General features: G+C 44.1%; 2 protein-coding genes, 3 long non-coding RNA genes and 1 pseudogene across 11 annotated transcripts; 4 read left to right on the plus strand and 2 right to left on the minus strand.

Moving 5' to 3' along the window:
* LOC106509830 lies at positions 15,744–60,534 on the minus strand. Its single transcript, XR_002342734.1, has 2 exons — positions 59,711–60,534; positions 15,744–19,331 (listed from the first exon to the last, which is right to left on the minus strand). It is a non-coding gene; the product is annotated as an uncharacterized LOC106509830 (long non-coding RNA).
* PRKCE (protein kinase C epsilon) lies at positions 96,806–610,078 on the minus strand. Of its 4 annotated transcripts, none has more exons than XM_021088295.1 (16): positions 609,947–610,078; positions 608,338–608,882; positions 414,180–414,243; positions 287,575–287,734; positions 285,249–285,283; positions 283,859–283,944; positions 279,797–279,926; positions 265,194–265,336; positions 262,402–262,498; positions 259,094–259,293; positions 256,168–256,341; positions 185,948–186,102; positions 133,190–133,328; positions 127,079–127,267; positions 123,355–123,501; positions 96,806–100,107 (listed from the first exon to the last, which is right to left on the minus strand). In XM_021088295.1, exons 2-16 carry the CDS (start codon positions 608,683–608,685, stop codon positions 99,961–99,963), a joined length of 2,214 nt encoding a protein of 737 aa, XP_020943954.1. In that variant the 5' UTR covers positions 608,686–608,882; positions 609,947–610,078; the 3' UTR covers positions 96,806–99,960. The 4 variants fall into 4 exon arrangements, with proteins under 4 accessions (XP_020943954.1, XP_020943953.1, XP_020943955.1 ...); XM_021088294.1 differs by lacking the exon at positions 609,947–610,078 and adding an exon at positions 609,084–609,501; XM_021088296.1 differs by lacking the exons at positions 608,338–608,882; positions 609,947–610,078 and adding an exon at positions 422,207–423,177 and having other exon boundaries at positions 97,184–100,107.
* LOC110260103 lies at positions 186,097–187,642 on the plus strand. Its single transcript, XR_002342960.1, has 2 exons — positions 186,097–186,188; positions 186,326–187,642. It is a non-coding gene; the product is annotated as an uncharacterized LOC110260103 (long non-coding RNA).
* LOC100737273 lies at positions 575,312–575,694 on the plus strand (annotated as a pseudogene).
* On the plus strand, positions 654,582–879,468 carry SRBD1 (S1 RNA binding domain 1). 4 transcript variants are annotated; one of them, XR_002342735.1, is made up of 21 exons: positions 654,582–654,718; positions 661,019–661,098; positions 661,884–662,061; positions 668,042–668,428; positions 680,313–680,479; positions 683,663–683,780; positions 685,214–685,352; positions 690,232–690,328; positions 691,893–692,028; positions 704,359–704,462; positions 714,980–715,087; positions 719,472–719,629; positions 724,942–725,032; positions 725,722–725,829; positions 782,402–782,493; positions 791,815–791,897; positions 849,543–849,649; positions 851,217–851,393; positions 854,671–854,853; positions 874,797–874,925; positions 878,574–878,708. XR_002342735.1 is itself a non-coding variant. In XM_021087562.1 (21 exons), exons 1-21 carry the CDS (start codon positions 654,668–654,670, stop codon positions 878,861–878,863), a joined length of 3,039 nt encoding a protein of 1,012 aa, XP_020943221.1. In that variant the 5' UTR covers positions 654,582–654,667; the 3' UTR covers positions 878,864–879,468. The 4 variants fall into 4 exon arrangements, 3 of the variants coding, with proteins under 3 accessions (XP_020943221.1, XP_020943222.1, XP_020943223.1); XM_021087562.1 differs by lacking the exon at positions 874,797–874,925 and adding an exon at positions 874,954–875,138 and having other exon boundaries at positions 878,574–879,468; XM_021087563.1 differs by lacking the exon at positions 874,797–874,925 and adding an exon at positions 874,954–875,138 and having other exon boundaries at positions 854,674–854,853; positions 878,574–879,468.
* LOC106509837 lies at positions 901,934–914,113 on the plus strand. The gene is made up of 3 exons (XR_001307757.2): positions 901,934–907,817; positions 908,466–908,582; positions 908,733–914,113. It is a non-coding gene; the product is annotated as an uncharacterized LOC106509837 (long non-coding RNA).

Genomic DNA, 1,153,433 nt, shown 5'->3' on the forward strand with positions numbered 1-1,153,433 from the left:
AGTGCTGCGGGGAGCGGGAGTACTCCTGTGCGCGGATGTCCTTCCACCTCTGCCCTGCCCTTGGGACGGGGGCACGATCGCGAGCTCGGAATGTCCCGCGCTTCGCAGAACCGCTCTGCGGTGCTGCGCTTCAGCGTCCCTTGCCCCACTGCGTACCCACCTTGGGCAGCGTGAGGGTAATTCCGAGGGCCCCAGCGGCTGCGCTTCCGGCCTGGGCGATGCGCTCTTTTTTTCGGTAGAGCGCAGCTGGCTCTGCCTTCGGGAAGGAGAGGCAGGGAGACGGATCACCTGTGCCTATTGGGTTCCCTGAGAAACTGCAGTGAAACTGAGCTGGGGCTGCCCCTGCTCTTCTCTTCCTTCAACGGGCACGTCCGTTGCTTGCGGGGCTGTACGGCTTTTGACTGGAATTGGAGAGAGGAGGTCCTTCGAGAGGTCTGGCTTGCCACACTCTGCTCCCAACACCTGGCCACAACCGCGCGGGTCTGGGCCAGTTCAGAATTGGAGAAGTCAGTCTGGCTTTCTAATGTGATCTGGGGATAAGAGTTGACAGCGTGTCCTCAAGTCGTAGGATCTCAGGGCTGCCCTATGTGTCCCCATGGTCCGACTGAAGCTCTAGCTAAAAGATTACAAGTGTTGGGTGTGGCGAGATCTGAGATCCAGGGGCAGGCCATTAGAGCTCAGGGATTTTTCCACCTGTTCATTAAACGCTGCCCTGTATCCACACCCGCTGGGGAGCCTCTGCTCTGTCTGTCGTTGAGCTACCCTCTCAAAAATCCCACCCTATTCCCTACCTACTAGGCAGCGATCCAGCAGGGATATTTCTGAAAGGGACCTGGGAGGCTCTTAATCCTTTGAAGCTTTGGGAAAGGCCCCGGTCTTCACAGGTGTGAGTTGAAGGGAAGAGAAAGCAAGGGCCACGGAACTCGTCCACCCTGGGACCCTAAGAAGCCGTTCTGTACATTTTTGCCCCTTAACAACCCCATACTGTACATTTTAAAAATATGTATAATGAACACTCAGGACTTATGCTAAGTGAAATAGGCCAATCACAAAAAGGCAAACACCATGATTCCACTCTTTAAAAAGTTTCTAAATTAAAAAAAATAAAACCCTAAGAAATTTAAACAAAAATACTAGAAAGGGGTGAGGGTGGGATGGAGAATTTGTGTTTAATGGGTATAAAGTCTTGAGTTTGGCACAATGAAAAAAGTCCAGACAATGAACAATGTGAACACTTTTTTTTTTTTTTTTTTGGTCTTGTGTCTTTTTAGGGCCGCACCTGTGGGATATGGAGGTTCCCAGGCTAGGGGTTGAATCAGAGCTCTAGCTGCCGGCCTACACCACAGCCATAGCAATGCTGGATCCTTAACCCACTGAGTAGGGCCAGGGATCAAACCCATATCCTCATGGATACTAAGGTTCGTTAGCCACTGAGCCACAACAGGAACTCCGAACAATGGGAAACATTTTAACAATACTGAACTGTATTGTGAAAAAATTGTCGACGTCAGTCAGGCTTTCCGAGGAGATCTGGGGATAAGAGCTGACAGCGTGCCTGCAAGTCGTAGCATCTCAGGACTGGCCGGTGTGTCACCATGGTCCGTCTGAAGCTCTAGCTAAAGGATTCCAAGTGTTGGGTGTGGCGAGATCTGAGATCCAGGGGCAGCCATTAGAGCTCAGGGATTTTTCCACCTGTTCATTAAACGCTGCCCTGTATCCACACCGCTGGGGGAGCCTCTGCTCTGTCTGGCGTTGAGCTACCCTCTCAAAAATCCCACCCTATTCCCTACCTACTAGGCAGCGATCCAGCAGGGATATTTCTGAAAGGGACCTGGGAGGCTCTTAATCCTTTGAAGCTTTGGGAAAGGCCCCGGTCTTCACAGGTGTGAGTTGAAGGGAAGAGAAAGCAAGGGCCACGGAACTCGTCCACCCTGGGACCCTAAGAAGCCGTTCTGTACATTTTTGCCCCTTAACAACCCCATACTGTACATTTTAAAAATATGTATAATGAACACTCAGGACTTATGCTAAGTGAAATAGGCCAATCACAAAAAGGCAAACACCATGATTCCACTCTTTAAAAAGTTTCTAAATTAAAAAAAATAAAACCCTAAGAAATTTAAACAAAAATACTAGAAAGGGGTGAGGGTGGGATGGAGAATTTGTGTTTAATGGGTATAAAGTCTTGAGTTTGGCACAATGAAAAAAGTCCAGACAATGAACAATGTGAACACTTTTTTTTTTTTTTTTTTGGTCTTGTGTCTTTTTAGGGCCGCACCTGTGGGATATGGAGGTTCCCAGGCTAGGGGTTGAATCAGAGCTCTAGCTGCCGGCCTACACCACAGCCATAGCAATGCTGGATCCTTAACCCACTGAGTAGGGCCAGGGATCAAACCCATATCCTCATGGATACTAAGGTTCGTTAGCCACTGAGCCACAACAGGAACTCCGAACAATGGGAAACATTTTAACAATACTGAACTGTATTGTGAAAAATGGTCAAGGTGGTAAATTTAATTGATGCATTTTTTACCATAATACAAAAATAAATATCAAGAAAAAATAAAACAATTTACATAAAAAGACTATTTTGGTATAAGTTTGTGTCACCACCAAAATACAAAATAAACGTGTTTTTCCCTTGCATCCTGTAAGAGAATGGAGATACTTTCCAGGAGCCTTTGGAAGGTGCTGGAAAGCAGAATAGGGGTGGGAAAGAAAAACAAACAACAGCAGAGAACTGGGGAACCAGGCACATTTTCTCATTTTCCTAGAGTTGCTGAGCCCTGTGCCCACAAACTTTGAAATCACATATTAGGCCTGACCGTCAAGGGATTAAAACAAAACTTATAGATCCTCTAGGGAGCTTTTTTTTTGGGGGGGTGATGGTAGGTTTCAGGAAAGAGTTGATTTTGTACTGGAATTCTCCAGCCAGCCAATCCTAATGGACACATTGACTTGTCTTAATGCAGAATTCAAATTGTTGAGACACAGTTCGCCATTGATGAGCAATAAGCTTACTCACCTCTCTTGGGACTGCAGGGGGAGAAGAAATAGGTGCTTTGGCAGCTTGCAGGTGCTCATGAGCTGCTAGAGCAAGAAAAATACCTCTGAGTTCTTGACTGTGCTTGCAGGTCACAAAGCAACACCTCCAACTCAAAGAGAATGTTTCAGCAGGGTTGAGCTTATGAAATTAGCTTCTTAAATGTTAAAAGAAAAAAAAAAAGAAAAGGAAAGAAAGAGGAAAGCTAAAGTATCAGTCAAGAACACATGAACCATATTAACCTAGCTTCTTTTCATGGCCAGCCTGCTCATCTTTCTAATAGGAATTTTTGCCCTCTAAGTGAAAGGTCCCAGGCTAAGATAAACAACTACACAGATTTTGTGGAAATCCCAGTGAGTAACTTTGAAGAATCTGGGATTTTGGCAGGCAGAGAGATTCACCAAAAGCCTATATAATTCCCAGAAGGATTGGATCCAGCCTTGCTTTGAGCAGAGCTGAGGGGCCCCATGATTTCCTAAGAGTTCTTCCAGGATTCAGTTGAACAACATTTGTAGGAAGGAGCTGAGTGTATAAACGAGATGCAGGCGTGTGGCTACAGTGTCCCACTTTCCTTTTTAAAGCCCACAGAGCACTAAAGGAGAAAAGCTTTAAAAGAAGATGGCAGGGAGAGATGGACCCCAGGATTTAGGAATGTCTCTAGAGACCTTGATGTTTTGGCCACAGAGGGCAGCAGAGGGCACTGCTAAGCGGAGCTCCCAAACACTTAAAATGGGAGCAAACTTCCCACCTCTCCCAGCAAATCTCCCCACCTGTCTCCTGACTGACTCCAGACTGGATGGCTTGGTGACAAAGGCTGTGGCAGCAGGGAAACATCCATCTTGGTTGTTTTTTGTTTTTCTTTTAACTTTTATTTTTTTTCCTACTGTACAGCATGGTGACCCAGTTACACATACATGTGTACATTCTTTTTTCTCCCATTATCATGCTCCATCATAAGTGACTAGACATAGTTCCCAGTGCAATGCAGCAGGATCTCATTGCTAATCCATTCCAAAGGCAATACTCTGCATCTATTAACCCCAAGCTCCAAATCCATCCCACTTGCTCCCCTTCCCCTTTGGCAACCACAAGTCTGTTCTCCAAGTCCATGATTTTCTTTTCTGTGGAAAGATTCATTTGTGCCATATATTAGATTCCAGATATAAGTGATATCATATGGTATTTGTCTTTCTCTTTCTGACTTACTTCACTCAGTACGGGAGTCTCTAGTTCCATCCATGTTGCTGTAAATGGCATTATTTTGTTCTTTTTATGGCTGAGTAGTACTCCATTGTGTATATATAGACCACATCTGCCTAATCCATTCATCTGTCGATGGACATAAAAAAGGCATCCTGTTTTAAAAATGGACAAGACTGGGTCTCCAGCTTCCTCTCCTCTATAGAGATGAGAAATTATAAACTTGGTAGAAAGCAGGTACCAAGCAGGTATTGGGATGCAGTGGGCAGATGGAAGAAAGAAGTCCTCAGCAATCCACTCAAGTAACAGTATAGTCCAGGAGGTGGGTGGAAATTATGTCGGAAGTGTGGGCTCTACCAGGAGGAGAGATATTAGAAGGTTGGGCTATTCGTTAAATATTTTCCAACTTTCAGTGCATTATCTCATATCAGGGCTGAGACTCTGGGGAGGCAGAAGAGGCTCCCAGGGTATAGAATTTAAGGAGGCGATCCTTCTCAGGCTCTACCAGGTAGGTTATCTCAGGATTACCCATCTGGCCCTTGTTTGGCCATTCAGTTGGTTTGGGGGTGAGAAAGCCTGCAGGCTTGGGAGCAGAGCTAGGAGGAAGGACAATCGCAGAAGCCATGGCTACTTGTCTATTGAAATAACACTTGAAATAACACTGCATATTACTCCCACCACACAAAACCAGCTCTTAAAGTGTTACAAAAATCTATCCTCACACTCCCCAGCACTGAACTCCAGAAAACCATACCCCCACGTCTGGCTTCAGGCCAAAGCTGTGGGATTTCACATAGACATATGCTGTATCTACCCGTAAATGTTGTGATGTTTGATGCCACAAATCCAGAATTTCTTATCTTTCTAAAAGAGTTCTGTGATTTTTATTGAGGAAAAGGGTCAAGCTTTTTTTTTTTTCTGCTTGAATTCTTAAATGCTTATGGATAAGAAGGATCCAGTTTTAAAGAACCACAGCCTCCCTCGACTCTCAAGTCTGCATAATCAATGACGTAGAGATTAATGGCTTCTGTTTCTAGGTCTAGGGATGAGGTTTTTGCCCCCGAAAGTTCTTGTCTATTTATCATGCTGTCCCTCAACCCATAGCTAAGGAGTCGTTGGTCCATAGCTACCATGTATCCTGCTGCAGGACATCCATCCGGTGGAAAAGAAAGAGCGAGTGGTTCCCATCTCTCCAGGAAGACAGTCGCTTTGTGCACACCTGGCATTTCCCAGAGGATGCGACACAAATTTACTCACTTTTTAAAAAAACCTTCCAAAATCAATAAGCATCTTTTAATGTTGTAACAAGTCTTGTTTTCTCCCCAAGCTATTTTCACATTGATATATACCACCTATATGTTCTTAAAAATTTTTAGATATGAGAACTGAGAGAAAAATCATCAAGCCTAAACAATGTGTTGTAAGAATTTTGTGATGGAGGGTGGGGGAGTGGAGGGAGGGAGTGAAAGAGTAGAAAAAAACAGAAAAAGCTAGAGTCCCAGCCATGGAAGCTGCTAGGGCCCAGAGAAGCCTCACCTAGACTGGCCCATCTGCCAGGCTGGTAGATGTGATCGCCAGAGTGGTAAAAAGCACACACCTGGGGGAAGAGTGGCCCATAGGAAAGGCATGTCAGCGCCACCTGAGACAGAGAAAGGCACAAGCAGAAATGAAGGTGCTGCTGTCACTAAAAATGATGATATTGGCAGCACTACCCAGAGTGGGGTTCGGAGACCCGCTCCCCCCTCCTGCAGTGTGGCTTTGACCTGGAACAGGGTGCTAAAACGGCACCTAGTTTCAACTCAGGTCCCAAGACAATAAGAGCCAATTACCCTTCCTTCCAAAATACAGAACTGGAGAAAGAGCTTTTAAAGAGGGTTTTGCATGCCCTGGCCCATGCCCCTCTCAGGGGAGTGTATGGACTGATGCAGACAAGGACTAGAAGTTGGACGGCAAGCGTAGAGCTGTCAATGTCAGGGAATTTCCCCTTTTTGCACCATGGAGGGAAAGGGGACACTCCTTGCCACTGTCTCCAGGTCTAGTGACTGGGGCTTACTGGAGACCAGGTACTGCGGTTGATACCTGTCCCATGGAGCCTGGGGGACACAGGAGACTGCCTGTGGGCGTGAGGCTGGCCAAGGTGACCTGTGGCAGCAAGGGGAGGGCTGGGTTCCAAAGCTACTCCCTCTCACCTATGTCATGGCGGTGGTACAGAGTGTAGGTCTGGATTCACTAGATGCCAAATCAAGGGGGAGATGACATTGCAGGAGGTTTATTATGAGTGTTCTCGGATCAGCACCTGTGGGAGGAATGGGAGGAAGCAGGATCGGGCAGAGGGAGAAGTGGAACCTCCACAAAGGCCTTGCCCCATCCCTCCACCCCCTCCCCCAGAAGCTCCAAAGCTAGAATGGCCTTTTGGAGCTGCCCCAAGGTGAGGTAGAGGGGCCAGACCATTATACCTCTGCATTGATCAGGCACTGGTGCTGGCTGCCCTCGGGAAGGGGTATGACCTTGGGCAACAGCACCTGGAGGAGCATGTCCTTCATTCCAGAAGGGGGTCTGGGCAGTGATCACAAGGTCTAATACCTTGCAGGGTGTTTACAGATCAGATAAGGGATCTGATTACCCCTCTAGGATTTTTAAGAGGATCCTGTCCAAATGTACTTCTTCAAGGAGATCTCAGTAGAAAAAAAGTGGAGGAGCCACTGGAGAAAGAAACTGTAAGAGGCTCACAAGTGGCCTGAGGAAGGAGCCATTAAAGGCTGCAACTAGAGGAGAGCGTCGGGGGGGATGGCCAGCAAACACACAATGACACCAAAGAGGGAAACAGTTGCCATGACCAGAGAAAACCAAAGAAATTACACCTGTGCTAGTTAAAAAGCAAACAAACAAACATAGACTTGTGGTTGCCGAGGGGGAGGGGGAGGGAGTGGAGTGAGTGGGGTGGTTGGGGAGCTTGGGGCTAATAGATACAAACCATTGCCACTGGAATGGATTAGCAATGAGATCCTGCTGTGTAGCACTGGGAACTATGTCTAGCCACTCATGATGGAGCATGATAATGTGTGAAAATAGAATGTGTGCATGTGTGTGTAACTGGGTCACCATGCTATAGAGCAGAAAAAAAACTGTATGGGGGAAATTACTATAAAAAATAATAATAAAAACAAAACACCCCCAAACTTTCTTACTCCTCTTTTCCTCTCTCCTATCCTAGAGAGGCCAAGGTAGGCTAGTTAGGGGAATGGGAGTAAAGATGCCAGATGAGGAAATAACTTAGCATCCTCAGTGCCTAGCAGGGCACCTGGCATAAAATGGGCACTCAGTAAATGCTGATTATATGGATATATAAATGGATGAATGGATAACCAAAGGAATATATCATTCAAGCTTCTATGTTGCAAGCATCAGACATCATCTCTCCTCCAGTCCACATGGGCTTCCAGGCTGAAAGACATCTGAGTTGGGGAGGACAGAGCTTGACCTTAGGAGGAAGTGTGGAGTTTTCATTACCACGCTGGACGCAGACTATTATTTAGTGTGAGCAAAGGAATTTCCATTTTTACTGCTTAAGAGGGACTGGAAAAGTCCTGGGAACTAAATAAGGTTTTACTCCAGTTGGGAACTACCTAATCCATCAAAGGAATGGCTCAAAAGTTCAATGGAAAACAATAATAATGTTGCCTTCTAATTGTACTGTACAAATCCCACTGGTTCAACATAACTATTTTAGGGGTCTTTGGGCCTCTTCAAGGCTGTGCTTATGGATGATGATGTCAAAACCACAGTAATGTTGGTGACTCATTGGCAGGGACGCAAGAGGTGGCCCAGAAAAAATGAGTGGGCACCAGGAGGCAGTGGCAAAGGAACTGACCCAGTTTGAAGGGGGCCTTAACTATGGAAATCACAGGAAGTTCTATGAAAGGTTAGGAAGAAAATGGCAGTGACAGAAAGAACTTGTGAAAAATGTGCCAGGGACCCCCAGACACAAGTGATGGGGAGGGTATCCCTCCCTCTTGCAGCAAGAGTCAGCCAAAGGCACATGTACGACACGTTCTTCATTCATTCATGGTCGTGAACATTTTTCTTTCTTCTTAGTGCCTTAGCACATAAACCTCAGCATCTCTCTATCTTTGGGGAGTTCCTCACTCACCCTGTGAAGCAAGGTCTGCCTTTTACCATAGAAATTGAAAACGCCAGATGCCCCCAGCCTCCCTGGATTCTAGATATGGACACAAGACTCACAGACACCTCCGCCCAGACTTTGAATCTAGTGACTGGGAGAAGCAGGCATCTTGCAAAGTGGGTGCCACCTTCACGACAGCTTTTTGATGCCTGCAGTTCTGTCCTCAGCATCCAGAGTTGGTGCAAACTACAGTCATCTGCTGTGGCAGCTATGGTTCCCGTTTGAGGTTTTATTCCTGGTTGTTGAATCTCTGAGCCTGCCTCTCCAACCCTTCCAGAGATTCTGCGAGGTACCCAGAACGTTTTTAACTTTTTTTTTTTTTTGCCTCTTAGGGCCACACTCACAGCATATGGACATTCCCAGGCTAGGGGTTGAATTGGTACTGCAGCTGCTGGCCTATGCCACAGCCACAGCCATGCCAGATCCTTAACCCACTGAGTGAGGCCAGGGATGGAACCTGCGTCCTCATAGATGCTAGTCAGAATCATTTCCACTGAGCCACGATGGGAACTCCCCCAGAATGTTTTTTTTTTTTTTGTCTTTGCTATTTCTTTGGGCCGCTCCCACGGCATATGGAAGTTCCCAGGTTAGGGGTCGAATCGGAGCTGGAGCCACCGGCCTACGCCAGAGCCACAGCAACACGGGATCCGAGCCGCGTCTGCAACCCACACCACAGCTCACAGCAACGCCGGATCATCAACCCACCAAGCAAGGCCAGGGACAGAACCCGCAACCCCATGGTTCCCAGTCGGATTCGTTAACCACTGCGCCATGACGGGAACTCCTCCAGAATGTTTTTTAAGAATCATTTCTTTTCAAATTAGCTAGAGATCATTTCTGCTACTTGTAGCAGAAAACGTGGTGAATATATTCATTCATTCTTGACTTATCTGCTTGCAGTGTTTACTCGATCAGCATCTCTCGAATGGTCACTCCATGCCAGGCACCCTGCTAGGCACTGGCGATACCAAGACCAAAGAGACATATTCAATTCCTCAAGGAACTGACAGTCTGGTATGAGTTCCTCAAATGACTGATTTTCTATCTCTGGGCCTTAGTTTCCTTTACTTTAGGTGAGAGGCCTGGGTCGTTAGTGTTCCTATGAGCTCTAACGTAATTACGTGGTGGTCTCTGTGCCATCAGCCTAGGCTGGCAGAGGTGTGAGGCCTCCTCTGGGCTGCTTAGGGTCAGCCATAGACTCTGTCTTCAGGGCTTCCATTTCCCACACAACAGCTAACCACTCTGGGCATCTTGGCGAGGCAGATGCTCTGATAAAGTTTGACCTGGCAGGAGCTGGTCTCTAGCATCTTCTTGCCTCACCTTCTCTTGATCTCCTTGTTCTCCTGCCATCCTCAGACCACTCCTGTGGCAGACGGCAGAGCACCCGGCACTGCTCAACAGGGAGCTTAGACAAGGAGTGAAGCTCACAGACATGGAGTGAAGGTCATGTCTGACTCTGACTTTCACTCCATGTCTAAGATCCCCGTTGAGCAGTGCCAGGTGCTCTGCTGTCTGCCACAGGAGTTTGAAGATGGCAGGAAAACAAGGAGATCAAGAGAAGGTGAGGCAAGAAGATGCCTTCCTTCCAAGTCATCATCATGTGTCCCCAGCAGCTCCTGCACAGATTCAAGAGGTGATCAGAGAGAGCAAGAAGTAACTGAGGCTTCAGACCTAAGCTCTGTGAGAAGGATAGTTGCACGGCATTTAAGGGAGCAGGATACTGCAGGAGTGTGATTTTGAAACATATATGAAAAATGAGGGAAATGTTCTCGCCTTTGTGATTTCCAGTGGCCATGCAAAGTCCTTTTCTATCTGCATTATTCTAGGGTCTGGATTTGGGTCCTTCTGTCATGTTGGTGTTAGAGAGGAGAGCTTCAGAAACACTTTTTTTTTTTTTTTTTAAATAGCCATACCCACAGCATATGGAAGTTTTCAGGATAGGGATAGAATCGGAGCTGCAGCTGTGACCTACACTGCAGCTGCAGCAGTGCTGAATTCTTTAACCCACTGTGCCAGCCAGGGGATGGAACTTGCGCTTCTGCAGCTACCTGGGCCTTTGCATTCAGATCCTTAACCCACCATGCCACAGTCAGAACTCCCAGGAGCACTTTCTAAAGCAACCATTAACATACCCCCCAAATGCACTTGCACTTAGACATATAAACACCTGTACCTCCCCATGTGCCAAACCAAGAAATACATGCCCACACAAACCTTATTTTAAGGGTTTCTCTCTAGTGCATACCTCTGTCTTTACTCTTTGAAGAAAACCAGGGATGCAATGCTGAGAATGTGCCCGTAAATATTTAAAATTTTAAACTCTGAGGATTTTTCTCTTGGTCTCGCTCAGAGGGTTGTAGTCTCTGGTGCACAAATGCTGGGGTCACAAGCCCAGCTGTGACCCATGTGCTACCCCAGTGGAAGGAAGGAGGCACAGATGTTTCAAAGGCTTTAGACAATGGGGCTGGGCGTGCCTATCTTAATTGTTAATTTTATATCACGGCAGATTAGCCTCTCTAATTATTCTATCTTTGGCTAAATTAAAGAGGCTCTTGATCAGATAGTAACTTATGGTAGAGAGATGCCTTCTGACCTAGAAATATGTCAGTGGTAAAGCTCTACATAAATGACTTCAAGGCAGAGAGCTCAGAGTTCATTGGGTACAAGAGCATTACAAAGAGGAGCTCATCTGCCCAAGGTTTAATAATTAAGGCCATTCTAAATGTAATAGTTTGCATCTACCAACCCCAAACTCCCTGGCCGTTGCACTTTCTCCCCCTCCCCCTTGGCAACCACGAATCTGTGCTCTATATCTGTGAGTCTGTTTCTGTTTCATAGATAGGTTCGTTTGTACCAGACTTTAGATTCCACGTATAAGTAATATCATATGGTATTTGTCTTTCTCTTTTTAACTTAGTATGCTAATCTCTAGTTGCATCCATGTCGCTGCAAATGGCATTATTTTGTTCTTTTTTATGGCTAAGTAGTAATGAGCACTAAGGTCCTACTGTACAGCACAGGGAACTATATCCAACTTCTTGGGACAGAACATGATGGAAGATAGTATGAGAAAAAGAATGTGTACATATGTATGACTGGGTCACTATGCTGTACAGCAGAAATTGACACAACACTATAAATCAACTCTACTTTCATAAAAATAAAATAAAATACAATTAAAAAAATAATTGCTGTGAGCTGGGGTGTAGGTCACAGATATAGCTCGGATCCTGCATTGCTGTGGCTGTGGATGTGGCTGGGGCTGTGGCTGGCAGCTGTTGCTCTGATTCGACTGACCCCTAGCCTGGGAACTTCCATATGCCACGAGTATGGCTCTAAAGAGAAAAAAAAAAAATTTGAAGGCCAAAATCAGAAGAGTCCTGGGAAGACTCACAGACAATCCCACACTAACTTTACCTGTTAGGAATAGTAAACAGTTTAAAAGTTTTAAAATGTAATAATATGATAGTGATCACTAAATACAACTTTCCAAATTCCTTCCTGAAATTCCACTGCACTTAGGGTGTCCTCCCCTTTGGCTGCATGTATTCTCCTCTTTAAGTCATTAATTTCACTCCTTCATTCTTCCATTCTTCGGCATTAATTGAGCGTCCAGCTCTTCTGTGGTTGAAATTCAGCTTAGAAAGATGAATAATAATACACAACCCTTCCCTCTAAAGCTCACAGCCTCCTGCTGGAAATGAACTTGTAAACAAATAAAATACCACACCTAAGAAGTTAAAACCCTGTTTTTCTGGGTGTTCAGAATGGAGAATGACAATGTCTGCCTGGTTGCGGATGGGGGCAAGTTAGGGAAACTTGAAGGGTGACCAGGATTTTGCTAGAAAGAGAAGTGGCAGAAGAGCATTCTGGGCCAAGGGTAGGGACTGCGTCCTCTCCTAAATAAAGGGCAGGGTGAACAGAAGCAATGCATTCTGTTTTTTTGTTTTTGTTTTTGTTTTCTTTTTAGGGCAGCACTCTCATCATATGGAGGTTCCCAGGCTAGGGGTCGAATTGGAGCTCTACACCAATTGTGGCCTACACCACAGCCACAGCAATGCCAGATCCGAGCTTCGTCTGTGACCTACACCTCAGCTCACGGCAACACCAGATCCTTAATCCACTGAGGCCAGGGATCAAAACTTCATCCTCAGGGATACTAGCTGGATTCTTAATCTGCTGAGCCACAGTGGGAACTCCCAGCCCAATTTTTACAAAACCTTCCTGCTCTCTTTATACTGAAATTTTGCACAATAGGCATTAGCATCAGAGCAAAATACCCGTGGATTCCAGAATCCCCTGAGAACACCCGTTCTGCGCAAGGAGCCAATTATTATAACATTGATGTCAGTGGGGACCCTGGTCTGTATGTGTGTCCTTGGAAGTACGGATGGGTGGCTGTGGAGGCTGTAGAATCTTGGGGATGTTAAATAGGGTCAAAGGCAAATCAAACTCTTCCCCATAGTCCAACTCGAATTATTTAGGTGTAAGCAGCATGAGGTGATCCCTGGAGCTGGGGAGAGTGGACCTATGGGGATTCTTGCAAGTAGTCACTAAATTTCTTTCTTTCTTTTTTTTTTTGGTTTTTTGTCTTTTCCATGGCTGCACCCACAGCATATGGAGTTTCCCAGGCTAGGGGTCGAATCCGAGCTGTAGCTGCTGGCCTACACCACAGCAACGCCAGATCCAAGCAGCATCTGCAACCTACACTACAGCTCACAGCAATGCCAGATCCTTAACCCACTGAGCAAGGCCAGGGACCGAACCTGCAACCTCATGGTTCCTAGTCACATTCGTTAACCACTGAGCCACGATGGGAACTCCCCACTAAATTTCTTGTCCTGGGCAGTCCCACCCCCATTTGTCCTCTGTCCCTGCTCCTTTTCTTCTCTTTTCCATACCTTCTTCTTTCCCCATTTCTTTTTCCCAAGGAGGATGTCTTCTTTTTCTCCAGAAGTTTCTACTATGTTTAAGAGGTGTCAGGATGAATGGATCCCATTCCTCATTTGTTCCTACATCTCTCTTGCTTCCAGATGAAAGCTACTTTCTTCCAAGGTGAAGAAGTAAGTGAGACAAGGGATGGGAAGAGTCTGAAGGGCTAACACGAAGGGCTTGATTCCCCTGAACCAGACCCCTGTGTGCTAAGTTCTCTGAGCTGGGGTGGAGCTGGAAGAGAGGACAGTCAAAATGTTGCCCTTCTCACCTTTGGGCCCAGAAGTGTGTAGGAAACTGGATTCTTCAGAGCCCACTGGATGAGTCTTGTGGTTCGAAGCCTAGAGCCCACCAGTCCCTACTTCTCAGGTGACCACTGACCCATTCTCCATCTCTGAGTCCTGGCATCTCCAAGATGGGACTACTGCTAATTCCTACCTTGCAGACCTAGGGACAGGATCAGGTGCAATATTGTGCCCAGAAACCCCCCCATAAACTATAATAAAAGGTGGTTATTAATATCCTATCAATAGCATAGTTACTTAGACCATGATGGTTTCCAAAGGGAGAGCATGAGCAAGGTAGAATAGACTCGGAATGGATTAAAAAAATCCTAAATCTTGCACACTAAGATCATATCAATGCCATACATTAAAAAACTTAGGGTTTTGTTTTTTGTGGGTTTTTTTTGGTTTGTTTTTGGGGTTTTTTTTGGGTTTTTTTTGGGTTGCATCTGTGGCATATGGAGGTTCTCAGCCTAAGGGTTGAATCGGAGCTGTAGTTGCTGGCCTACACCACAGCCACAGCAATGCCAGATCTGAGCTGAGTCTGCGACCACCACAAGCTCATGGCAACGCCGGATCCTTAACCCACTGAGTGAGGCCAGGGATCAAACCCTTATCCTCATGTATACTACTCAGATTCGTTTCCCTCTGAACCACAATGGGAACTCCAAAAAAAACACTTAGTTTTTATTGGAGATCATTTTAAATCCATTTCTACTAAAATGAGGTGACATTAAGAGTCAGGGAAGATGCATCTCCCCTCCTCTTTGCCTACTTCGAGAGGGGAGGGCTCCCTCCTCCCTGCCATCCCCACCTAGGCCAGGGCTGTTTAGGTAAAGTCCCTCCCCCACCTCCAGAACAGATGCTAAGTGAGGACAAGGCAAGCCTCTGGTTACATTTTTAAAATAGTGTTGAGAGAGGGAGAGAAGCAGCCCCACCTGGCAGGAAGGGCAGGTTTTTCTGCCTCCCTCTCTGCCTGAGGTCTCAGCTGAGCCACACCCTGTCACCTTGTCACTCCAGAGGAGCTATGGGCCCAGCTGCGCATATTAGAGGGCACTACACTGGCCCCGCATGGCTTTTCCATGAGAATCTGTCCTTCCCACAGACTTTCCCTTTTCCTCAGGGACTTCTCCCCACATAGAAAGAAACCCCTTCTCCTAGTTCAGTTCCTGTACCCAGGCCCTGGGTGGCCACAGTCACTTAGCCAGTTATCAGCCAGAGGCAGGCAGTGCTGAGAGGATGGCTCCGGAGGGACAATGGACAGTGGATCCAGGTTCTGGGCCTGGGTCACTTGAACAAGGCTGAGATGTGGGGGCTTGGCACTCCCAGTGGGACGGCTTAGCTGTGCCGGCATGCCCAAAGTCCCTTTCCTGATCTTCTGTGCCCTAGAGGGAGTCCCAGGCCCTGGTAGGGAAAGCGGTCAGGGCCTTGGGTTTCCTCACAGTGGCAGCTGAATCCATGGTACCACCTTCTTCCACCCCCGCCCCCGACCCTGCCTCACCGTCAGCCCTGGTCAGCCGCTTCCTGGGGGCCAGCATTGCCCCTCCACTGGGCAGTGGCTATGTCTTGCTCTTGAATTATTCTCAGGTTTGCACATCTTCAGCCTCCCTTGCTGGACCTCTCAGCCAGGCCCTTCCTAATTAATCTTTGCTGTCTCATTGATTATTTGTCTTTTGATGGATTGAATGACCAACCAGTCCCAAGAGATCTGAGCTTATCCTCAACCATCTCTGGCCCAAGGGGCTCCCAGGATATCTGGAGTCCCAGCCTTCATGAAAAGAATGATGGAGACATACATCAAATGCTTCAGGGCCATAAGTCTGAGCACTGGGGTACACGAGACCTTGGAAGCATGCCTACCTGGGCAGACTCCCAGCTTCTCGACTCACCTGATGGCCTTGGACAAATCCATTACCTTCTCTGAATATCAGCTTCCTCATCTGTGAAATGGGGATGACAATACCCACTTGGAGGGATGCTTGAGAGTTAAGTGAACTTGAAGGCACATACAGTGCACAGAAACCACCTAAATATCACCCAAAGTGTATGTGCAGATGGAGTCTGGCTTCTTGCATGTGTTTTGGTTTTGACTTTGGGCACCTTTTTTTTTTTTTTTTTCAATGCCCTTCCGTTGGGATTGGGCCTGCAGGGCTAGGGCTGGAGGAGCACAAAGACCTTTCTCCTGTGTCACAGGCTCTTTCCCAACCCACCGACAACAGGAGTAGTGCCCTCAGCTGCAGTGGCAACAACACAGCTCACACTCTGACATTTCCCCAGGGGTTTCTGTTGATCCTCTTTCCCCCTGTGAGGAAGCCAGGACCAGATTCTTATCCCTCTCCTCCTTAAGGGGAGATGGCCTTGGAGGAGAAATGAAGCAACTCAGCAGTGGGGCAGCTGGAAGCTGGCCTTCAGTCCTAGCGGTTGTTTTTGCTCCCCAGCGGGGAGGGTCACTCATGCAGAGGGGCCCCCACGCTGACGGGTGACTCCCCATTAAAAGCTGTCTGATCAGGTCATGGGCTGGGAAGGGAGGGAACGGATCTGGCTGGCACAAGGGGCTACTCAGTTGAGTCTGGCCTCTTGAACCAAAGTAACCGACCAGCTCTTGTGCCAGTGACGTCTCAGAAGCCACAGTGTTCATGGAGGAAACGAACTCAAGTTATTATTACACCCATTCCACCTAATTGACTGAATGTACTGAGTGTCTCAAATACCGAGGGGACAAGAAGATACCGGAGCCTTTGCTTTCATAGAGCCCTTGTTCTCTAAGGGCAGCTTTTCAAAATGATCTAGCACTGACTCTATGTCTCTATAACTAAAGTGGCATAGAGCCCACTCTTGGCATTTTACAGACAGCCAGCCAGAAGAGAGCCTAAGCGAAGAAGTAGCTGAGATCTCACACAGCACCCTGAGGAATCCAGGGCTCCTATCTCATAGCCCTTTGTTTCATTTTGTTTGTTTGTTTTCTTGTCACTGCTCCAGGCTATTCTCCACACAGCAGCCAGAGTTGTCTTTTAGATCTCAAGGGAGACTCTGCCACGCCCTTGTTTCTACCTTCCCCCGGAATCCAGCCCAGGAGACTTACCTGGCACAGCTGTGCTTCTTCGCCTTTCCTGCCCACTTCTGGTGCCACACTGCCTTCATTCTGCCCACCTCCAGGCCTCTGCTCCTGCTGTCCCTTCTCATCAATCACAAGATCTTCCCAGACTTCCAGATCACTCTGACCTGCTGGCCTGGTTCTCTTCTCTGGATTCATGTTTGTTTATCACCCTCAGCACATCCGCTCGGTAGGGTCAGGGATTTTGTCTTGTTCACACTGCATCCCCAGCACTTAGAATGGTGCCTGATACATAGCAGGTGATCAAAGGCTTTTTAAATCAATGGATGTTGCATTGCATTGATAAAAGAGAAAAAGCTTATTAACTATGGGAAAGAATAGACCTAGTGGATGTGAATAACTGCCCTGAGAGATTGCAGGGGCCCTGCTGGATCAGCCCATCCCACCCAATCTAATATTCCTGAAGCCCAGTCCTCTCCCACACTACAGATGGGACCAATAAACCAAATCCAGCACGAACTCCAAGCAGTTGCCAACTCTAAGTTGGCCTTAACCCCAGGCCTAACTAATAGAAATAATATCTTTGACTCCAAACCTAATCATTACCTGAACTTGCTACTCTAATTACAAACCCATAACCATGGTCTCCTCTACCTGACGGGCCCATGATTAGACCCAGGAACCAGCTGACCCCACTCTCATCCCAGCTCTGATGTTAAGAAAACTTGATGATGCCTCAGTTCCACTAGTAGATGCAGACAGGGGAGTGTGGACTAAAACCAGTGGTGTGGACACCAAAAGCTGGGAAAGACCTTAGAGAGATCTACTTTCTTCCCTTCCCTTCCTCCCCTTTGTGGATAATATTACAATTAATAAGTACTGTCATTTATTTTCTATTTGTCCCCTTGGTTCCTTGTTCCTTTTTTTGGCCCTCTTTTGGATTAATCACTTACATCTTAATATTCCATTTTACTGACTTTTGGGACTTTTTAGCTAAATCTATTTTATTCTTGAATTATTTGTACTAGGGATTACAATTTGCATCCTTAGCACATAGAAGAACTTAAACCAGTATGATTCCCTTTTACCATCCCCCATCCTTTGTTCTACTGTGTTCATATATTTTATACCCTGAGATGTTAGAAGCCCTATATTACTGCTGTTGTTGCTTTAGATAATGGTCTTTTAAAGAAATTAAAAACTGAAAGATTGTTCTCTTAAGGTTACCTGTAAAATTACAATTTCCAGGGCTTTTCACCCTTTTCTGTCGATCCTGAAGAACTTCATCTCCCCACCTCCATGGATATGGTGGCTTCTCTACCCTTCCATCCTTGCTTTTACAAAGGCTTCACAACCTTCAAGTTTCCATCCATTTTCTACAGTGAAGTTGACTGCCAAGATGAAATTATAAGCATTTCCACGCTCCCTAAGGATGGGTCCAGATGGAGCCATGAGAAAGGAGAGGGCAAGGAGCAAGGGGCCTCTCCTCTTCCTCCTTCCTAAACCACCTCCCCCTTCCCTGCTCCTAGCCTCGCTCCAAGGGCATCCATCTGATCATAGAATGCAAGATGCAACTACTACATTTATCTATCGTTTTTACCTCTCTTCCCTCCTAGGGAGGAGAGCAGACACCTTTTGGACAGAGTATGAATCCCCTTAAGTCACCCACAAGCTCTTATTGAGCTCTGTCTCCATGAGGGCCCTGTACCTGGTAAAGAGAAAGGCAGAGATAGAGAGGCTGCATAGAAGTTAAGGAGCTTATACACTAATTAGACGACCATGTGTACCCATCCTAAGGAGATCAACAATCCAGTCTTCTTTCTTTTTCCTTCTTCTCCTTCCTCTTCCCCTTTCTTTCCCAGCCAATCAGCAAGGATCAGTAGAAATGTGGATTGGAACAAATGTAACTGGGTAAGAAAAGAGAATCAAAGAAGTCCTCAGATCCTGAACTCTGCTGAGGATGTTGCCACCAAGGCATCTCCCATCTCTAAATAGATGTAATCAGTGCAAGAGATCACAAGGGGCCCCTCAAAGCCCTGGGAACATAGAGGTGAGGACATAGCACAGGTTGTGTGGATGCACATGGGTTTGGAGAGGAAATGGGTAAATTCTGGAGGGAGTCTTCTGAAGGGTCATGAAGAGAAAACAGATGCTGGAGCATGTCCCTAAACTTGAAGTCAGCGAATGGAAAGGTGCACAGCTGGCACCAGGCCAGGACCCTTCCTGGCTTCCATGACTCCAGCAAGGTGTTCCTCCTCCTCCGAATGTGTCCCCAACCCCACCAACAGCTGACTTCTACTCATCCCACAGAACATAGTCAAGTTCCACACCTAAGGCTTCCAAAGTTACTGTTACCATCTCCACTCCTTTTCTTCCTCTTCCTCTTCTTTCTTCTTCTTCTTCTTCTTTTTTTTTTTTCTTCTGATTGAGACTTCTGGAGCCAGTATGACTTGTGTTCAAATCCCAACTAGATCACCTGCCAGTTGGGTGACCTTGGATAATCCACCTTTCTCACTGAGTTTTTGGTTTATTCATCTATAAAAATGGACGTGTTTTCTTCTTTATTTGAAAAAATTCTTTCTGAATGACTGTGATAGGCAAACAGTTAATGTCCTTAAAATATAAAGAGTTCATCTAAAACAACAAGAAATATGCAAAGACAGAAACATAAGTGGATGGGGTCATGAACAGATAATTCAAAAAAATGAAATACAAGCAGCTAATAGACATTTCAAAACGTGTTCGATATCATTAATTATAAAAATGAAAATTAAATAAGTAAAGCACATTTTGATTATAAAAAGCCACTGCAGTTTTAATCTATAATAATTAGTATTACAAGGACATGGGGAGATAGACAATCCCAGCTTGATTGTTAGGAATGCTTTTTGGAACACAATTTGGCAACAGCTTGTACCAACAGCTTTGACAAGGCTGGTACACTTTGACCTAGTAATTTCACTTCTAGGAATCTGTTTGAAGGATATAATCAAAGATGAGGTCAAAGATTAGTATTCACAGATCTTCAGAACACTCATAAAAGAGTTCTTAATAGGAAGTTTTCAGAAACAGAAATCTAAATGACCATGAGTAAAAGACTACTTCAATTTGTATGATGCATCCTTAAAGTGGAATTGTGTGGCTGATAAAAATAATATTTTCAAAGATAATTAATAATATAATGATTATAACGCGATGCTTGTTGATAAGTAAGCATTGTATAAACTGGAACACCAACTTTAGGCATCTCTGTTTCTTTACATTTATATATATCATTGGAAAAAAGACTGAGAAATAATCATATCAAAATGTTATAGTAGTAATTTGAAAGGTTATTTTATTTTATTTTATTTTTTTAATGTGTTCTATATTTTTCACAATAAACAACCGTTACTTTTAAAATCATAAAATAGGGAGTTCCAGTCGTGGCGCAGTGGAAACAAATCTTACTAGGAACCATGAGGTTGTGGGTTTGATCCCTGGCATCGCTCAGTGGGTTAAGGATCTGGCATTGCCATGAGCTGTGGTGTAGGTCACAGATGCGGCTTGGACCTGGTGTTGCTGCGGCTGTGGCGTAGGCCAGTGGCTACAGCTCCGATTAGATCCCTAGCCTGGGAACCTCCATATGCCATGGGTGCAGCCCTAAAAAGACAAAAGTAAAAAAATAAAAAAATTAAAATAAATAAAATCGTAAAATAAAACTATTTAAAAGTCACAATTATGCTGTTTGAGCCAGTAACTTTTTTCTCCAATCTATCCTAAAAAATTTAGAGAAAGATGTTGGTACAAATATATTATTGAGTCATTATTTATAATTTCAAGATATAAAACAGATGTCCAGCCATTGGGGAAAAGTTAAAAAAGTCGTTGTATATCCATATAACGGGGCATTGTGAAGGCACTACAGATGCTTTTCCAGAATTTTAATGTCTCAAAATATTTTTGTTATATAGGTCATCAAGAATGGGAAATTGTATATACAATGTGGTATCACATAGATTTAAAATGATTATAAAAACTGAAATGTATACACGTAGTGCTAATGGTTATATTTTTGTCATTAGATAATAGACGATTTTTTACCTCCCTGTACTTTTTTTTGCTTTTTAGGGCTGCAACCATGGCATATGAAAGTTCCCAGGATAGTAGTCGAATCGGAGCAGCAGCTGCTGGCCTACACCACAGCAATGTGGGATCTGAGCTGCATCCGTGACCTACACCACAGCTCATGGCCACACAGGTTCCTTAACCCACTGAGCAAGGCCAGGGATTGAACCCACATCCTCATGGATACTAGTCAGATTCGTTACTGCTGAGCTATAATGGGAACTCCTCCTCTTGTACTTTTCTTATTATTTTCATATACCATGTCTACAATGAACACTAATTACATTATAACCAGAAAAGAAAAAAAAAAAAAACAGGAAAAAAGAACAATGGAGAAAGGGTGTGAGAGGAAATAAAACTCCTATGTTGGGGAATGCAGCTAATGATAATTATCTCACAAGATTGTTGGGAAGATTAGATGAGGAAGCAGATGTGAATGTGACTAGCACAGTGCCTGGCACACAATAGGTGCTTAATTGACGAACATTCATCCCTCCCTCTCCCTTTATCCCACACCCATTTTCCCCATGCTGCACCCTGTGTGCCATTGGCAGTCTGTCCCACTCTGCTTCGCTCAAGTAGCATTTGTCTCCCCAGTGGTTCTGTTGGCCCAAGAGGACTGAATAGATTTCTTCTCACAGCTCTACCTTCTGGGCAAGGAGCTCCAGGCAACCTTGATGGCCAGGGACAGAGGAATAGGGATGACACCTGCTTCCCTCCATCCACATAACCATGCATGAAGTCTCCTCTCAGGGGTGACATCTAGGGAAATCAGCTTTGCATGGACTAAAGGAGTGAGAAGTGAGTTTCCTTGTAAATGGAGAGCTCACGTCTCCTCTTTCTACACCCCAGTCTAGAAGAACACCCAGGCATAGAAGGTTGGGGAAAAAAGGGTATGGTTGAATGGCCCCAGAAAAGGTTCCATGCCAACCATTCCTCCCTCACTGATAAAGTGTTCCTCCATTAGAGCTAAATGATGGTTCAGAAATGTTCTTTCTAGGTAGATTCCTTTTGAGGGACGAATGTATTAAGTCTCTGGTCCCTCAATATGCACATGTTTATCAGTTCCCCTACAGAAGGCATGTGTGTGACACTCCCAGCATATGACAGCTGTGCGGGGAACCACTGAGGACAGGCATATCTGGGGATACGGGTCCGGGAACTTTCCATCAGTAAACATGTAATGAGTCTCCTACTGTGTGCCATGCACTATTGGATCATAGAAGCTATAGACCGACAAAGGCAAGGTCTGGTCTTCAAGTCTCCTACTCTAAAAATGGAGAAATAAGACAAACTTGTGGAAAAGGTGGCAAGAATATAAAGCGGGAAAGTCTCTTCAGCAAGCGGTGCTGGGAAAACTGGACAGCTGCATGGAAAGCAATGAAATTAGAACACACTCTCACACCACGCATAAAAATAAAATGACTCAAGGATGTAAATATAAGACATAATACAATAAAACTCCTAAAAGGGAACTTAGGCAAAACATTCTCTGACATAAACCACACAAATGTCATATTAGGTCAGTCTCCCAAGGCAAGAGCAATAAAAACAGAAATAAACAAATGAGACCTACTCAAACTTACAAGATTTTGCACAGCAAAGGAAACTATAAAAAGAAAAATGAAAAGGCAACCTATGGAATGGGAGAAAATAGCTGCAAATGATGCAGTCGACAAGGCTTAATTCCCAAAATATACAAACAACTCATACAACTCAACAACAAAAAACCAAACAACCAAAATGACAAAATGAGCAGAAGACCTAAATAGACATTTCCCCAAAGAAGACATACAGATGTGCCAAAAGGCCCATGAAAAGATGCTCAACATCACTAATTATTAGAAAAATGAAAATCGAAACTACAATGAGGTACCACTTTACAACAGCCAGAATGGCCATCATTAATAAGTCTACAAAGAACAAATGCTGGAGAGGGTGTGGATAAAAGGGAACCCTCCTATACTGTTGGTGAGAATGTAAATTGGTACAACCACTATAGAAAACAGTATGGAGGTACCTCAGAAAACTAAATATAGAACTGCCATATGACCCAGCCATTCCACTCTTGGGTATATATCTGGACAAAACTTTCCTTGAAAAAAAGACACATGCACCCGTATATTCATTGCAGCACTGTTAGCAATAGCAAAGACCTGGAAACCACCTAAATGTCCATCGACAGATGAATGGATTAAGAAGATGTGGTACAGGAGTTCCCGTTGTGGCTCAGTGGTTAACGAATCTGACTAGGAACCATGAGATTGCTGGTTCGATCCCTGGCCTTGCTCAGTGGGTTAAGGATCTGACGTTGCCATAAACTGTGGTGTAGGTTGCAGACGTGGCTTGGATCCTGCGTTGCTGTGGCTCTGGTGTAGACCAGTGGCTACAGCTCCAATTGGACCCCTAGCCTGGTAACCTCCATATGCCGTGGGAAGCTGCCCTAGCAAAGGCAAAAAGACAAAAAAAAAAAAAAAAAAAAAGAAGAAGAAGAAGAAGATGTGGTACATATATACAATATAATACTACTCAGCCATAAAAAGGGATGAAATAATGCATTTGCAGCAACATGGATGCAACTAGAGATTATCATACTAAGGGAAGTCGGAAAGATAAATACCATTTAACATAATGTATATGTGGAATCTAAAATATGGCATAAATGAACCTATCTACAAACCAGAAACAGACTTACAGACATAGAGAACAGACCTGTGATTGCCAGGGGCGGGGACAGGGAGGGACTGGGAGTTTGGGATTAGTAGATGCAAACTATCACATTTAGAGTGGATCAACAATGAGGTCCTATTGTATAGCACAGGGAATTATAATCAATCCCCTGGGGTAGATCATGATGGGAAATAATATAAAATAAGAATGTATATATATGTGTGGGTGTGTGTATGACTCAGTCACTTTGCTGTACAGCAGAAATTGGCACAACATTGTAATCGACTATATTTTAATTAAAAAAAAAAAGACAAATCTGACAGCAAAACCCATGGTCAGAATAGAACTGCAAGAAAAAGGGACCTTCAAAGCTCTCAAGACTGACTATCTAACTGGTTACCGAACGACTGTTACAGTAGCAAGCATAGTGATCCAGGGCTGAGAGATGGGTTGAGCCAGGATTGCCTAGCAGGCTTCGTATGAGGAAGTATTTGTTAGCACTGGCTATGTGGAGAGGCTGGGTCTTCCAGAAAGGCGAGGCCCAGCGCTGGGACAGTTCCCGAGGGGAAAGGCAGTGAGCAGACCGTTGGAAGGAGGTCCGTGAAGGGGAAGAGGTAGAAAAAGTACCTCAAGGGAGTCGGGGTCTATTTTCAAAGGACCCAGGACACCAGGTTTGGGTGTCCAGACTTTGTCTTTGGACAATGAGAAGTGAGCTGGAAAAGAGAGTTTTCTGAAGATGATTCTAACACCAGGGAGAGGGTAGGAACGGATAGGGGGTGGTGACAAGGCCATGAGGCACAAGACATCCCAGGCCACAGCATGAAGAAGGGGGGCCCACACTAAGACTGCATGTGGGAGTGGAAGAAAAGGACAGGGACTTTCAAGGGAAGACTGGCAGGACTTGGGGGCAGAGGGGTGGCCGGCCAGCCAACCCACTGCACTCTTTTTTTTAGGGCTGAATCTGAGGCATTGGGAGGTTCCCAGGATAGGGGTCAAATGGGAGCCCAGGCAGCTGCTGGCCTACACCACAGCCACAGCAACGTGGGATCTGAACTGCATTGGTGAACTTCGCCACAGCTCACAGCAACACCAGATCCTTAACCCACTGAGCAAGGGCAGGGCTTGAACCTTATGGATACTAGTCGGGTGTTACCGCTGAGCCACTGAACTCCCCCACTGCACTCTTTTTAAGTGCCACTGTGCCTAGGGGAGGGAGAGGAAGTGCATTTCTGACCAGGGTTTTCAGGAGTTATGTGGGAGCCTCAGCCTGGCACCCAGGGCAGGGGTGGAGTCAGGGAGAGGGGTGGCCTCTCCTATTCTCTTTGACAACAATGCCCCTCAGCCAGCCATTTTCTGTGGTTGAAATGAGGGGCCTTTCTCCCGGAAGTCCCTCACCCACAGGAAATCCGTGTCCCAGGAGTCCAGCTGTGAATAGAGTCTGCTTAATATCCAAGGGCAGGCAAGGGGCTGTCTGTCTCAGGCCCCTGGGGACCCTCTCAGAGGACCAAGGCAGCAACACCACTCACTCAGTCGGTCAATGTGGCTTCAGGAGCATCTATTCCGTGCCAGGCAGATGCTGAATGCTGATGACACAGAGGTGAGGAAGACAGGGCTATAACTGTAATTCAGCTAGACACCTGACAGTCAGGGTCTGTGCCAGCTGTCACATAAGCAGAGCCTGGAACTTTCGGGGGTAGAGGGCAAGTGAAAAAAGCCTCCATGGAGGCGGTGATGTTGAATAGAATCTTGAAGGAAGAGTAAAGGCTTGTCAGGTGGACACAGGTAGGAAGAAAGTGGATCACATTCCAGGAGATGCCACATCCCCTGCTGGAAGCAGCGAAGTGTGCCTGGGGAACCACCAGTCCCGGGTCAAGCTGCAGGGGACGATGCCCATAGAAAGGGGCAGAAATGGGACTGCAAAGTGGACTAAGGTCCAGATACAGAGGATGCGTGTGGGCATCCCAAGTTATTAGTTATTAGTGTTATTCTGCAGATCACTCGGAGCCACTGGAGCATAGACATGGCCACTCTTGAACCTGCCTCTGGGAGACGGTTTTTCCTCCAGCTGAGCTCTGGGAGCCCAGGTGAGACAGGCGGTTGAGGGAGAAAACCATCTCTATATAACTCCCCTTCCAGCAGGCAGGCTCCCACTTCAGGGCTTTGCCCTGCGTGTTTGCTCCACCTAGAATGCTCTTCCTTCGGACAGCTCCCCTGCTCCCTGGGCCCCCATTATTGATTTCCCCACCCTCTTTACTCTGTCTTTCCACAGTACTTACCACTTGCTGTATAATATGCTTATCACATCTATTATTAGCTGCTTGCTAGAAAGTAAGCTTCGAGGGGGCAAAGATTTTTTTTTTTCCTTTTAGAGCCACACATATGGAAGTTCCCTGGCTAGGGGGTCAAATTGGAGCTAAAGCTTCTGGCCTACACCATAGACATAGCAATGCAAAGCCAGATTCAAGCCACATCTGCAACCTATACCACAGCTTGGGAGCTTGGGACAACGCTGTATCCTTAACTCACTTGGGACAACACTGTATCCTTAACTCATCCTGTTCAAGCCAGGGATTGAAACTGAATCTTCCTGAATACTAGTCCGGTTCTTCACCTGCTGAGCCACAAAGGGAACTCCACAAAGATCTTCACTTATTTTGTTCTCAGGCTGTATCACAGCTCCCCCCCACCCCACCCCCGCCCCGCACCTATACCTAGAACAGTGCCCGGTACACAGAGCCACTCAGTAGCTATTTGTGGAACCAGTGAGCCAATGAATGAATGAAAGCAGAAACTGTCTTTGCAAGCCCAACGCCCAACACAGAGTTTGGGAGTAAGAAAAACTCCGATGACCAGGAAAAAGACGTAAGGAAAGAAGAGGCCAGGGAGTGCACCCCGGTTTCCTCTGCAAACCCCAAGGCCTGGTTTGCCCCCGGTGTGGCGCCGCCCCCCACCTCCGCCCAGCGGGGCACTTGGCAGAGCCCGCGGAGAACGTGCCACTCGGAGAATCAAGGCTTCCTCCGCGGGGCAGCTGCTCAGTCTTGCGTCCTGGAAAAGCTCCCCCCACCTCCTAAACGCTGGCCGAATGCGGGTCCCCGCGCGGGCACAATGGCTCACAGGAAGGCCCAGCGGCTGCGGAAGCCTGGGCGGGTTTGGGAGGAAGAGGCCCTGCCTCGGGGCCTCCTCCAGATCCCGCCCAGAGAAGGAGAACGAACGTGGGGTCGAGGCCCTACCCTCTGCTGGGCGCGGGGACCATCCCTCCGCTGCGCGACCGCCCTCTTCCGGACCCCAGCGACCCCCTAAACGAGGCCCTAAGCACTGGAAATACCGGAGGGCCCCAGTCCCCTTTTATAATTTTGAGAATTACGTTATTTTTATTTAGACAAACAGAAAGCTACATAAACCAAACAGAAATGTAAGAATAGGCTCGAGGAGTGACTAGACGGGCACTCCGCTCTATCTGAAATGTTTATTCCTTACAAGATAAAATGATTGGAAAATAAAACCTTAGCTAATTTTCGGCGGTGAAAAATATGGGCGCTGGTTATATTATTCTTTTCACTTTTCTGTAACTTCAAAATATCTCAAGATTAAAAATAAAATAAAGAGGAGCCTCAAGAGTCTTATTATCTTTCCCATGATGACAACTTGGAGGTTTGCTGAAGTAATGAATGTCCTGAGTTCCCGCCCTGGCACGGCTGTTTAACCAGTTGGGAGATCAAGGCACCTGACAGTTTTGTGGGCAGAAGAGATTTTTTTGGGGGGAGGGGGTTCAAGGCGATGGAAGGGTAGGGGGTGGGAGTCCAAGGCCCTCTCTTAGGATTTGTTACATCCACTCACCAAGCAGGGAACCACCTGCTCCTTCCACAGAAAGGGCAGGCCGACTTCCTTGGCTTCCTGCCTGTTTTGTTTTCCGCCTCTGAGCTAGAGGTCGGTTGTTGCCACATTAATAAGAGGGTGAGGCGTTGGCTGAACAGAAAATGACACCTCAGAGGTGGACTCTTGCAGAAGGGGTCCAGCCAATGTCTTCTGGTAAGTCAGGTCTATTTCTATCACTGCAATCTCCCAGTGAGCAGGGGATTTACTATGATGCTAGTGGATTCATAGGATGGATGCAGTGAAACCCAGCACTCCTAAAGAGCATCCTCCAGATCCCAGGAAAACACATGAAAGACTGCAGATTCCTGTTCATCCACAATCCAATGGAAGTACAAACCTTAGAAGGTTTATTTGCTCCTGCTTTGGGGAGGAGATAAGGGAGAAATCTGTTCTTTCCTTTTTTAAATAATGTTCTGGGCATCTCATAGGGTCTCATAGGTTGGTGTAGCCTCAATCCCATCTCTTGAACCTCCATGAAATCAGTGGCTCTGGTGGTATCTTAGTTTGGGCTACTGTGAAAAGATACCATAGAGTGGGTGGCTTAAACCAAAGAAATTTCTCTCTCACTGTTCTGGAGGCTGGGCAGTCCAAGGTCAAGGCTGGCTGATTCAGTTCCTGGTGAGGGCCCATGTTGTGGCTTGTAAATGGTCACCTTCTCGATTCATGGCAGAAAGAGGAAGCTCTGGTGCCTCCTCTTCTTATAAGGACGGTAATTCTATGATGGGGGCAATACCTTCATGACCTTTCTAAACCTAATTACCTCCTAAAGGCCCCACCTTCGAATATTATCACACTGAAGTTAGGACGTCAACATGTGAATTTGGGGGAACATAAACACTCAGTCCATAACAGGTGGGAAGTGATTTGTTAGCCAACCATCATGGGCACATAAACAAATGCAGCCTCTCTTTGAAATTCTCCATTGGCTGGAGCTCACTACCTCCATCCACCTGACATCATTCTCCTCTCTGGGGTGTACTGAATTTGGCCTTGATCCATAAGGCATCCCTTCTATTTAGAGACTGACTCTTACTTTCTCTAGGCTCAATGCTCCTCCTGTAGGGTCTCTAACTCTCTGACAGAACAGGTCTGAGCAATGTGAATGACGCTCCCAGAGTGAAATTCCAAAAGCTTGTTAAGTGATCAATCCACCAGCCATGAACATGATGGCTTGAGGTTAACTGAGCTATAAAATCATTTGGCTGTTTACTTCTTGGTCTTACTCTGCTTACTCTACTCTTGGGTTATAGAGTTGGTTGAAGAGGGAGGGACCTCCTAGAATGATCTAACGTGGGACCCACTCTGGGCTCAGGAATCAGGACTCCTTTACAGGAATCTTCATCCAAGACTGCTCCATGAAAGATGTCAAGTGTCAGCTTCTCAGGGCAAGAGAAGGCTAAGGCATCCTCAGACAAGGTAGTCTGACCTCAGACCTTGAAATTCATGTTTGATTTAGGTTCAGAGGGCCCTCCGTATGCCCCCGTTTGAGGGGTTGGGCACAGAATTCAGGGAAAGTGAAAGTTTGCTGTGAACTGGAGGTGCTGGCCTGTACTCCTGATCTCTGGGGAATCGAGCCAGAGTGGAGAGCTGTATGGGGGATGGTGGGGGAGAGGGAGACTCCAATTGCAAAGGAAGGATGGGTGCTGGGGGGGTCCTGACTTTCTTCCTGAGCCATCTCATCATCCTTCCTGCCTCACCTAGAATCCCATCCAGCTCCTTGCTGGCTCCTCGCTGTTCCCCTTGCTCCCCGCCCTTAGAGATTTCCTTCATAAGACTGTGGGCACAATGAGTGAGGGCCTGAGTCAGGAGCCATAGCTTTTAATCTGGGGTGTCTGCTGACTCAGTGTGAAGCTGGATGATTACACTAGGCTGGGCAGTGTCTAATTCAAAACATCGAAGCTCCTGAGACCCAGCCAGGCAACCATACATGTCAGGAAGCCCTCAGGACATAGAACAACAGGGAAGGGATTTAAAGATCCAAACAGCTACTTATTAAAGTGGGGTGCCAGGCCCTGGGCACCCAGTTTACTATATGCCTATGGGGCACAAGATCATTCTTTTTTTAATCTTTTGGCCTACTTAAAAAAATTTTTTTAAATTATGTTCTGTCAATTTCTGCTGTACAGCAAAGTGACCCAGTCATACATATATATACATTCTTTTTCTCATATTATCTTCTATCATGTTCTATCATTTCCTGTGCTATACAGCAGGGCCTCATTGTTTATCCATTCTAAATGTCATAGTTTGCACCCACTAACCCCAAACTCCCAGTCCATCCCACTTCCCTCCCTCCCCCTTGGCAACCACAGGTCTGTTCTCTGTGTCTGTGAGTCTGTTTCTGGTTTGTAAATAGGCTCATCTGTACCATCATTTCCACATATAAGTGATTTCGTATGGTATGTGTCTTTCTCCACAAGAAAGTTATTGAAAAGACCTCAGTTTCTTTCTGGACCTGATGGAGCTTGAGGGCATCCACATATAACACCCATGTTTTCCCAATCCAAGTTCTGGGGTACAGACTCGGCAGCTGGGGGACAGACAGCCCTCTGACCTGCTTCCCTCCCAAACTCTTTTCTCAATTCACACTGTTGCCCTCTGTAGGGACGGGTGACGGGTGGCGAGCAAGCAGCCAGGAGGGTACAGAGACTGCCTCCTCATGGAAAGAAGCTTCCTCCAACCTACTAATTTTTTTTTTTTTTTTTTTTCGTTCCCAGGGGAATGCAGAAGTTCCCAGGCTGGCAGTGACAACATGGAATCCTTCACCGCTGGGCCCCTAGGGAATCCTCCATCCAGTAATTTCTTTCTAAGGAAAGAAGGTTGAGATGTGGAGTAAAGCATTTGGGTTAGGAATTAGCTGGGGAAGTTGCAAAGGAGTTGAGGGAGGCCATTAAGTCACCCGGGTGGGGCAGGGACAAAGCACTGGACTTAATTCCACCACATTTTGTGAAATCCAGTTATAATGGGCACCATGCATGGTTCTGGGATAGATGAGAAGTGTAAGGTCCTGCTTTCTTTCTTTCTTTCTTCTTCTTCTTGTTTTTTTTTTTTTTTTTTTTTTTTTTTTGGGCTTTTTGCCTTTTCTAGAGCCGCTCCCGTGGCATATGGAGTTTCCCAGGCTAAGGGTCGAATTGGAGCTGTAGCCGCCGGCCTACGCCAGAGCCACAGCAACTCGGGATCCGAGCCATGTCCGTGGCCTACCCCACACGTCATGGCAACGCCAGATCCTCAACCCACTGAGCAAGGCCAGGGATCGAACCCTCAACCTCATGGTTCCTAGTCGGATTCGTTAACCACTGCGCCACGATGGGAACTCCAAGGGCCTGCTTTCTATGTTCCTCACTGCCACGTTGTGCTGGCTGGAGGGAGGCGTGAACAAAGTGCAGAAACAGAGGAGGGACCAACATTTCCACAGCAGGATGTTCTAAACAAGGTGAGCAGATAAAGGGTGGCCCTGATCAGAGGAAAAGTGTGGAAGCCTAAAACAGACAACAAAAAGAACATATGACCCCCCCCACCACCACATTGTGTAAACAACCTCTTATCCAGAGGCAGGGAACTGTGCTGCTTAGTGCACCCCTTAAAATTCCAAATGAGCCACAGGGTGTTTATGTTGAGAAAAATAATCCCCCAGGGAGAGACAAAACAATCCCACAGAAGTTCCAAGTCAGCTAGTTCATCTGACCTGCTCCTTTGCACCTGCCACAGCTGCTTTCTGCAGGGCTACACCTCACTCGTGTGCACACTGTCACTGGCATTCTAAGATGATCTTCTCCCCCAGTGTCCTTGCAGGAGCTTTGGGAGCCTTCGATCAGCTTCCAAGGAGCCAAGGTTGTCTTCCTAACCCTTTTGTAGAACTGTTCCACATAGGAGGTCTTGAAACCAAACAGCAGGTCGGGTTTAGAGAAATTTCTCCATATATGAGTTTTCCTCCTGTGAGTATTAGAATTGCCTGCCCTTTCGGGACAAGTGCTTTCACTCTTGAGAAGGAATTGGGCTTTGCCAGCAAACAGTCCCACCTGCCTGGCAGCCCGAATAACCAGATCTCCCAGGTCCTGACAGCTGCTCTGGGCTACTGTCACTGCCACCATGCCCAAGCAGACCAAGGTGCTAGCTTTTGTCCCCAGGACACGATTCTTCCTGGTTCTCCAAAGGCATTACCTTACCAGGCCAACCTCGGTCCATCCTGATTTAATAAGACATTAATGGCAAACAGTAACAAAGAATTAACTTAAGCAAACAGAGAAGCTCCTGAGCTTGGATGCTCCTTGTGCCGGACGGACTTGCCTCCTTTGGGGTCAGGGCTGCCTCCCCCAACCCCAGGAGGCCACAGGGTTGGTGGAGGGAGTTGTGTTTATTCAGGAGGACTTCTGAGGGGAGGTGCTCCAGGGAGAGAAGAGTAGAGATTGTTTACAGGGCCAGGGTGGCATCTGCAGCTTTTACCTGCCCGGGGGACTGTCTGGTAGAATAAGTCTAAAGCTGGACATGAGGTGGCTTCAGCCAGGGGACTTTGGGACAGAGCCAGAGGCCCGACCTCCCTGGATCTGGATCTCAGTTTTCCCTTCTGGTCTTTGGGCATGAAGCTACCTCTGAAGAATGTCATGCAAATGAACATGATCTTACAGCCACACTGTGAGCTCTTAGCAGGCAGTAATAGACGCTAATCTTTTCTTGCATCCTCTGCACTACCTATCAGGGTATACAGCTCTTAGAAGCCACTCAGCTCAACAAATATTTGTTAAACAAATGAATGAATCTGTTTCCTCCCAGCCAGAAATTCCCCATCCCCAAAGGGAAGCAAGTTTGGGGTGAGTCACAAAGATTCCAATTGTTTTATCCAAGACCCTCCATTTCCATATTGTCTCTAGTTCTAGGAATTTGCTGAGAAACATCAGCACAGCAAGGCTGTGCTTTACAACGGAACAATGCTCCCTGAAAAGTTGGGTGTAAATCAGATTTTGGGAAAACAATTAGTATTTTAAATGCACAATGGGAATTGGCTATTTTATGAATGCAGTGAACTTGTATAGAAAAAGTGAGTACTTGGGAGTTCCCGTTGTGGCTCAGTGATAACAAACCTGAGTAATATCCATGGGGACTCAGGTTTGATCCCTGGCCTTGCTCAGGGGGTTAAGGGTGCGGCATTGCTGCCAGCTGAGGTATAGATTGCAGACACGGCTTGGGGCTTGAATCTGGCACTGCCGTGGCTGAGACATAGGCCAGCAGCTGTAGCTCCAATTGGACCCCCAGCCTGGGAACCTCCATATGCCACGGGTGTCTAAAAAGACAAAAAAAAAAAAAAAGAGTACTTTATAAAATTTGTGTAAAGTGAAATCCAGCTAGGTCACAGAAATTAGGTACATGCACGGATATGCCCCCACTGCATCCTCCCACATCTTTCTTTATCAGTTGCTAAAGGACTGATCGTAAATAAAGATTAAATTACATTACTCAAAAAGGAAAAAAAGAAAAGAAAACTCAGTGGTCCTGTTGCTCTTAAACATATAAACAAGTGATAGGGATTCTCCTAATCTTCCAGGATTACAGCCACTGATTCCCAGTAGGGGAAGAGGGGGAAATAGGTTGGTGCATCACCAGTTGGCTGATTAGCTTCTGGGAAGCCAATGAGTCATACAATGGCCCCTGTGAGCTGCCCATGTGTGCTCCTCATCAATGGCATGGAGCTGCTCTCGGAAGGAACAGGGTGGGACTCTCACAGCCCTCTAGGCAGACCCTAGCCTGGAGTGTGGGAACAGAATAGGAAATGAACAGACATGGAGGGAACCAACTCCAGACCAGCTCCCCTAATTGGGCTTTGTGGCCTCGACCACAGGAGGTAGAGGCATTGAGGGTTCTTTCAAGTGGGGCAGTGTGTAGGGTGTGGATGGAGGTGGGGATGGAGTTCTCTCTAGCCCTCAAATGTCTTTCTCTAGGAGGGAGGGAAGCTTTGAGGGCTGGGTGAGTGTGGTGGACTTAGTTACTCTTCTCCAGTAGTCAGTGTTCTCCCTGCAGGAGGATTTTAAGTCACGCTGGGCCATCCCACATGCTTTAGATAATGAAACGAGAGCAGAAGTCACCTGGGTCATTTTCAGGCAAAGCACCCACCATCACTGCAGTGTTCCCAATGGTGGCTGTGACATCCTGGATCCCAGAGGGACCAGAGGGACTGTGACACAGAGAAGAGCTGCAGCCAACCTGGGCTAGATGTGTAGAATGAACTCAAAATAAACATCCGACATCTAATGTCTCTGAGATCTGGGGACTGTTCATTATCCCAGCAGAACCTTGCCTATACAGGTGGACGCATTGCCTAGATACAGACGGGGTAAGTAAGCCTGAAACCTAAAGGAAGATACCATAGAACTAAGGAATGTTCGTAACTGGGCTGACCCCTCAGGGAGGTGGAGAAGGAAGAGTGAGGGGGAGGATGTGCCTCCCAGTTCGCCCTGAGCCCCTAGGAACCAGGCCTCAGAGATCCAAGGGCAGGAGGCTTGTCTTGTCTCTGGGAGATTAAGATAACCTTCAATGAAACCTTGTTAATAGTTCTCCCCAAGTGAACAGAATCTTCCTTTCTGCACTCTGACCTTTCCCATCTGTCCACCCCTATCTGTGGATTAAGCATGAGCTAATACCGGGTCCCGTGGTTCTGCCTCTCAAAACAAGCTGTACTCCAGAGGCAGATCACATGAAGCCTTGTCGGGAAGTAAAGCCTAACTTGCAAGAATTATGGAGAAGCAAGAGCATGTAGAACCGAATGATAAACCCCACAGTCCTTGTTTTGTTTTGGTTTTCGTTGTGCTAAAATACACATTACATGAAATGACCATTCTCAGCCATTTTNAAGTGTACAGTTCAGTGGTATTAAGTACATTCTGGTTTTTGTGCAACCATCACCATCATCTCCAGAACTCTTCTCATCTTGCATAATTAACTCTGTACCCATTAAATACTAGCTCCTCATCACCCCTCCTTCTAGCCCCTGGCAACCACCATTTTACCTGTCTCTCTGAGTTTAACCATTCTAGGTATTTGCCATCTTTTTTTTTTTTTTTTTAAATCTTTTTAGGGCCACAGCCATGGCACATGGAAGTTCCCAGGCGAGGGGTCGAATCAGAGCTGCAGCTGCCAGCCTACACCACCGCCACAGCAATGAAGGATCCAGACAGAGTCTTCGACCTACAACACAGCTCACAGCAACGCCAGATCCTTAACTCATTGAGCCAGGCAAAGGATTGAACCTGCGTCCTCATGGATACTAGTTGGGTTCATTACCACTGAGCCACAAGGGGAATCCTATGCCATCTTTTTTTGCTCAGGTTGAAGGACAGTGGTCTCCAAATCTTCCTAACCAGAAACTCCCATCAATTATGTTTGTGCACATACCACCAAAGTTTTCTATGATGAAGTAATTTATAAATTATTACATCTATTTCACTAGACTAATGCATTAGGTCTATTTTTCAACATGGAACAGCAAAGCTTTTATTCCTTCTTTTTTAAAAAACATTTTATTCTGAAAAAAAATTCAGATTTACAGAAAAGGTACAGAAATAGTATGGAGCATTCCCACAATCCCCCTGTCTCAGTTTCTTCTAATGTTACGGTCGTACATAATCGCAGGATCACTATCAGAACTAAGATGGCAACATGGGTATAATACCGTTAGCCAATCTACAGACTTCATTGGGATTTGCACTAGTTTTTCAACTAATATGCTTTTCCTGTTCTGGGATCTAACCCAGGGCCTCACACTACATTTAGTCATCCTAGTCCAATCTGTGACAGTTTCTATCTTTCCTTTTCTTCCATGATTGGTGACATTTTGTAGAAGTTCCCTCAATTTGGGTTTGTATGAGGTCTTTTATTTTTGGCCACACCCACAGCATGTGGAAGTTCCTGGGCCAGGGATTGAACCTCCACCATAGTTGTGACCTATACCACAGCACTGGGTTTTTTTTTTTTTCTTTCAAGATTTATTGAAGCACAGTTGCTTTGCAATATTGTGATAATTTCTGCTGTACAACAAAGTGATTCAGTTACACATGTGCACACATCCATTCTTCTTTAGATTCTTAACCTGCTGTGCCACAAGATAACTTCCTGTATGTTCCCTTTTGATGTTTAGATTGGGTTAGATGTTTGGGGCAGGAATAGCAATATGTTCTTCTCCCCGTGTCCTATCAGAGGCTCTGTGATGTCCATGTCTTCCTACTGGGAATGTTCACTTTGACCAGTTAGTTGAGGAGGTGTCTGCTGGGCTGTTCCACTGTCAAGCTATGATTTGTGGGTGATAAATATCTAGGGTATGACGTTTGGGGATTATGCAAATTTTCATTTTCTCCTCAAAATTTGCCCATTAATTTTAGCATCTGTGTAGATCCTGCCTGCAGCAATTATTACAGTGATATTCTAATGGTGACTTTTCTGTTTCCTCCATTCTTTCTACATTAGTTGGAATTCTTCTGAAAAGAGGGTTTATGTTTTCACTTCCATTTATCTATTTATTCAATTATTTATCTCTATCAGAGTGAATTCATGCATAGTTTTGTGATTATAACTTAGGATTCATATTATTACTATTTTTATTAGCTTTATTTCACAAATTGTTCAGCTTTGGATTTTGGGAGCTCCTTCAGGCTGGCTCTTGTGCCTTTTTAACATGCTCTCAACCTTTTAAAAGCATTTCCTAGAGTTTCCATTGTGGCTCAGTGGGTTAAGAACCTAACATAGTGTCACAAGGATGCAGGTTTGATCCCTGGCCTCACTCAGTGGGTTAAGGATTAGGCATTTCTGTGAACTGTGGTGTAGGTCAAAGATTCTGCTCAGATCTGGTGTTTCTGTGGCTGTGGTGTGGGCTGGCTGCTGCAGCTCCAGTTTGACCCCTAGCCTAGGAACTTCCCTATGCAACAGGTGTGGTCATAAAAAGAAAATATAACATAAAATAAAATAAAATAAAATAAAATAAAACAAAACAAAAGCATTTCCTTAATCTCTGGCTCCACAAGATGCTTCAGGCTCATCTTGCGTCTCCCCTGCTCCCGGCCTGGAATCAGCCACTCCTCCCAAAAGCCCTGGCTCCTTTTGTTGGAGAATGGTATTTCTAAACCACAATCTGGGTGCCAGGTGTGCTTATGAGTGCCACCGTGCCCTTGCTTCCAGGCCGTCTCAGCAGGTAGAGACAGGATATCCATGAGTGCCTACTAACATAGAATACACATGTTTCTCCATTTCTGTAGCTATTAATTTGTACATGTACTAAAAAACCACAAGTGCCCATCAACAAATGAATGTATCAAAAAAGTGTGATACATAGATACAATGGAACATGAATCAGCCTTGAGGAGGAATGAAATTCTGATAAATGTTACACCACGGATGAACCTAGAAAGCATTAAGTTACATGAAATAAGCAAGACCTGGAAGGACAAATACTGTATGACTGCACTTACCTGAGGTATGGAGAACAGCCATACCCACGGATGCAGCAAGTACAATGGAGGCTAACAGGGACTGGAAGGAGCAGGGGGATGGAGAATTATCATTTCATGCTTACAGCATTTGATTGGGATGAAGAAAAAGGTCTAGAAATGGATAGTGGGTATAGCTGCACAACATAAGAATGTAGTTAGTGCCACTGCCTTTTACACTGCCAATGTTAAATGCTAGGTATATTATATCACAAAAACAAACAAACAAACACAGAATTCATGCTGATGCCTCTGAACCCACTGCAACATCGTAGAGTTCATACAGGGCCTTCCTCCTCTCTTGTTTGTAATTTCTTTTTTTCTGACAGTGAGAACACAGGCTTTCCTTATTTATAATGTATTTATTTATTTGTTCAACCCAAGCACATCCATTTTCAGAATTGCTAATGTATACTCCTATGAGAAACAGATTTACTAACCACATTATTTGTGTACTTTTTCTTTAGTGTCAAGATATCCAGTCAATGTATTGTTTTCTAAATTTATGTGGGTTATTTTCTTCTTCCACCCCCTCCAGTGGAGGGATGTTATTCATTTTTTTAATCCATTTGTAGTACAGTTAAGTTCATTTGTTACAGTTTGTATTTCATTTTGAGTTCACCCCACATTTTGGTTTTTTGCTTAATTTACATACTGTAAAATTCATTTTTTATATTCACTGCTAAGGGTTTTGGAAAATGTAAAGAGTAGCACATCCACCACCACAAGTACCTGATACGGAACAGTCTCATCACCTCCCATTCCCTCATCAACTCCTGTCATCCATCCCTCCCAGTCTCTAGCAACCACCGATCTGTTCCCTGACCCTACTGTTTTGTCTCTTCTGCAGTGTCAGATAAACAGAATCATACAGTAAGGAGCCTCTTGGCTCTGGCTTTTTCACTTATAAAATACATGTAAGGCTCATCTATGTTGCTCTTTGAATCAATACTTTGTTCCTTTTTGTTGCTGAGTAGTAGTCCATCCATATTATGGATGTACCATAGTTTGTTCATTCACCAGAATATCTGGGTTGGTTCCAATTTGCGGCAATTATGATGAAAGCTGCTATAAGCATCCACACGTGGCTTTCTATGTAAACATAAAATTTTGTTTCTCTGGAGTAAATACTTAGGAGAAGGACTGCTGGATCATCTAAGTGTATGTTTCACTTTATACAAGATGGCCAAACAGTTTTCAAAGGTGGTTGTGCCATTGACATTCTTACCGGAAATATCTGAGAGTTCCAATTGTTCTAAACTCTCATTAGCACTTAGTGTTATCAGGGTTATGAGTATTCACCTACTTTGATTTTTATCTTGTTTTTATTCTAGTGTGTGGTAGTACCTCATAATGGTTTTATTTTTGTTTGCTTGTTTATTTGTTTGTTTTTTAGGGCCTCATAAAAAGCCCTATGGAAGTTTCCAGGCTAGGAGGTGAATCAGAGCTGCAGCTGCCAGCCTAAACCACAGCCACAGCAACTCAGGATCCAAGCCACGTCTGCAGCCTACACTGCAGCACACAGCAATGCTGCATCCTTAACCCACTGAGTGGGGCCAGGTATTATACCTGTTTCCTCATGGGCACTAGTTGGGTTTGTTACAACTGAGCCACAACAGGAACTCCTCAAAATGATGTTAGCAGTGTTGAACTGAACTTGAACAGTGAGGCATATGGGGCCAGGCAGAGATCAGCCCACTGCTGGTCTGAATTCTCAATCCCAGCTTCTGGGGTCCCTACTCAAAGTCTTTCAGGGAAACAAGACAGCAACAAACCTAGGAAGCAGTATTGTGTCTTTACTAATCCTTGCCTGCTTCTCACAACTAACTTCCACCTCTAAGGTGCCTGTACATTTCACACTTATGATCTGACCCTTATAACCACCCTTTGAGGTTACTAACCTTTAGGATCGCTCCCACTTGACAAATGAGGAGCCCTGGCTTGGGGAGGTTAAGTAACTTGGCCAAGATGACCCAGTTATAAGCAGCAGAACCAGGACTCATGTATGGATCAGCTCATTCTGGATCTTGGGCTTTCACCATTATCTGTGCAGGATGGAAGGGGAGTGCCACTGTTTTCACAACTTAATTAATCCTGACTTTATTTTCACAGAAAAACATATTCACACAGTCTATAAATATTTACTGGGTCTCTCCTATGAGTAAGCAAGAGTTTAAACATGAAAAAGATGTCATTTTTGCCATGATGGACCTACCCAAACACATATAAAATAAATTGGGTGATTCTCAAATTTAAGTCTTTGGCCTGGAGCACTTCCCATAACTGCACTCACATATCCAACTGCCTACCTGACATCCCCACCTGGATGTCTGATAGAAATCTCAAACTCAAAATGTCAACAGTCAAGTTCCTCCTCTTTCCCAACTCTCAGCAGCCCTTCTTGTCTTCCCCTTTACTTCTTGGTGAACCCACCCCTCCAGTGGCCCAGTCCTAAAGGCTCAGAGTCAACCTCAACTTCATTCTCTCTTTTCTTTTTTTTTTCTTTACATACCCAAGTTCAGTTCATCAGCAAGACTCGTGGGCTTTGCTTTGGAACGTATCCAAAAGCTGACCTTGTCTTGTCCCACCAGCTACAACACAGCTACTTCTGGTCCAAACTGCAGTCATCTCTCTCCCTCCCCTTATAGTCTCTTCTAAACACAAGGGATCCTGTTAAAATGGAGTCAGATCAAGCCAAGCCCTGTCCCCCACTAAAAAATAAAAGCCAGTGTTCCCAGGATGTTCTCTGAAGTCCTGCAGGATGTGGTTCCCTGGGCCCCTCTGACCTCACCTCCCACTAACCCACCCCACTCCACTCCACCCCACTCCACTCCACTCCAGACACCCTGGCCCCCACTGCTCCTGCTGGCCTTTCTTGCTTTGTGCGCTTTGCACTTACTGTTGCCTTGCCTGGAGCACTCTTTCTCCAGATAGCTGTGTGGCTCACTCTGCAACCTTCTCAGGGCTTTCTCAAATGCATCCTCAGTGAGGGCCCCCCTGACCCATCCTACACACACACACACACACACATTCCTTACTCCCCTTTTTGTTTTCCCACATTACCTGTCAATATCCAACATATTTTGTAAATATAGGATATTCTCTTGATTTTGGTGCCTGTCTCTTCCCACTTGAATATAAGCCCTATGGGGGCTTAGAATATAGCCTCATAGGGCTTATATTCTCTATCTGTTCCCCTAACTCCCAAAATAGTGCCTGGTACACGGTGGTCCCTCAGCATACAAATACTTGCTGAACAAAGGAAAGAACTAATGCAAGAAGAATGGCATTCATGTCACACGTGAGAGCAGAATACATTCTACAGGATTGCCTAAGAAAAGTGATTACATCAGAGGGGTCAGGTGGAAAAGGGGGGACGGTAATTATTTGAGAAGAAAAGGACTTATTTCGTAATCCTGCATACACACTGACACAGACTGCGTTTTTCTACTATGTCTTCCCAATTATTTGATTTTTTTTTAAATTAAATTTATTTTTTTTAGGGTACAGTTGATTTACAGTGTTGAGTCACTTGCTGCTGTACAGTATAGTGACCCTCTCTTGGCTTGTTTTGAAGCATCTCAGATTAGGATTTAGAAATAATAGCTTAAAAGTAAAGTCACTCTTGTCATGAGTGTGTGCTTACATACATGCCAAAAAGTGGCTCTTAAAAAAGCTGACTTCAAAGAATCTCCATCAAATGCTCTATCCCCCTTCTCCACTGCTGCGGGATGCCCCCACATGCCCCGGGGGAGGGGGGCTAGGTGAGGAGAGCTTCTTTCAGCACCTTCAGTGCCTGGTGCTGCCCTCAGCCCCACGCCCAGTGACCCCTCCTTTTCTCATGCATTTCTTACCTCTTTTTCTGGTCACCCCAGTGCTTTGAGGGTTTGGGAGTCTTTTTTCCTGCCCATGTCTTTCCCACACCAAAGAAATTTCAAACAAACCCAAAGAGTGAAACTGAGTGACTTTAAGGTGTGGCTTTTTTTTCATTCCACCCAGTGAATCCCAGAGCGATGGCTGCAGAGGCTCCTCCTATCAGGCCTCAGGTCAGGTGCAGAGCTTCTTAACAGTCTGATCACAGACCATAATGAGGCCCCTTCGCTCTGCCCAGCTGGCACCCAGGTCAGTAGGTGTGAGAGAGGGAAGCTGCCCAAACCAGAGGCTTCTCCATACAGCAGAGTGGAAGGCCTTTCTGTCCTTCATCCCCCATCCAGACGTTTCCTCTTTACCTTCTGTGCCATCCTGCTGTGCAGAGCATGGCTGCCGGTTCCAGTCCTGCCTCCTTCCTTCCCTAACTCAGGCAGGGCCCACCTACATCCCTGAGTTGCTCACTCATTCAGTCAACAAACATGGAATATGCTCTTACTTGGTGCCTGGTCCATGGTAGAGTCATAGGCTGGAGAGAGAGAGGCAGGCCCATTCCTGCTCCTGTGGAAGGCCTGAGGCTCAAGCATCCTTGCCTCATCCATACACATTTTGGGAATAAAGTCTTCAAAGAAAGCCCTTCTGGAAAGTTTTAGGAGCTCCAGCATGGGGTGAAGGAAAGTTTGGAGTAAGGAGAGATAATGGCAAAAAAAGGAAGGAAGGAAGGAAGGAAGGAAGAGAAAGAAAGAAAGAAAGAAAGAAAGAAAGAAAGAAAGAAAGAAAGAAAGAAAGAAAGAAAGAAAAAGAAAAGAAAAGAGAAAAGAAAAAAAAGAAAAGAAAAGAAAGAAAGAAAGAAAGAAAGAAAGAAAGAAAGAAAGAAAGAAAGAAAGAAAGAAAGAAAAGAAAAGAAAGAAAAAAGACTAGATGATCTTGGAGTGGGGACATTGTCTCTAGAGGAAAAAAAATTATAATATATTCCCCCAATATTAAAGCAATACATTTCAGTACTCCTCAGTATTTCCCCAAACCTGCCTACCTATTATCCTGTTCCCTCATCACAACATCCCTGTGAAGTAGGACAATTGTCTCCAACTGATTGATGAGGCATCTGAGGATGGGTTAAGCGCCTCACCCTACCTTGCAGAGTGAGTTAGTGGTGAAGCTGAGAACAGCACTGGGTTTTTCTCTTCCACCAGTGTCAAGGGCATTATCCTATTACGATGATGTCATATGAGGCATGTGTATGTGTCTCCTAATTAGAGTCATCTTAGCCAATTAAGTGTCATAATCTTCTGTGAGGACATGAGGTGTTGCCCTTGCCCCAGCCTGCTTTGATCTGTGATTGGTTGGCCAAGACGATGGGTACCATGGTGATGGCTTGGCTACCAATAGCCCACAGCTTCTGAGCAAAATATTTCGCTAGGAGTAGTCATTATGGCCGTTGGTGTGGTTGAAATTCCTAAAATGTTAGTTGGGTGCTTGCTGTCATTTTACGTGCCCTTTTTTCTCTGGAAATAACACAAAGGCAGAAGCCTACAGTCCCTGCTCTCGTGAAAGCCCCTCACTTAATAAGGACAGGGCCCTCAGAGGGCTTCCAGTCTGAAGAAGGAGGCTCAGCCCCCATCTCCACGAGCCATCTGTCTAGGAGGAGGTCCACAATCCTGCTGTTTGGGGCCTTCTTTGGTTGCGTTGGCAACCCAAACTTCTCTGTAGCTTTCTGAGGGCTTCTGGTCCAGAACCCTCTTTTCCTCCATAGACAGCCTAGTGTGCAAATTCTCCATCATCAAGGCTTTTCCTTGTCAATGCCAGTGTGTATAAGGGCCTAGGCATGCCTCCTTGGAGTGGGGAGACCCTTTAAAGCAGGAGGAAATCACTTAGCAGCACCAACCATTGTCCTCTCAAAAAGATGGGCTTAGTGTGACCAAACGTGCTAGTTTTCTAAAAGAAACTCCAACTAAAATTTTTAAGTGAAATCCCTCAATGTTTAAGTACTGGCTCAAAAAAAATTTTTATGCACTATAAAATTCACATGGTACATGTCTATGGGCTAGATTAAATTATTTGTCTCCAACTTTATTATGCTGAAAAATTTAGATCCAGGAAAATTGAAAGAAGAGTTAAGATGAATACCCATATTCCAGCTTCACCTAAAGCCACCTATTATTAGCATTTTACCACATTTCCTTTATTTCTCTCTTTCTCCACATACACACTTTCTTTCTTGCTATATGTTTGAGAGTAAGTTGCAAACACACGAACCTACATCCCTAAATACTTTAGTTTATAGCTCATAAGAACAGGATATATTCCTACATAACTATCATACAATCATCACAGTCAAGAAATTACACATGAAATGATGTTATCTAACATATGGTCCATATGCAAACTTCCTCAGTTGTTGTACTGATTTCCTTTATTACTTATTCTTTTTTAAATACGCGATCTAATATAGACACACACATTTAGTGTCCTTTAATCCTCAACGGGTCCCCTGCCTTCTTTGTCCATGACAGTGTAGAAGGGTCCCAGGCAAGCTGTTTGGAGACCACCTCTGAGTTTGTCTCATCATGTCCTCATGAGTAGAGAGTCAGACACTTTGTGTGGGAATACCCGTGGTGAATGGTGATGCCATGTGGCTTCTCAGTATATCACATCAGGAGGCACGAGATGTCAATTTGGCACATTCTTGGTGATACCAAGCTTGACCAGGTAGTCAAGGTGGTTTCAACCAGGTTTCTCCATTGTAAAGTTATGCTCTTCCCCTTGTAATTAATAAGTAATCTGTGGAGTGATATTTTGAGACTGCCATCTTCACTTAAGCAACTTTTTGGGTATTTGGAGAACACAAATTGAGACACTGGTACAGGGGTAACCAGATGCCTGGGTTCTCAAGCACTAATCTGAGGCCAGCTGCTTTGGAACCCCTGGGGGCCTCAGCAAGCTGCTGGCCTCTGGGCCTGAGGACTCTCTGTAAATACTGGAACTGGGGACTGTGCTCTTCACAAAAAGCAGAGCACTGGCAGTCTACAACACGCATGCAAACCAGCACAGACCTAAGCTCTCTGATGCAGCTCCATGGGGAAGAGCCCGGCCACTTTCTTCCACATGGCCTCAGTTTCCTTCTCTGTACAGAAGGTTGTATTACATTATTTCCCAAAGTCCATTTCAGCTGTGATTTTTTAAAAAATGATTGAGCATCTACTGTGTGCCATGAGTTTTCCCATACTGTATCTCATTTAAGTTGTCAAGAGCTCAGGTTTTACACATGAGGATTTGGAGGCTGAAGAAGGCTGAGTCACAAGCCTAGGCAACAGGTGAATCAAGGTTTGGGGGTATTCCTGAGTACAAGGATAGTGGGCTTTAATCCATACAGGCAGAAAGCAGATTCGTGCTTTTAGGGTTTGGGAGGAGTGCAGGATAGAAAGGGACTGTGTGACGGGTACAAGGTGATGAGAATATTCTGGAAGTAGACACTGGTGATGGCTGTACAACATTGTGCATGTACCAAAAGCCACTGAATTCCACACTTGAAAATGGTTTAAATGGTGACTGTGATGTTTTGTGAATTTTTCTTCAATAGTTTATGAAAAAAAAGAGAGAAAAGTATGCTTTTCTTTAAATTATGTTGACTTTCTGGTCAAAGATAAAACTAAAATTCAATCAGAAATGTGAGCAGATTGTGGACAGATTTTTCTCATTATTCTTCACTAAAGTGAAAACTTGGAAATAACCTAAATATCCAACAATAGGAAATTAGTTAAATAACTTGTGAGATAGCCAATGAGGGAATGTTATGGAGCTATTCCAAATTATGTCTTAAAAGAATTTTTGATGACACAGAAATGTGCTCATGATATAATGTTAAAGGAAAGAGAACAGGATGCAGCATCATACATAATTACATACAGTGCACGTGTGTGTGCTTAAAAAAGAGCTTTGTATGGAAATATGCCAAACTCTTAACATTGGAGAGCTCTGGGTTCGGGGATTATGGGTTATTTGTTTTCTTCTCTGTACTTTAGTGCATATTCCAAGTTTTCTCTAGTAAGCATTTGTTACTTTTATAATTAAAAAAAGTACAGTAAAAGTTATTAAAACAAATTTAGCGAAATTTTCCCTGTACTCTCTCTGGCTCTGGGCATAGTTCCCAGGACCTCTCCTCTCCCCCGCACCCTGCCCAGATAAATAACAAGCAGATAAATATTTCCAAAGGTCCCGATCTCAGATGCTGCCCAGTTCCAGCAGCAAATTAAAGGGACACTGCCCCGCTCCCAGGCCCAGAACTAGTTACAGCCCTGGAATGCCCTATTTTTCCGGTTGGAAGGCCTAGAGCTCCCCTCAGGGATCCAGATGGGCCCTAGGGGAGGCAGCTAGTATCCAGAGCATAGAAAGGGGCGTGGGTGCAGAAGCCTCCCCCCCCCTACCCGTCACCTCATGTTCAAGGCAAGGAATGTCCTGTCAAAAGGCTAACACAAGACTGATCTCAGTCATTGACACCTCAGTGTGACTAAGCTTGCCAGTTTCCTGAGAATGGGTGGATAAGAAGAGACGGAAGACATATCCCCAAGAAAAATGACAAAATCCAAGTTAAATTTCTTTAGCTCCTTGGGCACTGACTCTGAGCAGTGACTTTTATAAACAGGCAAAATTAGCAAGGATTGAGGTCATTTCAGAGGCAGAGATACTCAGCCCTAACTGCGCACAGAAAAAGCTGGGAAGCTTTTTAAAAAGACTGATGCCCAGCACCACCCCCAGAGAGTCTGATATGATTGATCTCAGGTGGGGCCAGATGTTCAGGACTTTTTAAAATGCACCTGAGACTCCAGCCAGGCTTGAGAAGCACTGGATTTTTCTTCTTCTAACCGCTCTTTATCGTTAAGAATAATTTAAAGAGTGCTGCTAATAAGAGCATTTATAGCACCTGACAATAATTGACTCCTTTTCTGAGAAATAATTCAAGATGGGGAAAAAAAAAAAAAGAAAATCTATGTTGCACTTGGGCATAATCAGGATTCATAGCCTTAGACCCAATCACCCTGCTGTTACGAAGAAAGCCAAAGACAACATCAGAGATGCAAAGAAAGACTTATTTGAAAATACGTTATCTGTAACATAAGCATTTTGAAACAGCATTATCTGTTGTTTTTGATTCCTTGAAACATCGTTATGTGATGTGAATTTTAGTTTTATCTTTGACCAGAAAGTCAACATGATTTAGAGAAAACATACTTTTTTTTGTAAATTATTGAAGAAAAATTCATATAACATCAACCTGTATCAAAAACAACATTATCTTCTGTTGTTTTTGATTCTTTGAAACCTGGTACAAGTTGAGGTTGGTCAAGAAACCAGGGAGACAAATAACCTTAAACTTAATACTGAATTTTTAGACTTGGCATGGAGGGTAGGTTTATACCTCTCTTTAGGTTAGGTCCTTCTATTTGCAAATAGAGGAGACATATTTAGGCTTTTCAAAAACCTAACAGGAAAAAACCTCAAATGAACTAAAAAGCTAAGTCTCAGGGAGCCTGAACCATCCAATGGAAAATATTTCACTGTTTAGGATACCACATAGCTACAGTGACATGGTCATGTAGCCATCTCCCTGGCAAGGCTGCTGAAGCTCCTCAGTCAAATGCCATTATTATGATGACTGGGCCACTCTCTGTCCTCTGGCCATATTGACTTTCTGAGGCTTTCCAGGGTAGAATCCAAGGAAGGACTCTAGCAGGTTCTAATCCTTTTCTAACTCATTCATTCAGTAAACACTTCTTAAATACCTATTTTGTACCAGGCTCTTTCTAAGCACCAGAGATATAGCAGTAAGCAAAATACACAAAGTCTCTGTGTTCAGCTGCTAACATTTAGGAGAGGAAGACCAAAAAAAAAAAAAAAATTACACCCTCACATACATCCCCTCCCACACACAGGTATGTATGTATGTATCAGATATCATATGGTGCTACATGCAGAGAGGAATGAAGCACCATAAAGGGAGAGAAAATGAGAGGAGGTACCATGTTCCATAGAGCAGTAGGGAAGACTTCTCTGACAAGGTGAACTTCAAGGTGAGATCTGCAGACATTAAGGGAGGGAAGCAAGATGACAGCTGGGGAAGAGCTTTCCAAACAATGAGAAGAGTAGTATAATACCAGGTTCCTTGGCTGGGGAGGCAGGGAAGTGTGTTTGCTGATTGGAGGAAAAGCAAAGAGGCCACTATGGCTGGAGCATGGCCATGAAGTGAAGGAGAGGCTGAGGATGAGGCTGGAGACCCCATCTCAGGGGGTCTTGTGGGCCATGGCAGGGGCTTTGCCTACCCACTTCCCCTGCTGTGAGGTGGAAGTTCCTGGATGATATAGAGCACAGACGTGATTTACTTTTCTCCCTAAATAAATAGACCATTTTTTAGAGTGGTGTGAGGTTTATGGGAAAATTGATTGCCAATTACAGAGTTCCTACATACCCCTTCCCCAAATTTTCTCTACTGTTTACTGCTCATATTAGTGTGACATATTTGTGACAATTGGTGACCAAAATTGATACATTATTATTAGCTAAAGTCCAAAGATTTCAGTAGGGTTCACTCTTCCCATTTTGACAAATGTATATCATGATCTACTTGTATGTTTTAAAAGGGTCTGGCTGCTGGGAGTGAAGCATGGGGACAGGGACGGGGATGGAGCAAGTAGAGCAGTGGTGGGGGCAGGGGGCTGTTGCAGGTCTTTGAGTGACTTGGGCAAGCTGATGGCTGTGAGAATGGTACAAAGTGGTTAGGTAGAGCTGACAAGTGTTGCTGATAGATTACAGGTACAGAATGGGGGGGGGGGGGAAGAATCAAGTCTTTAGCTTGAGTAATTGGAAGAATAATGTTGCTAAGGTAGAGGTAGAGAGATATTCAAGAGAGGGGACAGGGGATGTCAGGAGTTTGGTTTTGAACATTTTTAGTTTGAGATGCCATCCAAATGGACATTTTGGATGGGTATTGAATAAATGAATGGTATTTAGGGTAAAAGTCTGGACTGAAGCATACATTTGGGATTATCGGCATATCCGTGGTTGAATGTGGGGCTGGATGAGCTCAGCTAGAAGGCAAGTATGGATGGTGAAGAGAAAGTCCTGAGGGTAAACCCGGGATCTTCAACATTCAAAGATCAAGAAAATGAAGTGAATCCTGCAAAAGAGATGGAGAAGGAGCAGCCAGTGAGATTGGATGAGAACCAAGAGAGAGTGGTTTTGGACATCAAAAGCCAAAATATGTCCAGGAGGAACAACCAACTGTGTCACCTACTGTTGAGAAGTAAAGGAAGATAAGGCTGAGAACTGACCATCAATTTTGCAACATAGTGGACAGGGGTGGCTCTTTCAAGAGGGGAAGGATAGGGGCATAAGTTGAACTGGAATGAGTTTGAGAAACTGGCATGAGTTTAAGAGAAGTTTATTTCTATGTATTTTATTCTTTTTGACACAACTTTAAACAGGATTGTTTTCTGCTTTCCCTTTCTGGTAGTTCATTATTAGAGTATGGAAAAGCGAAGATGTCTGTGCATTAATTATGTTTTTGCAACTTTACTGAATTCATTTATTGGTCCTAATAGTTTTTTGATGGAGACTTTAGGGGTTTCTATATATGGTATTATATCATCTGCAAATAGTAACAGTTTTACTTCTTCCTTTCCAATCTGGATAAATTCTTTTTCTTGTCTAATTGCTGTGGCTATGACTTCCAATATTATTTTAAATAGAAGTGGCAAGACTGGTTACCTTTGTCTTGTTCCTCATTTTGAAAGAAAGGTTTTTCACCATTGAATATGGTGTGTTAAGCATGAATTTGTCATAAATGGCCCTTATAATGTTAAGATATGCACCTTCTATATTCACTTTAATAAGAGAAGATTTCCTCCTCACAGGGGACAGTGAGTTTAGTCAACTCTTTGAAGGAGTTCTGAAATAAAGTGGGGCAGAATAATGAGGCCATGGCAATGCAGGGTTGTGGGGTGGAGAGAAGAGTTTAGAGACGGGGGTAGACCTACATGTGTTGTGGATCATTTGGTCAGCATGCACCAGTGCACGGCCCTGGGGGGGGCAGTGATTTCATACTTTCTACTTTGCCAGCCTAGGGTTGCTGACACTTACTCCTTGTACTTTCAGCTGTCACCAAAAGGAATATCACATGGTAACAACCTGATGACCCCCTAGATGGGAATCTCTCAGGGCAGAGCATGGCAGAACCAGCACCTTGTGTACCCAGTCTGGAATAATCTCTTTCTTAAGGAAATGATATGCTTTNAAATGAATACAAAGAAAACACCTCTTCATTCACAAAATTGGATGTCTGGAGGGATTAGAGCCCCCCCTTCACAGCTATATAGTAATATCAATATTGGTCATAACATCTTGCTCTTTATATTCTTCCAAGTCCCTTCACCATCATGTGCCATTAAAATCTCTCAACCTACATAGGGTTGTAAGGGAAAATATTACTTTCTTCATTTTATAATTGAAGCCTAGAAATGTCAGAGACTTGGCCAAGGTCACACAGGAAGCTGGTCTTAGGACCTAGGTGTGCTGATTCAAGGTCAGTGATCTTGATCTTATCAGGTTGCCTGGGTGGCTAGCCTGCTCCAAACTCTGAGGTGCATCAGAAACTGTTTTGTCTACACTTGGATTCCTGGCAGAGTCTGGGCCTCAAGAACCCCGTATATGGTCCATACACGGTGGTGGGATTAATGTCACTGGGGGTCAAGTCAGTCATCATCAGGAAGCTTCAACCCAGGCAGAAGATCCTACCCAGGGCTTGAAGAGCCTGAGAGAATAATCAGATCAACACCTATGTGACACATGGGAACTCTGAGGCCAGGGAGTAGAGTGACCAGACTAGTGTCTCTGTTCCAAACCACCTGCCTCTCTTCACAAATTCTCCCCAGTCTTACTGTGGAGTTTCTCAAAATTTTGAGAGCAGAAGTGGTAAGACCTTGGTTATTTATTTATTTACTTATTTATTGGTTCTTTGGGCCCTGTCACTATCTCAGGCCTCAAATCTCACTCTAGGGAGTTTTCCTCCCTCACAGGGGCCCAGCCACCTTCACACTCCACCCTGGATGACTTCTAGCCTCTGGTGTTACCTCCTTCCTTCTTCTCTTTTCCAGGCCTTTCCAGCTTGCTTCCCAGGACTCTGGGAACTCAGGACCTTCCTTGTGCCCTGAGGTCCTCCTGCCCCAGCTAAGAGCAGCTGCTTTTTCTCTTGGAGGAAATCAGTGCTCCAAAGGGAATAGCAGCTCGGCAAGAGCATACTTTCTGAGGAGGGCACTTTGGCTGGCTCCCAGGGCTCCTTGGGGGCAGAGGGCCTGCGCTGTAGGCTTGGCTACACTCTCCACCCTCATACTTCCTGGACCGAGTTCTCCTCCTGCTACCCACCCATCATTTCTGAGCTCTCTGTCTCTCTTTCCTCTCCTCTCTCTCAAGCTTTCCCTGGCACACCACCCCATCAAACTAGCTGAGTCACTAGGAAAATGTGAGAAATCACTTCATAAAGAACTGCCCTGGGGAAATGGACAGGTAAAGGCTTTAAATAAATGATTTCATCTTACGCTTAATTTAATAAGAACTATGCCTACAGTATCTCCACTAGTAAGGAAGATAGATGGCAGATAAGTGGACAGGCTGAGCAAGCTGTCAGCGCCGGGGCGTGTAATCTCCATGAGCCCAAGTTTCCCTCTCGGGATGCAAATGGGGCTGTGCCAGGGAAGGCGGCTCTCTGCCCTGCCCTGTGGAGAGGAGGAGGGCCTGGGAATCAGGCCAACCTGATGTCATCCGAGATCTGTGTGACTTTGGGAAAATTGCTTAACTTAGCTGAGTTACATTCAGGAAGTGGGGCTGAAAATACATGTTTAATTTTATCTATTTCACACATATCTCTATCTGTATATCTATCTAGATATCTATACAGGTAGACATATAGATACAGATAAATACATGCCAAGTGCCAGGCCCGCTAAATTTGCAGATAGGGTTACTCAGTAGGACCAGCATGTCCAGGACTGCCACAGGCAGAGGTGGAATGGCAAGCAGACTGCCATGGTAATGCAGGAGCCAGCTCACAGAGGGGCTGGTCAACCTTCACCGTCAAGAGCAAAGAGGTGCTGTTGGCAATTGATGACACTGTGGTTAGGAATCCTGGAAAGTCAGAATCCTCCTCTATCATTTCTTTTTCTCTCTTCCTCACAGCCCCAGAAAGTTCCCATTGGAAGGAACAGGAGCCAAACAGGTATCAAAATGACAATTATTAGCTGTACCAGTGCAGATCTTGAACAAAAGCTGTGTTGAAGAATGACGCTTAGACTCTAAGCTGAAAAAGACTTTTTTGCTCCTCCCCTAGGCCCAGATTCAAAGTTTGTAACCTCACCAACTTCTGTATTCTTCTGGGGTTGTACAGAAGAAGTCAAGGACAGAGAGGAAAAAATTGTCCCGGTTTGTAAAACAAGATATGGCCTAATCTACTAAGTCAATGCACCTACCCAGCTGTATAGAGAAATACAAGCCGTGCACGTGACCCATTAATACTCAGCACCTCTGCCCTCTTCTCCGTGCAGCCAAGTCAGCAGTTCTCCACTTTAAGCACTCAGGATTGTAACTCTTCTCAGCAGAGAGTTAGGAGGAGGGTAGACATGGAGGTTATAATTAATTCTTCCTTTTCTTGAGTCGAGTTAGGAATCCAGAAGCCCAATGGAAAACCACTAAATGCTCTTCTGCCAGATGAGGGACAGAGTAAGATTTGCATCTCCAAGGAGCACCACTGCTGACTCTTTTCCTACAAGATCAACCCAGAAGGAACTGTGAGATAGAAATCAGTGAGAACCCCCTGGGACAATAGGAGCTATTTTTATTTGTTGTGTCTGGTGGTGACTTTGGCCTGAGGCTTATAGCACACCATGGAAGGATCAAAAAAACAGGAACTGTTGGCAGCCTGCTCTTGCTTCTCCATCACAGTTCCCTTGAGTCAGACAGTGCCTGTCCCTATCCCGGTGACACCAAGGTCAAATCAGGGCTTTGCAGGAGCTGTGGGCTTGAGAGGGGCTGACAAAACCAGGTGGGGACCAGCTGGCTTCCTTTCTTATCCCATCTCCTTCCAACCCCCAGGACTGGTAAACGACTTTCTAAGGAGTGTCTTCTAATGCACTTCTGTCTCTGGGGCTGGAGGGGAGCATGAGGAGTGATTGACTGTGTTTTATGGGATGGAGATGGAGCTGCACAAAAACTTTGGTGGGCCCTGGTCACCTCTCTTCATAAAATACAGTAAAAATTATATTTGGTGACCACATTAATATAAAGATGAACATAATTCAAGTTAGACTCATTATTATTAGTCATTATTATTATATTCATTTTTTTCTATTAAGATAAATTAGAAGTAATATATTTTCATGGGCCCTTTAAATATCATGGACCTTAGGCACCAGGCCTGCTGTAGCTAATGCATAGGGAACTGTGGTTTTCTGGTATGTGAGGCTCTTTCCACTGTAAGGTTTACTCATTGGCCATCCCTTGAACCTTTGGAATCTTCCTGGACTATCCAATACCCCTAGGAAAATATGAACCCCAGCCAAAACAGCTGGCCATTTGAATATCTCATAAAAAAAGAACTAAGTAGGAATATTAGTCATGAACAGAAAATGTTTAAATTAAAGAACACAACAGATGGATAAACAGCAGGATGGTTACAACTGGGAAATGAATTCACAAACCAGAAAATGAAATGGAAAAAATAAAGAAAATGCCCAAACAGAAAAAGCAAATAAATAGAAAATATGTAAAGAAGGTTAGGAGATACAGAGTCAAAAAGATACATGCATCCCTATATTCATTGCAGTACTATTCACAGTAGCCAAGACATGGAAACAACCTAAATGTCCACTGACAGATGAATGGATTAAGAAGATGTGATATGTACATACAATGGAATAGCACTAAGCCATGAAAAAGAATAAAATCAGGCCATTTGCAACAATATGGATGCACCTGGGGATTATCATACTAAGAGAAGTAAGTCAGAAAGAGAAAGACAAATACCATATGATATCACTTATATTTGGAATCTACAATATGGCATAAGTGAACCTATCTACACAATAGAAACAGACTCACTGACATAGAGAATACACTTATGGTTGCCAAAGGAGAAAAGGGAGGGAGTGGGATGGATCGGGAGTTTGGGATTAGCAGATGCAAACTCTTACATTTAGAATGGATAAGCAATGAGGTCCTACTTCATAGAATAGGGAACTATATCCAATCTTCTGAGGTAAACCATGATGAAAGATAATAAAAGGAATGTATATATGGCTGGGTCACTTTGCTGTACAGCAGAAACTGGCACAACATTGCAAAACATCTATAATTAAAAAGTAAAAAAAAAAGATTTAAGATTATTAAAGACAAAAATTGTAAAAGCCTAGAAAGTTGATAAAGGTACCTGGATATACTCAAAAGTCAAATACTCAAAATCAGCTGCATTTCTATATACTAACAGTAACTGACTAGCAAATGCAATTAAAGGGAACCTATCATTTACGATAGCATTAAAGAACATCACATTCTTAGGAATAAATCTAACAAAAGATATTGTGCACTTATTTGCCAAAAAAAAAAAAAAAGATTCTCACATAATGGTGGTTACAAAAAAAGATATTGAAGACTAGGACAATATCATTGAGAGATATTTAAAGAGCATAAATAAATGGAAAAAATACTATATTTATTGACAGGAAAGATGATTATCAAAAAGACCTCAATTTTCCCCAATTTGATCTGTAGATTAAATATGATTTCATTGAAAATCCATTAGGAGATTTTTAGGGAACTTGAGAAAATAATTCTATTTGGAAAACTATATGGCCAAGAATAGCCGGAGCAATTTTAAAGATAATCAGGGAGGGATTTACCTTACTGGATATCGGGACTTATTTTAGAGCTCTCGTGGCTGACAGTGCAGTTTACCTGTGGGTCAGTGTTGGAGAGATTGATTAATGTGATAGAACCGAGAGCTCAGAAACAGATCCATGCAGCATGGGACTCTGGTATGTATGTGGTGGATGTCAACTAGTAGGGAAAGAGGGCTCCTCAATAAAAGAAACTAGACAAAAATCTATTCTAATCAGAACAGATCAAATCAGATCCCTTCTTTATAACTACATGAGAATTAAGGACTTCAGTGTCAAAAACAAAACTTTAATATGCTTAGCAGAAAATATGCGTGAGTGTTTTTCAATACCTTGGGGTAGGGAAGGATTCTTAAAACAAAAAACATTGGCTAAAATATGAAATATTTCAATATAATATATATTAAAATTAAGAATTTTTTGTTTTTCAATATTAAAGAGGGTATGGAAAAAAGGGAACACCCCCCCCACACACACACACACTGTTGGTGGGAGTGTAAATCCTGCAGCCAATATAGAAACAGTATGGAGCTTCCTCAAAAACCTAAAAATAGAAGTTCCCCTTGTGACTCAGTGGTAACGAACCCAACGAGTATCCATGAAGATGTGGGTTCAATCCCTAGCCTTGCTCAGTGAGTTAAACATCTGACATTACTATGACTGCAGTGTAGACCAGAGGCTACAGCTCTGATTTGACCCCTAGCCTGGGAACCTCCATATGCCACGGGAGTGGCTCAAGAAATGGCAAAAAAAAGACAAAAAAAAAAAAAAAAGCTAAAAATAGGCTTGCCACATGATCCATCAATCCCACTCCTGGCATATATCCAGAAAAAAATTATAATTTGAAAAGATACATGCACCCCTATGTTCATCCCACTATTCACAATAGCCAAGATATGGAAACAATCTAAATGTCTACTGACAGATGCATGAAGATGTGGTATATGTATACATACAATGGGATATTACTCCTCCATGAGAAATAATGAATTAATGCCATTTTCAGCAATGGGGATGGACCTAGAGATTCTCATACTAAGCCAAGGAAATCAGAAAAGAGGAAGATAAATACCCTATGATGTCACTTATGTGTGGAACCTAAAATACAACACAAATGAACTTATCTATGAAACAGAAACAGACTCACAGATAGAGAGAACAGACTTATGGTTGCCAAGGGGAAATGGGGTGGAGGAGGGTTGGAGGGAGTTTGGGACTAGCAGAGGCCAACTATTATATATAGAATGGATGAACAACAAAAGTCCTGCTATATAGCACAGGAAATATATTCAATATCCTGTGATTAAACCCTAATGAAAAAATATGAAAAAGAATATATCTATGTATAACGGAATCCCTTTCTATACAGCAGAAACTAACACAACATTGAACATCAACTACAGGTCGAGAAAAAAATTTTTAAAAAGAATTTTGGTTTTTCAAGAGACGATCTAAAGAGAGTGAAAAGATTTTACACTGGGAGAAGACACTTGCCGTATCACAACGGACAAGGGTTAGTATTGAGAATATATTCATGTATAATACGAAATCATGATAAACCCAGTCAACCCAACAGAAAGATGGACAAGAGACATGAACAGGGATTTCACAGAAAGGAAGCACCAATGGCCGATAAAGCCAGGAAGAGATGTTCGGCATCACTGGGGGTGGGGAAACACAAATCAAGACCGTAATGAAACACCATTTTGCACCTATTGGACTATTTTTTAAAAGTCTGGCGATACACTTTTTGGAGTATGTGCATCCACAGCCCCATGGTCGCTTGTACCCTGCTGGTGGGTGTGGTGACAACATTCTGAAAAAAACAGCCTTGCATTATTTCCTCAAGTTGAAAATTAACGTAACCTATGCCCTAGATTTTCACTCACACACATGTACTCAGGAAACACGTGCAAGAGTATTCATAGCAGCCCTATTCACAATAGTAAAAACTTGGAAACAAACCAAACATCCATCCACAGAGAGCTGAAGATTATATATTGTCTCCCTATGGGAGATGATACTGCAGTCTAAATAAATAAACTGCAGTGACAACGGTATGAAGAAAAATCAGCAAAATGACATCAAGCGAAAGAAATATGTCCCCCAAATCACATGCAGCATGACTTTTTACAAAGTTACAATTTTTTAAAACAGCATTTTAGGAATTATAAGGCACAGTTAAGACTCTTATAAAGGAGTGCAAAGAAATGAAGAAGGTGGGATTCAAGATTATCACCGAAAGGGGGAGGGAAGAAAGAAAGGTTATTTTTTGAAAGGAACCATATCATTAGATGTAAATTCATAGAGACAGAAGTAGATCAGTGCTCACCAGGGACCTGGGCGGGGGGGACGGAGCAGGGGTGACTGCTAATGCATACAGGATTTCTATTTTTGGTGATGAAATGTTCTGGAATTAGACAGAAGTAGTACTTATGCAACTCTGTGAGTACATAAAATCCACAGAAATGACTACTTTAAAAGTGAGTTTTATAATGAGTGAATTATATCTCAATTAAAAAATAGGAAAAATCTTATAAAACTACAGTAATATAATGTGTATTGGTTTAAAGATTGACAAATAAATCAATGAACAATGTAGAGTCCAGAAATAAAAGTAAATCCACAGAGAGGAGGCCAATTGATTTTTGACAAAGGTGGAGAGAGAAGAGTGTTTTCCACAAATGGTGCTGGGAAAACTGAATGTATGTATACAAAACAAAACTTTGAACCTTATCTTGAACCAAATATAAAAGTTAACTCAAAATGGATCATAGGCTTCAATGTAAAATCTGAAATTATTACGAAAGTTCTAGGAGAAAACATAGGAGAAAGTCTTTATGATCTTTAGGCATAGATTAGGCAAAGATTTTTTAGTTACGACACTGAAATTGGCAAAGATTTTTTAGTTACAACACCAAAATCATGATCGCTTTTATTTAAAAAAAAAAAAAACTATTTTAAAGGGAGAAGAAGAAAAATTGGACTTCATTAAAATTAAGAACTCCCTTGAAAAAAACATTTAAAAGTATGAAAAGATAAGCCACAGTCTAGGAGAAGCTATTTGCAACATTTCCTAGGTGAAACTTTTATGCAGCATATATGCAGGACTCTCAACACTCTAAAGAAGTAAACAACCCAATTAAAAAAAAAGGCAAAAAATTTCAACAGACATCCTACCAAAGACAACATATGGATGGCAAATAAGCATATGAAAAGATTTATACTTCATTAGTCATTAGTGAAATGCAAATTAAAACACAATGAAATGCCACTACTAACTTCAGTGTGCCTAAAATTAAAAAGTCTGATCATATCAAGTGCTGGTGATAATGTGGAATGAATAACTCTCCTATGTTGCTGGTAGGAATGTAAATTAGTACAACCACTTTGCCAAAGAGTTTGGCTAGTTTCTAAAATATTAAATACAGCCTATCCTATGACTCAGTCATTCCACTACTAGATATTTGCTTAAGAGAAATGAAATCATATGTATACACAAACGCTGTACGTGAATATACATACCAGCCTCATTTGTAGTTGCCCTAAACTGGAAACTGTAAATGTCCATCAACAGGTGAATGAATAAACAAACTATAATATATATATCTCCCTACAATGGACTACTACTCAGTGATAAAAAGTAATGAACTGGGATTTCCCATCATTGCTCAGCGGGTTAAGAACCCTATACAGTGCCCGTGAGGATGCGGGTTCGATCCCCGGCCTCACTCAGTGGGTTAAGGATCTGACATTGCTGCGAGGTGCAGCTTAGGTTGCAGATGCAGCTCAGATCTGGTGTTGCTGTGGCTGTGGCATAGGCCAGCAGCTGTAGCTCTGATTTGACTCCGAGCCTGGGAACTTCCATATGCCGTGAGTGTGGCCCTAATAAGGAGGGAAAAAAAAAAGAATGAACTATTGATACACACAACAGAGACAGATTTCAAAATAATGAGGTTGAGTGAAAGAATCCAAAAATAGGAATGCATACTTTATAGTTTCATTTACGTAATAGTCTAAGAAATGTAAACAATTTTATAATGACAGGAAGCAGATCAGTGGTTGCCTGGGAATGGGCTGAGGTGGGTGAGAGGTAAGGAATAGACTTTAAAGGAGCACAAGGAGACTTTTGGTCATGATAGATGTGTTTGTTAGCTCGATGATCCTATGGGCACCAGCATAGGTCAAAATTTATTGCATTGGGGACTTGGAATATGTGCAGTTCATTGTATGTCATTTATGCCTCAATAAACCTGATACAAGATATTGGCCTAGTTTATAATTATTCACAATTAGTTGTTGGATGGTGGGTCTATGAGGGTTCATTATACATTCTCTTTGCTTTTGCAAATGTTGTATATATTTCTTGTTAAAAAGAAAAACTGCAATGGCTTTAAAATATTTTCACAAATTTTTCGATACTCTTTCCTTCCACAGGTGAAGTTTTCCATCGGTGAAATTTCCCTCCCCTTTAAGTGTGGGCTGTGCCGAAGAGTGGCTTCTAATGAATAGGAAAAGCAGAAGTGATAGTGTGACTCATCAGAGACTAGATCATCAATGGCAGTGCAGCTTCCTCCTTCCATTTGGGGGAAACCAACCACCACATTGGGAGGATGCTGAGAGGTACACATGGTAAGAGACTGAAGCCTCAGGCTGACAGCTAGTGCAGAGCGGAATCCTCCTGCCAATAGTCATGGCAGAACTTAGAAGTGAACCCTCCAGCCCAATCAAGCCTTCAGATGACAGTGTAGCCCTTGACAACTTCATGAGATCAAAGCCAGAACCAGCCAAATAAGCCCCTCCAGACTTCTTGACCCATAGTTTCTGTTAGATAACAAATGCCTTTTTTTTTTTTTTAATGGCCACACCTCTGGCACATGGTAGTTTCCAGGCTAGGGGTTGAATCGGAGCTGCAGCTGTTGGCCTACGTCACAGCCACAACAACGCAGGATCCAAGTTGCATCTGTGACCTACACCACAGCTTGTGGCAACACTGGATCCTTAACCCACTGAGGGAGGCCAGGGATCGAACCCACATCTTCATGGGTACTCGTTGGATTCATAACCCACTGAGCCACAATGGGAACTCCCAAAATATCTCTTGTTTTAAACCATTAGATTTTGGCATCATGTGTTAGGTGGCAATAGATAATTAATATACTAACATCAAAAAATCAAAAGACAAGCAGAAAAATCACTCATATGAAACATGGCTGGACATCTTAACCACTCAAAGCTTCGTTCAAGTGTCAGCTTCTACGGCAAGTGTCTCGTGGCTCCTCCAGGCCTCCTTGGTGCTCCCCTTTGATGAGCTGGTGCAGCCCCTGCCCTCTGGCCCATGCAGTTAGTCCACATTGCCCTGGCCCATGCTAAGGCACAATCCTGTCTCTATAGAGCCAACCTTTGTGTTTCCAGGGAGGCCTAACCATGCCAAAGGCCCTGCTTCCCTCATGACACACAACACTGGGCGGAGCTCATAGAAATCAATATTGTTTGAGAGATAGAAATCAGGGAACCCACCTCATTCAAATTAGAGGAAGAATAGACATTCCCCTTGAGAAGACTATCTTAGCCCGAAGAATGATGAAACAGAAAGTAAACGGTCTTCAGAGATAAGACTTTTCATCACTGTTTTACAAATGAGGAAACGGAGCCTCAGAGAAGAGAAGTAACCACCCCGAGTTTGCACATCTAGAAAATGGCCATATCAATCCCGGAGGTCAAGTGAGGCTACGGTGCGCTTCTCTGCACTGGAGGGGGAAGTGAAACCCACCAGTTAGGGACCGGTGTCTGCAGTGTCATCACCCTGACCGTGTCGCTCCGCCCTGCCAAGGGTAACCTACCTGACCCCCTGAGCCTCGCCCTGTGGAACTGCCACCGCCACTTCCTCTCCCTGCATGGCCTTCCCAGAGCCCTCTGACCCTCCACGCTCTTCCCTCTGAACATAATGTGGCGCCGCTGGTATCCAAGGACCGCTTTCAGAATTCATTACCCCTCCCCTTGTGTGAGCGCACTGGGTGCACTAGCCCCTCTATCCACCGGGCAGGAAAGGCCTTGCAGAGATCTCGCCCACCTCGTGTCAAGTGCTTACCGTGTCCTTGGTTATTTGAGGAAGCTGCAGAGAGCACGGCCCACAGCCCCCACCTCTGGCCCTCTCAGATGGTAGGACTCTGATTTCAGGTCAACTGAGACGTCACAGTCCAGGCCCTGTGGCTGCAGGCACCTCCAAGGCGGCTCCCAGGTCCAGACCATCCCGCTAGGCTGCCCTCGGGGTGGTCAGCTCCACCTGGTCCCTGCCTCTGTGGGGATGGGATTTCTGAACTTATAGGAAGGACCACATCGTTTTTCACCAGAGCTGCAGAGGCTGGGTGGGAAGCCCTCCTCCTTCCCACTTCCTCCCCACCCAGACCCGCAGAGCCCAGGGCCCCAGCTGGGGAGGAGTGTGTCGATGGGCGGGGGCCTCGCCAGAATGCAGGCCCCAGGAGGAGGGGCAGGGAGCTGCTGCCTCTGCATCCTCAGGGCTGGAGAAGCCCTTTGGGATACCTAGGCCAGAGGCACAGGCTCCCCTGAGCGTCTCCCAAATCAAGAAGCTCTTCTACAAGGAGGAAAGCTCCTCCAGGTCACACTGGGCCATCACCATGACCTTGTTTTCCAGGAGGCAGGCTGGGAGCAGCTGTAGGCAGGGGGCTCACTCACTACCAGCCCCATTTCCATCCACCATCATCGCTGCCACCATCAGCATCATCCTCGACAGTAACATCTTGTTACTGAGCCATGAGGAACCAGAGAAACAAAGGGGTGAAAGGACAGTCCCTACCCTCAGAAACACACAATCTAGCTGGGGAGGTAGTTATAATTTTTTTAAGGTTTTTTTTAGGGTTTTTGTTTTTGCTTTTTAGGGCCGCATCCGCGGCATATGGAGATGCCCAGGCTAGGGGTTGAATCAGAGCTCCAGCTGCCGGCCTACATCACAGCCACAGCAGCACCAGATCCTTAACCCATGGAGCAAGGCCAGGGATCGAACCTGCGTCCTCATGGGTGCTAGTCAGATTTGTTCACGGCTGAGCCATGGCAGGAACTCCAGAAAGTATTTTTAAAGTATTTTTTAAAGTAGTTATATTTTTAAGACAACAGTTAGGGGTATAAGTTTAGATGGCCAGGATACCCACTAGGAACTCAGAGCAGGGGGAGTAACTGAGCTGCAGAGGTCAGAGGCTGACCTGAGGTTGTGAGCACGGGAGCCCAAGGGGCAGGCAGATCCGAGGCCAGTCCTGATGGGTTCGGTCAGCTAGCGGGGCATCGTGACCTTGGGCAAGGTCTCAGACATTTCTGGCCCTTGGTTTCCTTGTCTCAAAACCTGGGATGTCACTACTGCCTACTTCGTGACACTGTTGTGAGATTTCCATGAGATGGTGTGTATGATTAGTGTCTAAACACCAGAGTCCACCACGTGAGCAATCCATGCTTCTACCACGCTGGTGCCCAGGGAGCACGCAGTAGTAGTGGGTCGCTGTCACTACTGTTCATAGCAAAGGTGGCCCTCGGTTTTGAAGGGTGGGAGGGCAGCCCACAAGAGTGGCCTGAGCAAAGGGGTGGAGACAGGACCGGACAGAACTTGTCTAGCAAAGAATGAACAAGCCTGTCACATTCCACGTGGGGCAGTCTTTAGAAGGGTTAGGGATCTGGCTGGGGGCTCCCAGGGATTCCCAGGCAGAGGGAGCCTCAGCCCTCAGGTAAGAGCTATGCCCTTTTCCCAGGGCCTTGCTGGTGCCAGAGGGGCCCAGTCTGTCCTTCCAGAGAAGGGAACGGCAGAAGCAGAAGGTTAGGAGGAGGGCTGGGCCCAGCACTGATCTCCTCGCTCCTGAGAAGTAGTTCTGCGCTGCTCTGCTAAGGAAAGACTTCACAGAGCGTGGGGTCCGCTGGGAAAGGAGAACAATTAGGGAAGTGGAGAAAGTCACTCTGGAGAGACGAGCAGGATGGCGAGGAAATAGCCTTCAGTGCTGTGGGTGCTACGGGTGTGCACACATACAGGCTGACACCCACACAGAGGTTCCCCGCCTCCCAGAAACGGGTACATAGGGCCACTGCAGCAGGGGCAAATACACAGAGGGGCACGAGGACATTGCATGCGCATGCAGGCCACAGAGATGCACAGACACACACAGAGCTCCTGTGTTACCTCACGGGTAGGGGGGAGTTTTCCCGGGCTGCTATCTTGGGAGGTGTGTTTTATTCAGTGCCCAAGGGTGCCTGGCTTAGCCAAGGGAGGTGAGTGGGGTTGAAGTCCAGGCCCTACCTCCACCTCCCGAGCTGTGGACCTCAATTTGGGGCTGTGCCTGCCAGGAACAAAAGGCTCTTTTGCTTTGTGTAAAAGCATCATTTATGCATCAAGCCAGGCACCCACGGGACTGCATCTTCTAATAGGGGTAGCTTTTTCTTATTCACACAGATGCCCAATGGGCTAGTGATGGCCCTGCATCTGCCTTGTTCATGGCTGAATCCCCAGCACCCAGTGTGATGCCTGGCAGGTAATAGGCATTTGATAGATACTTACTGAATGAATGACAGGTGCATTAGGAGGGCAGGCTCAGGTGCACACCAGGGGCGTACATAGCACATACACAGACTTACAAACGGGCACCTTCATAGAAGTAGGAACAGAGAAGGAGAGTTGCAGGCACAGTGGACAATTGTGCCAGAAAGGCATGTGTGCGCCAGGCATGGAGGCCCTCGGACATGCTGAGGAATAGGGAGCCATGGGTGGCTTTGGAGCCCCGTGAACCCCACACCGACACTTTATAACGCAATCCCCATGCCACCAGATGCCTGGAGACCAAGGTACCCCATTTCCACGTAACAGATACAATAAATCTTAGATGACTATTTTACAAAACAGATGCTCTGTGACAGGAACATATCCGCAGACACAGACCCACAGGAGCCCACAGGGGGTCACATTTACAGAGACTCCCAGAAAACTGTGCTGTCCCACAGAACCTTCTTTGCCATCACAGAGAGGCCTGACAGATGCTCACGGGTGAACAGAGAAGCCCCCTGGCAGACTGCAGACAGCAGAGCTGGGGGCCCTTTGGTTTGAGTGACAGTCCTTCTGTCCCAGAGGGGTCCATGGGGAGGCTTACAAGGGGGTCAGCAAGCCAGGCCCTTGGCCCTGGGCTCCCTTGGGTGGGGCCGGGCCCTTCCCTGCATCACTGTGTGCCTTGTCACAGTCCCTCGGGCTGAACGTCAGCTTCTGCTTTGCCAAGTCCTTTCCCCGTCTTGGTATCATCTGAGCCTCGGAACAGCCCTGGGAGGCCGTAATATTATCCCCCTGGCAGGAGAGAAGACAGGCCTCGGCCCAGCCAAGGTCAAGGGGTGAACTAGCAGGCCTGTATCCCTGAGCTAAACTCCCAAGCACCAGGCCTTTCTCCTGAAGGACTTGCCCAGACCCTTTGCTATCTTTTCTCCCAAACCCCTCCCTTGACAAGCTTTGCAGAAATGCCACAAGGACATGGGGCGAAGTCTGGGGCGGGTGGAGGATTCCCAGGAAAAGGAGCCAGACACAGGGCCTCTGAAGGAGCCGAGGAAAGCCAGCTCAGGTACCCTCTCTAGATCCCTTTCATCCTTCCTTTCTACGCCCCCATCCCCAGAGAAGCCCTGCAACTCACATGCTTAGGACAGGGAGGGGACTGGGGTGACCAGCCAGCCCCCTCAGGCCTCAGCACATTGGGGTGCCCTGCAGGGCAGAAGCTGATGAGCCCTTTCTTGTACACATCATGGTTTGTAATAAGACCAGTGATGAACTTGATGTTGGCTCCACAGCAAGCGAGACTGAAGTTAGACAGGAAGAAGGACTGTCTCTAAAGTGGAAAGGCAATAGTCTGTGGGTCCAGGGAGAAGAGGCTAGAGTCATGTTCTGAAATTTATTAGGACAGACCAACGAGACCAACCACCAACCTGTGGACTGTCATCTAATTCTCTGGCTCTTAAAATGTGTTGATAGGAATGATAACAAAGAGCATTTGCATTGCATGTCTTTGTTGACAAACGGCTGTCTGGCGGCTATAGCTCTTTTTTAGCAATTACGGGATTGTTTGGGAGGAAGAATGGTAGAGCCACCTGTGAGTCGGGAGTGGCTGCCTACGCCAATGCTAAAACCATCGCGTTCTTCCTCTTTGGCTTGGGGCCTGTCTCTGAGGCGCAGTTTTCCCATGTGTAGAATGGGGGATAAATTATAGTAACACCGCGGACTTGAAGGTTAAAGGAAGTTGTTAGCATGATGTCTGGCCCCCCAGAGATCATGTTAGCTACTGAGTCAATTAATTGTTTGATCGATGCCTGGTTGCCACCTACAAAGTTGGCTGCAAAATTGGCTTCAATTCTCCCAGAGGTCCTGGGGATGTCAGGGTGGGGGGGTGACTCCAGCATATAGCCAAAGAACCCCAAACTCCAAAAGAGCGAGTGCCTTGTCCCAATCACATCGCACAAACCCAGGGCTCTCACTTAGATCCTCTGGCGCCAAGTTCCGTTTTTCCCTGCACCGTTTGTGGATCCTGCTGCCCTGTTATGTAGCACCTGGGCAGGTGTGGGGTGCGGATGCCCAGGAGGAGGGTTGGGGAAGGACAGGGCCCTTAACTTCAGAACTGGATGCTGCTTGGCAGTTTCTCTTTTCACACAACGGGGGGCTGGTGATGTCTCCTCTGATGCAGATTTAAAAGGTAGTCAACCTCCAAGCTGATCTATGGTGATATAAATCAGAACGTGGTTGAAAGGGGTATGAGGAACTTTCTGAGGATGTGGGAATATTGTAAAATTGGGGTGACAGTTGCACCCAAGTTGTCAAAAATGGTGAAACCATATGTGCGGGTTTTTTTGTTTTGTTTTGTTTCCATCTTTTCTAGAGCTGCACCCGCAGCATATGGAGGTTCCCAGGCTAGGGGTTGAATCCGAGCTGTAGCCGCTGGCCTACATCAGAGCCACAGCAACGCGGATTCTGAACCGCATCTGCAACCTACACCACAGCTCATGGCAACGCCAGATCCTTAACCCACTGAGTGAGGCCAGGGATGGAACCTGCAACCTCATGGTTCCTAGTCGGATTCGTTAACCACTGAGCCACAACAGAAACTCTGATGTGTGCGTTTTATTGCATGTTAACTTATCACATGATATCAAGTTTTGATATGGGGGCTCTTTGAGCTCAATAGGGGTTCAACTCCCTCTGCAGCTCTGGGGCAGGGGGTGTAGGGACCCCCACGGGGTAGAGACGTCATGCCCATCTGCTGGTAGAAGTCAGGCACTTCTGTACCCACACAGGGGAGTGAGAGGAACAGGCCAGGGGAGGGTAGGACACTAGAAGCTGGGCTCCCAAGGTCTGCTCCAGGCTCCTTTTTGCCCTGTAAAGCTGGGCACTGTTGAGGGCACCAGAAGAATGCGTGGGGTGGGGAGTGGGGGGCAGAGGAGAACGTGCCCTGAGCTGCAGCTGGAGCGAACTGGCCAGCACTCCAGCTTCACTGCCCCCCAGCCATTTTCCGGGCTTCCCCCTCCTGGGAGCCCTCCAGAAACCCTGCTGGGCTGAATCGGCTCTCTGTCTAGGACCAGGGCATTCATCCACAAATTGAGATGCTGGAGCTGAGTCAGAGGACAGGGGAAGCTTCAAGGACGTGAGGGAGAGCACGCTGGGGCTGCCCACGCCTCCCATCTCTCCTGGGCCCCCAGCAGCAGGCCAGCCCCATCCTGGGCTGCCCTGGCAGGCTCTCCACGCAGAGCCCATGACCGCTCAGGCTCCTAGGTGGCCCACGCTGCCCTCACCACAGCCTGCCGGCTGGGACAGAGGGAAGGACCCTGGGTCTGGCTGAGGAGAAGCTGGTGCAGGGTGAGATGCAGCCAGTGGGGTGGGGTGGAGGTTAAGCTCCCAGGGCTTTAAAGTCTGTTCTTGGTGTTCAGAAGATGCAGCATGGAGGGAAAAAAATTAAAAAATGGGGGCTCCTCTGCCACGCCGGTTTATCCAGACCACTTATTCATTTTTATCTTTTTTTAAATCCATCGCAGTATGTAACTGGAAGCTTATCCTAGGTGGTATTCTGTGCTGAGCACTTGGACTATGTACAAAGGTGGATAATGGAATCTTCATTTTCCATAGTGTTTACAACCCAATTAGGGAGATATGTGACAACTCACAGAAATAAAAGCAAGAGGGAAATTAGCGCTATAAGATATTATAAGCAGCTAGCAACAGGGGCCCAGAATGAGGTGTTCCTTTGAGTGGGAGGGGTTTAAAGAAGGCTGGAGGGGAAGCGGGGAGGGGCAGCATGATGGGGGCCAGGAAATCTGAATGTACCTGGTGATGGGACCAGCATAAGTTGGCAAAGCAAAGATGAGGAAGCTTTGGAAGGACACCGTGGGATCTCAAGGAGGGAAACCTCTGGAGATGGTGGGTTGGGGTCCCACTGATGCGCAGGCCAGGCCAGGCCAGGAAGCCAGCCAGTTCACCCCAGGATGGGGAGAGACCAACTCACCTTGGGAGCCCCATCTCCCTGCTCTCACCTTGATTGGATCGGGCCAAACATCTGCTCCAAATCCTGTCCATGAGGTGGTCTGGCAAGAACTCTGCCCAAGGAATACTGGGACTGGTTGGGTCAATAAATTGTTTCCCTGGACAGTCAGGGGTGGGGGTGAGCGGGGCTGGTAGAGTAGAGATAAAAAAAAGAAAGGTTCCTGTTGTGGCTCAGTGGTAATGAACCTGACCAGCATCCATGAGAAGGCTGGTTTGATCCCTAGCCTCCCTCGGTGGGTTAAGGACTTGGCGTTTCTGTGAGCTGTGCTGTAGGTCACAAATGTGGCTCAGATCTGGTGTTGCTGTGGCTGTGGCTGTGGCTGTGGCTGTGGCTGTGGCTGTGGCTGTGGCTGGCAACTACAGCTCTGATTAGACCCCCAGCCTGGGAACTTCTATATGCTGCAGATGTGACCCAAAAAAGACAAAAAAAAAAAAAAAAAAAAAAAAAGAAAAAAAGAAAAAAGAAAGGTATTGGTTTGTGGGGTAAGAGTAAAAGTTAAAAAAAGGCAGAGGGGAAATTCCCATCATGGCACAGCGGAAACAAATCTGACTAGGAACCATGAGGTTGCGGGTTTGATCCCTGGCCTCGCTCAGTGGGTTAAGGATCCGGCATTGCCATGAGCTGTGGTGTAGGTTGCAGACATGGCTCAGATGTGGCCTTGCTGTCGCTGTGGCATAGGTTGGCAGCTGTAGCTCCGATTTGACCCCTAGTCTAGGGACCTCTATGTGCCGCGGGTGCAGCCCTAAAAAGACAAAAGACCGAAAAAAAAAAAAAAAAAAAAGGCAGAGGGGATGAGAAAGAGAGTCTGGCCTTCCATGGCAAACCCAGCTGCAGAGGCAATGAGGTGGCCTGGGTGCTGAGCCCCTAAACCATACTCCTGCCCTCAGGAGCTCTGACTCCGCTGTCCACTTTGGTCTTTCTGAGTGGCTCTTCCTGGCTCCTGCCAACCGGATGGTTGAGGTTTACATGGTTGGATTTCCCCCTAGCCCTCACCTGGCCTCCCCACCCCTGCTGCTCGAGGAGGCCAGGTGATCTTTCCAACCAACACCATGATGAACTAAGCACTTTGAAGGGCAGGCTGAGAAGCTGGAGTTCTAGTTTGCAGGCAGTGGGGCACTTGGACTTGATTTTGAGCTGTTTAGGAAGCAGTGTGGAGAGCAGGACAGAGCAGAGCAAGGCTGGAGGCAGGGAGAGCGGTCAGGAGGACCAGAAGGGCACTTGGGGGTGGCTCTGGGGTAGAGTGCCATGGTTGGGGGTGAAAAAGATGGGATTTGGTGGTAGGCATATGGTGTTTGGGGGAGAGAGGAAACAGAACAGACTCCTGGGTATGGAACCATGAGGAGGAACAGGTTGGGGAGAGAGCCTGGCTCGCGTCGGAGGACCTTATAAGATATTCTGGGGGAGCTCAGGAGCTCACCAGGCCCACCTAACATTTATGGGGCCCAGAGCTCATTTGCCTAGTGACAGCCCAGTTGACATAAATTTCAATATTTCAGTTAAAATTGAATCAATAAACACTTAAGTAAAATATATTTTGTCCTCCTAATTCCACCAATGCCCACGCTCAGGTGACCTAGAAGGCCCGGTTCACATCGAGAATTTTCAGATTCCTGGGAGTGCACATGCCTGAAGGTGGGGGTTCTGGCAGCTGGGGCCCCAGTTCCACGCCCCCCCTCTGCTGGTCCACTCTTCTCTTCTTCAAACTCCCAGCAATGCCCTGCATTACAGATGACCTCACACTCATGTGGGGACACTCCAGCCTACATGTCCAAGGTCCACCCACAACTAGCGAACTTCTGCCCCGTGTCCACCCTTGTGACCAGAGATTGCGTACATGCGTGGTGTGGTCCACTCTAAGAAATCAGGCCTGGGGAGGTGGTCCATGCTGGCACTGGAACCTGGTCTGGGGACATTATGGCAAGAAATTCCAGAATCCTAAGTAGCAGCTTCATTCCTGACTGGATGAACTTAACCTCTACGAGCCTCGGTCTGGTCATTATAAAGACTCAATAAAACCTCTTCTACTAGACTGTTATGAGGTAATAACATTATGTAATGCTAAATCCTCATTCAAATGTTAGTCCAATAAATTTAATGGTGCTAGGCTGGGCACTAACCTGACAGCTTGCCTGGGGCTTTGAGGTGTCACCCAGCATAATGACAAGCTGACAGGGGGCTGGGCTCCAGCTGAACCCTTCCTGCAGCCCCACTGGGGAAGAGGAAGCAGCAGCTGACCAGTACCAGCCATAGCCCAAGGGTCATATGGGTGGGAAGCTCAGCGCCCCAGGCCCCCTCAGGCCCATACGTGGCCTTGGCTAGGAGGCCTGACCGGGCTTGGAGCTCTGGCACCGGCCCTGAGTTGGGTAACAGGATTCTGGCCCCCGCAGTGTATCTGCCAACTGGGCTGGCTTACAGCTTGGTGTGTGTGCCAGAAGTGGGGAGACCTATTTTTGCTCCAGCCACAGGCCAGTGGGCCGAGAAAAAGGTTAAATTAAGATGACTGGGTTTTTTTTTTTTTTTTTCCCTTGGCGTCTGAAGAGTGCAACTTGCCTACTTTTTAACAGATGTGATTAAAGAATCTCTCCAGGAAGAACAAGGAATCCTGAACGTGGGTAGGTCTGCATGAGGCAGGCAAGGTGGGAGACACAGTGAGTGCTGAGAGAAGAGGCCAGGGAAAGGGGAGGGCGAAGGAAAGGAGGAAAGAGAGACAGTGTGTCAGAGATGCTGGGCGCTGGGGGTGACCGGGGGCGAGAAAGCCATGATGGACACACAGCAGAGATGGAGGGACAGAGGCAGACCAGGAGAGGCAGCAGGACAGAGAAAGGAAATCCTCAGTGGGTCCGAGAAGCACATCGCAGGAGGTCTTGAGGTGATGTGTATTTGGACTTCATCCCAGCTGACCACTCTTCAAGCCCTGAAGTCACCACTCTGCTCTGTGGTCCCACAGAAGGACCATTTTCACTGGACAAGCCCAAGCAGTCCATCAAAGAAGAAGCTTTTCTTTATCACCCCAAATACTGCCTCAAGCCAAGGGGCACCTTCTCCTCTGGTGTCCCTGTCCCTTCCTTGAATAAGAACAAGAAGAATGCTAACGTGGAGAAGACCCTGGTAGACAGTGCCCAGCCGACCTCGTGGTGAAGACACTGAGACAAGGAGGGGCATCTCCTTCCAGAGATTTCCAGAACAGCAGGGCCCCAGGCCTAGCCAGGACAGGTCTGACACCCAGGCCCAGTGGGCAGCTGCTTCCCGAGATGAGATTTGAGAGGTGCCAGGGAGACAGCTCTACCCCAAAATATCTCCCCCACTGCCTATGAGGGCTTTGACCTTGACCTCAAGGTAACAGCCCCCAATGGAGCTGGAGACAGGAAGCCCAGCTGTGGAGTCTAGCCTGGCAAAGCTTTGCACATCCTGATTTCCCATCCTAAATTGGGGTAATGTTCATTTATTGCCCATTTCCCAGCGTTGCTGTGAGACCCAAGCTGTCAATGAATGTGCAAGATCATAGCTGGAAGTCTGAATGTGACTCTGCCACTAGCTAGCCAGGTGATTCTATTCCCTCACCTATAACAAGAGAGGAAACAAGGTCATTGTGACAATAGAGAAAAGGAACATTAGTAACGATCTAGCACCAATTGTAGTACTTCCCCTAGTGTAAGCTATAAATCTGAAACCTTACTGAAAAAGAGACATACACCCTTATGTTCACTGAAGCACTATTTATAATAGCCAAGACATGGAAACAACCTAAATGTCCATCAGCCGAGAAATGAATAAAGAAGTTGTGGTACATATATACAATGGAACACTACTTAGCCATAAAAAAGAATAAAATAATGCCATTTGCAGTGACATGGATGGACCTAGAGATTATCATGCTAAGTGATGTCAGACAGGGAAAGACAAAGGTAATATGAGATCACTAATATGTGGAGTCTGAAAAAAATGATACAAATGGACTTATTTACAAAATAGAAACAGACTCCCAGACTTCAAAGACAAACTTATGGTTACCAAAAGGGAAGGGTGAGGGGAAGGATGGATTGGGGGTTTGGGACTGGCATATGCACACGATTATAAATGGAAGTGTTGGTCAACGGGGACCTGCCGTATAGTACAGGGAAGTCTATGCAATATTTTGTGATAACTTATATGGGAATGGATATGTGCATATGTGTTAATTGAATCACTTTGCCATGCAAAAGAAATTAACACATTGTAAATCAGCTATACTTCAAAATAATTTTTCTTAATGTGCATTACCAAAGCTACGGTGTTAGCAATTTTAATACTAGAGGAAGTAATGTTAAAACTCAAACATCAAAACTAACATTAACAATACTTTCCAATCGGAGTTAGTTGTCCACCACTTTTTGTCCATAACCATTCTACTGCATTTCTCACATTTTATTGCAATTATTAGTTGCATCCTCTACCAAACTGTGGATTCTTTGAGAGCAAGAACTGCATCACATGCAACTCTGTATCACCAGCCTCTGGCATGGTGGCCAGTTCAGAAAGGCACTCAAGATTTATTGGGTAATCCAGGCTTGCCTCCCTTCTAGCGAAACTAGAGAACAGAAATAATTAACCTCAGAGAGGATTCTCTTCATTATCAAAATAAAAGCATTTCACTTTCATAGCCTTTATAGAGTACAAATTTATATGCCTGTTACTTCATTTACTCCTGAAAATAATCCCATGGGGTAGATAGGAAAGGTACTAGGTTCTATGTGACAGCTGACAAAAAGCACTAAGAAAGGCTAAAGGATTTACTCAAGGTCATCCAGCTAGGGAATAGCTGAGCCAGGACTGGCACCCAGGCCTCCTGAATTCTAGTCCAGCATAAATCTGCTGAGGTCTTACTGGGTCAAGGGAATCCAGGCCAGCTCAGGGAAGAAGTGGGGGATATTATTTTCTAGGGTCTTTTTTTAGCTAAAGAATTATATAATTTTTAAAGAAAGTTTGTTAAAAAAAAAAATAAAGCCCAATAGGTAAAACACACAAAACATCTAAAAGCACATGAAAATGTTATAGGAATTTATTTTTCAAGTTCAAACATATTCTACGTAGTCATGATTAAGTCAATGAATGAGAACAACACAAAATCATTGTAAATCACACAAAAATGTGAGGTCAAGATTAGACATGACCTCGGCAGCCCAGTGAACCTCATTCATACAAATGAATTTTGTGTTTTGTTTTGAATTGCAATCATTGTTCAGTATGACAGCTTACATTAGAGAAAGTAGCTAAGGGCTTTCTAATGACCACTGGTTTATTGGACAGGCCCTGCATGCTGAGCTGACTTCCAGGAGTTATGCTGTCAGCACTGTGCAATGGGGAATGAATCTATGGTGGTGTTTGCAACTCCATGCACCACAACCAATTCCTGTAACTTCTAGCAGGAGATCCCAGGTTGGGGGACCAGACACAGGTGTCTCAGGACCAGCTTTCCAAGATTTATCTTAGCTTAATGCCCTAATACCTAGAGATGAACCTAACCTCATACCCCCAAAACAATGTATCTCAAGCCTTTTGAATCCTAAGACTAGCCCTGAACTTCATTCCCAAACCAGCATCTAAGTCAAAAGAAACAAAAAAACCTTTTTAGGTTTTTATCTCTTTATTGATATTTCCATACAATAATTTCATGCATTGTGTTCTTGGCCTTCTTCAAATGTTTTTGTTCTTTAAATATCTTTAAGTTGGTTGTTTTAAAGTCTTTGTCTAGTAGGTCTGCCTTCAGGTCTTTTTCAGGGATGGTTTCTGATGATTTAACTTTTTCCCTTTGATTAAGTCATACATTTCTGTTTCTCTGCATGCCTTGTGATTTTTTTTGTTTGAAAATCAGATATTTGAATCTAATAATCTGATAACTCTGGAAATCAGACTCTCGCCCTTCCCCAGAGTTTGCTATTTTTTAATATTATTTTTGTTTATTTAAACAAAGATTGCAGACTGTCTCTGTGCCATAGATATGCCTGAGGTATAAACTTAAGGTCCTTTCAGGTCTTTTCTGAGCTTTCACCTTTCCCTTGGCATGTGCAGTCACCTTTTAAATTTCCCTGTTTACAAAGTTGCTTTTTAATATCATGTTCTTCCATGTTTCTGGCTCCCAAAAGGGGGAAAAGAAAAAAAATGCAAGGGAGGAAAGAGAGAATGTTAGTCCTTTAAATCCCCTGGAAGTCACTTAAGTTGAAAGGATAGGAGCTTGCAAAAATGGGTAGAGATGCAACAATGGTTGTCAACTTTTTGTCTGCACCTTTGTGATCTGAAGCACCAATCAACTATGGGGCACAGAACCCTGATATTTGGAAGATGGTCTTTGTTTTTGTTTTTTAGTTCCACCCTTGTTCCCACAAGCTATACAAGGGCTTCTCCTGAAACATGTGCTCTGCTGCTAGCCATGGGTCTGGGGTAGGGGATGGGTCACTGCAACAATCCTAAGAGTTGAACTTGACTGAAATTAACAGCAATTTACTGGTGAAATTTTTCCTGGAAGTTGCAAGCCTTCAATAGACCCAGAGTTCCAAAATAGTTACATTAGACAGATTCTACCCATGCAGGTGGGGAGACATATTCCTTGTGCTTCCTACTCTGCCATCTTCTCCAAATCCTTTCTATTTAGTTTTATTTTGATTAAAGTCACACGAACATAGTTGGAAGATTACACTTGTTATTCAGAACTTATTATGAAAATTAGCACCTCTAGCTCCACATCCTCCATGAAAAACTATTCCCCAGAGGCAACTAATTTCAACAACTTTAGTTGATTCGTTTGGTATTTACTTCCACATCTCTAAGTAACATTCTTATACTGCTGTTTATTGACTTTTCAGTTCTAGATATTATCTATTGATTTCCCACTATGGAAAATGAGGATTTAGCTCTTTTTTTAATCCCTGGCCTGTCCCATCATGTAAATGAATGCTTTTCATTCTTCTGTACTCCCAATGTAGTTATATCAAAATTTAGTTAGATCATGATTCTGTATTTACATTTTTTGTGACTTTGTAAATGCCAGTTCCAGCTGAGACATAAGGTAAATTTTTATTACTTTACCTTTTCCTACACTGTGTTTTGTTTTCTCTGGAGTTAACACTTGTTTTATTTTCTCATTATATTACCTTTTGTCAAACTCAAGTTCAAACTCTCTCAGTTGTGTAAATCTCTTATTGTGTTCTAACATATTTTGTGTTCTATAGATTTAATATTCACATGGAACAATATTCCGAGTTTTCTAATCTGTTCAAGTCAGTTCTCTTTGCCCTCTGCACTTGGCACATAGCTGTTGTTCTTGGAATTCCTTTCTCCATCATTTTGGGGATTTCCTTCTCCTCTTCCTTGTATTGAATCCCTTGTTTCCTGGATCTTCTGTTTTCCCAAAGTTTCTGAGAAAGGGTGTGTGGGAGATGATTTTTAAAACTCAAATATCCAAAAATGTCTCTATTCCACACTAAAGTTTGATTGATGGTTTGTCTTAAGTATAAATTTCTACATTTAAAATATTTTAACAGAAGTTTTACACCACTTCACTATATTGTCTTATAAACTTGACTTTGAGGATTATGATGTCATTCTGATTCTAAATGTTTATATGTGACATATTACTTCTTTCTTTTCAGAATCTTGTGAGATTTGTCTTTGATGTTTGGTGTTCTGAACTTGGATGATATGCACTGAAGAGGGTCTATTTTAATCTATTGTGCACCAAACTTGAAAAGCTCTTTAATCTAGCATCTCATGAGCTTCACATCTAGGGAATTTTTTTTTTATTATTTATTTGATTATTCTTGCCCCTTCTCATTGGCCATCATCTCCTAGTAGTTATGCTGTTGGGCAGTTCCTACAAAAGAAAGAGATGCCAGGTGTGACCTGCTGGATATTGTAGAAATGATATGGATGATATCCAAAGCCATTCATAAAAGACATTTCAGCATTTTCCTTGGGCTCTTGTATCACTTGCTTAGTGAAAGCCAGATGTCATCTCAAGAAGACACTCAAACTATCTTATGAGGAGGCTCACATGGTGAGGAACTGAAATCTTATACCAACAAAGACCACAGACTTGCTTATCCTATCAGTGACCCACCTTAGAAGCAGATTCTTCAGTTACATTCTTCTTAAGTCAGACCTTAAGAAAACTAAAGCCCTGGCCAATTATCCTGCTGAACCTCACAAGAAATCCAGAGTCAGAACCATTCAGCTCCTGAACTCATGGCCACATGAACTAGGCAGTCCTCTTTCATGGGACAGCATTTGAAAAATCGCAGTATAAGACACCTATTGTTTTGCTTGTTCAGCATTTCTTCTTCTGTTGAAAGAATATCTCTTCTTCTCTGGGGGATCATCCGTGCAGGTTGGAGGGCTCTCCCTCTTCCCTGAGCCCAGCTTAAAAGAGGAGTCAGACCTCATCAATGAGACGCATACCAGGACTTTGCTAGAGTTATTGCACAGTGTGTGATTACTCAACCCACAGAAGGTGAAAGCTTGGAGCTGCTGGTATCCATGCCAAACTGTGTGGAGAGAGCTTGCTTGAAAATGAAGTCAGCAGAACAAAACAGACCCAGCAGAAAGGCTGTGTCCTGCTGAGTGGCTAGAGGTGTGGAATCTAGCCATTGCTAATGTTATACTACCCTGAGAACCTTCCAGTTACCTGAACCAATAGATTTCTTTTTGTTTAAAAACAAAAATAGAGGAGTTCCTGCTGTGGCACAGTGGGTTAAGAATCTGATTGCAGCAGCTCAGGTTTCACTGGAGGTGCAGGTTTAACCTCAGGCCTGGGGCAGTGGGTTAAAGGATCCTCCTGACCTGGGAACTTCCTTATGTCATGGGGGTGGCCATAAAGAAAAAAAAAAAAATCTCTGCATTTGCACTGCTGTATATGATTCTTTCCTGCCTCATTTTTAAACTGTTTTTTTTTTATCATAAGTGAATATTTATTTTTAAGAAACATTTTTCTGCATCTATTGAAATTATTATATGAGTTTGGCTTGTAATTATTAATATGATGAATTATATTGATTGATTTTTGGGTTAGTTTTCAACCATGGGGAATTTTACAGGGGACATTTAGCAATGTCTGGAGATATTTTTGCTTATCAGAAATAAGGGTGATGTTGCTGCTAGTATTTAGTGACTACAGGCCAATGATGCTGCTAAACATTCTGCAATGAACAGGTTAGTTCCCCAGAGCAAAAAATTAACCAGCCCCAAATGGAAATATTGTACAGGTTGAGAAACTCTTTATTAAATCAATCTCATATTACTGGTATAACCCAAATTGTTTATATATATTTATTTAACATTATATATATATATATATGTTTGTGTATGTGTGTATGTATATGTATGTATATAGCTAGATCCAGTTGGCTTTTATTTCGGGCAGGACTTTTGCATCTGTATTTCTTGAGTGAGGTGGGCCTGTAATTTTCTCTTTCCAACTACGTTTATTTTATTTTGATATCAAGATTTTGTTAGTCTCACAAAATAAGATGGGGAGTATACATTCTTCTTGTTTTTTGGAAGTCTGTATTTAAGATTGCAATTATTTATTCTTTAGATGTTAGGTAGGATTCATAAGAGACATCCATAGTTTGGAGTCTCCTCTGTGAAAAAATTTTAATCTGCTGATTCAATGTATTTTATAGTTATACGATTGTTCAGAATTTCTATTAACATTTCTTGTAACATTTAAGTAAGCTATATTTTTTCAAGAATTTATTTCATATAATTTTCAAATGTAAAAAAATTTTCGCCATATCACTTTATATCTTTATAGTATCTACATAATATGTAATGATGTACCCTTTTTAATTTATAACATTTGTTATGTATGATTTTTTCTTTTATTCTTTATTAACCTTTCTAAAGAACTTCTTTTAAGTTTTTAATTCTTTGCGTTAGCATGTTTGTTTTCTATTTCATTAATTCATGCTCTGATTCTTATTCTTTTTCCCTTCTATTTTTATTCTGTTATTTTTGCTATTTTTTTCTAACTTCTTGAGATGGGTGGCCTATTTCCGTTGTATGTTGTTTCTGTTAAATTTTCACTCTTTTGTTTCTTGTACACCCTGGTTATTTTTTTATTAAAGAATGGTAGATTGTATGTAATAACTATTTTTAGGAATAGTTTTGTACCTATAATGGTGCTATCTTCCTCTACAAAAGAGCTTTGCTTGTTCCTCTTGTCAAGGACTACCTTAATCCAAGTTAAAGGCTTTAGATACCTTAACCTCCAGATGATGGGAAGTTGATGCCAGAGCTGATTTATTTCTGGTTTATTCCACCCTGAAGATCTAGTGAGGAGTGCTTTAACCAGAGTTCCTGATAAGTTATGATAAGCTCTTGGCTCTGACTTTTGTCCCCTTCTCCTGACTCCACGAGGCAACTAGTTCAGGTTGTCTTTATAACTGTTTATCCAGGTATATTATCTCAAGGCAAACATGGCTTAGAGTGATTTGTCTTAACTCTCTGGGTTGTCTTTGTCTCCCAACAATTCTTCAGTATTTTTCAAGTTCTTTGATGTTTCTAAGATATTATTTTTTAAAAATTATGTTTCAGGGAAAGAAGGAAAGAAGAAAAAGAAAAAAAAAAGGAAAAAGATGTATACATGTAAGTGTAACTTGGCCCCCATGGTGTACAGTGGAAAAAATAAATAAATAAATAAATGTTATGTAAAGAAAGCGAGAAATAAAAAAAAATTATGTTTCTTCTTCAGTTATTCTCAGCAAGAGGATTAGTTGGAGATACCTACTCCACCATTATCAGAAGGGAACTCCTATTCTGTAATTCTTAGACCTCTTGATGTGTAAGCCTTATGAATGCCTCATCTATATTAAAAAAAAAATTGCCATGTCTAGTTTCCCATTCTGCATATATGGAGCTTGGAAATTGCCACTTAATTCTAACAAGTAAAGAGCTGACCATATTGAAAAATCAGTTCTTCTTGGATCTATAAGAGTGCTGAGGACACAGGGCAAACCACTGCTCACAGATTAGAGAGACCGACAGGTGAAAACTGGGAGTCTCTGCTCGCCGGAGTAGAGACTCATGAATGGAGACCATAATGAGAACAAGTGCTGGGGTAGGAAAACCTGAATTGTAATTGACAAATTGCCTGGGACTCAGTGCAGACAAGTTTGAGGGTTAAAAAATCCAGGGGGACTCATTCATGGGGTGATCCTATACTTTTGTGAATTTTACCTCTAGGACCTAAACTGGGTTTTCATAGTAAATGTCAGAGAAAAATAATATGGATCAGAAATATGATCTACATAAAGAAAGGATAAGCATTTAAAAAGAAATAAGTGAGAAGTAAAATAAAAAATGGATATTTTTCTTATTCTTAATTGAACTAACAGATAGTACTTTGTTCAAAATAAAAGTTATATATGTGTGTATATAGATGTAAAATATATTCATTCATGTGTTTATATAAGTGAACTGAATAACAGCAATGATACAAGGGATGGAAAGGAGAAAATAGGACTATTCTGTTATAATATGGTTCTCATACCACCTGTGAAGCAGCTAGTGTTATTTAAAAGTAGGCTAGGATTAGTCGTAAATACGTATTGCAAACTCTAGGGCAAACACTAAACACACACACAGGGTATGCTAAAAAAAGTGGGGAAAATAAAATAATATAAAATTCTCAATTAAACCAACAAAAGGAAGAAAACAAATAGAAGGCAAACATAGGAACAGGGAACAAAGGCCGCAAATAGAAAACAGTCCCCCTATGGTAGTTATTAATCCAACTATATCAATAATCCCTTTGAACATTAATGATCAAAATGCATCAACTGAAAGACAGATTGTCAGAGTAGAGAAAAAAAACAAGACTGAACTATATGTTGTCCAAAAGAAACCTATTTAAAATACAAAGACAGCCATGAGCTGCGGTGTAGTTCACAGATGCAGCTTGGATTTGACATTGCTGTGGCTGTGGTGTAGGCCAGCAGATACAGCTTTGATTAGACCCCTAGCCTTGAAACCTCCATATGCTGCAGGTGTGGCCCTAAAAAAAAAAAAAAAAAAAAAAAAAAAAAAAAATAATAATAATAATAATAAAATAAAATAAAATAAAATACAAAGACACATATAGATTAATAATAAATGAATGGAGAAAAAGATACCATGCTAACACTAATCAAAAGACAGAAGAAGTCACTATATTAAGTTCAGTCAGAGGGCACTTCAAAGTAAGAAAGTTATCAGGGATTAAAGAAGTACAAAACATGACAAAAAAGGGATCATCCCTCCAGGAAAACATAACAATCCTTAATGTGCATGTACCTAATAACAGAGCAATAAATCATATAAGGCCAAAATTAATAGAACTGCAAAGAGAAATGGGAGAATCCACTATCATAGTTGAAGATTTTGGTACCCCTCTACCAGAAATGGAGAGAACAGCAGGCAGGAAATCAATAAGAATGCAGTTGAACTCAACAACAGCATTAATCAACTGGATTTAATATGCAACTATAGACTGTTTTATTTAACAACAGAATAATCGTTCTTCTCAAGCTCACATGGAACATTCCCCAAGATAGATAGACCATGTTCTGCACCATAAAGTATAACTTAATACATTTTAAAGAATAGAAATCAATGTCTGCTCTCAAACCGAAGTGGAATTAAATTGGAAATCAGTAAGAGAAAGATAACTGGAAAATCCCCAAATATGTAGAGGTTAAACAACACATTTTTCTTTCCTTTCATTCTTTCTTTCTTTTTTTTTTTTTTTTAATGGCTGCATCTGCAGCATATGGAAGTTCCAGGGTTAGGGGTCAGCTGCAGCCTATGCCACAGCCTGGGCAACAGATCCAAGCTGCATCTGCGACCTATGACACAGCTTGCAGCAATGCCAGATCCTTGACCACTAAGCCAGGCCAGGGATTGAACCCACATCCTCATGGAGACTAGGTCAGGTCCTTTGTGGTATATGGATATCTTGTCTTATTTTTTTGTACTTTTCTGTACTTTAAATTCTTCTCAAAATTAATAAGAATGGGGGTGAGGATGGAAACGCTGTACCTAATAGAAATGTTCTAATGGATTCACTTCCAATCAACTACTAAACTTTTTATAGAAAATATTTCTAAAATTTTATCTGAGTGAATGCACTTGCTCTCTATGTAGTATGAATTTATCTATTTTATTAAAATTTAAAATGACAGCATTTCCATGTCATGGCTATTGCAAATAGTGCTGCAATGAACATTGGAGTACATGTGTCTTTTTGAGTTATGGTTTTCTCTGGATAGATGCCCCGGAGTGGGATTGCTAGATCAAATGGTAGTTCTATTTTGTGTTTTCTGAGGAATCTCCATACTGTTTTCCACAGTGGTTGCACCAATTACATTCCCACCAATAGTGTCATGGGGTTCCTTTTTCTCCATACCCTCTCCAGCACTTATTGTTTGTAGACTTTTTGATGATGGCCATTCTGGCTGGTGTAAGGTGGTACCTTATAGTGGTTTTAATTTGCATTTCTCTAATAATGAGTGACATTGAACATGTGTTCATGTGTTTTTTTGGCCATCTGTATGTCTTCTTTGGAGAATTGTCTGTTTAGATCTTCTGCCCATTTTTTGATGGGGTTGTTTGTTTTTTTTTGGTATTGAGCTGCAGAAGATGTTTATAAATTTTGGAGATTAATCCCTTGTCAGTTGATTCATTTGCAAAGGTTTTCTCCCATTCATGGAAACAACCTAAATGTCCATTGACAAAGGAGTGGATAAAGAAGATGTGGTACACATACACAATGGAATATTACTCAGCCGCTAAAAGTGACGAAATAACAGCATTTTTAGCAACATGGATGGACATAGAAATTATCATGCTAAGTGAGGTCAGTCACACAATGAGATGCCAACATCAAATGCTACACTTACATGCGGAATTTGGAAAAAGGACACAATGAACTTCTTTGCAGAATAGATACTGACTCACAGACTTTGAAAAACATGGTTTACAAAGGAGAGAGGTTGGGGCATGGGGGGATGCTGGGGGTTTGTAATGGAAATGTTATAAAATTGGGTTGTGATAATCATTATACAACTATAAATATAATAAATTCATTGAGTAATATAAAAAATAATATAAAATGACAGCATTAAAAAAATAAATAACTAAACTAATGAGACTAAAATAAGATGAATCAGTAACCAAAGCTGCCTTCTCTTAAAAGCCACCAGGTCCGGATGGCTTTATAATTAAGCTTTGTTTCAAAGAATAGAAAAAATATACAATCGTTTCAGAAAATAGAAAGAGAAGAAAAACTATCCAACTTATTTTATCAAGTATATTAGTCAGATTTTGCTATGATTGTGTCAAGCAACATATAAAACATCAAATCTCAGTGACTTATAGTTATTTCTTACTTATCTGTCTATGGTCACTATACACCATATAGTTCTATTAGTCAATACAGAAGCATATTTAATGAAATTCAACACTCACTCCTGATAAAACAAACCAGACTCATAGCAAACTGATATTAGAAAGTAACATGAGGAGTTCCCATCGTGGCGCAGTGGAAATGAATCTGACTAGTATCCGTGAGGGATGCGGGTTTGATCCCTGGCCTTGCTCAGTGGGTTAAGGATCCAGTGTTGCTGTGAGCTATGGTGTAGGTTGCAGACACAACTTGGATTCTGCATTGCTGTGGCTGTGGCATAGGCTGGCAGCTGTAGCTCCGATTAGACCCCTAGCCTGGGAACTTCCTTATGCCACGAGTGTAACCCTAAAAAGCAAAAACAAAATGAAACAAAACCAAACCAAAAAAAAAAAAAAAAGGTAGCAATCATACTTAATGTAGAAGATATAAATTTGCCATTAAACCAGCAGCAAATCAGGAGTGTCCACTATAGTGAATTCTGTGCAAATTGTCCTAGTTGTCCCTACCACAATAAGTCTGAAGGTGGAAAGATAAGGAATTCTTTGACTGATGCCTTTTATTTTCTCCATGAAGCATAAGGCAAAATTATCAGCTAAAGGTGGTGGGATGGGAAGAGTTGTCAGAGTTTTGGTGAGAGAGGGAGGGTATTAGTCATTTTCTAGAGTGGGAGAACAAACTTATTTGGGACCCATCCAAGGATGACCAGGAAGAGTTAAACATCTACTGTGTTTGTCATTATGAACATAAAGAGAAACCTATGAGTTAGTGTTTGTGATTTTTTTTTTTTTTTTTTTTTTGGTCTTTTTAGTGTCATACCTGCAGCATACGGAAGTTCCCAGGCCAGGGATTGAATCAGAGCTGTAGCCACCAGCCTACAACACATCCACAGCAATGCGGGATCTGAAAGTGTCTACAACCTACACCACAGCTCACGGCAACACTGGATCCTTAACCCACTGAGCGAGGCCAGGGATTGAACCCGAGTCCTCATGGATGCTAGTCAGATTCATTTCCACTAAGCCACGATGGGAACTCCCGAGTTTGTGATTGTTCTTAGCCAATATTTATCTGCTCAGAGTAGGCTCTGTGAAATTGTTGGATTTAACCAAGTTTGGGATTTTGGTAGACAAGTAACACTAAGTCTTAAGTAAGCTGAGGGAGTTTGAAAAGTACGCTAGTGATGGAATCTAAGCCAGGTAGAGAGGAATGTGAAGAGCAAAGACAAATGATGGGGGAAAACTGATGGGCTCAGGGTTTGGAAGTTTCAAGGAAGTTGAAGACGCCTCGAGGGGATATAAAAAGTAGGTGCACTTTTGGCCAGAAGGCTAGAAGGGGGTGGTGAGAGGGCACAAGGCTCGTAGTTGAGTTTCGGAAGTGCTGTAGTTGCTGGTGTTGAATAGAAACGGGGTGACCATAAGGGTGGTGGTGGCTGAGCTGGAGCAGAAGGAGGTTGGAGCTGGGGGCAGGAGGGTCTGGGAACAGGGAGATTAGAGTGTTAGAGGCAGTGGCCACATGGATGTTAGAGTCTCTTAGAGTGAGGGCAAGGATGAAACAAAGAGTCTGCAATGGGAGAGGGGAAGAGCTGGGAGGTACAAGGGAGAGGGACAGAGGGACAATGGAGGCAGAAAATATGGTGACATGGATTCAGTGTCATAGGAGCTGGGATTTTGAAGGAAGGAATAAAAAGGCTTGGGAATGTCAATGGAGGGCAAGGAAAACCCCTACCCCAGTTCCAGACCAGGGAAACTGCCTCCACTGAGAGGGCTATAGGGACCAGGCAGAGGTCTGGGAGGACCTGAAGGTACAAAGAGGTTGAAAGCATAGTAGAAGTTGCCAAAGGTGGGGTTGAGGTGATGGAAGTCCAATGGGAGGGTTTGGGAAGGAGGGAATAAAGGAGGATTGGATAAAACTCGGTTCAGGAATGATTGGGCAGGAAGCCCCTTGAGAACTCTGGCGATGGCTGAAGCAAGCAGGGATAAGTTAGTGTCTTTGGAGGACTGGGAGATGAGAAAACATTTTAAATCACCATCTTGACTCTGTGGCTTGAGTGTTTGGAGGCCTGAGGTGGTGAGGCCTTTATCAATACAAATCAAGGTAGATGAATTTTTGCACAGCAAAGGAAACCACAAATAAAACAAAAAGACAACCTGCAGAAGGGGAGAAAACATTCTCAAGTGATGTGAGCAACAAGAGATTAATCTCCAAAATATACAGACAGCTCATACAGTCCAATATCAAAAAAGCAAAGAACCCAATCAAAAAGTGGGCAGAAGATCTAAATAGACATTTCTCCAAAGAAGACATACAGATGGCCAAAAGGCACATGAAAAGATACTCAACATTGCCAATTATTAGAGAAATGCAAATTAACACTACAACAAAGTATCACCACACACTGATAAGAATAGCCATCATGAAAAAGTCTACAAATAATAAATGCTGGAGAGGGTATGGAGAAAAACACTCCTAGAGTGTTGGCGGAAATGCAAATTAGTACTATGGAGAGCAGTGTGGTGGTTCCTTAAAAAACTGAAAATAGAGTTACCGTATAATCCTGCAATCCCATTCCTGGGCATATATCCAGAGAAAACCATAATTTGAAAAGATACATGCACCTCAGTGTTCACTGCAGCACTATCTACAATACCCAAGACATAGAAAGCCACCTAAATGTCCACCGATAGAGGAATGAATAAAGAAGTCGTGATATAAATATACAATGGAATGTTAGCTCAGCCATAAAAAAGAATGAAAGAATGACATTTGCAGCAACACGGATGGACGCAGAAATGATCACACTCAGTGAAGTAAGCTGGACAAAGACAAATATTGTATGATGTAGCTTATATATGGAATCTAAATAAAAAATGAACCTATGTACAAAACAGAAATAAGACCTTAGACATAGAAACCAAATTTATGATTACCAAAGGGGAAAGGGGGGGGTGGAGGGAGAGATAATTATAAGGTGAGAATGAACATATATACACTATTATGTATAAAACAGATAAGCAACAAGGACCTACTGTATAGCACAGGGAACTATACTCAATATTTTATAATAATCTGTAAGGGAAAAGAACTGAAAAAGGATGACTATATATACTGAATCACTTTGCTGTACACCTAAAAGTAACACAACATTGTAAATGAACCATACTTCAATTTAAAAATTAAATAAATTAAATTTTTAAAAAATGAAGGTAGATGGTGGAAGTTGAACGGGTTTTGGGGGAGGTTCCCTCAGTGGGTCCAGAGGGGGACAGCACAGAGGAAGGAGAACTTCCTGGGGGTGAGTTGGGTCACAGGCTCACAGCCCAAACCATCACTTCAGGCTGCGGTGGCTTCAGAGGGCAGCAGCCTCAGGGCCAAAAGTGTCTGGGCCGGCTGTTTTTGAACATCCTGGGCAGAGATAAGCTCTAGAGGAGATGGTTAACCAGCAAGTGATGTCCTGTCCTCTTATCCATGGTCATAAACAATAGATTACAGGAATGCTGCTTGCTTGGGCTGGGCCCAGAGGAGCAATCTTGGTGAGTCAAATAAATAATAGTTTCAAGGAGCCCCCTTAGGCCAAGGCTGGGGAGGGCAGGCACTAGGTCCTGAACACAGGCTGAGAGGTTTCTCTTTGCATCCTGTTCTTGGGTACTCCCCTGTGTCCTGTGAGGGACCATCCTAGGGACGTCAGGCATCTCTGCCTTCCCAGCAGCCCTGCGAGGCAGGGGTGAGTGTCTACTTGGCCACTGCAAGAAACTGGCCCAGTCTCCCAAAGAAAGTGGCAGATGCCCCAGGCCTCAAACCCATGCTCCTTGCATGGTCCCCCCTTCTCTGTCATTCAATTCTCTGAGCATCTAAGGGCACCTACCAAGGAGTCACTCAGCTAGAAATCGGGACACCCTTTCATAGGAAGAAGGTCTCGCAGCCCTGACTGCACACCAGATTACTTTAAAAACCTCCCCTGCTCAAATCCCACTTTGCAAGTTGAGGGGTGGAGCCCAAGAATCCACATTTTCATTTGAATGATGCTTGGAGATGGTTCCCATTTGTGTGGAGGCCTCCTGAGTTACTGGCAGGTGGAGGAGACTGCTTTCCCTTTCTAGGCAGGCAAGAAAAGTGGGGTGGTCTAGCTTTGGTGTCTTGCAGCTGGCCTCAGCCACTGGCAGGGGCGAAAGAGGCAGCCAGCCTGCATCTCCTCCAAGGGGCCTGAGATTCCACAGTCATTTGGGTTAAGTTTCCAGCCTATATGGTCATCTCTTGGTTGGGGGCAGGGAGCACATCAGCTATTACTAGTTGCATATGGGTGAGTCATATCAAGGCACTGGGAGAGTAAACAGTAAGAAAAACAAATCCTATTCAGGACCTGCTGTGCCAGCTCACAGCCCAGGCAAGGGACTCGGACTGGGACTTGCCCCTGAGAGCATTTAGAGGAAAAGTGGGGAGAAAAAAGGATTAGGCTCAGAACCCAGGGCCTGGAGGAGCAGGCTGGGGGAGGGCCTGCAGGCACCTGGGGACCCACTGGAGCACACAGGAAATCCAGAGGGTCAGACAAGGATGGCTCAACCCCTGGACCGGCCATGAGGGCAGGTGATGGGAGTCCTGAGGAGGGGGTCCCTGGGGAGGGCGTCATAGACCAAGCTCTCCCCTGGCCTGTGAGTGCCAGGAAGGCTTCCTAGAGGCTTTTGAAGGCACCTTGAAAGAAGACTCTGATGCCGTGGAGGGTGGCTGGGAAGGGCATGAACGGAGGGCTGGCGAGAGCAACAGGCACCAGTTTCTGGGAGGCAGCTGCCCAGGGGTGAGGCTGGGGCCTTGCTGGGCCAAGCCGAGGCTGGGCTCTGGCTGCTGAGTTCCTTGCTAGCTTCATTCCCTTCTGCAGCTTCAGAGGTGGTGGGAAAGACAGACAAGGAGCAGAACTGCTGAGTCACTGTGCCCTGCAATCCTGGGACACTGCCCTGGCCAGAACCTCCCTGACCCCTAGAGAAGTCTGCCCTGAGGCTGCAGGGGAGGAAACATTCTTCCTTTTACCTGTCCAGGTTCTGTGACTCGCCTAAGAACTACATTGACGTAAGACAGATGAACAGGAGAGAGAAACCACCACTTTAATTATGCAGGTACCTGCACACGGGAGCCCCACGAAAACATGAGACTCAAAAGGCACAGAGGATCGAGGCTTATGTACATCGCCCTGGACAAAGGAAAGGGACAGGGGCCTGGGGCTTCTGGGGGGAGCAGACAACCCAGAAGGTGACAGGGGGAAAGGCAAGGAAGTTGCCCTGCTCTTCAGTCTCAGGCAGAAAACGTTATCTCTGGTAGGGGCTTTCTTCAGAGGACTGAGAGGAGACACCCTTACAGAGAAAGGTGATTTCCTTTGCAAAAGTAAATTTCCCTACAGAGACTAACTTCAACTCTCTTTTAGGAGCTTCTCAAAATCATCAGCTCAAAATGATCCTTGTGCCCATGAGACAAATTGCAGGGAGGCCCATTGCCCACCCCCTACCCAGGCTTCTTTCCCTCCCACTGCCCCTGCTCGGAACAGCTTCTACAAAATCACCTGGGGTTTGGAAGGGTGGGTTTATCTTGATGGAAAGAGGTGCTGATGCCCCAGCCCAACTCCTGGGCACCTTTACCTCCAGCTAAGTACCTGGGCTGCCCTGACAGAATATGTTCTCCCTCTCTCAGAGGGGGCCGGGGACCACAGTGCCTCTCCGGGCAAAATAAAAAAGCCGATTAAAGAATTATGACATTTAAAAAAAAAAAAAAAAACCTAACTAAAAAAGTCCAAGAACAACAGGAAGCTAATCAGGAAGTTCCCATAGAAGATGAAAATATGTGAGAGTCATGCTGAGAGCAGAGGCCAAGGGCATTTCAGGGGTCCACAGCCGTGGCGGTGGTGGGCATGCCACCCAACCCCCTACCCCCCTCCTCCTTCTGCAGGGTGCCTCGGGGGCCTGCTGGCCAGGCCCTGCCCAGTCCCAGGGGCCCCAGGCACACCTGCGCTTAAACAGGCACACAGACACTGGTGTACATGCACACATGATAATGTTACACATGCTCGCCCGCATCAGCCCGCACACGCACACGCACATGCACACACGCACATGGGCTCAGGCCAGCTGATTCTTGTGTGGGGGACCTATTTATGCACACCGAGGCAGAAAAGGGCAAACACTCAGAGACGCCCTGTGTGCAGAACTGGGAAGAAAGTGAAAGTTAGACTCAGGCCCTTCCTCTCAGGGACTCGCTGGATTTAACCACCCCTTTCCCAAGCGTCCAGGCCTCCGATGGTGTTTGGCAGAGAGACCTCTCCCAGCGTGTCCTCCACCCCCACCCTCCCACCAAGCGACCGTCCTCAGGCTGTATCCTAGCTCTGCCTTTCCAGACCTGTAGTTCTCAAACTTGCTGGTCTCAAGTCTTTTGTTACACTCAAAAATTATGAAGACCTCCGAGAACTCTTATTCTTACTTTAATATTTTTTGGAATTAAAAAAATTATAGTTGATTTACGAGGTGGAGCCAACAAGAGGTTTTTCTGTTTGTTTGCTTTAATGTTGGTTATATCTATCCCCAGAGTGGCATTGTTTTCTCTTTCTACAAATCTATTTATTTAGCTGATGGCCGCACTCATGGCATATGGAAGTTCCTGGGCCAGGGACTGGATCCAAACCTCAGTTGTGACCTCTGCCTCAGCTGTGGTAATGCCGGATCCTTTAACCCACTTTACTGGGCCGGAAATGGAACCACTGCCTCTGCAATCTGAGCTGCTGTGGTCAGACTCTTAACACACTGTGCCACAGTGGGAACTCCTATTTCTACAAATCTCTTTACTGTGAGCTTAATACAGGGCAACTGGGTCTTAAATATACTTCTTATGAAAGCTCTTATATTGTGTTTGGTTGAAGCATAGAAAGAAATCAAGTGTCCCAGAGATGTACAGTTGGAAAAGAGAGACCCTTGTGTATAGAGCAGCCTCTAGAGTGTCTCCAGGGATCTTCACCTCCTGATCCTCATGTCCTGTGTAATCCCCTGGGGTGTGGGCTGGACCTGGTGATTCACTTCCAAGGAAGTGAGTGGTGAAGTGGCATGGCTGTAGTGATGGGAAGTCACCCTGAAGATGACGTAAGAGAAAGACTGTGGCTTTGATCTCGAGGGTGCCCTCTCGCTCCCTTGCTCTGAGGGAAGTCAGTGCCATGTTCTGAGCTTCACAAGGGAAAGACCCACCTGGTGAAGGACAGAGGGAGGCCTTTGGCCAAAATCCAGTAAGGAACCGAGGCCCTGAGAGAGGAACTGAATCCTGTCAGCAACCACGGCCCTGAGTTTAGAAGTGGATCCTTCCCTAGGTGAGTCATCGGATGAGACTGCAGCCCAGCCGACACCTTGGCCATAGCCGGTGAGAGACCCTGAGAAGAGGCATCCAGCTAAGTCATGCCCAGATTCCTGACTTACTGTGAGATCCTAAGAAGTGATAAATATTTGGGGTTTTTTTGGTTTTTCTTGTTTTTTTTTTGTTTTTGTTTAAGGGCCGCACCTTTGGCACATGGAAGTTCCCAGGCTAGGGGTCGAATTGGAGCTGCAGCTGCCGGCCTACACCACATCCACAGCAACGCCAGATCTGAACCATGTCTGCAAACTACACTGCAGCTTATGGCAATGCCGGATCCTTAACCCACTGGGTGGGGCCAGAGATCAAACCCACATCCCATATACTCATGTAACCTAGTTGGGTTTGTTACCACTGAGCCACAATGGGAACTCCTGTTTGTTGTTTTAAGCAGCTGAGTTTTGGGGTAATTTATGACACAAGAAATAATTAATGCATTCCATGAAAAAATCTTAGAGATCCCCAGGAGTCTTCAGACCTCATTCTGGGAACTGCTACTCTAGACCTATCATCTATCTTCAGCTGCTCTGGTGGATTTTCCCCATCAGTGTCTGCTCCTTTTTCAGAGTCCTGCTCTCCCTCAGCTGATGCAAGGAAGAGGGCTGGTAAAGGAAGCAGGCTCTACACAGGTAGCCAGTGACAGGTGATATGCAGGTAGTGCCTGTGCTTGATGCTGCTACTTCCCAACAGTAGACTTTCTAGCAGTGGGCGATGCATGAAGATTATGATAGCAGGTAGGGATAAGTTCCTAGGTAACAGTCTGTTCCCTCCATAGCCACCCACAATCTACCCACTCTCATCTCAGTCCCCTTTGGAGAATTCAAACTGTAACCTGGCCATTCCTGTGCCAGGCCTTGGATAATCTTAATCACACATCATCCTCTTTCCCCTACCATTTAGGTGAACACAATGACAGCCTGAATCTTTGTTTTCCAGTTAGTTATAAGTCATTTATCTGAATTACCACATGTTCAGACAGGTCCATCTGTCTGCCTCCAAAGTTCCTGAACTGCTAGTGTCATAGATCGATTTACAGATAGAAAAGCTGAGACAGGAAGAAGAATCAATTGTGTCCAATCAGGGCCCCCCAGTCTGTAGTGGGACCAATAAACCAATGTTCAAATGGAGGAGGGTTTCCTTGAACCCTTATCTCCATGCGGGAGTGAAAGTGTCTGATCTCCGTATCAGCTCCTGAGTCTGGCTTTCTTCTCATGAGAATAACACCAACCAACCCTGTAATGATGCCTCATATCCTAGATGCTTATCATGGACTAGGCTTCCATCACTGGCATGTGCCCTTGAAGATTGGAATCTTGGACACCATCTAAGCCCATCAGCCCACTACAGATGAATGCAGAAGACCCAGGCCCAGGAGGTGATGTGACCAACCCAAGGTCACCCAGCAAGTCGGAGAGAGTGCCAAGCTTTCAGACAAGGATTCCTCTTTCCCTTTCTCCAGCTCCCAATCTGATTAGAGCTGCATGCTAACCACCTCCCCCGCCCTGAGCTGCAGGGTCCGTGAGGACTGTGCTGAGCTCATGTGGCAGCATGTGGCACCCCATAGAAGCTCAGCGATGATTACGAATGGATGAGAAGGTTGGGAAGCAGGTGAGTTTGATTAGGAAGCTTGGCTGTGGTTGGTTTCTTATAAGGTCAAGGTTAGAGGGTCAGTCTGGAGTCAGCATGGGGAAATCAACCACAGGAAGGGTCTAGCAAGTCAGGCTTTGTTGGGGGTCAGCTAATTTCTGACAAGGTTTAGAGGTCAGTCTGGCAGGGATGAGAGGTCAGTCTTTGGCTGGGGTGAGGTCTTCATCTATGGTCAGTATTTGCTCCTTGCAAAGCCACGGAGCCTCCATCATGCTTCACACAGCATCCCTGGAAGTCTGGGCCCTCCTGCCTGGTCCAGAATGTACAGTGTCCTGAGTAGGGGCTGAAGTCAGCTCTGGCTCCTGTGGTCAAGAGGGCTTTTGAGTGGTGCCAAGGAACACACTCTTGGGGCTGGGGGCTGAGGCGACCTTGCTTTTAGGGCGTCGTCCTCAGCAGCTGGCCTGGGACGCAGACCCTGTGTGAAGGCGCAGGGACTAAAAAGACTTCAGACTCTTGGAGGCATTTCCTGTTTTCCAGTGAACTGAAAACTCGGCTTCCTGCTTAGAACAGTCCATAGGGAAGGTTTCTTTTTTTGGTGATGGGAGGGGTGTCTGAGGGTGGAGCACGCAGGCTTTGCATGGCTTGTGGACCAGCTCTCAAGGGCCCTGCTAGGAGGTGGCATAGGGAGAAGGGTGGGGAAGAGAGTCCCCAGAGGCCTCTGCCCCATGTCCTGGCCACGTTTTCCTTAGCGCTCTTGTTTGAAGTCTTTAGAGAAAGAAACACAGTCTGATTCCATCAAACAACTTTGTCATTTTACATGGAGGTGAACTTTCTCTGGCAAGAGGAAGCAAAAAGTGAGCAGGACCTGTGTTGGAACAATGACCAGGAGCTCGGTAGGAAGAGCTGGGTCTTTGGCCACTACTGGATGCAGATAAAAGCCACAGGCATGCGTGCAGCATCTGCCAGGGGCTGCCTGGTGGCTTGGACAATTGCCTGACCTCACTGTGCCTCAGAGCCTGCATTTCTCAAATGGGGACCTAATGACCATCTCCCCATGGAATGGTGCCCGGCTGGGCCAAGGCAGGCACATCAGAGGCCAGTCTCCTTCCCTCTGATGGAGCACAGAGGGCAGAGGGGTACCTGGGGCAGAGAGGCAAGAGAAGAGAGGCACATCTGTTCCCATACCAATCACATCAGCTCCACTTCCGCCAAAATAGTGCCCATAGCAGCTGCTGCTGATGCCTCCCCACGGGGGTCTCCTGTCCCTGCCTCCCCAGGCAGGCGCATCCTCTCTCCAGCAACCCACCCCACTCAGGGTCCTTCCATGGCCTCGCTGGGTAATGATTTGCTTGATCTGGTGATTTGTGGGAACAGACGTGCCTGCTTGACCCCTCCCACCTTGCTCGTGTCCACATGTCCCCTCACCAAGCTTGACTCTATCTGTTCTTCCTCGCCTGCCACAGAGTCCCCCAGGAGAACCCCCACCACCCCAACATACACACGAGAGACAGATTCAACACCCCCAAGCACAGCAAGCAGGGCCATTTCAGGAAGCATGGATCGTGACTTTGAAGGTGGTATTGACCAGGACAAGGCCCTCCGAGCCTACTCCCACGAAGGGGCTCAGCTCTCCAGGAGGATCTGGCCTTGGCTAAGAGGGAGGGCTGCGGAGGTGGGTACCACCCATCCCGCCCTTGCTCTGAGTTCATCTACTGCGTCTCGAGTCACCACTCCCACTTCTTAGCGGACAGTGCCCACCAGGATGGGCCCTTGGCTCCTTGGAGCAGCTGACATGGCTGGAGGCACAGAGTCACTGATGCACGTCACCAGGGCTGGGACTGTGCTGCCCTGGGACAGGGACAAGCCCACAGCTCACCTGAGCAGGGAGCAACCCTCCCTCCTGGTCTTTCTCCTTGTTTCAGAGTCTCTTTCTCCCCGCTCATCTTTTCCTCCCCCTTCCTTCCCACTGTCTAAATACAAACTTGGCCTTCCATGTTACGATGGCGTCTTGGTCAGGAGACCAGGTTAGACCATATTCTATTTAACGACTGCTTGATTCATAACAAAGAATATTGAGCCCTCCGGTCTGCGCCTCCATTGTACCTTTGCTTCGAATGCGAGGGGTGGCCTGGATCTTCTAACACATTATAGAATTCACTTAATAGTCATGTTGATGGCTTATGGTCGGTCAATGCCCCACCCCCACATAAGCTCTAAAAGGGAGCACATTTTTGCCTGTTTTGTTTACTGATGTCTAGATGAATGGCTGGCATGTAACAGGAGCCCTGTGAACACCTGTGGAATAAATGAGTGGGTGACTAGTGCTGTCATCTGCCCTGCCTGTAAATACTCTCTGTCCTGTTCAAACAGCTTCTACTGGGACTGAGGATCTGGGCAATTGATTGGGTAGAAAAGGCAGAAGACGATAACGGTTTTGTGACATTGTAAGAAGTAAATCAGTTATATAATCTCTGAGCCCCAGCTTCCTCAGCTATAAAATGGGAATAACTGGTGTATCTATTCCAGGCGATTGCTGCGAGGTTTAAATAGGCAACTTACAGAGTTCCTGTGGTGGTGCAGCAGAAACAAATCCGACTAGGAACCAGGAGGTTGCGGGTTTGATCCCTGGCCTCGCTCAGTGGGTTAAGGATCTGGTGTTGCTGTGGCTGTGGTGTAGGCCGGCAGCCGCAGCTCTGATTAGACCCCTAGCCTGGGAACCTCCATATGCTGCGGGTGTGGCCCTAAAAAGACAAAAGACAAAGAAAAAAAAAAGATGGCTTACATGAAGTACGTCGCACAGTGTCTAGAACAAAGATTATACATGTTAAACATTTAATAAAGAAGGAAGCATGAAGGATGAGATTCCACAATTGGTGCCCAGCAAGGGCCACGTTGGAGTCTCTCACAACAGCCAATGGTGCAATGGTGGCTGCCTGCTCCGAAGCACAGAAGGCCTGAGAAGCAGTGAGGTTTGCAATTGTTTACTCAACATCTGGAACCTAGGACTGAGGCTCACTTGATCTCAGGCAGCATCTACACAACCCCGAGAGAGAGCAGGCAGTGGAAGCTGAGCCTGCCCATCCTACACAAAGACAAGGGTGTCTTTACTGAAGGGGAGGGCTAGGCCCTCTCAGACTGTACCACCTGCAGACCCCATCGCACTACTTTAGAGGATTCCCTGTCCTTGACAATTTTTTGCTGAGAGATGACACGAGGTCTACTGCTGCCCTGTGCTGGAACTCAGGGCCCCACCTCCAGCCCTCTTGCCACCCGCAGCTGAGTGGCCACCCAGAGGGTCCTTCTTGGCCCTCTGCCTACCCACATCCTCCTCAGCCTTCAGGGCCCTCTCACTACTGCCTCCTCTGGGCAGCCCACCTGGCTCTGCAACCCCAACCCCTTTCCCTAGACTCCCTTGGCTTGTCTGCAGGGCTTTGTCCCTCTTTGCCCTTTGCTGCTCTTCTGCATCAGGCCTGGTCTCCTCTCCTGCTATAAGTTCGAGGGTCAGGACCTCAACTTTGCATCTGGTGTTTCCTTCCTGCCCCAGAGAGGGTCCTTCACAGCGGCATGGGGTGTGTCAAGTGCCCTAGGAATGCTGAGGGGCAGGACGTCAGAGGACTAGGGAAAACAAATCAGGGCAAAGAAAGGTGGCCCTTGCTTATACCAAGACACCCTTCCCCAGGGTGCAGGCTGCGCTCAGAACAAGAACGAGGCACCTTAGGGAGGAGGAAGAGTAGCAGCAGTACCAGATACCACGCTTTGGAAACTTTTATCTGACTGGCATTTTAAAACAGGTTTTTGAAAGGTTAGTCTTATTATCATCATTTTATAAACGTGGAAACAGGCTTAGGAAGACACAATTACCTGCCCACGGTGAAAATGCTGAAATCAAACTTTGCTTGTAAACTCCCTAAGCCAGGTGTGTGATGCACACTCTGGGGTCTTTGGGGGTAAATCTCAGTTGCTGCCACAGGGGGATGTTTTGCTGCACCCTAATGATATCGCAGACCACACTCAGAGACCTGTTCAGACATCATATTATGCAAGGAGGCACGGAAGAATCTTGTGGCCCTTCTGGACGCTCCAAGAAGTTCTAGCTCCCTATCTGGATGTCTCTGCTAATGTTTCACAAGAAAGGTCCAGACAAAGTAAATGCCACGCTATTCTGGCCATAGGCTGAGGATGTCTACGGGCCTAAGACAACCAGGATGGCTCCCAGACAGTCAGGGAGATGCAGGTGGTTTACAGAGCCAGCCTGGGTGCCACCCCTAAGGGTGACAGCCAAAAGTCACCCTAGAGTTGGAGGGATGATTTTTAATTGGTGTGTAATACATATAGAGAGAAATGCATAGATCATAAGGGGATGGCTCAATAATTCATCACCAAGTGAACGTATCTGTTTGCCAGTTCAGGAGACGAAACTAAACCAGCTCCCCAGAAGCCCTTTCATGCCCCCTCCTAGTCATTGCCTCTTCTCCCCACAAGGGCAACCACTAGCCAGACTTCTGGCAGCACAGATTGGCTCTTTTGTACTTTCTGTGAATGGAATCCCACAATCCGTACTCCTTTGGGTTTGGCTTCTTAATTATGTTGTGAGATCCATCTACGTTGCTAGGTTCATCTATGTTGTTGTGTGTGGTTCCAAATCGTTCTCTTGTCTCCCTAGTGTTCTGTGGTGTAAATATCCTGCAATTCATTTACCCAGCTGATAAATTTTCTGTGAAGTCAAGGGTAGGTAGAACTGGCGTTAGTAGATACTGCCAAAGGATTTCAAAGTTGTTGTACCACTTTATACTCAAACTCAAGACACTGAAAGTTCCAATTGTTCCACATCCTTAGGAGAACTTGATAAGCCTGCCTTTTTGACAGTCATTCTGGTGGGCATGACGTGGTATTGCAGTTTTATTTAAATTAGCATTTCCCTGATGAGTAGGAAAATTGAAGTCTCTCTAGTTTATTATATCCTATTTTTTTATGGAGATTTGTCTTAAAATATCTTTGCCAATCTACTTATCCTCAAACACCACTAATATCACCTTCTGACCTCCTTTATGCTAATTAACAAGCTGCCAGTTTCCCTGAGTCCTTTGCTAGCATTCTTTATTCTAATAACAAAACTTCCAGGAGTTGATGGGAGATAAGAGAGAGCTAAAGTACCTGTTAGTACCTTCTGAATAAACTCTATTTATCCAGTCAGCTGTTCATCCCTGGAGGGTGTATTCCTGATTAGGACAGCTGATCATCCTTCGGATCTAACTTGAAACATACCGCACAAGTTGAGTTGTTGTCTAGGCTAAAGAATGTTAAAGTGAAAAACAGACTTCACGAGGTGGCCTCTACACTCTTTCCATCTCTCTTCCACTGTAAGCACTATGACAACACACACGCTCTGTGGTTCAGTATTTTTACTGCATGGAAATCTTCAGGCTGCTGGTAACCCAAATACTGGACTGTCCTCAGGTACAAGGAAATAAAGAAGGACCCATTTTCCCATAGGTTCCCTCTGCAAGAAGTCTGCTGGACCTGTTGTTTCCCAGTTCAGGGGCACAGCCTCACAGACAGGCCTTCCTGAAGCAGGTCTGGAGCCATCTAACCCTTGCCAGGGACCAGTGGCCGTGGATTTCCTAGAATAGGCCTGGCAGTACCTGGCTTTCCCTCCTGGAACGTGGTTGGGGGAGGAAGATCCAAATCAGGGAAACTGATTAGCAATTGATTTCTCTTGTAGCTTCACAGTGATTTGTGGAGCATATAGATTTTAGAGGATGGGTTTCCTCATCTCCAGGACATGGGAGTTATCTCCTCTGGACCACTAGGCAAGGAAGGTGTGGACTGATTTTTTTTTTTTCGCTTTTTTAGGGCTGCACCTGCAGCGTATGAAGTTCCCAGGCTAGGAGTCCAGTTGGAGCTACAGCTGCTGGCCTATGCCACAGCTACAGGCAACGGGGGATCCAAGCCACGTCTGTGATCTATACCATAGCTCATGGCAACACTGGATCCTTAAGTCACTGAGCGAAGCCAGGGATCGAACACGCATCTTCATAGGTCCTAACTGAATTTGTTAACTGCTGAGCCACCAGGGGAGCTCCCTGGACCGGTCATATTTTATCCAGCAAAATGCTTGGAGATGTCTTCTGACCTTTCAAGAACGGCATCTTTTAATTTGGTTCTCTTAATTTTTACTTAAACTCATGCTCACACAGGCATGCCGGTGGGAAGCTTGTTTCTCCTGGTGTGGTCACTTACCTAGAAACAGCTGCCGGAATCAGGAAAATACAGGATAAACGCAACCTTCTTCTTGGAGTGGGTCAGGAGGTCCATGCTCACACATCAAGGTACGTAGACAATGTTGCTGGCGGGGTGGAGGGAGGGCACTGAGAGGCAACTATCTTCAGGATAACATACCAAAATCATCAGAGGGCTTATAAAGTGATTTTGACGGATGAAAGGGTGACAACTTAGGTCACTCCCTCACCTTAGGATGACAAATAGTAAAAGTTCAATCGTGTCCATACTCTTAAGGCACAGGGAGTTCTGGTTACATGGAATTTCTGGTGTACTGAAGAGCATACCTCAGAGTTTCAAGTGTTCTTGAAAATTCCATGTTGGAGAAAGCAGAGGAGGAGCCTGGTAGGACTGGCACGACATGAATGGAGAGGCAGGAAGGAGCCACACAATGAAGGATGAAGCTGGAGAGCCCTTGAGTCACCGTGATGGCCAGGGACACTGGCTGGGCCCTGGGGGAGGATGAGAGCTGAGCATGGAGCCCCACTGGCCTCTCAGCTCCAGGTGCAGCCTGCAGGGGCGCTCCCAGCCTTGCAGGAGTTTCTTGGACTCCTCGGGCCTGAAGTTCTGTGTAGCTGGTCAGAAACAATCCTGAAGAGGCTTGAATGGGTGGCAGGGAAGATTCAGCATTTGTTTCTCGAGAAAGATGAAAACGAAGTGCTCCCGGTGAGGCTTGCTCATCTTCTAGCACGCCAAGGCAGCTCCCGCTGAGACAGCTGAGAGCCACATCCAGTCCGCGCAGGCCCCCTTTACCCCTCTGGTTGGCAGTCCCAGTGCACAGCGCCCAGTCAGGGATGAGCAAGGGAAGTAGGCAAATACGGTCATTTGTATCCTTTGTGCATCTTCAAAGGATCAGAAGAAAGCTGAAACCGTGTTTAGGTTTTGAAATTTGGAATCATTAAGGTACAAAAGGCAAAAAGCTTCATTAGTGTCCCCTTTGCACCTCGCCAAGGAGATAAAAATGCTCACTGGGACTGAGAAATAAGATTTAACATCATTGTATTTATTAAGTTCTGAAACAATACACATTCACATCCTTTTGAATACAGTACATTTGGCACAATAATGTTTACAATGAAATAACACTAATGAATGGCAAGAGATTAAAATTACATCCAGAAAGGAAAAAAAAATGTACAAATAAAGCATCACAATACAAAAAAAAAAAATCCCTAAAATTGAATACATTTCATATTTAGCCAGAATTATTTTGCACATAATTTAAAAAGAGGTAATTTTTTTTAGCCTTCTTTTTTTTTTAAAGCAAGAATGCATTTTTACCTTTGGAGGAAAAAAGTATGTTTCCACTTCACAAAGTCCATAATGAGAGAACACAGGAGAATAGCTATCCTTCATATAGTTTTTGGCATTTTTTTTTTTTTTTGCACCTCCCATCTTTTTTTTTTTTTCCTTAAAAAGAGAGCGAGAAAGAGAGCTGGAAAGATTAGAAAGAGCTGGCAGAAATGCAATAGTGTGTCTGCTTCCAAACTCTTGTGAAAACTAAAATGAAACAATGAATAATCAAGAAACACACGTTTTCTTCTATAGACTACATGGGATTGGAATCTGCCTGTGTGAACTTGATGAGCTCCAGCCCCAAGCAGGATGCATCCCAGCCAGCCCAGCTCTGGGTGCTGAAAGGGGGCTGCTCTGGGTGCTGAAAGGGGGCATTTCTGGGCCAGGCAACCCGCTGACTGCCTGGAGCTGCCAGGTGGAATGTAGTATTTGACTTCCCAACGAAACTGCCAGTTGTCCTGTAGGAAGGGCCCAACCCTTGCTGATATGGGAATGCCACCAAAGCCTTGGACGAGGCCATATGGCATTGAAGTTAGAGCTTGGTTGGGTGTTCAGAGTTCATCATGGTGAAGGAAGCAAAGGAGAAAACAGCAGTAGTGACGCATGAGTCAGATGGGCAGTATTGTCACGTCTTCCTAAAAAATGAGATGATGCCACCATAAAGATGTTTCTGTGCTTGTACTCAACTCCAGAGATAGTCTCTCCCCAGTAAGTCAAGTTACCGAAGATAAATTAAATTAATCTACTGTTCTTCATCTCTTCACTGGTATGCCAGACACACAAATTGATATCACAAAATATTTGCAATTATTATAAGAACAGATAATAATTACACCTGAGTTTAAAAAAAAAAAAAAGAGAGAGAGAGAACTGAATGTCATCATTAGTAACCAAGGCTATTGACCAGCAAATACGGGCAACTATGGACACCAACTCTCTATGGGCTTGAGCTAGTCACTGTTCAAACTTTGAAACCACCATCAGAAACATCCCTTTCTCTTCTCCATCTCTATCAGGGCACAATAGAGCACGGAGAACTATATGTGAGATTTAATATAGCTTAATATATGTTTACATCTTTTAAAATCACCCAAAATGAAATAAACAATACAAAGAACATCCCCTGCCCGCCCCCCAAAAAAAAGAAAGAAGGAAACACAGTCTATCTCTCGGTAACTTGAACCAATACGCTTACAGAGTATTGCACCTGGACATTATTATAATTATTCTTTCATAGACTAAAGTTTTATAATATGCCTGAACATGCAGCAGTTGATACCTCTAAATTCAATGAATTAATTCCACAGGCCTTGCAGCAAACACTATATACAAAAATCTCAAATGTACAAAAGGCAAAAAGCTTCATTAGTGCCACTTTGCCACTCACAAGAATATATATTTAGGGGCAGCTGGGAAATCCACGTGCAACAGGTGGAATGGATTCCATTCCCTGCTAAATCAATTCAGTAAAATAGGTAATCAAATGACCTCTGGGAAACATATACACAAAGCCACAGAGAACCCTTGGAAATCAAAGAATGTAACACTGTTAGCGTATCTACAGGAGGTAACATCACATCCATTAAATAGTGTCCACATGAGTTGCCATTGCATGTCACACAGAAACAAAACTCTGAGCGCATTTTGCCACACTGTCAGTTTTCAACTTAGTTGCTCTTCAGTCTCTTGATCCCCTCTGCATAACCCATGTTTAGCCTCATTCTGCTCATTCCAAAAGCAGATAGTTCATATTGAACTTTACATGTTTAATGTTTAAAAACCACAACACAGTAGTACTACCATTTGGTAGAAGTGCGCAAAAATCACATACTGCCGCAGAAAATAAATAGAGTTTATGCTGGGAACTGAGGACGAAACCGGAAAGAGAATTTGGGAGCTGAGTTCTGCTGGAACCCCAGGGTCGTGCCCACCGCTTGGCCTTGGAGTTCAGGCAGAACTTGAGTAACGAAGACGAGCACTACTCCGTTCCTTTTCTCTCCATTCACACAGCCCCCACGTGCCAGTGTGGCATTAAGAGCATAAACCTTGGATGACTGGTTTCTCACTGTGTGTTAGCCCTTTAATGTCTACCTGTATTAACACTGGGAATTACGTCTTTTGGCCAATGAGAAAAGCAAATTTGATAATCTATTTTTCAAATATTAATAGAGTTCAAAATCAAATTTCTTTTCCTACAGAGAGCGACGTCTTCCACGAGATACATGCTTACAGAACATTGGCATGCCCCCGAGCTGAAACCAAAGCAAGCACGAATCAGCCATTCCGGAGCAAACCGACACAGGTAGCCAACCCATGCATCTTCCGGCCTCTCTCCCTCCTGAGCACGCCTTGAGGGTGCCCACCCTTGCACTAAAGAAGCACCAGTCTCTTCTCCTGGACAGAAGGGCAGAGAGGAGCACTGGAGGGATGGGAAGCAAAAGTTGTCAGGACTCTATGTCCAAGAACAGAGCCAGAGTCTCACTTGCTTTTTTCTTCTTTTTCTTCTTTCCTTTGCAATAAAAGAACTGAAGTTGCTTCGCTGCCAGAAGCGCCCGGGGAGTGAAGCCAGGTTTGCCCACAGATCAGACATGGCAGTGGGTCCAAACTGCCCACCCTGTGCCACTCTGCGTTACTGGTGAGACGAGAATGAAGAGTGCCTTTCTGGTCGCCAGGTGGGAGGAGGGAGGAGCTGGGGCGAGAGAATGCAATAAATAGAGGGTGGACAAGGGACCGGGGCTCCAGGGAGGAGAAGTGGTTCAAGGGCTTCCGAGCCTTGGGAAAATTGGAATCTTCCCAGCACCCCTGCTTGCAGCATCACCAAACTCCGCCTGGAGCAGCTTCTCAGGGCATCAGGTCTTCACCAAAGTAGGAGAAGCCTTTGAATTCCTCCTGGTTGATCTGCTTCACAATTGCTTCATCCACAAGCGTGAGTACCGGCTCTTCCCGGGTAAAGTCTTGGTCAAAATTATTGACATCTCTTTTGGTTTTCTGTAGGAAGACAAGAAAAAGCACTGACTCCAGGCTGACCTTCCTCCCCAGGGCCCCCCACAGGAAGTGGGCATCGTGCCGACCAGCCTCTCGCCAAAGCAGACCTCTAGCTACTGAGAGCAGACATAGAGCTGTTCCAATGAGGTAACGACGAATGGCCCCAGGACCGGGAGGTGATGGAGGACTTGGAGAGGAAGAATGAGTCCAGGTGAAAAGGAAGAAGGGGTGAGAGGTATGATGGAAAAGCAGGGAAGTGGGATTCCCATAGACTGTGTGCATGGGAGGAGTGTGAGTGTGAGAGTGTGTGTGTGGGTTTGGGACAGTGGGATGCCAAGCTCCCATCTCAAACTTTCCACTTCAGCATCTGCTCTAACCCTCTGGCTCCAGTGAGATCTTCCTCCCCGTGATCTAAGGAATCATCCCCTTCCCACAAAGTCTCCAGTGGTCTTTCTTCCACACAGGGAGACCCCCATAACCTTGCCATGTCTTGCTCCGGATGACATCTTCTCTATAAACAGGAGGATGTTGAGGGGGCTGGCCATCTTCTGGGAAGCCTGCCTTGATCCCCACTTGCTATCTCCCGGGACCCTCTTCTGTGTTTCCACATCATTTCTATCTTACGCTTGACACGCTGACTTGCAGTGAATTGTTAATGCTTTTGTCTTGACCATGAGCTCCTTAAAGGCAGAAGCCTTGTCCGACTCAGCCTTGGGTTCCTAGCAATAAGTATCTGCTGAATGAATGAATACATCAGCAAGCCTGCTACCGACTTTCCAGCTCAGAGGGACCGATACCCTGTTGGAGGTTCAAGTTGCCGGAACTGAACTTATGATTTGTAGGGGGTAGAAGGGAGCAGTCAAACAAACCTGAGTTTTGGAGAAAATCAGGAAGTGTGAATGACAACTCCCTGCCTTTAGGAGCGCACTGCTGACTGGGAGCCAGTATTCATGTCTAGACCCCACTGCAATGGTTAGAAAAACTTTCCTGGAGAAGTCAGGGCCTGGCTGAGATTGAAGAAGGAGTTACAATCATGTTGGCAGAGACGGGAGAAAGGTACCTGGGCAGAGGGTGGGGTGGGGCAGGAACACGAAAGACGTATACACGGGACAATGGGGGTTGGCCAAGGCTGCTGGGGCAAAGTCCAGTGTGGGGATGGAGAGGCTTTCAGTACCAGGTCCCCTGGCCCCCACCGTCATTGGCACAATGCTGGGGAGACTGAAGGAGGTCTGGAAATACTGTTTCAGACACTGATTAATTGGCGTGATCCAGGATTAGTGATCGGGACGATGCAATCCCTCTTGTGGAAAGATCGCCATTACCATTTAGAGGAGAGATATTATTAATCTATGCTACGGTCTATGGAGATCAGTAACCCAAAAGATGTCAACAGGGAGTCTATGCCAAAAGTGGTTGTGAAACAAAGCTCTGTTTTGGACCCTGCTCTGCTCTTGGAGATCTGTCGTGCATGTTGGCAAATTGAAGGCTCGCAGAAGCCTTAGTGTCAAGACACCGGGTTCATGTTGTGGAAGGCCAGCCCTCCTCGAATGGGACATAAAATGCTTTTTTTCCTGAATAGCTTCGTAATACTCCTTAATATCCCTCCTGGGAGCAAAATTCTGCAGAAGATAGTTTGGGAAGCGCTACTTTACAGTTTACAGAGCATCTTCATGTCCCTCTGCTTATAGATCCTGGGAACAAGCAGGTGTTATTATCCTGATCTTGCAGATGTGGAAACTATGGCTCAAAGAGGTTTTGTTTGTCACCCAGAGTCACCCAATGAGTTCAGAGCGGAGCCAGACTCAAATCCAGCTGTCAGCACGATGCCTCCCGTGGTGCAGAACGTCTGGAACGCCGGACACTGGAGAAGTGGGAAGACATGGCAAGGGTCAAATTCAGCCAGGAGACAGAGGTCAAGCCACTGGGCCAAAGCAAAGCCAGAAAGGCTGGCCAGGGGGCCAGCACACTGGGTGAAGGCTATGGATCGGGGAGAGAGTGGGAATGTGGATGGCTGAGCTTGGCAAGGGAGTCTGTTTTTAAATTGCCCCAGATGGAGATCTGAACTGGCAGACAGCAGGAGTGGAGCTGAGCTAGTCTTTCCTTTCTCTCAGCACCCATCAGTCCTGCTTGGTGTCTTCTCTCTGGTCTCACCCGCATGCCTCAGGGGGTTTCAGAGACCTTGGAGGGGAGACAGAAGGGGGACACAGAAAACCTCGAGGGATGGAAACAGGCCCTGCAGCAGATGGACGTGTGTGTTGCCCCTTGAGATGGTGAAGCTGAGGAGCAGCTCGGTCATTTCTACGGGAGGGCAGGCCTCAGGCAAGAGGCTGACACGGTCTCCATCTCCGGTGTGTACAGAGCAAGAGGAAAAGGGTGGCGCTGCCCGGAGAGGGACTTCAGAGAGGAACCACAAAGCCCGCCCCCCCCAGTGACGCGAGCGGGACTCGGGAAGCGGGGCTGGGGAAGGGGTGTGGTGACACCGCCTCTGAAGATATCTAAGATATCTACCAGGAGGGGTTCATGTTGATGGAGGAGGGGTCATAAGGGCCAGCGGTGCTGGCGGAGGAGTAGGATGAGGAGAAGCCAGCAGCGCCTTGGCAAAAGCACTGTGGACCATCGCAGAAGGCGACCAAGGCACATCCTCGGGGGAAGGAGGAAGAGGGAACGGGGCAGGAGGGGGCGTTGGTGAAGATCAGCAAGGGACAGGGCACTTGGTCTGTAACTCTGCCATTGGTGGGCCGTGCCTGGTACCTTCAGGGGCAAGACCACCTCCCTCCAGCTCCCTCTCTCGGATCACTAATGAGGGGGCAGGGGCTGTGTGTAGAGAACCTGGGAAAACCTGCAAACGCTCTGGCCTTGGCTCCCCTGTTTACCTACTGGTGCTTCACCTTCAATCATTCGTGTCCATTAGTCATGGAAACTGGTTTCATTTCCTGAGGTCAACTGGGCATAGTGACGAAGCGAGATTCCACAGGATGTCTGAATGTCATAATGTGCTGAGTGTGTACCAGGGAACCAGGCTCGGTTGACACAGCTAAGGACGTCATTCCCAGAGGGCCTCTAGCTCCATGGTGGGCTGGCTTGGGGAGCAATCGAGCTCAACTCTGGGCTTTCCAGGGGGTTCCAGAAACATCTGTGGTCTTGGAGCAAGTGTGCCAATCTTCAAGAGCTCGATGGAAGAATGGGCTTGGCTCACGCGCCTCTTATGCAATCTGACCCAGGCCCTATTTTGCTTGGAGACATCTTAAGTGCATGTCACTCACTTCCAATTCAAATAACTAACATCCCCACTATGTGCAATTCCTATTAACCTTAAAAGCTTGTGAAGTTTTCCAAATACCATCCTCTATTTGTAGCATGTAGGCAGCATGGCATCCTCAGACTTGGATACAACGGGGGATGATATCCTTTAATTACTGATTTCATTGGTTAGAAGGCTGCTGTCTGCCTTACAGAGCAGCCACAAGACTCGACTCCAAGGTTTGGACAGGCAAATTCCTAGAGACACTCCTTGTTTACCTGGGTCTTTAATCACCCATGCACCTCCACTCAAGTCTAAATGCCCGACACTTGGCCCATACTGCACAGCCTGAGGGGTGACAGTGAGGCAGGAGAAAGAGCCTCCTAACCACCATGCAGGAGCTGAGGTAGGTACCACATGGCAAGGGCTCCAAAAACAGCTGAGGAAAAAAATAACCGAAGGCACCTCTCTTGCTGCTGCGTTATCTAGAGCCAGTCAGGCCATCTGGGTTCAGGACTTGGGGCGCTCTTGTGCCAGAGGGTGTTTTTGTTTTTGTTTGGAGAAGGCTGAGGCCTGACCACGAAAGGCCTGGAGCGGGGCAACTCAGGCCACCGCAGCCCCACGGGGCCCTGAGAAACAGGCGGGCTCAGGCCTGGGGGGTGGGGTTTCCTCTCCCAGCAGCGGTTGGCCTGAGGCGCTAGGGTTCTCGGATGGCTGGTATGAGACAGAAACAGGATGGACCAGGGTTTGGGAAATTTTCATCAAGATAGATGGGCTAAGAGAAGTTTAGGGACTTGGTGCGTATGTCCCTAACCCCTGTGGTGGAGGAAACAACTCTTCTGTTCCCCTGGGCGTTCCTCCCTCTGGAAGGCAGGTCTTGGATCTGACAGGTCGGGGGCTGAGCCTGTGGGAAGGGCACACTTCCGGTGCCTGCAGTGGGGCAGGAGGGAGAACTTAGGAAACCGAGTTACAGGTCATTCCAGATCCTTCTGAGATCTTGCATCTGAGAAGCAAAGCTGGTGGAGCTGCCTTCTAAATCACCCCGAGGCCACTGAGGGCTGGACGCTCAGCCAGCTGTGGCAGGGCTGGGACCCCAGTGCGGCCCTGGGCAGGCTGCCTGAATGCTTGCTTCCTGACTGTCTGGCACAGTTCTTTCATGGCCCTCGGTGAACTGAAGTCATAAACACAAGTATTCAGAGGAGCCAGCGATTTCTGCTGCTGTCTTCATCTGATTACTAGGAGATCAGCACATGACTTTGTTCTAAGGCGCTGAGAAAAACCCCTGATCTTACGGGCCGGGGCATGGGGTCCCAGACCCACCTCTTTACCTCTTCATCTCAGCCTGGAGTGACCAGGTAGCAGAATGATCGCAAGCCAGGATTCCTGTCCCACATGTGTGACCAGAAATGGGGAGACATGCTGTCTCCACATGGTCTCCGCAAGGCCAGCTTTCAGGTTCCAACCCCGTCCGGAGTCTTCCTGACACCAGCCTCCCCCATCTCATCCTCCCTGACCGGTCCCCATGGCTCTTCCTGGAACACACGTTTGCTCCCTCCTTCTCATATTTTTATGTGTCATGGTTTCCCCTCATATCCCGCAAGGTACCTACGGCAAAGCAGGACATGTAGCAGCCCCTTAATATTCATTTGCTCAAAGTCCTTTTAGTCACTGCAACAGCCAAACTCAAAAGTCCTCCTAGCTTGGAAATGTTATTATTCTTATCTAAGCTCCATTTTCTTCCTTTAAATAGCCTCAGAGGAAAAGGGAGAACTCATTTATTTATTTTTTTTGCTTTTTAGGGCCGCGCCCGTGCCATACGGAGGTTCCCAGGCTAGGGGTGGACTTGGAGCTGCCGCTGCCAGCCTATACCACAGCCACAGCAATGCAGGATCTGAGCTGTGTCTGCGACCTACACCACAGCTCTTGGCAACGCTAGACCCTTAACTCACTGAGCAAAGCCAGGGATCGAACCCACATCCTCACAGACACTAGTCGGGCTGGTTACTGCTGAGCCACAAGGGGAACTTCTGAAGAGGGAGAAGTTGAATAACTAGAATGCGTGCTCAGCATCAATTAACTGGATCTTTACACATAGATGTATATTCATTGTACCCAAGTCCTGACAGAGTACATGTGTATCTGTTTGTATGTTTATACACATGTGCTCACCTATGAAGTTAAATAAAATAAGCAATGTATAACTGAAGAGTGTCTTGCCTAACAAAAATGAAGACTGCAACAGAAATTCAGGTTAAGTATCCCCTGCCTAGAAATTTCTCTCAACATATTCTTCTATCCCTTCCATCCCCTGCCTCCCCCGCTTTGATTATGTGAACCAAGAACTGATCATAATTTTGGATTCTCTTTATAGAAAACAAAGGAAGACACATAGAGGGTTGATCTGGGCTTCGTGGAGCCCTGTACAGCACCTGTCTGGCCTTGGTGGTGCCCTACCAGTTTCTAATCCACTTCCTTCTTAGAATGTGGCAGCCAGAACTGATGGCTGACTTCTGACTCTGTGGTCTTGTGGCCTCAGCAATGCCAAGGGCAGTCAGTACATGACCCCTCTCTCTAGTTGGTGGAAATTCTCAAATTAAACCAATATCCGAGACAGTTTCAATGCTGTATCACATCTTTTTTTTTTTTTTTTTGGCTTTTTAGGGCTGCACCTGCAGCACATGGAAGTTCCCAGGCTAAGGGTCGAATTGGAGCTACAGCTGCCAGCCTACACTACAGCCACAGCACTGCAGTATCCGAGCTGCGTCTGTGACCTACACCACAGCTCATGGCAATGCCAGATCCTCAACCCACTGAGCAAAGCCGGGGATTGAACCCACAACCTCATGGTTACTGGTCAGATTCATTTCTGCTGTGCCATGACACGACGGGAACTCCATGTATCAAATCTTAAGTGCCTGTGATCAAAGGCTGACGCTCTGAGTTTTCTCCAACTTAAGCTTGTTGTGTGATGATTGTTGTACACCTACAAATGTAATAAAATTCATTAATAAAAAAAAAAAGCTTGTTGTGTGTTGAACCATGTCTCTTCAAAAGCTGTGTTGAAAGCCTAACCACCAGAAACTCAGCACGCCACCTTATTTGGAAGGAAGGTCTTTGCAGATGTAATCAAATTAAAAAAAAAATTAAGTTGAGCTCCTCGGGTGGGGTCTGATGTACAACAGTGTCCTTATAAAAAGGGGAAATTTGGACACAGAGACGGACAGGCACAGAGGGAGCATCGGAGGAGGAGATGTGGGGAGAGAACCATGTGAAGAGTGGAGCAATGCTGCCACAAGCCAAGGAACAACAGGTGCCATGAAGAGCTGAAGGAGCTGAGGACGGATCCTTTCCCCGCAGGCTGCAGAGGAAGCATGGCTCCAAAGATGCCCTGACCAGACTTCTAGCCCCCAGAACTGTGACACAAGGCATTTCTGTGGCTGTGTGCCACCTGCTGTGTGGTACTTTCCTCTCGTCACCCTAGGAAATGAACACAAACCCCAATCTTCTGAAATGGATTTTTCGCATCCAAACGTAACCCTTGGCATTTAAACTTTATTTCTTCCTCTTGGGGGTCCTTATTTCTCGGCTGTCAAAATTACCATAAATAATGATTCTGTAATTTACCTCTCCGCATCTCAGTGTAGCTACTAAGCAAGTGGGGAATAATAAATATGCTTAGCTTGCTGAGGATGATATGAGAGCATATAATTAAACTTCACGTAAACTCTAAAGCACTGTGTGAATGTCATTTTTCTTCCGTCATCCATCTTATCTGCCATATCCTTCAGCCTCTTGTCATCCTAAAATTTGATTGGCATATCTTCCATCTGTCTGTCAAGATGCATATCAAGATGCTAGAGAAATACTATATCAGGCAAGTTCAGGCTCAGAGCCCTCTGATCTGCCCTCCACCCACAGCCCTCTGGCAAAGCTGACACGTGGCCCCACCAGCACACTGTGGGGGTGTGGCTGTTAAATCCAATGAGAACCAACCAGCCACGGTCACTTTTTCTATCTTGTTCAGGAGAATGGTGTCAGCGACTCTGGATGGTTTCGCTGGAATAAAGATGCACAATGCCGGCACCATTTCTCTGATTTATTAGTCTAGAAATGAAGTTAATTGGCTCCAAGAGATGACTGTTTTTCCCTAAGTGTCTGCCAATAATCTTTCCATAGCCCCACCCCCACCCCCCAGCCCCTCGCTTTCATCAAATCCATCTCAGAGTATCCCAGACTTCATTTTCCCTATTTTTGAATCCTGGGAGACCGTGTGCCCATCTCCCATCATTTGGTACCACTTTTCTTTTCTGTCCAATCCAAATAACCCAACAGTGGGCCTGGAAGAGTCTTCATGAATCTGAGCAGCCACTCTCCTGGGCCTAGAGTGGCGGCTTCAACCTCAGCGGCACAGAGGTTGAACTTTACACGACAGTGCTGCTACCCCTACTCCAGGGGTTCAGGGGAACTTCCCCAGGATCTGACCCTGGCAGGCCATAGCTCCCAGGTGACTTCATTAAATACAATTCATTAACTCCCCCTTCTTGGGTTTTGATTCACCTAAGAGTCGTTTTTGTCCTAATCTCTGTATTTTGAAGATATTTCTCTTTGGAAAAAAAGTTAGAGGCAGTATAACAGTCTTGCATTTTGTGATGCCTTTTTTTTTTTGCTTTTTAGGGCTGCACCTGCAGCATATAGAAGTTCCAAGGCTAGGGGTCGAATCAGACCTGCAGGTGCCAGCCTGCCCCACAGCCACAGCAACACCAAATCCGAGTCTCATCTGCAACCCATATCAAGGTCATGGCAACACCAGACCCTTAACCCACTAAGCAAGGCCAGAAATCGAACCCACGTCCTCATGGATACTAGTCAGGTTCGTTACCGCTGAGCCATGATGGGAACTCCTGTCACTGTTTTAAGACAGTGGTTCTCCACCCTGCTTGTGCATCATAAACAAACATGCATCTATGTGGGCACCTGGGCTTCAACCCACACCTTGTGAATCAGAATCTCCCAGGCGAAGCCCACACCTCTGAATGTTTTTTAAGCTCCGTGACTGACTCCGATCTGCAGTCTGGTCAAGTGCCTCTGTGTCAAGCAGCAATGGATCTCTTTCTTCCCTCTTTTTCTTAGCAGTTTCAAAGGGTTTGATGTTGCCTGAAAGCCTATTTAGGGGCCTAAGGTTGTTCTAGATTCAGTTTCCTCTCAGGTTCATGCCACACACTGGCATGTCTTGTCGATTCCATGTCCTGCCTTCCTTATTTTATATTAGACTTCATAACATCGAGGCACCCAAGACCTTTCTGGCAAACCACACTGCTTCCTTCAGATGCCGCTCCCTGAGAGGCAGCCTGGTGGTGTAGCACGTGTGCTAAGCTTTGTGGCTTTGGGCAAATCATGTAGTCTCTCTTGGGCCTCAGTTTCCTCATCCATAAAATGGGGATCGTATTGGTTCTCCCCATATAAGATTACTAGGGTTAAATAATATATTTAAGAAGTGAGAACAGTACATAGCAGAGAGAAAAATGTAAATTATTAGCAGGGCTTCTTTGTCCATATTTATGTCAACAATATGGTGAGAACAAATAGCACTACCTTTGGGAGGATCCTTGGGGGAGGTTTCTACTTGCTCTCCGTTCACAGAATAATCATTGTTTCACGGGGGCAACCTGTGTCCTTTCACGTCCCATAGACCCCAAACCCTGGAACTAACCAGTCTTCTCTCAAAAGTGAAGAGCCAGAAATGGGACCCACCCAAAAGGACTTTCCTGGCTCTTTTATTGCCTTCCTACCCTTGTTTGTCTTTACTCATTTTCACTACCATTACATTTACAGTCTGTGCTTTATATATCCTGGTGGGTTATCGTCAACCTTTCTGGAATAAAGGGAGATAAGAAAAACAAGAAAGAGGTGAATTTTCCTGTGAGCGCTGCTGGCTGTGACATCATGTCTCCTTTTTCTCTGTAATGAGCAGGTGTGTGTGTGTGTTTCCCCACAGAGGGGGCTGTGGAGATGGGGGGCACAGTGGCAGTGGGGGCCTCACCCGCGAGTGCCACCTTCAGGGACACAGACCCAAGGCTCCCAGGTCTTCTGAACTCCCGAGAAATGCCCCAGATACATTTTCATGGTAGAGCTCCTCGTGTTGGAGCAGCCAAGTCAATGAAAAACCCATTCAATTAAAAAGTATGGCTCTTTGAGACCTCAGTTTGTGGCCGCTGCTCTACTTAGTAAGTCACCTCTACTCTGTCCACAAAGGCTGGTTCCACCTTTTAGGAGAGAAGAAAATCAAGACCCATGTGCTCTCTAGGCACGGATGTTAAGCGTCAGGGCATTTGAAAATGGGAAGCCCCTTGGTTCCCGACCATTCCCTGGTCCACGGGTGAGGGGCATGACAGCATGGTGGCCTCCGCGTTAGCACAGAGCCACCCAAGCCTCGGGGGAACGCCCTGCCCCCATCCCCGGGTCCCCATCTGAGGAGGAGCTGCCCTCCTTCTCCTCGGGCAGCCTGCACATGCAGATGCGTTTTTTAAATGGACTGAGTCCTTCAGACCAACAGACATCCTGAACCAACCAACTACAGCCACAGCTGCATTCTGTCAAATCAGCTGATGATGGAATTCAGCTCTTTCCCTTCTCTCCCTGCCCCCACAGTATCGTTCGCCAGACCATGAAAATATCCACATTTTTACAAATTTTATTTGAAGAGTTGCTTTGGAAACTCTTATAAGTTATCACTGACCTCTTCCCTCACACCCAGCAAATACTTCAGTGTTCGAATGAGTTCAGCCAACTACAATGTGTCTATAAATGAGTGGTCTATAGATCCAGTTCTCAGGATCTCTGTTACAGGGGAGGGTGGGTATCCCTGTTATAAAGAAGTTGTTACCAAACTTGGGACACTTGGTATGGTACTTTTTTTTTTTTTCTTTTTATGGGCCACATCTGCAGCATATGGACGTTTCCAGAACAGGGTTCAATTCAGAGCCACGGCTGCCGGCCTACACCACGCTGCAGCTCACAGCAATGCCAGATCCTTAACCCTCTAAGCAAGGCCAGAGATTGAACTTGCATACTATGTTGGGTCCTTAACCCACTGGGCCACAATTAGAACTCCTTGTTACGGTCCTTTTTATTTTTTATTTTATATTTTTTTGTCTTTCTGCCATTTCCTGGGCCGCTCCTGGGACATATGGAGGTTCCCAGGCTAAGGGTGTACACCAGAGCCACAGCAACACCAGATCCGAGCCGCGTCTGTGGCCCACACCACAGCTCACAGCAATGCCGGATCCTTAACCCACTGAGCAAGGCCAGGGATCGAACCCGCAACCTCATGATTCCTAGTTGGATTCATTAACCACTGAGCCATGATGGGAACTCCTACAGTTCTTTTTAAGCCATATTTGGGGGCAATTACCTGAAGGCTCATTTGGAGGGCAGGGCCAGTTTGAAAACCTACAGAAGCATGAAAGGGGAACTCAAGACAACTTTCCTGGTATCCCCTGCTCCCACAGAAACAGGGAACATGGTCCCCAGGTGCCCTCGGTAAAGTAGGGAATCTTATTGAGGTGATTTTATTTTTCTTTATATGGCCGCACCTGTGGCATATGGACGTACCCAGGCTAAGGGTCAAATCTGAGCTGCAGCTGGAGCCTATGCCACAGCCACAGTCAGAGCCACAGGGAATCCGAGCCATGTCTGCAACCTACACCATAGCTCATGGCAATGCCAGATCCTTAACCTACTGAGCGAGGCCAGGGATTGAACCCACATCCTCATGGACACATCTTTAACCTGCTGAGCCACAACAGGAACTCCAGATTTTCAAAGCTGCTTCTATATGGCTCAATCGTTTTGAGTAAATTATTTCAAGCAAGACCTCTTGACCTGGGTTCCCACTCCTAGAGCAAGCGTGGTGCATTTTCTGTGATGGGCCAGTCAGTAAATATTTTAGGCTTTGTGGGCCACAGGGTCTCTGTCATGACATGTCTACTTTGCCACATGCTCAAAAGCAGCCCCAGACAAGACGCAAGCGACTGGGCCCAGCTGTGTCCTGGTTATACTTGATTCATGGACATGGACATTCACGCTTTGTATAATGGCCACATGTCACCAAATACTCTTCTTCAACCATTTAAGAAAAGCCTAAAACGCATTCCCAGTCTGAAGGCTGCACAAAAAGCGGCGGAGGATTGGCTTTGGCCAGGGGTACAGTAAGTCACTCTCTGAGGAATCCGCAGAGAAGAGGGTGCTGAGGAGCCATCTCAGGACCAGCGATGTCCCCTTTTGCTCAAGTCCCTCGCACCAGGGGGGTCCCACCACAGCGCGGTGCCTGCGGCCTCTGTAATGCTCCGTGGAAGGCCCAAATGTCCCCATGAAAATGGTGGGCAAAAGCCCCCAGGATGCAGGCTGTGTATCTCGGCTCCTTCCAGGCCAGGGGGAGCCCCTTGCCTTTCGGCTTTAGCTCCACAGACACAGCGTGTCCTCTCTCCTTTGTGGCAAAGAGACATTTCCGGGCAATAGGGAAGGGTGGGGCTGATATCTGCCTCTTCAAACCCCCCAGGCCCACCCAGGTTCCCGCATGGACACAGCTTCAGCTTAAAAACTTGGTAACAAAAGCATAAAGCATACATTCCGAGCAAGATTCATTTGGGGCTGGATGGTTATGGATACCTCCTTGGGATACGTACAGCGCTCACTGGCCCTGATGACACGTAGTTCAGCGTTTACCCATGACCTTGAGGCATCCCCGAGTGCCCTAAGAATCCTGGCTCCCCTGGGGGTGGGGGTGGGGGAGGCACATCTTGGGGTGAGTAAAGCCCCTGCAGTTTCTGTCACTAGTGGTGCCCAGCTCACAGCCGGGCCTTAGATACGTGGGCCCTGCTGGGAGCAAAAGCTCTTCTCACACAGGGGAGGTGCCCCCTCCAAGACCAGCTACCAGAGGAGGGAGTGTCTGTTTCCAGCTCGAATTCCACAAAGGAGCTCGGAAGCCCTTCCTGAGGCCACAAGGCCTCTGTTCTGCTGCTAACGAGAAGGGTCTGGAGCAGCTGTGTGGGAAAGATATGCCCCTTCTTGGGGAACCATCCTCAACCCAGGCTGGTCCCCCTCACACCTCAACCACCCCGTGCCTCTCTTTCCTGGCCTTCCTTGTAGCTGGGGCTAAAATGTGACTTATTTGGTAACTGCTTCCTCCACAGGCCGGAGGCTTCACTTGGGTGTCTGTCGCATCTTTCCAGCACCTGCACAGAGCTTGGCACAGCTCAGTCCCTCCATGTGGATGACATAATATAGCACACGGAGGGTGACTTTTCCAGGCTGCATCATAAAGCTCCCCCGCCTGGTTCAGTTAACCTCATGTCCACCCTACAGGGAGGCAGCGCTGCCACAACCCCCACTGTGAAGACCAGCAAACAGCTTGCCCAAACCTGTGCCAGCCCGTGGTGGAGCCAGCATTGAATTCAGCCTGTTCTGACTCCAGGCTGTGTCGCCGCGTGTGCCATCTTGCCTCCTGCTGAGAGGCGCCAATGTGGTCACCTGTGCAAAGGGCTGAGCCCTGCACAGGTGGACAGGCACAGCTTCCACCAATACTGCTGTTGCTGCGATAAAAACAAACAAACACACAAGCCAACAGCTGCCTCCTGCCCTGTATCCCTCACAGTGCATGAGGTTGCCATCCCCACTGGAGCCTTTAGGGTCACTTCTCAGGCATGAGGGGTGAAGGGGGACGGCCCTTCGAAATTCTTCACTATGACCAAGAGTAAGACAAATGTGTTCTATGGGACCCAGGGTACATCGCCTCGTGCCACCACCCCAGGAAACGATGCAGCTTAGCTCCGTGATGCAATCACCACGTGACGCAGTCCGCATTTTTGTCTAATATTCTACTTCGTTCTATTCTATGCTACTCTATTCCACTCCATCCTGTTCTACCCCAGCCTAGTCTCTGTGAAAGATACTTTCTGCACCTGACCCAGTGAATTGATCTTACAACCTTCTGATGGGTAGACCCGGAAGTAGGGTACAGGGACACCCAGCAGGGGTGTGGGGCTGAAAATGTGCAGAAAACCCAGTGCCGATACCCAGGAATAAAAAGCCTTAGGAGGAGCCAGTACCCTGCCTGCCGCGGCCTGCCTGAGGCCTGAGCTCTGGTGCCAGGCTCCTCAGCGAGCTGGCCCCACGCAGTGGGACGTGCAGCGGCAGGACCTGCGCCTGCTCTCGCTGCAAGTGGGCAGACACATGGGGGCGAAGTCGGTCCCGCTCGGTCTCTAACCATGCGGCTCTTTTTTCATTTATCGTGGACTCTTCAAAGCAGCGTCAATGTTGACAGCTGTTGAGTTTAGCTACTCTAGGGAGATGTCTGGCGTACTCAAAGCAGAAACTTTGCAATTGGGTCCTGGCAAAAATCTCTGGTCCTCAACTCATCCACCCCCCTCCCCCCCATATTTATGAAAATGTCCTGGATGGAGATCAGGCTCTCTTGGCCTGGCCTTTTTATTATTGCTTTGCCTTCTGGCTTTGAAATGAGAATCGTAAACACTCTAATAGATGCCTCTCAAGTCAAGATGAGGTCACCCACCTTCTCTTACCATTCAACAATCTTGGGTTTCCTAATGCAGGATCTTATCACCCCCAATTCCCAGGCACATGCTGGAATACATCTTCGGCCATAAAAGGTGAGAAAAGAATTTAGAGATGGCACTAAGGGAGAAACATGTTCTGGAAAATGCAGATCTGCAGAATTCACTCATTCATTCCACGCAGGTATACTGAATCCCTACTATGCGCCAGGCAGGAATTGTTGCTCAGGATGTAGCTCTCAACAAAGCAGCTACCCTTCCCCTAACACATGGACCAGAGCTTCCTAATCATTGCTACTGGGTGATGGGCACATGGGGATTCTCCTTTTCTCGCTACTTGTGTGCGTGCTGGAAGTTTTCCATGCTAAAAAGTTAAAAAAGCCAATCTCAAATCTGGCACGCACCATACTGAATGAAAGAAGCCAGACACAAAACAGTACATACAACATGACTCCATATCCATGAAACTCTTAGGAAAGAGAAATCTGTCCAGTGACAGAAAGCCGATCAGGGACTGGGGCATAGGCACCTGGCAATGGCCAGGGGACAGAGATGTTTTATAGATTCAAGAGCTGGTGGTTTCATGGGTGAGGCCATTTGTTAAAATGCTTCAAAATGTATACATTAAGCAGGTAAATTTTAGGGATGGAACCTGCAACCTCATGGTTCCTAGTTGGATTTGTTAACCACTGAGCACGACGGGAACTCCGAGACAAAATTTTTTTTTTAAATAAATAAATAAAAATAAAACTGCACATAGCAGGTTGACATGGAGTGGCTGGGGCTGGGAGGAATCTTAGGTACTGTGTAAGTCCCTCACTTTACAGGAAGGGAGCAGAGAGATTCAGTGCCTTGCTCAGCGTTTCACAGATTCTAACAGCAGGGACTTGGACCCAGCTTATGTTCAGCGTTTTCCTCTTAGCTCACTGCCTGCAATACAGGGTGGGGGCTAAGTTCTGGAATCCCATGTTTTGGGGTGACAGCATTCTGAATCATTCAGTGAAACACCCACATCCCAGGTACCTGGGTACCTTAGCCTGAATCTGGAGGTACCAGCTGGTGGTAGGCAGGAGGAAGGAGTGGCTGAAGCTCCTAGCCGAGGTCTGGTTTATTTCCTAAGTCAGCTCAGCTGACAATCTCCACTCTAGGCTTATCTTCCCATCTCCCTACTTAAGGCAATGATCATATTTCAGTGTCCCCGTCACTCTGGACACCTCCTCACCTAGCTGGGCTCACACACCTGAAATACTCCATTGACATCCAAGCTCTGTGTTCCAAGGAAACCCCTCTAGGAGTGGAACAGGTCTCAGAAAGAAGCCCTAATAACATGGAGGCTCAGAGGGGTTTGGGCCCGTGAGCCAAGCCTTTTCACTTTGAAGGGGCTGATGCTGATGTGGAAACGTAATGAACCTTCACAAACCCACTGTTTATGGGACCCCAGAATTCCAGAATAATGTTTGAGCAGCAAGCTGAGACTGAATCCAATTCTGATACCACCCTGGACCCTAGCACACACACGGAGGAGTAAACAGGACACCAAAGCCCCGAGATGCAAAACTGGGTTTCCAAGAGCTTCTCTCCTCCACGACAGATGTGCCCCTGGAGATTCAAGATCCTGGACTTGGTGGCTGGTGTGGGCGGAGGCGCCCTGTCAGCTTGCCAAGTGTCCCTTGGTGCCTGCACCCTTCAAAGAGCAAAAGCTGGCTTGAGAGCTGGAGGACCGAGCCCCTCAAGGGTTCTTTTGGCTTTCACTTCGATGCACTTTACCCAGCCTCAGACCACTGCACCTCCGCTCCTGGCTGCAGGACCAGCCGGTAGCCTTCTCTGCAGAGATGAGCAGGAGGGCGCTGCTCAGCCTGCAGTGTAGCCCCCTCCCCCACAGGACCTTCTACAAGACTGGGGGTGGTGGAAAGTGGCTCCCCTGACCCACAGGGGCCTGACTGGGGCGGGGAGGGGGGGAACGTGTCTTCTTCATGCCATTTCTCCCACTCTGGCCTCTAATGTTAGTCACTATGCCAACCTCAAGGTTCCCTCCCCAAGTGGAATCCTGGATTCTAGCCCATTGTCTGGTATTCCTCAAATATTTCATGTGCTGTATCTCCTCCTGCCATCTAAACGCCTCATGTCACATGGTGACGTGAACGTGTTCGGGGCTGTGGGGATTCCTTTCTACTACGTCAACTGTCAATGTCAACTTCCCCCTCCAGGGCTTCCTGGGGGCACAAAACACAAGGCATGTACTCAATAAAGACCTATTAAAAAGAGCTGATGTGGATCCTGCCTTTCCCTTTCCCTTCTGTGCCTTTTCTCCTACAGCTCCCTCTTCCTAACCATGCCTGATTTTCTCTGCCAAGTTCCAACAACCCTCGAGAACCTTCCCTGAGGGCTCCTGCTACTCCCCCCAGCCCCGACCCCCACCACATCAGGCATAGCCTGGTTGGTGCCAAGCTCCCAGGTAGGATCTTATATGCTAGTTTGGTGAATCCATGAAGGGGAATCCCAACCTCACAGCTATCCAGTCATAACTAAAAAAACCTTTGGCGCGTAAAAAAATGCCCAGCCCAGGGCTCCAATTCCTCCCCTGGGGTGGGGGAGCCAGGGGCCCAAAGTGAGGCACAGGTGCGCCTTTTAGTCCCAGGCCACGGGGAATCTCCTGCAGTCAGAATTCTCCGATGGAGAACTCTCTCCCGCAGAGACAAAGATGCCCCACGAGGCTGTTTAGCTCAGAAATACTCGGGAAGCTGTCACTGCTACCATTTCAGGGCTGGGGGACTGACAGCCGTCTAGCGGGCGCAGCGAAAACACTTCTGAGATTGGAGGCAGGCACAGCAAAGGTGGCGAGCAAGTTCGCAGAATAAAAGGGGGATGGACCACATGGGGAAGCCTGGGGCAGGCGTTCCAAGGGGCAAAGTGCTGGCAGGGCCTTCTTGCTAGTCCTCCATTGGCACAGACCACTGGCTGTGCCGGACTTCAGCAGCGGGAGGCTCGCTGGCAGAGTCTGAATCGTGCTTTCCGCCAGTCTTCAGACACCTTTCTGCCCTGGAGTGGATGGGGGCTCCCCTGACTGCAAGGCGTCATCCGTCTTCTGAACACCTAGCCCCCCCTCATCCCTGTGGAACAGGAACACTGTCCAGTCCAACCACCCTCAGCTTAGACGCCAGCATTCCCAGCGTTCTGTGTATCAAGGACTGTCCGAGTCGTTTCACATCTCTCGTTGTTTCCCTCCTCACGGCAATCCTCACAGTATCTATTATTCCCCCCATTCTAGGGATCAGCGAACTGAGGCTCAGAGAGATGAGATGACTTTCCCGAGACCCAGCAGCCCCGGGGGGAACCTGGTGGCCTCTGACTCCACATCCCAGCCTCCCAACTTCGCCCCGCCTCCTGTAGTCCTTAACTCTTGATGCTTGGAGTCTTGGGATAAGCGGAAGAAAGGCTTTCACAGGCTGGGTTGGGGTGGTGAATGGAGAGAGAGGAGCTAAAATCTGCTGAGGCTCTCTAGCGCACCAAACATCTTGTTTGTAATCTAGTTCTGCGGTCATTCTGTGAGCAGGCATTCGCAGCCCCATTTTACAGATAAGCAGGTCGGGGCTCAAGGAGGCCAGAAGTGAATTCCCAGGTTGACATGGCTAAGAGAGCAATTTTATTCCCACCCAAGTCTCCCTGGGGAGAAGGCAGTGCCCTGTCCTCTGTACCATGCCACCACCCGGGGCCAAAGACCAAGATCAGGATCCTGGACCTCCAGTTCCAGGCCGTCCAGCCTGAGGCCAGCATCCTGGCACTGGGAGGGGCCTGCCGCCTCTCGGAAGCTAAGGGCTCTCGCTCTGACTTGGAGGCAGGCCAGTGGGATGTCCTCCCACGTCTGTGGGGACTGCCTGGGCCCCATTCCTGCTCTGCCAGGTAGAAGACAAGGACAGCTGCTCATGGTCACTGGGACTCTGGCTTCATGGTCTGCGCTGTCAGGTGGTCCCTGGGCTGGTGGGCTGGCTCTAGGGGAGGGGGCTGCCTGCTCAGCAGGGCTCCTCCGCCGGCCGCTGAGTTGGTGAGGGTGTGAGGGGCTCAGGCCCACTTCCCAGTTTTCTCTCAGCACAGCCCAGTCATGCAGGAGCATGCAGGAAAGGCCTCCCTTGGGAGTCCCGCCATGCAGTGTGGACGGCTGGATGGAACAGATCATGAGGTTGAAAGGGGCCTCCGTGTCGCCGGGCCTGCGGGCTCACCTACCTGGAGAGACTCCCCACTCTGGAGGCCTTACCTTAAAGAGGGGCATTCACACTGACGCAAACTTGAAAAGAGAGAACACGTACACAAAGACAAGTTTACTTGGCCGGCATTTCCCTCCTGGTGTTTGGCTTTCACTGAGGGCGGCTAGGCTGCTGGGAGGCAGACCTCCGCCTCCGCCGCTGGCATCCCCCCGCCTCTTCCAGCACTAAAGCCCCAGGAGCCATAACCTCAGAGCCTCATGCTTTTTGAGGGGAGAGGGAGGAGTGCGCAGGAGAGAAGCAGGAGTGAGCAAAATCCCCACGATCTACAGGGTCAAACGACACCCTTCAACCATGCCAAACGCGTCGCTTCTGCCCCCTACGGTCCCCAAGGAAGACAAGCCTACCAGGAACACAGAAGCTACACGGGCGCCTTCTATGGGCAGCACATGATGCTGCCATCTTGGAGCCCAATCCCCAGTGGGATAGACCCGTGAATTCCAAGCGTGAAGACGTTGGCCAGGATCAGAGGCCAGCTGGCTTTTCCACTCCCCCACCCGCCCACTGCCGTACACCCTCGCTCTGAGGCCAGCCACCCCCAGAAAACTGACTGGAGGGCGTGCTGGCACCAAGTCTCTGGTTCGGTGTTGATGGCACATCGCCTGTGCAAAATCAGTTGAGCATGTGGGTGGATAAAAGGTGGGCGGCAGGAACATAAAAGGGAGAGCGGAGGAGGGAGGACATAGGAGATAAGATAGCTGGGAGGGAAGATGAGAGGGAAATCTCCCCGCAGAAGCAGAGGCCCCTGAAAAATGTCCTGGGGTGGGGTCAGTGCGATGCGGCGAAAACCTGAAGGCAGGAGACCCAGTGGACTCCTGACAGCTGGTGAGTCAGGGCAGGGGTTAGCCAGGGAGGCTCAGGCGCCAGGGAGCAGGAATCTCAGCCTAGCAAACATCTCAGGAAGGCAAAGGCCCGGAGGGGACAGCAGTCAATCCAAGGGCTGGATGGAACCTGACCAGAGGCCAAATTCCAGCTTCGGATCTGGAAAATCTCCTCGGTGCTGTCTTTAGAGGGCTGAGGCTTCCTGCAGGGGGAATGGAAACCAGGCCTGGGAGCTGTGCTCCTGCCGTCTCCTCAGCCCCCCGTGGGGGTGATCCAGGGACCCCAGCCTCCAGCGGAGCCAGCCTGGGCAGAGCACAGGCGCACTGTGTCCTCCAGCCATGGACGGGCTCTGTCTGGATCGGGAGCTCTGGACACTGGCCACTGTGTCCCGGTTCTTCTCCATTCCTAGACTGGATGACATGGACCTGAATCCGCCTCGCGACCAGAGCCCACCACCAGACAAGACCGATTCCTTCCCAAATCAGGCAGGATGCCTCCTGGGATGCTCAGATTTGGTATGGCCCACCGAGGAGTGGAGGGCAGCTGGGGGAAGGTGGCATTCTAGGGTGAGTCAATGGAGCAAGTGAAGCTAGCCTCCGACAGAGGAGACCTGGATTTCCCTGGTGGCCCCAGGTCCTCAAACAAATGCCCTGGGGACTGCCAGCCTGACGAGATCAGGGAGTCTGTGCTCCCCTTTCCCCCCAGAACACATGTCCAGGGTCTTCTTCTGGCCACCACTAAGGTGTGTGGCTCATAGACCTGTCCCCTTCCTCCCGTTATCTTGATGTGATGTCTGTCCCTAAGATCTAAGATGCTCACGCTGTCCCTGGCTGCTTGTGACCCACCATCTTAGCCACTTGTTCCCAAGTCAGGCTCCAAAGCAGTTGTCCTCCCTCTTTCCATCAAAATCTTTCTTTCCCTGCTCTCCTGGGAGGCCATCGAAGGTGTCCTCAAGTTACGTGACACCTCAGGCCCAAGGAGAGCCTGTCCTGTGTTGGAACTCCCTGCCCCGTGAATAGAAGGTGACTTCTGTGGGGACATCCCTCAGCTTCCTAGAGTCTCACCAGTGGCTGCTTGTGTGTGGCTGTCTGTTTTGTCTGTGGATGAGGCTGACCCTGCTTTTTGGAGTTCATCTGTGGCTCATGGCTGGCATCTTAGCCAGGCAGGCCCCACACCTCCGGGGTGAATCCTGAGCTGGTTAGAGGGCATGGTAGCTTATGAACACCCACGGGAGCTTTCACACTGGTCCTGCAGGGCTTTCAGAGATGGGGAATACAGTACGTCCATCACTGCAGGGGGCTTCATGTGTTATACACAAGCCCGCAGGTGCCTGGTGCCACGAACATTTTCTCAGCAAAGTGTTTTCGGTTAAGGGAAAGATTTGGGACATCTTTCCAACTTGCTAGCTAGATGAAGACTATTCCTTTCTTTTCTAATTTTACCATTTCTCCAATGTGGAATCTCTAGTCCCAAGAATATAAATGTGGCCAGAGATGTAATAACTTGAATAGTGACAAGTTATTAGAACAGTCTGATAACTAAGAACTCAGTAAGGATCGACATTACAGTGCAGCTCCAAGTGTGACCAGAAGCATGTCTTGTACAATGCAAGCTTCCCTTTTTCCTCTCCTTTGGATATAGTCTCATTCTCTCCTCCAAACTGAATTCAAGCCAGCCAAATCGAAATCCTCTCTCCTGACCCCCCAAATTGTGCCGGCTGCCTCTGGAGGTCTGCGGGGGGGTGGAGGCGAGTGGGAACATGCACAGAAGATGCTTTCCAAGGCAATGATGAGCTCAGTCTTTAGGAGCGCTGACTAAGACAGTTTTGAGCTTGGTGGGCACTCCTGGACGGCCCCTGGACGCCTACTTGAGCCCTTCAGCAAAAGAGGCAAGAAGAGTCCTGCCCTCTGGTCCCAGGTTGGGGCCCCTTGAGAGGCCTGGGAAAGGGGAGCTACAGGGCCCTTGTGCTCCAGGGGGAGAGGGAGTCCTGCCTGACCTCCTGACCCAGGATGGGGCCCCCCTGCCCACAGGCAAACCTGTACTTCTGGCCAGGGACAGCCCTATAGCCGGTGGGCTGGGTCACTGCTGAGTCACGCTTCACTCTCCCCCTTTGCTCTGTATCTGGCTCCTTGTCCATCCCACAGGCCACCAGAACCCTCGCACTCATCCTTCCTGCCCACCGCCTCGCTGCGCCCCGCCCCCCAAAGCTGGGGAAGCCAGGGACTGCTCAACGGGGCTGCACTTGCCCTGGACTCAGGGCGGAAGCTCCAGTGAGGTGCCTTTGGTGTTGCCAGGGCTTTGGGAAGAGCTCTTGGAGAGCAGAGCCGTTCCGGGCTCCCGCTTTCTCTGAACAATCACCTCCACTGCATCTGAGCCATGTTCTTCCACCGTTGTACCCACTGGGAGACTCTTCTCCACGACTCCATCCTTGAAAACCTCCTTGTGCCTTTTATCCTAAAGAGCTTCCAGAAAGCCTTGCTTCCATGTGGGCTCTCAACAAAGACGCCGCGCCTGCCTCTGCCCCTCCCAGGCCCCCTTCCCGCTTCCCACCCCTTGCTGATGGTCCCCTGGGGCTTGTCCTCTCCAGCCTGCACACCCAGGAGGGGGCTGCTCCTCCTGCCCTGCCCCGAACCTCTGCAAGCCTAGTGTGGAGTCCTTCTGTTGACCTGGAGTCTAGAGTGTAAGTCATTTGGGAGACTTGCGCTAGTCCGCTGCTCCCTCCTCTCCTCCTGGGTTCCCGTTTGCTGGGCCTGGATTCCTTGCTCAGCTCTACCTCCCAGTTTTCTTGGGGTTGGTCAACTGAGATCAAACCTAAAAATACCACTTCACCCTCGGATGGGAGTCTTTGGTTTCTCCTCCGCTGCTTGGCCTCTGGTCTCCTGCTTCCCCTCGCTTTGACTCGGGCAACTTGTTAGTTCATCTTGTCCTTAAAGACCGCCTGCAAGGACCCTAGGGGCCTTCCAGCAGGCAGGCGCTGCGGCGAGCCCTGTCCCAAACCCACAGCACGGGCTAGATGCGGCTGGCCCCAGAGTGGCGGGGGGGGTGTGACATTACCAAAGAAAGAAGGTCATCCTGAATCTAGCCTGTTCCACGCTGTGTGCCAGGCAGAGAAAATCATCAAAACCAAGGAGGAAGAAAACGAGGACTGGTGACAGCACGGAGTGTCCAGGGACCGGCCCCCTGCCCTGCTCTCGGCTGGCCAAGGCCTGGACCACACCCTTCGGCTGAGAGTTACCCCCCGACATGAAAGATTTCTGAGAATCACAGCACTCCCTGGCACCCCTCCCTAGAAAACTGGACTATAACGGATTTCCTCTCTGATGATGCCCAAAGCACAAGAGGGTCTTTTCTGTACTTGGAAGTGAGGGAGGAGGGGTCCTCTGGCCAACATGTGGGTGACTAAGGATGGACTGGATGATCTCGGGTCCTCCCTGCCCGAGCCCCGAGCCCCACCACTCCGGGGCTCTGCCCAGCAACTTCCTATGTTACACAGCCCTCGTCACTCCCAGGACACTAGCCAGCGGGTTACCCAAATTTTCAGTCCGAATGATTGCCTCCCTGGGCTAGAAGCCAACGGGATTAAGAATGTCCCGCTTCAAATGCGCGCACACACACACACACACACACACACACACACACACACGCTCACACTCTCTAAGGAAAGCACCTTCCGGCAGAGGGTCACTGCCATGACCCTGTCTTTGCTCTCTGAGTCCAGCCCGGACTCCACAGGCCCGTCCCTCTTTGCAGCCTCTGAGCTTCAAACCCCCTTTTGCACAGCAGCCTCCGACAGGCGTCATTACAACAGGCCCGGAACCTGTGCTGAGGCTGGAAAGAGGTCAGAAGGGAGAGCCGGCCAGGGAAGGCAGAGGCGCGGCCTAAACACATGGCCTCTGAACACGGTCAGGCCCCAGGCGCTGCCACGCGGACAGACCTCCTCAACTGCCCGCCTCCGAGGCCCTGCTGTCCGCTCTGGGACAGCTCCACAGGATGACTGCGACTATTATTCAGGTAATGTTTTCCTCTCACTTGACTCAATAAAAAAAAAAAAAAAAAAAGTTTCTCTATCCAGAAACCTTCTATCTCTACCACACGTGGAAGACTAGTATCCCCTAGAATTTTGGATCAAAATAAATCTGCATTCAAATCCGAAGGGTTCCTCTGTGTCCCACATCAAATCGCCACCTTGGTTCCAGCTTTGGGTTATGTATTTGCCATAGGAAATTCCCAGGGCCAATGAGACTGTCTCTTACGGGGCCTCTTGGCCACCTCCTGCCCTCATCATCTTGGTATTAAAATGTGCCCAGACCCCTCCCTCTGCGCACGGGAACCAGCCTGCCCCTCGGGGCCTACTTACAATTCGAGGTTTGAAGGGCGGCTTGATCTTCTTCTGCTCCAGGAGCACCCAGTCGATCTCCTTGAAGAACGGGTGCTGATTGATGGCATCCTCACCGTTCTGCGCCGCCACACAGCCCAGGCGCTTGTGGGGGTTCTTGGTCATGAACTGTGGGGACGAGGACAGAGACAGAGTCAGTGACAAAGGCCGGGCTGGCATGGGCGGTCTGGCAAGATGGAGGGCGGCCAAGGCCACATCTTCAGCATCAAACTCCCGAACCTGGTTTCTGGACTTTCGGGGGCTCTGTGCCTCAGGCCTCTCTGGGGGACTCACTCCACACCAGCCATCAGTCTACGCCCAGCATATACACGCGTGGACTCATTTCATCCAAACACAAGCCTCTCAGTTGCTCTTATTAGCCCTAATTTCTAGGTGAGGTACTTGAGGCACAGCGAAGCTAATTAATTTGGTCAAGGTCAAACAGCCAGCAAGGTATCAAGTCAGGATTAGGAACTCAGACTCTTTCTAACCCCCTGATTCACCCCAGGCTCTTGAGTCATCTCACTGGGGAGACTGAGGTCTGATAAACTCACATCATGCGGCCCCTGGTCCTTTATGGGATAAGGAAAGGAGATCAGATAGTCATGTTAAGGTCAGTTATCAAAGCAACCTTCTCATCTTTCCTTTTCCTGGACCTCGGCCCTCCTACTTAAAAAAAAAAAAAAAAATTGATTTTTTTTAATCTCTAGCACAAAGTCCCGCATAGATCAGCAGATAAATAAAAACAGGAAAAAGAAAGACTGATTGCTTCTCAATGCTTGTTCGTAAAAATCACACTGATGTGTTTTATACTTTTTGGCTGGTGTCTTACCTCACACGCCCAGGTACAATTATTATTCCTATTCAATGAATCAGTCCTGGTGGCAAATATTAGTTTAACTGAGCAGATGCGATCAGTGCCGCTAGATGGAAATGTGCATGCATGTGTGTCAGGGACCGAGTGTTACATTTCATGGGGTGAAGGCTGAGTCTGGATTTAAACAAAGGAACTTAAGAGGACAAATTATAACCCAAAGAGATAAATGACAGCATTTCGGGCTGCAGGAGCAAGGGCGAGTCTCCTAGGCAGGGAGAGCCTCCTACTGACTCCTGCCTGGTATCTCGGAAAGCAAAGCACCTGGGCCCCCACTAAATGGTACTGAGGCAGGAGAGCCACAGATAAGAGAGTGAAGGGGTGCTGGGTACCTGGGGATCAGGAATGGTGCCGACTCACTTCATCCTTCTAATCTAACAGTTGGTAGGGGTCACCCCTGATTCCTGTAGCCCACAGGATAAAGTCCATATCCCTTTCATGTGGCACACAGAAACTACTCAGTCTACTAGCCAGTCGCTCTTGCTGGCCTTCTGCATCCTTTACTCCCCTGGTCGAAGGCCCCTCTCCAGTCCCTAAGCATCCTCCAAGACCAGTCAAGAGGCTGCCTCCTCTGGGAAGCCTCCCCAGATTCATCCCTCTGTGGGAATCTGAGACTCCATGCTTCTCGCTTATGTAAATTATAACTTGTCTAAACATCTCTTCCCTCTGGTGAGCTCTACAGCATACGAATCTTCCCAGCACCTGGCTCAGTGCCTGGCTCCCATTGTGGACTCAGTACATTGAGACAAGTGAATGGGGGCTTGAAAGGCTGGGCCTCAGGGCCCAATGCTGAGGAAGGGAGCAGCACCGCTATATACTGTTGCACAGGTTGTGCACTGTATAACTCTATGACGCAAAGGGCTTTCTCTACAGTTCTAAACGTAGGCAGTAGCCCTCAGAGACATAATTCAGTGGCCAAAGTCATGGAAAACCCGGCCTGGTCCTAGAATCGAGTGACAATGTGAGGAAGTGAAGTGTTCCAAGGCCAAGGGAGCAGAAGACTTCTCCTCGCTTCCCCAGCTCTTCCTGTCCCCCCACTTCTGGGAGGGGAAGCAGCAGGGCTGTGGATAAACACACAGGTTTTAACGTCTCAGGAAGCTGACCCTGAGCCAGAGGCTCTGCTCTTTTCCCAGAGACTTCATCCTCCCCAGCCAGCTGACACAGGCACAACCTCTTTCTTCTGAATCTCTATGGGTCACAGTTTTCAACCTCTGTGCTAGTGACCTTTGGGTCTGGATACTTTGTGGTTGGGGCTTGTCCTGTGTGGCGCAGGATGTTGAGCAGTGTCCCTGGGATGTACCCACGAGATAACAGTAGCACCCCCTCCAAGTTGTGACAACTAAAAACATCTCCAGACAATGCCAAAGGTCTCTGGGGGATGCGAGGGGGGCAAAATCACCCCTAGTTGAAAACTGCCACTCTCAGTCATCCATAAGGCGAGGGCCCACCTGGGGGGCCAGCAAGGGAATCACAGGAAGCTGTGTCAGGCTGATGTTTGGGGCCTGGGGTGAGGGACTGGCTCTACTGGGCATGTTCTGCTGCCTCCAGTGCTCAAGAGAAGCCAGCATGTGGCGTAGTGTCGGGCACACACTGGATGCCCAACAAATACGTGTTGAATAAATGAAAGAGTGAATGAACCTACTACGTTCACTTCCTTCACTGCTCTTATCCCAGTAGCGACCGCATACGGATGGGTCTTCTCTATACTGCCCACCTTCTCCTGCTGGATTGCAAGCTCCACATGGCAGGGAGGAGGCTGTTACATTCGCTAATGTTACTTAGAATCCAGCACAATGCCTGGCACACTGGAAACACTCCACACGTAGTCATTCATCGAATCAATGAACGGGAGGGAAGGAAAGAGGAATAGAGGAGGAAGGGAGGGAAGGAATGAGGAGAGGGAGAGGAGGGAAGAGGAAAGGAAAAATGAAGTGCAGAAAGAAGCAACGTCTTCTGATGCGGCATTTTCTGAAATAGGGCACATGTCCCTGACAGACTCTAGGTCTTTCTTTTTACCAATTGCATGTGATAATTTCTGTCATTCAATGTCAGCTAGTGGTACTGATTTTCCATATATGAGAGTGATATGACATTTCTTTGTAAAACTCATATAATTGGGTAGATGTTGGGACACTATTGAAAAAACAAAACAGGAGAAATAAATCACCGTGGCAGGTGGCAGGCGATGGCAAATGTGAGTGTGGCATGCCGTCTCTGACCTTTGGGGCATTCTGATGGGCAAAAGGAGTCAGGACTATAAGCCGAGGGTTAGCAGGCACTACGAATTTTCAGCTGTGAGGGACTCTCTGTAGGGGCGGGGACAGTCTCTCTGTCACATGTGTGAATTCAGTGTGGCCACGGGGGTCTTGAGTGGATACTTCTTTTCCGACCAGTGATGCTGTCGCGGACAGGGAGGCACAGTACCCTCCCCCGCTCCTCTGCTGTTTCTTCCGCATCACAGGCCCGGAGGAAGACAGGTGGCCAGGGTGGTGGCAGGTCAGGGAGGAGGGTCCAGTCCCCAGAGTGAGCCCAGCGTGGCGGGGGGTTGGCCCTGGCCCCTCTGGAGCACTTGGAGGACACACGTGTGTTCAGAGTTTCCTCAGGAAACACAGACATCGTGTCCCTTTCCCACAAGAAGAGCAATCTATCCCCACCCCCCACTTCTCAGCAGCAGCCCCTTGCAATGGGCCTGAACCCGCTCCCCCCACAGTGACCACCCTCCACTTATCCATTCAGCAGCAGAGGTGGGACAGAGAGGGAAAGGAAGAGGGGGTGTGGGGTGGGGGGAGGTGAGGCAAGGGGAGCAGAAGGCCGTGAGGGTCAGTGACTCACAGCCTTTAGGATGCTGACAGCCTCCTTGCTGAGCCAGACCGGGTAGAGTACGTCGTCGTGGAGGATGGACTCGAACAGATCGTCCTCGTTGTCGGCCTCAAAGGGGGGCTGCCCAGCCATCATCTCATACATCAGCACCCCCAGGGCCCACCAGTCCACTGATGGGCCGTACTCCAACTCCTGCAGGATCTGTTCGGGAAACGGGAAAGGTCAGGGATGGAAGGCTGCCCCCTGCTGCCACACCTGTGCCATGCACACCCGTGGGGAGGCGCACATCGTTATGTCCAGCTTGCTCCTCCGTAGAGCGGAGCCCACGGACGCAGAACCGGGCTCTACGTCAGCCAGCTGAGTGAAAACTGAGTTTGGGAGGCTATGTTGGGGGCCAGCATTCCAAAGTCAGCACCCACAGTCTGTCTTCCGGGGGAACAAATTGCTGCTTCTTGGCTTGAGCACCAAGTGACGTTCCTGACTTGGACCAAGGGCCACGTACAAAATTGTGCATATTTTGGACACTAAAATTGGAGTGAGGGCAGCAAATTCGGGTCTCCCATGGCACACTCAGCCCAGCGCTTGGATCACTGAGTGGAAAGATGAGGAGGATCTCTTTAAATGGTGACAATGCTGAATTTACCGAACCCTGTGCTCTTAGATAAGAAGCTAGAATTAGTTAATTTCCCCGCCCATTTGTGTTCTAATCATACAGAACCACTACGCTCTTTTCTGCATTTTCTGAGAAAAGACCCATCTCCATGGTTCCTCATGACTTGTCTAAGGATTCACTGATGAATCCTCATTTGCTTGCCTCTAGGAAGCCCCAGAGACCCCTTCTTTTCAGTTGAGGCATTTCAGTAACACTGTCGCTTGCAAGCGACCAGTCAAATCTTCTCCTTGGTTGCCTGCTACATCTTGTCTTAGACATGGGTGGCTTCTCTTCTCTATGCTCTCTTTGCCCCTTTCCCTTTTCACCCTCTGACCAAGTATGTGGCATCATTGTCACTTAGGTTAAATGTATGACATTAGGCCGAATACTCCACGCCATCAGCTTGGTGCAGAATGACATGTGAGGACTGTCATTTTACGAACGGAACCAGAATTGCAATGCACGAGAGGAATTCTACCCTGAGTCAAGAAGCCGCAGAACTTTTTGAAAAGCCAGTAACTGCCCCATCATTTTTTTTTTTTTTCTGCAGCACTGGCCATGGGCTATAAGGAGATGCAAGACCAACCAGGATGCATCCAGTTTCACCCCAAGTTTGGCATTACATTTTCTGGGTGATCTTAAGCCAGTCACTTGACTTCCCCATTTATCAGAAGAGGCTCAGGTTCTCAGGGTAACCTCACAAAACTAATTAAGGTGGAAGATCCTGAAAGCCCTTCGCAAAATACAAAGCTCTATATAACAGGAAGGTGGTACTGAGTCCAATTTTTCTTCTGCAAGGTCTCCATGTATATAATATCACATGTAGCAGGTCGATGATGTGTGCTCAGTTCAGAGTTGAAATAATGTGGAGCTAAGCAAGGGCTCATGAGGTTTCCATCCCACAATGATGTTTTCCTCTTATCGGTCAGAGCAGGACTAGGCATGGTGCTGCCCACCAACAGGAGGGTGGGTGAGAGGACATTTCTGGTTGCCCTCAGTGCTATAATTCCATGAAGAATTCCAAAAAGTGAAGTGGGAGGGGGAGGAAAAGCATGGCTGGAGCATGGGTCCTCAAAGGAGGTGTATTTCAAGGACTGCCCCTAAAATGGCAAAGGCCACTCCTCCTTGTAGGACACTTCAGGCAGGTAACTTCTCAGGTAACTTGTTCTAGAACAAAGTTCAAGCTCAGTTCTCAGACTCCAAGATGGAAGAGGAGTCTGAGCCTGAGTATGTGGGCTATCCAGGGCTCCACTCAAAACATCCTTCTAGGAGTTCCCATCATAGCTCAGCGGAAATGAATCAGGCTAGCAGCATCCGTGAGGACACACTCTACGGCCCTGCTCAGTTGGTTAAAAGATCCAGCATTGCTGTGAGCTGTGGTGTTGCTGTGAGCTGTGGTATAGGTTGCAGATGAGGCTCGGATCTGGCTTTGCTGTGCTGTGGCGTAGGCATGCGACTAAAGGTCCTTATTCAACCCCTAGCCTGGGAAGCTCCATATGTCGCAGGTACAGTCCTAAAAAGACAAAAACAAAACAAAACAAACAAAAAAACACCCTTCTAGAGGTTGTCGTTTGCTTGGGATTAAACAAAAAGATGGGCAGAAGCATTTTGAAAAAGCAGCAAAAATGTGCATATTTTGGGACTCTTTTGAATTTAAAAAAAAAAAAGGAATGTGAACCAATGTACCAACTTTAGTTTATTTGGGGCTGGTAACCTGCTTGGTCTGGACCTTTTAGTCTTCTGGCCCTGTGGTCAGCTCATGGCAGCTGTAAGGTCAGAGCTATAGGCCCCACTGAGGAGCCAGTCATGCTGCTCTGTCGCAAAGCCACAGCCCCTGCCTCCCTCCACCTTGAAAGACCCAGCGCCCTAGCCTGGCTCACCATGATACCACCTTCAAGGTCATGGCTATCACTCATCTCCTCCAGAAAGCTTTCCTAGATTTATCCGACCTTTCTCTTATCCTCTGACATCCTTAGAGCCTTGCCTGCTCTGAAGATTTGAGAGGCACTTTCCACTATTACTGTGATTTTAGTTACTTTTTTCATGGTCAACCGTCCCCCCGGGGCATCTGTAAGCCAGCAGAGGGTAAGGACTCTAGCCTTTTTCCAAATCTACCCCTGTGACCACCCAGTTCCAACATTCAGGGTTCTGGCTGCCATGCATGCCCTCTGCGTGTGTCTTCCTGGGTGTGCTCCCTTCCCTCCTGGGCTCTGGGGGTCCTGGTACTAGGGTAGCCTCCCCCCCCGCCCGCCGCCTTGGGGAGGTGACACAGCTGGGTCTGTGCCTCCTCGGTGTGGGGTAGGGTAGAGGGCCTCCAGGTGGCCCTGTGGGTGCTCAGACAGGATGGTGCTGGAAGAACCATAGGGCAGCCCTGCCCACCCTTCCCCAGGCCCCCCAGAGCCTTCCTGTTTGGGGTGGCATCTTTCATAAAATTCCTTTTAGGCTTGGCCCTCATTATCTACTCCCTAATTGCCTTGTCATGGATGGAGCTGGTGAGAAGGGCAAGGCTTCACACGCTATGGGAGGGCACCTGGGGCAGCAGCCAACCCCTTGATGGGTCGGGGCTGGGGTAGAAGAGCACCAGGCACCACCCAGGGCTGGTCACCATGTGCTGGGGAGTGGGGGCTGGGTATGGCAAAAGGAGAGGGGGTGCCAGGGGGGTCAACAAAGGGCATGTGGTGGGAAGAGAAGCCCAGGGCAGAGCTCAAGCCTCAGAAGGTGTCTCTGGTTTCAGGCTTAGCTGGGCGCTTCACAGCCCCTCCTATCTGAAGATAGGCTTATGCTTTCTGAAGCATTTCCATGCCCTAATCTCATTAGATTCTCCAAACAGCTTGATGAGGTGGGTAGGGCAGGAACTGATTGTTAGTCCCATTTGAAAGATGAGGTACTTGAGGGTCAAAAAACATTTTGTGCCTTGATCAAAGTCACACGGGGGGGGGGGGGCATGAGTGGCTAAATCTAACCTGGAATCTCAAATCTCAGGACTGTGTCCCCCCCACCCCACCCCACCCCTCACCGTGTGACCTGACAACGACAGTGGCAATGATGGAGCCACCGCTGACCCAGCACTTGCTGTGGGCTGGGCACGGCCCTGAATACTTCTGAGGTATAGTTCCATTCAATCTTCCCAAGGGCCCTGGATAAAGGCAGCAATACCCTTACCAGCTGTAAAGTGCCTGCAGTAAGACCACTGGCTGTTTGATGTTTCACATGGAGCGGCAATGCCTCATAGCTGGCGCTTGTGTAGAAGGGGAGGGAAGGGTGTGTGGGCCCCACTATAGACAGAGACCAGAGCTGCCCATTGGGAGTGTCGCCAATGGATTGCCTTTCATGAACGTTGCATCGGTGTTTCATTCATGATAAAGTGAATATTGCCTTGGGCTGGGTCCTTGACTAGGACACTGGGCTGTCAACCCTTGGACTCTGGCATCGATTTCAGGGGGCCTGGAACCAAGCATTCTGATGATAGAGAGTGAATAAGGAGGTAGTGAAAAAGCAGGTCCCAGTGGAGAGCTCTTGCTTTCAACGAGTTCTCCATTTCTTGAGTCTTCTTGCTAAGGAAATATACTAGTAGAGGCAGACTGAATTCTCTGCCCTTCAGATGTTTTAGAAGATGAATGTTCCCATGAGAATTTACCTATTGCCATCCTCGCCCTTCAACTGGCCCTGCAGGTTTCCCCGCATCTCGTCTGGGCTGTGAAAAGCTTCGACCGTCCTTCCCTCACTCTCTGCCGTCTGATCGACCCTGCTGCTGCCTGTCTTCTTCCTGGGACGGGTCTGATGATGGCCCTCCCTCCACTGGGAAACCCTCAGTGAGCCCACAGATCCTACAGCATAAAGGCCAATTTCCTTGGCCCCTTTTCTTCATCTTATTCATTCCTACGAGCACCAGCAAATCCTCTGCTCTAGCCACACTATCTTCCTTTCTAAAAAAGGCCAAGCCCGTTCTCATCCCCTGCTCTCCGCTGATGTTGAAGCGTCATGAGGTCTCATTCCTTTATTCATTCAACAAACCATTACCAAGAGCCTGACATGTGTTCCGGAGCCTGGGGTACCCAGATTAGAAACATAGCCCCTGCCTTAAAGGATTCAGATTCCAGGGATGCTGAACCTCCTCCTCTGCCCCACCCCGACTCTGGAGCCTTCCTGTTGTTTTCAGGAATGCTCCCCACCCCATCCCACCAAAGGAAATCCTGCTGATTCTTTACAACCCAATTCATCCACCAGGTGCTCCAAGAAACCTTCCCTGATCCCTGAGGTTACCATTGATGGTGTGTACCTATTGATTTTTCTTAATTAATTATTTACTTATCTGTCGCTCTCTCTAGACAAAAAGTCGTTTTAGGAGAACCACAAGGGTCTTAGTCAATTCTTCAGCCCCACATTGCTTTGTGTCTGGCAGGTGCTCAAACAATGCCCGCTGGAAGGAAATGAAAGCTGACTGTGCTAAGCTCTACCCAGCACAGACAATGCTTAAAGGGGACTGGTACTTCCTTCTCATCTCACATGTGTCATAACCCTCAAGAGCATTTTTCATCTTTTTTTTTTTTTTCCTTTATTTTTAGGGCTGCATCTATGGTATATGGAAGTTCCCAGGCCAGGGAGACACAGCCATAGCCACACCAGATCAGAGCCGTGTCCACAACCTACACCACAGCTCACGGCAATGCTGGATCCTTAACCCACTGAGCAAGGCCAGGGATCGAACACGCATCCTCATGGATACTAGCTGGGTTCATTACCATGGAGCCATGACGGGAACTCCAAGATTATTTTGATTAAGTAACTATGACAGACTCTGTCTTAAATCTGAATCATATCACACTAGGTATCTCTCAGTCTAGGCAAGATCGACCTGGAGAAACTCAAGGCAAACCAATATTTTATGATGAATGAAACACCTAAGCAATTCCATGAAAGGAAACCCATTGGCGAGGCTCACTAAGAACATCTCCGATCTCCATGAAAATAGGCCTGGGCACTTTCCTCTTCTTGCTCAATCCTGTGGACCCACTCTACAGAATCACTGCTACCTAGAAATGGCAACTAATTCTTGGTTTTCCTATAGGCAAGTTAGAACCGATAAAGCTAATTGCTGCCTTCATCAATGGTGCCCTTTTATTCTGGTTCAAAAGAAGTGCAAACGATGATGCAAGTGAACAAACAGCTCTCGGTCCCAGTGTCCTTGGTAGTTCTGGATTGGTACTAGAGAGGATGCTCAGGGAGGGAGGGCCTGGTTGGGTTGGGGGAGTGGCTTGTCACTCTCAGTTCCCCATTATCTCCCCATCACCCCCACTTCCTTACGGAGAAATCGGCAAGCCTCTGACATTTCCTTTTCTTTCTGTTCCCTGGAATCCACCCTAGTTTTTCAGAGCCTTCCCCCAGTACCATTAGATGACCTGGCGCAGGGGGATGGAGTCAGGCCTCTGCCCTGGCAGCAGGAGGAGGCAGCCCTTTGCCCACAGTCGTACCTCGGGAGCGATGTAGTCAGGAGTCCCGCAGAACGTGGTGGTGGTCACGCCATTCAGAATCCCTTCCTTGCACATGCCAAAGTCGGCCAGCTTGCAATGACCTTCTGCATCCAGAAGGATGTTGTCCAGTTTCAAATCCCTAGGAGGCAGGCCAGAAGCACATGGTTAATGCTTCACCCAACCCAATGTGGCCTTTCTGCGGTGGAGAGATGGGCAGATCTCAGGGAAATCTGCCAGAGAAAGGAGAGCCTTCAAGGAGACTTGACCTGACACCAATCGACCTCAGTCCAGGGCTCTCGCCCACAATGGCCAACCGCCAAAGGTGCCCCCTATTCAGCTCAACATCAGGGAGGCGCTTCTGTAACCTCAGGACTATCTCAACACTGCTTTGGTTTAAAAGAGTTGGTAACTATTTATCGAAGCCCACCCATATGCTGAAATTCATATTATTTGGATTTTCTTTTTTTTTTTTTTTTTTTTTTTGGTCCTTTTAGCACCACATCTGTGGCACATGGAGGGTCCCAGGCTATGGGTTGAATGGGAGCTGTAACTGCCAGCCTACGCCACAGAAACGCGGGACCCGAGCCACGTCTGTGACCTACACCACGGCTCACGGCAACCCACTGAGCGAGGCCAGGGATCGAACCCGCAACCTCATGGTTCCTATCGGATTCATTTTCACTGCGCCATGTCAGGAACTCCTGGATCTTGATATGAGAGAAAAAAAAAGCAACTAATGATCCTCCCTTTATGAGCTAACCATGGGGATCACGGAGGGAGGCGACTGACAGATTCTGGCATCAATGAATTGGATAAAACCACATAAGAATCAGGTGCTAGTTATAGAGTACCAGCTCTTGTGAGCTGTTGCATTTCAGTGGGGGCCACCCCTGCTGGCTGGGGCAGGCAGGGAGGGCTTCCAGGAAACAGTGACTCTCAAGAAAGGCTTGACTAGGTGCCAAGGTCTGGATAGAACATGAAGAGAAGGCGTTCCCCTCGTGGTGCAGTGGTTAACGAATCTGACTAGGAACCATTAGGTTGTGGGTTCGATCCCTGCCTTTGCTCAGTGGGTTAAGGATCTGGCATTGCCGTGAGCTGTGGTGTAGGTCACAGACACGGCTCGGATCCCGCATTGCTGTGGCTCTGGTGTAGGCCGGCAGCTACAGCTCCGATTAGACCCCTAGCCTGAGAACCTCCATATGCCACGGGAGCGGCCCAAGAAATGGCAAAAAGGCAAAAAAAAAAAAAAAAAAAAAAGAACATGAAGAGTAAAGGTGGGAGGGAGAGAAAGGAGAACACAGTAGATGCAAAAGGCAGTGACGAGACCAGAGAATTGGGCCCCAGTAAATGGTGAGGCCAGGCAGGTGTGCTGAGACCAACCATAAAGACCATAGAACACCAGGAAATTGATGCTGAGGACCCGAGGGCAGTTGGAGCCCAGACTGCCTGAGCACAACGTCTTTCTAAAATCGGTCTCCAGGGGTCCAACAGGCCGATTCGGGAGAAGGGTCTGGTGCAGGAAGGGAGACACACTCATTGTGTCTCCAGGCTTTACAGAGCCCGGTGGTTCTACACAGCGAGGCCACGGGGCGTGCCAGCCTCAGCCATTGCAGTTCCCAAGTGGCCTGTTTCACAGTTTGGGGTTCCATGTAAGATCTTGTATAAAATCTAGGGTTCTGGGTAAGAATTCCCCAAACAGCCAAGTCTGCACATTCCAGACATGTCCCCCAGAAAGACCCAGACTGTTGGATGGAGGTCCTACCCCCTGGGTCTCTCTCAGCAGCCACTCTGGGGTGGGAGGTCTGGTGAAGAAGGCTGATTCCCCAGCACACAGAGCAAGAGGGGCCTTTCTCACAAGCCTGCTGGCGTCAGGACGTGAACTCCAGCCACCATCAGGAATCCAGGCCTGAGCGCAGAGGTGGGGCAGGAAGTGCTCTGGGGCTGGCCTGTCTTGCACCCGAGGCCCCATTTCCGTGTCCAGCTGGGACTTCTTGAGAGAAAGGAAAGCATATGAAATGTGCCTCTCTCAGCAAACGCTTGGGAACTACAGAAAGAGGAGGGCGCCCAACCTGCTGAGCCCCTGCGACCCGGGCTCCCCAGTCCCCACCCTGGTCACTGCATGTGGCTAAGGCTTGGCTCTGGCTGGGGTAGGGGACCAGCAAGGTGAACACGACTTGGGCACAGGCAGCCTGGGGTATAATCACGATTGGGCTGTGGTCCTGGTGCTGGCACCTAGCTGGTCTGGAACCTCATCTGTCAGGTTAGTACCTGCTGGTGTGAAGGGTTAGTGTGATGAGGTATGTGAAGGTAGCCAGTCTTTCACGCCCTTACACCCCCTTCCTTCATGAGGACACTGAGAGGGAGCTGGATGCCCCACCAATGTTTGCATGGTTGAGAAGCTGCCCCATGACCTTGCTGAGTTAGGTCCCTCGCACTTGGCCACAGCTGCCTTTCGACCCACACCTATACACCATGACTGTCATGGCAACACTCATGCTAATAGTGAGGACAACATGTGGAAAGCCTGTTCTGAATAGGCCTGAGAGTTGGGAAGGACACTGCAGAAACAAGCACAGGGAGCTGGAAGACGGTAAGGGATTTCTGTAAGGTGACAGGGTGTTGGGGGACAGAGACCTGAACTCAGGTCCTCTGCTCCGAGAGCAGGCATCCTGCCTCTGTGTATTACACTCCTCGCCTCTTGCCTCCTTGGTGGGGGACGACTTTCAGGGCCAGCCACCAAGCCCAGCTTTATCAAGGACCCCATGTGCCATTATTCAAAGCACTCTCTTGTAAAGCCCTCGTTATGTCATAGGAAGGACTCCTTCTCACTGGTATGAATGGAATAGATTGGGAGATCCAGAAGATTCTGAGCCAGCCTGAACCTTGTCCTCGTCCTAAAACTTGCAGCGCAGTGTGTCCTGCTCACCAGACCCAGCCTTTCCTTCTGCTTGAGGCTCCTGCTCAGGGCAAGAGAAGGGGGCATGGAGTTCCTGTGGTGGCTCAGTGGTTAATGAATCCAACTAGGAACCATGAGGTTTCGGGTTCGATCCCTGGCCTCGTTCAGTGGGTTAAGGATCATGTGTTGCCGTGAGCTGTGGTGTAGGTTGCAGCGCGGCTTGGATCATGCATGGCTGTGGCTGTGGTGTAGGTCAGCAGCTGTAGCTCTGATTTGACCCCTAACCCAAGAACCTCCATATGCTGCAGGTGCGGCCCTAAAAAGACCAAAAAAAAAAAAAAAAAAAAAAAAAAAAAAAAAAAAAAAGAGAGAGAGAGAGAGAGAAGGGGGAATGTCTGATTTCTCCTCACCTCTCGATCTTCTCCACTGCACCTGCCCTGCTCCCTGGGGAGAGAGGCCGCTCCTGCTGAGGGCCCAGGGTGGCCATCAGCTACCCCTCTGCTGTGGGGAAAGAGGCCCCAGACCAAAGCATCTCAGTCCCCTGTCCTGTCGCTGATGCATGAAATCTCCCTCAGACTCTCTGAACTCCAACTCCGCATGGAAACCAAGTCCCAAGGAGGAGTTAACGACACATTCCTTTCCTTTGTAACGGGAAAGATAAGGGCAGCTGGAAAGATGCATGTGCAGAAAGGCCATTACTGAGACTTTATTTCTCAGCAGGGTGTGTGTGTTGTGTGTGGGGGGGGGCCTTCAGTCTCATTGAGAAGAAAAACACTAATATCTTTGGAACCAAACGCATCCTGTCCCCGGTGCTCAGTGACTTGCTAACGGGGTTTTGGTGGACGGAACGCTCAGGGAAGCCCGGAGCCAGGCTTGCCCGGGTCGAGAGAGAAAGGGTGAGAGAACAGCCTTCCCTGGGGTGGGGAGGGGGTGAGGCGGCGGAAAGAAGGTGGTCTCCCTGAAAGGCTGCTCCCGTGCAGCAGCGGCTGAGGGCTGTGCTCTGCTTGCAGGTTCCCTCCCTTCTCTTCCCCGCCTTTCTTCTTCCTATTCCTGTCCCAGGATACCTCCACCTGTTGGCTTTGAGTTCTGCCTCCTCCCCAGGGGTCCCCAAGCCTCCCTGGGAAGAGGGGTCTGGGACAGTCCACTCCCAGCCTTGCCTGCTCTGAGGCCTCGCTTGCAGGGCGGGACGACTGGGCTTTTCTTTTTGAAAGTTCCCCTGACAGACAGGTCATGGCCCCGCACGTGGGGCATGTGGCTGCTACTCCCTAAGCTTGTATTCTGACACCCTTGCAAAGAGGGGCTCTTGCCTAGACATTAATCCCTCGCGTCTCAGTCCCCAAATACAAGGCCAGGGCACCTGTGAGGACTGGGACCTTCTTTAAGGAGTTGGGTTATTTCTTAAATAATAGGGAAAAAATACAGCAACAATCCTTTCTCTCAATATGAGTCAACTTATTTGTAATTTCATTCAACATTTTTCAATAGGTAACATATTCATGTTTCAGCTCATAAAACTGAAAGTGTAAAAGGGTACGTCATACACATTCTCCTTCCTGCAGCTCTTCTCCAGACACAACTGCTTTTTATTCATTCCTTGTGTATCCTCCTGGCCATACTTCATACATAAGATAATGTGAATATAAATTCATTTCTCCGCTTTTAACTGAATGGGAGATTATTACATGCACTCATTCATGCCTTATCTTTTCTATCTATATATTGGGTATACTGGAGATCTTTCTGTCTTGGCACATAAAGAGTCTCCCAATTCTTTTTTATGGTTGCATAGTACTCTACCATACTGGGGGGGCGGTCATTTAAGATGCTTCCAATATTGTGCTATTATAAATATTACTGCTATATATGCTTGTACATAAGACACCTTGTATGCATCTCCTAAAACTTTCTAAATCAGAACAAAAAATGTGGATTTTTGATAAATGTTATCAAACTGCCCTCTTGAGAGGTTGCACAATTTTTACCTCTGTAAGTAGCATATGACAGCTCCTACTTGTCACCATGGTATGTTCTCAAGTTTCTAGTAGTTTGATAGGCAAATACAGTCTCTCAGTATATGCCTAAGTTTCAGCATTTTTCATACACTTAAAAGTGTTCTATATTTTTTCTGCAAATTGTCTTCTGCCCATTTTCCTCTTGTGGGTGTTTGTGTTTTATTGATTTTTACGAGTTCTTTCTGTGTTAGGAAACAATCTTTGCGTGGGCTAAGAATTACAAATACTTGTTCGAGTTTACTCTTTGACTTTTGACATTGCTTACGTTGGTTTTTGCCAGGCCAATATTATTTTTTAATGTAACTGAATTGATTTTTAGCTTTATGGTGTTTGGACATGGTGTTTTAATTTGAAAGGCTTTATTTTACCCATTCCAAAGTTATAATTCTCCCAAAGTTTCTCCCTAATACATTTATGCTTTTATAATCATAAGTCTCTGATGTAATTGGAATTCATCCTGATAAAAGGTGTGAATTATACAGACCCAACTTTGTTTCCAGACATCTAGTAAATTGCCCCAATCTCATATGTCGAATAGTTTATCTTTTCCTCTTTAGTTGAAATTCCACCTTTATCAAATATTGGCCTTAAATATCCATATATATTTAGATTTATTTCTGTACTCTTCATTCTGTAACACACATATCTACCATACTTATAAAATTATTGTAGGTTTATAACATGTTTTAATAGCTGGAAGGCTGGTCTCCTTCTTTTTTTCCCCTTTTCTTTTTATGGCCACACCTGCTACATATGGAAGTTCCCAGGCCAGGGGTTGAATCAGAGTTGTAGCTGCCAGCCTAAGCCACAGCCATGACAACACTGGATCCAATGTTGCTGTGGCAATGCCGTATCCTTAATCCACTGAACCAGGCCAGGATCGAACCTGCGTCCTCACAGGGACAACGTCAGGTCCTTAACTCCCTGAGCCACAATGGGAACTCCCCCTTTTTCTTCTTTTTCAAAATTTATTGGCTACACTTGTTTATTTTTCCATATGAACTTTAGAATTATCTGTCTAGTTTTTTTTTTTAAATGCTTAGTGATGTTTTTTCTTGAGAAAATGTTTAAAGTTATAAATTAACTCAGGGAGAATTGATCTTTCTAGGATGTTGAGTCTTCCTATTCAATAATATTGTTTGTCTTTCCATTTGTTCAAGTCTTGTCTGTGTCCTCTAGAAGCATTTTAAAATTCTCTCTGAGAGATCTTGTATAATTTCCGTTATATTTCATGGCAGCCTGATGGTTTTCCCAGTACTCATTCTCACTTTCTTCCTTAGTGAGAGAATGCTGATTTTTGTTTAAGCCACGCGCATAGTGATGCTGCTCTAAACTAGAGTTCAAAGGCTTCTTTAGAGCTGGATGTGGTTAATGTAGAAATTTCTAGCCAATTAGATGAGTAGAAATCTCCTTAAAAAGAGCCTTACTCTTCTTTTTCCTTCCTTCTTCCATCCTATTGCTGGAATGAAGATGTGATGCCTGGAGCCATGGCAGCCATCTTGACCATAAAGACAAGGACCAAGATCCAGGTGAGTTATCTACCCACCTCCAGATAACAGTTATATGAAAAAGAACGAAACCTGTATTTTATCTGAAGCACTGTTGTATTGGGTTTGTATATCCATTGCAACTGAATCCACGTTTAAATATTCCAAGTTATATCTCAAATTCCTACTGTAAATAGGGTCTTTTCTTCCATTTTTATCTATCAGGTTGCATATACACCTAGTAGCTATTGATTTCTGCTAACTATTATGTGCCCTGCCACTATACTTAATGACTTTTATTTTTGTTAAGGAATTTTCCAGTTGATTCTCCTGGCTTTTCCAAATCATCTGTAATTAGTGATCATTTTTGCCTCCTCCTTTTCAGTGATTATATTTCTATCTAACTTATTGCTTCTCATTGTGTTGATGAGAGAGCATTAAGAACAATGCTACAGAATACTGGTGATAGTTCCTTTGGTAGTCCCTGATTTTAGGGGGTCCCCTCTCCTAGCATTTCTTCCTCAGGCAGAATACTTTTACTGTAGCCCTTGTGGCTGGGCACCTGGATCAAAGGCTGCCATACTGTATTTCTCCACTAGACTGAGGACTGGTGAGAACTTCCATGGAAGTCCCTTTCCTCCTCCAGCTGCCAGAGGTCCAAAAGGGCTCTGTGCAGGCTGGAGGGAAGAGGGTTAAGAAGCAGGTCATGCACCGTTTCTCCGGTCCAGGGTTTTGTGCCCCTGGCACATAGGAGCTTAACTGGCATTTGGAGCTGGATAGTTCTTTGTTGAGGGGGGCTGTCCTGTGCACTGCAGGATGTTTAGTGTCCACACATCAGATGCTATTATCATCCCCCCCCCAACAAGTTTTGACAACCCAAAATGGCTCTAGACATTGCCAAACATCTCCATGCACGGCCTCTGGTGGACAACTACTTCTCTAATCTAAGTCTTAAACCGTGATCAAAGCGCCAGATGGTCTGACCCAGATTGCTAAGCCCAACAGGGATTTGGGAGCCAGGCTCTGGCTATCAGGAAAGGGTGCATCTGCCTGGGGCGTCCTCTGCCATTTCATCCTGAGAGACAAGAACCCTGACCGCACCTACCCTGCTGACTTCTGGGATCATCAACCACCCTTTGAAATGTATGAAGAAGTGGAGGCTCAGAAAAGGCAAGTCACTTGCCCAAGGTCTCAGGGCTGGTAGGAAGCAGCAATGAGCTGACCTCACATGCCTGCCTGTGACCGCCTTATGGCAGATGTAAGACCCATGAGCTGGAAATCTCCATCTGGTGATAGGACCCAAATTCCTCCGGGCTGAGAAAGGAAGGCTTCGTGGTGAGAAGGGGAATACGGAGGCCGAGAGGGCACAGGGGATGACAGGGAAGGACGGACTTAGAGGCAGGAAGGTTTGACCAAGGATCCCTTAGGAAAGAAGCACAGATTTCCTCCAGAAACTCAAAAGCTGCCAAGAAAGGAAATTCCTTAAACATCCCTTTTTTTTTTTTTTTAAATTCTATAAAACCTAGAATTAGGGGACAGGGGAAAGACCCAGCGGTTAGTCTTAGAAAGGAAAAAAAAAAAAAAAAGGTTTCCTGCTATATGACCAACTGTACTACTTTACTGGGGTGGGAAAGGCAGAAGGAATCTGGGGGTAAAAGCAAAGATCCCCTGAGCTGGAGAAGAAATGGTCTCATGCGGAGAGAGAAGTGAGGTGTAAAGAAGGTCTCAGGAGCAGAGGCGTCTGTGGGAGATGGGGTGAGATCAGTGTTAGTTCAAGTTTATATGTTTACTTTTAACAAAAGTGTACTTTTAACATGACAAGGAATCAGCTGTTGATAACTCTAGAAATATGTTCCCAACAATTTGAAACACATATTTTGGCTTCTAAGAATTGTACACCCTGGCCCCCCAAAGCTGTCTATGCATCTAAAGGCTTCTAAGAAGCTGTAGGCACCTCTGTTGTGATCTGAGATGCTGGATGGGTTTCCCAACTTGCCTCTTCCTGGTAGGCAATGAGGCAGTAGTGAACACAAACTCTGCTACTTCTTTCTAGCTGGATGATGTTGGTTTGGGCTGGTCCCAAATATATTCAGGACTCAGTTTTCTTATCTCTAAAATGGGGATAAACTGCCATGATTAAATGATGTCCCTGATGTGAAAGCTCTAGCATAGAGTCTGATCCATGGGAACGATAAAAATTCTGTCCTCTGCAGGGAGCTCTGTCATTTCTGAAAATACACATGCCCTATGAAGGCAAGCCACTAGATCCCTAAAAACTAATTTTGTGTTTGTTTTTTAGGACCATACCCATGGCATACAGAAGTTCCCAGGCTAGGGGTCAAATCAGAGCTGTAGCCACGCTGGATCCGAGCCATCTCTGTGACAGACACCACAGCTCACGGCAATGCTGGATCCTTAACCCACTGAGAGAGGCCAGGGATCAAACCTGCATCCTCAGGGATACTAGTCGGGTTCATTACTGCTGAGCCACAACAGGCACTTTTTAAGTTCTGAAGAACATTTATTACCTCCTCTTGTGTATAAGCGGCTGAGAGAGACCCTGTGGGATAAAAAAATGGAAGCACGCAGCCACTGTGACATGTGAGAGAAAGGGATGGCTGATACTTACATGAAAGAGACAGAGTCGGAGGCTGAAACTTTCTGTTTAGCCCGGTGAGAAAAATCACAGCGCTTTTCCCCTGGGCCTGGGGAATGATGCCTGATGGGAACACCAGGAGCCCCAGGGGAGAAAACAAAGGGCGGGAGGCAGGGAGCAGGCGGTGGGGCTGCATAGGTATCTCTAATCAGGACAGACAGGACTGCTTCCAGATCCTCGGCAGACTGCACAGGACCTGGGCTCACCACGCTGGGCTTGGGGCCCGAGGGAGTGCTGTGGATGGTGGCTCTAACCTGTCCTACGCTCCTCGGCTTACACACCTCATGGCCATATCACACACCTCATCTCTCTTACTCACCACAACAGCCCTGGGTGGCGGAGGGGAGTAGCACCATCCCCAGTTTCTAGACAAACAACTCTGGGGACAGCAACGCCTATCGTTAGTGAGGGGAGCTGGCACCCACACTTCAACGTCTGGTAGAGTCCTGTTTCCCCCACAGAGCACCTCAGCCCTCAGCCCTAAATTCACCCTCTTCCACTTGTAAGATTATGGTTTCCCAATTTGACGGGAGATGCCCCAGAAATAGGGGATGGAAAACTCTTTCTTCTGTAAACCATGGAGGACTTGGCAAAGCGCTGGTACCCATGAAACCCTTTGCACACAAGAAAAGATGGAAATATTTTTCTTTTTCTTTTTTGCTTGACGTGAAAACTCACCCTAAAGGAAGGGACCCATATGCACCCTAAAGGAAGGGACCCATATGCTTCTTCCTCTTCATGCTGGCTCCATTTTTTTTTTTTTTTCCAAATGCCCTCACTTCCTGGTATGTTCACCCCACCCCACCGCAACACTAATTGCACACAGCTCAGGCCTGAGTGCCACAGAAATGACAGCAGATTCTTCCACTTACTTGAAGATAAGAGGTTAGAGAGAGATTACTTCTCAGGATGCCAACTATTTGGATCAGCAGAGAGCAGGCCCGCAGGGGGAGCTTATGAAGAAACTCGGCTTGTTTTTGGACGGAGAGAGGAGACTCGACAATGACTGTGGTTAATCAAGATGGGAACCCAGGCTCCTCTGGCAGATGTGGCCAAACGCCTTCATCCATTTAACCATGCGTTCAAGAGCAAGACCCTCTGCCCCCTCAAGATTTCGGCAAAAGCTGGTGATTTGCTGTTATCCTTCATCCCAGCTTTCTCTGCGGCAGCACCTCCTGTTACTCCCAGGAGGGCCATGTCGCTCAAACATGACCCTACGCCAGATAGGACGGCAAGCAAGAAGCCTAGGAGACTGCACCTCCTGCCTCTCCAGCAAAGAGAAAAGCACACTCTGCTTTCAGAGCCAAGACAATGCTCCAATGCAGTGTCGATACCTGACCATCCATGAGAATATTTCACTCTGGGCTGGTGTGCAGAGAAAGACTTCTCCAAGTCTTTTCATAGGAAACGTCTAATCATTTAGGAACAAACTCATAACGACCATTTTTTTTTTTTCCAAATGCCTTTTTTTTTTTTTTTTTTTTTGTATACCAGGCTTAGGGTTAAATCTTTTATATGCCATATCTCATCTAATCTCACAAAGAGCCTAGGATCTGGTAAGACAATTATTCTCCCCATTTTAAAGTGGAAGAAGAGGGTTCCCAGGGGTGACTGACCTGGCCCAGAACACATTGGTGGTGAGTGACAAAGTGGGTGCTACCTGACATCAACTCCCATGTTTGTAATCACTTTGCTATGTTGCTTGGGGAAGGAAAAAAAAAGCACTGTATCCACACGCTTGTCCTTTGGTAGGATCGCAAACATAGTTGTTGCTCTTGGAGTGGTAGTTGCTTTTCCACTGATAGCAACATAGTTATAAGATGTAACTGATAAGCTAGACACTACTGTTTTGACCAAAGAGATGACCCCTTGTCTGAAGAGAGCAGGCTCCCAGCTACTACCCCAGACAGCTGGAAACCTGAGGTGTAAAACAGCATGCCTGTTCACAGCCAAAATAAATAGCCTGGGGCTGTACCTGGCTCTTGGACTTGGAATCACTGCAGAATAATGTATCTGAGGGCATGATTCTCCAATTACTTTTTTTTTTTTAATCCGAGGTAATGAAAGCAAATTCTTATTCTGAATACTCATGGAGAATACCCTGACCTCCACTGATGGGAAACAGGTCTTGACCTGTGTCCCCAGGAAGTGGGATGAGCTGCCCTGACCATCATGACACTTACACCCAGTCCCCCTATTCCTCTCCAGTCCATCAGTCAACTGGCTCTCTGAAATGGCTCTGTGGGGTTCACTGCACAGCCCAGAACCAAGGACAATGGTGACCTCAAGACAACTGTGTCTCTCATCTTTACTTGTCCTCAAATACGAGATACTGTGGCTGGAGGAATTAATCCCCAAGGACCCTTCTCATCTCAGATCCTGGGAGGCCAAGGCAGCTGAAGCCCATGAAGCTTGAACTTGCAATCATGGCTGTTGCACACCAAATGCTTCCCTTTTACATGCTGGGGCAAACTTCTGCCAGGAGATGTGTTACACAATATATAAATCAGATGATGTTCTCCTCCTCCTTGCGTTTTTCAGTGGCGCCCCATGAACTTGCTTCCTTCCATGGCACAAGAGACCCTTTGTGGACTCTCTCATCACCAGCCTCGCCTTGTCATCTCCTCCCTTATCACATCCCCTCAAAATCCAGACCTGGGGTGGGTGGGTGGTTCCCAGATGTGTGGGACTGTCTCCTGCCTCGATGTCTCACACAGGCCCCCTGGGGTATGTGTCTTTCATACTGGCCCACTCCCCCAGCACCTGATGCAGCCTAGCTTTGCAATACCTGTTGGTCAAATGGATGAAAGAGTATAGAAGTGAATCTGTGGGTCATGGCCCTTGGCAGCCAAATGACCTTATTCTCAGATAACATAAGAACTACTAAAACATGTTATTATTAAGGACCCTGAGGGCCAGAACCATCAGAGGCAGCGGCAATCTAATGTTCTCTTGCATCTCCTAATCCCTTCTCTGGTTATACTCAGGAAGAACCCTCTGCCAACCAGCAACCCCCAAGGCAGTCAGAACAGCATCCAAGCACCTTACTCTGGCCCCAGGCTGACCCTCCACCCTCTCAGTTAGTGCCACCTTCCCCTCTGTCCAGCCGCAGGGGTGTCTGACGGTTCCTCAAGATCCCTGGGCACGTTCCTGCCTTGAGACCTTTGCCACATTGCTGTTCCCTCTCTCCGGAGAACAGACTCCTTGTCCCATTCCAATCCACTGCCTCCATCCCCTTTCCTCAAAGATGTCTCTTTCTCGGCCACCCTGTCTAAAGCACCCCACCATCCCACGGTAAAGGAAGGAGCAACACCTCCAACCCCTCCTTTAATCCCAGTCTCGTCAGTTATTTCCTTCGCAGCAATGATCACGATTTGCAATTATTGGCTTGTATATGTCCTTGAGTTTACAGTTTCCCTACCACGAACTCCATGAGAACTAACCTCTTTGTGTTCACACACAAGCCTGGTCCCCAGAGCTCTGCAAAGTGCCTGGCACCCAAGGTCTGCTCAGGGTCTGGATGGGAAAATAGGCAGCACCTGTATTAAGCCCCTTCTAATGACAGTCTAATTAATGGCATCATTGCAACTCCTAATACATCCTACTTGGCCCTGCGGCATAATGTTCCATGATATTTACTGACTTGCCACTTGGGGTCTGCCTTCGTGCTTGGCCTTGAGGATGCAAGAGAGGACACAGTCCCTGTCCTCAAGGATGGGTCTGGAGAGAGAGGTGGACCCATGTCCAGACTACGTGGGATGGTAAGTGTAAGTTCTATACCGGAGGGACAAACAGGACACTGCGACTGTCCTTAGAAGGCAAGGGCGGCTGATCTTGCCTTTTTTGGGCCCAGCGACTTGCAGTTCAAATCCAGCCAGCATTCTGTCAGCATAGAAGGGCCACTCCAGCTAAAGGACCAAGAGTAACCTTTCCGTGGGGTGGGCCTGGAGCCTGGCGTAAGTGGACCACGGAACCTTACGCAGGGCCCAGCATTCCTGGACCCCGCAGGCCAGAAAAACCGCTCCTCAAGCTCCTTTGTCAGCGTGAGCAGCTGCCAGAACTAGTAAGCGCAGGGCTTCCGTGTCCGGCCATACAAGGAGCCACGTGCTAGGAGAGTGGTCGGCGTCTTGAAGGTCACCCCGGCCCAGATAAAGGGCAGATGAAACACAAATATAACTCCTACGAGTTGAGGGGGATGTAGAGAAAGCACGTCTTCCTGCAAAGTGGGGGGTCACCCAAGTTATTCAGAAGATATCAGAGGCTTCAGGCAAGGCCAGGGAGCTGAAAACGGACTGACCTCTGAAGGGACGGAAAACAGATTTTATTTTTCTTAAGAAAAGAAGCCTTCTATGTGTATTTGTTTAATTTGGCCACGGAAGGTATTTGCTTGGAGACCAAGCGGCGCTTTTCAGCTGATCAGTGATGCGAGGGTGCGTGCATGCCGCTGGGGAAGCGCAGAGGGTGTGTTCACACCACATGTTGTTCGTTCAGGGGTGCGGGTTGAGGGGAATGCACAGGTCCACGAGATGAGGCAGGTCCAGAGAGATTCCTTTCTTTCCTCAGGGAGGACACACTCCAGTGGAGTTCATGAAACAAAGATCATTAGCACTAAAGACAACCTTCAATGCTGCACCTGACGTGCATTTACAACGTGGCCAAGGGTATGGAGGTGGGGGCAGGGGCCGGCCAGTCGTTCAACTTGCACAGGCTGAGTCTGAGGTGCCGTGGATACAGCTAACTGGACACGCTGACCAGGGGGTGATATAGGAAGGTTTGGGCCAGATGGATAATGGGTATGGGTGGGATGTCCCAAGAAGATGGTATGATATGAGGACAGAAGAAGGCTACCATGGGTCTGTGAGCAGGCCCACATTTTAATGGGCAAGACGTGCAATGGAACAACCAGAGAAGAAATGCAAGAGCCTGGGTGTGCAGGAAGCCCCAGGAGGAGAGAGTATCGCAACCTTTAAATGGTCCGGCCAGTCGCTGCCATGCTGCCGATGGGACTCAAGTTCGCGACATAGCAGCTCAGAGATCTTTTTATCCACCTGAGGCCCAGGGAGATAGAATCATTTGCCTTTATGTTTACTGCTATCTTCCTCTTTATGCTTCGTGATTCTGATTATAAAATTGTCTATTTCAAAAGACAGTCTTTTCAGCAAGCATTGCTGGGAAACCTGGACAGCTGCATGCAAATCGATGAAACCAGAACACACCCTCACATCATGCACATAAATAAACTCAAAATGGCTTTAAGACTTGAATATAAGACAAGACACCATCAAATTCCTGGAAGAGAACATAGGCCAAACATTCTCTGACATCAACCTTATGAATATTTTCTCAGGTCAGTCTCCTAAAGCAACAGAAATAAACCAATGGGACCTAATCAAACTGACAAGCTTTTGCACAGCAAAGGAAACCAAAAAGAAAACAAAAAGACACCTTACAGAATGGGAGAAAATAGTTTAAATGATGCAGCGGACAAGGGCTTAATCTCTAGAATATACAAGCAACTTATACAACTCAACAGCAAAAAAGCCAACAAGCCAATTGAAAAATGGGCCAAAGACCTGAACAGACATTTCTCCAAGGAAGATATACAGGTAGCCAACAAGCACATGAAAAAACACTCAACATCACTGATTATTAGAGAAATGCAGATCAAAACTACCATGAGATACCACCTCATACCAGTCAGAATGGCCATCATTAATAAATCCACAAATAACAAATGCTGGAGGGGTGTGGAGAAAAGGGAACCCTCCTGCACTGTTGCTGGGAATGTAAGCTGGTACAGCCACTTTGGAGAACAGTTTGGAGATACCTTAGAAATCTATACATAAACTACCATATGACCCAGCAATCCCACTTTTGGGCATATATCCAGGCAAAACTTGCCTTGAAAAAGACCCATGCACCCGCATGTTCACTGCAGCTCTATTCACAATAGCCAAGACATGGAGTCAACCCAAATGTCCATTGACAGATGACTGGATTAGGAAGATGTGGTATATGTACACAATGGAATACTACTCAGCCATACAAAGAACAAAATAATGCCATTTACAGCAACGTGGATGGAACTAGAGGCTCTCATCCTGAGCGAAGTAGGTCAGAAAGAGAAAGACAAATACTATATGATATCACTTATATCTGGAATCTAATATAGGGCACAAATGAACCTTCACAGAAAAGGAAATCATGGACTTGCAGAATAGACTTGTGGTTGCCAACAGGGATGGGGAGGGAGTGGGGTGGATTGGGAGCTTGGGGTTAATAGATACAAACTATTGCCTTTGGAATGGATTAGCAATGAGATCCTGCTGTGTAGCACTGGGAACTATGTCTAGTCACTTTTGATGGAGCATGATAATGTGCAAACATAGAATGTGTACATGTATGTGCAACTGGGTCACCATGCTGTATAGTAGAAAAAAAATTGTATTGGGGAAATAACTATTTAAAAAAATAACAATAAATAAATAAAATAAAATCGTCTATTTCAAAAAACAGCTTTCCAGATCAACAGAGGTATCATGTGCCAGGGTTGGCCCAGGGAACAGCTTTAGTAACGAAAACATCAAACCTAGCAATGGGAAGAAGAGAAGGGACTTCCAGAATTCCACTCTGAGGGAAAAACAAAGCAATGACTCTGCGAGTGACAACGGGAGACACATCTCTGCACAAGGCAGCCTAGGCTCCATGTAGGAAGAGCCCCGATTCAGAGAAAACCCACTGGAACTCTGTGCTCTCCAGGAGGCTTCCGATCTCCATCAAGAAGGATCAAGCAGCTTTCCTTCTTGCTCTGGGTGAGTGAGTGCACTGGAGGCCCGGCCCAGCAACAGTCCAGCTTCCCAGGCCCCCTGTCTCCTGGCTGCCCTCTCTGGCACACCTACTTCTGCCCCATCTGTGGGGCAACTGTCTTCTGGAGATTTCTTCACTTCCCATTAAAAATCACTCTTCCCCAAACTATAAGCCCTTCTGAATGACATGAAAATCTGTTCAATGTCATTAAGCTAAGGCGGGCACTTACCTTACTACAAAATATTGGGCAATTAGTGGCTAAAATAGGACTTGATGCATCAGTTCCCTGGGGAACCTGCACAGACTGATCAGAAGATTCTGGACAGTTAGTGAGGAGGTGGGGCCAGGGGCACAGCTGCAATCCCACTATTCACATGCCGCCTGGAGGGGGCCTAGATCCCTCCAGGGCCCTCCTAGTGGCCGCTGCCTCAACCCAGCCTTGCAGCAAGTCTGAGTCAGTCACTCTTTGTTTTTTTTTTTTAAACCTTAGGACCATTCTTGGAGCAGGATTTGGATTTTCTTCATGTCGTTCAGCTAAAATTCAGAGTACTGCTCATTCCCTGACTTTTCTGGCAATCACCAGCTGAAGGTATCTTCACAGTAGGGCAGGATGTTGGGCCACAGATGAAAAGCAATAGGTTACATTCAATGGAGGGAGGTACATATAAAATGTTGGCCTAACTCTGCCTCTGGAAAAAGTGATACCTGGCTTTCTAGCAAAGCTTTTTTCAATTACAGTCAAGGTCAGGGAGTGTACTGAGGGCACAGGGGTGTACTCACAGAGCAGCACGGACCCTCAGATTTAGCATTTATAGCTGTCGTTCTCGAGCTAACCTGAGGGGCCAGGACAAGTGGCAATTTCCACCTGTAGACATTCAAATCTCTAAAGGTATATATTTTAATTTTTTTTTTTTAAATGAAGTCAGTGTGTGGGGTAACCCAGCTGGCCAATGAATGAGCCTGCCGAGGGGAGACAGTGACAAGGTCTGGGAGAGGGATAGTTTCTCAGCCAGAAAGCAAGTGGTCTGATCAAATTAAACATAGGAACGTACAGTTTGCTGGAGGTTCAGATCAATGGCAAATTAAGTCCTCCAAATATTCTATTCTGATATAAAGAAATGATTTGTGATTTTTTTTTTCAAGTGCTGCAGCAAAACAGAAACTTAAATGAAAAAAAGGTGGTTAACACAAGCTATAGGATGTGCCCAGGCATGTCATATGAATTATGCTATATACTTTATTACATGTATGCATATAATAAAGTATATAGCATGATTAATACAATTTTATTATTCATAATAAAACATACCTCTATACTAATCATACTCCACACTGTATTACATATATAAGATACATGTATAGAATTATATATTACTTTATTATAGATGTAATAAAGTATAGAGTATGATTTGTGTAGAGATATTTTAAATATATAGATATAAATATATAGATATTGGGGATTATGTGTTACCTGAATATACACAATGCAGTACACATGAAATAAAGTAGGTACATGCAATGTAAGAATGGACCCAGGCAATGTATAACCCTCAGTCTCTTCTCTTCTCTCTCTCCCATATATTAATCATACTCAGTACTTTATGGTGGGGAGTTCCCGATGTGACTCAGTGGGTTACAAACCGACCAGCATCCATGAGGATGCAGGTTCGATCCCTGGACTTTCTCAGTGGGTTAAGGATCCCGCATTGCAGTAAGCTGTGGTGTAGGTCATAGATGCAGCTCAGGTCTGGCATTGCTGGCAGATACAGCTTCAATTTGACCCCTAGCCTGGGAACTTCCATATGCCACAGGTGTAGCTATAAAAAAAGCAAAAATAAAATAAAATACTTTATGGCATGTATAATATGGCATAGGTAACAAAAAAATATACATACATAAGAAAGTATAGCTGACCCTTGAACAACACAGGTTTGAAGCGTCCAAGTCCTCTTATACACGGATTTTTTTCAATAATTATGTACTACATAATGCTCCACGGCTGGCTGAATCGTAGATGCAGAATTATAAATACAGGGGACTTAGTGTAAGCTGTACACAGATTTTCCACTGCATGGCGGGTCAGTGTCCCTAACCACTGCCTTGCTCAAGGGCCAACTGTACATACATGTAATACATACACAATATAATTAATACATATCATATATATAGAGAGATGGGAGTTATGTATGATTATATATGCGTACAATAAAGTGTATATGTAACAAGGTATCTAGTATGATTAATATATGTAACAAATATTTTAGTATAATTTGTACATGTATATTCATATTTTATATATTAGCGTGTCTATCTGTAGTATAATACATATATATAAGCATATGTTTTACATAAAATCAATAGAAGTGTAAGTAACTTAGACAATATTGGTGTTATTGGTTTCTTCTCAATTTTGCAATTTATTTTTACCTACTGGTATGCTAATAGAAATGCAAACAACGACTTTTGAAGTCTTCAGAATATACAAATGCTAAATCTGTCATCTTATTAGACTAAAAAAAAAAAATCACTATTTTCATGCACTAGTGGCTTCAAATAGAAGTTAAACAAATGCTAATTTCCTAATCTGTGGATAACATTTCCAGAGATGAGTTGTTAAGATATACATATAGATAGATAGATAGATAGATAGATAGATAGATAGATAGATAGATAGACAGACAGACATACCCACAATCATACCTGCTCTTTTTTGAAACATAAATGTTCTGACATAATGGAAAATCACTGCAGGGCACAAGTATAAACTATAAAACAATTAAAATCATAAATCCAAATGGCAGCAATTCTGAGTCTTACAACATCCAGCTAAGCAGTTGCCAATCTGAAAAGCTCTGCCCTGGGCCCCATGGGTGAGGCGGCTGGAGCTGGGGTGAGAGACGGGCCCAGCCAGCTTCCCATAGGTGGCCTCCAGCAGGAAGCCAAGGCTAGCTGGTGTCCCCTTGGGACAGTGGGATGGTCAGCCCAGGGCTCAAGAGCTTCCAGGGAAGAGGCTGCCCAAGGGTATCTAGTCAGCGTGTGTCCCTTTCATAGAAAAGACCATGTATTCATGCATTCAGATATTTACTGAACAACTACTGTGTGACATGCACTGTTCTTGGCATGGAGGAAGCAAGTTCCCTGCCCTCATGGAACTTACACTCTTAAGTGGAAAGAGACAAGCAATTAACATAACAATAAATAGTACGTTTAGAATTGAAAGGAACATTTAGGCTGGGATGAACTCTGGTCTATGTCCTTGTTTCCTGTCCATTACGGGGCAAGCATTTACTGAGCACCTTCTAACTGCTCTGGCTTCTGTGAGACAGAATTCTAAGACTTGGCTTCTGCCATCTGATGGAACCAGGAGAAAATCCTAAAGCCATCGTGCTCAGTGGTAGTGTGTGGTGAGTTCTTACTCGTGCACATCATGTGTCGTCATTCAGCCTTCACTTCTCAATAACATGTCATTGCCTTGTCAATCTTATTTTTAATGATCTACCAGAGACCTAGGGGCCTTTGAAAAACTGGTTAAAGATCAAGGACTTAAAGATTAGGGGACATGCACCAAAACAGGGACTCTCCATGATGCCGCATAAGGATTAGAAAGGTAGAGCATGTGAGACCGAGCTGGAGATTGTGCCATCTCCAGATGTGAGACTGAAGTCTGACACGAATCTGAAGATGACTCTGGTTCTGACTGGTGACTAATGATAATTAGATTTTATCTTTATTTCCCACCGGAGCTGACTTTGTTATGGGTGGATGAGGAAGGTACCTCAGTTATGAGTTGTGGAAGGACATGGGACATCCAGGCAGGGCCATATTGATACCCCTGTGACTTCTGAGGCAAGGGCACCCAGGTGAAGAGGCTGTGAGCTGCCCAGGCTGTGGTGGGCCATGGTCATGTCTAAGAGCCTTGGCTGTGTCCAGCCTTCTTGGTCTCCACCCATTTCCCCCTTGATTTTTCAGCTTGCCTGTTGTATCTGTGATCCACCCCATCTCTGTCCAGCAAATTCCTTCTCTGTGCAGGTCAGCCAGAGCTATGCCCACCATTAAGACCCCTAAGCCCCCTGCCCCGCAGCCCTAGGCCAGTCAAAAAACCCCTCACTTATGCAGACTGCCTGTGATGACAGCTACTCATGGTCAAAGGCTTACAAACCTGGAACTATTGCAGGAGACAGGTATTTTGAGAGTGGAAAGACCCTGCTGGCCATCATACATTCCTAAGTGCCTGTGGATGACCTACTATGTGCACAGCACAGGTTGGGAGCAGACACCAATAGGGAGAAGAGCAGTGAGGAACAGGCAATACCAAATGCATTTGTCTCCGTGCTCTAAGCGAAGGCTGGGACAAATAATAGCTACTCGGTGCATGTTGACATGACCCAGAAGCTGAGAGGTTAGGATCAGATGCTGGTTTAGGGCTCTCTCCCCTTCTCTTAAAAAAAAAAAAAAAAAAAAAAGTCTATACAGCTGTTTCTACTCCAACTACAGAATAAGAGAAAACATTAAGTATCTTATCCGAGCCTGAAGGAATCATTGCACAGGACGCTGTAGGAAAAGGAGATGAAGAATCCAGGGTTTTTGCAGTATGGGAAGAAAATATCAATGATGAATTGTCAAAGGGCAAGGATCAACGAGTTTGAACTGAACAAACCTGAAAGCTAAATAAAGAATCGAAACTGCAGCAGCAGCAGCAGAGCTACTGGGAAGCCCCAACTCTGCAGGCTCTCTGGCCCTGAAGCCTCTCTTTTTCCATCCTTTGCCCTTCAACTCCTAGGCTAAGGGTCTGGAGGCTTAAAATAGCACACAGAGACGCCAGTTTTTAAAGCTCAACACCACCACCCATGTTTCAAAGGTGCTCATCTAGGGTAAGTCTATCAATGCTGAGCCTAAGACAACTGTAGATGAGTGAGGTGTGTCTTCACCATCCAGAGCTTTCCTCACCTCGCCCCTGCCCCTGTCCTCAGGGGTGGCCTCCTTCTGGTTCAGGGCCTGCTGGCAATGGCATTCATCTTCCAGTGAGAACGAACCCAGTGGGGAGAGGGGCGGGACCTCACATCTGTCAAACTCTGATCGATGCTAGCTAGCTTCCGTGGGGGTACCCAAGGACACTACAGAAAGAGTTTCCACAGGGAAAAATGCTTTTGATCTGATGCTAAAGTGGAAAATATAGACTGAAGTCTCAATAAACATCAAATAAAAGATATAAATAGTAAGTGTTCACTTTCAGGCTTCTGCAGAGACTGTTCCCTCTGCCTGTAACACTCTTCCCCTCCCAGCACTTCCTGCAAACAGCATTCATGGGCTCAATCTATTAGGTCCAGTGCCCCTGCTAAGAGGTGCAAGGTGTCTGCCATAGTGTTGGTGAAGAGGAGATGTGAATGCCTGTTTGCTTGTCTGTCTCCCCCACTAGGCACAAGGAGGGGACAAAGGGACAAAGTTCACCACTTCATCCCCATGGGACCCCACACGGGGCTAGGATGTAGTGGGCGCTGAATGAACATCTGCTGGCTGCTTTCCTGAGGATGGAGAGAGGCACTGAGAGGAGATGCAGAGAGATCTCTGTGGCTGAAGGGGGTCAGCTACCAAGACAGCCTGCACTTGGACATACTTACTAAAGACAGACCCATTAAGGAAATCTCTTCGGGAAACTTAGTGTAGCCTGTGCCACAGCCTGGATGCCAAGCAGATAAAATAACACTGTCTGAACCCACTCGACAAGAACCAACCTGCTGGGCTATTAGTACCCTGGCTTGGCAGCCCCAATCCTGCTGCTGACGTCTGCCCCGCTGTTTGCACAGATTAACTTGCCTCAAATAATTTTTAATCATTTTAAACAGGTACTTTACTGAGATACAATGGAGACACGTACAGCATGATTTTGATTCACACTCCATTTTGTTAGGCAATGATCAGGTATGGAATGGACTTTGATTTTCATGCTTATTCAATTCTCATGTGAATTAGGAATGACTCACTGTCATAGGCTGAGACATTTGTTTTTCTCAGAGGGTCCTTACTTATGGACCTAATAAGTATCTTGGCACTTAATTTTTTTTTTATGTACATATGTATTAGTGTGTGTATGAACTTAGAATTATTCAAAGACACTAAAAAGTGGGAAAATTCCATCAGCCAGTTGTATTTGGCTAGATGAAGTCAATGACAAATTTATTTCCCTCCTGACGATACAGTTAACCCTATCCGGGAAACTGACACTCCTTCCCCACTACTTTAAGCCCCGCAGGGTAAATAAATGTCCAATAGACCAACTTCACAAGAGTCCTCTGTTCCAGACAAACCAACCTCCACAAACTCCAATTTTTATTTTAAACCCATCGTTACCTAAAATGCCTCCCAAGTCATTATTGTGTTCACTTACTGGCTGGTTCAAAGAACTTTCTATAGGAGCACCGTCTATCAGAAATGGAACAGGCCTCCTTGTCAATCTCATAATGGGGACCGTGCCTGTTTTTCCTTCCTATCAGAATTTGGATCACCGAGTTCTACAGAATGTATGGTCCGTGGTACGGACCATCAGTTCATTCCCCCACATACTCTTTCCAAAGCCAGTTTTACTAATATTTAGATCGATAGAAATGCAAGCCAACTAAATTCACATTTTCTAAAGTTTATGTACATATATTTGACAAAAGCATGGCAGTGAAGAATTTGAGAAATTACCACAAAATACTGGGCAATTAGTGGCTAAAATAGGCGAGACACTATTGTGAATGATTACCAAAGTGTCTCATTGGTGCCCCAGTGAGAGAGCCCAAGTGAGATACCCTTTGTCCAGAACAGATTTAACTGTATATAAAAAGTTCCTCTCAAAATCACACATTTACCAAATGAGCAGAGGTTACTCGTGGAGAAATGTTTTAATTGTTCGGGACCATCTGATACTATATAAACATGCGACACAGCCATCTTTGCCATTACATGGACTGTATGAAGGTCTCTGCTAGACACAGCTGAAGATCAGAGAGCTCTTAAAGGGTTTGTAGTATGTCAACATTAGATCAACGAGCGAGGGGTACAAAGAATATGATGTTTTTCTTCCACCCAGAAGACCTAACATAAATGTAGAGCCACAGATTTGCAGTCATTTTTGAACACAAGTAGGGATTTCCAGTTGGGGAATGAACATAGAACCATGTCAAGGGTACTGATCAAATAAGGTTTCACAGAAGAAGAAGAGGGACTCAATTTTATTAATATCAGCTGATTAGACTGAACTGTTCTTTAAAAGGAGAGTCTTTCTGGATGTTGTCTATTCATACTCTTTGTGACAGCTCAGGAGGCAGGATGCCATTTTTTTGTTTTGTTTTTTTAGGGTAGTACCCACGGCACATGGAAATTCCCAAGCTAGGAGTCCAATTGGAGCTGCAGCTGCCAGCCCCTGGCCACAGCCACGTAGGATCCTTAACCTACTGAGTGAGGCCAGGGGATTCAAATGCACATCCTCAAGGACACTAGTCAGGTTTGTTACCACTGCGCCACGACGGGAACTCCAGCCATGTCATTTTAAGTGGAAATAAGAAGAGTATCCAGAGCTTGACACTAACATTTCCTCGTTTGTTTATTTATTTTTTTGTCTTTTTGCCTTTTTTAGGGCCACTTCCCATGGTATATGGAGGTTCCCAGGCCAGGGGTCCAATCGGAGCCTACGCCAGAGCCACAGCAACTAGGGATTCGAGCCGTGTCTGCAACCTACACCACAGCTCACAGCAACGCCAGATCCTCAACCCACTGAGCAAGGCCAGGGATCGAACCCGCAACCTCATGGTTCCTAGTCGGATTCATTAACCACTGCACCACGACAGGAACTCCACATTTCCTCATTTATAAGCGAACATTTAAACATCACTTTTCTAAACAGGAAGGCTTAGTGAAATGGCCTGACTGCTTCAGTCGCTTGAACTCTGCCATGTCTTCAGTTTGCCTCTCTTTCAATCCATTTGTGACTCATAAACACTGGTTTATTTATTGTTAGCAACTTGATTACTCAGTGCTTGGAAAGGCCCTAATCCTTGCCACCAAACACCTAAGAGGGTCAAAGAAGGATGAAAATATAAAAACCATTGCATTTGCTTTAGAGCTCTGTGATAAAGAATGGAACTCTTTAGGATTCTACACAGCAAACAGGAGAGAAATTGTTCATTCCTCCAAGAGAAATAATTCCTTGCTTTGGAGTCGTGCTTTTGACTTACCCACAATTCTTCTAGCCCCATTATCTCATTGCACCTTGTTCTAGTCTCCCTACTTCCCAGTAACTGTTCCACAATTGGAGGCAATAGCTGAAAACATTAAAGTGTGTGATTTGCGAAGTTTCCGTCGTGGCACGGCGGAAAAGAATCCAACTAGGAACCATGATGTTGCGGGTTCAATCCCTGGCCTCGCTCAGTGAGTTAAGGATCTGATGTTGCCATGAGCTGTGGTGTAGGTGGCAGACGTGGCTTGGATCCCACGTTGCTGTGGCTGTGGTGTCGGCCGGCAGCTGTAGCTCAGATTCGACCCCTAGCCTGGGAACCTCCATATGCTACAGGTGCAGCTCTAAAAAAGATAAAAAGACAAAAAAAAAAAAAGTGTGTGATTTGCTTATCTTTTTACGCTGAGTTTCCCTTGAGCAGTGTGTAGACAAAAAAAGGTGGGGAGGCTGAAGTGTTTTCCTTTGTAAAGTTTTTCCTTTCCTTTGTATTTGCACATTTTTGTTACTGAACTTGAGTAAACCTATTTCTTAAATTTGAAATATACATTCCAAGGGTCCCAGGCGACTCAGTGGATTAAGGATCCAGTGCTGTCACTGCCGTGGCTTGGATTGCTGCTGAGCTGCAGGTTCAATACCTGGCCAGGAAGCTCCACATGCCACCAGCATGGCCTATATAAATATAGGACTAAATATACAATAAAACATATTGTACATGCATGGCCTATATAAATAAATAAATACACATACACACACACACACTCCAGAGGGAGGTTTCAGACTCTGACCATCGAGCAGTAAATGTTGCCCCAATGACTGATGGCTAGGTAGTCTGGCAAAGTTTTCTAGAAACTCTTCTCAAGTTTTACTGAGGGGTACTAAGCTCAGTTTTATAGGAGAAATAACTTGGCTTTGCTAGCTTTCCTAAGTATAACAGAGGCAAACACTTGTTGACACAGGGCTAAAGAACACAGACTATGGTGCAGGTGGAGCCAGGTGCCAATGCTGCTCCCCTACTTCCTGGCTCTGGAAGCTTCTTGCTTCCTGCTACAACTTGAAATCTCAGTTTTTCTTTTTTTTTTTTTTTTTTTTTGACTTCTTAGGGCCTCGCCCTCAGCATTTGGAGGTTCCCAGGCTAGGGGTCAAATTGGAGCTACAGCTGCTGGCCTATGCCACAGCCACAGCCACACCAGATCTGAGCCGTGTCTGTGAACTACACCATAGCTCATGGCAACGCTGGATCCTTAACCCACTGAGCGAGGCCAGGGATGGAACCTGCGTCCTCATGGATACTAGTCAGATTGGTTTCTGCTGGGCCAATATGGGAACTCCTGAAGTCTTAGTTTCTTCATCTGTATTATGTGGACAATGCTATCTGCCTCAAAGGTGGTGTTCCCAGGGAGTTCGTGAAGGAATAGATGGGAAACACTTACCTCGGTAATGATTATTCATAACTTTCAAAGTGAGGAGCTTCTCGTATCAACCCAGACTTAGGCAAGATCAGAGGGATACAGTGAGGGCTATTTAGCATCTTTCACCACTGGGAGACCTAAATGTAAAACTCTTCTACGGGCAGAACGGTGGTTACCCCGGGGGTGAAGGGTGCTACTAACTGAAGGGACATTAGGCTGCTGGGCTGCTAGAAATACTCTTTATCTCGATCTGGGTCACACAGGTGCATATTCATGCAAAAATCTGCTAACATCTAAAACAGTATACTTTGCTGTAGGCCTATTATAAGGCCTGAACAAGAAGAAAGAAATCTCGGAGTTCCCGACATGGCACAGTGGTTAATGAATCCGACTAGGAACCATGAGGTTGCGGGTTCGATCCCTGGCCTTGCTCAGTGGGTTAAGGATCCGGCATCGCCGTGAGCTGTGATGCAGGTTGCAGACGTGGCTCGGATCCCGCGTTGCTGTGGCTCTGGCACAGGCCGGCAGCTACCGCTCCAATTAGACCCCTAGCCTGGAACCTCCACATGATGCAGGAAGCAGCCCTAGAAAAGACAAAAAAAAAAAAAAAAAAAGAATAAATCTAAACGAAGGCAGGGAGGGAGAAAGGGAGGAAGGGAAGGAAAAAATGGCGGAAAAAGAAAAAAGGGGGGCAGGCATAAATATTGTTTTTTTGGCTGTGCTTGTGGCATGAAGATGCCTGAGCCAAGGATCGAACCTATGCCACAGCAGTGACAATGCCAGATCCTTAACCCGCTGAACCATGAGGGAACTTCTACTTTGTTCTTTTTAAGTTACCCACAAACCCAGTTCAGGAAAGCCCTGTTCGATGAGTGAGGTGACTGGTCAAAAGAATACTGCTCTTTCCTCCATGATCAGATCAGATCCTAACTCCCATTCCGAGGCATTCACGAATACCATTTTTGGTACATATTAAGTACATGAAACCATGGGGGTATGTGCTCAGGGACTGCCTGCCAGTCTGTGTTTAGTCCAAACGTGCCTACTGACATGTGCTGGGCCCTAGCACTCTATGATCCTTGTACTGAAGCTGATGAGCCTACCTTCCCCCCCAGTTTCCCATCGACAAATTGGCCAACACTTTCTAGCCATCCCCTTCAAGCCCAGCACCCTTCCAGGCCCTGTACATTCCCCACCGGAACCCATACCACCTCAGAGGCCACTGTGCTTCTTGCAGGCACCTCCCCAAGGGTGTCAAAGACAGGGAGTGTGTGCTCCCTGGCATCAGACGGAACAGACTCGGGAGACTTCTCTCAGTGAGCAGGGTGGGGCTCTCGTCTCAGGGCTCCAGGAGGGTGCCTCCTCAGTCAGATCTCAGGCCATAAAATGTTCAAGACAGTCTGGTTCCAAGAGGCCATAAACAAATGCAATGTCTACTTTATGATGGGTGCACCGAGGTGGAAATGAAAATTGTCTGCCTGTGTATTCTTAATCCTTTTAATCCCAAGAACACCAAACCATTATTGGTACAAATTCCCTACAAAAAGCACGGAAAGGGTGGGGTAACAGTGAAGGTGCTCTGGGGAGATCGAGTTGCGATGGTAAAACGACTTTCCAAAAAATTTGTTTTGTTTGAAATAAAATGTATCTGGACAGGAGTGGTTTTAGCTTGGACATGGATCCAGGCAGTTCAAAAGGATGCTGTCCCACGTTCACGCGGCACGTGTAGAAGGATCACAGAAGTGGGAAACATCTTAAGAAGAAGAAAGGATCACACTTAGATGATTCTAGTTTTTCTAACATGGAGAGAGTCAAAATCTTTGCCGACTTAATACTTACCAAAAAAGAAAAAAAAAAACCCAACAACCTTTGGTTCTTCAAATATGGGTGGTAACTTTTGAAAGAAAATGCTACACAGTCTAAGAAGCTAAATTGTAGGATCTTGTTGAGTGGAGAAGAGGAAAGGAAATGCCTTCCTGTATCTTAAAAGGGGTTCATAAAGCCTGATCTGATTTCTCCAGGGTCTGAAAAGCCAGAAGTCCTGTCTATACTCCACCTAAGCTGCATAAACCTTAGCAGCCAAAACAAGGGTCCTAATAACTAATGACCTTTCCAAGCGTTTAGAGTTGCATAATCATAGAATTCTGGAGCTGGGCAGGCAGGGTTTTTCTTTTTCTTTTTTCTTTTTTTTTTCCTTTTTAGGGTTACACCCGCAGCATATGGAGGTTCCCAGGCTAAAGGCTGAATCTGAGCTAAGCTGCCAGCCACAGCCACAGCAACTCAGGAGCTGAGCTGCATCTGCGACCTACACCACAGCTCACTGAAATGCTGGATCCTTAACCCCACTGAGCGAGGCCAGGGATGGAACCCGCCACCTCATGGTTACTGGTCGGATTCGTTTCTGCTGCACCATGACGGGAACTCCCAGGCAGGGTTTTTCATCCTTGATGCTCCTGACATCTCGGGCTGGACAATTTGTTGTGGGGGCAGCCCTGTGCGTGGCTGGATATTTAGCAGCACCCCTGTTCTCCAGCCACTAGATGCCCGCAGCAGTGCCCCCTCCCCAGATGCAACAACCAAAAGTGAGTCCAGACATTGTCAAATGTCCCCTGCAGACAGAAACACCAGTTGGGAACCACTGTGCCGGAGAGCATCTGGGATCACTTGCTCTAATCGCATCAGAGGTGAGGAAACTAAGGCCAGTGACAGCGCCTGAACCTGAGATCAGGGGTTTTCCCCCTTAACAGGGCTGCTGAGTAAGAGCGGGATTTTCTCTTTTGCCAGAACACCATGCTAAGGAACTGAGTTTCTTAAGTCTATTGTCTAGAATGGCAGGAACAAAGGAGCCTCAGGAACAAAGGAGCCTTCTGGTTCCACCCAAGCATCACAGCACTAAGCAGTGCCCCAGTCTTCTCCCACCTGCAAACTCCCAGGGTACCCCCAACTGAAAGCCAGGGAAATCCGCAAATTCCCTGGAGGTATTTTATTTGCTTTTTAGGGCAGCACCTCTAGCATTATGGAGGTTCCCAGGCTAGGGGTAGGATCGGAGCTACAGCTGCCAGCCTACACCACAGCCACAGCCATGTCAGATCCGAGCCACGTCTAGGACCTACACCAGAGCTTTCGGCAATGCAGGATCCTTAACCCCCAAACCTGCATCCTCATGGATGCTAGTCGGGTTCCTTACCGCTGAGACACAACAGGAACTCCCCCTGGAGGCATTTTAAAACACACTGTAACTATGGACTTTTGCTTGTTTGATCCAAACTCCAGCAACAGAAATTGAGAATCCTAAAGCCAAAATTAAGATATGCTGAGTTCCACTAAGAGACTGGGTGGGGTGCTCCCTGGTCTGTGTTGGCAAGAATCTAGCGCTCTCTCTGCTACTGGAACACTGCGTGTCTCTTAGTCCATTGGTTTAGAAGGTCTCATTGCAGGCGTCTTTAATGTGCTAAAAGTGATGGTTTCTGGGAAAAGAAATTGCTGGAAAGAGTATTACCTCTCCTAGCACTAATGTAAACCATACTGCAAAACCAGCCACTACCCTAAAACTAAATCCATCCTGTTCAGCCTAGAGAGATTAGAAGTTGGAGGAAATTCAGAAAACATGAGCCCCACAGGGCCAATAAACCATATTTAGAACCATCCAAATGTATTTTATACTTATAGGAATTTTATTTATAATAATTTGAATGTCTTCTTTGTGCCCCACTCATTGTTTGTAAAGATTAAATGACATCATTTAGCAAGAGTCAAGAATGCCCTTAAAAGAACTAATAGACCAAGTTGTTTCTACCATTTAAGAAAGGGGGAAAAAAAGGCAAAACAAAACCAAATTAACAAACCCTGGTTGGTTTTTTTTTTTTCCTCCTTCACAAAAATAACAGAAGGAAAGCTGCTACTGTAATCAGCAGTGATTGCAGGCATTTCCTGTATTTTTATATCAAGCTGGTTGTTTTTTTTCCATTACATACCCAGTGAACTCCAGTTAGGTCAAGACTAGGGAAAAACAGGACCAATTATGCCTCCAAACCCACAAATCTGCCTACTAATTTTATTGTGTTGACTCCATGGGTCCAGGGAGCCAGTGAAGGGAAAAGCTCCATTCACATCCCTCTCCAGCCCTATCCCAGCTAGTTTCCAGCAGCCCGAGAAAGAAGTCTTGCTCCATCTATCCCAGGCTGAGATTCAATCAGGTTGCTGAAATGAGAGGGTCCTGGGCCAAAAATCTGCTTTCTCAGAAGTTCCCAGGCTCCCTGCGGTCAAGACTACAAGCCTACCTTTGGACAGGTCCATGCCTGAACCTCCAGGTCCCATAGTTATTCTTATCCATCACTAGGTTCTTCATTGTCATGTTTTAGCCCAAAGAAGGGCAAGATGGTCTTCCTCCATATGCCTCACCATCTATCTCTTTAAGTCAGTTTCTTCCTGCTTTGTCTTCAGTGGCTATAAGATTGCACTAAAAGCTTCCTTAGTGAAGTCCATAAGCGCAGTATCATCAAACAGTCTCATCGCCATTTTTCTATTAAGGCTCACCACAAATGGTGTATCCTACTGTGTCCCTGCCCTTCTTTCCCTAGTTTTTATTTTCTTTTTAAAAATAATTTTTTTTTTTTCTTTTTAGGCTATACCTATGGCATATGGAAGTTCCAGGCTAGGGGTCGAACTGGAGCTGCAGCTGCTGGCCTATGCCACAGTCACAGCCATGCCAAATCTGAACCATGTCTGAGACCTGCACCACAGCTTGCGGCAACACTGGATCCTTAATCCACTGAACAAAGCCAGGGATTGAACCCGCATCCTCATGAATACTACTCAGGTTCTTAACCCACTGAGCCACAACGGGAACTCTGTTTTTCCCTAATTTTTAATATCCTGCTTATGCTACAATATCACACTGTGGTCAACACAGTGTTTTCACAGCTGCCAGTAGCTACTCTCTCTTTTAAACCTTCTGAAAGGCTGTGAAGACCTTCTTTACCAACTGGAGATCATTACAAAACGATGAGAAGCTCTCTGGCCAACCTCGGGCACTCTCTTTCTCCACCCTGTCCCTCAGCTCCCCAAGTGCCCACTCTCCTTTGTTTGTGGAATTTCAGGTAGGTTTTCTTCTTGGCAATACCTCTCATGCCCAAGTTAAACAAATTACTTAATCGTCTTAAGTGACAAGGTCACAGAGAAGTCTTTCCCAGTGACAATTCCACAAAAGTGTCCTAAAGTGATTATTCAGGATATTTCCCTCTGAGCTGAACCTATAAAGTTACTTGACTCTCTGACAGTTTATTCTTCAATTATCCACGCTACTTAACACTTTGTCTTAGTGTTCATATTAATTCTATTACCTGATGTAATAGTCAGTTTTACAGAATATTAGAGCTAGGGTGGACCTTTGAGGTAAACAAATGCCATTCCGGAATAGTTTTACAGGATTAAGGATTACAAATATTTTCCTAGCCCTTCTGCGGTTACCTCAGATGACCCCACACTTCAAGGCCAGGTGTACTTTCAAGTCAAAACCTGACATATTTAGAACCGACCTTGCAACCAATCGACTAATATTTAGAGATTACCTACCACATACCTGGCTCCACATTAAGGTAATACAAGGGAATAAACACAACACCAAACAATTACTAAGTCCTTTCTCCTTTAAGCCCTACAACCGTTACCTAATTTATGCTATCCCGGGATTTAAATGAGGCCATGGAAGGTCAGAAGGGAACAAGAACTGGCCAGCGTGCAGAGCCAGGATCCCATCATTCCAGATGTGTCTGGCTCACAGGTGTGTGATCACCCAGCGTGGCTGCTGCAGGTCGGGTTCCTCAGAGGTTACCCGCGGAAAGTACTGAGGCTGCTGTGTCTGTCCACCTGTCTCTTGGACCTTACGTAGGAGGTCTTTCAGAATCCATCTTTCCCAGCCACTCAGAAAAACCTGGGTTTTTCCTTTATAGGCACACATGTTTGCTACCAAATGATGTTCAGAAAGCAGACTTACCTCCAAAGGAGGACTGTTAGGCACATTAGAGACTATTCAGTGTAAAGCCTAGACAGGGGGATAAACACAGTCACCGTAAAAGCAGTATTTTTGCCCTGAGAATAACATCTCCCCGGAGGACTCCTTTAAGAGAGACAATAACATTCATTTGGATGTGTAAACTCTGCTATGTTTGCTGGACAAAAAATAAAATAAAATAAAATCAGTCTGTTTCCTTATTGCAGCATTGAGAAACTCCTAGCCCTTGAGGCCCTCACATGCTTTCTGGAAGAGCTAATTTGATAGGATCCTCTAGCCGTTTTGACAGTCCTTTCCCCCTGCCTCCCACTTTCCTTCAAACATTAAATTGGGTTCTTAGCTTAATAAAGATAAAGTCCTTTGTTTCATGTTCCTTCTTCTATGAAATTTGACTGATCATTTTCTTTACTGCTGGCTTCCTTTTAAGCAACAGCAAGAAAAGCCACCACAGAATTCTTTAGATTCTCCAAATGAAAGGTCTTTTTGCTGGCCACGGCTTTGCCTTCCTCTCTCCAAAGAGAACTACCAACATACATCCTCATGCGCTTCTCCTTCTCCTTCCGCTAATTTCAGTATAGGATATTTGTGTTTATCACACATTATTTGTGATGGTTAAATTACTGTTGCCGGTCAAGCAGAGGGCAGAGTGGGGACAAATGTGGGGACCATACACTTGGCTAGCAGGCATGTGAGGGCTGTGGGGGGTGTGAGCATTGTTATCAGTGCAGACCAAATCCCATCAATTAAACGGCTCACTTGGGGTTTCTATTTGTTTGTTTTACTTTTCAGATTCCACATATAAAAGGTAACATATAGTATTTATCTTTCTCTGTCTGACTTATTTCACTGAGGATCATACCCTCCAGGTCCATCCATGTTGTTGCCAATGGCAAATTTTTATTCTTTTTTAGGGTCAAGTAATATTCCTGTGTGTGTGTGTGTGTGTGTGTGTGTGTGTGTGTGTGTCTGTGTGTGCGCGCGCGCATGTGCACACGCATGCTCCACACCTTCATTTTTATTAAGCTGTTGATGGACCCTTAGATCACTTCCATATCTTGACTACTGTAAGTAACGCTGCTGTGAACACTGAGGTCAATGTATCTCTTCGAATTACTCTTTTCATTTTCTTCCACCTGGTTTCCGCTAAGGACAGATGCGGGTAGGAGGTGGGGAGAACACCAGCAGAATCTTCCAGCCTTCTTATTTCATAAATGTTCTAAGGGGTCAACAGCACTGGGTCACTAGATGCTCACTCATCTCCTTTCACCTTATCTTATTTTTATCATCATCTTCTTTTCTTTGAAACTAGGATGAAGGCATCTGGGACACCGTTACCAAACTGCTTATCACCTTGGACATTTTAGATTAGAATCCGACTGTGGGTTGTAGTTGCCGAGCAGTTCACTGCCACGAGAGCACACTGCTCTCTGAGAAGTCCTAAAAGGCAGCTCTCATTGGACATTCTCCATCTGCAGAAACGTGCCCACCTGCCAAACAGGGATATCCTCCCTGAAGCAGGCTTACCTCCTACATAGCCCTGCGCTAGGCACCTTGGAGGATCCGAGGGGAGGACAGATCATGTTCCTGGACCTCCAAGGCTAATGATTTAATTGGGGAGACAAAACTAACAGGCGTGAACCATTTCGGGACCAAGCAAGGAGTACACCCTACTCACATTCTGAAATCCCATAAGCCGCCAGGTGGATGAAGGCTCACTCATTCACCTTTTGGGGAAAATCTCACCCTGATTCTCCTGCCCCTGTTACTATTATACAGCAAGTTCTCTCTCTGTGTAACTTTAGGCCTTTGGTTCCTAATAGTAAGGAATTTTATTTGCCTTATGTTGAAAAGACAAACAAAGATGAAGACTTACATACAAAGATAAAAGAAAAGAAGGCAAACAATGGGAAAACGCTCTCTGAGATGGACTCCCCAGGGTACCCTCTATGATGGGGTGCTAATTACAGAGGGGCAAAGGAGCCTGTGTCTGATTCCAAGTTGGCTCTAAATATAGTTCTGTATCTTGCTTCCATCGAAAACACTGATTTATAATTCAGACAAACACATGAACAGATCTTGGGAGCTTTGAAGTCAGTGCTAAAGCACATATAGATAGCTCCCAAATCTGGCCTCATGCATGCAAGGCTATACCTCCCATTGATGGTCAAATGTAGGTAAACAAAGGCGCCTTCGCTAATAAAGGATGCCCACTGGGGAATTCCATGGCATCTGCAGAAAGGTGGCATTTCTGGATTCCTTACACCCCTCAGCTTCTTCTTCCAGCCATGTGCTCAGGGCCTCAGGTCTCTAAACAAGACACACTGGTGGCCATTTCTCACCAGGAGTTGGGATCTAATGAGGTGTGCATTTCTTATGTGACAACTAAGTTAGGTGTTCAGACTCTCATCAACAGCACACACCTCCACTACACCTCATAGGAACCTGGCAAGGATGGGAAGCAGAGGCTGGGAACAGGATTGTTTGAGAAAGTGTACAAGGTTGGGGGTGAAAGTCCAAGGTAACTAGCTGAGCTTGAAAACTTTATTCTGCTTTGGGCAGTTGACAACTTGTGAAATAATACTGCTCTGATCCTTAAGGCAGACACAGAAATTTCCTTTAGACAGAACTAGCTTTTCCCATATTTAGTTTGATGCTGTCCAACATACCCACCACCACTGTAAAACAGAGCCAAGCACTATGGGATTCTTCTGTGCAGGCACTTCTCCTGCCCATCTGGGTCCAAAGGCCCAGCTTGGTATTGTTCAGATATTACAAATATGTCTGGGGAGTGAAGACAGAGGCAGTGATTCATTCTCATTAAATAAGAACTGCAAATTCAGGAAACAAAAATACAAGAGAAAAATAAGGAAGTAAAGGAAAATGAATAACTAGCATTACCTAGAATATTGCTGAGGAGAAAACTGCAGAGATGAAGCACAATCACCTGCCTGGGATCCCCACTACAGCAGGACCAAAGAATATGCAGCTGGTGTTCCATCAGGATCTATTGTTTTATGATGGATGTGAGAAGGGTGGCTACCATCACGTTGTCCCTGATGCCTGCACCAGTCAGGAATCCCTTTTTGCCCTAGAGATGACCTTCCCCAGGGCTGAGAGGGAACTCCCTATGTGAAGCATGCTAGGAAGTAGCCCTGCCTCCTTTCCCCACTGCCAAATCTACCTGAAGAGATTTGTTCTTATGATTCAAGACATCTCCTCTGCTAATGTTTAAATCCTTCTACACACCCATTAAGTCTTGCCTAGAGTTTCCAGCTCAAAAAGGTATACTGAGGCACAGTAAGCATCTTATTTAGAAAGAGAGATGCGATGACAATTGATAATAATAATAGTCATGATGTGGGCACCTGCTGGGTCCTTACCATCTTCTTCAAGGAAGGTAGTAATATAAACATTTTGTAGGTAAGGACACTGGGACTTAGAGAGGTTAAGAAATTTCTCATCTCTAAGTGTGTCATTGGTAATGAGGTTAAGAAATTCCTTGTCTGTAATCCCAGATGAGTCTGGGATTCAAGTATGGGGCTGTCTGACTTCAGAGTTCTATGATTAACTGTGGACTGCAGATCAAACAGGCCAAGTGAGCCTATTTGCATAAGTGACCACATATACAAAAAAAAAAAAAAAAAAAAACCTCAGCCCATAACCATATGTCTGTCTATTTAGGGCAATTATTCTCAGCTGAGATGCAGTGATGGAAGTGGGGTGTCCAGGTCAGCTGTGAGGTCTATGAAGTAATTCAGTAGGACCAATACAGTAATTATGGAAATGGTTAATATCTAGTGCTCACCACCACACCAAATACCTTGTGAAGTGCTTTGATGCATGGCCCTAGGTAAGCCCAACAAACTCCTTATGAAGGGGGTATTATGACCATGGTTCATAAGTCCTAGAACATCTTTCCTTTTCTTTATGTTAACAATTTTGAAGTTAAGATGCACCTTACAATTGGCAATTTTTCTTTTTAGTAAAAAAGCAACAAAAAGGGTGGGGGAGGAAAAGAGAACAAATGTAACAAACAAAAAAATGGTTACAAAATGGTAGCTATTATGCCACTGATCCTGATAATCATTTCACACATAATGCACTATATACACCAAATAAAAGACAGAAACTGTCAGAGTGGATTAAGAAACAACAAATAAGACCCATCCCATGTATATGTTATCTACAAGAAAAATACATTAAATAATAAAGATTCAGATAGATTCAAAGCAAAAGGATGTAGAAGGAAATGCCATTTTTTACATTAATCAAAAGAAAGCTGATGTCCAAAAATAAACTCAAAATGGCTTAAAGACTTAAACATAAGACATGACACCATAAAACTCTTAGAAGAGAAGAAAGGCAAAACATTCTTTGACATAAACTGCATAAAATTTTCTTAGGTCAGTCTCCCAAGGCAGCAGAAATAAAAAACAAAAGCAAACCAATGAGACCTAATCAAACTTACAAGCTTTTGCACAGCGAAGGAAACCATAAGAAAAATGAAAAGACAACCCACAGAATGGGAGAAAATAGTTACGAATGATGCAAGTAGCAAAGGCTTAGTCCCCAAAATATACAAACAATGGATTAATTCGACAACCAAAAAAACAAACAACCCAGTCAAAAAATGGGCAGAAGAACTAAATATAAATTTCTCCAAAGACAGACAGATGGCCAGTAGGCACATGAAAAAATGCTCAACATCACTAATTATTAGAGAAATGAAAATCAAAACTACAGTGAGGTATCACCTCACATCAGCCAGAATGGCCATCATGAATAAGTCTACAAATAACAAATGCTGGGGAGGTTGTGGAGAAAGGGAACCCTCCTACACTATTGGTGGGAATGTAAACTGGTGCAACCACTATGGAAAACAGTATTTCCTCAGAAAAATAGAGAACTACCACATGATCCTGCAATCCCTCACCTGGGCATTCATCTGGACAAAACTACAATTCATAAAGATACATGCCTGGTCTTTATGTATGTTCACAGCAGAGCACAATTCACAATAGCCAAGACATGGAAATAACCTAAATGTCCATCAACAGATGAATGGATTAGGAAGATGTAGTACATATACACGGTGGAACACTACTCAGTCATAAAAAAGAATGAATCAATGCCATTTGCAGCAACATGGATGCAACTAGAGATTCTCATACTAAATGAAGTTAGTCAGAAATAGAAAGGCAAATACCATACAATCTCACTTAAATGTGGAATCTAAAATATGGCACACATGAACCTATCTACAAAATAGAAACAGACTCACACACATAGAGAACACAGTTGTGGTTGCCAAGGGGGAAGGAGGAGGGAGTGGGATAGACAGCAGTTTGCGTTAGTAGATGCAAATTATTACAATTAGAATGGATAAGCACTGAGGTTCTACTATATAACACAGGGAACTATATCCAATCTCTTTGGATAGAACACGATGGAAGATAACATAAGAAAAAGAATTTCTCTACAGCAGAAATTGGTACATTTTAAACCAACTGTACTTTAATAAAAAAATAAAGCTAGACTACCTGTATTAATTTCAGAAAAAGAAGACTTCACAGTAAGGAAAATTATTGGGAATAAAAAGGTACATTACATAATGATAAAGATGACCTAAAAAGGACCTAAAAGCCTAAACAGGTATGAACCTAACAACAGAGTAGCTAAATAGATAGAAGGAAAAACTGATAGAACTCAAAACTACAGTTGGATATACATCACATCCACTTAGATACCTAATCAAAAGAGACAGGCAGTGACAAGTGTTGGTGAGGATGTGGAGAAACTGGAACCTTCGTATGTCACTGGTGGGAATGTAAAATGGTGCAGTCACTTTGCAAAACAGCTTGACATTCTTCAGAAAATTAAACCATTTGATCCAGCAACTCTACTCCTAGGTAGATAAATGAAAATACATGTCCACTCAAGGACTTGTGCAGTAATTTTAATAGTAGTGGAGTTCCCTTCGTGGCTCAGTGGTTAAAGCACCTGACTAGGATCCATAAGGATGCAGGTTCGATCCCTGGCCTCACTCAGTGGGTTAAGGAGCCAGCGTTGCCATGAGCTGTGCTGTAGGTCCCAGATGAGGTTTGGATCCCGTGTTGCTGTGGCTGTGGTGTAGGCTGGCAGCTAGAGTTCTGATTTGACCCATAGCCTGAGAACTTCCATATGCCACCAGTGCAGCCATCAAAAGCAAAAAAAAAAAAAAAAAAAGAAAGAAAAAAAGAAGAAAGAAAAAGAAAATAACCACCCCCCAATAGTAGTAGGTGGCCAGTCCTATCAAATGAGGAATGAATAAACACAATGTGGTATACCCATACAACAAAACATCATTCATCCACAAAAAGGACTGAAGGAAGCACTGATACAGGCTACAATACGGGTGAATCTTGAAAACACACCAAGAAGCTAGTCACAAAAGATCACGTGTTGTATGGCTCCATTTATAGGAAATGTCCAGAACAGGTTAAATATTTAGAGAAAGACAATAGATGAGTGGTTGCTTCGGGCTGGAGGTGAGGGTGAAGGAGGACTGGAGGAAGAGAGTTCAAAGAACTGGAGCTTTTTTGGAAGGATGAGAAAACTCTCAAGTGGACCATGGGGACAGTTGTACAATTGGGTGAATATACGAGAAACCACTGACTTGTACACTTTCCGTGGGTGAATGGTATGGTATGTGAATTAAATTACAAGAAAGCTGTGAGGGAAAAAAAAGGAGTATTGAACTGAAAGGAGAAATGCACAAATGCCGTCTTTCTGTGATAGGTCAGGCAGGCAGAAAATCTATAAGGATACAGTTGACCTGCACAGCACTGCCCTACTGAATCTACAGATTTCATTTTACTGTGGTGTCCTGGTAAATATTTAACAGCAGTTCTTCAGAAGAAGCAAACTTGGAACTGTGTCGTCTTGATTTCCACGGTACAAATACTCCCAGCACAGCAGATATCAAACTACCAACAAAATGTCACTGATCATGGAGGTGGGAAGAGATGGCACAGTTTGGCCCTTGGTACCAGCTCACAGATCTGATTGCTCGAGTTTCAGGATCTTTGGGAGCTCACTGTTAAATACGGGTGGCTTGTAGTTTCCCCTGGAAGGAATGTCTACACCATGGAAGTAAGCTACCAACCAAGGGTTTCTGTCAGTTTATTTGGAGTCAGTTTATCAGCCTACACCGTCAAAAAACACCAGAGTCTCCACTCATGGTTCTGCCTGTGTCACCAGGAGACTGCATGACCTTGAACAAGTCCCATCACCTCCCCGACTTGCAGTTTATTCATCTATAAATGATGGAATTGGAGTAGCAGACACCCAAGTGTTCTCCCAGCCCCGAAATTCTGCTAAATGGTCAGCCCCCCTTGCACAGCTCCCACCCACAATACTGTCCAAGAGCACATCAGTGTGTACTCACACGACTTCTGACAGTCATTCCGTGCCCCTCTGGGTGGGTCTGTGGCCTCCCATCAAGCCTCGTGGTTCACCAGGCCTCCCTCCGTGCTTTGAGGTCCAGGCACATAGAAATTCTTTAGACCCACAAGCCCCTTTGGCGCCCTGCTCTGCCCAAGCCTTAGCATATTCTGTTCCCACTCCCTGGTACACTCTCCCCTGACCTCCCTCTCTGGCCAACTCCTACCTACCCCACTGGGCCTCTCTGGGAGAGCTCAAGTCCCCAGAAAGCCTTCCTTGACTTTAATCCAACTAGCTGCGGTCTTTCTGCAAGGTAGTTCCCTGGCACCCTATCTTTCCCTATCACCATCCTTATCAGTTTTTACTGTTATTGCTCATTTTATTGCCTGGCATCCCCACCCAAATGTAAGAGCCAAGAGGACAGAGAATGGGTGTCTCTTCTTCTTCATAGCATCTCCAAGGCCTACACCAAGACACCAAGGAGGCTTAACAATCACTGCTGACGGAATAAATGAGCTTCTGCTTAAATGCATAGCTCTCTGAACAGCAGAGCAGTGCTCTCTTCAAGAAAAGGTACAAACCCAAACAGAAGTCCTTTTTGGATGAATGCTTTTGAATTAGCAGATTTCCAACAACAGAGGGAATTTCATCTGAGAGATGCCCCACTTTGGAGGCGGTTTTGAACCATGGGGGTACGATTGTCAATATCGACAAAAGCATGACTTTCCAAGCAAACAGTCCTGCTCCTCCGACAGGAACACTTGCCTGGGAGGAAGTTCTGCTCACCACAGGAATAAACACTTAATGTGGCAAGATCAGAGCCTTGAGAAACTATTCATTTGGATTGGGGGTGTGCTGTGGATACACTAGAGGCAGGGAATCTGCAGACAGTTATCTGACACTGGGGGCAGGGCATGGGACCACATGCCGATGAAGTCCCTTGTTCCAGGACCTCTAAACTTTCCAGCAGGCACCAGGCACTCTTGCTGCTTAAATCCAGTTGCCTCTGGAGCGTCACTGAGGTCAGTTGTAGATGCCATTTTTAGAGATTCGTTTTCAGAATCATTCATTTTCAGAGTCTCTTCAAGGCATTCCCAGGCCAGCAACCTTGGGCTCACAGAGCAAGATCCTCCAATGCAGCCGTCGTGTAAGGAGCTGAGGTCCCGAGAGGAGAAGTAATTTGCCTGAGGTCACCCAACTGAGGCAAAGCTTGATTAGAGTTCTGGCTCGATTCCTGGCCCCACGTCCTTTCTTCCGCAGCATTTCATCAGGGAGACATTGTGAAGAATACAAAGAGCCATGGAATGGGGCAGTGCACACAGAAAGGAAGCCCAGGCAAACGTGCGTCCAGCAAGAAATCCATTAGAAAGCGCATCGCTGTGGCCAAATACATTTAGAAAGTGCCCCTACCTCCCTGGAGGTATTTTCTTGATACATTTGAATAGGTTGGCCATGAACCTATTGGATTAAACCATAAATTCAACCCGCAGAAGCTCTGCAAGACCATTCAACCAAGAAATAGTCACAGTACAATGTGAGAAATGCTAGAATACCATGGAGCAGATGCAGTGTTAACAGGAGGAAAAAAGGACGAACTTTGCTTGAAAAGGGCAGGGGAAAATGAAGTGATGCTGAATCTTCCAGGATGGGAAAGAGTTTGAAAAACGAAAAAATGCAAAAGAAGATCTGGTGTTCCAAGAGAAGAAAGGTTTGGTATCATTCCCAGGCAAAGAGAGGAGTTGGGAAGTGCCTGTTGGTGTGCGGGATCTGGGTAACAAAGGCACAGCATGTGTGGCTGTGACCATGAGGACACCTGCTCGGTTCAAGTGGAGCTTCGAGGAGGAGCCCAGAGAGAGATGCACTTGGGAAGACAGGTGGGTAAGGAAGAGATCACGTGCAAATCCCAGAGAAGAAGCCAGTGAGAGCATCAGCTTAGAGGTGGCTTCAGGTAGGAGGCAGAAGAGTCTGGACAACATCCTGAGGTGACACGGAGTCATCACAAACTTTTGAGCAAAAAAGTGTCCCAAATCCTTGTCTTATGACAAGTAATCTGCAGGAAAGGTGGGAAAAAAGAGCAGAAGCAAGGACAGAGAAGCTGGCAACCACCATACAGACTGATCTTTCGGCCTGTTACCACGTGGCCAGAGGGAGAAGCGAAGCTAATTAAGTGTAGCCCTGACTGCTTCCATGGCTGAGGTACCCCTGCCACCCCCAGCCCCCTCACAGGCCTGCATCATCTTGGTCTCAGCCACGGCCCACTGAGACCTCGGGACCTGCTCAGACGTTCACACAGACTCTGCTTACCACGTGGCAAAGCCATCCATTGTTTGCTAAAACAATTCCCATTTTTAGCCATTCAATCATTAACCAAAGGCATTGAAGAAACAAAATCATATGACTAAACCTAAGAGAATGCAGCCTCTCCTGTTGAATGCATCATAGTCAGGCATGTTCCAAGAGTCCTACTTTATCTAGAACATGGCATGGTCACAAAATAAAAGCTACAGATACTGACTTCCCCTTCAGCAGATGGGTCCCAACTCCTCACACTAGACTTTGTTTGGAAGCGTCTGTCCTGACAAGGTGTTTTCATCTATTTGCCAACCGACAAGATGTACTTACGGTGAACTTTTCGAGATGAACAAATCTCATCAACTGCCACTCAGCCACTTGTGAAACAGAATAATTTTGACAATAACAGCAGCTAGCATTCAGTGAGTACTTGCCCTGGACTTGTATTAACATGTGTTTGAGGAATTCCTGTCACGGCTGGGTGGAAATGAATCCAACTAGCATCCATGAGGACACAGGTTCCATCCCTGGCCTTGCTCAGTGGGTTAAGGATCAGGCGTTGCCCTGAGCTGTGGTGTAGGTTGCAGAAGCGGCTCAGATCCTGCATTGCTGTGGCTGTGATGTAGGCCAGTGGCTACAGCTCCAATTGGACCCCTAGCCTGGGAACCTCCATATGCCGTAGGTGTGGCCCTACAAAGACAACAAACAAACAAACAAACAAACAAAACCATGTGTTCAATTCTCACAATACCTTTTTGAGGGAGGCACTGTCTCCATTTTGCAGATGAGGAAACTGAGGGTTGGAGAAGTAAGTTTCCTGCCTAAGATCATGTAGCTAATAAAGCAGCAGAGACAGAGTTTGAGCTAGGCATCCTTAACCACTACCCTGGGTTCTCAGGTCTGTAGAACCTATCATGAGAGAAACAAAAGTAGATGACAGGGTCCCTAATCACTTTCTCTCTGAAGGCACACCACTTGCTGAAACACTCAGACAAATTTCATCAGGAATTTCCCTCTGGTTCCAAACTTCCTGTTTGCACTGAATCTCCAATGTCAGAATTCTCCTTCTGATCTGGTCAGCAATAACGTGGCTTCCTCAGAAGAATGTAAACTTGGCTTTCATCCCACCAGCTCGGTCTCCACGCTCTCTTCCCCTCCCTTTTATCATGTCCCAACAACTTCACCCCATACTGTTACAGGCAGGTAACACCACGCAAAAGCAGTTGGGGGTAAAGGTGGTCTCACCTCTAAGTACACCTAGACCTGCAAAAAAGTGACTACTCCTGAAAAGCCCGGGATGAATATTTAGCATTCCTTTATCAAGAGGACAAGCCCTTCAATTGCACATCGTGGTGCAAAGACCAAATGCCTCTCATCACCAAAATGCGAATTTTCAAAGTCAGCTTGTTTTGCTGAAGCAGGTCATGGAGGGACGGGAAGCTGGGGTTGGTGGAGGGGGTGGTAGGGGCTCATGAAGATAGGAGATACCAAAGCAGCCCATCAAGGAGGCCGAGGCATGGAAGTCAGCCTCTGCAGCCTTTCAGTGTAAGCACACCTGTTGACTGTTCCAGCCCACTGGTCACTGTCAGGTGCATTTCTCAGTACTCACTTATCCTGCCCTCGGTCCCCGAGTGCTCACAATGCCAGGGAGCAGCTCCCTTCTCTGGAATACTGCCTGGCCCTGAGATCTAGGACCTGCCTGAATGAGCCCTTAACATGTCTGGGGGACAGAGCCCCACATATCCACCACCTTGCTCCCTACAAACAGGGTGTCATCACTGCTGGGGTGTCTGCACCTCCTCATACTTTGCTGAGTCCCAAATAACTTATAGAGTCCTTTCTATGTCCCATTAACTTACATAAAGCCAAGACTGCAGAGCTGGCCATCTTATTTTACTATTTATTATCAGCTCCATTTTATAGATGAGGAAACTGTGGCTCAGAGAGATGAGGTCCTTTGCTCAGAGCTACACAGTTAGTAAGTGGCAATGCTGGGGCTGCACCAGGGATCTCTGTATTAGTTTGCTAGAGCTGCCATAGCCAAGAACCACACACGGGGTTACTTAAACACCAGAAATGTATTTCTCACGGCTCTGGAGGCTGGAAGTCCCAGAGCCAGGATTGTTGTCTTCTGAGATCTCTCTCTTTGGTTTGTAAATAGGTTTTCTTCTGGCATCATCATGGTCTTGCTTCTGTGCACTTCTGTGTCCTAATCATCTCATCTGATAAGGACACTGGTCAAACTGGATTAGGGACTACCCATATGGCCTTATTTTACCTTTTGCCTCTTGAAAGTCCCTGTCTCCAAATACAACCATATTCTGATGTACTAGGAATTAGGACTTCAACACACAAACTTGGAGGGGACAAGTCCACCCATAACCCTCCACTCCTCATTCATCCAACCAATAGTTATGGAGCCAACTAGGTACCAAGGGTTATACTCGCCACTTCTGCAAATACTTTCTCATGTGATTCTCAAAACAGTCCAGGGAGGTTTGCATTCTAATTTCCACGGTACAGTGAGGAAACTACATTTCCTAACAGTTTAAGTATTCTGCCCAGGAAGACACAACAAAGATGAGGTGGGCAAGGGATTCAGTCCCAGTTCTCCAACTCCAACTCAGCACTGGTCTCCAACCTACAGCTCTGCTTCCCACACAAGACTGCAGGTGTCAGCAATGGGACAGGGTGACCTGACAGTAGCGGTAGCAGGGTGGGATCTGGCAGGATCTCGTTCTTTGGAAATATCATACATCCCATGGATAATAGCTATGTTTACTGCATAGGGCTGCTGTAGGATGATTAAATGGGTTAATGGGTGCAAGGTGCTCAGGATAGTGTCTGGCTGGTAACAAAGGCTAAGTGAGTGTCTTGCTATCATTGTTATGTTGTTGCTGCTGCTAATGTCATGGTTGTTATTTTTTGTGTGGTTATTACTGATTTCTAGATAAAAATGGTAGCTTGAATATCCACAATTATGTTCATTTCCTTCTAAAAACTGCACACAAAGTTCTAAACATGTGAAGAGGGAGGTGAACAGGAGAAGAAAGAACAGCAACACAACTTTGGAAGCTGGAAAACAAAGGGGTGAGCAGTATATGACTTAGTCAAGCCTAGAAAGAGCTGAATCCTGAACCAGCAATGGAGAACATCAAGAACAATCAAATTCATGCTGGAGCATCTCCTACTTCCTGCTCTAGCAAAGCTCAGGAATTTGCAGTAACTGTTCCCTCTGGAGATGAGGGTGATGTAGAAAGCGATAAAAGGAAGCTATCTGGTTGAAACACAATTAGAAACCCAGATTCTCTCATTCTGCACAGGCCCTTCCCTACCTCAGAGACTTATTCTCTGAGAAAAGAAACAGTGTGTCTCCAGACCCAGGGTGGGATGGGGGAAGAGGGTGGGCACCAGGCTAAAGAACTGAAAACAGAGGAGCCAGGCCTCCAACCCTCTTCTCTCATTCGGCCCATCTGGCTGCCAAGCCCTTACTCCTCAGGCAGGACTCTGGAGGAGTCCACCCAGGCTAATCTGAGGACTCCAAGAAGAAAACTCGAAAAATGTTGACAGGTTCCCCAGATAAGTGGCCAGATTACTCACTGTGATGAACCCCATGTTGACTAATCCAATATCCAAATTATAACTCCAGAAAGAGAAAACAGAAGAGTGGAAACCAGGACTTCCCACTGTGGCTCAGCAGTAAGGAACCTGACTGGTATCTGTGAGGGTGCAGGTGCTATCCCCAGCTTTGCTCAGTGGGTTAAGGATCCAGCATTGCCATGAGCTGTGGTATATGTTGCAGACATGGCTCAGATCTCATGTTGCTATCAGCAGCTGTAGCTCCTATTCGACCCCTAGCCTGGCAACTTCCATACATGCAGGCATGGCCCTAAAAAGCAAAAAAGAGAAGAAATCATTAAAGAAGAAATATATTTTCCAAAATTAAAAAGGTCTCTCCAGGGCCAAGCGCAAGTGGATGAAAATGCGGCTACACCACAGCATTAAGTAATTAACAAGTGTCCAGAAAAAAAGAAATAGGTCCATACAAAGGATCAAAGGCAAAATTGTTTGAGACTTCTTAGCAGCAACACTGGGAGTTAGAAGGCAATGGAATGCTACCTTCGAATTTTGAATGAAAAGTGATTTCCAATCTAGAATTCTATATCCAGCCAAACCCTTCATCAAGTTTGAGAGTATGATAAGGATGATTTTAGATACAAAAGGATGGTTTCGAAAATTTACTTCCCATACTCCTTCTCAGAAAACTGCTGGAGGTATGTCAGCATATCAACAAAGTATTTCAAGGAAGGAACATGAAACATGAGAGACAGAGCTGTCACGCAGGAGAGGCAAAGAGGCCTGGACCACAGTGACGGGAGGGGGCGGCTCTGCAGCAGGCACTAGGGGTAGCCACACAGGCTGCAGCAGTTTAGAAGACACGGGGAGAGATTTATCCAGGCATATCAATAGAACGCTGATTGCACCAAGCCACTCCAAAGGGAGATGTGAATGATCTGCAGAGCATGTGTGTTATCTCCAGGAAAAACAAACAAAGATGATGTATAGGAAAGGAAAAGTAATTACAGCTTATCATGTGGCTTAGCTCCAAATAGTATTTCACAGCCACAATAATGTATGCACTGTACATTCATTTAACCAAAATTACAGCAAACTCCATTGAGAGGGTAGGAGGGTTGGAAGGGGATGTGGATGTAGTGGGGTGGTGAGGAAGCTGTAGGTAGGACAGAGAACTAAATTCTCACTTCCATAGTGGAAAGCCACTAGATAGTTCCTAAAACACAAATGTGAAAAATAACATTAAAACATGTTATTTAGAAATATGGGGGTCCATACCAGAAGTGTCAGCTGAAAGAATTGCAAGTGATTGTCTCTGTGGAAGGGGAGATTGAGGAAGGGCGGAAAACAGCTTTTCATTTCTTTAAGCACCTTGTAGAGCTCTCTGAATTCTTATCTCCATGCATATCTTTGATTAAAATAACATCAAAGCTTTATAACACCTCACTGTGTAAACTTGAGTGAGTTACTGCCCGGTTTTGGTTTCCAAGTTCTGCATCTATAAAACAGAGTTGGATTAGACAGCCTCTGAGGCCCTCCTTGATCTAACATTCACAACGGGATTCCTGCCATGGAGCTGATATCATGTCCTGACACACTCTGCTTTTGGATCCTTAGGAGTTTCACTTTAAAGTATCATTTTCCACACTGGGTGGGGGGACTGCTGACAGCTGAGAACAGTGCTCTGTGGGGACAACGATGCCCATGTGATTTTCTAAGGGCCAGCTCCTAGAAGGCTGAGAAGAGGAAGGGATCCCCCCTGATTCCTCCTCCTCCCAACTTCGTAAGAGCATCAGCTATATTGCAAAGGCACTCAAAGTATATGAGACTGTAAACATTAGATCTTCCAGTTTTAACCCAGCCTTTAGCCAGAGACCTTCAGCAAGTAGGGAAATGCCTAACTGTGCCTGTGGCAGGAAGGGTTTTCAGGGACCAAGGCAGGCTCTCCTTCCCCAAATGAGGCACACGGTCTCCCCTTGAACCACCAGGAAGACAAGGATAGAGCGTACATCACTGCTCTGCGTGCATTTTCCAGGGAGGCCCGGCTTGGAGAGCATGGCTAGACAGAGACTTCTGTATATATGTCTCCAGTGTTTTCTAGGGAAATCCTTCCCAAATCCCTCCTTGTGGACTTTTTCCCCAAACCCTGGAAAGGGCCAGATATTTCAGACTCAGGTTTATCTGAGTCTAAACTACATCGGAATTAAATCTTTGTTCCCAGCTCTTAGGTCTTAGTTGACTTTTTATAAACATCATCGTCAACAAGGAAAGCCTTTCCTAAGCACCTCTTGAGTACAGAGTGATCTCAATGGGACCAAAGCAGAAACATCCTTCTCTCCCACCTTGTCCCCTTGTTGCCCCTAGATTCTGGCACCAGGCACGCAACAGGCACCGGGGCAGATGGACTCTTGGGGAGTGTTGACAATGGCTCATTAAAGACTGAAAGTTGTGGAGAATTAAAGGATCAGAAGAGCTTTATGACTTACAACTTCCTCTCCTGCTGGATAAAGACCAAATTTTAGCACTCAAAGTGACAAATGTGAATCACCAATGACAGGTGACATAAATAAACCAGTTGGTCATTTTCCACTTGTTTTCCATCCCTCCACCTCTACCTGTATGTCTGCCTTGCCGCGATGGCTCTCTCCCTCAGGGAGGAGACTAAGCAGGTGTCATCCAACCTCACACGGAAGCCAGTCATAAAGAGGTGCGGTCACCTGCTCAAGAAGATGTCTTCAAGGATTCTTGAGCAGCTGTTCAACCATTTTATCCTGGGGAGCCACGAGGTCGGTGAAGGAAAAACTGACTTTATACCTTTCTTTGCTGTTTAAATTTTGCTTTTTCCTACGACAAAAATTTTAAATTTACAATTTCCAATGACTGTAACTTTAAAAAAATTGAATTCAATTTCATAAAAAGGAAGGAAAGAATCCATTCTTCTAATGGGATTCTAGGAAGCCCTTTCGGAACCTGGGCTGGAGAAAAGATCTCCAATGTTCTTTCAATATATCTTGATAAAAATCATTTCAAGATATAATATGATTAAGCTCTACTGAGGACTCACTGTGGAGCAGGCACGATTCACAATTATCTATGCCTTTTAAATCATGAAATCCCTACCACATCATGAGATGGGCACAACCGCGATTCCTACTTTATAGATCAGGACACTGAGGCATTAGGTGTTGAGATGCTTGGCCAGAGCAGCAGAAGCTGTGTTCTTTACTACTCTCTGCGCAGGGCTCATGATTGTGAAAGAAGATGCATCTTGTTGGCCAAACCTCTGATACTCCTCCCAGGGTCCCCCCGCCACTGCCCTGTGTGTCTGAGATGGATCTCACAGTCTCTCCTCCAGGTCCTGTGGACAGAGAAGCATCCTGAGACTCAGCTGCTGTACTGAGCAGCCAAGTGTGATGCAGAGGAGGAGGAAGTCCCTTGACTCAACTTTCCGAAGAAAGACCACTCCTCAAACACCCCCTACCCCCCATCACAGTATGTGCAAGTGCACAGAGAGGGGAAGAGATTTTTACAAGCCATAGTTAGGAAGTGAGGCCGCACAGTGTCCTAACGCCTGCTCCCACCACAGCACACACAGGATTGCCAGGAATGCCAGGCAGGGGACCCAGAGATAGTGCTCTGTGCCCCCCAGTGCGGGAACCTGACTAGAGAGGACCCAGAGGACAAGGGGCTTGCCTGACAGCCTGGACTCTCCTTCAAGTGTGAGCCCCCAACCAGAGAAATGACCTCTTCCCATAGTTCTTGAATCCTGGCCAATTAGCTGCTAATTAGTTTGTGTATAAATTCCAGCAGGAAGGCTGGAAAATTCTATCTCAACTTCAGAAATGTGGTTCCTCCTGCAAAATCTGGTCTTGCCAATCTCCCAGATAAACCCCTGTACCACCCAAAATACAGTCTCCACCTGGGCTTCCAAACAGCCACAGGCAAACAGGCAGAAACAACCATACGGCCCAAGCGCTGGCAGCGTCCAACAAGGCGAGGGGAAAAGAGGGATCGTGCAGGCCTCATTCATCCATGAAATGAAGACAGATGAAGAAATGGGGGCCTTTCAGGGTCAAGGAAGAAAAACTGCATGTTGTGTATTACTGATGCTTCCAACACAGACTTTCCAAAGGACACATGTATGAGATAGCAACCCACTGGACTGGAAGGCTCTGGAACATTTGAGACTAGAACAAATAGTAGCAAGCACAGCGCCATTCCAGGCCAGTCAGGTAAGCACGCTCACATGGAGTTCTCAATCACAGAACAGGTATCTTGAGGGAAAAAACAAGGCTGGCAAAGGAAACCAGCCTGACACAAGGATGCTCATTGCTCAGGGAAAGTATGACCCTCACAACAGGCTGGGTGGTCAGAGGAGCCCACAGAGCAGGGGCATCCTGAAGGCAGGATGGGATTTTTCTAGACCCACGGTCCCCAAATCCTCCCAGGAACGCTTTAAAAAAGTACAGCTTCTTGAACCCCATACCAGACTTACTGAATCAAAAGCTCTAGGAATGTTACCATGGAATTGCTATTTTTTTTTTTTTTAGATTATGATTATTATGGCAAATTTAAAACATACACAAAAGCAGACAGGATACTGAACCTCCCATGTAGCCATCACCCAGCTTCAGGAATCATCTGCTCGTGGCCACTCTTTCCTCACCTATATCTGTATCTATTCCCCTCAACCCCCAGTATTCTGGAATCTACCTGTTTTTAAAACCAGGAACTTTGAGGCAGACAGACCATATGACCTGGGACCTGCTCACTGATCAAGACACAGATTAGTACCACAAGAATTCCAGAGATGGTGGAGAGACAAAGGCTTGGAGAAATGGAAGAGAATGGTATTTGAGGGAGAATGGCCTGATGTCGGGGGTCCAGAGAGTGGGGTACACGGTTGGGAGAATGGTGATAAAGATCAAAAGGTTGCTGGGGGGCCACCAGGGCCCTGTTGGCACGCATGGTGTCTCTGTGAGAAAGACATCTCCTCTGGGTAGAAAAAGCACCCCTCTCTGTGCTTTATAAGGGTTGGAGGATGCTAAGGGGACCATGTGATAATCAGCCTGTGCTGTGAAAGAACACAGGGCAGCAGTGGAGAGGGAGGTGGCTAGACAGGAGGGCAGGAAACTGAAGGACAGTGAGTAAGTCACGTCAGTAAGCTCTTGTGAACTAGCGGGAGAAGAAGGAAGATGGCCTTGGAGGTGGTCTTGAGAGAGAGGCCTTGTGTGGGGTTCTGGAGACAGTGGTACGGGAACCACATAGGGGTCAGCTGGAGGCCTGCAAACACTGAACTTGCTCATGGAGAGCGTTTGGGGATGAAGGCCCTGGGAAGACCAGTATTTAGAGGATGGAGGTTGGAGAGGAGAAGGAGCAGGCCAGGTGACTCAGAGATGGAGAAATGTTAGGGAGGTGAAAAGAGAGGAAGAGAGGAGCCGAGTGTGGCTCACGGAAGCCAGAGAACCAAAGGGTTCACAAGTGTGGCGAGAGGGAAGGAGAAAGGGGAAAAGTCAAGCTTTGGAGTGCCTGGAGTGACAAGCTAAACAATGTGGACTTGGACTTGAAAAGGCCTGTGACATATGCACGATGTACAGCACAAGCTTGCTGACGGGTCACTAAGGCGTCCTAAGTCTGTCACTCACCGAGGACAGCCTTGGGCAAATTAGTTATCTCTGAATCCCTAAATCCCTGCTGGTCAACTGTGGGTGATGATAGCCATTCTAATAGGAAGAGGACAGGAGATGATATCGTAAAGAAGGACAATTGCCCTTGTCACGGGCACCTACCAACACGTGGCCTTGCAGCATGGGTGATCTTTTCACATATCTACCCCAGTATCTCTCACTAACCTATAAGCTGCTTTGGGGACAGAGATTAGGGTTTTAAACCAATTGAAGCCGATGGTCATTTGTGGACAATTTACTATGTGCAAGATAAGAAGAGGATGTGAAGTTGGACGATCGAACTGCTAAAAAGGAAGAGCCATGGCCCTTAAGGAGAGGGTGTGACTTAGTGGAGGAGCCAGGCCATGGTTACCCGAGCCTAACACAGGGTGAAAAGTGGCAGGCGCAGCAGATGAGTCTCGACGTGCAATTCATTTCCAAATCGCGAGGGAAGCGTGGTGGATGGAGAGACCTGCTCTGGCTTGTGGGACCAGGCTTTGAGCAGGCAGGAGTGCTGCACAAGGCTTCTGGGCTGGATGGAGGAGGTGGAGACGAGGGCAGAAGCCCAGGAAAGCAGGGCCCTGGCAGGTGAATCTGAGGAAAGCTAAGAACCTTGGCAGGTTCAGAACAAGATGTCATGGGAAGTGAGGGGACAAAAGTTTACTGGGCTGTCATCAACACAACCTAAGGTGGCCCCCAGGGAGTCACACTCTGATGGAATCCCACAGCTGCCTCTCCTTGCATACGGCGGAGAAACTGTGACCCATCCCCCACCAAAACAATGTGAAAGAGGCGATGTGATACCACTATTGTGATTATGTGACATTATAGGACAAGGGCCAAGGTATTTTGCAGAGATAATTAAGGCCCCTAAATGACCTGACTTTGAGTTAAACAAAAGGCAGGTTATCCCGGGTAGGCCTGATCTAATCAAATGATCCCTTTCAAAGAGGGTCCAGTCCTCCCTGAAGTTAGTGATTCAAAGCCAGAAAGACTTTCTTTCCTGCTGGCTTTGGAGAAGCCACGTGAATTCTACAGCTGCAAGGAAATGAATTCTGCCCACAACCATGTCGGCCTGGAAGAGGACCCCAAACTTCAGATCAGGATGCAGCCTGGCTGACACCTTGATCACAGCAGAGACCCAGGTGCACTGTGCCTGGACTCCTGCCCCATAGAAACTGTGAGAGAATAAACGGGGGTTGTTTTAAGCCGTGGAGTTTGTGGGGATTTGTTACGTAGTAGCAGGAAACGCAATGTGGAGGGCCATGAAGGTGCCCTGAAAAGTATAAGCTTTATTGTGTAGGCCACAGGGAGCCACAGACTATTCTTAAGCAGGGGGACTTCAGGAAGCTAAGAGAGGTCAAGTGGAAAGGAAGCCTGGCGGCGGGGGGATTGGTCAGAACCCCTCGAGGAACACTGAGTCAGGCCCCTGCTCCCACAAATGGGTTGGTGAGTGATTAGCTCTGGGTTATCCAAGCCAGCTATTCTTCTACCCAATTTTAACAAAAAGAAGGAAAAAAAAGGAAGGAGGAAGCAAAACCCAAGGAAAGAAATTGACAGTCATTGAAAAAAACCTTAAGGAACTTTAGTGTCCTTGTTGCTAATTATAAATATTTACTCCTCCCAGAATTCCTGACCTCACAGAAGAGCCTGCGTAAATAGTCCCGCTGTCTTACTGGAAAATTTGTGTGTGTGTGTGTGTGTGTGTGTGTGTGTGTGTGTGTTCTATGTTTTCTTGGAAGGGGGACAAGGCAGTACTAAGGGACTCGATGATCTGCAGAGAGTCACTTCCTGTTGGATATTGTCTAGTTCCCCTCCCCTTCTCCCCCCCAGATCATAAACCCTGAGACCCTCAAGGAACTCCTCCTTCTCTGATTCTATCTGCTGGAGACGACTAAGCCAAACAAACTCAGGAAGTGGCAAGAGGTTGGGAAGGGGAGGAAGTTCATGGCACAGAAGGAAAAAGTCAAGAGAATGCCCCAATGTGCGAGGAAGAGGGTGGGGGAGAGAGAGAAACAAAGGTCACCCCAAGGTTGCTCGGCGCCGGGCTCTTACATTGTCGTGCTTAAGCTTTCCATCAAAACTGGCACAAACAGTGGGTCAGATCTCCTGGGGCTACTCAAATATTAACATTCACAGTGATAAACAGCCCCCAGAAAAGCCCTCTGTAAGCAAATTGGAACAAACAACGAATCTAAAGCGGGTTGCTAGGAGACCCGTTGGGCTGGGGGCCAAAGGCAGTTCAAGTGTCCGGTGAACTCCTTATTTTTGTCACTTCTGGGGAGGAGAGGGGGAGAAGAGAGCTACCTGTAGATGACTCCATGCTGGTGGAGGAACATGAGGGCTGATGTCACTTCTGCTGCATAGAACCGGGAACGAGGTTCGTCGAATTTTCGGGAGCGCTGAATCTGGAACATGAGGTCTCCACCATTTACATACTCCATGACGAAAAAGAGGCGGTCCTGAAGGGAAAGGAGAAAAGGCTGTTTACTGAAGAATTCCACTGCAGGAACCCACACAGGCCAGCGCACATAACATGAGCCCAAAGGTACCGAGCTTGGGCTCAAGGAGGGGCAGGTGCACGGGTGGGGGAATCCCGGTAGCATGCACGAGCTCCAGAGAGAAGATGAAGGAATTACGGTGTGAAGTGCTGTGCTAACATCTTTCTCTGTCTTACTTTTATAGGCATCAGCTTGGTCTAGTGAGAGAAGCTCCAAATTGACAGAAAGGAGACCTGGGTCTTGTCTAATTTCTGTTATGACCTCGAAGGGTGACCTTGGACAAGTGTCTGTCCCTTTGGAGGCTTCCGTCCCCTTTATGTGTGTGGTGGGTTATGTCCTGACTTCCCCAAAGATGTGCATACCCTAATCCCTTAACGTGGGTGGATGTCACCTTAGAGGGCCAAAAGGACTTTGCAGATGGGATTAAGTTAAGAATCTCAAGATGGGGAGATGACTTTGGATCAGCAGGTGGGCCTTAAATGCAGTCGCCAATGTCCTGGTAAGAGGAGCTCTGAGAAGGGAGAAGCACTGTGACCACAAAACTGGAGATTAGTGATGCGGCCATAAGCCAGGGAAGGCGACGCCACCAGAAGCTGCAAGAGGCAGAGAAGGATCGCACTTAGAGCCTGGGAGGGAGCATGGCCTGGCCAACAGTTTGACATTGGCTCAGTGACACTGGCCTCAGACTTCTGGCCTCCAAAAACTGTAACTGTAAGCCACCAAGTTTGTGGCAGTTTGCTGAGGCAGTCCTAGGAAACTGATACGAAGCAACATGGACGAATGGGACAGAGGGCCCCTCCTGTGGGGGTGACATCTCCCTCTGGAGGATGCTTCCTCTGGGATCGCCACCCTGGCCTGCTTCCCATGGATTCTGCCTTCAAGAATGGCCAAACCACAGTCACACCTCATTGGGGGTGGTGCCTTCTTATCCGCATACCATGATAATGTGAGAACAAGACGGACCGAAACTCACTTTCGAACAGTTTCTTGACTACTACTTTCTGAGCCCGTAGAGTGTGGGGTGCTGTGCTAGGCAGGAGGCAAAGGGTTATAAGCCATCACTGTCCTGGAGGGGCTTATGATCCAGGGGCAGAGATGGAAAACGGATAGAATGATGAAAAAACAGGAGCGGAGTGCCTTAAAGACACGGGGTGCTGAAAGGATTAGGAGAAAGGGGGAGCTCTCTGAACTGGGGGTAGGGGGGTATGGAGAATTCTAGAAGGAGCTAGGCCCTGAGAGGAGGAGGAGGTAGGGGGAGGAGCGAACATGAAGACAGAGTGAGAGTGTTTGGGGACTGGTGAACCACCCAGGTCAGCTAGGGTGGGAGGTTCGTGGAGCGAAGGGGCAGCAGCAAGGTTTGAGAGGCCAGAAGATCACAGTACATTCTTAACCCCTAGAAACAATCTCAGTGAAGCTCCCCAGAGGGTGTCGGCATACTGTTTTCAATCAAAATGAGTAGGATCATTTCCATTACGACTCAATAAAAAACCACAATGATACTTTATTTTTGAAGCAGCCTTGATAGCACTGTCTACTTTATAATTGGCATCTCTTTGAAAATAAGTCCATCCTTAAGAATTGTTAAGCAGTCAGACCATCGGCGCCCCCAATCGTCAAAACCTCGAGAATTAGCCAAGCTTTACTGGTATTCATTCACCAAGCACCTAAGGTCTGGCCTTTCTTCCATTTGTCTTGCCTTTCCCCTTCAAAGCCTGCCCTGTTTTCTCCCCCAACCACAATTTTGTACTCAGAAGGATTCAGAAGCCAACCAATTCATTCAATCCTCTCTTCCCCATTCAAATCCTTATTTCAAAAATTGAAAAATCAGGCCAACCCCAACCCAATGAAACTAGAATTTCTGAGGGCAGGACTCAGGCATCAGTAGTTTTCAAAGCTCCCCACATGATGCCAGTGGATAGACAGGGTTGAGAACCACTCTTCTGTCTGGTTTCTGCCAAGGTGTTTCGCATCTGTGAGATATATGGATTCTAAGGTCCTGGAGCTTTTCCTGCTCCTTTTTAAGGATTCCCCCCAAAGCACAGGTCCTCAAACATGGGCATCCGAAGGTCACAGAGGCTCATTAGAACATGGACCCCTCCCCGCCTTCTCCTACCCATGGAGTTTCTGAATCAGGAGATCTGGGTTGGAGCCTGAGCACTTGTATCTCCTAGTTCCCCAGTGATGTTATGCTGCTGGCCAAGGGCCCCCACTTTGAGAACCAATGCCCTAGGGCATTTGGGGCAAGGCTTTCTGACACAAGTATAGCTGTGTCACACATTTGACAGTATCCTAATCTTGCTGAACCACACGGTCAGAAGCAGCTGCTGCCGTGCCAGTCCATGGTCACCCACTTGGACTTGGGCTTTAGAAACAATGGAGTGTTTCCTTGCCTGTGCCTGAAAGAATCCAAATCTCTAAAGAGGAAACATCTCCCCTCCCCACCCCGCCTCCCTGGGCATCTTTTTATTCTTCAACTCTGAACACACAGCATTTAAGGATGGGGGAGGTGGGGTGGAGTGAGAAAGAAGAACTCCCCTCTGATTTCATCAGTAGTGGCCATGTGATCTCAGGCAAATGACTTCATCTCTCTGTGCTCAGTTTTCTCATCTGTAAAAATGAGCATGACAATAGGATCTGCCTTACAAAATTCTTCTGAGGAGTAAATTATATGTTAAAGTCCCTGGATAATTGGTGCTCCATAAAGATTGTCTATTGCTATTGTTACTTTAGTATTTTAACTAGAGCTATGCTAGTTATTATTGTCATTATCGAGTCTTCGTTTTTCCTGTACTTTCAGCAGTGTTTTTCCCTGATCACCTCCTCTCCCAACAAATGCTCACTTCCCCTGGCTTCCTGCTGGCTTTCTCCCTGTGTTTCTGGCAGGTTTCGTTCTGCCTCCTCTTGCACACGTCTCCTCTGTGCAGCCATTGGGTGCTGGGATCCCACAAGGCGGGGTTCTAGGCCCTCCCCTCTCCTCCCCCTCTGTCCTCCCTGCGTGATCTCACCCCCACCCACGGTGTCTAATGCACCTTGACACAGGTGACTCCCAAACGTCTCCCTCCGTTCCAGGCCTCACCTCCGAGCTGCGACCCATTTACCCAACCACCTTTCTGACATCTCCCTCGATGCCTCAAGGGCACTCAAACCCAACGTGTTGGAAACTGCTTCGTAATCTTCCCCCAGCAAATTGGTCCTCGTCCAGGGTGCCTGTCTCAGGGCAGGGCTTCACCATCCAGCCAAGTGTACGAGTCAGACACCGAGAGTCATTCTTAACACCTCCCTCTCGCCCATCCCTCAAAATCCATCACCGAGCCCTGCTGCTTTTACCTTTTGTACCTTTGTACTCGTTACATTTGCCAACTTCCTTCTGCTGCTACCAGCATCACGGCCATCATGCTGGCCAAAGCAGTTATCATCGCTTGCTGAGATTTTGCAAGTACGTTCTTGTCAATGCTCCCTACCTAGACTCCAGCCCCCCACCAAACACTGATCATGCTGCTGAAAGGAGTATCTGATTGTAACTCATCCCCCTCCCTTCCCTCAGTCTACTGATTCCTACAAAGGTTTCCTCTTAGTCTTGGAATAAGTAGAAAACTCCTTATATGCCTCGTGGCCTATATGATCCGGCCCCATCTACTTCTGAGTCATCTCGCTTCTCCCCATCCCCTGGTCCCTCCGCCCCAACAGCAAACCCCCTCCTGCCACAAGGCCCTTGCTCATGCTCCTCCCTCCGCTCAGGAGTGCTTTCCCCTCTCCTTGCACCTAATTCGTTCCTCATCCTTCGGGTTTCAGGGTGGCCATCTTTTCTTCTTGGAAGCTGTCCCTGACTTTTCTGATGCAGACAAAACCCCCTGGAATGTACCTGCTACCCTCTCCGGTGGGAGCTGGAGTTGTGTCACTGATTTATGTCCACCACCCACAGCCAATGATCTCTATACTTCATAAGGGTGGGAACTCTTGGTAACTCTGCCCTGTTGGTTTTTAAGGGAATTAGCCTAACCCCAAAGAGAAGTGGCTATAATTCCTTAAAAAAAAAAAAAAAAAAACAAGCATCATGTGGGTAGAAGAACTAAAAAAGTTTAGGAGGCTAAAGAGAGAAACGAAACCAAAGGTGCTCGGGTATTTGTATCTGCAGATTTTACTGCTTAGGGAATTGAAGCCTTCAAGACGAGTCAGCCTGCTGCAGTGAGCCTCCTGCCTGCAGAATCTGCCCATAAGGGCTCACTCTGACCATTTCCCCTCAGGGGCTCTGTCTGCATCAGCCCCCAACACTTGGTTACAGCTTCGAATAGTTCTTTGGTTCCGTGGACAGATGTCTTCACCTCCCAGGGAGACAGTCAGTTCCTTGAGGAACATACCTCATTCTTCCTCGCAATCCCGTCCCCACTATCGGCTCAGACCTCCCTACCGAAGAAGGCACTCAGTAAAAAGCTGTGCATCCAACATTCATGCCACGTGGGCATCTAAAGAAGGGATTCTCATTGGTTTAGCTCCTCACAGTATCCCCAGCAGCTAGAACAGAGCCTGGCACAGAGTGGGTTCCTAGCATGTCTTTGTTGAATGCATGAGGTCTTAAATATCCACTTTGGATGAGGCTCTGGTTGCTAGAAATTCAACAGTAAACCAGAGTTGGTTTCTCCGTGTTATTTCTATTGTCCATCTCATCTCAAGTTATTCTAACTTTAGTCCATGTGAACTTCAGTTTTAACTTGCTTTTCTACTCAATACAGCTCCCTGTGCAGGGCCCCAAAGCACAGTCAACCCTTTTGACATAGGAGGGACTGCTTTTAAAGCAAGATAAGTTTTTCACTTCCCCTCCCTCCATTCAGTGAGTATGGATTTTTTTCTGACCTCCACACCTAACACATTTGAGAAGCATGTTTTGATGCAGAGTGAGAACTTCAAGTCATTCTGGGAACTGCTTAATTACATAAACTGAAATCAAAAGAAAGCTGGCAAAGCCAGCGGCTACTCATTAATCCCCTCTTGGCATCGGTGGAAAACAAAACAAAAGCCCAACTTCCTGGTAAAGTAAGCAAATATGTTTTCTGAGGTAATCAAAGATTTTAAAAGCCTTATTCTACGTCCTCCTCCCTTAATCTCACCTGAATGTCTAAAAAGTTACGGTCTTGTGATAGCAAGTGGAATGAAAAAAAAATTAGGAAAGAGATTATATGTCATGGCCATTTAGGCTAAGAATAGTTAATAATGACCTACAAGCCGGAAGGGCCACACCATGTGTTTGAAATTCCCATTGGGCTCCATTTTCCCAGAGCACTAACCTTTCCTGACTTTGAAGGGAAAACTAGGCCCACCCTGTTCATCTTTCAAGGTGTGATGGATAGCCAGAGGCTTCCTCCCAGCAGCACTGCATGTCCTGCCAATTGGGTTTGTTTGGACACACATTCTCCACTGTTTGTGAACTGTTTATATGTGCAAAGATTCTATCACTTCTGAACCCATTTCACATGCGTGTCCAACAAAAGACTGGACTTGGGACAGTCTGCCTTTGATGTGCTAGTGACAGGATGAATGATTTCTCTCATGTGCCCTCTAAGGGAGTCCTGGGTCCTCAGCTCACACTCTGCAGCATCTCCTTTTCTTCGCCGTCATTTCAACTGTCAACTCAACAGGTCTTTCCTGGGTGCCCAGGCCTGGAGAAAAGTGACTGGGGATATGGAAGATGATATAAGGTGTGGCTTTGGTTTCTGGGAGCTAGGAATTGAACACGGGAAACCACAGAAAGCAACACAAAACGCTCTATCATTGCTAATCCCCTGCCACCCAACCCCGTATCAAATCGGATTGTGAAACCTGGGTACCTAGGCCATTATCTTCTTAGGCCCCTAGAGAAAAATCTGTCATCCAGGCCTTTGCATTCACAGAGAATTATAAGAAATGGTCATAAGAAAATCCTTTATGTATTTTACTTTTTGTAATACCACTGGTATTGATGGAACTGGCCCCTGCTAGAGGAATCTGGTTCAAGACCACAATCAGGGCCTTGAACAACAGAAGGTGGGAGGAGTAGAGGGCCTGGCAAGTAGGACCCAGCCCTGAAGGGCAGAGGTAAGCAAAAACAGCCACTGCACATAGGAAAGAGGAGGCTGGGAGTGAGCCAGTGAAAAACCTTAGACATAAGATGAGAGGAGACAGACTGGGTGGCAGTGAGGCAGTGGGGCAGATGGTTCTGAAAACACAGGTAGGCAATAAAGAACCCTAGAAATCTCCTGAGTTGTAAAATGGCATAATTAAAGCTGACTTTAAGGAAAACCATTCTTAAAGCAGAGTGCAAGACGGACCGAAAGAAGGCAGCCTGAAGTTCTTCCATCTCTTGCCTATTTCCACCCAGTTAAATAGTTTATGGTCTTTAAAAAGGACCAATAAGCCCTCCCCCCTATGCTATTATACTTCCTTGGTCAAACAAAAGGAAAGATCCAACCACTTTGGGAAACGTAATCAAATCGATTTTATTTCCCCACCAAGAAAGCACAGCCATTCTCACAATAAACTAAAACCAGTCAATGATGAGTGGGACTTTCCATCTCTTAACCAGACACGGTGTGGACCAGAGGCACAGCCGTGTTCCACTGGGGTCACAGACCTTTCACTGCTTATTGCTGAAAGGGAAGTATAGAGAGTAAAAAGGATCCTTCTTTTGACTGAAGACTTACCTGTCGATTAACAGAGAATCATAGTCTCAGCTGAATGAGAATTATGATCAGGGATGTAAATTTTCCTATGTAATAAGAATAATAATTATCCCCTGAAAAACGCTGTTTAAAAATATTCACTTTCACCCATCCTCAGACCTTCTAATAGGCTTTCTCCCTCTTTCACCACCCATTGTGCAAGTCTTCGTCAAGCGTAATGACCTTGTTGTCGTGGTCTTTCCCGAAATTCAGATCATCTCAACTAAACTCCACGGCATAGCCATTAATACCAAGGTGGTACGGAAAATACAGACTGGGTTTTCAAGTCGTTGTTTCTTAGAATGATCTTAGATAAGCCACAAAGGGTAGAGTCCACCCTACTTTGGGTGAAGGGGAGACAAGTAATCTTTTGGAGGAAAGTATAAACCTGATCAGACCTGGCTAATTAATAAAGATTCAGAGTTTCCGTGGTGGTGCAGCAGAAATGAATCTGACTAATAACCATGAGGTTGCGGGTTCAATCCCGGGGCTCACTCAGTGGGTTAAGGATCTGGCATTGCCGTGAGTTGTGGCATAGGCCAGAGACAGTAGCTCTGATTGGACCCCTAGCCTGGGAACCTCCATATGCTGGGGGTGCAGCCCTAAAAAGCAAATAATAATAATTCTACACAATGGTCTGGTGGTTAAGAAGGTATAAACTTCATTCATGTCCCTTCGACTTTCCAATTGTTTAAAGCTCTGCTTATCTGAAGTACACAGGACACCCAAGTTTAAAGTGACCTAAAGCTATACCAAACTGACTCGCTCAATCAAGCTCAAATAAATGCTTCCTGCCTCTGTTCAGAGCTGCCCTTAGCCCAGGGAACAACTTCGAGTTACTGCCAACCTGTTCCCACCACTGTCACCTGTGTGTGACAGCCAGGGAAAGGGGGAAGGGCTCTGGTTCAGTACATCAGAGAATACCCTCCTTTCACAGGGTCATCAACATCATTGGAAAAATAAGTTTCTATCACATGATGTGACAGTACAATGGCCCAGCCCCCACAGAGGCTACCTCGCAACAACGCCGACCCCAGAGGGACCCTGGGCTGTGAAGAAGAACAACGCCTAAGGTGAGTAGGAATAAAGGCTAGTGGTTAGCTTCCTCTTTGAAAACGACAGAATCAAGAGGGCTTAGATGGGGAACATGGCGACGAAACATATAAAGGCGTGGTTGGCACAGGCTCTCTCTCTTATTCCATCACATCCCCTGAGCGTCAACATCACCCGCTAGTACCTGGCTTCCTCCTGGTTTTTTCACCCATTGGCTGCTTTCTCCCTCAAGTGCCACTCCCGGGTGTGGCATCCGGCTACCGTCCTCTGTCCCCGCCTAATGACCCGGCCTCTGAGAAAGAAGCAAAGCACCAAAAACCTTGCTTCTCTCTCACCTGCCCACCTTGGCAGCCCGGTCATCTCACAGAGGTTTTGTGCTCTGTGGTGTGCCTGTTGTCCCCTGGAATCTGGTCTCTGTTCTGGGCAAGACGGTGATGTAGGCCAAATCTGTCTTTGATGATACGAAGAATGAATTTAAACACAAATAAAACATTGGTTGCTCATTGGCGCCCACTGTCACCAGCAGCCAGCTGTCTGAAGCCAAAGTTAAGGACTGATGGGATGTCCCTCATGTTTCTAAGAACAGGAATTGAGGCGTGGTTCATCTAGTCCCATCTCCCCACCCAGCAAAGGCCCACACATGAGAGTCTGACCCTTTACCAACGCTGTCCCTGAGCTCAGGCTTGTCCTCCCAATCCCCGGTGTGATGGTATCAAACTCTGATTGGGCCACCAGGACACCTTCCTATGTCTCTAGCAGATGTAAAGCCCAGTTGCTGGGGCTCAGGACACCCCGTTCTTGTGAACCCCCATCTTATCTAGGCTCAGTGCATGTCTAGCCTTGCAAAGAAGAACGAAATGTGTGTCCCTGGTCGCCAGCTCAGATGCTAGAAATGAAGCGGCTCATGTAGCTGCTACTCTGATTCCAGAAACTTCCGAGGTCACCTGATTCGTTCCTGTGCCCAACACAAAAAGAAGCACCCCAGAGGTCACACGTGTGCTTTGATTTCCAGGAGGCTCAGGCATCCACGATGGTTGCAAATCAAGCCCACAGTCCTGGGTCAGACTGAGCTTTGAACCGTGTTGTTTCTGCTTTCTCCCTTACTGCTTTTTGTTTCTTTGCTTACTTGCTTAATTCTATTTAGAATGAAATCCTGCCAACCAATCAGGGCATTAGAATGTACCCACAAGGATGTTAAAATGACTAGTCTATTCAGGGAAAGGTCCCCCACCCCCCTCCAATTTTGTACATATGAAACAACTGACTGGTTAACTTTACAACCAGCTGTCAGTGTCACAATAGTTTCTCTTGTCTCACCTTTGCATATCCCAAAGGATATGCAAAGTTCTCATGCCAGTTTTAAACATAAGCAAATACCGGATAGCGGACCCTAAAAAGAGATGGTTCATCCATATTTTTCTTCAGTTGTGGGAAGGAAACCTAACCTGCTTGGATGAGAATATTTAGGTTGGGCCACTGTACAGGGAAGAAAGGAAAGCTGTCCCCTCACTGCCCCGGCTGGGTGTAGCAGTCAGAGCTCGATTCGACACAGCAGGCAATGCTGTGGCGAGAGCCTCTGTTTCCCCTGCAGACCAGAGAGCACAGGCACACAGGGGTCTATGCAGCAAATATCCAGGTTTCCAATAAAACATTATTTCTCCACTTGGAATGCTGGGATGATGGCACTCTTGTGCATTCCAGAGCTTAGCCATTCACTATGACCTGGCTCAGTCTGACGAGTTCAGCCAACACTGACCTTTTCTCTTTCAAATCTGCTCTGGAGTTTCTGTCTGCACCACTTCTGAGCTCTTGGTTATTCTTACAACATTCCTTAGTAGAAGCAGGACACAGGTAGCAACTGTTTCTATAGCTCCTGTTGGACTCTGCTGGTCAGACCACATGGTCAGTGTGGTGTCCGATTCTGGGCACCCTATTTGACAAATCAGAGTTTGTCCAGGGGAGGGCAAATAGGAGGGTGCAGAGAAGCTGAGACCTAGAAGAAGTGGCTGAGGGAGTGGCAATGGTCAGCCTCCAGAAATCCACTCTGAGCGGGTACTGACACTCCGAACTGAATGAATGAATGAGTGAGTGGCCAAATGAATTAGCTATCGAACAAAGGAACAAACTGAAGAGGAACTCTCTTCAAACATGTGTAGGATTGCCATGCTGGTAAAGTCAATCTGTGTTACTCCATGTTAACTAAGGCCAAAGAATACAAGATAAAATGACGTGCCTTTTATTACTGTCTGGGAAAGACTCTTAAGAACTCCAACCTTCTGTCTGGATCCTGCTGCCTTGTTCTGCAGTGAGTTCCTTCCAACCCAAGGATGCCAGCCCTAGACGGATCATCACTCTGCAGGGTTGTTAAGGGAAACCCTCTTTGTTCATTGAGAGGATGGACAGGATGAACTGGCTGAGCCACAGAATCCCTTGGGAGCATTTCAAAGCATACAGATTTCCAGGCCCTTCTATCAGAGCTTCAAATTCTGGACAAGCCCTTCAAACATTCATTTTTTTAAAAAAAAATTCCCCCGGTCACTCCTAATGCTCAATGAGGACTGAGAACCACTCGACTGGACAACTGCTGAGGTTCCTTCTAACATCAAGATTTGTGGATGCCACTGCATTTGGTTCTGCATCTTTCTCTGAGAATTTCGTGTGTTGGTACATCCAACCAGAGTGTAAATTCTTGAACCAGTGGTTTCTAGCCATCCTCCAGCCCGGCACACTGATGGACAAGGTGCCCTCTCAGGAGAACCATGGTTTTCCATAACAGGAGGTTATGGAACCATATCTCCTGGAGTGACCGGAACCATATCTCCTGGAGTGACCGGGGCCATGTCTCCTGCTTCTGGCTGTGTCCCTACAATGCCTCATATCATGCTGGGCTCATCCAAGCCATTCCGCTAAGGCTGAAACAAAGCACTTACTGCGGAGCTGATACCATGCAGTATCGTGTTTTGCAACTGGCAGGCCATATTCAAGGGCCTGAAATTCCCACCCGTGGCTAGGGAGCTGTGGTTGCACCACATGATTGTATTTCTTGTCCTTTCCTTTTCAGCAATCCCACTTGGCTTGACTTTCAGCTCTATGGGCACGTTGTTAGATTCATATGCATGGCTGCCCCGAACCAAACAGACCACGCCGTGATGGCAAGAAAGCTCGGCTGCCATCTCCACTGTGCTAAATCCCCTTTCATGTTCTGACTCCTTTCATAAAGCCAAAATGAAAATGTGCTAATCTGGGGGAAATTGGCAACTTGGAAATAATACACTAACGTATGCATACAACTCAATCCTGTGGATTCTGAACACTTGGTTGCATTGTTTTAAATCTTAAGTGGCATGGCTGGTGGCTGCAGGCAGGCTGAAGAGGATTTCCATACCACTTCACTAAAACTTTCATTTGATGACAGATAGAGTGTGAACGGAGGATTTTGATTATTAAATTCTTTGATCTCCGTACTTCCACCCTCGTTTACTCTGAACCCCGGGCAGTGCGGTGAGATAAACTTATAAGTATTTGGTGTAATAGCCCAGGGCCCTCTCCAAGGAACTGTTTGACCTCGGTTGCGCTATTGTAAGAAGGTGCTGGGTTCTGGCATGTGTTATTTTTTAAAAATCTATGAGCACAGACTCCAATCAACACCATGCAGCCTGCGTGTAGTAGGCATAGATACTTGTAGAAGCAGAACAAAAACAGCCTGTGTTTAATCTGTTCACAAACTTTTTGTTCCTAACAACCTGAAAAGGTGTGAAAGAGACAGAGCCAGTGAGAGTTTTGGACTGAGTCGTGGCTCTGATATGAACCCAGAGCAGGCAATTCGGAGAGGGGGCTGCTTCCTCTAAAGGCAGATCCAGGATCTACATGGATTTGCAAATGCCAAGAATGAGAAAAAAGACCTGGAGAACTTCAGCTGAAATATTCATGACTTGACTGTAGTCACTCCCTGTTTGGGGAACTCATTCAGTGGGTGTTTTTGAATTTTTTTTTTTTTTTTTTTTTTTTGTCGTTTTAGGACTGCACTTGCAGCATATGGAGGTTCCCAGGCTAGGGGTCGAATTGGAGCTACAGCTGCCGGCCTACACCACAGCCACAGCAACAGGGAATCTGAGCTACATCTGTGACCTATACCACAGTTCACGGCAAAGCTGGATCCTTAACCCACTGAACGAGGCCAGGGATCCAACCTGCATCCTCACGGATGCTAGTCAGATTCGTTTCCCCTGAGCCACGACGGGAACTCCTTGAATGTTTTGATAGCCTTCTCCACCCACATCCTCAACCTGAACTGTGCAGTGGTCCAAACTCAGCCTCTGGACCCAGACTGCCTGCATTCACATCCTAGCTCAGCTGTGGGAACTTGGACAATCAGGGGTGTTGGTTTCCCCATCTGTAAAATCAAGATTCGACAGTAGCTACTCGGAAAAAAGAATAGATTATCTTACGGTAGGTGCCTGGCCCCTCAAAACTGCTCAGGAAACTATTAGCTTCAATTTTTCATTCTACAAGCCTCCATCCAGTGGCTATATATGGCGTGGTAATGAACACATTTCAAGTTCAGTCCATTGGTTTGTATTTAGAGAAGGCTTTCTTTTTTTTTTTTTTTTTTTATTTTCCCACTGTACAGCAAGGGGGTCAGGTTTTCAAAGAGGCTACAGTCCAGTTGCAGGAATGAGAACTCCAAGGAAATGGGAGTTAACACTACAGGAGGGTATTTTATTCTTTGTGGATTTATGAGGAAGAAATAATGAAGGGAGGCGCTATGGCAGAGCTGGGAGTTAAAGGCAGAAGAGAATCAAAAGGAGCAGAGCTTGGGTTTTCCAGGTGCAGGAAAACCATAAAGGCACAGAGATGGGATGCATTCAGTAGACTTAAGGAACGGCGAGGAAGTCTAGCTGCTTGAAGCAAACTATCTTCATCTTGGCCTTTTTGTTTTCTTAGAAAATTAAACTCTAAGGTTAATGTGAGGACACAGTTAACAAGTGGAAACTGACAATGGTTATAATTTAGTGAGGATCTACTGCATGTGAAGTATGAGCTACTTTTCCACTGATGCAAGAATCTTGAAAGCAGATGTGGATATCTGCATTTTCCATGAAGAGACAGAGGCCCAGAGGAGTTAGCTGACTTTTCCAAGGCCACAGAGCTGGTAAGCAGTACAGCTAAAATCTGAACCCAGGTCTGTCTGTCCCAGAGCCAGGGCTCTTTCCATTACGTCAGGAATCACCCTCAGCATCATTCAATTAAGCTGACAATGGAGCTTGCTTTTTAATACATCAGAAATAACGGTGCTGGAGTTCCCATTGTGGCTCAGTGGTCACAAACCTGACTAGTGTCCATGAGGACGTGGGTTCGATCCCTGGCCTCACTCAGTGGGTTAAGGATCTGGCATTGCCACGAGCTACAGTATAGGTCACAGACGAGGCTCAGATCCTTCGTTGCTATGGCTGTGGTGTAGGCCAGCAGCTGTAGCTCTGATTCTGCTCCTAGCCTGGGAACTTCCATATGCCGTATGGTGGCCCTAAAAAAGCAAAAAGCAAGCAAACAAACAAACAAAAACAAAAAACCTCTCCAAAGAAGAGTTACACGACTTTAACTTCACCAGCTTTGTGACTGGCAATTTGGAGAGATTTCATCTCACAGGTGTTAAGTGGCAGGTAAGTGAAGACTGCAAGTGAGGGCACTAAAGAGGCTTCCATGCAAAAGACAGGGTCCGAAATGCCCCGGTTTGTCACCACGCTGAAGAACATACTACTCCCTGACTCAAAAGCCTGACTCAGTCATTTGGAATGGAACCCAAATTATCAGTAGTCATGCTTTCCAAATTTTAGCACACATAAAAATCAAGTGGACATGTAAAACACCCACACGGATTCCTGGACCCCAGGCCCCCCAAATCCTGAGTCTGTAGGTCTAGCCTGAGACCTGAGGTTCTGCATATCTAACAAGCTCCCAGGTGGTCCAGTGCTGCTAGTCTAGGGATTCCACTTCGAGCAGCTCAGGCTGGTAGTCTAAACTTGACCCGCTCTCACTATTTTCTACTTGAGCTGATTTCTTTTCACATGGCAACCCCTCCTTGCCCTTGGTCACTCCTAAAACGTCTTGGCGACTCTTCCCCAAGGCCCTCCTCTGCATGCATCAGACACTTCCTGTTCTCTTCCTCCTTGGTGATGCCTTTTCTAAGGAAGAGGGTATTTAGAAAACTCCCTCCTATGAATTCATGGCAGTAACTGAAGCACCCATGTGACGATTAATCATATCCTGTACATTATATCTTTATGCCATTGGCTTACACTGTGAAGGCAGAGAGGGTTATTTAACCCAGTGTTATTCTTCTACCCTACTTCTTCAATTGGACTGTCTCAGTCCTTAAGAGAATATCTTATTGATTGCATATAACAGTCAGTCAGTTAACAATGACTGAATAATTAGACTTATCGATAGATATAGATAATATGATCTTGGTTCTGCTTAGCTAATAACATTGTCTGATTTACCAAGATGGGTGAGTGCCATTACCACAGACAAGCTGATTCAACACTGTTTTATGTGCTTGGTTCTCTGAGCGGCCTGAGGTCTGCTTCTGAATCCCTTCCTGGACCTAACAGAGCCCGGGTGCTTAGCGATTAGATGGCTAATTACATGAATGGCTCACCCTAACCAACTACCTTCTCCTCATCCTAGATAGAAATCAGCTAAGGTTTATACACATTCATGACCCTATTTTTAAGAATTCCACAGGGGGAATCTAGCCATCAATGATATCGAGCACAGGCAAACCACCACAGTCTCACATGAATAAGAAAAATAAAAGATTTTTCAATGGCCTTCTGACTAATTCCTTACTTAGTGAAATAATCAGGGAGTTGGTAGGAAACCCTGCTCTCAACCACAGTATTATGTAAAAAATGTGCATTCTCTTGCAATACTGCCTTCTAAACAATCCAATGCCAGGAAACTCTAAACAAATGCCTGGAAAGGGGGCATATTTCCAGATTCACATGACTTTTACTGTTCCTCTGTGTTGCGTCAGATTCTCGGTTTGCCAAGTAGGAGGAGAGCTAAGAAACTATTAAGAAGTGAACTTGCTCCCTGAGGCTGGGCAATCCAGGGACTCTGGGCTCCCAGGCTCTGCTCAACTAACTGGAAGTTTGGTGCACTCACTTTATGAAAGCCAGTCAGTCTCTGGCGGGTACTTTTTTTTAGCATCTCCTAGATGTGTGCCTCCACCACGTAAGCTGCTCATTCTCCATCCTTCTCCCGGAACTCCGAGACGTGTCTACCTTGGCAATTCTATGTGAGGCTGCATTTGGAACCGTGTGGGCTGAGCCTAAATCTGAGTATCTGAACATGTGGAAGTGCAGGGCTTGAAGAGAGCACACAGCTCGCTGCCTTGGGCTGAGAGATACCCTCTCACCTCTGCCTCCTAGGCATGGCTGAAACTGCTTCTCAGGGCTCTAAGCCACAGCTTTAGTACCATTATTTTCTCATGAAACCACTGCTGGAGCCAAATAGTGGGATGGACAAGGGCTCACTATCTAGGACACTCATCCGTCTGGCATTTGTTCAAATATGAGATTGTGATACCTTCAATAGGAGCAAACCGGAAATGGATCTTCATAAAGAAGCACATTGCTTAGCCAATTAAAAGTCAAACACACAGACATTTGTAATTGAAAACACACATCTTTAAGCACATCGACAGCACCCATCTATGTGGCAAATGTGCTAATCGAAATTACCCTTATCTTTTTTTTTTCCATCACAGAAGGTCCTGCGGAAACTCTACCTGGCAGGGATCTGTGAGCAGTTCTAACTCCTGTCATCCCTTTGAACACATTCCATAAAATTCAGATTTACCACCAATTCTACTTGCCCAAATTAGTTCTCCTTTGCTGTGTATCTGTCTGGATAAGATGAAACTCTGGCAAAGTCGTTAAAACAGAAGCACTTACAAAGAGCTCCCCACCAACCCAAAGGCAGACTTCACAGAGCTAACTCCTTCCTTTCCCTCTGTGAAGCCCTCCACCAAGTTCCCACGTACTTACAACCCAGGGTCAGCCAGTGACAACAGTTGCCTGTAGCTTAATAGCACAGCGAGAAACTTCTGCCCTGCTCTGATCATCCAAATGGAAAATTTATGAGATACAGACAGATCAGTTCACAGACTATGCCCTGAGCACTAGAAATAACTTATTTGCACAATTCATTTGAACAAAATGTACTGAGTAACATAAAGTGGTACAATGAATAGAAGCCTAAGATTTCCAGTTGGAGATGGTTCCCTGCCTCTTTCCCAGAGACCAGAAAATCAAGATGCAACCTATGGCCTTGGCCAATTCAACCTCTCCTTATCTATTTCCATTCATAAATTTGGGGGGAAAGAAAGGAAGGGCAGGAAAGCCAGATCTAAATAAAGGCAGGTGACTCTTATTACTGCAACGTTTCCTTTGGGGTGACTTCAGCCTGGCCGGCTCTCAGATGGGTGTGCTGGCGCGACAGAGGGGAAACAACGAAACACGGGAAAGGAAGTTCAGCAGTGCCTCCCCTTCGCCCAATCTTGTACTGGGCTATATCTTCTCCCCGCAGACCCCTGAAGCCCCTTACCACCTCCATGTGCTTCCTCTAGGTCACAGCCTGCTCCTCCTACATTCATTCTCTCGAGGGAAACCCCAAAATTTAAATGGTTGAGCTCACCTCATCCATCCCTTTGGAATGTCTGTGAAATGGGAATCTCTGGAGGGCTGCTGCTGCATCTTTGCAAATGGATGGGGGTGGTGAGGAGCGGAGGGAGGAATACAGTCTCAGAAGAGAGAGTTAAGAGAAATGAAACAGCAGCGTTCCACCAGCCCCATATGCATAGGGGAAGGGTGCCTTAGCTTCCCAGGAGACAATGCCATCAGCTAAAGCATGAATCAACTGGTCTATTCTATTTTTTCGACTTGCTCAAACACTTTCCTGGAATCAGCCCCATGACTCAAGGCACCTGTGATCATTTATGGCTTGGGACTATAAGACAAATATTTCAGGATGACTTTCCGATTGGAAAATATGTAAATGCTCTCTTCTGCATATGTTTCTGACCCCCAGTGACACCAGCTCCTGATCATTAAGACAAAGCCAAGGCCTGTCAGAAGTATCTAACTCTGGAATAAGAAAGTAAAGGGGATACTGCTAAAGGCTGAAAAGCGATTTCTCCAGATTACAACAATTACAGCAGCCCTTATCTGACCGGGGGTTCTCACACGCAAATAAGGGGTGACGACTCAGATGGGAAGGGTAACAAATCATTCCCCGAAATGGCTGCGTTCTTTCTTCTGATCGTGAAGCTGAACTGGACGAGACGGTAAGGTTGGTTGGTGGAATCAGAGAAAGGTCTGGGCATGAAATGATGTCTGCCTTCACTTGTGGGGAAAGAGATTATTTCAAGAGCATGTGAGAAACTGTGACAGACTCAAAACACTGTTTCTCATGAAGATTCTTGGAGGAGTTGTTTAGTTCGCCCATGGACACACTCCCTGCTCCGTGGATACTGGATAAACAGCATTCTTTCAAGGTGCAGGCTGCTTTAAAGGTTGCCCCCCCCCTTCCCTTCCCCTCTTAAGGGCAGGCTTTTAGGTTTAAGTAAACCAGGACTTACATCAACCTTTACCTGTCTGAATAAAAGAAGCTTGGAGAATTATTATTAGACACTTGATACTAACTCTCAAGTGTGGAAGAATTTAAATATTTTGAAGGGTCAAGACCATGCTTCGGTAAAATAAAGAGCTTGGTCTCGAGGTTGGAAAGTCAACATTTTCTCCTCCATACTCTGCTTTAAAAAAAAGAGTGACATCTGTCCACAACCACGGCCCACAATGTCTATAACACAAAGGAACCCAAAGAGAGAACCCAAGAGAATTAAAAAAAAAAAAAGTTCTGCCCCCATAGTAGTTTATCTGCCGCCAGCGCGTTTGACCAATAAGGCACTCTCCAACTCCCACAGCAAGCTGTCACCCAAAGCAGCATATAACCAGCCTTAGAAAATGCCTCCTTGTATCTCCCTAATTCTTCTTTCTATCTAATCTAGAAAAGAGATAGCATTCTGTAAGACGCTGCTTCTGCTGCAGGCTGCTGATGATAATCTAAATCCCCTGGGCTACAGTTTCAGCATTTGTTGCTAAGCCTGCCCTTTCCATTATCATCTAATACTATGTTTTAAAGAAACCTTCAGTGCAAGGAGATCTAATTAACTTGGGGTTACCTACCAGGCAGTATTAAAAAAACACATCAATGGCATTCATGTGAACTTCATTTTATATATCTGTTTAGACGGTTTGGGGGTATCTATCTTAAAGGCAGTTAACCATTCTTATACCCATCAAAATTTAGCAAATGTGAGGACTAAAACCTCATTACAGTCAATCACGCTTGGGGCTCAGAGAGGAACGGGGATGCCTACAAAGGCATCGGAAATGAAGCCACTACCCTCTTCCCAGGTTATCGAATAATTTGCCTCTTAAATGAATTGGGTAGGAAAATGCCACTCCAATTCCGAAGTCACTAGCAAGGACAAAGAATGGAGATTGTTACTGTTTTGTCTGGCACAACTGGGCAGATCCTTTCCTGCCCCTTTCAAGATGGTCACAGTTGCAGAATCCTCTGTCCCCAGAGCATGCTTGACTTCCGTTTTCCAGTGCAGGGGGAAAACAAACAAGGCTGGCCTGCTTTGCAGTGTCTCAAATAGCTTTTTCCAAAGATGGGCTTCATGGCGCATCAGGTGGGTTTTTGAGGGCCCAGACCACAGAGACCGTCTGGGAGTCTGTGCTCCAAAGCCCAGAACAATTCAGAAATTATTTCAGCTGTTCTCAATTTAGAAGTAAAACAAAAACACCAAGTAGGGACAAACAAACACATGCTTCTGTGTATCTATTTTTAAAAGAAAAGCACAGCTCTGCCCCTGACTTTTTGTTCTTTTTTTTTTGGATCTTCCTCATTAAAAAAAAAAAAAGGATATGGCCATTCTAAAATTCCTTCCCCTCAAATATCACACATTTGCTCACCTACATAAGTCTAAAGCATTTGAGTGAGGTCTTCACTCTGCTCTTTCTGACCCTGGATCAATCTAACATAAGAACCAGTTGCTATTTCATCAATATCCCCTTTCAACATTGACTGTCTGGGCTCTACTTTTCCAACCATGACCACCCTCTAGTGGCAAAAGCCGTTAACTTCAAGCTACCCTGCAACTGGATTGAAGAGGGGAAAAAATGATTGGCTTTTGATGTGACTTCCAAGAATAGACTTAGTAAAATGAGACCCAGGTTTGAAGGTGTGTGTGCTGTTGTTTCACATGTAGGAAACCCTACATTAATACACTGACTTTTTATCCTTCAACTCCTAGTTTAAAGAATATGGGTGGTGGGGGATGGTCAATCCAAAATGAAGAAAACTGTCATGTTATTACCGCAGAGAACCTAGCCCTCATTCCATCCAACTTTCCTATTTACCTCTTGGTCCCCATAGTTTGTATCCAGGCCCTGCTTCCCTGGGATAGTTTTAGAATCACAGCAGGACTTTCAGGACATGCTGGGTTTCTCATGGCTTCCTAAGGGGAAACTTTGCATGAGGAGTCTGACCAGATGGGGCAGGACACACCTGCCCAGGGAGCACCCACAGGGATGACCTGCTGCCAGAACATACCAACTAGCCTGTGTACTGGGACCAATTTTGCTCAGAGAAGTCTAAAACCCTGCCCTCAGCAAGAGGGTAGGGGCCATGTCTATCTCACTCATTCCCATGTCCCTAGGATCTGACACAGTGCTTTACAGAGGAGTGAGAAATATTTCCTTTATGCATGAATGAGAAGAAGTCAAAAGGTACTTGAGAAAGCCAGTGTGGTGCTACGTAATCTCCAGGGAATTCGGATTGCCAGTCCCGACCCCCCCCCGCAAACGACCAAAAGAGGGGATTTAAAAAACTCTGCTCCAAATTGACAGAACGCTATAAACCAACTATAATGGAAAAAAGAAAAATCATTTAAAAAAAACACAAAAAAATAAAACTCTGCTCCAGGAATCATAGATGCCTAGGAGGTGCCCTGGGGGCTAGCCACCAGGCAGCCAAGTCCCCCGGCTGCCTTGAACCAGAGGGGCTTCCCCTTTTGTAATTTTACAGCATGAACTGCCCTGCAGGTTTCATTCCCTTACTATACACAGCCCGAAACCAAAACTCCAGGACACTGGCCTCAGCAGACCAACAAACCAGAGAGAACTGGTTTCCGAACCAAAGAATAATGTCAAAAAAAAAAAAATCATAGAAAAAAATGAGAATAGGATCCACTTCAAGAAAAAATAAAATCTGATCATAAGATTGACAGGACTAGACAGAGAATTCTTTTGGTCACTGAGATGGACACACAGATGCAGATACCGCCTATGTGAGCAGGGTTGAACATCTTATAAGCATATAGAACTTTTTAGAAACCCTATGCCACTGATCCAGCAACACTGGAAGGAACCACTGCTTTGTGCAGCTAAGGCTGGGCTGTCTGCCTGCCCTCTCTGGTCCTACCCATTTCCCCCTGGATGCTGGCTGCCGCGCGCGGGTGGGCTGCCTGGGGCAAGAGACCTCTGAGACTTTCCCCTCTGCTGCTTCGCTCACCCAAAGTCTCATTCTCAGTGGGCATCATGCAGCCTCGGACAGTCCAGGCAGTGCACATGGAAGGGAAGGGCTGTCTGACCTTATGCGTGGTGATTATATGTGAACTGGCTTCCTCAACCATTCATTTTGTTAACTTCAGTTGGGGTGGGGGTGAAAATGCACTCCTAAACTGACATAGGTAGTGTGTTCTTTAGAGGAATGATGCACAGCAAAACCACTCCTTTCCCAACATTTAACAGCACACAATTCGAAGCCAAAACGATGCTCTCATGTTAATAAAACATAGAATAGTTTGCATTCAGTGACTCCAGTGCCTATTTGGTTCCTCAGTCCTTTCAACCTTTTAATTTTGTTTGCTTTTCATTTTTACCATATATGTGGTAATAGTGCAAACACATGACCTTAGCTTAAAGCAATAAGGAAAAGTCAAGCTAGCAATAGGAAACACTCTTGCTGGCTAATCTCTAAAATGTCCAGCATCCCTTGAGTTTAAGTTTATTTTAAAAATAATTTCGATACTGTCCTAAAGGATCATATTTCAAGTGGTGAGCAGATGGCCCAAACCAGACACTGGGTTTAGAGAGTGATAAGATGTACAGGCAGAGTGGGGAACAACCAAAATGATGAAATGGCCCTCACATCGGCTTGGAAACATCAGCAAAACCACTAATGCCCACACAGAGGAGATGAATCCCAGTGGTCCTGAAGATGGCTGTTTTCTGAATCAGATTCTGGGTCAGCTGCTCCGGAAGGACTAGCCAATCACGTACAGCCATGCTTCCTTGAAGAAGCTGAGTGACAAGGAGCACCCTGGCTGATGGAATCATCTATGGATGGAGGCCACTACACCCAACAAGTTGCAGAGGACAATTTAGTGCCCAAAGGAAAATAAAGCACAGGAAAGCAAGCATCAATGCTATTTTATTTCATGTAAAAGTATCATTTTTAAAGTCATGGAATCAGGGATCATTCCATGTGACGGAACCACGGCAGGCAGTGAAGCTTCTGCAACATCTGGAAACTGGAAGCAGCTTGGTCTGTCCTGCTTTGCCAGGAGCCCTAGTCCCCTCCTACCAGGTGACACACCGACATGTCATGACACACAGACATGACAGGCAGTGACCTGCATGAACATCTTTCCCACAATTTCCTGACTGGAAACGACTTCCACCTTCTTTTCTCTCTGGCCTGTTCCCGCCAAGCCAGGTTTGTGGGACTTACACATTCAAACCTTTTGGCTTCTTTAGTTAAAGTTTGATCAAATAAATATTTAGCATCCTAAACAATGAGCCAGTTCCTTTGGAAACATTTCATTTCAGCCCCACACAATGAGCTCCTGGAACCCAGCCAGTCCTGGTTCGGTTTTCCAGAGGGTGGATGGATGGCCTTCTCTTGTCCTGACCTGCTGCAGACAACTCAGCCCAGGACATTTGTGTCCCGTCGGAAGAGAAAGCTATAAAGTCACTGCTCCCTGCAGAAGCTGCAAGCCCTGGTCCTCCCCCAGCTGGGGCCCCCATCGTGCGAGCTGCAGAAGGCCACGGAACCAGGGGCATGGAACTGCATGGACTCTGAGGTTCCTTCCAGCTGGAACTGCAAAGCACTGCGAAAGGCATGAATTCACCCATTATCTGCTGCTGCAAGCTGGAAAGTGAGGGCAAAGAGGGAGCAGAGGAGAGGCAACTGCATTAGGAGAAAGCTCTTGAGACCTGAATCTAACTGCGGCATTCCACCCCTCCGCTGGCTGGTGAGTGGCCGTTTGCCACTCCTGCGTTTCAGCCAGCATGGGAAGAGCACTGTGGCTCTTCCTGACGCAGGTTTCTTTCTACTCAGATCTTTTCACAAGCTGTTGCTCTTCTGATCTTCACAGCGGCTTCCCAGGGAGACCCGGGAGCTGTGACGAAATCCCCATTTTTGTGGAGGAACGAACTGAACTCGTGGATGCTCGAGTTTGAAAAAAAAAAAAAAAAAAAAAAAAAAAACCTAAAAACATGAGTTGGGAGGGTTGAGTCACTGGGCAAATTCAGAATTTGAAACGATTTTCTTTGCTCATCCAAAGTCTTACTCTCCTTCCAGTACTTTATATCCGTCACTTTATCAACTATGTCAGAAGTGGTGAGAAGAAGAGCGTGTTTTCCAGGCAGCTGCAACAGGATTTCTCATCCCACAGGCCCCTGGGAATGGGAGGAGGTGGGCTTTTAGCAGAAGTGATCCAATGTAACTCTCAAGGTTAAGCTAGAGAAAGCCATGCAGCTTCCACACTGCCCACTGGAATATTCTCTCTTGAAACCTTCAGCCCCTCCATGAACCACCAGAAGCTGCCATGCTGTGAGGAAGCCCCAGTCAGCCTGTGCCAAGGACCACATGGAAAGACTCTGAGACCCCAGGAAGAGAGAGGCCCAGGCAGCACCTAGGCACTTCAGCCCACACTGTTCCAACCACCAGCCAGCTGCCCTGAGCCAGAACCAACCAGCCCAGCTGCCACGTGTCCAGGCGATCCCTTTTGTAGCAATAGTAATCAAAATAGCTCCAAGTCCCAACTTTCAGGCAGAGGAAAAGTGCTTTCCTGTGTCTTACACACTTGGGCTTTCACATTATTATTAGAACTACGTCTCATTATGATTAGAACCATGGATTCCACCCCTAAAAATGAAAAGCTTGAACGCTATCTGTAAGAATAGGAGAAGGGGATTTCAGTCTTGCCACTAACCCACTGGAAAGAGGGTATAATGAGGACAAAAATCTAACTCCAGGCTTTACTAATATCCAATATTTATTTTTAGATAAAGAGAGAATTACACACAATGCATCATAAAGTTCCTGATGAATAGTGAGAGATTGCAAAGGAAAAGATCTAAAATCTGGAAACACCTCAATTCATTAATTACTGCCGATTTCTATCTTAACACACCACCTCTTGAGAAAGGGAAAGAAGAGTGGGTTTGGGGAAGGTAGGAAGGTTGCACATGATCCCTCCAGTAACACACGTGGAACAAATTGCTTTATCAGAAGGCTTCATTAGGATGATTTAACCCAATCTAAAAGTTACTGCGGGCGCTATTCCGAGTGGGCACGGTCAGGTGGGTCAGGGGTTACTGAGCTGGGTTCTGGCTTCTGTCCTCTGGGACAGATATTTGCAGATGAAGCATACCCAGAAAAGCAAGATCTAAAAGTCATGAGAATGGAAGTTGAGAGGTAAAGGGAAAGAAATGGTTAAAGAACCAGCGATGCTTCTAGCGAAGAAGTAAGATTAACACAGACAGTAATTATTGTTCTCAAACCTGGTGAGAGTACACAGCTACCAAGCTCCTTCTAATGTGGCTTATCTGATGCCTCCTCGACACAGCTTGTTTCCTTTTGACAGATGAGGAAACTAAGGCCTAAGGTTACAAAGCATGTTAGTGGCATAGCCAGGATTCAAACTCAGGAAAATAGACCCCTGAGTCCTGCTTTTAAATACAAAGGGCTGGCATGTAAAATTAGACATACTGAGTATTGTCCCAGAAGGTGGAACCAAGATTGTGGATGCAAGTAGATGTGGACTGTGGATGCATTGGCCACAGGCCAATACCGACCAGGGCTCAAAAAGAGGAGACTTTTCAGCTAGAAGGTACATTGAATAACTGACACTTAGGTACAAGGTGGTGAGCTTCCTATCACAGAAAATGCACCAGCAGAAGCTGCAAAAGAGCTTTTGATGCATTTTTAGCTCCAATGGAAAGACCCGAGCTAGAAGATTTTGAAGGGGAGTCTTTGAACCCCAGGATTCTGGGCATGGGTGAAGTGGCAGGGATTCTAAATTAGGACAGAAGTTGCCCTAAGGGCTGAAGATTTTCCATTTTCCCGTGAGTCTTCGCTACCTAACACCTTACCTACGTGGGCTGTGCGTTCTTAGGGGGGAGCTGGGTGAGCACAGGGCACAGCATAAAAACACTAGACAAAGTGACACAGAATTTGCTGTTCAACCTTGACCAATCATTTTACATCCCTGCATGACAGTTTCCTCAATTATCAAATGCAAGCGATAAAAGGCAGTACGGGGCATGGAAGATTCAGTCCTGGAATCACACTGCCAGGATCTGCATCCCGGCTGGGCATCTTACTACCTGCAAGCCACCAAACCACTCTGGCCTCAATTTCCTCATCTGTAACACAGGACTGATAACAGTATCCATTTCCAAGGGCTGTCCTAAGAATCCAGCGTCATTTTGTAAAGTGCTGAGAGCAGAGCTTGGCACTTGGCAAGCATGGAAGAAACGTTAGCTCACACAAAGATGATGGTAACTCTTTTCCTACCTCACCAGGAGCTTGGGGAAGGGGGAAGGGGGGAGCTACACATAGGAAATAAGAATTTGAGATAAAAAATAGCTACGTTATACTAAAGAGTAAGCTCCTTATACCATAGCAAGGTCCCTTATTGAATCCAAATTTCTTAGGCTGGAAGTAACTAGTAGAGTCCAAATGGTGACAGAAGGATACCTCCTCCTCAGAGCAGGGCTTCCCACCATATATTTTACTTTTTTTCTTTTTTTTTTTTCTCTCTCTCTCATGCAGTTATTTCTTTGGAATCCCTCAAGTTCTTGAGAAAAAAATAATCTTCCATTCCTCCCCGATACCCGCTTCTGCTGGTGCTCCCAGCCTTCGACATTCTCATCCTTGCAACTTCACAGGAAATGCTATGACAGGCTCCTGCTCTTAGATTCATACTCCACTCTGAGTTAATTTTAGTGTACAGTGTGGGAAAAGAATCTACATGTCCATAATTTATTGAAAAAAAATCCTGATCCTCTCCCCATTCAATGGTTTTGTCACTACTGCCAAAAATCAATTGGCCATAAATGGAAAGGTTTATTTCTGGGCTCTCAAATCTGTTCCCCTGAAATGTCCACCCTGACGCTAGGGGCACAGTGTTTTGATGACTATAGCTTTGGAGGAAGTTTTGAAATCAGGCAGTGTACAAGCTCCAACTTTGTTCTTTTTTAAGCCTCCTCTGGCTATTCTGAGTCCATTTCCATATGGATTTTGAAATCAGTCTGCCAATGTCTGCAAAGAAGCCTGCTGAGATTTTGGTTGGAATTGCACTGCATATGTACACCAGTTTGGAGAGAAATACCATTTTAATAATGCTGAGTCTTTTAATCCATAAACGTGGCCTATTTCTCCATTTATTTAGATCTTTCTTCATTTCTCTTAATAATGTTTTGTGTTTTTTCAGTATATTAGTATCCAGCTCTTTTGGTTAAGTTTATTCCTGAGCATTTAATTCTTCCTGATGCCACTGTGAATGGAGCGCTTTTCTTAATTTCATTTTTGGATTGCTCGGTGCTAGTGTAGAGAATGCAACTGATTTTCGTATATTGCTCTTAATCCAGTGGCCTCCCTCTACTCTCTTATTAGTTCTAATAGGTTTTCTGTCTGTGTGTGTTCATTAATAGTTTTTAGATTACAGGGTCATGTTGTTTGCACACACTCCTTTTTAAAAGAGGCTCAAATGACCACATACTCAATGATCAGAGGGAAGACGGGCTCGTGTTGACAGTGATATTTTCTCCTCTCTCTGCATGCACTGGAAATCATCCCTGAGTACTTGTGTCTCACTACTTCGGTGAAGCCTTAAAGAAAAAAAAAAAATAGAAAAAAACAATGCCTGCAAATGGTAAAGCATCAGAGAGATAAAACAGCGCCTAAGAAACTGATTGGTAGCTTGACATTAAAGCAGATGCTAGACTCAGGAAATAGCTTCCAAGTTCCCCCAAAGAGATCAGGGCCACCTTAGAATCCACGGCTGGTGAGAATGGCAAAGACACTGCCTTACACTCAGGGGACTGGCTGTGACACAGGCTACATAACTTCTCTGAACCTCAGTTTCCTCATCTGTGAAAGCAAGGTAAAGACTCCTTGGCTCCCCAACCTTTACAGCCATGGCTCCAGAGAAAGTGATGGCACGTGTGACAGCCCCCTGCCACCAGGAAACATCACTCAGGGTCCCACCACCCCAGGCTGCCTCAGAGCTGTCCCTAGACAGGAGTCACGTCATAGCCTACCTGTAGCCCACTCCTGGAACCTGCTTGGGAAGGTCAAAGCTAAGCTTTAAAGGACAGGAACGGAAAGTGTTTTGAGAGTTTGGTAGCAAAGAGAACTTGTCACCAGCGTAGTTCTTGTGGGGGACCTGACATGAGTTCAGCACTTATTCCTGTGCTTGCCTCCTAGAGCAGCATCCAACCCAACATGGCTCACATGCTCTTCCCCACCTTCCTCTCCTCGTGGGCATGGGACAACCTGAAGTTCAGGCAGGTGAAAAGAGGCTTTCAAGGAACTTCTTGGATAAGTGTATGGGAGATGCTTCTGCCCACGATGGGCATCAAGAAAAATCATTTTTATTGTTGTTGTTTCTGGAAAAGAGTGAGGCTTTGACCAAAAAAAAAAAAAAAAAAAAAAAAAGAAAGAAAAAAGAAATAAAGAAAGAAAAAGGAATGGGAGAAGACACATCCAAAGGGTGCCAGTGTGCCCAAAAATTACTCCTAGGACATGGCATTAAAAAAAAAAAAAAAAAAAAAAACAAAGGTCTACCAAGTCGTGTTCTTTCCAGGCCCTGGTGGCAGTGTCCTGAAATTGCCCAGCTACCTTTGGAACTCATTAAGGGGCCTTGCTGGGAGAAAGGGAAGGAGGGGGCAATGGAAGCCTTTGTTCCTGCCCAGTCCCAAGATCGAACCTGAGATTTTATAATCTGTTCAGTTCAAGGGAGGGGCAAGGACGAGAGAGGAGGTGGGGAAGGCAGGGAAGGAAACCAAATGACTAAAATGATGTTTTCTTTCGGCTGCAACCCACGTGGTTGAAAGCCACCGCACTCGCAATGATTACCGAAATCAGACCCTCTGACGGGGCGGATCGCTGGAGCCTAGGTGTGCCCGGGACAGGCATGCAGGGACGGCTCGGCAAATAAACGCTCAGACAGCTTCTCACGGCTCGGAGATTACAAGGAAGACTGTTGACTTAAATTTCATAAACTCCACAATCACAAAGGGCTCATAAAAAATTACCAGCGGCGGCGTCTTGGTGTCAGTGCTGCTGTTAATCTTTCCTGTTTGGGCTCTTTGCTTGTAACAGGTAAACATAATCCAAGGGAGGTGACTTCGGAGATTTGGGGCTGTGCATCCCAGGCCATGAGCTCACCTGAGCCACCCCAGGAACAGGGTGGTGGTGGGAGCACTGGGAGGCCAATGGAGGAAACGCTGAGCCTCCACCAAGAGCTCCCGGAAGGGCTCGGGTCTCCCTGTCACTCAGAGGCTCAGTACCTCATCTCCAGCCTCCAGCCCTGGCTGTGATGACTACGGCTTCAGGCCCCCCTCGCAGCCCTCACCGGAGCCAGCACCATGCTGGATTCAGACAGAAGGCCTTAGTCTTTGTCTGAGGGTCTTCTAGGCTTGGTGGGGAAATTGATGGCACAACATAAAGCGGTGTGTCCTTAAGAGCTAAAGTACCACAAGGCGTGAGGAACTGGGTGGAGGGAAATCAATGAGGGAAGATCAAGACAGACCTCCTAGAGCAGGTGGGACTTGCAAGAGTTCACAGCAGAAGAGCGTAGGCGAGGCCCCTCCACCCTCGGTGCCCTACGTGGAACCAAGTGAGAGTACCTTCCCTCGGCTACATGGAAACCAGAAGGTATTTCCCGCAGCAGGTATAAAACTCAGGGACGCTGTTCCCTGACCAGAGGGCTTCTCAGGAAACCATTCAGGCTTCAACCAGCCTGGCTCCTCAAGGCCTGGACTCTGCTCTGGGCTCACAATCATTGCAAAACTCTGCCCCGATCTGGCGCATGCTCTCCCATCTCACCCTATCTCAGGCCACTCTAAGTCAACAGAAGCTTAAAGGCTCTATGGGCCTGAGAGAGGGCGGGGCTGTGCGCATCCTCAGGGCTGGAAAGAAACCAGGGCAGCACGATCCAGGGGTGGGGGCTGCCATCCCCTCCAAGCCTGCTTGGAAAGCCTCTAAGCAGGAACCCCGAGGTTCCTGGAGACCACAAAATAGGGCAAGGGATGGGATAAGTAAAACTCCAGGAAGGATGGGCTGGGACAGACAACCCTGCCCCAAGCTCAGTCCAGGAGGAGAAAGAAGGGCCTTGTTTCATTCTCCTGTCCTGTTGATCCTCTCCATCCAACAAAATCAAGTCATCTCCTCCAGGGGACTCCACGGCAGGCCTTAGGACAATAAGCTGCAGTGATGAGCCAACTAAATTGGTTTCTTTTTTTTCTTTTTTCTTTTGAGGACCACACCTTTGGCATATGGAGTTCCCAGGGGTCAAATCAGAGCTGCAGTTGCCAGCATACGCCACAGCCACAGCCACTCAGAATCCAAGCTGCAACCTACACTACCGCTCACAGCAACACTGGATCCTTAACCCACTGAGCGAGGCCAGGGATTGAACCCATATCCTTAAGCATACTAGTTGGGTTAACTTGCTGAGCCACAACAGGAGCTCCCAAATTGCCTTTTGAACCTCTGTTGAGCTCCTCCTACCAAGGTCAGACATCAGGCATCCCTGGAGAGATATATGACCCACGACCAAGTGCTACTCTCTTGTCTTTGGCACGTGGAGGTGTGCGAAAGGAGAGTGCGTTCACTCCAGCGGGAGGAAGCAGAGGGCAAGAATCACCCCAAGCTGGGTCGTGCAAGGTGGGCAGAATTTGCCCAGGTGGAGAAGGCTCCCGGTTCACTGGCCCAGCCCTTTGGTATTCAGAAAGAAGTGCATTTCCTACCAGAAAGAAAAGCTCACCTGTCAGACACTGGTTTCCTTCACCACCACCAAAAGCCCCACACGGAGCCCAGCCACTGCCCCTCCCCGTAGAAAGGCCAAGCGTTAGGGAAGAAAGGGATCAAGGAAGACCGGGCAGAGGTCTGCTCTGAGCAGCCATGCCCCCCTCCTTGCTCAGAAAACCAGACGTTTGGTGGGAGGTGAGGGCGGAGGGGTGCATGGGGACACTCGGGGCAGTGAGTACCATGAGGGTCCCTGTTGGAGGTGAGGAACCCCTAGAGGAGGGAGAGGGATAGGAGAATACAAAATACACAAACAACATAGGTGGGGCTTTTCCATTTCACTAAGACCCTTGGGACCTTTCCAAATGCTGAAGTTAAAGCATCAGGAGAGGCCTATGTGTGGAGTAGGCAGCGTGTGCTGTCCCCATTTCACAGAGGAGCGAACTGAGGCCCAAAAGGATCATTGGGTAGCTGCCCTACAGCTAATCCGACAAAGAGAGCCTAGAACTCACTCTTCCTGTCTTCCCCATGGACCCTTAAGCAAGTCAGTTTACACTGCTGTAGTGGGCAGGTACGCTTATCTGCATGATTCTTGCCCACTGTACAGAAATATGAGTTAAATGAAAAGACATGGATTTCACAACTGTTGATAATGGTTAACACACAGTATATTGGCCCTCTGATTGTCAAAGCACTTTTTGTATTTAATGAGCTACCCACTTGGTCTCGGTGACACCAAGAGAGAGAACTGCATCATTTTAAAAACTAAGTTCAATTTTCCAGGATTTGCTTGGTACTTGACAGAAAACATCTTGTATACAGATCAAAGGGCAGCAATTAAAATGGAGATGCTTTGATGGTTTTTTTTGTTTGTTTTTTGTTTTTGGCCAAGATAGCCTCTCTCAAAAGAACTTCCCCTGTGTTTCTGCTTCTGACTCATCCAGCATTCTCACTCAAAAATAAGTGAGTTAATTGAATAAGAGGAGAAAAGGGAACTGCTTTCATCTGAAGCTTTAAATAAGTGAAGCAACAGACATGGCAGAGTTCCCGCCATGGTGCGGTGGGTTAAGAATCTGACTGCAGTGGCCTGGGTCGGTGTAGACGTACAGGTTCAATCCCCTGTCTGGTGCAGTAGGTTAAAGGATCCACTGTTGCCGAAGCTGTTTTGTAGGTCACAGCTGCAGCTTGGATTCAACCCCGGGCCTGGGCACTTCCATTTGCTGTGGCCATTTAAAAAAAAAAAAAAGACATTGTTGAGCCACTTCAGTGTTTTGAAATGCACAGTTTCTCCAGCATTTAAGATTTCAGGAGTTCCCATCGTGGCTCAGTGGTTAACCAACTTGACTAGTATCCATGAGGACGCAGGTTCGCTCCCTGGCCTTGCTCAGTGGGTTAAAGTATCCGATGTTGCTGTGAGCTGTGGTGTAGGTCACAGACGCAGCTTGGATCCCATGTTGCTGTGGCTGTGGTGTAGGTCGGTGGCTATAGCTCCGATTCAACCCCTAGCCTGTGAACCTCCAAATGCCATGGGTGTGGCCCTAAAATGACTAAAATAAAAGTTTTAAAAAAGATTTCAAATGTTCAAATGTGATGCATGGCCTGAGCTCTTCGGTGATCTCTAACTCAGCAGTTACCTGGGGTGCAGCCAACAACCACCCCCCTCCACCATGTTGGCCACACAGCACTGTGAGTGGGGCCTGCAGGTCTGGAGGTGACCTCCCAGGCCCAGGACCATGTCTTCTGAGACATGTGTTCTCGTTCCAGGCAGGAGTCTTCATCATGATATAAAAGAGCACCTTCCCTGCCAGCTCTCACTTGTATCTAGCAGCCCTGACGAGATCTCATCAAGTTCAAATGCCTGGGGTTCCCTTGGTCAACTGGAGATGAGATTTCTGTACTCCTTCTCCAATGAGTTTTTAGAAAGCAGCTCAGCATAGAAATATCCAAGGTGGCCTAGCTCCGGGAGAGCCCTTGGCTTGCCTGGCCCAGCCTTGTCTTAATCCTGTGCCTTTAAACTTCTCTAACAACAGATAAATATGGCCAGGCAGGCTGGGTCTCTAGGCAAAAAAAAAAAAAAAAAAGAAGCCACGGGATCTCTCCCTCAAATAGACCCTGGATATCAGATACAGCTCTCCTGACCTAAGAAGAATTTACTGCAGAAGAAGGGACAGAGAACAAGGCTGAGAATGGGCCTTCTGCACCGAGTTAAGGAAAGCGGTGGAAAACTCAGTGTCAGACCCAAGACAAAAGAGCTGCTTTGTTAATTGACTGAGCCGCTTGTTAACTGAAAATGCAAATAGGACTTTTCCAACAACGTTCACTCATTATAGAAATAAACAAAGAATGTGGAATACCTTTTTTTAAAAAGTATGTATATATATTCTCTTTAGGATTTTTTGTCTTGTTTTATTTGTTTTGGCCATGCCCAAGGTATGCAGAAGTTCCTGGGCCAGGGATTGAACCTATGCCACAGCAGTGAACATGCCACAGCAGTGACAATGCCAGGTCCTTAACCCACTGAGCCACCAGGAACCTCAAATACCTCTTGAGTCCCATCCAAGTCCTTATTTATCAGAGGGTATTTTCAAGAAGCTTCCTGAAGGGGTCATGCCCAAGATGCCAGCCATTAGGGCAGTGCTATCCTGCAGCAGCTGTAGATCACAGCTGACACCCCCATACACTCTTCTAAGATTTCAACCAGCTATGTAAAAACCCTGACCAAGAAGAACAATCCCAAATTAAGCCATCTTAAAAACGGCTTAGTTATAAAATAACACACCCTCTATTTAAGGTGTGTTAAGCTTAAGCTTTTCCATCTTTCTTTTTCTTTTTTTTTTTTTTTTTTTTTTTTGTCTTTTTAGGGCCACACCCGAAGCATATGGAGGTTCCCAGGGTAGGGGCCAATCGGAGCTACAGCCGCCAGCCTACACCACAGCCACAGCAATGCGGGATCCAAGCCGCATCTGCAACCTATACCACAGCTCACGGCAATGCCAGATCCTTAGTCCACTGAGGGAGGCCAGGGATCAAACCCACGTCCTCATGGATACTAGTCGGGTTCGTTAACCACTGAGTCATGATGGGAACTCCAAGTTTTTCTATCTTTCAATGTGGTGTGCATATCCAAAGAACCTTAAAGCTGAGATTCTCAAACTTTCATGTGCAGAAGAATCCCTTGGAAAGCTTAAGATTACCTGGGACACAGCCCAGAAATTCTGCTTCAGCAGGTAACACAGATGCGAAGCTAAAGTTCTGTGGGCTCTTCTTTGAGATACACTGCCCTGTGGAGCTTAGTGTCACCACATATAGCTGGGAACAATCACATTTAGCCCCAGAGGCCAGACCAGGCCGGGAGCCCACACAGGAGTGCTGGAGAATGCCATGCCAGGCTGGACACGGGGTCTGGCTGGTTGGCCAAGCTTCGAGCAGCTGGTATGCTTAGGACAAAGGATGGCAGTTGACCCTCTAGGAACAGCGTCTGCCCTTTGGCCATCAGCACAGGACCTCCACCAGGAAGGATTCCCAGCCATCGCTTGCTAGGGAGTGGGGTGGCAGTGGAGACACTGATCTCTCTGGAAGGAGAGGCATTTCACTGACCAACAGATACCACCTTCCCATGACAGTGGGGGATGTCCTCTGTGATTCACCTCCTTCCGGTAGTTGTCTATACCCTCCAGGGATGCTATTTTGGTCTCTCACATGCTGACTCAGTTCCCCTTGCCAGGGCCCCACACTGCAGGTCAAAACCCACATACACATACAAACACATCCCTCAATTAAGTCTCCCAATGTAAGTGCTATCTTTACTACATGTAGAAAATACAGATGCATTCTCAGATTTTCTATACTCTCCTATTTCATTAAAGAAAAAAAGCTCATGGAGAAACACTAAATGAATTTCATGACCCACTAGTCAAACATGATCTGGAATTTGAAAAATGCTGCTTTAACTTGCCTGTGGAGTATACAGGGTCTTGTGTATTATGCTCTGTAAACTACAACGGGAGTACAAATACACAACATACACAAAAAAGCACACTATGGAATAATAAGAGACAAGCACAGGATTTAACACGCACTAGAATCACTTCATGTAGAGTGAAGCCTTCCTCCTGAGTCTCTCTACTTCAGAGGCCAGGAGGAGGCCCTGAGGGCACACAGGTCCACAGAGCGCTCAGCCTAATGCATTTATTTGCCAACCACCTATAATTAAATCAGCATAAATAAAAGCTTTGTGGAGTTCCCATTGTGGCTCAGCGGTAATGAACCCAACTAGTATTCACGAGGACTCGGATCCATCCCTGGCCTCACTCAGTGGGTTAAGGATCCGACGTTTCCGTGAGCTATGGTGTAAGTCGCAGATGTGGCTCAGCTCTGGCTTTGCTGTGGCTGTGGTGTAGGTGGCAGCTGAAGCTCTGATTCAATTTCCTAGCCTGGGAAATTCCATATGCCATGGGAGTGGCCCTAAAAAAGCAAAATAAATAAATAAAAGCTTTGTGTGTGATGATCCCATGGCATTCCTATTGCTGTCAGGAGCGGTTGGGCATTCCAGGTCTCTACAGGACTTTGCATTGAAAACACTGATTAAAATGATATAATCTCTAAATTAAATAACCACGTGCTAAATAAGCAACCCCCTCAGCTGCAGAGGAAGAACATGAAGAGGAAAATTCTAAGTCCTGGCACCGCAAAAGGGACCACATTGCAGCTAAATACAATAGGATTTATTACATGGAATGGCTCCAGTCAAAAATTAAGCTGTCACACCAGAACCAAAGCCCCCAAAACACCACGTGAGATCAACTAAGGCCATTGCTGGCCTTGTCTGAGATGTAACAGTTTATGGAATACCAGATGCCACGTGGAAGAACTGGTAGAGCCATCGGCCTGAGTATTCTGTAAGGAAAGATGCTGACACCACAACACACGTATGATGAAACCATTACATGTTGCCATAGACTCAGGAAGATACACAGCTGCGGGGCGACCACCCAGTCAAGGATGGAGTTCTGGACCTGCAGACAGATTTGCACTTGCTCTTCCAGCTGTGGGAAGTCAGTGGGCCAAAAAGATTCCTGCTTTGCCCCATGTCATCCAATGAGGCAGCCTCTTCTCACGGTGGGATCTATGGCCCCTCCATTGTCTGGTCCCAACCTATCTACCCAAACTCTTCTTCCTTCTCCCCACCCCCTCCCCGGTCCAGACACATGAGTCTCCTTCATGGCCCTTTCTAACGCCAAACTCACCATCTGCCTCTCTCTCTGCTGACACGTGCCTTGAAGACTTCATCTATGTTGTTCCTGGTCTGTTTTGTGCCCCCCACCCTGCCCTGCCCCCTTCTGAGAAGACAAATGTCGTCGTTCTGTCTCCTCAACCAACACCTTCCCTGACTAGCCTAGACTAGATTCCATCAATATCTCCTTTTTCTAACAAATTGTGTTATATAATTAAGACCGAAGCTCTCTGCCTATTTTACGTAGCTAAATAAGAATATAAATGCCTTAAGGACCAAACCTAGACGTTCTCATTCCTTCAATCATTCACTCACCAAATATATACAAATATTTGTACCATCAAGCCCCAAGTCGCCCTTATCTTATATTTTTAGTCCCAAGACCAAGATTTTGAGAATCTCCAGTCTATACTCACTGTTCAAAATCGAACTGAGTATACATAGTTGGTGACCAGGATCAGCGAGAGCCCATGACGCCCCTCATCACCGCTATGTCTGGACACTCAAGCCAACAGGCCCAGACCCTCATGATCCTACCTACACAGGCAGGTCTTGCTTCTGTGGAATTCTGCATCTGCTTGGAGATAGTTGCCACAAGGATACATGAGAGAGTCCTACCTAAAAAACCACTGCTTCACTCACAAAAGGCAAATTGCTAAGAGCAATCATGACTTAGGGGTATAGAAACAGAAATTCCTTTCTGGTCCTTTCCATCTGGAGGTTCCATGCTAGAGATTCAGGGCAATAATCAGAAGGAAGAGAAGCCCTCTCTCACCTTGTAATCTCTGAGAAACCATCTCAGCTGCCTAAAACCCTGCTCCACACCTGCCACCCTCCCCCACATCCCAACCAAGGACTCTTGGTGTTTGGTGGATTATTTAAAATAATATTTTAGAGGCAACAGTTGCTTTCAGACCCACAGATCTCTAGGAGTGTACTACGTAACTTCCCGTTTGGTTATTTATTTTGTTTTTAACAGCCATACCCCTGGTATATGGAAGTTCCCAGGCCAGGGATTGGATCAGAGCCAGAGCTGTGACCTATGCCACAGCTGCAGCAACGTTTGATCCTTTAACCCACTGTGTCAGGCTGGGGATCAAACCCATGCTTCCGCAGCAACCTGAGCCACTGGAGTCAGATTCTTAACCTACTGCACCACAGCAGGAACTCCCAGGTTAAATATTTTTTAATGTGCTAAAAGATATCAACCAGGCATTTCTAATATTACTTTACAAACTGGAATAATTACCACATGGATGACTCTTACTCTCCACTGTTGGACCGAAAGTTGTTTTCCTTACCATCTAAGCATGTCTATAAGAAGTCCAAACAAGCTCTGAGTTATATAACATATTTCACATTTTTGGGGGCTATAATTAGAGTGATAAGATTATGGCAGTGATCCTAGAACAGATTAAGGACATAATTGTGATGACAGAGGGCTTTGGGTCAGTAAAAGTACAGATCTGAAACTGTTTTATTTAACATGATTTTGGCACAAGGAGAAGTAATAATCCCCTATTTACAGAACACCTTTCAAAAACTGTTTTTCCGAAGGCCTCGCAAAGTTTTCCCACTTAAGATGTTGAACTTGGATGGGAAGCTGTCTTGGGAGTTTAGAATGAAATTATCAAACAAAGAGAGTCTCTCAGGAAACCACCACAATTGAAAAAGGCTTGAGAAGGCAGGAGCTACAGCGAAGGCAATGTTTCGGAAACCTTACTGTGTTTGCCTTCTATTAAAAATCCTAGGTGCAACATGACAGCTTCGATAAAGTGATGTCTGAAAATCAAAACCCTGACCAGGACAGTGCCTTTGAGCAAGAATATGCACGAAGAGGCCCAGAGCCAGGCTGGAGAAACCAGGCTGGTTAAGCTGGGAGAACTGGAGAGGGTCGCTACAGCTGGGCTTTGGGGAGTGAGCCCCTGCCCGGTGCCCCTGGATTTTATAAGATGGATAGAAGACTCCCATGGGGGTCATAAGTAGAGTGATAAGATTATGGCAGTGATAGAACAGATGAAGGACATAATCTCCTGGAGGAGATTTCTTCTGCCATTGGTCACTGAACAGTCTACTGCTCAGGGCTCATGCTGCTGGGTGAAATGAAACAGAGGGACCAAGAGGGGGATGTGCCATGGGCTTTAAAGGGCAGGGAGGGCTTTGGCCCTAGTTCTCCAGAAGCAAGAAGAGAAGAAGTGCAGGCTGGCACATGCGCTTCTTGTGCCAGGCTGGCCATTCTCCTCCATGGCTAGACCTTATTTAAATTTGGGACAGACTCTTGGACTCTAACCTCTCCTGTTTGCTTTTGTTTGTTTTCACCTCTTACTGGGGTTCCTTCTGAACGACTCCAAGTCATCTAGGTCATCATCAAATGGGAAAACCTTTTTTTTCCCCACCTCAAAAAGAATAAAAAGGGGGGAACATTATGTTTTAGGGACCAGGTCGTTGGAGGAAAAAAGTGAACAGGAAGAGGAACTCACAGAGCAGAATGTGAGTCAGCCGTAGAAGCTGCCTCCTCAGCTGGGGGAGTCGGCGAGATCCACACGCTGTAAATACCAGCAGGTAGAGACCCTTTAATACAGCAACTTTACCAATTTCAACTTCTCCTTTTCATATTAACCTACTGTGTTCAATAATGTTAATATTAACCAGCGGGTATTTCTAGACATCAGTTTTTGGAGTTTAGCTATAATTCTCATGGTAAAAAAAAATACAACAACTAAAAATGGGACCCCTGGAAAGGGGACGGCCACAACAAATTATATTACACCTATGATACACAAGTCATACTTTTTTTTTTTTCTTTTTAGGGCCACACCTGCAGCATATGGAAGTTCCCAGGCGAGGGGTCAAATCGGAGCTGCAGCTGTCGGCCTGCACCACAGCCATGCCGGATCCAAGCCACATCGGCAACCTATGCCACAGCTCATGGCAACGCTGGATCCTTATCCCACTGAGTGGAGGCCAGGGATTGAACTGAACCTGCTCCTCATGGATACTAGTCAGATTCTTAACCTGATGAGCTACAGTGGGAGCTCCCAGAAGTCATACATTTTGATACCTAAAAATCAACTACAGAAAAGCTCAACATCCTACGAAGTCTTTAGTACAGAAAATAAGAGTATTCAAGCTAAAATGTTAAAAAGGGAGGCTGGCTTTTCCAACATCAAATCATTGGCAGTGCAGGGCAGCTTTAGGGGAAATTCCTCCAGCTCAAAGAATTCTGAATTTAACTACACAATGTAATATAAACCGATCTCTATGTTGCTATGATGCACATGAGAAGGAATTCACAAGGAAACATTTCAGTAATATGCTGTTCCTTCTTCATTAAGCAAAAAAGCTCTTATTTATGACTTGGCAGGTAGGTTGGTAAACAAACCCAAAGTCACTGCTTTCCTGGTTACTCAAGCTAATATTTGCTTGTCCAGGACTATGTGCTGAGATTCCCATAATTCGCACAAATGCTGCAACTTTCTACACTGTGAAGATTTCTGCCTTTCTTCCAGAAGCCCAGTATAAATGTGACCTGAGTCCAGACAGGCGCAGGGAGATATAGGCATATGTGATTTTCTCCTTTTAGAGCCCAATGTGGTCTCAAAGGGGTATGTGTTCTGTATTAAGTGTATGTGATTTCACAAAAGCCCAAGCATTGGTGATGACTTACAGCAGGAAAGACTGACAGACATCCCTTCATGAGAAGCATTTTGTTTTGTTTCAGGACGTGGGCATACCCAGCGCTCTACGATCAAGGGTAATTATTTGTTTAAGTCCTATGGCTCAGTGACTGGTACCTTGAGACCGTGTCCTTGCTATGAACTTGAAGACCTGCAGAATCTAAACCTGCTTACGAAATGAATGCCTTGTGTCACCCACTCATGGAACAGAAATGATCTGCAAAAAGTCAGGATATGACAGTTAAACGGAATGATTTATTCAGAATGCTGGAAATATAAACAGTACCCAAATTAACTTGCAAACTTCTCATTCCTGGTACGTAGGGCGACTTTTGCTGAGACCTAGATATTGGGTGAAATCTGAACTACATTTAAAATTGAGATTTGGCAGTTTGCAAGTGTTCGGGAAATCAGCAATTCTCAGGGTGCAAGGGTTACAAATAAGGGAAAGAAGAGGTGGTGAAGTCTTCAAAAGTCTGTAGCACTGCCTGCCCTGATTTTTACTAGTCCCTATTGTTAATTCTGCTGTGTCATCCACAGATCTCTTTCACAATTTTTTTTTTTTTTTTTTTTTTTTTTTACCCAATTCTTTCTAGGTTCACTCTAGAATTCTCAACCACAGCTTGGAAAACATAGAGGCAGATTCTGCCATTTCTCCAATCGTTAGTGATTTATAGTAAGCGGGGCCTCTCAGTGTGGGATTCTCACCACAGTCTGTGATTGTCCCTAGAAGCCCTAAATCAGTGCTTCTCAACCTGCCAGGGCCCCACCCACACGGATTTGGTTATAACCGAATAGGGAGTGAGGCCACTAGGGGGTATGTTTGTAAAGTAGCCCCTGTGATTCTAACCTGAAGCCAGAAGAGACAACACTGTTCAAAGGTATTCGAAGCGCACAGCCACCTGTCTGCCCTGCGATTACTCTCGTATGTAACTAAATTGCAGTCGAATTAAAGTTCACGCCTGGTATTTCCTGCTTCCCACCTGCCTTCTTTCCCATGGAAACCTCTCCCTGAAATGCCTGTAACTCCCTAGTCCTTCCAGATAAATCCTCATTCAGCTCAGTTCGTATTCCCTGGGCCACCACTGAAAGCCAGACTCTGTGTGAGGCTCAGATGCCCGAGACACAGGACCTGCCCTCAGGGAGCTTCCAGATGTGGTGAAGAAGTCAGACTTTCCTGAAATATCAGCCCAGATCAGATGTCCTAGCCTCAAGAGGTTAAAAAAATGGCCATCTTAGAAATGACACCAGCTTGTAAGCCTAAAAGCCCAGAAGCACAACCAATTCAAGTGGAAGATGAAGCAAGCTAGGCTCTGCCGTGGAGACCCATCAAGAACCCTAATGATAGGAGATGGTGGTTGGGACCCCAAACCTCTTCCTCTGATGTCAGCAGTGAACAGGAGCCACAGAGGGAACTATCAAGCAGAGACATAGGGTCTAATCAAGGCAGTCAGGACTGCCATCCTTAACTATTTCTTGAATCAATAATAAATAAGGAAAGAGATACTTTAAAGAGGAAAGCTGAACTAATCCAGAGATGCAACTTAGACCCTGGGAGCGAAGCTGGTATTATTTATCTATTGTTTAAAAAAAAATTTAACATGAACGAACCCATCGTACAGCCAAAGAAACATGATCAGTAGAGACAAAAGGGACAGCCTGGGTGGAGGTTTATTTGAGGAGGTCTTTCTTCCTACAGCCAGGTAAGCAGTCTGAGGAGGGCACGGGCATCATTTCCATGTCTGTGGGGATACGACTGGGACTCAGGGAAGAGTCCCTTGGGACGTCCTTCACATTACGCTTGGCTTCTATGTCGTGTCGCAAGCCCAGTGGCAGAATTTGGAGATGTCAGGCCTTCTGTTCATTTTTTTTTTTTTTAAATTCACTGTGACTCATAAGACTGTTGTTTATTTAGCAACAGTCTCTTGGAACATCAGCATGGGGACCTGAGGCTCTGCGGAGGCGAGGGCGAGGATGAAAAGGAAGCAGTGGCAGAGCTGAAAACTGGTTTCCAAGCTCCCTGGAACTGCTGCTCTCCAGAAGGGAAGGTGTAAGAGGCACGGAGAAACTGGTAGAAGGTGGGAGAGCAAGAAATGGCAAACTTGAAGAGAACAGTAATAAATATCCTAGCCTGGTATAAGACTTCACATTATTCATTCACTGAATCCTCAAAAGTAGCCTTATCAACTATTGTCATCTTCAACGTGAAGTTAGGCCGCTTAACCAAAATCACACAGCCAGCTAAAATGGAGATGGGATTGAAACCAAGGCGGTGACCTTACTACCACACTAAAATGCCTGTGAACAGCAGATAGGATGCCTGAGGAACTGGAAGAAAAAAATGGCACTTGAAAGACACTTTCTGAATCTGACCTAAAAGCCAGGAGCCATGCTGGCCTTGCAAATGTTGATGAGTAAGATCGAGGTCCCCAGACTTGAAGACATTGGCAGTTCCTGCAATGAAGAGGAGGAAAATTCAAAAAGGAAATCAGCATTTCAAAAGCAAATCAAAACAAACTGTCTATTTTTGTCAATCCAATGTTTGGAGTCGGTAGAGCTTTGTTTATCATTATAAAGCATGGCTAAGCCTGGAAGTTTGATGTAACAGAACAAGAATGTTACAGGGAATGATCTGGACAGAGCGTTGAGGGTGAGGGTATATGTTTGGAAGGGGGGAATGTTATCACTATGCCTTCATTTCATCTTTCCAGACATTTAACACCCTATCACCCAGGACCGAGACGAGTACTGGGGAACACTTGAGAGGCATCAGTATTTGTGAGCCGAAGCAGTTTTCCAGCCATTTCCAAAGCCGGTTCCCTTTAAGTTCCCACAAGGCTTGGGAGCTAACAGTAGTTTGAACTGTTGGCCTGCAAGGTATCCTGCCCATTGGTAAGTAAACATGCGGTGAGGACAAATGGTTTTTATACAGCTCTTCATTGTACAGTGATCCGATCAGGGGCAGCTTTTCTTTCCCCTAGTTTAGATTTCCTTTATTCAAATATCACACTAAAAATTCCCCATCCCACTTTGCCAAGACACAACATTCGCTCCCTCGTCTGGGAACTTCAGTAATTTGGCAATTGCTGCCAGTGTGTTTTTTCAAAAAGAATGTTAAATGCTATGTAGCCTCTTCCATTTTCTTTTCTCAAAACTGTACCAAGAGTATAATTGGCTTATAAAGAAGATAAATATAGAGGAAGGGCCCCCATCCAGCCAGTACCACACCCAACCGCCCTCCTTAACTTCCCAGCTGACACTAAACAGGAAAGAAAGAAGCTGGTGTGACTTAGTCACCGCGCCAGGCCCTTTCACATATATCATCCAAACCTTGAAATGGCTTTAGGAGATGGTCATTATCACCCAGTCCCTATTTTTCCCCAGTGTTATTGAGATATAACTGACACAAAACATTGCAGGACCACCTGTTGATTTGATCGACCAGGATACCACAAACTGACTACCGCCCATAGCGTTAGCTAACACATGCCCACTTATTTCTTTCTTTCTTCTTTTTTTTTTTTTTTTAAGATGAGAACACTAACACTAAGGTTCAAAGAGTTTCAAAAATTTGCTCAGAGTCAAGCAGCACCAAAAACAGAGGTCAGGCACATCTGGCTTTGAAGTCAGTGATGGTTTCCTCTTTGCTAGCGCCAGGCTGCCATCTTGAAGACGTTCTCTCCAACTCCCCAAGGCCTCCTAGTGCTCCCTGTAATCTGACCGTGACCCAGACCAGTCTCTGTAGGTTGAAAGGTGGCCAATGAAGGAACAAGAGGCCCACAACATCCTGCCCACCGAAGTAAGGTTTGGGAGTTGTGGTCGTTTCTTTCAAAAGTGTTATTACTAGGCTGAATAATGGCTTGGGTATTTTTTTTCCCGCTTTTGAAAAATGGCAAGGAAAACAATACTCAGCGATAGGGTTACCAACCTGGGGATGTTAGCATTAGCCTGAGGGACATTTGAACTCCTCCAGGGTATTTTATGTAACAATGCCTCTCTAAACCAAATGGCATTAGTGGGTAATCCCTTTTTGCCATGTCACATGGCAATAACACCTCCCTGCTTTTTTCTCACAGGGGTCATGACTGATGCAAGGAAAGAGGCGGTTAAGTCTCAGGGTTTGCTTGCGGCTAAGCCTGACTTGGCATCGAGGATCCTTATCTTCAGCTTTCACATGCTTTTTAGTCCAGAGACTGAGCACTAATTTTGTAAGAACAGCTTGCCCACCCCAGGCCTGCGGGATTCCAACGGTTCCAGAAGATGGAGAGAGAATTCCTGCAGACCTCAGAGATTTATGTCTGGGGAGGGTGTCTGTGGCTGGGAGGGGACCTCGTCTGTGCCCCTGGCAGAACCATAGTCATCACTGGAAGGGATACAGGAAAGTCTGAGTCAGCACGGAAGGGACGAACCCGGGGCAGGGTAATGGGACTGGGCCTGAGCAGGGTTTGGGAAGCTTGCTTTCTTTTCTTTTTTAGGCTGCACTCGTGGCCTGTGGAAGTTCCCAGGCTAGGGGTTGAATCAGAGCTTCAGCTGCCGGCCTACACCACAGCCACAGCCACGGGGGATCCGAGCTACGCCTGTGATGCACACGGAAGCTCAAAGCAACACAGGATCTTAACTCACTGAGCGGGGCCAGGGTTCGAACCTGAAGCTTCATGGATACTAGTCAGATTCGTTACTGCTGAGCCACAACAGGAACTCCAGGTTTCTTAAGCCGGCATCTCCACCAGCCTGGGCCAAGCTGCCTACCTGGGGAGATGGACTGTGGGACAGGCAAGCTCCTGTTGATTTTTCAGTGTACACATCTGCCGTCCAAAGCCCGCTAAACACAGCCTCCATCCCTGTACTCAGTTTTGTCTTCATGAGGACCCTATGCAAACTCCCCCCTGGGGCATCCATCACTCATCCTCAGCCACTGTCCTTCCTCTTGTCAGTTAAAGTCCTAGCTCCTGTAGGGAGCCTTCCTTGCCCATCCCCAGACCAGAGAGGATGCTCTCCCCTCTGCAGGAAAATCCACTAGGCCCCTTAGTATGTGCTTACCACATCCTGCCTTGGGTCATTAAGTTCTTATGAGCCTATGGTCTTTCTTCCCTAGGATGGTCAGGTGAGTGCCTGCCTTCCCTCCGACCCATCTCCTTCCATCCTATCCTTAGCTCATGCTCCAGCCATGCTGGCCTTCTCAGTATTCTTCAGAAATGCCAGACACACTTCTGCCCCAGGGCCTTTGCATTGGCTATTCCCTCTGTTTGGAACACTCCTCCCCTAGGTAAATGGCTCACACTTTAATGGCCCTGCTCAAATGTTACTGTAATTTATTAGAAAGGCTTTTGCAGATACCCTAGATTATAACCAATGAACAAATACCCTTTCTGAGAACTCCACTTCCACCTTCCTTTGTTGGTCTTTTTTTTTTTTTTGGAAATTGAAATGTAGTTGATGTGCAATGTTGTATTAGTTTCTGGTGTACAGCAAAGCGATTCAATTACATATGTGTGTGGGTGTATATGGTTTATTTAAGATCTTTCTTCCATGATGGTTTATTATAGGATATAGGTGCTATAGAGTAGAACCTTGCTGTTTATTTTAAGTACAGTAGTTTATATCTGCTAATCCCAAACTCCTAATTTATCCCTTCCTGATGCCTTTCCCCTTTGGTAGCCATAAGTTTGTTTTCTGAGTCTGTTCCTGTTTCCTAAATCAGTTCATTTGAACCATATTTTAGATTCCACATGTGATATCACACAATATTTGTCTTTCTCTGATTTACTTTACTTTGTATGATAATCTCTAAGTCCACCCATATTGCTGTAAATGGCATTATTTCATTCTCTTTTATGGCTCTATGAAGGCCTGAATTTCCAGATTTTTTTCCACTGCTGAATTCCCCACACTTAGAACAGTACCTTGTATGTACTAGACACACAAGGAACAAGTGCTGAATGAATGAATCTCTCTATACTATTATAGTCCTTTTCCTTAGGCCGAATGTTCTCTGTATTTATCACGTACATATGGTATATACTATATATGGACTTATCATATAAATGTAATTTAAATTTACCATTTTACATATATATATATGGCCATATATGCTCCAGAGATACTTGTTATAAGTGATAATATTACTCTGTCCTCAGGCTCAGACACCCTAGTGGTGCTCATCCCCATGGCTGAGAGGGTGCCCCTTGGTCCGAGGAAGGGAGGTGTTGGGGGAGGGGAGTGAAGCAGGCAGGGACTAGGAAGGATTGAGTGTCCTTCTGTCACACTATTTCCAGCATTACAATCTTGCAGCCAGGGTTGGGCTTGTGCTCACAAGAGAACTGCAGAGTCACCCATTCAATACCTGGTTCACGGATGAATTCCTGGCTGGTGGCCCTGAGAAGTCAAGGGGGACTTTTTCAAGTCAGTCTGCATCTCTCTGAAGAGAGCCTCAATGAGAAGCGTGGACCACTACACTGAGCCCTAGCCCCCAGGAGACCTGGGCTTGTTTACTCTACATGAGAAAGGAGCCTGGGTCCTTCGGGCCACAGGGGGATCCCCAGGCCTTCAGCTCAACTTCAATTCTGATGTTTCTAAAGCAATACCAAATAAGCCCTCCGTGTGGTCCTGCGAGCTGAGACGTGGGCGGGGACTGCTGGTGGGCGGGGACCTGGAATGGCTAGCTGATGGAAGCCATGAGCATTCTCTGCTCCTGAGTCCTGAGGTCAGGGGTCATCCTAATTTTGTTGAGTCAGAGTAAAGGAAATTCTGCCTGAGGCAAGAGGATAGGAGAACTTCTGCTCTAGAAGGAAAACTCAGGTGATCATAGTCTGCTTCTGAGAATGACACTCTGGATAATGGTCCCCCTCCCAGAACCAAGACCTGCAGAGACCATAGGTAGAGGTGCCACGGTGTGGCCACTCCAATGTCCAGGCGGCGTAAGTGCCCATGAGTGAGCCATCCCTAAAACAGCAAATCTTAGAATGTTTCATCAGGAATGAATCAAGTGGCTGTTTATTAGTCCGTGATATGTGCCAGGCCCTACACTAGAACAATCTCTCTAATCCTGCTGACACTCCTCCATGGTAGCTCAGGGCAGTTAACGTGCCAAGGTCATGGTCATGCAGCTGAGCCTGGCCGGGAATCCTGGCCTGGGTTCCATCTGGGCTGCAGGGTTGTGGCTCCCAAGGTGCTCCAAGTGGCTGAGCTCCTGTGGGCCCGTGTGTTCCCAGTGCTAGATCAAGTGACCACAGCTAATCCTCACAACACCTCACAGGGTAGGAATTAACATCTCCACTTTTCCAGTGAAGAAACTGCAGCCTGGAGAAAGAAACTTGCCCAAGGTTACTGAGCTTATAACGAACAGAGCAGTGTGACTCCAGAGTCCAAACTCTTGAACTTCCTTCCATCTACGCTGCCGAACACCCCAGAATTCAGAGCCCTGATGTCGTGGTCTGGGCTCCACCACAAGGGGGAAAGCACTTGGTCTCTGGGCCTGGCTTTCCCCATTGCAGAAAGTGGAAGTTAGATTGATGACTTCTGAAGTCACTTGGTCACTCTTTTTTTGGGGGGGGGGGTCTTTTTAGAGCTTCAGGTGTGGCATACGGAAATTCCCAGGCTAGGAGGTGAATTGAAGCTGCAGCTGCAGGACCACACCACAGCCTCAGCCTCATCTGCAACCCACAGCACAGCTCATGGCAACAACAGATTCTTAACCCACTGAACAAGGCCTGGGGTCAAACCCGTGTCCTCACGGATGCAAGTCGGGTTCGTTACTGCTGAGTTACAATGGGGACTCCTGAGGCCACTCTTTTTAGGTACCTGACCTGACTGCCATTCTTTGCCTGTACTGGGCTCCTCTGGGGTAAAATGGACAGGTCGCAGTTCAGGCTGTGAAGAAACACACAGCTGCTTGGAGGGATCCTTTCCAGCCATAAACTCTGAGCATCCATCCCAGGAGGACCCCTCTGGGCTTCCTCTGTAAGGCTGACCTCCTCCGCTGACTCTCTCTGCTCTGCGGAGTCAGGATCCAGCCTGTTCCCCACTTGCAGGATTTGTCTGTGCGCACCAGCCTCTTCCAGCCTCCCTTCTGGGACTCATGCTGTTTCCTAGACCCACCTAACATTTCTAAGGACCAGCAGCTCATCCAAAGGACCAAGCTCCCTACCTCCTCCAAGACATCTGCACTTCTTCTTTTTCAAAACTCCGCCATCATTTACTGCCCGGCTCATGCCACTTAACACGGTAGTGCTTATTGGCATATGTATCTCTACTTATCTCGTATGTTTCAGCCTTAATTCCCAGATCTGGCTTTACTTTTTGATTCCTCACAGCAAGTAGCACAAAGTTATGTGCATCAAGGAATTCCAAGCTTGTCCAGAAGGGGTTCTAAGTTAGACTTCCATGGAGTTCCCATCATGGCTCAGCGGTTAACAAATCCGACTAGGAGCCATGAGGTTGCGGGTTCCATCCCAGGCCTCGCTCAGTGGGTCAAGGATCTGGTGTTGGCATGAGCTGTGGTATAGATCGCAGACACAGCTCGGATCTGGTGTTGCCACAGCTGTGGCGTAAGCTGGTGGCTACAGCTCTGATTAGACCCCTAGCCTGGGAACCTCCATATGCCACAGGTGCAGCCCTAGAAAAAGACACACACACACAAAACATATGACTAAGTTAGACTGCCATGTCACAAGTCCACTCCTCAAAGGAGAGCTGTGTAACTTTGGGAAAGTTACTTAATTTTCGCAAGCCTCAGCATCTTCATATATAAAATGGAAACGGTAATGGCCACCTTCCTATAGAACCTGCGTGAGGATTAAATAATACAATGCAACAAAAGAAAACACTAGCGAAGTACCTGACAATAGTAAAAGCTCAGTATTAGACTATGGTGGAAGGTCTCCAAAGGTGGCCCCAGGAATCCCTGCCTTCCCTGATGGGCATGCTCCTCCCATCAAAAGGTAGAGCCTATGTACCCACCTTGAACCTGGGCCGGCCTTGTGGCTTGCTTTGGACAACACAGAAGTGATACGAACTATGCCCGTTCTGGGCCTAACTTTTAAGAAGTCTGGCAGCCAGCTACTGTGCTGGAAAGAAGCATGGGCTAGCCGTGGAAGGATAAGTCCCCACAGAGAACACCAATGAAGGTCCCTGGCACCTTCCAGTGAAGCCCAGACACCAGCTGAATACAGCCAAGAGAGGGTTACCAGCTGAGGCCACGTGGAGGAGCAGAAAAGCCACCTAGCTCAGTTTCTTGAGGTCCTGGCCCACAGAATAAGGAGACATAATTTATTGTTGTTTTAAGCCACCAAGTTTTGAGGTGGTTTGTTGCATGGCCATAGATCACCGAAGCAATCAACGTAGCTACTGTGATTCTTATGATTCTTATGAAATCGGTATGTTCACACTGAGGGGCTATTAAATGCAACAGGTATTTTTAACCACTATGATGCTAAGAGCCAAAGCAGATGCAAAAGAAAAAAAGAGTGAATAGTAATGCCCCATCTCAAGATCTTTATAGTCTAGAGTGAGGAAAGATGCTGGCATGGACATAATTACTGTATAAAGCAGCAGAGGGGGCAGAGTATCACAGAGTAAGGGTCATATGGAGATAAAAGGAAGAAGAAATTAGACTCTAAGGACAAGGGAGGTGCACAGATTACGCAGATATTTGCAAAGAAAGAGATTTTAGATGGATCTTGAAGGCCAATGAGAGGGGAGATAATATTTTTTAAAGAGACAGAGCCTTAAAAATGACTCCAAGAGCCCTGGTTCTCTCCTGCAACTTTTCTCAGTGCTGAGCAGCCAGGAGAATCTCAGCTGGTGTTGAGGGGCCTGTACAAGAGATTTCACTCCTCCCCACAGCTCTGTGAGAATTTCAAGAATACCACCTGTTTTCTTATCTATTAAAGGGGATGACAGTCCCCCAAGCCCCACCTCAGGATCACGTCAGGGTATAAAAACGGAGGTTCTGACTGCTCATAGACCCCGGTCTGCAGGGCCTCAAGATACTCTCTATTTCTGAGCAAAATCTCTAAAAACCTAGAGTGCTATCATTTCCAGCCTGGTGTGGGCTAAGTCTCATCTCCCCTGTGCCTGGGGCCCTGACTCTCCAGCCCTCTCAGAACTCCAACAGCGGTCCAGCATCTGATCCTGGCAAACCCAGCACTGCTCACTCCACTCCTAATATACTCTTCTTAAGGATAAGGCTCAGGGCGTATGCATCTTTGGCAAAGCCCAGTGGGCCTAGGACAGTGCCTCGGGCAGTTACTTGGCAATGGATCTTAAAGCCAGCTCTCTCCAAAAGTAGATGGTGATGCCACTATCGGGCAGTGTTTCCCAAAGCGCTATCAGTGACCACCTTGCGTTCAAAGAATGCAAATCCGAGTCCCACAAAATCTGACTCTCCAGGGGTGGGATCTATCATCTGCCATTTAATCATCTCCCTGGGAGATGCAATGCACACTAGGGGTGAGAGCCCCGCCATTAGGGATGGTGTACAAATCCACTTAGACAGCAAGACCCACGTCTGATGGCCATCAAAACATAGGGTGTGGGGTTCAGATGTGGGGACTGAGGACACCTTCCCATTTGGGGGGACTTCCTGGTATCGTGCCCAGTGAAAGAGACGAGGGGCACAGGCTCCCTGACCTCCCTCTATCCCCCAAATGCTGATGTGGTGATGTGCTGTCGTTGCTGTTGCTGAAAATGATATTCCTAAGTCCATAACTAATGGTTGGTTCACCTTTGCTCCTCTCTAATCCTCCCAGAAATGACTGATCTTTGTAAATACGACATGTTGATTTCCTGCCATTGCATCATGAGTGCAGGCCATCCGATCCGCACTTCTACGCCTTTCATGCTGCCTGCGGATGAGAATGGGCCTTTCTCTTCCAGCTGGATGGCTCCAGTTCTATAAATGAAACCGTGACCTTTAGCAGTGGCGCTGATGATAACGGCCTCATTTTCCATACCTTCCTGTTTCCAGTACATGAGGTATTCCTGGCAAAGGGCTCCTTTCTTGCCGCCGAAAACACAGTCAGACTGCAGATGTGGCATTCTCAGCTGGAAAACCTGAAATTTCATTAATAGCCCCAAAAGCACAGGCTTGGGGAGAAACCCTTGACCCATGACTAATGAGAGTCACTTAATGAGGAGACTATGGAGAGGATTAAAATGCGTCACCCCTTTCTCTCAGCCTCCTGATTAGGAGCTTCTAGGGTTGCAGGGCTTTTCATCCATCACCCCCTTGCTTAGCTAAGCTGCCTGCAAGCATCCACATGGCACCGCTGCCTGGGTATTTTTTGGCCTGGCCCATAACCACCCCCGAGTCATCCTGGAACCTTCTGGGAGAACCGGGATGCAAGAGAATACATGGCATTTTGACCTTTCCCAAATCCTCCTACTGGCCACAAGCAGAGGGGCAGGTTGCGAAAAGCTGGGGGGTGAGGAGGTGGCCTGACTGTGAGGGCAAGTCCTGCTGACACACTCATGGCTATTTTAAGAGAGGGATGGTAGCTTCCTCGGCAGAAGCCAGGGGCTGGGGTTCATTCCAGAGGCAAAGGCCGTCTTCTCTCCCGCCACCCCCAAAATGAGCAGCAGGGACAGCCACCAGACTCAGCCCCAGCTCCTCATGAGCCACAGGTCCCCAAGCAAGTCCTCGCACCGATCTGTGCCTTTTGCTCATCTGTCAAGGAAAATAGATGACTGCCCTGCCTATCTCATAGGTTCGGTGACACTAAAGAGGGGCGACGATGTACAAAGGACTCTGAAAGGCAGTCTGAGAGGTGCATGCGTGCCACCTGCCAGGCACTGTGCTAAAAGGCCCCATCACTGGATTCCCATGGCAGCCCTTTGAGGGGAGCGCTACTGATAGGGATGGAGTAGGCACAGGTAGCTGTACAAAGTCCCAATAAAGGACCACAGATAGAGAGGGAAACCTAGTGGACATTGGGAGATCACTGAAGGTAACTGCTCAAGAAAGCCATCAGAACAAGGCAGGCCTGTGTGACTAGTGGAGGGGCGAGAATTGCCTCAAGTCATTGGCTTGGTGACAGGATGAGACCTGGATTCAGATTCAGACTAAGCACAGGAGTTTGAGGACCACCCTTCTGCTGATGTGAATACACACCTTACTGGATCCTAGAGAGGAGCTACTACTCAAAGAAAGAGGAAGAGGTGATCTTTTCTGACCCCCACTCCCCCTGGATAATAAAACTCCAGCCCACCGGATCCTGGGGGCAGAGCCTCCTTGGCTTGCTGCCCGCTTGCATCTCTCACAAGCGTCCTACCTTAATAAATCTATTTCTCGACTATCACTTTGTCTCTCGCTGAATTTCTTCTGCACGGAGGCCTGAAGAATCTGAACCTCAGTGAATCCAGACGCCGGGTGGGTGACTCTAGTTTAAAACTGTGGGTTCAGGTCCCAGTCTGGGTTCTGGCTAGGTTCAGGCCATCAGTGCTGTCAGTTTCACGACTACAGATGGTTCCTCCCCCCCCATATCAAAGGTAGTTGGTTCAGGACCCCGTGGATACCCAAATCTGGGGATGCTCAAATCCCTTATTTAAAATGGCGAAGTATTTGCATGTAAACCATGCACATCCTGCGTCCTTTAAACCATCTCTGGATTACTTACAATACCTAACGCGGACCAAATGCTGTGTGCATAGTTGCTGGAGTAGCAAACTCTCATTTTGCTTTTTGGAACTCTTTTCCCGAATATTTTCTATCCTTGGTGGGCTGAATCCATGGGTGTGGAACCCGAGGATGCAAAGGACCAAACTGTTCTTCTACTTTGTGGAGGAAGAAACCCAGATTTGTGAGCACTCTTAATATCGACTCTTTACGTTTTTTAAAAGCCAGAGAAAATAACAGGTCTCTGACACCTACGTGCCTGTTCAAAAGGAGATGCCCTGTCTCGAAGCGGCTGAGAGCTGAGTGTGTCTAAGGTGCGAAGAGGTTAAAATAAGAAAAAAAGTTTGGATTCTCTCCCACCCTAATTGTGAGCAATTAGTAGGAGCTGTGAGGAGCAGTGTGACCAGCATCGGACAGATTTCTATTCAGGATTCCACAGCCATATGCTGAAAGGGGGAGAAGGATGGATTAGCCTTAAGACAGCCACTGTGAAATCAGCTGATTTTAATTCCCCAAACGACTCCTGCTGGGTGTAACGGCCCAGCTCTCAGTGCCATCACCGCGGAGGCATTTACTGAGCACTTACTCTCCAAAAGGAAGCGGGCTTCACCTACCCGTACATACACACAGGTGCTCGTGCACACGCGCACACTCTCTTGAAGGGCACAGACAGGTAGGAGAGTCTGTGCTGGCCTTTGGATGTTGATAGTTGCTTTGGGGAGATAGGTCGTTTGTGCCTACAAATCTAACAGCGAGTCATGCTGTGCATTCTGGGGGCCAAGTGAGAAGAGTCATTCATCGACACTAAAGGGGTTCCAAGGAACTGAAGGGTTCACAGAAGAGGTGAGATGGGAGAACAGCAGTGGGTGGGCTGGGTCATCAGAGAAGGGATGGCAGGGATTTGCCTGGTGGTGTCCAGAAAGCCGGCATGAAATCAAAGAGGAGAGGTTGAGATCCTACAAAGACCATTTTATAAACAAAATAGGAGGTGCCCAAAGACTCGGAAGAGGGGGGCCAAAGTGGGCAAGCTCTTTTGGTGCATGTGTCAAGCTCCTTCCAGGAGTGATTCGTTCCAAATCAAAATCAGAATCTATTGCTCCTGTCACTACCCATATAGTATTTAAGAAAAGTCCACTTAAATATTCATCCCTGTTCACACAGAGCTTGCTACATCCCTCAGAAGGCGGCTGAATAAAAACAGGATGCCCCACAGGTAATGAACACTGGGGCCAAGTGCAAAATACACACCCCAGAGAAGCTCCCGCCTGCTGTAAAAGGAAACACAAGATGAAAACCGCTACTTGCAGGGATCAGAAACTTACTTATTCTATGGATGACAAAGACAGCAAGGATCCTAGAGGTTGGGAGGAAGAGAGGGACTAGCCCACATCGTGCGGGACCAGGAGGGACAAGTGGTGGGCTGGGAGGGGGAAGGGCAAAGCCATTTAAGTGGGCAATTCCTTCTTGCTGGGACACCGTTACAGTTGGCTTCGGGAAACTGTTATTACAGGAGCAAACCTAGGAGACGTTCATGCCAGCAACCCTAAAGGCGGCAGCTGTACGTCTTCTACACCTCCAGTCACCTCTGAAAGATGCAATGGCTTTTCAGAAGTAAGCCTGATGGAAGAGAAGGCAGAGCACCTCAGAACCTTCACGGTGGACGCGAGGCTGGAAAGCCCACAGGTGATTCTGATAACTGCATCTTCTGCCCTTCTAAGTCACCCCTACTGCCAAATGCCACTGCCCTAAAGGGTTATGGGATGACGCAAAAAGCTGAAGTCAGACAGGCAACTGGGGAGGCTCTCCAGAGTCCTAATGTGGGTTTAAAGGATGGGGACATACTTTATGGCTGAGGAAGGGTGTTTGCTCAGCCAGTCTGCTGTATTTCTGAGTACAGCCTTATCTAGAAGGTTCTCCAGTGCTGAATTCTCAGTGCAAGGGGGATGCCTAGATAGAGTACTGTCTGTCAGAGACAGAGGTAAACATATGCGCTCCACCCCCAAGATTCAAGGACCCCAAAGAGCTGTCAGCATTGTCACTCCATGCAGCCACCCAGCAGTTTTGCAAGTGAGGACTTTTCACCTCTCCCTAACGGGGGCGCTGCTTAGCTAATGAGTTTATAAAGTCTCTTAGCCGTGCTTTCTGGGTGGACCTTCCTCCTGACATAGAGTGAGGGCGCTGAGATCTAGAAAGCATGGTATGGAACCGCTTACTCAAAGGTGCAGCTTGGGAAGGGGTCCATTACTTACGAAGCCTCTGTTACAAGGACCCCAGCAAATCCCCTCAAACATCATTTCCGCCACATATTTTTTAAAAAGAGAACGAGCTGGAGGAGTTTGGTGTTTTCTTACAGTTTCCTTTTTCCTGACTCTCTCTCTCTCTCTCTACAGGATGATGTAGTTGTTTACTTTAAGGCTCAGGAGTCGGCCAGCATTGTATGAAAAGCTTTCCCACCAAAAAACCCGAAAGAGGACAAACGCCTTCCCATGATGTTTAAGCAATTAGAAACACATGAATAGGCTTGCTCATGCTCTCACTCCGGGATCGGCTCCTGCCCCCGCTGTAGGGACCACTCACCCTGGGACTGCAGGGAAGACTTTCCATTTCACGGGCTGACGGGTGGGGTGGAGTAGGGGGGCAGCGAGCAAAGAAGAGCTTCATTGGTTCCATCTCCAGACCTTCGTGAAGTGAAACTCCAAACCTCGGTATGCTCATCCATAGGATGGGGGGATGATAAAGCTGCACACGATGTGTAACAGTCAATCACACTCACCACGTGGTCTGCATGTTATCTGGGTGGACGCTGCCTGGGTTCCGATCCCAGTTCTACTTCCTGTTAGCTGGGTGACCCTGGAAAAGGCCTCCTACCTCTGTGTCTTAAGAAACGCCCACCTCATAAGGCCCCTGGAAGGATTAATCAATTTATGTCAAGAGTGTTAAAAATGGTCCATACTAAGTGCTGAAAAATGTCAGCTGCTATTATTTTAGGCTTGTAGAATACATATAAATGTTCACGGCTGGTGATAGCAGCAAGAATAGCTATTGTCACCTGGTGGCGGGTACAGGGGAGGGAGGCACAGGAAGGGGCATGTCCCCCACAGAGGATGCGTCAGAATCGGGAGGGAACAGGTATGCATATAAGTTACAAGCAGTTATCTCATAATTTTGTAGATGAAAAGTGAAACGATGTCTATGGTTTTCATAATATAAGTTGCCAAATGAAATGCCGGACTGCATATTCTTGGCTAAAAAACAGGATTGTTAAATGTAGAGAAACACCAAAGTGATGGAAACTAGAAAAGATCTGTCCTCCAATCCGAGCTGCAGGCTGAAAGAGTGAGCCTGAACTGGGTTAGTCCTTAAGAATGATTAACCTGTGGATTTCCCATCATGGTGCAGCAGAAATGAATCCGACTATGAACCATGAGTTGGAGGGTTCGATTCCTGGCCTCGCTCTGTGGGTTAAGGATCCGGCGTTCTTGTGAGCTACGGTGTAGGTCCAGACATGGCTTGGATCCTGCATTGCTGTGACTATGGTGTAGGCCGGCAGCTGCAGCTCCAATTCGACCCCTAGCCTGGGAACCTCGATATGCTGTGGGTGTGGCCCTAAAAAGATAAAAAAAAAAGGCAAAGACTTCTCAACCTGTGAAGGGGAGGCCCCAGGCTGGCCCGACAGTGAGCCAGGGATTCTGTGGATAATCCCTGGACTGCAGCCCACTCTTGGCCCTGGTCTTGGGAAGGAGATGGAGCCTATGCTTTATCCTTGCAGCTAAACAGACCACGTGAGCAGTGGTCACACTTCCTGTCCTTGAGACAGACCTCAGTGCCAAAGACAACAGGAAAATCAAGACTTTAGTGTCAAAATAATGACGTGCAGACATTGTCCTCCAGCTCAGCTTTTACTAGAGCGAGAGCTTTCTTTTGAGGGGATACCATCATTTAAAGTGTTAACATCCATGGTAGTTTGGATGCTTTCATGATCCTGTTCTCCTCTCCCCACTTTTATCCTATATGTACAGAAGAATGCATAAAATACATATTCTAAAGAATAATCAAAACAAATTTCCTTTTAGGCACGACACATCTTGACAGACAGGAGATGGCTGCTGGTCCTCAGAAGCTCCTTTAACCTTCTCTGATTGCATCCCGTCCCCCACTGCCCTCCCAGGAGTGACAGCAATCACCGAGGGAATCACTACCTTGGTTTCCTTTATAGCTTCATCACCTACGTGTTTATCTCTAAAACAGTACCTCGCTTACTTTTTCCTGTTTGAGGGCTTTGCATAAATGGAGTTATGCTGCATAGATCTTTCTCGCACTGACTTGCATCTTCTGTCTGTGTTTCCTCCTTTTTAGTCAGCAGCTCTTATGGCTGAGGTCTCAGTTTGGTTTTTGTTTGTTTGATTGTTTTGTCTTTTTGCCTTTTCTAGGGCCACAGCCATAGCAGATGGAAGTTCCCAGGCTAGGGGTCTAATTGGAGCTGTAGCCGCTGGCCGTTGCCAGAGCCACAGCAACGGGGGATCTGAGCCTCGTCTGCAACCTACACCACAGCTCACGGCAACGCCGGATCCTTAACCCACGGAGCGAGGCCAGGGATCGAACCTGCAACCTCCACAGTTCCTAGTCAGATTCGTTAACCACTGAGCCACGACGGGAACTCCGGTCTCAGTTTTTAAGGGCCTCGCTCTTTCTCACTTAAAAAATGCCCTTAAAAACATCCCTGAAACATTCTCCCGAAAATAGCACAACACAGCAATCAAACCGACGCACTCTTCCCTTGGTTGTGCACTGTCTGCCACATTTTGGTAAGCTGTGGTCTGTTCCTCACTTTTTGAATTCAAGTATTATTTCCTTACATCCAAGGGCCATTTTTGGTAGATTGCAAAATCAAAGAAATGTTTTCAAACCTTCCAAAGGGTAACTGTCTTCCAGAAGGAAACTTTCTCCTAAGCGCCACATTCTGGATATTTTTTCCATGGTCTTCTGTGTTTCTTCCCACTTTTATCCAATTGCTCACACTCCTCCCTATTCTCATCCTCCGTTGCCTGTGAAGTCTAAATGTCCCTTTGCAAGGAGCTGGGATTTTTAAGTTTCACGTCATTACCTTAACCTTTGAATGATTTGCACAGATCTTCACAAAGCCCCCTAACTTTGAATTCTTCCCTCCCACAAAAATGCCTATTCAGATCAAATGGGACTTTTCCTCCCTCTCATGATCCTGCAAACCAGTCGCACCATTTCCCACGGAGGAAGAAAGAGCATCTGAATGTCTGCACTTCGTGATGAACTTAAGTGTTTTCGAGATCCAGGAATGAACCAATAGCTTCACGAGCTAAAGAGAATGTACCCTTCAGGGGGCGTAGATGCACGGGAATTACATGGGTTTTGGGCTGGAAGCATCCATCTATGATTTTCAGTTTTTGCAAGGACCCCGTTTGTTCCTGCCTGTGGCATCTGCAAGATACTGACGTCCTATATTTACCCAGTGCCTAGGACACCAGGCTCTCTTCACTTCCCACAGTGATGGGCTGGTCCCCCCGACCGCCCTGACCCCGGGGTAGGGGCAACAGTGTTCTAAAGCTGCACAGATCAGCCCTGGGCCAGGCAGCTGCATGGGAGGATCTGAACTACATGCAGATCTGTCGCAGACAGGGTTCGTTCCTTGTCACACGATGACCGCACAGAGCCAATCCCTGTGATTATAATGGGTTCTCACCACTGTGTCTCTGAAGGAGAGGGGGGACCCGGGGCCTCACTCCTGTGACAGAGTCCTTTACACATGAGAGGAGATGTCTGTCCCACTCGTAGGAATATGCCTGCTGCTCCAGCCCATGCACGGCGCTTCTTCCTTTGACTTTCTAAGCAAATTTCCACACAGTTCATTTTGAAATAGGGTCATATTTCATTTTCTGGCTCACCTGTGCTAGTCTTACCTCCCTAGATTGACTAGAAGTGTCTGGGATCAGGGATGGGTCTTTTTCTATCTCCAGCATACCTGGCACTAAGCTGACAGTAGGTACCGGGAAAGCACTGGTGGTCGACTGTTTACTGAGGCAGACCTCGTCCTCCCTGATGGATGGTGTGTGTTCCCTGTGTCCTCCCTTCCCTCCGCTGCTCCTCCTGCTGCTGCTGTTGATGCTTCATGTCTGTCTCGCTGCCTTACACTGCTACCCCTCGGCCACTCCAATAGCAATCCAATCGGGTCTTGCGAACCCAAGGTGCTTTTTAAGGAGCTCTTTTATAGACATTTTATAAAAGGACCTGGCTTTTGTGAGGTGAACCAGCGTATTTTATTGTTATTGTTATTTTAAAGTCAGGTGTTGGAATTCCCATCATAGCTCAGCGGTAAGGAATCCGACTAAGATTCATGAGGATGCAGGTTCGATCCCTGGCATTGCTCAGTGGGATAGGGATCTGGCATTGTTGTGAGCTATGGTGTAGGCCACAGACATGGCTTGGATCCTATGTTGCTGTGAGTGTGGCGTAGGCTGGCAGCTGTAGCTCTGATTCAGCCCCTAGCCTGGGAACTTCCATATGCTGCGGGTGTGACCCTAAAAAGTAAAAATAATAAAAAACAAAGTCAGATGTTATTTTCCAGTTTTCGTCTAATGGAGCTACTTGAACTTTGCTAAATTCCCCTTCAACGTCTATACATCAGGAACTACTTCCCAATGTCTAATCAACTCCCCCCAAAGAACAAATTCTGGGTGAACTAGGCTACAGGAGTATTGCAACACGGGCTTCATCTGGTTGCATTTGGGAGGTTTTAGTATTAACATGGTGAATCTAGAAAGCCTTCATAAATTAGAGCTTGATAAAGGAGACTAAATTTATTATTTGAAAAACAAAACTGGCAGGAGCTGGATAAATGGTGGAAGAAACACTGAGAATAAAGACACTGGTCTCCCCAGTCACTCCCGCCCTCAGATTCCTTCTGGCACAGCCTCCATGCAGCTTTTGGAGGCAGAGGGAAGGCCACAAGCCCCATCACCACTCATGTCACTATCCGCCGGTCAGAACCAAACCAAGCTGTAGAGCCAGCAGGATTCAGCTCTAACAGCCAGGCCAGTAATGAGCTTAGTTCCCTAGCAACCCGCACACAAGTGTTCCAGATAAAATGGATTACATACTGCTGATGAATTCCAAGTGAATATCCTATTGACCCAACAAAGGAGTTAATTTGTACCTCTTGCCACACTACTGGGATCAACTCAGAGAATTCTTTTTGTCTGTGAGCCCTCCTGGCATTCTCCTTGGAATGTCATGGTGAAATAAAATGCTCTGATGAGGTCAAAAGTGGATGTTTCAACTTCCTATTGCCTTTGAAAAAAAAAAATCCTCATAATAGGAAGAAGGTGGTCTGTTTTTTCCTTCTATTGCTTTCCCAAAACAATTCAGAGTGCCTAAACTACTAGCCCTCCAAGAGTTATTCCGTGGTACCCTTGGGTAACAGGCATAAGTAGGCTGGTCACCCTGCTCTAAATTAACCACTTGCTGTTTTATTTATACCTTGATCTCTTGAGATTTTGGTTTGTGTTCACTAATCCTCAGGAGCCTAATCGACCCCTGGGCATACAGACAACATGAAGGGTCTGGAAGCCAACTACCTGGGTTTGAGTCCAGGATCTGCCACTTCCAGCTTGTGACCTCTCTTTGGGATAACAGTCCTACCTAGAAGATTGACGTGGTGAATAAATGAGTTAATACCTGTAAAATTCTTGACATTAAACCTGGCAGTTAACAAATTTTTGTTCTTATTATTACTATTAGACCAAGGATGACCCTACAATGGAAGGTGATGACTAGCCCACCTGGGTGACCCATCTCTCTCTCTCTGCTTTCCTGGATTAGGACAGCAGCTTCCAAAGACAAACCACCGGGGGTGGGGGGGCAGTTCTAAGACATCCTATACTGGAACAAGGAACCTTTTCTTCTCATACGGGAAAGTTAGCCCTAATGTGTGACCCCCTTCCCTCAGGGACAAGAAGGAGACAAAGGGTCCAGTAAGGATTCACTGGAATCTTGTGGATGGAAAAAAAGCATTCAGAGGAGTCATGCAGAAGCCAACATCATGGCAACTCACTTGTATGGTCCCCAGTTCAAGCTGTGGGTCAGGCCATCAGGAGGACAAGCTACCTGACTCTTGGGACACATGATAAAAAATGTGTTCTTCCCATTAACCAGTCACACTTCTACATTTGCTAGATTTTGTCATTAAGATTTAAGAATAGATTTTATAATTCAGATTTAAGGATAAGGATAGATTTTTGTAATTAAGAAACAACGACGACATTACAAAGCATTCATCCTCCAGTTGGGCACAGACTACTTTTGGGAGGAGGGGTGGCTCTTGGTAATCTTTTGCTTAATGCCCTCCTGACACACTTGTGGGATGACTCAACAGGTTAAGAGGTTGGGCCATAGCTATAGTTAAGGACATCTGGGCTCAGGTTAGGGCATAGGTAAGACATATTTTCTCTTTGTGAAGCTGGTGTGCCTGAGGGGAATCTAATCTATTAGCAATGGTTTCTCAATTCTGTTTCATGAACATTTGGCCAGCTTGTCAGGAAAGGTCATCCTTATAGACCAAGAGAGTCATGGCAGAGCTCTCAGTTCAGCTGGCAGTGGGGCGGGGGAGGAGTCTATCTATATAAAGCATACCGAAACTATTAACGAGACAAGTTGAAATTGATTGTGCCTGCTGTTCAGTAGAAACTGTGCTATGATTTAATAAAAGAACTACAGTACCTCTTGGTAGACCTCCTGATGTAGGACCATTAGTCCTTGAAAGTGTGTTTGAATTTGGAACCATGATGTAGAATGACAACCTTGTGAACACAAAGGCATTGATCAAGGTAGAAGCATCTACTGAACTGAGCTCTGAAAAATGAATGCTATACAGAAGCACTTTTCCTTTGATTTGTATCACTGTTTTTTTCTCACTCATGCATCAGCAACCGGTCAGTCTGTAACGAGCCCACGTATGGTTCCTGATGAGTTGTGTTTCATAGATCTTTAGAATCAGATTTAGGGATCTTACAGACGATGTCATCCAACTCCCTTCTCTGCGTCCTCTCCCATTGTTCATTATAAGTGAGGAAATCAAAGCCCAGCCAAGCATCAGTGGCAGAAGCAGGAGTAGAACCTGGGTGACACACGGTGCCCCCTCCTGGATCCTGTTTTCCTTACCAATGAAGAGGGCACACATGAACACAAACAGTCACGTGGGACATACCTACAACCTGGCAAAATCTTCAAAGTCAAAGAATCAGAGCCAACAGAGTAATGTGAAGCATCTGAGACCATTGGAAGAAAAAGGTCAGGTTATAGGAGGAAAGCCTATTGCTTAAGCTGATTAATCTCAATAGACTGGGTAAAAGCTTCTCTAGAAGAGGCTCCACGCAGAAAACATCAGTCCATGATCAAAATTCAACATGGATCTAAAAACAGACACACTAAAGAAAGGTAACTCTCTAAATCCGACAGGTGGCACTGAAGGAAGATGGGAGGTCTGACGTCAACCAACGAGGAACCTGGCTTGGTTTGGCGAATGGTTGGGTAACCGGACCTTTGGTTTTAGATTTCGAGATGAAACTTTTAACTTCTACTTGATCATTATATACTCATGGAACTGTGGGCAAATGACACCTTAGAAATTTGTAGGTTACTTAACCCCACTAGTGGCGATCTAAGTTCTTGTTTCTAAACGGTCTGGGGTTCTGCAACTGATATTCTCCAGAGCATTAAACGTGTGCTCTGCTTCCTTCCCAGATGCAGAGGGGGACTGCATAGCCTACAACAATGCTTCCTTCAGAAGTTCTTTCCCGCCAACCACCTCTGGACCTCGGCTCTTTCTTTTCCCTTTTAATCCATACTACACGGAGCTGCCTCGCTGTGCTTCCTAAGTCGCCACTTTCTCTAACACCTTCAAGGAATCCTTTACTTCCAGAATAAGGCCGGACGCCTTGTCTGGCATTGTAAGAACCCCAAGCTCAGCCAGAATCTCCTTACCAAGTGGTCTTTCCACCTCTTCCCCATGGGAGCCTGCTTTCCAACACAATGCATCATCACTCTCCCTAAATTTGGGGTCAAACACTTCCCTCCCTCCAACTGGCTATGCCTGCTCCCCCCCGCCCACCCAGGGTACCAGCCCCTCCCCCTCAACACACAGAGCATATTCATCATCTAAGACGGTCCTCTTCTCCCACAGGAGGTGAGGTGGGGATCATTGGTCCGAATCCCTGCTTCATCCCAAAACTATATGTGTGATCCTGGCCAGGTTGCTAAGCTTCCATGAATCTCAGCTTCTTCCCCTCTATCAAGAAAGGGCAACACCTATAACCCCGAAGCACTTCCATAAAACCTAATTTGGACTCTACAGCTTAGAAGAATGAGCACATTGTTAGGAGGATGGGTAAACATAATCCAACCACATTTGGTGAATAAAATATCTGTTAAATGCACACACACATATACATGTATGATGTCAAAGGAATTTAAATCTTGTTCTACCAGATGCCAATGTCAGACTATTTATAAGTGATACTCAAGTTTATGTTATAAAAAGAGAGAAATATAAACAGAAGGAAGCGGTTCTGTGCACAGAGGCGAATGCTATCTCTGGGCAACACTGGGCAGTGCCTTCTGGTTCACTTACTGCTAACATAACATGAGCTTCATGGGAAGCGAAGCACTCATGGCTGACCTGCAACCCCAACTCAGGATTTCTCTACCAGAGGCCCTTGGATACTGAGAACCTTAAAAATCATTTGGTTAAAGAATATTTAGTGACAGCAGAAATAGTTACATCATTTAGAAACAGTTTAAGTATGATGCCAAAAGTATATACGTATAGATAGATAGGTTTGTTTTTTGCTTTTTAAGCCTGCACCTGTGGCATATGGAAGTTCCCAGGCTACAGGTCGAATCAGAGTTGCAGCTGCCAGCTTACACCATAGCTCACGGCAACACTGGATCCCCGTCCAGGGATTGAACCCGCATCCTCATGGATACTAGTCGGATTCATTTCTGCTGCACCACACAGTGGGACACCTGGATAGGTATTTTTAAACTGGAAATATACACATCAAATTGTTAGTAGTATTCATTAGAATAATTCTTTTTGTCCTTTTCTGAATATTTCAAGTTTTCTACAATTAACATTCTTTGCGATAAAAATTAATTGATACTACATTTTTTTTTTTTTTATGGCTGCACCCATGGCATATGGAAGTTTCCAGGCCAGGGACTGAATCTGAGCAAGAGCTGCGACCTACACTGCAACTGTGGCAATGCTGGATCCTTTAACCTACTGCGCCGGGCTGAGGATGGAACCCATGCCTCTGCAGTGACCTGAACCACAGCAGTCAGGTTATTAACCCATTGTGCCATGGCAGGAACTCCTATTTACACTATTTTTTAAAAGCCAAGGCCAACAGTTTCTGAAGGAGAACACAGCAATGAGTTCAGCGGTAGCACAGTGCCCATGATGCCCAGGGCATGGTACACAGTAGATGCTCAATAAACAATGGCTGAATGGACAGGTGTTAGGGCCTCGTCCCATCCCAGCCCACTGTGGACACAATCCCTCTCTCCTCTCTTGCATTTTCAAAAAACAGAAACATTTCCAGAAACAGGCTGAAAGGTCCTGCTACTCTCACCGGCTTGACAGGCATTAACTTTTTTTGCTTTTGTTTTTGTTTTTGTTTTGTCTTTTTGCCTTTTCTAGGGCCCCTTCCCTCAGCATATGGAGGTTCCCAGGCTAGGGGTCTAATCAGAGCTATAGCCGCCGGCCTGCGCCAAAGCCACAGCAACGGGGGATCCAAGCCAAATCTGTAACCTACACCACAGCTCATGGCAACGCCGGATCCTTAACCCCCTGAGCAAGGCCAGGGATCGAACCCCAAACCTCAAAGTTCCTAGTCAGATTCGTTAACCACTGCGCCACGTTGGGAACTCTGGCATTAACTTTTTTTGAATTCCAACCTCACTGAGTCCAAGGAAAACAGAGCTGCCACCCTCAGACCCTTTCTCATGTGTGTCACAGCAAATGGGGACTGGGGAGAGGGGGTGTGGAGGTGAGAATATTAGAGAAATTGGACAGAAGGGAGGAGTTGGAAACAGAGCACAGGAACAATAAGGGGCATTAGGACACCTCGATTCTAAGCCAGGTTCTATGACAGACAAGGTGTAAGACCTTTCTGGACCTCACTTCCCTAATCCGTAAAAGGCAGTGACCTTACCTGTCTCACAGAAACATCATTAGGATGGGTGGGGCGGGATGGCTGATGTCCATGAAGGCATCTGTAAATGTAACTGTCCTGTTCAAATGCAAAGTTTTCTTGGAGGCAAAAATTACCCGAGGCAGCTTCTCAGATTAAGAGCCAACACACACACACACGCATCCCTTATGTCTATAAAAACAGGATGGTTGTCCAAAGAATATGACAACACTAATTTGAAAAGCTGTATGCACCCCATATTCATTACAGCATTTTTTACAATAGCCAAGATATGCAAACGACCTAAATGTCCATCCATGGATAAAGAAGATGTGACACACATATACAGCTCTGCTGCCCTGGGCAGGCGGCTGGGAGCGGTAATTAACTCTGCACCCTCTTCTTTCATTATGCGGAGTGCATCCTGTTAAGCCTCTAGACCTGATTTCTCCTCCTCCAGGAAGCCTGCTTGATTATGAAAACTGTGATCTCCTTTGATTGGATTGGGCACCCCGGTCTGTCTGCACAGAGGCACACCCCACCCCACCCCCCACACACACTCATTTGCTCTCCCTCCCTCTGTCTCAATCTACATCATCCCTCTTCAAGTGAAGAGTGATTTTAACCCCACTACTTTGACAGAGGCCCTATAATAATCATCTTGGAATGCCTGGGGGTGATTTGCACACTGCAGGCCCTCACGGAAGACAAGATGCCTTCGTTGGCAGATGAAAAGAAATGGCACTGTAGGAGTTCCCATCGTGGCGCAGCAGAAACGGATCGACTAGGAACTATGAGGTTGCAGGTTTGATCCCTGGCCTCGCTCAGTGGGTTAAGCATCTCAGCATTGCTGTGAACTGTGGTGGAGATCGCAGATGCGGCTCAGATCTAATGTTGCTATAGCTCTGGCACAGGCCAGCAGCTGTAGGTCCGATTGGACCCCTAGCCTGGGAATCTCCATATGCCGAGGGTGCGGCCCTAAAAAGCCAAAAAAAAAAAAAAAAAAAAAAAAAGACACTGTTGACCAGCCTGCTCTAGGGCAGGACAGGCTTCAGAAGCCAGCAGGTGGAGTTTGCTGGAGTCTGATCACTTGGCCAATTGATCCTGCCAAAGCTAAGCCTGCACCTTCTACCACAGGCCTCACTGCACTGAAATCTCTTAAAAATTACGTTGGGGAGTTCCCATTGTGGTTCATCAGAAACAAATCTGACTAGCATCCATGAAGTCACAGGTTCAATCCCTGGCCCCGCTCAGTGAGTTAAGGATCCAGCAATTGCCGTGAGCTGTGGTGTAGGTCACAGATGCAGCTCAGATCCTGAGTTACTGTGGCTGAGGTGCAGGCCAGTGGCTGCGGCTCCAGTTCAACCTCTAGCCTGGGAATCTCCATGGGCCATGAGTGCGGCCTTAAAAAGACCAAAAAAAAAAAAAAACAAACAAACAAAAAAAAAATTGTTATGTTGGCTTTCTGGCTTTGAAATGTTTTGTTGGCCAGCATGTTTACTCCCAGGTGCTGCCTGACCCACAAACCACCACCGGGTGTTGGACGCCTCAATCTATTCTCATGAGACACTCACCAAATCCAGTCCAAGCCCCTCCAAGCCCCCGACACCACGCTGCCTCAGATGGTGCATTCTAGTAGGAGACACATCTTTCCTTCTCAAGCTCTTTTAGATTTAATTTGATATAGTCATCTCTTTAAAAAAAAAATACACCAATGGACTAATTTTTGCTCTGTTTTTGCTTGTGCATGTGCTATTCCTCAGAATTGATGGTCAGAAAAACTATCCGAGTTCCTTGAGCCTACCATCCACCCCCTTGCATTGTCAACACTCCTTCCCAGCTGTTCTCACCCCCTGCTCACTCGGCTTAGTAAAACTCATTTGAAAAACGTCTCCAGTTGCTTTTTAAGGATTTTCCCATCCTGCATTTCCCCCAGGGCAGCAAGGGAGGTTGGCTGAGGCAGATTCTCTAGTTCACCCTCTGTTTCCCTCCAGGCAACTTGCACAGGCCAAGCCCTCCAGGAGCTGGCTTCCCAGGCCTGGCAGGAAATGCCAAAGGCTGGGGGATGGGGACAATTAGGTAGAGACATTTTTAAAGAGGAAAAATCATGGGTGAAATTATTCCAGTCCGGTTTTGCGGGATCCGGCTGGAAGGGATGATTTCACAATGGGGTCATGCGCAGCAGCCCCAGATGTCTGAGAGCTTTATTTGCTCTAACTACAAAAACAAGGGTGAAAACCAACCTACCACTCAGTGGCTCTCCCATCCCCAGCCGTCCCGGGCTGAGTGGGAGGCCAGAAGAGGCAATTCTTGAAGTCACTCTTCCTCCCAAGCCCTGCCATGGAGCAGCCATCACTTTGAGAGCCCAGCTGAGGGCCTCACCCAAAGAAGCCAGGGCTGGTATTACCTTCCCTTTTCTACCAGTCAACACTTGATCTTGCCGATGCAGGGGTTTCCTTCTAGTTTTCCAAATAGCCTCCCTTTCTGCCTCTACTTCCCTGATGGGGGTTAGCCATTGACCTTTCCCTGAAAGAAGCAGGACACGGACTGAAGTGGGAGTTCTGGTATTGGAAAAATAATACTGAAAATGAGATCTGGGGGTAAGTTCTTGGCTTCATCGGCATCTCTTTGTCTTTCTCTTCTTCCAAACGCTATCCATGCTTCAAGGTCCAAGTTAGGTGTCACCTCTTCCAGGAAGCCTTCCCAAACTGCCTTCTGCAGAGCTTAAAATGAATCACTTAAAGGGCTCCCTTAGAAGAGTTACCATGCTATAGAATATCACTCTTTGCATGCCTGTCTCCCCACTAAATAGCAATTTCCATGCCTTCAGAGTTAGTATGTTTTGAACGTTGTAGCCCCAGAATCTAGCAGTGTCTAGCATATTACAGATGTCCAACACATTGTGCCTTCATTGAACTAATCACAGGCCCTTTCTCTCTCTCCTCCACTCCCTCCCTCCTTTTTTTTTTTTTTTTTTCTTTTTTTTCTTTTTATGGCTACAACTGCAGCATATGGAAGTTCCTGGGCTAGGGGTGAAATCAGAGTTGCAGCTGCCATCCTACACACAGCAACACAGAATCCAAGCCGCAGCTGTGACCTATGCCATGGCTTGCAGCAACGCTGGATCCTTAACCCACTGAGCAAGGCCAGGGATCAAACCTGTATCCTCATGGAGACTAGTCATGTTCTTAACCCACTGAGCCATACCAGGAACCCCCTATTGGGTTCTTAACCTGCTGAGCCACAGTGAGAACTCACTTCTTCATTTTTCTTTTTAACATTTAACATCATCCATTTCAAAGTCCTCTGGTAGTTTAAAACACGAAAAGTGCAGTTTCTCATCCATCTTAACAGATACCCATCTCTAATTCTTTATGGCTCTGTCCGTCTTGATGGGCATAATACCTTTATAAAATAAGAATCATGCCAAAGGTATGTTAGTTGTGAGGAGGAGGACGTGAGAGAAATAAGCCTACTCCATCTCAGCTCGTCTTGGAAGTCCCTGCTCCCCTTTTCACACCATATGTTTGCTATTTAGTTAAATACAGCTTTGTAGCTTTCTCTGGTTGTTTCAGGCAATTCTAGCACCCCAAAGAGCACGCACGCAGCATAGTGGGGACTCAAGTCAAATACACTGGTGTGAATTGGATTAAAACTGAAGTTACTGGCTTAATGGGCGGGGGGGGGGGCTTTCTGCCTTTTCTCATGGGCACTGGAAAGCTGTTTCATCTGTTTTTTACCCCCCCTTCTAGATCCCAGGACAAAGGAGCCGAGTGCAAGAACCAAGGGCAGGTGGGCTTGGCAGAGGAAAGGCCACATCATTCTTTAACGATAACTTGGTCGTTCAGTGGGCTGTGGTGACCAGACCTAACTCATGACCTGACGTCACGACTGGCGCCAGCGGACTTACACAATCCTTGCCGTTGGTCACCATACCAGACCCGGGGCCTCACACGCTCCTAGGTCCCATCAAGCAATCTGTGTAGTGCATGGCCTGAAGCCATGGGCAATCGCTCAGAACTTCTAAAGGAATGCTTCCACAGGGGCTGTTTCTTCCTTCATTCTGAACAATAAAGGATCACCTACAAACAATTACACCTGATTTAACATTATTGCTGCCCTCTGTGTCATAATTAAATGAGAATGAAAGAAACCTTCATAGGATTGCGGGGGGGGGTGGGGGGGTCGTCTTGTGTTCCTTAATCACGTAGGAGAGTCTTAGTCGAAACCAGGTTTACGGTGGCTCAGGAAACCTGTCCTTTCGTTTCAGGAAAAGGGACACTAAAGCAGGCCTGAACAATGGCCACTGACCTCGGCTCCCATTCCCGCTCAAATCCTGCCCCGGTTCTCCTCACTCTGCACAGCCTGGATGGAGCTCTTTCCCCACTTCCGGTGTCGAAAGAGCACCCCCCCTCTGGGTCCTCCTGGTTTGAACACCTCCGCCTGCCGGGGCAGTGAAACCACTCAAGGCTGTTTGCTGTGGAAGTCAGTCTAGCCCCTGCCCACCCCCTTTAACAAGTCAACTCCACACACTTGAGAACCACCTTCCCTGTGGCTGCTGACTCCACACCCAGCACCGACCTCAGAGTCAGGCACACAGCAGCTCGTCTGCAAAACCATGATGGTCGGCTGTCACAAGAACAGTCACATTTTCTGACAGTGAATCTGGGGGTTTGTGATGACTCCTTTCGCTCGTAAGCTAAGGTCCTTCAGTGAAGTTAAAGTACGAGTTGCTTTCGAGACACCAGATGCCCACACGGTGTCATGTAAAGGGAAGTGTGCCATGAGCTACTGGGTAATGGCAGTGCCTGAGTCGCTCCTGCCACTGTGCTACCTGACCCCGGGCTAGCAAAACGTTAGTAAATCTCTGAAAGTCCCTTCTCTCCCCAAGCTCACCCTCTGGCCACCCAGATGCCCATCTCCATGTTAGTATGGTCACCATTCTCCCCAGGTGTCCTTCGATGTCCTTTGGGGCCCCAGGAGCAGCCACACAGGGAGGACCCTTGGCCTTGACATTCTGGACTCTCAGAAGGGAACACCCTGACACTTTAGACATCACCCCTGCCCCCTCACTCATTCACCAGGACCACGGGACACTGACCCACCACTGTGGCTCCTGGGCCCACCATGTACAGGGGGTCACCAGGTCCCTACAACTAGACGGGACCTCTCCTGGGACATCGGACCTCTTGGCAATGCGTCCAAAGAAAGGAAGCTAGTGTGGTCCATGCCTAGGAAACCAGCTCAGGTGGTGAACGAGATGGCTCACCTGCCCCAGGCAGGGGACGCGGTGCTGGGGCAGGCGTGAGGAGCAAGGTGCTAGCCGAGCGAGACCCCACTGCTCGGGGAGTCCCAGAGAGGAGACAGTAAGTTTACCTTGGCCACTATGCACTCACTGTCTGTGGGCACAAGCCGTTTACTTCTCTGAAATCTGATTTTCTCACTGGTGCCAAAAGAAGGATAGAAGAGAGAATTTCTTTAAAAAATTGTCTAACCCTCCGGCTCTGACAGTGACCACCTACCAGGTGGGACGTCCTCTTACAGGCACCATGGAAGATGGAGAGATTTGGATACGTTTCTAATTAAGTGAGAATTATGCTCAAGTGGAAAAAAGTGGAAAGCTGACCTCATGATTGATCCTCTATTATCACATTGCGCTCTGCACGTGTACACACACACACACGTGTGCTCGCTCGCACACACACAGAGACCCACAAATATCAGGCATGACTTAACACACATCCAAAATAAGGATAGCTAACATGTCCTATACTGGTCCAGAAAAGGGGTTTTCAGGTTTGCAGGCGATATTTCTTATCCTCCTGAGAGATCAAAGAGGAAAAATTCCAATACCTCAGTGTTTCTCAGTGTGGAACAGGCAGTGATGGTGAAATGAAGCTTGGGATGAAATCATTGGGAAGCGGTAGATTAAACAAAGGTAATATACATATTTTTTCTATTGCAGTTCTCCGAAGGGAATTTGATAAACCAATGCATGTTGGGACATTCCAAGATCGGCCAAGATGGCAGTGTCCCAAACTCAGGGCCACAGTCTTTTATTCTTCAGAGTCTCTCGAGTGAAGAAAGTTCTGAGGAATACCCTTTAGAAACAGTGTCCTAAAGAGACTGTTCTTCCCTTAGGTAGGCCTTGCTCACCGCTGTATCTCTAGCACCTGGCACCACACTGGGCACATGGAAAGGATTCAGTAAAATAAATTACAAGTTGCCAAATGTCCAAATGAGTGACTGTGGAATTCTAAGTGGAAAGACTGGTATTCGCAATGACATGGTGGGATGAGCACATGTCAAAGAGCAAAGCAGCAGCTGCCCAAGATGGCCCCCTTCATGGCCTGGGCTCCAGGTGCAGTTGGTTGCCTTTGCTTTCTCAAGAAGCCAAGGGCTACAAGTCTGTAAGGCTCCCTCAAAGACTTTCACTTATTTTTTTTTTCCCCAAAAAGGGGTCATAAAAGAAGAGTTTCATGGAGAATGCTAGCATTTCTCTTCTTCACTAAGAGCAAGTAACAAATTAATGATACTCTTCGGTCAGACTCCATAATGTACTTACAGATTATTTTCGTCTCTTTACTGCCACCTTCTGGGCCCCAGGCACCTACACAGTATTTAAAATGATAACTTAAACTTGTGTTTCCCAATGGCATTTTCAGCACCTATGTCCTTTACCTCATATGACATTATACCAGTTAGATGTGGTTTGAGTGGCCTTTGCTCTTTTCTCGTTTGATCTGAAGGCAACAAAGAACTTAAGTGATTTGCCTAGTGGCAGAAAGTTAGGAGCAGAGCAAGGACTAACCACGCCTGTTGTTTTCTCCAAGGAGCAAACACCGGGGTTAAGTCAGTCATTTAGCTTTGTCCAGCTACGATTGCAAAGACTCCTATCACCCTCTCATCCCTTCACAAGCACAACCTTGAAGGGAAAATCCCTTGCCCTTAAAAGAGAGAATGCTGTTCAAATACACCCTGATCTTTTCAAGGGTAGGCAAACTGCATTCCACTTTGCACAGTCTTGGAGAAAAGAATGGAGGGGATCTATGATTGATTTTTTTATCTGACAGTCAAAATACCCCAGCATCCGAGAGCACCACCACAAGATGGCGGCCCACAAGCTTCTTCCGAAACATACCTTGGTCTGGAAGCAGCAATAAAGTTGGGTTAGGTACGGATGTTTCCGTGCCAGAGCCAAAATCCTCTTCTCTGTCATCGTGCAGTCCACGTCATCATCCTGAAGGATGACGTCCTTCTTCAGGACCTTCACAGCATACACTTCATCTTTGCCTTTGAGCTCTGCCAACATGACCTGTAATCAACCAAAACCAGCCCCGTAAGTCTCCACATACAGGGAATCAAAAAAAGGGTCAATAACAAAGGCTTTAAAAACGCCCTTTTTTCATTTTAAACAGTAAAATAGAATTTTAAAATGTTAAGAAAGACTACCCACCCTAATACAGCTATCTTTTTAATCTCTAACACAGTGTCCAGGCCAAAAAAAAAAGTCCAGTGCGCATCTGTTAAAAAATTATTCATATGTTTAATTTGTCCTACTTGCAATTAGAGGGCAGCAAATATAGATTTTTTTTAACTGAACATTACTTCATAAGTATTTTTCTATATGGTCTCCATCATTAGATGGTTGCCAATACTCAATTCAAGTAAATTGATAACAATTTAACCATTTTACCTCATATTAGAAACTTGAGTTACATCTGATTATTAAGTGTTATATAAATTGGATCAAGTGTTTCTCTGTATAATTTTTTCTGTTCAATCATATCCTTAAAATGAAAAGTCTTAGAAGTAGATTTTAGAGTTAAGTATTTTGCACATTTCCTGACTTTCAAGGAGGAGGCATGCTATAATCTACCCCTAGCAATACAGAAGTGCTTTCGTTTCATGGCAATTTACCAGCACTGGGGGCTTTCACTCAAAAAGCTTTTTTGCTCGTGTCTTGGGTATGAAATGTTACCTCGATGCTGATTTCATCTGTAATGAAAGTAAAAATCTTTGTTTTCTAATTATACTTTTTTTTGTGCACACAGATTCCTCTGTCAGTTATCTGTTTTATAGGAGTGTTTTCCTTATGTACGTGTATGCGATTGGTATATAAAGACTACAACTTTACTTTCTGGAAATGTTTTTCTAAGCCGTTTTATGATTTTCCGTTATTTTTTCCTATGGAACAAGAGCTTCATCTGTATGTAGCTGAATCCATCTTTGTTGACCTGCATTGTTTCTTCTACAGCTTTAAAGCTGGGAATGTGATTCTGTCCCTAGAGCGCAGGTTAACACTCAGTTCTCTTAAAGTTTTCCTATCATTTGACATTCTTGCACTCATTTCCCTACAAATGTGACACGACTTTCTCCCATTAAATAGCTCCTAAGTACAGTGTTCCAGGCGTCAGAGCTCAAGAGCAGTCACTCAAGAGGCTTAATGACGGTGCTCAGGATGTTAACCTGAAAAGCTTTTGTCGCCCACGTATAATATAAACTCTTTAAAACTGGCTCAAACTTTGACTCTGATGTTTCCAAAGAAACATTCGAAACGCTCCAGAGTCATCCAAGCTCCCATCCTGCTTACACCCTATGGAAACCTGGAAACTCTGAGCCTGCTTCCTTCCCCTTGAATCTTACTCACAATTAAACCAGGTCCTGCTCACGTGCCAGAGTCATGCCTTGTCAGACCACTGGGGTCTGCTTCTTATTTAACCAGTCCCCAAAGAATGTGATTGCTTCAGCTTTTGCCAACCCCAGATCCTTTCCTGCCACGGCTATCTTAGGATCAGATGGGGCAGGGGAGATGGGCTGGAAACCAGGTCTGGTACCCTGGGGGCTTCACAGAGCCTCTCCCTTCAGAGAGAAGCAGAGCAGGTCTGAAGCTCAGCCAGAAAAAGCCCAGGGTGCATGAGGGGTGAGAGCACGTGAGCCCAGGGAGCTCTCAGAGCCAGGCACCTGGGGCCCAGAGCACTGCTGCTCTGCTCTTGGAGGTCCTAGAAAGACGACTCCCACTGACCCTCAGGCATGGCTTTGTGAAAGCAGGGAATCATCAGGGATCAGAGCTAAAACTTTTTTTGGGGGGGGGGTCTTTTTCAGGGCTGCACCCACGGCATATGTAGGTTCCCAGGCTAGGGTCGAACCAGAGCTGTAGCCTCTGGCCTACACCACAGAAACGCAGGATCTGAGCCGCATCTGCGACCTATACCACAGCTCATGGCAACGCTGGATCCTTAACCCACTGAGTGAGGCCAGGGATCGACCCTGCATCCTCATGGATGCTGGTCAGATGCGTTTCTGCTGAGCCATGATGGGAACTCCCAGAGCTAAAATGTGCATCAGTTTCCTAGGCTCTCTGCCCTTCCATCTTCTTCCTAAAGTGAACTGGGATTATTTTCCAATCTCACCCCCACCTTCAGAATGCTGGCTGACCAGCAGGGATGCTTTGTGAGCACCCTCTGCACCCACTCCACCCCACTGTGCTGGTCTTGGGGGAGTCAAGTAGGGAGAATGGTACCAAGGGCAGCAGCCCTGGTCCAAGACAGGAGACGCTCGTTCTCCTTCTCTTGCCACATGACAGAGGAGAAACAAGACACTTAGTGCCAGAAACTTCAGTCAAATGATGTTTAATTTCCCAAGTAATACATGCAAAGATTCCCTCAGAGCCCCGAGTTCACTGAGGGCAGAGATCCCAGAGTTCATTTCCCAAGAATTAAAACCAGAATTGTAGCTGGATCTTGAAAGGGAATAAAGACATGACTATTACTGACAGCAGGATGCCAAGCACATGTAAAGCAACTTAAATGGTTCAAGTGCTTTCTCACCTGCTCTCTGCCCTGATGCCTATCCCCACTTGACCAATGAGAAGACCGGAGTCCCAGAGAGGTGGATGGACTACACTACTGCCCCACAGCTCATCCGCAGCAGGACCCTGGCTCCCATCCGCTTGGCCTCAGGCCATTTCCGCTCATCAAGGAAGGCAAACAGAACCAGACCAGGCTGAAATGGGCATCATCTCATCTCGGATCAAACCCGCAGTTCCAGCCCCGTGCGCCACAGACCTTGCCGAAGCTGCCTTTGCCCAGCACCTTGATGAAGTTGAACTCGTCCAGGCCCAGGCGCTTGGCCTGACCTTGCCGCACGTCCCCGTTCTCGCCTGGGCTCGCCAGCTGGCCGTCAGCGGACGATGCCGCCCGGTGCTCCTCCCCTCGGTTGTCGAACGACAAGGCCTTCCGGATGTTGTTCTCAAGTTCTTTTATTTCTAGGGCCAAGGGTGACGAGACATCGTATGAGCACACACCTCACGGGCCCTTCCCGTGTCTGAGGAGTCAAGAATCAGAAGGTTTCCCCCACCACCCCCGTGAGCTCTCAAACCCTCTTTCTGGTCCTTCAGAGCTCAAGACCCAGCGTGGCCTCCCTTTACGTTCCTTCATCTGCTCTGCACACTTTCATGGGCACCTAACAGAGAGCAGGGTCTCCGTGTGCCAAGGGGAGAAGGACACGTGCCCGCCAACCACCCTCTTCAGTTCCTCCTCTCACACTGGGACCAGGCCCCCTTTCCGAAAGCTCCCTTTGGCTAGGAGCCTGTTCCATCCTTCCAGGTGTAGTGCCGGGATCCCGGCCTTCTCTGGAATCAGGCGGAGTCCCAAAGGCCACAGGCACCCTTCAAGTTGCCTTTGACAATTAGATCAACGCCTCATGGAGGACCACCGTCATGGTAATTATTGGTGAGGGCCTGACTTCAATAGCCGGGACCAAGAAGCCTTCGCCTTCTGAAGGACTTTCCTTGGCCTTGTGGCTGGGTTTACTCTCAATACCCATCTTACACAAGGTTATTTAACAAAATGAGCAATGGGCTTATCATTAACCAAGGAACTACTTCCCAAGACCGGCATGCTGCAAATTTATCTCGGATGGGGCAGGACTCCTCAGGACAATTTCACAACTATGACACAGCCTTGTGCCCCTCCAGAGTGTGGGACCCGAATTACCTGGGGATGAAAGCACGGGAGGACCCTTTGACCTTTTCTATTTGAGGACGCTTTATCGTTAGTTATACGTTCACCAAGGCATGCGCTCCTCTATGGGGAAACGGGGCATCTCAAGCATAACCCAACTTTATTTACTTATTGTTTGCATACTCCAATTTTAAAAGATGCTCGTGAATGACTGGGATCACAGGAGGGGAACACAGACTATTAACCCTTGGGAATCATCAGGTGTGAGTGACCAGGTGCTGCTCGGCATAAAGACAACTTCAGCCTCTTTACTGAAGGACTGGGGCCCATGTGAGCTCCCACCAGGAATCTGGAGATCTTCCTTAGATGTGGAGTTTGGCTCCTCTGAGGTGTGTCGGAGGTTGGGGGGAGAGGGGAGGACAGCTTCTGAGCCTACAGATATGCCCATGCCATTTCTGTCATTTCCCATCACTTACTCTTTTTTTTTTCTTTTCTAGGGCCACACCCATGGCACATGGAGGTTCCCAGGCTAGGGGTCCAATCGGAGCCGTAGCTACCGGCCTAAGCCAGAGCCACAGCAACCTGGATCCGAGCCGCGTCTGCAACCTACACCACATCTCATGGCAACGCTGTGGATCCTTAACCCACTGAGCAAGGCCAGGGATCAAACCCGCTACCTCATGGTTCCTAGTCGGGTTCGTTAATCACTGAGACACGACGGGAACTCCTCCATCACTTACTCTTAACTAAGGATAACTTTAGCCTCCGTGTAGCACCTCTCAGCTAACTTCCCAGGTAGGTTAGTGAACGGATTTGGAAGACAGAATTCGAATACTTGGGGATGTTAAAACCTGGAGAAAATGTTTCTGTGTGTTCTTACAACAGAGAGAAGAGCTGTGCCTTCTTTCTGTCCTGCAATCACACCATGTCTTGCTAAGAGGGCTTTTGCATCCATTTGTGCTCACGACCTCTGGAGAGAATGGGCGCCTGCGTTGACTGTAGACAAAGAGAGGCCCTGAGGCACAGTGTCCTGCCAGGGCTGGACAGCATGACAGGCAGAAGCCAAGCCTAGGAAGCTGGTCACCTCGCTCTTACCTGGGATCTCTTCCCCCTATGTCCCTGTCTTTTTGAAGCTCTCAAAGGACGTGTCAGCCTCAGAAAGGGAAACACAAAAACACCCAAGCTGATCTGATACTCTGGGACCTCCGAGGAGCACCTACTTGCTTGGAGGCCCCAGAGTCCCCTCAGATTGCTCAGGGATGGGCCGACTCTCTTTTGAAATGAAACCAATTATAGAGATGCAGAAAGGTCATCAGAGCAGCATGAAGAGGGACCCAGACCAATTATTTTGTGACCTCAGGACGGGCACCCCTCCTCCCCCTACTGCAGCTGTCTTTTGACCCCTGGCTAAGAAGGGCTGGGTTACGGTGACAACCTCCAAGGGAGGCTCCGTGTGGGTTCCCAGGGCCGGGGTGGGGGTAGACACGGTCTCACCCTTACCACCGACTTAGTTCCCAACCTTTGGACAGCCCTTTTCAACTCTCTGCCTTCCACTTCCCACCCCGTGACTTGGGGACAGGAGGGGAAACAGACCGAGAGGTGGTGTGAGCCTAAAGCCAGGGTAATAAAGACAAAGTGGCTACAGGACATCCAGCGCTCTACTGTCCCGAGTCACTGATGATTATTCCTGCTCTGCAGATGCCAACGTCTCTCCCAGCGAGATCTGGTTCTGGTCACCAGCGGGGAAGGTCCTAAGAGCACAAGTCCCTCCTCCGCGGATGCCTGCAGGAGTCAGAAACCTCCGATGGCTTTGCACATTCTGACGGGGAAGCTGAGCTTTAAAGGGAGTCAGGCCTAGAGCCGGCTTCCCCCCCGCACCTCTTCGCCAGCCAGCTTCACCTTCCTACCCACCCACTCCCACTGGGGCCTGGGATGGGACACGTCCTCCCTCCCCTCCCCCGACTCCGGACTCCCCAGGTTTAGGGTGTGATGATTAGTGTCCGGAAGGACAGATGTTCGACTCAACAGAGAGATGCTCCCAGGCCTGGGAGCAGACACTGGGCAGGGAGGGAAGAGCAGGGCTGCACCCCTCGCCCCCTCCTACGAGTGGAACCAACCGGGGAAAGAGACGAGAGAAAAGAGAGAACCGCAGCCTCTCACGCTCCCTGTCTTACCCTGCCTGGGAGGGGTTTGGGGCCAGCACAGCCACAGAGGGCCTCCCCCTTGACAAAGTCTGGTGGGGTGAAAGCTTGGCTAATGAGTCAGCAGGGCAAGGGCATCTGAAGACCTCACAAGGCTGCTCTGCACATTGCTTCTGCTCACAAGGACGTTCTTGGGTGAAGAGGCCTCAGGCTCCTGGGTCCCTCCAAGGACAGAGCTCAGGGGTAAAGAAGCAAATCTGAGGGTCTCACCCTGGTCGCAAGGGGAGGTGGGTGCGGACTTGGATCGATCTTCCTCTGACGGTGAGCTTCCGGAAGCAGGCTGCGGGGACTCGGCACCAGCAAGGAGCTAGAGAGAGGGAGGGAACAACGAGGGAGAGAGGCATCAGAAGGGAGCACAGGGCACCTCCCTGAGGTCAAAAGCATCAAGAGAGATGCCAGGGGCCGCAGCAGTCCCCTGCACACGGTTGCACTTGCTGAACTGATATTTTGACACCAGAGACCCAGGGCTTCAGTTGCCAGCTAAAGGGAAGAAAACAAGAGACGCCAGCTTGATTTTTATTTAATCCCAGTACAACTGCCTTTTCTAAGCAAAGCTCAACCTTTCCCCTTCCATGAAAGCTCCCTTGCCTACCGACCCGGGCAACGCAAGTTACCATGTCCACGGCAACTTGACACCTGTTGTGTCTAACAGCTGCTTGGCATTTATTCATTATCTTGTTCGGCCTGATTTAGTTTGGGGCCCTCGGGTAGACTGCAGGTTCCTGGAAGGTAAGCCCCCCATCTGGGATTTGTATTGCCCTGGTGACCTGCACAGAGTGACACACATAATAGAATCTCAATAAACATTTTCAGATGTCGGAGTTCCCGTCGTGGCTCAGTGGTTAATGAATCAGACCAGAAACTATGAGGTTGTGGGTTCGATCCCTGGCCTTGCTCAGTGGTTAAACATCCAGTGTTGCTGTGAGCTGTGGTATAGGTCGCAGATGCTGCTCGGATCTGGCGTTGCTGTGGCTCTGGCGTAGGCCGGCAGCTACAAGCTCCGATTAGACCCCTAGCCTGGGACCCTCCATATGCCTTGGGTGTGGCCCTAAAAAGACAATAAAAAAAAACAAACATTTTTAGATGTATTGATATGTGCTGGCCATCGGCAAACTTCTGTAGGACACTCCCAGTAATGTCTATTTCCTGGCACAGATGCTGGTGTATCCATTTTATGTTTCCATTAAAGTCAGGGGTCTGGACTCAGACCACAATAACTTCTGCTCCCTTTAACTTCTGATCCACCAGCTGTCCTCACTCGATGATGGGCTCCTTGCAAGGGCCAACGTGAAGGGACCCAAACCACCAGCAAGCCTGGCGCTCCTGCAAAGCAGCCTCCTTAGCTTCTGGCCAAGGACACTTGTCTCCTATCCTGTTGTATGAACTTGAGCTACTACTTGGTTCACTTGACTTTTTCCAGCTTTTGCCTCAGCAGCATCACAGCAATTAAAAGTATCAGAACGGGAGTCCTTTAGTCTTTTACTCTGCTCCTTCTTGAGTTTTTCTTCCATGTTTGCTTCTATGACCAGGTTCTCCTGGATCCCAGAAAGACCACTGGTGGCTGGCCACTGCCAACCTAGCCCAGGGAAACACAGGGGAGCAGGTAGGCACTGAGTTTTCTTTGAAATGTTTCATAACAATTACTACAGAGTCTGTCTTAGTTTACTTCCAGCAAGGACCAAGGAACACGTCTCCTGATCAGGGCTCTCTGCCGAGCCCGTAAATGTCTGTGTTCACCCTCGTCATCAAGGGGTGTCTGACCCGCCTCCTGGGGGGCGGAGGGCGCCAGCATCCTGGGTGCTGACCTCCTGCTTGCGATTCCAGGGCCTCGGGTCAATGACTGAAGCCCTATTTCCACCAGTGGGACTGACAGGGCAGAGAGGAGCCACCCGAAGCACAAAATCTGAGTTAACCAGGAGAAGAGAATCCCCCCCGCCCCACAACCTTGAAAGAACAACTTTGTTGATTGGCAAGGTAAAGAAGAAGAAGTTTAAAGAGATGGAAACCCAGACTTTCCTGTTCCAGGGGAAAGGCTCTTCTGCGAGGCAGCAGGGGAAAGATGTAGGCAGCTTCTAAAATGAGGAGGGAAAACACAGAGCCCTTCCTTCAGAAGGTACCTCAGGGCAAATTTTAAGGAGGACATTTCGGAATCCAGATTGTAGAAGCGCCCAGAGTCAGACTCGCTTTTCCAGTAACGAGCGCCTGATCCCGGGCATCGAGGGCCACACGGCCTCCCCGCCCCCACCAGGATTTCTTGCCCAGTTAACATGGTTCCAATTTTCTCATAACTTGCTCCTTCAGAGACTCTTACATTTTCTAGGCTGGGAGCCAAGGCTAAGAAGGGCCTTCAAACAAAATGCTACGGATGCCTTGAGCTCTGTTTACATCTGTGGGCCCTGACTTACCAAAATAACATTTTAGCAAATGGATGTCTTCCTACTGACATGCAGAATGTCACACGGACAGCGACAGGGCTTTGGTCTCCAAAGAAAGGCCCAGATGTTTCACGTCGCCAGGCATTAACAATAGTCCTGGGGCAGCTGAGTGCCGGCACTATCGCAAATCTTCTTGGCTTGCTCCTTAGCAAAGAATGTGCTTCCAGCTCTTCATCCATTTATCCTCGTTACAGGAATACCAGAGGCAAAGTTCAAACCCTGACATTGCTTTCATGCCAATCCCGGAGGCAGATAAGTCCATTTCCCTGCCTAAGGTTGAGCTCTTTCTGGAGGGCATTCCAGAGTTCTCATCTCAAAGCTGCTGCTGCCCTAAGAAACACACACTCGAGAGCTGCTTAGCTTTTCCTCACTTCTGAAACTGAAGGAGACATTTGTGTTACCTGCCTGGCTTTTTCTTTTTCTTTCTTTTTCCTTCAAGCACATTCTGTTTTGAGTCCAGTGTCTCACCCCCGGGAGTCTTAGCACTTCACTCCAAGGGCCTCTCAGGAAGCCAACACAGAGGTGCCAGCGCACAAAGAGCCCCAGAAACACCAAAGAGCCAGTTACCTTTTTCCTCCTCTGGCCACTGTTGGTGATTTTGTCTGGAGTGACGCCCAGGTCAGCCAGCACTTTGGCGATGCCCCTGGCGTCCACGCCACAGTTGGGAGCCACGTTGGTCTCGCAGCGCCGGTGGACGTTCATCTTGCAGACTGTAAGGAGACACGGAGAAGAAGCTTCCAAAAGGTCATGGCCTAAAACGTTACCTTATTTTGTTCTGATGATATTCGTTTGTTAGAGTTTGGAATAGGCGGAAAGACCAGAAAACCATCCATCATCCCATCACACGGAACTAAAACTATCCACCATGGTACCACCGTCCAGAGATCACCACTGTGGATGGATAAAAATCCCACTGAAAGTCCCCTTGAGGGAGCAGAACACTGAGTGTAGGATGTAATCGACTCATCTGAAGAAAGTGCATTTGGATGGTGAACCCAAATGGGTCCCCTGTAAACAGGGCACTCCAGGACTCTGCCAACATGCGGGACTATCATCCGGAGAGGAACGCCCCCAGTGCAGCCTGCCGAGATGCTCATCTGAAAATCAGGAGGCTGAATGGAGAGACCTCCAAGGCTCCTTTCAAATCCTAACTCAAGTGTCAAAGGAACAAAGGTCTTTGTTTTGTCCACAGCACTGAGCTCTCCCTGGTACAGGACATCAGAGGTGAGGATATAAACTGTTTTGGTTTCCAGTCCAGCACGTAAGGAGCTTGGAAGTTGTTGCTCTGCCCTGATGAGTAAAAAGCTGAACAAAATGGAAAATCAACAACTCTTCTTAAGACTCACTGGAGAAGTAAGGTCACAGGGCAAAGCCCTAGCCCCTAAAGGGGAGAGACAGACAGGCCTCCACATGAGTCACAACTCAGCAGAGCAGCAACTCCTGAGCAGCAACCTTTGTGGAAACCAGTGCCGGGTAGGGAAGGGTGCCCTCAAAGTGGTAGACTGCTGGGGTCCCAGAGTGGACGAGTCTGAGAGCCAGAGACTCGGGCTGACCCCTCATAGAACCCCCCCCCCCCGCCATTTCTGTGAGATTTACCTCTACCTGTTCGAACAGATTCTCACAGATTCTCGCAGTGAATATTGGAGAAAAGTCCCCTTTCGCTTCTGACAGGGGGAGAAGTATTTTGAAATACACCAGAGCCCTAAGTTCTCAACAAGGCCTGCTCTCAGGAGAAATTATTTCACTGGAGAGACTAAACTACTGTGGTTTTATCAGATCCTAACCAAGCTAACTCCAGCCTGCCCTAGTTATCCTGTCCCGCTAAAGGGGTGGTGAGACTCTGAGAAACACATGTAAAGCTCGTAGTTCAGAGGCACAGGCTCACAGAAAGCCTGAGACCAAATCATAGGATAAGAGAATGCTTCCCCTCCCCCTACACGTTAGCATCATGTTACTAACGGCCTATTTACTGCAGCTTTTTTTATTCAATGCATCATGTCCAATTATTAAAAAAAAAAAAAATATATATATATATATATATGGCCTATTAAAAGGCAAAAAACAGTTTGGAGAGATAGGGCAAACAACAGAACCAGACCCAGACATGGCAGGGATGTTGGAATAATCAGACCAGGAATTTAAAACAACTATGATTAATATGCTAAGGGCTCTAATCAATAAAGAAGATAGGATGTGAGGAGAGATGGACAAGGATAAAGACGGAAATTCTAAGAATGAATCAAAAGGACATCCTAGAGATCAAAAGCCCTGCAACAGAAACGAAGGAGGCCTTTCGTGGGCCCACTGGTGGAATGGGTATAAATGAGCAAAGAATCTCTAAGCTTGAGGATATGTCAATAGAAACGTCCAAAACAGAAAAGCAAAGGGGAAAAAAGACTAAAAAAAAAAAAAAGGACCAGGATATCTAAAACTGTAGGACAATTACAAAAGGTATAATATATGTATTATGGGAGTACCAGAAAGGGAAGAACTTTTTAAAATGAATGAAAGAAATATCTGAAGCAAAAATGACTGAGAATGCCTTTAAACTAAAGTCAGACACCACACCACAGACCCAGGAAGCTCAGAGAACACGTGACATACATGACAAAAAAACCAAAATATTCGAAGCAAAAATGACTGAGAATGCCTTTAAACTAAAGTCAGACACCATACCACAGACCCAGGAAGCTCAGAGAACACCACATGACATACATGACAAAAAAACCAAAATATTCGAAGCAAAAATGACTGAGAATGCCTTTAAACTAAAGTCAGACACCACACCACAGACCCAGGAAGCTCAGAGAACACCACGTGACATACATGACCAAAAAACCAAAAACAACAACAAACTACACCTAGGCCTATCTACCATATACAAGTTTCAGAAAATCAAAGAAAAATAGTCTGAAAAGAAGCCAGAAGGAAATAACACCTTACCCACAGATGAGCAAAGATAAGGACTGCATTTGACTTCTCATGCAAGCAGGAAAAGAGTAGAGTGAAATATTTAACGCACTGAGAGGGAAAAAAATGTAGAATTCTGAACCCTATGAAATAATTCCTCCAAAAAGTGAAAGAGAAATAAAAACTTTTGCAGACAGACCAAAACTGAAGTAATTTGGTGCCAGCAGACCTGTCTTGCAAGAAATGTTAAAAGCTCTTCAGAGAGAAGGAAAATGATATAGGACAGAAACTCAGATCTACATAAAGAAACAAAGGACATCCCAGAAGGAATGAGTGATGGTAAAACAGACACTTTTATTTTTTAAATTCTTTTTTTTTATTATTTTTATTTTTTAAATTCTTAATTGATCTAACCGATAACAATTTTTCTAAATAATAAGAGCAACAATGTTTTGATTATTATGCTTATAGATCCTGTGAATAAAATAGATGCTAATGTATAAATGTAATAAATGCCAACAGTGATACAGGGAGTGGGATGGAAGAAGTAGGATTATTTTGTTATTATAAGGTATTTACTACACATGACGTATTAGAGTATTATTTAAAAGTGAACTTGGATTAGCTCTAAATGTATACTGCAAACTCTAGAGCAAACACTAAAATAAAAAGAACAAACATTCTAAGAAAGAAAATAGAATCATATAAAATGTTCAATTAAAACCATAAAAGGTAGGGAGTTCCCACTGCACCTCAGCAGTAACAAACCTGACTAGTTTCCATCAGGATGTGGGTTCAATCCCTACCTAGGTTAAGGAGGTTCCCAGGCGAGGGGTCAAATCGGAGCTACAGTTGCTGGCCTATACCACAGCTCACAGCAACACCAGATCCTTAACCTACTGAGCGAGGCCAGGGATTGAACCTACAACTTCGTGGTTCCTCGTCAGATTCGTTTCTACCATGCCATGATGGGAACTCCTTGACAATCACTTTAAATGCCAACTAGAAGACAGACTGTCACAGTGGATCAAAAAAACAAAACCTGACTATATATACCATCTACAATAAACACACTTTAAATGTAAGACACCTACAGATTAAAATTATAAGTATGGAAAAAGATGTAACATGTTAACACTAATCAAAAGAAAGAAGGAGTAGCTATAGCAATTTCTGACAGAGCCGACTTCACAGCAAGGAGAGTTCTCAGGGATAGCAAAGGGCATCATAAAAGAGCCAATTCTCCAAGAAGACATTAAAATCCTTAATGGATATGCACCTAACAGAGCATCAAAATACACAAGGCAAAAGCATTGAACAGCAAGGAGAAATAGATAATTCCATTATTATAGTTGGAAACTTTAACACCCCTCTATCAAAAATGAACAGATTCAGAAGGCAGAAAATTAGGAGGGACATAGCTGAAGTCAACAGCTCCATCAATGACTAGATATAACTGAATATAGTTATCTATTGAATCCATCATCAGGCAATAACAGAACACACACTCTTCTCAAGATTGCATGGGCCATTTGCCAAGATAGATCACATTCTGAGCCATAAAACACACCACAACAATTTTAAAAGAATAGAAATCATACACTATCTGCTCTCAGACCACAGTGGGAGTAAATTAGAAATCAATAATAGACAGTTGAAAAAAATCCCCAATACCTGTAAATTAAATAACACACTGCTAAATAACACATAGATCAAAGAAGATACCTCAAGAGAAAATTTAAAATATTTTAAACTAATGGAAGATGAAAATAGAGCTGATCATAATCAGCAAAATGCAGCAACAGCATCCTTCAAAGACACAATCTGCTAAAACTCACACATGAAACAGACAAATAGTAAATAGGTCCATATCTATTAAAGAAATTAAAACAATAATTAAAAATCTTCAAAAACAGTTAGTACCAGGCTCAGACGGGTTCACTAGTGAATTCCACCGCACATTTTTGAAGAAATTTTCCAATCCTCTACAATGTCTTATAGAAGATGGAAGCAAAAGAAATACTTCCTAACTCATTTTATGAGGCCAGCATCACCCTGACACCAAAACCAACAAAGACATTACAAGAAAAGACAACTTCAGACCAATATCCTTCACAAATACAGATATAAAAGTCCTCAACAAAATACTAGCAAGTTGAATCTAACAATGTAAGAAAAACACATATACCCCATGACAAAAAGGGATTTATCTCAGCTATGCAAGGCTAGTTCAACTTTTGAAAATCAATTAATATAATCCATCACATCAACAGGCTAAAGAAGAGTTCCTGCTGTGGCACACTGGTTTAAGAATCCAACTGCAATGGCTCGGGTTGCTGCGGAAGTGCAGGTATGATCCGTAGCCCAGTGCGTTAAAGGATCTGGCATTGCCACAGCTGCAGGGTAGGTTGCAGCTGCAGCTCAGATTCGATCTCTGGCCCAGGAACTTCCATGTGCTTTGGGTACAGCCATAAAAAGAAGGAAAAACAAAAAACAGGCTAAAGAAGAAAAAACCCACATCCTATCACCAATGCAGAAAAAACATTTAACAAAATCCAACACCTATTCATAATAAAATCTCTCAACAACCAAAATATAGAAGGGAACTTTCTCAACTTGATAAAGAACATCTACAAAGACCCACAACCAATATCATACTTAATGGTGAGAAACTAGAAGCCTTTTAATTTCAGGAACAGGGCAAGGATGTCCCCTCTCACCACTTCTTTTCAATACTGTGCTAACACAATGAGTGAGATAAAAGGTGCAGTGAAAAGGAAGAAATAAAACTGTCTTCGTTTGCAGATGACATGATTATCTATGTGGAAAAATCTTAAAGAATTGGCAAAAAGACTCTTGGAACTAATAAGTGATTATAGCAAAGTTGCATATTACTCAGTGAAAGAAGCCAATCTGAAAAGACTATATATTGTATGTTTCCAACTATGCCATGCTCTGGAAAAGCCAAACTATGGAGAGAGTAACAGGATCAGTGGTTGCCAGGGGTGGGAGGAGGCAGGGATGAAGAGCCAATGTGCGGAGGATTTTGACGGCAGTAAAACTAATCCGTATGACGCTAAAAGGGGGGATACGGCACATTGTACATTTGTCCAAACCCATAGAAGGTCCAGCACCAAGAGTGAACCCTAATGTAAACTGCGGGATAATGATGTGTCAGTGTAAGCTCGCTGGTGGAAACAAATGTATCACTCTGGTGAGGATGTTGATAGTGAGACAGGCTGCCCCTGCCCCAGCAGGAAGGTAGATTGGTACTCTCTGTACCCGCCCCTCAATTTTGCTAGGAACTTAAAACAGCTCTAAAGTTAAAGGCTATTGAAACACACATGGTTTCCAGAATGAAACAGGCAGGATGGCCAGATCTGCTACTGGCTCCCCACACTGACCTAAAGGGAGAAAGAACACAGACCCCACTCCCCTTCCCCCGAAACCCAGGCTTGAAGAGCTTTGTGGAGCTGACAATGCCCACAGAACCAAGGAAGGGGTGGGAGGAGGGCTTTCTCGACAATGCAACAAATGAGAACACTCCACCACAGCCAGGCTATTAATTATTACTAACAGCACCTGACAATCCTCAGCTCCATCCCAGACTCCAGGCAATGGCACTTGCTCTGGATTCTCTGTCCTGCTCACCTTTCCTGCACCTGCCCACCAACCCCATGAAAGTCCTCTTCCATCTCTTTCTTAGGTGACAGAAAGGACAAGAGTGGAGCAATCAAATGAAGAGCAAATTTCTTAGCAAAAGGCGGTTTATCTATGTGCTTTAGCCACTGGCGCCCTCTGCTGTTGTAATGCCGGACTTGTCCATCCTAATGAAACACTTAGCTCAGGGTGGCTGGGGAGCAACATAGGACCCATCTTTGGGGACTTTTTCCATTTAAAAAAAAATCCTGTTATTTCCCTGGGGAAGCTGTGTCGTTGTCTCAATGTGTTCATTTCTTTTAAATCCCAATGACATGTCAGTTAAAATGGACCACGTGCAAAAGTGACTTGGAAAGTGCTTTGAAAATCTGGAAACCTGAGGGCAAAGCTGGCTGAAGGAAGGGAACTTCACATTGTTTAGGCAGCCAGAGTGGGGCTCCTGGAAGCTGGGAGGTGACACACCGAGGCTGCAGATCAGTAAAAGTGGACGTGCCAGTTGGAGCCAAAAGAAACGTGACATTCATTTGCAGGAACATGGGCCAGACAAACCAGCCAAATTGCCCCCTTCCCCCACTTGTCTGCCCCATCTGGATTGGTGAGCACCCTGGCCAAGTGCCAGGGGCTGCCAGCCCCCTCGGAAGCTCTAAGCTGCCCCTAAGGCTTCCCTTCGCAGGCTGCCTCCTATTGCTCATTTTCAGCTGTTTCAGCCGGATGAGCTGCGCTAGGGAGAAACAGAGCAGCCTTGCTAGGGCTCTTCTAAAAGGAGAATCATTACTGGGCTCCTACCCAGTTTTTTCCTCACATGTTGTTGAGCTTCTACTCTGTGCTGGATGGTGCCGCGGCAGCAGTATCGTCCTCAGGACAGATGGGACTCGGACACACTAACCTTCATTTTGGTTTCCATGTTTCCACCCTTTTCATAGCTGAGATTAAAGCTAAGCTTGCAGTGAGGAGGGTCAGGCTGTTAAGAATTCTTCCAAAGCAGGTGGATGACCTTGTGAGAATAATGACCAAGCCAGCCCTGGGGGACCAGCAGGTCTCTGGGTTCTGCAGAAATCTCTTTATAAGAGGGCAATTTGGCCCTTGAGGGTGAGCTGGGGCAGTGGTTTGATTTCATAACAGGTTACAGTCAGCCATGCCCGGCTCAGAGGCAGAACACACACAATTGTGAATAGGAAGCTGTGTGCTTGTGCCATGGAGGCTGGCAAGGATGGGAGAGTGACCGGTGCAGAGTTCCGGGCAGAAGAAGGGGACGGGAGGCTAGAGGGGAGGGAGCTCCTTGGAGAGGGCGGTCACACAAGGCACCAAGTGTCACCGAGAGAGAGTGGGGAGTCTTGATCACACTGGAACCATCATTTAAAGCTTTCCAGAAGCAATGACTGGCCAGCGGTCTGCTACCCAGCACCCCTCAGACAAAAACTCTGAGTCCTCTGCTGTCCTTCCCAGCATGACAGGGAGCCCTCGTCACAATCCCCAAGCACAGCCGGCCGCTACTGCAAAGGATTCAGAATCAACTAAGACAACCTCGTGGCACTTCAGCGCAGAGCAGGGAACAGCTTCTTCCTTCCCTGCCCTCTGGTGTTAACTGGCTACTACCCAGAACATCTTCCCTGGTCCTCCTTTCCAGGTCCTTCTCCTCCCTTGAGCAGCAGGCTCAAGCCCATCTCCCCCAGAAAGCCTGTCCTGACCACCAAGTCCTGCCAGCCTTGCTTGCGCTTCAATTGCTCAAAATTATGTCTGACTCACTGCTTGCGTTACTGTCTATGATTAAACTTGTTATGTTTTAATGCCCAAGTAGAGGGAAAGTTTCTAGAAAACCATTGCTTTATCTTCAAGTTCTCCTCAATGTCTTGCACACATCAGGATACCATGCTTTTCAGGGTATTCCAACTCCGTGGAAATTAGTAATACGTGGGCAGCATCAATGACTGGACCCAGCAGACAATAGCTAACTGAAATCCTGAAGTCACTACACAGGCATTTTCTGATCATGCAAAATTCAATGTCAAGGCAAAAGAAGGGAAAGCAGTTAATGAACATAACTTATTTTAAAACAAAGAAAAATGCTCTTGTGTAATTCTCTCCTTATGAGGTTTGACCATAAAAGATAAGGGCCTGAAGTTACTGCAAGACTTCTAGGAGCCTTTCTTCTGTAACTATTCATACAAATGCAGGAAAACGCATGTATGAGGATGCTTGCAGCAGCACAAAATAGTGAGGACACAGAAAAAGAATGTCCACCAAGAAGGTAATGTTTAAATAAGGTATAGAATGGCCATGATGTGGAATATTAAGCAGAAACTTATATACATTGACTTGGAAATATTCCAAGCCACATTGCAGGAAAAGCAAATTACAAAACAATGCATATAGGACTTAATGAACACATATTTGTTGAATGCTAAGGTATCAGCTGCTGTTCCAGATGCTGGAGAAACAGCAGAGAACAAATACGACCCCCTCCCCCAAATCTCTACCCTCATGCACCTTATATTTTGATGAGGTTAGAGAAAATAAACATAAAATATAGGCAATTTAGGATATTAGGTTGAAAAATGTTTCAGAGAAGAAAAAAAAAAGCAGAGGAAGGTAAAGGAAGTTAAGGGATGGGAGCTTCAATTTTTAAAAGGGTGATCAGGATAGACCTTGCAGAAAAGGATCACATTTGTGTGTGTGTATATGTGTTGGGGTGTGAGTGGTGGGGGACGGGGAGGGGGGGGAATAGCTTCTAAGTTGGCTTGTAATAATCTCCACCCCTAGTCTGAGCCTTTACATCAATCCCTCCCATTAAATGGGGGTTGGACATCACACTCAGTTTGGGGCACCACCTCTCACTTTTGTGTTTGCTGCTCTGAAGGAAACCAGCTTCCCTACAGTGAGCTGCCCTATATGTCTAGGCCATGGAGCAAAGAACCGAGGACACCAGCCAACAGCCCCTCGCTTGAGTCTGGAGGGGACGCTCTTCGAGCCTTCGGCCCCAGCTGTCAGCTTGACTGCAAACTCATGAGACACCCCAAGTCAGAAGCACTCAACTCAACTGCATCTAGATTTACAACCCAGAGAAACTCTGAGGTAATGAATACTGGTTATTTTAAGCTAGTCAGTTTGGAGATGATTTGTTACACAGCAATAGCTACCTCATACAGTGTGTGTTAAGTATTCATACAGCAAATGTACACAAAAAGGCCTGAAAGGACCCACAGCAAATGATTAGCAGGAGTTAAGTCTGGGGATGGATATGGAAAGAGAATATAAAGAACTTTAATATTTTTATACACGTACTCAAGTCTTGCTTGACTTTTTTACAGTGAGAACTCTTTATGTATTACCTGTGTTTTTAAATTCTAAAAATACAAACAAAAGTTGAAAATATGACAAGGAACCTCTTTGTTAAAGAAATAATAGTAAAGGACTGACATTTTCAGAAGTGATGAGAATAAAAATCCTTTTTTAATATTTTTTAACTATCAACTTTTTTTTTTTACTGGAAGGAAAGGGGTGGGAAGGAAGGAAGGGGAGGGGAGAGAAGGGGAGGAAAAGGAAACCTTTTCTTCCTTTATTTGCATGGCTCCCACAGCCACTCCATGAGGTGTGCAGCTAAGACCACTCTTTTCATGGCTTTCACTATAATTCTCAGAAAGCAGGAGGGCAGGTAGGATTAAAAGGAAGCCCAGGGTCACCTGGCCAGGGGGCCCTGCCTGTCTAGGCAATAAGAAACCAGGACAGACCGGTTCCCCGAACTCCTAATCAGGGATTTTTGCTGGCCACAACCCTCTGCCTAAGGGGTCTACCCCCAAACAAGACAGCCTGTTTTTCATTAGCTCCTGGAAAGTAAGTGACCCTCTGCCCCTTAGCACACAAAAGCAGCCTTGGTTCACAGCTGTTATTAGGACTGGCTCTCAGACAGGAGCAGGGAGCCAGGAAGAAGATTTTTCAGGAGTCTCCAGGCCAGTCCTTTCCCAGGACCCACCTTGGCACGGAGCTACAGTCAGAGCAGACAAGGGGGCAGGAAAACCAGGGCTGCTGCAGGCCCTGCAGGACAGATGGTGAACTGTATATAGAGGTCTGGCTTTCTGAGAAATTGCCTCTTGGTGCCTGGTGACTTTAGGGCAGCTGTGCTGGAAACCTAAGCGTGAGTTTACAGGCAGAAAAGTGGGGGTGGCCCACATGGCAGGTGAGTACCCCACATCTTTAGAGAAGGAAATAAAAACTATAAGGTATTGAGAGTCTATCTCCAAGGGAGACTGAGTCCTTGGGTCAATGGCAAAATGAAATAGGTGCAAAAGGACCCTAGAGGAGTGCAGGTGAAAGTGAAGGTCAGGTTGGGAGAAGCAGTACAGTTAAAAAAAAAAAAAAAAAAAAAAAAAGGAATAGAAAGGGTTCAACTGTCTCAGTGATATAGTGATGCTAACAGCTGAAGGTCTGGAGCTAATTTCTGCGCTAACAGTGGCTAAGCTGATCAGACAGACCCTCAATGAGTCTGGAGAAACTCAAAAACTATGCAGACACTAAAATCATAAGAGACAAGAATGAAATATTTTGACTTCTCACTTCGTGCTGGTGTTTTTCTGCCCTTGATGAAGGAGCTCAGTTATCTAACAACAGCCCGTGAGCATCCTTGTAGCACCTGGCTCCTCTGGGCCGTGGGCAAGGAGGTGGCAGCCCACAGGACACAGGCAGATCCTCACAGGCCCCTGGTTGTACCTCCTTGTGCACACTGTCCTTCATTCCAGGTAATCATGTTCCCTCTACCTGGTGGATAGAGGGACGGTCCCTGGAAGAGCACATACACAACACTTGAACCTATGTGGCTCTGGCAGTTTCAGGCTGATCAGGACAATCTCATGGATCCTTCTCTCTAGATCCAAGCCCTTGCCAAACTGGTTTCACTGAAAACACCTAAACCTATTATCTCCAGGAGTGGGACAGGCAACAAATTGGAAGCCACAGAGCAGCAGGCCAAATGGCCGGGGTCTTATATGACCTGGGGACAGGGGCTCCAAGCCCAGGAGGCCAAGCCAGCCTGATCCAGCAAAGGGGAAGACCTGATGGAGTTCTTCCGAGCAGGAGAGGGCCCAGAGCACGGATCAGGGCTAAGTGTCGGAGCCAGCGGCCTGGGTCTAACTCCAGCTCCATGGGGACTTGCTCTGGGAGCCCAGGCAAGTCACTAAGTCTTGATTTCTTTTTCTTAGCATAGGAGCAGAACCAGATTTAGACCCAGACAAGAGAGGCACCTGCCCTGGCTCATCCTGGCCATCACCCTCTCCATGGGGTAAGGAGCCTGCAGGGGCAAAAAGACTTGAGGTTGAGAAAGGATCAAAAGAGAGAAGGAAACACAGGAGGTTGGAAGGGGGAGGGGACAGTGGAACCATTCTGGATGACACCGATCATACGCAAGGTGGATACATGTCACTACACCTTTGTCAAAACCCACAGAATGTCCAAGACCAAGAGTGAAGTTAAGGTAAATTATGGACCTTGGGAGATTATGATGTATCAGTGTAAGTTCAGAGACTGTGACAAAGGGACCACTCTAGTGGGAGATGCTGATGGTGAGGGAGGCTCGGTGTGTGGGAGGAAGGCTATATGGGAAATCTCTGTACCATTTGCTCAGTTTTGCTACAAATCCAAAACTGCTCTAAAAATAATTGAGAGACACAGAGAGAAAGGAGTAGCAGGTATAAAAGAGAAGCAAGGGGAAAATGGCCATGTCATGGTCACAGAGGAGCAGGACAGAGAAGATCTGTGAGCTTCTGTTGGGAGGTCTGTATTCTGAGCAGCGTTTACTTTCCTGTCTCTGTGTGGCCTGACTCCCTCGTGTTCCCTGGACTCCGGTGAGCAAGGATCCTTGCTCTAGGCAGCCTCATTCTCCCCATGCTGTACTTGTGCAGGCTTGAGAGTGCTTCCTGCCAAAACAGAGCTCAATACGTGGTCCCTGGGCCCTGCCTTCTTCCAGGGTCATCCAGGGACCCACAGCCCTAGCAGCCACATCTGGGTGACTGGGCTGCCTTCTTAACACATCAATATTTATGAAGTGACGGTATCTCCATTTGGAGTCCCTAGACAGATCAATAATTAATATAGTTACAAAAAACCAGACATGGCCTCATCAGAGTTCCATCCAAAGCAGGCGCTACGCTTCTCGGCAACCCCGCTCCACTTTCCAAAAACGCGTCACTCCTCTGCTCAACACACTCGAGATTCTCACTGTGCTTTTTTTGTTTTGTTTTTCTTTCTCTTCCTTTGCTTTAATGTCACTTAACAGCAACAAGGATTTCAGCAGGCCCTGCCTCTTGCAGGTCACGTGCTAAAATTCTAGAAAGGGAAATGTGATGTCTGGGAAGCCCACACGGGACGCAGGGTGTGTCAGCCGTCAGCACTTCCTCCCGTCCTGGGGCAGGTCATCCCCATATCCCACAACAGCTACTTCCAACCCTTCTCACACCTTCCGCACCACCCCTCTGCGCACTTCAACTCTGCGGAGGATCTCCTCGCTCAGAAATGAGAGAACTCGTTGCAAGGCTCTCCACAGACTCAGACCCTGAACCTAAGTGATCGTTTTGCCCAGTCACCTCCCCCTCCTTCCTTCCGCAACACAGGAGGCGCATCTGCAGACGGGCCTGCCTAGAAGGAGGGGGACCATCTCCCCACTCGCCTAATCTCTTGGTGTCCATGTTGCCATTCTTTGCTGCTTTTCCTCCTACCTCGGAGGTCCTTCCCTTCCAGTCCCTTTTTTTTTTTTTTTTTTTTTTTTTTTTTGGTCTTTTTAGGGACACACCAGAGGCATATGGAGGTTCCAGGCTAGGGACTGAATCAGAGCAGCAGCTCAGGCCACAGCCACAGCCACGCCAGATCTGAGCTGCACCGACGACCTGCCCTGCAGATCACTGTGACGCCAGATCCTTAAGCCACGGAGCAAAGCCAGGAGTCGAACCTGCGTTCTCATGGATACTAATCGGATTCGTTACCCCTGAGCCACAATGAGAACTGCCCTCCCAGTACCTCTGCGCGCTAATGGTTCCCAGGTTCCCACGGTGTTCTCTTCTCTCTTCACACCCAAGGTACTTCTCCCGGGGATGACATCTACTTTACAGCTTTAACTCCACTTAGGCATTGACAAATCCCACATCTAAGTGCCCAGCCTAGACCTCTCCCCGGAATTCCAGGGGGAAGGTGCCACAGTTGGACAGGTGCATGTAGATTTCCCATGGGTGCCTCAAAACTAGCATGTCCCCGGAGGTCCCACTGAATCCAATGGCAGTGTCTGGGGTGCTACAGAGGTGCGGGTTCAATCCCTGACCCTGCGTGGTGGGTTAAAGAATCCAGGGTGGCTGCAGCTGCGGTTGTGGGTCGAAGCTAAGGCTTGGATGCAACCCCTGGCCTGGGAACGTCCATGTGCAGCCATAACAACAACAACAAAATGAGCATGTCCCTAACTCAACTCCACCATCACTGCCTCCAGCCCAGCCATCCCTCCCGTGTTCCCTATCTCAGCAAATGGTGTCACTACCCTCCCAGTCACTATAGCCCATGAATTACTCCTCAGTACCTCCTCATTTGTCTCCCCCTCCTTATTCCTCTACAGCCAATACCTTATTTCCAAGCCTCATACTTTCTCATTCGGATCCCTCCAATGACCAGCTGGTTCATGGCCTCAGAGTCCCTTCTCATACTTCATCTCTTTTTCTAATTTTTCCACAAAGGGACTTTATGAATAATACATTCAATAATAATAACACTGTTTTTTAACATAATTTAATAAGAGTTGTCGCATTTTTCATTTTTAAATTTAAATAATAAAATTTAAATTTGTATTATTTAATAAAGTAATAAAACGCTTTTAAAATAATGTCCATGCCACATTCCTGCCCAATAGTTCATGGTTGTCCAGCTCTCTGAGCAGGTTGGACCAGCTTATGACAACTGGATGCGCTATTCGGGCTTCCCAGAGTATGATCCCACCTCCTCATGTTATGTGCCATTACCTGTGTTGCTTAGCACACTCATTTGAGCAGAAGAGAATTCATGGGCAGGACAGCAGGAAACAGAAACTCAAGACTCGGAAGTCAAGGTTCAAACCCTACGTCTGCTCACAAGCTCGGTGACGTGATCAAATTACTTAGTCCTGGAGCCTCAGTTTCCTCCCAGGGGACACGGGACTACCACCACATCCGTCACAGGCCTACAAAGGCGCAACACGATGTCTGCGTGACAGGGCTTCTCTTAGAGGATGCTCTGAACCACAAGTGGTGACAGAAAAATACCTATGACTCACTTCGGGCCCTAACTCCAAAAGCATTTCTTCCCTTCTACCCAATGTATCTTCTCCTTCAATGATTTCTGCACTTCTGTTGTCTCATCTTGTCTCCCCGGCCTGTCGACTATCTTAAAAGGGAGAGGCATCTCCCTTCTTCAGGCTCCCTCTGCCGAGTGCCCTGGACGGTGTGCACAGAGACCTCTTAGCAAATGCCTGGCCTGTGTTCAGTCTCCGGCCAAACCCCGAAGGCACGCAGAGGCTACAAGAAGGAAGATTCTTTAAGGGATGGGGACATCAGGGGCACAGGTGGAGGAGGGGAGGCGGGCAGGACCCAGCGCCTTACCTTTGCACTGCAGCCCCTGCCGCAAGAGGCCCCAGAGCAAGGAGCCACAGTGGTCGCAGAAGGTGGGGACCTTGTAGTTGTGGATCCCGAACTTGTGGGGCATGTTGACGCTGAACCGCTGGGAGCCCACCTGCAGGGACAACAAAACACAGGATCACTGCCAAGCTCCATGCTGTGAGAGCTGCTCCGGGAAATGAGGTGACCAGAGGCTCCTTCTCGGGGCCTCACCCCACTCTCTCTGCCACTCTGCTGGGATGCTGTTCCCCATCCATCCCTGGGGACTCCAGGCCTCCAACTCCCACGGCACCCAGCGCTCAATCCGTACCATGCGCTTGGCCTTAGAGAGAGCTGACACTGTGTGCTTTTGAGGCTGCTAGAGCACGGAGGCACAGCTAAGCAGTCTTTTGTCAGCTCCATGGGGGATGTGGGATTCTATGAATCCAGCACAGCCAGCTGTGGGCACTGTGGGTCACAGTTATGCTAATAGAGAAGGTGCTGAGGCATCAGCTCTGGGACCACAGGTCAGGCACCACCGTACGGGTAGGCATGAACTCACAGAGGAGGGAATTAAGGTGCAGTGAGATTAAGAACAGAGTCAGAATTTGATGGCACAGGTCTAGAGTCCGAGCCCTGGCTTTTCAACGGCTGTTTTGCCACTTACTACTTGAAAGGAGTAAAGGGCAGGCCAGGCGGCAAGAGGGGAAGGGGAGGGGTGAGGGGGAGGAGCCCAGGCATCTGAACTGTGTGGGCCTGGGTCTGCCACCAGCCCCCTATGAGGTCTCAGCCAAGTTTCCTGACTTCTTAGAGTTTTGGATTCCTTACGTGGCAAATAAGGACCGCACCCCCATCCCACCCAATGTCACAGGATTACAGGGTCAGTGAGATGCCGCCAGTGGAAGGGCAAGGGTTTCACAGAAGCAAGGGGTTGTCTGGGGTCTCCCGGCCCCGCGTGGAGAGGCTCTCCACCTCTACCTCAAGCAGAGCACGAACAAACCGCCCCTCTCCGAACACCAGGGGGCCACCACCTGAGACCCCCTGGGCTGCACAGAGTGTCCTTCTTGCTACTCTGGGCATGAGGGAGTGGACAGCAGGTAGCGAAAAAGCTGTCCTTGGCTCTCTGCTGCCTGGGGAGGGAAAAGCCCTCGTGGGGGGTTAAGGAGGAGGAGGGAGCTGGGCCCCGTCACGGATGTGACATGGATGGAACCCAAATGCCGGAGCCTGGCTGTGCGCACACACGCCCTCAGGGCCACTCCACTTCCTAACAAGCTCCTTATCAGCCAGCAACAAGGACTGGCCCGTCCCTGCGCTGGACCAGAGTTTTACGGAGCCCTGCCTTAGAGGCACCGGCTGCCTGCTCTTGCCCCCGTACGAGTTCCAGACATCATGCCCAGCCCCTCTCGGATGTGTGGCACAAGGGTGTCTATTTGTGAATACAGTCACGTCAACCTTACTTGGCCAGGGGACATGGGAAGTCACCGTGTCTACTCTGCTCCTGCAGATGCTATAGACATGCTGGACTGAGGCTCGTGGCCTCTCAGGATGAGCTCCCCAGGGACGTGGCAATGGCCACGGTGAAGAGGCGGGGAAGCATCCCAGGTGACTAGGAGGGTCAGACGGGGCTGGAGAGCATGTGACTCTCAGCCGCAACCACTAAGGACACTAAGGTAGCAGAGAGCCGTGAGGATGACGGCGTGAACACAAGACCAGCCCGTAGAATCAGAGTGACCGCGGGCACCTGGGAAGGCTGCCCCCGTGCAGGCAGTGGCACGGGTGTGCACAGCAGAGGGGTGGGTGAGACCAACAGAAAGAACATGGGGAGGGAAGGTAGGGGAAGAAAATAGAATTGGCAGGTTAAAAGTGAAAAGAGGGAGAGAAGGAAGGAAGGCGATGCAAAGAGAGCACATTTCTTGGTTAGTGTGGACAGGGGTGTGCGTCCTAAGTGTGACCCCACAGACACAAGACAGGGCCGGGCACCGGCTAAGGGCTCATGGTGCCAAGTTCCAGGAGCCCGTTGGCAGAGCACCTAGTCATGGGACATTAGACGCTTGGTGTTCAGAGCCAGGTGGGTTTGGGGGTGTGTGTATATATATGTGTGTGTGATGAGTGTGTATGTGCCTCACACTGCGGGGGTGAGACAAAAAAGTGAACTTAAAGATGGTCCCCTCAATGCTGCACCCGGCAGAGAGCAGGTCTGTCTCCGTGATGCGCAGGGAGATGGCAACTCAGAGACTGGCCCCAGAGAGCATCCAGACAGGCAAGCCATCCCACCCGCTAGGAAACCCAACATGCCCTTCGTCAGTCCAAGGTGGTTTCTTTCCTGTGGGCCATATACCAAGTTTGAGAAGAAATCTCATTGGTGACTTCTTTTCACTGCTCAAGAGGCCAGGAAATGCAGTCAGAAAAACCAGGTCACAGATTAAGCTGGGTTCAGTGCATTTCAAATCTCAACCCTCCAGCCTGCATGGCATGAAGTCACAGGGACTCCCTTTAAGGAGGTGTGAAAGAGCTTAAGAGGGCTGTAGAGGTTCATGGTTGATTTAAAAAGGAAAAAAAAAAAAAAAAAAAGAAGAAGAAGGATCTCTGAGAGCAGGAGTCACATATTCCTTTGTTTCTGTGGGACATGGAACACTATCTGGCATACAGGAAGTGCTCAACACCTGCTCAATAAAATGTCCATAGGAAGAAAGGCAGACAGACAGCAGGCAAACCATCTCTTTCTCTCATTTACTTGAAAAAGTCACAAGGGTTACAACAGACTTTGGACTGTGATCCTGGACCAGGAGTCAGGGGGCCCAGGAGACAGTGACTTGCAATTTCAGCTCTGACGGCAGAACCCCTGCAAATAACTTGGGTGTTTGGGGCTGTCTGCCCTACGGGGACATGGGATGTTCAATCCAAGCCTCATCCCCTTCCGCTTTCCAGAGACGGTGTGAAATCAAAAGGAGATAAAAGATGAAAAATGCTTTGGATGCCAGGATGTCCTTTGGTTGAATTATTTTTAAGAAGCAGGTAAATGCGCTCTGTAAGTCACTTATTTTGGAAGCCAAATTACAAACCCATCGGATTATTAAACCCACCCAGGGCCTCTCTCTCTGACATCCAATTCTAATGGCCTATGATTACGTAGTATTTATTTCACCGAGAATTGAAAGCACGTCAAGAAATCACCTCTTGTGAACACAGCTTCTTCCTCTAACTTAAAAGTCCCACCTGTCATCTTCCCCAAAAGGTTTTTACATCTCTTAGCAGAACCACGCTTCTCTCTGTCACTTAGGAGAAACCTCGCTTCGAGCTGAATGTTCCTGCTGCCTTGCCCCCGACCAGGTACCCTAACAGGCAATCCAACACTCGCTTCTAAGATTAAGATGGCACAGCACAGCAGTCAAGGGCTCAGACTCTGGCGCAGACTAGCTGGGTCTGAGCATGGCTTTGTTAAGGACTCACTGGGAAGTCTGGGGCATGTTAATTTGACCTTTATCTGCCTCTCTTCTCTCTGTTGGAAAGTGAAGGTAATATCAACATGGATCTCACTGAGGTTGTTATGACATTAAATAATATATGATAAAGGGCCTAGATCAGGGCACGGTAAGTACCCAGTGAATGTCAGCTATTGTTGTTGTTGTAAGTGTTTCTCGGATTTGCTAATCCTGCTCCACTCCCCCGTCACTTCATAAAGATAAGGTTCCTGCTCGTGTGTTGTGTCTCGTACTGATTTTGAGCTGTGTGGAGCCCTTGACGTGTCAGTGAGCCCTTCACTGTTCTGATGAGACAATGACATAAAACAACTCACTTTTTCCTTGTGGGTTTTTTCGAGTGGGCATCATGCAGCCCTTGGCCTCACGTCCACACACATAAACCCAAGGCTTTAGAGCAGCACTCATTCCGTAGACTGTGCCTCACGCCGGAAGGCAGAGGACAACTCCCTTCATTTTTGATCAACACAATGAAGAAAGCAACGGGACCTCTGTGAGATAAGGTTTTTCTTGGGGACCACAGAGGAGGCAGTGGAGGGCGGGGATGGCTGTAAAGAAAGCCCAGAATGTCAATGTTATAAATATTTACCTCGTCGGGAGTTTCCTGTTTCTTTAATCCGGCGCACTTCGTAATTATGAGCTCATGGCATCGCTTGTGGACCACGCAAGTGCAAACTGCGAAGAGCAAAACACAGAGGCCTGAGCGACGAGGAGGGGCAGAAAGCTTCCATGGGTCTCAGGGGAGGGAAGAGGGGAGCCGTGCCCCTTCCGTCGCCCAGGCTTAATGGAATGCCCTACCTCCGTGCAGTCATTTCGAAGCACTCTGCCATCAGAGCCATTAGGGCTTCCTCAATGCTCTGGAGAAGAATGGACCATTTATATTCAAAGGGCATCAGCAGTTCTCTAGTTCCAGGAGTACCGATCAATGTTCTTGCTTCTAAGTGCCAAGGTCAGGGAACAATCGCCCAGCCCAGGAGCACTGTGTACCCAGGGCACTGCCACTACCTAGGCTCCACTCAGGGTCCTATCAGGGTCAGCTGGGGTGATAGGGGTGCTGGCTGCAGGCAGATGGCTGTTTGGTGGCAGAGAAGTTCCTAAGCTTTTTCATCTGGTGGTGCCCCTTCCATGCTGCCCTTTAACATTTTCCATTTAATTTAATACTTCCCCCACAAGTAGCCTATGGCTCCGGCTTTAGGTGTCCCAGGTCAGCATGGGCAGTAGGTGTCTGAAAGTAACCCAAGAACCATTCCATGTGTGCACGCTACCCCCGGAACACAGCTGTGCCCAACAGAAGCTATGCCAGTGCCTTGGGGTCAGACTCCCGTCAACCAGAGGCTGGCCAAGGAGATGGGAGGGTCTCCTGGCTCTAATCAGAGAAGCCTCAACGTGACCTGGTCACATACCCACCCTCCAATTCTGGACAACATAACCTTGCATTTGCAGTCAGTTAACTTGGCGGGGTGGGTGGGGTGAGGGGGTGAGTGCATGACGTCAAGTGACTGTTAAATGTTTAGGAGCTAATGATGGTACAGACGAGACAAAAAAAGTACGAGCAAGGACTGTTAGTGACACAGAATGAAACAAGCTGGTGAGAGAGCTTCTTCAGGGAGTAAGAGAGTGAAGGAGCTGATGGGACAAACAGAACCTGGCTCAGGACACGGGGCAGGCGGGGGAAGGGGGGTTCAAAGAGCCTCTGACTCAAGTCTTATGTTCACAGGGAAGAAAGAATTGCTCCCCGTTCCAGCTGTACAAAAAGACTGAAACTCCTGGGACACCTGCAGACAGTGGTCCCACAGGTAGAGATGGCCAGGCAGGGACAGAGGAAAGCAGGGCCTTGCTCGGTGGAGAGGGGGCATGAGTGTGCCAAGCATGCAGGGCCTCTGAGTGTCATGCAAGCCAGCACCCACTTCCTGTGGGCGGGGGTGATCTGGATCAACCCACGGGGCCCCATGGGCTGACTTCATACAACACCCTCTTACCTTGACACTGGTATCCCTGCTTCCCTATGACACCCCTGAAAAGAAGAGCACAACCCCTTAAGAAAATGAACTTCAGCAGGTCAAAAGCCACCCAAAGCCACCCCATTCTGACCATTCCGCCACTGCCCGCGGTATACCAATGCTGCTGGGGTCCACCCAGCAGCACACTGGTCTCACTCCCACTTGTGGGATCCTTAAGATGACACCTTCTGAAGGCCCACAGAGGGCAGCCCTACCACTTGGAATGGGCACAAAGTTTGGCCAGTGTCAGGACTTGGTTTCCTATACAAACAGCCATTCTGGGGAGCCAGCCATGTTCTGGAAAGTCAGGGGGCCTCTGCTTGCTCTCTGCAGGTTTCCAGTCACCAAGCGGGCCCTCCTCTGGGGATAATCATGGAGGAGGGCTGCTGCTGGCAGGCATGTTCCCGGGCCTTCCAGAAGCAGCCAAAGATTATAGGGGGGGCCAGGGAGTCAGTCTGCCACGTACGTGAAGGCTGACACAAGTGACTCCATGGCCAGAGTAGGGTCCCCTAGGGCAGGTTTAGCCCCATCCTGGACACAGAGCAACCTAACCAATGTGGCCTAAGCCCTGTCCTCAGGATACTATTACCAACCGGTCAGCTCCTACAGTGTCCAGCCCACAGCAGAGCCAGAAGTCAGCGGGCTATGGCTAAGGAAACCTGGAGTCCAGAGGCGCTGGCCACGGGCTGAGAGGAGAGCTGAGGCTCTAAGACGCAGCTTTCAAAACCTAGTCCTCCAGTTCATGACCCAAATACAGGAGGGGAGGTCAGAGGGTTGCCAGCCCCAGGAATAAGAGGTGTCTATGGGTGGAATGGGATGTTACTTCCTTTTTTTGTTGTTCTTTTTGTCTTTTTAGGGCCACACTCGCAGCATATGGAGGTTCCCAGGCTAGGGCTCTAATCAGAGCCCACCAGCCTACACCACAGCCACAGCAACACAGGGTCCAAGCGCGTATGTGACCTACACCACAGCTCACGGCAATGCCGGATCCTGGACCCACTGAGGAAGGCCAGGGATTGAACCCACAACCTCATGGTTCCTAGTCGGATTCGTTAACCACTGAGCCACGACGGGAACGCCCAGGGGAGTTACTTCTGATTCAGTCGGCTTGAGTTGGCTCTGAGCTGCGTCACCTCAGATATCTGTGTTGACCTCTGTGACTAGTTTTTCGAAAACTACCCACATGAGAGGAGGCATTTCTGGACACGGTGGCCCGGAGAGTGCCATCTGATCGTCCCCCATCTGGGCTGATGCTGCCGTCTGGCCTCGCTCACTCTCCCCTGTGAGATCCCAGTATGTTAGCAAACTTCACAAAGCGCTAGAGAGGCTGCCAGGAGGGCTGAGCAGGAGCCATTAGTCGTACTCAGCAGGGGTGGAATCAGGCCTCTGACACTTCCGAGCTGAAGGCCTGCAGGCTAGTCTCATTGCCGAGCCTCGGTACTGTCGTTAGTGGCATGAGGTTCATAATACATAGCTCATAGGATGCTGGAAAGAGTTAGAGATTTCCAGTGCCAAAGAGAGATGCTGGCATGTGGTAGGTAGTCATTAAAAGTTCTCCTCTAATTCCCAAGGCCAGGGCTCCTTTATCCTTCTCTACCTCCCACATCTCTGCCTATTAAAATCGTAGTCATCATGAAAGGAGAAGGGCCACCTCCTCCAGGAAGCCTTCCCTGAGCAATCCAGCCAACGCTCCCTCTGAAATCTCAGCATCCTGGCAGCATCAGCTCTCACAGTTACTAAGAACTGCTCTGGGTTATAAATATTGGCAATCTGATGGTTTTAAAACTTATTATAAGGGAGTTCCTGTCGTGGCTCAGTGGGTTACGAAACCAACTAGTATCTGTAAGGATGCGGGTTCAATCCTTGGCCTCACTCAGTGGGTTAAAGATCCGGCATTGCTGTGAGCTGTGGTGTAGGTCACAGATGAGGCTCGGATCTGGTGTTGCTGTGGCTCTGGCGTAGGCTGGCAGCAACAGCTCCGATTAGACCCCTAGCCTGCGAACCTCCATATGCCGCAGGTACCGCCCTAGAAAGACAAAAAAACAAAATAAAAGAAAAATAAAAGAAACACACTACCATTATAAAAATCTTAAATACAGTCATCAGGAACCACAGTTCCTTCTTTCCTTTTATCCCCCCAGGCACCAAACACTTAACCTTTTAGAAAAGTCTTCTATAGTCAAATAAAGAAATAAAGCGCATCAGCATTTTGCACATAGCTTCTCATCTCTCAACCCGTTCCCATGCTTCTTGCTGCTGAGAAGGCATAACTAACTAGAGGTTGCTGAGAGAGAGGGGGCCTTACCAGATGAAATCTCTGCAGTGGGAGCAGTAGGTGGGCTGCCGAAGGTAGGTGGCCATGAACTTGTGGCCGTTGACCTGGTGGACTCTGCGCCTGACTGCCCCCTGCCGCTTCCTGGGCCGCATGCGCTCCCGGAACACGCGTTCTTCATTGTCTTTAGGGGCTGGAGGAGGATAAGAGCAGAGAAGAAAGCATGGGCAGGGTTAGTGCACCTTGAAAATAACTTCCTGCGGGGTGGGCTTCTCCAGCCAAGGGGACCTGGTGGGAGGCAGCCTCCGTCGGCGGAGGGATTCAGGGGTGCGAGGAGCCTCACTGTTCAGCTCCAGCAGCGAGCATCGCATGTTGGGAAGGCCCAGTCTGTGCACTCGCCCTGGGCAGCTGCACTGAGCATCCATCCCAGCCCCGTTCCAGCTCCAGGTGAGGCCGCTCCGCTCCGCCCCACTCCAGCTACATGTTGCAAGGGTGTGGGGTGGAAAGGCTCAAGGTTCAAAGCTTGCTAAAACTTGTGAGCTGTGTGACCTTGGACGGCTGGTGTTCCTCACCCCGGGCCTCTCCGGGCACTGTCCTCTGTCAATGGGGTGATGCTTGTGGGCCCCAAGGGCCACTGCCCAGAGGAGGCAAAGGTGTGACTCTGCTCTGCACCCAGCTGCCCGGCTCAGAGAAGCAGCTGTCTCATAAACCTGGCTTTTCTACATCATCCTTCTTACCTCGGCAGGACAAGGAAGAAGCCTTTCCCCAAAGGCTAAAAGGAGAGGGAAACAGGACACTGAAAGCAGTTTCCAGAAGGCTCAAGACCCACCCCCGTGGGTTTTGAGACCCTACTGGAGACCGAAAGAGCTTCCTCACGTCTTCCTTCCCTGCCCCTCAAAGACTGTCCCAGACCTAAGAATGCCCTGCAAAGGGACAACAAAAAACGATGACGGTAATTGTTAGGGACTGAACATCAGCCACCACCACCCCGGCCCCGCCCCACCAAATTCATACGACGAAACTCTAAACCCCAGTGCAATAGTGTGGAGGGGGGAGCCTTTGGGAGGTTAATTAGGTTTAGATGCAGGCACGAGGGTGGGGCCCCCACGATGGGATTATACCCTTACATGAAAAGACCTGAGCTGGCTCACTCTCTGCCACATGAGGACACAATGAGAGGGCGGCTGTCGACAAGCCCGGAAGAGCATCCTCACCAGAACCCCACCATGCTGGCCTCTTTATCTTGGGCTTCCAGCCTCCGGAACGGTGAGACATACATTTCTGTCCCAGCCTGTGGTATTTTGTCACGGCCGCCTGAGCAGACTAACACAGTGAGGCTGAGAGCTAACTTTCATTGAGGGCTTACACTGTGGCAGGTGCTATGCTCAATGCATTACATGCAGTACCTCGCTGATTCTTGACAACCACCCTACCTGAAGGCAGCTGCTTTTACCCTCGTTTTGCAGGTTCAAGCAACCTGTTTCCTTTAACACAGCTCTCTGGTGGTGGAGCCCAGAATCTAAACCAAAGAGGTCAGGGTTCCACTGGCCACACGCTGCCCTGAGGGACAGCCCACTCTCCCTACCGCAAGTCCCTAAAGCTCTCACCCGGAAGAGCTGAACTGCCTGTGGCTCCCCCAAGGGCAGAGGACACAGGTTATGGGTCTCCTGCCAGGCTCCTGGCACTCTCAGGCAGGCCCTGGCAGGTCCCCAGCATGGCACAACTGAACATGCATGCACTGGGAAAGCTCCATGCCTTCCCCCATTCCTTCTGCACCAGCCAGTGTCTGACTCCCCAGCATAACAGTGTCAACAGTCCTTGGGGGGAAGAATCTTTGCTTCCTCTTGGAATATAAGGTTCCCTGCCGCTGAGGTCACATGTAAGAGCCAAACGTCTGCTTAATCCAAGGGCATCTTGTCCATCTAGAGAAGGGAGGGGTGGAGAGAAAGTCACACTGAAGGAGAAAAAGGGCGAGAACAACAGGGAGCAAATGCCCAGCGTGTGCTTTTAGAGGGAGGCCGCCCCCAAGAAATAGGCAGAGCTCCCGATTGGCTGGGAGGCGGCCCTCAGTGCTCCCAGGCTGCATCCTCAGCATGGCCCGGTGACCCAGATAGGGGTCTGTTCCTGGGCCCCCTGCTTCCTGGCCCCCAGCCTGCCTGGTTTTCCTTTTTACACGGGGCTTATTGTTTCAAAAAGGTCTCTGACATTGTCCACCTTCTGGGTATAGAAAGCCCACCGCCTCCTACTTGGCCACAACCTAAGGGTGAGACTCAGCCGAGCAAATTCTCATGGGAAGATCCCAAATCTAACACAACGTCTACACGCATGACTAACAAGTATACACATGACAATCATCATGTAATTGCACAATTAGAGGTGATTTTCACTTCTGCTTCATATTTTCAGTATATTTCAAATATTCTATTTTTATAATCTGGGGGAAAAAAAACAGTATCAAAAAACCCCCAAATCTTTTCAATAGTCCTTACTTGCCACAAACCTGATCTACAAAAATCCAAACCCCCCAGTTCGACCCTGGGCAGCTCAGGCCAGGGGTTGGGAGTTCTCTTTGTACGAGGCATCCTTCCAATCCCTTCACAGAAGTCACCATGGAATGTATGTCAACAGTAAGCCTTAATGCATCTTAAGATGAAATTTGATTTACAAATCCCTCGGACTGACTGGTTATTTTGATCCTGGAAAACTGTGTTTTAATTTAAAATGGTGAGGAGTCCAATCTAGTTTTCTCAAGGGAATGCTGCCATAATGGGGGTGATAGGGGTCCCTGAGGGCCTTATTTCTCAACTTTTTACAGCAACCAAACTGAAAGCTCTAAACGGTTTGCACTGATTTAATAGCAGAGTGCAGCAACCAATTAATTTAACTCCATTTACTTTCAAAGCCTCTAGTGGGGTGCACTCACACCTGGAGAGAAGCTTCTTAAAGTCTATAGGGGGTGGGGGTGGGAGGATGGGAAGGTCTTGGGCAAAGGTTCGACAGAGGGCCAAGGATAACTCTTGCTTATCCAGATGGTGGGGTCTGTCTGGTCAAACTTCCCCAGAGCGTTCTGCTACTCCCACCCACAGCCCGTGTGCACTGCTGTCTAACACGTGGGAAATGAGAGGCTACAGGAGAGGCAGAACACAGGTAAACTTCGTGCTCCAAGGAGGCCTGCAGATGAGGCTGCAGGAGAAAGGGGGTGGGGCCCTGGCTGATGAAAACACCCCCATTCCACATACTTCTGGACAGGGAAGCCTCAAGATTCCACTACCCTGGAGAACCTCCCTGTTGAGCCTGGAGTCACTGCTAGAAATGGATCCTTCAGCAGTTCCTCCTTTGGTGAGGGATCTCTATTCAAATGCAGCTTCCAAGGGGCAGGGGTTAGGCATTGTGTGTGTGTATATATGTAAGAGAAAGTGCATGGTGTGCATGTAAAAGTATAGATTTATAGGAGTCCCTGTCACGGCTCAGTGGAAACGAATCTGACTAGCATCCAAGAGGACACAGGTTCAATCCCCGGCCTTGCTCAGTGGGTTAAGGATCTGGCGTTGCTGTGAGCTATAGTGTAGGTGGCAGGTGCCGCTCAGATCCCGAGTTACTGTGGCTGTGGCATAGGCTGGCAGCTACAGCTCCAACTGGACCCTTAGCCTAGGAACCTCCATATGCTGAGGGGCGGCCCTAAAAAAGCCAAAAAAAAAAAAAGATTTATAAATGTATAGACATATTTTTGTGTATAATATCAATATACTATATATCCAATATATCATGTATAATTTATATATTACATAATTACATATAATATAGCATGATATATTAATATCATTAGCATAATATGATTAACTACAACATACATGATTATATTTATAATAATATATTGTTATATAATATGCAACATATGATATATATATATATATAGGTTGGCTGAACCATAGTTTGAACTTCACACCTGAAAACTTCAGCTTTATCTCCTAAGAACAAAGACAGTCTCTTTAACATAACCACAGTATCAAAATCAAGAAATTTAACATTGATTTTACATTATCCAACATACAGTTCATATCCAAATCTCCCTGATTGTCCCCAAAATGTCCTTTATTGTTGCTGCTGTTTTTAGAAATCTAAGCTAGGAGCTAATTAGAGCTCATACATAGGATCTGGTTGCCATGTCTCTTTAGTGTCCTAACAGAGAACAATTTTTTGACACTTTTCCTTTTTATGATACTTTTATGAAAATATACAAACTGTCTTACTATGTGAATTTGTCTGTTCCCTTTTGCTTAGTTTCCAATTCAAGGGCAAATGTACAACAGAGGTCTACATATCAGCAAATCCAAATACATTCATCAAGATCATTATAGATAAATGTGTAAATGACATGAACATAAAATTCATAGGAGGACAAATAAAATATTCACTCTTACTAGGAATTCTTAAAATGTAAACTAAAGCAGTCTCGACATACCACTGACATACCATTTAATGCCTAATAAAGAAACACATTTGTTTTAAAATGGTATTATCAGCTCCCGGGAAGGCAGCTATGAAGCTGATTTATTTATTCACTGCTAGAGGCGATGTCACATAATATTTTCAGAAGCAATATTACCATACATAGCAAACATCACAAAGAGATTCATATCCTTTGATTAGGTGATTCCTTAGGCATTAACTCCTAAGTCAATAACTAACAGAAACTAAAAGCTGTACCCTTATAACATAGATGTTCCCCACCACATGCCTCATCAGCCATCAAACAGAAATAACTTGATCGTCTCACATTAGGAGAATGGCCCAGTGAATTATGTTACAGCCATAGAAATTTTTCAATGGTGAGGAAAGACTGCATAGGAACATGGGGAGACATGGTACAATATTGCGAAAACACAAGGCACAGTATACAACCCTATGTAAGACATATGCGCAGGCTGAAGGTCACATAAAAGAATTATGATGACATACTAGGATGATGGGGATCGTACATTTTTAATTTGAAAAAATCTTTTCTAATGCTCTTTAATGACTTTCTGCCTAAAGCATTAGGTACTGAAAGGGCCCCTCCTGCTGTGGGAGTGGGGAGCTACATGGCATGGATGAGGAAGAAAGGGCACCAGATGTTAGCATGGAGAGCAGGAGAGAAATGATACATTTCATCAGCTTCCCAATTGCCTGTGGTTCTGAGCTGAGGGAAGAGTTACCCAGCCTGCTCCTATGCCTGTGACTTGCTCTGAAGGATGCTCTGCGCTCTCATTGGATGCACTCAGCCACGCCCACCTGGGTGATGTATCATTTACTGCAGCTCATGAGGCAAAACCAACACTGGCCTTCCTTCCAGAGGGCCCTTCCAGCCCTGCACAGACTGTCTCATGGCTGCATCTGCCACACAGTAGAAGGAGTGACCCAAGTCAGGAGGAGCCAGCACAAAGTTGGATAACTCCTGTGATACTTTCCGTGGAAATGAAGACCGGTCAGATATCCAGCAAGAGTTCACCAAGGCATAAAGCTAAGGAGACACCCTATGAAGAAGCTACGAGATCCTCAGTAACCCCAACCTCCAACAACACTCCAGGAATGTTTTTTTCCTTGGTTTGGTTTGCCTGTAAGCTCAAACTCCTCGGGGCTTCTACATCAATGAGTATCTTACAACCCCAACACTCAGAAGACTCTATGACAGGTTGCAGGCAGGTGGCGGGAGAAGCAAAAAGATCCCATACCTCAACAATTATTCTGTTCATCAATCTCACCCGGCCCCTCTTCCTTGGCTGAGACTTCTCAGTCTAGACCAGAAGGACACGCACAGACATAGGGAGAGGCAGCCCCTGGCACCAAGCTCTCTGCCGTCTCTCCTGGCCAGTCTGATTATTGAAGGCATCACTGCTTCATCACCACCTCCCTCATTCCATCTCACCTTCTCCTGCACAAAAAGGGGGCTGAGCTGACAGGACTGAACACTGTTCCCAACCCAAAGTCGTAAATACCCTTAGTCTCAGTGCTCTTGGAATGTTTTTCATTTAGAGAACAGCTTGAAATGCTGTTAGGGAATTTCTAACAGGTTCAAACTTATGACCTCCCAGATGGCAGCTCTTCCTCCCAGGTTATGTGTATCAAGGACACATGCCCAATAATCAACAGTGCCCACTCTTGACCTGGGAGCCTGGACCTAGAAAGACCAACATGCATGACCAGCCACCTCTGGGCACCACTGTCATAACTCACTGCAGGATGGTCACCTACTCTTGATGTTCGGGGCATGCAGGAGTCTTTCCCACAAGCTGGGATGCCATGGGGGGGTCTTCTTTATTTTTCCTGAATTCTCTCTTATGACCTTCTCTTTCTACCAGTATGGTTGAATGAAGAACTAGGAGACAAATTTTGCTTTTGCCTCCAATTTGCTTTATGACCTAGACCAAGTCATTTACTCTCTTTGGGGCTCCGTTTTCTCATTCATCAAGCAAAGGTGGTGCAATGGCTCTGCCTAAACACTAAGATGACACATTCTCTCGCCCAGGTGCCAACATAACATCTCTTTACTACAGGAGAATAAAACGGCCTCACCCCCAACCCGGCCCCTGCTGGGGTCTGCAGCTGCCACTGTGAGTAAAAGAGGGGTCATGGGCATTGCCTTCCCCACCCCATCCATCAGGGGCTCTGAAGAAGCTGACTCCATCCTCAGACTTGGTGAACTCTTGGGAAGACCAGGCTGGGCAAGGAGGGCTGACTCAGCTCCAGCACAAAGCAGTAAGAAATATGACTCATTTGAGAAAAGGCTAGGAAACTCCTCAGAAGGATTTTCTTGGATCCCAAGCAAAGAATGAATCCAGTCCTTAAGGCAGGTTATTTCACAACACAAAGTAAATGATTCAACCATCCTGGCATTTTTGTCTAAATAGCTGTCAAATTTTAGATAATTCAGAAGCTGGAAAATAACAGCTACCATGTATGGGGCCCCCCCGCCAAGTGCCATTCTAAGCATCTTACATCAGAGGTACTATTCTATGTGCAAGGCACTCTTATGTTATATACCCATGAGGTTCTGTTACACAGACACCAGGTATCATTACATATGCACGAGACATTATTACATACATATCTGTAAGCAACTTAACACCCTCTAATATCAAGAGGTGGTACTATTCTTGACTTACGGATAAAGAAATCCAGGCCCCAAGAGGTTGGGTATCTCATTTGTTCAAGGGCACACAGCTAACAGTGAGTGTCAGTTCAAGAATTCCCACCCTGACCCATCCATCCATCCACACCTCCCAAGGATGCGGAATAGCCTGGGACCTCTGCCAGGGGGAATGGAAGCCTCTTCCTGGCTGCGGTGCACGACTCTCCACACATTCCCCCAGCTCTCCTCCAGAGACTTAGAAACGACAGCTAAACACAACTTTGTAAGTCAACTATACCCCCAAAAAATTTGTTAAAAAGAGAAAAGACAGCTAAAGGGGATTAATGAATTCATAATGTACCCACAGAATAGAATTCAACACAATGGTTTTGAAAAGTCCACATGCTAAGTCCCCCGAGAAACACTAAGTAGAAAAAGAACTAAGAGACGTGTGTATAGTGTGTATGTGTACACAATGAGAAAGAGAAAAGGATAAATGCACTCAAATGACATGGGCAGAAATACACACTGAAGCTTTCTGAAGGGTAAAAAAATAACCGTACATCCTAAAAGATGGGTATTACGTGGATGCTGGATGCCAGGCCCTGTTCTGGGCACAGACTCTTGGCCACCATGGATGGACTATAGCCGCTCTCTAAATTGTTGTACTTGGATATTTTGGATTTGGTCCTTAATAGATAGGTCCCCACTAACAAAGCTGGGAATGACCGTGATAGCCCCGACAGTGGTGGTTATGATGGGGAAGGGGTGCTCCTGACAGAGGCGAGATGGAACCTTCCCCACTCGGTCTCTGAGGACTTTTACTTCAGTCTCCCCCTCAGTCAATCTCCAGGTTGACTTTTTGGACTTACTGTAAAAAAACACAAGATCAACAGCAACAGAGCGACAACAAAAAAACCAATGAGGTACTGAGACTCGAAGAAGCGGCACATTTGCCCTTTATTTTCCATGAGGAAAATGGATGATGATAGTTTCAAGTAAAATAAATGCCACATGACAGTGAGTTTTTAACGATTAAGTAAATATTTATGTGATACCAAAGACTGTGTCCTACATGTTGTCCTCACACAATACATTGCAGAAAATTTCTGTTCAAAACAGGAAAGAGGAAACAGCAATGAATTGCTTGAGAGAGATCAGACTTAGGCTATCTAAATCTTCCCAGAGAGCCACACGACATGAATCAAAAATAAAAATCCTTAAAAAACACACACACACACACACACAAAAAAAAAAAACAAAAAGCAGAAATGTCCAGGAGGAGAGGCTTGGCATGGTCCTCGTGCGTTATTCCGTGTGTAATCTAAACAGGAGAGCACGGTGGCATTTCAAGATTAGCATCTCACATTTAAAGTAAGCCATCTCCTTCTCTCTCGTCTTTTCTCTCTGAATGATCTGGTCTGTGTTCATGGCAGGATGTATGCTCTGTCCGCTGATGAAAACAAAAAACTTTTAGCTAGTGTGCACTTTGTAGCGGGAAAGAATGTGAAAAATGTGGATGCTTGACAGAGTAGGGAGCATAGTGTAAACTGAGGTCCAACACGGTGGCAGGACAATGGGATGGTCGCTGAGGAAGAGAGCCTCAGGGAGAAGGGGAGGGCAGCCCCCAGTCCCACGACCCAGGCTCTGCTGCGACATACGTGGGAACACAGAGAAGCCCTGAACAAGGTGGGTCATGCCGAAGCAGGCAGTGCCCAGGCTCCGTGCCTCCTGCCTGTCCACATTCATTCATCCCCCCCACCCCAAACCCCATTCACAGTTACATGCGGGAGTCGCCTGGGAGCTGCTGCGCACACTTCTGGTACCCAGGAAAAGTCACTGCTTGCCAGGAGAAAAACCACACAGCAAAACCCCTCCAGGCAGGCCTGCTAAATGCTCAAAGAGCCTTCTCATCCCGGGAAATTAGCCAAGTAGGGCACCAGCCAAGGGTGAGGCCAGAGTCCTCGCTGGGGCCAGCGATGGGTCCTGTGATTCACATCCCAGGAAACCTAGCTGTTGCTGAACTCCTGATTACCTGAGCCCCGTGGAGCTCGTGGCCATGAGCTCATGTTTCTAAAATGCTCTATTAGAAAATGCCTGTGGGGGAGCAGTCACAGAAGTCTTAGCCAGGACTCTGACCTCTGTCAAGTCCCAGGGGCTACTTAGCAATCATAGGGAGGGGGGTGTCATTTGCCAAGTGAAAGGTGACGACCCCTCCTCTTTTCAAATATGTAATAAGGCTTTTAATGCCACAGGCACCCCAGACAAAAAGGCTATGGGATTATTGACTGAAAACCCCCCAGCCAGCCAGTGCTGTTGATACCAGCTGTTCCACATCTTCCAGTCGGCGGCAGGCAGGATTCAGGAAGGTTCAAGCAGAATGCACTGAAAATCACACCCTCTCATGCCAAGTGGCCCCTTCCCGCCTCATCCCAGGCTCCCCAGAGCTTCTCAAAAGTAAGTACCTGCACCATTTCCCAAAATACCAAACACTGAACTCACTTTGTTTTCTTCAAACTCCTTTGTGGGCTAAGGCAGTTGTGTACCGCTGCTAGTATTTTAAAGCTGAAATTCCAAAGAAAAACCATAGCCCTTCCCAGAGGGATCTAGGAGTCCTGAGCACAGTTCCCAGGAAGTTGGCCAGGTCGTTATTTCTTACCAGACTACCTGGGAAGGAAGAATACTTTCAGGAGAGTCAAGGTAAAAACAAGAAAACAACAAGGTCAATGAAAGACCCATAAGACAAAGGAGATGGAGAAAGAAGTTACAAGAAGTAAAGATGACAATTATCAAAGCACCAAGTCCAGGCCGGTCATTGGCCAAAAGAGCCCTACAAGCTTCCCAGAGAGCAGGTGGTTCCCTGTCTTACTCTCCCCATCCTGTGGTCCTTACTGACCAGGAGGTGAGCCCCCCTTCCTCCCAGTAACCCAGGCCCCAGGGCAGGGTGTTAGGGGAATGGACCTTCCTTAGGAGGCTTAACATAGGTGAACAAGCCCCAGATCCTTGTACAGAAACAGCCACCATCATCTGGTGCCTGCAGAACTTATATCTTTCCCCTGGCTTCAAAAGATTGCTTCAATTTTTCCTGATGGGTCTTATGGTCCACTGAGACTGTGACCAGAACTCTACATGTGGAGAGAGGGATGAAGAGGTCAAAAACAATAATGTTTTTAATAACAGAAAGCAAATCATCCCTTAATCCAACTCTATGCTGCTTCAAGGCTCACAGGCTCTGACCACACACACACACACACACACACTCTCACACACTCACACAGTTTCCCGCCTCCCTGCAGCTAACACCTCAGTGTTGCCAGCCAGGGAACACTGCAGTCCAGAAAAACTAATGAATTCCCAGAATTGCCTCTTAGAGCCTCAGAAACACCTCTCTCTCCATGAGCTGTCTTCTATAGCGATGTGAGAATGTTGGGGAAAGAACAGCCACTGCGCAAGGAGAAAAATGGGTTTCTCATAGCTTTACCAGACAATAAAGACATCTGCTAAATTTTCAGTCTCGTATCTAGAAACCCCCATACACAGAAAATGAAAACCATCAAGAACAAAAGATGGGGGTGAGGAAGGGGAAACCCTTGTTTTTTTTCCAGTTTTGGGTTTTTTTTTTTTTTGTCTTTTTGTCTTTTTAGGGCCACACCAGCGGCACATAGAGGTTCCCAGGCTAGGGGTCTAATTGGAGCTGTAGCCGCCAGCCTACACCACAGCCACAGCAACACCAGATCCAAGCGGCATCTGCAACCTACACCATAGCTTATGACAATGCCGGATCCTTAACCCGTTGAGCGAAGCCAGGGATCAAACCCCTTGTCCTCGTGGGTGCTAGTCAGGTTCATTAACCACTGAGCCATGATAGGAACTCCTCTTTCCAGTTTAATGAACCTGAGAAAATATTCTGAGGGCACAGATGCTTAAGGGAGATTCAGTTAGTTAGCTTAGGTTTTTGTGCTAATGAAGAGCAAGTGGAAACCAAATTCCCCAAATACGTATGTTATCTCTGTCTAGAAGGACAATATGACTGGCTACAGGCCCTGCCTTGAGTCTCAGCAAACTTCCTGCAGATACACCTTCTTGGTCACCAGGGCCCTGGAAAAGAAGCGGTTATGGCTAAACGTTACCCACCTTCCCTCCCCAAACCCAATTCCCATGCTAGACCTCACTACCTCAGGGCAGCCCAAGAGTCGTGTCTTTATTTATGGAAGATGGCACTTGCCTAACCTGGAAGGGTGGGCCCTGAATACTGTGTAGTCACCTGCTCGCTCTTTCAGTAGGTCTTGGCTTAAGCATTAACTGGGACTAGACAACAAAAGTTAAGCTGAGGTTAAGGTCTATCGGACAGTCTTAAGAGTCTCAAGAATCCCTAGTGATAGATTAGCACTGCCCCCCACCCCACCCGAGCATATCTCTGCCACATCTCTGCAGTGCTTGTGAGTCTGGCTGTCCCTAAGGGATTGTGAGACGCCTGAGAGGAAAGAACTGAAATCCCCCTAGAGGTAAGACTTGGAAAGAAACTTCACTTTCTGGGAGAGAAAAAGAAAGGGTTGAGTGAGCCAGTCTCCAAAATGACCCTGTCCCCACCATGGATCCCTGCCTCCTGGAATTCACTCTTCCTACAATGACTAGAGATGCCCTGCTGTCTTCTGTAACCAAAAAGATTTTGCAGAAATGACAGAGCAGTGTGACATTGCAGGTTCCACCTTGCTCTCTCTTGGAAAGTCAGCTGCCATGTCCTGAGGACACTCAAGCAGCCCGACAGAGAGGTCCATCCTACGGGAAGCTAAGACCTGCTGTCAGTCACCACTGACTGATGAGTCATGTGTGTCAGCCATCCTGGAACCAGATCCTCCAGCCCCAGCTGAGCCTTCTGCCGACCACAGCCCTGGCTAATGTCCTGTCTGCAATCTCATCAGGCGCCATAGGCCGGAACCATCCAGCTAGCCCTGCTCCTGAATTCCTGAGCCACAGAAAGTGCATGAGAAAATACATATGTCTTATTGTCTTAAGCTGCTAAATTTGGAATAATCTGCTACTCAGCAATAGACACCTAATTCAGGGAGAACAGATAAACCAAGCAGAAGAGATGCAGGGTAAATACTGGAAGGAAAATGTTTTAACTGGGAGAATTGTTCATTCACTTGACTAGTATTTACTGAGTGCCTCCGGGGTGCTAGGTACCAGGCCTTTGTGCTACACATGTATCTGCCTATGGAGACAGACAAAGGAAAATAAGAGAGACTATATTAGAATCACTATCACAGGGATCCCAGAGCCCAAGTAAAAGTGAGTTAGGCCGACCTGGCTCCAGATAGCTGGGAATTCAGAGATACTGATGTCCTAAAAACCAAATGATCCCTGTTGCTTTCAGCACCGCTGTATCAGCTTTATCCTTTAAGCTTGAGGCTTTAAGCCCTATTAAAACACGGATCCTCTGGGAGGGCTGTTATGAGGTTAGTAGGATGAACTTCGGATCCTTCTTGGAGAGGTTGTACTGGGAAGGTAGAAAAATCTCGTGGAACTCACAGGGAGAGCGGTGTTAGGAGATAAATTGAGGAAATGCTACAGTCCTAAGCAAAAGACAAAAATCCATTTCTTAAACACATCCAACAACAGAAATAAGTTGTTAATCATTTACCAGATAGAGTGATTCAAATATGTTTTCTTGACTTCTCAAAGGGTCCTACGAGATTGTATTATTATCTCCACTAGACAAACTGGGGCTCGGAGGGATCTAGGTGACTCACCCAAGGCGCATCGTTATTAAGCGGTAGAGCCAGATTCTGTACCAAGGACTGTCTAACGCCCAGCTTCACGGTCTCCCCACCAAGCTACACATGTTAAAGAATATAAAACTGACATTTTACCCCCTTTTCTTCCCATATAGAAACTGGGAAAAATACTCAAGAAAATTCAAGCATAATAAGAATTTATTATTCTAACAGGTGGTTTACTTTTTTTTTTTTTTTTTTTTAATGAACTTTCCTTCTCCAATGCTATCAATGAAAAAGCTGTGTAAAAACCTCTCGGCAGATTGGAAGGGGTGCGAGAGGCCCACTTCTCTTCAGTGAATATAGGGTTTGATGAGAAGGGCGGAAAGTTGTTTTGGAAACCAGACTCCCTGCAGAGTAATGGAAAATCAAAACTCCCAGAGACGGCACTCTCGCCCGACACAGCACACACGTCAGGGAGCACAGGGGAGCGACAGGCACAGGACCAGAGCCCCTCCTTGCAGCCCATTTGTACTGCTTCTGGATGTTTCCTACAGGACCATGAGAGGCAGGCAGAGACAGGAGATGTGTGAGGTGCGATGCACAAGTGAAGATACTCATTACAAGGCAACAACTTCCCAGAACAGAAAGTGTATACCTGCTGGAGCCAAGCCAGGAAGAAAGTTTTCCATCAAGGTGTTCCCTAAACCTGCCCCGAGCCATCTCACGGTCAGCAGGAATATGGAGCCACGAGGGAAAAGTCTATTTTCCTGTCTATATGGGTCCCTTCTTCACTCCTGAGGCTACAAAGATGAAAGTTAATGCTTTTTTTTTTTTTTGTAATTAACATTACCCTCTTTCTCCAGAGAGAGCAGTAAGCAAAGTCCGGATCAAATCCATTACTAGAAAATTAGAAGTGAGAGGTTAAAATACCGTGTGTGTGTGCGTGTGTGTGTGTGTAAGGCAGAGGGACTAAAATGACAATGTGACATATTTTTTGTTCTTTCAAACCATCTTCCTGAGGGGGAAAAAAAAAGACTTCAGTGTTGAAAGGGCAAGGCGTCCTTCTTTTATTCGGGAACTGCTCGGGCCTCTCTGGTGAGCAGCCTAGTGTAAACGATCCATTGGAGAGGAGAGCTCTTAATGCATCTACTGCCCAATGAGTGGAACGAGGTAATGATTTGGTTCTTGCACTGGGACGTTTGGGGCCTTTGAAAGCTCATGTAATATTCCTCCCCTTTATCTGCTGCTCAGGAGAACGCCAGTGGATTTCTGGGTGAAGGTGACCTGAAACTTGACAAACCATTAACCAGAAGCACTTCTGGTTGATTCTCAATCTATCAGCCTGAAATGTACACCCAGCAGACCCTGACTTGGCTCTCTCTTATGTTGATGCTCCACTGCTCGAAAACCTCCCTGGGCATCAGAAGTGGCTTCTCGCTCCTTTAGTGGAGATCTCATTTTTTGTTGGCAGGTGCTGGCAAGGGAGTTCAAGAAAAGCTTTTGAAGGCCAGAAAGAATGCAAAAAAGGTTCTTCTCTCTTTCAGATAATGGCCACAGGTTTTTGTGGAATCCAAGTTAGAAAACTGAAGCACCCAGAAGAAGTCTATTAACATCGTTCTATCACCGTTTCCTTCTCAACAACCTAAATTCTGAAGTCTTCCTCTCAAAGTCTCAAACTCTGGCGTGCACCAGCAGTGCTTGGAGGGCTTGCTCCACACGCACTGCCGGACCCATCCTCAGAGTTTCTCATTCAGCAAGTCTGCAGAGGGGCTGAGAGTTCTGTTTCTAACAAGTTCACAAGTGATCTTCATGCTGACGGTCTGGGTCCAGACTCCGAGAACAGTCTAGACCACGTTATTCCTTACCTGGATCACCTAAAAGCGGTACACTTATTTATTCGCAAGAAAGTAGGGCCTTGCTTAGGACGTAGAAAAACCGGGAAGACCATCACGTCTACCATGATAACAAAAACACAGACAAAGAGATCACTGGACCAGAATAAAGCCCAGAGTCCACACATATATATGTTCAACTGATTCTCAACAAAGGTGGAAAGGCGATTCGATGCAGAAATTATAGTTTTTTCAACAAATGATGCTGGAAGAATATCCATGTGCAAAAAAATAAGCATAGTTTCATACCCTGCATCTTGTACAAGAACTAACTCAAAGGACAGACAAAAATGTGAAACCTAAAACTATAAAACATCTGGAGGAACATGTAGGGGAAACATCCTTGTGACCTTGGGGTTAGGTAAAGCTTTATTAGCTCTGACACTAAAAGCGCAGTTCATAAAAGATAAATTGAACATCAAATTAATAACTGCTATTCAAAAGACTTTGTTAAAAGAAAAGTCACCAAATGGGAAAAAAATTTGCAAAATACATAGCTAGTAATATATAAATATTATATATAATATATAAATATATAATATAAAAATATATAGTATATATAAATTATATATTATATATATATAGAATACATAAAGATCTCTCAAAACTCAATAAGAAAATAACCCAATTAAAAACAAGCTAAAGATCTGAAAGCTACCTCATCAAAAAATCTATGAACGGCGATTAAGCATGAAAAGATGAACATTAGTTTTAGCAAAATGAAAATTATAACCACAGTGACACCACTACATTCATATTAGAACGACCAGTGTTAAAATAGCAGCAGCAGCACAGCATCGACAATATTAAAATAGAACTTGAAAATAATCAGGTTCTGATGAGGGATGCAAAGTAACTAGAACTTTCACTGCTGGTAGAAAAACAAAATAGTTTCTCCACTTTGGGAAACACTCTTCAGTTTCTTACAAAATCAAATGCACGCTTACCATGCATGATCCCACAATCCCATTCCTAGGTATTTACTCAACTGAAATGAAAACTTAGATTCTCATAGAAACCTACAGGAAAAAGTCTACAGCAATTTTATTTGTAATTGTCAAAAACTGGAAATGATCCAAACCCATTACTGATGCAATCAACAACATGGCCTGATCTCAAACACACCATGCTAAATGAAAAGCAGCCAAGCTCAAAGGGCTACACAGTGTACGACTCCATCTGAGTGACATACTAGAAAATGCAATGCTAGAGGCCCTGAAAAGGGATCAGTGGTTGCCAGGGGCTAGGGGTGAGCAAGGGGTTTGACTAGGAAAGGGAAAGTTAATGGGAGCATTTTGGAAGGTGGTGAAACTCTTCTACATTCTGATCACAAGGAGGGAGTGTAGTTACATGACTGTATGTATTTGTCAAAAAACTCACAAAACTGCTAAAACAAGTGAATTTCATGGCATGTAAACGATACCTTAAAATTTCTTTTTTTTTTTTTTTTCTTTTTAGGGCCACACCTATGGCATATGGAAACTTTCAGGCTAGGGGTTAAATCGGAGCTGTAGCTGCTGGCCTAGGCCACAGCCACAACAGTGCAGGATCCAAGCCACATCTGCCACCCACACCGCAGCTCACGGCAATGCTGGATCCTTAACCCACTCAGAGAGGCCAGGGATTGAACCCTCATCCTCATGGATCTTAGTTGGGATCAGTACCGCTGAGCCACAATGGGAACTCCTGATGATACCTTCAATTTTTTAAAAAATGGGAAAAAAGTAATGAGGGTGGACCTACCAGAACCTCAGCCCTGTGTCAAGAGCTACTAAAGATACAAAGAACCATGCTGAGGACTGTTTAAAATGAACATCTGACTCAAGCTTTTAAACAGCCTTGACAACTGAGAACTCAAATGAGCAGAAAAGGCTGTAAACACAGATCCAAGGAAACCCAGGGTATCTGGCATAAACCTGGGCCCTCTGCTGTGTACTTCTGCCTTTGATCTATGGGCATTTCATGCTGCCTCCCCCTGCTCTCAGCACCCTAACCAGGTGATCCTGACTGCCACCCCCCACCCCCAGAAGTCGCATTTACTCCTCCCTCCATGCTTCTGATTACACCTGCCCTCCTGTCTAGGACAGAGCCTTCTCCCCTCTCCTCATCTCAATCTTTCCCATCCTTCAAGATCCAAATCTTCATGAAACTTTCCCAACCAGAGCCGTCCACAGGGATCTCCTCTTCTCAAACCACCTTAGTAAACCATCTTTACCATTCTATTTGATGTTCCTCCATTAACCATTTAATTACACACTTTGAGTGCTTAATGTAGTAGTGTTCCTATTGTTTCTTCAACCAGGCTGCTAGTTACTTTAGAAGAAACCTGTAAGATTTCTCTTGTATCCATCTCCCCAACCTCACCCACAATACATCCATTGCTTAGTTCAGTCACTAAATTGAAGTATCCAAGTACCAACCACAGTAGGTAAAAGAAGCAACGTGGTATTAAACACATGGCAATTCATTGGCTCATAGCTCAAAATCTTTGTACATGTTTTCCCTTGCACACAAGGTGATTAAAATGTCATTTCACAGAATAAAACCATCCTTGGTTCTAAACAATTGAACAACCCCTAAAGGACCCACCGTGGCACAGTAAGTACATGTATTTCTTGATGTGTAATTGCTTCCCCTGGATGAGATTCTTTTCATGAGGGCACATTAAAATGAGGGTTGGCTTATTTTCTTTCCTGGCTTTAAAATGATAAACAAATTCTATACATTAATTGTTTTGTCTTCTAGAAGCCTTTGGCCAAGCATCTGGAGCTAATAGATACCCTCTACAGATATTTCCAATTTTCACGCATGCTTATGTTTAAATCAGATTGGCCGATTTAATTCGTCTTTTAATCCTGCAGAACAGTGATGCAAGAAGAACATCATGCTGGGTTATTGCCAGCATATTCCAAGTCTCACGTTACGTTTCATTATTTGTCCTTTGCTTAGTTTATGGTAAAGTGTAAACGGAAAGTGCCATATTTGAATTATTTGAGCGTGAGGAAATTGGTTTTTTTCTTCAGACAATTTGCAACTGGCATTTAAACTCTTTTGACTCTGGACTGAACTTTTAGCGATAAGGAAACCATCAACCTTCAATTAGTCTGGATATATAGACTCCCTTCAATAACATCAGAGAATCATGTGGGTGGATGAGTTGGAGAATTGTTTTCTTCCCTGCCCAGAATCACTGGAGCTGCAGAAAGACCCTGGGCTTCTCCTAAGCCCCCCTTCAAAGTGGAAGGGAGCATCGAAAGGCTCAGAAAGTTGAAGAGATCATTGTCCAAGCTGACAATTATGCCAAAGGCCAGCCCCTTCTAGTTTTAGCCTGAAGGCATTCGTCTAGGTATTAGCCCAGGCAGACAAAATAAAATAGACATGCAAGGACTACTATACTAGTCAACAGAAAACAAAACCACTAGGCCAGTGGTTCTCAGTGGTCCTGCAGCAGAATCCCCCGAGGTTTAAAGCACAGCTTGCTGGGCCCCTCCCGGCTTTCTAGTCAGGAGCTCTGGGTTGGGACCCAAGAATATACATTTCTAACAAGCTCCCACATGATGCTGATCCTGCGGGGCCATCCAGAGAGTGCACTTCGAGAACCACTGACTGCCCGAGACTGACTATGGGCCTGTGGACCACCAGAATTATTAGAGAATTCTGGACTGCGAGACAGGAAATAGCCCCAGAGAAAAGAGGAACAACGAAGATTTCTTTAATCCATCAGTGCTCTGAACCAACCCTCTGTCAAGGCAGCCCCAGGGAGGGAGACGCCTGAGGGTTTTTTTGTTGTTAAAATTGTAGTTGATTTACAATATTGTGTTACTTTCAAGTGTACAGCATAGTGACCTTTTTTTGCAGATTATATTCCATTAGAGGTAATTATAAAATGTTGGGTATAATCCCAGCCCAGCTCTTCCAGGGGCTAAAGGAGGGGCTGTGCGGAATGCACTTCACCCCCCCACCCCAGGAGGGGGCGTGCAAGGCTGCACACCCCATCTCTCCACTCCTGTGCTCAGGTGGGGTGTTCACCACCTTGGAGAAGCCCTCCTTTACGATGACCTTCTTCCTAGGTCCTCCCAGTGTGAGACCCTGAGGCCTCTAAGCTTTAAAACACACGGAGGCCTCGGCCCCACCCTCAGGGACTCCCATTTAAATGGTGGGGGGACCCACCAGTTGAGGGTGAAACTTCCCAGATGAGCTTAACCTGGAGTCAAAATTGGGACCCACTGGCGAACCAGATCTGGGCTCCCTGGCCCCAAAGTAGCCTATTCTTCCTTTCCCTGCCCTCCATCTGGTGATGAGAAGAGTTTCACAGCCAGGAGGTTTGTTTTATTCCTTAAACCAAAACAGAACAAACGGCGTTTTCATATGTCCCTTTTATTTTTCTGACGCGGCAAAGGTAAGCCCCTCGGGAGGAGCGGTACAGCATCAGTCCTTATTAGGAAAATAGGCAGCTGTGGTGAATCCATTCACTTCCCTAAATGTGCTGCACCCCCATCAACTGGCAAATGAGGGTCAGCAGGTGCGCAAATAACCACACCTAACACTGCATGACACGCACCCTCAGACTCACCTGGGGAGTCCCAATCCACGCCAGTGCCCACAGCACCCCTGGATGGCTGACTCACAGTCTCTGCAGGTGGAGCCCAGGCACCGTCACTTTCTTTAAAGCCCAGCAGGGGCTTCTAATGTGCAGCCGGTGTGGAGAAGCACCAACAGCATGGGTGGGTGGTGCTGCCATGCAGATCGGGAGAGGCACAGAGGGACCTTGCATCGATCCAGCCAGTGGCTTCTGTCTGACTCAGCAGCTGCCAGTGACACTAAACATGGGTTTGGGTTCAGTGTTTTGGGGGCATGACTCAGAAATGGGTATTACAGGGGAGGTGGTCCAAGGGGGGTTGGGGGAGAGAGAGAGAGAAGAAAAAGGAAGGGAAGAGGGAAAGGGGAACTGCAAAGAGCCCTGGACTGAGAGCCTGGTTGCAGAGGATAAAGTCTTGGTTCGGACACTCATCGTGTGTGTGTGTGTGTGTGTGTGTGTTCATGCGTGTGTGTGTTCATGTGTGTGTGTGTGTGTTCCCTAGGTGAGCCACTTCTCATTGTCTCAGCTTCCCCATGTGACATGGATGGCTTTGTGTTTCAAGACCCTTCTGGTTCTGAGACTCCGCACGTGGGTTCCACCAACATCAGCTTAGTGTTCAATTGACATTAACCTAGCAAAGCCTGAGGAAGAGGAGGCCTCAGAGCTGAGTGCCTTACAGGTAACTGAATTGGATGCAAATTGAATGCAAATGCTAACATTTGAGCACATGCACACCGAAGGTGATTTCTGAGCTCTTAATGATTTCAGAATTTCATTATCTCAAATATCACTCAGCAGTGTCAAAAAAAAAAAAAAAAAAAAAAGGCAGCGCTCTTGACCTTCCTGTCCAGGAAGTTAGCTTCCAGGGTGAACTCAGCTTACTAAGTGAAACTACTTCTCATACTGCTGTCTAGAGTTTTATTTGGCTACTGTGTGTGTCCTGTTAGTTCACAAGCGCCTAGAAATCGGGAACAGGTTGTCTAAAAGAACCTTTGCGTTCGGGGGCAGAGCTTCAACAAAGCACTTTCCATGTTCTTCCTTCTTCTACAAAAGTTGTGTCCCTGGGAAACTGCACATCAATGGAATTTCCATCAATCAAACCCAATTTTAAATGTACATTAAGTGCTATATCAGGGAGCCCTGTGGTGAGTGCTTTTGAAGAGTGACTTAATTTTTTAGGTAATGCTAATAATTGCACCTTAATTCAACTATTTGGTAAAGCTAAATTTTAACATAGCAATTTCGATGTAAAGTAGAGGCTGTTTTATGTTCTCTTAATTTGAACCCTTCAGGGGTTTGAGGTATGTTATAATAAATTCTGCTGTCGTTCATGCTCCTTCATAATATTTGCAGCAAAAGGAGGGGTGTTTATTGGCTTAACTTTCACTGTGCTTCTATGTGGAGAGCCACTAACACGGAACAGAGCACCAACAGCGAGCTCGTGTTAACCAAGGCCCAGGAGACATGGGGTGCAATGAAATGAGCAGAATCATCAGAGTTAGTTGGGGCTTAGGTCCTTCTGCTCACACTGTCCCCCTACCCCACTAGTCGTATGCCCGCGAGTGAGTCCCTTTCTTTTTCTGGGCTTCAGTATTTCCGTGTGACAGAAATACTGGACCAGGAGCTTTCTAAAGTCCTTTTCTACTGTGGCATTTTAGGATTTTAGGCTTCTTTAAAGAGTCTGCATCACTTGACCTTGTCAAATTTTACAGTCCTAAAACCACTCTACTAGCTCTGATCCAGCTCGGCACAAACTCACAGGATGAGGTGTGGTCCGAGAACCAAGCTCACCATGCATGGCTGTGCAGGTTGTGCACTGCACAAAAGTACTCAGCCTTTGCTACTTCTGCTCCCAGCACAGGGCTGTATTAGCTCAGTTGCAGCCCCGCCCCTGCTTGCGTTCATTCTTGCATGGTCCAGCCTGGCCCTAGTGAGAGTAGAACCTTGAAACCTAAGGGCAGCAAAGCATAAACTGTGTGGTTAACATCAAAGTAGGGTCCCATGACAAATGACTATCCTGCTGGGCCCTGGGGAGGCTTGGACCAAGTGTGGAGATCATGTACACATAAATATAACCGCGTTTCAGTGAGAAAGTCAGGATTGAGGGGGATTTACGGAAACGCAAAGACGTGACAGGCACAGGGATATATCTAAAGAAACGGCTGTGACTGGCACTTTAGCTACTGAAGAGTCTTTATGAAGCTGTTTCCTAGATGAGCTGGTTCCGTCCTAGCATTCTAGGTTAAAGTTGTATAGAGAGGGTTCCCAAGACCCGGATACCTATCAGAGTGACTGGGGAGCTGATGCAGTCACAGGCTCTTGAACCCCAATCCCACTGAGTGAGGCTTAAAAATCTGTTATTTCAAGCAGCTCCCCAGGTAACCTGGGGCAGCCAACACAGCGCAGACAAGCCAGCAGTGTTTGAAGAACGTGGGTCAGAGCGATCATCTGGGCCCTGGATTTTAAGTTGGGGGGAAGGGCTGGAGAATAGTTCACAATCGTGACCAAGGATAGACCGATACCAGGAGAAAGGCAAGGACACCATTTGGGGCTTTCCGTCATGGTGGCCAAGTGAACATGGGCCCAGGCAATCTGGGGCCACCCAGTGGGCAAAGATAGGCCAAAGAAATGAGCCTGGTTGTCTGAGGACATTTAATTAGGGGGGGCCAAGTTCTCAGAGGTACTCAAGGAATGCCAGTCCCCCTAACTTGTCCTCCAGCTGCTACTCAGCCCTGAACACTGGTCACCTGGAGTCCAGTGGGAATGTGAACCACAGCGATGGGGCGGACACTGTGCTGATCTGCATCTCACCCCTCAGCATCCTTCTCTCTTGTGCTTTATGGTCACTGATTTTACTCCACTGCTTCTCAGACACTTGGCCTGGGCATCCTCAAACTAGGCAACTGGCAGTCCCTGGGGAAACCTGGGCAGAGGCAGGAAGAAAGCCTGAGGGTGACCTTGAGAGCTACTTTCCCCTCACCCAGCCAGTTCCCCATGCCAATGCGCTGTGACATCTTTATCAGCTACCCTCAAAATTAGAAAGTGAGAAGCAGAAATAAATTAACTCTCAGTGAGTGTGACTGAAATTCTGCCAGCCAATTTCAAGATAAAGCTTTTCATAAGAAAACATGAGAATCAAATGCACTCATCTAAAGACCAGAGGTTGGCTGATGTCCATTACAAGGTAATAAATTATCTGATCTATAAAAGCAGTGATCTGTGTGCACGACGAGCATTAAAACTAAGTGCTCAGTTTTGGTAAGTCTACTGATTTTACTAAAGGCAAAACCCAACATAGCTGAATACAGCTTCAGTCTTTGATCAAAACTGCATTCACAGAAAACCATCTTTGTTATGCTCCCCAGGATGCTAATTAGGGAAATATTTTCTAAGAATTTATTTTAAGGAAGTGTGTTGCTCCATACATTCAACACAGGAAGAAATTTAAAAACCTGAATCCTTCTATAACCACGTTCTCAATCAATAACGCAAAAAAAAAAAATGCATTTCTAATTTAAATCCCAATAGGTTTCTCAAGGAATTTGAGAAGCTGAGCCTAAAATTCACAGAAGAAAAATGGCCCAAAATTGCAGAAAAAAAAAAAAATGCTGACAAAGAGTAGAGAATGGGAACATGCTCTACAGATATGAAGAGGGGTTTCACAGCTGAAGCAATGACAACAATGTGTGTCGACTCGGGGAGGGATAGACAGACCAAAGGAACGGAACAGAAGTCTGAGGAGGAGGATCAATGGGGAAAACAGAGAGTGATCATGACCTGAACCTAGGTCCCCAGGTTGCCAAAATGAGAAAGAAAAAAAAAGGAAAAAAGAAAAAAAGAACTAGACCCAAGTGTAAAAGCAAAACCCTAAAGTTTTTATTTAAAGCATAGGAAAATATTTCTGTCATTTAGATAGCAAAGGATTTGTTCCTCATAACGCAAAAAGAACAAGCTAAATGTAATCATGTTAAAATGTAAGACTACACAGCAGAAGACACCAGAAATCAATTATAATGACACGTCAGAGACATTGTGAGAAGATATTTGCAACACATGCTAGACTCAGATTTGATAGCTCAGTATATGTATGTATGTATGTGTGTGTGTGTGTGTGTATATATATATATGTGTATATATATAAAACCTCCTACCATCAATGAAAAGATGGCCAACAATCAAAAAGAAAAATGAGCCAAAGATATAGTTTCTTCTCAAGGGACATACAGCAGGCCAATAATCCTAACAGGATCATCAACCTTACAGCTTGAGGGAAATGCAGATTAAAACAATAATGAGGTACCATGCTAATGTTTACTGGTTGGCAAAAACTAAACATCTAAAACATTCCAAAGTATTGGTGAGAATGTGAGGAGACAAACTCTTACATAGTGCCCTGTGGGGGTGCAAACTAATCGAACCAGGCTGAAGTACAATCTGGCCATGATGAGTTAATAAGTTAATAGTACACATATTCTAAAACCCAGCAGTTCCTTCCTAAGTACATGCTGTAGGGAAATTTGCACACATATAACCAAAGAGATTCACACAAAGATGTTCACTGGAACACCGTTTGCAGTAGTACAAAAACTGAAAACAACTTAAATGTCCTCCAACAAGTGAATGGATAAAGAATGTGATATTGTCATACAAGGAGTATCATTTCCTAGTTAAAATGAATACACAAAATGTAACATGTCAACAAAGACAAATCTTCAAAACATGTTTCCTTAAAGCAAGTTAAGAAAGAAAATGTACAGAACACCACTTACATAAAATCAAATCCACAAAGCAAACATTTATAGACACACATACACATATGAATGGGCTAAACACCAGCTTCAGCCCAGTGGGTACCGTGGTTACCTCTGGGGGAAGAGGAGGAGCAGAAACCCTTCTCAAGGGATTTCCAACTATATATCATGTCTTACTTCTTTAACAAAGACAGTGAAAAAAGATCTGAAGCAATGATTACATGTTTATATTTGCTAGCTACGGGAAGTGAGATTGCCACTAAATTATTCCTGCTTTTTTCATCTATGTTTTAAATATTCCCAACATTTTTTTTAAAGCTTCTGTGTGCCTGTATGCCAGTGGGCATTTGTTTTGAATGTGCCATATTACCGTATAGCAAGAACTCAACCTCAGTCCATTGAACTTGGAGATGTGACGTGGGAACACTTGTGAATGTTTTACACAGCGCAACTTTAAAACAGATGCATTTTATAGATTAGCTGTTCCCTACAGCTATAATTACTCACCAGTGCCTAACACGTATACGACAGACATTTGTATGTGAGCAATGCCTGAATACAGTCTGGGGGTGGGGGGGGTGGGGATTACTACTGTTCAAAGAGAACACTGCTGACCTCACATGTCCACTGTGCTTCTGGCTTCCTCCTGCTTCTTGGCCACTTTTACATTCCAAGCTCTATTGGGTAAAAAGCACTAGAAATGGAATATAAATTTCATCACAAGGAATACTGACTGCATACTCTCTGCAAAGAAGTAATCCCAAAGACGCTTCTCCGTTCTATGGAAACACCAACTCTCGTAATCACACTACCACAGCCAATCTGCACTCCAAATGCCTACTGATTGGAAAATAATTGAGCGAGAGAGTAAACCGAGAGAATACAAATGATAGACTGTGTAACAAAATGGACAAATGTCTGCAAAAAAGAATAGTGAAAAGAGTACACTGAGAATGTAACCACATAAAAAGATGTTTTTAAGTAGTTGAAGATCAGAAGATAGGTAAAAATTTAAATAGCTGTGTCGGCATTGTATCATTATAAACATTAATTTTTTTTGTGTGTCTTTTTGCTATTTCTTTGGGCCGCTCCTGAGGCATATGGAGGTTCCCATGAAAAGAGTACACTGAGAATGTAACCACATAAAAAGATGTTTTTAAGTAGTTGAAGATCAGAAGATAGGTAAAAATTTAAATAGCTGTGTCGGCATTGTATCATTATAAACATTAATTTTTTGTGTGTGTCTTTTTGCTATTTCTTTGGGCCGCTCCTGAGGCATAAGGAGGTTCCCAGGCTAGGGGTCGAATCAGAGCTGTAGCCGCCAGCCTACACCACAGCTCATGGCAACGCCGGATCGTTAACCCACTGAGCGAGGGCAGGGACCGAACCCGCAACCTCATGGTTCCTAGTCGGATTCGTTAACCACTGCACCACGACAGGAACTCCTACTTTAATATTTTGACACATTTATCCCTTAGGTATCCTTTTTTGGTAACAGCTTTATTGGGATGTAATGTCCCAATCTAATGAGTCACTGTATCATTGACCCATTTAGAGCATATCATCAATGCTTGTAAGTATATTCACAGGTGTGCAACCATCTCCACAATCTTGGGAACATCTGCATCACGCCGAAAAGAAACCCCCATACCTTTTAGCAGGCGTCCTCCCATCCCCCTCCCTCTGCCCCAGCCACCACTAATGTACTTTCTGTCCCTATGGATTTGCCTATGCTGGATATGTCATATAAATGGAATCATACATTGTGTCTGGCTTCCCTCACTTAGCTTCACATTTTCAAGGTTCATCCACATTGTCACATGTATCAGTGCTTCTTTTTATTGCCAAATAATATTCTGTTGAATGGATACACCACACTTTATATGGTACTATTTTTACAATACCAATAAAGATGGAAAGAGGTTCACAGAGTTTCCCACCTACCCTATTCTAACATGAATTACTTTTGGTGGCTCTTTGGTGATCTCTGGGGAGTGACTGTCTCACGAAGTCTACGTCTACTAGGTCACAATTGGGACATGGCTGTTGGGTAGAACAGGCCAGAATGGAGGGGCTGGGATCCAGGGACCAGAAGTCTCTAGTGGGCAGAATTACAAGTGGCGAGTTCTGATAGAAAAGGAAGCAACGGAGGATTTTAGCACCAGCAGGAGGTGGATAGACAGGTGTCAGCTGGGAAGAAGAGAGGCAGAGGTGCCAACATATGACCAGCTGCCCAGGGAGATCCAGCCACAGGAGGAGGGGCCCAGAAACAGCACTGGGCTCAAGGGCAAGCCTGGATGCATGGAATGCTCTGGGACACTGAGCAGGAGGTATCGCGTGGACCTGGGTGTGCAGTTTCTGGGTGTGAGTTTCAGAGCAACTCACCTTCAGAAAGCCTGGTCAAGGCAAAGGCGGGGCTACTTGACCAGGGGCTTGAGGCCAAAGAAGGCCAAGAGGAAGAAGAGCTAGGAGGGAGCTGTTCCCTGGGTCCTTGGGACTGAACTTGACTTAAGGACAACTGTAGCCATACACCTCAAAGGGCTAGGAGGGAGGAAGCAATTCAATCATCTTCATAACAGCAGGCAGCACTGATGATGATGTGCTATGCACCAAGCACGGTGAGAGTTGGTTTAATGTGTATTACCAATATCCCCACTACCCCTTACAAGGAAGGTACCATTACGACCCTAATTTTACAGATGAGAAGACTAAGACTTACAGAAGTACAGCAATGATACAATAGAAAGTAACAAAGCAGGCTTTGAACCTGACTCCAAAGCCTACAATCCTGAGAGTGGTGGTGATGGTTTGCTCAATCCACATCAGACAGAAGTTCCTGGAGCATCTGGCCACTGCGAGCCAAGACAAGGCCACTTGACACTCCAAGGTGTGTAGGAGTTTACCGTTAGAGGGCAGTGAGGGCCAAGATTTGCCCTGGGGCAGCTTTCTGAACTGCTCAAGAGCATGGTCCCACTCACCCTCGGCCTGACTTTCCCTCCTCAGAAACTCCGAGAGGCAGGCAGGCTGAGGAGGATGAACCTTGCAAATCGTGTTGGTACCTTTATCACAATTTTTGGTGCTGCTGACCTTTCCTTCATCTCCTCCTCCACGGCATTCCAACAAGAACCTCTTACAACTGCAACTGGCTGTTTCCCTGGGCACTGGCACGGATCGCAAAAACTCTGAGGGATGGGAGCTGGCAGGGGGACTCCCCCATCGCACCGCTGTTGACCTCCTTCTTTGAACAAGAGGTGGAGACTGATGCCTTGGGGATCAGACAGCTCTGTTCTCCAGGCCCTTGCCTTCCCTCCCAAGTGGACAGGTGGTTCAGCCACACCTGCAAACCCTGGGGAGGGCTGAGCCAGCATGTCCCAAGGTTCTGACTTGAGTCACTTATAATCCATTCCATTTCCATCAAATGGAAATGAAAAATAGATTCAAGGGAAGTGAGCCAGCAAACAAATGGGAAGACACATAGGCCAAGCGGCCTTCCTACAGGGTCAGTCACAGAGGGCCCAGCAGGACTCAGCCATGGAGGTTCTGGTCAAGGATCTGGACAGCCTGGAGCCTGGTGGTGGCAGGGGTTTGAGAGACACGGGTTTCTTGGAGCTCCTTTGCAGAAAGGTTCTATCACCTCCGGTCACCCTGGCTGACACTCAGCTGACGTCCTACACTCCGGGAGGGCCTCTGTCAAGTTCACGTCAGTCCTGGCCTTACAGATGGGGGGTTAATGGCAGCTCTCGTTGTTCTGTGTTTATTAATGACTCGTGCATGCAGAGCACTGAATTCAGGGCATGTGGGGGTTTATCGGCACTGTCACCCAGTGTCGGGCACACACATACAGGTAAGAGGCCATGCATGTGTTCTCACCGAGGAGGTGGCATCTCCCCACCAGTGCCCAGCGTTCTACTGTGAGCAAGTCACTCTTTTCCTTCATTTTATCTCCATGTAAAAGAGAGATCAGGAGCCTGGCTTCGGAGCTACATGCCAGGATTCTCATTCTGGAAAGTACTAGCAGAGCACAGTTACATAGCCTCTCCTTAAGAGAACGGTAAGGATAAAAGGATAAAAATAGTTATTTACCTCAAGGAAAGCACATAGCACAGGGCCTGGTACACAGTATGTGCTCAGCCAGTGGCAGCTGTGTAGTGTGGCCACCCAAGGTCTTCCTCTGAGACTCAAGTCCTCCTAGAACATGCCCTCCTAGTGCTCTGGTGTGGCAGTCATTTCCCTGCCTGGAGGGACCCCCCCCCCACGGCAATCGGAGGCCGATGGGAGGAGGTGGGGGCCAGGAACAGGAGACAAGGGTTCCCACTTAGCTGAGTGCCACCTCTGTATCCAAGCCAAGCCAACCCCCTCAATGTCCAAGGATTCATAAGTGAAGACACTCGAGTGTTTTAAGTCCTCATTTACAAAGTCAAATGAGTTCCAATGAACATATACGCCAGTGCAGCCCCCATCCCAAGCTGAGCTGTCTTTTCTGTACTGGCTCCAAGGCACTCCACACACAGCTCACACTGCAGGAACACCCACAGGGAGACACAGATCTTCCCCCATGCCGCTGCCCGTGGCGATCCGTAAGGTGCAGCACAAAAGTGGCACCGAGGAGCCTTAATGGAGTAAATGGAACTGGAGCCGGGAAGCAGGATGGAAGGCAGAACTGAGTCACCAACGAGGTGACTCAATCTGAAAGGCTGTGGTGTCAATGAACCCGGGCAGGAATCTACAGGCAGTGGCCTTGTGGAGCGGCCCCAGAGGCTGAGCACTGGGACTGACTCATGCAAGACACCTAGATTCTTCCCACACCTGACTCAGCCATCTCCCCACCATCTAACTGTCTTGGAGCCAGTCGCATCCCAGCTCTGTGCCTCTGTCTCCAAACCCATAGAACAATGCGCCTATGGACTGAACGCTCTTCTGTGCCTTTTCTGGCTCTAGCAAGGTGAACAATTCTGTGCTGATGATTGAGACAAGGCAATTTCACTGCCCAGGAACTCCAAATTCTCCCTGGCTTACCTAACGCAGACCCGGCCTCCCCTGCAGCTGGTGTGGTCTGCAAACGGGGCCTTCATCATAAAAGGGGACCCAAGAAAGCAGGAGCAGAGGCTGGGTTTCTGCCAAGACAGCGTAACTCAGCTGACATCTTTTTATATCCTGGTGTCTTCTGGTGACAACTTTAGATTCCCGTGTCATCCTCAGAGGCATTTGGGACAGTGGAACTCAAAAGCATTTAAGAAAAAAAAAAAGAATCTGGAAAAAAGCAATTCTGGTCTATGTCATCTCTAAGATTTCAAGTTTTTTATGGGAAAACTAGTTCTCATCTTGGATGTCTCAAGTCTAAGTCATCTGCAAGACCCAGGTCGAATGAGACTTCCTCCTGGGAAGCCTCTCACTCGAGGGTCCATGGAGAGGACTCCTGGGACCCTCTGCCCACACCCCTCTTGCACACGCATACACTGTGCCTGTGTGCGGCTCCCATCTCCCAGATGGGATGGTTATGGCCCTTTTAACCTTTCATCTCATGTGCAAAGCACTTGACCAGCCTAAGTACAACAAAAATCCCTTTTTTCAGTGGAAGAATAAATGAGTGTCAGGTTTCAGGGAAACTGAATCATGTCTTTAAACAAAGGACTTGACCTCCTATCATAAAAGTAGAAAATGACCTAAAATGAGCTCTTAAATCCTCCTGACTCTTTATTGCCTTGTCCTAGCCCACAAACGTAATCATTCCCTCCGGCTCAAATGATTTCTCAATTTACAAAATACTATAAAAGTTGAAAGAGTTATCTGAAATAAATCATAATTAACATAGCGTATTTACATAGCACCACGACACATATAAAAGAACAGAACAGCAGCTAACTTCCGGGGAGGGGAAGTGAGAGGTCAGGCAACTTTTATGTTACTCCTTGCAGCTCTGTTCTGTATTAGTCATTGTCTTTCTGTAAGCATATATGGTGTTTATATTACTTAAACAGTGTTTCATTAAGACTAAAGGCTAAAGAGTTTGACACAGATACACCCATTTAATTATACACGAGTGTTATCTTACATCCAATGCATTTTATTGTCAAAAAACTGAATCTCTTCTATTAAAGAATTAGAATGTGCAGATCAAAAAAAAAAAAAACTGTATCTCAAGAAGATTAAACGACTTGCCCAAGAGTGAACTGCAAAATCAGCAAGCAGTGTGCTCATGGAGCAAAGCATAGGGAAGAAGGGAATTTGTAGTCCATTGACCTTAAACCTTCCTGGGAAACCTCATCCTCAGGCCAACACAGTTTACAAAGTGCACAGCCTGTGCTGGTCCCTTCAGGTCCCCTCTCAAGAGCTAGAGGGGGACCTTCCACATCACAGGGACGCCTGTTCCTCCACGTGTGACATACACGAAATGTACACCAGAGGTGTTCATTTACATCAGCTAAATGGATTCCAAGAAGGAAATGCTGCCTCTATCGTTATTGTTATTTTTAGTCTCAAGTGTACAGTTTGCAAGTCATCAACCACATGATGTCGTCATGGTTATTATCCGGCCCAACAGGTAAATCTTTTCCAGGCATCCCAGGGTACACCCAGGTAGCACTGTCTCTGGCCGAAATGTTTCATTGGTGTTTTTGGAACTTAATTAGCACAGGGATTCATTGTCTCTACTCAACAGGTAGAAATAAGAACTGTTGCTGGATCTGCCTCAGACGAATGCAAGAAGTAAAAAATATTGGTTTTTAATGCCTGATTCCTACATGTCTCCAAGCCAGAGGGCCCACACTCCATGGACCATGCTGGGGGTGTTATGCCCCCAAGAAGAAGCAACACATTCAGAAAAGCAATTAGGCCTGGTTTCTAAGAGTCTGCTTTAACTACTTGGAAAGATGGACCCCCCTCAGAACTACCAGCCAACAGCAGCAGCTTCGTGCCTGGACCGCCTGTTTCCATCAGTGTAGAAGAAGCAACCTCTCTAGCAACAGGAGTCTTTCATCCCAAAGAATTACCTCCTTATAATCGGTGACCGTTATCACCTTCTTGGCCAGAGCCAGCCAGGAAAGGCTGTCATGTCATCATAAAACCCCAGGGCTCAAGTAAACCTGAAAGGTTGTCAGGTCCATAACATCCATCATTTGGAGGAGTTCTCTGAGCTCCTCCAGTGCTTGTTTCAACTGCCCAATGACCAGGGGGTTACTCACTTCTGAGTAAGTGACTTTAGCTCCCCTGGTCCTTGGCCCCTCACTAGGCAAAACTGTGCCGGCTGACTCTGCCCTTCCCCTTCCCTTTTAAAACTCAATCATCCTTCCTTCCAGGCCCAGCAGAAGTCCTGCTTAGTCCTTCTATGACACCCTTTGATCCCTGCCACGGACCACCTTCCCTCCTTCCTCTTAACTGCGGCTCCGTCTAAACACCTGGCAGTGCCTCGTGTGACACAGTCCACACTATCTCCCAATCCAGGGACCAATTGCCCTAAGGCTGGAGACTATGTCTTTGCCTCACGAGTGCCCTCTTGTCACCTAATCTGTCAAAGACCACTCGGATGGTGCTGAGTGCGCAGAAGTTGCCTCAGCCACTAAGCTTCCGCTAAGCATGCAAGATGCCGACTTCCTGAGGCTCGGGTCTGATGCCAGCCCTCGGAGTGGGTTAAGTCGGACAGCAAGTGGACACTAGTGCTTCTCCAAGGGATTAACTGTGCTACGGCTTTCCCAGGGGAACAGGTGTTTGTTAAATTTTTACTTGCTGTAGGCTATTAAGCAAAAGGCACATTGTGTCCGAGATCACGTGGTGTGTATTTGGGTGTGAGAGTTGGGGGGAGCGTGGGAGTGTTCGTGTTTGTGAATGAATAAAAGTGGGAGTGAGGGTGTGAGTGAAGGGAGGGGCGATGCGCAAGTGATGTGTGTGTTAATATAAGCATGTGAGTGTGAGCATCAGCATGAGTGTGCACATGCTGCTGTGTGTGCAGCCTGTGTGTGCATAGCCCTGAACACACGTAATCACCTTCACTCTGGCTCTGATTAACAAGCTCTCTGCAGGAGTTCCTGTTATGGCTCAGTGGTAACAAACCTGACTAGTATCCATAAGGACACAGGTTTGACCCCTGGCCTCGTCCAGTGGGTTAAGGATCTGGTGTTGCTGTGAGCTGTGGTGTAGGTCCCAGACATGGCTTGGATCCCGCGTTGCTGTGGCTGTGGTATAGGTCGGCAGCCGTAGCTCCGATTCAACCCCTAGCCTGGGAATTTCCATACGCTGCAGGTGCAGCCCTAAAAAAAAAACCAAAAAACAAAAAAAGGCACTCTGCTTCTTCCATTCCTTGGACCTGGTTGGACTAAGCCAAAGGTCTTCAAATATTTTGGGCTGCAAATATCAGTAAAAACTTTTTGATAGATGGGTTTACTTTCTTATAAACATAGAGAATTGGCAATTCATATAACGAATATTAAAATGGCATGATGGAAGATACTGTGAGAAAAAGAATGTATATATATTCTGGGTCACTTCGCTGCACAGTAGAAATTGACAGAACACTGTAAACCAAATATAATGGAAAAAATAAATATTCAAAAGTTAAAAGTTGAAATTATTTTCTTGTCCTTAGGTAAGAGAGTAGATACGAATGGAAAGCCTATTGTTTGTTTCCCATTTCTCGGTGGCTCACCCAGCCTGGCCCAAGCGGTAGGCAAACACGACTTTGGAGGCCACGCCTCTCAACCCTAATGGCCCTTGATCCAGCTTCTCACCCCTTTCACAGACATGCAGGCTCAAGTGGCAGGGGTTGGGCTGGAAATGGGGTCTGTGCTTGTCTTCAAATGAGGACGGCCTCCAATCTGCAGTGCAGATGGCAGTTTCTAGGAGCCACTAAGTGAGGGATAGAAGGCAGCGGCCAGAGATGAGTTCTAAACATGAGTTCAGCTAAGCCAGGAGACTCTGGGGTTACACGGGGGCGAGGGGGGGTGTGTGCACGTGTTCCCTGAATGTACTTGCCAGCCGTTCACTGGCAGCCCAGCCTGGTGAGGGGATGGGTTACACCCACATCTCGGCAACAACAGCAGGTCCCCGCAATGATCTACGGCAAGCAGGACTCAAAAGTACACTAACTAACAGCCACTGGAGTCACTTAAGTAAAACACTTTTGTTTTTTGTCCTTGCATTTTCTCTTAATGACACAGGGTTGGAAATGTCTCCTTGAAAGCCTTTTGTAATCTACTGAAAGAGAGCGCTCTGATTCTACTCTCCAGGATTGTGGGCTATAAAATGATGACAGAGCTGTGGAAAGGTCAACTCCCAGGCATGACCACCTGACAGTAAGGCTGCTTATCGGGGAGTGTAAATAGTGACCCCGAGGAAGGCGACGCTGCTGGCTTTACACAAGCCTGTCTCCTGTCTGTCACTACTGGACCACTACCAAGATAAACTCGTCAGAGGTTTAATAATATTTTACATTTCTATCCAATTTCTCTTTCTCTAGATGCACCAACCTCCACTATGCCACTAAGGACTCACAGTGACCACAGGGAGCAGGTGCAGGGGAGTATGGTGCCGAGTGGTCTGTTTTTGTTTTTTACATATTTTCCAGGAGAAAAAATAACTTGGAAAGTGGCAGTCCTGCACCTCCTCCACCCTGGCGGGGTGCTCTGGGTTGGATCTCACTGGGGTTGGACGGGGTTGGAGCCAGTGGGGAATTAGCCTACTGCGCTGGATTCCTGAGTGCTGACTCGGCCACAGGACTCCGTGCGGGCAGAGAGCTCCAAGCCGCCTCTCCTGACTGGGAAGGAGCACCAGCCTCTGCCCTGGCTGTTCACAGTGTCGTCTATCGTGAAGGGGGCCAAGGTCCTTGAGATTGTACATGAGCGAGCAAGAAAACTGGTACTGTGTATATCTGCAAATACACACTTAGTTTAAGCAGATTTGTGCCTTTTTGCCTTTGTTCTGAAAGTTGCTGAGTAAGGCATGATACAGTGAATTCATGGTCAAATAATCAGGAAAAGGCAAAGTTTAGGCCAAAGAGAAGAGGTCCACAGAAAAGAATGAAGACGAGAGGCCAGAAAAGGTTTGCTCACTGAACAAAGAGTTTCTGGAAGGGCTGATGGGGCTGAGAAGGGTGGGATGTTAAAAGGGACCCAGAGGTCAAGTATAAAAACAATGCAGGAAATTCAGGACAGGGATAGGGTAGGAGGGAGAACGTGGGTTCACCCAACAGGGTCCTGAATTTTGCCTGTTTTCTCAGCGTCATCATGAATAGCATCACCTCTTACTCTCGGTTGTGTCCTTTCTTGGAAAATAAAATACTCATCCTGGTTCTCAAAAACCCACAAGATGCACTGAGTTGCCAGCCAACACCCCCTTCATCCAAGACATCCACACTGGCTTCTACAAATGTACAACCTCCACGTGGCTGAAAACTGGCAGCTACCATCAGAATAATGATGGACAACTAAGAGGAATTTTCCTAAAATCAAACCACCTAAAGGGGGAGGCCATCAGATTTTTAGCCCCTACCCCATAACGCCGTGGCTTAGGTCACCCCCAGGCAGAGAGAGATAGGAGGTCACAGGGTATTCTGCAGATGACCTTGGGGGTAGGTCAAGGAATACACCTGTGATAGGCCACCACCACCATCTATTAACCACCCCCCAAGGTGTATTTTTATTGAAGTACCATTACAAAGCTACACACAATGGCATTTTTTTTGCTTTTTAGGGCCACATCCACAACATATGGAAGTTCCCAGGCAAGGGGTCGAATTGGAGCTACAGCAGCCAGCCTACACCACAGCTGCAGCAACATGGGGTCCAAGCTGCATCTGCGTTCTACACCACAGCTCAGGACAATGTCAGATGGTTAACCCACTGAGCAAGGCCAGGGATCAAACTGGCAACCTCATGGTCACTAGTCGGATTTGCTTCCGCTGCACCACAAAAGGAACGCCCAACAATGGGAAAATTTTTAAAGAAGCAGGTTTTTAAAAATTGACAGAATTTGAATCTCTTCTTCCCAAAAGGGATTACGCTCTTCATCCCTCAGGGAGCACATCTCCTTTCTCAAGATCACTACCTAAAGGATCCATACGGGAAGGTCTAAGCATCTGCAGAATTCAAAATACAAGTGGTAGATGCCTTATATCCACACCAGGCCCTGGTCTCCATGCTGAAGATTTAACAACTCAGCCCCAGCAGGTGTTCAGCAAACACCTGCTGATGGAGCGTAGCCTGAGAGTGTAAAAGGGACAGGCAGAGCTATAGCTTTTGTCCCTGTCCCTTTCAATAAAAACATCCACAGTAAGAGGCTGTGGGTTGGCAGAAGTCTCCCAGAACTGGGAGGGGCCGTTCCTGACACCTACAGAAAACCTATGGACTCCAAAAATCATACCTTGAAATTCGGGTTGAACAAGACCTTATTAGAAGGTTTAACTGGTAATAGCAATACAAATGAAATTTAAAAGTCATAGCAATAGTACACCCGAAACTAACACAACACTGTTAATCAACTGTGCTTCAATTTTTATTTTTTATACTTCAATTTTTAAAATCTTTTAAAAGCTCACCTTAATACTCTAACAGTTGTGATTATAATAAACGCATATAATTTTCCATAAGCATCAACATATTCATTAAATTAACGATTCCAATTTAAATGGAGAACAGGAGGCGTTCCTGTCGTGGCTCAGTGGTTAACGAATCTGACTAGGAACCATGAGGTTGCGGGTTTGATCCCTGGCCTTGCTCAGTGGGTTAAGGATCCGGCGTTGCCATGGGCTATGGTGTAGGTCATAGATGCGGCTCGGATCCCGAGTTGCTGTGGCTGTGGTGTAGGCCGCAGCTACAGCTCCGATTCGACCCCTAGCCTGAAACCTCCACATGCTGCCGGTGATGCCCTAGAAAAAGGCAAAAAGACCAAAAGAATAAATAAACAAACATAAAAATAAATGGAGGAACAAATTTTGAAAAATAGCAATAAACAATCAAAGATTGTGCAAAATGTCTGCTTTTAACGTGGTACAGGGGCTTCAGGCTGCCGGCTGCAATCTCTGTCCATGGGGTAAGGAAAACCTGGTCGCATTTTCCAAGCCCGCCCACCATGGCCACATGGGGGCGCGCGAGTCAACACCTTGGTCTGGGCTTCCCGCGGGCTTCCTCTCGGTAAAGTAAGAAACCACTTTGGAGCAGGAGGAGGACGTCGGTGAGCAGGGAAGCGCTACAGCATGATTTTTGCTTGGCCCGCTGCCGCGGAGGCAGTGACTCAGGCCGACTGCCCCGGGTGTTTCAGAACTGTGTGGGTGCCAGCCCAAAAGGCTTCCCCTCACTTCCTAAGCACTTTCCCAGCACCGTGGCCTGGGGCACTGGTTACTGTTATTACACCCAGGGAGGGGGGCGGGATGGGGTGGAGGAGAATTAATAAAATTTAAGGGAAAATAATCACCTAACCTGCCAAGGGGTGAGAGGGGAAACAAATGAATACACGCCTCCCTCTCTCCCTCCCCCACCCCAAAGGCGAGCCCTAGAGGGCGGGGGCTGGGAGTGGGGGTGTGGAACAACACAGACTGTTCTCCAGTATGTCACATGGTGTCCTTGGCGTGACAGGCATGCGCGCCCTAGGTGCCTGCCAGCTCTGCTCAGAGGAGAGAATCCAGCCTGAGATGCAGGACAGCAGACTGGCTCCCAAACAGTGCAGTGCCAAGCTTCTGGAACGGAAGGTCCCCCACACCCACAGGCGGCAGCATCTTCACCACGCATACCACCTAGGTCCACATCGCCAGGATAGGCCAGTGGCCCCAACACCCAGCATCACCAGACACAGAAAGGCGTGGGCAAGCCTGCACCCCAGGGCTCCCGGGCACAGGCATGGTGATGTTACAGATCACTATGGAGTCCAATGGCACTGATCCAGCAGCTACATTAGGAGAAGTGATTTAAATCCCCAAACTCCTACCACAGAAAATTCAGTGGAGCTGTGGTTTTATTTGAAGATTTTGAAAAAGAGAAACATTTTTATTTTGTTTAAACATGGAGTAATATGCACATTTTAAAGCATTAATACTGTTCTTATTTTTAAGACCAAACAATATTTCATAAGAGTTCCTAGCTTAAGGGAAGCTGCGGGAGGGGAGGTATTTGTTCCCCTGAACTCGCTTATCTATAATGAATGCAACAGTTCTGAGTTAATAGTCAAAAAGCAGAGACTCATGCAAAAATAAAATACATATACTCTTAACAATTTTAACTGACAGCATCCATCCACACTTTAAACACTTATCTGAAAATACAAACCCCTACTGGCCAGTACCAAGGCTGAGGACTTTTCTCAAAAGGATGCTCCCTGTTTTGTGTTCTGCACCGTCTCTCCCAGATGATGGATTACCTACCATTTCTAATCTTGATTTCTTTATAGAGGAGCAAGAACTTAAAAGATATTTATGAGCAAATATGAGTCGAGAATCTTTGCAGAGCTTTATTATCTGCCCCCCCCCCTTTCAGGATTCTATTGTTTTCCCCTCATGCATAATTCAAAAGCAATTTTATTAGCAATTTACCTTCCATGACTCTTTCCAAGACATTCAACTTAGTTTTCATAGAAACATTTTCTTTTTGTGCTCCTATTTCAGTAGGTTAAATGAGATTGAATCCAAATTATATAATTACAAGAAGAACAACAAACCTAAGTGACTTACTAAATACACGACTAAAATGATAGAGACAGGAGTTCCCGTAGTGGCTCAGTGGTTAACGAATCCGACTAGGAATCATGAGGTTGCAGGTTCGATCCCTGGCCTCCCTCAGTGGGTTAAGGATCTGGCGTTGCCGTGAGCTGTGGTATAGGTCACAGAAGTGGCTCAGATCCCGTGCTGCTGTGGCTCTGGTGTAGGCCAGCGACTACAGCTCCGATTAGACCCCTAGCCTGGGAACCTCCATCTGTCGCGGGTACGGCCCTAAAAAAGGCAAAAAAGACCAAAAAAAAAAAAAAAATGACAGAGACAGAAGTATAGGGAGTTCTAAAGAGCAGGTTGCTATGCTATAAGTGAGTTTTCAAGTGTGCTCTTTGGTGTCAGAAGGAATGGGAGACAGCAAATTTAGCATGTCTATAAAGCAGAAGTGGGTTAAAAGAATACCTCCTAAACTAGGATGGAAATGTCTGAAAAGTTGCAAACTCGGCATTTATTATATGGCCAAATTTGCTAGATAGAATTTACATGCAACTCTTCAGAAAAACAAATCTGATGCCCAAGCAAGAAACACCTGTACCTATCTAGGCTTCTACCAATCACCTGAGTCAGTTACAACTTGCCCAAGTTAGCATGGTTTGATCACATGCAGCCCACATCCTAGGTTTGCACTGCAAACCCCAGTTTCCCTAGGATTGAAAATACTCCTAATTGAAAAGGCAGACCCATTAAGTGAGAGGTAAAAAAATAAAAGTTTTTGGAAAAAAACAAAGGTGGATATACCATGACCTTTAGTAGGCAGCACTTTCTTAAGCAGAATACACAAAAAAGCACTAGCCATAAAGAGAAAAAAAAATGGATAAGCTGGACTAATTGAGAACTTCTATTCAGCAAAATATATTCTTAAGGAGTGAAAAGGCAAGCCACAAATTAAAAGGGACTTGTGATTTGTATATTCAACAAAGACTCAGACCTAGAATATGTAAAGATCTCCTACAAATCAATAAGAAAAAGGCAGGCAATCCAGTAAAAAATGGGCACAAGACTTCAAAAGCCACTTCCAAAGTAGGGTATCTAAGTAGCTACTGATTATATCAAAGGGACTCAAGAGAAATGCATCGTTAGCAGACAAATGCAAATTAAAATCAGAATGAATAGAAAGATGCATGGATCAACAGAATATGGTGCATACACACAAAGGATTACCATTCGGCCTTGAAAAGAAAGGACTGGAGTTCCCGTCCTGGCGCAGTGGTTGACGAATCCAACTAGGAACCATGAGGTTGTGGGTTTGGTCCCTGCCCTGGCTCAGTGGGTTAAGGATCCGGCGTTGCCGTGAGCTGTGGTGTAGGTTGCAGACGTGGCTCGGGTCCCGCGTAGCTGTGGCTCTGGCATGGGCCAGTGGCTACAGCTCCGATTCGACCCCTAGCTTGGGAACCTCCATATGCCGCAGGAGCAGCCCAAGAAATAGCTAAAAAGACCAAAAAAAAGAAAAAAAGAAAAAAAAAAGGACTTTCTGACACATGCAATAACATGGATGAGCCTTGAATACATTAGGCAAGTGAAATAAATCAGTCACAAAAGGATAAATACTGCATGATTCTACTTATATGAAGTACTTCAAGTGGTCAAATTCATAGAGACAGCAGAATGGTGGTTGACAATGGTGAAGAAGGGGAAATGGAGAGTTCGTGTTTTACAGGTACAAAGTACCAACCTGGAAAAACCAAAAAAAAATTCTGGAGATGGGTGGTCATGATGGTTGCACAAAAAATGTGACTGTACTTAATGCCACTTAACTGTATACTTAAAAATGGTCAATTTTAATGGTTCAAATTTTTGGTAAATTTGAATGTTACCCATATTTTACCACAATAAAAAAGGGGAAATTACACTGAAACACACCCACCAGAACAACTGAAAGTGGATTAGAGCTGAATACCAAGTTTTGGCAGAGTTGTAGAGCACCTGGAATTTTCTATATACTGCCAGTAAGAGAGTACATCAGTACAGCCATTTAGGGACACTGACAATATTTACTGAAGCGGCCACATTTCAACTCAGCATTCCTATTCCTAGGTATGCATACAACCCCAGCGTGTATATTTGTTCACCAAAAGATGCGAACTAGAATGTTCATAGTGACATTATTTGTACTACCTCCAAACTGGGAACCACCACGTGTCCATCAGTGGTAGAACAGATAGCTCTTCCCACAATTATACAGCAAAGAAAATGAACAAACTACACACAACAGCATGGATGGATCTCAAACAGAACACTGAATGAAAGAAACCCGATACAGAAGAGAATAGGAGAAAACGAATGTGTGTGTGTTGTGTGTGTATACATAAAGAGAATATGAGAAAATGAATGTGTATATATATATGTATGACTGAGTCACTTTACTATACAGCAGAAATTGGGAAAACATTGTAAATCAACTATACTCTAAAAAAAAAATAAAATCCCTCAGCACTAAAAAGAAAAAAAAAAGAAAAAATACAGTCATCCCTCAGTATCTTCAGGGATAAGTGGTACCAAGAGCCTAAGCAGATACCCAAATCTGAGGATGTTCGAGACTCAGAGCTGGCCCGTATCCGTGGTTCCACATCCATGAATTTAACCAACCACAGATTGTGTAGTACTGTGGTATTTTTTGGGGCGGGGGGAAGGCCACATTTAAGCCCAAAGCCATGTTGTTCAAGGGTCAACTGTATATCACATGAATACATCTACTTGAAGTTCAAAACCAAGAAAGACACTTCTATGCTCCTGGAAGTCAAGATGGCAGAAGGGGGCAGCAACAGGAAGGGGGCAGAGAGGGGCTGGGCATATTCTGTTTCTTCCTCTGGACACTGATCATACCATGTATTCATTTTGTGAAAATCCAGTGAGCTGGACACTTCTGAGTTAGGCATTTTTTCCTGCGGGTATATGTCACTTTAATAAAAAGTTGACATGAAGTCAGTCGTGTAGCACACTGCATACAATAAAGCATTCAATTACGGAATATTTAGGACACAAGAGTGTGGGGAAGTCAAGCCATAATGGAATACTGGTGGAGCGAAATAATGCACCTGGCTTCAACAAGAAGGTAATTCACCGTCAGGGAGTCATTTAGGAGTGGGAAAAATTTAGGTCAAGGAGCTGGAGGCACCAGAAGGTGCTGTTAAGGCATTTACCACCTATTGTCATTCATCTTGGCCTCTAATCGCATGGTGCCCTGTATTATTAGTTAAAGGCCCGATGAGTGGCTGTCTTATCTTAACTACAAGGTCCCTGAAAGTAGGGACTCTGGTGACCCTTCTCCGGTATGAACCAGAACCGAGCACAGGGCCAGGCATGTCATAAACACCAAAACCACTTGTTCAGTAATAACATACCATGACACTAGAATTACATGACAGTGATATAATCACTGAGTTGTCAGCTAATGCAGAGACCTAGAAATATTAGACTCTCTATCCAGGGGCAACTATATAATAAACAAAGAGCTTTGGCTTCAAAGCGTGACAGATCTTGGGCAGGTTATACAAATATCCTTGGCCTCTGCTCAGCAACCTCCAAGTGAGGATAGCAGTGACCTCATAAGGTTGGCGTAAGGACAAAATCAATTATATGAGATAAAGCTGAGCAAGTGGGGGATCAGGGACACAACTACATGTCCAGCAGCACAGAGGCAAGTAGGGTAGTTGTCTTCTCCTAAAGCCTGCGTGGACTTCTGATCCTGAGCCCAAAATGTGGGAAGAGGAATCTTCATACTTCTCCATGCTTCAGTTTGGTTTTTTTTTTTTTTTTTTCCAATTTTCCGGAAGCCTGGGGGAGCAGGAGGGCATCTGCACATCACACCTTTCTGACCTGTCACCAGGAACCCCTTCTGCAGCCACACATTTTTTTGCATGAACCAGATGCCTCTTCTTTATGAACTTCCCAGTTCTGGTCTTAGTCCCATGACTGATGAATAATTTGAGACCCTAGCTGGGCAGGGGTTGGTTATAAAAAGCCTTACATAGTCCTCAATACAAATATGTACTCAGTGCCACACTGCAGTGTTACCATCTGCTCCCAGGTCTCCCTACATCAAGGCCCTTTCCTCTCCCTGACCCGGCACCTGCTGAGAGCCTCCTACCGTGGGAGGCTGCAGGTGCTGGGGTCCTACAGCCCAGCTGTGATGCACAGAGGGGACACTGTGGACATTGGCTGGGGAGTCCTGGGATGGAAATCCTATCCCATCTCCACCATCCTCTGCCTGTGAGACGCTGGGCCAGTGAGCTCCGCTCTTTGGACCGTGGTTCTCCTACCTGAAAAGTGAGGAACTGGACCCTCTGCTTCCTTCCTACCACTGCCATGTTAGGTCAGTTCTGATTCTTTCCTGTGCAAATAACAGACTTTAAAAAGCTGCTTCAGCACAAAAGGGAATTTCTCAGGAAGACCTTGGACCTTCTCATGGACTCCAAGGAGGACCTGAAACCCAATCAATAGGAAGAACAAAGCAGGGTTGCCCAGGGACGAGAGGCTGGGGAGTTGCCCTCTCATCAATGTGACCCAGCTCCAGGCAGCCACAAATTTTTGAGTCAGCCACAGATGCTTAAAGTAGATTCCAGGTAGAATACGTCAGATGAGTGATGGAGATGGGCTCCCACCCACAAGGCAGCAGATTCATTACCGAGTAACTGCTATGTCCTCCACAGAAAAGACAGGCCATCCGCGTTGGAAAGTGGGTAGTGATAGACTCCCCCTGGAGCTACACAGGAGGGGGGGGTGCCCAGCATCATGGACTAATGGATGCTCCTCTTCTCCCTAGTTATGGGGCACAGTGGTGTCCAGGAAAGGCCCTGAACTTGGGTGCTGAAGACTTACCCTATGATTGTTGATAAGATTTATGAGCATCCAACCTGAGCTGCTCACTAACCATATCATTTTGGCCAAGTTTTCTGAACTCCCCAGGCCTCCATTTCCTCATTTTAAAACTGATCCATAGTACCGGGTTGCCTCCAATTCTTTTATCAACGCATGTGCTCTTCCAACACTACCTCTTGTTCTGCTGTCTTTAGCGTCCTCGTGTCCTCATTCTGGGCTGTCATACAGAACAGTCATCAGGTAACTGATGAGCTGGATGGAGGTGTCATCTGACTGCCTAAAAGACCAGTATCAGACCTGAAGAAGAACAGGGTCCCCCTCTTTCACACTTTATTTTTCAGAAACTATAACATGTCCCCTTCGGTTTGCCCATTCATCGATCCACTGAATGGTTGATTTGTTCAACAAGCACGTATTTGGGGCTCACTGTGGACCAGGCATTGTGCTAGGCACTGAGTGAGACCAAGGCCCTGGCCTCAGGGTGCTCGTGCCCTCTAGGAAATGCAGAGCCTGTTCATCCACGACGCACAGCATGAGAGGATGGGACTTGCAGGCAAAAGGGAAGAAACCAGGAGAAAAGGCAATGAAAGTACAAGAGGAGAGAATTGACAGAGAGGACCTGGGGGACAGAGGGGGCGGGTGGGGATGGAGCTGGAAGAAAACAGTGTTCTCTTCAGTTTTAGGAAAAGCCCTAATGTTCAACAGTTTCCAGGGCAGGAGGAAGCCTACGCTAACTGGAGTCTTCTCAGAGTTGGGTTTTGGGAACAGTCCGAAGTGGCAGCTCAATTTACCACCTTAACATCTGGCCACACCCCTCGACGCAGCCTCCTTCTGCTCTAAGGGGCAGCAGCTGCCTGCATCTTCACATCTTGTCTTTGATGCTCCCTCAGTCTTGCTTTCTGCAGCCCGAATTCAGTCCCGTGCGGGGGTGAGTGGGAATTGAACAGGGTGAAAAAGAATATGCAAGAGTAAAAAATGATTTCTATATGGGCATCTTCCGCTGGGAGAGACTGCTTCCCCGTCACGCTTTGGTGTCTCAGACTCAGGCTTAAGCACAACGCGTTTCTCGCTTTTCCATTCCAATTAGTTGTGTATTTTTAGCACGTGTTATATAAGGCTCATCTGCCCAAATTCGTTGGCTCCGGGCCTCTTCTTCCTTTCATTTCACTGGTGGATTGACCCGCGTGGTAGGATGACAGGTCTGTAAATAGCCTGCCCGAGGAGGGCTGGATGGGAAGAGCTCTCGAGATGAAGTGAGGGTTTGTATTTGGCATGCCAGGGCTAAATCCAGCCCTTCTAAAAGGGGAAAGCAGAAAGAACGCACAATTCCAAGCGGAACACCACACAGTTAGAAAGGGCTGCTGCGCCTACAACAAGCAGGGAGAGGCCGGGCTCAGACAGGTAGGGCCCCCACTGTCCCGGGCCAGCCTGGAAGAGGCCACCGTGGGTCCCAGGGTGCCAGGCTCTGTCAGCTGCAGAATAACTGTCTAACACAGGTTGTGTATGTGTAGCTCTATGCACAAGTTGCAGGCCTTTCTAGGAAAAATAAAAGCCCATCAGCATTGTCGGTGGGAGGCAGGAAAAAAAGCATGAAGCGGGACTGAGAAAGCCCTGCCCTGGCCCCATCTCTGCCCTCAACTCTGGTGGTTTTAGGGAAGACACTTTGCCTCTCTCCGGATCAGCATCCTTGCATTAAAATAAAATAGCCCCATCACTTCGACACACAAGGTTGCGGAAGGACTAAAATGGAACAATGCGTGTGTCGATGAATGTAAAACCTTACATTCAAATAGAAAGCATTACCCATGAGTCTGGCCTGGAATCTATGACTACACATCCCGGCTAAAATGTGTGGAGAGCGCAGGAGCTAAGGCACCTCCTCCCAGAGGGCACAGCATCGGACAGGTTCCTCTAGAAACCAGGGCTTAAAGAGGCTCAGAGGGAAGAGAGAGAGAGAGAACCCTAGAAGTCAAGGGATGTAGTGCTGGGGTGCAACCTTAGTGTCCCCCAAAGAACACACAAAAGCTACACACACAGCCTTTCCCAGGTCCTGGGCTCATCAAAACTAGGTCCCCACACACGGGATCCCTCCTCCACCCTCTTGCTCCTCCCAGGACATTTTAACAGGCACCGGTCACCACAGAAATCACCACCAGAACAAAGCCTTGGATATGGCAAAACCTATCCAAAGGCTTTTTTTTTTTTTTTTTTTTTTTCTTTCTAGGCCCACATGGAAGGATATGGAGGCTCCCAGGCTAGAGATACAATCAGAACTGTAGCCACCGGCCTACACCGTAGCCACTCGGGATCCAAGCCGCGTCTGCAACCTACACCACAGCTCACGGCAACGCCAGGTCCTTAACCCACTGAGCAAGGCCAGGGCTCGAACCTGCATCCTCATGGATCCTAGCTGGGTTCGTTAACCACTGACCCACAACGGGAACTCCAAAACCTAACCAAAGTCACTATGGCAAAGTCTTTTCGGAGCTAAAGACAAAGCTGTATTCTTCCTTAGCCCACACCAGCAGTTAGCAGTTAAATGTTGATCTAGTTAATGGGAAGACAAATACTCAAATCCCCTGCAGGAAAGAGTACCAGCCTCTCTGAGACACAGGGGACCTTCTGCTGGTTTGCAGTTCTGGAGCGGGGGGCCCTCTCCCCCTCGCCCCGCAGCCTGAGCTGCAGCAGCAACATTTTAATCCAGGCTGCGGCTCTTTGCACGGCAGTTACACAGCGGCGCTGGATCAGCAAGCCTGGTAGCAAGCCACGGCCTTGGGGTCAGATAGGCCTGGACTCATGTAGCTTTTTTCTAGGTGACTTTGAGGGAGGTATTTATTTTGTTCACGTGTCAGTTTTCACCTGTGTAAAATGGAGGCAACAGTATCTGCTTCACAGAGAGGTTGTAAGGATTCAGTTCAATAACCCATATAAAAGGACACTTTTTTTTTAACCTTTTTGTCTTTTTAGGGCCACACCCACGGCATATGGAGGGTCCCAGGCTAGGAGTCTAACTGGAGCTGTTGCCACCGACCTGGCCAGAGCCACAGCAATGCAGAATCCGAGCAGAGTCTGCAACCTACACCGCAGCTCACGGCAATGCCAGATCCTTAACCCACTGAGAGAGGCCAGGGATCAAACCGGCAACCTCATGCTTCCTAGTCGGATTCGTTTCCACTGCGTCACGATGGAAGTCCAAAGTGAGCAGTGGTCAGTGAATATTAATCTCCTTCTCTAAGTTCCAAGCCCAGGGAAATCCAACCAGATTTGCTAGCTCACGAATTCTAGCATTACTTTCTAATCTCCCCTTTCCTCCCAACACACACACTCACACTAGTACACAGACACATCCTGATCCTCCTGTGTCCTACTTTTAAGCCTCAACATCTCAGCTCAAATTCTATTTCTAGAAGCCCTTCCTTTCTGGTGGTTCTGGCCCACAGGCGCCCTTCTCTGTCTGAACACTTCTATCTCTGACTATCAGTGCTACTCATCTGACACTCTGGAGAGACACAGTGATGTCAAACAAACAAACAAAACCCAAAACCCTGCCTTACGAATTCTTTGAATCCCAGCCTACGTCTTTCAACGGGTGATAATACCTGCTCTGCCCACCTCATGGTTTTTGCTTGAGGCTCAAGAAAGATCACCTGTGTCAAAGAGCTACCTCGTCCGCCAGAACTATACAAGGTCAAGGCCTCCACCTCTTCATCCCTATCACTATCACCACCGTGACCACCACTTCCCACAGTCATCACCATTATCACCACCTCTAGCTCTACCGCCATAACCGCCACCATCACCACCACCAGCCCCCTGATTATACTGCCACCACCGACATAATCACGGCTGCCATGACCACCACCACGATTGCTACTGCCCCAAGCAACAGAATTGCAACCACCACCACTACCACTGTAAAACCCAAAAGGATCCAGGAGTTCCCGTTGTGGCGCAGTGGTGAACGAATCCGACTAGGAACCATGAGGTTGCGGGTTCAATCCCTGGCCTTGCTCAGTGGGTTAAAGATCCGGTGCTGCTGTGGTGTAGCTTGCAGACGCGGCTTGGATCCTGCGTTGCCGTGGCTCTGGCGTAGGCCAGTGGCTGCAGCTCCGATTCGACCCCTAGCCTGGAAACCTCCATATGCTATGGGAGCAGCCCAAGAAATGGCAAAAAGACAAAAAAACAAAACCCACAAAAGGACCCTTAGGATGTTGGTACTTATTAACCCAATGAATTCACTAGCTCCTTCCCGATGCGCTGTGTAATGGAAATTTAATTGTGTCAGGCTTTCCTTTGCAGAAAGTGGTCATGTATGGCCATTGCCCTGAAACAAGGAGGAGAACCCCTCTGCCTCACACCCCCCTGGCCAGGGCTCTGGAGAAAGGAGAATTCAAAATTAGCCAACCAAGTTCCCATGCATATCATGGCAAGCCGTAGCAGACTGAAAATTCATGCCTGCCAATCGTGTCATTTCTCAAAATCTGAGTTATTTATACTGCACCCGTCTGTGAGATTCAAGTCCCCAGTTTCCTGGGATGTAGGAGAAGCTGGCCAAATGCTCTTCTGGAGACTCCCAACCCCAAGTGGATGGCACTGAGGTTTCCAGTATCCTGCCTCCTGAACTCTTGGAATCTGATTCTACCCATTGAAGTTTGCCTGGACCACCCACCCCTCTCAGGGTACCCTGGCATGGGGACCCAAAACGTCTACCCCATCTTCTGTTTATGGAAAACCCTGACGCCCAAGCCCAAGTTCCACCTTTGCTGGAGGTGGCCCAGGCTTTCCCAACACTTGATGGTTGACAGCAGCTTTCTCTCATCAACACCACAGACCGTAGCTCTTGAGAAAAGCAACCTCAGTCTAAGTGATGCTTCACCAGCCTGTGGGCTCCCTGAGCTTGTGCCCCCGAAGTCTTTCTTGGGTTCAGTGCTGGGCTGATATATCTTAGGTGCACAGTAAATACCTGCTGATACTAATTGATGGTAGAAAGGCAGGATGCTTAGTGAGATCAGGTGACGTTATCAGCACAATTTGCCTTTAAGAAAGGAAAACTGAAAAACAGGACATCTTAAAAGAGTCCCGGCTCAGGTCCCGGCTGCCTGACATCAGGCTCCATATATTCCTCTCTCCTTGAAGACTTTAGCAAGCTTGCTCTGAGGCAGAATTGGATACCTTTAAATACCCTGCCCGCCCTGCCCGTCTGCTCTGACCCTCTTCAGTGTTGCTCAGTTTCCATCACTGAGCAACCCAAGAACTCCGGCTTCTCAGCCCTGGATGCCACAGGCCCTCAGGCTGGTCCCTTGTCCACATCCCAGCTTGCTGAGGCATCCTGGCTCTGCTGGTTTCTGCACAGCCCGGGCCTGGCCTTGGTCCCTGGCCTATGCCCTCCATCCTGCTGCCCTCAATTCATGTTCTACATCCAGCCTCGCTTCTCCCACCAGGCAATTTCCGTGGAACTCCTCGCTGCCACCAACAGTGAACGAAATGCCCATTTTTTTTTTCTCAGTGCTGTGTTTGAGGCCCGTAATAAAATGGCACTTCTAACATTTACTTGAGCACATACTATTTGCTGAGCACTCTTCCAAACACTTTATGTGTCTCCAATCCTGTAAGTATTATAGCTCCAGGAAGCGGGCAGGGGTCGGGGTGGGGAGTATGAGTATTTTCCCAGGTGAGTTAACTAACCAGCCCAAGGTCCCCCGCTGCTGGGAGGAGGCAGAGCCCGGACCCAGTCCAAGTGGGAGCCTGCACTGCCAGCCTTCCTGCCATCCAGTCTCTGCAGAACACCTGCTACAGCGAAGCACGCTTCCTTCCAACTGACCCTAGCGCTCCCCGTGTTCTTAGCATCTCCTGTGCCTCAGTCCTTCACCTTACTATTCAAAAACAACTGGTCTGGCAAAGAACGCCTTCAATTTGGCATGAGGCTTGCTTTCTTCTGGCAGTGGATGTATTTGTTTTACCTCTCCCCCAACAAAAGTCTACTTGTTCCCTTTTGTTACAATGATCAAGAAACCAATTAATTAGCGACTAGATGGCCAGGCCTGTAGAGTCCATTCCACTGTCTGCTCCCCACCCACAAGGAGAGGTTCTGGAGGAAGGCTCTGCAGAATGAAGTCACAGGAGAGAAGGCAGAATGTCCCCAGTGGGTTGGGGGTCCATTTGTTTCTCGGGAATCAGGGCCCGCGGACGGAGGGCTCACACCCCTCTCAACATCTCCAAGGAGCCAGGACACAGCAAACTCACATTTAAATGTTGACTTATTCCAGTCACCCTTCACAAAGCTTCCAATAACCCCCTTTCCCCATGTCGCCTGCTGCCACCAAGAACACTTGGCTCTGGTAATATGGGTCCCACACATTCCTGCCACATTCCAAGCTCATGCCAACCCCTGCGCCTCTGCTTACCAGGCTCCTCCTGCCTGGCATTTCCTCCCTCCCTCCCCTCTGCTCAGAGGCATCCATCCTCCTCCGAGGCCAGCTCCAGTCCCACCTCCCACAGAGCCTTCTGGACCCCTCGGATCCTGAGGGCGAGATCGCTGCTTTGTGTTCCTGCCTCGCAAAGTCTGTGCTGCAAAAGTCAGCGCTTAATTATACACCATCAGACGCCGTTTCACGGGTGTCTTCTCAACTAGTCTGGGGGCAGAAATCACGTGTCTTGTGCTCCTGTATCTGCCACAGCCTCTGAAACGGGGCTGGGAACACGAAGAGGTGACAAAAACACACTTGGCTGGCTGGCGGAAACTGGAGGAGTCCCCGAGCTTCGTCTGCTCCACTGCCAAGGCCAGTGTCAAAATGACAAGTGGCAGGCCAGAGTGGCAGAGCCTACCAACCCCACATGGCATTTCCTCCCCAGACCTCAGAACCCTGTTCTGTGGACCTGGGGGTGGGGGGGTTCTCAGCAGCTCCTCCTGGGCACTGTTAGGGGCACACACATGCACTTCTAGCCAAATGGTGGGTTAAATCCTCCCAAATCAACCAGTACTGCTATCTCTGGATATATAAGTTGTCACAATGTCAAAAAAAAAAAAAAAATCAATGTGTCACAGCATCAGCCCAAGAGGTCCAGGGACCTATGGTGTCTGCATTTTTTTTTCCTTCCTTTCCTTCTTCCTTTCTTTCTCTTTTCAGGACTGCACCCATAGCATACGGAAGTTCCCAGATTCAAGCCCCATCTGTGACCTACGCTGCAGCTTGAAGCAACGCCAGATCCTTAACCCACTGAACGAGGCTGGGGATCAAACCTGCATCCTCACAGAGACAATGTCGGGTCCTTAACCTGTTGAGCTACAAGGGGAACTCCACCATCTCTGCATTTTCTAGAAGACTTTTAGTGCCCGAGTCGCTCCCACGGGAACTTGCTGAAATGCTCCCTGTGCAGCAAGGCCTATTCCTCTCGTGATTTCTCCCCATACACATCAACAGTCCGTCTGAAGAAAATACAAAAGTGCACCATTTCCCTTCCCTCCATTATAAGCACAAAGGCTCAATTCCTGTTGCTTCCCTTTATCCTGCTTTATGAAGGGTGTGTGGTATTTTTTCCCCTCTTACATCCTGAAGAACTGCAGATCCCTATAAAGCCAAGGATATCAGAGCACGATCTTTTGTGCAATTATTTCCAAGGACTAATATGTGAAGGATGGATCCTCAGGTTACAGGGATTTAACATAAAATCAGAGCCACAAGAGAAAGGTTTGGTGGTTCTCAGGCGTTCAAGCACACACCAGTGCAAGATGAGATGCACGTTACCACCGCGTGGTCTCAACTCCATGATAATCTCCAGGCAACCGAAAGCCAGCTGCTTAGCAACACACGCTGGAGGATCAGCCCGCGCGACTCTATTAAAGAGTGGCTCTGGCCTGGTGGGAAGTGCAGGTCTGAGCTGGAGGCACCCTGGGTAGCCAGCTGCCCAGAAGAGGGCAGCCACATGGCCTTGGGGTGAGGGTGGCCCAGGAGGAAGGGTTTAATGAAGACAGTGGGAAGGGAGTGGGTGGCAGGTTGTCCAGAAGTTCAAGCAGGAATGTGAACTGAGGCACAGGTGACAATTCCAGGCAGGAACTGAATTTGGGGACATCTAGTCCAGTTCTTTCCCACTCCATCACACTCATAGGAAATGAAATGCTAACAGGGATTCTTGAAGTCATGCCTTCACAGATTTTTATGGGGTTCCAGCTTTCCCAGATGCTGTGAGTGACAGAAACAAGGATCTAGGATCAGAAAGCAGCTGGGGATTTTGGCCCTAGGATACATGGGATGGAGAGCGACTCCGGGGAAAAAAGTACTTGCCAAGCCTCATTCATAAAAGAGGGATAAGGGTACTTGCCCTGCTCGCCCCCAGGTGGTTGTGAAGATCAGATGAGAAAACTGTGTGTCTAGAAGAACTTCTGCCTTCCTGTGGGGCTGGTGTACTAATACTGTGATTAATCAAGATAGCTGCCCTAGGAAGGGGCTAAACTGGGTGGAGAGAGAGGCCAATGCATCCAACAGTGCAAGATAGTAAACAGGTACAGGGCAGGGCTGCAGGACCAGGGGACCAAGAGATGGGACTTTTTCTTATTGCCCAGTTTACTCACCCCTGGTCTGAAAGCTGGGCAATGCAAAACTTAGGAAATGCAACTTCCATTCATCTGAAGGGTTCCCCAGGGACAGTGCCTTTGGGGTGGGTCTTAACTGGTCTGTCCTGAACCAGTTCCATGGATTTCAATTATCCAGGCCACAGCAATCCCCAGGGATCAGAGACAAGTTCAAATTGATGCAAACAGAGAGGCACTCATGGTCTCTCCACCCCAGATCTTTTCTACTTTACTCTTTATAGAGATGCACCTGCAGCATATGGAAGTTCCCAGGCTGATGGTCACACACAGCTACACCAGATCCTTCACTCACTAAGCGAGGCCAGGGATAGAACCTGCATCTTCATGGTGACTACGTCAGGTTCTTAACTGGCTGAGCCACCATGGGAACTCCCTTCACCCCAGATCTTCAAATTGACTTCCCAGGGTGACATCAGCTCACCAGCACCCATTCGCACCATGGGGTGCCCTTAAGAAAATCAAATCCCAAAGAGGAGGAAGTCCCTGGTGTAGAAAGGGTTTGTTTAGCGATCTCAGAGCACCTGCCCATTTGTAATCCCATTTGAACCTTAGACGTTTTCTTTCTATAAGGGCACATATGGATAAATATTTTCACTAATTCTATGTCTACTACTAAACCAAATATCAAAAAAAAAAAATTGCAGAAGTCAGTTAATGGCCTCCACTTCTTATACATTCTAAGTAACGCAGTCCAAGGCAATAAATATGTATTGAGCCCTTTCAAAAAGCCAGCGGGCATCACCCGAGGAGGAGAGAGCAAAACAAAGACAACTCCCCATCTCCCCTGAGAAGTCTCACAGAAGGCTATCTGGTGGCGTTCTAGAACGCCACCTTCATTACAGAACGGGGTGTGTGCCAAGTGATAACGTTTGGTCAGCACAGAGATAGCTGAGGGAAGCTGCTCTCGGCCAGAGACAATGGACCAGAGGCACAGGCCAGACGACCACCCTGTCAATCTCCTCTGGCTCTGTCACTTACCAGCTATATGACCTTGACCAAGTGACCCAATGACTTGCACCCGAGTTTCCTAACCTAGAAAAGGGGGAGAGTGATAGCAAGTAACTCACTGGCTTGTTGTGAGAAACAAATACACTAAGACATCCATAAAACTTAGGAAACAGTGCCCAGAATGGACAAGAGCTCAATTAATGTCAAGCCATCACACTTTCCTCTCCTTTTAAGAGGTCCCTGTTAACCCTTTTTATGACCATACCTTATGTTTATTTTCTATAATCCCTTGGCCACAGTCTCTCTCAGAAGCTGCAAGAATTTCAGCAGCTCCAACCCTGCATACATTTCCCCCTGGGCACCAACTATCCACAAGAACTTTAGGAATTTTGACTCCGGGCTTTGCTGTGCAAAATACCACCTCCCAACACCTTTCTTAGCCCATATTCTTCAGTCTCCGTTGGTTCACTGAAGACCTCTGTCTGATCCCTCAATTGTGTGACAACCTTTTTTGGTAAAAATTTTTGGGTAAAATATTCAGGGCAGTGCCATTTGTAGACTTCCTTGCATCACACTTATATCTTACAGTGTGTGAGCCTCTCAGCTCAGCTAGAAGAGCAGAGAGCAGGGCTGGCAGTTGGGAAAGCCCAACTATAGCCAAGTGCCTGGCCTGGGGTGGGCTGGGGGAGTGGGGACAAGACAGAAGGAGGGGGAAGGAGGCAGGGACAGTGGGTTGATTTAAAAAAAAAAAAAAAAAAAAAAACACTTGATACACATTTGTCCCCTGGAATTTGCAGGGGAATGGAACCAGGACCTGCACAGCTACCAAAATTCACGGATGCCTAAGTCCCTAAAGCAAACTAGCATAGTAGTGTTGGCCCTCTGTTTCCAGAGAGTTCCTGCATCCTATATCCATGGATTCAGCCAGCTGCGGGTGGAATTTCCAATCGCTTGGCGGAATTCAAGGATATAGAACCACCCCACCCCCCAAAACGAAGGGCCAACTTTAATTCACATGCCAGGAATTCTCCGCTCATTTTAACTTTACAATTCAATGTTTTTTTTTTTTTTTAAAGTTTCTGAACAAATATGTGCAAGCAGAGCCAGAGTCCATTTTAGAACACTTTCCTCACCTCAAAAAATCCTAATTATCACCCCCTAAACCCTCCAATTCCCCACCTCCAGCCCAGGCAACCACTAATCTGCTTCCTGTCTCTACGGACCTCCCCATTCAGGAGGTTTCCTATGCGCAACACCATACAACACACAGTCTTTGGTGTCTGGTTTTAATCACACACCTTTTTTTTTTTTTTTCCCTTCTCTTTAGGGCCGCACTCACGGCATATGGAGGTTCCCAGGCTGGGGGTCAAGTCAGAGCTGTAGCCACCATCCTACACCACAGCCACACGAAATCCAAGCCACGTCTGCGACCTACACCGCAGCTCATGGCAACGCCAGATTCTTAACCCACTGAGGGAGGCCAGGGATCGAATCTGAGTCCTCATGGATGCTAGTCGTGTTTGTTAACTGCTGAGCCATGATGGGAACTCCCACACACATTATTTTCAAGGTTCATCCATGGTGTTATAGGCATCGGGACTTTATTCTTTTTTACAGCTCCATGATAATCCCTTGCATGAATATGTCACCTTTTATTGAGCCACCTCACAGCTGGTGGACATTTGGGTGGTCTCTGCTTTTTGCCTACTACAAGAATGCTGTTGTGAATATTACAGGTTTTTGTGTGAACACATGTTCTCATTTCTCTCGGGAACACACCTAGGAGTGGAACTACTGGGTTACGTGCTTACCGCATATGATCATGTGAAGGACTGCCAGACTGTTTTCCAAAACAGCAGCCCCATTACAGCCCTCTATTTGGTTAACTACTGGGCAGTTAGTAGCTGAGGCCATAGTGTACATTCATCTTCTAAAGGTTTAAGCTTCAAGCCGATGTCACTTGACTCTCCTCCGTGAGACCTTTGGGACGAAGCTTCTCTCTTGGTGAAGACAAAGTTGATCAGGTGATTGCTCAGCCCCTGCTTAAATGTCCCAGAGTAAAGCTGTGTCCTTCCCTTTGATGGGGGGGGAGCTGGGCGGGGGTGGAGTGGGGGGGTTGCACATTTTGTCCCACCAGCCCTGGGGCTGCAGGAGATGGATCTGCACTGGCCGGGCCCACATGCCTGCACGTGGAAACAAAGCCAGAGGAGATGGGCTGGCCCAGCCCCGCGTCACCAGCAACTGGCAGTGTCTGGATGCGCGAAGCCCGTTCCTGAGCCCAGTCCTCCCCTTCCACCGCCCTCGCCGCCCTCTTTCCACTCCTGACGGACCCACTGGCACCTGCCTGCACAGTGAGGACTGCACACACATGTGTGTTTGCCTCTTTTGGAGAGGTTCTTTCATTTATTTCCTCTGCTTTATTTCCACGCATGCTGTGACCAATGTCCTCTGGCGGTTTCCTCTGCACTTTGTCTGGCCCCCACCCTACATCCACAGAAGGCCTGGATTTAGAAAATGCACGGCAGCTCCTGACAACCATCTGTGTTCTCTTGGGCCACCTCCTTACTTTCCGAGGCTCTTGTCTCCTGGCGGCCTTGCCCACCCCCGGTTTCCTCAGCGTTCTCCAACGGGTGAGCCCAACAGCACTGAGACCCCGGAGGGATGGCTCATCCTCCCCCCAAGAAGACAGACGGGAGGAGAGGCATGGGCTCGTCTGGAACCTGGGTCCCCCAGTTCAAGCCAAAAACAGGGCATAGACACGCACTTCAGTGGAAAGGCAGCAACTCACGCAAGTTGGGGGTGGGGAGAAGGCCAACCTTCACATACGCTGGCTTTCCCATCACCTCCATCGCCAAGTAATTTGGCGATCACGTGCCTTGGAAAGGAAGGGATCTCTGAGGCCAAGCCAGGGCCACCAGTGCACCTGGCCTTCTCAGCTAACTGATGCTGACACGGTCGGCTGTTCTCACTCCCCGGACAGGTGGTCTGCGCTGCCACATCCCAGGAGCCCCGGGCTGCCTCCCTTTTCCCCTCTGTCCACCCTCCTCCTCTCCTCTCCCCATCCCAATGTTCTCTTGTTTTCAATTAAACTAAAGTGAAACCAGTTGTTTTCCTTCTAACACTGCTGATTCACATATAACCGCCTTATCAAGGCAAAATGGGCTGGCTGCAAGCCAAACTGTTCGGACATGCTCTCTGGAGGGCTGTCCAGCCCAGCTGTAATGCTCTGGCCACTGCCACATCCTGCTGGCTGCCTCTGGGTGAGGGCTCCTAGGCCCTGGAGTTGCTAAGGCTCTCCGCGAACCTCCAACACCTCTGAGTCCAGCCCTCCCACTCCAGCCCAGCCCACGTTTCTCATCCAAGGCCACCTCCCTGTGGCTTTGGCCCACAGTGACCCCACCCCACACACTGTCCTACCATCTCCTCTGGCATTCGTTTTCATCAGCCCGTGACATCTCTCAGATAGTTACCTTTTAATATTCTTTTCATCATAAACACTACCAAGATTATTACAGAAAATGTGGCCAATTGACTAGGTATAGAGGAAAAATCATTCAAAAGTCCACTGTCCAAACACAACATTATCCATCCTAGAACTTCCTTCAGGAGTGTGTGTGTGTGTTGGGGGGTGTGCTTTCACATCATAGATCTTGCCTTCTTGTTTAACTTTTCAGTTCTGCACCCCCCCCATATATTCCCCTTTAGAAAGGGGGCTCCTTGAAGACAAGAACTATTTGACAAGAAAGGGAAACATGACTCAGGCCCTGAAAGCAGCTGTGAAAACCCCCAACCTCTGAGATCTTCTGTACAACAGTCTGTCCTCTTGGCTTCTGTGAAATGCAGACTCATGGGCCAGGCTCTGAGGACTTGGCTTCCCCCTTCCCCCTCCTGCTCCCTCGCCAGCCTTGGCCCCTAGCAGGCTCCTATGTGCCTCCCCTCTGCCCCCGCCTTTGCCTGCCCACCACAGAGGACGCATGCCTGCACTAAACCTGGCCCATGGAAAATAATTCCTACAAGTGCCTTGACTTTCCAGCTGGTGGACAGATTGGTTTACTCTACACAACCATGAAAGCTTCAGGGATTTGAGCTGAATTTGAATCATCTGGTTTTAAAGGAACTATAGAAACTTAAACATGATTTATATGGCGATTTTTTTTCTTCCTCCAAATGCATCTATTGTCTGAACCCTTTTCTGGTCTTTAATCCTACGTGGTCTTTTACGGTCATCGTCAAAGTCTGTGTGTTTGCATGCAAGGGCCTTAATAATAGCCAAATAACAGCTACGTTTACCTTGACCCTTTAACAAGATCGGGTCCTTCTTGACTCTGGTCCCGTTATCCTTCACTACCCTTGCAAAATGTTATTTGAATAGTAGAGACTCCATCTCAAAGGTGTGTGGCCGTTCAAGACTGTCAGGACAATGATCAGAGCTTAACTAAAAATAAATGAGGTACAGTTTTGAAAATGAGTTAAAGTCAAGTCCTATTAGAGGCTATACATCAAGAGAGAAAGTTACAGCCATCCTTATAAAATTCCCACTGATGACGGGGGAAGGAAACACACTTACCTACCCCTTCTGTGGCTAGCATGTGGAGTTCTAGCTGCAATATTAAGGAAATTTATGAACAACAGACACCCTGTAATGGGGTTTTACTGTGTCTGGATATCATGCTCTTTTAAAAGACTAGAGCATCTAAGACTCTATTTGGCTAAAGAATTACTCAAATGTGAGAGGATGTGAAAGCTGCCCAAATAAAACATTCCTGCAGACTTACCTTTCTCAAGAAATCTCCTCAGTACAGACAGAGGAAAACGACTGCTCTCTCCTGTTCTAATAACCCCACATCCCAGATGACTTTAAGGAACAGAGTGAGTAGCCAAAGAAATGACCAGGACAAAATCCACCAGGTACCAGTCGGTCCTTCTGTGCCTACAGAGCTCTTTCTCTACATAAGCAGCTCTTCTCACCTGAGCCCCAGAACCATCCCAAGCCCTCTAGTTTCTGCCCTCTTTCCACCATCAGCGGTAAGCTCCCTCAGACAAATTAGGAAAAGTGTCCCCACTTTTCCTGGCCAGTGACAGTTCTAAGAGGGGACAGATGCTGCAGAAGCCACCATGGGGGTAGGGGGTGGGCAGACCCTTCCGAGTGCTCACAGATTTCTGCAGTCCACCCACGTCTCTTGCCATTTCCCTCTGAGATCACGGTCACACGTGACCAAGTCACACCAAAACAAGGCCGAGACTTGGCCCCACCAGCACCACCCTGTGCTGAGCTAATCGGCAAATGTGGAAGAGATTAGGTGGGTTTGGTAAAACTTGTGTGTATTCCAGGGGAGGCTGCAAAGTCTACATCCACCCCAGGAGGCTCAAACACCTTTCATGTATCCTTTGTTCCCTCCGCAGGTGGAAGGCACTTGCTCCTAGAAAGGCCCCCAGGGAGCCTCACTCTCTGACGAGGCGGAGCTGAGCTCTTCAGGGTTCACTGGAGCTTTAGTGGATTCTAAAATGCGCATACGAAAGAGCCAATTCCCAATCTTATTAATATTTAAAACCTTCCTTCTTGCAAATTCATGCCATGGATCTTAAAGATCTGCATAGAGGCCAACAACAGATGTGCTGGCTGGACATTTTTTTAAAAAATCCAATTACTGCTAAAACAAACGAAAACAAAACAAAGCAAATGAAGACTCTCATTGGGCTCAAAGGACGGCATGCCCTGCTCCTCCATTACGTTAAACTATTTTGCACAGAACTTCAGAGGTAAGGGAAAAACAACAATCTCTTCTATCTAGAAGACACTACAGTCAATTCTAGCAAAAGGCTACTTTTTCCGGGGCGGACAATAACAGAAAGGAGAAATTGGAGGAGAGCAGCCCAAGAAAGGGTCCTCTATTGCTTGTGCACGTGTAATCCCTGAGAGCTGGTGCTTCTGGGGAGCTATGCATAGTATTCATTCCTTCCTCTGCTTGCCAGGCCAATAAAAGCAACACATGATTAATTTGCCATCAATGAAAAGCCCTGCGGACTCTCAAAAAATTCCTAATCTGATTACGGCTCATTGGCCCTAACATGAAATGAGAATAGTATGTGCTGTTGAGAACCGGACACCCTCCTCTCGGTTAAGGCTAAAACCAGGACTTTGTGAAGGGGGTCGCTCAGCCAGGCAGCCTCACTTTACAAACAAGGAAACCCAGGACCAGGGCGAGAGGGGGTTTGCCCAGGGCCACTCTTGGGTTCTAACAGAAGCGGAACTCCTTGCTCACGGTGCTGTTTACACTGTATTCAGTGAACTGTGTTCTCCTTTCGACAAAAGAGGAGTTCAGAGACGCTAAAGTGGGGTGAGGAAGCACGCTGCTACCATAAGCGGCAAAGGATGGTTTAAGACCCCAGAATTGCTTCGCTGGAGAAAAGGAAGCCTTGGGAGAAAACAAGAGCTGCTCTTTAGCCTCTGAAGAGGTGTCAGGGTGGAGGATGCGACAGATGAGCTCTGGAGAGCACCAGGGGATCGACCAAAGCCCGCAAGGTTGAGAGCTGCCGGCAAGCGGGGAGTCTGCATCAGCCCCCAAGACAAGTTTCTAAGGAGAAGGCACATCCCACAGGGCCTGGGCTGCGCCTGCCATTCCGCAGGGAAGCGAGCTCACGGATGAGGCTCCTCAACATCGGCCTCGTGTGAACAGGGAGAAAATGCCGGCACCCAGAGGCTCGACTGTCACCTGCCAGAAGTCATACAGAAAGGGCATCCTCTCTGGGCTGGAAGTTTGAACGAGTCCAGCAGATCCTAAATATGCATGATGGTCAGGACCCCTGGGAATGCTTTCAAATACAGATTACTGAAACCAGGGGGTAGCAACTGGCCTGGAAATAGGCAATTGTAAACCATTCTCTATGATCTCAATGACTCTATAACTAGGGAACCGCTGAAATGGATCAGCGGCTCTCCTTTTCAACCACGACCCCCTCGTATGGAAACCGTCTCTGCCTAGAAACTCAGGATTGTGCATTTACATAACGGACCCAGAAGTCTCACAGAACACGGGTTCGTAGCCCTGCAGCATGTATGTAGATGCAAAGAGTATCTAGAAATATACTCGATTTCATTTTGTATATAGTTTTAAAAACATCAGCTGAGACTCACTAACTTCATTTCACCACCAAACCGCATGAAAACACTGAACTACATAACCTCCGAGAAGCAGAAAGCAATGGTGAGGAAAAAAAAGTATGCCCACAGGAAGAAGGAACCATGGGTTTAGATTCTCTTGGTGTTTGGCATGTGGTTTAGGTGTCTTAGGTTCAGATGAGAAGAGACCAAACAGAACTTTGAAGGGGCCACTCACTCAAAAAAAACAAGCATTCAAAGAGGTGGCTGTTGTAATTTAAAAACATCCCAGGTAGGCAGTTATTGAATCCTTTAGAAGCAAACGTCTGAGCCCATCTCCAGGCGCATGAGTTATTTCCCCTTGGAGAGCTTTGGAGGGGCTGCAAAGATCAGACTAATCCATGTAGCTTAATTATGCTAGTGATTGAAAGGGTGTTTTCTTCCTTCTCATCTGCCTTATTATTTGGAGAAAATGGCCATTAATTAAGAACAGAGCAAAGCTTGCGCGGGGCCCAGCGTGCTCCACCACCCTCTGGCGAAAGAGGCCGTGGTGGCCCAGGCCCAGTGGAAGGGCTTGGGGGCCAGTGGATGCCCTTCACGGTGAAGGGGAGCGCTTTAAGGTCAGCTGAGGACATGCAGATGTCTCAAGTCAGCGTCACTCAGGGAATGGAGGACATCGGACACCTTCCCCACCCATTTCTCTGCTTTTATGTCAACCTGGTAATTCAGATTCTCCTGACCTGGGGCCAGGATTACTAAATGAGCTATGGACAAAGCCCAGAACAGTGCTTCTCGCATTCGATGTGCAAGTGTGTCGCCTGGATCTTGGCAAGATGCAGAGTCTGAGTGCATCTGGGTGGGATCTGAGAATCTGCATTTCTAACCAGGGCCCAGGTGATGCCCATGTTACTGGCCCCCAGATCACACTTTGCATATCAAGACCTAGACTTTGGAGCCTGGTATATTAGGATTCACATCCCCACTGGGTCACTGTTTTTTTTTTTTTTTTTTTGCAATACCTTTGGAAAAAATTTTTTTTTTTGGGGGGGTGTCTTTTTGCCATTTCTTAGGCTGCGCCCACAGCATATGAGGTTCCCAGGCTAGGAGTCTAATCAGAGCTGTAGCCACCGGCCTACGCCAGAGCCACAGCAATGCGGGATCCAAGCCAAGTCTGTGACCTACACCACAGCTCAAGGCAACACCGGATCCTTAACCCACTGAGCAAGGCCAGGGATTGAACCCGAAACCTCATGGTTGCTAGTCGGATTCGTTTCCACTGCGCCACAACGGGAACTCCCTGGAAATATTTTTTAATGATAACCTTTGTTGGGGGGGGGGGGTTCTGTTGATAACAGTAAGGCAGAAAAGGGCAAATTCATCTCTCTGAACTCAATCTCCACTGTAAACAGAAAATAACAAACCCCACCTTTGGGGTGCAAGGATACTGTAAGCTCTCACCTCTGCTCTCTCCTCCACTTATGGCTGTAAAAGGGGAGGGGTCTCCCTGCACCTGCCACACTTTCAAAGCCCCTCTTTTCTAGTGCTCTCTGGCTCTGCTCTTGACCCTCCCTTGAGACCACTCTCCCCAATCACACCAGGATCCGACTCCTGCTACTGCTCCATTCTCCTTTCACTCACCCTTGAGTACAAGACACTGCTAATGATCCCCCTTTGTTCTCAAACTGCCCTTGGGTTTGGGGACCAGCTCCCCACTCTACCGCCTCACATCTGCTCCTCTGGTCAACACCCTTCTGTCCTTTCCATGCACCTAGGGCTTCCTCGGGCTCTGTCCTTGGCTCAGCTTTTTGTTTGACTCTTTCTACAGACCACCATGGCATCGGATTCTCCAAATGTTAATCCCCAAGCAGAGATCTACAGCATGGGGCACTCTTCCCAGCTCTGGACCCAGAGAGCCACCAGCCCCCCTGGTTACAAAGTCCCCAAGACATATCCAACTCCATACAGCCAAACCGAACCTGTCACTTCTGTCTTCACAGAGGCAGCCCCAGGATCTACCATCTACCTGTCTCATTAGCTATTCTAGGCGCTCTGGCATTTACCCTCCACCTAGCTTGCACCCTTGTTTTTTGAATTCACACATGGATTTATTATCTCTAATAATTACGTAGTAATGCCTTAGTGCCCTCACAGCACAGAGCATGACACCATACGCCTATTTGTAATTGAAGTCACCAAGAAGTTATTTCAGGAACCAAATGTGAATTACACTTTGCTACACATGCAGAGAAAACTATATCCGCTAACAGCTCCTGGCATTGTTAATGCTTTCTACCCAGGAAGAAAAGTACTCGGCTCCATTAAGTTTGTAGGCCACAAATTAAATCTCCATAAATTCTGCATCCAAAAAAAAGGAATGAGGAGAAACTCTTGTTTTTCTAGACACTCAAATTTTGCCTGGCTGGCATGATCAGGAAAGTCTTGGAATCACCATGGGAGAGGCACGCTGTATTACACTATGATGGATACACATCTGGGGCCCCTCCCTGACTATACACGAAACACCTGGACGGCAGGGGGCAAGGTCTGTTTGATGCGAACGTAGGTCTTTCAGCCACATGTCCTGAAAACTGGAGCTGGTGAGATCAGGCAGGGCCTCCAAGACTTTAGGCAGCTCTCCAATGAATCTGAGGTAGGCCAGAGCTCCAGGGTTCCACGAGCAGAGTCTAGACCAGGAGCCAAGACCTCTCGCTTCACTGAATAAAAGGAACTACTTCTCAGCAGCACCTTCTTGGTGACTGATTGTCCCTTCTCTTGACACAAAGTGTTCACAGGCTCTGTCTTACTTCTTCTCCATGAACCCAGGGGTCACAGAAGACACATATGATAAGGGTGCTTGCCTAGCTGCCTCGTTAAGGTGAGTGGCTCCTGGGCACGACCCCCATACCCATGACACAGTCACCATGTCACTGCAATGTCTTCAGAATGGCTGCTGAGGTGTGGGGTTGAACTTCATCAGGACACTCATTCTAGGCTCTGGCATGGACCAGTTGGTGGCCTCCAGGAGGCTTCCAGAAAGCAGCCTGCAAACATCCATGTGGGCCCTTAGCAGATTCCTGAACTAAGACTATTGCGTCATTTCCAAACCCTTCATCTCAGACTCTCTTCAGAGCTTTTTCTTTGAAATCTACTCTGTGTTAGAAGCCTTTGAGTTCCATCTGGCTGAAGCCAGGGGCCATGTAGGGGTCCTGGCTGCCTCAGTGGTGGTTTCTGGCAAGAGATGCTTTTGAGGTGTGTTTCTGAGGCCCCTCTGTGCCGCTTGCAAAGCCTATCTTTCACTGTCCCTAGAATTTTCCCTGCTGCAGGAGCTGTCCCATGCCTTCTCCTTGACCAAAGGCTTAGGCTCACCCTCCACAAACAGGCTCCTACGCATATGGCCCTCACCTTCCAGACAGGAGGCTACACTGAGAGCCCCTCCTCCACACAACCGGAGCAGAGCAGGCCCCGGGGGGGTGCAGCCCCTGAGGTTCTTCCTCCTCCTTCCCTTTTTCTGCGGCACCTGAAGTGCCCCGAGAGCTCAGTGTCACTGCTCTGCAGCTGTGGGGGAACAGACGAGGTGCCTCCATCTGTGACTGACTAGCCTCGTGGCTCCAGGCAGGTGGTCTGTCTACCTCTCATCCTCGACCTCGGATAACACACCCCCCACCGCCGACTATCTTTCCAAGTAAAGATCCCCTGGGATTATGAAGATACTTTGGAAAAGGCTTGCTTTTATTATCTGTTATTATTCTTCACACTATAACCCATGAGCTCCCCTGGGGAGAAACCACTCTCACTCCCTCAAACTCAGTTACCAGAAGGTTTGGGCATGATTCTCCTGGCTCCCCAGCAAACTAAAACTTCTCCACTTTTCTCGAGTTTCTCTGTCAACCCCTTGTCTACAACCACGGCACCACACTGTCTCCAGCCTGGGACGCTGGATGACACGAGCATTCCAGTTATCCTTTGGCCTGGAGAATTCCTCAAGCCTCAGGAAATGGACCGACAGAGACTCTGAATGGTCATTCAGTCAATCCACCCACTTCCACCAGGCAGAGCTGGCAAAGGACACTCTTACCAAGCAACTTCTCATCTGGTCTCCAGGGTTTAGGGGGAATGGGACCACGTGCAGCCCCAGGGCATGGCGTCCTGGAAACGACAGTCACAGCCGTTCAGGCCACATGTGGGATGCGCTGACCTGTTATCCCGTGAGAGCGCCACAGGCCATGTGCTTAACGCAGCGCCTCTGACCAGGCAGAGCCCTGTCATCCACACCACAACCCGTGCCCACAGTGACTGGTGTTTTCAGAAGGGTTGGGGAGGGTTGCACAGTGGTGAGACTGGGAAAGACGTTTATAGGAAGAGACAGCTTTTTCTTGTTTGTTGGTTTTAAGTGGCCCGTCTCTTCCTCTTGTTGATTGAGACGCATTTTCCCTGGATCCCAGGCCAAGGAAATTTGTAAAGAAAATTCCTTTAGGCTGAAAAAGGCCCAAGGTCAGCTTCTCTTGGAATACTGAGGCAGAAGACCCAAGCCTTCCCTTAGGTCTGAACCACAGCACACAGACAGCAGCTGGCCCAGCAATCGGCCCAGTTCTCCAGCCCTGAACACATCCCCCAGAAAGAGCCGCCCCAGCTGCTCATTTTGTGATTGGCATCACCCCTCTCGCCCCAGTGCCCTGTCTCCCACTCCTCTTCGACAGCCGTGACCCTCAACAACCAGCCTCGGCACACACTCCTCCCAGGTCCCCAGGTCACGTGGTCTGCACAGGGCCAGGGATGCGGCGTGAGTCTCTGTGCAGCAACCCCCTGGGAACTGCCCTCTGCCCCGGGGCACACCCACAGCACCAACCAAACCCTGGCTGGGGGTCTCACCCAGCCTCTCCCACCCCCCGACCTGCCCCAAACCCCCGACCCTCCTCTAACAGGTGGGAAGGAGGAGAGGGCTGAGCTAGCATCCACTGAGCACCTGCTCTGCACTGGGCTCTTCACCACACACCGTTTCACATGATGCTCGTAACCGCCTTCCTGAGGAAGGAGAAGTTGAGGCTCAGAGATATTCAGGAACTCACCCAAGGACCCTGAGCTGGAAAATGGAAGAGTTAGGATCTGACCCGCAGCCTGCCTTTATGCCTGGCACCCCTGGTGTGGTTTGAGCCCCACAGCAGTGATAGACTCCAGAAGGCGCATTCAGGCCCGGTTTCAGGGCTCCCCGGATTCCTCACCACCTCCTCCTCCCACTTCCCAGTTGCTCCTAGACTGAGACTATGCACACAGCCTGTCTTGACTCCAGAACAACTGGTCCTCGGTGACACAGTAGCCTTCGGAGACCATTTTCTGGGGAGGTGCATTATGCATGGTGACATTTTTTTTTCAAACAGCAAATTAGCAGTGGCATTCCTAGAATCATTAACTACAAATGGAACTTGGAAGTGATTATTCTTAGGTGTTTTGTTTAAGTACCATGCAGCGTAAGTTTGGGTGCTTTGCTCACATATTCCTGGGCACTTGGCTGGCGGGGAGGGGAGAGTTCACTGAAAAGGGCCATTTTTACAGAAACACTGCTCTGTCACTTCTACCTTGCACAGAAGCAGAAGTGAGATTCCGGCTCTATTTGAGGGAGGAGGCAGCAGACTGTCTCCATGGCAACCCCAAGCAGCCTGTGGAATAAGGACCTGAAGAAGGTTGGGGGGAAATTAAATTGTGGTTGTCCACATGTTTGTCCTACCTTGTTACAGGCAGCGGCTTGGAATGGCTGCCTGAAGGAAGGTCACAGGTATGGAGACCCGGAGGGGACGTTCCAGGAACGATTCCAACAAGCAATGCACGACTGACCCTCCACCTGGATGGCTTTTCTAAATGCTTCACTGTGGAAGGTTAACCCTGCCAGGAAAACTAACACTGAGCACAGTGTGTGCGCGCACGTATGCGAGAGGAGAGGCTGAATAATTTAAAACACATTTTCCAGTCTATTTCCCTTTGGTTTTGTTTGTGTTTGCTGATTTTTAGTTGCTATATTAACACATTTTAAAACTTCAGAGCATTCTCGACTGTGCACTTTAGGAATAACACGGCCGGTGCTATTTTGGGACAGTCCTAACACCCAGCCACAGGCTGGCCACACCTTAACGGTCTTCCTCGGTATGGAGTCACGATGTCTGCAACTGGACAAATGACGGCCCGTAGCATCAGCACAGCTATGGAACGGTCGTTATCCCTCTAAGAGATGTATACATCCCAGTTCCATGCCCTCTGACCTTCGGTAAGGTCCTAAGCCAATCTGAGCCTCAGTTTCCTGGGAACGCTCATCTTTTCATCTCATGATGGCAATCTGACTATCAAATAAGATAGTGACTGTGAAAGTGCTTTGTAGAATGGAATCGAATCCACAAATGGAAGGGGGTGGTATTACCAGATTCTTAACTACAGGACTGAATGCAAAGAGGCTGCGTTACTAATGACAACATTATTTTGGCCAAAGAGTATGCTGTTTTTCTTCCCTCACCTTTTTCTAAGTTCAAAGAGACAGTGAAAGACAGAAGCCTGCATGGCCGGCTGGCTTCAAGGTCAAAACTCAGTCATGCATTTTTACGTGGCACAAAGAGTGGCCAATCGATTGGACACAGAAATCAGAGTGCTAAGTAGAAAGCGGCCTGAACAGATGACTGCAGAGCTGGGTCGCGGGAGGGAGACACGAGCTTGCCGGCTGCACAGCCTGCCTGCTCCCCTCGCTCTGGGGCTTTGCCCACCCTGGAGGATAATCCTTTCCTCACAGGGAAAGCGGAGCAAAGCTCGCTCCAAGAGGGCCTCCACTTGCCCCAGTGGGACCTCATTAGCCTCATCAGGCTTGTTCCCATCTGGCTGGTGCCGAGAAACCTGGGAGTGTGAGAAGGGAAATAGAACCAGTGCAGGGAGCAGAGGCGGGGGTGGGAGGATCTCGATGGGAAAGACATCTAGGCCAGGCCATGTGCTCATCTAGACCCTCGTTTCTCTGATGAGGTCCGTGAAGTGCAGCCTCCACAAGCCTGGGACCTGCAGAGACACACGGCATCCTAATTGGCGGCCGTACCCCGACCCACTGAGTCCAAATCTACATCATAACTCAATGCCCAGGTCGGTCCTGAGCAATGACCATTTGAGAAAATGCAGCTCCGATACCCAAGGGCTAAGGAGTGGCGGGGGCGGGGGGGGGGGGTTGGCAGGGGTGAGACTCCTCGGTGGGGTAGTTGGTGAGCTTCCACCTGCCTTAATCCTGATGCATCACTGCAGCTCCCGCATTCCGATCACCCATTAAGGAGAAGGACCTCCACGCAGCCCAGGCCAGTTTTCAGCAAGAAGCCCATAGACTAGATCAGCCCATTCAGATGACAGCCTCCTCCTCTCCACCCAGGGCAACCTGTGGGGTAGCCCCTTTGGCACTGTGGGCGATGTGCATTTCCAACTGCTAGGCCTTTGTCCAAAGGGCATGAGGGGCTGGAGTTGTCACGTTCTCGTCACACTTCCTTGGCATATGGGAGCAAGGCTGTGCTCGGCACCTTCGGGGTGAGACTCTGAGCTCTCCCGCCCCACCCCTACCCAGGCTGTGCAGCACCCGGTCAGCCCTGCCAGCTTCCTCCCATGGCCAAGGCCCTAGCTGCCTCCCCAGCGCTTGTTTCTTCCCAATGCCAAGGACTGGCTTTCTCATCTTCGTCCTGAGCCTGGGGCGTGGGCCCTTACAACAGACAACAAGCCCGGAAATGGAGAAGAATGGGGAGAAATGGAGAGAGAGAGACAGTTGGGGCCACTGGACTCAAACCCGATTCCTTTCCCTCCTGAAGGTGCGACAGTCGAGCGCACCAGTTTTCCACACACTAACCAGCCACCTACGGCCGGAAAACATACATCCAAAATACGGCCATGATCACCCTCCCCACCTTGGAGGCTTGAGAAGATGGAGAAGAATTCCAGGAAGTAAAAATGGGAAGGGGAGTTCCCGTCGTGGCTCAGTGGTTAACGAATCTGACTAGGAACCACGAGGTTGCGGGTTCGATCCCTGATCTTGCTCAATGGGTTAAGGATCCAGCGTTGCCATGAGCTGTGGTGTAGGTCACAGACGCGGCTCAGATACCGCATTGCTGCGGCTGTGGCGTAGGCTGGCAGCTGCAGCTCCAATTAGACCCCTAGCCTGGGAACCTCTATATGCCACGGGAGCAGCCCCAGAAAAAGGCAAAAAAAAAAAAAAAAAAAAGACGAAACGGCAAGGGACCTAAGAGATCATTTTGGACAAGGTTTTATTTATTAATATAGATGCCAGGCACTGTTCTCAGGACTTTATAAATACTAACCCATCCAATTGGCACAAGGCTAGAAGCAGATCCTATTGGCATTGCCCAGTTAAAGATGAGGCTCAGGAACCCAGACAGGCAAGGAATTTGCTTACAGTTACCCAGATGGAGAAGTTGTAGAGGGACACGGGGACAACGTGAGGCAGGCTCCCAATCTGCTCTGCTGGGCCTTGGAGAAGCAGCCCCAGGCAGATCTGGGTCTGGGCTCCAGGCCTCCTGCTTGCTGCAGCCTGCTGCTCCTGCTCCCCCAATAGAACCATCAAGGCTGTGCAGACTGGCTGGGGGAAAAACCCTGACCAGAGTTGGCCACACCCTTGCCACCTGCACCCCAGGGCATGTCTAGCAAGATGAGCGACAAAGCCCTCAGGGAAGTGTGTTCCACCACGGTTACCTGCCTGCATGGGACAAATTCAGTCTTGCCTGACTTTTTATCCTAATTCTACAGGAGAGAAACCCCAGAAGCACTTCAGAAAACACGAAGGGCCTCAAAGACATTCTTAGCCTCTGAACCCAAACATAACCCAGCACATTCAAGTGTCCCCCAGAGATTGGGACAAGAGGGCCGAGGAGCAGGACGTGAGCGCACTTTCACAGAAACACCGAAATCACAACTAACTGCTGCACAACCATCAACAACTGTTTCCTCAAAACCCAATTGGCCTGCCCTGCGTTCCTGAAAGCCACTCATACGGGGCTGATTTATTTCTCCCTTTGCCAACTGCCAGGCCACTTAAAACCCTTTCACTCCCAGTCAGAAGCTCCACGTTACTTCAGACTCAATTTTCTCCTCTCTGTCCAGCTTCCCCCTCCACTGCGGATCCAATCACGTCATGGATTTTCACCTTAGCTCGTCAGCAATTTAATGCATTCAGACCCCCTTCTTTCCCTTTTCACCAGCACCAACCCCCAGCTTTGCTCTGGAGTGGACCAGGGGCACAGCCCAGCACCGTGCCCTCAGGGGACAGTGGGAGGGATGCCACCTGTGCACCCCACCCCTCCCAGTTACCCGGGGGCCCCACCAGGTACTCTGGGCTGGGCTGATGAGCGGAAGCCCTGTGCAGCCCTCCAGCAGACACCCTGCCAAATACCAGCCCAGCCAAGCAGGGGGCAAGACCAACTTCCAACAGCACAGCCTGGGCCTCTATAGGCCTTGCATTCCCAGCCAAGCATCTCAGAAGCTGCGGACACCCAGAGCCCCTGCCTCACAGCAGGTGGTGGGCCAGCAGCAACCGATCATAGCTCCTGCTAGCCCTGCCCCTTAACCTGGGGACACGTGGAGGAACAGCACGCTGTTGAGGCAGAGGCAGCTGCCTCCCGCTTAGCCCAGCAGAGGCTAAGCCCAAGGAATGACCTGGATGACACCCGCCAGGCCTGTGTGCTCAGAATCAGATGAAAGAGATTCAGAGAGAACACAGGAAACCCTAACCCTCCCTAGACGGGAATTAAACCCAGCCGAGCTGCGCACAGCACCACAGGGAGAAGGGGCTCACCTTGGTTTACCTGTGGGCGTTCGGCCTTGGTTTTAGTAAATGCAGAATTTTAAACCTCCAGGGTACATCTCAGCGCAGTTCTCCAGCTGGAGAGCTGTGAGGGCTTAATTAACCTAATTGCCTGCAGCTTCCTGCCTCCAGAAACCTGTTCTCTGAAACTTGGCAGAGTCCTGGCCCAGGCAGAGCTGCGGATGCCCCCAGGACACTATGCTCAGCAACTGCCCAAACGAGGAGAAGATGCCCCATGGGCCACGAGCTCAAGACTCCTCAATTTGGCCTCACTGACCCGTCTGACCAGCTCTGGCCAGCTAATTAGGAGGAGAACTTAGATGAGATTCCAGTGTGTTCTGGGAAACCTTAGACCATGTCATGCTCCATACCTGGGACATGCGGGTGGGGGAGGAAGGCTGAAGTGCCTCATTGAAAGCAGCCCTCTCCCACCTCCCCCACACACACATGTGAACACACACTCCATCATGGACACACACGGCCTTCCTCCCCTGAGCCTCGTGGACAAAAAGACCTTCAAGGAAACTCTCACTGTGGGCACCACATCTCACTCGGTTTGTGACTTTCCGTGTCCTGAGAACAGGGTGGGGTCAGCAGGTGGGGTCAGGATGCGTGCGTAGGGACCGAGAGGGCCCAGAGCCGGGCCTCGCATGTGTTCAGCCACCACCTCATGTCTTCCCATCACAGCCAAGAGGTCTGCCGCCTTGCTGCCACCCTCCCTGCCTGCCTCCCTCTGCTCAGCCCAGCGCCAGCCCTGCCAGCCCATTGGTTCCTCACGAGGAACCCACAGGGACACGGTGTGGGCCCCCTGAGAGCCCTGGGCTGCCTGCTCTCGGGCAAGCACACCAGGGCCCCAACATACTGGAGCTGGATTTTACCGGACGGCAGGATGTTTTTAGCTGATTATTGGAGTCGCGGTCTACTGGAGCCCATCAACAACCAATTTGGCCCCAGTAAAATGGATTCCAATTCCCTCAGCGCTAGTCTCCTAGCAATCAGCTCATCAATATACATAATGTTTAGAAGCTGGCTATCGATTGTGGACTCTAATGGACTCATTATTCAGGGTTCTGCTCGACCTCTGGAATAGCATTTTATCGGCACTTCCCTCTCCTGCCACCACCAAATTCCAAAACTGGGTTGGGGGGATGCTGGAGAGGAAGCAGAGAGGTTCCTGGGGCCTGGCCATACATCAAGGGTTCTCGTGACCGGAGGTGTTCCCTGGCCAGTGGGAGGCAGCCTGCAACACCGCCTGCCCCCTGCATCACTGCGTTAACAAGGAGCTATGGTTGCCATAGGCCCCAGCAAGCACCCGTGGTGTGATGAACACTGGTGGCAGCCAGTGATCCCTGTGTCACAATGCCCTCAGAGGCACCTTGGCATCCCTCCAGTGTCTGTACAGCAGTCAGCAGAAGCGCCATGCCCTGGCCCTCAGAGCCCAGCTCCTCAGCATCCCCGACTCCTTGTCCAGGGCCCGTTGACACACATTCACAGCACGGGGCTGCCCCCTCCCCCCCAGGATCCCTCCAAGTCCTGGTCTCAGGAGCATGTCCCAGGCAGGGCTGGGGGAAAGGTGAGCTTCTGGGGCACAAGAGAGGGGTGAGCCACTGAGGAGTCCAAGGGACATGCGCGGTCTAGCCACAGAGATTAGGTCCTTTTTCCTCCTGATGAGGTCCCTGAGCGGAGCCCACTGCAAGCCCTGGCCGTTTATTAATCAGCAGTGGGCGTAGAGCTAAGATACTTCACTTCTTGGCAGGGGAAGCAATACCCAGGGCCTCCGTACCCCCAACCAAGCCCATCTCTTCCCCACAGAATGCTCATCTCACCTCCAGTCAATACGAAGACACGTTTTTTAAACCACTGCTTTCTCATCACACGTGAGGACTCCATGACCTCGTTACATTTTAAATGCCCAAACTGCAAGGTGGGGCAGTTTGGAGTGGAGAAGCAATGAGAGCCTGCTGTGTAGCACAGGGAACTATATCTCATCGCTTGTGATGGAACATGATGGAGGATAATGTGAGAAAAAGAATGTGTATGTATAACTGGGTCACTTTGCTGTACAGCAGAAATTGACAGAGCATTGTAAATCAACTATAATAAAAAATTAAAAAAAAAAAAAACCCTTATTTTCTTATCTTCTCCAGCTCCCCCTAAGGTTTGCCCTGAACTACTACACTGGGCCCACCACCACTGCAGGCAGGGAATTTGTGGTCCTTCTGGTTTCAAGATTTCTAGGTTCAGACACGACTGGCTTCTTTCCATGAAACCATACTCTTTTCACAATCTCCCAAGCTGAATACCTTTGCATAAAAAAGCACAGATTAAGGTTTAGACCTTACCCGTGTTTGTTTTTAAAAAGTGTGTGAGCCAAATAAAATAGCTTCCGGGCTGCAACTTCTCATATACAAACTCTTCCAGACTGAGGCTCTGCGACAAAAGGGAGCCTGCTGTGGGGAAGGAGCATGAAGATGTAGTAACCTGTCTCCAGGGAGGAGAGCCCAGGTCCTCCAGGACTCAGAATAGATCCACGCTACCCAGCCTCTACACTCTAAGTCTTTTCCCAGTCCATGTGTCTCAAGCATCCTGTGCAAGGGTGCTCGATTTAGAGAAGAAACACCCAGCACGTCTAGTTAAATTTCAGTTTTAAGATAAACCAAGAAGACTTGTGTTTTTAGTCTTAGTATGTCAAGTGCAATATTTGGGACACAGTTTTATTGCAGGTTATGCAGCATTGATGTCAAGTTCAATGTGACCAGGCAGCCTGTGTTTCATCTGCTACCCCAATTCCTGCCGCTCTCTGAGGTTCACCTTTAACTCAAAGCCCCCCGCCCCACCTGCTGCAAACCAGGCTTTTGTCCCCAAGGTGGAGGGGGACTGTTGGTGCAAAATCCTTTCCTATATTTGAAGAGAAGAAAATGAATGACATTAACCAAGACAGTAATTTTTAAAGCTTATGTTAAATGTCTCAATATACTGAGGAATAATTTCTGTGAATTAAGTTGGCCCAAGGTATTTGACCCCCAGCTGGGCTCTCTTGAAGGACCACTTCTCTACTGGCTTCTTTAAATGAAGTCCCTCCAAGTTCCTTCCAATCAATCCCCTTGGGCTTTCAGACCACTGAAAAAACATGACTGTTGCTGGTGTCTAGTACTAAAAAACACACTGAAATAAAATCATTTGAGCTAGCATTTCCCCAACTCAATTATACTCTTTGGAACTCTATTCCCGCAGGATCCTCCTGGAAGAAAACCATGGTTCTGTGGTTGAATAAGCAGGAAACTGCACGCTGTCTGTGCCCATCTGGGAAAGTCTCTGTAACAGTGTACAGAAGGCCTGAGGAGTCTTTCAGAGGAAACCTTCAGCTGCTTATTCCAGCACTACCCAAACCTATTTGACCGCCGAGCTCATTGTCTACCCCTTCCTCATCGATACCCCCTACCCTACAGATAAAACTTGGGATATTATAAACAGATGAATGTTTCTCAAACAATGAACCCTTTGGATAGTCTTTTGCCATGCCCTGGTTTACGTCCGGAGCTCTGAATTCTTCCAATGGGTTCCTAGTTCTGCTCCCAGACTTTCTCAAACAACGAACCCTTTGGAGAGTCTTTTTGCCATGCCCTGGTTTAGGTCCAGAGCTCTGAATTCTGATGGGTTCCTAGCTCTGCTCCCAGACCCGGTCAGTTGTCTTCTTTCAGGGCCCACCCAAGCTCCACCTGCTCCATGAAGCCTCCCTGGCCTCCTGGCCTCTCTAGCCACATTGACCGCTTCCTTCTTTGCTTCTCCCTTTCATTTAGCAACGACTCCCAGCACACCGCTTCACACACCCCGTGCCCTTGGGACATGAATCCCAATATCCTGAATTGATTCTTTTGCTCTTGTTTTCTGATTCGTTTACTGCTCTATATTCCTCAACCAGACTTGAGGCTACGTGGGGGTGAAACACTTTTCTTGCTTAACCGTAACTCAATGGGCCGGGCATCCTACTGGATGCCTTTGGTAAATGCTTTTTGACAGAAGTATGTCTATTCATGCACCCGTATTCTAATTGTTGCAGATTTTAGAATGAGGGCTGGTTTTGCTAAGAGTCATGAGCTAGCTTCTCTCATACATCATGAAAGGTGAAAACTTAATCCCTGAGCTGCCTTCTGAGCCATGTGCTGTGTGCCGCCTGCGTCAGTCACCCACCCCCTGGCAGACACCCCAAATCCAACCCAAACCTGTGCAGGAGAGAAGGACTGGAAAAGGCCAGAGATTTCCATGAGGCTGAAATAATTTCCCAGTTAGTTTATCAGTCAAAATTCCCAAGGATGATGGGATCTACAACCCTGAAATTCAAGTGATTTTAATTCTTCTGTCCTGGGAAATACCATTTCATTATCCTAAGGCAAAGATGGCCATGTCCTCTGATAAAAAAGAACAGATTGCAAAATGACCTCCTCTCCAACTCTGAAGTCACAGGGCTCATATTTAATGTGCCTGGCGGGGCTTCAGGGTTTTACAGACATGGCTCTGTGAGCTACATCACGAACCAAGGCCCGTGTAATGCAGACTTCTAAGGATTCCACTGCCTTTCCATAGCCTTCAGGGAGCTCTCATCTTCTACCCCGAGACTCTGATTTAAAAAGAAAAGTCTGGGCAACAAGAGGGGAGCTTCTACAATATATGATGGGAAATCTAAACACATCGTACAAATCATCTGTGCACACACTTCACTGTCCCAGAAGCATACTTCTTTCCATCTCAAGTCAATTAAAAAAAAAAAAATCTTCAACTCCACACTCAAAGCTTTAAATAAATAGCCCTGGTTTCCAAGGTGAAATAGACCAGTCTCCTTTTGAACAGGAACAAGTGATAAAAATATCAGTAATTAACTGATTTTTGTAAATCAATTATTTTCCAAAACACAGAAAAGTCTTTCCAAGAAGGCCCATGGAAAACTTCATCCAATTCAGCTCCTCAAAAAAAAAAAAAAAAAAAATCAAATGAAGATCACATGAGCTGGCTAAGACAATTCCTAAGTGAAAACACTGCCAGGTCTGAGCATTTGGTATTCGGTAAGAATCATTTTAACTTTCTAATGGCTTGCTTGAACCCATCTCAAGCCTCATTCAATCAATTAGGAATACGCAACACAGACACCCATATTTGGCAAGTACAATTCATACTAAGTTTTGGGTTTTGTTGCAGTTTATCTCGGTAATGTCAATGAGATTTCAGGTAAAGTGGGGTTCGAATGTACTCAGTCATTTTGATGGATTGAATCATTTCTCACTGCTTAGGATTCAGCCCCAAAGTCAAGTCTTCAGAGTCCTTCCCGGGCCCCTTCAGCTAAAGCACACCCCCACCCCATGCTCACATACGACACGGTTCTCTACCACAATAATTCCCAGTTTTATTTTTCTCCAAGTCCTTACAGTACCTGTATTACCTTCCTCAGGTGTTCAGTGTTTACTGTTCATTCCCCATCTTCTAAAAATCAGCTAAAATCATCTAAAAGATCTTGCTGTCAGGTCCTCTGTCTGGCTCCATGTTGTGTGTCCCCAGTGTCTGGTTTGTGGCTGGTGATGGCTGTGAACTGTCGCCACCATCTATTTCCAGGACTTCCCTACTCCCAAACTGAAATTCTGTATCCACAAAACACTAACCCCCTCCAACCCTCTTTCCCCCATCCCCTGACAACTGCTATCCTACTTTCTGCCTCTCCAAATGTGACTTGTCTAGGACCTGTATTAGTGAAATGGTAACAAGATTTGACCACATTGTAGCATGTGTTAGAACTTCATTGTATATTTACATCACTTTTGGTTAAACCAGGCCTCTCTCAATGGGCATTTGAGTTATTTCCACTTTTTGGCTCTCATGACTACTATTGCACTGACCATTGATAAACAAATAAGTATTCAAGTCCCTGTTTTCAGCTTCTTGGGGTATATATCCAATAGTAGAATTTCTGAATCATATGATAATTCTGTGTTTAATTTTTTAAGGACGCGCCATACTGTTTTCCATAACGGCTGCACCATTTTACACTCCCACTAACGGTGCATAAGGATTCCAATTTCTCGACATTCTCATCAACATTTGTTATTTTCTGAGTTTTTTGTTTTGTTTTTTGCTAATTGCATTTATCTGAAGCAACAGTTCCCACTTAGGTCTGTTGCAAATTAATTTACTGAGAAAAAGCTTTGACTCGGTTCACTGCCTAAGGCATAGTCATAGGTGATGAACAGCTAGCTAAAAATAATTTACCTTTACAAGGCAGCCTGGGCTAATAGCACAAGTATTACTTCTAAATATTTAGAGACACCTCCCACTAGACATACAAGTAAAAGCAAAGAGAACCAAGTGCTGGGTAGCTTTCTCCCCACACTGGTGTCAACCTTTTCTGCCAAGAGCCCCAGCCGACAGCAAGTGGAATCTCAGGCAGGAGCTGCTCAGTGCGGCACTAAATACAGGCCCTGCCACTTCTGGAAGCACATGAAAGGTCCTTTGGAAACTGTGCGGTGTTGGCCATTAAGACTTGGAAGAAAGGAGGAGTGGAAATTACAGCCATCTGAATGCAATTGCCTGGTTTTATCTTTGCCCAACACTCCAAGAGCCTATAAACATCAGTGGAGGGAAAAGGGTTTAATCTCCCCAGACATAAAATTTTCAGAGCTATGTGACCTCTGAAAGAATAAGGCCATCTGAGAAAACTATTTCCTGAAACTCAAATCCAGGCTTGGAGAGTAAGGCCACCAGCCAAGGCTCAGCCTTCTACTTTTCAAAATGTTTGCTCAGCCTTTCCCACTGGATTTGGATGCTGGGGAGGAAAGGCTGTAACCTATTTAACTGCATCTCCCTAGCCCTTAGCACAGGGCTTGGCACCCAGCTGGAAATGAATATATAGTTCCTGAAGCAGTAAATGAATGGACGACACCCATCTAAGAAGAGTGAGGGCTTTCTGATCCCAGAGGTGGGAGAAAGTTGCCAAATTGCCTTTCTCATGGGCTAGGTCTTGGTGTTCTGTCAAGCAGTCCTTCACAGAAATCCCTGTCATGTTGAGTTCATGGCTGTGACCAGCCTTCTCCACCCCTGCCCTGGAGCCAGCCCTAGGAGCAGAACAATTTTCAACTCCCTCTCTCTACTCTCCAACCCATGTCTATGTCCCACTCCTCTCCGACTCCCATATAGGTACCCCTTTCCAACAACAACAGTGGGGGTAATAGTGACAGTAAGAGCCCGCTTCCTTTATTGCTTTACACTTTCCACAGGGCTCTTAACTGCATTCGTTTGTTTGAGCCCCAGCATAACCTAATAGGAAAACCAGGGAGACACCTGAGTTACTGACGGTCCATGAGCAATATACGGGAGAATGAAGTCTTCAGACTCTAAAAACCCAGGCCTCTTTCTGTTAGTGGCTTTCTGTTCCTTAAACATTACCAAGCACATATTAATCCCCAAACCAAAACTCTCACCCCTTTAGGACTGTTCTCAATTACCCACTGAGAGGAAAGACAGCTCCCAGTGGATAGATCCTAATCATGCTGATGTGTTAATGACTGCAAATGATTTCATATGGATGCAGTTGTATTAAAAAAAAAACATGTCCAAATTCTTTCATACTCTGCAAGAGGTAGAGCTTAATTCCCCTCCCTTTAAGCATGGACTGGACTTAGTAACTTGCCCTCTAAGGAATAAAAATGTTGAAGAGATAATGCACGATTTCAGTGGCTAGGTCTTAAGAGCCACGATGGCTGCATCCTTGCTCTCTTGGACCACTCTCTGTGGAGGAAGCTAGCCGCCACGTTGTGAGGACACTCAAGTAGCTCTACGGACCGACTCACATGGCAAGACTGAGACTCCTTGCCAACAGCCCTGTGAGAGAATCATTTTGGAAGTGGATCCTCCAGCACCAGTGAAGCCTCTGGCTGACATAGTACTGGCCAGAGGATGGACAGCAGCCTCAGGAGAGCCCTTGAGCCAAAACCACAAAGTTATGCTTCTCCAGAATTCCTGACCCACAGAAACTTTAAGCTAATAAATGTTTATTGTATAAAGCTAAATTTGAGGAGGGAATTTGTTATGCATCAACAGGCATCTAATGCAGTTTTCTGTTACTTAGGAAATATATATACTTTAAGAAAGGTTATCTTTAAAACAACTTTTATTTATATACCATTAATCTACGATTTTTACAAATTTCAATACAGATAAAAAGACAAATTTTTTAAATTACTCATATTCTCCTCCAGACAACCTATTCTATCATTCTGATGTAGAACTTTTCATGTTTTCTGCTTGTGTGTGTATATCTGTGTGCTTCTCTTATAAAAACGAACTCACATGACTTAGAATCTGCTTTTCGTCATTCAAGCAAATACCATATCACAACATCCCCTCCAAGTTACCACTGAACTGACCTTGCCTCCTCTGTCTTCAGCCAGACACACCAGGAGAGACGACAGACCAGCTTTGCCATGAAAGGCACCAGATGCAGTTGAAGAAAATGGGGCACCCTCTCCTGGTTCACCTCTCAACCAGTTATCTTGGGCAAAAATGTCTTTTATCTTCTAACAGTCCTCAACTGCATTATGTTCTACCCAAGAGCTACAAGCAAGTACGTATTCATTCATCCCTTCGCCCTATATATACTTTTTTCCATTTGATTTTTAGAATAAAAATGTAAAAAACCATCAGAGGACTTATTTCTGTTAGCGTGGATGGAGATGCACAGCCTGGCTAAAAGGAAAAGAATGCTGACGCACTGCCTTGAACTGCACTTTCCAAGCTGCATCCTGAGGAAAAACCAATGTCCTACAAGTGCTCTGAAGGTATCACCTTCCATGAGATATTCCATGACAGACAGCCTAGGGGATGCTGGCCAAGGTTTCATGGATGGGTGAATACACATGGATGGATAGAGGGATAAACCAGATATTAATGTCTATACTTACTTGTCTTTTTAGGGCTGCATCCATGGCATATGGAGGTTCCCAAGCTAGGGGTCTAATCAGAGCCATAGCTGCTGGCCTACAACACAGCAACGCCAGATGCGAGCCGCGTCTGCAACCTACACCATGGCTCATGGCAACGCCGGATCCTTAAGCCACTGAGTGAGGCCAGGGATCGAACCTGCAACCTCATGGTTCCTAGTCAGATTCATTTCCGCTGCACCACAAAGGGAACTCCTAATGTCTATACTTATTGAACCAAAGAGTGGACCCTTCTCTAAATTATTTGAGTGTACCTTTAATACAATGTTAGCTGTTTCAAAGGACATATTACATTTAATGCTCCCACCAATCCAGTTACTAATGGTTATTATTTTTTTAAGATTTCCTTGCTTTTAAAGGCTGTACCTCAGGTTATTTAGGAACAAGTATACATTTCATCTCAGGATTATTTACCAACTGCACGTATTTTCTCTATAACCCACTCAAGTAAAAGTATTTGTGTACTTCTGTGATAGGGGTATACCGACTCAAAATTGTCTCTTGTCTTACAAGGAAAATATTTGCATTATGCTATTTGCCAAAAAGTTAATTACTTGGTATAAATTCAATATATAAAAAGCCAGGGAGGGGAAATACAGAAAAAAGGCTGAAGGGGAAAGCCAGGCATTTAGGTGGTCTTATCATCCTCGTGGGAGGACTGGGGCTTCCAGGAGATAGGATGGAGCAAGACGCATTTTCTCAGCCATGGCCACTTAAAGTCCAGGACTTCAAATTTCTTCCCCTGGAGCCTGCTGAGACCAACTCTAGGCAGGGTGGGGATGATCAGGACCATTTAACCAAACTACATAGAGCTATGTGCACCTGAAAGAGGTGAAGTGACTTGGATGAGGTAACTGAGCTCGGTTGACGGGAGAACCAGACCGAAGCTCCTCCCGTATCCGCTCTGTGGGGCAACAAAGAGGTATCACACGCTCCTTCATGGATGACCACCTTGGCACAGGCACGTCCAGGACCAGAATCGTAAAGCACTGGGACTCTACCTGAAGTGCCCTCTGCCACCTCCCTTGGTGAGCTTCAGCCCAGAGGGGCTTCTCTGGGATCCCGAGCCCATGTCCCCCACCCTTCTGCAGCCCCCGCAGCACTCCCTCTGCACCTGAGCAGATCTCACCTTGCTGAGGCGACTCTTGTTCTAATGCACTGGAATGGGCGCCATGCCTTCTTCCACTTGGTTCCTGGGCCCCTAACCGAGCATACATAAGGGTTCAAATCTGACTCCAACGAGATGGAAAAGCTGACATCATCTACCCTGCATGCCTTAAGAGCGACTTCCACCAAAAGATGAATAAAACATGATCACTTTGCATTGACTCAAAAGCATTTTCCCCCCAGCCAAATTTGAGAAGAATGAATTGGGCTTTTTCCTGGTGTCCTGTTAGTCCTTTTAAAATCATCACGTGGCTGTCTCGCCTTAGTTGGCTGTACCATTGTCCTCATGGTCCAGGGTCCAGCCAGATGACATCAGGGTGCGAAGAGACAGCCAGCCAGATCTTCTACCCTCCCTACATGGCAAGGCTTTTTTTTTTTTTTAAAGTCCCTCTTCTATTCATTGAAATTTCCCAAAGTTACTATTACTGGCATCATAGTGTTACTGCAGATGTGTTCGGGGCGTGGGGTGGGGCAGCGGTGCGTGAACACACACTTACAGAAACCAATTTGTGAAAAATGTACCTAATCCATACCAATTCTCCAGGAAAAAAAAAAATTTCTCAGCAGAGATTCTCCTCAGGATGTAGCCAAACCCTTACAACCATCGTCCACAACACGCACCTCTGTCTGCTGAAATTCCTGGTTTAGCCAGGTAGAGACAGAAGCATGGGTGACCCGGATGAACTCAACTTTAAAAGGAACTTTTTTTTTTCTACTTTAGGAGGAAATGGAAGGGAACGACTGTGTGCCAGGCAACACAGAGTGTTTCACACACACTATCAAATCCCACCTTCATCAAATGGAGAAGACCACGTGCAACAGGAATGATGCTTAAAAGAATTCATGGAGTTCTCATCACGGCTCAGCGGTTACCAAACCCGACTAGGATCCATGAGGATGTGGGTTTAATCCCTGGCCTCGCTCAGTGGGTTAAGGATCCAGCGTTGCCATGAGCTGTGGTGTAGGTCACAGACGCAGGTCAGATCCTGAGTTGCTGTGCCTGTGGTATAGGTCAGCAGCTGTAGCTCCAATGCCTGGGAACCTCCACATGCCATGTGTGAGGCCTTAAACTCATAAGTAAAGGAAACCAGCCCCAAGAGAATACATGCTCCAGATACTATTTTCATGAAATCCTAGAAAAGGTAAAGCTTTAGATTTATAAAGGAGATAAGTGATTGACAGTGGCCAGAGGTGAAATGACGGTACGGACCAAGGGAAATAGGGAAATTTGGGGATGATGGCAATGGTCATATCATGATTGGATATACCATTCAACATTCAAATTCTACCCTTAAAAAGTGGTACATTTTACTTATGTTATACTTCAACAATGCGGATTTAAAGAAAGTCTAAAAAAAAAAAAAATTCCATCTCCACATCAGCTCTGTGAAATCGCATTACCCTCTGTCCACCCACCCACCCCCTACACATCGAGAGTTAAGGAAACTTCAACTCAGACACTCTGAGAAATTCAGCAGAAGTCTTCCCTCCCTGACACACTGCCAGGCTGCCCTTTAGGAGATCCCTTGGTGTTCCTACAACATAAGCCTAACTCCCAGGCATTCATCTTCGTCTCCCAGCCCCTTATCTAGGTTTTCCCTAGTCATTTTTACAGTTCCCTCTATTGGATGCGTCACTTCCTCTCTCTCTAGATGTCTCTACCTGGCATTAGGCAGATATTCATTACTCGGCAAAGTAATTAGTTGCCTGAATCTTCCTTTATCAAAAGGAACGGTTTCCTTAATCACTCTCAATAAGACAAGTTCCAGGCTTCCTCCAACGTTTCTAGCTCTGAAGCATGCAAAAGTGAAAATCAGGAGTTTCCGTGGTGACTCAGTGGTTAACGAATCCAACTAGGAACCATGAGGTTGCAGGTTCGACCCCTGGTCTTGCTCAGTGGGTTGGGGATCCAGCGTTGCCGTGAGCTGTGGTGTAGGTTGCAGACACAACTCGGATCCCGCGTTGCTGTGGCTGTGGCATAGGCCGGCTGCTACAGCTCCAACTGGATCCCTAGCCTGGGAACTTCCATATGCCGAGGGAGTGGCCCAAGAAATAGCAAAAAGACCAAAAAAAAAAAAAAAAAAAAAAAAAAGTGAAAATCAAAGCTCTAAAAGAGACTTTCACGACTGGTATCATGACAAGTCTCACCACCTTTAACCAACAGACATGACCTGCTGGAACAATTATCTTGTACTGATCCCATGTGGTGGCAGGCTCGGGCTGCAGGGCATGGGAGGGTGGTCGTCTGGACAGTGCTCATGGATGCCCGCTACCTTACCTCTTGAACATGAGATGCTGCCTCTTTAATCTCAGGTACATTTGTATCCATTTTACAAACTTTAGAGAGATTGGTAGTGTTTCACCCAGAAGCAAGGAGGCAGGGTTCTTTATGGCGCTAAGGTCCAATCCCTCCAGCAGTCTCTAAGCACGGCTGGGGGCACTGCTAAGGACCTACAGCACACACACAACCAACCAGCCCCGGCTTGAGCTCCCGCCGAGCTGGGAAGCCTGGCTGTTCAACAGAACCACCACCTACAATTCAATCAGTCAAGTGTTGACAGCAAGACACATGAGTGCCTGCACAAGAGTGACCCCTGCAGTGGGATAAGGTGGCCTTTGGGGAGGCCCTGAGAAGGACAGGATCCAGGCTGTGAGGAGGGAGAGAGAGGCCGGTCCTAACACAGCCTGGCCCACTGACCCTGCCAGGCAGCGGTCATTTTCATGGGGTATTCCCTTCTATCGCCAGCTCTCCACCAGTCTCTCAGGACATAGGTTGCTTCTGTGGTTTCCACCAAAGTGCCCAGCTGCACACTTTTTCTAGCTTCCCTGACGCGTCCCAAACCTCCCTTATTCTTCTGTACTTGAACTTTGCTGTGGACGTGGCCTTCAGGGTTCCATGCACCCTGTGAAGGCAAACAATCGACCCAAATCGGGGCTCCTTTCAACATCTCCCTGAACTGCAGAACAGGGCTGATGGGATGATGGGCAGGAGGCCCGGGCTGGCTTTCACAGGGACCCCCTGAGCTGCCTTGAGAAGCTTCCCGGGGGAAGTCATCAGCCAAGAGCCACCCCAGGGGGCGCATCACTGACTGTTTCTGCTCCCTCTTTCTACAAGGAGCACAAAGATACATATCAAAGCACCATGTGGGGGCAAGCTGTGAGGACACTCCATCTGCCAGCCGCGTGTGCCGGGAAATCCATATCCCATCAGTGGCAAGGCTGCTCCAGCACCTACCACTCTTACCTCTATTTATACAGACACATGCTTGAGTTGCAAGAAAACCTTGCTGTTTTCAGCCACCTCCAGAGCATCCTTTTAGACAGGGTGGGCACTCAAACGCCCAGAAGCAAAAGTGTCTCTATCTGGCTCAAACCACAAACAGGGCAAACACCTAACCGACCTCTCCACCTTCCCTAACTCGCCTCCCACACCAGTTTCCTCCGTCCTCAAGACCTCAGCCTGACGACTTTAACTTAAGCATTTCTACCTCTATACTTTGCATTTCACCATTTCTAAATTTTCCCCGTTCTCTCCTATGAAAAAAGGAAACATCAAATATCTAGTGGGTTCCCACATGTCCAGCCCTGCACTGGTATGGGAGAGACACACAGCCCTGCAGAGTGCTGCACAGCGTGCTCACGGGTCTATGCAGACAAGATGGGAGAGCTGAAAGGGTCTTGGAGCAAGACACACATGTGCCAAGGAGTGAAAGAAAGCAGTCACCTCTCTCTGGAGCGGCAAACAGGGACCCTGTGAGCAGAGGGGAAGGCCTCTGACAGCAGGACTGTACATGAGCAATGCACGGAACTGGCGAGGCTCAGGGTGTGTTTAGGAACCAGCTTAGCCAGAGAGGAGGGTTGCTGGAATGACAGATAAGGCTGCAAATGGAGACCAGATGTCGACTTGTGGAAGGCAGGGCCAATGCAGAAAGTTAGTCTTTATCTTCCAGGCAACAGGAGGATATCGAAGATTTTTTTGAGCCGCCGTGCTGTTTTGGTGGCGATGAAAGCAGCGGCGGCAGCACTGTGTAGGAAGGACTGGAGGTGGGCAGGACAAGAAGCAGGAAACCTGTACAGGAGATGCTCTGGGGCACCTGGGCGCTCGCAGTTGCCATGGGGATGGGAAAATGAGAGCAACAGATGCAAACGGCTTCTTAAAGGAAAATGAAGATCTTGTCTGTGCTGAAAACAGAGATGAAATAGTCCAAGACGACAGGAATGTTCAGGGTGGACCCTTATCTTTTGGGATGCTTAGCATCTAAAACCCCTTTCCACCTGTGGAGAACCCTCACGGCATGCTTCTTGCTGGAAGGCAGAGCTCCACATCTTCTAGAGAGGCTAAAGAAGCCAGATTCTCCTTTCTGCCCACCCTGGCAGCCACCATTCTGGTGTGTGACCTACTCCCCCATTCAGTGCCACCCGGGACTTTGAAACTTGAGGGGGACAAGAACCTAAGGGCAAATGAGGATGCAACCCCAGAGGAGGCACCCAGCAGGGATGGCCAGCCTCGGGGTGGTGGTGGAGCTGGAACACTTTGGCAGTACAGCTTGGGCTGAGCTCCCTGTGGTCTGGCAGCCATGCTCCAGCCCACCTGGTGATTCCTTGAATCACCCCTCAATGAGCTCTCAACAAATTCCTTTAGTCAGAATCATGCTAATAACAATATCACATCCAATCTGCGCTCTGTTCCCCTCCTCAAAGCTTTCATCCTCAAAGCTCCAGGCCACACAGCCCCTTGCCCCCCTGAACCACGCTGGCAGGTCTGAATGGAGATGCTCATTGGCACCTAACTTGCGCTTACTCCATCAGCCGGCACCCCGAGGGCCAGGTGGACCCCAAGTTATATCAGAACAGAGCCCACAGCTTCTCCTGAGTGTGGGCACATCTGCTGCCTCCCTACCCATCCAACAAAACCTGACCATTCCCACACATAGCACAGCACCTTGGGCAGAAGAGCCACCCTGTTTATGCCTGCAGATCCATTCAAATTGAATTTACATGTTCCAGGCAAGATCTGAAAAACCCCTCACTTGAGTTACAAGTCCTTATTGATGCTGTTTAGAAAATTGGAGAAAAATATTGAGAAACAGAGTAGACATAATAGCGTAGGATAACATAAAAATATTATGATTTTTTGTTTCAAAATAATGAAGAAGAGGAAACAAGGCTGGCCAGGCATGAGCACATAAACTCAAACTGGCAAGAGGCACATGGGGATTTATTATCCTGTTTTCTCTACTTTCGACATTGAAGTGTTCCTAAGAACTTTAAAAGATTAAATAATAACTTATCAAAAATTTTATTTTTGTCATCACTGAAGACAATCCTTGAGAGCCTGAGAACAAACAGAGAAGGGATTAAAATCTCAGGTGATTGCATGATAACTGCTTAGGACAGAGAGTAGACGCTGAGCTCCAGGTTTTCAGGAAAAGCTGGGATTTAGTAATAACATGAAACCTGTATTTATTAAAAATCCTTACAGAGAAAAACAAAGGTACTTCAATAAGAGAATTGGCACAGAGGGATTTAACCCCAAAGAGCACAGAGGGGGGATGTCGATACCCTTCCAGGCATAGCTCAGCCCCATCCCATTCTGGATGGGAACGGAAGGAGAAGTGGCCCACGCCAAGCAATGCCTCTGTATACACAGGACACTGGTATCCGGCCCATAACTTCGGGCTCAGTCAGAACACAGAAAAACTCGGAGTCAGAAATGTGCTCTTGACTCTGTATGGACATAGATGAGTTTGCTGATTGGTGGAAGTTAACTGTCTAACTCCCATTTCCTGGGAAGGCTGCATATAAATCCACTTGAGGCATGTCTGACTGGCTTCCTCATGCAAAGATGCAGAGGTGCAACGAGTGCTTTTTCAAACAGCCAATCCCCTGTGTTTTCATGCTTAAACTTCTAAAGGATTTGCTTGAGAATGAAGCATACATGCCACCAACTCTATGTTAGATGGTTAAGGTAGAACATTAAAAGCACTGAAGGATGCGCTAGAAGATCTAAGTTCGGTTCTAAAGATGTCTTCTCTTGCCTTCTGCATCATCTGATTTTTGGAAGGTGTTTATGGACTTCAGGTCCAGGTCTCACCACTAGCTCTGGGGCTTTGCCATCATTGCTGCAAATCCTTCTAAGCAGGGATCTGCCTTCTCCTGTCTACTTTTCATGAACAGCTCTGCCTCGGCTGTCAGTCACAGAGGTCTCCTGCTCTCCTCACTGTCCCCTCCTCCACCGGGGACGCACGCAGAGACTGAGTTCTCTATCCTTCTGCCCTTAGTGTCCTTGAGCTAAATGCAGTTCCTTTTCTGTAAAGCCATCCGCTTCTACAACGGATCAACACACATGAGATGTGCTCTACAGCTGATTAACACTTGGTTATTGTAACTTCTCCTAGTGATTACAAGGCTACCTCCTTAGAGGTCCCCAGAGAGTGACTCTCAGGCCATCTAGATTCCTAAAAGAATTAATTCTGTCCACAGAATTAGTTATGGGCTGGATACCAGTGTCTGTGTTTCACTAGACAGGGTCTCCTCTTTTGGGGACCTCTTTGAAAGGCACATCCTCACTCCAGAAAATTCTATCATTTCAATGGTAAATGTTCCTGGTGAAGGTCATTGGAAGGGTCAATTCCTTGGAAATGTTTTCTCCAAGGTACTCCTTGCCTCTCTCCTTAAAATAGCATTTCTCGCTTGTAGCGGGAAACAGTACTTCTGCATCTTTTAAAAGTGGGGCTTTCCTGTGGCCAAGTAAGTTTGGGGAACTCTTGCATGCTGTATCCCCCATCTGGACATTTGCACACTCATTAGCATAGTAAAGACTCTGCAATTAAGACAACTTTTTAAATGTTATTTCCCCTAATAACATCCAATGAGAGTTGAGTTCTCCAGAACTCCCCCTTGGGAGGTTGCAACTATAGCTTGACAGTCCCAAAAAAGTTAAGCAGAAGCCAGAGGGCAAACCCATGGCCTTCTGCTGCTCTTAACTCTTTGCTGCCTGTCATATATGGTCATCAATACACAACCCCAAAAAGATTCATGACCATCCCATGCTCTAGCTGTAACCTCAGTTCGGTACTCTCCAGCCAACTTGGAATCAAGGTCCATTTCTACTAACCATTGGGCATAGGGGGTAGGATGGATCAGTTTTCAAGAATTTGTAATGTGCCCACCTGCTCTGCAGGGGGTAGAGAGCTACAACCACATCCCCCAGGTTACTTACAGCTAAGGTTCCAGGAGTGAGTTTAGGTTTGGACAATCAGATGTATTTTGGGGAAATCTGTAAAGCCAACGTGAGGCAAAGATCACACTTGTGTGGTTGCTGCTCTCTCCTCACCAAGCAAAATCTCAGAAGCACCCAGTTCTTCAGTGACAGTTTCAGCTGAGGTTCCAGCATCCTGGTGCCAGCTCCACAGGTGTCAGGAGGCAAGACCAGGACACCTGTGTGCAGGTCTGGATCAGAGCAGTGCACCATGGTTTGATCATGGGAGCCTCCCAATCACGGCCATCCCAAAGTGGCTGTGGAGAAGCCACTTGGTTATTGTGGAAGAGGAAGCAGCCTCCTGGGTGCTCCGGTTCCTCAATGTGGCTGTTAGACACTCATTCCTAAAACCTCCATTAGAGAATTGTGTCTTCAGAACTCTCACTAAGTCTCCAAGCCATTTCATTCCCTAAAATGAAACCTTTCCTCCTAAGAGTCTACTAGAATGGATTCTGCTTTCTGCATTGGAATCTTGACCAACATTCCAAGGAAGACGCCACCTCTCAGTCTCACCTTGACAACTGTGGGACTGCAAATTGAGTCACTGTCTGTGTTCCATCCAGGTGGGAAGCCTCCCTTATGGCAGACTGCAGCCAAATGCTGGAAACCTGCAAAGATGGCTTTCTGCAGCCAAGCATGCATCTTGGGTCAGGCCAACATAGATGTTTGTCTCCCAAGCAGGAATGATGCCAAAACTTCTGGAGCAGCGACTATACATAGAAACCACATAAAACCCAGATAGAAGAGTTTACAAGAAGGAGCAATATGCCTGGGTTCTAGTTCCAATCCACATTACTTAAAGTCTGAGTTGCAGACTTCTGTTCTGCCAAAGTGGGGATCATGACATCATTTACCTCATAGGAAGGATGAGCGTAGAGTTGAATGGTCTTTGGGGAAAGAAAGAGCATTCTATTAAAATGATAGTGTTTACTCCTACTAATTAATATTATCAGCAGCATCCAGAAGTCATGATCGATAAGGTCCTTCTTTCCATACTGTAAAGGAAACTTGCTAAATCTTCAAAACTTAGAACTTTTTTAGCTCATTAAAGTTAGAGACAAAGTTTTATGAGCATCATAAAAAGTCAGAGCACTCAAAGTACAAGACTTCCTTTAGATTAGAGCCAAGCCCTGGGAAGGTTTGAGAAGTCGTGTTGCTTCAACAGGATTGAAAGGCTCATCATAGGGTTATTGTTGCCACATCAGTTGTCCTTTGGGCCATCCCACAAGATGGCTGGAAGATTTCCTGTACCCACATGGTTCTGAGTTTGTTGCTGCTGCTGGTTTTGTGTTTAAGCAAAGCATCACGCTCCTGTTTTTTCAGTTTTCTGATATAACGGGAACGCAGTATGGCAGGTGTGTTTCACTGCTAGGCTTAAAATGCCATGTCCCCTGGCAGCTAATCCCCTTGACACAATCTCAAAGTGCTGCTAAGCTCACATCCAGCCACAAGCAGGGGTTCTCAGGAAGAAACCTTCTAAACAGGCAGGAAAGGAAGGAAGCCAGACCAAAGGAAGGAGCTCTGAGCTCCCGCTGTGCAGAGCGGGAGTGGGCTAAGAACTGGGACAGGTGACAGGAGGGGAATGAGAGTGGCCAACAGCCAGAGCTCCTGGGGCTGAGGACAGCTCTGCAATCAACTCACCAGGCAGCCAGGGCCCAAACCAGAAGGCGCCAACATGTGGTGGGGCCCAGAGCTGTGGACCAGGCCATGCAAGGGTTACACCTGTCAGCAGAGCTGGGCCAGTAGCAAGAGGCCCAAGGAGACCTCTTGAGGATGATGAAGAGGAGGAGTGAGAGGCCCTGAACAGGGTGTCCTGAGGGAGGATGTAGGCCCCGAAGAGGGCTGGGCCCAACATGCCTCCCACACCTGATTTCTTGGATTTATAGGACCAGAAAGCCCTCATTAAAACCAAACAAAACATTTAATTCCACAGGATTCATTTAAGGCTCCCTGGTGCATTTAAAATAGATTTAGCTTTCTGAATTGTCTTACACATAACATTTTGGGAAAATAGCCACATAAACAAGCCCCCAAAACCCCACAAATCTTTGGGTTTTTCTTTTAAACCTTAAGAAAACCCATTTCACACTGCAACCTGAAACCAGAGGACTTGCTCTAACCCCCAAAATATTCACTTCACTAGAGGCGGTCTGAAGTGTTTGCTTTAACTGGAGAACTCAACCCCACTTGTCATCAACAACAGGCCAAGAAATCTGCTTGTGGGAGGCTGAGGGTGCACTGCCCCAAGAGCCAGCCAGGCCAAATGCAATCACAGGGATGTATGGATTAAGGCAGGTTAACTGCTCTTTAAAATGGAGTCAGCTGGGCTTTTTTGTGTGTGAGAAAATATATATTAACATACACACAGTCACCCTCTGCAACCCAATTAATCCAACTGCTCCCTCCAAGGATGGCAAAGAGCAAGCTGCAGATAAAAACATCCCAGGCAGGAGGGCTCTGGAGGCCAGGCCTGTGCAAGACAGCTTTGCTGTACTCTCTAGGATCTAAAAAAAGGGAAGCTTTGTCAGGTCCCTTCCCTCCAGACACACACATCATTTTATTTGGAAGTCATGTGATATGATTAAATTTAACTGGGTGGAGTAGTGGAAAACCACAGTATTAACAACATAATTCTTTTTAAGGAGATTCTGCCAAGTGCAAAGTAGATAATTCTGAAAGCTTTGGGCCACTAGGCACTACATTCAATGTGTGTCTTAAATCCAGAGGTACCAAGACAGGAGTCTCTGTTCACTGTGGCATTGCACCTGACAACCAAAATACTGCAAACTACCTAGATTTTCCTCATTTGGGCTCTTGGTGGAAAAAAAAAATTAGGACCCATATATAATTGCTTACATGCAATGTATACACTTATATAGGTACAGGTCTGTCGTATCCATGTGTCCATGCAATTCCTGGAAGCTTACACAAGAAGTGAGCAGAAGTCATCTCCTGGGAAGTAGAACTGATGCGGGGGAGGGGTGTGTCTTTCACTAGTAGAATTTTTACCATGAATATTACTTTTTCCATTAGACAAACTAGCCATGAACACATCAAGAGCCCACAGGCCAGAAACTTTGAAGAGCTCAGTGTCAGCCCTGCTCATCCCTAAAAAGCTGTAGAGGTGGAAATGTTTTGCAGCTAGAAAATTCCTACAGTTTCAAAGGCAGAGACTCCCTTCTTTTATTCCTCTAACTTTGTCGTAGGTGTCAAAATAAGACACTCCTGAGACGTGACTGCTCCCACTTTACCTAGACAGAACAGAAGTTCTGGAGGCTCAGTGTCCTGCCTGGGGCCACAGGGGCTGCACTGGGGAGAACTGGACTTGACTCCAGGCCTCCTTGCTCATCACCATCCTTCTTCCCACTGTGAACCTTGGCCAAGTCACTTTTCGGTCTTGGTTCACCCATCAACAAAACGGAGACACTATCACAGGCATTCTTTCAACAGATGAGTAAAGAGTATTCTATTTTATGAAAGAACAAACTCAGCTCAGAGAGGTCAAGTAACCTGTCCAGTGACACATAGGACTCGAACCCAGAAACCCTCTCACTCTACTTCCTGGCTGCTAATTCAGGCCACCTCTGCAGGCTGCCCCCTCTGCCTAAGACAGTGCTAGTTTCAGGCCCCCAGATGTTCACAACAGTCTTGATTTGTGACAACTTGCAACAACAGGTGTACTAGAAACCGTGTGGTGGGAACGAGGGCTGACGGGCAGTCCACAGAGCCACCCACTCTCAAGGCATTTGCCAAAACACAGCTCCCGCGCCCCAGGAGCCCTGGAGCGGCCTCGCAGATTCCAAGCTGCTCTGCAGAAAAGATTAAAAAACCAAACCAAACAAAACCACCCTCAGCTCCGTAGAGCACTGACAATTAGGGAAGCAACTTCAAGGAAAGATTTCCCAGGCCCTTTCCCCAAAGCTTGAGCCTGGGCACCTCTCAGGGCCTGGGGAGAGAAGGGACTGGGTCCCGCCCACCCCTGCCTGTGCCATGACCCCACCCGTTCCCACACTGGCTGTGCAGAAGTGGACTTGCCGGCCAGCCTGCCCTTCCTTCCAGCGCCACAGGGACGGGGGCGGGGGGGGGGCATCCCCTTCCTAAGGAACCAACTGACGCCATCCATGCAGGGGCGGTGGTATGGCACTGCGGTGCGAGGGCTCGCTTTCAGTGCTTGCCCGAGAATAACTAGCAATGCGTGAAAAACAGGATAAATTTAACTCCTCCCACCCCAGAGGGCTGAGCTGGGAGGATTGGATCCGAAGGGCAGGGGCAGCCCCAGCACAGGTGGCGCTGCCCAGGAGCCATCCACGCTGGCCTGGCTCCAGTGGGGCCTTAGGCTCCCGCCACAGGTAGGGGGGTAACCAGCCTGGGGAGTTCCCCCGACACCCACGTGCTGGAGGAGGCCAGCCAAGAGTCATGGGGGGGGTGGTGCTCAGAGTCCTTTCTGGAAGCCTGAGGCTCTGCAGCTCTCAGTCAATGCCAATTCAATGACCAGATAATCTCTACCAAACCCAAATCCATCCTTGGCTCTATTCAGGGGCATTCCTTTCAGGATCAACCCCACCCCCGCCACGGCAGGGCTCGAACGCAGCAGACACACACACTGGACACACATGCCAGCTGGCTGGAGAATGAATATCTCAAACCAGTGCTAAAGCATGAATCTGAATACATGAGGCTTCCCTCCCCACCCCCACCCCCCACTCCACAGCCATGCTAAGATTTAAAGCCCAGAGAGCCAAGCATTTCAGCAGCGACTGGTCATTGCCATACACTGCTGGGGAGTCTGGCTGCAGTCCAGCTTTGCCAGATGAACCAAAGGCAAACCTTTACACTTCTGAGTAGCAGCCACTCTGTTAGCTTCCAAGTCCTTCTGAATGGAGCCCGCCTGTGCCCACACAGGGTCGCCCTGCCGGCAGCAATGACAGAAGCCAGCGCTGCCCTGGAATCAGCAGCCTCTGAGGGGCGACGGGAAGATTTAAAAAGAAAAGCTCAGCGCTGGCCCTAAGAGCCAGGTGGGATCAGGAGCTCCAGCTCATCAGGCTGGCTCTTTCAAGTTCCTGTCTTCTTTGTCCTTCTCCTCCACTGTGGACGTGTCTGCAGGGTCAGGGAGTCATTTAAAATTAGGCCAATTTTCTGGGTAATTCAGGAAAGAAAAATGTCCCCCAAATACCAAGGAAAAAGCATTCAGGAAAAGGCCAATCAACACCTTCTTATTCTATGATGATGACTTTCTAAACATCATTTTCCCCTGAGAGTCCCTGAAGGCAAGTCCCTATGTCCTCTGTGGATTCCTCAATCCCAGTGGCTGAGCCAACAGCACAGGATTGGCTGACCACTGAAGCGACCCCCAAGAAGTCATGGCCTCAGACCACTGTGAGACTGAGCACCTCAGGTGGGGGGGTGCAGGAACCCACAGGCACCCCTTCACACTTCTACAAAGAGGTGGCCACAGCACAGCCTCTTCCTGATACTAAGAACCTGCTCTCCATGTATTAATTACATCTCCATGAATGGGAAGAAGTGGGTGAGATAAGTCACTCAAGAGGAGAAACAACTATAATAGAGCAGTTTCATCTCTAAACTTATAAAAAAATATTTCCTTATGTTTGTTTTTTGGTCTTTCCACATAAACACCTTTCCCTTTAGCCAGTCAGATCTGGCACATCAGCTCTCTGAAAAGAATTCATAAATCCAGCAGATGGTAGGGAATGGCCCCCTATGGAAGCTGTGGTAGAATGATGCATAGAGCTCCCTATGCCCAGAGGCCCGTAAGCGTCCACCGAGCTTCTGGTCAACCTGCACAGCTGCACGTAGCCCTGGGTAGCCCGGAAACCCACTTATCACTCAATCTTGTTCTGTGCAACAGTAGAGCCTAAGATTAAGACGACGTACATCGGAGCCAGGAGGGCTATGTTGAAATCTTGGTTCTGCCTCTTAACTGCATGACCTAGTTACTCCATCACATGGAGCCTCAGTGTCCTCATCTGTAAAAGTGGGGATGATAATGCACCTGCCACAACTAGTGCTGTGGAGATAATTAAATGAATAACCATATATAACACGATTAAAATAATGATAGGGATGCAGTAAGTGCTCTATATGAGTTGGTGCTTATAATTACTTAATGCACATTTCCTGGGGACTTTCAATCACTGTGACTACAAAGACGTTTCAAGTGCAATAATAATGACATTCCTAACTTTCTGACTTGAGTACCTCAAGGTTATCCGTGCTATATATTATCAAAAGGGAAGTAAGAAGGCTTGCAAACTTCTGTCAAGGTCAAGTGTGCACACCTAGACAATTTCTCAGTGTGTACAGCTAGGTTACAACTGGGCTCATCCTTTGCTTTTCAGTACGTACAGGACAAAGTTAAAACACAGCATGTTCTATATATACTGATTACCTTAATTCTATGGTTCTGCTTCTTCCAAAGGATACAGCATGGAGCAGCATGGGCACCTTAAGATACCAGCTGCCATCCCTGAAGGCGAAACACACATTGAAATCTTGAAAGAGCTGTTCTGAGCCCTTAATATCTCGTTTTTACTTATTGGTCTATGAAAATAGGACAAGCTGTGCTTCTTTATAGAACAACATTCAAATTGCCCTTGTCCTTTGCATCTAGCCAGTACCTACCTATCAAGAAAGAGTCTGCTGCATTTATTTTTTGAGGAAACAGATACTGCTTGTGTCCCTACTGTGAACTAGCCACTGTGCTACGCACTGGCCCACATATACTCCCTGACCTCACATAGCGATCTAGGCAGTAAACAGAGTCTTTCATCATAAAAAAAAAAATAAAGTTATAAATTGAGGTAAGTGTCATGAAGGACAAAAAAGAAAAAAATAAAAGAAAAAAAGAACAAAAAACAGGGTTAGGAAAGTGTATCACAAGGAGACCTAATTAAGACTGGGTTCAGCCAAGTCTCAACTGAAGAAGGGACATTCAAACTGAGACCTCCAGGTCCTGGCAATCAGTCTCCATGATTTGTGCCAACTCTACCACTAAAAACAGCCCCAAAATGCTGGATAAAATTCTCTAACATATCAAAGTATAGACGAGACAGCAGGGAAGAACTGTGGAGAAATGTCCTCAGGGCATTTGCCAATCCTGGAAAATTTAAATTTAGAATATTTTTTTCAAGATCAGGAAGGCAAAAATGAAATACCAGGGAATGCTCAAAGTAAGAGACTTTCCCCTCAATATGCTAGGACCCCAAAGATCCCAAGCCTTAGCATAAAGGAGAACTGGAAATAAAGCCTTATACGGATCTGTGACCTGAGAGACAGTTATAGACTGTTATGTTTGTGGGTGTGTCACCACCAATCCCCTCCAAAATTCATACATCAAATCCTAACACCAGAGTGATGGTATTTGGAAGTAAGGACTTTAGGAGGTGATGGGTCATAATGATGGAACTGTCATGAATGGGATTGGTACCCTTATAAAAGAGACCTCAGAAAGATCCTTTGCCTTTTCTACCAGGTGAGAACACAGCAAGAGAACCAAAGAGCAGACCCTCCCCAGACACTGGATCTGCCAGCACCTTGATCTTCGTTTCTCAGCCTCTAGAACTGTGAGAAAATAAACTCTGTTGTTTATACGCCACGTTTTGTTAAAGCAACCCAAACAGGCTAAGACAAAAATAGCAGCCTGGATAGACTAAGACAGATACTCAAGTCCTAAACCTGCCTTAAACAGTTTCTGGATACTAGGCACCTGGAGGAAGGTACCCTCATAACAAGTCACAAAAATTCTAGCACAATGAACCCGAGATAACCAAGTCTGTAAGAAAAGAAGGCACCATGAGCAAGATCTAGCTGGAAAAAAAAAACAAAAACAAAAAAACAAAAAAACAGTAAGAACAGAACTAGGGAAAAAAACTTCAAGTATGGAAATTATCAGACTATAAATGATGTTTGTTATGTCAAATGATTTAAAAGCAAAGTTTGAAAATACCTGCTAGAAAAGTGAATGTGGTGACCCAGAAGATTTAAAAAAACGAAAACCACCACCACTACCAAATAGAAATTCTAGAAATCAAAAAATACCATGCCAAAATTGTAAAACTCAGGAAAGAGTTTAATATTAAATTAGAGACAGCTGGACTCACAAACATTGAAAAACTTATGGTCTCTGGAGGAGACAGTTTAGGGGGTTGGGAGGATATGCTTGGGTTGTGGGATGGAAATCCTGTGAAACTGGATTGTGATGATCATTATACAACTACAGATGTGATAAATTCATCTGAGTAATAAAAAACTTAAAAATAGAATGATAGAATTTTAATATACAAAAAAAAAAAAATAGAGACAGCTGGAGAGAGACTTGACCAGTCAAAAGAAACCATTCACAGTATACCATGGAAAGACAAAAAGATAGAAGATGTAGAAGAAAAAGTAAGAGAATGGGGTATATGAAATCAGGATCCCATAAAGCAGAAAAAAAGATAGTGCAGAGGTAATACCTAAAGAGATAGTGGCTGATAACTTTTCCAGAACTTTGGAAAGATACTAATATGTAAATGTAGAAGCCCACCGGAGTCAGAGAAGAAAAAATAAAACCCAAACCTACACATATTACTATGAGAGTGTACACCATCAAAGCAAAAGGAGAAAAATCTGAAAGGGGTCTTAAAACCAAAATACATATTACCTTCGAAAGAGCAATAGACTACAGGTAATTTTCCATGACAACAATCCAAGACGGTGAAATACTTTGGACATGCTGAAAGAAACTCCCTACCTAGAATTCTATATAGCAACAACAACAAAATCATTCCAGAATAAAGGTGACTGAAAATATTTACAAACAAAGCAAAGAGTTTGCCATCAGCACATTGAAATGTGAAATGTAAGGGAATCTACAAAGTATGTACTTTAAGTAGAATAAAATTATTATCCCAAATGGTAGGTCTGAAGTATTGGAAATAATGAAGGGCAAAGATAGTGATAAATATATGAATATATCAAAATAAACATGAGCCGCATAAAACAGCAATTATAATGTTTTATAGAGTTTCCTGCAATACAATTAAAATTTTCATCAACACTAGCATATAAGATGAGCATGGGGAAAGTCAATATAATTATTATTCTAAGGACCTTATATTATCCAGAGAGAAGATAAGTTTGATAAGTAGGTATAAACATATATATAAGTGGTAATTTCCAAGGTAATCACAAAAAAGAATAGAAAGAGAATGCACAGTTTCCAAACTAGTAAATGGGGAAGACAAAATAAATGTGGAAAACAAAATTTTTTTAATTCAGTCCAAAAGATTAATCAAAAAGGAGAGGAAAAGAAATGTAGATCAAGGCACATGTAGGAATAAAACAGATTTAAATGCAAAGCTATCGGTCGGTAATAAAATTAAATATAAGTAGATTAGTTATCTAGTTAAAAGACAAAGACTATCAGATTGGATTTTTAAGAATCCAATGGTAAACTGTATACAAGAGACAAGGTAAATGATAAGCAATGAGACAGTGTTAACCTGGCCAAAAATAGCTTTCCAGGTAGAAGTAGCAGTATCTGCAAAGGCCCAGCAGTAGGAAAGCATAACAGATAGAAGATCAGTATGGTAAGGTGTAGAGATTAAAGAAAATATGGGAGTTCCCATCATGGCACAGTGGTTAACGAATCTGACTAGGAACCATGAGGTTGCGGGTTCGATCCCTGGCCTTGCTCAGTGGGTTAGTGATCCGGCATTGCTGTGCACTGTGGTGTAGGTCACAGACGCAGCTCGGATCCCGCGTTGCTGTGGCTCTGGTGTAGGCAGGTGGCTACGGCTCCAATTAGACCCCTAGCCTGGGAACTCCATATGCCACGAGAGCAGCCCTAGAAAAGGCAAAAAGAGGGAAAAAAAAAAAAGAAAATATGGCTTGAAGTAAGCCTGGAGGGCTGTGCTTGGCCAGTCCGCACAGGGGCAAAAGAGAGTAACAGAATGCCTAAATTGTTGAAAAGTATTGGCAGAGGTATAGGGGGCACTATCTATGACCTCAAGTTGCAATACAATAGACTTAAGCACAGATAATAAAGAGCTAGTGCTTTTAAGTACCAAATAATAAAGAGCAACTTGGTCATTTAGGAAACAGCGTAACTACAGTGTAATTTTGGAGATGAGGATAAGCCAAAGATGACCTGAAAAGAACTACAGGGGCCAGATAAAGAGGGTTTGTATTCTGAAAGGGAATTAAAGATTTATATTTTGCAGATGACTGGGAACTGCTTAAGGATTTTAAACTGGAGAGTAATCTGATGAGCTGTCCATTTAAAATCACTCAGGCAAGACTATGGAAGATGAAAGAAGAGGGGCATTTGAAGGAGGGAGACCAGTGAACCACTGTTGATTTCCGAGCCACCATCAACACACTCAGCGATGTACAAAGAAGCATGAATTCTTATTCCCTGCTCCCCAGATGGACACACCAAAATCTGGGAAGCAGAGGTGGATTTTAAGCATTCATAGAAAGTTACTGCCATCATTGTTACCTAACTCTTAAAAGTCAGCTTAATTTTGGTGTTTCAAAATCCGCCCACTGTATTTATTAACTAGTAAATATTTATTTAGCATTTTCTAAGGACTGGGTATCCACCTAGCACAGTGGGAAATATCAAAAACTCAGCACCTTTAACTAGGAAGTGATATTCATTTTCTAAAATGTCTGAAGCATTTACAAACTCACTTGGTCCAACCTCCCAGGCATTGCTGGGAATCTCTTTCAGGCAGAAATAAGTGGACATCTGTAATGAACACTTAGGGCATTTAGAGCTCACCACCTCCACAAAGCAACTAGTTTAATTGTAGGAAGTATTTATTGTGACCTTACGTTTTACTCCACTAGTCTTTACCCAATTTTTCTGATCCATGCAGAACACAGTGAACCCACATCTATATAACCACCCCACCCATGGAGTTGACCGACTTGAGGGGCTTGATATATGCAAAGTGTCTCTTCTATCAACGCTCCTCCTTCAGAGCCTCTGAACCCCTCTTCTGGCACCTCTGGAACTTGGCTCTGCTATGCCAGCATTCTCCTTAGCAGCATTGACCCCCAACTTTGAGGAGTCCTCAACACAGGTGTGGACACAGAATCTGCAGGCTTCTCAATCATAGCAACTTGAGACAAAGGATGAAAATGCTAAGAAATTGATTAGACATGCAGAATTCTACTGCAAATATTGTTGGCTGAAACTTGAACTCAAATGTATGACTTTCTCTTTTAATAGACAAGAATATTTGCATTTGCTTATTTCTTTCCTCCTAGACTCTGCAGCATCATTTCTGCTCAGTCTCACCTGAGGAGATGGCAGAGGACCTGTAATGGCATTCCACTCCCTCATACTGATGCTACCCAGATGTCTGATTTTGCAGCATCTCAGGGGTCCCATGGATACCAGGTTCATTTGTTTGGGGTGTGTTCTTTCTCTTTCCCCATACACACATATGCACATATATATATGCACATATATTTCATAATTCATACATCTGTATATATTTCCTCTCACTGAAATAAGAAAAACAGGAGTTCCCATTGTGGTGCAGTGGAAATGAATCTGACTAGGAACCATGAGGTTGGGGGTTCGATCCCTGGCCTCCCTCAGTGGGTTAAGGATCCGGTGCTGCCATAAGCTATGGTATAGGTTGAAGACGCAGCTCAGATCTGGCATTGCTGTGGCTCTGGCATAGGCTGCCATCTGTAGCTCCAATTCAACCCCTAGCCTGAGAACCTCCATATGCTGCGGGTAAGGTCCTAAAAAGACAAAAGCCAAAAAAAAAAAAAAAAGAAAGAAAGAAGAAAAACAGGATACTCTAACCTACTTGAAATATAGGCCAAATAGATTTAAACCATATCCCCAAATTAAAATAGGCCAGAACCGGACAAGTAGAATGAGGCACTTAATGCCCAAATATCCCCAGTTGCCATCTGTTCAATGGCATATTCTGAACTCTCTGAGATCCAGGGCCAACAGTGAACAAAAAGCCAGAATCCTTCCTCTCTGTAAACCATGGAATGCAGCTTTTGGAACCATAAGCTACAGATGCATATTAATCACCAGGAATTTAGAATTGAAAGCAAGGGTCCCCTAAATGACACTTAAATAAAAGAAGTGCGGCCCCCAAGTTTGATATCTGGCACATCCCATGACCAGGCCCTGCCCAGTATGACTCTTCCAAAGACCAAAATCAAAGAATTAGAAGGAGGCAGGGAGCCCTGAAAAAGTGGTAATTGACAACTGGCTCCAAGGCGAATGACAGGTGGGAGATCAGCCCTTGGAGGCTTTGCCCAACTGGAGGGAGGACCTATCTGATGGCTGGCAGCCGGCTTTAGGCTGAGGAGCCTCCTCCCTCATCCAGCCTCAAGATAGCAGGCTGGGCAGTAAGAGGCTAGGTTCAAGTTCAGGGCAAGCCAAGGCAAGAGCTGAAGCCTGTACTGCCTCTTTCTTTGGAACAGATCCCTCTGGAGTTGTGGGGCAAAGTTCTACCCAGGAGCCTGTCCAAGACTGTGGGATCCGGCACACTAACCACAGAATCCTAAAGGCAGACAAAGCAGGGAACGGAGGGACAGGGAAGGGCGGTGGGGGGGGCAGTTATCCCAGAGTGAGAGGTTTGAGGGACTGAAGATTTGAGCAAGTTTGGATCCTAAGGAGGAAGATAACCACATGGTGTGATTTGATAGAACTTGTATTGACAATCCCTTTAGCACCAGCTCCTCTACTAGGCACCTCACACCACTATTCCATCTAACCTCCCAACATTGCCCTGAGTTGGAGATTATTGCTATTTTTTATCATTTATATATTTTTTTCTACTGTACAGCATGGTGACCCAGATACACATCCAAGTATACCTTCTTTTTTCTTACATTATGTGTTCCATCATAAGTGACTAGACAGAGTTCCCAGTGCTACACAGCAGGATCCCATTGCTAATCCATTCCAAAGGCAACATTCTGCATCTATTTACCCCAAGCTTCCACTCCCTCCCCTTCCCCCTTGGCAACCACAAGTCTGTTCTCCAAGTCCATGATTTTCTTTTCTTTGGAAAGGTTTCTTTGTGATGTATATTAGATTCCAGATATAAGTGATGAGTCTTTCTCTTTCTGACTTACTTCACTCAGGATGAGAGTCTCTAGGTCCATCCATGTTGCTGCAAATGGCATTATACTGCCCTTTTACAGAGAAGGAAGGATTAGATGTAGGAAGTCAACAATGGCCCTTGTCTGAGGTCTGCCTTCTTCCAAAAACTCTTTTTCTACAATAGCTCAGTGCCTCCCTCTAAACTGAAGCCAAAATATATTGCCTCCCTTGAAGCGCCAAGACGAGAGACTCTGTTCTTGTGGCTGATAGGCATGCCTCGGTGCACAACGGTGAGGTCACACTAAAGGCAGCCAGGTGTTGTTGGAAGAACTGCTCTTGGGGAAGATTGAGTGATACTGAGCCGAGAAGCATACCATCTCCAGGGAGCCAGTACAGTGGAGCCAGAGCCTCTCCAGGAGGGAAAGGAGGAAGCTGAGATGCCTCAAGGCAAAAGCAAACTGCTGACTTCACCACTTGGCAAAAGGCACAACCTGAGTCTTAAACAGCAGAAACAGGAGCACAAGATTCTGAACTTAATGTCTAATAAGTATTTACTGTTTTCCTCAGCAGGCCCCATGCTGGGGCCCGAGCTTCTCAAACCCACCTGTACTGAAGGACCTGAACTTCTTACCTGCAATGGAGCACATGGTCCCACCGCATTGGGCTAATATCCATGCCAGGAACACTCAAACCTGTCCCCACCCAGTTCAACAAAGCAAGTCCACCGGTGTCACCCTTGGATGTTGTGGCAATGCTGAGTTGTGAGGAGTTTCCAAATGCTTCAATTTCCAGTCTGACCTTTTCACTGGCCAGCCATAGACAATCCATGGACAGCACCATTCCTGAGCAGCACTCTAGGGATCAGGCTGGGGGACTGGGGAGAAGCCATCCCACGTGAAGATGGCAGAGTGCATATATGGGAGGGCTGCCTCCTGTCGTTCAGGCCCCCAGCAAACACTGCCAGTGTTTTGTTTTGGGTTTTTGGTTTTTTTAGTTTTTTTGCTTTTTTAGGGCCATACCCACAGCATATAGAAGTTCCCAGGCTAGGGGTCGAATTGGAACTGCAGCTGCCAGCCTACTCCACAACCACAGCCAACACCAGATCCAAGCTGTGTCTGCAACCTACACCACAGCTAAGGGCAATGCCCAATCCTTAACCCACTGAGCAAGGCTGGGGATTGAATCCTCATCCATGAGGATATTAGTCAGATTTGCTTCCACTGCACCACAACAGGAACTCCCAACAATGCCAGTTCTACGTCTCCAGCCAAAAGCCCTGTAAAGAGGTGTGGCTGGGTAGGCCTTAGCAGACTTGAGTTCTAATCCAGACTTTCCAACTCTCAAGGGTATAACCCTGTGTACAACCCTTACTTCCTGGTGTCTGAGTTACCCAGTACGAGATGGCAAGTTTGAACTAAGGACCCTCCCAGCTCCCAGGTGCCATGTTTTCCTCTACACTCACAGCTCCGCAGACCTCCTACACCCTCAGGACTCCCACACACTTCCATCTCCAGCCTGGACCTCTCCCCTGAATGCCAGAGCCACACATCCAGGTGGCCACCTGATATTTGACCTCGATACCTCCCAGACACCTCAAATCTAACTCGACCAGAATGGACCTCAAAAATAGTCCCCTGCCTCTCACAGTCCCTCCCCATCAGTTAATGGCAATGCCATCCTACCAACTGCCCAGACCCTAAAATCTTTTTTTTTTTTTCTGTTAATGATTTTCTTTCCATTATAGCTGGTTCTGTCAATTTGCTACTATACAGCAAGGTGACCCAGTCACACATACATGTATACATTCTTTTGTCTCACATTATCATGCTCCATCATAAGTGATTAGATATAGTTCCCAGTGCTATACAGCAGGATCCCATTGTTTATCCATTCCAAAGGCAAGAGTTTGCATCTATTAACCCTAAATTCCCAGCCAAACCCTAAAATCTTGACGTCATCCTTAATTCCTCCCTTTATCTCACAATTCACTTCTAACATATCAATAACATTCTCAAATTACCTGCTCAATTATATCCAAAATCCAGCTTCTTATCATCCCACCACTGCAATCCAGGCCACCCCCATCTCACTGCATGGCCACGGCTAATAGGCCCTTCTGCTGTCCACTCATGCAGTAGCCCAAACGGATCCCCTTCAAACTCAGAGTGGCCATCCCTCTTCCCAGAACCCTCTGGAGCCCCATCTTAATTGCAAGCAGAGGCCAGGGTCCTGCCTGTGATCTGTGAAGCCCTGCAGCTTGAGCCGGCTCCCTGCTACCTCTCTGACCTGCTTTCTGCCCTTTGTTCTTGGCTCCAGTCACGCTCCCTTGCCTGCAGGGCCTTTGCACTTGCTGTTTTCTCTGCGCAGAAATGTTCTTTCATTCCTGCAAGGCTCAGTCCCTCTGTGCCTTCAAGCCTTTATCCAAAGGTCTACCTGGCCCCCTAACATCTCAGGGTCCTCACCCCCTACAGTTCATATCCCCCTTTCCCACTTCATTTTTTTTCTCCCAAGCTGTTACAATGATGTAACAATTACTCTTCTTGCCCGTGGTCTGTCTCCCCCACCGGAAGTTAAGGGCCACAAGGGCAGATATTTCTGCGTGTTGTGTCCACATGGCAGCCCTCCGTCTGCCCCAGCGCCTGGCACACTGTCGGTGTTCAACACATCTGTGGAATGAGGAAGGCGCTCTGGATGTCACTGGCTGACTGGTCTGAGGTCCCAGCTGCTGCCCTTTCTCCACTTGCTCACCAGACCCAGACAGCAAACATCTCAGGCACCTAAGGGGATGATTCCAGCAGGTGTGAAAGAGGCCTATGTCCAGTTCTGGAGGGGACTGTGGACAAGTCCACTCTTCACTGACCTGCCTGCCAAAGCCACTACTTTGCACCCTCATCACTGCAATAGAAAATACCCCCTAGAATGGCGTCTTAAAAAACTTAATCCCATGTAAACCCTTCAGCTGTTTACCTGAATTCCATTTAATCTCCTATAGAGATGCCTCTAAATCATCGGCTCTCAAGGAGTCAGGAAAAAAAAACAAAAAAAACTCTTCCTCTGAAGATGTTTCTATCACCCTTGCTGCTGAGAAAACACACTTTAGTTTCTATCAAGAGAAGAAGCACAGAGCAACAGAGCAATTATTTATAGGGTTCCCCCCGCCTCAGTGCTGGATTATATAACCACAGGTCTCACAGAGCACTCAACCTCCAACAGGGAAAGGGTTTTGTCCATTTAAATGCACCTTCAGACAGAGATCCTAGGTGCTGGCTCCAGGTGCATGTGTCAACCGGCTGGACCTTCCATTTTTCCCCACCACGGAAGATCTAAAATGCTCTCAGAGCCAAACAGAAAGGAGATTTTTCTCTCTAGGAATGGGGGATGGGGGCCATAGGCCAGGCCAGCCACTTGGGGATGGGGGAGAAGGGGTCTCTTCCCATCTCGGCAGTTAACAAGTTACCCACTTTATCATTTCCACATCCAACCACGGTTCCCCTTTAGCACCCCAGAATCTTTGAACACAAGCAGCATTTGGAGGCCCCCAGTGCACGCCACACTCTGAAAAGTCCCTTCCACAATGTCACCCACAGACAGGCCCCTCCTGGGGACAGAGTATTCAGTCACTGTCCTCTGGGAAGCCTGTTCTTCCTAAGCGCCATTGGTCTCCCAGGGTTTCTTCTCTTCAAAGATCTAGGGTCTTCGTAATCATGGGGTCTCACCGTGTACCCAGCATGTCACATGCTTTCCCTCCTTTCATCACCGCAGCCCGAAGAGGCAGGAGAGAATGAACCCCATTTCCAAGATGAGGAAGCGGAGGCTTCCACTCCTTCCCATCTTTTCCAAGTCACTCCTATGACATGAGAATGCACCATTTTAAGAATATTGTAACCATTACCAGAATCTATTTTGTTCTTATTTTAGAAACAGGCTAGCACCTTATTAGCAGCACAGGTCCATTCAAAGTCCCAACAACATGGAGAGAAAAGCATGACATGTTTCGCCTAAACACCAAGAAGGAAACTAGGGAACACCCAGGATCATCACAGCATCCAATGATTAGGCAAGTCATTCTCTCAGCCGATGGAAGACTCAACATGTGCCAACCAATCCTGGACATTTTCATTTCACCAAGGCCTGCCTCCTATTAATTTTTTTAAATCAATATACTTCATTTTGAGCAGTTTTTGGCTTATAGGAAAAAATTCAATGAGAAGTACAAAGGTCCCAAACACCCACTGCTTCCCACCAACAGTTTCATCTATTATTTACATTTCATATTGGTGTGGGACAATTGTTACAACTGATGAACAAGTACTGATACATTAATATCCCTAGTTGACATTAGGATTCACTGTCATATATTCTATGGGTTTTGACAAATATATAGTGACGTATGTCCATCATTACTGTATACAGAATAGTTTCATTGCCCTAAAAATCCCCTATGCTCTGCCTATTCATCCCTCCCTCCCTCTTCTCTTCTAGCCCCACCCTCTGGCAACTGCTGATCCCAAATAATTGACAAAAAACCCTGGAACTAATAAGCAATTGGAGCAAGGTTACAGAATATAAGGTCAATACACCAAAGTCAATTGTTTAAGTTCTAGCCATGAATAATTTGAATTTAAAATTAAAAACAGGAATTCCCGTCATGGCACAGCAGAAACAAATCCGACTAGGAACCATGAGGTTGTGGGTACGATCCCTGGCCTCGCTCAGTGGGTTAAGGATCCAGCGTTGCTTTGGCTGTGGTGTAGGCCGGCAGCTGTGGCTCTGATTAGACCCCTAGCCTGGGAACCTCCATATGCCTCAGGTGCAGCCTTTAAAAAAAAAAGACAAATAAATAAATTAAAAACACACTAGCACCAAAAAAAGTCATAGATCTAACGAAATATGTACGTTATCTACTTGAGGAAAACTACAAACGTTTGATGCAAGATATCAAAGATCTAAATAAACGGACATTCCTCCACTGAATGTTAAAAGCAAACTCTCCGTTAACTTGATTTCAAAGCAAAGGTTTAGAAATGCCTTCCTTCACAATGATCATTTACAGAAAATTCATCTATGCAAAGCTAATAGCCCCACAGATGTGCAGCTACAGATAAAAGCTCAGCCTCTACTCTCATGGGCTGGGAAAGAGGTGCCGAGATAGGATTTACAGAAAACACACAAATAAATGTTCAGTATATAAATGTCCCAAATATTGCATGGAACAAACTTACACTAAAGGATTAAAAAGGTATCTGAAATTTAGCTAAAATTCAAATTGAACAGGATCTCCTGTCTTTGTGTTATGTGGCAACCCTACCCCACGGCCTCACTGTGGCAAGACTTCAACAACGAAAAGCAATGAACTGCTTAGGTGTACTCAGTGCTCGACATTTTTTGAAGCTTTTCTACTATTTTCTCTCCAGACTTTACTACGTCTGGGGAAAGGAAAGCAGGACAAATATCTCCATCCTCATTAACCAGATGAGAGAAAAAAAAACCTGGGACCAAACAGTGGCGTGAAGGCCACACTGGTCAGGAACACAGCTGGATCTGATCATTCTTAAGCCCATCTGTTCAATTAGTCCAGAGGCTGCAACCTTGGCTGAGTTTGGAGTCACTGGGGGATCCACCAAAACCCCACTGATGTCCAGGCCCCCTCCTACTGCCTGGACATCTTTTTGAAACATTTTATGCCCCCCCCAAAAGAAAAAGAAAGAAAGAAAGAAAAGAAGAAGAAATAAATATATCTAAAAGTAGACAAAAAAGGATAATGAACCCCCATGTACCCAATCTCCCAGCTTCGACAATTATCAACTCATGGCCAATCTCTTTTGATATCCCAGTGCTGCCCAATACAATTTTCTTCAGTGACAGAAATGTTCCACATCTGCCCTGCCCAGTGTGGCAGCTGCTAGCCACATGGGACTAATGAGCACGTGAAACGTACCTGGTGTCACAGAGGAACCGCATTTTCACTTTTTAAAAAAATTGTAATTAATTTCAATTTAAATAGCCACAGGTGGCTGATGGCTACATCTTGGCTAGCACAGATCAATACTCAAACCCATGGCTCTGCCCACCACGTTATTTTGAGGCAAATCCTGGACATCATATTAGTTTATCCATGTATCTATATCTTTTAAAGCTTTCCAGATGGTTCGAAAGTGAAACCACATTGAAGGCCAACGACTAGTCAATCAAATATTCAAGGCTGTATAACACTCCATTTAATTAGAGAACAGACTTTCAGCAGCTTCACAACCTTGAATGCACATCCAGTCACCTGGGGAGTTGGGCCCGGACTCCAGCCCCAGGGATTCAGGTTTTCCTGTTTGGAGATCTTTTGTCTTTCCTTCCCCTTCCCTCATTTATCCCACAAGCTCTCCATGGGATTTGAGTGTGTTCAGAAGTGAGAACCACCACCTTCAAGTCTTTCTATAGAAAGCAGGGTCTACAGAGCAGCCACACTGGCATCACCTGGGAGCAAAGCAGCCTCTCAGGGCTTGCCTCAGACCTTCTGAATTACAATTTGCATTTTGGTCAGGTGACTTGGATGCACATTAAATTTGAGAAGTGCTATTTTAAAATCATGGTTCTCTAGCTGCAGTGCTTGTTAAGAATGCAAATTCTTTAGCCTCACCCCAGAACAACAGAATCAGAAATTTGGTATATGAACCAGCCCTTCTGCTAATGCTGACGCATGCTCAAGTTTGAGACCCACTACCGTGGAGTCTAGAACACAACTCCATATTGCCCAAGCAGCAAGTCGTGATCATAAAAACAACACTTGACTTCAAAAGAGAAGCTGAAGCCATCCCCAGGCGCCCATGGAAACAATTATACAGAAATTAAGACATCTCTTTATAACCCACAACATAGGACAAGTTAAGTAGGAGTGGTGGGAGGAATTAAAAACAAAACAAGCTGGAGTCCTTAGAAAAGTACAGACCAATAATTGAGGTTCATAAAAATGTCCGAAAAAAATTAAAGTCCGAAATATAAAACACGTCTTGTGTTCAGAACATTCTTCCTAAGGAGGTAACGAAGTTTACATTTTAAACATATTTCTATTACAATGCTTTACACTTCCCGCAAGTGAAAAATAAGTGCTAAGAACAGTCTATTATGTCAAGTATTTCATAGATATATATATTTGCAGGTCGGGGGACAAGACGAAAGGTTACACCAGAGTGGCATGGTAGGACCCAAGATCATCCTCCAAAGTGGTTAAGCCTTTTAGGTCCTGAATTTTTCTGAAACTGGAGCAAAGCTATGAATCCTCTGCTCTCAAAATTCATGTCCAAAATATGCAGAAAACTTTGGATGCAATGTCAAAGGATTGAAGGTCCCTAGGCCCAGGGGTCCGATGCCAAGGACACCAATTCTGACATGAAAAGCAGGCCAGAAAAATAGAATGCAGCTTTTTCAAGGGTAAAACCATTCAGACCCCGTGCTGAACTCTGGCTTACTCTCTAGCTAAAGATCAGAGGTGCAGATTCCTCCTCTATGTGGCAGTTTTATTGCTGCTGTTCTATAGGTAAGGACATTAAAATCTGGAAAAATGTGGGACTAGTTTAGGTGGGGCTGGTGGCAGGGTCAGTCTTTAAACCTCCATGGCCTTTCAAGTGACCTATTTCCCAGTACGATGCACACTGCCCTCTGCGTATCTCCAGGCCAGCCAAGCACACCATCCCATCTTGGCTACCCACCCTGTAGAGCCCTTTTCCTATATATCCAGATGAAGCCTGCCCGCCAGGACCACTTGCCCCCTCCCCACCAGTAAAAAACCCCATCTGTTTGCAACCTCTATTCCAAGCCAGGTGGAGTTGGGCAGCCCATCCTTTAAGCCTCAGTGAATGTTAAACTGAAAGAGCTCCAAACTCAATGATGCTGTACTGCACTTAATCTGTCGTAGCGCCTATGCCTAAAGCGTAAACTCCTTGAGAGTAGAGATGGTGTATGACTCATCTGTGCATCCCCGGAGTTGGCCAGTTAGCACTTAACAAAGGAGGAAGGGCAGGCAGGCACTGCTGCAGCCCTCAGAGGTTCACACTGGAGCAGGCTTTGGGTCTTTGCAAGTGTTATTTTGCCCGGTGTTTTGTTTTCGGACCAGCCTGTCTCTAGGACTAAACTCTAAGCCCTCTGACGATGCAGACAAGCATTCCTATCTTTAGGTAGGAAATGCCAAAAGCCACATTATTATATACGTAACACGGAGGATGGTCCCCAGACCCCCCATTTTCTTAAGAGTCAAGTTCTTCCAAACAAAATCGTCAGTAGGGTTTAGGCCAAAAGCTGATGAGATATCAGGAAATGGAGAGCTTAATTCGGCAGACCTTCCTTCCCAGAACCCTACACCACATTAACAAGACAAACTGTGTATCCAACTGCCCCTTCCCACAACTCCGCAGCCCCACAAACACTGTGCCCCAACTGCTCCCTTCTCCCCCAGCAGACCAGGGAGTGGGGGCTGTGGAGCCTTCGGTACCAAGGAGTGAAACAGAGAACCAGGAAAGCTGTTTTTCAAAACAGCTCTCAGCCAGAACGCTCAGATCTGAGGCAGAAGGGTACCTGAGTTTCCACCGCCGAGGGAAGCCTCTGTCGAGCAAAGAGCCCGGAGGAGCTGCACAGGTGACGTGCGCGCATGTGCGCGCGTGCGCGTCCTTTTATGTGCAGGAGGACACATGCAGCGCATGCGCACACACATAGCCTCGGGGCCAAAGAGAGTTACCTTTGGTAAGAAGCCGCCTGCTGGGAGTCCTCGCAGTACCCAAAGCCCCGGGCCATTCACCCTTATTCCTATCACCTGTGGGATGACTTGGATCTAGGTTTCCTAGCACTGCAGCCCTGGGAATGGACCACAGAGTCAGTGACTCTTGGGACACAGAAAGCCAAAAGAGCCAGGCAAAATAGAGACCTCTGCCTCGAGGACTCCTGCCTTGCAGCACCTGATGCCCTCTTGTACACTGTTCCGCCTTCCCTCCTGACGGTCTGTTTGGAGGGTAGCCGACACCACAGAACAAGATAGAGAGCCACCTGGGAGAGGCCTCATGCACCGCTGAGGTGTACGACCAGGGAGTTCTGTGGGGCTTCAGAAAGGAGACCAAAACACACCAGGGAGGGTTGAGGAGATGCTACGCGGATGCTGAGACCTGGAAGGTGAGAGGAGGAGCCGACTGTTAGGGGAAAGAGGAAGTAGTCATGTATACTAGGAGGCAACATAATGAGGAATTCAGATGCACAGATTTTAAATATTTATAAGCTCAAGGCAAAAATATCAATGAGTTAAGGGGATATGGGGCGGGGGAAAGCAAAAGCCCTTTGGTTCCCCTTCCCACTTTTCAGAGGGAAAATTTTTGTGTCTGTACACAAACCGAGTGTGTGTCAGTAGGTCTTTCTTTTTGCACAAATGACATCATGCTATCCAAACTATTCCAACTTACTTGGAAATTTATTTCTTTGAACATATTTCCCCATTAATATAGTAAAATAAACCTAAACATGTGTAAGGGTTGCTTATTATTCCATGATAGGGAGGTAAAAAAATATTCCTTATCTATAGACATTTACCTTATTTCCTAGATTCTTCTGTTTCAAATCTGGTGATGTTGTCTTTGCATCACCAGAGCAGGTTTAGTGGTTAAACCTGCAGCAGAATTTCTGGGTCAAGGGACTCCATTCCCATCAACAGTTCAAATGGCACTTTCTGAGTACCTACGATGTGCAAGAAAAACGTTTGAATAAAAGAGGTCTTATTTTAAGGATGCTGAAGGTAAGTTGTACCTACGATGTGCAAGAAAAACGTTTGAATAAAAGAGGTCTTATTTTAAGGACGCTGAAGGTAAGTTGTACCTACGATGTGCAAGAAAAACGTTTGAATAAAAGAGGTCTTATTTTAAGGACGCTGAAGGTAAGTTGTACCTACGATGTGCAAGAAAAACGTTTGAATAAAAGAGGTCTTATTTTAAGGACGCTGAAGGTAAGTTGATCCTGAGCACCTGACCTCAAGTAGGAAGAGCCTGTTTATTGAGGGATGGGTTAAGGGCATTTCTACTCTTTCTATGTTTTTTTCAATTGTGTGCCCATGCAATTTTTTGTGGTAAATATTCAATGTGCAACTTAACACATGGATTATAAAGCATTATTGCAGAACAGGTAATTACATGGCATATTTATCCCGATCTAGTATACACCATAAATTCTTTTTACTGCTTCAACACAGCCCAGTGTATGATAAATTATGTGCATTAAAAAAAAAAAAATCACCCTGTGCTTTTTCAACATTATCTCCCAGAGGTTGCAAGAATGGCCTGCAGGGGTCAGAACCAAATTAGTCTCTAGCCTCAAGCCCACCCCCACCCTTAATATCAGCCCCAGCATGAGGGAGCATGAACCTCAGGCAGTAGCTCAGCTTGCTGTTTTCTCAGTCAGAAAACCCAGTGAGTAGGAAGCAGGGCTCCCCACTTGGGCTCAGATTTCCTGAAAAGCCAAATTCTCACTGCTTTCCCTTCCCAGACCCTTCCTCTGCCCCCACCCGTCTAGCAAAAGCGAAAGTCTTCCTGCAACAGCCCACAAGCCTTGGCATCAAAGATCTGTGTTACTCACTGGTTCCCAAAAAAACGCTTGTCTGGGACACGGGTTAAGGAGCAGCCAAGAAGAGGTCATTGATCTCTGTCTCCAGGGCTCAGCGGCTTTGGCACAGGGAGGGGCCAAGGCTTTCCAGATGTTCCACTGAAGGGCTGGACGGGAGCCAGGGGAGCCCTGCAGATCTACAAAGAGATGCCTGTTCCCCAAGTGTGCACCATGCGAAATCAAAAGCTCTCTGAAGAGTCACTGCCCAAGTGGGCAGGGCCCTCACAGAGACTTCTGTCTTTTCCTGCTGTCCTCACTCACTCCATGTCCATGGCCACCGCCCCAGCTCTGGATCGCCACCACTTCCACAACACCCCCTCCCCCAGCACTCTCATGCACACACATTTTTCCCCAAACTACCAGCTCCGGTTTCCATAGCAACAAAGCAAAAGCCAACTGGGTTTGGAAAAGCAGCAAATTTGACAGCAACCATGCAGAAGGAGGAAAAGAAAAAAAAAAAAAAATAGCCTGGGAAATTCTGGTCTCACCCTAGAAATCTGTCCTCAGAGAAGTGCCAGCCCATCAGGGAGCCCCAGCTACAAGTCTAAAAACTGAGCTCTCTTGGCTCCCTAAGGCACAATTCTCTTCCTCTGGCTCCACACACCCTCTCTGGAAAAGAAAAGGCCAGGGATATAGTGAACAATACACGGCATAAGTTTGAAAGTCCTTTGCACTGGGAGCAAATCCTAAATACAGCATTTGGATGAGTAGCAATGATATCATTGCTACTAACACCACTGGTTTAGTCATTCACTGAACAAGTATTTTTTGAGCACCTATTAGGTGCCAGGCACTACTCCAGGTTGCCAGAGATGCAATGATGAACAAGTAAGATAAGATTCTTGCCCTCTGGGGCTTATATTCTAGAGGGACAGATAAGTGACCAAACGAATAATAATTTCAAAAAGTAAACTGAGTGCGATGAAAGAAGCAGCTCAAAAACAAACAAAATATTCCCAGAGAGCATGTTTTGGTATAAAAATGTAAGCAATATGATACTGTAGAAAGAAAACTAGCCTTTCTATATATGGATATGGCGCTTTACTTTCAAAATGTGCCTTCGTGCATATCAACCCATTTGGCCCTCACTCACTATTGAGTTAGTGGGGTGGGATACATCAGTGTGCTCAATTATCCAAGCAGAAACAGAAGCCCAGACATGAAAAATAACTTGTTCAAGGTCCACTAAATTTCATTCTTTGGATGTGTATTTATCAGATGACCACAGAGAGAATCAAAAGATTAGCCACAAATTAGGGAAAGATATTTGAACAAATATGACTACCTCTGAAGCAATAAGAAATAGACCAAAAACATGGTAGAAAAATACACCGAAGGAATGAACAGATAATTTTAAGGACAGATCAAAAACCTGTAGATACATGAAGAGACTCTCAATTAATAATCAGAGACACCTAAGTTAAAAGGATAATGACATATCACCCACCACACTGGCAGAAATGTAAAAGTCTGTTAACACCAAGTATTTGCGAAGATACAAAGTAACTAGAAACTGCAAACATGTTTGATGGTAGCATCGTTGATACTGTCACTTTGGAAAACAATATATCATTACCTAGTAAATAATGTATCACTACCTAGAAGAGTTGGACAGACACAGGCCTATTGAACCAACAGTTTCATTCCTAAGTAAATGACATAAAGAAACTATAGTTACAGGAGTTCCCTGCATCTGAGTTATGGCTCAGTGGGTTCAGAAGCAGAAGAGCAGCCATGAGGATGCAAGTTGGATCCCTGGCCTTGCTCACTGGGTTAAGGATCAGCATTTCTGTGGCTTGGATCCCACATTTTGGTGGCTGTGGCATACCAGTGGCTGCATATGACCATAGTGGAGGGGAGAGGGAGGGAGAGTAAGGCTGATTTCAATTAGTCCCAAAGGACAGATTGATTCCAGGGAAGCACATCACAGAGAGTATTTTTTCCTTAAGTCAAACAAAAGAATTATCATTTGTTGGTTTCCTAAGGCAAGGATGCCTGGTGAAGGCCTTGTGCAGAAGTGAGTGTTAAATCCAAAAGACACTGGTTTGATCTCTGTTTTAAAGCATTAAAAATAAAAGCAAAATAGGTCCCTCTCCAGGCAGAGCTAGGTGTTTCTAGTGGGCCTGGCAGTACAGTGGCTACAAAGGCCATAATTACAGCTAGGGAGAGGCTGAGTAGCTGGATGGCCATCTGTAATTAAGCAGGTGAACTCTGTCTTCCGGTCTCCAGGAGCACTGCCGACGGCCTCAGTGACCCCAAACCCACCTATTACAGGCAGATCTTTGCCTTCAAACAACACACAGGCCAAATATGGATGCTCACCATCAGTCAGCAATGACATCTCACAGCAGAGTTCTCTGCCTGCCAAGCCACGATGCTGCCTTCTCACCTTTCCCACCTTTTTGTTGTTGTTGTTGTTGTTGTTTTGGGTTTTTTTAGGGCCATACTCAGAGCGTATGGAAGTTCCCAGGCTAGGGGTCAAATGGGAAATGCAGCTGCTGACCTGTGCCAGAGCCACAACAACTTGGGATCCGAGCCACATCTGCCACCTACACCACAGCGCATGGCAATGCCAGATCTTCGAACCATTGAGTGGGGCCGGGGATCGAACCCACATCCTCAAAGATACCACATGGGTTCATTACCACTGAGCCACAACGGGAACTCCTCACCTTTACCATCTTTATCTATACTATGGTCAATCATTAATTCACGGAACAAATATTTCCTAAGCACTGCTGTTTGCTGGCATTGTCTAAGGCCATGGAAGTACAGCAGATACCAAAATAGACACTGTCCTGACCTTCTCAGAGTTTAGAGTCTAAAGAAAGCACTTGTGCATTTATTGAATATTTTATTGCTCCTGCCCTTTTTTTGTTACAGAAGAATGATGGGTAAGGAAAACAGTGAAAATATTGGCCCTTATGATAAGATGCATCGTTTCTCCTTTAGAAAATAAGAGTCTAATACAGCAAATCAGAAAGGGGTCCTCATGGGGCAGCAAAGGTCCCTATTTAGACTCAACTGGGCCCTCCCAGCACTTCAGCAGGTTGACAGGCTGCCCGGATGACCAAACGACCAAAAAAACAAACAAACAAAAAAAGCCAGAAATACTACTAAAAACTGTGTCTACACAACGAGACATGAGAGGATTTTTAATACACTTTAGTTTTCTGCAAATGGAATCTCCCATTAACTCAGTTATTCAAATGTTCACTCCTTGGCCCTTTAGATATGTTTGTTTGTTTTGAAAGTATTGTGCACAAAATTAGGGGACTGCAAAGCTGGCTCTTGGTCCTTCAAGCCTGAGGAGATTAAAAAGGCTTTGGAGGAGTTCCCATCGTGGCTCAGTGGTTAACGAATCCGACTAGGAACCATGAGGTTGCGGGTTCAATCCCTGGCTTTGCTCAATGGGTTAAAGATCCGGCGTTGCCGTGGGCTGTGGTGTAGGTTGCAGATGCGTCTTGGATCCCGAGTTGCTGTGGCTCTGGCGTAGGCCGGCAGTTCCAGCTCCAATTCAACCCCTAGCCTGGGAACCTCCATATGCCGAGGGAGCGGCCCTAGAAATGGCAAAAAGGCAAAAAAATAGAAAGGCTTTGGATTTCATCTCTCTGTAAGGAATGGTTGGTTTTGTTGTCATTGTTGTTAGGGAAGGAAGGGTTAGCTATGTCATCGCATCAAAACCCACCATCAAAGTGACAGCCCTGAAGGTAATTTCAAGCATTAGACAAAAGGTAGGTCAATGGCTGGGGGCAGGGGGTCAACCACCCTCCTGGCACCCCACCTCACAGATGCAGTAACCTCTTTACTGCTTCCTGTTTGTGGCATTCATCACCCACCACAGTGATAAGCTATCTACCCAAAATCAAACCCTTTCTGAGGGCAAGAGGCTAAGTAAGCCTCCTCAGAGAAACCTCAGTTTCTTCCTATTTCTGTAGCTTCCACGCAATAAGTTTGAGGAGAAAAATCCTTATGAGCCAGCAGATACAGATGAGCATGGCAGAATGATGTTCTCCCTCAAGTCAAAGGCCTGTTGCCCTTTTTCCTTCCCCCCGGATGGACTGGTTCACAGGATCACACCAAGGGACCCCTTTTCAATGAACCCCAAGTGCATTCCCATGTGAGACAGAATTAAGGAGCGAATGTTGATGTTACAGCAGGTTTTTCCACTTAAAAAAATCTTCCCAGGAGGGGTTCACACAGTTTAGGGTCTATTCAAATAGAATCCTTCCCTAGATCTTTGGAAACAAGAGTCATGTTTTAACATTTCCGTGTTGGCCTAAATTGTCAGGAAATAGAACTATTTTGGAAATAGATGCTGAGATCCAACTTATTTCCTTTTCCCATTATTTCATACACTCTTTTCTCTACCTTTTTTCCCACCCAAATCTTGAATTTTTTTTCAAGTAAAATAAAGAGCCTTTGTACATATTTATGGAAGTTATGCGACAGAGATAAAGCTCTTATAAAAGACCATTAAGAGAAGAATCTGTTCTACAGTATTTTATTTTATTTTTATTTAATTTTTTTTTTCTTTTTGCTTTTTTAGGGCCGCGCCCACAGCATGTGGAGGTTCCCAGGCTAGGGGTCAAATCAGAGCTACAGCTGCCGGCCTACACCACAGTCACAGCCACACCAGATCCGAGCTGCGTTTGCAACCTACACCACAGTTCACGGCAATGCCAGAATCCTTAACCCACTGAGCAAGGCTAGGGATCAAACTCACAACCTCGTGGTTCCTAGTAGGATTTGTTTCTGCTGCGCCACAACGGGAACTCCTGGAATCCAAGATTCTGATTTCAATAAAGGGGTTGCTCCCTCTACACTTCATCAGAAAGCTTCTTGTGGTAACTAATTAGAGGCATTGTGCCCAGCGCTAGGAGGTACCATGATCTTCAAGACTCCCGTGGACTTTGTGGCATCGTGGTAGCCAGTGGTCTTGGGTGGTCTGGGTCCCCAGGGACGAAGAGGCCAGTGATGTACAGAGATGGCTCTTGTTCCCAGGCTGGCTTTATATGTGGTCTGAATGGCAGGACAGAGTCCTAGGTTCAACACCGCTATATCATGAGGCCAACCTGGAGCCTTATGTGCATGGGCCAGCTCTCAGCTCTAAGCCCATTTTCCGGAAGCTTCTGCCCTTGAATAACTTGTGGTTTACTGGGGTAGGCAGGGTACCACCAGCACTCTAGTTACAGATATAATATAAATATCTGAGTACATGGTTGTACAGAAAGACACAGAGGAGTGTGGGAGCAAATACAGTGTGTGAACCAGCGGGTGGGGGTGGCGGGCTGGCGTGGGAAGACCCCCAGGAGGAGGCAAACTTGAAATGAAATTTTGAAAGAATAGAGAAGTAGTTGAATTACCGGGGAGGGGACAGGGTATTATAACTGGGGACTTGGTGTGTGTGGAGGCTTTGAGGTGGCCTTGGAGCGCCCCTAATAAGTACCAGGCTCAGAAAGCTTAACCACGCAGGCCCACGCCCATCCGTGAAATCAACTGTACACAGAATATGAAACAACTGATTATGCAAAGCAACGTCAGTCCAAACACCTTGTTTAACTACATATTTCCTCTCCAAGTGACACTTTCTCCTGTTATTTCATTTAGTCATGCATTCATTTATTCGACAAGTAAAAAATTATGCCCCTACTGGGTACCCAGGACCTCATTCAGAACTCCCTCTGTGTCTCCCCGTCCATTAAAGGCAGGTGCAACCTGCCTACCTCAGAGGACGATCACGTGGAAGTAAGTTCTAGCAAGGTCCCTGGGTGAGTTATTTTAATTAAAGCCCCAGGAACCAAGGAGAAAATTAGCACAGTGGGATCAAATTCAAGCACCACTCAATACTTGAGGTATTTATAGAAAAGCAAACACAAAAACAAGAAAAAAATCCAATATCCTGACTGGTTGCCTTTTGTTTTCTCGGTATAAATTGGTGCCTGTTCTCCTAGCTGAAGAGCACCAAAGCTGTCCGTTTTGACCTTCTGTGGATGATGAAAGCCAAGACTGGACCACATGGGCAGAGGCACTGCTACCTCGCTTAGTGCCTGAGAATATGCCACGTGCCTTCCTGGGACCTGCCCAGAAGAAGGGAGAGTCAGGAGGAGGGCGAGAAAGATACTACCCAGAAAAGGAGTCAAAGGTCTTGACTTTGAGAACTAGACAGAAGTTGGGGAGGAGAGAAAGCAGGTTTCCCTCTGAATTGTCAATCCATAGAAGCTGGTTCAAAGGGGAAGTCACAGCTCTTAGAGGCTCTCGCTACTCAAAGCGCTGTCTGGAGACCAAGGCAGGGGCATCTTCTGGGACCTGGTGAGACATGTAGCATATGTGGCATCTTGGTCCCACCCTGAGCCCACTAAGGCAGAATCTACATTTTCACAGGATCTGGGTGATTCACAGTCTTAGAACTCTTACAGCCTCAGTTTTGCCATCTATAAAATAGGGATGATAATATGGCCGATCAATTGAGGCTTAAATAAAATACTTTCCATACAGAGATTTGGCTTAAAATTTGGGTGCTCTCTCCTTCCTCTTTGCAGGTGCCTGGCTCTGTGCAAACTTCTCTTGGTTTTCACTCCGGACACCAAAGGAACAAGTGGTCATTAGTCCCACCCCATCTCCATCTACCAAGGAGGCCACAGAGGTCCAAGTGGAACAGATGACTTGTTGTAGATATGCCCTAGCTTAGGAGCTTCTCAAGAGTAAGGCCTGTATCTTATTCATCGCTGTTTCTCCGGCTCTTGGCATGGTGCCTGGCAGGCAACAACTCTCCATATAAGACTCCTAAATCAACCACTACATCAAAGAATTAACTAATGGTGGAACAAAAGCAAAAATGCAGGTGTCTGCAAAATCCCAGTTTCAATAACACATAGATATACCTGCAAGTGAACTTGACTTCCCGAGTTCACTCTTTCTGACACTTTCCAAAGAACTGACACCCGGCTGATAGTCAAGGCCACGGGTTCCCACTGCACAGGACAGCTCTCTGAATTAAACATCACTGCTATTCTCAGTGTCAGGAAACAGGCAAACTTGAGTGCCTGGAGAGAAGGAATAACCCCCCAGCAGCCAGTGTGCCTGACTTAGCTGGGCAGAAGGGACCCCACCTAGTGAAGCTTCTAAGTCTGCAGAGATGGTCAAGCTTGGGACAAGGAGCAGCTGAGCCAAAATGCTAGTGGGTGCTACCCGGTGCTAGTAAAAATGTCCACATGGGATCAACCATCCAGAGGGGTGTGAGCCTCTTGGCAGCAGGGCTGGGCACGCAGAGGCCAGTGGTTCCCAGGAATGAATGCTCTATGTGAATCATTTATCCATCATTCTCTCCATGGGGGTCTAGCTTCCTGGCCCACCTGCCTATCCATGTTGGGAGCACTCAGTCCTTGGTGACAGGTACAGTTGGAGGGAATTCTTAATTTTGGCATATCCCACACTCCAAACACGGGTGTCTGTTGAGCGCTAAAGAACACGCAGTAGACATTGTGCATTATTTCCAAGTTCCCTGCCCTTAGACTGTGGATTCATCAGGTCATTCCTCTCTGCCTGGGTCTTCTGGAACCCTTCATAGCCTCCTGACATGGGCAAGTCACCGTCTCCATGTATATGAGAATGGTGACATTTCTACCTAATTGAATTTTTTTTTCCAAATTTTCTAAGTAATTGTTTTAAGAGCTCATACATATACATGGGAAAGAAAATGAAGATTACAGGCATGGACAAGAAAGGTTCCTTCCTTTCTAAACTTACCCTTTCCTTCTCCAGAGACAACTGCTGTTCCCAGCATGAGATGTACCTTGCAGAGACAGCCAATACATATACACATCTGCTAGAAATGGATGACACCCAAGGGCAAGGATTTCTGTTTTCACTGTTCACTTTTTCGTCCCCAGCACTGAAAAGAACAACTGGCATAGCTGCCCAATAGTTGAGTGAATGAATGAATGAATGTATAAATCAGATGTATTCCTAAAAAAAAAAAAAATCACATTTTGGTAAATCAAGTCCTGATCTTCCTTTATCTTCTGATTGGATGCACCTTCAGTGGGCAGCGGCTCTGTCCTCAACCAAGAAAAGAGGATAACTGTTGTTACATGCCTTTCAGGGTTGCCATGGAGCCAATGGGAGCATGTGGAAGGATTGGTCCATGGTGGTCCCATGGCTCCCTGTTCTCCCAACCCTCTCCAACTGATACAACACACCACTATGCTTACTGGTCTATGCCTTGCCTCCTTCTGCACAGATACCCTACAGCAGGGACCGTCTTCATTAATTCTATACTCCCAGGGCTTAGCATCACTTAGATGAGTAAATAAATGATGCTTCCAAGGAGGGAAACTGAGGACAAAGGGGAGATAGGAGAGTCAGAGACAAACACGCACACCTTCACAGGCCCCCACAAGGTCACACTGAAGGTTTCTAATAAAGGAGGAAGATGAAAGCCCCTGTGTTAGCAGCTTGAATAAGACAGCGAATGCTCTTGATTGTGAAAATGTGAAGGTTTCAATGAAGCTAGGTAATATGGAAAATCAATAAAACTGTCAGCACTGGCCAATTTCAACTAGATAAAAGAATAAAGTAATTGGCCCTGAAAGACAACTCTCTAAATTAGGTTAAATAAATGGAAATACCCTTTTGTTTTAAGCCAAATCGCAAGGACATCAACAACAGTAAATGATCAAATTATGAGCCACTTTGACCCAGTATGACCTGAGCTGCAAGCATGAATTTCCCAAAACAATATTCTTTACAAGACACAGAAATGATGTATTTGCAAGACAACAGAGACAGAATTGGAGGCCACGCCAGGAATCACAGAGCTCACTTCCTAACTAAGGATCTCTTAGAAACCCACCCTGACTATATGCGTGTTTCTTCAACATGATGATTCCTCCTTCAATCACTTCATTAGGAAATCGGCTCACAAACCAATAGAAAATGCGCATCTATGCTCCCACGATGGCAGAGGGGAAGGAGGCTTCGGTAGTGATCCTAAAGGGCACTGCTCTCCAAACACTTAGGATTCAATTCTGTTTTTCATCTGCTAATGGTTGGCATTTGGTGTTGTTAACTGTGGATGATTCATTTCAGAGGAACTGCTGTGCTTCTAGAGCCTGTTTGGAAGGAAATGAGGGTTTCTTGGCTTATTTCTCATCAAGCATTTTAGCCATATCTCTTTGTGACATTAAAAAGCCCTTGATGGGGAGGGGGTGGTGCTCACTGCTTTTCAAGCTGACTCCCCCTGTCTCATCTGGTGCATATGGCCACTTCTAGGAACAAGCACTGATTCCAGCACGACAAAGGATAGAGCTCCAAATCTGGAAAATAAGGGGCCCCTCCCTGAGCCTGTGTATCAGTGTCACGTAGTTATGCTGGGCAGGGGGAATGCTAAGCTGGTTATATGTTGCAAGATCAACGTTTTTGAACATCTGGCTTTTGTTATTTTTACTCTTATCAGATGCTTAGACTATTTCTGTTCTCCACATGCTACTGGAGAATCCGGCTTGTCCATGAATGTCTGGGGACCTTGTGGGGTGAGCAGGACCATGATCTTATGGCCTTGAGGTGCCTCACAGCTGATGGAGGGAGTCCCTTCAGCTCCTTGGAGCAGGTGCCTGACTTTGAAGTCACCTATTTGGGAGGATAAGCACTTCCCTTACCATCTCAAGCAATGTTTCCCATTAGAGACAGAATAGAAGTTGCAAAGGGTAGGAGTGTCAGGGCTTGCTGCAGGGCCACCAGCTAGACAGGCTGGGGAGGAGGAGAATGCCGAGGGTGGTACAATGCTTCCCAAGGGGTTCCATGAGACTGCCAAGGGAGCGACGAGAAAATGTGCCCAAAAGGCTCTAATGGGATGCCTGTACCCAGGCTTGACTTTCTCATAACCTAAGCCCCATGCTTATAAAATGTGCTCTACTTAATGTCCCAGCCTAGACCAGACTTGGCCTAGAATATCCCTCCTCCTTGGGGGCCAAGGTGCATGAGAGGCCTTGACCATGAAGACACATCCAAAAAGAACTTCAAACACGGCTTAATCATTTCAGTGTTTCATTGTTGTGTTTGAAAATTTCTGTTTGCGACACTGATGACTGTCTTGGTTTGGAAGTTCCCTGAGCACACACATTGCATCTGTTTAATTTATCATGTCTATCCAACCTTACCTAAAAATAAGAGCTTCAAAGCTGGTCTTTGATAATGATGACATAATCCCCCTTACTAAGAATGGTGTCTCCACTTCTTCCCTATTAATCTAGTCTATCTAAATGTTTCCTTTTCAGCCCACGCCCTGCCTCTTTCTTGATTTCCCTGGGTTATTCTAGCTTCAACTTATTTCCATTTGGAGAACTCTTGGCAACACCCAATTAGGCACTCGATGTGATGTTACTTTGCATTGGTCGCTAACGCTTCTGAACTGTAGGTAAGTCTTGGATTCCTAATTGAATCGCGAGCTCCTTGAATTCAAGGGCCATGTGTTCTTGAAAATGCCATCTCTCATGTTCTGCTTCCCATGCCCCAAATTCAGCATGAGCACCAAAAATGGACACATTTGTTCAAGTGCATTGGTAACTACTATTCATTTGAATGAATGATTCTTCGTAATCACCTGATCATCAGAAGGTGTCGGGTTAAATAATGGCAAAATTTCTAGGGAGTTCCCGTTGCGACACAGCAGAAACGAATCCAGCTAGGAACCATGAGGTTGCAGGTTTGATCCCTGGCCTCGCTCAGTGGGTTAAGGATCTGGTGTTGCCGTGAGCTGTGGTGTAGGTCGCAGACTTGGTTTGGATCCCACATTGCTGTGGCTGTGGCGTAGGCTGGCTGATTAGACCTCTAGACTGGGAACCTCCATATGCTGCAGGTGTGGCCCTAGAAAAGATAATAGTAATAATAATAATAATAATAATTGCAAAACTTCTAAAGAAAAAGGTAGAATTCTCATGAATGGAAGCATTAATGGGACTCTGGGCTCTGAAAGATGTTATCTAGATAGAAACCACTCACTGGCTAAGCAGTTTCAAGAGGAAGTCCTACCTCCCTATTTCAACCCTAAAGGCTGTGCTCTAATGCTTGCCATGGACACAGGAAAGAAAGATGACTAACCTGCTTGGGTTTGAGTTGGGTCTAGTTGCAGACTAAGACTTAGTCTTGGACCAACTTTACAGGGCCTGAGAAGGAGGTGACCTTTCCCGAAATGGGACCATGGAAGTTTTCTTATTTATTTATTCATTTATTCATTTATTCAGCTCTTTAGGGTCACACCTGTGGCATATGGAAATTCCCAGGGTAGGGACTGAATCAGAGCTGCAGCTGCCAGCCTACACCACAGCCACAGCAATGCTGGATCCAAGACTCATCTGGGACCCACACCACAGCTCACGGCAAGGCTGGGTCCTCAACCCACTGAGTGAAGCCAGGGATCAAACCTGCATCCGCAACGATATTCGTCAGATTCATTACCACTGAGCCATGACAGGGATGCCTCGTTTCTAAAAGAGTGGGAAAGATATCTGCTTATTTATGAAAGGGACTCTTGAGTCATCTTTGGATTCAAAGCTAAAAACTTTACCCTCCTATTTCTGTAAAAAGCTTTCTGAAGAAAAGAAGTAAAATTTTAAAAGCAGTGAGGAGATTTTTGCCGTGTTGGCAAACTCATTATAGGAGCCGTGACTGGTGCCACGATCCAGGCAGGGCCCTGGATCTGAGCCTGGGGCCTGGCCTCAACAGGGTCTGGTAATCAACCATCTGGCCTCAGGCACATCACTTGACCTCTCAATGTCACTGTCTCAGACATGGAGGTAACGCTGGCTCTACACACGTTATCATTTTAGAACAAAGCAAAGCAGGTCTGATCATATCTGGCTGTCTGCGCAACCTGGGAAAAAAAAGGCCAGAAAAGAGCTGCAAAGATGAGATGAGATTTCTAAACTATCTCTTCAGAGAGGTTAAGGGATTTGATTGATTCAGCCTGAAGAAGAGCTATTTAATAACTATCTTCAAACACATGAAGGGCTTTTACCCAGGGCCGGTGAGAGTGTGGGGGACCACATGTTCTATCTGCACTGAGCAGAGAGGGCATGAGCTCACCTCCGATGATGAGACATTTCTAACATTAAGGGTCACAGGACCCAGAGAAGCTAAAGAATGTCCTGCTGGGAAATATGTCACTGGGGGAAGGGTGGGGAAGAAAGAGGCAGAAAATGGGACACAACAATGGCAAGGGCTGAACTCTGCAAAAGGCAATCTCAGCCCCTGCCAGATACAGATATTTTTCTCTCATTTGCCTCTTTATCATCTTGCTCTGTTCTTGGACCTTTTGAACATGCCACCCCCTAGAGTCAGAAACTTGCCCTCAAACTGTTTCCCTGAGCACCCTGTCTGCTGCTCCTTCCTGGGTACCCAGTTAGAGTGTGGGTCACATCCCTACCTTCAGGTCTCCAGGGCCTTTAGGGTATTCGTTGAGCATCACCTATGTGCCTATATTGCTGCAGGCACTGTCCTTATAGTAATCCCATCATGTTACCTACCTCACAGCCCATTATGCCCAGGGGCAGGGGGGAAATCTGAAGCTCTAAACTAGTAGTCAGCACCACAGCCAGGATTTATATTCGGGACTGGTGGACTCCTAAGGCTCCTCTCTCTGCTGCTGGTCCCAGAGAGGAGGCTGAGTGCTTTCCGAAGACTGTGGCTGCAGGCAGAATGGGAGAGGGCTGGATGGATCCTGCACCCCACTCTTCATCTTTTGCTTCTGCAATACGTGCTCACTCCAGGACCTGATATCCCACGTTGTTTGTGACGGATGTGTTGCAAAAATCATTCCAATTATGTGGTATCTTTGGCATTTTATTGGAAAATATTTCCGTGACACCACTGAGGCCCACTTCTTGTTCTTTCTATTGTTGTCTAAACTGTAAAGAACTCCCCTGGGTGAATATGACACTTGGATGGAAGGGGAAGGGAGGGAGAAGAGCCTAGAAATCCTTGGGTTAGATCCTGACTGCTCCTCCTTTGGGAGCCTGCAAATGATGGTTCACTGTCATATTATTATAAAGAATAGAAATACTATACAAATTACATCACAACAGAGGAAGAAATACTAACTAATGCGCACAGCAGGAAATAATAATTTGCACAATTGAGAATTACATACATTGTTGTTTATGCTTCTGTTGCCTGGACTAATTACGCTCTGATTTAATTATCTGGAGAGCCTGTAGTGCCATGTTTACCAGGAAGCCACACGGCCATTACTTAACAATAAAAGAAAACACTAAGAGGTGCCTGAGACCAGAGCATCACACAAAGCATTCTGAGAAGGTTTCCTCCATGGGATAATAGAGGTAAAGTGCCTGGCACAGTACTTGTCGACCCCTTCTACCTGCAATAGATATTAGCCAGCCCTCAGCCTTGAGCTCTGATAGATGTCTACTCAAATTACACCAGAGATCAAAATCACATGACCAGAAATGACCTTAGCTGTCATCCAGCTTGACCTCTTACATCTGGGGTTAGGTTGCCTGGTTTAGTTAAGCACACACTGGTCAAATCCCATTATGATGAACTGCACAGGACGTGCCAGCGATGGAATTTTATTAGACAGTTAGAAATCACATTAGCTCAAGCTCTAGCAGACATAAACGGCTGGGCTTTCTACAGTGTGTTAAGTGTGCTAGCAAGAAAAAGAACCCTTTGGCACATCCCAGAAGAAGGGGGTGGATTCACACTGTCTCACCCCCACACCTTTCTCTGAGCTCTTTGGTATTTGCATGTGTTGTAAAGTTTGTGCCATTTCTATGAATACTTTTTTTTTTCCCCATTGATGGGACCGGAGTGCTTGAAATAGGCGAGCTGAAAGGATGCTTGATGGCAGAATAATAGAGTGGAGAAAATGTCAGGTATGCCTCCTTGCAACTCTCTTTTCACCCTTTCTCAGAATATAGAGTTGGAAATTTTCACTAGAGAAAGGGGCTTAAATAAGAATCTGTAAGTGTCCACAGTCTGGGTATGCTGACCACATTTCGCCCGCACCCTTCTCATGCAACCTAGGTAGCAAATGTTGTGCCTGGTCAATCTCTGCTCCTCTCCTCACCACCCCAATCCTTCCAGAAACAAAACCACCCCTGGACCAGGAGCCCTCAGCCTCCCAGAAGCAAGACTGGGAGAACAAACATGCAGAACACAGACAGAACACACCATCAGCTTCCAGGAAGAGACTGCTAGAAGTCCTTCCCACCATCCAGGGAAAGAATTCCAAATCCAAGAACAGCAAGGGAAAAAATGGAGCACGGAGTTCCTGTCATGGTCCAGTGGTTAATGAATCTGACTAGGAGATTCGATCCCTGGTCTTGGCCTTGCTCAGTGGGTTAAGGATCCAGGATTGATTGCCATGAGCTGTGGTGTAAGTCGCAGACTTGACTCAGAGCTGGCATTACTGTGGCTGTGGTGTAGGCAGGCAGCTACAGCTCCAATTCGATCCCTAGCCTGGGAACTTCCATATGCTACGGGTGCAGCCCTAAAAAGCAAAAAAAAAAAAAAAGCAGAAAAACTTCCCATTTTCGTCAGAGCAACACATGCTAGCACTTTACAGTGTCTGGCATGTGTCAGCATTTCTGAAGCAAACTCTATTTTCTTTAGATGAAAGAGATTAAAAAAAAAAAAAAGTAAGCTAAGAATTCAGCCCAATGAAAACTGCTTTGGTCATTCACATGCAATAAATAGGCTGTAGAAGCAAGAAGAAAAAAAATCAATTGCTTCTAATTTATTTATTCATTCATTTGTCCATATCCTTTCCCTCTAATGTAAAAAAAGGATGTCTTCTCTAATTTTGCAAGTTGTTAATCTTTTCAGAGAAAAAATAATCCAAGCCTCCCATTCATTGTTTGCCAAGCACCTAGGTACAGGAAATATACATTTAATTCATCACCCTATTGCATATAGATTATGTAAAGAAAAAAGGGGATTGATTTTGTTCATCAAATGTCCCACCAGTATCTAATCAGGAGACCACTGTAACACAAGTAAGCCTAGTAAATTTGGGATCACAGGCTATGTTAAAAGTAGTGTAAGGCTTTACCTTACTAGGTGCTTTATTTCTTAATCTGGGTGGTGGGTACCCATTTTATTATCCTATAGGCCCTTTTGTATGTCTTAAATATTTCATACTAAATATTGTTAAATTGCTACGTCTTCTACAACTGTTTCTATTCCGGGCTGTTCAGAGTTGAGAGTAGAGAAGGCAAGTTGGAAACGCCAAAACATAATTGCTATAAAGAGCAGAAAATGTTAAGAGACCAATTTTGGAAGGATGTTTAAAGTTTTAAACGTATGCCAAATAATTGAGATCTATTCAAAGAGAACTGAATTCTATTATCGGCTCCACATACACATGATTATTCAATTATTCTGAACACCTGTTGAAATTGGGCAATGAATTGGCCAAATGAAAATCATCGGGCACCACAGTCAAGCGCATCATTTGACCAGCCTTTGAACTGGCGTAGATAATTCCTCCTCCCATTACAGAACCTTCAACTACAGCTTCATCCCTAAAACTGTAGGGCTGCAACTTCATGCTTATAACCCTCAGTATTCTGGGGAGATGCCATAAAAGGCCAAGTCTTCCAGCTGGGAGCTGAGGGAGCCAATGTCTGCCTTTCCCTTTGGACCACAATCTCGAATGCCCATGTTTTCTTCATTGCCGAGAGAAACCCATCTTGCTCTTCCCATCTTTCTGCCATGGCTTTAAAGCCAATAGTTCAGTCCCCTGCCCACAAAGAGGGGAGGAAACATGGCCCCGATAACTACATCTCAATACTAATTGTCAGCCTCTCTAGAGCCCAAGTCTACCACCATCTCCCTGTTCCCATGTGGACAAGGTCTTATCATCCAGTCTTCGCTTCTCCCTGGACTGCACAGCCCTCAGCATGCAGCAAGCCTTGAAAGGTAGTAAGTGAGCAAAGACAGGATGCAGAGAAGAAGAAAGAAGAAAAATCCAACTATCAGAGAACATCTATACTCTATCTAATCAGCCAATGGGGAGCAGATGTCCCCACCCCACTATTTCTCTGTAAGAGAGGAGCCTTCCTGCATAAGGAACTGATAAAAAGAAGTAACACTTCTACACAAGCTCTAAAGAAATAAGATTCTGAAATTTGACACCTTATTTGTTTCATTTCTGAATACCGTTAGACCAACTGGTTTTACTTCCTCCCCACCGCACACACACAAACCCCATGCGGGCCTCCAGGGAGAGGCAGCCATCCTGCCGAAGCCTGCCTGGGCACCTGCCTGCTTTATTGGCCTCACTCTGTTAAGTCAAAAATCTTCTCTCTGCTCCACCAAAATCAACAGATGGCTAGTCCCTTTTGGTGCATGGGCATAAGCATCTTCAAAATAACCTTTTCCTTTACAGGGTGCCAATTCATTCAATACATCTGTAATATATCTCAGCCAAGGAGGGAAGAGAGAAACCAAAAGACAAAGGGTCAATGGATGAGAGGTCACACTCTCCTACCTTCGCCCGACGACCCCGAGAGATCAATGATCACATACACTCTTCCTTCCGGTTCCAGATCAATCTGCAATTAAGAAAACAGCAGTGACTATGTTAGTGCATTGTGGGGGCAACCCGAGAGTTCCACGGCATTTCCACCCCAAACCTCCAAAACCTAGAGTCACAGCTCCACACAATCCATCAATCTGCAGCATACCGAGTGCTGGGTGGATTAGGGATGAAGGAGAATCAGCATTTATGGAACCTCTACTATGTTCCAGATGCAGTAATGATGAGGTCTGATGCACACTCAGCAGGTAGTGTCATCCCAGTGATTCCCAACTGGAAGCAATTCTGTTGCACAAGGGAAGGTCAGCACGGGGACATTTGACACGCGAGTATCACAAAAATATCCGGAGACAATTTTTTTTCTTTTTCTTTTTCTTTTTTTTTGGCCGCACCTGCAGCATGCAGAAGTTCCCCGGACTGGGGATCGAACCTGCACTGCAGTTGCAACCTGTGCCACAGCTGCAGCAACGTTGGATCCTTAACCCACTGCACCGCAAAGGAACTTCCATCTGGAGACATTTTTGATGGCCATGACTGGAGAGGGAGTGATGCTTCTAGTGTCTAATGAGAGGAGGGAGGATGTCTGCTGCTAGACATCCTACAGCAGACAGGACAGTCCCCTCAGCAAAGGATTATCTAGCCCCCAAATGCCAATAGTGTCAAGGTTGTGAAAGCCTGTGTTATCCCATTTCACAGATATGGAAACTGAGCTCAAAGTTCCAGAGTAAGTGGCAGTGCTGGGATTCAACGACAAGACTGTCTATAGAAGCCCCTTTACATGACACCAACTGGACCTGGGAGATAAGAAAAGCACACGATGTTATTTTTGCTCTCAAGGTACTCACAGTCGCATCAGGGAGTTAAAAAGAGAGGAAAATGCTGAATACGCCTTAATGATGAGGGACAGAGAGTATCTGATATAAAGTGTCTATAGAGCTAGAACCAGTGTAAAAGAGCAGCCAGGGAAGACTTCAGGAAGGCAAGAAAGGGAAGGCCTTTCAGGTGGATGCAACAGCACAAGCAAAGCTGGGCATGTGAGTCGTGCTTGGGTGAGGCTGAAGGGCCCCGTGCTCAGGGGCTGTGCTGGCCACATGGGTTTTGCAAACCACAGATTCTAGCAGGATTCTATGGAGAGGGCTGATCATGCTGAACTCTCTCCATCCACCTTCGCCACCCACCCTCCCTCCCCAGTCCCAATCCAGCAAGCGACTTCTTTCTCTACTCAAGCAGGCTGATGAGGAAAGTCAGAGGGGCTGGGCCCCTTACAGCTGACACCCTTCCAAGGTCTGAACTGTCCTCAGAGAAACCGTGTTCTCCACGAGAGCGAGTACCCACTCCGGAAACCCTGGATCACAGAGTACCCTCAGCACCCATCCTCGCCTCCACAGTCCCATCTGCCTTTTCAGAGCTCCAACTGGCTGAGATGTGCCAGGCTGGTCTCCTCAATAGGCTGTCAGTTTCTTGAGGCAGGAACCACCGGCCTCTCCTTTTCTTTTGAACAGGCACCCATTTAGCAAGTACTCTTTGGGAAGGGTCAGCCTGGTGAATGCCTCCTCCTTCCCCAAGATCAAAGTCAGTTACTGCCTCCTCTTAAAGCCTTTCCAGATATTTCAAGTCAGGATTAATTACCCGAGCACTCGTGTTCCCACTGTATGCATACATATCTCCTCCAGGACTTCTATCAAGCTGTGATACATTGTCCCAGTGTCTCTCTCCTCGGCTAGACAGAGACCATGACAATTCTATTTGATCCCTAGTGTTTGGCTTACTCCTGTTGGTCAGGAGATACCCCATAAAGTTTTGTGGAGGCAGGAAAAGCTTCTTTGTTCAGAATCCCCAGAGCCTACTCTGGGATAGTTGTCCTCCAAGCCCCTCCCCTAGGAAGGAAGGAGGGCAGCTGATCGGCTCTAAAATGATATTCCAATGAGACAAGAGAGGAAGAAGAGGCAGCCGTACCAGGAGCATCGGATCCTCCCTATGCGCTAAAAACTCAACTTGAACCAATGCTCTCTGGTCCCTCCTCCACCCCCTCAACCCCCATCTCACTTCACTCCTAATCCAGGTTCCCTGAGCCATTCATGAGCCCCACTTGAATATCTAGATTCAGACTTTAGTGGCTGAGAGTGCTGAAGGTTTTCCTCAAAACTGTACTTCTACCAGCAGGGGTCTTCAGCGCCCACCACTGAAGGCACAGGTGCTATTTCATGCCCTGTGTCAGGGCAGGGAGCTCTCAGGTGGCTCCATGGGGACCGCTCACCTAGGTTTGGGATCTTGAGCTTGAGATCCAGATGGGAACCAAATAACACACTGGTGATGCCACGAGATGACTTTCCGCATCCCCTCTGCCCCTCAAAGTCTGTGATTTTCGGTTTCTGGGTAAAGAAAATGTTCTCCAGCCTCCTTACCACTAGTCCTGCTCCTTTCCAATCACTGAATTACAAACAGGAAGACCTAGTCAGCTCCATTAAACAGAGCCCAACCAGAATCCTGTCCCTGCCACAGTTCAAAAGTATCAGGGGCCCCCTTGTCCAAAAGCACGGAATTTAAATGATGTATGCCTCTCAGAGATTAGATCATCCCTATTAAACCCCGCCGGCAGAATGAAACACTTTCTCATATCCTCCAAGTCAAAGATTTCCCACGACTGTGGATTTCATTGGCAAAGTACAATGATATCTGAGAAAAGCAGGGAGGGAGACAGCGAAGGAATGAGATGGACTGCGAGGCCTATCAGAAGGCAGGCAGCGTGCCTATCTTTGTGAAAGGAGAGTGAGAACTCGTGGCAAGGGGGACAGGTCATTGGTGATAAAATGTATTAGATATTAACATTCAAGATAGCGATCAGAAACCATTTTAGCGCCCACTGCTGCCTCAATGGTGAGCAACTGCATCGCCAAACAGAAAAATAGAAATTAAGCTATTAAACATGCCAAAAGCAACAAAGAGCTGGGCAGATGGCTGCAGAGCGCTGGCTGAGCCCCAGCCGGCCGAGTGAGGAGGCTCTGAGAATCCACCCAGGGTTGGTGGGACTTTGGCATGGAGGCCTGGAGGGTTATCAGGTACAAAAGGGGGTGGAATGCGGTGCAACCTCGTGGGCAAATTAGCTTCATCGCAAATTCTGCTCACAATTATGCGGCCCAGATAATGAAGCAATGTAGGTGCCCAGCCCTGTGCAACCCCTCCAAGCTGACAGCTGGCATCACCACCAGGCAGCTGGCACTGCATAAAAGCAGCCCTCCCCCCTCCTCCCAACCATTCCCAGGGTTAATTCTCAGCTCCTTCTCCTGGGTTCCAGGTTCCTCCTAGTTCTCCCAGAGGCCAACTCTATTCATCAAATCTCCGTGAACCTCATACCTTTATTTGACGTGCTTTCCCAGATAGCATCTCTGTTTTCTTTGACTCTGATTCTCTTTCAGCTTGCCTGTGGTCTCCCCTCCAGCTGAGGCTGGAAGCAGTAGAACCATGGGGAAGCCAAACACAGACTTTGGAGTCAGACCAGAGCTGAATCCCAGTTTTGTCATTTACAGGTCAGGCAAGTATTTATTCTCTCTGCACCTCAGACTCGGTCTCTTCATCTGTGAAACGGGTTGTTGTGCAAATTCCATGAGATACACGTGATAAGCACTTGGCACTCAGGAGTTCCTCAGTACATGGCACTAAAGGGTGAACTTAGTAGCTCTCTGGCCTGAAGCATGCAACTACCTTCTCTAAGCCTCAGCATGCTCCTCGGCAAAATGGAGCTAATAACAGGTCCTGTGACACTGGGCTTGTCATGATGTAAACTTTGATTATCTATGTACAGGGATTAGCATGGTGCTTGGCACAGGATACTCAGTAATTGTTGCCGCTGTTGTTATTAAAAAGCCAAGTCTTCAAATCTGCTGCTTAAGCCAATGTGACATTCTTTCCACTCTATGAACCTCCCCCCCCTCCGTCCCCTGCAAAGGCATTTTCTTGCCCAAAGTTGATGTTATTACATGTTATTCCAGGACATCTGATGACTTTACAATGCTATGGTATCAGATGTAGAACTACAGTGAGAGTTTCTCATCCAGCCCTGGAGAAACCCAAGGGCAAAAAACGCTAGAGCCCTGGTCATCAGAGGGTCTTGAGGTGGGCATGGGGATGACCACATCTTGTCTGAGCACCTGTTAGTCCTCAGACACTGTATTGGAAGTTTTACCTAAATTTGTTCATCGAATCTCCTGTGGAGCTGGTTTTACATATCCCCAGTTTTTCAGATATAAAAACGGGTTCAGAATGATTTCAGCTGGATCGCGGTACAGGCTTCCTGGAGCTCCCAGGAGAGATGACAGACAGCCTGGTCTCAAGCCCAGCCCAGGAGTTCCCTTCTCAAGCCCCAGGAAGCCTTCTCTGAATACCCAGTCCCAAGGTTCTCCTACCTCTAAGCCTCCAGCTGTCCTCTGTGGGTTCATTCTCCTCGTGCAACTGGCTGTCTCCCCAGTCGGACCAGTTTAAGGCAGAGCAATGTGTTGAACACCTCGCACCACCCCTGCATCCCAACCCCTCACGGCAGCCTTTGGGGATAAGTCTGGTCATAAACAAGAGCTCCATTCCTGCCAGTTACGAACAAAGCAATGGGGACAGAGCCCACACCATAGGAACCAGGAAAAAGCCATTTCTGAAAAGCAAATAGACACAGAGGCACTTTGGTGGGTGGTGCCCAACCACTCACAAGGCCCATCAGAAGTGTTATTTCATGGATTCCTGTAAGGGAACAAGTAAGGTACGCCTGAGAAAGCCGACGTTAAGGAAGACAAGCAATGGGCAGTGAGAGCACATACGCTGTACGACTGCAGGGAGCGCCATTCACGTTATAGTGTCTGAGGATGAATCCCCAGGAGCTGGATAATGAGGGTTAAGTGGCAGAGTCAAAACTGGCACCCTGGTCTCCTCTCAGTCCAGTACTCCTCCCGCCACACCACACCTGCCCAGTGGGAACTATGACCACCAGACTAGCCCCCATGCAGCCAGCTTAGCCGGTACCACTGTGTCACCGACCCAGAGGTATCTGCATGCCTGTGTTTGGGGGTGAGAGCTTAAGACAAAGTCGATAAGAATATCACAGTCAGGGAGTTCCTGTTGCGGCTCAGTGGGTTAAGACTAGTATCCATGAGGATGCAGGTTTGATTCCTGGCCTGGCTCAGTGGGTTAAGGATCTGCAAACTGTGGCCTGGGTTAAAGATGCAGCTCAGATCCAGGTATGGCATTGCTGTGGCTGTGACTGTGGCCAGCAGCTACAGCTCTGATTCGACCCCTAACCCGGGAACTTCCATATGCCACAGGTGTGGCGATAAAAAGGGAAAAACAAAATAAGTTACAGTCAAGCTTCCTCCTCACCTACCAGAGGCTCAACTTTCACTGGGAACCTTAGGCAAACCTCTGAGACCAGCCCTCAAAGTTCACACAGGCCCAAATTGTGTTTCACTTCCCGTCCCAGCTGCCATCAGGCACCAGGACCTAGAAAGAAGCAAAAGGTAGAGGGTGGGTCAGAAAAGGATGTCTCCAGAAGGGTGAAGAAGGAGGAGGAGAGGCTGGCACTGCCTATGTTGCACCAATTAAGTCCTAGATAATAGACTCTTTCTTTTTCACTCAGGGGAGGGTGAGAAGTGAGAGAGGAGGAGGTGGGCGGGAGAAGGGAGAAGCCTTGGGGGTTCTTTCCCAAAGCAGAGGACCTGCTTCCCACGGCCGGCTGGCACCCCCTCTATTGCTGGCTGTTCTCCCTTGGAGGCCCCTCGGCCATGCTACCATCCCCAGAGGCCCCTGGCATGGAAGAGGCAAGCCAGACAGAGCCAAAGACCTCTACGCAGCTGGCGTCCTGTGAGCTGCTGCTTTGAGAAGGCACAAAAAAAAGCGGAGGCACTACAATGGGCAGCTCTGGAGCAGCTGCTGGGTGCCGATTTTGGAGTTAGCGGCCAATTAAACTAAGGACTCTTCATTTGACGAGTTTGCTGCTAGCTCTATTGGTAGAGTGCCTTGGCTGGTTCAAAAGCAGAGGGTGCACATGTAATTAAGTATTTTACAAGATCCACTTGGTTCCTGGGCTTCCAATAGTGCTTACTTTCATAAGGCAAGGGGAGAGGGGGATTGCTTCTTTGGCAATCACCTTCCATGGTGGTACAAAGATATTATGCAGGCTGTAGTGTGTGTACCTACAGGGCAGAAGCCTGCCTCTCCAGCACATGCAGGGCTTGAATACATATTTGGACACATTGGCTCAGTGGATGAATGGCCTGATCTTAAACTGGATCTGCACAACTGAACTATGGAGATGATTTGCTTGGGAGGCCATCAACCTGTGGGCAAACGTTCCCAGCAGCTGCATTCATAACAGCCAAATACTGGAAACAACCCAAATGTTCAAGAACAGAAAATTGGAAGTTCCCAGGCTAGGGGTCCAATCAGAGCCGCGGCTGCCGGCCCACACCACAGCTCACGGCAACACAGGATCCCCAACCCACTGAGCAAAGCCAGGGATCACACCCGCATCTTCATGGATCCTAGTCAGGTTTCTTAACTGCTGAGCCATGAAGGGAACTCCCCAAAACAGAAAAATGAATAAGCAGACCATGTTGCATCCATATGATAGGCTTTTACTCAGCAGTAAAAAAAAAAAAAAAAAAAAAAAAAAAGAACTGCTATACATGCAACAAAATGAGTGCTGTGGGAAAGAAGCCAAATGCAGAACAGCATATACTATATGATGCCACTTACGTAATGTTCTAGAACAGGCAAAACTAATCTATAGTGACAAAAAAGCCTATCGGTGGTCTGGCAGTGGAGGTGGGAACTGGATTCAAAGAGACAGAGGATGATTGAATGATTTTGTGAGTGCTGTATTTTAAAATATTCAAGTATATATTCAATTAAAAACAAAACACCCCAAAGAGGCACAGAAGAGCTTTTGGTGAAGGTGAAAGTTCTCTCTATATGTTGATTGGGTGGTAGTGACAGGAATGTACACAATTGTCAAATCACATCAAGCCACACACTTAAAATGGATACTTTTTTTTTTTTGCATGTGAATTATACCTCAATAAAGTCGCTTTTGAAAAAGGAAAAAAAAAGAAGCCATCGTTTCACAAAGGATTGCTCTACAATTTTCCTTTAAATAACAAATCATCTTCCCACCCTCAGGGCATTTAAAATTTCATATTCCATTTTTAAAAATAAAAGGGTTCATTCAGAGTTTTTAAAGAACACATCTGTCACACAACATAATGTACACCTACCCATGGAGGCACACATTCGCACACCCACCCCTGTGTGCAAAAACACACTCACAGCCACCTTCTCTTGTCTTCTGTGATCAAAATATGGTAAAAGCAAGAAAAACACATCCAAAATGTAAGTTTGAGAGCCTGTTGAATTATTTAATCCTGTCTTTTCTATGTGTGGATCTCAATTTCCTCTTATGCAAAACAAACAAAAAAATTAGACCAAATGCCCTAGAATGGTTTTTAATGACATTAAGGACATAAATATCCATGAACAGGAAACAGCTTAAAGAAATTAAAGGACATTGGTGGATCACTATGCAAGCCTCAAAAAAGAATGAAAAATATAAATGTACAGACTTATGAAGCTGTCTATGGGGTATGTTAAGTGGGAAAAAAAGCAGGAGTGATATGTTAATTACACTAGACTACCGCGTGAACAAAATGGGTGTGTATGTGAATATACACATGCACTCACACCTGTTCTGCATACATTATCTCTAGAAGGAGTTTTCATCAACAGGAAACAGGGGCTGCCTCAAAGGATGGAAACTATAGGATTGATGGGCCAGAAATCAGGGAAGGGGCGTTATTTCTCACTCTATGCTCTTTTGAACCATTTGATTTTTAAAAATCATGTCCTTGAGTTGACTTGTCACAAAACATGTCAACCCCTTTGTCACTACCTACTTCTAACCCCCAAGCCCCACGAGAACAGCTTGCTTTGGTTCCCAGACATACCTTAAGGAAAGGCCCCTCAAAAGTGGCTGACGCATGGCTTGCCCATCCCCCGTTACCAGGTCCCAGGAGCCAACTGAGGAGCAGCCACTGTCTCCGTGTCAAAGCCCAGTTCATTACAGACCCCAGCTCTCCACAGGCCACAAATCGCCAAGCAAGCACCTGCTTCCTCTTTTCAACAGGCTCAGAAACAGACCTAGAGAGCGGGCTTCCTCTGATGACAGAGGCGGCTAGAAACAAATAAGTCTGTGGGTGCACAGGCTTTCCTGAGCTGAGAAAACATCCAAAGGTGCCAAACCTAAAGTCAGGAGTGTGTAATGGCTTACAGAGCATCATCTGGTCCCGGTGTAGATTTCCTGTCTTCTTTCAGGGAAATGGCAGCGCATGACTGTGCATCCTACGAGGAGATGTGGCGTGCAAACAGCAGGAAAGGGAGCCACTTGCCTCCGGTGTTCTCAAGTGCCAAATCCCCACTACACATCAGCTCTCTGCACTCTGCATTTTGGTTTGCCGTTTCTCTCTCAGGGCTGTGCTTGTATCTGTGTGTTTTATCCTACCTTTCCTATTTTTGATGCTAAGCCAATTGCAGCCGTTGAGAGGAAAGGCTCTGAAGCCAGCCTACCTGGTCCAAACCTCCGCACTGCCTGTCACAGCTGTGTGGCCCTGGCTTCGATTTCGTCATCTGCACATTAAGTATGTCAGTGGCACCTGCCTTGTGGTGTTGGGAGGATTAAATCAGAGGGCGCAGCATCTGGAGCTGGGCCTGGCACACAGCTAGCAGCCTCTAAATATCAGCTGTCAGGTCACTATGGTTACTTCCCACCTAGACTGTGAATCCCTCCCCTTTTGTGGGGGGAGGAGGGGTTCCAAGTTCTTGAGCTGAACCCAGTTGGGAACTCAGGACGGTGAAACCAGAAAAATGATCTCCAGGAGTTCCCGTCGTGGCTCAGTAGTCAATGAATCCGACTAGGAACCAGAGGTTGCGGGTTTGATCCTTGGCCTTGCTCAGTGGGTTAAGGATCCGGCATTGCTGTGAACTGTGGTATAGGTCGCAGATGCGGCTTGGATCCTGTATTGCTGTGGCTCTGGCGCAGGCTGGCGGCTACAGCTCTGATTCGACCCCTAGCCTGGGAACCTCCATATGCCGCAGGAGTGGCCCAAGAAATAGCAGAAAGACAAAAAAAAAAAAAAAAAAAAAAAAAAAAAAAAAAAAGAAAGAAAGAAAGAAAAGAAAAGAAGAGAAAAATGATCTCCAAACCAGGAGCTTCTCTGCCTCTGTAAAAGCACAGCCAAGCAGGACCTTGTCCCAGTGGCTGCTCACAAAGGCGTTCAGGTCCTGACCCCCTTGAAAACCCAAGACCTTTTAACTGTTATTCCACACTTTGAGCGCCTCACAAAGAGATTCTTTTGCTCACACTAATCATCCCAACTCTAATAAACACCCTTTACTGAGCACCTTACATGTGTTAGCTGGGTGAGGGAGGCAATAGCCTTATCTGAACCATTTCGGCCGCCAAAGCTCAGGGATGGAAGTGGCTTGCCTGCATCCTCACAGCTTGAAGAGGAGGAGCCTAGATTAAGCAGGGTTCCCCAACTCCCAGCCCACTGGTCCTGTTACCCTGGACCCAGCCCAGAGCATGTGGACTCAAGGAGATCCTGGGGAAAGAACACATCTTGAGCTGCTCAAGGAGCCCACGCTGCATGCATGATGGCGGATTTGGTTCCTGGGCAGGACAGCAATGAAAGGAAAGTCCTTCCATTGTCCTCCTGGAGCTCATAGTAGAAGGAACACCAATCCCACAACCCAACAGCTGGAAGGCTCAGACTATGCACCAGGAACACGGGCAGGATGCCCAGCTTCAGGGAGTAAATGCCCTCCTGGCAATGCTGCTGTGTGGGGATTTGGTGTGTATCAGGTTCTATTTGCCACTACTTTGCATCATAGAGTTGGAAGCATGTCCTATGTGAAAAAGAAAAGTTTTATAAAAATCACAGAAGCATGGGGTTCCCATTGCAGCACAGCGAAAACAAACTCGACCAGTATCCATGAGGACGCGGGTTCGATCCCTGGCCTCACTCACTGGGTTGGGGATCTGGGGTTGCCATAAGCTGTGGTATAGGTTGCAGAGGCCATTCCAGTCCCCACGTTGCTGTGGCTGTGACCAGCAACTGTAATTGTGATTCGACCCCTAGCCTGGGAACTTCCATGTGCTTCAGGTGCGGCCCTTAAAAAAAAAAAAAGAAAAAAATCTCATAGAAGCATGAAATCTAAGAGTCACAGCAACTTTGAAATCATTTGGTTCAAATAAGCAAAGACACAAATTCAAACAAGAGTAAGATTTTTTTCCTTCCCTTTTACCTATCAAATTAGCTAAAGTTTCTTTGGGCCTTTGTATCCTTGTGTTATTTGTTTGTTAAAAGATACACAAAATCAAGCATCATGGTGTATTCGGTTTTTAAAAGCCAAAGCTACATGTGAACTTACGATGAGCGGCAACAGTCCCTTGCCCCATACTCCCCAGAGGAAGCCAATTTTAATAATTTCTATTTGGGTTCTTCTGGCTGTCGCTGCCATGTCCCTAAATAAAATGTTTGTACCTCAGTTTCCTGATTTCTTATTTTAGACGTTCGCTCTCACCTTGCTGCTAAGACAGATGAGGATTCCCTCACACTCACCATCTCACTTCACTTTCAGCCCTTCAGAAAATAATTAATTAAACACGGCAAGTCTCGGTCCCTCCTCTACTCTCCTCTACAACTGCAAAAAAGCAATCTAAGTGTCAATTTCTTGTTCATCAGCTATAGACAATACCCATTGGCCCTCCACGTTCTAACTGGAGGACATGAGTGCTGCAGCCCTCTCCATCCCCTGGGTCTTCCCTGTTAGACCATCGACGATGACAACATGGACATTGCTTCCTAAGCGTCATTGAGTTCCGTGTTTTGTATACACATTGGTTCCCAAATCTGAAAGTGAATTAATAGTATTTACGTAATATTATAACTTTGTAAGTGATGTCACATATATTCTCTTTTCCACGGGTCCAATGTGACAATCCATGGGCCACTCGATGGAGAATATACCTAGCATCAAATTCAAATGGATTTTTTTTTTCCCCTTTCACTCTACCAGTTGCCTTTCTCAGATCCACAAGTTTTCCCTGGGTCCCCTTCTCTCAGGGTCTGCCCTTGTGGAGATGCTCCCTGTCCACCTCCCCCAACCTGGGCTGCCTGCTCTCTAGTCTCCAGAACAGCTGGAGTGCCACCACTTCTTTTCACCACTCTGCTGGGTGTAGTCACTGTAGCTGCAATCCATCATCTTCCTTGTTCTGGGTTGTTCCCTTATTCTTGCCAGTAGAGTACATTTTGATAGAAATATTGATTTAGAGTGTGTAGAAAGCCAGCTTTCTAAGACCTTGCATGCCTGTCCTCAAACATGATTGATAGTTCTGCTGGATATAGAATTCTAGGTCAAAAAAAAAAAATCATTATCTATCAAAACTTTCTTCTAACATAAATATTGACAGTGGACTCTGATGTCAGCCAACTATTGTTCAGTAGGTGGCTTTGTTTTGTTTTCACTCTCTGGGAGTTTGGGGATCCTTTTTATCCTGAAATTCTACCATGATATGTCTCAGGGTATTTTTTTTTTTTTGATTCAGTGTATTGTTCTTTTGATTTTGTGGGAGATAGTCTTCTATTTGTTCTTTGCTACTAGCCTTTTAATTTTCTCTATGAAACTCCTATTATTTGGCTATTGGACCAAAAGAATTAATCCCTATGTCTCACTATTCATTATATCTATTCCCATCACTTTCCTTCTTTCAGTCCATGTTCTAGATTTCTTTGACTATATCTTACCACCCTTCCACTGAATTTTTATTTATGACAATAGTATGTTAAGATTCTAGAGGCACTTTCTTATTTTCTGTAGCTCCTTTCTCATAGCATCCTTTGTTTGTTTATAGACACAACATATTTCTGTGAACACAGAATTGGAGAGTGGGAGCTGGCCATGATAGCAGAGGGTCCCCACACTAGCTTTCCTAGTTCTCCCCAAACTATTGAACCATTTCTTTCTAAAAGAAACTTCTATTTTCTGACCTTGGGAGTCATGGTCTGGCTCCAGGTCCTTCAGCAGTGAGAGAGTAAATATACTCACTACATATTCTATATACAGACCTTCAAATAGTCACTTGTTTTCAGCTGCATATCTGGCTCCTCCCTCTGGAGTAACTACAGTCTCCTTGCCTGGAGCTCCTTAAGGGTTCTACAGAACAGCTGGCTTTAGGCTAGGCTCTGTACCTTCCACACATGTTCTGGGCTGTGGCTCCTTTGTATTTCTGTTCTGTAGTTGCCACGCGCCCTCTCCTTTCTCTTTCCAGAAATCCACCGAACTAGTTTGATGATGGCATCTTTCTGCTCACTTACTGCTTATAAAATTGCATGCCCCACCTTTTCTGTTATTTAAATGTGATCGCGAGTAGGCAAAGAAATAAATATATTGGCTCCAAGATCACCTTGAATGTAAATTCTAAAGACATATCATCTTAAATGATATCATTCAGGGCTGGTGAGAGTGGAGAAGAAACAGACACCCTTACACACTGCTAATGAAGTGTAAATTGGCACAAAATGGGTAGGGTAGTTTGGCATTGATAACAAAAATCCTTTGACCCAGCAATTCCATTTCTGGGAATTTATCCCAAATCACACATGTGAAAAAAGATTTAAATACAAGGATCATTGTCACAACATTTCTAAGAGTGTAAAATTAGAAACTAATTGTCCAATAATAGCAAACTAGTTAAATAAATTATGGCATATTCAAATCATTGGATACCATGCTACCATGAAAAAAATCTTGTCGAACTATACTGAATGACAGGGAAAAATACTCAAAATATGGTATTAAAAGTGGAGGAAAAATGAGATTATAAAGGAATGTGTATACCATGATCCGATTTTCTAAAAAATAAAATGTGTATGAGTAGGTATATACACAAAGGAAAAAAGTTATCTACAGGGAAAAAAAAAAAAAGGAGTTCCCGTCGTGGCTCAGCAATAATGAACTTGACTAGTATCCATGAGGATTGGCTTCATTCCCTGGCCTCTCTCAGTCAGTTAAACCATCTGGTGAATTGTGGTGTAGGTTGCAGACTCTGCCAGATATGGCGTGGCTGTGGTGTAGGCTGGCAGCTATAGGTCTAATTTGCCCCCTAGCCTGGGAATTTCCATATGCTGTGGGTGTGGCCCTAAAAAGACAATTTAAAAATGTTATCTACAGGGGAGTAAAATCTTGTGCAATTTTTTTCTTTGTGCATATCCGTAGTTTTTCTAAACTGTCTTTTCTTATATTTTCTACCATAATATATTTGTTGCTCAAAGAACATTATGTGGCTCAATCCTCTCATTCACAGGTAAGGAAACTGAGGCACAGTGAGGTTAAGCAACCCATTCAGGCATCGCAGTAAATAACCCACAGATGAAAAAAAATATTAAAGACACTCAATCGTCCTAATTTTCACTGCAGAATTCTTTAAGGTGCAAGTTTAAAATGGCATACGTTATGTTACATTTACATAATTTCTTTCAAAATTCAAATCTTTAAAAGTGTAATTTTCTAGTCAAATGGTTAACAGTACCAGTCAAATGGTTAACAATGCTAATCACCAATTATGAGGTGTTGGTAGCCAGACATATTCCTTGGTTGGATACAGTTAGAATATCTTAAGAGAAGCTTCAATAGCTCAAGCAGTGAGAACACACTTGTTTAAAAATCCTTTGCATTGATCAAACCTCCTTCTCTGTATGACGCTGTTCCTCCATTTCTGTGGGGTGGGGTGGTCCACATTTTCACACCTTAGGCACTGTTAACCTTTAAACTACCTTTCATGTAACAAGTTTTTATAACAACACAGACTTTGTCAATCAGATCATGAGCAAACATTTCTGCTATGACATGACCATACCATTCCTTAACCTAGCCACGCGGTGTCACCGCCTTTGCATCTACGGGAATTCTTTGGAATATGTTCTCCCATGGGTCCTTGATGTCCAATAGAACATACAATTTTTCGTAAAGAATTATTTAAAAAATTTCAAAAGATGGTTCAAAAAGAATTCAGGCATAGGTCTCAAACTTACGTAATACAGAGACAATGGAATGTATCAGGGATGTCGACATCAGTCAAATCTTACCCTTAATCAGATGCTCATAGTTGATTCTGTTGAATTTTGAAGGAAGACATTAAATTTTTAAAATTTTTAGATTTTTGTATTGAAATAGTAAATAAGGTTAAATAAGAAGCTTGACATAATTTCCAGTTTTCTGTGATAAAGACTACCTTATCAGGTAACCTAACCTAATAGCATGTATGAATGTTCAACAGGGTTTTTTCTATAAATAAATGAATATACAGCTTTTTAGGTATAAATAATATATGAAAGCAAGGACCATCCATTCTCTGCAAATGTGTAAGTCTCCTTATAATTCTGTGCTTGTTTTCTATACCTTTATGAGGTTCCAGGCCTTGTAAAATGCACAGGCTCATGCAGCTCACCTCCCAAAGAAGACATTCATGTGCTGAAGCCCCACTATCATCTGAACTAGAAGGAAAGGTATTTCTTGAAGCACATGGCCAGGGGGATCAGAAAATTATTCAAGCTCTGAATGTCAGGACAGTTCTGAATTCATGACTTTCCATTGCGGACATCAGACTTCCATGTGATATTTTGGACAAGCACAGAAAAGACTTATATCACAAGTATGTTGGGTTATAGACCATATGAGAGAGATTCTACCAATTCCCCCTACACTGTAAGGACAGTTTACAATTGTTTATGGATGGAGGCAGGGCTCGAATTAAAGAGAAGAATAAACCTCTACCCAAGCACAAAAATATCCTCAGTCTTTCCAAGGCATCAAAGCTTAAAATTTCCAAGCCTATCCTTAGAATACTCACTGATTTGTTCATTGCCCAGAGTAGAGGTAACCAAGTTGGAGTTAATAGATCTTTTCTAAAGTGTTGAACCTTTCGTTGGTTTCTCTTTAGAGTAGGTCATGTCTTATTTGTAAAAAGTCAAGTTTCAAAATTTGAGTTTGGTGACTGAGTGCTCATTAATCTAAGGTCATCAAGGGACGTCTTGATACTCAAGGAGTCAAGCCTGCAGATTTTTGAGAGGATAACAGGAGCATAACAAGCAGAGGGAAGGCCAAGTGCAAAGGCTCTGAGATGGGAGAGGACTTGGCCTTTGCCAGAGTAGAAGACTATGTGACTAGAGCAGAGCCCGGGAAGATCACTGGAGACGAGGCCACAGAGGCAGAGGGTGGGAAGTACTGGGCTCTGCGCTGAGCAAGATGGGAAGCCAGAAGTGAGTTTGAGCTGAGCATTGACACACTGTGACTTATGCTTTAAGACTGCTCTGGCTATTGTGTAGAGAATAAACCTTAGGGACAAATGAGGATGCAGGGAGGCCACTTAGGAGGCTATGGTGCCAATTCAGGGGAGATGATGGTGGAAGGGAAGGGATGGCAGTCATGGAGGTGATGAGAAGTAGTTGGATTTTGAATATATTTTGAAGGCGGAGCTAAAAAGATTGCCAATGGATTAGACATGGTGTGGTGTGAGAGATAAAGAGAGGGCTCTGGGCTCCACGGAGACTGGGACCTAAGCAAAACATGAAATGGTCCTTGGCTGAGCAGGAGAGGACTGGCAGGGGCCAGGGCAGGAGGGGGCACCCACAGCAGGGTTTGGACAGGTGCAGTTGGAGACACCTCTGAGACAGCCAAGAGCAGGGGAAAGGTCCAGGCTTAAGGTCTGAGTTTGGAAGAGTCACTAGCAGATGGGCCCAAAACCACTAGTACAGACCCAAAACCCAGATCCACAATCCTGACATCCAAAATGCTCTAAAAACCAGACTTTTTTTTTTGGAGTGTGTCTCAAAATCCTTTAGCAACAAACCCTGACCAAAGCTGACATGTGGCTATTCATTGTCTGTATTTAATCCCTTTAGTGTGACTAGTTATAAAGTTGTGTTACAAAAATATTAATTTGTTTGATCCCAAAGGCCTGCCCCAGAATCCAAGGGGGCTATTATGTAATAAACAGAATACGTATGGTCTATGAACCTTCTAGAATATGAAAAAAAAAAGTCTGAATTTCTGAATAAATTAGGCCTTGGGGGGGTTTGGATAAAAGATGTGGATCTGTAGTCTGAGCCAGGAGAACACAGAGATTGGAAAGATAAGAGGGACCTGCCCAGACGTTTGAAAAGACCTCGCTTCAGAGGCCCAACTTCACCTGCCCCGGGTGGAGTCCGCTTTGATTTCCTGCCTTCCACCCGACAAACCACCACCGCCAAACAGACACACATCTCAGACTTGTGGCCAATAAAAGCCTTGGATTCTTTTCTTTTTCTTTCTTTCTTTTTAGGGCCACACCTGCTGCATAAGGAAGCTCCCAGGCTAGGGGTCAAATCAGAGTTGCAGCCGCCAGCCTACACCACAGCCACAGCAATGCTGGATCCGAGCCGCGTCTGCAACCCACACCACAGCTCACGGCAACACCGAATCCCTAACCCACTGAGCAAGGCCAGGAATCAAACTCCTATCACATTGGGTTTGTTACTGCTGAGCCACAATGCAAAGTCCAAAGCCTTGGATTTAAGCTTTGCCGGTGACTTCAAGAGAGATGGCAAAAAAAAACCCTCTCTATCATACACCACATAAACACACACACAGTAATTTTTATTAAGCCTTATATGGTGCTGATTTCACGAACCGCTAAACCACGATACAGTACTTATTGCAAGGTAGGGTTCTTGTGATGAGAAAAAAAAAAAAATATGGACAAACTGAAGTAATGCTTGAAGTTAGCATAAGGGGATTTTCTATTTCTGGAAGCCTGTCTGTCTGCTGCTGTTACTCTAAAAGATGGAGTATCCCTCTCCCCACTATCAAACAGCCCTATGCTAAAGTCAGTCAGGACATAGAGGCAGGGGGCTGCACTGGGGCACCGCAAGTCCCAGGCCTGTTGCAAGAAGGCAGTGGAACAAGAGGCTGGGTGCCCTCTTAGGTGGCAGAGACACAAGGTCCCCACAGGGACAGCTTCGTGCGTTCTAAGGCAAGACACAGGAAAGGGTTGAGAGGACTTAGAACTGACGTCAGGTGAAGATGAGGCTAATGGAGCTGCTGTTATGGGAGCCATTGTTCCTATGGTCATTCCTGTGGATACAAATGCTCCAGGGTGGACAGCTTTGCTGGAGCAAAGTAGCCTTGTCAACAGTGTAAAATAAAAATGAAAAGATATTTCCAGAGTTCTCAACATGGCTCAGTGGTTAACGAATCTGACTAGCATCCATGAGGATGCAGATTCTATCCCTGGCCTTGCTCATTGGGTTAAGGATCCAGGGTTGCCGTGAACTGTGGTATAGGTCGCAGATATGGCTTGGGTCCTGCATTGCTGTGGCTGCTGTGTAGGCTGGCAGCTACAGCTCCGATTTGACCCCTAGTTTGAGAACCTCCATATGCTATGGGTGCAGCCGTAAAAAGCAAAAAAAAAAAAGGTATTTCCATGGACTGGGAGTTTGGGGTTAGTAGGTGCAAACTATTGCATTTGGAGTAGATAAGCAATGAGATCCTGCTGTGTAGCACAGGGAACTGTATCTAATCATTTGTAATGGAACATGATGGAGGATAATGAGAAAAAGAATATATATATATAGATGACCGGGTCACTTTGCTATATAGCAGAAATTGACAGAACAATATAAATCAATTATAATAGAAAAAAGTAAAAACCTAAAAACTAAAAAATAAGAAAAGAAAAAAATGGAAGGTATTTCCTACCCACTTACCAATCCATCTAGCCCACCCATCTAGCCCACCCCTGCCTCTGCTGCCTCCCCAGTCCACACTACCCAACCTCCATCATCCATTTCTCCTGCTCTGGATGCAGCTTCCTAGGGTCAGAACACCTCCATATTGAACTGAATTGTTGGCCCATTCAACATCCGGGGAAGAAGAGAAAGAAGAGACAAGAAACCTCTATTGGAAATTCCGGGAGCCTCATCATAAATAGATGAGACAAATCCACAAAGAACAAGGGATCTAGGCAACTAGATACCGACTGAAAACTCAGTTGTTGTCATGATGACTGTTGGGTGGTAGATACATGGGAGTCCATCGTTCTACTCTATCTACTTCTGGAGGTGTTTGAAATTTTCCATAAGAAGAGATAAAGAAGAGGCAGAGAAGGAGAAGAGGCAAAAGGGTGGGGGGAGAGGAAGTGGAGAACTTCACTATCCCAACCGGACCAATGGGCCACAGCTAACCCCAGCCTTTCTTTTTTTTTTTTTTTTTTGGTCTTACTGCCTTTACTAGGGCTGCTCCCTCGGTGTATGGAAGTTCCCAGGCTAGGGTCCAATTGGAGCTGCAGCTGCCAGCCTACACCAGAGCCACAGCAACGCAGGATCCAAGCTGTGTCTGCGACCTACACCACGGCTCACGGCAACGCCAGATCCTTAACCCACTGAGCAAGGCCAGGGATCGAACCCGCAACCTCATGGTTCCTAGTCAGATTTGTTAACCACTGAACCACAGTGAGAACTCCTAGACTTTCCTAAAGACCTTAACAGGGGAGCGGGTGCCTCATTTAACCCAAAATCTTCCCACTTCTGGTCCCAACCAATCTGACCCAATGCCCCATTGGGACAAGGGTAGATAAACCCAAGCCACAGCTGTCCATCTGGCCCCCTCTTGTCCCCCACCTCCCCTCCCCCACCCAAGAGACTCCCACGGCCTCTCCCTGATCCTCTCAAGCAATACAGTAGGCGGTGGTTGTTTTTAATGCTTGGTTCAGGATTCACAATGATAAGTGCTGTGAAGAAAAAAGGAGTTGATCACTTCATCCTTTCCTTTCTTCCTAGAGATGTTTTCCCTGACTTCAAAGACCATCTGTTTACCTTAGATGATTAGGGAGGATTAATGGAACTAATTGTGTTAACAATATGACTGTCTTGCTGAAGCCTGCAAATTGGCCCTGATTCCCTGCAATTGCCTCGAGATTACCTCACCACCACCAAACCCAGTAAGCTTCCCTATGACCATGCTAGGCTGTGCCCCAGTAGCAAACCAGAGCGCAAGCTGAACACTGCAGGGATGGAGGCTGGGACAGCCTCCCGAGAGTGAAACAAGCCTGCCAACCTCCCAGCAGTGCCAAGGAAAAGCCCACCATCCAATGCGCATACTCTGGAAGTGCAAAGCTTGTCCACGTCAGCTGAGCCAGATGCCCTGTGCTCACGCACCCCTGGGGCTGTAACCCTCTGGCTGGCATCTGTTGTTACAAAGACTCCACCAGCACAGGAACAGAAACAGCTGCCCAGAGCACACATGTCTCAGATGCCTCTGTGGCTGCCAGCACCAGAACTGGGTGAGCCCTCAGAGGTGCAACTGGGCTTAGGCAACAACCTGGGAAATAAACAAAACGCAGCCAGAGGAAGGTAGGGAAAACCTGAAGTTGTTTGTCATAGACAGACAGACCGAAGATGCTCTTCTCAGAAGCCTGCAAGGAGTAAACCAAGCAGCCTGGGGCTGGGGTGGGGGTGGGGGGGAGGGCATGGCCCACTCATGGCTGCCTTTCTGCCTCTCCCCTCCCCCTGAATTTATCACTGTGGATGTGACTCCTGGGATGTAACACAGACCCTAGTACCCAATTAGCCAAATAGAAGAAAATCCACCACTGGCTTCTCGCAAGTCAAGTTACTCAGATTCTTTAATTTCCTAACTTCAGGGGACCCAAAGTTAGCAAGAAGCTTTCTGAGAGAGTGAATTCAATAGTTCAGCCCTTTGGTGTGAACTATTTTCGAACAAATTCCAACTTCTTTTCATCCAGAAAGAGCAAAGGATCAAAGTTACTGCTGATCAACCTGGCAGCCCCAGGTGTGTTGTTTGAGGCAGTGGGAAGGATGCGGCTGTCGGGCCAAGGTCTCAAGCCTTGAGAATTGCTGTCTGGGAGTTCCACGCAATGCTCAGGGCCCTAGTGGAGTTCAATTCCTTCTCTGGCAGGTCACCTGGGGTATAGGGCTTAATGACAGGGAGCCACCTCAGTGGGAGCCTGGGCCCTTCTGGGACAGTTCCCATCAGTCTTTGTCTCTCCAGACCTAGCATGGTGTCTGGGCACCTGGGGTGGGGTGGGGGGAACAGGTGTCAGTTACAGGGAGGTGACTGCCAGGGCCCAACTGGAAGATTCAAGAGCAATCTCACTTACCTGGTGTTATATTTTGCTTGGGCTGTTACATATGAATCATAGGATACGGATAATTATTAACATGAGTTTATGTTCTGCCTAAGAGAAGCACTGCCAAAGTTAAAAGTTAAGAAACAACTCTCCTTACAGAGAGAGAAGGTTAAAAAGCAAACACTCCTAACCAAGAGAGAAAAGAGAAGTTGGTCTTATGAGAAAGATTTAGCCCCCGATTATGTCATGGATTCACACCTCTAACCCCACAGCATCCCCAACTGCACCCTTCCCACCACTTCAGTGGCCAAGCCAGCTGAGTCAACCAGGTTGAAAGTGCAAAGCCCAGTGACACAAAGCTCTCTACTGCCCAGCATCCTTACAGGGCCTCCACACCCAGGAAAAAGGAAGAAAGTAGCCATGCAGAGCTGGGGATCCTTGGCTGTTCTTCACGTCCAATAACAAACTCATCCATAGACAACCTCCACAGTGCAGGCAGGATGTGGGCCGCTCCAGCAGGAGCACGGCGGCCCTGACCTCATCTGCTGGGACCACTAGTGGGCGCATGATTTTGGCTGCTTTCTAATTTCTCAAGAGCCACAGCACTTCGCTCCAGGGTTGGCTCAAGTTTCATTCTCTGGAAACCAGCTGCTCTTAAAATGCCCTGGGCCTTCCCCAAACTATAAAATTACTCTTCTCCCCTCTGGAGATGACTGGAACGTTAGCTTTCCTGTCTCTCTGTGCCTTTGTACACACTTGTATTTTATATACACAATAGCCGATATATGCTGACTTGACACAATTACTTCTGAAAAGATATATACAAAGAACTGGGAAAGAGAGAGTGCTGGACAAGGGCCAGCACGCTTTGCAGCCCGTCCTCTCAGGCCCTACACTTGGAGCCATCTCTCTGTGCTCCCACACTCTGCCCCTCTGACCTTAGCAGTCACCCCAAAATCCTTCTTCATAAGCTTCTGTGCCTACACTTTGGTTCCATTTCCACCCCTGGTGCCAGTTCTCATAGAATCGCCTTCTAGATCTTTCCTGACGCTCAGCACTCCTAATCCCCTCCTGGAAATCCAATACACTGATGTACAATACAGTCGTCATCATGACAACCTCTTTAACCAAAACTTCCCTGTCCACAGGGTGACATTCAGCCCCTCAACATGGCAGCTCACTTCCTCTACACTGTCCCCCGTGTTCCCTGGGTGCCCCTGCAAATACCCAGCACTGAGATAGGCTCACGTAGCCACCATCCTGCCCAAGCACCCCCACACAAGTGCCTTACACTGGGCTCCAGTGCATTCCTTCCCAGGACCCAGCCTGTCTCCTCCAGCATTGTCCATCTGAGCCATCCCTCTGGGATTGAGCATCATTGAGGTTGGCAGGAACTCTCTTCTCACCTGCACTACCCATCCCCACAGGTAGCTTTTCAGGGGCATCGCCTACTCTATATCCACCCACCTCCCGAACCCCATCCCTTGGCTTCTAGGCAACCCACAAAGGAGCTCCTTAATAAACATTTATTTGCGGCTTGATTTCACTCCAGGCTGTGATGCTCCATCTTTTCCTTTAGAATCTGTAACTTAGGAGAGAGAATTGCTTCAACTTCTAGGTGTTCAATGTTGAATAAAGTGACTCGACGTAAATAATAATCTTGCGGTGCTACAGCTCCTTTCCATCAATCAACTGGTTTCTAAATAATTATAAAAAGGTAGTGTGCCTACCGCCTATGAGATTACCATAGGGCATGGGTTGGTGGGGAGCTTGAAGGGGTGAATTAACCCAGATGAGCCTTTGAAGTTCTGAACACAGAAAATCTCCAACCTCCCTACCCTGAGCTTGGCTCCCCAAACCCTAGAGGCTAAAGATGCTGGCCTCTCTGCAGCCTGTGTTAGATGATGTCCCCAGAACTAAACAAGCTCTCTGGAGGTGTGGGAGCTGCAAGTAGGACCTCATGAGATTTCAGGTGGTTGTCATGGGGGAGAAAGGCCCGGAGGCCAGGGTAAGAAACTAAAGTCCACTTGACCCAGGACAATCTCTCGGAGCCTTAACTGCTTCAACCGTAAACTCCCACAGTGGCAGGGAAGAGCTCTGCAGCAATCATACCTAAACCAGAATGTTTAGAATAAACAAGAACTCAACAAATGAAGAGAAGGAAGCTTTTGGTTTTAAAACTTCAATGGGCCTTTGGGTCCTGGATCAAGACGTAAGGAATCCAAAATATGGCGCAAATGAACCTATCTACAAAACAGAAACAGACTCACGGACATAGAGAACAGACATGTGGTTGCCAAGAGGAAGGAGGGAGGGAGTGAAATGGACTGGGAGTTTGGGATTGGTAGATGCAAACTATTACATTTAGAATAGATAAGCAATGAGGGGATGTCCAGTATCTTGGGATAGACAATGAGGAAGATAACATGAGAAAAAGAATGTATATATATGTATGACTGGGTCACTATGCCGTACAGCAGAAATTGGCGCAACGTTGTAAATCAACTATACTCTAATAATAATAAAAAAAAAAAAGGCGTAGGGACAAAAGGCCCCCTAAGGCACCTCACTTCCAAATAACAAAGTCAACATCTTCAGCTCTGTAATTCCTCCTGCCATAAGTCAGCTTCTCATGTTGGCCTTTAACATTCCTTAAAACTCGGCCCCAACTGGAATTTCCAGCTCTTTCTCCCAGCGCCTTGAGCTTCAGCTACGCTGCCTTCTGATTCTACCAGGCCTTTGGCATTGCACCCTCCCTTATTTAGCACCCTTTGTCCCTTCCAAACCACTCCCCTCCACACACACACTACCAAGCCCAGATAAAATCTACCTAAACTCTCAGGCCTACCCCCACCTGAATCTTCTCCCCATCTCCGCACTGGGGTCCCTCGGAGATAGGTCCTCACCTACACCCCTTCCAGCTCATCCCCCCACCCCCCCTTTTTTTTCCTTTTTGCCATTTCTTGGGCTGCTCCCGCTGCATATGGAGGTTCCCAGCTAGGGTTCGAATTGGAGCTGTAGCTGCCGGCCTACGCCACAGCCACAGCAACGCGGGATCCGAGCCACGTCTGCAACCTACACCACAGCTCATTGCAACGCCGGATCCTTAACCCACTGAGCAAGGCCAGGGATCGAACCTGCAACCTCATGGTTCCTAGTCGGATTCGTTGACCACTGAGCCACAACGGGAACTCCCCCAGATCATCCCTTGAGAGTCCTCTCTCCCCACTGGGAGCACATGGAACACTGCTGGGCACTTGCAAACTGCTCAATAAACCCTTGCTTGGTAAATGATGTAATGCCAAGAGACTGAAACTCCAGGATGTTTCCATTACATTCAGCTGGAAAAATCCCATTGAAGATTCACTCCTTCGGCCCACCCCTCCTAAAACATCCTCCTTTATTTTGCTGCTGAGCTCATCTCAGCCCCATACAAGCACTGCATCCAAGCTGCATCTACATTCCCCAGACCAGTGATCACTTCCAACCCCCATTAAGTTCCCTATTACTTTTCAAAGAAGCAGCCACCCCAGATCCATACATTACGAAGGCAGTGGGCTATGCGATGGCACAGGCCGTACCCATCTTGATGCAATTATTTCCTTGTGTTGTTGCTTCCCTGCAGTCCTACCATTGTTCTGCATGTACCCAGAGAGCTAGGTCTGAAGCTTTATAGGAAAAATGAATTATGAAGGTAATGCTTTACATGCCATCCTTCCCAGCTCACCAGCATGGGTTTCAAAGCTTTTCTTGGTGGCTCTCGAGGCTCTGAGATGAACGATTTCACAAAGCAGCCTGCCATCTGGTGTCATCCAGACCTAACCTCTGTCCTCCAACCTCCCACATCCCATCCTCTGCATGCGCTGCCTTTCCATCACCTGGACTCTTAGCCTCAACCCAGGAAAAGGGAAAACCACAGGCTAATAACCAGCCAGGCTAGCAGAGAGCAAGCTGGAGGAAGAGAATTATCCCTGACACCACCAGCTTGGAGGGATTACAGCCACTTAGCTCCATGTGTCCTCTTGGGTTCACCCTTGACCCAGACTCACAAGAGTGGCGTCCTTCCTGACTGTCCCAAAGGAAAGGCAGCATTCGGAGCCGGGAGAGTTCTTAAGACAAGAGAAGCCGTACCACAGAGTTCAGGGAGTGGACTTGAAAGCCTACTTCCCGGGCACCGGCTCCACTTAATAGCAGTGTGACCTTGGGCAAGTCAATTACTCCTCATTCTCAATCTGCACACAGTACCTACCTCATAGCATTGTTATTACTTTGCATAAAACGCATAGAAACCATGCCTGACAGAGTAAATATGTATTATCATTAATCATCGTCAGCAGCAGCATTATGGTTATTATTATTATTACGTCCTGTCCTTTGCTTTATTTAGGACAGTAAATGCCTCACCCTCCACAGAGAACTTCCTATCGCTGGAGACTACACTCCAAAGCTTTTTTTCCTCCCTACCGCCTTTTTTTTGCCTCCCACATCTCAGGCATTCACTGTCGATTCAAGCATTCAAGCCATCAGCAAACTGCTCTCATTTGCTTCTTCTCAGCCACCACCCCAGATTCCCGCGAGCTACTGGATATACGTGGTGGCAAACTCAAGAACCTTTGTGCATTTTAATCCATATACGTGTTTTGGAAACGTGCGTGGTGAGTGCTGAAGCCGGGCAGAGGAGAAAGTGAGACATTAGAAAGATCTAAAACAGGTTTCTGCCTCCTTGTCTTAAAACTGCAGTGATCAGTCTCCACCAAAGCCAGAGGCTCGTTGAGTCCTCTGTTCTTATGAATTCAAACTGTCAGCTCCAAGAGCTGGCCTGGGAAGGAGATAAGGCAGATGGGAAAAACTAAGGATGAAAGCGGGGGAAAGGGCTGAATCCTAAAGTGTAAGATGAACCCTTTAGATGTCCTCATTTAATCGCGTAGTTTCTGACACTTGCCCACCAGAGTCCTGTCCTTCCTGAGCAAACATCTGTTATGGTAACTGAGACCCAGGGTAGTTTATTCTTTCTTTGCTGAAACTTCCGGTGGGGTATTGATCTCATAAATGTTATCCTTATAGCTCAGATGAAAGTCAAGGTTCAAATCCAGAAGAGGGTGTGGGGCAGCCAGACTAACTCCCCGTCTTCTGAAGCCAAAGAGATAGAAATCTACAAGTCATGGGATTGACTTTTGTTTACCTCTTCGATCCCAAATATTTGGCATGAACACTTTGATGAAACAAAAACACGTCCCATGAATGCCAAAAAATAAAAACAGAGCCGCGATTTCTATGTAACAGATGATAAATGTTACCTTACGGACCAACTGATCATGCAAAATGATTGTGAAATTCCTACTGCAGCCAAAGGAAGAAAGTCATCAAACCATCAATGCCTGACCTTTTCTGCTGTCATACTCTAAAGACCAAGCTGATTGAAACTCTGCACGACTCTAGGGTTAACAAGAAGACATTCCAGGGAGACAGAGCCTCTTCTCATTTCTTCTACAGCTCGATGAAACCCTGCCTCCTGCTGGCCCAGCACCCGGCTCCCTGCCTGGCCCCCGTCCCCCTGGCTCTCTGCCAGCAGGTAGAGGGAACACTGCCCTCCCCTTAATACAAAGGGCTCCATTCCTGGCTTCTCCTTTGTCAACGAGGTGGTGTCAGACAGGCCACTAAACCAGCTGAGCATCAGGATCAACAGAGTTTGAGGGTTATTTGAGGAACAGAAAAGATAAGATGTTTGAAAGTTGGTACTTGGCAAGCTCCAAAGTCCTATTACACATAACCTGCAAGACCCAATAAGAAGGTAGCTACTGCTGTTATTCAAGAAGATAGGGTTGCAGCTGGTGGTGGAGAGGAGAGCCACACAGAGGCTGGTCCCTCTCCTGGGGCATGTTCCTACCCAAACACACACACACACACACACACACACACACACACACACACACACACACTCCCTGCAGACATGCTGTCATTTGAGTACTTTCCTCACAGAACCATTTTTTTTTCCTCCCACTTTCTCTGCCCCTGTGGATTTTCAGTCACGCTTTTATTACAAAAGTTCACAATAGTAACTGTAAAAAACAGGAAAAAATTACCATAATCTCCCTACCCATAGATAATTTGCTATTATCTTTTTTCTAGCCTTTCACAGCTGTTTGTGTGTGTGTGTGTGTGTGTGTGTGTGTTGTGTGTATGTGCACATGAGTGATTTTTAAAATAATAGCAGCTACCATGTACTGAATACTTGTTAAGTGCCAGGAATGGGATTAACCACTTTACATGTTTTTAGTCACTTAATCCTCTCAACAACCCCTGAGGAGGTGTTGTTCATCTTTCATTTTACAGACGAGGAAACAAAACTCAGAGAAGTTAAGAAACATGCCTAAGGTCACACAGCTTCAAAGTGGCAGAACCTGGGTTCAAACCCAGAGTCCACTGAATCACCAAACCAAACCTAAAACAGAACTTGCAAATTTTGCCACATAATATATTTTGAAAAATCTTTGCATTTTACTCACTATGTTTTCTATTAGCATGATTCTTACTCTTCTATAGTATTGATGAGTCAAGTTTTTAATCAGTTGCTTAACTTGTTCATTGTTGGCGTATCCACAACATCCTCCTGTTTTGTTTTTTTTTTCTTGGTTTTTTTTTTTTTTTTTTTTTTTTTTTTTTAAGCTTTTTGCCATTTCTAGGGCCATTCCCACAGCATATGGAGGTTCCCAGGCTAGGGGTCCAATCAGAACTGTAGCCACCAGCCTACACCACAGCCACAGCAATGCAGGATCTAAGCCACATCTGCAACCTACACCACAGCTTACGGCAATGCCAGATCCTTAACCCACTGAGCGAGGCCAAGGATCGAACATGCAACCTCATGGTTCCTAGTCGGATTCGCTAACCACTGAGCCATGTCGGGAACTCCAACATCCTCCTATTTAGGATATTTATTGTCTAGCTTTTCAATAATTTAAACAACACTAAAAAGGACATCTGTTATATACATCTATGATCATTCTTTTCTAGAATTCAAATTGCTGGGTCAAGAGAAACACATATATTTAAAGCCCTTGATATTTTTTTTTTTTGCCATATTGCCCTCCTGTAAGATTTCATCTATTACACTCCCATTTTGTAGCATCCCAATAAATTCTTACATCTTCATCAATGCTAAGTAGTATTGAGGTTCTCATTGTGGCTCAGCAGGTTAAAAGAGCCAACATTGTCTCTGTGAGGCTACAGGTTGGATTCCTGGCCTCACTCAGTGGATTAAGGACCTGGTGTTGCCGCACACTGTGGCATAGGTCACAGTTGGTGGCTCTGATCTGGTGTGCCTGTGGCTGTGGCATAGGCTGCAGCTGCAGCTCCAATTTAACCCCTAGACCAGCAACTTCCATAGGTCGCAGGTACATCTGTAAAAAGATTAAAAAAAAAAAAAACTAAGCAGTATTATTATTTTGTTCTCTAAGACATTCTCTCTTTTAAAGGGCAATGCCTCTGATAGTAATTACACCTACTGCCTTATTCAGGCCTTGGGCTAGTTCATCTCAAACACTTAGGGAAATGGAGATGGAGGCTGACAGGAAGGTCAAGGAAGAAATGTGACAGTCAGAAGGCAGGGAAGGGACACCTGATGTGTGGGGCTGGGCAGGGGCCAGGGACAGGAGCAGGGCTGGGGTGACAGGACAGGAGGGAAAGCAAGAACATTCCCCAAATAAAGTCCTGGCACTTGAAAAATAATGATAACAGGAGTTCCCGTCGTGGCTCAGTGGTTAACGAATCCAACTAGGAACCATGAGGTTGTGGGTTCAATCCCTGGCCTTGCTCAGAGGGTTAAGGATCCTGAATTGCCGTGAGCTATGGTGTAGGTCACAGACACGGCTCGGATCCCACGTTGCTGTGGTTCTGGTGTAGGCCGGCGGCTAAAGCTCCAGTTAGACCCCTAGCCTGGGAACCTCCATATGCCGCAGGTGCGGCCCTAAAAAGACAAAAAAAAAAAAAGAAAGAAAGAAAGAAAAAGAATGATAATAATAAAATGGCAGGAATCTAAGGAAAGAAAATAAAGATTCATTGCAAACAAAACAAAACAAACAATAGCCAAGAGTGTCACAAGAAGTTTGGAGTCCTGCCCGCTCTGAATCACTTCTGTCTAGGGCACAAAGAAAGGCGAGTACGCCTCTAGGTGTGGGGATACTGAGTTGCTGAGGTCTCCACCTGCATCTGCATCCTGGAGAAAGTGCACTGGGTCTCAACCCCAAGAAAAATCACTAAACAATTTCCTAGGTCCAGAGGGCGCCCCCAAAACATCCAACCTCACTAGAGGCCAGGGGATAGTGAACAAATCCCATTCAGCCTGGTCATTTAGGGCAAATCGTGTTTCTCCATTCACAAGTTGGTCTGGGACCCAAGGAAGAGGTAAGCCAGGTATTTGAAGCAGAATCCTCAGAATATACGTTCATGAGGGAAAGCCACCCAGCAAACCTCTGTATCACACAGTGCCAGGCAACGACAGCTGTAGGGATCTCAGTAGCTGTGAAAATAGGCCAACAGTGAAGCAAATACAAATACAAATGAAGACAGGACTTTTAGTACTCCTATGAACCAAGAGAAAATGGGTAAATGAGAGAGCCAGCTCCGCCCAGGATGTGTCTAGCCTTAATTGCCAGACTCATGGACAGGCCGGTGTTAACACGATTATCTCTCTTAGACTCTAGGCGTTCACATCCATCATTCCAACCCAGGCTCTGGATTGGTGGGGCGGATACCATCGCTCCCATTTTTCAGATGAGAAATCAAAGCTTGAGGATGACTTACTCAGGATCACTAGAGAGTGACAGAGGCACTAGTAATAATAGTAACTATCGGGAGTGCTGATCTGCCACTCTCACTCAACAGCATTCCTCAACCCTACCCCCGAGTTCTTTCTTAGAAATAAAATAGAGGCAGCAGTATATTTCTATCAGTGAAGCACTCTCAGAGTTCCCTGGTGGCCTAGTGGTTAAGGATTTGGCTGGCGTTCTATCTGTGGCCTGGGAACTTCCACATGCAGTAACAAAGCCAAGGGTGTGGGGGGGAAACACTCTCCCTGCTCAGGGGCTGGAGACTCGGGCTGAAAACTTCAGGTTATTTACAATTGCCTGTGGGATTTTCGCTTAGGCCATCTCCTCTTTGAAGTAACTGGTGAGGAAGTGCTTTTTTGGCCAATGGAGGGAACCCAGGAAGAATAAGAGGAGCATTCAGGGTTGGAAAGCTGAAAGGAGGCAATGAAATACAGAGTGAGGACAGGAGGCTATAAGACTCAGTCCAGGGAGAGGGTGGACTCAGGAGAGTCTGGAAGGCACCACCCCGCCTCTGCGATCTGGAGCACAGAGGGTTCAAGACACCTGCAATCACCACCCGCCTGCCAATGGTCACAGCTCAAAAAACATTCTGCTTTCTTCTGGCTCTAGAACCAGCACTTTACCAAAGGCATTTCTTGTTACACACTGTAGAAAAAAAAAAAAAAATCACATTCTTGACCCTTAATCACCAAAGAGAGTGAAAAGAAAGGGAGAAGGGGTCACTGCCCTATCAAATTTCCTGCATAATCCTCTTAAGAGATTAGCGCCTTCTTAAATGGTAATGAGGTTCTGGCTTGGGAACTAGATTATGCCACTGGGTAGTTCTCCTCTGGGGGGGAGAAGGATGCTTGATTATAGGAAGCAAGGTAGAGCTTTGGGATCACTTGGTCTAAACAGGGGCAACTGGAGCCATTTCAAACCAGGAGCGCGGAGCTTTAGAGCCCAAAGGAACTTAGAACTTAATCCAATGCCCTTGGATAAGTCGCATCGCCACAGCCTCCAAGCCTGGGACATGGGATAGTCCCAAACCCCTTCTTGGGTGTCTTCTCCTCCTCAGGGGCCATGGGACAAGTGCAGCCTGAGGCCAAGGTGCTAAGAAAACTCTTCTCCCTCCTCCCTCCCCCCTCCTTCCCCCCGCCTCCTCCTCCCTCCAGAGAGTATAAAGCGCCCTGCAAGACACTGTCCAGGGCTGGGACATTTCACCAACTCTGTTGCACCATATATTTTCGGCGCCTAAGCGCCTCCTGAATGTGCCTGAGGTCTGAAAGAATCAAGATGCCCAGCTCGCACCCTCAAGCTGCCGGGAGCCCAGGAGAATTAGGACTGCACATTTCCTTTCGAACTGGTGAGGGTGTGGGATTACCCATCCCTCCTTTTGCACATATAACTACATAGTTTGTCCATGAGTTTTATTTGCCTTCCCAGTTTTCAGCACGAAAGATTCCTAAAATCCCCCTGGAGGAGGAGTGACCTCGGACCCCCAGCAGTGGTGCCAGGAATGAAACCAGAGACATATCAGGACAGAGGCAAGGCTCTGACCCCTTCAGCTGCCCCCCTAGAAACCTAGGCTGCCTTCCTTGCAGAGAGCACTTCTGCAGAGTCGCCTGGTAGGCCTCAGCTGCAGGGCAGGGGGACAGGGGCCAACCGCCAGTTACTCAGGTCTGCAGGTTCCAACCTGCTGGGGGGAATTTTTAGGACCGCACCCTCGGCATATGGAAGTTCCCAGGCTAAGGGTCTAATTGGAGCTGTAGCTGCCAGCCTACGTCACAGCCACAGCAATGCCAGATCTGAGCCACATCTTCGATATACACCACAGCGCACGGCAACGCTGGATCCTTAACCCACTTAGCGAGGCCAGAGAATGAACCTGCATCCTCATGGCTACTAGTCAGATTCGTTTCGGCTGAGCCACAACGGGAACTCTTTTTTTTTTTTTTTTTTTCCCTGCATTGGCTCAAACTCATCCAGGTTGCCATTTTCAACCTCCAGCTCTGGCTCCAAGATTCTTCTCAACTGGGCAGCCAAGTCACACTCGGGTTCCCCGCCACCATAAGCCTCATCACCACGGCTGGGTGTTGGTTACCTTCTACCCATGCCTACTTACAAGCGACTCACCTCCAGCTCATTTTTTGCTCAAATTAATCTTTGGGGGGGTGGGGGTGGGGAGGGGCCTTTTGTGATTATCCTGCTTCCCCTGGGGGGGGGGGTCTGTTCCCTGATAAGGGTCAACTGATATGGTTCATGTTGGATTCACAGAGTGAATTACTCTGAATTACTGAGTCACTGTACTTGTTTGTGGAGGTTTCGATTTCACAGGTAAATGGCCAAATGCAGCTGCATTAATGCCCATGAGAGATGCTGACCGTCCGGGGCAAGAGGCCCGTGGGCCTTATTAAGTATTTGACACCAGCCCAGTGATTCCTGACACGCACCCCATGGGGATAATTTCATGCACTGAGGAAAACTCCTGACAGGCCTAATCTGGCCCCTGTTCTGCCGGCTCCCCACCCCCGCCCCCTGCTGTGCTCCGTGGCCTCCCAGCCTGGGACTCTAAGGGCCTGAATGCTGAGGCTGGCTTAGCCCGAGTTTCCTGGGGACCTCCGTGCATCTCCCTGAGCCCCAATGTTCTCCTCTGTGAAGGGGGAGGGGCAGCTCCTGAGGTCCCTCCGTGTCCCCACTTGTGTTTAGCAGGGGGGGCTGGACACATAGATGGAAGGAAAGGAGAGAATAAACTGCCCTTTCCCCTCCTCGCTGCTCAGGGACAAACCGTGTCGTTTTTTAGCACCTGCGTCTGTTTTGTGCCAAAGAGTCACTAGCTGGAGCCATCGGTACCCAGCCATTAACTCCGGGAGCCCCCTCCTGCACATGCAGCCAAGGGGGGACTTTGGGGGCCTTTTAAAAAAAAAAAGTGACTCAGGGCTTTAGCAGAGAAAAGCCTGTGAGCCCAGCCCAAGACCTCAGAGAAATGCCTCAGGAAGGTGCAATGGCTTCCTGGCTGGTGATTAGCGCGCTGGATGAGATAATGCCAAATTCCCTGAAGTTTTGCAGCCTGGAACTGGATGCCAAATGCTTATTAACTCCATCCCCAACAAGGCTCATTCCTGGGCCGGGAGTGGGGCCTAGAGACCCCAGAAATGGAATTTCCAACAGCCATTTTCTTCTAATTGCCTTTTGTGCAATTTTTTTTTTTTTTTTTTTTTTGCAACTCAGCTAAAAACTCCTTAAGGTACCTGTCAACCTGCCAACCTTACTAACTCTAATATGCCAGCTCAATATTTATATATGCACCTGGTGTACTGTTCTCTGGCTAGTTTGAGCTGTTTCACTAGTCTTTCTGCTGCTTATCTGTAAGGTGTAGGAGAGCAGAGAACAAGGCTCTTAACTTTTCTGTGTCTCCACTCCCACCACTCATGACTGTGAGGCTCCAGGCCCTGCCCTGGGTACTTTACAGATCGCTGGCACATGTCATTACCAGCACCTGTCACCTGCCATCAGTACTAGCCATTCACACCACTTACCACGTGCCAGACATGGTGGTGAAGTGTTTCACACATCTAACTCATGTCATCTTCAAAACAAGCCTATGTGGTGGGTACTCACGTTACCCCCACTGTATAGAAGAGGACTCGGAGGCACAGAGAGGCTAAGTCATCAGCCTGAGGTCACTCAGCCGGTGGGAGGGGAGCCAGCAGACATGGAGTCAGCTCTCTTCACCATCACCCTCCACTGTGCCACCCCCTTGCCGTCTTTGGCACAGGGCTCAACACACACACCCGTGCTCCATACAGACTGGGTTTACTGGCACAGTTCTTCAGTTCACTCTTCAGCTTCATGTTTCAGAGTCTCTCTGCTGCCCACGACTGAATTTCCTATAGGAGATCTGAGATCCTCCGTGGCTTCAGCTCTCTGGGTGGGTAATGACAATCCTTTGCATTTGAATAAGGCTTTAGTTTCTTTACAAACACCAACAGACCACCTCTCCCCACAACACAAAATCTGTCTTTACCCAGAGAGGTGAAGTGATTTACCCAAAGTCACATAGCATTTCTGGGTTGAGGCTGAGACTAAGGATAAAACCCAGGCTCCCTAGTTCTTTGTTCATTCTTCTTCTCACCTTGAGAAGAGATGACTACAAACACTGCTAGTGGAATCCACTAGATATGGATGGGGATATGGATGGAGATAGAGATGGGGACAGAGAGAAACAGGGGAGCATGGCAGAGGTGTGAAGACTTCTGTAAGAACTACCATAATTTAAAAATTTTATTTAAATTAGCACTGATGGGGTGTTTAAAAGACTTAAATATTTTAAAAATATTTTTATTTAATATTAACATTTTAAAATAATATTAAATTAAATGGTTCAAAATTCAAGAATCACAAGAGGATATGCAGTGAAAGGACTCCCTACCATGGGCTTTTATCCTAGGGTCCATCTTTCTTCTTCTCCAAGCCTCCTCCTTCTTTCCATACTTGGGCAACCTACTGTAACAAGTTAGATGCCTTCTGCCTTTCATCCTCAGATCAACTCCAATTTTCCTTTGAACCTTACATGATGGTGACTTTTATTTTATTTTATTGACAATAGAGAATACATGAACACTGCACAGATTTGGAAATTACCAAAAAATAACTATAATGAAAAGCCAGCCTCCCTTTTTCCTCTGGCCCCCAGTCACCCAGAAGCTATTACTTCTTTATCTTGTTCCTTTCAAGGAGAATCTATGTATTTACAAATATATCCATACATTTTCCCACCTCAAATTATAGTCTGTTGTACACACATTTCTGCATGTGTGTTTTTCACTGAACAATCTATCTTGGAAATTTTTACATCTGCACTCATACAGCTGTCTCCTTTTCATGGCTACATAATATTCCACTGTATGGGTATACCACATTATCTGATGGACCTTTAGTTGCTTCCAGTTGTTTGCTATCAGGAACAATGCTGCAATAAGCATAAACAATGGTTGAGGCAGAGGCTGCTGGGTTCCCCCAATATCTCTGTTCCCCTTCTCCCACACAAAAGAATTTTATAAAGGCCACATTTCCCAACCTTCCTTGCAGCTAGGTGCAGCCACATGACTAAATTCTGGCCATGGATGTAAGCAAATGCATATGTGGTGATTTTTTAGGAAATTTCCTTAAGAAAAAGCACATGTACTGCCTCTCTTTGCTTCTTTTTTATCTTATCAAGGAAAATTGCAGGGGGAGGGAGGGGGGTGGACTGGAAGCTTGGGGTTAATAGATGCAAACTATTGCCTTTGGAATGGATTAGCAATGAGATCCTGCTGTGTAGCACTGGGAACTATGTCTAGTCACTTATGATGGAGCGTGATAAAGTGAGAAAATAGAATGTGTACATGTATGTGCAACTGGATCACCATGCTGTACAGTACAAAAAAAATGGTAAAAATATTTAAAAAATTTTGAATAAAAATAAAAATTACACATGCAATTTAAAGAAAGAAAAAAAGAAAAATCATGACATGGACAAAAATAAGTACTAGTGTTCTGTCTAGGGCACACTTCTGCATTATACCAGGCTTCGGTTGTCTTTGAGTTGTTCTACAACACTCTGAGTGACAGTCTACCATCCAAATAGAAATAAGCTCCATTCATAAAATGCAAATTACGTCAGTGGAGATGAAATTGACATTGCACTGAATATTGATCCATTTTACATCTAACTGTAGGTTCTCTTCAGCATTCTCCGTGGCCTGTATGTAAGCATTCAGCTCTCCTTGGAACCAACTATGGCATCTTACTAGTTCCCCCATTAATCGAGTTACATAAAACCTTTACAATGTGTTTATTTTTACATTGTATGACAGTTATGATTTTACTTTTCAAAAAAAAAACTATCCTTTAATAATCCTTTTATTGAACCTGCTGCTGGGAACACAGATGGTTCTATCTTGGATGATAAGAGTGTGACCACCCTGGACAGAAAGAAACCAGGTCCCTGAGACCTGGGGGCTCCTCACCCACCTTGGACTTCACCTAGGCTTTTATGTGCAAGAGAAACACAAGTCTATCTTGTTTAGGTCACTGTTATTTAGAGCTTTCTGCTAGGGAAACCAAACAACATAATGACTTCCAAGAGAACTTTTCACTAATGGAATAGGTAGTGATTTCATCTTTGTGCAGCTGCTAATTCTCCTTCAGACTGTTCTTGGAAGACATCGTTAATCAATCATGGCGTTTTGTCCCTCCAGAGCCTTTACTCAAACACTTCTTAAGGTCACATTCTAAGTGTTCATTAGTATCAAAAAGAGTTATGAATGACATTTAAGGACCATTCTTGCTACTGGATAACAAATCAGCACAAGTTTCTCAATTGCCCAGGTTCTAACACAAACTTATTGATTTAGATCCCATCTTATTCCCAAAAAGATTTGGATCTGGAAACTACAGGGACCTACATGAAAGGCCAAGGTGGGGGCATGTGACAGCACTTCTAATCAGCCTGGGATGCACCCAGCCCAGGGTCCTTGCCTGCAACCAGTTCACTCATAGTCTAAAACCCACATAAGTCACAGAGGGAACAAGTCACCTGAATGGATGAGAATCACCAGGTTTCTAGGTTCTTGGCAGATTGGGGCAAGGCACAGTCGTGTGTCAGAAAGCTTAGCCTGGCAGTGGGTCAGAGGCAGGACGTATAGAGACTCCAAACTATAGTTCTACACATGCCAAGGCCAAGGACAGTTGAGAATAAGCACTAAGCCAGAATCAGGGAAGAAACATCCCTTTCAGCTCTGCTCCTAATTAGTGCTCCTTCACTGGGACTTAGATTCCTCAGCTGAGACCAGACTAGCTAATTCCCTGTCCTAAAAATATATACTTCTTTCTGCCTAGAGCAAAGCACAGTCTCTGCAGCCTTGAGAGCATCTTCAGCTCAGCAGGGCCAGGTGCAGAGACAACCCTCACACCCACCCCCAGGCCGGGAGGTGGGGGGGCTCCAATCCCGGCAGCTCCCTGGCAGCCAGCTCAGCAGCAGGCAGAGGAAGGGCTGGCAGAATTGGTGACTTTGGCATCCTCTAGACTCTACACAAACAGGAAGCCAGGAAGGGGTGATAATTGTTTAATCAGCTCTCCAGCAGCACCTGTTGAGTTCCCTCTAATGATGTGAAAAGCCAGGTGTACAGGGAATAACAATTTCTTGCAGTGCTAGTGTTGATCCCTATGTACCATCAAAGATGAAAAGAGCAGGGTTCCCCTGATGACGGTCTACAGTTCTTTTTCTCAAACTTCCATGCCTCCAAATATCCATTGGTCCAGCAGGTACATTTCAAGTGTCCACCACTGGCGCTCATCAGCATAACACACACATTAAATGTTGAAGGGAGAAAAAAGGACTGGAAGGCTCATTTCTTGCCGGTCCTGTTCCAGCCAGCCTACCTCTGCATCCACCACTCACAGAGATGCAGCAGGAAGTGAAAATGAACCTGAGCTGAGCAGGGGATAGGGGAGCTTGAGGCGGGGTGGGGGCAGGACATTGCCGCTGACACACAAGTCATGGAATATTAACCCTGCATACATGTAGGGTGCACTTCAGGCCACCAGCTTTCTCACTCATGTGGGCTTTGGTGGATGACATGGCCAGGATGCCCAGAGCAAAAACCTTCTCGAATCTTCTTTCTCATTGATGTACCTGTGGAGTGAGAATTTTCTTCTGGAAGCTTGGGATGAGGGTCTCAGTCTCACCTCCTCCAGTCTCCAGCCCTTGAGCTCAATTCAGTAAATATTGACTGAGTAGGATATGGAAGCCCAAGGGCAGGGACACGGACATGCTGGAGGGCGGTGTGACCTTGGGAGAGTTCCTTGGACTCTGGAAAGGTCATTTCTTTCGGTGTGAAACAGAAGCACTGTGATAGGAGCAAGGAGATAATGCAAATGCTTAGCATAAGCGCTCAATAAGGGAAAGTGCTTTGAGGATCTCTGACTGCAAGGTCTGTTCTTGTAAACCCCACTCCAGCAGTCATGGCCCAGGGATGCAGACAAGGAGAGGGCAGACACAAGTAAACAACATCATGCAGGCTATGCGAGCAGGCATGGGTGCTGGACCCAGTCACCAACAGAGAATCCATCTCGAATTGTGTAAACTTTTCCACACCAGGCTCTAAATTCTTTAAGAGACCCTATGTGTGGTCGTTAAGAGCTGACAACCACATGGCCAGACTGGATCTGAATCCAGCTGTGTGATCTCAGGCAAGTTACTGACCCTCTCTCTTCCTCCATTTTCACATCTATAAACGAGGGATCGTAAAAATAGTGGTCTCTCTCATAGGGTTCCTATAAATATAGGACAAATTAATGCTCAGAACAGCATCTGAAAAGGAGAGATATTTATGGCTTAGATAGTCTATTTATTGGGTCTTTGACTTGCCTTTTGTATTCCCTTCTCCTTTGCTTCTAAATATCTAACCTCATTCTAGAAAGGATTTAGGCAGCAGAGCTGGGGACATACACTACATGCTCAAAAAATAGTTGATGGAATTAACTGGACAGAGAATGGAAAGGCTTAAAACAAAATCTTGAAAAGAAGCAAACAAAGAGAGACGCCTTTTGAAACAATCGAATTTGATTCCCAGTTGGCCTTCCTGGGCTAACTTGTCCTACTCTCCGATTTCCAACATCCAGACATCAACACAGTGGAGCCTCCTGCCAGACACTTAATACTCACAGTCTCCTATGACCTACTGGAGGGCAGGCAGAAGGGCCATCTTTCCTCGCTAAATCCCAGAGCCCAACTGATAGGGATGGAGTAGGCACAGGTAGTTGTAGAAGTCCCAATAAAGGACCATATTTATTTTATTTTATTTTATTTTATTTTATTTTATTTATTTATTTGTGTGTGTGAGTGTGTGTCTTTTTGCCTTTTTTCTAGGGACGCTTATGCAGCATATAGAGGTTCCCAGTCTAGGGGTCTAATCAGAGCTGTAGCCACCAGCCTAGACCACAGCCACAGTAACGCGGGATCCGAGCCACGTCTGCGACCTACACCACAGCTCATGGCAATGCCAGATCCTTAACCCACTGAGCAGGGCCAGGGACCAAACCCACAACCTCATGGTTCCTAGTCAGATTTGTTAACCACTGCACCATGACGGGAACTCCAAGGACCATATTTAAAGAGGGAAACTTAGGGGACATTGAGAGATCACTGGAAGTTCATAAATTGCTCAAGAAAACCATCAGCACAAGGCAGGCTTGCTTCATTAGTGGAGCCTTGAGAATTGCCCGGGGGGTTGGGCAGGGGATGGGATTAGGCCTGCATTCATGTTCAGACCAAGGGCAAGAGTTTGAGAACCACCCTTCTGCAGGATGCACAGCTTATCCACCTTATCAGATACCAAGGAGGAGCTACTACTCCCAGAAAGGAAGAGGCGGGCTTTTCCAACCCCCACTCCCCTTGGAGGATAACACCGGAGCCCACTGGATCCTTGGGGCAGAGCCTCCATGCCTGCCCGCTTGCATCTCTCACAAGCGTCCTATATTAATAAATCTATTTCTCGCCTATCACTTTGTCTCTCGCTGAATTCCTTCTGCAGGGAGGCATAAAGAATCTGAACCTCAGTGAGTCCAGACACAGGGTGAGTGATTCTAATTTAAAACCGTGGGTTTGGGAGTTCCCATCGTGGCACAGTGGTTAACGAACCCAACTAGGAACCATGAGGTTGCGGGTTTGATCCCTGGCCTCACTCAGTGGGTTAAGGATCCGGTGTTGCCATGAGCTGTGATGTAGGTCACAGACACAGCTCGGATCCTGTGTTGCTGTGGCTCTGGCGTAGGCCGGCAGCAACAGCTCTGATTGTTCCCCTAGCCTGGGAAAACCTCCATATGCTGCGGGAGCGGCCCTAGAAAAGACAAAAACAAAAACAAAAAAAAAAAAAAGGGAAAAATAAAACTGTGAGTTTGAGTCCCAATCTGGGTTTAGGCCAGGTTTGAGTCCTGGCACCAGGGTTCAAGTCCCAGTCTGTGTTCTGGCTAGGTTCAGGCTGTTAGCACTGTCAGATTCACAACTGCTTTCCAAGTGGAAGCATGTTCCCTCTCCATAGCACTGGCTTCCATGAGGGGCTGGCCAATTCCAAAGCCCACAGAACTTTCTGGGACAACCCGCAGAGATTTTCCCAAGGCTCCGTCCTCCCCCTAACCACGACTTTCAGCAACTTAGTGTAGGAGCTGATTTGCTTCGCCCAACCCAGGCCAAGAGCTCTTGACCCTAGAAGACCCTCAGAATAACCTGCAGCTACCTGGAGGTGGCACACCTGGTCCTCTCTGCCAGACTCCGGTTAGGAGTTCTAGGGTGGGCCTTGGGCATCTGTATGTTTTAGTGCAGCTTCAGATATTGCTGATGCTCAGCCAAAGTTGAGACCCACTCCATTATTTTTCCTAAGAGCTCTCAGCTTTGGCTACCCCACATTAAGCTTGCTGTGCTGGAGGGAGCATCTTCATAAAGCTCTCCTGTGGGTCACACACAGAGCACTCATGGCAGACAAGACACCAAACTGCATGCAGTGGGAACAAAGATGAGTCAACAACAGACAGCGCCCTGTGACCCCCCGTGCAAGTGAGGAAGATACGGGTTCCTGCAAGACAGTGAATCTGAGGCTGGGCTCAAACCTGTGATGAAAAGTCTCTCTCCAGGGATGGGGTGCGGATAAAGATCTGGGAATCCTGACCTCAAGTCTTGTCCATTTCAATAACATTCTCCCTGCAGAATCTCTGCAAGTTTAGACAGACTTTTATGGGACAACCACCCTCCCCCCCAAAAGCATAATACATCGTTTAACTAAGCACTCCATTACTAAAATGTTTCAGAAACAATTTACTAAACATTTATTCTATTGGCCCAAACAGAATGCAGCCCACAGTGGCCGAGCCAGCACTCAAAACTGCTAAGCATGATGGTAAATCTGAGACCATCCAAACCCAAGCCATCAACAAGTATAAAGGACAGTTTACAGCTGGGAGCAGAGAGGGATTAAAGTTAAAAGCCTCCCAAGGACGACTCCCTTAAGTCCAATGTGACAAGCAGAGCCAAAAGGATTCTAGTAAAACCTTCTCGCTATCTCTGACGACACCAGTGGGAAAAGCGTAGTCACAGGCCACCTTCCAACAGCATCTCCTGGCCAAAGGCAGCAGACACTGCCCAGGTGGCAAAGCCCAGTGGGGGAGACACATGGGACACTGGAAGATTCAGGGTTAATACTGGCTCCTGTAATCCTACACAGACCCCAAAGTACTGTCCAACATTCCTGCCCAGAGATTTCATTTTGTTTCATTTCAAATGGCTTACTGTGCAGTGCAGAATGGGCACAGCTGGGGCTACATCATCTTGTACAATTCTATCACCTGAGTATAGACCAAATCCTGCTCTCTCTCTTTTTTTTTTTTTTTTTTTTTTTTTGGTTCTTTTTAGGGCCACACCCTCGGCATATGGAGGCCATACCCTCTCCAGGAATTGTAGTCATGAGTAATACCATTTCTCTGAGATCCACCACTATCTGACACATATTTTATTTTATTTTATTTATTTTTTTTATTTATTTTATTTTATTTTATTTTATTTTATTTTATTTTATTTATTTTATTTTATTTTATTTTATTTTATTTTATTTATGTCTTTTTGCCTTTTCGAGGGCCGCTTCCCGCGGCATATGGAGGTTCCAAGGCTAGGGGTCTAATCGGAGCTGTAGCTGCCGGCCTCCGCCAGAGCCACAGCAACGCCGTATCCGAGCTGCGTCTGCAACCTACACCACAGCTCACGGCAACACTGGATCCTTAACCCACTGAGCAAGGCCAGGGATCGAACCCACAACCTTATGGTTCCTAGTCGGATTCATTAACCACTATGCCACGACGGGAACTCTTATTTTATTTTTTTTGCTTTCTATGACTGCACCTGCAGTATATGGAGGTTCCCAGGCTAGGGGTCAGTCAGACCTACTGCTGCCAGCCTACACCAGAGCCCCAGTCATGCCAGATCCAAGCTGCATCTTAAACCTAAACCATAACTCATGGGGAAGAACCACTGATCGAGGCCAAGGATTGAACCCAAAACTTCCTAGTCAGGTTTGTTAACCACTGAGCCACGAAGAGAACTCCGAGTCCTAGAAAATCTTAAATCACCCACACTGTAGAGTGTGTATATTGTCTATGCTTATATTTCCAGGTCCAAAAGTCTTAATTCACGCTGACGTTTGAGACCCACTGAACCCAATCTTTATGGATGGAACCAAAGGAAAGCCTCTGTGTATTCACAAACCTTTCTGCTTTTAGAAATCAAACCCACTGCCACGAAAGAGCGCTGAGTGGAACACTCTAAAGTGCTGCAGCTTTCTAGGATGGTTTATCCCTCTTGTTTAGAATTGTGCCTTAATACATTTTAATTTGTTTGTCATTGTAAAGATTAAGCCTGAAGACAGCCTCGCCCTCAGTGGGAGGTAGGCTGTCAAGGGCCTCATAATAGCTTTACTCTGTTGAGATTTTTAAAATACACTCACATGAATGACAGCAGTTCATCTAATCTCAGACACCATCACTTATAAGCTGAACCATTATTTTATCAAGTGTTAAGAAAGAAAAAAAATGCTGCCAATTAAAGTATAACAGACATTTCTAAGAGGTATCTAGGAATTCACAGATGCTAAAAGGCACCAAACAGTCCACCCTTAGACAAAAGAAACACCACATTGCTTTTAAACCTCAACCTAGATGGTAGGTATTACCCACATTTTGCAGAAAAGAAAAGGAGGTGTAAGATTTTGGCCCCAGTCCCAGGGCTAGCTGAGACCCTGACTTGGTTTCCTGACCAGTTCTGGTCACCATCCACAGTGCCATGGTGGCCTGCCTCCCTCAGGCAAGGGAACCAGCCTGGTGACTGCTGAGGGACCCCAGGGAAGGACGTCCTCTCTGGGACCTCACTTCCTTTCTCACAGAACCTCCACTCCCCCTGTGCCCCCAGGCCTTGCACGGACCCTTCTCTACCAGCTCCCAACCTGAACCCTTCTCCTCCCCAACACCTGTCACCAAGTCCTGTCGATTCCACATCCTAAATTCCTCTCCAGCCCTCCACTTCCATTCCAATTAATGCATCCAAATTCCTGTTCTTGCCCCCTTTGCCCGGGTTCTAGAATAGCCCTCGAATTGGTTCCCTGTCTTCTGGTCTCCTCTCCAAATGCATCCCCAACAAATTCATTCCAAAATCCAGTCTCTAACGAGGTGCTAAAAATGGCCACTCTTCAGCTTCAAATCCTTCCATCATGGCCTCTGAGACCAAGGAGGGGACACACCTGAGCCTAGCAAGCTGGGCTCCCAGGTGTGGCTGACCCTCTCCAGCCTCATCTCCAACCAGCCTCCATCAAGCCTCGTATACCCTACTGCCTGGGGACCCCAGGACACTCACCTCTGTGCTTTCACTTGTTCTGCTCCCCGTTCCAGGAACCCCTTTACCAGCTAATCCTTATCCATCCTCTGAGACCTGCTGAGGAATCTCTTCTGACACAGGCCAGCCATCCCTTTCTTTACGGCTGCACCCTACCTCGTAGGGTGGCTTTGAATTGCCTGGTGGGGAGGAGCTGGGCTTCTGGCTCACTCACACTTGTGTGTGAGTGCTAGCGTAGTACACAGTACACAGGAGACAAATCATGAAGTTCTGTAGAAGGAAGGAGGGAAGCCAGCTTTGCTAGTTTTGCTCCAACCTCCTTCTTCAGTTTTAATGATAGGAGTTTCATTATGTTCTTCTGCCTTGAACTCCATAGGTTGAAACTTCCCATGAGGCTTAAGGCATTGACTTGACCCCCTTCCCAGCAGCCAGTTCTGCCAAAATGTGGCTCATCCTTCTTCTCTCTGGGCCTTAGTCCTTCTGGGGAGTGGAGTCTGCCCTTGAACCCAAGTCCAAGACTTGGGTTCCCAGTGCCTGTTGCTGAAGCCAATAGCTAACTGCCTATTAAAACTTCCTTTAGTACCTGCTGAAGTCTGCAGGTCTGCTGGGCCAGCCTGGAGGGAACTCCCACATACACCTGTCCTCCCCTCCACAGGCTCATCAGGGGAGCAGCACCCCACCTGGGCTCACCTTATATATCCAGATGCTAAGGCAGATGCTTACCTCCCCCACCTGCAGCCTGGAGATGAGATTCCTGCTCGCTCCTGCTCCTGCCTCTGCAGGACAGCCCCGCCCCAGCCCTGGGCCCCATGCTTAGAGAGCTATGGGTATCCCAACATACAAGAAAGTTTAACTAATTAAAAAAGCACATGGGGAGTTCCTGTCATGGCTCAGTGGTTAACGAATCTGACTAGGAGCCATGAGGTTGTGGGTTCGATCCCTGGCCTTGCTCAGTGGTTGGGGATCCAGCGTTGCCATGAGCTGTGGTGTAGGTCGCAGATGTGGCTTGGATCCCGCGTTGCTGTGGCTCTGGCGTAGGCTGGTGGCTACAGCTCTGATTGGACCCCTAGCCTGGGAACCTCCACATGCCGTGGGCATGGCCCTAGAAAAGGCAAAAAGAACAAAACAAACAAACAAAAAAAGCACATGGTGCATCTGTTGTAAGGAGCCAATGCACCATACAGACCCAGCACCACCCGTTACCCTAAACATCATTCTCGTAACCAACATATTTCAGGCCCAGGGACTTGCTGCCCCACACGGCCCGTCCTAGGGCCTTGAAACCAAAGACAACTACATCCAAATGCTAGGAATATGTGTGCGTTGTACTGCTTTGGACAGTGGACACAGACCCTGCTTTGGAGTGTGGGGAGATTTAGGGGAACTAAATGTTTAAGTAAGAGAAGAAGCAAAGAGATGAAGAAAAGTAATCTGAATTCTTCCTTTCATCACACGAATGAATGCAACAGAGTCTTGCAAAACCAAGTATATTTCTCAGCAGTGCCAAGTAGCCCTTTCTTGCTTCTCTCTGCATCCCAATTCCTAATTCCAGAGGTATTCATGAATTCATGTGGCATTGGTGGTTGCACCTGGCAGCTGAGGAACGCTTTGCAATATCAATTCATATTATTCTTTTTTTTTTTTTTTTTTTTTTTTTTTGTCTTTTTGCCATTTCTTGGGCCGCTCCCACGGCATATGGAGGTTCCCAGGCTAGGGGTGGAATCAGAGCTGTAGCCGCTGGCCTATGTGGGATCCAAGCCATGTCTGTGACCTACACCACACCTCACGGCAACGCCGGATCCTTAACCCACTGAGTGAGGCCAGGGATCGAACCCACAACCTCATGGTTCCGCATCGGATTCGTTAAGCACTAAGCCACAACAGGAACTCCCGATTCATATTACTCTTAAATGTGTGCAGACTTATGTCTAGATATAGCAAGAAAAAGTGATATTGACTGGGTATACTGGTAACTAGATGAATTAGAATCAGAAAAGTGTGAATAGTTTTGTCTTTATCAAAACATCGAATAAGATTTAATTAATTTTTCAAAAGTTATGGTTTAGCTTGGCTTAAGTGATTTTTATTTAAAATTTAATATTCATTAATTACATTGACATTTTGCCTTTCAATTTCATGAGATAATTTTAAATACTTTAGAAGAAAAATAACTATTTTGAAGAGCATCAATTTACTTTTTAAATTTTTATACTTACTCCAATTTATCTTTGATTAAAAATACATTCAATTTTTATATACCTTGAATATAATGACAGTTTATTGTGCGACTCTTTAGATCACTGAGAATATGAGATCACAGTAGAAACAGAAAAGAAAGCCGAGCTCAGGGAAAAGAGAAAAATTGAAAAGAATAGAAAAATCAGTAAGGAGGGGAAATGTTACACTTTAAAAAACTGAAAACACTGAAAGAAAGGCGATTTCTATTGAGCATGACCTACATACGATTTGAACTAGGATATTACAAATTCCTGATTTAATAAAGATGCAAGACTTAATTACTGATCAAAACAATGAAAATCAGGGAGGAAAAGATTCCCACCAAATGTGCACGCTAAACTTGACACTTTGCTAATAACTTTCAATCATATAAAACTCTGTGGCTTTACACATTTTTTAAATTTTGTCATTCGAAAAGCGTATTTGTCAAGCCAGGAAGCTAGAACATGTTTTATTTAACAGTGAACTTGTTTCAATATTAAGATTCCTGGTATGTGGATCCATGATAGCCCCTACACCAGGTCCTGTAAGGCTGGAGGCAGGCCTGTGTACGAGCCTAAAGGGGAATCGGTGTGTCTCAGTGGTGAGACGGTGGACTCTCAAGTTCAAACCACAGCTTCACCGCTTATGAGATGAGTTAGTTCACTACTGGGAGCTTCAGTTTCTACATCTGTACTATGGACACAATAAAGCCTACCTCATATTATAACCTAGCTCCATGATGTAAATTCCCCTTTTGTAGTCTTTAATTCTTTCTTTATATTTCCCATCTGCCTTTTACAATCTCATTTAGCCCACACCAAAGCAACAGTGGTTTCAGCTGTGCACTTGATTTGCACAAATGACTCTGCTGCTCCCTGAGATTCAGCTGGGACAAAGAACATAGCATGGTGGCCCTGGAAACCTCATTAATCTTGGCCTCACCAAGGATACCAAGGAGCTGGCTCCCGGGTTTATCACATTATGCATCCCCAAGAATTCTTCCTGGGAATATAAAACGAAGAAATGGGAACAAGGCTCCATTCCTGGTTTTTGGCAAATCCAGGGGCTCCGTAAGCCCAGCACAGGGTTTTGCTGTGCTGGCAATTTGCATTCTCCTTCAGCTAAAATCCAGCTGGATACCTGAGCCCCTCGACCTTTACTGAGGTATGGCATGGCAGCATTGACACTGAAAGACGAACACCAAGAGTGCCAAGGCAGTTACAGGTCAAAAGGACGGGACTTAGAACAACACGAAGCAATGGAGTGCAAGACAGCCCTTCCTGAGTGTGTGAAGACCCAGCCGTCCTTTCCAACAGGTGGCTGGCCCAGCAGGTGAGACCCTCTGAAAGGGACCTGTTTAAATTTCAGTCTCTCTGAGGGGCTCCGCCACCTTCCAGAGCATCAGCGCGCTCTACTGGCTTTGCACAAGGAGTCAATTGAAGGGAACAGCGATTTCAGCCGTGTGCCTAGAAGCAGCCTGCTGGAAGGCTACAAAATAAGATGTGGCCGCCAAGCTCTGGAAAGGACACTTGTGAGAGTGAACGTGCTATGCACCATTTTACTGGGTCCACAAGCGTAAACCAGGACTGTCCGGGGAAAGCGGGGCCTCACTGTCACCCCGGTCACAGACTGCTGGGTCACCCCAGTAAGGACAAGGGGGTTCATGGCTCCTCCTCCCCCAACCATCCATCCAGCCGTCTTTGGTCTGGGTTTGGCTCATAGAAGACTGAGCAATAAGGCAGAAGACGTCAGGGGACCTGGGTCTTGAACTCTGCAAGTGGCCTCTAAAGTGGGCTTGGGGGACATTTCCCTACAGGGACAAAGAGGATACCCACCAACACTGAGGAGATAACAGGCAGTGCGAAAATATCGCACACTCCACAGAAAGCATGACTCTGCCTGCTCTCAACCCCCTCTCAAGTGTGCGTTGTCTGAAACACCTTAGCCCACACGAGGCACGTGGTCTCCTACGCTGTGATGTCTCATAAAAATAGCAAACAGAGCTATGTGACCTTGATTCTTTTTTAAGCAACTTTATTATCTTTATCTATAAAGTTAAAAAACCTCATGACCTTTCCAGTGCTACCATTTTTGACCTGGACCTGGGAGAAATTTGCACCCTAGCTAATAACAAGGGCTCGGCCTATTGACCACGACATACCAGCCACTGTTTTCAGCCCGCTCCCTCTATTTCCTCATTTCAGCTCTCCAGCTCCCTAGCTCCCCAGTGAAGTAGATTCTGTAGTGATCTCATTCAGCAGATGGAAAAGCCGAGGCCAGAGAGGCTACATTGACTTGCCTGGAATTAGACTGCCCAAGTCAAGATAAGGCAGAGCCTCCTCTCAAGTTCAAGGTCAGTGTTAATTTCAGTTTGGTAAATACTAAATGCTCTCATCAGAAACCAGCAATAGCCAACCCTTACATAAGAATCAGGCATTGCCCTCAGCGCATAGCATATATTAACTCATTTCATGCTCATTACATCCAAGAAATAGAAATTATTAACACCTTGTTTAGACAAGACGACACTGAATCATAGGAAGCTAAGGAACTGCCCAAGGTTCCCGCTAGTAAGAGCTAGGATCTGAATCCAGGCAGCCAGGCTCCAGAGTCTGTGTTACCAGCCCCATTACACTAACTCCACCTGGACATTTTGTGATCATAGAAGAGGGATGACTAATCTGGGGCAAGGATTGGGGTGGGACTCCTGGGGAAGATGTCAAAGACTTAGCCTGCGTTAGACAAGTAGAGCAAGGAATGGCATTCTACACTCAAGGAACAGCATGGGCAAAGGCACAGAGGTGTGAAGAATAAGGGCATTCAAAGAAATGCACGCAAGGCTAGAGTGAAGGGTGATAAAGGATGGGAAAATTCCTTAGAGATGATGACATGTTTCCTCTTCTATTCTTTTCAGCTTTTCTGAATGCCTGCAATTATCTGCATGTAATAGGAAAAATATTTAAAACACTGCCATGCTTCAGTGAGGGTCATCCTTAAAAAAAAAAAAAAAGTGTAAATCTGTAGTGGACAAAAGCATGGAGTCCTAGGGCATTGCCCAACTCTGCTCTGCTCCTGGCCCTCTGGGTGGGGTTGGCAGACAACGAAGTGAGAAAGGGCACGGAGCATAGGGGCCAATTGTTTGGAGGTCCCTGGGGAGGGAATCAAAGCCCAGGGAGCCAGGGAGTGTGAGTTAGAAGTACCTGACTACACCATCCGCAGCAGCACAAGGCTGGGTAAACTGAGAATGTTCAAGCATTCAAGGTTCAAGGGAGAGCAGAGCATGGGTGTGCGGTGGAGAAGAGGTCAAAAGCAGGAGATAAGAAGCAGAAAGGGCCTCGAGCAAGAGCCCCAGGTGTGAGCTCTGATCAAGATAAGGTCCCAGAGACACACCGGCACCCAGCAGGACCAAGAACCCTGAGGCCAGGCGGCCCTAAGGGCTCGTCAGCCTGGGTGCTGTGGCCTCTGGAAACCCTAGCAGGGTGGGATCCCGAGGAAAGGATGAGGGGCCGGCACCACATCCTCAGGAAGGTGGACGTCGGCCGCTCAACTTGTCAGCAACGAGGTTAGGGGGGTATAGGGAATAAAGAAAAGAGTTCGAAAATGACAACAAACCCACAACAAAAACTGCCTCTGAGTCACTCTGCTCTCTTTACCTCTGTGATCTTGAAATATCTCCTTCTTTGAGGTTCAGTTTCCTCCTCTGGTAAAAAAGAAATGGGGCTGTAAGGGCCCCCTCCCCAAGGTGGTTCCATAAGAACTGGCGGACACTGACACCCAGCACTGTGACCAAGCGCATAGTGGGTGACCTGCACACGATGACTCTAATTATGATTACTATTACTAGAGAATACTATTATTATTACTGGAGAAGGAGGGCCCTTTGGCCACCCAAAACTGGCACCACGGGAGGAGGACAGGAAGCCAGAGACCCTCAGAAGGACAAGCGCAAATGTGGAAGATGAGAGCTCAGCCACACTTCTCCCTCCCAGGATGGGAGGGCATCACGCTTTTCCTGAGCCTTCAAGCAACAGCAATGCCCAGGTTCTTCCCCAGGCACTTGGCACCACACAAAAGGTTTGCAGGCAGGAGCAGGGAAGATGAGATTCTAGCTTCATTCAGGCTGATTAACCCTTCCCTAAACGAGAAGGAACCCAACCCTGAGCGCAGTCCTTTCCTGTGTGTCCTGGCAATGCATTTGCCATTTTCCAAAACAAAAATCTCTCCCTGAATAATTCATTATTCAAAGGAAACAAGGGCCTAGAGTGCTTCACTCCATTTATTCTGCCATAAACACTAATCTCGGGCCCTGTGTGTGTTTCTGCAAAGGATCCACATGAGAAATCGGTTTTTAAAACGTCGATATCTGAGAAGGCACGCAGAGAGTTTAAAAGGGCCATAATTCATAAATCAATGACGCCACACTCCCGAGGAAGCATTCTGTATTGACTGGTCAGCAATTCCATTTGCAGCAAGCTGAAACATCTGCGGCTCCCCGGGTCCCCAGCCAGGGTCCCAGGGCTGCTGTCCCCTCAATAATGAGGCGATGTTTCACTGATGATCAGAATCCTATGTGCTTTGGGATTCAGGCATTGGCGTGTGGGATTACTGTGGGGTTTATCTAAATCTATTAGTTTCTGTTAATGCACCAATGACCACAACCCATCTGAAGTGACCAAAAACCCAACAATCTGCACGGTCATGACTCAGCGCCCCTTTTGTCTGGCTGTTTAGCAAGACTGGTCACAGGTCAGTGTGTAAGACCCTGTCTTCCTCTTTCTCAGGCACCTGCACAAGTTTTGGCTGAGCCCAGATCCCAGACCCAAACTTACAATAATCCCTTGGTAGCCGAGGAGTACTGGTTCCAGGACCCAACCCCACCTCGTCAGGTGGGTACTAGAATCCACAAATGTCCAAGTTCCATAATCGCCCTCTGTGTCCGCAGGTTGTACATCCATGGGTCCCGCATCCACAGATTCAACCAACCGCAGATCATGTGCTGTTTTTGATCCGCGGTTGACTGAATCTGTGGATACGGAACCCGCGGATACCGAGAGCCGGCTGTCTGTAGGTCACTTTAAACAGTTGTTGCTATTATTGATGGGTCCTGATGGCCTCGGTCAAAGCACAGTGGTTGGCGTTGATCAGGGCTTTGGAAAGTGAACCCTACACCTGGCAATGGCTAACTGCCCAACATGTACTTATTCAGAAGTAAAAGCAAGAGCATCAGAGAGGAAAATCAGTAGGCTGAGGCAGTTGTTGAGAGTGGCTTTTTGACACAAATCACACTGCTGGGGAAAAAGAGCCTGAAGCTCAGACTGACCAGGAATTCTCCTGGCAGAGAAACAAAACACAGAACACTTGTGAGGGTTTCCAAAGAGCAAAACTCAAGGATGTCTAGATACAGTTTCTTCTTCCTCCTTCCTCTCTCAGCTTGGTTCCCTTGCCTTGAACTGTCTAACCAAACACAGAATATTGGCTAGCAGCAGAAAAAAAAAAAAAAAAAAAAAAAAAAAGAACAAGCAAGAAAGAAGAGCAGAAGCCCAGGAAACAGACCAAGAATCAGTGGGATTCAGAGCTGTACTTTACCATTCACCCAAATTCAACAATCAGGAGGGATCTTTCACTGCTCTCCCACCATCATCAAAGAGCTTTCCAGGTCATGTTGTGTATTGAATACTTCTTCGGTGCCCTGTTTTAAATCTATTCTGGAACAAGGAAATGTAAATAAATCAATTATACCATCTACCATGTATCAGTGCTTATGATGGATGGATGGATACATTAATAAGCATTATCTCATTAGATCCTAAAAAAAAGAATGGGATTATTCGAGGATAACCCCATGTGACAAGTGAGAAAGCCTAGGCACAGAGAGGTTAAGAAAAGTGCTCAAGGCCACACGGTCAGTTGAGTGGGAGAAGTGGGACATGAACTTGGACAGTCTGGTACCAGAAGCCACACTCAGCCATCATAATTTCCAGTGGAAGAAGCTGAATGGAGGTGAAGAGGTGGGAGGGGCTGTTTTTCTAGCCTTGTCTTTAGGATAGTGATGGAAAGCGCTAGTGACAATAACATTAAGATTTATTGAGCTCTTACTACGTGTCAACGGAGCATCTTCAGGAATGTGTCCTTACAGCACCCTATGGGGTAGGCACCATTATCCTCATTGTATGGATGAGAAAACTGAGACCCAGGGAGGTCCTGTGGTGAGTGTGTACTACAGCCAGGATTCCCATCTGCAAAGCTGGGGTCCAAGTCTGTCATGTCAATCATGATGCTTTACTAGAGTTCGCACCGGCTGTGCGGATCTGAGTTCCAATACTGCTTTAAGCATCAGCAAGGGCACACCTGAGCAGTTACCCCAGCAGTTATCAAGACCAGGCTGTCTTTAAGGAAAGTACAGCTGCTTTGTGAAGTGACCCATAAAGATGGGGGGGGGAAATCAAATTAGCTATCAGGACTTAATTCAGCATGTATTTATGGGGTTTCTATTTGGTCACTTAACTGAACATGAAAGAGGCTAGGACCTGGGATCTGAGACCCTTTACTGCTGCAGGGCTTGAACCTGGACAAATATCTCCTGGAGCAAAAAAACAAAACAAAATAAAACAAAGAAACTACACAGGACTCAAAGTAACTGAAAATAAATAAAAATTTTAAAAAGCCTGCATGGAGTTCCCCTGTTGTGGCTCAGTGGTTAACGAATCCGACTAGGAACTATGAGGTTTCCGGTTCGATCCCTGGCTTCGCTCAGTGGGTTAAGGATCCAGCGTTGCTGTGAGCTGTGGTGTAGGCCACAGACAGGGCTGGGATCCTGCGTGGCTGTGGCTGTGGCGTAGGACAGCGGCTACAGCTCTGATTAGACCCCTAGCCTGGGAACCTCCATATGCTTCGGGTGCAGCCCTAGAAAAGGCAAAAAGACAAAATAAATAAATAAATAAATAAATAAATACAAAAACTTGCATGTGCAGTTGGGGCAAGTTATGGGCAACATGATACAAAAGACCAAAAAACCCAACTGCTGCTTCTAAAGAGCCGGGAACAAAAGTGTGGCACTGTGCATGCCCCCTGCACACACCACCACGAGGTGGGGGGGGGACAAACCACTTAAGCCACCCTCCGCTGCCAGATCTCTGGACCTGCCCCTACCCTCCCCCCATATAGGGAACCCGCTTGCCGCACCCCCTCGGAGAGCAAGCGGAGGAACCTGTGCCTTGTTTTCACTCCCTCCTACTGCAGCAGGAACGTGACGAAAACCTTGCCTGAAATTCTTGTCTGGCCTCTTATCAATGTCTGTTGATTAAGGAAAGCCAAGAACACTGGTCTGTAATAGCTCCGTTCTTCAATAAAGAAATTAAAGAAAGAAAGGAGATGGGAAGAAATGAGGGCATTATAAAGGTACAGGCGATGTGTATCCTGTTGGCTAGAAGAGGTGCTTGAAAGAAGGAAGCAAGACCTCATGGGCCCAGGAAGGCTGCTATGTGGGCTTTGCTGGGCAAGGGGCTCTGGACTTGTACCTCCACCCACTCAGCTATGGCAGTGGCCCAACAGAAGCCTGAGAGCTGGACTTAACAGCACCTGGGGTCTTTTCCATCTCTAGAGTACATTCGATTCAGCCTTTTTTCTTTTTTGTCTTTTTAGGGCACATCTGCAGCATATGGAGGTTCACAGGCTAGGGGTCTAATCGGAGCTGTTGCTGCTGGCTTACGCCAGAGGCACAGCAATACCAGATCTGAGCCACGTCTGTGACCTACACCACAGCTCATGACAATGCCGGATCCTTAACTCACTGAGCAAGGCCAGGGATCAAACCCGCGACCTCAGGGTTCCTAGTCGGATTTCCACTGCGCCACGACAGGAACTCTGAATTCAGTCTTTTAGTAGCAGAATCCTCTTTATCAGAAAGCCCAATATCTAATCTACAATGGACAGAAGGAGCTGGTCCAGTGGGAATACGGGATGGGGACCAGCAGAATGTAGGCCACCGCGACCCCCACCAATCCCATAAGGTCCAGAAGCACCTCCACAAGCCAATTTATAAACCTCCCCTTTATCACCAAAGTGGGCTGTCTATAGACTACAAAAGGGGAGGGCAGCTGACCTGGCCTCTTCAGAATTCCAAGGTGGTTTTATAGAGGTCCCGAATCAAGGACAGGTCTCAGGTATCCTGGAGCTGTGCCCCTAACACCTCCGCACCCCCCTAACCCCCCAACCACTACCACCACCAGCCAGAGCACGAAGTTATACTACCAGCTGCTTGGTCAGAAAAATCAACAACCTTGAAAACTTCCAAGGAAGGCACAGAAAGAGATACAAAATGTGTTCCCAAATCCATTTCCCCAATGCCCTGAGCTTAGCACATCCCTCCTCAAGCATGCTGGCCTTCAAGTCTGCAGAAGATTAAAAAGGAGCAGAAAAAAGTAGAGGGTTACCCAAGGTTGCAAGCACAATGGGCAGAACGTGTGTAAATACTGGAGTGGCCCTGGGCTGCTTTGGATCCCCTGATATAATGGCCATTTCCTGGAGCCCCATTTCCTCTCATTGTGTTTCAGTGGAACAACAATGTTATAGTGAGAAGCTACTCAGCCACATAGGTTATTTTAATAGATACATCCTAGGAGCCTTGAAAACCTGCTCTATGCTCTGATAACGAGGCTAAATATATCACAAGCCTAATAGTGAATTTGAGAATCAAAAACAGCAAGATTGAGATACACACGTGTGTGTTTCTCTCGGCACAGTCTGTACGTGTTTTCACATTCCAGTCCCCTGGACCCATATTCATAAGATCCTTGGCCCCGAAGCCCAGTGTAAGCCACTGCTTGCATGCAACACTGGAGAATTTGGTTGCATTGATTTATCTCGTCAGCATCCCTCATTCAGCCGCACATTTAATCTGAAAGCTGAAGGTCGATGCTGTCATTTTAAGGATACACGCCTTTCTGCAAATACAAACATGCACGGTAGAAAATACTGAAGAGCCAGGTACACAAGAGCCGTCTGTCCAGGCGGCCATCACAGACGCTGATCCTCACACACGATTTGGGAGCCCTGCCAGATCTGTAATTCAGGGCTGCTCTTGGGAATTCCACTCTCAAGATCAGAGACAAATTTGTGGCATCCCAGGTGTTTGATCAAAGTTCTCCTTTCCTTCCTATCACTCCAACACAATTGAATGCTGCCATTTGGGTGTTCGTTTTGTAAAGCTAATTGAAAAACAAAGGTTGTCATTCTCTATAGAAAGACACTGATGCATTTAAAAAAAAAAAAAAAGATTTCTGAGTCTCTCAGAAAATGCAAATTTATAAACAGCAATACTGCAAGCAAAATATCTTAAGGCAGTGGTGTTCAACCCTAACTGCTGATTAGAAAGACCTGGCAGGAGTTCCCGTTGTGGCGCAGTGGTTAATGAATCCGACTAGGAACCATGAGGTTGAGGGTTCGGTCCCTGCCCTTGCTCAGTGGGTTAAGGATCCGACGTTGCCGTGAGCTGTGGTGTAGGTTGCAGACGTGGCTCGGATCCCGCGTTGCTGTGGCTCTGGCGTAGGCCGGTGGCTACAGCTCCGATTCAACCCCTAGCCTGGGAACCCCCATATGCCGCGGGAGTGGCCCAAGAAATAGCAACAACAACAACAAAACAACAACAAAAAAGACAAAAGACAAAAGACAAAAAAAAAAAAAAAGAAAGACCTGGCAGCAGGGGTACCATTAACCTGTCCCTACCTCCCCTAGGTGGTTTTCATGGGCAGCCCTATCTTAAAGGAACACAGGTTCTTCAGCATGATGCTTTTGCAGAACCACTAAATCGGTGGTTCTCCTAAGTGTCCATCAATAGGAGAAGGGATAAAGAAGATGTGGTATACATATACAATGGAATACTACTCAGCCATAAAAAAGGACAAAATAATGCCATTTTGGCAACATGGATGGACTTAAAGATTACCACACTAAGTGAAGTAAGCCAGACAAAGACAAACACCATATAACATCACCTATAGGTGGAGATCTAAAATGTGACACAAATGAACTTTTCTTCAAATCTGAAACAGACTCACAGACATAGGGAACAGACTTGTGGTTGCCAAGGGGAAGGTGGGGGTGGTAGGAGAGGGATGGTATGGGCGTTTGTAATGGGATTAGCAAACCACTACATAAAGAATAGATAAACAACAAGCTTCCACTGAATAGCACAGGGAACTACATTCAATATTCTATGATAAACAATAACAGAAAAGAATTTTTAGAAAGAACGTATTTAGGAGTTCCATCATGACTCAGCGGTTAACGAACCCGACTAGCATTCATGAGGACGTAGGTTCGATCCCTGGCCTTGCTCAGTGGGTTAAGGACCGGGCATTGCTGTGGCTGTGGCATAGGCTGGCGGCTGCAGCACCGATTCAGCCCTTAGCCTGGGAACTTCCTTATGCCACAGGTGTGGCCCTAAAAAGACAAAAAAAGAAAAAAAAGAATGTATCTATATATATAACTGAATCACTTAGCTGTACAGCAGTAATTAATACAACACTGCCAATGATCTTGACTTAATCAGTCTGGGATGGGGCTGAGCCCTGATACTGGAAAATTATTTGAGGATTCAGCCAGGGTTGAGGACCACTGGTGTAAGTCATTGCACATTTATGATTCACTTATCCTTGAACCTATGATGATGGAGAACTCAGGGACTTTATCTTCAGACATGTCTTCAGATCTAAAAATTCAAAGAACATCACTACTTTGCCCACCTTAAGTAGGAAATTAGTAACAAAGGGATCTCAATGGACAACTGAATTTGATGCCACGATGCCCACGTACATCCCTTCCAGGCTGAGTGTTCCTCTGGTCCTCACGGGGAGCTTGTTTCATTCCATTTCATACACTGTTGAAGCAAAATTATTTATCTGGTTTCTCAACCAACAGCAGATTGCAATCTTGCAAATTAGAAGTGATAGGCAGGCAGGTAGGAAAGAGGAGAGAGACTGTGAGAAGCAGGTCCCCTGACTGCACTGAGGAGTGATCACTAATAGGGGAGAGACCAAAAAATGGAAATCAGTAGACACGGTGCGCTCGAGCACACACACACACACAGCATGAAAGTCAGGGTTCTTGAATGAAAGGACTCTGTGGACCTCAAGGTGTCATATCACAGATACTCCTAAGAATAGCCCAGAGTCACTTAGAACAAGTTAAATTATGCTCACGATAACCTGTTTATGGGAGCTGAAATATACGTGTTGACTTCCATCAAAAACAGTAACAGGAGTTCCTGTCGTGGCGCAGTGGTTAACGAATCAACTAGGAACCATGAGGTTGCGGGTTCGATCCCTGGCCTTGCTCAGTGGATTAAGGATCTGGCGTTGCTGTGAGCTGTGGTGTAGGTCGCAGACGTGGCTCGGATCCTGCGTTGCTGTGGCTCTGGCATAGGCCAGTGGCTGCAGCTCCGATTCGACCCCTAGCCTGGGAACCTCCATATGCCACAGGAACGGCCCAAGAAAAAAGACAAAAAAAGAAAAAAGAAAAAGAAAAAGCAGTAATAATAAACACCAAGTGCGATTAAAGAGAGGAATCTCGACCTGTTTGGAAACTGCTGCCACCCAGAATGATTCATTTCCTGAAGCTCCCAGGTAGCCACAGACTTCTACTTTTTAGCAGGAAAACTTCAGCCTGACCAAGAACAAATCCGCCTCCCTATCAAGGTTAGGAGACAGCGAGGTCTGAGAGGGGGCAGCAGTAATGGATGCCCTTGGCCTTCTGGGTTTCTGGGTAGCAGGGCAAAGACACAGTCCTCTGAGATTTCATTGAAAACCAAAGATCAGGCATAGCTACATCCAGGGCATCCTTCCTGGCTGGTGGGAGTTGATTGCTCTGGGTGGGCCTCCCGTGAAATGTATCTCCAGCACACAGGGTTTCCACACCTGCAATTCCTTGCTGAGAACATCCTGCCCCAGGCTACACTAACCATCATCCAGACACTTTTTTTGGTCTTTTTTTAGGGCTACACCCATGGCATATGGAGATTCCCAGGCTCTGCGTCAAATCAGACCTACAGTTGCCAGCCTACACCACAGCCACAGTGACACAGGATCCCCACTGTGTCTGCGACCTACACCACAGCTCACAGCCACGCCAGATCCTTAACCCACTGAGCAAGGCCAGGGATCAAATCTGTGTCCTCATGGATGCTAGTGGGATTTGTTTCTGCTGAGCCACTATGGGAACTCCCTGACACTCCTTTTAAATACAAAACCCTGGGATGGATAATGCCTGAATTAGCCAATTCTTCATCAGCTCTCCTTTGTTTACATTATAAGGCCCTTGTTTCCATAGTTTTCCCTTCTTCAGGTGAAATCTTTTTTTTTTTTTTTTTTTTTTTTTGTCATTTCTAGGGCCACTCCCGCGGCATGTGGAGCTTCCCAGGCTAGGGGTCGAATCGGAGCTGCAGCCACTGGCCTATGCCAGAGCCACAGCAACGTGAGATCCGAGCTGCATCTGCAACCCACACCACAGCTCACGGCAACACCAGATCCTTAATCCGCTGAACAAGGCCAGGGATCGAACCCACAACCTCATGGTTCCTAGTCGGATTCGTTAACCACTGCGCCACGACGGGAACTCCTGTACAGCCTTTATTTTTAACAAAGATCCCAGCACAGTAGGGAATGTGTCAATGGAAGCCCTCGGCTCCCAGGAGAGAAGGGGTATCTATTCAGGCCCAGGATGACCCAGCAGGGCTGTGAGACTCTCAGCCCTCGGGCAGCACCAAGGCAGCCTGGCTGTGACCCGTTCCTGTTTCTGTTCCTGCAGCAGAGCCCTGGAAGGGACTGGGCACAGTTACAGGTGGGCAGGGAGGGGGATTCAGGGCAACTTCGTGACCCTGTCTCTGTCTCATTGCAAAGGCAGCACAGCCAGGTCTCCCAGCTACCAGGTGCTGCTCAGGAGGTGAAGGTCAGAGTTTTGCTTCCGGTTGAACCACGGACATCTGCTCCGTTTCCTCCAGCTTCCCACAGATGCCCTAACCCCTGACAGCCATCTCTCCAAGCTGCTGGCTCTGCAGGGAATTGTCAGAAAACAAAACCAAATTCAAGAAGCCAAGTCTGAGTGACACTGAATAATAATAGATCACTTTTGGGTAGATGCCTTCTTGCCCGCCCAGCAGGGGTACCCAGTGGAACTCCAGTGGCCCTCAAATGTCTGCCTGTCACCTACCCCCTACAATTTTCATTCCATTATATCCTTACCACTTAGCACTCTTCCCAAATCACTTTATTTTTGAAGAACAAACATTATACTACTACTTAGGAATGCTTCTATCAATGGCCATAAGTGTTTTTTAATGCACTGAAAACAAAATCCTTTTCTTCTGAGGCCTTCTGCTCTTGTTCTAAAAGGGAGCTAAATATTAGAGAGATGTTACTGACACTCTGGCCCCAATCTGAGAGGTCTTCCTTGCTGTGATCAGAAAGATTGAAAAAAAAATAATAATAACAAGAGAAAAGGAGAAAAATGATTTCTTTTGGGGGGAGGTGGGGAGGTAGAATTATATGCAGTGCAATGCTCAGGTCTTAAGTGTAAAATGTGCTGAGTTTCACAAATGCACACACCTGTGTCACCAATGCCCCAAATAAGACAAAGAACTTTGCCATTTTCCCAGAAGGTTCTCTAGCGCCCCTTCCCCCCCAACCCCCAGCCCCTCCTGACAAAAGGGCAGCTGCCATTTACATTTCCATCCCTACAGATTGGTTTTTTCTGTTCTTGAACTTCATGTCACTGGCTCACAGGGATGTCTTTTTCATTGTTAAATAAAAGTTCTGATACTGTTATACGTTGGTATAGGTTTGAAATTTTTCATAATAATTTTTTTTTTAATTATGGAGCACCCTGTACATAACTTCCCTGACAATCTTCTCCAGAGCCTCCAATGGCATAAGACCTCCAATTCAGGGCAACTGAACTAATGAAAGAGGAAGATGCCAAATTAGGAAACTGGATTCTGACTCTGCAAATCCCAACATGATGCTGATTATAATGTTGATTTGCCAAATTTTCTCCCCGAAATCCCCACTAATCTGATTATCTTTTAAGCTCCCCATAAAAAGTCCTCTCCTAGGGTCATATTCCTTCACAACCAGTCCAATTCTTCCTCCTTCTCTGGTCAGCTCTGGCACCCCCTCGTCATCCCCACGTGTCCCCGTCCTGAGCAGCGGCTCTCCTGCCTCCCTCCTACCCTCCCTGTCCTTCCTCAGAACCCCGCACAAGGCCAGCACCTCTCCTCTCCTTTAAAATCAAGCTTATGCTGCGCATTTGCACTTGACCTTCCTCGCCTTATGTTGCTACTTATCTTTTTAACATGAACACACCTTATCTCTTCAATAAGACCCTGAGCTCCTTGAAGGCAAGCACAGAACCATCTTGGCATCAATGGGAAAACTCTGGAGGTGGAGGGGCATGTGTGGATGAATGTGTGTGTGACTGCCTGCGGGTTAGGATCTCACAAGGTTCAAAGTCACAGCCATAAAGGGAAAGGAAGAAGTGAATGATGACAGCCACAGCCTCTTCTGTGATGGCATTTTACATACAGCCCGACACTGCTTCTGTGACCTTCCTCTTTCAGATTCCTGGGCTCGACTACTAGAAATTCAGACTTGTCAAGTCTAGAATAGAGCTTTAGAGTTTGCACCTGCCTCAGCTCCTGGAAGATTCTAATGCCAGGGATTCTGGACCACACCAAGAGAAACAGCCCCTGTGGACAGAGACCAGGAGGGGACATGGAACACGCCCACATCTAGAAGACCAAGGAAAACGGTGTTCCAGGCTGGCGTGCAGAGCCTAACTTGAGTTCTAGTTCATTCTACCTCTGTCCCGGGAGGTGGGATTAAACAATAAGAAAACTGCTTTGATACAGCCAAAGGGGACGAGAAGTAAAACAATGCAGATAGAAGTAGATTCCCAATGACGCCGAGCCCCAGCAAAGGAAACCACGGTTCCTGACCCAGGACCTTGTCCTGTTTTCCTTACACTGTGGTGTTTTGCTGTTCCTGGAAGGAAAACCAACAGTAAGGTAAACTTCAGGGTGCAGCCTTGGGTGGCTGGGGGGTGGATGTGTGCACGAATGCACGTAAGGATTTAGAAAGTGTTTTCCATAAAAAGGCTAACCACAGGACAGCCACCAGCAGGTCGATGCCCAGCGACCTGGCATTCTTACCACGATGCTGAAAACCCCCAGTATGTATCCTTCGCAACCAGGGAACAAAGGGGGTTTTGAGATGGCTGTATGTGAAGGAGGGGGAAGTCATTCTAGAATTTAGAGCTTCAATTGAAAATAAACAAACAGCCCAGGCCTGCCCAAGGACCCAAGCTGCCAAGCACCAGCCTGGGAACACACGCTGGCCGCCTGGGCCAGCACACAGCTATTTATATTTATAATCCAATTCGGATGGGGACGGCGCATGAAAATAAATTGATTACCTTGAAACTGGAAGAGCAAAATTTGCCGGGACAAAAAGTAATGAAATAATAAAGAGGAGGAAGCACCTGAGTAGGTCAGCTGAGGGGATGTTTCTTATGCACTGGTTCCGACCCAGTTTGCTTGCAGGCTTCAGACATGAGAACACCAGGGCTTCACAACTTGCAGGAAATCACCCACCAACCTGTGGATGGAGATCTGCTGAGTTTAACCCCCACCCCTCGGTCTGCATATGTGGCGTGTGCGTATATGCGCATGTGTCCACATATGTATGCATATATATTCAATCCATCAAACAAAAAAAAAAACCTCACGAGGTTATCTGACAGAGAGCTGATTATCTCAACTCAGCTTTTAGCTTGCGAGGAAGAAAAGTGGGCAGTTCATAAAAAACAACCATCTTTCCCAAATCTCAGGATCAAACAAAAGCAGATATTATCCTGAAAACACTGGCTATCTTAGATCTCTCTCATCCACCCTTCCCTGAAGGCTGGATTCAACTCTGCCTCCCCATGGTTACAATGGCAACCATTTATTAAGCTCATGGTATGTGCCAAGGGCTAGAGGTGGACAGTCTGGAATGGCCACACTGGTTCTGAGATGGGGACTGTTAGTCCGTTTCAGAGATAAAGAAACCAAGGAGTTCCCATCGTGGCTCAGTGGTTAACAAATCTGACTAGGAACCATGAGGTTGTAGGTTTGATCCCTGGCCTTGCTCAGTGGGTTAAGGATCCAGCGTTGCCGTGAGCTGTGGTGTAGGTCGCAGACGTGGCTCGGATCCTGTGTTGCTGTGGCTCTGGTGTAGGCCGGCGGTTTCAGCTTCAATTAGACCCCTAGCCAGGGAATCTCCATATGCCATGGGGGTGGCCCTAGAAAAAGGCAAAAAGACAAAAAAAAAAAAAAAAAAAGAGAGAGAGAGAGAGAGAAAGAAACTGAGGAGCATAACCTACATGACTTGCTCAAACACCACACTGCTCCCAAGCAGGGACTCGGGATTTGAACCCAGGTCTGTCTTGGGTTTGCTTCCTTACACCACACTGCCTCCCTGCAAGGCCATAAATGCAAATCCCACATCAGCATAGATTCCCAGGAAGTGGCCAGCTGAGCCTTGAGTGCTTGTTAGGCCAGGGTCAGAAGAAGGATGCGGACAAAAGGACAATAAGAAGAGGCCTGGTGAAGCACCGGGAACTCAGTCAAGAAAGTATTCCTCCCCGACTCAGTTCAAAAGAGTTGACATGGCATGTTTAAGAGGGGCTAATCCCTAATTCACAGGCTGCATACACGAAGGATGCCTTTTCTTATGGACTTTACCCGGTGGGTAAATCCTAAGTAAAAGGACTTTGATAAAGTCCCAAGACTAGGTTCAAACCTCCCCTCCATTCATTTACTACCTATTGATTCTGAGAGATGATGTAACCCATCTAAGATTCAGATTTTTTTTGGAAGCGAAGGGAACGTGGAGAGGATGGCTCAGGCAGAATCCCGGACCAGGGTGGGGTCGCCTCCAGCAAGGAGGTGGATGAATCTAGTAACTAAAAAAAGTAACCCCACCTTCTGGTACCCTAGACTTGGGAAAGTGATGATGAGGAACTATTTTTAACTTTTTGGAAGGCCTAAAGGAAAGCACACATTTCCCTGAGATAAGACGGCACAGAGGGAGTTCCCGGGTAGTCTAGTGGTTAGGATTCAGTACTTTCCCTGCTGCAGCCTAGGGTCACTCCCTGGTCTGGGAACTGAGACCCCACATCAAGCCACTGCATGCAGTGGCAAAAAAAAAAAAAAAAAAAATTTACACAGTCAATTACATTATCAACTTTAGTTGCTTTAATGTCATGTCAGCATGGAAGTCCTGTATTAACGGCTAGTGAGGAACTGCTCTGGTCCCAGGTCTTAGACAGTAGAAAAGAGCAAACAAACTGTCTTTAAGAAACGCAGTTTACGTCCATGGTTGGGGGGGAGGGGAAGCCAGTGGGCAGCGTTCGAAAGTCGGGAATGATCGTTTATGAAACATGTGGCTGAAGAAGGGCTCCTGAAGTTGAAGTAGGAAGGGGGATTTAGGGATTGTTATTTAATTTCTAAATTAAGGGATTCTTCTGCAGGAGTTTGTGATATGATGTGTTAAGCATTTCAAGAGCACGGGCAACGTCGGCAAACACTGTCCAGGTTGTTCCTGGCTCTGAGCTAAGACAGTTAAACTGTCCTCAGTGGCTCAGCAGTGTCAACTGATTGAACTGGCTGGAGAACAGGAAAGAAACGAATTTTTATGGTGGTGTGTGTATTTTCTTTCTTTCTCTCTTTTTTTTTTTTTTTTGTCCTTTTAGGGCCACACCCCTGCCACATGGAAGGTCCCAGGCTAGGCGTAGAGCCGGTGCTGCAGCTGCAGGCCTACACCACAACCACAGCAATGCTGGATCCTTAACCCACTGAGCCAGGCCAGGGATCGAACCTATGTCCTCTTCAATGTTAGTCAGATTTGTTTCCACTGAGCCATGATGGGAACTCCCTGCATTTTCTTTTTTTTAAGTGGAACTCTACCACCTATGAGAAGAAGGGAAGAAAGCCAAAACCACAAGAGGAGAAGGCCGCAGACTTTCACCTGTCATAAGAGTGGTTGCTGGTCAGATGGTGGGGTCCCATGACCCCAGAAGGTACTGATGAGCTGCAACCCCTCCCTGCCAAGCAACTGAGCATCCAGGAAGCTAATCCTACTGAGGTTTGGAGATGCTTGTCTCCCACTGGAACCTGGGGAGAGCAAATCAAGGTGTTAATTCTGGGATGCCCATGAAGGGGCCCCTTCTTTCCTAAAGCCACCATTCTTGCTCTTGGTCACCTCATTCCCCTGCCTAAGAAGCGCCAGCCTTTCTGCCAAGAAGTCAAATTGGATCCTGTTCCAGCCCCTAGAACTAACCACCCATTTGTAAGAAATATAGGAACAGAAGCACAGGTTAGAAGATGCCACAGGGATACAACCACCAAAGGCCAGAATGTGGGAAACCTCACAGGGCAAATGACTCGTTTTGTCAACAAACGCATGGCAAAACCAAAAAAGGAAAAGGAGAAAAGAGAAATCTATGAATGAAAAGAGATTTTAAAAGCATCAACCAAATGTAATATATGAATTTTACTTGAATCCTGACTCAAACACAGCAGCTGCTTTAAAAAAAATTTATAAGACAATTGGAAAAATTTGAATGCTGACTGGATATTTGCTGATATGAAGGAATTTGTAATTTTTTAATGTGATCATAGCATTTTGGTTATATTTTTAAATGTTCTTATCTTTTGAGATAGATCCAGACATATTTGCAGATGAAATGCATGATGTCTGGAAGATTCTTTAAAAGAATCCACATGGGAGGAATCTAGAGAGAGAGGTATATGTAAACTCAGATTGGCCATATATTGACAAATATTGAAGCTGGTAGAGTGGATTTATTATACTGTTTTATTTTTATATATGCTTAAAATCTTCCATAGTAAAAGAATTTTTAAAAAGCTAAACGATGACCTGGAATCCCTGCTGGCCTAGTGGTTAAGGGTTCAGGATTGTCACTGCTGTGGCTTAGGTTCAATCCCTCCATCCCTGGCCTGGGATCTTCCAAATGCCATAGGCGTGGCCCCCAAAAAAGGGGAGGTGGTAACAACAGAAAAAATCCAAGTTGTTAAAAAAAAGTTTAAAAATGACCATAATAGAGTTTTATGATAAGGAAATTTGAAAATTGTAGTTAAAAATAATCCTATTTAAAGTAACCCATACAAGGTATGCATGTATTAATTTATATATGTGGGCATGTAATATATATTATATATATAATGTATATATGGGCATTGCATATATATAATATCTATAATATATACATGGGCATTAGATAGATAGATAGATAGATAGATAGATAGGCATATTTATCTATATAAGTTTATAGACATAGGAAATCTTCTAGAAGCATATACACCAAACTTGTATTAACTTTGTTTTTTGGGGGAGGATATTCATTTTTTTGGTTTTTTTACTTCAGGTGCTTCTGCATTGTTTCAGTTTCCTGCATCACGCATGTCTTACTTGCCATACATATAAGTGCAGCATAATTGTAGACACAGCGGCTCCCTGGAGCCCCCAGCCCAACGCTCAGGGCTCGTACCCTGGATCCCCACCCCCAACACAAGGCTCTGCTCTAGACGGGCAATCAATCCTTACCCAGACATCTCCATTCCCATGCGCCTTCTATGTCCCCACCCACCAAATGTTCTCCCATACAGGTTTCCAAATCCCGGCTCCAGATCCACCTCCTCTATCCAGGCAGCCCTCCTGGAATGCCTCAGGGGTCAGGACCTGACAATACTTGGCCACTGTGTCTGGAGAGGAAAACCCACCATACTCCACATACAACCTAGGAGACCTTACCACGGGGTTGGGCACATGTTAGATGCTCGATAAAGCATGTTACTTAACTTTTTTGAATCTTGACTTCCTCATTTGCAAGTGGGGACACAGGTACCTAAGTCATTGGACTGCTGTGAGGATAGCCCCAGAAAGTAGATGGAGCTCCCTGTACCTGTTTCAAAGGCTGCATCTGGTGTACACAAAACAACCCCTCTGAGACTTGCAGCTGCGAGTTTTTAGAGACTGGGAAGGGGACCTGAAGATCCACTTGGATCCATACACGGGGAAGAACACGGTACTCGGAACTGCTCCTTGGCCTAAATTTTAGTAATAGAAATAATGTGCTGGGGTCAGGAGGAGGAGCTCTAAAGGTCACACTCTGAACTCCCACTAGGTGGCAGTAGTGTTTTCTTGCCATTATGCAAATAGAGAGGAGGGCCATGGGGGGGGGGACATTCTTCTGAGACTGATGCAAAGGAGGACATTTCTCTATGCATGTCCCCACAGTACTGAACCAGAGGTTAGCAGGGGAAATGCACCGACTTAGAAGACCACCCATCAGTACCAAGGAGGAAACCCCATCCAGGGTCCCTTGGTCTCTCTGTAGGGTAGGTAGGAAGGTTGGGAATAATGGGAGGAGGGGCAGAGGAGGGGATGGTGAGCAGAAGTGTAGGTACCATCACAAAGAGGGAACTCCAGTCAGGAGGGAGAACTTGCTAGAAGTCCAAGCCGTGACTCAACCTTCCTCATCTGAAGAGGAACAGGAAGGCGACCCATGACAATGAGCTCCCCCGCCAGGGACTCCAAAGAGCACAAACGATGTGCACCTAAGCGACCAGGTGTGTCCTCTTGGGAGGTCAGCCTCCAGAGAGACATAGTCAGAAGAGAAAAACCTCTCAGGTTTTCCTTCTTCACCTTCTGCTGCCCGGAACCTCACACTGGCCCCCCACTGCCTCAGGACCAAGTTTGAACTCCTCTGCCCAATGACAGTCCTCAGTCACTGGTGACTCCACCTCCCAGCCAGTGGGCTTCAGAGAAGGTTATATCACCCACCCTCACTCTTCCTTAGTGTTGCCACTGAAGAAAACGAATCTCCCGAGGGGAGCTGACAGGCTATGCCCAAAGCCAACCCGCCCCTCCACAGGGCTTTCTCATCTATGTTGTATCGAAGCCATCTTTTCTCTCCAAAAAGACTGGAGGTCCGCGAGAGCAGGGAAAATGTCATGGTTTAACAGAAATCTGCAAATCGAGGTTCTGGGAGGAGGAGTGCAGGGTGGTCGTTAGGAATGCAGGGTCTCTGCAGTCAGGCTGGGTTCAAAGCCTGAATCTCCTGAGCTATGTGGCCTCCAGGGGGTATTGAACCTCTCCTGGCATCAGTTTCCTCATCTGTAAAGAAATAATGATATCACTGACTTAGTGCATACAGAGGTTATTGAAGATTAAAAATCAAGCACCTGAAGCACCAGAACTGGCACAAAACGGGGCAAAACTGGCATGTGGTCCAGTCCTGCTCCTGCTGCTCAACAGCTGAGGGGCCTGGGCAAGTCACGTGATCTCTCGGGCTTCATCTTCTTTGTTGGCAAAATCAAAAGAGAGTGAGAGTGGGAGGCAGTGGTTTATGCAATGTTCTTTGAAATCCCCTGTGGCTCTGAAACGACATGCTTTTCTGGAACACACGTCTCCCACTCCCCACAGGACCTAGCTAGAGTCTGAGCATGAGGGCAGGGTGGGGATGGGGAGGAAACCCAGGTACCGACTCTGCGTACTTAAAACTGCCCTCTATCAACACCCAACTCAAACTTTACCTTCTCAAGGAAGTTTTCTCTGAGAACCCCACTCCCACCCCAGCCCCCTTCATCTAGGTTTTTTGTTTGTTTTTGTTTTTTGGTCTTTTTCAGGGCTGCACCTGTGGCATATGGAGGTTCCCAGGCTAGGGGTCTAATCGGAGCTGCAGCCACCAGTCTACACCACAGCCACAGAAACGCCATATCCGAGTTGTGTCTGCAACATACGCCACAGCTCACGGCAACGCCAGATCCTTAACCCACTGAGCAAGGCCAGGGATCGAACCTGCAACCTCATGGTTCCTAGTCGGATTCATTTCCGCTGCTCCACGACAGGTACTCCTCAACTAGGTTTTAAGTCCCAGTGTTGTATCCCCTCATAGCACTCTATACTTTACTTTGTAAGACATAGCCCAAATGTCAACTGAGTTATTGGTTGTGGATTGCAATCCCCATTTTTGCAGATGAGCAGTCTGGGAGCTTTTGCTATTCATCCAAGACCCACAGCCAGTAAATGGCAAGACAAGCTTCAAACCTGGTCTATTTGACCACAGAACCTTCAAGATCTTTTCACTATACCTCCGTGTAGCTTTTTATTTAATTCTTGACATCTACAAGAGGATGTTTATATGTGTGAGTTATGAGAAGAATTCTAGGGGACTTAATATCCAACCGAAAGACTGGCACGGAGGCGTGACGCTGCCTGTGCACAGCTCTCTGATGCCATCCCCCTGCCATCCCCTACCCCGAGGAGACCCTACCCTAGATTTTTTTGTCTGTTATTCTCTCGGTTATTTTCTCTTGTTCTTAACTTTGGATTGAACTGGAATATATTTACAGAAAAGGGTACAGAGTGGCAGCACCTGTGTGACCAGTGACAAGCTCAAGAAACAGAGTAAATCTGCAGCACCCAGAGCCCCCTGGTCCCATCAGGTCATAAGATCTGCACACCTCTCCCTAGGCCACCCTGCTCCTAAGGGCTCCTTATAAATGGAAATAATAAAATGAAATTTTAATTTCTCATTTCCACATCCGAATTTCGAATACAATGAACCATTTCATGATACAGCTGGGCTCTTTCTCAGAGGCATGATACTCAATCCGCAGAAAGGGTTGGCGTTCTGGGCTTTTGGGAGGAGTTTGCTTGGCGAGTTCTGGTCCTGAAAAGAATCAGAATCAGTCCTCTATGAAAAAAGGCCAGTAAGGATATCCGGCCACGTGAGGCGGGCCTCCTCCAACAGTTTTCTCCAAGGCACTGGAACCATACTTGGGCTTCTTTAAACAAAATCACAGTATGATGGAAGGGGTGAGGGGTGAGGATGAGGCGCAGACAGAGTAGCATCATTAGAGCCTCATGTGTGGTTTTGATTAGATCATCTGAATTAATAGTTCTCACAGGCAAGGCTAGAGTCGAAGCAAATACGTTTGCAAGCAGACCACCTACTGGAAAATACCAAGCCTGGTGCTGGAGCTGAGATTCAGGTCCCCCGAGGATCATCCAGCCGGATTATGTGGCTGCGATTCTAGGCTTGGCCAGTTTATTAGGATGCCCTGGGAAAAGCCGGCGCGCGCCCTCCAAACTGCAAGTCCCTGGTTATTTATTCTCCTCCGTGGGCCATGGCAGCTTCTGTTCCTCTCAAATCAGCCAGCCTTTACTGAGGGTGTGTGAGGATCAGTGCCCTGTATAATGTCTGATCTCTGACATCAAGGAAAATGCCAAAGGCTTAGCTCAGGAAAGGAGAATCGAAGCATGGTGGAGATGCGGGTCAAGAAAGAATGTCTCCTAGAAGAGGCGTTGAGCGGGGGAGGTTGGGACTGGGCCTTTGGCAGGGGTGGGGTCTCCAGCCCATTGTCTCTTCCCAGGACCGTCACTCTTCACTCCCATATTAAATATGCAAGCCACTGTCTAATTGCTATACAGGAAGGCAGAATTACAACTCGCTAACACTCCAGGGGTAAGTGAAATCCAAGAGCTCCAAGAAGAACTACTTCAATCCCACTCGGTTCTATTATAACGCTTTACCTTTTTTTTTTTTTTTTTGCTTTTAGGGGCCAAATCTGTAGTGTATGGAGATTCCCAGGCTGGAGGCCACATTGGAGCTGCAGCTGCCAGCCTATACCACAACTCACAGCAACTTCGGATCCTTGACCCACTGAGCAAGGCCAGGGATTAAACCCGCATCCTCATGGATACTAGTCGGGTTCTTTAGGGCTGAGCCATGATGGGAACGCCTGTTATAACCCTTACAACTTTCCCCCACAGTCATCGGGGCCCAAGACTGAGGGATGGGAAGCAGTTTGGGTCCCTTAGTACCTGAGAGCAGGCAGAGATGAAATGCCCTTCCATGACCACCCAAAGTCCACGTGAAGCCGTCCTGTCTCCATGGAAACCTTCTACGCCTTCCCTGCATGGCAACCCAATGTTCTGAAAGGTGTGCTCCGTGTTCCTAATTATTGCCCCTTCAGTAGCCAACAGGAGTTTTTCTTCCTGGCCATTCTGGGCCAAATGCATATCTACTTTCAATGAACATGAACTATGGTAACCCAAGGCCTCACTTGGTGTATTTGGCCCTTCACGTCTAAAGATGAGGCTACCTCTGTCACAAAATCCTACAGATACACGTGTGCCCCTCATTCCATGTGGCCTGACTTCCTGTTGGCCTTGTTTCCACACTTCTCTCTTTCCAACTTTAAGAACACATTATAGTTATAGGTTATATAGTGCTTTTCTCTCCAAACTACCAATTGAAGTAACACCGATAACACACATAGATTACATTTATGTGCCTGATGTGTGGATTTGCCATGTTAGTTATTTTGCATTATACATATATATATCTAACCTCCCTGAGTAGAACAGGAACTCCTGGAGTGAAAGGGAGGAACTCACCACTCCCTCTATCTTCCTTGGCCCCAATATCATCTGGAGGTTGAGGCCTTCTAAAATGGACGAGCATATGCTCACTCAGGGAGCCTTTCAAACCTGTTCCTGCTGCTTCCCAGGAGCTCAGAACCCCAGCATGGAGGACGTGTTGGGGAGGAGCCTGCAGCAGCGACAATGACAGCCAGTTGTCCCGATCAAACTTCGCGGCAGACTCCCTTCACAGAAACTACAACTAAGCTTGGCTACAGAGGGGAGGGCTGCAGTGGTGCCCAGGCCTGGAAATCAGCAGCCAGTGTGCCCTTCAGTGAATAGGCAAGCTCTGCGATTGCTTTTTGGCAAGCTCCTGGCTTACTTTAGCCAGGCACCAGGACCTGACGACTGAATGTTCTTGTGGATGCAGTCCTGGCCACCCAAGACTTCCCAGAAAGATAGGAGCCGCTCCCAAGATACTGGGAGAAGGGAGCAGGACTCAGACAGGTGGTCCCAGCATCTGGCCTGGTTCGCTACACAGCTGGCGGAAATATGAGGGCCACATAGCTAGGTTATCCATGCCATCTTCTCCAGGGAGGAATAGGAAAGAGGTTCTGAAATCAGACAGACCTGAGGTTAAACCCAGCTCTGAGGAGCTGGGGTCACAGCACATCATTTATCTTCCTGGAGTGTCACTTTCCTCCCAGGAAAGATGTGCAGATGCATGAGATTATACACACACAGTATCTGGCACATACTTCTTGCACAGTGCATGTGGGTGCTCGTCTGCTTTATTCTGCTTTCTTTCTTTTTTTTTTTTTTTTTTTTTAGGGCTGCACCCATGGCATATGGAGGTTCCCAGGCTAGGGGTCCAATCGGAGCTACAGCTGCCGGCCTACACCACAGCCACAGCCAGATCCCAGCCGCGTCTGCGACCTGAACTACAGCTCATGGCAGCGTCGGATCCTTAACCCACTAAGCAAGACCAAGGATTGAACCTGCATCCTCATGGATGCTAGTGAGATTTGTTTCTGCTGAGCCATGGTGAGAACTTCTTTCTTTTCTTCTCCTGTTTCTATGACCATGTGAAGTGTTGATTTATCTCAAAAAAATATAATTGCTTTCTCCTAACATAAAACACTTGAGGGGAATCCTTATCTTGGGAGCAAAATATCAAGTACTAGTCATGAATTCCTCACTAACCTGATATGTGATTTCATTCATTCATCAAACATTTATTAAAGTACCTACTACCTGCCAGCATGGTTCTAGATGCTTGGGATGCATCTGTGAACAGAAGAGGGAAAGAAAGTGCTGCCCTTGGGAGCAGTAAAGAAAGTAATTTGGGAGTTCCCGTCATGGCACGGCGGAAACGAATCCTACTAGTGACCATGAGGTTGCGGGTTCAATCCCTGGCCTCACTCAGTGGGTTAAGGATCCGGAGTTGCAGTTGCCGTGAGCTGTGGCGTAGGTCACAGACGTGGCTCGATCCTGTGTTGCTGTGGCTCTGGCATAGGCCAGCAGCTATAGCTCCGATTGGACCCCTAGCCTGGGAACCTCCATATCCCGCGGGTGCGGCCGTAAAAAGCAAAAAGAAAAAAGAAAGAAAGAAAATTGTATGATACTTTGGAATGTGCTAAGTACCCTGGACAGGAGAATAGATAGAACAGGGTAAGGAAGATCTGGATGGGGAAAGAAGTGGTGGTTTTAAGTTGCGGAAATCAGGGCTGCCTCATTCCTGGGTCACGGGAGCAAAGACTTGAAGGGACAGGTTCCAACATCAGAAGTGATCCAGGCAAACCACGGGCAGAGGGCACAGGGAGAAGTGGAGAGACCAGTTAGGAGGCCATGGCAGTCACCCTGGCAGGAGACAGCGGAGACTCAGAACAGGGTAGTGGACACGCAAAGGGGGGTGTCAAGAGTCTGGATTTTTTTCCTTCTTTGACACTCAACTTCCCAATCTGTATGAGTCTCAGCACCCCCTTTCCACTTTCTAGGGAGCTATAAAAATAAGTGGAAAACAACCATATGGACATGCTTAGGATGACTTCAATTTAAAAATGACACTGAAAACTCATGGGGGGATGGATTCATTCTTGCACGAAGCTTGAGGATGAGGCTGGGGGTTCCCCATGGGAGTCCATCTTTCATGTGTCTGCACACACACACACACACACACACACACACTCAAAATAGGAAGACAGCACCTCCTGGACCAAAGCAGCCCTGCCAGGAGACCTGCTAGGACACTTTTAGCCACATGACCATGCGTGACTTATTTAATGTCCACGAGGCTTCGTTCCTCCTGAGCAAACAGGATAAAACATGGACAGATGAGGTTTGGGGGACAATGACAAGAACAAATGTGGGTAAAGCGCTTGGTACCTAGTACAGTCTCAATACATCTGAGTGCCTCCCTTACTGCGCATGCCCCTTAGAAACCAACCCCACCCTGGGAGGGGAAAGCCGCGGGTCCTCCAGAATGGAGACGAATCCACTGGTAAATAACTGGGAAGCAGCTACACTGCTCTTATCGTTTTACTGTCCTGTTTACCGTGATTAAAAACAACTGCCTTCACCACATCCTGGTGGACCGTGTCACCGAAGCTCCCTCGGATCAACGTGATACCCTGGACTCGGAGGCGGCCTCAGGAACGGGAGAGACAGGGCTAGGGCTCAGGAGCATGCAGGGAAGGGTGTGCTGGCTCTGAGGATGCAGCCTGGACAGGCCTCTCTGGGAAGGGGTCAACGTCAGGGTGACCAGGCATCTGTCAGGAGGCAGGGATGGAGGGAAGATGGTTCCCAAGGCCAAGGCCTGTCTGTCTGCCCAGTCTGTGGCTTCATAATACCAGCCTTCCCCCCAGGTTCCTCCTCTCCTAGCCCTGCTCTGAAGAGTCACACGACAAGCCACACTTGACTCCTGACATTCAGTGCTCCCCAGGGTAGATGACCACGTGGGAGGAGAAGGCGGTGCAGGGTGCTTTGGCACAATGGAAAGAAGGCAGGAGAGGGAGTTTCCACCATGGCTCAGCAGTAACGCACCCGACTAGTAACCATGAAGCCATAGGTTCGATCCCTGGCCTCGCTCAGCGGGATAAGAATCCGGTGTTGCCATGAGCTGCGGTGTAGGTCACAGATGTGGCTCGGATCTCACCTTGCTGTGGCTGTGGCGTAGGCCAGCAGCTGCAGCTCTGATTCGACCCCTAGCTTGGGAACCTCCATATGCCATGGGTGCGGCCCCCAAAAAATAGACAAAAAAGAAAGAAGACAGGAGAGGCGGGGAGGAAAGGGATTCAGTGAACAGAAAGAAGACGCAGCACTCAATCCCCAAATCTGTGCTGAGGTGGCCTTTGCAGACCCTGCCAGAATTCTGTCTGGTCAGTTCTGTTCCTAACTCAGTTCCATACACATTTAGAGAGACCCTCTGCAGCAGGAGGCTGGAAGCTGCAGGTGGCTGGGTGAGCCACCCTGCCAGGCCAGTGTCGCAAAGAGGGGAGGCCTGGAGGTGGTGAGCCAGTCTCACGCCCTGACCGTAGGGTGGTCAGCCGAGGGCACCCCAGCAGGCTGGCCCTGGAGTTCCCAAGTTGACCCATCCCTGGCTTTCTCCAGCCCCCTGCTCCTCTGAGAGAGGCCTCATCAACTAAGGCAGCACAGGCGGGGGCCCCCAGATGAGCAGCAGTAGCAGGAGGGGAGGGCGGGGGGCCCAGCAGGGAGTTTCTATTTCTAACCTGATGTGGCAGTCAGCAGCAGCTGCAGGATGACAGCAGCAGACAGCTCTGACTAGTGAGCAGCTTGCTCAATGGGGATGGCGCTAAGGACCCAGCCCACAAGGTGGGGAGCCTCAGGCCTCCCGCCCCAGTGTACCTTTTCCCGGGGGTGGCAGCTTTGGGTATAACAGCCCCAAGAGCCACTGAATGCTCCCAGCAGGGTGGGCAGGCTTGGGGAAGCCAGGGACAAAAGAGCTGAGAAATTGGCCCCAGGCTGCCATGGGGCAAACGGGGGCTCAGCAAGCTGAGTCTCTTCCCCATCATGTTGGAAGCACCATCATCCCCAAGGCCAAGGCCTTTGCCTCTTTGGAGACATCCCTCCCCTAAAATTCTAAAACAATGGTGTCCAAAGGTGTCCGAACAGTCAGTTCCTTCACGTCATCTTACAGATGAGAAAACGAAGCCCAGGGTAAGAACTAGGGAATAAAGCATCAGGAAGAGTGGGCTTGAATCCAATTCTGCTTCCATGAGCTTCCGTTTCCTTATCCGCAGAAGGAAGGTAAAGACAGCGCCCCCGTCACACAGCCGCTGTGAAGGTCAGACGAGTTGCGTCTGTAATGTTCTACGCGGTCTGGGCGCGATGAGCAGTGACTCTTGCTCCTTTTATCACTGTCATCTTCTCCCAAGCCACACAGCTGGCCCAGGCAAGCCTGGGTATGGGTCTCCTTCCTCCGACCCCACTCCCACCTTGCCCCCCCTGCTCCTGCAGCCTGGGTGCCCTTCTCCTGGGGGCAGTGACATAGCTGCTCTGTTATCACCGAAGGGCAGCTTTGGAAGGTGATGGGATCCAAGGCAGTTTCTTGGACTTACAGCCAAGAAAGACAACCCCTTCCAAGGGCCATGCCACCAGTGCCCAAGGAAACTCAAAGGGGAAGGGACAGAGGAGGCAGGAGGAGACCACTGGGCAGAGCTCTTGCTTTTTGGGAACAACAAAGCTCCCAGCTTTCAGAAAGCCTTTATATCCAGCCCAGTCATCTCAGCGGCCACCTGCTATCACCACTCCATCCAAGCCAGCTCAATCCTGAACACCTAGCAAATAGGGAATTCTACAGTCTGTGCCTAGGGCAGGCGGCCCTCTTGGGTGTGGCGGTGGTGCTGCCCACTTTACTTTGCTCCAGCGCCCTACCGGGAGAGTGGGAGGAGCCCCATTCTCCAGCTCAAGCTCCTCTCCTCCGAGACACCCTCCCTGGCCTTCTTCTCCACTCAGCATTGTTCCTCAGAACCCACAGCTTGGTCCTGAATGGTGCCCACCACAAGGCACATGCTCCACTCATGTTTCTTAATCAGCAACCTTTTGCTACAGTACCAAATGCTTCCAAGTGTGTTGGTCCAGCGTGTGCTGCAAGCTTACTGCGGGAAGAGCCTGTCTCTTCTCTATCTCAAGTGTCCCCAGGGGCCCAGGGCCAGGCAGGGTGACCAAGAGGTGATCAACAGCTTTCTTTCTTTCTTTCTTTTTTTTTTTTTTTTTTTTTTTTTGCTTTTTAGGGCTGCACCTGCAGCATATGGAGGTTCCCAGGCTAGGGGTTGAATCGGAGCTACAGCTGCCAATCCATGCCACAGCCATGGCAACATCGGATCTGAGTGGTGTCTTCGACCTACACCACAGGTCATAGCAACACCAGAGCCCCGACCCACTGAGTGAGGCCAGGGATCGAACCTGCATCCTCATGGATACGAGTCAGATTTGTTAACCGCTGAGCCACAGCGAGAACTCCAACGAGCTTTTTTTTTTTTAACTGATGCATGAAAATGATCCAGAAATAACAGGGCAAGTGAATGGAATCTGCATCGACTGGGGGATACGTCTATCGCATTTCCTTCTCTCTGTGATCCTTGGAGGCAGACAGGAGAATATCACTCACCAGGTCCTAACACTCCCTCTGTTCCACGGCCTCCCTTCTCTCTGTCCCAGGACTCCCTCTGTTTCCCTTCCTCTTTCAGTTACTTTTCCTGCCTTTGCTTTTTCTTTGCCCTCCAGCTTTACGCACGAGCACTAAGTGAGGCACCCATACGCCTGGGTGCTCATTCTGATGCCACTCTGCGATCTGCTTAACCTGGTTGAAGGAGACCACTTGTTCTCTCTGGGCCTCAGTTTCCCCTTCTGTCAAATGGAGACACATTTCCAAGACCTCCTGGGAGAATGGAATGATACGAGGAGGGGTTGCTCTTCCTTTCAAGCCCATTTCATCGCCCCCAGTGTGTTATCTGAGGTGGGGGCAGTGGTACTGATGGAGCATCTCAGCCAGGCAGCTGGACCTACACACATGGTCCTAGCTCCACGCTCTTCCTCTCCGCCCTCAGCAGCTGGTGTGAGCTTTGGGACCCTGGGAAAAGGTTTCCAGCAGAGGCAGAAACAGGCTGGGAGCAGCTGGAGAGGAAGGGGTACAGCCTGCCCGCCCCTGGTGGTGGGCAGCTCCCCCTGACACCCACTTCCAGAGTCACCCCAATAGAACCACCCCACTTCCCTTGTGTCTCAGGCACGTGCAAAACCGGAACAAAAGTTCTGAGAAAAAAACAAAGGAGGAGGAAGGGGAAGATGGCCAGGATTCAGTCCACGTCACAGAGGGCGGCCCTCAGAAGGAGGAGTAACCTGGGCAGCGGAGCACACGCAGCGTCGTGTTCCTGCCTCAGGGGAGCCAGCGGCCGCGGGGAGAGGTCAACCCGGGCCCCAGGTTCCCCATCTCCGCCCGCTCGCTGGGCAGGGAGGCGGCAGCATCGGGGAGAAGCAACCTCTCATTTGCTGTCTGCGAGACTCTTCCCTGGCCCACTGTGAGCAGCGGCATCTGCCAGGAAAAGGATCTGCTTAATGCAAGCCCTATATAAACAGACCCTGCTTGTTCCTTTTTGCTTTGCCTTCTTCCTGAGTCCTTCCCTTTGTTTTCCCTTTAGCTTCCAAATCTTCTAGGTCATCTCCGTCTTGGCCAATACAGAACAAGAGAGCACGTCAGCCCCGGAGAAAGCTGCAATGCCCACGCACTCCCACCCCCACGCTCCCTATTCTCCAGTGGGCCCCCCTAAACACTGCAGCGGCCCCTCAGCATCTCTGAACTTGGGGCTGGCCTGATCCAGTCCCGGGGTACTCCAGAGCGAAGAGGACGCTTGGAGAGAATGGTACAGTGGTTTCTAAAAGCCCATGCCTCATGCAGCCAAACTGGCCAGCCTAAACAATGACCCAACTTAAATATTTTCCACCCACATTAATCAGCTCAATAATTCCTTAATGACTTCCTAAGAAAAGTGTAAAAAAAAAAAAAAAAAAAAGCCCTTGTTTGTTTTGATTTGGTTGGTCTTTTTCACCCGTGGTTAAAGATTTCATTGTCTCCTCATGGCAAGAAGCAGCCTGGATTTTTAGGAAGGAAGAAAATAATCTGCTACGGATGGGGCCGGTCCTGGTGACCACAGGTCAGGCGGGAGGGTGCGGTTGGAGGGCTGGCATCTCGGTCCCTGGGCTTCTCACTGTCTCCGTTTCATCATCCACCTATGAGTAAAGATAACCATAACCGCCGCCTGCCTAAATCATAGGGTGTTTTTGTGGGCTTGGCGGCAGGACCGTGGCTATGCCAGCCTGGTCTTCCTGTGAAGGTATGAAGCTAAAGAGCTCCTCAGGGTGCTGGAAAAACAGAAATTCCGACTCCTGCCAGCCCCAGCAGCATTGCAGAAAGGATGCCATACACCTGACGTCTCAGAATAGATCTCCGACGCTACGACCGACAGAACCGCGAGTAGAACTCAAACACCACCATCTTCACAAATGGAAAAAGGCTGGGGCAATATGCCTTCTTGGGAAACAGAAGTGTGACACCATGTCCCTAAAATAAAAAAGCCACAGCTGAGGTTGTGTTTTCCAGACAGAGGAAGCAGGATTTCCACCTTCTCGATGCATCTGGATAGTAATTCCAGCTCATGCCTGACTGCTTGGTGCTTCACCCCAGGACACAGAAGCAACTCCACAGAGGAGGAGGGCAGCAGTGGTCCCTGAGAGCGGGTTAGAGCTCACCCCCAAGCCAGTGCCCGGTGTCCCCAGTACAAGAACTGTCCTAGGAGAGGGGCTAAGTGAACCGTGAGCACAAGGGAAGGAGAAAGTTCCATCGCCCTACCTCTGTTTACAGAGTTGCAAATCCTTGGTGGTGACCACGTGGGAAGGTTTACCTGGGTGTCCGGGAATGAGGACGCGCCCAAGTGACTGAGTATGGGACAGAGCATGCCTGCTGCACCCCGACAAGAGCAAGGAACCATGGAGATCAGACTTGGGTACAGGCTTCTGTCCTTCTGTGCCTCCCCTTCTCCTTCTACGGTTTTATCCAGCGCGCTGGAATCTGAAGGTCTGGCGACAAGTACGCACAGCAAAGGCTAACCATCCACAGGTTAATCGATACTTGATGGATCCCCAACCCCAGGTATGACCCCCAACTAGTGACGCACACGAAAATACGTGAGTACAGAATACAAATTTCATGCTAAAGGCAAATTGGCTTCAGCCCAGAGAAGAGAAACTAACTTACAACTCAGGAAGCAGAATCCTTCCACAATTCTGCACCACAGATTAAACAAACTTAATGTCAGCGAGCAATAAACTATGGTCTCTAGAGGGGGGAAAAAAAGTGGGTTTTTTTTGTTTTTGTTTTTGTTTTTACTTTGTTGGGGCCCTAGATCCTGCTCAGATGCCACATCACTTACACAGGGGCTACTCGCCAGCCAATGTGCGCAATTATGTGCACACGCGATACTTAGATACACACACTCAACCCCGCACACGTGCGTGCAGATACACATGCATATATGCTTGTATGTGTGTATGCGGATACCCACACAAACATATACACAAATGCAGATGGACACACACACACACACACACACACACACACACACACACACGCCTTTCAGTCGAGCCAAAGGGGAGGCAGTATGACTAGCAGCCATAAAACCTAACAGAGGGGGTGGAAGAGAAAATGGCAGCTAAAAAGTACCCGTGAGGAGGAAGGAGAAAAAAGCTCCCTGAAACGCAGCTTGACTCACAGTTTTGAAGGTGCGAGGTGGGCGAGGATGAAAAGACCTTCGTCAAGAGCGACAAAGGAAGTCCGCGCCGCAGTTAGGCCTTGCTGGCTCCCACACAGAACAAACCCAGCCAGACTCCAGATGATTAAAAATGAGCTAATCTGATTAGGGCATTTTAAATGTGGAAGGATTGCCCAGTTTCTTGCCCCACAGCTCTGCTGCCAAAATTGCCCACAATCTGCTAAATGCTGAAACCAGAGTTTGACCAGATGAATGAGCCCACAGGAAACCCATCAGATGATAGATTAATATCGGTGGTCAAGCCCCATCCTTGCAACGTGGACATATAAAGATGTCCAGCCAGTGCCCGGCCCACCAATAACCGATGGCTATGTGGACACACACCGTTTGGATATAAGAAACAGTGTCTATGGGCATGAAATGTGTGTTAAACTTTGTAGTAAAGCCCATAATTGCTGCAGATGTTCAGAGAAGAGACAGAGAACTAGAGGTGAGGGTAGGCTTCCCTTCATCTGGCTGGTGAAGAACACAGAAGATTTGGGTAGAGAGAGGAAGACAGCAGTGGCTCAATATCCCTTCTCCTGCCCATCTGTTTGGTCCATGACTCGGGTGGGGCTCCTGGTAAGAAGGAAAAGAATTATCTACTATTATCTCCCAAGCCTGACCGACCCCTCTAAAGCCTCCCTGTGCTCCTATCCTTCTGGCCAACTCTCGGTTGCTTAAGCTTTTGTGGAAGGAAAATAAGAAAGGAAATGCCAAAATGTCTCATTTCCCAACCAGATTGGAGAGCCCCATGAAGGAAGGGACCCAGCTAATGAAATGCAACATGGTTGCTTCCCCACAGGACTCACGCATAGACCATGTCATTTGGAGTTAATCGGAGGTCACTGCAGATAATTAGAGCCAGGCTGGGACCAAGGAGAAAAGCACTCCCACAAGGTACATTTAACAATGTCATGGCTTTTGGAGGTCCAGACTTTGTTTCGACTTTTTTCTACTAACAGAATCGTCAAAGGTCTCCAGAGGTGGTTTCCACCCCTCGGACAACACCCCAGTGAAGGCGTGTGAAGAGCTCAGCACCCCAAGCGTTCCTTCTCCAGATCCCAGACATCTGGGTTTGGGTAACTATCCACAGGGCTTGGCCAGTGTCTTTGCTTCTCACCAGGGCACTGGCACTGCTGCCCAGGAATAGCTCCTCTCCAGAAAGCTTCTGGAGGCTCAGCACTTAGCTCTTCTACTTGGTATCAGGCTAAATGGTGCACTTTGGGTTATTTCTGCATGAATCCACTATTCCCACAAATGCTTCCTATCTCTCTCTGTTTCTAGTTCACCATGTTCTGGGAGGCAAACACCTGTGAGAGCAGGAAAGGTGGGATCAGCGATGGTCGTAACTCCCCAGATAAAGCCTTAAGGCTTCCTCCATCCGATAAGGAACCATCCAATAAGGAATGCAACTCACAGATCCTTCCCTGAGGGCACCCATGCCAGGGTGGCCAGCAAGTCAATAGAACTCCCGCTGAGGGTGAAGGCACATCCTTTGATCCTGAGTGGAACCTGAGGGCAATGATTACAGAAGAAGTATGCTCCAATAGTTTGAGTGTCTTGGATATAAAATTCTTTTGCGCCTATGGCCCTCTGTATCTCAAAGACACCAGAGTCTTCCTGTATAAACTCTCTCTGTAATATGAACATGGTTGATGACATACTCTCTTTCTACATAAAAGCCCTCAGAATGAGAAGAGGAAGGAAAATCAAGACTTCAGACAGGGAGTTCCTGTCATGGCTCAGCGGTAATGAACCCGACTAGTATCCAAGAGGACTTGGGTTCAATCCCTGGCCTTGCTCAGTGGATTAAGAATCCAGTGTTGGCCATGAGCTGTTGGATCTGGCATTGCTGTGGCTGTGGCACAGCCGGCAGCTGCAGCTCTGATTCAACCCCTAGCCTGGGAACTTCCATATGCCATGGGTGCAGCCCTAAAAAGACAAAAACAAACTTCAGATAAGCACAAGGGTGCTGAGATGATACATATTCCGACATCAACCCTCTTCTGAAATCTGAAAGTGCTTTAAATTGCTCATTAAGAGGCTGACTTAAAGGTGGGCAATGTTGTGCAGACATTTTACTTCCCTGATCCCTTTTTTTTTTTTTTTTTTTTTTTTAATCTCTTGTAGGACCACACCTCCAGCACATGGAGGTTCCCAGGCTAGGGGTTGAATGGGAGCTGTAGCTGCCAGCCTATGTCAGAGCCACAGCAACACAGGATCCAGGCCCCGTCTGCAACCTATACCACAGCTCACGGCAATGCCGGATCCTTAACCCACTGAGCAAGGCCAGGGATCGAACCCACAACCTCATGGTTCCTAGTCAGATTTGTTAACCACTGAGCCCCGACGGGAACTCCTCCCTGATCCCTTTTTAAAACAATTACAGAGTGCATCAGTGCATTGAATGAGGAGGGCTAATTCCTCTGCAGCCCCCTTCCAGAAGGAGAGGATTTGAGAAAACTGTCATTTCCATCTTATTATTGTGATTATTTGTATAGAACCAAGCAAAGCGTGCATCTCCATGGAAAGCAAGCATGAAGACCAAAGGACGACAGGACCCTGCCATTTTCCTAAGTTGACTCACCAGAAGTCAGACTTTTTCTTTTGTCTCACCACTAGGAACTTGAGTGTAAGTGGAAGGGGCACCTAAGCCCAGTATGACATAAGAGGTTCAGGATATGCTATGCACCCTAACAAAAAAATCCCTTCCACGAGCCCCGCCTAGGGTCTACACTCCACCACTGAGATTCTTTATCAGGAGCTAAACAGTTACACCCCAGGCCCTTTTTTTGGGTGGTTTGTTCATCAAACGTCTCTCGCCACCTCTTCTTTAAAAATTAATTTGTAAACTGACGCTCTTGTTGCTAGATCTTCAACTTGTGTTTTGCTAGGTCTTCCTTTCAATGATTTGCCCTGATTTCCACTGAGAAGCAGCAAACCCTTCCAAACTTTACTGTCATTGAAACTACCTCTCGGGAAATTCGTGATCAACATGCCAGTGTTTACCCCCAGACTGATTCCGAATGTACTTTACATTCTGCGTCTCCATTAATCTCTTGCAATGCCTCTGATTTTATTCAAAGTAAAATAGAAGGTCTGCAGGCTGGAGACAAAAGAAGAGAGTGGAACCAACCTGCAAGCAGCCATAGGGCTTCTTCTCTTACTCAAGTGAGAAAGGGCTAATCCGGCCTTTCCACTCTCCTTTCAGAATCGACAGAGAGCTACACAGCAGCCAAGCCCAAAAGTAACAGAACACCTGTGTCAGTCCTTCAGCTTAATAAACAACCTCCTCTTTTCCTTTCCCCAGTTGATTATCTTGGCCCGGAGTTTGGGGACAGGCAGCAAACTTAATTGACTTTGGAGCCTGCAGAGCTACACACGTCCATCCATTGCAGCTCCACACTGCAAATGCCCATAAACACAGAAAAACTTAAGTACCTGCCAGCTACACAAGGGAACTGCTGTGCTTGCCGGAGTCCTGAAAGAATCTCTCCCATCTCCAGCATCTCGTTCAAGTTTCCTAGTTGCCCTGTGGAGGTAGGTGGTTGGGGGGGCAGAGGCGGGGGTGTCAGGTGGGAACCAACCTTTGGACTCACAAGTTCACTGCAGTCAGGTTCTTGGTTATTTCTGCCACCTACATTTACCCACAGTGATCCTCTTTTCCTAAATTTGGTCAAGACTGGCTCTTCTGGCTGGAAGGAAGAGGGGGGGGGCAGGAAAAAGGGGAAACCCCCTTCCTTCCTTCCGAGCAGTAACACTCTGTGTTCTACAAGGCAAACTCTGCCAAGAGAGCCCAGTTCTGGGAAGCAGCTCTGGGGACAGCCCAGGATCCTGCTGGGTGGTCTCATCTTTGGGCCCAGGGTGTGGGGGTCAATGGTCTGGAGTTCTATTTCCAGCACCATCAAAACTTCAGCCAAGATACTCAGTCTCTTTTCATAAGCCGTTTCCCCTACATGAAAAGGAGGAGGAGGAAGGAAGATGTAGAAGAGGATGACTCCATGGTGGGCAGAAAGACGAGACATTGGATGAAGACTTCGGCAGCAAACCACAAAAGGTGTAGCTACAGGGCATAGTGGCCCTGGGGGGAAAGACAGTTTGAGGATGAGGCCAGTTTGGAGCAGGGAACCCTGTGACTTTGATGCTAATGAAGCATTTCCTCAGAATTCCATCCACAGGTCACACCTGAGAACCCAACCTGCCTACTCCATGGACCTTGGCCATTGGTTGAACCTTTCTATAAACACATTTTTTGTTGTAGTCCATAAAGCCTCTTCAGAAAGCTTAGTCTTGAGACTTATGACATCATGTGAATTCTTCTCTTTAAAAAATGAAGGGAGGGAGTTCCCGTCGTGGCGAAGTGGTTAACGAATCTGACTAGGAACCATGAGGTTGCGGGTTCAATCCCTGCCCTTGCTCAGTGGGTTAACGATCCGGCATTGCCGTGAGCTGTGGTGTAGGTCGCAGACGCGGGCTTGGATCCCTCATTGCTGTGGCTCTGGTGTAGGCTAGCGGCTACAGTTCTGATTAGACCCCTAGCCTGGGAACCTCCATATGCCGCGGGGCGGCCCAAGAAATGGCAAAAAGACAAAAAAAAAAAAAAAAAAGAAGGGAAAAAACCCCACTGAAGAATTAAGTACAAATTAATAAGAAGCACATGGCTAAATTTCCCTGAAAGTTATACATGGCTTAAGGACATATTAAGCATTTCCTCCATCCGGGCTTGAAGATTTCTGAGAACAAGGCCCATGTCAATGGATGGGTTTGGGGGGGTCTTGCATCTAGAACTTCCCCAGGTCAAGGCCACAGGGAGGAAGGCTTGTGGTTCAAGTGGGGTCCAGGTTCTTCATCATGTCTGTTCTGGACGGGAAAGAGAGCCAAGAGAGGCCAGGGGTCCCTCTGTCTCAAAAGTGTTGGAATCAACACATTCTACGAGATATAGGGGGGCAAGATCACTAAGAAAAAAGGAAGGAATTATAGGTATTTTTGATATATAATTTCAATTTTTTTTTTAATGTAGCATTGTTCATCTCCAACAGAACAGGTGGCAATTTCTTTCCAAGCCCAAGATAATAGTAACCCCTTTCTTTAGCCTCTGGCATGGACATGACAATCTGAATTTACTCTAGGTGGGCTTACTAAACCAATGGCTGAATTGTCCTCAACTTTTACAGGGTACAGAAATAGATATAGAAAAAGTTGAAGACTTGAAACTTGCCTTCAGCCACCTCTTTCACTCCGTCTCAGATCCGAACTGCTCTGTTGAGTTTAAAGACCCTGATTCACTACACTCATTTGAGCTGCAGGTTTTTTTGTTTGCTTGCTTTTGTCTTTTTAGGGCCATACCCAAAGCATATGGAGGTTCCCAGGCTAGGGGTTGAATTGGAGCTGCAGCTGCCAACCTAGGCCACAGTCACAGCAACAGGGCATCCAAGCTGCATCCTCGACCTACACCACAGCTTGTGGCAATGCTGAATCCTTTAACCCACTGAGCAAGGCCAAGGATCAAACCTTTAGCCTATGGATACTAGTCAGGTCCTTAACCTGCTGAGCCACTATGGGAACTGCAGATATTTAACTTGCACACATGTTAAAGAGAGAACCCTGTGACATCAGAAACCAGTTAGATTAATTAGTTAATCACTTAATTATTCCTTAAATAAGGTTCTAGTTTGACTATTATTGCCAACTATAATCATTTCTTTCTTTGAACTAAAATCTCCGGCCTCCATTTATGGGCACTTGATAAAACAAGTGCTTGCATTTCCTCCAGGGCATTAGAATTTCACCCATCTGGTACTGCCCTGAGTGTAACTTAAGAGAGTCAATAGTTGCACCTATTCACATGCACGCAGGTGGGCTTTGCTCTAAGAAACTCAAAAAAATGGGGAATTTGGGGTTAATAGATGCAAACTATTGCCTTTGGAATGGCTAAGCAATGAGATTCTGCTATAGAGCACTGGGAACTATGTCTGGTCACTTATGATGGAGCATGATAATGGGAGACAAAAGAATGATTACATGTACGTGTGACTGGATCACCTTGCTGTACAGTAGGAAATTGACAGAACACTGTAAACCAGCTATAATGGAAAAAATAAAATTATAAAATAAAAGGACTAGAGAAACTCAAAAAAGAAAATCAGCATTAAAAAAAGAGAAGAAAAGATAAAAGATGACTATCCTTGGTGTGGAAGGCCTCTCAGTTCCTCCAAAGAGTCACCCGTAACAAGGACTCCTGGGGTGTTATAACTGAAGCACTGACCACAGCCCAGTGCTGGGTGCCCACGGCCTTTCTGGAGAATGAGGACAACGCAGCAAATGAGCATCTAAAGAGTTTGCTCTGAAAGGATCGCACTTCATGACCTCAAAGACTCCTTTCAAAATCAGAACCAGCCCAGAACATAAGCAGAGGAAGGATGGGGTTAATTCAGTAAAAGGATTTTGGATCTAAGTGGGGAAATCCCAGGCGTGCACGAAAGCATCCACCAAAACAAACAACACACACAGCTCCCAATCTGTTCGTCTTGGTTTGGGATTCTTTCAACAAGGGGGTAAAATTCTTCCCTCTGCCACGAAAGAGACACCAGAGCTGGCCTTTCTCTCCCTGGAGAAATGAGTAAACTACCTGACCCTTAGGCCCTTCCTCCTCCAGGGATGAGAATGAAAATCTGAATGTAGCTGTCAGCTATTTTTGATATGATAACGTGGCAAGGGGCCACAGCCTATATACCCCGAAAGTGGCGGAGCAGTGGACCCACCAGGGAAACCCAGGTGAAGGGGGTGGAATGGGAGCCGGGCTTGACACCCTCCACCCCAGTCCCTGATCTGCAGAACCCCTGATGGGTAGCGGGAACTTGCTGGGAGGTCCTGAAGGGAACACAGGCTATAAAAACAAGCAGACCTGGACACTGCTTTTATGATTCTTGGAAGGGACGGATGAGATGCAGACAGAATTGGCTCAAGCAGAAAGAGTGAGAAAGGGCATGACTCTAGGACAAGGCAGGGCAGCATGAAGCCCAGAAGAATCTTTGCGACCAGATGGGGAAGTGCCTATCTCCTACAAAAGGCCCTGGGACAAGCTTGGAACAGAAAACCCTGGCTAGGCACAATTCAGGAGAGGGAGAGCTCCATGGCCAGGAATTGGACAGGGAGCCAAGACCCAACCCACCAGATCCCAGAGTGGGGCCAGTTGGACTCTTCCTCAAACAGGAGGCTTAAGAATATATTTAAATCTCCACAAGCCCTAGTCTCTCCAATAAGATGGAGATAATAACAGCACACACCTCTGGAAGTTGCTGTGAGGATGACATAAACAGAATGTAGATAAAGTGCTTGGGATTGAGTAAACCCTCAACAAATGGCAGCTTCTGAGAGTATGAAGACTTGCAAAGCTGGAGTTCCTGTCGTGGCTCAGCAGTAACAAACCTGACTAGTATCCATGAGGATGCAGGTTTGATCCCTGGCCTCACTTAGTGGTTAAGGATCCAACGTTGCCATTAGCTGTGGTGTAGGTCGCAGATGTGGCTCAGATCCGGCATGGTTGTAGCTGTGACATACGCTGGCAGCTGCAGCTCAGATTCAACCCCTAGCCTGGGAACTTCCACATGCTGTAGGTGTGGCCCTAAAAAGCAAAGAAAAAAAAAAAAGTGGCAAAGCCAACCTACTGGCATGCAATCTTTTCCAGATTTGTGCCTATCTTGGATTTATTTTTTAAAGTTAAAAATACCCTTTCTAGACTTCAACTGCTTGAGAAATTGGCAGAGACCAGAGCAGGTGCTTTAAGGCCTCAATTCACATCCAATAAGGCACAGCCTACTGAAGGGTGCTGGTGACAGAGATAAGACCAGCTCCAGACTCTGGAACCAGACGTGTGTTTCCTTTTGTGCCCCTGGCTTCCAGGACACTCAGCACCAAATCTGATCCCCAGACATGGTAATTACACGCTGGCCAGTGGGAACTCAGGGAGACGGCTTCTGCATCCTTTCCCTGGGTATCATCTCACCAGGGCCGAGGAGGTTTCCCCTCTGAATTCCCACGAGAAAGGCTCCATCAGGCTTTCGCCTTTGTCTACGCCTCCAGTGAATGATTCTAAGTTCATTTTGCCTCAAGCCCAAGCCCCCAGAGCCACATAACAGGATCCTGCCAGCTTAGCCACTGGCCTGATTACCTTCACTGTGTCACTCCTTGGCATCCAATCTCCATATTCATAAAGGCTTTTGTTGCTGATGGATCAATGTCCTTTATGCCCCTGTGTCTCTGGTACAAACTCCTACATGAGAAAATGATTTGGGAAAAATGTGCCAGGAAGAATTTTGCCTCCCTTCAGGAGCTGGGAGATTTTCCCCTTTCTGATCAAGGGAGCTATATAATTAACCTGGTTCTCATTATGGCCAGGCTGCCAAGAAGCTTAAAACCAAATGCAGGGCTCCATCAGAGCAACGAGATTAGCCACTTTTTTTTTCCCTTTGGCGGCCTCAATTTTCTATTTATGTTTGGGAACTTTCTTGTATAAGGTGCTTCCGCCCCTGGTAGACAAAGGCAGGAGAGAATCAAGTAAAAGCAAAACAATCGATCCCCAATATTTTCACCTTTTCACCAGCTGCCTCCTCTAGGAAACCTTCCAGATTGCCCCAGTCCAAAGGAACCCCTCCCCACTCCAGTGCTAATGACTCTTACAGCCCCTTGCATGCGACACTTTCAAACGCAGAGGCGCACCTGTGCACAGGAGCTACTGCTTGTAATCGGCACCTAATCCAGGACCCAAGGGCTGTGTCCCATGCTTTTCAGTACCTCCTGTAAAATCCAACCAGTCCCACATTGGGAACTGAAAGAATACCAAGTGCTTGGTGGATGACCCAGGACAGAAACTCTGATGGATTTAACTCAGGATTCCCCTAACTGCCCGCCTCCCCTCCCCCAACTCTAAATGCCGGACGGACGCCTGACATTCACTCCAACTTGGAGGAGTGCATAATGCCATGGCAAGGATGATCCCTGTGAATGCTTTTAGAAGATTACTCACCCACACTGACTAGCTATTTCTGTCTTACTCTTGAGAGCATAACCGAGGCGCTTCTATACTTAAATCAAACGAGTGTAATAACTGACATTTCAGATTAGAGCTAAGAGGAGGTCTGCCCTGAAAGAGAGGGCGCTAATTGCTGAACTTGAGGAACAACAGGCGTCTCCCAGTCGCTGCCACCCCTGCTTCCCCAGAGAGCTCAGGTGCCAGGGCAGAGGCCCAGCCTCCCAGGGGCTAAGCAGCATGGAAGCCTCCAGGCAGCACCTGGCCAACCTGGGCTTCTTCCCGGTCCGGCCCTGAGGCGGATAAACCAAGCCATCTGGCTGGCCCCCCTTCTCACACATGTCAGCCCTTCTCCCAGCCTCCATGCCCCCTCTGCTAATGCACAGCTTCTGTTCAGACAGAACCTGGGGTCTGCTCCCTTTCAGAACAGAACAGCTCATGACAGTAAAATGATGACCCCACATACCTCTCCTCTGGTCTCTACTGTTGCTGCCATGTTCTGACATGTTTATTTCCTGCACGTGTCTAGAGATGCAAAGAGCTGGAGAGGGCACCGTGCCCAATCCAAACAGGAGAGGGTTTGGAAGATCACATTCAAAGGTACCTTTAAATGACTGCATTCGCTTTATCATTTCAACCAACATGAGGGAGGCAGAACATGCTTGAATCTCAAAAAGTATGAGCCTTTTTTTTTTTTCATCTTATGACCACACCTGCAGCATTTGGAAGTTCCCAGGTTAGGGGTCGCATCAGAGCTACAGCTGCCGGCCTACACCACAGCAACGCCAGATCCAATCCACATCTACAACCTACACCGCAACTCACAGCAACACGGGACCCTTAACCCACTGAGTGAGGCCAGGGATCAAACCTACATCCTCACGGATACCAGTTGGGTTCTTAACCTGCTGAGCCACAGTGGGAATTCCCTCAAAACATACGAGCCTTAAAGAAAAGGAGGGGGACAAAGACTTGCACATAATTGTTTATAGCAGTATTATTAACAGCCCAAAGGTGGAAACAACTCACACGTAACTGGAGAAATGGTGACCAAAATCTGTTATCCCCAATACAGTGGAATAGTATTTACCCATAAAAAGGGACGGGCTCTCTTGACACATGCTACAATATAAATGGACCTCAGAAACAATATACTAGGTGAAAGAAGCGAGCTGCAAAAGATCAGCATTCCAGAGTTCTGCTCAAGAGTAGATAATGATGATAATGCTAACAGCAGTGGCAATAATATTTACTGAGTACTTAATACATGCCAAGCATGGTTCTAAATATTTTTGTACATTAATTCACTTAATGTTCACTGTAATCCTATGAGATCTGGGCTATTTCTATTCCCATTCCCATTCCACAGGTGAGAAAACTAAGGTACAGAGAAGTTAGGTAATTTGCCCAAAGGTTGCCCAGTTTCTAAGTACGTGCGGCCAGGACACACAGCCAGGCAGTCTGGATCCATATCCCGTGCCCATCGAGACTTTCTTTCTTTTTTTTTTTTTTTTTTTTTTTTTCTTTTTTAGGGCCACACCTGTGGTATACAGAAGTTCCCGGGCTATGGGTTGAATCAGAGCTGCAGCTGCCAGTCTATGCCACAGCTATAGCAACACCAGATCTGAGCCACGTCTGTGACCTATGATGAAGCTTGCTGGATCCTTCACCCACTAAGTGAGGCCAGGGATTGAACCCACATCCTCAGGGATACTACGTCGGGTTCTTAACCTGAAGAGCCACAGCGGAACTCCCATTGTGCCCCCTTTTAACAATGGCCCTTCCCTGCTATCCTAACCTCCTTGAAGTTGTCTGTTTTGTCTCCTCTCGTTTCCACCGAAATGAATTCATTCTAGTTTAGGAATGGGTAAGTTTGCAGTTATGACTTGTTTAATTTAGTCTGCACTGACTCTCTCAATCACCACTTTTATCTATTTGTAGCAGCTTTAATGAGGTATAATTAACAGACAATAAATTGGGCACCTTCAAAGAGTGAACTCTCCTACGTTTTGACACACAGGTACACCTGTAAAACCATCCCTATCATCAAGATAATGAACATATCCTGCAGCCCCCAAATTTTCCTCATCCACCTTTACGATGAACTCCTCCTGCCCTTTCTGCATAGTTCATTCTGAGATAACCACTGTTTTACTTCCTGCCACTATAGATTAGTTTGCACTTTCAAGAATTTTATGTGGATAGAATCATATAGTACGCATTTTTTGAACCTGGCTTTTTCCATCCAGTTATAACTATTTTGAGATTCCACCATTTCTTCCTCTTTATTGCTAAATAGTATTCCATTGTACAGATATACCACAATTTGTTTATCCCCTCATCACTTGATGGACATTCACATTGTGTCCAGCTTGGGACTGTTGCAAATAAAGACGTTGTGAACATTCCTGGGCAAGACCTTGTAGAGACATATGTTTTCATTTCTCTTGAGTAAATACCTAGGAATGGAATGGCTGGATCAAATGGTAGGTTTATGTTTAACTTTTTAAGACAGAGCCAAACTGTTTTCCAACTCAATTGTACAATCACCACATTTCGAAGCCTGGAACTTTGTACTTTTCCATCTTCTCCAACCCACCACAATATTTCTTTTCCAGTGAAACCACCAGAGCCCAGGGACAAGAGTCCCTTTATCCTCTTCTTCCTTTCTGCTATTATCTGGTATTTGAAGACATGCTTTCAAAGTCCAAGACCCTAGATGATAGAGTGGCTCTTTATCTGATAAGTAAATGTTTATCTCGGCTTCAACCTGACTCACCCCCATCAGTCTCACCAGGAACTTGGAATGAGCATCATGTTTTAAGAATTTTGTAGCCACCCTTCCCTGTGGTCAGTCTATATAGTTCTTGGCAGTTCACTGTGTGTCTTGTAAACACCCAGAAGTTGTGGTTCTAAACCAATTAGCCACACCTTTTTAATTACATCCAGCAGTGGAGATTCAAGGTCTCTCCGGATCTTGCCAACACCGAACCTGTTCTCCCTCTTCATCCTTCTCCTGCCCGTCCTCCTCCTGCACCTCTCCCTCCATCTTCCCCAATTCTCCACCTGCCAATCAGTTCCAACCCCCCATAGGAGGGTTCTTCTAATGCCTCCAGCATCCACGGAGCTCTCCCCTCCCCTGAACGTGAAAAAAAAAAAAATCCACTGTCTGAGCCATTTGTTTAGCACTCACCAAATGCAGCCTGGCATCTCAATGGACAACTAGATCTGAGTCCCTGTTAGTATGTGTCAGTTGCAGTGCCAAGGCTAAGAAAGATGCAAAGAGAAATCAAATGCAAATGCTGCCCTCACGCACTGTAAATACAGATCAGGACTAAGACAAAGTTACATCTGAAATATTCCAAACGGCCTGCTAACTGCCATAAGAAAGCCGAGGACTAAATATCGTGGGGATTTGCCAGGCAGGAACAGGTGAGAAACAGGACGTGGATGAGGGTTTCTCAGCAAGACAGAAGATAGGAGCAGTCACATTAAAATGAAGCCCCATGTCATCGGCAGGTTGGACGCTTAGAACCATCTCTGATGTGCCTCTCTACGGAGTGCTGAACCTAATCCATCACAAAGACACTTCCCTGCTCTCCATTTCCTGGGTTTCAGTGACGTATTTGCAGCACCTTTACTAAGTGCCGCTGTGGGCCACATGACAATACGGTGGACATCGCTGGCCCTGGCATCTTCCTGTCAAGTGAAGGAGAAGGACAAGGCAAGAGCCCTTTATAATCCAGGGTGGTTGGTGCCCTGATGGAGCTGGGGACCACAAGAGATGCACAAAGGGGGCTATCAGGGGGTGGGGACAGCAGAAGGACTGTGCTGGGCTGAATGGAGTCCAAGCTCCGTCCCCTCTCCTTGGGGGTCACCTAAGGCATCTCTGTACATAGTGTGGCTGCTTAGTCCCAAGCCCTGAACCAGTGGTCCAAAGCCCCCAGAAGCCCCTGACAACCAGGTCCCTGCCTAGAAGAGCCCTCCCCTCCTGGCAGCCTCACGATTCCATCCTCAGCCCAGCTTGAAGCTGGCAGCCCATTTCAGCACCGCATTGTGGGCCATATGGTGGTCCAGCTGATGCTGCGTGATGCAGAACAGCTCTACTTTCCAATCCACGTCAGCCCCAGCCACGGGTACACTGTGGCATTTAAATTGCAGTGAGGGACCTTTGATTTCGATGGGGAAGCTAAATTAGAAGCCTGTAACATGTTTGAAACACCTACGTGAAGGATGAGTGTGGAGGCAGGGCTGCAAGGGGGGGCAGGCACAGCACATCAATATTTATTCATCATACCTCTGGCAAGAAACCAGGCCACCCAAGGGGACTAGGTGTATGTGTGTGTGTGTGTGCGCGTGTGAGCTCCCAGAGCCTGGAGCTCCAAGGAATACTCCCCCCACAAAGCCTGGATGGAAGCTGGATTATTAACAGAGGGAGAAAGGAAAGCCGGTGGAGAATATAACATGCAGCCCAGACACTAGAACACCCACAGCCAAGAGGCCCTGGGGCCGAGGCCTCCCTTGCCGACCTCAGGCAACTTAGCTGCTTTATAAATATCTTCTAACAGATACATACTCCCACATGAAAGCCACTGGGGATCTAGAAGTCACACGCCTGGCCTCCTTGCCTCTGCAGATCAAAGCAAAGAGAAGAAAGTAAAAGAGCATCTGTCTCTAAGACAGAGACATCTCTAAGCCCCTGCAGATTGGCCCTCTTCTCACAAACCCGAACTCAAAACCCACCTCCCTACTTTAGACTCGCTTCATCAGCTCTTGGTAACTAGCAGCAATTATTTTTCCCCAGCTCCCTGCAGATATCCTGACCCCTAAAATAGCCAATTTTGTTGTTGTTGTTGTTGTTGTTGTTGTTGTTGTTTTTTGCCTTTTTCTAGAGTTGCACCTGTGACATATGGAGGTTCCCAGGCTAGGGGTCCAATTGGAGCTGTAGCCACTGGCTATGCCAGAACCTCAGCAATGCAGGCTCCGAGCCGCGTCTGCGACCTACACCACAGCTCATGGTAAGGCCGGATCCTTGACCCACTGAGCAAGGCCAGGGATCGAACCTGCAACCTCATGGTTCCTAGTCGGATTCGTTAACCACTGAGCCACGACAGGAACTCCTAAAATAGCAAATCTGAAGGGAAAGATACTGAACAATTCAATGCAAAGTGGAAGGAAACCCTTTTTTTGCATCCAGATTCAACTGGAAAGACTTTTTTAAACAAGTGGGGAAATCTGAATATGGTTTGAGTATTAGATGATACTGAGAGTTACTGTTGGGTTTGTGAATCGTGGCGATGGTCTTGTGGTTATGCAAGAAATGTCTTTATTTCTGAGAGATGCAGTCGGAAATATTTGGGAGGGGAATGTTATGGTGTCTGGGATTGGCTTGAGAATCCTTCCACAAAGAAAAAACGATGAAGCAAAAATGTTAAAAATCTAGATGATGGGTATATGGGAGTTCGTTATTTTACTCTCAACTTTTAAAGCTGCAGACATTTTAATAAGTGTTCTTTTCAAAAAAAAAAAAAAAGCTCCAGGCCGGGAAGAATGTTCTAGGCACACCAGCCAGCATGAGGCTGACCACTTGAACTCAGGGAAGAAGTCGGAAAACGTCAAATGCACACCAACAGCTCAAATAGCCCAGGCCAACTCCAGAAGGTCTTGGACACCCCAAATGACCGTTAATTACAATAATGAATAGTCACAGTCATGATTATTGATATCGAGAAAATATTCCAGATTTTTCGGTCTACTATGAATACAAGTGAAGCATGTTTACCAAAAATATGGACAGAAATGTTTTCGTTTCAGCTTAGCACTGAACGAGATGTAAAGTCTCAATTCTCTGGTACAGTTGGGACCAATGTGTGATCCCAGTACCGGCAGCTTCAGCATCACCTGGAAACCTGTTCGAAATGAAAACGATCAGGCTCCACCCCAGACCTCCTGAATCGGAAACTCTGGGGTGGGGGCCAGCAACCTGCACTTTAACCAGCCTCCGGGTGATTCTGATGCCCTTTAAGCTGTGGTGCCAGGTGGACCAGACGTTATGCTGAGCCTGTTGTATACACAGCAGAGGTGTAAACACGCATACTGGTGCTCAAAGCCTGCTCTACAGCCACTGCCTGGGCCAGAAAGCTGGTAGCTGGGGAGAAACAAAGACACAGCCCCCCCCAATTAAATGCCTGCGTCCTGGGGAGCCCCATAAACCCCCAAGAAGCCTCCCCCTAAGTCCATTCTCCAGGAAGCCCCATAAACAGCAGACGCCCCATCTGCAGTTCAAAGGATGCACACTCTATTAAAATGGATCGTAAATGACTTACATAACCCACTAAATCCCAACTGCTGGGCAGACCCCACTGACAGCAGCGGGAGGGCTGGCGCTTCTGCAGGCCGAAGTGGGGGGAGGTACCTGGGTCAGGGTGACCCGACTGCCTGACTGCATGGACATGGATGGACCATGCCTGCAGGTGCAGAGATGAGGAGGCGGGGAAGGACACGCCTGAAAGCAAGTCCCTGCTTCAGTGTTTAATTCATAAAATCACAGAACGTTCTAGCTGAATAACAGGGATGGGCGAGACCAGATCCCAGATGTATAAGTGAGCAACTGAGGCTCAGGGAGGCAAAGTGATGGGCCTAACATCTTAAAACCAGTGAGTGCCCAGGGGAAAGAAAATCCAGCTCCCCCAAGTCCCTGTGCTGAGTGGTTCCATTAAACACGGGGGAGGGGAGGCCGAGGGACATCTCGAAGGTGTGGAGACCAGGGAAGGCAGTTTGGCATGGAGTTGAGAACAGACCCTAAAGCCAAAATGCTTGTGTTTCAAACTCAGCTCCTCTGCTGACAAGCCTTGTGACCTTGGATAGGCTAACTTCTTTGTCCCTCAGTTTCCTGGTCTGTAAAATGGGGATAATGATAAATACCTGCCTCGCAGTGGCAATAAATGAGTTAAATCAGATGGACATTTAGCAAAGGACTTAGCACATAGCAAGCACTCGTTTATTATGTTAGTTATTACACATGATACTAGCTTATTTTAATGTTAGCATTAGAGGTGGGATTACAGGAATTTTTTTTTTTTTTGATTTTCAAAAACTTCTAAGGTATACACATGTTGCTTTGGTGATGTTTTAAAGTTAGGTAAATTCATCAGGTATGTATTAATCTTATTCTGTCTGTACAACCTGGTACTAAACACTGTGGAGGATCAGAGAATAGAAGCCAAAGGCCCTTCTTGGAGACCTGACTTCTTATATCCGATTAGAGAAACAAGAGGAAGTGTTTAGGAACCAAATCAGTATTCAGTACAGGATGTGAAGATAATAAGTTAAGATTGACAAGGGCGCACGCACACACACACACATACACAGTTGGCCCTCTGTGTCTGCCGAAGACAGTTTCCAGGACCCCAGTGGACACCAAAACCCCAGATGCTCAAGTCTCATATAAAATGGTCTAGTACATTCAGCCCCCTGTATCCATGGATTTCACATCTGCAGATTCAAGCAGTTGCAGATGTAAACATGGTAGAGGATCCGTGGTTGGTTGAACACACGGATACGGAACCTGCAGAGACAAAGAGCTGACTGTGGAGATGCGTATGTGTGAATGCACACACACAGACACACAAAGCCATGAAGAAGAGAGAATCACAGGCAGTGATAAGAAGCCAGAAGTCCCCATGGATGAAGGGTTTGAGGCAGGGAAGAGAGTGAACGAAAGCACAGACAGGGTACACGTGCTTGGAGGAGGGTGCAGGAGACAGACAGCAAAGAGGCCCAGGAAGGGGCAGGTATCTTCCGGGGCGGGGAAGGAGGGTGTCTTCAGGAGCAGCACCTGAAAGCAGTTTGTGGGTCAGAATGATGAAAGGGTTTGCTGAAGGTCACGCAGTTAATTTGCGGCACAGCTGGCCCCTCTTCAACACGTTGACATTACTTAGTGTCAGACTAATTAGCCATTTACCGATCACCCATCTGGACAGGTGATGGGACTCAATGGGTACCTTCGAAGTGGGGAGGAAGGTGGGAAAGGCCTAAAGCAGGAAAGGGGGGCCTGGTCAGGGCAGCCCTGTGAGAGGGTCAGGGGATCTGGTAGCAACACAGAGACATCGGGTGCCAAGGGGGTGGTTTCAGATCTGAAAGATCAAGGCAAACAGACCCAGCCAATTTCCCCAACTGGCTCTGACTTCATTAAAAACTGATTTCTCCCACTCCAGAAAACAAGGGTTGGGAATAACCACAGAGATCTCTCATTTTAATTCAATTTAATACATGATTATAGAAACTCTCTACATGCAGGTTTCCATGTGGGCACCAGGGGGGATATAAACATGAGTTATAGCCATATTCTCAAGGAATGTGCAGTCTAGCTGGGAAGGCAGGTGTGTACACACAGTCTTAATGGAACGATATAATGATACAGTATGAAGATAACTAACACATCCTGAATAATCACCAGCTGTCTCCCACACATGAGTTGTTTTTATCTCAGTTAACATTATGTGTGTCATCTTGGTCATGCCTTAGGTCAGATGATCTCAGAACAACCCAGGGAGGTACATATAATTATGATGGGTGGGAGAAATGAGCATAGCTTCGCTGGATCATGATGAGTGGAAGGGCATTCCCAGCAAAGGGAAGAGCAGGAACAAAGGCACAGAGACTGGAGAGCCCAGAGGGCCCTTGTGAATGGAGGGTGGTCCAGCATGGTGGTAGGAAAAGGGTTCCTGTGAAATAGGATGAAGAGAAACTAGAAAGGAAAGAAGCAAGACACAGAGGATCTGAAACACAAAGCTAAGGAATCTGAACTCTTCAGGTAGTAGAGTATCTCAGAAGTTCCTGGGATGAAGCGTGAGTGACCAGGGAAGCTCTGATGACACATACAGGCTGTATCTGCCAGCAGACAGGCCACTGAGTAGCCTCCATCATTATAGTGAATGACGTCAGGCCTGATCTAACGCATGCCACCACCCAAGCATGAGTTACCAACGCATACTTAGCCATTCTCATACGCAAGCGTCATTTTACATACTGCCCCGTATTACCTCATGCAGTCCTCAGACTAGCCCCAAGGTGTAGATACTATTATATCTCCATCTTATAGGGAAAGAAATTTGAGGCAAAGAAGTATTAAATAAATTGCCCAAAGTCAAAGACAAGGAGCTTTACATCATTTCACTTAATCCTCCAACAACCTCGACCAGCTCAGGGAAGTCATATAACTTGCCCAGCTTGATGTCACTGATCCCAAAGCTGTACCCACCTTGGGACATAGCTCCACAAAGGCAGTGGGGCTTCCAGTATTGAGCCATGAGTGGTAAAAATTGCCAGGACACACAGAAGGCCACATAGTGTGTATTTCCATCTATATGAAATATCTAGAAATAGCTAGAATCAAAACATCTACAGAGACAGCAAGTAGCTTAATGTTTGCCAGGAGCTGGCAGAGGGAGGAATGGGAAGTGACTGATCACTGGGCACAGGGCTTCCTTTTGGGGCGGTGAAAATCTTCTAGAATTAGATGGTGGCAATAGTTGCACAAAATTATGAGTTTACCAAAGATTGTTAATAGTGTATTTTATATTGTGTGTATTTTACAAGAATTAAAAAAAAAAAAAAACAACCCTAACAGGAAAGAAAAACCCTTGGGGTGTGGAGCAAAGGAATTGTTGAAGTTGATACATTCTTTACCACTTGAGAGCCAAGAAAAATCAGCCATGCTAAGAGAACTCAGACTGCAGACAAGTAAGGGCTCTTTTAATACAGAATCGATGGTCTTCACCGCCCCCTCCCACCAAAGTCCTCATTCTTTTACAGTTTTTGTCCCCTAAAAATACCTCTGGAAGAATGCTAAGTGGGAACAAAGGTAAGAGACATTTCTATTGACTTCCTTTTTTCAACCCATGTCCTATCTTCCTGTAGCGCATGCGATGGAGAAGTGGTTTAGAGCTGCGTTTGAAAGCAAAGCCTTTAGAAAAGAAGCAGAATCATGTTCAAGACTGGATTCCATCATTGACTAGTTGTGAGACTCTAGAGAATTCACTTGCCTCACTAATAATAGTACCTGTACTTCACAGGATTTTTATACAAATAAATGAAATTGCATTCATAAAGCAGTGAAGCACTCATTATGTGGGTTATAATTTTGTAAGTGCTAAAATATGCAATTCACATCTTAGGAAGGCCATTCCATATCTGGAACTGTGGAATCCCTCTTGGAGGCTGGTGAAACCCTCTCATGAGGATTTCCCTTAGTTTTTGTTGAGGGTTCATTGACTGATTGTTCTGTGTCCTGCAGCAGAACTGCATCCCACAAGCTTTGAGCCACATACCAATGACACTCTGGGCCAGACATTCAACCCCAACTAAACCAGGACCCAGGGAGCTAGAAAAAAATGCATAATCCAAAGATGGCATCTCTTAGCTTTTGACCAGGCTGTATAATTTGTTTATAGCCTATTTCCTTCCTGAATATGTTTTGTTCAGCCTGACACTGAACAGGGTGGCTTTTCTGAGCACACACCCACGGTGGGTCAGAAAGATGACTCAAGAACACATTAAAATTCTGTTCCCTCTGTTTTTGGAGCCCTGACAGTCTGCACTACATTTACTCGGCTTTCAAAGGCACAGCATCTCTCTTTGTTCTAGAGGTGTGTTTGCTGCCCATCCAGCTCCTGGAGGGTCTAAGCCTTCAGGGCAGGACTGTCTTCGTATCCGCCTACCCCAGCACAAAGCCTCGCCTGCCCAGCACTAGCTTCCTGTTGAATCGAATTGATTACTGCATGTGAGCAGCTCTGCGATGTTCCAAGCTAGAAGCAGGACAACGGAGATAACAGGTTGGAAAAGCTAGGGTACCTGCCCTTCCTGATGAAAGCCAGGTAAAGGGACACTCGGTATATGAGTCACTCAGATCCAAACGCAGGGAGGGAGGGCATTTTGCAGAGTCAGGGATGCTGGCAGTGGATGGCTTGCCAGGCACAGGGGTTTCTTTAATGAGATCCAGAGAATGAAAGTGATGAGCAACACATGTGTGAAGCTCGCTCGCCCACTCTCCCCGCAGCCTGAAGGCGCAGGAGGCGAGGGGAGGTGTGGCTTCACTTCCCAGTCATGCCACTCCACTAGGCTGGAGGACCTTGAGTAAATCATCTGACCTCTCTGAGCGTCGGTCTCTTCATCTGGGAAGTGAAAGTCATCTTGCATACCTTACAGGACTATTGAGAGTTTTGCCTGAGACGGAGGATGGAAAATACCTGGCACCCATCCACAGGTCAAAAAAGTTCTTTTCAATTACCTGCCAACTGGCATTTCAGGACCTTTAAATACAGACTTCCTAATATTAGGTGACTGCTTAGCAATGAGTCAGAATTACCCCATTGTTGGGAGTCATATATCTGATAAGGAGTTAATATCCCGAAGATCTAAAGAACAGCTACAACTCAGAAACAAACAAAAAGAAACCATCTGATTGTAAAAATGGGCCAAGCATGTAAACAGACATTTCTCCAAAGAAGATGTACACATGGCCAATAACGTAGGAACGTATGCTCGATGTCATTAATCCTTAGAGAACTGTAAATGGTGGCCGCTGTCAAAGAAACCAAAGTATGAGCAAGGCTGTGGAGAAATTACAACATTGTGCTCTGCTGGGAGGAATGTAAAATGGGGCAGCCACTACGGAAAACAGTATGGCGGCTCCTCCAAAAATTAAATATAGAATTACCATATGATTCAGCAATTTGGCTTCTGGGTATATACACAAAAGAACTGAAAGCAGGATCTCTAGGAGAGATTTGTACACCCATGTTCATAGCAGCATTACTCACAGGAGCCAAAATGTGGAAGCCACCCAAGTATCCTTTGATAGATGAATGGATAAACTCAATGTGTGTGTGTGTGTGTGTGTGTGTGTGTGTATGCACAATGAGATGTTACTCAGCCTTAAAAAGGAAGGAAATTCCCACATGTGCTACAACATGGATGAAACTTGAGGACATTATGCTAAGTGAAATAAGCTAGTCACAAAAAGACAAATATTGTATGATTCTACTCACATGAGTACTTAAAGTAGTCAAACAGCATCAAGATGGAAAGTATAATGGTGGTTGTCAGGGGCCATGGATAGGGAAGAATGAGGCGCAGAGCTTCAGCTTTACAAGGTGAAGAGAATTACGGAGATGGTGGTGGTGATGGTTGCACAACGACGCGAGTGTACGTAAACCTGCTGAACTGTATACTTAAAAATGGTTAAGATGGTAAATTTTTTTTTTTTTTTTTGCTATTTCTTGGGCCGCTCCTGCGGCATATGGAGATTCCCAGGCTAGGGGTCCAATCGGAGCTGTAGCCACTGGCCTACACCAGAGCCACAGCAACGCGGGATCCGAGCCGCGTCTGCAACCTACACCACAGCTCACGGCAATGCCGGATCGTTAACCCACTGAGCAAGGGCAGGGACCGAACCCGCAACCTCATGGTTCCTAGTCGGATTCGTTAACCACTGCGCCACGTCGGGAACTCCAAGATGGTAAATTTTATGTTATGTGTATTTTACCACACTTTTTTAATTTGCCAAAAATAAAAAGTCAAAGTACTCAGTCATGTCACACTGTGTGCTGCAGGAATGAAAGGGAATGAGAAACAAATTGCCCCAGCCTCAAGGGGTTACAATCTCTGAGGATGAGATGTACACACACGGAATGAGGCAGGGTACCATCCACCGTGGGTGGGTATTGGAGAAAGCAGAGAGGCAAGTAATCAGCATAGCTGCAGAGCGGGCACTGGGAACTCAAGCTTTGAACGGTAGGAAGGGTGTGGAAGGGCTTGGGAGGTAGAGGAGGGCGTTGCAGACCTGGGAGGGGAGGGGAGAGGTAAGAGCAGGAATGTGAGGATGTTCCTGAGACTGAGGAAATCCAACCCCTTAGAGAGAGGGAGCCTGCTGAGCAATCACGTGAGTAGACAGGTGTCAACAGAGATGGGTCAAGCGGTCTGAGTAAAAGCTGGGTAAATGTCCATGTGATGCTGCAGGAAAAAGGGGGCATTAAAATCTCTGGGAAAGCATGATATAAGGTCTTGCATTTACCCAGCACCACTCTCTCAGGTCCCGGTACTGTCCATGACAGATAGTAACGTTATCCACGTTTTAGTGGGATAGAAACTGAGACGGGGGCGGGGGGCGGGGAGCAGCATCTCTGGACACAGCTCATTAGCGGCAGAGTTGGAAATGGGTCCATCCACTCCTGATTCCATGCACAAAGGTATGGACTCTTCATTTTCTTATTTTGTTCTACAAATATTTATCGAACACTGGCCGCAGGCCAGGCACCCTCGCTCTTCTTGACACGAAGGATGAGAAAGACATACAGAAAGAGCAGATTTGGGGAGGAAAACCAGGAGCTCGGGTTTGGACATCTCAAGTGTGAGAAGCCTAATCCACACCCAGGCAGGTAGATATGCAGGTTTTAGAGGGGAGGTTTGGACAGAAGTAAAGATCGTAGAACCATCCATATATAGGAGGTATTTGAACTGGACAAAGATGCTAGCTTTATTTACAAACACAAAGAAAAGCTTGAAAGAAAGAAAGAGTGGAAGGGATGGAGGGACAGGCATGCTTAGGCCTGCAGCCTAATTTCCTTCAGTTTCACTGCCTGATTTCTCTTAACTCTCACATGTGGGCACTCAACAATTGACATATTCATTTACAAAAGAGAAAAAGCATCTTCGCATGGGAAAAGTCCATGGGCTTGGGGCTTGAGGTATGATGACCTCTTGAACCATCCATTTAAATTAGCCCAATGACTCAGGCTGGAGAGCATTGAGACAAGGGTGGGGAAAAATATCAGATGCCAAATAAAGCGAAATACAGAACCCGAAACTCTGATTCTCAGAAAGAATGCTAATATTATTCTGGTTTCCACATCTCCCTGCTGTTCGGATATTGAGGATGCTCTAAGGGGCTGGTCCACATCCATGGTCTCTCTGGGAGACAAACGGAACGGGCTGGTCAGAGACAACTCTCCATAGCCCAGGCATCCCCGTAACCACCAGAAACAAGACTGACCAGGATTATACATGGGATTAGAATTTTGTTAATGGCATACCTGCTTCTATGTGGGGGAAATTATCTATGCAGACCAGAACTACACAAAAAAGCAAAACCTCCGTGTCTTTCCGTTTAAATGAAAACGCTTCCTGAAATTACAGCAAGATCCAGAGCTCAGATACCTGCAGGGCCGAGTGACTGATGTGGATAGGGCATGAGAAAGAACAGTTGTTTAGAACAGAGATGAGAAAGGTAAACAGACGAGAGCAGATGGGGAAAGGAGGTTTCAAAGACTGTGATTTGAGGCACAAGTTCTGGGGCTCCAGCAGGGAGAGGGGGGCAGGCCTGTCAGAGCACATGAGACCCAGGCCACCTGGGTACCAGGGCTCCCCTGCCCCAGCCCCACCCCCTCCCCACCATCTGCCTCCTTCCCTAGAGGAAGGGGGAGACCATGCAGAATGGTGTGGTTTCTAGGACCCACCCCCTAAGAACAGACAAGAGTAATTATAAGAAGTGCGTGATCTCAGAGTCCCCCAAAAGTGGCCACCCTTGCCCTGCAACCCTCCTCTCTTGACCCCCTCAACTACCCTGCACCCCACAGCAATGTGTAAACATCTACTCAAGGCGGTTCATTCCTTTCAGTTCAATCAGAAGGCACATCACAATCACCTGCAGAACTTTGAAAAGTACAGTTTCTAGGGCACCACACGAGACTCACAAATCATATTGTCGCTTTTGTTTCTCATAGCAAATTACACAGTGGGTCTCATTATTCCCATTTTACGGATGACGAAACTAAGCTCAGAGACATTAAGCAAGTCACCCAAGGTTACCCAGCATGCGATGGTTCAGGATTTGAACCTGGGGCTTTCTGTCTCCTTCCCCTAGGTCATTTGTTAGATGCACTATCTGGGAAAAAACAACGGCTAAAATCCACAATCAGCTTAGCTCTCAGGAATCAAGCTCCTTCCTGTACATTCAGGTCTCCGAACCCCTCACCAGGGCCCAGCGATGAGGTCATTCTGGCACTCAGGCCGCCTCTGGCCAGGCCAGCTTCCTATTTTGATGGCCCAGAAGCTAAGAGAACATCTGTAGGGACCAGAGCCGGAATCACGCTCTCTGTAGAGTCTGCTAATGTGGGTGTGTTGGCTCAACCTCTTTGGACGAAACAGAATCTGAGACCTTATGCTCCGGGCAAGGTTTTTGAAAAGAAGCAGGGTGGGGGGTGGGGATGGGCGGGGGATACCCACGCCCACCATACGGATGTGAGACATAAGTAAATGTACACAGATGTAGCCCGGCAGGGCGGGATCTGAAAGATAAACCAGACTTGGCTCCGTAGGAAGGGATGAGCTAACTTCCGACAGCAGCTTCTCCCAGTTCCTTTTTCTCCCCAGCAACTTCAAAGGCACAAAAGCATCAGCATAGTAGGGAAGGCTCCTGGACCTGCCTGTGAGGGGCAGCAAATAACAGGAGAGGAGAAAGACCTCCATCAAGTTGCCCTTGGCTGAACTGTCATCTCCGACTCAGAGTTTTAACCTGGCCAGTATTAAGAAAGGCGGCGGCGGGGGGGGGGGGTGGTGGTGTCAGGCTGGTCAGCCTATTAAACTCTGCTCCCTTTCATGGATAATTCTAAGGCTGCCTCTTCTAGACCAGCAGAGCTTGATTTTGTCCCCAGGCACCAGCTGTCAATCTCTTCCCTCTCCCCCGTCACCCAGTGCCTGAGTCTATACCTCCTTCAGGGAGGCAAGTCCAGAGCTTAGCCCAAGTCTCCAGCTGCCATGCTCCCGTACGTGCCTTGGGCACCTGTTTCCACGGCTGAGAGGTGGCAGAGAGCACTCGGAAACGGGACACACAAGTCCTCGCACTCGGACTGTCTTTCCACCATCACTATCGCCCATCACACTCCCCAGGGCAATCGGAGGCTGAGCAGGTAACAAGAAGCACCGGGGGATGCACTGGGGATGCACTGGAAGAGGACGGTGCTGCGGCCCCGTTGCACATTCTGGCCGCAGTGGCGGTCCTGCTGGCAGCCTTCCTGGCTAATCCAGCACAGGCTGTGTTAGCACTGAGCTCTCTCCTGAACTGGCCCTTCGAGGCCACAACCACAGCCTGTCAGCAATGCCATCCAGCCCAGGCACAAGCCCCAAAACATGCACAGGCCCTTCTGCCGGGCTGGGCTGGCAAGATCTCTGACCTGATTGGTGCGCTCGAGCTGGGGACCCAGCTTGGGAGAGCAGGAGAGCAGGCCTCCATCCCCCAGGAACTGGCTGACTTCCCCTAGAGGAGCCCTTGCTCTCTCTCTGCCAAACCCAGGCCGGGTTCTTCTGGTACCGTCTGCCTCGGGAAGACCCTCATGTTCAGCCCCAGGGGGTCAGGATCACTGCATTCCCTATAACGGATTGTTTTTGTGTAACTTAAAGCTGCAAAGTGTCTGACCCATTTAGCTAAAAGCAAACTGTAAACAACCACCAGGAAATGTTTCTCAGGAGCTTTATTACAACTAGAGTCTCGGCTCCAACCTTGTTTCCGGGATACGTATTTCAATCTGATTTCCAACTCATCAAAAATGTCCTTTAGGCATGGCACTGGAGTTCCCAAGGCATGCATGTTGGCTGTACTGTTCAGATCCGCAGGGATGTAGCTGTTCACAAAGAGGAGTTAGGAAACACGGGGCGGCGGGGGGGGCAGACCTTTCCATGAGTTTGTTTTCCTGGGTCATGACCATAATAGTTAATAACTATTGTTTGACGGGCCAGGGTGTAGATCTTGGTTTGTGGGGAGATCGACTTCACCCATATGTTCTTCTAAGTTCTTTGGCTCTTCTTGCCTTTTATGCGCCCATGCCAATTTTAAAATCAGATTATCTAATGCTGTAAAAAAAATACTAGTTGAGATTTTGATAAATAGTTGTATTACTACCTTATCAGATTCATTTGGGGAAAATGCCCATTCTTAGGTTTTCCCATTCAAAAGCATTGTCCTCTCCACTTCTTTAGCTCTAACATCATTCAATAAAGTTGGATGTTTTTTCCGTAACGATCGTGCACATCTGAAAAATACATGTACATCTATCCTTTAGATGCTAAACACACAAAGGTCTACTCCCGGTCTTACCTGCAGCTTAGCACAAATCTGCTTCCATAATCAATGACTCTTTGACAGACACAGATAGAAGGGATCCCATCTGGGACAGCTCAGATCAGCTTCCTACCACCTTAGTTCCGCCAACAGAGCTTTCCCTGTTTTAGTTCTAGTCATCAGTGAGCAACTTTTTGTTTTTCCACAAGAGTTATTTCAGAAAAAAATAAAAATGTTTTCAGCTTATATATATATATATATATATATATATATATATATATATATTACATATTATACATTTTTGTTACATATTTTATATAAAATATATTTTTATATTTTATTACATATTTTAATGAGATGTTTTAAATCAGAAATTATGAGAGACTTCTACAACTGAAAGTATGTCTAATTTCCCCGCCAGTAGAGACATCCAAGGAGCAGAAGGCTACTAAAACTCGAGAAACCACGATGTATTTGTATATTCTATCGTATCTCCTGGGGATGCAACACCTTTGCAGGATTGTGGTCTGAGATGAGCACAGGTAGAGCTGGGGTGGGGCAGGGAGAAACATTTGGGATGCAGAAGCCAGTAATCAGACAGGAATGTAAAACGAAATACTCTGGCTGAGAGGAGCAAGGGGTGACTGGGGAGGAGTTTGAGAGAAGAGGGAAGAGAGGGACCAGCAGGAGACAGTCCCTGGGGCGACTCCTGGAGATAGGACTGGAAGGGCTGTGCCAACGGGCAGGGGAGGAGGCGGGGAGTGGATCCTAAGCCAGGAATAGAGTTGTGAGTGGTGGGGGAGGAAGGGAATGATAAACACTGTGAATGGTCATACTCTCCCGTTCTCCTCCCAACCTCTCAGCGTGTGTCACCTGCGCTGTGCCCTAAACCCTAGTCCTCTGCACCAATCCCGGATTCCCCCCCATTCCCTAGAAAGCCTCCACCCCTGACTCAGCCCAAGGGAGGGGAGCTGGGACACAGCCTCTCTGTTCCAGTCAGATGGTAGGAGCCACTGATTCACTCAACTTGGGGAGGACCTGTTCACTTCCCAGGGAATGAGAATAATTATTCTTGAATGACTCAAATATTTTGCAGTTTTTCATTCTTTTTTTCTCCCCCTTTTTGGTCTTTTTAGGGCCATACCCAATGGCATATGGAGGTTCCCAGGCGAGGGGTTGAACTGGAGCTGCAGCCGCCGGCCTACATACACCACAACCACAGCAACACAATGCCTAACCCACTGAGTGGGGCCAGGGATCACACCCACATCCGCATGCATACTAGTCGGATTCGTGACCCATGAGCCACAACGGGAATTCCTGGTTTTTCATTCTTGATATTACATTGTGGTAGTATCTCAAAACTACGTAGTCAATGGCAACCTAAAGTTTTGAAGCTCATTTTGATGCAAATCTCAGAGTTCCCTCGTGGCCTAGCAGTTAAAGGATCTGGCATTATCACTTCTGCGGTGTGGGTTTGATCCCTGACCTAGGAAGTGCTACATGCCACAGGGGTAGCAAAACAAACAAACAAAGAAACAGAAAAAAACCCGGCAAATCTCACTGTCAATCAGGCTGGAATAGGATCTGAGCTCGGGGTTTTCGTTGTTGTTTTTATTAAGGTATCATTTGCACACTGTAAAATTCACCCTTTAAAAAATGATGTATGTGTGAAATTTGACAAATATATACAGTCTTGTAAACACCAGCATAATCTAGATGTAAAACAGTCTATTACCTCAAAAAACTTCCCTTGTGCCCCTTTGTAGTCAACCCCCCACCCCTACCCCACTCCTGGCATCTGTTTTCCAAACCTGCCTTTCGTGTCTGGTTTCTTTCACGGAGCATAATTTTGAGCACACCAGCAGGTTTTTACAGAGGATAGGAAGAAAAAGACTTCAAAGGAACTAGGTATCATCTGAGTCCTCAGATAGGCCCAAAAGGGTCTAGAAAAAGGAAGGTAGGAACCCCAAAGATACAGTCTGCCACCTTTGCAGCTAAGGGCTGCCCCTACATAAAAAGTGTTCACATAGACAGAAAAAGACATTGGCTGCCCAGGAACCAGTTAGGGTAATTCAAAGAATATGAACCGTGGTCAGTAGACACACACTTCAGTTTGCTGTGTGATCTTGGGGAAGTCACTTGGCTTTTGTGAGAGTCACAGTTTCCTTCTCTGTCCAGTGAGGCTCAGGTCCAGCCAATCAGAGCATCACAACTTTTGGCCACAGTGATACACTCAGGGACAGACCCTCCCAGTGACTTCTGGGGAAGCTGTGGGGAAAGATAGCTCCTCTTGTCATTCTGTGGGTTCCTCAAATGTGAATAGTTGAACATAAGCTTGGAGCTGCAGGTGGCCATTTCTGTCACCACATGGGAAGACACTGTCTGTGAACAGAGCCGGCCAGAAGCACAAAGATGGCAACACGATGACATTGACACGTGAGCACCCTAATCCGACTTTTTTGGCATCTATCCCTTACCAAGAACAAACCAACCCTTTATCTGCCTAATAATCATAATACACAGGCAACCTCACCACTCAGAGGTGTTGGGAGGGTCATAAAATAAGACCTATGACAGGGCCATGTAAAAAAAAAAAAACACAGATAGACGATGTTAAAATCCATCTACTTCAGGCTCTAGAAACATGATTCCCAATCCTGCAGCTTTAAGAGCTGTCACATCTTAATTCCCCAAAACTCTAAGGCCAAAGGCAAAGCGTTTGTTGGGCCACACATGATAATGAAACATCCAAGATGTCTCAGCATCAGTTAGGCCTCCTTAGAGACCCAGGCTTGTTCTTCCCAAGATGCCTAAACCCAATAGAGTTCAGCCAATACTTACTGAGCGCAAGATAAAGGCTAGGATCTGTGGTTATATGAGGGTTAATAAGATACAGTCTTTACCATGAAAGTAGTCAGTGGAAAGAGAAAACCCATCTGCTTGGGAAAATCAGAATGAGATCCTTGAAGACATTATCTGAGAATGGATGGTGTTTCAAACAGCAGAGAACAAAAGGAAGGGCAGAAGCAAAGGGAGGCAGAGAGGAAGGAAATACTCAGTGAATTCATAAAACAGCAAATTAGCCCTTCAGTTGAGGTGTAGTTTATCTAGAGGTATAAAGGAATTAAGTCAGAAAGACTGCGTAAATACTATAGAAGACTCTAGTTGCTAGGCAAGAAGTCATTATTTAATTCTAAAGCAAAGGGAAAACCCTGAAAGATCTGAGCAGGAAAATAACATAATTAAAACTGTGCTAATTAATGATTTTAATTAACATAATTAAAACTATAAATCTGGTAATAGTGTGTAGGCTGAGCCTGGAGATAAGAGAGATTGGCAGCAGGGAGGCCAGGTAGGAAGCAACCACAGGAGACCAGGCAACAAGTTACAAGCACCCACACCAGGACTGCCAACAGGAGGAGTTGAGTACCAGAAGCTGTCAGAACCAACACACTGGACTTACAAGGAGGTGCCGAGAGAGAACGAGGTTCCAAGGGGGGCCTGGGGAAGGGATGCCACAAAGGGCGCAAGCTAAGGAGACCGGAAAAGTGGAGGTGCAATTCTCATCAGAAAGGGAAGTGAAGGGAATATTAAGTTCAATCAATCCCAGATTTTTTTTTTTTTTTTTTTTTTTTTTGCTTTTTAGGGCTGCACCTGCAGCATATGGACGTTCCCAGGCAGGGGGTCAAATCAGAGCTACAGCTGTCAGCCTATGCCACAGCCTCAGCAAGGACGGATCCAAGCCACGTCTGCACCTACACCACAGCTCATGGCAATGCTGGATCCTTAACCCACTGAGCAAGGCCAGGGATCGAACCTGTATCCTCAAGGATACTAGTTGGGTTTGTAATCCATGAGCCGCAGCAGGAACTCCCCAATCCCAGATTTGTTGAATTTGGGATAATGGGGTCATGGCCAGGTTGAGATGTCCAAGAAGCATGTGGAAATGCCAATGCGTTAGCAGAGGGACAAAGTCTCCAGGGGGAGGCAAGGAAGAGCTCTGGGTGGGTGGGGTCCCCGAGCGGAACAGGGAGAGCCCTCAAGAGAGGCTGGAGGGGAGAATTCGCAGAAGCCACTTGGTTGGGCTGGACCCTTCCGATCCTGACTTGCTGTATCTTAGGGCTCCAGGGGAGAAGGGGACCAGGAGTGGCAGATGCTGGGGAACATCTCCCATCAGGGATGGAAGGAGAAGGGCCTGAGAAAGAGGCAGAAAGGGGGCTGAGAAATCCAAGAACCAGTATGAACCAGCCGAGCCACAGGCCTTGGACAAATGAGCCTCCATTTGGGGCCTCAGTCTCTAGCCTCAGACGTGCAGCTTCCCATCCTCCCTCTCGCCCACCCGAGTGAAGGGTGCACAGGTAACGTGTGTATGAATATTCCCAGGACTGGCAGGCCTTGATTCTGCCAAGCAGGCAGGGGGAGGGGAATGACTGTCCTGGAGCGGTGTTTGGGGGTTCCTGATTTATCTAAAAGACGAGAGAAAGCTCAAGCATGCAGGCAGCCTGTACGCGAGCCAAGACGTGGGCCAGGGTAATTCATGCTCGCTTGCTCACCCACCTCCCATCAGGATTTCATTTTGCTAAGACAGCTGTGTAGGAGGAACATTTGGTCTCAAGTCAGCAAGGCTGGCATATCCACACCCTCTGGGGGGAACCGTCTAGTCCCCTGTGCTGCGGGAGAGACGCTGGTCACCAAGTTCGGTCCTGGCAGCACACAGCTGAAGAGGTACAAACACCTTCAACTGCCCATCCCCGAAAGGTGACAGCGCCCCTTCAGAATGACCAGGCTCCTCTTCCCTCTGCCTCACCCCACCCTTACTTGTTCCCGTTCTCCAAGATCTCAGTTTGGCGTCACCTCCTCAGAGAAGTCTTCCCTGACTACCCTTCTCCAAACCAATCCTTATTTCCATCACATTTCTCAAACACCTGAGGCTGCAGGACCCAGTCACTTGCCACCTTTCTCTAGTCTTCTTATGCGTTCATTCTTTCCATGAAACTCTCCACACAGTCCTGAGGATGCTGGGGAAAGGCAACGTGCAGGGCAATGGAAGGAAAGCGGATCAGCCTAAATGTTCTCTAGAAACCGGGCTACGTTACAGGACTGAGAACAGCCCCTCGAGTAACCGTAACACTTGGGAGGACATGAGAAGAACTTTAAAGCTGATAAAAGTTCCCGCTGTGGTGCAGTGGGTTAAAAATCCAACTGTGGGAGTTCCTGTCATGGCTCAGTGGTTAACAAATCTGACTAGGAACCATGAGGTTGCGGGTTTGATCCCTGGCCTTGCTCAGTGGGTTAAGGATCTGGCGTTGCTTTGAGCTGTGGAGTAGGTTGCAGACGCAGCTCGGATCCCGCATTGCTGTGGCTCTGGCCTAGGCTGGCAGCTACAGCTCCGATTAGACCCCTAGCCTGGGAACCTCCATATGCCATGGGAGCGGCCCTAGGAATGGCAACAAGACAAAAAAAAAAAAAAAAAAAAAAAAAAAAAAGAATCCAACTGCAGCAGCTTGGGTTACTATGAAGGTGCACGTTCAATCCCAAGCCTGGCACAGTAGGTTAAAGGATCCAGCGTTGCCGCAGCTGTGGCATAGGTCTCAGCTGCGGCTCAGATTCAGTCCCTGGCCTGGAAATTCCATAGGCTGTGGATGTGGCCATAAAAAGAAAAAGGCGTTCCCGTTGTGTCTCAGCATTTATGAAACTGACTGGCATCCATGAAGACTCAAGTTCGATTCCTGGCCTTGCCCAGTGGGTTAAGGATCCAGTGTTGCCATGAGCTGTGGTGTGAATCGCAGATGCAGCTCGGATCATGAGTTGCTGTGGCTGTGGCTGTGGCGTTAGGCTGGTGGCTACAGCTCTGATTCGACCCCTGCCTGGGAACCTCCATATGCTACGGGTGTGGCCCTAAAAAGAGAGAAAGACAAGAAAGAAAGAAAGAAAGAAAGAAAGAAAGAAAGAAAGAAAGAAAGAAAGAAAGAAGAAGGAAAAGAAAGGAAGGAAGGAAGGAAGGAAAAAGATGGAGAAGCCTACAGCATCAAAGAAGTCAAAGCAAGGGGCAGGGGAACTCAGGGAAGGCTTCCTGGAGGAGGTGGCTTCTCTGACTTGCCTAACAGGTTGATTTATCATAAGTACCCAATTTATTCTCATGCCCCTCTGACTCTAGCACATGATAGCACTGAACAAAATGCTTTAGGCAGTGTGATCTAGTCATGAGAACACGTACCCTGTTGTCACACAAACCTGCTTTCCAACCCTGCTTATAGCTTTCTGATTAAGGGACTTCATTTTTAACAAGCTCAGTTTCCCACCCATAAAACAGGAATCAAACTGCATACATCAAAGGGATGCAGTAAGGAACAAATGGGACATACATAGAAGGGCTCAGCTCAGTGCCTAGCACACAGTAGGTGCCCAATAAGTGTTAATTCCCTCCCCCTGACCAGCCTCCCTCCACCAATTCTAGACTCCAAGGCTTGGTCTTTACATGCAGTATCTCCTGTCCTTGCTCCCATCCTCCCCAGGATAAAGGCCGGGTCTGTTTCCTCAATCATTCCCATGTCATCTTTGGACAAGATGCACAAAGTGGTCACGTTCTAAGAGTCATCTTCTCTTTGGTGCCCTTTCACCAAGACTTTACTTTTCTGCTGCCTCCCATCCCCTTTGAGCTCCTTTTTCTTCCTGTTCATTTTCCAAGAGCCAATACCTACAAAAGCATGTGCCAGGCAGCCTGCAATTGCTTCAGCGGCACTACTTCACTTAATCTGCAAAACTACCCCATGAGGTGGGCACCGTCATTAACCCTGTCTTACAGATGATGAAGCTGGGTACAGAGAGGTTAAAGGGCTGCCTGTGGTCACAGAAGCTACTATGCGAGAGGCTAACATGCAAACCAAGCAGTCCCCAACCAAAGTCTATGTCCTGAGCCCGAACTGTACTGCCTCTGTGCCTTACAGCTTCATTAGGTTGCTCTTAGTAGGGACTAAATTGCTCTGAGATATTTGTTCATATGGAAGTGAGAGCCTCTGGGGAATGCATGGCGCCAAAGGAGAGCCCTGCAGCAAGGAGAACACTTAACTCAAAGATATAAACCTCTAGTGGGGAGAGAGATGGTGGAGAGCCTTGCCATAGATGCCAAACCACGCTACAGGGTGATGGACCACAGACAGTGTTGCAGTCACATCTGTCCCTATGGCTACAGCAATCTGCCCACATCACGGGCAACTGTTTCCACCAGAAGCTGGCCTGGCCTAGTGTCACAGGTTGGGTCCCCAGGAAGCTGACTCTGAGATGGAGATCTGTGTGCAGGAAGTTTACTGAGGACTGCTCTCAGCATCAACCCCCGTAGAAGGAGTGATGGAAGCCAGATGGGGCCCATTGGATGGTGATGCAGCCATAAAGGTCTCGGCCAATCCTCGGCAGTGAGGATGGCGTTACAGAGTCGGCCCACATTGGGGTAAGGGGGCTTTTTTACTCCCCAGAAGCTGGGCGTTCCATAGGAGCTGCCCCAGGGCAGGGCGGGCCTTGGACAAGAAGGCTTTCCTCCTCTGAAGGCAACAGCCTGGGAAAGAGGGGATTGAGGTGATGGTGAACCAGTGATTGTCACTCCCAGTAGTTGGGGGAATGGCTGCTTCAGGTCTGCAGGGGGTCCATGTACCCCGCCATCCATCACCATGCTGAAGCTCATGGGTTATCCCGACACAGGCTGCAGGCCCAGGCCAAAGTCCTGCTGCTCCCAGGAAGGCAGGGAGCACACACCTGGGCATCTCCCACCTCCGCCACATGCCTGACTCCCAAGCACCAGCAAAGAGCCAGCCCTTCTCCAGACGCTCACTCACTTCCACCGCCCAAGATGCTCCACACGGGCGACCACGCATGTGCACAGAAGAACCCGCTGCCTTTGGGATTACACTCCTTACCTAAGATGAAGGTCAACTGCAGACAGGATTTCAGCTTAATGTTCATATTATTATTATTAATTTTTTTGTCTTTTTTTGCTATTTCTTGGGCCACTCCCGCGGCATACAGAGGTTCCCAGGCTAGGGGTTGAATCGGAGCTGCAGCCACTGGCCTACGCCAGAGCCACAGCAACGCGGGATCCGAGCCGCATCTGCAACCTACACCACAGCTCATGGCAATGCCGCATCCTTAACACACTGAGCAAGGCCAGGGATCGAACCCGCAACCTCGTGGTTCCTAGTCAGATTCGTTAACCACTGCACCACGATGGGAACTCCCATATTATTATTAAGACAGAATTTCAGCTTAATATTTTCCCTCGGGCTTGTCCCTCCAACCCAAACAATTAACCTGGCACTTTTTAACTGATTCACCAACTACCCAGCCTCGACGGCACATTCCCGCATTGTGCCACCTGTCATATGGTATACGGCCATAAAACGTAGGGATGGCCCTGCCTCCAAGGGGATTTTCTTGAGAAGCTGAGACCACCCCTTGAAACTACTGCACGCTGGATCCCGTGAGACACAGGCTAGACGTGCGATCGGAGTTCTGAGAAGGCGAGTTTCAGCAAGCCTAGGTGGCTCGTGACTCAGCAGATGGAAAGAGACCACAGGGTGACCAGCAGAGTCATGCTGGAATCCACGGCTCCCTAAGCCCTGAGCTCCACCTACCAACTGCCTTGAAGAAGAGAGAAGGGCAGCACGTGGAGACATGGGAGGGAGGAGAAAGGGCATTTCAGGAAGCTACCTGGCCGACTCCGTGACCTGCTTTAAGCCTCGGCTCAGGCCCCACCCTCTCAATGCCGCCAGTGCCGATGGTACATGCTACTGACTAATCATACCCCAGCCTGCCCACCGTCTCACCACTGGGAGGAATAACATTTTCATGGCCCATAAATGTAAAAATAAATTTATTTATTTATTGTCTTTTTAGGGCCGCATCCGTGGCATATGGAGGTTTCCAGACTAGATAGAGGTCAAATTGGAGCTGTAGGTGCTGGCCTACATCACAGCCATAACCACATGGGATCCAAGCTGCGTCTGCCACCTACACCACAGCTCACGGTAATGCCAGATCCTTAACCAACTGAGCGAGGCCAGGGATGGAACCTGCATCCTCATGGATACTAGTCGGGTTCGTTACCACTGAGCCACGATGGGAACTCCCTAAAAACTTACTTTTTAATCACTTTTACAAATTATAGCTTTCTGTCTCCCACGATCTGCTAGGCATGCCCACAAAGTTGATTTCTCTTCCTTGGGAGAAGTGTCTCTTAGGAGGCAAAAAAGAAACTGGTGGTGACAAAAGCTCCTGACAGTTAAAAGCGTTGAGCTAAAATAAACTATACTTCAATTTAAAAAATACAAATAAACACAAAGATAAAATAAAAGCATTGAACTCTTTTAAGCCCCAAATGGCAATGTAGGCTTGGTGTTCTCGTCAGCATGACTGGACCTCCGTGCTGCCCTGCTGAGGGGTGGCTTCCATATTTCTGCCTCTTTTCTAATCCAATGTTAATGAAGGAACTCAAAAGCATCCACGTTTGTCAGTGTTGTTGAACCATAAAGTTCTGACCCTCTATCCTTTTAAATAAATGCAAAATATGCCCATGACCCAAAGATCTCCTCCATAGTGACCTGTTTCTCTCACAAGAACCCAGAAGAGGGAGTTCCCGTCGTGGCGCAGTGGTTAACGAATCCGACTAGGAACCATGAGGTTGCGGGTTCGGTCCCTGCGCTTGCTCAGTGGGTTAACGATCTGGCATTGCCGTGAGCTGTGGTGTAGGTTGCAGACGCGGCTCAGATCCTGCGTTGCTGTGGCTCTGGCGTAGGCTGGTGGCTACAGCTCCGATTAGACCCCTAGCCTGGGAACCTCCATATGCCGCGGAAGCGGCCCAAAGAAATAGCAAAAAGACAAAAAAAAAAAAAAAAAAAAAAAAAAAAAGAACCCAGAAGGGCCTGGAACCCTGCCTCCAGTTGAGTCGATCCATGAGTACTAGTATGAGACATTGCCAAGTCTATCTCCCTTGGGGTGAGGTGAAGGTATTAGTCTTACCCCTGTGAAGGATGACCCCTCACCACCTACAACTGGTTGCCTCAGAGTCAGCATGCAGGCTGATCAATTAGACTACCAATGTCCCTTGGACTATCTTCTGCTCAAACTTGAAAAATAAGCCCCATGGAGGATGAAGCCTCTGGCATAGCCTGGAATCTCTAGCACAAATTCAAAAACAGCTGCATTCTTGAGTATACATGACCCTTCAATACTGTATAAAAATTCACATGATCCTGAGGTCCGTGATCATAGCCTTACGGGGTCTGAGTCATAATCTTCAGGCTACGGCTATAGGAAGGGGAGAAGGAAGACAGGGAAGAGAGTGAAAGGGGAGACACAGATGCATAGGGTGGGGATGCAGGCAGGAGCCCTTCAGCGACCTTAGCACCACATTTGCACTGGGACATCCTAGGCCATCCGTATTGGAAACATATCCTTTGACAATAAAATGATGCAACTGAATCCTGCTAAGGGGACATGCGCTTGAGTTGGGGATGGGTGTCATGGAGCCTTCTATCCACTTTCTCTCTATCGTGCTCAGTCTCTCATAAGCCAAGGCAATAAGGCACAGCATTGTGCCCACCACTGCCCTAACCACCTCAATTGACCAGCCCATGACTCCTGGTGTCAGTGATGGGATATCAGCCCAGGATAAAGATTCTGAACCATTGAAAAGGCTTCAAAGGAAGGGGACCAGGCTCCTGAGTCATCATGGTGGCCATGTACCTTTGTATCAGAGCAGAGAGAGGGGTGCCAGAGGGACAGGGAAAGGAGAGAGCCGTAGAAGCAGGGGAAGAACTGACCACAGAGCAAAGACCTGACTTGGGAAACAGAGCAGCTCAGCCTAATGGTTAAGAGCTAGTGCTCTCGGGGGGAGTTCCCATCGTGGCTCAGCAGTTGACGAATCTGACTAGAAACCATGGGGTTGAGGGTTCGATCCCTGGCCTTGCTCAGTGGGTTAAGGATCCAGCATTGCCATGAGATGTGGTGTGGGTTGCTGTGGCTCTGGGGTAGGCCGGTGGCTATAGCTTCGATTCAACCCCTAGCCTCGGAACCTCCATATGCCGCAGCAGTGGCCCAAGAAATAGCAAAAAGACAAAAGAAAAAAAAAAGAGCAAGTGCTCTCGGGACGCTGCATTCTGAATTCAAACCTCTGCCACATTACCCAGGAACCTCTAACACCAACCGCTTCCTCAACTTCTCTGACCTTAAAGGAAGGATGATAAGAACCCCTTCAGACAGTTGTTACAAGAAATAAACAATGCGAGGCAAGAAAAGCACTTAGCACAGGACTTCAATAAACGGTAGTTGTTATCATTTTCTCAGATATTAAAACTAGCTTGAACTGGTGAAGAGGGACTTGGACTTGAGTTGGACAACCTAGGTTTTCAGTTCCCTTTTGTCCAATGAGGGGCTTATAGTTAAGGTTTCTTCTGTCTTGTATATTCCAGAAGTCTGTGACAAAGAGGTGAAGACTAAGATGTGAAGAGGACAAGTCTCACCTAAAATGCTACCCAACAGCACATGCATCACCACCAAAGAAGTCACATCCACAACAGGGTGGGGTGAACTCTGAGTGAGTGTGTCTGGTGTGGGAGCGTTGAAGGAGGGGTGCTGGTGGGGGTGGGGTGCTGCTGGTTAACCACGACTGGTATTGCTTGCATTGTTAATCTAGGGTTTTCTAGGCCAGCATCCAGAAAAATTTTCTGGACATCGAGGTACCAAGCAGGCAATTCAGGTCTGGTTAAAATAATTTCCTCTGAAATCAGGACGGAGAGGTGTCTCTTTAACCTTGATTCTTCGCCCTTTGAAGAATGCCACAGTGCCTTTAATTGACAGAGAATGGCTTCTCACCCATCATCTTACTCCCTTGATGGGACTACAAAAGGCTTCTTTTTAATTTTTTTATTTTATTTATTTATTTATTTATTTGTCTTTTTGCCTTTTCCAGGGCCGCACCCGCAGCATGTGGAGGTTCCCAGGCTAGGGGTCTAATCGGAGCTGCAGCCGCTGGCCTACACCACAGCCCCAGCAACACGGGATCCAAGCCGTGTCTGCAACCTATACCATGGTTCATGGCAACGCTGGATCCTCAACCCACTGAGCAAGGCCAGGGATCGAACCCGCAACTTCATGGTTCCTAGTCGGATTCGCCAACCACTACACCACGATGGGAACTCCACAAAAGACTTTTAGAAAGGATGTGAAGCCACACTTTAAAAAACACACTTAAGCAGAGAGCAAGGCAAGGTATTTACCCAACATACCTCCTCCCTTAGCCTACATTAAACCAGTGAGGGTTTAGCATCAACAGTGTCTTTCTTGGCTTCCCAGAGTGCTGACACCGTGTGAAAATACATGCCCCAAGCGTGGAACCAAGAAGCAGAGACCACTGCAATGGTAAGAAACCAGTGCCATCAGGGAGCAAATGACAGCCAGCACATCTGGGCTGAACGACAGATGTTGCACAAAAGCTTGGCCAAATCCTCTAAGCTACTGGGAATGCCTCCCTCCCAGTCCAAATCCTCTTATCCTTTAAGGCAGAGTCCAGCGCCCACCCTCCTCAACCAACCCCCAGAAGTCTCCAGGGGTTAATACTGCACCCAGCGCCCACCCACCCCTACCCACTCCCAGAAGCCTCCAGAGGTTAATACTGCCCCCAGTGATCTCTCCCTTTAAGGACACCTGCTCTCATTTACTACCCTGCCCTCACTGGACATACAAACATTCTGCCATTGCTTGTTTTCTGTCCTCAATGCACAAATCATGCTTGTGAACGGACTTCCAAAGGGTTTTATTGTATCTCCCAGTCCAGCTTGCATTGGCCTACACTGAATAAATAACTGTGGCCTAAACGGGAAATTAAGCCATTCTTAATAGACACATAACTTTCTTCTCACGGAAGACAGCACCATTGGCTTAATAAAGATCAACTATGCCCAGTCATAGAAAATGCACTTCTCCTTGGCAGATAAGGAACTGTACTATGACAAGCATCCAGGCATACATCCTCACCTGGAACATTTTCTCAGTGAATGGCAGGCCTATTAAAAAGAACTCCAAGGCCGAATTTTAAACTGGATAGAGCTTGACAATACTAAGCCTTCGCATGCATTCTAATTCCGGTTTCCCATCCAGAAAGTGAGGCTCAGAAAGGTTAAGTGGCTTGCCCAAGGTCACCCAGCCAACACACAGCCAAGTCAGCCCTGGAATCCAGTTCCAATTTCCCTTTCCACTGCTCTGGAGCCCCCCTACAAGGCCCTCCATCCATGTCACCTGGCACAGGGTACTGCTATCCAAAGCCAAAGGCTCCCAGGACATACCTGACTCATTAAATCAGTAATATTTTGTGTAAGAAAACCAGATCTTAAGAAGCAAATCTAGGCAGTGAGATCCCAGCACTCTGCCAGGGATCTGAAGCCAGGCAACAGTAATCGGAGATTCTAGACTGTTTCAACTGCTCCCCGAACAAGAACTAAAATCAGGATTTCCTAAAAGAATGTAAGAACAGGCCATGTCATTACAGCAGGAAGAAATTAAAAGAACATGTGTTGGAATGTTAAACTCAGAACCGATTAGCTGTCCTGAGTAGCCGAAAATCCACAGTGGGCAGAAGTGAATGGTGAAAATTCACAGGGCAAACTGGTCAGGAAGAAGGATGGACCCTTCCCAACCGACAGCCACAAGCAGCGCACACTTATCCTAGAGCCCAGAAGCCCAGAAACACATCTGTGTTGAAAATGAACCCTTAAAAACCTCAGGCCCTGGAGGTTCTTGGGGCTCATGCAGTCACCCTTTAATTACTACCGTGAAACACACGTGACCTGGGCACACAGGTGCCTCTCTTCCCCTCCTGCATAGTGTACCAGGGAGGATTCACAGCATTTGCTCCCAAGAATCGCTGGGGGTGGAAAATCACACATGTAAACCATGTGGCCTGAAAGCTCCGAGAGGGTAAAAGTCGCCGCTCATACGCTGCTTGTTTCCCACCGTCAGGAAAGGGAGAACTTAGCTTCGGACTAACTGCAGCGCCTTGCTGGGTTGCTGTGAAGAGAGCCACAAGGTGCCTTGGTTACACGCAAAAGGTGAGCCTAGAGCTCCAGGTGGAGACAGGCCGAGTCCGCCACCAGCACTGAATCACACCGGGTTTGGACACTCAGACTCAAGTCGGAGCACATGATCCTTCCAGGAAGTGAAGGGATGGTGTCCCACCTGCTTTCTTTCTTTTGCCCATTTCCCAAAGGAGACCCACCAAGTCCATTGTCCTGACTTCAACACCATCTTCTGCCTACATGTAAGGTCTGAGGGGAAGGGGGGGGGTCCTAGCAGGGGTTCTCAAAGTGTGGTCCAGGGAACCCCAGGTGGGGGTGGGGGTGTCCCTGAGACCTTCTCAGTTGATCTGCAAGGTCAAAATTATTTTCAGGATAATATGAACACATTCTTTTTGGTCTCTTTCACTCTCATATTCTCAAGAGTGTCCAGTGGAGTTTCCAGGGCTATATGACACGTGATATGGCAACAATACAGAAGCAGATAGAAGAATCTAGCAGACTTCTCTTAAGACAGACACTAAAGAGACTTGCAGAACTGTAAGACAATGCCAGGCTTGTAATATTTTTGTTTTGGAAAATGTAGTTAATATTTCACCAAAATATGCTCTTACGTTAACAGGTAATGGGTTTTCTTTTCATTAATTAAGGTGTATTGGTTTTAGTTTTGATGTGATAATTATTGATAGACATAGCCCACATAAACAAAAAATTCTCTGGCATTCTCAATAATTTTTAAATATTTAAATTTTGCTCTTGAGACCCCAAAGTTTGAGAATAATCACTAGTTCATAAGAAAGATGCTCACATGCCCATCAGTTTCTTAAGAAGTTGTATCTGAGTAACTCTGCTGCTTTCTTCCCATCAGACCCTACGCATCCTTCAGGGCCTAATTCAAGCTCCACGCCCTCCTCTAAATCTTCCAGAAGACCCAGCCTTCTAAGAATTCCACCCTCTGATCTCCCCTGACAACCAGTTTTTCCATGCCACCCAGCATTTCATCACACACTGCCCCATGGCATCTCCTGCATTATTGTCCTGGGTTATATAACTCCAGCTATAATTTAACTTTCCCCAAGGGTGTATCTTGCTTCCCAAGGCAATGTGGAACTGTAAAAATGGGTCCCAATCCCAGTTCTATCTCTTAACTAGAGGGCTGACTTGGGAAAATTATAAAGGCTCAGTTTTCTCACTCAGAGTAAGCAGACTTCCTGTGAACCACAGGCAATTACCTGCTCTTCCAGCACCACTTAACTCAGGATCTTTCTAAGAATGAACAACTCGAACAATCTTGAGCTGCAAGCAAGGTGCTGGAGTGCAGTAAGCTGATTGGTCATCTTCCCAGCAGTGCTGCCATGACAGGCAGAAATGGCCTTAACTATCACCTGCACTTGTTATGTGAATCAATCAATCAATCAATCAATCAATCATCAATCAATGCACAAAGCTGAGGGTCTCACTGGGATACAGTATGCCCTCCTAGGGGGACACTTGGAAGCATAGAGGGCTACTGCTTTTAATGAGCATAAATTATTGTCTTTTCATGGTCAGGGACCTACCTAAGACTCCGTCTACCCAAATGTCACAGATTGCTATGGCAGACATGAACTTCTTCTCAGTGTCCTGGTGCCTCATATTGTGCCTCTTGGGATCGTAAGCTTCTCACTCACCCGTAGAAGAGGATCCCCAGTGTTTCTCCCCAAATTATTCCTGGGGTGGTTCCCTAGGAGGAATGTTAGTTTTTCCAGCCTCCCAAGTAGTTAGTTCTCTTACCAACCAATAGGATGAAATGATGGTGCATCACTTCAGTTACTCTCAACTCCCAGAGGAGTAGGAAAGTAGCAGCTCCCTCACCTAGAGCCTCACCAGTCTCAGCCCTCCAGCCTCACTCCCTCACTCACTCTCTGGCAGGCAGCCCACAGCTCCACTGGAGAGAGACAGGGAGCAGCCAAGGAATGCTGGTACTATGTGAACTCAGATTCCACTGCCTCGGGCTGTGATCCCTGGAAAGGGACTTCAGCAAACAAGCCCTGTGTCAACTCCAGACGAGCAATCTGAGTGTTTTCATTGTTTTCTGGGAGCCACAATTTGTTTGATCTAGACTGCAAAGGAAGGAGAGGAAATTTCTCCTAAGGCAGAGCCACATGCTGTATGTATTTAACGACTCCATATTATGTACTGTGCACGTATGTTTCCGAGGTACCACAACTTGAAACATCTATTAGATAAAACCCTGATCCTGTCTGTCAAATGCAGCCCACCATCAGTTCATCCATCCATCCACTCAGTACACATTTCCCAAGGGCCCACTGCCCACCATCACTTTCCCAAGAGCAGGAAAGAGCTGGATGAAACACAGACAGGTAGATGCCCAAACAGTCTTCTGATGGTCCATCCTACAATGCACAGAACAACCCTCATGACAAAGAGTTATCTGGTCTAAAATGCCAGTAGAACTGAGGCTGGACACCCCATAAACCCATGGTCTCAGTCTATGAGATTGAGAAACTTGGTAAACTGTAAATTAACCAAAACAATAAATGCCATCTAAAAGGACTGTTGCAACCAAGCACCAGTCTTTGCAGGGAACCCATCTCTGCTTGTACAAAGGAGCCTTTTCTTTAAGGTCCACAAGATCTATAAGCTGGGGCTGGGACACAAAGGACAGTCACATTCAGAGTGGTCTTGTGATAATGGGCACCCTTGGCCCTGTCCTCCACCTACTCAGCAGACACATGAGGCCATTTAACAGACAGTTGGAATATCTATCATTTACTCAAAAAGTGATGGCCAGCTTGTGGAAGCAGCCAGGCTAGTGGGTACTGAGCCCCTCAGCTGACTCCTTTCCCATCACAGGGGAAGAAAGAAAAGATGTGAATGTCAGCCACAACAACCTCAGTGGCACACTGTCACCACCCCTAAAAACAGGAGATACTAGGAAAGAAGCTTCAGGTTCCCTGGTGGTCTAGCGGTTAGGACCCAGTGCTTTCAGGAACAGAGATCCCACATCAAGCCGCTGCATGGAATGGCCAGAAAATAAATAAATAAAAATAAAATGCCCTAGAGGAAAGAAGCTCAGTATCCCCAGATGGAAGGGACACACTGGGCTCCACAGGACCTGCAGATATGCACAAAGATGAGTTATGCTTTAAGGGGAACCCAACACTGTTTTCCTTACGGAATTAAAACACTCCAAACGGTGGATATATCTATGTTGACACACATGTGTCCACATGTAGCTAAAGAGAAAAGGCTAGATGAAGAATAGATAGTTGGTGGATGGATGGATGGAGAGAGCTTCCAAAGCGGCTGGTGTCTAAGTACCAACCCTTAAAGCACAAGCCCAGCTCGCCTTCTTGTCCAATGACACAGACGCACCAACAACCTGGAGGCCAGAGAGGCTACGCTCTGGGCTGCAAAGGAGAGGGTAAAGCTCCTTGTCCCTTGAGCATTACGTCACCCTCCTCTGGGCCCAGCCTATGCTGGGAGGCGGAGGACACAGCGGGAGCCCCATCCGTTCCCTCAAGGACCTTGAACAGGTTGGGGCAGCCAGGCTATCATCAGAGCATTGGCCTTGACCTTTGAAAGTTGGAGAAACACCCTTGCCAAGGATTCTAATTCTGCTGGGGCCCCTGGGTAACAGCTGAAAGTGGGTAGAATACAGAGAAGGAGGGACGGGGAGGAGGGTCTGTAGGCTTCAAAAGGCACTTTCCAGGTGAAAAACTGAAAACCAGATTTGGACAGCGGGACTCGGCTGAGAAAGCAGGGTTCAGCCTGGGAGGAGAGGCCTGCGGGCCTCGCCCTGTAGGGAGGGGTTCAGGGTACTTTGAGGCTCCAGGAACAAAGGGCAGAACGGGAGGACGAGCAATAAAGACAGGCTTTGTGGATTTCAGTTTGCCTTCAGCTAACACCGCTCAACTGGTCCCAAACCATCAGACCCCATCCTGCCCCAAGAATAGGAGCAAGAGGAAATAGCTGAGTTCAGATAGAAAGGCAATTTGTGTGGTAAAGGAAGATGGCGAGAAGGAAAAAAATTTGAACTAGGAGGCAAGAGTTAGAAGCTGGAGAAACAGGGGTTCCTGTCGTGGCGCAGTGGTTAACGAATCCGACTAGGAACCATGAAATTGTGGGTTCGATCCCTGGCCTTGCTCAGTGGGTTAAGGAACCAGCATTGCGTGGGCTGTGGTGTGGATCACAGACGCGGCTTGGATCCTGCATTGCTGTGGCTTTGGTGTAGGCTGGCAACTACAGGTTCAATTCGACCCCTAACTTAGGAACCTCCACATGCTGTAGGTGTGGCCCTCAAAAGACAAAAAGCCAAAAAAAAAAAAAAAAAAAAGAAGTAGGAGAAACAAGACAGCTTGGGCCATGTTGATCAAAAGTGAGCGGACCCCCCCACACACCGCCACTCAACACACACACACACACACACACACACACACACACAGAGCCATTATTCACCAGGAACCAGTGAGAGCTCTCAGCACAGGGAGGGAGGCGCCATGCTGTGTCAGTACAGGCTCAAGAGTCCAGTGGACCCGGGCTCAAAGTCTGGTTCCACCACCCAGTAGCCATCAGGAGAGGCTTGGCAGAGATTTACTTCCTGAGACACGGTTTCCTGCTCTACAAGATGGTGACAAGGCCTTCCTCCTAGAGCTGTGAGGTAAATACAAAGCAGGGGGTGCTCCCAATCCATCCATACACGGTCCTCCCTTTCCCCCCTCACTCCATCTTCATCCCCTCACCATGAAGACTGCATTTCTGAAAGAGAGCTGACTCCTTAGAATATACTCGTCTGTTTCTATGGAGACAGTAGACTGATATTCCTAGAAAATTCCAGAAGGAGCCAAGTCTTTGTAAGAGATGATGGGAATCCCTTGCTCCTCAAACACTCGGCGACAATGAGGGACATGGAGAGATGGAAGCCGGGAGTGATGGTTTTCCTCCAAGAAGAGCTGGACTTGGTCGGAGAGAAAACCAACCACGTGCTTAAGGACTTGAGTTCCCTGAGGATCTGAAAGCGGGTGACATAATTTAAGATGCACTAGCTCCGCCTGGGGGTGGCGAGGGGCTAGGGGGCAGAACAGAAGGGTAAAAGAAGCTTCCCCCTGGCCGAGGATGACAAGATTGACACACGGGGGACAGTCCATGGCAAAGGACGACAAGTGCAGAGCAGGGGAGCACAATGGAGCCACAGAGGCAGCTGCCTAGAGTCAGCACTCAAAAAACACTATCAAGCGAGGCAATGCGCTTTTCATTCCACTCACAGCGTTGAGACGCTGGCCTTCGGAAAAGCGCCATGAAGCCCAGTCTCATTTTCTGCCAGGGAACAATTCCAGCCTGTTTCAGGGAAAACAGCAAAGCCTGGGGAGGAACCTATAAAGGCTGGAAACCCTGAGGCCAAGAGGTGAGCTGCCTTGTGGTTGTCAGCTCTGCCCAAGCGCGCAGACCACAGGCTGCGACCCGCTTACTCATAGATGTGAAAGATATTAATACTCTCAGGCCAACGGCAATGCCTCAGGTCTGCCTTGGTCTTGAGGGATACAGAAATTAGACTCCAAGAACGCCAAGAGAGTCCAGGACAGGCTCAATGGCCCCAAGGCCCATCCCCTGAGTTGGGAAGGTCATCTGTCTGACCTTGAGCCCACAGACTCCTCCCGACACGGGGAGGACATCACCTCTTTAACAGGCTTACCAGGGGTGAGCCAAGAAACCCTTTGACTTAGGCCATGGCCAAATGAGGCAGGAGGAAGGAAGGAACGAAGAAAGACAGAAAGACGTGGTTTTGAGGTTTTCATAAAACTGAATATATTGAAAGAGCCATCCTTCATTCTGGATGTGTCTGTCTCTGTGGATTTTTCTCTCTTGAACACATCAAGTCCTTTCCCACCTCAGGGCCTTTGCACGTGGACCTTCCTCTACCTGAAACACTAAAGAGAACTTCATTTCTGTCCACATCCGGGTACTTCTCTCCCTCTGCATCTCAGTTTAACTGTCCCTCCATGGAGAGGCCTCCCCTCAACATGCCACTGAAAAGCAACCTCCTCTGCTCTCCTCAATCTTAGCCCCTTGTTTTTCCTCCGATCTCTTCTTAGCACATGCTCTTATTTATCGGCTTGTTTCAGGTTAATCCCCACCCAACTCTAAGGCCCATTGGAGGAGGGGTCTTGTTGGCCATTCAACAGCCATACTTGGCACGTCATTGGGAGCACACCAGCTCTCGATAAATACTTATGCAAACATCAAATTAAAATGTTCTGTTTATGAAATAATTATGATGGTACATTTATTTCTTAAAGTTTTACTTGGTAAAATTAAAGGAGCCTAACTCCAGGTTGGTGCCTTCTCCTCTTACAGGAGGCAGGGTGAAGGGAGAGAGGGCCTCTTGTTGTTTCAAGAAATGCAAATATTTGCACAGCGATGCTTTGTAGAATAAGTCCTTCTGTGTAAAAGAACAGAAATGGGGTCCCTCTGTTTAAGCCACAGACCTACTTCTGAACCAGATACCTGTAAACAGAATATGTGCAAATCCAGATCTATTTCCAGAGAGACTCACTCTCTCAGAGGTGTTTTCTCTTCATTTTCTCATCCCCCATCAGCAGACACTAATATCACAGCTTTAGGATCTTCTGCCCACTCTTTCCTTGACAAGCTCCTTATTAGGTAGGTTTTAATTTTCAGCATTTATGGGTTCCTACGTAAAGAAGTGCTGATGGATCCTTTGCCCAGGTAAAGAAGCATTTTTCATTGCATTCATGATCTCCAACTCTTGTGGGGATTTGACTTTTTGTTTGGTTATTTGGCCATGCCCACAGCACACGGAAGTTCCTGGGCCAGGGAGGGACCTCGCACCACAGCAGCAACCCAAGCCACTATAGTGACAACACTCGATCCTTAACCTGATGCACCACAAGGGAACTCTGTTGTGTTGATTTGGATTTTTGAATGCTGGGTTTTCTCTTTTTTTTTTTTTTTTTTTTGTCTTTTTGTCTTTTTTTAGGGCCACACCTATGGTATATGGAGGGGTCCAATCGGAGCTGTAGCTGCCAGCCTACACCACAGCCACAGCAACGCCAGATCCAAGCCGCGCCTGCGACCTGCACCACAGCTCACGGCAACACCGGATCCTTTAACCCACTGAGCGAGGCCAGGGATCGAACCCGAAACTCATGGTTTCGTTTCCGCCGAGCCATACCGGAACTCCGGATGCTGAGTTTTCTTATAGCAGGGTTTACCTGTGCACTGGATGGCTCCCTGGGGGGGCCCAGCCTCCCGATCAGTAATGCAGGCAGAGGACACATCCCTGCAGCTACACGGGACATAATGAGTCTTTACAGCTCTCCATCTCCAGCAGGCATTGCACAGCTATGTAGGCCACAGAAAAACACACATTATCAGCCACCCTCAGGCTTGTGCTCTCCTGTAACTGTTCCCATCTGGCAAGGTGATCGGCTGCGGAGTCCAAGGGCAAGACGGGAAAAACAATGATGCCCTCTGTATGTCTAGAGCTCCATCCCAAACACATCCTTCAATCAGCATCCAGGTCACTTCGACACGATCCTCAGGATGAGGGCGACGGCAGGTTATTTGCAGGTGGAGAAACCGAGGCCCGGGGAGATGAGCTAGCTTACTGAAGACAGCGCTGCACGTCAACCCCAGGCCAGGACAGGGATGATAAGTCAAAGATGTGAGAATTCTGAAATCATGACGTGCACTGGAGATGCAAGGCGAGGGTGCGGTAGTTCTCATCATTATTCATCCATTCAAGATCTCTGAGCATTTAGCGTGTGCCAGATGGAGTCCCAGGCTCAAGGAGGCGGGCATGTGGGAGGAATTCAAAGATAAATGACACGTGGTCCCTGCCCATCAAGGAAAGGGAAGAGTACTGGAGGAGCTGACCGTCTCTTAAACCTGCACCTTAGAAGGGAATCCTAGGACCGCCCCCCCAGCTGGGAGCCCAGAGGAGGACAGCCTGACTCTGTCTGTGGGACCAAGGAGGAGGGGGCGTTTGGGCTGCAACTTGGAAGAGGGCTTCTCCAGGTCCCCAGCGAAGGGCCATTTCAGGCTGAGGGAACAGTGCGCCCAGGCCCTGGCAATGTGACAGATCATGAACGATCTGCAGATGTCGGGTGGGATCAGCCAAGACCAACTAGCCAAGAGCCTCACTAAGGCGGGGAGACTTTTCCGGAGGCCGCCGATAGGACCTGCCACCCTCAGAGGCATTAAACAGGGGACAAGCATGATTAGATTTGGCGAGAGGTTAACAGGAGCACCTGGGGATACAGAGATCAGTGAAAAGATGTAACTGTTCAGGCAAGTGACATTGGGGGATGGGGTGCTAAGCAGGAGACCTGCCCCTGCCATTTAACCTTTCACCTGAAAAGAAAAATAATAGTACCTGTCCTGCCTCCTGTGAGGCTATGACACAGTTATCAATAATAGTGAAAAGATCATAAAAATCACAGCCAACATAGAGCGGCACTTACATATTTTATTTAACAAATTCTTAGATAATATTTGATAGGTATCAGGCATTTGTTCTAAGTGCTTTAAATACTAATCTATTTAATCCTTCTAACAATCCTATAAAATAAGGACTAACTATCCCCATTTTACAGATGAGGAAATTGAGGCACAGAGAGGTTAGGGAATTACTCCAGGTCACACAGGCAGGTAATGGAGCTGTGATTTGCACCCAGGCAGTCTGACCCCAGTCCTTTTCTTCACTTTTTTTTCCTTTGGTTTTTTAGGGCCACACCTGCAGCCTATTCATTCCCAGGCTAGGGGTCGAGTCAGAGCTGTAGCCGCCAGCCTATACCACAGCCACAGCAATGCAGGATCCGAGCCGTGTCTGCGACCTACACCACAGCTCACGCAACACCGGATCCTTACCCACTGATTGAGGCCAGAGGTGGAACCCGCACCCTCGTGGATGCTAGTGGGGCTCATTACTGCTGAGCCACAGTGGGGACTCCCCCCTTCTTCACTCTTGATCACATTCACAGCCCCTGGCTTGTCACGTCCCAACACTGCAGTAAGTGTGTTACAGCCACTGCTTAGTACTTAAGTCCTCGCAATAATTCCACGAGGTAGGCATTCTTTTTGTACCTGTTTTGCAGATAAAGAGACTGAGTCATGGAGAGAAGCGGCACTTTGCCCAAAGTCACACATCTAGAAGTGGTGGAGCTATGAAAGGCACCCCGGTCTGTGTGACTGCTTTTAACTGCTCCCCCAAGTCTCTTCATTCTGTAAGTACAAAAAACAGAGGGAGGGAACAGAGCGGGAGCAGCAACCCCAAGGAAGGCTGAATGCTGAGCAGAGTGCACACGCAGCTGACGTAGGCTCTCCCACCCAATGTTAAAGAGAGAGGAGAGAAGGCAAGGTCCCCCCTAGCCCAGCGCCCCTGCTCAGCCCAGCAGACAAGTCAGGCCCTGTCAGTCAGGCAAGAAAACACCCTGATCCCTTGGCGGGCGAGGGGCTGCAGGCCTCGGCGCGGGGAACAGGGGGTGGCAAACAGTGACATCTCAGTCAGGCCCAGCCTTCATTGATTGGTCTGGGCAAAAACAAGGTGTCAGTAACAGCTGTAAATCCCACTGACAGCAGCTCCCTGGGCCCCGGGCACACTCTGGGCCATGCTAGAGCCGCAATGTCCAGAGCCTTCTCCTGCCACTTCCCGGGACTGGGAATCCTGGCCTGGGGCCTGGCCAGGAAATCATTATAATCTATGGACAGGCTTCCTAGGGAGGAAAACATGTAGGAAATTTTACAAAAGAAAATAGAGCTAAAAAATACCTTCACCAGGGTTCAGCTGAGACCAGACCATTTCGGATGACTCTGAAGCAGGAGGACAACACAGCCAGGAGAACATGGTAGAGGTTCTGTGGGGCTTTGAGGGAGCACGTGCAAGAGGCTGCATATCCCAGAAGCCAAGGCATGGACTTTGAAGCCAGACTCCCTGAGTTCAAATCCCAGCCTGACCACCTACTAGCTGCGAGACTTGGAGCATGTTCCTTCATCTCTCTAGGCCTCCATTCTCCCCCTCCCCCCAGTTATATTAGGACAGTGACAGATTTGCCTTATCAGGTTGTGGGGATTCGGTGAGTTAATATATAGAAAGCACTGAGAAAAGTGACTGATACCTAGGCAGTGCTACACTCACACACACACACACACACAAGAGTGCATATACAGAGAGAGATATATACATATATATTATATAGAGAGATACATATATAGAGAGATACACATATCTCTATGTATACATATATATCCATATATATATATATTTATATACGTGTATATTCATATATACATATATATATTTGTTAAAAAGATAAATGGGCTGGGGAGACATGTGACATTTCACATCTCATGGTAGAGGATATTATCATTTTCAAGTGCATGGAGGCACAGGATAAGGATGAGATGTTTCTCTTTCTGTTAAGAGTTTAGCTTTTTTGAAAGTTGGAAATTACTGATTTAGGGTCACAGGGAAAGTTGCGGGGCTATTCAACAACCCGCCAGAGCAGCTCTCCAAAAACAGAACCAGGCCTTGGAATCCAGGATGGGGTGACATGGTCCAGGAACCCTAGAAATTCCCAGGCTGTAGTTTATACTATAGTTTTCAAAATTCACAGTTAGAAATATTCAAAATCACCAAATGTACCCCCGGCCCAGTGAGCAGGAAGAGAATCATGCTGAGGGCCAGAGGAGGGCCTTGGGCAAGGTCACCATAGCTCGCTGGTGTGGGGAAGGAGCAAGAGCCAAGGCCTGCTGGAGCTGGGCCATCTTCCACCACTTCAGTCTGCTGGCCGAGCCCCAGGGAGGTTGGGAGCCCAGCATCCAGGTCTCGGCCTGGCAGCAGTAGCTGCCACCCTGGCCTGGCAGGGCCCGCTGGTACCCTGGCCCCAGCCCAGGGTCCGGACCAGCACCTGGCACCAAGTTCTGGCAGTCCCTCAGGCTCAATTTCCTCTCTCGGAAGTGGGGATCATGAGGCCTCACCTCCTACATGTTCACACGGAAGCGACTCCAGGCCTGCACAAAAGTCTAGAAGAAGCAACCCTAGAAGTTCCACAACCTCACTTGTCTCCTCCATTCCATTTTTTGACTCAAGCCAGCATCTCTGTTCAGAAAACGCACATATTGGAGTTCCCTACGTGGCTCAATAGTTAATGAACCCAACTAGGATCCATGAGGTTGCGAGTTTGATCCCTGGCCTTGCTCAGTGGGTTAAGGAGCCAGCATTGCCATGAGTGTAGGTCACAGACATGCCTCAGATCTTGTGTTGCTGTGGCTGTGGTCTAGGCCAACAGTGGTAGCTCCAGTTCAACCCCCAGCCTGGGAACTCTTCCATATGCTGCAGGTGTGGCCCTAAAAAGGAAGGAAGGAAGGAAGGAAGGAAGGAAGGAAGGAAAGAAAGAAAGAAAGAAAGAAAGAAAGAAAGAAAGAAAGAAAGAAAGAAAGAAAGAAAGAAAGAAAGAAAGAAAGAAAGAAGGAAGGAAAGAAAGAAAGAAAGAAGGAAAGAAAGAAAAAATGGGCATACTGGGGAAACAGGGACATCCCCAAATTTTCAGGTCCAGCTGTGTGCTACATTCACATGGGAGGTGGAGGCCAAGGCGCCTTCCTCCTCGTGACTCTGCCACCTTCAAGCCATGACCCCAACTGGCCGACTCAAGCCAACAGAGGGGGAAGGCACCAGGTTTGTACAGCTAGCCTAGGAGAGCCATTTGTCCTTTCAGCCATCTTCTACCTGGCCACACCTGCCCAGAGGGACACTGAGAGGTGGAGTCTAGCTGTTTGTCCAGGGAATAGAAGAAATAGGCTTTGGTGGGCACAGAGGCATCTCTACTGTCATTGACCTGTACTCTGTGGCACTTGATGGTCCTGGACTGGAGCCCCAGCTTATGACAGTGACTTGCTCTGCCCAGGTGACTTTAAAAGGAATCTGATGGCCCTCACTGCCCAGACTATGACACGCAGGGAGGAGTTACATGGATAGATTGTACTAGACCAAAACTCACTGAGGGCAAGAACTGTGTAGTGGCTCAGGTGGCAGCCCCATCATTCTTTGCGCATGGCCCCTCACAGAGCAAGGTCCCTGTGCGTTGTCTGCTGGGCAGACCAGGGGATGCAAAGGGGGGGATGGGGCCTGCAGGTGTGCCCGCATGAGCTATCTTGCAGGAATACCATGTTTGGACCCACTGGAGCTTCGTGCCTGGGATTCCCTGAGCCACTCTGCAGTGAGAGGGGACAGCCAGAGCCATTTCCACTGCCATGCCCTGCTCTCATGTCAGAGGCCAACTCGCTCATCTCTGTGGGAAGGAAAAGGAGCCATTTCCATTTTATTTCACATTCATTCGTCACGAGCTGTGTCCCACAGGCATGAGAAGCCACAGAAGAAGCACTTTCTCTCCCCCGCTGCAGTGTCTCCAAAGCAGGGAGCCAGGAAAAATGTGGGTGAGAATGCTCTTGACTTCAGGGGACAGACAAAGCGCGCACACGCGTACACACACACACACACACACACACACACACACACACCCCACCAAAGGGGTTCAGCAGAGGGGAAAGAACAAAGGGCAGGCACAGCTATTAGTTGGCTTTGTGACCTTAAGCAAGTGACAAATTCTCTGTGTCTCTATTTTTTTCCCCATCTGTCAAATGCACATAATAAAAGCTGCTCTGAGGTTAGAATGAGATAATCAGTGTTTCAATGGCTCTGGAAAGTATAATGCTTTTTATGGGAATATGAGGTGTTATTATCCACTCACCCCTCCTGCCTCTCCAACAAATTCAGATGTTTGAGAACAACTGCAACCTGGCTAAGGCTCCGTTTTAATGAGCTGAAGCAACACAAAAGCCTCCCCATGGAAGAAACGGATCAAGAGGCGGAAGCCTGTGCCGGCCTAGGTCTGGTATGTTCTGGGACCCACGCTTTCAATCAAGAAGTACTTGCATGTGGAGTTCCCTTCGTGGTGCATGGCCGTGAGCTGTGGTGTAGGAAGGCAGTTGTAGCTCCGATTAGACCCCTAGCCTGGGAACCTCAATATGCCTCGGGTGTGGCCCTAAAAAAAAGCAAAAAAAAAAAGAAGTTCTTGCATATGAAACAGTGAACTGTGCCCCACAAGGACTTCCACTACATAGAAGCCGACTCTTTGCAGACTCAAGTGTGGAGTTTTTCTTGTTGTTTTTTGTTTGTTTGTTTGTTTCTTTTTTGGCTACCCTGTGGCATAGGGAGTTCCCAGGCCAGGGATCAGATTCAAGCCACAGTTGCAACCTAAGCTACATCTGTAGCAATGCCAGATCCTTAACCCACTGTGCCTTGCTGGGATGGAACCTGCGTTCCAGCGCTCCCAGGACACCACTCATCCAGTTGCGCCACAGCAGGAACTCCTCAGGTGTGGTAACTTTGCACTAAGAGGAACACACAGTCAAAAAAAAAAAAAAAAAAAAAAAATCACAGACTTCTACAGCTGGCCCGGACCCCAGTCCTTGGGGAAACTAGCTAGTTCCCACGTAAAAGTGGGAAACCCAACTTCCCACTGACCTGTGAAAGGCAACACAGGTTTCTGCCCATCATCACGTATTTGGCTTGGGATCTTGGGCACCTCGTTTAACTGCCCCAATACACTGGTTTCTTCCTCACGAGCGCACAGAACGGGGAAAGCACTCTGGCAACTAAAAGCCACCATTGGAATGAAAGGTATTTCTTGCTATCGATGATCAAATGTCTTCCCTATGAATGACCTGCAGTGTTCTCAGATCCTCTCACACACAGAAGACAGGGTCCCCATTTTCCTTCTGCTGGAACTGAATGCATGACAGTGGGGCTCACCTACCCTGGAGCCAACAAAAAATGATACCTCGGGATGGACAGGAGAGAAGACATCGCCGGCAGGGGACGGCAGAGACAGTGACACCTGCAAACTGTTCATTCAAAGCAGGAGCGAGCACAAAGATCATTTTGGGTTCCAGACTGACTGCTGGCAGGGCTGAGCCCTGGTTTCCAGATACCTTTCCAGACCGGGTGACAGACTGGGTGAGGCCTGAAACAAGGGCAGGGAGGATTCGGGGAAAAGAAGGGAAAGATGAGAATGAAGAAAAACAGGCCACTTTCAGAGACTTATTTTCTCATTCGCATTACTGGGCACTTATTTCCTCTGTTGGGAGGGACAAAAAGTTTTCCATTGAGAGTCTAGGGCAATTCTGTGTAATATTTCATTTTATAGCCTATCTGTCTTGCCAACTACAACAGCAGCTGTTAAGCCCTAGCCTCCCTCCCAGCCCTGTGGCATTTCTGCCCCCAGCATCAAAGTCAGAATCCTTCCCCCTCCACTAAATCCCTGGCTTCCATCCCTTCTTCTCAAGCTTTCATCCAGCCACATTTCTGTTCAGGTGAAATCCTTGGTCAAAAAAGTGCCCAGGAAGTTCCCGCTGTGGCTCAGTGGTTAACGAATCTGACTAGGAACCATGGAGTTGCAGGTTCCATCCCTGGCCTTGCTCAGTGGGTTGGGATCCGGCATTGCCGTGAGCTGTGGTGTAGGTGGCAGATGTGGCTCGGATCCCAAGTTGCTGTGGCTGTGGTGTAGGCTGGTGGCTACAGCTCCGATTCGACCCCTAGCCTGGGAACCTCCATATGCTGTGGGAGCGGCCCAACAAATGGCAAAAAAAAAAAAAAAAAAGACAAAAAGCAAGCAAACAAACAAACAAACAAAAAGTGCCCAGGCCTCAAACAATGGAAAATTCAAGGAGGACTAGAGATCCCTTTATCTGCAAAATGACCTTTGGGACAAAGCGAACAGAGGGTAGAAAGCCAGGCACAGAGCTCCAAAGCATACATCGAACTTGACACATCTGAATGTCACACGAGCCTGCTCAGCACCAGCCTCACAACCATCTTCAAAAAGCCCTCGGGTGCCACCAGCCAGTGTGCTGGACAAACTGATTATCCTCTGCTCCAAGGCAAAACAGGAGGCTTCATCAGGTCAGCAGCATTGGATCTGAAAATAAGTACCTTCTTTTGACACTCTGTGGATTATAGGAATTATGCCTGGGAAAGCCACCTACACCACCATCATACCAAAGGATATTCAGGGATATTCAGCTGAGAGGAATAATTACATAGTCAAATGCTATCAAACCCACAAAATGAAAGCAAGCCCACCCATCACTCCAGAAGCCAGAGACTTGAGGTTGATCCGACAGTGGAAAAAAACAGATAATTCTCAGGATTTGTCCTGCCTCCCTCTTTCTGCTGAGCCTGTAACCTATACTCAGAGGAAGGACAGGACGGTATGGCTGGGATTACATGGAGCCTTCTCTGAGGAGGGTACATATGCCCCAGTTTGTAGTCACTCCACTGTTTCCTGACAAGCCATCTCTTCCAGCTAAAATTTTCCACTCCTGGACTCAATTCAAAGGTGAATTTATTGTGGAGAGTCTGAGCCAAATTTTCTGCAACTTAGAGTTTTAAGCAGGTAAAAGAAAGGCTGCTGCTTCCCCCCACATGAAATTATGTCCTAGGAGCACAACAGTTCAGGCCTCTAGGGTCCATTGGGCCAGTCTCCACAGATCGAGGGACAAAGGATGCATGAAATGTCGTGTGAAAAGATACCCTTCCAAAAATGATAGTGAATGAGGAACTCAAATTTAATTTTGACTGATCCAAATAGTGATGATAGTGCCTGGTAGGCATTTGTAAGCTTTAGATGTCTCAAAATACTTGACCTCATTATCTCATCCGTGCCACACGGTGGCCCTGAGGCAAAGAGGGAACCCTCCAGGCTCCCATCTGACAAATGGTAAAATGGGAACAAAAGAAGGGCTGAGAATGACTTAAGGTCACGTCATACCATATTCGGTAAGTTCAACCACCCTCTTGACCCTTGGTCCTCCCAGGTCAAAGTTTCCAGACTTTAATGGTAAGAACAGGAATGCCAATGGAATCTTAAAATGTGGCAGTGAACTAAGTTATCAAAGGCTCTTAAAACTTTAGTATCTTGTTTGTTATCTTCACAAGTCAGGAAGAGGAAGAGACATATTCCCGGAGCATCCACACTTGCCAGACACCCTACCAGGCATCTCATGCTCACAGCACTTCTACAGGACTGGTGCCGTGATGCCCGTTCTTCAGAACAGGTAGATGAGAGACCCCAATAGTAGAGGCAGACTTGAGAGATACTGCAGGGTTGGTTCCAGACCATCAATAAAGCAAACATTGCCTTATAAAGCAAGTCACATGAATCTTTTGGTTTCCCAGTGCATATGAAAGTGATGTTTACACTATACAGCAGTCTATTTAGTGCATACAGCATTGTGTCTAAAAAATAATGGGCATACTTTAATTACAAAGTACTTTATTGCTAAAAAATGCTAAATATCATCTGAGGCTTCAGTGAGTCATAATTGCTTTGCTGGCAGAGGGCCTTGCCTCAGTGTCGATGGCTGCTGACTGATCAAGGTGGTGGTTGCTGAAGGCTGGGGTGGCTGCAGCAATTTCTTAAAATAAGACAATAATGAAGGCGACCATATATTTTTTTTTTTTTTCTTTTTAGGGCTGAACCCACGGCATATGAAAGTTCCCAGGCTAGAAGTCTAATCGGATCTACAGCTGCTGGTCTACACCACAGCCACAGCAATGCCAGATCCAAGACGCATCTTCGACCTACACCACAGTTCATGGCAATGCCAGATCCTTAACCCACTGAGCAAGGCCAGGAATTGAACCCACAACCTCATGGTTTCTAGTTGGATTTGTTTCCATTGTGCCATGGCAGGAACTCCCTGCAGGCTGCCATCTTGATTAACTCTTCCTTTCACTTGGACACTTAGAGGCCACATAGGATTAACTGCTCAGATGTCGATATTGTGTCTCAGGGAACAGAGAGGCCTAAGGAAAGGAAGGGAGACAGGAAATAGCCAGTGGACCAGTCAGAACACACATATCTGTTGATAAAGTTCACCATCTTATACAGGTGTGGTTCTTGGCACCACAAAACAATTACAAGAGTAACATCGAAGACGACTGATCACAGATCATCATAACAAATATCCTAACAATGAAAAAGTTTGAAATATTGTGAGAATTACCAAAATGTGACACACAGACAGGAAGTAAGCAAATGCTGCTGCAAAAATGGCCCCCACAGACTTGCCAAGGTTGCCACAAACATTTAATTTAAAAAAAATCCATTATCTGGAACGTGCAATAAAGCAAAGTGCAATAAAGGCACACCTGTCATTGGCAGAATCAGTACTTCCCAGTGGGTACTTCAAGTGGGTCTGTTGGCAAAGGCCATGTCACCACCCACAGAATGCCAGGCTCAGGAAGCTCAGAGGCCCCAAGTCACATATTATACAGAACAGTCATTTTAGAATTTGTTAATAAAATCTAAACTGAAGACTTAGTCCTCCTTCCCTGTCCCTCTCCAACTGTCTAGTCACTGAAGAGGGACAGTCATAGCCAAAATACAGAATATTCAGGGGATGGGGAAAGAATGAAACAGAACAATCTACAAACCAGAAAACTACCCCCTACACAGGAATCCAGTGGTGTCCTTCAGCTACACCACACTGAGGAGGCACATGTAGTTTTTTTTTTTCCATATTTGATCCTAAAAACAATGAAAATGATGAAATGGAAGTAAAATGCTAATAATCTCAAATATTCCATGCTCTTCCTGCTACACAGGTGTGTATCACCTTGGTTTCTCTGGACCGGGACCAAGGAAATGCTCCATGAATGTTGGATGGATGAATGGATGGATAGATAGATGAATGGATGAATGGAATAACACTGTTGTCAGTAATAATGCCTCCCCATCTAGGTGGAATTCAAATCTGTACTATTCCAATCATTTGATATTTGGAGACATATTTGTCATTTTAATACTCATAATATAACACAAGCTATTTTAGCTTTATCTTCTGTGAGCATATGGAGGAAAGAATATGAATGTTTTGTTGCAAGGGAACAGGCTGCCTACTTAAAGATCGTTTTCCAAAGATTGTGACAGAAGCCCAATTATTGTCTTTTTAAAAACAAAACAAAATAAATGTTCCAGGAAAGACCCTTTACGAGCACAAGTGGAGCTTTCTACCTAGGACAATAAAAGAAAATCCAAAGAAGAATCAGCTCCATGAACGGAGGGCCTCTGTATGTCCTTCAAGGGGGAGGTGCTCTGGAGATTCCAAAGGAACCCTGACCTCAAGGAGCTTCTCATCGAGTTGTTCATTTACCAGCTAGAGAATAAAACTTAGGAGGCAAGGAAATGGCATGGTGGTCTTTAACTCAGGCAGAGGGGGCATAACGATCGTTGCCAGGAATGCAAAAGTAGTTACACAGAAGCTGAGGCCCAACACACTCCACCCTTACCAAGCACAACAAAGCTTTAAGATTTTTAGTTAAGAATAAGGACTGACTTCCTGAAAAAAAAAAAAAAAAAGCAAAAACCCTTTTCTGGTTCCAGTAGATTTTCAGTCCTATGGTCAGTATAAGGTTTTCAAATGGCTCCTTCTAGGCTGTGGTCTGAGGTAGGACGAAGGAAAAGGAATGAGGGAGGACAGAGAGGTAGCCTTTGCCCCACCTTCAACAAGAGAAGCTCCTCGTGGACCTACTTTCTGTGCTGGGCTTTATTTAGGAAAAAAGGGGATGGGGACTTCTGCTACTAAAAAATGAATAACAATTTGGGCACCACTATTATAGAACATTGGCTAAATCTCATTCATTGGTCTTTCAATAAATATGGAACCCAGGAGTTCCCGTCGTGGTGCAGAGGTTAACGAATCCGACTAGGAACCATGAGGTTGCGGGTTCGATCCCTGCCCTTGCTCAGTGGGTTAACGATCCGGCGTTGCCGTGAGCTGTGGTGTAGGCTGGCGGCTACGCTCCGATTAGACCCCTAGCTTGGGAACCTCCGTATGCCACAGGAGTGGCCCAAGAAATGGCAAAAAGACAAAAAAATATATATATATGGAATCCAGTACAAAACTAGACAAGATATGGACACAACCTAAGCACCCACTGATGGATCTGGATTCTTAAAATTATATGCAAATGATATGACCCCTAAGGGGTTAATATCCAAAATATATAAATAGCTCAAACAACTCAACATCAAAAAGAGACAGACAACCTGATAGAAAAATGGGTAAAGGACCTGAGCAGACATTTTTCCAAAGAGGAAATGCAGACAACTGGCACCTGAAAAGATGTTCAGCATCACTAATTATCAGGGAAATGCAAATTAAAAGCACCATATCACCTCACACCTGTCAGAATGGCCATCACCAAAAGGGATAATACAAATAACCAATGTTGGTGAAGATGTGGAGAAAAGGGAGCCTATACACTGCTGGTAAAAATGTAAATTGGTGTAGCCACAGTAGAAAGCAGTATGGAGATTTCTCAAAAAACGAAAAACAGAACTACCATATAACCCAGAAATTCCACTCCTGGATATACATTCCAAAAAAACCCAAAAACCTTTCATTTGAAAAAATACATGCACCCCAATGTTCACAGCAGCATTATTTACAATCTCCAAGATAGAGAAACAACCCAAGTGTGCATCCACAGAAGAATGGATAAAGATGTAATGTATATATTACATAATATATATAAACACCGTACATAATAATGTAATAGTATAACAACATATACATACTGGAATATTACTCAGCCATAAAAAGAACAAAATTTTGCCATTTGTAAAGACACGGATGGACTTGGAGGATATCACACTAAGTGAAGTTAAGTCAGACAGAGAAAGACAAATACCATATAATTATCACTTCTACCTGGAATCTAAAAAATACAACAAACTAATGCATATAACAAAAAAGAAATAGACTCATAGATATAAAGAAACTAGTGCTTATTGATAGGGAGAGGGGCAGTAGAGGGAGAGGGGATCAAGAGGTATAAACCATTATGTGTAAAATAAGCTACAGGATATATTGTACACACAGGAAATACAGCCGATATTTGATAATAACTACAAAGAGAGTATAATCTTTAAAGTTGTGCATCACTATAGGGTACACCTGCAACTTATATAATATTGCACATCAACTATACTTCAATTTGAAAAAAATGTAATGCATATACAGCAGTCCCCCTTAGCCTCGGTTTCACTTTTCACAGTTTCAGTTACCCATGGTCAGCCATGGTCCAAAAATATTACATGGAAAATTCCAGAAATAATCAATTCATAAGTTTTAAATTGTTTTGAGTAGCTTGATGAAACTTCATGTTCTCCTGTTCCATCCTGACCATTAGTCCAGCATAACGTACCCCTTAGTCACCTAGGAACTGTCTGGGTTATCGGATCAACTGTTGTAATAACTTAGTGCTTCTGTTAAAGTTACCCATATTTTCTTAATAATGGTCCCAAAGCACATGAGTAGTGATGCTGGTGATTCAGATCTCCCAAAGAGAAGCCATAAAGCCCTTCCTTTAAGTGAAAAGGTGCAAGATCTCAACCTAATAACGAAAAAAAAATCGTATGCTGAGATTGCTAAAATGAATCTTCTGTTTGTGAAATTGTGAAGAAGACAAAAACTCTGTGAAATTGTGAAGAAGAAAAAATTTTGCTGTTGCACCTCAAACTGCAAAAATTACAGCCATAGTGTGTGTTAAGTGTTTCATGAAGATGGAAGAGTCTTAACTTTACACAGTAAAATATTTTGAGACAGAGACCACATTCACATAACTTTTATTCCAGTATATTGTTATAACTGTCCTATTTTATTATTAGTTATTGCTGTTCATCTCTTACTGCACTTAATTTATAAATTAAACTTGATCAGAAATGTACATATAGGAAAAGACATAGTATACGTAAGGTTTGCTACTTTCCACAGTTTTCAGCATCCATTAGGGGTCTTAGACCATATTTCCTGTGGATAAGAAATATATATATATATATATATATATATATACATACAAACACTGAAAAAGAAGGAAACCTTGACATTTGCAACAACATAGACGAACCTGGAAGACATTATGCTAAGGAAAATAAGCCAGACACAGAAAGATAAATATTATAGGATGTCACTCATATATAGAATCTAGAAATGTAAAACTCAGAGAACCAGAGAGTAGAACTGTGGTTGCCAGGGACTGGGAGCACGGGGCAAACAGAGAGCGCTGGTCAAAGGGTATACACTTCTAGTTAAAAGAGGAATAAATTCTGGGGATCTAATGTACACCACGGTGATTATAGTTATATATCTGATATCTGCTAAGAGAGTAGATCTTAAGTGTTCTCATCATTTAAAAAGGAAGGTAACTCTGTGAGGTGACACCTATGTTAATTAACTTGATTGTGGGAATCATTTCACAGTCACGTCACAATGATCACAATGTGTACGTATATCAAATCATCACATTTTTCACCTTAAAAAAAAAATCACGTTGCACAACCTAAATACAGATGGTCCTAACTTATGGTAGTTTGACTTGATGTTTTGACTTTACCATGGTATGAAATCGATACACGTTCAGTAGAAGCTGTACCCCAAATTTCGAATTTTGGTCTTTTCCCGGGCTTTCAAGCACCAGCTCCCAGGGCATCTGCTTTCCAGCACCTGCTCCCAGGGGAAAACTGCTTTCTTCACCAGGGCATGGAGCACCAGCTCCCAGCGAACCACAAGATCATGAGGGGGAACAATGGACACACAACCATACTGCGCTCAGCCAGCCGTTCTGTCTTTCACTTTCAGTACAGTATTCAATGGACGGAATGAGATATTCACCACTTTATTATAAAATAGGCTTGTGTTAAATGACTATGCCCAACTGCAGGCCAAGGTAAGTGCTCTGAGCACCTTTAAGGACGGTGAGGCTAAGCTATGATGCTTGGTAGGTTGGGCATTTTAAAAACATTTTCGACTTGATAGTTTCAACTTGCAATGGGTTATCAGATGTAACCCCATCATTAGTCAAGGAATAGCAGTACACCCAAATTTTGACAATCATACCTCAACAAAAAGGGGAAAAATAGGGAGAAAATAAGAAACCAGATCCCAGAGATCAGCCTTCCGAGGCATAAATCCACAGCCCAGAATAAACACACTGACAACTGACGAGGCAACTTAAAGATGCTCTCATTTGATCACCAGCACAAGGACTGATGCAGTTGTGGGTGCCATCTTCCCCATCTTCCCGATGAGGACCCTGACACTGACAAAAGGCAAATAACTTGTACAGCGGCTGGGACTAGAAGCCCCAGCCACCTGACACCAAGGGCCTCTCCACCAGCTACTCAAAATAGGTTTGACTCAGGCTTCAGCGGCTAAGTCCCCACTTTGGGTTCACGCATCCGTGTCTCTGCTTTATGATTTTTATTGCAAGGTGATTCCTAAATTTCAGATGCAGAGGAAGGAGGGAAGGAAATAATCCAGACCCACTGATGTCTCTCAGAGTCCAGATGTTTTCTAAAACATGTAAAAGATGGGCCTTTATCAGCCTGGAATTTAAGTGGGAGTGGGAAGCTGCCTGGACCAATAGGAAGAATTCCACCCTCACCTAGGGCTGTGCCTGGTAAGCCTACAAGGTGCCTACAAGGTGGGCAAAACTGCTTTCTTCACTATGTTATCCCTTCCAGAACAACCTCTTCTGCAGTGCAGGCCTTTATTGCCCTAGTAGACTCTGTGCGCTCCCGTCACTAAGTCAAAACTGCCCCCCAAAGATCTGGAGAATCTTTTATCTGTTAGTATATCTACAGGTCCCTGTGACCTACGTCTCTGGGCACCTGCATTTAAAGCTCTGTTCTCTGATAAAGGGCCAGAGATCTTATCATAGGTCGATGGACCGGGGCATTTTTTTTTTTTTTGAGCATAAGGAAGTAAGATTCTCTACGTGGCCACCAACGTTATAGCCATACAAGGCAGTCCAATTGAACTTTTGAGCTCTTCCAGTGTTGACAGAAAGAAACACAAAGCATGCATGCATGCATGCACACACGTGCACACACACACACACACACACACACACACACAGAATAGAATCTACCCAATAAGATAATAATGGTTACTGGAATATAATATGTTATTTTCCAGGTCTCATTCTAGGTGTAAATATACAATCTTTACTCTCCAGCACAAGCCCTCATTTTCCTTTCTTCCTCTCTATGTTACTTTCCTAGGGCTGCCACAACAAAGAACCACAAACTGGGTGGCTTAGAACAACAGAAATGTATTCTGCTATAGTTCCAGAGGCTAGGAGTCTGAAATCAAGGTATTGGCAGAGCTGTGCTCCCTCCAAAGCCTCTTCTACCTCTGCAAGCCCCAGGTGCCCCTTGGCTGTGGCAGCATAACTCCAACTCCTGCCTCTGTCCTCACGGAGCCAGCTTCTCCCTGTGTCTGTCTTTGTGCCAAATGTCCCCTTTTTATAAGTACACCAATCGCAGCAGATTAGAGGCCACCCTAAGGACCTCACCATAAGGTGATTACATCTGCAAAGACTCGACTTCTAAATAAGGTCATATTCTGAGACACTAGGGGTTAGAAGTTTATGGCAGGAGGGGGGAAACAATTTAACTTATAACACCCACCTATGAGAGCGTGGTGATCCAAAGTCCTGCAAGGTGGATCAAAGCAAGGTTCGGTTTCATTTCCTAGATTACCCTCAGCCAGGTAGAAGCACAGATTCGAATACCTTGAAGAAATCTATCCCCTCAAAGATCTTGCTTCTCCTGCTGCTCCCTCTTTACTCAAGCTCAAGCCCCTGACCCCAAGGGGCCTTCCCTGACCTCCCAGACCAGGTCAAAACCCCCTACTTCAGAATCTCTGCACACCATCGTGCCCCCTCTTACCCTCGGCGCTGCTGCAACTTCCCATTTGTCTGGGGATTATTTGCTAGATGTCCCTCTCTGCCTTTGGACTGCAAGCACCTCCTTGCTTTGCTCACGGCTGTGTTCCTGATTCTTAACGGGGCCCCTGCCTCTGAATGGGTGCTCAGACCGGAGTCCTCTGTCCTTGGAGAGAAAACTCAGATAACCATTTCATCCTCAGCCCCCTGCAGCCTGGTGAGTTAGCGGCAGTCATTAGCCTTGTGACCCAGGCTGTGACCATGGGTCCCGCCTGCCTCCCCTCTACAGCCCAGCTTCCGGCTGGCAACCCCTGAGAACCAGAAAGCAATCACCCAGCACTGCCCCCTCAACTCCACAGTTGCTCCCATCCTGCATCCAGCCCTCATCAGTGTGGGAAACGAGTGTCTTCACGCCCACCAGTCACAGGAGGCGACATCGACGACATTGGCACTAGAGCTTTCTAGGGCCCTAAGAGGTGTTTCCACATCACACCTCCCTCGCCAGCTGGTAGCCACGACACAGGCTTCTTGAAGCCACTGCCTTCTGAGGATTCAATTTTATACCTGAACACCCTACTCAACCCTGTACACCACACACACCAATCTGCTCCTGAAGTTCTCCAGGACCATGAAAAACATGGCAGGCTCCCTGAGATCAGCTTTAAACAGTCACCACAGCTATAGCAAGCTTGGCCTGAGTATCAACGAGGACAGCGGAGCTTTGCCTAGAGAGACCCAGCTTGGGGACTGGTCTCTCACCCCACCAGCAGCCCCTCAACCCGAAGAACTCTGCGTGGTGTGACCCAGCTGACCATTCCTCCACTCCTTCATTTGTAATTCACAACTCATCCACCTTTTCACTCAGCCAACCTTTACTGAGTAGCTAGCGTGTCAATGGAGCAATTTAAGACAATGGGATTGATGGAAGGAAAAAAAGTATCAAAGGCCCATCTTTGTTCCTATCTTCCAGCATCTAAACTCCAGAGAGACACAGACAAGGAGTCAAATAATGAGAAGGCAGCGGGGTAAATGTCCCAGTGGTGGTAGGTAAAAGGACTACCAGGGGGTGAATCTCTGGGGCTGTGGGGAAGCTCCTCCTCTGTTTGCAAAGGCTGGTAAGACAGTGAGGAGGGTGGGAGCGGGTGGGGGGGTGAGGCAGAGCTTCCAAGCAGAGGGAAGGAATAACACAGCAACAGCAAACCACACTACTTGCCTGTGGTGTAAGGTGTCCAGTAAAAATAGAAATCAATGAAGCCAAAAAGATAAAACCAGGGGGCAGTTTAGAAAGGATCTTATAATTAGCTGACGTCAAAGCATAACTTGTTAGCACTCCCCAGACAATACATAAATCTTAAGACTCATGGTGAATTTTGAAAGTGATGGATATTAATTCTTTCAAAAGGGGTGTAAGCGCATACGCATCTCTGTGTAATGCCTGTTCTGTTCACCTCCACACATACGACCAGATCCGAAGAAACCCAAAGGACTCCAGCCTCTGCTGCTGACCTTGGTCACCCTCAGGGGCATCTCAGGAGCAACTTTTCCGGATAGGTTCCTCAGATACGTGCATTTGCAATCATGCCCAGATATAAGAATTAGGATTTCAAAGACCGAATCTCATCCTTGTCGTTTCCTGCTCACACGGCTGACCTCCCTCCCCTCCCGTCCCCGCTTTCCTCTTCCCTTCTCTCTTCCTCCATAACATTTGTTTTTTCTGTGCTCACTGCCGTTTGCAACAGCTGCTGAATTTCACATATCTGGGAAGTCCATTAACGTGCTGTTTACTTGAGCACCACATCGTTAGCAGAGATGTTGGGCAAAATCAAGCCTGTCACCTCCCACCCCCACCCCTAGGGAGCCATATCCCCGTGCTGACGGGGGTGGGGTGGGGGGGCACTCCCTCCAAACAGCCCCTTCCCTTCACTCCCAGTCCCTGACTGGAGACTTACGTTTTATATCAAGCCAGATTATATTAATTTTACTAAAATAAGTTTTGAAGGACAATTTGACATTCTGGCAGAGAAAGAGTCCATCAAATTCACCTACCTGTAATCTGGGTACTTTAATGTACAGCCATAAAGTAGATAATCACACACAAAGTCCTATTTGAACCATTTGTCCAGACGCTTGCCCAAAAAATGAGTGTGGGCCGTCCAACACGTAGCCAAACGTTACAGGCGCATGTGGCACCCGAAGGGGTCTTTGTGGAAAACAAAGCCAGCATAGGCTGGTATCCCCGCTCATCACAGGGCCTGGAAATGGAAAATGAGTCTACAGGGAGATGACACACGCCCACAGCTCTTTGGAAACTGGTCTCTTTTTTCTGTCAAAAGGTTGCACTCCATTCACAAGGGCTGAGAATGAAGTGCTCAAGAGTTTTAATGTTCTCGGGTTCCCTGAATGTAGAAAACAAACACACCATTAAAGAACCTAAGGACAAATTCCATCTGCATGCAGGAACATCTGGATGCTGGCTCATGAAACAAACAAACAAACAAACAAACAAAAAACCTTGCTGGAAATCGGGGTAGTCAGCTGGGCTGGTCTGGAAATTCATTCAGTCTGGAAATGGGACCCTCAAGGGAAGGGCAGGGCTTGGAAACAGGAAGTTCCTTCCTGTCAGCTCCTGGGAATGGAGGCAGGTGAGATCCTAGGGCCTCCAGGTGAAACTGGCACCTGCAGGAAGCCGCCTAAGGCATGAGGTAAGCAGGGTTCGAGTGAGCAAAGGGGGCTGGAGATGCCCCATTCATGTGCCAGTCCGTCCACACAGAGTAAAGAGCAGAAACCTGCTCTGTGTTGGCCCCCAATTTCTTTGCTTTCTTGGGGGAAGTTCTGGCTGCCATTTGCACTGTTTGTTTGTTTATTTGTTTTTTTCTTGTCTTTTTGTTTTTGGTATTTTGTTTTGTTCTGTTTTTGACAGTAAAAGTCCTTATCTCTCCTGGCTAAATGAAGAAGAAAATGGATTTACACTCATCTGTTGGCCAAGGCCAAAGGAGAATCAGAACATAAGAAGGCAGAAAGGGCAGTTATGAGCCAGACCAGATTTTTCTAAAGCTCAAAAAAAAAAAAATTCCAAAACATCCCTCAGGACCAGAGCGAAGCAGAATCTGGGCAGCCAGGAGGACAGGACAGGACCAGGGGTGACACTCCCCTCCCCACCCTGTCCCAGGCGAAGCCCTGGCTCTGAAAGGAGAAAGTAATCACTTGTCAGCTACATCAGAGCATTTCATTTATATGGAGGCATCTTCCTGAGTATTAGAGTAAAATCCACCTTTGATCTCAGGGGATAATCCTTGGTATCGCCATGGGCGCTAATGGAGAAGCAGTTGTAAAAGGATTTGCCTTCAGTTCTGTACCGAACATGGCCCTTTTTGGCAGGTACAGAAGCCAAGGGGGGATGGGGTCCAGAATAAAAAGGAAGTGGGGTTCAGAGTTCCAGGGGGAGAGCAGGAGATTTGGGACCAGGGGGCTGTGTGTCACATGATCAGTGACCAAGCCGTGTGCTGAGCAATCACTTCCTGGTTCTTTCCTGGACAGTCAAGAGTGTGAGAGCTTCTTCAAGCTCTGTGATGAGTCTAGAAACATAATAAAGGGTCCGATGTTGGAACAAAAAGCCACAAGGTGGCCAGATTTCACTGACAATCAGCATTCTCAGTTTCTTGTGAGAAGGTTCTAGCTGGATGGGAAAATCGAGATCCAGGTTTTCAGGTCTGCGCTCACCCCACCATCTCAGTAGCTCCCTTTTGCTTATTTCAGAAAAGGCCGAAACTGTTCAAAGACAATGAAAACCAGGAGTTCCCATCGTGGCGCAGTGGTTAACGAATCCGACTAGGAACCATGAGGTTGCGGGTTCGGTCCCTGCCCTTGCTCAGTGGGTTAACGATCCGGCGTTGCCGTGAGCTGTGGTGTAGGTAGCAGATGTGGCTCAATCTAGCGTTGCTGTGGCTCTGGCATAGGCCGGCGGCTACAGCTCCGATTAGACCCCTAGCCTGGGAACCTCCATATGCCGCGGAAGCGGCCCAAAGAAATAGCAAAAAAAAAAAAAAAAAAAGACAAAGACAATGAAAATCAGATGCCAGGTGGCACCTTCTGCTGCCCCGTGGCCCTGTGGCTCCCTCCTGAGAGCAGTGAGAAGATGGCCATGGTGGGGAGGCCAGGAGCAAACCAAGATGGGAAAGTGAGAAACTGAAACCGGAGAAGCCCTCCAGAGAGCCAAGACACACAAAGCATTGCAACCGAACTCTGAAAGGCGAGGGCAAGAAGGGATGGGCGCACCTCGCTGCCTCCTGCCAAAATTCCCCCAGGGATCTGGAAAAGCAAGGTGTCTCTTCTGTGGCCCCAGCAAATCTATTGAGAGGAACTGCAGCTGATATTTAACAGGGCCCCCAGAAAGCCTTTTTCATAATTTCAAAAAGTCATTATTTTAACCACTGATGTGTATAATAAACTCTTGTCAGCCTGACATTAAAATCTGTTTCTTTTCTCTGCTCCCCACCCCCTTCCCCACAAAGCCCTTGCTTCCCACAAGCATGGCACATGTTCTATTATTGTTATTTTAGGATTTCGTCAAGGAGCTCTGTGATGGGCAGTTATTTTGTTAAGTGGCAGTGCGTTTATCTAACACACACACCATCTCGCTGCACTAAAAGAGCGAAAGATTGGAACACGATCCGCCTCTCCACCTGCAGCGTGGGACTGGGTTCTCTTCTGGGAGCAGTGATGGGTTCAGAAAACCGGTGAGAAGAGGGAAACTCCAAAGGGGCATGTTACCCCGATCCTTAGAACTGAAGGGCAAAAGACCCATGTCAGGGGGGGAAGAAAACTGAAAAACAGGTTTTGTTTCCCCTCCTCCCGCTCAAGTTTTACAGTAACCTGCATTCTGCAGTTTAGAGGATTGAACACAAGCTTTGGAGGGAAGGTTTCTAACAGAGAGAGGAGACCCGGAAAGGAAGACTGGCCTCCTTGGAGGTGATTCCCCGAAGGCAGGAAATGCCGCTGACCCATCTTGTATGAGCCGGTGAGCTCTTCACAGCCAAACTGAAGTCAACAGCAGAGGCAAATCTCTTTCCAAAATGTCCCTGGAGTTCCCATCGTGGCACAGCAGAAACGAGTCCGACTAGGAACCATGAGGTTGCGGGTTTGATCCCTGGCCTCGTCAGTGGATTAAGGATCTGGCGTTGCCGTGAGCTGTGGTGTAGGTTGCAGACTGGGCTCAGATCCCGAGTTGCTGTGGCTCTGGCATAGGCTGGCAGCTACAGCTCCGATTCGACCCCTAGCCTGGGAACTTCCATATGCCACAGGTGCGGCCCTAAAAAGGACAAAAATACAAAAAAAAAAAAAAAAAAAAAAGTCCCTGAGGCCCAGAAGCCTCCCCTCACTCTCAGGAAAAAAATACATACTCTTAGGCCTTATCCTCAAAGCCCTCCCTCCACAGGCCAGACTCATCCCACCTCTGACAGGTCACTCCCAGTACAATGCCCTCTAGTCCAGCCAGGTTCTCCAGGTCTCAGGGACCTGCACTGTTGTTTCCAGCACGTTGGCCATCAACCTGAGATGCTCCTGCATTTCCTATCTACCTATGCAAATGACCCATCCTTCAAAGGTCCACTTTATTGTCCAGCATGAAGACTTTCTCAACCATTCCAGCCAACACTGACCTGGCCGCTCCTTTTGAACCACAGAACTGGCACACATGCATGTATTTCTTAGGGAATTTTTGTCTCCTCTGTCACCACAGCACAGGCTCCGAGTCCCATTAAGTCCCACGAAGGCAGGAAACCCATCCTCTTGTATGTGTGAGCACTTAGAACAGGGCTGGACTGACGGATGCCTTTGGTACCAGTAAGTATGGCATGGGGTTGAGGTCACACACTCCAGACTTTCTAACCCCATCCTCATTCTCCTGCCCCATTCCCTAGATCCAGATCCAGATCCAGAAATTCAGATCCAGGGAGAGGGGAGGGGAGAAGAATAGCATAGTTGTCCCCCTGCATGGTGACGGAGGGAAAATGGTTATTTCTCGGTCAGGCTCCTATGGCACTTCTGTTTACCCAGATGGCACATTAGCTCTTGGGTCAGAGGAAGCCTCTCTGGGATGTCAGAGCTATCCCTTAGTTTTGGAAACAGCCATAAAATGACAAAGCTAGACACCCTCTGGGGAAGCTATTGGAGCCGGTTGTGAGTCTTCAGCTCCCACAGCAGTGGGGTGCAGCAGAGGCCAATAATCACAAAATCTGTATCCACAGGTCAATGAGTCCATTTTTCAGTCTTCAGGGAGGGCTTTAAAGTCTCCTAAAAGAATGAACCTCATCAATTAAAAATCACCACAAGATTCAAGCACATTCACACAATAATTTCTGGTTCCTTTTTTTTTTTTTTTTAGGGCTGCTCCCGCGGCATCCAGCCTAGGGGTCCAATCGGAGCCTAAGCCAGAGCCACAGCAACCTGGATCTGAGCCACGTCTCTGACCTCCACCACAGCTCACGGCAACACCAGATCCTTAACCCACTAAGCAAGGGCAGGGATCGAACCCGCAACCTCATGGTTCCTATTCGGATTCGTTACCACTGAGCCACGATGGGAACTCCCAATAATTCCTTTAATTGTCCTCAAGATTCTCTCAAGAGTCACAGTTAAACTTCTCCTTCACTTTCCTTCACTTCTCCTGCAGCCTGCCGTCTCTTCAGAACTCAGTTCATCCAATAATGATCCTCTCTTCTGTCTTCCCAGACGACTAGTCCTTCTCTCTACCCTGCTTCCTCAGGTGACCTGCCTTCTCTGTCCCTGCCAGGAAGTGACAGCTTACCCTTCTCTCCTTTTTAAGAGTGACAGTCTAGGAGTTCCTGTCGTGGCTCAGCGGTTAGCAAAACCAACTAGCATTCATGAGGACGTGGGTTCGATCCCTGGCCTCACTCAGTGGGTTAAGGATCTGGCGTTGCCATGAGCTGTGGTGGAGGTTGCAGACGTGCCTCAGATCCTGCATTGCTGTGACTGTGGTGTAGGCCGGCAGTTACAGCTCCAATTCAACCCCCAGCCTGGGAACCTCCACATGCCGTAGGTGCAGCACTAAAAAGACAAAAAAAAAAAAAAAAAAGCGTGACAGTCTACACCTGCTGCCTCACTGCCACTTCTCCCACTCATCTCCTCAACCTCTTGCAATTTGGATTCTGCCCCTGATCACTCCACTGAGAGGGTTTCCTCCCAATTGGCCTTCGACAGAACATTAGCCATCAGCTCTGACAGTCTCCTTAGTTTCCATTCTTCTCAGCTAGGTCAAGGCTGATGCAGCCCTGCTGGGCACACTGTCTCCTCTGAACCCTCTCCTCCCTGCCTTTCAACGTGCACTCTCTCCTATCCCCGTCCATCCCCTGGGCATCCCACAAGGTTCTCTCCCTTTCTGCCTCTGTCCCCTCTCTCTCCAAGTCACTTCATCCACTCCCATGGCTCCAACTAGCATGTTGGCATTCTTGCCTCCAATCTGGACCTCTTTCTCCAGAATGCCAATCTCAAGTTTCAAATTTTTTGCCAGGCATCTATGCCCAGCACTACAATAACCCCAAACTCAGCATATTTACAAGCAAACGTTCCTTCCCTTTCCAACTTCCTTTCTTCCTGATCTTCCCATCCTGTTGAAAGACATTGCCCTCTTCCCAGTTGACCCCGCCAGAAGTCTGGGGACCAGATCCCCCCCATCCTTTGCCACCTTCCCATCAGTTCCCTCACCCCACCCCAACTTCTCACAATCTGCCCCTGACTTCTCACCCATGACCATCTCCAAGTTCAGGCCCTCGTCAGCTGCCCGGGCCTCCTATAGAATCTCCCAACTGGCCTCCAGTCTCCCCATCTCCAATCCCGCCCTCACATTTCTGCCAGAAGCCTCTTTCTTCGCAGGTCTAAGCCAGTATCCTTCCCTAATTGTGGTCACCCTCAGTTTGAATGCCCTTCACTGCCTACTTCTCTAGAACTAGAAGTTTGCCCATCCTTCAAGGCCACAGGCCTGAGAAAACTCCTCCACGAAGTCTTCATAACTGATCCATTCTGTGTCATACCACTGATGCATATTTGTTTGTTTTGAGTGTGTGTGTGTGTGTGTGTGTGTCCGTCCCCTTCCCTGGGCTCTTACAACACAGTGCCTGGGCCTCTTTTAGCCCTTATTCCCATTATCCTTTTCCACCAGTTTCCTCCACTGGAAGGTACCTGAAGACAGGTGGGATTATGGGTTGAACTGTGTCCCCCAAAAAGATATGCCGACGTTCTAAGCTCCGGGCCCTGTGCATGTGACCTTATTTGGAAATAGAGCATTTGCAGGTGTAATCAAGTGAAGATGAGGTCATGAGGGTGGGCCCTCTATGCGATGACTGGCTGTCCTTATAAGAAGAGAAGACAAAGGGAGGGAGGGAGACAGCCACGTAAGGACAGAGCCAAAGCCTGGAGTTCTGCTGACACAAGCCAAGGAATGCCTGGGGCTACCAGAAGCTGGAAGAGGAAGGATTCCCCAACAGCTTTCAGAGAAAGCAGGGTGCTGCCAACACCTTGATTCCAGAGCTGTGGCTTTCAAAACAGTGAGGGAATACATTTCCGTTGTTGTAAGGCACCCAGTCTGTAGAACTTTGTTCCGGCAGAACCTGGGACACTAACAGAGGTGAGAATTATGTCTTAATTCCTCTTTGGGGATGCTCAGTGTCTACAGGTGACTCCTTGAAATTCATTAACTTCTTTGTGAATTCATGAACAAAAACGAACCACCCACACCAAGAAACTTTGGCCATGAGTGCAGATTTTTTCAGAAAATTCATCCCTTGGACTTGAATGTATATGCATACTTAAACCATCATCTCCTAAGACAGAATGATTGACCCGCAATCACTGGAACCTCAGCTCTGTGTTTTGTGTTCAGAAAGAAAAAGAGATGGGCTGAGTTTAAGCCACCTGTACCTGCTTCACCTGGCCTCCCTGGACCTCATGGGAAGCAGCTCAAGGGCCCTGTAGGTGTCCTCCACAGGAGAGCCAGGCTTTCCTCCATGCAAAGCCGTGACGTTGGACTCATTAGCACAGAGCCTTGTCCCACCAAGTGAATGACCTAGAATACCACGCAGCAGAAATGAGAGGCACTGAGAGGGCCGTGGGGAGAGGTGGCTGATAAGGACAGCGTCTCTCTTCGTAGCAAAGGGAAGCAAAGCATAATTATCCAGATGTTGATGCCAACACAGAAATGCTTTCAATGCAACCAAGTGGACAGTTGAACCAAAGGCCTTTTAGGAATGAACAGGGTGGGGAGAAGGTAGCTGAATTCACCTGCGAGTTTTTCTCTTTTCTCTTTCTTGAACATCAACAATCAACACGTTGGGGGCATTCCAGAAACATCTCTGAATGGAAAGAGAGGAAACACTCTCTGAGCCTGTGTCACTCTGTCTGTCTGTCTCCACCAGCGTGGTGGCCATAAATAAGACACATGAGTCACAGTGAAAACCCACAACCTCTCTGGAGGCACAGCAGAGCAGCAGGTGGGCCCAGCCCTGCTCCTGGGAGGAAATCAAGTCTAGGGGGTGGCAAAAGACCATCCTTGCCACACAAATGCAAATGGCCCGTACTTCCCTGCCCAGCTTGGAAAGGAGGACTGCCCAGCCTGACCACAGAGGGACTCGGCTCGCTGCTTTCCAGAAGCCCCCTCTTGGGCCTGGTTAAGGCCTTTAGACCCTCAGTCTTGAAAAATGGCTGCTCCCCACGTGTGTGATTTTAAATAAAACAAATACTCAGCCATAAGAGAAGGAAGTCCAGCAAAGTTCAGGCTTTTCCCAAGATGACGACTCTGAAGCCATTCGGTAAATCCTAAACAGAAAACTCTTTCCAAAATAAATGTGCCACGTCCCTACTCTGCTGCCTCATCTGCCTCGGGGTCCTTGAGCAGGGCTGTCACTTGTTCTGCAGCTTGGGGAGCACCCAGGCAGTCCACAACCGCCCTTCCAATGGGCCTCTCTCCAGCTCCGAGAATGCACGGTCTCATCACTCAACCATTAGACACAGAAGGAAAAACCACCCCTGCCTCCACTCCCCCACCCCCCCGCCCCCAACTCTACGACTTACTCCCAGCTCCCCAACGAGGTGCTCAACTCTCCCTTTGAGAGGTTCTTCGGCAACCTGAAGTTATTTTTTCTAACTTCCTGAAATGCAAAATCTCTAACGTGTATATATCGTTTGAAAAGACACTGAAGTTCTGGTCTCAAGTCTGATGTACACTTTTACCAGTGGCTGGGCTGCCAACATGAACAGGGGTTCTCACCAGGGTAAAAAAAAAAAAAAAACAACAGCACAGGAGCCCCCTGCCCCCTCCGCCCCACCGGAATCCACACGCTTCCTCCACCCCTGCCTCTGCTGATGGAAGGACGAGCGTTTCATCGGCCACTTCACTCCACACAGGACTGCGGTCAGGGACTGATACTGGGTGGGCTTTTATGGGATTTGTAACAACTATTTTTTTTTTTCTTACTCAGACAGCTTTCTGCCAAGATGTTCATGTCAGAGAAATGTAGAGCTATAGGGAACCGAACGAAAGATCTATAAATATAAACTGACTTTTCATCAACATGGCACTAAACTAATGGTTGAACTGTGGATTACTATTCTATAGAGTCTTTAAGAGGAAGAAAGTAGATTGAGCCCATAATAACAATCTCCAAAACTGTTGAGAAAAAAGTTTGCAAAATTGTTAAGGGAAAAAAAGCAAGAAGCAGGACGACAGTGTGTATGGCAATTTCCCCATTTGTTTTCAAAAGAAGTATATATAACATGCCTGTAGAATATTTCCGGAAGGATATACAAAGCGCTAGTATGATGGTTGTCTCTGCAGAGGGAGCTGGGAGTCTGGGATAAGAGGAAAGGTAATGTTTTGCCATCTGACTTTTTACTGTTTGAATTCTTTTCAAAGTATGTTTATTAAATCTTTTTTTAAAATATTATAAATATATAAATGTAAACACACAAAAAAATCATAGATTAAACATTTAGATTTTTAACAAGGAGAGAGACCTTGAAACTGTCTAATACTTTCATTTCAACAGTGAGGAAACCAAGGTCCAGAGAATGGCCTGGGTATGGCTGGAGGCCAGATGGACCTCTGGATTTCAGTTCTTTCTGCTCTTCTGCAGCATTTCCTCATTCATGGTCATGCTTTGGTTGCCCATGGTTACCTGACATCTACTCCCCAGGTAAATGAGGCATCACTATTGTTTATTTCACTGATATGACATGCTTAAAACGGAATCAGGGGTGAAGATTTTTTGGTAACCAAATTCTATTCCCATGGTGCTGCAAGAGTTGTGCTTAAATCTCTCCCTCCATGAAAAGCAAAGAAATGATCCCTAACTTATTAGGTTTCTTTAGCCCTGTTTTTCTTTTATGAGGTTTACTTTAAACAGAGCACACAGATGGCTCATCTGTGCCTGCAACATTTGGTTCATTTTCCTTGTGCTCTTAAGGTTCTGGCCACATCAGTACTATCTGCTTTGAAACATGAGCTCCCAAAAGGTCATCACCAATTCGCTTATGTTGCTGAGGCTCAGCTAATGAATTATGCTTCATGCAGGCATTTCAGAAGCCTTCTGATATGACAGTCTCTTCAGCTAATGCACTTGACCCCAGGCCCAATGTGCACTTGCTATGGGTGCAATTTATAAAATGATCATAACAGATCATTAGCGTGAATTCTTCCAACCCAGATAGGAAGCTCTATTTGAAATCCTGTTCCTCATGCTTTATTTTTCTTGACTTAACCAATGCACTGGCTGAAGTGTTACATAAGTCAGAGAAGTTCTAAATGCTTGGTCTCTTTCAAGAAACCCACAAAATCGACACAATCATTTGGTGGTTTAGGCAGCTGCCATTAACAAAGCCCAGACTAATGCTCTATTTCTTATGCATAATGTATTCATCCAAGTTAAATTCTCTTCATTTTGCTAAATTCTAGCCTCTGCTGTTTATACACTCCCAGGATGGCTATTTTACTAGGCTTTATTTTGGGGTTGGGGCAGGGGGAAACAAGGAAATCTAACATGGTACTTTTAAAATGATATTTTAAAGACGAAAATAAATTAAAATAAAAATGTGAGCACCCATCAATTTCAGCTTACCTTCATCTAGTATATACCCATTTCTGGACAGATATGAGCTATAACATTCTACGACTTTCCTATTTTTATTTTTATTTATTTTTTTTTTTTAGGGCCACACCCGAAGCATATGGACCCCTCCCAGGCTAGGGGTCCAGTTGAAGCTACGGCTGCCGGCCTACACCACAGCTCATGGTAACGCTGGATCCTTAACCCACTGAGCAAGCCAGGCATTGAACCCGCAACCTCATGGTTCCTAGTCAGATTCATTTCCACTGTGCCATGACGGGAACTCCGAGGACTTTTCTATTTTTAAAAAAAATTAAATTTTTTTATCAGTTCACGTATTAATTACTTGAAAATATTTCCTTTTGGTCTCCAACTGCTCAGGGACTTCCCTTAGCAATTTTCTTACCTATAATTATGCTGATGGGCTGTGTAACAGGTTGCATCATTATCTGACGCAAATTAACAGTGGTGTGAAAAGAATGTCAAATCTGAGGACTCCCTGCATGCTGGATCCACGAAGATGGCCCTAGGGGAGCTTCTTGAGGTATGCCACAAGGCCAGAATGGGTGTCCCCCAGTGGTAAGGGGTGCACTGACCCATTGCTCCATCTCTCAGAGCCCAGTGTCAAAGAGGCTACCAGCCACCCCCACCACACTGGCCCCAAAGTCCTTCCAAGTGCCTCTGAACAGAGCTCTTGATGCTGTAGTAGAGGAGCAGGCAGAAACCTAGCACAACTAGGCTGGCTTTGCCCTAGTATTTCAAAGCACAGGGCAATTACCTTTGATTTAGGACCCTTTTTCTGAAACACCAGAATAATGTCCTAAATTTCAAGACAATCTTTCTTCTTCTTTCAGGCAGCCTGGTACATTTCTGAGACACTCTGAGACCAGCCCTTTCAAGTGTCAGGAAATTGGAATCATCATTCCTACCTCACAGATGAGCAAAATGAAACAGAGTAATGGAGACATTGAGATGCTACAACAACTCTTCTCACACATCCCTTTACACACAAATATGTCTGAATTATTGCGATAATGCACATGTGCATGTTTCATTTTGATGAGGAGTATCAAAACACCCACCATGGAAGTCATTCCAGTTTATGCTCCCATTATGCATCCATCTCTGGCTCCTCTACCCTCAGTGATAAGTTGTGTGATATTCACCATTCTGATAATTAAAAAAAAAAAAAAAAAAACCTTATTGTAGTTTGAATATCTTTTTATATATTTGAGTCATTTGTATTTCTCTTTTCTGTCAATAACATACTCCCGTTTTTCCCCATTTTTCTATTATGTTGTTGATCTTTTATTAGTTTACTAGAACTCTTTATCATTTAAATATATTAATCCTTTGGTTTTTATAGGTGATTCTCCATTCATTGTTTCTGGGTTTTTTTTTTTTTTTTTTACTTTTGATGGTTCATGAAGCTATCAGGGACATAACCTCCATGAGGCCTGGTTTTGTTTACTCTTTTGAAATTTAACATATCGGTTTGTATTTATGATTTACAGGGTTTGTGTTATACCTAGGCAGACGATGCTACCATACAATTTTTAAAACTTCTGTCTTTACTACTTTGAAGATTTAAATTTGTATCTTTCTGGCATTTATGTTGGCACTAAAAGTGAGATATTGATCCAATTTTTGTTTTTCCAGATGGCTACCCAGTTGTCCCAAACTATTTATTGAATAATCTATCATTTTCCTTACTGATATAAAATGCCACCTTTATCTTAAGATAAAGTTTCTATTTATATATATCAGTGTCTAGTTCTCGATTCCATTCTATACTATTGATCTTTCTGTCTATTCTAGTATTGGTATTATACTAATTAAATATATATAATACCACTTAAAATATATAATAGCTTACAAAACTAGTTCACCTAAATTATTCTCACTTATCCTTGCTGTGAATGGAGTCTTTGCTTCCATTTTATTTTCTACCTGGTCCTTTTTCTCTAAAGCTATTTTTGTATATTCATTTCACGTCCCATGCACCTTACTGTATTCTCTGGTTGTTTATAATAAATAGTTCATCATTTAGGATATAAGTCTACCATATGCACAGCATGGAAATTCCACCTCTCGCTTTCCACATGCATCCTCTTGCTTGTCCGAGTTCATTAGCTAGTGCCTACAGAACAACATTTAATACAGGCAATGGTAACAGACATCCTTGTTTTGTTGACAGCATGACCCCTAACAACCCAGGTAATCCTGCTAGCTCTGTATTCTGCAAAACCTTAGGGGAGAAGAAAAAAGGAGAAAACCAAACTGCCGATTTCTCTGGGGTCTGGATAAAACAGAGGCAAGGAACTTAGGAAGAAGAACAAGCTTTTCTCTAGGACCATCCAACTGCACTCCCCATACTGGGTCTCTCTGGATTTCAGCTTGCCTTCCCCTCCCCTTTATTTGCCATGCTCTATAGGGCCAGGTGTGTGTTCTGGGCATGACAGAAAACAAGGGACAGAGTTCGCATTCTAAGAACTCCATGTGTGAGTCCCTACATTATATCTACAAAATCTCCTGTACTTAAATGTTAAATAACAATAATAATCAAAACCTGCTAATCTACAGCTTGACTCTTGGAACTCCTGAGACGGTGGTCAGGGTTCTCTAAGTGGACAATCTGCCAGAGCAGGACTTCCCAAGCTCTATCACAGACGTATCTGCTATAGCACAGGGGTCTAGTCTATAGTCAACAGGTTTTCAGTCAGTCTGATCCAAATACTACCCAGTCATGAAAGCCTGAGTCACACCCTACCACCTTCACAAAGCTTTCCCAGACCATTGCACCTCACGCCTAGAGGGAGGCTGCTGGTTGCTGACCTCAGTATAAAGTTTCTCCTTCTTCCTTAGTAAAGTAAACCTTCTGAATTTAGCTGTGCCCATGACTGCCTAGAATAAAGACTATATTTCCCAAGCTTCCTTTAAAGGGAGAAAGTATGCCCTTCTTCTCATTCTCCTGGAATGACTATGTGATAGCTGGAGCCCTGGCAGCCACAATGAACCATGTGAATGAGGGCCATAAGGTAGGGATGATGGAGTGGAAAGCTGGATAGTCTGAGTCCCTGAAAACATCATAGTAATACCACATAAGTCCTGATCAAGAGTTCTTGCCCTTGAGAAAATAAAAACTTGTGTCTTTAAGCCACTGTTAGTTTAGGTTTTCTATCACATGCAGATAAACTTAATCCTAACTGGTACACACTGAGTAGGGCCCTTACTGATGACCACATAAAGGGGTCTCAGGGCCCTTTCTTGCTCATGAGTTAAGTCTGCCCTTCCCCTGAACCCTGCTCCCTAAGGCCAGAGACTTCTCAGGCCTGCTTTGTACCAGGTGCCTACTCAGTGTCCAGGACACAGTGAATATTCAATAAGTATTTGCTGAATGAGAAACTCTGAGTGACATGAAAGAAATGCCTGTTAGTCTTCTATGCTTTACATAAAAAACGCAGGGGAAAAGAAAAACTTTTCTCACCCTAGGAAATCTGGCAATGGTTTTGTTAACTTTAATTAACTCCTTGACACTCCCTTCTGGCACAATGGTCATTATTTGAATAATAGCAGTTGAGTCTCTTCTATTTTCAGGAAATTTATGCTTAGTGACTAGCTAGAAGTGAAGAAAAATCATAGAATTCAAATGAGGGCATTCATGCAGATGGGTAAATCTCATTTTTAAAAAGAATTTATTGTAAACCACAGTGAGTGTAAGAAGTTATTTAAACAATGAAGTATCTGATTCAGCTTCTGGTACAGAGAACGTTTTCAATAAACATGTTGCATTTATTGTTCATTTTCATTTCTTATTACATTTACTTTTTCCTTATTGCTCTTTCCTGATTTTTTCATCCCAGAGAGAAATTCAGCTACTCCCTTCAGAGAAATCTAAGAGTCCATGACCAGTGTTGAAGTTACACGGGCCCTTCTTCCTCGTCTTGGTTCAGCACCTTCCTGATCTTTCCACTACAGAGGGAAGGGGACGTGAGGAAGAAGCCGGGAACATATACAGTTGGAACCTTCATATCCAGAAATTTCACATCCAAAATTCAATCAATCGCAGATAGACGATATTTGAGAAAAAAATTCCAGAAAGTTCTAAAAAGCAAACTGTGAAATTGCTGTACACTGGCAACTATTTACATAGCATTTGCATTGCATTAGCAACTATTTACATAGTATTATGTTACTTTAGGTACCCTAAGTAATCTGGAGGGATCTGAAGTACACAGAAGGTTGTACTTATACTCTATGCAAATACTTTATACCATTTTATATAAGGACTTGAGTATCCACCAATTTTGGTATCTACCAGTGGGGCTAGAACAACCCCCTCAACTTTACTCTCACCAGTGCCAAAACCATGTGCAGGCATCCCTTCTTGCTCTGGATCTAGGCTCTCCTAACCTGTAATTTTCCACCTTCTCTTTCCTGTGCATGGTACCTACCAACAGGAAGGACCCTACCAGCCACACAGGTCCTACTTATAACTTACAAATGGTGTTGAATGGAGCACACAAGTCCCATGCATACAAATCTTGGGCACATGGGCTGTTCCATGTGCACGTTGTAAAAGGTACTCATTCTTCTGGAAGACTGAGCCCGAAGATGGGCAACTGCTTGGCAAGAGAAATGAGAGTTGAGGAGTTCCTTTCATGGCTCAGCAATTAACGAACCTGACTAGGATCCATGAGGATGCGGGTTTGATCCCTGGCCTCACTCAATGGCTTAAGGATCAGGCATTGCCCTGAGCTGTGGTGTAGGTCACAGACATGGCTTGGATCCCGCATTGCTGTGGCTGTGGCGTAGGCCAGCCGCTGTAGCTCCGAGTCAACCCTTAGCCTGGGAACTTCTAAATGCTGTGGGTGCAGCCCTAAAAAGCAAAACAAAAAAAGAGAGAGAGAAATGAGAGTTGAGGTTCAGTCTCCAATGGCCCCCTGACTAGGCGTCCTGGTACAGGAAACCAAACCACAGCTCAGTCTGGCCCTGCAGCTCACTACCACTTATGAATTTTGAAATCAGTTTAGTAGGTCCCTTCATGGACCTTCAATTTAGTAGGTCCCTACATTATTTAAATTAAACAATAGGGGAGTTCTCATTGTGGCTCAGCAGTAATGAACCTGATTGGTATCCATGAGGACGCGGGTTTGATCCTGGCCTCCTTCAGTGGGTTAAGCATCTGACATTGCCTGTGAACTGTGGCGCAGGTTGTAGATGCAGTTGCTGCGGCTGTGGCGTAGGCTGGCTGTGGCGTAGGCCGGCAGCTGCAGCTCCGATTCAACCCCTGGCCTGGGAACTTCCATGAGCCACAGGCGCAGCCCTAAAAAGCAAAATAATAATAATAAAGCAAAAAAATAAAATAAAAATTTAAACAATAGGTTATTAAAATGGATCAGGTGCCTCTCATGTAAGGAGGGCAAACAGGATCCTATTCATCTTCACGCATATACCCTGTGTCACAAGGCAGAATATATTTCCCACTGTGCATTTGTCTTTTTGCCATTTCTTGGGCCGCTCCTGCGGCATATGGAGGTTCCCAGGCTAGGGGGCGAATCGGAGCTACAGCTGCCAGCCTACACCACAGCCACAGCAACGCGGGATCCGAGCCATGTCTGCAACCTACACCACAGCTCATGGCAACGCCGGATCCTTAACCTACTGAGCAAGGCCCGGGATGGAACCCTGAACCTCATGGTTCCTAGTCGGATTCGTTAACCACGGAGCCACGATGGGAACTCCTGAGAGCAAGTTTTGAAGTGACTGTCAAAACCATTGCATTCCTGACTGGAGAGGAGGGGAGTGAAGACACCCCCATGTCACTGTGTCCAGCTGTAGCATAAGGGCTCCCTCCCTCCCACTCCCCAGGAGTGGTCCCCTAGCACCAACCCAGTTATACTCTGAAGCTGTCTATGGTGTTTCGTGGCAAGGTAGATTGAAACTTCTGACTCATGAGGCCCTGGGTTGACTTGAGGCTCTAGCTTCCCACATTACTTCTGTCCCTGTAACACCGCAAATGATTAAGCACTGGTTGCAAACTTAGCTGCCTATCAATGGAAACCATGTGTCTGGCCAGCGATGAGAAAACAGGAGCATCACCACTACAGGCAGGCACTGGATCCCAACTGAGTGTGGCTGAGAGCGGAGGGAGCACTCAGGACTGTCTGCGAACTGTTTTCTTAGACCTTATTCTTTTGGCACCAGCATCCAGTTCCAAATCTAATGACTTGTTCAAGGTGAGAAAACACCTTCTGTAATGTCCATAAATACTGATCCCGAGAAACATGTCTCCAGCTCCCATGAAACATTAAGTCTTGATTATATCCCATCTCTCATTCTTTCCAACTCAGCTGGGAGGTACTTGAGCGCAAAGAGCTTAAGCCTCTTCTTCCTGCTGTACTAAGCCCGCAGCTGGGTCTAAAATGAGTACTTCCTGGCACCTTGCTTCTCAGGTGCTTCTTTTCCTTATCTCACTTCCTCCCTATTCCTGAGAAAGCAGGACTTGCAGAGATGGAGCTGAAAATAGTTTTGCCTCGTTGATGGTTCCAAAGAAAGATGTCTCACCTTTCCTAATGCCACTCGGCTGACTGCTTGGAGGAAAAAAAAAAAAATTGTTACACTCTAGGGGGGTGCTAATTAGAATCAATTAAAACTCAGCTGGCCTGCCCTGGCACTCAATTCCCTTGCAGGACCTGCTCAGCCCTTCTGAAAATCAAAGAGGGATCCAGACAGAAAGATTCTGCAGCAATAAGAATATCCACCGACTTTCCCGACTGAATTTTCCGAACAAATCGCAGCCAGCCAGCCAGCACCCCTTCAGTCAGGAAGTAAAATCATTGCTGGATTTGTCAAGAGCATTAAATGCCCTAAGTTACTGAGGTCATTATAAACTAGGCTCCATTAAAAACAAGAAAAAAGAAAAAAAAAAAAAAGGCTGCCAACATCGCGCCAGCCCCTCAGGTCTCAACGAGGCCAGGTGATGCCTCAGAATGGGAGACAAGCCAGTTTGAGAGCAGACTGGATCCAGCTTCATTCAACATTACTACCAGTTATTTGATAACGACAGAACCCAACTAGGCACAATTTATAGTGACGTGTCCTGCCTTCCATGGGAAGGACAGCAATTCCAGGGGAAAACTGCCCTTGCGGAGAAATTATCTAGCCTTCTGTTCCAGGAAACCCAGCATAGCATCACAGCGCAGGACCATCAGCCCACACCAGACAGCTGCATCATCAGCATGGGTGTGCACCAGCTCAAGGCCAATGAAGACCCCATGATGGGGTCCACCAGATGTTCCTATTAAAGAACATCAATGATGCTTGTGTTTGCACCAATGACCTGGTCAGGCTTGTCCTGCACAACTTCGGCTGACCTCCTCCCAGCCAGGCACTCATGCTCTTTCCTTCTCCCTCCTCTTCCCAATATACTCACACTCCTCCAGATGCTCCAAATATCATCCACAAATGAGCAGGGCTGCAGTGGGAGTGGGCGCCATGCGCTACTGCTACTGAGGTTAGTGTGCATGATATTTGGACATTAGGCTAGTTGCATCTGACAGGAGAAGTTTGTGTTGTCCCAGCATGTGCCTTGGAAAGACTTAAGTAATGCAAAAGTTTGTCTTTTTTTTTTTTTTATCTACTGACAAGTTGCTCTAGTAACCCAAAGAAATGAAAGAGAAAGCAGCTGCCTCGCCACCCAGATATGGACTTGTTCAGATGTTTCAATGCTTCATGATGCAATAAAACCACAAAATTTTCTTCAAAATAGAAAAGCATAAGAGGTGATTGATGGATATGTTAATTAACTTAATTGTGGTAATCATTTCACAATATATAATTACATCAAATCATGTTGAGTGCTTTAAATATATATTTAAATATATATATCTATATATATCATATATATATAAAAGACACACTTTTATATATATATAAAGATATATATATATCTTTGTCAATGATACACAATATAGCTGAGAAAAATAAATTTTTAAAAACTATCCTCCATGAAAAAATAAACAAAAGATAAAAGATGCCACTTTTTGAGAGGGCGCAGAGATGAAGACTTTACAACTACATACACATGAACTTGGTGGCACTGTGTGCCAGTAGCATCTGAACTCACCAAATCAGAACAACTATAGCTGGAGGAGTTCCCACTGTGGTGTGATGGGATCAGCAGTGTGTCCAGAGCACTAGGACACAGGTTCGTTCCCTGGCCCCGTTAAGGATTTGGCATTACCACAGCTGTGGCATTGATCCCTGGCCCAGGAACGCCACCTGCCATGGGGTGGCCAAAAAAAATTAAAATAAAATAAAAATAAATTGTAAATATAAATAAATAAATAAAATAAATAAATACTATAGCTAGAAAGTCATCTGGGAACCAAATCAGGCCCCCCATCACTATCACACCAGTGTCATTTTGAAAGTCCCTACCTCACATTCTCAGATAAGTGACTTACACAAAATCGGTACTCCTCGATGTTTTTTTTAATATCATTATCAAGTCCAAACTTCTCAAATTGTACACTTAACAACTGGACATGTCTTTCATGGCATGTCAATAGTGCCTCAATATGTCTGTTTTTAAAAAAGAGGTTCAATTACTCAACGTCTAATTGTTTGGAAAAAAACGTATTTAATAAATCAAACACCCCTAGTACATAATAAAAACAACCATCATGTTTGCTCCCCATAAAGAGCCCTGGTAAGGAACATAAATGGGGAGAGAGGCCTGTACCCACACCAAAGGGGCAGGAAAAACAGATGCATGCTAATAACCCAAGACAGGATGTAATAAGTGCCAAGTGAGTACTCCCAACAGCACAGGCTGCAGGAGTAGTGACTGCCGACTGTATTCGCTTAGGGGGAAACCCACCATTTCACCGTTTTAAATACAGACTCTGCATTCCTCTCACAGTCCCGGCATTTGGATTCCCAGAGCGTCACCCATTCCTGACCACGCATGTGGGCCTGGCCGTTGTGTCACCAAGCAACAACCCTCGCTTCTGGTACTCCTGGTCTCACCCCCAGGCCAAGAAAGGGAAAACCAGCACAACTAGACAAACTTTAGAATCGAATAACACAGATGAAATTGCCCACAGAGTTCAATGGGGCGTTAACCACAGGGATAGACACTAAAACCCAAACAGATCTGATTGGCCTCAATTAGATGCATAAATTCCTACCTGGGCACTCTGAGAATGTCATGGCTTGGTTTATGGATAAATATAATGGGACCAATTTCTAAATGGCAATTTAAAATACCACCTGGCTAAAGCCTAGAATAACTACATTGCCCTAGATCCTCCATCACGATTACATGAGACAAATGAAAAGTGCTTAGAGTAAGAACGGAGGAAAGCGCTATGTTTTTAAAAAGGACATTTCATGGGTTGTCATACCTACGTTCCTGGAAGTTTACAATGTCTAAGGTCTAACACAGGGGCTGGAGCACAGCAGTAGTCAACAGACGTCTGTTGAGTGAAGAACAAATATGATGTATAAGAATATCAGAGTGTCTTGGGCAAAGCTCTGTTTTATGTGTATTTGATTTTTGTCATAAGCAACTTGGGACAGCGTTTCTTATGGAGTTTCACCAGTCGAAATGTGTAAGGCTGTTGGAAAGTCTCTATGCTATGGCCATGTGTTCAAAGGTTTTTCTCCTCTCCGGAAAATGATTCAACAGCAAGATGCCTTGGCCGTGTGTGTGTGTACATATCTGACAGTGTGTGAGCTCTGGTTCAGGGGCAGAAGTGGGCGTGCTTTATCAGACTGTCTTTATTTTACTTTCCCAGTTTGGCTCTCCATGTCCTGAGCATGTAAACAGCCCGACTTCAGCATTTAACCCTGGGCACTGTAAACTATCCGTCTATAGCACAGGTTTGAGCCTAAAGGACCAGGGGGAGCATCCCTCCCGTATATTAGCTCATATTTGGGATATCAGGAGCACGATCCTTTTTTTCCATTCTCCCTCCCAGGAGGGGGAGAGAGGGGCCCATTCTATCAGCCTGAACACACCAGAATCTCCTCACTTGGAAAGAACAAATCTTGCAGCGAGACTTCCTGCGATGCCTGGCCCTCACCATTCAGACTCCACCAACTGGCTGCAGCCTCTGGAGACTTAGAGCCCCACTACCAACCAAGCCCTCATTTTTTGTCTAGTGACTTTTATTGTTTCTGGAACAGCCAGCACCAAGTCTGTGAACACCAGGTTCAAACCTGTACCCTCACCCTTCATCCCAACCCGCACCTGTTAATCTCTGATTCCATCTCTGTGCCTCTCTCTCTCAATAGTTATCAGAATCTCTCTCCAAATCCTCTCTTCACATGGAGAGATGTTAAACCTCTTCAACATCTAAGAGCACAGAAGGAAAGTGTGGGAAATAGACAGAGCCTGGATCTGGAAAAAGACTTCTCATGACCTTTGCCCTTTAAGAACTTCACCTTCACGTTGCATGGTCACCAGGTCAGAGCTGGAAAGGCTGAGCTGAGCCAGCCTCTCTGTCCCAGATGGCAGGAACCCAGCTGAAGGAAGGCAGAGTGCCTACATAAGTCAATCAACAAACCCACAGCAAGGGCTCATGTATACCCACAGGCCCCAGGCTTCCTGTTCTTGGTGGTCACCTGCTCCCTGACCCCTTCCTCTTCTAAGTATTCCATGTCTGTCCCAATCCACCCCATCTTTCAACCTAGTTCCACTTCTCCAAGAAAGACCTCCCTGACTGTTACAGCCCGTATACCATGAGCTTGACCCTCTTAGATCTACAGGGCTTCCTGTCTGCATCACATACTTCGCACTGATTACAAATGGACTTAGATTTTAATATATGTGCACTTTCCCCCCAAAATGGATTGCAAATACCGAGGGCAGAGTTTTCCCTAGCAAAACTACCTTTTGCATATTAGACATGCTATTTAAAAAAATATGAATTAATGTGGAATAAAGATGAGGTAGGGGCCTGTGCAAATACTGTGTTTTTCCTTTGGACCTAATGTGTACGCCTGTAGTTGAGTGTTTACAGCAAGAGATTGTCTATGGAAGTCCAGGCACAGATGCTATTGTAGTCATGTTGCCATTTGCTGCTTGCATATTTATGAAAAATTATCCTTTCAGGATGAAATTTTCCATGACTGGCTTCTGACCCAAAATCAGGGTGTTTCTCTCTCTCTCTCTTTTTTTTTTTTCTTTTGGAAAATTTGAACAATATCCAGTCAGCCATGTAGAAGTTGGGCATTAGTGAAAAAAAAACAAGGACATGTTTTGTCTTTCAAAATCGATGTAAGCCTTTCTTTTGCGTGACCAATTAAAGAACAACTAAACTTCAAAATGAGAAACTTTCCACTTGTCTTAGGCCTCATCAAGGATGAACCTTTATGATAATGAGATAATGGAATGAGAATAAAGCAGAAACAGTTGAAATTTGTCTCTCTTCATTTTACTTGCACAAGTTTCACAAATGCCCACAGATGCATGACTTCTGAAATTTAAAAATACATGGTATTTGTGAAATTTGAGTCTACTGAGGCGGAACATACTCAGAGAAATGAAAAAAACTTTCCAGATAAGTCCAGATTAATATCTGGAGGGTAAATAACTTAGTTCCCTCCAAATTTCCCTTAACATAAACTTTTTTTGCCTTCTTACTTCTCATCTATGCAATTTCTTCACCTAATACTTGTTTGAACACTCTGATTTACCCAAGTTCACCCTGGGCCCTTAAAATTACAAAGCAGTTTAGAAACAACTGGTCCCCATTGAGAAAAAGAATGTATACACACCATGTTGCATAGTAGGAGAAAAAAAAAAAAAGTACTGGGGAAATTAAAAAAAGAAAAAAGAAAAGAAACGACTGGTCCCCTTAACTAGCCATGCTTTTTTTTGTTGTTGTTGTCTTTTTAGGGCCGCACCTGGGGCATATGGAAGTTCCCAGGCTAGTGGTCTAATTGGAGCTGCAGCCACCAGCCTACACCAGAGCCACAGCAACGCGGGATCCGAGCCGCGTCTACGACCTACACCACAGTTCACGGCAATGCCAGATCCTTAACCCACTGAGCAAGGCCAGGGATCGAACCCACAACCCCATGGTTCCTGGTCGGATTCGTTAACCACTGAGCCATGACAGAACTCCAAGCCATGCATTTTTATTTGGCGATAACTGTTGCAAAACATTGGCACTCTGCAGAAAGGAACAACATTTTTAAAACCTGATCCCTCACTAATGCTGCTAAAATTATATATCACATTCGTAACAAATACCAAAATAAAATATAAAATCTTAGCTTTGGTTTCTTTCATTTTTTTAATTTAAAAGGACATTTTAAGAACATTTTGCATTATTTAACTCAAAAGAAATACATTGAAAATTCTGAATGCATTTGACCACAGGTAGAATACGAAAAGATTAAGTAAAAAAGCTCAAAATTTCCATATACACATATAACCCAAGAAAACCAAAAAGAAACAGATAAGGAATACAGAAAAGCCAGGTGAGCAGACACTCCCTTGTTATGACAAAGAAACAAAGGTTTTTCCCTTGGATCAGTGGATGAACTACCGACTTGGTCAATTTCAGCCCGAAAAGATTCTTCAGACTCCTGTAAAATAAAGTTGCTGTTTACATTGTAGGGACAGAGAAAGGGCAGGAAAAGCTAGTGATTTGCTCCCCACAGTGCCCGGTCTCTGCATAGACTTTCCATCACTTAATTCACCTTTCAAGTGCCTTCAGGTTCCCTACCTTAAACAGTCCTATCCTGAGATGAAATTCCCCAAAGCAGATCGAAAGCAGTCATCCAAGACCCCAGCGTCCACAAAGACACCTGTTCCTCTGAATTACCCATCTCAGTAAAGATCACTCAGGGCCACCTCATTGCTCAAGCCAGAAACGTGGAGTTTGTCCTGGATTCTAGCCACCCTCACTCCCCACGTTCAACCCACCGCCAGCCCTGCCTTCTCCAATCAGTATAAGGCCTGCCAATTTCCAGTCCAAGTCATCAGCATCTCTAACCAGCCAACTACCTACCACAGTTCCCTAATTTTTTTAACCGATGGCTGGTCCATTCTCCAGGGTGATAAATTTCAAATCTGGCCAGGCTATTTCTCAGCATAAAAATCTTTTCCTCGGAGTTCCCATTGTAGTGCAGCAGAAATGAATCAGACTAGTAACCATGAGGCTGCAGGTTCGATCCCTGGCCTCACTCAGTAGGTTAAGGACCCAGCGTTGTCGTGTGTAGGCCGGCAACTGTAGCTCCAATTTGACCCCAAACGTGGGAACATCCATATGCCATGGGTGCAGCCCTAAAAAACAAAAACAAAAACAAAAACAAAAAATCTGTTCCTCAATCCTCTGTTACCCTCCAAATAGAGCCCAAACTCACAAATGACTCTGCACCCAAAGGAGCTTCTTATGATTCCAGGATTAACTCTTAAGGAATGAACAGAGAGGAGGGAGAAGCAGGCATGGGAGAGAGAGACAGAGAGAGAAGGAGGGAAGGAGGGGCCAGCTGACAAAAAACCCACTCGTACCCATCACCCCACTTCACAATGCAGTCACGTTTTTCAGTTTTTCATTTCAAGTCTCTGCTTACTTTTTTTTCTTTTTAGGGCCACACCTGCAGCATATGGAGGTGCCCAGGCTAGGGGTTGAATCGGAGCTACAGCTGCTGGCCTACGCCACAGCCACAGCCACACGGGATCCAAGCCACATCTTTGACCTACACCACAGCTCAAGGCAACATTGGATCCTTAACCCACTGAGCAAGGCCAGGGATCAAACCCACATCCTCATGGATACTAGCTTGGTTCATTACCACTGAGCCGCAACAGCAACTCCTCAAGTCTCTGCTTAAGTGTCACCTTCTCCCAAAAGCCTCCCCTACCCCATGCAGCTAGTTCAGAACCCCTTTGAAGTGCCCCCATGGCATACATCCCAGCACTTCTCATACAATGTAACGGTCCATTTGCCTGTCTGTCCCCCACATTGAGTAGAAGCCCCCTGAGGTCAGGGTGCACAGAACGCTCATGACCCCAGTTCTATCCCCAGGGCCTAGCTTGATGTCTGGTACATGGCAGGGGCTCCCTAATGATCTGTTGGACGAATGCATGAATGATCTAGAAATTGGGAAGAAAAAAGGAAAGAAAGGAGATGCCTGCACCTCCCTCCAACCACCGGCAGTCACTGACCACAGAAGGATGAGCGTGTGCTATCTTTGCTCATAGGCCTCCTTGGAACCTGGGCTGAGCTTTTCACTACCCTCTTCATCACAACCACCTTTCTTCGCAGTGGAACAAAGTGTGTGTCTGGTAGAGAATGCAAGACGTGATGGTATCTGCACCCACTGGCGCCACTTCCTGGCCTTCCTTTGGTGGGTGGGTCACAATTTACTTCAAGCAGAACTGTCCTTCTCTTGATCATCCTCCAACCTTGAACTGAGTTTTCCTCTTAAGGTAAAAAGAGAGTCTTTACGAACATCACTCTGAACCACACATGTGCATACAGAACAAAGAAGGGGCTCTGTATCCTTTAAGGAATTACCAGAATGTCTTAAATGGTTTTGCTGCACTGGCTTTGGTTCTTAAAAATCACCTTCACAGAGCAACATCTCAATCACCAGAATACTTGCCTTGTGAGCAAACAATGACCAAAACACAGGCTGCTGGGGGACCCTGCCCAGGGGAGTTTTGGAACATGGATAGGGCTGAACAGCCAGCAGAGAAACAAGGGTAGGGGGCAAAGGGGGTGTCCTGAGATTGGGGATGATTCTGGTAATAATCCCCTCCAGTGAAGCTGTCTTGGGGTTCCCTGGACTTCCCATGGTCCAGAAGACCTCCCCACTCCAGCAGTAAATAACTGCTCCCCTCCGCCACCCCCACCCCCCAAGAAATCAACAACTGGCATCCATTAACCACCAGGATCATAGAGTCAGGGCACAAAATCAATGAGGAGAGGCTAAAGCTTCTCATGTCAGAGCCTGGAGTGGAGGCAGTGACTTTGAGGAAAGAAGCAAAATGCTGAGATGCTTTCATTTCCACCATCGGAGTTTGCCCCCTCCCCTGCCCCACATCCTGCCAGCTGGCAGCTTCCTGGTGGATGGGGGCCTCCCATCTGGGACCCTCTGCCAGCACCTGGTGATTTTCCAGTGGTGCTGGCTAACAAGCAGAGACCTGAAAGCTTCTGGCATGACCTTCAGCCCAGCCCCTCCCCAGCCTCCCCTCCTCCCAACCTCAGATGATGAAAGATAAGCGGGCCCAGTAGACCAGCTTGCTGAAAAGGAACAAGCTCGGAGGGAAATAAGGGGTGAGCAAACGAGGAAATGCACCACTGAATTTCCCCAAACCACATGGACCTTAAAACTTGTCAGACCGGTTTAAAATTAGCCAATACCCAGGAGAATTTATTAAATGCAACTGTTATGATTCATTTAGATTCACTGCGGTTCTGAAACAAGAAATGACAGTGACACAACTGTATTTATTCCCCCACACGGGTCACAATCCCCCCACAGCTCCTGAGTAAAAGATGGGATAAAGGCGTGAAAGCAAAGACAGAAAGAGCGGCATGTGTAGCCACTGCCAGAAAAGGAGAGCTGAGAAGAGTTGAAGGCTCAGGTTAAGATGATGCAGGGTTTGCTGGAGCTTCCTGGTTTGAGGAAACATTTTCTAGAAAGGAGACTGATTCACGTATGTCTGCAAAGTGCTTTCTCATGCTGGTCCTATTTGGTTTTGCAACCTACAACATTCTGGATGATTCTGTTGTCTGTGATTGACGATGAGGCCCAGCCCCAGGGTCTTCCCCCCTTCTCCCTGGTCAGCCAACCTCAGAAACGTCCATGCCACCTCGCCCGGTCCCTCCCTTCTCTCACATTTAATGAGCCTCCAATTGGAATCAGGTGTATGGATGACCTGGGGAATTCTTTGCCTCGTTGAGGCAAATGTAAATGAAGATACAGGATCTGTAACAGGCATAACCCAAATACAAAAATCCTGCTGTCAAAAACAATCACTTTTCTCACCCGATTCCCAAAGAGTTCAACCACCTGCTTCCCTCTGCCTTCTGGTTCATCAGGACGAGGCCCAGAATTCTCCAGAACTCCTCGGGGGCACCAGAGGAGGAGTTTCTACAGACGAAGTTCAAGTCTCCCAACCCTCCTCTCCCGGAGGCAGTGCCTCCCTCCTTTCAGGAAGCGATCCCTTTTCCATTTGACTTTCCATAAAGAAGCTGGCGTTTTATTTTTCCTTGGCTTCCAATCTCTGCTTTGGACAGTGCCGTAAAATTCCTCAGTGATTTATGGCCTGTTTTTCCTTTAAAGTGGAAAAGCACTAATCCCTCACAGACAGGGGAGAACAGCGTTTCAAATGTGAGGTAATCTAGAAATCCGTCCATTCAGCATAGATGAGTTGGGGCCTGACACATTGCTGAAGGTTTATGTGGAGACCCTAGCCCTTGACGTGGGCTCAGTAATACCCTGGTCGCAAGTCAGTACCTGGTTTGAAAGATTCTTCTTGGCCAAAAAGCTCATTGTCACCTGTCCCTGACATCTGAAAATTCCAGAGGTAGAGATGCCGCCCTCTGGGTGAAGGATTGCTTCCTCTCCAGCCTGTATAACTCATTATGTATCTATACCCCAGTGTAGATGAGTTTATCAGCAAAGAGGAACCCAGGAACCCTGACTGGGCCCCAGGCTAGGAGAGGCCCTCAAGGACACCAGAACTTGAAATCAATCCTTGCCTCCCTCACATTTTTTTTTTACTGTCAGTCAGCCCACACAATCACATGCAGATCTTTGCATGTAGCTTTTTCCCAAACACAAGGAAATGAAATATTAAAATGTGCCTCCACAATAGAGTCGATTGGTAGCAATAACCCAGAAACAAATGATTTCTAAAGCAAAGGAGCAAGAATATTAACTGTACTTGGATGATATTCAGCCTGACCTGATTCAGAAAAGAGAAGAAACCATGGGCCTCTGACCTCAGCCCGTGTAATTCTATATGAACCATCTCGGGAATCATAACATTAGCTTGGGACTGCTTTATAAATGTCACTGGCTAAAGACAAAACAAGAGGAGCTACTAAAATATCATTTAGAAAATCCTGCTAATGAGAGCCCTGTTTGCACTCCGCTTTTTCATATAAAAACTATTGTTCAACCTCAGCTTCTCTCCCAACTTTGAGGTCAGATACCTTCAAATAATACTTGGATCCAATTTTTAAAAACCAAGGTTTAATGGTTCATCGTTAAGCTTAACGATAAAAAGATTAACAAAAACCAATAATGATCCCTTACTGCTCCTCGCAGTAGTCTCCCTTGGTCAACGGCCCCAAATAGGAAGTATTTCCTTTAAATAATAGGGGCCAGATTCTCTGACAGTACTTCCTAAAAGAGTTCAAGAGATGAGAGCTGTCCCCAAAACAATGTTGCATTTTGTTTGGGAACACTATTCACTCAATGGACAATGGAAATCAGTATATTAAAGGTTCTGAGAAGTTCTGCAACAAATGTTTAGCTTCATTTAATCCATTGTTTGCCAAATATACCTGATTATGGCATACTTTTTTTTTTTTTTTGAGTATATATGATCTACTAACTTATTTTACTCTGCGGAATACATTTTGGGAAACCCTACTCCAACTTGAAAGGAAGGATCTTGTCAGTACAGTAGGGTGAATTATGAAGTAAATGCATCCTGACCTGCTAGAGAATTCTGGAAGTGAGGGGAACAAAAAGAGGACTCATCTTTTTAAAATAACCCCTCATCATGGTTTTTACCATCTTCTTGACATGTAAAGCCCAACCCCCAGGAGACAGGCAAAAGTTATCTCACTAAATAGAGAAGTGTCAACTTTTGTCAGCCCCAAGTGTGGTCTGATCATCTGCCCCAACCTCAGTTAAGTAGCTGAAGAGCAAATTGAAAATATAACTAAATAAATCAGGCTCCCTTATGAAAAGTTCTAGACACATGGTAATGGCATTAGCTTATGACCAATAAACCAGACGATGGATAATGACGGATGATGGAAGCCTGGTAGATGGATGATGCTTGGATCCAATGTGGCAGAGCTATACAAGCACATTAAGAGGAATCAGGAAACCTGTTTTCTCATATTTTCCCAAAGAGTTTTTACTTTGATCAAGTCGTTGAAGTTCGGAGCTCTTATAGTTTTCCATCAGTACATGAAGATTAAGTGAGTATCTGTTATTTTTTTAATTAAAAAAAAATTTTTGCTTGTCTTTTGTCTTTTCAGGGCTGCACCTGAGGCATATGGAAGTTCCCAGGCCAGAGGTCTAATCGGAGCTGTAGCTGCCAACCTACACCACAGCTCATGGCAACACAGGATCCTTAACCCACTGAGCAAGGCCAGGGATCGAACCTGCAACCTCATGGTTCCTAGTCCGATTCGTTAATCACTGAGCCACAATGGGAACTCCCCTGAATATCTGTTATTAAATAGCACTTTTTACATTCTTTCAGCTAGAGAGAAAATGTTGATTCATTTGAATGCCTTTTGAATAGAGCTTAAATGTACAAATATACAATGTTACTAAATGTAAAATGGTATTGATAGCAATACCTTCCCGACCAGGCCTTGGGCACCCTGGGTCATTGTGTTTGGAAGAGGACATACTTGTGCATATGCAGTAAATAGCCTTGTCCTAAAAACCAAGAGAGCCAGGTGCTCATTCAGCCACCCCAGCCTCCAATTCATCAATGAACTTTCTGAGTCTTGTCCTCAAACGTCAAATGAAGAGGGAGAACATGGATAAACAACAAGATCCTACCATACAGCACAGGGCCCTACATTCAAAATCCTGTGATAAACCCTCATGGAAAAGAATATTTAAAAAAAGATATATATATATATATATATATGCATAACTGAATCACTTTGCTGTAGAGCAAATATCAACACATTGTAAATTAACTATATTTCAATAAATTTAAAATGTGTTTGAAAAGAGGGAGAATATGTACTTATCACCATACTGGTTGGGTGGGAGAATCAAGAGAAAAAGCACAGATTTTTGAATAAATGTATTAACCTTGTGTAGTGCCATGAGAGGTGCGGTCAAAACACATTATTTTCCGAAGACCCCACATTCCTGATCCAATGCAAAACTGTCCTGTGCTGGCTGAAGTAGCTAGGGCTGGAGAAACCCACCATATATCACAGGGCACAAACTGAGCTCTCTAACCTTGAACTTTAGACAGTTCAACCCATGAACCCTGATGCACCACTATCTGATACTAAATGCCATCTGCAGGGGTGTCAGGAGATGGGGGCTCTTGGAGAACATAAGGTATTTCAGTTCATCAGGTCCCTTGTGCATCCTACCTCTGTGGACTGGTTCACTGAAGAACAGATGAGCAGGTTTTTCAGAACTGGGTGGGTCCCACTCATTCTTCAGAAGCTACTGACTTTATGGAATTTTGGAGGTGAGAAAATTGGAAGCTGGAGTTCCCGTCATGGTTCAGCGGAAACTAATCTGACTAGGACCCATGAGGGCAGAGGTTCAATCTCTGGCCTCATTCAGTGGGTTAAGGATCTGGAGTTGCCATGAGCGGTGGTGTAGGTCACAGACCCAGCTCGGATCTGGCGTTGCTGTGGCTGCGGTGTAAGCCAGCAGCTACAGCTCCAATTCGATGCCTAGCATGGGAACTTCTGTATGCTGTGGGTACAGCCATAAAAAGACAAGAAAGAGAGAGAGAGAGAAAGAAAGAAAGAAAGAGAAGAAAGGAAGAAAGAAAGAAAGAGGGAAAGGAAGAAAGAAAGAAAGAGAAAATTGGAAGCTTATGAGTGCAGGGAACCCAATCTTCTTTCCTTTCTTAGCTTCTTCTTATTGGTAACTCATCAAAACTCTATTGAATTAGAAATTGTGTTCGAGGCTGATGTTTCTCAAAAATTTTTTTTGGCTTCTCCCATGGCATGCAAAAGTTCCTGGGCCAGGGATAGAACCATGCCACAGCAGTGACCCGAGCAATGATGATGCTGGATTCTTAACCCATTAGGCCACCAGAGAACTCCTAAAAATTTTTTATTTTTACTGGGATCCATAGTAAGAATTAAGATCATCACATAAATAATACTCATATAAATAAAACTGAAGCAGAAGTTTTTGAAAGTAATCTTTACCCTTACTGCTTGTGACACATTCTGATCATTTTGACATTGTTCTACTCGATTTCTATATCTAAGAGTTCCCATCGTGGCGTGGTGCAGCGGAAACGAATCCGACTAGGAACAAGAGGTTGCGGGTTCAATCTCTGGCCTTACTCAGTGGGTTAAGGATCCAGCCTTGCCATGAGCTATGGTGTAGGTGGGCAGACTTGGCCCGGATCCTGAGTTGTTGTGGCTGTAGCTCTGATTGAACCCCTCGCCTGGGAACGTCCATATGAGGTGGGTGTGGCCCTAAAAAGCAATAAATTAATTAATTAATTAATTAATTAAAATAAAATTTCTCTATCAAAAGTTGCTGTTTGAGATCCACCTAGGTCATCTCATGACCTCAATGCATGGGTCCTGACCCACAGTTCGAAAAACTTGGCAGGATGTGCCCTATTCTCTTTTCTCATGTCTTTCCCCCTCAAAAAGAAAAGTAGTTCCTTCTACAGAAAGTAGATAAAAATTCTGCAAATTCTTAACTGATTTACACTTGGAAAGGGTCAAATTGATGCTCGCGTGTCTAAAATCCGCCTCTCGTCAGAGACGGCACATTCAGCCTTAATGGTACACGGGCACCCACAGGGCCACCTATTCAACCATCAGGAACAAGCTACTCTCTGGATCTCAAATAGTATTAGTGTAATGCATCCATATGATTGATAACTATCAATTGAGTTGATTGTACACATTATCTGGATTATATCTTGATTATACACATTTTGGTTTTTTACAGCTACTACCTGCCAGGTTGCTCTCAAAACAAGGCTTTGCTAATTTATACCTCCAGCAACCAGTGAGGACAAGACCCAGTTTCCTCTCACTCTGAAACTGATGTGATGAGACTTTTCAAGCGGACATTTCTCCTCCTCTGATTCTGGGGAGCAGGCACCCAGGCCTCCTCTTTGGAGCCCCCACTGCACCTAGCACACCCCAGGCGCAAAGCTGGGCTGGAGGGCATGCCCTTGTGGATCCTGAATCTCTCCGAGCCCAGGGAAGGGCTTTGAAATGCATTCACGATGGAGTTCCCATCGTGGCTCAGTGGTTAGCGAATCCAGTTAGGAACCATGAGGTTGCGGGTTTGATCCCTGCCCTTGCTCATCCTTGGGTTAAGGATCCGGCGTTGCCGTGAACTGTGGTGTAGGTTGCAGACACGGCTCGGATCCCACGTTGCTGTGGCTGTGGCATTGGCCGGCGGCTACAGCTCCGATTAGACCCCTAGCCTGGGAATCTCCATATGCTGCGGGAGCGGCCACAGAAAAGGCAAAAAGACAAAAAAAAAAATTAAAATTAAATGCATTCACCATGGGCTTAATTTACTCTCCAGGCACTCAGAAGGCCTTCTCCATCTTGAAAGCTGCTGTACATCCCACCCACCAGGGGACAACCACATGACTCCCCTTTCCTGCTCGTTTCTGAATCACTGTCTTATCTGTCTTCCTCCCCTTTTCCCCTTAAAATAGCTGGCGTTACGGTTGTCTGTGCCCAGTCATATGATAAGCAGTGATAAAGACAAAAATTTAAAGAGCCAAGAAGGGATAAGGAAGCAAAGAAAAAGAGATGTGTTCTCTTGCTTGTGGGGGTGGGCTTCTAGGGCTCCAGTTTCCTAGAAACAAAGCCTGCAGATCAATTTTAAATCTTCAGCGCCAACAATGTGAGAGTGAGGCAGACTCTTCGGCTCAGAAACCCAAATGCTGCTCTCCCCTCAGTGTTATCAGGGACTTGGAGAGATCAGATCCACTCTAGTCCCTACCAGGGACAACCTCTGTGTCAACTTTCTCGTCTGTAAACTTTAGATGAAAATGCCACCCCCCCATTCCCACATCCCAAAGTGGTTCATCATTGTCCTTTAACATGTGTGTGGCACGTTTCATTTTTCAGAAGTATATTAAATGAGTCTTTTAACCCAACGAGGTAGGCCAAGCCAGGATGACTATTTCCATTTTATAGTTGAAGAAACTGAAGTTCAGAAGGTTATATTTCTTCCCCAAGATCACACAGCTCATCAGTGGTGGAGCTGGGTTAATAAAGAATAAACCAGGAGTTCCCGTCGTGGCTCAGTGGTTAACGAATCCGACCTGGAACCATGAGGTTGTGGGTTTGATCCCTGGCCTTGCTCAGTGGGTTAAGGATCCAGTGTTGCCATGAGCCGTGGTGTAGGCTGCAGACACGGCTCTGATCCCTGGCCTTGCTCAGTGGGTTAAGGATCCGACATTGCTGTGAGCTGTGGTGTAGGTTGTAGACACAGCTCAGATCCCGCGTTGCTGTGGCTCTGGCCTAGGTGGGCGATATTGCTCCGATTAGACCCCTAGCCTGGGAACCTCCATATGCCTCGGGACTGGCCCTAGAAAAGGCAAAAAATTAAAAAAAAAAAAAAAAAAGAATAAACCCAGCCACTGCGAATGCAGCACTTTGTGAATATATCCTGGCCTATGCATGCTTGAAAGCAGACAGCAAATACAAACTTGGCAAACGCAGTCATTTCCTATGTCACTCATTACAGTGAACTACAATCAATCCAAGGCATGGCCCTCAGATAAAAAGCAACCCCCAAAGCGACCCTCCAAATCCAAAATACTCTGACAAGTCCTAAACCACGTCAGCTACAATTTATGTTTTACAGCAGAATTAGAATAATAATATAGCTAATGTTTTAAAGTGCTTGTGACAAGTGCTTTCTAAGCACTTTCTATGCATTATATTATTTACTCCAAACAACGCAATTAGATATTACTGACCTTGTTTTACAGATGAACACATGAAGGCTCAGAGAGGTTACCCGATTTGTCAAAAGGTCACACAGCTGGCTTAGTGGTACAACCAGGATTAGAACCTGCCTCCCTCTAATGCAAAGCCTCTGCATTTAACCATGACACCACCTGCTTAAACTGCAGTGGCTGTGTCACATCTTTTCCCCCTTTTTAAAAAGTCGAAAAACATACAAAATAATAGGGGAAACTTAGGGGGAGAGCTTATGAGAATCTCTGTACTGCCTGCTCAGTTTTTCTGTTAACCTAAAAATGCTCTAGAAAATAAAGTTGATTAATTTTTTAAATGCTGAAGTAAAAGTTCAAGATAAAAATTCTCCCCATGTATCAGCATCCTCTCTTGCCTTTTTTGTTTTTAAAGCACATACAGATGTGTATGTGTGTATAATTTTTTTTAAATATTACATTCTTTTCTGTCATGGAAGCAAGAATACCCCAGAACAAATAATTAAGGAACATCTTTCTTTTTTTTTTTTTTTTTTTTGTCTTTTCTAGTGCCATACCCACAGCATATAGCAGTTCCCAGGCTAAGGGTCAAATTGGAGTTACAGCTGCCGGCCCACACAGAACCACAGCAACATCAGAGTCGAGCCGAGTCTGCGACCTACACCACAGTTCGTGGCAACACCAGATCCTTAACCCACTGAGCGAGGCCAGGGATCAAACCCCAGGGTTCCTAGTTGAATTCATTAACCACTGAGCCACAACAGGAACTCCAAGAATACCTATTTTTTTAAGGTAACTCTTATGTAATTAATGCTAATTTTTTTTTAGGGCTGCATCCATGGCATATGGAGGCTCCCAGGCTAGGAGCTGAATCAGAGCTGCAACTGCCAACCTACATCACAGCCACCCAGCCACAGCAACATTGGATCTGAACCGAGCCTATGGTCTACACCACAGCTGATGGTCACACCAGATCCTTAACCCATTGAGCAAGGCCAGGGATTGAACCTGAATCCTCAGGTTCATGAACTGCTGAGCCATGACGGGAACACCCTAATGTTAAAATTTTTTGACCCAGCAAGTATCTATTATGTTCAAGGCAATATGTCAAGTGTTAGCACAAAATGGCATGACTTTTCCTCTCAGGACCTTTCCTACCTCTGTACGAGAACAGGAACAAAGGGTATGGGATCCTGAACATGAGGCATCAACCTCGTAAATAAATGGAGGGCATGGATGGGAAAGGATCCCAGGATTCCAAAGGCCAAAGGAGCAGTAGCCTGGAGAGTTGGAGGAACAATGGTCCCAAAAGACAAGACTTGGCTGGGTGGTGAGAGCATCTCAGGAGGATGGAGCTGGGGGAGTGCAGCACAAGGGAACACGGGGCACGGACAACAGAAACAAGCCTCATGGAGGAGGGCCCAGCCAGAGGATGTGGGATCCACACGGCAGGAAACAGAGGAGTAAGGGGCCGAGCAAGCCATGCAGGGCTCCGACTGTCTGGCAGGACAATGGGGCTGGACTTCATCCCATAAGCTTCTGGGCCTGGGAAGGCGGCGTGGGGCTGGGGAACTCTCGTTGGTTCTGAGCACCCAGAAAGGGGATTTAGTGCCATTGCACAAGATACACACAGGTCCTCTGGATTCCGGAGAACCAGACTAGTAAGGATACAAAAACCAATCCTAGAGCTGTCATCATGAATCAGTACTCAGGCACCTGGAACTTAAATGAGATTTTCTTCTCTAAAATAAAATACATGTATATATGTTTTTTAACTCAGCTCAATAGTCATGGCTGGGGACTGTGCACTTTCTATGAATACAGCCCTGATATTCACCCTGGGAAAAGGGAGAGGCTGTGGGGCCCCGACAACTGGCCCATGGGATGGACTCAACTTCAAACGTTAAGGCAGGAGGCCAGCTCCATGATTCCAGGGGTTCTCAAAAGCAATCCCTGATCAAAAAACATGTTCCCTATTTTTGGCTAGTACTGGAGTCATTTGAACAAGAGGTTAAGCCCCATTTTATAGCGACTTTAAATTCCCTTCCTCTGCCCCAGAGTGACAGAGGGATGACAAGCAGGTCCTTTTCTGGGCATGTTTCATTTTGTGGGTTGGGGAACAGAGAGGCTCAGGTTGCCAGCTTTGGCAAATAAAAAGACTAGACTCCCAGTCTTTCCATTCAAATTTTAGATAAACAACAAATACTTTATTCATATAAGTAGGTCCCATGCAATATTTAGGACATATTTATAGTAAAAAGAAAAGTTTCTGTTGTTTATCTGAAATTCAAATTTAACTGGGCATCCTGTATTTTATCTGGCAATTCTGGGTTCGGGGCACATGAAAGAAATAGCAGTGTTACAGAGCAGCAAAGGATACAGACAATAGGGCTTGGGTATCAAGGACAAGCATTTTTTATCTACTTCAAAATATGGTGACTTTGCAAAAGCACCCAGCTGTGCATTGATAAGACATGGTTCCCAGGAGTTTCCATCGTGGTGCAGTGGTTAATGAATCCAACTAGGAACCATGAGGTTGCCGGTTCGATCCCTGGCCTTGCTCAGTGGGTTAAGGATCTGGCGTTGCCATGAGCTGTGGTGTAGTTTGCAGACGCGGCTCAGGCCCCTCATTGCTGTGACTGTGGCGTAGGCCCGCGCTACAGCTCTGATTCGCCCCCTAGCCTGGGAACCTCCATATGCTGCAGGAGCAGCCTAAGAAAATGGAAAAAAAGACACACACACACACACACACACACACACACACACACAAAGACATGGCTCCCAGCAAACCCATAGCCTTAGAAAGATGACTAGTACTAATGCTTTTCATAAACTAGGAAGCAAAAGTTTGAGGACTTTCACAAAAGTCACAAAGCTACAAAAGAACCAGACCTCCTGCTGCTAGGGGAAGTCTGGAGAAGGATTTGAAGGAAGAAAAGGGCTTGTGTGATTGAAGAAAGAAGGTTTCTGAGAACCGATGCGTAAGGAAGGGCTTATGTGATTGAAGAAAAGGCAGTTTCTGAGAACTGATCCATGAGGCAGGGCAGATGAGAGATCTGCCACATTTATTTTTGATACTTCAATGTAAATGAACTAAAATGAAATCTGAGCTTAAGGACCAAAGGTCTTAACAGAAATTTGACAAGTAAATGCATAGTTCCTTACAAGCATACAGTAATCTCTTCAAAAGACTAGCTATTCTTCAACTCTTGGTATTTCTTAGTAATTCCAATGCCTGTTCAAAAGCAAAGTCCTCCTCTCTAAATGGGGTGGCTTTGGATGCTGCCTACATTTGGGTTGAGACAATGGAGCAATTGCTATGCAGTGTGTTGGAAGATGTACAGAGGAGACACATGGTAGGAAATGAAGTCAGACCTAGAGAAGTGGAACATATACCTGGATCAGAGCACTTGGGGCTCTTAGGAAAACCCTCAAATCTCAGTTACCACAATTAGGCCCACAGCTAATGCAGGTGAGGTTCGGGGCAAAATGCAACACTGTCTCTACTTGTTAAAAAGGCAAAAGGGAGCGATGCGTCATCAGGAAGGTCGGTCCACTGGGACCAAAGAGAGCCCAAGAGCTGCGGATCCAGGTTTCCTACACCTCCTATCGTGAGGGGTGACCTAGGAGGGCTAAGTGTGGGATTCTAGTTCTGCATACTTGGAATTCAGCAAACCCCAAATTCCTGTCGCTAGCTCAGTTCAGAGAAGGATGGAAGTAGGGACTGGAAAAGCTTTTCCTTGAAACTCCTTATGGGGAATTACTAAATAAAATCTTCAGACAGAAGCACAATTCTGCCTATATCTAATAATAAATATAAATTGCAGATATTTACCAATAAAAATTAATTACCATTTTTTAAAAACTTGCTAGAAGCTGGGCACTTTTACATTTCTCACCAATGTACAATCACTCAGAGTTCCCGTCATGGCTCAGCGGTTAATGAACCCAACTAGCATCCATCAAGACTCAGGTTTGATCCCTGGCCTCGCTCAGTGAGTTAAGGATCCGGTGTTGCTGTGGTGTAGATCGCAGATGCAGCTCGGATCCCACATTGCTGTGACTCTGGCGTAGGCCGGCCACTACAGCTCCAATTGGACCCCTAGCCTGGGAACCTCCATATGCCACGGATGCAGCCCTAAAAAAAACAAAACAAAAAGACAGTATTACAATCACTCTACAAGATAGCAATTATTCCCTTTTATAGATAGCCTGGTACAGACAGGTTCAATAATTTGCCCAATAATTTGCCCAATATCATGCAGCCAAAACTAACTAGAATTCAACCTAGGATGGACAGAGTACAGAGCCCACACTATTTTTTTATGTCCATGAATTCAGACAAGTCACCACCCAATTACATGAAAGATGCTACAAAGCTATTCTCCATCTTTGTTAGGCCTATCAAGAAATACACAAAAGAAAATTAACAGAAATACAGCATAAAGATCGAGGTTGGCCCTCGGGATAGATTTCCTTGATAACAAAGAGTTCAATATACTGTGAGTGATACTGTTCAACACTGCTCTGAGCAAAATTCCTAGAACATAGAAAGTATTCAATATATATTTGCTGAATAGTTGGCTGGCTGGCTAGGTGGATGGATAGATTAATGAACCAATACCCCGTTCTACTCACTGCTCCCTTTCTTTGGATATCTTATAGTTTTGTTGTGTGTGTGTGTGTGAAACAATTTTTTTTGGATTGCATTCCTACTTTAATCTCACTGGCTTCCTGACTCCCCTCATCACCAAAAATGCTAGAAACGGCCAGTCAACACCGTTTATGCTCTTCATCCAGTTTAGAGAGGCTCCCTTCCCTGTCTATTCAGAATCCATTTTCTACAAGGACTGGCTCCAGATCCTACCAAGAAGCCTCTGCCAACCATGTGAACCCACAGTAATCCCCTTCTCCTGTGAACTCCCACACTTCCTTCCATTTTGCTGTTTCATAAAAGGTGTTAACTTCGAATCCCCAAGTGGCCCACTTGAGGAAGGTTCATTCCTTCTTTTTCTAATTATACTGTTTTGCAAAATAGAGCTGAAAAGCACTAGTTCTATGGTGCTAATAAATTTTTACAAATAAGAGCATTATTCTATGATGAAATAATTTTGGAAATAGGTGGTTATATACAAAATTATACACATTCCTTTGCTATAGGCCATCTTGGAGTCCTTAATATACGAACGTTCATCTGACTCTGTAACATTTCCCAAGCGCTCAGATCACAGCAACCTGAAAATATTATAAGGCTCCCATGCTTTGAAAGATATGCTAGCAAATATCACATGCTCCATCCTTGCTGGCTAATTGATGATTCTATCAGTTGCCCCTAAAACAGCTTAAATAATCATCAACATGCACGGTAGGGAGATGGAATCATAGACCCTGCATCCTTGAAAATCTGCTTGCTTGTTTGATTGTTTTTAGAAAATCCTTTGAATGGCTCAAGGATACAGAGAGAGGGCTCCATTTTTTTTTCTTTTGTTTTTTTTTTTTTTTTTTTTTTTTTTTTTGTCTTTTGTTTTTTTTCATTTTAGGGCCACTCTTGCAGCATATGGAGGTTCCCAGGCTAAGGGTTGAATCAGAGCTGTAGCTGCCGGCCTACACCACAGCCACAGCCACACACAATCCGAGCTGTGTCTGTGACCTTCACTATAGCTCACGGCAACGCCGGTTCCTTAACCCACTGAGAGAGGCCAAGGATCAAACCCATGTCCTCATGGATGCTAGTCAGATTTGTTAACCACTGAACCACAGGGGGAACTCCAAGAGGGCTCCATTTTTTAAATAAATGTATTTTTGTGAGCCTTGAACTTGAGGTGAAAAAAGTGAGCTTTCAAAAATACCTTTGTGGGAGTTCCTGCTATGGTGCAGCCAGTTAAGAATCTGGTGTTGTCTCTGAGGTGGTGGGGTTCGATGTCTGGCCCGGTGCAGTGGGGTTAAGGATCTGGCATCACCACAGCTGTGGCCTATGTCCCAGCTGTGGCTCGGATTCAATTCCTGGCCAGGAAACTTCCATATGCTGCGTGTGTGGCTGAAAAAGAAAAAAACAAAACAAAACAAAAAAAAACTTAGTGATTTTTATCACAACAACAAAGAAAGATGAGGAGGGGAAAAGGCAGAAGCTGGCAGTTTCTCAGGGGAGATGAGACTTAGTTTCATGGAGAGCAATAAAGATAAAATATTATCAAGTGCTAGTTCAAGCCTAGTCAAGGCTCAAAATGCAGAAAGCCAAGTCAGGATCATTGTTCGCAGAGATCTTACGAAGTCTCTAGACTATGCTAACTTCCTGCTTTCACAGATATGGACTTAGGTCTAACACCACTGTGTAACAGAAGTCACCTGACTCAATAAATTTCTATAAGGAAAATTTATATTTCTATATATATATAGATATATATAGAAAATATATATTTCTATAAGGAAATTTCTATTCAATAAATTTCTCAGGGAAAGGGAAAAAAGAATGGATATCTATATCTGTATCTATCTATATCTATATACAGATAGCAGATATAAAACTGATTCAGGAGTTCCCGTCATGGCACAGTGGTTAACGAATCCGACTAGGAACCATGAGGTTGCAGGTTCGGTCCCTGCCCTTGCTCAGTGGGTTAACGATCCAGCGTTGCCGTGAGCTGTGGTGTAGGTTGCAGACGCGGCTCGGATCCCGCGTTGCTGTGGCTCTGGCGTAGGCCAGTGGCTACAGCTCCGATTCGACCCCTAGCCTGGGAACCTCCATATGCTGCGAGAGCGGCCCAAAGAAATAGCAAAAAAAAAAAAAAAAAATCTTTAAAAAAAAAAAAAACTGATTCATGTTGCTATACACCTGGCACTAATACAACATTGTAAGTCAACTATACTTCAGTGAAATTTAAAAAACAAACAAAACAACACTGAGAAAAATTTCTCAGGGAAAGAAAAAGGTATTAGCCAAACCAACCCCGAACAGGCAAAGTGTAGGTATCCCCAGACTCCGAAAGGCTCGTGATGAACTCTCCTTCTTAGCTGTAATTTTACATATCAGGATATTTTTGCTATTCCTTGATTAATATTGTGTCTCCTACTAGACTATATGTGTCTAGCATGGTACCCAGCAGATAAGGTATTCACTGAAATATGCTAAGTGAATGAAAGAATGGCTGGAACAATGAGCGAAGACTCACTCCTCTTTGTCCACTGGTTACAATCTTTTGTGGGTTCCACCATCTTTCTTTTCAACACTGTACTGGATAACGAATGTCTAAGAATCTAAATTAGTCTGATTAAAGACTGTTGCCTGTTTGAGCTTCTACAAGACAAACTCCAAGAAGGCAGCCTTTTTACTCAACCTACAGACAAGTGACTAGGTTACACGCACTTTCTGAGTGTCTCGTACTCTGACTGATGAGCCTCTTGAGGGATGGAAGACACTTCTGCTCCCAAAATGGTTACAGCTGGCTGGGGAAAGACCACTGGTACCAAGAGATGCTCTAGTCTTAAAAAAAATCAAACAAATCTATTCAAGAAGGACATAAACACACTCAAAGTCTATTTTTTCCTCAGTAATTAATCATAGATGCACCCAGCCATGGTTTTTCAAAACCTTCTTGAACTTGATTACATCTTGAAGCTTGGTCATTAGCTCAGTAAGTTTACTCCTTGCTGGCAAATGAAAGGACTTTTCGTTAGCTTCAAAATTACCTCTCTGTGGGAGTTCCCGTTGTGGCGCAGTGGTTAACGAATCCGACTAGGAACCAAGGAGGTTGCAGTTCATCCCTGGCCTTTCTCAGTGGGTTAAGGATCCGGTGTTGCCGTGAGCTGTGGTGTAGGCTGCAGACGCGGCTCAGATCCCAGGTTGCTGTGGCTCTGGCATAGGCCGCAGCTATGGCTCCGATTCGACCCCTAGCCTGGGAACCTCCATATGACAGCCCTAGAAAAGGCAAAAAAGACAAAATAAATAAATAAATAAGACAAAACAAAAAACTACCCCTCTGAGGCATTCCCTTGTGGCCTGATGGCTAAGGATAACATGTTGTCACTGCTGTGGTATGGGTTCAATCCCTGGCCTGGGATCTGCATGTGACAGGTGTGGCCAAATTAATAAATAAATAAAACTTCAAGATGAGGTAGAGGGACCAGGAGCAGGGAGAGGGTGGGGAGGTCCTCATTCCTGCACTCGGACCTCAGAGGCTTGCCCCCCCTTCCTCCCAGGAAATAGATACCATAGACCTCAATTGTATTTCGTCCAGAGTTTCCATTCTGTTTAGAAGTCAGCGAGGTACAAGGACAACAGTCTGTCCTTCTCCTCTCCCTTCTCCCATCACAGTGCAGACTTTTGCCCACCTTCCCATGGTTTCTGGCAGAAAAGGAGATTTCAAACAGGTGCAGCCTGCTGATTAGCATTATAATAGGTTGTAATTACTTAACAAGCCCATATATACCCGGAGGGACTTGGAGAGAAATATAATGTTTTGCCAAGTGCAGCTTTTATTTATGTAAAATACTGCAGGCCTGCTCCAGAGTTCTTTTAGTCTAAGTGAAACCCCTGGAAGCTTTGTCTGCGTGTGCTTCAATGAGCTCTGTGAGTTCAGGCGCTGGAATGTAAAATATCACTTCTTGTTGCTGCCAGTTACAAAGGGGATTGTATCTAAAGCCCTTGTGAGAATTAAACCTGATTTTTAAACTCTGCAAAGGGTGGACAAGTGAGTCTTCTTCTTTTCCTCCTATCACAGCACCTCACGTTGGCCCTGAGCACCTAGCAGTATACAATTCCTTCTTTTAGAAACCCCAGACCATCATTTTGCTCTGCAATGGTTATACAGCATTCGGAACCATTATTTTTTGTGACAGTTTCTACTCCTAAAAATGGGTTGACAAAGTCCTATTGTATAGCACAGGAAGGTACATTCAATATTTTGTAATAACCTATAGTGGAAAAGAATCTGAAAAAGAATATGTGTATATGTATAAATAACTGAATCACTTTGCTGTTCGCCTGAATTAACCACAACGCCAAAAATCAACAATACTTCAATTAAATAAATAAGTGCATACATAAATAATAGTTTGAGTTTTACAACTTTATGTATGTTAAAGCATCACATTGCACACTCTAAACATAGACAAGTGAAAAATAAAGAAACCTCAGGCCTGATGGAGATGCTTCAGCTTAGTGCAAAGTGCCACGTGGAAATAACACAGCACCTCTCCAAAGAACACCTTTAAGGATCCCGTGGATTTTTAGAAAATAAAATGTCCTTTTCTTGTGCCTTCTCCCCACTTCTTTCAAACACACAGAAAGATTGTGTAAGGAATTCACTCAACTGCTTCTCCTACTGGTCTTCCCAACTAGATTTCTCACTCCTCAGAAGCAGGAATGATGCCATAAACCAGCTCGTTTGACCAAGCCCCTAACATCTACCATTGTGCTAGACCATGGGAGGTCCTAGGGGAATATATTTTTGTTTGAGTAAATTCATTCTTTCCTTCAACAATGTTCCAGGAACTGTTTTAAGTACCAGGAATACAACAGTGAACAAAGACCTCCACACTTACAGAAACTGTGTCTTGATGCTGGAGATGGACAGTAAAGATACATTAAAAAAAACCTACATGATATAAAAGATAAATAGGAGCCAAAAATAAAGTAGGAAAGGAGCGTATAAAGTGAAAAAGTGAAGGGTAATAGTTTAGATAGGATTTCCAGAAAAGGCCTTACTGAGAACACTTGAATAAAGACTTGAACAGTGAGGCTATCTGAGGAAGGAACATTCTAGAAAGATGGAAGAACAGGTGCAAAGACTGAAGCAGGAACAGGGTCAGGGTGTCAGGTGGGTCAATATGACTGGAAGAGGACTGAACAGATGAGGAGGAGCATCAGAGTAGGGTCAGAGAGATCATAACAGGAGGCCTGACCACCCACGCTGGCCTTAAGATGGCAATAAGGACTTAGGTTTTCACCCTGAGAGGTTTGTGAGCCGAGTGACGTGACCTGACAAAGTTGGGGCAAGGGGTACCAGGTAGGAGGCTGGCAAAATCATCCAGGTTTGAGATGACTGGGGCTTGGGCCAGAGTGGCGTCAACAGAGGTATGGAAAGCTGATCAGATTTGGGACATATTTTGAAGACAGAGACAACAGATGTTGCTGAGGGACTGGATGTGGGGCGTGTGTGAGAACAAGAAGCATCGAGAATGGACTGAACTGGAAGGTGGAGTTGCCGGTTCCTGAGATGGGGAAAACCACGAGAGGCTTCCACTGGGGAAGGGGGACATCGGAGACATAGTTTCACATAACCGAGTTTGAGAAGCCCTGTACGCAGTCAAATGGCCATGACAAGAAGGCAGTCACATTTATGAGTTCTGAATCTCAGAGTTCCCGTCGTGGCGCAGTGGTTAACGAATCCGACTAGGAACCATGAGGTTGTGGGTTCGGTCCCTGCCCTTGCTCAGTGGGTTAACGATCCGGCGTTGCCATGAGCTGTGGTGTAGGTTGCAGACGCGGCTCGGATCCTGCGTTGCTGTGGCTCTGGCGTAGGCTGGCGGCTGCATCTCTGATTCGACCCCCAGCCTGGGAACCTCCATATGCCGCGGGAGCTGCCCAAGAAATAGCCAAAAAAAAAAAAAAATGAATCTCAAGGGCGGGCATAGGCTGGAATTAGGAGTTTAGAGTCACCAGCACTGAGAATGTATTAAAATCCAGGAAACTAACTGAAATCAGTACGGCAAAAGCAAAACCGCGGCTCCCAAATATCTCTATTTCCAATTACTCGTGTGCTTCAATAAACAATTAACCTTTGACTCTAGCGGCCACGGTTCTAGACTTCTCAAAACAATCTCACTTCAAGTAATGCGAATATTTTCTAAAAGGCAATTGTTAAGTATAACAAAATTAACTATTTTTAGATGATGTGAGACCGCATATAAATATATTCACAAGTCAAAGAGAAAAATATCTTTCCGTGGACCATATGTTCCGATTTAAGATTCTAAGACTATGAATACACACACAGAACTCTTCAAATATCAATAACGTTGTTAGAATGTACAGCCGCCTGGCCCTTTGCAAAGGACTTTATAGATTCCCTTATTTCTCATAACAACCCTATTATATTCCCATTTTGCAAATGAAGAAACAGACTTAAAGAGCCTAAGTCCCAGGCCCACAGACACACAACTAGCGAGTGGTCGAGGCATTTTATCATGAGAGCTCACAGATTCAGGGCAAAGGCCCCACTCAGGAGCCGAGGGTTTCAAATATTCACCAAATCAGCTGCTGGTCAAGGATACAGAGAAAGAGAAACAGGACAGACAGACAAGGCCTGAAGGACCCAAAATCAAGCTCTCTGATTGCACGGGAGCAAGAACTAACCCTTTGGGCAGTTGTTATATAACCAGTGATGTAACAGGAGCACCATTTAATTAGATAGTTAAGTATTATAGGAGTCAGCAGGGAGTAGGGCAGGGAAAAATCTGGAACCTGAGCTGCTGCGGGACAAATTCAAGGCGCAGGTGCACACAGAGCCGATGGGGATCATTTCTAGGCCTCACACTTCTCTCCAGACCACCCTCACCTCACTCTATTTAAAGGATAATGCAGGTTTTCAGACGTCCTATGAAAGACTGCCTTACAGAATTACTGAAGGCAGAGACAGTACCTAACACCATGTGCTCAGGCCACTGCCAGTGGGAGGCTCAGTTGGAGAGGTTTCACCACAACCCACATTCTCACCCTCTGCCCAGCACATTGGCATCCGAACTCCGAGGAGCTGGACTTTTGCACTATAAGAATCTCCCCGGATGCTAACCTCTCCTAAAGGGACATAGGCCTATCTCCTGGGTCAGCAGAGTGGGATAATTTTGAGGAGCCCTCTCAACAGGCTTTTTTTTTTTTTTTTTTTTTTTTTTCATTTTTGGTTGCCTGGAGGCATATGGAGTTCCCAGGCTGGGGATCAGATCCAGTTGTAGTCACGACCTAAGCCACAGTGACAATGCTGGATCCTTAACCCACTGTGCCAGCCAGGATCGAACCTGCAACCCAGCGCTCCCAAGATGCCACCAATCCAGTTGTGCCACAGTGGAAACTCCTCAATGGGCTGTTTTGAAAATATGAAACAGAAACACTAGTGTCCCATCCCTCACCAAATGAGACTCTCTGGATGAAAAACATTCTGGAGGCTATGAAAAACTGGCTTCCTTGGGTCCTGTATAATAATCAACTCACTAAAGAACCTTCTCTGGGGCCAGCCCCATGACAGGTTTAGGGGACATAACAAAGGTAGCTATAGTCGTTAAACATTCACAGAGCCCTTACTGAGAGCCAGGCACTGGTTTATGCACTTTGCAGATATGGTTCCTTCACCCCCGCCACAAGCCCATTGCATTAGAAGTAGGTACTTGCACTATTGCTCACTTTTCACAGAGAAAGATACAGAAACACAGGTTAAATAGCTGCCCAAAGGTCTCAAAAGTGGGCCTTCCTGCTCTGGTGCAGTGGGTTAAGAATCCCACTGCAGTGGCTTGGGTCGCTGAGGAGGTGTAGGTCTGATCCCTAACTGGGCACAGTGGGTTAAAGGATCCGGCACTGCTGCAGCTGCAGCTGTAGCTCAGGTGGCGGCTATGGCCAGGATTCAATCCCTGGCTCAGGAACCTCCATATGCCACAGGTGTGGCCATTTCCTTAAAAAAAGTGGAAAAAAGGTCTTGAAAGTAGTCAGTGGTAGACAGAAGAGTCAAACCCAAGTGGAGCTCTGCCCTTAGGTTCCAAAACCCCTCTCAGAAAATGACCTTCTGTCATTACCCCGCATGAGGAGGGCCTCTCCCACAGGTTGAAGCACAGGAGTGACACAAACCAAAGGTATCTTCAGAGGCAGGGAGGGGAGAACAGGAGAGAAGGGGCCAAGGATACATAGACTGCTGAGGTGACAACGGAGCAAGCTCCAGAGTGTGACAGGACCACTCCACCCACCCCCTCAGCCATCTCCCCGCCCCCCTCCCCCCGCAATCTGCCCTAAATGTGAGAGCTGCTCCAACCACATCCACTCAGCCCCTGGTTCTGACAGGAATCCCCACACATCTAGTTTCCACCACCCTGCTTGTAAATCTTGCTCTAGGAATGAGACTATCCCAGCACATGGACAAAGTTGTGGTACCTTATCTGGAGCTTTCCCCTGCCAGGGATTTCTATTCTAACTCAGTGTTTCTTAAGGTATGGTCTGGTTAGAATCTCAAGGACCAGCTTGTTAAAAATGAATATTCCTAATATTTTGTAAAATCCATAGGGAAGAGAATCTGAAAAAGAATATATATATATATACATAGACATATATATACATATGTACATATTTATACACACACATAGAGAGAACTAAATCACTGTGCTGTGCACCTGAAATGAACATGATATTGTAAATCAATTACACTTCAAGAAAAAAAAAATAGCATACTTTAAGTCTCCCCCCCAAAAAAAAGGTAAGAAAGAAAAAAAGAAAAGAAGTACTCCTAGCCCTCCTCCTAAACTACAGGTTGAAAAGCTCTGAAGGTGGGGCGGGAGGATCTATATTTTTAACACCTCATCCCACCCCCACCCTCACCCCCACCCTTCTTACACACACTAGAGTCTGAGCAGCGTTAGTGTCTGGTTCTTGGGGAAAAAAAGCTATAGCAATAGTGTTTAATGTGAAAGTGAAATCTTCCCTCTCTCCATAATAAGCTTTCTCGAAAGCAACTCCTTTCGCCATCACAACTGAGAGGTCTCTCATTGTCTGGAGAATAATTATCTCAGCCTGATGTTTAAACTTTCCAGAATCCACCTCAGTGGAGTCTAAACTTTTTCTTACTTCAGTGTTTTCAAAGGGTGGCCCCCAAATCACGAATGATTTTAATATGTACCTGAGATACACTTTTTTTAATTTTAAATGATTTTTATTTTTTCCATTAAACCTTTTTTTTTATTTTAGTAGCCAAGTATTTATTTTAATGTAAATGAAGAAAAAAATGTAACTACAATATCCAAAGCTGTGATTTCATGAATACTGGGGGTTAAGTGGGAAAGAAAAGAAATAAAATGTTTAAAAATATTCGGTAAATACTTAATAGCACAGGCAGTATTCAGATAACAAGTCTTAAATTCGGGAAACCTTTTCCTTCCTGGTCCTTTCTGACAGGTACCCTCCGTTTTAGTCATGGGTTTCTGAACATAGGCCTTCTCTGCCTTTATTCCAGCAGCTTCTGTGCCCATGAAGCACTGTTTCTGCTTATAAATATTTCTTCAAATGTTACCCATCATTTCATGCCCAATTCATGCCTCCTTCCAGGAACTTCCAGATTCTGCCAGCCATCCCAGCACACTCCCTTTTCGGACTCTTTAACATATGGAAGGTACCACTCATTTAGAACCTAATTGCTACTTAAGTGTCTATATGTATCTCTTCAGTGTCCTTTCCCCAGTGAGCCTCCTGGGAATAAGCCATGGTCTCTTTTACCTCTGGATTCCCCAGAGTGCTAAACATCCCTTTTTGGATCAGAGCACAAAACAGGAACTCAGGGAATACATGTGAATTCATCATGCAGCTGAATGCAATGTCCCACAGCAACGCGAGAAGCGGCTGTTGCATGCTCACTGCATCTCCTTCCCCCAAGCCAGATTTCCCAGCCACATCTCTCCTCATCACTGCCAGCTGAAGAGCACAGAAGCCGGAGCTCAGGAAATTCTACCCGAAGGTGTGATTCTTGGGTGTTCCCTGACCAATGGGGATGGGAAAGGTGACCTTGGCCCTCCCGGGCCCAAATTGTTTGTTTCCCAGGGCCACTTGCCTCTGCTGTTGCGTCCTCACCCTCAGTCTAGAAGAGCCAGAGTGGCCACAGCATCCTCTAGTGAAAACAATGCTGGACAGGCAAACAGAACCAGCTCCCTACTTGATTCATCCTGTAACTCTGGCCTTCCTGTAGCTCAGGGTTTTGAATCTCTCCAATCCTGTCATACTTAATTCACATGTGCTGCAGGGCCAAAGAAATGCTGATTTTGAAAGCACTTTGAGTTACTGTGTACAACAAAAACATCAGGGACACAGCACATGGATCTGCAGGGAGAATTAGACTGGGAAGTGCAGTTCTCCACTGGGCAAGCTGTGGGCAATAGGAAGTGCAGTCCCTATTGCTAGCCCTCCTCCTTCTGCTTGTCATGGGACCCCAGGTACCCACTTAGATGTTCTGGGACTCAACGCCTTGTCTGTGAAACTTGCCTGTGCACTAGGTGGTGTGGCCTAGGGCCAAGTCCAGTGTGTATTTGAAAACCCTAAAGAATGATATGCAAGCAAGACTAGTGCCCACGGCACACTTCCCTGGAAGTGCTCCAAAGTGGGGATGGGGCCCCAATGTGCCCGAGATTTGGGTGGGTTCCAGCAAATTATCACCAGAGACATTCAGGCACCTTTCCCTCCATCCAGGAACTTTTTTGTGGTTAAAAGCAGACCTGCTGTTCATCCTGCCTCTTCTGTGCCTCACTGTCCAACTCCTTCATCTGAATTCATGGCCAAGGGCCCCACCTTCGCACTACCACATTCATGGTTCTTTCTTCCCCTTCCTGCTCTAAAACACAACTCCAGAACCACAGGTTTCTGGTGTTAAGATCTGGCTCTGAAACTAGTGATCCCTTCAGCTCCCCCTCAGACATGCACGGCAGGCCAGGTGTGGAGAGGAAACGGGGAAGGAGTGGGAACTCTGGTGGTGAGAGGGAGGCAGTAGCAAGGGCCATGGGTGAGCTGGAATGGGATGGAAGGTCAGTGTGTTCTTTGGGGTTCCATAAAGGTTTGCCTGCTTCCCAAAGTGTAAGCCACAAATCTCCTAGGGTTGTACTTGGTGTGGTTTGTTGGAGCTTCCCTGTAAACCCTGTAACCATAGTTTTGGGCAGAGTACATCACAGCCGTGAGCATATAAGGGAAGAGACTTTTGACTATTTTCCCCTAAAATACATCTCCTTGAGGAAAAAAAAAATATATATATATATTTATTTAATCTGTGTGTATATCGTGTGTGTGTGTGTGTGTGTGTGTGGCGATGTGCCAAATTGATTCATGTGCAACCTCTGACCCTAGGACAATTATGAAGTTGTTTTCAATAAACATCTCTTCTCTGTAAGGATGAGATATCTCTCTTTTTTTGTGTGTAGACCAAAGAACTCTGAAAACATATACACCCAAATCCACACCTGCTCTAGATGGAAACACGTAATAAATCTGAAAATAAAGAAATCCATTTCCTAATTTAACACCTCCCCACCAAGAAAGAGCTAAAACAAGATTGCTTCTCTCTGCTTCTCTGAGAGCCAAGGTTGAGTGCATTTGGCTTACAGTATGTGGACAAGGCCTATTTCCAAGTCCCTAATATTTTGACAATGCAATCAATTAACTTAGTCTGGGACCAGAAATAGTATCTCATTGCAGAGTCTTGAAAATCAAAACAAGGAAACAATATAACTTTAAGCAGGGTTCAAAGCACTGACTTACAATCACAAGCAAAACCATTCCGAGACTACAACACTCGATCCGGATGGATGGGCAATGCATTGGGCAAAACAGCTTGGCTGATGTTTCTGGGACCCTGGAGGGGACTAAAGGAGAAGGCATTTTTCTCCCTATATGTCAGAAGATGAGCTAACCGCCAGGCAACAGAACAGAAAAGAGCTGGCTTCCTCCCTGCGGGAAAAATAAAACGGCTCCTCACTCGGCCACACAGGACAAAGCCAGGACGTGCAAGAAGCCTTCAGTCTAGGGCTCCACGTGCCTCTCCAAGGACAGAGGAGCTCACCCACGCTCAGTCACACACAGCCGGCCCACCACGCGCCTGCGGAAGGCACCGGGTTCTCCGCCAACCTTCAGCACTGGCGGCTCAGGCTCCCAGCTTGCGAGCTCCTCTTAGCACCAGCTGTCTGGCGAGGGCAGAGGGCCATACCCTCTTCCCAAGTGTCATCTCCCTTGCCCCAATGTCTGCTTCTCCCCAACCACAAAGTGGAGTGTGCTTCCTCACGGTAACTGAGACATACACACACAGACACCCCAGATGGCACTAAGTCCCGGCGCCCCACCACCCAAGCCAAGGCCGCGAGGTTTCCCCCTGGACCCCACAGCCAGGCTCCTGGACCTGGAGGCGCCCAACTCACCCAGTCCTCGAAGTGGCGGCTCCCGTTCTGCAGCAGCTCCTCAAATTGGATGGTACAGTTGGCCACGAAGTCGTCGTAGCCGATGGGGGCATCGTGGAAGACAGCCAGCTCGATCTTGCGCCCATTGCACACATCGGTGACGAACTCATCGTGCCAGGCCGGGCTGTTGGTCTTCTGCTTGGTGGCCGTTTGGCCAATGCGCGAGTCGTCCACGTTGAGGGCGATGTAGGGGTCCAGAAGGAAAGTCTGCGGCCGGGGTCCCACCGCATGGCGCAGCGACCAGGCTGTGGGCTTCAAGCTCACGGCCTCGCAGATTTTGATTTTAAGAAGGCCATTGAACACTACCATGGTCGGGGCGGGGAGTGGGAGCCGGGGTCACTCCGTCCGCCCCGAGGGCAGGAACGAAGAACCGACGCCGCGGCGCTCCGAGCCACAGGGACTCCTGGGTCCCCTCTCGCCCCACCCCACACTCTCCCTACACCTTGTAGCGCTGCGCCCTGGCGCGGGCGATTCTCAGCCAGTGCATGTATTTCCTCGCTGGGTTCCTAACGGAAAAGAGGGAGGGGGGGAGAGCTGGGGGATGTCCGTGTTTGGAGCAAGTCTCTCCCCCCTACCACCAGCAGCACCTCCAGAAGAGGAGACGAGCTGTCGGCTTCGCTGCAAGCCGCGGAGGCTTGTCTCGTTGCCTCGCTGGCTCTCCGAGTCCGGGCTGCGGGAAGCGGGCGCCGCGCCCGGCTCTTACCTACCTTTCCGAAACATAATCCCCGGGAAATTTCGACTCCGGGAGGAGAAGGGGGCGGTGGGACGGGGCGGGGACCTGAACCGGGGGCGCAGATTTCAACCCGGATCCTCTTCGAACACCCAGCGCCTGCCTCTGACCGCGCGGGGCGGGGGATGGACCGAGGGATGTACAGTCTATCCGGAGGGATGCATGTCGAGAGGAAATGGTCCTCTTCGGAGCCAAATTTTTAAAAATCCACAAGCCACACGGCCAGCCCGGCCGCCTCCTCTTGGACGAAGACGCGCCGCGCCGCAGTCGGCGATCAGGAGGCGCCAGGAGCCGTGAATCTCACATCCGCGCGGGCTCGGGAGTCGGGGTGGCCGCCGCTCGGGCTCGGGGCGCAGGCCGGCACCGGGCGGTGCGCAGCGCGGCGGCGGGGCCGGGACTGCGACTCGGCGCGGCCCCACCTCCCGGGCGCCGGCGCCCGCCCGCCCCGCTCCCCGCGTCCCCGCTTTCGGCCGCCGCTCGCTCGCCGCCCGCTCTCCCCCTCGGTCTCTTCTCCCTCCGTCGGTGTGCGAGCGAGTCTCCCTCCCTCTAATGCAGGAAATGCGCAAAAGACGTCAGTGTGTGTGTGTGTGTGTGTGTGTGTGTGTGTGTGTGTGTGTGTGTACGCGCGCGCGCGCGCGCGTTCCTGTGTTTGGGGAAATAGAAAGTTTTGCCGGTTGGGGGAGCAATACGGGAAAAGTGAGCAGAGGAGAGGACTACAGAGAGCAGACGAGCCTGCCTGGGTCTCGGCGGCGGGCCGGGGAGCCAGGCGGGGACCCCGCGCGGGACCCCGGGGAGTGGCGGCCTTGAGGGCGGGGCTACGGGCCCGCCAGTTATCCGTACCTGGTCTGTGGTCTCCGCCCGGGGACCAGTGGGTCGCGCATCTCTCCGGGCTCGGCCGCCAACACTCTTTTAGAACCAGGGGTGGAGGAGTGGCGGGGGTCGTGTTGCCGGAGAGGACGCGAGACCCTCCCCCAGCCCCACCTCTACTCGGACTCTGGCAGGCTAGGGCAGCCTGCGGAGTATTGGCCGGTCTGTCTGTCATTCTGTCCGGAGACGCTCCGCTCCACGGTGGTGGGGGAAGGGGGAAAGGGAAGGCTGTGCAAGGTTTGGTATGTGTTTTAAAACATGTATCGTCTCTTCCCATTCTCTGGGGACGTTCTCCCTTTGGGGGTCTGCCCTGGACTTCTCCGGCTGCAAGAACTTGTTGACAAGTGAAAGCTTAGTAGCTCCCTGGCTCCGTTTTGTGTTTGTTTATTCTCTACAAAGTGACTTCATATTTACTCTGGACCTTGCCTATGCCCTTTTGGGGGACAGGGCTCTGGGCAGCGCGCTGACAGCGGCCGTCCGAGCTGCCCGAAAACGGGGCGCGTCCACCGGGATGGCGGGAGGTGGGGGAAAGGGGGGGGGGCGAGTGGCTCTGTGCTAATTTCCTCCGTAACCTTTAAACTCTCGCTGGAAGCCGCGGCTGCGGCTGATCACGTGAGTCGAGCCCTGGGCTGCTGGGGAAGAATTTCCTCCGCGGGGAGCGGGGGACAGGGAAGGCGGCCCGGAGAGGGACGGCCCCGCGCCTGGGGACGCGAACCTGGGAGGGCGGGGCGGAGAGCGCGGAGGTCCCAGGCGCGGCCCTGGTTGGAACCGCCGAAGGACAGAGCTGGGAAGAGGTCATCTCCCCAACCTGTTGTGCAAACGGAAAAAGAAAACCTCGGCCCTCACCCTTGTGCCAAGTCAAGTCAGGGCGTTTGTAGGGATCGTGGTAAGCTGAGTGTTTATCTTGTGAGTCTGGTTAGCGTCGGCCAAAATGTAAAACCTACCTCTCGATCACTTTTTCTCACTGGTAAAAGGTTATCACCGCCTGTGGCTCAAAGGCTTAAAAAAGCTTAAAAGCGAAGAAAGAGGCAGTCCCCTGGAACAACGGGATACCCAGAGCCGCACACAGGTTGCAGAAATGATCAGAAAAGTGCCAAGGTGGTGGTGGCAAAACCTCTCCTAAGGCCTGCAGCCACTGCTCTCTTCCCCAGCTTTCAAGTAATTTCTTGAAGCCCAGCCTCCTGGATGCAGGGGCAAAGTACAGAGAATGCTGGTGTGTAGTCTTAGGGACAGTGGAGACCATTCACATGTTAAAAGCCAGGATATAAAAGTTGTGCCTTCCAGGGCCACTCCCACCAGCTGCAGGCTTATTTTAAAGTCTGTCAGTTTGACAAAGCACACGTGGGATATCTCATTGCTGCTCACGTTTGATTTCTTTGATCATCAGAAAATTTTCCTTCTTGCTTCTTCCTTCCACCATTCTATTCTTATTTAATGCTTCCCCCTTCATAAGGCATGTGATGGGAGACACTGGCAAATAGGGCTGGATCTACAAAGGCATTTGGAAGCAGAGCCAGAGCTAGACATGAGTGAGATGCCTGACAAAGAGGCAGAATTGAAAGGCTACCAACAAACTCAGCCATCAAGATAAAAAATATTTTAATGCAATATTTTTTTAAAAAATCAAAACGAATGTAGAACTCCAGGATGAACATAATATTCAAATTTTGAATAATTTTAAATATCACATTAAAAAATTATTTGTATTGCTGAGTTTATTGGCATCCCTGAAATTTTGTGCCTCACTCCAGCCCCAGCCCTGTGGGGGAGTTGAGAAAGGCACAGACTTCTTTCGTAAAGTTAGGGATTCTTGAGTGTTTCATACCTTCTTCTACTCTTTTGTTGGATGAGTTCTATCTTGCCTGAAAACAGAGAAGAAAAGATTGAAAGACACTGGCCAAAATCCCTCCTCTCCTGTATGTTGAACAGAAAATATATTTAGAATTAAAGACACACTAAACTTGAACTTTTTGCATGGTATTATATTCCCCCACTTCTCCAATTTGGGCAAGAAGCCCAAATATATTAAATAGAATCTATTGCCATCTCAGTGGCACTAAGCAGTCTTAAAACCAATAACCTCCAAATTTCCAACCATTTCCTTGGACCTGGTAAGGTTGCAGGAAGGCAGCATCTGCCTCTTAGCAGACTGCTTGTTACACCATGTGAAAATCAGAATGCAGTCCCCAGATGTGACCAATCCCAGGATGACATCTCCTTTCAATTACAAGTCTTTCTGTCTGGGGGTGGAGGAAAGTGGGGTAACTAAAAGACCTGGCCAAACTTTCTGGTTTGTATTGGAAGAATATTTAAATAAAAAGGGAGAATACTGGTTGTTTACATACAAACATTGCTAATTTCCTGCCCTTATTACAGCCTTATTTCTAAATAAATCTCTCACCATCCTCCTCTCAAACTTGGCTGAAGGAAAATATGTATCCTCTAGGGGAACCATGGAGATGCCAGATGTGAGCCTGTTTAGGGGAAAACCCTTAAATTTACCTGGGGGGTGGGGGTGGGGGGCAACGGGTCTAAAATAACCCTCTGCTCCAGATTTCATGTGAAAAGAAAAACAAGCCCTTGCAGGGCAGAAGGTTTAGAATGTAAAATTCCAATCAATAATTGTTGCCAGAGTTCCCTGTTATGGCTCATGGTTACTGACCTATCTAGTATCCATGAGGATGTGGGTTCGATCCCTGGCCTTGCTTAGAAGGTTAAGGATCTGGCGTTGCCATGAGCTGTGGTGTAGGTCGAGGACATGGCTTGGATCCTGTGTTGCTGTGGCTCTGGCGTAGGCCGGTGTCTACAGCTCCGATTGGACCCCTAGCCTGGGACCCTCCATATGCCGCAAGTGCGGCCCTGATGAAACAGAAAGAAAGAAAAAAAAAGACAAAGCAAAACAAAACAAAATGCTGCCTACTTCATTCTTCTCTTGGCCCATGCACAGTCCTGAAAGATAGGACAGCAATGGGTATAGACATTGAGCCTTTGGATTCCAACTATGGCCCAGCTGCTTTGTGATCTTTGGGAGACAGAAGAGGAAGGGAAGAAAAGATGATAGAAGAATTTAACAAAGATGATAGAAGAATTTAACAAAGATGATCAAAATGGTGACCCTCTCCTTTTAAAATTAAGGCTCATGGCAAAAGACGATAGAGCCACAGTCCCCAGGGCAGTATAATAAGTAGCAGATGTGGGGCTACACCGGCCTTTCAAGAAAGAGAAAGAAAAACCCTTTGCCTGGGTTGCCTGGAAAGGCATCACCCAGCAGGCCTGGGCTTTTTTTTTTTTTTTTTGCCATTTCTTGGGCCGCTCCCACGGCATATGGAGGTTCCCAGGCTACGGGGTTGAATCAGAGCTGTAGCCACTGGCCTACGCCAGAGCCACAGTAACGCAGAATCTGAGCCGAGTCTGGGACCTACACCACAGCTCACAGCAACGCCAGATTCTTAACCCACTGAGCAAGGCCAGGGATTGAACCCACAACCTCATGGTTCCTAGTTGGATTCGTTAACCACTGAGCCACGACAGGAACTCCAGGCCTGGGCTTTTCAGCAGGAATTCCTTCAGAGGCAGAGAGGAGAGGAAAGGGTGTTGGAGGCACCAGGAACAGAGCACATAGAGCACAGGTAGGTAAGAGCATGGTTTGGGATGAGTAAGGGACCAGGTGTACCTGGCATGTGGCAGGTGAGACAGTAAGTGGAGGTGAGGTAGTTTGGACTAGGTAATTAAGGCCTTGTAGAGACTGCAAAGGAAATGTGAAACTCCTTCCTTGAGAGACACTGATCATTCTAAAGTGGACAAGCCGCATAAGCGGAGTTAATATGTTAAACCAGCAATCGTTCCAGGATGGGTATTATTCTATTTTCTAATTTTTCCCCAAAAGACTTACCCCAGACACAGGATGTCAGAGAGACTGAAGTTCCAGGTCTGAAGATGATTAAGATCACCCCATCTAATCAAAAATGAAACAGTTCGTGGATATTGTCGAGTGTGGTAAAGGAAGCAGGGGGCGGGGCCAGATCCTTAGACTTGCATGTTCAGGTCTGCAGCCTCCTTATTCTGCTGGTTGTTGCCATTTACAGAATGTTAATGGCTCCTGCAAAGGTCGGCCTGGTCAGGGTCTCCCGTACATTCCACACATGCTCTGTGGAACAGAATTTAACCAGTTGGGCCCTATGATGGAATAAGCAGCAGCTCAGCAACACCAACACCTTGCAGGGTTCTGTTGGCCCTGCCCTGGCCTAGCCCACCTGAGCTCCAGCCCAGCTTCTAACCCCACCCTAGACTCACCCTCCTGTTGCTGGTCTATGTCTGGCCTTGTCTTAGCTCTAAATTCTGTTACAGTGACCCAGAGACCAAGCTTCCCTCACACCCTGCAAAGAGATGGCAGGATCATAGTAACTTCTAGAGCTTAAAAGGGGATGTGTGGAGTTCCCATTGTAGCTCGTGGAAACAAATCTGACTAGCATCCATGAGGACGCAGGTTCGGTCCCTGGCCTCAGTCAGTGGGTTAGGGATCCTGCATTGCCCTGAGCTGTGGTGTAGGTTGCTGATAAGGCTCGAATCTGGTGTGGCTGTGGCTGTGGCATAGGCTGGCAGCTACAGCTCTAATTCCACCCCTAGCTTGGGAACCTCCATATTCCATGGGTACGGCCCCAGAAAGATTTTTAAAAAGGGGGTCGGGTGGGCAGGAGTTGGCCCAATGCCTCACCCTCCTCAGTTCCCCTGACCTCCGATCCCCCATCTCTCAGGTGCTATATGGAAAAGAGTATCACATACCACGTCTTCTTTGGCTCTGACATTAGGCTGCATCTTCTGACTTTTAAGGGCAGAACTTAATCCATCTGTCTTCACTGAGTACCTGCTCTGTTAAGAATACTGGGGCAGGTGCTCTAGGGAGGACAAATAGATATATGAGTGATTCCTAGTCTAGTGGGGGAGATAGGAAGATCAGTTCCGACAGCCACTCATTTATTCAGCGCTCAGTATTGAGTGCAATGTCATTTGGAGAAACAAAGATGATGATAAAAATGAACCTTTGTTAGTCCGATGGGCCAGTCCATGCTGCTATAACAAAGAGTCTCCAAATCTCAAAGTCTAAAAATCACAAAGATCTCTTCTCACACTGCTGGACGTCCATGGTGGGGTTGGCTGGCATCTCTCCTCCACATCAGCATCATTCTCACTCCTGCATCTATGCCAACAGAAAAGTCATTATCTGGAACGTAGCTGGTCACAGGTAGAGGGCAAAAGAACCTCTAGACAGTCTTTCCGGCAATTAAATAGCCCGTCTGAAGTGCTAACCTCCATTTCTGCCCACTAGCTGTTAGCTAGACCCAGTCACGTGGCCTCCCTCCCCCAAATGGGGAGCAGTGGGGCGGGGGTGGGGTGGGGTGGGAAGTTCTCCCACCTGGAGAGGTGAGGAGCTGGGAATATTTGGTGACTAACAAGGAAGACCGCCCTCGATCCTGTCTTCAAATAACTGGTGCATAGAGATAATTCAACGTAGCTCATCGTAAATGGCACATAAATGACCCAGTTAGAAAGTGCTATCGCCGTTTATTTATTTATTTATTTTTCTTTTTTTTTTTTTTTTTTTTTTTTTTTTTTGTCTTTTTAGGGCCGCATATGGAGGTTCCCAGGCTAGGGGTCCAATCGGAGTTACAGCTGCCGGCCTATATCACAGCCACAGCAATGCTGGATCCTTAACCCACTGATTGAGGCCAGGGATCAAACCCGCAACCTCATAGTTCCTAGTCAGATTCATTTCCACTGTGCCACAATGGGAACTCCGAAAGTGCTATGGTCATTTAGAGAGCACAACAATAACAATCAGATTGGAATTAGTTTGATGCACAATGGCCCTGCGCCACTGCCTACAGAAGACTTCCAGTGACTGGAGAAACTTTCTGAGTATCAGACCAGCAGCACCTAAACCCCCTTTCCCCTTCCCTCAATATGTGTCACCTCACAGGACCTGCAAGCTTCAAAACTGAATCCTCACTAAGGAGGCATTTGGACACAACAAAACTGAGACTAGTTTGTTTCACTTTGCATGATCTGAGAACTCACCTGGTCTACAGTCTATGTTCTTATTCAATTCCTCTATTCAATGAGGAAACCCAGTCCTAAAGAAGTTAACTGACGTGCCACACAAGAAAAAAATTTTAAATAAATAAATAAACCCAAAATACTACTTAGAGGTCAAAACCAACAGTTGCACATCCTAGTCTTAGGTTCACTGTTTGATCTGCATTGCCATCCGGGAACCAATGCAATGCCATGTCATGACAATAACTCCAATTCCCTTGTAATTCCTCAGAAACAAACAAAATTTCTACAAATCTAAGGTCCAGGTTGGTTTAAATGCATCAGTTCCAAATGTAACTGACCTTGGTGAAATATGATATTGCAGACAATAATTCTCAGGGGACTATGATATCAATAGAGTTTCCTTAAGTCTTCCTTTTTTTTTTTTTGGTGTCGTGTGTCTTGAAAACAAAAGGACTTTATTATTCCTTAGCTATTTTTTCATCATCTCTCCAAACACCCATCAGATGTATTTTCAGCATATGGTTTTACGATACCTGCACCAAATGTAACAGCTGTTTCCCCAGGCTTCCTGTGGACATTTTATCAATTAGCAGAATGACTGATCTGACTGCTCAGATTAGGTTATAGATCTCTAACATGTTCTGGACATTTGGTTAATCCATTTCTACTTCTAATGTACTTTTCAGGATCAAGGAGCTGGAGCTCCAGGGCAGGAAACATGGCTTCTTGTCACCAGTATCAATCATTTAGGTAACAAATGTAAAACCAGAACTAGTTAAACTCACAGGTTCTGTTGCAACCAATATGTGATGCCGACTCCTTCTCTGCTTTGAGGCACAAATCCTGCATGGACCCGGTCCTTATTCCCCCAGCTGAAGCTATGGATCCACCTTCCTGAACTCCCCTACCACCTCCTCCTCCTCACTTTTCCTTACAGTCTGGTCAGCTCTAAGTCTCTTATTTGGTAACTACCTTAGGTCTGCCCCTTTTCTGAAAGGTCTCCATACTTGCTCATCTCCATACTTGCCCTCCATTACCTTGGACATACAGGTACAACTCTGCACTCTCTAAATATCTGTCACAAGGACGGCGCTTTGAAATACGAAGAATGTCATAAATCGTTTACCTCGCTCCTCCTCGCCCAGATGAGCGCCATGGCTCAGCCACTCCAGGGCAACTAGAGTATGTGATGATGAAATCACTGGGAGGCTGGGCGGCAGCCCCTCTGGGCCTCCGCGAGCCGACAGCGCCCTCTGGCGGACACAAGTGCGCCCAGCTCGCTTTCTCCGGTGCGGTGCGCTGACCGCCTCCGCTTCCTCTGAATCAGCGGGCTGAGGCTCCGAACGCTGGGAGCGCTAGGATGACTTTAAAAAGTTGATGGAATAGGTCACGGGGCAGACCATATGACAGGGGCCCACTGGCTTATTCACATGCCCATCAGGAGCCAGGGACAGATGCAGTAAGCGAACACCAGCCATATGAAAATACTGTGAATACTGTGCTGTCTTTTTTCTTAAAAAAAAAAAAAAAAAAAAACCGGAAAGGATTCTGTTCCTATTAATGCTTTAGAGCAATAGGCCGTCGGTTTGCCAGTTAAATTCATCCTGGATCTAGGAAGCTCAGAAATGAAGGAGATACAGTCCAGGTTTTTGAGGAGCTAGAACTCACAGGGCCCCCAGATGGGCCACAGAGACTGATTTTGCCTTTTTCTTGATTTAAGACGACAGGTCAGTTCCTAAAGATGAGTAGAGGAAGAGAGATGGAAAGTGGGTATGGACATAGGCTAGAGTATCAGTGCAAAAGAGAAAAAGCATTCCTGGTGGCGGGACTTCCCGCCAGGGAAGAAAATATTTAATCCAAAACAATTAAGCTTCTCTTTACTAGGCACAGCATAAAATAAGACATGCGTTCCTAGTGTAAATTTTAGTTTATGTTTCTGTGAAAGGATTAAAAAGCAACATAAGGTAATATTTGATAGATGTCTCAGTGATAGATGGAAGAGATCAGTACAGGCTTCCTGGAGGTGGCAGGACCATGGGCTGTACTGCTGTGCTTGAATCAGGGTAAGCTAGTAGTTCTAACAGATACAGTCCCCAGTGTATAAAATCTCAAACACAACAGACGTTTATTTCTTGCTCATTTAACAGTACTGACAAGGAAAACAGGTCAGAGGGGAGGACCTGCCCCTCCCAGGTTTCCAAGGTCACCCGGGGGTTGTAGCCAATGGACCCATGTAGAAAGAGGAAAGATCGTATGGGATCATGGAGCCAGAAAGGTATTTATGGGCCAGGTTGATCACATCCCACTGGCTCTGACTTAGTCACATGGCCACATACAACTGCAGGGAGGCTGGGAAACACAGTCGAGTCAAATGCCAGGAGGAAGAGGAGAGCCAGCTTTTTGGTAAGCAGAGAGCTGTGTCTCCCCCTTGGTCCTCCCTCCTTTGCTGATCAGGACGATCCAGTTGTGTTAACCCTCAGTGCAAATTTGATGCCTCCTCCACTGTCCTCATTCTTTCCCTATCTTATGTGTTTAAAACAACTATAAAGACTCTTTTCAAAGTTGTGAAAAGAGGTGCAGGTGCAGGTCTGGGTCAAGATAAAGGTGATGGGAGTTCCCGTAGTGGCACAGTGGTTAACGAATCCGACTAGGAACCATGAGGTTGCGGGTTCGGTCCCTGCCTTGTCAGTGGGTTAAGGATCCGGCGTTGCCGTGAGCTGTGGTGTAGGTTGCAGATGCGGCTCGGATCCCACGTTGCTGTGGCTCTGGCATAGGCCGGTGGCTACAGCTCCGATTAGACCCCTAGCCTGGGAACCTCCATATGCCGCGGGAGCGGCCCAAGAAATAGCAAAAAGACAAAAAAACAAAACAAAAAAAAGATAAAGGTGATGAAACAGGAGACAGAGGGCAGTGTGCTAGGCTCCCATGTCTAGAGATGACATCTTTCAGCCCCTCCCCCTCCCTCTTGCTACCATTAACATGCTGGGTTGCCCTCATCTTTGGTGCAAGTTGTGGTGTGGGAGGAGATATTGCCTGTTGTGTCTGGGGTGGGGGGCGGAAGGGAGGATCCATTCTCAACCTACAAGTGATCTTGGTCAAGGTCTTCCCTCCAGGTGATCTTGGAGATGCTGCAGTGAGTGTGGGGTGGTGAGGGAGTCACCAGGCAGATGTAATACTATTCCATACTTTGAACTTTTAAGAAAGCTTTTATATCTATCCCTCCTTTAATACTCCCCCCCCCCAACTACCAGTGCAGGGCAAATATTACTGTCCTCATTTTACAGATGAGGGTAAATGAAACTCAGAGAAGGTTAAGGGACTCAAGTTAACACAGGATCAGAGCCCAAAGCAGAACCTGGCTCCCTCGAGGGGCTTCCCTCCCATGGCCAGCCTTATCCCCTTTATCTGTGCATAATCAAGGCATCACTCGGTGCCTGTTCTACACTTTTTCTGGAAACAGAATCTCCAAGGAGGCCTCATTGCCCTGCAAGGCAGAGGCTATTGCTCCAGCTGAGGGGCTACTGGAGATGTCATCTCACACGTGCAAGCCATTCCACCAATGCTTATCTGTCAGCTGGCCCGGGCAGTGTGGGCATCAAGGAAGGAGTGCTGACTGGGGCATGGTGACATGCTGGTCCAGTAGGGAAGGCACTGGGCCACATGGAGGGGCAATGGAGATATTCAAAACATGCCCTTTGCCCCCTAAAGAACTTAGAGCTATTGGGTCCCCTGCTCATTGCTTTTCCTGGGGGGAGAGGTGCACAACTGCACCCCTCTCTGGGTTAGGGTAGCTGCCTCTCAAATTCTCATCTCACCAAAGGATTTTCTCTTAAAAGTCAGTCTTCATTCACTTGTCTCCCTTCCTCTCTCCTATCTTCTTTCTCTGAACCTCTTACACTGCTGTTGGTAACTTCTAACAAAGGAAGCTTTTCTGGGTTGTTTTCTTCTTGCAATTGCAAACAAGCTAACCAGGAGAAGCAGCCAGGCCCCACTAAGGCAGGCCTGTGCTGGTGGGGTGCAGGGGCCAAACATGGGAGCCCTCTTCTGGGACCCTACATTTCACAGGGAGCTTAGAAAAAAGATGGAAGCTCTGCCCGGATAGGGTCCTGTTAGCCTCAGGGTGTGGCTGCTCCTGGCCCCACTGTGGGAGGGGCGCTGGGGTCTGGAGTCTAGCAAAGGAAGGAGAAAGGCTGGCTCCTTCCCCACTCCCTGAGAAGCACATCGGCTCCTTTTCCTGACCTGAGTCCTGCACCCAGTTATTCCCTCTGCCAGGGCTCCCCGCCTCATTCCATGGGCCTCAGCTTGGCTGGCCTTTCTTCCCAAAGAGATGCTCCCCCACCAGCCCTGAATACATGGGATTGTCAGTGCTGGTCATCTTGTGGTGTCCCCCAAAGGACAGCAAAGCTAATATGGTTTAAATTTCAGCGCCCCTTTCCTGCTCCTTCCAAGGCCCTGTTCCTAATTTTACATTCCTAAATTTGCATTCTTTTTCCTAAAAGGGGCTTTTCAAATATTTAAGCTTCAGGCCCCATGAAACCTAGGTCTACCTGTGGTCTTTCCCAGGGCTTTTCAAACTCCGTGATGCAGGGACTGTGTATCCGATTCCCTGGGGTAACCCTAGGTCTAGGGCGAGGTGAGGCACTCAATGAATGCTTGTTAAATGAAAGAATGAAAGGTAGAAGGGATCCTTGGCTGTGCTTAGCAAACCAGTGGTTCTCATTAAGAACAATCAGCACTGTCACCCGGCAATCTGGACAGGCTGCCCGTTACTTCAGCTCAGGGCAGTGTGGGGTGGAGTCCCCCGTAGAAGCTCAGGGACTTGGTTCTAGGATCTTGGGCAAATCACCTGCCTCTCAACGGACCCTGGTTGATTCACGTGTAAAATGGGGTTTGTAAACAACTGCCTTATAGAATAACCATGGGCATAGGGTAACAGGTAGGTACAGTGCCCGACACTGAACAGATCTCAGAAAATTCCTTTCTATATTCACTCCCTAAGGAACATTTTTAAAAAATCCTTTTTATCTCCAGCACCAAGGGCAACCCCCTCCCCCTACTGGTCCCCTTATAGACTTTTAACCAGGTGGCTGCAGGGCGGTGAGGTTTTGGTGTGAAGGGTCCAGGCACACAAAAGGATTTGCCCTGGGCCCAACACCCCACTAAGAAGGGCCCCGAGACCAGGTCTGGGGTACCCCTCTACACTGCTCCTCCTTCAGTAAGACAGAGGACTGCAGGAACAAGTCAAGGAACCTGAATGAAAACGCAAATAATAAGGAAACAAATCATGTGGCTACCCAGCTCCGCTTGCAGGTGTGGTTGAGTTTTCCAGCCATTTAACCCACCTGGAGCCCGCAGTGGCTGTAAAACAGTCATTCTTTATCTCTGCCTCTTAGAGAAGAAGCTGAGCCTGACCTGGTGTCGAGCCATCTGCGTACCTAAGGGTCCAGGGTTGCCAGGCGGCAGACCCCGAACTGCAAGCAGGTCCATGCTCTTGCCACCCTGGACGCAGCCTCCTGTCCCCCATCCCTCAGCACAGGATTGTTCAACTTCCCACTCGGCCTCCCTCGGCTCGTGGGAACCAGGGCACATGCCAGTGCAAAACCCACCTTGCCAGCACAGCACGGAGCGTGTCATGGTGGTTTCTCTCTAACAAGAATGGAGAAGTGGGCAGTGTTTCTCACATTTTCCTCTGGTGACATCGACACGTTCTATGTTCTCTTGTGCCAGAGCTTGAAAAATTCAACAGGGGCATGAGGCAGGCGGGGAGGCGGTGGGGGGGGGGGCAATTTACCATTTATTGCAACTCGAGTTCCCCTGTTTACTCCTTAAGGTGATAATAGTAGTAGCAGTAACATCACAACAATGGGAAGAATAAGAACAGTTAACAACTACTGGTTGAAAACTATGTGCCAGGCATTAACATATAACAACTCTTTTCATTCATTAAAACAACCCACTGAAATAGGTATTACCATATTTCTCTAAGACATGCCTTTTTAAAAATCACATCTTATAACCCATAGTAAGAGAGTAGTATGTTATATTATAATGCTTGGTGGAAAAGATTTTTATCTGGTAGTAGTACATAAAATTAGGGTTCATTTTATAGGTTAAGCAAGTAAAATGGAGAAAAACTAAACAACACGCCGAGGGTCCCACTATTAGCAGGTGGCAGTGCCTGGATTCGGACACGAGTGGTCCAGAGTCTACCTGTTTATTTGTTTTGCAACCTCAGGCATCCTGCAAACATGTCCCCTAACAGCCATAGTCTGCCTGTCAGGAACCAGACTTATGCTGACTGCATAAAATAGGATATATATTTTTTCATTCCTACTGGTTTTAACTTATGTGCATATAACCATGATTCTATTCTGTCTCTCAACGAAAAGTCTGAATTTAGAAACTGCCTAAAGAAAAACAGAAGCCACGTTAAACCTGGTTGGGGAGTTCCCGTCGTGGCGCAGTGGTTAACGAATCCGACTGGGAACCATGAGGTTGCAGGTTCGGTCCCTGCCCTTGCTCAGTGGGTTAAGGATCCGACGTTGCCATGAGCTGTGGTGTAGGTTGCAGACGCAGCTCGGATCCCGCGTTGCTGTGGCTCTGGCATACGCTGGTGGCTACAGCTCCGATTTGACCCCTAGCCTGGGAACCTCCATATGCCGCGGGAGTGGCCCAAGAAATAGCAAAAAGACAAAAACAACAACAACAACAACAACAACAAAAAAAAAAAAAACCTGGTTGGGTAAGCCTGTGGTAAGAGATAGGCATCAGAGATATTTCCTAGGAGAAAATCCACTCCAGTGGTTGCTTTGTACGTCTTTTGGGCTTGTGTCACTTTGGCTTTCTGGCCTCCGTTTCTCCAACAGTAAAAATGAGGGGCCTGTGCCTCAGACTTTCCAAATTTTTTTTGATGATGCATCTTTAGTATTTTAAACATTTAAGCATAACATCTTCAATATAAATTTCCTCTTTATTTACAAAGCGTGAAAAGTACTTGTGTGTGTGTGTGTGTATGTATCTCTTTGTGTGTGTATGTACACTTCTGTGAATTTTGTTTTACGGCTGCACCTGCTGCATATGAAGTTCCCAGGCCAGAGGTTGAATCAAAGATGCAGCTGCTGGCCTACATCACAGCCATGGCAACACTATTTTTCTTTAGGCAAATAGGGACATTTTTATTTCTTCCTTTCCAATGTATATGGCTTTTGTTTCTTTTCCCTTGCCTTATTCACTGGCCAAGACTTCAGCACAATATTGAAGTGCAAGTACAATACTGAAGAGAGATCGTGAGCGTGGACATCCTTGCCTTTTTCCTGATCTTACAGTAGGTTTTTGTAGATACACTTTATTAGGTTAAAGGATATGTCCTTATATTCCCAGTTTGATGAGACTTTTTTTGGCCATGAAAGGTTGGAATTTGTCAAATGCTTTCACTGCAACAACTGTGACCTATGCCGCCGCTTATGGCAAGGCCAGATCCTTAACCTAGTGATCGAGGCCAGGGATCAAACCTATATCCTCACAGAGACAATGCTGGGTCTTTAACCTGTAGGCCACAAAGAGAACTCCATACATCTCTGAATTTTGACACATGTATAGATTTGTACAACCACCACCACCATCGTCATTACAGAACAGTTTCATCCCCCCAAAAGTTAATATTGGTGAAATTCTGCCTCCTGTGTCTCACCTCTGGCAACCCCTGATCACATCTCATCCCAACAGTGTTGCCTTTTCCAGAATGCATATAAATGGGGCCATATGTTTTGAGACTGGTTTCATTCACTTAGGAAAATGTCTTTGAACTTCATCCATGTTGTTAAGTATATCAATAATTTGTTCCTTTTTATTGCTGAGCAGAGATTCATTGAACAGATGACTATGTTTTACCTGGCCGTTCACTCACCAAGGCATTTAGAGTGTTCCCAGTTCATGTGTGTGTGTGTGTGTGTATGTGTGTGTGTGTGATTATGAATAAAGCTGCTATAAACATTCACGTACAGGTTTTTATGTGAGCATTAAGTTTTCTTTTCTTAAGGCTAAGTATCTACGAGTGGGACTGCTGGGTTATAAAAGTAAATACATACTTAACTTTATAAGAAACTGCCAACCTGTTTTCAGAATGTACCATTTTGCAGTCCCACAAATCTACCTTGAGAGTTCCTCTTTGATTGTTTTCCCGATGGAATAACTTCGATTAATCTGTCGTCAAGATAATTGTCATTTCACTCTGCTATTGAGCCTCTCAAGTAGTTTTATTTATTTATTTTTTGGCTGCATCCACGACATGTGGAAATTCTGGGCCAGGGGTCAAACCTGTGTCACCACAGTGACAAGCTGGATCTTTAACCGCCTGAGCCATTGGGGAACTCCTCAAGAGATTTTAAAATTTTCCTTATTGTGTTTTTCAGTTCTAAAAACTCCATCTGGCTCTTCCTCAATGCCTCTATTTCTCTGCTGAGACTTTTTCAAATCTTTCCATTTGTTTTAAGAATATTCACATTTATTTACTGGAGCATGGTTACAACAGTTCCTTTAAAATCTTTTATGATTTCAACATCTGTATCATCTAAAAATTGGTATCTGTTGATTGTCTTTTCCTTTGTTAGTTATTGAGCTATTCCTGATTCTTCAGAAGTTGAGTAATTTTAGACTGGATTCGAAATGTTTAAATTGGGAGTTCCCATCGTGGAGCAGCAGAAGCAAATCTGAGTAGTATCCATGAGGATATGGGTTCCATCCCTGGCCTCACTCTGTGGGTTAAGGATCCGACATTGCCATGAGCTGCGGCACAGGTCATAGACGAGGCTCAGATCCCACGTTGCTGTGGCTGTGGTGTAGGCTGGCAGCTACAGCTCCAATTCAATCCCTACTCTGGGAACTTCCATATGGAGCCGGTGAGGCCCTAAAAAGCAAAACAAAATAAAATGTTTAAATTGACATTTTAAAATATCACGTTGCTGTTGCTGTGGTGTAGGCCAGCGGCTACAGCTCTGATTAGACCCCTAGCCTGGGAACCTCCATGTGCCACAGGTGTGGCCCTAAAAAGCAAAAAAAAAAAAAAAAAAAAAAAAGAAAGAAAGAAAGAAAGAAAATTCTGTCAATTAAATCTCATGGAGGATATCAACTTTTTGTTTGTTGTTTTAACAGGCCTGTTAAGTTCAGGCCACAGGGGCTAATTTGCCTTCTATGAGCTATGATTTCAACATCTATTCAACTTTCAGAGACTTTGCTGTTCTATTCAGATCTGTCCCACATCAGGGTCACCAGTGACCCGTCTGAGATGTGTGGATCTTCTCTTTAGTTCAGTTCTCTAAGTCTCTGGTATGAATTTAGGGTCATTTCCATGCATGTGCAGCTGAGGCACGAGCCCAAGAATTGACATATACTTTACAGAACTCCTTTCCTGAGCTGCCTTTTGTCTGTTTTCCAGGGGTCACCTTTCCTGGTCTTCTGACTTGAGACATCCAAAGGTTTAATTTTCCTATTCTGCCAGTTATTTCCTGAGAGAGAAAGAGAGAGAGAGAGGATCTCCACTAAATCATGAGTATTTCTAGTTCCACCATGGTTTTTTTTCCCCTTCATATGTCTGCTACCATTTACTTTTAGCTTCTCCAAGCTTTCTGTCTAGTATTTAGTTGCTTACTTCATCTTTTCAGAACTGGAAGCTCCAACCACTGTATAGTTACTTTTTAATAAATTTTAAATATGTACTATTTTATTATGTAAAATATAAATAATGAAATTTTAAAACAATGAGAAAAGCTTTCAGTTTCAACAAAGATGAAATAACAGGGACAGGATTTATGCTCCCATCAAAACCACCATAAAAAGGACAAAATATATGAAGCAATGATTTTTTTCCAAGATGCTGGGTGTCAGACAACAATGAACAGTGAATCCCTTTGGAATGAGAAACAGACAAGGTAAGCCTTGTGACCGACCAATCTTAATGCCTTAAGAGAATTTCCAGGGAGTTCCCATCATGGCACAGCAGAAACAAATCCAACTAGGAACCATGAGGTTGTGGATTTGATACCTGGCCTTGCTCAGTGGATTAAGGATCTGGCGTTGCCATGAGCTGTGGTGTAGGTCGCAGACTTGGCTCGGATCTCGAGCTGCTGTGGCTTTGGCGTAGGCCGGTGGCCACAGCTCCAATTAGACCCCTAGCCTGGGAACCTCTACATGCTGCAGTGAGGCCCTAAAAAGACAAAAAGACAAAAAAAAAAAAAAAGAGAGAGAGAGCGAGAGAGAATTTCCAGGCCACAGTACAGTGAGGGGAATATAGACAGAGTCTGGTAGACTGTTACCCTGAGGAGGTGGATCTGACAGCCTGATGAGACCACAGTGTCCACAGCTTGTATGACAAAGTACTGGAGAGGTGAGAACTATACAGAAGAGTAACTCTGGAGAAGCTACTGTGGATGGGTGGAGAGGGCCTCCTCAAGTTCTCATCCATGTATAGATTAGCATATGTATGTGGGGAAACTACTACTTGCCTGGGTAAGAAACATCTAAAAGGATTAGAGGGAATAGTGCCTGGTGCCAGGAATAGTGTCTCTTCCCACCAGCCAGCGTGAGAAACCTTATCATTCACAGTGCATCAAACAGAGTAATTAGAAGGACCTTCCATTACGAGTCAGGAATAGTTAAGCCCTAGGCTGAGCACTGTGCTATCGCCACATAACAATTAAAAAAAAAGACTCAATTACAGCAGACATTGGCACAACATTGTAAATCAACTATATTTTAATAAAAAATGAAGTATAAACTTAGCTATTAAAAAAAAAAAGACTCAAAAAGAATCAAGCTATTTCTGAATAAACTATTTCCCAGAACAAAGCTTAAGAATACTGAAGGAAAACACAAATCCCCACTCTGTAACAAGTTAAAATTCACAATGTCTGGAATCCAGTCAAAAATTACCAGGTTTGTGAAGAAGCAAGAAAGTATATACTATAATGAGGAGAAAAATAAATCAATTGAAATTGATCCAGAATCAGAAATGTTAGAATTAGCAGATAAAGACATTAAAATGGGAGTTCCTGTTGGCACAGTGGTTAATGAATTTGACTAGGAACCACGAGGTTGCAGGTTCGATCCCTGGCCTCACTCAGTGCGTTAGACCCTAGCCTGGGAACCTCCATATGCTGTGGGAGTGGCCCTAGAAAAGGCAAAAAGATAAAAAAAAAAAAAAGACATTAAAATGGTTATTATAACTGAATAGTATATGTTCAAAAGGGTAAATAGAGAATATTAAAAAAGGACCCATATCAAATATCTAGCAATATGAACACAATACATATCTAAGAAAAAAAGTACATTGAAGGATTAATGGCAAATTAGACTGTAGAAGAAAAGGTTGAGTGAATCTGTAGACAGAGCAATAGAAATGATCCAAAATTAAACACAGAGAGAAAAAAAGCTAATAAAAAGGTAATCACAGAGCTGTGGAGCAATTTTAAGCAGCCTAATATGTGTGTACTTGGAGCCTTGGAAGGAGGGGAAAGGTGGGAGAGACAGAATAAATATTCAAATCCAACACACTTCCTTCTTTTATTTTTGAAATTTTAAATGTAGGCAACTAACTAAAAAGTAAAAAGTTACTGCAGGCCAGACATGCCAGTAGGCTGCCAGTATGACTTAATGGTGTGAGTAAGAGAGACTATATCAGCAGTACTATTACATATTGGGGCAATAGGTTTTTCCCCCAGGGCTTCATTGTCCAGATTTTGACTCTTATCAGTGCTGCTTAGTGAATAAGATGCCTAGTGTCTACTTAGTCCTTTGATGGAATTGAGATAGACTTGAAAGATAAGACCAATAAAAGACAGGAACAATCCAAGGCAGTGTCACTTAATAGTATTAAATGTAAATATACACCTCGCTGGTGTAGAGCTAGTGAGAGGTGTGTTCCTGGCTCACTCAAGGGCAGGGACTTCCCCCTGAAAATTGCCATTTTGACTTTTCCTCTGAATTTACCTGTAGGTCACAGGTTCAAAATCAGGCTGGGTCAGATATGGCTAAGTTCCTTGCAGTCTCCAAGCTGATTTAAATGCAGATCAGAATTCTCTAGATTTTTGGATCGAGAACCTGCATCCTCATGGATACCAGTCGGGTTCTTAACCTTTTGAACTACAACGGGAACTCCAACGTAGGTATTTTTTGAAAAAATACTGGAAAAAAATTTCAGTGGCAATTCATTTAAATGCCTTCTTCCATAGCCTCTTGCATTTCAGAAATATCAGGATAGCACATGCAGAAGTTCCAAATGCTTTTTTGAGTCTTCCAGCCAAGTGCTGAACCTGGGTATGTTCCAGGTGGTAGAGCAGTATGCACAGCAGGGATCAGTCCTACGGCTGTGGCCAGAACAAGGGTGGCTTACATGGAGTGTGGACACTGGTGTTTGTCTTCCAACAACCACCCACCAACCCCTGCCTCCTTGTTGGGGTCATTTTGTACTGTTATTGATGGGAAATTATGTGTTTCTCAGTGGCTTGGTCCTCTCCACTCCCTCAGCCTCAGGAGCCGGTTCCTGATCAGTCTAAGGCTCTAAGACATAAGGAAGCGTAAGTCCTGCCCTTTCCCTGGGATTAGTTGAAGAATGAGTGTCACAAAAAACTGTACAGTGAGAGATGGGAGTGAGGGAATCTTCTGGGGACACTTTCTGAGGAGAAAATGATGAAAAGAAACAGTTCCTTGATAGTGTCTAAAACACCACTACTAGTGGTTATTTTTCCTTTGGAATTAATCATTGCCCATTTCTTTTAGGTTAATGTATTTACAATGAATGCAAACCCCCCTGGGAGTAGTAATACTTGGCCTCGCATTGTTGTGAGTTAGGGGTCAGCTCTCTAAAAGGGTGTGAGTGGTGAAGTGGATTGCATAGTGGCCCCCAAAATATGTCTACATCCTAATCTCCAGAACCTAGTTCTTGAAACTGTAACTGTCACCTTATTTGCAAAGAACAGTCCTTGCAAATGTAAATCAGTTGAAGATCTTGAGGTGAGGAGATCATCCTGGATTATCTGGTGGACCCGAAAGCCAGTGACAAAAATCCTTTCACGAGGGAAGCAGAGGGAACTGATAGACTCAGAGAAGTAGGTGGCATGAAGACAGAGGCAGTGATTGGGGTAATGAAGCCACAAGCCAAGGAAGACAAAGAATGCTGACAACCCCCAGAAGCTGGAAGAGGCAGGGAAGGACTCTCCGCTAGAGCCTCTGGAGGGAGTAAACCCCCGTGGGCACCTTGATTTCAGATTTCTGGCCTCCAGGCTGTGAAAGAATACAATGGCTGGTGCTTTAAACATCCTGGTTTATGGTAATTTATTGCAGTAGCCACAGGAAACTAAGCGAGGTGCCCTGAGTTTGCTGAGTGTTTAAGTGAAATCAAGATCCAGAAAGGGAAGCCTGCAGGTCACGAAGAGGAGGTCACTGACTTCACAGGGTCGGCCTTTCTTCAGAGTCCCAGCCTTGACCCTACATGGCCCAGTTAGCCTGTGCCTTGTCCATACTCAAGGACAAGTTTGTAACTCCTAGTCACATATTTCATCCCGACTCTGGCTGTGGATGTTGGGCCTCGCCTGGCTATTCTGTCTTTCAGATGCGCACCCTTGGGCACAGGAAGTCAGATCAAACAGTATGGTAGGTTGTTCAGTACACACTTTTCTTCTTCCTGGGGATCCAACTCCGAGGGCCCCGTCTCTCTAAGAGCCTTCCAGTTTCCATGACAAAAGGACACGTTTGGGAAACTCACTCCTCCGGGTGAATCTGCCCAGGGAACCCAAATAGTTGCAGACGCTGGTGGCTGGGAATAGAAGAAGTTGGGAGCAAAACCACTCATGTTTGTTGTGCAAGTACCATGTGCCTGGCCCTGTGTTAGGTGCTTTACATACATAACCTCATTCAATCATCATGAGAGTCAAGAGGTAAGTAGTAGTAGTAGTATTCTTTGCTTTTTTTTTTTTTTTTAAGGGCCGCACCCATGGCATATGGAGGTTCCCAGGCAAGGGGTCAATTCTGAGCGGAGCTGTAGCTGCCAGCCTATGCCACAGCCACAGCAACACCAGATCTGAGCCTCATCTATGACCTACACCACAGCTCATGGCAATGCCAGATCCTTTAACCCACTGAGCGAGGCCAGGGATTGAACCCATGTCTTCATGGATACTAGCCCGGTTCTTAACCCACTGAGCCACAACGGGAACTCCTATTCTTTGCATTTTTATATGGGGAAACTGAAGCTCAGTGGGGACAGACATAATATCACACAGCTCCTAAGAAATGGGATTCGAGGCAGTCCCTTTGGCTCCAAAGCCCATGTTTTCTATATAAGCTATTGCTACCTCCCTGTGGAAGTTAGAAAAGACTGAGGGTAAAGAATGAAGGAGAGATACTTTGGATGACTGCTTCTCTGTCACTCTCCCCAGAGGCAGCAGGATGTCTTCAGAGTCCCCTGAAGGGAGCAATCAACCCTCTGATGAAATGTGTCTGGGCTCAGTGTTTAAACAAGAAATGCCAAGCGGAATATGAAATGACACAGAGCTTTAACAGGGCTCTCTGGAGACACAAGCTGCTCAGTGACCCTGGGACCACAGATCACTCAGAAATGAAACAATAAGAGTGGCTGCTTAGCTCAGGCTTTGGGGCTTGTTTCAGCCTAGGTCTAGTGAGCAGTGTGGGTGTGAGCCAAAAGTCCATTTGAAAAAGGAGGCAGCTCTATTGACCTCTCCTCGTCCACTTTCCCCGTGCTCCAATCCACCTCCCCTCAGCCTGCAGAACATACTGCCCTGGAAAAGGTATATTCACTCTGTTTGAACTGGGGCCATTAGCTTTCGGGTGGTGTCACTGGGATCAAAGCCAGTCTCTTTTCCCTCCACTCTGCAAGAAATGTCCCAGTGAGCACACCAGCTACCCTTTTTTTTTTTTTTTTTTTTGCTTTTTAGGGCTGCCTCCATGACATATGGAAGTTCCCAGGCTAGGGGTCAAGTTGGAGCTACAGTTGCTGGCCTATACCACAGTCACAGCAACACAGGATCCAAGCTGTATCTGCAACGTACACCACAGCTCACGGAAACACTGGATCCTTAACCCACTGAGCAAGGCCAGGGATCAAACCCGCATCCTCATGGATAATAGTTGGATTCGCTTCCACTGTGCCACAACAGGAACTCCATCCACCAGATACCCTCTTAAGAGAAAAAGTTAAGCTTACCATAAAGAATGTTTTTAACCCCTCAATTTCCTAGTTATTATCACCAGTTTCTCTCTTGCACTCCATGGTTTAGGCAAATGATGCTTCCTTTTCATGGCCTATCTCCCCTAGGAGATAACTGTTCTTTTCTGGGGAAGGAAACTGTTCAAATGTCTGATTTTCACTCAAGCAACCACACACTTGTTCCTTCAGTTTATACACTTAGTTCAGAAGAAGTAGGTGGAAGGCTTTCTCTGAAAAACTATTCTGGGAACACACATAAAGACTGGTCTCTCCTTCCCTGGTCTGTTTGCTCCATTTAGCTTTGGAGTTCACCAAAATCTCCTCTGGTCACTGCCCCGGCAGGATCTATTTACCTGCAGTTCAACTTTCCTTATGACATTTCTCTTGGAACTTGGGCTGGATCTCGGTTCTAAGTGCCTGCCTGACCGGTTACCAGCTGTATGATTCCAAGTGAATCACTTCATGGCTCTGAGCCTCTGTGTCTTGGGCTGTACAAAAAAGGCCGGTCATCCCTGCCACCTACTCACAGTGCTGATCTCAAACAAGAGATCAAACACTGTAAAAGCAATTGAAGACTCTAGAAGCCTGTGTGGAAGTAAATAATATCATTGTGAAAAGGCTCAGCTGTCCCCTCATGCTCAGCTCAGCACTGGTCAGGGGGCCTGAACTCCGGTAGCTTATAGTTTGAGGTGGAAAGGAAAACTCTTTATATCCATTTACGCTAACAGCTCAGCAGTGGTCCACTCTGAGTTGCTATTAAATATCCTAAAACCGTGGGGTGGGGGTGAGGGGGATGCCTTTGGATGTCCCTAAGGAGACAACCTTTGTTCCCATGTAGGAACCTGCACAGCAACATTTCGGACCGTGCCATCAAGAGTCAGCTGAGACCCTTCTGTTAACTCTCTTTGACATCCCCTTCTCACGTGGGTCAGTTATGAATGTTAGCAAATGCTTCATAAGTAAAAATCCTAACCTACGTCTACCCTTTCTTTTTCTCTTCCTCCTGGGGTCACATGGAGAAGGTCTGCTCACTCCTTCTTAGGCTGCAGGATACTTTCTTTTTCAGATATCTTATTGTTAGTATATAGAAATGCAACTGATTTCTGTATGTTGGTTTTATATTCTGCAACTTTACTGAATTTGTTGATTAGTTCTAACAGTTTTTTTGGTGGAGTCTTTAGGATTTTCTACATATAAGATCACAATATGTGCAATCAGAGATAATTTTACTTTTTTGAATTGGGATGCCTTTTCCTTCTTTTCTTGCCTAACTGTTCTGGCTAAGACTTTCAATGTGATGTTGAATAGGAGTAGTAAGAGCAGGAACCCTTATTTTGCTCCTAATCTTAGAGGAAAAGCTCTCAACCTTTTACCTTTGAGCATAATATCTTCCATGGGGTTGTAATATTCAGCCTTTATTGAGTTACATTCTTTCTATATCCAATTTATTGAGAGTTTTTCTCATGAAAGGAGGTTTACTTTGTCAAATGCTCTGTCTATATCCACTGACATGACCTTATATTTTTATATTTCATTCTATGAATGTGGTATATCATATATATATATATATTTTTTTTGTCTTTTCTAGGGATGCACCCGTGGCATATGGAGGTTCCCAGGCTAAGGGTTGAATCGGAGCTGTAGCCGCTGGTCTACACCACAGCCACAGCAACGCAAGATCCGAGCACGTCTGCAACCTACACCACAGCTCACGACAGCACCGGATCCTTAACCCACTCAGCAAGTCCAGGGATCGAACCCGCAACCTCATGGTTCCTAGTCAGATTCGCTAACCACTGAGCCACAACGGGAACTCCCTCATATTTTTTGATATGCATATGTTGAACCATTTTTAAATCCTAGGGATAAATCCCACTTGATCATGGTGTATGATCCTTTTAATGTGTTTGTTTTGCTAATATTTTGTTGATAACTTTTGCATCTATATTCATCAGGGATATTAGCTTATAGTTCTCTTTTCTTCTAGCATCCTTATCTGGCTTTGTTAACAAGGTAATGGTGGCCTTTCAAAATGAGTTTGGAAATGTTCCTTCCACTTCGGTTTTTTGGAAGTTTGTCAAGGATTGGTATTAATTCTTCTTAAAATATTTGGTAGAACTCACTAGGATACCATCTGGTCATTGTTTTTCTTTGTTGGGAGGTTTTTGATTTACTGATTCAATTTCCTACTATTGGTTTGTTCAGATTTTCTCTTTCCTCATTATTCAGTCTTCGTAGGTTGTATGTGTCTATGAATTTATCCATTTCTTTGGTTATCTACTTTGTTGGTATATGATTATTCCTAGTAGTCTCATAATTCTTTGTTTCTATGGTACCAGTTGTAATGTTTCTTCTTTTATCTCTGATTTTTATTTATTTGAATCTTTTTTTTCTTAATGTAGCTAAAGATTTGTCAATTTTATTTACCTTTTCAGAAAAAAACAGCCCTGAGTTTTGTTGAGTTTCTTAAAACATATATTTTGAATTCTTTGTTGGGTAAATCAAAGATCTCCATGTCATTGGGGTGAGTTAGTAGAAAAGTACTGTGTTCCTTTGGTGCTGTCACGTTTCTTGATTTTTCATGTTCCTTGAAGTTCTGCATTGCTATTTTGTCATTTGAAGCAGGAGTCACCTCCTTCAGTCTTGACTAACCTCTCCAATGTATCCAAACTCATATTTCCTTTGCCCGAAATGCGTGCTGGAACATCTCTGCTGGAACTCTGGACTTCCACAAAGTCTTTCTCATCCACGCGTAATTGTTTAAAAAAAATGATTTCCAGGAGTTCCCGTCGTGGCACAGTGGTTAACGAATCCGACTAGGAACCATGAGGTTGCGGGTTCGGTCCCTGCCCTTGCTCAGTGGGTTAACGATCCGGCGTTGCCGTGAGCTGTGGTGTAGGTTGCAGACGTGGCTCGGATCCCGCGTTGCTGTGGCTCTGGCGTAGGCCGGTGGCTGCAGCTCTGATTCAACCCCTAGCCTGGGAACCTCCATATGCCGCGGGAGCGGCCCAAGAAATAGCAACAACAACAACAATAACAACAAAAAGACAAAAGACAAAAGACAAAAAAAAAAAAAAAAAAATATTTCCAGGTGCTCTTGGTCCATTGTCAAGAAGGTTGTAGTCTGGTCATGGCTCTGAGATCTGTATGCTTACTAACTGGAGCATAGGTGGCAAGATTCCTCCCAGGCCCCTTGGCATGGCACTGGATCCCACAGCTCCCATAAGGCATTTCTGTCCATGGATGGATGCCGAGTTGTTGTTATTGAAGGATGGGACATGATAATGCGGGACATCTTATTCAGCCTTGATAGCAAAGCTGCTCTGCTGGAAAATTATCTGCACACAGAAGCCAGGCCCTAATCAGACCTCCCTAGTCCAGACAAAAACATCTCATGTGCATTCCACACATGACAGGAATTTAAACCCTAGGAAACTCCTGGATGTCCCTCTTGGGACACATACAGGTTTGTCAGTGTCCCTTGAAGTTGTATATTAGTCATCTATTGCCATAAATGAACTACCCTGAAACTTACTCAGTTACTTGAAGCTTTTAGCGTATATTATTTTACTGATTATTTTCCTGTACGCTATTTCTGAGTGTACAATTCAGCAATTTTTAGTACATTCACAAGGTTGTGCAACCCATCACTACTATGTAATTTCAGAACATTTTCATCATTTCACAAAGAAAGAGTCAGGAATCCACAATGGCTTAGGTGGGTGGTTCTGGCTCTGGGTCTCTCATGAGATCACAATCAAAAGTCAGTCATTTGAAGGCTTGACTGGAACAGCAGGATCTGCTTCTAAGAAGGTTCATTTGCATGCCTGACAAATTATTGCTGGTGTTTGGCAGGAGGCCTGAGTTCCTCACTGTGGGACTTCTCCAGAGGACTGCTTGAGTGTCCTCAAAATATGGCAGTTTGCTTCCTCCAGAGGTAGTGATCCAAAAGAGGGAACAGGAGAGGATCCTTAATATGTTTTACATCCTAATATCAGAATCACATACTATTACTTCCCCTTTATTCTAGTCTACAGACGTCAGTTAACTAAGCACAGACTATACCCAAGGAGAAAAATTTGGCTTCACCTTTTGAAGGGAGCGGTATCTTGCAGACATAATTTAAACCATCAGTGTGGTTTTCAGAACTGGTCATGATGACCAAGATGAGGTATGATTAGTGTGGTTGGCTGTCTGGTTATCACCTCCCTTGATCTGGACTTTCGTCTCTTCTTAACACAAGGATGGTGCAGTGGTCAGGCATTTGGGCCCTGCATTCAGATAAACTGGGTCCAAAGCCTGGCTCTCCCCTTCCTAGCTGGGTGCCCTTGGGCAATTCACTTAACCTCAGGTTCCTTTTTTGTAAAAATGAAGATAATAACAGCCACTTACCGAGTTGTTCTGGTGATTGTGCAAATGCTTGGCCTAATTCTCAGTATGTTTTCAGTAAGTGTTAATAAAACTCAGGATGACATACTTTCTTAAGCAGCCATTTCAGTTTGTTGATTCATTTGAGCTCACAGTCAACTCAAAATGGCAGTTTTCTTGTTTTCACCTTATCAAACTATAAAGCCTGGTCTCTCACACCGATTTTCTGTAAAAGTCTTTTCTTTTCTTTTTTTTTTTTTTGTCTTTTTGCCTTTGTCTAGAGCTGCACCCGCGGCATATGAAGGTTCCCAGGCTAGGGGTCTAATTGGAGCTACCGCTGCTGGCCTACGCCAGAGCCACAGCAACGCGGGATCCGAGCCGCGTCTGCGACCTACACCACAGGTCACGGCAATGCCGGATCCTTAACCCACTGACTGAGGCCAGGAATCCAAACAGAAACTTTGTGGTTCCTAGTCGGATTCGTTAACCACTGAGCCATGACGGGAACTCCATGTAAATATCTTTCTAATTAATTTTTTAGATTAAGATATGATTCACATGCCATAAAATTCATTATTTTCCAATGTACAACTCAGGGATATGCAGTATATTCGTAAGAATGCACAAAATCACCACTCGCTAATTCCAGAACACTTTCATTATCCCCAAAAGAAACCCTTGCACCTATTAGTAGGTATTCCCCATTGCCTCCCCTACCCCTGCCAACCACTAATCTGCTTGTTGTCTCTATATAGATTTGCCTAGTCTGGACATTTCATATACGTGGAATCCTACAATATGTGCCTTTTTGTGTTTGTCTTTTTTCCCTGAGGATAACGTTTTTAAGGTTCATCCATATTGTAGCATTATCAGTATTTAATTCCTTTCAGTGACTGAGTAATATTCCATTGTATAAAATATAAAATATTATGTTTTATTCACTTATTCATCAATTGATAGTTGGGTTGTTTCCCTTTTCTACTATTACAAATGCTGCTATAAATTCTCCTGCACAAGTTTTTGTACGAACATATGTTTTCATTTCTCAGATATATAACTAGAGGTAGAATGCTGGGTCATATGGCAACTCTAAGTTTAACTTTTTGAGGAACCACCAATGTTTTCTACAACATCTGCATCATTTTTGACATTTCCACCAGCAATGTATGAGGGTTCTAGTTTCTCCACACTGTAAACAATTTCCTTTCTTTCTTTTTTTTTTTTTTTTTTACAATCAAAATAGAGGAGTTCTGGGAGTTCCTATCACAGCGCAGCAGAAACGAATCCGACTAGGAACCATGAGGTTGTGGGTTCAATTCCTGGCCTCACTCAGGGGGTCAACGATCTGGCATTGCCGTGAGCTATGGTGTAAGTTGCAGATGCAGCTCAGATCTGCCATTGCTGTGGCTGTGGCCTAGGCCAGCAGCTGTAGCTCCGATTGGACTCCTGGACTGGGAACCTCCATATGTCATGGGTGCAGCCCTAAAAAAGACAAAAGACAAAAAAAAAAAAAAAAAAAAGAAGAAGAGTTCAGTGTCAACTTTATTAAATTTCCTTTTGTGCATTTCAGGCAATTTTTCATAGTTTGAGGTGATTTTGAATGCTGGTTTTCCCAGTATTATGTTTCTATTTGATTTATTGATCAACCTACTGCATAGAAATGTCAGCCTGATCGGAACTAGATGGAAACTTAATTTATCACCCGATCTTCTTCACCACTTCCACAAAGATATCATGAAAGACATTAGACATTTTGCTTACATCAACAAACTCTTGATTTTCCAAAATTTTCAGATTATAGTGATAATATATAGTTATGTTAATAGAGTTATAACCAGATTATAAAGAGTAATTCACAGAAAGGATTTTAGGATTCAATAAATGAAATATCCTTATTTAGATAAGGAAAAACGAACTGAGTGACTTTCCAAAGATTACTAGTACGTCAGAGACGGAACCTGAATCCAGTCCCATTTTTCACCCTGTTGTTCTTTGCAATGTTTCACTTAGAGCACAGGTAACGGGAACAGTCCCTTGACTGTTGGCAGGGCACAGCCACTTAGTTTGGTGGCAAAGCAAGCATCTCTTTAGTTCTTTCTCCCACACCATAGCCACAACCTAGATGTCGCATAACATTTCTAGTGAACCTATTCTGATCCTTTTAATTACCTCCTTTTCTTTAAACCTAAAAAATAAGTATGACATGTTAAGTGCTAATAAACCATATTTTTAATAATGTATTTAACTTGTAAATGGGAAAACTTACTAGTCCATGTTTTCTATAATTTACATTTTCCACCTTTGTAAAAATCTTTCACCGCATCTTCAGTCACCTATTCTTTCTGTCATTATTTCACAAAAATTCCTCCAAATGATTTTATCATATCTGTGCATTTGTTTTAGTCCTGTGGTTTGTATTTGCTCAGACTCAGCGCCTTTAACTCCTATAAACTATCTAGATATCATTCTGCTCTTTTTTTTTATGGCAAACTTGAGTCCTTTTTCATGATATTTATCCTATACTTTCCAATTTGAATATCTTTATCCTTGGAGAAGAAACAAGCAAAATAATGGTTATTATGTTGTTTTTTCTTTCAGTCACCTGCAGTTTATTCACTCTCTTTTCCAAAGAGTGTCCTATTTCTTCCTTTTTCACTTTCTGTCTTAGAACATACTTGTTAAAGTCCTCTTTTCACAGTTTTCCCACATACAAAAGGAGGAGGAGGAAAATGCCTTAGGTACTGATTTGAATAAGTTCCCAGATATATTGCTGAATGAAGCAAGTATAGTAAGAATAATAAACACAGGCTACAATCTTTTGTGTAAAACTTGTAAAGAAGAATATCATATTTCATTAATTCTAAAATGCACATATTTTCACATTTGACATCTGTGAAATAAGAATTCTTTGCATAATAGATGGTAAACCGTAGTTTAACTGGCAGTGCTTTTTAGAAATTTTCTTTTGTAGTAGTATTATAACATACTATAATTATAGTATATGTATAATATATACCATATAATACAACATACCATACATGTATATATGTTTATGTATACCATACATATTATATATTAATAATATATAAACATAATAATGGTACATCTTGCAATCAGTGGGATTCCAGGTTTGATAAAAGCATATCATTTCATTTGATTGATTATGCAAAGAATTCCCTCTGGGAGAATTTGCAAGAAACTGGTAAAAAAAGAAAAAAGATTGCTCTTAGGGAGGGGAACTAAGCGGCTGGGGAAGAGAAGTAACAAGATTTCTGTTGCAGTCCCTCTTGTAGCCTTCTCGTTTTCAATCACATAACTATGGTAATAAACAAAACACCTGAACAAAAACTCAAATTTAAAAAGTACAATTGGACATGAGTCCTCCTGATACCACTATTTTGTTCAGATTTGTATAGTTTTGTGTTTTTTCCTAGTAATGGCTGTGTCTTCTCATGCACCACACTCAACCCAAGTCCAGCATTGTGCCTCGCCGGGCGCTAACTCCAACTGACATCTTCCCTTTCTCTCAAGATTTTTGTCACTTGTAAACCATCGGCCAGATCTTTATTGGTTAAGACTACATTCACTATAGCTGTTCCCCTCATTGCTTTCTTCATGTTTCTACTAATGAAACTGTTCCATAAAGCAAAGCATAAATAAATATAGCATATATTCTGCTTTTCTAAGATGTTGACTTTCGGCAGAACCATCTAGCAGTATCTAGGAGGGGCGGAGAGAAAGATCATGAAAAGAAAAGAAAAATGGTTTAATTGGCACCAAAGCACTTGGCAACAACTGGGTTACCATGAAAACTCATACATGGTGTTTACTAAATAAACCAAGAGGCAGCTGCAGTGAATGACTCTAAGATGCTGGCAGTTATGTGTAGCACTAAAACAGCATTGCTGACTTATTCCTGTTGATGATGATATTTAGAAATTCAAACAGCCACTTCCCAGACCCCTCTGAATGTTTTATACACACAAAAAGTAGTATTAAATCTCAAGTAAGCAAAATCAATCCTAGCAATCCAAAGAGTAATTAACAACTAGGGCCAAATTGAGATCTCAGGCCTATTCCACAAAGAACTCAAAAAGTTCAACACAGAACAGAAGTAGAATTTTTCTGGGCCAGAGCTTTCAAGCTTGACAGAGATGGGCTCCAACCAGTGCTGCTGGGTGTGGATAACAGCAGGTTCCAGCGTGATTACCATCAATTCTTGTTGGCATTTGTGGTTCCCTCTTATCAACAAGCTAGCCCAAGGTGAAGCAAGTTTAAAGGCCCAGCAGTTAAATGAGTAATTTTCAGTGGTTTGTGTGCTGGGGTATAGATATAATACTTCTAGAATTAGGACAGACCTACTTTTATATAAATTTACTTTTTTTTTTTTTTTTTTTTTGTCGAGTTTGTGACCTACACCACAGTTGATGGCAACACCGGATCCTTAACCCATTGGGTGAGGCCAGGGATTGAACCTGTGTCCTCGTGGATACTAGTCAGGTTTTTTTTTTGTTTTTTTTTTTTACCGCTGAGCCATGATGGGAACTTCAAAACACTGTATTTAGAAAGCATACTTCTATAGCACAATCCTCTAAGTTTTCTAAATCAAGTCCATGGTAAGAATCAGGCCAGTTTTTCCTGTAATATATAAATACCCCATCAGAATCACCTAGTGTACTTATACACATGTAAATGCCACATTAAACTCACCAAATTGGCATCCTGAATGCTAGGGGCTGGGAATCAGCATTTAAAATAAGTTCTGCTGGTGAGTCTTATGTGCATTAAAATTTGAGAAGGCTGACTAATGATTTCTAGTTAGGCCTGAAAATCATAGGAATTATAGATGTAGGTCTTCTAACTAACAAAAGCTCATGGCAGAAGGTTATGAAAAGCCCTTATATATGCAACACCTACTTCTGCTAAACTCTAATTTTCAGATCCAATAGGAGTTTCTTGGTAAGCTGTCTGAATTTTTTTATACTCATGTCATTTAGGTCCAGTCTAAACAAAATACTTACTTATCCTGTATGAACATTATGGTTTAGCTAACTTTCCACATTATTTGCTAAAGCTTGTGGGTGCCACTTTCTCAATTTTAAAGCATTCCTTTAGGGTGACAAATGTTTAGGGTATTTTAAGCTCATATTTTTATTATCTTTCACTGTGAGGTTAGGCCATTCTACAAAGAATGTTTTCTGGCTGTGACAATGTTGGTTTCAGGAAAATTCAAGAAATTGTAAAAAGGTTGGTGGTTTTTATACCAATTGTTAGCTAGCCTCTTGAAGGACACTTGGCTGTGGTAGAATTTTCTTCATGGTCAGAGAAAGAATCATTTTTTTGTGTGCTATTATGATGGCAGATGCCTGTATTAATTCACAACTCTTAAAGCCAAGTGTCATATTTAATAAAGAACTAGAATTCACGGTACATAAAGCACTCTCATCATTCAACAATCAATAAAATCCAACTTAAAAGTGTCAAAATATTTGAACACTTTTTTTTCAAAGAGGACATATGGGTGGCAAATAAACACTATTAGTCAATAAAGAAATGCAAATTAAAATTCCAATCAGGGAGTTCCCGCCATGGCTCAGTGGTTAACAAATCCGACTAGGAACCATGAGGTTGCAGGTTCGATCCCTGGCCTTGCTCAGTGGGTTAAGGATCTGGAGTTGCGGTGAGCTGTGGTGTAGGTTGCAGACAGGGCTCGGATCCCGTGTTACTATGGGAACCTCCATATGCCGGGTGCGGCCCTGGAAAAGGCAAAAAGACAAAAAATTTAAAAAAATTAAAAATAAAAAAATAAAATTCCAATCAGATACTCCTACACACCCATTAAATGGTAAAAACCAAACAACCAAATAAACAGACCTCATAATATCAAGTCCTTGTGCGGATGTAGAGCACCTGGAACTCTCACACATTGCTGGTGGGAATGCGAAATGGTACAGCCACTTTGGAAAACAATTTAGTAATTTCTTATAAAACTAAACACTTAGCATGTAACTCAGTAATCCTGTTCCTAGGTATTTTTTAACCAAGACAAATGAAAACATATGTCCACACAAAAACTTGAGTACGTGAGTATGACTACGTGAGTATTCACAGCAGCATTGTTAATGAGAGTCAAAAAGTGGGGGGGAGAGTAAATGTCCATCAGTTGCTAAATGGCTAAGCAAACATCCACACAATTTAAAATGTCTTAATTTAAAATGTCATAATTTAAAATGTCTTATACTAAGTGAATAAAAAAAACAAAACGAAACCAGACTCAAATGGCTCCGCAGTGTGTGATTTTGTTTATATGACCATTGGGATAATGTAAAATTATTGGGACAGAGAACAATGAGTGGTTGCCAGGGGGCTGGGCATGGGGGAGGAGGTGGACTACAAAGAGGTATTTTTTTAAGGTGATGGAAATGTTTTGTATCTTGATTATGGTGGTGGATACATGACTGTATGTATGTATTTGTCAGAATAAAAAAGTTGAGTTTTACTCTATGTAAATTATACTCAGTAAAACTTAAAAACAAAAGCACACACAAACTTGGATGTAGACTGATCTGACACGTGATGCTATTCTAAATTGGAATTACAGTTAGTATATGAAGCTTCTAGTATTAAAACTCTGACTATAGGGTTCTGGGTGAGTGTTTCAAACAAGTACTTTGCAGGACAGTTCCAGCTTATTAAGCTGAAAGGTGGACAGAAAGGTACTGCAAACAAAGCACTGTTCTGATGGATAGAGTCTCCAGACATGGCTCCCTGTGGTGATGAACAAAGTAAATCTGGCCCCGCTATACTACCTTTCATCCTTTCTCTGCAACCCAACCAGCCAGGCATGCCATCATTAGGATTCTAATGAGCTCTCTGGGGTGGCAATGCTTGGATTTCAGGCTATTCAATGGATATTTTAGGCCTTTGAGGTGGTCCTTGGACATGATTCAAGGATTAGAAACTCACCAGGAGAAAAATCTTGCAATATGTCTGCTCATGAATGCAAGTGATTGAGAGCCAGTGATTGAGCCAATGAATTCTCTAAGCAGGTGATGAGTGGAACAATGGGCCATGCAACAGATAGCCTTTTATCCATGATGCAGAATTTTTCCCCCTTAATTTTGCTTTTAATTATATTCATTACAAAATGCTTTGAGGATTTATAAAAGATTAAGTGGATAAAACATTGCAAATTAAGTTTTCAGCTAAAGATTAAAATTATATTCTAGTTTGATATGTAAATCCCACAATTTTACTTCTGGTAAGATAAATTTAAATGCATGTAATCCCTTTGAATGATGCCTGAATATCCACTTCCTTGAAAAATCTGTACAATTAATTTCCTCAGGCTTAACTGATGACTTCTCAAGATCCATTTGATTGGGATTTTAATCTCTTGATTCTTTTTTCTTTTACACAAAAGACTGATAAACTTACTAGGCTAGAATAATGTCCTCAGTACTAGGCTAGCACTTCAGAATTATGCTGCTGTTCCCAGACAGAATGAAAGAGCAATAGGCCAGGCTAAGTTTGGGAACACATCTACCAGCCTGGTCTACCTCACTTGACAAGAAACTGCTTTCTCATCTGGAAAACAGGCGGTCGCCTCTCTGCTTCCCAATCGCTTAGACTTTGGAGGAAATCTCTTAAGTTCTTGGCTGAATTATTGAGAGAAACCATTGAAACCAATGAGCTTTAGTGTTAGGAGTGAGAACTTCTCATAGTGGGAAGGTGGATGGGCATACAAATTTATGAAATAGGGCTCAGGATCAATTTGTACATTCTCTAATCTGAAATGGAGTCTTCTGCCTTTGCTAAATGATAAGATGTTTGAATTTCTAAAAGTACACTTGATTTTAAAAATAGTACCCCATCTTCTGAGTGGTATAAGCTTTAGATTATGTTTCTACTGCAAGGAAGGATTTTTCTTTATTCCAGGCATATTCTGAGGTCCAGGAGTTAGTCTACTATTTTACTGAGGACCTATTACTTGTCATGTATTATTAGCCACTATGTGCATGGAGGGATAACTGGAGAAAGGGAGACCAAAATGATTAAGACTTAGTTGTAGGAATTAGATCCAAGTATTTAGTAGGTGAAACAGTTGCACCTATATTAAAAATTTTTGTTCCTGTGGAACTTAAATTCATTTTTAGCCAAGAGAGAGAATGGCCTTGCTGTGTTTTAGGTGGGTAGACAGTACTTCATTTACTGTATTTAGAGGTTCAGTAGTTCTTGAGCATCTCAAGTATTCTGAGTATTACACTGGCCACCATAATGGAGAAAGAAAAGACCTTTGCTTTATGTTGATAGTAGTACATGGATATCTTTAGCATGACTGGATTTGGAGTAGGGCAGATCACTGGTTTGAATCCCATGTCTGCAATTTAATAGTTAATATGACTTTGGATGAGTTATTTAACTTCTCTATACCTGTCCTTCTCACTGTATAAAAAGAGCATAATAGCAACATCTCATTGAGTGGACACATGCATTAAATCCACAAATACATATAAAAACAGTAGCTCAGCACTGGGCACATGGTAGATGAGGAATGATGGTAACTTATTACTATTATTATTATGGTAATACATACCAATGAATATCATACAAAGAGCAGTATGCTTTGGAGAAATAAAACAAATAACCTCCAAGCAAACCTTAAACATGTTTTCATGACTCCAAAACTATTGCACTGTCTCCGGTTGGTGTCAGAATATTCCAGGCTGTGAATCTAAACCCACAAATTTCAGACAAAATAGAAGGACTGGCAATCACCTTCTCTCATAAAAAACAACAAAATTACAATCAAATGCTGAACAATCATCAACAAAATGGACTGGAAACTTTCAAAAAGATATCCTACTCCAGAAGACAAAGAGGAGACCACATCAAGAAGGTAGGAAGGGCTGATTATGCCATATAAGCAACCCCATACCCTCCAGGTGGGAAGCCCACAGACTGGAAAGTAACTGTGTCACAGAGACTCACCTACAGGAATCAGAGTTCTGAGACCCACATTAGGTCCCCACACCTGGGGATCTGGCATTGGGAGAAAGGGGCCCCGGAGCATCTGGCTTTGGAGGCCAGTGGGGCTTGTGCACAGGAGCTCCACGGGACTGGAGGAAACAGAGACCTCATTCTCAAAAGGCTCACACAGGCTTTCCTGTGCACTGGGTCCCAGGGCAAAGCAAGTCTCCATAGAAATCTGGGTCACACCTGACTGCCGTTCCTGGAAGATCTCCTGGGAAAACAGGGGGTGACTGGGACTTTTTGTGGGGGAAGGACATTGGAGGCAAAACTCTCAGGAATATTCATCAGTGTGTGTTCCTTGAGAGGTGGCCATTTTGGGAAAACCTGGCCCCACCCATCAGGGCTGAGAACCCCCAGGCCAAACAATAATCCTGGTGGGATCAAAGCCCCACCCATCAGTGGACAGGCTGCCTAAAGACCCCCCAGGCACACAGCCACCTCTGATCTCACCCAGAGACAAAGCCCCACCCACCAGAGGGATAAGAATCAGCCCCACCTACCAGAGGCACAGATCCCTCCCATCAGGAAGCCTATAGCAAGCCCCCATACCAACTTCAGCCACAAGGGGGGCAGACACCAGAAGTAAGAGAGGTTGCAACTCTACTGTCTGTAAAAAGGTCACCACATCAAAAACCTATAAAAACAAAAAGACAGAGAACTATAACTAACATGAGGGAGAAAGGAAAAAACCCAGAAGAACAGCTAAGTGATCTGGAGATTATCAGCCTCCAGGAAAAAGACTAGACTGATGATGCTGAAGATGATGGAAGACACTGGAAATAAACTGGAGGCAAATATTGATAATTTATAGCAAAAATTGAGCAAAGAAATACAAGATTTAAAGCTTAAGCAAGCAGAGATGCAAAATACAATAACTGAAATAAAAAATTCACTAGAAGCAACCAACAGAAGAATACAGGAGGAGAAGAATGAATAAGCCAGGTGGAGGACAGACTAGTGGAAATCACTGATGCAGAACAGAAAAGAGAAAAAAGATTGAAAAGAAATGAAGACAATCAAAGAGAACCCTGGGACAATGTTAAATGCACAAACATCTGTATTATAGAAGAGAGAGAGAAAGGGACAGGAAAAAATGTTTGAAGAGATAATAGCCAAAAACTTCCCCAACATGGGAAAAGAACCACTCACTCAAATCCAGGAAGCACAATGAATACCATATAAAATAAACCCAAGGAGGAACACCCTGAGACACATACTAATCAATGACTAAAATTTAAGACAAAGAGAAAATACTGACAGCAGCTAGGGAAAAGAAACAAATAACATACAAGGGAACCCCAATAATGATATCAGCAGATTTTTCAGCAGAAACTCTGCAGGCCAGAAGGGAGTGGCACAATATACTTAAAGTGATGAAAGGAAAAACCTTCAACCAGGATTACTTTACCTAGCAAGGCTTTCATTCAGATTTGAAGGAGAAATCAAAAGCTTTACAGACAAGCAAAAGCTAAGAGAATTCAGCAACAGTAAACTAGCTTTACAACAAATATTAAAGGAACTTCTCTAGGCAGAAAAGAAAAGGCTACAAGAAACAAAAATACCACAAATGACAAGGCTCCCTAATAAAGGTAGGAAATCATTCATGCACGAATATGCTACCAAAATCAGAAATCATGAGGAGGGTACACAAGCAGGACATTGGAAATGCACTTGCAATTAAGAGACCAACAACTTAAAACAATCTCATACATATACATATATATATACACACAAATACACAGACACACACAGACACACACACACACACACACACGTACTCCTTTATCAGGGTAACTGCAAACCAAAAAATCTACAATTGATACACACGCAAATAAAAACCAACTCAAATACAAAACTAAAGATAATCATCAAACCACAAGAAGAGAGAACAAGAGAAGAAGGGAAGAAAAAAGAGCAACAAAACAAGTCCAAAACAGTTAATAAAATGGCAATAAGAACATACCTATCAATAATTACCTTAAATGCTAATGGACTAAATGCCCCAATCAAAAGACATAGACTGGCTGAATGGATACAAAAACAAGACCCATATATATGCCGTCTTCAAAAGACCCATTTTGCTTCTAGTGACACACAGAAATTAAAAGAGAGAGGATGGAAGAAAATATTCCATGCAAACAGGAATCAAAAGAAAGCTGGAGTAGCAATACTCATATCAAACAAAATAGACCTTAAAATAAAGAATATCATAAGAGACAAGGAAGGACATTACATAATGCTCGAAGGATCAATCTCAGAAGATATAACACTTGTAAACATATATGCACCCAACAGAGGATCACCTCAATATATAAGGCAACTGCTAATGACCTTAAAAAGAGAAACTGACAATAACACAATAATAGTGGGGGACTTTAACACCCCACTTACAGCAATGGACAGATCATCCAGACAGAAAATCAACAAGGAAATACAGGCCTGAATGAAGCATTAGACCAAATGGATTTAATAGATATTTATGGGAAATGCTATCCAAAAGCAGCAGAATACACATTCTTCTCAAGTGCACACGGAACATTCTCTAGGACTAATCACATTCTGGGCAACAAATCAAGCCTTGGTAATTTTAAGAAAATTGAAATTATATCAAGCATCTTTTCTGAACACACTGCTATACAACTGGAAATCAACAAAAAGAAAAAATGTGCAGAAAACACAAACACGTGAGACTAAACAACATGCTACTAAACAACCAATGGATCACTGAAGAAATCAAAGAGGAAATTAAAAAATATCTAGAAGCAAATGACAACACAGATAAACACTCCAAAAGCTATGGAGTTCAGCAAAAGCAGTTCTGAGAGGCAAGTTTATAGCAATACAAGCCTACATCAAGAAACAAGAAGAAGCTCAAATAAAGAACCTAAATTTACATTTAAAGCAGCTAGAGAGAGAAGAACAGACAAGACCCAAAGTTAGTAGAAGGAAAGAAATCATAAAGATCAGAGCAGAAATGTATGAAATAGAAACAAAGATAGCCATAGAAAAGATCAATGAAACTAAAAACTGGTTCTTTGAAGAGATCAACAAAATTGATAAACCCTTAGCCAGACTTATCAAGAAAAAAAGAGAGAGGACTCAAATCAATAAAATTAGAAACGAAAAAGGAGAAGTTACAATGGACATCACAGAAATACAAAGGAACAAAGGGAACCCTCCTGCACTATTGGCCAGAATGTAAGCTGGTACAACCACTATGGAGAACAGTATGGAAGTACCTTAGAAAACTATTCATAGAACCACCACATGACCCAGCAACCCCACTCTTGGGCATATATCTGGATAAAACTTGCCTTGAAAAAGACCCATGTACCCGCATGTTTATTGCAGCACTGTCCACAATAGCCAAGACATGGAAACAACCCAAATGTCCACTAACAGATGATTGGACTAGGAAGATGTGGTATATATACACAATGGAATACTACTCAGCCATAAAAAGAACAAAATAATGCCATTTGCAGCAACATGGTTGGAACTAGAGAATCTCAACCTGACTGAAGTAAGTCAGAAAGAGAAAGACAAATACCATACAATATCACTTATATCTGGAATCTAATATATGGCACAAATGAACCTTTCCACAGAAAAGAAAATCATGGACCTGAAGAATAGACCTGTGGTTGCCAAGGGGCAGGGGGAGGGAGTGGGATGGATTGGAAGCTTGGGGTTAATAGATGCAGACTATTGCTTTTGGAATGGATTGGCAATGAGATCCTGCTGTGCAGCACTGGGAACTATGTCTAGTCACTTATGATGGAGCATGATAATGTGTGAAAAAAGAATGTATACATGTATATGTAACTGGGTCACCATACTTTATGGTAGAAAAAAAAAGAAATACAAAGGATTATAAGAGACTGCAACATGCAACTATATGCCAATAAAATGGAAAACCTAGACGAAATGGACAAATTCTAAAAGTGCAATCTTCCAAGACTAAACCAAGACAAAATAGAAAAGATGAATGGACCAATCACAAGTACTGAAATTGAAACTGTGATTAAAAAACTTCCAACAAACAGAAGTCCAAAAGACCAGATGGCTTCACAGGTGAATTCTATGAAACATTTAGAGAAGCGCTATCTGAAACTGTTCCAAAAAATTGTAGAGGAAGGAACACTACGAAACTCAATCTCTGAGGCCACAATTACCATGATACCAGAAAGAGACAAAGATACCACAAAAAAAAAAAAATAAAATTACAGGCCAATTTCACTGATGAAAATAGATATAAAAATCCCCAACAAAATACCTAGCAAACTGAATCCAACAATATATTAAAAGGATTGTACATCATGATCATGTGGGATTTATCCCAGGGATGCAAAGATTCTTCAATATCTGCAGATCAATCAGTGTAATACACTGCAATAACAAACTGAAGAATAAAAACCATATGATCCTCTCAGCAGATGCAGAAAAAGCCTTTGACAAAATCCAACTCCCATTTCTGATGAAAACTCTTCATAAAGTGGGCATAGAGGGAACCTACCTCAACATAATAAAGGCCATTTTTGACAAACTCAGAGCTAACATCAATCTCAATGGTGACAAGCTGAAAGAATTCCTGCTGAGATCAGGAACAAGACAAGATGTCCGCTCTCACCACTATTAATCAACATAGTTTTGGAAGTCCTAGCCATGGCAATCAGTGAATAAAAAGAAATAAAAGGAATCCAAATTGGAAAGGAAGAAGCAAAACTATCACTGTTTGCAGATGACATAATACTGTAGCTAGATAATTCTAAAGACTCTACCAGAAAACTGTTAGAGCTCATCCATGAATCTGGCAAAGTCGCGGGATACAAAATTAATACACAGAAATCGATGGCATTTCTATATACTAACAACAAGAGCTCAGAAAGAGAAATTAGGGAAACAATCCAATTTACCATCACATCAAAAAGAATAAAATACTTAGGAATAAACCTACCTAAAATGACAAAAGACCTGTACTCTGAAAACTATAAGATGCTGATGAAAGAAATCAAAGATGACACAAACATGGAAAGACATGCCATGCTCTTGGACTGAAGAACCAATAATATCAAAATGACTACACTACCCAAGGCAATCTACAGATTCAATGCAATCCCTATCAAATTACCAAGGACATTTTTCGCAGAACTTGAACAAATTTTTTTTTTTTGTCTTTTTGCCTTTTCTAGAGCTGCACTAGTGGCATATGAGGTTCCCAGGCTAGGGGCCTACGCCAGAGCCACAGCAATATGGGATCCAAGATGCATCTGCGACCTACACCACAGCCACAGCAATGCAGGATCCAAGCCCCACCTGAGACCTACACCACAGCCACAGCAATATGGAATCTGAGCCATGTCTGTGACCTACACCACAGCTCACGGCAATGCTGGATCCTTAACGCACTGAGCAAGGCCAGAGATTGAACCCACAACCTCATGGTTCCTAGTTGGATTCATTAACCACTGAGTCACGAAGGGAACTCCAGAACAAAATATTTTAAAGTTTGTTTGGAAGCACAAAAGACCCATAATAGCTAAAGACATCCTAAGAAAGAAAAATGGAGCTGAAGGAATCAGGCTCCCTGACTTCAGACTACACTACAAAGAAACAGTCATCAAAACAGTATGGTCCTGGCACAAAAACAGAAATATAGATTAGTGGAACAGATAGAAAGCCCAGAATTAAATCCATGCACCTATGGTCAACTAATATTGATAAAGGAGGCAAGAATATACAGTTGATAAAAGACAGCCCCTTCAATAAGTGGTGCTGGGAAAACTGGACAGCCACATGGAAAAGAAGGAAATTAGAACACTTCTTAACACCATCACAAAAATAAACTCAAAATGGATTAAAGACCTAAATATAAGACCAGATAGTATAAAACTCTTAGAGGAAAACATAGGCCAAGCACTCTGACATAAACCACAGCAACATCTTCTCAGATCCACCTCCTAGAGTAATGACAATAAAAACAAAAATAAACAAATGGGAATTAATTAAACTTAAAAGTTTCTGCACAGCAAAGGAAACCCTAAAGATAACAAGGAGTTCCCATCCTGGTGCAGCCTAAACAAATCCAGCTAGGAACCATGAGGTTGCAGGTTTGATCCCTGGCCTCACTCAGTGGGTTAAGGATCTGGTATTGCTGTGAGCTGTGTTTAGTTCACAGATACTTGGATCCAGCATTGCTGTGGCTGTGGTGTAGGCTGGTGGCTACAGTTCTGATTAGACCCCTAATCTGGGAACCTCCATTTGCTGCGGGTGGGTCCCTAAAAAGACAAAAAGGAAAAAAGAAAACAAAAACAAAAAATTAATACACAGAATGGGAGAAAATATTTGCAAATGAATGGGAAATTAATACACAGAATGGGAGAAAATATTTGCAAATGAAGCAACTGACAAGGGATTAATCTCCAAAATTTATAAACATCTTCTGTAGCTCAATACCAAAAAAACAAACACCCCCATCAAAAAATGGGTAGAAGATCTAAACAGACAATTCTCCAAACAAGACATACAGATGGCCAAAAGACACATGAAAAGTTGTTCTACATCACTAGTTATTAGAGAAATGCCAATCAAAACCACTATGAGGTACCATCTGACACTGGCCAGAATGGCCATCATCAGAAAGTCTACAAACAATAAATGCTGGAGAGGGTGTGGAGAAAAGGGAACTCTCTTACACTGTTGGTGGGAATGTAAACTGGTACAACCACTGCAGAAAACAGTATGGAGATTCCTCAGAAAACTAAAAATGGAATTACCATTTGATCCAGCAATCCCACTCCTGGGCATCTATCCAGAGAAAACCATGACTCGGAAAGATACAAGCACTACAATGTTCACTGCAGCACAATATACAACAGCCAAGACATGGAAACAACCTAATTGTCCACCGACAGGGTGGATAAAGAACACGTGGTACATATATACAATGGAATATTACTCAGCCATGAAAAGGAAAGAAATAACGGCATTTGTAGCAACATGGATGGACCTAGAAATTATCATGCTGAGTGAAGTCAGTCAGACAGGGAGACACCAACATCATATGCTATCACTTACATGTGGAATCTAAAAAAAGGACACAGTGGACTTCTTTGCAGAACAGATACTGACTCACAGACCTTGAAAAACCTATGGTTTCCAAATGAGACAGGTTGAAGGGTGGGGGGATGTGCTGGTGGTTTGGGATGGGAATGCTGTAATTTGTGATGATCTTTGTACAACTATAAAAAATGTAATGAAATTCATTGAGTAATAAAAAATAAAGTATACAATTCTGAAAAAATTAAAAAAAAATAAACCCACAAATATCTTGGAATTCAGCACTTAAGGTAAACAACAGACTGGGCAAAGTCCTAAAGAGAAAAGGCAGTTTTTTGTTTGTTTTAAAAAAATGTTCATTTTGTTTTTGCTTTTTAGGACGGCACCCATGGCATAAGGAGATTCCCAGGCTAGGGGTCGAATTGGAGCTGCAGCTGCCGTCCTACTCCACAGCCACAGAACGAAGGTTCTGAGCTGTGTCTGCAACCTACACCAGAGCTCACGGCAACATCAGATCCTTAATATACTGAGCGAGGCCAGGGATCAAAACCACAACCTCACAGTTACTAGTCGGATTCGTTTCTGCACCACAATGAGAACTCCGAGAAAAGGTAGTTTTTGCAGTGGTTTTTACTTAGTGAAATACAAATTTCCCTTGACAGCTTTTAGTGGGTGTGGCTTTCCTGCAAAATCCCAAGGGAAATGTGTTCTCCACAATCTTCCTTGACTTTGGAGTCAGTAACCACTTACATTAATTTTAGAGAATCCTGCCTTACCTTTTATTTTCCCCAGATGTCTGATGTCTAAAATTTTACCAGGTTACTTACTTTAGCTTAGTAATCATTTTTATTCCCCAGTTGAAAGGCAAATATCCCTATGGAGGAAAGGGGAATTGAGGTCCAACAATATGCTGGCCAACCCCTACTCTTGCCCGCATAGCTACTACCATGCATGACTTAACCCTGGAATCTAGACTGTCTTGTCTGGGTTTTTATCTCATGTGACTGTATTTAGTCCACCATCTTGTTTGGAAATTCCCACAGGACAGGAATTGTATCAAAAGATTTTGTAGAATATTGTTTCACCTAGATCCAGCCCTATCTTAAATCTGTGTTGCACAGACATCAAAAGTAAATGAATGATAAATAGTAAGTTATTGTTGATTATTATGACCTGAACTTGCCTTCCCGAAATCTTGAACTATGTGTTCTTCAGTATTCTTTCAGAACTAGAAATTGTGCAGCATATGTGATTGTAGCTGAGAGTTCTAGATTTTCCGGCACCACTGCAAAAGGCAACATAAGGCTGCAAATTAAGAAAGAAAAAACCTCCTATACCATCTCAGAAATGGATCCTTACGGCCAAGAATATTAGATATAGAAGAAGAGACTTATTAAGGGTAAAGAGTCCTGTTTTCTTCCCCATTGCAAAAATTTGCCAATAAAGTTTATGTCCTCTTTGGGTGAATCTGTACCACCCAAAGAGTCATTTCAATAGCTCGCTCAGCTCTTCTGCATTTAAAAGTCCCTGGAAATGAGTCAGTAGCGTGGAAAGCTGCTCTTTAGTGCCTTCTAAAACAAATACATGGGATTTTCATTCGCTAAATTTTAATCTAGGTTAACAGTAGCCTCATTTCCTTCATTTTACAATCTAATTCCTTCTGTGGCTTAACGTTTAATATACTTGGCAAAAACAAAAACAAAAAAACACCACTACCAAAAACCAAATCATTTTTTATTTCTAATGCAAACTGATTTGAGCAAATACATTCAAGGTAAAGAGAAAGAAGAATTGCTGGGGTGGCCCTTCTAGCTTTTAAGTTGGGTTGGTGAAAAAAACCCAACTTAAGAATTGCTGGGGTGGCCCTTCTAGCTTTTAAGTTGGGTATGGAAGAATTGTCACTGCTGTGGCCTGGGTTTGACCACTGACCTGGGAACTTCTACATGCAATGGGTGCAGTCAAAAAAATTTTTTTTTCCCATTCTTGCCCAAGAAGGTTAGATAAAGGGGACCTGAATTTGCCTCAAGTAAATTAATTCAGAGAGTATTCACCCTTAACATTTGTGGTGTACCGTATCGGGTAAGGAGTGAGATGGAGGGCTAGGCTGTGGAAATAAACTCATAAAGCATTTGCCCAGTGCACTAGGGAGTTCCTCTGAAAACCAGGTTTACAAGTTAGTGTGCTTGGCAGTGTACCAAGCTGCTTGAAATTACTTTTTTTTCTTTTGTCCTACCTGGTTAAGTGGAGAGCTTTCTTGCGGTTTTTGGTGTTTGAGATTTTCTGCCAGCGTTCAAGAGGTATCCTGTGAGAAGTGTTCTACAAGTAGATGTATTTTTTATGTATTTGTGGGAGGCCGGGAGCGCCCCTCTTTTCCGCCATCTTGACCGGAGCCTCCCCCAAGCTGCCTGAGAGACCAAAGTAAGAGAGTGAGCACTCTGGGCCTCAACCTTCCCTGATCCTCAGAGGCAGAGGGAGGGCTTTCAAGAAGGGATAAAATTTGGCTATTTCCACAAGATTAGAGAAAACCCTTCTCTTTGGAGTAGTTAACACTTAAAACTGACTTTAGAATAAAGTTTGACCATTTTTTAACTTTTCCACTGAAAACTATACATCATACGATAAACACAAACAGTTTTGATTAAACTTAAACTAGAACAGAAGAAAACAAAAACAAACTGTTAAAATAAGGAAAAGAAAAACGAGGAGGCGCCTCAGCCTTTGCAAGCGCCTCCGACCGCACCTCCGCCAGATCCGGGTAAGTGGAACTCGGCTCCCAGCCCTGGGCGGGCCCCATCCCGCGGGCCCCATCCCGCGGGCCCCATCCCACAGCTCCCAGGGAATCCTTGCTCTAGCCCCGCCTCCGCTCAGCTTGGCTCCACCCTGCTCTGGGAGCCCGGCGCCTTTACGGCGAGCCAGGCGGGACTTCCGGCGTTTGAAAAACTTCCGGCGGGAACCGGAAGATGTGTTCGCACACACAGAATCCCGGGCCTCCTGATACTCCGGGCGGGAAGGTGAGCTGAGCGTCCGCCTTGGCGGTGTTCTTTCGGGCTCGCGCGAGCCCGGCGCCTGGGCTCCGGTATTTTTGGGGCCATTTAAAAAGTTCAGAGCTCTCATTTGGGAAATAACATCCCTTTTTAAAGTGAGAAGTTTCATTACATTTTACTGTCTTCAGTTTGTATCGCACACCCTACTCTCTGAAAACCCCTCCCGGTTGCCGCGTGTTAACCTGGCGCGTCTTCTCAGGGAAATTGCAGCTCTCTTAGCGCATAGGGGCAAGACGTGGGAAAGCCCGGTCAAACCTAGATTGTTTTCACCCGTTAAATGATCGGACGTGGGGAGGAAGCGCCCATTTCACTCTCGGATCTTGGCCCTGGCAGGATCAACTTCATCCTCAGCAGTGTGCCTGGAATGTAGGAGGTGCTGAATAACTGTTGAGGAAAAGAATGAATGGGAACTCTCTAGGCAACTTTCCTTGAACCTCCCACTCGACAGCATGTCATTAATATAATGTATGTGCAATGGTGTTCGGGCAACGGCTTGGTTTTAGGGGCTTTGGGTTCTATCTGCCACATGTATCTTCCCTTAGAGTAAAACATTTCATCCCCATTGGATCTCAGGCTTCTCATTCATAAAGATGTAGGACTGTCTGATTTCCGAAGCTCTTTGCAGCTCTAGTGTTTTGTTTTTATTACTTGGTTAGGGATCTGTGGTGACGTTCCAAGCACTTCTGTTGATACCCTTAGGAAAACTTATTTAGGTGCCTCTTAAAAAGTTGTTTCTCTCTGTTCCACTTTAAGTTATCAAATTGTTTTCCCAATTTTAATGTAATATTTGTGTTTGTGGAGTTCTTTCCACTCCCTCCCCACTCCCATTTTCACTTGCCTCCTCTCTTTAGTAACATCATAGCAACCTCCAAGTTACTGATTTTGAATATGCTTATGTGCCCACAGAAAAAAGAGAGCTTGGAAAGGATGGAAAATCTCAAGCTGCTAAGAATAGAAATGTTCTTTTGTACCATCCCTTTTTTAAGAAAGCAATGAGTGCCATGTGTGATGCTGCCTATAGTGATGGGGGAAAATGTATATTCTTCTATAGAGACTATATGTGTATATATATATTCTTATGTTCATTTTTTTTAATATATTTTTTTAATTTTCCCACTGTACAGCAAGGGGGTCAGGTTATCCTTACATGTATACATTACAATTACATTTTTTCCCCCACCCTTTCTTCTGTTGCAACATGAGTATCTAGACATAGTTCTCAATGCTATTCAGCAGGCCCTCCTTGTAAATCTATTCTAAGTTGTGTCTGATAAGCCCAAGCTCCCGATCCCTCCCAGTCCCTCCCCTTCCCATCAGGCAGCCACAAGTCTCTTCTCCAAAGTCCATGATTTTCTTTTCTGAGGAGATGTTCATTTGTGCTGGGTATTAGATTCCAGTTATAAGTGATATCATATGGTATTTGTCTTTGTCTTTCTGGCTCATTTCACTCAGCATGAGATTCTCTAGTTCCATCCATGTTGCTGCAAATGGCATTATGTCATTCTTTTTTATGGCTGAGTAGTATTCCATTGTGTATATATACCACATCTTCCGAATCCACTCATCTGTCGATGGACATTTGGATTGTTTCCATGTCCTGGCTATTGTGAATAGTGCTGCAATGAACATGCAGGTGCACGTGTCTCTTTTAAGTAGAGTTTTGTCCGGATAGATGCCCAAGAGTGGGATTGCGGGGTCATATGGAAGTTCTATGTATAGATTTCTAAGGTATCTCCAAACTGTTCTCCATAGTGGCTGTACCAGTTTACATTCCCACCAGCAGTGCAGGAGGGTTCCCTTTTCTCCACAGCCCCTCCAGCACTTGTTATTTGTGGATTTATTAATGATGGCCATTCTGACTGCTGTGAGGTGGTATCTCATGGTAGTTTTGATTTGCATTTCTCTTATAATCAGCGATGTTGAGCATTTTTTCATGTGTTTGTTGGCCATCTGTATATCTTCTTTGGAGAAATGTCTATTCAGGTCTTTTGCCCATTTTTCCATTGATTGATTGGTTTTTTTGCTATTGGGTTGTATAAGTTGTTTATATATTCTAGAGATTAAGCCCTTGTCAGTTGCATCATTTGAAACTATTTTCTCCCATTCTGTAAGTTGTCTTTTTGTTTTCTTTTGGGTTGTGCAAAAGCTTTTCAGGTTGATGAGGTCCCATGGGTTTATTTTTGCTCTAATTTCTATTGCTTTGGGAGACTGACCTGAGAAAATATTCATGATGTTGATGTCCGAGAGTGTTTTGCCTATGTTTTCTTCTAGGAGTTTGATGGTGTCCTGTCGTATATTTAAGTCTTTCAGCCATTTGGAGTTTATTTTTGTGCATGGTGTGAGGGTGTGTTCTAGTTTCATTGCTTTGCATGTTGCTGTCCAGGTTTCCCAGCAATGCTTGCTGAATAGACTTTCCTTTTCCCATTTTATGTTCTTGCCTCCCTTGTCAAAGATTAATTGACCATAGGTGTCAGGGTTTATTTCCGGATTCTCTATTCTGTTCCATTGGTCTGTCTGTCTGTTTTGATACCAGTACTACACTGTTTTGATGACTGTGGCTTTGTAGTATTTCTTGAAGTCTGGGAGAGTTATGCCTCCTGCTTGGTTTGTGTTTCTCAGGAATGCTTTGGCGATTCTGGGTCTTTCTTATGTTCATTTTAAAAATAGTTATAGATCAGCTATTAAGTCCCAAGCTCTGTGTGATACAGCAATGAATGATACAAATGTGGTTCCCTCATGGCATTTGTCTCCATGAAGTGAACATGGGGGATGCAGGCAATAAACAAGGATAATTACAGATTATGTTATATGGTACTGTATAAAGGAAATAAATAGGGTCCTAGAATAATATTCCTGAGAAACCTTTTTTAGTTCTAAAATATTGAGATCTAAGAGATGAGCAGGAGCCAGCCTATTGATGAGCAGGGGGAATAGTGCTCCAGACATAGGGAACCTGATGTGGGAAAGAATCATGCTGGTTGCAAGGACTGAAAGAATGACTTTGGCTGAGGAGCTACATTGAATGGTAAATGTGGTTAGAAAGGTAGGCAGAGGTCACTTCAAAGTGTCTTTAGAAGGCTTTGATAAAAAAATATGATTTGATTCTAAGTGCAGTATGGAGCAGGAAGTCATTGAATGGTTTTAAAGTATTTTCTAATAGATTGTTTGAATGCCTTTGTGAAGAATGGGTTTTAGGAGCAAGGGTGGAAGCAGGGAAGCCAGTTAAGAGGCTATTATAGTCGTCCAGGTGAAAAGCATTGGGAACTAAAACCTCACTGGAGATCATATAAAGTTAAGGTCCATTTTGGAGGCAGAGTTTATGTGACTTACTAATAGACTGGATGTGGGAGAGAAGAGAAAGATGTGCAGGCTTTAGGTTTAGCAGATGAAACTTTAGAGATGGTGGATGTGTTTAGTATCTTGATTGTGGAGATGAGTATACATATATCAAAATTTATCAAATTTGTACACTTTAAATGAACAGTTTATTGTATGTCAGTTATAACTCAGTGAAGCTGTTAAAAATTTCCCAAGGTTCTAGCTTAGCAAATAACCTTCCATCTTAGGTGAATGGTGGTGCCACTTATAAAGATGGGATAGACTGAGGTTGGAATGAATTTTAGGACAAGGATTCGTTATCAGGATTTTCATTGTGGATTTGCTAAATTTTGGATAACTATGAAGCATCTAAATAGTTTCACAGGCAGGCAGTTTGTCATGTAAATCTAAATCTCACAGGCAGGCAGTTTGTCATGTAAATCTAAATCTCAGAGGTAAGATCTGGGATGGAAGTATTAGGTTTGTTAGTAAGTAGGTGATATAGGTATTTAAAACCATGGAAATGGAAGAAATTTTCATTAATCTAGCAGATCCTATGATAGGAAATAAGGGAACCTGGGAGGAGTGGAGTTGGACAGTTCCCAGGAACATCGGTGGTTAAACTGATACATGCATATCCCTGGGAGTATACGGTTTTTAAGAAAGAATTTCTAGGTCCTTAGCTTCCGTCTATACTCTTTCTAAACTGATCTGCCTGAAATTGGCCTATGTGTTCGTGCATATTCTCCTTTCCCACCTCCTTTTTCAGATTCATGTTTTTTTCCTCCTTGTCAAAGGACAAGTTCACATCTGATTGTTCGATGGTAGCGTTGCTTCCAAGTTGCCTGATAAAGGGGCATTTGGAAATAGTCGTTTTAGGGAAATCTTCTTCAGTGGTTAATTAAAATTTTATGAGCCTGCCAAGGATTTGTTTATCCCTATTTAAAACATTTCTGTTAAGGCTGAGGTGTGAAGTTAGAACTGATGCATGATGGCCTATGTGGGAGTGTTCTGATATCAGGTATATATTGTAGAAAGGGGTGGTAGGAGTGGATGATCTGTTTGGGCTGTTTGTTGGAGTGCTTAGCACCTTCAGCTTTTTATTCTTGCGCTGGTCAGATTCTTCAAGGAAAAGCCTTCTCATTTTCCTTGTTGGAGAGTAAGCATCTGATTGGCAGCTTTTTGGGGAGCCTAGTGGGTGAAGGAGACTGGGAATCTCTGTTCAGCTTTCAATCTTATGGGTCCCATGTCCACAGCTGTATTTGGTGTCCTCTAGTCTAGAGACTGTTTTACTCTCTGCAGAGAAACCTCCAGACTTTTTCCTGGGACAGTTGTTAATAGCATGAGGCAGAGTAGGGCATCTAGAGGTATTCCTTTGCCTCAGACAGCTTAACACCTAGCCCTGTCTCCCTTTACCGTTAGTTCCAAGGTGTCACTTGCTGTGCCCTGTGATTTTTTTTTTTTTTTTTTTTTTTGAGGGTACTGTAGAGTAAATTGGTTTGGTTCTGAAATGCTCCCATTACTGACTTGGGACTTTAATTTTTATATAGTAAAGTCTGCTAATCTTTTTGGCTTTTGGAATTCTGATTCATGCCTCAGAAAACTTTCCTCTCCCACCTCCACTCAAAATTATGAAAATAACCTTTTTTTTTTTGTAGTATTTTAGTTTTATCTCGTACATTTAAGTCATTAGTCAGTGTGGAATATATTTTAGTTCATAGTGTGATGGCAAGAATTAAACACTTGTTTTCCTCCAGGGGGATAGCTGGTTGTCTTAACACTTACTGAATAATCCATTTCTGCCCTGGTTTAAAATGCCACTCCATCATATGCTGACTTCCTCTGTCTTTGTTCTTGTTTTATTGTGGTAAAATACCAACACAAAAATCACAAGTTATCCATTCCTTTATGATCAGTATCTAGAAGCACTTATTTGAGCAATGATGACCTGCATAAGCATAAAATTACAAAAAGGGAGTGGCGGAAAAGATGGAAGAATAGCCTGTCTACCTCTGGAGATGTTTTCCTTTTGTTCTCCTGGTCCCCTTTGGGTGCTCTCCTGTCCAGTAGTTCTGAATTGAGCTATAGCCCTCGGGAAGATATGCTCCCTTTTGTGACAGCCCCTTTGGTATTTCTGTGAGTTGTTCCTTTCTTCTCTAAGTGCAAGTTACAACCAGAGGCATTATAACATATGACTGGGTTAGGACTTGTTTAAAAGTTTGCAAGCATGTCAGAGTCTAAGGTAGTTTTTATGGTTTGACCTACATTCTTGTAAAGGTAATACAATTTATCCACGAAAGTAAATTTGTTTAATTCCTATATTATATGATATCTTTGGTTATTTGTCTCAGTCTTTTTGAGAGCTGGATCTTTGACTTTGGGAAATACTTTCTAGTGGACTTTGTGATTAATTATTTTATTTAAATATTGTGATCTTTTATTATAAGGGACCAGATTATCTTATTTAGGAATAATCTGGCTATCGATTCAGTCAATCATCATAATTTATTTGACTGTCAACTTTGTAGATGGACCTCTACTACTGTAAGAAGATAAAGAAGAGGGAAAATATTTCTTGTCTTTGAGGTGTAGTTTAATAAAGGACTTATAATTGGCAAATTATCAAATAATATGTGCAGTATACACAAGCATATGTTTCTAAAAAAATGAAGAATTCCCAGCCTTTGAGAATTTATTGATGGCCCACACTCATCAGGCTTTTGAAACCATTGGAAGGCTGTTAGCTGCCCTTGTAATTGGCAGCCACAGAAGGAGAAACCAATGTTTAGGCTTGTGAATGGTTGACTTTTTTTTTCTTATGGCATTTTCTTGTAGCAGAGCTTTTGGAGTGTTAATTTTGAATGGCACATCATTTTGTAGACAAAGTAAGTGATCAGTTATTCAAGTGAAACAAAACATGCTGATTTCACGTTTTATTTCTTCTTCCAGATGTCATCATTGCCAAGGAGAGCAAAAGTAAAGGTCCAGACTGTGGTATCTAAAGATGAATTCTCTTCCCTCTCTGAGCTGTAAGCACATTGGTTTTCTATGGGGTGGGAGAATGTATTTTAAGGAAATGCATTCTGTCACTAACTTCTTAAGTCATTTTGAATTTAAGAAGGTTTTGTCTTATTCATTCATGCAACAAATATTTATTGAACTCATGCTGTGTCCTAGGCTTTGTTTAAATGTTGGTGATAAACTGTTGAACAAGAAGAAAGTGACCAACTAAATATATAGCATTTACACTAGAATATAACATCCTAAAAAAAAAAAAGAATGTAAGGTCCATGATTGCAGGAGAGTTTTTAATATTGCTTTGGAGCACAGTTTCTCAACTTAGCACTATTGAACAGATAATTCTTCGCTATGGGGATTGTCCTTTGCATTGTAGGATGTTTAGTAAGTAACATCTCTTGTCTCTACCCATTAGTTGCCAATAGCATCCCCTCCCCACCCCAGTTTTGACAATCAAAAATGTTTATAGACATTGCTTAAAAATGGGAAACCTCACTATGACTCTGGTGTTAATAAGCCATTTATTACTTAAGGTAATAAATAATTTCCTGTGTCTTGAGTGTATGTATGTTTGTATTGGTTAGATGAGAGGAGAGTGATTTATCGTATATTGGAGGATATTTCTGGTTGACTCTTGTTTCAATTTTTAGCAATGTCTGTTCATAATCTGTGCTCACATCAGCCCATTTTATATGAAATGCCTTCTAACTTATTTTTTCAAGAAGCATATGTCTCTTTTTTACCTTAACATTCAGCTTCATTTTTCCTAGAAATTTTTCTGTCATTTTACTCCTAGATCATCTGCCTCTGAAGATGACAAGGAGGATAGTGCCTGGGAACCCCAAAAGAAAGTCCCCAGAAGCCGCAAGCCACCTGTTTCCAAGGAATCCAAACCAAAGAGGGCACCGCGGGTGAAGAAGACTCCCCTGCAGAGCAGAGATGGCGTAGAAGATGTGGCTGTCAAGGAGGAACTGGTAGGTGCCTTAGCTGGATAGAGCAAACACTGAAAGGCTGTCCTAACTGGTGATGCTATATTTTTTTTTGGCCATGCCCTGTGGCATATGGGAATTTCTTGGGCCAGGGATCAAACTGGCGACACAGCAGCAACCTGAGCCACTGCACTGTCAAGGCTGGATCCTTCACCCTCTGCACCACAAGGGAACTCCTATGTATATTTTTTTTAAAGGAAAAAAGAGATTTCAAATGGAAGGTCTGTCACCTAAGAGACATTCCACATGTTTTCTAGCTGAGTCAAAGCTCATGGAGCTTGTTAGCAGATTTCATTTCATTGGTTTGGCCTCTTGCTCTGGTGTACTGAACACAATAATTGAAAACCCTATTTTAGGTAGAGCTAGAATTGGTAGCCTCCTAATAGTTTTAAAAGCTGTTACTAGCAAACATTGTAGACAAAATTCGTTTCTTTGTCTCTTCCTCTCCATGTTGCTGTAATTTGCCAACCCACTGGCCACTTCATTCATCGAAGACTTTAGCTCCTGCTTCATATCTTCCTCTTTGCTATCTTGTCATTATTCTCAGTGATTTCCCCCTCCATGTGGATGAACCTTCTAATACCCTCTGTTCCTGGCTCTTTAATCTCCTCACCTCCAGTGACTTTTTTTCTTCTCTGCACCACCCTTCTCATGATCTCAACCTGAATCTTATGACTAGAAACTGCTACTGTTTAGATTTCTTTTTCACGCATCTCACTTTTCCTATTCCCCATCACCTCCCCATTTCCTAGTCTTCCAGCTCCCTTTCCCACATGCCTCACTGCTAGTTTTGCAAACTTGTCATCCGTGGTTCTCAGCCTGGGAAACTTGAAAGAAAATGCCAGTGCCTTGCTTCTTTTCCAGACCAGTTAAATCTGGAAAGAATTCTGGGAGTGGACCTTGGCACCAGTGGTATTATTTTCTTAAAGCTCCTCAGGTGATTTTTAAATACAGCCAGGGTGATCCACTCCCTAATCCTTTGCCTCCAGGGCTCTGTCACTGTCCATAAGCCCTTTTCTTTTCCTAGTCTAGCCTAGATTACATAATCACTTTTTATTAAATAGTCTCACCATTTTGCACTTCTTTCCTTCATCCTACCTGGCTGAATAGGCCCCAGGGCTGGGTGAGCCATAGTCGCTCATGCCTGCACTGAGCAGCTGACTACTGCTAGAAACAATCTCACCAATTACCTAATTTTCCTTTAGCTTCATAATCTCAGACCTCAAAGTTGCATGAAAAATACTTTTGGCAGACTCATTACTTTTCTCCAGCAGTTTTGTTTTTCTTCCTTTCTTCTCTTTCTTAAATGTTCTAAATTCTTTTCTCTCACTCAGCTGATGGCATTGCCTTTTATTTATTTGAGAATATATGAAGTTTCTCATTTTCTCATGACCAAGCTATCTATATTTGTGTTCACCTTTTGTCCTATTTCCATGGAGGAAATGTCATTCCTCCTACCAAGTAGTGGTTCACCCCTTGGGCTTAAGATGTCATCCACTGTCACACAAGGTCTCTGTCCCCTCAGTCATCTACTTTCTTTTGTCAACTTTTCTTCCTCAGTTGCTACGGAATATAAAATGTTCTTTTACATCTACTTTTTTTTTTTTTTTTTTTTTTTGTCTTTTTGCCTTTTCTAGGCTGTTCCCACAGCATATGGAGATTCCCAGGCTAGGGGTTTAATCAGAGCTGTAGCAACCGGCCTATGCCAGAGCCACAGCAACGCGGGATCCTTAACCCACTGAGCAAGGCCAGGGATCGAACCCGAAACCTCATGGTTCCTAGTTGGATTCGTTAAACACTGCGCCAAGACGGGAACTCCTTTTTACATCTACTTTTTAAGAAACCTTCCATTAACTCCATATCCGTCCTCAGTTACCAATCAAGCTCACACAATACAACGCAAGGCAAGGTCAAGGCCAAGGTATGCTAACTGATTAGACTGGTAAAGATACAATGGGCCGCTTTTTTGATATAGGCAGTTTACAACTTTCAGAGATAGCAAAAAACAAAGGAATGGTCGGGTTCTTCCTGGAGTCCTGAGTTTAGTCATAGGCTGTGTATAAACTTTTGGAGAGTCAACATGATTAAAAAAACCTATAAAGGTGAAAGAAAGAAAATGAACTGTGATTATGCAGTGTGTCAGAGACTCATAATAAATATAAGGAGGAAAAATATTGTCATGGCTTATTAAACTTGAGTATGTCACTGAGAATGGCTATAGAATTTTACAGCTTTAAAAATGGAGATTTCCAGGAGTTCCTGTCGTGGCTCAGTGGTTACTGAATCCAACCAGGAACAATGAGGTTGTAGGTTTGATTCCTGGACTTGCTCAGTGGGTTAAGGATCTGGCGGGCATTGCTGTGAGGTGTGGTGTAGGTTGTAGATGCGGCTCAGATCCCGCGTTGCTGTGGCTCTGACGTAGGCCGGTGGCTATAGCTCCGATTGGACCCCTAGCCTGGAACCTCCATATGCCACGGGAAGCGGCCGTGGAAAAGGCAAAAAGACAAAAAAAAAAAAAAAAAAAAGGAGATTTCCATATGTTTTTGATGTGTGTTTTGATCTAAATGTGTTTCACTCTTATCAAAATTTTTGGTCTTTGGACTCCTTTACACTCAGTAAGGACCCCAAGGAACTTTTGCTTATGTGGGTTTTATCTGTAGATATTTACTGTATTAGAAATTAAAAATGAGAAAATATCAATCAGTTCTAAAATAATGTAAACCTATTACATGTTAATGCAATTAACACATTTTAATGAAAAATAAGTATATATTTTTTCCCAAACAGCAGCAAAAAATTAGGAGTGATATTATTATGCATTTTTGCAAATGTCTTTAATGTCTGATTTCCTAGAAGATAATTGAAATGAAAAAGAAATCCCAGTCTTCACATAGTTCTGCATTTGGAAAAGGGAGGGGTGTTTTAATAGGTTTTCAGAATTATTTACTACTATACCAAAACTCAGTAAGTGGTAATTTCTAAAAGGTTTATTTCATTGCTGACTCTATAACCATACTGTATTAAGTTAAAATCCATGTTCTGTGTTATACGGAAAATACTGGTTCACTGATTTACCTCGAGACAACCATGGAATGTCTGTATGCTTGCCGCAGCAGAAGTGCTTGATGTGTACGTTTGGGCATTATGTACATTTCAGGACAGAATATGAAAAAAGTATGTTCTCAAGTATTGGAATTTAAAAAATTAAAAACTTTTACTGCTTCATTCTTAAGTGAAATTGACCTTGTTTTATTGCAAGTGTGTATCAGTGAAGGGGACAGCAGTTGCATGGTGCTACTGTCTTGGTTTTTACTACCATTGCTCTTGCATTATTATGAATATGGTGACCTTGCAGGCCCCTGAAAGGGTCTTAGGGGTCTGAGAGCAACTCTGAGAAACACTAGATCAATTTTGTCTGAAGACTCCAGAGAAGATACTTTGAAGTGTCTAATTTATGATTTTGGCTTTTCTTGTTTTCCTCTTACTGTAAACTACCTACCTTTAGTTATTGTACTTTTTCTTTATGTCTTCATCTACTTCCTTTTCCCTCTCCTGGGAGGTGGTTTAGGTGTGGTGGCTGTGGTAACGATGGTGGTATTAGCAGATATTTGATTGCTTACCATTAGCTAGGCAACATGCTCAACTTTGCTTGTGTGATCTTAATTTTCACAGCAAGCCCTTGAGGCAGGTGCTGTAATTATCATGGCTGTATGGAGGAGAAAACCAAGGCGGGAAATGTTCAGTGACTTGCTCATGGATCACACATAGTAAGCGATAGAACTGGGTTTCTAAGTCAGGAACATGAATTTGTCAGCATTTCAGGAACCGATATGCCGCAGGGGTGTTTTTACATCAGCCATGCTCATTAGAGTGATGCATAAAACCAGAGTGCTGATTTAATAATGAATGGTTTGATGTCACCATCATAAGGAGTTAAATTCTTATGACTAGCACTGTCTTGTCGGAGGCTAAGTAGGGAATGAAATAATAATCAGAAATTTACTTGATGAGCCGGAGCTTAGAGTAGGAGAATTAGATAAATCTATTCATTTGGGTTTATTGAAGGCCTACTGTGGTGGAGGCGCTATGCAGGTCACAATGAGAACTGAATGTTTTAACTGCACGAGTCTAAGGTAGTCTGATGTATCCTTCTCACAAGAGGGCTTTCTTACCATTGAGACCAGATTACTCAGAATCTGTTTACTAAGCTTTCCTATTCTGTGTGTTACTTAGAATGCCGATCATAATTTGCTTTATATAGTCTTCCTTTTTCTGTTCCTTTAGGGCTGATCACTCTGTACAATTGACACATGCTTTCTTTAGTTAAGTCAGTTAAATTTGATCAGGTTATTATTACTCTCATGGACTTAGAGGGCATTCTATTTTTATATCTCTGTTCTTTCCTATTATGCACCAATTAAAAATGTAGGAGTTCCCATTGTGGCTCAGCAGTAATGAACCTGACTAGTATCTATGAGGATGCAGGTTCAATCCCTGGCCTAGTTCAGTGGGTTAAGGCTCTGGTGTTGCCATGAGCTGCAGTGTAGGTCACAGACACGGCTCAGATCAGGTGTTGCTGTGGCTGTGGCAGCTGCAGTTCCAGTCGACCCCTTGCCTGGGAACTTCTGTATGCTGAGTGTATGGCCCTAAAAAGGAAAAAAAAAATTAATGATGAGAAAGCTATTTAGTGTATATCATTTCCAGGTTAGCTGGTGATGGGTGGGCATTAGGTTGGGACAGGTGGTACTATTATAGTTTCCAGTATTTTCAGTGGTCACTAATTCTGAAAAAATATCCGATAGGAGAGAAAATTGAATACTGACTGAAATTTAGTTGGGGAGCAGTTCTTTTGTTTGAGTTTGTGACACCTGCTTCACTTAAGAAATTAAAAACAGACTACCTTGCAAAATTGTGAACTCCATGGGGCAGGCAGGGTCTGTATCTTATTTACCGTTCTGGTCTCAAAATGAGTGCCAGATGCTGTTGCTTCACACCTGAGCTGTCACCTTGGGGAGGGACAGGTGGTGCAGAGAATAACCCCTGGACATCTGTGCTTACTGCCATGCAGACTCCTACGAAGGAGCAATGCCTGGTACTGCCCTGCTGTCCTGCCATGTTTTCTTGTCTTTCTGCATAAACTGGTGGCAGAAGACTTCACAAAACTCAGCTGAAGCCTGTTACTCTTCTCTCCTTAAAGGGTTGCAGAAGTTCTTTGGGCCAAGGATCAAACCCACACCACAACTATAACCAGAGCCACAGCAGTGATAATGCCATATCCTAACATGCCGAGACACGGGGGAACTCCTTAAAGGGTTGGCTTTTCATTGCAAGTTTTAAATCTTAGTTTTTCTGCCAGGTATAACCAATCCTTTACTCATTTAAAAAAAAAAAATGCCTTTCATTTCTAGATGGTTGTAGATTCACATGCAGTTGTAAAAATAATGCAGGATCTCATGTACCCTTTATCCAATCTCCCACTATGTTACCATCTTGCAAAGCTGTAGTTAAGTATCACAACCAGGATGTTGACATTGATAAAATCCATTGATCTTATTTCGATTTCTCCACAGTTTTATTTGTATTCATTTGTATGTGTGTATATGTATATTTAGTTTTATGCAATTCTACCATATATGTAGGTCTGTGTATCCACCCACAGAATAGTTCCATCACTACAAGGGTCCTAGTATTACCCTTTTATAGCCATACCCACCTCCCTCCCAACCCCCATCCCCATCTCTGACCCCCCTAGTAACCACTAATTTTTTTAGGAATGTTATATAAATATAATCATAGAGTATGTAACTTTTGATTGACTCTTCCCCTCTACTCAACTTAATTTCTTTGAGATTCTTCCAAATTATTGTGTGTGTAAATAACTCGTGACTTTTCGTTGCCGAATGATATTCCAGGGCCATTGGTTTTTATCTTCTAATTCTCATGTACTCTCTTTGTGGTTTAATAGAATAGCTCCGTGGCTATTGCTGATGTTGACATGGAGGACAGAAAAAATAAATTGGATACTGTGCAGGGTCTGAAAACAGCACGGATGAAACGGAAAAATTCAACTCAGTCACCTTCAGCTAGGAGGACCAAAAAGCTGAAAGCTGATAAAGACATCAGCAAAGCCAGCAGCTTAGAGAGTGGGAGTAACAGCACAGAGACACCATCCACAAGCGCCACGTGGGAAGGCGGGTCCAAAAAGGAGGAGAAGGAAGATGACGTTACCTGCGGCCAGCCCCCTTTGAAGAAAGTGAAGACAGAAACGTGTCCTCAGGGGCAGCCTGTCAGGTTTCCGGCAAATGCCAGCAGCATTAAGGAGGAGGTGGAGATGAACTGGGACATAGTCCAGGTATGCAAGGCCTCTTTCTGTCACTTCAGTTCCTTTGATTCCTTTCTTTCTAACTGGGATGGGCTTGGGAAGAGCTGGGAGTTTTTGGTTCCCTTTTCACTTTTGCCAATGGTTTCTGGAGGCTTTGGCCACTGGTTCTTGTCCTGGGTACATTTTTTTTTTTTTTTTTTTTTGGTCTTTTTGCCATTTCTTGGGTCGCTCCCGCAGCATATGGAGGTTCCCAGACTAGGGGTCTACGCCAGAGCCACAGCAATGCAGGATCCGAGCCGTGTCTGCAACCTACACCACAGCTCACGGCAACACCGGATCCTTAACCCACTGAGCAAGGCCAGGATCGAACCCACAACCTCATGGTGCCTAGTCGGATTCGTTAACCACTGCGCCATGACGGGAACTCCCTGGGTACATTTTTTGGTATGACAGCTTATGCTCACCAGTTCTTCAGCTAAAAGCTGTGGCCTCGGAAGGTAGCTCTCTGCATAACTGTATGGACAGATTGCACCAACACATCGGGCCCTTCTAATTTCCTTGTTAAGTTTTTACTTTTCCCTTGGACTGTGTGTCCCCATAAAAGCAGTGCAGGTGATTAGGCCATTGGCCATTAGTACATCTAGTTAACTCTTAGTATAATGTTATAATAGACTATGAACAAGGTCTAGTAATTTCTTAAAGGAAAATTCTATCCAAATTCCAACTTAGGCTGCCATAATTATCTCTCTTACTGGCATCAGATTTCTCCCGGTTTCTTTGGCTGGCTCTGGGGATGGTAGAGAAGACAGGAATAGTGCCTCTTCAGTGGTGATTCTCAACCTTTTGTCTGCCCCAGCACACACTGGGAATGTTTCAGACTTAATCATAGCAGCACCCCTCACGGTGGATAGCAGTACCCTCACTCCTTGTAGTCTGTCCCGTGGTGATCTGATGTGTACTCCTTCCTCTGCTGTGAATTACTGCTCTAGAGCCTAGTGCCTCTGCTGGGTAATACTCATTCTCAGTCTGGAACCGTCTCTGTGTTACTTTTTCTTCAGAGGAGCTTCTTTTTACCCATGCTGCCTTTTCTGTTCCCTGTTAGTTGAACATTGCCAGTAATTTTTAATTACGCTTTTTCTTCTCTTTTACTCATTAAGGAATAGAATGTTCCCTTATAGCTTTCTTTTCATTCTTGTTCCTGAACAGTCCAAAGTTTCTTAGAGAAGCGCAGTATTGTTGGCTTCTTTCTATGCCTTCCCTTTCTTTCTTTCTTTCTTTTCTTTCTTTCTTTCTTTCTTTCTTTCTTTCTTTCTTTCTTTCTTTCTTTTCTTTCTTTTCTTTCTTTCTTTTCTTTCTCTTTCTTTCTCTTTCTTTCTGTCTTTCTCTTTCCTTCTTTCTCTTTCCTTCTTTCTTCTTCCTTCTTCCTTCTTTCTTCTTTCTTTCTCTTTTGTCTTTTCTAGGGCCGCACCCATGGCATATGGAGGTTCCCAGGCTAGGGGTCTAATTGGAGCTGTTGCTGCCAGCCTACGCCACAGCCACAGCAATGCAGAATCCAAGCCGCATCTGCGACCCACACCACAGCTGTCGGCAACACCAGATCCCTAACCCACTGAGTGAGGCCAAGGATCGAATCCGCAACCTTGTGGTTCCCAGTTAGATTTGTTAACCACTGAGCCATGGTGGGAACTCCTCTTTTTCTTTTTCATTTAGGTCTACAAGGAAATGTTTTAAAAGGCTGGTTCATGGACAGCCTGCTTCAGGTTCACGCTGAAGCTGGACTCCTTGGTTCCAATCCAGACCTACAGGGGCAGGTGAACCTATCCCACTTCCCTTCTCTTCTCCTTTATGTTTCAGCTTCTGTCTGCTTTTGTCACAGATCCACCTCCAGTAGTTGACAGTGAGTGGGAGGGAGGGAGAAAGCTTTGAAAGCCCATGACGTCTTTTGAACCGTGGTAATAAGGTTTTCAAAACAAAGTCAAGGGCTGCTTATTTGATGAAACTTTGCTTCACACTTCTGTCTGCTAATCTGTATAACAGAGAAAGAGATGAAAATGACCCTGCCTTTGCCTGTTGTCTCTTAGGTACAAGTAATAGAAGACTGCTTCTATCAGCTTAAGCAGAATTTATTATAAAGGACACAAGGGTCTTTCAGAGAATGCAAAGTGTGGTCGTGTCTCCTAAAGGCCTTGAAGCAGAGATTGGATAACCGTGGACTTGAGGCAGCACTTTCTCAGTTTTCAGGGGTCTCAGGTTTTCATGATCTCCCATTTTTGCTCCTCCTCTGTGTGCCTGAGTTGTTATTTTCTCTCTGCAGTCCAGGTTTCCCTGCTTCTTTACTGAGGGTGGAAGATGACAGCCCTCTAGTCATCTGTCCTTAGTTTTAGCATGTGTATGGTGAGAATAGGTCCCCAACTGCCAGAGGGTGAGTGGCAGAGAGCAGCCAGGAGTAAAAGCTTTGTTCATAAATCAGTAGCAGCAGTGTCCATGCTTTTGTTGTGGAATATCAAATAGAAGCAAGTATCTCATTTTTCTTTTTTTCTGCTTTTTAGGGCCACATCCTTAGCATATGGAGGTTCCCAGGCTGAGTCCAGTTGGAGCTACAGCTGCTGGCCTACGCCACATCCACAGCAACGCCAGATCTGAGCCACGTCTGCCACCTACACCACAGCTCACAGCAACACCGGATCCTCACCCACTGAGTAAGGCCATGGATCAAACCTGCAACCTCATGGTTCCTAGTCAGATATGTTTCCGCTGTGCCACAACAGGAACTCCCAGCAAGTATCTAATTTTAAGGTCCTGGAATTATTTTGTGGCCTTTAGCTGTATTATTTAGGTAATATGAGTGTGCTGTCTTTCCTTTCAATTCCAATCATGTAATCTTGCTGGTTGGCTCTCAGGTCCCATGTGGCTCACAATGGGGTCCTTTTATTTGTCCTGAGGGAAGGGATATTGCACATTTTTTTGACAACTCAAACAAGCTTGTTCTCAGAATGTGGCACTTCTCAGTTATGAATTGCGATAAGTGGTTGCTAAAGCTGTCCCTTTGCTGAGCATTCTTTAAGGAAACTTACATGTGTGAAAAAATAACTGATATAATAAAACGAATAGGTAAGGGTAAAGAGAACAACAGTAATAAAAAGCTTTTTGGCAAGGAGATGTCCAGTTGCTGGTTTCATTTTGAATAAAAAATTCTCTTGGGGAATTCCTGTCGTGGCTCAGTGGTTAATGAACCCAACTAGGAACCATGAGGTTGCAGGCTCAATCTCTGGCCTCGCTCAGTGGGTTAAGGATCCAGCATTGCTGTGAGCTATGATGTAGGCCAGCAGCTACAGCTCTGATTTGACCCCTAGCCTGGGAACCTCCATATGCCGTGGGCACGGCCCTAAAAATACAAAAAAAAGACAAAAAAATTCTCTTGGGAGTTTCCATTGTGGCTCAGTGGGTTTAGAACCCAGTGCTGTCTCTGAGGATGCGGGATTGATCCCTGGCCTCACACAGTAGGTTAAGATCAGGCATTGCCGCAAGTTGCGGCATAGGTCACAGCATCTGGCATTCCTGTGGCTGTGGCATAGGTTGCCAGCTGCAGCTCCATTCAGCCCCTAGCATGGGAACTTCCATATGCCACAGGTGCAGCCCTAAAAAAAAAAAGAAAAAAAATTATCTCTCAATTCTACTCATTCAAGTGTCATTTAATTTAGATATTAGTTCTTTTAAAATGCAGATGTTTCCAGATGATTAAGGGGTAGTTTAGTTGTTGATACCCAAAGTTTTCTTCTTTTGTCTTTTTTGCTTGCCTGCAGCATGTGAAAGCTCCTCTGCCAGGGATTGAACCATTCCACAATAGTGACCTGAGTCACAGCAGTGACAATGATGGATCCTTAATCCACTGAGCCACCAGGGAACTCCAGTTTTCCTTCCTTTCTTCCTTTGTCAATTTTAGTGCTGTACCCATGGCTTATGGAGATTCCCAGACGAGGGGTCAAATCAGAATTATAGGCACCAGCCTACACCACAGCCACAGCAATGCGGAATCTGAGCTACATCTGTGACCTACACTGCAGTTTGCAGCAACGCCAGATGCTTAACACACTGAGCAAGATCAGGAATTGAACCTGCATCCTCCTGGATACTAGTCGGGTTCTTAACTGGCTGAAACACAATAGGAACTTCCGTTCCTATATTCCCATTTTGAGAATATAGATTTTGAGGAGTAAATTCTCAGGCCACTTGTGGAGAAGGCCATTTTGTTGGAGGTTTAAGACACCAGAGAGTGGTATGAAGGCACCATGTCTTATTTGCAGTGGGATTCAGGAAGAGAAGTGAGGGAATTTGATTAATTTGTTTTGTTTTGTTTTGCTTTTTAGGGCCACAGTTGCAGCATATGGAGGTTCCCAGGCTAAGGGTCTAATCGAAGCTACAGCTGCCGGCCTGCGCCACAGCTGCCGAAACACCAGATCTGAGCCATGTCTGCAATCCACACCGCAGCTCATGACAATGCTGGATCCTTAACCCACTGAGCAAGGCCAGGGATTGAACCTGCAACCTCATGGTTCCTAGTTGGATTCGTTTTCTCTGCGCCACGACAGGACCCCGATTTTTTTTTTTTTTTTGCTTGTATTTGTATTTTTGCCTGAAAAAAATCATCTTGCTTTGCACATGAATCAATTTTATTTATTTATTTATTTTATTTTTAGGGCCACATGCATGGCATATGGAAGTTCCCAGGCTAGGGGTTGAATTGGAGCTGCAGCTGCCAGCCTACACCACAGCCAGAGCAACACGGGATCCAGCTGAGTCTGCAACCTACACCACAGTTAATGGCAATGCCAGATCCTTAACCCACTGAGCAAGGCCAAAGATTGAAGCTGCATTCTCATGGATATTAGTCGGATTCGTTTCAGCTACATCACAGTGGGAGCTCCCACAAATCAATTTTTTTTTTTTTTTTTTTGTCTTTTTGCCTTTTCTAGGACCGCTCCTGTGGCATATAGAGATTCCCAGGCTGGGGGTCTAATCGGAGCTGTAGCCGCCAGCCTACGCCACAGCCACAGCAACTCGGGGTCCGAGCTGCATCTGCGACCTACACCATAGCTCACAACGATGCTGGATCCTTAACCTACTGAGCAAGGCCAGGGATCGAACCCGCACCTCATGGTTTCTAGTTGGATTCGTTAACCACTGTGCCACAAGGGAACTCCCCAATTTTTTTAAAGGTAATGTAGTTTGTGGAACTTTGGGCAATTTGCTTAACTTCTTTGGGCCTCAGCTTTTATATCTGTAAAATGGGAATAATAATAGTATTTATCTCTTTTAAATGAGTTAGTATTGAATATGTAAAAGTGTGTAGAACATGATAAGCCTTATGCAAATATTAGCTTAAAATGATGACAGTCACAAAGGTGCCTCTCTGAGTCTTAGAGGTAAAAAATACCAAGATACCGAGACTGTCTTTCTTTTTACTTTACCCTGATTCCTATCCACCAGTTAACTATAAAAGTTATTAAAGTAATAAGCGGTGATAGCTTAAAAGCAAAAACTATGATAGTTGCCTGCCTTACCTCTATTCATCCCTAAGGTTTGCTCTCTACTTTTAACTCTTAGTTATTTCTTTGTTGTTTGCCTCATTTTTCTTTTCTCTTTTTTTTTTTTTGTCTTTTTTTTTGCCTTTTCTAGGGCCGCTTCCCACGGCATATGGAGGTTCCCAGGCTAGGGGTCTAATCGGACCTATAGCCACCAGCCTACGCCAGAGCCACGGCAACGCCAGATCCGAGCCGAGTCTGCGACCTACACCACAGCTCACGGCAACGCCGGATCCTTAACCTACTGAGCAAGACCAGGGATCGAACCCACAACCTCATGGTTCCTAGTCGGATTCATTAACTACTGCGCCACAATGGGAACTCCAGCCTCATTTTTTCTAAAACGCAGATTGATGGGCCATACCTTAAGAGTTTCTGATTCAGTTGATCTTGGGTAGGGCTCAAGAATTTGTGTTTTTAACAAGTTCCCTGATGATGCTTACACTGCTGGTTTGGGAACCACGTGTTGGGAACCATTGCCTTAGTCCCCAGATCTCATTGAGCCACAAAATGGCAAGGGAGTTTAGAGGGGGATTGATTCAACAGCTGAAATCAAGTAATGACGGACCAGTCACTGAGTGGCTTGATATTGAGTGTAGGATAAAGTTCAGCTCTTTTTGGAATTCACCATCTAGCTCCATCCACTTTCCCCTTTCTCACTCATCTCAGTAGCCCTGGTACATTTTCACATTGCTGAAAATGTAAAAAATAAATTTAAAAAAAATGCATTTGCATTTTTTGCATTTTGTTTATCACTGATTTGGTATTGTTATTGGCATATAACACAGCTAAAATAAATGTTTGACTAAATTAAAAGAAGAGAAATTGGATGATTTGGAGGCCCAAAAGTTTTGGTATCCTTTATTTCAAGAAGCAGATTTGCATAAGCAATAGCATACACTCCCTTAACACATAGGATACCTCTGGATTTGTTAGGACCTAGTACTGTCCAGATGGGGGTGTGGACTTAGCTGTCTTAGCAATTGCTGAAAAGAAATCAACACAACCGCTTATACAAAAAACAAACAAACCAAAAAAAAAAAAAAAAAACCATAAAAACAAAAAAACAGTTGCTGAACTAGTTTAGGATAGTGGGAGCCCATGGGATCTAACAATCACCCAGATCCAAAGCATTTTTGTCGTTTTCATCTCTTATCCATCTTTCAGAATCTGGCCTACCAGGGGCTAGCTGAAATGCTATCCCTGCAGCAGGCCTTCCTCGTTTACATCAGGGAGATCTTTCTCTTCTCTGAAAACATTATACCACTTATTCCTTGGCATATTCTGTTCTATTTGTACTTATTTACATTAACATTTTATCTTGCCTTCTAGATTGTTTATTCCTTGAAGACAGTGAAACTTGGGATTGTGCTTGGAAAGGGATTTTAAAACTATGCTACAATGGTTGGACTTTTACTAGTAGTTAGATAAGAGTCATTGGAGCTTATGTTCAGAAGAAGAGAGGCAAAAAATAAGGGACTTACTATATATGCATTTTAGAACTATAATCAGTAGTGATACAGAGAGGTTGAGTGGAAAGCATAGAGAACCAAAAAAAAAAAACAAACAAACAAAAAAAAAAAAAAACTGCTCTGTAGTTCAGATAAGAGAAGATAATAGCAGGGATGGAGCTTGAGGGGAAGGAACAGACATTTTAGAAGTTCATTTTGCTTCCTTGGTGACAGATTAGATGAATAGGATAGGGAACACACTGTGATCCTGAGGACATGGCTTAGAATGCTTTTGGTCGCACTAAGAAAATTCATCTGAAAGTAGATTAAGCAGTAAAGGAGATTTATTGACGTAGGTAACAGGAAAGTTTAGTCAGCGCCCTGCCACAGTCTCTCCATGGTTCTCTTAACTCTACCACCCAACTTCAAGATTCTGCTTGTACAAACTCTCTGGAGGAGGAAATTGTACCTTGGTCCAGAGTTCTAGGCCACCATCTTCATGCTGACAGGACTAATCCTTCTGGCCACACTCTGGCTATTGTTAATTCTTTTTTTTTTTTTTTTTTATTTGAGGAGTGTGCACATATTCCATAATTATTTTTAATTACAACAATAATAAAAACTCCATTAATGAAGCAAATCTTGTTAGAAACTAATTAAGAAAACTTAGTAGAATTCAAATTGGAAATAGTTTGAATTGACAATTCTGAGTACTTAGTGGTAAGAAACTATCTATCATACAGTAATTAAAGAACATTTTAAATCTTACCCTTCAGCTGTATCTTCATAGCTCTTTTATGATTGTAGGTAACTAGCTAGTTAACTAATTCCAAAGCAAATATATTCATCACTGTATACAATTTTCTTTTCATGTTCAATAATATCTAGTGATTGGTTTGCATGGTTTAGGAAGAATGCCTGTTCTTTCAATTTTTTTTTTTACAAAATAAAATACATACATTTAAACACAATTACATTCACACAGATTATTATATCATGGATCTTAAGAAACATATTAAGCAACTCCCTTTGGAGAAGTGGAATGGAAAACATGCTGAGACAAATAGGAAATTTATTCTATACTTTATCCCATTTTGTATGGCTTTCATCTTTACTATTTAGTATTATCTATTACATTTCAATTTTTCTTTAAAAATTAGCATTATATTAAAATTGTGTGTATTATGCAACTAAACTTTATAAAGAAGAAAGCCTTATATACCATTAAATATTTTATATAGCATAATAAAAAGAATAACTAACTGGTAAGCATAACAAAAATAATACACCCTCTGAAAATAAGTAAAATATAAAGTGCATAAGTTGGTTAAAAAAGTGTAACTATATAAATATGTCCTCACAATTTGTTCCATCTCATTGATTCTTCAATAAAGGCATTACACCATTCTAAGTAATGTGATAAACAAGACATTATAGATTTTACATTGTACCATGGAGAGAAATGGTTATGAATAATACAATTGTAGACCTATATTATTTAATTGTACAGTTGTATTATTTAATTATAATTATCATAAATTCTTTGATGGAGAGGAAATCAGAATCAGATCTAAGAAGACTTCAGCATTCCAAGAAGGATGTCAAATGAGCCCCTTCATGGTGGATTATGCACTTATTTACTATGAGATATATTTCTTCTTCAGAGATTCCTTGTTTGTGTATCAGTTGTAGATTTTTGGTTTGCAGTTATTCTGAAGTTTTGATATAAGAGTCTATATGTATATGAGATTGTTTTAAGTTGTTGTTCTCTTAATTGCAAGTTCATCTCCAGTGTTCTGCATTTGTACCCACCTCTTCTCATGATTTCTGATTTTTGTGGTATAATTGTGCATGGATGATTTCATATCTTTACTGTATATATACCTTTACTATATATGGTGAGCCTTGTCATTTGTGGAATTTTTGTTTCCTGTTGCTGTCTTTTCTTTTCTGCCTAGAGAAGTTCCTTTAGTATTTGTTGTAAGGCTGGTTTAGTATTGCTGAATTCTCTCAACTTTTGCTTATCTGTGAAGGTTTTGATTTCTCCTTCAAATCTGAATGAGAGCCTTGCTGGGTAAAGTCATCTTGGTTGAGGTTTTTTCCTTTCATCATGTGAAGTATATCATGCCACTCCCTTCTGGCCTGCAGAGTTTCTGCTGAAAAATCTGCTGATAACCTTATTGGGGTTCCCTTGTATGTTACTTGTTTCTTTTCCCTAGCTGCTTTCAAGATTTTCTCTTTGTCTTTAATTTTGGTTAGCTTGATTAATATGTGTCTCGGTGTATTCCTCCTTGGGTTTATTTTATGTGGTACTCGTTGTGCCTCCTGGATTTGAGTGAGTGGTTCCTTTCCCACGTTAGGGAAGTTTTCAGCTATCATCTCTTTGAATATGTTTTCTGTCCCCTTCTCTCTCTCTTCTCCTTCTGGCACCCCTATAATACAGATGTTGGTGTGTTTAACGTTGTCCCAGAGATCTCTGAGACTCTCTTCATTTGTTTTCAGTCTTTTTTCTCTTTTCTGTTATGCATCCGTAATTTCCACTAATCTGTCCTCCACCTTGCGTATTCGTCCTTCTGCCTCCTGTATTCTGCTGTTGGTTGCTTCTAGTGAATTTTTTATTTCAGTTATTGTATTTTGCATCTCTTCTTGTTTAAGTTTTATATCTTGTATCTCTTTGCTCAGTGTTTCCTGTAAGTTATCCATCTTTGCCTCCAGTTTATTCCCAATGTCTTGCATCATCTTCAGCATCAACAATTTAAAGTCTTTTTCCTGGAGGCTAAGAATCTCCTCATTGCTTAGCTGATTTTCTGGGGTTTGTCCTTTCTCCCTCATCTGAGTTATAGTTCTCCATCTTTTCATTTTTATAGGTTTTTGGTTGGCTATTCTTAATTCTAAAACAACTGGTTACTGACTAAAATGCTGTGGAGCTGGAGTGGAGGCTCTCTGGCCACAAAGCTGCTACATAACTGGGAGTACCATGGGGGCAATAACCACAGGATCCCCAAGGCTTCTGTGGCAGGAGATGATGTTGACTGGAACAGGAGACAGGAAGAGGCACAGGTTTGAGAGAGAAAATACAAACGAGTTTGATTTTGTAAAGGTCAGGGATGATATCAAGTAAGAGGAGCATTTCTGAAAGAGGGAGCAGCCTTGTGTGGGCCTCTGAAGAGGGAAGCAACTGTGCTTGTTTTAGGACCTGAGCATTGTTCTAGGAGCAGCCCATTGGGGCTGGCTTCTAATGGGAGGAAGCCTGGTTAAGATGAAATTGGACAGGGAAGCCAGTATTTTTTTGATCATGATAAGACTTTGGATTCTAAATGCTATGAGAATTCATTGAAAGGTTTTGACCAGTTAGGTGACATGGTCCAATATATATTTTGTAAAGATTATTCTTCCTTTATGTAGATTGACATGGTTGGGATTTTAGTGGATGCAAGAAGAATAGTAAAGGGCCCTTTCAATAATCCCCTTTTGAACTAGACTGATCTATGGGGAAGAAACAAAGAGTAGGAATAGACTATAGAAATATTTAGTAATTGATTCTTTTTTTTTTTTTTTTTTTTGTCTTTTTAGGGCTGCATATGTGGCATATGGAGGCTAGGGGTCGAATCGGAGCTGCAGCTGCCGGCCTACACCACAGCCACAGCAATGCAGGATGCGAGCCATGTCTGCGACCTACACCACAGTTTCATGGCAATGCCAGATCCTTAACTTACTGAGCAGGACCAGGGATTGAACCCACATCCTCATGGATACTAGTCGAGTCGGATTCATTACCACTGAGCCACAATGGGAACTCCTTCATCTATAGTTTTGAAATTCAGTCTGTTTTATACATTGACTTGATTTTGTTAGGTTGTTGATCATGGTAATTCTGTAATAATTTTTGTTTTTTTTTTTCCACTTTTGGCGTATCTTGAGCATCAAGACTAAAATACCATTTAAACATATGCCTTTTGTGTTTTAATTAAAACAAATCTGCTTAGGTTTTGAGAACAGTTACTGAAATTGCACTTTATCCTTTCTTTATTCTTTATGCTCTTCTTCAGGCTGACTTCTCTAAATTTTTCTGCTTACATGTCTATTTTGTTGAAACCTATAGACTCGTTTTTTAAAAAATAATCATTTTCAATATGTATTTATGTGAATGATACAAAATTCCAAGGACAAAGAAGGATCTTCCTGCCTAGCTCTAAGCCAACCAATTACTTTTTCCCAAAATAAGCTATATTCCAAGTTGTTGTGATGCATTCTATGTCCTTTCATATAAAAGTTGCATGGTATTTTATTCCATGGGCATGTTATAATTTATTTACCAGTTCCCCATTGTAGACCAGTTTTTGCTGACTTCTAATATACTAGAAAAAGTTCTTTAAAAATATCACTAAAAGTAATATCATTTTCCAGAGGTCTGAAAATGTCAGAATAAATTCCCAGGATTGTAATTGCTGGGCCATAGAATTTATGCATTATAAATTTTTGATAGATATTGACAAAACTGTTCTTTCTCAAGGGTTAAACCATTGTACTTTTTCACTAGCAATAATTGAAAGTGGCTTTTCCCATCACTTATGCCAACATAGCGAGTTACCAACCTCTTGATCATTGGTACCAGTCTGAGAGATGAAAAATGCATGTCTCATTCAGCTGTAGAATTTGGATGATAGAGTGGTTTCCGATGGATTTTATTGAATCAGTGAAGTGACTGCAGTTGTCAGCATTTACCTATATTTCATTTAATTTTTTCTTCTTTTTTTAAACCACAGCAATTTGTTTCTAAGTGACTGGAGAACATTATTTGGTGCTACGTTTTAAACCATATTGTACAATTTCATGTTTTATTTTCAGGTTTTTCAATCACTAAATATCCTTAATTCGCAGGTTTTGTCTGAGAGAACTAACATTGAACTTTGGGTTTGTGCCAATATTATTCGTCTCTTTAATGATGATAACACAATTCCCTTCATTATACGTTACCGAAAAGAGCTTATTAATAACCTTGATGCCGATTCCTTGAGAGAAGTTCGTCAAACCCTTGAGGAGCTACGGTAAGAAACCTGGGAAGGGGTGTCCTCTGTAAGGGGAAGCAGGTGTGTGAGCCAATGAGGCAAAGCAGTGAGGAATGACAGTGTATTTTGACAGTTCCAATATTTTGTTCTCTTGATTTATTATACTCTGGATGTAGTCTCCTAACAGAGGAAGCAGCTCCAAGTCAGTACCTTCAGTTAGAGGGGTACAGAGTCCCTCTGCTGGTGTGTTCATGCATAGCTTGGGCATACCTCTGCAGAAGGTGTGGTTTGCATTATTAGGGGTTCGTGCCTAAGAGTTTGACTCTCATGATCTTTCATAGAAATGGTTTTGCATAATGGCAAAATTAGAACTACCAGCAGGAAACTTAGAAAAATACATTTTAGTCTAAATCTTCAGTGGCTTACATAAAACTGTCCTCTTATAGTGTAAGGTCCCTAAATGGGGAGTTCTTCGGCAGTATAGAGTTTGACAGGAACTGTGTATATTTCCTTTTTATTCTTTTAAAGGGCATGGTAATTTAATGTTAATGGACTGTAAGTTTTGTTTGGTTATAGAATGGAAAGCAACTCAGAAATAAGCATACGAAGACTATAAGACTAACTGTATTATTCAGTAGAGTTCATTAAAACACTCTTCACCATTCATGCATTATTGCATGTCTCCTACATGTCAGGTGCTCTGTTGTTGATATGTGTTCTTCAAACTTACCATCAAACCATTCTAAAAGCATGAAGGGTTATTTTTAGAACAAGCTTACTGATAAGCTTCACTGATTTTGGAGGAACTTGCATCTCACTAACATTTCTACCCTTTTGTTGGATTTCTTTTGATGACAGGAGGATTAACGTGCTAATGTATAGAGAGTTATATTTTATGGAGAGGCAAAATCAGTTAGCCAACCCCGAAATACAAACGACTGGTTAAGTGGTTTCAGATTCAGATCTTGCAGGGCCAGGCTAGAATAATCAAGCATAAGGCATCCAATTTGTGATACAAATTGGAGATCACAAGTCCTGTTAAGAGGGGCAGCCACTACTCATCTCCAGCAGATTATAACATGCAGGGTTGTCTGACAGATTGCTGAATCTTGCTATTTTTGAAAAACTGGTTATTTCTGTTTTTATGTAAAAGTTTCAGGGCCAAGCAAACTCATATGTAGCCCACATCTAGAAGTCCAGCAGAGTATACATCTTAAGTAAGCTTTCTGTTTACTTGGAGGCAAAGTAATGAAGAAATCTAAGGGTTTGGGGATCTAAAATTGGGAAAGTATTGAAAGAAGCAGGAATAGGTACCTTAAGAAAATTAAAGGTATTCTATCAAATTTTGTGTGGGGGACAAATAGGAGCTCTGTGTCAAGATTACTATTATTATTTTTATTATTATTTTCTTTTTCTCTAAAAAAACATTTCTGCTCCAAGAGATCATATTAGTGGAAGAATATATCTCCAAGTAAGTGGTGGCTTTGATGAGGGCTTAGAATATCTTTTTTAATATTATACAGAGATTTCTTTTTAGTAATAAGATATGATCTCTATTTTTTTCTTAAGCTTAACTTTTTCTGCATCTAGAGCATTGGTTTTCAATCTGTTAACTGATACTCACAAAAGAGTAGTGAAACTAATTGAGTAGGTCATTACCACTTTAGCAAAAATGAAATAGAGAATAGAAAATATGAGTGCAGTTTTTGTGGTAAAGGTAAATATCGTTTCATGAAACTATCATGTTTATATAATTATTAAATATGAAAGTGTATATGTGTATATGTATACTGGGTTGTAAGGTATTATATTTCTTGCTAAGAGTCACTGTTAAAGTGAATTTAAAAATGATTACGGGGAATTCCCTTTGTGGCTCAGGGGTTAGCGATCCCGACCAGGATCCATGAGGATGCGGGTTCGATCCTTGGCATCGCTCAGTGGGTTAAGGATCCCACGTTGCTGTGAGCCGTAGTATAGGTCACAGATGTGGCTCGGATCCCGCCTTGCTGTGGCTGTGGCGTAGGCTGGCAGCTTTAGCTCTAATTGGACCCCTAGCCTGGGAACCTCCATATGTTGCAGGTGCAGCCCTAAAAAGAAAAAAAAATGATTATGGTTATGGATAATAAGAAACTCCCTGTATTTTCTCTAAAGATAACTCTTCTGTTCCTTACATGCAGGCCGATAGGACATTGGCCTTTTGTCAAAGCTGACCCTGGTAGGCTTCAGCCTCTGAAAGCAGTCTTGGGCTACCAGAAATGTAAAAGATACAGAGGTGGTGATCTAAGGACTGCATATTCTTCCTCTTTAGTTTATAGTCTTCTGTCTTTGTGTTTTTGTTTTTCATAAGTAGATTTAATTTCCTTTTCATCAACCATTTTTAGTAATTTATATTATCATGTATAACTCTTGCCCATCATTTTAGCAATACCATTATTATAAGGCAGAAATTTAAAGAGTTACAGGTAATGAAACAGGATGGGAGACTGTCATAATAATAATAATACATTCTGAAGTATCAAGGTTTTGTGCATGGACTTGAGAGAACAGACTTGTGGTTGCCAAGGGGGTAGGGGAGGGAGTGGGATGGACTGGGAGTCTGGGGTTAATAGATGCAACCTATTGCATTAGGAGTGGATAGGCAACGAGATTCTGCTGTATTGCACTGGGAACTATATCTAGTTGTGATGGAACATGAAAGAGGATAATGTGAGAAAAAGAATGTGTATCTATGTGTGACTGGGTCCCTTTGCTGTACAATTGAAAATTGACAGAACACTGTAAACCAACTATAATGGAAAAAATAAATATCATTAAAAAAATAGAGTATCAAGGTTTTGAAAAATCGAGGGGAAGCTGAAGTATTGTTTCAACTTAAAAGAGAGACTGTAGACACATAGCAATTACATAAAACCCATTTTTAGTGGAATTCACTATCAAGGACATTATAGGAGCAACTGGTGCAACTTGAATGAGGTCTGAGGGTTAGAATATATCAATTTTATACCAATATTAATTACCTGCTTTTGATGGTTATAGGAAAAGATTCTTGTTTATAGAAAATAGACTCTAAAGTATTGGTGATGATGATAACTTATTCTCAAGTGGTTCAGAGGGAAAAAGGAGTTCTTTTTACCTTACCTACAACTTTTCTGTAAGTTTGAGATAGCTTCAAAGAGAAAGTTTTAACATAGAGGTCTTATGTATTAAGTTTTTATTTTTCAGGGCTGTTGCAAAGAAGACTCATAGTACAATCCAAAAAATTAAGAAGGAGGGGAAGATGTCTGAGTGCTTGTTAAAAGCCTTGCTGAACTGTAAAACTTTTGAAGAACTAGAACACGTGGTAAGGAACCCTTTTTATTTTTTAATGGAATATGTACCTGAGTGCATTATGATTTGGGTTTTTTAATAGTTAAAGAAGAGCTGGGGAAAAAAAAAAAAAGCTAAGGTTATCAGCTATCATAATTATTTAATTCAACACAATATCCTTTATTTGATAAATATCTATCAGGTGATTTTTGGGCTATGCTTTTAGATTTACAAAGATGAATAATGTATATAGTCCTTATCTTCAAGGAATTCCATTCAGTTGATGGAAAAGGAGAGTAGGTTGCAGAAGTATGAAGCTTCAGGGAGAGTACTGAATTTGAGACACATGTAGGTGTCTTCAGCATGTAGATTGTATTTGAAATTACAAAAATGGAAGATTTCACTCAACAAGAGATCATGGGGTAAGAAGGTCAGGATAGCCCATTGAGGAACACTAACTTTTGAGGGAGGTCGGAGGAAGGTAGAGCTTAAGAAGGAGACATGGATGCCATTTGCAGCAGCATGGATGGAACTAGAGAATCTCATACTGAGTGAAATGAGCCAGAAAGACAAAGACAAATACCATATGGTACCACTTATAACTGGAATCTAATATCCAGCACAAATGAACATCTCCTCAGAAAAGAAAATCATAGACTTGGAGAAAAGACTTGTGGCTGCCTGATGGGAGGGGGAGGGAGTGGGAGGGATCGGGAGCTTGGGCTTATCAGACACAACTTAGAATAGATTTACAAGGAGATCCTGCTGAGTAGCATTGAGAACTTTGTCTAGATACTCATGTTGCAACAGAAGAAAGGGTGGGGGAAAAAATGTAATTGTAATGTATACATGTAAGGATAACTTGATCCCCTTGCTGTACAGTGGGGAAAAAAAAAAAAAAAAAGAAGAAGAAGAAGAAGGAAACATGGAAAGAATAGAGAAGGATGAAGAGTCAGGAGAGATAATACCCATAGAAGTTTAAGGAAGGGTATCTTAGAAGGAGGTAATTAAACATAGCAGGGAGTTTTAGCAAGACAAAGACTGAAAAAGATCACTGTGGGTCTTGTGATACCACTTTTAGCGAGGTATGTGGAAAGAGAAGCCGCATGGTGGTAGGTTGAGGAGTGAATGTGGACTAAGAAGTAGAAGCGTTGTGTGTGGGCATCTTTTAGAGGAGCCTGTTTGAAGTGAGGACTTGTAGCCCTGGCAGTCCAGGTACTGAGTCTTTAGGTTGAGTGAATCCAAACAAATATTCAACTGTAAGCATGCAGAAGAAAATAAAGAGTCCCGTAAGGAACAACCTCCTCATATTCTCTGGTAGTATTAATTCATCTCTGAAGGAAGAAGAAAGGGTTGAGAAGAGGATGTCTTTAGCCTTCTCATGTGCCCTCTAATTTTGTGTCCCAATTTTAACTTTGGCCTTTTAAGATGGAATGACTTGGTTTGTTTTCTGACTTTTTTTCCTAGTCAGCGCCATATAAAACTGGGAGCAAAGGCACCAAAGCCCAGAGAGCAAAGCAGTTGGGATTAGAAGGAGCAGCCCGGACACTGCTTGAGAATCCAGGGGAGCTCAACCTGCTCTCTTACATTAGACCCAATGTCAAAGGTACTGGCTTTAAGGTCACTCCTATTTCTTTCTTTTTTCAATTTGAAAACTGATGTTTAAAAGGAACGTATACGTATACGTGTGACTGGGTCACCTAGCTGTACAGTAGAAAATTGGCAGAACACTATAAACCAGCTATAATGAAAATAATAAAAATCATTAAAAAAAAGTGTTTCATTAAATAATGATGATACAAAGGAATATTGCAGCATATAGAGAATAAATAATGCTAATAAAACCAATCTTGATACACTTCCTGCTTATTAGCAATTCAGTTTTCCTCTTTTGATGAAGTGCCTATTCTAGTCTTTTGCTCATTTTTCTATTGTGTTCTCTTTTTTCTTATTAATTTATAAGTATTTCTTAGACATTGTTTCTCAGTTATATGTGTTACAAATCTTTTTCTCCCAATTTATAACTTTTCTCACTTTCTTTTTGCTGTCTTCTGGTAAATAGAAGGTCTTAGTTTTATCATATTTAATTTATTAATCTTTATAATTTTGTTAAGATTTTTTTTTCTTTTTAAAGAATTCCCTTTATATCTAAGGTTATACCGATCCTTCTTTATGTCTTTTAAAACTTTTATTCTATTTCTCAAGGTTTATTTAATTGTGAAAGACCTATCTATTCTGTAAAAAGAATTTTAATTCGGACAGACCTGAATTGTAAAGTGAAGCACTGCTCCCATACTTCTCCTCTTGAGGAGTAAAGTGTTTGTTTTTTTTTTCTGAAGCATATCTTCCTGTCACTTTGTGTGTGCGCATGCAAGGGAGAGAATGAGAAAGGGGTAAGGGAGACTCGATCTTTCTAAGAAAAACCCAAGGAATGTGACAACTGATACATGTCAGGGTATACTGGTTTTATTGTCAAAATAAGCCTTAGAGTGAGAGCTTTTTGAGTAAGAGAGGTCTTTTTCAAGGGGTGCTCTGAGTGAATTGAACGGGGCGATTGATGCTCTGGTGATTGCTACTCTCATTCTTCCTTTGGCCTTCTGTACTTTAGGTTAGGAGACATAAATGTCTGTAGGGGGCAGTCTCTGATAATAAAATCCCACAGGATGTACTCAACTGTAGAGAATCAGCCTACCAGAGCCTGTCTGTTTAAATAATCCAGCAAATGTAAATTTGCAATTGAAAATACGAGTATGTGTGTCTATAAAAATATGAATGTCTGCTTGTTCATGATTACACACATCTTAGTATCTGCTTTGGAAAGGGCAATAATGAAAAGAAAAAGCAAACCAGTATTATCTGAATTTAGAGATGGGTTGAAATGAGTAAAATTCAAGTTTGTTTAATTTTTTAAATATGTATTTTTAGTTATATTTTCAAGTGATTGCAACTTTAATATTTTAATATTAGCTGAGACTGTATAGCCAAGCATTAAGTTTAGCCACAGTGGAACTGTCTGTGCCCAATGATGGTGTATGTTTTATTAGAATCAAGTGTTGGAGCTTTCAGAATGTTAGGTGCACAATAATTTATAGTCTGTTTTTATTTTTCTCTTCTGGTCTATTCCTCTCCTGCTACTCTTCACCTCCTCTGATAAAAATTTTCCCCAGTTTACACATACACACTGAGTTCCTACTAGGTAGTTTGATAACCTTATAGCTTTTAATTGTCATATATGATGATGCTCATGGACTACCTGATTATGGGCACTAGGTGACACTTCTTATAATGGGGTATATCGAGGCTCTTCCACAGGTATAGTGGAAGAGTTGTAATCAATTCCAAACAAGGTAGATACTGCTTTTCAGAGTTTGTTTGGAATGTTTTCCCTTCTCTCTGTCCCCTTGTTCTCTGTGCTGCATACATACTCATGGTCACCTTCTGTTCTATTACTGTTTTTCAAAAGAAGTGTTTTCATTCTTCCCATCATTTCTCAAAGAAGTATTTAAGAAACCAGGTGTTTTTTCATTTTTCTTCCTCCTCTGTAGAAGACACTTTACTTGCCACAGACTAAAAAGAATTAGTCTGAATCAAAAAGATATATGATGCTACAAATGGACATCCTAGAAAATCCAGAATATCCCTGTATTGTGTACAAGGAGGACTAGATGCTTGCCCCTGTATGTAGAACGAGGTGGTCTTGGAGCAGATTAAGTGAGGAAAAATGGTGGCCCTGCCATTTTTGTTACAGACATGGAGGTTTGAAGAGTTGCGTAGCTGTAAAACTTTCACTGCCAGGCAAGGCATATGATTTTCTGATTCTCTGAACATTATTTTCTCCTGATTTTACTGAGGTGCTATATACTTTGTGAACTTCTGTTATCCTTGGCTCTCTTAAGTCCCAGTGTTCAGTTATCTCTTATGAGAGAAGGCGCTTTTACTTTTCTTTCTTTCTCTTTTTGGGGGGGTGGGATACACTCACAGCATGCAGAAGTTGACGTTCCTAGGCCAGGGATCAAACCTGTACTGCAGTGTGACTTGTGCCACAGCTGCAGCAATGCCGAGTCCTTAACCCACTGTGCCGAATGGGAACTTTTTTTTTTTTTTTTTTCTTTTTGGCAAAATACACAAGACTCTTCCAGTTCTCTCTCTCTAGTCGGACTGAAAGAGGCGGAAGAGGTGGGTTGTGATTTGGACAAACTTTCCAAATGACTGACCACTTCTACCTCCCATTGAGAACTACAGCACTAGAGGTAGTTCAGGTCACCTCCCTGTAGTTCCCCCCCCAACTTTAATGAGTATAAAAATCATCTAATATGTTCTGTAAAACAACAAAATCTAGATTCCCCCAGTCTAGAATCTATATTTTTAGGAAATACTAGTGTGATTTTATGTTTGGGTCCTTCGACTGAACTTGGCAACGCATTTTTCTAGAGTTCTAGCATAATGTTAATTACCCAAGGTTCATTAATTGCATAAGATTTATAAATTGTATTCCTCAAATGATGTGGGCTTTTCAAAGGCCTTTTGTTATAATAACAAAATCTATAATCTCTTCCTGTTCTCTCTTATTAATCGATCTCATTGTATGTTTCATCTTTACTACTGACTTCTCACCCTGGGATTCTCATTAAATTTTGAGTAGTGATGTTGGTACTTATGGACTCTAAGAATTAGTACATGGTGAGTGGTTTTCTAAGATAATAGACTGATCTAGCGAGAAAGCTAACATAAGAGCAGACATTTATTGACTGCTGGCTGTGTGCCACAGCTGTTCAAAGTCCTTTGCATATATAGTCTTCCATTTCTTAGAGATAATTTGTTCCTGAAAAATTCCCTCATAGGGAAGTTCTTTTTAAAATGTAAACAGACAAAAGTAAATAAATAAATAAAATAAAATAAAATGTAAACAGAATTCCTATTAATTTCGGTGTCCAAATTTGTTTCTTTAATTTTTTAAAATAAATGCAGTTACGCAGGAGTTCCTGTTGTGGTGCAGTGGAAATGAATCCAATTAGGAACCATGAGGTTGCAGGTTCGATCCCTGGCCTTGCTCAGAGGGTTAAGGATCCAGTGTTAGTATGAGCTGTGGTGTGGGTCATAGATGGGCTCGGATCTGGCGTTGCTGTGGTTGTGGCATAGCTGTAGCAGCTGTAGCTCTGATTCTGCCTCTAGCCTGGGAACCTCCATATGCCAAGAGTGTGGCCGTAAAAAGTTTAAAAAAAAAAAAGTGCAATTACATCATTAGTTAAGATCAGTTATCATAACAAAAGCCAACAAGACCTTTTCTCTTTATTATTTACTCTGTAAGTCTGTCCTCCTATTCTCTTTGCCTGTGGTACCTATTACTCATTAAAACTATACTGTCAGAAAGACATACTTATGATACTCGGTGCTTGTGTAATTTAAGCTTTAATGCAAGGAAAAAAGAAACCAATGCTTTAATGGAAATAGAATGATAAAGAATACATCGCAGATGATCTCTCTCAGTGTATAAGGTGCTATTGCACGGGCCTTAGTGTACAAGACACATTGCTATAAAGTAGCAAAGTGAAAGCACTTGGAGGAAAGGTAACGAAGTGTTGGTGGACAATTCAGCTGTGGAGATGAACAGGAGACAGTTCAGCTGTGAAGAACAACAGCGACATCATGGCTCTTGTGCTCATGAGATTTGAGAAATTCAAGTGGGTCATTGCAAATGTGAATAAATGCCTCAAAAGCCAAAATAGGAATATTGATAAGTTCTTGAAAAAGAGAATTTCTGTAATGGGAATGAAATGGTATGCTTTGGTTTATAATTCTATTAATATATATTTCCTCTAACCTTGCTTAATCTTTGTAAATACTTCATGAAGTAGGTGTTATTATTATTCCATTTTTATAGGAAACTGAGGTACAGAGAGGTCAAGTAACTTGCCCAGAGTCACACATTTGGTAGGTGGTAGAACCAGGATTAGACCAGGCAGCAGGCTCCAGAGCTGCATTTTTCACTCTAGGTTATAGGGTATGTTAAGATTCTGTATTATTGTTTTTGGAACCTGTTTTTGTTGCAGAGGGAAGCTAGTCACTGCTGTGATGCTTTTCTGTCTTAAGAAGTTTGTCAATTTAAGGTTTTGGAGTTCCTTTCGTGGGTCAGTGGTTAACAAACCCAACTAGAATCCATGAGGACAAAGGCTTAATCCCTGCCCTTGCTCAGTGGGTTAAGGATCCGGTGTTGCTGTGAGCTGTGGTTTAGGTCACAGATGCAGCTCAGATCTTATGTGGCTGTGGCTGTGGCTGTGGCCAGTAGCCCCAGCTCCGATTCAACCCCTAGCCTGGGAACCTCCGTATGCTGTGGGTTTGGCCCTAGAAAGACAAAAAAAAAAAAAAGAATTTTGTCAATTTAAGGTTTTATTTTGACTGGAATAAATTTATTATGATTTAATTATAGACTTAAAAACCAATCTGTAGTTTTCACTTTTGTTTTCCCTCTTACCCTTCTCCTAAAGGGCTTTCAGCACTCCAGGATATTGAAACAGGAGTGCAGCATATTTTAGCAGACATGATTGCTAAAGACAGAGACACACTTGACTTCATTCGGAAACTGTGAGTAACTCAGAGTTTTCTGCTTGGTGGACTCAGGCTGTTAAGGGTCACGCAGTTAGTGCTAATTCCAAAGTTTATTAAAACCTTTATTTTCAGACTTTTAAAGAACATTTTTAATTTTTTTTAGTAGTAGAACTCTTTGTTCAAACAACAGAACCTGAATATATAAGACAGATAAAAATAAAGTCGCCTTAATTGAATTCTGGGCAGGGAGCCTAGAACTCGGCCTCTTCATCCTCCTAACCATGAAGTGCCTCAGCAGAGGCACACGGAGGAACACAGTTTAAAAACCACTGCGTGATGCAGTATGTGCTAGAGAGAGACCATAACCATTTAGAGTGGGTGGCATTGCTTTTAAACATATTGTGATATATGAACTTCATTTTATAATATTTCACTTCTGGTGTTTACCAGAGGTTGGATTAACATGAGAATGTTTAGTATCAGGTATGGATAAAAGTGCTGACCTCAAAATTAATTTTGGGTGATGGAGAGAGCAGCTTATGCATGGTGTTACAATCCCAATTTGTAAGAGCATAAAACCCTTTGACCTAGACCCTATCTGGGCTTGTGGATTTTATGGATCATTAAAAAAAGGTATTATTTTAAACCCCTGTTTTTAGGTACTGTGTCTTTCCTTTTCTTCTGTGTATCAGAAGACAGGGTTTTGTCAGAGGTCTGCTCTTCCTCTGTCTCCACTCTCTAGGTATATGCTCTGTGCAGAGGAGAGTAAGGGTGGAGATGAATCTGTTGACAACTGTTGCTTGTTAATAATAAGGGAGAGAATTCTTCTGTTTTCTCAGTGACCCCAGCAGGAATGAGTTGAAGTAGGAGAATTGCTTAGGTTTTTAAATGTGTTTTTATTAATAATTATACTGCTGAAATTTGCTTCAGTTTCACAAGTTGTCTTTGGAAGCTGTCCTGACACATCATCTTGTTTCCCTTCTTTTTAGCTTTTAAGTTTTTGACTCCCCAACACAGTGGTTAGAAAAGGGTATCTCTGCCAGAGTTATTAGTCTCTTGCATAACTGCAGTGGGTATCTGAACTCATATAGGCATTTTATGAGAGGATTGTGTTGAAATATAGATCTGGAGCACCTGTGCTAGGATGAATAGGTGAGGAGGAGTCCCCCGCTTTTTTTGTTTTTGCCTTTTAAGGACTCCACCCACGGCATATGGAAGTCCCCAGGCTAGGGGTCCAGTCGGAGCTGTAGCTGCCAGCCTATGCCACAGCCACAGCAATGCCAGATCCAAACTGAGTCTGAGACCTACACTGCAGGTCATGCAACAACGGATCCTTAACCCACTGAGAGGGGTCAGGGATTGGACCTGAGTCCTCACAGACACCAGTTGGGTCTGGCTGAGCCACAACAGGAACTCGGAGAGGAGTCCTCTTTTGATGGGTCAATAACATCTTTATAGTTTAGCATCATGTGAAAAAAAAAAATCTCATTTGGTAAAAATCGTTTAGTTTTTTGTTAATCTTATTTCTACGTAATGTATTTCTTTACTAAAGCACATATTAATAACCACTTGATGTTTGAATATTTGTATATCTGAACAGGTGCCAAAATAGGTATATTTGTATCCAGTCATCTCTGGCAAAGGTGTCCTCAAAAAAAGTCAATGAAAAAGATGTGGATAAGTTTCAGCTCTACCAAAATTTTTCATGCAACATAAGAAACATCCAACATCATCAGGTAAATAAGGAAACCACTTGTGCATGCTGATGGTAGTAATAATGGTAATACTTTGGATTTGTGTATTAGTTTATTTACTAAGGAATTAAAGAATTTTCAATCAACCGTTCTCTTTTTTTCTTCATATAAAATCATATAATATTTCTATATTCTCTATATATTTCACAAATGAGAAACTCAAGACCCATGGAAGTTAGTAAATGGCACTGAGTATTATTAGCAGAGCTAACGTATAACACCTCAGGCATCTTGACTTTCTGCCTGGTGATCTTTCTTATTAGATCTTCCTTCCCATTATGCTTGGACTTGGCTCAATTCTGGATCTTTTCCATGTGAAATACAAACTAGAGATATTTGATTTGGAATGAAGTATGAGAGATCTCAGTAGTACAGATCATGGTCATTATATTTCAGTCTTTTATTTTCATTTTTCAGTATACTAATTTTAATCCTAATTGTAATTATAGGTTATATTGTGAAATGTGGCTTTTAAGTCATATATAAAATTTTTTTTATAAATCAAAAATATGGAGTTCCCGTTGTGGCGCAGTGGTTAACAAATCCGACTAGGAACCACGAGGTTGCGGGTTTGATCCCTGCCCTTGCTCAGTAGGTTAACCATCTGGCGTTGCCACAAGCTGTGGTGTAGGTTGCAGACGCGGCTCGGATCCCGCGTTGCTCTGGCTCTGGCGTAGGCTGACAGCTACAGCTCCGATTGGACCCCCTAGCCTGGGAACCTCCATATGCCACAGAAGCGGCCCAAGAAATGGCAAAAAGACAAAAAATAAAAAAATAAATAAATAAAAAAATATAATAATACTGGCTTTTATATTTACCTGTGTAGCTACATTTATCAGTATTCTTTACTTCTTTATATGCTTTTGAGTTACTGTCTGGTTTCATTTTGGCCTGGAAGATGTCCTATAACATTTCATGTAAAGCAGATCAACGCCCTCAGTTTTTGTTTATCTGGGAAGTCTTAACTTCTTTTTTTTTTTTTTCCTTTTCTTTTCCTTTTTTTTTCTTTTAGGCCTCACCTGTAGTATATGGATGTTCCCTGGTTAGGGGTTGAATCAAAGTGTAGCTGCCAGCCACAGCCACAGCCACAGCAATGCCAGATCCAAGCTGTCTCTCCGGCCCACACCACAGCTCACAGCAACACTGGATCCTTAATCTGCTGAGCAAGGCCAGGCATCTAACGTGCATTGTATTGGATGCTAGTCAGATTCGTTTCTGCTGAGCCACAATGGGAACTCCTAATTTCTTCTTATTTTTTAAAATATAATAGTATTATTATACTTTTGATTTTTTTTTAACTGTGATAAAATACATATAAACTTTAACCTCTTAACCATTTTTGGTAAGTGTACAGTTTAGTAATGTTAAGTATATGGACATTGTTGTGTAACCAATCTCCAATTTTTGTCATCTTGCAAAACAGATTTTCTGGATATAGAATTCTTGGTTGACAGTTTTTTCTTGTAGCACTTGGAATATGTCATCCCAGGATCTTCTGGGATGTGTGGTTTTGATGAGAAATAAGCTGCTAACCTTACTGAGTCCTTGCACATGATGACTTACCTCTCTTGCTTCATTAAGATTCTCTGACTTTAACTTTTGACAATGTGATTATCATTTGTCTTGCTGTGGATCTCTTTGGTTTATTATTGGAGTTTATTGTGATTCTTGGTTGTGTAAATAGATATTTTTCATTAAAACTGGAAGAATTTTGGCCATTATTTCTTCAAATATTCTTTGAGCCCTTTTCTTTCCTCTGGATCTCCGATTATATATATATATTGGCATGCTTGAGAGTGTCCCAGAAGTCTCTCAGGCTTTGTTCATTTCTTTTTCTATTTTTCCTTTCTTTTTCTTAAACAGTTTAATCTCAATTGACATATTTTCAAGTTTGCTGATTCTTTTGCTTGTTCAAATTGACTATTGAACCCTACTAGAAATTTTTCATTCTAGTCATTGTACTTTTTACCTCAAGAATTTCTCTTAAGTTCTTTTTTATAATTCCCAACTCTTTATTGATATTCTGTATTTGTGAGACAACATTCTTTTGGTTTCCTTTAGTTCTCTGTCCATGATTTCCTTTAACTTTGAACATATTTAAAACAGTTTAAAGTGTGTCTAATAATGTAAAGGTCTGAACTTTCTCAGGGACAGTTTCTGTCAATTTCTTTTGTCTATAAATGGATCATAATTTCTTGTTTCTTTGCCTGCTGTATAATTTTTTGTTAAAGCTTGGCATTTTGAATATTATGACTTGGCAGCACTAAAAACCAGATTATTTTCCCTCCCCAGCATTTGTTGTTGCTGCTGTTGTGGGGTTTTGTGGTTTGTGTAGTGACTTCTGAAGTGTTTCTCCAGTCTTTATTTTTTGCCATGGTTAGCCACTGAAGTCTCTATTCTTTTAGCTTAGTAGATAGTTAGTTACTCAACAGAGATTTCCTTAATTCCTGGAACCAAAGCAAAAAACACACTCTCACGTATTTTCTCTGTGTTAGGGCACTCTTTCAGTGCTTAGTGAGGCTGTTTACAACTCTACCTTAGCCATCACTTCCTCTTTATTTATTTATTTATTTTTTCTGTCTGTTTAGGACTGCACCTTTGACATATGGAGGTTACCAGGCTAGGGGTTTAATTGGAGCTATAGCCACTTGCCTTCGCCACAGCCTCAGCAATGCAGGATCCGAATCATGTCTGCAACTTAGACCACAGCTCATGACAATACCTGATGCTTAACCCACTGAGTGAGGTCAGGGATCGAACCTACATCCTCACGGATGCTAGTCAGATTCGTTTCTGCTGAGCCACGGCAGGAACTCTTCACTTCCTCTTTAAGTGGAGCTCAAAGGTCAGTCAGAAGTGAAAACTTAAGGTCTTCTCATGTGTTTTAAGAGCATCTGTCTATCTAGTTCTGAGTATACACATGACCTCTTAGAGTTCCTGGAATATGCAGTAATTTTAAAAGGCCCCTTTCCCCTCAAGTATCTCATTTTCTAGCCTCTTCCCACTTTTTGTTGTTGTTTTTGTTTGTTTGTTTTTTTTTGTATTTTGTGATTTTTTTTTTTTTTTTTTTTTGTTCTGATGGTTGCTACTATAATCTCATATCCCTGACTGTTATCCCTTACTCCTTAAGACTGTGGCTAACACAGTGTCTTTAAATACTTTCACAAATTTTACCCAGGAAGTGGCTTCTGTCTTAGGGAAGCTCTGAGACAGGCAAAACAAAGGCAGTCCCTTGAGTTAATCCCTCAGGGAGCTGCAAGACAGATCAAAAACATAAGCACAAATTTTTGAGAATAAAGTCTGTGTCGCTCCCTCTGGACCTAGTAGCTTGCACCAGGAGTGTAGGCTGTGATCTTCACCACCACTGCTGAACTCCAGACTGGGGGATGGTAAGTTAAAAATGCCCTTTTACCAAAATTTTATGACTAATTTCTTCTTTAAGCATTCCTCTGGTTGTAGTAAGTTTTTTTATTAGATTCCAGAGTTCTGAAAAAGTTGATTCTGGCAGTTGTTGCCAGTTTGTTACTTTTGTAGAGGGTTGGAGTTTGGAATTCCCTACTCTACCATTTTGGTGATGTCACACCTAACAGTATCTTTAAAGTGTGGTATGTAATCTATTGTTGTATTCCAAAACCAGCATGTGGCTTGAACCTTATAAAGTGTCCTTTATCATAGTTGATGCTTTTTAGCTTGACGTCTCCTTTGGTATGAGGATTGCAACCTATATTTTTAAAATGGAATTTGCTGCCACCCTTGTTTTAATCTTAGCCCTACAATTATATGAAATGCTTGCCCTTAGTCCTTTTGCCAAAATGTTCCTGTCTTCTTTTAAGTGACTGAAACTTATTCTCTGGCCTAGTATTGAGCTGGCAAAGTTTTTCTGTAGAAGACCAGGGAGAAAATATTTTAGACTTTGTAAGCTATATAACTCTTCCAACAACTATGCTATTGTCTCTGTAGCATAAAAGCAGTAATAGTAAATACGTAAATGAGTGAGCATGGTTGTGTTTAATAAAATTGTATTTTTGAAAGCTGATGTTAGACTGGCTTTGGTTCATGGGCTGTAGAGTACTGGCTCTGCTCTTATGTACCTTTGAAGAAGGTTTTATGCATAGGCAGGCCTTTTTCCATGTGCTTGCCTTTATGGGCTTTGCGGATACTGCTTGTTTTACAAAGTGAAGGTTTGTGGCAGCTGTGTATCATACAAATCTATTGATGCCATATTTCAACAGCATTTACTCACTTTGTGTCTCTTGTGTCACATTTTGGTGATTCTCGCAGTATTTCAAAATTTTCTGTTATCATTATATTTGTATCGGTGGTCTGTGATCAGTGATCTTTGATGTTACTATTGTAACTGTTTTGGGTGCCACAGCTATAAGACAGCATATTTACAAGACCATATAAGATAGCAAATTTACCTGACAAATGTTACGCGTGTTGTAACTGCTCTACTAACCATCTGTTCCCCTGGCTCTCTCTTCCTTGGGCCTCCCTGTTCCCCAGGACACAATAATAGTGACTCTATGCCAATTAATAACCCTACAGTGGCCTCTAAGTGTTCAAGTAAAAGGAAGAGTCGCACATCTCTCATTGTAAATCGAAAGCTAGAAATGATTAAGCTTAGTGAGGAAGCCATGTCAAAAGCTGAGATATGCCACAGGTTAGGCCTCTTGTGCCAAATAGGTAACCAAGTTGTGAATGCAGAGGATAAGTTCTTGAAGGAAATAAAAATTGCTCCTCTAGCGAACACAGGAATGATAAGAAAGTGAAACAGCCTTACTGCTGATATGGAGAAATTTTCGCTGGTCTGGATAGAAGATCAAATTAGCTACAGCATTCTCTTAAGCCAAAGCCTAATGCAGAGAATGGCCCAAAACTCCTCAATTCTATAAAGGCTGAAAGGTGGGAAAGCCTCAGGAGAAAAGTGTGAAGCTAGCAGAGGGTGGTTTATGAGGTTTAGGGAGAGAAACCATCCCTATAACATGGAAGTGCAAGGTAAGGCAGCAAGTGCTGAGGTAGAAGATGCAGCAAATTATTCAGAAGACCTAAGGTAATTAATGAAGATGGCTGTAATAAATAACAGATTTTCATTATAGACAAAATAGCCTTATAGTTGAAGAAGATGCCATCTAGGACTTTCATAGCTAGAGAGGAGAAAATGCCTGGCTTCAGAGCATCAAAGGATAGGGTCTCTCTTGTTAGGGACTAATGCAGCTGGTGACTTGAAACTGAAGCCAGTGCGCCTCTGCCAATGCTGTATAAATGGAACAACAAAGCCTGGATAACAGCACATCTGTTTACAGCATGGTTTGCTGACTATTTTAAGCCCACAGTTGAGACCTATTGCTTAGGAAAAAAGATTCTTTTCAAAATATTATGGCCCATTCACAGTTCACCTGGTCACCCAAGAACTCTGATGGAGATGTACAGTGAGATTAACACTGTTTTCCTGCCTGCTAACACAACATCCATTCTGCAGCCCAAGGATCAAGGAGTGATTTCAACTTTCAAGTCTTATTATTTAAGAAATACATTTCATAAGGTTATAGTTGCTGTAGATGATGATTCCTCTGATGGATCTGGGCAAAGTGAATTGAAAACCTCTGGGAAGGGAGTTCCTGTCTTCGCTCAGCGGAAACGAATCTCACTAGCATCCATGAGGATGCAAGTTTGATCCCTGGCCTCGCTCAGTGGGTTAAGGTCTAGCGTTGCCATGAGCTGTGGTGTAGGTCACAGACACGGCTTGGATCCCTCATTGATGTGGCTGTGGAATAGGCCAGTGGCTCCAACTCCGATTGGACCCCTAGCCTGAGAACCTCCATATGCCACGAGTGCAGCTCTAAAATTACAAAAAAAAAAAAAAAAAAAAAAAAAGAAAAAAGAAAAGAAAAAAAAGAAAACTTCTGGGAAGAATTCACCATTCTAAATGCCATTAAGACCATTTGTGATTCTTGGGAAGAGGTCAAATAGCAACATTAGTAAGAGTTTGAAAGAAGTTGATGCTAACTCTTATGGATGGCTTTGAGGGGCTCAAGACTTCAGTAGAGGAATTAACCGCAGATGTGGTGGAAATAGCAGGAGAGCTAGCATTTGGAGTGGAGCCTTAAGATGTATAGGGATTGCCATAAATTCATGATAAAACTTGAATGGATGAGAAGTCACTTCTTATGGATAAGCAAAGAAAGTGGTTTCATGAGATGAAATCTGCTCCTGGTGAAGATGTTGGGAAGATGATTCAAATGACAACAGATGAGTTAAAATATTATACTAACATAGTTGATAAAGCAGTGTCAGGGTTTGAGAGGATTGACTCCAGCTTTGAAGGAAGTTCTGTTGTGGGTAAAATGCTATCAGCATTGCATGTTACAGAGAAATTGTTCCTGAAAGGAACACTGTTGTATATTTTAAGAAATTACCACAGTCTCCCCTTCAGCAACCACCACCTTTATCAGTCAGCAGCTATCAACATGGAGGCAAGACCCACTCCTAACAAAAAGATTATGACTACTGACGGTTCAGATGATGGTTAGCTTTTTTTAGCAATAAAGTATTTTTAAATTTTAAAATTTTTAAACATTTCTTTTTATTTATTTATTTATTTATTTTGTCTTTTTGCCTTTTTTATGGCCACTCCCGCGGCATATGGAGGTTCCTAGGCTAGGGGTCTAATCCGAGCTGTAGCTGCTGGCCTACGCCACAGCCACAGCAACACAGGATCAGAGCCGCGTCTGCGACCCACACCACAGCTCGCGGCAACACTGGATCCTTAACCCACTGAGCAAGGCCAGGGATCGAACCCACAACCTCGTTGTTCCTAGTCGGATTCGTTAACCACTGCGCCACAACGGGAACTCCTAAACATTTCTTTTTAATTTTATTGAAGTATAGTTGATGTACAATATTATATAAATTATAGGTATACAATGTAGTGATTCACAGTTTTAATGGTTATATTCCATTTATAGTCATTATAAAATATTGGCTGTATTCCTGTGTTGTATATAATAGTTTGTACATCTTAATCCCCTTCCCCTATCTTTGCCCTTCCTCCTTTCCTTCTCCACACTGGTAACCACTAGTTTATTCTCTATGTCTGTGAATCTATTTCTTTTTTGTTATGTTCACTAGTTTGTTGTATTTTTTAGATTCTACATAGGAGTGATATCATAGTATTTGTCTTTCTCTGACTTATTTCACTTAGCATAATGCCTTCAGAGTACATCCATGTTATTGGCAGTGGCAAATTTCATTCTTTTTTATGGCTCAGTAGTATTCCATCGTGCATATATGCTACCTAGAATTTATCCATTCTTCCATTTAGAGACACTTGGGTTACTTCCATATCTTGGCAACTGTAAATGATGCTGCTGTGGACATTGGGTTGCATGTATCTTTTCAAATTGCTGGTTTGGGTTTTTTTTTTGGGGGGGGGCATATCCAGGAGTGGAATTGCTGGGTCATGTGGTAGTTCTATTTTTAGTTTTGTGAGGAGCTTCCATATTGTTTTCACAGTGGCTGCACCAATTTATATTTCCACCAGCAGTGTACAGTGCTCCCTATTCTCTACATCCTTGCCAACATTTGTTATTTGTCTTCTTTTTGATGATAGCTACTGTTAAATTTAAATGTACATTTTTTAGACATAATGCTATTGTATGCTTATATACAGTACAGTGTAGTATAACTTTTATATGCAGTGGGAAACCAGAAAAATTGTTTGACTTGCTTTATCGTGATGTCTGCTTTTTTGTAGTAGTCTGAAACCAAACCTGCAAAATTTCTAAGATAGACCTGTATTCTCTGAGTTCTGATACACTTTGAATTGTTTCCTATGTCCTTGATACTTGAAGGACAGCTTGGCTTAGTGTAATACTTTTGTTTGCACTTTCTTTCCTTAAGTTTGTCAAGTACATTGCTCTGCCATTGTCTTGCTCTGTGTGTGTGTGTGTGTGTGTGTGTGTGTGTGTGTGTGTGTGGTGTGTGTGTGTGTGTGTGTGAGAGGTTGGAAATCAGATGCTAGTCTGTTTCACTGTTTCCTAGAAATGCCAAAGATGTGGGTCCTATGTCATTTTGTTTATTCACTTCATGGGTTTTATAGGAGGATAAGGGGGAGATTTGGAATCAGAAGACTGCCAGTGTTCTTTAAACCTGGAATTCCTCAATAAATCATTTTTTAAATTGATTTTTTTCCTCCTTTCTGAATTTTACTGTTATAAGGAAAGGATAATGGGAAAGACTAGATCGTGTTACTTTTCATAATGATATTTAATTATCGTTAAACACGTAATTTAAAAAAACTTAGAGTGGTATAGATGTGAGAAAGTTTGGGTTTGTGTGTGTGTTTGTATGTATAACCTAACATGAAACATCTTTATACTGCAAATATTTCTTTTTCCTTTCTTTTTTTTCTTTTATGGCTGCCCCACAGCATATAGAGTTCCCAGGCCAGGGGAGTTCCTGTTGTGGTACAGTGGAAACGAATCCGACTAGGAATCATGAGGTTTCGGGTTCGATCCCTGGCCTCGCTCAGTGGATTAAGGACCCGGCATTACTGTGAGCTGTGGTGTAGGTCGCAGATGCAGCTCAGATCTGGCGTTGCTGTGGCTCTGGTGTAGGCTGGCGGCTACAGCTCTGATTGGACCCCTAGCCTGGGAACCTCCATATGCCACTAGTGCAGCCCTTAAAAAAAAAAAAAATAGAGTTCCCAGGCCAGGGATCAAATCCGAGCTGCAGTTGTGATCTGTACCACAGCTGTGGCAACACCAATCCTTAACCCACTGTGCTGGTCCAGAGATCAAACCTGTGTTCTGGCACTGCAGAGACACCACTGTTCCATTGCTCCCCAACAGGAACTCCTGCAAATATTTCTTTTCTTTTACTGTTCCATTGCTCCCCAACAGGAACTCCTGCAAATATTTCTTTTCTTTTCTTTTTTTTAATCTTTTTTATCTTTTTGGGGCCGTACCTGTGGCATATGGAGGTTCTCAGGCTAGCAGCTGCCAGCTTACACCATAGCCACAGCAATGCCAGATCCGAGCCGTGTCTGTGATCTACACCACAGCTCACGGCAACACCGGATCCTTAACCCACTGAGCAAGGCCAGGGATCAAACCCAAAACCTCATGGTTCCTAGTCGGATTCCTTAACCACTGCGCCACGACGGGAACTCCTCATTGTGGTTTTGATTTGCATTTCTCTAGTAACTAATGATGTTGAGCATCTTTTCATCTATGTATTGAACATTTCTATATTGTCTTTGAAAAAATGTCACTCTGCATCTTTTGCGCATTTTTAGTTAGGTTATGGCTCTTTATTGTTGTTATGTGTTTATATGTTCTAGATATAAGTCCTTTATGTGAGATATGATTTTCCAAACTTTTCTCCTATGCTAAGGGCTTTCTTTTCATTTTCTGGATCGTATTCTTTGAAGTACAAAAACTATAATTTTATTAAGTCCAATCTCTTTTTGTCTTGTCTTGATTATGCTTGTGGTGTTTTACCTAAGGACTTATGTGACTCAAGGTCAAGGCGATTTTTCTCTTGTGATTTCTTCTCTTGTAATTTCTTCTTCATGAGTTTTATAGGATTGGTTTTTATATTAAGATGTATGATCAGTTGTGAGGTTAATGTTTGTGTATGGTGTGAGGAAGTGGTCCAAGTTCATACTTTTGCATGCGGCTACCCGTTGCCCCAGAATCATTTATTGAAAAGATTATATTTTCCTCATTGAATTGTCTGGGCATACTTGTTGACAATCACTTAATGGTAGATATATAGATTTATTTCTGGACTCTCAATTCTATTCTATTGATATGTATGTTTATGCTTAATGCCAGTACTATACTGTCCTGGTTACTGAGTTTTATAGTAAGTGTTGAAATTGAGAAGTGGGAGCTTCTTAGATTTCTTCTTCTTTTTTTTTAACAAGATTGCCTTGGATATTCTAAATCCCCTGAATTTCTATATGAATCTTAGAATTAGTTTGTCAGTTTCTGCAAAGAAGCTAGTTGGGATTTGATAGTGATTACATTGAATTTATAAATTAATTTGGGGATTATTGTCATCTTAGCAGTATTAAGCCTTTTGATCCACGAACCTGAGATGTCATACCATTTATTTAGGTCTTCAGTTTTTTTAAACAATGTTTTATAGTTCTTGGTTTGAACTTCTTTTTGTTAAACTTATTCCTAAATATTTTATGCCTTCTGGTGCTATAAATGGAATTTTTAAAAATATTTTCAGAATTTTATTGCTAGTTTGTAGAAATTGGTTATCCTGCCACCTTGCTGAACTCTATTAGCTCTATTATAGAGGATTCTTTGGGGTTTTCTGTATACAAGATTATAGTATCTGCAAATAGAGATAGTTTTATTTCTTTCTTTTCAATCTAGATGACTTTTTTTTTTCCATGATTAATTTCCCTGGATAGAGCCTTCAGTACAGTGTTGAAGTGAAGTGTAAGAGGAGACATCCTTATACTTAGTGGGAAAGCTTCCAGTCTTTTACTATTAAATCTTATGTTATTTGAGGAGTTTTGTATGTATCCTTTATCATGCTGAAGAATTTGCCTTCTGTTCCTAGTTTGATAAGTGTTTTTATCATGAACAACTGTTGAAATTTTCTCAAATACGCTTTCTGCATCTCTTGAAACTATCAGGTAATTTTTGTTTTTTTGTTCTATTATTTACGATGTATTACGTTAATTGCTTTCTAGATGTTAAACCAGCTTACATTCCTGGAATAAATCCCTCTTGATCCTTGTGTATAATACTTTTTATATGTTTCTGGATTAGGTTCACTAGTATTTTATTGAGAACTTTTACATCTATATTCACAAAAGTTAATGGTCTTTTTTTTTTTTTTTTCCCTTGTGCTTGTTCAGCTTTGCTATCAGGGTAAATAGAATTGAGAAGGTTTTTTTGTTTGTTTGTTTGTTTTTTGTCTTTTTAGGGCTGCAGCCGTGGCATGTGAAGGTTCCCAGGCTAGGGTCGAGTCGGAGCTGTAGCTGCCAGCCTACACCACAGCCACAACAAAGCCAGACCCAAGCCACGTCTGTGACCTACACCACAGCTCATGGCAACACTGGATCCTTAACCCACTGAATGAGACCAGGGATTGAACCTGTATCCTCACGGATATTAGATTTGTTTCCGCTGAGCCACAACAGGAAGTCCAAGAAGGTTTTTATTCCGTTGTATTTTTAGCAGAGTTTGTGAACAATTGGTGCTAATTCTTCTTTAAATGTTTGATAAGGCATGACATTTTTAGTTAATAATTCAGTCTCTTGTTATAGATCATTTTGAATTTTCTATTTCTTTTTTCTTCTATTTTGGTAGTTTGTATCTTTTAAGGAATTTCTTCTTTTTTATTAAGTGATTGATCTATTTTGGCATATGGTTGTTCATAGTATTCTCTTATGATCCTTTTTATTTCTATAACATTCAAGTTAATAACCCCTCTTTCATTACTGATTTTGGTAATTGGAATGTTTCTTTTTTCCTTGGTCAGTCTAGTGAAAGGTTTGTCAATTTTGTTAATCACCAACTTTTGGTTTTGTGGATTTTTAAAATTATTTTTCTATTCTGTATTTTTAAAATTTTTGTTCCATTCTTTATTATTCCTTCCTTTTGCTTACATTAGGTTTATTTGCTCTTCTTTAAAGAGTGTTTGAATGTATTTTAAAACAATTGTTCTTTTAATGTTTTAATTAAGAGCAGAGACAGGTTGATCTGAATTTAAATTTCTCATTTACAACCTGCTAGCTTTGTGATTTGGGATAATTAATTTTAGAAAAATTATCATATAAAAGTGAGATGCTAATACATCACTTGTGGCTTTGCAGGTAAATGAGGTAATATATTTAGAGGTAATATGTAATATGTCTAGATGGGCTTGGCAGTTAGTATTATAAATGGTAACAATTAGTAGTTATTAAGTATTTCACTTAGGATTTTGCATGTTTGTATTTATCTTAGCAATATGTTCTCACAAATATAAAAAGTATAATCTTCTAACTCCAGATGATCAAAAACTTTCACTTAGTAGAATCTGAAATGAGACTTCAGATCACCAAAGTCTCTTCCTATGAATCTCATAGGCTTTGTACCTGTTCTTTATTTTGGAAAAACTTGGAAAAAGTATAAAGAAATGATTATTTTTAAATGCATTCTTGGTAAATAGATGAATACTAGTTTTACATAGCTCTAGGCTGAGTAACCACCCACTTGGTTTCACAAGTGTTGCCTGGTTAAGTTCATCATTTATATATTTTATGGATCATCAGTTTTTGCCATATATGTTTGCACTCAGATTCTGGCAATTAACCGGGGAGAAAATTTGAAGATACTGACAGTCAAGGTTAACATTTCTGATGGAGTGAAGAATGAGTTCTGTAGGTGGTGTATCCAAAACAGGTCAGTTTATATATTTTTACAGAATTTTCTTTCCTTTTTAAAGTGCTGTATTGAGATGTATATGTACTGATAATGGAAAGATGCCTGGTATGTTAAAAAAAAAAGTGATATTGTAGATATAATGTCTTTATTACATTAAAAACTTTACGTACGTTGTGTATGTTTAAATAGGAAACATCTGGGAAATATATAAGTATTATTTATAGTGGTTATTTCTAGAGAGAGGGATTTGAATGCTATACCATATGAATCCTTTATAAAGGGTATGTTTTCATTTATGAAAAAATAAATTAACAGAAGCATACTGTATATAGTATATCTGAAACGTTTTGTTCATTAATGATAATTGAAACAAAAAACGTGGGGTTTTTTGGCATGCGAAAGTTCTGGGACCAGGGGTGAACCTGCGCCACAGCAGCAACCCAAGCCGCTATAGTGATGATAGTAGATACTTAACCCATTGTGCCACAAAAGAATTCCCACAAAAATTTAACTTACTAGATATTATATTTCAATATAATACTCTAAACATATTGTATGATGTTTACCTAAAATATTTTGCACATTAAGGATGATTGTTTCAAACATTAAATTTATTGGATACTTCAGAGAAATTTCTAAACTTTTTATTACCCTTTTTCATTTATTAAGAGGCCTTTTAAAATAGTGTCACATGTTTTCTTAGCACTTTTAACTTTTAGTTTTAACTTTTCAGAGTGTATTTAATCCTCACAATGATCAGTTTGATTGGTAGAGCAGATTTGTAGCTGCCATTTTTACCAGTGAGAAAACGGAAACAAAGAGGTTAAGTGTCTTGCCTAGCAGTTAAGAGATTTTGGTTATGCTTATCACCAGCTAGTTCTGTTTGACCTTAGATTAGAGCAGTTGGCTGTGAATGCTACTTGCAGAACTGGATGAATTGTTCTTTGAGAGAAACAAGGCTGTGTACTTTGGTAATTAGCTCACTCATCTAACATAGTTCTTGCATCAGTTTATTGGAAGCCAGTTTGCCAAAAGCCAGTTCCATGAAGGGTCAACTTCCTGGATGACCAAATAATGCTAACCAAGACCCAACAGGAAAAGCAACCATCTAAATGTTAGTCAGTAGATAAAGTGCTTAAGCCAGTTATATCCATACAATGGAATTTTGCACAACCCTTTTGAAAAAGTTGAGATGGTTCTAAAGGTGACATAGAAACATGTCTTATAAAAGACAATTTTAATATATATTTATAGTTTGATATCATTAATGGCAAAAAATATGTCTATGTATGTGTAGGAGAATGTCTGAAAAGATATAAATGGTCTACTCCTTAGCTCCGGTGTGAAATTTAAATTTTCTATTGCACACTCTTCCGTATAATTGTCATTTTTTAAGTGAATGTTTATTTCCTTTGTAAATAAATACATTCCATTGAAAATAAAAGGGAAATGAATACCTAAAAGAAATCTTAGATTTAAAAAATTATATTAAGAAATTAGATAATATTAAGTTATGATGAAACTGTAAGGTAGTTTCAAAGAGCAAAATCCTAAGACACAGATATATTTGCGTTTGAATTCTAGGTACTTCCTACCCTTGTGATTATGAGCACATTACTTAATTTCTTTTTCCATTTCATTTCACTTAAAAAGTGAATAACCTTTCTCACAAATTTGAGAGAGTTAAGTGATACTCCATGTAACTGTATAGACTTTGGTGGTATCTATCATTATGAAGTGAGATTATGCTAATTTCCTTTATAGTAGACTGGGTCTAATTCCTAGCTATTATGGGTTTTTTTTTTTCTTTTTTTTGTTTTTTGTTTTTTTTTTTTGTCTTTTTGCTATTTCTTTGGGCCACTCCCACGGCATATGGAGGTTCCCGGGCTAGGGGTCGAATCGGAGCTGTAGCCACTGGCCTATGCCAGAGCCACAGCAACGCGGGATCCGAGCCGCGTCTGCGACCTACACCACAGCTCACGGCAACGCCGGATCCTTAACCCACTGAGCAAGGGCAGGGACTGAACCCGCATCCTCATGGTTCCTAGTCGGATTTGTTAACCACTGCGCCACGACGGGAACTCCCCTAGCTATTATATTTTTAATCTGTTATCTTTATATTAGTAAATGTCAAGGAATATTTGCAATGATTTAATTATTTTTCCTTGGCTCATCTGTATGAGCCACACCTGTGGCATATGGAAGTTCCCAGGCCAGGGGTTGAATCGGAGCTGCAGCTGTAGCCACAGCCACAGAAATATTGGCCCCAAGCTGCATCTGTGGCCCACACTGTGGCTTGTAGCAACAGTGGATCATTAACCCACTGAACAGGGCCAGCGATTGAACCTGCTTCCTCAGAGACAACATCGGGTCTTTAATTTGTTGAGCCACAATGGGAATTCCTATATTTATTTTATTTAGTTCTATTTTAGTTGAATAAATGGTAATATTATTTGACCTATACTTTACTTTTTACTATGGTATAGTGGCATAATTTTCAGTCATGTTGTAGAAGTTTCTCCTTATATAGGAATTAAAGAAACACTTCTACAGGAAATAAAGAGCTAAAACAAGAGCTAGCTAAAGGACTTCTCTGGGAACCAAAGAACCATTCTTAAGGAATTTTTTTCTTTAAACATTTGAATGCCAGGAGATGATTACCCAAATCTTTTCTTCTTCTTTTTTTTAAACTTTCTTTGTCCCTATTTCTCCCACTTTCCACCTCTCCCATGTATTCATCCATTCAGGTTATGTGCTAGATGTTGGGTGGCCACCTTAAACCAGGCAAATATACTGTCTGTCCTTGGTGATGAGGTAGTTGAATGAAGAAGACACTGAGCAAATGGTTAAGAGTAACTGAGGTTATAGAGGAGAAGTGCAGATTATCATAAGAGTTTATAACAGGATTCCCTAACTGAGCCAGGCTGGGTGCAAATGTAGGTCAGAGACAGAAGAAGAAGGAGGGGGAGCAATAGGAAATGAGGATTGAGAGGTAGGCACAAGCCAGACCATCCTAGCTTTCTAGGCCTGCTAAAGATGATGGAAAGTCAATACAAAGTTTAAACCAAGAAGTGTCATGATGAGTTGTCATTTTAAGATGATCACGGGCTTCATTATAGAGAATTACGTAGAAGGAACCAAGAGTAGATATAGGGGCAAGATATGATGGTGGCTTGGACTAGGGCAGTAGTAATAGGAAATAAGTAGACAATTTGAGCAATATTTAGGGGTCTAAAGAGATAGGGCAAGACATCGGATTAGATGGTAGGTGCATTAATGAGAGAGAAAGATAAAATGAAGAATTATACTTTTATAGCTTGAAAAACAAGATAGATGGTGATTCCATTTACTGACTATCTTGCTATAAGTATATAGAATACTATATAAGTAGGTCAAGGAGTGATTTAAATGCAACTCTTATTATTATTTAAGTTAATTAGAATAGCACGGGAGAATACATTTATGCTCATGTATTAGGATTAAAAATATCCAGGTCCGAATTCAGTCACTGAACAATCTATCATTCTATGTTGCCTAGTACAAGAGGATAACTATGAAGAGGATTTCTGAGCTTGTCAAACACTGAAATAGTTATTATGTTTGTGGGAATGTCAGTAATCCAAGTTTCTGCATTAGCTTTTTTAATAAAAATATGTGTGAGAGAATGATTTCAACATTTCCCTGTGCATGAATTAGATTGCATAATGATCAGAACTTGTCCCTTTGAACTTCCAAATTTTTATCTTTGATTTGATGAGTGAATTTCTGTTCTCAGATAGGGTCTGGAACTCATAACTATTCCTATTCTCCTGCATGTCTTCTATAATCCCTGAAGGGTTCTGCTTTGATCTTAATAGTACGACAGGCACTATTTATTTGCTAATTAATTATTGTCCTCTACTTGCATATAGACTTAAATTGAATAGAATCTTCTCACTTAGACACAAAGAGACAATAAAATATTTAATTGAGCTAATGTTTGAACAAAACGTCTGCATGGTATTTCAGTTAAAGGTAAGTAGGTTTTTGAAGTAGAGTTAATTGTCATTAATTAGATTTTGATAAATGTCTTTTGATATTTGTTCCATTCATCATCCTTTACACGCATATATTGTCTCTTCTTTTTCTTACCTTAATGCAATGCCAAGAACTTCAAGTACTCTGTTGAGTGGTGAGAGTACGCATTCTTGTCTTGTTCCTGATCTTTTGGGAAATATTTTGTCTTTACCTATTAAGTATGGTGTTAATTGTAGGTTTTTTGAAGATATTTCTTTATCAAATTGAGGTCGTTCCCCTCTACTAACTTGCTGAAACTTTTTAATCATGAAAGTGTATTGTATTTTGAGAAACATTTTTTCCTACATCAATTAATACGATCATATGACTTAGCCTGTTGATGTGGTGGATCACATTGATAAATTTTCAAATGTTGAAAGTAGCTTTACATACTGAGAATGAGTACTTGCTTGGCCATGGTGCATAACTCTTTCTTTATATTATTGTATTTCATTTGCTAGTATTTTAACAAGGATTTTTATATGTAAATTCATGAAAAGTATTGGTCTTTTGATTTTTGTTTTCGTTTTTTAGTTTCTTTGAGGGTTTTTTTTTTTTTTGTATCAGGGTAATGATGGCCTTTTAAAATGAGTTAGAAAATATTCTTTCCTATTTTCTGGAAGAGAATGTATACAATTAGTATTAATTCTTCTTTAAATATTTGGGAGATTTTTCCACGGATACCATCTGGGCCTGGAGATTTCTATTTTGAAAGCATTTAAGTTATTAATTCAGTACCTTTGTTGAGTTTTAGTAATTGTGGTTTTTGAGAAATTGGGTCCCTTTTATGCTGCTGAATTTATGAGCATAAAGCTGCTTATGGTATTCCCTGATTATCCTTTTTTTTTTTCTTTTTTTTCTTTTTTGGCTGCCCCAGAGCACATGGAGTTCCGGGGCCAGAGATCAGATCCGATCTGCAGTTGTGAACTGTGCCTTAGCTGTGGCAACACCAGATCCTTTAACTCACTGTGCTGAGCTGGGGATCAAACCTGCCTCCTGATGCTGCAGAGATGCTACTGATCCCATTGTGCCACAATGGGAACTCCCCTGATTATTCTTTTGATATCTGTAGGATACAAAGTGATGTCCTTAATGAATGATTTGTATTTTCATTTTTCATTTTTGTCAGTCTTGCTAGAGATTTATGAATTTTACTTATTTTTGAAAAACCATATTTTCATACCATTGATTTTTTTTAAATTGTTTTCTTATTTTCAGTTTCATTGTTTTCTGCTCTTATAGTTGTTGTTCTGCTCTTTATTTCCTTTGGATTTATTTTGGTTTTCTTTGTTTCTTGAGGTAGGAATTAAGATTATTGATTTGAGACCTATTTTTTCTTTTAAATATAAGTATTTAGTGGTATTAATTTCTTCCTTAGTATTACTTTATCTATGTCCACATAATTTGGTACACTGCATTATCTTTATTTAGTATCTATTTTAAAAATCCCCTTTGAGACTTCCTCTTGACCCCTGGATTATTTAGAAGCATGTTGTTTAATTTCTAAGTGAGTAGGGATTTTCTTGTTTTCTTTCTGTTATTGATTTCTGCTTTGATTCCATTATGGTCAGAGAACATATGATTTAAATTCCTTTAAATTTGTTGAGGTTTGTTTTATGGCCTTGGATATGATCTATCTTGGTAGCTATTCTGTGGACATTTGAAAAAAACATAAATGAATTCTCCTGTTGGGTTTAGTGTTCTAAATATGCCAGTGAGATCCTGTTGGTTGGTTGGTTGGTTGTGTTGTTCAAATCTTCAGTATTACTTAACCTTGTTTTACACTGTTTTGATCCACAGTAAATACTTAGTATTACTAATAGATGTTTATGAAGTCTAACAAGATGGTCATGAGTTGAAGGTAGTCTCAGAGGTTCGGGAATTGAAGAGAATGTTTTTGAGAGGGAGATTTTAATACTCTAAGATGTCGGCTGTTGCTAGGACACATCCTGTGTACTCACATACTTTGGATTTTTATATATTTTTCTGAAAAACAGGCAGTGTGACACATCTGGCCATGCATTCTGACATGGAAACAATTCATTGGAATGATTAGACCTGTAGATGGCAGCATGTGGTCTTCTTTGCAACAGTCTTTTCCCCCTCATGTCAGATCCCTCAGGTTCTCAGTTGGGAACAGTCCTGCTTCTCATTCCCATCCCTTCAAGAGGGTATTTGACAAAAATGTGGAGACATTTTTGGTGATTGACAAATGAATGACTGGGGCTGGCTACTAGCTCTTTTTCTTTTTCTTTTTTTTTCTTTTTTCTTTTTTTGGTCTTTTTGTCTTTTTTTCTGGGGCCACACCCACAGCATACGGAGGTTCCCAGGCTAGGGGTCTAATCGGAGCTGTAGCCGCCGGCCTATGCCAGAACCACAGCAACATAGCAATCCAAGCTGTGTCTGCAACCTACACCACAGCTCACAACAACACCTGATCCTTAACCCACTGAGCAAGGCCAGGGATCGAACCCGAAACCTCATGGTTCCTAGTCAGATTCATTAACCACTGTGCCACGACGGGAACTCCTCTTTTTCTTTTTTAAAGCCAGCTTTTAGTGCCGATGCATAGGCTAGCCTTGGAAAGTAAATTATTCTGTCCCCAAATGTTTGTCATATCACTTTGAGAAAATGCTACACTGAAATGGTGCTGCTTTTTTCATGTGGTAGATTTAAAGGGAACTGTATCCTGTATCCATTTCTCTTTTAAATGTGGGAAAGTGAAAGGTAGATGGAGAGAGCCTTTCTTTATCAATAAATATGAAATGGGGGGGGGGCATATTTCTTTGCCAAAGTGGAGAATATTTCTTTGTCTATCGTGGATGAACAAAGCATATCTCTGTCAAAAACATGCATATAGGGCCTGGGTCTTCTTCATTTGCTTATAATACTTCCCTGATCCCTGTAAGAATTTAAGTATGTGATCTTTGCCTTAATTTGTTTCATTGAGTACACCATACATAGCATGTATTTTGTTTTGTGGAATTTAAAGTGAGGTTGTTCTTAGTTTTATTCAGAAGCCTTTAACTATTGAACTAGAGAAAGGAATCAAGTTTTAAGGGACTATCCTGTAAGGCAAACCCAATTGTATTTCTTTTAATGAGATGTATGGCTTCACTATACTGTTTCAGGTCCGTTCAAGTGCTAGTGAATAGGTCAGAGGAATTCAGTTAAGGGATAGAGACTGGTGTAGGATAAGGAACAAAAAGGAGTTTCTGTAATGTAGCAAGTTAGTATAGCTGGGTCTGGGTCTAAAGGTCAACTGTGAATCCGTATAATTGAGGCATCCTCAAGTGAAAAATAGACCCACAGCACCGCTCTGTTCCACAGGAGGGGTGCAAGGAGAAGGGTGGTGAGCAGTCACCAAAGGAAAATCTTGAGGTTTAAGAAAGGCTATTGGGGCTTCCAGAGGGATTGTGTTTGTAATATTAAAGATTTCCATTTTTTTCCCCCCTGCAAGCAATGGGATGCCCTAGTATTACTAATCTACTTGTAGTTACTTGAGCTTATCATGCTCTTTCATGTCTCTGAACTTTTACATATGCCGTGGTTTCTTCCTTTGTCTTTTGTTTGGTATGCCACAATTTTTTTTTTTTTTTTTCTTTTTTTCCTTCCTTGCCTGCACCATGGCACATGGAGTTCCTGGGCCAGGGGTAAATCTGAGCTGGAGCTGCAACCTACACCACAGCTACAGCAACATCAGATCCTTAACCCACTGCCCTTGGCCAGGGATTGAACTGTCCTCCCTCCCCTTACAGAGACACTGTTGATCCCATTGTACTATAGCGGGAACGCCCACAATTTTTCTTTCTTTTTTTATTTTAGGGCTGCACTCGTGGCATATAGAAGCTCGCAGGCTAGGGGTCAAATCAGAGCTGCAGCTGCCAGTACACCACAGCCACAGTAACACAGGGATCCGAACCACATCTGCAACCTACACCACAGTTCATGGCAACACTGGATACTTAACCCACTGAGTGAGGCCAGGGATCGAAGCCACATCCTCATGGTTATTAGTAGGGTTCGTTCCCACTGAGCCACGACAGGAACTCCACAGTTTATTTTTTAAAGATATCTCAGATGTTTCTCCTGAGACATCTTTTTTGATTTTGAGTTTCCCAAATTAATAACAACAATACAACTCTAAGTTTTATTGCACTTTGCTTTATTGTACTTCACAGATATCTGTGGTCTTTTTGGTTTTTTGTTTTTACAAACTGAAGGTTTGTGGCAACTCTGTGTTGAGCCTGTCTGTTGGTGCCATTTTTCATTTTCCCAGTAGCATTATTTTTTTTTTTTTTTTGTCTTTTGTCTTTTTGTTGTTGTTGTTGTTGTTGTTGTTATTGTTGCTATTTCTTGGGCCGCTCCCTCGGCATATGGAGGTTCCCAGGCTAGGGGTCGAATCGGAGCTGTAGCCACTGGCCTACGCCAGAGCCACAGCAACGCGGGATCCGAGCCGCATCTGCAACCTACACCACAGCTCACGGCAACGCTGGATCGTTAACCCACTGAGCAAGGGCAGGGACCCAACCCGCAACCTCATGGTTCCTAGTCGGATTCGTTAACCACTGCGCCACAACGGGAACTCCCTCCCAGTAGCATTATTTTTGAGTTAAGATATGTAGGTTGTTTTTTAAGACGTAATGGCATTGCACACTTACTAGACCACAGTAGAGTGTAAACATAACCTTTATATATGCTCTAGGAAACCAGAAACTTCAGGTGATTCACTTCATTGTGACATTCACTTTATTGTGGTGGTATGAACTGAACCCTCAGTATCTATGAGGCATGCCTATAACAGTAACAAAATGATAAGTAGTAATAGCTGTGTCTAATTCATATCCTAGTCCTCCCGACCTCTCATGCCCTCCTGATATAGATGACAGTAGGGAATAACAAGGATTTGGATGGAAGGAAGGATTTATTTCCTGCCTAAAAGCACTTTCTTCCAAATTAAAAAACAAACAAACAAACAGCTATATTCTACTCAAATAATACCCTTCTGTGGAAGGGATTCAATTAGAGTTTTTCAATATAACTTTTGGTGTATCACATTATGAACATCTAAATGTTTGTTCATTGAAATTTAGTTAATTTCCTAGCTAAGATAAGGGAAATGACAGTGTCCCTAAGGTATATTAATGGTTTATTAGAAACCATTAATAAAATATTAATGTTTCCTGTTCAAGCCATTTGAAGGACATGGCCAGAGATGAGGTAAATGTAGAGAACACAGAAGGAATAGGGCTGAATTTGTCCATTTTAGCTTGCATCTTTCTCTTACTGTTCTTTCTCCACTTTCCACTAACAGTTGGTTCTCTGGCATTTGTATTTATCAGTATGTATGCAAGTATACCACCTGGTAAAGCAGTACAACCTGAAGAATAGAGTGAGTTCTACTTAAGAATGCCAAGAAGCAAAGATTAAAACAGTTTCTCCTCTGGTGGGAAAGGAAGGAGATATAGTTCTTGTCTTAGCTTTGGCAACCGTAACAAAATACCGTAGATTGGATGACATAAGCAAAAGAAATTTATTTTCTTCCAGTTGTGGAGGCTGGAAGTCCAAGCTCAAGATCAGGGTGATCTAGTTCCTGGTAAGAGCCTTCCTTTTGGCTTGTCGATAGCTGCATTCTCATTATGTCCTCCCCTGGTGCAGGGAGGAAGAAAGCTATCTGATATTTCTTCCTCCAGAGACACTAATTCTTTCATGGAGGCCCTCATTCTTATGACCTCATCTAAACCTATTTATCTCCCTGAGGTCCCATCTCCAATTATCATCTGATTTGAGGGTTAGGGCTTCAACACATTAATTTTAGGGGACATAATTTAGTCTATAGCAGGGGTTTACTCTTTTTTTTTGTTTGTTTTGTTTTTTTTTTGTTTTTTTTTTTTTTTTTTTGGTCTTTTCGCCTTTTCTAGGGCCGCTCCCACGGCATATGGAGGTTCCCAGGCCAGGGGTCTAATCGGAGCTGTAGCCGCCGGCCTACGCCAGAGCCACAGCAACGCGGGATCCGAGCCGCATCTGCAACCTACACCACAGCTCACAGCAACGCTGGCTCCTTTAACCCACTGAGCAAGGCCAGGGACCAAACCCGCAATCTCATGGTTCCTAGTCAGATTCGTTAACCACTGCACCACGACGGTAACTCCAGTTCACTCATTTTTTGATGACTTTCTTATATCTTAAAAAGTTGGACCAGTATAGTAATCCCTTGGGTACTGTCCCCAGAATAAGAAAGTTTTTTCCTTCCTTAAGTTTTATGTGTGACCATGGTTACCATGTTTTTAAAAATAGGAACTCCAGATGTCATGGTAATAATTTTCAGACATCGCAGTCTTTCCCCACAGATTGTGTTACTTTGGCTTCAGTAAAGTTTCTTCCCCCTTTTCTTTTTCACTTCCTCTCTTCTTCCCGGAGCCCTTTTATGGTCTTCTTTTTGTTACATCAGTTTTGGTATAGGCTTTTCTATTTTGCAGGTGGAGACCACGTGGCTTTGCAAGGCCAGAGTTAATGAAGATTTTATACAGCTCACTGGACGATTCCTTTAAACGCCTTATTTATCCTCTCCTTTGCAGAGAGTTCAGGTATGCATCTTGTCTTATTTAACTTTGTGTACTGTTTATTTTTATGTGTGGTAATAGGCCCATTAAAGCATGTAGTAAAATATTTGTTGATCCATTTACCAATCCAAAGAACTGAATAAGCATCTCAGAGTCTTCAATTTAAGCCTAGATTTCAGCCTGTAGAAGCATTCACATGCACAGATCACAAAACATAGCTCTTAATAACAGTATACTTTGCACATCTTGACCACTTAATGTGTACCCCTTCCAGTTCTGCCGTACTGGTTTTGCAGTTTGACAACCACGCCAAACAAATGGTTTTATTGATGAAAGATTTGGCTAGGGAGAAACAAACTAAGACATTAATGGAGAAATAAGTTGGCAGTGGTTTTTGAGGTAAGAGAGCCAAAAAAAGCATAAGGAAATCGGTGGAGCACATGATGGATGTATTACTCTGAGAGAAAGCTAATATATATGTTTTTAACACCCCATGGGTGTTGTTTGAATAATTATCAGCAATAATGAGCAAATATTAGAAGATTATTAAAGTGACCATCTAAGTGGAGTAGCAGAAGATCTAAGGGTTATAAAGAACTGCAAAAGAGGTGCGGTACCAAATCATTTTTGAGGGGAGAAGGTGCACAGCGTTGTCGGGAGGCAAACCCCCTCTTTCCTGCTTCTCTCTAGCCTTTGTCTTGTAGTCAGTCTTTAGAATTCAGGCGTGCCTTTATCTACTCCTTCCTATATGCTATGGATTTTCTTCATTCTCACTTATTTACAGGTTTCAGCAAGGGTTACCTGGAAACCATAGATTTCTAGTCCTCTTTTCAGCCTCACTAGAATTTATAGTAGCCTTTATAATGTATATTTGTTTTCCTTTTACTGGACTTGGCCATTGACTTTGGAGGTGATTAGAGTAAGGAGTAGACAGTAACTATTAAAAAGGCCATATAGCACCTTTGTCAAACTTCCTTTTATCAAAGTCATTCCGTCTCTTGACTCATTCTTTTTAGCCCAGGCATCCGGTAACAGTTCTGTTTCTTTTAGAATCCTGTTTCATTTCAATTCTATGTGAAGTAACATGGCTTGCTTATGAGTGCCAGGCATAAAATTTTAAAAAGGGATTCTGTCCTTAATGAAGAAAAAAAATTATATTATTCAAATTATTTCCTTTTCTCTATATATTTTATCTCATTTTCTCAAGTCACATATAATGTCCAGTGGTGCTTTTGACATTTTTGCATATGTTTGATGTGAATAGTTTTACTTACTGCCTGTGGAATAATTTCATTGCGATATAAAGTATGCAGTTTGAGGAGTGTCATGGCACAGTGGAAATGAATCTGACTGGGAACCATGAGGTTGCGGGTTCGATCCCTTCTCTCGCTCAGTGGGTTAAGGGTCTGGCATTGCTATGAGCTGTGGTTTAGGTTGCAGATGTGGCTCAGATCCCGAGTTGCTGTGTCTGTGGCGTAGGCCAGCGGCTGCAGCTCCAATTAGACCCCTAGCTTGGGACTCTCCATATGCCACTGCCGCTGGTGCAGCCCTAAAAAGACAACAGACAAAAGGGGGAAAAAAAAAAAGGTATGCAGTTTAATGTGAGATATAATGTATAATTCTTCTCGAACTTCCATTAGCAGTGGCAAGCAAGAGCACCTTCCATCTCTTTTCCTAAAATAGTTGAAAGAATACATTTTACTTTTCTCCTTGAGTTGATAAGCAGGTGTTGTCTACAGATGTTTCTCTTGATAGAAATACTTGTAATTACCTGAACAGTAGTTGAGGGAGAAAACCCCCAATCGATTTATTTTTTTAAGGAAAATAACTTTAATTCTCTAACTAAAAAGAAATTTGCCCAAATGTAGAAAAATTGAAAGAATCAGTAAATCGCAAGGGGACAAAAAAACCACATAATTTCACTACCCAGAGATAACCATTGTTAATTCATTCCTGTGTGTATTAAAAGAGATCGTGTAGACTATCTTTTTTTTGCAGCCACTTTATGGAGTTCACTATGTAAGATTCGTAATCCGCTTCTGGATTTTTGTTTCCATGATGGTCATGATCATTCATCTGTGTGTCATTTTTCGCACATACGTCTTTCACTAAGACTACGTTATTGGTCACCAAGTACTGTCTGTTATACCAGCTTTAATTATATCTTGAATTTTGTTTCCTTTTTGTCTCCATTTTTACTAAGCGAAAGTATGTCCATGGTTAGTTCAGGTTATCATCATTTCTTGTCCAGATTACTGTACTAGGGTCATAGAAGACCTCTGACTTGTGTTTTCTAATACGTATTCCATGTTGCCATCCTAAAATTCCCAACTAATTATTTCTACTTAAAATCCTTCAGTGGACTTCTTTGTCTCCGTGATAAAATGGAAGCTCTTTAGAAGAACACACATGACCCTTTGTAGTCTGGTTTTTTCTTCCTCTGCAGCCCTTTGTCTTGCCATTTTTTTTGGTTACTTTCTCATGTGAAAGTACTTGCTTTTTCTATAATGAGCCATGAGCTTTTGCATATGCTGCTTCTGTTGCCTTTGATCTACTCTCCCTACTTTTATTTGCTTAACTATTAATGATCTTTCTTGATTCCCCTAAGAAAACTTCTCTTTTAGAAAGTTCTCCTAATTTAGCTATCCCTACAGTGTGTTTTACTCATCTGTTTATTTTTCTGTTTCTTCCACTAGACTGTGATCTTCAGGGCAGGAATTTGATCTTTTCAGATTTGTAGTTCTCACATTGATCCCAGTACCCTACATAAGACTAAGTGCAAATGCTTACTCAATAAAGTTAAAAGCGAAGATTTAGAAATACCTGTAATGATATTTTCATATTGCTTGGGTGAATGCAGGGAGAATGACAGTGAAATGTTAAGAGAGGATGAGAGAAAAGCCTTAAGAAACTGAAGCCAGAAAAACATATGTTAGCTAGCTGTATGTGCCTTCAGGTATGTAGATAATTCTAGCTCAGTGCTCTTAGGCAATGTGCTTTGAATTGCTTTTGTTATCTCAATTTTCTTTTTTCTTTTTCTTTTTGTCTTTTTAAGGCCACACCCGCAACATACGGAGGTTCCCAGGCTAGGGGTTGAATCAGATCTGTAGCTGCTGGCCTATACCACAGCCACAGCAACCTGGAATCTGAGCTTCATCTGCAACCTATACCATAGCTCACGGCAACTCTGGATCCTTAACCCACTGAGCGAGGCTAGGGATCGAACCTGCGTCCTCATGGATGCCAGTTGGGTGCGTGGACCACAGAGCCATGGTGGGAACTCCTGGTTTCTCAGTTTTCTTGTAGCCAATGCATTTTTTTTTTTTTAACTTGGTGTAATAGAGAAGACATACTTTTTATAAATCCTTTTGACTCTCGAGAGAGAATATGTTAGGAACTTTTGTTAAATAGGTGAATGGTGCGAAACTTAGTTTCCAAATGCCTTTAAGTCCAGTATAGACACATATATATTTTCTGATCCTATCAAAGATTTCAAAAGTAGACTGTTGTTTTGTTGTTGTTGTTGTTGTTGTTTTTGGTTTTGTCTTTTTAGGGCCGTACCCACAGCATATGGATGTTTCCAGGCTAGAAGTTGTAGGTGGAATCAGAGCTGCAGCTGCCAGCCTACACTACAGCCACAGCAACACCAGATCCAAGTGATATCTGCAACCTAGACCACAGCTCATGGCAAGGCCAAATCCTTAACCCACTGAGTGAAGCTAAGGATCGCCCACGTCCTTGTGGATACCAGTCACATTTATTACTGCTGAGCCACAAAGGGAGCTCCTGAAAGTAGACTTTTGATAGCATCTCTGGATAAAATTGGAAAGTTATTTATCGGAGACATGGATCTAGACTGGTATTAGTATCTGTGGCCATGTCACATCACTGTGAGAAAACAAGGGGCTCGATGTGGGGAATAGAATGGAGTGAGACAGTGACATGGAGATAGATACATATAGATGAGGATATAAGTATTGATGGAGGCTACTTATGGTTTAATCTTTTATTACTAATCATGTGTTTATATATTTCATCAGCTGGTAAACTTTAATTTGACATCCCATATAATGTCCAAATCTTTATATACTCTGGCTCTTTCGTAAACACAGATGATATATAGGTTTTTTACATAAGGAAGAGCAGTTAGAAAAGGAGTGTAGATATGACAAGCTCTGCAGGTTTGATACCACAAATTGTTTATGGTGTCGTGTATTACTGAGATTAGCAAAAATAGACTCATTATAATTTTGTATATGGTTTTATTCTCTTAAATTGTTATAATAAATGCTCTGGTAAGGAATAATTGGATAAAATGAATTCTGTTCTTTTTCTGAAAGAAAATTTGAATGAATGAAACACTGAATACTTTATCTTTTTTTTTCTTTCTCTTTTTCTGTTTCTAAAGAGCCAAACTAACATCAGATGCAGAGAAGGAATCAGTGATGATGTTTGGAAGGAACCTTCGTCAGCTCCTTTTAACAAGCCCAGTCCCAGGGCGCACCTTGATGGGAGTGGATCCTGGTTACAAACATGGTTGCAAATTAGCTATAATTTCTCCTACCAGTAAGCATATCTTTTAGCTTTTTGTATAGAATTTGGTTGGTTGGTCATAAACTCCACTTCATGTATTTCATACGAATTTCGAAATGTTAGTTTTTGAGGATTAGAAGATAGGTTTCTCATCAAAAGAGATATGGGATCGGAATCAATTTTCCTATTTGTCTTGTTTGTTGACCCAAACACTCAACATTTACTATCATTTATGCCCTTTCCTTTGTGGCATGCAGAAGTTTCCGGGCCAAGACAGTGACCTGAGCCACAGCAGTGACAGCACTGAATCCTTAACCCACTAAGCCATCAGGGAGCTCCCCACAGGACGTCTTTATTGTTTTGTGCAGTCAATATTTTTTTTTTCTCTATTTGCCCTTTCCATTATCTTTATTTCTTTCTGCACTTCTTGGTTTCCACGAGATCATTTTCTTTCTTCTTTTTTTTTTTTTTTTTTTTAAATCTTTTTAGGGCCACACCTGCAGCATATGAAAGTTCCTAGGCTAGGGGTTGAATAGGAGCTGCAGCTGCCGGCCTATGCCACAGCTCACAGCGACACCGGATCCTTAACCCACAGAGTAAGGCCAGGGATCGAACACATGTCCTTATGTGTACTAGTTGGTTTCATTACCACTGAGCCGCAAGGGGAACTCCAGGGATGATTTTCTTTCTGCTTGGAAGTCTAGGCTGTTTTTTGTTTGTTTGTTTTTTTCTTTTTTTAAATTTATTTTTTCCCCACTGTACAGCAAGGGGATCAAGTTATCCTTACATGTATATGTTTTTTTTTTCCCCACCCTTTGTTCTGTTGCAATATGAGTATCTAGACATAGTTCTCAATGCTGCTCAGCAGGATCTCCTTGTAAATCTATTCTAAGTTGTGTCTGATAACCCCAAGCTCTCGATCCCTCCCACTCCCTCCCTCTCCCATCGGGCTAGGCTGTTATTTTTAATGTGGATCAGCTTGTGACAGGTAGTCTCAGTTTCTATGCCTGAAAGTTTCTGATTGGCCTTTGGTTTGAAAAAATATTTTTGCTAGGTGTAGAATTCAAGATTGGCAGTTACCTTCAATACTTAAAGATACATTCCTTTTTTCTTTTTTCTTTTTTTTCTGGCTACTACAGTTTCTCTTGAGAAATCAGCCCAAAATCTTATTGGTCCTTTGAAGGTAATAATATTTTCCTCTGGGTGCTAAGCCTTTTCTTTGTAGCTTTCCAAAGTTTTCTTATGTGCTTTGCTGTTCGTGTGCATGTTGGTTTTTGTTCTTGGTCATGGGGTAGGGAACACATGAATTCTGCTTGAGGTTTGTGAAACTTTTAGCTTCTCTTTCTGGAATTCCAATTATATGTATATTAGACCATTCAATTTCCTCTTCTATTTTCCAATCTTTTATTTTCTATTGATTATCTTTAGGTTAATCCTCTATTGTGCTAATCTACTATTAAATGCATCCATTGAAGGTTTTTTTTTTTTTGTGACTGTACCTGTGGCATATGGAGTTCCTGGGCCAGGGGTCCAATTGGAGCCTCAGCTGTGGCCTGTGTCACAGCCACGGCAACACTGAATCTGAGCCACATCTGTGACCCATGGTGCAGTTTGTGGCAGCACCAGATCCTTAACCTACTGAGCCAGGCCAGGGATTGAACCTCACAGAGAAAACTTCGGGTTCTTAACCCACCAAGTCACAATGGAAACTTTGAGTTATTTATTTAAGTTACTAAGTTTTTGAATTTCCATTTGATACTTATAAAAAAATAGGTTATAATTCTATGGTGAATTTCTTCACCTTTTAATTTTTTTAAATCTTTTAAATTTTTATTTTGTTTTCTTTGGTTTAGGTTCTCATTTCCGGAATAACCTTTTCTTTCATATTTAATTCATTCCTGAGTTCTTATTTCTGAGATTTTCTAATTCTGATTTATTTTATCCTCATTTACTATAACCTTTTTTTTTTTTTATAGTTTTCCTTATATATTAGATTACATTTTTTCCTCTGTTTTGGGGTGCATTGTTCCGTGAGGTCATCATACTCATCTTTTTTATTTCCTGTTTTGAGAAATAGTCATTCTATATGAAATTTGACTGTGATTCTTTTCTGTTGCTTAGTTTTAGATAAAATTCATTTTCATCAACTTTTAGAATGGAAGACTGGGTAGGGTGCTTTATGTATCTAGAACTGTCATTTCTATTTTTTCCAAATTATTGGGAAGAAAAACTGTTATATCTATTTGTATAGAGATAACTTTATACTTTCTGAAATTTGCATTCCTATTGCTTTCTTCCCTTTTAGTTAGACTTCCCCCACTACCTTTGCGCATACTGTCCCTAACCTAGCTCAGTGTGGATATGATTCTTAGTACTTTTTTTCTCACTCTGGGTTTTTTTCTTGAAAGGAATAGTCTACTTGTTCATTTTGAGTTCAGAGATCAGAGTTCTCCAATCCTTTTTGAACGTACTGTGCAACCTTTGTACTGATCTATAAATTAGAGTATGCAAAGGTCTTTTCCAGTTTCACTTCTTGTTCTCAAACAGACCTGTTTTAATTTCCAGGGAAGCACCTTCTGACATTTTGGTGTTTCTTCCAATCTCAGGTCCAGGAGATACTCCATTGTTTCTTTCTGCCTCCTCCCACAGAAATGCCCATGCCTTTGGTCCTTGTCATTGTTGGTGCATTGTTCACACCTCCTCTTTGGAGTTTTGTAGTGATACTTTTTTATAGGTGTAATCAAGGGTTTTTGATTTTGCTATCCTGGCTGCTTTGTCTTTTTATGCTATGCATTTTTACAATAAATGATAAGTATATTTTATCAGGTTTTTTTTTTTTTTTTTTGTATCTGTTGAGCTGTCCTTTACTGCTAGGTATTGGACAAAAAGCCATAGGATAGCTGTATTGCTTATCAGATGGTTCTTTTTAAAATTTTATACGCACATGCATACATACACACATATGTATTTTTTGTTTTGGTAAGACTTCTAAAATTTATCCATTTCATGATTTAATCTAAATTAACTTAAAGTTGTTTATAATAATGTCTCCGTATTTTTTAAATTTGTGCTGAATCTCTAGTTATACCCCTTTTCATTTCTTTTTTTTATCATTTATTTATATATGTATTTTCTTCTAATGTACAGCATAGTGACCCAGTTACACTTACATGTATACGTTCTTTTTTCTCACATTACAAGTTCCATCATAAGTGACTAGACAGAGTTCCCAGTGCTACACAGTAGGATCCTATTGCTCATCCATCCCAAAGGCAACGTTCTACATCTATTTACCCCAAGCTCCCACTCCCTCCCCTTCCCTCTTGGCAACCGCAAGTCTATTCTCCAAGTCCATGATTTTCTTTTCTGTGGAAAGGTTCCTTTGTGCCGTATATTATATTCCAGATAAAAGTGATATCATATGATATTTGTCTTTCTCTTTCTGACTTAACTTCACTCAAGATGAGAGTCTCTAGTTGCATCCATGTTGCTGTAAATGGCATTATTTTGTTCTTTTTATGGCTGAGTAGTATTCCATTGTGTATATATACCACATCTTCCCAATCCAATCATCTGTCCTTGGACATTTGGGTTGATTCCATGTCTTGCCTATTGTGAATAGAGCTTCAGTGGACATGCAGGTGCATGTGTCTTTTAAGGAAGATTTTGTCCTGATATATGCCCAAGAGTGGGATTGCTGGGTCATATGGTAGTTCTATGAATAGTTTCTAAGGTCCCTCCATACTGTTCTCCATAGTGGTTGTACCAGCTTACATTCCCACCAGCAGTGCAGGAGGGTTCCCTTTTCTCCACACCCCGCCCCAGCATTTGTTATTTGTGGACTTACTACTGACGGCCATTCTGACTGGTGTGAGGTGGTATCTCGTGGTAGTTTTGATTTGCATTTCTCTAATAATCAGGGATGTTGAGCATTGTTTCAAGTGCTTATTGGCCATCTGTATATCTTCCTTGGAGAAATGTCTATTCAGGTCTTTTTTCCATTTTTCCATTGGGTTGTTGGCTTTTTTGCTGTTGAGTTGTATAAGTTGTTTGTATATTTTAGAGATTAGGCCCTTGTCAGTTGCATCATTTGAAACTATTTTCTCCCATTCTGTAAGTTGTCTTTTTGTTTTCTTTTTGGTTTCCTTTGCTGTGCAAAAGCTTGTCAGTTTGATTAGGTCCCATTGTTTATTTTTGCTTTTATGTCTGTTGCTTTGGGAGATGGACCTGAGAACACATTTGCAAGGTTGATGTCAGAGAATGTTTTGCCTATGTTCTTCTCCAGGAGTCTTATATTTAAGTCTTTCACCAACTTTGAATCTCTAGTTATACATACCCCTTTTCATTTCTAATATATTTTATATATTTTATATTTTAATATATTTTCATTTCTAATGTAATTTATATTTGTGCCTTCTTTCTTTTTCTTGATTGGTATTGCTGCAAGTATGTATTTTTCGTAACAAATGACTTTTTTTTTTTGTCGTTTTAGGGCCACACCCGCAGCATATGGATGTTCCCAGGCTAGGAGTCAAATCAGAGCTACAGCTGCTGGCCTACACCACAGCCACAGCAACATGGGATCCAAGACACGTCTGCGACCTATACCACAGCTCATGGCAACGCTGAATCCTTAATCCACTGAGCGAGGCCAGGGATCGAACCCACAACCTCATGGTTCCTAGTCAGATTTGTGCTGCGCCACGATGGAGACTCCACAAATGACTTTAAATTTTGTCGATTCTTTCTTTTATATTTTTTCCTGTTTTATTAATTTCTGGTTTTAACTTTATCATTTTCTTCTTTTCACTTTCTTTTACGTTTTTATTTCGTTCTTTTCCCAACTTCTTAAGTTGGTCACTTAGCTTATTATATCTACTTTTTAGGTAGTTAGTTTCAAATTTTAAAACATTTCTAGCTGAAATGCAGTATAATAGAGAAAAGCCCATGGTTTATAAGAAAACAACTGAAAAAATTATTTAAGGGAAAGAAATTTACACACCTACAACCCAAAGGAAAAAATAGAATAGTATTACAACATTCTCTGATATATAGTAAATATTCAGCAAATACTAGTTTTTAGTTTTATTGATATTAAATATTATTAAAGTCATTTCTCTTTTAGGTATCATGGCATATTATCTAGCTAATAAAGATTTGTGCAACAGAATAGAGTCCTGGTAACTTGGGAAATAGCAAAATTTTAGAGTGTTAGGGAGAATCTAAGGAATATGATTGATTCAGATTGCATTTTAAAAGATGAGCCAGTTTTCTTTTCAGTTTCACCTTGCTTCATCAAATCAGTGGTGGGTTATGTTTTATAATTTTTTTCATTTTTTTCTAAGGTCAGATACTTCATACTGATGTGGTTTACCTGCATTGTGGACAAGGCTTCCGAGAGGCCGAGAAAATAAAGAGGCTTTTGCTGAATTTCAAGTATGAAAATAAATAACCTTTTGAGTACTTCTGTGGCTCAGCCAATCAGAGATACCCTTGAAGTCCCTAATTTGGGCCAGGGAGGGATTAAGGGAAATGCCTTGGTGAGAAAGAAGGAACCATGTAAGCACTGCTGGGGCAAATTGCTGGAGAACCCTGCATTTGGAGCCTTTGGAGACATGCTCCTCTTTTCCTCTGCTGCTTTCACTAAACAAAAGTGGTAATTATGAGCAAAAGCGAGCATTTAAATCTTCTGTTTGGACCTTCTCTCTCTTTTGCTTTTTTCATGGATTTGAGGAATGGATGTGGGAGTGGTTAGAAGCTTCAGAAATTATTTGAAAACATATCACATAATTCAGTCATAATTCTCTATTATGGCTTAGAATGCTCCAGAATTTACTTCTTCATGTCTGAATTTGGTTCCTTCTATATGGAAAGAAACCTGACTATTCTTGAGATTGTGTGACATAAAACATTTCTCCACTGCCTCCTATAGTACCAAGTGCAGGGACAATGTCTTTTATTCTGTGGAAGTGTGCATTGCCCTTATGAGATAGGGGAGAGGTTGCCTGACTGTATGAGAGATTAAGAGCATCATATAATAATGTCTGTGTATTCTGTACATCTCCTGATTGATTTAGAAGCATGCCTTGACCTCATCCACTTTCGCATTCTGTCTCTCCTTGAAGTTGCAGCACTGTGGTGATTGGAAATGGAACTGCCTGCCGGGAAACAGAAGCTTACTTTGCTGACCTGATAATGAAAAACTACTTTGCACCACTGGATGTTGTTTACTGGTAAGGCCGTTAGGAATGTTTCTTTTCTTTGAGAGGCAAAGGAACTTCTAAAGTTTCTTCTGTAATGAATTCTCCCTTCTCTTTTTAAGATACATACCTTGTTTGCCCTTATATCACCTCTTACTATTCATAAGAGCTTTGCAGAACAATTACAGTGTCTATCTCGTGGAAAAGTTTGAGTTTCAATATCCTGAAACCTCCCACAGACTCAGCAAGTTAGGGCTTACTTGGATTCATGGGATTTTCCAGGCTGTACATTGCATGAGGGCTCTAGCTAATTAGGGACTAGTGAGTAGAATGCTGTATACAGCTAGCAGCTATAGACTATAGGTAACTTAGCCTTGTCCTAAAGTTTTGATGTCTGTGAATCATTGGCCTTCAGAACTGAGAGCCAAGGTAAGTATTACAGATTAAAAGCATTTCTGATGTTCCTTTCTTGTCTCTTCATCACATGCTTTCATTTTGTATAGGTGTGCAATTAACTGGGACATAACTTGGATTAGCATGACCTGTTTCTCTAGTTGCAGTCCTAGACCTGGAACTAGAGTAGTTCTGTTTTCATCCACACTGTTTCCTCACTTTCTTTTTGACCTCAAATAGACACATTTCCCTTTTCCAAAATGCAGCAGAATGCTAAATCCTAAAGGATTTAAATCTGGGAGAGAAGATAGTTATAATGGATGATATCTGGGGAAGAGTAAGTAAGAGCCATCTCCCACTGCTTTTTGAGGAACATCACAACTAAGTATAGTCAACTGATAAATATGTGATCAGGATCAGCAAAAGAAAAACAAAACCCGGAGTTCCCATCATGGCGCAGTGGTTAACGAATCCGACTAGGAACCATGAGGTTGCGGGTTCGGTCCCTGCCCTTGCTCAGTGGGTTAACGATCCGGCGTTGCCGTGAGCTGTGGTGTAGGTTGCAGACGCGGCTTGGATCCCGCGTTGCTGTGGCTCTGGCGTAGGCCGGTGGCTCCAGCTCCGATTCGACCCCTAGCTTGGGAACCTCCATATGCCGAGGGAGCGGCCCAAGAAATAGCAACAACAACAACAATAACAACAACAACAACAACAAAAGACAAAAAAAAAAAAAAAAGAAAAACAAAACCCAACACAGGAAGAATTCTAGGATCCAGTTTCATCCACACTGATAGGCCAAAAGTGAGATAGGCCTTGTATTTAGTACAGTTTTCCATGAGCCAAGAGTATAATCAGGATGTTAGAAAAACATTTCAGGGCAACCAAAGGAGAGTAGAAAGAAGGTCAGAGACAAACTATCGGTGCCATGGGATCATAGTTCAGGAAAGGATCAGATTGAATAATCTGCCTCAGCATTTTTCTTTCTCCCTGTGGTTGCTCAGGTTGGTCTGGGAAGCACTCCGAATCTCAATTCTGGGAACTGCACTCATGCATCCAGTCTTTTGAGAACCTAATAGAGGGACCTGCATAGCCAGTTCAGTTTATTTCAGGCAACTTCTCTGATTCTTTTTTTTTTTTTTTTTTTTTTTTTTTTTGTCTTTTTGCCATTTCTTGAGCCGCTCCCACGGCATATGGAGGTTCCCAGGCTAGGGGTCTAATCGGAGCTGTAGCCACCGGCCTACGCCAGAGCCACAACAACGCGGGATCCGAGCCGCGTCTGCGACCTACACCACAGCTCATGGCAATGCCGGATCGTTAACCCACTGAGCAAGGGCAGGGATCAAACCCGCAACCTCATGGTTCCTAGTCGGATTCGTTAACCACTGCGCCACCACGTGAACTCCGATTATAAATAGAACTTTCAAATCATTAAAAACATTAAATACTGAAAGACTTGTTAGATTTCATCTGAATTTGCTTATAGAGTCTTCCTTTCTTGAACTGTCAGCTATGTGTGGCAATGGAGAGAGGCTGAGCTTTGGAGCCAGACAAAGCGGGGTTCATCTTTTGTTGTCTCCATTTACTAGTTATGCAATTTTGAGAGTTACTCTTCCTTTCTGAGCTTCTCTTCCCTTCATCACTTGAAATGAGGAATACTTTTGCTTTCAGTAACATTTTGAAGTTTTTGTTACAATTATATTTGTTTTCATTACAGTTATCTTGCATATTAAATATTAAAACATTCTTTTGTATTTATCTCTTTTTGTGTTTGTATTTAGAATTAATTTACTGCAAAAAAAATTTGGATGGATGTGTCAGGGTACATGGGATTTACAAGTCAGAAGATAAGTCACGGTGTATGTTAACCTATGGCAAGTATGTCAGGGTAAAAGGTGCTGGAAGGAATGGATAAGAGGGAATGTGCTGGTGGATGTGTCAGGAAAATGTTTTTCAGGACGAGTAGCTGAAAGAATTATAGGAATGCCTATCAGATTATCAGAGGGTTAAAAATGACTGCCAGAGAAAGCATAGAAATTTCAACTTAAATGTAGGTTGCAATGTAACTTTGAGAAATTATGGCTGAGAAATATGGTTTCTTCATAATGGCATGCTGAACTGGCAGAATGATAACAAAATGAAACTGAACAGCTGATTTTCCTAAAGTACTCATTGTAAATTCTGACTAGACATTTGCATTATTTGAGGATTTCAAAAGCATATAATAAAACATTAGCAAAAGGATTCCAACAGTACATTAAAAGAATAATACACTATGACAAGTAAAGTTCAAATCAGAACTGCAGAGATGGTTCAATTGTAGGAAATCTACTATTTCTATAATTTAGCATATTGATCAAAAGGGAAAAAACCTCTATGGCAAAATTCTGCAAAAAGCATACGTGTTATCTTTAGTTCTTGATTTTTAAAATGTAATAAAATAGGAATCAGTATTTTCAAAATACTCATAAATAAAGACTATTTCCTTTAAATGATTTTTTAAAAAAAATAGACAAAAGGCAGTATCAACCTTAAGGGAAACACTAGAAGCACTGTAATAAAAGTAAAGGAGGAAAAAAATCCACTATCATTACTGTTATATAATAGCTTTTCAAAGATATTGCATAACACAAATAAGAGAAGAAAATAAGGTAGAAATAAGTAGAATTCCTTGAAAAGGAATTGATAAATTCATCATCTTGCAGATGATATGACCATGTGTTTAATATAGGATGCGTCTGTGAAAAGAAATACTATTATATGTGTCATTTGTTTTAAGTATATGCTAGAATAATTTGCTCTTTTCAATCCTCTAGCACATAGGCACTCATTTTAATTTTTGAGTATCTGAATATATATTCCCTTTTATTTCATTTTTTTGCCTTTTTTTTTTAGGGATGCCCCCTCATCATATGGAAATTCTCAGGCTAGCGGTTGAATCTGAGCTGTAGCCTCCGGCCTACACCACAGCCATAGCAACGCAGGATCCAAGCCACACTGCGACCTACACCACAGGAGCTCCGGATCCTTAACCCTCTGAGCGAGGCCAAGGATCAAACCCGCATCCTCATGGATGCTAGTCGGGTTCATAACCCACTAAGCCACAACAGGATTTCTGTGTATATTCCCATTCATTTCAAAACATCATACTTGGTTATTTTCTCCTTTCAAAACACTATTCCTGTTTTTCCTTTTGTAAAAAATAGTGTTTTTTATGTAGCAGTGTAATTGCTATGTAGCTAAATTATATAGCAAGATTTATTGAAATGTAGAAATGACTAGCTCCTAATGAGACATTTGTGCTTATATGCACTGATTTGGTTTCTCCTATATTGAAACCTTAAATCAGTGTACCATGTTCTCCTTATCTCTGCCTCCTTCACACTGCATATTTCTGTACTTATCGATGCATCTCAATAAATGTTTAGTCATTTTCATTGTTAAATATTAAGGGTAAAACTATTTTTAATCAGATAAGTCTTTTCAAGACTATTTTTATTTATTTATTTATTTATTTATTTATTTTTTTTTTTTTTTTTTTTTTTTTTTTGTCTTTTTGCCTTTTCTAGGGCCGCTTCCCACGGCATATGGAGGTTCCCAGGCTAGGGGTCTAATCAGAGCTGTAGCCGCCAGCCTACGCCAGAGCCACAGCAATGCAGGATCCGAGCCACATCTGCGACATACACTACATACAGCTCATGGCAATGCTGGATCCTTAACCCACTGAGCAAGGCCAAGGATTGAACCCGCAACCTCATGGTTCCTAGTCGGATTCGTTAACCACTGCACCATGACGGGAACTCAAGTCTTTTCAAGACTATTGACCAAAATTACTATATGCAATAATTATGGAAAATTTCCTCTCTGTTAATGCTTTGGTAAACCTATATTGTACTGTTTTCTTTTTTTTCTTTTCATTGATGCAGGACTTTGTACTTGGTGGGTTATAGACTTATATTTTGCCAAAGATGATTTCTGAAGTAAGAATATTGCATGGTTAGAGTTATGTATTTATTAGTGAACTATGAAAGAATCAAAAGTTATCTCTAATATTTGCTGTCTTATATTTCAAACTATGATTGACAAGGTTTATGCTAATAGTGGAACCATTGCTAGAGATCACAGCATTCTGTGCGTTCTAGATGCAGGAGAACACTTAAAATCTGGGAGCGGAAAATGGAAAATAGGGAGTTCTCGACATGGCCCAGTGGTAATGAACCCAGCTAGTATCCATGAGGATGCGGGTTTGATCCCTGGCCTTGCTCCATGGGCTAAGGATTCTACATTGCTGTGAGCTGTGGTGTAGGTCACAGACTCTGCTCAAATCTGGTGTGACTGTGACCAGCAGCTCCAATTCAACCCCTAGCCTGGGAACTTCCATGTGCTGTGGGTGTGGCCTTAAAAAGACCCCCCCCCCAAAAAATTTTTTTCTGCTATTAAATCAGACCCATGCTTACTGTTTCTTCCTTCCTTCCTTTCTTTTTCTTTCTTTCTTTCTTTCTTTCTTCATTCTTTCTTTTCTTTTCTTTTCTTTCTTTCTTTCTTTCTCTCTCTTTCTCTGTCTTTCTCTCTTTCTCTTTCTCTCTTTCTGTCTTTCTGTCTTTCTCTCTTTCTTTCCTTCCTTCCTTCCTCCCTCTCTTTCTCTCTCCCTTCCTTTCTTCCTACTTTAGGGCTGCACCTGCAGCACATAGAATTTCCCTGGCTTGGGGTCGAATCTGAGGTAGAGCCACGGGCCTGTGCTGCAGCCATAGCAACACATCATCTGAGCCATATCTGTGACCTACACCGCAGCTCATGGCAACACCAGATCCTCAGCCCACTGAGTGAGGCCAGGGATGGATCAAACCCACATTCTCATGTATACTAGTGGGGCTCAGTGGTAACATGGGAACTTCCATGTGCTTACTGTTTCTACTCTAAAGGCTGAAGTTTTCAAATGACTTTGAGCAGACAGGTGTAGGAAAAAAGAGACATTAATTTTGCTTCCTAAAGACCTCACTCATTAGGATAGTGGAAGAATTAGAAAACGGATAAACTGAGAAGGTGTAATGTGGGATGAAAGAATGAGAAGAGGGAAGGGGAGCTAGTAGAGGATTAGGGTTGTAGCTTTTGAGGTTAGATATATTCCAGGGGGCCTGATCATTGAAGGACAAGCAAATGGTCAGATCTTATTAGGAAAAAAGAGTTGGTGTTGGACATCTGTGGAATACCCATTGGACCTCTTCTTTTATTTCACTAGGGTACCGGCCATTTAATAGAAGGAAGATATAATTTAAGGAATTGCTTTTTGAGATAAGTTGACGTACCTTTCGAAGTCTAACTTAATTGCAGGGAAGAGCTTGAGCCTCGAAGTGTTAACTCATTTGTGAAAACTGCCTAACAGTGAGGCTAATGAAAAATCTTTTGCTTAAAAAAAAAATTTCTTTACAGATACTGATGATATCTTTAATGTCTACTGTCTGTAAATGTCTTTCTATTAATGATTAATCTGTCATAACTTTTGCAAATTTTGCAAAAATTTCCCTATTTTTTTTTATATTTCAAGCTTTATTTTATATAGAATTAAAAATTTTTTCTCAGATTTATCTTTCTTTATGGCTTATGAGTTTTGTATTACGGTTGAAACTGTTCTTCTGACTTTTTTTTTTGAAGCCACAAAACCTCATTTCCTCGCAGTTACTTGTATGGTTGCTTCGAAGCTTTATTCTCTAAGAAACCAAAAAGTTAATGAGAGAACCTTAATCAGCTTAGATAACAGAAACAGAGTACACAGCTATTAAATAACCTGGGGGTAATTTTGAAAAAGTAATGGATGCTGATTCTCCCCTTCTTTCTTAAGGCTTCTCTTCGCCAACTATGGTGTTTTGTTAACAGCCGAGCTGCCTGATTTCTTCTCTTCCTTTTCCTCCTCTTGTCTCCTTTCCTGTTCCCTTTCTCCTTCCTCATTTTTCTCCTTCTTCCCTTCTCTCTTACATCCCTCCCCTTTTTCCAAATTCTTTTGTTTGGTTATGCCATGTATTTGACATCTCCTCTATTTGACAGCTGGATTATTTCCTCTCTTTGATGTATCTCTAGTTTTAAACCTGTTAGTACAGACTTATTGACCATAATTACCATATTTATTTGTAGGCATGTTGAGTATGGTATTTGTATGAGCTTAGGAGAAATGGCATTTGTTTTCAACCTTATCGTTGACAGCTCAAGAAGAAGAGTATAGTTATGTTGATAAGAAATAAAGCATCAGGAGTTCCCGTCGTGGCGCAGTGGTTAACGAATCCGACTAGGAACCATGAGGTCGCGGGTTCGGTCCCTGCCCTTGCTCAGTGGGTTAACGATCCGGCGTTGCCGTGAGCTGTGGTGTAGGTTGCAGACACGGCTTGGATCCTGCGTTGCTGTGGCTCTGGTGTAGGCCAGTGGCTACAGCTCCGATTTGACCCCTAGCCTGGGAACCTCCATATGCCGCGGGAGCGGCCCAAAGAAGTAGCAAAAAGACAAAAAAAAAAAAAAAAAAAAGAAATAAAGCATCAAATTGTTTATTGATCCTTTTGTTACTAGGTAGCATTTATACAGCTTTCTTTATTCTAATTAAAATTTATTGGGACTCTTGAATCGGTACGGTGACATCTGGGTCTTTAGAATCTCAGCTGTCATTTTTCAAATATTACTTCTGTCATATTTTTTCCTCTCTGATCTCCCTCTGAAATTCTAATTATATCTATTCAGCCTTCTTATTCTATCCTACATGCCTTTTAACCTCTCTCTTTACATCTTCCTTTTCTTGTTTCTCTGGGCTGCTTTATGGTTGATTTCTTCAGATCTTTCCTCCAGTTTACTAGCTTTTTCTTTAGTTATTAAACTCATCCACCAATATTTTTTACTTCTAGAAGTTACATGTTCCACTTCCAGAAGCCCTGTGTGTTAGTTTTTCAGCTTTATTGAGTGATAATTGACATATAATAAATTATACATATTTAAAGTTTTCAGTTTCCTAAGTTTTGACATATGTGTTCTCCCATGAAACCTTCACCACAATTAAGATAATGGATATACCCATTACCCCCAAATTTCCTCATATTCCTTTGTAATCCTTCCTGCCTTTTCTCACCTTCCATCCCCCAGACAACCTCTGATTTGCTTTATGTCGTCATAGATTGGTGTACATTGTCTAGATTTCTATGTAACTGGAGTCGTGCAGCATATATTCACCCAGTGTAGTTATTTTGAAGTTCATTCATGATGTTGAATATGTCAGTAGTTTATTCTTTTTGTTACTGAGTAAGTATTCTATATTATGGTTAAATCATAATTTGTTCATTTAGCTATCGATGGACATTTGGATTGTTGCCAGTTTTTGACCATTACAAATATAGCTGTATGAACATTCTTGTTCAGTCTTTACATGGACATGTGCTTCATTTCTCCTGGATACCTAAGTAGGAGTAGAATGACTATGTTGTATGGTAGTTATAGGTTTAATTTGAGAAACTGCCAAACTATTTTCCTAGGTGGTTTTACTGTTTTGCATTCTCACCAGCAGAGTATCAATTCCAGCTTTTCAATATCCTCGTCAATCTGCTTGGTGTGACTGGTCTTATAAATGTAGCTATCCTAGTGGATGTGTAGTGATGTCTCACTGGGGTTTTAATCTCCATTCCCTAGCAATTGATGTTGAGCATCTTTATTGGCTTGTTTGTCATCCATATGTTTTTCTTTGTAGTATTTGTCTGGATCTTCCTGTTTAAATTTTTTTTATTGTTTTTCTTCCTATTACTAAGTAAGAGTATTTTATATTTATTCTGAATACAAGTCTTTTGTTAAATACATGTTTTTCTCCCATTTCTCCGCCTTTTTCTCTTTTTATTTATTTATTTTTTTCTTATTTTATGGCTGTAGTCTCAGCCTATGGAAATTCTTGGGTCAGAGATTGATTGACTCTGAGCCACAGCTTCACAACCTATGATGATGCAGCAACCCAAATTGTTTTGCAGTCAGGTTCTTGACCCACTGTGCCACAGTGGAAACTCCGGCCTTTTCATTTTTTTAACATGGCCTTTTGAAAAGAAAACATTTTAAATTTTGATGAAGTCAAATTTATCAATTTGTTTTATATAGTTCTTGCTTTTTTGTCCTACGTTAGTAATGTTTGGAGAAACTAAGGTCAGTATGATTTTCCTCTGTTTTGTTTTAGAAGTTTTATAGCTTTAATTTTTATTTAGGACTGTGATGCATTTAATACGTGTGTGTGTGTGTGTTTTCTTTTTAGGGCCATACCTGTGGCACATGGAAGTTCCCAGGCTAGGGGTCAAATTGGAGCTGCAGCTGCCAGCCTACACCACAGCCACAGCAACTCAGGATCTGAGCTGTGTCTGTGACCTACACCACAGCTCATGGCAATGACGGATCCTTAACCCACTGAGTGAGGCCAGGGATTGAACCTACATTCTCATGGATTCTAGTCATGTTCATAACCTGCTGAGTCACAACGGGAACTCCCTGAAGTTAATTTTTATGTGTAAGGAGAAGTTCTTTTTTTTCCTATACGGCTATGGATTATTCCAGTACCATTTGTTGAAAGATTTTCCTTTCCCCATTGAATTACTTTGGTATCATCTTGGTTGAAAATCAACAGCTCATATACTTGTGGATCTATTTTTGGAGTCAGTTCAGTTTAATTTATCAATTTTTGTATCTTTAATACTACTCAGTACTAATTTTGTAGCTGAGTGTGATGAAATTAGATAGTGTCATCCTTCAATTTTGTTCTTCTTTTTTAAAATTATTTTGGCTATTCTAGGTCATAGCACATCTATATAAATTGTAGAATAAGCTTTTCAATTTTTATAAATGGGCCCGCTGTGATTTTGATTGGGATTAAGTTGGCTGTACAATTTAATTTGTGGAGAATCGACATCCATCCATTTAATTTTTAATTTCAGCTCTTTTTTATATTTAGAAACTTGATATTCTTTCAGATCTGCTTGATCATTCTTACAGTTTTTTAATTATTCTTGAATATATTTTTAAACCTATCTTTCATTTCCTTAATCACACTAGGCATTATTTTGTGATCATTTTAATATTTAAAATCCTTGCAAATCCATTTCTGTCATCTGTTGTTACTGCTGGTTCTTCTCTTGTTTCCTTTTCTGTTCAGTTAATTTGTATTGAAAACTCTTTATTTTCATTGAACTTTATCTGTGGGAATTCATTGAAGCCTGGATTGATTGCGGGTTGCTTCAAAGAGGATTTGCATTTGCTTCTGCCAGACTCCTGTAGACACTACCAGTTTGGGTTCACTTAAATTAAATTCTCCACTTGAATTTTTTTCTGGCCACCCAGGTAGTGTGAATTTAGGCTGCAAATGAGAGAGATGTCTTATGGTTCCATATTCTCATCAGAGATTCCTCTTGTGACAAGTTCTGAATAGTCTCTTTTCATTGTAATATCCTAGGGTTAGGGTAGAGGATATACTTTGACCCTTATACTGAAGGTTTAACTCTTTGGGATATCAGCTTTATATGTGAGAGGGTGTTGGGGGACTCTTTTGTTAACATCGTCTTGGGTGGACCCTGGGTTTTTTCTTCTAATTCTTTGGTTCTGTTAAGCTTTCTGAAGCCATGAAGATAGAAAGTAAAATTCCCCTGGCTCAGCAATGCCCTCAGGTGAAAGCTTCAGAAATCAAGATTCCCATGGTTACTTCTTTTTTTTTTTTTTTTTTTTTTTTTTTTTTTTTTTTTTTAGCTTGAGCATATTTTTCTTGCCAACCTACTGATGCATTTCAGGTGTATTTTATCTAGGATTTGTAATTGTTTTCAGTAAACTGTTGATCCAGGTAGGTAATCTTCCCTGTTACTGTCTACAAAGTCACTACTTGATTTTCTATTTTTAGTCTCTTTTAAAATTTGGTGTTTTCAGACATCAATGATGTCAACTATAAGGGAAAATTAGATGATCATTTTAAATCATCTCAATTTACGTTTTTGAATTAAGAATTAAGTAATTCTTTTACTTGTTTCCTGTGGTTATGAATGCCTATGAAACATGTGCGTGATATTGTTTCTAGCAATTTGATAGTCTTTTTTTTTTTTTTTTCTTCTTGTAAGCATGTTTGAGAGATTTTGAAAAATCCAGGAAAATACAGAAAGGAAAAGAAAAACAATTTGTAATTCAGCACTTGGAGAATGTTATTAATATTATATTTTATTCTAGGTATTTTACTTATACATTAATTCATTCAACAAACATTTATCACATGTAAATGTTTAATTGAATGAGGAAGACTCAATAAGGTGCAAGAAGAAAGCACTTTTTAATTTCTGTCCCATTCCTTATTCATGTTTGGAGTAGTTCTTTTCATCCTTGGCTGAAATAATGGTCAGATCTCAGCTTTTTCATTCCCTTCTAGCCATTAGAACAATCTCATTTTAGCAACAGAAATCTCTTCTCTAGTGTAGTAATCAAAGCTTCAAGCTTGATATAAATTAAATTCCCTGTCACTCTGGAAACACTGTTTTACTGTAGGGGCTTGCATGGGGCATGGTTAGCTTCCTCTCTCTTTCCTTCTCATTATTTTTGTCTTCCTTCCCAATTCACTAGCTGAATTTTCTGATCCCCCTAAGTTTAGTCCTCAGAGTTGGGAATAGGGAAAAGCAGCATAGTCTTATGAGGTGTGGCCAGTTGCAGTCTGAGAATAGAACCTTCTTTCTTGGTTGTCCATTTACCACTGCTGATTGATTCTTCCATGGGGTGTTTTTGAAAAATTTTGCTTTTGTTTTCTGAGATTTTTTCACTGACAGGATCCTTGAGCTGCCGTCCATGTGACTTGGTAGATATCGTCTCTGGCTGACTGGTTATGACTCTCCTTCTCCAGACCCAGGCATCAGTTGGGCCACTCTTCTCTGGGTCTCTTTGCTCCTCAGTTCTCTTGGACAGAGCCTCTTTAAAGCCACCTCCTCCTTCCTCCTGCATTTGGTTCATCCATCCTTGCCTACTCTCCAAGGGGAATCAGCAACTTATCCATAATGCAGCTCTCTTCCCCCCCTTTTATTCTCTTTCTCTCCACTGCTTGTGTTTGCATCTGTTCCCTTTCTTCCGTTCACGGATGTGTCTTAGAGAAGCCCCTGTCACTTGGCATGGGGTGAGCAAGACACTTCTGAATGAGATTAGGGCAGCAGGAGACCTGCCACTGCATTCCAACAATCTTCTTAAAGAAGTTTTCTATTTCGGAGTTCCCGTTGTGGCTCAGTGGAAATGAATCTGACTAGCATCTATGAGGGCGCAGGTTCGATCCCTGGCCTTGCTCAGTGGGTTAAAGATCCGGCATTGCCATGAGCTGTGGTGTAGGTTACAGATGCGGATTGGATCTGGTATTGCTGTGGCTGTGGTGTAGGCTGGCAGCTGTGGCTCTGATTGGACCCCTAGCCTGGGAACCTCCATATGCTGAGGGTGCGGCCCTAAAAAGACCAAAAAAAAAAAAAAAAAAAGGAAATTTTCTCTTTCAGCTCTAGCTCCCATCTGTCCCTTTTCTTAAACACATACCTATTTAATAGGACAAAATTGTAGGATTGCTAACACTGCAGAACAGACTTTTGGGACTTTAGCCAGAACAAAACCATCCCATGTGCTCTCCTACCATCAGCAAAGTATTATTAGTAACCAAGCTATATGGTAGGCACAGTACTATGTGCTATAGTAAGAGCCGTGAACAAGATAGCTGCTTTCTTGAAGCTTTTATTCTAGCGAGGAAAACATGAAATGATAAGTGTTGTGTGTTTATATATTCTAGGTCAATTAGTAAATTATATATGGAGAATTAAAAGCAAGGTAAGGGATAGAGTGTGACAAGAAGTGAAGTTTTTTCATAGATACGTGTATAACAAATACTCTTTTAGTGAGAGGAATTCAGTTCATGTGGTATGGTATATGAGATATATTTTAAGGAAAAACCCAGACTGACATAAATGTGATGAATTTATATCCTCATTTATCTATAGCGTCCAGATTCATTTCTCATTATCTTCATCTTTTTAGTATCATGAGCTCCCTAGGGCCTTGTTTTTCAAATAGTAGGTCGCAACTCATTGGTGGAAGGTCAAGTCAGAGGTGGTGGGTCCCAACTAGCATTCTTTTTTAAAATTTAATAGAAAAGAATAGGAAATAAAGTTCATTTCATATAGAAAGCCTAGGTATTACTTCATGAATATTTGTTTTCGTTATGTACATGTATTATGTAGAGTATGTTTCCTATTGTCAATTCTTCGGGGTTCCTGGCCCCAGTTTCAAAGTATGTATGGGATGTCCCACACATACACAACCAGCAATGCTCTGACGCCAGATAGGTGTCCTGCCATTTAATTCAATGCGCGCCCCCACCCTAACTTCAGATGCCAGTTGCAAGCCCAGGTTGTCACCTGGACTTGTGACCAACTGGCTGTAGATTGGAGTTGCCAACCTCTGGACCCCCTCCTCAGGTTCAGTTAATTTTCTGGAGGGGCTCACAGAACTCAGAAAACAGTTTCCTTGTGTTTACCAGTTTATTGTAAACAGGATACATACAATAAAGGATTCAGGTGAACATTTAGATGGAAGAGATGTGTAGGGCAAGATATGTGGGATGGGCTTAGAGCTTCCATGCCCTGTCTGGGTGTACCACTCTCCCAGCCCCTTCACAGGTTCACCAACCTGGCAGCTTGGAGATGGGCAGATGTGTTATTTTGATGTCCCATGGGGAAAGGTTATGCAAATGACTGTTGTGATATGATCAGGCAAGATTATTATTAAACTGTAAAAGATTGGATAGTAAGCATTTAAGAAGGGAGAGTAGAACATAACCATTGGAAGGCAGCATGCATTTCTTATAAATACAACATTTTGGTTTTATTTCATTTTCTGTTAAGAAAGCTAGACTGGTAGGTGCATCTGAATCTCAGCACATCTTTTCATAGTCTTTTGATGCCCTTATAGAGAAATAGAGATTTGGTTATGAGGCTTTTCAAGAGGATACTGATTAACAGCTGGATTGATGTCTGGTATGAGGTCTCTAGCGGTGTGCCAGAGACACTCTATTAGTTAGCATGTTAATCAGGACTTTAGTCAAGGCCTGGAGGTTTGCTTTTCAAGTTTGTGGATATTGATGTGTATTAAAATCAGGATCAGAAAAGTTTTTGAAATACTTGGGTTGTTGGACCTAATCTAACAGGATGAACTGTAATACAGATGATACATGACTTTGGTGATTCTGGAAAGAACTTTCTTAGAGATTTTAATAGGATGGTATCTAAGTTTTTCTTTGAAATCTGATCATTGAAGATTCTCTCAGAATAACATGAAACAGACCTCCCATGTCCCGAACCACCTGAACCTGTTTCTTTTGGTTTAAAAACGTTTACTTTTATCCATTGATATTCCTCTCTCCACTTCCGTGGCTGTTATAAACACTACACTCTTGTTTATAAGACTTACTTTCTGGGATGTTGGGGACATTACATTTAAAAATAAAATTGTTCTCCAACCAATACAATCTAGTTCATGTTGAAACAGCCAGAATATTTTTTCAGAATATACCTGTATATTTAAATAGACCGTTTCAGTGAGATATGTTGGAAAGGAGGCATAAGGAATGAATAATTATGGTGTATGCATGTGTGGTTTTAAAATACTATTTGGATTTGGATTCAGTTTGACAGTTTTTGATCAAAATAAAATATGTTTTAGCAGTTTGTAACCCATGTGTTTCTGAACCCCCAGGTCCAACTTAAGTATCTGCAGGAATTATCCTAGCCTCCCTCGCACCCTCTTAACTCTTGCAGATCTTTGTTTATTGACTTAGATTAGAACTGGCCTAGAGCCCAGTGATGGTCATTTCATGTCTTAAGGTTTTTGGTTACAAATCTGCTTTTGTTGCCACATCCAATAAAGATTCTTGATTGTTTTTGTTAGTTTTATTACAAGTTCTTGCCCAAGATACAGTGTATTATAACCAAAACAGATGTTCTGTTTAGACAAGTGTATTTGCTATAACAGAACTAAAAATGTAAATTAAGCATGTTTAGCATTAATGTAAAAATTGATGTACTCTGGAATGTTATGAGTGTTTTTGATAACCTTTAGGAATGGAAGGAACAGTGCCTTGTTTTGAGCAATTGCTTTACTTTTTTCTCTTTTTGTTTCAGTTTGTCTGAGTATGTACAGCCTTATATTCCCAGATCCCCCTCTAAACTAATATTTTACTGTGGTCGTGAAAGTAGAATGGAGTTCACCAATTTCAAAGATACATAGTTCTATTATTTCTAAAAGTACAAACATCAGACGAACACTATTTTATCACAGAAACGTCGAGTAGAAAAAAATATAGTTTTTAAGATTCTAATGCTTATAAATAAGTTGGTGAAATAATTATACACATATCTTTCCAAAAATGGTGTATTTATTGAAGTTGGCAGCCATCTTATAGTGTTGTAGTGTAGATCTCTTGGTCTGTAAATAACCATCTCTGTGATCAGAGCCCAGTGCAGTCCTGATTGATGCTAAATTCTGTGCTATAGTGAACACAGATGTATGGTGTGTAAAGGAGAATGTATTTGATTATGTAATTTTACCTCTTTTTTAGATCATAGTTCCTAGAATAAATTAGAGTGTAAATTTGTTACCAACAAATTACTAATGACATGAGTCTTACCTTGAGATTGTCAATTCTTTGGTGTATTCTGATTTGTATTTTTCGCCTTTCTTTGGTATCAAACAGCTTCCTGTTCTCCCTCACCTTTGGCCAACTCTCTAAAAAATGTATTCAATTAATTATTTGGAACAAAAAAAATTTTTTTTTAAATTAGAACTGTGTGGGTTGTACAGAATCACTATGGTTCTGTTCATATTTCAGTTGCATTAGAACAATGCAACGTTGCAAGGATTCTTGAGATCCTTTTCCTTTGGTTATATAGGATTTGAAGTTTCTGAGGCAAGAATTCGATATTTGGAAATAGTTTTTGGATCCACTTTGTGTTTTATATATATATATTTTTTGAGGTGGGCACCTTTTGATTCTAATATATTTTATGCGGCTAAATCTTTGTGTCATGCTCTCCTAACTTATTGAAATACCACTTTCAAGTTCCCCGTATCCGTACATTTCTAAGGTTACACCCAGCTTAATTCCCATTACTTTTCTGCTTCACAGCACTTGCATTTTGAAGGGACCCTAACATTTGGGTTCACATTATGATAATTAGACTTCAGGGGCATGGGGGATTAAAGATGTCTCAGGTCTAGTTGCAGAATAAAGTTCAGAAGCACTTGTAAAAACCTTGCCTGATTGGTGGGTAGAAGAGCTTTTATTTATTCACTACTCATGCAGCATTAATCCGTATTTCATCAGGTACCTACAGCACTGTAATTCTAGATGTGACCTTGGGACTTGATTTACTTCAGCTCCGTTTTCTTTATTAATGTGCCATGAAAGAGGTACATGAAAGATAGCCAACATCAAAGTACCTTTTAAAGTAAAATGGTTGATAGGAATTCCCTGGTATTTAACACTGTCTGTCAAATGTTTCAGCTGGTTTGCATCCTTTTACAAGCTCTTGCTTGCTGCACTAAAAGAACTTAAAGCAGTTGTTTCAAGTCTTGGGGGTGGGGTGGGCTGGGCTGTGGTGAAGGTGGTGATGGTTGGGTGGCGATCCTTAGCTAGGGAAGAGAGTAAATGAGAAGTTAAGGACATATTCTTTTTCCAGCTGTGCCCTTCCCAAGATAATTTGTTTTTGTGTTTTCCTTCGGGTTGGAAAGTGTTTAGTCCAGTGTGGTGCCGATGATTAGAGTGATGAGGCGCTCCTCTGGGTTATAAGAAGATTGAAGAGGGTGACCAAAAAGAATTCATCAGGCCTCCGTGAAAGCGAGAATAAAAGGCAGTGTCAGTGTCTTATTCGGAGATTGTTTAACTATAACTTCACAGCCTGTTTATTGTTTACTGAGCCATCTGAGGAAAAGCTTTTAAACATAGTAATGTGGGAAACTGAGTCTTAAGAAGAACAAAGGAAACACACTCAGAAAAGGTTTGCCATGTGTATTGTGGAATGTTTCTTTGCCCGTAAATGCGTGCTTTAGAGGCTATTTCTGTTCTAGGCTGAGTAAATGGGGTAGAATTCTTGTAGCTCAGTTGTGAAACATTCTTTCTTTGTTTCACAAGTATTTGTTGGATGTTTCTCCTACGTAAAAAAAAAAAAAAAAAAAAAAAAAATTTAAAGCCATTTTGCTTTTTAGATAATCACAAGGATTGAGTGGATCTGTTCCTATTATTTTTACCTGAGAACTCTCTTAATCTGAATAGTAAAGAATAGAAATTGTAGGATGTTTTAGAAAATGAAATGTACTTGCTTTCTAAGGTATCTCCAAACTGTTCTCCATAGTGGCTGTACCAGTTTACATTCCCACCAACAGTGCAGGAGGGTTCCCTTTTCTCCACAGCCCCTCCAGCACTTGTTATTTGTGGATTTATTAATGATGGCCATTCTGACTGGTGTGAGGTGGTATCTCATGGTAGTTTTGATTTGCATTTCTCTTATAATCAGCGATGTTGAGCATTTTTTCATGTGTTTGTTGGCCTTTCAAGTTTATACTTTTATTTTCAACTTGCTAACATAACCTTGGTTTGTAGAAGTCTTTTAAAAATCTATCATAACAAAAGCTTTTTTGTAGTTAGTAGTATTAAAATGCTTTAAAGAGAGCATATTCTCTTGATATTCTGTAATTTTGTCTATAGTAGTTGCTTAAGCAACTTTTTATTCATATACAGCAGGAAAATTTCAACCCAGACCTGGTCTTGGTTATTAACTGAACTAAAGTGTTTGACCTTTAAAGTATAAGAAACCAACACTACAGCTGACACTGATGAGTTTGCTGATGGCCTTTTCTTTTTAAGGAAAGCAGATATTTGAGACAAACTGTCCACATAGAGTGAGCTACAGAGGTCTCCTGAAGGGAGATAGCTTACTTGGTATATGTGGGGGGTGAGCAGTGTATATAGTTTATATGGCATTTGAGTCTGTGATTAAGGAAGTGGGTGGGAGAGGTACATCTAGCCCATTTGACAGCATAGGAAATGCAGAACTTCTTGCCGCCATTGCCATAAACTATATATGGCTCACCCCTGGCATTAGGAAGAGTGACCTCTGGGTTGAGAGAGATGGATATTAGGAAATAGTTTATAGAATGAAAGCTGGAAGTTGTATACCTTTCCAGTCATGCCACAGTTTTCGTCAGCTCCTTACCCCCTCCCCCTTCACAGTTGACATCATCTTTTGCAGATGTATTCCTTTAATAATTTGATGTGACTCATCATAGTCATAGGAAATTGGGAGACCCTGAAGCGTGAGACTGCGTAAAAAGTCATGAAATTCTTTCTTTGTAATCATTTTAGCTCTCCTGAGGCAGAGTTGTAGAGTCCTTTGGTTGACATAGTGATTCATGCTTTGAATTTTTTTTATTTCAAGATTTTGTGTCTAATTTAGGACCAGAATGATTTGGCCCCAATATTGCATTTATTGTTGTTGTTATTATTATTATTATTACATAATATTTAATCATCCAAACTTACTAACTGTAAGTTAACATAAAACTTGATTGATAGAGTCAACATAGTCAAGAGTTGTAAGTGATATTTATCAGTTATTTAGTGATAAACAATTTGAGCATGCAAATGAGTCACCAGTTTAGCAGTTAATCAGTCTATTTTTGACTGATACTTATGTTTACTAGTTACCTCATTTACCCCAAATTTCAACTCTTCTCCAAAACGTTTTTGTTTCCTTTTTTTAAAAAACTTTTTTTGGGGGCGGTTCCCGTTGTGGCTCAGTGGTTAACGAACCCAACTAGCGTCCATGAGGATGTGGGTTCGATCCCTGGCCTCGCTCAGTGGATTAAGGATCCGGCGTTGCCGTGAGCTGTGGTGTAGGTCACAGACGAAGCTCTGATTGTGTGTGGCTGTGGCGTAGGCCAGCGGCTACAGCTCTGATTGGACCCCTAGCCTGGGAACCTCCATATGGCGTGGGTGCGGCCCTAAAGAGACGAAAAAGCCAAAACAAACAAACAAACAAAAACCACAAAAAAACAAGGGGGAAAAAAAAAACCTTTTTTTTTTTTTTTTTTTTTGCATTACAGGTATGGCATATGGACCCCAGGCTAGGGTCCCGACCACAGCCACAACCACAGACACAGCCACAGCAATGCCAGATCTAAGCCATGCCTGCAGCCTACACCACAACTCAAAGCAATGCTGGATCATTAACCCACTGAGCAGGGCCAGGGATGGAACCCAGATCCTCATGGATACTAGTTGGGTTTGTTTCTGCTGAGCCACAATAGGAACTCCTGTTTTTCCTTTCAGCATAATTTTCATGAACCACAGAAAAGACCTCAAGAAGTTTGATAGACTAAATTCAGATAGTTCCATGGTTTAAGTCATGATGATTTAAATTCATGTAGTTCCATGGTTTAAGTCATGGTGCTATCATTGCATTTGTCATATTCTTTCTAATTCCTGTTTTAAGTGGCACTTACTAATACACTGGGGATGTTTTTGGCTCAGAATTCAGATGTTGGTGTGGCCAAAATTTGAAAACTTTGAGGAAGGATATAGATGTGAAGAAGCCTCTACAATGTCTGTGGCGTACAATGGGAAATACTTTGAAGATACTCATTTCTATTCAAGCCATAGTCTCTAATTTCTAAGATTCAGTAACTTCCTTCTCTTCCAGGTCCTAGGCTTATTTTGATTAAAACTCACTGGTTATTTAAGTGGAACCCAGATTCCTATCTTCTGTCTTATCTCCACTCCTCTGTTAGGGGACCCCTGCCTCTTAATCCCTTGGGGAGATTCTGTGCCTGGTTCTAAATATGAAATGCTCCTCTTAGATAGTTTAGACTTTGGTAGGAAAAAGTAATGGGCTTTTGTTAAGTGGAGGAAACATATAAAGTTATCTGATCTGTTTTGTTAAATTGACTATTTCGGGGGAAAGTCTGTTTCCAGAATCTGGCGTATGCACAGCATCCTTTTGTTGTTGTTGTTGTTATTACATAGAAATGAAATATTTCATTTAATATTTCATTGAGCTCATCTGGACTCCTTCAGTTTTATATACTGATATTTCTCCCATTGCTGTTGAATGTTCTTACTTCCACCTTTGGTAATCATCCTTTCTGTCCATCCTTACCTCTTCCTTGCTTTTAGACGGTGCCCAGATATTTTCTTCATTCCCTTTATCTTCTCTATAAGTCTTCTTTTCCTAGGTAATTTCTCCATCCACCTCTGGGGCTTCATCTTTTGTGTCTGTGTGTTCTAAATCTTTAGTTTCAAGTTCTCTCTAGAAATCTGGATTCAAATTTTGTTGGCTTGCTGCCCAGTCTCTTCATTATCCCTCTGTTTCAACCAAACTTATCTCCTTGCTTTGGCCCCCAATTCCATTTTTCTTTATGTGTTTTTTGTTCTTTTTTTTAAGCTTCTCCCTTGTTGATGGGCTAGCAGTTCCTTGGGCACAAAATTGATAATCTTTGTTTTCTTTTTCTGCTACACATTCCATTCAAACTGTCAGCATTCCTTGTTGATTCTCCCTCTGGAATATTTCTCCTCTTTCTTTCAGTGTCTCCTATTTGCCATTCTTCTTCCATTGAAAGTTTAAGCCTTTCATGAGCTGGCCTCAAGCTACTTTTCCCAATATAACCTCTTGATACTCCCTTTCAGCCCAAGACATGATATTCATCAATCAAGCATTTGTAATCCAAATCTGCATAGTTACCTTTTGTTATGCCATGGATGCCATCCATTAAGGAATCATATAATTTAATGTTATAATCAACAATTGATTCATTATAAGAATTAGCACAGTTATAATTTTTAAGCCTATATTTTATTAAATATAAGCTGAAATGTATCCATTTTCAATAAGGCAGAGTCATTTAAATCTTCCCCTGATCTGCTCCTGTTATTTACAATGATATTTTGATTCCTGTTTTCAGTGGACTCTGCGTTAAGTGCCCTTTCTATTCTTACCTAGTATCCTCAGTTATCAGTAGTTCTTATATACCAGGTATATTAGAATATTTGTTCTTTGTGACTTTCTTTTTTTTACCTCTTCTGTAGTTAAAAGAATAGGCTGTGGAACCAGATTCAAATTATAGCTTCATTTCTTACTGCCACAATGACAAGTTATTTAACTTTTCTGTCTCTTCATAAAGTAGAGATAATAATAGTACCTACCACAAGATCTTTTTTAAAAATTGTATTAGAATTGATTTACAATGTTCTCTCAATTTCTGCTGTACCATAAGATTTTGGTTAAGATTAAATGGGGTGTACATTTAAAAACACTTAGAATAGGGCTTGGCAATAGTATCCAATCAATAAATGTCAGCTGACTTGTGGTTGTGGGGGTAGGGAGGAGTGGGATGGATTGGGAGCTTGGGGTTAATAGATGCAGACTTTTGCCTTTGGAATGGATTAGTAATGAGATCCTGCTGTGTAGCACTGGTAGCACTGGGAACTATGTCTAGTCACTTATGATGGAGCATGATAATGTGAGAAAAAAGAATGTATACATGTATGTGTAACTGGGTCACCATGCTGTACAGTAGAAAAAAAAATAATGTATTGGGGAAATAAAAAAAAAATGTGAATTTGTAAAAAAAAAAAAACCCAAAATAAATGTTAGCTGCTACTACTTTTTATTATAACTACTAAATGTATAATAATAATTATTAATATTGTTCATATTCTTTTTTTTCTGTGGAATATCCTTTCCCCATTCTCTGCCTATTATAATTTTACCTATACTGCAGGGACTACCTGGGGTGCCACATCCTCCATGAAACTCTTTTAGGTGCCTGCAGTTAATCTTACCTTCTTTGTGTTCTCATAAAACTTTGTGTACTTCTACCGTGACACTTAAAATATAGTGTTTTTTGTACTGTTCCTATTTGTGTAACTGTTACTTGGAAAATTGCTTGTGGCCAGGGAGGCTTTGTTGTTCATGCTTTTGGAAGAGTACCTTGTTCAATATTTGCCTATATTGGTAGTCAAAAATGTGAATGGATTTAAAACTGATTAACGCCTCCCCCTACCTGCATATATGCATGTGGGATATGTATATATATTTATGTGCATACATAATTCTTCTGTGTATCAGGTATTCCTATAAGGGCTTGGGGGATACAAAAAAATAAAAGGTATATTTTCCAGATTAGAAGTAGATGATATCAATACCTTAAAATAGGTTTTAAAAAATATGCCATAAAACGAAAGAGAATATATAATTTAAATAAGTAATTAAATGACCCACGTCCTCACCATTCAGCTTTTAAAACATATAACATTATCATAACTTTTGAAGCTCCCCTGTCTGTTCCTCCTTCAACACATCTGTCTCCCCTTCAAGAGATAATAACTTTACTGAACTTTTGTGTTAATAATTCCCTTCCTGTTTTGCATGATGGCTCGTTTAGAGACCTAGAATCCTACTGCATGTATTCTTCAAGATTATTTTTTCAAGATTATTTCATAGACTCATTCACTTTGATATATTTGTGATGTTTGATAATTTACTTTGCTGTGTTCACTTTCAATCACTTTGAACTGTGATTCATTAATTTTTAGTGTTGTATTACATAATTATACAATATTTTTCTGTTGTAGAATTTATGGATATTTGGGTTCTTGTCAGTTTTGTTTGTTGTTTTTGGAAGTCTCAATTCATTTAATTTGTTTGAATACCAGCTTTAATGAGATAATACATATACCATATGCTTTAACCATTTGAAGGTACATTTCACTGATTTTTAGTATATTCACAGACATGTGGAGTGATGATAACCACTGTCAATTTTAAACCCTCTCACCATCTCTGTTCCTCCCAGCTCTCAGCAAGAGAGCCTGGAACCCTGTTCCTCCCAGCTCTTAGCAACTGCTGATCTGCTTTTTGTCTCTATAGATATCTTTGTTTTGTACATGTCATGTGAATGAAAATAGTGTATATGGTCTTTTGTAACTATCTACTTTTACTTAGTATAATGTTTTCAAGGTTCATCATGTGGTAGCGTATATCAGAATGTTACTCTTTTATGGCCAAATAATATTCCATTATATGGATATATCATAGTTTGTTTATCCATTCATCAGTTGATGGACATCTGGGTTATTTATATTCTTTGGCTGTTATGAATAATGCTACTGTAAAAATTCATGTACAATTTTTTGTATGGATATATGAGGAATTGCTATGGTGACTATGGCCAGTTGGTTGAGGAACTGTATGTAGACTGTTTTCTAAAGTGTTGGTACCATTTTTTTTTTGTTTTTTTTGGTTTTTTTTTGTCTTTTTGCCATTTCTTGGGCTGCTCTCGCGGCATGTGGAGGTTCCCAGGCTAGGGGTCCAATCGGAGCTGGAGCCACCGGCCTACACCAGAGCCACAGCAACGCGGGATCCGAGCCGCGTCTGCAACCTACACCACAGCTCACAGCAACGCCGGATCCTTAACCCACTGAGCAAGGCCGGGGATCGAACCTGCAACCTCATGGTTCTTAGTCAGATTCATTAACCACTGCGCCACGATGGGAACTCCCAAAGTGTTGGTACCATTTATATTCCTACCAGCAGTGTATGGAGGTTCTGACTTCTCCACATCCTAACCACACTTATTATTGGACTTTTTGATTATAGATTTTCTAGTGGGTATGAAGTGAAATTTCCTTGTGGATTCAGTTTGCAATTCTTTGATGACTAATGGCATCCAGCATCTTTTCATGTACATATTGATCATTTGTGTGAATTCCTTGGACATGTGTCTATTCAGATTTCTTGCTCATTTTTTATTTAGGTTGTCTTTTTATTATTGATTTTTTTAAGAGTTCTTTGTAAATTCTGGATACAAGTCCCTTCTTGGATGGGTGATTTGCAAATACCTTCTTTCATTCTGTGGGTTGTCTTTTTATTTTCTTGATGATCACATTTAAAGTACAAAAGTTTTAAATCTTATTGGAATCCATTTTTTTTTTCTTTTGTTGCTCATGCTTTTGAGTTCATATGTAAGAATTTTTTGCCAAATCCGTGGTCATAAAAAATAACTTCTGTTTTCTTCTAAGAATTTCTATGTAGTTTTAGCTCTACAGTCAAGTCTTTGATCCATTTTGAGTTGATTTTTATGTATGATGTCAGGTAAGAGTCAATTTTCAGTTTTTTTGAATGTGGCTATCCAGTTGTGCCTGTGACATTTGTTGAAAAGGCTGTTCTTTCCTCACTGGTTGATCTTGACACTCTTATTGAAATCAGTTGACCAAAGAAGTGTAAGTTTATCTATGGTTTCTATTTCATTGATCTATTTGTCTATCCTAGTACCACTTATCACATTATCTTGATTATCATTTGCTTTATAGTAAATTTTGAAATCAGGAAATGTGACTCTTCCCCTTTATTCTTCTTTATCAAGGTAGTTTTGGCTATTCAGGATACCTTGCAATTCCATATGAATTTTAGAATCAGTTTGTCAATTTCTACAAAAGAAATCAGTTGAGATTCTGATAGGGATTACATTGAATGAGTAGATCAGTTTGGAGATTATTAGAGATTGTTATTATTTTAACATTAAGTCTTCCAATCCATGAACAGATGTATTTCCATTTATTTAGATCTTTTAAAATTTCTTTCAACAATGTTTTATAATTTTCAGAGTACAGGTTTTATATTTCTTTTGTTAAATTTACTGCTAGATATTTTATTCTTCTTGATGCTATTGTAAATTGAATATTATTTCATTTTTGGATTATTCATTTCAAGCATATACAAATATGATTATTTTTGTAATGTATCTTGCAACTTTGCTTAACATGTTAATTAGTTCTAACAGTTTTTTAGTGTATTCCTTAGAATTTTCTCTATATAAGATCATGTCATCTATAAATAGAGGTAATTTTACTTTTTCTTTCCAACCTGGATGGACTTTATTTTTGCCTAATTGCTCTAGCTAGAGTCTCCAATACAATGTTGAATAGAATTAACCAGAATAGAATCCTTATCTTATTCTGTTCTTAGGGAAAAGCATCCAGTCTTTGACCATTAATTATGATGTTAGCCCTGAGTTTTTTTAAACATGCCCTTTGAGGTTCTAATCCTACTTTTTTAGTGTTTTAATCATGAAAGGATGTTGGATTTTGTCAAGTGCCTTTTCTGTGCCTATTGAGGTGAGCATATGCATTTTGTTTTTTATTCTGCTGACATTATATATTACATGAATTGATTTTTAGATGTTGAACCAATCTTGCATTCTTGGGATAAGCCTCAGTCTTGGCATATAATTCTTTTTTATGTGTTGCTAGATTTGGTTTGTAGGTATTTTGTTGAGAATTTTTACATCTATATTCATAAGAGATTCAGTCTGTAGTTTTCTTTGCTATCTTACTCTGTTTTTAGTGTCAGAGTAATGCTGACCCCATAGAATGAGTTGGGAAGGGTTCCTCCTTCTATGGAAGAGTTTGTGAGGAATCGGTGTTAATTTTTTTTTTTTTTTAATGTGTGGTGGAATTCAGTCCTAAAGCTATCTGGGCCTGGTTTTAATTTGTGGGCAGTTTCTTTTTCTTTTCTTTTCTTTTTTTTTTTTTTTTTTTTTTTTCCTTTCTTTTTTTGGGCCACATCTGTGGCATATGGAGTTCCCAGGTTAGGGGTTGAGCTGGAGCTATAGCTGCTGGTCCACGCCACAGCCATAGCAACACCAGATCCAAGCCATGCCTATGACCTGTGCTGCACCTTGTGGCAATGCTGGATCCTCAACTCAGTTATTGAGGCCAGGAATTAAACCCGCATCCTCATGGATACTAGTCGGGTTCTTAACCTACTGAGACACAGCAGGAACTCCTGTGCGCAGTTTTTTGATTACTAACTCACCATCTTTGTTATTAGTCTATTCAGATAGTCAACTTTCTTCTTGAGTCATTTTCAGTAGTTCGTGTCTTTTCAGGAATTTGTCCATTTTATCTAAGTTACCTAATTTATTGGTATTTTTCTTATTATTCCTTTAAAGTTATTTGTATTTTTTTGAAGGATGGTAGTAAAGTCCTCTGTCCATTTTACTAATTTAAATCATTTCTTTTTTTCTTGATAGGTCTAGTTCACAGTTTGTCAATTTTGTTGATATATTCTAAGAACCAACTTTTTATTTAATTGAATTTCTCTATTATTTTTCCTTTTCTTTATTTCATCAGTTTATGTTCTAGTCTTTATTATGTTCTTCCTTCTGCTTGTTTTGGGTTTAGTTTGCTTTTCTTTTTCCAGTGTCTTAGGTGGACATTAAGTTTTTTATCTGCAATCTTTCTTTAATATTGGCATTTACAGTAATAGTTTTTCCTCTAAGCAATCTTTGAGCTTATTATATCCCATAAAATTTTGTATGTTTTGTCTTTGTTTTCATCAGAATACTTTCTAATTTCCTTTTTGAATTTTTTAGGAGTATATTGTTCAATTTCCATATATTCGTGAATTTCCCAAATGTCTTTCTCAATTCTAATTTTGTTCCATTATGGTTATAGAAAATACTTTGTGTTGTTTCTGTCCTTTTAGGTTTTATTTATTTATTTTTTTGTTTGTCTCCAGCATAGCTTTAATTTTTTAATACTGTATCAAAGTTTACATTACATTTATCATTTTTATCATTCGTAAGAGTACAATTTAATAGTGTTAAATATATTCACAATGTTGTATAACAATCACTACTGTCTGTATCCAAAACTTCATCATATCAAATGAAAACTTTGTTCCCACTTAATAGTAATTTGCCCTATACCTTTCTGACAGCCCCTGGTAATCTCTTTCACCTTTTGTCTCTTTTTGCCTGTTTTATTGCCTGAATTTGCCTATTTTAAGTACCTTAAAAAAGTGGAATCATGTATTTGTCCTTCTCTGGCTTCTTTCGTGCGCATAATATTTTCAAGGTCCATCTATATATATTTTTTAATATTTTTTTTATTTTCCCACTGTACAGCAAGGGGGTCATGTTATCCTTACATGTATACATTACAATTACATTTTTTCCCCCACCCTTTCTTCTGTTGCAACATGAGTATCTAGACATAGTTCTCAATGCTATTCAGCAGGATCTCCTTGTAAATCTACTCTAAGTTGTGTCTGATAAGCCCAAGCTCCCGATCCCTCCCAGTCCCTCCCCTTCCCATCAGGCAGCCACAAGTCTCTTCTCCAAGTCCATGATTTTCTTTTCTGAGGAGATGTTGATTTGTGCTGGATATTAGATTCCAGTTATAAGTGATATCATATGGTATTTGTCTTTGTCTTTCTGGCTCATTTCACTCAGGATGAGATTCTCTAGTTCCATCCATGTTGCTGCAAATGGCATTATGTCATTCTTTTTTATGGCTGAGTAGTATTCCATTGTGTATATATACCACATCTTCCGAATCCAATCATCTGTCGATGGACATTTGGGTTGTTTCCATGTCCTGGCTATAGTGAATAGTGCTGCAATGAACATGTGGGTGCACGTGTCTCTTTTAAGTAGAGTTTTGTCCGGATAGATGCCCAAGAGTGGGATTGCGGGGTCATATGGAAGTTCTATGTATAGATCAAGGTCCATCTATATTGTATCATGTATCAAAATTTCATTCCTTTTTATGGCTGAATAATTTTCTGTTGTATGTATATGCCACATTGTGTTTATTCTTCCAACTATTGATGGATATGTGGGGTTTTTTCTGCCTTTTAGCTATTGTATGTAATGCTGCCTCTGAACATTATTATGCAAATATATGTTCAAGTCCCTGCTTTTGGATCATATGGTAGTTTTATGTTTAAACTTTTGAGAAACTGCCAAAATGGTTTCCACAGTGGCTGCACCATTTTACATTTCTACCAGCAATGCACAAGGGTTCTAATTTCTCTACATTTTTGCCAACACTTATTATTTCCTCTCTCTTTCTTCTCTCTTTATGATTGCAATCCTAATAGGTGTAATGTGGTATCTCATTGTGGTTTTGATTTGCATTTCCTTAATGACTAATGATGTTGAATGTATTTTCATGTGGTTATTGGCTTTTCGCATCTTTGGAGAAATGACTATTCAAGTTCTTTACTCATATTTCAATTGGCGTCTCAGCCTTTTGTTATTGAGTTGTAGGAATTCTTTATATATCCTGCAGTCAGTGCTCTTTTCCACTGCTTCTTGAGCTCTTTGCAGTTTCTAGATTCCTTTCTGGTGGTATATGTGGAGATCTTGTAGCTGTCGTCAAAGATGCCAAAAGCAAACTGCACTTTGGCAGTGTGAACAGGTGTGAATCTACTTTCTCACAATGCGTCTTGGTTGCAGGGAGTATCTTTTCCAGATGCTGTTCAGTAAAACCAGATTCATAGCTTGAGCAGATATGTTTCTGCATGCATGGACTTGACTGAACCCAGCAATAGCATAGAAATACCACTGGGACCATGGAACCGTCTGTTGCGGAATCTGCAGTGCCCACTGCTGACTTCTTTTGGGTCCTACTTGACTGACATCTGGAAATGCTTTCTTTTGACTAGTAATTGCCTGGGATGTAATTTTCCATTCTTTTACTTTTGTCCTTTCTGTGTTTCATGTTTTAGATATATCTTTCTTAAACACGAAGAGCAACTTTATAAGGTTGTTGCAAGAATTAAATGCTTAAGTATTTAGAAGAGTGCTCCATTGCTATGTAGCAAAGGAAAATTCCATCCTCTCTGAAGAGAAAACACATCAAACACAGGCATCGAGTATTTTCTAGAGTTAAAATTCCAGAGAAAATTAATAACACAATTTTTAAAACTCACATAATATATGTGTCTGTGTTAGCAGAAGTAACAAATTTGCTTTTGAACAAGCAAACATGCCATCGTTGGGATGATCACATAAAGAATATAGTGCACATATGTTGAACGTATTTAAGGAAATTTTTATTTCCTTAATGATGGGTATAATGCAAGGAGGAGGGTGAGCACAGTGAAGATCAAGCTTAACCAAAGATAACCTTGTAAACTCAAATGACCACCTGGGCCCTTGGAAGCACAAGAGGCCAGATGAACTTTTTGTTTCCTTTTTGCTTGGGTTAAGGCATTCCTTTCCCTGGGGCAGTGGAGGCCAAGGTTTAGTTTAAAAGAGGTGGGGTGTGAGGTGAGAACAAAGGGGTACCCGTGTTGTACAGTTGAGTGCCCTTGAGTATAGGAGTTTGGTAAGGACTATAAACTTGTTCCCTCTATTTTTTTTATCTATATTTGAGAAAACTAAACATCCTGTTTCCTTTTTCAGTGCCCTCCTTTAATTAGGCTTCATCCATTTCTCACCTCATTTTCTGGCCTTATTCATTTTTAGGAGCTCACATTGAGAAAGCCGTAGAGAGAGCCTAACTGTCATTTCTTTCTGAGAAAAACGAGATTGAAATAAATTTTTTTAGTTGTACAAAAAAACCCACTTGCTTCAGCAGTTTGTAAATTGGCTCATTAAGGCAAACAAAATAATCAAATCAGATATTTGTGTTTAAAGTGATATAGTTGTTTGAATTACAGATATGTGCTTTTCATAAAAAAAGTTTGGGGTCATTATTCTGTGATCTGTCCTTTTCCAAACTGTTCCTTTATAGTGTGTCAAAAACATAAAGAAGATGTTTCCTTGGTTGAGTCTTAAGAAAGCCCCAGGCATGTTGTAAAAATGTAAAGTGGAAGATTACTACCTACCTCATTTTAGCTGTGGTTTTCCAAACAAGGTGCTGTGGATTAAGGTAATGAGAGGCATGACCTGGGGCTTTGAGGCCTCTGCCCTCAGTTCTTTCTTTCCTCTCCTGCTCTGCTCACAAACACCTGGGTTGACAAGTGCTGCCAGCTTTGCTTGGAAATTACTATACAATGTGGTTCTGCCATTCATTCTGCTCAAAATAATCTCATATAGCAGAGCTCAAATAAGTTGAGAGGTGTTGTGGATAATTACTTAAATATTCAGTAGATTCTTTGAAGAGTCAGAATTGCATGGAAGAGTCAGATTTGAGGCTTCCAGGTTAACTTTGTTATTTTGTTAGTTTTTTGTACTTGTTTGGGTGAGTTATTTAGCTTTTTGATTTTCTGTCCCTTTGTCAAAGATCAGTTGACTGTGTTTATGTGAGTCTATTTCTGAGCTCTCCATTCTGTTCCCTTGATCTATTTGTCTATTCTTCACTAATAACATACTGTGTTGATTACTTTAGTTTTTTTATAGTAAGTTATGAAGTTATGTAATGTCAGTCCTCCAACTTTGTTCTTTTCTTTCAATATTGTGTTGCCTGTTCTGGGTCTTTTCTTCTCCACTTACACTTGACCTGGAATAAGGTAGGGGTTAACTGTATATGGACCCTCCCATGAAGCTAAAAATCCACATGTAACTTTTGAATCCCCCCCAGACTTAACTATTAATAGCCAGTGTTGACTAGAAACCTTAATATAAACAGTCAAATGACACATTATATGTATTATGTACTGTTTTCTTATAAAAAGTAAGCTAGAGAAAAGATTAAGAAAATCATAAGGAAGAGAAAGTACATTTATAGTACTGTACTGTATTTATTGATACTGTAAGTTTATGTGGTCTGTTTCCAAGATGAATCATCTCTTGGTACTTACATCAGTGTTGCCTTGTATGTCGTATGGGTGTTATTCAAGGTTTACGGTATTGCCCTAAGCATGAAGAAAAATATGTGAGAACCACAAGAGATCATTTTTTACTCTGTTATACAATTTACTAGGGACATGAACTGCGCAGAGATGGTTAGCATCATACAGTGTTGTAAGGAGATACTTGCAGCATATGATCACAGTGCAGTAGGAACAGGGAGTGGCTATGAAATTATTACAAGGTACAGTATGTACTACAATTAATTTTACATAGTTATGGTTTAATACTGCAGCTTTATGCTTATTTATATTTCTCTTGATCAGAAATAGCACTAGGTACATTCTATAAGTGTTTGTGTGTGTGTGAGTTTTTATAAAATTTTACCTTTTCATAATAGATTTGTGTATATTTTATGGTAATAAATGATAAAATACACTCACACCTACATATATTTTATGCATTCATGACATATCTTTTTCTTAATTTTTAAGATGTTTCTGGGCTATGCAGGTCACCTGTTTTTTAAATTGTTGCAAATTTCCAAAAGATTTTCCAATATATTTATTGGGAAAAAAAATCTATGTTTAAGTGGACCTGGGCAGTTCAAACCCATGTTGTTCAAGACTCATCTGTAAACTGTAGATTGTTTGTTGCTATCCATAACATAACTTGCTGAGATTTTTGACTGAGATTGTACTGAATCTATAGGTCAAGTTGGGAAGAACTGACGCCTTAACAGTATCGTGTCTTCCTATCCATGAACCCGGAATATTTCCCCATTTAGTTTTTTGATTTTGTTCATCAGAGTTTTGTAGTTTTACTCACTTGTACATAGATCTCATGCTTATATTGTTATATCTAAGTATTTCACTTTGGGATGATAATGTAAATAGTATTTCTTTTTAAATCCATTATTATCTGTTATTGAGGTATAGTTGAATTACAGTATTTTCAGATAGACAACATAATTTAATATTTTTATAGATTATACTTTATTTAAAGTTATAAAATATTAGCTGTATTCTCTGTGCTGTACATTACATTCTTATAGTTTATTCATTTTATACCCAGTAGTTTGTACCTCTTAATCTCCATCCCTTATCTTGCCCCTCCCTTTCCCATCTGGTAATCTCCAGCTTGTTCTCTGTATCTATGATTCTGTTCAATCAGAAGAGTGCAGTGGCTGATTGGATTTTTTTTTTTTTTAAAAAAGGCCTATCTATATGCAACCTACAAGAGACTCCCTTCAGAGCTAAAGATACACACAGATTGAAATATAATATAGTTATGTAACTATAAAGGGATGGATATAAGAAAATATAACGTTCTTGAACATATATGCACCTAATACAGGCACACCTAAATATAGAAAGCAAATATTAACAATAAAAAGGGATAAGTTAACAATAATACAGTAACAGTGGAGGACTTTAACACTCCATTAAATGATAACCTTGCTACATAGGCTATCCTGGATTTTCACATTTTTTTCCTTCATCATTTAAATGTATCATGCCTCTGACTTCTGATCTGCAAAGTTTCTGCTGAAATTCAGCTAACAGCCTTATGTGGACTCTTTTGTGACTCTTTTTTTTTTTTTTTTCTTGCTGCTTTTAGAATTCCTCTTTAACACTTGATATAACTAATATATCTTGATGTAGATCTCTTTGGATTCATCATGTTTCAGATTCTCTGTGCTTCCTGTACCTGGATATCAGTTCCCTTCTTCAGGTTTGGAAGTTGGCAGCATAATTTCATGAAATACATTTTCTACCTTTTCCTCTCTTCTCCTGGGAACCTATAATGTGAATGTTAGTATGCTTGATGTTGTCATAGAGGTTTCTTAAACTATTCTTATTTTTTAAAATTTGTTTTTCTTTTTGCTGTTCTGATTGGGTGATTTCCATCATTCAATCTTTCAGATCGCTTATGTGTTCTTCTGTATCATGTAGGCTGCTATTATTTCCCTTTGGTGTATTTTTCATTTCAGTTATTGTATCCTTCAGTTCTTCCTGGTTCTTTTTTATATTTTCTAGTTCTTTATTAAAAGTCTCACAGTGTCCATCTGTTCTTTTCCCTAGTTTGGTTAACAGTCTTATTACTATTGATTTGAATTCTTTATCAGGTAAATTATTTGTCTCTGTTTCATTAGGGGTTTTTGTTTTTTTTTTCTTCTTCTTCTTCTTTCATTTAAAACATATTCCTCTCTCTTCTTATTTTGTTCATCTTTTTCTGTCTCTGTGAAATTAAACTGTTTACTAGCCAGGTCTTGAAGGTGTGTCCTTGTGCAGGAAGTTTCTGTCCAGGCCATGTGTACCCACTAGCTTTGGTGGGAGCTGGATCTGAAGTGAGCATGAGCTGCATCTTCCCCTGGAATGTGCTGGCAGCCACCAACTTGGTGGGAGGTAGGGCTGGAGTTAGAGGGGCTAGACTAGGGCCAGGTGTAAGCCAGGGCTTTTCCTGTGATGGTGGCTGGCCCTGCCCAATTAGGAATGGATATAGGCCTAGTAGACTGGAGTAAGAGCCCTGAAAGGACTTAGTTTCTCCTGGGTGTGATGCCACCTCATTTGGGGGTATCTGGGGCCCAAAGGCTTGGGACTGTACTTCTGAGCTGTTTCAACTTTTTCCCAATTTTTTCCCTGGTTTGTGTACTTTGATTAGGGGCTAAAGGTGTTGGATCTGCACTACTGGGTCGGTTCCAGTCCTTCCCAAGTGTGTGTACAGACATGAACAGGCGTGTCAGTAATGGCTGCCTCTGCCCTAGTCATAAGGCTGTGTCTTGAGCCAGCTCCATTCCCTGCAACTGTGTGCACTTTTGTTGGCAATGACAGCCTCTGCCTTAGAGGGAGCAGTGTCAGAACAGGAAAGTCTGGAGCAGGAGCCCAGTTTCTGACTCTGGGGCACTCTGGGGCCATCCTGACAAGCTGGCCAGAGCACTAGACTGTTTTCAGTCATCGTCTTCTGTGCTGGGACTGGGAACAAGCAAGTCTGTGCGAGTGCTGTTTAAAAGTTTTGTTCAGCTCTCTGGTAAGCCCCACTGGTTTTCCAACCATTTGTGGGGGTTTGTGTTCCTGGTGTAGAACTCCAGGGATGGGGTGCCCAATACCTCATTCCTCAGGGAGAATCCTTGAGCTTGTGATATCCTCCTCCTCTTCTGAGTCACCTGCTAAGGGTTCAGGTCCCAACTAGATTGCTTCTCTTCCCCTGATACCAGGCTCCATGTAGTTCTTTCTTTACAGCCTTGGTTGTATAAGAGCTGTTCTGCTAGTCTTCATATTGTGTTAAGTGAGAGTTGCTGTATATGTAGTCATAGCTCTGATAAGTTTGTGTGTGTGTGTGTGTGTGTGCGCGTGTGTGCGTATGTGGGCATGCGCGCTCAGTGTTCTACTCCACCATCTTGATCCTGACTCTCTGCCATGGTATTGTGTTCTTAATTTCAAATTTAACTTGTTCATTGCTAGTTTATAGGAAAGAAATTGACCTTTGGAAAGTAACCTTGTATCCTGCAACCTTGTTATAATTGCTTATTTGTTCCAGGATTTTTGGGGGGTTTTTTTGGCTGATTCCTTCAGATTTTCTTCATTGACAATCATGTCATCTATGAAGAAAGACAATTTTATTACTCCCCTCCCATCTTGTATGCCTATTATTCTTTTCTGTAATTGTGAGACAGAATTTCCATTATGATGTTGGACATCCCTGTCTTGTTCCTCATCTTAGTGGGAAAGCTTTAGTTTCTCACCATAAGTATATTGTGAGAATATTAGCTCTTGTTTTTTGTAGGTAATACTTATCAAGCTGGGAAAGTTGCCTTCTATTCCTGTTTTACTGAAATGCTTTTTCTGCATCTGTTGCTATGATGAAGATGCTTTTATAGCCTGTTGATATGATGAATTGTGTTAATTGATTTTTGAATGTTTAACCACCTTTGCATACCTAGGATAAATCCTTCTCATGGCATATAATTTTTGATACATTGTTGGATTTGATTTTGCCAATATTTTGTTCAGGATCTTTCTATCTATGTATGTGAGAGATATTGGTTGTTGTTTTCCTTTCTTGTAGTGTCTTTTAGGTTTTTTTTAAACCATTTATTTTGTGAAATTGTAATGTGTCTTCTCTCCCTGTACACTATTTCCTGGCAAACTAAGAATGTTTTTGTTTTGTTTAAATATGTATACTGTAGGCAGTTCAAACTGTTTGGAATAGTCTAAAGAGCAATGTAGAAAATTATCTGTACTCCACCATCCAAAGGTCACAGCCATTATTATTTTGGTGAACATGATTCCAGATATGTCTGGGTTGTGTATGTATGTGTGGGTATGTGATGCAATTTAACATTAATGAATACCTATCTTTTACCCTACTCTTGATGTGTTACAGGTTAATATCATTTTTAAGGATTCTTTGTCATTTTTAAGGACTGCTGAATGGTATTTTATTACATATGCATATTTTATGGTACCTTTTTTCTTTGCAGGGGTATTATCAAGCCATTTAAGCACATGGCTTACACCTGTGCAAACAATCCCAACTACTAGTTATCCTTAGTATTTATTTTAAAAAATAGTATACTATCTTACAGTTTTGTTTACTTTGTTTCCTTCATAAGCGTAAAAGATTCTTATTTTGACTCTTAATATTATCTGTGTATTTAGTAGTGTATCTCAGATCCTTTTTCTGAATTGAATGCACCAAGTTCTGGCACTTCCAAGTGAGCTCATTAGATCTCTCCCTTTCCCTTTCCCTGTGTTTAGAGTCTAGACTGAGTACTTGATTAGGAATGTTTTTTGAATGGAGGAAAGGAAATAGATAACAAAGAGGAAAAGACTAGGTTTGCTAAAGAACATCAGAGTTGCACCCCAGGATTCCATGTAGAGTGTGTCCATGGGATTTGTCATGCAGTGAATCAACCAACATGCACAGTAATTATGAAAAATTGACTTTATGGTCTGCCTCTTGATATATTTTTAAAAACTGGTGATGATGATGGTTTTTTAAAATATAAAGATGACTTAGAAATATCAAAATACTTGAGTGATGTTTAAGGCCTTTCTCAGTTGCTGATTTTCCGTCTTCACATAATTTATTACTCTTTTCTTACCTACCCTTTTATGGCAGTAGTTGGCTATGCTATAGGAGGAGAAGTAGCACAGTGACTGGTGAGGGGTTATGGTGGTGGAGTCACTGCCTCCTTCGTAGGTGGTATGTGTAGTGGTAAGTATGACAGTGCAGATTTCAGAGTCAGGGAGTCCTGTGTTCAAACCTCAACTCTCTGCCCCTTGCTAGCTGCCTGACTTTGGGAAAGTTTCTTAATCTCTTTAAGCTTCAGTTTTCTATTTATTAAGATGAAAATAATACCTGCCTCTGAGGAATATGAAAATTAATGAGATATATCTGTATTGTGCTGAATATAATGCATAGCTCAAAATAGTGGTTAAGAATATGGGCTCGGAGTTCCCCTTTGTCTCAGCAGGTTAAGAACCCGACATAGTGTCCATGAGGATGCGGATTTGCTCCCTGGCCTGGCTCAGTGGGTTAAGGATCCAGTGTTTCCACAAGCTGTGGTGTAGTCACAGATGCGACTTTGATCCAGTGTTGCCATGGCTGTGGCATAGGCCGGCAGCTGCAGCTCTGAAACTTCCATGTGCCACAGGTGTGGCTGTAAAAAGAAAAAAAAAAGAATAGGGCCTCTTGAGTCAGATTATCTGTGTTCATATTGTAAATCTGCCCTTGCATAACCTTGAGCAGATTAGCTAACCTCTTTACCTAGGTTTCCTCAGTTGTTATATGGGATAATAACAGAGTGATTGTGAAGATTAAAGAAATTAATATATTGCATAGCACAACAGTGTCTGACCCTCTAAATGCTAACACTGGTAGCTAATAATAAGTCCTCTTTCATTCTGAAGGGGTTTTATGCTTTATGTCCAATAGGATATAATTTCTTCTACTCGCTTGTTCCCAGATTCTCATTGAATTTACTGTTCTTGAGTTTAAAGTATGATTATTCCCTTCCTTCCTTCCTTCCTTTCTTTGTCTTTTTCTTTTCTTTTTAGGGCCACACCTGCACACTTGGAAGTTCCCAAGCTAGGGGTTGAAGAAGGCCAGGGATCATACTCTTATTCTCACGGATACCATGTCAGGTTCTTAACCCAGTGAGCCACAACAGGAACTCTGAACTTGAAGTACTGTTAGTTTCCAAGTGTATGATTCATATTGCTTAGTGATATATTTTCTCATGAGATCAGAAATCCCTTTTAAAATAGTGTCAAACAGTGATTAAAAGAATAAATAAGGGGAGTTCCCGTCGTGGTACAGCGGTTAACAAATCCGACTAGGAACCATGAGGTTGCGGGTTTGATCCCTGGCCTTGCTCAGTGGGTTAAGGATCCGGCGCTACCGGCGCTACCGTGAGCTGTGGTGTAGGTCGCAGATGCGGCTCGGATCCCACGTTGCTGTGGCTCTGGCGTAGCCTGGGCGGCTATAGCCCGATTTGACCCCTAGCCTGGGAACCTCTGTATGCCACATGAGCGGCCCAAGAAATGGCAAAAAGACAAAAAAAAAAAAAAAAAAGAATAAATAAGGATATTTGATTAAAAATATTGTTTGTCATAACTGTTCATAATAAGATAGACTTGGGGTTTTGGTTGAAAATGCTTTGAAGATCCTTCCTAAGAAAATGGAGATACAAAGAAATGGTTTAGCCTGAGCATTTTTTCTACTGGGTTTGATGAAAAGTAGAAAGGTATGGGAAAACATGATAGGAGACAGAAAGGATGTGACTAAGGGTAGTAAACTGGGAGAAATTTAGCAAGGCCTGTGCTGTCAGAGTCCTCTCAACATCCCTCCATCTTTGAAGATAAGGATGCAACTTTCCTCCAAGCATAAGGAGGATTCCTCTCACATGAGTGTCTTGTGACCTACTTCACGGTAGAAGGAGAAGGTCAGAGAGTCCTTCCTGTACCTGCCATTTCTCAGATTCCTTCAGCTTAAAATAATTATTCTGTCAAAGTGGAATATTTTGAGGCGACATATCCTGATTCCCTTCACTTGCTGATTTTCCTTCCTGTTAGCGGAGGAGTATAGTCCAAAGGTAATTTGTGAGTGGTTATTGTATTCTTGCTCAGTCCTTCTCAGCAGGAGGTTCTTCTCTCCACCCACTTCCCTTCCAGAGCATAAACTAGATGTAGGTTAAGCGGACAGACTTATCTTTCCTCTAACAGTAAAACGTAGAGATCCATGTTTCCATGATTAAATAGGTATGGCACAGGCTTAAAGAAAAGTATTGTTCACTTGTGAAAATTCTTAACACAAAACCCCAAGTGAAGAGCTCATAATGGAAGAGATGATCAGTTGCTTTACCAATGAGTTCTTTGCCCTGTAAAAAGTTCACTTCATAGTTCCTTTAGCTAGTGAGCTCTCTTATCACATATAAAGTACATTTAAAATGGAATTTGACTTAAGATGATTAAGAACAGATTTTAAAGAGTCTGCTCACACATAAAGGAGCTTCATCTTTTTTTTTTTTTTTTTCCAAAGCCCCTAATAGAGACTTAGATATATGCTCTGGTGAAAACGCCTCAATTTGGTATGCCAGAAAATTATGTTATTCTTTGAAATTTAAAAGTCTTTCCTCAACAGATAAGTATAATTTAGTTTGTTGATAATATTATTCTTTTAATAATAAGATTCAGGTTCTTTTTATGTTGGGTTAAGTGCTAGCTAATTCTTCCTGAATAGAAAAGACTGAAAGCTTTTAGGTCCAGAATTGTGGTTAGCAATAGGGCTCTGGAAATACTCAGGTCATGCACGTGTGTGTAAACTAAGGAAATATAGTCTTTAGGTAGAGAACTTAGGGGGATGAGAGTCAATTACATGAAAATTTTCTTTTTCTTTCTTGAAACAGTCTTTAGGATTAGGGGCATACTTAAGAAAACAATGTTTTAACCATGAAAACTGCTTTGTCAAGACTTGGTCTTGACAAAAAAGCATGTGGGTCTGCGTGTTCCTTTGCATAAGAGATAGATGATAGTGATGGGGGAGGAGAGAAAGGATTCAAATATATTTCAGCAGCTTTACAGGATAAGGCAAAGCAAAGCAAATAGCCATGCTGTGTGTCTCAAAGGGCCCTTGTGTGGGTATTTCAACTTGAAAGAGGATTAGCATTGGAAGTCTGTGATCATGTCAAACATTGGTAATTGAAGGTGGCTGTTGAAAATAATTCTTAACATAACTGGATTCTAGCAGTCCTGATGCTGAGGTAAGTGGAGTGAATAGGAAATGATCTGTTTGTCATCGCTTGAGCCACAAAGCCAAGAAACTTAGTGTCTGGGAATGGAGACTTTAAGAAACAGCAACGTTGGGAAATGTTTGATAATTCACATCAAAGAGGGTTTTTGTGAAAAGTGCAGAAGGACTGTATAGATCGGAATATATATATTGTGGAGGTTTTGCTTTTAATGTTGTCCCTTGCCATAGTTAACCTTGAACCTTTTGATTACTTCAGTAGCCACAGGTCACATCATGATTTTTGCCAAAATGTAAGTTGAGGTAACGACGTACATGCTTCATGTAAACAGTCTTATTCTGTGCACTTGTATGTCGTGTTGCTCATATTTCTGTCCTTTGAGTTCCAGTTTTAGAACTTTTGGGGGGAAGTTCATGGTTGGTCAACCAATAGCTCTTTCTAGTAGATGAACATGACTCTCACTTCTGTGGGTAAATTACAAATGCTGCGCTGTATAAATTCATCTGAACTACTGGAGGAAAAAGACACAGTATGATTTTGCTGCCAAAGAACATCTGTTACATCTGCACCCTTATGCTGCTAACGAATGAACATTTCAACAAGGCAGCCTCTGAGTGATATGCAGCTTTGGGGAAAAAAACAATTAACAGGAAATGTTTTTCTTAGAGGATTTTAAAAGAGAAACATTAAATGATTTGTGGTGGATTTTATTTTCCTGAAGCACCTTCTACAACCTGAAATTCTATCATATATTGTGCTGAGGGATGGGTGCACTGACCTTGTCAAAAGAGTGAGCAAGGATTTCATTTGACTTTGGTTTGTTAGTTAACAATACTCATGTATATCTGAATCTCTAACCTTGGCTTTTTATAACTCTGTAATTCTAGGCAGTCATTCACTATGAAAACACTGTGTTTCTTTTTTTTCTTTGTATTTGTTCATTTGAAAAGCCTTTCAAAAGGAATATTTGCAGCCTGCCTGTGATTATAGCTATCAGTAGCACTTAAACTAACTGCTGAGATGAAACTTTTCTTTTCGGGCCCTGCTAATTTCAGATAGCAATAGAGAAAAAAAATTTTTTTCTCCATTAAAAGACCTGACTTAACTAATTGGTAGCTGTTCTTTGGGTTGAGCTAGATTCCTCAGGGACAGCATTTGATAGACTAATTTTTGACATTTTAATTTGACAAGAAACAATTCAGGGAAACGACTTAGGCATGTGCCTGCAGTCTTGTCTTGCTATGATTGTGATACTCAGTACAGGGAATGCTTTTGAACGTCTGCAGCACTTTGTAAACCCTGTGATCCATTTAATATGATAGTTCAAGCTCCTTGGCAGGTGTTTTCATAGGAGCGTCACCTAAAATACTCTTACACAGTTGAAAGACTTTTTTTTTTTCTGTAGATATCAGGATCTGGGGCTAATTCAGTAAATACTAATCCTTGTGACCAAAAAAAAAGTGTTCCATAAGACAATAAATTTAGGAATAAAATGTGTAAATTTTTTGGTTTCTATTCTTTAATTGCATTACTGTGTATATCTTTCTAACTCAGAAGTATTATTTACTGTAAAAAAAATTTCCCCTTGGCATTTGAAAATGGTGGAATAGACAGAGTTCAGATACAAATTATTTTTTGTGCCGTTGTGTACCTCTCTATATATAAAGGAAAATTTTAAATGGTGAAGTTAAAACTTGAGGCAATATAGAATGTGCACACAATACATAAGCATGCATACTAGCCTATTTCTGAAAAATTAACCTAGAAACATGCATTTCTCTAAGTATATTGAAGAATATTTAAAGGGTCAGATTGAAATTAAAGGGAGCGTTTGAAAAGTATCTGCTGACAGAACCTGGTTCCTAAGCCTGAGAAATGGGTGAAAGAACATGAGAGAGTGCTTTCTAGTTTCTTCTTTGTGTGTATGTGTGTTTCTAATATGTAAGGTTTTGTTTTTTTCACCAGTGGATAAGGGTAGAAATGGATACTCTAGAATTTGCTTCTGATGGTAGTGATTTATTCAGGTGAGGAAAGTGCGTTCATTTTACTACCAGTGTATCCCCCAGAGATGAGGGTGGGCAGCTGATCTGGAGAGGTAGGCTGCTTCGGGGCAATTGGTTATTTTCTGTTACTTCTTCACAAGTCATTACTTTGTATCCTACATAATTTAGTGAAAAATATTTTAGTGAGAAGACAATGTTTTAACGGATTTGCCAGCCGTATACACGTATGTGTGCGCTTGCTCTTGCTGTCTCTAACACTTACCTGTTTCTCTTCCCTTCTCTTGCCTTCCTTCCCTCCCTTTCTCTTCTTTCCATCTTTTCCTTTCCCCTTTCATTGAAATAAGGGAGAAAGAAAAAAAATACCTTTCATATTATTGTGTAAGAATGCCTATAACTAGAAATCATTTGTTGTTTCATTGAAAACTTAGGATTTAAATCATTTTTATGTCTATTTTTAGTAAAATCACTGATGCTATCTAGCAATTCGCTGGTAGTGATTGCTCATAAAGGAGAAACACCACTATTCAGCTTCCCTCTAAGAATAAAAAAGTCAGTTACGTTAACATACGTACACTTGAGTTTGAATTCTAACGTCTTTTTGTTTTGCTTTGTTTTTAACTTTCAATTGAAAATGATGGAATATGACACCTGGTGTGTGATACGAAACATTAATATTACTTCAGAGATGGTAATTTTACTCCTAATTGCCTTAAGTTTGAGTTATTAAACTAAAAATTAACAGGAAATATTCGTTGGAGCCTTTTGATATAAAATATATATTCAGAACAACATCAAGTCATTTAAAATTTAGTTTGGATTGGAGACTTCATACTTAAAACAAACTTAGGGGAAATAAAATAATTTAAAAAGTTCTTTTAGCCATTGTGCACAATTACTGTTGGATGTGATTACCAGCACTGGGGAATCAGGAAGTCTGTAGTTTAAATTCTTCAGGATCAGATTATATCGCAGATTTTCTTTACACATGGTGTTAAGTACATATTAAGTGACTGCTGTAACTTTCTTTTCCTTTCTCAAAACCTTTGGGAATCTCAAGAACATAGCTTTAACTTTCTTCTTATTTGTGTTATTCTTACATTTATTCTGAATTTCAAGAGTTTATACCTGTTACAGTGTGACCAAGTATTGATCAGATACTTAGATCTCATCAACCTCACTTTCTTTAGTATATTGTGTTTTTAAAATTACATAAATATATGCTGGCCAGGTTCTAAGGATGTGGAACAGAAAACTTTATGAAAGGTAGGGAAGAGATGTCATTACTTTTAGGTAAGAAGAGACTAGGAGGTTTATGTTTTTTCATTTGAAAGTTTAAGATCCTCCCCCCCCCCCCCCCCGCTGATGATTTCATCGTGGTATTGAGCATTGTTAAAATAATATATACATTTGCCCAAAATAAGGCCCAACAATTAAAATTTTAAATTGCCAGAGGTGGCAGTGAGGGTCATCAGCCAACTAACATTTAACTGCCCTAGCTTGTACTCTTGCTTTTTTATGCAGTGAAAAAGCTGATGACTTAGTATGCCTCTTTACAATGACATCAGAAATTATGAGCTATCTGTTTTTGACTTGTCCTAGTTCTGCTTTTATTTTGGTTGAAATACATACTAACTCTGATTCCAGTGCAAAGCTTGTCTGTTTCATGTGTCTGTTTATCATTTGCATGATTTTGAGCAGTAAACATTCTTTGACAACAGCATCGCACTTTGTTTTTACCAACACTCATCCTTAACTCCAAACATGAACACAGATTGGTTTTTATCCATGTTAATGAAAAAAACAAATCTCTCTACTTCAATGTGAGTAAAGCTGAAAAACATGAGATGCTAGGAAGTCTGGAATCAGTTAAGTTAGCAAAGTGTATAGGAAAAAGACAGCAGACATGGAAAATGATCATATCAAAATGACCTATTTATAGAAATACAAACTCGCAGACTAAATGGTGAACAAGAAATTAATTTAGAAAAATTTACATTTATATAGTAATTATTTAATTGTATTAAATACACTTGATTTTCAAACTAGAATATATGTGAGAGTACTCTTAATCCTTATATGAATGTGAGTCGGTGTTAATTAGTATTTACTTTTATCTTTTCTGTTCTGTATATATTAATCAGCTTTAGATAAGATCTGAAAATACGAAGATGAGAAGTTAACTTGAGCCAACTGCACAGAGTTGAAGAATAGTACCTGCTAGTTGCTTAGAAGGCAGGACAACATAATGTAGATGCCAGCCAGTGAATTGTTTTAATTTGAAAATATGCACAAGTGTGTGGCAAATAAACACATTTTAGTGGTGTAGCCACCAGGAGTAAAAATGTTGAGGAAGAAACCGATTTCTTTGCGCAAGAACTAGAAGATCATACTGGTCCTAGATGCTTCCAAAAGTCATCAATTTGACAGTGTTTTATTTTAAAATACTATTAACTTGAATCCATGAAATCCTGACTCTCTCGTTTGTGCCTTGTCTTTGTAGGTATGGAAGGAAATCAGGTGTTTCGAAGTATCAATCTTTGCATATACAAAGGACCCCTTTTATATATTCCAGTAGACTCTAAAAGCCCAAATGATACTGTATTTTCTTTTCCATGGGTGCTTATACTATAACAAGAAGCTCTCTTGAGTGAAGCCTAGTTTATTTAGCTTCTGATGTATCTGACCGGATGACTTGACAGTGAATTCTCCTCTCTAAACAAATACCTTGTTCTTATGCTTCTCCAGCTTCGAGTTTCCTCAGAAGTCATTACTTTTTCTTAGACTCAGGTCTGAGGAGAAATAAAGTAGACTGTCATGCCAATTATGTTAACCTCTGGGAACAAAAATGCTTATTGATTGACCTTCACAAACAACTTTCAAAAGGCTCCAAAGCTTTCTCGTTACTGGATAAAGCTGTGAAAAGATGATTGGGAGGCAAGAAGTGAGCAGAGAGGGTGGGTATCTAAGTAGAAGTCTGACCTAACAGCCCAGAGACTAGTTTTCCTTTTTCAGTCTTAATTTCAGGTGATCTTGTTCTAATTTTATTTACTTCTTTGGTTTTTTTCTTGCTCCAGGTACAATGAAGAGGGTACTTAGGATCCTGACTTCCTTATAGGAGTTAGTAGACCTTAAAGCACTTTTATCGAGAAAGCTATACATATTATGTATATGCAGGTGATTCACACTGTTTACTCCAGATTAACTGAAAATGACTGTGAGGAAATAATACTCACTTGTGACTAAGCAAAGAATTCTATGGCCATTTTTCTTTTCTGCACTGAAGGAGTTAGTTGGACCAAATTATCAGACAGGATATGGACAGGTGCCATTGCACTCAGCTATTTTCCCTTTTGTCAGAGTCTTGACTTGAATGTTTCTCTGGGCAGCTAATCCTTGGCACCGCGGCTTTGTTCTGAGAGTGGCATCTGGCACTAGATTGATTTAACCGAGTCTGAGGTTTGCTCTTTTCAGAATGTGCTCTCTAGGCAGCTTCTGTGTGGCTCTGACATGACCACATGCTGCCGCTGCTTTTCCTGCCTTCTAGCACCACGTGTGAGGCTAAGGCATTCTGACACCTGCCATTTGGAACCTTTACTTGCTGAAAAATGTCAAGATTTTCAGACAAGATGAAGACAGATATAACCGATCATCCTTCCCTTTCTCAGGAATAGGCTGAGGGCATTTGTTCATAGATGGATGGGTTGCTAAAGTGGTACACTTCTGTTTGTTTGGAGAAAGGCACACAGATTTTGTACAGAAGAGTTGAATGTGTTTGTTTATATATTTTTATTCTCCTTTCTATTTGGTGTGATTTGCTCTTTGTGTAAGCAAAGGTTTTAGTGTTTTGTGGGGTTTTTTTTGTTTGTTTGTTTTTTGGTTTTTTTTTTTGGATTTCACTGGATGAACGGTGAGAGTTGGGCACAAGGGGGGGTGCAGTTCTCTTTGCTCTTTATTGTTATTTAGAACCTCACTAGGAAATTGCAGATTTTTGCAGATAGGTTTCTGTTATGATCATGGTGTTATACAGATGCACACACTGATGACTGTCAAATTTTAAAAAGCCAGGAGTAAGACAACCTGTTTGATGTCCTGCTGCTGCTTCTTCCTTTTTTTCATTGAGCCTAAGTGTTCTAAGACCAGAGGACTGATTGGTAAATAAGAACAGGAGAAGTGGTATGACCTGCTGATAATTGATATCCTTCCAGTAACTGATATCTGGCCGACTGGGAAAGGAAGTTGAACTCTGATATAAAATGAAGGCTTAAAAAGCTATTATCATTATTTTGCTTATTCGTACCTTTCAGTCTTACGGATAAATTATAACTGGTTGTGTGCTATTACGTAAACTCTTTCCTTTATTTCTTAAATCTCGATCTTTATCTTGGATCTCAAATCCACTAACTTCTCAGAGACAGTGATGGCTTAATTTGGTATAATTTGGGAAAGATGTTCCACTGACTCTAGTTGTTTTGAATTGCAAAGAAATGTAAAGAGGTTGCATGAGATACCCTATAAGTTTTTATTAGGAGCCAGACCATGTTGAGAGACTGTGGATCACTTGTGAAACTATATTCTCTGACATCTCTTAGAACAAGAACTTCTTAAGTGGCTTTGAGTGCCTCAGTGAAAGGGAGACTGAGTATCGGCCAACAGACTTGTTCCTTGTATTGTAGTTTATGAAGACTAGTAGAATAATAACATCCATCTCTAGCAACTGAAAGGCAATGAGGACTAACGGCTTTTATATTATGAAGAGGGTCCATGAATTAGAACATAAATCTTTGAAAACATCTTATAATAGAAGCCTGATAATTCTTCAGTAAACAAAGCTTCTTGCTTTGGGTCCCAGGTTAACTTGAGTTATACATAAAGAAGGATTCTTATTGCAAATTTAAGTGGATTTTCTTTATCTAGATGCTTCCCACTGTTACAGTTTTTTGATAAAATCACAGAGTCTGTGTCTTAGGTCATGGTTATATACCATAGAAATAGTGTTCAGCTAAGCTTCTTTATCTTATGATTTTCTTTTTGGACATGGATAACATCAAGGCTTAAACATGTAGTTAATTTGCATTTCATCCTAGAAATGAATCATCTTAATATTGCTTCTCCCTGAATCAAACATATCCATATATATTCCTGAGGTATGTTTTATACATTTGCAAGTTATGATCCTAGACAAGATTTGAATTTAGCTGCTATCTTTGGCTCCTCTTAATTCGATGTACAGTAGATTTTCAACAAATAAAGGCCTGTACTGGTTTATGAAGTATTTAAAAATGCCCTGGCATGAAGACTAATACAAATTGACAAAAATATCAAAATAAATCAAATGTATCTTTCAGGTAACAGGCTTTTAAAAAACAATCTCTGTCATGGTGTACCATATATCTTTATTCCTATTAATTTGTAAAGTGGACATATTTCTTATATCCTTAAGTGTGGTTTAGAAACCATAGGACTGGCCAATGACTCTGAAAACAGTGGCACAGAGGTCCATGTTCTTTAGTGCCAGCATGCCATCCAGTGTTCCCAATGATAGCTCAGGCCCATCTGCAGCTGAATGTATTCATTCTATGATGTATTAAAGCAAGTTAGTTGCAAGTTCTCTTTTCCCTCTCTCTTGAAGAGAGTAAATATATTTAGGATGATAGTTATGGTAGGCTTTGCTAAAATAAAACACAACAAAAAAGAAGATACTATGAGTGACATTTATGTATTGCTTATGCGGATGGAAACCACTAAGCTTTCACATTTTTCAAGGGTTTAGTATTTCTTTTGAATTTTTGAGGCTTTAGAACACTGGTTCTCAAAGTATAGTCCTAGACTTCATCAGAATTTAAAACTTTTACATTTCAGAAGACCATTAGAAAAATGAAAAGACCAGCCAAAAATTGGGAGAAAATATTTGCAAATCATGTGTCTAATGAAGGACTTGTATTTAGAATATATGAAGAACACTTTTATAACTCAATAATAAGGAGACAAGCCAATAAAAAATGGGCCAAGATTTGAATAGATATTCTACTAGAAAAGATCAGGAAAAGCCAACAAAGACATTGAATACAAGTTCAGTATCGTCAGTGATTAATAAATGTAAATAAGCCACAAGTAGATACCACTTCATAACTGCTAGATTAGTTATGGTCAAAAAGACAACAGCAAGTACTGTCAAGGAAGTGAACAAACTGGAGTCCTTATTCATTGTACCAAAGCAGTTTCTTTTTTTTTTTTTTTTTTTTGTCTTTTTGTCTTTTGTTGTTGTTGTTGTTGCTATTTCTTGGGCCGCTCCCGCGGCATATGGAGGGCCCCAGGCTAGGGGTTGAATCGGAGCTGTAGCCACCTGCCTGCGCCAGAGCCACAGCAACGCGGGATCCGAGCCGCGTCTGCAACCTACACCACAGCTCACGGCAACGCCAGATCGTTAACCCACTGAGCAAGGGCAGGGACCGAACCCGCAACCTCATGGTTCCTAGTCGGATTCGTTAACCACTGCGCCACGACGGGAACTCCCCAAAGCAGTTTCTTAAAAAAATTAAACTTGAATTTACAACCCAAGATTTCCATTCCTGGGAATCTGTCCAAGAGGAATGAAATGTATGTTGCAAATGAATGTTCACAGAAGCAGTATTTATACCATCAGAAAACTGGAACTAGGAGTTCTTGTCGTGGCTCAGCTCTTAACAAACTCAACTAGCATCCATGAGGATAGCCGGTTCGATCCCTGACCTCACTCAGTGGGTTAAGGATCTGGCATTGCCGTGAACTATGGTGTAGGTCACAGACACTGCTCAGATCCTGAGTTGCTGTGGCACTGGTGGAGGCCAATGGCTACAAGTTCTGATTTGGCCTGAGAACCTCCACATGCCACAGGTGTGGCCCTAAAAGACAAAAAGACAAAAAAAAAAAAAAAAAAAAGGAAAACTGGAACCAACCCAAATTCCTATCCACTGGTGAATGGATAAACAAAATGTGTATATATAAAATAATGGAATACTATTCAGCAATGCAAAATAAGTTTGAAATTCCCTTTGTGGCTTAATGGGTTGAAAATCCAACTGTCTTCATGAGGATGTGGGTTCAAACCCTGGCCTCTCTCAGTGGGTTAGGGATCCAGCATTTCCACATGCTGTGGCAGTGGTAGGCCTGCAGCTATAGCTCCTGCAGCTACAGCTCCTATTCAAACCCTATCCTGGGAACTTCCATATGCTGCAGGTGGAAAAAAAGTACTGATGCTACAGAGGGAATGAGTCTCAAAAGCATGGTGCTCAATGAGGAAGTCATACAGAAAAGACTACCAATTTTATGATTCGACTTATATGAAATGTCCAGGCAGGTGAAAGTATAGAGACAAAAAGCAAATTAGTGGATTGGGGCTGGAGGTGGTAACGAGGACCATAAATGGGCACAGAGGATCTTTTGGGGATGGCATTGTTCTGAAATTGGATTTGGTAGTGGTTGTACAACATTTACTAAAAGTCATTGAATTATATACTCAAGATGGGTCAATTCTATGAAATGTAAATTATGCCTCAATAATACTTTAAAACCTGTGGTCTCAGCCCCATCGGGATCACCAGTTAGAACTTGTTAGAAATGCAAATTCTCCGCTCTAGTGAAGCAGAGACTCTGAGGGGTGGGGCCTGGCAACCTGTGTTTTAACAACCTCCAGAGGATTCTGATGCAGGATTGAGTTTGAGAACCGCTTGAGCATCAAGGAAGGTTAAATGGAGATATATGGGTAGTTTGGATACAGCCTGTGTACATTCAATCTACCCTGTTACTGTAACTGTAGGGAAGGTTTGAATTAAACTGTTATAGTAGAGTTAAAGAAAATTACAGGGCAGTGGGAGTAAAAATAAACTAGCCTTTCATGTTCTTGATATGCGCCTATGAGAAGCTTTATGATTGTGATGTTTGTGTACCACATATATTAGTAAATTCCTGTGTCCTTTTAGGCTTGCTGTTACTTAACGAACGTAGCATAAACAGGTTCATTTGCCATAACGACAGTGGAAGTTTAGATCCTTGAAAGGAATTATTTCTCCTAAATATTTACACAGTGTAATATAGCAGAGCCAGAAATGTGCAGTGATCCCAAAAAAGTAAAGATCTGACCATAGATAAAGAAGTAAATGGAGCAGCCAGCTGAACTGAACAACTCGTTCTCTCCCTGCATCTGTTCAGTGTACTTTTAAAAACCACGATTAGAAAAAGTGGTTGAGCTAGAGTAGTCTTCTTATGTATGTATGGCATGTGCTTTCAGGGTTTGTTTGGATTCCCGCCCCCCACCCCAAGCATTATCTGGGTGGCCAAAAGAAATTCTAAAGTCTGAGGCTACCCCTGAAAGCAGCCTGGTGATTCAAACCGGAGGCTGCTGGTTGCTGAATGTGTTAGGTGAAGTTTCTGGATAGGGTCTCCCTTACATGAGGGGTAATGACTTCTGCAGAGGTATACATTCACTTCGGAGGAAAGTGGAGGTTGGCAGGGTGGATGGTGGGAGGTAAAAACAAACGTTAAGACAAGGGAGAAAAGGGGGAAGTGGGTGACAGGGTGTGAAAACCAATAAAACGTGTGTCATGTATTAGTGGAGTTCACTGACATTGTCAGCAGTAGCATTTGGAAGAATATTAGGGAATGACGTGCAAACCATTGTGATTTCCAAAACTTTGTTCAACTGTAGGTTTAAAAAAAAAACACAACTGGGCTGTTTGTTAGTTGCTGGCAAAGTGTATCTCAGCTCTGTCTCTCTCTACTTATTTTATTTCTCATTGTCTCTTTCCCTTTGCTTCTTTTTTCTTTCGTAAAATCTTTAATAGTTCATATTATATTATTGAGCATTATTATTAGCAAAATGTTAAAATATTATAATCCTCTAAATTGATAATTCTGATTCTGACTTCTGTTATTGGATGGATAATAAAGGAATAAAATATTTTTTAGCAAGTTTTGTTCTGAAAAGTCTATGCCATAGCAATCTGAATTCCCCATATTATTAATGGGTAAATTCCCATAGATGCATTTAAGCTATAATAAAAGAATAAATGAACAAACTTTTCCCTTTGTAAGAAAACTCTACAATTTCTATGTAACTCTTAGATTTATACCTTAAAACAGAATTGCATTTGAAGAAGAATAAATAGATAACCCGGTAATATATGAGTAACTACAAACTGTGCCTCAGAAATTGACAATTTTGAAGTTAACTGCAGGAATCAGGAGAAGCACACTTTTTAGTGTGTTTGGGGCTGCAGGCATGGTGGGTAGGTTGACACCGTGTTCTTTAAATCAGTACATTTGAAAGGGTTGCCCAAAGGACAGTTTAATTATAAAATTAGATCAGTGTTTCTTTCTGGCGCTCTTAGGTTTTGTGACTTGTTAGTAGTGAATGTCGAGTGTTTACAGTACTGCTGCAAACCACAGCCTCTTCCTTGTGCAGCGTGGCCCTTGTCCTTGTGCCTACTCAGACACCACTTTGCACCAGACCCCATGCTTGCTCCTGTGGCTGTTTTCCCCTTGAGCTCCCTATGGCAGTATGGTGCCCTACTTATAACAGTTTCATGTTGGTCTCAGCATTGATGGGGGAAAACATTAAGGAAAGCAGAAAACAGTGAAGGGAAAGGAAAAAGAAAATAAAGGGCATGCTTATCCTGAAGAGTGGTAGAAACTGACAGTTTCTCTTGGTTCCACTCTTTGTCAGAAACCGCTTTTACCCCATGGAGGGACTCAAGCTACAAATAAGACAAGCTCTCCATCATCTTTGTCTTTCAGTTTGTTGATTGGCTTTCCCCCATGACAGCATTTGAAGGTGCCGGTGATTTTGTCAACTCTGTCACTGAATGGTGCACTGACAGCAGTAAAATGATCTAAGCGTATTGATCTGTTAAGCGTAGTGTTCTGGCACATTGTGGCACATTAAGCACCTCAGCATCATTGTGAACACAAGCCTGCATCAGCTTCTCATGGGGGATGAATGCTGCTGTTGTATTTGTGGCTCGGAAGAATAGGTAGCTGGTACTTTCAGGAACCCCAAATTCCAAATTACAGTTCTGTTCGGTAGTTGCCAATTTTGGTTTGTCCTTTTTAGGTTTCTTTTGTGTCTAGAAAGTGTTCATCTGATACAGTATGAGGCAGTGAAGAAAAAGTAGCCAAGGGAGTTCTGTACTGTTGAAACAGTGCTCCTTGGATGTGATAGAATGCCCATTCTGCAGTATACTCACCCTCTGTTTGTTAGACATATTAAGTTCTCCTAGGATTGTTTGGGGTCCTCTGTGTGATTACTGTACTGTTGCTAGACTTGTTCTCTTTGGAAAATGCGCTTTCTTTGAAAGATAGGTTAGAGCTTTAAAAACAAAGAACAAAAAACCAAGACACAAAAATCTGGTAGGAGGATTGCCTCTAACTGGTCTTCCACCAGATGGTGCTAGTGTTACATACCTACAGGAAATTTCCTTTAGTGCCCTTGAAATCTTGAGGTTGTGTATTTCTGCTCTTTTTTATGTTTCACTGTATTTTACCTTTAGTGTTTTTTTTTTTTGTTTTTTTTTCACACACACACTACTTTCCTGGTATACTACTGTCTCACCTAATATCTTTCACGTTGTGGTTAGTGAATTGTTTGTGCCAGGACTATCATGAAAAATAACTTAGGGGATAGATTCACGGGCCAAGGACTAAGTACAGTTTGAAAATATATAAGATGTACTTTTGAATAAAATTTTTTATCATGCATTTGCTTCTTATATGACTTGTGCGTACAGATGGAGAGCTCGTTCTTGATTTTGCTGCTTGGCCATTTTCCTTTCATGTTATAAAACAATATCGTAAAATAGTATTGTTTGAGATCTCCTAGAGGCCTTGCTTGGAAGTTATTAACGACAAGTGATACGTTTACCCATATTTACATTCAGAATAATTTTGATAACTTTAAAAGAAAGTTTGGTTAAAAAAATGTTGCTATCATGTGATATCAGATCTCCCCTCCAGGTAAACATTCGTCATTTGAAACTTGAATTAAAAAATTTTTCTGTTTACAAATATTTTATAGTTATTGCAGAAGAATTTAAAGAACCAAGAATGAAATTAAAGGAACAATTCAGAGTTAAGTACTATTAATATTGCATAAGCTTTTTTCTTCTATATATACTTATAATTTAAAAGTATCAAAGTTTTTTTTGATTATACTTATAATTTAAAAGTATCAAATGGTTTTTTTTTAACCATTTCTTGGGCCGCTCCCATGGCATATGGAGGTTCCCAGGCTAGGGGTCTAATCGGAGCTGTAGCTGCCGGCCTACGCCACAGCACAGCAATGCAGGATCCGAGCCGTGTCTGCGAGCTACACCACAGCTCACAACAACGCCAGATCCCCAACCCACTGAGCAAGGCCAGGGATCGAACCCAAAACCTCATGGTTCCTAGTCAGAGTCGTTGACCACTCAGCCACGATGGGAACTCCTCATGTCATATTTTTATAACCAGCTTCTCCACTTAATACTTGACAATAATAATTTTTAATGACAGTATAGTTTTCCATTAATGAACTCTTTAATGATAGACATTTTGGTTTCAGTTTTTTTCCTTCAGAGCTGTGCTATGGTGAATAGCATTTTTAACTTTTTGTTTAAATTAAAATTTCTTACACATAAGTTCTTAAAACTATAATAGTTCAGAAACAATGCATATTTTTGTGACTTTTGATCTATAATTTTCAAATTACCATCCAACAGAGTTTTACTTTTTAAACATCCTTAACAGTGTCAGATTTTGTTTGTTTCTCTGCATCCTTACCATCACCAGATTGCCTTAGGTACTGCTTATTTGAGATTCTCTGAAATAGCAATTCATCACTAAATAGAGAAATTTAAAATTGCTTTGATTTTTTTTTTTTTTCAGAAATAGGTATCCTTTAAATATGAACTTGTAGATCCCCTTTTATTTATGGTGGTTTGGTTTTTGGCCTTGTCTCCTGTCCCAAAAAATAAACTGCTATCCTTTGTATACTTTGAAATAGGTTATCTCATACACAGAGAAAAGAATTAAGATCTGTGTTGATTAACTTTTTTTTTTTAGCACTTTCTATTACTTGTTAAGAAACAAGTCATTTATCTTCTCTTCGTATAAGTGTTTCTCAGTCTGAAAATTTGGGAGAACTGTTTCTACATAAATTATTTTTGAAACTTTAATGAAATGAGCTATGCATTTAGCATGAGAGCTTTTAGTATCTAATTTTTTGGTGGGCAGAAGGAAGAAGGAAAAGGAACTGCTGCATATTGATAAGGAAAATTAAAAACATATCAGATTTTATTAATTTAAGCGAATGTATCCTGGCTAATTTTTTATATCTTACTAAATATTAATTGTTTTTTCATTTAAGTAGATTAGCTTTGAATTAAATTCTCCCATTATCATAGGAAGCATGCAATTTATTTTAAAATAAAAAATAAAACTATTTTCGTATTTGGGAAAAGAGAAGAGGGAAGGACACTGATACAGAGGCTTCAAGTAAACTTGTAAATGAATGTGAAAACTTTTAGCCCAACAACTTAAAAAAAACAAACAAAACACCAAACAGCTAATTTTCCTCTCTCATGAAAATAATCCCCCATCTCAATTTGGCTAAAAAAAAAAAAATTGTCATTCTTTTGCTGTCAGAATGAATAGTCACTATAAGAAAAGTACTTGGAACTGTGGTTTTAAAAGATTGGTGAACATACAATTTATCTTGTTAAAAGAGACTTACAAACTGCGAGATACAAATTTTGTGGCTTAAACATATATTCTTTTTTGTAAGATTTTTATTTTTTCTATTAGAGTTTATTTACTAAACACATATTCTTTTATTTTTTCTTTTTAAACAATTTTTGTTTTTTTCCACTATAGTTGGTTTACAGTATCCTGTCACTTTTCTACATATATCCTTTTGTGTGTGTGTGTGTGTGTGTGTGTGTGTGTTTTTGCCATTTCTTGGGCTGCTCCCATGGCATTTGGAGGTTCTCAGGTTAGGGGTCCAATTGGAGCTGAAGCCGCCGGCCTACACCAGAGCCACCGCAATGCTGGATCCGAGCCGCGTCTGCAACCTACGCCACAGCTCACGGCAACACCGGATCCTTACCCCACTGAGAAAGGGCTGGGATCAAACCTGCAACCTCATGGTTCCTAGTCAGATTCGTTAACCACTGCGCCACGACGGGAACTCCTATATTCTTTTTAAAAATAAAATTACATTGAAAAATGGTCAGATATGTAACATCATTGAATTTTACTAATGATAAAAAGAATTAGCATTTTTAACTTAGAGTTTTTGTTTAAAACTTTTTAGTGAATTTAAAAGTAAACGCATTGAAAATGTGGGCATTTCACTTGTTTTTTAGGTTATGAGTGTGTGCTTTATATATATTTTTTTAAATAAAAAGACCTAGGAAGACCCTATAATAATGCTGAATTAGATAAAGTGTTTTAAAAATCATAACTTTAACTCTTGAGAATTAGTACATTAACATATAGATCTGATAAAACATGAGTCCATTGGTATCTTCTTTAGTGTACTTTTGTATATCATTCATATCTGTTTAGGCGTTTGTCTAAACAAGCAGTTGAAGGGGCTTTAGAGTACTGTAATAATCTTGAAACCTTTGAGTTCTATTAGAATTGTGTCAGTTAAGTTCCCCCCAAATTATAAATTTTACTCAGAGTCTTATCTGCTTTATGGCAAAATAAATAAAATAATCAAATTGCTAAGATTATAAACCTAATTAGTTTACACCTGAGAGAAATTTGTTTTGTGAAATACAATACCTATTAAACATTAGATATCCAGATTTTGTGCCAAGTTTATTTTTGCTTTCCTCAATATATACTAGAAATAATTGGAATAATTTTCTAGTAGTTTATTGGGAAACTTCTTAATCAACAGAAAGTGGCTTATAAAATCTAGCATACTTTCCACTTAATGTCTATCCTCGAATTCTAAATAGGAAAGGAAAAAGGAGAGCATAGTATTAGCTTTTATAGCAGCTTCTCCTGGAAAAAATCATCACCACTCCCAGCTTGATTTGTTTCATTTAATTCTTGCCACATATACTCTTAGATCCTTATATGTTTTATATTGAAGTAGTCATTGTTGAGGTTTTTCTGTTCATTTAGATTATTAAGGCATTCTGATCTGCACTTAATATTGAACTATTTATTGGACCCATGCTATCTAATAATTAAAGCATATGAAATTTACTACATTTTGTATTGATTTAATATTAATGTTAATCTAAAATCTTTGGGTGCAACGTGTCACATCTGTTTTATATTCCTCTGTTTAAAAGAAGTGGCAGTATGGTATTTGGAGGAATATTTATTATCTGAGTTTTTCTTTGCAACAGTTTTCCTTAGCCCTTGAGAATTATAACTTCCAAGAGACAGTGAATCACCCTGAAAATTCTCAGGTACCCAACTACTAAAGGCCACAGTTAATTGGAATTTTTCTTTACCATTTAAGTTCCCTTTGCTTACATAGTGGTAATTTTGGAGGCTTCTGGCAATGACAGAAAATGAATTTGTGGTAAGATTTTTCTAAAAAAACTCTTTTCTCTTAATAATAGGTCCAGCCTGAACTTCATGGATACTGTTTTGTTTTGTTTTGTTGTTTTGTTTTGTTTTGTTTTAGAAAAAAACTTTGTTAGGCCGAGTGTTCATTTGTGTTTGAAACCAAGTTTTCCATGGCTGGTGACTGAATATTCTTATTTATCCTAAATTTCATGAAATATTTGGTTTTATGCTTTATATGTAACATGCACTCAGATTTTACTATGTCATGATGGTGGCATTTCTGAGCAACAGGATGGGAAACCTTGCTTTTCAATTGAAGAGTGTTCATTTTCCCTGTTGTGAAATTTTTGAAATCTTGGTTGCCAAAAAAAAAAAAAAAAACAACAACTGTAAATCTTTTTGTTGCCCCAAGTCATCTTCTCAAGTCTTGGTGGCTTATACTTGTTGTCAGAGTTCAATCAAGAGTTCTCCAGAGAACTCTTTGGGGTAGCAAATGAACTCTTTCACATTTTACTTATCAGTGTTGAATTGTTACAATGAGGCAAAATGTTAAAAGTTATCTCCTTGACTTGTCTCCTAACTGTGGTAACTATTGAAGAGTCTAGAAAAGGAGAGGTTTCTAAGACCTAATAGTGGATTAAAAACTAAGCACCGGAGTTCCTTTGTGTCTCAGAGGTTAAGGAACCCGACCAAGATCCATAAGGATGCAGCTTTGATCCCTGGCCCTGTTCAGTGGGTTAAGGATCCAGCATTGCCATGAGCTGTGGTGTAGGTCGCAGACACTGCTCAGATCCTACGTTGCTGTGGCTGTGGTGTAGGCCAACAGCTGTAGCTCCAATTTGACCCCTAGCCTGGGAACTTGCTATGTTGCAGGTACAGCCCTAAAAAGCAAATAAAAAATTTAAAAAAAGTAAGCACCAACATGTTTCTGCTTCTGAATCTTGACACTTAGATGGCCACATGGTAGAGAACCAAAGGAATTGTAAGTACTTAAATTAGATGATGTTTCTTTGCATATTATGTCATAAAGAAAGTCTCTAATTTTAAAATATTTAATAAACTATCCAAGTGTCCATCTCCATACAACTGCCATCTGTAGAAGAGTACTTCCGTTGTGGTTTGTAAAGTATATGGAGCCAAAGAAGAAGGAAGAGGATGATATGTGGGATGCTTTGATTAAATAAATGCTGAAATGAAATGGTTTAATACCTTCCTGAAATGGTATGTTTCAAGTTCACGAAAAGATGATTTCAGACCCTCCTGAAAAGAGGTGGAGTAATATTCTGCTGGACCCTTTTCCTTTTTACATTGTGGTTATTAATTATAACCAGATAATAATATAGGCAATGTTTATGGCAGTGAATTTTGTATATATGCACATATTCAGACATGTTTGTGCTTTCCAAGATGCTTCAGAATGATTAATCCAGAGACAAGTCATAAATGTCAGTAACAGATTATAAACACAAGAAAAGCTAAGTATTCCGAAAATCTTGAGGCTGGCATCATGGAGAAGTATCCATTGTGTTTATTTATAACCTCTCTCTTATTACTGACAGAAAAGGACAAAATGAATTCATACGGATTTAAGCCTGTGTATTTCCTCTGTGAGGAAAACAAACATTGCTTAATCACTTTTTATTGACGAAGAATTAAGTATTATAGGTGTCATTGAAATAAAAAGAGAGTGCTTTGCCCTGCAGTTTTCTTTTAATACCTAGTCTCATTCATTTATTTTCTTTGAGCAGGCAGAAAGTTTGGGAAATGATATTTTCCTTTTCTTTCTTCTCAGTATCGTCAGTGAAGCGGGAGCGTCAATCTACAGTGTCAGCCCTGAAGCTAACAAAGAGATGCCAGGACTGGACCCTAATTTGAGAAGTGCAGGTAAGAAACTAAATGCCTTCACAAAAGCATCTGATTTTGATATTTTAGACTTGTATTTGCAGCAAGCAAAATATTTAAATATCCAAGAAATTTTAGAAGACATATTACAGGCATGTTAGAAAGAAAGTGGTTGATTAGAGTAATACTGGGATTTATTGCTTTAAAAAAATGCTTCATAACATTATAGAATATGGTGAAAAATTAGCTCAAAACATCTTTAATAAAATTGTTAGAGTTAATAATAAAAATAATAAAATACTTTCAGTTCTCTTATTATTATTATAAGATATTACTTATTACAACTTTTTTTTGGAGAAATGTGGTTTATTAACATAAAAATATTTACAGTGCAAATGTATGAATACACACAGGCTTTCAGTTTATTGCTAAATATTTGTCAAACGACCAGTTTCTCTTGTCTTGCTAATAGGAATTGTCATTAGTGTATTGTTTAAATTAGCTGGATTTGATTTTAGTTGTATTAAGTTGCTTTGATTTCTGTGATGTGGAATAGTTTAAATCTTGTTTGTAAAGAAATTAAGATATTTTGATACATCTAATGAAAGTAATTGGTATCACAAGCAAAATATAGATCTAGTCAGAGCATTTTTCTGTGTAATAGGTGAATATTTAGACTCCTTTGTTAGAAATAGACTTATGTGTGTGCCTACTTGTTTGTTATTATTATTTTTGAATTTACAAGGCAGAACTTTTAATAAATCAGCGTTAGTCATTATGATAGCTACCAAATCTGGTTTTCATATAGTTCCTTTATTTTTTAATTGAAGTATAGTTGATTTACAGTATTATATTAGTTTCAGATGTACAGCATTGTGGTTCAGTATTTTTATACAGATTATACTCCATTAAAAGTTCTTATCAAATAATTGCTGTAATTCTCATTGCTATACAATATATTCTTGTCATTTATCTATTTTATATATAGTAGCTTGTATCTTCTAAACCCTCAATTTGGAGAAATCCCAAATTAGAAGAAATGGACTTTTTATTTAATTTTTTCATTAAATATTCTCATTAAATTTCACAGACTGTTCTCAAAATGTATTCCTGGAAATATGTAGTTGAAAATTTTTGCATTAGTCTGAAGTTAAAATCTTCTTTCTTAATCCAAAAGAACTTCTAGTTTCCCTTCAGTTGTTCATTCCATGACACAGTCCCCTGTCTAAAATGATCATCTTTTTAAAACTCAGATCCCAGCTCAAAATCTTGCTTCTTCATGAAGCTTTTCCCTATCACACCAACTCAGTGTGTTCTCTGCCTCCTTGCCATGTTTTCTTTTGGTGCTCGCTTTCTAATAACAATAGTAACAACAACAACAATAATAATAATAGGAAGAGGTGTCGTTATAGTAATCATAGTGGGAGCTGCTGATACTAATGTTTTTTAAGTACTTAATACATGTGAAACATTATGGTAAATGCATTGCCAGGGTTATTTTATTTAATGCTCACAATTGCCCTATGAGACAGTTATTATTCCCACTTTACAGATGAGGAAACCAAGACTTAATGAGGCCACTTATCCAAGTAAGTGTGCCCATAATATTTGTGTACCTTATTTTACAATAAAAGGATACTTTTCTTTATAAAAAAAAATAAAATTCCAAGCCTCCCAAGTTGGCAATGAAAGGTAATCTTCCAAAAGGTCATTTGAAAAAAATATTATATGGGAGGTGGCAGTCCTTCAGACTTCCCTTTGCTAAGGGGGCTGCTGTTTCCTCATTACTGCTGTCCTGCGTGTATGCATAACTGCCACAGTATTATAGGTGGGACAGGAATACAACATTCTAACAACACTCCATGAAGATAGGAAATAATAAAAAGGAGAATTGGTATGTAGTCTTAATTACTCTGATTTCAAAATCTATCTGTGTTTTCGGTTTGTGATTCACGGCAGATGTGCCTTCCTCCTTTGGCTCAGCTTGCTTCCACATTGGCAGTGACTATGTTTGATCCATATCAACTCAAAACATCTACCTAGACATTTTGAGGTTTCCAAGTCTGGTCCTGGAAGCAAGTATTGAAAGAATCACAGTCTCCATTCTTGGCTTTCTAGGGCCCACTTCCTTTTCACTTCCTATTTTCTGACTCTTTCCTAGTGATTGATGCCAGGGATGACTTTATACTTCATTTGAGACCTGGCCTACCTATGGATGTGGGGTTTACGTTTCAACTGTCCTTAAGTTTACTATATCAGATATAACAGAACCTCAGCATTCTTACAAGTGTTCAACATATGTAAGAAAATGACCTTTATCTTAACTACATCTTCTTGACCAGTTTATCAACTCATTGGAAACAGAAGTTGTTCTTATATATGCTTACCTTCCCCCCATAATTAATTCATTATACTGAGAGGATTTAAATTGGATGGATAGACTAGTAGATAGTTGGTATTAAAATGTTTATTTTATAGATTTCTGATTTAAAATGGAAAATTAAATATACCAGCGATTCTTTCACTCCCTCCTATAATCTCATTAAAATGACAGTAACTTGATAGAATGAAGGCATAAACTCACTAGGACAAGGAGAATGGGAGAGAAGATAATAGCAGCAATAGTTTTGAAGCTTCTGGAAAGCAGATGCCTGAGTAATAAGTGATCTAGCCCACTTGAAAAAAGTTGAGCACTGAAACAGCATTATAGAAAACCGAACTAACCTGAAATAGATTGAGGAAACCCTAAAGGGTCAGGAAATGCACCAAGCACCTTTAGAGGTATCTTGGAAGGGCTAAGAATGGGTCTAAAATAAGAGGATTGATTAAAAGTCTATTTTAAAAGTTCACTTTGCTGTACAGTAGAAATTGACAGAACACTATCAACCAACTATAGTGGAAAAAATAAAAATCATTAAAAAATTTTTTAAAAAAGCAATTACGCCAAGTTAAACACAGATACCACATAACCCAGCAATCCCACTCCCAGATATATACTTAAAAATTGAAACACTTACTCAGCAAATACTTGACCATCGATGATCACTCTTCACAATAGCCGAAAACTGGAAACAATCCAAATGTCCATCAGCAGGTGAATAGATAAACAAAATGTCGTCTGGAATATTATTTTCAGCCATAAGAAAGAATAAAGTAATGATATGTGCTGCGACATGGATGAACCTTGTAAACATGCTACGTGAAAGAAGCCATACGCAAAAGGTCACATTTGTATGATTTCATTTATGTGAAATGTCCATAAGAGGCAAATCTGTAGACACAGACCCAGCTGGTGGTAGCCAGGGACTGGGGAGAGGGGAGAACAAAGCAGGTTTGCTTAGTGGGTACAGGGTTTCCTTTGGAGGGTGATGAAAATGTTCTGGAACTCGATAGAGGTGGTGGTTTGCACAGTGTTGTGATTTACTAAATACTACACAATAGTACACCTTAAAATGGTCAATTTTATGTTATGTGAATTTCACATCACTAAAAAAAGAAGAAATCTGAGAATTTGGGGTTAATAGATGCAAACCATTGCCTTTGGAATGGATAAACAATGAGATCCTGTTGTATGGCACCAGGAACTATATCTAGTCACTTATGATGGAGCATGATAATGTGAGAAAAAAGAATGTATACGTGTGTGTGACTGGGTCAACTTGTACAGGAGGAAATTGACAGAACACTGTAAACCAGCTGTAATGGAAAAAAAATAAAAATCATTAAAACAAAACAAACAGAAAAAAAAAGAAATCAATTAGACCTCTCGTTCCACATAATTGAGCATCTGTCCCTCTTCCATTTCTGCAGAAGACTGGAGAATTGCTCTCTAGGGAGGATTAAATGGAATATCTGTACCCTGGAAGACACAGGTTATAAGTGAGAATGGGGATACCTGCTGAAAAAAGAAGGATTGGTTATTTCCATGCATTCGTAGATACCTTAGAGGGACTAAATCTTCCATGAAGGAGATTGGGGGATTCTGACTGACACAAGAGAAAACACCTAGAGAAATTGAGATAGAGATTTCACAAAGAAATGGCCAAATGACCCTATAGTGAAGCCCACGGTTGACAAACCTCGCCTTTGCCCAAAGCACTTGCAGTCAGCTTTGTAGTACCCGGCCCCTGGTGGAAAGTCAAGGGTCACTTAACATGTGAGGAAAACTTGCTGTTAACTACAGATGCCAAGACAGGGCCAAGGGGTGGGGTGCGCTACATGGAAAAAATAGGGACTATATGCAAAGAAGAAAAATTAAAAGTTTGATGCCCTTATAGAAAAGATGTTTTACTCATTTAAGGGTATATTTACATAAAGTAAAATTTAATCTTTTGAGGTATACCATCTATTAATCTTAAAAAGCTTGTGCTAGTACACAACCAAGATATAGAATGTTTATGTCAGATCAGTAGATTTGTCAGCTTCTTATTCAACAATGTAGTTACTATTTAGAGGGTCAAGATTATAATAGAATTGCATTAAGACCATTAAAGCTGTCCTTTAGTAAGTTGTTTAGTGAAAAAAAGGCTCATTTGGAATTGTTGAATGAACTTAGATATCCTGAGGGTTTTACTTATCTTCCTCTGTTGCTGTCTGATGGCAAGGGGAAGTGTAAAATGAGGTAAGTACTAGACTTAAAAAATTTTGGAGTTCCCGTTGTGGTTCATTGGGTTAAGGGCCCAATGTAGTCTCCATCAGGATGCAGGTTCGATCCCTGGCCTCGCTCAGTGGCTTAAGGATCTGGTGTTGCTGCAGGTGTGGCCATTAAAAAGAAGAAGCAGAAAAGAAATAAAAATGTCCACTTTGACGTTCTTAGATAAACAGAACAAGGCAAATTTCAAAGAGAGCACAGTTTAGTATGGTCATTTAAGCAATGCACGGATTTGCTTTAAGATTCTAGGGATTTCATAGAACTGAAGACTAAAACCCATGGAACTCTTTTTATCCTTTGGATATAAGGCACCTTCTGAATGAGGAGGAAATGGTGCTTTCAGTGCTACTACATATGGCTCTGCAGGTTGTACACTGTCTAACTTAACCATGTGAAGTAGCTCTGGTTGCCTAACTTTTAGGATGGCAATCTTCACTCAGCCTGGGGCTCCAGGCTCTTGCTTCCTTTGCTTTTGGTGTATCCAACATAAATTTTTCCTTTAATGCTTAATTTTTGACTCAGTATCCCATATTGTCTTCTTTACACATTGTGTTTCATTACCACTTAACAGATTACCATTGATTAAAAACTAAATTCCTATATGTACTTTATTTCCTTTTTCCTCAGTCTATCTAGTCTGCTAGAAGGCAAGCCTTTCAGATACTGTGGCTTGTAATATGACTTGCTTTAATATTTTTTTTCAGTTGTACTTTGCCTGAGCATTTCTTTCTTTCTATATAAACTTTAGAGCCATTTAATTAATGTTCTTTTTTTTTTTTTTTTTTTTTTTGTCTTTTTTTTTAGGTCCACACCTGTGGCACATGGAGGTTCCCAGGCTAGGGGTCAAATCGGAGCTATAGCTGCCAGACTATGCCAGAGCCACCACAGTGCCAAATCTGAGACACGTCTGCAACCTACACCACAGCTCATGGCAACGCCAGATCTTTAACCTACTTAGTGAGGCCATGGATCAAACCTGCAACCTCATGACTCCTAGTCGGATTCGTTTCTGCTGTGCCATGATGGGAACTCCTAATTAATATTCTTAAAACCCTATAAAAATACAGTGAAATTCTGTCAAATTATACCTTCATCCAGGTTCTGAACATTTTATTTTTCTTACTCACGGGCAGTACATGCACACACAGACAGTGAATGGATTCTCCTTCAGGATATTTTCTTATTGGTTGTTGCTGAGTATATGGTAGAGCATCAGTTTTTGTCTGGGTACCTTGAAACCAGCCAACTGATAATCTTTCGCTTGACTTAGGTTTTCTAGATAGATAGTCATTAAGTGTAAAAAATGATAAGTAATCTGGTTCTTGTCTTTTCAGTAATCATACCTTCTTTCTTGTCTCTTTCAAGTGCGTTAAGCAGAGTTTCCTGGACAGGGTTAATAGTAGCAATGATACAGAAGAATATTGATATCGTATGTACAAAATAGGCAATATTTGCCATACCTTTGGACATATTGCATTTTAAAATATATATAAAAGCTTCATTGAAATACAGTTTACATAGCAGACAATTTGCCCTTTTAAAGTATATTTTGGGAGTTCCCTGGTGGCCTAGCAGGTTAAGGATCTAGCATTGTCACTGCTGTGGCTCAGGTCACTTCTCTGGTACAAGTTCATTCCCTGGTTCTGGCACTTACACATGCCACAGCCACGGCCAAAAAAAAAATAAAGTTATGTCGTCATTTTATGGTGACTCTTACGTTTAACATGTTCCAGAAATCTCTTTGACTTTGACTATATTTTTCTCATCATTCCTTCTCAATCACTTTCCAATTTCCTCCTCTTTTCTATCTCAAAGTGCAAATGCACCCCAAGTTTGGGGCCACAACTCTTTTCTCTTCATTTTCTTTATCAGCAATCTGTTAAACCCCTTTTGCCTGAACTACTTATCTGTCTTTTACTGTCAAAAATTTGTTGTCAGCCTGATCATTCTTAACCCACAAGTATGCATTATTACTGTCTGTTGCATACCCCTTTCTTGGTTCTTATCCTGCCAACAGGAAAAGAACACTGTCTTTTCTCCAAAGCCTGAGCTTACTACTTTTCAAATTCTACTTTAAACAAAGTTCATCTCTCCTCCTTCTGCCTCGCATCTCTTCTGTGCTCGGGTTTTTTATGCTACGTAGAGTGAATGGAATCTTAAAGGGAAATATCATGTCTAGAAATATTAGGATCTGTGTTAAGGGTTGGGGACACTGTAACTTCAGAAGCCCTTGGGACTTGTTGTAGAATTAATATGTTATCTAGAAGCCATTATTTTCAATCTGTTGTTGCTAATATTTAGCAATGTTAGGATGAACAAAGGATATACTGGCAGTGAACTGTTAGAAGGGAATCCAGTAGAAAATAGTTTAAAATCCTTTTGTGTATCTCAGAAATTTTAAAACATGGGATCTATTCACATTTATCAAATTATACAGCTGCTCTGACCAATTTCCAAATTAGGTTTTCATAATGTAGATTTTCCTGAAGGTATATATTTGAGAGATTTACCTATTATTGGTATACTTTGGTTTTTTGTGTTGTTTTCTGTTTGTTTGTTTGTTTTGCTTTTGAGGGCTGCACCTGTGGCATATGGAGTTTCCCGGGCTTGGGGTCAAATCAGAGCTACAGCTGCTGGCCTTCGCCCCAGCCACAGCAACACAGGCTCCAAGCCGTGTCTACGACCTACACCACAGCTCACGGCAATGCAGGATCCTTAACCCATTGAGCAAGGCCAGGGATCGAACCCACAACCTCTTGGTTCCTGTCAGATTCATTTCCGCTGTGCCACCATGGGAACTCCTATTGTTGATATACTTTTATTGAATTCCTAATATTGCCGTCCTACACAGCAGATGTTCTGATGACTGTTAACTTAGTTTACTATTGTGGGTTGTTGTTATCTGAAAGTGTTTTTACAATGTACGTATGTGTTTGAAAATCATTCTTATTGTATTATATTCATAAAGGCTAATAAAGAAATAATACACTTGTCCTTTGCTCTCCACAGGAGACTTTTTTCAGGACCCCTGTCAGATACCCACATCAGATACCCAGATATGTTATATGCAAGTCCTTTATATAAAATGGTGCAGTACTTGCATATAACATATCCACATCCTCCAGTATTAGGTGTTGGTTATCCAACACCTAATATAGTGTAAATAGTTGTAAGCACAGTGTAAATAGTTGGTGATAGTGGCAAATTCAAGTTTTGCTTCTTTGAACTTCATGGAATTTTTTAAAATTATTTTTGATCCATAGTTGATTGAATCCATGGATGTGAAACCCACAGATAGGCAGGGCTGACTGTATTTGCTTTTAGAGGATATAAAGTGTCTTTCTGATGGTGTATATTTTCAACTCGTAATTATAAATGTGGTTATTTGAGGAAACCATGTCTCCTATAATCTGCAGTGCTTGCACTAATTAACCTTTTGTGAGATTTGATGAGAAAGGTGTGTGTGAAGACCTTAGAACACCATCTTTTCTGTGGGAGAAATAAGGAGATTGTAAGACACCAGTTTATGGCTCTCTAAGCTTGCTTTGCAAGCTGCCGTTGTCACTATATGTTAGAAGTAATAACAACAGATATGAAAAAGACTTGAATGACCGTGCAGTGAACTTGACGTTCACAGTAGATCTTATCTCTGATGAGAGGGGGCACAAATCAGTGACTAGAGCATCTGATAATTTACTTCTAAGAGGTAGCTGCTTTTGCTAGGCCTTGAACAGTTTAACATGAAAACAGGCATGGGATTTCCTTTGATGGCCTTAATTAATGTTTTCACTTTATGAATTTATATTTCATCTGACCTTCTATATAAGTAAGTAACACTAACTTTCGTGTGCTTAGAAAATGAAGACTGTTCACATGTAACACTCAGTGTAACTGTGCTACTTGGAAAAAAGAAAGAGCTGCCTTAAGTATCCTTAAGATTCATATTAAATTTTTTTTCTCTAAGTCTATCTTATATGCTAAATTAGTTATGAGATTTTGTTAATAACATTTGGTTAAAAAAAAGATGATGACTAAATAAAGTCATGACACAAGTAAAGGAATGTTTGAAGTTAACTCTTAAGTCTCTTAAAAATGAAATGTGATTGTCAAGAAAAGGATATAATTAGGACTGTGTGTGTACTAGGAACAAGCAGTTGGGACACAGATCTCCTCAGAGTAATCTTGCAGTCATATTCAAGGCAAAACAAGTATATTCACTAGCCTGTGGACTTGATCCCTGCTTGCATGTAAGATATGATTCTGTCATTTACCATCGTTATCAGGACCTAGTCGTAATAAGCATATTTGATTTACATTTGTATATCATGTTACACTAATGCAGGATTATATAAAAGTAAAACAAATATATGCTTGTTCTTTAAAGTGTGAGGTGCCCTGCTATGCTGTGTTTAAGAATGAGAGGTTATTGTGTAAATACAGCAACTGGGTGTTTTGTTTTTCCAAATGTATAACCCTTTCAGTGTGTTCATGCTCAGAAATGCCTAGGAATTCTGGTGACATAATTAGTCCTGAAATTTTGTATTTACTTTTTGTGTGAAAAAAAAAAAGGGAACTTAGAAACTTGGTTAAATTGTTTGTCTTTTGGGGGGGAAGGGGGATAACTCCTTGCATTATGAGGAACTAACATAGTAATTATCTGGATACTGCTTTTCACATTAAGTCATACTTGTTTTCTGATTCTGTTTTTTCAGTTTCCATAGCAAGGCGTGTACAAGATCCATTAGCTGAGCTGGTGAAAATTGAGCCGAAGCACATTGGAGTTGGAATGTATCAGGTAAAGCAACGTGGATCATTTAATTTATGAAATCCATCAATACAGAGAGCAGTACTCAAACTTGGCATAGTAATGAAGTGTCAGTGGGAATAAGCTCCCACTTTCAAAGGTTATACAGTTTGTGGGAAGGTAGTTAGGTGTTATAAATTATTCAGGAAGGAGGGGATTTTTTTTCCCCTTGGTGTTTCTGATTTTGATCAAGACTTAGAATGGACTATAATCAGTTTAAAAAGTATTAAAACATTAGATGTGACTAGTAACTTAATCTGGAAAGCCTCTCCTTTTAACATTATTATAAAAAATGGAAGGGGTATGGGGAAAGGGGGCATTTTGGCTCTTTTTGTAAATCATTATGAACTATTGATCTTTCAGGAAGAAGCTACCCTTTTTTTTTTTTTTTTTTCCTGTTTTTCATTCCTGTTTGATTATTATAGTTAGTTTTTGGTCGTTACCCAAGATGAGCTAAAACGTTTCATTTTCATTGCTGTGTAGTAGTAATAGTGTTTATTGTTGCAGTTATTGTATTTTCAATTCTCGAGGTTATGTTCGTTGGGCAATTAAGGGCAGCACTAAATCTTTGCAAAATGAATCCATATTGACTTCAGTGTTCTCCAGAAACCTCGAGTTGAATTATTTTCTCTTTAATGAAAGTTTTTCTTAAGCCTCAAATAGAGTATTACCCTTTGTATAATTTTCTTGAGATTTGAATGATAGATACTCTATACTTTGGCTAAGGAAATATTATACAAGGTCATTCCACTAGAAATTTGATTGAATTCCACTAGAAATTTGGTTGAATTCCACTAGAAATGGAAAAGACCTTTGAGATCATACAAACCTACCCTCCTCATTTGACAGGAAAAGAAGCTGTGTCCTAGAGTAGCTACGATTTTTACTCAGGATCACACGGTCAAAGCCTGGACTAACCTGTCATATATTGGGACTTAGCCGGGAGTAAGAAAGTTAGACAAAGAGGCATCCAAACCTTTAAGTGAGCTTGTTCATTTTGCAAGGATAGTTGCCAAAGGCACTGATCTAGCTACAGGTAGGTATAATGGCTACTATCTAAAGAGTACATCTATAGCAATTCTATGATGTAGGCATCATAGTTAAGAGAAACTATAGTTATATGAATTCAAGATAAAGTTATGGAATGCCTCAGCAAGGTAGTAGAACAAAGGAAAGGGAAATGAAACTTTTAGAACCCAGGGGGCTAATAACCTATTGGCATCAAAGAGGTCTTTAAGTAAATAGCAGGGTCCGAGTCTCCAGATTTGTATTCAGAGACAGTGTTTAACATAACAAAGTTTGAAATTCATTCCAACAGCAGTGAGAAGTAATGGAAGACTTTTAACCAGAGGAATGACATGATCTGAAATGTTTTCTTAAACGTTGAGTCTTACTACTCCAGCTGAAAGATAATGGTGGCTTGGACAAAATTAATGGCAGTAGAAATGGAAAGAAGTTAAATCTATTCTGTAGGGAGTACTTGGTGATAAGTGAGGGAAAAGGAGTTGTGATGAATTTGGTATATGGAGGATGCCTGAGTAGAGCATATTTGGTGAAGATAAGGTCAGTAATTCAGTAATGGACATGTTAAATTTGAGAGGTGCTCGTAAGAAATGTAAGAAACGATGTCAAGTTGGAGTTGGATATATGAGTCCAAGATTTAGAGATATAGCCATGTTAACGTTGGAGTACAGATTACTTCGCAAATAATGACGCTCAGAAAGTGATCGAGATGGTAGGCTGAGCTCATGACATTCTTTAACTACATTACCACCACTGGCATATCCACAACTCCAACTTCCATACGGTCACAGGAAGGGTGTTCATGTATATCTGTACCTATGTAAGCAGTCACAAGAGTAAGCTGGTAAGAGTCTGGGAAAACAAGAAAGGGTCCCCCTCAGTGGCTAGAAATTTCACAAATTCTTGAAAGATACTAAACATGAGGTATCACGTCTACAGTGAAATAAAACTTGGTAGAGCCACACCCCCAAATGTATAGATTAATTGTGTTCTCAAACCAGAGTTACATTTAAATTGTGAGAGGGGACCTGCAGTATTAGATAAGAAGGTGTGTATAGAATACCTCAGCCTGTGGTGTGACAATGCCCCCCTGCAAATACAAGCTAAAGCACTAAGTATAACACAGAGGCCAGAGAGCTGGGAGATCCCTTAATTAGCCTTTGATTGTCAGGAAATGCAAGGAGTCTCCTCCCAGTAGGACAGATTCCTGACATATACCTGAGGCACATGATGGCAAAGACAAACAGTGTACACAGAAAAATAGGGACTGAGAGATGATCTTGCTTCCAAGAATCACTAATGTTTGAGGAAAACCCATGACAGAAAAATGAGACCCCAAACTTTAGAGAAAAATAACAATGAAACAGTGAACAGGCAACAGACTCTGAAATAATAAAATTGAACATCCACAGAGAGATGAGAGGTTATTGCATTTCTAAAATAAACAAGGGATAGAATAAAAAAACTAAACCAGTCTAAGAATTTTAAATATGGTTGTTAAGATTAAAAAGAAAACCCTCATAAACAGGCAAAATAGAATGAACACAGCTAAAACCAAATTAATGAACTGGTAGATTGAGGTAAAGATTCTGAGTTTTTTGGGTCTTTTTTTTTTTTTTTTTTTTTTTTTTGTCTTTTTAGGGCCACACCCATGGCATATGGAGGTTCCCAGGCTAGGGGTCAAATCAGAGCTGGTGGCCTACACCACAGCCACAGAAGCCTGGGATCCGAGCCGCATCTGTGACCTACACCATAGCTCATGGCAACACTGGGTCTTTAACCCACTGAGCAAGGCTAGGAATCGAACCTGCAATCTCATAGATACTAATCAGATTCATTTCTGCTGAGCCATGATGGGAACTCCAAGTTTGTTTGTTTGTTTTAATTACAATTTTTTTCATTGAAATACGGTTGACTTATAATGCATTAATTGCTACTGTACAGTAAAGTGGTTTGGTTGTAAATAAATATATATATATGCATTATTTTTATATATTATTTTCCTTTATGGTTTATCACAGAATACTGAACATAGTTCTTTGTATTTTATAGTAGGACCTTGTTGTTTATCCAGTCTATATTTAATAATTTGCATCTGCTAACCTCAAAATCCCACTTCATCTCCTCCCACCCTCACACCCCCTTAGAAACCACAAGTCTGTTCTGTATTATCTATGAGCCTGTGTCTGTTTCATTAAAGTTAATTTATGCCATATTTTAGATTCCACATATGTGATATTATGTGGTATTTGTCTTTCTCTTTCTGACCTACTTCACTTAGTATGATAATCTCTGGGTCCATCCATGATGCTGCAAATGGCATTATTTCATTCTTTTTTCTGCCTGAGTAGTATTCCACTGTGTATATGTACCATATCTTTTTTAGCCATTCATCTGTCAATGGACATTTCGTTTTTTTCAATGTCTTGGCTATTGTGAATAATGCTGCTATGAACACAGGGGTGCTACTGTGAATAATGCTGCTATGGACACAGGGGTGCGTGTATCTTCTTGAACTATGTTTTTGTCCAGATATATGCTCAGGAGTGTGATTGCTGGATCATAGGGCCACTCTGTTTTTAGTTTTTTGAGGAAACTCTGTACTGTTTCATAGTGGCTGCACCAATTTACATTACTACCAACAATGTAGGAGGGTTCCCTTTTCTCTATACCCTCTCCAGCATTTGTTATTTGTACAAATGACTTCTTAATGATGGCCATCTGACCAGGGTGAGGTGGTTCTCATTGTAGCTTTGACTTGGATTTCTTTAATAATTAGTGATGCTGAGCATCTTTTCATGTGCCTGTTGCCCATCTGTATATCTTCCTGGAAGAAATATCCACTTAGTTCTTCTGCCCATTTTTGATTGGGTTATTTGGTTCTTGTTGTTCAGTTGCACATGAGCTAAGAAGTAGTTTAGAGTACAGCTAAACTGAAAAAGTTGGAAAGCATGAACAAAAAGTCATGATGTAGAGCACCTTCTAAAGCTTCAGCATTCATCTAATAGAAATTTAAGTAAATAGAATAGAGGGGACGAATAAGCACAGAAATAATAGGATAAAATTTCTCCAAACTGCAGACGACCAAGTCTTTTTGAAAAGGCCTAATAAATACTGAATAATATTAACAAAAGACCTACACTCAAATGCCTTCCTGTGAAATTTCAGAATGCTAGTAATAAGAAGGAATTGACTAAAAGCTTCCAGAGGGCAAACATAGTTTTTATCTACAAAGGAAATAGTCAGATTGACATCATCCTTTTATTGGTAAAAACAAGTAATAGAAGGTAGAAATGCAGTAGTTTCAGAGTTGTGAGAAAAAAGTTATTTTGAACACGTAATTGTGTATTCAGGCAAACCAGCAATTCAGTGTGGGAAGAAGATAAAAACATTTTTGGATCAGTACATGATTCACCTTTGATTGTTATAGACCTTTGAAAGAATTATTTATGGAAGTACTCCTGCCTAAAGCAGAAGGGTAAAGGGATGGAGGTCTAAGAAAGGGAAAGGCATGTTGTGAGGAAACAGTACCAAGGTAAGGAGACAATGGAGAGCTTTACAACACACACATGCCCAGTATCTGGTATGTGCATCATTGAGTCTCACTGTTTTTTTTTTAACTGTAATGTTCATCTTTAAATATTTCAGTCTGGTTCAGATTGACTTTACATGAGAGGATCTTAGAAGAAAAAGAAGTGACAAAGTATTAGGATTCTCTTTCAGGAAAAAGATTCAGATAGAAATTACAATTTTTTTTGAAAAACATAATTTGAAATATATGAATAATAGTCACAAATAGGACATTTAACATAAATCTTGAGAATAAAATATAAAGTTTATCATTCCAACCAAAGGCAGAGAAAAGAAAATAAGAAAGTATAGTAGATAAATAAAATATTTGATGACAGTAATAAGTATAATTAATAAATAAAGATGAAGGCTTAAATTCCCCAATTAATAGAATCTCAGACTTTTAAAAATAAAATGTAGCCGCAGTAATCAAGACCAAAACAGACACACAGACCAATGGAACAGAATAGAGAACCCGGATATAAACCCAGACACCTATGGCCAGTTAATCTTTGACAAAGGAGGCAAGAACATAAAATGGGAAAAAGACAGTCTTTTCAGCAAGTATTGCCATGAAATCTGGACAGCTGCATGCAAATCAATGAAACTAGAACACATCCTCACACCATGCACCAAAATAAACTCAAAATGGCTTACAGACAAATATAAGACAAGACACCATCAAACTCCTGGAAGAAAACATAGGCAAAACATTCTCTGACATCAGACTTGCAAATGTGTTCTCAGGTCCATCTCCCAAAGCAACAGCAATGAAAGCAAAAATAAACCAATGGGACCTAATCAAACTGACAAGCTTTTGCACAGCAAAGGAAACCAAAAAGAAAACAAAAAGACAACTTACAGAATGGGAGAAAATAGTTTCAAATGATGCAACTGACAAGGGCCTAATCTCTAAAATATACAAACAACTTATACAACTCAGTGGTAAAAAGGCCAACAACCCAATTGAAAAATGGGCAAAAGACCTGAATAGACATTTCTCCAAGGAAGATATACAGATGGCCAATAAGCACTTGAAACAATGCTCAACATCCCTGATTATTAGAGAAATGCAAATCAAAACTACCACGAGATACCACCTCACACCAGTCAGAATGGCCATCAGTAATAAGTCCACAAATAACAAATGCTGGGGCAGGGTGTGGAGAAAAGGGAACCCTCCTGCACTGTTGGTGGGAATGTAAGCTGGTACAACCACTATGGAGAACAGTATGGAGGTACTTAGAAATCTATACATAGAACTACCATATGACCCAGCAGTCCAACTCTTGGGCATATATATATCTGGACAAAACTTTCCTTAAAAGACACATGTACCTGCATATTCATTGCAGCTCTATTCACAATAGGCAAGACATGGAATCAACCCAAATGTCCACTGATAGATGATTGGATTGGGAAGATGTGATATGTTTTTGTTTTTTGTTTTGTTTTGTTTTTGTCTTTTTGCCATTTCTAGGGTCACTCCCGCAGCATATGGAGGTTCCTAGGCTAGGGGTCGAATCAGAACTACAGCCGCCGGCCTACACCAGAGCCACAGCAACATGGGATCTGAGCCGCATCTGCAACCCACACCACAGCTCAGGGCACCGCCAGATCCTTAATGCACTGAGCTAGGCCCGGGATCGAACCCGCAACCTCATGGTTCCTAGTCGGATTCGTTAACCACTGAGCCACAACGGAAACTCCAGGAAGATGTGATATGTATACACAATGGAATACTACTCAGCCATAAAAAAGAACAAAATAATGCCATTTGCAGCAACATGGATGGAACTAGAGACTCTCATCCTGTGAGAAGTCAGAAAGAGAAAGACAAATACCATATGATATCACTTATATCTGGAATCTAATATACGGCACAAATGAACCTTTCCACAGACAAGAAAATCATGGATTTGGAGAATAAACTTGTGGTTGCCGAGGGGGAGGGAGTGGGATGGATTGGGAGCTTGGGGTTAATAGATGCAAAGTATTGCCTTTGGAATGGATTAGCAATGAGATCCTGCTGTGTAGCACTGGGAACTATGTCTAGTCACTTATGATGGAGCATGATATTGTGAGAAAAAAGAATGTACACATGTATGTGTAACTGGGTCACCATGCTATACAATAGAAAAAAAATAATGTATTGGGGAAATAAAATAATAAAATAAAAATAAAATGTAGTGCTGAGATATATAAGTGCCAGAGTTACTTCTAAAGAAAAAGAGCAACCTTGATTTTTGAAATTTGGAGAAAAATATTGCACAGGAATGAGAAATCAGCAATGTTAACATGAGATAAAATAGAATTTAAGGCAAAATGTATTGAACAGGTGAAAGAGGGATATTTCATGCTAATTACAGATACAGTATCCCAAGGAGGTATAATTGCCCTAAGCATTTTATGTTATCTAACACCGTAGCTTCAAAAAATATGCAGTATTTTAAACTTCTAAAACTTAGAGCAAGAGACAAGTTCACTTGTATAAGTTTTAATAGACCACAGTATAGCAACACATAGAGTTTAAAAATAACTTGAGGTATGATCACACGCCGTACATACATTCATACATAAATTCACCCACCTAAAGTGTACAAGTCAGTGATTTTTAGTTATTTGCAGGGTTTTGAAACTGTTAGCACTATCCAATTTTTGAACATTTTTATCACCCCAAAAAGAAACAATTAGCAGTCACTCTGCAGTGCTCCCTCCTTCCCCAGACCCAGGCAACTTTTCTGTTTCTATAGATTTGCCCATTCTGGATATGTCATGTGACCTTTTGTGATTGGCTTCTTTCCTTTAACATAATGTTTTCAAGTTTCATCCATGCTATAGCATGTATCAGAACTTCATTCCTTTTTATGAGCGATATTATCTCATTGTATACATACGCCACACTTTGCTTATCCATTTCTCAGGAAATTTGGGTTACTTCCACTTTGGGGCTATTATGAATACTGCTACTCTGAACATTTGTGTATACAGTTTTATGATGTATGTTTTCATTTCTCTTGGATGTATACCTAGGAGTGGATTTATGTTATATAACACATTAAAGCCAGATAATATAGTAGGGAAATTATTTGCCACAAATGTATGTGACATATAATAACTATATATTTTATTATTAGAGTTTGGTATTTTCTTATTGATTTGTACATATTTATATGTTGGTTTATATAAAGTGTTTACAAAAAAAGTTATAAGGAGCCTCTGCATACCATTTACCATGGATGAAATATAAATTCCTGTTTATCAGAGAAACCCAAATTAGACAAGGGGGTATTATTTCAACCTAACAATTGAGTGAAATTGTTATAAAGTGATAAGTATCTGTGCAAGTAAAAAGGGTACAATGAAATGAGCATTCACATACCCTGCTGGTGGGAGTGTAAATTGTTATTTCTAGCAAATAGTTAATGTCTATCAAGGTGCCCTTTTGGGAGGGAGGGATTGAACCTGAGCCACAGCAATGACCCAGGTCACAACAATGACAATGCCAAGCTCTTAGCCACTAGGCCATCAGGGAACTCCCAAGAGGCACTTTTAAAAAATGCATCCCTTTGGTCTGGTAATTCTTTCTTTAGGAGTCTCTTCTAAGGAGGTAATAAGAACTCCTTCTAAGATTCACATGAAAGTTTGCTGTTAGAACACAACATTGGTAGTGACTACAGTAGGAAAATTGAGTTATGATATATCCTTCAGTTGAAATATGATACAGCCATTAAAAATTCAGGCTTTCCAGGTGGATTTGATGGCATGAGAAATTGCTCTTCATGTATTTTTAAATTACAGTGATATTATTGAAAGAGAATTAAATCAGTTTGTGATATTATTGAAAGAGAATTAAATCAGTTTAGAACTAGAGATATGCATTTACACTGAAGAAAACAATGCCTGGCTGGTGACTGGTATTTATCTCTTTGTTGGTGTGATTAGAATTTATCTTTTCTTTTTTTAAGCCTTTTTTCAAACTTTGTAAAATGATTATTAGGAAAAATATGTCATAAAATAAATATCTGTTTGCATTTCCCAGCCTATGAGCCACTTAGTTTTAAGCCTTGAAACAATAGACTTACAGTACAGCCAAAATGGGATTGGATTTCTTTTCAGTTGGGACATTTAAGTGCTTTTAGTATAAATTTAACACATTTATTCTGACTTAAATAATGAGTAGCTGGACAAACATGGCTGATTTTAAAAATGAAAGCTGTTCAAAGAATGTTAAATAGATGAAATAATAGAAGCTATAATATTATTATTTCAATAGAAACTAGAATACTTTTGGTTTAATAACAGCTAAAATGCTCAAGCCAGCACTCCAATCCTTGTCTTAGAAAATGGGTAGAGCTGATTTTAAAAACACATGCCTGTCATTATTTCTTGAGAGAGAGGCAGCCAGTGTGGTCGAATGACAACATATCCCTAACTGACCCCTAAAGACTTTGCTGGAAAGTGGCTTGGTGTTACTCCCAAGAAAACACTCCAGGGTGAGAGCAGGATGATGCAGGATTGGCCCTGTTGAAGTCTGTGGGACATGGGGAGCGATGGTTTAGCTTGGCCTTGTCGTATTCTGAGAGCACAACTTAAGTAAGTTGGATTTACTTGCTGTTTATTTCTTCTTTGGACTGTGTGTGAGAGACTTTCATACTCATTAACACCTCTGTTTGTTAATGAGTATCCACAGTCAAGTCGAAAAGACAGAACAGTTGCTTTGTGCCTCTCTGTTAGATCATTTGATGACATTAGAGAATGAAATGATTTTCCAAAATGAGTTTCTGGAACTCTGGATTTTCTATATCCAGGCCATCTTTATTCCTCATTATCATGTATAATGAGGAGTCACTCTAAACGGAAAATCATCTTCCCAGCTGAAATTTTTCATGGTAAAACCTCAAAGGTGGGAATTTGTGTTTTCTTTCCCAACCCACTCTGTAGGATCAGTTCTGGATTTTAAAAATATATTAAAAATTAAAAAAAAAACCCTTCAGTTCTTCACTGATCATATTATTCTTTAAAAACTAAAAATTTTATATTATATTATAGGGATTATGAAATATTTAGGTATATAAAAGCTACTAAGGATCTTGATCTGTCAAGATTGTTTGTCCAAATCTTTTTTTAACATTTAAATCCCTTAATTATGTGTTGTTATAGAGTAGGATATAGAAAAGAGTCTGTCCCATGGATATTCACTTAGATGACTTTCACCTGGATTTTGCCCTACTAAAGCAATATTTTAAAGTAGATTAAACACAAAGCTGAAAGAAACATAGAGGAAATTGTTCTAAAAATCAGGCATTGTTCACATAGGTGGAGTAACTTGCCAAATGTTTCTACAGTCTTGTCCCTTAACTGTTAAGTTCCAGGGTATGATGTATACTTGAATCTCTGATTTACCTGGTATTTTGAATGAAATTCAAACTTAGCCTTGCAAGTCAGATATTTCATTTATTTTTTAATCATAACTGAGCTGTTTCTATAACTGAACAAAAACAACTAACTGACCTTGACTGGGAGTATGAACACATGTACTTTTGCTAATTATTCCTAAATTTTAAGTTTTAAAATGTCCACTCCGGGTATTTTTTTTTTTCCACTTCTGAATAAATTGTGCTTCCTATGTTGAAGTATTAACTATAGTTTTCTCAGGTTCTTAGAAATCACTGACAATGTAATAAGCCATGTATATATACACACATCCTGGTATAACATTACTTATCTTTAAAAGAAATGTGACATGATAGTGGGATTTGAAAAACCTTTTACCAATAATGCTTTAAATTATTAACAATGATATATCTAATTTCCTTTATCTTTTGTTTGCTTTCTCTTTGTATGTCATTGACCTTGGACAATGAAACTAGATCAAGTTCAGTTTCTATTTAAGTTCACCTTCTGATTTTCATACATCAGCACAAAAAATCACTATTAGGATTTCTAAATTTTTTAAGTATTTTCACAGTAATTAAAACTAGGTTCATCATGGATGGTTGAAAAAAAATTACACATGGCACTAAAGGTACTGTCATAAAAAGATTAAGTTTTATTGCATTAGAATCTAAAATGTCTCTGACATTATAAAGCAACTATAATAAAAAATTCAATGAAAATTTCAATAACTTATGTATTTATTTATGAAAAAAAAATGTCTGAATCAGAAAACAATATGTAGAAAATCCAGTCAGGGAAAAGGTATTTACATCACATGTAACCTATAAAGGATCCATAATTTAAAAAGATCTACAAATTAAAAGAAAAAAAAGGTAAACGATTCAACAGAAAAATAGGCAAGGGATGTGAACAAGTGGCTGACAGAAGAGAAAACATACATAGAAAATATATGAAAAAATTATCACTCTGACTAGTAATTAGGAAAATACAAACTAAAGCCACAATAGGAAACCTCTCAGGTTGTCAAAAATTAACCTGACAGTTTGGATGTTGGCAACCATGTGGAGCCCTGGGAATCTTATACAGCACTTGTAGAAATATAAACTGGTACAGCCTCTTTGGAGAGCAACTGAAAAGTAGCAATGTGGGAAGTGGGGATTATCTTTCACCTAATATCGTTGCTAGGTATACACACAATCTTGAAAAAATTCTCTCACAGGTACACAAGAAGACATGAACAAGAAATTCACTGAAGAACTATTTATAGTAGTAAAAATTTGGAAACAGCATGTCTATCATCTGGAAAACAGAGGATAAACTGTAGTATACTCAGATGATGGAATATTATGTAGGAGTAAAGATGACACAATTTGAGCTACCTGTATTAATATATATAAACTTTATAAGATATAATATTAAGAGAGAAAACAAGCTGCAGAGTGTGTATTTTATGATCGCTATAAAATTTTAAATATGAAAAGAATACTGAATACTGCTTATGAATACTGATCTATATAGTGATCATATAGATGGAAATAAGCATTGTCATCTAAGGTAGTGGTTGCCTTGGGTGGGGCATGAGATGGGATGGAACTGGAAACTGGGAGGGGTATCCCAGGAATTTCAACTATGTTTATATTATACTTCCTGTATGTTGTATTGTTTGGTAGTACATGTCCCTTATACTCTGTACTTTTCATGTCAAATTTTATTTTAAAAAATGCAGAAAAGCTTGATCAGATGATAGAAGTGTTTTATCTCAGGACCTTTGGCTTCCAGTTGGTTTTAATTTCTTATCTATTTGTGTGTGTGTGTGTGTGTGTGTGTGTGTGTGTGTGTGTGTTACATTGAGGATTTATATAATTAAAAACAATAAAGCAGGATTTCTGTGGTGGTCTAGTGATTAGATTCAGTGCTTTTACCGCTGCAGCCTGGGTTCAAGCCACTACACTCTATGGCCAAGAAAAAAGAAAGAAAGAAAAGGAAAACAACACAGCTCTTTCATTTTTTGAAAATGAAAACATATTTAATATTAGGTTACATTTCTCTTCATAATATTCTTTCAAATTTTCATTTTTTAAGACCCTAATTTCGCACCTAATCAAATGCTCTTTAATGCAGAATTTTAACACTATCTTTAAATTTTTTTATTTCGCAGATATTGGATTCTTCTCTGTGAATTTTAAGAATTAAATATTTTTTGCTCCATTATTTGAAATGGTCATTTTAGAGACAGGGCCTAGGGCATGTAGACTATCATACTAACTTCTAGTGTTTATTTACAGGACAGAGTTGGTAGAACAGATGCTAAGGACTGATGTGTAATGTGTTACCATTATATGACTAGCATTCGTCCTATACTATTTTCTTTTCACCACTATCCCCCACCCCCCACCAACACACTCTTAAATTACTTAAATTAGAAACCTTAAGATTAAGCAGGGGAGCTTTTAAAAATCCTAGCCTAGGCCACATCCCGAGAGATTTTAGTTTAATTGGCCTGGGGTGCCCTAGGCATCAACAAACTTAAAAATTTTAACATAACATTCTAATGTTCAGGCAGGGTTGAGAACCATTGCTTCTTAAAGTACAGTCCTTGGAGCAGCAACATCAGTATCATCTGAGAATTTGTTAGAAATGCAAATTCTGGCATGCCCTTCCTAGACGTAGCGAATCACAGATTCTATGGGTGGGCCCCTGTAATCTGTATTTGTTTTTTTTTTTTTTTGTCTTTTTGTCTTTTCTAGGGCCACACCTGCAGCATGTGGAGGTTCCAAGGTTAGGGGTCCAGTTGGAGCTGCAGCCACCAGCTTACACCACAGCCACAGCCACTCGGGATCCGAGCCGCTTCTGCGACCTACACCAAGCGCACGGCAACACCGGATCCTTAACCCACTGCATGAGGCCAGGGATCGAACCCGCAACCTCATGGTTCCTAGTTGGATTTGTTAACTACTGAGCCACAACAGGAACTCCTATAATCTGTATTTTAATGGCTAAGGTTTGAGAACCCTTGGTCTCTAATGCTTTTTGAGCTTGAATGTACTTAAAACCGTCGAGGTCTCATTAAAATGCAGATTCTGATTCAGTTGGTCTAAGGTGAGGCATGAGAATCCTGCGTTTCTAATAAATTCCCAGGTGATAACCAATGTTATTGGTCTGAGGACAACACTTTGAGTAGCAAGAGACCCTATGAAAGTCTCTTGGACCTACCCTATCAGACTTGTTGAATCAGAATTTGATTGTGGAGTTCCCATCGTGGCACAGTGGTTAAGGAATCCAACTAGGAACCATGAGGTTGCGGGTTCGGTCCCTGGCCTTGCTCAGTGGGTTAACGATCCGGCGTTGCCGTGAGCTGTGGTGTAGGTTGCAGACGCGGCTCGGATCCCGCGTTGCTGTGGCTCTGGCGCAGGCCGGTGGCTACAGCTCCGATTCAACCCCTATCCTGGGAACCTCCATATGCCGCGGGAGCGGCCCAAGAAATAGCAAAAAGACCAAAAAAAAAAAAAAAAAAGAATCTGATTGTAACAAGATTCCAGGTATTTTAAATAAGTAAATGCACTTTACAGAATTTTTGATATAGCAGGAAAATCAGGACACACCATTATCTAAGGGAGATAGGAGTTTGAGAAGCAGAAATCAATATTATAAAACACTGAAAAAGTATAGATAGGTTAGGAATTGAAAATGTCTTTCATGTTTAATTTTTTTAAAAAATACTGATGGTGACCATAACAAGAATAATATCATTGGAATGGTGGAGGCAGAAGTCAGAAGTAAATTGAAGATGGAATGAAAGGTGAGCACTTAGACAGGTGTATACAAGCCTTTAAAGAAGAGAGTTTTTAGAGGAGGGCAGTCTTCAAATGTGTCTAAATATTGATAGGAAGCAGGATGAAGTAGAGAGAAGTTGAAGAAGTGGAGAAAGAGGGAGTCTGAGGAGGTGACACCCAGAGTTTATCAAAGAAAGAGGCTAAGGAAGAAAATGGACAACAGTTCAGAAGGAGGTGCCTGGGGTGGTGGGTGGCCTAGAAGAAGTGAAAGAAAGCAGGACTGGAAGGGGTTTCCCCCCATCTGGTGTTTTATTTTCTCTGAGAAGTAGAAGCCCACTGTTTTATAGCCCTCACCCACCTCCCCCTCCAAAAAAGAACTACACGTTTTATTTATTTATTACTTTTTTTTTTTTTTTTTTTTTTATGGTCGTACCCATGGCATATGGAGGTTCCCAGGCCAGGGATTGAATCCAAGCCGCAGCTGTGACCTATGCCACAGCCGCAGCAACACCAGATGCTTTAACTCTGCACATGTCTGGGGATCAAACCCACACCTCCACAGAGACCTGAGCTGCTGCAGTTAGGTTCTTAATGCATTGTGCCACAGCAGGAACTCCAAGAACTACTTTTAAAATTTCTGAAATCCTAGTATTCTCTTGTTTGGTGTCTCTCCTCTAATGGAATGTAAATTCTCATATGAGGGTAAGGTGTTTCCACAGCTCCCAGCACCTGGCATATAAGAGATATTCAATAAGTATTTGCTGAATGAATGAATGGTACATTATCATTATAGCTGCTCTTTTTTTTTTTAACTCTGTTGTGAGGATGCCATAAAATTTTATAGCCTCTCATTTAAAATTTTTGTTGAGTAAACCTAAAATGTTGGTTACTCGTATTTTTTTTTTTTTTTTTTTTTTTTAATGAATCTTTTTGGGAAAAGCATTTGAGAATTTAGGAGCAGAGACCGGTAGCATAGTGGTGGAAGTGGGCATAACTGGAAAGTAAAGAAGACTTGCTAAGGATGAAAGAGTTCTTTATAGCATATATCTCTTCATTCCTTTCTCCCCCTTGACAACACAAATCCTATCCTCTATGGAAATAGTTCTTACAGGGACAGATCAGAGGGAGCACTTATATAGGAATGTTCTTTGTGACTAAGTCAGTAAATCAGTATTTCTAAGGATCTAAGATTAACTCAATATCAAAAAAAATCTTTGTTGCCTTGGATTTCATTGGACTAGAATTCACTTTCCTTTAAAGTGAAATTATCTACTAAAATATAAGTTTTTGGAAATTCTCTAAAGTTTCATCTTTGTTTGACATAGAGCTCTAAGGAAGTTTTTAGTACTGGTTAGGTCTGATACTGGTTTTATGTAGATTGATAGTCTGTAGACAAAAAATAGTGCAATATGATTATTGCAAAATATTTAATTCTGTTCACATAGATGCTGCTTTCTGTTTTGCTAAATATTTGTATGTAATTATGTGTGGGTAATTGTTTGGCAAACGAGAGAAACTGGGATGTAGTTCTTTACTCAGTGCAAAAAACTACTATCTGTATGATATAGTTATGTTCATATTAGAAAGAATTATTGAGAACTCAAATATGAGATTGTGCTGGATAATTTACAGTGATTGGAAATAAAATGTGTAAATATTAGGATGGCCACTTCCAAGGATTTATTTATTTACTTATTTTTTTTTTTTTTTTGTCTTCTTGTTTCTTTTTAGGGCCTCACCTAAAAAGAGGTTATGGAGGCATATGGAGGTTCCCAGGCAAGGGGTCTAATCAGAGCTGTTGCTGCCAGCCTACACCACAGCCACAGCAATGCCAGATCTAAGCTGCCTCTGCAACCTACACCACAGCTCACAGCAATGCCGGATCCTTAACCCACTGCACAAGGCCAGGGATTGAACCTGCAACCTCATGGTTCCTAGTCGGACTCATTGCTGCTGTGCTATGACGGGAACTCCCACTTCCAAGGATTTAAAAACTATGTTCTAAATATTTGATGTTGTTCAGGAGTGTTGATCAACTCATTCCTCTATATATGTGTGTTGGGGGCGGGTGTTGATCACGGGCTTTAAGAATAGCACAGGCAAATTTAATTACTAGTAAGATTATATTACATTTTAAATTCAAGCGGAAGGCATCATCTTTAGCATAGTGATAGTATTCATTAAATGCATGTTCCCGTAGAAAGGACTGGAAGTTTGATAGAATTTAGTTCAGAAATAAACTGCCTGCAAAGTGATTATAATATGGTGCAGAGACAGACAAACTGGCCTTGTTAAATTATGATCTGAGTTCCCTTACGGCACATTCTCTCCACCAAATCTCTTAGGCTATGGACAGTTGTGTTAACAGTGTCTTTGTGGTGGGCATAGAAAGGAATTCTAAGGGGAAAAGTCTGTATTGAGGAAAGGGGGATGAGAAGTTTTTTTATCTGAATTAGCCTCGATAATTTCCAGTATCATTAGTGGTAAGAAAAATTACTTTGCCTGGATTTGTGTAGAATGAATATGGTTTCTCAGTTCCACAGAAAGAAATATATGTGTTGTTTATCTTTTTGAACAACTAACGTTAGAAGATATCTGTGGTTTGGGGTGAGATAGCCTATCTGACTGCCTTCTTTGTGCACTATTAACTCTGGGGATATATTTTCTTTAATAATCTAGATCAGGCTACTCGAGCTGTTTATTAATACAGTATTATTTAAAAAGATGTATTTTCTTTTCAAATATATGATTGAAAGGGGGAGAATTTTCTCCTGACATATGCAAGGCTTTTGTTTCATTGTTTATTTGGAATAAATGGGGCCAGAGAGTATGAGTGCAGTTAGGTTTTGTTGGAGGGGGGCTCGCAAAGACTTTTTGAGGCATGATGTGCAAGAGAGTGTTTTTAAATCTCAGAGGTGTGATTATGTCATAACAGCCACAACCTCTGGGCTTGCTTTATTACTTTTATTAAAACAAATCTGTATGGGGGTGCTATGTATATTTTGGTGATGAAGGAAATGAGGTGGCTAATTTATTATGTGAACAGCACTTTCAACTAACCACAGCGTGATTCACTGAGAGAGTGGTGGAAAAGCCTTGCTCTGTAGAAATGACTGCTTTTTGATTTGTGGACCTTAACTTTCAACACCAGAGCATGAAGTTTATCTACAAAATGGTTCCTTCTTTTTTTTTTTTTTTTCTATAATGTGTCCAATTACAAACTTGAGCATTTTTCCTTTATTTTATTTTGGGTATGTATTGAATATGAGTGATCTAAACAGTCCTATAAGTTAAGGGGCAGGGGGAGAAGAGGACCCATGTCCTGGGGCATTTAGGGAAGTGGGTAACATCTTCATGGTTTCCAGGGAGCCCACACATACCTCAGAGGAGGATGTCAGAAAGTAAACCAATCTGTTAAACCCTTCTGAGGATAACTATCTGGTATCAAATATGAGCCAAGGAAAAGTGAGGCACCTGTTCTTCCCTTTTGTAAGATGCATTTATAAACAGATATTACAGTGGAAAATAATATCAATCTCAGGTGAAATAGTCTCCAAACCAATGTTTGTTTGGAAGTGGGGGTTGATTATAGGAGGAGGAGAGGGCGTCATGCTGCGTAGAAGTCACACACTATAGAATGCAATCAAAAGAAGAGCCATCCATCTAATGAGCTTGCAGAGTATAAAGCACTTTTGTATATTCATAAACAGCCATTGAAAGACCAAGAAAAGTTGTTTTCTCTGGAGTTATGCCATATCCAGCATCATCTGGTGATGTGAACCTGCCTAGAGAGAGAGTGGAAAATAGGTCATCTTCCTGGCAGTGTTTTTGAAAGACCCTTTTGTTTTCCAGATGTGCCCCGTACCAACCACTTAAAACCAGAACGACTCAGAAATCAATCAGTCCTAATTGTTAAGAATTCATTAAAACATTTTATACCTGGAATATGACAAGGCTCCATGAAAGTAAGGGTGACAATCAGTTTTATATTTTACCTCTGCTTCTTTGAAGTGACACTACATATCTCTTTAGAGCCAGAGATTTGCTCCAAAAATTATGTCATTCCTTCACAGCACTTCCCTAGAGCGTTGGCAAAGGCCAGGAGAAATATTATTTGTATAGTTTAAAGACAGTGTAGAGGAAGGAGGTCCAGGCCTGTGCTTTAAGTGAACAGGGTGGACTAGGAGGGGATACTGGCGTCCCTGCTGAGATTGTTACTCGGGCATCATGAGCCCTCAGTCCTGGTGAGAATGTGTCCACTTTGAGACTGAATCAGATCAGTAATGACCATCCACAGTCCCAGACTAGGGTGGAAATTTCTTTTTAAAAGGAATTGGCTTGTAGACACAACTTCATTTTAATGACACTGGTTGAGCCTCTCAAACTTTCAGGTATCCTAATAGAATGAAACCGTGATTTGGACCATCATGTTTGACACCACGTAAACCAGCATTTAATTTGTTCAAAGTGGATTTGTCTTTATATTGGCTTGGCTTCTTTTTAAAAGATTGAGATTTAAAAATTATTCTTGGGGATTGGCTATAAAAAGCCTTTACCTCTTTCCTTCCCTTCCTGAATGTCCATCTCAAACCAGTGCAGAACACAACGATTAGTTTAAAAGCTTGGGTAATGGAGAAGCCTTAATTCCAAACGTGCCCTTCCTTGGCATTTTCTCCTGCTGTGCCCTCTTGCTTTTGTGACTCTTTCTTTTTCTCTCTTTCACCTTTCTAAGCACTGCTTTTTGAAGAGGTAGCCTGTTCCCTAGTCCTATACTCAGCTTCCCTCTCTTCATATGGTATGAAATACAACCAGACAAAAGTGGTTCTGCCCTCATTTAAAATTTGAAACCTACTCAGATATGTGTTGATGAATGTGAGCAGCTTTGTGAGTTTTCCAAAAATCGCATTTACGGGCATGCTTCCAGTAGGAGCTGAACATAGACCCCATGATGGCAGCAGAACACAGAAGACATCCAGCCCCATCGGTTAGGTGGTAAGGATATGGTTTGGTTTTAAATACAGTGGAATGCTGTAGCTGAGGGTGAAGCAGGAGATAGCTTGTAGAAAAATTGTGTGTATAAATTTGCAAAGGAAATTCGGATTCTAGATTAAAATACTTGGTTAGTCATACCTGGGCTGTGTGACTGTGCTTATTAACATGTGCCCCCTCCTTGCTGTTGGGCAGTTATAGTTCAGGGTGCATAATTTAAAGGGAACCTCCTTAAACTAAAATTGCATAAACGTTCTTACTTACTGGTCTTTTCCTCATTTCAGTGTGATTCACTGAAATAGTCACAAAGCCCCACGGGCACCAAAAGGAGCTATGGTCTTATTTTGGTTTAGCCACATTTATTTTGTGACCTTGGGAAAGTAATTTTACTTCTTCATGCCTTGTTGGAAACTAAAATAAGGTTACCTACATGATTTCTGAAAGACTGTTAAAATGCCTGAAGGTGCAAATATGGAAGTGATTTTACTTCATATGCTGGGACCATCAAATAAACAGATTCCATTTATGATGGTGGGTTTTTATTTAAACATTTTATGTTAAGGTTCTATTTATTCCTCTTATTTATTCATATGCTAAGCTTCTCAAGTATTCCTAGAGTCATTTAATTTCAAGTCACAGGGGACCTTAGAATTCATTTCGTTCTCAGTAGCAGGTATAAGCATGTTCATTGCCTTCCACTGAAAGGAAGGAGGAAGAATCTGCAGGGAAAGCTTCCAGAACAAAGGATCAGAATGGCGACATTGCTGTGGTCATAATCCAGGAATGAGGAAACAGGCCTATTGCCTGAGCTGCCTCATATAAATAGCAATGACAGGATGTGTTGCACAGGGAAAGATAGGCATTTGAAGTTGAATTGGAAAGTACACTTTAAACTTCTGTTAGTTATTACCTACAGAATGTTTTGTAAGTCTAATATTGCTTTGCCTGTTATCCTTGCATATCTGATTCTTCTGTTGTGGTTCACATCTAATGTTTAAATTGACTTAGTATTTTGGAGGTGGGAGGGGAAGAGGGTAGAATAGTCAAAAACAAACACAACAGCAACAACAGAAACAAACTCCTTAGCTTGTTGGGATGCACAATCTAGTTAGGGGTTGTCAATAAGAAACAGCTGTTTGTTTGTTGACAGCCTGCCTTGCCTCTCCCATAATCAATCTGTTTCTCATCACTTAATTACCAAGACTTTAGTGTTTGAGGCTTGTTATGGATTTATAGTTGGTTATATAGCATTTGCCAAAACGTCATAGTTTAGATAAAAAATTAGTGATTCTCCTGTAGTGATTCTACTGAAATATGAATGTGGGTTGTAATAAAAGAAAGATGCCTAAAGAGATTTCTAAAATTCATTTCAGACTTAAGGGAATGTAGAGTGTTTTGTGTGTGTTTTCTAATGAGGGAGTTTCCGTGTAACCTCCCTGTCCTGTAGACTCTATTGCCAATCCGAAAAGGACTGTGTTCCCTCCCTCCCTCCCTTCCTTTCTCTTTTCTCGCTTTCTTTCTCTCTTCCTTCCCTCCTCTCTCTTTCTCCCTGCCTTTCTTCCTTTCTCCCTCTCCTTTTTTCTTTTTCTTTCTTTTCCTTCCTTTGTTCTCTTTGCATAAATTTAACTTAAGTAGCACTGATGTGGACAGCACAATCGATTTTGTTCTGCCTCAGAAGGACAAGGTTTTGTTCTTTTGTTCTTTCTGTATCTGTCTTCTTAAAGCCCTGTTCTAGTTTTGAAGCCAAGAATAAAAGGAAAGTTAAGTTCTCTGAGAGTCCAAGGTGATGTTTCAGCCTCCTGGGTAGCTTTACTAACTTAAAAAAAAAAAAAAAGAGAGAGCTGAATGTGCCTCCTACCCTAAAGAGAACCTATCGAGGATATTTTATAAACAAACTCCTTTCAATCTGGATTATGCTGAATGAGGTCCATTTTGAAATAAGAGTAACCCTGTGTTTTAGGAAAGCAAGCCAGAAAGGTGAGGTTTCTATTGCTTCATTTAATTTTACTCTTCAAAATAGAGCAAAAATGTTTTATAATCATGCTTAAATTGCAGTTTCTCTAGGAATGGAAAGGTTTTTCTCCTTAATGAGTGTTTTCACAGTACATAGTTACTTCAAAAAAAAAAAAAAATCCCTTTTAAGACTATTGTGCCACAAAATTTTATTTTCATAAATTCCAAAGTAATGTTATAAATTTTTTCTTCCTTTGATAGATTTAAGATTAAAATGGAATCTAGAATATTTTAGTAATTTTTTCTCTTTGATCTCAAAGGTATTACACACATAATAATTTTTCTCTATACAAATACATATTTTAAAAGGTAAAGTAATGCTTTTGTGATAGGTGTCAGTATGAAAGGGACTACTTTAGTTTAAAATTTGTAAAAAGAAAAATTTTGAGGAGAAAATTATGTTTTCTATATGTATAGTTTTTATTTATATTACTTGCATGTGTTCATACTATATCTTTCATCAGAAATCCACATCTACTTTTTTCTGGAAGTGTAAGTTATAGAAATAGTTTAGTTTAACAGAATGTGTCAAAATGCTTGCTCTCTCATTGCCAAATGATCCCAAATGTCTGTGGGAATTTGACTAACAAGGATTTCACAGGTGGCTAGTGGTCAGTCCTTAGGACTTTTACCAGAATATGAAATGTTCTGATTTTGTGTGTGTTTTTTAATAAGCCATGAGAATGACATTTCATTCTCTAATAGCTACTTTAAATTATTTAATTATAATTAGTATCAGGGCAAGACTCAGTCCTTTATCTTAACACATGATGTATACTGTGAAGTTGGAGACCAAAATTAAAAGGTTATGTCTGGCTTAACTGGAGCAGGTAGGACGTGATGGAGTATATAGATGAATATTTTTATATGTGCAGCTGTGCATATATTTCTTAGGGCCCATTAGCCAAAAACCTGTTGTCATAGTAGTACTCAGGTGCATAATTCAGCCAAATGAATCACAGATGATCCATTTTAGAAACACTTTACTCTTTGGGTGTCAGGGGAAGAGGATTTAGTTGTAATTTTAAGAACTTCATCCCCAAATCATTTAATGGTATATTTAATTTTAGCTATCCCAAATCTATGTGGAAAAAATTATTATTATAAATGAAGATGTGTAAATCCTTATTCCAGCCTACCTTTTTAAGGGGAAAAGGGAGAGATTTAGGAGATGTTACAGGATATTATTACAGTTTTTTATTTTGTTTCTCTGTGTTAGACCTTTTTTTCAGTGAAGCTTTCTCAAAAACTATGCTAAAATCCATTATTATAGAACTATTAAAAATACTGTTTTATTATCCAGTGATTAATATCCATGACCTTTATTTTTGGATCAGTTTCATAAACATATACATTTTTCTGTGTCAGTCATTGTCTAGAATTTCATTTTTGTTCTGCTTTCCATTACATACCATGAATAATATGAAATTAATTTAATTGCTACTACAAACAGAAATTAAATGTGCCCTAATCCAGAGTTACGTTGTTTGCTTTTACAACTGTAAGTCATAAGTAATTAATTTTCCTTGGAAAATTAATTCACTTACCATTCCCAGTAGCATCATATGTTGACACAGGGTTATAGATAGTTTAATATTTTTCTTCAGCATGCTGGCCTCAACTTTAGAAGACCTTAAACAAAAACAAATTAAAATTTACTCAACTGTATATAATTTGGAGTTATTTAAAATGTGTTGTTATTGATATTATGTAGGTGATGACTTGAAAATTATATTCAAACTTTGCAAAACTTCCATTTGTGTATTAACATGTCTGAGACAATATATTTTTAAGCTGTTTACATGACAGTAGTCATTAAAGTTTTTATTCCTCAATTCTGAATAAAACAGTTTCCACGACAGCCGACAACAGTAGCATGAACCGTTCTACCATCACTTAATAGATGGGAAAGTAAAGAGTGTAACTTACTTGCTGGACATTTTGACCACCTAGAATAGCAAGCCATCAGGTCTGACTCTTTTAGAGCTTATTTGCAATAGCTAACCTCGGTCAGTAGAAAGATTTCTGTCAAGGTCACCTTAAAACTTAGAATATGAAAGATATTTAGTTTTAAACCCCCAAATATTTTTCGTTGCATTGATTGCCCTTTTCTACTTCTTTCGTCTTTTCCTATTTAGTCCTTTTTTTCCCCCTTGCTTTCCAGAAAGTCTAATGTGGAAAGTGAAATAAGCAAAAGTCTTTCAGTTAAATAAGTTTCCCCTAGCTACTTCTTATATTCTGGGAACTCAGAAAATATGGGCAAACCAAATTTAGCTTTTCGTTTGCATTTGCCAGAAGGTTATTTTGTACGGTGATTTTTTTCTTCTTTTTGCTGGTTCATAGAACTCTATAAAACATATAGTGTTTATTATTTTATTTATATTTATTTAAGTCACTAAGGTGAAACTCTAGTGATGGTGGCAATATTACAGTTTTAAGAAGTGGGAGCTTATTTTATAAATGTGCCTTTGTGGCCATAGCTTTAAAAAATGCGGGGGGTGAGCAGTGAAATGCTCTTTATGCTTTTTGGGAAGAAAATTTGCTCTTTAATTCCAGTGTAAAGGTATTACCAGAATACAAAATCACCACTGTTATTTTTTGTTACTGTTCATTGTCATACCCAGTTTTTGGGTTTATACTCTCAGAATTGAACTACATATATTCTGAAGTTACGAATCAGGAAGAAAGTGCTCTACTTGCTACTTCTGTCATAAGGAGAATGACAGAGGAGTCCCCGCTGAGGGGCCTTTGGAATTATGATAATAACTTTTTTTTATAATAACGTTCTTTTTAATCATCATCAGGCAAAATTAAAAACTACAGGTGTCAAGTCATATAGATATATGTGTATGCTCTCACCAAAATATGAGTTGTTACACAGGTTTAAGGGAAAGCAAGCAGGCTTTCAAAAATAATTTTGAAATGATTATTCTAAAAATTTTATCCCTCAGTTTGTTACCATATACCTGCAGTATGATTACATATGAAAATGGATGATAATTCTGCATGCGTTCATACCTAGTTTTTAAAAATGCCTCTGCCTTCTTTCTGACGCTACTACTACAGCTTTAGTTTATTCTTGTTTTGAGTGGAAAAGTAAATGTGTGTTTATAGAAATTTGCCGTTATCAATCGGCATTTTATTTCATGCTAAGTTCTCTCAAAAAATTACATTTAAATGAGATGTGTGTTACATGGTCCTTTATTAACTTATTTTGCATCCAAATGAATATCTTAGAGAAATGTTCCAGTTCCTAGTGAGTTAAGAAGGGTAGAGAAGTTTTGTGTATGGTGCGTATACAAAAAAATGTTGCAAGAGTATAGAGGCAGGAAGTGCTGAATTTAAGCTATGTGGTAATTTACTCAAAGCTGGCAAATGAGCATTTTACTTTAAAATATATGTTGAATAATGGATTTAAGAAGTAGAGTTTGGAGAAGCAGGTTTTTTTTTTTTTTTTTTTTACATTCCATGATTATTCTGTTGATTCTGCTTATAATAGAAATGACAAGACTTTGTGGTAAAAATACTAATTTTAAAAATTGTATAATGTAGAGATAGTACCAAGTCTATAATTTTCTGAATTATAGTTGTGAGGTACATTAAAAACTGTGCTGTTGGTGACAAGTAGACAGACAGACAAGTGCATGTGTGTCATGAGGTTCTGAGGAGTTTCAAGAAGACTCTGGTTTGAGTTTGGTCAATAAGATTTTATTTTTAATCTGCAAGTGGGGTGTAAATAATCTTAGTTATTCCTGAACAGCTCCCTGAAGTATGGTAAAAGTGGGGTTTGCAGACTGCTGATAACATGTTGAAGTGCGATATTGATGTTTTATTACATGTTACTATTCAGTAGAGTCCTTAGCAATGCCACTGGGCAGAAAAGTAAATTTGTACCTCAAGAAATGTACAACTATTAATTTGAATTCTGTTCCACACTGTTCTCCCAAACGACTAAATTTAAATTAGTTTGCACTTCCATTCACAAAGGTAATAATTAAGTTAAGGTGATGTATAGAAAGGTAAAATGGCAATTTACCACCACTGAGAATGACAAAACTCTCCCAGTTCCTTCAAAGTTGAAATCATGCTCCACATCATTATCCCATATGACCTTAATCTTACATGTTGGCAATGGGTTAAATTGGGTTATATTTTTGCTTTTACTAGAAACTTAAATCGAATCACAGTCAAGATAGGAAGTACTGCATTGGAATATCTTGTCTTTATGCTTCTGTTAGGTTCAAACGTTAGCCTCTGGCTATAAAATAACAGATCACCTCGATATTGGCCTTTTCTTTTGTAGCACCACTCATAGTTTTGGGTGATTTTCAGTGATATATAAGTACTTCAAAAGACTGTGAAAGAATGTGAAACAATTTAATGACCCCCTTTTGATGAGTTTAAATGAACTGTTAATAGCAGTGGATGGATTTCCACATTTGTATTACTAAACCCGCTAATCAGAATATGAAAATGAGCAAAAGAACCTTTAGGGTTCTCCACATTATTGTTTCATGTTTCCATATTAATACAGAGCATTTTCCTCTAGTGTATATATATTAAAAGAATCACTTCTGAATTTTGATTTTTATTAAATTTGCAAAAACTCCAAGAACTTCTCAAACATTTACTACATTTAAGTTTATCGTTTTAGACTAAAAGACATTATTTAGAGGCTATTTAACTCTTGAGTTTTGGTATTTACCAAATGTTTAGGAACCCTCAAAACATTACTGTTTTATCTTTTTTCCCTCTTATATATGTAAATAGAATGAAGTCAAATTAACCAGTGATTCCTTCTCTGGAGTGATTAAAAGAAACTTGTGTGTTTGCTAATAATAAACTGGACTTATTTTGAAGTTACTGTTAAATACATGAAGTTATTCTATATGCTATAATGTGAGAAAAAATACTCGAGGAATATGGAAAGAAAGGTTGTTCTAGCTAATGAGAGAGCTTAAGTCTAGTGAGGCCACCAAGAAGTCTCTCATGATTGACAAGCATTCTAGTAGAGTCTTTCTCTCTCTCTTTCTCTCTCCCTCCACCCCCCTCTCCTATAGCAGTGTTGAAGTCAGTCAAAGTATATACACAAAGCTGAGTGAATACCAGTTTCCCCAGTACAGGGGCTATTTTTTTCAGGAAGTCTAACTCAAACCAGATGTTTTGCCTAGACCCAGAGTTTGTTGCTGCCAAGCATCTCATCAGAGGTCAGAGATCTGGGCTCAGGGCCCTGCTAGAATTCTTTCACAAATTGCTATTCGGTGAGGTTTTAATCCTAATGGAAAGAATAATGTGCTTGTAAAATCTGCAGTTATTACAAACACAGTATACATATTGTGGACTTCAAATGACTACATATTTCATTCCCATAAACAGAGAATGCAGATGAATGCCTTGTGTGATAGCTTTAGACATTCTAACTAAAATCCAGTATACCACATTAACCATTCGCATTTGTAATACCCCAATAAATGTAACTGTTATCTTTGGGTGACAACTGGTAACCAACTCATGCCTAACCCCTGCCCAACAATTTTTTTTAAACAAGCTCTGCAACCTCATGCAACTATTTACATACAAGAATTAAAAGCATTCAGAACTAAATATTGATGTTCTCTTAGGAGGACTTATGAATGCTATAGTACTAAGTGAAAAGTTCTTAAAGTAAAACAGAAGTTACTATTGTGCCAAGGCTTAATTAGCCATCACACATTTGGAAACATAGGTTTAAAGCGGAATTCACTTACTCAAATCAGGATAAGTAAGAGTATGTATTTTCTCTTTATAAGAGAGAATGTGAGTAGTAAACAGCCGAACATAAGTGTAGGGGTTTTTTTTTTTGTTTTTTTTTTTTTGAAAGATTAGTGAGAATTATTGTATCTCTGCTTAATTTTACATACAAATGTTATTAGGCGTTTATTTGGAGGTGTTGCTGTTGAGTGTGAGCCCAAGTTCCCAGGCAGATCAAGATGAGTGAAACCAGAGAATCAAAATTTGGGCTAGAGATAAGTATGCTAATGAGATCATGCCTACTAAAATTAAATAAATCTGCATTTGGGATAGATGTGGGTTAAGTTTTGTGTCAACAAAACAAAGTCCAAATTCCTGAAAATGAGAGAAATCGAACATTTTTATGAAGTAAAAAAAAAAGACAGATTTTAGTGTCCCTGAATTATCCCATACCATATGAAAGCACTTTTTGAATAGTTTTTAGCATTTATTTGGGGTAGGGAGTCTGATTTCTAAACACCGCTTTTTTTTGTTTTCATATTTAAGTGATAGTAACATGGGGTACTATGGGATAAGTAAATGAGGTTCTCTAAATCCTATAAATAAATAAAAATTTGTCAGCTGTGGGAGCTCCCAGAATTCTAATAGAGCGTTATGGAATGGGTAGTGCCTTTTAAACTAGTTTTGATTTCCCCTTTCATTTCTATAAAAGGAAATCAACATGGATATCATCTTTATAGACAGTTGTACTGGTGTTGAGAGGAGTCGTCATTTCTATGAACTTAAATTCTTCTATTAGCTGCCAGCAAAGGAAAAAAAAATTTTTTTGTTGACGTATATGATATAAAAAAGAAAATAGAGGATATTTGTGTTGTACCACTTTCTTTAAGTGGTGGAACAGTTTTAAAAAGTTATTTTCTGATTAATCTTTATGCTATCTTATGCTTCTGGATATCTAGCAGGGTGGCAGATCTTCTGTAGAGTCTTATTTTCTGATGTGCATCTTCCTGAGTAAGTCCTGTCTCCTTTCTATATAAACTCTCATAGTATATCATATTTACTGCTCTATCATTTAGTTTCACTTTATTATATCACTGCTTACAAGGGAATTTTTCTTGGAAGAAAGGTGCAATAATAATGTGTGGTATTTTTATTATCTCTGACAATCTGAAAAGTAAAATAATGTTTCTTTTTTATTTGTTCATAAACTATAATTGGTGGAATTCTCCCCCATAAAGTCAGGCGATACCCTCATCAATTTCTGTAAAGAAGTTGAAAATAAATGTCAAAACTTGAGGCTACATTTCATTCTGTATGGCATAATCATTCAAGTGCAATTAAAAGAATAGTCTGAGACTGTGATCACTTAATGAGAAACAAACAATTTCATATTAATGAGTTCCCATTTGCCAATAATTCTGTCATTTGTAACTTGAATCAGTCATCACCCCTGCAAATAGCCCCTTCAAGACATTATTTGCAATTTTGTCCTCTGTTTTCTGTCCTTGATGTTGTGAAAATGGCCGTCTACTGTTACAGGAATGAAAAGAGATCCCATTCAAACATCTTTTGTGTTTCCACTTTCAGTGAAAAATGTTTTTCAAACCTGCAGCTGGTTATTTCTGCAGGAGTTCCCACTTATGCTCAGCTTTGATTGACATTTTGAAATGGCAGCTTTTCATGAAAAGCTGTTAACTTGTAGAATTCAGTTATGGTACTAAGACAGACTGACTTTGTTCTGTGGCTGGGACCTGTCCAAACTAAATAGAACCCTGCATCTGAATTTAATAGTGCTACTCAGCCAAGATAGGGCACTTTTGCCTTTTTTTCCCCTCCAAAACTCTGATGCTTCTTATGTGTTCTAAAACTAACTTGATGGATATTCATCCCAGCATCTTTCTGTTCTTAATTGCTTTAATTGACATATATCATATATCGTCATTCCCTAGTTCCCTCCCTTGAACATCTAATGGGCTAGGACAGTGTTTTACTTTATGATGCTAATTGCGAACTTATTTTGCAATTAATGTTATAGAGCACAGAAAATTTAGGAATACTGTAGTTGTTTTTCCAAGAATAGATTATCTAAAATGTTTGTAAACATGTTGCTACTAGGACTTATAGATACATTCATTATGTGAAACTATTTCGAAAAAACATTTTGCCTATGATAACTATACAAATATAGCTTATTAATTTTGTTTACTAATTTACTTAACAAATAATTGTACCTTCAGTTTCAAGGGCAATGTGCTGTAAATCTTAGTCACAAAATACCTAAACCCTGTACTTAAGGAACTTTGAGTTCAATATCTTCTTATTATAGTTCACTGATAATTAGTGTTTTTAAATACACCAATTAATATCATCTAATAATGACTTTTAGTTTCTCAAATGCTTGTTTCTATAGTTGATTTCCATATCACAGTCTTATAAATGAATAGGAAAATTTAGTATCCACAGTCTGTGAGTTTGTTGTGCTGCCATGCCATTATCAAATGTAGAACTCTGGTTTCACTTCTAAATTTTGGTACACGACTTGTGTTACGGGGAGTTATCAACCCTGAACAGACAGAGTGGAAACAGATAATCACTACAGAAGAGCCCTTAAGACAGAGAGTGGAAACAGATAATCACTGTAGAAGATAGAGTCTTATGTATGAAGATACAGTCTTCATCATCTTTGCTCACAACCCTGCATGTTTAATCTAGGATGTTTGTGCATGTTTAATCTCAGGATGTTTATGCAGTTTGTGTCAACTGTAGCTGGCATGTTGCTGCTGCTTTACTTCTAGGTAGATGGACTTTACATTCTATAGCATATGTACAAGAGTGTGAGCTAGTGCTGGGCAGTGTTCCCCCTGAGAATGTTGTCGTGAGATACATTGTTTTAAACTTATTCTTTTTTTAAAATTTATTTAATGATTTTAATTTGTTTACATTATAGCTCGTATACAGTGTTCTGTCAATTTTCTACTGTACAGCAAGGTGACCCAGTCACACATACACGTATCATAGCTCTGAAACAGAGAGACATTCAGGATTGATATTGGTTGAAAATTTTGGCTACAACGATAATTTTGATATTAACCCTAAATTTCATTATCTCACCTTGGTTTTGCTCCCCAGTAACTGAAATAACATCATACATATAAACTTGTATTAACATAGAGGATTTCAGCTGGTCAATACATTATAACATCATTAGTAATGTTAAAGTATATAAAGTAAAAATAATATAACTTTGAAGTCACAGTGACACTAATTTCAGAAACTCTTTTTAAATAAGAGTTTCATTTTCCCTATTTTGATGATGCGAAAGGGAAAATTGGGGAATTTTAATTTGACTTAGGTGTTAAGAACCATAGCTGGTGAACCCATAGTTGGTGAACCCATAGACCCATAGTTGGCGAACAGGTGGCCAAAGAGGCATTTCTCTCCCCTTCTCGGGCAATGACAACCTTTATAACAATTTCAGTGTGCAGATTGACATTATGTATAACAGACCTTAAAATGTCCTTTTTTTGTAGTTCGTTTTGATCAATTCTTGGGGGGGGGGATTGTGTCCCAAGGAAGCAAGTTAAATTTAAAATATTATTCATAGTCATTCCTTAGTATATTACCTATAATAATTGAACTGAGAAAGAAAAGGAAAATGTTGAATTAACTAAAGTGTGTCCATTATAATTTAATTATCTACAATCATTTAATGTTAAGTTTCCAAAGAGTCTTAAATAAAATGTTCAAATATTTAGTCAAAAAAAACTAGATTTATATTGTATTACAGAAGAAAAATATACCTAGGAAAAGTTGAAGGAAAAATCTCTAAAAATTAAGATGAGTTGCCCTGAATGATAGGATTGTGTATATTATTTTCTTCTCCTTTATGCACCTGTGCACGTTCCTAATTTACTATAATTTAAACATGTAATTTTTATTCTCTGGGAGAAAAACATTTATTAAATGAGAAACCTAGAAAAAATAGTAGTGACACATTGGAATCTAGGAATCCTGTTTTCTCATTTCTTTCCAGGAAGCTTGAGGGCTTGAATAATGGTCCTAGTTCAGGAGGTGAAAAGCAGTCACCTATAGGCCATATTCCACCAGCAGAGGATTTTGCATGGCTAGCCCTGGAATTTTAAAATAATTTAAGTTTGGATGCCTTTAGGAAAAAGCACAAGCCTCTCCAGTACCACTAGCCCCTACCCATCTTACTTTCATTCCTGGCCTATTCATACATTTATGTATTCTCCCAGGCCTCTGAGATGCAAATGTTTTATTTGTACAGCTTTCAGCCTAATGTTATATACTTACATCAGTAGTAGAATGGTCTACTTGAGTGTTTTGTCTTTGTTTTTAGTTTTGCTCACCCAACAGATGATAACGGCGGTAGTGGTAATGGTGTTGATCATAGATCAGCTACCAATTGTCGAGCCCTTAATATGAGCCAGGCTTATAATAAAATTTAATTTTATCATATAATCTAATTTTCACCATTTTACAAGGCTATGTGTGATTTCCCCTCTCTGTCTCATTGATGAAACAACTGAAGCTCAAAGAGGTTGAGAATCTGTTAGCAGCAGAGCCAAGAGTAGAAACTGTGTCTCCTTGGGCTTCAAAGTCAGTGCCTTTAAGAGTTAGTTTTATGCACAATGACTGTACTTTAGCGGCACTACAGACCTTTAGCCATGCTGCTTTTGTTATTGAAGAGAGGATGCTACAGTACAATTGCCATTCTTATTTATGCATGTCACAAACAGAAGGAGAAAGGGATTTTAGTAGTATTCTAGTAATATTCTTAATACTTTTATTAAACAATAAACCATGTTATTTCATTTTTCGTTTTTAATTGCACATTATGTGTTAAGATATGGAAACAAAATACTGGTGTATATCCTGGAAACTTGGTATAAATGTTACTCTTTGTACTAAGGAATAGTTTAAAATTATGTTGACTTCAAATATGTAATTCTGATATACTTAGTTTCTGTTACGTAATGTATTTAGGAACATAATCCCTACAGTAACTATCTAAATGTATAAAACAAAGCTCTCTGGTAAATATATTGATATACAGCTTTCGTAGTTCTATATGCCTAATGCCTCCTATCTCAAATAGGTTTTGTTTTGCCCTTTGGTTTGCTTTTGATGAAGGAAACCAATTTGGGGGACTGTGATTTCAGATAGAAAATTGGTTTCTGTATAGAACAAAAAAACATATGCTTTCCAAAATGTGTAATAATCTCATGAGGGTTAAATCACTTAACTCTCCCATTTTGGAAATGTGATGTACCATTTTAAAATTATTTGCAAATGATAGGAAAAGGAAGAAAATTGCAGAAGTAATCTCTGCTTTAAACTCTTTAAGGAAAGAATACTTATTAAGCAAATTTTTTAAAAATTATTATTATCTATCTATTTATTTATTTATTGGGTACCATGTGCAGCAGCTTGATGTGGGATCTCAGTTCCAGACCAGGGGTTGAACCTGGGCCACAGCAGTGAAATTGCCAGATCCCACCAAGAGACCACCAGGGAGCTCACCCAAATACTTTTATAATACATACATGTAACAAAAATATTTATAAATACTTTGATAGTAATTTTATCATAATTTATAATTTTATAAATACATTTATTATACTAATAGTACATGGAAAGTTAGAAAAGAACAAAAAGCAGTAAATAAAATCCTACCACTGATAGGTAACTGTTTGGAGGTATGTGAGAGGTAAACGTTCTGTTTGTACATGTTGAAAAGATGTTTTAGGTTGGAGACAGTTTTTCCTCAGAGATTGTATGCATCCGTTCTATTGCCTTCTGTCATCCGGTGTGATTGGGGGTGATCTGAGTCTGATTTCTTTGAGAGTGACCTGTTTTTTACATCTGTGGAAGTTTTGTGTTTTTTTTTTTTTTTTTTTTGTATCTTCCTTCATATGCACAGATGCTTGTCTTTTTCCATTCATTGGACTGAATGCTTCTGGTACCTTTATTATCTGAAAATGTCCTGCAGCTCTGGAAAATATCTTGTGCCCTGGGTTTGATTTCTTGTCCTTTGTTTCTCTAATTCTGTTAAGGTAGGAATGGGACCTCTTAGATGGAACCTCTCTGTCTCTCTTTTCGAACATTTTCAGCTCTTGATTTATGTCATTGTTGTTGCCCTGGTGGAGCTCTCAATTTTATCTTCTAGTCATTTTTATTTTGAATATTTCATTTTGTTAATCATTTTTAATTTCTAAAAAAAAGTTTTCTTAATCTCTAATTACATTTTTAGGCAATATTACATTCTTTTTGTTTGTTTTAGCTATGATGTTTTCATTTATTTCTAAAATTTTTTATTAAAGTAGAGTTGATTTACACTGTTCTGTCAATTTCTACTGTACAGGAACGTGACCCAGTCATACATGTATACACATTCTTTTTCTCATATTATCTTTTATCATGTTATATCACAGGTGATGAGATATAGTTCCCTGCAGTATTAATTTTCCTAAGAATGCAAACCAAAGAGATTTGCCCTCTACTCCTGCTTTTGTTTGTCATTTGTTTTGTTTTCCTCCTCGTTACCTTGCTACCTCTTTGGACAGAGACTTTTTTCAGTGTCTTGAGAGAATGTTGGTGATCTCTTCCAGTATGGCCATACAAAACTGAATGGAGCTTTGCTATATGCATGTAGAATTTGTTTTATTAGCAGGTTTTGCTTTATCATGATGTCTTGAGGAGAGGTAGCTTTTCTTAAGCTGGGGAATGTGTACATGCCTCATTTCTGAAGACTTTTTTCCTTGGGGCCTTTTTAGTTTCTATGGTGAAGAACCCTACAGTTTTTTTTTCCTTTGGTAAGCGAAGGTAGAGTAAATATTTGGCTGGAAAGATGGAATAAATAATTTGGATGCTGCTTGTAGTGAATTTGAAGGTGTACTGGGTTGAGTGTGTCTCCTCAAAATTCGTATGTACCCAGCACTTCAGAATGTGGCCTCATTTGGAAATTGGGTCCTTGTAGATATAATTAGTTAAGATGAGAGCATACTAAATTAGGGTGGGCCCTAATCCAATGACTGGTGTGCTCGTAAGAGAAAACAGACACACAGGGCGAAGGTGGAAACAGAAAGTGGAATGATGCAGAAAGTGGCAAGCGAAGGAATGCCAAAGGTTTTCGGCAACACCGACAGCTAGGAAACAGAGGGAACCAACTGCCGACATCTTGATTTTGGACTTCTACCCTCAACTGTGAGAGGATAAACTTCTGTTGTTTGAAGCCACCCAGTTTGTGGTCATTTTTTCAGTAGCCCTAGGAAATTAAAACAGGTGTGCAGCAGACAAGCCTTAATGACCTGACCAGCCTACTCACCAGACCTTTGAACACCATCTATTGCCCCCTAGCTGCTTGCACTCGAGGACTGTACACAAGAATTTCAAAGGGCCAGACCACACACTTGAAAACTCAAGACTTGAAAAAAAAGAATTCCCAGTCCCTAGGCCATGAGATTTTAGGTTTAAAGAGTAGGCAAGGATCATCCCCTCCCCTTGTATAAATAGGGCCTGGGAAGGCTCAGTTGTGGTAGAGCGTGGCAGAGCTTTTGTCTCCACTCTTGTTATCCTCCCTGGCATTTGTGGTTGGGAAACCACCTTCCCATCCCTGGCATGATAAAGAGGACTGGGGGCTCAGGACTTGTATTTCCAGCACTGGGGACATTCTGAGCAGTGATTCACCACTCCAGCTCTCTATCAGGATTGTATTAAGCACTGAGTTGCTTTTTCTATGACTGTGTGAAGGCCAGCTCCTTATATGTGGAATCAGCCTGCTGGGAATCAGTCTATGGCATGTTAACTCCCACCTCTCTCAGAAGGCAACTGTTTATAGTCTAACTTTGAATGAATTCAATGTGATCTCTGACATATCCCAGGATAGAACCCCTCAACTTGTAAGCCCCCTTCAATGGTATTCCCTGCATGAATGCACCAGCTTGCAGCTTCCTTCTGCTGACTTTCCTTCTCAAGACATCTTGAAGAACTTTCTCTAATTCTAATAGCAAGTTCATTACAGAGACTTATAACAGAAAAAAAAAAAAAAACCCTAACATTCTTTTAAACTACCTTTCCATTTTTTTATACTTTCCTGAGGAAAAGTCATAGAACCCAAGCCTTTAAATTCAACCCCCATTGAGATTAGGAAAGTTTCCTAGGTGAGTTATCAGTAATTGAAAAATATGTCTAACTTTTAGTAATAGCCATGATTAAAACAAGCATGGGCCTGGGCATGGATTTAAGTCACTGACAACATGTGGTTTTCTGGGCCGCCTTTGCACTGGTTTCTATAATGTGTTTCTAACTTCATACCATGGCTTGACTAGCACTAATTCCTCTTCTACTTTTTCTTTACTACTAGGAAGGTAGTGCTTCTCTAGGTTTCACATTGTAGAGAGAAACTCACCTCATTGTGACCCCTAACCTATGTAGTAAATCCTCTGAAATTAATTTTGGTTCTTTCTGATCTATGCCCCCACATGACTCCCTCCAAGATTTCATTATTAGATTTTGACAGCCTTTTAAATTTGTAAGTGCCACAAATTTGTCACAAGAGATGAATGGGTAAAAAGAAAATTCCTTGCAGTGGAGGATATGGGTAAAATATTTCAAGTGACAGATCTGCATCAATAATGTTAATGTTTATAGGGTGATGAAAACCATATAAGTCTTAAGCCAGAATCTTGTTTCAGCTGAGTCCCAGAAATTTTGACCACAGAAGCCAAGGCACATTCCATTTATTCCAACAAATGTTATTTTCAAGTTCTTTCCAAGTGTCTGAAAGACAGTTGTCATTCTCAAATGCCTAAACCTTAAATGCTTTTTCCTGCTATCTCAGTTAAAAGCAATGGAAACATTGTCTACCATTCCTGAGATGTCTTTTGTCTTCCTTGAGCTCCTAAAACGAAGAGCAAATTTGACAATATTTTGCTGTCTGTTTTTCATGTTTATCTTCTGGCAAGGTTTTTGAGAAATTTTGCTTCATTCTTTCTGACTGACTTCTGGCCTTGCCTTCATCCGAGGAGTTTGCTTAACTGAACACGGAACAATCAGAGAGTCACGGATTTTCCTTCCTTCCTTCTGATACCAAAGGAGTTCCCCCCATAGCTTCTGGTTCTGGTGCAGAAGAGCATGGTCTTTGGAGAACTGAGGACAATAGAGGAAATATAGAAAAAACATAACTGAAATTATTCTGAATATGACTCTAGTTAGCACATACATCTTATTAGTGTTATTATTATTATTGTTTTAACTCAAGAGAAGGATACGGAACTTTAAACCATTATAGTATGGTCTGTGGTCCATTTATTTGCACAGTATTTAACATTTTTCTCAAAAAAACACATTCATCAAAAAAAAAAAAAAGGAATTACTAAAGGCTAAGCTATTATAAAATTTCCCTACAAAATTAAAAGTAGTTCTTAGGTTAGGAAAAAGAAAGAAAAATATAGGAAATAAAAATGCCAAGATTAAAAATCACCACTACCCCACCTCCTTTCTAAATAAGGCTGCACAGAAAGTTTCCTGACTGTTAGTGTTCTTTACCAAAGTTGTACAGAAGTGATACCATAACAATAGAGTAAGCACGATGATTCTACAATGGAGATTTCACATTACAAGAGATATTGTATTACAAGTTGATATGAGGACAGGTTTCTTAGAGAGAGCCATTGCATTACATTATCCTAAGGCAATTATAAAACAGTCAATTAGCATTTATGAACTACTTAATAGGGATCGGCTGATATCCTCTCCTTTTTACAGGTGATGAGGGTAAGGCAGCAAGATGTTACTTGACTCTCTTACTCATCCTCACTACCTTTCATTCTCTTTTGTTTCCTAAGGTTAAGATAGCATAGCCTCTGTAGTCCAGCCACCTGAGTTGAAATTTTGGCTTTACCCCTTACTAGCCTACTGACCTTGGGCAAGTTAGCAAGTTTGTCGTAGTCATTGTCGTGACTCCTTCTTTCATCATCATCATACTCCTGGTGTAGAACTATGGTATGTTAGCACTGAAAGGTATCTAAGGGCTGTTAAGCCCAACTTCCTTATTATCTAAGGAAACGGAAGCCTAAACAATTAGGTGACTTATCCATTACTAGCTGGTATTTTACTTGCCATTAGAACAAGGATATTTTAAGTTTTATGTCCTTTCTACCACAATTTCCATACTTTGGATTTCAGGGACTGGCAAAATAATTTTCGAAAACAGTTGTGGTTCTGATAGGCAGTCTTCAAATGGCCCTCCGTAATCCCTGCCTCTTGGTACTAACACTCTGGTATAGTCTCTTCCCCTAGTGTCCTGGTCTTTTAACAGTAGAATATGACAGAAGTAATGATATATCACTTCTGAGATTAAGTTATAAAAGACACTGTGGTTCTGTCTTAGACGCTTTTGTTCTCTTGGATCACTCACTAGGGGGGCAAGCCAACTTCCACGTCACGAGCCCTAGTAGATACTCATCTGGAGAGGAATTGAGGTCTCTGGCTAATAGCAAGAGGAACTCAGGCCCTCAGGCCCTCTGCCAACAGTGACACGAATGAGCCATCCTTTTTTTTTTTTTTTAGGGCCGCACCCACGACATATGGAAGTTCTCACTCTAGGGGTCCAATCAGAGCTACAGCTGCTGGCCTACACCACAGCCACAGCAACACCAGATCCTTAACCCACCATGCCATAAGAGAACTTCCAAGGACAGTTGTTTAGATTGAATAAATTTATCTTGTTGGAAAGCTTTCACCTTGTTCTTTTTCTGATTGTGTTGTTGACTACTGAAAACCTTGTCGTGAACTATTTGGGAATCATTGTGCTTCGTCATAATGTATTTCAGTTAGTAGTGTTCAACTTTGCCTTCTTTCATGTCCTCGGGTGTTAGCTAAATAAAGGAAAATTTGTTGCCCTATGAAATGTAGCTATACAGAAAACAAACTGAGGAAACTTAGGTTGTAGTTCTTATTCGTGGTAGAAGGTACATAGCCGATAAAGTATAGAAAAAGTGTAGAAGGTACAATCACAGATAAAGTTTATCTGCCTTTAGATTTTTCTCATATGTGAATTGATGGGTTATACTATACATAATATCTTGTAACCCTTTTCAGTCCTAAGTTTTGAGATTCCATTAGAAGACCTTTGGACATCATTCTTTCTCCTGCACTATCTGCCAGCAAAAGGGTTATGGGTAATCATAAAAATCTTTGAAATTTCCATTTGAGGAGTTCCCATTATGACTCAGCAATAACGAACCCAACTAATATTTATCAGGACTAATATTTATCGATCCCTGGCCTCTCTCAGTGGGTTAAGGATCCAGAGTTGCCATGAGCTGTGGTATAGGTCACAGAGGTAGCTCGAATCCCATGTTGCTGTGGCTGTGGCGTAGGCCTGCAGCTGCAGCTCAGATTCCACCCTGAGCCTGGGGACTTCCACATGCTGTGGGTATGGCCCTAAAAAGATGAAAAAATAAAGAGAAAAGAAATTTCCATTTGAAAAATGCAGCTGTTTACCATCAAAAATGGAACCCGATCAGGACAGTGGAGTTACCCAGGAAATGGTAGGCGAATCTCCAGAGGCAGGAATCTACTCCTTTCCCTCTCACTTTGACACATGTGTACTTCTGTCCTCACCTCTGTACCTACTGTGCCACCATTGTGAAGGAACCGACCAGGAAGGGCAATGTCTCAGTTTCCTTTGGGAAAGAAGTGCATCTGTCATTCATAGCTGAATTAGTTAGGTGGCAAATCCTAATTATTTTCGATGTGTCAAGTAAAATGCTGCAATTGATCCTTCTTAGTGACAGAAGGACAGAAAAATTAGAGAAAAGGGGAACAGGGGAAAGTAAATTATAGTTTCATAATAGAAAAGACTGGTGTCCTTGTCAAAGCAAGTTGCCATGTACTTTCTTCAGAAATCTCCTTTTTTTTTCTGTTATTGCATAGACATTGTTACCATTTATATAAGACTTGTAATAAGAACAATGTGATACAGAATTTTAAATGCGTGTCTATTTTCTCAGAACATTTTTAGTCATGGTGAGCCTTATGAATGAATAGGAAATATTATAAACCAAAAAAATGTGTTCCTGATTGTTATAAAACTTTCCTTTAAAAAATTAAATAGCTAGAGTCAATGGGTTTTCTTTGCAACCCAAGCAAGAGAGATGGAATTTGCACTGCTAGATCAAGTGATACGACTTTAGTTATGAGAAACAGGGGGACAGAGTGTTTTGAGCTTCAGCTCAACTGTAATTTGCATTCAACTAGACCCTGGCACCGTGACAGTGGACAGCTTACTTAACCTCTCTGTGTCTGTTTCCTCTTCTATAAAGTGGGAATGAGAATAATGTAACAATAGTAACAGGCACAGGGTTGTGAGGATGATTTTAGCGCTGCAAAATTCCTGCTACCTATTAGTACCCAATATGAAGGATCTCATGTTATTATTGTAAAATAGGTTTTCTTGTACAGAGACTTTGAAGAACTTTGACAGCTTGGTGTAGCTTCTCTGTTAACACTTTGTATTTTGCCCCTTCATAGTAGTGACAACTTCACCAAACTATGAAAATTCAGCCCTGTCACAAAATGTGCTTATTGACTACCTGTCATTAAAGATGAAGCACTTCATCCAATGCAAATTACTAAAAGTACATAAAAGACCTCTGAAGGCAACACTCCTTGTAAAACAAGTAGGTAGCTTCCACCTCCTTTTTTACTTAATTAATTAATTTATTTATTTATTGCCTTTTTTTTTTTTTAGAGACGCACTCGTGGCATACGGAGGTTCCCAGGTTAGGGGTCGAATTGGAGCTACAGCTGCAGACTTACACCACAGCCTCAGCAACGCAGGATCCGAACCACATCTGCAACCTACACCTCAGCTCACAGCAACCCACTGAGCAAGGTCAGGGATGGAACCTGCAACCTCATGGTTCCTAGCTGAATTCATTCATGCTGCACCAGGACAGGAACTCACCTCCTTTTTTTTAAAAGATGAATCTCAGAATTATTTACAAATAGGAACTGTATTTAGGTTCTTATTTATTTAGCTATTTATAATATACAGATTTCCACTTCTGTTCCTTAATGGTGCCAAATCCTCTCCTACACTCTGCCTCTCTCCCAAGGTTTCAGATATTTATTATGTTCCTCCCATCTGCATGCTAGGCAGTTAATACCGAGAATGCTTCACTGCAGATCTCTTCCGTTAACTGCAAACCCCATATATCTGCCTACCAACCAGAACTTTCCATTTGGAAGTCAAGCAGACCTCTCAAACTTAATGTATCTAGAAAAGTCTTGGTCTCCCTCTGCTAGCCTCCCTGCCTCCTCTAAATTTGAAATGAAAGCCGCCAACCTGCTTCTCTTTCATCCTGCCCTGTTTCTATTAATGGATCATCATCCACCCAAGTAGTAAAGCTATAAACCTATGTGATTAAAAAATCTCTTCTAGGAGTTCCCGTTGTGGCGCAGTGGTTAACGAATCTGACTAGGAACCATGAGGTTGCGGGTTCGGTCCCTGCCCTTGCTCAGCGGGTTAACGATCTGGCGTTGCCGTGAGCTGTGGTGTAGGTTGCAGACTCGGCTCGGATCCCGCGTTGCTGTGGCTCTGGCGTAGCTGGTGGCTCCAGCTCCGATTCAACCCCTGGCCTGGGAACCTCCATATGCCGCGGGAGTGGCCCAAGAAATAGCAAAAAGACAAAAAAAAAAAAAAAAAAAAATCACTTTTATTAAAATCCTTGATTGTCTTATTTGCTTTATCATCCCTTGCTATTAACTTCATCTACCTCTTTCCACTCCAACTACCTGACTCTGGACAACCATCATCTCTCTCTTGCGGTACCAAAAAAGTCTCTTTCCAGGACTCCTTAATTTCCACGTTTGTCTTTTTTCAATCCATTTACTTTTTTGGAAATGTATGTCAGATCCCACCTCTGTCCTCATTGCAGTCAGAATAAGATTCTCATGCCTGGCTGTGGAACCTGTAAGATCCTTGCCTGCTTCTCCAGCCTTATTTCTTTTCTTTTCCTTTTTTTTTTTTTTCTTGTCTTTTGTCTTTTTAGGGCCGCACCCTCGGCATATGGAGGTTCCCAGGCTAGGGGTGAATTGGAGTTGTAGCCACTGGCCTACGCCAGAACCACAGCAACATGGGATCCGAGCCGCATCTGTGACCTACACCACATTTCACAGCAACACCAGATCCTTAATCCACTGAGCAAGCCCAGGAATCGAATCCGCAACCTCATGGTTCCTAGTCACCACTGAGCCACGACGGGAACTCTTCCAGTCTTATTTCTGATTGCTTTTCCCATCCCCATTGCATTCTGTCCTTGCTGCCCCCCTTTCAGTTTCATGAACACAATAGCTTGTTCCCACCTCATGGCCTTTGCAACTTTTTTTTTTTTTTCAGCCTAAAATATTCTCTCTAGCTCTGTACGAGACTGATTCCTTCTCATTCCTCAAGTATCAGTTTTAATATATTTTTTCAAAGAGTCAATTTCCAATTATCCAAGTAGCTATCTTTATCTCCTTGGACTATCAAGTTACTCTGTTTATTTCCTTTATAGTATTTATCACAAGTTTTCATTTTCATTTGTTTTTTTAATCATGTATACTCTCTGTTTGCTGCTATACTCTCATTAATTAGAATAAGACCAGGTACAAAGTAGACACTCAGTAAATATTTGTAATGTTTCTTGAGTGAATGAATTCCTATAAGCATTAGAAAGTTTATTTTTTATTTGCTTGCTTTTGAGTCTCTTCAGAGCCTTTCCTAGCTCATTCAGGTTGTTGGCAGAATTCATCTCCTAGCCGAGTGACTGAGAGCTCCAGCTTTTTACTAGCTGTTGACTCTCGACCGCCCTCAGGTTCTAGAAGTCACTCACCCTTCCTTGCCACATGGGCTTCTTCAATATGACCACTTACTTCAAGACAGTAGGAGACTCAGCCCTTCCCCTATGATGTAACCTAATCACTAGAGTGACATCCTGTCAGCTTTGTCATATTCCACAGCTTAGAAGCAAGTTGCAGGTGAGGGGATTACACAAGGAATGAACACCAGGAGGGGAATATCACGGAGGTCACCTCAGGATCTGTCTGCTATAGTAATTAATGACAAGTGTTGGTTTTCTGAAGTGTAACCTAGGTCAATGTGCCTTTTAAAGAGACTGAAGCTCACTACTTCTTCCCACTGGAATGAAGGACTTTGGTTGATTCTGAAATTTTCCATTCAAAATAGCAGATATTTATTACAAACCCGCCCTTATGAACGAAAGACATCCTGCCTCAAATAGAAAGAAAGAAGTTTTGTTAGAAAATTACAAAAGGGGAGCACAACAAGAAGAGTCAGCTAGACCGGCTTTTCCTCCCATTTTTTCTCAATATCAGGAAAAAAAAAAAAAAGACTCCCAAACTGAAATGGAAATAAGTTGCTAATTCACTTTTAAACCAAACTTATTTAAAATAAACTGTCAGTTCTAAACTGAGATTTACTCTAACAGAATATTCCCCTTGGTGGTTTGAGGAATGAATAAGATGAATTATTAGCACTCTGGTCTTGCTTGCATAGCTGATCCTATAAGGACGAGTGTTTAATTCTTCGACCCTAGAATTCTTTCTTCGGTAAAGAGGAGTTAGGAACATCTGTATACCTCTTCTGAGTTTTAGAATTCTCTAATTTGTATTTTCTCTACGTTTATGAGCTAATAACCCTTGTCCATGGCCTAGGTACTTCATGGGTCAAATGGGTTTGATTTTGCCCAATTCTGCCAAGACTTACAGAGATAGTTTGGGAAAATTAGTGTTTATACTACAGTGAGCCTTAAAGAAAAGATTGTGTCTAAATGTAATATTTTCATATGAAAAGATATTTTCTTTCCCAAATCCCTTAGTTTCTGATCACGTCGACTACAAGATTGTCTGTGTTAAGTGAATCCCATGAAGGAATCTCACAAGTCCTGACCTGGTTGCTGGCAAGTCGGGCTTCCTTTCTAAGGGTTTCTTTGCATTCTGGGTCCAAATCTCCCAGTTTCTTTGGTCCTCTTTTATTGTATGACAGGATGCTTGTACTTTAGCACATGTTCAAAATGGCAAAAGCTTTAGTTTAACTCAGTTCCCAGGAAAATAAATACGTAGGCTTTTCCAATTAAAAGCATCAGAGATTAGTCTATGACTAAGATATGAGTTCACAGGAACTCCTTATTGACCTAAAAACCTACCAGAAACTATTTGCCAGAGGATTTGGTGGCTTGGAGTGAGAGAGCCTGTGGCCATGGTCCGTCTTAACATGTTATGTTAGGGCATCTTCGATTTCATTTTAAAATATCACTTTCTGAGCTTTCTGTTGATGGATTCCTGCTGATTTGTCTATGATATGAATTTAAATTGTACTGCTGAAATTCCTTCAAGTAACTCCATGTCACCAGTATCTTCTTTTAAGGCTACTCCTTTCTTAAACCAAATTCCCAACTTCAGCAAGAATCCAAAAGCAAAACTACCAGAAATTTGCCCCTGGTGTTCCTTCCTTTATCCAGGTAAATAGTAATTTATCAAGGACCTACCATGTGCTGAGAAGCATGGTATTAGAAGTGGGAACACAGAAAAAACTCTTAAGTGGCTAGCAAACACACACAGTGATCCTCTGTTAAACCAGTTTTCAAGGAAATACACATTAAAACAATAGGAAAATTGAGTACCTACTGTGTGCTAGGATACAGTAGTAAACAAAACATAATTATTAACTTACACACGCAACAAACTTGAGGCACATGGTAAATACTATGGATAAAAATAAAATAGGCAAAGGGGATAAGAGTGGTGTTGGGGGCAGAGTTTTGGATCCTCGTCTTCACCCCAACCAGTGCAGAAACCTAGGTGTGGAGTGATCATTTCAGATCCGGTGGAGTTCCTGGGCTCTCTGTTGTCATAGTCATTTAGAGGCAAGGGACTTTCAAACAAAAGGGAACCTTACCTTACCGCATAAACAGTCCAACCCCATGGAAATACATTCATATGGATCCTATGCTGGTGGTATCAACCTCAGGTGTAATTGGGGAAAATTTACTGTCTATAATATTAATGGACTGGAAGCTAATTCATATCTGGCTACATGTGTGGCCATATTTGAGTATATGTATGTGTTTTGGGGGAGAGAAAATGTATCTTTAGAACTTACTACTGGAAATATTAACAAGGAATCTAGTTGCCATTTGGGAAGGAAAAACACCTTTTTTATTACTTTTCATTAATACCCTCTTTTACTCTATCCCTTCCCAGCCCCCAACCCAAACAATTTAAACACTATGCTGTCAAAATTTCTGTGCCCAAGGATTTCTCTCTCTCATATACACACCACACAAACAATAGTTTCAGATCAGATTTTCTACACACCATGTTTTAATTTATTAGAAGGAAAATTTCTCTCTTGTGGCTAATCTTTGCACCCTAAATTTTTCTAAAGTCCACGTTTATGACTAAGCTATAAATCTCTAAAAATAGAGATTTACAGTGGAAATGTTGACTCTTTTGTATTATGTCAGGTCAAAATGTCTAGCTAATTGGTATGCATTTGTTCATGCATATGTCATAAGCCAGGATTATGTTTTAGTCCAGGCCTTATACATGACCACACATGGGACAGATAGGTGTGGTCTAAGTTAGATGTGTTACTGTTTTTCTTTGTTTACAGTAAATTAGATGGTGTGAGGCACTGGTTTGGAAATGTCTGTGGGCAAGACAGACACTTAGGATTTATGGACCTTTACTTAGCCAGTTTTGCCCCTGTCTCTCTTCTACCATGTCAGTTTGTATCCACTAGGGGACATAGGAGCACCTACTAGAAGACAGATGAAAGCCTGACTAGATTAAAATTTAAACACTGGGCTATTATGATAGCATATGAAAAGGTCATTTTTTAGGTTCATGATTCATAAAGAAGTTATACATTTTGTTTAAATTCTAATCATCCTGGGAAACTTCTTAAGCAGGATCAGTAGCTTATGTTAATAATTATGGAATGAGAACCAAACAAGCAGCTCACTACCACAATTGTACCATTAACTGCATGCTTTTTTGCATTAACTAAGTTCCCATGTGGTCTGCTGAAGCTATGCTGAGAATGATCCTGGCTTTGAAAATTACTGTATATAGAAAAGAATTACCTTTGGTGTTCAGGAGTTGAGACATCTGGGGAGGACATCTCCTATCAGATTCAAAGAATAGAAACCCCAGATCCCTGCTCTAGAGTTATGAATCCCAAGAGAGGTCTGGAGTTAAGGGCGTCATTGATCCCTCTTAAAACAGTCATCTGATCTAACAGTTCAGAAACTTAGGTTGGACTTTTGTTTATGTACAGTTCTTTTTTTTAAGGCACAATTTACATACGGAAAAGGGTAAAGTGATAACACTGCCATACGTTGTGTCAAATGCATGACCCACATCTGTGAAGATGTGGAACGTTTCTATCATCCTAGAAAGTTCACTCCTGCCCCTTCCCACATTCAGAGCACCGTTCTGATTTTTTCACCACACGTTAGTTTTTGTCTGTTCTAGAATTTCCCATGACAGCATACACTTTGTATTCCATTGCATCCAAGTTCTTTCAGGTCATTTGTGTTTTTGCATGTATCAGTAATTTGTTCTTTTTTGTTGCAGAACATTATTCCATTATATGAACATTTCATATTTAAAGTTCATTCTCCCATTGATGGATACCTAGGCTGTTCCTAGTTTTTGACTATTAATGAATAACAATGATATAGACATTCTTGTTCAAGGTTTTGGGGTGCATATTATAAAATCTTCCCTTAAATAAACAACAGCCGAATTGCTGCAAGTGGTTTGAGGCTCTATAATGAGGAAATATATGTTTTCTCTGGCAATACTCCTTGTGTTGGAGTCTTTTTTGTCTGATATTAGTCTTTGCTACTTAGTCTTTGTAGTTTTATTGTTTGTGTGGTATATTTTTTCCATTCTTTTGATTTCAACCTCTTTGTTCATTTGTATTTACTGTGTCTCTTATAGACAGCATATAGTTATATCTTGATTGACAATCGTTTCCTTTTAATTGAAACATTTACCTCATTAACAGTTAATATAGGAGTGCCTGTTGTGGCTTAGTAGGTTAAGGGCCCAATGTTGTCTCTGTGAGGATGCCTCTCTCAGTGGGTTAAGGATCCTATGCCAAGCTGCAGCATAGGTCACAGATGCAGCTCAGATCCATTGTTGCCGGGGCTGTGGTGTAGGCCTTAGCTGCAGCTCTGATTTGACCCCGAGGCTGGGAACTTCCATGTGCCACAGTTGCAGCCATTAAAAGAAAAAGTATTAATATAGTTGAATTAAGTTCTATGATTTTGCTGTTTCTTTTCTATTTTTCCCATCTGCTTTTCTATCCTCTGTTCCTCTTTTTCTGCCTAATTTTGGCAGAAAATCAAATAACTTTTAGTTTTCCGTTTTTAGTCTTCTGTGGACTTTTCACCTAGACTTTCTTGCATTTTTTTTTTAATAGTTACTCTAGGAATTACAGTTTATATTTTTACCTTTTCACAGTCTATTTAGTTACTATTACACCACCTCACCACCTTCCATCCTTTGCATCATTATTTTCATATATGTAAATCCCAAAGTGCAGTGCTATAATATTTGCTCTAAGTGGCCATATATCTCTTAAGTAAAATTAGAGTACACACACACACACACACACATGCATAATTACTTTCTTTTTTTGCCTTTTTTTAGGGCCACACTTGCAGCATATGGAAGTTCCCAGGCTAGTGGTCAAATCAGAGCTGCAGATGCAGGCCTACACCACATCCACAGCAATGCAAGATCCGAGCCGTGTCTGCAAGCTACACTACAGCTCATGACAATGCTGGATCCTTAACCTACTGAGTGAGGCCAATATTGAACCCATATCCTCATGGATACTATTGGGTTTATAGCCTGCTTAGCCACAACAGGAACTCCCATAATTACATATTTATCGATATATTTGCCATCTCATATCAGTTCTCTTCAGCCTGAAGTATTCCCTTTAACTTTTTTTTTTTTTTTGTAGTATAGGTCTATTGGCAGTGAATTCTCATTTACCTGAAAATACCTCTGTTTTTCCTTCATTTTTGAAAGATGCAGGATTTGGGGTTGATGAGTCTTTTGGTTTTATTTCATCTTTTTAATGCAACATTTAAAGATACTATTTCATTGTCTCTTGACCTCTGTTGTTTCTGATAAGAAGTTAGCAGTTTCTCACACTGTTAATTCCTCCATATGTAATGTTGTATTTCTCTCTGCTTGCTTTCAAGATTTTCTCTTTATCTTTGTTTCCCAGCAGTTTGACTCTAATATTCCCAGGTGTGGCTTTCTTTATATTTGTCCTCCTTGGAATTCACTGAGCTTCTTGGATCTGTATATTACATTTTTCAAAATATTTGGGAAGTTTTACTTCTTCAAATTTCTGTCTATCCTATTCTTTCTTCTTCTCCAATTACACGTATTTAGATAATTTTGATATTGTCTCATAGGTCACTAAGGCTTTCCTTTTTCTCCTCCCTCTGTTTTATCTGTTCCTCAGAAAGGGCAATTTCTGTTGGCTCTCTCTTCACGTCCACTAATCCTTTCTTCTGCTGATCTCTAAGCTGCTGTTAAACCCTTCCAATAAATTTTTCATTTCAGATACTGTATTGTCAGATCTGGAATTTCTATTAGGTTATTTATTATAGCTTCCATTTATCTGTTGCTGTTTCCTATCTATTCACTTATGACCATATTTTCCTTTAAGTCTTGGAACTGCTTTAAAGTTTTTATCTGCTATTTTCAACATCTGGGTTGTCCTACATCGGTTTCTATTGACTGGCTGTTCTTCACCTTCATGCTGTTGTGGGTTGTGTATGCCTGCTTCTTTCTGTTTCTAGTTATCCTTTATTATATGGTGGACATTGTGGATGTTATGTTCTTGGGAATGCAAATTTTGTCTTCTTTTAAGGCGTGTTGAATTTTGTTCTGGCAATTAGTTAACTTATAAGATCAGGTTGAATTACATAAGGATTATTGTGGGTCTTTTAAATAAACTTCCAACTTTTTAAAAAAAGCTTTTTTTAAGAACAGTTTTTAGGTTCACAACAAAATAAGTATAAAGACAGAGTTTCCATAACCCCTTGTTCTCACATATGCGTAGTCTCCTCCACTATCATCCCACACCAGAGTGAAACATTTGTTTCAGTCAATGAAACTATATGGACACATCATTATCACCCAAAGTCCATAGTTTATATTAAGTTTATTTTTGGTATTTGTACATTCTGTGGGTTTTGACAAATGTATAATGTATGTATCCACCATTATATTATCAAACGGAACAGTTTTACTACCGTAAAAATCCTCTGAGCTATGCTGATTCCTCCCTCCATGCTCACTGACCCCAGGCAACCACTAATCTTTTTATTGTCTCCATGCTCTTGACTTTTCCGGAGTGAGATAGAGTTGGAATCACATAGAATGCAGCCTTTTTAGGTTGATATCTTTTCATATAGAAATACGTATTTAAGGTTCTTCCCTATCTTTCCATGAATTGATAGCAAATTTCTTTTTAATATTGAATAACATTCCATTGTCTGGTTGTACCGCAGTTATTTACTCATTCACTTGCTGAAGAACATCTTGGTTGCTTCTAAGTTTAGGCAGTTATGAATAAAGCCGCTTTTATCTTCTGGAAGAGATTGTAGAGAATTGGTATGATTTCATCCTTAAATGATTTTGGTACAGTGCACCAGTGAACCAGTCTGGAAATGATTGTTTTATAAAGTTTGTTCAGATGAGTATAGAATAGTTCTTACTCTAGGACTAGAATAGCCCCCTTTCTGGGGTACCAGCAGAGTATCTGAGTGTTCAATGACGTCTCCCCACTGTGACTGGTAAGTATCCTATGTCTCCAAGCCCTGCAATCAGAGGAATCTCTTTATAGCCTCAGACTCCCAGTCAGTTGTTTTTTGCCTGGTTTGTAGAGTCTTATCCTGGTGCCTGGGGTGTATGCAGCTTAGCATTCATTTAGCTCAATATCTTAGGGCTCTCATACAAATTTCTGGAGTTCTGCTCTTCAAAGCTCCGTTCTCTCTTTGGTATACTACTCATAAAGTTCCAGTCACCTCAGCTCAATAAAATTGCCTTACTCTGCTTCTGCCACCTCCCTGTGCCACAGTCTATAAAGTCTCCTCAGACAGAGATTATGAGCAATTGTGGGGACTCAATTTATGTAGTTCCCCTCTCTCTAGAGTCATAGTTCTGCCCTGCCTGTTGTCTAACATCTAAAATTAGTTGCCAAATATATTTCTCCCAGTGTTATAGTTGGTCATGGTGAGAAAAGTACTCTGGTACCAATTACTCTGTCATAGCTAGTAGAAGTCTTTTTCTTTTTCTTTCCAAAAATGTCTTTGACCAGATATTAAGGTGCACATATGTAGGGCAAGACTCCATAAGGCCCAACACGTTAAAACTGCTGCAATTTCATGCTGAGTGGAGGTTGAGAGGTTATACAGTCATATAACCTGGTATAAATTCTTCCTCCAGAGTAGGGAGACCTCACTGAACAACTGCAGGGACTCCTTTGAGACCCCAGAAGATCTGTGCCTTAGGAATAGAGCTACTCTAGCCCCAGAGTCAGGGTGGAAGGCTGATTCTTTTAAAATTAGTGTCCATTTTTTCTCTGCAGAATGTAGAAGACAATCATTGTCCCAGGGATCTTTCTATCAAGTTAGCTTAGATAAATTGATCTATATTAAATAGTATAAATTAATGCAAACTGAGTGCCTAAATACTGAGTTAGCCATAAAGGTGTCTTCAGCATACCCTCCATATGCTTTATCAGAGAAGAAGGATTTACAAAGCATCTCTTCCTATGTTGCTTTTTTTCTACTGATGGGGCTGCTGGCCATACTTTAATCTGTGTTTCCAGATCTTTCAGAAAAGTACCTCCAGTGCTGAAATGTCTTTTGCTACCTTAATCCCATAGCTTCATGGGCATGAGTTGTTTATTGTACCTATAGTTCATTCATTTAAAAAACAAAAATGTTCTGCTAGTGTTAAAAGTATTTGTCTTTAAAAGAATGTGCTTGTGAGGAATTTTTTTCCTTGGCCACACCCACAGCATGTGGAAGTCCGCAAGCGGGTCAGCGATCGGACCTGTGCCACAGCAGCAACCCAAGCTGCTACAATGACAACACCAGGTCCTTAACCCACCATGCCAGAGGAGAACTCCTGAAGAGATTTTTTTTTTTAATCTTTTTTCGAAAATTTTAACCAACTATAATGGAAAAAAAAAATCATTTTAAAAAAAAGAATTTCATGTGTTACATGTAAATAAGTAAGATCCACTAGCGTTAGAACGCATAGGTGTGTATGTATGTATTGTATGTGTGTATTTTTGACCATGCCCACAGCATGTGGAAATTCCCTGGCCAGGGATCAAACCTACACTACAGCCGCAACTCAAGCCACAGCAAAGAATACTTAGGTTTTTAAAAAGACATTATTTTAAGGACAATATGGAACTTTGTTCAGTATTCCCTCCCCTAAACACTATGATTTTTACTTCTAGGAAATAGTGTTAAATACACCTTTTCTATGGTGCTGAATGTTGTGTTAGTCTTTAAAGGGAATATATAAAAACCTCTTATATACTGGATTTGAAGAACTGGAGGGAGAGCTACTCTTAACACAGATATTCTGTTTTCTCAAATGTTTTCCATTCTTCTGTCAATTCTGTTTTCAGGGGTCATTCAGCCCACACACCTCTGGATGACTCTTTTAAACTGTCATGCATCAATCAAAGAAAAGTAGATGTGAAAGGAGGAAATAAACTTGCCTTATTTGAAATTGGCTAGGCTTCCCCTGTAAAGCTTTTTTGCATCTTTAGTTTTTAAGTATATTTCACATTTTGGCAATAGTAAGAGATAGGAAGGGACATGATTGAGTGATAGTTGCAAAAGAAAATCCTCAAGAGTATATATCAGAAAACTGCTTGGGAACAAATTTAAAGTTTATATGGAATACACAAAGTGAAATTTCATTGCTGTAGTCCACAGACAGTATTTCACTGGAAGGATTTTTTTAAATGATTGAGATAATTTTAGTGCTTAAGACCAAAAAAAAAAAAAAAAGTAGTTTGAATCAGCAATTCTTTAGAAGTTTGTGGTAGAGCAATAATAAAAATCTGGATTCTGACCTCAAAAAAGCTGACTAGCATAAATGACTGCTTATATTCCTTTTTAAAAATCTCATACATTTTAGGTAAAAATCTAATGGCCCAAACAATATGTCTTTGAATTTAAAATAAGACTGTTTATAAAATTCAAATAACTCGCCCCCCCAAATCAGAGTTAGATAACTTTTAAAAAATGGAACAATTCATCTTTCTGGGCATCAAGTCCTTGACAATTAGCACAGTCAGTCCTGGGATCCTCTTGCCTGTTATACTCATAGCTGCCAGTAGAGTGATGTGCCATCAATCAGCTTTCAGCAAAAGCAAACTGAGCTTCTTGAAGACATGGAATTTACATGCTTTTTCCTGTACTTTCAACACCTGGCACCACTAGCATGGTGTCTGGTACATAATAGTTGCTTAGAAAATGTTTTTTGGAATGACTAAATCAGTGCATCTGCTTTAATGTCAAAGACATTATTATGAGGACAATATGTAACTTTATTCATTATTCCTTCCCTCCCCTAAACATATATGATTTTTACTTTTAGAAAAATACTGATAATTCTTTAGCACTTTTCTAAGCAGAAAATTGGGGAAGAATGTAGGCAAAATCCAAAATCCTGGGTTATAGGTGACACCAGAAATTTTTCTTACATGAGACTAACCTCTAGAGGAATTAAGTGGTATTTCAGGTCAGTATGTTGTTACGTTGGACCTTTCTTCTACAGCAATAGTTGTCCTACTTTGTGATTTTTAATGACTTCATAATAGTGTATGTTGTGGTTGTTGCATAATTTATTTGTATAGATACCTTCACGGTGAAATTTTAGGTTGTACACAAATACACACACACACCTTGCAAACATGTGTCTTGCTATTTCCTTAGAGTAAATTCTTATACATGAAGGTGCATGAAATCATACACATTTTTCATAGTTGTTGTGAGGATTAAACTAGATAATATTATAAAAGCCTTATAACAGTGCATGGCAATAAAATCACAAGAGCTTTGGTAGTATGGTTATTGTTAGTTGTTTTTGTTGCTTTAGTCTTCCCACTAGACTTCAAGCCTCTAAATAAAATGTCTGCTTCCATTAGAACAACATCAGAGATCCCAGCTCCAACTGGCTTGGACGATAAGGAAATTTATTACTCTTTATTAAACAATAAGGAAATTTCATTATAAGAAGGTCAGAGGAAGGGTAAGTCCAGAACTGTTTAGTACAGAATTTCAGGAGTATCAGGAAGAAGCAGAGTGTTTTCTTGTGTGCCGCCTGCCTTACTCAGTGAGTCTGCTTTGGCCTCAAGCTGGCCCTAGTCACATAATATAACTCCTGCCCCGGCTGGAGTCATCCTTGAATGAAAACAGGAAAGACCAACTCTCATAAAGGTCTATATTTAAGAGCAGTGAGTCTCTTTCTGAAGGCCCAGCAAATTGACCCTCACTTTTCATTTGCCATGGTTGAATGAGTGGAATAGGACCCCTATGATTGGCTTAGAACATTATTTTTCATACATTCTGGTCATGACCCACAGTAGGAAATACATTCTATACCATGACCGAGATACTCATCGCACATATATTTGTGTATATGTATATGTCTCTCTGTACAGTTAAACAAGATTCAAAATAAAGCTTCTCAGTATAATACCTATCCTTACTGCCTATGATAAAGTAAAATACTATCTTACTTATGTTTAAATATAAGGTGTTTTTTGTTTGTTTTTATTTTTCTTTTTAGGGCCGCACCCGCAGCACATAGAAGTTCTCAGGCTGGTGGTTCAATCAGAGCTACAGCTGCCGGCCTGTGCCACGGTGACAGCAACGCCAGATCTGAGCTGCATCTGTGACCTACACCACAGCTGGTGGCAAATGCCAGATACTTAACCCACTGAGCAGGGCCAGGGATGAACCCGCATCCTTATGGATACTAGTTGAGTTCGTTACCACTGAGACACAATGGGAACTCGTACATATAAGGTTTTTTAACCCTCAAATACAAAAATTTGGAAAGACTTAATATAAAGTATAAGCTGTTCATGAACTTGTTCTTGTCCAGAACACAGGAGGACAATGAGCCTATCTGGTACTCGTACACTATGGAACCTATTCTTCTAAATTGTGATTGAGTCAAATTGAAATACTCTTTCACACAGATAGAATATTGTGAATGGTAAAATAACCTTGGTAATAACTGATAGAGACAATCATCAGTGAATTCTGCACTCAAGGAGAATTGAGTGAATTCTCAGGTGTTGGAGGATCAGTGGAAACCAGCTTGGAAGCTGCCTAGCACAGAGAACAAAAAGATGAGACAACTAAATGTAATATGTGACCCTGGCTTGGATTCTGGACTGAGAATTAAACTCTGTTAAGTAGATTTGGGACAGTTGATGAAACCTGAGTACAGCCTATCCGTTCAATGTTACATTGACAATAACTTGCCTGATTTCGTTTATCATACAATGGTATGTAGGACGATGTCCTTGTTATTTGGAAATACGCACTGAAGTATTTATTTGAAGGAAGACTATAAGGAAATTCTTTATACCACTCTTGCACGTTTTTTCTAAATTTAGTTTACTTCAAAATTAAGTTTTAGGAGTTCCCGTCGTGGCGCAGTGGTTAACGAATCCGACTAGGAACCATGAGGTTGCGGGTTCGGTCCCTGCCCTTGCTCAGTGGGTTAACGATCTGGCGTTGCCGTGAGCTGTGGTGTAGGTTGCAGACGCAGCTCGGATCCCGCGTTGCTGTGGCTCTGGCGTAGGCCGGTGGCTACAGCTCCGATTTGACCCCTAGCCTGGGAACCTCCATATGCAGCAGGAGCGGCCCAAGAAATGGCAAAAAGACAAAAAATAATAATAATAATTAAGTTTTAAAATGCCAAGGGAAGTTGTTTTTCAGCTGAAGAAAATTTGTATCTAGTTCCTGAGTTCCCATCCACTGAATGTGTGATAGGTATTGTGTGTCATGGTGTTAAATCCTTTTAATATGTTGTTGAATTTGTTTGCTAGCATTTTGTTGAGGATTTTAGCACCTATATTTGTAAGGAATATTTGTCTATAACTTTCTTTTCTGGTGGTATCTTTCTTTGGCTTCGATAGCAGATTAATGCTGACCTCATAAAATGAGTTAAGAAATGTTCCCTCTTATATTTTCTGAAAGAGTTTGAGAAGGATTAGTGTTCATTCTTCTTTAAATGTTTGGTACAATTCATTAATGAAGCTATCCTAGAGTTTCCCTGGTGGTCTAGTGGTTAGGATTCAGCACCTTCACCATTGCGGTCTAGGTTCAGTCCGTGGTCTGGGAACTGAGATCCCTTAGCAAGCTGCTGCTCATCAGGGCCAAAAAAACAAAGAAAAGAAAAAAGAAGGAAAGAAAGAAATTTGTCCAATTCTAGACTTTTCTTTGTTGGGAAATTTTTGATTACCGATTGAATCTCTTGTAATAGGGACTGTTCAGATTTTCTTATTTCTTCTTGAGTCCATTTTGGCAATTTCTCTGTTTCTAGCAATTTTCGCTTTTTATTCCTTTATGGTCTATCTAATTTATACTGAACAATAAAGCAATTTTACATTGTATACATATATCTGATTCAGTTTTATGTGAAGTTACATTTAAACCATACAAAATAAATCTTCCATAAAACTGCCTTGCATATCTGACCTAACATGCAGTTATCATGATAATATTTTGAACATTCCATTTGCTTCATGTCCTTATCAATGCTTGATATTTTTCATCTTTTTCATTTTAGCCATTTTAGTATGGATGTTCCAAGTGTTTTGTTTGGTTTTTAATTGCGAAGGTTTTAAACTGTCAATCTATAAGAACATTAGTACCAAAAATACATTTTTGTCTGTCATTTTAATTGTTTTGTGTATTTGTAAAATCATTTCTAATTTTTATTTATTTATTTATTTGTCTTTTTAGGGCCGCACCCGAGGCATATGGACATTCCCAGTCTAGGGGTCAAATCGGAGCTGTAGCTGCCAGCCTTCACCATAGCTATGGCAACACCAGATCCGACCCGCATTTGTGGCCTATGCCACAGCTCACAGCAATGCTGGATCTTTAACTCATTGAGCGATGCCAGGAATCGCACCCACATCCTTAGTAGTCAGATTCATTACCACTGAGCCATGACAGGAACTCCTGTAAAATCATTTTTTAAATCATTTGGTTTTTTTCTATTTAAAATGTGGTTCAAATCAAGTCAAAGATTGCTAATTGGAATCAACATTTTCTCTCAGTTTTATCATTACTAACACTTCCAAATCTGGTAGTTGAGCATGCTTCATTATTCTTTTTTTTTTTTCTTCAAAGTTTAAAAGATGTGCTTTAAAGACAACTTGTATTAACTCGGCTTCAATATTATGATTGCTGATAATTTGAAAAAAGTTATACTCAATAACATGCTTTCTGAAAAATACTCTTTAAGTTTGTAACTAAACTTGGTTGAAAGAACCAGTATAGATGATAATCATCTCATATTTATTAAGGACTTTGCCTTGTACCTCTGTAAAGTTACTCTTTAACCTCTCCATCAATCAGTGGTCAGAGTGACTGTCATTTATCAAATTCACTTGTCATTTATCACAGTTCTAAAATTAAGGATCTTAAGGATCCTCTAGTTGTGGATTAATTAAGGATCTATCAAAAGATCAAATGATACATCAGTGAACAAAACTCAAGTTCCTGGCCAGTTTATGTATTCTTCTCACATGATAGTCTGAGTTGGCCGCATTATTTATTACGCTCTTCATTCCATGTTAAGGATATGTGTAACATGCTTGATGTGGTCTATTCTATTTCTTTTTATGCTGGCGGCAAGCCACCAAATTAACTTTATGACCCACTAATTGGTCACAACCCTCAGTATGAAAACAACTGGTTTTACCCAGTTATTATCATCTGCTGGAGATGGGGCCAGCTTCCCTAAAGCATATGGCCTTGCAGGGGTGGAGCAGACAATCCAGCTTCTGTTTGGAAGGAGAAAAAGGGGATTGGAGACTGGAGGTAAAATAGGCAACCAAGATTGTCTGCTGTAGGAACCGCTACTCATTTAGATATCCTAAGCATCTGATGCATTTGGAAGTTTGCCTTTATTCTAGCAACCCCTAACTCTTACTTTTTCCTATTTGTTTAAAGTTTTGTCTCTTTCCTCAAATATTTTTTTCTCGTTGCTTTCATTGTGCTTGCCTCTATATTGTCATCCATCTCCTGCCCTCTCAGTTTTTAAAGCACCCTCTTCATTTTGCTGATTCTCATCTACATAGACAAAAAACAAACAAAAAAAGTCTTCAGCTTCATAAACATTGTGGCTCCCTAGTAATGAGGTTCTCAATGAAGACTTAGATTTTTCTTTGTGATTGTTTTCATGATTATATTTTTCTTTATGGTTGTTTTCATGATTAGATTTTTATAATTATGTCTGTTTTTAAGCCATAGCCTGGGTAGTTACCAATGAGGTTATCTCTGAAAAACAAAAGTATTCCTATACCTTTCAGTCTGTCTGAACAAAAACTTCTTATTAAATGACAATAATATAATCATAATACCTGGGGACTTTATTTACTGTGTTGTCTTCCTAAGAGTCGAAGGTTATCAAACCTATCCTTGTTTCCTGAAGACAAATAGAGAGGAAAAGAATGCCGACTCAAAGTTTCATATCTAGGAACAACTAGAGGATCCTTAATTTTAGAACTGTGTATAGCATCAAGTGTTTTGCTATTCATTGTGGTAATCTGGCTTCAGTTAGCCAATAAACATTTACTTTCAGATACCGCATTTCGTCAATTCTAAGATGCACATTTTGTCACATTGTAACACCCCTGATGTCAGGATGCATCTTCGAATTTATGGTGCCCTGTAGTTGCTATAGACTCTGTGGCACATCGTAGTGTATTGTCTTGTGTGAATTTGATTGTTAATCCTGGAGACATGACTGAACTGCAAACCCCTCACTGTTTTAGTCAATAAACCATGGAGCAACAAAACATTTAAGCATCTTTAAGGAAAGAGGAGTTTTGTTGCTGTCCAAAACCTCTTGGGTTAAGATTAAGATAGGACTATAGAATGAACATCTGAAGCTTGAAAGTCTGTAGAGTATTACTCTTTGAAGAAATGCTGCATTACCTAGTCTCTTGGTAAGATAAAAGACAAAATGGGTGGAAAAACTTAAACATCTGTGACTCTGACTTGAAAAAGTGATTCTGAAACGTTGAATGCATAATGTGAAGACATTTTAAAACTACTTCACTGGGTTAGTTTACTTATATTTTCCTTTTTATCTATGCATAATATATGACTTTTTTTTTCTTGGTGGTATGTAAAATAATGGTGCTTCTTATAAACAATAGTATCTTCGATTTGATGAAATATATGAGTTTGATTTACTGTCAGACTTACTGAGTAGTGCACTGCTTCCTATTATAATTCACTCTTTCTTCTCTGAACAACTAAGGGTCAGAATACACGTGCAAGCAAAGATAACACCACAAGGCGGTGTGTGAATGATAGTGACCAGTATGGCCCAAAGTGTTCTTCCAGAGCCTGCAGCAACAAAGTTGCCTGTGAGCTTGTTAGAATGCAAGGTCTCAGGCCCCACCTCAGACCTACTGAATCAAAGATCCTGAATGTGGGACCCAGCAACCTGTGTTTTAACTACAGAATCACTGCTCTGGCAAAAGGGAATAAATACTGATGCTGTTATATTCAAGTCAGGAATATGAATAATTTAGTGAGTAAGAACACAGATTCCTTGAGTTCAGCTCAGTTACATTGACTAACAGTGTGTTTATGAGAAATGAAGAAATTTACCATGCTGTGTCTCGGCCTCCTACCAGTAATAGAGGCAAAGTAATGGAATAATCCAAGAACTGTATGTTCTTTAATTTGTGATTGATATTTGATCTTTGTCTTTTCAGCATGATGTATCTCAGACTCTACTCAAGGCAACACTGGACAGTGTTGTAGAAGAATGTGTCAGCTTTGTGGGAGTGGATATTAACATCTGCTCAGAGGTTTTGTTAAGGTGAGACAAGAAGTCTGTGGCGGAAGATCACAGAATCTTGGGTTTTACTGGCTCTCCAGTTCACATTCAGCCAGAACAAGGGGACATGTGTATAAAGTTGTCAAGTATAGAAAATCTATGAGTTCATACGTTGCTTTAGGTAATCACTCAGAGGGGAAGACATCATTTAAGAAAAGAATTATAACAGTTCACATTATCATTTTTAATACTGGAAATCTAAAGCGAAGAGCATATGGTAACTATTGAGTGCATTAGTGTCGCTAATAGAATTTAAATAAGGTTAACATGGAAAAAGGCTGTTTCCCACCACATGAGAGTAGATGTTTTTCACGAGTTCAGTCTTTTGCTTGCATCTATCAATGCTGGCAATCACCAAAAGATAAATCCTGAGGATTCAAGGTATGGTTACCATATTTTTACCTTGATTCCACAAGTCACATATCAAAATCTTCATCGTACTATAATCACATCTTATATTCTCTTTTTTCCTGTACTTGTAGAATAGCTGCTTTTCTGTTCCTAGCCTTGAATTTATTATACAAGTCTGCTGATGCAGCATGAAATTCTGGACCTATGGAAAAAAATCTGGATCTTTTTGCTTTGAAATTGAAATAGCAGAAAATATCCCTTTCATTTTAAGGTGTTGCTTTTCTGTCATAGCTACAAACATTCCATAATTCCATATATGGAATTCTATAATAGAATTAAAATTCTCTAATTAATACCAAGCCAACTACCCAATGATAGAGTTTTTATGTTGTGTGTGGGTACATTTCTATAGTTCAAGTATTTACTAATGAAAACAGGCCGATCAAGAAAATAAGGTAGTTCCATGCAGCTGTAGCACCATGAAGCTGTAGCTGTTATGACTTCTGCTGGTAACTCGCTATGTAAGCTGACCGGAGTAGGCAGAATTCTTGATTCAGAAATACAAGGAATGGGACGTTCCCTTTGTGGCTTAGTGGGTTAAGAACCGGACTAGGATCCATGAGGATGAGGGTTTGATCCCTGACCTCGCTCAGTAGGTTAAGGATCCAGTGTTGCTGCAAGCTGCGGTGCAGGTTGTAGATGTGGCTCAGATCTGGCGTCGTTGTGGCTATGGTGTAGGCTGGCAGCTGTAGCTCCAATTCAGCCCCTAGCCTGGGAGCCTCCATATGCTGCAGGTGCAGCCCTAAAAAGACACCCCCCCCAAAAAAAAAGAAGAAGAAGAAGAAAGAAAGAAAAAGAAATACAATAAAAGTAAATAGTATGGAAACAAATGTGAGGAAAAATGTCTTTTCTTGCCCCCGTGTTAACCAGTTTACCAGTATCTTTATGACAGCTACTGATTTTGTCACTAATTTGCTTTCTGTTGTCCTTCTCTCTTCTTGGACGACTCTTTCCCCTTTGTCTTTTTTATTTAACCCCCTTTTGATTAACTTGACTTAGAAACATGATAATGTGTAATTTCAGTTGCTTTAATGGTACAAGTCTTTTACATCATTATCTTTTCAAATGAGATCTTTTCTTTCAATACTCTTAGAACAGTTACATTGACCACATTACTCATTTAAAAAAATTTTTTTAGGCATATCGCTGGACTCAATGCCAACCGAGCCAAAAATATTATTGAATGGCGAGAGAAAAACGGACCCTTCATCAACCGAGAACAGCTGAAGAAAGTGAAAGGGCTGGGTCCAAAATCTTTCCAACAGTGTGCTGGTTTCATCAGAGTCAACCAGGATTATATTCGAACATTTTGCAGGTCGTTATTAAAGTGTACACTCTTGGTTCTGTTATCAACCTCCTCCCGTATTGTTCCCCATCCTTCTCGTGGCATCAATTCTAGCTGTCTCTTTGTTCATTCCTTCACTCAGTATGTGTTAACGGTCTGATCTTTGCTAGGAACTGGGAATACAGCAGGGAACAAATCATCAAATTCCCTGGCCTCATAGTTAAATTTTAATGTTGAGACAGACAATAAATAAACTAGTAAAATAAATAGTTTCAGATGTAATACGTGTTAACGAAAATTAAAACAAAGTAATATGACACTGTCTTAAGTTATTTATTGAAAAGTTGAGCTGAGTTTTGAACGAAGTGAAGCAGCCAGCCACACAGGAATAGGAAGGAAGGCATTCCAGGCAGAGCAAACAAGAGTGTGCAAGATCCTAAGACAGGACCAACCTTGATGTATGCAGGAGATGAAGCTAAGGTCAGTGTGATTAGAGCACCACAAGCAGGAAGGACTGGTCCAAGATGAGGCAGCAAAGAGATCTTCACAGTGGCCACTTCATAATGACAGCTGTTCCCCTAGGCACAGTTGGGCTTCTCCACTCCTTCCTCCCTGAAAACTGTCCAGAGCGTTAATTACCAGATGTGACCATTAAGAGCAAATTCTTGCCTTTTAATCCTGCATAAAAGCAAGAAATTGGGTAAACATCTTGGCGTTCTGTAATCATGAAAGAATAGCTTTTATATATCCGCTACTTTGAGACTACCTGATTCATTCATGTGTATTTTTTTCTTTTGACGAAGTTATAATAAAGGTAATATGGAAAAATTATTTCTTTCTGGAAAAGACTAAGGGAAAACCAGCCCCACTGGATAGTAAAATATGTTATGAACCTATTGTAATGAAACAGTTTGGTTTCGATGTAGAAATTGGTAGAACAGAATAGTGTCTGAAATATATCAAAACATAGAGGGGGGTTAAAGATAAAGGTGACATTTCAGATGGTGGGGGAAATCAATTAATTATCCAGTGAGTAGAATTATGACAACTGACAGGAATTTGATATATGGGGGGTTGGGGGTGGGAGGCACTATACTTCCAGCTCACACTTTATACCCAAATAAATTCCAGATGGTCATAGACTTGAATGGAAAAAGTAAAACTGTAAAAGTACCAGAAGAAAACACGGGTAGATTTTACAGAACATTGGAGTGGTAGAAGTTCTTTCTAAGTAAACCACAAAACTCAGAAGCCAGAAATGAAAAAATTTGGAATAAAATAATCCCATGTTTCTTACTGTGTTTTTTGAACACTTAGAAAATTCACAGTATAACAATAAAAGGAAAAGTAAAGGGCCTCTCAAGTTCTTACTTCAAAACAGTTTCTCACATATTGGCTCCTGAAAATAAGCTTATATAAGCTTATATTTTTAACTTTTTAAATTATTTATTATTTGTTTCGATACTATGTCTCTTTCCAAATGTTACATATAGATTTATCATTCTGCACAGTATTTAGTATGGATGAACCTTTTAATCTAATTAGTACCCTGTTGATTTAAAGCCTTATATTTTTTTCAACTGGTTGTGAAATACTTGAAGATTCATAACTGTTACATCTCCTTGGTAGGTCATACCTTTATTCAGAATGACCTATTGCTGTCTCATTGAATGTTTTTTACTTTGAAATCTATTTTGTTTGTTAAAATTATTGCTATATCCTATACCTGCCTTTTCAGAATATGCTTGGTATTTTCTTATTTTCAAACTTTCTATGGCATTTAATTTTTTTTTGTGTTTGTGTGTGTTTTTGTCTTTTTGTCTTTTGTCTTTTGTTGTTGTTGTTGTTGTTGTTGCTATTTCTTGGGCCGCTCCCGCGGCATATGGAGGTTCCAGGGGTTGAATCGGAGCTGTAGCCACCGGCCTACGCCAGAGCCACAGCAACACGGGATCCGAGCCGCGTCTGCAACCTACACCACAGCCCACGGCAACGCCGGATTGTTAACCCACTGAGCAAGGCCAGGGACCAAACCCGCAACCTCATGGTTCCTAGTCGGATTCGTTAACCACTGCGCCACGGCGGGAACTCCAGCATTTAATTTTTTATATGATTCTTGTAACCAAGTAGATTTCCTGGTTTACTCAATCTTGTAAATACACTCGCTTTTATTATATTTATTGATATGTTTGGACTTAATCATCCATCTTATTACATATTTCTCTTCATGCTTCTGATTCTTTTCCTTTCATGCTCTCTGTTGAATTTATCAGTTAACACGTTTCTCCCCGTGTTTCTCCTTGTTTTCCTTACTCATCTTTAACTCCCCTTAATGGTTTCACCTTTTACATCACTTTTATGCTTCTGGTGATGACATGTAAGTTTGATTTGGATAGGTCTCTGGAGTTTGATAGGTGTCTCTGTCCTCCACCTAGAGAAGACCTAGAACCATAGGTCTCTTCCCAACCTTCCTCCCTTCAACACAGTGTCCTATGTTGAGATATCTGGGACTTTAGTTTCAGACTGTCCTTTTTATGTATTTTTTACATAATTCATGAGCAGTTATTTAACTAGTAATTTTTGGGGTTTCTGTGTTCATCACTGCTTCTTGTAGTCACATTACCATTTGCCTCAAATTCATTGTTTTTGCTGGAAGCATATCCTTAAGAAACTCTTTCCAGAGGGGGTATATTATATGGCTTGTACTTTAGTCCTTCATGTCTGAAAATAATTTCAATTTGAATGATTGTTTGGCTCAGTGTATGGTTCTAGATTCAAAATCATTTTGTCTCAGACTTTTAAAATATTGTTCCTCTGTGTTCTGATACCTGATGTTTGTCAGTGAGAAAACTGATGCCAGTCTGATTCTAGTTCCTTTCAAAGTAATCTGTTTTATTTTTCTCTCTCGATTTTGGAAATTATTTTCTGTAGTTTCCCATGATATGTCAAATAAGAGTCTTTTTCCATTCGTTCTATTTTATATTCAGTAGGTTCTTTTGAGAACTGGTTTTTTCTTCAGCTCTGAGAAATTACTTTCTCCTTCTCCTTTTTTATTTCCCTCCATTTTTCTCTGTTGTCTCATAGAATGCCAATTATACAGTCAGAATCAGTTGAGAATGTTTCTGGCTTTAAGTGAAAGAAAACCCTATTAGCAGTGTTTAAACAAATAAGTGGTAATTTTTATAAAGTGAATGGTTAGAATCTGGTTGCTGTTCATGTATATTTATATGGCAGAGAAGTAAGAACATTTTTAATTAGACTTTTTTCTTCCCACCTCTTCACCCCCTGTTACTGTTTTGAATGTTTACAGTAGTCAGCAAACTGAATCTGCAGGCGAAATTCAGGGAGTTGCTGTGACATCTTCAGCAGGTGTTGAGGTCACAAATGAGAAACCAGGCAAGAAGAAGAGCAAAACCGCAGTGAATGTTGTACTGAAGCCAAATCCTCTGGACCAAACGTGTATTCACCCGGAATCATATGACATAGCAATGAGGTAAGTCTGAGGCCCATGTGAGAATTCTCCATGCCCAGAGTGAGTTCGCTACAGCATATGGCCTTTGTTTTGGCATAATGGGGACTTTGAAAATATGACCGTGTTTAACATGACAACATTTTTCAGAAGTTCCTCATTGCTGAGTTATGTGGCACATTATTTTATTTCAGTGAGAAATGAAACCATTATTCCTGGAGCAGTGTCAAGCCAATAAACCCTGGTCCTAATGGTGAAGTACGCGTAATGGAAATTGCGTGGCCCTCTCCTCTGCTTGTTTTGGAAATTAACAAGACACAAAGGACTAGCACCTGGCTTAAAGCTTGTGCTTATCTAAAGATAAAGCCCTTTAGTAAACAGCCAACTCTCAGATTTCTTAAGAAATTTTACCCTGCTTCGTTATTACAGAGTCTAAGAAGTGATGTACTTTTAATGAGCATACATTAACAGAATGGTATGGGGGAGGTTTTTGGGTTACAAGGGAAAGTTTAACGTAAAACATCTTAAAAGAAAAAACTTTAATACCACATTTGATTAGCTCAGATTGTTTTAGTTCAGAAACAGTGACTTGCTGCGTAACTAGATAGTTGAAGGCTTTTAGGGAATTAAATGACAGTGGGCTTAAAACTAGTGAATGTTTTAATTTTCATTGACTCTAAAGTGAGATTTTTAACTTGTTTTAAAATAATTTATACTTGATTACCTTAATAAACATAATTGTAATTTCTTTTTAAAATGTTTAAGATTATAAAAACTATCACGTTATATAGAAAACCTAGAAAATAGAAAAAAAGTAAAAAATAATATTCTGTCAACATCAAAACAGTGGTATCTGTTTTTCTCCCAGCATTTTATTATGAAAAAATTTAAGCAGAGAAAAGCTGGGGGGAAAAAATGTTTATAATAAATTCCTGTATGCCCACACCTAGATTTTATCTAACATTTTACTATGCCTGTTTTTCCACTCATCTATCCATCTATTTGTCCATTAGTCCATCTCTTTTATGTATATATTTCAAAGGAAATTGCAAATATCAGTGCACTTTCAGCTAAGACTTCAGCATGTATGCCATTAACTAGAACTCAATAATTCTTAATTTTTTTTCTTTTGAAGTAAAATTCACATACATTTAAATTTTAAGTGTATGAGAACTGAGTTTTGGCCAATAAATATGTACATCTCTGTAACCCAAACCTCTATCAAGATAAAAAAAAACTATCACCATCATCCTGACATGTTGCTTTGTACCCCTTCCCAGATACTCCCTGCCCCAGCCAACTGGAACCAACCACAGCCCAACCACATGTTCTCATTTTTTCAGCCAAAAATTAATTTACCTCTTCTTGAATGTCATGTAAATGATACCATACAGTTGTATTCTTTGTGTAAGGCTTCTTCAACATGTTAAAGATTTTTAATCCATGTCATAACATGGATAAGTAGCTGGTTCCTTTTGATTGCTGAGTACTATCCCCTTGTATGGCTATATCATAGCCATACTCCTTATTGAAGGAATCTTGCCTATCTCCAGTTTTTTGGCTGAGTAAAGCTGCTATGAACATTCTTGTATAATCTTGTTGTCGTTGTTGACATTAGTTTTCATTTGTCTTGGAAAATACTTAGGAGAGGATTCTCTGGGTCATAAATTGAATGCATGTTTAGTTTTCCTAGAACCTTCTAGACTACATTCCAGTGTAGTTGTACCATTCTACCAACAATGTGTAATGAGTGCTCCTTGCCATCATTTGATGTTAGTTTTTTGTTTGTTTGTTTGTTTTAATTTTAGCCATTGTAGTGTGTGCAAGGTATCTGTTAGTGGTTTTAAGTTTCATATCCCTGATGACATTGAGTACTTTCTCATGAGCTTATTAGCCATTTGTGTATCTTCTTTACTGAACTGTCTGTTCATTTCACTTAACTATTTTCTAATTGAGTTGTTTGCCTTTTTATTATTGGAAAGTGCGAATTTTAAAAACATATTCTGCATACTAGTCCTTTGCTGAATATATATTCCACAGATAATTTGTCCCCATTTGTGGCTTACCTCTTTATTTTCTTGTTAATGTATTTCAATGTGAAGTTTTTAATTTTCATGATGTCTAACTTATCAATTTTCTTTTATATAAAGTTACTGCTTTCTATGTCCCCCAAAACCTTTGCCTACTTTAAGTCATGAATACATTCTTTGGGATTTTCTTCTTAAAGCTTGGCTGCTTTAGCTTTTACATTTAGGTCAGTGATATATCTGAAGTTACATTTTGTATATGATTTGAAGTAGGGGATAAAGGTTCATTTTCTTTCATTATGAACATTTAGTTATTCTAGCACCATGTTTGAAAAGCAACAACAGCACAACTTTACCCATTTTTTGGTACCTTTGTTGAAAATCATATGACTGTATGGATCTATTCTGGCTCTCTGTTTCATTGACCTGTTTGTCAGCACCACACTATCTTGATTATTGCAACTTTATTAAAGCTAAGTTTTGAAGTCAGAGGGTGTAAGTCCTTCAGCTTTGTTTTTTTAATATTGCTCTGAAAATTCTAGATGATTTTCATTTTCCTATAAAGTTTAGAATGAGCTTGTCAATTTATATTCAAAATAAAACCTGATGGGATTATGACTGGGATTACATTGAGTCTGTAGGGACAGTTGATGTCTTCATAATATTTATTTATTGAGCCTTTTGATCATGAATTTATTTTATCTTTCCATTTATTTAGATCTTCTGTCATTTCTCTCAGCAGTGTTTTTAGTTTCTAGTGTAGAGGTCTTGCATATGTTTTCTTAAATGTATGTCATGCTTTTTAATGCTATTGTAAGTGGAATTTTTTAATATGTTGTTAGTTGTTTGCTACTAATAGGCAGAGATACAATTGATTTTTTTATAGCAACCTTTGTATCCTGTGGCCTTGTTAAATTCACTTACTAGTTCTTAGTAGGTGTTCATAGATGCTTTAAATTTTCCTATATAGACAATTATGTTATCAGCAAATAGATAGCTTTTAATCTTCATACTTTTTATTTCTTTTTCTTGCCTATTACAATGGCCAGGACTTTCAGTACTATGTTGAATAGGAGTGATGAGAGTGGGCATCCTTGTTGCATTCTTTTTTTTTTTTTTTTTTTTTTTTTATTTTCCCACTGTACAGCAAGGGGGTCAGGTTATCCTTACATGTATACATTACAATTACATTTTCCCCCCTTGTTGCATTCTTAATTCTAACACATAGTTCTCATTTTTTTAGTATAAAAAACTGTGGTCTCATAGCAATTGTATTTTTAGTATTTGTTGCTTAAGAAGATGCATATGTATGGATGGATTTGTAGACTTCTTACAAGAATTAACATCTCCATGGGTGCTAAATTAGCATTTTGCTATATGCAAATCAATGTCTTTTTTTACATTTTTGTTTGTTTCTATTACCTAGTTCTGATGTGATTTATAAGTTTTTCCATGTGTTTTCTAATACAAGCACAATTTTTTTGTTTCTGTGTACCCCTCTTTAAAAGGCTAAATAATCATCAAGTTGTAATAATTTAGTAATAGTAATACTAGTAGCAATTCCTTATGATGGATTCCTAGAAGTGGAATTCCTCTGCCAAAGAGTTTGCAAATTTATGTGGCTCTTAATATACATTGCCAAGTACATACTGATTTTATAAATGCCACCAGCAATGTTCAAGCCTGAGAAATCTTGAACTTTGCCTGTCGGACAAGACTTTCCTGCCAGTTTTCACATGGGCTGGTTTCTGCATGTAGAGCATAAAAGCCCTACCAGTGACTTCACCCTTCTCTCTGCTTCCTTTGGGAGTAGCTTGTCTCTAGGAAGCAGAGTACTTGAGGACTTTTTCATGGGAAATTTCTCCATACGAAGTTCAACTCTTGACCTTTAAAGTCCAGAAACAAAAACTGGTAATTTATCTAATTTAGCTGACCATTCCTATTATCTACCTTGAACTATGATAGTCATTTCTGGCTTTCAAATCTACTTAGTATAGACATCACTCAACACAGGTAGTTGATACTTTCATATAGTGTTACAACAGTGTCTTCCCAGGAAAGAAAAGCTCATTAAGGATGTGATTAAGTCATCATTGGTTTGACTTCAGCTCTATAAAAGTAAGTTCCATTGCAGTAAATTTCATTTTTAGTTATATTAGAAAACCAGTAGGAACATAAATGGCTCTAATGCTACCCTACTATGACGTCATTCCTAGAAATATGCCAAAATATGAAGCCATTAAATCTTTTTACTCTTGTATTTATGGTATTCTCTCTCACATTCATGTTTTAGAAAATTGAGATCATGAAATTCAGTGTCCTAAGTTAGTCATCTAAGGGCTTTAAAAAGTCTGCTTTTCTTTTCTTTACTACTTTTATTATTTATATTACTTTTTTAAAGTCTTGTTTACATGTTGATTCTCTATTAAATATTAAAGCATTTTTTATATGGGCTGAAAGTTTTTCCAGTTTCTTTAATTTTATATATGCTTATAATGCTATCATATTTCATATTTTTAAAATATGAATGTTTAATTTTATGAAATAAACCTATTATTCTTTTTCTTGCTTTAATGCAAATTGGTCTTTTCTTAAGATATCTGATTTCTAAGTTCAATTCAGTGTTCTCCATATTTTTTTCAAGTCCTTTATGGTGTCATTTTTTTAATCTATGAATTTTTTTTTTTTTTTTTTTTTCTTTTTAGGGCCACACCTGTAGCATATGGAGATTCTCAGGCTAGGAGTCAAAGTAGAGCTGTAGCCGCCAGCCTACGCCACAGCCACAGCAATGCCAGATCCAAGCCATATCTGCAACCTACACCACAGCTCACAGCAACACCAGATCCTTAACCCACTGAATGAGGCCAGGGATCGAACCTGCATCCTCATGGATACTGATCAGATTTGTTTCTGCTGAGCCACAATGGGAACTCCTAATCTATGAATTTAATTGTTAATGATTCCATTCATCACTTCAGACATACAAAGCACTGTGGTAGGGCCTGAAGAATACAAAGAATGAACAGAGGTGATTTATGCTTCTAAGGAGCCTACCATAACAGGGGGAATGAAGCTTACAAATAATGGTAATAGAGGTCAGTAATTATTAAGTGCCCTTGTGAAGTGCAAATGTTGTTCACGGGAGAAAGACCTCATTTTCAGACAGGGGTTTCACCTAAGGTTTCATGTAGGCAGTGACATTTGGGTGATGTCTTTAAGGATTTTAGCCAGTGGAAAGAGGAAAGAGCTATTTTAAAGGGCTGGAGACAGGAAAATATAGCTCAGGTCAGGTTTGGAGAGTAGTTAATAGTCCAATGAAAACAAACATTCACTGAATATTTCCTTATTACTAGTCAATTTAGAAGCATCACCTCATTTAAACTCCACAGCAGTCTTATGAGGTTAGTACTCCTGATATTCCCACTTCTTCAGGTATACAAAGTCTTGGATGGGTGAAATAAATTGCCTAACATAATTCACCTGGTAGAACCAAGATTTGAACCACTTTTGTGATGCTCCAAAGTCTGAGCTCACAATTAAAAAGCTAGTTTGGAGCTAGATTTAAATATAATCATAATGGTCTTTCAGATTAGCATACCCTTAAAGACAGTCTGTGTTAAGCACAAAAATGTAACGACTTGTGTTATGTGTGCTTCATAAGGCGAAAAGAAAAGAAAAGAGCATCAGAAATACGCTAGCTTTGAGTGTTACTCTCTGTCATCACATGGATGAAATTAGACTCTGTCTTTCCTCCGGAGAAAACATTACCTCCTCCAATATAGGAAACTTTGCCTATTTATTTTATTAAGGGATGTGTAGAAGGTGGATTTTTTGCAAAGGGTAATGTAGAATTTTATGCTGTTCTGCTGCAGATTTGGTGTTTCCTGAATATTGCACTGAAAAGAATTCCTTTCATTATGACCTGTACATTTCAAAATAAGCAGCTCCATGGTGACCACATTTAGTATCTCCTCATTTTAAGAGAGGAGAAGGGTGAAGAGCAGGAGTAGCACATGCATCCTAGAAATGTACTCACCTCTTCCAGAGATGTTTTGTAGTAAGAGTGAAAGAGTACAGAATAATGCAAGGTCTTTAGGAAATGTCAATTTAAAAACACAGAAATCTAATATATGATACAGATGAACCTTTCCGCAGAAAAGAAACTCATGGACTTGGAGAACAGACTTGTGGTTGCCAAGGGGGAGGGGGAGGGAATGGGATGGACTGGGCTTAATAGATGCAAGCTATTGCATTTGAAGTGGATAAGCAATGAGATCCCGCTGTATAGCACAGGAAACTATATCCAGTCACTCTTGATGGAACATAATGGAGGATAATGTGAGAAAAAAAAACTCTCTCCCCCCCCCATATACACACACACACACACACACACACACATGTATATAGCTATATATATGAATGACTGGGTCACTTTGCTTTACAGTAGAAATTCAGAGAACACTACAACTCAACTATAATGGAAAAAAGAAAAATCATAAAATAAAAATAGTAAGAAAATCCATATTATGGAAGATACAAAGGGAACATGGGATTACGAAACCTACTCTTGCTACAGATAGGTTTTGTTTCAGAAGTCCTTTGAACCCATTCTGTTGTAAATCTCTTTTGCTTGTTTCAGAATCTGCTCACATTTAGCTGATTTACTGCATGTCCTACCTCACTGAAAAAAGTCAGAGCTACCCTCTTTAGATTGTGTCCATATCTTGAGGCATTCTGTCCCATACTTCCCCAAGCTACCCTTCCTTCCATCTCTTAATTCTCTTTCTCTTCCTACTCTGACTTCTCGCTGGTTGGCACTAAGGACCCTTGACGTTGGTATTCTCTCTCTGAATCATAGTTACCTCACTTAAAAGGTGGCGGAGGTAGGGTTGGAGAGTGGCAGCCAAGTGAATAAAGTCTTTTAACCTTGTGCAATGTTAAGACTGTCTCTTGTATTTTTAATGCCACCATAATTTTTTCTTTTTTATTTGGCCCCATAGACATATATGCTCCCCCATTCTTCACTCTCTACAAGCTAAAAGCAGCAACTACTTTTTATCTTACTTCCTCCTAAAACTTCTGTCTCAGTGCTCCTTCTTTTCATTGCCAAACTTCTCAGAAGAATTGTCTGCCTCTGATTTTTCCTGCTTGCTTTCTCCCAGCCTTTATAGATAGAAGCCTTACCTCTCTTCTGGCATTACTCTCTCAAATAATGATCTCCTGATTGTCAAAACCGGTGGCCTCTTTCTGTCCTTAAACCACATACCCATTCTGCTACATTTGACACCATTGGCTTACTGATCTTCTCCCATAATTTTGGTTTTCATGTTCTGTCTTCTCTGACTTCTCTTCTTCCTCTGGCCCTCCTAAATGTAGATATTCTTGGAGTTCCTGTTGTGGTACAGTGGTTAACGAATCCAACTAGGAACCATGAGGTTGCGGGTTCGATCCCTGGCCTTGCTCAGTGGGTTAAGGATCCGGCGTTGCTGTGAGCTGTGGTGTAGGTCGCAAACTCGGCTCAGATCCCGCATTGCTGTGGCTGTGGGTAGGCTGGTGGCTACAGCTCCAATTCGACCCCTAGCCTGGGAACCTCCATATGCCACGGGAAGTGGCCCTAGAAAAGGCAAAAAGACCAAAAAAAAAAAAAAAAAAGTAGATATTCTTCACATTTTTACATTAGCCACCTTCTTTTACTCTTTATGTATCCTTGAATGATTGCATCCACTCACATAGTTATCTTTATCTCTCACTCCTCCGCTGATAATTCCAATTCTTCTTTGCAACATCTCTGGTCCACGCCCTTCTAAGCTCTAGCTCTCCCATTCCATTTGCCTGCAAGAGATTTTCTCATGAATATCTTAGCACTCAGTTTATCTAAAACTAAAATGCTTATCCTCCTTTATAACTCCCTCCTCTCCTGTCATTAATCCTCTTTATTAGCCCCTAGAAAAACAGGGCAGACAAACAAAAAGAATTGGTCTTCTCTTATCCCATGATGAGTGGTTAATGGCACCACTATCTTTCCATCAGTTGAGGCTAGAATTGATGAAATTACTCGTGCATTCATTAAACATATAACCTCGGAATACCTGCTATATTCCAGGTACTGTTCTGCAGTTTTGGAATACATTCAAAGATCTCTGCTCTCAAGGAGACAGATGATATACAACGAACATAAAAAAAATAGTGTAGTATGATAAAGGTAATATGAGCAATGGGAAAAAGAGAAAGAGCAGAGTAATGGGCATCAGGATTAGCAGGGTTATGCATAAGTGCTTGCAAATTTAAATAGGGTAGTCAGGGTAGGCCTGATTGACAAAGTGACATTTGAGCAAAGTCTTGATGGAAGAAAAGGAGTTAGCAGTTATCTGGGGGAAGAGTGTTCTAGGAAGAGGGACCAGCCATTGTAAAGGCCCTAATGGGTGAGCAGGCCTAACATGGTCAAGAAATAGCGGGTTGGCCATTGTGGCTAGAGCAGAGTGGGCAAGGGACAGAAAAATAGGAGATCACGTCGAAAGGGCATTGGGAGGCTATTTGAGGGACTTTGCCATAATTCTAATGGAAGTCAGGAGCCACAGCAGGGTTTTGTGCTGAAGAGTGACATGCTCTGATTTACATGTTAAAAGGATCCCATTGTTTGCTGTATTAAGTAAGGGGTTAGTGGTAGAAACTGTGAGACCAGTTAGACTAACTGCAGTAATCCACATGAAAGATGGTGATGACTGAGACTAAGATGATGGAAGAGTTGGTGAGAAGTTGTCAGATTTTAGCTCTATTTTAAAAGTAGAGTCAATATGATTTGCTGACAGACTGAATGAAGGGTATGAAAGACAGTAACTGTGGATATGAATGACAAAAATAATGCAAATTCCAGAGACATTGGAGGATGAAGGGGAAACTCATTGTAATGGACAGGAATTGAGAAGAGAGAAGTTGAAAAACTAAACTTTGATCACTCCCCTAGTTGTTTTTTCTAGTCTCATGGCTTTAACGGCTTTGTAAAGCACATGCCTCTCAAATTTATAAGCTTACCTCAATCCACTCTTCCAAATTCCAGACTCATGTAACCGCCTACTTGACATCTCAAACATAAGATGCCTTAAACTGAACTCTAGGTCTTTCCCCAGATCTTGCTGCAACCAGTCTTCCTCATCTCAGACGGTGCATTTCATCCTTTTAGTTTCTCAGTCCAAAAGCCTTGACCCTGCATGATACTCCTATCTGGAAATGACCTCTTTCTCCTGTGAACAACTTTGTGCTTCGCAAAGAGCCCTTACTAATTATTGACCCTCTAGTGTGATTATTTGTTGTTATTTGTTGAAAGTTGTTTATTTTTAAAGCTCCCTATTTTGGTAAGCTCCTTGAAAGCATAAACCACCTCTATTCATTTTTATATTCCTCAGGCCCTTACCACAGTGCTTTTGCATATTCTAAGTGGTAAATAAAGTTGTCACAAGTAAAATTCATAGAGTAAAAATGAAACCATAAGGAATATAAGAAAATATGGGGACCAGTGAACTGATCTTAGACATCGGGGATCTTAAGAGATGACCAGTCTAGTATAAAAGCAAGAAAAAGAATATCAGTTTTAAATTTTTTTAATTAAAAATCTTCTTTTGGAGTTCCCTGGTGGCCTAGTGGTTAGGGACTCGATGTTGTTGTGTTGCCATGTGTCGGGTCCTGTCCCTGGCCCAGGAACTTACGCATGCTACAGACATGGCCAGAAAAAGAAAAAGAAAAAAGAAAACGGCTTCTTTTGCTGTAGGCCTCAGTACTCCACTTTCCCCCACTTGTTCATAATAGACTTGGATGGTGAAAAAGAAGTATGACACACTAGAATAGTGTGGTTAAAGCTGTGAGCCTCTCCAATTGTCCTTGTCTCTGCAGTATAAATAATGCATCTGAAAACTTCATACCAGATTTGCTAGGCTAGAGGCAGTTAAATTTAAGGTTATTTTACAATTGTAGGCTGTAAGTTCCAATAGGGCAAGTTATCACATGAATCCGGTTTACCACTCTGTCTTCAGCACCTAACACAAACTGATATGGCACTATTTGTTTAATGAAAGAATAAATGTAGAAATAGAGAATGAAAGAGGACTACATAGAAGAACACTGAAGAAACAGAACTTAGGAATTGGTAATTTTCATAGAGTAAGATGAAGTATCTAGCTTTATTTCTCTGCAGTCTAAACTGGCCGAGGTCAGTGTGCAGTTGTGTAGGCAAAACTATTGATAGAACATCTTGATCATCTTTCTGCCATTGCCCGTCTCATGAGTTGAATAAATTCTTTCAGAATCCTTTGTGAATTGAAGGGATTTTAGGACCCAGGTTGAATCCCATGCCTTCACAGAGTATTGGGTCCCGAGCCCAGGCTCTCCTAGACTTTGCAGACTAGAAAATAGAGATGGGCCATGAAAGAGGATTGTTTACCATTTTCTGCCGTCATTTAGAAATTACCATGATGCCTCCATGTATGGGTCATTTCCTTGTGTTGGCCAGTGTCAGCCATGAGTAAAACTGCTGCTCTGAGTAGAATGAAGTCCAGAAACAGCCTATTTAGGGGTTGCCACTCCCCCATGCCTCCTCTGTTTTTGTCCTACCATTCTGGTTGATCAAGAGAGCCAAAGGCAAGTATCCGATTTCCCGTTTTTTCTTGAATAAGGTGCCAGGAGGTAGTGCTTTGTGCTACAGATTATGCTGATTTGTACATGTCACAGTGAGACCTGGCACTCTCCCAAAGAATCTGTTGCATTAAGAATTTGATTCACTCCAGATAGTTAAGCTTGAAAGTTGTTATGTTCTTAATTTAACTTGAAAAATGCCAGGAAATTTAATGTTAAGACTGTCACTCGGCACTCATTTTGATAAAGCCTCAGCTAGTATTTAATTGTTATTTCTCTTTTGGCCATCAGGAAAAAAATTTTAGAAGATACTTTCTAAAAGTGGTTAATAGCCTGTGTAGCAGGAATATGACATGCAGCAGCAAAATAGTGGACTAGATAAATGTATATCCAGGGATGATTTATATCCTTGTCTGTACTATAATAGTACTATGATATTTCTGTTATTACTGCTCATGTGCCTCTTTCTGACCCTTTCGAATCAACGTTGAAAAGTATGTTTTCAGAGAATAAACAACCATCAATTTAAAATTCAGGCCTGGAACAGGAGTAATCACATAACCTGACAACATATTTACTTGGGGACAGGAGGATCTGCTGTATAAAAGCCAGATAGGGTTTACTCTTAATTTACAAAAAGCTTGTGTCATAGTTTTAGGATCAGAAGTTGGTCAAAGGGTACAAACTTCCAATTACAAGATGAATAAGTTCTGGGGCTCTAATGTACAAGACGGTGACTGTAGTTAATAATATTCTATTATATACTTCAAAGTTGCTAAGAGAGTAGATCTTACATGTCTCACCCCAAAAAAGAAATGGTAATTAGGTGACCCAACAGAGGTGTTAAACTAATGCTGTGGTCATAATCATTGTGCAGTCCTAAGTGTATCAGATCAACTGGTTGTACAGTTTACACTTACACAATGTTTTATGTCAATGAAGCTTGGGGGGGGGGGCGCAAAAGTAAAATTAACCCAAGTTTCCTGTGATTACATAAATGAATACATGGATCCCAACTGGTGCTCTTGGGCTAAAAAGCAGTTGGGGGCCTAGAGGGTGAAGAGGCCCTTTAGAGGTCCTACCTTGCTCTCTGCCATGGAGCTAACACAAGTCAAATCGGATGGTGACTAGTGGCCCATACTGAAGACCTTTAAGGACTGAGCACATCCCAACCTGTGTTTCTTTCCCTTTCCTATTCAACGATTGATCTTTTCTGAACTCTTCTTTGAGCATTGCTTTCAGAGACTTCATCACATTCTTCCCAGCTTTAGCTTTCTGCCCAGCAGGAAGAAAAGACTTCTAGCTAAGAAGCAACTGTAAATGCTGCGGGTTTATGTTGTTTTTGTTTTAAAAACAAAACAAAATGGCATCGGTAGAGCATTGACATACATAGTTTCGACTGGGAGCAACCCAGAGGGCCCATGACTTGCGGTGATCTGTAATTTTTCTGAGGAGTAAGTCACTTAGTCTAATAAGTGTGTCTAGCACACCTCCCACATTTAAAATCCACCACAGCTTTATTCTGTATTCGTGTGCCAACTAACTTCTGCAATGATAAAAACATGTTTCTTTGTGGGAAACTTGCCCGAAAAGAAACCTAGCACCAATGCTGTAAAATAAACGAAGATTAGGTAAACAGACCTAAGAAGTTATTTGCAAATTTGAAGGTTCTTAAATTTTTCTGGACTTGCCTCACAAGAGTTGGCAGCATTCAGATGTGAAAATTAAGGCAGAACCTTTGCTGGCTTTTGATGTCTCAGGATGTGTATCAATTAGTTACCCCACATGAACTTCTTCTGTGAAGCCATGATTAGATAATACTAGATTGCCTTTTTATAAACAGACATAGCATCGTAAGAGAGGCCAAACCTAAAATATAAAGACAATAAAAGGACAGATTACTAAAAATGATTTTTGGTGGGGTTTTTTCCTTGTTAGTACTGTATTTAAAAACCCAAACATCTTACTGTAATTCCCAGGAAGTAACATTCACCATATTTTTCCAAAGTGCTTTCACAAAAGAGAAAAATGGTGAAAGTTCTTCGTACTTGAGTAAGCAGCTGACCAGGATGTGGGATTCTCTGGAATTGATGTCATATCTAACGTCTTATACACTGTTCCAGCACATACCAAGTCAAGATTGGGGCAAGGCTGGTAGAGGTAAATAGGAAGTTTAAGAATCTGAGATGGTACCTAACTTTCCCCGAGCTCACTCTGGAGGCAGTACGGTGCCAGACTGCCTGGATTCAAATTGTGCCTATGTGATCTGGGAAAGGTATTGAACCTCCCTGTCACGCCCCTTTACCTATTAATAAATTTCATTCTCCTTATTTGTTAAACGAAGATAATAATAATAGCCATCTCACGGGATTACAGGAGTCAACATACATAACATTTTTAACACCTGGGGGAGAGTAAGCTATTGTTACCTCTGTGGTCATTATTGCTACTGTTTTTGTTGTGACTGAGAAGGGGCTGTCAAGCTAAGTCATAAAAGAAAAGGCAGTGGATAGGTGAAGGGTGCATTTACAATTATTTCCCAGGAGAAAAATGTTTTACCATGTGACCCAGATACGATTAAATTATAATATCATTTAACATTGTTGATGTTGGCCCTGGGTCCTGGAGCTGGAGAAAACACTGGTTTCTCTCCTATATCCTGGAGTAGCCTTTTAGTACCTAGTGGAGGAGAAGTAGGAGAGTTGCGAGACAGCCATAAAGTTGTGCTTGCTTCAGTCTCTTCCATCTCCAAAGAATTTGCCCTTCTCCTTCTCTTCTCTTCTTCAGGTTTAGATCACTCCGTCTGGAGCCTGAAACTCAGTAGGGTATTGATTTAGTCTCCAATTATCTCCTTCTCCCCCTTCCTGTCCCCAGTCTATCTATGGATTTTAATCTTAGCCTGTCTTCTGACTCTGAGTGTGACCATAAGCAAATTACTTTGACCTCAATTGCCCACTCTTTAAATGGAATAAAAATGGCTCTGCCCATTCAGAGGTAAACTGTGGGGTTTAGGGAAATGGCATTTTCAAATTTCTTGAAAGGAGGCTTCCTTGACAGTATGGAATTCGTAATAAAAAAGGCTATTTCCCAAGGAAGAAAGTCCTTTATTCCAATACATGAGCTTTATCCCCTAGTAGTGCCAAAGCTGTTTCATTTCAATGCTGCCATGACTAGCCTGTATGTTTTTGAATACTACTTTTTTTATTTGCCCTCCTCTTTCAAATATTCTCAGGCACTAATCCACATTACGGCTTTACAGACAGTAAATTAAATTACATGAATTCTGAACACAGTGTTTTTGAGCTGTAGAGAGTCTGCTGCCTTTGAAACCACTAACTTAATTTTGTTCAACTCTTATTCGGTAACTCAAAAAGAGCCAAACTTTTTCCTTTTGAATTTGGTTTAAAAAATAATAATAAATTGCTCCCAGGCAGCAATCCTGGGTGCCAAATTTTATCTGGGATCTGAATCTTCCGTCTACATTGAAAACCCCCCAAAGTTAAAGATCGCTAACGAAGAAGGGATAAATGGTGACTCTTACCTTAGATACAGTCTTGTGGTCTCAATTCTGTGACTTTGGGCAGGTCACTTAATCTGTCTGAGTTTTGATTCCCTTATCTGCAAATCTATATCCACAATAAATTTTTGAGAGAATGAAATGAAATCATCTTTATTGAGCACTTTCAAAGTATCTGTTTATCTGCATGTAAAGTCCTACCTCTAAAAGAGATGCTAGAAGTGGAATATTATTTTTTCCAATATACTATCATTATTAAATTAGATTGTGCTCATTCAAGGCAGAGACTCTTTTGTCATTTTTCACAGTCATCTTCTGCTATAAATACTTAGTAAAGGAAGCTGAGTGAGTTTCTAAATTATTTTTAACTGGTGTCAGCATTTTGTCACATTCCTTTGAAGAGCCTTGATTTTAGCAGATCTTTATCATCTAAGAATATGGGTGTGTGTGTGTGTGTGTGCATGCATGCAAGTTTGTGTGTTTATAAAAACAGACTCAATGGAAAAGAGGATAATCAAACTGAGTAATATTGGGTTGTTGAGGGTTTTTTTTCTGTTTTTTTTTTTTTTTATTTATTTGGGGTGGGGGGGGTTATTGTTTTTAAAAATGTTAAGAAAACTTTTCCTTGTCACTTGTAAATTTATTTCTAATGCAGTTCTAAGACAGGATTTTAGAAATTTTTAGAGCAATAATCATAACATTTCAATACATTAATATCTTCCCATTTTAATTTTTATATACTCATACTCATTTCATTGTATAGGTATGTACATCTGGGGGGTTATTATAGTTTTAATTATATCGTAATCACACAATGTACCATATCTAGGAAGTAGTTCTGAAATAGGAAAAGCCTACATACAATACAGTGCTACTTATTCTTTGTGGCATTGGTTATTATTTCACTGATCTTAGGTATTTTGTTTTATGTAACTATATAACAGTGTTTTCTTCAACTGTTTCTAAAGAGAAGATCATTCTAAATCTCAGACTTTTAGAGGATGTCTGTATAAACACATTTTAATTGGCTTTTTTTTTTGCCAAAGTTAATTTCGTGTATTAAATTGCTAAAATAAAATAAAACAGCTTTCTAAGGATATGTTCTCCTACATACAATTAATGCAATCTGCATCAAGTATCCAGTTTCTATGCATGTGTAACAGACCTTTGAAAAAGGAGGAAACATTTACTAAGCTCTTCAGAAGTTAGAAGCAGGTAACAATCTGATGCTTATAAACCAAGCCTTTTTTTGAAACTGCTTTCCTTAATCTGTGGCAGAATCTCCTTTTCGGTTCTTCTAGTTGTTTTCTCCTGCTCACAGATCCAAGGGTGTGTTTAGATGCAGGAAGTTGCTCCAAAGACACTCCAAATGATGCAAAAAGTGCCTCCACTACCACCCTTAAGGCTGCATACCATTTAAAACTATTCTGAGATCAGAGTCTGTAAGGGCCTAATTACCCTTTCTGTGAGGGTTATAGTTTTCTAAAAGTTGATCTTCAGTGTGTAAGTTTTCAAAAAGCCATTCTCATGAAAAATTACTTGCTGTAACTTTCCGTAGCTGCTTATATGTTCGGAAAAGCTATTTCATTATTACCTTTTTTAGATAGCTACTAGCCTTCTCCAGGACAGTAGGTGTTCTGTGGGCCTGTCTGTAAATGCGCTCTTACTTGACTTCACCAGTATTTGTGGACTTTGCACCAACAAAAACTTCTTTTTTTTTTTTTTTTAAACAAAAACTTTTTAAGGATTCTGGCCCAGTTCACTTTCTGAGTTTTTTAATAAAGAGGTTAGAAGTTCGAAAGATTCTCTGACGACGATTAAAATGCAAGTCACACTGCCACCTCTTTGATTTGAGTGCTGAAGCAGCAGATGTGGCAAAACCACAGTCCTTTAAGTAAAACTGCAGTGCACTGCTGCAGGCTCACCTGGGTGAATTCAGCTCCGACTCGATAGTGTAAAGGGTTAGCAGGTTTTCCTCCTTTGCACTTTGGAATTTATGTTTAGTCCTTCATATTAAGAGTGGTAAATGTTAAAAATATAGAGAGAGCCTGTGGCTTTTTGTATAACAAATTGTTACCGGACTTTCATTTATGTTCTGCTGCTTGCTCTATAATCACAGTTAAGGTTGCAGTATAAGCTCTTTTTAAAATCATTGAATGTCTGCCTGTATTACAAATGATGACCTGCTTTATCTGTAACTACTTTTTCTAAAATGGCTGTGCTCTTGCATTTATTGGTTTATTGATGTGATTACTTTAAAGCTGAGTTAAACTAATGGATAAAAATAAACAAGTATGAAAGTCTCTTTTAAAAGCGTCCAGAGTGGATAGACAACTAGAAGTACTTTGCCCTTACAGCACGGTTCTTTGTGGAGTCTTAAATCCTGTGTGTTTGGCTCAGAAAGCACATGCTAAGATTAAGTTGTTTTTAAAGTGATGGAGTTGCATCACCATGGTTCTTCTGTGCTCTGTAGGGTATCATGTTGCTTTAATGTAATGAGTCCTGGGCTTCTAAATTTTTTTCCCCATGCTGGAAATGATTACATAAAACTGAATGGCTGTATCCGAAGTCTTATGAATCTTGAGAATTTCTTATTCTCCAGGAAAAATGTTACGAAGACGTTTCTTATCCTTTGGGGGGAGGACGACTTATATTTGTAACAAGTTTCTGTTGAAAATATCAGCAATTTTAGGTTATATAGCATTCTGTTTGAAAAACAAGCAGTCTCTGCTCCAAGGTCTGCATTTTAACTTTGTGCAGATGTGTGCTAAAAGAACATGATGTGCTTATTTGTTGCATTTATGCTACTTTCTTACTTTAAGTAAGATGGATGAAATTACATATTAAATAAAAACAGCAGCTCAGACAGCAGTCCTCAGCAAACTGAAAAAGCTGTTCAGAGACAGTGGAGAAAATGAGACTATGATTGTAATAACACATTGACTTTTGAGAGAACTGTCTACCTAAATGCATTTATATAATAATTTCTCTGTGGGATTTAGCAGTGTTAACTGTCTAATGTTTAAAATTAATCTGCCATTAAATGTGCTGGTGAAACATTACCCAAAGTATTGTGTTTTATATCTTAACAAAATATAGCACTTTAATTTTGATGTAACTGCAATTATAAACAGGCACACACTGAGATGTATAACATAAAACTCCAGTTAGAAAAAAAGAGCTGTGTGGCTTTGGGCAAGTTATTTAGCCTCCCTGAACCTCAATATTTCCCTCTCTGTATGCTGTGATACCTACCCTTTAAGATGATTGCCAGGATTAAATGAGAACATCTATCAAGCATTGGCACAGTGCCTGGCACATGTGCTTCAGAACATGTTCACTAACCTTCTCGTTCGAAGCTTCATAAAGTACAGTGTGTTTTATGTGGTACTTTTGAGCCAGAAAGTACTTTGTACTGAGTATTACTCATTACACTCAATTCTAAAATGAAACCGTGCATTGGATATTGTCACAATTCTAGAGTGAAAATTTAGAATAATGTAGAATAAATTATTCTAAGGGTATTTAAAGTACACATGTTTGTTGAGTGGCTACTGAGCCTAAAACACCATTCCCCGTCACTTACAGTTGCATATATTTGAAACCCAGTAACAGAGGGGTCAATCAGAATGCTATTCCAAGTTCATTTTGTAGTCCCTCTCCCCTTTTGTTTCCTGTTTTCCTTTTCCTGCAACCATTATAACTTTAGGAAAGTTTTCAAAATAAAAGAGCATCTGACTTTGTCCCATAGTCATTTAAAAATAGGGTTGATCAATATTGAAGCATTAGCTAGGAGCACAATTTGGTGCTTTCTTATTGATTTCGGTTACCAGTGCCCTCAGGCTTGTGTGTGTGAGGGTGAAAATGATATATGAAATATGCACCCAGGTTAAACAGGCCAATATTCTTCTGACATCTGCAACCACTATAAACAGAATTCTTTATATGGAAGTGACTTAAGTAGCAGTTAGTCACACACACACACACACACACACACACATACACACACACAATCTTAAGACTCTAAGTGGCCTCCTGAGCCAGTGTTTTTGTTATTGTGGCCAAGACTTGTACAGTCTTTGGAAAGTTTCTGCCTTTTATTTACTTTTATTATTAATTATGAAATGATATTCAAAGTTATATATTTTCAGCTCATGAATATACTTTTTTGGCATTTTAACAGTTGATTCTAAGCCAGAATCTTGGGGATTTGAAAGATGTTCTGCTTAATAGCCAGTTGCAGACTGGTCAAGCCAAGAAGGTAGATATCAGGGAAGTCTGCTCAGCAGGGCACATATTATTGAGAAAGTTGTGCAGGCAAGTTGGCTGTGGGCAGAGGTTGTCATGTGTCATCTGTGCTGTCAGTCCAAGCTTTAGCAGCTGTTCCCTGTCACCAGGCCCCTATGTGCTACTGCCCATCCATCAGCACTAGTAGATACCGCTGCTTCCCTAGTGGGCTGGAGAAGCCATGGACACTCAGACATACAGTGTGCATCTCACTGGCCATTAGCTGGAGTGGAAGCTCATTTCTGAAAAGAAGGGCCCAAGCACCAACTCCTTGGTCTTTCATTAGACTATTAACCAAAACATATTCTGAAGAACATAAGTTGAATTTAGGTGAATCGGTTTTTTGACTAAAAATATGACTCTGGAAACATAGGAGGTTACACATGTGAACCCAAAGAGGTTGCCATGGTTAAATGAGAGATGAGAGAGCTTTCTCCACCAGATAACAGATTATCACTACTGGATTATCACTGGCGTGGCCTTTTCTAGTTGAACACCACAATGCAGAAAAGCCTGGAAATCACAAGCATTCCTTTCATGATCATGTAGCAACCTGCCAAATGGGATGCCTCCCAATTCTGATCATGGACAAGCCTCCACCAGTTTTCTTTTCCCTGCTTGTATTCCAGAAACATCCTTAGAGGGAAGGATTTGAGGGCATTAGTATCACTATCTGTCTGATTACTGTGTTGACATTTTTAAAGAGCCATTAATCATAGGAAATGGAACTCAGTGATGTAGGAAAATACCCAGCCAAAGAATAGGAAGACAGTAAGCTACAGCCCAATATTCAGATGAAATTGAAGGGAAATTCATCTTAACCCTCTATTGTTTTTTGCTTAATTAACTTATTACAGAACTCCAAAGTCAAGTAATTGAGAGGCAGCTGTACAAGCAAGGGAAATGGTAAACATAGCAAAGGGAAATTGAGAAAGGCAGATATTTTCATTTTATAAATATTGCAACTGTATAATATGTAAAGTAATATTCATCTTAAGATTATGTAATTGATGTCTTGCTTAACAGTGCTTTCATTTTGAAAGTTACTTTTTTTTTGATAGTCCTCATTTTTTCTGTTGACTCTGAATATTTAATGTATTGATGTTATTTAGTCCATGTGAGGTTTGACTCTTGATGGAATTTGACAATTATTAGGTTGATAGTATGCTTACACAGGTAACACTGTCACCATGGGTACACAGAAGTAAAGAGCACATGAATAGAGTAATTTATTTGTCAACAGCTGGCAATGCTTATAGGATATTTTGCCACATTTTGATATCATCTCTTCGTTGTTTGCCTCATAGCTTATTTAATTCAAAGAAGTTTTCCTAACTGAAATTTTGAGAAACATAAAGCAAATATAGATGTTCTTATTTAGAAAATACGTATGACGCTAAATGCTAATGAACCCTGCACTGTGAAACGTTTCTGATGCTAATTCTGAGCTGGTGCTTCATTGGAAAGTAGCACAAAAACCTGAAATCATCCTCTCCCTTTCTTTCCCCAAGGCAGATCATCGATATAGCCTGGGACACATGGTAGATTTTCAGTAAAGACCAGCTGATTGATTGATATATAGATCTGAGATGAATGCATTTTAGCGTGACCTTTATAAGGAAAATGGAAAATAATAACTGGTGAGTGTTTTTCTCCCCCCCTCTGCAGGTTTTTGTCATTTATTGGAGGAACACTGAATGAGATTGGAAAGCCTGAAATGCAACAAAAAATAAATTCATTCCTTGAAAAAGAAGGAATAGAGAAAATTGCAGAAAGATTGCAAACAACAGTACACACCTTACAGGTCATTATAGATGGTCTCAGCCAGCCTGAGACCTTTGACTTTCGAACAGGTAAACAATTGAACTTGAATGACAGCACCTTTCACTTGCATAGCTCACGTCATTAACTGTGTTGTCCCTTTCAACAATCCTAACCCTTAGGATTCTCCATTCTCCCATCTGTACATGAGAAAACTAAAGCATAGGGACCTTCTTTCAAAGTCATTGCAGTTAGAATCCAGAGCCAAAGCTAAAGCCAAGTCTCCAGACTGCTTGTCCCATGCTTGTTTCCTATCACACTAGACTAAGTGCATCAAGCCTGTGCTGCTATGTGCATTGAGGCACACATGTTTCATAATCCCTTTATAAGCTGTTTTTACCTCATAAGAGCCAGAAGTCCAGGGTAAAGCATTCAGTTCACAAACTAAAGTGCATCTTCTCCCTAAATTACAGCCTTTCTAGTACCTGGATTCTCTGTCAATGACTACATTGAACAAATAAGATGCTATCTCTCTGCTGATTTTCCCTCTAATTAAAAGTGCTCTCAGCTTTCAGCACAGGTAGATGGTGAGGGAAGTATAACAGCCATAGTTGTTGAGAGCAATGACCCGGTGAGAAGGTATTAAGGTATCAAATGACCTACTTCCCAAAGAAATTTGAATAGGAAGCCCTGAAATTTAAATGAATCTGCACTTGTCTCACTTCACCTTTATGATTCCACATTTAGGGCTTGGCTCTGTTCATTCTGGGTTAGGCTGTGTTGAGATGCTTTCTTTGGAAAGGTTTAAGGGAATTTAAAAACATACCCAGCAAGCTCAATATACCATTCCCTCAACTTTTTCTTTTTCTTTTTTTTTTTTTTTTTTGGTCTTTTTGCCTTTTCTAGGGCCGCTCCCGCGGCAGATGGAGGTTCCCAGACTAGGGGTTCAATCAGAGCTGTAGCCACCGGCCTACGCCAGAGACACAGCAACGCAGGACCCGAGCCACATCTGCGACCTACACCACAGCTCATGGCAATGCCGGATCCTTAGCCCACTGAACAAGGCCAGGGATCGAACCTGCAACCTCGTTGTTCCTAGTCAGATTTGTTAACCACTGCGCCATGACAGGAACTCCTCAACTTTTTCTTAAGTTGAAGAAAAATAAAATGAAACATACAGTAAGAGCTGTGCCAAAGATGCAGAAGTAGAAGCCTCTGGGCAGTCCATCCAAAGAGGTTATTTCATTAGACAAATCCATCCCCCTTTGGAGGTATTCTTATATGTGAATTCCATGGGCATTGTCCAGCAGGAATTCTAGGTGAACAGTGATTTTCAAACAGGGCAGGATTTGCGGGCAGTATGCCTAGAACACTGCAGTAGAGGGCTGGTAAATATGCTCTGTACTGGCTTTTCTTGTCCCTCTTTGTTTTTCATTATCCCAGTTATACTGTAGACTCAGAGCAGAGATTAATACTCACATTATATTCAATGAAACAACCAACAGCTAGGTTGGTCTTTACCTGGTGACGCCCCTGGTTGAGCAGAAGCAGATGTACCTTGGCTCTGAACTGAGCTTACCAGTTACTGCAGTATTTATCACTGCAGTGAGCAAAATTTCAAATAAATCTCTTTGGAACAGACTTTGGCCCTAGCATTAAGTCACGGTTTTCTAGATATCTGAGAACTTTCATTTTAATACTAAAAACATCCCCAAGAAGGAAGGCAGTCAGTCAGTCATACTTTTTGAAGCGGCAGATTTTGAATGTTTCTAAATGTCTCTTTTCTCCATTTTCTCAAAATTATTTGCTTTCTTGCCTCATCCTTTCTTCATACTCATCCTGTCTTCTGTTTTTCCAGTGACATAATCAGTTCTATTTTATTAACACTCTGGTTGCTGGTTACATAATTGGGTCCTTCAGAAGCAGCTTAGTGACAGGGGACTGAGTATGTAGCCTTGGCAATCAAAGTGTTAAAGTTTGCCTGGTACATGGAGGATTTTTCTGATTTCTCGGTGTCCCAGGCTGTCTTCAGAAACATGTTAAGTAGATCTTGACTCTGATTTTCCATGCAAAATTAAACTAAGCAGCTGATCAGGAACCCTTGGGGAATCTGTAACAGCTGGACGCTTGCAAGAAAAAATAGGAGAAAAGGGGTTTCTAAGCATAAAAACAGTGACTCTGGGGCCTCAAAGAACATCCTACCTCTGAAACTTAGTTTCGCTTTGACACAGTCCTTGTCCCAGTGTGATAGCTCATTCAGTCCATTTCTGGTTTTTGGAATTCACTGGAATTCTACACAATCAAATCCAGCATTAGCATATTCCTTTTTTATGAGGAAAATGAGATTTGAGGGGTAAAGAGGGTTTTTGTTTTGTGTTAAAGGGAAAAGGTGAATTAAAACAAAAAAATCCTGATTCCAGTGAGGTGGAACAGGGAGAGGGGAACCAAGAGGTGACCAGTTGTTAATACAAATGTAAAGGATAGCTTTAACAAGTAATCAGGATAAAGCCAACAGCTGTGGAGGAAAAGGAAATGGAATGGGTGGAGGGGAAAATGAGGTCTTAGTAAAAGGAGATCCAAGCGTAGAATGTGTTCTTTGTTATTAGAATCAACATTCAGTAATCCTAGGATAGGGGGCCAAGAGGAGCATGGGTAAATGGAATCCGCAGATAATCCAAAAGCCCCGTTTAAATTGTTAGCTGTAGCTTTCTCCATCATAAAACATTTGTTGTTGTTTTGGTTTTGCTTTAACTAAAGCCATAATGATTCCTTGGCGTGCTTTATGCCTACCTTTGAGGGGATAGTGTTAAGGAACAGAGAAACGTACACTGGCGTGAGCAAGAAAAAAACACTGTAAAAAACCTGAGAGCAGAGATCTTTGCTTCGTTCTATCTCCAGCACCCAGCAGAGTGCCTGGCCAGGAGATAATAATAAAAGTTAATCGGTGTTTTATCAATTGTATTGAAAGAGGAGGAAGGAAATGAGGTACTAGCTCATCTGGGTATCTGAGCAATAGGTAATCAGGAATCCACACATTTTGATTGGATCCATATATACCCGCCTTTAAGCTGTTTGAGGATTGATTACCTTGGGGAAAACTCCCAATCTTCGTTTTCCAGGAGTCTTATTTTCTCAGTGTTTGTAATTTAGCCTTGCATATTCTTTAAGCAAATATATTTTCTCACCTCTTCGTAAGGAGAAAAATAAGACTCTCCGCTGTTCTCAGTCCCTTACGTATAGTGCTAATGTTCACAGGTTATCAAGGCAGAATTTGATAAGAAAGTGTTTAAGTAAATTTTCTTGAATTGTTTCTGCTTTGTTCATGCTGCTTCTCCAACGAGGATGCCTTTTCTCTGAAGGCAGTCCTGTATCTTCCTTCAGCTCCTTTTGTGTCCCCCTCTCAGTGCTTAATACTGGTCTGGGCACACGGTTGATAGAGAGTTGATACTTATTCACTAATTCGTGTTTTGTCTAAGAAGTACAGTGCTTTTATTATTTACTCTGTCGTCTTTCCGCTTTCTTCGTAGATTTCGACAAACCTGATTTCAAGAGAAGCATAGTCTGCTTGGAAGACTTGCAGGTTGGGACCGTTCTCACAGGCAAAGTCGAGAATGCCACCCTGTTTGGAATATTCGTGGATATAGGAGTAGGGAGATCAGGGCTGATTCCCATACGAAATGTAACAGAAGCAAAACTTTCAAAGACAAAGAAGAGAAGGAGTCTTGGGCTGGGCCCTGGAGAAAGAGTGGAAGTCCAAGTACTTAACATTGACATTCCCCGATCTAGGATTACCCTGGACCTTATCCGGGTGTTGTGAGTGGGCCCCTGACAGCAAAACGCTGGTTTTATTCCCTCATTTCTGCAGGTTGGCAAGAATAAGTGAGATGTTTGTGAACTCTAGATAGCAGATGCAGGGGAATTCACTTAGTATCAGAAGTATTTTCCAAACACTTTCCCTATTCTTCCTTCTGAATAAATAGAGAGCTAACGGTTTGATTTTTCCCCTTAAAAAGAGCAACTAATAGACATCTTTATGTGGCTTTATGTAGTAATAATGATTTTCTGACCAAAATTTTATTTTTTATAACTCATCTTTGACTCCTTTTGCATTTTGTATAATAGATTGTTTCATTTCTACTTGCCAACATGCCTTGCTGGACTTATGGAATTACCTTCTTGATTTAAATTATACAGTGTTTCTTGACACAGTAGGGCTGGCAGTATTTAATCCTCTCTTTTTATAGATTTTTTTTTTTAATCAGGCATTTTGAACTTGAATCATGGCTTTCCCTTGCCAAGCAAACCAAAAATATACCAATAAAACAGATCCTGATGTGTTCATAACCATCAAGTGAATGGCTCAAAACGTTTCTCAGAAGGATATATGTATTGATCCCTACAATAAAATTTTGTGGCTAGTGATCATGTTTTGCTATGTTGATTCGGTGAATGACCTCAGAGTCAATCTTGATTAGAGAAGATGTGGCACATATTCATACAAATTTCACAGAGGCCAGCTGTGCCTTTGGGGGAAAGGGAAGCCTCTAGAAGTTTGAAGAATAACACTCTGTTTGACTTAGCACAAAAAGGCATATTCATTCTTTCTTTTTTTTCTTTGTTTCTTTCAATTTTTATTTTACATTGGAGTATTGTTGACTTACAATGTTGTGATAGTTTCAGGTGTATAGCAGAGTGATTCAGTTATACTTACACATATATCCATTCTTTTTCAGATTCTTTTCCCATTTAGGTTATTACAGAATATTGAGTGGAGTTCCCTGTGTTGTATAGTAGGTCCTTGTTACTTATGTACGTTTATATATAGTGATATGTATATGTTAGTCCTAAATTCCTAACTTATCCCCCTCCCACCTTTCCCATTTAGGCATATTCTTTCATAAGCATCAGGATTAAACTTCAAATGGGGATAGAAATAGCCTTCCTTCCTAAAGATTGACTCTCGGTCTGGTGTAAAGGGGCAAGGAAAACAAATAGCTAAAGTAAGTGACTTTTAACTCTGTCTTTAGTCCATGGAGATGGTAAGTATTAGCATGACCATACAGGTAAAAATGATTTAAATAGAGCCTGCGCTGGACTAGTTGCTGTGGTTGATTTCCCTGATGGCGTCATTTGTGTGACTGAATGAGTTTTCTCACGTTTTTCTTCATGTGTAATGAGTTATTAAAGAGAGTAATCAATGCTGCTTGTTTGCCTGGGACAGTGCTGGTAACCACTCCTTGTCCCGGCTTAAGTTTTAATACTGCCTTTTTTTATTCCCAAAGTGCCCCATTCTGGACAGTAAATTGTATGATCACTTTAATGGTAAGAGTCTCTTACAGGGTGGTAAGTCGGACTGTGTTTATTGACAGTTCTGCCTGGTGGTTTGTTTTTCTCAAAATATGCAGCCTTCCAACTGTTGTACATAGATTTCTTTTCTTACAGATATTTTCAACGCAGTGGGTCCCTTAAGAGTTGTATAATTCCACTCTTGCCTCTTAACTCCAATCATGCCTGATGATTTCATTTCTGAAATGCTTTTTCTCTCTTTCTTACTGGCCTTCAGCTGATCTTAATGTTGTAATTTTAGTTGATCTTCCTGTCCACCCTTCCCAGTGTTCTTCCTGTTTCATAATTTGTAGATCAGTGGTGAGTGAATGCACCTGAAGAGTCTTATTCTGAAGCCTGAGATGTAATTTCAAACAAATGCTTTTTTTAAATAAGAATGAGGTATAATTGACATATGACATGTTAGTTTCAGGCATGCAACACAATGATTCGATATTTGTATGTATTGCAAAATGATCACCCCAATTAGTCTGGTTAACATCCATCACCATACATAGTCAAACAAATGTGTTGGGGGAAAAGGCCTTCTCCTTAGACACTTTGAGTACATGAACCAGAGCAGTTGACAGTGTAGAGCAGCTCTGTTTCCCTGGTAGCTAAGCCCTTATGGACAAAGGATAACTTGATAATGCACTGGGTTGTGTGATTTGTCCGGTTCAGCCTAAACTTGGTGGAGGCATAGGCTGAGAGAAGAGGGACATGTCTCATTTATCTTGTAACTGCAGAATGTAGCATGGTGCTCGGTGGTCAGTATGTTCAACTAATTCTAGTCCCTGTCCTAACAATAATCTACAGTGTACCTTTGAGCTGGTACCTTTACGTCTTTGGGTCTCCTTCTCCCAAGTTTAAAATGGGAATGATGATAATAAAGCATTCATTTTTCCAGATTGTATTGGCGTCTTCCTGTGTCCCAGGCATTGTGCTAGATATTGACCATACAATTATGATAGAATAATAGAGATTTACCCTGCCCTTATGGAGCTTGAGGGAGAAATAAGCATTAACCAAAGAATCTCTTAAAATGTAAAGTTACATCCATGATAAGCTATATAATGCTGACAGCATATAATAGATGGATTGACCTTTTCAGAAAAGTCAGAAAATGTTTCAGTGGGGTTTAACTGAGATGTAAAAATGACCAGAAGTTAACGGGGACAAATATTTTATTGACCTTAACAAGATGATAAAGGTGGAGATGAGAGCTTTTCTGCAGTGGGTTTAAGAGAGAGTAGAAAGAGTTAGATTGGAAATAGCAAACATAGGTAAGTTTTTTAGGGGGATTTGCATAAAGGAAAAAGAAATAGAAAAGTAACTGGAAGGGGAAAATGGAGTCCAGAGAGAGTTTTGTGTTTAAAAAAAGAAGAAATAATCCTATGCAAAAGAAAAGGATCCAAGAAAACTTGATACAGCAGACAAAGAGAATTCCTGGAATGATATCCTCGAATAGATGAGATTGGATGGAATATAGTGCCCAAGTGATTGGTCTAAGATAGAGAGACATACAAAGAGTTCATCCATATTAAAAAGGGAGAAGATTAATTATGTCAGCACAGATATAATGATGGGCAGGTATGATGAGGGGAGCTCATGGATAGTCTCTTTGTATCACTTCTGTTTTTTTTTATTGAAAAATGAAGCAAGGTCATGATATGAGACTGAAGGTCAGAGGGGAAAAGAGTTAGAAGTTTGAAAAGAGTGAAAAGCCTAGGGAAATAGAGTGTGATTTCCAGGCAGTGTTAAATGTTCTACAAGGTTAGTGATCAGTTGACTGTAGGAACAATCAGCTTGATTATGTATTTTTCTTCAGTCACATCCACTGTGTAAGTACAGGTCCACGTTAGGTAGAGAGGTGGATCTGATGAGGTTTAAGAGTCTGCCAAGTGAACGCAGTAGAGAGAAGGGCAAGGAAATTGAAAGCATGTGGACAAAGAAATTATTGACCATGGAATTGAAGCTTCGTAAGAAGAAAGGTAAGAGTGCGAGGGGAGTGTGAGGGGCAGTGAAAAAGTATAGAATTAATGGATCATAGATCCAGATGGAACAGCATTAGAGTGGGAATAATAGAGGATATAAGGGATGGGAAAGAGTGGTTGTCAAAAGCCAGATGCTTAACTCTGAAATTATGGTTTGGGGGTTACAGTTTTGTAACAATGGGTAGGGAATGATGGTAGGACTAAGTAGCAGAGGTAAGGGGACAAGGATAAGCTTATTAGAGAAGAGGAAGTGAAGGAACTGAGGATTTGGGAAGAATTATCTACATGGATAATGATTTTAGGAGGCTGTCACAGGCATAAAATAATAGTGGCTTGGACCAGAATGTTAGTGTTAGGAAAGGTGAGAAGTAGTGGGATTCCAGATAGAGTTGGAAGCTGAAGATAGAGTTGGTAGGTTTCCTTGTGTGTTGAATGGAAGATATGAGACAGACAGGAGTCTAGGATAGTTTTTGGCCTAAGGAATCAGAAGGATGAAATTGGTATCTGCTAAGATGGGAAGATGGTTCTGGTGAAGAAGTTCATTTTGGCCAGATTAAGTCTGACATACTAAATCTAAGTGGAGGTGCCAAAGAGACAGTTGGCTCTTTCAATCTGAAGTTCGGGAGGTTAAGGGCTGGGCTGGAGATGTAAATTTGGTAGTCATCAGCATATAACTATACTTACACAGCCACAAGACCGAATAGGATCACCAATGGAATGAGAAAAAAAGAATATGGAGAAGAGAGACATCCAAGGGCTGAGTTGTTGGAACTAAGGCACTCAGCTATAAATTCTTTGAATATCTCTGTAAGGGCGGAATTTTGTCTTATCATAGCAGAGCCTGCAAGATGCATATTTAGAACTCCCTGCTTTTTCCTTACTAAGGGAATTCCCACTTGAGGGGAGCAATAATGTGACTAATGGATGAGGATGTGGCCATGTGACGTAGCCCTGGCTAGCGAGTCTAGGCAAAAGCCATGAGGTGGAGAGGAGCTTGAAAGGATGGGGAGGCCAGGCTCAACATCATGTTCGTCTTTATCTTTTGCCCTTGTCCTCCTTGCCGCTTGGGGTGCACATAGAATGTGGAAGGACTTGAGGATAGACAGTATAAGCGTTCAGTAATGACTCCTGAGCAGAAAGATAGAAAATTCCTGAATCTCCTTTTCCATTGTGGAGTCAGTAAAGCAGCCTCGAATGCCTACTCTGGACTTCACATTATGTGAAAAAATCAAAAGCTTCACACCTTCATTTAAACTATGGGGTGTGGGAAGGGAGGTATACAGCTAAGTGTATTTTCTATAGACATTTGTGCTTTACTCCCCCCTCTACATGGAAAAATGCCTGGCATGCGGTAGATACAAACGTTGGTTGATTGGATGAATAAATAGCTAATAGAAAAGTTTGGTAAAATGGTTAAATATAAAATAATGTTCATTAAAAAAAGTGTTCCTTAATCATGTTAGACAATATAATGGAATAAATGGTTCCTGTTTATTACAGCAACACACTCTAAAATATCTAAAAATAATCTCACAAGCAATGTATAAAATCAATATGAAAAACTACAAAACTTTATTATCAAATATAAAATTAAAAGCAGAATACATTAAAGTATACCATGTTCCTGGATTGGAAGACACGATATTGTAGAAAAGTCAACACTCTAAAAATTGTCATAGAAAGATATAGATTAGATGGATAGATACATTGATAGATAGATTGATAAGGATGGCGATACATCTGTTGTTGGCAGAATTCCCATCACCATTCAGTCAGCTTTGCTTTTGTTTGTTATGCTTGTTTATTTAAACTTAAAAAGTAAAATTAGGGAGTTCCCGTCGTGGCGCAGTGGTTAACGAATCCGACTAGGAACCATGAGGTTGCGGGTTCGGTCCCTGCCTTGCTCAGTGGGTTAACGATCCGGTGTTGCCGTGAGCTGTGGTGTAGGTTGCAGACGCGGCTCGGATCCCGTGTTGCTGTGTCTCTGGCGTAGGCCGGTAGCTACAGCTCCGATTCAACCCCTGGCCTGGGAACCTCCATATGCTGCGGGAGCGGCCCAAGAAATAGCAACAACAACAAAAGACAAAAAGACAAAAGACAAAAAAAAAAAAAAAAAAAAAAAAACAAAAAAAGGTAAAATTATTTAGAAAAGTGTGAAAAAAGTCATATAGGGGATTTTGTCCTTTCGGATATTAAATTATGCTCAAAAGCTTCCATTATTTAAACAGAGTAGTACTGGCATAGGAATGGATAAATGGAAGAGTAGAATAAACAAAGAATTAAAAATCAATGGGAGTTTAATATTTGTTCAAAATAGCATTTCAGATTGGGACAAAACCATATTGCCACGTTCACACAAAAAGTAGTTCCAGATGGAGTAAACATAAATAAAATTTTGAAAGGACTACAGGCAGACGTAGGAGGGCTTTGAGAAGTGATTAGACAGCCAGGTTTGTGGAACACAAGGAAAAATAGAAGAAACATGGACTATAGACCTAAAGTTTCCATTCAGAAAACATTTGTGGGACGCCTCCTGGAAGACCCCATGCCAGGTGCTGGGGACGAAAGACGAATATGGTATCTTGAGGGATGTCGGTAACCTAGAGGAGTTGGAATTTAAGCTGCAGCAAAGAATATTTTAAATTAAACATCATGGGCCTTTCGGAGTTAAACTTGACTGCTATCTCCTTTAGAATATGATGTCATCCCACGCATTTGAAACCACAAGACCCTTGTGGAATGCTAGGTTTGGGATTAATGGAGTGCTCATGTTGAGGTGCCTGTGCCTCTAACCCTGACCTCAGAGTTAGCACTTGCGTTAAAGTTGGGGATAGAAAGAAAGGACAGGATGGAAAAACCAAAAATATATTTAGTCGATCTTTTTATTTTGGCTTCCTGCCTAAAATCAGTCATAATGAGTTGGATTTAAATAACAGATCATGGAGAACTCCTGAATGACTGGGCTCATTGCCAAAGCAGTCCGTTCCACAGGAAGAAAGATATAGATTTCTTCCCACTCACTCATTTTATATGGTGAGGATGATTCTGTGCATGAAGGCTGGGTTTATTATTTAGGGAGAGAGTGGGATAAGCAGACTCTGGCCCTGTCAGCACTAAAAATTACCTTTTTAGAAATTAATTTAAAAACCAACTCCAGAAAAGATTTGCTGTTCTCTTGCCTCATATCAAGAATCTAAAGGATTGCAATGTCCACCCACCCTCCCCTAAATATTTTTAAAGAGAAAAGGCTAACCTTGAAGAAAGGAAATAAATTATGAATCTAAATACTACAGGGAAACCTCTTAGATACCAGAGAATTTATCACAACTTTATAGCTCATCTAATGTGACAGGTCTGAAATGTTATGTAGCTCAATCCTGCAGAAAAATCTAAAGTTCAGGATACCATGGGGAAGGGAGAGCTAGGGTGAGGGAGGGACTAGCTCAACTTTGCTTTGTTTCAAGAGTCATTTCATCAAGCAGTCAGGCCAAGTATAAGTCTCCAAATTTGTTGCAGTATTTTGCAAAAGGAGTCAAGTAACAGATGAATGAAAGCCTGCCACTGAAAGTGTCCCACTCTTAATGAACTTTTCACCTCCTTACAGCCAGGTCCATTTCCCTCAGGATATTTCCCCAAGGGACCAAGCCTTTGGATGCCTTTCTCCTGTCCCGGTGGCTGATTGATTATTTGCCATTGGCCCACCTGCTTCCCAGGTCTTAGTCTTTTGGCAATGGAGGGGAAGGTGGCACAGTGAACGTCAAACCTGAGCTTTGTTCAAATTCTTCCCTTCACAGGGTTAAAATGATCCCATAAAACTAAAAGTGAAAAGGCCAGTGGAGTCGAATTTGGTATAAAAGTACAAATAGCAAAACGTAAAAGTTGGAAAACAAAAGTCCCCTGTTATTTGAGAAGTAGACACCTTTTTATGTATATCCTTAGCCTTTTTCTTTTTTAAAACTGTTGTTTTTAATTTTGGGGGGTGCTTCTTAGGGTCACACCTGCAGCATATGGAGGTTCCCAGGCTCTGGGTCGAATCGGAGCTGTAGCTGCCGACCTACGCCACAGCCTCAGCAACAGCAACATGGGATCCGAGCCATGTTTGGGACCTATGTCACAGCTCGTGGCAACGCCAGATCCTTAACCTAGTGATTGAGGCCAGGGATCGAACCTGCTTGCTCATGGATACTGGTCAGATTCGTTTCCACCGAGCCAGAATGGGAACTCCCCTTAGCCTTTTTCTATACATACATTCCTTCATACATAAACTTTTCTTTAAAAAAATCAGGGTCAGATGATATATGTTGTTCTACTTTTTTACAATATAGCATCCACATCCTTCCATATCAGTACCCACATATCTACCTTAATGTGTTTCCTCATACGTGTACGAACCCCTGCAAACAGTGAACTGTGGAGCTTCTTGGCTGAAGAGGAGGCGGGTGAATCTGGGAGCCTCATAAAGAGCCCCCGCACAGCCTCTGGAGCATTAGACTGAGTTCTTGCAAACTAACTTAGCTTATAGATCTATGAGTGCGTGAGCCCACCTTCCCCCTCCTTTTCCCTCCTCTCTTCTCTTGCTCCTATTCTGAGGAACTGAACTGTGGAACTCATTTCTAACCCAGGCTCCCCAACAAGGTCCCAAGCCAGCACCCCCAGAACCTCCCCTATACCTTCACAATAGCCCCAGGTAACCCAGGGGGCTAAAAACCCTCTATTTCCTCATTGTTTGTGAGATTCCCTTAGATGACTTCCCTCCCACCTAGATCTCTGAAGAACACTGAGCTGAGGCTGCCAATCCATTAAAGAAAGAAAATTAGAAATTCAGAGCAGTGGGGAGATCTTTCTGCCTCATGGAGAGTTTGGCTCCTGTGTGATTGATACTGGAAGCTGTTGGAGTTGAAAATGGACATGAGTCAGGGGCCAAGAAAACTAAAACTGACAATTAGTTGGCCCTTAACCCATCACATCTTTTAAAGAGGAAAACATATCCTTCATGCTCCACCCCAGCCCCAAGATAAAAACATCAAAAACCGTAGGAGAAGATATGCAAAACCAGACTGTGTACATCTAGTTTGACAAAGGGTTATTTAAAAATAAATTACTTAAGGCAGAGCACAAGAGGAGAGTTCCTTTGGGCTTTGGCCAGCTCTTCGCTAATAAAGTCTGCTGGCCCCTATGAACAGAGCCAGGACCAAGGAAAATAGTCTGCAATTGAAAGTTTGTCTCTGGAAACTTTACCTTGCTCTTGTTTAGGTTTTGGTTTTGGTAACAGTCTAATTGAACTATGATTCTCCATTTAAAGGGTACAAATCAATGATTTTGAGTATATTCACAGAGTTCTGCAACCATTACCACAATAAATGTTAGAATTTATTTTCATTAGCCCGAGAAGAAACCCTGTGCTCATTAGCAGTTGCTCCACACTTTCAGCCCTAGGCAACCACTCATCTACTTTCTGTCTGTATGAGCTGGCCTCTTCTGGACATCTCATATAATTGGAATAATATAGCATGTGGTCTCTTGTGACTGGCTTCTTTCACTTAGCGTACTCTTTCAAAGTTCATCTGTCCTATGTATCAGTACTTCTTTTTATCGCTAAATGATATTCTGTATGGATATACCACATTTTCTTTATCCATTCATTAGCTGAAGGACATTTGAATTATTTTCCACTTTTCGGCCATTGGGAATTATTCTGCTCTGAATATTCATGAATAAGCTTTTGTGTAGATATATGTTGTTATTTATATTTTTGATTATAGCTATCCTAGTGGATGTGAAGTAGTTTCACAATGTGATTTTAATTTACATTTCCCTCATGGATAATAATATTGAACATCTCTTCATATGCTTATCAGGCGTTTGTATATCTTTTTTGAAGAGATATCTGTTCAGGCTCTTTGATCACTTTTTAAATTATGTTGGTTTTTTCTATATTGTAGGAATTCTTTATATTTCTCAATGTAAGTCTTTTATCAGATATGTGATTTATAAAAACTTGATCCTATTCTCTGGGCTTTTTTTTTCTTGACAGTTTCCTTTGAAGAATGAAATTTTTAATTGTTACAATGTCCATTTTTTTTCTTTGTGCTTCTGGTGTCACATTTAAGAAACCATTGCCTAACCAAAGGTCATAAAGATTTATACCTGTGCTTTCTTCTAAGAGTTTAATAATTTTAGCCCTTATATTTAGGTCTTTGATTCATTTTGAGTAAATTTGTATATGGATTGAGGTAGGGGCCAGGTGACTCTTTTTAATGTAAATATACAGTTATCCTAGCACTATTTGTTGTAGTAAAGACAGTTCTTTCCCCATTTAATTATCTTGGCACTCTTACCCAGAATCAATTGATCATAGACACATGAGTTCTATTCTATACACTTGTAGGTTAGTTCTGCACCATTTATTATTTAGGTCTACGCTTATGTCAAGACTATATAGTCTTGAGTAGTATAACTTTGTAGCAGTTTTGAAATTGTGTCATGTGAGTCCCGCAACACTGTTGTTTTTCAAGTTTGTTTTGGCTATTCTGGTTCTCTTGCATTTGCATAGGAGTTTCAGGATCAGCTTCTCAGTTCTGTGAAGAAGCCAGCTGAGATTTTGATAGGGATTGCATCAGATCTGTAGATCAATTTGGAAAGTATTACCATAATACTGAGTCTTCCAATCCATGAACATGTTTTGTGGGTTTGAGCTTGTTTTATACTTCTTTTGTTAAACGTATTCCTAAACATTTTATTTTTTTTTTTTTTTTTTTGTTTTTTTTTTTTTTTTATTTCTTTGCGCATATGATTCCAGCTATCGAATCGAGCTGTAGCACCCTCCAGAGCAAGCGGATCGAGCGCGTCTCCTACACAGTCATGCAACGTTAACTGAGCAACAATGAAGAATCATGTTTAGTCGATTCGTTAACTGCCACGACTATTTTATTACTTTTGATGCAATTATAAATGGAGTTGTTTTCTCAATGTTTGTGTATGAGATCCAATTAATTTTTATATTGATTTGTATTTTGCAAACTTGCCTAACTCATTTATTACTTTTAATAGTTTTTTTAGTAAATTCATTAGGATTATCTATATATAAGATTATGCCATCTGTGAATGGAGATAGTTTTACTTCTTCCTTTCCAATCTGAATCCCTTTTATCTAATTTTCTTGCCTAATTGTTCTGACTAGAACCCCCAGTAAAATGTTGAATAGAAATAATGAGTGAACATTCTTATCTTGTTCCTGATCTTAAGGAGAAGAAAGTATTCAGTATTTTATCATTAAGTACGATCTAGTTGTGGGGTTTCTGTTCTTGGCTTTAATCAGATTGAGGAAGTGCCCTTCTTTTCCTAGTTTTTTTAATGTTTTTATCATGAAGGGTATTGAATTTTATTAATATGATGTATTACATTAATTGCTTTTCTTGGGCATTGAATCGGAGCTATAGCTGCTGGCCTATGCCACAACCATAGCAACATGGGATCCGAGCTGCATCTGTGACCTACAGCACTGCTCATGGCAACGCTGGATCCTTAGCCCACAGAGCGAGGCCAGGTATTGAACCTGCATTCTCATGGATACTGGTTGAGTTCCTTACCACTGAGCCACAATGGGAACTCCACATTAATTTCTTTTTAAATGTTAAACCAATTTTGCATTTCTGGGATGAATTCCACTTGGTCATGGTTTATGTTATCGATTGAACTGTGTCCCTGGAAAAATGTATACGTTGGAATCCTAACTCCTAGTAGCATAGAATGTGCCTTTATTTGTAAGTAGGATCACTGAAGATGTAATTAAAGATGAGGTCACACTGAATCACAGTGGACCCTAATCTAATGGGACTGATGCCCTTATAAAAAGGAGAAATTTGGACACGGGGAGAATGCCATGTGAAAACTGAAGTTGTGTTGCCACAAACTGAGGAACTATCAGAAGGTAGGAGAGCAGCCTGGAACAGATTCCTCAGAAGGAAGCAACCCTGCCAACACAATAATCTCAAACTTCTAGCCTCCAGAGCTATGAGACAATAAATTTTTGTTGCTGAAGCCACCTGGTCTTTGGTACTTTGTAACGGCAACCCTAGCAAACTTATACAGTGTATTAGCCTTTTTATATCTTCTTGAATTTGGCTTGCTAGTATTTTGTTGAGGATTTTTGCACCTGTATTCATAACAGATGTTGGCCTGTAGTTTTCTTTACTTGTGATGTCTCTGGAGCTATTTTCTTAATTGTTTCTCTAGGCTTACCAGATACATCTAATCAGAACCTACTTCTGTTTCATAGAAACTTATTCCCAGTGAGATAGAGAAATATTACTCTTATATAAAAAATAAAACTCTATTCCCTCTTCCCCTTTTTGTACTTATTGATATGTTATTATACTATTGTTACATCTCTACGTGTTACAAACCCAACAATACTTAGCATAATTATTATTTCATTCTAATTTTATAATTTTATGTCTATTAAAGATGCTAATAAAAGAAAGGACAACAAGAGGCAATCAAGAAACTCCTTTTAATCCACCATTCCTAGTTTTCTTCACTTGCTCCTTATTTTCTAAGCAAAGAAGATCCACTGGAGATTTTTGTTGGGGAAAGGGGATGGTGGGCATTTAAATATGTACAGTTAAATTTGAGGACAGTTGCTCAGGCAGACGTGCAAATGCACTGGGGTGGTAAGAGGAATAGAAATCAGGGAGATAAGTGAGGAGGCAGTCAAGGCACAAATTCGTGGGAGCCTGGCTTTGACTGTTGTGGGCTCTACTGCCTGGATTTTGCCTTCTGGAGGTGGGAATGTCTAGACAGTGTGAATAGGCAGTGACTCCGAGCAGGACATGCATAGGTACACTTATCAAGACTTGTTGATGAGCTAAGGTCAATCCAAAGATGAACCCAAGATGGGAAAAACGCCTCCCGTGGTGATCTGAGGGGCCTTAGAAAGAGAGACTTTCCCATGGGAAGCCTCTATGGAGAATATGATGCCTAGCAAGTCAAGCCCATCCAAGGCCATGATGATAAAAGAAAATTGCTACAGTTATGTGTGAATGCAAAGGAGGCAGTAGGGGGAGGGGGAAGAAGGAGAGATTCTTCCCCTGCAGCTGTCAGGGATGAGATTACATCCCGTGGAAGAGAATGCAGAATCCCTCTTCCCTTTCCCAGGGCAGATGACCTTTCAGAAATTAAACCAATCAATTCTGTGTGCTCAGAGGAAGCATGTTTGACTGGCCTGATTCAATGGGCTCTATTGTTTCGGGTGAAATCAGGTGATTCAGTTCATCACTGATATCCTCAGTAGGAGTTTTGGTCTGTGAATTTTCCCCTGGAATAATTTTTTCAGATCTGGATTAGACATGCCACTACATGCAGTTGTAAACACACACACACACACACACACACACACACACACACACACACACACACACACACACACACGAGCATTCTCCCCTTAGTGTAGAGATGACATTGGCGCTATAAATTGTTCATGGTGGTTATTCTAGTTCAAGCAGGAGGTAACTAAAGCCTGAATAAGGTCTTGGTGATAAAGGGTCACTTGCTGAATGCTCATGGTAGTAATCGAGGGTAGCAGAAAACAATAATAACAAATGTTTGGAAGTTTAAAAATAACCCGTCAATCAAAGAAGCAATCAAAGTGAGGAAACATGCTACGTAGCACTGCTAATTTCATTCACCCAGTGGTCTCTAAATTATTGAATATCATTGTAAATGACTGTACTCCTTGGCATCTGAGGAAGTGAATGCAAGTTGTCTCCAATGGAGAATTCTCTCAGAAAAGTTTGAGGAATATGATGCCACAGTTAAAAATTTAAAAACAAACTAAACAAAACAAAACAAGGAACAAGCCACTATGGTAAAAGACAGCAGGAAAAGATAGAGCTGAATGAGACCCACAGAGGCTCCATATGTTGGATCTATTAGACACAGATTATAAAATAAAATATATTTAACATATTTAAATGAAAGAAGAGGTTGAACACATAACCCATTTGAATAAAGAGAATATTTTTAAATGATCAAGTAGGTCTGATAAAAGAACTGAATGAATGTTTGGAAATGAAAACTATAATTGAAAATTTTTGCCATAAAGAAAATAAAAAATTTTAAGTCAGGTATATCGTTTCTGCTATGCTTATGTTATTTTTTTTCTTTAAGTACTTTATTTAGAATTTAGTTTGGTGTAAGTGAAAAAAGGAATCCAGTTTCATTTTTTCCAGATGGCTACCTCTTATCCTAATACTATTCATTAAATATATCATTTTACTCCACTGATTTGAAATGCCAGCTTTATCAGAAACTAATTCCAGTGTTGATTTGCATCTATTTCCGGGACATCTTCTGTTCCACAGACCTTTCTGTTCATGTACTAGTACCAAATTGTTTTCATTACTATAATGTTTATAATACTTTTCAGTATCTGGGAGGTCTGGTCCTCTGTCATTACTCTTTTCTTGCTTTATTCCCAAAATAAGATCAGGTGGTATTTTTCTTGAGAAAGTTCAATTTATATATTTAGAGAAGATTGCTGTCATTTTCTATCATTAAGAATGTGTCTTACTATCTAGTCAGGTCTTTAATGACCTTTCAAAGTGTTTACCAGTTTTCCTCATGTAAATCTAGTGTTTCCTCATGTTAATCTTAGATTTATTCCTAAGTATTCCATCATATTTGCTTTTGTAAATTGGATATTTTCTAGGTAATTATCGTTTATATATTGGAAAACTGATTATTGTGTTTTGATTTTGCTCTCAGCCACCTTATAAAATTGCCTTACTTTTATATAATGATTTTAAAGTTAATTTTCTTGCCATAATATTATCTCACCTACAGAGAATAGTGTTTTCTTCCTTTTCCTTTCTTTTCCTTTTCCTTGTATTTTTCCTTTTTCTTCTCTAATGGCTTTGGCTAGTATTGGCCAAAGTTAAATAATACTGGTAGTAATGTGCATTTTTGTTTTGTTTCTGATTTTAATGCAACTCAGTGTTTCACTGTATAGCTTTTGGCCTTTGAAATGATATATGTATTTTTTTCATTTTAAGAACCGTTCATCTATTACTATTTTATTCATAGGGTTTTTTTTTAATCAAAAGGGATATCAAATGTTACTAGATACATTTTTATTATCTATAGGAATGTGCATGTATTATTTCTCTTGATACATGCTTTACTTGTATTATAATAGATTTCTTAATATTGAGTCACCTTTGCACTTTTGGTGTGTCTTCCTTGATCATATGTATTTGATATATGTGCTACTAGAGTCTGTTGGCATATATTTTAGTTACAACGTTTAGGGATTAGACATTGATTGTGTCAGTGTTATGCTAAATTGATGAAAAGATTTTAGAAACATTCCTTCTAATACCCTGAAACCATTAAATAATGTTAAAGTCACATGTTCCTTAAAGATTAAATAGAATTCACTTACAAAATATTCTAAAAGTTGATCTATTTGTGACTTTCTTTCGTTACTGGGATAAGTTTTAATGATTTATATTTCCCTAACTAATATGTTATTTGCATAAAACAAAAATATGTTCTCTTATAATTTTTTAATTTTATGTTTATTTCTCTACTCACTCTTCCTATTTATATACGTACTTCATTTCATTTATATTGTTTGATTTAGCTTTACTAAGTGCCTTTTTGTTTTTCTTTAAGGACATTATATATGTTTATTTGTTCCATAGTTTTCTAATTCTCTATTGCTTTTATCTTTACTAGTATCTCATTCTTTTATTCTGAAGATTATTGTGTTGTTCTAACTTATTGAATTGGACACTCAATTTCAATTGACAGCTATTTTTCAGTAGGTTTTTTTTTTTTTTTAAGAAAGATTCCTAGAAACTCTGTTCTTTGAGGATTTATTTGTTGGAAATCATCTGCCTGTTATCTTTATGTTTAAACTATGTTTTGACTGGAATTAAAATTCTTGGGTTATATTTTGAGAATTTTGAAGGCAGTGAATTTCTACAGTGTTGAATGTTGCTTTAAAGAAGAATGAAGCTGCTTGATTTCTTTCTCTTCGTCTTAAGGTGATTTGATTTTCTGGCTTTATTAGGATATGTTCTAGTGCTGATTAACCTTTGCTTGTTCCTCCTGGAAGATGGCATGTCTATTTAAATGTACAGATTCAGTTCTTATTTCAGAGGAATTTTCTTGAATTAAACTTGGAATATTTTTGAGTGCTTTATCTGTTCTCTTCTGAATGCATAACTTCACATCCTACATCTTGCATATATTTTTCCTATAATTTTAAAAAATTCTTTTTCATTTTTCTTTTATTTTACTCAATTTTCTTGAGTCTGTCTTCCATTTCTTTAGCTTGCTTTCAGCAATATGTATTCTTCTTTCTGCAATTTCCATTTCTATATGTCATTACTTTTCTGTGGGCTCACTCAAGTCAGTTTTATTCTATCCTTTGTAGCCATTATCGTTTCTTTATTTAGTCCAGTACTTAGGACTCTTGATTCATGGAGTCCACTTTTTCGCTAAATTATTTGAATCAATAAGAAGTTACTTAGTCACAGTTTTCAACTATTCCACAAGATTTTTTTTCTGATATATGCTGAATTTCTTTTCTTACTTCTTTTGCCTTTTTCCTGCAATGATTTTTTTTCTCCTGGTTCCTTGTTAGTTTGATGTAGTGCCATCTATTTTTTGCTTTTGTTGCCTTTGCTTTTGGTGTCAAATCCAAAAAATCATTGCCAAGACCCATGTCAGAGAGCTTATGCCTATGTTTTCTTCTAGGGGGTTTTGTTTTCAAGTCTTACTGATTGTCTGTTATCCTAGGATTTCTTTTTATCATACTCATGTGTAGGTATCACTTTCTTGACGTTTTAGTCTTCTTTCTTATATGTCTTTTTGTTTGTTTGTTTAACTAGAATATGTTCTTAAGTTTTTGTGGGTTTTTTTTTGTTTTTTTTTTTTTTTTTTTTTTTTTTTTTTTTTTTTTTAGGAACATGTGCATGGAGTAAATACTCTGAGACTTGCATGTCTGAAAATGTTACCAATCTGTCCTCATAATTGCTTTCTGGTTTCATTGAGCATAGAATTATAGAATAAAAAGTAATTTTTTCTGAGAGCTTTGAAAAAGTTGCTCTATATACTATGTTCCAGAAAATAATTTCACTGAAGAAATCTGATGCCACCTTGATTCTCATTCCGCTATAGATGATAAACCTTTATTGAGGAATAATTTACATGCAAAAAGTTACACATTTTGGGGTGCAGTTTCCTAGGTTTTAACATTTATATATGCTCATGAAATTATCCTTTTTTTCCTCTCTGCTTCGCTCTGGATATCTTCTAATGACCTTTAAATTAACTAACCCTCTTTTCTCCTGTGTCTATTCAATTTTTAATTTCTGTTGATTTTTTAATGTCAGAAATTTGTATTTTTACTGTGAAAATTTACATTTGATTCTCTTTTTATTATTGTTGATCCTATTTCTCTAACAAAAGTCTCCATATTTGCCCTATATTTTCTAGAACATCTTATAATCAGTTATTTTAAAGTCATACCTGATAACTCCTATATCTGTATCATATGGGTGTCTGTTCTAATATCTCTTGTATTCTTTGGTCTTAATCAATTGGTCCTAACTTTTTTTTATTTATAGGAGAAATTTATTTGAAGAAATATTATAACATAAAAACTACATAAAGTCTTCATTTTCACTCATACCATGATGTATTTGACCTAACACATAATAAAAATAAAAAATAAAAAAATTTGGAGTTTCCGTCATAGCTCAGCAGTTAGCAAACCCAGCTAGCATCCATGAGGACACAGGTTCAATCCCTGGTCTTGCTCAGTGGGTTGAGGATCTGGTGTGAGCTGTGGTGTAGGTCCCAGACGTGGCTGCAATCCCACATTGCTGTGGCTGTGGCATAGGCTGGCGGCTACAGTTCTGATTCAGCCCCTAACCTGGGAACCTCCATATGCTGCAGGTGTAGCCAAAAAAAAAAAAAAACCAAAAAACAAAAAAAAGAACTTTTTTTTTTTTTTTTTGGGTGTTTTCTTTCTTTTTTTTTTTTTTTTTTTTTTTTTTTTTTTTTACTTTTTAGGGCTGTACTCGAGGCATATGGAGTTTCTCAGGCTAAGGGTCAAATTGGAGCTACAGCTGCTGACCACAGCCCACAGCAATACAGGATCCAAGCTGCATCCCAGTCTACACCACTGCTCACAGCAATGCCAGATCCTTAACCCACTGAGTGAGGCCAGGGATCAACCTGCGACCTCATTGTTCCTAATCAGATTCATTTCCCTGTGCCACGATGGGAACTCCAAAAAAAAACTTTCAAAATCCAGAATCCACAAAGTACTACACAGTTTGCTCACTCAGTCATTATTGATAAGGAAACCTTGCAGAACAGCTTCACGTCAGCCAAGGCCACAAACACTGTGTACAACACGATTGAACTGACAGATGGCATGTCTGACAGCTGACAGTTCTTTGATTGAATACCACACATCATATATGAGAATTATAGATATAAATTGAGGCCCTGATTAATGTTTTCTTCTTCCATAGATTTACCTGCCATTTGGCAGGCAGTTAGAATAGGGATAAGCTCATTGTTAGGTGGATTTCAGTCTTTTGTGTGTACTGTTCTGTTTTCAACTTAGCCATATACCTGCAGTGTTGCTCTTCCAGAGTCTTAACTGAGAGTCTGGGATGTATATGAGGGCCCTGCCTCATTGATGGGTACTGATCTCTATAATTTCTGTCACCCAGTCCGAGAGATTGCCAAAAAAATCTGATTGACTGCCCAGGTTCTTAGCCTTTGCTCTTTGCTTGGGTCCTTTGCCTCTTGTATCTATGCCATTAAGATGAGCAAATTCATTGAAAGAAAATGCTTACAGAATATACCACCCTTCTCTTTGGGATTCTTGCCCTCCAAGTCCTGTCAATGATCTCAGCCTCCACCTTAATAAATTTTAAAAAAGAAGAGCAAAGGAAAATAAGAAAGTCATATACGAGAGCAAAAATCAATGAAATGGAAAATAGAAGAACAAAGTCAATGAAACCAAAAGTTGATTCTTTGAGGGAAAAATAGGATAAATAGGATACATCTCTACCAAATCTGATCAGAAAAACAAAAACAACAATCAAACACAAGTTATTGTTAGCATCAGGAATGAGAGAGGTAATACAACTATAGAGCCTATTCATAGGCTACAAACATTAATACATCAATAATTACTTAAAATACAAGCACCTTGATTAAAAGACAGATTATTCAGTCTGGATGAAACAAAAACAAAAGCTATGTAGCTGAAGCAGGAGAGCATGCGCAGAGAAGCAGAGAGGATTCATGCTGCAGGTTTCAGGACAGACTACCAAGTGTGTTTCTTAGAGTTGAGAGCCTTATCCTGGAGTATTAGACTTAAATCCTTGGTGCAAAATAGCAAGACGTAAGTGGGTAGGCTGGTGGTAGAAGTTTGCCAAGAGCAAATTTAAACAAAAGGAGATAAAGATGCACACATTCAAGTTCAAGTAGTCATGCTGCTGATAAATGTTTAACAACTGGCTCGCCAAGTATAGTTCCATTATGGATGTTGAATAGTACTTTTGTTGATGTTAACAAGTAAGATGAAAATGAAACAATGAAGACATGTGCTGGCATTTTGCTCATTAATCAGTTGTCTGGCATGTGTGACATCTTTGCTAGATTGGATAACAGTTTTTAAATATTGAAAGAAGAGTTTGTTGGAGGGTAGCTATTCACATTGTAATTACTATAGACATGATATATTTATAAGTTTCATCTGCATTATTTAATTTTCTCTATCACTTAAGTATAACCAGGATTCAGCAAACTACAACCCAAGAGCTGCATACTTAACGCTTTTAAATTATCCGTTCAGATCTAAATATCACAATGGTTTGCTGTGTACCAAAATATATGAATAATTCTAAAAAGTAGTTAAATATTGTACCTCATTTCTTTTTACCTTAAACTTCTATTTCCTTTCCATTTCTTCCATTTAATTTTATCCCAGTACAATATCATTGTTTTTTATTGATTATCTTATCATAATTCTCTGCTACAGAAATCAAATATTAGACTTATTTTGCAATATATACAAATATCAAATCGTGTTGTACATCATCTATAATAAAAAATTTTTTAAATAAAAATATCTCCAAGGGCTTGGAATTCCTTCAAATTATATGCCAAAATCAAAAATGTTAAGTCATCGTCAAAAATTATTTTTAATGATCTATCACTGCTCAGTGTTTAATGAATCTGACTAGGAACCATGAGGTTGCAGGTTCAATCCCTGGCCTCGCTCAGTGGGTTAAGGATCCGGTGTTGCTATGAGCTGTGGTGTGGGTCGCAGACATGGCTCGGGTGTGGCGTTGCTGTGGCTGTGGCATAGGCTGGCAGCTATAGCTCTGATTAGACCTCTAACCTGGGAACCTCCATATGCCACGGGTGCGGCCCTAGAAAAGGCAAAAAAGAAAGAAAGAAAAGAAATCCAAGAATTAGAAACCACCGAATTTGCAAAAAAAAAAAAAAATTTGTTTCCTAGTTCTTTAAAACCTCATTTTCTTTTATTTCTACATAGAAATCTATATTCTAAGAATCTCTATTTTGAAGAGAAAAGTATTTTAAAAACTCTCCTTTTTCATTTAGAGAAAGTAAATAATACTGTTATTTGTAGTATTAACACTGTGATTTTTTTTCAGAAATAGTATTTTCTAGCATTGTCCAGTCCCACCCTGTACACTGATACAGTTTCCTCTTTTAATTATCATGTTGGTTTCCCTTTACTTTTCATTGAAAATAGTTTTTCTTCCCTACAACTCATGTTAATGATAGGGTTTTTAAAATAAAACATTCATTTTCTTAATTTTTCATAATTTTACCAAAAGTCTTTCTATGATTTATGAAAATTCTATGAATATTCTTGTAGTTTTTAAATAAATCTCATTTTTATAGCTTAACTTCATTAAACTGAGTTTTAAAAATAAGCAAAATTGGAAATTTTAAATCCTTTGTGAACAAAGTAGAATCATGCTGAATTTCAGTTTCCCAGAACATCCTAAGATGTCTTAAAGGGCAAGACAAATGGACAGAGTTCAGCCCTTGAAGTTGTTATATAGAGATGTTAGTAATTTATTTAATGATGGGAAAAGGAGCATGTTTATAATTATATGTTGATATTTTTTAAGAATCATGTCAAAAATCTGAGAAGGAGGAATTATCTCTAATTAAATAAAGTTGTTTTTGTAAAGTTCAGGATATTATGTTCTAGTTTATGTTTGGGGAACATTTTATCCTACACCTGTACAGAGGTAGATGTTCTTTTTTTTTTTTTTAAATAGACCTTATTACTTAAGTAGTTCACAGCCAAATTGAGCAGAAGGTACAGAGTTTTCATATATCCGCTCCTCTCACACACGCATAACCTTCCCCATTATCAGGATCCCCTGCCAGAGTGACACATTTGCCACAGTTGCTGAACGTACATGGACACATTAACACCCAAACTCCATTGTTTATCTTAGGGTCCACCCTCAATGTTGTACATTCTCTGGATTTGAACCAACTTGTAATGACATGTATCCACCATTACAGTGTCATGTAGAGTAGTTTCACTGCCCTAAAAATCCTCTGTGCTGTGTCAGTTCCTCTCCCTCCCCTCTAATCCCTGGCAACCACTGATCTTTTTATTGTCTCCATAGTTTTACCTTTTCCAGAAAGTGTTAGAGATGAGAACATACAGTATATGGAGCCTTTTTAAATTGGCTTCTTTCCCTTAGTAGTATGCATTTAAATTTACCCCATGTCTTTTCATGGCTTGACAGTGCCTTTCTTTTTTTGTGCTTAATAGTATTCCATTTCCTGGATGTATCAGTTTATTTATCCATCCCTACTGAAGGACATCTTGGTTGCTACTAAATTTTGACAGTCATGAATAAATCTGCTATACATATGCATGTTCAGGCTTTTGTGTGGCCTGCGTTTTCAACTTCTTTGGGTAAACACTAAGGAGTGAGATTACTGTACTGTATGGAAAGAGTGTGTTTAGTTTTGTAAGAAACCACCAAAATAACTGTCTTCCAAAGTTCTGTGATGTTTTGTATTTCCATCAGTAGTAAATGAGAATTCCTGTTACCAAGCAGTTTGTGTTGTTAGGGCCCTGGCCAGCACTTTGTGTTGTTAGTGTTCTGGATTTTGGCCATTATAATAGGTATGTAGTGGTATTTCATTGATTTAATTTTCATTTCCCTGATGGAATATTATATGAAGCATCTCTTCATGCTATCTGTATATCCTCTTTGGGGAGATGTCTGTTAAGGTCTTTGGCCCATTTTTTTAATGGGTTGTTGTTTTCTTATTCAGTTGTAAGTGTTCTTTGTTTAGTTTGGATGGCTGTCCTTTCTCACATGGGTCTTGCAAATATTTCTCCCAGCGTGACTTGTCTTTTCATTCTTTTATAGATGTGCTATTTTTAAGAATGCAATTTAAAATACTTTGTGAAAAGTAATAGCAAAAGGAAAGTATTATGCCATGAGTAAGTAAGGGATTTAAAAAAGTTTATTCATAACTGCTGCTCTATATATTATTTACAGCAGAAGCTCAACAGTTCTGCTTCGGTGCAGTAGGAACATAAAAATTAAGATATAAAATATATATTTTGTGTAGTAACTTCAATCTAATAACTACATAATGAAAGAGAATATTTGATCAGCAAGTGGTTGACTGGTGGCAATGAGAAAGAGACATATGCCCAAATAAAAAGTAAATATTAGTTCATAGCATCCCACTGTCTTTTGACAAAATTAATAAAAACATTTCCCCTACCAGTCTGAATAAATGTTCAAGAAAATATAAAAACCTTAGATGTATTTTTCATGTCCAAATGTAACACTAATCTGCTGGAAGCATTGGAAATTAGTGTGGAATGCTTTACTTCCTCCTCCCAAAAATCATGCAGAAATGCATCTGAGATGGACTAAGCCATGGTCCATATCTTGAATGAAAAATACTCTCCAAATTCCATCGCCAAGAATGGTGGAAATTCAGAGTGATTTGTGACACGTTGATATATCATTTAAAAATAAATATTAATATAAAATAAATAGATGTAAGTGAGATAGGTAAGAGCCAGAGTTTTTCATAAAATTGTCCCCTACATGCCCTTAGACGCAGTGCATTCTTGACAATAGTTATAGGAGGTAGAAGAGGTGAAATTGATAAATAAAAATTGTCATTTCTCCTGCTGCTTCATGATATTGACTCTAAAACTAAAAAAGCAAATATGGGATTTTAATTATGGACGAGAATATAAATATTCTAAACCAAGATTAAAAAAAGAATAAAGTAATAAAGTTGGGAGGACAAGGGCTAAAGATACAGATGTTAGTGTAAGTGTAACAAAATCTTTAAAAGCTGGAAAGTCAGTAGGTATTATTTAATAATAGAGGTATAAAAATATTTTTATAATGATATTTTATTTTATTTATTTATTTTTTGTCTTTTCTAGGGCTGCTTCCTGCGGCATATGGAGGTTCCCAGGCTAGGGGTCTAATCAGAGCTGTAGCCACTGGCCTACACCAGAGCCACAGCAATGCAGGGTCTGAACCACGTCTGCAACCTACACCACAGCTCACGGCAACTCCAGATCCTTAACCCACTGAGCAAGGCCAGAGATCGAACCCACAATCTCATGGTTCCTAGTCAGATTCGTTAACCACTGTGCCACGACGGGAACTCCTATGATGATATTTTAAAATCAACTTTTTTTATGGAAGTAAAACACGTATAGAACAATACAGAAATTTTAAGTGTACATATTGCCGAATTTTTACAAAGTGAATATATAAAATGCTCGTATTAAAAGGACCCAGATCAAAAAATAGAACATTTCTAGCACTCAGAAGCCTCCTCTTGCCTACTTAGAGCACTGCAGGGCATCCGCTATGCTAATTTCTAACGCTATTAGAATAGTTTGCTTGTTGTTGTTATGTCATTGATTCATATACTGTAGTGTGTCTGGTTTCTTTTGTTTATTATTATGTTTTTGAGATTCACTCATGTTATTGTTGAATAGTTCATTCATAGTACTCAATTTTATGAGTATATCACAATTTTTTTTAATCCACTCTACTGTTGATAGGCATTTAGATGAGTTTTCATAGGCGACTATTACAAATAATTTTGCTGTGGACATCCTGTACTTGTCTTTTGAGTAAACATATGCCTGCTTTTCTTTGGAAATAATTATTTAAGGGGAACAATAAAATATATTAATTTAATATTTGCAAAAATATCCCTGTCATGTAACCTATAACCTGTGACTTTTGATTTAACCAAAAAATTAAAACATAACTATAAAAAGGAAATGGGAGAGAGGAATACCTTTGAGAGAGCTACAGCTTTACCTAATGACAGGAAATCAATGTATAATGTGTAATGTTGAAAAATGAAGAAAGTGTTATAAAATATTCAAAGTGTTAATATAATTTTAGCATTTATAATAGACAAAATAAAATTTAGGTATTTTCCTATTCAAAAACAAAATTTATATAAAGTAATTTATGTGAGGAAAGTTTATGTGTCCACCAGTTTTTTGACTTAGAACATTGAAATAGTGGATTATTGTTTAAAAATATGGGGATGCTGTCATGAGAAATTGCTAAAGTCATTGAAAGTAGTTATCTCACAGGAGTGGGAAGAACCTATTTTGTTATAAATCTTGTGGTACTCTCCAGCTTTTCTTTAAGCCCCCCCCCATACTATTTCATTTGTTACGTCTGCATCTATTATCTTAGTAAAATGAATGGTTTTGTTTGGTTGGTTTTTGTTTTGCACAAGGACAGTCAGCAATAACTTGACATAAAAATGATTGTGAATCAGATGAACGTATCTGACTAAATTCCAACTAAACATACCCCATCTCAACTTCCCTTTAGCTGGTTCCTAAAATTGCCCTTCATCACTCAAAGGCCGCTCAACACAAGGTGATCGAGTTTGAGAGGAAAGTCAGAAAGAAAGGAGACAGTGGTATTCTAAGTTACAGCATTTTTTTTTTCATCTATGATAAACATATGGAGCCAGCCAGATTATTGGGAAGTTGTGCTCCAAAATCAGGCCTATTGAGGAAATGCTGTTTTAGCTGTCTCCCAAAAAACCATAGCAAAAGGAGCCAGTTCTGACCAGGATCTTTCTCTTTCTCCTGTTATTTCTAGGAGAAAGAAGGCAGAGCCGGCCCCTCCATAACTGGCATCTTAGAACAAGACGTTAATTGGCAATGTATATAAAATTCAGGTCAGAATTCTCTGGTGGCACAACGTTAAGGATCTGGCATTGTCACTGCTGGGGCTCAGGTCACTGCTGTGGTGTAGGTTTGGTCCCTGGCCCTGGAACTTCCACATGCCACAGGTGTAGCAAAAAGAAAAAAAAAAAGAAGAAGAAGAAAAGAAAAAAGCACCAAAACTTCAGGTGTAGGAAAGGGTAAAAATTGGACATTCTACACCTTCCTCTTGGAATTCCTATAATTAGTTGTATCAAGTCTAGATTCATTTCCCTTATCACTGTATTATAAACCCTTTGTTTTATCTGTTTCATCTTATGACTCTGTAATTAAGGATACGGATTGTATCTTTTCCATTAGGTCATGTCAGCAAATATTTAATGAGTCCCTACTATACACAGACTTTCGTGACTATGCCAGGTAAAGGAGCAAGAAAGCCAAGGAACACATTTTCCTGTTCTGAAGGAGCTTAAAGTCTAGTTGCAGAGCTAGGGGTTTACCCTGCAGATAGACTCACAAGAATTCAGCAAGTTGTGTTACAAGGATATTCATTACAGCATTATTTGTAATAGGGGAAAAAAGTGGGGTGAGGGGACAACCTAAACGTCCGCCAGGACAGGACCAGTGAATTTATAGGTCACCTTACGGTGTAACACTCTATCGACCTTTCTTCACCAAGGCCCTAAATCCATGACATAGCTTGTGGCCTTTGGGCTTAAAGTGAGAAAGGCAAGATGGACAGCAGAGTGCATAGTTTATCTCTTTTGTGTAAACAAAAATGATACCTATCTGGTTGCTTATCTGTGCAGAATGTTAGGTGAGCCAAGGCTGGCCATGGGGCCCAGTCTGGAGCTTTGAGATGAGTAACAGGAATATGCCTCAATTCCTGGGGTCCAGCTCATGCAGATAAAGGCCAGAGGCAGGTCCTCTTTTGGTGCAAGCCAGGCAAGACTGGTCTTTCTTGCCTCGGGCCCTTTCCCTTCTCATAGATGGAGCCCCGCTAATTTGTCAGGTTGAGGATGGATTTAGCGTTTGTTCCACGGGAATGAAGTCAGTAGGAAAGCAAACCTGTGGGAATTGCCAATTGGTGCCGACTCCTCCTCCACATGGCTGCTGTCCCACCAGCCCTCATCTGGGACTGTTTCAGGCCTTTGCTGTGCGTTTACAAATAAAACCAGGCTGCTCTGGGCACGCTTCCGAGGTGATGCCTGGAGCCTCGCACACTTGGGCCAAAGATTGATACGGTGTGTGCACGCCTGGGCCGATACACCTCTTTTGATCTGTTTCCGAAGGCAACCTTTGGTCTCCTGCTTCACGTGATTGATTAAGTTAGGATCTCTTTTAGGAATTCTCCGCACTCATGCCTCCTCACCAGCTCACAGCGAGCCCTGCCAAATTTTACTCTCCTTTTATGCTGCAGACTGTTCTGTTCCAACTGACTAAATGGAAACTGTGTTCTTAATATGCAACCCGTTACCTAGTCCTTTACATGCAATCAGTTACCTTGGAATTCCTGTTTTGCATTTAGTATGGTGGGGCACCCTCTTATCACATCATCAGTCATGTTTCTAGCAAGGTTTTGGCCTATGAGTAGGGAGTAGCTTTGCTTCAGAGCCTTCCTTCCCCTGTGCATCCCTGCCCTTCCCCCGACCCCCCGCCTCCTGCCCATTTTGGTGTGAGAGTCACTGGGGAATCAGGGTGATAGCATTTGTATTAAAACAAGCCAGCGCACATGGCTGTAGACCCTTAAGGATCGTGGAATGTAAGCAGACTCATGCTATGTTCTTTAGGCGCCGGCTGGAGAAGGGACCCTGGTTCGACGGGTCCTGGTGGAATGGCGATCCAAGGTGTTTCGAAGAGTTTTCCGGTCATACAGACCTGATTTAAACTCCTGCTCAAGCACAATGTTTGCTGCTTTTTTTAAAAAAAAAAAAAAAGAGGGGGGGATCCTATCTTCCATCTTGCACACGTGGGGAGGGAGACAGAAGCCCACAAGTGAAAGTAGAAGCACGTTCCCAGATCCATTTCTAAGACCTCCTTCTATCACCTGGAACTTACATTCTCTTTTCAAAGTGGCCCATCCTGTAACCTACGTGAGACTGGCCCTCAGTGAAATGTCCTATCTGGAGCTCTTCCCTCCTTTGCTGTGGTGCTCACAACTCCTGGTACCCCACTCACTGTATACCCAAGCCTTTCCTTCGGTCTCGCTGGACCTCTGGCGACGTCTTGTTCAGATGTTCCAGTCTGGTCTTAGCTCTGCTCTGAGAGATGCAAGCTGGATAAAAGCAGTAATGGTGCAGACCCCTCAAGAAGGGAGGGAGGTCCAGCCATACCTCCTCGTGACGTCCTTTTCCAAACTCGTGCCATCTGGGTTTCATTTTATTAGGGGAGCTAGAGGTGTGCAGGGAGGGCTGGTTAGGAAATGAGGCTACGTCTGGCAGGGTGTTGGTGACTATGGTAGGGATTTTGGATCTTATTTTAGGCACAAGGAAAAGCCAGGAAAGGGTTTGGGGTAGTGAACTGACATGGTTTGATTTATGATTTTTTTAATTTATTTATTATTATTATTGTGCTTTTTAGGGCTGCACCTGTAGCATATGGAGACTCCCAGGCTAGGGGTCCAGTCGGAGCCACAGCCATAGCAACACAGGGTCCTATACCACAGCTCACTGCAATGCCAGATCCTTAACCCACTGAGCAAGGCCAGGGATCGAACCCGCACCTCATGAATACTAGCTGGCTTCATCTCCGCTGAGCCACAATAGAAATTCCATGATTTATGATTTTAAAACATCCCTAGGACTGCTGTGTGGAGAAGAGAGAATAGGGGACAAGACGGCTACAAGAAGAGCAGCTGAATGGCTGCAGCACTCAGGCAAGAGATGTTGACTGGCTTTGTGTGCTGTTCAAGCGGTGAGAAGTCATCAGACTCAGGATGTGCTTTGAAGATAAAGCCCACAGGCCTCGTGAAGGACAGCATGTCAGGTGTGAGGGAGAATGAGCACTCAGGGCCTGAGCAGCTGGGTGAATGGCCATGCTGTTTACTAAGAAGGGGAGAGGCGGGGGCAGAGCTGGTTTGGGACAAGAATCAAGAGGTAGGTTTTAAGCATGGAAACTTTGGGATATTTATCAGACATCCAAGTATCCAGAGCTCAGGAAGAGGCTGAGTCTAGACATACAAATATGAGCATCCTTAGCACATTGATAATATCGGGGCCATGGGTGGAGTTACTCAGAGATTGCATGTAGGTAGAGAAGAGAGGAGGTCCAAGGACTGAACATGGGTCACTCCTACACTTATAAATTTGGACGAGGAGAAAGAGCTACCCCCAAGCTCACTGCCCTGCTCTAGCAGTTTTGTGGAAGTCTCTGCCTGGTTTCCTGGGGCCTCCCAGTCCAGAACTAAGCCCTATATATTAGTGACAGGCTCCTGACCCAAAATGACCTTGAGTATCTCGTGGATTTAGTTCTGGCCCAGGTCCTGGTGGCTTCTTCCTTTAAGCTGGAACCAGAGGTCCCAAGCGGCCGTTTGGCCTCCTTTGCAACCCGGGAGCCTGCCTCTAGACTGAGACCAGCAAACAAATGGCTTCACCCACTTATGCTACTGTCTTTCCATTTTGTGTCTGAACCACAGAGTTGATTATTTTGCCTTAGAAAGAAGATATGAATATGTTGTGACTTCTTAACTTTATCTGTCATGCTATGTGCTTGGGGACTGTGGAGCCAGACGTCTGCCAGGCAAGGGGCATTGCCATTTTGCCTGGGGCACCAACATTTTGATTTTTAAGAGCTTGTCTATGGTTCAGCCCCTAAGTCACTCACTTATATAATGTTTATTGACAGATAACTGTGAACAATTATGAAATACAGAGTAAGATATGGTTCTTGCTCTGCAGGAGCTTAAAATCAAGCCAGGCAGTTGAAAGCCACAAACGTCACCTGAGGAATGACATCCGAGTGTGCATTCCTCTGTGGATCTGCGCAGGCACAGTGCCGAGCACATAGAAGATTCTCAACACCTGTGAAAGGAACAAGCCCACCGGGGTGATCATTGCCCAGAGGCACAGATTGTCAGTCACAGATGCCACCAGAGCCAGGGAGGAGGAGAAGGCAAGGGCCGCGCGCGGTCGGAGAAAGTGGAGGGAGATGACATTGGAAGCCACGAGGTGAGGGACGGGCTTGAAAGAGGGGCGGGCGTGGGCCGGTGGACAACAGAAGGGAAGATTTACAGGCGAGGACAGAAGGCGGACACGTGGAAGATGGGAGTCCTACTCGGAAGCAATGAGATCTACATGGGAGGAAGGGTGAGGCCCCTGGGGGAGTAGCTGGTACACACGCTGTGGTGGCCCTTAAAGCCATTCAGGACCCGGAGGGAGGACTTTGCCTGCCCCCGTTCTGCTCTACGGGAGTTGTAATTCATAAGGAAAAGTAATTGTGGTTTCCTTCAAGTTGGAGTGAGAAGAGGTCTGATATCTGAGGACCCTTGGAGGAGCAGCAGTTGGGAAAGGAGAAACAGGTGGGGAAGACACTGTGCCATGCTGGGGCCATATCCAGGACCAGGGGTGCTCGCTGGTGTGAGCCCAGCCCTGTGTCCCACTGCCTAAGCCAGCAGCTCCTCCACAGCAAGGGGAGCAGCCATGGCAGCTGCCTCCATACCGCTAGCCGTCATTAAAGGTGGGCTAATATTGCTAATAGCAGGTAACCCCTAACTTTGGCAGAGACGTCTAGACTACAGCTTAAAACGTGTTTCCACGCACATTCTACCACTTTAATTCTCCCAACTCTGCTCCAAGTATTTGCATTCCGCCCAACAGAAGGAGATGGATGTTTTAGAGGGACCCCGGGCCTGCTGATGCGCAAGGCAGTCTGTGCCTGCCCGGGCATGGAGGCACTGCCCTGGAGTGATCTTGGCCGTCCCAGCAGGGACACTGGTGAGCCCTGCTCTTAATAGTCTTTGAGGGTGGGAGACACAGCAGGGAGGGAGGGAGGCATGAGCAGCTCCTGGGCTGGGACCAGCCCAAATGGAAAGAAGGCAGGGAAATTGATGGGTGACTAAGGTTTCTTTGTGGAATCTCTCCAAGCCAGTGTACCAGCCCGTGCATTATCCCGCAAGACAGGAGGAAGTCAAGCTCCATCCTTCAGACCTGGGCCCCTGAGCCTAGGTGGCTGCCGATGCTGCCGAGGGGCAAACACAGATGTTCACAGAGCCCAGTGGAGGACCTGGACGTTGGGAGGAGACGGCACTTCAGTCACTCATGCGAACCCATCTGAGTGCTGCAGGGGTCTTGGCTCCAATTCGTTTTATTTCCTCCCTCACAAGAACAAGATCCCAATTTAAAACAAATGCTCAGTTTACCAAACAGAAAAGGAAAACAGTAGATGATAAGACAAAACAAAAAAGAGCATGTTCTCAGCCATCTTTGTTCTATTATCGCCATATTTTGTCTTCCAAAAGAAGCATCTTTACATGCAAATCCATTTTTGTATATTTTGACTGATTGCTGGCAAGATAGAGAGACATAAATATTTCTGGAAATGGACACGACATAAACATATCATTAGCCAGGCTGCAAGTGCGTGCATGTGTGTGTGTGTGTGTGCGTGTGTGTGGTTTGAAAAATATTTATGGCGAGTTCGTCAACAGACCTCATCTCTCTGATCAAGAGTCTTTCAGGACTTGGGAACATCAAGCCTGGAGAGGAGAGACAGGAGAGTTTCTGGGAGCTTGAGGAACATTCCAGATTTTTAAGTGTTAATTAGGTTAGAAAGCCACCATCTGCACACTCTCTCGCAACCCTTCTGATTATCTGTCATGATTTTTAAATGTATGAAGCATGCCGAGTCGTCCCCCACGACGCTGATGTTGCTTTAGAAATTCCAGCTGTTGCAAAGCTCTTTTTAATGACATTACTCCCAGCCACTGTGAGGGGCAAGGCGTTTGCGACCTCAAACTCTAGTAGAGCCAGGGCTGTAGAATCCATGTAAAGAAAGGATTGCCATGTTCCCTTTTCCTTTTTAAAACCAGACCTCGTCGCAGTGAGCCCCTTCTCCAACAAGGAAGGATGGAGTGTAAAGACGTTAGCAGCCGAGTTGAGATGGCAGTGTTTTCACGTCTGGGATATATTGCTTTGTCTAACAAGGCGCCCCAGCAGGCTTCCAATTGCGGTCTCTCTGCAGACCCTCCCAGCTGCACAGGCTGATTGACAGACTGTGGGCAGATGCGGTGCCAGACTCTAATAAAGAGAGGGCCTTGGGAAAATATAAGGCAATTATTGATGGGCAGCAATCCACTAATCAGACAATTTCAAAATTAATCCCATATTCCCTTACTGTATTAGCTTTCTTTCTTGTTTGTATTTATATAGCAAATTCATGACTTCAGTGAAAATTCTTCCCTCCAGCCCAATTATATCTCTCCGAGGGCATTAAATTAAAAAACAAGAGATATTGAAAGTGGCTTGCAATTAGTTTCTTTAGTTAAAGGTGCTGTGTGCACTTAGCGACGGTGGGGTTCATAACAGGATGCATAATAATAAAAGTAAACACTCATATTTTTTTCCCTCGTCTTGACAGGGTGAGGACTGGTAAGAGTAATGTGTCTAGCATTACTCTGGACCAGTGATAATGGGGTAAATAATTGTGATTTGATTTTGAAGCTGATTGGATTTGCATAAAATCCTACTCAGATGTCTTGTCAGGCTCCGAACATGTCGGGGTACCCCACCCTCCTCCTTTGCCATTTGTCCATCCGTCCATCTATCCCGGTGGCCTCCTCTGACTTTCCTGGGTCTCGGTACCTACGTGGATTCTTTACAATGAAGTCATTCAGAGAAAACCCAGCCAGCTTCTATTCCAGGTTTCACATGCAGGATTACCTTCCAAGTATTGATATGAAACTTTTAAATATACAGAAAGGCGTTTTGAATAGTTAGCCAGTTACTATTACAGGAGCCTATCTCTCTATTACCGTTTCCACCCTCATTTTATCTCCCGTCTTCACCACATGGCCCATTTTTTTGACCTGAAACAGATGGAATTCTCCCTTTGTTCCCTATTAAAAATTGCTTCTGCAGAACGCTTTCTGATTGCCCAAGTTTACTACATAAACTGAGAAAGTTCAAGTATCAGCCCAATTGGGGGGATTTATAAGCCAGAGTCTGGTGTTAGGGGTCTGAAGCATGTGACTGTCGGGCCTGCCTGCCCTCCCAGCCTCGGCAGACTCTCTCTCCCCACATCCGAACAGTCTCAGCTATGTTGCAGTCTGCTCTGTGGATCCCGTCTTGTTGGCAGGAGAGATTGAAGCAGCTCCGGTCCAGCCTCATTGAGTACCTTTGGATGCTCTTCCCTTTCTCCCCTGGCCCCAGGTCTAGCCACTGACCTGGTGGCTAGTTTGGAAAAGCCACTACCCTTCCCTCCTATGCCTGCAGTGACATCGGCAAACAATCGTTATTGGAAGCAGTCTTAGAATGTTGTCTTAGAAAATCTGGATGAATCGGATGCATCCAGTCATCAGAGTCAAGAAGAGAAGGCTGGATGTGAAGCTGAGAAGAGTGAATGAGGGGGGGCTTTCCATTCCAGATGGTTGGGATGGGGAGTGAGAGGAAGGGAAGAAGGTGCAACCATGGAATTGAGTGGAGAATATGCAGAGCCGTGGAGGGACTCATGAGGAGCCCAGCCTGCCTGGAGCCAAAGGGCAGAGATGAGGTCAAACAAGCAGAGGGGAAACCGAATCGTGTTCAATATGGTGCCTCATGACTCAAGATCAATGAGTCAGAGCCAACATGCCGCCTGGCCAAGACCAAGCCCCACCTTACCCAGACCCAGGTCGGGGGCTCAGTCCTCTGTGCCTGTGTCCTCGTTTCTGCGGCCTTCACAGAATACCATTCTCCTTAAGACTAGGGTCCTGGGCGTGAGGCTCGGCCACTTGTACAAAACTTCCCTAGTGCAGACTGTCTGCCTGGCTCTGGTATATCACTTGTTCCTGGCTGTCCATCTCTGGACCTATGGGGACACCTTCCTTGAGACCTCACTGTTGAGACTTGCCAGTGGCTGCTGCTATTTGTTTTCATGCCCTTTAGATGTCACATTCCACTGCTATACTTGCCTTCTTCTCAGAACCTGCAACACCCCAGCTGGCGGGTCTGGTTCCAGGTTCCACTGCTGCTGTTACCCATGCATAGCTGTGCCAGGAGATGTAACACTTTCCAGGCAAGGAGATGAAACCATGCCTAATCTTAAGTTTTCCATGCAATGCCAACCCATGGAAGGGAAGTTAAAAGGTATCTCAAAAAAATGCAAGACATGAATTTTTCCTTCTCTAAAAAGGGGGGAAAAATGTGCAAACTAACTAGGAGTTAGAGCTTCAAATCAGTGTCACAGAAGAAATACAAAGAGGGAGTTCCTGCTGCGATGCAGCTGGGTCGGTGGTGTCTCTGAAGCGCTGGAATGCAGGCTTGCTCCCCAGCTCTGCACAGTGGCTTAAGCATCTGGTGTTGCCACAGCTGCAGGGTAGGTCACAGCTGTGGCTCAGCTCTGGTGCCTGGCCCAGGAACTCCATATGCCACCAGACAGCTAAAAAAGCAAAAAGCAAAAAGAAAAGAAAAGAAAAAAAGAAATACAAAGAAGAGAAGACTGATGGAGTAGGCGTTGAAGGTATAATAGATGGCTTAAAATACTGAAGGCCATATGAGTCAATGCATTTCTGAAAGGCCCTAAGAGTTGGAATGAGGTCAATGAGAGGAGCCCACAGGAAGTCAGGTTTTGACTTTATCCAAGGAAATAGTTTCTAAAAGCCAGAGGATTACCTAATAGACAGTGACAGCCTCTCACTGTGGCTGTTCAAGCAGAGGCTGGACAACAGTTTAGCAAGGAAGTGACTTTGGAACTTTGGCTTCACATGGGAAGTGTGACTTCAAGGTCACTTTCAGCCTTAGGAAGAAATGATTTGTTGTGACTACAGGAAAAAAAGTGATAAGGCCAGTCTCTCTGCACCTATTGAAGCTAACTGGTTCTGAAGGGAGTTGGCATCTATCTTGATGAAGTCCCAGCAGGTCAAAGGAAGAAGCAGGTATTGGGATTTCGAGACCTTTCCCCAGTGTCTCTTCTAACATAGCTAGAAGTTGTGTTCAAAAGTTTTATACCCCGTTAGCTCCATTCGTCCCAAAGCAACCTTTACCTTGGTTATTAAAGTCTTTCTTGCCACCCACAGAAACTCCAACCAAGGCCCAGGGGCAGATGTTCTTTTTAATGGCTTTTCCATATGGATGGTTTATACCATGGAGACCTAGAAACTCTCTTGTCAGGCCCCTCCTCAAGTTCTAGCAGCTCTCCACTGCCTACTACAGTGGCCTCCTCCTTAGCCTGGTGGCCACAGCCCTTGAAGTCCACTTCCCCTCTGCTGGTCCAGCCTCATCTCTGCCCGTTTTGCTCCAGGCAGGCCAGGCTCCCCAGGCATCCCTCCACACACTCCGAACATTCTCCCCTCTGTGCCTTAGTTTCCCCTTCCTCCCTTTTGCTCACTCCACATCCAAACAGTGTGAAATGGAAAGCCCTCCTCCCACTTTCCAGCTTCTTCACATCCATCCTTTTCTTCTTGAGCTGCTGATTGGCTGCTCCCAACACCTGATTCACCTCTGCACCTAAAAGCCCCTGAACTTCAAGAGACGCCTTCTTCCAAATGGAGTAGGACTTCAGCGGGGCAGGGAGGAGACAGACACAACTGAAAACAGAGTCTTCCTCACGGCCCCTCCTTGGCTGGAGGTGCTTAGTCAATGTCAAAAGCAACAGGATGTTTGGGGGAGCACGAGGCACCTGAGTGAGTGACTCGTGCTGGGGGCAAATGCTGCCTGGGTGGAACGGTCTTTGAGCGACCTTTTTTTCAAGTCCCATGTGTGACACTCTGTCTCTGACCTGTGGAGTCAGCCCTGTGGAAGCCCCAGAACAGGTAGGGTCAGGAATGCTGTCCACATAGATGAAGCAGAAGGCTATCAAGTCATAGGTAAGTCAGGACTCTTGTTGGGAAGTGGCTCGCTGCTCTGAAAACCTGAGAGCACGGTGGGTCAAGTTGTGTTTTATCTGTAGGGAAAAGAGAGGGTGCTGGAGTGGAAGGCTTGGGTTCCAGTTCCACCTTTTCTACTTACTATTCATCTTTGCTATATTGCTGAATCTCAGTTTCCACATCTGTATAATAGTGATAATAATACCTGTTTTCATGGCTGGTGTCAGGATCAAATTGAAAGGTGATTTGCAAAGTGTAAAATGTTAGTAAAAAAAAAAAAATGGAGTTCCCAGAGATGAGGCTGGACCAGCAGAGGGGAAGTGGACTTCAAGTGGACTTCAAACCCAACTAGAATCCATGAGGACTCAGGTTCGATCCCTGGCCTCACTCGGCAGGTTAAGGACCCAGCATTGCCGTGAGCTGTGGTGAAGGTCGCAGACGTGGCTCGGATCCCGAGTTGCTTTGGCTCTGGGGTAGGCTGACAGCTACAGCTCCGATTGGACTCCTATCCTGGGAACCTCCATATGCCGCAGGTATGTCCCTAAAAGGACAAAAAGACAAACGAAATAAAAAAGATAAAGCGTTAGTAAAACTTTTCTACTATAGAGGCTTCACCTTGAAAACCCTCATTGGTTCTGGTCCAAACCACAGGTGATGAAGGAGGCTGCCTGTAGCCATGCACATGTAGATGGGTATAGACCACTGGGGGCTCCATATGGGCTCTCTTTTTTTATTTTATTTTTTAAATTGAGATATAGTTCACATCATATAAAATTCACTACTTTATACAATTCAGTGGTCTCCAGTATATACTATGATGTGCAACATCATTGCTGATTCCAGAACATTCCCATCACCCCATAAAGAAACCCTATACCCGTTAGCAGTCTCTCCCTGTACCTCCCCTGTGTGAGAGGTGAAGGTGGGTAACCCTAGCAACTACTTACCTATTTTCTATCTCTATAAACGTCCCTATTTGGGATATTTCTGAAAAATGGAATCATGCAGTATATGGCCCTTTGTGTCAAGCTTCTTTCACTTAGCATGATGTTTTTAGGCTCATGTTGCAGCAGGTATTTTATTCTTTTTATGGCTGAATAATATTCCATTGTGTGGCTATAGCTCCTTTTTTTCCCCATTTATCAGGCAATAGATAACTGGGTAGTTTCCATTTTGGGACTCTTGTGAATAATGATGCTATAAACATTGGTATACAGTATCTGTTTGGATCTCTGCTTTAAGTTCTTTCAGGCATTTTTCCAGGAGTGAAATTGCTGGCTTATATGGGAACTGTACGTTTAACTTTTTCAGGAACACCAAACTGTTTTCCACAGTGGTTGCGCCATTAAACATATTCACCAGCAATGTGTGTAGGGTCTGATTTCTCGCCATTATAGCCAACTCTTGCTCTTTTCTGGGTTGTATTGTTATTATTATAGATAGCCCTTCTAGTGGGTATGAAGTACTATCTCGTGATTTTGATTTCCATTTCCCTTGCAAGGGAGCCTAAGACATTCTTAACAAAACTGAGAAATCTGCGAAATGAGAGAACTTAAAAGCTGCCCAGGGAGTTCTTGTCATGGCGCAGTGGTTAACGAATCTGACTAGGAACCATGAGGTTGCGGGTTCGATCCCTGGCCTTGCTCAGTGGGTTAAGGATCCGGCGTTGCCTTGAGCTGTGATATAGTCGCAGATGCGGCTTGGATCCCGCATTGCTGTGCTGTGGTGTATGTAGGCCAGTGGCTACAGCTCTGATTAGGCCCCTTGCCTGGGAACCTCCATAGGCCGTAGAAGCGGTCCTAGAAAAGGCAAAAAGCCAAAAAAAAAAAAAAAAAAAGCTGCCCAGGAGACCGTCCTATGGAAATACAGCTCGGAGGTGTAATTGTCACCTCCCCCTTTACCGCCACCATCTCTGCTCCTAGCAGCCAACACTAAAAGTGCTTCTATGTGCCAAAGAGTGTGCGACAGGCTTTTGGGGCAACAATGCTATAAATCAGGTATTATTATTGTCCCATTTAACAGCCATGGAGACTCAGAGACGGTAAATAACTTGCCCAGGGTCACACAGCTGAGTGGCAAGGCTGCTAGGATTCAATTCCAGGTCTGGCTGACTCTTCACCCCAATGCATAGTAGTGATTCTTGCTAGAGAAGAAAGCCATCAAGCAGGCTCTGCACACTTTCGAAATTCAGCCAGGGCTTCCCACACGCCCGCCGTGCACCTAAATCTCTGTTGGGCTCTCGGGCCACGAACGAAGCTGCTCTGTAGGCAGCTCAGAGTCTGGAGTGTTCCGTCCACGTTTGCCAGTGATTTTTGTAGAGTAGAGAAATGAGTTTTGTAATTTTTATTTGATTTAGCCCTCAAGTTGTTAACACCTCCAGTGCAGGGGCCAGCGAGAGAGTTGTCTATAAATATTAGCTCCCCAAGTAAAAATGACTCTTTCATCTCAGCGGACTTAATTAAGCTGGTGATTAGAGAAGGATCAACACCTCCATTGGTAACAAAAGACACTGTCTGTCAGCGGGAGGTTCTGTCAGGGTGATTTCTCCTGCAATTTAGAACAGTTGGGAGCACAGAACCCAGGCAGCTCAGGGTGTCAAAAGGGACAGGTCTTAACTCCACACAGCACTCTCACCACACACACACACACACACACACACACACACAAAACACACACGCTGGAAAGCCTGCCACCTGGGAAGCATTTAATATCTTTTGTAGAGAAATAGAAGTTTTGCGTAATAGAGAAACTTAGCAGCAGAATCAGTATAGTTTATGGGGCACGAATGGGACCTGGCGGTTTTGGAACATGTGCACGTGCTTAGAGGACTGTGGCTGCTGGAAGATGAGGGGCAGGCCAGGCTCTGATCTTCCTGGTGGGGGAGCCAGAGAAGCCAGCCCCAGGCTTCCCCGTCCCTGTCTCTCTCGGGGCACTGGTTGCCCCATGGGATCTGCAGATGCAACGACGCTTTTGTGGGAGCACGTGTGAGAAACTCACTTCCCCTAAGTCTCCATCACCAAGTATAGGCTTGGGGTCCCCTTTGTGGTGCAGTGGAAATGAATCTGACTAGGAACCGTGAGGTTGTGTGTTCGATCCCTGGCCTCGATCAGTGGGTTAAGGATCCAGTGTTGCAGTGAGCTGTGGTGTAGGTCACAGATGAGGCTCGGATCCTGCGTTGCTGTGGCTGTGGTGTAGGCCAGCGGCTGTAGCGCCGATTCGACCCCACGCATGGGAACCTCCATATGCCCGGGTGTGGCCCTGAAAAGCAAAAAACCCACCAAAGTATAGGCTTTTCTTCTGGCTCCAGGGAGTCTGTCCTCTGCGTGGTAGACAAGCATGAGAAGCATCTTCTTGCCAGAATGCCTGTCTCCCCGGGTGTGAGATCTCCTTGGTCAGCCAGCAGCAAGGATTCACCAGCCTCTTCTTCCTTCCCCATCCTGCGGCTGTTCAGCTTCACCGAATGGGGGCTTCCTAGGCTCAACAGTAAATGACAGCCGGCCACCCAAAAGAGCGGTGGTAGTGTGTATGCTGGGAGAGGGGGCAGTTTTCGCAGTGGGACATGCACAAGGCCACTCAAAACCTACGATAACAGTGGTCGGCAGGCACGGAGCGCTTACTGAGCACCAGGCACTGTCCTAAGTACTTTACAAATGTTCAGTGATCCTATGAAGTATCACTCACCCTAAGTTACAAGTGCACAGGGAGATGAAGGAACTTGCCCAAATATGCACAGCTGACAAGTGGGCACAGGCTGCCCCAGAACCCCTGTCCCTACACACAGTGCTTGCTGTCTGGGGATCAGGGGCACACATCTGGGCATTTGCCAGCAGCAGGATTGACCTGCATGTATTGGATCCCCTTTGCCTACTTCTCTGTTTGTTCAAGGCGATGTGAGAGGGAAGCCTGCTGAGGGTGAGGGATTCTCACAAAGGCAAGGGGAGAAGGAAACAGCTAAATGTATTCAGTCAACACATTTGGGGGGGGGGGTGTGGCAGCGACTCTGTGCCTGTTAGAGTCTCTGAGTTCATAGAGCAAAATAAATCAACAAAGGAATTTGAAATAATGGCATTTTGTGATTAGTCCCGTGGAGGTAGCAAAGGGGGCTAAGACAGGATGAAGGGCTGAAGGAGAAACCAGACATCAGGGCTGGTCTCTCTTAGATGATTGGAAAGTGGACACTAGCGTTGGCCACGCAGGGAGGGGAGGACAGGGCCTTCCAGGGGCGCCAGTCTTGCAAGGCTCTAAGGGAGGAAAGGGTTGAGGGGTCGAGTCTTGGAAAGAGCAGCTACCAGAGAACAGTGAGCCTGAGGAAGCACTGGGTGGTGTGGCCAGAGAGCCAAGGTAGGGACTGTGCCAAGGGGAAGACTGGATTTGGTTCGGAGGGCAGTAAAATCCATGAAGGGGCTGTAATCTGGAGAGTGACATGAAAGGACTGTGGTCTCTGTGAGTAGAATGAAGTGGAGGGGCAAAGGGGAGCGGGCGAGGCCAGCTGGGAGGTGGCTGGAGAGGGGCCAGGGAGCGGCGAGAAAGGGAGTTGGTGCTGGAGCCCAGGGGACTGAGGGTGGGGCGGCTACTGGACAAGGCAGACTTTGCTCTAAAAGGGTGACATCTATCTCTGGGGCTTGCCACCAAGTTGAACAATTAACAACAGTCCCAGTGATGCGCCGTAATTACAAGCAACAGCAAACCCCTTGGACACCAGCCGGGGTTTGCAAACTTTTTTCTCAGCAAAATGCAGGAAAAGTCAAGGAAAATGCCACACTCCTTCAGGAGACCAGAAGAGAGCTTGATGGTGACTTCAGGAAAGGCCAGACCTCGGGCGCCTGAGGGATGTGGGAATCTTCGGGAAGTGACCCAAAGGAGTACACCACGCACTCACAGGCATGGTCCAAGCAGCCATCCCAATGCAGGCTCTTGTGAAGCAGGGCAGACTTCATGGTGGAGGTGACCTTGGAAGCGAGCCTGAAAAGCTGCGTCGGAGGTCTGCAGGTGGAGGACAGAGCAGAGGCTTTCCAGTATGGGAACCTTGGAAGAGAATTGCTTTCTGGAGCCCAGGGGACCGTTCTCAGTGGCTGCAGCCGAGACGCAGGAAGGAGGAGGTGAAGTTGAGGGCCTGATTATCAAGGGTGCACTGAGTCTCCCACCCACAGAGCCTCAGCCACCCCAGCCACCCCACACCAGTCGCAGAGAATTGGGGAGGGCGTCTCAGCCTGGCCTGTTGATGTGTTACCTTCTCCCTTTGCTGACCACATGCCCAGGGCAGAGATCCATGTAGCCCACTCCCCAGTGGCTGCCCGTGGCCACCCCATGCACTATGCATCCAGGAGGAGATGCAGTCACATCAGATCTCAACGTTAATCAAAACGAAATCCCTGAACAGTCGCTGCAATGAGCCCGGGTGTGATTGAAATGCCAAGGCAGGTCTTGTTATTTTTATGAAGCCGTGAATAATATAAGTATCCAATTGATAAAATGTTATTAAAGCTGACAGCCCTTAAGTGATCTAAGTGGTAAATATTGAAATGAGGTCTCTGGCACACTGTGCCCGGGGGCCCGCGGCGGTAATAAGCATTGAACAATGATTCCTCAGGCTCTGGGGAGCGGCAGAGCTTGCGGGGAGCAAAAGCGCTCTTCCTAAATAATTAAACCAGGATTCCAGGGATGGATCATAGATCCTTGTAGTGGTTTGTTAATGTCCAAAAGGAGCTGGCTTCGGGCAAGGCCTCTGTTGAGCCATCCCTCCCCCAGCCAGGGTGGGAGGGGCTGGCTCTGCTTCCCCCCAACCCCATGCCCCTTCGGAGCCTGCACCGAGCAAGCGGCATATTTCAGCCTTTATTTATAATATAAACAGACTGGTGCAGCCTGAGGGCAGCTGACTGTTGATGAGCAGTGGGGCTGCCACGTGGGTTCGAGATTTTATTAGCACAGCTTAGGGGAAAAAAAAAAAAAAAAACACCATGGTGAGAACTTTAAAATGCGGTGCCTTCCTAATAATGGCTTGGCCAAGATGTGGCAGGGAGCATCTTTCTTTTTCCTGCTCTCGGAAAAAAAGGAATCGGAGTGTCTCTAAAAGCCCTTATGTGTTCCATCATTGGCTAAGGGCCAGCGGTGCTGGGGCAGCCTGGGCCTCCCTGAGTCTGGCCAGGTGAGGAGGGCGGCTGCTCGCAAACCCTTCTAGGGCTCTGGGGATAGGGTGTTGCTTTGATAGCCTGTAGGCTTCCAGTACCGTCCAGCTACCCCAACCCCTGGTCAGGGGCCAGTGTGCCTGTGGAGGTAGGCATGGGGAGGGAGGCTCGGCTGAGTCTCTTCCTCTCCCGAGTTACTTCCAAGACTGTGACAGCTGCGGGGGGTGCCTTGAAGATTCACCCTGCTTACTCTGTGCTGGGCCGCAGGGGCACAGGTGGAGGGGGGCTCTCTGGAGCTCACAGAGGCTGTTCCCAGAGGAGTGCACTCCGGACGGATCTGGGAAAGGCAAGGAGGGCGAAGGCAGGGAGGTGGGATGGTGACAGAGCCAGGGCCCTCCGGTGACAGAAGTGCTGAGAGAGGTGGTGAGTCACAGGCTCTGGGCCTGGCCGGCTGTGTCAGCACTTGTCTGGGACTCATCAGGACAGGGAGGGACGCAGGGCCAAAGAGGCTGGAGAATGGGTCTGAGGTCCCCTGGCTCTGGTCCCAGGAGCGCTGCTAGAGGTGGGGGTGCCCTGGGTGTCTGGATTGGGGGGCGGGTGGGGAGAACCAGCTCTGATCCATCCCTTATAAGTCTAGGACCTTCACACCCAAATTGAAAAGTGTGCCCACTTGGCCCAGTGGCCTGGGGTTGAGGAGCCTGACCTGGGTTTGCACCATCTTTGGATTGGCTCCCAGTTGCCCATTCTTTCACATCTTTCTAAAGCCAGAGAGAGGACCCTTGACCCCATTTCATTCATTGAAATCCTCCAGGATCCTAGGGGAAAGGGGGCCAAAAGTGTAAAGATGCAAGAATGGTTTCCACAATGATTTTCACTGTAGAACGTTATGTACTTGCTCAGAATCTATTTAATAGGTAAGGAAGCCGAGGCTCAGAGAAGTTAACGCATCCTAGGGACACGGCAAAGGAGAGTCTGGCCCTACAAACCAACACTGCTAGCTTTTGGCCCGAGGGAGAAAAATAACAAAACAAAACAAAACAAAAAAACCACTTGGCTCCCTAGTCCTGATTTTGCCCTTTATTTCCAACCAGCTGCTGCTTTGCTGCCTCTTCAGAGGCACCCCTGAAACTGGGGTGGGCTGACAACCCTGCTCTCTGCAGAGCCTTGGGGGACAGTTCTAGGGGTGCTGAGAGCTGGCCATCTCCTGCCCAGCTCGTGCCACAGGCTCTGCCGTGTGCTTGGTCTGACCTGGCCCCTTTGTCCTTAGTATGTGGCTCACGGCCTGCATCTCTGACTTCTGCGAAGATGGACGCTGCTCCTCCCCTGCCCTCTGACCCTCCAGCTCCAGGCAGTGATTAGATCCATGTTAATCTACAATCGTTACACATCCTGAGTTTGGTCCTGGCTCTTCACACCCATCATCACGCTTGGGCTTGCTACAACCTGGGAGTGGATAGGGCGTCTTCTCCATGTTGCAGTTGGGGAATCTGAGGTTTAAAACAACAGATATGAACTTAGCCCGGCTCACCAAAGTCTCCTGGTGCCCAGATTTTCTGTTATGACTCAACTGATGGCCAATGATGGGGATCAAAGACAGCCTGGGGGTCTTGCTGAATCGGCAGTGGACCCCGGAAAACATGCTTCTATCAGGGAGAGATGAGCCTTCTGGTGTGTATAAGCTAATGGGCTGGAGCTCACCTTACCATTTTAGACCATGATGGAAAGAATATTAAAAAAAAGAATGTATATGTGTGTGTGTGTGTGTGTGTATAGTTTAGTCACTTTATTATACAACAGAAATTGGTACAACATTGTAAATCAACTATAGGTTAATTTTAAGGCATTCCTGTTGTGGCTCAGCAGGTTACAAACCCAACTAGTATCCATGAGGATGTGAGTTTGACTCCTGGCCTTGCTCAGTGGGTTAAGGACCCAGCATTGCCGTGAGCTGTGGTGTAGGTCGCAGATGCAGCTCAGATCCCACACTGCTGTGGTGTGGTGTGGCCTCAACTGCAGCTCCAATTGGACCCCTAGCCTGGGAACCTCCATATGTTGCAGGTGTGGCCCTAAAAAGCAAAAAAAAAAAAAAAAAAAAGAGCGGGAGAGAGAGAGAGAGAAAGATTATGGGTAATTTTAAAGGTACAGATGCAAGAGCCCTAGTGGGTGAGCAGTGGTTTTTTGAGTCCAGCTGAGGAGGAGGAAACCGTGGACAAATGCCATAAAGAATATTTAAATTTCCAAAAGCTTCGGGCAGCCCACTTGTGTGTCTAGGCTCCTCTTTGGGCCTCAGCAAAGAGCAAATCGATGGAGCATCAGGCTTGTTTTCATAGCTGTCCCGCACACTGGGAGTATTAGATGAAGCAAACCTTTTATTTAGTTCCTGACAGGTAATTAAATTTGCCTCTGCATCGGTTTGTGATGCAGCCAAGGAGCCAGGGGTAACATTCGGAGTGGCTATAGCTATTTGCTGGAATATTACAACTTAATTTTGCCTCTCAAGTTGCAAATAGAGATCTTGATTCCATGGAAAGTTTGACTCAGGCTTGGGGGCTCCAGGTTGGAGATTTTTTTTTTTCCCAAACAGGAGTTTGCTCTCTGTCCCAGACATGTGAAAGCCCCATCTCCACATTTTTTTTCCGGAGTGACATACTGTGGGAAAAACTGCAAGTTACAATGTCAAGAAAAACAGCAATTGGCAAAACCGAGGGAAGGAATCACTGCCTTCCAAAAGACCCGTTTCTTTGGGAACCGGGAGAGAAACATTTCAGTGACAGAGAGACCTTCTGGATGGCATGTTCATTGCAAATGCTAGAAAGGACTAACTGTGACTCTGGGAGTTTTTATAAAGAACTTGTTGGGAAGCTCAGGAGGACCCAGACAGACCCCCCTCTCTCCCGCACCGGGGTGTGTGGGTGCTTTGCTGCCCGCCAGGCAGGACCAGAGGGTGAGGGCAGCGGCTCCTGCCTGGGGTTGGAGACCAAGCTGGCTCCTTGTTCTAGAGCCCAGGGAAAGAAAAGCTACCACTCCTAGGCTCACGCTTCTGAGGGTGCCTGTTCTGGGCTCCAAGCGGGCAGCTCCAGGAGCTTCTGATGCTCTTTCTCTTCTCCACGGTCTGCAGTTTCCCGTGATGAATCCGAATCTTTTTCTTGATCCTGATCTGTTCTTGGTGATGATGTTTGGTCTGAGGACTTGTAGCTCTTCAGCTTGGGGATGTTCCCAGCATCATATCTTTGAATATTCTTTCTGATATTTTTTTTAATGGAGCATCTATTAAATATATGTTTGAGCCTGTCAAGGGATCCTCCATGTCGCTTAAACAGCATGTATGTATATATGCATTACTTGTAATACTCAGATTTCTTTTTCTCTCTATGCTGCATTCTGACTGCTATCAGTACTACCTTGGTACTATCTTCTAATTTAATAGTTCATTCTTTAATTGTATCCCATGTAGAATTTACCTTTTTTTTGTTTGTATTGTCTTGCCCTTTTGGGGCTGCACCTGCAGCATACGGAGGTTCCCAGGCTAGGGGTCTGATCGGAGCTGTAGCTGGTGGCCTAGGCCACAGCCATAGCCATGCCAGGTCTGAGCCGAGTCTGCGACCTACACCACAGCTCACAGCAACGCCTGATCCTTAACCCATTGGACGAGGCCAGGGATTAGACCCGCAACCTCATGGTTTCTAGTTGGATTTGTTTCCGCTGTGCCACGACGGGAACTCCAGAATTTACATTTTTTATTTCATCAGCTCTATTTTTATTTCTAAGATTTTAGTTTTGTTTATTTGTCTCTCTTCTTAATTTATTTCTTCTCTGTTTCACAATTTGAAAAATGTAATTGCTTTTCCTTCCTTTGCCTCTTTTACCTCCTTTCCTGCAACATACTTATTCTGAATTTGTTTTCAGAGTTCTCTGTTATTTCCATTTCATTTGGAGTAAATTCATTTCCTGACTGTTGATCTTTGAGGCTTTTTTTTTTTTTTTTTTTTTTTTTTGAGGTGTGAGGAATTTTGTTTCCAAGCTCATTTGAAATCCAGTTTTGTTCTCTCTCTTTCTTTGCACTTATTTGTCTGCTTCGAAGTTCAGTGTCTGCGGACCCACTGTCCCAGGAATCCTGTCTAGACCCAGGCCGGGTGTTCCAGACTCAGCTCTCTTGTGCTGAGCCAGTGGGCAGCTGGGCCCCTGCGTGGCTGTGAGGCTGTGCTGTGTCCCCCATCTCTCTAGGTAAAGCAGTGCCATGAGCAGCACCTGGAGCTGTCTCCTATCTCATTTCACAGGCAGGGAAGCTCCATCCCAACCCCTAGTTTCAGACCATGAGTCTGGATCCAGCTCTTTGCCTCTTTGGAGCCCTTTTGGACCCTGTTACCCCGTTAGAGCTGAGCTGCCACCTGTTTGCTGGTTTGTCTTTCTGCATGGTTTCAGGTCCTCAGAGGTTTATCTGGTTTGGAGCTCTTAAGGCTAGGTCTTCGCAACTTGCTCACCTCTTATTTTATCAAATGTTGCTGCGATCTGGACTACATGGAGATCTCCTCACGTGAACCAGTTAACACCATGTTGGTGGGAAGCCGTGGGGCGTGGTCTCGAACCTTCATAAGGAGACACAGGAAAAGAAGGCCTCATGTCTTTGACCCTCCAGGAGCTGCTGGGACATGGCATTTGCTCAGAAGAGCTAGACAAGGGCAAGCTTGGTTTGAAGGATGAAGAGAGGAGACACATGGCCAGAACACGAAGTAGCATCATAGAAACATTGGAAGGGACCTTACAACTCTTCAGATCTTACTCTGTGCTCCCTCATTCCATGGCTCCATCTCTAACATCACACCACCTCTGAACCCCTCCAGTGATGAGAAGCCACAACTCAGCAAGGGGGCCCTTTGAATCTCAACAAAGGTTCTGCGTTCTCCCCTTTACAACCTGAAATCTGTCTCCCTTTAGCTTCTTCCCAGTGGGCCTCATGCCTCCCCCGGGAACCAGACAGAAAATTTCAATCACTGTTCCACCTGGCGCGTGTAAAGGCCCACTGAGCGCTCGCTGCAATGATTACTTTTGAACACGGCTCACCCCGACAGGCTCCCTGTGCCCTGCCTGCACCACTGTTTCATAGCTCCCCCAGGCGTGATGTGGTTTGGCAGGCTGCTTCTGCTGCCTGGGTTTCCTGACCCTGTGGTAATACCACTATTCCATTTCTCAGAAGGGGATGGGGCCCCCAGAGCACTCCTTCCTGCCCCTGCAGTCACAGGTGCCCCAGGCTCACAGAGGCCAGAAAGGCCCCCAACACCATGGGCAAAGGCAGCTCAACCCAAACCAGTGCCGGCGGGAGATCCTGGGGCTTCAGGAAGCATCCTCTTGGAGCAATTAGCACCTGCAGTTCTGGGGTCCAGCCAGGGACCAAGAGGAGATGGCCTGATGTTGCATCTGGAACCCCAAGTTCCAGCTGTAGGGCTGAGGTGGACTAGGTTGGGTCATAGGGAACTCTTCTCAGAGTGAGTTTGGCTTCAGGCTGGCCCTTCTGGGGTTTTCCTCTGCTCCTTAAGACTCCATGAGTTCCAGGCCATCGCTCACCCAGGAAAGCTCATATGACTTAAAGAACTACGCCCTCACCATTCATTTAGTTCACAAAACAGTAGTTGGAAAATTGTGAAGATTTGAAGTCACAAGTCTTGGGTTTAAATCCTAAGTCACCTCATCCTGCACCATATAACCTGCAACCTCGATATGTCTTGCAACCTCTCGGATTCCTCTTTTTTCTTTGTGAGCCTTAATTCTTTATCTGCAACATGGGGCTCATACTAGATACATGCCACATCCTCCAGGGTTGTCCTGAGGCATATGTGATTGCACATTTGAAAAGTACTTAGTGGAGTTCCCGTCATGGCTCAGTGGAAACAAATCTGGCTAGCATCCATGGGGATGCAGGTTTGATCCCTGGCCTTGCTCAGTGGGTTCAAATCTGGCCTAGTCATGAGCTGTGGAGTAGGTTGCAGACGTGGCTTGGATCTGGTATTGCTGTGGCTGTGGCTGAGGCCAGCAGCTACAGCTCTGATTCAACCCCTAGCCTGGGAACCTCATATGCCATAAGTGAGGCCCTAAAAAGACAGGAAAAAAAAAAACCAACAACCCCGCTTAGCATAGTCCCAGGCACATGGCTGAGAGACACTCATTAAATATCCTTTTCCTCCGTTCCCTCGCAGTGTCCTCATCTGTGTTGGTCAGGGTAACACCTATGTCACGAGACTTTCAGGATCATATGGGATCATCGATAAATCACAAAGCAGCATACACTGTTTGGCATCATTGTTATTGTTTGAAGGGGGACGTGTGAAATGATCCTGGTAGGGATCAGCGATATTGGCTGGGCTCTCTTTCCACCCCCAGTCGCCAGAATGCAATGATTTTCTCCTAGTGAGGGAGGTATCACCAGACAGCATCAGGGTGTTCCAGGACAAGGAGAGGCAGCGGTGATGCTTCTCAAGTGGATGGACTTGAAAATGAGTTCTGTCCCCATGTGGGCGAGTGTGGGAGTCCTATAGATCTGGTCGTAATCGGGGGACGAGACGTTTCTCCTTTAATGGGTAGAAGTTCGAAGGAAATGAAAGAAAAGAAAAGGAAGGAGGAAATGGCCATTTTAGAAAGTCTCAAAGCACTTCTTCAAGTCCCCATGTGTTCTCGCAGGGTGTCAGCATGACTGGCTTTCAGGGCCAATAAAAAAATCCCAAAGCCATCCCTGAGTGTGAGTGTCAGGGGACGCAGGGTCCCGGAGGACGTGTCTCGTGGGTGCTGATCTGTGATCCTCCCCAGTCCCGAGCCACCGGTGCTGCCCTTGCTCCGGGACTGAGGTGCCGCGGCTGCTTATTGCATTTGCAGGTTCGCAAGAGAAGGTACGCGTTTTATAAATGGAGCGAATGCCTTATGTTTCTGATTGATGGGCCATCCGTCGCACAGTTGTTGAGTGGTGATTGATTTTCCAACCCTGCTGCTCCAGCTGTGCCACAGATGCTCTCGCTGAAGGGAGAGGGCTGGTGTTGTAAGCCACGGAGAAGATCCTAATTGGAGTGATCCCTGAGAAATGGGCCACTGTCAGGGCTAACAGCCATGAACGTGGGGCTTTGCTTGGGATGCTGAACCACAAGCCCTCCCTTGGTGGTGGTTATTCCCAACTGGAGAGATGCCGTTTTGAAATTCACGAGGATGCAGGTGGGGCCAAGCTGAAGCTTACTTTTACACAGTTTACGGAAACAAAAGTCTATTTTTAAAATATCTTGTCTCAAAGATATCAAAATCAACACATGCTCGTGTTAAAGGTCTTAAAATATAGACACAGGCAAAATGAAGAAAGTCAACCACATCGTCATTGTTCATAGATAACATTTTGATGTATCTTCTTTTGGTTCTTTTATTCTGTGTGAGCGATACACACATACACACCTTTTCAAAGTTGGGGCCATGCGTCAAACAGAATTTTATATCATGCTTTATGTCTTTACGGTATCATTGGGAACACAACATATGCCTTTAAATTAAAAATAAAATTCCTGAATAAGCAAACAGTATAAGCTTGACTATTGCTAGAGAGACAACTGTTTAACAGCTCTGTGGGGTGGAGAGACAAGATCATGGCAAATACTCAGGAGCCCTGGTTTCCAGAACATTTTTGCACTGTCATTCTTCATACCAGGTGCCTCCTCTGTAAAACAGTGTCATTAATACCTGCCTCACTTTATCTGAAGGGGTTGTGAAGTGTCACCCTGTCAAGCATGCTGGATTAAGCACACAATCCAGGGGAAGTGTTACCTTCATTACTTAGAAAGGAAATCATTCCAAGCATGTCAGTGGCACCCATGTGTATAGAGTCTGGTTAATGAGAAATGCTTTTATTTCATTAGAGCAGATCAGCGGGCGACGCATCATTGCAACTTCCTCCGGGTTCTTACTGCAGAGACAACATGAGGATAAGCACCTTTCCTGCCTGCAGGTAGGGCTTGGATCAGGTGCTCCTCGAAGGCCTCTTTGAGCTCCGACACCTGCTGTTTGGCATCCTCGAAAGGGTTAGTACAGGATTTCTTTTAAACTCTCTGATGAAGACCTTTTCACTGCTCCCCAAGTTCTTTCCATCCCGACCCATAGAGCAGTGACTTTCTGGGGGCTCTTTCTCAGAAAAGGCTTGGCCGGTGGGTGGGGCAAAGCATTTCAAAGCTCTCAGGTTCTGTTGAGGCCTCAAGGGACATTTGACCACACACACAGGTTGGGGAGGCTGCTTAGGTGGCATGGGGGTTCAAAGGGCCCCTCTAACTTGGGGGTCTGGCTAAGGCAGTGGGGCAGGCTCTCCAGCTACAGACCCTTCCTGCTCAGGAGACCCCCCCTGAAGACAGTTCAATGGAGTATTTCTATGGCCAAGACTGGGCCAACACCAAGGCCTCGACTGGGCCCACTTCTTATGTAGCCGAGCTACACAGGACAGCTGGTGGCCTAGACTTTAGCGCCGTCATTTGAGAAGAGACCACGGGAGTTCCCGTTGTGGTTCAGTGGGTTAAGAACCCAACTAATATCTATGAGGATGCAGGTTTGATCCCTGGCCTCACTCAGTGGGTTAAGGATCCGGCACTGCCGTGATCTGTGGTGTAGGTCCCAGGTGCAGCTCAGATCCCATGTTGCTGTGGCTGTGGTGTAGGCTGGCAGCTGTAGCTCTGATTGGACCCCTAACCTGGGAACCTCCATGTGCCACAGGTGTGGCCCTAAAAAGACAACAACAACAACAAAAAAAAAAAAAAAAAAAGGAAGGGGGTGGAATGCTTCAGAGATGGCAGTCCATGCTCTAACTTGCAAAGTGACAACACTGAGGAGGTGCTAAGATGGTCCCTGGAGGCCATGGTGAGATGGAGGCAGATCCAGGTCTGGGACTCGGGCCCCTGAAGCCCTGGTCTGAGGCCCACACCTTCCTAAGCGTTCGGCTCACTCGAGTGTAGGCCGATTGGTGACATATCCACACAGCTGGGGCTGTGAGACCAAAGGACGAGGCTGTTCTAGCAAACCTTTTAGCTGTATAGGAAGAGAGCTGTCTTGGTGTTTTCTCTACACCCTGGTGCTATGACTGAGTCCGGTGGCACCAGTGACCTGGGAAGGAGCCACGACTTGGCAGAGACACTTGGAGGAGATATGGGGGTGGGGGACCCTGCAGGATGGGGGCTGGAGGGGCAAAGGGACCAGGAGGGAGCCCCTTCTCCCAGCCTTTCTCCTCCTTCTCCACTGTGGCAGCAAGATGTCCCCAAGGCTCCACTGTTCCCAACTGCACTAACGTGACCTCATTTGTATGATCTTAAGTTTACAATGTGCTTTCAGAAAATTTTCCCTCGGGTCCTCACAAGAGGGCTATGAGGTAGAAGGAGCAGGAAGGCTTCCCTCCATTTCACAGAGTCAGCACAAACCCTGAGAAATTTCAGAGCTCTCACCAGAGGGCCAGGACAGCTCAAGGCCCACCCCCACCCCTCCTTTGGTATTTTCTGGAAGTTTCCAAGGTGGACCTTGCGTGAGCTCACACATCAGTCTTTTGGGTTCAGACTCTGAACACAATGTGCTGTCCAGCTTCTGGGCAAGTTCTTCTCACCTCTTGAGCCTGAGGGAAGCCCTGGAGCTGCCCCCCCACCTCCCCCCTCACCCACTGCAGTGTCACTGCTGAGGATGGCTTTCTGGGTGCTCTGAGGATGCTGAAGCCCATCCCCGACCCCCACCCCAGTGTGGCTCTTGGCAGAGCCAGTCTTGAAGGGCTCTGTTGGGCACCACATCTCCAGCGCATCCTAAACATTTTCCCCAGCTCCTTCTGACCCCGCTCACTATCCAGCCTCAGCCTTTCGATTGTTCCTGTTGACCCTGACCTTCTGTCTGTCAGGGCCCCCCTTGACCTCAGAGCTCTGTGACCTGACCCAGTGGGGTTAGTCCCATTTTGCTGGTAAGTCTGGGGCAGGGCTGTGGTGGGGGCAGGGTGTGGCCTTGGAGGGGCTGTGACACAGATGAGAGCCTGGGGCTCCCTGCGAGCCTCCGCCTCTGAACCCACCTCTGAACGCACAGGAGGCTCCTCCCGGGCCCCCCTCCGGCCTGCAGCCCAGGCTGTGCTCTCACCCGGGCCACGCCCAGTGGCCTCCCGGAGACGGCGGCCTTTGAAGCGCACCGCCTGGATTATTTATATAATGGAACAGTGCAGCTCGACCCATCAGAGACATAAATGTCCAGGTGTTTTAAATTTGTTTTCCCGTCAGAGTGGTAAATGGCAGGTAGTAAAATGTGGCCCCAGGGTCGTGGCTGTGGGCGCTCCCCACTGCTCTCCGGTGGGCAGGTGGCTGCAGGGCCAGCCCAGGGCCAGGACTCCCCCTGGACGGAGCTCCCCAGGCTGGAGAGGGATCCTACCTCTCGGCTGGGTGAGGGCCCTGGGCTCTTAGTTTCCAGAAGGGTCTCCAGACACCTCCATCTCCTGCCCACCAGGGCCTCTTCCCCCAGACATCTGTGCAGAGAAACCCACAGGCCCTCCGCTCCCCACCCCCCAGGTTAATTGGGGTGCGAGGGCCTGTAACACCCCTAACGAGGTTTCTGTTGCCCTTGCCGACTTCAATTAGGGGGTGCATCTGCTTTTTGATTTTTCCAAGATGGTTTGATTTTCTTTAAAACCCGAACTACAAAGGAACAGACTGCACAGTAGCTTTTTGCAGAAGGTAGGAGATTCTGACTGCTTTTTCCAGACTCGCGTGTTTTGAGATGTGTCAGAATTCATAGGGTGGCTGCTGAAGGGAGATATTACTGTGAGTCGTTCTGGAGAAATCTGACCCTTCGTCCCACTCCCCTCCAGGCCTTTCACCCTCTCCCCTTCAGAGTAATAAAGGCTGTCTCCTTTTTAGGAGGGGGTGGAGGGCTCCCCAGACTGCTACCCAGAAATCTCCCATGATCATCCCTCTGAATGGTGAAAGCGTTTGACATTTCTTTCTTTTCTTTTCTCTCTCTCTTTTTTTTTTTTTTTTTTTTTGTCTTTTTGCCATTTCTTGGGCCGCTCCTGCGGCATATGGAGGTTCCCGGCTAGGGGTCGAATCGGAGCCTTGGCTGCTGGCCTACGCCAGAACCACAGCAACGCGGGATCTGAGCCGTGTCTGCAACCTACACCACAGCTCACGGCAACGCCGGATCCTTAACCCACTGAGCAAGGGCAGGGATCGAACCCGCAACCTCATGGTTCCTAGTCAGATTGATTAACCACTGAGCCACAACAGGAACTCCCACATTTGACATTTCTGTCCTCGGCAGGAAGCACTGGCTCAGAGACGGTGGAAACTCCAGAAATTAGTTCAATTTAGGAGATCAAAGTAGGGAGGGTGGTTGCCAAGGTGATCATCATTCTCTATGGGCTTATAGGCAAGGCCTGAAACAGGGATGCCTTCGGGTCTGGGGAGACGCAAAACCCCTAATGAAAGTTCCATTTGCACTCTCTGTTGGTCCAGCGGGTGTGTGTGTGTGTGTGTGTGTGTGTGTGTGTGTGTGTGTGTGTGTATTAGTGGGGGAGTGGAGCCAAGGAGAAAGGATGCAAAGCTGTGAGACCCTGAAGGTTGACTTGCCATCGAAGAGCTTATCTGCTCATTGCTAGCGGGAGTGCATGGTCCCCAAAGCTGGGTCTGAGCAGAACAGGGCCGACACAATTATGGGGACGGAGGAGTTTGAAGGCCAGAGGTGGGACAAATCCTATCTGGCTTCTGTGGTTAGAGGAGGCTTTCTAGAAGAGCCTGACCTCTGGGAGGTGAGGCCTGGGGGTAGGGGACTGTGAACCAAGGGAGCTGAAAGGAAACACACATGGGAGGGCGAGGCAGAGAGTGAGAGGCCGCCTTGTAAAGACCAAATCCAGGTGGGGCAGGACCTCAGGGGTCCTCAGAGAGCTGCTCGGCGCCCTAGCTCCTGCTCTCGCTTTTCAGCCTGGCGTTCCTCGCTGTGGCATTTCCCCACGAGCCGGAGGCTGCTTCAGAGGTCAGCTTCTAGAAACAGGAACTGGTGATTAGCAGATCAATTAATTAAGATCCCGAGAACCACTGAACTACCCACTGAACTACCTGTCTTCTGTTAACCGAAGACAGACCCCGGCCCCTGATGAGCGCTCTGGTTCTTGAAGAAGGCGACCAGGACAGCAAAGCAAAGACAGTACAGGCCCTGCCCATGGGTGAAATTCCAGCAGCCCAGCTCCGCTGATGACAGAAATGACCGTAATAAAGCAGGGAGGCCACAAGTCAAACAAATAATTTGGTTGACAAATAGGAGTATAAACAAGACCTTGATTAATGAATTTCCTAATAGTTCTCTGTTTATTGACATTAGCTTAGCTTGGTCATTAGGCCTGACGTGGCCCGTGTTTGTGGTATGGTATTATATCTTCCATTATTTTAAGACCCCTTTACCACTTTGGGGGTTGGACGTTTTGTGTCTCTGAGTTCTGTTTCCCTGGCTGGACCATAAGCCCTGAGTTCTGAGACCCTGTGGTGTGCTTATTGAATGAAAGGTCACGGAGCTTCCTATGCATGGTAAGTAGAAAAAAAATGAGAGATGTGAGAAGAGCCGCCAACTTCAGCATCCTAAGTGGGCTGGGAACTGAGTTCTAGGACCCTTTCATTATAACTTGTTGCCTTTTTCACGAATCGATGAAACCTGTTCCCTTTTTTTTTTTTTAAAGTATTTTCTTTTCTTTTTGGTGGGGGTGGTCTTTTTTTTAGGGCTGCATCTACAGCATATGGAGGTTCCCAGGCTAGGGTCAATCGGAACTGTAGCCTCTGGCCTACGCCACAGCCACAGCAACGCCAGATCCTAACCACAATTGCGACCTACACCACAGCGCCTGGCAACGCCGGATCTTAACCCACGGAGCGAGGCCAGGGATTGAACCTGCGTCCTCATGGATGCTAGTCAGATTTGTTACCGCTGAGCCACGATGGGTACTCCAAACCTGCTCTGTTTTGATTGCTCCATGCCTGGGGAGGGGGGAGCATCCCAGCAGGCTTACCTTTCTGGTGCTACAGGCCTTCAAAAAGGAGCGCAGAAGGAAGCAGTCGACCGATAGCACATGAAATAGAGGAGCATTATCCCCTGCAAACAAGAGCTTCCCGTGGCTCAGCGTAGCCATGACTTAAGACTGCTTCTGACAGACCTCATCTTCCTAAAGCATTTTGGGGACCCTCAGCCACTGTGTCTGGTGGCCAGAACCCAAGCCAGGGTTGTCCTGGAAGGGTGCCAGCAGGCCTACAGTTAATCACCAATCCCTGGCCAGTGCATGCCAGGAACCATTGTCCTTGTCAACGGCGTGGGCCCTGTGGTGCCCGGCCAACATTCCAGCCCGGGGCGACTCTGGCTGCAGCTTGAGGTACTTGGTGAAAAGCAAAGGCAGGAGGGGTTGAAGCTGTAAATGCCAGCTGTATTTTTATTGGTCGTCTGCAACTTCAAAGGTTTCCTTGCTTTAAAGGAGGCACAAGCAGGTATCCAGGCAGCCCTCCACGCTCCCGGCCTTGATGCCTTATTGATTTTCAATGTGGCTTGACTCCCAGGTGAGCAGACTTCAAAACGGTCTGTATTTTTCTGCTGTTGTGTTTTCATCCCCGTTAGTTTCCATCTCCAGCAAGATTCGGTTTAGGTCTTGAGGGGCAGCTTTTCCTTCTTCAGCTTTCTCTCCATAACTTTCTGCTGGACAGGATCTCAGACAGCCAGGGTCACTTCTGCGGGGGTGTATCTCATGTTGTTTGTACCGAGCAGGACCAGCTGCTGGCAAGTGTGAGGGAGAAGATGCAGTCCTTGCCCCAGAAGGGTTCGCTCCTATCTGATCTTCCAAGTGTGGCCGCCATGGCAGGTGGGGTGGGGCTGGTGGCTTGATGTGGCCTCCCAGTTGAACGCCCTTGTGCCGAACTGACCTCAGGCCAGCAAGTGTTTATTGAGCTGTGGTGTGCCTGGCCCCGAGTCTAGAAGATTCACAAATGCTTACTGGAGGTTAGACAGGTTATTCTTAGCAGTTAGGGAATCAGGTTATTCTTAGCTCATCTTTATAAATGAGGAGGCTGGTTTTGCAGGGGTCTAATAACATACCCAAGTTCACTTAGCAAGCAGATGGCAGGGCAGGATCTGACCCCTGGGCTGCTCTTGCTACCATCCCAGGCGGGGCTGGGGGTGTGCCCCTGTGTGTGTGTGTGTGTGTGTGTGTGTGTGGGCGTGCGTGCACGCACGCGTGCATTGAGAGGAGAAGAAGGAAAGAACACTAGAAACTTCTCATCTCACTGGCAGACACACCTACTCCTGTGCAATAAACAAACAAGAAGAGGTTAATGTGTAGGTGATAATAATAATAGCTCACACCGTTCCAGCCCCTACCGACCCCTACCGGGTGCCAGGGACTGGTTAAGTGTTTCCCCAATGTCAACTAATCCTTATGAGGAAGCTGAAGCACAGAGATGTCAAGTAACTCTCCCAAGGTAACACAGCTGGGAATGTCAGAGTTGAGATTGAAACACAAAGTGTATCTTAAACACTCGATTGCAAGTTCCAGGCCTGCCAGAGAGGGTTGCCAGCAGTGTAGAGAGAGCACTGCCTTTCACTGAGAGATTTTCTGCCTGCTCTCTCACATTTGGCTTCTTGTAAGCCTTCAAGGGTGGGGAGGCAGGAGGCCGAGTCTCAGTGTCACTTCCTTTTGCAGACGAGGTGAGACACAGGGATGTCACCCAGACCACAGCCCAGCCTGCCCTCTTGCCACTACAGGGGTCTCTGTAGGGAAACATGTTGGGACATCGAATAGATGTTTGGCACAAGTGTCTTGACTACCAACTGGGACACCCAGGTCCGTGAAAGCAGTCTCCTAAACAAGCAGTTACTTTCCATCTGCTGTGGTCACAGACTGCGCTGGAAAGTGATTTTTATGAATATAGAGGAAAGTAGCAGGGGAGAGGCTGGGTCCAGGTCCAGGTCCAGGTCCAGGTCCAGGGGAATTCCCCGGTGCCCTGGGCACAAGGCCTCCTGCTCCACAGCCAGGCAGGAGGAGAGGCCTTTGAAGTCACAGACCACCAATAAAATTGCAGCTGGCACCAGGAGCTCCCGGGACTCCAGGCGTGAGATTTTACACCACTCGGGCTGAGCCAGTGCTGACAGGGCTGGAATGTGCCCTGGACTCCCCTTTCCTCGGCAAGAGCCACCAGGGTGCCTTAGCCCCTGGCCACTCCATCACCCAATCAATCACGCAGCAGCCAGGGCCCATTAGCCCCCACAAGGAGCAGCTCACAGTGGAGGTGTGGGCTCAGGACGGACGCAGGCAGCGCCCTGCCACAGCGCCAGCGGGCTCTGAGTCCAGGCTGGCTGTGTGGACACAGGCAACTCCCTGCTAAGTGATGGTGGCTGGTGAAGGCAAGGCCAGGGGAGGAGGATGAGGGCTGGAGCCTCCTTAGGTTTCAGCATGGATGAACGCAGGGAGGCTAGGATAAGGGGGCACGCTCCTGCCCCCCACTTTCCTCCCTCTTCCCTTATCTCCCCTTCTTTCCCTAGTCACCTTTATTTTATGTCTTTTCCAGGGCCTCACCTGTGGCACATGTAGGTTCCCAAGGTAGGGGTCTAATCAGAGCTGTAGCTGCCGGCCTTCGCCACAGCCACAGCAACGCAGGATCCAAGCCGCATCTGCAACCTACACCACAGCTCATGGCAACGCTGGATCTTAACCCACTGAGCAAGCCGGGGATCGAACCCACAACCTCATGGTTCCTGGTTCTGATTTGTTAACTACTGAGCCATGACGAGAACTTCCCCCGGTCACCTTCAAACTGCTGGTTATGTCTGGCCCTATGCTTGGAGTGGCCCCATCTCATGGTCTGAGACAGGTAGGACTTTGGAGGACCTGGAGGAAGAAGGTACAGGACGGGACCCTGGCATCCACTGTGGGGGGTCTCACAAAGCTGGGCATTTAGATTATTGTTTTTCCTACCAAGTCACAGCTTAGAGACATTTTAGGACTTGCTGCAGACAGCCTACTGCCCTCCAGCATGGTTTTTGCCAGTTTACACTTCTCAGCAGCCTTTGAACGGACCTGTTTTCCCACTGTCTCTACTACACTGGCTTAGACTCATTTTCATCTTGGGGACGATGAGGTCTCAGACCAGCCCCGCTTCTCTGCAGTGGAGCTGTGGCTTGAGTTTGTTTGTTTGCCTGCTTCTCCTTGGCTCTGGCCACCCTGGAAGATGGTGCACTTTTTTATACTCTGCTCATCTCCTTGCTGAGCTGAATGGAAGCCTGTGGGGAACCAGCAATCTGACAGCGCTAACCTTGGACATCGGCCTCCAGGATGGCCAGTGGGTCCCTATGCCTTCTTCAGAAGTCCTAGCTGCTCCCTCAGAACAACCACCCAGAAAGAAGGGACACTCAGGAGTCTGAGCACACATGCAGGTAGCAATCACCCAGCTGCAAATCCTCAAGTGCTTATGGCGAGAAGACGCAGCACCTTCCCTCGTAAATAATGATTCTTCATGGACGTGGAGAACAGACTTGTGGTTGCCAAGAGGGAGGGGAGGGAGTGGGAGGAACTGGGAATTTGGGGTTAATAGATGGAAACAATTGCCTTTGGAATGGATAAGCAATGGGATCCTGATGTGTAGCACTGGAAACTATGTCTGGTCACTTGTGACGGAGCGTGATAATGGGAGACAAAAGAATGTATACACCCATGTGTGACTGGGTCAACTTGCTGTGTAGTATAAAATTGACAGAACACTGTAAATCAGCTATAATGGAAAAAAATAAAAAGAGTTATAAAAATAATTAAAAAATAAAAGCAATTCCTCTAATAAATAAATAGTGATTCTTTATGATGGCCAGATCACCTTGTCCAATCTGCTGACCTGCCATTGTCACCAACAGACCCTTTCTGATTCCAAAAGTGGTCCTAGTCCTTTGTGGACATAAAAAAAGAAAGAACATGTAAAGAAGAAAATAAAAGTCATACATGGCCACTGAGGGGAAAAAAAAAAACCACTGTTGCCATTTTGGTGTATACGTTTCCACAATTTTCTCTTCTACATATTTTTTTTTCAGAATTAGGATTATATAAACATGCAACATATTTTAAAAATTATTATAGGAGTCCCTGCAGTGACACACTGGGTTAATGTTCTGGCTTGTCTCTATGGAGGCACCTGTTCAATCCCCAGCCCTGTGCAGTGGGTTTAGGATTCAGCATTCCTGCAGGTGTGGCATAGGTTGCAGCTCCAGCTCAGATTCAGTCCCTGGCCTGGGAAACTTCTATATGCCAAGGGGGTGGCCAAAGAAGAAAAACAAAAGAAAAAATTATCACAAATAATTTAAAAGCTATTAAAATTTGCCATAAACATTTTTGTGGGGTTTGTTTGTTTTGGTGTTTTGTTTTGCCTAGTCTTTTTTTTAGGGCCTCATCCATGGCATATAAAGTTCTCGGGCAAGGGGTCTAATTGGAGCTGCAGCTGCCAGGCTGGACCATAGCCACAGCAGCACCAGATCTGAACTGCATCTGCCACCTGTGCAGCTTGCAGCAATGCTGGATCCTTAACCCAGTGAGCAAGGCCAGGGATCAAACCCGTGTCCTCATGGATACTAGTCAAGTTCTTAACCCCTTGAGTCACAGATAGAACTCCTGTCATAAACATTTTTATTCGCTGCATAATATTCAAACATGAGGTGTTCCAGACTTCTCTGCATAGTCCCCTACTGCTGCAGTTTAGGTGTTTCTGATTTTTTTAATAACAAAATCTATAATGCTCCAGAAACACTTTTGTGCATACAGCTTATTTTCATTTGGAAATTTCTTTTTTCTTTTTTTTTTTCTTTTTGTCTTTTTGTCTTTTTAGGGCCTCACCAGCAGCATATAGGAGGTTCCCAGGCTAGGGGTCCAATCAGAGCTGTAGCCACCGGCCTACACCACAGCCACAGTCACAGCAATGCTGGATCTGAGCTATGTCTGCAGCCTACACCACAGTTCACCGCAATGCCGGATCCTTTAACCCACTGAGCAAGGCCAGGGATTGAACCCGCATCCTCATGGATACTAGTCAGGTTCGTTAACCATGATGGGAACTTCTGGAATATTTCTACATCATCAGTTCTCCTATGTGGAACAGTATGGGTCTTAAAAGAAGGTTGTATGGCTGTTGGTGACATGGAGGAGTGTTACCTGGGGAGGCCATCTGGCACCTGGCCAAATCCCATCACAGTGGAAGGATCAGTCAGATAGCAAATGCATGGGTCCCTATGGAAGGCTGAATGGTGCCTCCCTAACGATGTCCGTGGTGAACTCCCCTGAACCTGTGGACATGTTGCCTTACACACTAAAGGGGATTTTGCAGGTGTGATTTGGTTAAGAATTGGAGATGAGAGATTATCCTGGATTATCTGGCTGGGCCCAGTGTAATCACAAAGGCCCTTATAAGGGGGAGGCAGGAGGTCAGCATCATGGATGATGGCAGAAGCAGAAGTCAGAGAGAGAGAAAGAGAGAGATTTGAAGATGCTGTGCTGTTGGTTTGAGGATGGAGGAAGAGGCCACGAGCCAAAGAAGGCAGGTGGCTTCCAGAAGCTTGAAAGGGCAGGGACAAGATTTTCCCCTAAAGCCTCCAGAAGGAACCAGCCCTGCCAAACTGGATTCTAGCTCAGGGAGACTGATTTTGGGTTTCTGACCCCCTGAACCGTAAGATAACACATTTGTATTGTTTTAACTGACTAAGATGTGGCTTTTTTTTTTTTTTTGTCTTTTATTTATATATTTTTTCCTACAGTACAGAATGGGGACCATGCTGTAAGTGTATACTTACATGTAAGTGTAACTTTACATGTATACATTCTTTTTTCTCACATTACGTGTTCCATCATAAGTGACTAGACAGCGTTCTCAGTGCTACACAGCAGGATTGTGGCAATTTGTCATAACAGCAAAAGGAAATTAAAAGTCACCAATCTATTATAGGAATTAAATGGAAGATGGGCTATGGGTCACATTCCCATGTACAATCTTCAAATAGCAGTGTTTTAACACATACAATTCACTTCTCACTCACACCAGTCCTGGTGACTCTGCAAAGCAAATGTTCCCCCGAAGGACAACTCAGGGATCCAGGAGGGCCATGTGTCTGAAACACGGCCTCCTTAATCAATGAGGCAGAGGAAGAGAGGAAAGACTCTGTATGGGCTTTTTCCTGCCTCAGGCTGGGCGTCCCTTCCTCTCACAGTACACGGGTCTGCCCTGTTCTAAGGGATGCTAAGAGTCTAGCCTTTCTGCTGCCAGAAAGGGGAAGAGAACTGGTGATTAGTAGACACTAGTAAAGTCTACCACGGTGGTCATGCCAGGGGCAAGAAGAGATGTCTCTGCTGCTCTGACTCCGTGTCTGTCAAGTGCTTTGTGACTCACATGTGCAATTGCATGGCATGAATTCCAGGCCTCCTGATCAGTCCAGAGACCAGCCAGCAGAGTCAACTCAAGTCAGCACACATAGGCAGCTGAAACTCTGACACGGAATCATGTACCGAGTAGTGCTAGTCTCAGGAGATGAGTGATTTATTTTATTACCTAAAATTTAAACATTTTAATATACTGCACAAGAAGTTACCTGGCTCAGAAAACTGCAGAGGAACCACAGAGAGCAGAGGAACTTCAGAAAGCCGGCTCCCTCTCTGGGAGGCCACCTGCAGGGAACCAACCTTCCACTACCAGATTCCAAAGGAATCACAGACAAAAATGGAAAACCAGGAGTTCCTGCTGTGGTGCAGCAGGTTAAGAATCTGGCATTGCTGCAGCGGTGGCATAGACACATTTGCATGGAATTTATTTTGCAGCTGGAAGTTTGCACCTCTTAATCTCCTCCATCTATTTCTTTTCTGCCCCCACTCCTCCCCCCTCTGACAGCCACCTTTTTGTTCTTTGTATCTGTGACTCTGTTTCTATTTGTGCATTTTTTTTTTTTTTTGCTTTTTTAGGGCTGCACCTGAGGCATATGGAGGCTCCCAGGCTAAGGGTTGAATCGGACCTACAGCTGCCGACCTACGCCAGAGCCACAGCAACATCAGATCTGAGCTGTGTCTTCAACCTACACCACAGTTCATAGCAACGCCGGATCCTCCACTCACTGACTGAGGCCAGGGATCAAACCCGCAACCTCATGGTTCCTGGTCAGATTCGTTTCTGCTGCGCCACAAGAGGAACTCCTGTTCATTTGTTTTGTTTTTAGATTCCACAAGTAAGTGAAATTATATGGTATTTTTCTTTTTCTGTCTGACTTAGTTCACTTAGCATAATACCCTCTAGATCCATCCATGTTGTCACAAATGGCAAGATTTCATTCTTTTTTTTTTGGCTGAGTTAACTATCTATCTATCTATCATCTATCATCTATCAGTGGGCGCTTAGGTTGTTGCCACATCTTGGCTATTGTAAATAATGCTGTCATGGGCATAGAGGGGCATATATCTTTTCAAATTAGTGTTTTACTTTCTTTGGAAAAATACTCAGGAATGAAATGGCTGGGTTGTATGGTCATTCTATTTTTAATTTTTTGAGGAATCCTCATAGTGGCTGCACCAATTTGTGGTCCCATTAATAAAGTACAGATGTTCCCTTTTCTCCACATCCTCACCAATACTTGCTTTTGTTTTTGTTTTAGGGCCACACCTGCAGCGTATGGAAGTTCCCAGGCTAGGAGTCGAATCAGAGCTGCAGCTGCCGGCCAACTTCATGGCCACAGCAACAAAGGATCCAAGCTGCATCTGAGACCTATGCTGTGGCTTGTGGCTACACCAGATCCTTAACCCTCTGAGTGAGGCCAAGGATCGAACCCACATCGTCACGGATATTACTTTGGGTTCTTAACCCACTGAACCACAACGGGAACTCCTCAATACATGTTATTTGTTATCTTTTTAGTAATAGCCTCTCTGAAGAGTGTGAGGTTTAACCTGCCCAGGGCTTTCATCTCACCTTTTCTTTCCCTCTTGGCAGGTAACAGGAGAGGCTGGGTAGAAATAAGAAGGTTGTTTGTACAATTTGAGATCACTTATGGCACTAAGCAATATATTTCAAACTTGAAATTGGAATACATAGCGAACTTAAAAAAAAAATCTCAATATCCAGGCCATTCCAAGGCCAGACTGAATTTCTGGGGGTAGAATTGTTAATGACCATTTTGAGTTGGTCCCCGAAGAGGGTCCTCCCGCTTGGTGTGTTGTTCAAGCCAATAAAATGAGGCTGAGTTCTACTCAGATCGGAGAAACTTTATTCTTTGAGCAGATAATACACAGGCGGAAGCTGCAGGGGAGCCGGGGCTCTAGAGCGCGGGGATCGGTCCAGGCTATGGGCGGGGCTGCTTTATGGAGATTCCCACAGCGGGGCGGGTTTAGGGGCGGAGTTTTTGCTGGGCCGGCGCAGGCGCACTGCTCACGCTCCACGGCACAGGCCCGCCGCCGCCATCTTGAGTTGGTGGCGCTGCTTCGGCCCACGACCCAGCTGAGGTGTTGGGCGTATGGGTCAGCGCCCAGATCTCTGGGCTGAAGGGGGGGCGGGGGCAAAGCCTCTGCTCGTGGCAACCTATGAGCAGGTGAAACCAGGCTAAGCATGGAGGAAAGGAAAAAAAGGTCAGACTTTATTTTATTACCCAAATTCTATTTCTGTATCCCGGGAATCGTGAATAGGCTTTGCCGGTGCCAGAATCCAAGCATCCGTGTTATTGATCGGTTGATGGAGTGTTTAGGTCTGAGAACCCGAGTGGTGCTCTGTTCCAGGGACAGGTCTTCCAAAGAAATGGAAATGCTCCTGCTTCTGCATCCCTAGACAGCGCCTGGCGTGGGTAAGGCCAGTGGTGTCCCCAGGGACTCAGCCCTTTTCTCACCATCTGCTGGTCTTGAACCCATTATTTTTTCAAGGACTTCCAGGCTGCTTTTTTATGGGTTGGTTTTAACACTCGGAGGACAATTTTAGGTTTCTAATCTCCAGGGAAAGAGACAGACTAGACATAGTTTCTCCATCTTTACTTCTGAGATATTTAAAGATGTACTTATACCCGTAATAAAAATACAAATCATCATTACGATACACGTTCAGAGTGACTTGTCCGTCCTGCAGTGACTTCTGTCCCAGTAGCTTTGATTTTCCCAGTAGCCTTGTGACTAAGCTGAGAAGGTATTAACCTACATTCCAGTTTCAAGCCTGGCATTTCTCATGGCGGACAGAGTTGTTACCAGGCAGCCTCATCAGCGACTCACAGTGAACATTTTTGAAACATGCTATCCTAACTCCCACCCACTGCTCCTGTGTTCTCTGCATTTTTTTTTCTTCTTCTTTGCAGCCTTGTGTTCCTGATGGTTCAGGCTTGAAATCTTGACATCATTCACTCTCTCTTTCCTTTGACTGCATATCCAATCAGCTCCTAAATCCTGCTGCCTCTTTCTTTGGTCTCTGATCTCAGCCACCTCTTCTCACTTCCTCTCCCTTCTCTCCTGAGTAATTGCAGCTAGCCCTCAAATGGTCATCCCAGCCCAGTCCTTGCAACTGGGTTGACCCCCCTAGTGTAGTGTCCCTGCCCAGCTCAGTCCTCCAGCACTCCCCACTGCCTTACGAATTTGTTCTAAACTCCTGAGTGGCATTTCAAGGTCTCATGCTGGCAGTTCCTGTTGTGGCTCAGCGGAAATGAATCTGACTAGCAACCATGAGGATGCAGGTTTGATTCTTGGCCTCGCTTAATGGGTTAAGGATCTGGCGTTGCCGGGAGCTGTAATGTAAGTTGCAGATGTGGCTTGGAACTGGCGTTGATATGGCTGTGGCCTAAACAGCAGCTACAGATTCAATTTGACCCCTAGCCTGGGACCCTCCATATGTCTTGGGTGCGGGCGGCCCTTTTAGAAAAAGACAAAACAAAAACAAAAACAGATCTCATGCTGTTCAGACTCCAATATACCTCTCCAGTTTCATTTCCTCCTCTATGTCTTATGTAGCAGCCAACCTGGATCCTAGATGATCCTCAAGCAGGTGTCTCCATCTTCAGGCTTTTAATGTCACTGGATTAATAAGACTCTTTCTTTTCCCCCATCTTTTGTCCTGTTGAAGTCCTACCCATTCTTAGGTTTGCCCAAATGTCCTTTCTTCCAGGAGAACTTCTCAGTCTGTCACTTATGAGTAGGTTCGTCTGTGCTTTTCCTTGTCCTTTCAAATTATCTTGAAGCTTTATTAAATTTACCCCTTACTGCATTTAATTATGTAGAAGTCTTATCTGGACACTAAACTACAAGTTCTTTGTGCTTCAAGGGCAAGGAAGGAAAAGCCCTTGTGATTTTTTTTTTTTTTTTTTTTTTTTTTACAGGCACCAAGAGAGCCTGGCAGGGTGCCTAAACATTGGTGCCAGCTCCAACAGCTTTTGCTGAATTGAGCTGGTTCCCCATTCTGCATGCATACAGGCTGAGAGTCAGAGAAATTAACTTGTACCAGGTCAGAAACTATACTCACAGCCCCCAACTCACAATGCAGTCTTTATTTGCATGACCCCAAGATTGGCTGAAGAGCCAGAAGTCCCATTGGCCATTCGACAAACCTTCATTAGATGCTGGCCTTGGGTGCTGGGATACAGTTCTGAACAGACAGTGATAGATTCTGCCCTTGGGGAATAAACCTAAATATGTGGTGGTGATAAGGTGCTAGACGGGCAAAGAGTGCTGGGATGGCATAGAGAAGGGGGGCAGTCTGCCTGGATTTGAGGGGCTGTGGTAGTCAGGAGGCCCTTTCTTGAGACACTGCACTGCTGGTTTGTCTTTAGGGCCCACCTGCAGCATATGGAAGTTCCCAGGCTGGGGGTCGAACCAGAGCTACAGCTGCCGGCCTACGCCACAGCTCACGTGAATGCCAGATCCTTAACCCACTGCGTGAGACCAGGGGTGGAACCCACATCCTCATGGATACCAGTGGGGTTTGTTACTGCTGAGCCACAGCAGGAACTCCGGAGACACTGCTGTTTGGATAGTTATCTAGTCGAAGAGGACCTAAAAGTGAATGGCTTCCATCAGAGAGGACAGAATATTTCAAGGCCCTGGGGCAGGAAGTCGTGAAGAGGAAGAGAAGTCCAGGGAGGCGGAAGCGCAGAGAGGGAGGAGAGGGAGGGAGACACTGGCCAAGAAACAGGCCTAGTCAGGGAGGGTGTCTGATGGGTCATTGAAAGGCCACTTCCAGCAGTGATGCAGTAGGAAGTGAGGTTTGGAGAAACGAGGGATGTGAGTGGAAGAGGAGATCAGTGGGGAGATCATTGGAGACATTGGGCAAGAGAGGATGGAGGGGAGCTCCTGTTGTGGCTCAGGGGGTTATGAACCCAACTAGTATCCGTGAGGATGCGGATTCGATCTCTGGCCTCGCTCAGGGAGTTAAGAATGATCCAGCATTGCCGTGAGCTGTGGTGTACGTTGCAGATATGGCTTGGATGCTACGTTGCTGTGGCTGTGCTATAGGTAGGCAGCTGCAGCTCTAATTCCGCCCCTAGCCTGGGAACTTCCATGTGCTGCACTTGAGGCCCTAAAAAGCAAAAAAAAAAAAAAAAAAAAAAAAAAAAAAAAAAAGAAAGAAAGAAAGAAAGCGAGAGAAAGAAGAGGTGAGAGGTCACAGTGAGATGGAGGAAAGCAGACTGACAACCTGAAAGAACCTCGCCATGACTGCACTGTGAGCCCAGGCTTGGAAGGGAGCAAGATTATTTATTGCCTTTTCCAGCTACTGGTTTGGGCAGGTTTGGTGGAGAAGACAGGTAGATAGAGCCCCGAGTAGCACCTGGAGGTCTGGCTTAACCCTCAGGCCCTTCATATACTTCCATGTGCCCTGGGCAGGACCAGGAGCCTCTCTGGTTTTTATTTTCTGAAATTGTAGTGAAATTGGTAAAGCTTCCCAGCTGATTCCACTAACACCCTTTAGAGTCTCTAACAGAATAGGACTCCAGACATCCTCCAAAGAATGACTATTATTTACGCTCTCCTAGTGAGGGGAAAGAATAGGTGAAAAAAATAAATAAAAACCAAGAAAAACCCCCAAACACAAAACCCCTTTAACAACAACAACAACCACAATGCAGTTTGCAGTTTTAGGAACTTATTACCGACTGGCCTTTGCCAGGTGGACAGACCCTTGCTGTTTGGGGGAAAAAAAAAATACAGCCAGCACTCATTGGATTAAGAGTGTAGAAAAGCAAACGTGTTCAAATCTTAAACACATCATAATTTTAAGCATCCACAAGTGTTTAAAAAGTGTTAGCTGCTATGAGCACATACATCTATTCACTAGTTAAACATCATAACCTGTTTCTTTTCTAAACACGTGGGCAGGAGAACAGAGGACGGTTAACATGTTAAACACACTGACATGTTTACAATGTGTTGCAAGAAGGTGTTTAACTTTTTGTGCTCCAGAGCTAAACACTTTGGAATTAGAGGGTTGGCTAATTCTGCCTCCAGTTAGTAGGACTCTCACCTAGTGGTCCCTTTGGCATTGGGCAGGGACACCTTTGGTATTGCAGGCAATCCAGTGATAACCTGGTTTTCACAAAGAGTAGGACTGGGCTGCATACTGCAGGATTTGGGGGGCAAATGTATGAAATGTATGTTTCTGAAAGCAAGTCATAAAGGGAATTATTCCTGAGTCCACGAATTGTTGGACCCAGCCCAGGCCCTGGGGTCGTGTGACCAGACTCTTCTCCCAGGTGTTCATTCTCTGTCGGTAAGAGCTTTCCCGGAGGCCCCAGACATAGACCACTTGGGCCTTGGTCTGTGTGCCACACTGGCTCAGACTCTCATAGAGAATAAATAGACCCCTGGAAGCTAGATTGGAGAGAGAGAGAGGGAAGAAGGAGAAAGGAATAACGTTGAAGAATGGTGAATATTTGTTTCTAGTGGATGCTTAATAAATTATCAGATAGATGGTGCTTAAGACAATATGAATTTATTATCTGGGAGTTCCCGTTGTGGGTCAGCAATAACGAATATGACTAGTATCCATGAGGATGTGGGTTCGATCCCTGGATGCAGGTTCAGTGGGTTAAGGATCCAGAGTTGCTGTGAGCTGTGGTATAGGTTGCAGACATGGCTTGGATCTGGTTTTGCTGTGGCTGTGGTGTAGGCCTGTAGCTGCAGCTCTGATTCAACCCCTGGCCTGGGAACTTCCATATGCCGAGGGTACAGCCCTAAAAAAACAAAACAAACAAAAATTTATCTTACAGTTCTGGAGGTCAGATGCCCTAAATGAGTGTCTTTGGACTAAAATCAGATGTTGGAAATGGAATAGAATGTTGTTTTCCTTCAATTCCATTTCCTTGAACCCATTTCCTTGCCTGTTCCAGCTTCTAGAGGCTGCCCAGATTCTGTGGCTTATGGTCCGTGCTTCATCTTCAAAGCCAGCAGTGGGCAGTGGAGTCCTTCCCACACTATATCACTCTGTCTTTGCCTGTCTGACGCTCCCTTTCACTGATAAGGACCTTTGTGGTAACATTGGGCTCACCTGAACAATTCAGGGTACTCTTCTTAAAGTCATCTGATTAACAACCTTAATTCCCCCATGCCTTGTAACGTACCAGTCACAGGTTTTGGAGATTAGGTCGTAGACATGTTTAGGGTAGCATTATTCTACCTACTACAAGGAGACAGGGTGAGACAGAGAGGGGGAGAATGGGAGCAAGGAATTACATGAAATTATATTACACTGGACTCCTACTTATCCTGGGATTAGAAAGCATCTCAGATAAGCATCAGATAGCAGTCTGGGAGTATGGCCAAAGAAGGCAGTCTGGCCCTTGGTGCCTGTGTAAGATATTTCAGGGGTCCAAGTCACTGCCCTCTTAAAATCCATCGTATCAGTTAAGGCATGAACTAAGCTGATGTAATGAAAGGGCCCCGAAATACAATGGCTTAAATAAAAGGGGCTATTTCTTTTCCATGGTAAAGATGGAGGTCGGCAGTCCAGGGCTGCTAGGGTGTCGGACATCTCCAAGCATCTGGCTTCTCTTTCTAGGTCCAAGGATACTCACGACTCCAATTTTCCTTGACTCGTAGTCTGGGGGAGGGCATGCACATTCCTTTTAAAGACATTAGAAAAGAATTTCCCAACCTCGACACCATTGACATTTGGGGCCAGGTAATTCTATTTTTATGGAGGGCTGTTTTGTGCACTGTAGGATGTTTGGTAGCAACCCTGACTTCTGTCCACTAAATACCAGTAGCTCCCTCTAGTTGTGATGACCAGAAACATCTGGGGAATGGGGACCAAGTTACTCCTGGCTGAGAGTTACTGATCTAGGAAAAGCACACACTACTTCTGGTGTTACCCTATTGCATAGAACTTAGGTATATGGTCATAACAAGCTGGGCAGCTGCATACCCACCTACAACTTGGGGGTTCTCTTTTAAATAAAGAGAGAATGGGTGTTTCGGGACAACTTGTAGTCTTTGCATCTGATTCAGGCATCTGGACTGTCCTGTCACTAAAGTCCCACCTCATGCCTGAGATACCAGCCCAGAAAATACAACGGAACTGTCTGTGGAGGGAAGGGACAAAGTGTGGTCACTGGTGGGAGGAATTTCTGCAGTCCTTGTCCAGAGCTCTGGACAGTCATCTGGTATCCCCAGGCAGAGAGCTTCCTGAAGGTGCTGGGCCATCCTTGGAGCCTAGCATCCCAGAGCTGGGGGTGGGGAACCAAAGACGTTTCTGGTACCCAAGCGTTTGCCATTCTCATACCACGAATCATGAGATGTGGCTAGACTGTTGAGCGTTCTGGCCTGGGTGCTCTTGATGGCAGACTTTCCTTCTGTCCTTTGAGGGGAGGTCAGGGAGGGGCAGGGTGACTTTGGGGACTCGTTGGGCTGGATGGATCCACACAAGGCCTGTAAAAGAGAAACAGAACTGGGTCCTCATTCTGTTTCTGCCATTTACTAGCTATGTGACTCTTTAGCATCTTAGTTTTTCTCTTCCATAAAATTAGTACAGTGTCATCTCTTGCATAGAAGGGGGTTATTGGGAAGATTAAAATTAGATTATGTGTAAAAAAAGACATAGTGCCATCCCTGAGGCTTTATAAGCATCACTTATTCTTTTGTTCCTCAGATATTTACTGAATACCTACTCCTGGAAGGCTCTCTCTGGATTCTGAGAACATCAGCATAACAGTGAGCAAAGTAGATCAGGTTCTTATCTTCTCAGTAGTTACACTGAGTAGTTACTACTGTTGTTATTGTCGTCATGATTCTGGAAATAGGCCTAGAGATTGATTGCCTGCCAGTGGGTGGGTGAGGCTGCGCCAGTGAACTTTCGGTCTGAGTGTGTAAGAATGAGGCTCGCTGGTGAGGTGAGTGTGCAGAAGTTCTCTGCATGTTTGCTGGGGCCAGCGGGTGGGGAGGAGCAGAGGGTTGACTAAGGCAGAACGGCCAAGGACTTGGTCGGATAAGCCAGGGGCAGAGATTCAGAAATCCCTGAAATTCAGAGGACACGAAGTGAGGTAGAGCTGCTGTCCCGGATTAACAAACGGGGCAGGGAAAGGTCAGCAACAAGAAGGGAAGCAGGAGGACAGGGGGAGGCAGCTGCATGTTGGAGATACTTTGGCCCAATTGGAGGAGCTGAGAGTCCTGGCTAAGATCAGAGCTGACACACGCCTGGTAAGGCCAGGCTTGGTGATGGCCCAGAGAGGCCTGTGTCTGGCATGAATAGGGTGCTCCATGTGTAGCCTAAGAGCAAGTTTAATACAAATATAACCACCCCTTGCCTCCTTGTTCTACTGCCAGCCTCTGTGCTATATCACACCTCTTGGCAAGACAACCGTGAGGGCTAGTTCAGGAGTCAGGGCACCACCATTAAATCCTTGGGGAGCCACTGAGTTAATGATGGCTCCGGGGCAGTGAGTCTCAGACATTTTCCATCCACAGCTCACTCTTGGCAAAGTGAAAGACCTCACATGTTCCCACTTACTAAAATGGAAACCCTTCTTTCTAGAGTACAACTTACATTCCATGGTCAATCATTAGAATCACTCTCTGGCCCATCTCATTTTACTGTACTGTCTTGGTAAAACCACAACCAAGGCTAAATCCAACTCTCCATTTACTCCATGCTGATTTAGGGGGAAAAAAAAAATACACTCATGCCGACTCATGTCACTTTTATGCCCACGATTTTCAAGGCAGCCTTCAGCTGCTGCCAGGTCATCATCCTCTATTTGCCTAGTCCCCTCACTCTCCCATCATCCTGGATGATGCCTTTACTCTGTCACGTCTTTCTCCAGATCTCTCATGTTTTCCTCCTGTATGACCTTGTTTCCCTCGTGAAGACAAAGTGGAAGTCATCAGCCTCCATGGACTCCACCACCATCCCTCCTTGCCTGCCTCCGTCTTCCCTCATGTCTTCTGTTTCCTTGGCTGTAACTTGATGAACTGTCCATGCACCTCTCTAGAGCCAACCTATTCGCCTGGGCATAAGATCCTATCCCTTCGCACCTGCACAAGGATGTTGCTCCGACCATATTACCCACTTCTTTCCCCCATCTTCAGTTGTTCATGTTCTCCTGAATCGCTTCCATGAGCAGGCAGGCATGTGATTGTTTCTCCCACTTTATAAAAACCTCCTTTTGGGAGTTTCCGTCGTGGCGCAGTGGTTAACGAATCCGACTAGGAACCATGAGGTTGCGGGTTTGATCCCTGCCCTTGCTCAGTGGGTTAAGGATCCAGTGTTGCCGTGAGCTGTGGTGGAGGTTGCAGATGCGGCTCAGATCCCACATTGCTGTGGCTCTGGCGTGGGCTGCGGCTACAGCTCCTATTCGACCCCTAGCCTGGGACCTCCATATGCCGCAGGAAGCGGCCCTAGAAAAGACAAAACAAAAAACAAAAACCTTCTTTTGAACCCATTTCTTTTGCAACATTGTGTGTGCTCCCCATTTGCAGCAGAGTTTTTCTGGAAGGTTGTCTGTGCTCACTGTCTCCAACCTGTTTTCTCCCATCCTCTCTCTCTTGAAAACAAATTGTTGAGATATTATGAACATAAAAAATTATATATACTTAAGGTCTAAAACTTGATGTTTTGATGTATGTATATATATGTATGTGTGTGTATATATATATAGTGAAAAGATCACCACAGTCAAACTCAATAACTTACCCATCATCTCTACATAATTACCATTGTGTATATGTGTGTGTGCTGAGAAGATTTCAGATCTGTCCTCTTAGTAGATTCCGAGTATGCAGTATAGAACTGTTAATTACCATCAATCACCATGCTACACACGTCATTCATGTTGCATAACCGAACTTTTGTACCCTTTGCCCAGCATCTCATTTCCCCCTCCCCTGCCCCTTGCAACTACCATTCTACATTCTGCTTATATGAGTTTGAGTATTTTATATTCCACATATAAATGAGATCATATAGTATTTGGCTTATTTCATGCAGCATAATGTCCTCCATGTTGTCACAAACGGGAAGCTTTCCTTCATTTCATAAAGCTGAGTAATATTCTTTCAGTGGACATTTAGATTGTTTCCATATCTTAACTATCGTAAATAAGGCTGCAATAAACATGTGAGTGCAGCTATCTCTTTGAGATACTGATTTCATTTCCTTTGGATATATACCCAAAAGTGGGGTTGCTGCATCATATGATAGTTTTATTTTCAAGTTTTTGAGGAACTTTAATACTGTTTCCATAGTGGCTGTACCAGTTTACATTCCCACCAGCAGAGCACGAAGTTTCTCTTTCCCACATCCTCACCAACATATGTTATATTATGTCTTTTTGATGATAGTTGTTCTAACAGGTGTGAGGTGATATCTTATTGTGGTTTTGATTTGCATTTTCTTGATGATGAATGATGTTTGGTATCTTTCCATGTGCTTGTTCTGTATCTTCTTTTGCAAAAATATCTATTCAGGTCCTTTGCCCATTTTAACACCATTTTTTAAAAAATATTGAGCTAAATATTTTAGATATAACCCTTATCAGATATATGGTTTACAGATCTTTTCTCCTCTTCCATAGTTTCCTTTTTATTCTGCACAGAAGCTTAGCTTGATATAGTTCCACTTGTCTATTTTTGCCTTTGTTGCCTGTGATTTTGGTGTTATAACCAAAAAGTAAGTACTGTCAAGATCAATGTCAAAAAGCTTTTCCCCTATCTTTTCTTCTAGTTTTACCTTTTCAGGTCTTTTTTTGGGGGGGCACACCCATGGCATATGGAGGTTCCTAGGCTAGGGGTCAAATCAGAGCTACAGCTGCAGGCCTACACCACAGTCACAGTAACACAGGACCTGAGCCACATCTGTGACCTACACCACAGCTCATGGCAACCCCACATCCTCAACCCACTGAGCGAGTTCAGGGATCGAACCCGCAAACTCATGGTTCCTAGTCCAATTCTTTTCTGCTGTGCCACGATGGGAACTCCCATACCTTTTCAGGTCTTATATTTAAGTCTTTAATCCATTTTGAGTTAATTTTTGTATAGGATATAAAGATCCACTTTCATTCTTCTGCATGTGGATATCCATCCACTTATTGAAGAGACAATCCTTTCCCCATTGTGTGCTTTGGGCATGGTTGTCGAAGGTCAGTCAAACATAAACGTGTGGATTCCTCCCATTCTCTCCTGAACACACTCTAAATCAGCCTTTGCTCCCTAGTACTCAACCAACTAATCCTGACAGCTTTCATATTGTTAAGTTCAGTAGTCAGGTTTTTCTTGACCACCTGGTTGATCAGCTGCATTTGACACAAGTGATCACTTCTCTCCGTGTTAGGTAGGGATCACTTGACTTCCAGAACAGCACACCCTGTTTTCCTTCTGCCTTGCGAGTTGCTCCTTGTTGGTCTGCTTTGCTAGTTCCTGCTCATCGCCTTGATCTTTTAAGAATGATGTACCCCAGGGCTCAGTCCTTGGTTCTCTTCTCTTCTTTAGCTACATTAATTCTTTTAGTGATCTCTTGGTCTCATGACTTTGCGTATCATATGTCACTGTTGATGTCCAAATTTAAATTCATACCTCCAGCCTTCAGATATCTATTTGGATGTCTACTTGGATGATGTCTTAAGCTCAGCATGCTCTCCTGGTCTGCTCATGCCCACCCTGCCTCCTAAACCTGCTCCACCCATAGCCCTCTCCATCCACTTGATGCCAACTCTATCCTTCCATTGCTTAGGCTTGCCACCTCCATGGCTACCATTTTGGTTGGAGCTGCTATCATTTCTCACCTGCATAACTGTAACAGCCTGTTTCCACCTTTGTTTCTCTGCAGTCTATTCTCAAAATAGCAACTAGAGGGGATCTTCCAAAATTTAAATCAGTCATTCCTCTTCTCAAATCCTTTCCATGGCTCTCAATTTCTCTAAGGCCCTGCAGGATCTGCCAGCCCATCTCAGTAGAACTCTCTCCTGCTACCCTTCTTACTTACTCCACTCCAGCCTACTGACCTCACGGCAATTTCTCAGACATGCCAAGAATGCTCCATTTTACAAACTGTGCTGTCTGTTCACTCCCCTGGAATGCTCCTTCCTCAAATAGCCACATGACTCACTCCCTCACTTCCCTCAAATTTTTGCTCAGATGTTATCATCTCAATGAGACCTACTCTGATTCCTCTATGCACTACAACCTGCCTCTCCTCAAGGAGAGGAGCCTCCTTATCCTGTTCTATTTATTTTATTTCCATAACAGTCACTTTCTGACACATGATGAAATTGCTTGTTTTTTAATGTTTGTTATTTTTCTGTTTTTGTTTGTTTGTTTTTGTTTTTGGCCCTGCCCATGGCATGTGGAATTTCCCAGGTCAGGGATTGAACCTGCACCACAGCGGTGACCAAAACCACTGCAGTGATAATGCCACATCCTTAACCCACTGAGAATCCCTAATGTTTATTGTTTATAGGTCTCCTTCTGATAAAATACAGTTCTAGGAAGACAGAAGTTTTTTGTTTTTTGGTTTTTTTTTTGTATTTTTGTTCACTGATGAACCCCAGCAGCCTAAAAACAATGGCTGGCATATAGTTAGTGCACAGTAAATATTCATCGGATAAATGCATGGAAAACCTTTTTCCATTATGGGAAGATTCCCATAAAGGATGTTTGCCATCCTTGCAATCTGTCCATCTGTCTGCCTAGTCATCTGTCCATCTATCCATCCAGGTCAGTCATTCAGCAGGTGTATTTTGGGGGTCTGGTTATTTTTTTTTACCCTATAGTTGGCCTGTAGGAAAACAGTGTCTACCTAGAAGAACTTCTAATCAAGTCAAGGGAAAGCTTAGAGATGGGAATCATTAAATAGAACCTAGCCTTTTTATCTGAGCCAGAATTCAAAGCATAGGCATTGTCACTCAGAGGGCTGGTGATAGGGTGGTAGGGTGGTAGCACAATGTTTATGGCCTGACATGCCGGTGGATTTGAGGATCTAAAGATCAAAGAGTCTTTGAGGACCCCCCAAACTGCATGTCCTGGGAATGCTGAGAATCTGCTGGGAGGGGGGCAGGGAATGGCCTTTCACAGGCTTAAGAAGGGGATCCCCAAGTCTGAGAGCTGGAATCCCCAGCAGCACTGAGACACTAGAGCCAAGAGGCCAGGCCCAGGGTGTCCTCAACCTGGGAGCCGCCTTCTCACCCCGACTGCACAAAACTCAGAAAGGAAATCAGCCCTAATCCTATAGCCCCAAACCAAACAGCTCGCAGCTGGCCAGCTCACCAAAACAAACAAGCCAGGTCCCCTGGATCCGCAGAACCGGAATGAGTGACACTCAGCCCCTCTTGCTCCTCTTCTTTGTTCTGTTGCTCCAGGAAGGCTTATGGGGAGGGGAGGTGGTGAAGCACAGAAACACATCTGGAGGTGTTGCTGCAGCCTAGGGAAGGGTGCACTGAACGGGGACTCAGGGAAGGAGGCGGCATGCAAGATACACAGACACAGAGACACAGAGAGAGACACACACACACACAGTTAAGTAACGCCCTGTGCTCTTCATCAGTGTGTTCTCCCTGGCTCCTTCCTTCCCCTGTTTCAAGCCTGTACATTCCATGCCTGGGGAACTTCTGGTAGAGGAGGAAGCAGAAGCTGCCCCTCTTTCTGTCTCTCAGAAAAGTACAAGCTCCCCAAAGCTGCATATTATGGCAAGTGTGCATGGGGGTTTGGGAAAGGAGACAAGATAGCCCTGGTCAGGGGTGGAGTTGGCCCCAAGTTTCAGGGAACCTGACCTGTCCTGGCAGCACCTAAAGAGGAGGCAGGACACTTGAGGATAGGTTAAAGGCACCTCGCTTCCAGCCTTGCTGAAGAGCGCCCCCCACCGTGCCCCCACCTAACGAGCAGAAACATACCTGCCAGAGGCCTGTGATCTGGACCATGAGGATGTCAGTACAGTCCAAGGGCAGGAGGCTAGAGGCCAGTCTCTGATTTCTGGGCACCACGTTAGCATGCTGGATTTCTGTGTGATACTGGTTAGGGGAAGAGTACCCAAGAGTGAACTTCCTGCCAGCCCAGCACAGTGAAACTTGAAGTCAGATCTGAGTCGATTTATGTATCGACATGTGATACTTTTGGCATATCTGAGCTTGTGGAGTATGAGTCATATGTGCTGCTGCACGTATATACTTTCAGCAGAAATGGGGCTATCCTCTTCTGTTGCCTGTTTGTTTCACGCACCCTGGATCACACTAGTCTTCCATGTGGATTCCTCTGCACTCACCGTTATTTGTAAGAGTCACATCACATTCCAGTCTACGAACGTCACACAGTTCACTCAACTGGTCCATCTAAATACTTCCTAGACCGGTTTCTCTCTAAAACCCAACTCTCCAAAGGCTGGCAGAGAGGAGTGTCTTCATTTTGCCATTGCCGTCGGGAGCACTGGGTGGGGTGGGGTGGGGGGTGGTTCCTCAGATCCTGATTTTTCAGGGCTTGGTGCCCAAGAATGACTGGCAGTGGTCATGAGAACGTTGCAGCCAGTAATAACAGTTATTAACATTTACACAACACACTGGGCCCAGCCCATTCTAGCACTTTATGAATCTTAGCTCACTTAATCTTTATACAACCCTACGGGGAAATTGAGCCTCAGAGAGAGAGAGAGTAACTTGTGCAAGGTCACCCCGTGTGAGGCTTTGCAGGGATTTGAACCCAGCACTCCGGCACCAGCATCATGCTTTTAGCCACCAAAGTAGTTGGCTTGGTTGGAGCGTTTTGACTGGTTATTGGGAAAAAGCAGCAGTATTTTTTGACCTTTTCCCTGAGGTTTTGGCACATTATATTTTGAGGCTTGCATTTTTTTTAAGCCAAAAAACTCTTCTTTAGTTTTCCTCTAAAGAGTTCAAAAGCCCATTCCCTCTGGGCCAGTCATTCCTGAGCAGGACCCTGCTGACTGATTGCTAGGCCATAGGTCAGTGTTTTAAACTCCTTCTGGGTGGTGTGGCCTAACACTCTTCCATCCAGCCTCTTCAGGAGCAGAATGACAAGGGCTTCCCATTGCTAGGGAAGGGTCACCCTCCCAGCACCAACACATTTCTGTGTGGAAGCCGGTTACCTTGCTGAGTTGAATCCAGTGCTTAGAACAAGGGGGCTCACAGAGCTATTGTGTGCTGTGCAGCTGTGCTTGTGATCCTGTGTACACACCAGAATTGTGGAGCTGCTTTTGCAAAATACAGATGGCTTGGGCCAAACCTATAAAGGGAGCCTCTGGGGGCAGGGCCTGGGCTCACACCTTTGGAAATGGCCCCAGTGAATCTGATGCCCAGCTCTAGTCAAGGACTCCCAGGGCTCTGACTGGTTTTGGTCTTTTGGTCTCTGCCAGTTATACTCCCACCCATCCTGCAGATGTTTGATGTGAAGTTAGAGTCTGTGCAGGTAGCAGCTCCCTGGAGCATGTTGTCTGTAATTTGGAGTGATTTTGAGTTGAGGTCCTTCCTGTTAGGAGCCAGAGCCTAGATTTGATTAATATCAAGGGTCTTGGAATTGTGAACAATCCCCAAAATGCTGTTATTTGTTGCTGGTACCATGAGTAGATGCAGGGAGGCTACCTCTTACTGGCTGCTTGGGGAAACCACCCAGATGGGAACAGTTAGTGAACCTGCAGTTGAACCACCAAAAGCTCTGGCCACTCTCAAGCTTAAGAGAATGTTGTTTTTTGTATTTTTTTTGTTTTCCCTTCTCTTTCCTATTTTCCTGAAAGGAGGGTCAGGAAAACACAAAAGCAGAACAGCAACAACAACAGCAAACAAAAATGCCTTTTCTTGATTGAAAGAGAGTTGAACTTCTCTTTTTAGTATTCTATTTCAGCCCAGCATGGCTTGCCAAATCTTACCTGTATAATAGGTGCCTCCAGCCCTACAGGGGTGTCCACCAGCAATGAGTGTCAGCCTCTCCTTCCCAGTAATTAATCTCATTCCTCGCCACTATCATATAAACCCATGGAAGTAGGATGGTGAGCACCACTCACTCAAACGCACCGTAGGCAGGAATCCCTACAGGTACTGTGGGGAGATACAGACAAAGGATGAAATAGTCCACAGAGGATTCAACTCAAACTGGTAAAGACCCATCTGTGATTCTCAATGCAGTGTGGCCTTCCTGCTTCCCCTGGGTTTCCCAGAAGACCCCTGGCCCAAAGCTTTCACCAGAAGAACGCCTTCCTCTGGAACACTTGTGCCTGTGGACTCTTGACTTATGTTTATCTGGGAGCCTAGGGGAGAGCTCCAAACCAAACCCTGATGCCCTAGTTAAATGCGGGGCTTTAAAACATGGAGGTGCCATTCCCCCTGGGTCTTGGTTTAGTCCATGTGGCCATGAGAACCTTAAACTGGAGTTCTCTCTGGGAAGCAGTGGGAGGAGGCAAGGACATTTAGGTGGGCCTGCCCTGGGTCCCAGAGCCTCCCCACTCCACACTGGCCTCCAAGCAAGTCTGCCTGGCCTGTGATGCTGGGGGGAGGGGGTGGGCTGAGTTCCCCGACAGCTTGCAGTGAGTTCCCTGTCCTGCCTCAGTGGTGGAGTGACTGGAGAGAAGGCCCATTTCTAGTGTTGGCTGCTTGGGATCTGCCTTCAGGTTGATCACTGAAACCGTAGCCCCCCTCCCTTGCTCCTTGCCCCTTCCCTTCATTCTCCCATGTGTGAGGCCTGAGAGGCTGGAGAACCCTGGGTGTGGCTTGGGCCAGGGGAGTGGAGAGAGGGAAGCACAGACAAGCCAAGCACCCTGAGTTAAGCTCTGTGGACCACGTGGCTTCTCTGAGGCTTACTCTGCTCCTTAAGGGTCTCCTTCGGGTCAGTAACAGAGTGGGGTGAATTCATGATGTGAATTTGCTTGCCAGTGTCAGAATAGAGCACCTTTGGAAGGAAGGGTGGAAGCGCTTGAAAGTAAAGAACAGTAGAGGCAGTAGGTACCCCCTTGCTCACGGAGGTATCTCCAGGGTGTAGCTAATGAGCCCAATGAAATTTTTGCCTGAATGAGCAGCATGCGCCCTGCAGTGAAGCCAGGAGGTGCCCTACTGTGCAAGTGCTCGAGGATGGCCTAGAGAAGTCGGGGGGAGCTAAGTCTGATTCCCTTCCAGGCGGAAGAGGATTGGACAAAGCCTGGGAGATGCCGAGGCTGCCAGATTCCCGTAGACGAATGCTGGGAGGGCAGCCTTTCCAGGCAGGGGTAGCAGCTGGGAAAAAAAAATACAGGTAAGAATAGACATCAAGAATGAGTGTGCCACCCCTGAGGCTTCCTGGCCCTCTGAGCCCCTGGACAGGGGCGCCTGCACACGTTGTGGGTCTGCCCCGAACTCCCCTGGGGTCATTAACTGCAGCGGGGAAACACCTGCCCTGGCCTGCGCCAGGATTTTTATGTTGTCTTCATTGCTTTGTGCTTATCTCATTTATGATTATAGAAAAGATTCTTGGCAGCTGTCATCAAATCCTAACAGAGCCTTTAATGTCCCTCATATATCCTACAAGTGTCAGTAATTCCATACGCACATTTATGCCTTTCTTTCACCTGCAATAAAGGTTAAGGAAAATGTAACTTCAGTAGAAATGCCTGTGAGGACAGTATAGCACATAAACACTTGCTCTTCTAATGCCTGAGGTCGGTGTATGCGCACATACACACACACCCAAAGGGCATGCGCCGAAGTGGCTGGCCTTAAAGAAATCAGGGCCTTGAGGAAGATGTCAGGCTGGGGCCGTGATGAGAGATGTGTGACGGCTGGCCTGGTCAGGGCTTTCTCAGGGTTACCCTCAAAGATGACACAGGTGATGTGTTTACCTCCTTGCCTCTCTTGGGGTTAGTTAGTATGTTTCTTTGGCTTGCACTGTTGAAATGATATGCAGAGGCCCTGATGCCATGTCTTTGTCCCCTCTCTGCCAGGGCCATGAGCAGAGCCTCCAACTCAGGCTTCCTTGCATGCAGGGGCTCACACTGCTATGATCAGGGGCTCTGGATCAGCAGCTCAGCATCAAGCCATCTCTTCTGAGGTTCCTCTCAGTCTCCTGAGCTTCAGTCCCTGGTCTGCTCCCCTCACTCAGGGCCCAGTTCATCTGGAGTTGAAGCCTGTTTGGGGCTCCTTGCTGAGCCCACCCTGGGATTGTAGTGGTGCTCCTGGGTGAGTCGTTACGCCTCGTTTGCCTGACAGGCCTCTCTGATGCTGGTTCCATGGCCGCCTGGGTCTCTTCATGGGTTCAGCAGCTTTCCAGGTCATGCTGGATACCATCCTCTGGACCTCCAGACAGCCCTCATTCTAGATCTTCCATCTCCACTTTATGGCCTGCCCTGCTCTGTCCACTTGGCCTGTTCTCTGGGTAGGGGAACGAGGTGGTGCAGTGCGGTCCATCTCTTGGCCATCAAAGGCTTGTTTGTAGATCCCCTGCCCTGAGGCAGGCCACTAACAAATCCACTTAGGGACTGATGCACTATAATTGGCAGCTCTTTGTTGAACTTTTGCGGTGTGGCTGGCCCTGTGGAGCGTGGTAGATTCAAGATATGCTTTCCTGTATCAATGCATTGAGTGCAGTCCAGTCTAGCGGTTCTCAGCTTCTCTGCATGGCCGTGATGTTCACAGGAGATACACACACCCACTGGTGACGTGCAGTTCCTGAGCCTAAGAGCCTGGCTTTAGCCCAAGAGGACCTAGGCACAGAGTCTTGCTAAGAAATTCTGAGGCATCATGGCACCTGCACAATAAGCCAAGGCCTGTGTAAGTTCTGATGAACAGAACATTCCCATATGTCATGAAGGTTTTCAGGGTACACTAATCATTACCCAACCTCAGCTTCCCAGAGCTGTTCAGAGTCTTGCCAAGCCTAGACTGTGGCCTTTTTGGATCAAGCCTGTGAGCTCAAACCTGCCTTTGCCACTATAGCCTACCCAGGAGTGCTCCCACCGAGCCAGTGGGGGCTCCACAGAGGAGAGAGTTGCCCTCCTGAGTGTTAGGAAGAGTAGAGTGGGTGAAAATCCCCAAGCTTGGTGCCCAGGTTGGGGAGATGCTTGGCCGTTTTCTCCCTTTCCTCTCCTACCTTCTGGGAATGGGGCTCAGGCTAAAGTGAAGACCGCTGGCTGCTTTTTTTCCCGAGTGCAGGGCCGTCACTCACATAGCAGGGCCTTATGAGACCCTGGCACTAGTGAAGGAGGACGGTCCCTAGGAATGCCAAGGGCAGCACTGTAGCATCTGAAACACCACGATGGCTTTAGGGCTTGACTTTGCTGAGGAGCCTGAAGACCCATCCCCCCTCACAGCACAGAGGGAAGGTGAGCAAGGATGGTGAGTGAGCTGTCTCGCACACCTCACTTGGGCTACCTGGTTGTTCTGCCATCTTCTGGGACAGCCAGAGCAACCCTCCCAATGCCAGCAAAGTCTGGAGCTGGCGTGGTTTTCGAGTTTCATAATGGGGTAGTACTGCGTAAAATTAAAAGTGAATCAGGGATAAGCCCTCAAACATCAGGGGCTCCAGACTTGGGTATAGAGACCTCTTAAAAAAAAGGCAACTCTAAGTCTCGTTCCCTGTGATGTTTGGTGAACTGGCTTGTTTATGTTCAGGCTAGAAAACTTTAGCGGGGCTCAGAGACAAGGGGTGTGTAGCTTCGAGTAACATTGTTCCCTGGGGCCTTTGGGGTCTAGGTCCTATAGGATCTGAGACCTGAGCAAAGGACATGGTGCTCCCTGAAGGAAGGTTGGAGAATCCTAGGCCTGATTTCAAGGCTATGGCCAGCTTCACTGTGCAGTTCCCAGCAATGGTCTGTTGGAGTACCTGGGGAGATATTCCAAACATGTTCTTTGGTTGATGCCCTTGGGACTGTCCTTCTGTGGGCCCAGCCCCATGGAAATTCAAGAGAGTCAAGATAACAGGTGTGCCCTTGTGGTAAAGTTAAGAAGCCAGGTACAACTGTAAAAGGAGGGCCCTCTCCTTCCAACCAGCCCTCACCCGTATCTCGCTGTTCACCAGCACTGAGACCTCCAGAGGGACCTTGGGAAGCCAGAGGGCAGGACCCAGGGATAGTCCCCAGGAGATGGAGTACCTCTAAGGCTGTGCCCTGGCCTGCTGGCCTGGTGGACATGAGGTACCAAATCTTTTGCACATGAGGGCTCTTTCTAGGAGTTTTGCGTGTGTAGAGAGCAGGTGTTGTGTTCATTCTGAGATCTCCTGTGCCTTCAGAGGCCCACCTGCTGTCCCTGGCCTTGCTGGGACCATTCATAGCCATCCTCGTCAGTGCAAGAGCAGACATTGATCAGGACAGTCTTAATCAGGATCAGTTTTTGCAGAAATTCCTGGCTGGAGGCTCCTTTCTGGAGCCCCAGGTTGAATGACCTCATTGTGCTTGGTTTCTGAGCAGACCAACTGATTCATTCCTGGAGAAGGCTCCTAGCAGGAGGAATCCATTCACAGGTGGTGAGTGCATGGAGCCCTGGATATGGAAGTGTGGGGTGGGGACATTACCCTTTGAAGTCATTTTTATTTGGCTTATTTTTGTTTTTTAATGAATGCAGGTGAATGCTAAGGATAGAGAAAGGGATAAGAAATGCAGGCACCAAGTTTATAAAAGAAGACCTCTGATGTGTGTCTGTCAACTCAAATTAACGGTTAATTCAATTCTGACACTATCTACCTGGAAATAGACTTAGATCCCACAAGTTAAAGGCTCAGTTCTATAGGACTATCTCTAACCCCCTACACCCCCCAGTGCATAAACAGTTCACAGGCAATTGCAAGTCTAGGTTGTCGCCTGGGCTTCTGATCAGCTGGCTAGACTGGAGTCTATGACCTCCTCCTCAGGTATGATTAATTTGCCAGGGAGGCCTGCAGAACTCAGAGGAACATTTCACTCACTAGATTGCTGGTTTATCATAAAAGGCTATAACTTGGGAACAGCCAGATGGAAGAGATGACTAGGGCAAGATATGCGGGACAGGGCACAGGGGTTCCATGCTCTCTCAGGGTGGGCCATGCTCCCCAAATCCTCCACGTGTTTCCCGATGGAGACTGCATTACAGAGGCGTGATTGATTAAATCACTGGCCATTGCTGATTAAATTCCATCTCCAGCTCTTCTCCTTTCCCCTCCCAGGAGGTGAAGGGTGAGACTGAAATCTCTAATCTTGAGGTCAGTTCCTCTGGCAACCAGGACCCCATCCTTAGTTTACCTAAAGGCTTTCCAGAAGTCACCTCATTAATATAACAAAAGATACCTCCTTAGCTGTCACCTCTTAGGAAATTCCAAGGGTGTTCCAAGCTCTGTGCCAGGAAAGGGGACAGGACCAAGTATAGGGGCATACTTTGTCTTATTGCACTTTGCTGTATTGTGCATCGCCAATATTGCCTTTCTTTGCAAGTTGAAGATTTGTGTCAACCCTGCATCAAGCAAGTCTATTGGTGCTGTTTTTCCAACAGCATTTTTCTTTCTTTGTGTATCACATTTGGTGATTCTCACACTATTTCAGACCTTTTCATTATTCTTTGTTATGGTGATCTATGATCAGTGATCTTTAATGTTACACTATAATTGCTTTGGGGAGCTATGAACCACACCCATATAAGATGGTGAACTTAATAAATGTTGTGTTCTGACTGCTCCCCCCCAAGTCTTTCCCTCTCCTTGGGCCTCCAATTAATGACTGTACAGTGGTATTTAAGTGTTCAAGTGAAAGGAATAGTTCGCATATCTCTAACTTTAAATCAAAAGCTAGAAATGATCCAGATTAGTGGGGAAGGCCTGTAAAAAGCCAAGATAGGCCAAAAGCCAGGCCTCTTGCACCAGACAGCCAAGTTGTGAATGAAAGTTTCTTGACGAAAATGAAAAGTGCTACTCCAGTGAACACACCGATGATAAGAAAGCAAAGCAGCATTATCGCTGATATGGAGAAAGTTTTAGTGGTCTGGATATCAGCGATCACATCAGCCACAATATTCCTTTATGCCAAAGCCTAATCCAGAGTGAGGCCCCAACTCTCTTCAATTCTATGAAGGCTGAGAGGAGTGGACTCTATAGGGAAAAAGATCGAAGCTAGCAGAGATGGGGTCATGAGTTTTTAAGGAAGGAAGCTAACTCCATAATATAAAAGTTCAAGGTGAGTCAGCAGATGCTGATGTAGAAGCTGTAGCATGTTATCCAGAAGATCTAGCTAAGATAGTTATTGAAAGTGGCTACATTAAATGACAGATATTCAATGTAGACGAAACAGCCTTATACTGGAAGAAGATGTCAATTGGAACTTTCACAGCTAGAGAGGAGAAGTCAATGCCCAGCTTCAGAACTTCAGAGGACAGATTGGCTCTGTGGTAAAGGGCTCATGCAGCTGGTGACTTTAGGTTGAAGCTGTTGTTCATTTACCATTCAAAAAGTCCCAGGGTCCTTAAGAAGAATGCTAAATCTACTCTGCCTGTGCTGTGCAAATGGGAGAGACAAGCCTGGATGACAGCACATCTATTTACTACATGGTTTAACTGAGTATTTTAAGCCTACTGTTGAGACTCTTGGAAAAAAAGATTTCTTTCAAAATATGACTGCTTATTGATTATGCACCTGGTCACCCAAGAGCTCTGATGGAGATGTGCAGTGAAGTTCATGTTGTTTTCATGCGTGCTAAGACAATGTCCATTGTGTAGCTCATGGATTAATGAGTAATTTTGACTTTCAAGTCTTATTATTTAAGAAGTACATTTCAGGGGTTCCTATTGTGGCTCAGTGGTAACAAACCTGACTAGTATCCATGAGGATGCGGTGTTTGATTCCTGGCCTCACTCAGTGGGTTAAGGATCCAAAGTTGCTGTGAGCTGTGGTGAAGGACAACAGCCAAAGCTCTGATTGGACCCCTAGCCTGGGAACTTCCATATGCTGCGGGCATGGCCCTAAAAAGCAAAAAAAAAAAAAAAAAAGGAAAGAAATGCATTTTTATAGACCTGGGCAGAGTAAATTGAAAGCCTTCTGAAATGATTCACCATTTTTTTTTTTTTTGGTCTTTTTAGGGCCTACCCATGGCATATGGAAGTTCCCAGGCTAGGGGTCCAGTTGGAGCTGTAGCTGCCAGCCTATGCCACAGTAACAGCAACACAGGATCCAAGCTGAATCTGCAGCCTACACCACAGCTCATGACAATGCAGGATCCTTAACCCACTGAGCGAGGCCAGGGATTGAACCTGTGTCCTCACGGAAGCTAGTCAGATTCATTTCCGCTGAGCCACGACAGGAATTCCCAGGATTCACTATTTTTTGATGCCATAACAAATGTTTATGATTCATGGTAAAAGGTCAAAATATCAACATTAATAGGAGTTTGGAAGAAGTTTATTCTAACCCTTATAAATGACTTTGAGGGGTTCAAGACTTCAGTGAAAGAAGTAACTGCACATGTGGTAGAAATAGCAAGAGAATTAAAATTAGAAGTGTATCCAGAAGTGTATCTTGCATTGCTGCAGTCTCATGGTAAGACTTTAATGGATGAGGAATGGTTTCCTACGGATAAAGCAAAGAAAATGGTTTCTTGAGATGGCATTTACTCCTAGTGAAGACTCTGTGAAGATTGTTAAAATGACAACAGACAATTTAGACTATTTTGCAAATTTAGTTGATAGAGCAGCAGCAGGGTTTGAGAAAATTTACTCTGATTTCGAAGGAAGTTTTACGGTGGATAAAATGCTGTCAAACAGTATTGCACGCTACAGAGAAATCATTCATGAAAGGAAGAGTCAATCAATGTGGCAAACCTCATTGTTGTTTTATTTTAAGAAATTGCCACAGCCAGTCCAACCTTCAGCAACAGCCACCCTGATCAGTCAGCATCAGAGGCAAGACCCTCCACCAATAAAAAGATTATAGCTCAGTGAAGGTTCAGATGATGCATTTTTTGGCAATCAGGTATTTTTTAAATTAAAGTATGTACTTTTTTAAAAGGCATAATGCTATTGCACACTTAGACTATAGTATAGTGTAAATATAACTTTTATATGCACTAGGAAACCACAAAATTTGTTTGACTCGCTTTATTGCGATATTCAGTTTATTGTGGTAGTCTGGAACCGATCCCACAATATCGCTGAGGTATGCCTGTATGTTTCCTATTATAAATCACTATATCACAAGATCCTTATAGGTATACCCCCCTCCCATCTCCCAGTCAGCCAACCAGCAAGTCTTTATGGAGCAGTTACCACGGACCAAGTTCTGTGCTAGAGCTTTAAAAGAAGATAGTCTCAGACTTCAAAGAAGTTTACTTCAAAGCGTGTGGGTAGAAGGAAGGCCAAAGGAGTACGGGATTCATATGTGAAACAAAAAGAAAACACAGATATAATAGCACAGAATAGTCTGTCAGTGGGAATCAGGATCAAGAGCAATATGGAAGGAGATGATGGAGACCTCTTTAGGAAAAAAAAAATGAAAATGAATTAGCCAACAAGAATGTCTTGAGTATCTAGGATAAAAATGATGTCGCTAAATCTCAAAGTCCTAAGGCAGGGGTCTTCTAGCCAGTTAAAGGCACAAGATGTGTATATGAAACAAGAAACGCAAAAGACATGTAAGACTGTGAGTGTGTGTGTGTGTGTGGTGTGTGTGTATGTATGTGTCTGTGCATGCATACTTGTGTCTGCATTATGCACTTTATACATTCATTTACCCATTTTTCAACCCAACATTCACATCATGATTGAGGGACGACCTTGTGGCAGGTGTTTGTCCTTTGGCAGGTGCTTTGTCCAACTGGGCAAAGTAAGCAATAAGAAAGGGGAATCAGACAAGAGGCATGTATGGTTGGGCAGGTGTGGGTAGAGGACACTTTGAGTTGTGTCCTGAAATGCAGGTGTTTGAATTGGTTGGAGGAGGGGAGAGATAAATAGGTAGTTTGGGGGTTGGACAAATTAAAGGACCAAATGTGGAGCAAATGGATAAAGAAATTAAAACTCAAGACTAATGTGGAGCAAATGGATAAAGAAATTAAAACTCAAGACTTTTGAGGGAGATGCCACTCCCCACACTCCGGGTCCTACTTGTGTGGCTGTTCACATGTCTGTTCCCTTCCTGGATTAGACCCCCTGTAAAGGTCAGGGTTCAGTAGAAATATAACATGAGCCACATGCGTATCTTAACACTTTTTAGTAGCTACGTTAACAAAAGTAAGAAGAAACAAGTGAACTTAATTTTAATAATACATTTTATTTAACCCATTGTATCTGAAATATTATCTTTTCAATGTGTATTCAGTATTATTGAGTTATATTACATTCTTTTTTTTTTTCCTGCACCAAATCATTGAACTCCAATGTGTATTCTACACTTGTGCCTTGTCTCCATTTAGACTGGCCACATGCCAAGTGCTCAATAACCACATGTGGCTTAGTGGACACTAAGAGGTTCTGTATCTCCTTACAACACCTCCCCTTATGTATACACACAGACACACACATCTGTGCATCAGTGCCCAAGAGATAGAGATTAAATGCATTGGTTTTTATCCAGCAGTCTAGAAAGTCAAAATATCAGGGAGGCAGTATGTTGAATGGGATGATTGTAGGCACATGACAGGCATGAAGATAGATAGGAGATAATGACAGAGGTTAGCCCTGTTTTTTAAATATCTCCAAAGAAAGTGTCTATGGATTTAAGTAGCCATAATCGTATTTAAAGTCCTCTTTTAACCTGCCTTACCCTTTGACAGCATTTCTGCACTGGGCCTACGAATCAATGAATCCATGCGTTTACTTGAGCACCTTCTAGTGTTATGAGAGATAAAAGTTGCACCTTGGGAAAGACACAGACCTTGAGAAAATGGCTGCATGGGCAAGGCCATACACACAAAGTGCCCAACAAGTGGTACCTGGCAATAACTGAGTTGCCTTTGAGATAAGGGTGGTTGGAAAAAATCTCAGAGCTTTGCTATTGCTACTCTCAGCTGCTGAACTGTATGGAAGAAAGAGCAGAAGTGGAGGCAGCAGAATTGCTTGGTGATGCCTGGGCTCTGTCCCTTAATTGCTATGTGATGCCATTCAGGGCACTAATCTCCCCAAGTCTTCCCTGATCTAGAGAATGGATATGGTGACATTGTCCTGCCTACTTTCTGGGGCATTTGTGAATATCCAGTGAGATTGGGCATGGCACTGAAGCATCCCAGAGAGGTGGGGACGCACTGTTAATATTGTTGCTGCAAAAACATCTTGGCTCAGGGCAGCCTTGCAGAGCACCAGAAAGGAATGGCCAGCCCATGGTTGCATGTCCTCAAAGTTTTCCTGATTCTCTGCTCTTCCTGCGTGGAGAGTTTATCTGTTCTTTCTTTGCCTTTGATGTCCTCATCTTCTAAGACTTTAGTCAGACCCCACTCCTTCAGGAAACCCACCTGGACCTGAAGCTCCTAATCTGGGCCCCCCAAAGTATAGTACCTATGTACCAAAGTATAATATCCAGTTAACCGTTTGTCTAAGAATATGCTCTGATGGACTAGGAATGACTAGGAGGTAAGACGTTTGTTTCAGTCACTTCCAACTCCCAGGACATCTAGCAGGTCCCCATATGTGGATTTGAACTGACTCTTAACCTCTTTGTCCCTGGAAGTTCTATGGGCAGAAGAGGTTCTAGGTTCCCATGGTCTAAACAGGCTCTGCTCTTTTGAGGTCTTTTACTCTCTGCTGAATAAGAATTTGGAGGCTGTTTCTGATTTGGAAATTGCAGCCAGGGTGTTTTTGGTGCTGTTTTCCAAAATCAACATTCCCAAGCAGAACTAGGGTGGAGAGGAAACAGTGCCCCTGGACCTTGGAAGAAAGGATCAGTGTGGTTCCATTATTTAATTAGGCTGAAGAATGCTCATGGGTGTGTCTTGAGCAAGAGGTGGTGGGGGCACCAGCAAAGGGGATGCTACATGTTATTGGACCATCTTCCAGACCTAGAGAGGGAGCCTGGGGTGGGAGCGAAGGCATGGGGTGAAAGGTCAGGGTGCTGGCCTCAAAGATGTCACTAACTGTGTGTGTTTAGTCTTTTGGGGCCTCAGTTGTTTCATCAGCCAAATGTGGATATGTTTCCCAGAATTATCATGTGACTCCATTTTAGGCAATCTTTATAAAAATGCTTTTGAAAAGCTCTAAAAACTTCAGTGTTACCTAATTGAAAATACACTAGCTGATTCACGGGCTGTGTGATCTTGGTTAAGTCTCAACCCTCTCTGGACCTCAGATTCTCCATTTGAAAAAAGTAAGGGGTTGCACTGGATTATCCTGAAGGTTGTTTAGAGTTCGAAGTGCTCATGTTTGTTCTTTTAATCAGCAGAAGCCCAGAAGAGAGATATGCAATTAGTTTACATTTCAAGGCACACTGGTTGGCCAGCATTTGTGTGCCAGTGAACTACTGCCACTGTCAGCCAACAGTTAAACACCATAAAATGTTGACTACCCCTCCTCAGCTTCTGCTTCTTGACATTTTATTGCTTGGTTTTTGTATTAACATTGATTTTGTGTGTGCACATGTCTTGCGATCCACCTATTCCAACACTGTCCAGTAGAAATGATGTAAAAGCCACATAAACACTAAAATTTTCTAGTAGCCACATTAAAAAGAGTAAAAAGAAACAGAATAAATGAATATTAATGTATTTTATTTAGTTCAGTGTATGAAAATAGTACCATCTCATCATGCATTATTAATATGAAACATACTGAGATATTTTTTCATTTCTTTTTTTTGTGTTAAAGTACACACATTCCCTAAACACTCCCTAGTGTGTGTTATACTTGCAGCCTGTATAAATTTTCTTTTTTTTTTTTTTTTTTTGTCTTTTTGCTATTTCTTAGGCCGCTCCCGCGGCATATGGAGATTCCCAGGCTAGGGGTTAATCGGAGCTGCAGCCACCGGCCTACGCCAGAGCCACAGCAACGCGGGATCCGAGCCGCGTCTGCAGCCTACACCACAGCTCACGGCAACGCCGGATCGTTAACCCACTGAGCAAGGGCAGGGACTGAACCTGCAACCTCATGGTTCCTAGTCGGATTCGTTAACCACTGCGCCACGACAGGAACTCCTAAATTTTCATCAGTCACATTTCAAATGCTCAATAGCCACATGCGCCTAGTGGCTACCGTATTGGATGGTGCAGGCCTGTACTTTAAACTCCTTAAAGTAGGGAATGCATTTTGTGGCATTTAGTGCTTGGAAATGGCTTTAGAGTTTATAAGTCCTTTTTGATATGTCACCTCCTTTGATCCTTATTGTTGTCTGGTCAAGTTGGTAGAGTTACTAATGCCATTTTAAAGATGAGGGAACTGAGACTTTAGAGAGATTAGGTGGTTGCTCTAGGCCATGGCACAAGGAGTAACAGAGCTAGGAACTGAACCAGATATTCTAGTTCTGGATGTAGAGGGTGTTCTAACTGGGCAGCTACTGTCATTTATTTATCCATTTGCTTGTCAGTTCACTCATTAGTTATTCACTGTGGAGTCTCTGGGCCTGCTGCTGACGTTAACCAGGCATTATCCTCTTCCATTTTAAAAGGAGACAGAAGTGGAGGTGGTTTCTTTCTTCTCTCTTTTTTCTTTTCAGTTTGAGAGAAAGTTGAAGTTGTTGGAGGATGACTCTAGCACTATTGTCAGCATCTTTATCTTTTTATCTCTAAGCCTGCTTCAACATCTGCGGTGAACCAGGACTGGGTACATTCCTGCATTTCAGACTGTGTTTCCCCTCGTCCGTTATCTTCTGATTCCTTGAGTCTCCTGCCCAGCTCCTCTTTCCTCCCTGATCTGTATCCCCTAGCTGAGGCTGGAGATGGTTATCATACACACTCCCTGTTAGACCTGACTTTAGCCAAACTAAACACAGTTCTCTCTCTCATATGGTGATCTTGGCTTATTGTTTTTAAAAGGGACACCTTCATTTGCTTTCCTGACAAGGATTCTCATTCTGGGAGCCTCAGGCCCTCCTGCTACAAGGAAAGATTTGTCAGAGCTGCTCTGGAGGGAGACTGATATCCTAGCCAAGGCCTTGGCTACACGCTATACTCAGCAGATGTGTCAGGTGATAGTGCCAGAAAGTTAGCGAGGAGGTCCTGGACTTGAAGGCAGGTAAGGGAGATGCTAGACACAAAGCCAGAGCCCATTGTCAAATGTTGGTGATCACTTGGAAATGTCCAGTTAAGTGGAGATAGCATGAGGGCTGAGGAAAAAGCAAGGGGCAAAGTTTGGAACCCTTGAGCTGAAGCAGACAACACTGAGGTCAGGGGCTGAGGCTCAAGAAGGAAGGGCTCTTCTGCTGCCAGGAACAAGGAGCCATGTTCTGTGTACCCCGACTCTTGATGTGCTGGTATGTAAGAAATCACGTAATACTTGGATGAAGGAATCTTAGAGGTCAGCTGTTGTGATCCCCTAACTAAAGCTAACATTTCCCACACAGTGGGTTCAATCAGTGCTCTAAGGGGCGTCTCAGGGGTAGGGTTGTCCCATATAATATTTGGGACATAATTATACTAAAAATATTCATTGTTTATCTGAAATTCAAATTTCACTGGATATCCTTGTTTTGTTTTGTTTTTTTTGCTGGGGCCGCACTGCAGCATATGGAGATTCCCAGGGTAGGGTCTAAGCTGCCAGCCTACACCAGAGGCACAGCAACGAGGGATCCAAGCTGCATCTGCGAGCTACACCACAGCTCACAGCAATGCCAGATCCTTAACCCACTGAGCAAGGCCAGGGATCAAACCCACAATCTCATGGTTCCTAGTCAGATTCGTTAACCACTGAGCCACGATGAGAACTCTTGGATATCTCGTATTTTCATTTGCTAAATTTGGCAACCCTATTCCGGGGATCTGCCAGGAGAGGAATGGGAGACTCAGGGCAGGGATTTTTACCACCCACCCACTGTTTTAATAATACCAGCTCTGTTTTTATCTAGTTAAAACTAACAGCTGAAACAACTCCCCTCTCTGTGTTTTGGAACCAAGGAAGAATGCTAGGTGTAACAGGAAGAGATATGGACATAGTGCTATTCATGGCCAGGGTAATTAACTCCCCCTAGATGAGTTGAAGTTGCATTAAAGGAGGAGTATAAATCTATTTTGAAGACCAGCTGAGGGATTTTGTTGTTGTTATTGTTTTAAGGAATTGATTCTCATGACGGTGAGTCGTTATTGAGGAGAAGAGAGCTGCATCCAGGAAAGGATGCCTCCATTGTCCGTCCTGCCTCCTCTTTGCTGGAAAACCATAAAACCAGTCTTTCTCACTCCATAGGGCAGTAGATACTGCTGGGAAGAGGCCCCAGGACAGGCAGAGGATGCTTCTGGAAACTGTGAAGTTTGCAAGATGAGGGAAGGGACCTCAGGAGTTAGGAATTGATACTCGAAAGGGGAAGGTTGGGGCTTCTGGGGAAAGGATGAAGATGGTAGGGTTTCCACCCCTGGGGAGCAAGGGGTTAAAGGGAAGTGAAAGGAGAAGAGGAGAGCCAGGAAGGAGAAAGCATCCTCATCACCCTTCTGAAGACCCAGGTAGTTGAGCTGTGGTCCCTTGTGCAATGCCGAGAAGCAAAATGTGAAGCATGAGGCTCAAATGCATTGCTCACTTCCACCCCCAGCTGCACTGCCTAGCTTTTTGTAGCTTTGGATCCATCACTTGATTTCATGAGTAAAAAACAGATTTGGACCTCAAAAGAGTCAGTGAGGATGCAGCCAGTGGGTGGCAGGGGAGGAGGGTCTAGAATAGGTTGGAAACAACTACTTTCCTATGGTTTGGATGGGCACGGAGGGTCTTCTCTTTGGACTGCCATGTCACGGGCAGCGTCTGCTTGTAGAAACAGCGGGAAAGAGCCTTCCAGTCCCCTACCCCCTCCCAAGAGGCCTAAGAAGGACCCCCAAAGAACCAAAAGGGAAGGGAGCCTGGCCTGTGGACTTGAGTTTTAAACACAGGACTTCCACCTGCAATTTCAATTCGAAGGAAGGATTCTATGGCTAAAATATCCTGAAAAACACTATTCCCAATAGCATTCCCAGTGTATAGTCTTCTACCTTTGGGAAAACAACCATCTGAAAAATAAAAATGTGTATCACCTGAGTCCTGACATGGTCAAGCTTTGGCTCCATTATTAGTTGCTGGGAAATATTTGGCTTCTGTCTTCAAACGGATACGTTTACATACACAGTATCTTGATCACCAGTTGCTGTTGTACTGTGAGCACATCCTGAGCGCCTGAGTCTTCTGGCTGATTACTTCACGAGTGACTATTCTTACAGTTTTCATACCTGGCAGTGGAACACATCGGTTGCCACTTCTGTCATCAGTGCTGCCCTTGGGAGGCTGCTCTGTAGAGAGCTTCTTCCAGTCCAAGATGGAAGACAGGTTTTGCAGGTTGCCGAAGAGCTGGATTGATTTTAGAGAGCCTTGAATGATATGCTGAGTTTGGACTCGAAGCTGAAATTTTAAACAATCTCATGCTACTGATGGCCCCATACTAGGTTTACCTTTTTATGTATAAAAAATGACATCCCACACGTCCCTGTCCTCTGGCCTTTCTCACTCAAAGCTTGAGCAGTTTGCAAAACGCATCTTCTCTCTTGGGCTAGAAGAGGCTCTGGCTTTGCCCATGGCCCCTGGGAATCCAGATGTTCTCACTGCGGGGAAGGAGTTCATTTAAACAAAAATCCAATCGTTTATAATGAGATGCAATGTTCTCTTGAAAGCAATTAGTGTCTGCTAATTTCTCCGCACACAATTGCTTTCAAGAATGAATTTCAGGTTCCATACAATAACCAGTAAATCATATCAAAAGATGCCTTTCTTTTTATGCATTTTATTTTTAAATAGGTTCAGACTTTAGCTTTTAAGGAGTGAAGTATCCCAAAGCACAAACTCCCTCCGTACCATAGATGTGAGAGTTTACATATGAAATTTCAGGTTGATTACAATCCAATTTATGTTGTTGCTGAACTAGTCAGTGCAGAGCTACCAGCAGACCCTCTGCTGCTGTATCCAGGTGAGAGACAAATGAAAAAGCACTGATGCTTTTAGATAATCTGTGGGATTCTAAATGGAGGATGAGAAATAATTAAATGAAACAAAATAGGGACAGCCAAAGAGGGCCAACCATGTAGGTCTGGCCCATCTACATGATGAGGAGAGGGGAATGGAGGGAGAGAATTGGAGGGGAGGAGAGGAGAAATTATCCCAGGACATAGAACCCCTTGATGTGTGTGGAAATAGGAGGAGATCTAGGGCTCATTCCAAAGTAGGGCAGCCAGGAACCTACAAGGACCCTCAAAAGTGCTAAACGGGGAGTTCCTATCATGGCTCAGCAGTTAGCGAACCTGACTAACATCCATAAGGACTGGGCTTTGATCTCTGGCCTTGCTCAGTGGGTTAAGGATCCAGCGTTGCTGGGAACTGTGGTGTAGGTTGCAGATGCAGCTCGGGTCCTATGTTGCTGTGGCTGTGGTGTAGGCTGGCAGCTACAGCTCTGATTCGATCCCTAGCCTGGGAACCTCCATATGTCACAGGTGTGGCCCTAAAAAGAAAAAAAAATTTTTTTAAATGCTAAATTGTGACAGTGGTTATCTCAAAATTCTACTTAAAACCAATTTTATATCAAGAAGGAAGGCTACCCTGCCCATAGGACCCATAACTAGTATGTGATCCTTCAGTTGCATTTTGGAGTACACAGGTTAGCCTGGGAACAGACTAGCAAGCACTGTAGGATTTTGCTGGGGAGATTTGTTCTCAATTAACTGACTTTTGGGACATGGAGGCCTTGCAGTTGGGGCTTCCTGAGCTGCTTACGTCCATATTCAGGTGTGCTCTCCTTGGAACATGATGTAGGAATAGGAAGGCAGTTTCCTCAGGGAATAAATTCAAACATTCAAAATGACTTCCCCTTTTAAAAATTAAAAAAATTTTTTTTTGCTTTTTAGGGATGCACCTGTGGCATATGGAGGTTCCCAGGCTAGGGATTAGATTGGAGCTACAGCTGCTGGCCTATGCCACAGCCATAGTAACACAGGACCTGAACCATATCTGTCATCTACACCACAGCTCATGGCAAAGCTGGATCCTTTAACCCACTGACTGAGGCCAGGGATCAAACCTCATGGATCCATCCTCATGGATATTGGTCAGGCTCATAACCCGCTGAGCCACAATGGGAACTCTAAAAATGACTCCTCTTGTACAGCTATTGAATAAGGAGATTCCCAGATACACTCAAAGGTTTATCTTTGGGATATTCGAACACCTCTATTTATAATAACTTATTCGCAATAGTGAAGACATGGAAGTAACACATGTGCCCACTGATGGATGGATAAGCACCATAGGATACTCTTCAGCCTTAAAAATGGAGGAAATTCTGACATATGCTACCACATGGATGAACCTTGAAGACGTTACAGCAAGTGGAATAAGAAAGTCACACAAAGACAAAGTGCTGCTGATTCCACTTACACACAGTACCTAGAGCCATCAAAGTCATCGAGAAGGTAGAATGGTGGTTGTCAGGGGCATGGGGGAGTTGCTGTTTAACTGGTGCAGAGTTTCAGTTCTGTAAGGTGAAAAGCGCTGTGGAGATGGGTGGTGGTGGTGGTGAACAAGATGATGCATGTATCTATGACCACGGACCTGTATACTTAAAAATGGTTACAGTGGTAAAGGTAATGTATATATTTTATCACAACGACAGAAAAATACACACAGAAGCTCTATCTTCAAACCACTCACACCTGACCAGAGGCAAGGGTCTCTGAGGAATAGAGAATTGGCAGGGCTACCCCAGGTTTTGATGATTCTTTAGGTGGAAGCCTGGAACAAAGAAGAGGCAATGGAAGAATTAGGTTCTTTTTATGATAATGCCATCTAGAGAAAAGTTTTCATGTCTGCGCCATGTCCCTCTAAGCAGAAATTCTCCAGAGTTTTCCAGCTTTCTCCAAGTGGAGGGGTGACGATGACTGTGGGAGGGTGAGTTATTTCTCAGGAGAATTTGTTCTCAGAACTCCTACTCCACGAGCTAGTGTGACATAGGGGAGCTCTGGTAGTTTGGTGCACTGAGTAAGCCTGGTGTTCAAATCCCTCTCTGCCACTTAACCAGTTAAGGAATCTTGGAGATTACGTCAAGCTTTCTGAGCCTCAGCCTCCTCATCTGTAAAGAAGGATGTAATAAACTGCCTGAAAACATGGTGAGACACTTAGCATTTCCTGTGGTTCATTAGGTTAGCTGGCCATTATTCAGGTCTGGACGGCCTCCGCTAGGGCGAGATGGTCTAGGGTGTGCTCGCTCCTCAGTTTGTGACCCCAACTGGGATGGCTAGAACAGCTGGGGTCATCATGCCCCACGTGGCCTCTCATCCTCCAGGAAGCTAGCTGGTGCCTTGTTCACACTGCAATGAAATGGTCCAAAGCAGCAGGAGAAGGCAGGTCTGAAACACGGGCACTTTTCAAGTCCCTGCTTGCTTTGTGTTTGCCGATGTCTCATGGCCAAAGCAGGAAGAGAGCCAATGCCAGATTCGAAGGGACAGACTCTTGATGGAATGAGGTACAAAATACTGTGGCTTTTTTTTTTTTTTTGAATTACCACAAACGTTAATAACAAACCTCAATAGGTTATTGTGAGGCTCATATGAGATCATGCATAGAAATAAAGCTCTTGGCATGGTCTGGGTACAAAGTACGCCTTCCATGAATTTGAATTTCCTTTCCTCCTCCATCTCCTTGTTGATTAAGAATGTATCTTCATGAAAGACACAATGGATCTCTTGACTCTAATTCCATTCTCTTTCAGAGCACGTGGAAATTGATGCCATGTGGGCTTAATAAGAGATCAAATAGTTCCTTAAATGTCCCAAGGCAGCAGTCCTGTCCCTGGAGCCTGGGGCGGCCCCTGTGATGGGGCCTGCGCTGCCTGGGGCTCTGGGCCCCTCTTCTCCCAGCCTCCTGCAGGTCAGTCTTGCTTTTTTTTTTTTTTTCATTACAAATTGTTCATAAGCACACACATCCCCAGATGCCTGCATAAAAACTGGTATTAAAGTTGTGTAGTGGTGGTGTGAGCCTTGTTATGATTAGGGCAGCAGTAAGCTGTTCCCCAGAGCTCAGGACTTGAGTAGGAAAAACCCTGGGAACTGGCACACACTCCCCAATGCAATCTGACCTCTCACCCCCCGTAAGTCTTAGGGAGGAAGATGCTAGGCTATGCAGTCTGATGGTGAATCTGTTATCAAGGGAATAAGAATTAGTGGGGGACAGAGACCTCTGGGGAGAGAAACCTGGAGGGACAGAAAAGAAGCATTTTCGATCTTCAAAGGACCCTGCTGATGAATTTTTCTGAGGCAGGTACCACTGTACTTGGCACCTGTCGGGGAACACTGTGCCCAGTGAGCTTGGCAGAGCATTAGCTCCATTTTACAGATGTGGACACTGAGGTGTCAGAACCTGGGGTTCTCATATCTCTTGAAGGAATGCTCTTTTCTCTGCATTTGGGGGCCCCTCCTGCTCCTTGATCGTGAACCAGCTGTATTCACTGATGATGATAGTGATGAAACTTTAATTAATGACCTTTGTAATACACACACGTTAACAAGTCTGAGTGGGTGCTGTGTGTATATATTGGATGATAAATCATCCTTGGCCTTTGCCGTAGTAATATCCAGAGTTCTTACAATGGCTGATGCAAATCCCATGATGAATACTGAGCTTAATAGAAAGGAAAAGCTGCAAAAAACTGAGTCTGGAGGAGTTCCCGTTGTGGCGCAGTGGTTAACGAATCCGACTAGGAACCATGAGGTTGCAGGTTCGGTCCCTGCCCTTGCTCAGTGGGTTAACGATCCGGCGTTGCCGTGAGCTGTGGTGTAGGTCGCAGACACAGCCCGGATCCCGCGTTGCTGTGGCTCTGGCGTAGGCCGGAGGCTACAGTTCCGATTCAACCCCTAGCCTGGGAACCTCCATATGCTGAGGGAGCGGCCCAAAGAAATAGCAAAAAAAAAAAAACTGAGTCTGGAGGGGTAGGAGAAGTTGCAAGCTAGAAAATGGACTACTGCTCCTTAGAACATTGGTCAGAACTAGAATGGAAGAAGGCAAGGCTTTGGAAGGCCATGATGGTAATGATAATACTGAACATTTTGAAACCTTTTCTGTGTGCCAGAAACTGTGCTGAAGATTTACATGAATCTCATAATCACCAGCCCCTATTACACGTTACCACCCGTGTTTGTTGCTCCCTAACATCTGCTTCCCTTCTCCTGGGCACCAGGTGGATTATGCTTCCCTCTACTCTTGTTGGAAGCAGGGCTGTGTGACTAGTTTTGACCAATGCTTGGTGAATGGAAGTGATGTGCATCACGTCTGGGTTGAAGCATTTGATAGTCTGCTATTCCTGTTGTGGAAGAATGTGGTAGGCAGAAGTGGAAGATGGTCGATTGTTGAGCCTGGATTGTTGAGCCTCCATGTATGGGACCACTGTCTTGAGAGGTCCCTGGACCTATCGCCAACTTTGCTAATATAAAAACGAAGCCTTTGTTGTTTTAATCCATTGAAGTTTGGGGGATATTTCTTATTGCAGCACAAGCCAGCACATTCTTCCTAGTAGATACCTTCATTTTACAGATGGGGAAACTCAAGCTCTGAGTAGGTCAGGAACTTACCCGGGGTACACTGATCACAGGTGAGAATGCCAGAGTTTGAACCCTGCTATGGCTCCACAGGCCAGACTCTAAACCAGTATGATATGATTCCATACGCAGAAGTCATGGCCAATTTAAAGTCATGGAAGAATCTTTCAAACTGAGGGTGTTCTAATGACAGCAAGGTTTGTGGGGGTCTGACCTTGCTTAGATGTTGGAAGGTGAGCTGGATTTGGGAGACAGAACACATGTCCATGGCCAACTAGGTCGTCTGAGGTTTGCGATTCTTCAACTTCTGCCCCATGGAGGGGCAGCCTTGTCACCTGCCCTGCCTGGCATTGTTGCATGATATTTGTATGTCTCTGAGGGCAGCAAGACTGCTTCACTTTGAGAGCAGGGAGGAATAGGGTGGAAGGGGCAGCTGGTATGGAGGTGTGAGTGGTGCTGCCAGAGAGGGAGCAGAGAAATTCTCTATCTGCTCCCAGATCAGCACAGCCCGTGGCCCTGATAGCTTACTCCATGTCATCTGACCAGTCTGGGGCCTTACCTGAAATGACTGCCACATCCCCAGGGATGGGGCTTGCCATTCCAAGGGGCTTTCGCTATCCAGTTTAACCAGACAGTTTTGGCATTGGGTTTACAGCAGTGTTTCCAAAGCTTGCTGGACATAGATCACCAGGGCCTGCAGATCATACACTGTCTCCCTCCCCAGCCCCCCCAGATTCAGATGCGGTCAGTTTGCTGTGGGGCTGTGGGTTCTATGTGCTTAGCAAGCCATCCAGGGGACTCCTACCTTATGGCAGGGTTTGGAAACAGTGACTCATGCTGTTTGAGGAGCAAGGTTAGAGGTTGCTTTGGCGTCCTACACACAGCATGGAGCCCTGGTCTCCAAAATCCCCTTCAGCCAGAGCAATTTTTTTGGCTATTTCATGTCTTTGAATTTTAAAAATAGAGTTTGAAAAAGTTTTCAAACTTTAGTTTGAAAACGTTATCCATTTGTTTTTGTTTTTCAAGATGAAAATCACTGGTTTACTACGCCCCTTAAAATTCTTGTGAGAAACTGCTTTGATGTCTCGCTCACTCCCAAAAACATCCATGATTCTTCTGAGTAATGGTTTTTTGTTTTGTTTTGTTTTGTTTTACCTCAGTGACACTGTACTTCTTGTAACTGACAGTACTATCTTCATTGCTCTACATCTGGGAAGGCCAGACCCAAATAGAAGTTCTCCTTAGCAAAGATTTTGTGTAGCAACCAAGATTCATCTTATTTTTTCTACCTTTGTTTTTCAGTCATTTGTGTATCATTATCTTTCTCATCATCATCATTTCATCACCCTCATCATATCTTTCTCTTTTTTCCTAATTTTCAGTTTTATTCTTTTCATTTAAAAATTTTTTCAATGAAAGACATCATTGTTGAAGTATGGTTGGTTTACAGTGTTGTGATCACCTCTGCTGTGCAGCAGAGCGATTCAGTTATACATATACACACATCCATTCTCGCTCAGATTCTTTTCCCACATAAATTATCACAGAATATTGGGTAAAGTTCTCTGTGCTGTATCTCAGGTCCCCACTGGCCAGTCATTCCATATACTGCAGCGTACATATGCCAGTCTCAAACCCCCAGTCCATCCCTCTCCCCAACATGTCTCCTTTAGTAACCGTAAGTGTGCTTTCAAAGTCTGTAAGTCTGTTTCTGTTGTGCAAATAAGTTCATGTGTATCCTTTTTTTTTAAGATTCCACATATAAGTGATATCATATGATGTTGGTCGTTCACTAACTTCACTTAGTATGATAATTTCTAGGTTCATCCACGTTCCTGCAAATGGCATTATTTTCTTCTTTTTTATGGCTGAGTAAAATTCCATTGTATATATATGTACCACGTCTTCTTTACCCATTCCTCTGTTGATGGACACTTAGATTATTTCCATGTCTTTAGTTTGTGTGAACTTCTGTAATCTTCTATACATCCCACTTGGAATTATAGATACAATCCTAGGGAAATAATTTCACAGGATCATTGGTTCAGCTTATAGGAAGTACAGAAGCTCAGAGAGAGGCAAGCCTGGCTTCCTTAAGTGACCTGAGGTATGGAGAGGTGAAGCGATGCTCCTGGGGTCATGGGGCAAGGAGAGGCGGTTGAAAGGGAACCCAGGCATCCCAGTACTGAGCAAGTTCTGAATACTGTTCTGTGGGTGGCAGGGGTCCCCTCCAGCATGGCAGCGTCCCCTGTTGCCCAGAAAGCAGATGTAGGGAGCTAATTCTTTTGGGTCTTGATAACTTAATTTTTCAGGGTCTCAGGGAAAGTACTACTATCCCTGGGAAGGAAGCAGGCCTCAGCTCTCTCTCAGCCAGTTCCAGGGGAACCTCCAGAGGGGAAGGGAGCAAAAGTCCTGAAGAAACGAGTGAGCCGGTTTGCCCCAATGCCTGAGGGGAGGACCTGGCAAGAGTGCGTGTGTGCCTGGAGTGAAGGAAGCAAAAACTGACTTTTCCCAAAGGCCCTGGGCGGAGTATGGGCTTCCTTCAGCCTAGGGCTGTGATAGGAAAGAGAAGAAATGTGGAAGAGGCCTCCTTGACAGCATTGCCAAAGCCTGTCCTGGCAGTCTCCAGGTACTTGTGTGTGCCCTCGAGAAAGACTGTGCTGATTTGGTGTGAAGTCTGCCCCTGTCCCCCTCGTGGCAGAGAGAGCCTCTCACCTCTGCAGCATGAGGCTGGTGAGGAGCTTGCAGGGCAGGAACTCAAGCAACAAACCCTCCCAATGATAGTTCTAGGTCTTGTTACCTCTCTGGCCTCTTGTCTCAAAAGTGCCACGGCTGTGGGGGAACTCAAGCCTTGTGGCCTTGGGGTCCCTGGTGGAACCTAGCCATGCTTGGCCTTTCATGAGACACATGTGTGCGTGTGTGTGTCTGAGTGTGAGTGTGAGGCCTGGTGGGCATGCGGAGGCCTGCCAACGTCTATTACATGGAGAAACATCTGTTTTCTGCAGAACATCCACAGTATCAGATGTTTTACTGCAAGGAACCCATTTTTTTAATAAAACGAAAATGAGACATGGAAATCAAGGTAACCACATTTTAAATGTTTATGGAAGATAAAGGTTTAACCACAAGTCTTTCATCAAATGGAGGACAGTAGAGAGAAGTTGAGGGGATGCCCTTTGGCTGTCCTCGCCTATGCGGTGAAACCTCACAGTCTCACCTCATATAGTACAGGGGCCCCTCCGGGCAGCTGGAAATATTTAGCAATGTGTCTAAATGTTGTTCCACAGCGGCCCTGCCATTGGGCCTATCCAGCCACAACTGTTGGGAGAGAAATTTGCGCAAACGAAAAGCCCAGACTCAAGTGTGAGAGGTAGATGGCACCCCAGGGTATTCGGCACCAAAAGGCACAAGGCCTCCGATGGAAGGATGGGCTTCTTGCCCGATTCCCAAGCTGGGAGGGTGTGAGCAGATGGAGACAGGAAGGCCTGGCCCACTTGCTGCTTTGCTTCTGGTTTCCTAGGTCTGGGGGTCCTAGGAAAGTCTGGAGTGCTGGGTTGGAGCAGGTCTGGGCCTCTTTCTGAGGCTGCGTGGAGAACTTTGTCTTCTTCAATATCATCTGCATAGACCTCTGGTGAAAACCAGTGCTGCCATCATCCCAACTCAACAGCGTCACCGCTGGTGAACAAAACGAGGCATTTGCTGTTCAATTACCTGGTCATGACAATGGAAAAGAGCCCACTTGCCCATTTCAAGGGTTCTTCCTCCCAGGACAGATGAGCATTTTTTTTTTTTTTTGGCTTTTGCCTTTTAGGGTCACACTCGCAGAGGTTCCCAGGCTAGGGGTCCAATCGGAGCTGTTGCTGCCAGCCTTCGCCAGAGCCACAGCAACGCCAGATCCGAGCCACGTCTGCGATCTACACTACAGCTCACAGCAATGCTGGATCTTTAACCCACTGAGCGAGGCCAGGGAGGGAACCTGCAACCTCATGGTTCCTAGTCGGATTTGTTTCCACTGTGCCACAATGGGAACTCCAGATGGGCATTGCTATTTGATCTCATTTTTTCTGCAGATTTTCTCATTCCTGTGTTACGGATGAGAAAATGGGGGTCGGGGGTGTTCCTGAAACCTCCTGTCAGGGTTCTAAGGTTGCCTGGGGCATGAGCAAGAGGGCTGAGTCTTCCTAATGGGGGTCAGAATGGAAAATGTGGACTCTTGGGGGTCCACACAGCGTTGCACTCCCCCCCCCCTTTTCCTCTGCAAGGTCTTGAGCCAGTTTCTCCCCTTTGGATCTGAAGTAACTTTTCCATTTGAGGGCAACCCCTCATCTCACAGGCCTGTTGCAGGGACTTATCTCTCTCACCATCAGCTGCCATGTCCCCGAGGCACGTAAAGTGTAGGGTGGAGTGAGAGATCAAGTTCAAGTTGAATTATGTGACCTGCAGTTTATGATGGGGGCCCACCGGACATCCGATCCAGTGTCTGAGCTCAGTTACCACCGCTCTGGCCGCTGGCTGATTAGACTTTCCTGAAAGGGGAGCGGTCCTTGAGGGAGAGGTAGCTGGGGAGGTGGGGGTGGGAGACCAAGAGAGCCATGAGCTCCGTGTGGCAGCCCGTCCTGGGCGTGCTTTGGGGCTCTGTGGTCTCATCATTGCTCAGTTCCCTGAACAATCCAGATGGTGATGGAGTCTTGTTGGAGGAATGATGTGAGACGTGCCCACTAGGGGCTGCTTTGGCGTGCCAATGACCTGGGGTTAAGGACAGGAGGTGTCTTCCTCCCACCAGCTCAAACCCAAGCTATGTTCATCTTGCTGAGTCAGCAGGAACTAGAATGTAGGAGGGTTTTCAACCAGAGCAGTGAAACCAGAGGTATTTCCTAGACTCACAAACGTCTTATGCTATTAAATAAACTGGACAGTCTGCTTGGCCCCTGAGCTTGGTTCTCATTAGAGCTGCCACAGTCCAGCTGTTTGGCAGAATCGCCCACAGGACAATGTTCCGTTTTCTTAGGCATATGATATAGGAATGTTCTCAAAACCCTGAGACATGCCAGTCTGGCCAGAGTCCTTTCCAAGGGTTCTTGCAGCCTGAGACTCTGATTCTGGGAATCCTAGGGTGCATTCAGCCAACACAAAAAAGCTTGAACGCCGAACGCCTCTATAACCAGGTGTTAGAACAAACCCACATTTTGGAGCTAGGCCCAAGTAGGGTCTCAATAAATATTTGTCGAACAAATGACTTTGAATAGGAATTAGGAGACCCAGATCCTGGCCCTCGTTCTGATATTTGCTAGCTAAGTGTTTTAAAATAAAACATGAAACTTCTGAGCCTCAGTGTCCACTTCTGTGAAAGGGCCTGTACATGCCTATCCTGGACGCCTCTGAGGGCTACTCAGAGGAGCAAAGAAGAGAGAATGTGAAAGTGTGTTATGTCCTGCAAGGTCTGCAAACAGACACCCAGGTTACTGTCTTCGTTTGGTTCTCAGAAGCCCCGCTTGCTAACCAACAGAGATCTTTGTTCACACAAAGGTACTTTCTCAGACTGGTTTCGGCTCCAGCCAGTGCTGGCTCCTCAGGCGAGCTGCTCTCTTAGTTTTCTCAAAGGTTCGAGGGAGGGTGGTCTTTCTTAGGGGCCTTTCTACTGCTCTCAAGTGTGTCTGTGTCTGTGTGTGATGTGCGCGTATGCATGTGTGTGATGGGTGTCTGTGAGATGCGAGTATGTGTTGGTGATGAGTGTGACGGTGTGATATGTGCGTGCGTGTGTGGGTTGTGTCTGTCTAGGTATATGATGTGTGTGTGATGAGTGTGAATGCGTGTGGTGTGTTAGGTGTGTGATGTGTGTGTGTATGTGGTGTGGGCGGGATGGGATGCAGTCTGATTCAAGGAGAGCCCTTCATTTCAAGGATTGTGGTTTCTCTCCACATTTGTCTCTCTCACCTGAGGACCTCAGGTCTCTAGCGCAGCCTAGGCAGTCGCATCTCTCTCCACACCACCCCTTGCTTCTAGTCAACTTGAATTGGCCTCTGTCCTCCCGGGAAGCTGGGGCTCCTTTTCTTGGGTCCAGCTTTGCCCTTGTTGTTAATAACAAGGTAAATATAGTTCATCTTGGTCTAGAACTTTCCATTTAAAAAGCATTTCTCAATAATAAACTGCTGCCTATGTCATAGTCACCATGATAAGCACTTTATATGCCATAAATAAATGACAAACTAAGACAAAAATGTGGCATTGATGAGGAAGGGTTAAGGTTTATAACATAGAGCTCTTACAAACCAATATAAACTAAATGTCCCCAAGAATAACTGGACAAGGGACAAGAATTAGCAGTTTGCAAAAGAAGAGTATACCAATCTCATGAGCTCTCTCCTCTGTAGCTGAGGAGACTGAGGTCAGGAGTGGTTAAATACAGGTGCATAACTAGTGATGCTGAGCAAGAATGTGAACCCATCTGGCTTCAGAGCCCAGGCAGGGGTTACTAGCATTTTCATTTTATAGAGGAGAATGCTGATGTGCTGTCTGCCTATGTTTGAACCCACACCACTTAAGGGTTTGGTTGTCTGCTTTTGACCTCTGCTTAGCCAGCTTCTTGCCACCTGAAGAAGTGTGGATATAGGAATTTGGGAACTGGTTTGGGGTAGGTAAGGGTGCCTAGGCTGACTGAAGTTAAAAATGGTCAATTAAAAATGTGGGTTCTGCCTCTCCCACAGTCACCCGGCTGCTGAGTGGCCGAGCCCGGCCTCCGACCTAGGCCCTCTGAATGCAGACCTGATGCTCTCTGTGCTGTGTCTTCCCCCAACTCTCACCTCTACCCACTGCTGTACCCGCACATGGGCACAGAGGATCCAGCAAAAGGTAAGTGCAGCTTGATTTTTGCAGGCTGCTGAGATGTGGTGGATACCTAATCTGGGGAGCTCTCTGAATCCTTGACCCAGAAATTAGCATGTATATGTGGAAATCTAATAGCTAAATGGAGACAAAGTCTCTAATAAATCTAGTAAGTTTTCATTATTTCTGTTTGTCATCCGAAATGGCCCTGGCTGGCTTGCTGGGGCTGTGGCTGGGACCAGGGCCCCTTCTTTAGGTAATACATGTTTGCTACCAGCTGCCGAGGGAGACTTCCTGTCTGTATTATTAATATGATATAGGTCTTTGGTTTCCAGTATCATCTCTTTGGAATTTCTGTCTCAGATCCTGTGCAAATGAACATAATCCTCTGGCAGGAAAGGCGTTTCAGGGTCCTGGCATCAGGCTTGGGGTCTCTGGGTTTCACGTGAGGAATGCCAGATGCTGTCGGCCTTTCCTCCATCACAATCTTCCGCACTGGAGGAATCCCCCTCCACCCATCCCCCCACCATTAGGGTCTGAGTTTAAATCTGGGTGCTCTTACTGGAAGGGAGGAGGCTACAGGCTCACAAGGGCTGTCATCCAGGGTCTACTCAAGAGAGAGGATGCAGAACAATTTTCTAGATCTCTCAGGATAGCTAGAAAGGGTTGGAAGGGTTGGGATGGACTCACAGCTCACCTTCCGAGTTTTTAATTATCAGGACACTTCTTGGGAGTTCCCCTCGTGGTGAAGCATTAACGAATCTGACTAGGAACCATGAGGTTGTAGGTTCGATCCCTGGCCTCGCTCAGTGGGTTAAGGATCCAGTGTTGCCGGGAGCTGTGGTGTAGGTTGCTCATGTGGCTTGGATCTGGCGTTACTGTGGCTCTCGTGTAAGCCGGCAGCTGTAGCTCCAATTAGGCCCCTAGCTTGGGAACCTCCATATGCCACAGGTGTGGCTGTAAAAGGACACAAGACCAAAAAGAAAAAAAAAAAGACACATTTTTACTCTTTAAATAAGACTGTGCTGTACCTCCCATACGTTCTCAGATCATATCACGTGGAGAACAGAATATTGTTGGACTTTTCTAAGGAAAGTAGATAAGGCTGCTTCCGGCCAGAGGAAACTCCTGGTCCAGGGGCTCTGGCTGCCCCAGCAGCTGAGGAGATGTGTATCTCATTCCACCTGTAACCCATTAACACCTGCTAAGTGCAACTGTGGGAAGCTCTGGTGTGAATACACAGAATGTGTATTACATTTTCCCTTTAAACACGAGTGTTGGGCATCAGGTGCTGCAGATGGATACTGGGAGGGGTAAAAGCAGGTACACATCACTCCTGGTCTCATGGAACCGAGGGACACAAGCATACAAGTAAGTGGTTCTGTCACTAACTAGCGAAGTGGCTTTGGGCAAGTCACTTCACTTCTCTGAGCTTCACTTTTTTTGCCTGTCAAATGAGAATAAAAAGCATGGACCTTGTGGGATTGTTGTGAGGATGGAAGGAGGTCATGTTTATTAAGCAGCTGAGCTCAATGACCAACCTGCAAGAAGCACTTAGTAAGTGGGGAAGCACTTAATACACAGCGAAAGTCTGCTACAGAGGTATTACATTAGTATTCCCCATCTCTTTCTCCTCGTTGCTTGATGGTATTTTACAGTGGTTTCTAGAAGAAGAGGTTTTCAAACAGTTGTATAGAATCTTTTGGGTGGGGTGGGGAAATGGGAGGAGGCTATTGCTAAATCTACTATCTTTTCCCCTTTCTAGAACATTCTGGGGAAAGTTGAAATAGCTGGAAGCTATTGGTCCAAGTTCTCTGAGCTAGAGTAGACTTGGAGAATCTATTTTTTCCAAGCTCTCCAGGTGGTTTGGATGCAAAGCAACTTTGAGAAACACCGGTGTGGTTGCCATTTTAGGGAGCGACTTTTCTGTCTCCATTCTGTGGTCCAGGGTGACAAGGGTCTCTAGCCATAGGTCCTCTGCCAGCCACGTGGGAGGTACCTACTGACCCCAGAGCCCCGCCACAGCCAAGTGGAGAAGGGGTGGGCCTCTGGCTTAAACCTGGACAGTCAGAATTCCTTACGCAAGAGTCTGGGATAAGGAACGAGAGATTTCATTCTTGGCTGGACTTCTGAACAAAGGAGAAAGATAGATTTTGGACCAGGAAGCAAGCTTTTTCCCACTATGTGGACTAAATTAGTGGAGAAACAAAAATGGAGTGTTGGAGGACAAAGTCATAGTATCCCCTGCCTTCCCCATGGCTTTCTGCTTTCTGATTCCAGGTCCCTTCTGAGGTTTAATTCTCTTGCCCTCAGGTGCTGTGAGACCTACACTTGTGATTTAAGTTAACATAAGATGGTTTCCATTTCTTGCAACCCAAATAGTTCCCCTTAATAAAAGGAGGGAAACATTTATTTTACTATGAAGAAGGGAGAGGGTTTGGGGGTTTGGAGAAGGTCTGAGCTAGGGGTCCAGAAGTTCAGGGTATTAAATATCATATCATCTCACTTAAACTAATTTTTATCAGGTAGTACTCTCAACCTTGAACCAGAAGCTTTTGTGATCTTAGAAATTGTGTTCTTTCAAGGTCACCCAGTCCCGCAACCTGGAACATTTATGATGATGATGACTTCTATTTGTATACCAGCCTTATGGTTTATAAAGCCCAGGTCATGTGTGTAGGACCTGAAAACACAATTGTTTAATGAGTTTGTCTGTGCATCTTCTGTATTCTGAGCATGATGCCACATGCTATTTAAAACTGTCTTTTAGTTCAAGAGGGCTCCTGCTAGAAATTTTATAGGCAGCCTTTTCCCCCTTATAAGTGATATCACCAAAGAAAATGAGTTTAAATTAAGAAAGAAGGTAGTCTCAGTCTGCAGTGGAGAAGGAATCAGTGGCTGATGGGTTGGAGACTGGGTTACGTGCCCGGAAATCTTCAAGAACAGAAGTGACATTATCAAGACATATGCTTGTCTGATGGCAGGAGCTAAAGCCCTGGGTCTTGGGTTCTTTCCCAACCCTGGGTTTTTATGTTAATAAACGGGTGAAATCATCATGTGAGACACAGACCCAGCACCTGTCTCTATGACCCGTTTACATTGCAATGGCCCAATTTTGGTTTCTGTTCTCACTGAAGCTGTTTTCTCGCCCATAAAATAGGGCAGATAACGCTGCTGATATACTAGTCAGGGTTTTCCAGAGAAACAGAGCCAACATAAACAAACAAACAAACATATAATGTATACATAAATATTAATATGCATATGCACATATATATATATACATATATGTGTGTGTGTGTATGTATATCTGTATATTTCTAAATGAGAGAGAGGTTGATTTTATGTGATCAGTCCATATGATTGTGGAGGTACAAATCCAAAATCTGCAGGGCAGGCCGACCGGCTGGAGACCCAGGGATGAGTTGCTGTCCAAGCCCAAGACAGTCAGCTGGCAGAATTCCTTGTGACTCAGGGAAGGTCAGACTTTGTTCTGCATTCAGGCCTTCAACTGATTGGATGAGGCCCCCCACATTATGGAGGGTAATCTGCTTCGCTCAAAGTCCACTAACTTAAATATTAATCTCATCAAAAAAAAAAAAAAAACCACAAAAAACCAGAACAAAAACCTTCACAGAAACATCCAGAATAACATTTGATCAACTGTCTGAGCACCATGGCCCAGCCAAGTTAATTTAAAAATTAACCATCACAGCTAGTCTCACAGGATGGCCAGAAGATTGAATTAGTCAGGATCTGTGAGCAGTACACTCTAAATGATGAACTGCTCTATACTGCTAAGAGAGAGGGAAGCTCTGTGGCTTCTACTTCCCGCCCGCAAGTGAGAATGTCCTGGCACACAGAGGGTTAAGGAGCCCCTGCCTCTGCTCCTCTTCCACCTGCTGTCTGAACTGTCACGACCCCTTCCTTGACCCTCAGGTGAGGAGGGACTGGAAAGGGGGCTGAAGTTGCCTGACACCTGATACTTCCTTCCTGCCTGGATTAGAGTCATATTGTCAATATCATGCCAGTGTTTACCAAATTAACAAATGGACTTCAAGTTAAACACTGGACAATTTGTGAGATGGATTTTTAAAAAATGTGCCCTGGCTCAGGGGATCACTCACAGGTGATGGGCTGTTTGCCTTTTTTGGATTCCTGGCCTTTAACATCATGTCACTTTAAATTGCTTTTTGTGGAAAACGGCCCCCCTGTCATTCCTCAGCCTCTGGCCAGGCATTTCTGTGCACAGCTGGAACCTTGCCTCGCTGTGGGGCAAACTTCTCTCTTCTGGGCCCAACAGAGACAGATCTCTGGTCAGTTGGTCCAGGATGGAAAATGAAGTGTGTTGAAACACTTCACTCCCCACCAGGAATTTCTGCCAGCAGAGCAGGGCTGAGCAAGGCTTCTAGCCAGTCATTACAGTCTGCTAATAGCAACAAAGAGAGCAGAGGTCTCTCTGTGAGGTGGGCATGACACCAGGGTCTGGAATGGGTGTTCCTTGTTCATCATGGTTGGCGCCATGTCCATAGCAAATACAGCAAAATACCCAGTGATGTGACTGCATCTTCTGGCACCAGAGAGACTGCCTCCACAAGTCAAGTCTGCTCTGCTAGAGGGATGCACTGACTTAAGTGCCTCTCAGTGATGGGAGACACCTTGACCCCAAGGAGACAGGCTGCTTGGAGAAGGGGGCCTTTGAGTAGACAAAGTGATGAGTGTCTTTTGTAGATTTTCATTTCGTAGCCTATTAATTTTTAAATGCTATTTCTTTTGGAAAGACATTAAAAGGAAAGAAAGAAGTGGGTTTCAACACCTTTACCATGTGCTGTTCTGCTGTTGTTTCTGTAAGGCAGCAAAGCAGCCATTTAAAAAGTGAAAGACTTAGGTCAATTATTTTTCTTTCCTTGGCTTACTGGACAGCAAAGAGCTGGTTTAACTGAACTGACCAGTTGTTTGATGAATCAGTCAATCAGCAAATATTTGTTCTGTGAGGCTTGTGAGCAAGGCACTCACTGTTTGATTAAATTGTTTGATGAAACAGAACAAATAGACCTGTCTTCTAGGTCCCTTGTAGACACAGTCTAGCTGTGTGCAGCTCATTACCTGCACCTCTAATTACAGACACACGCTCAAACTGAGCTCTTTTCCTTGAACCAAAAGTTAATCCTGGAAATCTGGTAATGCAATTACTATGCTTGTTTCAACAAGTAAGAGCGTGAGGGAAGGCGGGAGGGAGGGAGAGAGAGAATATGAATATGCCCCATTTATGCAGCCCCACAATGAGGGAGAGTTACAAAAAGACTTTTATATCCAAGGAAAAATAAAGGTCTGTAATTGAGCATGATTTGGTGTCCAAGATTTGGCTTTGAAAAGGAGCAGGAATCAACTTTCCTAAGTGGCATTTACTGTACTCCCCTGGGCTTCGCTTTCTCATTAGCTTAGTTTTTAATTGATGTCACAACTCAAAGTCAGGACTGTATTTCAAGAAGAAGGAAAGAATGAAAACACTCAGGAAACGCACAAAACAACCAAAAATCTCTAAACCACAATAGTGAAAAAAACATGTCTTTCTTCTAAACATCGTCTTAGTGTGAAGCAAACTGATCTGTCAGATATGCTTGTCACATCCACATATTTTATAATCCTTTATGTTCAGGCAAGAATTTTGGCACAACCTGCCAACAGCAATCTTGAACTTTTCTTGACACTTTAAAGAGCACGTAATATGTTGGGAAGGGGGGCAGAATGAGGGGAGGCCTTAACCCTTTCGTTCAGCATCGAAGAGCCCTTTGGAGTAAGCATCACCTAAGAATGGCCCCGGGGTGGACCCGCCATGGGCGTAGGTAATGGCCCGCCTTGAGCACTGACAGCGGCTATTGCTGCAGTCCTACCTGCGGACTCTCCCAGCCTGTTGGTCAGGAAGAGCTTTAGAGCTAACCTTCTCTCAGCGATGACCTCACCTGGAATACCGCCCAGTTTAGGTCAATTGGCAGAAGCACAGAGTTGCACAGGACTGTGGTGAGCTAATTTGGTGGTGCTCAGTTTTGGCTGCACATTGGAATCACCTGGAATGCTTTAAAAAGGACAAAAATTGACATCTGTTCCATCCTATACTTTTCAAGCAGAAACCCAGAGGCTCTAGCTAGTGAGACTTTTTCTAAGTCCCCAGATGACTTGAATGTGATACCAGGATTGGGAAGCACAGTCCTGCCAGTGTCAGGGCCAGGATTTGGATCCAGGCATAGGTCAGTTTGGATTTCTTGGTGGTTGTCGAATACCTGCAGAATGTTCAGCCCTGCCCTGAGCACCATGGGGTTAGGAGAGGAAACTGAAGCCTGTTCCCTACCCCCAAGGAGCGTGCAGCCTCAGCGGGGCTGCAGAACTCACAAGAAGCAGTCAGGTGCACACGGGTGGGGCAGCATGTGGTCCGAGCAGAGCTTCCTAACATCAAATGCCAGTTCCAGACTAAAGTGTCCTGGAAGAGATGCTAACAACCCTGGGTGGGTTGGAGGAAAGCATGAATGGAGTCAGGAGGCCCAAGGCAGAACTCAGGGTGGGGACATGTGGTCAGTGAAGGGGACTAGAGGGTATTTTCTCAGGCAAGAGTTTTGATGATGACTTGAATGATGTGCAGGTCTTGTGTTTGATGGCCTATGCTGAAGAGAGCCCACGACTTGAGGGAAGCATGTGGGTATGAGGAGGGAGTCAGGTCAGAAAGGCAGGTGCTGCAGGTGAGGGCACTGCACAGCAGCTAAGTTTAAGTGTGACTGCCTGCCCCACCTGGGGAGGTGTCACTGAAGGTTAAAACTGAATGGCAGAACGGACTTAACATGAAGGTGTCTGGCGAACCCTGTTCTGGTTGGTTAGTGCCTAAGTTGTACCAAGAATTCATTTGGAAATCTCCCCTGCGTCACATCCGTGGCCATGTGGTGCCAGGTTCTTTGGGAGTGTTATCTTGAGCTGTGTACTTTGGGGAATCCTCTCTTGTGGGGAGGAGGCTCAGGATGCTTTGTGGGGATGGACATTTAGAGACAGATGGGGAAAGGGGATTCATGAGAGTTTCCTAGTGGCCTAGCAGTTAAGGATCCAGCATTGTCACTGCTATAGCAAGGGTTCCATTCTTGGCCCAGCCCCGAAAAATGTGGTGTGTTTTTTTTTGTTTGTTTGTTTGTTTGTTTGTTTGTTTTAAAGAGAGACTGCATATCAATGCTAATAAAAGCTCCATGTTCTCAAATATTGAGCCCATGGCCTGCTCTGCCATCCCCACCAGTTGCTGGGCATGAGATTGGGTGGGCATTTCCCCCTCGCACAGTCTTCTCACTGAGGCTCCCCTTTCCCTCTCTTGTCTTCCCCTGGACCACTTGCAGGGTTGTCTGCTTTCTCCCTTGATTCAGTGGGTTAAACCTACCTTTCCTGTGCTTTGCATGAGAACAAGCCCAGAGGGCAGGGCCTCAGGGCCAGCATCCTGAGCCAAGAAGTAGGTTTTGGAAGAGAAAGGAGGTGAGGTTTGGGTACCAGATATCCCTGTCCTTCAGAGCCATTTTGCTCAGAGCCCTTGGGAGCCTGCAGGCGATAGGCATTGCTCTTGAGCCCGCTTTCAGCCATGCTACCTCCTTTCACATCACAGGTGTGTCCCTTGACTGTCTTCTTTTGCTTTCCAGGTGGATGCAGCTACTAAGCAGCCACTCCCATTCTACACATGTTGGACCCCCCAGAGCACTGTGTGTGCTTTGGAAAGAGCCTGGGATTCTTGCTTTCTGAGCCCACTCTGAGAAGCCTTCTCAGATTCCGTTTTGCCTGACTTGATTCTAATAATGAAATTCTCAAGTTTCTCAGCTATCAAAAGTGGAGAATAAACTAAGGATGTGCTGGCCATCTTGGATTTGTCTCTGTAAGGAAGAGGTTCTCTTTATTTGATTGTGTTTCTTGTACTTTAGCCCTCGGAGTGGACAGCTGAAAGAGAACTTTGAGATCATTGGATCTAGCCTCTTCATTTTATAGTCCATGTAGATGAATGGCTAAGAAAGGAAGGTCTGGTGTCTTATTGCTGGGTTTAAATCTTGGTCCCATCACTTTGAAGCTGCATGACTTTGGACGTATCACTCAACCTCTTTGAACAGTTATAATAATAGTCCTTGTTTCATTGGTTGGTGTCCATATTTAAAGAAGATAATTCATATAAAGTGCTTAGACTAGAGCTTGGCATATAAATACTGTGTTATTACTGTTGCTATAAATGAAGAGCTTGAGACAGATATATTCTGTAGACTTGCTGGAAACTAGATACTGGGAACTATTTTGTAACTTGTCACATTAGTGAAGTGGTTCTTAAACTTTTCACCAAAGCATCCCTAATTTCATAGAAGAGTGGAAACATAAACCGAAGTCATCTAAGGGTTTAACTCCATCCCATAAGAATGAAATATCTTGGACTTTTATGGTATTTTTAAAAAGGCACATAAAAAATGTGTATTTTATTTCTTAATGTTTATGTTTGTTCCAATGTAGAAATAGTGGTTCCCCCATAAACTCTTTATAAAATCAACTCTCCTGAAGATAAGTGATGCGTATTCATTGTACAGTGAGCATCTCTAAGAGTGTGAAACTCTAGTTTGAGGGACATGACGTGAGTATATGCAGTATCTCAAACAGCCAGTGACTGTTTTTCCAAGAAGGATGGAACTGCAGATGTCTTGCTTTAAAGCAGGAGAGAGAAAATTACACAGCTGTAGCACCTCCTTCCTGGGAAGGAGGCGAGGCCAGCCGTGTGAGATAACTTCATCCCCGAAAGCTGGGCAGCTTTTTGTTCTTGGCAGACCCGGAGGCCCCTCCGTGTGGTTCTCTGGGCTCCAGACTGGGGGCTGTGGTCCCGCCATGCCCTGGGGAGGCCACAGTCTGAAAGATGTAGTGTGACTCGGTGCCTCAAGGCAGGCTATGTGCTGAAACGAAGGCGAGACAGACTGTCAGGGTGGAAGCCATGCGGTGACAGCTTCCTTCACCCTCCAGACCTGTCAGCTCACGGGGAAACTGACAGGCCTGGACTAATAAGGTAAACAAAGGCTTTAGAGCACGGAGGAGGAATGCCGGAATTCTGTCTTTACTGTTTCCCTATTCATAACATGTCACAGAGTTAACGCCTGGCCTGGTGGAGGTAGCAAGTTCCTGGCTTTTAAGATCTCCCAAGGGTAGTGAGAGGTGAAGCCTAGAAGCCCAGTGGCTGAGTTCAGAGTCAGAACATCTGGCCGCTTCCTTGGGAAATCCGTGGCTCCCGAGGTTGCATGTTTGAAGATAAAGTCCAAACTCTAGCCGCTGGGCGAGCCCTGGACATGGCCATTGTCTAGCTTTATCGCTCCCCACTCCAATGCTCCTCATGCTTGATCACCTTTCCCATTCCAGAAGTTCAGCTCCAGTTCTCACTGTTGATCTTACACTCCTTTTGGGAAAAACCACCTCAGCTTTGCCTTCTCAGCGATTGAGCCAGTGTGCACACTCCCATTTGGATCTAGAAAAGCTGCCAACTTTTCTGGATCAAAGCCTCCCCCGACATTGGGTGTTTCTGTCTCTTGGACCCCTTTCCTATCCACCCACCCACACTCCCCCTTCCAAGTCAGAACCCCTTTGCAGGGCTGGAACTGCTGCAGTACAGTATTTCTGTGCCATTACTTAAAAAGACAAATGGCCTGTTAGCTTTTTAGGATGTAATTTAAAAGCCATTTGTCTAGTGGTAATAACTGGAAATGGACCTCTGTGGTAGGCCAGGATGACTTCCTCCATGAGCCAGAGATCAGCTAATGGTGACCACTTGGCCACGGCTGTTTTCAGATGTACCTATTGTTTTCGCTGGAAGGCGCGGAGAGGGGAGAATGGCATTTTGAGGGGACTGTGAGCTCACAGAGGACTTTGGAGAAAGGCACATGTTGCTGCTTTTGTTTATCTTTGGTACTATAAGAACCAGGAATGAAAATAGGCCCACAGGCGTGGGGATCATCTTACCAATCAGAATCCTTGAAATTGGAAAAGGTCAGGCTCCATCTTTGTCCTGATTTTAAGAATCTGTAGGCAAATTTAAGTGATTTGGCTTTGGTACACCTCAAAAGTGACATTGCTCAGACAAGTGTGGCTTTTTCCTGTAGACAGCAAAGCTTTTATTTTAACCATTCAGGAGAGACAGTTTTTAAGAATATATTATGAATATATTACCTGTGTCTTTTCTTCAACAGAATTGTTGCAGAGATGTTAAGTGTTCCTTGATGACACAGGCCTATTATTCTGAATGTCAGTTTTAAAGACTTTGTCTTCTTTTTGCTATGCTTTTGTTCATTATAAGCTATTTTATAACTGTATCACTTCATCTATCTTGGTATTTAATGCACATTTACTCCTTATTTAGTGGAGAAAAATGATGGAAACATCCCAAATGGCAAAATAAATGAGGTATTCAGATTACTCTGTGACCTTTGAAAACGATATAGAAGAGTATTGATACAGAAGTTGGAATATTAGAAAGATGTTTTTGCTGTGTCACTAAATGATGCAGTAGGCTGCTAAACAGTGTGCACGTCAAGATAGCCCCTAGGCCTGGGAATCCTGATGGGCTCTGATTCGAGACTGTTCAAATCTATGCATGAAGACGTCAAAGTGCTCAGCCTTAGATGAATGTTCTGGGTGTTCCGTTGCAATGGAACCCAGGCAATGGAAGCCACATTTGCTGATCACCTACCATATGCCAGATGCTCTTTTGGCTGCCTTCATGGGTTATCTCCTTTTATCCTGAAGATGACACTCTAAGGTTGTCTTTGTTGCATAGACAAGTAAGCTAAAGCTAAGAGGTGTGATGTTGTATGGCTTGCCCAGTTTCACACAGTTGAAAGACAGGCTAGGATTTGAATATAAATATAATTGACTCCAAAGCCCATGTACTTTCTACTACACTGTACCAATTATCTGTTGCTTTAGTTATGCTGCACAATGCATGACAAAAAAACCCACAAAACCTCAGTGGCATGCAACAGTAAGTGCATATTGCTCAGCCCTCTGGGGTCAGCTGGGAGTCGGCCAGGCACTTCTGCTGTTCTTGGCTGGGCTCAGTCACATGTCTTGTGATTGACTGGCTATTGGCTGATCTAGGCTGGCCTTGTCTAGGGCAGCCGGGGTGACTGGGCTCCGCTCCACATGTCTTTCATCCTTTAGCAGGCGAGCCCAGGCATGCTCTTGTGGTAGTGGCACAGGTGGAAGAGAGCAAGAGGAATCATAGAGCCCCTTGAATCATACAGTCTGGTAACTGGCACACCGTCATTTCTATTGGCCAAGTCAAGTCACATGATTCCAACTCAGGGTCAAGAGTGGGGAATATACTCCTCCTCTTATGGGGAGAGTATTAACTATTTGCCAAACTAATTGACCACGGGATACTTTTTATGCAGCCTCCCCATTAACATCTCTTAGGTAAAACCTTCTGGGAAACCCCAGTTTTGAAAACACCAGACTCATGATTCTTAGGATGATTTTTAATTCCAAGTCTTATTACTTTATGCTATTTTGTAACAGGGGGATATACTCAGGGACTGTAAAGGGAAGGAGAGGGGTTTTGTTGTTGTGTATCTTCCTCCCAACCCCCATGCTAAATGGACCCAGATTCATGACCCAAAAAGCAAACACACAGAACTGTTTCTACAGCACTTCCTTGGCTTGTCAGTTGTAATGTGGCTCTGCTGTTAGTGCTTCTTGCTCCCGGGCTCTGACGCTCAGGTGCCACATCTGGGCAAGAGGCTGAAGGACATGTGTCTCCTGAGAGTACAATACGTGAGCTTGGTGAAAGCTCTCTGCTCCTCAGATATCCTTCCCATTTCTCAGTGTCGTGATAATTCTGTGTCTTGAGATTCCTGCAAGTCTTTCCTTCAGGTAACTGCTATGGTATAAATAAAATTGCAGGACGAAAGGTAGCTCAGTTAAAAGCCAGACTGTCTCAGAGTTGACGAACATGTGCTTAAATATAGCCAACCATGTGAATGATAAATGAGGATTCTTCTCTACTTGGTAAAGAGCGACTAACAAAACTGCTACTTGTTGATCTTTGTTAATCTTGCTCAAAGCCCTATATGTACATGGAAATACCAGTGTAACATAGAAAAAAAATCTGTAGCTCAGGCTTTTCATGTGAAAAATGGTGTGATATTTCTAACAGGGCTTTCATTGTTTGTGCTGAATAATGCCCTCAGAGCCCTCAGCTGAGTAATGACTGAGCGTTGCTGCCTGGGCTCTGCACACTGCCGGTTCTGGCTCACCCTGCTTGCTCACCCAGGGCCTCTGTTTGGCCAGGACTGAAAAGGACTGACACTGCTTCTGTTCCTCTCTGCTTGCCGCTTGGGCAAGTGGAGGACTGGGTCCTTAGAACCCGCCCCTTCCCCTCTCCCCCTCCTTTGGATCCGTATCTGCTGATCTCTGGCCTGGACCTTGCAATCTAGAAGTACCAGCCGTGCTGCCTGCTAGGAGATGTGGCAAGGAGTGGAGTAGGGGCCTGTAACAAAGCCACATGAGACAGCTGACTCTTACTTTCCTCCAGAGGCTCAACAAAAATAACTATAGCCGATTTGGCAGGGCTGGAAATGACCCATCATCCCGCTCTTCCAGTGATCCCGGCATCTTATGCGGGCACAGTGCTTCTTGTTCTGGGATTCACACCCACTGCGCGTGTGCTCCTGTGTGAACTAGTGCTTTTTGGAACCGTGTTCATTTACCTAACACATTTCTCAGGTGCACAGAAGTTATGCATGAGTCTGTGTTAATTGCTGGAAATTTGATTTGAACACAACTTTTTTTTACTCCTCGATTTTCCCCTTCTCTCCCACGCAAGCTCATGCAACACTTCGAAAGCAATTGAGTCTTTTTCTGACACTGTGGGGTTCTTGCCTTTTACTTCAATGGTGGAGGAGATGCTCAGAAGCCCAGGTGGAGCGACACGGCTCGCCCCAGGGGACTCAATGGGCCTGTAGGGGACCTGTCAGGAGGCCCCAGGATTCCCTGTCTCACAAGCCCTTCCTCTCACCTTATCTTCCTTTCTCCAGGCTTGATGGCCTGTATCTGCTAGGAAAGCTCATCGATGAGATGGCCAAGCCATTCCTAACTAGCCCTGTGCTCAGGCTTCTGAGAACCTTTTTCAGAATTCCATTAGGCAAGGGTTCCCTGTTGATTAATGCCTGATGATTATTTCCTCTTGCCAATTAGAATTCTCCAAAGCTGAGGATGACTCTTTCTCACTCACAAGAAGGTTAAGTGCTACAGAGGACAGAATTCTAAGCAGTTCTCATCAGGGCTTCCCCCTGTGGGAGTTCAGTCCTCTTCTCTGCCTGGTTCCATCCTGCTCCCCACACGTCATGACCTGAGCCAGAGCCAGGTTCAGTTCCCACAGGTGCACAGATCCTACTCTCCTAAATGAGGGAGACAAGAAAAGTGATGAGAGTGATATCCCTGCTTCCCAAAACAGGAAGCAGGCTGGATAGATTGACTTGATACAGAGCTATCAGACTGCAGCTCACTCACACTGGGACTTTTATCACTGCCAGTCATCAGCACTCTGGCAAGCTCATGAATAATGCATTTCCCAGTGATTTCCTTCCTTATTTGCTAGCTCGAGGCAATATTGACTTTAAAAAAAGTCTACATAGCTGAGGTGTTGTGGTAACATTTATTTAAAATGAATTGGCGGCAGAACACATACATGTTTTTCTCTGCATAGGTGTGTCAGTGTCTGTTTTTGGTGGATCATAACATTTGCTTAAGGGACCAACTTTGGTTATTACAGCAGTGGTTTGCAAAGCAAAGATTGGTTCAAATTGGAGCTGTGAGACTGAAACAACTATATCATGGTGGGGCTGGGGCGAGGGTGGACCAGAACGGTGAGGCAGAGCGGGCTAGGAGGAGGTCGAGGTGGAATGGGAAGAGTTACCATTGTGGAAATTGAGCCACTGAGTTAGCAGTAAGTCTACTGTTATTCAGTTGAGGGTGCTCTCTTTTTCTTCCTGCATCTCTGCCATGAATGCAAAGCTTCTCCCAGCTGCACCAGTCTCCATATCTAAAGAACAAATGTGATGGTGACATGTGGGCAATGCTCCTAAAAAGGGGCTGAAAAAAATAGAATAACCTAAACTGCTAACTAGTGTCGGTGACCATGAGGCTGAGCTTGGAGAAAGAAGAGGCCAAGTGGGGCTGGGCTGTCAGAAATCCCTATGGGTGGCTCTGTTCTGCTGAAGTATGCTGGTGAGTAACCTCACCTGTTGAAGGTGCCTGGCTCAGAGCCTCTGCTTACTGACTTTACGATGCTCAGGAACTGACAGAGAGAAGGGCGTACCTGAAATTACTGTGCTGATGGCAGGCCTGACACCCCAGCCCTCCTCACCCACCCACCACCTCAGACAGGCCAGAGGCACACTTCCAATTTGACAGGCTGCCGTGGCCTCCTACTTAATTATATTGTCACACAAGCTTTCAGGGATTCCAGGAAGAGAGCCCTCTTCAGGGAAATTTAATTCTCCTCCCAAGCCATTCACTGTCTCCACTTAGCCCTCCCCTCACCCTGCAGTTCTTTCCCTCTGAAAGCTTGGCAAGTGTCAGATGCCTGCTTGGTGTTGAAAGAGGGTCTAACGGAGGAAAGGGTGGCTGGCTCCTTCAATAATCCTCCCTTGCACCTTTCTCTCCCAAGGCTCAGTCTTCATCCAGTGAGGGTATAATGGCAGAAGTAGAGTAGCCACAGTCACTGAAGTTCTGGAGACATTGCGGAGGGTCAGAGAGGTGGAGGGCACCTTACGGCTGGTCAGCCAAAGCTCAAGTCTCTCCGTCTGCTGACTTAACACCCCTACTTCTCATTGGGGGTCTTCTCAAGACCCCCAATTCTCATCCATATGGCCCCCTACTGTTTTGAAGATATTTTCACATATAGTTTATTGTGTGAACTGCCTCAAGTCTAGACGGCTCTCCCAAATCCTTCACTCAGTTGTCTTATCTAGCAGAAGTTGAAACTGTCTCATCTTTCCTTCAATCTCATACTTGTAGGAAAAAGGCTTCTTTCACCTGGCTTCACTTCATGACTTTCAACCCTCCTCCCGCACTGACTGGAGCTGCTTTCTTTAAGGTGACCATTAATGTCCAGGTCTAAGCCTATGGTCCTTTCTAAGCCCTCACTGGCTCTGGTACATTTTTTCCTGTTACCGATTTCCAGTTCCCATCCACCTCCTCCTAGTGCACCTCACCTCTCCTCCCAGTCCACCCTCACCTCCTCCCAGTCCATCCCTGCCTCCTCCCAGTGCACCCCAGCCTACCCCTACTTCCTGCCAGCATACCCACCTTCTCCCAGGACACCCTCACCATGTTACAAGCTGGTAATACGGTCCACCCAAAGAAACAGGTTTCCAGTGATGTCACTGCAGGCATCAGAAGCAGATGGTATTTTGGTTTAGCCAAGAAGGCTGGTGGTTTTCTCAAAATTTCCATTGGGGTAACTACCAACTTTGCCCACAATCAAAGGTAGCCCTAGGTCCCCATAACTAGTGACACTGGAAAGCCACCCAACAGTAAGTCTCACCCACTTCCATATCTTTGGTCCTCAGTGGTCTTGGAGGCCTGAGTGCTCTGAGTTCTGGACTTCTGGTTCCCCGGTTGCTGAGCAGCACGAGGAATTGACAGTTCACACCCTCCTCCTCCTACCTTGTTGAGTCAAAAGCTTGAAGCTGGACCCCCCCCCCCCAACTTGGGTTCTTTACTTCTGCTCACCCAACAAGAAAGAGGCTGGAAGGGAAGGCTCGTTTCCTCTGCAGGGTGTGGAGAGCTGGAGCATGCACAGCCGACTCTCGTTTATTTGAAATTGTTCCATGGTGCAAGGCCCTCTAATTGATCATTCCTTTGCAGATGTCAATGGAGAAATGTGAGTTCCGTATTTATAAAGCCAGAAAAATAGGGGCTTGTCCCCTACCTCCCAGGTGTGTATTTATGCACTGATGAATGACCCCAAAGTGGGTTTGTTATAGAAAATGTTCGTGCCAAAGGCAGGAACCTTACATCTGGAAACACGGTCTGACAATTAGGCCTCTGAGCCCAGAGGCCAGCACTCAGGCTCAGCGTTTGTTTCCTGGCTGTGACTATCACATCCTTAATGCTGGGGTGAACTCAAGAGTTTTAGAATTTGGATCCTCATGGTTTCTACAATACTGTCCCCTGAGGTTGCTTTTTGTCCTGTTCCAGTTGTTTGTTTGTTTGGGGCACTGGGGGTGAAGCATTACAGATTTTGGAATCCCATCAAGTTCAGTGCAGGAGAAAAGACTCTAAAACCCTAGTCTTGTCCCAAGGGGAGAACTCTGAGGAATAAGGAGTTAAAAGACCCTTTGAAGTAGTTGGATGGGAAGTTCCTTGCAGACTTGGGGCGCCCTAATTGGATGGGCATCTCCCAGGAGCCTGCTGGCCCAGCTCCACCTTGGGGAACAGCGTGTCTGTACCAAGACGTGACCCGACCCCAGCTCCTGTCCCCTCCCTCTCTCCTCTGAACCGGCCTCTCCTTTCCAGCCCTCTAAACAATGGCGCCCTTTGTTTTAAGAAGGAGGGTGAAATAGAAATCACACTTCCAAAGTAACATTTACAAAAAGAGACAGAGTGAAAAATTAGGACTGGTTAAATCAGAAGTGGTGTGTCCTGCTTGGCCTCCCATAGGTCTTTCTCCCCAGGTGAAGTCTGTGCTGAGTAATGTCTGACCCATGTCTGACCATCTGAGCCTTATGTTTTAGGCACTTCAGGGGGTGGAAAACAGCTGCTGTGAAAGGGTTAAAAATTCAAGAGCCCCAAGCGACGGCATGTCCAGTTTCAGTCAGAAAGACAAGTGTTTGGTTAGTAACTGGATATGGCTGGAGCTGGGTTTTGGCCTCCCATCCTTCTGCAGGTTGAGAGTAGGGGATGGCCCAGTTCTTGCAGTTATTTGAAGGTGGAATCAAGGCAGGAGGCTCTAGAAGGCAGGACCTGGGAGGTGCTACCCACCCCTCTTGTACACAGAACGCAACAAAGCCCAGGGAGGGCTGGGGACTTGACCCAGGTCATCCTTGTTGGTGGCACAGCAAAGGCAGGTGTGGGAAGGTCTTGCTTCCAGTCCCAGTGTCCTTTCTGGAAAGCCCTGGATTATTTCAGCACATGGGGCTCAGGCAGACACAGATTCAGGGCTAGCTCGGCCTCTGCTTGACTGGGTTACCTCCTATGCATCTTTTCCCCTCTCCATCCAGACTCCTCACCTGTGAATGGGGTTCAGAATAGCTCTGGCTGGTTTTTTGTGTTAAATGAGATGATCAGTATAAAGACCAGAGACCAACATGCTCAAAAAAATGTTTGTTCCTGAGCTACCAAGAATTCTCCCAGCTTGGGACTGTTCGCCCAGACAGAACAGCCTCTTCCAAATTAGTAGGGATGCAGATAAAGCCACTGAAAACCAAATATCCTCCTTGATGTTCGGCACACTCCCAGCCCCTTAGTGGAGGAAGCCCATGTCAACGGAAAAGGCAAATGGGACGGAGAGAATAAAAAGAGGCTTTTCTGAGCAAAGGGGGGCTCACCCTGAGAAGCAGTGCCGAGTTAACGATGCCTGGAGCAGGCCTGTGAAGTTAGGGAGGCCTGGAGATTAGAAGGCCAGGAGGAAATAATGCTTTTCTTGTCTCAGCTGCGGGGGCAGAAGGAGAGCAACAGCTGGCGGGCATATGCAGCCTGTTAGGGGCACGCTCCCATCAGACAGAAGGAAATCCTGCCCGGCGCTGGCAGGGCCGCAACAGCCACCGGGGAGCAGGCGGTCTGGAGGTCTGGGGGAATCAGAGCCATTGCTGCCAAGGCTCCAGGCTCTGTGTCCCTCCTCTGCTGTCTGAGCAGGGGCCTCCCTCCCCAGCCACTGGCCCCTGAGGCCCTTTCCCTTCTCAGAAGGTGTTGGATCCAGTGATGCTATCAACAGACAGTCCGAAGAAGCATGGGGTTTATTTTGTACCCACTTCAAAACGCCTGTGAATCCCCCCTCCTCCTCCTGAGCCTGGATAGGTGACTTTGGCCCACTCTGTAGCCTGGAATCCTCCTCCTCAGCCAGGTTAGACAGCGAGCGGCCTTCTTCCCCCTCTCCAACTTTTCCTTGGTTTTCCTATATTGGCCAAGGGATCAAACTCCTGAGAAAGAGGCCAGGGCCTCCTGCTATCCCCTCTTGGACCCTCAGCTTCTGAGCCGCTGGACCATGTGACAAGATGCCCAGCATTAGCGTCTGCTAATTAATTGGAAAACCCGGCTCCCTGTTGGCCTGTAGCTTTTACAAACCTGAATTAAACGAAGTGTTTATGTGACAGATATGTGGGAGGGATTTCAGATATAATCACCATCAATCTGCCTGCAGCCAAAATAAATTCTGTGAAAAGTAAAACAAACTATTGCACAGACAAAGTAGGCCTTAGGGGTCTCCAGCCATAATCTGTGTTTTCTTATTTAGCCGCGTCTAATATTTCTGCTCTTTTCGGCGTAGATAGGATCTCTGCACACAGGGCACTCTTGCTGCAGCTGCCAGGGGTGGACACACGCTCTCTCCCACTGAGTGGAGGGAGAGGAGAGGGATGTTGCATATTTACATTTAAATTCTTAGTTCAAATAAACCAGCTCTTGGTTGGGCACAGGATGGGGTAGGGAATGGGAAATGGGAGGAAGGGCTGGCTGCAGGCTCTGCTCTTCCAACCTGCATGGGTTAGAGCTGCGGTGGAAAAGTCAGAGACAGCTGATCCGGAGAGGGGCTGGGTGGAGAGCCCCTCGGTGTGCCTGTGAGGTATGCGGGCCGTCTGAGTGCGCTCCCTCCTTCAGATATTTCAGCACTCTTGTGAGGAAAGAGAGTGAGGAAATTGAAGCTCTGACACAGTAACCACTTGCCCAGCTCTAAAAATGGTGACATTGGCATTGACCCTGATGCCAAGTCCCCTGTGTTCTCTCTGCACAATGCCTTGGCAAATAAAGAGCCGTTCCTCTTGAGAAGAAGCCTTTCACACCTGGGCCAGCCCTGCCTGGCCGCCCTGCCCTGCATCCCTCCCTCGTTCACAACCGGGGCTGCTCCTCACTCCCTCCCTGGCTCTCCTCCTTTGGCACTGCTTCAGCCCAGTTCCCAGGCCTGGCATGCGGTAAGAAACACTGAGGTCTCCAGACTAGCAGCTGCCTGTCCTGCCTGAGCACAGCAAGCACGAGCCTCCTTCCTGAGCTCCAGCTCCTCGCTCTGCTGGGTTTTGCCCAGGTGGCCAGCCTAGGACCCAGCAGTGTCCCAACGGAAAGGCTCCAGCTGGCTCCATGCGGATGTCTGGGTGCTTAATGCCAGCTCTCCAGCTCGCCTGTACCCAGGCTTGGTATGCTTGCTGAGATTCCACAGCTGGGACACTCCCTCCCCACTAAGCCGCTGCCCCACTGCTCAGTGCTGGCCTGCGCATCCATTGAACTCAATGCCTGCCCGTTGCTTTGAACCCCTGTCCTGGCTCCTGTGCTGCCTCATTGGTGGATCTGGTGCCACATCCTTTCCTTTCCTCAATATCTAGAATTGCTCTCTATAGCCCTCTCAGTGCTATTCCTTACTGATTCTGAGATGTGAGCAAATGCTTTTCCTGGTTTTTTTTGTTTTTTTCCCATCTGCCCTTCTATCTCTCTTTGTAAGAACCCCATCTAGAGTCAAAAAGCCCGTGCCCAGTGGAAGATTCTAGATCAGTGTTTCAGGCTACAGCTGTTCCCTCTGTCTCCAACAAAAGTAATGGGACAAATCTGTCCTGCTCCCCTACCACCCTACAGTACCAAAAAAGTCAATTATGTTATGTTTATCTACACTTGGAAGGACCAGCAAAAATCCTCTCTATGAAATAAAAGTGTATTTGTAACTGCAGACCCATTCATTCAGTAATATTTATTGAGTCTACTTTGTGCCAGACACTGTTCTGTGCCCTTGGGGTATATATCAGTAAATTAAAAATCCTTGCCCCCCTGGAGTTTATATTCTAGTAGGTAAAAGTAGATGATAAATAATAATCATAAACAAGAAGAAATGTGTACAATGTGAGAGAAGACCAAAAATGCCAATGACTAAAACAGAGCAAGATAAGAGAGATTGGAAATACTGGAGCAGGGGTGAGTTACATATTCAAATAGGGTGTTTGCAGAGAGCCTTATAGGGAAGGTGATATTTAAGCATAGACTTGAGGGAGGGGAGGACGTTCGCCATGAGTGTATCTGGGGAAGGGTGTTCTAGACCGAGGGAACAGCCCTTGCAAAGGCCCTGTGGCAGGACTATATGTCTGGCATGTATAAAGACCGGTAGGAAGGCCAGAGTGGCTAGAGTGAAATGACCAGTGGTGGAACTAGAAGGAAATGAGGCCAGAAAGATAACAGGGACCATCATGTAGGACCTTGCAGGTACTGAGACCACTTTGACTTGTTTTGTCCCTACTGAAATGAGTTCATAAAGGCCTGTCTCTCATTAGTCAAATGAGAATTCAAGAAATTCAACAAATATTTCTTGACTGTATATGCCAGGTCCTGAGGCATGTATTGATGAGTAGGTTAGTCTCTGCCTTCAAAAGGTTCAAGTTTGATTCCCAGTGGTTGCAGCAGCATGGTACAGAGGAAAGAGACCTGGACTAGGGGTTGGAAGACCTGGATTCTGGTCCTGCCTTTCCATTTAGCCTCGGCCATTTGCCACACCTCAGCTTCCTGTCGCTGGTGATAATGACCTATGCCCTGATCACCTATAGCAATCAAATAAATAAAGGAATATAAAGACTCTTTGAAAACTGAAGAGCCCTGCATCAACAGAGGAGGGAATTAGGGGATCACGTTTCCATAGTCATTGCCCTATATCCCTTTCCTTTGGCCCTGTGGACTCAGTCTGTGTTGTAATCTTTGCAGTACCCACTGATCTCTCCCTGACCTCATTGGCACTCACTTCACCTGGTGGGAACCACCACTGCCGTTCATTCAAGTTGATGCAAATCTCCAGCATGAAAAATACATCCAGGGGTGTCGGCTTTGCAAAGGAAATTTACCCATTCCTTCTCTATTTCATGCTTCCCTGATCAGATAAAGCTGCATTTGGTGCTAACTTTTAAAGTCAAATATGCACACTCCAACCAACAATAACAAAAACAGGCCCATAGGTTGCCGAACACGGTAAGCTTTTTAAAATGCATTCGGACAGTGTGAGGATATTAATAGGGAGACACATATCTCATTTCAGGCTACAAAGCAGATCCCCCAGTGGGACATGGAAATGCTGGGAGGTTCAAGGTTAGCTTCAGCTAAGAGAGGAACTTGGCTGGGATACAGACATGCCTGAGGCTGTGTCCCAGACGCTGAGCTTCCAGCTCTAATGGCACAGTCTGTCAACTCAGCTCTGTTTTGAGTGAAACTGGACACTCAGTGATGGCCAAAAACAGCAGCTGAGTAAAATAATGAAGCTACATGTAGACAGTGATGGAAGCAGAGAAAGATGAGTTTGGACGGGCCCTTTGGAAATCATCTTGAACACTCTCCCTTACTTTACAGGTGAGGACACCAAGACCTGCAGGTCACATTGTGATTGTGATAATGACAAAACTCTAATGTCATTTTCACTGTGAGTGCATTTGTCTCCTCTAGAGTCTCAGCATTCTAAATGTCATGAGCTATCCTTTTTGTGTGACAGTGGCCCTCTGGACCCAGGTCTAGTTGAATGGACACTTGGAGGTATTGGGGTTCAGTGATGGGGATGGGCTATGTTGGTTGCAATAGAAAGAACATTGAATTAGGCATCCAAAGACTGGGTCTGAGGCCTGACTTTGGATAAATTTCCTGGGTGACACTCATTTCTTTGATTGTTTTCTCAACTGCAAAACATGAAATCTAGCTAAGAGACTGTGTGCTGACCCTGAAAACTAAAGCCATGCATGTAGCTTTTATTTTCCATCTTTCTTTTTCAGATTCCAGCATGTCATTTGTGAGGTCATGGTTCTGAATTAGGGGCGAGGCTCTGAACAGGGGATGTGGGCAAACTGGCTGTCCCCAAAGGACCCTTGGCCTTCATGGTCACAGTACACCGGGCTAATCACCCTCAATTCTCCGCACCTACCCCCCTCCACCCCTCTGCAGCCCTCAACCCTTACTATGCCCCAGCTCCTCAGCCTCACCAGCGTTCTCACTAAGATTGTCCTCAAGTTTGTCAGTGTCTCTTCTTCACCCGGGGAACTCCCTTTCTCCTTTAAAATGATAGCATCGCTACCTCCACAGGACCATCCCCAACTCCCCCAGACAAATTAGTTGTTATCTTCTCTGTGTGATGGTGAAAGAAAGATTCTCCAGAGCCAGACCATGTGGGTTTCAGCTCCAGCTCTACCACCTTCTAGGGGCTTGCCTTGGACACAGTCTTTGGGCCTTTGTCTTATCGTCTTCATTTATAAAATGGGGATAAGAGCATCTGGATTATAGGGTTATTCTGAGGAGTAAATGGATTAGGATAAGTTAAAGTATTTAGAACAATGTCCAGTTCATGGTACGCATTACGTGTTTCTGTTGTTCTTATTACTATTAGAATACCTAACACATTGTGTGCAATGTAATGGATTATATGTCTCCCTCCCCTCCTCTGACTGTTAAAGCCCAGAGTCCTGTTTTTATGTTTTCTCAGTGTTTAACACAATGGCAAGGACATATGAAGTGCCAGTGAACACTGCTTGAGCAAATGACTGGGCGTATAGCCTGTGTGGTTCTGTCTCTGATGTCACTCATGTATTTTTTTTCCAGTAAACTTCATGGGACAAGCAGTCTGTCAGCTATACCTCTGTGGTCTTATATGAATTGTCTTGTGGCTTTTAAAATAGCCCAAGTCTAATTTTTGTTTAAATAGCAAAAGAAAGTTGTCTTGGAATTTTAACTAGGAGAACTACAATGTGGAAACAAGTGAAATTCAATTGGTAATAAATCTTTCCGCTTGGAGTTGTGGTCCCAAGCCACACAGTTTTTGACATGATTTCAAGAACAGGGCCCAAGGCTGGGGTCTATTTGAAGAGTATTTAAAATAAGAGAGGATCCCTCCAAAGCCTTTGGGATTATATGGTGCGAGAGTTACAAAGGACTTCAATAAGTTAACACAGCCCCCCAAAAGAGACAGATGAGGATATGCAGCATGAGAGGGAGGTCGGGGGTGGGGTGGGGTTGTACTTTCCTGGAAGAAGTAGATTCGAAGCCACTGGTTCCACTCCCTGCTCTTAATCTTTTTACCCTGTGTGATATTCTGAAACTGTTACCTGAGAGACTACCTGCCAGTTTGGGTTTAGGGTAAGAGTATGTGGGGGAAACAGCTGTTTTTGGGGGTTTTTTAGGGCCACACTGGTGGAATATGGAAGTTCGCAGGCTAGGGGTCAAGTTGGAGCTACAGCTGCTGACCTATGCCACAGCCAGAGCAATGTGGGATCTGAGTTGCGTGTGCAACCTACACCACAGCTCACAGCAACACCAGATCCTTAACCCACTGATCAAGGCCAGGGATTGAACCCATATCCTCATGGATACTAGTCAGATTCGTTTCCCCTGTGCCACAATGGGAACTCCTTATTGTATTCATAAATACAACAAAACACAATCCTTTCAAGAGTTGTTGGGTTAAAATCAACCACATTATCGCTTTCTGATGGTTACTAGTGAAGACAGTCATCTATTAAATAACCATATTTGACAATATTAGCTAAAATAGTGATGTAAATATATGTGTTTATAAATATATTTATAAACATGCTTGTGGTTATATTGCTATTAAAATTAGATGGATAATCAGGAATATCAACTACTTTCATTATCTACTTTTATAATATGGTTTTCAGGCCTATAAATACACAACAGGACCCATCCAGTGAGCTAAGTAAGGGGTATAATCAGTAGTCTGCAAGATGCTGCCAACAATTCCACCCTATCCTGGATGCACATGTTGTGCCTCTCATCAAGGGATTGAGTCTCTTGCTCCTCCCCTTGACCTGGCCTGACCTTGTGACTGGCTTTGGCCAAGGGAGTTCTGTGGAAACAATGCCATGCCAGTTCCACGCCTTGTAAAAGACTCTCAAGAGGTCCCCTAGCTTCCACTTTCATTTTCTTAGAGCATCCAACCACCGGGTAAGGGCAACTGACTTCCCTGCTTGTGGGACTGCTAACCTCCCACCTTTCCAGCCTCCCACCCAAGTGCTGGACATGAAGTGGAATGCCATCTTGATCCTCCAGCCCTGGTCAAATCCCACCCCCACCCCCAATATCACTTAGAAAGGTGATAAGTTGTCTCCTGAAAACCCTGTGCCAATTATATTATCATGAGCACATGGTGGTTGTTGAGCTGCTTGGATATGAAATGTTTTGCTACATAGTAAAACCTCCCTGAAACAAGGGGCGCACAATCTACATCCGTGTCTGAGATCTCTCCTGTGTGATCTCCTCGGATTAGGACCAGCTGGGCAGTCTTGGGTGCTTCTCTGTCCCCATTGCTCATGACAGACACTGCTGGTTGATAGAAGTCTCTTTCCCATTCTGCCCAGATACTGCCTAAACCTCACCCCAGAGCTCTAGGCAACAACTACTAAGCAGGGCTTTGAACTGAAGCAATCTGCCATTTTAGGATTGACCATTACGTTTCCAGGGTCTGTGTCAATGAAAGGAAAAGGGGAATGGGGTATCCTGCTGAGCCATTCGCATCTCCTGGAATCTAGGAATGTCAGTGATAATAAAACTTGGGAGATGGTCTGAACTAGTGGTTTTGAGTGTGGGCTGCGGGTTACCTGGTTTGCTTTAAAATTTTAAGTGATGTCTGGGCCTCCCCTCAAGGTTCAGATTCAGTGAGGCCTTAGAATTTTAAGGTATGCGTCTTCCTTGGAAGTGAAGGTATTTGAGAGGCCTGACGGGGTGGATCACAGCTGGCTGAGCCGGGTTGAGGAATCATCACGAGGACTCATGGGATATCGGGGGGGGGGGGGGGAGATGGTCCGAGGACTCAGAGGGAGGGTTCCTGAAGGGGAAACGAGGGTTCCCATGTGGGAAAAGGAGGGACGGGCAGGCACTCAGGAGAGCCAGCTCCTAGGTCCAAAGATGGACGTCCCTTCCTTTCTGTCAGGAAAAGCTGGCAGATAATCTGTGAGGACAGGTTTGGATACATAGCCTCAGAGGTAAGTAGAAGGTGTGGTCCTTGTTTTGAGGTTTTCCCTGTGGAGACTTTCTTAAATCTCAGACCTGATTTTCAAAAAGAACTGAGACAAAGTACGAAGAGCATGAAAGATGTGTTTGACTCAATAGGGCAGAAAAGTTCAAGGTGCCTTCTCTCTCGGTGCATTTGGCAGGAATGCTAAGGTACGATAACAGTAAAATTTTAAGGCTTCATTTTTTGGTAAAATACGACTTGCTGTCAGGTATATGAGTTGGTAGCTTTGATGCAAATGTATAACAACTCTTTTCTGAAATCTAAAGAGATTTTCTGCATATAAATAAAGCCACGAGTACGATAAAATTGCTTTTGATCACCTCACATGAAAGGTGTTAGGAATTTTCAAACTGTTATATAATTAAAGTGCTGTGGGGAAAAGTACTTGACTCTCTCTCCTTCCACCCCTTCTTAAAAGGCATTTCTGGGGAAAAGCACACTTACCCCACTCCAGTGTTGTCCTGACCCTTGCTTTGTAGTTTGAAGAAAAGTTACAGCTTTTAGTGACAGCAGGAAAATGGTCTAGCAGTTGAAAACGCTACAAACCATGAATGACATTGGAATTTGCAAAAATGAACCGAGTTTCTCCTCTTAGCCTCAGCCAAAACAGATGACTTAAAAAGAGCTAATTTTTGTCAATAAAAGAGTAGCTTGGAGATCTTTCCTTCTTTTCCTGGTTCTGCTTCTTGATCTCCTGTCTGTAGGATCATGGTGAAGAATAATCTTTGCCTGACTTGTTCTTTCCAGGATCTTTTTAAAATCACTTTTTGTATTTGTTTTATATACTAATCACAGTTTTCATTCCACAATCATGGCAACACTACATCTTTAACCCATGGAGCAAGGCCAGGGATTGAACCTGCGTCCTCATGGATAATAGTTGGGTTCTTAACCTGCTGAGCCACAATGGAAACTCCCTGGAACTTATATTTTTAAATAATGAAAAGTAATGATGTAAATGACTTTCTCCCAATGATCAGGAAGTTAATCCAGTCTCATTCTTTGAAGAATCATTTTATTCTTTTCCTATTGATTTAAAATACCATATTTATCATATAATACATTCTCATCTATTCATGGCTCAGTTTCCCCTTTATGTCCTATTGAACTATTGCATAGCAATGTCACAGTGCTTTATCTCCCATGGCTTTATATTATGTTTTGATGTTGTGATAGGCAATGGCCAAGCTTGCTCTGCTCCTCCCAGCAGATAAATGACATGACTGCCTGAAATTTTGAGGAAGGAGTGCTGAAAGGGAGTCCATGCGCTTCTACATTTCTCAAGTAGTCCAGCAGAGGATGGCTTTAGAATGAGTAGTGATAATAACCAGGCATCTCACATAGCCTGTTGTATTGTCTTAGCTCAGCCAGACATGTTTGATGCCTGGATATTATCATTTAATCAGGATTTAGTGCAGCAATATGGCTTTATAGCAGTATAGTAAGAAATTAAACCTTATAATAGGTCTGGATAATGTGGCTTACCAAAGTGGTTTTGTAAAACCATTCTGAAGTTTTGAGATTTGTGGCTGGAGAATCTCTGGGCTCCCGAAAACACTGATTAGGACTTCTCAATACCTGGAGGTTTTCCCCTGGCAGATCAACTATGGCCAGCTCTCAAGCCCATATCTTATGGTGGAATTAAGGTAAATCCAAGAAGCTATGCTCCCCAAGATTTTTTGCTTCATGCAGTCTCTGATCCTTTAAGGTCAATTGCAGTGACGTACAGTTTGTATAATTTTCATGTGCCTGAGTGTTTCTTCTTACTCATCTCAAGCCCAGCCTCTGTTGGACTATTTCAGTAATTTAGAATGGTATCCTCTCTCTTTTAGAATTTCTTTTTCAAATTTGTCTTGGATATTCTTTCACATTTTCTTTCTAGAAGAATTATTTTATTTTATTTTGTTTTGTTTTATTTTATTTTATTTTATTTTTGGCTTTTTAGGCTGCACCTGCAGCATACGGAAGTTCCCAGCTAGGGGTCAAATCGGAGCTGAAGCTGCTGGCCTACACCACAGCCACAGCAAAGCCAGATCCCAGTCACATCTGTGACCAACACACACAGCTCATGGCAACACCAGATCCTTAACCCACTTAGCAAGGTCAGGGATTGAACTAGAGTCCTCATGGGTACTAATCGGGATTGTTACTGCTGAGCCAGGACGGGAAATCCTAGAAGAATTTCAGAGTCCGTTGGTAAGTTCTTTGAAAAATCCCACTGGGAAGTTGATTGTGATTTCACTGAATTTATAGATTAACTTGAGGGGAACAACCATCTTTACGATGCCAAGTCTTTCCAAACAGATACGTGAACATTTTCTCTATTTATTTGGGTTTTCTTTTATGTCCTTTAGTAAAAATTTTATCATTTTTTCAGTTAGATCTTGAACATTTTTAGTTTATTCTTAGGTATTGTGTAGTTTTATGGTTTTGTGGCTTTTGTGAATAAGCTCTTTTTTCATGACACTTTGTAATAGTTATTGTGGAAGAGAGGCAAGCTATTGCTCGCGTTTGTTAATATGATACTTCGCCTCCTAACTGAACTCTGTGAATTGTGATAGTTTACTTCATACTCTCCTAGATTTTCTAGATACACAATTATGCTGTCTGCAAATACCAGCTGCTTTGTTTCTTCCTTTAAAATTCTTATGTCTTCTTTTCCTTGCTGTTTAATTGGCTCAGACTTGCAGATCAATGTGAAATAGTTGTGAGCATCCTTATCTCTAATAGCTGTAGAAATAATTCTATTTTATCATGATCATAATTCTGTTTTATCATTAGAATATTTGCTCTAGTTTTCTGGTTGACATTCTTTTTCAAGAAAGGGAAATTTTCTTCTACTTCCAACTTGCTAAGAGTTTCTTGGGAATGAATGTTAAATTTCATGAAATAATTTTTCTGCTTCTGTTGAGATAATCATATAATTTCCTCTTGTCTATTAATTGAACAGTATTTTGAAATGTTGAACCAACATTGCACTTGAGGGATTAAACACTACTTGATTTTTCTCACTTGTGGTAATAATGCTTTTAGTTTGCTTGTAAATACTTAAATGGGACAGGCAGTCTTTGTTGGCCTGGAAACTCTGCTTCAAAAGTCTCCTCTGACTCCATTGTTCTATTATTTTTGTCTGTAGTGATTGAGTTTGTGGTTATCCTCTTTCAAAGGTTTACTGCAAATTATTTAGGGGAAACTAAGGGTATTTGGGACATGTTCTTAACCTTTAAAAGTTGTCATCATAGAGGACATACAAGCTGGTGATTGGTGTCTGTCAGAAACATGCTGCATTTGAGGTGGGCAGAGGGGCTGGAAAAGGAATGATCCATGACCTGTAATAGCAAATTGTAAGTACTTCATCTTAATGTAATAAAGCACCGAAAAGTAGAAACGATTACATAAGAGTAGAGAGGATATACCTTCTTGGAGTCAGTCAATCCAAAATCCAGGACACAGACAGGAAGTGAATGTTCTTTGGGTTGCCATGACAACCAGAGGCACATTTACCATGATGTTAATGAAGCTTAAACTCTAGGGCCTCTCACTTAAAAGGGCCCCTTCCAAGGCCCTGCTCCTGTTTTTGGTTTTGTATTTCGTATTCTTTTCCTTAAGGAAAGATCCCAACTTGTGTAAGCCTTAGACCCTGCAAAAAACCTGGGTCCGTTCATCATGACAACCTCAGGCATGGCTCAGCATACCAGCCACCCAGCCTGGACCCAGGGCTCTGAAAGCCCTCTCTGGCAACCCTGATAATTCTCTCAGTTTAGCAATTAGAGTGGATGGCAGATTAAATTACCCTGTTGCTTCCCAGCTGGGCTAGGAGAACTGTGGCCTGACACAGAAGCCAGTGGGTGTCCCATGGAACGAGGGCTCAGCTATCTCACACTTTTCTCTCTGTGGAGGCACGTGATCAAATTCATTATTAACGCTGAGCTGATCTGGTTACCTTGATTGACACTAAGTGATTTCAGCCCAGGCTATATTTGTCTTCATGGGGAAAATGCCGCAGAGCTGAAAGGTTATTTCCCTCTTCAAATACATTTGGGCCTGTCACTGTGGAGTTACGCACCCTGACATCAAAATCGGACCCACGGGCATTGGGAAGACAGCAAATGACATCAGGAGCAAAAATGGTGTCAGCTTCATTTTGTTTTTTCTTTCTCTTTCTGAACTCTGACAGAGAAGTAGTTTGTCTAGAATTTGCAAAGCTTTCAGGTGAGGAGAAGAAAGAATTTTGGGGGACTGTACTTATTCTGCACACACAAATAAATAATTTCCAGGACATGTTTTGCTGTCCTCCTGGTCCCCCTCCATTACTATTAAGCTTAATTTAAAATGTTATAGCTTTGACATCTAATTAATAAGACTAATAAATCATTACCTTGCTATTGAATAAAATCTTAACCTTTTAGTAAGATAAATGATTCCTTAATACAACACTTACTTTTGTTTTTAGAACCAAAAAGGGAGAGATAGTACTTACAAGAAACTCCCTCTTTAACTCTGCTACCCTTTCCCAAGGTGCTAAGCGTATAAGTCTGCAAATGACCTAATGTTTACAGTGTTACCCTATGTGAATCTAAATGCCTGTCAGAAATATATAAAACCTGGTAACACAGGTAAAAATCCGATACTTGCTAGCCTGTAAGTTTCAATGAGGAAATTTAAATTAGTTTGAAGGGGAAATTTTAACCTACGGATATCAAATAGAGTTATTGTGGCATAAAACCAATGATTGCCCTACCTCATAGGATTTAGTTATTTTGGATGAAGTAAAAGTTAACAAATTTAACAGGTAATTTTGTTGATGGATGGATCCTTTGCACTTTGAAATAATAAAGGAGGTTTTTTTGTGTGTGTGTGTGAAAGAAACTACCTTTTGTCACTGTTCTTGTTTCAGTACATGCATCTGACTCTTTATTGTTGGTGCAGAGAGAAGGGCCCTCTTGCAGGATCCTTAACAGGTGGTTTGGAGGCAGAGAAATGATAAAGCTCATTGGAACAACAACTCACCTGTTGAAATAGTTCTTCTGCCAAACTGAGCTGGGGATGGAGAAGCAGAGCTACTGTTTAGCTTCAAATCACAAAGTCATAACTACTGAATATGCTCCTCCCCTCTTGGATCTCTGCCTTGTCTCCAGGGGTGATGACAGTGAGATGGGCTGGTTTCCCATTAGATAGAAAAATAGGAGAGAGTGTCCACTGACCTAAGGAAAATATCTCATGAAAACATGGTTTTCTTTTATATCAAGAGGCATATAAAATGCATGTAAACAAGCATTTTTTATTTGAACATTAAATTTTATTGGTACAGAGCATATGTTTTATTATACTGGTGACTAATGCCTTTTTAAAATGAGATTTTGAAATGCCATTCTCTTTAGGTCATGAGACCAAGAGTGTTTGGAACATTGTTCTACTGTGAACCCCTGTAATAAGAGCTGATTAACAACAAGACAACTCGAGCTGCGAAAATTATTTTCTGCAGAGCCCCCTATTAAGTGGAAAAAAGTTTGGTTTTTTTTCTTTAATGTTATCCAAATGGTTTTTGTCTGAGAAACCACTCTAACTAGACCTTGAAAGTCATCAGTTTGCCAGAATTACTGTCCAAAAATATTTATTTGTGCGTAGATACTCTGTTTGGTCCCTATTTTCCTCTCTACCGGGATCAGTAGGAGAATGATTTATTCAAAGTCATCCATCTAAAAAATTATCTGTGAGAGATAGAAGAGGGAAAATCCAGAAACGAAAGTTAATAAACCCACCAGAAGTTGCTTACTACCAAAGAAAAAAATGATCTCAATACCGACTGTCTTAGGAAATCTTGCTTATGGCCCATGCTTGTGATTTGCATTTGTAGGAAAGTGTTTTGAGACTGCAGATGATTTCCTAGATGTTGGCTGTTTGGATGATGATAATGATCACATTTATGGGGAATACACTTGGTCACATAAACCACTGAAATGCCAAGGAGGTAAAGTAAACAAAGATAATTTGAACAAAGAGAAAATATTGAAATAATAAATGTGGTTCAAAATGAATATTGTCCCAAGTTGGTAATTTTCTTGGATTATGAAATCTAGGGACCAATGAGTCTCTTCTGCTCACAATCACCTGGAGCCACAGGGGTCAGCCTTTTCGGGCTCTGCTGGAGCCCAGAACCTGGCATCTTGTGGAGCTATGTTTGTAGCATCTTCCCGGCCTCTGCAAGATTTGGACTTGGCTGTCATGGAAACTCTTTCCTGTATTCAGACTTCACAAGGATCTTAAGGTCTGCAAAGTGTGTACCTTGATAGAGAAAAATGATTAGTTCACATCATCTGGAGACAGACCCAACACTGGTTCCTTGGGAATAGTGGAGTTTGGACTCATCCTCGGTTTTAAAGCTGATGTCATTTGGGGCCACCCTGGTCTCCCCAAATTTTCCCTTATTTCTGAGCTGAAGTGATCTCAGATCTGATCTGTGTTCTCTTCTGAAACAAAACAACACACCTTCAAACTGATTGTACAATGGGAAGCTCATGGGCTTTGAAAACTGACAGACTTGAGTTTGAATCTGGCTGCTTTAACTTGCCAGCTGCATAAGTTTGGGCACGTTTGCCTCAGTTTCTTCATTTGTTAGTGGGGAAAATGACACTTTCTTTCCTCCATATTGTGAAGATGAAATGAGATAGCTTGTGGAAATCACCTGGTACGCAGCAGATATCCAATAAATATTCACCTTCATCCCTCCCAACCCCTTTAGGGAAGACTTCTCCTGACTGGATAAATCCAAACTTTCTGGAGGCTGAGGGCTCTTGGCAGTTCTCACTCACTGACTCACAAGATTTTCCAGGATATTTCTGTGTTTCTGGGTTGTCAGATCACACAGGTGGTGTTTTGATTTTGAAAAGCTCTTAAGGTCTCTGCAGTTCCTCCCAGTCTGAGCATCACCTTTGAAGGAGGCAGAGCCCAGGCGGAGAAGTCTGTGTGGCATGAGGCACTGTACCTCCATGTGCTGAGCCCCTTGCTAAGAGAGAAAGAAGCTCTACAGTCTGTTTTTAACCCCTGGGCTCTCCTGTAAGGGGAAAGCTCTTCCGTAACCCTGTCACTACAACCTCTTGCTCAAAGGGATGTTGCGTTAATGGTGATGGGTGGGGTTTCCGACATGACGGAGCCAAAGGAAGATTGTTAAGGGAAGATGCTTTTGAGAAGTGAGTAGTCCCTGAACCCAAATGCCACCATGCAGAAGTTCCCATTGTGACGCAGTGGAAATGAATCTGACTAGGATCCACGAGGATGCAGCTTCAATCCCTGGCCTCGCTCAGTGGGTTAAGGATCCGGCATTGCTATGAGCTGTGGTGTAGGTCACAGACAAGTCTCACATCTGGCATAGCTGTGGCTGTGGTGTAGGCCGGCAGCTATAGCTCGAATTTGAATCCTAGCCTGGGAACTTGCAAATGCCACAGGTGTGGCCCTAAAAAAAAAAAAATGCCACCATGCAGAGGCTGCCCATTCCACCTGAACACCAGGTAGGCTCTGGCTAAGACCTCATCCTAACTCTACGAGACAGTGAAAAAAATATTAGTGACCTGTGAACACAAGTCGGGTCTTAGGAGTTCCCGACGTGGCTCAGTGGTTAACGAATCCGACTAGGAACCATGAGGTTGCGGGTTCGATCCCTGGGCGCACTCAGTGGGTTAAGGATCCAGCATTGCCATGAACTGTGGTATAGGTCGCAGACATGGCTCAGATCTGGCATTGCTGTGGCTGTGGTGTAGGCCAGCAGCTATAGCTCGGATTAGACCCTAGCCTGGGAACCTCCATATGCTGCAGGTGCAGCCCTAAAAAGACCAAAAAAAAAAAAAAAAACAAAAAAAAAAAACAAAGAACAACCCAAAAAACAAAAAAACAAAAACAAAAACAAATTAAAAAAAAAAAAAAGTAGGGGTCTTAGCCTGGTTAAATTCAAGGTCACCATTAATTGAGCATTTACTGAGCGCCTTTCTCCCCAGGGAATGTAGGTTTTGCCCATTGTTCCACAGCAACCACACTAAAGGACTTGGTGTTTACATCAGAGTACTGATCCAGGGATCCATGGATGGATTTCCAAGAACGGTGAACCCGTGAATCTGTGTGCCAAACACAAGTCCAAGGGTGCATGAGTCTCTGCACTTCGGGAAAGAACATCCAGAACTTTCATTAGGAACCACCTGCTGGATGTGAACTGAATGTTCTCCCTGTACTCAGCTGACACTCTAGGATTCCCAGCTCCAGAGTTCCTCCTGGGCTGCACATGGAGAAAATATCATGACCAAGGGTGTGTTCACCATTGCCTGGAAGCCCATGCTCTGAGTGTTGAGCAACATTTGCCGGACCTCCTTCCAAACTGCTCCCTGGACTCTCACCCAGTCGGAGGCTGGTCTGCATTCAGCTAAAGATAAAGCCTTTTCCAACTACCTGGAACTAAGCCACTCTCTGGGCCAAAGTTACAAGAACAAGCATTGAGCAGGGAAGGTGATGCTCTGGGCTGTGCTTGGCCTCTGCTGTCCTACTGGGATGCAAACACCTGGCTGCGAACTCTATCTCCCTCCCTTACTGACACACCCTGCTCAGTGCCTGGCATCCAGGAAATGCTCAGCTCCTGTTCCTGGAGTTGGAGCAAACAGGGGCTGATAATTTTAGCCCCAGGCTGGAAGGGAAAATCAGACTGTATAAATAACCATAGCACCAGGCAGAAGGGCGTCTATTTCATGAGGGAATTGTCATGTAAAGGAGGGAAATGGCTTAGGCGGGATAACCTAGGGCAGCGAGATATGGGGCAAGAGCAAAGGGCTTGGTTAGCCTGAAGCCAAGAGTGCCTGGAAGGGAGTGGCCAGCTTGGGCGGGCAAGTTGGTAGGTGCCCACTGCTCTGTGTCGTCCTCATCCGAGGCCGTCCTCTTTGGCCAGTCTACTGAGCCCCAGCAGGGCACAGCTCCTACAGGTTTATTGACCAAGGCCCTAGGCCAGGGCAACCCAACAAGGCTCAGAGTTGTGTCAGGTTATGCTCTCTACAGCTAGAACATCAGTCTCAGTGGCGGGGGCTCCTGAATGTTGGTTCTCAGAGCTCTCTGCAACTAGGGAGCAGATCTGTAATTACTGAGGCAGCTGATACTCTTTCCCAGGGGATCGAGTTTCAGTGCATAATATCATCATTTGTAAGCCCCGTTCATATCTGGTAATGAAATGACAAATGACGCAGGGTGATGTTATTGGATTTGAGATAGGATTGTTTTCTTTTGTTTTTCTCTCCTCCCACTTCTTTCACCTCTCTCTTCCAAATATCAGCTAATATGTCTCCAGGTGATCTCTAGCATTTTCAGTGTTATAACTCCTCACCACCGAGAACATTCCAGAAGGCAATTAACAATGGAATTGGTGCTTACTAGCCTCCAGGAGACTCAAATCTCCTTTAAAAACTAGTTCAAATATCTCACTTCCTCCAGGCAGTCTTCCTGAATTGCATTTCCCAAAGAGTTTGATGCCTTTGTGATGGCCGTGCTATTATATGGGTAATTACCTTTTGTTGTTACTGGTCCTAAAGGTACATTGTGAACATTTCAGGCCCTGGACCCTTTAAATCATCAAATATATTGAATTATGAGCATAAAGAGAAAAATAGGAGCATAAAGTTCCTCTTTTAGGTGGAGAACAAGGGGGCAGGATTCTGATGTCCCCTCTTTGCCTCTGTGTAGAGACTCTTCCATCAGCCTGGGTGCTTCAGTCCGCCCTCTCTCTCCCCAGAGCCCTTACCCAGGACGTGCTGGGGTGCTGGCGGGGTGTGGGGGGGAGAGGGTGAGCTGTGCAGTGAATGGTGAATGGGTGGTGTGCAGCTCAGGCCCCTCAGAGCACTTCCCCATAGGAAACCAAGCATCACTGATCAGGGCAGAGGACAGAGGAGGGGTTGGTGGCCTGAAAGTCCTAGGACCCTTTATTTGTGGGAGCAGGGTCTGTTGCTCTCCTCAGCCCAGGGGGCATATCCCTAAGTAAGCTGTGGGCTGTGCCTCAGCTGGGCTCGTGGAGAGTGGTGGGGTCAGGACAGCACCGGAAGGCTGTGACACAGCTCCCCCCTCAGCCCCCCACTGTGTGCACCTGTCCTAGGCCCTTGCTGTCCTGACGAGGAGGGGAAGAATATTCCAGATAAGGAGAAAAGCTAAGCCAGGCCTGAGAGGCAGCATGAGCCCATTGACGACTAAGTATTTTCACCACACATTTAGATAGTAGTCACAAAAGGGTATAAATTCTGGCCTACTGAAAGTATGACAGTATAAAACTGTAACATTACTCTTTTAGATGTATCCAAAGGACTATGAATACCATAGCAGTTTGATATTCACCATGACATGTTTTAAAGTGTACATGAACAAGCTTTTTTTTTTAACCACTGGAAATCTTATATTGTTCCTATTTATTTTTGAATCTCCATTTTTATTCTACTTCTCCCATTGAATTTTATCCTGGTATATTTTTAGGCTTATTATACTCATCACAATAAAATGTGTGTGTATATTAAAGTTAACATTAAAAATCTGTAGTTCCCTTCGTGGCTCAGGGATTAACAAACCCAACTAGGATCCATGAGGATGCGGGTTTGATCCCTGGCCTTGCCCAGTGGGTTAAGTACCCGGGCTTGCTGTAGCTGTGGTGTAGGTCGCAGATGCAGCTCAGATCCAGTGTTACTATGGCTGTGGTGTAGGCCGGCAGCTGTAGCTGCAATTTGACCCCTAGCCTGGGAATGTCCATATGCCGTGCGTACGGCCCTAAAAAGCAAAAAACCCCAAAAAACCCTAAAAAACAACTCCTGTGATTGTAACCCCAGAATGTTAAAAAAAAAAAACCTTTCTAGATTATCCATTAAAGTAATCTTATCATAGAATTGATCAAAAGCCATAAATGTAATACAAATTTTAATAAATATTTAACAAAAATAGTGTTACTGTAAATGCATTTCCTCATGACATGGGAAGCCTTTCTTTTTTGTTTGCTCCTCTCTCCATGGATAAGTTTTGTTTATTGTTGAAATTAGACACTGTTTAGCTTCAATTCTATTCCTAGTTTCCTAGGAAATAGGAGTAGATACACATGCTGAGAAAATGTGTTCACAAAATATCATGGGAATAGAAAGATTTGTTATAGTAATGATACTCAATTCTTTGAACTCTTTCCCAGTTATCTACCAGAATCATGTGGTGACCTATCATCAAAAATTATTTTTAATGATCTATCAGCTGACAATTCAATTAGGTCCTCCATCAATCTCGCTGAATGAAAAAAATGGAGGATCAACTAACTGGGAACATTTATTCATGATCACTGCATTTATTGTTTCTCCGTGTCTAGAAGGCACATGAAAAAGGCTTTACTATGACTTATGGAATGACTATTAAATTTTTTTTTTTGTCTTTTTAGGGCCACACCCACAGCAAACGGAAGTTCCCAGGCTAGGGGTCGAATCAGAGCTGCAGCTGCTAGCCTGCACCCCAGCCACAGCAACACCAGATCTGAGTTGCATCTGCCACCTACACCATGGCTCATGGCATTGCCGGATCCTTAACCCACTGAGCAAGGCCAGGATTGAACCTGCCTCCTATGCATACTATTCAGATTCGTTACTGCTGAGCACAGTGGGAACTCCTGGAATGACTATGAATTATACCCTGCACTTTAGATAAGGGCACGAATACCAGGATGCACGAATCACTGGGGCTCATCTCAAAAGCTGCCTACCAGGAGTTCCCGACGTGGCGCAGTGGTTAACGAATCCGACTGGGAACCATGAGGTTGCGGGTTCGGTCCCTGCCCTTGCTCAGTGGGTTGACGATCCGGCGTTGCCGTGAGCTGTGGTGTAGGTTGCAGACACAGCTCGGATCCTGCGTTGCTGTGGCTCTGGTGTAGGCCGGCGGCTACAGCTCCGATTGGACCCCTAGCCTGGGAATCTCCATATGCTGCGGGAGCGGCCCAAGAAATAGCAAAAAAAAAAAAAAAAAAAAAAAAAAAGGCTGCCTACCAGAGCATAGTACTTCAGCCTTCTTTGGTCTCAGTGTCACGTCCTGGTTGCTTTCTAGGGTAAGCGGGAAAGTCTCACTCCATCTCCTTTGACAGAAATAAAAGTTTTGGAGATGAAACATGTGTAAAGATGACTACTACTGTGTTATTGATAATAACAAAAAGGAGTTATTGATAATAACGAAAAGTTAGAAGCAGCACAACACAAAGGCCTGGGAAGTATCCTGGTAGTGTGTACCTCCCCTGCCCCCAAACCTAGCTCAGTGCCATCAGTTTAGGCTGTGAGGTAGGAGAGAGCCAAGTGTACAGAGCAGAGCCGTCACATCCATTGCCCCCTTCTCTCCTATACCTCCCCCTTCCCCACAAAAATGTACGAAGGCTGGATATGAAGGCAAGTAAATGCAGAAATGGAGGCTCCCAGGGTTAGGAAATGTGAAAGAACTGAGGTAACAACGGGGACAAAGGGCAGGTTCTTTAGAAATGATCTCCTGGGGAAAAATGGGGAAGACAGCAATCATGTGGCAGTTTAAGTTACGCAGTGTAAGTTCTGGGGGTCTGATGCACAGCCTGGTGACAACAGTTAGTGACACTATGCTCTATACTTGAAATTTACTAAGAGGTAGATTGTTAAGTGTTTAAACACACACACACACACACAGAGAAACAGACAAGAAAATTGTAACTCTGTGAAGTGATGGATATGCCAATTAGCTTTAATGTAGTAATCATTTCACAGTGTATCCATACATCAAATCATCTATTTATACTTTAAATATACATCTTTTTTTTTTTTTTTTTTTTTTTTGCTTTTTAGGGCCACATCCGTGGTATATGGAAGTTTGTAGACTAGGCGTCGATCAGAGTCTCAGCTGCCGGTTTATGCCATAGCCACAGCAACATCAGATCCAAGCCGCGTCTGTGACCTACACCACAGCTCATGGCAATGCCAGATCCTTAACACACTGAGCAAGGCCAGGGATCAAATCTGCATCCTCACGGACACTAGTCAGATTCGTTTCCTCTGCACCACAATGGGAACTCCAGTATATATACTTTTTATTTGTCAGTTATACCTCAGTAAAGCTAAGGGGGAAAATGACCTCCTATCAAATTAAAGGGCAGAAGGATACTGGGGGTCCTTTCAGTGGAATGTGGGTGTTGTACAGAGAGCTCGGCAGGCTTATCGGATCCAATAAGATCCTGAGTCTTTCCTTATTTCTTTTTGCTGGGCTATATTACATCCCCGTACCATGAAGAAAACTGGTAGAAATGTAAATGTGGTCGAGGCAGGATGGGGAAAGGCAAGAGGGAAGTCTGAGCACCTAGGGGGCCGAATGGTTCCCACAAAGTGTCTTCACAGAATCCTACCTTTTCCCAAACAACTGCTTTTTTGAGGACTGGCCCCACGCCTAGTGAAATTCTTAATTTTTCTCCAGCATCTTGATTGTCACTCTTAAATGATTCACTGTGTCTCACTGTGGCTTAAGCATTTGCCAAGGTGTATAAGAAGAAAAAATGGTTCCTGGAATTTTGATCTTTTAATCACTGCTCCAGACTGGTTCTGGGAACTATGAGGCACCATCTGCAAAAGGCTTTTGGAAGAAATGGATGGGAAGAGGGGTGGGCGGAGCTGTCAGGGAAAAGAATATGTCCCCAAGTCCACTAGAGCAATCAAGTTCACCATCCCTCTAAGTCAAGCAGCCACTTTGAGCAGAAAACCATTTTCTGGTGTCTTCACCAAGCCTAGATATTTTAACTTTATTTCCAGGTCCATCTTTGCCATTCCTGTCTTGATTTATTTTGGTTTTTTGGCTGCTGTAATAGGAAAATCTATTCCCTTTTTAAAAACAGCATTGAAAAAGATAGTAGAAAAGAAAGTTCTCACTTAGAGCTTCACCTCTGGACTTCCAGAAAAGAAGCTGCTCCTCCACTCCTGGGCTCAGGCGTGGTCCCTTTGTAGCCTGGGGGAGGGAGGAGGGAAGAAGGACCTTATTCTTACAGAAGCATATTGGTGTCAATTCTGCCTTCTTTGTCAGGTCCTCCCTGGCCACCAGACCTCTGTCCTTTCTCTGTTCCCTCTGAATTCCTACCTCCTTCACTTTTCCATCCATTTTTATGTTTAATTCAGAACTCGAGTTATATGAATCATACCATTTTTCAACATGGTGGTATTGTTTTTCCAGCTAAAAACTCCTTGGTTTTCCAGCTATAAACTCCTTAATAGCAAGGACCCTCCTCTGACTTCTGTTTTGGTCACTACACCCTTAGTATGGGGCTGGACTCATGGTAAGAGTTTAGCAATTACTTGAGTTGATCTGAACTCAAACCATTGCCTGGCTACAAGCAATGGTACAGCATGATTTACATTTCTGAGGGTAGATGAAGAATGCTTAGAAGTGGTCAGACTCTGAGCTCCCCTAATGCCCTGCAAAAAAATACCGTAGGGAATTATACTGATTCCCCAGAGTGTTGCCTCTAAAACTCCCATGCATGGGCCTGGTACTGGGAAATCCTATGCCCTGTTGGTCAATGTACTTTATATCAGCTCACCCAAAGATGCTTACATGGGGCTTGGCCATCCTGGGCTGGTATCTTTTTACTCCAATTCCTCTCTCCTCTCTCTCTTCAAGTGAAGGTTTCCTCATTGCTCTCTGGCCATCCGCTTCCCCCACCATCTCCCTCTCCTGTGATTTCTCTGGATTTTGGAGAAAGTACATCCTAACCATCCATTTTCTTTGCCAAGTGTCTTCTTCCCCTTCCTGACTGGGTAAAGAAGTTTTCTTCTTGTGCAAATTATTCTTCTCTATTCAAAGCGACATATACAGAGCTCAGTCCATTTTGCACTTGATGTTTCATAGATGAAAGTACTGATGCATTGAATTCCACCTTATTCTGGGCATTGGTCTTGTGCCTTACTCTAGGTTCTCTGTTTTGAATGTATGCTTCTCTATATAGGGCTCAATGGCAAAGATCTCTCAGAATGGTCTCTCTGGAGCTAAGATATATCTCCGTGTTCTCTTGCCTTTGCCCTGAGTAGTTCATCCTCCCTCTATGGGGTCTCTGTGCTCTCCATCTTCTTCCTTTTCCTGTTTGGATTGGCTCCTAAGAAAGGATCTAATACAAACACATTGACTACTTCCTCAGGGGGAAGGTAATAGAGGGAGAGGCCAGGTTAAATTTAGATGACTAAATGCCATGGAGCCATACCAGAGACAAGAAGGGGTGAAGGTAAGAGCAGGAACACCTTTTATTTAGCAAAGGACCTCCCTGGTACCCCAGAAGCTCACATACTTAGCCAAATACTCTGTTTAGTGTCTTGATAAGCTAACATGCCCTAGGTTGTTTAAAGTAGACATAGCTCCAGCCAAGTCTAGGGTATTTGAGTATTCTAACAAAATCAATCAGAACATTCTAGAGCTGAAAGGAAGATCAAGGCTGGGTGCTTTACTTTGCTGATAAGGAGGAAATTGAAGCCCCAAATGATGAATGACCCTTCAATTTATGAGGGAAGAGCTGGGTTAGAGTTCTCATTTCTTGCTTCTCATTACAAAGATTGTTTTTTATTTTCCTGTCCCCAGTTTTCATGACTATGCTTGATTGTTTACTTTTATAATCAGCTTTTCTAGTTCCACAAAGAATTCCTGTAGATATCTTTATTGAGGTAGTGTTAGATTTATAAAATAACTGAGTGGAAAATTGATGTTTTTATAGCAATGTATCTTCTCATCTAAAATTATAATATACCTTTCCATTTTTTCAAGTCCCTTTTGTATGTTAAAGTTTTCTTCATATATTTCTTGTACATTTTAAAGGTTATTTGCTGCTATTTTATACAATTGCTATTGAAAGTACAGTCTTGTCTTCCACCGTATCTTCTAACTGGTTATTTTATGTATGAAAGCTATTGTTTACCATACGTTAATTTTGTAATTGGCTTCTCTTTTGGGTTCTTGGACCCAATTCCAATATGTGTGCATATGCGTGGTGTTTTATGCTTCCCTATACACCACTAAGAAATTCTTGGACACCAGCAGAGTTCAGAGAATTCAATCCAGTTCTGACATTATCTATCTGGAGATAACATCAGATTCTACAGGTTGAGGGTTCAGTCTTTTTTTTTTGGCCACACCCACAGCATGCAGAAGTTCCCAGGCCAAGGATCAAACCCATGGCACAGCAGCAACCCAAGCCCTTGCGGTGACAATGCTTAACCCACTGCACCACAAGAGAACTCTGAGGGTTCAGTCTTACAAGTATGCCTGTCCCTCCTCACAACTTGAATTGCCAGTTGCAAGCCTAGGTCCAGAGCTTTTTAAACAGTAGTGATAATGGGCATCCTTGTCTTTTTAATCTAACTATAATAGAAATGCTTTTATTGGTTTCCCTTTAGGCAAGATGCCAACTTTGGGGAAAGATATTTTATCACACTAAGGAAGAATCCATCTATTCCTACATATGATCAGGCCACACATCATACTTAGAATGGCTGTTCTCTTGCTCTCTGTACATCCCCTGCTTGACCACTACTTACTTCCCTTACACCCTATTCACATGACTGACCTTCCTACACGCTTTCTGCAGCCTCAGCTAGTGATTGTTCTAATCTTTAGATCAGAACATCTTCACGGTGATAGGTTTTCAAAGGGGCAATGAGGGGTGTGCCCTTTGCTATTTTCCCTAAAAACTGATGAGCCAACCTGACATTAGTTCCCCCTATAACTGGTAACTTCCCCTTCTCCCCAGGAGCAAAGATTGCTGCCATGTCCTGCCCGCCATCTGCCACACACAGTGGGGTGTCACTCTAGGACATTGCTTCAGACATTAAGAGCTCCCCTGTCCATTAAACTATTCATGTCTCTGTCATTGACTCTAGCTGGGCAAGCACAGGGCTTGCAAGCCCTGGGGTGTGTGTGTGTGGGGGGAGCCCAACATCCTCTTTTATTAAGAATTCCTTTTTTTTTTTTTTTTTAATTACCATTGTGGCTCAGTGTGTTAAGAACCCAACTAGTGCCCGTGAGGATGTGAGTTCAATCCCCAGCTTCACTCAGTGGGTTAAGGATCCAGTGTTTCCAAGAGCTGTGGAGAAGGTCACAGATGCAGCTTGGATTTGGTGTCACTGCGGCTGTGGTGTAGGCTGCTTCAACTCCTATTCAGCCCCTAGCCCAGGAACGTCCATATGCCACAGGTGCAGCCCTAAAAAGAAAAAAAATTCCTTTTTTATCTGAAGTTAATGTTGAATTTTATCCAGATAACTTTTTGGCATCTATGGAAAGAATTAATTTTTTCGTCTTAATATGGTGAATCATATTAACAGATTATGATAATTGAACCATCCTTGCAGTCCCAGAATAAATCCCACTTATGTATGGGTATTATTCTTAAAATATGCCACATTAATCTCTTTATTAATAATTTATGAATTTTGCCTCAATAATTCATCTGTGAGATTGACCTGTAGTTTTCTTTTTTGTGCTGTTTATTAGATCTAGGTATCAGTGTTATACTGCTTCAAACAAATTATTGTAAACTGTGGTAGCCAGTCTTCAGAATGGCCCCCGATAATCCCCACCTCCTAGTATTTACACACTTGTGTAGCCTCCTGTACAGAGTTTGTCTCTGTGACTGAGAGCATATGGTAGAACCTCACTTTCAAGATTACGTTATAAAAGATAGTGGCTTCCATCTTGGATGTTTTCTTGCTTCTCGTCTCTCTCGGATCACTTGCTCTAGGAAGCAAGCAAGTGGCTCATGTGGCAAAGAAACAAGTCTCTGGCCAGAAAGAAACTGAGAACTGCCAACAACCACATAAGTGATCTCAGAAGCAGATCCTCCCCTAGGCAACTTTGAGATGACTGTAGCCCTGGCTGAGAGTCTGACCGCCTACCTTATGAGAGATGCTGATTCAAAGCCACCCAGCTAAGCTGCTCCTGGATTTCTGAACCACAGAATCTGATAACAAATGTTTGATGTTTAAAACTATTAAATTTTGGAGTATATTGTTATTAAGCATTAGTAATGAATGCATAAATTTTCCCTTATTTTTAAGTTTCCAAAGCAGTTTATCAGCATTTGAAGTAAGATTTACCCTAGACTTTGAGTAAAGGATATACCTTAGTACCATGGAGATAAAGGGAGAGGTATTGTGGGAAATGGAAGTAATGACAACTTAGATAAAATGTGTCTAGGTAACAGACATCTATAGAATACCTTGATGAACAAAAGCAGAACACACATTCTTCTTAAGTACACATGGACACTATCCAGGATAGACCATATGCTAGGCCAAAAAACAAGGCTCAATATATTGAAAAGCGTTGAAATTATACAATATTCTCTAAACACAATAGCATGAAATTGGAGTTTAATAATAGGAAAAATTAGGAAATTCACAAAAAATGCAGAAATTAAACAGTGTACTATTAAATAACCAGTGAAGCAAAGGAGAAATCATAGGGAAATTGAAATGAGCAATAAATGAAACATAGTCTACCAAAGTAGTGCTTGGAGGAAGTTTTATGGCTATAGATGCTTCCACTGAAAAAGAAGAAAGGTCTCAAATAAATAACCTAAACTTCCGCCTTAGACATTGGAAAAAGAAAACTAACCACAAAGAAAACAGAAGGAAGAGAATGTAAAGTTTAGAGGGTAAATTAGTGAAATAGAGGGTAAAAAGATAATACAGAAAATCAACAAAAGTAAAAGTTGGTTCTTTGAAAAGATTTTTTAAAAAATTGATAAGATTTAAGCTAGACTGATCAAGTAAAAAAGAGAAAGAACTCAGTTTACTAAAGACAGAATTTAAGAAGGGATATCATCACAGATTTTCCAGAAATACAATAAATGTCAAGTAGTACTGTAAACAACTATATGACAATACATTGGATAATTTGGCTATAATTGATACATTTCTAGAAAGACATAAACCACCAAAACTGACTCAAGAAGAATAGAAAGTCTGAATAGATCTAAAACAAGGATTGAATCAGTAATTTTTAAAACTCCCAAAAACATACCTCAACTACATGACTTCGTTGGTGAATTCTACTGCATATATAAAAACTAATATCAATTCATCACAAACTTCAAAAATAAAAGAGGAAACGTTTCCCAACTCATTCCATGAAACCAGTATTACTATGATACCCAAATCAAAGAATTTACAAGAAAACTACAGACCAAGATCTGTTATAAATCCAGATGCAAAGATCCTCAAATATACTAGCAGATTAAATCTAGCGATGTTTTAAATGGATTATATACCACAAACAAGTAGGGTTTACCCTATGACTATAAGGTTGGTTTAACATCTGAAAATGAATTAATGTAATACACCATATCAGTAGAATAAAGACCAAAATCTCCATGATCATCTCAATAGACAGAGAAAAAGCATTTGGCAAAATTCAATACTCCGTAGTGCTAAAAGCATTCATCAAACTACGAATAGAAGGGAACTTCCTCAGTCTGATAAAGAGCATCTACAAATCCCCACAGCTAACTTCATACCTAATGATAAGAGACCTAAAGCCCTTCCCCTAAGATTCAAAACAAGAGAAGGTTGTCTCCTCTTGTCACTTCAGTACAACAGTGTGCTGGAGGTTCTAGCTGGGGGAATAAGGCAAAAAAAAAAAAAAAAGTCATCAAAATTAGGAAACACTAAAACTATCTCTATTCTCAGGTGACATGATTTATATAGAGAACACCCTTAATAATTCACAAAAATGTATTAGCTGAAATAAGTGAGTTCAGCAAACTCACAGGATACATGATCAATATACAAAGATCAACTTATTTCTTAAAAATGAGTAAACCGAAACAAAACTTTTAAACTTCCACTTAAAATAGTATCAAAAAGTATAAAGTACTTAGGAGTAAATTTGATAAAAGACGTACAAAATTTATACTCTGAAAACTATAAAACATTGTTGGAAGAAATCAAAGAAGAGCTAAATAAATGGAAATTCATCCCATGCTTATGGATTGGAAGACAGTCTTAATATGGCAATACTCCTCAAATTTATCTACAGATTCAACATAATTTCTATCAAAATCCCAGATGATTTCATTGCAGAAATTGACAAGCTGACCCTAAAATTTATATGAAAATGCAAGGGACCCACATTAGTCAAAATAATCTCGAAAAGGCGGGACAGAGTTGGAGAACTCACACTACCAGATTTCAAAACTTACTATAAAGCTTAGCAATCAAGATAGCATGATGCTGGCATAGGGATAAATGTTTAGATCAATGAAACAGAACTGTAAGTTCAGAAATAAACCCTCAACTTTGTCGTCAGTTGATTTTTTTTTTTTTTTAACAAGGGTCCCAAGACAATTGAGAAAATAAAAGTCTTTCAAATGCTGCTGGTACACCTGAATAGCCATGTGTATAGTATAGGAATGAGGTTGAACCCCTACCTCACATCACATACAAAAATTACTTAAAATGGCATCAAAATTAACAACTTTCGTGTTTCAAAGGATAGCATCAAGAAAATGAAAAGACAACACACAGAATGGGAGAAAATTTTTGCAAATCATGTATCTGATAAGGGACTTGTATTTAGAATATGTAAAGAACTCTTACAACTTAATAATAAAAATACAAATAACCTAATTGTAAAATGGGCAGAAGGTCTGAATAGATATTTATGCAATGAATATATACAAATGGGAGTTCTCATCATGGCTCAGTGGAAATGAACCTGACTAGCATCCATGAGGACTCAGGTTCAATCCCTGACCTTGTTCAGTGGGTTAAGGATCCGGCATTGCCGTGAGCTATGGTGTAGGTCGCGGATGCCGCTGGGATCTTGGCGTGGCTGTGGCTGTGGTGTAGGCCAGCAACTACAGCTCCAATTTGACCCTAGTCTGGAAACCTCCATATGCCGCAGGTATGGCCCTAAAATTAAAAAAAAAAAGACATACATATAGTCACTGAGGGAGGTTCATCATCGTTAGCCATCAGGAAATGCAAATGAAAACCACAATGAGTTAGCATTTTACACCCTCTAGGATAGCTATAATCAAAAGCACAGGTGATAACATGGAGAAATAAAACCCTCATGCATTGCTGGTGGAAATTTAAAATGGTACCGTTGGTTTGGAAAACATTCTGGCAGTTTCTCAAATGGTTAAACACAGAATTACCATATTATCCAACACTTCCACTCCTAGGTATCTACCCAGGAAATGAAAACATATGTCCATACAAAAAATTCTTCATATGTGTTCCTAGCAGTATTATTCATGTTAACCAAAAAGTGGAAACAACCCAGTGTCCACCAATGGATGAATCAATAAATAAAATGTACTATGTTCATACAATGGAATGTTTTTCACCAATAAAAATGAAGTCTTAATACATGCTACCGTGTAGATAGACCCTGAAACTATTAGGCTAAGTGCAAGAAGCCAGTCACACATTTCTATTAAGTGCCTACAATAAGCAAATCTATAAAGACAAAAAGTAATTAGTAGTTGCCTGAGGCTGGGAGGGTGGGGGAAGGGAAGTTTGGGAGGTGATTGGTAAGAGGGGTAAGGAAAATATGCCAAAATTGATTGTATATATATATGCATCCCTGTGGTGGTATATGCTAAAAGCCATTGATTATACACTTCAAATGGGTCAGTTATTTCATATGTGAATTACATTTCAATAAAGCTATTTAAAATTATGCATGAGGAAATCAGGGATCAGTTTTGTGCCTAAAGTTCATGTACGTGTTGTCAGGCGGGTGGTCCTAGAACTGGTGAAATAGACAAGGGTGGAGAAGTAGAGGGGGCCCCAGCTCACAGACAGTGCGAGGGTACTAAATGCCCAGTTAAGAATAGGATACTGGTTGCAAGTAGATTTTGTGTTAGATGTAATAACCTGGCAATTGTAGTGGCTGTCTGCTATGTGGCATTGAGAAGGAATCTGAGACTGAGTCTCAGGGGTTTCAGGGGCAAAGACGCCACGATTGACTGCCAATATCTGTCTGCATAGAAATGTTAGCTAATATGTATTGAATAGAACCTTCGTGCCAGGCACTCTCCTGAGTACTTTATGTGCTTCATCCTGTTTGATTTTCTTCCATATTCTGAGGTAGGCGTTATTATTGTCTCCAGTTTATAAAGAAGGAAAATTTAGCCACGAGTGGCTCATAAACATTTAGCTGGTTAGTGGCAGAGTCAGGAGTCAGACTCTGGAAGTCTGACACCAGAGTCCATGCTGTTATGCCACAAAGACTCTCCCCAGAGCATGGGAGCCTGTATTTTAAATCCGCCAGTTGCTCGGGGTCACTCTTCCTGTGGTTCACGGGATATTTGGGAAGACTTATCTGCTTAAAAATATTTCCCCTACTCTGTGCCTGAGGTCTGGAATCCCACTGGTTTCACTTTTGGGATCAGTATTAGTTGCTCAGGGTACCCAAGAGAAGTTCCAGACCATCACTGGATATCTTCTGGGGTTTTACAGTCACTGGCTGGGTGCAGGGCCTGGAGGAGCAGAGCGCCAGGGAAATGTCTGGAAGGATGCAGGGTAGAGAAAACAAGTCATGAGGCTCATATAAAAGCCTCCTTTGAGAGTTCCTATCGTGGCAGAGTGGAAATAAATCTGACTAGGAACCACGAGGTTGCGCGTTTGATCCCTGGCCTCGCTCAGTGGGTTAAGGATCCAGCGTTGCCGTGGTTTGGGTAGCAGACGCAGCTCGGATCTGGTGTTGCTGTGGGTCTGGTGTAGGCCTGCGGCAATAGCTCCAATTAGATCCCTAGCCTGGGAACCTCCATATGTCGTGAGGATGGCTGTCAAAAGCCAAAAAAAAAAAAAAAAAAAAAAAAAAAAACCCTCCTTTGGCATCTGTCAGTTTTGCCTGAGCCCTCCCATGTAAGGAGTTTCTAAGAATGCTTGTCCCTCCACTTGAGCTAATGCCTCAGGAAGCTACAGCTGAACGGGAGAGTGATGGCCTTGGTCTAAGTATGCTTGGCTTTCCTAGGTGACCTGAATACAAAATGCCATATGTATACTGTTTGTTATTTACAAGGCAAGGGAACCCTGAGCCCTGACTCATAAACCGATAACCCACCAAGGCCTGGCACCCCGTGGAATCACCTGTACAACCTCTCTGAGGTTCTTCTGCAGATAGTCAGCCATCAGCCAGCTGCCCTTGGCCCTAGCAGAACTCCCACTTCTGCTTGCTCAGGGATCACCTTTAGTAGAGATCTGGGCTCTTCTCTTGCTCAGCACAGAGTAAAACCCTGATGGGCTCTGAGCCCTCGTCCTATCCCAAGTCCCAAGTTCCAACAGGCTGTCCTACTGTGCTGGGGAGGCATCCTGGGCAGACACAGGCAGAAGTGGACATGTCCATGGAGGCATGAGGCAAGAGGCCATTGTTGGGTGTGATACGGGGAGGGGATGGGAAAAACAAATGCAGAGTGCGATGTGAGAAAAGACAATCGCGGGTTTCATGGAATCTGGCCAACACAGGACGGATGTGAGCAGCCTCACACCCTGGATCGTCTCAGCTTGTTCCTAGGCTTCTCAGGTTGCTCTCTGCTCTCTTCTCTGAGTTTGCTCTCAGAATTATCTGGATTTCCATATCAGCTCTGCACTTACTACTTGTGGGTCCTAGGGGAATTTATTCTCTGAGCCTTGCCCTCCTTGCCTGTAAAGTAGGTAGCATGCCACCCTAGCCTAGCTCACCGTGTTGTTGTAAAGGCTGAACAAGGCAATATATAAAGCACCCACTGCAGTAAAGGAATAGTAGATGTTCAATAAGTGGTACCTACTTTGTTACAGATTTTTTAAATTTATTTTTAGCATAGAATGTTTAACATCTTAACCATTTTTTAAATGTACAAATACCATTTTAAGTGGCATTAAGTACATTTATATCGTCAGTAAGCTTCAGTCTTCCTTTCTAGAATTTTCATCATCTCAAACAGAAACAATTCTGTACTAATTAAGCAAAAACTCCCCTTTCTCCCCTCCCATCAGCCCCTGGTAACCTTTACTCTATTCTATCTCTGTATAAATATTTCATGTCAGTGGGGTCACACAATATTTGTCCTGTGGTGTTAGGCTTATTTTACTTAGCATAATGTTTTCAAGGTTCATCCACATTGTGGCACACATCAAAATTTCATTCCTCTTTAAGGCAGAATAATACTCCATTGTATGGATAGGTCACATTTTGCCCATTCATCTGTTGATGGACGTGTGGGTTGCTTCCACCTTTTGGCTGTTCTATGATCGATATTATAGTCATATGCTATGAAGAAATAGTTTAGGGAATCAGATCACAGATCCTGGAGCCATGCTGCCCAAAGCTCATCCTTTTACTTAGCACCATAGAATGGTCTTAGCCTTTTTTTTTTTTTTTTAATATCAGTTTTCTCATTTTACCAAAGTACCATGTATGAGGCCCATCTAGGGTGACTGGTATTTGCCCACCTCTGGGAACAGTGGTTGAAAGTGGAGATTGCAAAACTTCCACGTGCTAGAGGTGAGAAGGTGACTTCAGGGATCACCTACACAAACTTCCTCCTTGGAAGGAAAGGAGGGGAAATTGAGGCCCAGAAAGGATGGGTGCATAGCCAGAGTAACAAAGGCGGAGAGAGCTGAAACCAGGCATCTGCTCTCAATGTTGGGACCTTGGCTCCAAGCCTGGCTTCACCAGCCAGGTCCCCCTCTATGGATACCTCTCCTCTCCAAAGGTCATACCAAGTTGAGAGGACATTCCTTCACCCAGCAGGTTTCTGCTCCAGTGTAAGGGACTTAGGGGCCCACCTGCCCTTTGACCTTAGCTCAGACACAAGGCCTAGCTATTTGCTGTACTTTGAACACCACCTGCCCTTTCTCTTATCCACTTCTGCTGGGCTGAGGGTCCAGGAGAAGCGGGGGGGAGGGAGAACATCAAAAAGAGCTTTACTTGAGAGGATCTTCTCTGTGGGGGATGGGAGTGGGGGGGGAGGTGGAGGTGAAACTTCGGTTGTTTTCGGATTAGGTACCTGCACCAGGTCGGCGAATCTGTTCTTCAGCTGTTTGTGTTTTCTTTGTTCATTTTGTTGATTTTCTGTGGGGTTATTTTTAGTGAATTCCAGCTTGAGTCCTGCAAAGGGGGAGAATAGAGACACAGCCCACACCTGGGCAGAACACAGCAGACCAGGTGACTTGGTGGTAATGAAAACAAAAGAGCATTGCCAGTGAGGACAAAAACCCAGGAGGAAAAGGGACCAGCTGCTAAATGGTGCCCTCCTCCTGGAAGGGCTTCTTTTGGAATTCTTTGATGAAAGCATTCTCTCTTTGTTTGTTTCTTCAAAGATGAAATCTACTCTCCTTTGGGGGAATTAACCTAACAGAGAAGTTGTGCTGACCTGGGTATGGTGGGCAGCGTTCACGGCTCCTGCCCACAGTCTGTTTGGGAGGGAAGGATTAGGAAGGACTGTGACATCTGATGTCCTAGGCAGCTTCAGGGGGGAGAGGGAAGGGCGCAGCAGGAGGGGACACTGAGCGAGTAAAAGAGCAGAGGTGGGGGGAAGGCAGATTTTGTAAATCTGGTGTTCATGACTCCAGGGTAAATCTTTGCTTTCTCCCTCTGTATGATTTTTTTCTCCTTCCCTTCTTTCTTTCCTGGTGTGCTGGTCATCACCACAGAAAGATTTTTTTGTTGTTGTTTCTTTAGAGACCTTGAAATGTGGGCAGCACGGACTGGACAGTTGCTATCTAACTTCTTCATCTCCCATCCCTCACTCAAGACGGTTTCATTTGGAGTTGGGACTGGGAGGCAAGGCTTGGGTTCCAACTCAGGCCTTGTGGGACATGTGGGGTGAGACTGAGCGCTAGGCTGGGAGAAGCCTTCACCTAGTCAGGAGGTAGCTCACTCTGGAATCCAGGCTGCTGGTGAAAACAAACACCCAGTGATGGGGCAGAGGGAGGAAAGGAAGGATCCTGCCCCTGATCCAGCAGCTGAAAGTGAGACGCTGATACTAGCCAGGAGGCCTGAAATGCACCCCATGGTAATGGAGCCATCTGGCATGAGCTCCCTGGAAAAGGAGGCCATGTCCGGCCTGCTAGGCCGCTCTGTGCAAACATGGGGTGTGGCCTTCCAAGTCAACAGCTTGGTCCCCAAGGCCCCCCGGAGCCGGGGGCTGGGAGGGCCTCTAATCTCCAGGCCACAGAGTGAGGAAGAGAACATCCGAGGCCATCTCTTTCTGGCCCTGGTGTGCAAGAGGCTCGGCTTCCCCCAGATAAAGTCCTTGGGGAGCTGCACTGGATGTTTTATTAGATCAGATGGCAATTTTGAGAGCTTGAAGGGCTCCTGAATGCATGGTAAAAACAGCCAACTTTTTTTTTCTTGGGATAATTTTATTATACCTGGAATTGTGGAATTGTCCTAAAAATTTTATGCTAAAAAGGTAAGCATATACCCTTTATGCTTTCTGTTTATTTATTTATTTTTTTTTGGTCTTTTTTTCTTTTTTTCTGCCATTTCTTGGGCTGCTCCTGCGGCATATGGAGGTTCCCAGGCTAGGGGTCCAATCGGAGCTATAGCTGCCAGCCTGCGCCAGAGCCACAGCAATGCGGGATCCGAGCCGTATCTTCGACCTACACCACAGCTCACAGCAACGCCGGATCCTTATCCCACTGAGCAAGGGGATCGAACCCGCAACCTCATGGTTCCTAGTCGGATTCGTTAACCACTGCTCCACGATGGGAACTCCTATGCTTTCTGTTTAAATAAAAAAATCTTTTACTAAAAAACTCATTCAAGGAGGCAAAGGGAAGTCCTCTTTGTGCACGAGAAGTGAGTTGACTCATGCACACTTTAGTGAACAAAGCCACTACTGCCCAGGTCATATGCTGGGTTGCATGTGGGCCTCCACTGGCTAATTTCCCTGTGAGATTAAAGTTTTATCAGTTCTCTGGAGATCAGGTAATCATCGAATGCCTTTTTTTTTTTTTTTCTTTAATCTCAGAACTGTGAATGGAAAAATACAAATTTTCTACTGGCTCGTCCTTTTTAGTTTAAACACTGAAGTATGGATGGACTTGGACTTGAGATGAAAGGTATTCTGAATTTCACTGACAGACAGAAAACCTGTGAAACCACTGATAGTCCGTGGCTCCATTATGGGCCAATACTAAAAAAAGAAAAAAAAAAAAGCCAACTTTATATTGCAAGTGCTGGACATTGTTCTGAGAGATTTTTGCCTAAACCATCTCACTGAATCTTCATAACCACCCGATAAGATAGGAATAGTCTCCATTTTATAGATGAGGAGATTAAAGCCTGGGAAGAGGGACAGAGCTGAGATTTAAATGCAGCAGCTTGACTCTAGATCTTTGCCTTTCACTGCTGGGCAGCAGTGTTCTATGGCTCTATAGCACACTCCAGAGTGGAGATTTGGCCTTAATTGTCTACTGAGAAATCAAATGTCTTCGAGATGTAGCCCATGGTATTTAGTTGGTACAGGTGATATCATGCCATCAGAATTGACTTCCATCTAACTTAGAGCAGGGTGGTAGTTAATTGGAATTACCTAGAGATCTCCTGTGGGGCAGGGGCCTGTGTTGGCCTGATCACCAGTTCCTACCCTACCCTGGGTCTGGCATCTAGGGAACCCCCACCATCTGGTAAAGAGGACTGAGAGGAACTGGAGAGACTTTTCAGTCTCATGCTTCTCCAGCCCTTCTCCCCCCTCTCTGAGTGTTAGTTGGTGTCCCTGGGGGCCTTTTAACCAGGGAGTCAGGTTAGGCAAGACTCACCATGGGCCTTGCCCAGTGCTCAGCTTGGATTGCATTGGGATCAAGCCCCTGGCCGGGTCCCAGAGAGATGTCTTGGGTCTGGGACAGAATTACCTCTGGATGTACCAGAGCTTTGCCAGGTAATCATTTCAGGTAATTGCAAAGGCTTTGGATAAAATGTCTAAACTGGTTTAACACCCTTTTGGTATTTCTTTTATGGATTTATTTCATTCACCTGTTAAGGACATGCTCTGCCTTAATCTCTGTTCCCTGAGGAATGAAAAGCTAGATAAATTTTTGGTTTGTCTTGTTTGTTTAAGGCTAACTCTTACCTCCTGTGCTGGGCTTACTGGTCTTGCCACTGGGCTTCCAGTCAACAGGCCCAGGCAGGCAGGCTGGAGCTTCTAATGTGCTTATATCAAGATGCAATTACATTCTGATTTCAAGATATATTAAAAAACTACAATAATCAAAACAGTGTGGTGGAGTTCTCTGGTGGTGTACCAGGTTAAGGATCTGGTGTTGTCACTGCAGTGGCCTAGGAAGCTGCTATAGTGCAGGTTTGATCCCTGGCCCAGGAACTTACACATGCCATGGGCATGGCCAAAAAGAAAAAAGAAAAACCAGTATGGTACTGGCCTAAAAATGGATATATAGACCAATGGAAGAGAATAGATAGCCCAAAAATATATCTATACATATACTGTCAATTGATCTTCAACAAAGACGCCAAGAATATGCCATGGGGAAAGATGCCTCTTCAACAAATGGTGCTGGGAAAACTGGATATCCACATGCAATGGAATTAAATTGGACTTTTTCTTACATTTTATACAAAAATCAATTCAAAATGGACTAGAGACTTACATGTAAAACTTGAAAATATGCGACTCCTCACAGAAAACGTAAGGGAAAATCTTCATGATATTGGTCCTAGAAATGATCCTTAGATATGACATCAAAAGCACAAGATTAAAAACCAAAATAGACAAGTATGAATTCATCAAACTAAAAAGCTTCTGCATGGCAAATGAAACAGTCAACAGAGTTACAAGCTAACTAACAGAATGGGAGAAAATATTTGCAAACCATGTATCTGATAGGGGGTTAATCTTCAAAATATGTAAGGAACTCCTGCAACTTAAAAGCAAAAAGCTAATAACCCAATTTAAAAATAGGCAAAGGACTTGAATAGACATTTCTCCAAAAAAGCAGTACAGATGGCCAACAGATATATGAAAAGGTGTTCAACATCACTAACAATGAGGGAAAAGAAAATAAAAACCACAATGAGATATTATCTCACACCTGTCAGGACAGCTATTATCGAAAATCAAAAAGCACATGTTGGTGGGGATGTGGAGAAATTGGAACCTTTGCACTTTGTCGGTAAGATTGCAGAATGATACGGCCATTATAGAAAAAGCATGAAAATATCTCAGAAAAAAAAAGTAGAACTGTCGTATGATTCAGCAATCCTACTTCAGGATATTTATCCAAAAGAAGTGGAATCTCAAATTGATATTGCACTCCCATGTACATTGCAGCATTATTCACAATAGCCAAGCTATGGAAACCTAAATGTGCTTTTACCAAAGTCAATGCAAAGATAAAGAGAAGGTGGTATACACAGACAATGTAATGTTATTCAGCCTTTAAAAAGAAGGAAATTGGGACTCCCTGTCATGGCTTAGCGGAAACGAATCTGACTAGGAACCATGGCTCGGATCTAGCCTGGGAACCTCCATATGCCATGGGTGTGGCCTCAAAAAGCAAAATAAATTTAAAAATTAAATAAATAGAAGGAAATTATGCAATCTGTAACAACATGGCTGAACCTTGCGGACATTATGCTAAGTGAAATAAGTCAATCATAGGACAAATACTGCATGATTTCACTTATACAGGGTAACTAAAAATAGTCAAATACACAGAACTAAAGAGTGGAATGGTAGTTTTCAGGGGCTTGGGAGAGAGTGAAATGAGGAATTACTAGTCACAGGGCATGAAGTTTCGGTTAAGCTAGATGAATAATTCCAGAGATTTGTTCTAGAAAATTGTATCTACAGCCAATAATACCGAATTGTACATCTGACAACAATTTGTTGAAAGGGTGGATCTCATGTTAAGTGTTATTACCCCAATAAAATAATTTGTTAATGCAACTAATTTTTGTATGTTGCTTTTGTACTTTACAATTTTGCTGAATTCATTTATCAGCTCTAATAGCTTCTTTGTAAAATCTTCAGAAGTTTCTATATATAAGATTATGTCATCTGCAAACAGATTATTTTACTTCTTCCTTTCCGATTATTAGGATGCTTTTATTTTTTTTTTTCCTAGTCTGATTTCTCTGGCTAGGACTTCCAGTACTGTCGAATAGAAGTGATGAGAATGGGCTCCTTGACTTTCTCTTGGTCTTACATAAACCTTAAGTGGCAAAGCCATTAAATTTGCAGCTAATCAGACGATCAACAACAGTGGTTCAAAGGATCTTGATTTAAATATTTTCTAGCTCGTTTGTATAATCACTGTTTTACTCTGGGCACTGTTCTAACTCCATATAAAATGAGGGGCCTGCCTTAGATTATAAGGTTCTGTCCAAATTCAACATTCCTTCTAAATCTATGATCTAAGAATATTGTTTAGCACCTATTAGACATTTAACCAATGGAAGCTGTAAGAGAAGAAATCTCTTTCAATTCTTGATCAATCAACAACCATTAAGCAACTATTATATAAAAAGAAGTATTCTTATTTCCTTTCCATGGGAAGTTTACAATCTGAAAGAAAGGTAAGACACACTGAGAAGTTTAGTATCAGTAATAGAAACATAACAGTGCAGTACAAGAAGGCAATACGCCATGCATCACCAAATGAAGGCTATGGGAAGAGTTTTTGCATAGAGCAGTTCATAGAGTAGCTGATAACACACAAGACTTATTCTCCAAAAAGAGCTCTCAGCAAAAGACATTGCCAACATGAGTTGTTATGAAGAATTAGGTCAGGAGTTCACAGAAGAGAAGTGGCTAGAATTGTTGGGATGGGTCTTGGAAGAGATGTGTGTGTGGAAGAGATATTTGCTGGCATTTGGCTGCCCCATGTCCATTCTCCCTTATTTCAGAAACTATTCTGATTTCTTTCTGGGAAGCATCCCTCCCTCCTTCTTAGCCCAGGAACTGTGTAGGTTGGGCTACAGGTGGGAGCACTACATTCCTCTCCATCCTCCAGTTATAAGATAGGTCCAGGAATGGACCTGTGACCCAATCACAGCCAAGGAACACATGCAACGTCACTGGGGTTATAAGGAGAGAGGAAAGTTCTCTTTCTCATTGTGCTTAAACCTGGAGTTCACTTTGCAATGCAAACCTCTTACCACCACAAGTATGGAGTCTCTCTGAGAGTGGTGCCAACATGGAGGAAGCAAGACCAAGAGATGATACCAGGTACTAATGGCTTCATACAAGACCTCAAGCCATGCCTAAAGACACACCTATCTTCTGGACTTTTCAACTGTGTTGTCGATACATTTCTTTTTTTTTTTTTTTTTTTTGTCTTTTGTCTTTTGTTGTTGTTGTTGTTGCTATTTCTTGGGCCGCTCCCGCGGCATATGGAGGTTCCCAGGCTAGGGGTTGAATCGGAGCTGTAGCCACCAGCCTACGCCAGAGCCACAGCAACGCGGGATCCGAGCCGCGTCTGCCGCCTACACCACAGCTCACGGCAACGCCGGATCGTTAACCCACTGAGCAAGGGCAGAGACCGAACCCGCAACCTCATGGTTCCTAGTCGGATTCGTTAACCACTGCGCCACGATGGGAACTCCAATACATTTCTTTCTTCTTATGTGTACTTGGATTGTTTTCCTTGGAACAAACAGCATATTTTTACAACATGGGCCTTGAACTAGATTTGAGTGGATGGAGGTGAATGAAGAGGGCAACCCAAGCAGACAGAGTCTTATGAACCAGGGTTGATGAGGGTATCCATGGAGCTTGTGGAAATGTACAGGGAAAGAGGGTCTTGGACACTGTGCAAAATACCCTGCAAGAGAACATGTGTTTTCACTTCTCTGTGTGCATTTATCTATGTGGGCAGATCCAGTGGGATTATTGGGGAGTGGCATGTAATGGAAAGACAAAGGTGGAGTGGTGCGGGGGGGAGGGCTCTGAATTCAATGGAGCAACAACAGCAAATGTTCACCGAATGCCTTTCTACATGTTAGGCTCTACACTAAGCATTTTTCCCCCATTTAATCCTTTCAACAGCCATGAGGTATGATTATTTCTCCATTTTACAGATGAGGAAACTGAGGCACAGAGAACTTGCTCAAAATGACCCAGTTAACCGTGCTGAACTGGGACCAACAGATAACTCCAAGTGGCTGCTTCTGGTCAGATCTGACAACCTCCTGGGCTGGCTGGAGACATTTAGATGGGAGCAAGCTTCTGGACAAGTTCCCCACTGGTCCAGACTTGCTCTTGCCTCCTCCCTGTCTCTTTCCAGCTCCGTATCTCCTTCCCTTAGATTGCCTCAGGAAAAGGAAAGAAGAAAAGTTTTTAAAAAAGAGGTTTAATGAAACCAAACACTTTTATTTCCATCTATTGACATTGGATTTGTGCTTCTCCAGCCCAGCCATTTGAGACAAGTTTTTAACCGCCTCTCTTTGCCTGACGGTCTAATGCAAACAGACCATAGAAAAATAAACTTTCCCCCCAATATTATCTTAGGCCTCATTTTATCATGCTTCCTTGGGCTGTCTTTGTAAAAGGAAAGAAAAAAGAATGAGGGTTTTAATTGGGGCAGGACTGGAGATGGCCCCTTTCCTCCTTCTCCTGACGTGGTCTGCTTCCCAGAGCACTCACTGTCTGTCCCGTTTCAACCAGGCCTCACTCAGGCCTGTCTCCTCTCTCATTCTAGTATATTCACCTGTAAAATGGGCTACCAACACCTGTCTATAAGGGTGCTATAAGACAGAAGTGGCAAACACAAGTAACTTTGGGGCTCAGAATATAGGGAAAATATAAAATAAGAGGGGTGTTGGGCTCTGTTCTAACTAGAGAGAAAAAGCCTCTTAGCCAAATGGCCTCATTCAGCTTAAAACAAGCAAACAAACAGAAATCCAACAAGCAAAAACACTCTTGCAAGCCAGAACAAAACATAATCCTAAGCTGAGTTGGGGCTTGGGACGACTTGTTTTCAACCCCACAAGAATTATGACAATATTTGAAAGAGCTAGCTTAAAATCTGTATACCTCTAGGATGGGTGATTATCACAATTTATTTTCTAGGAGGGAGAAAATGAGGACCTTTCCTCTTGGCAGGTGGCCTTCTGCTGAGGTGGAGAGATGGGAAGGAAAAACCATGGATGTGCAGGGCCTGGGGTAAATTCTTAGGGGCTCAAAGGCATAGTGAGGGAGGCTGGATCAATGCAGGCCATCTTGGTCCTTTGCCAAATTTAGACCTTAGCAACTTACTCGAATGTGACAGAGCTCTGGGAAAAAAATAATCAAGCATTTACTCTATTCTAACCAAATAATAGAAGAAGAGAATTCCGAATAGGAATTTCACTATGCTGAAACTCCAGATAAATGACTGCATCTAGGCTGAATCTTGGAATTGAACATCGATGTCTGTTCATAATCAAAAAATTATTTTTTAGGAGTTCCCGTCGTGGCGCAGTGGTTAACGAATCCAGCTAGGAACCATGAGGTTGCGGGTTCGGTCTCTGCCCTTGCTCAGTGGGTTAACGATCCGGCGTTGCTGTGAGCTGTGGTGTAGGTTGCAGACGCGGCTTGGATCCCGTGTTGCTGTGGCTCTGGCGTAGGCTGGCGGCTACAGCTCCGATTGGACCCCTAGCCTGGGAACCTCCATATGCCATGGGAGCGGCCCAAGAAATAGCAAAAAGACCAAAAAAAAAAAAAATTATTTTTTAGCTGATTATGTTCCTTTTGGTGAACAAATGCACCACCACCTATGAAGGTGTCTCATCAAAAATAACCCCAGGTTTGATTGACTTATTAATCGAACTAGCGAATTAGAGGACCTACAAGAGTCAAAGGAGCACATAGATAACACCAAGGGGATACACGTCGTAAATCTGCGAATGACCCCGCCTTTTTTTCACCTTCAAATTTTATTTTATTTGGAAACTAGAAAAATTCATTATTTTAATATTTGAATACTGTAGTACTGTAGTAGAGACACATAAATATAACAAACATTTAGAAGTTAAATATAATAAAGTCAGCAAAACACTATGTAGAAACTCATGTGCACACTTCAAATGAGTCTGAGGTCTGGACAGTCACACTTGTCAGATTTTTTTCCCCCTGGACATGGGTGAACCTTGTCAGGAGAACATGCACAGGGGACATGATGGGGATGGCTTTCATTATAGGTGGTCCATTTAAAAGTTGCCAGTCACGATGCTTGGCTAGCACCACTATAAATATTTTAAGAAGGATTTTTGCAAACTTGCCCTTCACAGCTCCTAACATCTCCAAATGGAATGAAGCTAAACCTGCATGCACCCTCTGGATGGGGCAGCATAAATTGGTGAGGATTAAATTCTCCCTTGTGGGTGATGAGAGCTGCCACATCATGTGTCACAGATACGGTCGATATCAAATTCTTTAACAAATAAATTCACGCAGGAAGAGGAGTGGACAAGAAATCTGTACGTTAAAAGAGACAAAAATATTTTAAAAGTAAAACTAAGCCGTGGTGTTGAGGGATGCACATATGAATGACAACGCTACGAAGAAGGGAAGGAGGTCATTATCATCAAAGGCAATTAAGTGGTAACTGACAGGGGACAGGGTGAGGTCTCTCATAGGCTGGGACACCCCAGATAGGAGTTTCTGGGGTGGCTGACAAAGTTCTATTTCTTGATTTGAATAAAAGCTGTAAGAATGTTCATCTTTTAGTAATTTAAACTATACATCTATTTTCTATATTTGTGCAATTTCTTTTACCATATAAAGATTTTTTTTTTTTTTTTTTTTTTTTTTTAGTTTCTATTTTTTTGGCCACATCCACAGCATGTGGAAGTTCCTGGGCCAGGGATCAAACCCATGCCACAGAAGCAACCCAAGTCCACTGCAGTGACAATGCTGGATTCCTGACCTTCTGAGTCGCACAGGAACTGCTAAAAATTTCTAATTTTTTTTTTTTTTTTTTTTTAGTACATGCCCCTAATTCTTTCTCTCTCCACCCAGCCCTCAAATTTGGAGCCTTTTTGACTATTAGATGTCAATTTATGGGTTCTGAATTCTGCCTGGTTCTCTATCCTCCTTTTCCCAAGTTCTCTTCTAATTATATATTGTATCAATCAGAACGGGCTATTATGAGGCAGAAACAAACAACCTTAAGAGTACCATGGGTTAAAATAAAGGCTTAAGTCTTGTTCATGCTATGTGTCTACGACACCTTAGCAGGTGTCTCAGGCTCACAGAGCAGCCACCTTCTCAGATATCCTCTGGGGCTGTGCCAGTACTGTCAGTCAAGTATAACTTTTTGTTCAAACTGGGAATATTTTTAAGGAAAAAGGATTGCTATTAATAATTAAATCTTTTAATAATTAAAGGCCCAAACTGATTGTCCTGACAGACCACATCATACACTTACGTGGGTTACAGATGGAATCCAGGTCATTGTATATTAAAGGTCACATCAAAATTAGTGAAAATAAATGCATCTGCCCTAACTGCCTTGCTACAGGCTGGGTTCCCTGGAAGTGAACATTGAGATGGAGATGAGTGGGTAGGACATTTATTAGGAGCGCTCTCGAGATCAACACCTGTGGAAGGGAAGAAGGACTGTAGAAACAGGCCGAGAAAATTTAGACTGCCAAGCAGTCTCATCAAAGGCCTCAGCTGACTCCCGTGGGAGCTCTGGAGCTGGAATGACTTTCAGAGTTACTGCAAGCTAGGCTGAGGGGGACTGGCGTCTATTCAGCACCAACCAGTCATTGGATGTGGCGGAGGCTGAGGGTAGATTTCTGAGAGGGCCGACAGCTGGCAGCCCCCCTGCAGTCCTGAAGAGGGCTCAGGATGGCATATCACAGCATCCACCCCCCGAAGGGAGAAGAGAGAGTGAGTAAAGATATTATGAAGATATATACTTTGAGTTCAATCATTGATGAAATCCTGCCAAGGAAACATCCTATTGCTTCTGCTCTGAAGAAGAGTTAGGGCTTAATGTAATTAGCATATCAGTTGTTTATCTGCAAAAAGAGGAATTTATTCTCTCAAATTCTCTGCATGCCAAACAGGATTGTTTAAACAATATGATTTACAACATTACAGCAGTCGTGAATGAACTAACTCGCCTAACTTAACACAGGCATGTTATATAATTTGGTGGTATCATATGTACATCAGAGAGTAGACTTTCTGAGAAGGAAAACAAATCCTTTACATTTACATGTATTAGACACAGATTATGTGCTTAAATTAGAGATATTTTTTAAAGTGAAGTGCTTTTATAGAACCCTTCTTTTCTCGAATGGGGAGTTCTGTCTGTAACCTGTCCAACTTGAACACCTAGAAGGTATATTTTTATTTTATTTTATTATTATTATTATTTTTGCCATTTCTTGGGCCGCTCCCGCGGCACATGGAGGTTCCCAGGCCTAGGGGTCAAATCCGGCCTACACCAGAGCCACAGCAACACGGGATCCGAGCCGCATCTGCAACCTACACCACAGCTCATGGCAACGCCAGATCCTTAACCCGCTGAGCAAGGCCAGGGATCGAACCCGCAACCTAATGGTTCCTGGTCGATTTTGTTAACCACTGAGCCACGACGGGAACTCCTAGAAGGTATATTTTTATACACTGTCTCCATTTCTGTTTTTAGCTTGATATACTAGGACTTTTGTCTAAGTGAGTTATAATGGGGACTTCTGGTACTAACTTACAGGCTCCAGTTATTCTGAGTGCTCTGAAAATATAAATGGAAAAAAAAAGTATATTTTTAAAGTTAAATGAACAAACGAATGAACAAATGAATGAATAGCTTCATGACAAAAAAAGAAAAAAAAAAAAGCACCAATCTTCTTGGTACTGCTTAGAAAACCTTTTCTCTAAGATAAATGTCTGTGTGGTAATGTTTATAGTCCAGATACTTACATAGGGCTTACTAATGTTCCAGGCATGGAGTGATGCCCTGTTGGAAAATTAACCCATTTTAATCTCATAACAAACTCACAAAGTGAATACTACGGACAAGGAAACAGAGACACTAAGATTCAGTAATTGAACTCGAGTGGTGATGCCAGGATTTGGATCACATATCTCATCTCCAGAGGCTGTGCTTGTAACCATTATGTTAGGCTGGTTCTTGAGTCCACCATTTAATTTGGTAGACAGTGTATCACTGCAAAGTCATTTAACACGAATTTATTGAGCTCCTATCGGTTGCCCATGTCTAATCCTTGACAAAAATAAAAACCTCTTCTCTGGGGTGATACAAAAAAGTGAAATAATAAAAATAACCACAGCAATATCTAACATGTTGTAAACTTGTACTCTGTGCTGAGCACTGTCCTTAGAGCTTTCCATGCGTTGTGTCCTTTAACCATGCCAAAAACTTAGCGCCTGCCCAGAAGGAGATTCTAATTAAGTAGAAAGTGAGACAGAAAATAGTTACATAACCATACATAAGACATGAATGGTTAAGGGACACTGATGTGCAGGGCAGGCTGTCACCGGGTAAAGTGGTCCTCTCTGACAGGCTAGGTTCAGATCTAAGAGACCTAAACCCTGGAAATGTTATAGGGTGTCCATTAAAAATTAAGCATTGCTATAAACAACACAATAAGAGTAAAGAAATACAAAAGGGAGTTCCTGTCGTGGCGCAGTGATTAACGAATCACTAGGAACCATGAGGTTGCGGGTTCGATCCCTGCTCTTGCTCAGTGGGTCAACGATCCGGCGTTGCCATGAGCTGTGGTGTAGGTTGCAGACGCGGCTCAGATCCCACGTTGCTGTGGCTCCGGCATGGGCTGGTGGCTGCAGCTCCGATTTGACCCCTAGCCTGGGAACCTCCCATATGCCGTGGGAGCGGCCCAAGAAATGGCAAAAGGACAAAAAAAAAAAAAGAAATACAAGAAAATTTGTGCTTTTCCCATGATGATTGTTTCAGTACTTTTAAAAGAAATTTGCTGTTAACACATTCTTTCCAAACAATGCTTTTAGTTGTCTGTGCTTTGCTGGTGTTAAATGAGGTTTGGTCTGCAGTTTGGGTAATCCACTTCCAGAGAAAGCAGAGCTTCTTGTGGACCTGAAGCAGCTCCGTGGATCTTGAAGGAGAGTAGGATAAAGTAAGTGGGGAGAGGAGGAAAGGTTGTGCCTAGCAGAGGAGGCAGTGAAAACTGGGAACACTGCCCTCACTGGAGCACTGGCCTGTGCTGTTGTGTGCAGGGGAGCAACTCGGCTGGGCAGGTCGTTTGGGTCTGTATTTTAAAGACCTTGCATTCCTGGTCAAGGGGTGTGTAACCTATCCCATACGCTATGGGAGTCTATGGGAAGTCAGTGCAATTTCATTCCTGTCTGTCTTTCTCCTTGTAAATCTGAATGCCCAGGAAGCCCAGGTACTCAAAGCCCTCTTGAGCAGAAGTCCCAAGCAGTGGGTACCTATGATCCCTGGTGACCCCAGTGGCACCTGACCATGCTCTGCTCTGACTCCATGCGGTCACTGTGAACACCCTGGGCTCTCCTCATTGCCCAGCTGCCCTCCCAAGGGATGGTACCAGCTCCAGCTTCTGGGCAGCTGCCCAGAGTTGGGGGCTGACAGAAAGGGGCCCAGTTCGTCAGTAGTTCTGCCCAGCTTCCCAGTAGTTCTCTGCTCTTGCCAAGCGTTGTCCATCAGGTATAAGCACTCCAGCCATCTTGGTTTCATCTTTCTCTCCTCCCGCCAAACTGTTAAAACACTTTATTCTACAAACACATCGTAAACAAATCCAGTCTTGCAACTGCGCTGACTTGAAGCTTGCCACAAGGCAGAAGAATGGCAAGAATGCACAGGGATGCTTTCACTGTGGTGCGTTTGAAGAAAAGGCCCAGTGCGCTTGGCTGCTGCATCAGATAATAGAGGCAGACCCGGATTTTTAAAGACCCGAGACAGCCATGTTGTGTCATGGGCTCTCTTTCTCCTAGTAAGAGTTGAGCCATAATTGCAGTTCAGGGAAGGTGCCTCACACAGTTTTCCACTCTGTCAGGTAGTTACAGCTGCTATCCTAAATTGCTACTCTACTAAGAATTTCCAGGTTATTGGTGGTTGTTTCCTTTTTCTGAAGAAAAATTCAAACATGGTTTTTCCACCTTCATTCTACGCATTCAGGTCAAAGCCTCTGTCTTCTCTCTCTGGTAGAATGAAATCTTCCAACCTGGCTGAATTCAGGAAGGAAATGTTTATGGAACCTTTGGCCGGGTACTGGGAAGAGGGGCGTGGGGCTGGAGAAGCTCTGAAAACCTGGAGGAGCTGAGTTCCGGACCACCTGCAGGTGTGGTCATGTGTGCGTTTGTCCAGACTGCAAGTTTTCCTCCCTGGCCTTGGTTTATGCTCTCTGGATTCACATTATGTTCCTGTCCCTCAGGCCCGGCCCAGCCCTTTCCATAAAGCCTTCCACAAGCCCCGCCAGGCCACAGTGACCTGTCCCTGCTTGCACAGCCGTCAGATTGGGTACAGCATGATCCAGGATTCGGCTCCATGCTCTTATTGCTTAGCTGTGGAGCCTGCTTTCCTTAAGAAGATAGAAAGCTCAATGAAGGCAAAGACTGTGTTTTCTTCGCACTGTGTTGAGTGGAAAGTGTAGGTGACCGAAATATAATTACCAATTAACAGATGGCTTAGCCAAGGATGCCAAGCTATTATAAATAACCAGGTGGAAAACTTACATTAGCTGGATTCTTCTCAGAGAGAGTGTGAGAGCAAGCAGCACGTGTTTTGCTCTGTTTCATGGAAAGAAGGAAAGTGTGGCTGGAAAAGACACTCCGAGGCATTCAATGGATAGTTGCTACACTTTTTTCTAAGCAGTCTGCAAGTTTGAAATAAGAGTCGAATGAGCTGGAAAGAGAGGAGGTAGCCTGGGTTACGTCTCCCCTATCACCAGGAAAAGCTGGTATGGCCTCTAAATACTTGTGCCCAAATGCGTTTGAAGGCATCATCCTATGAAGCCCACTTAGCACACACAGCTCTCCACCTACCCTGGTAGCTGTAACACAAACATAGTATAGTCTTAAGCCATCTTTTTAAAATAAATGAATGCATAGAGGGAATCGAAATGAACTAAGCAAGCTTTTTCTCCTAGGAGGAAAATGATTACTCATGTTGAACACTCTCTTGATTGAAAGGGAAGAGAGAGTGTTTTTGGAGTTCATGTTCTCTAGCCTTGATAGTCTCAGTGTGGTCTATGGACAGCATCAGTATCGCTTGGAAGCATCTTAGAAATGCAGGCTCTCAGGCCCCCCTCCCCCCCAGATTTCCTGGATTTGAGTCTGAACTTTACAAAGATTTGTATGTGCTGCTTTATAGAACACAGAGAAAAATAATGTAATGGTCTAAGCCTAGAGTTTGGAACTATAAATAAATCCCTAATGTGAGTAATGACATCTACAAACCATCTCTCAAGCAACGTCTTCATTGAAATCTACCATGTGCCTAGTCCCAAGTTAGGCACTGCAGGAAAAAGAGAGGCAGAGGTAGGTCCAGTGAGTAAGGGCCCACCCTGGGATTTCAACCCCAAACCCTGGCCACTCTTCCCTGTACAACTTCGGACTGAGGGGCAGGCTCTTGCTAAATGGAATTCTCTGCAGCACAGCCTCTGGGGTGACACCAGTCACATGGACGGCCCTTGTTTTAAGCAGTAACAAGTCATTAAGATTGAGCTACCAAATCTTCAGGGAGGACAGCCCAGTCCTAACTTCCGTCATAACATTTTTCTTTTGTGATGAAGCATTGCCAGGTTTGCTGAAAACTCATTCTGTGTTGTTAAAGCTCAAGCAGTCAGGCCTCCCCAGGTTCAGGGTGGGGATTGGGACTTGGGGGTGCAGTCCTGGCCTATTAGCCCAGAGGCACAGCTGTGCTCTCAAAATCTATACTCCCTGCATTGTATCTTGTGAACAGAGTCGTTTCAGAATGCAATGCACCAGACTCTAGATTCTGGAGTCATACTGTCTTGATTTCATTTCCAGGCTCTGCTCTTTGCTACCTTAGTGACCTGGTGCAAGCCTCAATTTCCCAGCTATTAAAAAAGTGATACATTGTGGCTCAGTGGGTTAAGAACCTGACAGTGTTCTTGAGGATGGGGGTTTGATCCCTGGCCTGGCTCAGTGGGTTAAGAATCTGGCGTTGCTGCAAGCTTTGGTGTAGGTTGCAGATATGGCTTGGATCCGGCATTGCTGTGGCTGTGGTGTAGGCTGTCAGCTACAGCCCTGCCCTGATTTGACCCCTAGCCAGGGAACTTCCATATGCCGAAGGTGCTGCCTTAAAAAGAAAAATGGGGGAAAAAAAGTGAGATACTTTACTTTTGCTTAATTTGGATGAAATTAATTTCTCTTCTTTATGGAATTATTTTATATTGTACCTAAGAAATCTTTGCCAAGGTCATAAAATTTTCCCCCTATTTTCGTTCTAGATGTTGCATAATCTAAGCTTATATATTTAGATTTATGATCTATTTTTAGTTTTGAATATGCTACAAAGTAGGGAGGGTACAGAGTTTTTTCTTTTTTTTTCTTTTTGACATATAGATGTGTAATTGTTCCAGTACTTTTATTGAAAAGACTCCTTTCTCCTTTGAATTGCCTTTGAACTTTTGTGAAAAATCATCAGCAATATATTTATGGGTCTGTTTTTTGTTTTTTGGGCCACACCTGTAGCATATGGAAGCTCCCAGGCTAAGGGTCGAATAAGAGCCGCAGCTGCTGGCCTACACCACAGGGATCTGAGTTGCGAGGCCAGGGATCAAACCACATCCTCATGGATGATAGTCAGGTTCGTAATCCACTGCGCCACAACAAGAACTCCTGTGGGCCTATTTGTTAACCCTCTATTCTGTCCTGTTGATCTCCTTGTCTGTCCTTGGACCAATACCACACTGTTCTGATTTCAGTAGCTTTATGCCAAGCCCTGAAGCCAGGTAGTAGAAGACTACAGACTTTTTTCTTCTTCATAAAAAATATCTTGGCAATCCTAGGTCAGTTCTAGTTCCACATAAATTTTATAATTGGCTTGTTAGTTGCTACAAAGAAAGTTGCTGGAATTTTGTATTGAATCTACAGATACATTTGAAAAGAACTGACACCTTTATGATAAGAAATGGATTCTTCAACTCATGAACATAGCATATTTCTCCATATATGTTTTAATTTCTCTCAGAAATATTCTGTAGTTTTCAGTGTCTTACTTATCTTCTGTTAAATTTATTTCTAAGTATTTTGTCACTCTTACAAGCTTTTTTCAATTTCATTTTCTAATTGTTTGTGGCAAGTATATAAAAACAAAATTAATTTCTGTATATTAGCTTTGTAACATGCAACCTTGTTAAATTCATTTGTTAGTTCCAGCAATATTTTTGTAGATTCTCTAGAACTTTCTATCTAAGAAATAACATCATCTACAAAACAGAGACAGTTTTCTCTTGCTTTCTCATCTTTAAACCTTTTATTTCTTTTTCTCACCTTGTTGCAATTGCTAGCACCACTAGTATGATGTTATGGATCAAAAGTTATGAAAATGGACATGTTTGACTTGTTCTCAGACTTACTGGGTAGCATTAAATATTTCATCTTTATATCCTTGATCAGATTGAGGAAGTTCCTTTTTATTCCTAGATTGGTGAGAGTTTTTATCATAAATGTATGCTAAACTTTGTCACCTGCTTTCTCTACATCTACCAAAGTGGTCATATGATTTTTCCCCTCTAATTTGTTAATGTGAATTATGTAAGTTAATTTTGAATATTAAATCAACTTTGCCTTCCTTCGCTGGTCATGATATTTTATAGATATTGTTAGGTTTAATCTAATATTTTGTTAAGATTTTTTACATTTATGTTCGTAAGGGATATTAGCCTCTTTTACATATGTATTTGACAGTTTTATTAAAGTTTTGCTGGTGCCATAAAACAATTTGGGGAGTGTACCCCATCCTCTGTTTTGTTAATGAGTTTGTATAAGTTTGATGTTTTTCGTCTTTGAACATTTGATAGAATTTACCAGTGAAATCGCTTGTGCCTGGAAATCAGATTTTCTGTTTTATCTTATGTAAATGTTAGGGATTTATAGTTTTATAGAATTTTTCCATTTCATCTATTTTGTAAAAATTATTAATATAAAGTCCTTTACAGCATTCTTATATTCTCTTTTTATTATTTTAATGTCTGTAAGATCTGTCATGCTAATCCCTTTTCACCTCTGATACTGATCATTTGTACTGCATTTTTCTTGAGAGTCTAATAAAACATCAAATTTTACAATTCTTTACAAAGAAACAACTTTGGGGCTTGCTAATTATTTTTACTGCTTGAATGCTTATTACATTCATTTCTGCTCTCATATTTATTACTTGTTCTACGCTTATCCCTCAGTATCTGCAAGGAATTGGTCATGGATACCGAAATTCATGGATTCTCAAGTCCCATATGTTAAATGGTCTGGTACATTTGGCCCACCATATCCTTTGGTATCTGTGGATATGGAGAGTCAGCTATACTTTGATTTACCTTGGGATCAAGTGGAATCTTAGGTCGCTGATTTTAGACCTTTGTTCTTTTCAAATATAAGCATTGAAAGCCATAAAATTCCCTCTTAAGTACTCCTTTAGCTGCATTTCACAGATCTTGTCGTATTTTTACTATCATTACATTTCAGATATTTTCTTGTTTCCCTCTGATTTCTTCTTGCATTCATGGGTTGTTTAGAAGTATGTGTTTAATTTCCTAATATTGGAGTTTTTCCTAGGTATCTTATTTTTATTGATTCCTAATTAATTACACTAATATTATTTCCTTTTATTTTATTAGGCCCAGGATATGGTGACTCTTGGCAAATTTGTACAATGAAAATGAATGTCCTTCAGTTGGTGGTTGTAGTGTTATAAAAGCACTAATAAGTTGTTCTGAACCTTTCTGTCTTTACTGAATTTTTTGTCTGATGGTTCTGACAGTTGCAGAGAGAGGTGTTAAAATAGCTGGCTATAATTGTAAATTTTTATGTTTCTTTTATTCTGTCATTTTTTTGCTTCATGGATCTCGAGACTATATTCTTAGGCACATGCACTTTTATAATATGCCTTTCTTATTAATTAACTTTGATACTTTGTTTACCTCTTTTTCAAAATTTATTTTTAACTTTTTTAGGGAAGAAAGTGATATATTTAATTCTATATAGTTAAAGTACACAATGATAATCTGATGTCCATATACATTACAGAATGATTATCAAGACAATTAACACATGTATCATCTCACATGGTTAACATAGCTAACTCTTTCAGAATTTCCTTCCTTCTTTTTATGGCTGAGTAATATTCCATTGCATCTGTCTATATCTATATCTATATCTATATATATATATATATAGTATTTTCTTTATCCATTCACACTTCCCAGAAGGCTGCTTTGGAGGCATGCTTATTGCACTTTCCCCAGTTCTTGCTTCTAAGCCACGAGCAGTTTTGAAGAGTTTGCTTGCTCCATCTACTTTGCCAACTCAACTCATAGGAAGGGAAACCTCTTCTCCTTCCTAGGAGGTTACTTCTTATTTCCAAAGACGGCAGGAATAAAAAGAAAGAAATCATTCTTGAATAATCCATTGAGTTGCTTCATTTTAAAAAACCATTGCTGTTTCTAAAACTAGGATACATTTTTGGAATTCTCCCACCTACAACCCAGGCCAGGAAACATCACATGATTATAAAATGCACAATTAAGAAGAGCTGGAAGCCAGCAGAAGTGCCTTCATCCATGCCAAGCACTGGATAGGGAGAGACATAAGCAGAAGCAGGAGGTGTTGGCATGTGCTTTTTATTGAGTGAGATGTGATGTTCAGAAAGCCTACAGCACGTATTCCAAGTGGAAATTCTTTCAGTAACAGTGCAGTCGACCCTCTTTTCCCACCACCATCTTTTTCCTCCTGGTTCTTTCTTATATGCAGTCATGGAATAAGAACATCCCTCCTTGGCTGGGTCAGAATGGAGTGTCACCTTCTCGACCCCATCAGCGAATGTTTGTAGTGTTTTGCTGTTTTCTCTGCTGGGTGCTGTTTTCTCTACTGCGTCCACTCTACTTTAGGGCTTCCTTGCTTTACAGGCCTCAATTTAGATACCAGTTCTCTTAGAATATGAAAACAGGACACAAATACCTTCCTCCAACTTCCTCATTCTGCTTTTTTCCTGCCTTCTCTTCTCCTTCCCACGAGTGATTATCTAAATCCGTTGGTAAAAGGTTTGCTATCTGGAGTGGTGAGTTTCTCTTTTCTGAATGTTTTTCCTGCCTTGGGCTTCCTGGGGCTTTGGCATGGAAAGCACGTGTCAAAAACAGAGCAAGCATCTAAGTCTGAGGCAGAGGCGCCCATCCAGACAAGGGAGCAGGTACATTTTCCAAGTCGCCAGGACAGCATGGCTGCTCAGGCTTTGCTCCTGGCAGGTTTCAGCACAGTTTGAACAATGATGCCCACCCCCCACCCCCCACTCCCCACTCCAGGCAGCCTCAGCAGTGGCTCTGAAAGAGGCCATGGAGGTCTGGAGGACCTCCTGAAACAGGCCAGGATGCCCTCCTCAGGTCTCACCCTGGAAAATAATGACACAGGCAAAACCACCGCTGTCTCAATGTCGCTGGTCTGCTACTGTGCCCAAGTTTAGTTCCAAGAGCTAAAATTGAACCTTCAGTCCGGTCCCTCTGTGTGATCTGCATCTTGCTCCCCGCTTCCCGCCAGACAAATGATGCCTCTTGAAATTTTAGAGATTTGTATTCTCACTAGGGACATTTTTAAACAAAATCTTCACTTTCCAGATTCCTTCTGAGTGGACTGTGGGAGGAGATGTCTGTAAGAAATTGTGGGTAGATATCTCAGACAGAAAAAAAAAGCACTTTAAATTGACAAATCAGTCTAAACCGCTAAGGTTATAACTCTTTTTTTCCCCTTTCCAGCAGAATAGTAAAACAGACGCGTTATTGGCAGCTCATTAGTGCTAAGAGAGGCAGTCTGCAGCATGACATCAGCCCATGGCTTGACCCAAATCTATTATTTCACCAGAGAGCCTTACGCTGCCGGCTTTCCAACTGTACAGAAGACGCACATGGGGGAGAGGAGAAGACGACATAAATAAGACACAGATTGGAGACTTTTTGATGTGTTTAGCACGTTTTTGTGACTTCCTTTAATACCACAGACCTTGCGTCTTCCACGATTAGAACAAAAGACAAGGTTGAGGTGGGGGTGGGGAGGGGGTGGAGGGAGTCCCATTCAAATAAAAAGTTCCGTTTGCCTAGTTAACATTTTTAATTCAAACGCCCAAAAGGGGAGGCAAAAAATAGGAAGAGAAGAATGCATACCACAGTTGAGTAACTTCAGATATAAAAAGTCCCTTCATTAAGTCCGTTGTTTTTTAATTCATAATTGAACTTAAATAAAGAGCGACCTATAGGCAGCTGTTTCTAATATCGAGTCCCCTCAGAACATGAAAGACGCATTTATTCCTGCAGCAGCCTCCCTACCCTTGGGTGTTATCAGCTGAACATGTTTTGAACCTACCTAATGCATTTGAGGTAGCTTGGGTTTATTTTTCTTTCAATAAAATAAATGGTTTTGTAATTAAATTTCTGCACTGCCTGTGCTTAATGGTTACATTGACAAGTGCTAATGTATGGCAAGAGAATGAGTTTGAAATGAAACATGCTGTTTTCAAATCTGCAAGCAATTTTGCAGTGGGGCAATCAAACCCCTCGTGCCAGCGAAACATTTTCATTAATCGGCTCCTGCGCCCCTGCCCACTCGGCTGGCCGCGGGAGGACACTTTTTAGCTCCCTCTCTGCCCACACTTGCCTTTTTCTCAAACACACAAGCAAGCAAGCAAGCAAGCACGCGCACACACACACACACACACACACACACACACACACACACACACACACAAATATCATGAAGCGAGCCGTTGTTTGAAACCATTTTGTGGTCTCTGGCAGGCGGGCGGGTGGAAATTCGCTGACTTTACACCGTGAAATGTTACAGCTGTCTCCTCCGAAGGGACTGGCTGCCTCAACGTTTCAATCCCTGGCAGCTGGTCAACAAGAAAATCTGTCCCTCTGTTTTCCTTTTTTTTTTTTTTTTTAACTTTTTCCCTTTAGCTAAATTTATTTTTGAATAAATCTTCTCATAGAAAATAGAAAACGGCTATTACATCTCTGTAATAGACTTAATGTAACCCAGTCAGTGCAAACCACTTCAAGCCATGGCAGAGGAGGCAGTCTTCCAGAGCCTTGCACTTGTAGGAAGGTTTGTGCACGCAAACCTGGATGGCGGTGGTGGCCTTTGTTGGCTCCAGTTCCGCCAGCAGCTTGGTGACCACAGCCTGTGGCGCATGCATGCGCTCAGGCCTGCGCAGGTACGGACAGTGGACCCATGACCTGAGGCCCTGTCACTTCCCTGGAAGGCCTGTGTTTCATCTGACCACTAGAGGGATGGCTCCCCAAGGCAGCCCTGGAGCTTCCTAGGCCCTCTCATCAAATGCCAGGAAGGGAATACAAGGCCCACAGCAGTGTGGAGCATGCGTAGATGGAGAGTGGCTGGGTCTCTGGCTTGGTGGCTGCCCACAAGGTGTGCAGCTCAGCGTCTTTCCTGCAGACTGTGGGAGAGGAGCCAGAGGCTGCCTGTAGGAATGCTGACTCACCCTCAGGGCAGGCCAGAATTACAGGCTGTCCCACCCTGGCATGGCTTCCCCTTGCGCTGAGCTAGGACACTGTTCAGGAGAAGGGCTTCTGTGTGGTCCCAGCCTCCCTGAATTTACTGCAGTGGAAGTTAGAGGAGATGGCTGCTTGAAGATTTTAGGAGCACAAGGAAGGATCTCAGCGTCTTAGAACTTCCCTGCCCCTTTCTGAAGGCAAACTTTCACTTCATAAGAGGCTTGACTGCAGAAGTCTTTGGGAGGCACACACAGGGATTCAGATCTCCACATCAATGTCAGTGATGAGCAAGGCGATCCCATCACTAGAGGCTGAAAGAAAAAGCACCCAAGTTAATCAGCATCTGGATGGCAGGAGGGAAACTCTAGGAAGGGGCGAGGGCAGAGACATGGGGTGACTGGTATCAGAGCCAGCAGACACCTTCACAATGGCCTTGTGAGGAAATAGAAGGTCCCCTGATTAAAGGACACCAGCAGACTTAGGGAAGAGGTAGAGACTTAATGTAATCCAGGAAAAAGGGGCAGAGAAGAGGCCCAGGCCCCAGAAGGAAGAATGGAAAGGTCGTAAGGAAGTGAAGCTGGAGGGCTGCTCATGTGGACCTTGGCCGAGTCTGAGCTGGGATCCTAAAGAAACTGAGAGGTAAATATTGTGAGAACACTGACATCTACCACTCAAAGTCACTCACTCAAGTGATCACACATGGTACCCCGTATAATAGTGGAACACTACTCCTTCATTCACTGTGCATTCAGCAAAAAGATGGTCTCAAGTGCCCACCATGTGCAAGCCATGGTGCTAGGTCTGCCAGGGCGCAGGCGTACCAAAGACCAGCCCTCTTAAGGATGAAGTGAGTGCTGTGATGGAGATACAAACAAAATGCTATGCGACTTCAGGGGAGAAAGCAGTGAGCTGTGCCAGGAGGAGAAGAGAAAGCTTCATGGAAGAGAAGAGACCGATGGGTAGGATTTCAAAAGGAGGGAATGACGTTCCAGGCTAAGGAACTAGTATAAGCATGAAAGAAACACCATAACATGCAGGTATGAAAGTAAAGAGTTGTAGCTAGAGAATGATGAGTGGTCTCAAATGAAAGCAGAAAAAGGCATATGTGTGTGTGTGTGTGTGTGTGTGTGTGTGTGTGTGTGTGTGTGTGTGTGTGTGTGTGTGTGGTGGGAAGTGGAATTAAAGTTGAGCATCACCTGTATCAAGAGCCCTGGTCAGCAGGCTACAGAAGCAAGCCACAGGCACCTCTTAAAGATGTTGGAGCCTTGAGGAGGGTGTGAGTGGGTGAGGGAGTAGTGATGTGACCCCATATTCTGTGTATTTTTTACAGACCCTATGAGCCATGAAAAAAGGGGGTACAGGCTGAGGAGGGAAGACCATGGAGGCAGGTGGACCAGAGGCTATTTCAGAGGAGGAGGGCTAGCAGGGCACGCACAGTGTTCCCAGAGAGAGGGAATGGGTGCTGGGGATGCTGCAGGGGTCAGGGACAACCAGTGAGATGTGGTGAGAACAAGGGAAGCACCAGCAAGTAGTCTGCTATTTTCAGACTGCCTGGGAAGATGCTTATGGCCATGACAGGGATAGGGAACTCAGAGAAGTGGTTTTGAGAGAGGGAGAGAAAAAAAAAAAACCCATCAGTTCCAATTGGATAGGTGGAGTTAGAGTTCTTGGCCGTATCTTTCATGAGACAATATCCAGAGGGAGAAATGGACCAAAACAGGAAAGGAACATACACATTGAGAGGTGCCAATGCAACAGACAAGAAGAAACAGCAGGGGAAGTCGGAGATGAGCCAAGAGGAAGAGGGAGGAGAATCTCAAGAAGAACTGGAACTTATTTCTGACGCTTCAAGGAGGCGCCCGAAGGGGAGGTGCTGAGCCGGTTGGGTTCAGCAATAAAGAGGACAGTGGTTACAGTGGAGGACAATCTCAGTAAAGGAGAAATGGGACGCAGAGGCAGCGAGAATGGGTTTAAAGAAGTTTCACAGTGGTATGTGAAAGATTTGGGGGGTGAAGGGCCCTTGAACAATATTTAGCGAGGAATTAGTAAGGAGGGAGAGATTAAAAAGATATCAGAGAGGGGGTCCTGTGATGGAGCAGAAGGGGGTGGAGGAGGGATTGACCTGGGGAAGCAGCAGGAAGGAGAGGTGATGGGCCAGAGATAAAGGCAAGGGTGGGGGCGAGACTACTGGCAGCCTCTTGAGGAAGAAGCCAATGAGACCACGTGCTAAGAGAGGGGCTGGGGGTGGAGGTGATGGTAAGAGCGGGGTGGCTTGGAAATTGGAGGCAGGCAGGAAATGGGGTAGAAAGTCAAGCAGGAATGAATAATAGGGCATAAGCAGCACCGAGAAGCAAAACGAAGATGGAAACCCGACTCAGCATGCCTAATGTGTGCTCCTGCCATCCCTGTCAGTCTGGGAGCAGGAGCAGGAGCAGAGAACACGTGGCAGGGACCCTGGCTGCAGATGGCACCACAGCTGCAGTGGAAAGCCAGGAGCAAGGGCCTTAGGGGCCCACCAAGGAGAATCTGACAGCAGGAAGCCTTTCGGTTGACACGTGTGAGCTTCACCTCCAAGACCGGTGCAGCCTTGTCTTAGGCTGAAATCTGGAGAGCAAATTTGGAAAAGCTTTAAACAAAAAATACATACCACTGCCAGAGAGAACTGTACCCTAGAGGATTAGAAACCTAAGTGCCTGAGCATCCTCTCCTTCTCCCCTCGGCTTGCCTGGGCCATGTGATCCTGGCAGATCGCTTACTTCTTTCCTCCTCCACACCTACCTCTGGGACACATTCCGTTGACTTACTACCCTTCTGGGGGGGAGAAAGGTGTGATTTAAATGATGGTAATCTCCCAGAGAAAGAGATTTGAGTCTTCAAAATTCTGTAGTTGTTGCCCTCTTGTTGCAGCAAGACAACAATAAAACAAACACGTAAAAGCCATTTTGCAGAAACCTCCGTTGGTCTTTTGACTTGTTCTTGATGTTCAGTGGCATTGTCTAAGCTAAAGAGATAACTAAACAAATTCTGTCCCCTTCAGTCTGGAAAAGTAAACCCTGTCAGAGCTGGGGTCGGGTCTTCATGCTCCATGTGAATGGAGGATCCAGACGGAGCTTACAGTTGCCTCAAGCGCTGACTCTGTCAGGACAGCATCTAGCCTCAACCAGAATAGAGAAAGGCTCACAAGAGCTAAGGCTCGATGTCCAGGGTCAGAAAGCCTCAAGCAGAGGACAAGCCCAGAGGAGGGAACACAAAGCACCTTGGCACCATCCACCATGACCCACCTAACTGACAAAAGGCGGTGATACCATGGGTTCTGTTCTGCTGTACCTCCTTCAAGCATCTTCCGAGTCCCTTCCCAAAGCCCTAAGAAGACTTTTGAAGCCGCTCTTTGTCACCTGTTGACTTTAAACTCAGGCACTGTGCCATTAGAAGGCCAGAGTGAGACAAAGGAAGTCAGAGCCCAAGAAAGGCCTCCATTGCTGTCCCACCGGGAATCTCATGACTGTGAGACACCCAGGCACGATTTGGAGTGGGGACCACAAGGAGCCTCCACAGTGGCCCTGAAAGGCAGAGCACAGACTGAGCATCCAGCCTCCATGATATGTCCCAGTTCTCCTGTGAGCTCTTTTTATTTTCCATCAGGGCCACATGTAGGAAGGATAAATTTCTTTTGTTGTTGTTGTTGTTGGGTTTTTTGTTTTTGTTTTTTTTGTCTTTTTAGGGCCACACCCACAGCGTATGGAGGTTCCCAGGCCAGGGGTCGAATTGGAGCTACAGCTGCTGGCCTAGCCACAGCCATAGCAACGCTGGATCCAAGCTGTGTCTGCGACCTACACCACAGCTCACAACAATGCCGGATCCTTAACCCACTGAGAGAGGCCAGGGATCCAACCTGCAGCCTCATGTTTCCTAGTCAGGTTCATTTCTGCTGCGCCACGACAGGAACTCCAGGAAGGATAAATTTCAGAAGCTGACTTTCACTGTCTAAAACATACACCTTTTTCTTCCAAAGGAGCTGCCTTACCAGTGTGAATTTTGATGACCCACCAAAGGGAGGAAGCAGTAAATAATCACTGTTGGGATTTACAATGTATTCAACCCTTTACCAAGTATTTGTTTTGGCAGTTGTTTCACGGCGTACCCGTTATTTGGGCAGCATCATCCCCATCTCACAAGTGAGGAGCTGGGTTTGATTCATATCTGGATTAAAAAGCCTATGCCTGTTCTCCAGATTTCCTCTTCCTGCCAAGTCCTTCACATCCTTGTGCTGCCCTGTAGCAACCTTGGTCTCTCCAAATTAAAGAGTCCTCCTATGTTGAAGCTCCCCATGTTGGTTTCTGTGTGGAAGAGGGCTAGACATCTCAACACGTTGGCTGGAAACCAATAAATCTTTCATCCAAGTGTTGGTTGAGACCAGCAATATGCTCAGCAGAGATCTCATCTGCAAGGACATGGCTACCTGCTTTGGATATAGAAAAACGTGGGCACTTTCCTCATCCTCCTTGCAGCTAGGCCCCAGAGGCACAGGTGGTCATTTCAAGATGCAGAACAAACCTCACAAAATAATTCTCAGGACCCAGTGAGCGCCAAGGGGCACCATTCTGTCCCAGGAGTCCCAAAACAGCCTCCTTTGACCATGGTAGTGGCAAATGCGCCAGTGGGAGGGTGGCATTTTTGGACCCCCCCCCAACTAAACATGCCTTGCTTCGCTTCTGTGATGTCTCCCCTTGGACCTGGAGAAGGCTGCTAACATTGGAGGAGAAAAATGGGAGTGTTCTGGTGATAAAAACAAGCTAGCCCAGTGTGCTGAGGCAGCTCGTGCTTTATGTAGCAGAACTGATTGAGGACCATGATTCACCCTCCCCTTGGCCTTCAGGCCTTGTTAACCCTTCCAGGAAGGAAGCTGCCCAGAGAAGGAGGGAGAGGGAGGGAATCCAGAACAGTCCCCACCATGAGAAGGTGCTGGGCCTGGCAGCAGCACAGGGGAGAGCAGAACCTGAAAGCTGGCTGTGAGAGGGGCAGGGAAAGCTGGGTGCTCTGAGGCCAGAGGGCTCATTATGAGAACTTTCTTAATGACCGTAAGTCCTGGGGGAGGCACGTGAGCAAGGCCTGGCGCCAGCCATGCTCGCATGGGGCTTCCTGTCCAGATGGCAAATGTGCAGGGAGTGAGGGAGGCGAGTGAGAAGAGACCACGTGGTTGCCAAAGGTGACTGATGGCCTTGGTTCGGCAGATCTGCTCCTGTGGGATCGGGTTTTACTGGAATGAGACACAAAGATTAGTGACTTTCATATAAGAAAGAACCCCGGTTCCCGGTTTCTGGAACAGCGTTTCTTTGTGGTTCTTTGTGTGTTTCACTTAGACTATCCACCTCGAGACCTTGGCTCACTACCTTCTTCCCTCTTTTCCTCAAGTCCAAGTCTGGTCTGGCCAGTGCAGGCCTCCGGGAAGGCCTCTTGATGAAGTCACCCCTGATGGTCCAACCTGGACTCCCCTTCCCTATCTGCTGATGTGCCTGGAGGCAGAAATCCTGCTGGTTTGGGATTCTCCAACAGGCACATGTATTCAGGGTGAACGCTTATCTTCTCAGAGCCTCAGTGTTACTCAGAGATGGTGGGGGTATGAATGTATCAGACTTAATCTGTTAAAAGAGTTCATGGAGTAAAATACTAAACTGGCAAAAATGGTCAAATTAAAGCTGAGCTGTAAAAGAAATTCCACGAAGGTGGAGGGCCACTCTGGGCCATACCCAGCTCGACACCTGCCTGCCCTCCTCTCCACTGGGGAACTTGGGCAGGCAAGTTGGAGAAGTGGGTGGTGTGGGATTAAGAGACTTGGGGAGCAGGGAAGTTCTCCTTCTCTTCCTTTCAGGCTGGGCAATGAGGAGGGGGAGCCTTGCTGATTAACAGCAAGTGGAAACTGTCTGGTCAAACGGCAATTCACAATATTCAAAATTAGGAGTTCCCATTGTGGCTCAGTGGGTTAAGGACCCAGTGTTGTCTCCCTGAGCATGCAGGTTCAACTGCTGGCTTCATTCAGTGGGTTAAGGATCCCTCATTGCCACAAGCTGCAGCATAGGTCAAAGATACAGCCCGGATCCAGTGTCGCTGTGGCTGTGGTGTAGGCCAGCAGCTGCCGCTCTGATTCGACCCCTAGCCTGGTAACTTCCATATGCCGAGGGTGTAGCCTTTAAAACAAAGAAGGAAAAAAATTCAAAAGTAATAGCAAATGCTGTTTATCTTACACTGCCTGCCAGGCACTGTGCTAGCTGCATTATGCGTATTGTTTCACTCGACCCTCACAACAGCCAGTGGGGTAAATATCCCTCACTTTGCAGGGGATGAAACCAAACCACCATGAGGTAAAGGAAGTTTCCCCAAGTCAGAAAGCTAATTGAGGATACAATCCAGGCCTCCCGGACCCTTCGTTCCTGCACCATGCTGCTGCGGGGATATTAAGGGAGAGACATGCAGCCTGTCTGCACAACCTAGCACAGGTCCTCCGTAACATTTTGTGCTTCTTGTGTTGGCTCCAAATATTGACCTCCCCTGTTGCAGATACAGACCCTAGCTCCAACGGGGAGCTCAGTCTGTCGTGCTGGTTCCTCCCCAAACTGGGGCTGCTGGGCAAGGTGTATGGGGACCTCAGCCCCTATACCAGCATCTGGAAGTTTTCACAGCGCCCCCGATTGACTTATTTAACTGGAGAAAACGTAGCTGATTTGGTCCATCCCTTACCAAGTTTGGAAATCACCAAGTCACATCTAGGTGTGCATAAGCGAGGGATAAGGATCCGTTTAGAGGGCAGCCAGGAGATAGCTGGTTGTTAATCTTTGCACCGAGAGAGGTTCCTCAGGGTGAGAAATCAAACGCTGGGACAGCTCATCTCCGAGAACTTTTCCATCCAGTAAATGTCCAGGTTGATATTTTTCATTGCGGTCACGGTGAAGAACCCTGGTTATTTTTGGTAATGCTCACCACAGCCATCGCATTCATTTATTCCTACAGCATTTTATGATGTGTCTGACCCAGGAAAATGTGTGCCGGCTTGTGGGGAGGGGGTCCTTCATTGTCTCCCCTCTTTCAGCCTTCCTTTTTCTTGGCTCTTCCCCTGCAGTGGGAGTAGGTTTTAACATCTGTTCAGATGTGTCCCATCTCCCCAAAGGCCCCCCTAACTTTAATGTTCTGGGGGATGGCCAAGTCTGCTGAGTCCTAACATTTTCCTTGGCAGGGACCGTCCCACTCCACTGAGATGGGTTGGGTGATCCATCAGGCCTTGGTGCCGCTTCTCAAGGTGGCGCCAAGTGCAGCCACCAGAGCTTTCCTGACACCCTTCCCAGGCTCCGTGGGCTCTGGCATGCCCTGCATCCCACCTCTTCCAAGTGCACTGGCTTCCTGGAGCATCAGCAGACTTCACCGTCTCTCAGGCCAGAGCCCACAGGAGCAGCATTAAATTTTAAGCTTTATCCTCACTGCCTCTGCGCAGCCCACCTGGTGCTCACTGTTCTCTCCCACCTGCCTCTTCTGAGGGCTTCAGTCTTTCCGATAAGAGGGGAAAGTTCATTCATCCACTCGACCAGAATTTTTTTTTTTTAATTATTTTCCCACTGTACAGCAAGGGGGTCAGGTCATCCTTAGATGTATACATTGCAGTTACAGTTTTTTCCCCCACCCTTTCTTCTGTTGCGACATGAGTATCTAGACATAGTTCTCAATGCTATTCAGCAGGATCTCCTTATAAATCTATTCTAAGTTGTCTCTGATAAGCCCAAGCTCCCGATCCCTCCCACTCCCTCCCCCTCCCATCAGGCAACCACAAGTCTCTTCTCCAAGTCCATGATTTTCTTTTCTGAGGAGATGTTCATTTGTGCTGGATATTAGATTCCAGTTATAAGTGATATCATATGGTATTTGTCTTTGTCTTTCTGGCTCATTTCACTCAGTATGAGATTCTCTAGTTCCATCCATGTTGCTGCAAATGGCATTATGTCATCCTTTTTTATGGCTGAGTAGTATTCCATTGTGTATATATACCACATCTTCTGAATCCAATCATCTGTCGATGGACATTTGGATTGTTTCCATGTCCTGGCTATTGTGAATAGGGCTGCAATGAACATGCGGGTGCATGTGTCTCTTTTAAGTAGAGCTTTGCACTCGACCAGAATTTGTTCCAAGTATCTATACAACTCTGTTCATTTCCCTACCCACTTAATCAACCGAGCAGTGAACAAAACAGACAAGAAAAAGAAAATCCTGCTCTCGTGGCACTTAAATCCTAACACATCTAATTAAGTTAAAATGAAGTTGTTAGAAATTTAATATGTTCCTCCTCTCAGGATACCTATTTCTTAAGAGAAGAGTCTGGAGAAGTAGAGTTTAACCCAAAAAGAAACCAAGTACTGATGGTGGAATTCCTAGCTCCTGTGGGGGCGACATTTAGGACTGAGCGTCTTCTTTGGTCCTCTCAAACAGGGCTTGGCCAGGTATAGCCCATGGGCAGCTCACTACCTGTTTTATATAGTTCATGGGCTAAGAATGGTGTTTACATTTTTGAACAGTTGAAAAAATTCAATAGAAGAGTCATATTTTGTGACATGGAACATTATATGACATTCACATTTCAGCCTCCAAAAGTTCTCCTGGAGCACAGCCATGCCCGCTCACTCACGTATTGTCTACAGCTGCGATTGTGCTGCAAGGCCAGTTAAGTAGTTTGCAAGTGGCCCCCAAAGTCTAAATCGTATACTACCTGGCCTTTTTCAGAAAGTTTGTCCCCCCAGAAATGGGGACAGCCATTTATTATCCATGTGCACAGAGCCGGCCCATTCAGGCAAGGAGGAATCTCTTTCTTAGTCTGTCTATGGAAAAGAATTATAACGTGAACTTAATATTGGAGGCTGAGAACCTGTTCCTGATATCTGTCTTCTCTTTGGCACACAGGGAGACAAGCCCTCCCAGGAAGTGTCCGACAAAGTTAAGATTCCTTCCCAGCAGAATCTTTAGTGTTATTTGCCAAGTTTAGGAGCAAACCTTCACCTTGGGAGATTCTGGGCTCCATGGCAGTGCGGGGCTCATAATAATAATATTTTGCCTGTGGAAAAAATACAGGACTAACACAGGCAATGAGATCAAATCCCCATTCTGCCACTTAATTAGTTGTGTGGTATGGGGCAAAGTACTTAACCTGTAGAAAGTAGCCTGTTCTCTCATGTGTGTCAGGGCCTGCCTTCCCTGCTTCAAATGGCTGTTAACAGAAACAAATGCCACCATACATATGAAGAAGCTTTGTAAACCAGATGGCAGCATGCAAATCCATCATCTTTCCTTTTTCTTGGGTGGGGAGCAGCATTATTTGAACTCTTATTATTCTTATTTGTTGGTAGAGACCCAGTCAGAGTCAAGGTGCAACAGACCTAGAATCGTGTTCCCTTTGACTTCAGACAGGTTTGCCTGTCCTGAGGCTTCACCTCTCCCCACTCCCTCAAGATGCTACCTGCTCTCTGCAGTCAGTTTGGGGAGGTTTTTTTTTTCACTTTTTTATTTTTTTTTATCATTTATTTATATGTATATTTTTTTCTACTGTACAGCAGGGCGACCCAGTTACACATACATGTATACATTCTTTTTTCTCACATTATGTGTTCCATCATAATTGACTGGACATGGTTCCCAGTGTAACACAGCAGGATCCCATTGCTAATCCATCCCAAAGGCAACGTTCTGCATCTATTTACCCCAAGCTCCCACTCCCTCCCCTTCCCCCTTGGCAGCCACAAGTCTATTCTCCAAGTCCATGATTTTCTCTTCTGTGGAAAGGTTCATTTGTGCTGTATATTAGATTCCAGATAAAAGTGATATCATATGGTATTTGTCTTTCTCTTTCTGACTTACTTCACTCAGGGTGAGAGTCTCTAGTTCCATCCATGTTGCTACAAATGGCATTATTTTGTTCTTTTTTATGGCCAAGTAGTATTCCATTGTGCATATATACCACATCTTCCTGATCCAGTCATCTATCAGTGGACATTTGGGTTGACTCCATGTCTTCTCAATCATGTGGGAAACATAGGCCTCACACAACCCAATAAGAATGATGACAGCACACCTTTGGTTCTTCCAGCAGCTTCCTGTGGCTGAGCTTGCAGGATGCCACAGCTGCTCTCCATCCAATCCCCACCCCGTTTAAACCCCCTACGACATATGAGCGAAGGGACTGCCAGTCCCCTGGACTGTGTGCTTATTTCTCCCCCGGTTTGTAGCCCCCTCAAGTGCAGGGAATTTATTTCCCACTAGGGACTCCTGATTATCCTAAGAGCGATAGCTATCTATTTCGGGTAGTTTAGATTTGGGGAAAGAGTGAAAGGTGCAGAGAGACAAGATTTTTTTTTGTCTTTTTTAGGGTTTCACCCAAGGCGTATGGAAGTTCCCAGGCTAGGGGTCAAATCGGAGCTGCAGCTGCTGGCCTACAGCACAGCCATAGCAACGTGGAATCCTTTAACCTACTGAGCAAGGCCAGGGATCGAACCCACATCCTCATGGATACTAGTGGGGTTCTTAACCCACTGAGCCACAGTGGGAACTCTAAACAAGACTTAAAAATTAAAATCTCCCTCCCTCACTAGACTATAAACATTTTAGAGGCAGAAGCTATTTCTATCCCGCAGCTCTCCACTGTGTCATCAGCATCTCCAGGGTGCCTGGCACCTGGTAGGGGCTGAATAAACATTTGAATGAATGAATGACTCGTATCTTAGGATTTACCAACAAGATCTCAAACCATTCTATTGATAACTTTCATGAAAAAAATAGATCCCTTCTATGAGAAATGCAGCATTCTACACACAGGAGGTGCCGAATACATCAGTACGTGATGACAACAATGAGCACGAGGCTAAAAAGTCAGTCTCCCAAATCTCAAAGGCAAATGAACAGAACAGCCAAATGAACATGTGAATAGGGTTGAAGTTTAATAGAATCTTTTAAAAAACTGTTGTTTGCAAGCAAAGAAATACTTGATATTTTGTTCAAGGATTTAGCTGCTCTAAGATAATGGTAACTTAGAACTCGGACATAAGACGTGGGAAGTTTAGAGTGGCAGTTTCATTGGGTGCATCTCCTGAGAAAACTCTCAAACTAGGGAAAAATACTCTGACAGTGACACACAAAGGCTGGTACTTATAACTACCATCCTCCGTGTTTAGGGGAAAAGAGTTTTAATGATGGGCCAAAGAACAGATGTCAAATCCCCTGCCATCCTTCTGCTGTTTGCTGTTTGTTATGAGTCACCCTGGAGCCTGTCCATCTCGGGACTGATTTTCATGGGAAGCATCGATGTGTGACCAGACGTGTGTGCTGATGGATGGGCTCACGTGAGGATAGCCAGGAGGCTGGGCCTCAGGCTTCCGTTAGCTCTGGCCTTCCTTGCTTCTTTGGCCACTTTGTTCCCCTTCCCCCACATCCCTCCTCCATCCCCTTTGTCCTCCCCTCCCAAGCCAGATTTTCACAATAAACGTGGACTCTCACTTCAGTTTCTACAGCCCGGCTGATCAAATACAGAAGTAAGGGCTGCAGAAACACCTCTGCTTAGGACATGCATGTGGTCCATGCCACCCATGGGAAGCAGGAGTTCTGAGAAGGGAGAGGGCCATCTCCTGGACAGCAGTGGGAAGAGATTAGTGGCTTTCTTGGTCTTTGCACTTGGTGCCCCAGGAGAGAACCCTGTAGCCATCCTGAGTTGCCCACTCGCTCCCAAGCTTTCTGGGACTCTGTCCAGGTTTTCCGGCTAGCTCAGCCATTTCTGCTAGCAGACCTGGTCTGTCACCTCCCTTACTGTTCTGAACTATGCACGGACAATTCCTCTTCCCCTTTATTTAGCCCAGTACAGTGCTGGGATTTTGCATAAGGAATGTTGTTAAAAATCTAAGGAAATACCCAAACACTTGGAATAGGGTTTCCTAAGCATACTTCATTAGCCAAAATCCCTAGTCCTTCTCCTGTTCTTGGTTCCTAGAGCCCTCCTAGAGCCCTGACCTGCTAGGCACGTTAAGTTTTAGTAGAGACAGCCAGTTTCCAAATGGCTGTACAGTTTTGCACTCCTATCAGCAGTGCTGGAGAATTCCATCCCTCAAGATACCATCCACCTTTGCTCTTGCCAGTCTGTTCCATTTCACTCCTTTTGGTGGATGTGTATGAGTATCAAATTGTGGTTTTAATTTGCATTTTCCTGAAGAATAACGATGTCGAGCACCTTTCCTTATATATTTCTAGGCCATTCAGTGATTCTCTTTTGCAAAGTGCATTTCAAATCTTCTACACATTTTTAATTGGATACAAGCCCCTTTTCAGATAAATCTGCCATAAAAATCTTCTGCCAGTCTGTCACTTGCCTCTGCACTCTCTTCATGCTCCTATGGCCCAGGGAAATCTTCTTGTAACATAAAACCAGAGTCAGGAGGACTGAATCCACAGCAGGGCTGGCTGCTTTTACTTGATTGCATTTCCAAATCATTCTTCAGAAAGTCAATCGTATTTATAATTCAGCACCACAGAAGGTGCCCTTGCGTCCCTCTCAATCAATACCCCCCTGCAAAAGTAAATTCTATCCTGACCTCTGCCACCATAGATGTATTTTGCCTGTGCTTGTCCTTCACCTAAACGGAATCACATGGTGTGTCCTCTTTTGTGTCTGGCTTCTTTTGCTCTACACTATGTCTGTGAGATTCGTCCACTTTGTGTGTTGTAAGACTTCATTCTTTTTCATTGCTAGATGATATTCCATCCCAAACTGCAGTTTTGGTTGTTTCTCTGACGGTGCTATAATGAGTAAAGCTGATATATATTTTTACAACTTTATATAACATTATTATAAACATGTGAAACATATAAAGCTATATTCCTGTACATCAGTTGCTTGACAAATATAATCTTGGTCCTCTACCTAGGAATGGAGTTGCTGGGCCTTGGGGTATCAATTACTGCTTTGTGTCAGTAGCTATTGCCAATTTTCCAAAATGGTTGTATGACTTTTTCCAATTCCCACTTATAGTGTAAGAATTCCAGTTGCTCCAATTCTCTCCAACACTTGATATTGTCAAAGTTTTTTATTTTTTATTTTTGAAATTTTGGCCCTTCTGTAATATGTATTTTCCAGTGAAGTTTTAATTTGCATTTTCCTGATGACTAATAACATTGAGCACGTTTTCATATGCCTGTTGGCCATTTGGATATCCTCTTTTGTGAAGTGGCTAATTGAGTCTTTAATACAGTTCATAAACTTTGGTTTGTATTTTTCTTATTGACTTATAAGGATTCTTTATATATTCTCAGATATACATGTTGTGAATATTTATCTCACAGTCTGTGGTCTGCCTTTTCCTTCTCTTAATGACGCCCTTTGATGAATGGAAGTTCTTAATTTGTGCGAAGTTCGTAATATCGACCTGTTTCTTTGCCTTCGGGAAGACCCTCTGCTTTGGGTTCTTTCTCTGCTCTCAGTTCCCAGGCCCCCGGCTGTTCTGTCCTGACACGCAGATCCCTTTTGCTCCACTGACTTGCTCTAGATCCCTGAGGTGGAGGCTCAGTGTTTCTGACTGGTGCCTAGACGTATTTCCTCTGTGGCCACAGGTCTTGAAGGCTGGCATTGCCATCTTCCTAGGGGACGCTCTACTCACCATCAGTGGCCAGCAATCCTTCCCTAGGTCCTTCTGCATTTCACACTCCAGCCTGGGCCCCATCCCAGACTCATTCACCAAGCAGAGGTGACTCACTCACCTTATCACGTCCTTCCTGGCTCTGGTTATGCTTCCCCCTCTCCCCGCTTTGACCGGTGATCTTCGACACTCCCTTTAGTGCCCTCTCAGCAAGGGGACACTTCTCAAGATTTCCACTCTACTGGATTATAATATAAACTTACTTTACAGCTCGGGACCAAGGTCTGATATCACAGGCTCAATGTTTAAACTCCAGATTTGGGCCCAGCATAATCCAATTAAAATATATTCAAATGGCTGTGACCACTGCGTATGTCTATAGCACTATTAGAGCTACTCCTTTTTCCCTCTTCTAAGAGGTCTTTCACCTGGAAGTGAAGTGATCTGGAAATGCAGTCAGATAAAAGCAGAAGTTCATAAACTTGGATGTGAAAAAAATTCACATCTTCATTTCCACAAACCTATTTGAAAATTAGCATTTCCTTTCATTATGAACATAGACAACAAACTACAGCACTGGCCATCCCTGTGGCTTTATCATCAACAGAAATCATAGATACCTTCATATCACATTATAGTTGTTGACGATCGTTTGAATTGTCATTGACACTTATCCCTATTTCAATATTACATAAGTTTTTAGACCCACCACCAGGTTTGGCAGTGAATGGGTTAGTAAGGAAGCAAATATAGTACTATCTCACAAATTTGTTTCTTAAAAATATCCTGATAACTTTATTTCAATATCACTTATGCATTAAGAATATTTTTCTGAGAAGGGATCTGTAGATTTTATGGAACTGTCCAAGAGCTCCCAGGCACACAAAAAAAAAAAAAAAAAAAAAGATTAAAAACTCCATCTGTTAAGAGACACTCTTAAATCCATAGCAACCTAAAGTCACGCAGTGACTTAGGTGGATGAATCAGCAGCTATGCTTCTGGGTCAGGTGGTGCCCAAAGTCTGCTCCATCTCTGCTACTGTGTTCCTTTGGCGTGGGGGTAGGGATTGGAGGATGTCAAGGGGCCCAGGCATGTGGCTCCAGTTTTCTCTGGATTCTGGCATTCCAGGGATTCTGAAAGAACAGGGCATCTCTTCTGCAGGTCAGAGGAAATGGGTAGCTCTCCAGCTAAATAGATTTCATGCTTGACTTCAGCGGAATAGCTCAAATGATGATCTGTTTGGGAGAGTAAATTAAAGAGGTAAGCACGCATGCTGGTTTTATTTGGTTTAACTTTTGCCGGTTGCTTCCCTAAGCATTTCAAATGTAGAATATAAGTTATCAGACCTCTCTTAACAGCCTTGCAACCTCCCTGACTGCCCAATTCAAATTCTGGCCAGATCCTACTTCTTAGGAGGCACTGACCTCAGATGAGCTTGAAGAAAAGGACTTACCAGGATCTCTCTTTTCTTCGGCCACTTGAAACATGACTACCTCTTTTTTCACAGCTCCGAATACTCAATATTGATTTCACTCACTTCTCTCGCCTCCATTTCTCCTCATCGCTATCCTTACTTGCAGTTCGTGGACCAAAATGGTCATGAAGAAGAGTTGTCTTCCATTCTTAGAAGCATTGCTTCTGTGTTCTCATTTGATGTATAAAACACAAAACGGAAGAGGTTTGGTAACATTGCATATGAGTCCAACTCCTTGGCTCATGCCATGAAAAACCAGTGAGGTCCTAGGTCCTTAAAACTGGGGATATATGCTTCATGTTGCTATCTAAATATCCTTAAGTAGCACGTTTCTCTTTGATCCTGCCACGCCTCTCCCTCACCCTCCATCTACCCAATGCATCCTAACCCTCCATTCCATCATACAAGCCACCAGAAAAGGGAGTTAAGACGGTTGTGAGTCAGGTGGAGCACTTCCATTGACCCCTTGTCTTCTTCTGTAAAGAATGGTGTTGGCATGTCTATGGCCACCTCCTCCTCCCCAATAAAGTCACTTCTTTTGAATGTTTGAATGTGTTCTTTTAAAAGAAAAGAGACTGTAGCAGTTCGTGTGCATGACCTTCTTCCAAGGTAATGGAAGTTCTCTATAAAAAGTTCAGATGCCATTTGTTGTTATCAGGACCACTAGCCAAACTGTTGAAATTGCCAGAGTTTTATTAATGCTATTTTGCAATAGTCCCATCTCACTATGGGGGAACTTGGCCTTTGTTTTATAGTTCTGAGATGTGTAACACGAATGAATGGTTTTGAGCTGTCTCCAGCCTACAAGTGATGAGTGTCAGTTTCTTGGACACTACTAGGAAATCTGTGACTCTGAGCAGAGTTGTAATGATTCAAAGGCAAACTGCCATGGAATGAGCTTTGGAGTCTGTGAGTCACAACTAGAACTCAGCAATTCTAGTTCTGACCTTTCCACCAATCAATGTGTGACCTTGGGCAGGTCCTTTAATGTTTTGGGTCCCCAATTTTCTCATCTATAAAAGGAGAGAGAAGGCCTGGACGAGTATAAATTCCTTCCAGCTCTGTCATTTTATTATTCTAATAAATGCATCCAAAAAAGTCACAGAAGTTCCCTGGTGGCCTAGCGGTTGAGGATCTGGCGTTATCACTGCTGTGGCTTGTGTTCAATCCCTAGCTTGGGGAACATCCGCATGCCTCGGGTGAAACCAAAAAAAAAAAAACCATGAAAACCCTAATTATAGCAATCAAGAAAAATAACTGTGATTCTGTTGATTCTGTTTAATATGGTGTTAAAAATTCCTTTTTGACTTTTGAGACTCCTGATGACTCAATATCTGTACCCTGAAACTCTACTAGATCCCTGTAAACTATTTTTAAGAATTGATTTGGGGCCAGTATTGAAATCCTGGGTCTTATTATCTGAGTCTCAGATTCTGAGCTGTGAGAAGGTCTATTCAAAATGGTATGTTTCTCTTGCAGCAATTGTTATGTGGTCAAATTTTACGATGTTTTAACATTCATTGCTTTTCACTGTCTAAACACTCTTCTATAACCCAGTGAGTGTGTGAGGTTAAAGTAGAATGGAATTCATTCTGGGTTTGGTTTCAGCTGCTGATTCTAATGGAAGTCCTCTCATATCTGTTCCTTCTTTCTCAACATAGTTAAGGGAAAGAGACTTAGAAAAGCTCAGACTCTGCTCATGACCTTAAATCTCTGTGACTCTGGGGAAGGAAAAAATGTTGCTCTGTGTCTTCATCCCCAGGTTTAACAACTGTAAAGTGTGGTGATACTTCACATGAATAGAAATCTATTCATTGGTGGGAGTTCCAGTCATGGCGCAGCGGAAACCAATCTAACTAGGAACCATGAGGTTGCAGGTTCGATACCTGGCCTTGCTCAGCGGGTTAAGGATCTGGCATTGCCGTGAGCTGTGGTGTAGGTCACAGACGCGGCTGGAATCTAGCATTGCTATGGCTATGGTGTAGGCTGGCAGCTACAGCTCCAATTGGACCCCTAGCCTGGGAACCTCCATATGCCAAGGGTGCGGCCCTCGAAAGACAAAAAAAAAAGAAAAGAAAAATCTATCCATCGGCACTATATTTTTTGACTATTAAAATATTTACCATATTGCTTTCTTACTTTTCAAACATAGAATTTCCCCAAGTTTATAATGATTCTGAGTTACCATGTTCTAATGTTACCTTTACTTGTTTGATTTCATAGTGCTTCAAGAAGGAATAATGGGCAAAGAGGGCTTCAGAGGACACAACGGTATTTCACAGTTCAGTTGCATCTCAAGCCAAAGGCAGGCCTGTTCAAGCTGCTGCTGAATGCTACATTTAGCCAGTTTAAGATTATGGGATGCCACAGACGGATTCTTAGAAGGCTATGTCCTTTTAGTCAAGTCATTCCCCCTTTGAACAAGGCTTGCTCTCTCTCCTGCCTTCCCCCTTTCTGGCTCCTGCGCCACCACTCCCTCCTAAGTACACATGAACACTTGTACTTGGACTACATTTTCCAAAACATATACTTAGAGTTTCATTTACGGATTGCTTTGCTGCACTCCAAATGGCCCAGCATTTTGTCGATGAAAGAGTATAAATCATGCCTTACGTGGGATACGGTAGGATGTGATGTTTAGAGAAAGGAAAATATGCTTCCTTATAGAAGCATGAGGCACTAAACCATCTGGCTTGGAAGGAAAAATTTCAGTCACTCATCCTGATGTTTTGTCTACATAGTACCAAACATCTGGAACCTGGGTGACAGACTGAATTCTTCATTTCACATCCAGATGTTTTTGCATTATACTGAAACAGCTTTAAAAAGTCAGCTGTATCTTTAACAATTCAAATATTTAAAAGCATAAAAGTTGTACTAATTTCATTTAAGTATTGAGGTAGAAAAGATGAATGAAATAGAAGCGAACTTTTGGCTGGTTTTTTATGCAATATGCAAGCCGCACATTTTGCAACCATGAGATTAAAAGAATTATGAAGAAATATTCCCAGAAGTACTGTCACTAAAATTACAATGATTTGGACTGTTGTTCCACGGTTAAAATGGTCTGGTTCTGCAAATTTGGATAAGACTTGTGCAGTTAAAGGATAAGAAATCATTCTCCAAAATAGTCGTTTAACAGCTTAAGAAGTGAGTTTCTTTCAAGTGACTCTGAATACATTTATTCCTTGTACCTAAAGGAGAAGGCAGGACCAATGGGTTATTAAGATATTAAGAGCATTTGCAAGGAGACTCCTCAGACCTTTTAAAAATGCATTTTTAAGAAATACTTTTAATGATTCAAAATGAAAAATAAGATTGCATCCTCTGGAGCCACCCCAGACATCTGTCACAAGAACACAACAGAAAGGAAGGTTTAAACATTCTGCAAAACAACTGTTTGAAAAAAAAATATGTATTTGGGGTTGTTTCGAGAATTGTATTTCTCTTGTCCCCTCTCATGTTAAATGGAGTTGGGGGTAGTGCTTGTTAGAAGACATGTTCAGATCAGATTTCTTACATTAGAAGACAACATTTAATCTGGCTCTCAACTGCCAACAGGCTTTGTGGGCATTTCTATGCCATGAAAATTCCAATATATTTTCCATTATCTCCACAAGGCCTAGAGAGTGTGTGCCTAACACACAGCAGTATTACCGAACTGAATTGACCTGGTGCAGGATTTTTGCTGACTCAGCACATGGTTTCTCTTTTCCAGATTACTAAAACAACTTTCCTCTGGGTAAAGGCTTCACAGAAAGCAAACGGGAATAGAAACACAGAGGGGCCTTATTTTTCACCCTTAATTATACGAAGTCCAGAGGCAAATGCAAAATCAGACTGAACTCTCCCAGGTTTATAGCATAAAAATCGCTTCTCTGGGAACCTTCCCTCCTCTCTCCAAGCCTGTGGGAGCTGCCTTACTTTTCGTCTTTCTCAACCAACGTATTTGCCTCTTCCCCTTGGGGGTGAGAACTCTGAGACAGGTTGCCTGTACCTTTTTAGAGCTGGTGTACAATATGACCAATGAGGCAGATCAATCTCTTTTTATGGCCGGCCACCAGCAAACATCTCAGAGCTGCCCACTGAGGAAGCACCGTATCACAGACACTACCTTACAGACTTGCAGGGCCTGGAGAGAGGTGAGGTCGCAGCGCTTGTCCACCTTCTCTGCCTGATTCAGCGCTGGAGCCTTCAGAGATTTATGGTGGTGTGTGCACGTGGACCACAAAGAACATGCTTCAAGGCAACAGCCAATTCCTATACACATAGAAAGTTCTAGAAGTTCAGTCCTCTGTTCCCTGATGAATTCAACTCTTTATCTGGTGTGAAGGAAACCACCTTTGGGCTCCCAAGCTGACTCTCACTCAGTACGGGGTCAGGAAGAATATAGTGAACCTCCTGTCTCCCTCAAACCCCCTTCTCCCTGCCTTTGGCCTCCCCCATGACCGGCTGGCTAATCAATGCAAATGTCGTAGGCGGCCAGGCCTGCAATTGGCATTCCAGAGAGCGAGGACCACCAGCCGAGCTTTAAATAAGTGCAGATGTGACAGGCTGGAGACCTAAGGAGGGCCGCCTCTCCACCCCGCACCTCCTCCCGGTTCAGGCCGCCGCGGGGTTTGGCTGTGCGCGCTGGCCGGGAGGAATGAGGTGCAGAGCAAATAACCGCAAAAGGCATGGAGCCCCCAAGTTTGAGGGCAGCGCCGGAATGGTGTGTGCCCTGTCCTCCATAATGTCCTTGGCCTTGCTGCCTTACACTCCTAAAACTTCGACCTTGGCTGCCCAGGTCCGCTGGGGAGGTCTCTCACAGGATGGGCCTGACCCGCCGGCGACACTCGAGAACCAGCCGAGATCCTCTATCCTGCTTACCCCCAAACTCCGCGGACAACACCGTCCGGTCCCCACCCCAGCTTGGAAGCTCGGCGCCAGAGCCCGGAGCTGGGCGTCGAGACCAAAGAGCGATGCTGGCGACGTCTGGGCTTGCGGGCCACAGTGTGCGGTCGAGAGTGCGGGCGGCGCGGAGGGAGAGGTCAAGTCCGGGTCAGTCCCCGAACCGGATTCAAGGTTGAGCGACGCTTCTCCCGCTCGGGATGCGGCGTGGGAGTCCGAGGCTTGGGGCAGCCCCGTCTCTGCAAACTGGCGGCATCTAAAGGGCTTCGGGGAAAACGGAGAGGGTAAAGACGAGAGGAAAAAACCGGAGACTTGCGCATTCTTTGGTGTTTTGTCTGCCCTGAGTCCGATTCCGCATTTATTCCTAGCCATCTCCCCAACTCTCTTATGTCGCGGCGGTGCGCTAACCCCATCCAACCCGGGCCCTGTGGGTCCAAGCAAACCCCTGTTCGCTTCTCCCCGCGTGTCTCCGCGGGGCCACTGCAGTGGCCCAGAAGGTGGCAGAGTAGGGGCTGCAGATCATTTGGCGGCAGCCCACCCCCGCTGCCCTACGCGTCCCCTCGGCTGGGCCCCACGCTGCCTCCGCCCCAGAGTCCCCGAGGAATGTGCCTTCCCGTCTCCCCGAGCCCCAGGCGCCGCAGCCCTGGCGCTCCGCCGCTGTGGCCAGGGATCCCCTCGGAAACCTGCAAGCCAAGCCGGGAGGGGACGGCCACCGCGCCTGCCGCAGGGCTCTCGCTGCCCAGCGTCTCTGCCCGACCCCCCGGCGCAGCCCGCAGCCCCCGGGCTTCCCTTCCGCCTCCAACGCATCGGAGACACGCTTCGGCGCCCACTCTCCGCTCCGCGCCTCGGCGCCTCCGGACACTCGGCTGAGGGGCGTGCTCTGTGGGACTCCGCGCAGTTAGCGCCCGCCGGAGCCCCGGGGCTACAAGCGTTACCCGCGGCGCCGCCGGCCCCGGGCATACCTCCCTCCTGGCTGGGCGCCGCGTACCTGCGGACACCCAATCCTCCGCTCTCCGGCTGCGCAGCGCGGAGAGCCGCGGGCCCCGCACCAGGCCGGGGTCCCAGCCGCCTCCCGCGCGGGAAAGAGGCACCGCCGCGCCGCCCGTCCGCGGCGCCCCTGCCTCCGCCCGCCCGCACCTGCACCCTCCTCTACCGCTTGTCTTTCATCCGTGCGTAGAAATGCCAAGAACTTAATTTTTTTTTTTTCGGAGATATGCAGGAAAAAGATGGGAGGGAGGATTCCACAGTACGAGGGCCGAGGCATAGAAATTTGAACTGGCCCAGAGAGACCTTGCTTACTCCAAAGACTCATTTATACGCAGCGGGAGAGACGGCAGCAATGGGTGTGCAGAAAGGGGAGCTAGTCTTAAAAGACAGAGTGGTGAACAGTTTCAAATGATGTCGAGGAAAAAAACAAAAAAATCCAGCATTTAATTCTTTTCTGCGGACCTGTCCTAATGGAAATGCCGATTGTAAGCAAAAACAAAACTTGAATTTATCGATGAAAGTCCTGTTAAAAGAGTGCAGGAGTACGAGACGTGGCAATAAAATTGCTAGGTCATGCGACTACTATACTTTAGTCTTCAGAGACGTTCTAATGAATTTTTCTGGTACTTTTTTAAAGTGCAGAATTTAGCTAAACAACTTTCCCTACAGACGACAATCCCAGATAGTGGTATAGAGACAGTGCAAGATAATGGTTTATTGCCTAATGTAAAAATTCTTAGTGATGTATCACGTAAAAGAGCATTCTCAGGTTTGTGACTGTGTAACATGAACAGCAGAACATAACCAGGCTAAAGAACTGTTAAGTCCCCTTATGGAAATACCTAATTCTGTCATTCAAAGACAGTTAGTTTGTATAGTAAATCGAAATCCCAGGGCCAGGCTTCACTGCTTTTTCATGAATAATATCTCAACTTTCCTCCGACCCCCAAAACGACGAACTTTGATGTCAGTAATTTTGTTCTTTAGAGGGACTAAATTGTCCTTTTCAGCTGCCTCAGTTGCCCAGGAATGAGATGTGTTAAGCATTTATATGAGAATATTTTGGAAGATGGTGCAGGTGTGGGCCGACTTAAAGTACTTGCTTTTGTGTTTTTCTAAGAGGTCAAATGTAGGATCTGGTTTTAGGGAAGGCAGAGGGAGTAAGATTTCCTGACATGACTGACTTAAAATGCCCATGTGCCCAGCCTCAGATGGAGGAGATAATACAAACCTGATAAAGCATGTAGCTGATGCATCCTAAAAAAAAAAAATGGTGTATCTATCAGCATGCATGTCATCAATCAAAAATTATTTAATATTTGCATTCAATTAGCCAAATGACTCCACCAGGTTGAGAATTTCCACAAATTAGCAATTAGTAAAATGATCAGTAAAATCTTCCACACCCTGTCACTCATTTAATGGTAAGTTACTGAGCAGTGTTTTAACTTGTAGGAATATTTAGTAGTTTAGGAATTTGTGTTGTGGTTAAAAATGTGCAAAAATTCCACGGTTATATTTTCTAAACTGGTAGAAAATACTAACAGATTTACTCAAAGGTTTGGGTTTTTTTTTTTTAATCATTTTAGAACAAAGACTAAATTAAGGAAACGAATTGGAACAGCTCTTAACATCTGAAGGCATAAATGAGTATATTGTTTCTTGAATGATTTTCTGTACAAAATGGTTTAGTGGCCTTAAAAAAAAACTCTACTTAAACATAAAATTGGCTATATTAAGATATGTTATTTTTGTCTATGTAACTAGAATTCCTTGCATACCAACATAAGAAACTAACAGCTATGTTGGCTATATTCCCTAAGTATTTAAATTCCCTGAATATAATTGACCTCATTAAGTTGAATCATAGGACATAAAAGCTACTGGGGAAACCTTTTATATACAATTATGCAGATCAGTAGTATTTTGTAAGTCGCTAATAACTAGACACATAAATTTTCTGGGTTGAAGGAGAAATTGTAAATCTTTCTTGTATAATTTTCTAGCCATTTTTTAATATGAGATAAATTATAGCATATAAACTTTCTTGGGATCTGTTTTATTATAAGGAAACAATTTTCTTTGCTGTCAGAGATGCCCATGAGGGCAAATTTTGATTACGTATTTGAGAGCTTTCTAATTTGATGATTTAACACATAACTTCAACCATCTCTTAGAAACGTTCTCAGTCTCTTAATAGTATTTTACTTCTGAGAACTGCATTTGAAAATATAAATTTAGTGGCATTAATATTGAATTTTTCTATCTGTTCACAGCTATGGAAATATGTGCAAATAAAAATTAAAATTTGAGGTCCAGGTGAAGAAGGACTTTAAAACTTACACCTGGCAGAAAAATCATCTATTTTGCCATCAACTCTTACAGTGTTTTCTCTCTCAAGTTCTGTTCTTTACAAGAATGAAATTGTTCAGGGATCTGTTCACCAACCTCACACAGCTGCAGCTGGGTGTATGTGTTGTGTGTGGGTGTGTGTGTGTGTGTGCGCGTGCGTTTCAATCTCCATTCGCATTTGCAGGCAAGGAAATAAAGGAAGAATGAAAATCTTGAGCTACTCTGACAAACAGAAAGATGTATAGTTTATTAATCGGAGAATTTAGCTTATCCCCTCCTCTATTCATCTGAAATTAATTAAGTGTGTAGAGTTACAAGGTGGGTGTATCCTAGACAGCAGGCCCTGCTCGGACTAATCAAAAGGGCACATGTTGAATGAACACAATTTAGTTAAGGTTAATCCGGTGAAGATGATACCTCCCTGGTCTTAATTACTCTAGGTGATAGATTGTGGAATGGCAAAGTAGGAAGGAAGAGAAATTTGGTCCTACTGAATACCAGGATTTTCTAATTTAATTTAGCTCGCTCTGTTTTCACAGAAGCAAACCGTTTCCATTCAGAGAACAAGACCATACTCTCTGGGTTCTTTTTAAGGTGGGTCAAAGGAGAAAAGAATCGTATGTGTATTTTTAAGAAAAACAAATGGAAAACAAAGATGAACATTTCAAAAGTGTTGGTGATAAAGTGCCTTTCATTACCAATAGGTCCATTCAGAATTTTATCACAGCTCAGTAGATTCTTTGTGATTTCTGCTAGGGGTTGTTCACTCTTTTGAACTTTCTTCTGAGTGCTGAGGCTGGTCACTGTGCTAAAATTGAGACATTTTTGCACCTGCAAGACTGCGTTAAAGAAATGAATGTACGTGTATTATTTTTAAAATATAGTTTAAAATATGAATAAGTACACAACTAACCATCATGGGTGAATTGCACAAACATAGTGTTGAGCAGAAAAGCAGCCGCAAGAATACAGCCAAGAATCCATTTACATGAAACTCAAAAACAGACCACACAAATCTATGGCGTGACAAGTCAGGATAGTGATTACCCTCAAAAGAACAGTTTGCAATGGGGAGCATAGAACAAGAGGTGCTTCTGGTGGTGCTGATATTCTGTTTCTTAGCCTGGGTGCTCGTTACACAGGTGTGTCCACTTTATGAAAATTCACCGAGCTTAAGAATTTGTGAACTTGAGATTTGTGCATTTTTCTGTACATAGGATTTATTTCAATACAACATTTCCTTTACAAAATAAAAATGAGTAAGAGAAAAAAATACAAGAAGTCAGGGAGGGGGATTGTGAGACAATACATTTTTAAAGGATGGAGGGGTGAGGGCAGCAGATATGATTCCAGAAGAGAGAAAACGCATTAAAATATCTAGCAGAATATTAGTAGTACGATTTTAGCGTGTTCATTTTGTTGTCTTAATACCTGCACACCCACAGAAACACTTAAATTACACCTCAGTATCCAGACTTCACCAAAAATCAGCATCTTCCTTGTTTCTTTTGCCTGCGTTCAAGTCAAAAGTCTGATTAAGGTGTTTAAGAATATTAATCTCTGTTGCTGTTTAAAATGCAGGCTTCCTCCTCTCCAAAAGCTCATTTTCTCCTTGCACACGCATTTTTAAAAAAATCGTCATATGATTTCCTCGTTTTCAGTTTTATGATGTATTTTCTGCTCGAGAGGGGGTATCTGTTTCTGATTTATTTGCATTTGATCCCCTCGTTTCCTGCCATTGATCAAGCCTAATACTTAGCTCAGCTGATGAGTTTTATATGAAAACTGATATTTCAGGAAGACGGAAGGTTGAACCCATTTTTAATATTTTCCCCTTCATCTCTTTCAGAGTTTGACATACACGGGAGACACCTAGCAAAGCCCGAAGGTGTATATATTTTTCACTACATTTCCCTGGTATAAAACCTTTTGGAAGGAAAACCTTTATTTATCAAGAGCAGAGATGTTTGTCCAGTGTCATCCACATCCTGCCACTTGTGTATACATTTACACCCTCTCGCCAAAACATGCCTTCACCCCACTGCTGACCGGCTGTCCGCCATTCACTCTCCAGCGAAGTCACGGTGAATAAGGTCAACTCCTTGGAAACATCTGTATTTGATCAGTTTGCACAAAACAGGGGCCTTCCTAATGCTGGACTTCCCTGAAGTCCGATACAACAATAGCTGATTCACCACCGCTGCCCGAGCCCCCCTCAGGAAACCTCTCCCTCTCTCTCTCTCTCTCTCTCTCTGTCTGTCTCTCTCTGAGACTATACGATACCCAGACTCAATCCTACTCAGATGAGCCCAGGAGCATGTACAGTTGCACGCCTTCCAAGCTGGCATTACACTGTGGGAGACTTTCCCCTCTCCAGCTGGGAAGATGCCCTAGTTATTGCTAAAGATGTCCTAGTTTGGGCCCTTTCTCCATTTCGGTCCTGGAAAAAGAGTAACAAATGGAATCAGATCCAAAAGTTGTCAACCTGTGGACAGAATTTCAACCATTCTAGACCCTGATAGGGTCAGCTCTGCGCTCCCAGGTGCACAGTAGTAGAGGACTAAGCTGTGCGTGTGTTTTCTGTTTTCTTCTCTCTCCTCACCCCCGGCCATATTTTTAGCATTGTATTATCAACCTGTTATTCTAACAGAAGATCTGAAGGATATCTCCGAGCCTCTTTGTCTTTAAGGCAAAAAAACAACTTTTAGGATAGTCTCGTAGCCCCAAGATGGTGTTTTGATAGGCAAGACATTCATTTTATTCACCTCAACAGAATAACAAATGCAAAAGAAAAACTGACCAAAAGTCTAGTGTAAGCATTTAAATTAAACCTCACCCTAAAGACAGCATGAGGGAAATTTCATTAAAATTGGGGACCACATTAAATTCATCCTACTGATAGAGAATTTAGAAAATCTCCCATCAAGTGTTTACAAAGTTTGCTTACTACCGTTAAAAAAGTATCCAGGTGTGACTGTCATTCATTTACAGAGAGGAAGGAGCAAGGGGCTGACAAAACTCGTTGATCAGTGATGTTTTCACTGATGGGCTGCTGAGCATAATAGGTACCATGTGCGGGCCAAGAGACCCACAAGGCGGTCCCCTTCTTTGGGAGCTGTTGGTCCAGTTGCGGGGACAAGATAAAAACATATGGAAATGTAAATAACAGAAAAGGGCAAGAAGTCTCAGGTAGCCAGTAAGTGGTACAGCCACTAACGGGGAGATTATCCATCCTTTCCTGATGTTAAGCATGTCAACACTGGGCCTTGGTTTACGGCTGACACTTCTGAGGTCTCATCTGCTGTTGCTTCCCCAGGCTCCCATCATCGGCCGTGCTGGGGTCCGACAGACCTGCATGATCATCCCAGCACTTCTGGGACCTGGGAAAGTGACTGAACTCTTCTGGGCCTTACTTCCTCCCTTGTAAATCCTAGTCCTACCTCTGGGACAGCTTGGTCAGTGAGACAGTGGACACGGAGTGCTTAAAGCAGCGTCGGGGACATTCCATCATCCCCGGCATGGTCAGCTCTGCTGACATTCATATTCCTGCTGCTCCCCGGCCTCCCCGCATCAGCCCATGGTGTGTGTTTAATATCGACTGATTCCATTTGGAGAAAAAGGAATTGTTTTGAAATAGTTCCGTAAGCTGCCTTTTTTAGACTCTCCGTGCTTTCAAGTCTACTGGCTCTCCCAAACACAACCCGATTTAACAGGGAGAGAAACGTAGAGAGATTCACATCATCATGTTTTCCCCTAAGTGTGAAATAACACACTGTACAAATAAAGGAACAGCTTTTTCCACCACAGAAGGATTAACTTTATAAAGGTCTTGCAATGGGTGTAGAAACCCTTCTTGGCTCCAAGACCAACGTTTGGTCCCAAATGTCAGTATTCCAGAAAACCCGACCCTCTCGAGTAGTTTGAATGGGCTTTATGCAAGTGACTCAAATGCTTTTTCTCACCTCGGCCTAGTCCCACATGTCAGCAGTTTGCTTCCTTCACGACTTCTGAGTCGCCTGATGGCCAACAGACCCTGCCGCTTTCTTTCCCCAGCAACCTCCCTTCGCAGGCAGGGCCTCCAGCGAGGGCTCCACTTCTTCCACATTTTCTGGTTCTGCCTCTGGCTCTTCAAAACGCTGTGCATCTTCTGCACTGCCTCTGGCTACTTCGTTCTCATTAGCCTCCTTCTTCATGCAACCCAAGCTACTCCTCTTTCCCTCCCTTTCAGCCACCCGAGGCCTTTCCTCAGCACCAGCCTTGGTTCCCACTGAAATCCTGGTTGTCACCTTTAAAACTGTGAGCAGCAGCCCTCCTAAGAGCTCGCCTTTCAAAATCAGACCTTCTTAGGTTTCTCCCTTTGCTCTGCTCCCCAGACTAAGCTCACTGCATCCTTGACCTTTGCTCTCCCTTTTCAGCCGTGCCTTGTGCACAATACCTGTCCATCCTTGAGTGCGGGAGCTTTAGGGGAGAGGAAGGAAGGGTTGGAACTGTGACCCCAGCCTCTCTTGGCTCGTCATCTTCCTTCTTCGGCTCATCCTTGAAGATGGTGCTGGAGCTGCCAGAACCTCCTCTTTCAGGATTTCTTCCGGGGGATCTGCTTTACCCCACCTACCTGCCCGCCAGCAACATCCAAACACACACAGTATATTCTAGGGGAGTGTGTTGAGACTGCCCCTTCTCCAGGTATAGAAACCCCTTCATTTTGTATCATATCCTCAGAGATGGTTCTTGACAAGAGCTGTGCCAATTCAGTTTATAGAAACCAGGTCTGTTGCTGTCATTGGATTAGAAGTCCCATTCAATCCTGTTAAATCCAGTTAACTTAAAATGTAAAGATGATCTGGGGTTGCTCTGAGCAATGGAAAGGAAAAAGTGAGGGTGCCACATCTCTGCGCCCCAAGGGAAAATGAACCCACACAAAAGAGAGAGCAGGAAGTTCCTGTGCAGTGCAAGGATCTGGCATTGCCTCCACTGTGGCCGCAACTGCAGCATGGGTTCGATCCCTGGCCTGGGAACTTCCACATGCTATGGGTGTGGCGAAAGAAAGAAATAGCCATGAGGATGAAAGGCCTTGGAGGTTGACACGCCCTGGGAGAAGTCAAGTCTTGTCTCTATCCGAGGGGCTTTGGGGGATAGAAAGGAGTGTTCACCACAATTCCTACTTAGTATCCAACTTACTAATTTTAAACAATGACCGTTTTGAAAATATTCACACACTACTGAACAACAACTCCAAAATATCAACTATTTAGATTCTCTCTAACAAGAAAACATTTTTGCACTTAAGCAACATCCTCACAATTCTAATATATCAGATTCTCCTAATTGTTTCAAACACCTTAAAATATAAATCAACAGTAATTTAAAGATACAGACTCCTCCATTCACTTACACAAAAATCTGTTACAAAAGGACTAACACCATACTCTTAAATGGGATTTGTCTTTTTCATTGTTTTTATTGTAATCATTGAGTTTTTAGATCCTTGATTTCTGCCTTGGAAATGACTTTTACTTCAACTACCCTAATGCATCAGAGATACTTTCTAAGCCCAGTTAAGGATGCAGATACAGGGGGATGATCTTGGCTGTGGACAAGGGACAAGTGATGTGTTTTGCAAGGGCAGAGTCTGGCCTGCCAGGGAACTTTATTATATGGAGACTTTGTTCATTACATTAGAACAGTCCAAATTATGGGTTCTGACTAAACAGATACGTTTGTATTGTTTTAATTTTAACCTTTACCCCAAATGATGCTTGCTCATAGTATCTTACCATATCAATAGTACATAGAAGTCAACTTTTAAACTGCCTCCTCTCTGTGTCTCCTCTTCATTTTATAGCAGGTATAAGCCTCCTTTGCAGTTGCTGGCTCTCAGAGGGTCCTGGTTCAGTTCCATTGTAACTCAGAAGTTTAGTGAATTGGAGTAACCAAAGCCGCAGAGCTGTAGCATTGATGCTTCGAGTCCCACTAACTAACGACAGAACCTCAGGTTCCTATCCTGGGCTCCACCTCTGAGGTGCAGTCAGCGCTCATCACCTGGGCTGCTTAGATTCTAGGTGGCACAATGTATGTGACATACAGCAGGAGCTGTGGGCTCCCTGGGAGGGTATGACCAGTATAAGCTGGAGTTGGGGCAGTCGTACAATGGAGCTGATAGGCCAAGCGGGATGTTGCAGGATGGTAGGATTTGACTGGGAAAGAAAAAGAGAAAGGGCAGTCTGGCGAGAAAACCCATGATGGTGACTCTTACCCGCGGGAGGGATAAGCACATTTACTGATAGAGAACCTTGGACATGTCTATCCTGGCAGCTCTGTTATCTGTTACGCAAACAGTTTTCCTGCCTGACTTTTGTCTATGGAATTTCCTCTGGGAGTATAAGCTCACATCCCGAGGCCCTTTACCAAAGGTGTGTTTAGACTCTACCTGGTCAGTGTCCAGAGGCTGGAGGGGAAGGGTACCTCCTACCAGGCCCAGAGGTTTGTGGGTGCAGAAGCTCTACTACCTTTCCCTCTTCTGGCCCAGCCCCTGCCCTCCTGTTTCAGTTTTCTGTTGCTGTATAACTAACCCCTCCAAAACATGATGGCTGGAGACAACGATTTATTTTTCCTTAAAACTCTGTGGCTTAGCTGGATTTAGCCAGGCAGTTCTGCTCCATTTAATATCTGTTAGGGACACTCGTATAACTGCATTCAGCAGCTAAATGGGCTGGGCTGGGAGGTCAAGGAAGGCTTCATGCATACGTCTGGTACCTTGGTGCTTCTCCATGTGGCCCTTCTTCCCAGCATGCTAGCTTAAGGGTGGCCAAGCTTCTCATGTGGCTGCTGGTTTCCAAGAGGGAGGAAGCAGAAGCTGCCTTGAGAAAGGCTGCATTTGAGAGTTCCAGAATACTATTTCCAGGGCATTCTGTTTTTCAAAGTAAATCTCAAGGCAAGGCCAGCCCAGGTGACACAGACTTCTTAAGGTGAGGAAGCAGATGTGCAGGAGAGGACTTGAGGGCTACCTGCTCTGTCTCCTCCCCACTGCATGGTTGTGCAGGCAAGCTGCTGGCGGGATTAAAACAACAGCATCAGCAGGTGGACAGACCTCAGAGCCGACACCAATCCCCACGCCAGGTGTTAGAAGTTCCCATTTGTGAGCCACTGCAATAAATGCTGGCAGTTCTGCTCATTTTGGCTCTTCATCACCCACCTTTGCCTACTGCTGTATTTCTCAACCGTGAGTTTTCTTTTCCTCTAATTAGACTAAAAGGTCCCAGACATAGGCACCACCTGTTATTCTCCCTTATGCTTTACCTTGAGTCAGGCTAAGAAATTCTGAAGGAAGTTGAACTAATGTAAAATGCTATGCACTGGTATTTTTGCAGCAGTAACTAGAGGTCTAAAGTCATAGCAGTGAGCACGACCCCCACACTCATGGAGCTTATGTCATTAGAGAATAATAATAACAATGCCAACTATCATAACCACTGTGGTTTGAACACCTGTTCTCACTGCCAGATACGGTACCTGTTGCTTTACATATATGTCTGTTCTATCCTCCCAGTAGTTCTAGGAAGAGAGGTTCTTATTGTCTCCTTAAGAAGAAACCAAGGCTTGAAAGAGATGATGTAATATCCCCCAGGCCAGACTGTGTCAGTGACAGAGCCAGGATCCAAAGCTGAGACTTAGTGGCTCCAAAGTGGGGCCATACCCTCTGTACAGTTACTAGCTGAGCATGCAGAATGCTGATTCCCAACACACGGATTTCAGTTATCCCAAGAACATCATGACACTACCAGAACAAATACTAAACAGAGAAGCCTGTGTGTGTGTGTGTGTGTGTGTGTGTGTGTGTGTGTGTGTGTGTGTACTTCAGCAAGAGAAGGCAGCTGATGCTGGGAAGCCTGTCAGCTCTTGGTTCTCATTGTGCTCCATCACTCAAAACAATTTTCACAACAATACAAAGACATGATTTTCTCTTTTTTTCATTCTCATTCTCTTATAAGTGTACACTGGAGTTTATCACAGGCTATATGACATGTGACATCACAACAGACTGGAGGCAGAAACATGTATGAGAATCTGATATAAAAAGGATTTTCAAAAATAGAACAAAGTTTCTACTTTTCACTAGGTTTCTGGTTGTTGTTTCTGAAGCTGTAGTTATATTTTATAAAAGCATTATTATATTAACATATAATAGTTTTATTATTTCTTTTAATACTGGGGGTGGGGAAGGTAAGTTGTAAACCTCTAGCCCAGTGGGAGAAGCTGAAGGTAGACGTCTTTGCCTGAGTTGCAGTGGGTGTTTCAAAGCTCTAAAGGAGGTAAAATAAGATGCTCTGGGGGACTGAGAGGAGAGAGCCCCTGGGAAACATGATGACCCCAGAGAAAGCGAGAGTCGATCGAGATGGTGAATTCTCTTCCCACACCTGCAGTCCAGAAGCCCTAGCAGAAGTTCAAAGGGTGAGGCAGGTTTTGCCCAGTGCAGGTCTTGCTATGGAGACTGAAACTCCCATTAGCACCGGAGAGCCAAGGCTTTAGAAAACACAGCCCAGGTGGATGAGTGCATGGCCCTGCCAGCCGAGGACATCGGGCCAGGGCTGATTTCCAAATACCCAATATCTCTGCATAGATTTGGTTCAGAAAAGAAAATGGGCAAAGCAACATCTGCTCATCAGCCTGGTTCTCCAGAGGCAGTTAACACCATGCCTCCCCCCGCCGGATCTCTGGGTGCGGACCCTCAGGACGGAGACTTGTCAGCTGGATGCTTCGAAGGAAGAAATGCACTGCTCGGTCATGGCTGAGCTCGCTGGCTCCATCTCCAGCATCTTGCACTTGGGATAGATGGTCCCACAGAGCAACTTGATCAGACCCAAGCCACACATTTAGTTCTTTCTGGAACTTCTTCGTTCTGGTTGTGAAGATGCCAAGGATATCGACATGGGCAGTCTACACACCCCAGCCTCACCCACTGACCTTCAATTAGAGGAGCCGAAGGTGATGGCAGAAGAGGGCAGGGAACCAGCCACAGGCTAACTGGCAAGGTTTGCTAAAGAGCTGTTGAGTGATGAAGCAGCTCATCCCTGAAGAGAGGGTTCCAGGCCCCAGCTGAGTCCAAGGGAAAAGGATTAGAGCCTGAGCCACATGAGGACAAATCTTTGCTTCCTGTAGGAGATGGGTCTGCTGTTCTCTTTCCTGTCTCCACCACAAGCAGCTTTCCTTACTTCTCTCCTGTCCTGTTCTTTGCTTGTCTCCTTGTCTCCCCATCATTCTGTTTTCCTACAACACTTCCGCCTCATACACCCTCCCTTCCCTTTCTGAGCTCTCGATCTGGAACCCATGGATGTGACTTTGCCCTGCTGGGGACCCCAAAGAGCAGAAGGTGCTGTTGAGCCCATGTCCTAACAGAGAAGACCAAAGCAGGGAAGGGAGAGGGAGGGCAGAATCAGAGTCAGCCAAGTGCCTTCAGTTTCCGAAAATAAGAAGCATGTGAATCTCATCATGTAGATTTTCTCGAATTTGATTAGGATAATGATGCTATCTTTATGCAACCCCAGTCATAGAGATGAATGTATCTGAATATTTAGTGTCGTTGCAACTACATATTGAGTTGTTGACAAAGCTTGTCAACTGCAAGGAGTTTGAAGAGGCTCTTAAACCTGCGAAGTAATATGTCTCTAATGGTGGACTTCCAGACCCTGAGACAGGCTGCTGTGAGTGACATTCGGGTAGAAGAGCTATTCCAGTCCCTCTCCAGTTATACCAATGGGCAACCATCTGGTCCAATTATATAAGAGGCAGCCCGCGTCAGTTTTCATCTGAAAGCATTTGCTTGCAAGCTAAAGTGACTTCTGGTGAGTTCTCCCCAATCAGGATGTATATGGTCCTACAGTTTACATTAGTCATTCATTTTTTTTTTTTTTAAATTGAGTGTTACTCTGGCACAAGGTAACCTCTTAAACTCCTCAGGCCACATCTACAAGAATGAGTTGTCTGGGTGACTTCCCCAAAAGCAGAGGAATAGAGCTGCATTCCTTTATTCATTCATGTATGCAACAAATATTTAACAAGGGAGGGGAAAGGAAGAAAGGCAGTGAAGAAAGGGGAATCAGGGCTTTCCAGGGGGCTGGGGCCATTAACAGCCTCACGGTGAGGATTGAGCCTCCCAGCCAGCAGGACCAACTTTGTAACCACAACCAGGGTCTTTGAAAGAGGCCCCTCTACCTCGGAGGAAAGACTGAACCCTCAGCGGGGAGAAAAGGACAAAGAGGAGGGGAGTCTGTGGACTCCACACTGTCAGCTCATCACTCAGAGTGGTACCTCTAGCAACGTCTCCTCTCCCTGGCTTTACTTCTAGAATTTGGCAGAAGAGAGCCCTCGGAAGCTCTTTGCAGGAGCACAGCTCATTTCTCTCTTGAGCAGGTCAAGTGGGAGCCGTCTGCCCTGAGGTCTGCTTGGAAGAGAGTCAGAAGGGCCTTCCCAGGCGCTTCCCACCAGCCTCACTCTGATGCTGGCTTACTCTTCTGACATAACTGCTGGCTCCTAAAACACAAACCCCACTGGGATAAGTAACAAATTAAGTCTTGAGCCGTGGTGAGAAAGCAACAGCTCCTAAAAGAAAGGATACCAAGTATTTGAACTCAGAAGACTTGGATTCAAATCCTGTCACTTCTTAGTTGCCTGATCTGGGGTGGGCTGCTTAATCTGTTTGAAAGATAGGTATTCATTGCTTTCATCCAGAGAGAACATCACGGGCTGATGTGAGAGTTAAGTGAGAGTATTTGTTAATATGTTTTTTTCCGGTGTAGAACACAATAACATCGGTTGTTATTCCTCAGTTTTATCTGGTCTTTTTGTGAGTGACAGCTAGCTGGGAGGAAGTTTTGCAAGAGGCCTGGGGAGAGGAACTAAAGGAGGGGAGAGAAAGAAGGGGACTGTGACTTGCAAGGCACAGGGGAAACTGGGCGGGGGTCTTGAAGGGAGAAGGAGGTGCAGAGGAAAAGCAAGAAAGATGTTAGAATCGAACAACCAGGTCAGTGATTTGTCTGAGACTCATGTTCAGCTTCCATTGCGGAAACACAGACAGAGGTGGGAGCCTGCTTTGTGGGGCCAGGAACAGCTCAGGAAAGGGATAAGGAAGTCATGGGCCTTTCCAGTTTCCCGTCTACGGTGACTTTGGGATAAAAGCTTAGGTTTCCCCACCACTGGCCTCCACACGGGGGTGAGGGTCCACCCTGTGCCTTGCCATGGGCTGGAGACCTCTTCAGGCCCTGCCTTGGGGCCAGTGGGCAGTAAGCAGTAGGTGCTCAGCCTGAAGACACCGAGAACAGGTGCTTTGTCCTTCACTGAGGACCCACAGACCGGGGAAGGTGGGTCACAGGACCTCCATTTTTAGCTTACACCTAGTTAGGAAACCACTTCCAGCAGACAGCAGTCTTCTGATTCTACAACCTTGGGCATCCCGGCTTATCTGGACTTGAGAGGCATTCAAGGTTTTACCCAGAGAAAGACAGCAGGTTGTGTGGGAAGAGGGAGGACTCGAAAATCACTTTAAATGAATTGTAGACTGCTTCTTATAGCAGGGCAGCTCCACAGGCCCCAACTATGCTAATGCAGCCTTGAGGTTTGAAAGGCAAATCCCCCCAAACACCAGCACCGCCACAGTAACCACTCTCAGAGCTCGCTTCTGGGGCCATGAGGCTCTTACCACATTGTAAACTATACATTTGCAAATCTCACAGCTAATCCGCAGTACAGCCTGCCTGCAATCTAATATGGGTCTGAGAGCCCCGGAGGCACCCTCGTGGCACAGGCAGACCCTGTCTTAAGCCTCACACTGAAAAGTACAACTGGTTAGCCAGACTGCAAAATATGTAACTTGAAGTCCGCTTGCCATGAGAACCGCATCTCTGGAATTTCCTGGCTTCGGGAGGAGTGGCGTTCAATTTCTAACCTTTGCTTTGTGTTGGTCGAGCTCTCGCATTTTATTCCTGGGGTCGTTTCTGTGTCTGGTAGGGAGGTGAGGGGGCAAGGGAAAAGGAATGAAAGGATCTCGGTAGAAAAACGAGGAGCCCGAGGCTGCCCAGAGCGCCGTGGAGCCCCGTCTGCGCCCGGTGCGGTGGCCCGAGGACAAAGCGATGCAGACAGAGGCCCTGGAAGAGCTCCTCTGCCCCCTCCCCACACACATTGCTGCAGGTTTTCCCACAGCCCGATAATTGTGGCGAAGTGAGAACAGCTGTCATATCAGGGCAAGAATGCTGGACTTAGGGGGTAAAAAACTTCATACCAGCCCGGCTCTTGCCACTTGCTCACTGAGGGACCTTTAGCAAATCTCTCTGCTTCTCTGAGTTTCAACTACCTCCTTCATCAGTGGGGCTAACGGTACCTCACAGAGATTGGATGGAGTGCATGGGGGAATGGAGGGCCCCCAGAAACCTGTCCAGGGTGCTCTTTGGAGGATCTGGGTTCAAAAACATTTCTGTGCCACCTAGTGCAGGACTAAGACACGCAACAGCTGCTTTGTGCGCTGTAAGACCTCGCTTAGCCTTGAGGATGACACCAGGGAGAGCAAAAAGGCCACCATGAATGCAGCATCCAATGCCAAGGACAAGCAAGGAAGACCCTCAAAAATGGCTAATATGACAAGGTATCTTTTGCTAAGAATCAGCACATGTTGAAAAGAAGTCAGAGGAGAGAAGGATGGGCATTAACTAATGGATGATAGGTTTTTTGAGAGAGAAAGGAGGCCTTGGAATGCTTCTTACTCTCTTTGGCATCCTGGGAATATTTCCTGTCCAAAAAGAGTCTGGCCAAGTGTACCCCACTTTAAACAGTATCCTTTATGTTGCTCTGCCTCAACCATGTGAGTAAACGTTTCCAGATTAAACTGTTTTCAAGGAAAGCGAGCATCTTTAGTCAGATAAAATTTTGTCTTTCATGTCCCAAGCTCTAGGCCCTGGCCATGCAGAGAGGGGCAAGTTTTTGCCTGTGGATGTGTAGTTCCTAGCATTTTATCCTTCTGGATGTGCTTCATTAAAAAAAAAAAAAAATGATTGAATGTCATCATATGATTCAATTTCTTGGCTCCTGCCTGAAAAAGCCTGGGATCTCCTCTGAGGGAATTTCTTGTTGATAGCTGAGGCCTTCAGACTGGGACCAAGCCACACGTCCCGTCTACCCTGAAGCCCTGGGGTTCAAGCTGCAAGCATCAGGGAGGATTTGAGTTACGACTTAAAGAGCACAGATGACATTTTAAAAATATCCAAGCATTACTGTTGTTGCCTGAAAAGCTTCTCCAGGCATTTCCCTGTGTGAATATTACACGACAAGGGCCCCATCCTGCAGAGTTACTTCCAAACTGAGCGACTTCTGAAGGTCACACTAAAGCTGGAGTTTTAGATGAGGCACATTAACAACGAGGGGAGTGTAGTGTGCCTGCAAACTGGAGGTATTTCTGGCAAGAGCAAGGTATTAGCTTTTAAGTAAAACCAGGGATAAGTATAAGGACAGACAGACTGACAGAAGCAAAAGGCTGTACAGAAATACAGCAACATCTTTTCAGCACTGCTTTCTTTGTGAAAATAGTATGATGGGTGATGTCAATTTTTTGGTCATAGTTTTCTGCAGTGCAAATTGATCATTAGAAAAAAAATGACAGAAATTGAGCATTAGAAAAATTCTCAGTAACTATTCATTTAAAAATAAAAATACAGACATTCCCATTGTGGCTCAGTGGGTTAAGAAGGTTTCCATGAGGATGTGGGTTCGATCCATGGCCTGGCTCAGTGGGTTAAGGATCCAGTGTTGCCACAAGCTGTGGCATAGGTCACAGATATGGCTCGGATCTGGTGTTTCCATGGCTGTAGTATAGGCTGCAGCTGCAGCTCCAATTTGACCCCTAGTGTGAAAACTTCTATATGCCTCGGGTGCAGCTCTAAAAAGAAAAATAAATAAAAAAGAAAAATATAAATGTTCTCTTGATTCTAAACCACTTGGGAGCTTGATTCTGTATTCTCTTGGGCAAGTTACCCTTTTTTACATTTCAGTTTTCTCATCTGTAAGTTGAAAATAATAATATCCCTAACCTCAAAGGGTTGGTGTGAGCATTTAAACCAAGTAGAGCTGTTAGAAGAACACCTGGTCTTGGTGAATCTCAGTAAAAGCTTTAGTTGTTTATGACCATCCCTGTTATGGAATGAGGAGTTGGTGGCATCCTTTCTGGATGCCAGAGGGAGAGTAATTCAAGCAGGCTCAGGTGAACCAGGAGAGAGCTCAGAGCCCTTTTACATGATGACAATGAGGGCTTTTGTTCCAAACAGGCAGAGCGAAGCCATGCTGATATGAGACATAGTCTTCCCTCTGTGAGAATACGCTACAGTGCCCCTAAATGTTTAAAGAACTGCCTTGGTTAGGTGTATTTACTTTTTCCAATAAGAAAATTAGTCATGTCTTTCCAGCAAGGAGGTTCAAACTAGAATGAGGGAATCCACATTCACCCTGGTAAGAGCAGAGCACAATCCCCACCCTTTGGAGCAGAAGAAAACCTCTACAAGCACTTGGCCCAAGTTTTGCAAGGAACAAGGTACTAAGAAGCAGAGTTTCCTTTTGTTGAGAGGAGGAACAGTTGAAGGAAAAATAGAGGCACCTGACCCAGAAACTTTAAGATGTAACAGAGACTGCTAGTTGGTCTCCAGTATCCATCTTTTCTTCTTGCTTTAGTAACAGATTCCTAAATTTTAACTGGACTACATTTCCCAGCCTCCCTGGTATGTCAGTGAAATCATGTGACTAGGTTTTGGCCAATAGGATGTGAGCAGAAGTCACAAGTGCAAATTCTGGGTCTTGTTCCTAGAAAGAAGGTGTATGATCTCCTCTTCTTCCTTGATCCCCCTTTCCACTGGCTAGATTGCAGACATGATGGCAGGGGAGCTGGAGTGGCTCTTCAGTCATAAAAGGGAAGATGTGTGTTGAGGATGGTATAGCATAGTAGCAAGACTAGAGTCAGTTTCACACACTATAAAGCTGTCATAATAGCCAGGGACGGTTCATGCTTAGACCATTACAGAGAAATCAACTCCTATCTTATTTAAGCCACTGTTATTTGGGTTTTTATTACAGCAGCCAGACCTTTATTTGACTTTATATGGGGAGCAAGAAGAATAAAGACGAAAAACTGTATTTGGAAGAGGAAAGTTGGGAGGGCAAGAAGATCCATGGAGGACCTTCCTTGCAGAAGCCTAAGTCTAGAAGGACCATTGTTTCAGAATAAGGAACTGACTGAACCATTTGGAGATTCAGTCTTTGTTCCCATACTTGATATTACTCACCAAAATCTGTCCAGCCACAGCAAAGAACTTTATATCTGGTCTGGAAGGATTTTGTTGGACAAGTTGGTCCAGGAAATAGGAGTCCTTTCTGCCCTTTAGATAAAGCGGTACCACAAGGCATAAACTAGTACCAGTCTGCAAGCTGTTTGTAATTATTGTCCATGAGAAAAGCAGAAAAGTTTAGGGTGAGCTCTCAGCAGCTTTTATAGTGATTAGACATAGCTGCAACCTCTGAGCACTTGGTTATTTTTCTAGTAATTTGCTTTTATTGTATTTGATAAAAATAATATTCTCCAGTGGCTTGGAAATAAAAATTCTGGTTCTTGACCACAGATGGTTTGAGAAGGTGGAAAGAGAGCTAAAAATGCATCAAGAAGGTACTCTACAAGAATTCCTTGATGATTCACATAATTACAGAGGTATGACAGCTGAAAGAGAAACATAAAGAGCCCTGCCTTTCTTACTACCATTTGTTAAGCTCAGGACAATGCCATCACGAGTAGGCAGAAGGTGAAGGAAACTTATTATTAACTACCCTTAGCTAGCCGCGCATGCTGAGTCCATACTAAACTTTAATTTTCAAAAAGGTGCAATTATGTCCTTTAACCAAATACAAAGTGAACACAGGTCAAGGGTTTTATTTAATTCATTAAATGAGAAAATCAGTAAGTTGTTAAAATCATTCCAAGGAGAATTTAAAGAACAGGCATATGTGCCTAGGTATTCAGAAACCTGAAATGAGTTTGCTAATTGCAAAACTAGTTAACAGCTCATAGCACAGCATAAAACAATCCCTTTTTCAGCAGAGTTGAAATTGTATGTCTACTAGACAAAATATATCTGATTCCTATAGATCAGAATCATTTTTTTTTTTTTTTTGCTATTTCTTGGGCCGCTCCCATGGCACAGAATCATTTTAATCTATAAATTTTCCACCACTTTACTTGCATTCCTAGAATTGTTATTAACCCAATCATTAGAGAGCCAAAGTGCACTCCCTTTGAGTCAGATAATCCCTAGAGGATCCATCAGACAACATACAGCGCCCCACTCAGAGTACTCCCAGGAAAACACACTCTTGCCCATTTCTAAGAGTGAGACAATTTTCCCTGAAACCTAGAATATGCAAAGCAGTTAAAAACAAAGAACTCTTTTTTTTTCAAGTAGGGCTCTCACCCAATGTCTGCAGTTGGGCGGGAATACAGGAGCAGGTCTTCTGCCCATTCAACCCCTCCCGGCTCCTCAGTGGACCACTGAGGACCCATTTAGGATCAGCAAGCCCTTTGATAATTGTTCTTGATCAAAGAACCACGGGGCCACCCTGCTTTCTATCATGAGCAAACCAAATCATTAATATCTGTAGATCCTCTTCACTTTACACTTTGCCCCTAATCCTTGAGTCCTACAGCCATTCTCTAGCCTCTGACAAATATTATCAGCTTTCATTTCTCATTCTACCTGAGCAGGTTGGGGGCCTTTAGCTCTTAGAGGTGCAGCATCTGCAAGACAATCTAAGTGTCATTTTCCACAGAGCTCTGATGAGCGAATCCCGAGTTACATTACCAAATGTCTTTCACTGTACGCACCAGGTCCCAAAATGGAGATGGATGAAAGTAGTACTTGGAGAGTAGAAAAACCCCATCTTGTCACAGTTGACTTTCACATCTAGGACACCCCTCCACACCCATGCTGTCTACCATAGCACAACTTGGCCTAGGACCTAGGAGCATTTAGCACTCTGGGAGGCTAAAGTTCTAATTATTCTGTCTTCAAGCAGGCAAAGCTGTCTGGGTGAGAGGCAATTGCAGATACAGTTAGACAGGGTAGAAGAGTGGGAACAGCTAGAGCAGATGGACCGGACAGGAATGCAGGCTTAGCCACTTTTTATTTGTTTAGTTTCTTGCAAGTCACTTAAAACTTCGTGGAACCTCAATTTCTTCAAATTACCTCTCTGCAAGGGGTGTTGCAAGGATGAACAATAACCATTATGTGCCACACCCTGTGTGCTCAATATGTGGTCATTACTGTTGTTATAAGAAGGTAGAGCTCATTGAGGATAATTCTGTCAGAAACAGGACTTGAACTAGACAGTGAAGAACAGGCTGAGAAGAGGGATATAGAAGGAAAATGGGAGGAGGAGAGGCATTCCTGGCAGTGGGCATTCCATGAGCAAAGGCCAGGAAGCTGGAATAAACATACTTACTTCAGAGCATGGCGAAGAGGCAAATGGGACCAAAGGGGGAATGGAGGGGCTGGAAAGCTGAGGAGCTTGAACCTGCGGTACTATGGAGCCCTTGAACACATAAGGGTACTGTGGAAGGATCTGGAGTTTATGCAGGTCTTGTACTCTAGAGTTGTGTCTCTCTACCACAGTGCAACAGAAATACTGACACCTCCCAAAAATCCCCTCTAGTCCCTCTCACTTCCTCCATACAGCGCAGGAGTCTTTTCAAGTCTTCATTCTCTTTGGGGTAGAGCTGCTCCTCAGCTACTGGATCCCCTGCAACTCTTCTTAGGGAATTTAGGGCCTGGTCTTATTTCCTCATATTTCTGGAAGACATGTGGAGCCCAACCTACCAGTTTATCTTTCAAATGAGGCTTATTTCACCAGACTTCGAAATTTTGAGTCAGAACTCACACTATAATTCCTGCCATGTTAACACAAATCTGCATGTATACTCTGCTGCCATCTTCAGAACATGCCTAATGGAAGTGGCCTCCAGGAACACAAAAAGGCTCAAAATTAGTATTTCTGACCATCACATTGGCGTATGTGCTAATATTGGCTAGTTGCTCAGCCACAGAGAGAGTTTCAAAAAACATGAAGGTGCCTGTGATTTACTCTCCAGTTGTCTGATGAAGATTATTAACCTGATGGTAATAAATTCTTAAAGAAAAAAATTGCTTGCATATTCCAAATCAGACATAAGCAGCAGTTCAGTAGGCTCCATAGATGAGTTCCCATTTCTGAGAAATATATTATGTCCCAGTGCTTTCCAAAACAACACAGGACTATGTGGCTTTTAGCAGTGTCAACTTCCAAGCAGATTCACAAAAGAAAAGGGAGCCAGGGAGTTCCTGTCGTGGCGCAGTGGTTAACGAATCCGACTAGGAACCATGAGGTTGCGGGTTCGGTCCCTCCCCTTGCTCAGTGGGTTAATGATCTGGTGTTGCTGTGAGCTGTGGTGTAGGTTGCAGACGCGGCTCGGATCCTGCGTTGCTGTGGCTCTGGCGTAGGCCGGTGGCTCCAGCTCCGATTCGACCCCTAGCCTGGGAATCTCCATATGCCGCAGGAGCGGCCCAAGAAATAGCAAAAAGACCAAAAAAAAAAAAAAAAAAAATTTAAAATAAATTAATTAAAAAAAGAAACTGATTCTCTAAGCAAATCTTGTAGCATTTTTTGCAGTTTGTATTTAGCTTATACTATAGTACTTTGCACATGAATGTGAGGTATTGAGCAGATGTTCTAAATTTGTACTTGTAAGTGTATTGTATTTCTGTCAACTAGATTATAACTTCACTGAAGGCAATAAACCCATTTTTTTGTTACTTTTAAATTTCTCACTAATACCTGATACATGGTTCATCATCTACTATGTATCCTGTTAGTTAGAAGGGGTTCTGTTAGCAGCTCATAATAAAAATGCAAAGACTAAAAGCGACTTGAATAACATAATATGGGCACTTATTAGCTCATGTAGCAAGAAGTTGAAAGGCTGGGCAGGGGCAGGATTTGTCAATTCAGAGACTCCACCATGATATTTGGAGCCTCTTTCCATTTTTCTGTTCCATCATCTTCCACATGTGTATTTTATGGCTTGCCACAGTCCACACTCAAATGCAGGAATTGCCATTTCTCTTTGCTTCTCTCTAGAGGAGGAAAATATTTCCCAGAAGCCTCAGGTCAGCATTCTCTTCAGGCCCCATTGGTCAGGAGTGGGTCACATGACCTCACCTAGGCAGCCATTTTGAACTTTATGGGGAGAGATCACCACTTTAACCATGAAACAATAGAGAGTTGATATTGGAGAGGCCACCAAGAGTCTATCACTTTATCTATGTGCAAAGGATGCCTCTAATATGAGGTGAGTGAAAACTGGGGGTAAAGGCTTCAGAAGTTGTAAAGTAGGGGCATGGGTTGGGAATCATGGATTCCAAGTACCTAGTTTGAAAAAAATTCCCCAATTCCCCCAAGCCTGAAAACTTGTAAGTAAAGACACTACAGAGACAGTAAGTATCAAGTTGGCCTTGTAGCAAGTTCTCTTTACTACCCAGTTCTGTCAATTGGTTAAAACAATTGGAAATGGCTACATATACATATATAGTCACCCTTGAGATACTGACTGCTGTATGTGTTCCATTACCAGCCCAAGTTCATAAAAGCACAAAATAGTTCGCAGCCAGTCTTGCTTGCAAATGCAATGTGTAATAGTAAATTATCTGCAAAGATACAAAGAGAATGATAATTTGTTGGTGTATGGTGTGATATAATTATGCCACATCATAAAAAGGCCAAATGGCTAGCAGTCTGATGAAGCTATCAGCTGAAAGAATTAGTCTCCTCTGTGGGTGCACCTAATGACATTAAGTATCTGAACTAAGACAGAAGGATCTGGGAATTTAGAAGTGTGGAAGGAGTTCTAATTGCCTTTAAGTGTTTGAACTCACCAGACTGTACAATATATGACATTAACATGTACTATATAACATAATATATATTGCGCATACATATATAGTTCGTAGATTAAAATAGTAATATTTCAATTTATAACAAATTACTTTCCTTTTACTCCACCTTTATGTTAGCTATATCAACTTATATTACCTAGATAAAAAGCTGTGCAGTCATTCTCATAAAGTGGGTTGATAGGTTTGACATATAGAAACCATGCTAGAGGAAATGTGTTGCCACCAACATAAAGAAGTATCCATGTGATGCAAAAGAACTATGTGGCAGGCTCCTGCAGACAGGAGGCTCATCTCCCTGTATTATCTGGCTTTTCTGGAACACCACTCTCAAAAGCAGAGTTGTCTTAGTGTTACACACTCACGACAGGCTAAATCCTTAGGAAAACCTCAGTGCCTCTGTGGGGAGCTTCACAAAGCTGTTAAGCGTTCATTGCTCTTAAAGTATTTGGAAAAGTCAACACTTGGATTCCAGTCGGCTGGGGCTGCCTCAAGGTGCTGAGGACAGGGCAGCCCTTGGGAAGAGCAAGCAGATGGACCCTCCTCAGCCCTCCATCCCTCACCACCTCCACGCAGCTCCTGATACCCAGTGCACTTGGCATATGAGAGAGACCTCCCTCCCTCCCTCCCAAGTTCCTCCTTCCATTCTGTGAACAGCACCTACATACAGGTCCTCAGGTACCGAGCAGGCAGAGATGAAAAAGAAGGCATGGCCACTGTCTCCATCTCAAAGGGCTCAGCGAAAACAAACAAAACCACTCACAAACCAGTGATGGTGGGCAAATTGAACTGAGCATCAGTAGCCACAGTAAATTGGAAGGTCTTGGGTCTCCCTGAATTCTCTCCCAGAGATGACTTGCCTTGCACTCTTGACCCAAACCAGAACACTCTCAGTGGGCAAGAGCAGCTGCTCATGAGGGTGGAGATCTCGAAAAAACCACCACCATTCTCTGAATTTAGAGCTCCCCCAGGCAACAGTGAAGTAAATATTGTCATGGAGAGGCTGTGATTCCTCCCGAGCACACCCAGGGTAGAATTGCAGGCAGGCCTTAGTCATGCTGCATGACGACGGGGTGAGATAAACACAGAGACTCTGTGTTTAACATTTCCGTCCATGGGGCCGCTGGGGCCTCTTCTGAGGGCACAACACGCTTGTTGTGCCAGCATTCCCTTTTCCCCGTCCTGCTCTCAGCCAGGGAGGAAGGAGCCGAACACTCCGAACTTCCTCCCTTACCCCTCCATCCCCAGGCCACTGAGGTCTCGGAGCTGTGGGTGGTGAGTTCATGTGCCATGTCCGAGCCAGGCAGAGCTCCCAGATTTGCTGCAGGGCCTGCTTCATGGGCTCGAGGCCTATGTGGGCCAGCACCCCACTCTTTCTTTTTTTTTTTTTTTTTTTTTTTGAGTAGATACATGTATTGATACCCATTTTATATAGTTCAATGAAATAATCTATAATACGAAAGCTTTTTTTTTCTTCTGGCTGTCACCATGGACTATGTAAATAGTCAACACCCAGAACCGGCCACAGGAAGCACTCCAGGTGCTTACATGGGCCCGCACTTGGTTTAATGCCCTGCTGTCATCCTCTTCAAATTCTCAACAGCTTTGAAACAAAGAGCCTCACATTTTCATTTTGCACAGAGCCTCACAAATTATGCAGCCGGTCCTATTTGCCATATGGTCCTTAAAGGGATGGGGCCCTTCCCTTCCACTCTCTCTAGAAAGGGCAGCTCCCCCATTTCCAACTTTCATTTTCATAGAACCATTGAATCACTGGAGACTTACTCCCAGGAGGTCACAGGGATAAAAATGAGTCTGATGCAGGCGCTGGGGGTACAGCCTCTCCCTTGGGCAGGCTCTTCCCAGCCCTAGAGCATCCATCCCACTCCCCTGAGAGGTCCCTCCTCTCGGTCATGCAGCATGTACCCCCTGCTCAGAGCTGTTGAGGGCTCCCGTGTGCAAGGTAAGACAGCATCTTACCATCACGAGAGATAACATCTACCTGGCTGGACACCACTTGACAAACAAACCTGTGGTCTATGCTGAGGGCCGAGAGGACCAGTGGTAATAAAGATTAGAGAAGGAAGAGCTTGCTATGGGCAAGAGAGGCAGCACTTCATGGACAAGATCATGCTCCACTTATCTCCATCTCTCCCCACAGCCCAACCCCTATCCCTAGCCCACTGTCTCACAGAAACCTGCCACTGATAAGAAGGAGGGGGAAGAAGTTCCCGTCGTGGAGCAGCAGAAATGAATCCGACTAGGGACCATGAGGTTGCAGGTTCGATCCCTGGCTCGCTCAGTGGGTTAAGGATCTGGCATTGCCATGAGCTGTGGTGTCGGTTGCAGATGCCGCTCAGATCTTGCGTTGCTGCGGGTGTGGCACAGGCTGGCAGCCATAGCTCTGATTTGACCCCTAGCCTAGGAACCTCCATATGCCACGGTTGCAGCCCTAAAAAACAAAAACAAAAAAAAAGGGGGGGGGGGGTTGGGAAAGGATATGAACTTCCGCCTCTAAAAAAAGAAAATGACTGCCCCCATTGGTGAAGGCAGATGAGGGAGTTTCCTCTTCTTATAAATAATTAACTCAGTAGCATTCTTGTTTGGAGGAGAACAGTTAACTCTTGGTGAGGAGGACGTGAGAGCCCATTAGATGGGTCATATTCTGAAATTTCTCCTGGACCACAGAGGTCTACTTCCCAGTAACCACTTTGACGCTTACTTCTTTATTCAAGCAGCACAAATTCTCTGTCCCACATGATTTAAGATGGAGGTAATTTATTTGAATAATGGTACAAATCTGATCTTCTGGAACTTCCTTTTGAATTTGAATCTTTTTTTTTTCCTTCAACTAATTGCTTGCTAATAAAAGAAACATTTATAGAGCAGTCACTCTATGCCAGAGACTCGGCAAAGGACTTAATACAAGTGATCGCTTGTAGACCTCTCCTCTGTGTAAGTAGATTCTACCTGTTATCCACTGAATGTGTGTGCTCCCTCCCCAAATACACTGAGGCCCAATCCCCAATGTGATGGTATTAAGGAGGTGGGGGTCTTGGGAGTGATTAGGTCCTGAGGGTAGAACCCTCATGAATGGAGTTATGATAAAAGGGACTCCAGAGAGCTCTCTCAGCTATTCTGCCATGTGGGGCCACGGCAAGAAAATGGCTGTCTGGGTACCAGGAAGCAGGCCCTCATCAGACACGGAATCTCCTGCACCTTCACCCTAGATTTCTCAGCCTCCAGAACTGTGAGAAATAAATGTTTGTTGTTTAAGCCACCCAGTGATGGTATTTTTGTTTATAGCAGCCTGAACTAAGACTGTGCTATTATCTTTAATTGACAAATGAGGAACCTGAGGCACGGAAAGGGTAAGCAACCCGCCCAAAGTCCCTCAGATACAAGGTGGTAGAGCCAAGATTTGAACCCTGGAAGTTTGGCACAGAGCTCGTCTTCTAAATTCTCTATAACCCTTGCTACACACACCTCCCTTTTTCTGGAGCCAAACATAGACTAAGCGCTTTAGACTGACTAGTTCACTAGAGAAATGGGCGAGAGTCGATAATTCAGGACCAATCTATGCCTTGAGCCTTTGAGCCCCCTCTATAGACATCTTCTCTTAAAGTGGTTGAAGGAGGGCTTGTCTTCAGGCTCTTCAACCCACCCCGAAAGTTTCTCTCTCTTCTAATGTCAGTTCAATTAAATATGGGATTTGAAGTTTCTACAAAATGTCGAGCAACTTAGAAGCATCTTAAAAAATACTAGGAAACATTTGCATGTTTCCACAGACCATGTTTCCTGTGGTTGAAGGTCAGTCGCTTACTCGTTCCAAGTAAATAGTTCTTGGATAAGGTTTGCCAGCTCAGGCCCCTTCCTCCCCTTGGTTATCGTAACCTCTCATTGTCCCAGAGTTTCCTCAGCCAGTGCTCTGTCCTGACGGGAGATGGAAGAGTCAGTGCAGCTAGCTTCTCTGAACTCCTTGGGTCAATATAGTGGTAATAAGGGCGGCCACCATCTATCAGCATTTATCTTTATATGCAGGGTGTTCTCACTTTGCTGGATAGTGTGGGACTGTAAAATAACCATCTATGCCGAAACCATGAAAAGCCATCATAATAACCATGGGGGAAAATGTTAATTATCCTGTGAACTTTAAATTTTTTTGTCAAAACCTTAAGAATTCTCTTACTGTCAGTTATAAATGTTTACTGAAATGAATACAATAGTGAAACCAATATTTACTTAGTACACTATGACTCCGAACATTAGAAGTGTTGAGAATATGTTTTCTTTCTTTGTAAAAAGTCTACCAAGAAAAGTTTGAATAGTGCTTGCCTTCTTCTCATCGTGGAACATACGATGTGGTGCAGGCATCTTTCCTACACTTTGGTAAGTGGTCATACTCCTTTCTAAGTTTGGATTGCTTCCAACACGTGATTTGCGCTTTCATTGTCATGAAGTATCTCTGAGAGCTCCTTTCACAGGAAGTTTTTGCCAGTGTCACTTCCTCTGGGACGTCTTCACCCCCTTTTCATCACAGCCAGTCTCCACATTTACGCCACCATGTTTGCCTTCGCCAGCTCCTCCCACCGCATAGAGTCTCTCAAAGCGTGGCATCATCAGTAGTGCCGTGGTTGGCTATTTCTTTTATGACTCCATTGATCTTGAGTTTGAATTTCATTTCCAGCACTATCACTTTTATTTCATTGCTACACTTTTGTTTTTCTTGGCCAGCTCCCTCCTGCACGTACCGCATGGGTTTGTCACTGGAACACAGGGAGGCAGCACAGCTATAGACTTTGCTGCCTGTGTGTGAGTTGGGCAACCATTCAGGGACCAGTTACCAACAGGCTCTGAAGGAAGTATGTGATTGGCCACTGGCCATGACCTGCCTCTGTCCCTTACCTGGAGATTTGTGGATTGACGAGCTAGCAGAGAAGTTCGTTCTTTCTGCAGTTAATACTCATGGCAACTAAAATCGGAACCGCGTTGTTGGGACTGATGTTGTTGAACCAAATAAACCATGATAACTGAATTCATGCTTATTTAAACTGCAAAGTGGTCATCATCTTGTTTGATTCTCACAGTAACTTTATGAAGGATGAGGGTGATGCTGTGGTTGTACCCATTGATAGATGAAAAGGCTTAGGGAGGCCGACTAACTTGCACCCAAGGACACCCGGCAAGGCAGTAATGGAATGGGGATTGGGCTCTCCATCCATGCATCCAGCTTGTGCTCCTCACCTCTGCTCCACAGGTGATTTGGAAGGAGAAAGGTAGTCCCTGGAGGGCATCTCATCCTACAAAGGGCTTGTGCAGCCTCATCACTCTCCTTGCCCTTGGGCTTCCTGGGTGTAATGTCAACTTCCCCAGTGAGTCTTATGCTGCTACAGATGGCCTGGCTTCTTACCCCCTGAGGCAGCTAGGATAAGGATTGTCACCTCCATTTGACATAGGAAGAAATGGAGTCCCAGAGAGTGGAAGAAGCTAGTCCATGCAACACAGTAAGATGTCAGAGCACCTTTCACAGTGCTATACTCCGATGGCTACTGCAGAACATGAACAGGAGCTGGCCCTCAAACTGGGGTGGCTGGGATCTGAGAGGATGGCTGAAGTCTGCCCCCCACCCTCCACACCCCTCACTGACCACCTTGCTGGGAATCCCCCACCCCATCCCATTAGCAGGAAAGTTTGCTCTCACTCGCTGGGCCCAGCCCAGATAGGAAGGATGTTTCTCATTAATAGGATCAGAAAAGGCATCTCTCTAAGAATGAAAGGAAACGTGGCTTTATTTGCCAAGGTCACTCCCCTCAAAAGCCCTCCAGAAAGCATACAAAATCGTTAAATTATCAAAACATTAATTAGATTGTTAAATAAGACTGACTCTAATCCTCAAAGCATGTGGGGCAGGCCCTTTGATGCATCTGGCCTAATGGCTCTAGGGTCTGGCTGGTACTTCCTTTCTGGAAAGTTGCAGACTTGGAAGGAACAGCTGAAAAAAGAAGTAGGTGATTGTGTAGAGACAGCACATGTCCCAGCAGAGTCAGACTCGGACGGGCAGGCTTCGGCTGCATCTCCCTACAGCCTCCTCTGACCACTGTGGCCTCCTCCCCCCCACCACAGCCTCTACAGGATGGAAGACTCCTGCCCAGCTTCTCCTGCTCCCAGGGTCTGTATCTTTCATCCTGACATTTGAAATACGTGATTACATCTGGTGACTTCAACACAAACACAGAATCATATGTTTTGAGTCTGGTCCCTTCAAATATGTTGTAAGCATCTTGAAGGCAGGAACCAGCTGTTGCATGCTCTCTTCACTACAGCACAGACTTTAAGAATTGAATTCAAAGGAAACCTTTGATTTCCTTTTTATTTCCTCTGCCCTCTCTGTCCATCCCAGCGGACATAATGGGGGATATGACTTGGAAATCTGCCAGTCCAGATCCTGGGACAGTATCCCCAGATCCATGACCTGTTATGAGGAATTTCTGCCCTTGAGAATATAAATGAGAAGATGTGATAATTCAGGCTGTGTGGCTTTGATTCAAGTGAGACTGGGGGAAATTAACCCTTCTGCCTTTCTGTTCCCAAAATATCTTCATTTATTTCTTTTAAAACACTGAAGATTGTTTGAACCTGTCAGAATAGGATTGGTGAAAGGAAAAAAACCTACATTGGACACTTTGAACCAGCTAATTTTAGAAAATCATCATTTATTGAAGGCCTATTTACTGTTATACGTTACGAGAGCAGTTTTCTCAAGTCCGAAGAGTAATTCCCATTCTGTAAATGAGAAAACAGGTTGAAAGAGATTATGTAGCTTTTCCGAGTTTAACTAGTAAATGCAAGAGGGAGGATTTGAATCAGTGTATCTGGTTCATCCCCAAGGTCTCTCAGCTGTTCACCTCGCAGTCCCCTTTTGAACCTCTTTACCTAGTGTTCGAACAGTTTTCACTACGTGGGAGCCCTTTTCTCCTCCTCCACACTGTAATTCCTCCTTAGCCTGCAAACTCAATTCAAACCCCCATCTGATCTACTTCCTAGGGTACCCTCTGCTTAATCCTATGACAGCACTTAGAACATTGGGTTCTAAAATGTGGAGTTCCTACTACCCTTCCCGTCCGTACACTCAAGAACTGTTTATTGGAGTTCCCATGTGGTGCAGCAGAAATGAATCTGACTAGCATCCGTGAGTTGCAAGTTCAATCCCTGGCCTCGATCAGTGGGTTAAAATCTGGGGTTGCCATGAGCTGTGGTGTAGGTTGCAGATGCAGTTCAGATCCTGAGTCGCTGTGGCTGTGGTGTAGGCTGGCAGCTGTAGCTCCAATTCAACCCTTAGCCTGGGAACCTCCATATGCCACAGGTGTGGCCCTAAAAAGCAAACAAACAAACAAAAACCTGTTTATTATTCATCTTTATGCTGTCAGTGCTTAATGTAATATCTGTCTCTTAGTAGGGTTAGGATAGAAAAAGCACCACAGCTTCTCTCCCTCTCTCTGTCTCTCTCAACATTCGTCCTTAGACCCAGCTATTAAGTTGTGAGGAAGCTCAAGCCAGATGGAGATGCTCTGACCACAACCCCAGCTGAAGTCCCCAATTGCGGCTACGGTAATATTAATCTGGCGAAGGATAATGTTGACTTGGACATTCGTGGAGATGAGAAAAAGCAGCTGGTTTCTAGATCAATTTTGAAGCGATTGCTGGCAGACTTTGCTGGTAATTCATAGGAAGAAAAGAAAGAGAGAGGTGTCAAGAACGGCTCTAAGCCTTCTGGTCCAGGCCCTGGAAAGGTGGAATTGCCATTTACTGAGATGGGAAGACAAGGATGCGTGAGTTGGGTTGGATGGTGCAGTCAAGTCTCCTCTTCATCTATGTTAAGTTTGAGTCCCACATTGAAGCAAAGATGATGTGCTTGCAGCTGTACATGTGTCTAGAGTTCAGGGGGGCTGGATATGGAAACTTGGGAGTCATCAGCATGTAGGTGATAATTAAAGCCATGAGAAAGGATTAAATCACCAAAGGAGTATGTGTCAATAGAGAAGAGCCAAAACCCAAGGACTTTCCAGGGCCATGTCAGTGCTCAGAGTTGTCGGAGATAAGAAAGAACCAGTTTAAAGCAGTAAGAAACAAAGAAGAAAAACAGCAAGGGAGTCTGAAAGGCAGTGGCCAATCGTAAAAGAAGACACAGCAGAGTAGAGTCCTGGAAGCTGATAAAAGAAAGTTTTGGGAAGGATGGGGTGATCAGCATGTCCAGACTGCTATAGGTCAGGTAAGATGAGGACTGAGAATTCACCAAGGGATTTTCGACATGGTGGCCATTGATAACCTCGACAAGAAAGATTTTGGTGGCATGGTGAGGGCAGAAGCCTGACTGGAGTGACTTGGAGAAGGAGTGGGAAACAGCAGCAGGTATAGGCTACTCTTGGGAGAAGTGTTGCTTTGGGGAACAGAGAAAATGGTGTAGTAGCCTGAGGAGGTTGTAGGGTGAAGAGAGAATTTTTTTAACATAGGAGCTGTAACATCATGTTAATATGCTGATATAAAGGATCCAGGAGGAGAAAAAAGTGGTGGTGATGCAGGATAGAGAAGAGAGGATTGTTACAGAAAGGATGTTCTAGTGGAGGGGCTGGTTGGGGTAAGAACAGGGACAGTCCAACCACAGTGCAGTGGGAAAGGCAGAGTACGGGGGACAGATGGGTAGATAGGGCAGCAGGTGCATGCAGAAGGTCTCTGCTGATTGTGTTCTCATAGAGAATTGGGAGGGAGCTCTCACGGGGTGTAGACAATAGATGGATAATCTGAGAAAGTGGGAGAGTGACTAGACTAGGAGTACCAGGCAGAGCTAAGGATCTGCTTGAAGTTAGTGCTCAAGGTTGTGAATGTGAACCTCATTTGTTTCTCTCCAACCATATTCAACTGTGTGGGTGCAGGCATGGAAGTTTTCATTTTAAAAGGATTGGGCCTTTGCCAGGAATACAGTAAAGGGAAAGATAGCCAGGGAGTTGAGAGAAGGGATTATAATCCAAGAATGTGGAATCTAAGATAGGAAAGGAGGAAAAGGCATGAGGAGCATTGGAAAAGTAGTGAGAGCAATAAATTCTTGGTCCCAGAGATCCCTGGTGGCCTAGTGGTTAAGGATATGGCTTTGTCACTGCTGTGGCCCAGGTTTGATCCCTGGCCCAGGAACTTGCACACACAAAAAAAGTTCTAGGGGTTTCCACTATGGTGTCGTGGGTAAAGGATCCAGCATTACCACAACTGTGGCATAGGTCACAGCTGTGGCTTGGATTTGATTCCTGGCCCAGGAACTTCCATATGCTGTGGGTGGGACCAAAAAAAGTTCTAAATCCCATTGGGACTAAATCAGAGCTGGTGCTAGTCTGACGAGAGTCTTCAGTGAATGAGACTTACACTTCCCCTCTAGGGGATATGGTCTCCCAACTGTGCAAAGAACAAGCCACCTCTTCCTCCTAGGTAGATAAAGCCATGATTCAGAGTACATAGTGTCATTTCTGGAGCCTGGGCTGGATTTCAGGGCCCACTAATTCCCTTGGCCAAGGACATTTGTGCAGCACCCAGAAGGCACAACAGTAGATGGTGGCCCTGGGTCAAAGGATTGTGGGAGTGTGCAATAAGGCAGCTGGTGGTGATCTGGGGTGTGGGATGAAACTAAGATTGTGGGAGGGGGCGTCAGTAATGGGGAGGTTCTAAGGGGTGTGTGTCTGTGATGGGGTAGAGGACAAAGTATTGGAGAGGAGGTTGCTAAGGAACCGAGAAGTCTGCATGTTGGGAGGATCCCCTTCTTGGATATTGAAGTCACCAGAAATTATAACTGCAGAGTGTGGGCAACAGAGCAATGACCTGGGGTTCTGGATGACTGCACAAGAGACAAGTGTAGGGTCTGTAAGCTGATGGCATGTGCTGCGAAGCAGACATTTTATCCAGGAGGGAGGAACAGGGGTGTCCAAGCAGCACTGAGGATCCAGAGGACCCGCTACTCCAGCTCCAGACCCAGTGGCACAAGGAATGGAGGAGAGGAAACAGGCGCCACTTGAGGGCTGCCCGGGAAGCCATGTCCTGAGCAGAAAGCCAGCCTTTGGTTAGAGCAAGAGTGTGAAGAGGGCTTCAGAGAGAAGCAGAGGACGGAGGGGATTTTACCTGCCATGGGTTGTGAGATCCATAGAGTTGGGGAATTGGGGGAGTGGGAGACAGGAGAAGATTAAGGGCTTTGGTGTTCCCGCTGTGGCGAAGTGGGTAAAGAACTGACTGCAGCGGTTCATGTGGACCCCTAGTCTGCACAGTGAGTTAAAGGATCTGGCGTGTTAGTAGCTTCATGGAGCTGTCTGGAGGGGAGAGTTAGGGGGTAAAGGATGATCTGGGAGTACTGGCCTCCTTGGGGTGATTGACATATCAGGAATCAAGAGCATGACGGTCTGCGAGTGTCAGGATAGACACATGGAATCTGGGCTCCCCTCCTTGCTCCGGCTGATGGAAGTGAGGAGGCTCAGGGGGAGACTCTATTACCCTTGGTCTGTATCTGATTACCTTATCAGGAAAAAAAAAAAAAAAAGCCTTCTGATTAGTTCAGTTTTGGTGTTCCTCCCTCCATGTGTCTGTCCTAATCACAAGGGTTCCTCCCTCACTCGGACTGATCATAAGAAATCAGCGATGCCCCAGAAGGCCAGGCCTCCACTGGACTAAACTTCTGGGATCCACATCCATGCAGCTGCTCCCAACTTGGAATCCCAACTGGAATGTCCAGCACGATAGGCCCTCTGAGGCGCTCATCCTGGCAGCCTTCTAATGTAGCGGCCCCGGGCTGTTCTGTAAACTGTTGAAGCCATCTTCAGCTCACTCTAAACCGGAAGAACTAGATGTATATCGGGAGAAACCAAAACACTGTTTGATTAATCACCACCTTTCGAGCTGGAGAGTGATGTCCGGGCACAAAATGTGGTCGTTATCTAAATTGAGTGCCGGCCTGTCCCCGGGATCCTGAACAAATGGACTCCCCTCTGTTTATAAACAACCCTGAGGGATGAGCAGCTTGGTTTACGTTGGGAAGGGGCCATCATTCATTTTTATCCATCATACCTGCTTTTAGTGATATTATACACACCCCTCCTTGGGCTAGAATCTCAACAACCCAAGAGGTTTATGTGCTTTTAACACCAATTTTGAGGGTCTCTGTGTACATTTCATCACATGGGGGTAACGTGGGCCTGGAACGCAGTGTGTGAGCTGACTTCTTCCTCAGGGCTTCACACAGGGTTCATGATGAACATGAAGTTGGGTAAACTACTGTTGGCCCCAAGGGTGTGTTTGTGAACTGCAGGTGATTATAGGAGGCGAGACGGCGTGAGCCACTTAAACAACCAGGGTTCCCCTGGCAGGAAAGGGGGTGGCGTGGAGCCAGGTAAGGAAGACAGTCTGTGATGGACAGGTAAGCCCAGTGCAGCCCTGGCCTGAAGCAGGCATTTGGCACTTAGCATTTGCTAAATGAATAGAAGGAGAGGGAAGGGAGGGCAGGCAAGAGTATGTGTAACGGGGTCACCATGCGGTACAGTAGAAAAAAAATTATATTGGGGAAATAACTATTTAAAAAAAAAGAGTAGAATTCCCCCACTTTGTAATACAAATCATTCAGCATTAGAGTAGCATTTTCATTTTCTCCAGCTCTCCTCGGGTGAAATAGTCCTGAGAAGAATGCCAGGAATCATTTTAGAGGTGAGGGATCTGAAGCGCAGGGCAGCGGGGGAGCTTGCAAAAATCACCCCTGTGTTTACTGTAAGGTCAGAGCAGAAGTCCCCGCTTGCAGATGTCCAGCTCAGAGATCATTCTCCTCAATCCCTAGCATGTCCCTATTGTGTTTTGGGCTCTGTTGCGAGGTGGAAGTCTTTTTCCACTTCCACCCAATCAGGGAGGAAAGCAAGATGGTCTTTTGAAACAATCAGAGACTAGGCAGGTCCTGGTCAGGACAAAATTTGCTGTTGGAACTGAGAGGGAAAATGAGAAGGTAGGTCAGGGCATCCCAGGTAGGGGGTGAGGCTGGTGTCCTCTCAGCAGAGTTGTCCCCACAGTAATATGACATGAGCCTCATATGTGATTTTACATTGTCTAGGAGCCACACTATAAAAAGTGAAAAAAAGCAGGTGAAATTAATTTTAACAATACATTTAACACACATAGCCAAAAAAAGTAATATGTAGCCAACATATAAATACAATTTTAAAAATTTTTATTAAAATATAGTTGATACGCAGTGTCCCTTCAATTTCTGCTGTACAGCAACATGACCCAGCCACCCATACACACCCATTTTTTTCATTTTCCCTCAGGCTCTTACACAAAACACTAATACAGGTGCCTGTGCTATACTGCAGGACCCCATCACCTATCCATTCTAACTATAACAGTTTGCATCTACCAACCCCAAACTCCCGGCCAGTCCCCCTCACTCCCCCTCCCCTGGCAAACAAGTCTGCCCTTCATGTCCATGATCTGGTTCTGTTTTGTAGATCATATTTTAGACTCCACATGTAAGTAATATCATAGGGTGTTTGTCTTGCTCTTTCTGACTTACTTCACTTAGTATGGAGTCTCTTATTCCATCCATGTTGCTGTAAATGGCATTATTTTGTTCTTTTTAATGACTGAATAGTATTCCATTGTGTATATGTACCACATCCTCTTAATCCATTCATCCGTCAGTGGACATTTAGTTTGTTTCCATGTCTTGGCTATTGTGAATAGTGCTGTGATGAACACATGGGTGCATGTATCTTTTTCGATGAAAGTTTTGTCTGGATATATGCCCAGGTGGGATTGCTGGATCATATGGTAGTTCTATATTTATTTTTCTGAGGAACCTCCATACTGTTCTCCATAGTGGCTGTACCAATTTAAATGCCCACCAGCAGTGAAGGAGGGTTCCCTTTTCTCCACATCCTCTCTAGCATTTGTTGTTTGCTGACTTGTTAATGATGGCCACTCTAACTGATGTGAGGTGGTACCTCATTGTAATTTGATTTGCATTTCTCTAACAATTAGTGATGTTGAGCATTTTTTCACATGCCTGCTGGCTATCTGTATGTCTTCTTTGGAGAAATGTCTATTTAGGTCTTCCATGAATTTTTCGATTGGGTTGTTTGTTTTTTTGTTGTTGTTGAGTTGTATGAGTTGTTTGTATATTTTGCTGGTTGAATCATTTGCAAAGATTTTCTCCCATTCTGTGTTTTGTCTTTTCATTTTTTAATGGTTTCCTTTGCTGTGCAGAAGCTTTTGAGGTTAATTAGGTTCCATTGGTTTATTTGTGTCTTTATTGTTATTATTCTAGGAAGTGGATCAAGCAAGATATTGCTGATTTATGTCAAAGAGCGTTTTGCCTATGTTTTCCTCTAGGAATTTATAGTATCTGGCATTACATTTAGGTCTTTAATCCATTTTGAGTTTATTCTTGTGTATGGTGTTAGAAAATGTTCTAACTTCGTTGTCTTACATAGGGTTGTCCAGTTTTGTCAGCACCATTTATTGAAGAGACCATCTTTTTTCCACTGTATGTTCTTGCCTCCTTTGTCATTGATTAGTTGACCATAGGTGCTTGGGTTTATTTCTGGGCTTTTTATCCTGTTCTGTTGATCTATATTTCTGTTTTTGTGTCAGTACCATACTCTTGATGATTGTAACTTCGCAATATAGTCTAAGTCAGGGCGCCTGATTCCTCCGTTCCATTTTTTTCTATTCAATATTGCTTTGGCTATTCGTGGCCTTTTGGGTTTCCATACGAATTTTAAAATATTTTGTTCTAGTTCTGTAAAGAATGTCATTGGTAATTTGATAGGGTTCACATTGAATCTGTAGATTGCCTTAGGTAGTATTGTCATTTTGACTATATTGATTCTTCCAGTCTAAGAACATTGTATGTCTTTCCATCTATTTGTGTCATCTTTGATTTCTTTCAACAGCATCTTATAGTTTTCATAATACAGGTCTTTTGTTTCTTTAGGTAGGTTTGTTCCCAGATATTTTATTCTTTTTGATGTGATGTTAAATGGGACGGTTTCCCTAATTTCTCTTTCTGATTCTTTCTCTTTTTTTTCCTATTTATTTTTTATTGTTATTTCCCCAAATACACATTTTTTTCCCCCACTGTACAGCATGGGGACCCAGTTACACATACATGTAAACATAGTTTTTTCTCCCGTTGTCAGTGGGAGGGATTGGAGCTTGAGGTTAACAGATGCAAACTATTGTTCTTGGAATGGATTAACAATGAGATCTCTTTCTGATTCTTTCATTGTTAGTATGTGGAAATGCAGTCAATTTCTGTGTGTTGATTTTGTGTCCTGCAACTTTACCAAATTCATGGATGAGCTCTAACAGTTTTCTGGTAGTATCTTTAGGATTTTCTAGGTATAGTATCATGTCATTTGCAAACAGTGATAGTTTTACTTCTTTTCTGATTTGGATTCCGTTTATTTCTTTTTCTTCTCTGATTGCATGGCTAGGACTTCAGAAACTATGTTGAATAACATTGGTGAAAGTGGACATATTTGTCTTGTTTCTGTTCTTAGAAATGCTTTCAGTTTTTTACCATTGAAAATGATGTTATCTGTGGGTTTGTCATAAACAGCTATTATTATATTGAGTAAGTTCTCCCTGTGCCCACTCTCTGGAGAGTTTTTATTAGGAATAGGTTGGGGTTTTTTCACTTTTCTTAAAATTTAAAAAAAAAAAATTTTTTTTAGGGCTGCACCCACAGCACATGAAAGTTCCCAGGCTAGGGGTTGGATTGGAGCTGTAGCCACTGGCTTATGCCACAGCCACAGCAATGCCAGATCTGAACTACATCTGTGACCTACACCACAGCTCATGGCAATGCTGGATTGTTTAACCCACTGAGAAAGGCTAGGAATCAAACCCACATCCTCATGGATATTATTCGGGTTCATTACTGCTAATCCATGATGGGAACTCCTAGGAATGGGTATTGAATTTTGTCAAAACCTTTTTCTTCATCTATTAAATTGATCATATGGTTTTTATTTCTAGTTTGTTAATGTGCTGTATCACATTGATAAATTTACAGATATTAAAGAATCTTTTTATCCCTGGGATAAATCCTATTTGATCATGGTGTATGATCTTTTTAATATATATTTATATGCAGTTTGCTAATATTTTGTTGAGGATTTTTGCATCTATGTTCATCAGTGACATTAGCCTGTAATTTTCCTTTTTTGTGGTGTCTTTGTCTGGTTTTGGCATCAGGGTGATGGTGGCTTCAGAGAACAAGCTTGGAAATGTTACTTCCTCTGCAGTTTTTTGGAGACGTTTCAGAAGAAGAGTTGTTAACTCTTCTCTGAGTGTTTGATAAAATTTAGCTATGAAGCCATCAGGTTCTGGACTTTTGTTTTTTGGATGTTTTTAATCACATTTTCAATTTCAGCACTTGTGATTGGTCTATTCATATTTTCTATCTCTTCCTGGTTCAGTCTTGGTAGGTTGTACTTTTGTAAGAATCTGTCCATGTCTTACACATTGTCCATTTTATTGGCATACAGTTGCTCTTAGTAATCTCTCATGATCCTTTGTATTTCTGTGGTGTCAATTGTAACTTTTGCTTATTGATTTACAGAATTTTTAATGAGATGTTTTAAATTTTTTTGCATTAAAGCTTTGAGATTTCCATGTGTAGTCTATTTTTTAAAGGCTTCATTGAGGTGTAATTAATGAAAAAAATTATGTGTATTTAATGTATATAAATGTTGAGTTTGGACATATGTGTATACTTCTAAAACCCCACTACCAATGCACATTTTAATTCTCTATTCATATCCTAAATTTTTATTAGAAAAATTGATCTGTACTTTTTTTTGTTTTTTTTTTGTCTTTTTAGCTATTTCTTGGGCCGCTCCCACGGCATGTGGAGGTTCCCAGGCTAGGGGTCTAATCGGAGCTGTAGCCACCGACCTACGCCAGAGCCACAGCAACGCAGGATCCGAGCCGTGTCTGCAACCTACACCACAGCTCATGGCAACGCCGGATCGTTAACCCACTGAGCAAGGGCAGGGACCGAACCCGCAACCTCGTGGTTCCTAGTCGGATTTGTTAACCACTGCGCCACGACGGGAACTCCAATTTAAATATATTTAAAACTCAGTTCTTCATTCATGCCAATCAAATTTAAGTGCTTAGTAGCCACACATGGCTCATGATTACCATATTGGAAAGCTTGGTCATAGAACAGTAGGCAGCCACAGTGGCAGAAGCTTGGCTTTTTAGAGTTTCATACTCTGGGAAATGGGTCAGGATTTCTCTTTCTCTTAAGGCACCTCCTGACATCTTCTTTTCACTTAGTGTTTTGTTCAGTGTGACTGCTTACAGAGAGGGCAAGGCCTCAGTCTATGACCCACCCATTAAGGCATGAATAACTTCAGTAAGGGAGTGGATTTGTGATTCCACAAAGGATTTGTCCTGCCTTGTCTCCTCTGACAAGGACTTTGACATACGTCATGGCACACCAGTGCCCTCCCAAGCCCACAGAGGGATAATGATTCTTCCCCATGACTGGCAACACATGCAGAAACCATACAACCCTCACACTCCACGACATCCCCCCTACACACACACAGTGTCCCCAAACACACATACCATATATAACACAAACCCCACATACACACTCACACACACACACACATATATACCATATATACACATACACACACCCCACATGCACACATACCACTCACAAACACACACACACACACACACACACAAAATCTTGTTCTTTGAAGATCTATGACACTGAATGAAGAACAGAAGCTGTCCATTATACATTCTTGACCCTCAAAAATTAGTTTTTGAGTGTTAGGGCTTAAGCTCTGAACAAGAATTTAGGAGACCTATGATCTATTCCTGGTTCTGCTGCCACTGACCCATGTATAACCTCGACCACGCCAATTTACTCCAATTTTCTATAAAATGAGAGGTTAGGTCCTTCCCAGCTCTGATATTCTAGTCTAGGGGTTGGCAGACTGCTGTCTGTGGATCAGATCTGTTCACGCCCATTCATTTACATATCGACTGTGGCTGCTTCACCTATAGTCACAGAGTTGTGGCTGTGGGCAGAGACCATATGGACCACAAAGCTGAAAATATTTATTCTCTGGCCTTTTATAGAGTTTGCTGATCCTATTCTCATCCATGGTTCTAACTCATTTTAACACTTTAATTTTGTTCCCTATTAACTCAACAAATACTCAACAAATACTCAACAATAATGGTGAACATTTGTGTACAAAGTATTATGAAAATCACTGAAATACAATGATGACCAATGTAGGCAGTCATTGCCCTAAGGGATTTTAACATTCTCGCTCAGAGTAGAAGTTGCTGATTTCCAGTGTGATAGGGACAGCTGTTGTCCTCCAGTAGCCATCTTGGTGTCATTTATGTGTCAACTTGGCTGGGCCATTGTGTTCAGATATTTGATCAAACATTATTTCATTGTTTCTGTAAGAATGTTTTTGGATGAGGTTAACATTTAAATCAGTGGACTTTGAATAGAGCAGATTGCCCTACATAATATGGGTGAGCCTCATCCAATCAGTTGAGGTCTGACTAGAACAGAAAGACTTGCAGCAAGAAAAAATTCTCCAGCCTTCTGGCCTTCAAACTGGAACTGCAGCTTCAGCTCTTCTGGTTCTCTAGGCTGCAGCCCACATAGAGGATTTGGGATCTGCCAGCCTCCATACTCACATGAACCAATTTCTTGTAACAAATCTCTTTTTACATATAAATGCATCCTATTGGTTTTGTTTCTCTGGAGAACCCTGCCTAATATACATAGTAGTAGAAATTTCACTGGCAAATGGCCATCTGGTATAAAGACTCCATTTCTCAGCCTGCCTTATAGCTAGGTGTGGCCATGTGACCAATGGGATGTACAGAGAAGTTCCTGTGCCAGATTCTAAGGACCTTCCTTAAAAGATAGCTAGTGCAAGCCCTTTGCTACCTCTTCCCCTCTTCCTCCTTCCTGCTGCTTATAACAGAGTCATGGCAGGGGGTGCTCCGTTTTTGACCAGAGGAGGAGGGCCAACCTGTGATCTGGAGATCCAAAAATGGGGAGTACCTCAAATGAATTTGGATTCCTGAGGGTCTTGTGAAACAAAGCTACCATGCTGTCCTGAACTATATGGAGAGAGAAGTGAACTTCCTTGGCTAATCCACTGACATTTTGGATGATAGTTATAAGTAACCAAACCAAATCCTAAAGGACGTAGCCACCCTTTCATGTGCCCCTCTGCTATGCCTGAGTACAACATCTGCTGCAACAAGGGGACCTGCCACAGGGTCCAGAGTGTGTTGGATGCATGTGTGTAGATCCTGATTGCATTTACATATCTCAAACGACAGGATGGAACAAAGGATTGTCCTCCCAGGAAGTTAAGTTTACAAAGAAATGGGAACTGTAACATTACAAGTCCTCCTCTCTTCATTGGATGGATGAAATTTTGTTTAAGAAAACAGCTTTTAAAAAATTCAGTCATTTGAATGGTTTTTGTTTTTGATGGAGTACAATTTTTTTTCCAACATAATACTAAAGAGTTTCTGTTCTTTGCCAGGTTATTTGGATATTATTGGTTCAAATATATCCATGTGTCTTAGACTATATCACATGGTATTGTCCCTAAGACACATGGTATTCATAGCTAGGTTTTTTTCTGCCTATAAAAATATTTTCTACATGTAAAACAAGTGTTATCCAAACTGATAAAAACAGTGTGTGTGTGTGTGTGTGTGGTCCCTGCCACAGCCGTACTCACATGTGTATCATTCAGAATGACTGTTGCATTAGCGATGTTCATTGTTGCCTGCTTTGTCCACACCCCAGCTCACAGCCTTTGCATCTAAGTGGCTCATTGCCCACCCCTCAGCTGACTGCAACCTGGGTGGGTGCCTAACACAAAGCAGCTAAGCCACGTGCTGACCAGGGCACTAGGTCCAGCACCCCACCCCCCAAAATGATTAAGGCCAGTTGGCTAGTTATTCTTCTCTTAAGACACAGAGAAACAGCTGGTTAGCTTTGGAAACAGAGGCCAAAAGATGTATAGAGAGTGCCGCAAGTGAAGGGAGATGGCAGTCATGATGGGCTGGTCATAGGCAAGGTGAAGTAACAGAAATTGTGAGTGAGCAGAGAGGAGAATGGAACAGACAGGCAGACAGAACAAGAAATGTCGTCAGAGAAGGCTGGTCTCCAGGGCTGCCTCGCTCCTTCATCCTACCTTTCCAGTTCCTGTCCCATGTCCAGCTCTAGCGCACAGGCTCCCATAGCAAACCTGCAAGGACTTTGGGTGCACCTCTTCTTCGATGGTCTATCCTTTGCCCCTTGGTATTTTGGAGCCCAGTCCTAATGGGGCCGGGTCCTCTGTGAATGTATTACAGCCAGACTGGCAAACACAAGCTCTTCACCTAAGGATTTTTCACTCAAATATTCCTGAAAAAGTCAAAAAGGAGAGGAAAAATGGCAACTTTCTAGAAAGGCAGATGTAACATTTCAAGGAACAGCCTCTGCCATCTTGTCCCTTGGAGAGCGCTCTTTTAGAGGCATTTGTTGTGCTCCGAGCTTCTTCAGAGTTAGAGGTTATCTATGATGAGAACCCCCAGGAAACAGTTGAAAATGGCATGTAATACCTCCACTGAAGTTAATATTAAAAGGTGGGGATTAGGAGTTCCCGTTGTGGCTCAGTGGTTAATGAATCCGACTAGGAACCATGAGGTTGTGGGTTCGATCCCTGGCCTCACTCAGTGGGTTAAGGATCCAGTGTTGCCAGGAACTGTGGTGTAGGTCACAGACAGGGCTCGGATCTCGTGTTGCTGTGGCTGTGGGTAGGCTGGTGGCTATAGCTCCGATTAGACCGCTAGCCTGGGCACCTCCATATGCCACGGGTATGACCCTAGAAAAGACAAAAATATGTATATATATAAATAAAAGGTGGGGGTCATACTCTGAACACCCCAACCTCTCCCATCTCCCTTTGGCTGAACAAGACCAAACCTTGTTGGCTAGGCAGGGCTAAATAAGGCAGTGCCTCTTTGGGCTCCTCCTCAGCAACCCCCTGCTGCCTGGAGGCTACCTCAGGTCTGAAAGACCCATAAATGTAGGTCTGTGTGTAGAAGCTAGTTTGGGGTCTCACGCTGAAACCCAACCCCCAGCCCAGCCATGCGGCATGAGCTCATTCCGCCCCGACTGGGAGACTGAGAAAATGGTCTGTGAAATTCTCTTCCACGCTGTCAAAATAAGAACAGAAAAAATACACCTCTGCAAAAGTGTTTTCTTTCAGCTTTTATTTGCACACATTCTGTATAATTATGGTCAGCAAGAGGGCATTTTCCATAGCCGCACTGGCAGTATTTTCCACACAAAGGTTTATGCTGGCGGGCAGCCTGCCCTTGAGCTATTTACTTGTGCAGTGGATAGAAAACCATCAGACCTATGGCCTGTTAGACCCCAGCAAAATGTTTTCATTTGGACTTTGCCCGCAACAGGGCTTATTATTTTAATTTCCCCTCCACCCCTTGTCCTTCTTCCCTAGGTAAAGTGATTCAATACAGGGTAACCGCCTTTTCAGAGTCAACTCTATGGTATGCCTTCCACCTAACTACCAATGTTCACATTTAAAAGGCTTCTTCCGAGCTTTCAAAATCTTAGAAATTTCTAATCCAACTTTATGCCTCGTGACGCCATCTCAGTCCTTCTCTATCCATTTAAGCCTATTGCTTCCCGGGTCCTTCCCACCCCCAGCCGCTTTCCTCCTTCAGGCCATTTCTCAGGCTGTGCCCACCATCCCAACCCTGAAACGCCTGCCTCCTTCCTTCTGCGCCTCTGATTCCTGCCCACCGCTCAACACCCAGTTCTGGTCTCCTTCTCAGTGAAGCCCTCACTGACAGCTGAAGTCATCCTAATTCCTCCTTCCTCCCATGTATGAGATGATCACTACCTGCCCATTTTGTAATTACTAAGTCACTGGACGATCAAACATTGACATTGGTCTGTTGCATGGAGGCGTAGCATAAGCCAAACAATTTGTTCAGCAATGCGTACTGAGCACCTACCTTATGTTCAGCCCTGTAGGGAACATTCCATGTCAAAAAGAGTGTGGGGATTCAGTGAATTAGACCTGTTTCTGTTGTTAAGGAAGCTGCAGAGATATTGGACCGGGGGTGGGGTGGGGGGGGAAGCTACATACATGAAAGAACAATTCCAGAGCTGGAGCTGCGAGTATGATGGTTCTTCAAGGCAAGATGAGGTAAACAGGGAGCAATTCAAGGAGCCACTCACGTGAGGGGTTGGGCGGGAGTTCTTGCTGACAGTGCAGTCACCTTTCTACTGTTCATTGGAAACATGGATGGATGGATGGAAAAATGAATGGACAGATGTATAGTAGTATGAATGAACCAACAGATGAATGGTCCAAAAGACATCTATCCATTCATCCATCCATTCAAGAAACATTTACTGAACACTTACTAAGTATCAGTCATAGAAGATACTTAGCTAGTAAGATAGCCTTCAAAGAGATTGTGGTCCAGACTGATGGCTTGGCAATGCAGTCATGAGTCAACCAATAGTGACTTTAAAAGTTTAAAGAGAAGTAATAATAGCTACCATTTTAAAAAGCACCTATACGAAACCAGGTGTTTTTTTAAACATTAGTATTATAATTCCTACCCTAGGGTGCTACAACAAAATCAAGGGAGCCCAGCTAGTTATTGTAAAATTTGAAGGAATCATAATGATACTCTATATCTGTTAGACACTGTGCTAACTACTAGCTCTGGGCAGTTCACAGTTTTAACGTGAGATCACACTACATTCCTTTTAATGATGTCGTATCTTGTGAAGCTGGGTCTTTGGTGGCAGCTGCAATAAATAAACAAGAACCGTATGAAAATCAGCAAGGAACAAGAGATGAGGGCAGCAGGGTCCAATCCAATTGCAAGGTCTAGGAAGTTGTATGGTGCCCAAGAGGTGCATGCATCTCATTAACAAGTAATTGTTGTTAACTTAAAAGTGAAATAAAACTGGGCATTCCCATCGTGGCTCAGTGGTTAACGAATCCAACCAGGAACCACGAGGTTTCGGGTTCAATCCCTGGCCTCACTCAGTGGGTTAAGGATCCGGCATTGCCGTGAGCTGTGATGTAGGCTTCAGACGAGGCTCGGATCCCAAGTTGCTGTGGCTCTGGCGTAGGGCGGTGGCTACAGCTTCGATTGGACCCCTAGCCTGGGAACTTCCATGTGCCTAGGGTGTGGTCCTAAAGAGACACACACAAAAAAAGTGAAATAAAACTGATACTTTTTTCTTTTCATGCATATTTATTATTTTGTCAGGACATAGATAATTGTTTGGTCCTAACTTGTAGTAAATAAGACTCAGATGTTTCTTAAGGCCTAGTGACACTGTGAAAAAATTACTGAGATACGGAGGACACCGTAAACTGAGGAAGTTGGATAATCTGTTTTATTGCCAATCTTCCCAGGTTACTAACTTGCCAAAGATCACACAGGTATTAAGTTCCAGAGTCAGGATTCAAACCCAGATCTCTCCCAGTGGTCTCTAAAACTGTATCTCTTCTGTTTATAATAATGATGGGAGCTCAGTGGGCATTTCTGGAGATGGCTAGGCAAGGTGATTGGTGGGGCAGAAGTTAGAAAAGTGGGTGGGACCCACAGATCATGGAACCGAGAGACTTGAGGGGCACATGGTCCAGTCATTTTGCTCTGTCACCCTCTTTGTGTTGAGTCTCCATGGGACCCTGGTCTGGTGGGAGGAAGATGAAACAAACCCTAAGAGGTTCTCAGTGCTGGTCACGAGATGGGGAGAAGGTGGGGCTACAGAGACCATAACAAAGTGAGAAATGGCAGCTGAGTCTGTGCACATTGAGGGGTGAAACAACTTTCCTTGCAGACTGCTAACTTTTGAAAAGTTGAGTGGCTGCTGTCATAGTCATATTCCCAAAATGACTGGGCTTCTGTCATTTCAGGTGGGCAGAGTCCTGCGAAGATTGTAGAGACAGTGGAGGCAGGTTCTCCTGAGAGAGCAACTCTCTGGAATTGGGAAAAATTTAGGTCAACCTCATTTGAACTTTGACCTCCTGCTCTTTTGTTCCTGGGGAAGACATTTCCTTGACCTCCAGAAATTCCTCTGCCTCAAGGGAAGACCCCTCTCCTTTCCCTCCCCTGCACCCTCCAGCCTCCAACATGGGCTGGGAACAGACTCAGGGCAGGACCCTGGGGAAGCATGATGGTCTTGCAAGGAGAGCGTGAGAGGCTTCTTGGCAAAGATCTTCAAAGGCAAAGCCCAAGGCGCTGAGCACCCCAGGAGGGCATGCTCCAAAGTGGAGTGTGGAGGGAGAGCCTGCTGGCCGGGCCTGGACAGAGAGACCCCCTACTGTGGCAGCGAGCCTGCTTGTAGGAGCCCTGAGAAGCCTAATTCAATTACCCTTATCAGAATGCCTCTGAACTTAACAAAGCAGATAATCAGTTCCAGAGACAGATACTGTGTGGGGGGCCAAAATGATTTTGCTTCTCAAAATTGGAGGCTGAAATAGGAGATGTTTGGGTAATGGAAAACATAATCCCTCTCTGGGCCCAACCCCCGCCCCCCCAGTACCCACACCTGAGACACTCCTAGCATTTGAGCCCCGGGGACTGGGATTCTCCTTAGACACCTGGCCGTGACCTTGACCTCTTTCTCCCACTCTGTTTGAGCCGTAGCCAGAAAGAAGATTTATAGAGGCTGGAGGCTGGAGGGGAAAGGGATTAAAGTTAATTATTGAGCTCCCCCCCATGTGTGTCAGATTCATCATATACACTTTCTTATTTAAATCACCCAGCACAACTTTTGAAGAAAAATATTAGTGTCACCACATTACAGAAGGCAAGGGAGATTTGGTAAAGTTAAATCATTGCCTGAGGACCCATCCTTGTAAGCAGCACAGGTTAGGGTCACACACAGGTGTCAGACTTTGCAACTCACTCACTCACTAACTAACACAGTCTCTGCTCGACATGAGAAAGCAAAAAGAAACTCATTTATTCAAGGATCCATAGCGATCCTCCAAAGATGTGGTTGTCTAATTTATGGGTAAGGAAGCGGACTCAAAGGCTAAGTAACAATTCCCAAGGTCACACAGCTGATGAGTCTTAGTTAAGATTTAAGGCCAATGAGATTGGAGTCAAAGTCAGGGATCTCACAGATGCCATACAAATTGTTGTCTAGAGATGTCCCATAGCCCTAAGTGCAGAGAACATATCTTCTCATTCTCCCCCTTGGGCTTGAGACAGAATCAGCTCAGATTGATTTCTAGGTGGTGGGTAGCTAGGATTACTGATGAATGTTCAGAGGCTTTCCATCACCAAAGGAAAGCTCTTAGCTCCTGTTTACTTAAGAATTGTAAGACGTACAGTGTCAGCACTGAAAGAATTTCTGTCAGTGGATAGGACCGCACCTGCGGCATATGGAGGTTCCCAGGCTATGGGTCAGATTGGAGCTACAGCTGCCAGCCTACGCCACAGCCACAGCAGTGGGGGATCCAAGCTGCATCTGCGACATACACCACAGCTCACAGCAATGCTGGAATCTTTAACCCACTGAGTGAGGCCAGAGATGGAACCTGCATCCTCATGGGTACTAGTTGGGTTCGTTACTGCTGAGCCGTAACGGGAACTCCGATATTTATTTAAACTTACCGTTTTTATTAGGTAACATTTGACATGGACAGAATAACATTTGTATAAATTACAGAGCATAGGGTATGGTCAGGACACTCAAGATGGCTGTTCTCTTGCTCTCTGTACATCCCCTTCTTGACCAGTTCCTGCTTCACCTACACCCTCTTACCTGACTATCCTCTTGATTATAAGACTTAATCATTATTATAGCAATGGCTAATGATATACAATGCATTTTTAAAGAGCATGGTATTTACTTTTGCTTGTTTTTGAGCTTGGGAAAATGATCATTAATATTGCATGTCGTTGCCTACTGGTTACTTTCCCTTCCTATTCAGCATTAGGTTTCTGAAATTTATGCAATGGAATATAATACAGCAGTAGCCCCCACAGTTTAGAGATGAGGACGGTGAAAGATGCACAGAGCTCATGAAGGTCTGAGCTGACTTGGGAGCCCAAGTCCTAGTCTCTCTGCAAATAGTTACTGAGCGTAAGCAGAGCACTTTCCTTAGTGCTGGGACTATAAAGGTGAACAAGACACAGGAGATTCTTGCCCTCAAGGGCCCTAGGTTATGGGAGCCACTTCACAGAAAGAGGGCAACGCCTCCTGTGCCTCCTACCACCTTGTGGCCAGTGCTTCCTCATTGCCTCTGCCCTGCCAGCCAGCTCCCCTCATCTCATTCACCAACTATGGTCCCTGGAGGCAGGTAGTGTAATTAAGGCAGCGTGTGAGGAGGGCAGGCAGATGCCAAGGAGTGGAGCATTCTCCTTGGAAACAGTGCTGGCAGATGGTTCTGGGGAAAGGGCCAAAGTCATTGGGAAACTCAGGCCCAAAGATGATCACTTTAGGGAGGCAGGTTTATATTTGTGCAGATGACACTTGTTTGCAGTTACCTGGCCAGAGTGGGCCCTGCAGTGAGCTCAGTGGCCCCGTGGACTCAGCTCCTGCAATGGCCCCGGTCATCAGCAGAACATGTTTGAAAGACAGAGGACAAGAAATATTCCTCACCCTTGAGGACTTTGCAGTCAAACGCAGGAAGCAGAATACAAAAAAAATGCAAGGCCTCACACCCCTTCATCACACCCAAACATCACAGCTCTAACCAGAGCTGAGCAGATACGCATGAGCTGACATGGACATGCAGGTGCCTGGAAGTGGCTGAAATGACCAGAATGTACTGTCATTCCATAGACAAGTGTCTTTTGTTTCTCTGCAACATTTGGGTCGTTCCCATGAGAGTTGCCTTTTATTCCATGCTTTGGAAAAACAGGGTAAGAATCGCTTCACATTAAAACTAGACTGAACACAGTCGCATTCTCCCTCAGTGATTCAGCAAGCATTCCAGGCTGTTGCAGGGCCCCGGGGACATCATTAGAAAAATCAGTAACCATACAGAATTGGAAGAAACAGCATCCTAAAGATATGCGGTTGCACAGTGATTGGGGCCTGGATGAAGACGTTATCTTCAGTAATGAAGGATTAGGTGCTCCTGCCTGATAGGGAAGTGGGGAAACGAAGCAGAGCTCTTGGCTGCCCCCACCTGACTCCCACTACCTCCACCGAAGCACCTGAAGGGACATCCTTTCGGCTGTGGCTGCTCTGATAGCCCCACCTCATCCTTCCCAGCCACATGTCAGAGTCAGGCGTCTTTGCAGACTCTCTCCTGGTCTCCCGTCTGCTGGATGGAGACTGCTCAGAGAGCCACCATGACTGTGGGGTTGTGTGGACTGGGAAGGACGAGGGTCAGAGTGGAGCAGCCCCTGCCTGGGGAGAGAAGCACCGCAGGGGCTTTTACCTGTCCCTCTGCCTCGTTGCTATTTGAAAATCCCCATTGCTCTGTTCTATCATTTAGGTTTTATTTTTTTACTCCAAATTTAATGTTTTCAAAGACACATTCTGCTGGTGTGGCTTGATGTGAGGGACTTCCCTCAGGGAAGGAAAGCAAGGTGTGGCTTGCAGGGACGTGGGTAAGGAGCTGGGGTCCCCCTTCAATGACCAGATCTTGCATACTGTGGATGACTGCAAGGTCAGAGGGCAGCAGGTGGATGGAAGGAGCCAGGAGTCCTGGCGTCACGTCCCAGCTGTATCATTTCCTAAAGGTACAATCTGGGCGGTACAAAACTCCTCACCTCCTGAGCCTTGGTTGTCCTGTCTGTAAACAGGGGCTGAGAGGTCAGTAGCTTCTGACTGTCGATATTTTCCATCTTCGAGAACTTATGGGGAAACCAAATGCTTTTAAAGGCATGGCAAGAAGAAAGTAAGAAAACTACCCAATTTATTTGGGCCAAAGTTGAGGAAATGAAGAGTGGCTCTTACCCTCTATTTCACAAAAAAAAAAAAAAAAAAAGATATATTTTCTTTCTGTCTTATATTCATTGCTGTTATACGTGAGTGTTACTGTTCTCCAGTTTACTCGTGCTTTACGAGCAAGGAAAAGTTTCACAGCATTTGTTGAACTTCAGGACAAGTTTTATTATTAAAACAATTGTAGGATTTCCCGTCGTGGCTCAGCGGAAACAAATCTGACTAGGATTCATGAGGGCACAGGTTTGATCCCTGGCCTCACTCTGGGTTAAAGATCCAGCCTTACTGTGAGCCGTGGTGTAGGTCAAGGCTCGGATCCTGTGTGGCTGTGGCATAGGTCAGGGCCTTCAGCTCCAATTCGATCCCTAGCCTGGGAACCTCCATATGTCCCAGGTATGGCCCTAAAAAAAAAAAAAAATTGTAAAATTAGAAATTGTATTCATCTCCACTTTTAGATTAGAATAAATACCTCTCAGTTTATTACATATCATTATCTAACCTCATTTATTTCTCACATCAACATTGTTAGATTGTGTTTCTGTGCCCACTTTTACAGATAAGGAGACCAAGGACAAGAGAGGTTAGAGGATTTGCTAATGTCTGCTTATGTGGTAAAGGATCGAGCTGGACTTGAACCCAAGTCCTCATACTTAACCTCCTAGACTCCTCAGAAGTCATTGGGATCTCTTCTGTATCTCATGCGGCCCAAACAATGCAGTCACGCGACCAGCAATCGATAAATAACAGTAGGTTGATGGATACCACATGATTATAACTTGCCTGACTTAAAGTCTAGGGTGGAATCACACCACCTTGCATGATTTTCTCACATCCAAGAATACCCTTGGGCCCTATTGAGTGCTTCGTGCTCTAGGACCACCAGCTCTGGAGTGACCCACCGGGACCTGTTGGGCCACAGTTGCTGCTGGCCAGTCGCCTGCGGTTCCCCTCGCTCAGATGAAAAGCCGGCAGGCGCAGGCCAGGCCTGGAAGCCCCCTTTACAAATACATTCCAGCTTACATTCGCCCCCAGCCAACAGACAGGGCCCCACCAACCAGCCAGCAAAATCAGCCAGGAAAAAGCCCTCAGCTCTGCCCACAGGAACTTCACCAGCCCGTCAGCCTGAGCCTGAGGCGCCAGCTCTGCCCACAGGACACCCAGAGGTACTAACCCTGGCCAGGCCAGGTCGCATGGACTCACTGAGGTCCATTTGCCCACCAGGGAACTGGAACAAAATTGAAAAGCAAACACCTGGTGTGGTTGAGTTGGTCATCTTAACCACATCCCAGACGAGACATGTGTCCTTCCCATCTGTCCTGAGAGCTCAATTTGGGAAGACGTTCATATGCAGCTCACTTGGAGCTAGACACTTAGTTCTCCTGGTGACATCAGCTCTAGATTTTGTCCCTTTTTGTCTTAGCCTCTTCCATTGACTGTGCATAAGAGCTCCCTTCCTTCTCCCACTCCTCCCCCAACCCCCACCATTCATCATCCTCACAGTAGCCCTTGTCCAATTCCTCATCCACTCCCTCAGATCCCGTTCTAGGTGGGCCCCTTGGTCCACCAACATGGTGCTGACAGGTCTAGCTTCTCAAGCACCACTTTCAACCATCGTCTTCTATTCATAAAACTTCAAAGACCTCCCCATTCTATTGTAACATATTTGGACCTGAGCCCCTCTTTAGAGCTTTTCTAAATGCTTCTACCAGGCCCCACCAACCATCTCCTGTTTCTTCCAGCATACGCCTCTATCTTACTAGACTGAGCTCCCCAGTGTGTTGGCCCAACACCCAGTAGACCCAGTCTGACCTCATGGCTTTGTTCATGTTGCCGTCCTCACTTGGAATGCCCTTCTCTGTGATCTGGTCTATCCCGATCTTCACATCATCCAAGGCCTCCTTCTCAAGGAATCTTTCTTTTCTTTCTAGCAACATTCTTTGTCTCTCTTCACTGAAATTCCACAACACTTAATTGTATTCTGTCTTGAATGGCTTTTAGACTATTCCACAACCATCGCTATGTGAACAAATATACTCTATCAAAAATAAATAGCTCCTTAAACCCGGCAACCAGAGTCCCTGCATGTTAGAAGGCCCTGCTCAGCCCTCATCCAGGCCTGCCCTTTCTCATGGGGTGATGATTCTGTGGGCTAAAGTGAACATGTCCATCTGAGCATGCATCCTTTCTACTCCCACTTATAGGCCATGTTCCCAATACCAAGAACCCCAACTTCCCTGCCCAAGCATCCTGAACCTATTTCCATAGTCTGCAGAAGCCACTTCCCCCTGGTCTGTCTTTCAGAAGACAAGGGTTGGCCAAGGAGGGAGGCTCTTTGCGGGGAGTGGGTTTGTGGATGGAGCTTGGACATATGGGCTGGAGTTTCCTTTTTGGTGAGAAGAACAGGTAGGTGGACCTCTGCAGGGTAGAGTCCCCCAGCTGCCCTTTAATCCACCTGCTGGAGAATAAAGGCAAGACAGGGGAAAGTAGAGAGGTTTGGAAGGAAAGAGGTAGAGCTCAGATGACATTGTTGAAACTCTGAATTCAGCCTGTGCCTGAACTTCGCAATTAACTAAGCCCAAATACTTTCTTTTTGCTTAAATTCACTTGAGATGGACCTCTGTCACTTACAACTAAAACTGATGGATACAATCACGATGATGATGAAAATGAATGATGCTGCTGCCGGTAGTGGTGGCAGCTAACATTTATTGGGCCCCCTGCATATCCCAGGCACTCTACTTTAACTGCATTAGCCCATTTCTTCCTCTCCCTACCTCATGAGAGAATTGGTATTATCATCTCAGTTTTCCAGATAGGAAACAGGGATTCACAAAGGTTGGGTAATTTGCTCAAAGTTACACAGTGTTCAAACCCAAGGCCATCTGACCCCTAAGCCTGTGTTCTTACCTGGTAAGCTTGTGTTTAATGGTCACCAACAGTGACCACATAAAAGGCATGGAGTTTAGGCAATGCATGGTTAGTCATTGTAGGACAACAAGGCTCTGAAAGGGCAGGAACAGGTAAGGGTCATGGTCAGGACGCAATATGCTCAACCAGACACCTTGTGATACTTGGCAAAGAGAAGAGAAAATGATCCTTCTCCAAAATGCATTTGTCTATACCTCTTCCTCTCTACCTCTGGTGCCTTAGATCGTGGTAGAGAAGGACAAAATTGTGAGTCTGGCAGCATACCTTTTAATGTACGCTGTGGGCCCAGTTGATTATGCTTTTCAGCAAATACACAAGGTAGCTTATCCTGCCATTGGGTTAATTCCTAGTAACGAGCTGAGGCATGTTACAGCTCAGGTGGTGGAGTCTGGCCAAGTCCAAGTGTTCGCAGCACTCAGTACTGGGTACATATAGGATATCTGAGCTGTGGTCCATAAGGGCGCCTAGCACACACCCACTAAGTAACTAGAATCATGTAACTCAAATCTGGTCCCTATAAGTGGAAGAGGAAAACCTCAAACCTCAAGAGAGCTTAGACTCAGAAGTCTCATAGCTACATGCACAGCTGTGAGATCAGTCACCATTTATATCCTCCTTTAGGGAGCACAAATTAAGACTGAAATTAGCACAAGCAGGTGTACGTGGTGTGCAGGATAGCAGAACTGCCATCAAATGTTTATTACTGTGAGCCTGGGAGAGCAGCATGAGGCAGCCTCTGCTCTGCCACATGTGAGAAATGCTCTCATCCCATTGTCACCACCATAAAATCTTTATAGAGGAGAGCTCAGTCCTCCCCACTATCAAGTACTCAGTGTCACTGACCAAACACTCATGAAGCTCGAAGGGCCTTCCGCTCTGAAGGTGTGGGTTTTCCAAATCTTCCAGAAAGGTCCGTAGTCACAGCAGAATAATCTCCATGGTGCCTCTTGGAAGGGTGCCTCAAGTTCAGGTCCAGTTCTAAATTACCTACCTTTCTTTAGCAGGAAAGATGCATAGCAAGCAAGTGTATTTTCTACTGAGATCCACTATTCCCAAAAGTAAAACCCACATGCCAGTGAGCCTGAAACTTATCCCTCACCACATGGTACTGTTATAATTATAGTTCCTTCATTTGTGCATAAATTCATTAATATTTTTAGGCTGAGTGTTAGAGAGGTGAATAGGACAGACTGTCATGGAAGAAATAGGGAGGTAGCTACACGAGGTGATGCCCATGCATTTAATTACGTTTAAATGCATACAGTTACATTTGTATTAGTCACATTTCAACCAGCATGATTATGGTTAGGGCCATGTGGGAAGCTTTGCAGGCCGTGATCGCATGTAAAGGGACTAACCTAAGCCTAACCGTCAGGGATTGGGCAAAGTTCCTCTGAGGGAATTCCATTATGATATCAGCTGGATGGATGAGTCAACACTAAGCAGATAAAGAAATGGGGAAGAACATTCTAACCGAGAACAACATGTGCAGAAGCCCTGCTTCAAGAAGGTGCTTGACGACTCCCTTCTTCTGGAACCCTCTCTTCCATTGACTTCCACGACACCACAACTCTTTTTAAAAATATGTAACTGCTTTATTGAGATATAATTCACATAACTAAAATTCAACCTTTTAATACAATTGAGTACTTTAATATATTCCCAGAGTTGTGCTACTATTACAGCTACTAATCCCAGAATGTTTTTGTCACCTCAAAAAGAAACCCTGTACTGGAGTTCCCGTCGTAGCGCAACGGAAGCGAATCCACCTAGGAACCATGAGGTTGCAGGTTCGATCCCTGGCCTCGCTCAGTGGGTTAAGAATCTGGCGCTGCCATGAGCTGTGGTGTAGGTCGCAGACATGGCTCGGATCTGGCCTTGCTGTGGCTCTGGGGTAGGCCAGCAGCTGTAGCTCCCATTAGACCCCTAGCCTGGGAACTTCTATATGCCGTGGCTGTGGCCCTAAAACGCAAAAAGAAAAGAAAAAGAAAAAGAAAGAAACCTGTACCTATTAGCAATCACTCTCCATTCCCCCACGCCCAGCCTCTGACAGCCACTAATCTACTTTGTGTCTCTATGAATTCGCCTATTCTGAACGTTGCATTCGTCTCTCATGTCTTTTAATGGCATGATGATGTGGAGGTTTGTCCATGTTGTAGCACGTAGCTGTATCTTTTCCTTTCTATGGCTGAATAATACCCCATTGTATATACATACACTACATTTTGTTTATCCATTTATCGCTTGATGGACATGTGGGTTTTTTCCATTTGGGGGCTATGATGAATAAGTCTACTGTGAACAAGTTTTTGTGTGAACATGTTTTCAATTCTGTTATACACCTAGGAGAAAGTTGCTGGGTCCTATAGTAACTCTATGTTTAAGTCTTTGAGGAATTGCCAGATGGTTTTGAAAAAGTAGCTGCATCATTTTACATTCCCACCAACAATGTATAGAGAGTTAATTGCTCTACATCTTCATCAACACAAGTTATTGTTTGTCTTTTTGATTATAGCCATCCTGGTAGGTATGAAGTAACATCTCATTGCGGGTTTGATTCTCATTTCTCCAGTGATGTTGAACATTCTCATATGTGTTTATTAACCATTTGTGTATCATCTTTGGAAAATGTTTATTCAAATCTTTTACCCACTTAAAAATTTGATCATCTTTTTATTATTGAGTTATATAAGTTTTTTTCATTCTGTATACAAGTCCCTTATCAGAAACATGATTCACAAAAATTTTCTCCTTTTCCGTGTAGTTGTCTTTTCACTTTATTGATGGTGTTCTTTGAAACAACAAGGTTTTTTATTTTGATGAATTTCAACTTACCTGTATTTCCTTTTATCATTTGTGGGTTTGATGTCATGCCTAAGAAACCATTGCCTAACCTGAGGTCACAAAGATTTAAATTTATACTTTCTTCTGAAGTTTTAGTAGTTTTAGCTCTCACATTTAGATCTCCATTTTAGTAAACTTTTGTATATGTTTTGGAGGTAGGGAATCCAAATTCACTCCTCTGAATGTGAACATCCAGTTGTCTCCGCACCATTTATTGAAAAGGTTATTATTTCCCCATTGAATTGTGTTGACACCTTTGTCAAAAATCAACTGACCAAAAATTATGGACTCTCAATTCTATTCCATTGATCTATTTATCTATCTTTATGCCAATACTACAGTCTTGATTACTGTAGCTTTGTAATAAGTTTTGAAATCAGAAAAGGTGAGTCCTCTAACCTTGTTCTTTTTTCAAGATTGTTTTGGCTATTCTGGTCCCTTGAATTTCTGGGTGAATTTTAGCATAAGCTCATGAATATCTGCAAAGAAGGTAGTTGAGGAGTTCCCGTCGTGGCGCAGTGGAAACAAACCTGACTAGGAACCATGGGTTTCGTGTTCCATCCCTGGCCTCACTCAGTGGGTTAAGGATCCAGCATTGATTGCAGTGAGCTGTGGTGTAGGTTGCAGACTGGGCTCGGATCTGGTGTTGCTGTGGCTGTGGCCAGCAGTTGTAGTTCTGATTCGACCCCTAGCCTGGGAACCTCCATGTGCCTCAGGTTCATCCTTGAAAAGCAAGGAAAAAAAAAAGTTTTATAGGGGTTACACTGACCCTATAGATCAGTTTGAGAAATATTGCACTTTTTTTTTCTTTTTTTTTTTTTTTTTTTTTTTGCTTTTTAGGGCCCCACCCTTGGCACATGGAAGTTCCCAAGCAAGGCGTCAAATCAGAGCTGCTGCTGCCAGCAACAACCACAAAAACTCAGGATCCAAGCCAAGTTTGCAACTTATACCACAGCTCACAGCAATGCTGGATTGAACCCTCATCCTCATGGATCCTGGTCTGTTCATTACTGCTAAGCCACAACGGGCACTCTGAGTATTGCACTCTTAATAATATGAAGTCTTCCAATCCATGGGAATCAGATGTCTTTCCATTTATTTGTCTTATTTAATTTCTTTCAATGACATTTTGTAATTTTCAGTGCATGTCTTGCACTTATTTTGTCAAATTTGTTTCTAAGTATTTTATGCTTTTTGATGTTATTGGAAATGGGATTGTTTCCTTCATTTTCTTTTCTTTTCTTTTCTTTTCTTTCTTTCTTTCTTTCTTTCTTTTTTTTTTTTTTTTTTTTTCTATTTAGGACTGCACCGTTGGCACATGGAAGCTCCCAGGCTAGGGGTTGAATTAAAACTGTAGCTGCCGGCCTATGCCACAGCCACAGCAACACAGGATCTGAGCCACTTCTTCAACCTACACTGCAGCTCATAGCAATGTGGAATCCCATACCCACTGAGCAAGGCCAGGGACTGAACCCACATCCTCATGGATACGAGTCAGGTTTGTTACTGCTGAGCCATAATGGGCACTCCCTACTTCATTTTATTTTCTAATTGTTCACTTCCAGTCTTATATAAATATGATTGATTTTTGCCTACTGATCTTGTATTCTATAATCATGCTGAGCTCATTTATTTATCCTAGTAGGTTTTTTTTTTTTTTTAAGGCCACACCCATGGTATATGGAGGTTCCCAGGCTAGGGGTCAAATCATAGCTGTAGCTGCCGGCCTACATCACAGCCACAGGAAAAGAGGGATCCAAGCCGCATCTTCGACCTACACCACAGCTCATGGCAACACAGGATCCTTAACCCACTGAGCGAGGCCAAGGGTCAAATCCACATTAACCACCGAGCCATGACGGGAACTCCTATTTATCCTAATAGATTTTTTAAATTAAAATATAGTTGATTGACAATGTGCCAGTTTCTGCTGTATAGCAAAATGACCCAATCATACATATATATGCATTCTTTTTCTCATATCATCACCCATCATTTTCTAGCTCAAGAGATTGGACACAGTTCCCTATACTATACAGCATGTCCTAATAGTGTTTTTAATGATTTCTTTAGAATTTTCTCTATATAAGATCATTTCATGTATAAATAAATTTAGTTTTGCTTTTCCTATTCCAATCTTGATGTCTTTTATTTCTTTTTCCTGCCTAGTTACTCTGGATAGAACCTCAAGTATAATGTTGTCTATAAGTGGCAGGAGTGAACATTCTTGTCTTGTTCTTTATCTTAAGAAGAATGCATTGTCTTTCATCAAGTTGGTTGGTAGCTGTGGAATTTTCATAGATAGCTATTTGATTCCTGTTGCTGCTGTAACTAATTATAACACATTTGGTGGCTTAAAACAACACAGATTTGGAATTCCCATCATGGTACAGTGGAAACAAATCCGACTAGTATCCATGAGGATGCAGGTTCGATCCCTGGCCTCGATCAGTGGATTAAGGATCCAGCATTGCCATGAGCTGTAGTGTAGGTCGAAGATGTGGCTCAGATTCCGAGTTGCTGTGGCTGTGGTGTAGGCAGGCAGCTGTAGCTCTGATTCGATCCCTAGCCTGGGAAATTCCATATGCTCCAAGTTCAGCCCTAAAAAAGCAAAAACAAAAACAAACAAAACCGAAAAACCCCACAAATTTATTATCTCCCAGTTCTATATTTTAGAAGTACAACATAGGCTTCACTGAGCTACTACCAAGGTTTCAGAAGGGCTGTGTTCCTTTATTTAGACTCAAAGGACGTCTTCTTTGCCTTTTCCAGCTTTTAAAGATCACCCACATTCCTCGGCTCCCGGCCCCCTTTCTTCACTTCAAAGCCAGCAACGTGGTGTCTCTCTCATTTTCTTCCATAGTGAAGAAAATCTTACTCTAGCTGAAAGCTTCTTAATTTTAAGGATATGAGTGATTATACTGGTTCCATCTCAAAGTCAGTAACCTTAGGCACATCTGCAAGGTTCCTTTTCCCCTGTAGAGTAACATATTCACAGATTCCGGGGATTAGGATGTGGAAATCTCCAGGGGTGGGGGACATTATTCTACTCACCATATTACCTTCTCTGACCACTAAAGATTCCTATCTATTCCATATGCAAAATACTTTTACCCTATCCCAAGTTGCCCTAAATTCTCAACCACTAACGGCCTCAGCAAACCCAGAACTTCACTGATTATCTCTTCAGTTCAGAAATTTCAAATACCATCATCTAAATCATCAATGTAGGAAAGGGCAAGACTCAGTATAATCTATCCTGGAGCAGAATTCCTCTCCATGTGTACAAGTGAAACTAAATTATATGTTTCCAAAATGCAAAAAAAGTAAGACAGGCATAGATAGTCTGATTCAAAAAAAGGAAGAGAAAGAAAAGAAAAAACCATCACTGATCCATAAAAATGTGGCAGTCCAGCCAGGTCAACCCCATTGGGTTTCAAGGCCTGGAAATAATAAGGTTCTGGGGCTCTCAGTTCCAACCTCTGGGTCCATGGCTCTATGCTCTGGACCTGAAACTCCATCTTCTGAGTAATCCTTCCTTTCTCATGAATGGTAACATGTGTTTGCAACTGAGTAATTTTATCGACCTATTTCCTGCATGCAGAATTTTGAGGGTCCAAAAGAGCCTTCTTTCATTTTGTTTTCTCTCTGTCCCCTTTGCCCCAAACTGACAGAATTTCTGCTGGTATAAAATTCTCAAGAATCGGAGTTCCCATCGTGGCTCAGTGGTTAACGAATCCGACTAGGAACCATGAGGTTGCGGGTCCGATCCCTGGCCTTGCTCAGTGGGTTAAGGATCTGGCATTCCCATGGGCTATGGTGTACGTCGCAGATGTGTCTCGGATCCAGCGTTGCTGTGGCTGTGGCTTAGGCCGGTGGCTACAGCTCCAATTGGACCTCTAGCCTGGGAACCTGCACATGCTGTGGGAGTGGCCCTAGAAAAAGAAAAAAAAAAAAAAAAAGACAAAAAAAAATTCTCAAGAATCTGTCACTCTCGCATTAGACAAAAAGTCCCTCTATAGACTCTTCCTAAGTAATCCAACCTCATTTTTGGCTTTTGCTGAGATGGCTGAGGGGACCTATTATACAATTAATCTCTAAGAGCCTTTTGTGTAACTGAATACTGTTTAATTTTTCTGAGGTGTTAGCAAAAAGTTGTCCAGCTACACTCAACTTTTTCCCAATGATACTCTTCCTTGAACAGGGAATCTCTTAATTTAAGAGTCTTTTGCGGTCTGATTGAGAATTCCCCTAATCATGAATTCCCAATCCTTTTTCTTTTTTTTTTAAAGAAATAGTTCCTGCTTCAATTTGTCTCTTTTCTCTTACATTTTACTATAAGTAGCAAGAAAAACTAGATCACACCTTTAATGTCTGCTAAACGTCAAAGTCCATCATGTGCCAGTTCTCTTTTCCATATAACTGCGGGATAACATTTTGCTGAGCTCTCTGCCGCAACAGAATCCCCTTGCCCTCAGTTTCCAATAACATGTTCCTTGTTACCTTCTGAGGCTTCAACAGCACCACCTTTAATGCCCACATTGCTCCTAACAGTCTGCTGGTGATGATATAGGAATTATCTAAGGCAAATGATGTGTTGGGGAGTTCCCGTCGTGGTGCAGTGGTTAACGAATCTGACTAGGAACCCATGAGGTTGCAGGTTCAATCCCTGGCCTTGCTCAGTGGGTTAAGGATCTGACGTTGCTGTGGTATAGGTTGCAGACGCGGCTTGGATCCCCTGTTGCTGTGGCTGTGGTGTAGGCCGGCGGCTACAGCTCCGATTAGACTCCTAGCCTGGGAACCTCCATATGCCATGGGAGCGGCCCAAGAAATGGCAAAGACAAAAAAAAAAAAAAAAAAAAAAAAGATGTGTTCTCTGCTGTGCTTCTCATTTCCTTCCAGGTCCTTCTTACTATCTGTATTTCTACTGATAGTCTGCTCAAGGCACTCTAAGCTCTACCACATTCCTCAAAACTCTTCCAGCCTCTGCCCGTTGCCCATTTCTAAAGCTGGTTCCACATTTTCAGATATTTTGGGTGAACTTAATTTAAAAACTCTGAATTGAAATATAGTTGACTTACAAGATGATGTTACTTTCAGGTATACGACATAGTAATCCGACCATCAAATACATTGCAAAATTATCACCAATACAAGTCCAGTTACCATCTGTCACCATATAAAATTATTATGGTATTACTGACCCTATTCCTTACGTGATATATTAAATTCCTGTGACTTATTTATTTTACAACTGGAAGTTTGTATTTCTTAATCCTCATCACCTATTTTGCCCAACCCCACCCTCTTTCCCCTCTCCCAAACATCAGTTTGTTCCCTGTGTCTATGAATCTGTTTCTGTTTTGTTTGTTGATTTGGTTTGTTTTTTAGATTTCACATATAGGTAAGATCATATGGTTCCTGTCTTTCTCTGCCGGGCTTATTTCACTTATACACCCTCTAGGTCCATCCATGTTGTCACAAATGGCACAATTTCATGCTTTGACATTTTCAGGTTTTTGTTAGAGCAGCTCCCCACTTCTCGATATCGAAATCTGTATTACTTTTCTGAGTGTTAATATTTTAACAGGTTAGGGACGTTCTCCTTTATTTCTAGCTTGTTGAGTGTCTTTAACATGAAGGGTGTTGGATTTTATCAAATGATTCTGTGTGTGTGTGCCTCTTGAAATGATCATGCAGTATTTGGCCTGTCCATTTTAGAAGACCGTGCAGAGAGAAAGGAGACCATAGTTGCCAACCGTAAAGGGGAACCAAAAAGGATTGTGATGTCATCGAAGCCCAGAGGAGAGAATGTTTCAAGCAGGAGGGGTGGGCCAAGAGTATCAAGACTATTAAGAGGGAAGCTAAAACGGGAACTGAAAAATGCTCACTTTGATTGCGAAGGTTGTTTGCGACCCTGGCGATAGCTGTTGCAGTGGGACGAGAGGAAGCAGAAGACCATGCAGAGCAGGATGACATTGCCTAGACATCAGGGAGTCTAGGATGAAAGCCGGAGGCAGTGACTACATTAAAGGGATTCCTATCAGGAGAACTTACCGGACCTTTACATAGTGGGTTTTGGACGCATTTCAGCTGAAACAGGGAGGACTAGAACGGTGTCCTCAGTGTCTGAGAGCCTAGAATAAGTTTCTCGACTTTTTCTGGATTCAAGAATGGACATTTCCAGGGTTCCTACTGTGGCGCAGTGGGTTAAGGATCCGGCATTGCTGCAGCTGTGGCATAGGTTGTGGCTGTGGCTTGGATTCCATTCCTGGCCCAGGAACTTCCATATGCTGCAGGTGAGGCCAAAAAAAAGGGGGTGGGGAGGGTGTTTCCAGGCCTCAACTTCAAAGACCAGTTCCTGCCCTTTGTGAAGACGTGATGGGATGGGCTCACACCTGCCTCAACCCATGAATGAAACCAGCTGTGCCGTGAGAGGTTGTCCCATCCTGATAACACACCCACAGTGGAAGATAGGATGCAATCTACATATGCTGTCTAGTTTTTTGATGACTCTTAAAATGTGAAGTTTTTTGTGTGTGGAGAGGGCTGGAATCCCGGCCTCAGGGAGAGATATTTTTAGTCAGCAGCTGCATTACCGTCCACACTGAAAAGAAGCCAGCTCCACCCAGTTCTCTGGGCTCAGCCTTCTTACTCCATTCTTGGATGGGGCCCCCCTCTTGACAGGACCCGGGAGACCCTTGGGCTCTGCTGCAATGTTCATTTCCCTCTACCTGGCAGCCTTGTTTGATTGAATGTTTCCCTGGGATATTTATGTGGAAACCAAAGAAAATACTCCAGGGTCGTTTTTAATAAGTGCCAATCCCTTCTAGGCTATCTGCAGCCATAAACATTTACGTCTAATATCCCAAAGAAAATGTTGATGCAGTCTGATGTGGGGGCGACAGCACACAGATTAGTCTAAACAAAAACATGAGGGTGACAGTTAGCTTTTTTTTTCTGTATGAAGCTGCATTCACTCATTTTTGACATAAAAGTGCAATTTGCATATTCTTTCAAGTCTGTTTAGCTACAAACACATGTGTGTTTGAGGCATAGAAATTTAAAATTTGTAAATTATTCAGAAACTACTGCCAAATTGTAATCAAGTGGTAGGAAAAACATTCTACCCTGAATAGTTGTATGTTCAGAGGGGAGCTTTTCTCAGGCTCAGGAAACATTTTTAAATGTACTGGTGCTTAATCAACTTGGAGAAAACTGGGGGAGAGATGTTTACTTTGTTAGTAACAATTTAATATAGATGTTGAGGGTTTTTTTTTTTTCTGTTTATTAAACACTGCAGAATGAAACGATTCGAGCATTGTGACACTAAATAAATAAGGTGCCTTCCGAGGGAAAACTAAACATTATGATTAAGCTAAAGTAGGAATTTCTAATGCGTCTCTAAAAACCATTTTAAGCCCAGAGCTGTAATTACTAGAAAGCAATCCAGTGTAATTTAATGTATATATACTAAGCCTTGCCGAATGTAATATTTGGTATTAGCTGCATCTCATCTTTTATGTCTGTCCCTCTCCTCATTTCCTCCTTTATTTTGTGCATCTAGCAAATATTGTTCCAAGGGCCCACTTTTTGAAAAACACTGTACTGGGCACTGTAGGGTCTAGGGAAGTTGTTTACCGGGATGGACATGTACGTGGATCCGTGAGTAAACTATTCATGCGAGGGGTGGAGGGCTGGTAGACATGGGCAGGAGTGTTGAATGTGGACAGAGAGTGGAAGCACTTGCCCCAAAATAGGTGGAGGGCAATGAGTAGAGGGGCCTCTTTTGCTTCCCTCCCAGAGATAACAGATGGTAGACTGAAGCTCACTGAAGCTGGATAATAATTATGGCATTTCTTCCCTGACCATAACTATACCGGGTATACACAGAGATTGGTACAACCAAATTCAGCTTTTGACAAAAGTCTAATTCTGTCCAACCTCCACATCTCCTACTTCATTGTTTGGCTGTTCCCATTGGCAACCTCTGAGAAGTGGGACTGAAGTGGTCGGGGGAGAGAGATTGCTCTGGTCATTTTTTTTTTTTTTTTTCTTTTTAGGGCAACCCCTGTAGCACATGGAAGTTCCCAGGCTAGGGGGCGAATCAGACCTATAGCTGCGGCCTACGCCACAGCCACAGCAATTCAGGATCGAGCCGTGTCTGCGACCTCCACCAACAGCCCATGGCAACTCTGGAGCCTTAACCCACTGAGCAAGACCAGAGATCGAACCCACATCCTCATGGATACTAGTCAGGTTCTTAACTCCCTGAGCCACAAAGAACACTTCTGCCATGGTCATTTTTGAAAACAGTCTACTATGTATGGGAATATTGCTTTAATGGAAGCAAGTGTAAGTTGGAAACCAGATTATTTGAACATCCAACAGAAAATAGCAAATAAACTCAAAGTTCAAGAGGGTGGGTGGAGGAGTTCCTGTCATGGCTCAGTGGAAATGAATCTGACTAGCATCCATGAGGATGAAGTTTCGATCCCTGGCCTTGCTCCGTGGATTAAGGACCCACCCAGTGTTGTTGTGAGCTGGGGTGTAGGTCGCAGATACGGCTCAGATCTGGCGTTGCTGTGGCTGTGGCACAGGCTGGCAGCTACAGCTCTGATTCGACCCCTAGCCTGGGAACCTCCATATGCAATGAGTGTGTGGCCCTAAAAAGCAAAAAAAAAAAAAAAGGTGGGTGGATTGTCAAAAAGAACCAAAGATTAGGGCTGACTTCTCTCATCCATAATTCCACTCCTTCACTCTTCATTTACTAATGCATCCACTCACTCAAGGAACACTCATGGAACACCGAACTGGCAAACTACAGAGTAGGAAGAAGATAGGAACCCTGCCCTTATCTTGTCTGGGCTTAGGTGGATAAATATAGGGAAAATTGCTTTCCACAAAGCCCCAAAAGATAAAGAAGCAAAGTTTGATGTAAGCAAAGTTTGTTTTGAGACCTCTAATTCAAGCTCTTGAGATTTTTCATAATTTAACAAAAGTTTTCCTTCAAGTATGATTTTCTTGCATTTTCTGTGAAGGTGATTCACGGTGTGTTGCTGATGTGCATATTTATTATGCGTGGGTGTGTTATATACATTTTGTGCAGGTAAATGTATTATATCAACAGGGATATTAGGTGAGAAATCATATTCATGTTGCTTCAATTAAATTATCCAGTATTCTTTCCAACTAAGGCTTCTGGGTCCTGACCTGACACTTTTTATAGATCATTTTACATATGACTTGAATTAGGTCCATCAGTCTACAGAGAGATTATTTGGAAGTCTTTTCCAAAGGAAAAATAAATAAAAGTCCTTAAAAAGTGAAAAGGGAGAAGTAAAACACTTTATTTGCAGCTCTCATAATTGTATTGTTGAAATCCCCAAAGAATCTGTAGCAAACTATTAAAACTAATAAGTGAATTAATACAAAGGCAATCTATAAAATTGTATTTCTATTAAAGAGCTATAAAAAATTGGAAAATGAAAACTTAAAAACCCTATATATCCCAAATAAAACCCAAAGAGAACATGTTTAAACTTAACAAAATTATCCTATAGTTCATGTAAATGTAGTAGCTACAGTGTTTCAAATAAAGGTGATGATAACAGCTATCACCTACCAGACAGTAAAACTGAAATAAGGTAAAGCAGAAATAACAGCACAAAACAAAAAGTCATAGTAACAGAATGGAAATTCAGTAATGTACACAAAGGTATAAAATAGTTTATTTTGAGGAATTCCCATTGTGGCACAGTGGAAACAAATACGACTAGTATCTACAAGGATGTTGGTTAGATCGCTGGCCTCCCTCAGTGGGTCGAGGGTCCAGCATTGCCCTGAGCTGTGGTGTAGGTCGGTGCAGATGTAGCTCCAATTCGACCCCTAGGCTGGGAACTTCCGTATGCCCCTAAAAAAAATTTTTTTAAATAAAATAAAATAGTTTAGTTTGAAATCAAGGCAGCTTTTCTTATCAGTGGAGAAGGCTGGACTATGGAACAAATGAAGGCAATAGGCTACTAGCTTATAAAATAAAGTTAGAAACTTACCCGTTAGCATAAAACAAATTCAAGATGGATTATTTTAATTTAAAGAATAAAGCTGGAGTTCTTGTCATGGCACAGCAGAAACGAATCCAACTGGGAACCATGAGGTTGCGGGTTTGATCCCTGGTCTCGCTCAGTGGGTTAAGGATCTTCTGTTGCCACAAGCTGTGGCATAAGTCACAGATGCACCTCAGATCTGGCATCACTGTGGCTGTGGTGTAGGCTGGCAGCTACAGCTCCGATTTGACTCCTAGCCTAGGAACCTCCATATGCCGTGGGTGCGGCCCTAAAAAAGACAAAAGAAAAAAAAATTAAAAATAAAGCTGCCAACATGATGGACTGAACTACTATAAGAAGCAGCTGGATTCCCTGTGCTACTTCCAAACACTTTAAATCACAGTATTTCTGATTTAAATATAATTCATACTTAGCCTCTCTCAAAAGTACAAAAAGAAAATCCACAAGTACTAGGAAATGGAAAAAGAAAGTTAAAATCAGAACAATAAAAGGGAGTTAGAAACCAAATGGCCCATATAAAGTTATTAGAGCCAGGTACATGTCCAGGGCACTCAGGTTTTAAATGAGGTGCTTAGCCTAGTTGCATTTATGTGATTATTTATAAACAATTATATTCAGTCACATGTATCAACTTACTATTTATTTTCTATTTGCTCTTCTATGTTGTTCACTTTCCCCACTTTTCCTGACTTTTTGGGAGGTTATTTTTAGCATTCCACTGTGTCCCCTTCATTGGATTTTTAGTTATACCCCTTTGATTTATTTTTGGTTCTTACTCTAAGGATTGCAATATGCAGCTTTGCCTTTTTACAGAGTGCAATTTATTACTATTAGGCTAATTCATCTGCAGTGAAAAACTAAACAGTAAACTTCCATTTAGCTCCTTCTGTCCTTTGTACCATTATATCATATATTTTTTACTTCTGCTTATGTCACAAACCCTATGTTAGATTATTACTTTTCTTTTTGCTTTAAACTGTCAGTTGCACTTTAATGAAATTGAGGAAAGAGACAAAAAGTCTTTTTATTTATCTCCATGCTTGCTATTTCCTGGACCTCTTTATTTCTTCCTGTTCACTTGTGTTTCTGTCTGGAATTGCTTCCCTTCACTTTGAAGAACTTCCTTTAGCATTTCCTGTAGTGTGGGTCTGCTGACTATAAATTCTCTCAGCTTTTGCTTATCTGAAAATATCTTTATTTCACCTTAATTTGTGAAGAGCATGTCATTTTACTAGCTCTAAGATTCCAGGCTGAAGATTTTTTTTTTCTTTCAGCATTTTAAAGATGCTGTTCCATTGTGGTCTGTCTTGCATTATTTCTAATTTTTGAAAAATAATCATTCATATCCGTGTTTACGCTACATGTAATCTTTTTTCTCTGCCTTGTTTTAATTTTTTCTCTTTATCTTTTTGAGTAATTTGACCATGATGTGTCTAGGTCAATATTTATCCCATTGGAGGCTTGTTAAATTTCATGGATGTGTATTGATGTTTTTCACCAAATTTGAGAAATATTTGGCCATGTTTTCTTGAAAAAGTCTATGTCATATTCTCTCTCTCTTCTATGAGTCCAATTACATACATGTTAGATGATTTAATATTATTCCAAATGTCACTGCTGATTTGTTCATTTTCAAAAATACTTTTTTTTCTCATTCTGCTCGTTTGATTAATTTGTACTGTCCCACCTCCAAGTTCATGGATCCTTTGTTCTGTAATACCCAATGTCCCATCTGTTTTTAATACCATCAAGTGGAATGGTTTCAGATAATTTACTTTTCAGTTCTAGAATTTTCATTGGGTTCTATGTTACCGTGTCCATGTCTTTTTTGAAATACCCCTACAATTCTTTACTCCTTATATGCATCTTTTCCTATAAATTCTGTAACATATTTATAATAGTCATTCTTTGATCCCAAACTGAGGGGCATTCCACAAATTGCTGGATGATGCTCTTCAAAAGCAGGATCATGGAAAGAAAAATTGAGAGAATGTCCCAGACTGGAGAAAACTAAGGAAAGCGCCAACTAAGTGCAATGCGTGATCCTGCGCCCTTTCCAATCTCTGGTCTCCGCGTGCCCAGCCTCAGCCAAAACCTGCTTATCTCACCCCTCAACCTCAGGCAGTAGAGGCATTGGCTCTACTCTGTGTCACCAAGAGTCACTTCCACCCACAATGTCACTGGGCATGACTTCACCCTCTGCTCCAAATCTAGCAAATTAGTAAGTACTTATAAAGAGAGTAATTCACCAAGAAAACATAGCTATTGTAAATTTCATGAGATTGTAAACCACTGCAAACCCTGTGGGAAAATGATGTGTTAATGGATCAAAGGTCATACTCTACCAGAAGTTTTAAATCATGAAATTCCATGTCTTGGAATGTATCCTAAGGAAATAGTTGTGTGGAAGAGCAAAGATACATGTAAAACAATGTGCTGTTGATAGTAGTTGTTAAAACAGGGGCTCTGGAGTCTAGATTCAAATTGTGTCTATATCTCCATTTCCTGGTCTGTAACATTGCGGTAATAATAGCACCTACTTCATAGGGATGTTAGCAATATTTTTTTCTTTGTTTTTTTAAATTACTCAATGAATTTCATTGCATTTATAGTTGTACAACAATCATCACAACCCAATTTATAGCATTTCCATCTCAAACCCCCAGTGCATCCCCCCACCCCCCAACCTGTCTCATTTGGAAATTATAAGTTTTTCAAAGTCTGCGAGTCTGTATCTGTTCTGCAAAGAAGTTCATTCTGTCCTTTTTTCAGATTCCACATGTCAGCGATAGCATATGATGTTGGTGTCTCACCATCTGACTGACTTCACTTAGCATGATAATTTCTAGGTCTATGCATGTTGCTGCGAATTTTAATTCTTTCCTTTTAATGGCTGAGTACTATTCCACTGTGTATATGTACCACATCTTCTCTATCCACTCCTCTGTCGCGGGTTATTTAGGTTGTTTCCATGTCTTGACTGTTGTATATAGTGCTGCAGTGAACATTGGAGTACATGTATCTTTTCGAGTCATGGTTTTCTCTGGATAGATGCCCAGGAATGGGAGATGTTATCAATATTAAATGAAGAAATAAACATAACATGCTTAAAAGAGAGGCTGGCACATAAGGATGAAAGCAGGTGCTGCCGTGGTGTTTATGATGTCCTAAGTGATCTAGACAAACTCACTTAACTCTTAGAGACTCTTCTGAGACAGGTGCTGTCGTTATCCTCACTTCCTCACTTTGGTGATGAAGAACCTGGGGTAACTTGCCAAAGTTATGTGTTTAGTAAATATATGGACAGAATTTGAACTCAGGCAGTCTAGCTCCTGAGTCTGTGCTCTGAACCACTATGCTGTTCTTACTAACTGCAGCATTGGAAGCAAACAAATGGGGATTTGGATGAGTAATTTATTCATAAAAAAGGGATACTCTCCATCTGTTTTTAAGCCCCAGTGCAGAAGTAGATAGTAAAAATAGCTAAACCTTAGGAGTTCCCATTGTGGCTCAGCAGGTTAACAACCCGATATAGTGTCCACGAGGACACAGGTTCGATCTCTGGCCTCGCACAGTGGGTTAAGGATCTTCTGTTGCCACAAGCTGTGACATAAGTCACAGATGCACCTCAGATCTGGCATTGCTGTGGCTGTGGTGGAGGCCGGCAGCTGTAGCTCCGATTCAGTCCCTAGCCTGGGAACTTCCATATGCTGTGGGTGCAGCCCTAAAAGGAAAAAAAAAAAAAAGCTAAATTTTATGAGATACTTTACTACATAAAAGATATGATTATAAGCATTTTATTACTCATTTAACCCTCATAAAAATTTAAGAAGGACCTATTATTATTTCCTTCCAGATGAGGAAACAGGTGCACAGTGTGAGTCACTTGCGCAGGATCCCATAGCTGACTCTGCAGAGACAGGACTAGAACCCAGGCAGTCTGAGTCTTACCTTTACTCAACACCACACCAGAGATACAGACACATAAACTCTGCGGCTTGGCTCCCTCATCCATCTCTTAAATGGCATCCTGCCCGCCCTTCACAATTATTCCCAGCCCTCAATAATACTTAAAATTTCCTTTTTTCTCTCATCTCCCACATTGGATCCGTAATGAGTCTTGTCCATGTCTGTCTCCAAAACATATCTTAAATCTGCCCACCCTTTCCCGTCCTCTCCACCCCCCTCACCTCTCCTTGCTATGGCGATTGCAATGACCTCTCTTAAGGATTTTCTTATTGTCCACTTCTCTATCCGGTGCTCATACCCACTTGCATATAGCTGCTGTGGAGATCCTTTCAAAACACAAAGAGCTTCTAAAAAGCGTTTTATTCCCCTGCCTAAAATTATGGAAAGTTTTTGCATTACAATTTGCCTGCAGTCTACATCCCTTAACACACCCTCCAAGGTCCCCCACAGTCGGCCTCGGCTTTCCTGTGTCACCTCCTGGAGCCACCTCTGCCAAGGCTTCTTCCTGTGCTCACTTCACTGCAAGCTCCCTTTTTCCTCTGTCGGGACAGCCCCTCCCCATACGGTTCACAGAGCTGATTTCTTCTTATCTTCAAGGATCACTGGAAATGTCATCTTCTTCCAGAAACCCTCTCTGATCACCCAGTCCATAACAGTCACCTCTAGCTCCAATTTTCTCCCTTAGGCATTCTCACATTCTTTTTTTCTTCATTTTTTCAGTCAACAAACATTTATCGAACACCTACCGCGTGTCGGGCACTGTTCTAGGTGCAGGGAATACAGCAGTAAAGAGAACAGGACTCATCAGGGTTTGCAGTTACAGTTTAATTTGTGTGTTTCTGCGATGGGATAACTCATACATACACAGTTTTGCTTTTTCCCATGGAGACAGAAAGCTCAGGACGGCAAATGGGATTTCCTTCCCCCAGTTCTCAAAGCAGCTTGACCTTTGTGGTTTGATGTCTAGGTTTTGGGGGCGGACCTCATCTCCCAGGTGTTGGTGGGTTTCTGAGGAGGCAGCTAGCCTTGGCAAGGAATGGGAGGATGGAAGCCGGCGTTTTGAAAAGAAGGCAGAGGGGTTTGTGCCAGGAAACTGAGTAATTCCCAGGGGCAGAAGGCAGTGGGGGCGAGGATTTCCTCTGAGGTTGGAAAGTCGGTGCCTCCAACTCTGAAGCAGCTCGGGCTGGTGGGAACCCACGCGGGGTTGATGGGAACAGCAGAGGGCTGGGAGCAGTGATGCTGGCAGCACAGGCAGACGGCAGGACCACAGGGACTGCAGCGGTGGGCCAAGCTGCGAGAGCCGCCTCCGATTTTCTGGCCACAAAAACCCCAGGATTTTGGGACAATCCATGGGAAAGGAAATGACCCCAACAACTAATGTTGAACTTAGTGCAGACCGTGGCATGGGTGGTGCTGAGAGCCAGATTTGATGGGATCTGGGGGAATAACTTCCACACCCAAGGATCCTGAGCAATTCCTACCTGTTGCTCAGGCCCGCTGTGTGCCTCCCCTCTGGTCTTTAAATCAGTTTTGTTCAGTGTTGTTCATCCAATACCTAACAGAACCCTCAGCCCCTAGGGGCTCAGTAAGTGCTCATTAAATGAGTGACTCTGGAAAATTATGCATAAAAATGGTAGCATGACTCACATTGGAGAAGGGATTACTGGTGATTTTAAAATGAAAATTTAGCTCATCCAAGTTACAAATGCCTATATCTTTGGACCTTAAACTACCACTTCTAGGAATTTATCTACCAATACACCAAAATATGTGAGAAATTATGTGTACACAAAGCACTTCTGTGCAGACATTTTGGAATAGCTACAGATTGGAAACAATCTAAATATCTATCTGCCACCAGCTTACTCAGTAATTGCAGTGAAATACTCTGCAGCTGAAAAATGGAAGAATTCTTATATAACGGAAAGGAATCATCTCCAGGAGGCATTGAAAGAGAGCAAGGTGGCTGGAACAGGATAGGAGCGAAGTTTTTTGCTGATTATCTTTTGTTCTTTTTTTAAAATTTTTCAACCGTGTTAATGTGTTCCCTATTTTTTTTTTGTTCCCTATTTTTAAAATAAAGTAGCAATGAAATCGTCAGTTACTTTTTTGTGTCTCTTTTTTAAACTGTCTCAGAAATGAAAGAGACTACTTGCATTATTTTTTTGTAATATTTAAAAAGGGAAAAAAAGAGGGAGCCCCAATGACAGAAAGTTAGGCCTCATTGAAAAGAAAAAAAGTCTACATTATCTTTCATCTGGAAATGTGTTTTGAGGTGCCCCTTTGTATTAAGGATGTTCAGCCAAATGTGGTTGAGCCTTTTCATCAGTGGAACTAGTAATAGGAATCATGTAGGAGGCTATATTTTTTAAAACATGTCCTGTGAATTCCTCTAAGTAGAAGTGATTTAAAAATCCACTTATATTGTAGCCTTCTCTTCAGATTTTATTGTCATCAACATCTGTTTTTTAAAAGAAAACAGCTTTCATCCTGAGAATACTGCTGAGCGCTGTCAAAGCTACTTATAGGAACCCAAATTGTCTACAGTCTGGGGGAGCAGACTACAGCCCACGTGCACACCAGAGGCTGAGCTGGGCTGGTATGGGAACTGGGGTGAAGGGCTGGGCAACCGACTGCCTATGAAATAAAGTCAGAATTTTGAGTGGGTGGGAAACCAGGGGCTGTGGTTACTCAGTGCTTTTAAGATGTCATTCGTTTACTGGCCAAACAAATGGACACCCCCAGACTGACTAAAATAATCCAAGCATCCTCAAAATCCCACCTCACTATAATTCTCTTATGCCACCTGCCCTAGCAGGCTTTCCAGCCTTTGGAAACCTAATGGTCCCCACTGCGGATGGTCCCCACAGTGCATTATATGTTGCCTTCATTTGATAATCAACAGGTGATACCTTCTTTAATAATGTTGCAAACAGAGAAGCAGGAAGGGACCTTTAGAGCCGTCTTCCTTGTCTCCATTTCAGCAATTAAGACACGGAGTCTAAAGAGTTGTGGGTAGCGTGGCTAAGATCCCTGATCCAGTGAGTGGCAGAGTCTGTGCTCTTCAACAGCACCGCCTTCTGCTATTTGTCATTGTTGTCATATCACTGCCCCTTTGAGAGTCAGAGGAGCAGGCCGACAACTTTTAAATCCTAGTGACCCTACTGAGTAGCTGGGGGATCTCGGACAAATTCCTGAAATGCTAGTCTCAGCTTCCTCAGCCAAAAATGAAAACGAAAACCTCCAACCTGGCAGTTGGATAAGATAACCTGAGAAAGTCCTGGAAGATAGAAGATGTTCAGCAAACATGAGTATCCCACCTCTGCTCTGCACCCCTTTACAGATGGATTCTGTCTTTACTTGCAAAATGGACAAAGCAGAGATGAACACCTTATGGTCCCTCCCAGCTTAAATACTCTGTGGAAGGCCTTTGTGTTTAGAAGGTGCTTGGAAAATGTTTATTGATTTCTATGAACTGATTGATTGATTGATTGGTACAACTTACCCTAATTGGTTTCCAAGGTTTTGTTAGCTCAGAGACATCGAGCTGCTTCCAGCTTTGTCTGAGATGTCTTTGAGACTCTTCAGGGAGTTCCCATCGTGGCTCAGTGGTTAACGAATCCGACTAGAAATGATGAGGTTGCGGGTTCGATCCCTGGCCTTGCTCATTGGGTTAAGGATCTGGCATTGCGGTGAGGTATGGTGTGGCTCGGATCCCACATTGCTATGGCTGTGGCGTAGGCTGGTGGCAACAGCTCCGATTAGATTCGTAGCATGGGAACCTCCATATGCCATGGGAGCAGCCTAGAAAAAAGCCAAAAAAAAAAAAAAAAGAAAGAAAGAAAAGAAATGAGAGAGAGACTTTTCAGCTATCTCTGCTCTGCAATTCTCCTTTGCTGCTGCCTGACAAGTAAGCTGGGATTCAGCTCCTGGTCTGAGGAAAGTCGGGGGTTTTCCATTTGCCAGAGGAGGTACATGAGCAGGAGATAGGACCCCGCCCCCCCATGAAGGATGCCAAGGGCATTTTCAGGTCAAGGCAGGTGGCAACCAGGTGGCTCTCTTCTCCCTCTCTTCACTGCCCATGGCTGAGCCTGGTCAGTCTGTAGCCATGAACCTGGAAGCGAGAGGCACCACAGTGGCCCTCCAGGGCCCTTCCTCATCCACCTGCCTCAAAGGCAATGATAGCTCCTAAATATTCCCAGTTACTTTCTCCCCAGGGAGAAGACAGAAGAGAAAAGGGAGAGAGGAAACGGGAAATAGAAAAACAGCTGCACAGAGAGGCCCACCACCTATTTCTGAGACTGAGTCTGTAAGGCACAGCATTATCCTTCTTCACTTGTTTGTGCTAAGAGACAGAGCAAATTAAATAAGACAACATATGTAAAATACCTGTACAGCATCTGGCATATTGTATGAGCTCAATAAAATGGTAACTGTTATTATTGCCAATGAATGGATTTAATGTCTGGAGACTTAGAGCTGGAAGACTGGTGGGAGATTTATAAAGTAATGCACACCCCTCTCAGAAAGGCTAAGATAAAAATAGTGACAACACCAAATGTTGGCAAGGATGCAAACCACTCATACATTGCTGGTGGAATATAAAAGGGTACAGCCATTTTGGAGAAGTTTGGCAATTTCTTATAAAACTCAATATGCAACAATGATACAATCCAGCAATTAATTGTACCAACGAGCATTTATCTCAGAGGAATAGATATTTAGGTTTACACAAAAACCTACAATGGGATGCTCATGGCAGCTTTGTTCCTAATAACCAACCACTAGCTGCAACCCAGACACATCTTTCCATGAATGAAGCGTTGAACGAACACACGGTGGTACATCCACGCCATGGGATGCTGCTCAGCAACAAAACAAAGAACCAACCAGTGACATGTAGACAACAACCTGGCTGCATCTCAAGGGGATTATGCTGATTTTTTAAATTTCCAAAAGTACCACATACTGTTTGATACAATTCCATTAATATAACGTCCTTAAAATGACAAAAGCAGAGAGAGTTCGAACAGATTGCTGAAAGTTGCCAGGATCCAGAGGTTAGGGACTGGGTGAGGTTGGGGCCAGGGCCATGGGCCATGGAGGAAGGCGAATGTGGTTAGAAAAGGCGGAGGAGGGATCCCTGCAATGCAGGACCTGTTCTGTGCCTTGACTCTGACAGTAGATACACGAGACTGTGCAGGTATCATGCACAGAACTGAATACACACAGGCGAGGGCACACACGTGTGAAACTGCATTGCAGCAGTGTTCATTTCCTCCTTGTGATAGTGGACTATATGCTTGCACCCAGTTAGGAGAAACTGGGTGCACCCAGTACCCGCTCTTTCTCTCTGTGTTATTTCCCACAACTGTATATGAATCTGCAATTATTTCAAAATATCTCATCGAAAAGCAAAAAAGTGCTTTCTAAACTGTAGGAATTGTGTGTGTGATGTTATTATTATAGTTAGAATTCTAGGAGCACATTTACAGTCATCTAAATATCAGAATATTTATTATATTTATTAAGTTGCCTCAAGTCCCACAAGACTGGGAGCGACTTAAATATTTAAATGTCCATCAGCAGCGTACTGGTTAGATAAATTGTGGTACATCTGTAAAATGAATGCTACACAACTGTAAAATCAAACGAGGAAGCTTTTTTTGTACTAAATAGACAGATTCCAAGGGTAGGTTAAGTTTTTTAAAAGTGTAGTGAAGGAAGACAGTGTGTATAGAATGATACAATTTGTACTTTTAAAATAGTGCTCGGATATATATTTAGAAATCTCTGGGAGTTCCCGTCATGGCACAGCGGAAACAAATCCGACTAGGAACCATGAGGTTGCAGGTTCGATCCCTGGCCTTGCTCAGTGGGTTAAGGATCCGGCGTTGCCGTGAGCTGTGGTGTAGGTCACAGACGCGGCTCGGATCCCGCGTTGCTGTGGCTCTGGTGTAGGCCGGCGACTGTAGTTCTGATTAGACCCCTAGCCTGGGAGCCTCCATATGCCTTGGGTGTGGCCCTAAAAAGACAAAAAAAAAAAAAAAAAAAAAAAGAAAGGAATCTCTGGACATATACAGAGAGAACTAGTAACAGTGGTACCTGGTTGGTTTGGCTTGGTTTTTGAGGGAAGGGCCATAAATATGGAGGAAAGACCAAGATGGAAACCCGACTTCCTGTATGTCTTGGTATATTTTTTGGTTTCTGAGCTATTTGACTAAATGACTTATTCCATATATTCACTTAATCTCATCATTTTACAGAGGACGGTTTAGCTACGAATCTCCTCTATATTTGACAAAATCTGCCTCGGACCTTTGGTAGTGTGCTAGAGAACATGTATATTTTAATAAATCTCTCTCTCCAGGCGCCCAAAGCACTCAGGGCTGTGGTGTGTGAGGTCAGCATATGGGCACAGGAGACGGAATGGCTTGAGGGGGTACAGAGTGTCCTGGAGAAACTGGCAATCAAGCTGAGAGTGGAAAATTCAAAGAAGAGACTGTAAAAGTGGGCGCAGAGGGGAAAAGCTGCTTCCTCAGAGTCATGGGGTCAGGGAGGCGCCCCATGGCATCCAGCTCAGCTTCCACAGGACCAACCCTTCCCCTGTAGCTACTTTGCAAAATCAAGCCTTATCCCAAGTGTGACCATTTTCCAGTAAGCAGGCAAGAAACACTTGAGATGAATTTCTTTTCTTTTTAGCCAAGCTCCTCCTAAAGAAGAAAGCGGGTGTCTTTC

Source organism: Sus scrofa, chromosome 3 (assembly GCF_000003025.6).
Source record: "Sus scrofa isolate TJ Tabasco breed Duroc chromosome 3, Sscrofa11.1, whole genome shotgun sequence".
In the NCBI taxonomy this organism is placed as follows: domain Eukaryota; kingdom Metazoa; phylum Chordata; class Mammalia; order Artiodactyla; family Suidae; genus Sus; species Sus scrofa.

Bases quoted from the DNA above. Each gene is read 5' to 3' on its own strand.
- PRKCE (XM_021088295.1), bottom strand. From the start codon at position 608,685: ATGGTAGTGTTCAATGGCCTTCTTAAAATCAAAATCTGCGAGGCCGTG. The intron at 414,244-608,337 runs GTGAGTTGGGCG...TCTTAATTGCAG, and splicing joins GCCGCCACTTCGAGGACTGG to ATTGATCTGGAACCGGAAGG. The intron at 259,294-262,401 runs GTGAGACCCTCA...CCTTGGCCCTAG, and splicing joins CACCTCCCCTTGCGACCAGG to AAATAAAAGAACTTGAGAAC.
- SRBD1 (XM_021087562.1), top strand. From the start codon at position 654,668: ATGTGTTCGCACACACAGAATCCCGGGCCTCCTGATACTCCGGGCGGG. The intron at 690,329-691,892 runs GTGAGTAACTCA...ATATCTGAACAG, and splicing joins CTTGACTTCATTCGGAAACT to GTGCCAAAATAGGTATATTT. The intron at 875,139-878,573 runs GTAAACAATTGA...CTTTCTTCGTAG, and splicing joins GACCTTTGACTTTCGAACAG to ATTTCGACAAACCTGATTTC.